The sequence below is a fragment of the Macaca nemestrina genome, chromosome 5 (genome assembly GCF_043159975.1).
Source record: "Macaca nemestrina isolate mMacNem1 chromosome 5, mMacNem.hap1, whole genome shotgun sequence".
Lineage (NCBI taxonomy): Eukaryota > Metazoa > Chordata > Mammalia > Primates > Cercopithecidae > Macaca > Macaca nemestrina.
The window spans coordinates 99,268,972-100,422,404 of NC_092129.1; the positions used below are offsets into that span (position 1 = coordinate 99,268,972).

General features: G+C 38.4%; 2 protein-coding genes, 1 long non-coding RNA gene, 1 other non-coding gene and 5 pseudogenes across 20 annotated transcripts; 4 read left to right on the forward strand and 5 right to left on the reverse strand.

Moving 5' to 3' along the window:
• Window positions 1-9,340: 9,340 nt before the first annotated feature.
• Window positions 9,341-101,104, reverse strand: LOC105496151 (5-hydroxytryptamine receptor 1E). 4 transcript variants are annotated; one of them, XR_011623567.1, is made up of 3 exons: window positions 100,585-101,104; window positions 15,693-17,080; window positions 9,341-12,132 (listed from the first exon to the last, which is right to left on the reverse strand). XR_011623567.1 is itself a non-coding variant. In XM_011766293.2 (3 exons), exon 3 carries the CDS (start codon window positions 16,893-16,895, stop codon window positions 15,798-15,800), a length of 1,098 nt encoding a protein of 365 aa, XP_011764595.1. In that variant the 5' UTR covers window positions 16,896-17,080; window positions 20,549-20,655; window positions 100,585-101,104; the 3' UTR covers window positions 12,161-15,797. The 4 variants fall into 4 exon arrangements, 3 of the variants coding, with proteins under 3 accessions (XP_011764595.1, XP_011764578.1, XP_011764587.1); XM_011766293.2 differs by lacking the exon at window positions 9,341-12,132 and adding an exon at window positions 20,549-20,655 and having other exon boundaries at window positions 12,161-17,080; XM_011766276.2 differs by lacking the exon at window positions 9,341-12,132 and having other exon boundaries at window positions 12,161-17,080.
• Window positions 101,105-185,980: 84,876 nt separating this feature from the next.
• LOC105496141 (acylphosphatase-1 pseudogene) lies at window positions 185,981-186,547 on the forward strand (annotated as a pseudogene). The gene has a single exon (XR_011623086.1). The product of XR_011623086.1 is annotated as an acylphosphatase-1 pseudogene (transcript).
• Window positions 186,548-298,831: 112,284 nt separating this feature from the next.
• Window positions 298,832-862,348, reverse strand: LOC105496129 (uncharacterized). Of its 13 annotated transcripts, XR_011623573.1 has the most exons (15): window positions 862,141-862,348; window positions 839,148-839,272; window positions 688,326-688,555; window positions 671,282-671,435; window positions 662,465-662,666; window positions 647,135-647,342; window positions 642,088-642,162; window positions 566,615-566,775; window positions 565,645-565,830; window positions 564,238-564,494; window positions 563,216-563,477; window positions 521,602-521,712; window positions 512,821-512,911; window positions 440,282-440,408; window positions 298,832-298,868 (listed from the first exon to the last, which is right to left on the reverse strand). It is a non-coding gene; the product is annotated as an uncharacterized lncRNA (long non-coding RNA). The 13 variants fall into 13 exon arrangements; XR_011623578.1 differs by lacking the exons at window positions 298,832-298,868; window positions 440,282-440,408 and adding an exon at window positions 456,315-457,537 and having other exon boundaries at window positions 862,141-862,347; XR_011623577.1 differs by lacking the exons at window positions 298,832-298,868; window positions 440,282-440,408 and adding an exon at window positions 503,469-503,669 and having other exon boundaries at window positions 862,141-862,347.
• LOC105496776 (DNA-directed RNA polymerases I and III subunit RPAC2-like) lies at window positions 652,161-652,710 on the forward strand (annotated as a pseudogene).
• Window positions 760,349-760,921, forward strand: LOC139363157 (NADH dehydrogenase [ubiquinone] 1 alpha subcomplex subunit 5-like). Its single transcript, XM_071096076.1, has 2 exons — window positions 760,349-760,583; window positions 760,761-760,921. Exons 1-2 carry the CDS (start codon window positions 760,391-760,393, stop codon window positions 760,919-760,921), a joined length of 354 nt encoding a protein of 117 aa, XP_070952177.1. The 5' UTR covers window positions 760,349-760,390.
• LOC112429341 (ras-related protein Rab-1A-like) lies at window positions 809,905-812,213 on the forward strand (annotated as a pseudogene).
• Window positions 862,349-885,619: 23,271 nt separating the features above from the next.
• On the reverse strand, window positions 885,620-885,692 carry TRNAK-UUU (transfer RNA lysine (anticodon UUU)). The gene has a single exon. It is a non-coding gene; the product is annotated as a tRNA-Lys (tRNA).
• Window positions 885,693-1,115,163: 229,471 nt separating this feature from the next.
• Window positions 1,115,164-1,115,800, reverse strand: LOC105496764 (ras-related C3 botulinum toxin substrate 1 pseudogene; annotated as a pseudogene).
• Window positions 1,115,801-1,134,804: 19,004 nt separating this feature from the next.
• Window positions 1,134,805-1,136,533, reverse strand: LOC105496123 (keratin, type II cytoskeletal 8 pseudogene; annotated as a pseudogene).
• Window positions 1,136,534-1,153,433: the final 16,900 nt, after the last annotated feature.

Genomic DNA, 1,153,433 nt, shown 5'->3' on the forward strand with positions numbered 1-1,153,433 from the left:
GAGTCTATATATCCTCAACTATAAAATAAGCACAATGATAGCATTCATTCATTAATTTCTTCATACAATTATTGAACATCTATTATGCATGAAATTTACAGGATTATAGTGAGGATTATGCATGAGAAGTGCTTGTCAAAATGTCTGGGACATGGTTAGAACTCAATAAAGGTTTTAACACCGTTATTATAGTAAGTAGTGGTAATATTTTGTCAACATGGTGTAGTTGAGGTAGATGAACCTGTGATTCTGCCCAAGACATACCCAGTAGACCAGAAAAAATGGATATATTTAATGGTCAACATTAACCGTGGGGACATTTTCCAGGCTGATAAGATTCCGTGTTTGGGGAAGGAGAAACTTGGAATAGAGCCAAGCAACAATCAGAACGTCAACTTTCAGCCAGGCATGGTGGTTCATGCCTGTAATTCTAGCACCTTGGGAGCCCAAGATGGGAGGATCATTTGATGCCAGGAATTTGGACCAGTCTGAGCAATATAGTGAGACCCTGTCTCTAGAAAAAAAAAAAAAATTAGCCAGGCGAGGTGGTGTGTGTCTATAGTCCCAGCTACTCAAGGGGCTGAGGTGGGAAGATCACCTGAGTCTAGGTGTTTCAGACTACAGTAAGCTATGGTCATGTCACTGCACTCCAGCATGGGTGACAGAGTGAGACCCTATCTCTAAAACCAACCAGCCAACCAACCAACCCACCAACCAACCAACCTACCTACCTCAGCTTTCATCCCAGATAGGAGGCACTCAATCTATGGGCAGGGCAGTGGGGAAGGACTCCACACTTACCACATGGACACGAGGTCCTACACCATGAGGCCTGTTATTAGGTGTCCATTGGTATTATGAGCTACATTGTGGGCCCCCTATCTCCAAATTCATATGTTAAAGCCACAAGGCCTTACAACTCAGAAAATGACTGAATTTGGAGAAAGGGCCTTTACAGAGGGGATCAGGTTAAATGAGGCTGGTAGAGAGGGCCCTAATCTGATCTGACTAGTGTTCCTACAGGAAGAGGAAATTTGGACACAGACACCAGAGTTGTGTGTGCACAGAGGAAAGACCATACGAAGATGCAGTGAGACAGAAGCCATCTGTAAGCCAAGGAGAGAGGCCTTAGGAGAAACCAAACCTGCTGACATCCTGATCTTGAACTTCTGGCCTCCAGAATTGTAAGAAAATACATTTCCATAGTTTAAGCCACCAGCCTGTGGTATTTTGTTATGGTGACCCTAGAAACGAATACAGCCATAGGGCTGGGATGTGAGGGACAGGTAGAAAAAGGGTGGGGGGTGCAGAAATCAAAAGAGAACTCTGGGATGAGGAGCTGGGATCCTCAGGGACAGGAAGAGGTGTGATACAGGGAGCATAAAGTCTCAGGTCTGACTGCAGCAAAGATGGCTCAGGAATCAACACAGGCGCCCTTTAGGATGTTCAACATGAGTAGATGGTGGGTCTCAAAAATGGTTGTTTGGGAATTAGGGCCTTGTGGGTCTTCATATGAGGAATGTTTTGATAGACTTGTCTATGAGAGGCTGGGAAACACAGGGGCTCCACAGATGATGTGTTGGTGGTGGTGGGATTCGGTCATGGAGGGCTATCAGGGATTTAATTGGTTATAGCATTAGGCTAACCATAATTTGGTTTATTCTAGGGGTCGTGATTTTTCTTTGGGTCAAAAGTATGATATTTATGCCATGCAGGGTGTTCAGTGTGTGTGCATGAGTATGACTGTATATAAAATTGTATGGGAATTAGGAATGTATTTTAGTTAAGTTCACTTAGATCTTAAGGTTATCTGACTGGTTAGGGCATTTACTCATATTTTTTATATTGCTACACTTCTCAATAGACCATTCTTATAGAGTCTGATGCAATAGGAAAGTTTAAAAATAAGAACAAAATTAACTTCATCATTATGTTGTTTCATAAATTAAATATTAAGCGAAAATGGTTTACCCAGTAATTTGAAAATTTACCTAGTAGTGATTTGTTTTGGGTTTATATTATTGGCTCAATGTTTTTGATACATTTTTGTATTTTGTATATCCCTTTATTTACTTATTTTATTCCCCAAGTCAGCCTTCCTAGTGTTCAGGCATATGATAAGCAGATTAGAGGGTCATGCAGAAAGAATTCATGTTGTACATTGGATGATAATGTTATGGCCAGTAGGGGGCATCAAAGAACTGTCATAAGTACAGGCTTTGATTAAAAAATACTTGCATTTTAATTGCCAAAGCATCTGTTCTAAAATAATTCCAAGATGTAAATGTATATTTAAATCATGTTTACATTACTGAGTGATAATTTGGTCCCAATCAGTATAGATACACCTTAATTATACATTTTAAATAAGAGTGAATCTTATTTATATCAAAATGGTAATTGTTGAATTTTGATACTCAGGAAAAATATAAAGGGTGAAATTTCAAAATAAATAGTATGATTTTGGCTTCTGAAATACTGTATGTATGTATAGCCCCTTGGTGCCTCTGTTTCCTCCTCTCATAAATGTGGGAATTGAATATACGCTCTCCAAGGTCTAGTTTCAGTATAATATGACAATAATTTTTTATTCTTTTTTCTGGGAACAGCACTGAAAATAGGAGGATTTAGATGCATATTGTATCAAACACTGGAGGGCTCTGAGATCAAATCAGAACTTGGATTAAAAGTGCTGGGCAGTTTCTGGATAGACATCAAGTGTCTGACTTCTTAGCATTATTTATCAAATTAGAATCCTTTTAATATCATTGCGTTATCTTAGGCAATTTTAAAGATTTTCTGACTTTACTTCCCATCCCCTTCAATCTCTTTTTCTGTCTTTCTATTTTACTCTCTGGCTTTGTAGTTAACTAAAGCACTTTTTGAGTACTATAAAATTTAACTCTCACAATAACCTGGGGAGTATTTTTACCTGTATTTTGTAGAGGAAGAAACTGGATTCTGAGAGATAACACTGCTTTCCTGATACCATTCAGCTAATAATTTTGGAATTGAAATTTAAACATAGGTTGTCTTACAGCATATTCAGTATTCTTTTCAGTCTACCAGAGTAAGTCTCAAGTTAATTTCAAATATATTACTTGAGAGAAGTAACCTATTACACTATGATTATTATTGCATATATTTTCAAGAATCATACGAGTTAGTGGTGAAATTAACTGTTCTGATTTCTCATTAGCAAAAATGCTATGGCTTCCTCTGTATCTCCAACTCTGATTTTATCTTCTGTCTCTGTGTTGGACTCATTAGCTTTGGTGCCTTCAAATAGTAGAGCATATAGCCACTTGCACCTCTGGGCTCCCATTTTAATAATTCTTAGGCAGCATCCATAATCCCAGGAAAGGACCCGGATTGACCAGACCTTGGTCACGTGCCCACTCCTTGCTGGGACTGGCATTCTGTGATGGAACGCCTCCTTGGAGCCATATGAAATGGGGATGGGGGAAAATTTCCTCAGCTGTTGCAGGAGCTGTTTCCAAAGGAACAGAGAAAGAAAATGGTTTCTGAGCCTGGGCTATTGGTCCAGGGTGGGTGCTACAGAGGTCTGTGGGCAGCTCGGAGCAACAGGAGGACTCTAGTATCTGATGGTTGTCAGAAGAGTAAAGAGCACAGAAAACAAATTTCACTTATTTAATTCTTTTACTGGCGTCGAGTACTGGCTGAATGCAGGCAAGAGCAAGTGTAGGAAAGGCCCAAAGAGTATAACAATGTTAAGGGTTGAACTTCAGAAATACCCCGTAAGGTAGTTTTTGATTATCAATATAATAAAAGTCAAGGAATGCAAAACTATGATTCCTGGTTTTTCTGGATAGTCTAGGGCCCATCCTCAAAATGAGGTGGTGTGATGTGCCTCCTCACCTGGGGTGACTCTCTGTATTGAGGCTTTTATCAGGACACACAGCCTGAGAATTCTAGCTTCCTAAAGGGCAACAAGGTGTAAAGCTCATGGAATATAGTCAGGTGGAACTCTGGCAGTTAGGCGAGCCATTTTTCAGATGCTGACTTAGGTGCACATTTAAATATCTTGTGTTAATGGTATACACACATATCCTGAAATTTAAGCACACATTTTAGATTCTTTATATTGTATTAAATGCAAAGTAAAGAACATTCTGTTGGGAAAGGGTGTTTTATTGATGTTTCCTTATTGCTTGTTTTATGTTTTTGTGTCTTGCTAGATTTGCAGTATCCTATAATTCAGGTGTGACAGAGGCTAACTGAATAAACAGGAGCAGATTCCTCTCTTTCCCATTTTCTTTCTGCTTCTCTTGGCCTTTTACTTGCTTTAAAAGACAAGGTAGATGGTCTCAGGATCCCAGTCAGCTAAATTCTCCTAGCTCAGGTACTCTCTTTAATCTTGCCTGAAAAGGATGTTTAAGATCCAGAAGTTTTATTAGGACAACAAAAGAATTAGTTGAAAACATATGAACCCAAATAATGAAATACATTTATAAAATATTTAATTTGAAGCATAAATGCACATAGCAAATTATTTAAACAGTATCATTATAACTTAATTTTGGGTCAGGTATTAAATGCTAATCCCTCGGCACTGGGCTATGGGCAAAATGAGTGATGCAGTGAGAACTCTGTCCTGGCCCTTGTTTTCTACCTTCATGGCTCTGGTTCTACATGTCTGCTTGTGGTCCCAAGTGTGGACACTCATCTCCATTGTCTTTCTGAACCAACTTGCTCAAGGGTCAGTTGGATTTTCTGCTATAGTTGCATTAGAGTCCTGCAAGTATGCCTGTATTTACCTGCTCTTTCTTTCTCTGTTCTTAATTGCTATTGCTGAAATCATGATACACATGAAATGCAGATTTCATCCTCCTGCCAATTTCTCTTCAAATGATTTTGAGTGAGAATGACTTACACTGGGTTATGGGAATCTATGCCATTCAAAGTGTGGTCCCTAGACTAGAAACATCAACATTACCTGGGGATTTTTAGAAATGCACTCTCTCAGGTACTACTCTAGACCATAAAGGGAATACTTCCCTTTATTGCACTTTAACACACTGTATTGAAAATGCTACTTAATTTGTCTCTCACTTTCATTACAATGAAATCTCAGTCAGGGAAGGAATCTGTACTGTCTAGTTCACCACTGGATATCTAGGACCTAGCGTAATTCCTGGCACATAGTAGGTGCTCAGTAAATGCTTGTTGAATGATAAATGAATGGATATCTGCTGGTGTGAGGGATGTTTGCTTAACCATGTTGTGAAGTAACCAATGTGTTTAGAAGGGCTCAGTGAAACAGTAGGGCTAGCAGTGGAGACAAATGAGGTATGTAATTCACACCTCTGATTATATTGTTATTTCACAGAAAGATTTTCTGCCCAGTTGACTATGATTAAGCAAGGATGGACAATCTGCAAAGTAGAAAAATAATTCATCCATTTGGCAATAGTGACTTGGTCTATTCTACTATATTCTCAAATTGTGAGATTTATGTTCTGCTTCTGCAATTACTACATGGTCCTTTTTGCAATCTGAAACTTTGCTCTCTTTCAATTTAAAGAGTTTATCTTCTAGTTAAATCTACTTGTCTTTCATCCTTCAATTTTATTTGTGAATCTCTCTAGCATCTCCCCACCTTCCCCCTCCCCTCACTTTCTTCTTCTTCTTTAATATAGACTCTCCCTTATTTCTCATTGGCTTTTTCCAACACGTGTTTACCTGGTCGTCATTCTTCCATCTTCTGTCTTTCATTCAAGAATGCTTTCAAAACTGAAGGCCTGATCTTGTTCTCCTTTGGTTAAAAAACCTTGGGTGATTTTCTGCTGTCGGTAAGGTAAGATCTATTGTTCTTAGCAAGGCATTTGAGGCCCTTTGTGGACACCCTTCCCTGCCAGCCTCTTCTCATGCCATTCCTCTTTCTACCGCATACTCCGGCCGCCACAGGCTACTTCTCATTCCCTGAACACCATTTATAACTCAGCATCTACATGCCTTTGTTCATGCTGTTTATCTGAATAAATGGTCAGCCTAGCAAACTCATATCATGTTCCACTTTAAAATGTGATTATTACAGGCTCCTTTTTCCTATGTCTCACATACATTTTTATTTAGGCTTCTGTGCTCACATAATGCATTGTACATATCTCTATTATAAAATATGTCACACTCTATTGCAATCACTTATTTACTTGGCTTTCTCTTCCAATAGACCATATGTTCCTTAAGGGCTGGGGCTCTGCCTATTGACAACACAATGTGTTGCAAAGCTTTACACACAGAGTTAACAAATGTTTGTTGATTGAACTTTATCTTCAATTTATTCTCTAGTAGATTGAATCCTCTCCTCCCCCCACTGGATTTTAGTAATTTCTCTTGGTTATTTCTATTCAGAAAAGACTTCCCTAACTAGAAATATGTCTGTTTTATTTGCTGGAGTATATTCAGATCTGTAACATATAGATCTATAGCATATAACATCTATTTATAAGATAAGAGGAGGTGATTCTGTCCCCCTAGGATGGCTGTGACTGGGCTAAGCCTGGCTGAGCACATGGTGGTGGTTAATATCATGACTGTGCTCTCCAAATCCCTTGAAAAACCCAGAGAGGATGCTAATGGGGCTGGTGAAGCCTGGTCCGCAATCCTTGTTCAGATCCTGTTAGTACTTTCATCCCTCTGCCCAATACCCCCCACCATCCTTCCTTCACTACTCCTTCTCACTCTCAAGGCCAAAACTAAAGAAAAGTCAGTTGTTCCTTACATCACTTCATCCTAGGAACCAAAGCAAAAACAACAACAACAAAAAAAGGAAAACAGCAACAACAAATAATAATAAATAAAATTGAAATACAGGTAGTAAAAAGTAAATGGAGGAATTTAATTTCACTGAGGGAACTGAAGTGTATCAGGGAGTAACAAAAACTCTGTACATTTCCACAATGGAAAGGTCAATAGAAATGAAAATCATGACTTGAATCTGGCCCAATTGCACTTATTGTTCTGGTTTATTGTAATGGTAACTGGTGCAATAAGAGTAAAAGGAATCTCTGGACTATTCTTACAGCTAAACCTCAAGGATCTGGGAATAGTTTGGTACCTGGAAGGCTGTTTGGTGTTGGAAGAGGCACTCTAGGGAATAAGTGAAATTGTTAGTTTCTCAGCAGCAGGAATTAACTGAGTTCATTCTTGTCCTGTGCGTTGAATGTGAGTGAGCTGGGGTTTTAATCAGCCTCTGTTTGCTTTGCTTATCTTTCTCTTTCTGATCCGTTGACAGTGGTATGTCCTTTGTATATTTTTAGTTCAAATTCTTGAGAGAGTAAGAATGTCACCATCTCAGTGAGTCACCTTGTGTTTGGGGGAAGCTTTTGTATCAGACCGTGTCATAGCACATGGCCATCCTTGGACCAGGTGCTCAACTCCCCTGACCAATCATCTGCAGGCAGAGAATAAGGGTGGGGCGGGAGGTGTCACATAGCACTACATGGTGATTTGTGCTTAAGGAACCAGCTAAGGTTGCTTTTCTAATGGAAGCTGTATGTGATCACCCATTTAGAAGAAGTTTGTGGGCAGGGCAGGCATTCTAAGGCAAGATCTTTTCAATATAGAACACATTTTGGAGACTCTGATTGTGACTTATCTTCAGCATGATGAATGAGGCTGATGTCTCATATCCTCCTATTACAGTTTTCACAGTGTCCAACAATCATACATGGAATAACATGTACACAGTACATCTGATGTTATGCTTCGATATTACATTTCTAATTGTACTCTCCTAACCATTTAGCCGATGACACTTGGCCCATATCAAACAGATCTTTGCTTTCCTTACTGAGGTTGAGAATATTGTTTTTGGTTCTCTCTCTCTCTCTCTCTCTCTCTGTGTGAATGGGAAGTTAGGTCTTAGTTTTTATTAGTTAAAAATGATAAATAAGAAGGAATCAAGTAAAGCTATCAGGTAAAAAGCTGCATGCTGCCTCAACATTTTTATAGTATTTGTCAAGATAATTTACATTTTAATTGTTCTTATTGTTTGCTATAAAACACCTCTTCCACCCTCCAAAGTACAGGAAGAAAGGCTGGCTAAATGTTCAGCTTGCAGCCTCAGCTTTTTCATATGACTACTTCATACCTCTTGAATGCATATTTTATTAGCATCTTTCTTACTAATTTACCTAAATACTTTTGCTATATTGCCAAATTGTTCTCCTTTGTTATCTAACTTCCAAGCTCAGGCTTGATTTCTTAACTGAGCAACTGATTTATTCATTTGCCAATCTCTCATTGAGTGTTTACGAACTGGAAACACTTGAGGTTACTGGTCTGCTTATTTTTAGACTGCATACAAGTCTAAGTTTTTCTTAGTTATCTGTTTCCAACATCTTTCTTTTGGATATCTTCATATATTAGCTTTCTTGAGTCATTACTTGATGTATGATTGTTGGATACTAGACAAATTGGAAAAATACGATAGCCCATATGACCTTCTTTCTTGTATCCAAAAATACAGGAATATGTATTCCTGCTTATAGATATTCTTTATATATTTTCTTTGAACAACCATCCCTTCTCTATTCTCCAGAGTTTCCAGTATCACCTTCATTTTCCCCAAGATTCATATGTGCAAAGTGTTCTCCTATGCCTCCTTTCTCTCCCACCCCCTTATCATTCTCTCTAAAATACCATTTTATACAGAAAATAAATACAATGGACTTTCTAAAAATCTATTCTTAAGATCTGGGTCTCGTGGTTTTCCACTTGGATCATCTGCTGCCCCACCCCCACTTTTTTTTTTCTCCTTACAGAGATCCCAGTGCCTAGTACGATGTTAAAGTCATAACATAGGCTAAATGAACATTTTTAACAACAAACTACAATTGACATTATTAATATATTCTAACCTCTGCTCTTTCCATTGCTATGTTCTCTCTTGCTTCATATTATTGCTTTTATTCCTGTTTTTCTTTTTCAATTAAAAAATTTCACAATCTACTTAAACTTATAGCAGGTTCTCAATGTGTTTTGATTACCTAAAACTCTGCTGATGCCATCTCTCAGCCCCTCCCTTTGTTGTTTCTTTTGTATCATTATCATTGTCCTGGATACTCCCTTTCCTTTAAACAATTTTAGGTATTTAACAATACCACTTCCATATGAGAAGGTGCCCTCCTTACCCATTACATAGTTCTCCTTCTAAATTTCCTTCCTTCCTTCCTTCCTTCCTTCCTTCCTTCCTTCCTTCCTTCCTTCCTTCTTTCCTTCCTTCTTTCCTTCCTTTTTTTTTTTTTTTTTTTTGGCAGAGTCTCACTCCTTCACCTAGACTGGAGTGCAGTGGTGCGATCTTGGCTCACTGCAACCTCTGCCTCTTGGATTCAAGTGATTCTCCTGCCTCAGTCTCCTGTGTAGCTGGGATTACAGGTATTCACTACCACAACTGGCTAATTTTTGTATTTTTAGTAGAGATGAGGTTCCCTGTGTTGGCCAGGCTGGTCTTGAACTCCTGACCTGAGGTGATCTGCCCACCTTGGCCTCCCAAAGTGCTGGGATTATAGGTGTGAGCCACTGAACCTGGCCTCCTTCTCTACTTCTTGAAATCTATAATCAATGTATCCATTCCAATTAAGTTCACCCAATATATATATTATATAAATTACATGCCACCATGCTCTGTGCTAGGTGCTTCCAGGCAGGCAATAGATGATTTTACTGAAGGAATTTCCCCTCAGAGTGATCCCTATTTATTCTGAAGTAAATAATTTCAAACCATTTTTGTGGTAAGGCTGAAACCCACTGTATATTCTCTAGGGTATGGTCCTGGATGATCCCTCTAGGGGCACATTGGATATTCTTGAAACCCTAAAATTATCCAAGGACAGTCCCTATGTCCTTGGATAACATCCCCTATGTTCTTGGGTAATTTGAGGGTTTGGTGTCCTTGGATAATTTTAGGGTCCCAAGAATATCCTATGTCTCCCTCCTACCATTTGAAATGTCTCCTTCTCTTATGGACCAGTGCCTGAGATTCCACCTCATAACATCATTACTTGAGGAGACGTGAATTGGATAATATTCTTGCTTTCTCTCCAATTTAAGACAAGCTCTCCAATGTATAAACTAGTTAAAGTCTAAGGTTGTCCATCAATCATTTTTAATTCTAAATCTGAGGTGGCTTAGGTGAGACTATACTTATAGTCTTTGTAAGGTTTTCCATCAGATAAGGATGTGAGTCAATCCTCTGAAGCATTAATACCATGCACATGCTGCTCTTTGCTGATAGGCATTTTATTGGGCCCCTTTCTTAGTTACTTCTGCCAATATCATGGGAACCTCTTTAATCATTGTGGTGTTTTCATTTGCTGGCTTGACCCTCACTTTAATGTTGAGTAAATTCAAATTGGCTTTGAAACTTTGAAACCTTTCATGGCTCTTAATGAAATTTTGTAAGCCACATGTTCACCATGCTTCACCTTTAAGTTCTCAAACAACCCCTAGTCAACTTCTAAATTAACATTAGACTTCTGAGCATCCCACGTTGATGCTGATACTTGTGAATTTCTCAGCAGGTGGTGATATTGGTATTTTGGGTGGGACAATCCTTTATTGAGTGGGATTGGTTGATCTACTGCAGGATTTAGACTTACTGAATCCTACCACAAAAATGCCATTACTATTCTCTATGGAGACAACTGAAATGCCTACACATATTCCCAAACTCCTTTTAAAACTACTGTGTGGTGCTGAGACACTTTTATATCTCTATAATTCCATTCACATTAACAGACATTGAGTGCTGACTGTGTGTAAAACACTGTAGGGGTCCCTAGAGATACAGAGAGGAAACAGACACAGTCCCTTTTCCTTCTTTTCTCCTTAATTATAGTCCATACTTTAGGTGCAGTGGTCTTCACCTGTTATGTGTGGCAGTCCTTGAAGATTGAGCAAGATTTGATCCCATTCTCATATGCAATGGTTGTCATTTTCTTAGCACTTTTACTTAAAAATTGTCTTTACTTGTATTCTTGTCATAGTCATATGCTTCTTTTCACTAATTTTTCCAATGCTATCACTGCTTTTGCAAATGCTGTGCATAATAGAGTTAAAAGTTGTGTGTAGAAGACCTTACAAACTAAGCTAAGGCAGCACACACATTAGTAGACCAAGACCAGTGTGATGGTTGAAACTAAAATGCGTTGTGCTGGAAGCCAGTGCAGTTGCTGGAATTTATTTAGGAACTTACCTCAAAAGTAATTATCAGAGTTTGAAAACTGAAGTCCAAAAGTATAGGAGGCCTGTAGTGTTACCCAAAGCAGACCATGGTAGCAATGCTAATGGGGGTTCTTACTGCCACCTGTTGTATCTAAAGGACCTGTCAGGTCTACCGGGGGGTGACTTATATTCAAGAATTCTTTCTTCAAGAATAGAAAACTAAGAAGTCCTAATTTCTAATGAAGGCAATCAAAATGTCATCCCTAGGACTTACTTTTAGCATACTAAAGTTTGCATGAGAAACTCTGACCTTATTAAAAGGTACTATTACTTCATTCAAGCTTTAATTTAAAGGGGACAATAGTAGTCAATGGCAGCTGGCACTATTGGCTCAATAAGCAAAGCAAATAATAGATTATTTTTCAACAGGTTTGGTTTATACCAGGAAATATATGCAACTTCTTTGCTAAGGGCAGAGGCAGCTGTGAGATAAATCTATTTAATTAGGACTTACCTCATAATTAGGAAATGAGTTAATGAAAATAAGCAAGTAAAAATTATTATGCATCTGCTTTTTGCTTTTTATTTACTTAGACTCTTAAAACTTTAAAACTTTTATAATTGCCAAGAATTTTCAAAGATAATATCTGGAGGATGATGGGAAAGCAGTGTGAGTTGCTCATATACTTTCTAGATATTGTAGTCATAATAAATACTAGTTTTGAGCATAGGCACAATCTTGGTAAAATCACCTGTAATTTAGATGCCAACATCCTTGTACATAGATCACCACTAGCTGGGCAGCCATGTGACTTTCCCAGTAATATTTGAGTTGCTCATACGGAAACCAATAGCCCCTTGTGGCAGATATTGTTCTTTGTCCCCTTGTATCGAATCTCTCCTTTTTCCTTTCTCTCTTTTGAGAACAGCGTATCTGGAATCCTAAAGAATAAAGGATATTCACTTATATTTAGTGAGAAATTTATTTTCTTTCTATATATAAGTTTTTCCCAGAATTTTTCGAAACAAACCTGGAATGTCAGGGTAAGCTTTGGAAAAAAAAAAGGGTCAGTATAGAACCATGGAATTTTGGAACTTTTGTTTTCTCACTGAGAAAAGATGTCACATTTACATTTTCTCCTCCAGGGACTTAATTCCATTCACATTAACAGACACTGAGTGCCGACTGTGTGTAAAATACTGTAGGAGTCCCTAGAGATACAGAGAGGAAACAGACACAGTCCCTGCCCTCAAGGAGCTCACAATATACTAGAGAAGACAGCACAAATACACAAACAAATGCACTAGAAGATAGGATGCATATAATATTAGAGATACAAGTGAAGTTATATGGGAGCATAGAGCTGGGAGAGAGGACTTCCATAGGGACAGGGAAGGAAGAAGTATCTCAGGAAGACTTTTTAGAAGAGATTGCATTTGAGCTACATATGAAGCATTGGTGGAAGAAAGATGTGAAGCCATGGAGGTCAGGTTTCTAAAGCAATGGGATCGAATGTTAGGGGAGTTTAGAAAGCACAGGTAATACTCACATTTTTCTGGAGCATGAAGTAGGTGAGAAGAAGTGGTGAGATATAACTCTGCAAAGATAGTTTGGGGTCACAAAGTAAGAGGCCTTGAATGCTATACTATGGACTATTAATTTATTTTATATTGCTAGGGAAAGAGTAAAGGATTTTGAACAATGCAGTTAAAAATCTACTGTATGCTCTAAAATAGTGACTCAAACTTTAGCTTGTATCAGAATCTCCTGGAAGGCTTATTAAAATAGAGATTAATGGGCTCCACTCTTAATTTTTGATTCAGTAGGTTTTGAATGGGGCCCTTGATTTTGCATTTCTAACAAGTTCTCAGGTGCCGCTAATGCGGCCAGTCTGGAGATGCCTCAGTGAGAAACTCACACTGGGAGATGTGTGGGGGCCGAGTTGCAGGTGGGAGAATCCAGAGGCAGGTGGATCAAATAACATTTGATCTAGGGGAGAGGACCAACTTATTGGAGAGTAAGGTGGCATAAACACATGTTTCTGTAGAGGTAAATGGACAAGACTTCAGGACTATCTGGATGTTGGAGACCTGAGGCAAAGAGAGAGAATAACATTCATCTAATAGGAACGATAAAAAGCATGGTAATTCTGTTATCTGAGACTGAGAAGGTAGAAAGAGTAGAAGGCTTGAGTGTGGGGAACTTATCCTGAGTTAAGTATAGGAAGGCTGTGTTTGAGGTACCAAAGAAATATTCATAGGGAGAGGCTCACCAGATGTAACTTATGGGTCTGCAGTTTAAGAGAAAGATCAGGACTAAAGTCACAAATTTGGGAGCTACAGGCATGAAACTAACAGTTGAAATGGCCAAAGTTGGGATGGAATATAGAGCTATAGGAGGTGATTGCTGAGGACAAAGCCCCAGGAGGAAGGAAAGGAGACAAAGAATAAAGAGACAAGGAGGTAGTTGGATAACCAGGAGAGCAAAATATCCTGGAAGGTATGGGCTTAAACATGAAAGGGATGGTTAGCTGTTGTAACTGATGAGAGAATGACAGGTAGAGACGCAGAGAAGGGCTACTGGCAAGTCTCCAGTGACCTTTGGGAGATAAGTTTGGGAGAACTAGGGTATACTCAGATGGAAAAGGATAGAAAAGTCAGTGGAAGGTGAGAAGTGGATGCAGAATGAATGGATTAATGATTGGAGAAACCGAGGTGAGAGAGTTAAGGGAGAGATGAAGTAGGATCTTGATGGGGAAGTAGGGCCAGAGGAAGTTGATTTTTGTGTCCAAGAGATTTGAGTAAGGTAATAGATGAGATTAAAGAGGAGTGGGGAGGAAAATTGTTGAGATGGAGAGGGAGAAAGGAAGGTGCAGAGGGAGGTTGGGTGTAAGAAGTAAGATTCTAGTAAGGTTGAGAAGGGATTGATTGAAGGACTAAAAACACAGAGGTGGAAAGGAGGCAAATCAATGTCTTCTCCCTACAAAGAAGAGTGAAGAGATGGGGAGAGGCTGTGGATGAGAGACTAGGAGCAGAGGTTGAGAACGGTCACCTACTTAGGAGTAGGTGCAAGAATGTACAAACTTTCAGTCCTCCTGCCCTCACTCTTGACTTTGTAATGGTGTACTCCTCCATGTGACTATAGCAGTCACTCCTTCTCAGGCCACACCCATGGCCTCAGGTCCCATCTGCAGCCTCCTGGTCCCAGGGTAGAGTCTGGCACGGAAGCCACAGTTATTCTGGGAGATACAATTTCATTCTCATATCCTGATGAGTGGCCTTTAGTGTAAACACAGATTTTCAACTTTTACTTTTTTTCTCCAAGAGCACAACTGGTAATTTTTTTTTTTTTTTTTTTTGAGACAGGGTCTCACTCTGTTGCCCAGGCTGGAGTGCAGTGGCACGATCTCTGCTCAGTGCAACCTCTGCCTCCCAGGTTCAAGTGATTCTCCTGCCTCAGCCTCCCGAGTAGCTGGGATTACAGGCACGTGCTACCATGCCTAGCTAATTTTTGCATTTTTAGCAGATATGAGGTTTCACCATGTTGGCCAGGTTGGTCTCGAACTCCTGACCTCAGGTGATGCACCTGCCTCAGCCTTCTGAAGTGCTGGGATTACAGGAATGAGCCACCATGCCCAGCCGCAACTGTTAATTTAATGAGTAATATTCTCCAAGGAAGTTCTTCGGATAATATATTCTGTCATTTGATCACTGCACCTCATTAAGCTTCTTAAAAAGTTTTCCAAATTTGACATGTACTCCCACCTTAGCCCTGCTACAGTGAAAGTGTATATGGGAGGCTTAGCTGGGATAGATTTTAGAATTGGAGGAGACCCAATGTGTCTATCAGGTAATATCGCAACACACTGACCAAAGTAGATTTAGATGATTTCTTATTTGCTTTATGTTTTATATTCATAGTAAAAGACAGAAAACTGCCAGTGCATTTATTCCAGGTATTTCCATTTTAGAAAACGAGGAAGTGTATTTAATCAAGAACTAAAAAGGACAAGCCAGCTGTACTATTTTTACCTGAAAGGAATAGGCTATGTAGTCACAGTGCTACAGTAAACGACTTTAACTCAGGTCTGCAAGCAGTAGATGACAGCACATCACTTTCTTTGAATTCTTTATGTAGTCATGCAATTCCCACTGGAATATGTATGCAGATAGAGCCATAATCTCAGATTTAATGCCATAGAGGGCATTATCAGGTATTTAATTTATAAGTAATAAGAAATTCTGCAAATAAAGATATTTTTGGCATTCTTTAATTGCAGGGTAACTGAAATGACTAGGAAAAACCAAGCCCATAAAAAGTATTTACTATTTCACCTTATTATTACTTCTACAAAATTTATGTTTTTGTATGATAATGTTTATTTGAAATCATGTATCACAGATAAGACCAGAGGTAGAAAACAGCACGCTGAATAACAATCCTCAAACAAAACAGAACAAAACAAACAAACAAACAAGAAAACAAGACCACACATACTTACAAACTCTCCTGAACCAAGTATGTCCAAGAATTAATAAGTTGCACCCCTTACCCCCATCCACTCATGAGGCTCTGGTAAAAGTCGTGCCTTTTAGCTTTTGACAGTCTAAGCATGCTCTCGGCATCTAATGAGCTTTTTAAAAGCCAGCTTAAAATCTTCATTAAAACTCGTATAGAGCAGAGGGTTGATCAGAGAATTGACATAACCGAGCCACGTCAGAAAATCGGCCACTTCCGAGGACACGGTGTAGATGCTCAGACCCACAATCAACTCTTTGATGAAAAATGGCAGCCAGGACAAAATGAATGCGCCCAGAATCAACCCCAGGATGCGCGCTGCCTTCCGTTCCCTGGTGCTAGAAATCTGCTGGCGTTCTCCTGGGTGATCTAGATCATTGTCGAAGGGTGGGATCCTGATGGAGGCATGGAACTTTTCAAACTCTGTGGTAGGGTCTGAAGTGGAGAAGTCAGACACACAGAAAGTCTGTGTAAGTTTACAATTTGCAAAAGAATTCTGGCTATCTGTGCTTCTGTTGCTTAAGTGCCGACTCGATCCCCTTTTCTGGTAAAGGCTCTTGGCCGCGTGGTAAATCCGGTAATAGAGAATCAGTATTAAAGTCAAGGGGATATAAAACGCACCCAGCGTGGAGTAAATGGTGTAGATCACATGGTCGTGCTGGATGGTGCACTGGCTAGGGGGAGGGCTTAGGCGGCGGTGGCTCCTCCAGAACAGAGGGGGCATGGAGATGAAAATGGAGATGGTCCAGACGGTGAGGATCATCAGCGCCGCCCTCTTGGCCGTCCTCTTCCTGGCGTATTCAATAGCATTGGTGATGGCCCAGTACCTGTCCAGGGCAATGACACAGAGGTGGAGGATGGAGCAGGTGCAGCAGGTCATGTCCACACTCAGCCACACCTCACAGAGGAAGTATCCAAGCTTCCAGCGGTCCATGACAATGTATATGATGCTCAGGGGCATGACGAGCACGGCTACCAGGAGGTCCGTCACGGCCAGAGAACAGATTAGGTAGTTGGCAGGCTGGTGGAGCTTCTTGGTGGTGCAGATAGCCATGATCACCGCCAAGTTCAGCAACGTGGTGAGGGTGGTGATGACCACCAGAGTCATGCAAATGAGCATCTTTTCAGGGATAGTCTTGGGCCTCACAGCCATGCCGGCTTCTGTGGTACAGTTTGTGATGTTCATGTTTTCCCTGTTTCAGTTTACACTGTGGAGAAGCTGTTGGTTATTTTTCTTTGGCTGAAAACTACGTAGCCTCGAAGGTTTCTCACTTGTAAGGAGGCTGTAATTTGTTCAGCTATGTGGTCTCTTGTGTTCCATTTTCTGTTGGTAAAGGGAAGGGCCACAGCATTTCTTCTGAGTGAGGGTTCCTGGAAAATATTATGCTATTGGTTAATGAATGAGAAAGCCACACTTTTCCTGGAAAACATGAAAATAGTTTGATATTTATACATTCTTTATAAATTTTAATTTTCTCTTTCCTGTGGAACTTGAGCTCATCTTTACATTGTTCCTCAAAGGATACTTTTTCACTTCGGGGAAGTTTTCAAACTGTTTTTTTTTTTTTAATTATATTTTAAGTTCTGGGGTACATGTGCAGAACGTGCAGGTTTGTTACATAGGTATACACGTGCCATGGTGGTTTGCTGCATCCATCAACCAATCATCTACATTAGGTATTTCTCCTAATGCCATCCCTCCCCTAGCCCTTCACCCCTCAAAAGGCCCTGGTGTGTGATGTTCCCCTCCCTGTGTCCCTGTGTTCTCTTTGTTCAACTCCCACTTATAAGTGAGAACACACGGTGTTTGGTTTTCTGTTCCTGTGTTAGTTTGTTGAGAATGATGGTTTCCAGCTTCATCCATGTCCCTGCAAAGGACATGAACTCATCCTTTTTTATGACTGTGTAGTATTCCATGGTGTATATGTGCCACATTTTCTTTATCCAGTCTATCATTGATGGGCATTTGGGTTGGTTCCAAGTCTTTGCTATTGTAAACAGTGCTGGAGTAAACATATGTGTGCATGTGTGTTTATAGTAGAATGACTTATAATCCTTTGGGTACATACCCAGTAATGGGAATGCTGGGTCAAATGGTATTTCCGGTTCTAGATCACCTGAGGAATCACCACACTGTCTTCCACAACAGTTGAACTAATTTACATTCCCACCAACAGTGTGAAAGGATTCCTATTTCTCCACATCCTCTCCAGTGTCTGTTGTTTCCTGACTTTTTTTTTTTTTTTTAAATTATACTTTAAGTTCTAGGGTACATGTGCACAACGTGCAGGTGTATTACATATGTGTACATGTGCCGCGTTGGTTTGCTGCACCCATTAACTTGTCATTTACGTTAGGTATTTCTCTAAATGCTATCCCTCCCCCATACCCCCACTCCACGACAGGCCCCAGTGTGTGATGTTCCCTGCCCTGTGTCCAAGTGTTCTCATTGTTCAATTCCCACCTATGAGTGAGAACATGCAGTGTTTGGTTTTTCTGTCCTTGCGATAGTTTGCTCAGAATGATAACTTTTTAATGATTGCCATTCTGACTGGCCTGAGATGGTATCTCATTGTGGTTTTGATTTACATTTCTCTAATGACAGTGATGATGAACTTTTTTTCATATGTTTGTTGGCTGCATAAATGTTTTCTTTTGAGAAGTGTCTGTTCATATCCTTTGCCTGCTTTTTGATGGGGTTGTTTTTTTCTTGTAAATTTGTTCAAACCGTTTTTGACAAAAACATCACAAAATTTTAAATGTACTTTGCCACCCCAATTAATTTCTTATTATATTTATTCTTTTATACATGTTTATATGTAAAAAGGCTTTTTTTTTGCATTTGAAATATGTATTCATATTATGTAACATTAAAAATTCTGGGATCATTACATTAAAGAAAAAATTATATTGCTTATAAGAAGCAGCTTTCAAATTAGATTTTAAACTTTCACAGTAAATAGGCTGGGTGTGGTGGCTCACACCTGTAATCCCAGCACTTTGGGAGTTTGAGGTGGGCAGATCACCTGAGGTCAGGAGTTTGAGACTAGCCTGGCCAACATGGCGAAACCTCATCTTTACTAAAAGTACAAAAATTACCTAGGTGTGTGGTGGCACACACTTGTAGTCCCAGCTACTTGAGAGATTGAGGCATGAGAATCGCTTGAACCTGGGAGACGGAGGTTTCAGTGAGCCAACATTGTGCAACTGTACTCTAGCTGGGTGACAAAGTGAGACTGTCTCAAAAACAAAAACAAAAACAAAACTTTCACAGTAAATATTAAACTCCAAAGGTATGTAAGTGTCACAGTGGGATTACACAACTTTGTCTAATTATTTCTAACATTTTATGCATCATACTGTTCTATTTTTTTTTGGAGAAAAGCATATAACATTACATTGATAATTGTGGAAAATTATTCTCTGAGTAATACAATAAATCAACTGTGAAACAGCATCATCACCAAACTAAAGATGTCTATATTAAAAAAAGTATTTTGTTTCACTTGACATTTGTGGCTGTCCTTCCCTTCCCTTCCCTTCCCTTCCTTTCCCTTCCCTTCCCTTCCCTTCCCTTCCCTCCCTCCCTCTCTTCCTTCCTTCCTTCCTTCCTTCCTTCCTTCCTTCCTTCCTTCCTTCCTTCCTTCCTTCCCTCCTTCCTTCCTTCCCTCCCTCCCTCCCTCTTTCCTGCCCCCTGCCCTTCTTCTTCTCCCTCCTCCTCCTCCTCCTTCTTCTTCTTCCTCTTCTTTTCTTCTTCTTCTCCTTCTCCTCCTTCTCCCTTCTTCTTTCTTCTTCATGCTCTTCTCTCTATCTCCTCTTCTTTCCCTTCCCCTCCCCTCCTTTCTCCTCTCCTCTCTTTCCCTCCTCCTCCTTCTTCCTCTCCTCTCCTCTCCTCTTCTCTTCTCTTCTCTTCTCTTCTCTTCTCTTCTCTTCTCTTCTCTTCTCTTCTCTTCTCTTCTCTTCTCTTCTCCTCTCCTCTCCTCTCCTCTCCTCTCCTCTCCTCTCCTCTCCTCTCCTCTCTCATTCTCTCCAAGATAGCTGTGATTAAGCTGGTCAGTCAATGAGCTAGTGTCATTTTTATAGAAATATAAAATCAAATACAAATGTATATTCATGAGAGCACAGCAATCAAAATTACATGGAAATATTCACAGTTAATGACTGCTGGATAGAAGGCTTATCAAATTCTATGATTTGACTCCACGGGATTTGGTCCAGGAAGACTTCAAGGAAATGTTAGCAGTTTTAAGAAGAGATATAGATTGATGTGCATAAGATTTAACAGACAGTGATTTCAGCAAGGAATGGAGGCAGGAGCAGGTGAGGCACATGTGTAAGAGGGTGTGAATGTTGGAGGGAGTCTTTGGATGGTTTGGAGATAGGTGGCAGGAATAAAAACCTCCAGCCTGTGGATGAGATCTAGCCCTAGTTTTAATTTCTTCTGCTTATAGAGCAAAAACCAAGAAGGGGGAGAGATAGGTGACATTTAGCCTTCAGATATAGAAAATAAAAGAAAACAAGAAGTTCACTGAAGACCACAAATGTGTCAATTGTTTTCAAGACAGTTTGTATCTTTCTGTAATTAAATGACAATCTTTTAGCCTGTTTCCATTATGCACTCACAGTATTTCTATGACTATACCTACTATTCAATGACTCTTGTGTTTCTCTAGTTCTTCCATGGGGCTAGTTCTATGAACAACCCCCTCTCTTTTGTAGACTGAATATTTTCTTCTCTGCTGGTACCTTTCCCTCCTTTTTACAAACAGTTTAAACTTGCATTTGTATCTGAGATAGACTGTAAAATGGAAAGATTGTGGGCTTTGGAATTAGACAGACCTGGGTTCAGATTCCAGCGGTGCCATCTACTAGCTGCTTGGACCGACCTCTCTCCGTTGTTCCCTGTGTTGCATGGTCAAAGTTTCTTCACGTTGACCTCTTTCTCTCTAATTGAATGAAAAAAGTTGTGTTTTTTTTTGTGCATGTACTAATCCTTGGTTATGTTTTCCTTGGGTTCTAGAGATTTATTGGGTAGAATGGTTCTCAATAAAAAGGCTTTTCCATTCTGGTTGTAAGATTGAGAGTATAGAGAGTAGCATTGATAAGGAAAACTTTAGAAATTTCGATTTATAGTAGAGGTAATTAGGAAATGTAGTGATTTTGAAAGCATGCAGTTTAAAAACATCAGAAATAATTCAGCTTTATAGATCTTTTAAATCTGCTCAGTTTATCTGAGCTCCCATAACTCCTAACTGTCATCTCTCTGGTGACATTTTCTTCCTTATTTTGTGACTATTTTTTTTATTCTCCCCAACAGACTATACATTTCTAGTGGGTGGGATGTATGCCTGATTCACATTTTGGACTACTTCTAGTTAAATTAGTAAAAATATTACAGGTTGAGAGCTACTTTCTTAGCTCTTAACATGACTTCCTGGTTTATTTTGTGCCTAAGCCTTTCACAGTAAGAGTTAAATTTTGTATCCCTATGTTGTCAGTCAGGCTGAAGGTGGGGGTTTCAAGAAAGAATGGGAGAAGATAAGATAGACAATAAATAAGAAAGGTTATTTCAAGTGCTTTGCTGAAATGGGGAGTAGAGAAATAACAGCTATGGAGAAGAATGTGGAGTGAATTTTTTTTTTTTTTTTGGAGATAGATCGTCTTTTTTAACTAGGCTATTTACAGTTTTCTTTGCTACTACACTCAGTATCCTTTATATTGGGACAGAGAGCATTTTTGGAGTGAGTGAAATGTAAAAGAGGAAGAAGAAAAGCAGTAGTGGGGGAGGCTGATGAAAGTGGTCAATGGGGCCTGGAGGCATCAAAGAAGTAGAGTTCCTTGAGCAATTTTAGGGATCATGTGGGGGCAGTGAAGACGTCAAAGATAATAGTCATACTCAGGAAATGATTCAACCTCAATTGTGTTGAGTTTCTTTAACTTCTCAGGAAAATAACATGTGGTTTTCTAACCACTACCAATTCCTTAGTGTTTTTCTAACCGCTACCTTAACCACTACCAACTCCATAGTATGATTTCTAAGTAGAACAGAGCTGGTTAAATAGCACCTGGGAATCTGTTAAGCCTCTTCAGCTTTTCACATAGTGTGGGAGGAGGGACTATAATAACACTCAACTCAAAATACATTCTGCAGAACAAAGCCAAATACTAATATCAACACACCAGACTTTTATCAGTCCACCAGAATGGAAAGTTAACTGCAATAATCAGAGGTAAAAATGGATACGTCCTGTGAGGAGTTGATGGAGGACCTTTTTGGGGAATTTGTAACTTTAAATTTCCACTTTATTGTGACATAAAAAATATCATGAAGTCCAAGGCCATATTTAAATGGCTTTTCATAAAAATTACAAATAAGAGAGAATTACTCTAAACCAAACTGGTTAGTGTACGCTGCTCCTCATTTCCTGGGATACTCCGGAGCCTCTGCTATACCATCCCAGTGAAGGTCAGAGCACTAGGGAGAGGAGGTTACAGGGATGATAGATGTTAAGGCCGACTTTGTCATACTATTCTTCAGGGGTTTGTCCTTTGCAGCAGTTGAAGAGGGACAAGAATCTCTTCCTCAACCGGGAAGAGTTTCCAAAGCACCTAAGCATTATCAAGAAGGAGGAGTCAGCTGGCACCTGCTCATCTTAAAAATTCTCTTAAAGAGGGTTTTATATTTTGGATCTGGTTCCTCCAATAGAAAACTGACATGCACTTCATAAGTCCTGATTTACTTTAAACTAAAAAGTGTGCCTGAGTCAGCGGTTTTGGAGAGGAAGTTTGGAGTGGTGACTACCCACATGGACTCTGAATGCTGACTCTGCCACCTGTCAGCTGCGGTGTAATCCTAAGCATGTTCTTTAACCTTAGCCTGCTTCAATTTCCTCCTCTTTAAATCAGGAGTAATGACATCTTTCTCTAAGATTAAGGTAATGTGAAGATCAAATGTGTTAATACACGTAGAAACTGAGAACAACGCTTAATACATAGTAAGTGCTATGTAAGTGTTAGAGGTCATTTGTTATATGAATTTCCTCAGTGTTTTCTGCATTGGGTAATGGAGACAAATTTCATCCCACAAACTCTGATGTGTAATAAAAGCCTATTAAACATAAGTCAACTTAATTTCATTCTTTCTTTTTTTCTTTCCAACTTTTACTTTAGGTTTTGAGGGTACAAGTGCGGATTTGTTCCATGGGTAAACTGCGTGTCACAGGGTTTGGTGTACAGATTATTTCACCACCTAGGTAATAAGCACAGTACACAAAAGGTCGTTTTTCAATCCTCACCCTCCACTCACCCTCTACTCTCATGTAGGCCTTGGTGTCTATTGCTCCCTTCTTTGTGTTCATGTGTTATTCAATATTTAGCTTCCAGTTATAAGCGAGAACATGTGTCAACTTAATTGCTGCCTCTAAGCTTCTCACTTCTCATGCTTGAGACTTTCTCTAATCCCAACCACATCCCCAAGTCTCTGGAGGATTATGCAGGGCCAAGGCATTGAGGTTTGATTGGGGAGAGAGGTTTCAGGTGTCACATGCACAGAGAAAGTCCCTGGTAATATATTTACTGTCCCCTACTCCTACAGTTCTTTCAGATCCAGACTGCTTCCCTAACATTCTTAGGAAATGTCCCAATGTCAGGAACCCCATGCCTAGGCCCTAAGTCCCTAGCCACACCATGCATTTATCCCTTTTAAAAATATTATAGACTCTCCAAGGGACTTTCAGAACTTCTGGCCCGAGTCTTAGACTCCCAGGATCTTTTCTGTTCCTCCATTTTTCAGGGGATAGGTATGTAGACCATGGGAGAAATTCCTTTCTTCCTTCCACTTTTTTTTTCCCTAACCCTTTCAGCCACCTTCTAAAAGCTCTCTTTTCCTTTTTTGCTTATTTACAAATCTTTTATTAATAGATCTCCTATGGGCTTGGCTTTGAGAACATAAATAGGGATTACTGTCTGATACTTCTGCTTTCTGAAATATCTGTGAGGTAAGGAAGTGTAAACCAGGCCACATGCTTGACTGAGGGAGAGAAAAAATAGAAAATAGCATCCAGCCATACATGTAACATTGCTTGTTGACATACTCCTCTTTCCTGGCATTTTTTGAGTTATCTGAAATATGAGACAAATAGCCTTACCACAAAGTTTTGCTAAGACTTTGAATTATCGGAAAATATTATATAACATCTCAACCATTAAAAGTTTAACATGCTTGTGGACCCGGAGCATTCCTGATCAACTCATTTACTTTGCATGCAATCATCATCATTTAGAGAATATTTTCCAGAACTGTTTTGAAGGACCCCAGGGTATACTTGCCTTTCTCTATTTAGTTCCCAGTATTTTCCCAACCTGTATAAGTCCTGACTTCTGTCCCTTCCTGGACACTTCCAGATAACACTTCCCTTTGATAAGCCATTCCCTCCTGCTACAAGGTTTCTGTTTTGCACATGGCCTCTAAACCCAGCCGGGAAAACTGCCCTCAATTCTGTCAGTGTAGCCACCCTCTCTCCTAGCAGCATTTCCTGGCTCCACGTGATGTTCTGAGTTGCAATTGCTCTGCCTCTTGCCTACCAAAAATTCAGAGGTCATACAATAGCTATTACAAATGGCATTGAAGCTGTCTAAAGTCAATGTATTAAAAGTTTAAGCATCTTAGACCAATAACTACTTTAAAGAAACCACAGAGAATCAAGAAACTAACACTACCTTATGATTAGGCAATCATTGGAATCCAAACTGTAAAAAAATTCATGGGTTAAATCACCCAATTTCTTCAAAAATAAATTGCAGACAAGGAAGGCGATGAGAAGTGTGGCATATAGACTAAAAGGGACTTAAAAGACACATAAAAATAAAAGCAAGCCAACCAAAACTATCAGTATCAGGGATATGTATTTGAGTGATGTAACTTTCAAGGAAGCTTAAACATAAGGAGGATGGTTATTTTTACAGGGGAGAAACATGATTGTGATTGAGACATAGCTTCTGTGTTCAGCTAAGTTACATTTCTTGATCTGGGTAGTGGTTTGCAGGGGTGATTATCTTATAATAATTTAATAAACTGTACAGTTATTTTAATTTAAGAGGTTTAAAAAGATGCTCTTAAATGTAAATAATAATTCAGCCTGGAATTCTGTTTCATGCGTTAATCAGCAAGCTGCATTTCATACTCTAAAATCAGTGCCTGTGAACTTAATTATGAAGGACCTCTTGTCTCCAGGAAGAGTCAACACTCACCTTTCCCCACAGAGAATGGCTGCTTTTGGACATTGATGTATGTGACATGCTCAGTTCATTTTTAATTTCACCAATTTAGCTAATCTATTGGTTTTCAATAACTGTTAATTCACCATAAATATTCTTTCATCTCTTCTTTGGTTGTTCTCATTTTGCCCAAATTACTTCCAATCATTTAAAGAAGTCTTCAATATGTACCAATTTCTTCTTTTTTATTATTTCAGGAATGGCACCTTGCCCTCACATTAGTAATTTTATCTTTCTGTTTGTTAAATTTACTTTCTCAGCCTTTGGAAATACTTTTCTTTGCCTCTCCAGGGAAAAGGAAGGGTGGATGATCTGTTTCCCAATTAGATCTTCAGTAGAAGCAGTGGGAAGAGGTAGAGGAGATACTGCAGTGTGGGATTCTTTCTTCTCTTTTTCTTTTTTTATTTATTTAAATTGTGATTGGAATATGATGTGCTTATTACAAGGTTATTATATTCATAAACAAGAACACATTACCATTTTATAAACTCAAAACAGTGCATAGAGTTTTAGGAGATGTTTATATACTCTGGATACAAGTCTTTTGTTGTCACAATGTTTTGCGAACATTTCTTCCATTCTGTGGTTTGCCTTTTGTTGCTTTTTGACAAGCAGAATAGTTTAATTTTTTTTTTGAGACAGAGTCTCACTCTTTCACACAGACTGGAGTGTAGTGGCATGATCTTGGCTCACTGCAACCTCTGCCTTCTGGTGTCAAGCTATCCTCCTGCCTCAGCCTCCCAAGCAGTTGGGACCACAGACATGTGCCACTACTTTGGTTAATTTTTGTATTTATTGTAGAGACAGGATTTCACTGTGTTGCCCAGGATGGTTTTGAACTCTTGAGCTCAAGCGATCCACCACCTCGGCCTCCTACAGTGAGGGGATAGCAGGTGTGAGCCACCACACCCGGCCAGAAGAGTTTAATTTTTAAAAATGTTTAAATTTTTTGTGGGTATATAGTAGGTGTATATATTTAGGGGGTACATGAGATATTTTGATGCAGGCATACAAAAAGTAATCATCACATCAAGGTAACTGGGGTATCTAATATCTCAGCATTTATTCTTTCTTTGTGTTACAAAAAGTCCAATTATACTCTTCTAGTAATTTTAAAATGTAGAATAAATTATTGTTGACTATAGTCACCCTGTTGTGATATCAGCTGCAAGATCTTATTTTTTTCTATCTGACTATATTTTTGTACCCATTAACCATCCCCATTCTCTCCATCCCCTGCCTCTGGTACCCTTCCCAGCCTCTGGTAACCATCGTTCTACTCTCTATCCCCATGAATTCATTGTTTTAAATTTTAGCTCCTACAAGTAAGTGAAACCCTGTGAAGTTTGTCTTTCTGTGCCTGGTTTATTTCACTTAACATAATGATCTCCAGTTCCATTCATGTTGTTGAAAATGACAGGACCTCATTCTTTTTTATGGTTGAACAGTACTTGATTGTACATATATATCACATTTTCTTTTCTTTTTAATTTTTGTTTTTATTTTAAGTTCCAGAGTACATGTGCAGGATGTGCAGGTTTGTTACAAAGGTAAACGTGTACCCTGGTGATTTGCTGCACCTATCAACCCATCACCTAGTTATTAAGCCCCACTTGCATTAGCTATTTTTTCTAATGCTCTCCCTGCCTCCTTCCACCCCCACCCGCAGGCCTGAGTGTGTGTTGTTACCCTCCCTGTGTCCACGTGTTCTATTGTTCAGCTACCACTTATAAGTGAGAGCATGTGGTATTTGGTTTTCTGTTCCTGGGTTCATTTGCTGAGGATAATGGCTTCCAGCTCCATCCATGTCCCTGCAAAGGACATGATCTCACTCCCTTTTTATGGCTGCAGAGTATTCCATGGTTACATGTACCACATTTTCTTTACCCAGTGTATCATTGATGGGGATTTGGGTTGATTTCATGTTTTTGCTGTTGTGAATAGTGCTGCGGTGAACATACACATGCATGTATCTTTATAATAGGATAATTTATATTCCTTTGGGTATATACCCAGTAATGGGATTGCTGGGTCAAATGGTATTTCTGGTTCTAGATCTCTGAGGAATTGCCACACTGTATTCCACATGTTAAAGTAATTTACATTCCCACTAACAGTGTAAAAGCATTCCTATTTCTCCACATCCTTGCCAGCATCTGTTGTTTCTTGACTTTTTAATAATCACTGTTCTGACTGGTGTGAGATGGTATCTCTTTGGTACCACATTTTCCTTATCCATTCATTTGTTAATGAACACTTAGATTGCTTCCAAATCTTAGCTATAATTGTGCTGCAATAAACATGGGAGTGCAGATGTCTCTTCAATATATTGATTTTCTTTCCTTCGAGTATATACTTAGCAGAGGGATTGCCGAATCATACTGAGGAAACTCCGAACTGTTCTCCATAGTGTTGTAGTAACTTACATTCCCACCAACAGTGTACAAGGATTCTGTTTTCTCCAATTATTCACCAGCAGTTGTTATTGCCTATCTTTTGGATAAATGCCATTTTAACTTGGGTAAGATGATATCTCATTGTAGTTTTGATTTGCACTTATCTGATGATCAGTGATGTTGAAGACATTTTCATACACTATTTGTATATCTTCTTTTGAGAAATGTATATTCAAATCTTTTGCCTATTTTAAAATCAGATTATTAGATTTTTTCCCCATAGAGTTGTTGGAACGCCTTATATATTCTGGTTATCATTACCTTGTCAGATGGGTAGTTTGCAAATATTTTCACCCATTCTGTGGGTTATCTCTTCACTTTATTGTTTCCTTTGCTGTGAAGAAGCTTTTTAATGTGACATGGTCCCATTTGTTCACTTTTGGTTGCCTGTGCTTTTGGAGTATTTCTCAAGAAATCTTTGTCCAGACCAATGTCTTGGAGAGTTTCCCCAATGTTTTCTTGTCGTAGTTTCATAGTTTGAGGTCTTAGATTTAAGTCTTTAATCCATTTTGATTTGACTTTTGTATATGGTGATACATAGGGGTCTATTTCATTCTTCTGCATATGGATATCCAGTTTTCCCGGCAGCATTTATTGAAGAGATTGTTCTTTCTTCAATGTAAGTTCTTGGCACCCTTGTCAAAAATGAGTTCATGGTAGATGTACGGATTTATTTCTGGGTTCTCTATTTTGTTTCATTGGTCTATGTGTCTGTTTTTATGCCAGTACTATGCTGTTTTGGTTACTATAGTTCTGTAGTATAACTTGAAGTCAAGTAATGTTACTCATCCAGTTTTGTTCTTATTGCTCAGAATGCTTTGACTACTCTAGGTCTTTTGTGGTTCCATATAAATTTTAAGATTATTTTTTTCCATTTCTGTGCAGAATGTCATTGGTATTTTGATAGGGATTGCCTTATAGCTGTAGATTGCTTTGGGTAGCATGGACATTTTAACAATATTGATTCTTCCATTCCATAAACATGGAATATCTTTTCACTTTTTTGTATCCTCTTCAATGTCTTGCATCATGTTTTATAGTTTTCACTGTAGAGATCTTTTATTTCTTTGGTTAAGTTTATTCCTAGGTATTTTATTTTATTTGTAGCAGTTGTTAATATAATTACTTTCTTAATTTCTTTTTCTGATTGTTCACTGATGGCATATAGAAATGCTACTGATCTTTATATGTTGATTTTGTATCCTTGACTTGACTGTATTTGTTTATCAGTTCTAACAGTTTTTTTTGGTGGAGTCTTCAGGTTATTCCAAACGTAAGATCATATTATCCATAAACAAGGATAATTTGACTTCTTTTCTAATTTGAGTGCCCTTTCTTTCATCTGCTTGCTCTAGCTAGGACTTCCAGTACTATACTGAATAACAGTGGTGAAAGTGGGCATCCTTGTTGGGTTCCAGATCTTAGAGGAAAGGCTTTCAGTTTTTCCCTATTCATTATGATACTAGCTGTGGGTCTGTCATGTGGCTTTTATTGTGTTGAGGTATGTACCTCTATACCCATTTTTTTGAGGTTTATCAATCATGAAGGGATGTTGAATTTTATCAAATGCTTTTCAGCATCAACTGAAGTGACCATATGGTTTTTGTCCTTTATTCTGTTGACACAATGTACCACATTCATTGATTTGCATATGTTGAGCCATTCTAGCATCCCAGGGATAAATCCCACTTAGTCATAATGAGTGATCTTTATTGTGTTCTTGAATGTGGCTTGCTGTTGGTTTGTTGAGGATTTTTCCATCAACGTTCATTAGGGTTATTGGTCTGTAGTCTTCTTTTTTTGATATCCTTGTCTGGTTTTCATATTAAGGTAATACTGGCTTCATAGAATACATTTGGAAGTATTTCCTCCTCCTCTATATTTTGGTATAGTTTGACTAGAATTGGTATTAGTTCTTCTTTCAGTGTTTGGTAAAATTGAGCAGCGAAGCCATCACGTCCTGGATTTTCCTTTGCTGGGAGAACTTTTTATTACAGCTTTGATCTCATTACTTGTTGTTAGTCTGATCAAATTTTGGATTTATGCTTGGTTCAATCTTGGTAGGTTGTATGTGGCCGGGGATTTATCTATTTCTTCTAGGTTTTCCAGTTTATTGACATATAGTTGCACACAGTAGCCTCTAATGATCTTTTGAATTTCTCTGATATCAGTTGCAATGTCTCCTCGTTTCATCTCTGATATTATTTGAATCTTCTCTCCCTTTTCTTAGTTTGACTAATAGTTTGTCTATTTTGTTTATGTTTTTAAAAAACAACTTTTTATTTCTTTGATTTTTTTGTATTTTTTGTTTCAATTTAACTTATTTCTGCTCTGATCTTTATTATTTCCTTTTTTTATAATAATTTTGAAATTGGTTTGCTTTTGCTTTTCTAGTTGTATAAGATACATTGTTAGGTTGTTTATTTCAGGTTTTTCTACTTTTTTCTTGTAAGCACTTATTGCTGTAAGTTTTTGCTGTATCCCATAGGTCTTGATATGTTGTGTTTCTATTTTCATTCGCTTCAAGAAAGTTTTCGATTTCCTTCTTTTTTTCTTTTTCTTTTCTTTTCTTTTCTTTTTGTTTTTTATTGAGATGGAGTCTCACTCTATTCCCCAGGCTGGAGTGCAATGGTGCAATCTTGGTGCACTGCAAATCCTGCATCCCAGGTTCAAGCAATTCTCCTGCCTCAGCCTCCCAAGTAGCTGGGGCTACAGGTGTGTGCCACCATGCCTGGCTAATTTTTTTATTTTTAAGTAGAGATGGAGTTTTGCCATGTTGGCCAGTCTGGTCTCGAACTCCTGACCTCGGGTGATCCGCCAGCCCTGGCCTCCTAAAGTGCTGGAATTACAGGCTTGAGCCACTGTGCCTGGCTCTCAGTTTCCTTCTTAGTCTCCGACCCAATAGTCTCTGACCCAATAGTCTCATAGATAGTTCTTTTTTGATAAACGTAAAAATTGATCCTTCTGGTCTTAAAGCTTGAAACTTGTATTTGTTTTTTATCTGAGTTCCTTCCTCAGGAAATGACCTTCAGGCCTCTCACAAAAAGTATTAAAGAACTGAAACTCACCAGATCACTACATCCAGACAATGAGAGGCCAGATGCTTCATTTGTCACGATTGCTTCCTTGCCGCTGTCTAGTTCCTGCTTTCTTACACATTGTTACATTTCTTCCCTGCTATATAAACCCCTAGTTTTAGTCAGTCAGAGATATGAATTTGAGACTGAGCTCCCATCTCTTTGGCTGCAGCACCTAGTTAAAATCTTCTTCCTTGGCAATACTCATAGTCTAAGTGACTGGCTTTTTGTGTGGCAAGCTGCAGGACCTAGACAGAAGTCCTGGTGTTTCAGTAACAAAGTGTGTTTCTTGTAGGCACCAGATTGTTGGGTCTTGTTTTTTAAATCCATTCACCTACTCTAGGTCTTTTGAGTAGAGAGTTTAGTCCATTTACATTTAGTGTTATTATCCATAAGTAAGGACTTACTCTTGCCATTTTTTGATTTGTTTCTGGTTGTTTTCTGGTCTTCTTTTCCTTCCTTCTTTTCTTTCTGTCTTCCTTTTGGCAAATGTGATTTCCTCTGGTGGTATGTTTTAATTTTATGTGTTTTCTTGTTTGTGTTTGTGTTATATATTTTTTTGATTTATGGTTACCATGAGGCTGGCAAACAATCCCTTATAGCCCATTACTTTAAACTGATGACAACTTAATACTAATTTCCTAAATAATAAGCTAACAAGCAAAGAGAAAACTAATAAAAATGCTACATGTAAACTTTATCCCCCACTTTTAAACTTTTTGTTGTTTCTATTTACAGCTTATTATACTGTCTTGGAAAGTTATTATTTTTGATAGATTTATCTCTTAATCTTTCTACTCAAGATATGAATAGTTTACACACCACAATTATAGTGTTATAATATTGTGTTTGTTTGTGTACTTACTATTTCCAGTGAGTTTTGTACATTCAGATGATTTATTATTGCTCATTAATGTCCCCCTTTCAGATTGAAGAACTTCCTTTATATTTCTTGTAGGACAGGTCTGGTGTTGATGAAATCTCTCAGCTATTGTTTGTCTGAGAAAGTCTTTATTTCTATTTCATGTTTGAAGGATATTTTTGCATGATATACTCTTTTAGGATAAAAGTTGTTTTCCTTCAAGCATTTTACATATGTCATGCCACTCTCTCCTGGCCTGTAAAGTTTCCACTGAAAAGTCTGCTGCTGGAGATAATTGGAGCTCTATTGTCTGTTGTTTCTTTTCTCTTTCTACTTTTAGAATCCTTTTTAAAATCTTTATCCTTTGGGAGTTTGATTATTAAATGCTTTGAGGTGGTCTTATTTGGGTTAAATCTGCTTGGTGTTTAATCGTCTTCTTGTACTTGAATATTGATATCTCTCTCTAGGTTTTGGAAGTTCTTTGTAAAAATAATTTTATATTACAATTGTTTTATCTTTTTGCTTAATTGACCCCCTTTTCAGCAGTCATTGATATGGGAATAAATAGAGGTCAAGATCCCATAACTGGCAAACCCAAGTTGGTTGGAGATGTGGAATTTTAAGGAGTCAGGAAAAAAGCCAGTTACATCACTCCAGTTCCTGGGGTTGTTGGTCCCATGACAATGGGAATGCTAATGGAAAATACCATTATTGCTGCAAAAAAGTGCTCAGGCTTGATGAGCGGGAAGTGCTGAAGTTTAAAGAGCTTGAAATAGCCACAAATTAGCTGTTGTGTCTTCTGTGTCATGAACAGCACCCCAACCCAGCTCAAGAAGCAAGGTAGGCCAGTAGAAATGATATATTTTTAAAATTTATTCTACTGAAATGGTTTAAAATGATGCTTTGTATTTATGGAAAGCTTAATGGCAGGTGTTTGCATAAATAGCAGCACCTCACCAGAGAGCATTCCAGTATTATGCAGGGTCATGTAATCTAGCTAAGTGCGGCTGTTAACCTAGTGATTAACATGGGAGATGCTGTCACATTGAGGATGGATGCTGAACTTTCTCAAGCTACCTCGGGTAAAAGTTTGCCTTTTCTAGGATTGCATTTCCCAAGTGCTATTCCAATAAGAGTTGATACTCATTTTAGGTCCCAAACCTTTTGGGTTCAACTGATCAAACCAAAGTAAAACCATTGGTAGAGAAAATCAGGAAAAAGGTGAAAAGGAAAAGATGGTGGTAATTGAGTAGGAAAAAATTACTCTAATAGTTTTTTCTAAGGTGCTTTTTGTGGCTTAGTCACATGGGAAAATGTTTAGGATTGTTCCTTGCTATTAGTCCTCATTTTATGTATGTTAGCCCTCAATGAGGTCTCCCCATTTTATTTAGGATTGAAAGGCTTATTTTATAAATTATTCAGGTGTATTGTCATATTTGACTTTTTCTATATACTTTAACCTCATTTTTAAATTTTTTGTATTGTTAGAGGGTAACTGTATAGTTTATTTGGTATATCTTAAAACCTATTTTTGAAAAACAAAACAAAAAACCCCACAACTGGCCTGGCACAGTGGCTCATGCCTATAATACCAGCACTTTGGGAGGATGAGGTGGGCAGATCACTTGAAGCCAGGAATTGGAGGCTAGTCTGGCCAACATGGCGAATCCCGGTTTCTACTTAAAAATAAAAAAATTAGCCTGACGTCGTTGCCTGTGCCTGTAGTCCCAGCTACTCGGGAGGCTGAGGCACGAGAATCATTTGAACCCAGGAGGCAGAGGTTGTAGTGAGCTGAGATCACGCCACTGCATTCCAGCCTGGGCGACAGGGTGAGACTCTGTCTCAAAACAAACAAACAAAAACAAAAACAACCCCCCCAAAAAAAACCCCAAAACAATAATCCTTTCATATTCTTTTAGCTTATAATATCTATAGTAATATTTCTTCTTTCATTCTTAATCTTGGTAATTTCAGTTGTTTTTTCTTTTTTCTTGATCAGTCTAAGTAATAATTTTTCAATTTTATTGATCTTTTTAAAGAACCAGCTTTTGAATGACTTAATTTCCTCTATTATTATCTATTATTTTATTCCTTTCAGTCTTTATATTTATTATTTCCTTCCTTTTACTTACTTTACTTTAATTCATCATCCTTTTCCTGGTCTCTTAATGAAAAAGCTAAGATAATTAGTTTACAATATTTTGTCAGTAACAATATAAGCACCTAGAATTATCCATTTGCTCTAAGCATTATTTTAGCTGTATCCTACAAATTTCAGTATGTTGTATTTTCATTGTTAGTCAGAACTATTTTCTAATTTCATGATTTCTTATTTGACTTACACAATATTTAGGAAGGCATTTATTAACTTAAAATTTTTAGGGATTTTATAGATTCTTTCAAAACGTATTTTTAGTTCTATTGTACTCAGGCTCATAGAATATATTCTGTATGATTTTAATGTATTGAAGTTTATTGAGACATTTTATGGCTCAGCTTGTAGTCTATCTTGGTGATATTATACTTATGTTTCAAAATAATGTGTATTCTGTGATTTTTCCACATAATGTTCTATAAGCTAATTTACTTGATACTTTTGTTCAGATCTTATATACCTCTATCAGTGTTTTGTCAGCTTGTTCTGTCAATTCTTGAGGAAATTGTGTTAAAATCTCTAACTATAATTGTGGGTATGTCAATTTCTCCCTTTAGTTCTGTCAATTTTTGAGTCATGTATTTTGAAGTTCTGTCATTAGATATATACACATTTAGGATTCTTACTTTTTATGAATAATTCTTATAACATTATGTAAATCTCCATTTATCCCTGATAATATTCTCTGTTCCGATGTTTACTTTGTATAATATTAATATAGCTATTCCAGCTTTCTTTTGATTAATGTTTGCATGACATATCTTTTTTTAATCCTTTTATTTTTAACCTATCTATGTCTTTGTATTAAGCAGGTTTCTTATAGCTAGCCTGTAATTGAATCTCGCATTTTTATCGAGTCTGACATTCTTTGCTTGTTAGTTGGGATGTTTACATTATTTACACTTAGTGTAATTATTGGTATGCTTCGGTTTAAGTCTACTATCTTTTAACTTATTTTCTCTTTGTCCAAGCCTTTTTTGATTTATTTCATTAGCATTTTGTAATTTTCAGCATACAAGTCCTGCATATGTTATGTTAGATTTATACCTAACCATTTTATTTTATTTTGGAATAATTGTAAATGGCATTGTGTTTGAAATTTCAGTTTTCACATGTATATTTTTAGGATATAAAAATATTTTTTTATTTTGTGTATAGATTTTATATTATGCTACCTTGCTGAACTAACTTATTAGTTATGAGTTTTTTTGTAGATTATTTGAAATTTTCTTCATCAATGATTATGTCATTTGACATAAGAACATTTTTATTTCTTCTTTCTCATATGTATGTCTTTTCTTTTTTATTCTCGTCTTATTTTAGGGGTTAGATCTACCAGTACTATGTTGAATATCAGTAGTAAGGGCAGACATTTTTATCTTATTCCCTATCTTAGAGAGAAAGCATTTAGTTATTCTCTATTAAGAATCATGTTAGCTTTAGGTTTCATGTAAATGTTCTTTATCAAGTTAAGGAAGTATTCCTCTACTACTACTTTTATGAGAATCTTTTTTATAATGAATGAATGTTAAAAATTGTCAAATAATTTTTCTGTGTTGATTGATATGATCATGTGATTTTTCTTCTATAGCTTGTTAATCTGGTGGATTATACAGCCTTGCATTTCTAGAATAAATCTCACTTGTTTGTGCTGTATAATTCTTTTTATATATTGCTGAATTCTTTTGATAGTATTTTGTTAAGGACTTGTATGTCTATACTCATGGAGGATTTTTTTTTTTTAACTATCGTTGCTTGGTATACTGGCTTCAAAAAATGAGTTGGAGAGTGTTCCTTTTCTATTTTCTGCAAGAGATTGTGTAATTGGTGTTAATTCTTTAATCTTTTGATAGAATTCTCTAGTGAAACAATCTGGGCCTGGATATTACTTTTTCAGGAGTTTTAAGATTATTAATATGATTTTCTTAGTAGTCGTAGGCCTATTTAAACTTTTTCCTATGGGTGAATTGTAGTAGTTCGTGCTTTTTGAGGTATTGATCAATTTCATCTAAGTTGTTATATTTACATGTATAGAATTGTACTTAGTATTCTCTTATCTCTTTCATATCTGCAGGCCTGTAATGATATTCCCTGATTCATTACTGATATCAGTAATTTGTGTCTTTTATTTTTCTATGTCAGTTATAAGGTTTGTCAATTTTATTGATCTTTTCTAAAAAACAACTTTTTCTTTCATTGATTTTCTCTATAAAAATTTGAAGTATTTAAAGATTTCTCCTGAGTTGCTTCTTTGGCATATGAATTATTTATAAGTGTGTTGTTTAGTTTCTGTTTAGAGATTTTCCTGTTATACTTCTGTTACTGATTTCTAATTGGGTTCCATTGTGATCAGAGGACATACTTTGTGTTAATTTAGTTCTTTTGAGTTTTCTGAAGTCTATTTTATGGCCCAAGATAAGGTTTATCATGGGGCCTTGAAAAGAATGATTATTCTGCTGCTGTTGTTTGAAGCATTTTATAAATATTTATTAGCTCTTGTTGGTTGATGGTATTTTTGGTTTCCTTTATACTTCTGTTGATTTTCTGTCATTTTGTTCTGTCAGTTTTTGAGTGGGGTATGGAAGTCTCCAGTTCTAGTTGTGGATTTGCCAGTTTCTCTTTCCAGGTCGATTACATTTTGTTTCATGTATTTTGCAGGTGCTATTTTGTTTATGCACATTTAGAATTGCTATGTCTTCTTGGTGGAGTGAGCTTTTTATCATGATGTAATGTCATTCTCTTTCTGTGGTAATTTTCTTTACTCTGAAGTCCATTTTATCTGATATTAATATAGATACTCCTACTGCTTTGATTAATCTTTTCATGGCATATCTTTTTCTACCCTTTTACTTTCAACCTACCTAGTTACATTTGGAGTTTTTTTGCAGATAGCATGTAGTTGGGTCACGTTTTCTTTTCTTTCCTTCTTTCTTTTTTTTTTTTTTTGAGCTGGAGTCTTACTCTGTCACCCAGGCTGGAGTACAGTGGTATGATCTTGGCTTACTGCAACCTCCGCCTCCCAGGTTCAAGTGATTCTTCTGCCTCAGCCTCCTGAGTAGCTGGGATTACAGGTGCCTGTCACCATGCCTGGCTAATTTTTGTATTTTTAGTAAAGATGGAGTTTCACCATATTGGCCAGGCTGGTCTTGAACTCCTGACCTCAGGTGATTCCCCCATCTCGACCTCCCAAAGTGCTGGGATTACAGACTTGAGCCACCATGTCTGGCCATGTCATGTTTTCTTAATCTACTCTTCCAATCTTTGTCTTTCATTTGTAGGTAGATATTTATTTATTTATTTATTTATTATATTATAGAGATGAGGTCTCCCTATGTTGCCCAGACTGGTCTCAAAGTCTTGAGCTCAGGTGATCCTCCCAACTCGGCCTCCCAAAGTGCTGGGATTATAGGTGTGAGCCACAGCTCCGGGTCAGTATGTAGACCTTTCAAAATTCAATGTAATTATTGATATGTTAATCCTTAAGTATGCCATTTTATTTTTTGGTTTTCATTTGTTTTCACTGTTTATGTTTTTCTGTTTATTTCTCTCAGCTCCTGCGGGTTACTTGGGGACATTTTTAAGGGAATTCATCATAATTTACTTACAGTGTTTTCGGATTTACCTCTTTGTAGAGCTCTTTTAGTAGTTGCTCTAGATATTATATGATATATACACAACTTATGCCATCTATTGGTGTTACCATTTTCCAGTTCAAGTGCAGTGTAGAAACTTTACTTCGTTTTATATCATTTAACCCTCTTTCCATTTATAATAAAATTATCTTAAATATTTCCTCTACATCTACTGAGAACCACATCAGACTGTTATAATTTTACTTTAACTATCAAACATAATTTAGAAAAGAAGAGGAAAATGAAAGCGTATTTCATTGATTCATATTTTTGCTCTGTTTTTTTTTCCTTTTTTCCTGATGGTCTAAGATTTCTCCTTATCATTTCTGTTTAGAGAACTTTCTTTGGCTATTCTTTTAGTATAGATCTTCAGGCAAATTCCCTTAGTTTCCCTTCACCTGAGACTGTATTGAATCCTTCATTAGTGAAGGATATTTTCTTTGCATGTGGAATTGTGGGTTGACAGTTCTTTTCTGTGAGCACTTGAAAAATGTGCCAGATTTTTCTGGTCTCCATGGTTTCTGCTGAAAAACCTAGTCATTCAAATTTTTTTTTTCTCCTGATAGGTATGGTGTCATTTCTCTTTCAGAGCTGCAAGATTTATGATGTGTCTGGTGTGATTTGTTTTATTTATTATATTTGTGGTTTGCTCAGCTCTTTGAATATTTTTCTACATCTTTTGCCAAAATGGGACATTTTTAGCCATTATTTTAAAAAAATACTTTTTCAGCGCTGTCTTCTTTCTCCCTTATGAGACTCCACTGACATGAATGTTAGATCTTCTGTTACATCTCACAAGTCCCCAGTACTCTGTTCATTTTCTTCTGTTTATTTTATTTCTGTCATTAGATTGGGTGATTTCCATTTTTCTATCTTTAGGTTCACTGATCTTTTCCTCTGTCTTCCATGCTGCTCTTGAGTCCATACACTGAGCTCTTTAATTTCAGTTATTGTATTTTTCCATTCTAAAATGTTAACTTGGTTCTTCTTAATATCTTCTGTTTCTTTGACAAGACTTTCTATTATTTTATTTGTTTCAAGTGTGCTCACAATTCTTCACTGAGATATTTTTGCTATGGGCTTCAAAAAATTCTTTTCATCTGCGAATTGTTTTTTTTTTTTCTTCTCATTTAAGTTAAATTTTCCTGGTCTTTGATATGATAACTGACTTTTTATTATAACCTGGACATTTTGGGGATTATATTATGAGACTCTGGATCTTCCTGGAATCTTCTGTTGTAGCAGTCTTCCTCTGACATTGCTCCAGGGAGAGAAGAGGAGTACTGGATGATTGCTGCCAGGCAGTGGTAGAAGGAAAGCAAATTTGGCCTTTTCTGGCAGGAGAGGAGAGAGAGTCACCTTTTTAAAAAATTATTTTGGTAGTGCTTGGTAGAAATATAGTGGCTATAGTTAGTAAAATTTAGAACATATTCTGCTTCTCAGACTCCTACACAAATAATACTTCACTTGTTCTGTGAAGAGCAAACATCGTGTTTCCTTTCCTTCTGCAGCCTGTTGTCACCACTCCACACCTGGCTGCTGAAGGCATTTACTTTTCCCAAGGTTTCTTTAACTGTCCTCTTTGGATTTAGCAATGCATTGGTTATAAAACTCCGCCATTCCCCAGGCAGGAGCTTGCAATGAGATACATTTATACTATCTATTTTTTAAATAAACTTTTTATTTTGGTAAAATTTTATATTGATGGAAAAGTGTAAAGATAGTACAGAGAGTTCTTATATACTGTCACCCAGTTTTACCCATTGTCTAAAAGTTTTCTTCTTGCTTGGTTGTTCCTTTTCTGGTCCTTTTTCTGGAGAATGAACTTTGAACAGAAGTGGTATGCACTACTTCCAGGTCTTGCACACAAAACCCTTTAATGTGCTCTTAATCTCCATCTAGCTATTGGATAGTGAGGTCTCTGGGGACCTAGAGGAGGGCAGAGCTGTGGGATGAAAGTATTTTGGGTCCCTGAATGGACAGGTGGGATAGAATATTCTTAGCCACACCCACCACTGACTTGCATTGAATGGTGATATGAGTGAGAAACATTTTAATATTTTATGGTGTTAAGCCATTGATATTTTGGAACTAATATTACTCATCTTAAGTAACACATCGATTCTCCTTGGGTAAGTTACTTAATCTTTGGAAACTTGGTTTTACAATTTGAAAAATGAGGATAACTATATTTACCTTTACACATTTATAGAGAGAATTAAATGAGACAGCATTTGCCAAAGTGCTTGCACATTTCCTGTCACCTAAGAGATACTCAATAAACATTTGTTCAGTCTATTGTTGGCTGAACATGTTCATATGCTGATGGATTTGTTATCTACATATCGAACTCTGAAATATTTACTCGTGTTTGTGTTTTTGAATGTTTAGTCCATCCCTTTTAAATTTATTCTTCAGCCATCAAAGTGATAAAACAAAATGTGAACCTAATATATATTGACCAAAGTATAATGCATTTGTCAGTCCAGTTCACATTGTTTTTTGGTAAACATTCATAGTAGTCTTGAGAACTTGAATTGAAAAACTGTTTTTAATCACCTCCATACCACATGTTTTACAAGCTACGCCCAGGCCTTCCTTGGAATTTTTGGAAACACAACTGTATATTTCTATGGAAAGATGAGGAGAAAAAGGGCAAGTTATACAGGTAATTTTCCCTATCTACATAAAGCTTTTGTAGAAAGCAGATACATTTCTTTTTATCCATTAAATCAGTTGCATTCATTCACAAAATGATTTTGAAGGGATTATTGTTCAGAAGGCAAATCCAGAAAAAGGTGTTAAAGGAAAGAGGGTGGTTGAGATTTTTCTGATGAGGCTAAGGGATGTAAGTGGGATGGGTAGAGGGGGACAGTTTGGGTAGGAACTGAAATCTTCAGAATTGAAAGCAGAGGATGGCCTGAGTGGGAAAAAGAAGTAATTTAGAGGGCAGGGTGGCAGAAAGGTGATGCAAGTGATTGGCAAAATGGTTTCACCACTTTTAGATGATAGTGTGAAAGTCAGATGTAATATTCTGCACAACTTATAAGGAAAATTTAGAAAAATTCCTCCAATTTGAAGAGTTTGTATAAAACATATGTTTGCAAATGGAGTCTATTCTACTATTAAACATTTAATCATTACTAGGCAGCCACTACACATTTTGTGTTTCTGTGAAATCTGGTTTACTTGTTGGTTTGAGCTTTTACCTTCCTTAATTTTTTGTTTATAACATATTCTGCTTCTGAGATCACTACACAAATAAGACTTAGTTTGTTCTTCACTGAAAAAACATCACTTTTCCTTTTATTCTACAGCGTGTTGTCACCACTCCACCCCTGGCTGCTGAACGTTTTAGTTTTCTCAAGTCTTCTGTCTTCCTTGGATTTGGCAATGCATTCGCTATAAAACTCTACCATACTCCAGGGAACAACATGCACTAAGATACATTTGCACCATCTATTTTATGAAATAAACTTTTTGTTTTGGTAGAATTTTATATTTATAGAAGAGCTGTAAAGATAGTGCAGAGAGTTCCTATATACCCCTCATTCAGTTTTACCCATTGTTAACATCTTACATTACCATCGTACATTTATCAAAATTAAGAAAAAGACATTGGCTCGTTACGATTAACTAAATTTCAGACTTTATTTGGATTTAACAGTTTTTGCATTAATGTCTTCTTTCTGTTCCAATTCAGGACACCATATTGTATTTAATTTTTCGTATCTCCCCAGCCTCTTCTGGTCTGTGACTTTCTAATCTTTGCTTGTTTCTCATGACTTTGACTGTCTTAAGGAATACTGGCCAGCTATCCTGTAGAAAAAAATGTCCCCCTGATCTCAGTTTATCTGATGTTTTCCCTCATGTTGAGACTGGGGTTATAAGTTTTGGTGAAGAGTATCTCACAAGCCAAGCCCTTCCATTAGATCATATTAGAGAACATGATATTCACATGACATTACTGGTGGTGTTAACAGTCATCATTTGGTTAAGGTAGCATTTGCCATGATTCTCTGCTATAAAGTTACTATTTTTCCCTTTCCCTGCTCTATTTTTTAAGAAGTGAATCACTAAGTCTAGTCTACTTCCAAAACTGAGGAATTAAGCTCTGCCTTTTGGAGAGGGAGAATATGAACATACATTATATGGAATTCTGCAAGGAAGATTTATCTCTTCTCTCTTATTTTATTTGTTCAGTCATTTATTTATATTGATATTTACTATGCATATATTTATGATTCAGTCCCAAGGGGCAGTAGCCTTTAGTGCTGGGGAAATTACTTTTATAAATTCACTATTGAGGCCTATTTATGTTTATTTATGTAAGTATGAACTCATGGCTATTTATTTTATTCTTTGGGTCATAATCCAATACTACGTTATTTATTTTATTGCTCAAGTTGTTCCATCTTTGGTCACTGGGAACTCTTTCCGTTAGCTCCTGCTGAACCATTTCTTTTATGAGACTGTTTTCCTTTGTCCTGTATAGACTGGCAACGACACCTCTTTGAAAGGTGATGGGGAAAAATGATTTGTCTTGTGAAATACAGATAAGGTTTTAGTCAATACAGAGTCTATTGAAGGCAAATAAATCCTTTTTATAGGAAGGACACCTGTAGCAGTGTTATTTACTTTTCAGCTGAGAATAATAAAAAGAACTTTATGAGATGCCTGTCATTTAAGCTAGCTGGTGCTTGAGGTGGTAGTAGCATATTTTAAAACAATGAAATGACTTTTTTTTTTGACCCAGCTTAATAACACCACTGAAGTAGGAAACTCCTCAGAGAAGAACTGGGCTCCCTCCTGTGCTGTGCACACATTTGCCTTTTGAATCTTTTGTAGTGCAGCATGCCTTTGTGGCAGACCCAAGGGAATACACATGGAAGCTGCCTGCAGGGCTGAGGTTTCCTGCTAGGCTTCTACTTAGTGCCATCTATCTAAGCTTCCACCTAATGCATTGCTATCTCAGACCACTTGATACTGTTCCAGTCACCTGCAAGGACATGTTCAAGAAGAAGGTTTGTATGTATCTTTTTTTTTTGGCTCAACCTACACTAGGTTGAAAAGCAAGAGATAGTATGTTGTATATAAATGGAGGAGTGAAGAACAGAATCTGCCTGCAAATGTGTCTTAGATTATTAATGATTAGTTGTGTGACCCTGAAAAAGACACTCCTTGCTTCAGGTCTATTTCCCTATCTGTAAAATTAGGACCTCATTATTTCTGACCATCTTTTGGGGCTAACATCCTATGATTTTTATTCTACAGTCAGTGTTATGGTAATTGTTCATATAGTTTATAACTTCCAGAAATTAATGGCAAATAGGTTGGGAAGGAACTGATTAGAAACTACTGCTTTTTCAACAAGGACCAATAACTTATCCTCAGGTGACAATGTTGTCTATTATTTTCCCCTAGATATTTAATTGAATTTTACAAAGTCACAGGAATCCTCCAATACCAGTTATCTGATTCCTAAGGCACTCTTCTCTTCCAACAACCACCTATGTCTGCAAAGTATAAGTAGCTCATCATTTTTTCTCATGATTTGGTGATAGCTTCTTAAGTTGGTGCAGAAAACATCTTCTAAGACCACTTCTCATCAGGGCATAAGGCACTGCACACTTTCATTCAATATGTTCAAGGCAGAATTTGGTGATTTGGGGACTGGTGCTCAGGAAGACAGGCAAAAAGGACAGCTGCTTGGGGAGAGAAGATCTGGGGCTGGCTTCAGGGAGAAGGACATCTGGGAGGCAGTGTGGTGTCGGGGTAGGGGCAGTAACCTGGAGGATCCCTCAGAACAGATGGCTGCCTTGGGTAAGTGGTACGTGCATGTATTTATCATTCAGTTCCAAGAAAGAAGTAGCCTCTAGTTTGGGGGAAATTATATTTAAAAACATGCTGTTAATGCCCAATAAAAATGTCAGTGATTCATCACACTTATATGGCACTATTATTTCCCAAATTTACTTTCACTTTAATTTCCTGGCTTAACATTAATTTCTGGGTTTAACTTTGAACACATAGTCTTTCTATCAAACGTACACACTTACACCTCGACTTGGCTCTTATGTTGATATTTAATCATCTTTCTCTTTTCTGGGCTTATTTTCTACTCTTTGGTGAAAAAACAGGAGAAAACAGTTTTTCACCAAACAGGAGAAGAAGTGGTGTGTGGTTTCTCACATTTATGCATGTTTTGGGACTTCCTTCATTTCAAGTTATCATTTCAAGAATGTTTATATAGACAGCATCCTTGGAGGATAGATATAGAGAAAGGGAGTCATACTTACTGTCTATTATGATAAAGATAATACTGATAATACTCCGCTTTAGAATAAGGAGTAGGCATGTTTTCTGCCCACTATAAAGGATTTAGGTTTTCTAAGGTAAGTTTGCAAACTGTAATGCAACCCATTGCATGCACAAGAGTTATCCGGCCCTCTTTGCATCCATCATTCTGTGGGAATTTGGGCTTGGGAAATTGCTGTAAGAAAATGTTCATACTCTGTCTACTGCTATTACTGTGAGAAATAAAGTCCTTTCACTCTGATCCAGGAGTCTCCTGTGTTCTGCTGGCTTTCATGAAATTGACATGCTAATTTGTTAGCTTACAAATAGGGTAAAAGCTCAGATTTTCAAAGTTAGTTCTTTGCAGTGTACTTCCCATGCTATACTCATAATGGGCTGCGTATAACCATTAGTTTCAGGGCATGGTCTTTTTTTGATCCATACCTACCTTAAGTTTGATGTGGTACCAAAGAAGGGTCTGATAACTTAGTTTCTGAAAGAATGAGATTCAAGTATACATTTGGTCACTCTCTAGCTTTGTAATGTTGGCAAGTCAATATCTCTGTGTCTTTTTACCTTCTCTTTTCAATGGAGATGACCTACTTGACAAAGTTATTGTGAAGATCAAATGAGATAATATGGATACTTGTGCTATTCAATATAGCAGCCATATATAGTGCTATGGTTTGACTATGTCCTCTCCGAAAGTCAGGTGTTGCCAATGTGTTAGTACTAAAAGGTGGAGCCTTTAAGAGGTGATAGGGCCATGAAGGCTCCTCCTTCATGAATGAGATTAAGGCTCTTGTAAAAGAGGTTTCACACATTTGGTGAGCTTGCCCTTCTGCCTTCTGCCATGTGAGGACACTGTATTCTTCCCCTCTGGAGGATGTAGCTCTCACCAGAGAACCAAACCTACCAGTGTCTTGATTTTGGAATTCTCAGGCTCCAGAACTATGAGAAAATAAACTTCTGTTCTTTAGAAATTACCCTTCTTGCTATTTTGTTGTAGCAGCACAAAATGACTAAGACTCATGGCCAGTTAAACTTAATTACAGTAAAAATCAGTTTCTCAGGTATACTAGTGCTAATTTTCAAATGCTCAATAGACACATGTGATTAGTGGCTGCCATATTGGATTGAATATATATATATATATACATATATATATATTTCTATTATTGCTCACAATTCTGTTGGGTAGTGCTGATAAAGCTCTTTATACATTGCAGAGCATTAGAGAAACACAAGATAGTTTTCTTTTTCCTTTGCTATTGAAGGGAGGTTGGATGAGATCAGCTTGTCTGCCTCACTGCTAACTTGTGGCAAGTTTTAAGACTCATGTATGCCTTGGAGAGCCCTAGCTTTTTATATACAGTATAGTAAAAAACCTAAGAAAGCTTTAGCAACAGATGCAAGACTGGGAATGACGACTAAGCCTTATCTCATCTCATGTTTCAGTGATTATACTGACACTGCGTTGGGCTAAGATTGCATATGGTCTCAGCATGAGAATTACTGTGAATTGGTGATTGATATTTGCTTGCCATGGCTGTGGGAAGGGGTTGGGGAGCATGCATCCTATATATTTGCCATCTTTGTTCTATATGTGTTTATTTACTTTGTATTTGGTTGTCTTGCCTCAATGGTAAATGTGTTTTTGCTTTCCCTTTGTATAAACATATTTTCTGACTTCCAAGTTTCCAATATTTACTTTGTCAATTTTTGCCTCCTTTTCTTTTTCCTTCATCAATAGTATGGTTATGAAAGAGGCCAAGGGGACTTTGCTATGTTTCTTCTTACCTCTGGTGAACCTTCTTAGCTGCTAAGCTATCATTAGCTACAATTCCTTCTAGAATATGGTTAATTAAATTTCACTATTTCTTAAGAAAGTGTTGAAAGAGTCTATGGGGATTAGTCGCACTAAGCAGAATTTGATAGGGTACTAATATCTCTATAAACATTATAGGATTATATTTATTTTTCTTAACTGCTACAAGTGAGGTACTTCAGATTTAATGGGAAATGTGAATAGTCTCACCTCATGTAAACTTCGACTCATGGGTGCTTACTGATGGAGTGCTGGGCTGAGTATTTGGAGGTAGTGTTCAGATTCAGCAGAAGAAAGTTATGACTGATTAGTGATCAGTCACTAGCAACTAGCCTACATTGATATCTGAAGAACTAACATATTTTATTTTCCTAGAATTTAAAAAGACTGCCTTCTAAATGGCAGCAAAGGTCTTGAAGACTGTCATCTTTGTGCAATCTAATTTCAATTCTAGCTCTGCCTAGAGAAAAACAAATTCTTCCAAACACCATGAGTATAAATTCAAGCTCTTACAAAAACACTGGTAGAATTGTGATCCTATACAATACTTTAAAAATGTTTCTAAGAAGTACTGCAAGGTAGTGATATAAACTTTTCTCCTGTGAAAAAAAGCATATATAGTAAATAACACTCCTCCAGATATTGGAAATAGTAAATGTTACCAGAATTTGTTCTGTAAAATGTGAAGAATGTCATCATAAATTTTGAACTAATAGTTTTGCCAGTTCTCCAGATGTTTAGGACTGACAGAATAGGTAATGACAGTTTTCTGAGGTGAAGAGTCTGTGGAGAAAAATATCTCATATTTATTACACAAAGTAAGAGGGGATGACAGAGGAGAAATGTATAGAGAATAAATGAATTCCAGTAAATTTAATCTGTGATTAAAGTCAGAAGCATTCAAATATGAGACAGATAAGAGCGCTGCATGCCTCCCATCTTGACCTGACAAGATACGGTTTCCAGAGTCAAGACATGCTTTAAAAATTTCACCTTGTTGCAATGTATGCTGCAGCATTTAAAAGAAGCAAGTTGATGCACACATTGAATTTTATTCAGTTCTCCAAACCTGGGTAGATACTGGTAATTGGGGCTAAAGGATGACCATGGTCTTTGCCTTTGAGGTGCTCACATTCAACAGGGAAGGCAGATCTGAGTGAAGCTGGGCTGATAAGAGGACGCATCACCCAGTTAATTTATCTTTTGCAGCACTAATGGTTGTCCTGATGCTGTCCTCTAATGGTTGTCCTGATGCTGTCCTCTAATGGTTGTCCTGAAGCTGTCTCTGCTGACTAGCACTATTCTAGTTCCTTTGATTTGGAATATCTTCCCTCATGTCTTCTGCTTATCTGAGCCCTGCTTTTTTTCTAAGGCACTCAAATCCCATCCCATTTGTGAGGTCTTTTTGGGCATTCCTTACACTTATTTAAATATCCGGACCAAGTTGATACCTTAAAGGGCTCGGATATTATAAAAATATTTTGATGTTCTCTATACACGTGATTAAAAATTGTTAATCATAAGTATAAAGAAATCCTACAAAGTTCTTACCTTTATTTTGATGAATATTTTAGTTCTATTTAAGGACACATCAGGGATCAAATTGTTTCAAAAACTTTCTCTTTTTTTTCTGTCTCTAGTTTTGGTGCTCCTACATTGGAATCCTAAAAAGGTACTTGATTTGCTTTGAGGTAACCCAGCACCGCTTAGGCCTGTCTCCTACACGGGATTGAGAGCACCATCTTCATTTCCTTAGTTTACAGCCCAGCAAGTGCCAGCCGGTAGATGTTTAGAAAGCATTTGCTGAGTGACAGAGTGAATACATTATAGTTCTTTATTGTCACTTGGCCTATGCCGTCTTTGATTATTACTACAATATCCAGGATAAAGTCGGTATTGATAAATTCTTGCTTAATGGTGTTTGTGGTTGTGATGAATAGTTGTACACCAAAACTTGTGCTCCCTGTCCCATAGTTTAGGTTTAAGTATATTTTCTACACTCTCCCCCTCCCACCACCTTGCATCTTAGTTTGATTTTATGATTATTTCACATCAATGAAATGTGAGCCAAAGTGATGTGTGTTACCTCTGGGCCATAGTTTTTAAGAAACAGAATGTTGCTCCATGCTTTCTTCTTTCATCGGCAAAATGCAGAAGATTGTGAGACCCTGAATGGCGGGACCGCAAGAGGCAAGGAGTGTGTCCCAAATCACCATGTAGAGAAAAGCTACCTCGCGATCAGGAGTTCCAGAGTGGGGCCATTGTTTGAATAAGAAAAAACCTTCTGTTTTGTTAAGCCTCTGACATTTCAGGGTTTATTTGTTACAGTACTTAGGGTTATTCTAACTGATAAATTCTTGTAATTAAGTTCTTAAAATCAGTATCCCTGTTTTTTCTTGTTGGTGGCTCTCTCTTGCTGTTGGTTAGAGTATAGTATTGAAACCCAAGTCATGGGTAAATTCCTTACACAGGCCAGAGAGAGCTGCCCTAAGCACTGAAGCTCAAATGGCTGTGCTTTGATTTTTAAGAGAGGTCAGTTGAAAGAATGTGGATTGATCTGTTTAAATCTATGTATTCATTTTGTGGAAAACATCCATGTGAGAGTAGAATTATATGACCTTTCACCGAGGAAGACAGTATTATATTTGACACACAGGTATTCTGAAACCACTGCTGCTTTTGTTTCTTAAGTCTGAAGAGGGTGGCCTTTTGAATTCTAAATAAATATGCCTAGTTGTAGAATGTATTTGGGAAATGAGGCTTGAACTCAAAAGTGAAAGCCATCAAACCAAAGGCCACAGCAACTAGGATGCAATTTGGAAAACTTTTCCAGAGTACCTCCAAAAATAAATGTAAATATAGGTTAACATAAATTTGAATTTAATTAGGGGGATTGATCACAAAGAGTATTAGTTACGTGAAAGTCAAATAATTCTAGGAATATATATATTTTAAAGTAAGTATATTCTTTTTGTAATTCAGGATATGATCTTTGACTTTCTTGAGTTTTAAATATTGATTATTTTTGAAAACTAATTGTTTAGTACAATGAATAAGTTTATTCAATCAGTTATAAATAAAAAAAGGATTTGAAACATTTTAAGACTATTGTCATGCATTTCTTCAATGGTTATTAAGATTTTACTATGCTCTGGTTACATTTTCATGGGCAATAAAATTATTCCAAAACAAATCCACTAATAGATACAACCATAAAACAAACTAAATTCATTGGAAAACAAAATTGAGGTGGGCAAGCTGGAAGGATGCTCTGTCTGTAGGAGGCTTACTGGGGATCATTGATCTTTAAAAAGAAAAAAAAATCACATATTTAATTTGGTCCTAGAACAAATGATCAAACAAAAAAACCCAGGAAACATTTCAAGGGGTACCCATGAAGGATTTTCCATAGAAAGTAGAAGACAGATGAGATAAATATTATCTCAGGTAATTACAGGTTTATTCAAAATTAAAATTTTTTTTTCATTATTTTACAAGGTCTTGAAATTATCTAACATTTAAAATTTTTTCCTTAAGAAGTCTTACAGCAGAAACAAAAGTACTCTGTTCCCATAGGCAATAATAGTGTCCTGGATTGGCAGGCCCCCAGGGTCGTCTTAATTTCCATTCCACCCCACACCTCAAATTCTCCTATAATAAGTTGCAGAACTCTTACTATAATTACAATTGGAGAGTTTATTTGTGGAATAATAGTTCAAGAGATCAGAGGCAACATGAGAGGCTAGCTACTGAACTCTATATTCCCATACTAGAATTCTTAAAAAGAAATTTAAAATGCAGTGAATCATTCCAGGTCATCATTCAACCTCCCCTTTCCCAAATAAATTAGAAGAAAGACCTCCTTTAACTGCACTGTACTGAGAAGACTCTTTTTTGGTGGGAATGTGGTATCAAATTTATTCTTCCTTGCTATTTGAGCCTGTTAATAGATACTAAGATAAGTACTACATGAACCAGCACATACTGATCATGTATATGCATTTAGTGGAAAGTAAACTAATGAGCAGTTTCATATTGGTATCTCTGTTTTGTAAACTATAAGGCACATTATGTAATAGTGATGATAATATAGTATTTAGGGTCTTTATGGGAAGACCATTGACTCCATAGGGTGCTATTCCTTGTCAAACTATCTTGCCTTTCCTGGATTTTCCAGGACCAGTTTAATCTGTTGGTCAAATAATGCAGTTAAGCACTACAGTTGAATTAACATTCTGTTGATATCCCAGCATGAATAATTTGTGGCAAAGAAATTTCTTCAACATGCCATTGCTTAGCTCTCTGTTGAAACAAAGCTGTCCTGGGTCTGGACTTATGCCTGTTGTGTTATTCTAAAGATTGTAGAACATTTATGTAAGAATCCAAGACTCTAAATAGAACCTGGACATATGTCAATAGAGTGTTTTAGTTTCAACCCAAACTAGATTGAACTCCTTTGTTTTACATACTTGCTAGTTCTCTTTCTAAGACAAAGAACATTCACTGAATGGCCAGAGCAATTTATTATTTGTACTATTGTCTTATAAGTATAAAGGTACGAAATTATCTAAAGCACATTCCTCACTAATTTTGTCCTAATTTATTAATCAACAGATATTTCTTGTGCACTGACTTTGTATCAGTTATTGTTCCAGTTGCTGGAGATGTGGTGTAAATAAAACAGATAAAAAACCATGCCTTCCACAAGATTATATCCTGTTCACAGCATAATTTATTTGAAATAAAATATTAATTGTGGCTCCTTTAGAGACAGACTTAAAAGTCTATTTTGAGCTGGGTGCAGTGGTACATGCCTGCAATCTCAGCTGTTGGAAGGCTGAGGCAGGAAGCTAGGAGTTTGAGACTAGTCTGGGCAACATAGCAAGGCACCCATCTGAAAAAAAAGCATTTTGTATAATTTGTAGGACACTGTACATTGTGGGAAATGTTTAAATAAATACCTCTTTATTTTTTATACCGAAACACTCCCAAAACTTTAGTGTTTATTAATTTATTAATTTGATCAGATTAACCTAATGACATTATTTGTATATTTCTTATGTGATCTATTGGGACCAAAGTAAATAATTGTTTTCAGAGTAGATAATACCGCTGCTGTGTTTGACTCACTTCTTTTTTATTTTTAATTTTTGTCAGTGCATAATAGTTGTACATATTTATGGGGTACATGTAATGTTTTGATACATGCATATGATGTATAATGATCAAATCTGGGTGATTGGGATATCCATCACGTCCAACATTTATAATTTCTTTGTGTTGGAAACATTCTAAATCTTCTCTTCTAGCTATTCTGAACTATACAATAAAAATTATTAACTAGTCGCCCTATTATGGTATCAAGCACTAGAAGTTATTTCTTCTAACTGTATTTTTGTACCCATTAACCAACCCCTCGTCATCTCCCCCTTCCCATTACTTGTCCCAGCTTCTGGCAACCACCATTTTATTCAGTATATTCATGTGACTCAATAATTTTAATTAAGAGCTTCACATTTTCCTTAACATCTTCCAGTCACTAAAACCTCCTTTTCCTAGAACTTGGGGTATATATGTTCTTCAAATGAATATCTTTAAATTTTGATCAGAAGATAGTGATGCCATGATCAGAAGATAGTGATAGTGACATGTGTGTTTCTAACTTAGCAACTCTTAAATAATCACTTTAAAGAAATGATTTCTTAGGGAAGAATTTTCTTTCTTGGATTTGCTAATTTCATTTGAAACAATGAAGAGTTACATGTTAAGTTAGCTCTGAAAAAGGGTTCTCTGTGTTATAAATTGCAAATGGCTCAAGTTAAGAGAGACAGAGAGAAGAATATTTGTATTAATAGTTTAAGATAATCAAACCTGGCTTATTTATAGAAAATAAGAGGTAAATTTACATCATTTCTTTTACATGTGAAATATGTTTCTGAATTTGCAATGCATTCTGCCATCCTTAAGGAAGCTCCTCTTCTGCATGGCTTGAGGAGCTCTCTTTCTCTCCCACTCTCTTCTCTCCCTTTCCTCTTTCTTTAATCAGATAACATAGACTTCACGCTGGATGGTTTAGGATGTGAAATTGCATAGTAATTGGAATGTAATTAAATTATATGGGCTGATAATGAATCAGTAAGATGCTATATTCCACATAGACTTGACTGGCTTTCATTCAAATTACCCAGTCTCATCTTAATTATTTTTAGAACTTTCCTACTTTATAATCGTTCTTTGTTCCACTTAGTTCCCCTGGAGAGGGAGCTCAGGATCTTTTCATTTTTGCATAGTCAGATTCCAGACTGGTGTTTAGGACCTTAAAGATCTTTTACCTGGAAGAGGAATAGGTAATTAAGCTGAAGACACAAGTCAGGCCCACCAATCTGAGCAGGTACAGTGCACACCATGGTGCCTGCCCCAGATCCCTTTTCAGGGCTGACCCATTCCTGGATTCTCACTCCTCCTCAGGCATTCTTCTGTCACTTCCTTGCAGGTGTATCTCCTGAGAGCATATCACAACCAAACTTCTGCACACAATTCTCTCTCTTAGAATCTATTTCCAAGAAACCCAACCTAAGACAAAAGGAGAGTGGGTTAGGGCAGTGCCTCCCCTTAAAAATATTCTCAAAGCCCAGTAAAGGTATAAAATTATCTAAAGCACATTTAGAAGGTGAATGTTCTCTAGAGACAGTTGAAGCAGGGAGTAGGCTATTTGGACAATTGGGTAATTATGGTGGAAGGGAAGAGGAGGTAGATACCTACAGGAAAATGTGGTCTATAATTAAGAAGAAAGACAAGAGATAGAACTTCTAGTGCCTAAAGACAGGTCACATTGATGTATTGCTTGCCCCTGTTATGGAGCTGGAGAACACTGGCAATTGAGGCTAGGCCCAGCCCACCTGATTCTTATTCTCCAGGAAATGGTAGATATTGCTAGAGGCACATGTGGAGGGCTAAGGGTTCAGATACATCTCTCAAGGGAGAAATCAAAGTTAAGCGAACAGCTTCATTTTCTGTGAAAAACCAATGGAAGTGTTTGAGAGATAGTGAATATGTCTGGCCAGAGTTGCTGGAGACACTAGGGTAACAAGGATAGAGGCATCAGGTTTAGAATCTTAGGTTGAAATCCTGACTCTTTCCCTTCCTAGGTAGTGTCTTTGGTTAATTTACTTGATTTCTTTGAGACCGGTAAATTGGAGATAATATCAAACGACAGTTGTAAGAATTAAACAATATATGTAATACACTTAACACAGTGTGCAGTAGGTATTAAATACGTAGGTAATTATTTATTTGTATGATGAGAGAATGTTGTACCAGTACCCATGTGACTGCTGGCATGAAATACCTTAGCCTCAGCAGTGGCTCCATAGCTCCTTCCTCCATTCCAGGACATTGAAGATGATATTAAATAGAGTTTCTCTAGCGGAGCTGAATTACAAAGTACAGATCTATTCTAGGGCATGAATTATCTTCTTCCTTTCTCACGGCTTTGTGGAGTCATTACTTGGATATGTAAATATTTGCCTGCGAAATGGTAAGCATAATTTATGCAATTCACTGAAATCCTAAGGTTCGTGTGAGGCTGTAACTCTTAGGCCCACAGAAAGTCACTGAGGATTTGTTGTATTTTAATGTCATCTGTTGCTTTCCTTATCTAATATTTAATTTAAAGTAGAGTAGTTAGCACTCTCTATGTAAGTTTAAAACAAAGCTCTTTTCAAACCAGAGCAGTCAGTAAGCAGCAAAGTGGATGTTCCCATCAGGTATGCTGATCAGGCACAGGCATGGGAACCACAGAACTTAAAGTCGGTGGATATCTGAACCTCTATTGCCTCAACCCATTACTCCTTTGAAGAGTAGCTGGAAGGGTGAGGGACTTGCCAAGAGACCTACAGCTTCATAGTGAAAAGACAGATCATGACCAGTGTCTTCAGAACTCTCTCCACTGCACTAGACAACCTATGAAATCCATCCCTGAAAAGACACAGACATGATGAGCTAGTGGTGGCCTTCCAGGTGCATGTACACACGGACTGTCAATTGATCAGTTCAGTACGTTATACACACCCACCCACACATACTCCTGGACACAGCTTAGGTGCATAACAACTCAAAAGAGAACTTTGAATCTCATAGGCATTAGTATAATTTAGAGATGGAATCAAAACAATTGTTTCCAGTTTACATAAACACTTTACTCTTTAACGGGAATAAAGTACTGCCAAAGCTATGAAACTAGAAGGATATTTTTGCCTGAGGGGGAAAATTAGCTTTACTATCAGAAAGTTAATGGTTATAAAATAAGTATTTGTTTATATCCATAAAGTTGTCAACATAGAGTATGATGACTAAAAACTAGCATTAACTAAATGGAAGGGATTCTGAAATATACGTCTTTCAAAAAATGTGTATCAGAGCTACTGTGGAACAAAATATCTCTATTTCTTATTGAGAGGCCCTCCTGTACTGTTATATGGGCAGTTTCTGAGTTGGGTGGCGCCTGTTTGCCTTGTCACATCCCTCTTCATCCATGACCCTATTTTGGTTCTAAAGGACTGATCTTGTCAGATAAGATAATCCAGCTTCCACCCCCGCAGCTTTTGTTTGGATTTGGTCAGTGAGAGGCTTTGGCAGGAGGTCAGATGATGGGGAGAGAGTGAGGATGGGGTATTTATTTCCAGGGCTCCTTTCCTGTGGTGCTGCAGGTGGACTGTTTCTGTAACCTTCCACCTGTGATCATAGCTCCTGTCAGGCATCCTTCTACCATCATGACTCTCAATAGGCTAGCTTTGGCATAGGAGTGGTAATGGCTTCTCCTGTTGTCAATCCTAGGCTCTTTCACCATCCCTGTGGCTTCTCTTAATCCCATCTTTTACTCTTTTGTAAATGGTACTTTAATTAAAATCTCTTCAATTACCTTTTTGGATTGTGTCTTAAGTTTCCTACAAGTACTTTGATTGATCCAGATATGCACCTAATTTGTACCCACACAGCAATATATTGTCAGTACATATCTTAAAGTCTTCAGGGACTTCTTATTTGCTTGTTGTGTTTCCCAACTATACTGTAATAGACTCAAATCTATATATACAGCCACGTTGCCATATCCAAGAGGCAGTCGCCTTATATCTGTCCTCTCAACCAGGCCAAAACTTAAAAAATACATCTTATTTCATTTCTTCTCTTTTCCTCTTTCATGGTAATTTCTCTGACCATCTATAGTTACTACTTGGCCTTCAGAAATAGTTTTTGAGTCATGAACTCCTTTGTGAATCAGATGAAAATATAATTCCCCTTTTCAGAAAAGTATATACACATACACAACAAATTTGCATATAATTATGGTTTCTCCTATTGAACTGGAAGTTGATTTTGTTCAGAGAATATTTTCCTCATGGAAAAAGCCATGTAAATTTAGTGGTGATTTTCAGGAAATAATCAAGATGAATCTAAACTGTGTAAAATAAATAAATAAATAAAATCCTAAGAGTAAACATTAACTCTGTACAAATTAAGCCATCTGATGTTAAACTTGAAAAAGAGACTGACATAGCAATGTGAAAGTTATCTTGGACACTCAATTGATTTTGACATTTTTATTTTGATGGCAGCTGGTACTAAAACCTGTGACTCAAAGGTACATTGCGGTCAAAGAACATCAGAATTCTCCAAGACTCTCTTGGGTTTAATTTGTGTAGCATCATTTCCTTTTTCTTCAAATCAGTGAGGTTACCTTGCAAAGCTGGCGTTACCAATTCTCTCTATGCCAGGAAAAAAATGATTATGGGATTGTGTTTAAGCTTTAAAGTTGTCTCAGTGGAAGAAATCTGCATGGGAACTCTTCAGTGTTTTCAGTTATTTTCAGATTTGCTTCTGCAGGGAAGCTGTGAAGGCCTAACCTGCAGAAACACTTTCACAAGCACCTGAAAGTTGGCGTGCATGTCTGCTTGCGATTTCAGTTTTCAGACAGGAGGTTGGACTTGATTTGATCAATTAGGATGTTTCTGGCTGCAAGTACAAAAGCCCGAGTCAACGATGAATTATACAGTAAAGAAGTTTATTATCTCACATAACAGAGAGTTCAGAAGTAGAGTCAGCTTTGGTCAGGGTGGTGACTCAGTGATCCATAATGTTATCAAGACATAAATTCTTTCCATATTTCTGCTCCGTTAGACAGCCTGGAATTCAGATTGCTTCTCCTATGGTTACAAGTCACCTACCAGGAGAATCTGATGTAACATATGTTCTTAACATTGTAAAAGAGAGTTCTTCCGCTAACTATGATTGGACCAATGCAGGTCATGTAATTTCTCCTCTACCTACCACAGTAGCCAGAACAATGTCATGTGCTGACTGGCTTCAACTAAGGAGGGACAATTTGGCAATGAGATTTGTTTTCCTCAGTCATTTGGTGAGTGGGGGAAAGAAAGAATGTCCAAACTAAAATCAGGATTTCATTAGGAAAGAATAAAGTGAAATGAATGTTGGGAAAGTAACTAATGTGCCCTACTGATCTTTGCAGTAGCATCTACAATAACATCTGTAGGAAGCATATAGAATGATTTACTTCAGCAAAAATATCTGCTAATTAAACTAATCATGGAATAAATCTTCATCAAATTGTTCTGTGAATAAAAGACACTATCAAGAGAGTAAACAGACAACCTACAGAATGGGAAAAAATATTCGAAAATTACGCATCCGACAAAGGAATTTAAGCAAATCAACAAGCAAAAACCAAATAACCCCATTTAAAAATGGGCAAAGGATATTAATAGACACGTCTTAAGGGGAGAGATATAAGCAGCCAACAAACATATGAAAAAATACTCCACATCACTAATCATCAGAGAAATGTAAATTGAAATCATAATCACAATTCTGAGATACCATTTCAGCCATTCATTCAGAATGACTATTATATTAAAAAGTCAAAAAACAACATATGCTAGTGAGGCTCTGGAGAAAAGGGAACGCTTACACACTGTTGGTGGGAATGTAAATTAGTTCAGCCATTGTGGAAAGCAGTTTGGAGATTTCTCAAACAACTTAGAGCTACCATTTGACCCAGCAATCCCATTACTAGGTATAAAACCAAAGGAAAATAGATCATTATACCAAAAAGACACATGCACTCATATGTTCATTTCCTCGCTATTCACGATAAAAAAGACATGGAATCATCCTTAGGTGTCCATCAGTTGTGGATTGGATAAAGAGAATGTGTTACATATACATGGAATACTATGCAACCATAAAAAGAATGAAATAATGTCCTTTGCAGCACCATGGATGGAGCTGGGGGCCATAATCCTAAGCAAATTAATGTAGGAACATAAAACCAAATCCATATGTTATCACTTATAAGCGGGAGCTAAACATTGAGTACCCACCGACAAAAATGTGGGAACAACAGACACTGTGAACTACCAGAGGAGGGAGAGGGGAAAGGGGGCATGGACTGAAAAACCACCTATTGGGTACTAAGCTTACTCCCTGAGTGTAACATACCCGTGTAACAAACCTGCAGATGTGTACCCCACACCTATAATAAAAGTTAAGAGGGAAAAAAAGAAATTGGCAATATTAAGGTTTTCATACAGTATTAGAAAGTGTCACAATAAAGGTAGTTAATAGAGGATCTTAAAAAAATTGTTCTAAGAATGGATATTCTTTTTCTCTAAAAGGAGCAAAAATTTTCCCTTAAGTTTTATTATGTTTCAAAAACTACTTTTTGGAAATCCAGCAAACTTAGGTCTATAATGAAGAATACAAAGAGAATATTCAGGTATGCTTTTGAATTCAAAGTGATGAAAAGGCAATGATTTCATAACCTGGATTTGACAAGATCCTAGCATTAGACAAGACATTTTTCTGGATTGTTGGTAGGGGATTGAGTCAGACACATTGACGTGATGAGATGTGTAGTTTCTTTCTTTATAAAAGCAGCAAAATCAGATGTGATGCTAATGCTGCAGGCATTCTATTTATACGTATATCAATATTTTTCTTCAACAAAGTTTTGATCAACCAAGAACTCTTTCACCACCTTGGAGATGTTGATGTGTGGTGTCCAAAACTGATGCTCCAAACAGCAATTATTTAAAGATGTCAGGAAGCAAATATGTAGACAAAAATTCAGAAGTTGGCTTCTCAAAAAGCTTATGAACAAACAGTTTCTCCATTACTGGCTTAGACATGGAAGTGATTTTGGAGTAGGTAACTTTTTTTATTTTGACAGTAGCACTGCTTTGGGGCTGATAATAAAGTTGGCACCCTTTGCCATGGGATTTGGTGGCTAAGTTAGACGCTCCTGAATGCCGCTCCCACTACTTTCTTTTCACATTTCTCCCATTTAGCATCCCACCTGTGGTTTTTCTCTCCCAGATCACCCTTTCCATTTCCCTTCTTGCTACTGTCCTCATTCCGACCTTTTCTTTTTCTTATTTACTCATCCCTCTCCCTCCTGTTTTCCATAACATCTTCCTTGTATTTCCTTTGTTTCTGTCATCAGTCTTGTGGAAGAATCTTTCCAGCAACAGAATACAATAGTCAGTGTTTTCCTTGAAAAATATTAGTACTTTTATTATCCTTTGCCAATTTTGATCCACAGAGGATTGAGCAAGAGTGAAAGAAACTTTCATGGTGAAGGAATGGGAGAGTGTGTGTGTGTATGTGTGTGTGGTGTGTGTATGTGTGTCTCAGAGAGAGAGAGAGAGAGAGAGAGAGAAAGAGTGAAATTTAATAAAAAAGTGATACACTTTTTCTCTTAAGCAATGATTATATTGATGACTGGTCTGGTCTGACAGGCAGAAAAGAAGGAAAGGAATCACTTTTCCATGAGTGTGTTTCAAGTATGCTAATGAATTCAGGTTTGGCCAAGGACCTTAGGTATTAGGATGTTCCTAGACTAAAAATCCTACCAGTATCTCTTTTTTCTTTAACTAAAAATTTTTATTATTTGTAATCAGAGTGAGAGGATGTGTATGTATGGGCATCCTAGTAGAGTGAGGAGGGTACTCATACAGGATAGTCCAAAGTGGGGTATCAGAGCCCAAGCAGGGTGACAAGGATATCACAGGGGGTGGGTGGCCTGGCATGGAATTTTCAGAGAATGCACAGGCTTAGGAGAATATACAGATGGAGGGATAGGCGAGAGTAACTTGACATAAGTTTCAGAGACTGAACAGAGAGGGGAGGATATCCATGTGCAATCATGACCTGAGTGGAATAAGGAGGATATTTATGTGGGAAGGTGGTAGTTCCAAAGATGGGAGACATATATGGAAGTGTTTAAGTAAGTAACTATATTAAGGATAATGGGAGCCAGGTTTCTCACTATTGGAAATAGGAATTGCAAATATGGAAAGGGAGAAAGCTGGAATAAACTCAATGGAGTTGGAACTTTTAAGTGTGAACTCATGATTTTCAGTATCTATAGGTAGATAATAACTATCTGTGTAAACATGTGTGGATTTATACATGTGTGCACTTATACACATTCCCATGATTTTACGCTCTGTCGACTGAGCAGTCTTTGGAGCAATACTACCCCAAATGCAGTAAAAACTCCTAGGACTCAGACCTTGATTTCTAAATACCATTCTTAAGGGAACCAGGAGTCCTTGTAGAACTATGGATGAGTCCAGGTTGGGGGAAGAGAAAATACGAATGATCTTGGAACATCTTATGACATAAAGCAAAGAAATGCTCAAAGAATGGTGAGGATGTATCAAAGTAGACAGGAAGCACTTTGAAGGGGTTTCCACTGGCCAAATCTGGTCAATTTCAGGTTCAAAAGAAATAATGATAGTAATGGATTAGAGCTCATAGAATAAAATAAACAGTGAGTCCATACTGACAAAAAATAAGTGAACGAATAAAAGTTTCAAAATATATCTCCATAAAATATCATTAATTACACAGGGGAAAAGAGTAACTTCAAAGTTGAGAAGACTGGCAGAAATCATCTTAAGCAATCAAAGTGAGCATAACTAATAATAGAACAAATTGCAATCATGCACCATTTAATAAGAACAAATCATCACTTCTGTGATATTTCTACTGAAGGTGTGTAAACTGGATCTAGTCATGAGGAGACACTAGACAAACCCAAATTGATGAGTACTCTATTAGTCTGTATTTTCTAAATTGTCAAGGTCATGAAATTTAAGACTGAGACCCCATTCCAGATTGAATGAGATTAAAGAGATGATAATTAAATGCAACACTTGATTCTGAACATGATCCTTTTTCTATAAATAACATTACTGGACTGAGGAATAGATGGCTTTAATGTTTCAATATTAATTTTCTGATTTTGAAGGTTGTACTGTAGTTACATAAAGAATGTCTCATTTCTTTGCAGGAAATACACACAGAAGTATTCAGCTGCGATGGAGCATTAGGCTGGCAATTTACTCTCAAGTGGTTTAAAAAAGTTCTCTGTATTGCAATTTTGATTGTTTCAAAATAAAAAAATATATATGTGTGTGTATATATATATATACATGAAAAAGTTAAAAACATAAAAATCAAAGGAGGGAAAATTACTTCCAGCTGTGGGTATAAGAAGAGTTTTATGGAGAAGGAGATGTTTGAATGGGAAGTTGAAGGATAGAAGGATCTGGTCAAGCAGAGGTGAAGGAGATTTATTCTAGGCAGAGAATACACATGGGCCGTGTGGACTTGTGACTGGCCAGTGGGTTCTCTACCCTCAGAAAATAGAAATTGTTGGAGAGTCTAAGATGGGCTTCAGCAAGGCAGTTTATTGCGGCTTTCACCTGAAGCAGAAAGGGAAACTACAGCAGCAAGAGATCTGCTGTTGGCTTCCTGAAAGTGGGTTAGCTTGAACTTTTATTCTTTCTAAGCTCTCTTCCAGGTGACATTATTGCATGTTTGCATGGTCTGTTGGCTGCAGCTGTGCAGTCTCTTGTCATGCTTCTTTATATGTCCCATGTCTCATTAACATCTTAAATGTCCTCCCTGGGCTCTGTGATTTTTACTATTAAATTGAAGCAAAGGTTAAGTTAGGGTGAGCTAAGACCCTACAGAACATATGTATTTGGGGAGGGTCTTTTGGAAAGTCTCTATGCTGATGGCCAGGACATTTGTGGTTACAGTGCTCTATCTCTTTTAGGTCTGACTGATTGATTTTATGAGACTCGGTGGCTGCAAGGTTATGGAGCTGGGTATAGCTGTAATCAGCACAGTACGAAAAGAAGTGGGGAGAGATCCCCTCTCCTGCTTTCCCTGTCAGTCTCAGACTTACTGAATTTCCCACTCAGCTACACACACAGACACACAGACACACACAGCCACTGCCTTTGTTCTGGCTCATTATTTCTTGCTCAGACTATTGCAACAGCCTCCTGATAGGTCTTCCAGCCTTCAGACAAGGAGCATAGAACCTACAGTGGAGTTAAAAGCCAAGGATTTAAAAGGAGAAGGTGGAAGGTAGAATGAAGATGCATTTTTTCCCTCCAGGAAAGTAAATCCTACTAAATAGTAAGGAGGTATCCAACCTTGCTAGAGAATTTCTATATTATAGACCAAGCTGTGAAATACAACTGTAATAAAGAACTAGCTAAATAGAAACAGCAGCGGTACAATGTGCTCCTGTGTTCAAGCCTCTTTTTAGAAACCATCTTGTAAAGAGTGCTGTTTACCTAATCTGCCTGCTCTGGGAACTAGGATCTAGTTATGAAAACAGAATTTATTCCGATAAAAGTTATACAGATTTATTACAGAAACTCAAGATGATTTAGCAGTAAGTAAAATGAGAAGTAAAAATCATCTATATGCCATAACCCCAATAATCACTGGCAGATTTTCTTCCAGAGTTCCCCCAACTCACATACACACTCATATAGCTATCTGGGATAATTCAGATATGATTTTTAAAGTCACAGATATGCCATTATTATAAATTTAGATTTTTTCCCCTGTAATAAATAGTGCTGCAATGACATATATCTTTTTTGTGTCTTTATTTTTTAATATAACCTCTCAAATGGTAATAGAGTAAAATGCTAACTATTTCAAGGCTTTTTATGCAACTTGGAAAACTGCCCTATACAACAATATTTCATCGTGTACAACCACCAGTTGTAATGAGAAGATGAGAAGAGCCTTGTAAAAGTTGGTTACTTCACTCAGTTTAGGTAACCTTTTTTTTTCCCCTGAAAATACCGAACAACACCTTTAAGTGTTCGGCATGAACTTTAACTCCTGCATAGCTAAGAATGTAAGGGATGAAAAAATGCATAAATAATTTTTAATGCATTTTACTAACAGAATTTAAGCAGCATTAACTTATGAATAGAATGAATAATGTTTCAGCCATTATTTGTGCTATTTTAAGACAGCAATTGAAACATGAGAATATTCAAGTAATATAAAATTTTATACTTAATGAAAATTCCACCAACTAAAGTAGGTAAGATTGCTTTTAATTATTGCAAAATAAAAAAATATAATGCTCTGTTTAAAATCATAATAATGCAATAGAACAAAAATTTTCTTATATTCCATTGACATTCACCCCTCAATTATCTGCTTGTGGGTTATCTGCTTTGTAGATTATATGAAGTAAATTTTAAGGACATCTAAAAATGGTTTCTAGAAAACCAGATAGTGTATGTTCTTACTTATAAGTGGGAGCTAAACATTGGGTATACATGGATACAAAGATGGAAATAATAGACACTGGGGATTCCAAAAGAGGGCAGAGAAGGAGGGGGACAAGGTTTGAAAAACTACCTATGTTCACTACTTGGGCAATGGGATCTCTAGAGCCCAAACCTCAGTATCTTGCAATACTCCCATGTAAAAACCTGCACATCCCCTCTAAATCTAAAATAAAATAAAATTTAAAAATACAATGATTTCTGTTCATGACCAGCACAATAATTATCTTTTTTGTCACCCAGTTAACATATGCTCAGACAATCCAAACTAATTTTTTTTTTGCCGCTGGAGGCAAAATGAAATTAGGAAGGAAAATTTACTGCTGAACTGATCATACAACAAGGTCTCCAAACACATACCAATGACTTTTGATTATCCACAATTTTATCTTCTCTCATTAGCAGAGGCAATTGGAAGCTAAATGAAACAATTTTATCTGCAGAAATCAGAGTAATTGCTCATATCCATGATGCCTTTCTTTTAGAGTTTAGAGAGTTCGTAGTTTTTATAATCCATAAAGTTTCTGAAGAACAGTGAGGCTACAGGAGAAAAGACGTGAAATAATCAGCTCTAACAGAGAATAAGTATTTGATATGTGCTGTTATATTATTATCATTTTATTTTTTTAATTTGAAAACAGTTACTGTTTATTAATGGACTAGATTACAAAAATAATCATGGTAGACACCTTAGTTCATTCCTCTAATAAGCCTGTTGATCTGGTCTTCTCTGTTGCCAGCATCTCCACCTTCTATAAAATGAGTGGTCTTTTCTTCATTCGTCCTCATGGAGGGGATAATTTGGAGAGCCACAGGAAGTTATTTGCTTCTTTGAAGTGTTTTCCAACAGTATAGATCTCATGAATCAGATCTTCCCAGCAGATGATGCCACAATTGCCAAGAGATTGAGCAAAGTGTTATCTGTCAAGACGATTATTGATTTTGCCTTAACACTGTTGTAGATGAGTTCATTTACTGACTTCAGGTTTGGGTACCCTCATGCAATAAGTGGCTCTACAAGCCTCAGTATGTTACCTGAAGCCTTGCTGAACTTAACAAAGGTTCCATTGAAGATCCGACAAAGGTGAAGAAGCTGCAATAATACCTTTCAGACCTTTGGGGACACATCATTGGTACTTCTGATCCTGATGATAAATGCCAGTTTGGATTCTGCAGGTATATAGAGGTTGCCAGGTTTTCTAGCCACTCTGGCCATTCGAATCTCATTCTGTCCATCCGCCTGTATTCCTTGTGATAGTGCTTCAGTTTTTCACAGATAAGCTTTCTCCTTGCCTTTACAAGTATCTTTTGGGCAAACTTCTTTCTCAGGCGCTTGATCGTTAGTTCTGCAAAATTTCTTTGCTTTTTCTTGAGTTTTTTTTGGCAAAGCAGGAACCTTCTTCTCTTTGGCACACTCCTTGGTTCTGGCAATAAAAGAGGGTATCATCACCATTTTAATATCAAACCTCAAAGCATTGCCATTTTACAGGTGAGCAAACCAAGGATTTGGGCCCAAGTCAGCCTAGATTTGAATCCAGATTCTGCCATCAGTCAGCTCAGTGATCTTTTGCAAGTAGAATATCCATACATGGAAGCAGTTGTTACTTTAGGATTTAAAAGAAGTTTGCCGTATTATTTATTCCCTTTTCCTCCCTGTATATTTATGGAATGCTGTTGTGCTCCAGGAATGGAGCACTGGGAATACAATAGCATTAAGACACAGTTTCTTTGCTTAAGAAACAACCTTCAGGAACTGTTAAGAAGTTGCAGTCATTTTCTAGAAGTGACAGAAAATCTAACTTAAAATGATGTGAGGAAGACCAAGGAATTTATTACTTTACATAATGAAACAATCCAGAGATGAGATTGGTTTCCAGTTTGATCCAGGGCTTCACATGGTTTTCTCTGTCCTTCCATTTCTTGGTCCTACTTCATTTTTGGTCCACTCTGCAGACATCTGTTGTTGTAAGATGACTTCTGGTTTGAGTCTTCATTCAGGCTCCCCAGGCCAAGTTTCACTGTGTCACATTAGCTCTCCTTGGGCACATGCCAATCCCTGAACCAATCCCTGGGGTGTGGAGAGTGACTCATATCAAGCCGCTTTGCCTAGGTCATGTGTGGGACATCAGTGGTGGGGTCGAGTCAGTGCCATCAGAAGTACCTGGGCTTAGTGTAAGAGAAGGAGAAGTCATCCAGAGAGAAACTTAGTCACTGAGAGAGATGACTAGAAGCTGAGAGTGAAGAAAAATGTCCACAACAGAGGTGAAAGCTTTGAGACTAGACAATACAATGCACAGAATGCCGCAGGGACCAAAAAAGGAACACTTGATTCATTCTTTGCCAAGTCATGGAAGTAGATGGCGGAAAATAATGTTCAAGCTGAAACCTGAAAGGTAATTAGTGAGAAATCTACACTGGGCTAGAGAGGTAGGTAGAGACCAGACCAGAAAAGTCCTGGAGTACATGTGATGCAGCTTGGACTTTATCACGTGGGCAGTTGGAACAGGTGTCCTCTCATTACCTTTTATATCATTAAAGTATTTGTTTTGGAGTTGTCCCTACTTTTTCTCTGACATTTTAATCTCTTTTTTCCTCTGTTCCTATTTGCTTTCTTAATTCCAAGTAGGCACCCCTCCTGCTTCCTGCATATTGCTTTTTCTGTGTTTCTTGCCCCACACATCTGCTTGAATTCAGTAGGTTATTATCAACCATCAATGCTAGTGAATCAACCCCGGGGAATGTCTACATTTCTAAACTGAAAAATGATGACTTTTACAAAGCACTTTCCCTACAAGGGAATTTAGTATATGACAGAAGTATTTTAAACTCATGGAAGAAAGGTGAATTATTCATGAGTAGAGTTGGGACCACTTAATAGTCATCTATTAAAAAAATAAAGTTATATCCCTACCTCATAACAAAATAAATACCTAAGGTATTAACAATTTACATAAAAAATCCTAAGTGAAAACTAGGAAGTTTCTTTTTAAAAAATAATCTTGTGTTAATAGAGATGTTTATGAATATGAAACAAAACTTAGAGGCCACAAAAGATTGATTAATACACTAAGTTATTAAAGCTAGATAATTCTGTAAGGTAAAAATACCATTGATGAAAAGGAATGCCACACTAGGAAAAATATTTGCAATTCAGATTATGTAGTAAGGACTAATTTCATCAATATTAAAGGAGTTGCCAAAAACCAATTCAAAAAAGAACACCCACCCCATAAAAGAACTGAAAATATAAATAGAGTTCACAGAAAAGAAGCCACTAATGTTTTTGTTAAACTATGAACTAATGCTTAAGCAATCTTATACTTAGAAGGAATGCAAATGAAACTACCATGAGATTCTGCTATTCACTCATCAGATTATGAAATATCTCAAATTTGGTAACACATCGTGTTGGTGACAGTGTGAGGAAACAGGCACTCATACATTGCTCCTAGGAATTGCAGCCAGTATACATTTTCCAGAGGGAATTTAGCAGCAACTACCAAATTACCAAGGCACATACAGTTTAGCTCAGCAATTCCACTTTTAGGAAATTGTCTTACATATATACTTGCAGAGGTGTTTCTACAAAGATACTTATTGAATTACTGTTTGTACTAGCAGAATTTTTCAGAAACAAACAAAAATTATGACAAAAGTTCTATACATATGCTTTAATAACAGACCAGTTAAATAAATTGTGGTACAATTATATATGGAATAGGATGCAGCCATTAAAAATAATAATGCAACATGAAATAACCTCCAAAATATAAGAGAAAATAGGGTGCAGAACAGTGCACATAGTGTGATACCACGTGAGTAAACTGTATGTTAGTATACTCATTTAATATCTCTGGACTGATATGCAAAAATGTGATTACAGTGACTGCCTTCAGGGAGGGAAACTGATAGCTGAAAGCCAGGTGAGAGGAACAATTGTTTTTTCATATATTACCTATCCAAAAAAATCTCTCCCCTCTCCTTCAGTATGACTGCCCTTTCATGCTCCAACAAATCAGTTGATGCTTCTCTTGAAATAAAATTACCTCTCTTATTCTCACATCTTCCAGAGACTATATGCCAAGTTCTCTAATGAGATAGGTTTATAAAACACTTTGTAATGTATAAAACACTGAACACAAGTGAGAAATAACTAGTATTAATACTAGTATAATATCTTGAATTTCGTTAATTTGACAAGTGAAGCATGGAATTGTTGGAGTAGAAAAATAAATTTCCCTGATCCTAAGCTTTTCTGTCTTCTGCGTATTTAATCTGTCCTTGTCAGAGTAAGAAACACATCCTCTCAAAGTTTGGTACAGTGCTTAGCTCACTGTGGGTGTTTAACAAATGTTAAATAATAATAATAGCTATTTATGGATCACTGCACTACTTGATAATACTTTGTCTCCATTGAATTACATCTTTTAGCAAGCCATTTTTAAAATGTATTCCTAACTAAATAATGGTGCAATAATTCACAGTGAGAATTGATATTTATATAAAAAAGAGAACTGGCACAAAACCAATGATATAAACTGCAACTTTCCAATCCCGTCTTGGTGGCGTTAATAATGGTGCCCTTCTGAAGTGTCTTTTCTTCTTTCAAATACCACATTGTAATGGTGATAGGTTGGCTTAGAGGGTATAGTCTTCCCAGTTGCTGTTTTTCCCCCTTGCCTTTGCTTCTATATTTGGTGCTATGCCATGGGGGAAGGGCATCAAAAGGAATAATAATCTAATTTTAACCTTTAATTGCACTTGCTCTTTAGCTACGTGTCTGGTTTCACAGTCTTTCTGCTCATTATACTGTTTCACTCAGCCACGGCTCATGGGTACATGGGGGCTGAGATAAAAGATCCCTGAGGTCCCCTCCAATTCAGAAGCTCTGTGTTTCTCTAGAAAAGATGGACATTTTATGTGCCTTGTATTGTCTCTGGTTATGAAGAATTATATCTGTTCAATAAACTTGAATAAAATATTAACCCTTTAAAAGAATAAAAATTCTTTAAATCTTTTAAGAATATGTCCATGCAGCTGAGTTTCAGAAGTCTGGTGTGATGAAAATGCACATTTGTATCTCCAAACCTTCACGTATGTTGGTTATCCTTACTTGAAATACCCTTTCTCTGCCTGGCAAACTCCATCTCAGCATTCCATGCTCAGACTGAGCATCACCTCTTTTCTGAATCAGTCCCCAACAAAGGCATGTCAGCAAGTTCCTTCTCAGCTCCCACACCATCTTACACACCCCTGCACTTACCTCCTAGACTCAAGGGATGGGAAGCACAGATCCTAGCTCACAACAGGAGGAGATTCAGTCTCATAATGCAAGAAGAGAATGTGTGAGAAAAGATCTTGCTGTGGGAATCTTGGAAAGTCTCCCACAACTGCCCAAGATTGCAGAACTGGAAAGAGGTAGAGATGAGATTCCATCTGTCTTCTTTAGCTCAGGACCTGTATACTTTGCATTATCCACAGGGCCTCAGTCATTGGATGATGCTAATAACTGGATGGAGAGTTTCCTTTTTTTCATTTAAATAACATTAACTTTCCTGAAAAATCTCAATTATTTCCTTCTCACTTTTCTCTTTCTTCTTGTGTTATAACTTTTTACCTTGGACTCAATCAGTTAAACTGACTTTTATTTTCAGCTGTTTTTCCTTCTTCCCTCTTCTTGGTAATACTATTTCCTACCCAGATCCTGTATTCATTTTTTTTTTTCAGACTCTGAAAAATTTGAAATCAGCCATCCTTTCATTTTGTACCACCCTCCAAGAAAGACTGGATCAGTTAGAACAACTTAGATATAGGGGAACACCTAATTTTTTTTGTGGGTGTTAGAGAATTCCTATTTATTTTTTATTTCCATAGGTTTTTGGGGGAACAGGTGGTGTTTGGTTACACGAATAAGTTCTTTAGTAGTGATTTCTGAGATTTTGGTGCATCCGTCACCCAAGATGTATACACTACATCCAATTTGCAGTCTTTTATCCCTCAGCCCCCTCCCACACTTTCCCCTGAGCCCCCAAAGTCCATTGTATCATTCTTATGCCTTTGCATCCTCATAGCTTAGCTCCCACTTATGAATTTTTGTTAAACTATGAACTAACATACAGTGTTTGGTTTTACATTCCTGTGTCACTTCACTTAGAAAAACAGAGACCATCTATTTGCTATCATTCCTTGAGCTATTTACTTATAGCAAGTTTGTTGTGTATGTATATGTGTATGTGTGTGTGTGTGTGTGTGTGTGTGTGTGTGTGTGTGTGTGTAGACCCCTGGATGGAATGGTTTGACTCTTGACATTGACTGGGAAGGTGAGGCCTGCAAGAAACCTGCAAGGATAGTGGTCTTCAGCCCTGACTGCACTTTAGAACCACCTGGGAAATTTCTGCAAACTGTTGATGACTCAAACCTATTCCAGAATGATTAAATCAGAATCTATGTGGGTGATGGCTAGGCACGGATATTAAAAGAAACATACAGAACTTCCCAGATGAATAAAATGTGAAACCAAATTTGAGAACCACTGTACTAAGAAGTTCTAGTGTTCTCAGTTGAGAATCATTGAGAACCTCTGAACTGGAACTCATAGAAAGTGGGGGCAGTGGGATAGATTCCATGCCAGGAGTGAGAGTCTCATTATCAGGTAGGAACACTCCTGCAGAGGATGGTGAGACTCTGAGAACTGCTTCGAGTCAATGGCTTGCTCTGTCAGAGGAGCAGTGAGCACGCCCAGGACTGATGGAGGAGCCCCTCAGGTGGCTTCAGTGAAGGAGGTGGAAAGCCCTGGGATACTGAGTCCCTCAAGTCAGATTTGGTCTGGAAGCCCACATAAGGCATGGAGTGGGTGCAGTGATAGGGAATTTGACCTATAAAGACAAGGGAAATGAGGCAGAAGGTGATGTTAATTGAGCAGATTTGGTTCTGAAGCAACAGCTCAAACAACAAAATCTGTGGGAGAATGAAGCTCAATAAATTTGAAGAATATGTCTCTGAATATGTTCCTTTTTCTTTCTTTTACTAGTACTATGTTGTTTCCTTTATTAATTTAAAATCATTGACTATAATTTTATGTACAAGTTATAATTCCTATGATTGAAATAATTCATTATTTCAAGGCATTAATATATAAGGAACCTTAAGAATTAATAAACATTAACAATTTGTAACTACTCTTTCATTGAGTTCTTCAGTACTGTGGATCATTGTTTTAAGATGATTTAAAAAATTTTCAAAAACTTTGTTCAAACTGTAACTTATTTCTGTTGTAAGGAGAAGCTGACAACTTAGACAAAGTTTACAACTTCACTGTTTTAAAGAAAGGTTTAATTTAGACAAATGTAACTACCCATGCTTGAAAGAAAATATAAAGGCAGAGAAAGAGAGAAAGAATTTAAGTACTGCAGACAGTTCTGCTATATCACTAAATGAATATATCACCTGCTATCACATTTTCCTTGTGTCTCACATTGAGAGCATCTTGCCACAGTGTGATTCTTGCGTTTATTGCATAGATGGCATATTTAGGCATATATATTACTTACTAAATATGGCCACAACATAAAACTATGCACATATTCATGCACTTAGTACTTTATGAGCAATGTGTAGGACTTTTAAGGATAATTGTAAATATTCCTGATTTGTTTTATGTGTTAGTAGTGCAACCTGCCCCATGCCCCCAGATACGATTCCAATGCATATTTTTTCAGTCCTGCAAATGGCTATATGAGCTTTCTTCGTAGTCACATGATGATTTTGTTTTTCAAACTAGAGGATTGGATATTGTTGGGAAGCCTTCCCTAGCAAACCATTGCTCCAGGGAAGGTGCCTCTCTTCTTCTCCATAGCACCCAGTGCAACTTCTTTTCTAGGGTTTTCTAGAATGATGTCCTGAACTATAGAGTAATTTTTGCTTGTCTGTTTGTCCTACCCCTAAGACTATGAGGGCTTTGAAAATAATCTGTTTATTGTGTCTCCAGTGCCTAACAGAGAGTTGGGCATATAATAGGTGCTTAATAAGTATAGTCCTACATTGCTTAACATCAGGGACATATTCTAAGAAATGTGTTGTTAGGCAATTTTGTCCTTGTGTGACCATGACAGTGTACTTACCAATCTAGATGGTATAGCCTACTACACACCTAGACCGTATGCTATAGCCTATTTCTCCTAGGTTACAAACATGTACAGCATGTTACTATACCAAATAATGTAGGCAATTGTAACACAATGGTAAGTATTTGTGTATTTAAACATATTTAAACATAAAAAAGTACAGTAAAAATACAGTATACAAGATGAAAAAATGGTACATCTGTATAGGGCATTTAGCATGAATGGAGCTCGTGGGACGGAAAGTTACTCTGAGTGAGTCCGCGAGTGAGTGAGGGGTGAGTATGAAGGCCTAGAACATTAATGTACGCTACTGTAGACTTTATCAACACTGTACACTGAGGCTACATTCAATTGATAAATGTTTTATTTTCTTAAATTACAAATTAACCTTAGCTTATTGTAACATTTTTACTTTATAAGTATTTAATTTTTTTAACTTCTTGATTAAAAAAACAGAGCTTAAAACACAAACACAGCTGTACAAAAATATTTTCTTTCTTTACATCCTTATTTTATAAGCTTTCTCCTATTTAAATTTTTTTTGTTTATTTTTAAATTTTTTTCTGTTAAAAATTAAGACAAAAATATACACATTAACCTTGGACTACACAAGGTCAGAATGAGCAATATCACTGTCTTCTACCTCCACATCTTATCCCACAGGGAGGTCTTTGGGGCAGTAACATGCATGGCGCTGTCATCTCCTATAATAGTAATGCCTTCTTCTGGAATACCTGCTGAAGGACCTGCCTAAGGCTGTTTTGCAGTTAACATTTTTTTAATGAGTAGAAGGAGCACACTAAAATAACAATGAAAGTATAGTATAGTAAATACATAAACCGGTAACAGAGATCACGTTTTATGTACTATACATGATTGTATGTAGTATGCTTTTATTTTTATTTTATTTTTTATCTTATTTTTTGAGACAGGGTCTCGCTCTGTCACCCAGGCTGGAGTGCAGTGGCACGATCTCGGCTCACTGCAATCTCTGCCTTCCAGGTTCAAGCGATTCTCCCACCTCAGCCTCCTGAGAAGCTGGGACTATAGGCATACACCACTACACCCGGCTAACTTTTGTATTTTTAGTAGGGACAGGATTTCACCATGTTGGCCAGGTTGGTCTCAAACTCCTGGCCTCAAGTGATCTGCCCACCTCAGCCTCCCAAACTGTTGGGACTACAGGTGTGAGCCATAGCGCCCAGCCTGTGGTATGCTTTCTTATGACTGGCAGCCCAGTAGGTTGACACCAAATCACCACAAACACATGAGTAATGCATTATGCCATGATGTTAGGATGTCACTAGGTAATAGGAATTTTCCAGCTCCATCTTACGGGACCACCATTGTATATGTGGTCTGTTGTTGACCAAAACATTATTATGTGGTGTATGACTGTATTCATAGAACGAATAATTATGTTAATCTCTTCATGTCTACATCTGGCCAGTCTCGAATAGCTGGATAAGATGATTTGCACTGAATCTCTGACATTTTTGACCCAAGTAACTTCAGGAAAATGGGTTTTTATTTTCTTCTTTATGTGCTCCAGGATTGGAGATCACACTACCACATTTTATAAACTGCTCCATTGTACCTAACCAAAAAATTCTCCTTAATGTTCAAACAAAAATCTTACTTGCTTTATTTCCCTTCCTTTTTTACCATGTTCCTCAATGCCAGTCATGAGCCTGTACACCCAGTTCTTGATCTTGTGCCACAAGTTCATGCATTTGTTACTTATCTTCCCTGCTGTGGATGTCAGCCTGTGAGTTTGCTATGACAGCAGAAGCATGCACGTAAGTAACAAAGTGCTAAGAAAATCTGGAGTAACTGGAGGGCTCAGATTTAAAAGGGATTACTCAGATGAAGTTCTGCAAAGGAGCTGAATTTAGACTAGGTTAAAAATGTGAAATCTGTTCTGATCTTCACTTGCCACTCATTTCTGACATGAGAATTCATACAGCTAGGCATGCATTTTTGTGTGCACACGTACATTTGCATGTGCATATGTATGCATTACAAAAACCAAGAGCAACATAAAGGTTACAGTCGGTGCTCAAAGGCATGACCTCATCCCTCTTCTCCTGCTCAGCACACTGCTTCTGTTTCTTCACCGAGTCAGAGCTTCTTAATAGCCATGGAGACACCTCTGGCTAACAATACATGCTGACGCACTTGGCAAAAGAGGGGCATGGAAGTGAATCATTAAATCCGCTGATAAGGAGGAGAAAATTAATTAGAATAACCGGATACTCAGGAAAGGAGTAATAAAATTTTATACCAAGCTTGGGCAAATTAAACTCATATAATTGATTTTATACATTTTAGTGTCATTCAAATGGGATGTGTAAGAATGGGAAAGACTTAAAGTCTGGTAAAATAATTAAATTAAAAAAAATTCTTTTTCTTACCAACCTGACATTACGAACATATATTTTCTTTTGTTTAATATGTGATCCACATTCAGTAGGTTAGCATTATAATAAGGTATGACTTTTAATTGTAAAGGCATGAGGAGATGATTTTAAAACAGATGAAAAAACCCATTTGACTTCCATAGCAACAAGAGATTTTCTGAATCAGTTGAGCAGAAAAAAATATCAAAAGAGAAAAACTGACTCCCCAAATATTGGAAGCTGATTTGAAACCAAAATACTAAAAAACATAATGGTCTTTGGAAATAGGACCAGGCTCTCTTGATAGTTCTTAGCTTCATTTTTATCACTGGCACAATATTATTTTCTATTTATAATTAGATAAACATACAGTATATGTGTAAAGCAATTCAGAATCTGTATTCAGACACCCTATTGTGGGGAAAATAGATTTTTTTAAAAATATGGGTTTTCCATTCTTTAAATGGTAGAAATAAAACCAGCAGCAGTAGTAGATATTTGAAAGCACAAGGGTGCTAACACATATCAGGCATTAGGAGAGGGTTCTGAGGCAACCCAGCAGAGTGTCTGAGATTAGACATCCCATGAAATTATAGTGCTAAAGGAGAATCAGAGAGGAAACTGAGGCTTAGGGTTAAGTGACTTGGCCCAAATGATCAAGAGAGGTGTTAAAATCTAGAATTCAGGTTCTCCATGCCTAGCTCAGCCTTTCTTTCATTTATCCTCACTTTCCTGAAGTGGTTGCTCCTGATTCACTTCTCCCACCCACTACAGCTCAACGGATCTTGATTGAACAACCGGGATAACAGAACATTCACCTGAGTTGTGTCATAAAGGGAGTCTAACTGGTGAAGTTCACCAGCTGGAATAATGTAAACCCCAAATATAAGCTTTTCAAACTTGCCTTGTTTGAATGTGTCTCCAAATTCATATGTTGGAAATTTAATCCCCAATGCAACAGTGTTGGGTGGTAGGACCTTTGGAGAGGTGTTTAGGTCAGGAGGGGTCTGCCTTTATGAATGGATTAATGTCAGTATAAAAAGGGTTATGGGGGGTGGGTTTGCTCTCTTCTGCACTTCCACCATGTGAGGACACAGCATTCATTCCCCTTTTGCCCTTACACTTTTTGCCTTGGGATGGTGCAGCAAGAAGGCCCTCACTAGTCACTATATGATGGCACCTTGATCTTGGTTATTCAGCTTCTAGAACAGTGGGACATACATTTCTATTCTTTATAAATCATCCAATCTTCACTATTCTGTTAAAGCAGCACAAAACAGACCAAGACACCTGCTCAATTTTATCCTGAATTATCTGGATAACTTTCCCAGTGTGCCCCTTCAGTTTGCTTATTTAGACAGTCTGCATTTCAATGTACTTACTTGTACATTGAGTACAATTGGCTGGCTTCCTTACGAGTATGAGGAATATAGTGGCATTAAGGAAGAGGGTCTCTGTAGACACAGCTGGGGATTCAGAGACGCCTTATCTTTGCCTACAGCTTTATCTATATGCACTTGGCTGATATGGGGCTGCGAGGAAAGGGCTCCTATGGCTAAACATGAAGTGATCTTCTGACACTTGCATAAAAGAGGATTAACAGAGATTCAAAATTTGTCAGGAGGTTACACAAAACTTGCCCCTTCTTTCTCACACAATGTCTGTTTCTAATTTTTTCACCACAGGATACTCTCTGTGTTACCTACACAGCTGAGGCTCCAGCTGAGGTTCTGTCATCCTGCCCAGGATGATGAATTTTGTGTTTCAACCTGGCTAGGCAATGGTACCCAGATTAGTCAAAACACTAGTTGCTGGAGTGCAGTGGCAGGATCTCCACTCACTGTAGCCTTGACCATCTGGGTTCAAGCATTTCTCGTGCCTCTGCCTCCCGAATAGCTGGGGACTACATATAGGCGCCAGGGTGCCTGGCTAATTATTGTATTATTATTATTTTTTTTTGTAGAGACAGGGTTTCATCATGTTGCCCAGGCTGGTCTCGAACTCTGAGCTCAGGTGATCCACCCGCCTCAGCCTCCCAGAGTGCTGTGATTACAGGTGTGAGCCACAGTGCTCGGCTGAGTATTTTTTCTTTTCTTTTTTTCTTTTCTTTTTTTTTTTTTTTAAGATGAGATTAACATTTAAACTTAAAGTAGACTTTGGGTAAAGCAGATTATCGTCCGTAATGTGGTAGGCCTCCTCCAATCAGTTGAAGACCTCAAGAGAAAAAAGATTGAGTTTCCCCAAGGAAGAGGGAAATCTGCCTCTAGACTGTCTTCAGACTTGAGTTGCAACGTCAGCTCTTCCCTGGGTCTCTAGGCTACTGGCCTACCCTGCAAATTTTGAACTTGCCAGATTCCACAACTGTGTGAGCCAATTTCTTAACATCAATCACACACACACACACACACACACACACACACACACACACACACACACACAATTGGTTCTGTTTCTCTGGAGAGCCCTGATTAATACATTGTCTTATGCTGTGTGGGAGCTGGGCCAACATCTGGTTGGTAGACACTTCCTGTTCAGAGTCTGCGGCTGCTAGGATCTTCCACCAGGCAAATTTTCTCTTGCATCTCTGGAAACAAATGTCTCCTCTAACAAATACGAAAGGGAACTTTGGAAGCAGATGTAAAACTTGGGCACATTGCTATTTTTGCTTGCAGTCCCTGCTCCTTCAGAGTTTTACAGCAGACAATAATGGGACAAGGACATTTGTCTCATTCATTCTTACATTTATTCAAATATTTTTTGAGCATCTACTCAATGCTCGATTCTCCTCTAGGCACTGGAGATGAAAACCGAACAAGATTGATGAGACTCCTGCCCTCATAATGCCTATATTCTAGTTGGGAGAGAAGAGAGGCCAGCAGATACTTATTAATTTTGGATTATGGCAAGTATCGTGAGGGAAAAAACAGAAACAGAAACAGACTGGAAGAAGAGAGGGCACTTTAGACAGAATGTTTGGGATCATTGTGAGGAGCTGGCATTTAAGTATAGGCACATGGGCTTCTCCCATGAGCTCGTAAATTAAAAATGCCTCTACTGGTCAGGGAATGCATGCCTCCTGCCCACTCCCAGTTAAGAACAATTTGAAAAATTAAATAGCATGGGGATATAGCCTGAGTTTAAAACATTTTACTATTATAGAAGTATATATTACTAAAGGTGACAGGCCCCCTCTCTGCTCACACTCCACTCACCTTCCATGGGTTACCAGCATCCACCATTGTGCTCCTGTAGGCTTTTGCCCATGCATTTCCAGGCACATGAGATCTCGATATGCAAGCTATGTTTTACTTCGTTTTGTCTTTTTTTTCCATTTAACAATATCTTTGAAACCTTTTCATGCAAATGCATAAAAATCTTTCTTTTCCTTACTGGGAAGATAATTTATTTTGTAAGAAATTGTAAAACAATGGAAAATATTAAACATTCAGATACATTGATTCAGAAGATAGGTGGGTGGCACTGTGATTTTTCTTCAGTGCCAAGTGACTGAGATGTTGGGGCTCAGGTATTCATGGACAGTCCCTTAAAAGTTAAAAGGTAAGGTGAAATATGACAGTGTAAGGGAAAGCTCATCAGAAATTCTGGGATTTAATTCTAACAATGTTTCATAAAAACACAGATGGCCTTGGCCAGAATATATGGTAAGAAACTTTCAAATATCCTAATAAATAGAGGTTATTGTACATAGCTATTTGGAGAAAAAAAATAGATGTCTTATTTTATTGTCTTCTTTAAAGGTTAAAATAAAAAATTCTTCTTAGATCAGAATTATTTGAAAGATGTTGCTCAAGTAGTCACCTCAGAAGGTGGGAAAAAATTTAGCCTTGAACAATGTTGACTGCTTATTGTTTTTGAAAAGTCTCACAAATGCCAGCTCTATTTGATCAAAAATGCCCCTGGGCTGGAGCCTAGATGCCCCAAACCATCTACTTCCAAGACTTCTTAAATTTTGTTGGGTAGGTTTTACTAAGCTGTTTGAGTGCCACAGGCTTGTTGGATTTCTGAAGATTAGCTGTTTCAATAATCATGCTAAATCTCACTTTGTTTTCTATACTAAACGACAAGGTTAACATGTAATAGAATTCAGCCGTTGAACCCAGTGAACACCAAGAAAGCAGCAAACAAACAAATAAAACCTAACCTTATAGTCTTCTAGCATGGCCAAACAGTATGCTAAGCATATTCACATACATTTTATCATTTTATTCTCGTAAGACTCTGAAGTTGGTGGAGTTGTTCTTACTTAAAAAAAAGAAAATGAAACATAAAAAACTCCATAAATAATGTGTGCAAGGTCATATGGCAAGCAAGTAGTATCCCAGCTCTGACCAAGAAAAACATGTTTTTATTTAAAAAAATTGTTTTTTCTCAGTCAATTTAGAAGTTTATTTTGTCAGGAATAAGGGCATGACAATGACACAGTTTCAGGAGGGTCTGAGAACATGTCCTCCAGATGGTTGGGTTACAGCTTGGTCTTATGCATTTTAGGGGGACAGAAGTTGCAAGCAGACATCAATCCATACATAAAAGGTGTACATTGGTTTGGTCCAGAGAGGCAGAACAACTCAAAACAGTGACGGTGGCAGGGCAGCTTCTAGTTATAGGTGGATTTAAAGATTTTCTGATTGACAGTTGGTTGAAAGGGTTAAGTTATTATCTAAAGCACTGGAATCAATATAGAAAGGAATGTCTGAATGAAGATAAGGGGTTGTGGAGACCAGGGTTCTTATTATGCAGACGAATCCTCCAAGTAGCAGGCCTCAGAGAGATTAGATGGTAAATATTTCTTATCAGATTTACAAAGGTGCCAGACTTTTAGTTAGTCTTTCTGGGATCAGAAAAAGACCTGGAAAGGGAAGAAGATTCTCTATAGAATGTATATTTCCCCCACAAGAGACAGCTTTGCAGGGCTGTTTTAAGATACATAAAAGAAATGTATTTTAGGGTAAAATACTTTCAATTTCTTTCAGGGTCTGCTATCTATGATTTTGTGATGTACATTATTGCCACAAATAATCTGTTTGGTCAGTCTTAGGTTCTCTGTTGTGATGTTAATGCTGGTCCGTTGTACCCCAATTCCAAAGAGAGAAGGGTATAATGAGGCATGTCTAATCCCTCATTCCCATCATGGCCTGAACTAGTTTTTCAGGTTTACTTTGGAATGCCCTTGACTGAGAGGGGGTTTCAGTCAATTGATTGGGGGGGTCTTAGAATTTTATTTTTGGTTTACAATGTTGAGATGTTGCAGCAACGAGTGTAAATTTATCATCATTTTCTCAGCCTTTTGAAAACCATATGTTAAAATGTATTTCATTTGAAAATATGTTTCCTTTGGAACACACATACACACACACACTCTCTCTCTTTCACTCAAGCCTACACATAGCATTCTGTTATTTAAAATGTTATTTTACATTTGAGATTGAACACTGTATTAGTTGTCTGTTGCTGTGTAACAAATTATCATAAATTTAGCAGCTTTAAAAAACATACATTTATTATCTCACAGCTTCTGTGGATCACGAGCCTGAGCATGACTTAGCTGAGTCCTCTGCACAGGGTCTCACGAGCAGGCAGAGGTAAAATTCTACATGTGGTCACCTACATTTCCAAGGTGGGATTTTACATCTGTATGATGACGCTGGACATGAAATGACCCATGCCACTTTATCTCACCACCAAGTATCTGTGAGAGAAGTTCCATTTCTCTACACATACACAGCATTCTAATGTTTTTGGGGTGCTACCGCATGCAGACGTCTCCTTTGATCTGGTAACAAACATATAGGATAGCAGTGAGAGAAAATACTTGAAATCTAAATTGTGCAGGAGGTGGACCTGCCTGAGTTCACATGATTGCTAAGTGCAAATGGGAAGATAATCTGCACGGGAACCATGTCTGCTTTCAGTGGTTCTGTAGAAAATAAGCCATGGTGCCAGTGAAGAGATTGCCCTGACAAGACCAGCAGGGAGATGGAAGCCTTGCTGAACCTCTGGGAAGTGTAGAAAAGTGTGGTAAAATCATAAGATGTGGGATCAGGGAAGCTGTTGACAACCAAGCACACTGTCAGGGAGCAGAGGGTCAATTTGCTCTGGTGTATGCTGGGTTCCTTTCCCAGACACATTTTGAGATGGTGCTCTGGAATATTTCTCTCATTAGAGGTTGTTCTCAAGATAAGAGGGAGAAAATCAAATGAAAAAGAAATCTGCTGCAGACCAAATTTGACTTCCATTAAATATTGCTTTCAAGCTTTCCAAAAGAACTAAGAGTATCTATGGGCACTTCAGACTCAGAAAAAAATGAAAGAAAATGACAAGCTTGTTTTCAATTTTTCTTGCATTTTCCTGGCACTGACTTGGTAACAAAATACTGACTTCATTTAGAGAGTTGAATTTTTCAGGGCACACAGGCTTTGCCATTACATACTGTGATAGAAAGCATCTCCTGAGTCTCTCGTCCTCTGAGAAGGGTCCCACACCACTCTCTTCTGTAGAGGGGCCTCATAGTAACCACGTATCTATTCTGTGGCTCCCTATCCAGAAACAGTGGGTGAACTGGGATGAATCACTGCCCCAAATGGGGGCAACCAAATCCTCTGTTTTGGGAATTGGAATTGGTGCTAAGAGATACTATTCAGCTGTCTGAGCAGATCACTTGAACTGAAGACATGCACACTGGGGATTTGTGGGGCAGGTCTCTAGGGTGTTATATACATACATTGAATCAAGTAAGTTGAATAAAGTAATTGAATAAAGTAAGTTGTCTTAGTGAGAGAAGCAGAGTAAGAGGCCATATGATGAGAGGCAGACAGACAGCCTGAATAAAAATGGAAATATCTCAGGGTCTGCCAGCTTTACAGTTCTCAGTTCTAGCCCCTTGTGGTGTCTGGCTATACAAATTATCTTTGACTTCTTTGAAATATCCCTTGTTGTGGACTGCAAAAATGTCCCTACTACAGCTCCTGCCATCAAGAGATGAATCTATGATATGGTTTGTATTTGTGTCCCCACCCAGTTCTCATGTTGAATTGTAATCCCCAATGCTGGAGGAGGGGCTTGGTTGGAGGTAATTGAATCATGGGGGTGGATTTCCCTCTGTTGTTCTCATGGTAGTGAGTGAGTTCTCATGAGATCTTGTTGTTTAAGTGTGCAGCACCTCCCCCTTCACTTTCTGCCTTTTTCTCCAGCCGTGTAAGACGTGCCTATTTCCCCTTTGCCTCTGCCATAATTGTAAGATTCCTGAGGACTCCCCAGCCAAGCTTTCTGTACAGACTATGGAACTGTGAGTCAATCAAGCAATCTTTTCTTTATAAATTACCCAGTCTGAAGTAGTTCTTTATAGCAATGTGAGAACGGACTAATACAATCTGTTTTCTGTTCGTTGAGTCTGGGCTGACCTTATGAATTATTTTCACTAATAGAATGTGACAGAAATGGAATCATGTGAGTTTTCAGTCTGAGTCTCAAGGACTTTGCTGCTTTCTTCATTGTACTTTTAGGAACCCTGTGAAGATGCCTAGTATAGCATCCTGAATGTCGAGAACCACATGGCCTAGTCCCTTCCCACCACTGCTTCCTTTGCATTAGCTGACAGCCTGCCGACCCTTAGAAATGTGAGAACACACCAGATCATCTGGCTTGTAACTGACCTGTCAGCTCAGGCAGAGGCATGAACAGTCTCAGCAGAGACCACCTGAGCTGGACCACAGGAGAAAAACTACCCAGCTAATCTCCAAAATTGACTTAAGTAAAGAGTGCAGTTTTATGCCATTAAGTTTCAGGGTCATTTGTTATGAATTAATGGAACCCTTTCAGTAAACTCCTGCCAACATATTTTTTCCTTAAGCTAACTTAAAGTCTGTGGTTTTGTATCTGTGTATATTTTTACTCACAACCAAAAGGATCTTGACTAAGAGAGAAATTGTATCAGTAGAGAGAGCTACAGTTAACATAGCTACATAAAGAATATGAAACTGGTTGGCTGAGTCAGTCAAGGCAGCATGCAGAGAAGTTAACTTTATTTTCTTTACATCGTAGTGAAGCACTTGATTTAGGAAGGAACCCACCCCAACAATAATGGAAGCCCATAAAACCTATTTATCCTACTCTTTACCTTTCTCGCAATCCTTGTCCTGCAGGATGCAACATATTCTCTGGTCTGGTAACCCAATGTATGATGTTGCTGTGAAGATTTTTGCTGCTTGTAATCATTTTTTGAGTGGGAATGTTTGTGGTTCTATTGATAACTTTCTAATTTTACCATTTAATCATTATGTTGCAGAATAAAAAGAGAAAACTATTTTTCTGAACAAAATGAAGCCTAATCTACAGAAAAAAATGGACTATTCTGGGGATTGTTCATTTTGTGAAGAGGGGCCTATTGATGACATTTTAGGATTCAGTTGCTAGATATGATGGATTGGATTATCCCCTTTAGGAAGAGGCTGAATGAGAGTGTAGTTCAGTGTAAGATGGTTAAATCATATATGGCAGGGAGACCTTTTAATAAATGGGAAGAATGGTAGGGGTGTGTGTGTGTGTGTGTGTGTGTGTGTGTGTATGTGTAAGCCAAAAGGAAGAAAGGACAACTTTTTTGGGGTGTCTGTACAACCCAGATCCCCCTTTTTCTGCATACTGTTCCACTTGTGCTAAGACTAGATTCCCAGCACCTATGTTTGCACCACTGTTGATGGGCTAGGGATAGAAAGCTAACTATAGCGGGGCCAAACTCCCTCTATTTCTAGGAATTTGAGCTGTGAATGAGAGATGCTCGTTGGTTTTCTCTGTGAGTTGTCTGAATCCTGAAATTGAAACTAAGGAGCTATGGGACACCCACATTTAGTCACATGTGTGTAGAAATATTGAAAGCCAGTCTTGGAAAGAGAAAAGGGAAGAGAAAAATAAGGTTCTAGATTCCTGATAATTTCCTAGTAGCTAACTCCAGCTCTTGAGTTTCACCAAATATCCTGACATCTTCTAATAAATTCCCTTCATGATTAAGGATAATTTAAAGTAGGCATCTTCTACTTGTAATCAAGAGAGTGTCAACTAAGGAAAGTTCACATCAATGAGAAAGCAGTTATTATGAGTTTCTTAATAACAGTATAAAAAGATATTTGCCAAGGCCTGGCTGCATCTAATTTCTAGTTTATTTTCTGGTACTGTTGCCAATTGCCAATCTGGGGTCCAAATATACTGTGTGTTACTTAAAATTCAGGTGACATTCTTATTTGCATTATTCTATTTATATTACCTGAACAAAAATATTTTTCTACTTCTTAGGGGATATTTCAATAGAGATATCTATTTTTTTCTTTCAGTGAATTAAGTTTTGAATATATCTTTCATAAATCTGTAATTCAGTTTTCAAAAATGAGTATAAATATCAGTTAATACAAGCATGTTTTGTAAGGGAAACATTATCATCAGTTCAAAATATTATATCTGCTTAACAAACGCTCCTTTATCCTGTCTTTTTCCCCAGAGGTAATTGTTCTTGGAGTTTATAAATCAACAGAGTCACAGTTATTTACATAGGAAATAGAAAAGTTGCACCTTTTAAAGAAAAATATCAATTCAGATTTAATGGTGATGCATAAAGTCTTTCAGAAGTCTAGTTTGAAAGTTACGCCATTTAAACTGATTTCTTACTTTGGAATCCAGGCAAAAAATTTAAAAGCTCTTCATGAAAAGAAAACAAATATTTCAAAGTCGTGTTGGTAAAGGACATAGTTAAGGGCTGGTAAGAAGAGTTTCACGCTAGCTTGATCAGTGTAAACAAGATAATACACTCAACCAAATAATGCATCCTGCCAAAACAATTAGGAAGAAATTATCTGTATTAGTGATCCTCATTAACCAAGTTAATTCTTGAACTGGTTACTTTTGTCTATGTTATCAGCATCATGAGCCCTTTGATCATGACAAAGACTCACTCTGGAATCTGAAAGAATGTCAATAATGTTATCAAAATCATCATGACAAAGAAGGTTTTCTGCAATGAGCCATTGAACAGTCCTCCCCAAATGGTGCTGAAAAATCTGAGCACTGGATCGATAAAAAGTTATAAATAGACAAACCTTGCTTTATTATTAAAGATGATCACTTTTGGAGAATGGATGCAGCTCAATTTCAATGTAGAAAACCAGATTTGAAAAAAATCTTCCCAAGTTTGCCCCTGTTATAGATTTTTGGTTTACCCCAATGTGTATGGGCATTGTAATAGCATTTTAACCCCCCAAAGGCACTTTTTATATAATTTGGTCCAATTTACTCACCTAATGACAAAACTGAGGCCCAGGAAGATTTGATAGCCTTTTTAGGGTTATGAAACCAACTTGACAAAACTTTAGAGCCAGTGATGAAGCAGGTCTTATTATTTTTGAGTGCCTATTACATGGCAGGTACTATGCTAAGAATATTGCATACATTTTCTCATTTCGATTCTGACAATCCTATGATGTTTGTATTATCATTACACGATATTATTCTTATCACAGATAAGGGAACTGAGGCAGAGGGTAGTTAAGTACTTTGTTCAGTGCCTTTGCAGCCTAGAAGTGGAAGGGCTTTGTCTGAATTCCAACGTAACTGCTCCAAAGCTTAGGCTCCCACCCATTCCCCTAAGGCCATGGACCTTCCCACCACACTGTCATTCCTTCCGTGCACTTCATCTCTATCAGAACCTTGTAAGGCCTTACAGAAAGGTTCTCTACTCAAAGAATAGTTTGCATTTTAATAACAGGCAATGCAGATATCTGAAAATATTTTTAAATAATAGAAGTTGAAAGGCAGCCTGGATTTGAATAGTATGACATTAAATATAAGATAACATGTACTTTTTCAAGCAGAATAGTGAAATTTTATATAAGTCAAGGGAATAACCTGACTCTTAATATTTAACAATGATTATGAATTTGAGCATAATATTCTTATTTAGAAAATGTTTTATTCACTCTGTATTTGGGTATTAGACTAATTTGTGATGGAAAATTTCACTAAGCAGCTGTGTCTTCATTTGCCATATGCCACGTTCTCTCCAAGCCAGACATGATGAAATCTGATTTACATTTGGGAGAGACCAGCTGCCTCCCCAGTAAGTACATTCACTCAGTGCTTGGTTAGGTAACGGGAGCCTACTAACCAAGAGCCAAATGATTCAAGCATTCTGCAAAGAGCAACTGGTTTAATAGGAAGGTATATTAAAAAAACAACAACACTGTGAAAGGTACTAAATAAAACACTGTGAAAGGTACAGTTACTTGTTAAAGTAGAAATTATAGTAATAAAATGTATTTTAATGTTAATTAAAATTAGATACATTTAATTAAACTTATTATAATAAAACTCATAATTTTTAGTTACAAGTTATGATAACCTATAATCCTACAGTAGCATCTGGTTATTGCCAGTAACTTAAACTTATTTTCTGGTCTCCTGGTCTACCTCAAAAACTTTTGACAGAAATGTTCAAATATGTGGACAGAAACTTCTGAAAGCTTAATGCTCAAATATATCATAAAGATGATGATACACTTAGCTCTTGAGAAAGAACAACAAGAAGAGAAAAGAGAAGACCTAAGTTTGAATTTTAGCTTGGCTGCTAAATCTCTGCATGAGTGAAATAGGTCATTTACTCTCCTGTGTTTTCTTTCCGCCTTCAAAATAACAACAGCAGCAGCAGGGTCACACTTACGTAGTAATTAAAATGTAGTAATTAAAATATGCCAGGTACTGTTCTAAGCACTTTTTCACATATGAACTTACTTAACCCTGCAAACCCCCTCTGAGGTGATAAGTGTTAGCATTATTTTCATTTTATAGGTAGGGAAGCTGACTGGGGCAAGGTCATGTAACCTTCCCTCGTTACACTGTCAAGTGATGGAACTAGGATTCAGCTCCAGAATCTGTCTGAACTACAACTCATTTTCATCAATTGAGAGGCTAAAAATCTCTGGATTATTAATGACCTTTTAAAAGACAAATGACAGACATCTTCTTAAATTGGAGTAAGTAAGAAGGAGACTTTACTTGCTCATGAAACTTCAGTGTCAAGGGTAGATCAGGCACAGGTGGATCCAGAAACTTAAATAATAAGTCAAGAATCTTTCTCCATCTCTTGGCTCTTCCTCCGTGTAAAGTTTTATCCTCAGGAGGCACTCCCCTTATGTTGGGTCTCTGCAATTCCTGGCATGTATCCTTAAATCTCCAAATCCAATGGAGATGATGGCACCTGAACACCTCTCAACTGAGCCTCATTGATTCCAATTGGTCTGCTTGGACCATGGCCCATCCCTGAACCAATCACAGTGCCCTGGAGAACAAGATGTTTGGATGGGCCTGGGTCCCCTGTCACTCTTGGAGCCAAGGGTGCATTCAGTGTGACCTGAACCATATGGGCCAAAAACAACAGATGGCCACCCCAATTAGATTGTTACTTCAGCAATTTCCAGCACTAAAAGTCTGCAAATTTCTGCCAGTGGGAGGTGAGAGGAAGTGGTAGGGAAGAGGGAAGAGAAGACTGTGGTGTGTATATTTATACTTGGATTACCAAACCTCATTTCCCCCTAGTGACTTCAAGGACTCCTTTGCTACTTGTACTAAGATAACTAGAATAATGAATGACAAAGACTTATGTAAAAATTTTCTTTACATGCTATAATTTTCTAGTATTAAAAACTGGCAACCACCTAAAAGTCCAATAGTAATGACTGGTTAAATAAGATATAGTATATCCATACAACAGAATATTATATACTTATTAGAAATGATGTTTTCAAATAATACTTAATTATATGTGAAACTTATTAAATAGATAATGTTTGCAGCTGTAAAAAAGAATGAGTTCATGTCCTTTGCAGGGACATGGATGAAGCTGGAAGCCATCATTCTCAGCAAACTAACACAGGAACAGAAAACCAAACACCACCCGTTCTCACTCATAAGTGGGAGTTGAACAATGAGAACACATGGACACAGGGAGGGGAACATCACACACTGGGGCCTGTTGCGGGGTAAAGGGTAAGGGGAGGGAGAGCATTAGGACAAATACCTAACGCATGCTTAAAACCTAGATGACAGGTTGATAGGTGCAGCAAACCACCATGGCACACGTACACCTGTGTAACAAACCTGCATGTTCTGCACATGTATCACCAAACTTAAAGTAAAATTTAAAAAAAAAAGGAAAAAAAAAAGACGACTTCACAATTGTTGGAATCGATTTAAAAAATCTGAATTCAATTATTAACTATATTTCTTACAGTTCATCCAAATTCCACTTTGGATATAGTCAATATTTACTAATTTATGTTGTTGAATCAATAAATGGAAATACCATTTAAAAATAATGTTAATTAAAAAAAGCAGAATACAAGAAAAGTATATAATATACTCCTGATTTAATTGAAAAAGAAACCACTCTTTTCTTCCTATAGAGAGGGAAAGCAGTAAGGCAGAAATTCATCAAAGTATCAATAGTGGCTACCTCTTAGTGGTGGCAATAAGAATAACTTTAACTACATTTTTTATACCTTTCTGCATTTCCAAATTTTCTACAATGAACATGTAATATACTTATAAGCAGAAAAAAAAAATCCCTTAAAGTGGTGAATGGAGGAGTTTGAACTTCACTTGTTTTGCATCTGCCAAATTTATGCCAATTTACAGTGAAAGAAGAAATGTAGATAACACAAGAATCAAACAAAAAGAACTCTTTGAGACAACCAAGAGCTGGCTTTATTTGCCTACTTCAAAACGTTGTTTAGTGAGTTCTTAAGTAACTATAAATATTTATACAGGTGTGCCCAATTCAAGGGCACTTGCTATAATGCCAGAAAATTAAAATAATAAGATAAGGATAATTATTTATATTACAAAAATATTAATGATATCACAAGATGAGACAAGCATTGTAAAATTCCACTAGATACATAGAAACCTTCTCTGTGCATTTTTTTTTTTTTTTTTTGAGATGGAGTTTCGCTTTTGTTGCCCAGGCTGGAGTGCAATGGCGCCATCTCGGCTCATCACAACCTCCGCCTCCTGGGTTCAAGCGATTCTCCTGCCTCAGCCTCCTGAGTAGCTGGGATTACAGGCATGTGCCACCATGCCCGGCTAATTTTGTATTTTTAGTAGGGACAGGGTTTCTCCATGTTGGTCAGGCTGGTCTCAAACTCCTGACCTCAGGTGATCCGCCTGCCTTGGCTTCCCAAAGTGCTGGGATTACAAGGGTGAGCCACTGTGCCTGGCCTCTCATTTTAATTACGGTTCAGTTTCTAAAAATTCTGTTTGCAAACCACCTTTCAGGGGAGCATATCTAATGTGTCCAGCAAGATAAGATTAAACCATATAAAGTCATTGTAAAACTTGGAGTAGCTGGATTTGATACATATACTTAAAACATAACTGATGAAAATCATGTCTAGTTACTTCAGTTGTCCTCAAAAGACCATGGAGTAGAAGTTGAAACATATAATCATCTTCATCATTGTCATTATTACCATCATCTCATTTTTTTAGATTTCAGCATAATTTTATATATAACCATGCATCATACATTCTGAGAAATGCATTGTTAGGCCATTTCATCATTGTGTGAATATCAGAATGTGTACTTTCACAAACCTAGATGGTGTAGCCTACTGCACACCTAGGCTATGTGGCATAGTCTATTGCTTCTAGGCTACGAAGCCAGACAGCATGTTACTGTATTGAATACTGTAGGCAAGTGTAACACAATGATATTTGTGTATCTAAACATATCTAAACATAGAAAGGTAGAGTAAAAATATGGTATAAAGATAAAAAATGGGACACTTGTATAGGGAACTTATCATGAATGGAGTCTGCAGGATTGGAAACTGCTCTGGATGAGTCAGTGAGTCAGTGTTGAGCGAATATGCAGGCCTACTACATTAGTGTACACTACTGTAGACTTTAAAAACACTGTACACTTAAGCTACACCAAATTTGTAAAAAATATTTTGTCTTTCTCCAATAATAGGTTAACCTTAGCTTACTATAACTTTTTAACTTTATAAACTTTTTAATTAGGCCGGGTGTGGTAGCTCATGCCTATAATCCCAGCACTTTGGGGGGCCAAGGCAGGTAAACCACCTGAGGTCAGGAGTTTGAGACCAACCTGGCCAACATGGTGAATCCCCATCTCTACTGCAAATACAAAATTTAGCTGGGCGTGGTGGCACATGCCTGTAATCCCAGTTACTTGGGAGGCTGAGGCAGGAGAATTGCTTGAAACTGGGGAGGCAGAGGTTGCAGTGAACTGGGATCACCACACCACTGCACTCCAGTCTGGGAGGCAAGAACGAAATGCCATCTCAAAAAAAAAAAAAAAAAAAAACCCACAAAAATTTTAAATTAAAAAAGCCTTTTTGACTCTTTTTGTAATAATACTTAGCTTAAAACACATTGTATAGCTATACAAAAATATTCTCATTATTTATAAGCTTATTTTAAAAACTTTTTTCCATTTTTAAAACTTTAAATTTTTTCTTTCCTTTTCAAACTTTTTTGTTTGAATGCTCACGCCTGTAATCCCAACACTTTGGGCGGCTGAGGCAGGCGAATCATTTGAGGTCAGGGGTTCGAGACCAGCATGGCCAACATTGTGAAATCCTGTCTCTACTAAAAATTCAAAAAATTAGCTGGGCATGGTGGCGAGTGCCTGTAATTCCAGCTGCTAGGAAGCTGAGGCAAGAGAATTGCTTGAACCTGGGAGGCGGAGGTTGCAATGAGCCGAGATTGCGTAACTGCACTCCAGCCTGGGCGACTGAGACTCCATCTCAAACAAACAAACAAACAAACAAACAAACAAAACTAAGATACAGACACATTAGCCTCAGCCTACACAGGCGCAGGATTATCAGTATCACTGTATCTATTTATACATCCTGTCCCATTGGAAGGTCCTTCAGGGGCAATAACATGCATGGAGCAGTCATCTCCTGTGATAACAACGCTGTTTACTGGGATACCTTCTGAACCACCTGCCTGAGACTGTTTTACAGTTAAACTTCTTTTTACTTTTTTTTTTATTAAGTAGGAACACACCCCAAAATAATGATAAAAAGTATAGTACAGTAAATATATAAACCAGTAACATAGTTGTTTATTATCATTAGCAAGTATTGTGTACTATACATAATTGTATGTGCTATGCTTTTATACAACTGGCAGCACAGGTTTGTTTACACCAGCCTCATCACAAACACATGAGGGATACATTGTGCTACAACAACATTGCGATAGCGATGATGTCACTAGGCTGTAGGAATTTTTCAGCTCCATTATAATCTGGGACCACCGTCATATACGTGGTTTGTGGGTGACCAAAATATTGTCAATGTGCTGCTGCATGGCTGTCTATTATCTTATTTTATCCTGGTAAGTCTGTTATTATCATCACTTTTATGAGAGAACTAAGGTATGAAACAAATAAATGGCTTTTCCAAGGTCACACACAGAGCAATGTGTAGAATTCGCATCTCTTAATCATTGATTTGCTGTTCTTATATCACCACCTATAAAGTGGAACTGGATTCTCAGCATTAATAAAACTAATAAAATGTTGATATTGTGTAGAGCTTTATATTTTACAAATTCTTTGACATAGATTATCTGATTTCAGTCTGAGAACATGACTATGAGATAAAACTATGAGGTGACACTGAATTGAGTCTTTATCAAACAGCTTCTCATGTGTTATCATATTGTGGCAGGCAGTATCTCAGGCAGCTCTCAATGATTTGGTTCTTCTAGGTATTCCTCCCACTGTGTAATCCCTTCCCCTTGAATTAGGCTGGAACTAGTGTCTTGTCTCTAATGAGGAACACAGCAGAAGTCATGGGATATCACTTCCGATATCAGGTTACAGAAAGACCGTGGCTTCCATTTTGCCGTCTTTCAATCTTAGCCCTTGCTCCAGGGAGAGTAAGCTGCAACATCTGCAAGAAGCACTCTGTTTTGCTAGTAGCCCTATAGAGAGGTCCATGTGGTAGCAAAAGAATGTCTACAGCCAGCAGCCAGCTGGGACCTTAGGCTTGTCAACAGCCACATGAGTGAGCTTGGAAGCATATCTTTCCCCAGTTGAGCCTTGAGATGTCTGCAGTCTCGGTTGAAACTTGGCAGCTTGTGAGTGAAAGACCTGAGCCAGAGGACCTAGCTAAGCCATACCCAGATTCCCAACCCATAGAACTATGATAATAGAGATAATAAAAATCTGTTGCTTTACACCATTAGGTTTGGGGGTAATTTATTATTTAGCAATAGATAATGATAACACATAGATAACACATATTTAATCCTCATAATAGCCCTATGACATGGTACTGTTATGTGAGCCCTAACAGATGAGGAAACTGAGGTGTAGAGATGTGAAAGCAGTTAATGGATGGCAGAGCTGGGATATGAACCTGGCTTTCTGGACTCCGGAGCTTGGGCTTGAGCCCCCTGCTGTGTTACCCCCTAGGAGTATAACACAGGGTGCAGTTTGACATCACAGGTGACAATGAATCACAATACATACTTTGTTTTGAGAAACTTCCGTGAAAGGAGGCTGAGGTAGACAGGGCATGTATGATTGTCCCCATTGTAATGATGACAGACCATGCAGCTCATACAGCCAAGAGAATGGGGTATTAACCCCGGCCTTCTGACCCCAGGTCCGTAGAGTTGAGCCTGTGTTTCACTGCCACGCCGGCACCGTGGCACTCACTGTACAGTCAGCAAGACCTGAGGAAGCTGGTGAGAGGTTAGCTGATATCCACAGGGCAGGTCAATTTGTTCTCTGGAGAGCATTCCATGAGATGCAAATATCTTCACACAGGCCTGGGTTAATACCCCATCCTCTCGGCTGTGTGTAGACCCTCTCACCCTTAGATTCAGACTTATTTTACTAAACAGGCAAAACATAGCTACAAATTTCATGTATTTTAATATAACAGGAATATGTGGTAATGATAATAATATGTAATCATTGTTAATTAAATGCATGCTAATGGTACGTAAGTCTGAGAAAGAGCACTCAGTACACTTAACACAATGTGAGAGATTATCTCAAAGCCAGTGGGACCTGGCTGGACATCTTTTGTGCTGGAGAAATTACTCCATCTGCATCACAAGAGCATTGCCTCTGTCACCACGCTGAAACTAATCAAGTCTTGTGAGCTTTGAGAGTTTTGCCTCCTCTAAAGTCATTTTTCATCCCTTCTTGGTAAGATGCTTCATTTATATGTAAGTCACCAAACCCTGGGGTCAGTACAGTCTGGTTCTCCAATGGCTAGGACATAAAGTAAAACCTCGGGTAGTCTTAGAAACAGGCTTACTGTATTGCAGAGAGGGTGAGGAGATTACCTTGTTTTACCAGTTTACAATCTGTGAAATAAAATATGCTTGCCAATATGAATGTATCTTGTAAATGATTTATTTGCTAATTATAAATTAAGTTACATATTTAATGCTTGATTTTTAGAGCATCTGCATAAGGAACTGAATTAGGCTCAGAAGGAAAGAATAAGAAAGTTAAAACAGCTCAAATGAAAGCATAATAAAAGAGGAAATCATGCTTCTTTCCTTGAATGTTAAATTGTAATGAACTATATGGTAGGATAGTGTTTATGGATTACTCTATATCAAATTCTTGTGTTAGGTGACAAATACTTCCTTGACTAGGGCAGAGTTCAACATTAAAATTAGCACTATGTAATAAAGTTTAAAATGTAAGGTACTTGAGTAAGTATACAATTCTTGTCTACTTACAGGAAATAATTAATTACAATGACAAACAACACTGTCAGAAATCATGTAGGATAAATATTCTTGAATCCAGAGGGATGAGTTTGGAATGTGGAGTCCTTTTCTGTAGGTTCTTCTTCCTCCATCTTCCTCAGATGAGGTGGGCTTTCCTTTCCCATTTTTCTTGGATGCTAACAGCATCTTTTATACCTCTCGGGTATGTTTTCTGCCCAACAGTGTACAAGCATAATATAAATCCCTATGATTATGTTGTTGCTAACCAGGCAAGCGGTTGTAGCTAGCCACCTTATTGAGTTCTCTCATTCTTTCTAATGGCATTTTTATTTATCCCCTTGAGTTTTCCTAGTAGCTAATTATGTAATCTGTAATTAAAGCTTTTCCCTGACCAATATTTATAAATACTTCTTCCTTCCTTCCTTCCTTCCTTCCTTCCTTCCTTCCTTCCTTCCTTCCTTCCTTCCTTTCTTCCTTCCTTCCTTCCTGCCTCCCTCCCTCCCTCCTTCCTCCCTACATATTGGTTATACATTTAGATAAGTGTCAAATAATGATGGGAATAGCAGGCATCCCTCTTGTATCTCTACGGTGTTTTACTAATAGCATGTTGACAATTGTTTGAGAAGGACATCCTCATTGTGAAAAACTGTTCCTTTCTATTCCTAGTTTTCTAAGAATTTTAAAGAAACTATGGATATATGTTGAACTTTATAAACTTTTGGTAAATTTTCAGCTGACCCTTGGTTCATCGATGTGATATTCTTACTCATTTTTAAAGACAATTTGAGTTCCCCATAAAGAAAATTCTGGTAATAAAATATTTGCAACATATTTTCCTGCTTAAAGATGACATGTCTATAATCAGGGCTAGCTCTTTGAGAGTAAGTTCTGTTATGTGGCTTTTGTTTATGTGGTTATAATAGACACATTTTTTTGTACATCATGCAGAACCCTGTAGATCGACGCTACCCAAAGTGTGGTCTACAGATTAGCAGCATCAGCATCACCTGGAAGGTTGTTAAAAATGCACATTCTGGGCTTTACCCCACACTACTGACTAGAAGCTTTACAGGTGGGGGCCAGGAGTCTGAGGTTTAACATGCTTTCCATGTGATTCTTCTGCACACTAAGGTTTGAGAAGCATCATTATAGAACATACAGAATTCATGTGACTCTCTGGGTGCAGAGCAACTGCAAATGGAACTCCAAAGTGACAGACAGGGACTGGTCTCTTTTCCTGCATGCATAAAGAAATAATGTGTCAGTGGATTCAGAGTTTGGGGATTTATGGTTGGAGAAGATAGCACTCAAGGGCATGCGCTAGGTCTTGAGGCTGTACCTGATCTGAGGCAAAGTTTGGGAATTAAAAGAGAACAAATCTTGTCGACAGGGTTCACTGCAGTGAAACTCAGCCTGTACTTATCTGTCTTTATTTTCTATAAGGCCAGCACCACACACTTCACCTAGATTAAGGCCAGGATTATTTATACAACTCATCTCATGGGAATAATAATAAAGATATTAATTGTAATAACACCTATTATTTCTTCCCAGCCTATGCAGCATCACTCTTTCTTTACTCCTTCCAACTGGTATTGAAGGCAGGGGTTGCTATTTCCATTTTAGAGATGCAACAACTGAGGTGCAGACTGGGCAAATAATTTATTTTGGGTCATGATAAGAACAAAGTGAGGGAGAGCATTAAATTACAAATAAGAGAAGTGAACTGGAGAACTGGAATAAGGATGTAACAGAAAATTAACACAACAAAGGTCAAATAGCCAATGGCATGCTTTAACAATCCCATGTTTCTTTAATAACGATGTTTTTGCAGATACCAAAACTATTTCCTAAAGGAGGTCAAAGTAAAGGAGAAAGTCAATCATATCCAGGAATAGAGCTGGGATGGAGGCAGAAAACAGACTGTAATTCTGCCCCTTCTAGGTCATAAAAATTTTGTGGAGTGGCTCTTGGTAGGAATTCACTGAATATAGGTGTGTGAAAGCCAGGGGCAGCAGTCCCAGCATTGAAAGCAAAGACAGAATGAATCATGAAGTCAGAGGCATAAGGGCTGCTGTGTCTGATGTGAGAGAAGGAATCTTCCCTGGCAGAGTCTGCTCTGCCTGGGAAAGGTTCTTCAGTTAGCCCCTTTTTGAAAAGTGCACAGCATAAAATTTGTTTGCAGGATACAATCACTGAGTTGAACAGGCAGAGATAGTAAAGGGAGGTTTTTCATGAGCAGTTTTTTGTTGTATTTCAGTTGTCATGCAGGTCCAACCATGAAAAAGCTATAGTGAAGTTTATTTCAAGCATTAAATACGATACCATCATGCACACACATGCACACACACAACCCCCGCAAAACGCAGTTTCTTTAGGATCATCTATAAAGTTCCCACTGAAGAAAGTTATCAGTATACCTTTTCTACCCTCTTAAGAGAAGTTGTTCATCAAGGGGTCATATATGTTCATCAAGATTTCTGCCTCTTATTGTAGCCCCAGCTGTTGGTCTTGCTGTCAGAACAGTCTTCGACTGTCAGCCCCTTCAGGAATGTCCTCAGCTGGAGAAAGCTGCCTCCCCCAAGAGCATGCCTTTCCGGGAGAAGACCACACTCAGTGACTATGGGAGAAAGGAAGACCTATTTTGGCTCATCTTGGGACAACTCTCATGGGTCTTTTTAGCTCAGAGTTGCTCACCATGGAGTCAGCTATGAATGTTGTTGGGCCCATTTTGTAGCACAACCCAATCCTGCGTCCTTCTTTTATTCCTTCAGCGTGGTTCCCAAAGGCATTTCCTAATAAACATCCTGCATACTAAACCCCATCTCAGAGCCTTTTTCTTGGAGAACCCAACCTGACATATGCCCCCAAAGACATTGCCTAATCACTCTTTTTTTTTTTTTGAGACGAAGTCTCACTCTGCTGCCTAGGCTGTGCCTAATTACTTCTAATGAGGTAAAGAACACACCGTATGGACAATCTACTTGTATTTTCAGATATAGTTAGAAAGTTCTGCCATGAAGGGTTGGAACCGACTCTCTGAACATTTTGTTAACTGGATGTGTCCTCTTGAACCAGCCAGCCAAAGACTACCCTCCACAAATTCCGCTTCCTTTGTATCCATTCATTTCTCCTGAATTCTATCTTGTAGTCTAAAAGGTAAAACAAAGTTTTAACTGATCAACATCTCCTTCGTTTTTGTAATTGTGCTGCTAAAGGGAGACAAAATTGAGGGGAAAAGCAAATGATTCATAGCTCACCCGTTCGGGAAATATGAAGTAGTCATATTCCTTTTTAGGTGGCTACCCATTACCATTTGCAGGTGGGGATGGGGGCTGTTGTAGGAGGAAGGGGCATAGTGAGAACTATGTGAGAAAAGACATAGTGAGAAAATAATCTGTGCAGAAGCACAGATTTGGAGTCACCTTGGGCAATCCTTTTAGCCTTTCTGAGATTCAGTACATACGTTCTTTTTCACTCTCCTGTGTTCTCAGTCATGGCGAAAGGAAACATTATCTACAGGTTTAGAAATTTAGGAGTTGTTCTGCATTCTATCCTCCCCTTCACTCCTCACATCCATTGAATCTCAACACATTATCATTTCCTTCTTCTCCTATAGCCGAAATTCATCTGGTTTCCGTTTCTCTCTCTCCATGTCTACGGTTACTGCCTCGGTTCGGGCTCTCATTGTAGCCTTTGCCTCTACCAGGCCCACTCCCTTCAACTCCATGTTACAGCCAGAGTGAACTCTCCCTAACACAAAACTAATCGTCTTAGCTCATAGCTTGAGATACTATAATGTGTTATTCATTATAGCGAAAACCTAGAAACAACCCAAATGTACATCAGTGGTAGAATGTGTAATTAAATTGTGACATATTTATATAATATAACATTATATAACAACAAAAAATAAACAAGCCTCTGGTATTACCATCCACATGAATGAATCTCATGAATACAACATTGAATCAAATGACAAGAGAGCATTCCATATGATCTACATGTATATGAGAGTTACAATGATTTGTGATCTTGGAAGTCAGGTAGGTTCCGTTTAAGGAGGAGGATGAAGTCGTGACTGGGTGGGAATAGGAAAGGAATTTGTATAGTGGTGATGTTCTATTTCTTATCTTGGCAGTGGGTAGTTACGTAGGTATGCTTACTTTGAGAAAAGTCACTGAGTTTAACACTTACGATGTGTACGCTTTTCTGTATGTGTATTATTCTTCGCAAATACCTTTAAAAATTCTACAATGGGCCATGTGCAGTGGCTCATGCTCATAATCCCAATACTTTGGGAGTCCGAGGCAGGAGGATTGTTTGAGCCCAGGAGTTTGAGACCAGCCTCAGCAACATAAGGAGACCCCATCTCTACCAAAAAAAAAAAAAAAAAAAAAAAAAAAAATTAGCCAGGCATGGTGGCCTGTGCCTGTAGTCCTAGTTACTTGGAAGACAGGTGAGAGGATCCTTTGAGCCTGCCGGCTTGAGGATGCAGTGAGCCATGATTGTGCCACTGCACTCCAGCCTGGGCAACACAGAGAGACTCTGTCTCAAATAAAACAAAACACCAACATTGTTAAATGATTCCTCTGAAGGTAAAGAGGAATTTGATAGGCTCCTCTCCATGACTCACACACACTTCTCAAACTTTCTCTCTTGTTTTTCCCCCATGTGTGTTCACTGCCACTCTGAGTTTTTTGCACTTCTGTAAAAGCACAGCAGGCTAGGTAGATGGACGATATATATAATTTTTTAATAAATGATTGAATGGTGAGGCCAATAATACTTACATTGAAGTGCTTTTGTAAGCATTAAACAAAAGAACATACGTGCAGCTCCTAGCATAGTTCCTGAAACATAGCCGACACTCAGCATATGTTACCTCCTGCTTCCTTTTCGCTTCCCTACAAGTGCAGGTGAATGAACTCATGACTCTGAACATTATTAGGATATTGTAGCTAAAGTCACTTTTTGGGAGTTATTCTCTGTCAATCTCACTATCTATTTGGTGTTTACTTCAAAAAGACACTCTGGCTTGTCTTCAATTCCCAAGAATGTGAATCTTGACACAAATTTAACTTTCTTGGGTAGGCTATCCTAAAAAAACCTATACTTTAATGTTTGTGTCAGATCCTTCCCAAATCTCTTGGAAATATCACCACATGCTCGTTATCTGATAAAGCAATAAAGAACAGCTGCATCTGAGGAAAGATGTTTCATGGGGTCTGGTTTTACTTTATTTGGGCACTTTAGGTAGATGGGGTCATTAGGAGGATCTGAGAGTTTTAGAATAGCTAGCTGCTGCTGCTGGTCGCTAATTCTCAAGATATTTTCTTCTTGCTATAAAATGCTTTCCTTCTCACACCAGATTTCATAAAGGCCTTCCATCTGGTCTGCACTGATAACTAGAAATCCAGAGATGTTCATTCCTCTTACAACTTGTAGTTAAAAATGATCCAGATGCAGGATTAGGTTTTACAGCCTCTTCTAAAGGATTTTGTCTTCCTAATCCTATAGCTGCATGTGGTGAGAATTGATCAACATGAGGGAGTGCTAACAATAAACCTATTAAAGTGTCCAGTTGGCTATGTGTACTTTTCATTTGACGTGTTTTAGGGCAATACAACAACGGGACAAAAACACTGACATCTATTTGGGTAAGGACTGCAGTAAACCAGATAATCCACAGTGGATAAGAGAAATAAGAGAAAATAAGAGAACTAAAAAAGAAAGACAAAATTACAGTCAATCTGTATTAGAAAGAGGGTTCTCAAGAATTTTATCAATTTGTTGTGATCCAGGAATATGACAATTGATTGAATGATCTCTATAAATTCTGGTTCTCAGTTTCTTAATCCACAAAATGTGAGAATGAATAAAAAGTAGCTGGGATTTTGATGAAAGTCCTTTCCTCGCCAGGAAGATGAACTTTGATAAGTTGACTGACCTAAGCCCCAAATTTAGGGGCCACAATACCGGTTTTAGAAAATGATTCGGGGAGGAAAAAATAAGAGAGAAATAAGTCATTCTAAAGTGCTGCTGCCCCATTTCTCTTCCCTGTTCATCTATCCCCTCGTCACTTATGATGGCACACTCATCTTCAATGTTTTCCTGGGGTTTATGTTCATATAATTTCACACATAATAAAAATCTGGTAGGTGGAGAAGAAAGGAGCATAAAGCATGAGATGCTAAACTCACCTCTGCCTTGAGATGGCCTTGATAATTTATGACATAAAAAATAAGTTCCTATTTGGTAGAAAGTCAGCCTTTGATCAGTCTCAAGCTTATTTTTTTGTGTAAATAAGCTTGTAAAAATAGAGGGAATGCTTTCCCACATTGGAGTATTAGATTTGATCTTTCACTTTTAAAGAGTAGTGTAGAAACAGAATTCCAAGGTGGGCAATAAAACAAACATGAAAAAAAAAATGACCTGTGTGTAAAAGTGAGATGTAGGGAATTAGACACTTGAGTAATGAGAAGATGACAGAAAAGTTCAGGGCCTGAGGCTTTCTGCAAAGAGATCCACTTTCTTTTTCTTTCTTTTCTTTTTTTTTTTTTTTGAGACATAGTCTTGCTCTGTCACCTAGGCTGGAGTGCAGTGGCATGAACTTGGCTCACTGCAACTTTGGTTTTCTGGGCTCAAGCAATCCTCTCACTTCAGCCTCCCAGGTAGCTGGGACTACAGGTGCACACCACTATACTTGGCTCATTTTAAAATGTGTTGTAGAGACGAGAGCTCATTATATTGCCCAGGCTGGTCTTGAACTCATGGGCTCATGTGATCCTCCCGCCTTGGCCTCTCAAAGTGTTGGAATTACAGGTGTGAGCCATCATGCCTGGCTGAGATCTACTTTTCATTTGAAGCCTTGGTATCTTGGTGGTGGTGGGGGTAGCATATTGAGCCCACCTGGGGAATGGGCGGTGCTTGATCCAGGTGGGAACAATGTGCTGCCAATGATATATCTTGCTTCCCTCTTCAATAATAACCCAGCAGGAAATGGAAATGCACTGCATTGTTACCTGAACTAGAGACGTATCCTAGATTTTGTCTCTTCTTTGGTACCACTTCTGAGAAATTCTGACTTTGTTATCTTCCTCAAAAGAATGGAAACTTATTTATATGATTGCTTCTGACCAGGCATCAATAACAAGAAATGGAGAGCAAATACTTTGTATAGACACCAGAATGGCTAACAAAGGTGACATCATGCTGAGTTGCAAGGAAGGCACCATTCTCTTGGGCAAATGTTGAGAGACATGAGCCATCCTCTCCATGCACTTGATCTGGGACTATGCCTTGAATGAAGTCATTATGGCAGAAGAGGAAAGAATGAAAACTTGAGCTTACTATGTTTGTGATGTTGATTTCTGTGGAATTTAAAATTTGTTAACTGGTGGATACACATTGTTAATTTGAATACTCTTCATTATAAAAATAATCTGCTAAGTTTTCATCCTTGGAAATTGTTATGAAAGCAAAAACAGTCACCTAAGGGAATATTTGAACATCCATATACCTAATGACTAGAGTCATGGCTACACTTTAAAAGGCTCCTTTCTAGTTGTCATTAGAAATCTCAGTTGAGATCTATAGCAATCCTTGGAGCGTCTGCAGCCCATATCAGGTGATGATGACACAATAATTAAGTTCTATCAACAATGGTGAATCAGGATTTGATTGAGTTTCTCTGTATAGCTCTCATAGTGATGAAATACCTGGGCAGAAGTACTTCTCCCACCTCTATGCAGCAAAATAGTTAGTGGTGAGGTGCTATGCAATTTTAGAAATGAGCAACATACTCTGTTTTAAATATGATACAGAAACTGATCTGAGTCCCACCTGGGAGGTGAGCTTCATCATCACAACTCCGTGGACTGGAGGCTAAAGCTCTGAAGGGAGAAAAAACCGAGGTAGGCATATTTTGTGCTTTTGTTAAATGGGCCTCAAACGCCTCCAGTCATTTATTTGTTGAAGACAGGGTCATCTTATTGAATTCAGCAGGAAAACAACTGTACCAGAAAGAGAAAAGCTGTCTCAATCTTCTCTGTATTTCAAAGGTATTTCACATATGCTCCTCATGAAGGAGACCGCACAGGGAATCAGACCCCGGTGCCTGCTTTGCCTCTCTTGCACAGGGTTAAGTAAGGGAAGCCCCTGACTCACAAGTGCATCCTGGCTGTTTAAGGTTATGCATATTGTGTCTGAATGTATAACCATGGTAAATATATATTCTGGAGCAATGTTAAATTCAGCTTAGGACGATGTACTGCTTAGAGTTTTGAGGGAAAACATAAGAATGATGAAATGAGCCTAAATTATTTTTGAAAAAACACTGCTCTCCTAACCCATTTGACGATCTATTACTTCCTTCTGGGCTGCTCCCTTCCCAAGAGATTTAGTACAGGAGGCAAGGAAGGACAATAAGAGAGGTTAGGAAGAAGCACCTTGGGATGCTGACACCCTCTGCCTTATCCTTCTAACTCAAGGACAAGCAGCATTGGGTTGAATACAAGGTCCTTTCTTCCAAAACTGGGCACAGGCAGAAACATACATATAGATGCAAAACCACTATGATCCTGTGATAGGAGCTGGAATCACTTCCCTTTAAACTCAATTTCCTTTCATTTTCATTAGGTAGGGGGCCAGCCTCTCACCTTGCGGTGTTGGGTGGAGATGGCTTAAGATCAAACTTCTCATCTTAACTCTTACTTCCAAGATTTATTTTGTATTAAAAAAAAAAAATGAGCCTGTCCCGTTACCTCCTCACCTGGGTATTTTATCAGGACTGAGCACATAGTTATTTTCTGAGGGCTGGAGCAACCTGCAGTCCTTTCTAATCAAAGATTTTTTAATCAGCTGGCTTTGAAATCACACCGTCCTCCCGGGGTCCCTGGAGCACACCACCTCCCTGTGATTTCTACTCAAGTTTTCCCCGGCACCCCCCAGCACCCGTTCCATACCTATTTAATCTTTAAACTGCCTCTAATCCTTTTGCAAGGAAGCGGGATGAAATGCTCAAACCACAGTTACACACGATGTTGATTCTCAGGTTCACACATTTGAGGAATTGTTTGAACAAGAAATGCGCTCAGTACTATAATCCAGGGGGCAGGCACGGGGCCTGGGCGACCCTCATAGTCTCCCTCCGACACCCCGCATCCCAACTCCCGCCGCCTTTGCGCCTCAAAGCTGGCAAACATTCCCAAGCCAGATCTAGAGTACCTGGAGTGGGTGCGGGTAAGAAGAGGAAGCCAAGGTCGTCCCGGAAGGTGTGCGCCCCTCACCTTGTGGATGGTGCGTGCAGCCGTGCCGCACTGGGCAAACTGGGGCGTCCCGCTGGCTCCAGAAGTCTCACTCGGAACCCGCTCCTTTTTCTCCTGAGCTGGATCAAAGCACTGCTTTTCTCAACATTCGATTCAGGAATGCGTTGAACCCAGGGCGTTCTCCCCGCCAGCGTCCTTGCCCGCGCCAGTGCCCGCCGGGGTGCGGCGAGACAGAACCTGGGAGCGCGGCGCGCCGGGCAGCCCGAGGCACCGCGGGTGGCAGGCACTGCGCTTCGCCGAGTCTGGGCGCCTGGGCTGGAAGAGGAGGCGACAGAGAGAGAGAGAGAGGGGAAGAAAGAGGAGGAGGAGGAGGAGCAGAAGCAGGGGCAGGGGCAGTCTGCTAAATCATCTACGCAGGTCGCAGCCTCCCAGGACACCGTGAACAGAGAGGGGGGTCGGGTGGGGGTGGGATGAAAAGATGAGCCCGGGTGTGAGGCAGGTGGTGTTGTGAACTGGAGGTCGCAGCTCCGAAGTGCTCCAGGTCTTGCTTAGGTTGTAAAAGAGATATTATGGAGCTGATGGCGCCTTAGGGCTCCCGGTTGCAAACACTAGAGGGCAGGGCTGTCCGTGTTATAAACGGGGCCTGCGGGGTTGCCGGTGTGTGCAAGGGACTCACCTCCTGAGCCCCTTGCGGGCCACAGCCCTGGCGGAGAAGGGGAAAATAGATGCAACAAGGGGGCAGACCCTACTCCCCTCTTCTGCAGAGAACCTGGGTTGAGGAGGGAGAGGAACAGCGGTTGACAGATTTGCACGCCTTCTCTGCGGGGCTCCAACAGGCAAACCCTCTGGAGGTGCATTTCTTAGCTTTCCTCCAGGGGAGATTACAGTCAACATCCACAGAACGCCTCAAGGAGAGAGATTACAAGGAAGGGGTGAGGGAGAAGTGGACGAAAATTGGTGTGGGTCAAAGTGGAAGTGGGGAAGAGAGATGGGGAAAGCAGAGAAGAAAAGGAGACGGAGGATGGAGTGGTTGGGGCTGAAAGACCTGGTGAAGCAGCCTTGCCTTTTTTTTTTTTTTTTTTTTAGGGAAGTCTACCTGGGTGCCATCTCAGGTTGGCAGAGGGCTTTGTGCTCTTCTTAGGGTGCCAGGGCTGTTCTTTTTGATGTGCTGCTGCGGCAAGGTCAGAAAAGTTAAGCTGGAAGGGACTTTACAGAATCCTGGCAATGCTAAAAGAAGCTTCCTTAGGGCTGGTTGGTTATTCTCTGTGGAGAACTTGGGCGACTCAACTTTGAAGCTTAACATGGATCGAGTCCCTGCCATTGTAAAAAAAGAAAATCAGATTGTTCAGACTAGCCATAAAATGAACTAGACAATCTTATGGAGAGAGTATGGTCTGTAGACAACCTGATACACGCATCTTAGAGTTGGAAGGACCTTGGAAATCATGTAGGCAACTTGGGTAGCTTCCCCAAACACCTGCCTCACACTTTTCTTTCTGGTTTGCAGCCTTATGGCTGATCTGAAAAGCACTTTAAGTTATTTATTTATTTTTTGAAGTTTGGCAATTCTAAACCAAATGAAACCCTTCTTAAGTTCAAAAAGCAAGCCTACGTGCCCTTCCTCCTGCCTTCTGGAGTGCCTCTCAAGGCCAGCAGCGGCTGACTGATGGATGTCAGGGGAATTTCACTGAACAAGAGAAAGGAAGATTGGTAAACTATAGTCTTGAATTGTGATTTGCTTCTGTTAATCCCATTAAACTGAGAATAGGCTTAAGTAGACTGAAGTCTAACAGGAGGATGAGGTGGAAATATGTTTTTCTACTAAAGATGACACAGCTTGAAGTTTGTTTGATGATAAAGGTATTATGTAAAAATAAACAGAACAAGAATCATTCCTCATTTAAAAAAAGAATCTTATAGGACTGAAGTTTTTTTAGATATTCCAAGAGAGTAAGTAAGGACATTGTCCTACTCTGGCAAATTTGGAGTTCCTCCAAAATATAAAGGAAATATGAGTTTGTTAAATTCCTTTTTAAAAAATTGATTTACCTATTTTTTGGTTATTACAATGTAAAGAACTATGGAAACAAATATTATACACTTGGAAACGATCCTGAGCATACCTCAGAATACCCGCTTTTTGGCAGATGTTCAGCTTTATGAAGTGTCTGATTATTTTCAAGCTATTAATTAACTTCTGGCATATATTTCACCAGTTTTAATAAAATCAATGCTCTCTTAGTCAAGAGCTGATAATTCAATTTGTATTACCCATTTGAATTTCCAGTGGGCTCTATGAGTGCTTTAAGATTGTAGGTATACATCCCCATTTCATAATAGAGAATTCCTTGTCACTTAAAAAACTATAAGGATTGCATGGAGCCCTGGACATCTGGCATAAAAAATTCATCAACTTGCAGCAGGAACTAAAAAGTCATTATGAAGAAATTATCAAATCCACTCATTCGTTAATTCAAAAAATGTTGATAAATATCTACCGTGTTTGAGGCACAAGGCAACTTCTAGGACTAAAATAACGAAGAAACAGTTTATTCTCTCAGTGGGAAGACTGAGTCCCAAACTAGTAAATCCATTCCAGAGTAACAGTTTGGAGAAGGGGGAAGTACAGGATATTATGGGAGCACAAAGGAGGGCAATCTAATCCAGGTTTTAGGACCAGGGAGTAATTGCTGGAAGTGGTGCTGGCAGTGGTGGTGTGTATAGGTGGTGGGGTGGTTGATAGTGGTTGGGAGAGGGAAAAATAATGAACAATGGATTCCCTCCATCTCCTAGACAATCCTAATTACATTTGTTAACTTTTCACTTGGATGCTAGAACTTCACATTAATGGATGAGGAAGCAAGCATGCACATGGTACATTTTTCTGCTAGAAGTAAGACTACAAGTTTTGTGAGGCAGGAACTGTGTATAACTTGTTCATCACATGATTACAGAGAAGAATCAAGATTCTGGTTGACATTGTCTGTCATTTCCTACCTCTACCGTGGAAATGGGAATGAAACATGAAGGGAAGGTGCTATGGTGGTGAGGGAGCTCACACCATCCTAGGTGCTCTCCATATACTATTCCGCTAAACAATTTCAACAACCCTGTGACATAGTTCTCTCATTTTACTGTTGATTTCAGAGACTGAGATTCAAACTGCATTTTATGTCTGTGGTGTGACAAAGGCCAGAGGGAGAGAATGAAATGTTTATAGGTAGGTTTTAACATTTGTCAGCTTTCAGGAAGTTATGCTAAGGTAACCAAGCATAACCCTCAAATCTCAGTGGCTTGCTATGGTAGAAGTTAGTGGCTTGCTAATAAAGGTATTAGCCGTGGATTGTCTGCAACTGCATTTTGGGATCCAGACTGAAGAAGCCAGGCCATTTTCATGGTAGAGGGAAGAGTAATGGGGGAACATCACAGTGGTTCTTAAGGCTTCAGCTGAATTATGAGATAAATCACTTATGCTCACATTCCATTGGCTAACCCAAATCATATGGCTAAGCCTGATGTCAAGTGAATAAAAAGCAGGCTTCCTCCACTGGGAAGGATTCCAGGGAGGGCTTCTGTAGAGATGGGCCTGAGAGTCACAATATTTCGTGAATAAATTATTAAATTGACAACAATCTCCAGCAATGCTTTTGAATGAAGGCATTTTCACTACAAAATGTTTTATTTGCAGATACTATTGGCTAACTGTGTTCACCAACCTTATGATACAGGGAGCAAAATAATGAATTTAGGTTGATTAGCTTAATCAACTAGAATATAGCTTAATTGATTAGAATACAGCTTAATTGATTAGAATACATCATCTAGATCTAAACTGTTCAGGGAACAGTTGGCAAGGTGGCCTTGTGCTGAGAAAAAGCTCTACTCTCTGACCAAAAACTGGCTCTTACTCCCTGTTGGCATGTGCTAATATTTGTTCCCAGGAGGAAATATTAAGGCAGACTTGGTGGAACAAACCTCAAGCGCTAGTGATCTTGACAGTGGTTCATGATCAACACATTTTTTCATCAAAAGTAATCATGAGAAGCAGCTCACTTACTCATGAGTAGAAATAGTTGATACATTTTCAATAACGATTTCTTGAACACCTCCCACCTGGAAGTTTGAAAGAGATGTAGGGCTTGGTCCCTTCTCTAAAAGAACTAAAAACCCAAGGTAGGTGAAGGCATTTACATGAATGACTACATGAAGGAGCTGAAGGAGCAGAGAAACCTCTGTGGAGGAATTGGGGCTTTGGAAAGATATGTAGAGTCTGAGTAGGCCCTGTTTGTGTAGGGCTAATTTTTCCGTCTTCCTGCCTTCCGGAGCATGCTTCTCTGTGCTCCAGGGAGCTATCACTATGTGGCATGCGTGTGCATCTGGGGACTCACCAGCCTAACCCTTTTCTCAAATGGACAGGCCAGAAGCCCTGTGTTATGACCATGTGGGCTAAACAATTATGTCCCTTTGCCTTTATGTTCTTTTTTATTTTCATTTTTATGAATTTTTCGTTTTTGTGGGTGTATAGGAGGTATATATATTTATGGAGTACATGAGATGTTTTACTACAAGCATGCAATGTGAAATAAGCAAATCATGGAGAATGGGGTATCTATCCATCCCTTCAAGCATTTATTCTTTGAGTTACAAACAATTAAATTATACTCTTTATTTTAAAATGTACAATTAAGTATTATTGACTACAGTAACCCTGTTGTTCTATCAAATAGTTGGTCTTATTCACTCTATTTTTTTGTACCCAAGTCCCTGTATTATTAAATAAATAACTTACAAGTGGAAACCATGAAGGCACAAAAAACAAGCAGTGTGCAGATCAAGGTTTGGAAACTGGTGTGAAGGACAGGGTGGTTGCTTGTGAAACTGACACCTATTCATGCATAGGCATCCTTGTAATGGAGAACTTCTTTGTTTCTGCCACTCCTGAGTCCTAGTCAAAGCTGGAAGTCCTTGTTATGTGTTCATAGGTAGCCTTTGGTGATTTGGGAGGTGATTCATCAATGTTAGGGCAGCTCCCTGCTTTCACCCTTCTGCTTGACAATATGTAGGCTGGTCATCAAGCATTCTGAATCTGAACTTCAGGGTTCAGATTCCAGCTTTACTACTTACAGCAGAGTGACCTTAGGCCAACTTATTGTACATTTGTCTCAGTTTCCAACATCTCTAGAATGGGGATAAGTCTTGTACGAGGGTTTCTTACATGAGACAGTGCATTAAAGTTCATGGAACAGTGGCTGGCACACAGTAAGTAACAGGTGTTAGCTATTGCTATGATCTTTTCCTTTTTATTTACTGAGTAAGAAGGAGATTCATTTCTAAGATTATTTTTAATGTCTGTGCCTCTGGTTTCTGACTCTTTTCTTCCAGCCTGCATATAGATATTCTCTAGCCTAAATATTCCCTGTACACTTCTCTACTCCCCACTTTTTCTTGAATCTCTCTCTCATCTATATTATCTTTGCCTCTATTTGCCATTACCATTTAACGTCCTGAAAAGAAAAAGAATTCATGGTCAGCATTTCTTCTTCCTTACCTCTCACTCATTCCTCAACAAACTGAATATAGCTTCTGCTTTAGTCATGCTATCAAATTTTTCTAGGGAAAATCATCAGTGACTTTGTATAATAACTCCCAAATTCAGAGGTTGATTTTCTGTCCTTGTCCCCTTCATCAGTGTTAGCATTGCTTACCACAAGTCTTTCTTAAACTTTCTCTACATTTGCCTTCTAGAATGCACCTCTGCTGGTATTTCTATCTCTTGTACCATTATGTTTAAATTGCCTTTCCTAACTTGTTTTTCTTTGAGTGCACTTTAGGTGTTGCTGCTTATACTTAGAACCTCTAATCTCAAAAATTCAGCAGACCTAGCCAATGCTAATAATAAAAGTAAAAAGCAAACTTGAGTAAATGGAGGTATGTGCCTTGATAAGAAAACTGAAGCTTTTTTTTTTTTTAATGGAGAGAATTGGACAGAAGGTTCTAATGTTTATATGACATTATAAATGTAGTAGAAATGTAAAGAAAACTTTGAAAAAGGAATTAATTGGAGGACAATTATCTTAGGTAAGTAGTTATAATCTATTATAAGAATAAAGTAATTTTTAAAAGGGAATACTGGCTGGGCTTGGTGGCTCACGCCCGTAATCCCAGCAGTTTGGTAGGCTGAGGTAGGCAGATCACTTGAGGTCGAGAGTTTGAGAGCAGCCTGGCCAGTGTGGTGAAACCCCGTCTCTACTAAAAGAAAAAAAAAAAAGACAAAAACGAGCCAGGCGTGGTGGTGTGCACCTGTAGGCTCAACCACTTGGGAGGCTGAGGCATGAGAATTGCTTGAACCAGGAAGGCAGAGGTTGTGGTGAGCCGAGATCGCACCACTGCACCCCAGCCTGGGCGGCAGAGCGGGACTCTGTCTCAAAAAAAAAAAAATAAAATTACTATAAAAATAAATCTAAAAAGAATAGAAAATATAGCACAAAGAGAGGTCTTGAATATAGACAAACTTAACCCGTGATAGTAAGATAACACAAAGCAGTGAAAAGAATAATAAATATGTGGCACTGTTCACAATAGCAAAGACTTGGAACCAACCAAAATGCCCATCAATGATAGACTGGATAAAGAAAATGTGGCACATATACACCATGGAATACTATGCAGCCATAAAAAGGGATGAGTTCATATCCTTTGCAGGGACGTGGATGAAGCTGGACACCATCATTCTCAGCAAACTAACACAGGAACAGAAGACCAAACACCGCATGTTCTCACTCATAAGTGGGAGTTAAACAGTGAGAACACATGGACACAGGAAGGGGAAACATCACACACTAGGGTTTGTTGGGGGATGAGGGGCTAGGGGAGGGATAGCATTAGGAGAAATACCTAACTTAGATGACAGGTTGATGGGTGTAGCAAACCACTATGGCACGTGTATACCTATGTAACAAACCTGCACATTGTCCACATGTACCCTAGAACTTAAAGTATAATAATAAAAAAAGAAATTAACAACAACAACAAAAAAATTCAAAATCCTCACATCATATGTAAATTACAACAAAATTCCAAAGAGATGAAATAGTTAAATGTAAATAATTCAGGACAACAAAAGAGAAACATTTGGGTATATATTCTCCAATATTTTGATAAGGAAGAACTTTTAAGCACTAGACTTGGTATTTAAGGACATTTGGATCAGTAATTCTTTCTCCTTTAGCATCCAGAATTATAGCATTTTAATCATGTTCATCACAATCTCAAGGCAAAGCACACAAGAATATTTAGTTACTTTATACAAGTCTCAAGTTCTTCCTCCAAAGCTCCAGTGTAGTTTGTATTCGTTTCCCTTGTCTCTCTAGGGTGGCAAAGTAGAAAATGCTGCTTCTCTCTTTTGTTTTTTAGTTTTTGAGACGGAGTCTCCTTCTGTCGCCCAGGCTGGAGTGCAGTGGCGAGATCTCGGCTCACTGCAAGCTCCGCCTCCCGGGTTCACGCCATTCGCCTGCCACAGCCTCCCAAGTAGCTGGGACTACAGGCGCCTGCCACTGTGACCGGCTAATTTTTTGTATTTTTAGGAGAGACAGGGTTTCACCGGGGTCTCAATCTCCTGACCTCATCCGCCTGCCTCGGCCTCCCAAAGTGCTGGGATTACAGGCGTGAGCCGCCGGGACCGGCCGGAAAATGCGGTTTCTCTTATGCTATCCACATCACTTCCCTTTTCTGGATTCTCATCCTGGAGATCTCTCTGATTACTTTCAGCCCTAAAATACCTATTCATTGTCACCTCTAACTTTTCCCTCCATTCATATGCTACACTATGCTGCACTGTACTACTATACACTTCACTGCTCCTCAGTGTGCTTGGTATACAGGAGATGCTCAATAAATACTTATTGAATGAGAATTTTCCGACCATATTTTTAAATCATTTTTTAAAAAATTGGCCCTTGAGTAGAGTTAACAATAATATATTATATCATTTTAAATAGCTAGAAAGAGGATACTGAATATTTCCAACACAAAGAAATGATAAATGTTTGAGATGATGGATATGCTGACTACCCTGATATGACCACTATGCATTGTTTATATCAAAACATCATTATGTACCCCATGAATATGTACAAGTATCATTTGTTGATTAAAAAGTAAAATTAACCACCTCCCAAAAACTTGGCTTTTAGGTATTATTCTTTAGCTATTCTTTCGTTCATTCTTTTATTCATGAAGTAATGGCGAGCTGCATTAAAGTAATGGTAGCAGAGATCATGAAAAAGGTTAAGTATAATTTCTGATTGAGACAACTAGATAGGAGAAGTACTAGAGTTAAATTTTGAACCTGTTAAATTTGAGGATGCTGCAGGCCACCCAGCATAGTATCTAGTCAGCAGCTGGAGCTGGAGATAACTTTTTTTGTGGGGGTGGGGGGGGGGATGTCCATAGGAATTGGCCTTTATGTGCATTTTGTGGGCTAGCTCCTCAAGCTGTATATCAGCATGCTTATCCCCAGGATATTCTTTTATTCATCTCTTTGAGCTTTGTTGTTCTCTAACATATTTTTAATTTTTCTTTTTGGACCTTGTTGCCCTTAAATCTTTTCAATTTATTACTCACCCAAAGCTATTCACAACTCAGGGAAAGAAAAATGTTCCTTTGATCTTTAATCCCTTGTGGCTTTTTCTAACTGACCTGTATGAGGGAGAAAGATGCTCCACTCTTTTTCTTGGGCTTGGAAGCTTTTCCTCTTGTATGAAAAAAGGAGACTTCGGTATTGCCAAGACACCACTCCCACTGGCCTGGCTCTTTAGGCCTTGTCATTTAGCAGCTGTCATGACCATGTGCAGTGCACTTTCTTACCAAAGCCCCAGAAAAACACCTGCTATCTGTTAGACTTGGCTTCTGCTGGAGAATTATTCAAACCTTTGTTTCTTTTAAACTTCCCCAACATCTTTGGTACACAATAAATACTGAAGAATTAACAAAATATGGTAGAGTGTTTTTTTTTTTTTTTTTTTTTTTTTTTTTCCCCTACAGGAGAAAAACCAGGTTGAGCAAATACTAGGTAATTTACATATGTTATATTTAATCGTCACAATCAAAACAAGTTTAGGAGATGGACATTATCATTTCCATTTGACAGACAGAGCAAAGGAGGAGTGCAGGTGTAAATAACTTACCTAATGTCACACAGGTAGAATGTGGCTTAGCTGAGGCTTGAACCTGTGTCTGTACTAAGGCCTGTTCTTTTCCATCCCATTGCAGTGTGTTCCAGGATGGGCTAATAGAGCTCCAGGGAAAGCTGGGTTATGGGAGTGAGTGGACTGCGTGTGGGGGGAAGGAAGAACTCAAGGTCATTAAGGAGCAGCTTCCTGACCTGGGAGTATTTGGCAGGGTGAGTACATGTGGGGTAGACAAATCACAGAGTTCTTTAAAATGGGTTTATTATTTGTTTTTATTAATAATATTGTTAGTTTGTATAGAAACTTAGAATTTTCAAAGCACTTTCTCTATCTTCATAAAATCTGGCAATTCCAAATCATTTTCTAAAAAAGATACTGTTTATGAAATGACATAGTAGGTGATGATAACACTGTTACTTTATAGTTATTTATTATTTATTTTAATAATTTATTGAGGGATAATTTATATAACATAAAATTCACTCATTGTGCGTGTGCAATTCCATGATTTTAGTATATTTCTAGAATTGTGCAGCCATCACCACAGTCTAGTTGTAGAATGTCTCTATCATTCTAAAAAGGTTCCTCATGCCCATTTTTGGTGAATCTCTACTCCCAAAACCATCCTAGGCAACCACTGGTATGTTTTATTTATTTATGTATTTAGAGACGGAGGTTCACTCTTGTTGCCCAGGCTGAAGTGTAGTGGCGTGATCTTGGCTCACCGCAACTTCCGCCTGCCGGGTTTAAACTATTCTCCTGTCTCAGCCTCCCGAGTAGCTGGGATTACAGGCATGCGCCACCACGCCCGGCTAATTTTGTATTTTTAGTAGAGATGGGGTTTCTCCATGTTGGTCAGGCTGGTCTCAAACTCCCGACCTCAGGTGATCCGCCCATCTTGGCTTCCCATAATGCTGAGATTACAGGCGTGAGCCACTGCGCCCCACCTGTTTTGTCTTTATAAATTTGCCTTTTCTAGGGATTTCATATAAATATTCAGTCTTTGCATCTAGCTTCTTCTACTCAGTGAAATGTCTTTGGATTTATCCATGTGAACCATGTACCAGTAGTTCCTTTTTTTCAATTGCCAAAATGTTTTCCATTTATGGATATGCCATACTCTTTAAAATCATTCATCTGCTTGTGAACATTTGTATAATTCTTTACCTTTAAATAGTACTTTGTAATTTACATATCACTTTGACAATCATTATATTAGTTGATCCTCAGGAACCATGGGAAGAAGTGAAGACAGGTTGTTATTCTCACATTATGACAATAGGATGATAAAAGAGGCTGGCATTTATTGAACTCTTTCTATTTGCAGCACTGCTATAAACATGTTTTATGTATTGGCTCATTTAATCCCTGCATCATCCTTGTGGGGAAAAAGCTATTATTGTCATCATCTTTTATATTGGTAGGCTGTTATGAAGAGGTTAAGTAACTTTCTCAAATCTGCAGCCAGTATGTGGCAAACTGGGGTTTGAGACCAGGCAATCTGGAACCAGCATCGAGGCCTAGAGAAGTTAGAAGATGACACGTTCAATGTCTAAGTGGTTTTATTTTCTCTTTCTCTTCATGTATACATAAATGAAATTGATAAATTATCAGATCCCAGAAAAGTTTAGAGAAATTAGACACCATAGACATTAGTGTACAGTGTACTTCTTTATGTATAGATGAAGGATGAGAGCTTCTTTATGTACAGTTGAGTGTTAATGTACAGTATACTTCTTTATGAACAGATACGGGCTGAGAAAAGCATGGTGTATATGACCTTCTCCAGAGTCACATGCCTGGGCAGTGATAGGACCTGGATTAGAATCCAGTTTTGCTGACTCCAAAGTTAGTACTTTTGTCTTTAGCTTGCTTCTTAAAGATTTATGCAAAACCTTGTACAAAGATTTATACCAAATATAATGGGGATATTTAGGATCCTGGGAGAGAGAAAAGAGATGAGCCTGTATTGAGGGGAGGGCATTGAAATGGGAAGTAGAAGCATGAAAGGCATATACTTGCTTTTTTTGAGCTTGGTGTGCAAAAAATGCATGTGTGACAGGGCCCAGACTTTCTTCTGTTGCAACAAATCCTTGGATTCACAGGTGACTGGGCCAGTATGAGAATTCCACATGGATCCTGTGTCTGTACAGAGGGAATTGGCCACAATCTTTTCAAAAAGGCTTGGCATTAAAAAAGAAAAAAAAAGAGGTTTTCAAATTTAGCTATTTCAGCTTTTGGAAACTATTATTAACAAGTACTTCCTCAAGTGAGTCTCTGGATGGAAAATGGATCAAGTGAGTTTCCCATGAGAGCTTCTCTCAAAATTTTAGCTCTAAGAACTTCAGTGATCATAATTGCAGTGCTGTTTGTGGAATCCTGCAGTATTTTGCCTTTCTCTTTGAATTTACGACTCCTTCCTCTCTCCTCACCTTGTGAGGAAGGGTCCCTGGTGTTATAACTGAAGTGGTCCCAGCCTTGGGATATGGTCTAAGCCTCAAGGCTGTGTTGCGTGTGGAGGGAGGTGTGTATACCACCCAGCATTGGGAAAAGTTGCTGGTAGGGGACAAAGGCTGCAGAACTGCCTCTCTCCAAGCTCTAGGCTCCACATACACTCCAGCTTCAGCCCATTGCTTGACATCCCAGGCTCCAGAGACATAAATTCAAGGCTTGATTTTGACCTTCCCATATTCCATTTTTAAATTTTTTTAAAAATTATACTTTAAGTTCCGGGATACATGTGCAGAATGCACAGGTTTGTTATGTAGGTATACACGTGCCATGGTGGTTTGCTGCACCTATCAACACATCATCTAAGTTTTAAGCCCTGCATGGATTAGTTATTCGTCCTAATTCTCTACCCACCTTGCCCCTCTCACCCCCAACAGGCCGCAGAGGATGATGTGTCCATGTGTTCTCATTGTTCAGCTCTCAATTATGAGTGAGAACATGTGGTGTTTAGTTTTCTATTCCTGTGTTAGTTTGCTGAGGATGATGACTTCCAGCTTCATCCATGTCCCCGCAAAGGACATGATCTCATTCTTTTTTATGGCGACACAGTATTCCATGGCCACATTTTCTTTACCCAGTCTATCATTGGTGGGCATTTGGGTTGGTTCCAAGTCTTTTCTATTGTAAATAGTGCTGCAATAAACATGCATGTACATGTGTCTTTATAGTAGAATGATTTATAATCCTTTGGGTATAAACCCAGTAATGGGATTGCTGTGACCTTCCCATATTCTTTTCTTATGAAGGAAAGGTCTATTCAGAGACTTGGGTTACTCATGAAAACTATGGGTTTCAAATGGGAAGGTGAAAAGAAAAGTAAATAGATTAATCCAGGAAGACAGTTTGAATACAAATACCTGAAGATCTATAATAGACCTGTTGAGAACGGATGCAGCGACTTCCCAAGGGTTTTGTCTTGCTCTTGTGCATGTCACCTGATTATTTGACTAGAGGGTGGGAGGGGGGAGTTTTTGTTCTTCAACAGAAAATTTCCACACACTGATTTCAATTCAACAACCTGACTACTTTAAATTTGTTTTACTTGTAAGAAAACGGGTGGATAGGGAACAGGCAGCTTTGGGAGGAGGAGGAGAAAACACTTGGGGAGGGGATTTCATTCACAACTCTCTATTATTTCTGGATACCCTGGAGCAGTGGTTTCTAAACCTGGCTAGGCGTCAGAATCATCTGGGGAATATGAAACAATGAAATGAGAGAAAACAGAATCAGAGCCCACCCTAAACTTACTGAATCAAAATTCCTGAGACTGTGGCCCAGGAATTTGTATTTTTTGAAGCTCCCCCAAATAATTCCTTAATCTGTTAAAAAGAAAATCAAAGGATTGCTGAAGACTCACATGCAATGTGTTTTCAAAATGGTGATTTTGTCTTAGGACAGGTTTTCTCAAACTGTTCATATTATGCAGCCCTTCCTTTACTCTGTCAAATATTCAGTGGTTGTGTTAATGTGCTTAGGCTGCCATAGCAAAATATCATCAACTGAGTGGCTTCAACAAAAGAAATTTATTTTCTCACAATTCTGGAGGCTGGGAAGTCCAAGATTAAGGTTCCGGCAGGGTTTAGTTTCTGGTGAGGGCTTCTCTTCCTGGCTTTTAGATAGCTGCCATTTCACTGTGTCCTCACATGGCAGAGAGTGAGCTCACTGGTATCTCTTCCTCTGTTATAAGGATACCAGTTTTATTGGAACAGGGATCCACTTTTATGGCCTCATTTAACCTTAGTCACTTCCTTAAAGGCCTTATCTCCAATATAGTCACATGGGGCTTAGGGCTTCACCATATGCATTTTTTTTTTTTTTTGGAGGGGGAGACACAGTCCAGTCCGTAAAGCCAATCTTGCTGTCAACAAATGAGTTTGTTGACAACAATAACAATAAGACACACATATACACATACACGTAGAGTGTTTTCTAGCTTTTTTTCATTACTGTTTTCTTCATTACTTTGTTCTCTTCTTAGTATTGTTTTAAAGTTTTCAAAGGGGAATTTTAAAAATCAGTGACATCAAGAATCAGTGGTCTTTAAATAGTGTCAAAGTGATACAATCAATTGTTGAGCAGGACATATCAGAGAAGTCCTAGTAGTCTAGAATAATGGAGTAGTTCAACTGCCTTTTGACTCTTAGACAGTTTCACAGAGTTATATACTTTTATAATTTGCTTAGTAATTACAGTTGTCATTTTGTAATTCAAGTAAAATGTTTTAAAATTAGCATATGATTAAAGATTATTTTATAAATTTCTTTTTAGTAATAACCATAATATACATGTCATAGGGTTGGGTTCCTCTTCTCCTATCTCACCCGATTTCAGGAGCTTAAAATATACCAAAATATGGGTAACTAAGGAGGGTCTTTTAAAGCAATTTAAAAGGTGCTAAAAAAGAGACAGAGGCTTCCTTTTGTTTTGAAGCATAATTATAAATGGGATATGTCAAGAGAAGATCTGCTTGAACAGTTTGAAGTTTCATCTTATCTCATAGATAACCCAGTCTGGGCCAGACCCTAATTGGAGCTTTTCCCATCCTGTCCCACCCCACCTCTCTCATGTCTGGAGATGCAGAAGAGAAAAGAGATGGGCAAAACTGCTTTGAAAACCAAGAAGAGTATAAATAGGCTTGACCCGGTACAGTTGGTAAGCAAAAGGGGGTAAATAAACTTTGAGATTTAAAGGAAAGGAAAAGAATGAGAAGTTCAAAAATAGATGGGTTGTCTTACTGAGGAGAAGAAGTTGGCTATTTGAAGTGGCTTAGAGGCTCTAAACTGAAAAACCCCTCTTCCTACCAGGCCTACGGAGAAGCTTCCAATGGAGAAGTTGAGTAATTTGGAGGCATGCCTCCCAGATACTCCCTGGGGCCTCAAGTGTGAATGTAAAAGTAAAGGACTGTTCTTCTGGACTTCTTTTGCTTTATTTGTTTATTGTTTATTATGCATGTATGTATTTATTGAGGTTATTGAATGAGACCTCCACTCTCTTTTTTTTTTTTTAAATTTATTTATTATTATTATACTTTAAGTTGTAGGGTACATGTGCATAACGTGCAGGTTTGTTACATATGTATACTTGTGCCATGTTGGTGTGCTGCACCCATCAACTGGTCATTTACATCAGGTATAACTCCCAATGCAATCCCTCCCCCCTCCCCCCTCCCCATGATAGGCCCCGGTGTGTGATGTTCCCCTTCCTGAGTCCAAGTGATCTCATTGTTCAGTTCCCACCTATGAGTGAGAACATGCGGTGTTTGGTTTTCTGTTCTTGTGATAGTTTGCTAAGAATAATGTGTAACATAGGTTTACATTATAAGGCCAAGTTGTGACTTGTTTTCTTTTAGCTAGTGAGTGATCACTTAATTCTTTAAGTTAATTTTGTAAAAAAAAAGCATGATTTGTTGAAATGGATTTCATAATGACATATTATGTTATGCTTGGTTTAAAATATTGACTAAAATTTAATTAAATGTTGTGACCTAAAAATGGATCCCAAAGGCTTTCATGATTGATGTTGGAATTCTTGTATTTGTATTAAAAAATTAACTCTTTTATATTTTTGTGCATGCATGTGTGTGTGTGTGGAGGGGGGAGTGCATTATGCATCTTAATAATGAGATAGAAAGAAAGGTTTAGGCTGTTATGTGCAACCCTTTTCTCTGCAAATAACTCAATGGTGGTGTGAGTGGTTATTCTCAATAAGTGAGGGATCAAAATGAATTTAATATCACAATATTTTCTTGTTCAAACATTAGCTTTTGCTGCATTATAGACGTTTTGATGACTAGATGAGTGCAAATTATGCATCTGGAGAAACTTAAAGACAATTTAAAACTGTCTTGGGATATGGTGGCTAGTTGTTCTTAGTTCAGTAAGAAAGCAACAGAATGACTGTGATGGTCATAGCTGACATTCATCAATCACCATTTGTATGCATCTGACAGGACCTGGAGGCCTTCAGACAGTTCTGTTCTTAACTACAAAAATTTAAATAGTTATTTTGCTTATTGATTTAGGGAAAGTAATAATCGAAACAGGAATCATAGCTGTCTTTAAGGACGTGAAACCGAAGAATGACTTCATGAAGAGAAAATGATGAGCCAGTGAAATTTGTCAGTGTGATAGTTGTAAGAAGATAGAGGCCTGGCACTCTGGGAGGCTGGTAATGCTTCATCAGTCATGAGAAATAAATTTTCAGTTACTTTATGCTTACAGCAGGCAAAAGAAGTACTAACCAAAGCAACTTATACAGAACTTGTATTCTAAGTGTGTGCACCATTTCACAAGGATTTTTTTTTTCGTTTAATTTTTCCAAGGACCCCCAGAGGAAATTCTTGTTATCTTTTATTAACTTCATTTTATGATAAAGGAAACCAAGGCCAAAAAGGGTAATGCATTGCTCAAGGTCATATTGCTAGTAAGTGCAGAGGACAGCTTTCAAAGCCAGGCATCGTGACTCTAGAATATGAACTCTATGCATACTCCAAATGTCACTTAATATGTAAATGGAAAGTCAGAGTTTATTGAGTGCATTATATGTGCTGCAAAGGGCATGTGGCAAGTTCCAGTGTGTCACTTGGTGCAGGTGGCACTAATGAGCGGCAAGTCAGCAGTTTTGACACTCCTCTTATTTTTCTAGTATTCTGTGCTTAGCCTGTGCTTCTGCAGGGGATCTCCACTTCCCATTGCTCTACCTTTTAATGGGGACAGAGTATGAGATGCCTGGTAAAATAGGAGAAAAATGGCTGTTTAAGGCATGTTGGGAATTGTCAGCTGCCCAGCACCTAGAGACTGTTGGTGGTATCTGTGCCATGAGAAGTCAAGTTCTGGTGCAGTTCCTCCGACTGGGAAAAGGGAAAGTTACTGGTTTCAACTAGCTCATCGCCCACTGTCTTAGTTTCCTAGGGTGCTATAACAAAGCAACACAAACTGGGTGGCTTAAGACAACAGAAATTTATTCTCTCACAGTTTTGGAGGCCAGAAGTTCCAAATCAAGGCATTTTCAGATGATGCTTCCTCCGAGACTTTGGGCAGAACCTTCCTCGCCTGTTCCTAGCTTGTAGGGTGGCCAACAATCCTTGACAGTCTGTGATTTGCAGCTGTATCATTCCAAACTCTGCCGCTGTTGTCACATGACATTCTCCCTATGTACCTCTGTCTTCACATGACATTTTTCTCTTCTTATAAGATCACTAGTCATATTGGATTAGGGACCACTCTAATGACCTCATCTTAATTTGATTACATCAGCAAAGAACTTATTTCTGAATGAGATCACACTCACAGGCACTAGACACGGTGACTTTAACATATCTTTGTAGGGGGCACAATTCAATCAGTAACACTTGGCAACCCAGGAAGAGCTCCTAGGGTTCTGCACCAGACAATCGTCTTTGTCTCCGTGTTAACACAGCATGGTAACCTGCTAAGAAAACGGTCCCATAATTTAGGCCACATTATTATTCAAATAAATCTTTAAACTAAAAAAGAAAATGTCCAGTTAATTTCTGCTTGAGGGCTATGCTTTTTTTTTTTAGGAGTAGGAAAAAGGAGGAAAAAAGATAATCAGAATTATCATTTTCTTTATAAGCTTAGACCAGGTTGGTTAAGTGCCTGAGTTCAGAAGGGTTTTTCTATATCTTTGAGAATACAAATGCAGGCATTGTGGAGTTAAAATTCTTGTTCTTAGTATAACCTTGGACATTGATCTTGATGGTACCACTGAAAGGTTTCCTCCTTATTTTTGAGCTTTTACCAAGTCTCTACAGTGTGCAGGAGTTCCAACAGGACAAATAAGATACTGTCCATCTTCAAATGACACTCACCCTTGTTTTCTCTTCAGAGGTAGAAAAATACCACCAAAAACTATCTTTGCCTTTGGGCAAACATAATTTAAAAGGATGTAGTATATCAAATAAAAGAAAGGTAAGAGATAAACAGAGAGAATGAGAGAGAGAGAAAGAGAGAGAGAGAGAGAATATATTTTTTTGTTTCTTTTTTTAGTACTTTTATTAACACTTGAGTTCATTTTTGCTTCTAATCCCCTTTCAAAGCAAGGCATAATGTTCTTGTTTTTGACTCAACTTCATAACCTGGCAGATCAAATTTACAATCCAGAGCTGATGGTTTAAAGGCTGAGATGACTGCAGTGATGTGGAAGGTTGTTTGCCAAGCCACCTGAGATAGTACCACATTTCACGATCACCTTGTCTAAAATTCAGAAGAAATTCTAGTACATTACCAGGTGAGGTAACACAATTGGATGGACATAAACGAGACTGAGTAAAGACAATGTTTTGTGTCCTGTCTCTATTAAAGCTTGCAGAGAGTGTATTATACAAATAGATGAAAAAAATTCAAAGTTGCTTAGTAAGCTTAGAAGAGCCTCTGTGTTTATTTTAGCATTTTTAACACATTCATAGTCACTTAACTATGTATTTGGACAGCTTTTAATCTCGATGGATGAGTCACAGATCTGACTCTTGTTGCTCCTTGATGCATTCCAATGCTGATCTACCATGAAACAATCAGGGAAAGGAAAAAGGCAAGGTTTAAAAAGTTCTCAAGTGGCAAGGATAATCCATCATATGCGACCTAAGTCTTCAAATTGGTATTAGTCTAATTCTGTAGAAATACAAATGGAAGAGTTTTTCCAAACAAGCAGAGTCGACTCCGTTTTAACCCTGCCATCCCTGACTGCTGGTGAGTACTAAAGGGGCTTGCTAGTTTAGTCATCAGCTTACCCCGTTTTGCTCATTCACTCTCCTTAGTTGAACTTGGGCTGTTTTTTGAGTCCTGGCTGACTCCATGGTTTAGTTTCGGGCATTGCTATATAACTCTTACTAAAACAGTGTTTTCAAACATCACCGATTGTTCTCTAAGAACCCTTGTTACTTACAGGGCAAAATTCAAATGTCTTCACTTTGTGCTCAAGGCCCTACCCAACGTGTCCCTTCATTTGTGCCTGAAGCTTCAGTGAAACTAGTCCAGCTTTCTGTGCACAGGCCACACGACTTCTCGCAGCCTTTTGTGTATGCTGTTTATTCTGCTTGAAATCATCTGTAGTTAATTTAAGTTCTACCCATCCCTCAAGCTTCACCTCCTTCATGAGGCATGTAAGAGCTATCTCTGAAATTTAGCTTTGTGATTATCTAACCTAAGTCATTTATTTGAAAAGATATAGATGTATTTTTACATATTTTTTCTTCCCTTGACAAGTATCAAAGAGCAGCATTAAAATATTTTGACTCAGAAAATGTCAAGGATTATAAGGTAACATTATGTCGGTCAGAAGGGTAACCCAGAAGAATGTTTCTGATTGGATTAACTAGTCATTAGTCTTGCCAACAGCAGCTAGACCTCCTTAGGAGAAAGGAAACCAACAACAGATTTCCTCCCTTGCAGCAATTCTGATACAACTGCTTTAGGGTAGACTATTGATTGCTAGTGAGCAGCTGGTTTTTTCTCTCTAAGATAGAAGTCAAGGGGGCAGGGACATTTTTCAAAGTTATAGTCTTGGGCTGTTGCAGTAGCTTTATATGCATTTCAAAAAGGATGATAGTACTCTGGCTTTTCTATAGATACATAATTCTGAAGTCTGAAAAGTCTCCTTTTTAAAAAAGTTTTGGCTTTGGTGTTCTCTACAATGCTTTAATTCAGTTTCAAGGCTGATCTCTTGAGGACATTTGAAATAATGGTTCCAGTGGGAAGCCATAATCTCGATCTGGTCATTTTACAGACACCTCTTATTACTGCTTTTGTCCAAAGTATGAAAACAATGGTTGCTGTTGTAATTTGGAGGCTTCAAAATGGTTCTCTCATTCAACTTTGATTGCAGCCTACAGGCAGAGAACAGATTTAAAGCTGTGTTCTTTTAAATTTCAGTTTGCAGACTTGATAGTTGTTAAGTTTATTTCTCCCTCATAGATTTTGCTAAAAGTGACAAGAAAGCCAAGAAATTGACCATTATGAATATGCTATTTTCCCTGACACTGGAGCCTCTATTAGCACTACATGGACATTCTTCCAAAAAGCAGAGGCAGTGTGACCCACTATTCTGCTATTCCATTATAAAGGTCACCAGCTTTTGAGCTTGTTTGCCTGTGCTAAGCTGTGACACTTTTTCTTTTCAACTTTTATTTTAGATTCAGGGAGTACATGTGTAGTATTGTTATTTGGGTATATTGCATGATATTGAGGTTTGGGGTATGAATTATCCCATTGCCCAGGTACTGAGCATAGTACACAATAGTTTTTCAATCCTTGCCCCTCTCACCACCTCCCTATTCTGATAGTCCCAGTTTCTATTGTTGCCATATTTATGTCCATGACTTCTATGTTGATCTTTATGTTTAGCTCCCACTTATAAGTGAGAACCTGCGATTTCAGTTTTCTGTTCTTGTGTTAATTTGCTTAACATAACGGCCCTAAGCTACATTCATGTTCCTGCAAAGGACACAATTTCATTCTTTTTTATTATGGCTTCATAGTATTTCATGGTGTATATGTACATTTTCTTTATTCACTCCACCACCAATGGGTACCTGGGTTGATTCCATTTATTTGCTATTGTGAATAGTGCTGTGATGAGCATGTGAATGCATATGTCCTTTAGGTAGAATGATTTACATTTTTTTTTGGATATATACTTAGTAATGGGATTTCTGGGTCAAATGGCAGTTCTAAGTTCTTTGAGAAATCTCCAAACTGCTTTCCTCTATGGCGGAACTAATTTATGTTCCCACTGACAGTGTATAAATATTCCCTTTTCTCCACAGCCTTGCTAGCAACTGCTGTTTTTGAACTTTTATTTTAGGTTCAGGGGTACATGTGCAGGTTTGTTATACAGGTAAATTATGTGTTATGGTGGTTTTGTGTACAGATTATTTCACTACCCAGGTAATAAGCATAGTACCTGATAGGTAGGTGTTTGATCCTCACTCTCCTCCCTCCCTTCGCCCTAAGGTAGACCCTGGTGTCTGCTGTCCCCTTCTTCCCACACGTAAACAATATTTAGCTCCTACTTATAAGTGAGGACACGTGGTATTTAGTTTTGTGTTCCTATGTTAGTTTACTTAGGATAATGGCCTCCAGCTCCAATGTTGCTACAAAAGACATGATTTCATTCTTTTTTTTTTTTTTTTTATAACTGTGCAGTATTCCATGCTGCATGTAATGTACCAAATTTTCTTCATCCAGTCTACCACTGATGGGCATTTAAGTTGATTCTATGTCTTTGCTATTGTGGATAGTGCTATAATGAACATACATGTGCACGTGTCTTTACAGTAGAATGACTTATTTTCCTATGGCTATAGACCCACTCATGAGATTGCTAGGTTGAGTGGTAATTCAGCTTTGAGTTCTATGAGAAATTTCCTAACTGATTTCCACAATGGTTGAACTAATTTACAGTCCCAACAGCAGTGTACAAGCATCCCCTTTTCATTGCAACCTCACCAATATCTGTTATTTGTTGACTTTTTAATAATAGCCATTCTGTCTAGTGTGAGATAGTATCTCACTGTGGTTTTGATTTGCATTTCTCTGATGATTAGTGATGTGGAACATCTTTTTTTATGTTTGTCGCCCACTTGCATGTCTTCTTTTGAGAAATGCCTGTTTGTGTCTTTTTCCCATTTTTAAATTTTTTTTTTCTGTTTTTGCTTGTTCAGTTTAAGTTCCTTATAGATTCTGGATATTAGACCTTTGTTGGATGCATAGTTTGCTAATATTTTCTCCCATTCTGTAGGTCGTCTGCTTATTCTGTTGATAGTTTCTTTCGCTGTGCAGAAACCCTTTAGTTGAATTAGGTCCCACTTGTCAATTTTTGTTTTTGTTGTAATTGCTTTTGAGGACTTACTCATAAATTGTTTTCCAAGGATGATGTCCACATGGTGTTTTCAAAGTTTTTTTCCTAGAATTCTCATAGTTTGAGGTCTTACATTTAAAGCTTTAATTCATCTTGAGTTAATTTTTGTATATGGTGAAAAGATGGGGTCTAGTTTTTTTTCTTCCGCATATGGCTAACCAGCTGTCCCAGAACCATTTGTTGAATAGGGAGTCCTTTCCCCATTACTTATTTTTGTTGACTTTCTTGAAGGTCAGATGGCTGTTGGTATGTGGTTTTATTTCTAGATTCTCTATTCTGTTTCATTGATCTATATGCCTGCTTTTGTACCAGTACCATGCTGTTTTGGTTACTGTAGACTTATAGTATAGTTTGAAGTCAGTTAATGTGATGTCTCCAGTTTTATTCTTTTTGCTTTGAATTGCTTTGGCTATTCGTGCTTTATTTTTATTTTATATTAAATTTTTCTAGTTCTGTGAAAATTTATGTTGGCAGTTTGATAGAAATAGCATTGAATCTGTAGATTGCTTTGGGCTGTATGACCATTTTAATGCTATTGATTCTTCTAGTCCATGAGTGTGGAATATTTTTCCGTTCATTTGTGTCTAATTGATAGGATTGCATACATTGAACCAACCTTTTATCCCAGGTAAGAAGTCTACTTGATTGTGGTGAATTAGTTTTTTGATGTGCTGTTAAATTCTGTTTGCCATATTTTGTTAAGGATTTTTGTGTCAATGTTTACTGGGGACATTGGCCTGTAGTTTTTGAGAAAATACTTTTATTTTTAGGAGATACATGGTGAAGTAAAGAAATAATGCTTATAATTTATTTTGAAGCAGCTGAGTAAAAAGTTAAATACTGTATCATAGTCTATGTATTGATCTATTGATCTATCTATCTATCTATCTATCTATCTATCTATCTATCATCAATCTATAAAATAGCCTGTCTTTCTATCTTTGTGCTATCTATCTCTCTGAGCATAAGAGGAAGCCAATGTAGCAAATTGTTAAGTATTGATTAATTTAGGTGAAGTGTATGTGGGTGATTATTGGCTTATTCTTTCAACTTTTCTTTGACAATAGCTGTAATCTAAGGTTTAGGAAATATTAGCAGGTTGACAGAAAGTGGGAAACTATTTAAAATGCTTAATTCACTCAGAATTTTCTATGAAATGACTATGTTTAACTGCTGTGTTTTTTTACCCTAAGAACTGGTCATGCCTTAATATCTGCTATATTTTATTGTTAAATTATCTGTTCCCCCAGCTAGTAATGAGCTCTTTGGAGCAATAATTTTGATTTTCAGCTGTTGATATCCCCCAGTTCCTTGAATGGTACCTGGCACCGTTAGATGCTCAAGAAAAATATCTATTGAGTAAAATAAAAATAAAGAAAAGAAAATACAGGCAATAAAATAAACTGGAATTAACACAAGCCTCTTTCTATCTCTGAATCTTTTCTTTAATCTTTAATAATTCAAGATGATATAATCGAGTCATGCGCTGAACACTTCTACCCCTTATTCTGAGTACTTCTCTGGTATTACTTCTCTGATTTTTAAAATATAAGGTCTTTAATATTTTACTTTTAAATATACAAATTTAACATAAAAATATACATATTAAAAACATTACTTAGTGATAGAACATGTAAAGCCAGCAATCCATTTTCCATTGCCATCTCCATGAAGAAACAATAATTTTTAAATCTTTCATTTGCTTTATTTGCAGTGGTTATGTTCTTATTTACAGTGATATGCTTATGCTATTATTTTCTTATTTTCCAAACTGAGAGAGATCACTTATTGACTTCCTGTTTTGACTGGCAAAGATTTATCTGTTTAGGGACACTCCCTCCCCTCCCCTAGCCTTCCATATATATGTGTATATATAAGTATATATATCACTTAAAGTAGGGGTGTGTGTGTGTGTGTGTTTATATATATATCTACTTTAAGATATATCTTCTTTAAGTTATCAAAAATCAATATTTTCTTAAATACATTCATTTATTATATAGTTTAAAATTTTTCCTAGTGTTTCTAAGTGCTCCTTATTTTGTCCAGTTTCCATCCATATACCTTTAAATTTTTCTAAATTTTCTACAGTTTGTATGCTATTTGACCTCCTCTCCTTTTTTCCCTGAAGGCCTGTTTTCTTTTGCTCTTGATTGTTGGCCTGATTGTTCTGCAGATCTGTTGTTAGCTGCATTTGGGGGCCTCCCTTAGCCATTTTGTTAGGTTGAACCATTTCAAGTTTCCTTACCTTTCTCTTTATGGTTAGCTCTATTATTTTCTGAAGTATATTGTTCAGTAAAATCCTTAGAAATTCTTAAATTAACCTAAGCAGAATTTATTTAAATTTGTGCATTTACAAATATATATATTTATTTTATCTTACATTTGACTGATAATTTTGCAGAGTAGAATATTAATTGCTGAAAATAATTTTCTCTCATATTTTTGCTCTAGCAACATCCAGGGTTATTGATGGGAAACCCCAGGTCATTCTCATTCTTGGTTAACTAAACCTGTATTTTCTCATTTGTTGTATTCAAGTCTGGCATTATAAAACATTATAAAATTTCTAATAATGTGCCTCAGGTCTTTCTTTTTAACTCAGTTTTTTTTTTTTTTTAGATCAGTATTTTGGAGACACAGTGGGAATTTTCAATCCTGTGACTTTATTATCTCTGAGAATTTCTCTAGTATTATTTCTCTGACAATTTGAATCTTCCAATTTTTTTTTGCTTCTGATACTCCTTTTATTTGAAAGAATCAACATTCCATCCTTGTTTCATAGATGCCATATATTGACTACGTCTGAAGGTTTAATCTATGGTCTCAGAGAGCATCTTTTCTCTTGAGCCTCTCAATTTCCCTTGAGAAGGTGCCCTCTTAAGAATGGACACCTGGCTCCCAGGATTTTATACCTGGCATGTAGAAGGTAAGGGGGAACACCAATGTTTCACATATGAACTTTTAACCAAAGCCCCTGCTTCAGCCTTGTGCCTCAACTCTACCTTGTTTTGAATCTGGCTGAGCATTCACAAGATTTGATGAGGAAAATTGTCCCTCTGTGAGCAATTTTGTTCATATTTTTCTCCATTTTGATTACTCAGTTTCCAGAACCTTCCAACTCCTTTCCTTCTTCCAAATATATTTTGAAATATATTATTTTGCCAATATCCACTTTCTTGTCTCTTATTGCCTTTTTTAATTCCTTGTTTTTATTGCCCTTATTGTTTTCTTTATTACAAATTTGGTGGGATCTTATATTTTGAGTTTTAATTCTATGTTATGTTATTTATTTTGTTGTTTAACTTGTTTCAGCTGTAGCCATTGGAAGCTCTTTCATGTTGGCTCCTATGTCCAAGATCAGGCATTGGGTGTGCTAATTGCTACTAGGTTGTCTTTACTTCTAGGCCTTCTCTGAGGACAAAGCTAGGTAACACACATAGGCACTAATCCTTGTATCTATATACATCCATATACACATATTTATAATTGTTATTATATCTATCCATCTGTTTTTATGTTAAGCTAAAAATGAGTTCATACTGATATCACTAATTCTAATCCAGCACTGCGAGGTTCATTCTAGTTAGGGCAGTTTTTAAATAGTGCTGAGCTCACTAAACCATTCTACTCAAAGCCTTTCTAAGTTTTAAGAGAACACCAAAATTATTGTTAATTGTCAGTTTGAAATTAATCATAAATCTATTTTATTACGTGTTAGATCTATTTAACATGTTTCTTTTTGAGTACTTAATAAACACAAAAATGTATGTCTATTTTATGGGACTCAGGGCACTTTGACTTATTTAAAATTATTATGAAAGTTTGTAGTTTACAGTAGTTTGCATTGTTAATTTAAGTGAGGTGCAGATCCTTAACCTCTTAGTTTAAGCAAGGAATATTGCAGTCGTAGGTTTTACTACCTTCCTGCTTAAGGGAAAAGAGCTAAGTACCAATAATTCTCTTCTGACTTTACAAATAAAATTCACATGCATTTGTACCTTCTAGAACACAACGGAGTCAGGGTGACCAACCCTTTGAGCTTATCTAGGAGTAAAGGTTTTCCTGGGTTGTGGGACTTTCAGTGATAAAACTGGAAAGGTTGTGGGCAAATAGGGAAGAGTTTATACAAATATTAACTAGGAAAACAACTTTTTAAGGCAATCAATTACAATAAATTGTTTAGTTGCTAGAAGTTACTTTTACAGGGCATAGCAATTACCTTTGAAGCCTAAGTGTTTTACAAGATTTATTTGTTAGTAATTACATTTCTATGTTAAATTTTATGTCACAAAACTAAATTTGCTTTTCTGCAACTGTAGTGGAGAGGGAATGATGCTTTCTTATTATCGTTTGAATTGTTTTTATTAGGAATTCAAATGACCTATAGTTTCAAGGCAAAGTGCTGGAATTCTATTAGTAGACATTAATAAGGAAAAGACTGGTCTGAGAAGCTCAGTCATGCAATGCAGAAAGAAAATGGGGCAGGCAATATCTTGCGTCAGCCCTGTCCCTTCATTATAGGCAGTTAGTCATATGTGATTGATTTAATGCTAATTCCTTGACAGACACTGAATGCCTATTATTATCTTGTTTCTGAGATTACAACTTACTTTTTGAGCTTGTTTAATAAATGTGTTTTTCAGGATCATATCACTGCTAAAATGGCAAATATCAATATATTATATATTCAAATAATTTCAAGTTATATTTTAATTGTAAAAACCATTGATTTGCATCCATCTTAGACACAATAGTAAGGAAACTCTTTCATGGTGAAATGATTGTATCTCCTAGAAGCATGGAGGAAAAAAATGGGTGTAGGAAAAAGCTGAAGGAATTAAATGTGGGAGCAGTGACCCTTTTCCTCTCCAGAAGTGTAGAGGATGGCACAGTGCCTGAGAGTACTGGTGAGCTGTTATTCATGTAGTTCTGTGTGATATTCTGTGTTTATTTCTTTGTTATTCTGGATTCTTTAGGAAAGCCTTGGTGAATGTCCCAGGTTTTTTTTTTTCCTTCTGTGCTTTGGTTATTAATTGTGGTCTGTGCTTGATACCAGCAAGGAAGTAACCAGTATGTTCAAAGAGGAATCCTGAGATAAGAGCTGGGGTTCCAGTGACCAGGACCCCTCCCACAAGGAGACTGACCTGTAATGTAAAGTTTGTAGTAGCTGGCTGCTATGTTTTAAAGAAAAGTAAGAAACCATCAATCCAGACAGATGTGGGTGAACAGTCTCAGCTTACTCATTTGTAGGGAACTCAGAAGAGACATTCATCTCTACTTCTAATACAATTAAAAAACTTGGAACTTGGAACTATTGAAAATAACATTTTAGTCTTCTATTGCTGTAGAACTATGGTGTTCTATTAAAAAAGTTATTTCACACCAGCAATAGTGATTGACATGTTTTGTGAAATTAGATTCATAACAGGTAGCTAAAGGTACTTTGTGATTAGAGGGATAGCTTGGTTATAATTACATTGACCTAATCATTTCTTACTTCCCTGACACAGAATATTTTAGAATAGATGGGTCCTACCTAAATCAAAGTATTGGAGAGAACATTATGTGAATTCATTGTTACTTTCCTTAGACAAATTTTTCAAGGCCCTTGACAATAAGAATTAAATGGGAATGAAGTTAAATAAAATGGTAACACAAATAGCTTGTATAAAAGGTAACATTAAAAAAGAACAAGATTATTACTTTTTAAATATCTGAGTTGAAAAGTCTGTAGTTTCAAGTAACTATGAAGCACTTCAAAGGGTATAAGAGAAGGTATAGATTTCAAAGTTATACCTAACCTTTAAGTTCCAATTCAAACATCATCTTCTTTAGTAATCTTCTCTGGGTTCTTGTGCTATATAAATATTTGCCTTTCTTCCAACAACCATAGCATATTAAGCATATTATCTGTAGCCAACATAGTACTTTCCATGATGTATTCTCTAGTATAATTGTTTATACAAATGTTATCTCATACTAAATAAGTTTCTTGAGGATGGGATCCATGCCTTAATCATCTTTGTTTCTTGCTTCATATAGCTCACATTAAAAATATTGAATGATTAACTGAAGACTCCATTTAAATAATCTATTGAGTAGAGGATATGCCTGCAAATTTTTCCTGTAAAGGGCCAAATAGTAGATACTTTTAGGCTTTGTAGGCCAAATGATCTCTTTCAACTACTCAACTTTGCAACAGCAGTGTAAAGCAGCCATAGACAATATATAAATGATAGGCATAGTGGTGTTTCAATAACATTTTTATTTACAAAAAATAGATAGCACTTTGGGAGGCCGAGACGGGTGGATCACGAGGTTAGGAGATCGAGACCATCCTGGCTAACATGGTGAAACCCCGTCTCTACTAAAAAATACAAAAAACTAGCCGGGCAAAGTGGCGGGCGCCTGTAGTCCCAGCTACTCAGGAGGCTGAGGCAGGAGAATGGCGTAAACCTGGGAGGCGGAGCTTGCAGTGAGCTGAGATCCGGCCACTGCACTCCAGCCTGGGTGACAGAGAGAGACTCTGCCTCAAAAAAAAAAAAAAAAAAAAAAAGATGGTAGGCTGGATTTGGTCCATGGGCTTCAGTTGCTGGCTCTGTTGAAGAACATAGAAGTCACTGGATCTCCAGCAAGAAATGTGTTAATTTCATAAACTAGTATAAGTCCTATATTTCTGCCCCTCTCAGTTGTAATAGCATACTCCTTGCTGCCTCTCTCAAAGCACTCTCCTACCACACATGTGCGTGCACGTGCACACACACTTCTCAGATGTTTGGTGATTTTTGGCTGTCTCCTTGCATTTAAAGGAGGGATGCGTATAGCTGACTGGAAGCTATGTGCATGTAGGTGGGGCATGTCCATGGTGAACTTTACTATAGGGACATCTGGCAGGGCCCTTTCATCAGGGAATTTGGGATGGTATCTTAATATCTTTCACTTGGGCTGATCAGATTCCCAACAACAAATCTTCAAGACTCTTTTTTGAAAAGTATAAATCTAGCTGTTAGAGTTTGGGGAAACAAGTGAAGGAAGTGGATACAATATTTTCACTTAATTCTCTCTTCTCAGTCCTCTGTGTTCTTAGATCCTAAACCTACAAGTGGAGGTTCTGTCATGTGCCACTGAGCCTTGGTCAGCAGCAGGACACAGAAGCTTTTGTTAGGAACCCATTGAGCTCTTCTGCTTCTCTCCAGATCAGACTGGGGATGGGGTATCCGGTTTCCTTAACTACTCTTCCATGTCTATCATTTATGACATAAACTTTAGGCACTAATTCCTTCATGAGTTATGCTATTGAAACTCAAAAGCCCAATCTTTTTAAACCCAGATGTCTTCTTGTAGCATCCTGATAGCATTATGTTGTGGGAAGTCAGGGACCTGAATGGAGGGACCGGCTAGAGCCATGGCAGAGGAAACATAAAGTGTGAGGATTTCATGGACATTTATCACTTCCCTAATAATACTTTTATAATTTCTTATGCCTGTCTTACTTTAATCTCTTAATCCTATTATCTTCACAAGCCGAGGATGTACATCCCCTCAGGTCCACTGTGATGATTGCGTTAAGTGTACAAATTGATTGTAAAACATGTGTGTTTGAACAATATGAAATCAGTGCGCCTTGAAAATGAACAGAATAACAGCCATTTTAGGGAACAAGGGAAGACAACCATAAGCTCTGACTGCCTATGGGGTCAGGAAGAAAGAGCCATATTTTTCTTCTTGCAGAGAGCCTATAAACGGACGTGCAAGTAGGATTCTTTTCCTAGCAAGGAATATAAATTCTTTTCCTAGCAAAGAATATAATATTAAGACCCCAGGAAAAGAATTGCATTCCTGGGGGGAGGTCTATAAATGGACGCTCTGGGAGTGTCTGTCCTATGCAGTTGAGATAGGGACTGAGATACTCCCTGGTCTCCTGCAGTACCCTCAGGCTTACTAGGATTGGGAAACTCCAGCCCTGGTAAATCTGAGGTCAGACTGGTTCTCAGCTTTCGAACCCTGTTTTCTGTTAAGATGTTTATCAAGACAGTATGTGCACTGCTGAACACAGACCCTTATCAGGAGTTTCGGATTTTGCCCTGGTCCTGTTTCCTCAGAAGCATGTGATCTTTGTTCTCCTTTTTGCCCCTTGAAGCATGTGATCTTGTGACCTACTCCCTGTAGGTCGTACACTCTCTCCCCTTTTGAAATCCCTAATAAAAACTTGCTGGTTTTGCAGTTCAGGTGGGCATCACGGACCCACCGATATGTGATGTCACCCCTGGTGGCCCAGCTGTAAAATTCCTCTCTTTGTACTCTTTCTCATTATTTCTCAGACCGGCTGACACTTAAGGAAAATAGAAAGAACCTAGTTGAAATATTGGGGGCGGGTTCCCCTGATAACATTACTAACCAAGAGAAGTGCAAGGGAGGAATCAAGTAAACAAGTGGTTGGGTAAACTGTAGTCTCAAAATAGGCTGACAGATGACACATGGTGATGAAAGAACTAATTAACTTGCATTTTGTAAGCATAAATGATGTTTCCTTTACTGCTATGACAGTGTTGCCTAGCACGGGTGAAGCCTAACACAGGGTAGATGCTTAACAAATTTTAAAAATTATGTATTATTTATTATTATTTTTTAGAGACAGGGTCTTGCTCTGTCACCCAGGCTAGGGCACAGAGGCACAATCATGGATCACTGCAGCCTCGACCTTCCAGACTCAAGCAATCCTCCTTCCCGCCTCATGTAGGTGGCAGGGACTACAGGTGTGCACCACCACACCCGGCCAATTTTTGTATTTTTGTGTAGATGGGTTTTTACTATGTTGCCCAGGCGGGTCTCAGAATCCTGACCTCAAGTGGTCCACCAGCCTCAACCTCCCAAAGTGCTGCAATTACAGGTGTGAGCCACCATGCCAGGCCAGATGTTTGTTGAGTAACTGGAGAACATAAGGCCAGGAAGGACATTTCTCTGCTTTCTGTTCACTGGGAATCTACACATCTGATCTTCTAATTCTATTATGTTTTCCACTTCTTTTTTAGTTGTGATTCAACATGAAAATGCTTATAAATCCATATTTGTTACACATAGATGTTAATATGAGGCTTGTCAAAAAAGATGACTGTGTTTAACTATGTTTATGAGAATGAGCAGAAAAAGGAAATAAAATGTGTTCAAGACAAATGCTGATTTATATTTATTCTTTTATTAATTTTTAGTTCTTATGTACTGTCTTTTTAATTAACTGGTTTGTTTAGAACTATGTACAATCATTAATTGGAATTAATTTAGGGTCCTTTAAATTTACTTATGCAGTTTCTCTTCTATTATTAAAGATTACTTAATTTAATTAGGTTTTAACTGTAAAATGAACCAGTAACTTAGCAACCAAATTTGGGTATTTTCCAGATATAGATAAACAGTGTTACAGGATCAAATCTCTAACTTTCTTGAAATAACGGTAGATTAAGGACAAAAAATTTTTCAATTAATAATCATTTATTAATTTATATGAGAGATGCTGTATATGCTCAGGATCTAATTTTCTGCGGTAAATGTTATTTGCCTTATTCACTTGACATCTGTCTAATATACTGACTAGATATGTCAGAGATGGAAGGTCCAGTCTACCTGGTCCCCCTCTCTTACTTTTAATAATATTTTAGTAATAGACCTCTTGAGTCTTAGTTGGGCACATGGCTGCTCAGTTAGATATAACATTTCACATATTTCACAGACTCTTGCAGATAACTATGGCAGAGCAACTATATTCTGGACAATAGGATGAGAGCAGCAATGATTTGTGCAACTGCTGGGTCTTACAATATGATCTTTGTCATAATTCAGGTAGTTCTAATTAATTCATTTGAAATTTCTTTAAAATATATTATTCAAATTTATAATAAAGCAGGCTGACTCAATTATTCTCATTTAGTGAGATATTTGGTGTACTTACACAATCATTCTAATACACTCAAATATATTTCTATATCATGCTATATACATTATGCTATATACATTATATATACAGACTGTCTTCTGCATTGTTATAAGAGAATAGTATGTATGTATATATATGTACTAGTATATAGCTAATAATAAATGAGTGACTACATATACCCATTACAAATAATTTCATTTTTACTTGTTTCATATGCTAAGGATCATATAAAGAAATCTGTTAGTTTTCTATATGATCCTAGATATTACTGTCTTCTTAAAACTGGATTAGTAATGTCAAACAAAGAAAAAAACTTTTCAGGAAATATAAGCAAAGAGCAGACTCAATACACTTGGAAACAGGGATAAGAGACAATAAACTTGTAAGTATTTAAGCAGTGGGGATGAACTCTTGTCCAAGTGGAAATCAAGTTTGTGGCTTCACTTTTTTTTTTTAAAGTCATAGAGAACAGCTCTAAATAGATTAATATAAGTTGTAAGTGACATTAGTGGGCTAAGTTTTAAACATAAACAATACAAAAAAGCGACACTGAGATTTTTTTCTACTATAAGTTCAACAAAGATCAGAAAGATTGTCAATTACCTCGTTGTTGTTTAGTGGAATTGTTTTCACTTTAATTTTTAATAGATAATTCTTCAACATGATACTACATTAGAAAGTTCAAATGAATATTCAGTAAAAGATCTCCCTTTTACAATGCTTAAAAACATTAGACATAGTCCTGTATTAAAAATGTGTTTTATTTTGAGGGACCTGGTGGTTTCAATAAGGAAAGAGTTAATTCCCTTGTATGTTTGTAGATAGGCAAGATTTCAATGAGCAGTTTTCTATAACTTTCTGTAGTAAACATTGATTGTTATCTCTTAATATTTCCCCATTCTTCCATTGCTATTGATTTATTTAATACATCACTAAGGCTATAAAATAATAACACTGTTTACCAGCTTGCCTTGCAGCAAGGTGTGGCCCTGTGACCAAACTCTGGTCAATGAGATGTAAGCAGAAGTGTCTTGGGGTAGCTTTTGGGAGCTTCTTTAAAAGACAACTATTACACACCTTTAACACACACTTCTTCCCTTTCTCCACCCTGCTGACTAAAACATGGATGCAACAGCGGTCATTTTGAACCCCACAGAGTATGACTTTGTCTTAGGGTGGTGGAATCGTGAGCTGAAAAGATCCTGGGCCCCTTAGGATTTTGTAGAACATAGCCCCATACCAGTTCTGCACTCCTAAGTCTACACCTTTATATGGGATAGAATTAACATTTTATTTATGCTAATATTTTCCATCTCTATAAATTGTGGACAGATCCAATTTCTACTGATAGACTCACTAGGACATTTATAAAAATTCTACCTAATAGCAGGATAGAAAGCATGTGAAAACATTAAGAACAATGAAAACAGATTCTGAATAAAAATCTCGGTACTTAATGATCCCAGATTGAAGATAATTGGAACTTCCCAGGAGAGAATGTGGCAGCAGAAGGAGTTAGTTAATCCCTTTTCCTCCCAAGGATTGTTATCCTGTCCAAGAAAGGAGACAGGATTTCTGAAATGCCAAAGGAATGATGCCCATGTGGTACCAGTGATAGCATTTGTGTGAAACCACCACACTGATTAGCAGAGGGTACATTTTGTAACTAAACCCCTAGGCTGTCTCCAATCCTTCTGACCCGGATCTGTGCTTGCTGAGGGCTTATATTCAGAGAGTTGAGGCATAGTCACCTCACTTTGACCTCTCTTAAGTATATTTCAGAGCTTTCAAACTGAGTTTCACTAGTTGATTTTATTTACACAAGATGGCTGCTTCAACTCCATTTATCACATCTATATTTAAGTCCAGAAGAAGAGGGGCATGGGGCACAACTTTTTATAAAAAATTTTATTTCAATAGCCTTTGATGTACAAATGGTTTTTTGTTACATGGATGAATTATATAGTGGTAAATTCTGAGATTTTAGTGAACCTGTCACCAGGTAGTGTACACTGTACCTAATATGTAGTTTTATATCCCTAGCCCTGCTCCCACTCTCCCCTTTCTGAGTCTCTACAGTCCATTATATCACTCTGTATGCCTTTGCATACTCATAGCTTAGCTCCCACTTATAAGTGATAATATACGGCTTTTGGTTTTCCACTTCTGCATTATTTCACTTAGAATAAGGGCCTCCAGCTCCATTCAGGTTGTTGCAAAAGGCATTATTTCATTCCTTTTTATGGCTGGGTAGTATTCCATGGTGTATATATAGCATATTTTCTTTATCTACTCATTAGTCAATGGGCATTTAGGTTGGCTCTACATCATTGCAATTGTGAATTGTGCTGCTATAACCATACGTGTGCAAGTGTCTTTTTCATATAATGACTTCTTTTCCTTTGGGTAGATACCCAGTAGTGGAATTGCTGGATTGAATGGTGTATTTACTTTTAGCTCTTTAAGGAATCTTCAAACTGTTTTCCTTAGAGGTTGTACTAGTTTACATTCTCACCAGCAGTGTAAAAGTGTTCCCTTTTCTCTACATCCATATCAACATCTGTTGTTTTTTAAGTTTTTAATAATGGTCATTCTTGCAGGAGTAAGGTGGTATCTCATTGTCGTTTTAATTTGCATTTCCCTGATGATTAATGATGTTGAGCATTTTTTGTTCGCTGTTTGTATATCTCCTTTTGAGAAATGTCTATTCATGTCCTTACCCCATTTTTTGATAGGATTATTTATTTTTCTTGCTGATTTTTTTTGAGTTTCTTGTAGATTCTGCATACTAGTCCTTTTCTGCATACTAGTCCTTTTCACCCCTCAGTGGCCTGAGGGGTGTTTCTCAGGCCACTGGGTTGGTGTTCTAGAGGGGAGTGTTGCTGCCTCTCCTGCACAGAGACGTTCACATAGAGAGTGGGGAGTAGCAGGTGGCAGTAAGCCCCACACAGATCCCACACACTTAGCAAGGCAGATCATCTCCTTCAGTGTTCCACTGGCAGCAGTGAGCTAGTTCTAGGCAGCCTGCACACAGAACTCACAACCGCCCCAAGTCAAAAGCTCTCCCTGTGAAGCTAGCAACCACAGATTTCAGGCCACATACTTCCCAATCCACCTGCAAAGACTGGTGCCCAGCTCCTGCACTCACAGCTGCAGTCCACTTTTCACTTGTGTCCCCTCTCTTCCCAGTCCCCACCCTGTCCCTGGCCAAAGGAGTTTGTCCCCATCTGAGGTTATATCATGAAACCCAGGTGGGGGCTTCTTTCAACCTGTGACCACTGCCTGAACTATTTGGCTGACTTCCACAGAGTCGTCCATGAAGACCAATAAGGAATGGCTTCCCTTGGTCTGTGCTGGAGACTGGGAGTAACCTCAAGGTTCTTCCCTTACTTCTCCTACTTTTATATTCCAGGACTCTCCTTAAGTCAGTTTCTGTGCTCTGTAGGGTTAAGACCTTTCCCCATGGCTTGGACTTTCAGCCTCCCCTATAGGGGTGTATATCCTGGAGGCAGTCTCTCCCCGCTTCACACTCTGGGGACTCACAACCCTTCACTTGAATTACAGTATAGGCTGTAGCCTATTATTTCCTTCAAAGTATCTGTGGATTCCTTTGGTTTTCCTGTTTAGTTCCTGCATTGCTTCTTGAAAAAAAAAGTTCACAGTGTGAATCTCTACATGCTACTTTGTCCTTCCAAGTGGGCAAAGTATGCTTACAATGCCATACTCCATCTGCCACTTTGCGCGCGCGCGCACACACACACACACACACACACACACACACACACACACACACACGGTACATCTTTTAAGGAGGAAAAGTAAGGCTTTCCTATAACTTCCTGATGTTTCACTGGCCAGAAGATTGTCACATGGCCACTGTTTACTGTAAAAGGATGCTTTCAAAAGTAAGTATTTTTCTGGATGCTGGCATCATTGCTGTCTTAAAGAAAGTCAGCTATTTGCAAGGAAGAAGCAAAGGAGTAATTTCTGCCATATTGGATGAACCAGTATAGAGAAGAGAGAGACTGAGGGGACCGGTGGGTCCATGCTCCATTTAGAAAAGTCTGGCTGCCATCATTTAGTGTTCTAGATTTTCTAATCTTTTCAGAGAATGCAACAATATAGATTTTTGTGAGAAACGTTTCAATTTCTAAACCATTGTGCTGATCAAATAAAATATTCTACCTGTCAAATACAACCAGGTCGTGACCTTTGATTTAGGTTACTTAGGCTCAGGTTTATGAGATCAGACTGTGAATCCCAGGTGTTCTCTACTCTGCTGTATACTCTTTGTGGAACTGTGAAGTTGTCTGCCACAGACACAGAGATCCTGCGCATTTTGACGACATGCATAATACCTACTGCAGCCCAGTCCCTCCTGCTTAGAGAGTAGCATTTCTCTCTTATGTTTGTCATTCATGTGGGCATCGTTTCTGTGGCATGCTCTAAAAATGACTCAGCCTCTTGTTTTACTAAGTACCAGTGCCTGCTAGGAAGCTTACCTACTTTTCTCAAATTTCAAGTAGCATTCCTTTTCCTATGTGTGCTTACCCAATTAACTTGTGGTGACAACTGAATCTCCAGCAGATCTGATCTTGGATGTTGAAATGCAGCAAAGGCCTTAAAGTAGTCCCAACTTGTCTGCCATTGAACACCTTCTTCATTCAGAGATCCTAATTTCTTAAGAAATATGATATCCATGGAAGCTGAGTCGCTAGTAGGCTGCATTTCTTCAGCTTCTTCAGTTTAGTGAACCCATCAAGAATTCTTAGAATAGTATTCATTATTTCTCTCTGGCTCTGTGTAAATGTCTAAGAATGGCCACTTTGTACCTCTGTACTCTGTAATTGCAATATTCCTTCTGCCAGAGTAAAGGTGCTCCCTTTGCACAAATATGCAGTGAATATATTGTCTGAGGCCAGGTGAGTACTGCACTTTGGTTCTAAATCTCTTTTTTTTTGTGTGTGTGTGTGTGTTTTTATTTTTATTTATTTATTTTATTTTTTTTTATTATTATACTTTAAGTTCTAGGGTACATATGCATAACGTGTAGGTTTGTTACATATGTATACTTGTGCCATGTTGGTGTGCTGCACCCATCAACTCGTCATTTACATTAGGTATAACTCCCAGTGCAATCCTTCCCTCCTTCCCCCTCCCCATAATAGGTCCTGGTGTGTGATATTCCCCTTCCCGAGTCCAAGTGATCTTATTGTTCAGTTCCCACCTATGAGTCAGAACATGCGGTGTTTGGTTTTCTGTTCTTGAGATAGTTTGCTGAGAATGATGGTTTCCAGCTGCATCCATGTCCCTACAAAGGACACAAACTCATCCTTTTTTATGGCTGCATAGTATTCCATGGTATATATGTGCCACATTTTCTTAATCTAGTCTGTCACTGATGGACATTTGGGTTGATTCCAAGTCTTTGCTATTGTGAATAGTGCCGCAATGAGCATACGTGTGCATGTGTCTTTATAGCAGCATGATTTATAATCCTTTGGGTATATACCCAGTGATGGGATGGCTGGGTCATATGGTACTTCTAGTTCTAGATCCTTGAGGAATCGTCATACTGTGTTCCATAATGGTTGAACTAGTTTACAATCCCACCAACAGTGTAAAAGTGTTCTATTTCTCCACATCCTCTCCAGCACCTGACTTTTTAATAATTGCCATTCTAACTGGTGTGAGATGGTATCTCATTGTGGTTTTGATTTGCATTTCTCTGATGGCCAGTGATGATGAGCATTTTTTCATGTGTCTGTTGGCCATATGCATGTCTTCTTTTGAGAAATGTCTATTCATATCCTTTGCCCACTTTTTGATGGGGTTGTTTGTTTTTTTCTTGTAAATTAGTTTGAGTTCTTTGTAGGTTCTGGATATTAGCCCTTTGTCAGATGAGTAGATTGCAAAAATTTTCTCCCATTCTGTAGGTTGCCTGTTCACTCTGATGGTAGTTTCTTTTGCTGTGCAGAAGCTCTTTAGTTTAATGAGATCCCATTTTTCAATTTTGGCTTTTGTTGCTGTTGCTTTTGGTGTTTTAGACATGAAGTCCTTGCCCATGCCTATGTCCTGAATGGTATTACCTAGGTTTTCTTCTAGGGTTTTTATGGTATTAGGTCTAGCATTTAAGTCTCTAATCCATCTTGAATCAATTTTCGTATAAGGAGTAAGGAAAGGATCCAGTTTCAGCTTTCTACTTATGGCTAGCCAATTTTCCCAGCACCATTTATTAAATAGGGAATCCTTTCCCCATTTCTTGTTTTTCTCAGGTTTGTCAAAGATCAGATGGCTGTAGATGTGTGGTACTATTTCTGAGGACTCTGTTCTGTTCCACTGGTCTATATCTCTGTTTTGGTACCAGTACCATGCTGTTTTGGTTACTGTAGCCTTGTAGTATAGTGGTTCTAAATCTCTGATGCCTAGTAGCTGCCCAACTATAACACAAACAAGGCCAACCATTAAAGCTCGCTTCAAGGAAATCTGGCTTTTTATTTTAAAAAAACCAAAATTTTGACTGCCTCCTCTTGAGAAAACAGAAAGCCATTGTTTCATGCTTTTTTCCATTTTTCTAGTTGTTTATGGCAGGGGAATAAATTCAACAGTCCTTGTTTTTCCATCGTGGTTAGCAACATTGATCAAAACACAGTGTATATAGAGCTGTTTCCTCTCTTATAGTAGCAGTTCTTTTCCTCCCAGGAGTAGCTCTGTTGTTTCTACTCTAAATATTATTAACGTTTCTAGATTTTCTGGCTTTTCTTTTTCTTTCTACTACCTTGCCCAGTACCTCCATCAGCGTAATAAAAAGTTGAATAGCTGCTCAGGCAATATAGGTACCTTCAACTCAGCAGGTAGAAGTTGCTGGGAGTGAGACTGGGGGTCAGCCTTGGGGAGAAACAATATTTATATTACTTCTTGTTGACTATCTGTCTCTGCCAGAGGCAACTTGGCGACTTTAATTTCTATGAGGCTAGGGACCATGCAGTGGTATTTACATCTGTATACTGGGTTCTTTGCTTATAAAAGGAATTCAACATGTTTTGAATGAATACATATGGTAGGATAAGTGAATTAGTTGTATGCATAAATGGAAGTTCCAGCAGAAAACTTCGAGAACCACGTGTTAATGCTTTTTGAGGTTTTTGTCTTAGAAACACTGTAACTCACAGACTAAAGCTTGCAATAATATTTCCTACATTAAAAACAATTCTAAGTTAATTGTTACTGGAGTGTAATTTCCGATCTTATTACAATTATGCATTTCTTCATGAGAATAAGTGTTTTTGTTAATCACCTTTGGTAGAAGCATTAACATTTATTTGCTCACTGGGGAGACTATTTTATAAATATTCACAAATTTGAGACCCTAGTGACCTAAGAGGATGTCTAACTTATAATTATGGAGTAGCTTAGCCACAGGGAGAATCAGGCTTAGTGTCTGACAATTTTCAGAATTGTGTACTTAAACTCTGGCTTTGGAGAAGGAAAATGAAATATATAAGGAAAAGGAATGTTGCTATTTTGAGCAAGTAAATGAGTCTTGGCAAGAAGGATGAAAAATTGTTAGCACTGCAAAAATCTACTTAGCCTACAAACTTCCTGTAACATTTACAAGGCCCTTGAGGATTTGTTGTTTGCTTGTTTGTCTTTTGTAGAGAGAGAGAGAAAACTCAGGCTTTTGCAGTCTGTGTGGCAGGCAATTTGAATATGTTATGTATTACTACACGGTCCCTCAGATGATGATATAAGTAAAATTCATTTCCAATGCAGAACAATATTACAAATGCCTGGAACATTATAATCAAGCAATCACATTTGATTTTTTTTTTTTAGGATAAAACAGGCACAGCGTAGTAATGAATACCACAAGAAATTGATGTCTTTCTTAAAGAACTTACAATCTTATTTCCTTTCAAACATGAGATGGTTAGATGATAAGACCTCAAACTTATCAAATAAGTCCACCTTTAAAGATGTTTAAGAATTTGTGGCTATTTGCATTAAGTGCCTTTAACGGCAAGTCTGGGCTTTTTTTTTTTTTGAGTGATATTTGTCCCTCCAGGCTTCTGCCTAACACTGGAGCTTGTCCTCTCTCTGTGCTACAGAAAGGCTAGATTCATAAGGTAGGATTACAACATATTTGTGCTGGAAGGGACCTTAGAGATAATCTTGTCTCATTCCTTCTTTGAGAGGTGGGGACACTGAGGTGCAAATGCATGGCAGAGGTTGGACTGGATTCTTACCTGAGTCAGGTTGTACCTGGGACTCATGCTCTGCTTGTCTCTCCCTTTCCTGCCACACCTCAGCTTGAACTTCTAACCAGACACCAAGATCTGTCCATTTTATACCCTAAACTGTATAAATTCCATCTTTCCATTTGTTTTGCTAGTGTCATTTGATAAAATTCTGTCGTTTCTTACCTGGACTAAACAAAGAACTCCTGACTGGCCTCCTTTGTGAAAACCTTTTAATAATTCCCATTACCTACAGAATTAAATTCAAGCTTCTGAACATGATCTGTGAGGCCATGTGTGGTCTGGCCCCTGTTCACTTCTCCCAGGCTTTCATACTTTTGGAAGCAATAGTACCAGACTACTTGTGGTTTCCCAAGACCGCCATGGTGTGTTTGGCCTCTGAGCCCTGCACTTGCTCACAATCCCCCCTCATCTATTTTGCAATTCCCTATACAGCCTGTGAAACTCTGGATAGGATGACTTCTCTGGGAAGCCATGAGACACACAAGTTCAGCATCTTTTTTCATCCTTTGTGAAGTTCTGTGCCTCTCACATGCTTACTATGACAACAACGATATTACCCGAGAGTATTTATTTGCTTTAGGTCTGTTTTATCTAGTATATAATGCTGCATTCCTTGTAGTATAATGATTCTTGAGCATTTTTGTGTTATTTTCTTAAAATTTAATGTCTTAGATGGTGGATATATGTCATTATATGTCCGTATAGCTAGTTAGGTGGCCTGAAAATAAGTCTGTAAGTGAAGAATTATTCTAACTAGAGGCAGGGTTACTTGGTGACAAAGGCTCTAATTACAATAAACTATCATGATGGCTAAAGACTGTAGTTGTATATTTTTACTTCATGAGAGAACTGATGATTATCTAAGTTTAAGATAAGGAAAATTTCTAATTAGGTATTTGTGCTGGAGATGTGATATGTGAACATAAAAAAATTGATCATCAAAATATATTTAGAAAATGTCCCTCTTTACCTTTGGAATTATAATTATAATATGGATGTCATTTGATGGGAATGAGAGAACTATTCTTTTTGAATAGACTTGCCAGGAATATATTTAATTTATTACTGGTCATGGTACTTTGAGCAAGCTGGCACTTAATTAAGTTGGATAGTGATAAAATAATAGATTTTTAATGCCAACCAATGAAAAAGCATGACCTGAATTATCATTAGACAGTGTTAGAAGCATATAAATATAAACTTAAAAAATACTCACTTCTGAATTTGAACTGACTGACACTATACTTTGGAGCAGTGTTTAGTGTACCAAAAAGCCCACAGCTTTAAAGAATATGTTACATTTTCCAGCGAAATAACATAACTGAATATTTTTGAAATTTGAAGATATATCTCAATTGCATTAGAATAATTATGTAGAAATTCTTTAATTACCAATTATACCTTAGATAATAGCACATGTAAAATAAGGACATACACTTGAAACACAGTGAGTGAAAATTTAAGTATTATCTTAAAGAGACAAAAGTTAAATGGGCTAACTGCATGGCTAAATTAGATGTATGAAAAAAATAGACTGGACATGGTTGTTCATGTCTGTAATCCCAGTGCTTTGGGAGGCCCAAGAGGGAAAATTTCTTGAGCCCAGGAGTTCAAGACCAGCCTGGGCAACATAGGGAGACCCCATATTTACAAATTCTTTTAAAAAAATTAGCTATGTATGTTGGCATGTGCCTGTACTCAAGATTTGGTGGGAGGATCACTTGAGGTTGAGGCTGCAGTAAGGCATGATCACACCACTGCACTCCAGCCTGGATGACAAAATGAGACCCTGTCTCAAAACAAAAACAAAAACAAAAACAAACAACGACAACACCAGAAAGTCCTAGCCACAGCAATTAGGCAAGAGAAAGAAACAAAAGGCATCCAAATAGGAAAAGAAGAAGCCAAGCTATTTCTTTTTATGTACAACATGATTCTCTACGCAGAAAACCTTAATGACTGCCAAAAAGCTCCTGGAACTGATAAACAGCTTCAATAAAGTTTCAGGATACAAAATCAATGTACAAAGATCAGTGACATTTCTATACACCAATAACATTCAAGCTGAGAGCCAAACCAATAATGCAATCTCATTTATAATAGTCACACAAAAAATAAAATACGTAGGAAGACGTCCAACTAAGGAGGTGAAAGGTCTCCATAAGGAGAACTACAAAACATGGCTACAAGACATCATGAATGACAAAAACAAATGGAAAAATATTTCATGCTCAAGAATTGGAAGATTCAATATTGTTGAAATGGCTATACTGCTCAAAGCAATCTACAGATTCAATGCTATTCCTATAAAACTACCAATGTTATTTTTCACAGAACTAGAAAAAAACTATTCTAAAATTCACTTGGAGCCAAAAGAGAGCCTGAATAACCAAAGCAATCCAAAGCAAAATGAATGCAAATTCAGGAAATACAGAGAACACCTCTGAGATACTCCTCAAGAAGAGCAACCTCAAGACACATAATTGTCAGATTCTCCAAGGTTGAGAGAAAAGAAAAATTGTTAAGGGCAGCCAGAGAGAAGGGTCAAGCTACTTACAGAGGGAAGGCCATCGGACTAACAGTGGATCTCTCTGCAGAAACCTTACAAGTCAAAAGAGAGTGAGGGCCAATGTTTGACGTTCTTAAAGAAAATAATTTTCAACCCAGAATTTCATATCCAGCCAAACTAAGCTTCATTAGTGAAGGAGAAATAAAATACTTCCCAGACAAGCAAATGCTGAGGGATTTTGTCACTGCCAGGCCTGCCTTACAAGAGCCCCTGAAGGAAGCACTAAATATGGAAAGGAAAAACTGGTATCAGCCACTGCAAAAACATACCAAAATATAAAGACCAATGACACTAAGAAGAAGCTGCATCAACTAATGTGAAAAATAACCAGCTTGAATCAGGATGACATGATCAAATTCACATATAACAGTATTAACCTTGAATGAAAAAGGGCTAAATGCCCCAATTAAAAGACACAGACTGGCAAATTGGATAAAAAGTCAAGACCTATCTGTGTGGTGTATTCAGGATACCCATCTCACATGCAAAGACACACATACGCTGAAAATAAAGGAATAGAGGAATATTTACCAAGCAAATGGAAAGCAAAAAACAGCAGGGGTTGCAATCCTAGTCTCTGATAAAACAAACCACCTTTAAACCAACAAAAATTTAAAAAGATAAAGAATGGCATTACATAGTGGTAAAGGGCTCAATTCAACAAGAAGAACTAACTATCCTAAATATATATGCAACCCAATACAGGAGCACCCAGATTCATAAAGCAAGTTCTCAGAGACCTACAAAGAGACTTAGACTCCTGCACAATAATAGTGGGAGACTTTAACACCCCACTGTCAATATTAGACAAATCAACAAGACAGAAAATTAACAAGGATATTCAGGACTTCAGCTCAGCTCTGGACCAAGCAGACCTAATGGACATCTACAGAACTTTCCACCCCAAATTAACAGAATATTCATTCTTCTCAGCACCACATCATACTTATCATAAAATTGACCACGTAATTGGAAGTAAAACACTCCTCAGCAAATGCAAAAAATAGAAATAATAACAAACAGTCTCTCAGACCACAGTGCAATCAAATTAGAACTCAGAATTAAGAAACTCACTCAAAGCTGCACATCTACTTGGAAACTGAACAACCTGCTCCTGAATGACTACTGGGTAAATAACGAAATTAAGGCAGAAATAAATAAGTTCTTTGAAACCAATGAGAACAAAGACACAACATACTGCAATCTCTGGGACACAGCTAAAGCAGTGTTAAGAGGGAAATTTATAGCACTAAATGCCCACATTGGAAAGCAGGAATGAGGTAAAATTGACACCATAACATAAAAATGAAAAGAACTAGAGAAGCAAGAGCAAACAAATTCAAAAGCTAGCAGAAGACAAGAAATAACTAAGATCAGAGCAGAATTGAACGAGAGACACATGAAAAACCCTTCAAAAAATCAATAAACCTAGGAGCTGGTTTTTCAAAAAGATCAACAAAATAGATAGACTGCTAGCCAGACTAATAAAGAAGAAAAGATACAATAAAAAATGTTAAAGGGGATTCACCACTGATCCCATAGAAATAAAACTACCATCAGAGAATACTATAAACACTTCTATGCAAATAAACTAGAAAGGTTAGAACAAATGGATAAATTCCTGGACACATACACCCTACCAAGACTAAACCAGGAGGAAGTCGAATCCCTGAATAGACCAATAACAAGTTCTGAGATTGATACAGTAATTAATAGCCTACCAACCATAAAAGCCCAGGACCAGACAAATTCACAGCTGAATTCTACTAGACGTACAAAGAGGAGCTGGTACCATTCTTTCTGAAACTATTCCAAACAATAGAAAAAGAGAGACTCCTCCCTAACTCATTTTATGAGGCCAGCATCATCCTGACACCAAAACCTGGCAGAGAACAAAAAAAGAAAATTTCAGTTCAATATCCCTGATGAACTTCGATGCAAAAATCCTCAATAAAATACTGGCAAACCCGATACAGCAGCACATCAAAAGCTGATCCACCATGATCAAGTCAGCTTCATCCCTGGGATGCAACACTGGTTTGACATATGCAAATTGATAAATGTAATCCATCACATAAACAGAACCAATGACAAAAACCACATGGTTATCTCAATAGATGCAGAAACATTCTTTGATAAAATTCAACACCCCTTCATCCCCAAAATACTCAATAAACTAGGTACTGATGGAATATATCTCAATAAGAGCTATTTATGACAAATCCATAACCAATATCACACTGAATGGGCAAATGCTGGAAGCATTCCCTTTGAAAACCGTCACAAGACAAGGATGCCCTTTCTCACTACTCCTATTCAACATAGTATTGGAAGTTGCAGAAAGGGCAATCAGGCAAGAGAAAGAAGTAAAGTGTATTCAGATAGGAAGAGAGGGAGTCAAATTGTCTCTGTTTGCAGACGACATGATTGTATATTTAGAAAACTCCAATGTCTCAGCCCCAAAACTCCTTAAGTTGATAAACAACTTCAGCAAAGTCTCATGATACCATATCAATGTGCAAAGATCACAAGCATTCCTATACACCAGTAATAGAAAAAAAAAGAGCCAAATCATGAGTGAACTACCATTCACAATTGCTACAAAGAAAATAAAATATCTAGGAATCCAACTTAAAAGGAATGTACAGAACCTCTTCAAGGAGAGTACAAACCACTGCTCAAGGAAATAAGAGAGGACACAAACAAATGGAAAAACATTCCATGCTCATGGATAAGAAGAATCAGTATCATGAAAATGGCCATACTACCCAAGTAATTTATAGATTCAATGCTATTCCCATCAAGCTACCACTGACTTTCTTCACAGAGCTAGAAAAAAGTACTTTAAATTTCATGTGGAACCAAAAAAGAGTCCATATAGCCAAGACAATCCTAAGCAAAAAGAGCAAAGCTGGAGACATCATGCTACTTGACTTCAAACTATGCTACAAGACTACAGTAACCCAAACAGCATGGTACTGGTACCAAAACAGATATATAGACCAATGGAACAGAACAGAGGCCTCAGAAATAACCCCACACATCTGCACCATCTTATCTTTGGCAAACCTGACAAAAACAAGCAATGGGGAAAGGATTCGTTATTTAATAAATGGTTCTGGGAAAACTGACTGGCCATATGCAGAAAACTGAAACTGGACCCCTTCCTTACTCCTTATACAAAAATTATCTAAAGATGGATTAAAGATTTAAACCTAAAACCTAAAACCATAAAAACCCTAGAAGAAAACCTAGGCACTACCAGTCAGGACCTAGGCATGGGCAAAGACTTCATGACTAATACACCAAAGTAATTGCAAAAAAAGCCAAAATTAACAAACGGGATCTAATTAAACTAAAGAGCACAGCAAAATAAGCTATAATCAGAGTGAACAGGCAACCTACAGAATGGGAGAAAAGTTTTGCAATCTGTTCATCTGACAAAGGTCTAATATCCAGAATCTGCAAGGAACTTAACAAATTTATAAGAAAAGAACAAAGAACCCCATCAAAAGTGGGCAAAAGATCTGAACAGACATTTCTCAAAGGAAGACATTTATGTGACCAACAAACATATGAAGAAAAGCTCATTATCCTGGTCATTAGAGAAATACAAATCAAAACCAAAATGAGACACCATCTCATGCCAGTTAGAATGGCGATCATTAAAAAGTCAGGAAACAACAGAAATTGGAGAGAATGCAGAGAAATAGGAAAGCCTTTGCACTGTTGGTGGGAGTGTAAATTATTTTAACCATTGTGGAAGACAGTGTGGCGATTCCTTAAGGATCTAGAACCAGAAATACCATTTGAACCAGCAATCCCATTACTGGCTATATACACAAAGGATTATAAATCATTCTACTATAAAGACACATGCACACATGTGTTTATTGCAGGACTATTCACAGTAGCAAAGACTTGGAACCAACCCAAATGCTCATCAATAACAGACTGGATAAAGAAAATGTGGCACATATACACCATGGAATACTATGCAGCCATAAAAAAGGATGAGTTCATGTCCTTTGCAGGGACATGGATGAAGCTGGAAGCCATCATTCTCAGCAAACTAACACAGAAGCAGAAAAGCAAACACCGCATGTTCTTACTTATAAGTGGGAGTTGACCCATGGAATACATGAACACAGGGAGGGAAACATCTCATGCTAGGGCCTGTTGGGGGATGGGGGGTGAAGGGAGACAGCATTAGGATAAATACCTAATGCATGCAGGGCTTAAAACGTAGATGATGGGCTGATGGGTGCAGCAACCACCCTGGCACGTGTATACCTATGTAACAAACATGTATGTTCTGTACATGTATCCCAGAACTTAAAAGTATAATAAAAAAAGAATTTATTATTTCCAGGTTATGTAATTTGTTGGCATATAATTTTTCCTAGTGGTCTCTTATAATCTTTGTATTTCTGCAGTATCCATTGTAATGTCTCTGTTTTCATTTATTATTTTATTTGAGTCTTCTCTCTTTTTTCCTGGTCTAGCTAAGGGTTTGTTGATTTTGCTTGTCTTTTCAAAAATCCAACTTTTAGTTTGGTTGATCTTTTGTGATTTCTTGTCTCTATATTAGTTATTTCTGCTCTGATTATTACTGTTTTATTCTTTCTGTTAACTCTGGGCTTAGTTTGTCCTTCTTTTCCTAGCTCCTTGAGGAGTAACATTAAGTTGTTTATTTTAGATCTTTTTTTCTTTTTGATGTAGACATTTATTGTTACAAGCTTTTCTCTTAGAACTGCTTAGCTATATCCCATAAGTTTTGGTATATTGGGTTTCCATTTTTGCTTTTCTCAGGATAGTTTTGATTTCCCTTTCAATTTCTTCATTGGATCATTGATTTTGCAGGAGCATGTTGTTTAATTTCCTATATTTGTGAATTTTCTGAAGTTCCTCCTATTATTGATTCCCAGTTTTATACCATTGTAATCTGAAAAGACACTTGATATGATTGCAATCTTCTTAAATTTGCTAAGGATCATTTTGTATTCTAACATGTGATCTACTCTGGAGAATTCATTGTTCACTGAGGAGAATGTGTATTCTCTTGCTGTTAGATTGAATGTTCTATATGTGTCTGTTAGGTTCATTTTGTACAAAGTGTTGTTTAAGTCCAATGTTTTCCTATTAATTTTCTGCCTGGATGATTTGTCCATTGTTGAAAATGAACTATTAAATTCCCATACAAATATTGTATTGCAATCTATATCTCCCTTTAGATTCTTTAATATTTGTTTTATACATTTAGGTGCTCTGATATTGGCTGCATATGTATTTATAATTGTTGTATGCTTTTGAAGAATTGACCCCTTTATCATTATAGAATGTCTTCATCTCTTTTTACAGTTTTTGACTTCAGGTCTATGTTTTAAATTTTTTCACCTTTATTTTAGATTTGGGGGTACATGTGAACGTTTGTTACATAGGTAAACACATGTCATGGGGGTTTGTTGTGCATATTATTTCATCATCAAGGTATTAATCCCGCTACCCAATAGTTGTCTTTTCTGCTCCTCTCCCTCCTCCCAACCTCTCCCATCAAGTAGGCCCCTGTGTCTGTTATTTCCTTCTTTGTGTTCGTTATTTCCTTCTTTGTGTTCATAAATTCTTATCATTTAGCCCCGTTTATAGGGAGAACATTCAGTATTTGGTTTTCTGTTCCTGCATTAGTTTGCTAATAACAATAGCTTCCACTTCCATTTATGTTCCCACAAAAGATGTGATCTCATTCTTTTTTATGACTGCATAGTATTTCATGGTTTATGCATAATACATTTTCTTTATCTAATCTGTCATTGATAGGGATTTAGGTTGATTTCATGTCTTTGCTAATTCGAATAGTGCTGCAATGAACATTTGTGTGCATGTGCCTTTATGGTTTAATAATTTATATTCCTCTGGGTATATACCCAGTAATGGGATTGCTGGGTCGAATGGTGGTTCTGCTTTTAGCTCTTTGAAGAGCTACTTTCCACAACAGTTGAACTAATTTACACTCTGACTAAGAGTGTATATGTGTTCCTTTTTCTCCACAACCTTGCCAGCATCTGTTATTTTTTGACTTTTTAATAATGGCCATTCTGACTGGTGTGAGATGGTATCTTATTGTGGTTATGGTTTGCATTTCTCTAATGATTAGTGATATTAAACTTTTTTCATATGCTTGTTGGCTGTATGTATGCATTTTTTGAGAAGTGTCTGTTCATGTCCTTTGCTTACTTTTAAATGGGGTTATTTGATTTTCACTTTTAAATTTCTTTTCTTTTTTTTTTTTTTTTTTGAGACGGAGTCTTGCTCTGTAGCCCGGGCTGGAGTGCAGTGGCCAGTTCTCAGCTCACTGCAAGCTCCGCCTCCCGGGTTTATGCCATTCTCCTGCCTCAGCCTCCGGAGTAGCTGGGACTACAGGCGCCCGCCACCTCGCCCGGCTAGTTTTTTTTTTTTGTATTTTTAGTAGAGACGGGGTTTCACCGTGTTAGCCAGGATGGTCTCGATCTCCTGACCTCGTGATCCGCCCGTCTCGGCCTCCCAAAGTGCTGGGATTACAGGCTTGAGCCACCGCGCCCAGCCTACTTTTAAATTTCTTTAAGTTCCTTACAAATGCTGGATATTAGATCTTTGTCAGATGCATAGTTTGCTAATATTTTTTCCCATTCTCTAGGTTGTCTGTTGATCCTGTTGATAGTTTCTTTTGCTGTGTGGAAGCTCTTAAGTCTAATTAGATTCCACTTGTCAATATTTGCTTTTGTTGTGATTGCTTTTGGTGTCTTTGTCATAAAATTTTTTCCCATTTCTATATCCCGATTAGTACCGCCTAGGTTGTCTTCCAGGGTTTTCATAGTTTTGGGTTTTACATTTAAGATAATCTGTCTTGAGTTAATTTTTGTATATGGTGTAAGGAAGGGGTCCAGCTTCAATCTTCTGCATATGGCTATCCAGTTATCCCAACACCATTTATGGAATAGGGAGTCTATCCATTACTTGTTTTTGTCAGGTTTGTCGAAGATCAGATTATTGTAGAGGTGCAGTCTTACTTCTGGGTTCTCTATTCTCTTCCATTGGTCTATGTGCTTGTTTTTGTATCAGAACCATGCTGTTTTAGTTACTGTAGCCTTGTAGTATAGTTTGAAGTTGGGTAACATGATGCCTTCAATTTTCTTCTTTTTGCCTGATATTGCCTTGGCTATCCAGGCTCTTTTTTTTTTTTGGTTTCAAAATAGTTTTTTTTCTAGTTCTGTGAAGAATGTCATTGGTAGTTTGATAGAAACAGCACTGAATCTGTAAATTGTTTTGGGTAATACAGCCATTTTAATGATACTGTTTCTTGCTATTCATGAGTATGGGAGGTTTTTCCGTTTGTTTGTGTCTTTCTGATTTCTTTGAGGAGTGTTTTGTAATTCTCATTGCAGAGATCTTTCACCTCCCTTGTTCGCTGTATTTCTAGGTATTTTATTATTTCTGGGGCAATTGTGAAGGGAATTGCCTTTCTGATTTGGCTCTAGGTTTGGCTGTTGTTGGTGTAAAGGCATGCTAATGATTTTTGTACATTGATTTTGTATCCTGCAACTTTGCTGAAATGTTTATCAGATGGAGGAGATTTTGGGTTGAGACTATGGGGTTTTCCAGAAATAGAATCATGTCATCTGCAAACAGAGATAGTTTGACTTTCTCTCTTCCTATCTGGATGCATTTTATTTCTTTCTCTTTTCTGATTGCCCTGGCTGGGACTTCCAATACTATGCTGAGCAGGAGTGATAAGATAGTGCATGCTTGTCTTGTGCTGGTTTTTTAGTGGAAATGCTTCCAGCCTTTACCCATTCAGTAAAATGTTGGCTGTGGGTTTGTCACAGATAGCTCTCATTATTTTGAAGTATGTTCCTTCAATACCTAGTTTATTGAGAATTTTTAGCTTGAAGGGATGTTGAATTTTATTAAAAGACTTTTCTGCATTTATTGAGATAATCATGTGGTTTTTGTCTTTAGTTCTGTTTATGTGAATCACGTTTATTAATTTTTTTTTCTTTGAGATGGAGTCTCGCTCTATTGCCCAGGCTGGAGTGCAGTGGCATGATCTCAGCTCACTGCAAGCTCTACCTCCCAGGTTTATGCCATTCTCCTGCCTCAGCCTCCCGAGTAGCTGGGACTATAGGCACCTGCCACCACACCTGGTTAAATTTTTGTATTTTTAGTAGAGAAGGGGTTTCACCATGTTAGCCAGGATGGTCTTGATATCCTGACCTCGTGATCCACCCACCTCGGCCTCCCAAAGTGCTGGGATTACAGTGGTAAGCCACCACGCCCGGCCACATTTATTAATTTTTGTTTGCCAAACCAACCTTGCATCCTGAGGATGAAGGCTACTTGATCATGGTGGATTAGCTTTTTGATGTGTTAGTTATTTTGGTTTGCAAGTATTTCGTTGATGATTTTTGCATGGATGTTCACCACAGATATTGGCTTGAAGTTTTCTTTTTTCATTGTGTCTCTGCCAAGTTTGGTGTCAAGATGATCTTGGCTTCATTGAATGAGTTGGGGAGGAGTCCCTCCTCAATTTTTTGGAAGGGTTTTAGCGGGAATGGTACCAGCTGTTCATTGTACATCTGGTAGAATTTGTCTGTGAATCCATCAGGTTCCAGGCTTTTTTTAGTTGATAGGCGACTTATTACTGATTCAATTTTGGAGCTCATTATTGGTCTGTTAAGGGTTTCAATTTCTTCCTGGCTCAGTCATGGGAAGTTGTACATGTCCACAAATTTATTGATCTCTTCTTTGTTTTCTAGTTTGTGTGCATTGAAGGGTTTGTAGTAGCTTCTGATGGTTGTTTTTATTTCTGTGATGTCAGTAGCAACATTCTCTTCATTTCTAATTGTGTTTATTTGGGTCTTTTCTCTTTCTTCTTTATTAGTCTAGCAAGTGGCCTATCTATTTTATTATTTTTTTTCAGAAAACCAACTCCTAGTTCCTTGATCTTTTGAATAGTTTTTCATATCTTGATTTCCTTCAGTTCAGCCCTGATTTTTTGTTATTTCTTGTCTTCTGCTTGCTTTGGATTGATTTGTCCTGCTTCTCTAATTCCTTCAGGTGTGAAATTAAGTTGTTAATTTGAGATCTTTCTAACTTTCTGATGTGGGGATTTAGTGCTATGTATTTACCTCTTAACATTGCCTTAGCTGTGTCCCAGAGATTCTGTTATGTTGTATCTTTGTTCTCATTATTTTCAAAGAACTTCTTTATTTCTGCCTTAATTTCATTATTTACTCAAAAGTCATTAAGGAGCATGTTTAATTTCCATGTAATTGCATGGTTTTGAGCGATTTTCCTAGTCTTGACTTCTACTTTTATTGAGCTGTGGTCCAAGAATGTCTTCATAAGATTTTGGATCTTTTACATAAGTTGAGAATTATTTTAGGTCCAATTATGTGGTTGATTTTAGAGTATGTGCTCTGTAACATAGAAGACTATACATAGAAGAATGTATAGTCTGTTGATTTGGGTGGAGAATTCTGTAAAGGTCTATCAGATCCATTTTGTCCAGTGTTGAGTTTAGGTCCTGAATATCTCTGTTAATTTTCTGCCTTGATGATCTGTCTAATGCTATTAGTGGCGTTTTGAAGTCTCCCAACATTATTGTGTGGGAGTCTATGTCTCTTGGTAGGTCTCTAATAACTTGCTTTATAAATCTGGGTGCTCCTGTGTTGGGTGCATATGTATTTAGGATAGTTAGGTCTTCTTGTTGAATTGAACCCTTTACCATTGTGTAATGTCCTGCTTTGTCTCTCTTTTTTAAAATCTTTGTTGGTTTGAAATCTGTTTTCTCTGAAATTAGGATTGCAAACCCTGCTTTTTTTTGTTTTCCATTTGCTTGGTAGATATTCCTCCATCCCTTTATTTTGAGCCTAGGATTGTCATTACTTGTGAGATGTGTATCTTGAAGACAGCATACCACTAGGTCTTGTATTTTCATCCAGCTCTGTGCCTTTTAAGTGAGGTATTTAGTCCATTTACATTAATATTGATATGTGTGGATTTGATCCTGTCATTGTGCTGTTAGCTGGTTATTATGTTAGCTTATTTGTGTGATTGATTCACAATGACACTGGTCTGTGTGTTTAAGTGTGTGTTTGTATTAGAAGGTAGTGGTCTTTCCTTTCTGCATTTAATGCTCCTTTCAAGATCTCTTGTAAAGGAGGTCTTGTGGTAATGAATGTTTAGACATTTGCTAATCTGAAAAGGATTGTATTTCTTCTTCACTTAGGAAGCTTAGTTTGGCCAAATATGAAACTCTTGATTGAAGATTTTTTTTTCCCTAAGATGGTTGAATAGAGGTCTCCAATCTCTTCTGGCTTTTAGGATATCACCTGAGAGGTTTGCTTTTAGCCTAATGGGGTTCCCTTTTTAGGTAACCTGCCCTTTCTCTCTAGCTGCATTTAGGATTTTTTTCATTTTGACCTTGGAAAATTTGATGATTATATGTCTTTGGGATGATCTTTTTGTGTAGAATCTTGCAGGAATTCTCTGTATTTCCTGAATTTGATCATTAGCTTCTCTAGCAAGGTTGAGGAAGTTTTCATGGATTATATCCTGAAATATGTTTTCCAAGTTGTTTGCTTTTTTTCCCCTCCCTTTCAGAGATGCCAATGATTCATCGATTTGGCCTCTTTATGTAATCCCATATTCTCAGAGGCTTTGTTTACTCCTTTTTATTCTTTTTTCTTTATTTTTGTCTGACTGTCTTAAAGAACCAGTCTTCAAGTTCTGTGATTTTTTTTTCCTCAGCTTGGTTTATTCTGCTGTTAATACTTGTGATTGCATTGTGAAATTCTTGTATTGTGTTATTCAGCTCTGTCAGACCCATAAGGTTCTTTTTTATAGTGGCTGTTTTGTCCTTCAGCTCCTGTAATACTTTATTGTGATTCTTATTTTCCTTGGATTGGGTTTTGCCATTCTCTGAATCTTGATGATCTTTGTTCCTATCCATATTCTGAATTCTATCTCTGTCATTCTAGCCAGTTTGGCCTGGTTGAGAGCTCTTGTTTGAGAACTGGTGTGGTTGTTTGGAGGACACAAGACACTCTGGCTATTTGAGTTACCAGAGTTCTTGTGTTGGTTATTCCTCATCTCTGCGTGTGGCTGTTCCTTTAACTGCAGTGTAGATTGAGTATAGTCAATAGACTTATTTTCTGGATGTTTTCATCAGGCCAAGGCTTTGTGTGGGGTTTTTCTTTGAAGTTGCCTTCTTGTCTCTGGTTTCAGAGGAAGGTATATTGGTAAGATATTTTTCATTTTGAAGCTTCAGAGTGTGATCTAGCAGGTGGCACTCAGGCTTATTTGTCAGTTGGTAGACTTTTGTTCGGTTGAGTTGCTCCCCTATGTTTCCTCACAGTTGCAGCCATGTTCCTGCTCAATGCTCTGAAAGTGTGGGATCCTCTCCCCATTGAGTGCTGGCTGTAGATCATCATTTGGCACTCCTGTGCTGTCGACTGCAGTTTGGGGCAATCTCAGTGGTTTTTCCCCTCAACTTGGAGGCAACAGAGGAAGGAATCTTAGCACTAGTTGTGGCTGTGGGTCATTTGCTTGTCTCCTGGGGCCTCCATCCCAGAGAGATGCAGGTCAGCATTTGCTCAGTGCAATCAGCCCAGGATGGAGGGTCTATGCTATGTGCCCAAGCCAGAGGTTCCCTGTCTGGTGATGAGCAGTGGGGGTGTGTGTGAGACCCATGGGAGATGGACTAGTCTCCTCTTCTTGGGTTGCCTGCAGCTTGTTGGAGGTGTGGATAAAACACTTAGGGTCTTTGTTGCACTGTTAGTCTGAGGGTGGCAAGGCAGAAGCAGTGGCAGAGAGGCTTTCAGTTGTCCCTGGAGTTGCTACTGGCTCAGTAGCCCTGGTGGGGAATGGCTGGAGGCTCAGGCCTGGAGGACTTGCCTAGTGAGAAGATATAGGAATGGACACCCATGTAACAGTCTTGCCACTTTTCCATGGGGCTGCTGCAGTATGCTTGGGGCCCACTCTGGTCACTCATTGCCTCAGATATTCCAGTACCTAGGGGTTTCATCAGTGAAGGCTGCAAAACAGCAAAGATGGCAGCCTGTTACTCCATCTGGAAGCTTTGTCCTAGGGAGGTATGGGCCTGTTGCCAGCCCAAAGACACCCTAGGACATGGCTGGAGACCCCTATTGGGAAGCCCTGCCCAGTGAGGAGGAACAGGATTGGAGACCTGCTTTAAAAAGCACTCTTGTTATGTTTCAGTAGAGAAGCTGTGTTGTGTTAGGGGTCTGCTTCAGCCCCCAGTCACCTCAGACACTCTGAAGCCCAAAGGATGGAATGGCTGTCACCCAAACAGCAAATATGGTGACCCACCCCTCCCTCTGGGAGCTCTGTTTGAGGGAAATTACAAATCTCTGTGGGCCAGAGAACACCAACAGGGGTGGCTGAAAGCCTACTTTGGAGTTCCCACCCAGTGAGGAGGAATGGGTTTGGGAACCCACTTAAGGAAGCAGTCTGGCCATGTTTTGGTAGAACAGCTGTGCTGTGCTGTGGGATCCCTTCTACACTCAGTCAACTCAGACTCTACAAAGCCCTAAGGCTTATTTTGTCTCACATAAGTACAGTTGGCCCTCTGTATGCATGGGTTTTGCATTATAGATTTTACTAATTGCAAATCAAAAATATTTAAAAGTACAATAAAAATGACAATACAGGAATAAAACATAACAAAAATAAAAAAACATGGTATAAAAGCTATCTATGTAACATTTACATTGTTTTGAGTATTATATATAATCTAGAAATTATTTACAGGCTACAGAAGGATGTGAAAAGGTTATATGCAAATGCTTTGCCATTTTACCATTTTATATAAGGGACTTGAGCATTTGTGAATTTTGGCATTCACAGGGGTCCAGGAACCAACCCCTTGCAGATATAAAGGATGACTATATAGCTACTTCTGCTCTCTTTTTGTTCCTATTTGTGTGAAATATATTTTTCCATCTTTTTACTGTTAGTCTCTGTTTGTCCTTAAGAGTGAGGCCAGTCTCTTATAGACAGCCTATAATTGGGCCTTGGTTTTTTTTTTTTTTTTCCTCTAATAATATATAGTCATATTATATATTTTTATTGGAGAATTTAATCCATTTACATTCAAGGTAATAACTGATAGTTGATAATTTAATAATGCCACTTTGTTAATTGTTTTCTGAGTGCTTTTTTTTTATTATTATACTTTAAGTTCTAGGGTACATGTGCACAATGTGCAGGTTTGTTACATATGTATACCTGTGCCATGTTGGTGTGCTGCACCCATCAACTCGTCAGCACCCATCAACTCATCAATTACATCAGGTATAACTCCCAATGCCATCCCTCCCCCATCCCCCTCCCCATAATAGGCCCCGGTGTGTGACGTTCCCCTTCCTGAGTCCAGGTGATCTCATTGTTCAATTCCCACCTATAAGTGAGAACATGCGGTATTTGGTATTCTGTTCTTGTGATAGTTTGCTGAGAATGATGGTTTCCAGCTGCATCCATGTCCCTACAAAAGGACACAAACACATCCCTTTTTATGGCTGCATAGTATTCCATGGTGTATATGTGCCACATTTTCTTAATCAGGTCTGTCACTGATGGACATTTGGGTTGATTCGAAGTCTTTGCTATTGTGAATAGTGCCGCAATAAACATATGTGTGCATGTGTCTTTACAGCAGCATGATTTACAATCCTTTGGGTATATACCCGGTAATGGGATGGCTGGGTCATATGGTACTTCTAGTTCTAGATCCTTGAGGAATCGCCATACTGTTTTCCACAATGGTTGAACTAGTTTACAATCCCACCAACAGTGTAAAAGTGTTCCTATTTCTCCACATCCTCTCCAGCACCTGTTGTTTCCTGACTTTTTAATGATTGCCATTCTAACTGGTGTAAGATGGTATCTCATTGTGGTTTTGATTTGCATTTCTCTGATGGCCAGTGATGATGAGCATTCTTTCATGTGTCTGTTGGCTGTATGAATGTCTTCTTTTGAGAACTGTCTGTTCATATTCTTTGCCCACTTTTCAATGGGGTTGTTTGTTTTTTTCTTGTAAATTAGTTTGAGTTCTTTGTAGGTTCTGGATAATAGCCCTCTGTCAGATGAGTAGATTGCAAAAATTTTCTCCCATTCTGTAGGTTGCCTGTTCACTCTGATGGTAGTTTCTTTTGCTGTGCAGAAGCTCTTTAGTTTAATGAGATCCCATTTTTCAATTTTGGCTTTTGTTGCCGTTGCTTTTGGTGTTTTAGACATGAAGTCCTTGCCCATGCCTATGTCCTGAATGGTATTACCTAGGTTTTCTTCTAGGGTTTTTATGGTATTAGGTCTAACATTTACGTCTCTAATCCATCTTGAATTAATTTTCGTATAAGGAGTAAGGAAAGGATCCAGTTTCAGGTTTCTACTTATGGCTAGCCAATTTTCCCAGCACCATTTATTAAATTGGGAATCTTTTCCCCATTTCTTGTTTTTCTCAGGTTTGTCAAAGATCAGATGGGTGTAGATGTGTGGTATTATTTCTGAGGACTCTGTTCTGTTCCATTGGTCTATATCTCTGTTTTGGTAGCAGTACCATGCTGTTTTGGTTACTGTAGCCTTGTAGTATAGTTTGAAGTCAGGTAGTGTGATGCCTCCAGCTTTGTTCTTTTCACTTAGGAATGTCTTGGCAATGCGGGCTCTTTTTTGGTTCCATATGAAATTTAAAGCAGTTTTTTTCCAATTCTGTGAAGAAACTCATTGGTAGCTTGATGGGGATTGCATCGAATCTATAAATTACCTTGGGCAGTATGGCAATTTTCACGATATTGATTCTCCCTATCCATGAGCATGGTATGTTCTTCCATTTGTTTATGTCCTCTTTTATTTCACTGAGCAGTGGTTTGTAGTTCTCCTTGAAGAGGTCCTTTACATCCTTGTAAGTTGGATTCCTAGGTATTTTATTCTCTTTGAAGCAATTGTGAATGGAAGTTCATTCATGATTTGGCTCTCTGTTTGTCTGTTACTGGTGTATAAGAATGCTTGTGATTTTTGCACATTAATTTTGTATCCTGAGACTTTGCTGAAGTTTCTTATCAGCTTAAGGAGATTTTGGGCTGAGATAATGGGGTTTTCTAAATATACAATCATGTCATCTGCAAAGAGGGACAATTTGACTTCTTCTTTTCCTAACTGAATACCCTTGATTTCTTTCTCTTGCCTGATTTCCCTAGCCAGAACTTCCAACACTATGCTGAATAGGAGTGTTGAGAGAGGGCCTCCCTGTCTTGTGCCAGTTTTCAAAGGGAATGCTTCCAGTTTTTGCTCATTCAGTATGATATTGGCTGTGGGTTTGTCATAAATAGCTCTTATTATTTTGAGATATGTTCCATCAATACCGAATTTATTGAGAGTTTTTAGCATGAAGGACTGTTGAATTTTGTCAAAGGCCTTTTCTGCATCTATTGATAATAATGTGGTTTTCATGTGGTTTTTGTCTTTGGTTCTGTTTATATGCTGGATTACATTTATTGATTTGCATATGTTAAACCAGCCTTGCATCCCAGGGATGAAGCCCACTTGATCATGGTGGATCAGCTTTTTGATATGCTGCTGGATTCGGTTTGCCAGTAGTTTATTGAGGATTTTTGCATCAATGTTCATCAGGGATATTGGTCTAAAATTCTCTTTTTTTGTGGTGTCTCTGCCAGGCTTTGGTATCAGGATGATGTTGGCCTCATAAAATGAGTTAGGGAGGATTCCCTCTTTTTCTATTGATTGGAATAGTTTCCGAAGGAATGGTACCAGCTCTTCCTTGTACCTCTGGTAGAATTCAGCTGTGAATCCATCTGGTCCTGGACTTTTTTTGGTTGGTATGCTATTAATTATTGCCTCAATTTCAGAGCCTACTATTGGTCTATTCAGGGATTCAACTTCTTCCTGGTTTAGTCTTGGGAGAGTGTAAGTGTCCAGGAAATTATCCATTTCTTCTAGATTTTCTAGTTTGTTTGCATAGAGGTGTTTATTGTATTCTCTGATGGTAGTTTGTATTTCTGTGGGGTCGGTGGTGATATCCCCTTTATCATTTTGTATTGTGTCTATTTGATTCTTCTCTCTTTTCTTCTTTATTAGTCTTGCTAGTGGTCTATCAATTTTGTTGATCTTTTCAAAAAACCAACTCCTGGAATCATTGATTTTTTTGGAGGGTTTTTTGTGTCTCTATCTCCTTCAGTTCTCCTCTGATCTTAGTTATTCTGAATTCTTTTCAGTCATTTGATAGATCTGTATTTCTTTATGGTTCATTGTTGGAGCTTCATTGTTTAATTTGGGGATGTTATGATTTCCTGATTCTTTGTAATTTTTGTGTCCTTGCATTGTTGTCTGTACATTTGAGGAGACAACCTCCTCTGCTGGCCTTTACAGGTGTTCTTTGGCAGGGATAGACTTTCATTGTTTAGTCTAAGTGTGATTCTGAAAGGGTCAACTGGTAATGACCCCAGGCAGCAGAGTTTTTGTGGGCTCTTTAGTTGGCTGGGCTGCTGCCTTAATTCTCTTTTTAGCTGGGGCTGCTGTCTAGGTTCCACTACCCAGCAATATCACTGGTTGGGCACTGGTATAAGGAGGAGCTACTGGCTAGGGACTGCAAAGCTTCTGGTTAGGCTGATAATAAGATGTATTCCCTGGCTGGATAATTCAGCTATTTGGGATCTGCAGTTGGGCAGTGCTCCAGGCTGGGCACTGAGGTTAGGCATAGTTACTGCTCAAGATGGACAGAACCAGAGGCCATGCTCTTTGAAATGCATGATTGAAGATTCCCTCCCTGTCCCAGTGGAGCTGTGTGACAAGCTTTTGGCTGAGTTGAGCGGCTGCTTGACTTCCTGGATCAAGTAGGTCTGGTCCCTATACTTCTCCAAAATGTGCTGAGGTAGGAGTTTCCATGCCTTGGCGGGTGATTGAGTGGGCTTTGGACTGAGTGGAACTGCTGCTTGACTTCTCCAGTCATGCCGGCCTAGCCCCTATGCTTCTCTGCAATGGAGTCAGGGGTCTCCCTGCCTGGGTGGGGTCATTGGGGTGGACTTTGAGGCTGGGCATGAAGACTAACCCCCTGGGGAACTCAAGCTAGGTTGGACTTCCTACTGTATTTCTGAAGACCATGAAGTCAGTTTCATGTTGACTTGTATATTCCATCTGGTTCCATGGCTGGCAGAAATGCAGAGGTACCATCAAGATCTGTATGCTGGTCATTGTGACCTCTGCTTCTTTTCTTTGTTTTTACCTGATCCTGGGCAGTCTAGCTGTGCTATTACCTACCCACAGTGTTCCCCATGAAGTGAGACTGGAGTAGCCTTCTTGGGAATTGTATGAGATTGCTAGGGAAGCTGGATAACTGTCTCCAGTTCTCTTTTCCCCTAGTAGAAACATTGGGTCAAGGAGTGCCTCTCCATCTGGCATTGTGCCAACTTGGGGAAGGGAGAAGAGCAGTGCAGTCAAAGTGAGACTGTTTTTCTTACCTTTTTAATTCAGTTGTCATTCAGTTCTGTGGACCATGTGAGTTGTATCTAAGGATTAGGATTTTTGAAAAGATGTTTTGGTCTGTGGATAGTTGCTAGTGGATCCTTCTGTTGGCTGGGCAGTGAAAGTAGAGCCATAGACTTCCTATTCTACCATCTTGCTGATGCCGCCTCTAGAAAGTCTTCCAAATTCTTCATATGTAAAACAACAACAACAAACAAATCTTCCTTGAGTCTGTCATTTTCAATAACATAGATGAACTTAGAAGACATTATGCTAAGTGAAACAAGCCATACACAGAAAGACAAGTACTACACGATCTCACTTATATGTGGGGTCTTAAAAAACTCACTTCTTGGCTCACACCTGTAATCCCAGCACTTTGGGAGGCCGAGGCGGGCAGCTCACGAGGTCAGGAGATTGAGACCATCCTGGCTAACACGGTGAAACCCTGTTTCTACTAAAAATACAAAAAATTAGCTGGGCATCTTGGCGGGTGCCTTTAGTCCCAGCTACTTGGGAAGCCGAAGCAGGAGAATGGCATGAACCCTGGAGGTGGAGCTTGCAGTGAACCAAGATTGTGTCATTGCACTCCAGCCTGGGCGACAGAGTGAGACTCTGTCTCAAAAAACAAAACAAAACAAAAAACCAAAAAACTAATTTCTACTCTCCATAGAAGCAGAAAGTAGAATGGTGATTACCGAAGATGGGGAGGTGGGGGAAATGGAGAGACACTTGTCAAAAGGCACAAGGATGTAATTAATGTAGGATGAATACATCTAGAAATCAAATGGGCAGCATGATGATGATAATTAACAATACTGTATTGTATACTAGAAATTTGTGAATAAAGTAGATTTTAGGTGTTCTCATCACACACTCTAAAAATGGTTAACCATGTTAGGAGATGAATATGTTAATTTTCTTGACTGTAATATTGTTAATCAGTCCACTATGTATATCAAAAACCCCTCCTCGAGCCCGGTATCCTTCTCTAGCTACTGCAGTTCTCTTCGCCTCTTCATATCCAGATTTTCCCTCTTTCACCTCGCATTGCTTCTCAACCCATTGCACCCTCTCTTAAGTTACCAAGGCAGGGAAAAACCTCTCACTAACACATACTCTTCCATTAGCAGCGACATGAACCTGGGCATGCTTCCAGTCCACACACCCTTGTCCTTTTTAACTTTCCACTTGGCAACATTTTATACCTGTGATTACTCTGATTTTGAAGCATTTGCCTCCCTTGCTGTTCGTGACCCAAACCACTCTAGATTTTTTGTTGATTCTCTAGTCATCCCGCTGTCTCCTTTGCAAGGCATCTTTCTGAACCATCCCTGTGATGTTGTTTTTCCTTAGTTAGCTTTCCTTTTTACCCCACACCACACGTGTGCCCCACTTTCACCACACTAACTCCCACAGCTTCAATTATCGTCTCTATGCCTCAGGTCCTCTATTTCTAGTTCTGGGTTTGACCTATGCTCTGAGCTGTGGACACATATGTCTAACTCCATATGTCCAAAACTAAACTCCTTGTCTTTTATTCCAAGCCTGTTCTATTTTTAATTTCCCAAGTTAGTGACATCACCATCCATTCTACTGCCTACCTCCAACAGATTATCAAGTCTAGGAGATGCTGTTACAGTCTTAAGTCTTTCCACTTTTCATTATTTCTGCTACAATTACTACTATTTTTCCTCAATATTATCTTTCATCTAGAATACCTTAAGCCTCTTCAAAGCTTTTATTGTCTTACTGCCTTTAGTTGATCCATTCCCTACACTGCCACCAGAGGGAGCCTTCCACAGTATAAATCTGATTATATGAGCAGATTAAAACTCTGATAACATTTATTGCTTAAAGAATCAGTCCTGTGGCTCACAAGGTCCTTCATGACATAGTCCCTGTTAATCAGTTCAGACATCTCTTCATTGATTATCCTCTTGTACTTTTTTTTTTTCCAGGAATACTAAAGCTAATGCAGTTTCTAATTAGTGAATAAAGCATATTCATGCTCTTCCAAGACTATCTAGTAATAAATAAGTGGATAAATACTGTCTTCTCAATTGATTAATAAATGCATTTTCTTCTTGTGTGGGGAAAATTTACATATGCTATTATGCATATGATAAAGTAAAAACCTGTGCATACCCACTTTAAAAACATGTATTCTTTGGAAGGTACCTATGCTCAGAATTGCAAGAACCAAAGGTTAAATAGGAAGCCAAATACAATTCAAATAAAGTTGTTTTGTTAGGTTATGCTGACAGGGTGGGAGTACTGATGTGGCACTTAGGCTGTCATTTCCACATCCTGCCAGATATTGCTAATCAGCCATGGCACTCTTATGAAAAGCACAGACTCAACCTCATAAACCTTATCACAAGCACACTGGGAAGCCACTGCCAGTAGGAGTGGCTCCTATTATGAAGCCTCTTTGCTGCTTGTATGTGTGGCTATGGCAAGCAATTTTGCCCTGAGGACTTGAGGATAAAAGAGCCTGGAGAAGTAAATGCTTTCTTGAATTTTCTGTCTCATTTTTTTTTCCAATAATAAGGGACATAACAATTTGCTGTACATTTTATTTAATCATAAAGGAATCCCAGTTCAGATATCTTTAAACAGGGTATGCATGCCCTTGAGGATATTTGAAGACTTTCCAGGGATATATGGCTTGGACAGCTTTAAGGAAATCATTTTGTAGATGCTCAGCTTCCATTGTGTCTCTTCCTTAAGCTGATGTGTCTGAAAACCACTCCTGCAGTCAGTATTTCTCCATTCCTATCTCCCTTTTCACAATGATCACCTCCTACTTTCCAAAAAAATATGTGCACCTCTCACCCATCCTGAATCTTATGATGCATTTCCCAGGGTATAAAAAAGTTAGGGGCTAAACAGAGGAGTGTTTGAAAATGTAAAGCTCCTGAATCAGAGTCTTAGATTTGGTTAAAAACATATTTATATATGCAATTGCAATGAAAGTATATGTATTGTGTATATATAAAATAAAATTATATACAAAAGATATATGTGTATATGAGAAATGCCTGATTTTATTTAGGTAAAAAATCATGGAAAGGCTCTAGCTAACCTCGTCTCTGTTTACATAAATTAGAATTCAGAAGTAAAATGAGTGGGCCGGGCGCGGTGGCTCAAGCCTGTAATCCCAGCACTTTGGGAGGCCGAGACGGGCGGATCACGAGGTCAGGAGATCGAGACCATCCTGGCTAACACGGTGAAACCCCGTCTCTACTAAAAAAATACAAAAAACTAGCCGGACAAGGTGGCGGGTGCCTGTAGTCCCAGCTACTCGGGAGGCTGAGGCAGGAGAATGGCGTAAACCCGGGAGGCGGAGCTTGCAGTGAACTGAGATCCAGCCACTGCACTCCAGCCTGGGCGACAGAGTAAGACTCCGTCTCAAAAAAAAAAAAAAAAAAAAAAAAAAAAAAAAAAAAAAAAAACCAGAAGTAAAATGGGTGTTATGGAGTACATATTGACCATATTGACTTTCTTTAAAATTGAAAAATGTAAGTTTGGCTTTGTATGGCAATAAATCTGATTTGACTAATACGCCTGACCACAAGAGCTGGCTTTTCCAGTGAGGTATGCAGCAGATGTTTCACAAATCGGTTCAGAAATATGTCTCATAAACATATAGCAGACATGTTTCATAAGTTGAATGGGCTAGATCTGCAACTCCAAGTATATTAATGTATTTAAATCTTATATCTAATATGCAATATACTAGAAATTGCATCTTTGTAACTATTATATTTGAGATAAAAATTCAGGTGTCAACTTAAAAACATATAAGGAAGTGTATAATTTTTAAAACTTGTGTTGTCAAATAAGTTGACAATATTTTATGTACATTATAAAGCAAGTTTAATATCCCATAATATGTTAAAAACAACAAAATTATGCTTTGAATGACAGAGTTCTTGAGTACTTTAAGGGACTGTGGTGTTATGATATACATTGGTTTTCATCCCCAGTTCCTGGCCCATAACACCCGTATCCCTGTTACAGTCTTTTGCGTTATAATGTTGGGTATGTTAGGCCTCAGGGGCAGGCCTCTGAACTTCCTCTGTCTTCTTTCTACTCTAACGTTCCCCTTCTTTCCTACTGTGGGTCTTAAGACTCTCCCAGGAGCGGGTCCCACACTCAACCTGGGAGAAGGAATGGTGATGTCATGAAACTTCCATAAAAACCCAAGAGGACAGGTTTCATTGAGCTTTCAGATAGCGGAACCTGTGGAGCTTCCTGGAGGGTGATGTGCCCAGAAAGGGCATGGATGCTCTGCACCCCTTCCCCCATACCTCGTACCATGTGTCTCTTCATCTGTATCCTTTACAATATTCTTTATAATAAACCTACAAATGTGAGTAGGTATTTCCCTGATTTCTGTGAGCCGCTTCGCAAATTAATCAAGCCCAAAGAGGGGGTTATGGTAACCCCAGCTTAAAGCTAGTTGGTCAGAGTTCCACAGGCCATGATTTGGGACTGGGGTGTGTGTGTGTGTGGAGAGGGGCAGTCTTGGAGACGGAGCCTTCAACTTGTGGGAACTGACACTATCTCTGGGTAGACAGTGTCTGAACTGAATTGGAGAATTCCCAGCTGGTGTCTGCTGTTTGGTGTATGGGGAAAACCACCCACAAATTTGGTCACAGAAGTCTTCTGTGTTGGTTCTTGTCGTGCAAGAGTAGAGGAAAAACACAGTTTAGAGGAAAGTTTTTCCCTACAACAGGGACCACAGAGACACCTTCAACTAAACAACGAGAAAACTGAGGTGGAGAGAGGTTACTGACTAGCCCACACTCTAAGATAAGGGTAGATCCCATCTATTTCTCCTGATTTATCAGACCACTACTCATTATGCCCACTCTAAAAGGTCTATAAAATTGGCATTGACTTCCACAAACTTTGATTCTATAAGGGAGCATGAATGTACTATAACGTGTATGAAGCACACATGCATACACTCTACTGTGTCACACACTTACCCTAATTACAATACGATATTCATAATAAACATTAATTGAACATTTAATTAACAGCAATTTTTCTTAACTTCTTAACATTTAGAAGCGTTTTTAACAGTTATTTTTGAAGTATAGATCTTTAAAAATGTTATTCAGGGAACTATTTTTTTCTTAACTTCTTAACATTTAGAAGGGTTTTTAGAAGTTATTTTTGAAGTACCGATCTTTTAAAATGTTATCCAGGGAGCTACGAATTGATTTTCCTTTTTCTTTCAATAATTTTCTCTTTGGCAAATAAAGGCTTTCAAAGCTGTTGCAAATATTGTTAATGTACTAATCAGCCACCACGATACCTTGTGGAAGAAAGCATCAGCCTCAGGAAATAAGAGTCCTGGGCATCAGTCTCAGATGTACCACTTATTTGCTGTGTGACTTTGGACCTCAATGGGTGTGTACTCGTGTGTGTTAAATTGTAAGGGTGTTAGATAGGTTTTGATCTGAGGAGCGGCTCTAATTGATGACAGTTCCCTGGAGTTTTGCATAAACCATGAGAAAGGTTACTGACTGGTTGAAATATTTCTTGTGGGTGTAGATGGAGAGTGTTATATATTTATCAACCCATATGATATAAGTATCATACCATACCCATTTGTATCATCCATATGATACAAAGAATTTTGTTGACAGTATTTGGTGTTCTGGTGCATGGGGTGTGTGTGTTTTCTCCTCCTAAACAGGGGTTAATTAAAGAAAATAAGAAGTCAAGAGAAATCATATTCCTTTAATTAGTGTTGGGGTGGTTGCCATTTGTGAAGTTTTAAAAATAACTGCCAAGAACACCTCACTATTCCCCTATATTTATAGCTCACAAGAGACCTACTGATGAGAATTAGAAATGCACTTATGAGAGTTTGAGGGAAGGCCAATTAAGCTGTCACTGGGGGGACAATTCTGTTGTAGGTAGAACCACTTAGATTGAGTCTTGAGAACATCTTGATTAAGTCATCTTTTCCTACAAGAGAATTGTCACCATTCTCTTGCAGGTCTAGGAACAAGATTTGCTTGGTTGAACCAGAGGTTATTATCCTTTGATGACAGTCTCACTGCTATCAAGTTCACATGTACTTGATGCATAATAGCATTATACTTCATTAATAATGGGTGATAGACCTTTTATGAGTCCTTTATCCAAGATACACATTTCCTGGTATCATGATACTTGAGAAGTGAGCTTATTACTGGTGAGAAGATGAGTGTGGATTACAGTTCTGGAAACAGATGGTTTGAAGTAGACTTCAAAAAGATTGAATGGCTCAGTACTGGCTTAATGGGAAGTGTACCATAATCAGTGGGGGGGCCTGTCTTCCATTTTAACATAGAATGCTGTATAGCATATTTGTGTGGCTGTATTATGATTAAGCCACATTCCTGTGAATCATCAGTTTTGGTGTTTGTGGAACTCGGGGAGGATAGTATTCTGAACTAAAAAGGTTGGCAAGGCCTAGATCCATCTGGAAACCGTGCTGTGGCTAATCAGTGCTGAGTGACACAGAGAAATTCACCATGAAGAAAAGATAATGCAGGAACTCTTTAAGTACAAACATCCTAAAATGGAGGCAATATATTTATATGTTAGCATGCTTCCTTCTTTCCTCCTCCTTATTAAATTTGAAATGTTATGGTGAGGAAGCTGAACTGGAGATGTGCAAGGGCTATGATCTATGTAAACTCATCAAAGGCGAGTCTTAGGGTTTGGATTTGTTATTTCATATTGTATGCCCTGCTTTTCAGACTCTTAGAGACCTGCTTACACAAAGAACCAGAACAATGGAATAACAGTAGGCTAGGATTCTGAAATCCCTGTCTGACAGAGACTACTTATTGCTCTTCATTAACCATTCTCCTTTTCCTTTTGAATAATATAATCCCTCCCCAGCCAGTTTTAGCAGAGCAGGTGGTCATCACCTAAGAACATACTTGTTTCTAGGTGTAGTCATGCAAATAAGTTTAATCCAATTGAATTTGAGCACAAATGCATGTAATTTCTAGGTTATCTTATATATATGTTATATATACATGTACGCATATATATATGTCACCGTGTTTTGGAGTTTCTAAAATTATAGCATCTAATTAATACAGAAAATGGTACCTAGAAGTGGGGTCATACATAACAATAACCAGAACTATGCTTAGCAGTCTGGCAGTGGGTTGCAAGGCAATAGATACTGTGGACTCTGGTGACTCAAGCTGTTGAAAAATACTTGATACAATTTTGTCTACAATAACTCGGAAAGCAGAGCACATGCTCACTCAGTCTATTGGTCCAGTGTAACTACATGGAAAAACTCAAAAGTTTGATGTTTATTAACTCTTTCTTGTTGCTTTTTGCAAAAGAGAGGTAAAGGCAGCCAAGTTAGGTTTGGAAGCAGAGATGGAAAGAAATACAGATCGGCTAAAGGAAAGTGCCTCCGCCTATAACCTGCAGGTTAAATTTGGGGATTCACTGGGTTACAAAAGTCAACTCTTCTGTAGCAAACTTTTGAAGATAAAACTGTCCTACTCATCATTTTGTTTTCCTGTCACTCACTGGGGAATGGTGAGAATTGGAACAACTTTGAGAGGCATGTGTAGGGGACAGTAGAGTTGACTCTGCCAAGCCAAGATTATTTACATCTAGACTGTGTGGGGAGAGAGTAAGAGACCTCTATTTCATTCAAGCTACTATATTTTTGTGTTTCTTTGTTGGAGGTGCTTTGTTAGAATACACTAACTTCTTTCTTCTCATATTACTCAGATAACCCAGGTGTGTTCTTGGTAATAACAACAGAATGGCTTGCCGAGATGTTTCTACTAAATGCTGAGGAAGTATGATAACATATTACCATACCCCAGTGGAGAAAATCTCACTGGTGATGGGGTTGCTTGTGTCTGTCTTGAACAGTGTTAGATAAAAAGTGACTTTTTTTCCTGAATCTGTCTATTATTAGCTTGCTAACTTTTTTTTTTTTTTAAACTGGCCAGACTTTCATTAAATGTGCTTATATATCTTATTATATTCTCCTGTGGGGCTGGAGGACATTCTGTGCAATCTCAGTATGCATTTATGTAATTAGACCAATCCCTGGCATTCTTGGAGAACCTCACTGTAACAGGTTGAATTTGAATTAAAAAATTAGTCAAAGAGGCCCTTTGATGAACAAAAATATAAAGAGATCCACCAATTAATGAGTGCTATGTGGATTCTCCAATAATAATGGTACAATCGTAATATCAAATGGACATAGTTAATGTCATTCTTAAAATAGATTTCTCTTTTATACTACTGAAGCAGAAAATAGAACCCAGCTCACTTGTCCACCTATAAGATGACCCATTGTCACATTCATATGAGAGACTCTGGGGAGTCATATCATAACCCACCATTTTAACTTAGCCTGAAGTGTGGTGATCTAATTTGTAGTGTGGTTATTAATTATGAACTGATTTGAGGTGTTTTATATCACACACACACAAGGAAACTTACTGTTGTAAGTATGATGAATGGTTGGGAGGGGTACATATTTTATATTCATGAACACATCAACATTCCCAAGACTATATGGAGGTAGGCAGTCTTCATAGATGCCATAAGAAATGGATTACTAATATTGTAAGACTGAACCCAGAAAGATATTCTAAAGTTGGCACTTCAAGATGCTTTGGAACAGGCCAATAATTATATATGCCTATGGAGAAGATGCAACAAAAGTGGAATTTGAGAGATATGAAAATAAAGATTTTTCCTTGGTGTCAACAAACTTTTCCAACTTGGATAACTGATGTCCAAGAGCTTGGATTTAGAATTATGATCAATCAGGGACCTTCACAGATTGGTTATGAGGCCATGCTATTCAAAATACTACCATGTTCTGCTCTTTAAATAAAGAGATCATGATTGTGTCTGAGTAGTAGCAAAGGATGCCTGCTGAATTGCTGTGGGAAGTAATCACACTGGGTTGTATTGCCCTGTCTAGTTCACCTTCTCTCTTTCTGTGATAGTGAGTGACACTTTCTCTGGTAGTGAGTGGCATATATTTACAAGATGGCAGTTTGAGCTTTTAGTGTTAAATTTAGAAATACTAGGCTCTAACGTACTGACTTAGCATATCAGTTCAGGAACTAACTAATTACTATATATTCAAATCTGACACATACTTTTTTATGTATAAAAATCCAGGCTGGGTGCGGTGGTTCACGCCTGCAATCCCAGCACTTTGGGAGGCTGAGGTGGGTGGATCACCTGAGGTCAGAAGCTCAAGACCAACCTGGCCAACATGGTGAAACCCTGTCTCTATTAAAAATACAAAAATTAGCTGGACATAGTGGCACACGCCTGTAATCCCAGCTACGTGGGAGGTTGAGGCACAAGAATGGCTTGAACCCAGGAGGTGGAGGCTGCAGTGAGCCGATATCATACCACTGTACTCCAGGCAGGGTGACAGAGCAAAACTCCATCTCCATCTCAAAAAAAAAAAAAAAAAAAAATCTCGGTAATCAAATCTAGTAGGAATTTATCACTTTGCTTATAGCTCTGCCCTGGTATTTTTCAAAGTAATATGAAATTACAAAAAGTGAACTTTTGCTTTAAACATTTTCCTGTGCTATGTAGCATATATCTTATTTATTTTAATGCCCTGAAATTTAGAAAGGTCATTTCAACAGTGAGTAGAAGATGTTCTTTCAATTTCTTTTCCATCATTGGCATTCAAATATTCTTAGTGCTCCTGTAAAAACAGTGAACAAAACCTTCTCTTCCCTACTTCGATTATTTTCTCTGCTTCCTGGTAACTTTTGGTGAATCACATGGCCTGTGTCTGAGGCAAGTTGTTGTGGGTTTTTTAAACAGACATTTTAAGTGTCAGTGTCAGAAGTCCTGCAATATACAATGCTTTTCTTATGTCATATCATTAAATGAACTAGGCAGCAAATAAAGTTTTTTTTTTTTAAATGAAGTTTCTATTATTATTTGTAGCAGATCATGGTTTTAATAAAACTTTTAGGGTTGGATTTTTACAGACTGACATTCTGAATAATTGAACTGTGGCAGTTCAAGTTTTCTGCCAAAATATGTCAGGATGAGCTAGAAAGAATGCCACAGATGTTGAACTTTATGTTTTCTCTCCTTTAACAGGTTTAGTGTCAGGTTGTGCCTTGGCTTCAATAGTGGGTTTATTTTATATCCCTGTAACTATGGAAACCCATGTTGGTGAAGGGGAGTACAGTTATGGAGCGATTCAGATATCTTTGACCACGGCCATTCTCAGGATAATACTCATAAGGTCACAGAATTTAAAAAATGCGGAGGGTTTCAGAGATGATTAAATCTCTTATGTTTTTTAGTTTGTGGAAACTGATTCCTGGAGGTTAAGTTGAGCTTCTGCCGCAGCCTGCTAATGGTTATTTACCTCATCACAATGGTTAATGAAAGAATTGATCAGTGCATGGGTCAAAATCTGGTTATATTACCTAGGAAATTCAGGCCCTGTTCTCCCTCCTGGTTTTTGTGGTATATCATCTCTATGTAGTAGGCTCATTCCTCCCTCCACTCTTCCATCTTGTTGAAGTCCAAGAAAATATAGAGACAAGTCTCTAAATGTAAAACATTTTATTTGAGAAGGCAGAATTGCAATTTGGGGCATACATACACACAGACCAGGCTGTCTTCGGTATGTCTGAAGAATAAAGAGAAGGTTGTTTTATAAAAAAGAGAAATGTTATGTAATGTTTTGTAAGAAAGTTCATGAACATTATTAATAAAGTTTTGGGGGCTAGCAAGCTCTGACTGGTGAGTGACAGCAGTGGGTAAAACTAGTCTTAGAGTTGTAGCAGTTGTTTCAATATCCATTAGATAAAACTGATTTCAGGTTGCAGCAGGCAGTTTCGGCAGCCAGGCTTGTGGAGAAATAACATTCTCGGAGCAATGCTCTGTGCCCTGAGTGCTTCCCAGCTGCCTGGCTTCTGGCATCTCAACTCTGTTCTAGTTGAATAGGACAATAATGACCCCATTTGTATGATCAACTTTCACAGTCTCTTCTCTGATACAGATACAGGCCCATCTTCTGTCTATCCTTACTGAAAAGTCTTACAAACAGAACATTTTTCTTAAGCCTTCCATGTGCCCATGTCCACACCACTACAAGTCTCATTATTATGTGCACCATTATTTTATTCTGTCTTTCCTTCTTTAGAAGTGTTTTAAGAATGGAGAAGAGAAGAAAAAGAAGGGAAGAAATTCTGTCTCATTACAACTCTCCATCTCGAGGGAATGCATTTCTCCTTCCTCTGTTCCTTCCCATCGGAATAAAAGCTCTTCACACTCCAGCACTGTGGACACTCTAGCTTATTTCCTTTTACTCCACATAAACTGGACGGGCACAGGCCAACCGTTACTCTTTGATTGTCAAATCCAACAGACACTTTTCCAGGCCTTTTTTGACTTGATCTTTCTGCACATTGACATATTTTGTAATTTCCTCCTTGAAATTATTCCTCCTTTGGCTTTTGTAACAAGACTGACTTTCTCCTCATCTTTCTACTCCTTAAGTATGTTTCTGCTCTACCTGCATCCTTCCCAAGACAGTGCCATTCATTAGGAGCCAGGATAATGTGGTGTCTAAATGCTTAGGTACTAAAGCCAGATTGCCTGTGCTTGAGCCCTCCAGCTGTACCACTTGGGTCAGTTACTTAATTTTTCAGTGGCTCAGCTTTGTCATCTGAAAAAAGGGGATCTTACTAGTACTCTCTCACAGTGTTACAGTACTAAGAATAATGCCTGGCAAGTGGTAAATGTTTTGTAAGTCTTACATACGTATACACACAAACAGAGAGAGACTGAGAGAGAGAGAGAGAAAGAGAGAGAGAGAGAGAGAGAGAGAGAGAGAGACAAGCACCATTCTTTGGTTAAAAATATTTGAATGTCTGTAGTCCCCTGCTGCAACTCCTGAAGAAACCCTTAAGAGACACAGGAAACATAACTCACATACACATTTCTTTCTCATTCCTAATTTTGAAGTCTGATATTGGGTTTAGCTACTTTTCAGTAACCTTTCCATTCAAACATTTGTGGCCAGATGAACTAGAGAGCCCCTGGTCTCTGTCTTCATCATGGCTCCTGGGTCTGTATCAACCCTCCCTTGGCTGCTTGCTCACATTTTCCCACTGAATGTCAAGCTAGCTTTCTCTGCCTTTCCATTCTCCCCGATATTTAGAATTTCAAACCCACTATACTAAATCTAACCTTAAATAAAGTTGATGGGATGAAAGTGCCTACAACCTTTTCCCACTCTTGCAGAAATGGAGAGGACAGAGGAGATGTTTATCACAATTATCATAACAAATTATTAGGAATTGAAGACCAATGATACTTGCAGGAGGGTGGTATTGGTGGTGGCGGCATGGGGGCTGTGCATGCAGGTGCTTGGACCTCCAGCTTCATGACAAGAGGGAGCAGTGACATCCTTATGGATGGTGATTTCTAGCCAGAGTAGGTGATTCCCAGATGAACAAAAATATGTTCTCCATAGTGTTTACATCAAGGACTGTTATGGTATGTGAGGGTAGTGTCAGAAGGGGATAAGCAGAAAGGAAGAAAGAGTTTTAACAAAGTTTTGCTTTGGTCTACACATACCCTTCACAGTGTTCAAGAAATGTATGTAAAAAACCTGAGTTAATTTTAAAATGACATTTTACTGTTGCACTATATTTTCTCGTTATACTGCTAAGACTGAGCCATGTGGTTCTTGGCTTAAGAAGAGCCAGTATCTTCTCTAAGTATGAGACAATCATTCATTACCAAACCACCTCTTCTGTTTAAAATCATAGCTCAAGATCTCCTCTCTGCTTTGCAATTTAATTGTCAACAATCCTCACACCCCTGACTCACCCTGGCCTTTAAGCAATTATCGAAGACACTTTATCTACTCTAGGTTCATACTGTGGTATGCTTCTTCTCATAGAGTAATTCATTCATTAATACAGCAATCTTAGACATTGCTGTATACACCACTTACGTATTCTAAACTTCTAATGAAGAAAAATTTGGTATATTTTTTGCCTCTCTGCACACTTAATGCCATTTATTTTTTGAGGTATGTTTCAAAAATATTGTCTACCTCAAAAAACCCCTTTGTGTAGTAAAGAAGGAAGGTAGTCAGTCGATTTTACAGGTGAGAAACTGAGGATCAGTGATGTGATAGGAGTTACCCAAGAACTTGTGGCTGATAAGTGGTGATAATATTCTGTTTTTTGAGTCTAGTGAGCAGCTTTACTCAGCTGTATCATGAGAGGTTAAATCAGGCTTTGTGAGGTTGTCTCTCCTCATTTGATACTGAGAGAACATAAAAGAAACAAAAGAAAAGAAAAAACTCTGAGCACATTACATTCCTGTGAGTGAATTGTGTTTCGATATTATTTTAGAATCTCTGGAAACAGAACCAGATTGCTGCTTGTTCATTACTTTCATATCAGATTATACTGAGGGCAAATCATAGGCGACTTCTCGGTATTTCACAAGGTATCTCAGTGTGTGTGTGCAGCGGTGGAATTATTGTATATGATAGAGGGGGCATAAATCATATGAAAATTGTGGGGGATTTTAATATCTTAGGTTTCTAAAGAGATAGGTATCAAGTTATCGGGTTTATGGAAATGTTGATGCTAAGAAATTGATGCTGACACTTCAATTATGAAAACTGGGATTATAATAGGAATTTGGAAATTTACAGTTTTAACACAATCCATAGATCCGCAGTACAGGAGTACAGAAAACTGGCTCTCCAGAATGGTTATTGCAGTTTTGATGATACTTTGATGATCTATTGGACTTAACTGAACACCTCTGTGCTTAGCCTCAGAATCACAGTGCAATGATGAACTGGGCTTATTAATGATAAGTATACTGGTTATATCAGTGATAAATATTAGAATCACATGACACAATGAGGACCTAACTTCACTTATTACTGAATGAGTCACTTAGTTGTTATGCCTGCCTTGATGATTTAATTTCACCAAATAAAGCTTATTTTAGATAATGTGAGGACTTACAAGGGTAAGTGGCACAAAATTGCTGTCTTCTAGGACCTCACTATTTAGTGAAAGAACAGGACTCATGCGAAATTCATTAAAATGAAAGACCCTGGCTGTTGTGTTGAAATAGCTGTACAAGCAAAATGAATTAGCATCATATATATACAGTCTGATCCTTTTTCTACATATTCAACTATGTGGACAACAATTTCTGTGATGTTCAATGGAAACATTACAGGATGATAATGGAAGTCCATACAGCTCTAGAGAGGGCATGGTGGGACAGATGATGAATTACTTCTGGGCATAAGGGGGGAGTAACGAGGAAAAGAATAGTCTTTGGAGAAGAGTGAGTTATGATGGTGTAAGAGGAGGTTACCGGTAGGAGAGACATTTTGGATATAGGGAATGCTAAGTGCCTTCGTGGTTATACCCGCCTTAATGGGTGCTGATTAATCAACGTCATTTTACAGTTACAGTTTCCTCAGGAAACATAGTCTTGATTCAATTTCTCAGCTTTCTACAATGGTAGAAGCAAAATCATTTCACTGTCATTCCAGTGTGGAAACAGAGTCACAAAGGTAAGAAGAGTTGAAATAATGTTCAGGGTAACACCTAGATAAGACACAACTTTGGGACCACTGTTGCCTTTTTTCATTTTGGTTGCTTTATCAGCGCTGAAGGTTTTGATAAATGTGAGGTATGAGATGTGACATTAAGTCAGAGAACTGACTTTTATGAATGTTTGGTACCCTTGTTTCAGAGTCAAACCTTTATTTGAAACTGCACTCTTTCTTCTTATTGCAATCTTTTACATGCTGTAATCTCTTCTGGAAATAATCATAAAGTGCCATAGCAAATCACTATCACTTGTTTTATTTTTTTCTGAAAAGATATACTTCTTTTATAAAAGAAAAGCTAAGAGCTACTAAAATATTTGTAATCCAAACATGTGGTTCTGTTAGATTTTTAAAAGTCTTTAAAATTTTTTTAAATTTTGTGGGTACATAGTAGGTACATGTATATTTATATGATGCATGAGATGTTTTCATACAGGCATGTGATGTGAAATAAGCACATTATGGAGGATGGGGTATCCAGCCCCTCAAGCATTTAGCTGTAGAGTTACAAACAATCCAATTACACTGTAAGTTATTTCAAAATGTATAATGAAGTTATTGACTATAGTCATGTTAGATTTTTTGAAGCAGAAGGTTGATTCTGAGTTTGGAACTGTGAGCTGTAACAAAGAAAAAGATGTATAAATGATATATTATAATAATTATCAGTTATTTAAAAAATCTTCAGCCTTACCTCCATTTTTTAAGAGAGAGAGAGATGTCAAAGGAATGCATTTATTATTCAGCCTTTCTTACTATTTCTAAGATTATTGGTTATATATAGCATTTATTGAGTGCTTACTCTGTGCCCTACTAAACAAATCTCTGAGGTAGGTGCTATTCTTGTACTGATTTTACAGCTGAGGAAACCGGGACCCAGAGATGTTAAGCAACAAGCCCAATGTCATTTAGCTAGTATGTGAAAGAATTGACATCTGAACCCTTATTGTCCAGCGTGTGTTTTCTGAACTGCTATTCTATGGCTGTCTTCTCTTTAAACCTGCAACTTTTTCATTAAGGGGATCCCCCTCGTGAAATTTCCAGTCAGCAGTCAACTTTTTTTTTTTTCTGTGGGATATATGTGTGTATGTTGTGTGTGTCTGTGTTTATTTGTGCGTACTTTGTATGTGTAGACCATCTATGCCAGTTTCCACAAGCAACCACTGTATCAGCCAAGATTAGATAGGCCAGGGCAGTAGTAACAAACAGCCCCCAAATCGCAATGGCTTAACACTACCTAAGTTTATGCAAAACTCTTTTGTTCATTCTGCATATCAATGTGGGCAGTCAGAGATATGTGGGGATGGGAGACTGGGCGAAGGGACTCTTCTCCACACAGTCTTACAGGGGCCCAGGGTAATGGAGGCTCTGCCATGTTGTAACTGGCCATCTGGAATGTGTAGATTCCTCAGTCTATGTGTTGTAAGAGGAGAGCCAAGAATCACATGCTGGTTTTTAAGTGCCTCCTCCTGCAGTGACAAAAGCACTTCTGCTTGTAACATCTTATCCAGAGCTAGTCATGTGGCTCCACCTAACCGCAAGGGGGTGGGAAATGTAGGGAAGCAAAGAATACCTGACGAGTAGCAAGTATCTCTGCCATAGCTACTCTCACTATGAACTTCCTTAGAAGTTTTAAATAACAGAAAACTATTGGATACTATGAATTTCAAACATTAAGCCAGGAGAAAATGTGTATTAGATATTGAGAAGTTCTGGGTGACTTCAGCTTGTCCAACCTCTTTACTTCATCTGCTCTCCCTGTTGTGTTCCTTTTTCTGGGGGGTGGGGAGGGGTGGTATGCAAGTCTGTGGGTTATACTTGCTTCTAGATTTTCTCCCCTTCCACCTTTGGGACTCCACTGGTAAAATCTTAGAATGACTGAGATTCCCTTTCAGCGTTGCCTCCATCCAGCCATCCTTCTCTTCCCACTGAGATGTGGTGGTGCCTTGAAGAAGCCTGTTAGAGCAAAGTTCTTGTCTTTGCGTCCAATTTCCTGAATATATACAACAAAGCTCTCTTCAAAACTGGCAGAAGGAAGAAGGAATATGCATTTTTTTCATTGCATTTCCCTCTTGATTATGTGTGATGACATCACGTGGGGTTCAGGAGATGCTACCCCAAAATGGAACTGAGCAGTTTAGCAGCTTAGCCTCAAATCAGGTTTAAATTTTTCCCCCCTTTCCTCCTTTCTCCCCAGTTTCAAGATGTAGCTCTGAGATAAACTACAAATGTGTTTTACAGCCTCAAAATGTTTTCTTTTCTCTACTCTCTTCCCTTTTGCACTTTATGCTCCCATACCTTATGTGCATTTATTTATGTAGGTGTTTATTAAGCACATGGTGGTGGCGGCCCCTTCACCAGATGGGCCCCTTCACCAGATGGGGGACAATCATTCATGATGAGCCATCAGAGCAAATCATGCCACCTGGGATGTCCTTGCCCCCCAACCCCTGCCTCTTCTGCACCCCAAACCCTCTCTTTAAAAACTCCTGCATTCCTACCACAAGTTAGAGTGAAATTTTTTTGCCCACTCTTCCCCTTGCTAGCAAAACAAAGTTTCGCTTTCTATCACGTCTTGTTATTATTTTGGCTTCTTTCTATCAGCAGCAAGCAGCCAGACTCTTTTGCCAGTTACAAAAATATAACACCTTGGCATATGAAATATTTTAAGCTGAAGGGATTTACAGAAGCAGGAAGAGCTCTCTGACCTTCCCCTTCCATTTTCCTCTAAAGCAGGTCATAAGACCCTCATGCGAGAGATGCCCACCATAGGGTATCTGGAGGAAAACAGCATCTTTATCTCAGAAGACGAAGGGACACAGGGAGGAATCTGAACAAACAGACCTTGCTAAGTTTCCTCCCGTTTGTTACACTTACCTCATGTTCTTTGCCCTATCATGTTTCTCTACGACTGTACACTCTTCATCAAACCTACTATAAAGAAAACGTGGGTTTAAATGTTTCTTTGGGTCTTCATTTCCTTAAGAAGCCTCCTGTGTCACAAACAGTGACCTTTGGTTCTTAGCCTGGTTCTGGTAGCCTCTGCAGCGTCAGAATGATAGGCTTTTACATAGGCCTAAGGGAAGGGCTTAGTGGTGCTTTGACCCACTCTTGTGTGGGAAGATGGATGAATTTGAGAGACTGAGGGAGACCTTGTACATGAGGCAGCCTTTCGACTTTAAGGAGTAAGAAGAAAATCCTCTTTTCCCAGATGCTTTCCTGCCCCTCTGCACACTGTCAGTAGTAGATGTAGTCGCTTAGTCATAGGAACAGAAATTCCACTAATTACGGATTCACGTATGTTAACAAGCACCCTTTTTAAGATGCAATTAGGATTCAGGATGGCAATTGCTAATTAACAATTCATGCAAATTTTCTTAATCAGATTGCTTTTCTTCTTAACACCTAGCTGAGATAGGTCTCTGTGAAGGAAATGGAAGGAAAATTTGGAATTTGGTGGTGTCTGGGTTAGCAGTGGGTAGAGGTCAGAGACAGGAGAAGAAAAGGAATTAAAACTACATCTTTTTTTTTTTTTTCCAATTATTAAAATCCTTAGTGCAGTTCAGCAGAGTGCTTAAGAGCACAGGTCTGGAGCCAGGCTACTCTTGCCAGATGCATGGCTCTGGGCATGTTGCTTCACCCCCATATACCTCAATAATTGGACGATAATGCAAATACATCAGCGGGTCTGATTAAAATTAAATGAGTTAATACAAGTAAAGATTTTAATACATAGAAAGCATTCAATAAACATTAGCTCTTTTGAATAATTTAGAAAATACAAAACAAAATAAGAATTTCTCAGATTCATAGCATGTCTCCAGATCATTGAACCTGTAAAGGACCACTGTTCACATTTTGCCCTATTTCTATTCAGTATGTTTGCATATCATGTACAAGTACATGTATAAATTGAGATCATATTGTCATTACAGCTTAGGGTTTTGATTTATTATCAGGTAATATTAGCTATGAGTGTTATAGAACTGAACCAGGGTCTGCTGGCCTGGCACAGTAAGACCAGACGTACATACTGAGGTTTGCTGTGGTAGAAAGGAAGGTGTTTATTTGCAAGGCTCCAAGAGGTTCAGGCAGCTGGTGTTTAAATCCTGACCCCACTCCTCCCCAAGGCTTGCAGGTAAGGCTTTTTAAAGGCAAGGGTAAATTTCAGGAAAGCAGGAATTATAGGCAAAATCATAAATCAATGTAAGGAAGTTACACATTGGTTTTGGCCTAAAAGGGTGGGATATCTTGAAGTGAGCTCAGGCTTGTAGGTCATAGGTATATTCAACGATCTTCTGATTTGCAACTGGTTAAGGAAGAGAAGCCTTGCTTGAAAATTTGGGATCAGCAGAAAAGAATGTTAGTTCTGGTTCATGAATGTGACTTTCTTCAGGCTCCTCAGGAATAAACTGAGAACAAAGTATGATGGTCAGAGTTCAATCCCCAGTTCTCCTTGTCTGAAGTCTACTGTGCGGGACGAGTGGTTTGGTGGGGATCTGGTTTCTTGAAAAACAACTCAGAGACATATATGAAGACGTTATCTTTAGTCTCTATTGGGGAACCAAACATCTTGTGATTCTAGCTTCCTTGGCTATTGTTTTAGGTTACTATTTAACCTTCATGCTTATCATGTTGCTTAACTTCTCAAGGCTAGCTAGGTACCTGGAATTTCTCTTGAAAGAGCTCAACATTTTCCCTTATTTCCATGCTTGAGGGGCCTGCAGGCCACTGAGAGGGAAGTCCCTGCTTTGTCTCACAAGCACTTTGGAGAAGGCTTCGTGAAGGAGGTGGGCTAGTAAATGTATGTGCATTTCCACAGTCAGATTTGAAAGGAGTTTGCAGGTTAGGAGTATGGTGTAAACAAAAACATAAGGCAGGAAGCCCAAGAAGGAATACAGACACTCAGGTGGGGACAGGAGGGCTCAGGAGGTGGGGAGGATAAAGGAGAACTTGGGTCTGATTATGGAGGAACAAGAGCACTTACTCTTTAGACAGTAATAGTGGTTTGGGTTGGCGATGGTTTAGGAAGACCAGTTAGGAGTCAATTGCAATAATCCAAGGCAGCAGGGGTGAAGGACTGAAATAGGGACTGCACGATTTCTGTTGGAATAAATAGGAAGCTGTGGGTATGAGAGGCAGTGTAGAGAAATAATTGACACAATGTACTGACTGATTAGATAAGGGGGTGTTGGAGGAAAAGGGAACAGATAAAGGTTTTTAGAGAATTCTAGAGGCTCTGAGAATTCTACAAAGTATGGTTGGGAGAGTGTTGCACTATTACAGCTGGGCTGTAATAAATTCAAACTAGAAAATGATGGTTATGATAATAATAATAATATAATAATAATAATAGTGGCAGTTTATCTGTTAAGCACTGAGTATGACCTTAACATTATACTAAGCATTTTATATGTATTATTTCATTTAATCCTTATAACATTTTTATTGTCTACAATATATATAGATACAATATATGAAATGTATTACTTTAAAGAGGAATTAACTTCTCCAAGCCATATATTCTCATCTATAAATACATATTCTCATCTATAAATACAAACTTATAGATGAGAAAATATGGCTCAGAGATGTTAATTCCTCTTTAAAGTAATACAGCTTATAAAAAAGTAGGGTCAGATTTTGAGGTGACTTCTGTCTGCTAGTGAACCCGGTGTCTTAATCACATGTGTTGAGTCTGAGGAGTAGTATATGGGGTATATGTGTCACCATGTCCAAAACAGACATGGAAATTTGGATCTGGAGCTTAGGAGAGAAGCCAAGACAGACTAAAGATTTTGGAATGATCAGTACAAATAGGATAATTAAAGCACAAATCCATGTGATTATGTATAGTGAGAAAATACACATAACCTAAAAATGCAACTGTAAGAAAAATCAATATCTAAGGGGTGAAGAAAAGGAAAGGAAAAACTTTAAAAACTGTCAGAATGTCAAGGAAGAATTAGCATTAAGATAGCGTAAAGAGTTAACCATGAAGACAATATCTAGGAGGATGTGGTCAACAATGTTGGGTTGCTAAGAGGTCCTGTAGGTTGGTTGATTAAGAAAATTAGATAATAATTAGAGCTCATTAAAGATCTCTGAGACAGGACTTTTAGAAGATTAATGAAAGGGGCAAATAGGAATCATGTTACAGGGTTAACAGCACATGGCTAAGAAGTTCAGGAAATGAGTGTACGTAACTCTTTTAAGGGCTTGATGTCAAGGAATATGTAACATGGAATGGTAACTCAAAGGGGGAATAAAATGGAGGAACATTTATTTATTTATTTATTTATTTTTTGTTTGCTTCTAGTTTATTTTGTTTTCTTCTTAGGGATAAGGAAGAATCCCATCTGATGGGATGGGAATGTGTGAAGATAAAGGAGAAAAGGAAGAGAGGGTATATAGAAATAAATGGAACCCCCAGTGGAAGAGTCTACCTTGGAAAGGAAGAAATTTCCACCTTCTTCTGAGAAGGAGAGATGAGGAGAAGATGGGTAGGGGAGGGGAGATATTACCATAGAAGAAACTGTAGGAGGTGAGGTCGTTGATAAGGGTAGTGAAGGCAAGCGTGAAACAGATATAAATAGAGTGGAAAATATTCTGAATAATCATGTAGAGAAAATGGACTCAAGTTAGGAATTTAAAAAATATGCAGGAGCTTTGAAGCTTACCTTATTTAATGAGAGAAGCACATATGCCAACTTCAAACCAGATTTAAAATTGGATCAATGTGCTATACAAATTCTTTAGTTATATAAACCTAATAGTTGAAGACATCTTCTTCTATTGCAGCAGAAATAAAAAATATAAATCTTTATATAACTTATGTGTTAAGTTCTCCCTTAAATTCTTGCTTGGATGAAGGGTACAGAGAGAACTGTGGCTTCTATGTCTAGCTCAGGAAGTGATCATAAAGATTTCTTCCATTTGTATAGGGCTTTATTGTTTAGAAAATATGTTAACTCATGTTACCTTACATTCCAAAAGGACTGGAAGGAAGAAAAATCTTGAGTGTAAATCACACTGGAAAAATATTTTTGGAGAAGGGAAAGAGTCTCTCATGCTGTATAACTGACATTTCCAGAAAGCATAGAAAAGAGGGCCGGGTGTGGTGGCTCCAGTTTGTAATCCCAGCACTTTGGGAGGCCGAAGTGGGTGGATCACCTGAGGTCAGGAGTTCCAGACCAGCCTGGTCAGAATGGTGAAATTCCATCTCTATTAAAAATACAAAAGTTAGCCAGGTGTGGTGGCAGGTCCCTGTAATTCCAGCTACTAGGAAGGCTGAGGCAGGACAATCGTTTGAACTCGGGTGGTTGAGGTTGCAGTGAGCAGAGATCACGCCACTGCACTCCAGCCTGGGCGACAGAGTAAGACTTTATTTTAAAAAGAAAAGAAAAGAAAAAAAGAAAAGAAAAGGAAAAAAGAAAAGAAAAGAAAAAGATGAATCCTCAAGGGCAGCTCAGAGTTCTTCTAAGTCCTTGTTAAAGAAGCCTGTTCCAGGTTAGGCACATGTTCTTGGGATTTGATATTTTGCCAGTGGAAATATTTCTTTCTCTTTGGATTTATGTAGGATGCCCAGAATGCTCGGAGCTTCTTGAAATCTCAATTAGGGCTTTTACATAGTATACCAATAACAATTTCTTACACAGCTTTGAGCTCTTTTCCAGGAATGGGGATGAGGTTTTGCATATAAAGCCAATTTTTTGTGTAAACATTTTGAATCATCTGGTTGACATTTAGGTTATTGATTCTTACTATCAGAATCACTAGCTACAGAGTTCTGAAGGATTGGTTTTGGCCTTGACACTCTTATCAAAAACTGAGCAAACAGCACTGTAGAGGGCTCTTTAGGGCCTTATACACTAGTTTCTAATTCTCCTCTTTCACATTTGTTACTTAGGAATGTGGCTTGTTGGATTTTCCTTATTTAGAAGGTTTGTTTATAATAATCACTTTATGTTTTACATCCTTTACAGTTTTATATATTCTATTTTTCTCTTAGTGAATTCCCACGAAGTATGCAGGGAAGGGCAATGCTATTTTTTTCAACAGAAAAATAATCCTGTGGTGAAGATGATTTGCTCAGGGTCTTACAGCTAGCCACCAGGGAAGCCAGGATTTGAACCCCCATCGTCTCATACCTGCTTTTAACCTGACATTTTGATGCCTGTGCAAGTCATGGAACTTGATTTTAGAGTAATAACAGAAAGGAATTATATTTATGTTAAATAGAATAAGATACACTTTCCATTTTTAATGTCTAAAATGGTTGAATATTGGCAATATCCTGTAGTTCTACCCAATATAGACAGCCGAGTACTGTGGGGAAATAGTGTAGATTTTAGAGTCTGACTAGCCTAAGCTAGAACTGCATCTCATGTCAGAATTGAATTACTTCTATATTGTTTAACTTTTCTAAGCCTTTGTTTAACCTTCCTAAGCCTTCGTTTCCTCACTGTAAAAAATGGTTGAGAATGGTACCTCCTTTAAAGGTCCTTATGAAGACACACAGTGCCATGTCTGCAAAAAACATATCTCACTATATGATGCATAGTAAGTTATAAATAGAACACAGCAAATATTATTGCAAATAAGGGATTAACAAATACCAAACTGGAAAGCAAAAGGAGCATTTTAATTGTTTGTTGTATGCTTAATATTGTATTTTTAGATAAGAAACAATTTGTCATTCTTCTTAAATACTGAATACTATTTTTTAGTACTGAGTGCTATTTTTTAATTTGTAGATTATTTGGCTATGTGTGGGAGAAGAAGGACATTATTGATCATTTCTATTTTCTGTCTCTTACATATATTTTCTTTTTTTCTATAATAAATAAGAAGTGTTTTTATAGTGGATATGAAGCTGTAAGATAAAAATTGGTTTAAGCATTAAATGATAAAATATTAAGAATGTGAAAAAGGGACAACTTCCTAAAAAAATTGATAGCCTCTGGCTGAACAGGAGAGTTTGATATTTAAAGTAAAAATCTGTGTACATCTCCCATCTGCTCATGTGCATTCACTCGGTCATTTATACATTTATTCATTCATTCAACAAATAATATTTAAGTGCCACCATGTTTCAGGAACTGTGAGGAGATTAAAAAAAGATGGAATACTTAATTCATAATGGGTTATTGATGACATCTTTTCCTCAGAATATTGAAATACCGGGAAGATGCACCCATCTTGGGCAGTCAGATGTGTATACTTTACATGCACATTTGAGCTCACTAAACAAGAATAGGAAATAGAAACTCAGCTTCAGGAAAATAATAGATTATTTCCATCATACATTCAATGGCTACTGGAAGACTAACTTACAAAAATATAGGTGGTATATTTGCCATTGAAAAATCTTACAAAAATGCTAATAGGTACTAACTGTCATTAAAACACTGAATGTTATTACTAAAGAAAGTAATAATTAAGGGAATTCATGCAAGGAAATATAAAATTATAGGTTTAATGGAAAGAATGTTTACCTTAGGATAGAGAAACGCATAACTAAAATTTGAGAAGTCTTTGAAATGATGAACAGTCATTGACCTGTTACGGGTTCTGCACTGTGCTTGCCAAAGTGCCCAAAGAGTATATTTCCCTTTCTCTTTTCATGGTGTAGGTCAAAGTAAAAACATTTTCTCATTCAATGTTTTAAGTTTTGGTTAAATGGCATTGGCATTTATTGATTTTTCAAATATTATGATTAGAAAAAAATAGATTTTTTTTTCAGATGGTATCTGCAACATAATTGGCAGCTGAATTTAAATTCTGCTTCTGCCCTAATTAGTTGTATAATCTCAGGCCAGTCACTGGACAGTTCTGAGCTTCAGTTTTCTCGTCTATTAATTAGGCACAATGATTTCTAAGATACAGGATGGTTGCGAGGATGAGTGTTGTGAGATAAAGAACATGTCTAGGACAGTATCTAGGACACAGAAGAGACTCAAATGTTATCCCTCTCATTCAAAAAATATTTGATGCATGAAATGTGTGGTTTTCAAAAAATTGCTGCTATTTTAGTTCTACTTTTGATTATTTCTTAGAATCTTTTTTTCCTCCTTGGAAATATGTAACCAAGTTTACGTACAAGTAAAATGGGTAATAAGATTTAATTCTTTAATTTTATTATTTTTTCCAGCTGTTGTTTTAGAAAAATGTTTATTTTTTTAAAACAATACGTGATCTTGGATGTTTGCAAACATTTTTTCATGACACAAGGAGACATCGATACCAACTTGTCCTTCATTCAACATTTATTAAGTACCTACTGTGCTCCAGGAATGATTCTGGGACTATGTACACAGTGGTGAATGAGACAGACATGGTCTCTGCTCTCATGAAGTATGAGAAGTGCCATAAAGTAAAAAAGACAGGGTGTCGTGATAGAGAATAATAGGGAAGTACAACTCTGGATTGGGTGGACAGGGAACTCCTCCCTGAGGAAGAGACATGTCAGTTAAGATGGAAGGAATAAGAAAGAGCCAGCCATGAGAGAGTGATGAAGAGTAGTAAGCCAAATGCCCTAAGGTCAGAAAGATGTGTTTGAGGAAATGATAAAGGTCAGTGTGGCTGGAGCACAGGAAGGTTGGAAAAAGTAGTGTGTGAAACAGCAAAAGACTAGCCCTGGAACTGATCATGCAGGGCCTTGTAGATCATGGCAAAGAGGATGGCTTTTCCTTTAAACATGGGAAAGCTATTGATAGAAAGTCAAAATTATAAAAGATCTGTCCCCTGTGATGTAATTTAGAAACATGAGTTAGGGATGATCACAACTTGGACTAGGTTGGTGACGTTCTCTGTGAGATGCACAGAGAAGCAAGTAGAAGAGTCATCTGTTTTGAAGATAAAAAGTGTAGGCTGCTAGTGAGCCGTTGGTCTGGTGGTCCCAGAGTGATCCCGGTGGCCAGTGGGGAAGACAAGGAGGGTTTGAGCATGGCAGAAGGAGACACCCTGATATCAGTGGATTACGAAATTTTTGGGAAGGTGCAAGGGGTGTTTTTCCATAAGCATACTCAGGCTGAGGGTAAAAAGCTGGGATTGGTAGGCTGGGTCCAGAACGCTGACCGGAGCACAGTGCAAGGACAATTGCAAGGTCCCATCTTCAAGGAGCATCATATGCAGGAATGGCTTGAAACAAGGGGAAGTCCCAAATCACACATCGACAAAGCAAACTTCAACAATGAGAAAGTCATCTTAAAGTTGGATTACTCAGACTTCCAAATTGTAAAAGAATGGCCTGAATTTAAGTTTTCTAAGATAAACTCAGTGGTTTGGTTTTTCTTGTTAATAGAGATAGAACTATTGTGTGTTAATATTAGTATTAGTCAATAAGTTATTTTAGTGTCAGATATTTGAATGTTATTATATATTACCTATATGATGGAAGGATTACAGCTGTACACAAATCTAATCAATAAAAACGTTAGAACCATATATATATATATATATATATATATATATATATATATATATATATGCTTTTTCTTTTTTTTTCCTAGCATGAAATGGCTATGAGAGCTAAAGGAGATAGATGAATTCAGAACTATTTTGCAAGTTTCTGGCTTGAAAAATTGGATAGTTCTTGGTATCATTTGCTAAAACGGGGGGAAGTGAAGAAGGAGTAAGATGGTTATATTTTGTTTTCGGTGAGGGAAGATTAAAAGTTCTGTGTGGAGCATGTTAAACTGGAAATACCTGTGAGACATTCAAGTAGAGACAGCAAGTTGGCAACTAGTTCAGAACACACCATTCACTTGCTCAAACCCTCTATTGGTTCGTATCCTCGTTAGAATAAAATCTAAAATTCTTATAATGGCTGACAAGTCTTGTTTTGGCCTCCACTCTCTTCTCAGATTCCATCTGCCTGCTTTCTTTCCCTCATTCACTGTGCTTCAGGCACATTTGTCTTCTTACTCATCGCGGAAACTTGCCATGCCGTTCCTGTTCCAGAACATTTGAACTCACTGTTCTTTGTGCTAGATAGCCTCTTCCCATGATCTTTGCTTGGCTCTATGGCTTATTCCATGCAGGTCTCTGATCAAATATTACCTCTTCAGAAATTCCTCCCTGATCACTCAACTTGAATGGCTTCTACCTTCAACTTCAACACTCTCTCCCCATATCCTGCTTAATTTTTCCCTAGCAATGAATGCTTCCAACATATATGAATATTTTACTTTATTTTGTTTATGACCTGATTGCCCACTTAAAAATAAGCCCCATGAAGGCAGGGACTTTGTCAACTCTCCATTATATCTCCCGTACCCAAGATAATACCTAGTATATTGTGGATACCCAATAATTGAATAAATATTAACTGAATGAATGATTATGATAGTCAGAGTGCATAGGAATGGTTGCAACTAGAATGTGCATGTGGGAGCCAAGTAGATGGTATGTGAAACTCCAGTGATAGCTGAGATGATCCAGGGAGAGTATGTATTATGAGTAGGGGTGTGCCAAAACTTAGTGCTGACAGACTCCCAACATTCAGAGGTTGGACTGAGGCAGCGAGGGAGGGTCAAAGCCAATAGAGACTAAAGGGTGACAATAAAAGAAGACTGGAAGATCTGGGAGGTAAACCAGGGGAGCAAAGAGGCATGATTCCAAAAAGAGAGTGCTATAGGATGGTGGAAGCAATCCCTTCTCACTAGATCTTTCTCCAACAAAGTTATTTATTAACTGTCACGTTATTACTGAGTTAATTTCTTGGCATAAGTAAAACCTAGTCATACATAGACTATTCCTTATACATGGAGATAAAGTATTCAAATAATTAATTGATGTTGTACATCATAATTACAGTCCTTTTATCAATCTCTTTTCCTATTACTGTTTATTGAGATACCTATTTACCAAATATGTACAAATATCTTTGTTTTTAAACTGCTCCATAAGATTATTTTTGTTCCTGCTGTCTGCTTTTTGTCGTTGTTTGATATCACCATGTAGTTGTGATGAAAAACTGGATCGAGGGTAGGAAAGGGAAATGGTGAAGTCAAAGTAGCATCGGAATAGTTCATTTAGCTTTTAGAGACAGGCTACTAAAGAAAATGGTGTTGCCACTGATTACTTATGTACTAGTATCCTGAAAGTAACAAATACAGTATAGTAAGATCATAAAATCTGCTCAAAAACAGTGGGATAGATATTAATATTTAATCTACTCTACCAATATAGATGTAATAAATCAACCTTTCAGCTTGGGTATTACTTTAAAAAGTCTAAGTTTGACGTGACTTTCCAAAACATCATCAAAAAATTAATTTTACTTCATTGTTGGTGTCACCAAATAATTTCCTTCATTTTGAACTACTTCAAGAAGGTTTTTAAGAAATAGAGCCAAACACATATTTTCATGGTTGATTTTATCTGTCTTCTAATATCCTGACATTTTGTTACTCAGAAATGTATTTGAAGCCACAGTCACCTTGGCCACTGGTAAATGCCTGTTATTTGCTTCTTTCAGAAGAAACTGTCTTTTCAGTTCAGGCATCAAATACTGTTTCAACACTTTTCTTTGCCATGAAGAAAATGCTGCACTCTGGCATTATGGCAAATCATATACAATTACAGATTTTGCCTGAAGTTATTCCTTACTGGTCCAGGAATTGTTTATATTGCATAGAAACAGCTTAAGTAAAGTCATACAATTAATTAATATTAACTTTAAGATATCAACAAAATGGTTTCTCTTATAATTATTGTTTTGGATACAGGTAGGACAAAGTGTTCTGAATTTGTACCTTCATATAATTTTAGTTTGAAAATGTAAGGAATAAAGACCTAAAAACCTTGAGTCTTCTTGCTGTACATGGAGACTGTTCTGTCTCTCTTCCTTTGCCCTTTCCTCTTTATCTTTTTCTCTTTTGTTTCATAAAGATTTAAAGTCACACACAAAGATATTAAAAAACAAGTTAAAATGAATGTTAGACCAGCAAGACATGTGACACAAAGCAAAAAATAAAGGGCAGGAGAGTAAAACTAAATTAGGAGTGAGATTAAATCCTCAAATTGTAGCTACAAAACCCCGAGTACTTGTTAGAGGTAGACAGTCGATGTGAAACTAGGGCTTCTAACTGGCAATGTGAGGAAGGAAACACAGTATGTTTTTTAATAAGGAGAAATAATCTGGTATCCTAGGTTAATCACCATTATTCCTTACAGGGACAACAGAAAGATTTCTACACTTGGTCCTTATAGAGTGGAGACTGTGTAGTGTAGTGAACAAAGTTCTCAATAGCATTATCAGCGATTAACATAGGAATTATTCTCATATTGCCTTATAGCATTAAGCCAAAGTACAACTCAGTAAAAGAAATTCAGACCCATGGGGGTGGGGGATTAGAGGGATACTTTTAAAGTGGCCAAGGTGAAATGCCTCCTAGTGAACTATTATTTAGATTAGATAATATTTAGATGAATGGTAAGCTTTATATCTTCTATGGCAGTGATCTTCAAACTACAGTTTGCATCTGTTAGTGGGTAAAATTATTTCAGCACATTGCAACCAACTTAAAAAAAATAGAATAAACAAGAATAGTTTGAAACTGAAAAATCAGAGTGTTCTGATAAATATGTTAATATTTACTTCCATTGCGTGTACTGGGTCATGATGCAAAATGTACCTCCCCGTGTGGGTCTATTTAAAGCGTTTGGAACATGCTGCACTGAGGTAATTTTCATAGATTATCTTCTTTGCCTGATTTTGGGGAAGGTATTGCTTGGGAGTAACACAGATTATACCTCTTTGCAAGCACCTTGAGAGCTGCAATTCTGAGTTCAATTGTCAGTTAGGGCCCAGAGACATGGGAATGGAGAGAGAAGTATTGAAATGCCTTTGGAGAAACGGAGATTACTGATCTACACCGCTATGTGTTGGTGAATCAAGACGGCATGCACCAGGGGTCCAGGAGACTTTGTTGAAACGAAAGAAAAACCTATATAATTGAATGCATAGCTTAGTATGGAGCATCTGCTATAACCCAGTTAAAAGTTGGAAGTCATCCATCCAAAATACTAATTTTGGGTCTTTTTTCCAGTGATTTCACTGCAGGTCCAGTGATAAGTGATAAGATAACTGCATAACTGTGATAAAGTAACATCATGCACAACCACAAGATTAACCCTAGAAAAGAGTACCCTTTCTTTCCACAAGGCAAGTCTCACTGATGCAAAAATCTATTTTCTTTCCTGAGAATTTGATTAGATTTCACCAACCACAATTAGAAAACTCAATCTTTTTCATTCTCACACGCTTCAAAAGTAATTGAGTGTTGAAGTGCTACAATTAGCAATGCCTCAGAAAATATGACTTCATACATGGTAATTTTACATTCCATTTGCCTCATAATTAAACCCAAGAGATATCACATAAGGGGAGGTTATAACAGCAAATGTCTTGTAAGATCTTCTACTTTAAATATGTACGTATATACATACACACATCGTGAATCATATTTTTCTCTGATCTTGCTTTATCTACCATCTGTAAGCTCCCTAAGGTCAAAAACAATGTTCCGCACTTTTTAAAAGAAAGGGAGTTTACTCAGATATAATCTATGTAGACTGGAGTTCACCCTGTCATGTATAGAGTTCTAATGAACTTTGACAAATGTTTGCTGCATTCTGTAACCACCACTGAAATCAAAGTATAGAGATTTTCCATCACCACCAAAGGGTTCCGTGTGGCCTTTTGTAGTTATCCTCCTTCCAGGCTCACAGTCCTTGGTAAACACTGATCTGTTTTGGTCCAGTTTTGTGTCTTCCAAAATGTCATTTAAGTTGAATCATACGATATGCAGTGTTTTGAGTCTGTCTTTGAGAATCATCCATATTGTCCATGTATCAGTCATTCATTCCTTTCTAATGTTGAGTTGTATTCCATTATATGCTGCTGACTTATCCATTCACCAGTTGATGGACAGTTATATTTTTTTGATTTTTAGTGGTAATAACTAAAGCTGATGTAACTATACACAGATTTTTGTGTAGAAATATGCCTGGGTTTCTCTTGGTTAAATGTCTAGGAGGAAGATTGCTGGCTTATATTGTGAATGTATATTAACTTCATAAGAGTAAGCTCTTCTTGACTATAATCATTTCTCAGTTATTTTTGCCAAGGATCAATGCAGATATGGAGGAAACTGGGTACATGTAAAGGGACAAGCCACCTATCAGCTATTAATTCCAATGAAATTATTACTGGAAAACTTGGGAATTTGACTGAGTTTGCCTTCTACCTCAATGTCTTTGTTTACTATGAATTGGCTACCAATATACAGTGAAATCACCCAAGGGCAGTAGAAAACAAGTTAGAAAAGCAACTGAAAATCTGGTAGATCCATAAGTTGGAAAATAAATGTCTCAAGAAGTAAGAATTAGCTATTAGCTTAAAAATCATGCACAGTTCTTACTTTTATAATCTTCATACTCTGAGGTAGAAAATTGGCAATATTTTCAAAGATGCCTGTTTTCTGTTAAAGGAGTTGATTTTACATGCAAGTAACATAAAAGTGACCTAGATTATTTCTTTTGAAAATGTAAATTAAAAAAACAATTTTGCATCTATTGTGTTAAGTTTTAGCTGCTGAACAGAGATAGGTCAACAAACGCTGCCAAACTGAAGTGTTACAATGTGTTGCCATAAATAAGAACATCACTACAATAAGAAATTTACATTTTAATCAAACACAATTTCCAATGTGTCTTTCCTTTTGTTTTTTTAATCTGTAATATCTCAGTTATTTTGACTAAGGCTCAAAACTCCATCAACACAATGAAAAGCTATTTTTTTCTGTCTTAAGTGTTTAGATGAATTCTTCCAACTGAGCCAATTGTCAGAAGCTATTTTGATGAAGTGTTATTCACTGTAGAAATTAGAATTCATAAATGCAAAGATTATGTGAATGATAATTAGTTTTATTATCCGTTAACAATCAAGGTGTTATGGGGATTTACTCACACAGGTTGCTCTTTTAGAAATCTTTAAAATTTTTGAAATAATAATGTGCTTTTTAAAGCATGCCTTAAACATGCACTGTAGACTATGCACTTATTCATTGTCACTGGCAATTGCAAAAACAGATTCCAGAAGAGGATTCCAGAAGAGGAAGTCAGACCATACTTGGAAGGCAATGCTGAATTATCACAGATAGAGTCTTTGAATGGTGCTAAGCAGGGCCAGCATATGGGTCACTAAGGCTTACCCTAGGTATATGAACATCTTTATCACTCTGGGGTCTTGTACCCAGTAGGGCTGTTTGTAGGCATGGTCAGTACAGAAGGGCCTGTAGGAATGTACACCCTGAAACTACCTCTAGGAGTTGCCCTTACTGGTTGATACCTGAATTTTACTTGTTCACAGTTCTATACTTTTGTCTGGGGTTTTAGTTCCTATTAAAAACTATGATAAACAACATTGTCTTTTATATTTACATTTTAAAGTATTACATGAAAGAAGAACCAAAGAATAGGTATTGCCCAGAGAAACTGTAAGAGGAAGGGGAGATGTCACAGACTGGGAAGTTACAGTTCATGTCCTAGAAGCTCAATGAACTAGCTTTTACCTTAGAAATATAAGTCACTGTGCCTGCCCATCACAGACCCCTGTAGATACTGCCCAGCCACACCTGGGATGGACATTTGACTGAAGGAATAGTGATTTCCATTGGATATGCATTTGTCAGACCAGAGTTCCTAGAGGATAAATGATGGTGTTTTGAATCAGAGTGACAGCAGTAGACAGGGAGAGAATAACTAGAGTAATTAGAACCCAGATTTGCTAATTGATTGCTAGACTGTGGGTGGGGATTAAAAAAGATATGTTGTAAATACGAGGCAACAGATATAACAATGTAGGGCAAACTAGGATAGGGTCATATCTGGGAAGCAATTAAGAGGTGCATTCTGATCGGATTAGTTCTGAGTTGCTATCAAATATCAAGTAAACAGGTGACAGCTGCACAATTCTTGGTGTGAATGATTTAGTCCAACTTCCTGCACTAAGAGACTTGACCAACCTCTAGTGGCTTCTATCAGCCTAAGATCGTGTCCCTAGGATAACCCCAGCTTTCTTGAGAAAGCTCAATACTGCCAAAATAATTTATCATTTGTTCCAGCCAAAACCTGACCGTAGGCCCCTAGCCTCCCTTTTCTTGGAGCAGTTACTTTAGAAAACTTGCCATTGTCAATCCTTTATCTGCCCCTTTGATAAGTAAATCTTCTTTCACCCATAAATGTTTATATCTCAGGCTCTCCTTAAGAGCCTGAGAGCCGTCTCTTGGAAATATAAACATCTAAGGAGGTAGTTTTCCTGATTCTCAGTTCCTGTGGAAGGGTAAGAGCCTAACTTTGATGGACATCTTGCTTTAATTTGCAATACTTCATTCTGTCCTATAGATATGAAAAGTTTTTTTCTCCTCCTATACTCACCAATGAGCAAACTCGGATATCCTAATCATATTCGCCAACCCCTCACCACCCCACTCCTGACCTCCAACCCCTTAAGTACTTTTCCTTTAGCGTATCCCAGTATTTAAAAAGTCTCCTGACTTCTGTTTTGGTGGAGTTCAGATCAGTTTGCATTCAATTCTTTCTTCTCTACTGCAGTAATCTGAATAAAATCTGTCTTACTTCATTTCTTTGATAGATATCAAGTGGGAAGCTAATATATAGGTCAAAAGGTCAGAGGATAGGTTGAGGCCAGACATGTAAAATTGTAAGTCATCAGTACATGAATGCTATTTAATTCACCCCAGGAGAAAGTAGAGAGACAGAAAAGATTAGGAAACCCTAGACAAAGCAGTGGAGAACCTTTACATTTAGAGTAAGACATGTAGAAGAGGAAGGATCAGAGATCAGATGGAGAAGGAGGACCTAGAAAGAGGATTGACGAGGAGCTCAATCAGGTAAGAGGAAAACCAGGAGGTATGTTGTTGTAGAATCAAAGGAGGTGGGCGTTTCAGGTCAGGAGTGGTTAACTATGTCAGCTACTGAGAGGATGAATAATATAAGAACAGATAATTGATGACTATATTTAGCAACAAGGTGGTGTCAATGACTTTGACAGACTCCAGCAGTGGGCTCATAGAGCCAGAAGGTAGAACTTCAGAGAGGAGTGAACAGGGCTGAAGAAGTAGACAATATTGAGAGGTTCTACTAAAAAGAGAAGTAGAAAAAGGGAAATGAAGTGCAATGTGGGGCCAGTGGGGGTTTGTGTTTTTCTCTTAAGAACAAACACTAGAAATGGAATATTGATGATATGAAACAAAGGGGATAGTGCCAAAGCGAAGCCCTTCAGAAGGCAAAGGAGATGGCATTCATAAAAACAAGGTTTGAACTCTGATAGAAGGAAAGACACATTCTCCCTTTTGAGAAGAGGCAAGGAGCAGAAATGGGTGATAGTGCGGGAAGGTTTACAGATTTGGTGACATGAAAATGAGACAGCTCTTGTTTAATGGTTCTTATTTACTCCATGATACGTAAAGTGAAATCTAAATGAGACAAATCAGGGAAAATAGAAAAGTGAGCAAAAGATGTAAAATAGTCACCTCACAATGTAGCAAAAACAATGGGGAAATATTGTCAGAGAGATGGTGTTTTAAAGGCCCAGTGGGGTTTGTGGTTATGAATGTTATACAAAGTAGTCAATTTACCTGTGTAATGTCTTTTATCAATGCTCAGCTGTTTGGTTGACTACCTTAAATATTGGCATCAACCAGGGCTTTTATTTTCTACTGTTATGTTTAGTGAGGAGAAAAGAAGATGTGCTGATGGTGAGAAAATGGTGGAGTCCACAGGACAGAGGGTTTGATCAGGTTCAAGAATTTTGGCAGTGGGGGTATTGAGCAAGTGTTCTAGAGGATTTGGAAGTGGTGATTGAAAGCCGTAATGTTTGAAATTAAGATTTTTGAAGGTGGAGCAATTTCCAGTGATAAAACATAAGGAATAGGATATAACCATAGTGTGGGTGACTGTGGTGGAATGGTGCAAAATAAATTAGAACCACAAGTGGATAATCTTGTAAGTGTTGAAGCTGTTATGAATGATGACAGAGTCTAGATGGAAAGCAAGACCATACATCGAAAAAGAGGGATGACAAAGACCCTAGTAGGTGGCAGCAAGCAGGAGAAAAACTAGTTGTGATATTCAAGTGGCCTACACATCAAGGAAGCAGGAAATGTGCCCTGCCTCCTCCCCGGACATTGGCACCACCTATCAGGAGAGAAATTCAGACCCTTTAACACGGATTACAAAGCTCTGCATGGGTTTTCCTTCCTTGCTTGCCTTTTCATCTTTTCTGGCATTACTCTTCTGAATACTACCCACATCCTACTCACTTCAGCCTTTCACTTTCTTGAGGAGCTCCTACATCTCAGGGCCTTGGCATATGTTATTTCCTATGCCTTAAATTCTTTTCATGTGTATGGCCCCTTCTTAACCTCACTTTACATGTCACTTCTCTTTTCTGACCTCACAAATGAAGGTGTTTCCTCTTATAATATCTTGTGCTTTTTCTTTGTGGTACTCATCAAAATTTGAAAGTATATATTTAATAATTGGTATATTTTTAATTATTTATTTTAGCTTCATGAAAGTAGGATATTTTCCCCATTATTTTATTTGCAGAATATAACAGAAAACCAGGTACATGGTAAGCAGAAACTAGAGGAGCATAGTGGCTAAGAGTGCAGGCTCTGGAGTTAAGTTCAAATCCCAACCCCACCAACACTACTTAGGAGATCTTGGGAAAATTTACAACCCAATTTGTAAAACAGGGAAAATATTTATCTCACAGATACAGAGTAGATGTGAGAATTAGAAATAATATATCCAATTGTAATACCTACCACAGTAAATCCTCGGTAATTTTTTGCCAAAGGATGCAGTAAATAAACATTCATGGATTCAACTTTCTATTGTGGATTAATTTGCTATGGAAAAGAACTCCCTTTTAAAGTGATAAAAATTCTTTTTAAAAATTTATTTATTATACTTTAAGTTCTGGGTTACATGTGCAGAATGTGCAGGTTTGTTACATAGGTATACACGTGCCATGGTGGTTTGCCGCACCCATCAACCCGTCATCTACATTAGGTATTTCTTCTCCTAATGCTATCCCTCCCCTAGTCCCCTACGGCTGACAGGCCCTGGTGTGTGATGATCCCCTCTCTGTGTCCATGTGTTCTCATTGTTCCACTCCCACTTATGAGTGAGAACATGTGGTGTTTGGTTTTCTGTTCCTGTGTTAGTTTGCTGAGAATGATGGTTTCCAGCCTCATCTATGTTCTACAAAAGACATGAACCCATCCCTTTTTATGGCTGCATAGTATTCCATGGTATATATGTGCCACAGTTTCTTTATCCAGTCTATCATTGATGGACATTTGGGTTGGTTCCAAGTCTTTGCTATTGTGAAGAGACCCAGCAATCCCATTACTGGGTATATACCAAAAGGATTATAAAAAGCTGTTTTAATTGTACAACTATACTTAAACTATAAAAACTAGTGCAATGTGGGGCCTTAAACTATTAAATGAGAAAACTGGGTACTGTAATCTCAATATTTTTTTCTGGTTCTAAAATCCTCAATTATAAAATGGATCTTTTCCTCCTCTGTCAGAAAAGTAGTAGTCCTCCAGTACTCAAAACAGGGAGTTAAAAAAAAATAGTTGGAGGATAGTGGAATCATCTAGAAAGCTCTATCAAATTGCAGATGGTTTTCCTCTTCTGTTGCTTCTGATTCTGGCACATGTGGAGAGTGGGTGTTGTAGTTTAAAAACTTCCTCAGCTAAAGAAAATCTCCTTCTTCTGGCTTTTCTCACTGTTCAGCTTCTGTTACCTGTCCTATTGAGAACCACTGATTTAGCAGATACTATGAAAGAAGAGATGCTTAGCATAAATGCATGTATAGCAGTCAAACACCACAGCTTTTCTTTTTTAAACAACACGATGGTTATGACCATGTACATGCATGAATGTACCATTTATTCTCCCCAGCTGGAATTGTTATGAATGTTGCTTTTTGGAAAATGATTCTATTCACAGCTCTGTGCAACTATATCTCTCCAATCCTTAGAACTTCTGTATCAAGTAGCATTTTATTATCACAAATCTCTCTAAATAGAATTATACTCTAATAATGATGTGAAAGGATTTCAGTCACTTGAATTTCCTTGTATTCTATTCAGTGAAATCCTATTTAGATTTTAAAAGGCAGCATATCTTTGAACTTTGTAGCAATCAAATTCCAATGAAAAATCATGACAAATCTAGGTTTCAAGTGTAAAATTGTGAATAAGTGACTATTTCCCTTCTTGTCTGGTCTGCTTCAATTCTTCTTCCATTTACCTCCAAACCAAATGGAGAAAGGGGAGGGAAGGGAGATTCATAAACAAGGGAATGGAAATTGGGTCAGCATGTTGATTGCTGACCTTAGCAACCACCAAGCTTTGGTATCTATCTGGAAAGTCCTAGGGGTGGATTTTTGATTTATTGACTTAGATGGTGACTATTGACCTGCTTCAATTTATGGCACTTCCTCTCCATGACAGATAACCTCTGAGGCTCTTGTTATCTGCAGTTGCCGCGAGGGAATTTTCTGCAGCTTGAGGAGGACTTTCTGTGTCTCTTCTGCATCTTTAAGATTAGGATAATAATCTTGACTTTTTAACATTAGAACAGTTGTGACAATTGAATGAGAAGAGGTACCTAGTGGCCCCTAATAAACTGTAACAGCCACATACAAATGGAATTTTTTTTTTTTTTTTTGAGATGGAGTCTGGCTCTGTTGCCCAGGCTGGAGTGCAGAGGTCGGATCTCAGCTCGCTGCAAGCTCCGCCTCCCGGGTTTATGCCATCTCCTGCTTCAGCCTCCCGAGTAGCTGGGACTACAGGCGCCTGCCACCTCGCCTGGCTAGTTTTTTTGGTATTTTTTAGTAGAGACGGGGTTTCACCGTGTTAGCCAGGATGGTCTTGACTCCTGACCTCGTGATCCGCCCGTCTCGGCCTCCCAAAGTGCTGGGATTTCAGGCTTGAGCCACCGCACCCGGCCAACAAATGGAATTTTTAAGTGATTTTTAAGTGATTTTCTAGGTATTTTCAAAATACTTGATGGTTATGTTGATGATGATGAAGTTGATGGTAAATGTTTATTGATTTTGGATCCTATAAATGCACCCAACAGGTGATACTGGAAATGGATCTATTATGTACCAATATGTATTTCCTCAAAATTAATATCTTGAAGCCTTAACCCCCAATGTAACTGTATTTGGAGATATGAACTTTATAAAGGTAATTAAAGTTAAATAAGGTCATAAAGGTGGGACCATAACCTAATAAGACTGGGATTCTTATAGGAAGAGAAAGAGATACCAGGGATGTTCATACACAGAGAAAAGGCCCTGTAAGGACATGGTAAGAAGGCAGCTATCTGCAAACTGAGGAGAGAGGTCTCATGAGATGGCAATCCTGCCAGCACCTTGACCTTGGACTTTTAGCCTCCAGAATCGTGAGAAAATACATTTTTGTTGTTTATATGTTTGTTATGGCAGCCCTAGCAAATTAATACAGGGTCCTTATATAAACATCAATTATTTTTCACTTTCTTAATGATTTGTGCATACCACCACTAAAATGTTCATTTAAATAGAGAATCTATGGAAAAAGGCTCACCTAGTGTTTTAGGACTGAAATACTTAAAAGTAGTAACAGCAGACTCAGGATTACCAGATGTTTAAATGCAACAAGTTTAAGATTATCAGATGTTTAAATGCAACCAAGTGATATTTCACTTGATTCAATAATTTCATATTGAAATTTCAACTCTAAGATTTAAATTTTTGGGCATATTATTATTTATTTAAATTGATGCATAATAGATATACATATTTTCAGGGAATATGAGATCATTTAATACATTCATACAATTTGTAAAGATCAAATCAGTATACTTGGGATATTCATAACCTTAAATATTGGTCTTTTCTTTATGACAGAACCATTCAAATTCTTTTCTTGTAGCTATTTTGAATTATACAATAGATTATTATAAACTATAGTTACCCTACAGATCTATCTAACCCTAGGTTTTATTTCTTCTATCCAACTGTACATTTCTACCCAATATCCCCTCTCAATTACCCTTCTTGGCCTCTGGTAACCACCAGCCTAGTCTCTATCTTCATGAGACCTACCTTTTGTTTTTGCTTCCACATAGAAGTGAAAATATGTGATATTTGTCTTCTTGTGTTTGGCTTATTTCACTTAACATAATGACCTCCAATTCCATCATGTTGCTGTAAATGATAAGATTACATTTTTTAGTGGCTGGATAATATTTCACTGTGTATATATACCACATTTTCTTTATCCATTGATCTTTTGATGGACACCTAGGTTAATTCCATATGTTGACTTTTATAAATAGTGCTACAATAAACATAAGATTTCAGATGTCTTTTCAATATGTTGATTTCCTTTACTTTGGATATATATCCAGCAGTGGGATTGCTGGATCATATGGTAGTACTATTTTTATTTTTTTGAGGAACCTTAATACTGTTCTCCATAGTGGCTATACTAACTTACACTCCCACCAACAGTGCATGAAGGTTCCCCTTTCTCCACATCCTTGAAAGCATACATTACTGCCTTTTGATAAAAGCCATTCATTGAGATAATATCTCATTGTACTTTTGATTTGCATTATTCTGACGATTAGTGATGTTGAGCATTTTTTCATATACCTGTTGGCCATTTGTATATCTTCTAGTGAGAAATGTCTATTCAGACCTTTTGCCCATTTTTAAATTGGATAATTTGTTTTTTGCTACTGAGATGTTTAAGCTCCTTATATATTCTGTTTATTAATTCTTTGTTATATGTGTAGTTTACAAATATTTTCTCCCATTTGGTGGTCTGTCTCTTAATTTTGTTGATTGTTTCCTTTGCTGTGCAGAATCTTTGAAGTAATCCTACTTGCCTATTTTTGCTTTGGTTACCTATGCTTTTGAGATTGAACAAAAAATATTTGCCCAGACAAATGTCCTGGAGCATTTCCCTGATGTGTTTTGCTAGTACTTTCATGGCTTCAGGTCTTAGATGTAAGTTCTTAACCCATTTTAATTTGATTTTTGTATATGGTGAGAGATAGGAGTATAATTTTCTTCATCTAGTTATCCAGTTTTCCCAGCACCATTTATTAAAGACACTGTCATTTCCTCATTGTATGTTCTTGGCACCTTTGTTAAAAATATGAGTTGGAGTGGCTGGCAGGATGGTCAAATAGGAACAGCTCCAGTCTGCAGCTCCCAGGAAGATCAACACAGAAGGCGGGTGGTTTCTGCATTCCTAACTGAGGTACCTGGCTCATCTCACTGGGACAGGTTAGAGAGTGGGTGCAACCCAAGGATGGCAAACTGAACTAGGGTAGGGTGTCACCTCACCTGGGAAGTGCAAAGGGTTGGGGAGCTCCCTCCTTAAGCCAAGGGAAGATGTGAGGGACTGTGCTGTGAGGAATGAGCACTCTGGTCCAGACACTTTGCAACCCGCAGATCAGGAGATTCCCTTGGGTGCCTATGCTACCAGGGCTGGGGTTTTCAACCACAAAATGGGGCAGCCATTTGGGCAGACACTGAGCTTGCTGCAGGAGTTGTTCCCCCCCCCTTCACCCCGTGGCACCTGGAATGTCAGCGAGACAGGACCATTCACTCTCTTGGAAAGGGGGATGAAGCCAGGGAGCCGAGTGGTCTAGCTCAGTGGATCCCACCCCATGGAGCCCAGCAAGCTAAGATACACTGGCTTGAAATTCTCACTGCCAGCACAGCAGTCTAAAGTCGATCTGGGATGCTTGAGCTTGGTAGGGGAGGGGCATCTGCCATTACTGAGGCTTGAGTAGGCAGTTTTCCCCTCACAGTGTAAACAAAGCCACCAGGAAGTTTGAACTAAGAGGAGCCCACCACAGCTTGGCAAAGCCGCTGTAGCCGGACTGCCTCTCTAGATTCCTCCTCTCTGGGCAAGGCATCTCTGAAAGAAAGCTAGCCCCAGTCAGGTGCTTATAGATAAAACTCCCATCTCCCTGGGACAGAGTATCTGGCAGAAGGGGAGGCTATGGGTGCAGCTTCAGCAGACTTAAACGTTCCTGCCTGACAGCTCTGAAGAGAGCAGTGGATCTCCCAGCACAGTGCTTGAGCTCTGCTAAGGGACAGATGACTTCCTCAAGTGGGTCCCTGACCCCTGTGGCTCCTGATAAGGAGACACCTCCCATACAGGAGAGCTCCAGCTGGCATCAGGTGGGTGCCCCTCTGCGATGAAGCTTCCAGGGGAAGGAACAGGCAGCAATCTTTGCTGTTCTGCAGCCTCTGCTGGTGATACCTAGGCAAACAGGATCTGGAGTAGACCTCCAGCAAACTCCAGCAGACCTGCAGTAGAGGGTCCTGACTGTGAGAAGGAAAACTAACAAACAGAAAGGAATAGAATCAACATCAACAAAAAAGACATGCACAAAGAAACCCATCTGAAGGTCACAAACATCAAAGACCAAAGGTAGATGAATCCATGAAGATGAGGAAAAACCAGTGCAAAAAGGCTGAAAATTCCAAAAACCAGAACACCTCTTCTCCTCCAAAGGATCACAACTCCTTGCCAGCAAGGGAACAAAACTGGACAGAGAGTTGTTTTGATGAATTTTCAGAAGTAGGCTTCAGAAGGTGGGCAATTACAAACTCCTCTGAGCTAAAGGAGCATGTTTTAAGCCAGTGCAAGGAAGCTAAGAACTCTGAAAAAAGATTAGAGGAATTGCTAGCTAGAATAACCAGTGTAGAGAAGAGCATAAATGACCTGATGGAGCTGAAAAACACAGCAAAAGAACTTCATGAAGCATGCACAAGTATCAATAGTTGAATAAATCAGGCGGAAGAAAGGATATCAGAGATTGAAGATTAACTTAATGAAATAAAGCATGAAGACAAGACTAGAGAAAAAAGAATGAAAAGGAATGAGCAAAGCCTCTGGGAAATATGGGACTATGTGAAAGGACCAAATCTATGTTTGATTGGTGTACCTGAAAGTGATGGGGAGAATGGAACCAAGTTGGAAAACACTCTTCTGGATATTATCTAGGAGAAATTCCCCAACCTAGAAAGACAGGCCAAAATTCAAATTTGGGAAATACAGAGAACACCACAAAGATACTCCTCAACAAGAGCAACCCCAAGACACATAATCATCAGATTCACCAAGGTTGAAAAGAAGGAAAAAAGTGATAAGGGCAGCTAGAGAGAAAGGTTGGATTACCGACAAAGAGAAGCCCATCAAAGTAAAAACAGAGCTCTCTGCAGAAACCCTACAAGCCAGAAGAGAGTGGGGGCCAATATTCAACAATCTTAACAAAAATAATTTTCAACCCAGAGTTTCATATCTAGCCAAACTAAGCTTCGTAAGCAAAGGAGAAATAAAATCCTTTACAGACAAGCAATGCTGAGAGATTTCGTCACCACCAGGCCTGTCTTAAAAGAGCTCCTGAAAGAAACACTAAATATGGAAAGGAACAACTGATACCAGTCACTGCAAAAACATACCAAACTGTAAAGACCATTGACACTATGAAGAAACTGCATAAACTAACAGGCAAAATAGCCAGCTAGAATCATAATGACAGGATCAAATTCACACATAACAATATTAACCTTAGATGTAAACCAGCTAAATGCCCCAATTAAAAGACACAGACTGGAGAATTGGATAAAGAGTCAAGACCCACTGATGTGCTGTATTCAGGAGACCCATCTCATATGCAAAACACACGTAGGCTTAAAATAAAGGGATGGAGGAAGATTTACCAAGCAAATGGAAAGCAAAAAAAAAAAAAAAAAAAAAAAAAAAGCAGGGGTTGCAATCCTTGTCTCTGATAAAACAAACCAACATTAAACCAGCTTTAAACTAGCAAAGATCAAAAAAGACAAAGAAAGGCTTTACATAATGGTAAAGGGATCAATGCAACAAGAAGAGCTAACTATCCTAAATATATATACACTCAATATAGTAGCACCCAGATTCATAAAGCAAGTTCTTAGAGACTTACAAAGAGACTTAGACTCCCACACAATAGAAGTGGGAGACTTAAACAACCCAGTGTCAATACTGGACAGATCAATGGGACTGAAAATTAACAAAGATATTCAGGGCTTGAACTCAGCTCTGAACCAAGTGGACCTAATAGACATCTACAGAATTCTCCACCCCAAATCCAGAGAATATACATTCTTCTCAACACCACATCACACTTATTCTAAAATTGACCACATAATTGGAAGTAAAACAGTCCTCAGCAAACACAAAAGAACGGAAATCATAAGAAACTGTTTCTAAGACCACAGTGCAGTCAGATTAGAACTGAGGTTTAAGAAAGTCACTCAAAACTGCACAACTACATGGAAACTGAACAACCTGCTCCTGAATGACTACTGGGTACATAACAAAATTAAGGCAGAAATAAATAAGTTCTTTGAAACCAGTGAGAACAAAGAAACAACATACCACAGTCTCTGGGACAAAGCTGAAGCAGTGTTTAGAGGGAAATTTATAGCACTAAATGCCCACAGGCAAAAGCTGGAAAGATCTAAAATTGACACCCTAATATCACAATTAAAAGAACTAGAGAAGCGAGAGCAAACAAATTCAAAGCTAGCAGAAGATAAGAAATAACTAAGATCAGAGCAGAACTGAAGGAGAGACACATGAAAAACCTTCAAAAAAATCAATAAATCCAGGAGCTGGTTTTTTGAAAAGATTAACAAATAGATAGACTGCTAGCCAGACTAATAAAGAGAAAAGAGAGAAGAATCAAATAGATGCAACAAAGAACGATAAAGGTAATATCACCACTGATCCCACAGAAATACAAACTGCCATCAGAGAATACTATAAACACCTCTATGCAAATAAACTAGAAAATCTAAAAAAAAAAAAAAAAAAAAAGATAAATTCCTAGACACATACATCCTCCCAAGGCTAAATCAGGAAGAAGTCAAATCCTTGAATAGACCAATAACAAATTCTCAAACGGAGGCAGTAATTAATAGCCTACAAACCAATAAAAGCCCACAACCAGACAGATTCACAGCTTAATTCTACCAGAGGTACAAAGAGGAGCTGGTACTATTCCTTCTGAAACTATTCAAAACAATAGAAAAAGAGGGACTCTTCCCTACTCATTTTATGAGGACAGCATCATCCTTACAGCAAAATATGGCAGAGACACAAGAAAGAAAGAAAATTTCACGCCAATATCTTTGCTGAACATCGCTGTGAAAAACCTCAATAAAATACTGGCAAACTGAATCCAGCAGCACATCAAGAAGCTTATCCACCATGATCAAGTCAACTTCACTCTTGGGAAGCAAGGCTGGTTCAACATATGCAAATCAACATCACATAAACAGAAGCAATGACAAAAACCACTTGATTATCTCAACAGATGCACAAAAGGCCTTGGATAAAATTCAACACCCCTTCATACTAAAACCTCTCAATAAACTAGGTATTGATGGAATGTATGTCAAAATAATAAGAGCTATTTATGACAAACCCATAACCAATATCATACTGAATAGGCAAATGCTGGAAGCATTACCTTTGAAAACTGGCACAAGATAAGGATGCCCTCTCTCACCACTCCTATTCAAAATAGTGTTGGATGTTCTGGCCAGTGTAATCCAGCAAGAGAAAGAAATAAAGGGTATTCAAATAGGATGAGAGGAAGTCAAATTTTCTCTGTTTGCAGATGACATGATTGTGTGTTTAGAAAACCTGATCGTCTGAGCCCCAAATTTCCTTAAGCTGATAAGCAACTTCTGCAAATTCTCAGGAAAAAAAATCAATGTGCAAAAATCACAAGCATTCCTATACACCAATAATAGAGATCCAAATCATGAGTAAACTCCCATTCACAATTGCTACAAAAAGAATAAAATATCTAGGAATGCAACTTACAAGGGATGTGAAGGATCTCTTCAAAGAGAACTACAAACCACTGCTCAAGGAAATAAGAGAGGACACAAACAAATGGAAAAGTATTCCATGCCCACAGATAGGAAGAAACAATATCATGAAAATGGCCATACTGCCCAAAGTAATTTACAGATTCAATGCTATCTGCATCAAGCTACCACTGAATTTCTTCACAGAATTAGAAAATAGAAAAAACTGCTTTAAATTTCATATGGAACAAAAAAAGAGCCTATATAGCCAAGACAATCCTACACAAAAGCAGCAAAGCTGGAGGCATCATGCTACCTGACTTCAGACTATACTACAAGGTTACAGTAACCAAAACAGCATGGTACTGGTACCAAAACAGATATATAGACCAATGGAACAGAACAGAGACCTCAGAAATAACCCCACACATATACAACCATCTGATCTTTGACAAGCCTGACAAAAACAAGCAATGGGGAAAGGATTCCCTATTTAATAAATGGTGTTGGGAAAACTGGCTATCCATATGCAGAACACTGAAACTGGACCCCTTCCTTACACCATATACAAAAATTAATGACTGAACATGGTGGCTCATGCCTGTAATGCCAGCACTTTGGAGGCTGAGGCAGGCAGATCACTAGGTCAGGAGATTGAGAACATGTTGGCTAATACAGTGAAACCACTTCTCTACTAAAAATACAAAAAATTAGCCAAGTGTGGTGACATGCTCCTGTAGTCCCAGCTACTTGGGAGACTGAGGCAGGAAAATCACTGGAATTCAGGAGGTGGAGGTTGCAGTGAACTGAGATCGCACCACTGCACTCCAGCCTGGGTGACAGAGCAAGACTCCATCTCAAACAAAACAAAACAGAACAAAAAAAAGTTAACTCAAGATGGATTAAAGACTTAAACGTAAAACCTAAAACCATAAAAACCCTAGAAGAAAACCTAAGCAATACCATTCAGGACATAGGGATGAGCAACGACTTCATGACTAAAACACCAAAAGCAATGGCAACAAAGCCAAAATTGACAAATGGGATCTAATTAAACTAAAGAGCTTCTGCACAGAAAACGGAACTAATATCCGAGTGAACAGGCAACCTACAGAATGGGAGAAAATTTTTGCAATCTATCCATCTGACAAAAGGCTAATATCCAGAATCTACAAAGAGCTTAAACAAATTTACAAGAAAGAAACAACCCTATCAAAAAGTGGGTGAAGGATATGAACAGACACTTCTCAAAAGAAGACATTTATGTAGTCAACAAATATATGAAAAAATGCTCATCATCACTGGTCGTTAGAGAAATGCAAATCAAAACCACAATGAGATACTATCTCACATCATTTAGAGTGGTGATCATTAAAAAGTCAGGAAACAACAGATACTGGAGAGGATGTAGAGGAATAGAAGGACGGTTTTACACTGTTGGTGGGAGTGTAAATTAGTTCAACCATTGTGGAAGACAGTGTGGGGATTCCTCAAGGAGCTACATACAGAACTACCATTTGACCCAGAAATCCCATTACTAGGTATATATCCAAAGGATTATAAATCATTCTAGTATAAAGACACATACACACGTACGTTTATTGTGGCACTATTCACAGTAGCAAAGACTTGGAACCAACCAAAATGTCCATCAATGATAGACTGGATAAAGAAAATGTGGCACATGTACACCATGGAATACTATGCAACCATAAGAAAGGATGAGTTCATGTCCTTTGCAGGGACATGGATGAAGCTGGAAACCATCATTCTCAGCAAACTAACACAATAACAGAAAACCAAACACTGTATGTTCTCACTCATAAGTGGGAGTTGAACAATGAGAACACATGGACACAGGAAGGGGAAACATCACACACCAGGGCCTGTCGGGGTGGGGGAACTGGGGGAGGGATAGTATTAGGATAAATATCTAATATAGATGATGGGTTGAGGGGTACAGCAAACCACCACGTCACGTGTATACCTATGTAACAAACCTGCACATTGGCCTGGCAGAAGCCCCTGTGGGATGAGAGTGGTGGCAGCCATAGGCAGAGGCTCCTCTGGCAAGGGAAGGTAAAGGAAGAGTGGGAAGGATTTTGTATTGTGGTATAGGTGCCAGCTCATTTGCAGTACAATAGAATACCAGGTAGATTTCTAAGGTTTTTGACTCCGGTCCCTGGCTCCTAGATGGCATCTGTGAGCCTGCCCAGATCTTTGGGGGAACTTGCCACCCTCAAGGGAAATACACAAGCCTGGTTGGCTTTTCTACCTGCTGATTATAGAGCTCTAGGGCCTTGAGTGAATGTAGGTGGTAGCTGGTTAGTGGTTATAGTGGGCATTGGTTGAGGCCCAGTCTGTACTGGTTTCAGGTCTGACCCAGCACAGTTTCAGTGGTGGTGGGTACAGGAGTGCTTATGTCACCCACCCCTAGCTCCAGAGGCTTAGTGTAGAGAAAGAAAGACTCCATTTGTTTGAGAGAAAGTAAGGGAAGAGAACAAGGGTCACTGCCTGGTAATCCAGAGATTTTTCCAGATCTTATCCAAGACCAACAAAGGGGTACCTCTATGAGTCCAAAAGAACCATAGCATTACTGTACTTGGGGTGTTGCCTAATGCAGATATGGCTTTGATAACAACACCCAAGTCCATCTGAATATATGAAAAGCCTTCCCAAGAAGGAGGGGTACCAATAAGCACAGGCTGTGAACACTACAATAAGTATCTAACTTTTCAATGCCCAGACGCCAACAAATGTCCACAAGTATCAAAACCATCAAGGAAAACATGATCTCACCAATTGAACTAAATAAGGCACCAGGGACCAATCCTGGAGATACAGAGATATGTAAACTTTCAGACAAAGAAATTTTAAAAAAGCTGTTTTGAGGAAACTCAAACAAATTTAAGATAACACAGAGAAGGAATTTATAATTCTACCAGATAATGTTAAAATTATATTGAAATAATTAAAAAGAATCAAACAGAAATTCTGGAGTTAAAAAGTGCAATTGACATACTGAAGACTGCATCAGAGTCATTCAATAGCAGAATTGATCAAACAGAGGAAAAATTAGTGAGCTCAAAGACAGGCTATTTGAAAACTACAAAGTCAGAGAAGACTGAAAAGAAAAAAATAATAAAAAGAATGAATTATGCCTACAAGATGTAGACAATAGCCTCAAAAAAAGAAAATCTAAGAGTTATTGGTTGGCTTTAAAGAGGAGATAGAGAAAGAGATCAAGATAGAAAGTTTACTCAAAAGACAATATCAGAGAATGTTCCAAACTTAGAGAAAGGTATCAACATCCAAGTACAAGGCTATAGAATAACAAGTAGACTTAACCCAAAGAAGACTACCTCAAGTCATTTAATAATCAAACTCCCAAGGTCAATGAAAAAGAAAGGATTCTAAAAGTAGCAAGAGAAAAGAAGCAAATGACATACAATGATGCTCCAATATGTTTGGCAGCAGACTTTTCAGTGGGAAATTTACAAGTCAGGAGAGAGTGGCATGACATATTTAAAGTGAAGAAGAAAAAAACTTTTACTCTAGAATTGTATATCCGGCAAAGATATTCATCAAGCATGAAGAAGAAATAGAGGCTTTTCCAGGAAAACAAAAGCTGAGGGCTTTCATCAACACCAGATCTTTCCTATAATAAATGCTAACGGAAGTACTTAATCAGAAAGAAAAATATATTAATGAGCAATCAATAACCACCTGAAGGTACAAAACTCACTCGTAATAGTGAATACACAAAACAACACAGAATATTATAATGCTGTATCTTTGGTGTATAAACTATTCTAATCTTAAGTAGAAAGACTAAAAAATGAACCAATCAACAAAAACTACAACAAATTTTCAAGACTGAAACAGAGAAGTAAGATAAATAGAAACAACAGAAAGTAAAAAGTGTGGGAACAAAGTTAAGATACATAGTTTTTACTAGTTTTATTTTAGTTAGCTTGTTCGTTCACTTGTCTATATATGCAGAGGTTGTTATCAGTTTGAAATACTGGGTTATAAGATAGTATTCATTTGCAAGCCTCATGGTAACCTTAAATGAAAAAACATAGAATAGATACAACAGAAAGTAAAAAGAAACTAAACATATTACCAGAGAAAATAATTTTCTCTAAAAGGAAGTCTGGGAGGAAGAAAAGAAGGAAGAGAAGACTGTAATATAACCAGAAAGCAAATAACACAATGGTACGGGTCAGTTCTTACTTATCAATAATAATATTGAAGGTAAGTGGACTAAATTTTCCAATAAATAGACACAGAATGGTTGAATGAATAATAATATTCAATGACCTGTTGCCTACAAGAAACATTTCACCTGTAAAGACACAAATAGACTGAAAATAAATGGCTGGGAAAAGATATTACTTGCCAACGGAAACCAAAAAAGCAAGAGAGACTTTAGAAGCCTGAGACAGGTGGATCACTTGAGCTCAGGAATACAAGACTGGCCTGGGCAACATAGTGAAATTCCCATCTCTACAAAAATATGCAAAAATTAACTGGGTGTGATGGCATATGCCTGAGTCCTAGCTACTTCAGTGGCTAAGGCAGGAGGATTGCATGAGTCCAGGAGTTTGAAGTTGCAGTGAGCTATGTTCACCCCACTAGACTCCAGGCTGGGCGACAGTGAGACTCTGTCTCAAAATAAATAAATAAATAAATAAATAAATAAATAAATAAATAAATAAATAAAAAACTGGGAGTAGTTTTATAAGACAAAATGGATTTCAAGACAAAATGTGAAGAATAGACAAAGAAGGTCATTATATAATGACAAAGGGGTCAATTCAGCAAAGAGATATGGCCATTGTAAATATACATGCACTCAACGCTAAAGCACCCAGGGATATAAAGCAAGTATTATTAGAGCTAAAGAGAGAGACAAACCTCTATACAATAATGGGTCTAGACGTTCACATCCCCTTTCAGCATTGGACAAATCTTCTGGACAGAAAATTAACAAAGAACATTCTGCTTTATCTATACGACAGACAAAATGGACCTAATAGATATTCAGGGAGCATTTCATCCAGTAGCTGCAAAAGACACACTTTTTCCTCAGCATGGATTATTCTAAAAAATACACCATATGTTAAGTTACAAAACAAGGCTTAAAATATTAAAAAAAAAATTAAAAAAAATCTAGCCTCTTTTCTGACCACAGTGGAATAAAACTAGAAATCAATAAAAAGAAGAATTTTGGAAACTATAAAAACACACCCAAATTCAACAACATGCACCTGAACGATGGGTGGATTAATAAAGAAAGTAAGAAAAAAAATTGAAAAACTTCTTGAACAAGTGATAAGGAAAATACAACATACTAAAACCTATGGGGTACAGCAAAAGAAGTACTGAGAAGGAAGGGTGTAGCTATATAGCTATGAATGGGTACGTCAAAAAAGAAGAAAAGTTTCAAATAAGCAATCTAATGATGTGTCTTAAAGAACTAGAAAAACAAGGGCTAGCTGAACCCAAAATTAGTAGAAGAAAAGGATTAATAAAGATTATAGAAAAAATAAATGAAATGGAAATGAAGAAACAATACAAAAGATCTATGAAACAAAAAGTTGATTTTTTGAAAAGATAAACAAAAGTAACAAATTGTTAGACAGACTAACTAAAAGAAAAGGAGACAAGGCCTAAATAAAATCAGAGATGAAAAAGGAAACATTAGAACTGATACTGCTGAAATTCAAAGAAACATTAGTGGCTGATATGAGCAACTATATGCCAGTAAATTGAAAAATGTAGAAGAAATAGAAAAATTACCAGACACATACAACCTTCTAAGATTGAACAAGTAAGAAATCTGACATCAGAGCAGACCAATAACAAGTAATGAGATTGAAGTCGTAATAAAAAGCCTCCCAGTAAAGAAAAGCTCAGGACCTGATATGGTTAGGCTTTGTGTCCCAACCCATATCTCACCTTGAATTGTAATTCTCATAATTCCCATAATCCCCACTTGTCAAGAGAGAGACCAGGTGGAGGCAATTGAATTGCAGGAGGCGGTTTTCCCCATGCTGTACTCATGATAATGAGTGAGTTCTCACAAAATCTGATGGTTTTATAAGGGGCTTTACCCCCTCGACTCAGCACTTCTCCTTCCTGCTGCCTTGTGAAGAAGGTTCCTTGCTTCCCTTTCACCCTCCACCATGATTGCAAGTTTTCTGAGGTTTCCCCAGCCATGCTGAGCTATGAGTCAATTAAACCTATTTCCTTTATAAATTACCTAGTCTTGTGCAGTTCTTTATAACAGTATGAAAATAAACAAATACAGTGAATTTGTACCACAGAAAGTGGGGTGCTGCTATAAAGATGCCTGAAAGTGTGGAAGATACCTTGGAACTGGGTAACAGGCAGAGGTTGGAACAGTTGGAGGGCTCAGAAGAAGACAGAAAGATGTGGGAAAGTTTGGAACTTCCTAGAGACTTGTGGAGTGGCTTTGACCAAAATGCCAATAATGATATGGACAATGAAGTCCAGGCTGAGGTGGTCTCAGATGGAGATGAGGAACTTGTTGAGAACTGGAATAAAGGTGACTCTTGCTATGCTTTCACAAAGAGACTAGTGGCATTTTGCCCTTGCCCTAGAGATCTGTGGAACTTTGAACTTGAGAGAGATGATTTAGGGTATCTGGTGGAGGAAATTTCTAAGCAACAAAGCAAAGATGTCACTTGGGTGCTTTTAAAAGCATTCAGTTTTATGCATTCACAAATAAATTATTTGGAATTGGAACTTATGTTTAAAAGGGAAGCAGAGCATTAAAGTTTGGAAAATTTGCAGCCTGATGATGTGACAGTAAAAAACACACAAAACATTTTCTGAGGAGAAATTCAAGCCAGCTGCAGAAATTTGCACAAGTAACAAGAAGCCAAATGTTAATGACCAAGACAATGGGGAAAATGTCTCCAGGGCATGTCAGAGGGCTTCCTGGCAGCCCTTCCCATCACAGCCCCAGAGGCCTAGGAGGAACAAATGGTTTCCTGGTCTCAGCTCAGGGCCTTCCGGCTTTCTGCAGTCTTGGGACTTAGTGCCCTGCATCCCAGCTGTGGCCACATGCAACTCAGGCTGTTGCTTCAGAAAGTGCAAGCCCCAAGCCTTGGCAGCTTACACATGGTGTTGGGCCTTCAGGTGCACAGATGTCCAGAATTGAGATTTGGGAACCTCCACATAGATTTTAGAGGATGTATGGAAATGCCTGGGTGTCCAGGCAGAAGTTTGCTGCAGGAGTGGTGCTTTCATGGAGAACCTCTTCTAGGGCAGTGCAGAAGGAAAATGTGAGGTTGGAGTCCCCACACAGAGTCACCACTTGGGCACTGCCTAGTGGAGCTGTGAGAAGAGGACCACCATTCTCCAGACCCTAGAATGGTGGTGGATCCATTGACAGGTCACACTGTGCATCTGGAAAAGCTACAAACACTCAATGCCACCCTGTGAAAGCAGCTAGGAGGGGGGCTATATCCTGTGAAGCCACAGGGGCAGAGCTGTCCAAGGCCATGGGAGCCCACCTCTTGCATTGGCGTGACCTGGATGTGAGACATGAGGTCAAAGTAAATCATTTTGGAGCTTTAAGAATTGCCTGCCCCACTGGATTTTGGACTTGCATGGGGGCCTGTAGCCCCTTTGTTTTGGCCAATTTTTCACATTTAGAACAGGTATATTTACCCCCACTGTATCTAAGAAGTAATTAACTTGCTTTTGATTTTACAGGCTCATAGGCAGAAGGGACTTGCCTTGTCACAGATGGGACTTTAGACTTTGGACTTTTGGGTTAATACTGAAATAATTAAGACTTTGTAGACTTTTGGGAAGGCATTATTCATTTCAAAATGTGAAAGGCATATGAGATTTGGTAGGAGCCAGGGCAGAATGCTATGGTTAGTCTTTGTGTCCCACCCAAATCTCATCTTGAATTGTAATCCCCATAATCCCTACATGTCAAGGGAGAGACCAGGTGGAGGCAACTGAATCATGGGAGTGGTTTCCCACATGCTGTTCTTGTGATAGTGAGTAAGTTCTCATGAAATCTGATGGTTTTGTAAGGGACTCTTCTCCTTTCACTTGGCACTTCTCCTTCCTGCTGCCTGTGAAGAAGGTGCCTTGCTTCCCCTTTGCCTTCTGCCATGATTGTAAGTTTCCTGAGGCTTCCCCAGGAATGCTGAACTGTGAATCATGTAAACCTCCTTCCTTTATAAATTACTCAGTCTTGAGCAGTTCTTTAAGGCAGTATGAAAACAGATTAATACAGGACCCAATGGCTTCACTGCTGAATCCAACCAAATACTAAGGAACTAATATCATCTCTACTCAAGCTATTCCAAAAAATAGAGGAGGAGTAAATTCTTCCAAACTTATTATATGAGGCCAATATTACCCCGATATCAAAATGAGATAATGGCACATCAAAAAAAAAAAAAAAAAAAAAAAAAAAAAAAAAAAAAAAAAGAAAGAAAGAAAGAAAAAAAAAGAAAAAAGAAAACTACAGGCCAATATCACTGATTAATACTGATACAAAAATTCTAAGCTAAATACTGGAAAATAGAGTTCAACAACACATTAAAAATATCATTTATCATGACTAAGTGGGATCTATCCTTTGAATTCAAGCTTCAACATATGCAAATCAATCCATGTGATGCATTATATCAACAGACTGAAGGACAAAAACCATATAATCATTTCCATTGATGCTGGAAAAACATTTGATAAAATTCAACATCACTTCATGATGAAAACCTCAAAAACTTGGTATTGAAGGAGCATACCTTAACATAATAAAAGTCATAAATGACAGATCCACAGCTAGTATCATACTGAATGAGAAAAAACTGAAAGCCTTTCCTCTAAGATCTGGAACACGACAAGGATACTGACTTTCACCACTGTAATTTTTCATAGTACTGGAAGTCCTAGCTTACGCAATCATACAAGAGAAAGAAATAAAGGGCACCCAAATTGGAAAGGAATATGTTAATTTATTCTTGTTTGCAGATGATAGGTCTTATATTTGAAAAAACCTAAAGACTCCACCAAAAAACGATTGGAACTGATATACAGATTCAGTAAAGTTACAGCTTATGAAATCAACAGACAAAAATCAGTAGCATTTCTACATGCGAGCAACCAACAATCAGAAATAGAAGTCAAGAAAGTAATCCCATTTGCAATAGCTGCAATTAAAATTAAATGCCTACATATTAACCAAGGAAATGAGAGATCTCTACAATGAAATCTATAAAACATTGATGCAGGAAATTAAAGAGGACAAAAAAATGGAAAGATATTCCATGTTCATGGATTGGAAGAGTTGCTATTGTTAAAATGTCCATTATACTGAATGCAATCTACAGATTTAATAAAATTCATATCAAAATACCAAAGCCATTCTTCACAAAACTAGAAAGCAGTCTCATAATTTATATGAAACCACAAAAGACCCAGAATAGCCAAAGCTATCCTAAGTAAAAAGGATAAAACTGGAGGAATCCCATTACCTGACTTCAAACTACACTCCAGAGCTATAGTAACCAAAATGGCATGGTACTAGCAAAAATACAGACACATCAACCAATAGAATAGAACAGAGAGCCCAGAAATACATCCATACAGTTACAGTATACTAATTATTGACTAAATTGCCAAGAAAGGACAAGTCTCTTCAATAAATGTTGCTGGTAAAACTGGATATCTGTATGCAGAAGAATGAAACTAGACCCCTATCTCTCACCATATACAAAAATCAATCAAAATAGTTTAAATTCTTACCTCTAAAACCTCAAACTGTGAAACTACCACAAGAACACATTAGAGAAACTCTCCAGGACATTGGACTGGGCAAAGGTTTATTGAGTAATACTCCACAAACACAGGAAATCAAAGCAATTTGGACACATGGGATCACATGAAGTTAAAGAGCTTCTGCACAGCAAAGGAAACAAACAATGAAGTGAAGATACAATCCACAGCATGGGATAAAATATTTTCAAACTACCCATTTGACAAGGGATTAATAATCAGAATATATAAGGAGCTCAAACAACTCTATAGGAAAAAATCAAATAATCCAGTTAAAAAGTGGGCAAAAGATCTGAATAGACATTTCTCAATAGAAGACATTAAAACCATTGATCATTAGAGAAATGCATATCAAAACTACAATAAGATATCATCTTACTTCACCTCAGTTAAAATGGCTTTTATCCAAAGGACAGGCAATAACAAATGCTGGTGAGGATCTGGAGAAAAGTGAACCCTTGTACACTGTTGGTGGGAATGTAAATTAGTACAACCACTATGGAGAATAGTTTCTGGGCTTCTCGAAAACCTAAAACTAGAGCAACAATGTGATCTAGCAATCCCACTCCTAGATATATTCCCAAAAGAAAAGCAATCAGTATATCAGAAAGATATGCTGCACTCACATGTTTGTTGCAGCACTATACACAATAGCCAAGATTTGGAAGCAACCTAAGTGTCTATCAACAGATGAATGGATAAAGAAAATGTTGTACATATACCCAATGGAGTATTATTTAGCCATGGAAAGAATGAGATCTGGTCATTTGCAACAACACAAATGGGACTAGAAGTCATTATGTTAAGTGAAATAAGCCAGGCACAGAAAGAAAAACTGCATGTTCTCACTTATTTGTGGGAGCTAAAAATAAAACAAATGAACTCATAGAGATGGAGAGTAGAAGGATAGTTACCAGAGGCTAGGAAGGATAGTCGGGGTGTTGGGGGAAAAGTGGTGATCATAAATGGGTACAAAAAAATAGCTAGTAAGAATAAGACCTTATATTTGATAGCACAACAGGGTTACTATAGTCAAAAATAATTTAATAACACATTTAAAAATAACTAAAAAGTATAATTGGATTGTTTATAACATAAAAGATAAATGCTTGAGGGGATAGAGACCCTACTTATAGTGATGTGATTATTACACATTGCATGTGTGTATCAAAATATCTTATGTACCCCATAAATATATACACCTACTACGTACCCACAAAAATTAAAAATAAATAAGAAAAAAAAGAAACGCCACAAGTCTACAATTCTTTACTGGGCTTATTTTCATATACAGTAGAGGCTATATTTATATATGCTTTGTTACCTTATTTTTATTCAATGTGGAATGTTTTTCGACATAAATGTCCTTATCTTCTTCAAATACCCAAATATATGCACTGAGAAATACCACTTCTGTTAGTTTTGTTTTTCATTTATCTATAACATTATTATTTTAATTTGGGTACTTCCAATTAATAACTAAAATGACAACTGGCTTCTTAACAAATCACTTGGTAATGTAGATTCTAGATTACTTATAGTTGAGTTCTTATTATTTGATAATGGTACAGCATCATATTATGAAGACAAAACTTTAACAAAAGCTGTAAAACCATTTGTTAAAACTGGCCAGCTTTATAAGATAGGTTATAGGAAGGACAAGTTTTTTTGGCAGCTGAAACTGCCTCAAATGGAGGCTTTTAAAAAAGATTTTTCAGAACAAACCTATTTTTAATATGAAAGTTGAGTGACTTGAAAGTTCAGAAATGATGCAGTAACTGCTGTGGGACTAATCGCACCATCTCTTGCTTACCAAATTAGTGTTACACCCACTATAATAATGATGGCTTGATGGCAATAGATGAATGGATACTTTGGACAAATTATGTAGTATAGGAATACTGCTGTGACTAAAAAGGGCCCTTTTCAGTGTTATGCTTCATGGTGAGAAGCTTTGTTACCAGAAGGAGAAATAAAAAGGAAAGTTACCCTGGTGATGGTGATGGGGGTAGGGATAGGACTGAAGTTAACCAAAAGTATTTAGACCTTAAAATACTGACGTGACTAATCCGGCTTGATTAAGCTTGAGGTCTTTCTTTGTTAATGTATGCACCACCTGGTCATCATTTATTGTCTGTTTAATAGTATTAATCCTCACACAGACCTTTAGTTTAGACCCTTGCTCTTCAAAGTGTGGTCCATGAACAAGTAATCTGAGTCACCTGGGAGCTTGCTGAAAAATGCTGGATCTTGACCCCATTTCAGGCCACAGACCTATGGAATCATAATCTGCATTTTACCAAGATCCCAAGTGATTTATTTGATTCATTCCTTAAAGTTGGAGAAGCACAGTGAGTGCTGTACTTTAAGGTGGATAAGAATCACCTGAATATCTATTAACATGCAGCTTCTGCTTTTGTAGTTATAGGGAGCCTGAGATGCTGCATGTCTAGGAAGCTCCCAGGTGATGCTGATGCTGTGGGTTGCTGGACCACACTTTGAGCAATAAGAACCAACAAAGGGCTCCCAAATTTTCTGATGAGAAGAATAATCCAGGGAATTTGTTGAAAATTCAAAATCCCAGGCATCTTAATAGAACCACTAAATTACATCTCTGCCACTAACTAGTTGTGTGACTTTGGGCAAAGGATTTAACACTTCTGAGTTTCAGTTTTCCCATATGAAAATGGGAATAACATCTACTTCTGTTTGGGGACTTAGATCACATATATAAGGAAGCTAGCATAGCATGAGACACAGCAGATACCCAATAACTCATAGGCTCTGTTACTTCTGTTACTACCATAAATTACAGTTTGGCTGCTGCATGTGTATGTGTTCCTATGTGTATGTGTGCCTTATAGAAAACTGAAAGGCAAAGAGAATATTTGACTTTTTAAATTTTCTTTCAGTTCTCAAAATGGTGCAGGTATTTGGGCATAGGTCTAAAAGTTCCACATTAAGATAAATGTGAAACTCAAGTAGAAGTTAAAGAGGTTCTCCCCTTAGAGTTAGGAGCCAAACACACACATGAAGCACAGAATACAAGCTGTAGCAGCATTTCCCAAATGGTGTGCTGTAGAATTTGGGGATTCTTGGGAAAATTTCTTGGGAAATGCATGCTGAAAAAAATTAAGTTGAGTTGAAATTAGTTTAGGAAACACTTGTATTTATAGCCACCTCCTGATAAACAACTAATATTAAAGTATTGCAGTAAGGAACCCTGTTTAACTTATTTAACCAAGTGTTTTCCACGTTTTGACCGTGAAACATTTTTTCACCTAACACCTATGCACAAGACCAGGGACTGGTGTAGGAACTCACTAGCACGACCTTCTGAGACAGCTGTCTAACGGTTCTTTGCTCTCTTCTTAGCAGCTCTATGTTAAGAAGCTATCATTAGTACTGTAAAGTGCTAATCCTGGCTGTGTTAACCTAGGGAGGGCAGGGGTGATAAATGAAAACTGTGTCTATGTCTTCATATTGCTTATTCTGTATGTGACTTCTTGTAATATTTTATTTTGACAAGTTGTACTTGGCTCAGATGAGGTTGTCCCAAGCTCATGTCTAGTCTGTTAGAAGAACTGCTCCATCCACATGTATATAAGTATGTATATAAAATTCGTATCTGTGGCTTAATTTGGAGCAGAGCAGTGGACCCTCACTCAATTCATGCTAAGGTAGTGAGATCTGGGTTTCTATGTGGTTACAGCTCCATCTGGCCAGGAAAATGTTGCTGATAGCACTAATGCAGCTCTTTACTGACTTGCTTCTCTGTTCTTGAGATAAGTCAACCTAGTTTGTGATGTTTGTGCCTGGCCTTTCTATCAACTTGAATCTGCTCTTGGCATTTGTTAATATTAAGTTCATGCAATCCAGTAAATGCCAGAAATAATTTTCCAGGAAGAACAACCTTCTTTTAATTTAGAAGCAGTTTATATCTTCCTATGTTTTTATGAAGCTATTGTTGTCAAATTTAGCAGGTAGAAAACATATTTGAATGTAAAAATTACACTGTGAAATCAGAGTCTCGTAACCAACTGCCACCAAATTAACTTGCCAGATTAATTGTGCTCTCCATTGAGTTGTGTGATTACCAAAAATACATTGTGCTTGGTCTCAAACTTTTTTATGTTAGCTGTACCCTAACTGTAACCTTACGCTTTCATAATTTAAGTAAATATTACATATTCTGTGAAAATAATGCAGGAGAGGATTGTTATTGAATTTTTTTGTGTAAAAAAGCTAGATAAAATGTAAGCTGCCTCCCCCTTTCCCCCAAAGAGACATCAAATCTAGATAAAGTAAGCTGCCAAACTATTACTGTAGAATTAGGTTTAGACAAAACAGTTATAAAGGTTGAGGGAGGAGTAGTCATAAAAATCTAGAAGAATTCTTCACTCAGGGGGTATTGCAAATGCCTGTAAGTTCACTTACAGACATTAAAACTCGACATTATAGATAATGTATTATCTAATTATAAATAGACAATGCAGAATTCCTATTAGTGAATCTGAATGCTAATGAGAAGTTTTGGTTCTAAACCAAAATCTTAGTGAATGATTGTGCTCTTATGTGGTTTCAGTAAAAATGAAATGTACGGTGTGTGTCATTACATATCAACTTTTAATGCTCACTTGATTTAACAATCTGTCTTTCTCAGTTAACCAACCAACTTGATCTAGTCTTGTTATACTGGATAATAGGCTTCTGTAGTATGAGCCTTGTGACCAATGAAACATCTGACTGCCCCCTATAATTTTGGCTCTCCTCTTTCAGATAACTATAACATAGATAATGGGGTTTAGGACATGTTACTTTAAAATATGGCACCTTGGCATTTGAGGAAACCGCAGAAACTGGAAGGTCACTTTTGACTTCTCCTGCCTTCCTCCCTGAAGTAGGTCATAAAATAATTTTTGACCTTCCTCTGAAGAAGACCTTCATTCTAGGGGAGTCTACCCTTTATTCAGAGGAAAGGAATATCTTTGAAGATGCAGAGACACCAAGAAAAATCTGAATAAACAGATCTTGCTAAAGTTTGTTATCATTATATCATAACTTTTTGTCTTCCAATCATAATATTGCATGACTGTACATAAAAATACACAGGTCTCCCTGTTTTATTGGGTCTTCACTTTTGAAGGTCCCTGTGTCTTATAAAACTTATATTAAATGAATTTGTCTTTTTTTTTCTTGTTGATCTGTCTTTTGTAATAGAGTCTCAGACATGAACCTAGAGAGGAGTGAGGAAAGAAATCTTTTTCTCCCCTACATGGACAAACCTAAGGCTATGGAATCCTGTGCTCCCTTTAACTGCAGTTGCTGCTTCCAGCTCTCAGCTTATTTATGCTCCACAGCCTATATGAAAAGGGTAAAAGATGACGAAGATGATCTCTCCTTGTTTCTGGAGCCAGCTTATTCTTTCTATTGGCTCATGAAGCTGTTGCCTTACTGTCTCTGAATTCCTGAAGTGCAGACATTTGCTTGCCCTAGTCATAGTGACCCAGCTTGCCTTTCTTAACACTGTAGTCACCCCTTTAAACCAGCAGCCTGCTTTGGTAGCTTACAATTCAGGTTATATCATCTTTGTTCTAATCTCCTGGCTCATGGACCTCTCACCTGTCCTGCCCACACTTCCCATGCTTCATTTATCTCTGAGTTGAGTGTCTGTTTTGCAATCCCTTGTCTTGATCTTTACTTGGCAATTTTGATGCTTTGGGCACAGTCTTCATCTTCTAGTTTTAAACCTCCACCCCAACTGGATGGTGAAATGATTTTGCTGTTTTTATTGTATTTTTCAACAGGTGCAGCAAGCTGGAACTTAACTGCAAAGGCAGCTATGCTTTGCATTTACTGCTTTGAGTTCTGTTCTTGATGTTGTTTTGAACTGGATCTAGAGGAAGAATAAGACTGGAGGGACTAATTTCTTGTAATTATGAAGCTTGTTCACAGGCACCTATAGTTACTACCTACCATATGGCATCAAGTTAATTCTGGATTATTAATTATGTATATAGTGATCATGGTTCTGGATTTCAGGAACCAAGGCTAGGAGTTTAACCCAGCCATGGAAAGCTAGTAGATTGTAATAGATAAAGAGGAGCAAGGTGGGGTGGTGGTGAGTGGCTGTTTCTTGTTATAAAGATACACTATATTCTTGGGTCATGGTAGAGAATTAATTCAATAAAGTTATTATGAATACAAAGCTAAAAAGAATGAAATAATGCTTCTACTTAGAATGCTTTGTCTCTATGAGTTAAGTTTGTGTAGAGTTTAAAGAAGGACACGGATTATTTTAAAACATATTTTAGACATAATATCATCATAGGAACAGAACAATAATGAAGATATACGTCATCCTGTAGCTCTGGTCCTCATACAACTCTCCTCAAATACTCTTGCATGATGTTAACTTACGGCTGTCCAATGATATAGCAAATAATCCTTATGAAAAACTACAGAGGTCACTGTGACTACACAAATTATTAACTTGAGTTGAATTCTTCAGTCTAACCATTTATTTCCAAATAGAGTTGTGCATGTCATTATATGGTTGTATAGTTCATTCGATACTAAGATTTCTAGGTCTACTATTTGGAATTTTTCAGTTGGATTTAGACAGAACATGTGTTGGAAGTATTAATAAATATGATATAGTCTTAACTGTTAAAAGATAATCTGTAGCCATTCTATCGCTTGTATTTTTCAGTTCCTGATTAGCAAGGCAAAAGCTTAGAAATATAATCCAGTGATGCAGGAAATAAACACAGAGTATACTAAATACTATGCTAAAAACAACAAACAAACTCTAATATTCTGGGGATAGGGACAGGAATAATTCTCACAACAGAAAAAGACACAGTGTCTTTAAGTAAAGCAATACGGGTAGTAAAAGCTTCCCATTTTATGCAATGAGGTGTAACAGCAGAACAGTGTAAATGAGCTCTCCAGATAACTTAGGGAAAGAACAACATATTGTGATATTCAGCTAGTAGTTACAGGCAAAAGGTCCAGGCACATTCAGAATCCATCCCATTGGTAGTAGTAAGCCATTCTTGGCCACTTCTACTTAATATAATAAAGGGAAATAATTCAAACAGAAGATATGTAACTGAATTTGCCTTGTGTTTACTAGCAAATGTCAAGTAGCAGTAGCCAAATTACGTTAATTTTTGGATACATTGATTTTTAATATTATGTGAAGATTTTATAGCACCCATCAAAGATTCCCTTCATTGATGTTCATAAAATGCTGTATCCAAGAATTTTTTCCATTTAAAAAGCCACCTTGCAAGATTGGTTTTTAAACTCTTGTGTGCTCAAAATATAAGACAAAACACAATATCAAAGATCTCAGCATAATGTGGTTTTTTTTGACAGAAAAAATACAATAATATTGGGCATACCTGGGGGTTGTCATGAGGTCTGCTTTCTTCTTCCAAACTAAAACCTCCTGTCCTTCTTCCAAACTAAAACAAATAGGGGGTGTCTTGAGAATACCTCAAAAGGTACACTTTGGGGTATATTAGCAGCAGGCAAATGCGCTAATGCCTATAACGTTGTGATTATATAATCGTATATATGGCAGTGATTCTGCTCTGAGCAAGTGGTCTGGATTTTCCATTGTATAGCATTTTTAACACTGAGCTTACATGCACTGTATCATAGCCTTGCCTCTCCTTAGAGGACTATCAGAACCAAGTTATCTGTTCTGACTAAACCTCTTTAGTTAACACATGCTGTAATCAAAGGGATAATTATTATCTCGTTGAGAAGCTGAGATGCTAAAGCAAACTTTTTCTTTCTTATCACTCCATTTGAACTTGACCTGCAGAAAAAACTGAATCTTGAAACACAGCCTCCTGGTCACAGATGTGAACCTCTGCCCACTTCTTAGTCTTAACTCTCAGTCTCTTTTGCTTCCCATAGGCAGAATGACATGAGGCAAATGGGATGGTGATCTGCAGTAAGAATGTCAAAAGAACAATTGGTAACGATATTTTGTCAGTGTTTCTCCCGGAAAGGAAATGCTTTGATTCTAGATGACAGGCTACATTTATGGACAGAAAAATATGAGGGAAAACCTCTGAGGAAATATAAGAATTTGCTATGAGTATCCTTCTATAGCAAGAAACTCCATTATCTTTAAGTCTGTGCCTATAAAACCAACTCATGTTTGCTCTTCTAGGTGGATTATCCACAGGAATTTATTGCTATCTCTTTTTTCCCCAGCCTTTTACCTTTATTCCATTCAGATGACTACTCTTACCTCTACCCTTGAGGACTAGCCTTTGCTTAAAATAAATCGTGAGCTATCAACTGGGGAAAATATGTTAGTTCGATGTGTTATTCGATTCTATTTACTGCCTAGACTCTTTGCTGTGATTTGCACACTGATGCCTCATTTTCTCTCCAGAGTTTTGTCTTTTGCTTGAGCTGTAAATCCCTTTATTTGGGTAGCTGCCCTAAGTTCTTGATCTGTTCAGTTTTGATCTTTAAATACTGCTTCGAATTTTGTGCTGGAGTGTGTGTGTGTGTGCGTGTGTGTGTATGTATGTGTGTGTGTGTGTCTTTGCCCAGGTGATAATACATTTAGATGGGTCATTGTTTCATTTTTCTGTCTTCCAAACAAGGATGGCTTTGGTGTGTGTTCACAGGCATGTAGATTTGTCACAGACAAACCTCTGGATACTCTAAACCTGGGTGTTAGAGATTTTGCACTGCCTTTTATTTCGAAAGGTTATGCAACAACTTACAAATATGCAAAATAAAACAATGAAAGGAAGAAAAAAATAGAGTTAGTCAGAAAAGAGTGGCATAGAATTAGAGAAATAAGATGAAACCAGGGATGAGGTTAGCACACAAAATGCATGCTGAGGCCTTCCCCACTTGCTGCACTTGGACCACAGGTTTACCTTTGAATCTTCTAGCAGCCAATCTGGAGACATAAACGTAAAAATACATAATGTGCTGTGAATACGATTAAAACTCAAAATAAGGACAATTATTCTCTATATTTATTCCTATGAGAATGTTTGCTGCATTTTCATAAAGACCATTCTGTGACGTTTAATGAACCATCAGTAATGTCCTCATGCTAAGACAATAATGAATATCCCAGAATTGTTTCTTTTTGCATCCCTCAATGTGCATTGCTAACATAATTATTAAGCACAGTTAATTCAGTAAGAGCAGTTTTACAGGGATCAGACAATGTGGTCAAGCTGCATAGCTCTCACAGTTTCAACTTCATGTAGGACAAATTGAAGTTTACAATTTATGGGCCACTTATTCAGTTTAGAAAATTCTTAAATAGTGCTACTGTCAATGGAATTTTGACAGTAACTTGGAGGACTTGGGCATGAGGCTATGATTATAAGTTCCTGGAGTGCGGACAATCCATTGTTGGCTAAATTCAGAATCTTACTCCTTAATAGACAGGTGAGCTGGAAAATAGGACCAACATTCTCTTTTCAGGTTTGAGGACCCTAATAACAATCTGACTTCCTAATAGAAGTGAACCTAGGTAATTCACATGCAGAAGGTAATGTTTTGCTTTGCTCAGGCACAGTGAAAAATTAATGATGCAACCAAGAAAGTTCTATTCCTTGGAGCCTAACTGTAATAACTTTAGCCTGGAAATTTTCTGGAGTGAGTGTTAGAAAAAGCCAGTTCAACCATAAAAAATAATTCAGTAGACATCTATGAAATATCTAGCTTTAAATATAGAATTTCTTGGTGAACTTTTCAAGGTGAACAGATTGCAAAGTATACCTTTAATAATCTCGGTGATTTCATTTCCCCTATTTTGCTGTAAGAGATAAGCCAGTTAAATTTTAGGTGATGTCTATTCAAAAATGAAGAAATTGGCTTTTGAATGGTTGATATATCACCAATCTTCCTGGCAGTAACTGGATCATGGCACACTTTGTCAGCATATTTTATTTTTATCTTTTAATTAATTATACTAATTGATTCTTTGATTTTACTGAATTGTTTTAGTCAAACTTGTTTCTATTTAGCATCATTGTTCTTTCTACATAACTTAAAATATTGTGCAAATTCCACATCCCCATTTCCCTACCTTTTGCATATAAGTTATTTGGTTTGAGACACTTTGTGGGTTTTTTGTATCAAGAAAATAGTTTTCTAGAAGCTCTACAGAAGATTTTTGTTTATGTTATGTTAGCCAGGACTGTGTTACCTAACCATTCCTAGTTGCAATGGAGACTGGGAAAGCGAGTGTTTAGCTTTTCCAGCATATAGAGTGGAGGCACACCAGGGAGAATGGGAATGGGAGCTAGGGTCACTGACTTGCATGTTTTCTGCAACAGCTTTCTATGCCATATAACAAAGATGGTGGTGGAAATAGGATTACAGGATAAGGGAAGGGCATTTAGATATTTGAATCAATAAATGGATTAGGTGGGGGCTGGGACACACAAGGAAATCTTACTTGGTAGAGTCAAGGCAAAGTCAGGAGGAGGTTCAATAGTTTTAACTTAGAAGTTCTAACTCCTCCATTTGAGTTTCAATGCAGTAAACTGCCATGTACTTCTTGATATTAAGCCATTTCTGTAGTCATTTAGCTCTAAAAACGGATTAGAAACGTCTCAAATTTGGTATCTTGCCTCTAAATGAGGTATTCAATAGAAAATATTTTGGAAAAAACACATCACAAAGAAAAAGTGATGAATTATTATGTAAATTGAATAAACAGGTAAAATAGTCACGTTCTCTCTCTCCCATTTTATAGTAGAGATTTATTCAAGAACGTTATTTTGTAATACTTACTGGATTAAAAGCATATTCAGAAAAAGACAAATAGTCATATTTTCATCATTTGAAACTTTCGTCATTTGAAACTGTTTCTATCTTAGGAAGACATCAGGTAGGATGTTTTTGGCAGGAAATAACAAAAAACTTCACCTCTAATGACTTAAAAAATAAGGAGATTTACTTTAACTTATATGTACTTAGGTAGGGCAGGTACAGAGTTTCTTCAGATTACTTTTGCCCTTATCTGAGAAGCCCTTGACTCCAGCCTTTTCTTTCTGTTAGTGCCATCTGTGGTCTGGTAGCAAAATTACCACAGTTCCAAATGATACGTACAAAACAGGTTTCTATAGAGGAACTTATTTTTAAGAGCTAAGATTTCAAAGAGAAATCTTAGATGAACTTCATTGGAATCTGCTGGGGACTTGCTAGGAATGAAATTTCCAGGCCTACTCTCGACTTCCTAAATCAGAAACTCTGGGAGTGGAGCATAGTGTTTTAAGAAGTCCTCTAGGCAATTCTTGACTGGCTGAAGTTTGAGAACAACTGGCACGGACCAGTAATTCTAAATCCTAGCTGTACATCACGCAAGGAGCTTTAAGCACACCAGACACCAGAATGTCATCCTGGAACTGTCAATTTTTGAGGGAGGCTGAGGTGGGAAGAGAATAGGTGGAGAATTGAGTACTGGTACCTCAAAATCTTCTGGGTTAAGAGCCTCTGGTTTAGACTAATGGTGATCCACCCCGTAGACTGGGAATGACCTGGGCCCAGACCTCCCTGAACATATGGTGAGATGGTCTGAATATTTATGTCCCTCCTAAAATTCGTATGTTGAAATCCTAACCCCTAAGGGATAATATTAGGAGGTACAACCTTTGGGAGGGGATTAGGTCATGGGGGTGGAGCCCTCATGAATGGCATTAGTGCCCGTATAAAAGAGGCCTGAGAGGGACCTCTTCCGTCATTGAGGTTAGAGTAAGAATATGGCTGTCTCTGAATCAGGCAATGGGTTTTTACCAGAAACCAAATCTACTGGTGCCTTAATCTTGGACTTGGCCTCCGAAACTGTAAGAAATAATATTTTTTTTGTTTATAATCCACCCAGTCTATGGTATTTTGTTATAATAGCCTGAATAGGCTAAAACACATGGCCTGTGGAGAAGGGTAGATACCAGCAGAGAATATGAAATATGGAAGTTAGGAAGAAGGAGGGCTATTGGGTAAGTCACCAAGAGCGCCTTTCACATGTTCCATAGCTCTGATCTCAACAGACTTGAATTAATGCTTTTTTCCCCTCTTAACATTATGAAGTATTTCCATATTGTCACATAGTTTTATTTCATAATTATTGTCTTAATGTCCATGCAATAAATGAAATCACTTTTGAAGTTGAAATGTGTGTAATTTTCACAAATCTAAGAAATGTTCATGAAGACTCTGAGGAGCCGGTGTTATATAAGCTTAAAATTACCATAGAAACAGATTCTGCAAAACTGTGTTAACAGAAGCACAGCAGACGAGTATGTGGATGATGTGTCAAACACCAGCAAAACACAGCTTTTGGAAGCTGTTCTGAGTGTTTTTCTACCTTCCATGATGACAGTATGTAGATTATTCCAAGTAGAAAAGTCTGCAAATTTTTTCTCAGCTGTACTCTATAATTAGTAGAATACTAGTTCTTTAAGGTATGAGCTGGAAATACCATGATTCATACTGGATAGCTAAATATTTGGGAGCTCAATGCCAGATATTTCCTAACTCTCTACTGACAATGATCACATAAAGTAAAAAGAAGACCAATTGACAAATAAAATATAGATACCTATTAGGCATCTCTAAGACATACGTACAAGACAATATGCAAGGGGCTATGCAAGAAAAGAAAGAAGACCAGGACAAGACATGATCCCTGCCCTCAAGGCCCATATATTGTTGCTGGGAGATGAGTCAATGTACATGAAAAGATAAATAATTTAAGGAGCCAAACAGATAACTAATAAGAGACAATGCAATTATCAAATCGCTACTATCAATAATGAAATTAATAGGTATTTAATGGAAGGCTTTGGGTTATGATTATGAGGGATAAAATCATAGAGGAGTGATTGCCACAGGATTCTAAAAGATAGACAGCCTTTAGGTCTCCATAGGGAGGATTATGGGGCAGCTTAGTAAGTCTGGGGAAAAGCACATGAAGATGGATGTGCAGAGGCTTTTGATGGTGAAGGACTATCTCAGTCTGGTTTGATGAGCCAGATGAAGTTCATTCCCATTGCGCTCTGGTTAAAACATCCAGCATTTTTGCATGTTAAGTATCAGCTAGAAACTTGTATAAAGTGAGGTTGTAGATACAGGAATGGGCCAGATCATGGAGGTGGTTGTGAGCCATGTTATGGACTTTAGTTTTCCTGTGCCTCTGTTTCCCCATCTACAAGATAGGGATAATAATATGTAACTTGGCTGGGCGCAGTGGCTCACACCTGTAATCCCAGCACTTTGGGAGGCCGAGGCGGGCGGATCACGAGGTCAAAAGATGGAGACCATCCTGGCCAACATGGTGAAACCCCGTCTCTACCAAAAATGCAAAAATTCGCTGGGTGTGGTAGCATGTACCTGTAATCCCAGCTACTCGGGAGGCTGAGGCAGGAGAATCGCTTGAACCTAGGAGGCGGGGGTTGCAGTGAGCCAAGGTTGTGCCACTGCACTCCAGCCTGGTGACAGCAAGACTCTAAAAATAACAATAATAATAATTATTATTGTTAAAATAATAATTATTGTCTAAAATAATTATTGTCTAAAATAACAATAATAATAATAATAATAAGTAACTCAAAAAGGATTTTTTAAATGAGGACTCTATGAGTTAATACAAATGCACGGCACATAGTAATTAATAAAGGTCTTCTATTATAAGTAGGTTATTGTCTTATTAGCATGGGAAGCTCTTAAGTACCATTAAACAAAAGATTTTAATCATTCAATTTTCTTGTTTTTGAGATGGAGTTTTGCTTTTGTTGCCCAGGCTGGAGTGCAATGGTGCGATCTTAGCTCACCGCAACCTCAACCTCCACCTCCCCAGTTCAAGTGATTCTCCTACCTCAGCCTCCCAAATAGCTGGGATTACAGGCATGCACCACCACACCCAGCTAATTTTGTATTTTTAGTAGAGATGGAGTTTCTCCAAGTTGGTCTGGCTGGTCACAAACTCAATTTGTTTTTAAAAAATTCCTCTGGCTATAGTGCAGAGAATGGACTGATTGCAGAAGACAGGGGAGATGGGAGAATGAAATTAAGAAGAAACAGCAATAATCTGGGTGAGAGAGAGTGGGGACTTGGCTTAGCCAGAGGAAATGCACTAGATTGGTAGGCGTCGTACTTGACTGTTTGGCTATTACCTCCAATTGTCAAACAAATAACTGTTGAGCTCATATCATGTACCAGGCACTGTTCTTAATGAAAGAGAGGCAATTTATTTTATTTCATTTTTTTCCATTTGGAGCTTAGATTTCAGTAGGGAAGATAGATAAAATATATGCAAACTAATAAATGAGATAACTACCAATTGGGGTAAGAATTCTGCAGAGAACAAATGAACAACAAGAGGCGAAGAAAAATAAGTCAGGATTTGGGGTGGGCTTGTTTTGTATGCTTCTTTTAGCAGAATTCACTCTAAAGTGGCGTGGAACCTGAAAACTAAAGAATGAGAAGCAGCAGCTATCCAGGGGAAGAGTCAGGGGAAGAACTGTCAGGCTCCACCCACAGGATGGAGACAGTGTCACTGGAGTCCTATGAGCGAGAGCAGGAGCAGAGTGAATGGCAGTGGAAGAGGTAGACAGGAGTCAAGTTTTGTAGAGTTGCCTGTCTTAAAGAGGAGTTTGAATGACTTTAACTGCAATGGGGAGCTTTTGCAGTATTTTAAGTAGGAGAGGGAGAAAGACATGTTTCCCAATGATGTTATACAAAAAAGAGACTGATGAACCTAACTGTTAAACAAAATAATGAAGAAAGACAAGTTGTAAAAAGAGGCATAAACAAAAATGCTCTGTCACTCAAAGGAAGGCATTGCAGGAAATTTGTCCATTTTAGATGGAGAAGCCTGGGCATATGGAATCACACTTGGCAATATATTTGAGCAACATGCAGAAGGACCTTTGATGTTAAAAGAAATAGTTAATATCTCTTTTAAAATCTATAACAATAGATTTTCTTTTTTTTTTTTTTAAGTTAGGGTAAAATGGTAGATATTTTAATCTGTTCCTAATTATTTTTTAAAAAGTCTTTCTTTACATTTTAGCTCATTTTAAGTTGTCTTTTCTGCCTTTAAATATTTCTTTTAGTATCACACATTTGAAAAACCCTTCACAATAGGCACACTGAATAAAGTTAACTGAGCAGATAGCTGAATCTTAGAACCTCAGAGTCCTAGAGATGTAACAACAGCTAGAGGTCATTCTGTCCAAATTTCTACCTCAGGTCAGAGTTCTTTTCCACAAAGTCCTCTACTCTGTGAGGAACACGTTGTCTCTGTGCTGGTCCACTAATCCCGCACCCAAACTCTCCCACAGTCAGGCAATATTAACTCTTCCTCCTTAAATTGAATCTCATATTGATTTGATACCTGCTTTGTTTAAATTATATACAGTGGTTCTAGTTTTACTTTCTGGATTAACAGAACATATCAACATCCTTTTCCTTTAAGATATTTCACAGTAGTTGATTGAGTTCTCGCTGCCTTCTTATAAGTATTGCCCTTTACAAGGCAAACATTCACTTTTAATAAAAAGTCTTTGTCATATTATCTAATCAATCTGAGCACTCTCTTTTACTTTAATATTTTATGGTCCTCTGATCTCTGAAATTTAACAAAGTAGGTAAGGGTAACCAGACTCGTACTGTGGTGCATGTGAACCTGTGGGTAACTAAAACTCCTAACTTTTATTTTAATTAAGGATTTTTTTTTCTAGCCTGCATTTGTGTCTTGAATTCTATGAATTAAAGTTTATGATTTTATAATTATTTTTGCTTAAATTTTATTGCTGCCCTTCTAGATATCATCCAAGTATTTTGAGAAAGAAAACCCCTTTCAATATTTATTCAGCCAGCCATTGGATTAAGTATATTCTATGTTTGTGTTCAAAAGGTATTTAGTGATCTTTATCATGCCACGCACAACACAAATAAAATGACATAGAATAGAACATAGTTCTAGAACACAACTCTTGGGACTTGCTAGTAGTTTGACATCAATTTATTACTTTATACCCTAATGATAGTAAATTGCTTACCAAGTGCAAGTTGCTTAAATATTTGCTTTGTATACATTATTTAGTATGATAATACAACCTTATAAAGACTGTGCTATATTATTGTTTCCTTTCATTGAAAAAAATTAAAGTTTAAAAACAAAGAAACCTGCTCAGGGTGACTTGCTGAAGAACTATGACGGTAGGGTTATAACCTAGATAGTATGACAACAGAGCCCATGCTCTCAACCATGAAACAGTGTTCTATTTTAGCCATCTAATTATATTATCACCCTCATTTCAAAGACATCATTGAGTATTTTGTTCAGTAATGGCCTAAAATCAATTTTCAAAATATTTAAGTTATATCCCTGGTTTACTAGTATTTTTCCTCAATTAAAAAAGAGAAATTAATCTATAAGGGTAATATTAGAATCTTTTACTTTAAGGAGTTTGCCTTTAACAAAATGTAAATACTTACAAGTCTATTTTAGTCATGTACTCATCAATGTGAATGAGACTGGCCTTTTTGGAAGAAGATAAAGTATACTTTATGTTTCAGTCACAAACACCAGTTAAGACATAATGTAAAATTTCGTCCTTCAAAGAGCTTCCATTATTCTCTAACTTGGCCACTTGAGTATGTGCATAAAGATTTTTATTTTATTTTATTTTATTTATTTATTTATTTTTAGTGTGATAAATGTATTTATTTATTTTTATTTTTATTATTATTAAACTTTAAGTTCTAGAGTACATATGCACAACATGCAGATTTGTTACATATGTATACATGTGTCTTGTTGGTGTGCTGCGCCCATTAACTCATCATTTATATTAGGTATATCTCCTAATGCTATCCCTCCCCTCTCCCACCTCCCCACAATAGGACCCAGTGTGAGATGTTCCCCTTCCTGTGTCCAAGTGATCTCATTGTTCAATTCCCACCTATGAGTGAGAACATGTGGTGTTTGGTTTTCTGTTCTTGAGATAGTTTGCTGAGAATGATGGTTTCCAGCTGCATCCGTGTCCCTATAAAGGACACAAACTCATCCTTTTTTATGGCTGCATAGTATTCCATGGTGTATATGTGCCACATTTTCTTAATCCAGTCTGTCACTGATGGACATTTGGGTTGATTCCAAGTCTTTGCTATTGTGAATAGTGCCGCAATAAACATACATGTGCATGTGTCTTTATAGCAGCATGACTTAAAATCCTTTGGGTATATCCCCAGTAATGGGATGGCTGGGTCAAATGGTATTTCTAGTTCTAGATCCTTGAGGAATCGCCACACTGTTTTCCACAATGGTTGAACTAGTTTACAATCCCACCAACCATGTAAAAGTGTTCCTATTTCTCCACATCCTCTCCAGCACCTGTTGTTTCCTGATTTTTTTAATGATTGCCATTCTAACTGGTGTGAGATGGTATCTCACTGTGATTTTGATTTGCGTTTCTCTGATGGCCAGTGATGATGAGCATGTTTTCATGTTTCTGTTGGCTGTATGAATGTCCTATTTTGAGAAATGTCTGTTTATATCCTTTGCCCACTTTTTGATGTTTTTTTGTTTTTTTCTTGTAAATTAGTTTGAGTTCTTTGTAGGTTCTGGATATTAGCCCTTTGTCAGATGAGTAGATTGCAAAAATTTTCTCCCATTCTGTAGGTTGCCTGTTCACTCTGATGGTAGTTTCTTTTGCTGTGCAGCAGCTCTTTAGTTTAGTTAGATCCCATTTGTCAATTTTGGCTTTTGTTGCCGTTGCTTTTGGTGTTTTAGACATGAAGTCCTTGCCCATGCCTATGTCCTGAATGGTAATACTTAGGTTTTGTTCTAGGGTTTTTATGGTATTAGGTCTAACATTTAAGTCTCTAATCCATCTTGAATTAATTTTCATATAAGGAGTAAGGAAAGGATCCAGTTTCAGCTTTCTACTTATGGCTAGCCAATTTTCCCAACAACCATTTATTAAATAGGGAATCCTTTCTCCATTTCTTGTTTTTCTCAGGTTTGTCAAAGATCAGATGTCTGTACATGTGTGGTATTTCTGAGGACTCTGTTCTGTTCTATTGGTCTATATCTCTGTTTTGGTACCATTACGATGCTGTTTTGGTTACTTTAGCCTTGTAGTATAGTTTGAAATCAGGTAGTGTGATGCCTCCAGCTTTGTTCTTTTGGCTTAGGATTGTCTTGGCAATGCGGGCTCTTTTTTGGTTCCATATGAACTTTAAAGCAGTTTTTTTCCAATTCTGTGAAGAAAGTCACTGGTAGCTTAATGGGGATGGCATTAAATCTATAAATTACCTTGGGCAGTATGGCCATTTTCACAATATTAATTCTTCCTATCCATGAGCATAGTATGTTCTTCCATTTGTTTCTGTCCTCTTTTATTTCACTAAGCAGTGGTTTATTGTTCTCCTTGAAGAGGTCCTTTACGTCCCTTGGAAGCTGGATTCCTAGATATTTTATTCTCTTTGTAACTATTGCGAATGTGAGTTCATTCATGATTTAGCTCTCTTTTTGTCTGTTACTGGTGTATAAGAATGCTTTTGATTTTTGCACATTGATTTTGTATCCTGAGACTCTGCTGAAGTTGCTTATCAGCTTAATGAGATTTTGGGCTGAGACAATGGGATTTTCTAAATATACAATCATGTCATCTGCAAACAGGGACAATTTCACTTCCTCTTCTCCTAATTGAATACCCTTTATTACTTTTTCTTGCCTGATTGCCCTAGCCCGAACTTCCAACACTATGTTGAATAGGAGTGGTGAGAGAGGGCATCCCTGTCTTGTGCCAGTTTTCAAAGGGAATGCTTCCAGTTTTTGCCCATTCAGTATGATATTGGCTGTAGGTTTGTCATAAATAGCTCTTATTATTTTGAGATACATTCCATCAATACCGAATTTATTGAGAGATTTTAGCATGAAGGGCTGTTGAATTTTGTCAAAGGCCTTTTCTGCCTCTATTGAGATAATCATGTGGTTTTTGTCTTTGGTTCTCTTTATATGCTGGATTACGTTGATTGATTTGCATATGTTGAATAGCCTGGCATCCCATAGATGAAGCTCACTTGATCATGGTGGATAAGCTTTTTGATGTGCTGCTGGATTTGGTTTGCCAGTATTTTATTGAGGACTTTTGCATCGATGTTCATCAGGGATATTGGTCTAAAATTCTCTTTTCTTGTATCTCTGTCAGGCTTTGGTATCAGGATGATGTTGGCCTTGTAAAATGAGTTACGGAGGATTCCCTCTTTTTCTATTGATTAGAATAGTTTCAGAAGGAATGGTACCAGCTCCTCCTTGTACCTCTGGTAGAATTTGGCTGTGAATCTGTCTGGTCCTGGACTTTTTTTGGTTGGCAGGCTATTAATTATTGCTTCGATTTCAGAGCATGCTATTGGTCTATTCAGGGATTCAACTTCTTCCTGGTTTAGTCTTGGGAGAGTGTAAGTGTCCAGGAAATTATCCATTTCTTCTAGGTTTTCTAGTTTATTTGCATAGAGGTGTTTATAGTATTCTCTGTTGGTAGTTTGTATTTCTGTGGGGTCAGTGGTGATATTCCCTTTATCATTTTTGATTGCATCTATTTGATTCTTCTCTCTTTTCTTCTCTCTTAGTCTTGCTAGCAGTCTATCAATTTTATTGATCTTTTCAAAAAACCAGCTCCTGGATTCATTGATTTTTTGGAGCATTTTTTGTGTCTCTATCTCCTTCCGTTCTGCTCTGATCTTAGTTATTTCTTGCCTTCTGCTAGCTTTTGAATGTGTTTGCTCTTGCTTCTCTAGTTCTTTTAATTGTGATATTAGAGTGTCAATTTTAGATCTTTCCTGCTTTCTCTTGTGGGCATTTAGTGCTATAAATTTCCCTCTACACACTGCTTTAAATGTGTCCCAGAGATTCTGGTATGTTGTATCTTTATTCTCATCGGTTTCAAAGAACATCTTTATTTCTGCCTTCATTTCATTATGTACCCAGTAGTCATTCAGGAGCAGGTTGTTCAGTTTCCATGTAGTTGAGCGGTTTTGAGTGAGTTTCTTAGTCCTGAGTTCTAGTTTGATTGCACTGTGGTCTGAGAGACAGTTTGTTATAATCTCTGTTCTTGTACATTTGCTGAGGAGTGCTTTACTTCCAAATATGTGGTCAATTTTGGAATAAGTGTGATGTGGTGCTGAGAAGAATGTATATTCTGTTGATTTGGGGTGGAGAGTTCTGTAGATGTCTATTAGGTCTGCTTGGTGCAGAGTTGAGTTCAATTCCTGGATATCCTTGTTAACTTTCTGTCTCGTTGATCTGTCTAATGTTGACAGTGGGGTGTTAAAATCTCCCATTATTATTGTATGGGAGTCTAAGTCTCTTTGTGAATCTCTAAGTACTTGCTTTATGAATCTGGGTGTGCCTGTATTGGGTGCATATATATTTAGGATAGTTAGCTCTTCCTGATGAATTGATCCCTTTACAATTATGTAATGGCCTTCTTTGTCTCTTTTGATCTTTGATGGTTTAAAGTCTGTTTTATCAGAGACCAGGATTGCAATCCCTGCTATTTTTTGTTTTCCATTTGCTTGGTAGATGTTCCTCCATCTCTTTATTTTGAGCCTATGTGTGTCTCTGCATGTGAGATGGGTCTCCTGAATATAGCAAACGGATGGGTCTTGACTCTTTATCCGATTTTCCAGTCTGTGTGTTTTAATTGGACCATTTAGTCCATTTACATTGAAGGTTAATATTGTTATGCGTGAGCTTGATCCTGTCATTATAATATTAGCTGGTTATTTTGCTCGCTAGTTGATGCAGTTTCTTTCTAGCATCGATGGACTTGACATTTTGACATGTTTTTGCAATGGCTGGTATCTGTTGTTCCTTTCCATGTTTAGTGCTTCCTTCAGGATCTCTTGTAGGGCAGGCCTGGTGGTGACAAAATCTCTAAGCATTTGCTTGTCTCTAAAGGATTTTATTTCTCCTTCACTTATGAAACTTAGTTTGGCTGGATATGAAATTCTGGGTTTAAAATTCTTTTCTTTAAGAATGTTGAATATTGGCCCCCACTCTCTTCTGGCTTGGAGAGTTTCTGCCGAGATGTCTGCTGTTAGTCTGATGGGCTTCCCTTTGTGTGTAACCCGACTTTTCTCTCTGGCTGCCCTTAACATTTTTTCCTTCATTTCAACTTTAGTGAATCTGACAATTATGTGTCTTGAAGTTGCTCTTCTTGAGGAGTAACTTTGTGGTGTTCTCTGTATTTCCTGAATTTGAATGTTGGCCTGCCTTACTGGGTTGGAGAAGTTCTCCTCGATGATATCTTGCAGAGTGTTTTCCAACTTGGTTCCATTTTCCCTGTCACTTTCAAGCATTCCAATCAGACGTAGATTTGGTCTTTTCACATAATCCTATATTTCTTGGAGGCTTTGTTCATTTCTTTTTACTCTTTTTTCTCTACACTTCTCTTCTCACTTCATTTCATTCATTTGATCTTCAATCGCTAATACTCTTTCTTCTAGTTGATTGAGTCGGTTACTGAAGCTTGTGCACGTAGTTCTCGTGTTATGGTTTTCATCTCTATCAGTTCTTTTAAGGACTTCTCTACATTGGTTATTCTAGTTAGCCATTCATCAAATCTTTTTTCAAGGTTTTTAGTTTCTTTGCACTGATTACGTAGTTCCTCCTTTAGCTCCGAGAAGTTTGATTGATTGAAGCTTTCTTCTCTCGACTCATGTCATTCTCCATCCAGCTTTGTTCTCTTGCTGGTGATGAGCTGCATTCCTTTGGAGGGGGAGATGCGCTCTGATTTTTTGAATTTCCAGCTTTTCTGCCTTGCTTTTGCCCCATCTTTTTGGTCTCATCTGCCTTTGTTCTTTGATGTTGGTGACATACTGATGGGGTTTTGGTGTGGGTGTCCTTTCTGTTTGTTAGTTTTCCTTCTTACAGTCAGGACCCTCAGCTGTAGGTCTTTTGGAGTTTGCTTGAGGTCCACTCCAGACCCTGTTTGCCTGTGTAGCAGTAGCGGAGCCTGCAGACTATAGAATATTGCTGAACAGCGAGTGTTGCTGTCTGATTCTTGCTCTGGAAGCTTCATCTCAGGGGTGTACCCCACCGTCTGAGGTGTGAAGTGTCGGTCTGCACCTCAGTTGAAAATGCAGAAATCACCCGTCTTCTGTGTTGCTCACGCTGGAAGCTGGAGGCTGGAGCTGTTCCTATTTGGCCATCTTGGGCACACCCCCAATATTTTGGGTGCGCCCCCAATCTTTTGGGCATGCCCCCAATCTTCATTTTTTTTTTGAGGTGGAGTCTCGCTCTGTCGCCCAGGCTGGAGTGCAGTGGCATGATCTCTGCTTACTGCAATCTCCGCCCCCAGGTTCACACCATTCTCCTGCGTCAGCCTCCTGAGTAACTGGGACTACAGGCACCCACCACCACGCCCAGCTAATTTTTTGTATTTTTAGTAGAGATGGGATTTCACCGTGTTAGCCAGGATGGTCTCAATCTGACCTCACGGTGCACCTGCCTCGGCCTCCCAAAGTGCTGGGATTACAGGCATGAGCCACCGTTTTTTTTTTTTTTAATTTTTTTGAGACAGAGTCTCACTCTGTCACCCAGGTTGGAGTGCAGTAGCATGATCTCAGCTCACTGCAACCTCTGCTTTCTTGGTTCAAGCAATTCTCTGCTTCAGCCTCCCGAGTAACTGGGATTACAGGTGCCCACAACCATGCCTGGCTAATTTTTGTATTTTGTTTAGGAGATATGGGGTTTCACCATCTTGGCCAGGCTGGTCTTGGACTCCTGATCTCGTGATCCACCCGCGTTGGCCTCCCAAAGTGCTGGGATTACAGGCATGAGTCACCGTGCCTGGCCAAAGATATAATTTTTTTAAAATTTCACAATATTTTGGGAAATTTTTTTTTTCTTAAAAAACAAAATAAAAAATGTTGGGAAATATTGCCAGATAAAAAGAAGAAAGAAATGAAAGCATCCATCATTTAGAGATAACACCTGTTACCACAAATGTGTACATTCTAGATCTTTTTCTATGCTTTTCTTTTACTTTTTTGAAAATTAAAAAGCTATTTTTAGAGAAATATTGGTTTACAGCAAAATTGAGTGGACAGTATAGAGAGTTCCCATATACTCTGTTTTCACACACATGCAGCCTCCCTCTCTACCAATATCCCTACCACATTGGTACATTTGTTGCAAATGATGAACCTACATTGACACATTATTATAACCCAAAATCCATATTAAGGTTTATATTAGGGTTCATTCTGGTATTGCTCGTAGTTTGATTTTGAAAAATGTGAAATGATATGTAGCTTCCAATGCAGTATCATACAGAGTAGTTTCACTTCCATAAAATCCTCTGTACTCCACCTATTCATCTCCCCAGCTGCGCCCCCCAGCAACCACTGATCTTTGTACTGTCTCTATATTTTTGCCTTTTCCAGGATATCATATAGGTAGAATCACAAAGTAGGTAATCTTTTCAGATTGGCTTCTTTCTCTTAATGATATGCATTTAAAGTTCCTCCATGTTTTTTCATGACTTGATAGCTCATCTTTTTAGCACTGAATACTATTCCACTGTCTGGATGTACCACAGTTTATTTAACCATTTTACTGAAGTAGATCTTGGTTGCTTTCAAGTTTTGACAATTATGAATAAAACTGCTATAAACATCCATGTGTCGGTTTTTGTGTGAACATAAGTTTTTAATTCATTTGGAAAAATATCAGGGAACCTGATTTCTGGATCATATGGTACAAGCATGCTTACTTTTGTATTGAGGAACAAATATTAATTATAACTGAAACTAGAGAGGGGTTTGAACTGCAAAGTTGGGTTTTTCACAGGTTGAATGGTAATCATCTATTCACTAGACTGACTTTTTCTGTTTTGTTCTCTTATAATTTTGGCTGGTATGTGGTACTGACTCCAGCACTGACTCAACACATAACCTTCCTATTCAGTATATATCATCCTCTGGTAGTCTCTGTTCAAAATTAAGAAGGGAGCTGTCTGATTGGCTCAGCCTATCCTATAGGATTGATTGGTTTCCCCAGCTTTGTTGTCCTATAAACTAGGGTCACAGGACAGGACCAAAATCTTAGACTTGGCCCTCAAGAGAAGTTGGAGGGATAGTGTGTGTGTGTGTGTGTGTGTGTGTGTGTGTGTGTGTGTGGTGATGGGGCTTGGGGGGCTGTTGAAGGATAATTTCACATCAGGAGGTTTAGCTGGGAGGCTATGTTAGCTGTGTCTAACTCAATTAGATCATATTCTTCCCAATTACTAGTTTCTCTAGTCTAATTATTAATAGTAGTACTGCTTTCTAATTTCACAGTTTTGACTGGGATTATCTGTGGGTATCAGGTGCATAGTAGGAAGAAATTCTAAAAAAATTCTAGAACCTTCTTTGTATGCTTGGGGGAAAGTAAATTGGAAAGAGTTTTTAGAAAGAAGAAGAAAGAAAGAAAAACAAACTAGGCCCTAAGCTATAGTCAGGAGGTTTATTATGTTTTGTTTCAAACTAAATAAATACTAGTTCTTAAAAAAAAAGAACATGAAACAGTTCAGATTTTTTTGAAGCTGACCGTTTCCTTTCGTTAATTTACTTTAGTTAAATGCAAATGAACATAAAAGTAAATTTCTTGTTGGACCAATTTACCTGTTAATTAAATTGCTCTTATTTTTCTATGTCCCTCCAATATTTGTGCAAGCCAGATATTTAATGACAATAGTTCTAGCATATGAATTTGGTAGTTCTTCCTGAAAGGTAATTAACATGGAAATAATTGGCTTTTGTACCCATTTAAACAGAGTGCTTTCTTTTCTCAACTTTCTTTCTCTAGTGTGCTTTTCCTTTAATACCTTTTAATAGATTCCAAGCAGCTCTAGCATTAAAATATATGTTTAGCTTTTTATGATTACTTTTTAAGTTTATTTAGCTTTAAATAGTAATCCTAGAAAAAAGAGAGAGAAAAAAGGAGTTTATGCTATAAACCATATTGATTCTGGTCACAGGCAACAAATGCTTGTCAAGTCATGACTGAAGAAATTCACTAGAGATTGTGACAACTCTGCTGTTTTCAAAAGATAAATATCCGAATGGTAAACATGAATCTTTTCACCTTATTTGCTTCTGTTTCTTTTATTGCATTCTTTAAATAAGTCATGGGGATCTTAGGTAGTGATTGAGATGAAGATCGAATTAGAACAAAAGTATTAGAAATTTGGGAGATGGTTGTTTGATTTTTTTTACTCTGTTTACTGGGAGTATTTCAAAATCCTTTAAGGAAAAAATCTATAAAGACAGATCTGAAGATATGAGGATTGTAAACAATAATTTTGACAATCTGCCTGACACCAGCCAAGTGATTAAAGGGATGAAAGTGTTCCAAAGTGGAAGAATAAAAAAGTTACGGAAAAAGTGTTAGCTTCCAAGTATGATGAACCCTTCGGATAGACTCATTTATCAAATACCATGATAACACCCATTTCAATGTAATGGGGTTTTTTCCACAGTCTGGCTCACAGCCCATCACAGCTTTGCTTTTTTTATGTTGACACAAAGAAATCTATTACACTAAAAACTTATATAATAGAAATGAATGTGGGTTGCAAATTTCTGCTGCTCAGTCAGCAGACTACTATTAAATGGAGACATTGTTCTTTTGAAAAAGAGTCAGATATAGTAACTCCTAGTCTAGAGTCCAATAAGAGATATTCTTATGCATTTTGACATATTTGATAGATCCCTCTTCATTGGCCTTTCTTCTTCCAGGGCTGCAAATGTTCACATTCCAAGACAGAGCCCCATCCTCAGACCCAAGCCCTCAGTGGTTGATCGCATTTGTGTCTTACAGGGTGGGCTCAAATTGTATCTCCTTCAGGATGTTTCCCTGATCATTCCAGCACCACACATGTTAGGGCACACCACACATTTATTACTTCTAGGTCTTCAAATTGCCACAGTAAATAGTAATCAATCAAGATCACCTTGTCCAGGACCGTATGTTCTAATAAGCTGTATTCTTTAAATATCACTCACTGAATGTTGAGAAAAGGAAGCTAGAAGTCACATGACCTTTGATTATTTTTCATTTTACTGCTTAAGTTCAGTTAAACAACAGTATTCAGAGATGGACTTAACATGAAGCAAATTAAGGTTATCTTTAGGGCCCTTCAGGGCCCTTTTCAAGGAATGGGAGTAGCCTCAGGATGTGCTCACATGGTCACATGATTTTGTAAAATTTGCAATAGTAGTCATTTCAGCCTTAATTAGTTAACACTGTTATCTCCTACCATTTATGTATACTTAGTTTCTGTCATATTTCTTCTTGGCTCAGTTGATATGAAGTGGCTGCAGGCATTTTGGGATCCACAAATGGAGAATTTGATTTCACTTGGCATCAGTGAGATATATTTACATAGCCTGCAGTCATTTCTGACTGTAGATTAGCTATTGCTAGCTATCCTGAGGTAGCAATATGCCCACTACTCCTTGTGCTGAGTTACAAGTGGCAGGATTAGAAGTTGTATGACGATGTCCTGTAGTATCTAGCTTTGGATTTATGTTAAGAGTGGAAGAGAAATAAAGTTTGAAATAGAAACAGAAGCTAGTCTGCTTGAAATTCTTTCAAGTATTAGCACTTCTATATGCAAAGCACACACAAATACACACATACAGACCACTAGCCCCACTACAGACAAAAACCTTAATGGAAATATTCCCAAATTTGATAGCATTCCTAATAAATTTGTATGACTTTACTGATGTTAAGCTGCAAAACAGTTGAAATCTTTTCCAAACTATCAATTATCAAAGAATACGAAGCCACAAACTGTAGCAACCATCTCAAATAAGGGGGACCTGAATCTTAATTAGTGAGATAGCCACCCTCTTAAGAAAACAAAAATCAACAATTTTCTTTTCTTTCTCTTCTCTTCTCTTCTTTTCTCTTCTCTTCTCTTCTTTCTCTTTTCTTTTCTTTTTCTTTTCTTTTCTTTTGATGGAGTCTCCCTCTGTCCCATGCCGGAGTGCAGTGGCGTCAGCTCTGCTCACTGCAAACTCTGCCTTCCATGTTCTAGTTATTCTCCTGCCTCAGCCACCAGAGTAGCTGGGATTACAGGCATGCACCACCACGCCCGGCTAATATTTTTATTTTTATTTTATTTTATTTTATTTATTTATTTATTTATTGAGACGGAGTTTTACTCTCGTTGCCCAGGCTGGAGTGCAATGGCATGATCTCGGCTCACTGCAACCTTTGCCTCCTGGGTTCAAGCGATTTCGTGCCTCAGTCTCCCGAGTAGCTGAGATTACAGGTGCCTGTCACCACACCTGGCTAATTATTTGTATTTTTAGTAGAGATGGGGTTTCACCATGTTGGCTAGGCTGGTCTCGAACTCCTGACCTCAGGTGATCCACCTGCCTCGGCCTCCCAAAGTGCTGGGATTACAGGCGTGAGCTACTGTGTCCAACCTAATTTTTGTATTTCTAGTAGAGACGGGGTTTAACCATATTGACCAGATTGGTCTTAAACTGCCGACCTGGTGATCCACCTGCCTCAGCTTCCCAAAGTGCTGGGATTACACGCATGAGACGACGCGTCTGGCCAAAAACCAACCATTTAATGATGCAGCCTTCAAATGTATTATATGCATGAGATTTGTGTCATATTTAAACACTCAGGACTATGAGGGGCAACCCTCCTTTTATTATTCTAAAATCTCACTCTATTAAATATTCGTGGGTTTTTTGAAACTTTTAAAATTCTGTTTTCTGCATTTGTCAGCCTCTTAAGTTTGAAAGAAATTGAACGAAATTCTAAAAGTGAGAATTGAAACACTATGAGATAGTAATCATATATACAATATGAACCTTTTAGTTTTATTCTTTTTCAGGTTTTTTCATCAGAAAATCATTCTCACTTTATTAATTGAATTGACGTTTGCTGTCTTTTTCTATGATCTGAAAGAGTTTAACTGACTTGAGTTAACTATATGTTCAACATTTGACAGAATTCATTTTCTAAAATTTATATTTATTTGTTTATTTTTACTAGGAAGATTCAGACCTAAGTAAACTTGGATAGGAGGTCCTGACAGAATTCATTTATAAAGTTAGTTAAGACTAAGACTCTTTGTATGTATAGGTCTTGGAATTTTTTTTTTTACTAGTTTTTAAATCCTTATTATAAGGCTTTTAGAGTTTTCTATGTATTTTGTGCCAATTTTTATAATTTATATTTTCCTACAATACTTTCCGGTCATTAAAATAAAAAAAATACACAGCATTTGTTTAGGATTTTAAAAATTGCCTCTATCCATAGTCATAAATGTATATAAATGGCAATATTCATTTTCTCAGACTTTGACTTGCCTACTTGTGTTTCCTCTTTTTGTTTTTTGCTTTTTTTTGCCTTCTTCCAACTTTTATGTTAGATTCAGGGAGTACATGTGTAGGTTTGTTACCTGGGTATATTGCATGCTGCTGAAGTTTGGGATATGAATTATCCTGTCACCCAGGTACTGAGCGTAGTATCCAGTAGTTAGTTTTTCATCACTGGTTCTCTCCCACCCTCCCCCATCTAGTAGTCCTAATTGTCTATTGTTGCCACCTTTATATCCCTGACTCCTCAGTGTTTTGAGTGAAAACATGTAGTATTTTGTTTTCTGTTGCTGCATTAATTTGCTTGGGATAATGACCTCTGGCTGCATCCATGTTGCTGCAAAGGACATGATTTTATTCTTTTTTATGCCTGCGAAGTATTCCATGCTATATATGTACCACATTTTTTTAATCTTATCCACTATTGATGGGCACGTAGGTTGACTCATGTATTTTGCTGTTGTGAATAGTGCTGTGATGAACATACCAATGCATGCATCTCTTTGTTACAATCTGTTTCCTTTTGGATATATACGCAGTAATGGAACTGTTGCATCCAATGGTAGTTCTGTTTTAAGTTATTTGAGAAATCTCCAGATTGTTTTCCACTGTGGCTGAACTAATTTATACTCCGACCACCAGTGTGTAAGTTTTCCCCTTTATCCAAGGCTTGCCAGCATCTGTAGTTTTTTGACTTTTTAATAATTATCATTCTGACCTGTATGAGATGGTATTGCATTTTGGTTTTTATTTACATTTCTCTGATGATTAGTGATGTGGAGCATCTTTTTTCATATATCTATTGCCATTTGTATGTCTTCTTTCGAGAAATTATCTGTCATATTTTTTGCCCAATCTTTAATGGGGTTATTTGATTTTTGCTTGTTGAATTGTTTAAATTACTTATAGATTCTGGCTGTTAGACTTTTGTCACATGTGTGGTTTGTGAATATTCTCTCCCATTATGTAGGTTGTCTGTTTCCTCTGTTGGTAGCTTTGTTTGTTGTGTAGAAACTCTTTAGTTTAATTTGATTCTACTTGTCAATTTTTGTTTTTGTTGCAATTGCTTTTGAAGACTTACTTACAAATTCTTTCTTAGGGCTGACGTCCAGAATGGTGTTTCTCAGGGCCAATGTCCAGAATGGTGTTTCCTAGGTCTTCCTTAAGTTTGCTAGACTTTCCTTTATACTTTGAGGTTTTATATTTAAATCTTTAATCTAACCTGAGTTAATTTTTGTATGTGGTGAAAGGTAGAGGTCAATTTTTATTCTTTTGCATCTGCCTAGTCAGCTATCCAAGGATCATTTATGGAACAGACAGCCCTTTCCTTGTTGCTTATTGTTGTTGACTTTGTCAAAGATCAAATGGCTGTAGGTGTGTGACTTTATTTCTGGGTTATATATTCTGTTCCATTGGTCTGTTGTGTCTGTTTTTGTACCAGTACCATACTGTTTTGGTTAAAGTAGCCTTAGTGTAGAGTTTGAAATCAGGTAATGTGATGCCTCCAGCTGTGTTCCTTTGCTTAGGATTGCTTTGGTATTCAGGCTGTTTTTTTTGTTTTGTATAAATATTAGAATAGTTTTTTCTAGTTCTGTGAAAAATGATACTAGTAATTTGGTAGGAATAGCATCAAATCTGTAGATTTCTTTGGGCTGTGTCAAATAACAATTTTAACAATATTGATTCTTCCAACTAATGAGCATGGAATATTTCCCCATTTATTTGTGCTGCCTATGATTTCTTTTAGCAGTGTTTTGTAATTCTCCTTTTAGAGATTTTTTTCACCTCCTTGGTTAGATGTATTTCTAGCTATTTTATTCTTATTGTGACTATTGTGAATGAGATTGCTTTCTTGATTTGACTCTCAGCTTGAATACTATTGATGTATAGAAATGCCACTAATTTTTGTACATCTATTTTATATACTGAAACTCTACTGAAGTTGTTTATCAGTTCCAGAAGTTTTTCAGAACTGATAAACTTTAGTTTTTTTTGATATAGGATTATATCATTCATGAAGAGAGATAGTTTGACTTTTTCATTTCCTATTTGGATACTTTTTATTTCTTTCTCTTGCTTGATTGCTCTGGCTAGCACTTCCAGTACTGTGTTGAGTAGGAGTGCTGAGAGTTGGCACCCTTATTTTGTTCCAGTTCTCAAGGGGAATGCTTCCAGTTTTTGCCCATTCAGTATGATATTAGCTGTGGGTTTGTAATAAATGACTCTTACTATATTGAGGTATTTTCCACTGATGCCTTGTTTCTAGGATGTTTTTATTATGAAGGGAAGTTGGATTTTATTGGAAGCTTTTTTTGCATCCATTGAGATGATAATATGGTTTTTGTTTTCAATTTTGCTTACGTGGTGAATTGCATTTATTCTTTTGTTTGTTGAACCGACCTTGTATCCCAGGAATGATGCTTACTTTATCAGGTAAATTAATTGATATCTTGTTGGATTTGGTTTGCTAGTATTTTGTTGAGGATTTTTGTGCCTATGTTCATCAGATATGTTGGCCTTTAGTTTTCTTTTTGCATTGTGTCTTTGCCATGTTTTGGTATCAGGCTGATGTTGACTTTGTAGAACGAGTTGGGAAGGAGACCTTCCTCCTTGTTTTTTTGGAATAGTTTCAGTAGAATTGGTACCAGCTCTTCTTTGTACATCTTGTAGAATTTGACTGTGAATCCTTCTGGTCAGGGGTACTTTTTGATTGGTAGGTTTTTTTGTTATTGCTTCAATTTCAGAACTTAATATTGATCTGTTCAGTGTTTCCATTTCTTCCTGATTCAATTTTGGGAAATTTTATGTTTCCAGGAATGTATGCGTGTCCTGTAGATTTTCTAGTTCGTGTGAGTAGAGGTGTTTATAATAGTCTCTGAAGATCTTTGGTACTTCTGTGGGATTGGTTGTGATGTCACCTTTGTTGTTTCTGATTGTGCTTATTTGAATCTTCTCTAAGTTTTTCCTTTGTTAACCAAGCTAGCAGTCTATTTCTCTTGTTTATTTTTTCAAAGAACCAATTTTTGGTTTCAATGATTTTTTTTTTTTTTTTTTTGACAGAGTCTTGCTCTGTTGCCCATGCTGGAGTGCAGTAGTGCAATCTTGGCTCATGGCAAGCTCCGCCTCCTGGGTTCACACCATTACTCCTGCCTCAGCCTCCCAAGTAGCTGGGACTACAGGCATGTGCCACCACACCTGGCTAAATTTCTGTAGTTTTAGTAGAGACAGGGTTTCACCATGTTAGCCAGGATGGTCTTGATCTCCTGACCTCGTAATCTGCCTGCCTCAAACTCCCAAAGTGCTGAGATTACAGGTGTGAGCCACCACACCCGGCCAGTTTCATTGATTTTTTAATATGGATTTTTGGGTCTCAGTTTCATTCAGTTCTGCTTCGATTTTATTTATTTATTTTCTCCTGCCAGCTTTGGGGTTAGTTTGTACTTTTTTTCCTAGTTACTCTAGGTGTGATGTTAGATTGTGAATTTGAGATCTTCCTAACTTTTTGAGGTAGGTGTTTAGCACTATAAACTTCTCTCTTAATACTGCTTTTGCTGTATCCAAGAGATTTTGGTGTGCTGTATCTGTGTTTTCACTTATCTCAGAGAATTTTTAAATATCTGCCTTAATTTCATTGTTTACCTAACAGCATTCTTGTAAGCCTCTGAGGATCTTGCTGCTCACTGCATTTCCAGTTGCCTCCTTAGGTGTGTAAGCCTGAGCAGGTACTGTCTGTGCCAGATGATCTGGATGCTGGCCCCATGGATCTGTACTTGAGTGCCGCTGTACTTCAGCCCACTGAGAGTTACCTCTAGATTTCAGCAATAACTGGGATATTGTGGGTGACAGTATGAAGCTCCCTCCTTCACCCTTTCTTTTTGGTCCTTTGCTAACCCTTGAAGATTACTCAAAGAAATTGCTGAAGGCCCAGTGGATATCTTGGGCCAGATGTGGATGGCTGGAGATCGGTGCATATCCCAGGGATCTCAAAATTCTGAGGAAATCTCTGCACTAGTGCCTCAAAGTGGATTGGGTACTGAGAATGAGAAGTCAGAACCCACTTCTATTAGTTGATAATTTGTTTTGGGAATGATTCGACTTTGGTGGATTTAAAGTTCTCATTCTAGACCCATGACAAGTTCTGAAATTAAGGCAGGAATAAATAGCCCACCTTAACTTCAGGTTATCATATCTTTAACATATTGTCCCGTATATTACTTTTCCAGCTATGATCTCTTTTCTCTGCTCCGCATTCCAGCATAATTTCCTATAACATCAATATTTGTTATTTTTACTTCCCTTTTTTCCCCTTTTTATACTCTAATTGAGCCTCTGTTTCCTTTATGCTATTATAACTACCTTTTTCCAGGTCACAGATTTTTTCCAACCAAAAAAAAAAAAAAAAAAAAAAAACAAACCCAGGACCAGACAGATTCAGACAGATTCATAGCTGAATTCTACTAGAGGTACAAAGAGAAGCTGGTGCCATTTCTACTGAAACTATTCCAAAAAATGGAATAGAAGGGATTCCTCCTTAACTCATTCTATGAGGCCAGCATAATCCATGCAATATTTTTTGATTGTGGTTGACTGCAGGTAACTGAAATCACAGAAAATGAAACCATGAGTAAGGGAGACTGCTGCATTCTAATATTTTTCAGGGATGGCTAAGGAATACGTGAAGGTTTAACTAAAGCAGAGCTGAAAGATCACTGAACCATCTTTGGGGGCTAATGACTGGCCAAGAGACCATAATGTCAAACATTCAAGAGAGAGGAAAACCTCTTTTATGTAATTTGTTGACTGTTGCTTTATAGTTTTGCTTTATATGTTGATAGCGGTTTCATAGAAGGACTTTGAGAGGATTTTCAAGTTTCACAAATGATTCCATTTTATGTCGGAAACATGAGGGATGAAGCAGATCAGTGAGTAATGCAAACACAATAACACGAAAATTTCCTGTTTTCAGTCTCAATCTTGGCACAGATATGAGGTACAGCTATTCATCTTTCATTCTATCTATAGCAGTTCTCCTAAAAACAACATGGAGAGACACATTTTTCTGAAAAGTAGCAAAATAAGAACCAAAGACACACGATAAGAACAGCCTTATTTAGAATCAGGCAACATTGAATTTGAAGTTATTCAGCACTTAAAATATTACATGGGTCAGAGATGTGGGAGTTATACAAGAAAAATCAAAGCAGAAGTTTTGGTTTGATTGCCCTTGTAGTCTCTGGCTCAGTGGACTTCTAACCCTATTTAATCTTTTGAGGAGCTCATTGAGTTTGTTTTTGTTTTGTTTTGACTTTTAACTTATCTGATTCCATGACAGCATTTGTTAGATATAATATTTGGAAATAAAACAATAAGACTCCAGGCTTCCTAGCCTAAGGGGAAATTGCTTCCCCAGCTAAAGTTTTAAAACCTCCAAATAGCCTTCAGCCTGGGATTCCATGTCAATTGCTGCCCATTATAACCTCCTGAGATGTCAGAAGCCTTTTCTCTTATTAGATATATGACTTTTACTTACAATCCTCTCCATGGTGTATTGAATAGCAAATTCTTTCCTCTCCAGGGCTCTGATTTTTAAAAAGGGCAACCAGGGAAAATTTCTTAGGGACAGATTGCATTGTACCCATTTGGGTTATCTTCAAGTACTTGTGGATCTCAGACATACTACTTCCTTTCACTGGTGGAGATATCCACAAGAGGCATGAAGTTTTGATTTGTTGCCTTCTCCGCTCAGAGGAACAAAAAGCTTTATTTAAACTTTGGATTCCTTGAAGGGGAATCCAATGAACCTTTGGGGCAAGGCCCGTTTAATAATGCGCTGCCTTGGCACGATTTCACCCGTTCCATGTCTCCTGCTAGAATTTCTTTAGACACACTCAAAGAGAGAATACTCTCTTCACTTTTGAAAATTGCCTTGCTAATCAATAATCAACCTGACGTACACCCATCTGTTTTTAGAAACCCCTTTTCCCCATCAAATCCTTCCCCACTCCACTGTCTGTCTTCTTCTTCTCCTTGTTGACGATCCTGGAGACCCTTCCCTTGGCTGTCCCAGAGTGACTCTCATTCTGCCAAATTATCTCTGTACACCCATCTGTTACCATCGGCCAGTGTCAGACTGCCTAGCTCATATGGCAAGAGATCTTTTCCTTGGGTTATTGTCTAGGTGGGAGCAAGCTGTTTGTTCTCCTTACAAAGACGTGTGGTGCTTTTGGATGCTGGGACTTGCTTTTAATAGTTTTTTTTAAAGCTTTATTCTCCATACCCTGGGTAGAATTAATCATTTTGGGGGGCCTCATAGGGGCCCATCTGGAGCTACTCAGCCATAGAAGGATTACAGCCCATAGGACTTGCATTGAACAATGGCTGTATTAATTTATGTGGGAAAATTCTCAGCTAATTCATGAACAGAATTTGGTGGGATTGAGTGGTAGTTTCTAATAATGAAGATTGAACATTTCAGTGAATAACCTCTATTGAATTAATTACAGCTGTTCATATTAGGATTTCCTCCAGTCTCTTCTTAACATGCATTAAGTGCATCATCAAAGTGAAATGCCATGATGATTGAAATGCATTATAGTGAATTTCTTTGTATAACAAAACAGCTTGTATATTCCACACCATTTAGTGGGCAGCGGCATTTCATGATAAAAAACACAAAGGGGCCAGGCAGGATGGCTCACTCCTGTAATCCCAGCACTTTGGGAGGCCGAGGCGGGTGGATCACCTGATGTCAAGAGTTCAAGACAAGCCTGGCCAACATGGTGAAACCTGTCTCTACTAAAAATACAAAAAGTTAGCTGGGTGTGGTGTCAGGCACCTGTAATCCCAGCTACTTGGGAGGCTGAGGCAGGAAAGTCGCTTGAACCCAGGAGGTGGAGGTTGCAGTGACAGGGGAATCGCTTGAGCCTAGGAGCTGAAGGTTGCAGTATGCCAAGGTCACACCATTGCACTCCAGACTGGGTGACAAGAGTGAGACTCTGTCTAAAAAAAAAAAAAGGAAAGGAAGAATTTCTCACATGCTGTTATAAAATTTAGGTTATCATTTGTGTTTAAAGCTGTCATTATTGATGAGAAGATAGACTATTCCAGGATGTAGCTGAATGCCTTACCATCACCCCAAGACACAGTCAGGAGGTAATAGTTCAGTAAATGACATAACCAGTGGAGATGTTTTCTGAGGGAATGTGAGAATTTCCTGTGCAGGTACTTCAGGGAGATAGCTAACTCAGTTTTAGTGTTTTTCCTCTGTGATAGGTCACACTGCACAGCAGTCTAAAATAGAATGGATTTAGAACCAGCATGCCATATCACAGATTCTCATCCAATTTACTCTTTAGTTTTTTCAAAAGCAGCATCCCCAAAGATTAAAAGTTATTGGAGAAACTCAAGAGTCATATATTTCTATGTACCACAGAAAGAAAGTGGTACAACCCAGTATGGATTAAGATGTATAAATAATAAGAAGCTATTACAAAACTACCAATATGCATTTTGTTTACTTTATGACTCACTTCAACCTTAAGATTTTTAACATTGCTTCATGAGCTATAGGTTTCTCATATGGAAAGTGTCATTTTGTAATTTAAATTAATAATGCTTGAATAGCTGTCAGTCAAGAAAACAACTTGCTTGACATTTGGCCAAGTGCTGCACAGTTTTAATGGCCACCTACATAAAACATTTGGAAAATTGAATATTTTAAAATTTTATGATGAGTGAATAGAAATACCTGCTCTTCTATCATGCTTCATTTGTAAGCAATGCCATGACTTTATTGGGGCATATTTCATAGGGTCTGTACTCTCAGAGTTTCCAGTTGCATCTGCATTCCTGGTCACTGTCTTGCAGGGGGTTTGTGGGAGTAGCTTAGGAGAAAGGGAAGACTGGAGGAGATAGAGGAGGTGCTTCTTACAGCTCACCTCATCTCTTCTTTAGTAGCAATGTGGTGCAATGACCTAAGCCTAGGCTTTGAAGTCACACAAGCCTGGTCTCCAGCTCTTTTCCTGCCAATCACTAGCTCTATATCCTTGGAAATGTTGTTTAATGTCCTGAGCCTCAGAATACTACTACCGATCCCGAGGACTGCCTTAAGGCATAGTTATGAGAGGTAAATGACATAGCATATGGCAGGTGCCTAGCACATCTTCTAGCATGTGGTAGCCTACCACTAAATGCTAGTTTGACTTTCCCACTTCCCTTTATAACTTCCTTGAGCCAGCTTTTTCCTTTGCTTCCTGCTCTAGGAGAAGATTCTAAGCATGACTAGTTTAGTGTAAAATTGTAGTATTTTAGTTTTTCATCTACTTCATTAAAATTACTCCTGAGCTTAAATTGCTAAATCCAATGGACACATGTCAGTCTTTATCTTATTTAATCTTTGTAACATTTAACTTTGAGAATTAAAAAAATTCCCCTACTCTTAGAAAAAGTCTGCCTCTTTTTATATAGTCATGGTAATAGCCACTAGAATAGGTTTTAAACTTTTAAATAAATCAGTACTTTAAGAAAGCAGTAAATTCAATTTTGGTTTGCTTCATGTTTTTTCTGGCAGTTTTATCTTTCAACAATTTTACATGTAAGGCTAAGACTCAGCCAGGATAAACTGGTTCAAATGCACTTGGTGCTTAGACCTGGTGCTTGTAATTTATTTGTTTTTATACCTCTCAGTATTTCTTCTCAGTCTTTGCTTGCTCCTTATTCTACTTTTGCCTTCTTAAATTTTGACATTCTTTAGGCCTTTGTCTGTGGCTCCTCTAGTCCCTCACACTCTCTGGATGACCTCTTCCACTATAGCAGGTTTAGCTGTGACCTCAATGAGTCCCAGATTGATATCTCTAGATAGAAATGTTTTTACTTATAGGTTTGTTTGCCCACTAGATATTTCCACATGATGTCTCACAGGTATTTCAGATGTGACATTTCTCACAATGAAATTCATATTCATGCTCAAATCTGCTACTTCTATATCCTACGGCCTAGTAATCCAAGCCAAAACCTAATTGCATGTCCCACACCATTCCTACAGCAAAGTTAAATAATTTTTCTTTTCTTCTGTGTGTTTACGTATCTGCTTTCTGTTTTCAGGTCCCATTCCATCTTTTGCTTGAATTACTGCAACAACTCCCTAAATAATTTCTGTAACTCTAGTCTTGCCCCTTTTCAAAACCCCACTCAGGTCAGAGTAATATACATAATACTGTATCTATTTTGAATGCTGTGCTCACCTGCAAATAATATAAAACTCAACTAGTTGTGATTTAAGTAATAAAACATAAGTTGCATCACATATGAGGATTTGTCTGGAGATATCAGTCTAGAGCTGGTACAGTGTTTCTGTGATACCATAAAGAAGTGGCTGTTTGTTTACTTCTGCTTCACTGTTGGATTTTTGCCCTCACGCTTGGTGCTTCATGGTAGCAAGATGGCAGCAGCTACAATGCCATGTAGCATGTCTTACTTCAAAGGCTTCACACCTGAAAGCCTTGTGAAATTCTCTTCTTTGTTCTAGGGAGACAAAGCTTTCAAGAGGGTGTTCCCAACAGATTTCCCCTGTTAAATCAAGTTTAGCCTAAGGCTGCCTCCTTAACATATTTAAGTTCAGCCTGAAGGTTTTTCTGTACATTGTGAATGATTACATGTGGAGGTGTAAACAGATCGTAACCTACACTTGTGCCAAGCACTGAGTTTTGGCCAAGCAAACGTAGCCAACTGTTCAAACAATGTTCATATAAGGCAAATGCCAAGCTGTAACCAATCCAGCTATTTCTGTATACCACCTCCATTTTCTGTACATCACTTTCCTTTTTCTGACCATAAATCTTCTTCTGCCACGTGGCTGTACTGGAGTCTCTGAGCCTACTTTGACTCAGAAGGCTGTTCGTTCATTGCTCAATTAAACTCCTTTAAATTTAATTCAGCTGAAGTTTTTCTTTGATCACCGCTTATAGTTCACTGGCTAGAATTGGATGAAAAAGCACTCTTAGCTGTAAGGTCTGTTAGTAAGTGAATGTCTCATTTTTTTCAGCCTCCACTGTTGGAGGTAGACAAGGAGGAAAGAGGGTGGGAACTGATGTTGAGTTGGCCAACTAGCAGTGTCCAACTCAAACTTATAAACTAAAACTGCTAAAATGACTTCCTGTTGTCCATAGAGCATTGTCCAAATTTCTTAGCATGGCATATAGGCCCCTTCGTCAACTGACCTCTCTTATATTTTATTTCCTATTATTTTTCTTTCACCCACCCCCCACTTTTGCAGAGCAGAAGGGAGGAGAATCTAAGAGATGAACCATATTACTTAGAGACAAAACATTTAGCTAAAGGAATTGTTTAAATTTTTGCATTGAATAGGGCTTAAATTAATGTGTCTTTGTATTATCCATTGTGTAGACATATGTAAGGAAGATTAATAGAGAGAAAGCTTATATAGAGAAAGAAGTTATGTTTACTTTGCACCTCTGAGTGCAGTGTAAATTTAGTATTTCACTAGAAAGAACATCAAAGGACATTAGGGAGGTTTGGATAATTAAAATAATTTGAGAAATTGCCTAACAAAATAGCTGGTATCTTTGCAATTTAACATCTCAGTGAAGAAAGTTTAAAAATTTCTTCCAAAGGCAAAGAATTATGTTTTTAACAAATTTGTCAATCAAAGTTTTGCCCCTACGGAAATATACCTACCCGTAGTCACCTTAATGTTTTTATAGTTTGTTTTTCATAACAATAGATGAGTTAATTAGATAGGTAACCAGTGGCAGGTCAGATATATGACATGCAGCTGTGATTGTAGTGGCAGCAAACCACCTTTGGGTTCAACGTCCATGCCTTTTTTTTTTTCGGTATAAAAGTTTTGATAATCTTTAGTACCAACACCATTCTTAATGACCCAGTATCTTATTACTTAAACATTACTGCAATGATGTTGCAGGGTATATCCTGTCCATTGATGACCTGCTGTATTGGTAGAATTGGGTACTCTTCTCTGTGGAAGAATGTCCTCTGATGTGCAGCCTTATTGAATTCCTTCTTCAATTGGCCTGGACCTTTGACAACTCTATGCAAGTTTAAACTTCCACATAATTATGGACTCTTTCCAATTTATTTCCACATTGATCTCTCAACCTAAACTGAATTTTCTAGTTTTCTATTACAATATCCATTAAAACTTAAATTGAACTGTTTGTCTTTACAATTTTATAATTGGTTAGTTGTATTTCAAATTGTAGTAAGTAATAAATGTATATTATTTTATTATTAATAAAATAATTCAGCTTCAAAGAAGGTCAAGTGCTTAATATATAGTATCTAATAATACAAACTGGTTTTCTTTTTTTACAATAAAGTTCTCTTTATTTCCTGAATATGTTTTATTTATAAACTAGAGGATATTGGTCATCGTATTAGTTTGTTCTCATGCTGCTAAGAATACCTGAGAATGGGCAATTTAAAAAGGAAGCAGGTTTAATTGACTCACAGTTCTGCATGACTGCAGAGGCCTCAGGACACTTACAATCATGGCAGAAGGCACCTCTCCACAGGGTGGCAGGAGAAAGAATGAGTGCCTAGCAAAGGGAGAAGCCCCTCATAAAACCTTCAGGTCTTATGAGAACTCACTCACTATCACAAGAACAGCATGAGGTTAACCGCCCCCATGATTCAATTACCCCTCACCGGGTCCCTCCCATGACATGTGGGGATTATGAGAACTCCAATTCAAGATGAGATTTGGGTAGGGACACAGTCAAACCATATCATTCTGCCCCTGGCCTCTCCCATATCTCGTGTCCTCACATTTCAAAACACAATCATGCCCTTTTAAGAGTCCCTCAAAATCTTAACTCTTTCCAGCATTAACTCAAAAGTCCAAGTCCAAAGTCTCATCTGAGACAAGGCAAGTCCCTTTCACCTATGAGATTGCAAAATCAAAAGCAAGTTAGTTACTTCCTAGATACAATTGGGGTACTGGCACTGGTTAAATAGACCCATTCCAAATGGGAGGAATTGGCCAAAACAAAGGGGCTATAGGTCACATGCAAGTATGAAAGCCAACAGGGCAGTCATTAAATCTTAAAGTTCCAAAATGATTTTATTTTACTCCCTGTCTAATATCCAGGTCACGCTGATGCAAGAAGTGGGCTCCCACAGTCTTGGGCAGCTCCAGCCCTGTGGCTTTGCAGGGTACAGCCCCTTGCCTGGCTGCTTCATGGGCTGGCATTGAGTGCCTGTGGCTTTTCTAGGTGCATGTTGCAAGCTGTTATTGGATCTACCATTCTGGGATCTGGAGGATGGAGGTTCTCTTCTCACTGCTCCAGTAGTCAGTGCCCCAGTGGGGACTCTGTGTGGGGGCTCTGACCCTACATTTCCCTTCCACCCTGCCCTAGCCGAAGTTCTCCATGAGGGCTCCACCCCTGTAGCAAACTTCTGCCTGGATATTCAGGTGTTTCCATACACCCACTGAAATCTAGGCAGAGGTTCTCAAACCTCAATTATTGACTTCTGTGCACTCACAGGCTCTACACCACATGGGAGCTACTAAGGCTTGGGGTTTGCACCCTTTGAAGCCATGGCCTGAGCTATACCTTGGCCCCTTTTAACATGGCTGGAGCAGCCAAGATGCAGGGCACCAAGTCCTGAGGCTGCACACAGCATGGGCGGGCCTTGTACCTGGTCCAGTGATATGGTTTGGCTGTGTCCCCACCAAAATCTCATCTCAAATTGTAATAATCCCCACATGTTGAGGGTGGGGCCAGGTGGAGATAATTGAATCATGGGAGTGGTTTTCCCCATTCTGTTCTCAGGGTAGTGAATAAATCAATGAGATCTAATGGTTTTATAGCTGAGAGTTCCCCTGCACAAGGTGTCATTCCCCTGCACAAGCTTTCTTGCCTGCACCTTATGAGACATGCCTTTGCTCTTCCTTTGCCTTCTGCCATCATTGTGAGGCCTCCCAGCCATGTGGAACTGTGAGTCCATTAAGCTTCTTTTCCCTTATAAATTACCCAATCTTGGGTATGTCTTTATTAGCAGTGTGAGAACAGAATAATACACCTAGGAAACCATTTTCCCTCCTGGGCCTCCAGTCCTGTGATGGGAGGAGCTTCCAAGAAGGTCTCTGATATGCTCCGGAGACATTTTCCCCATTGTCTTGCTGATTAACATTTGGCTCCTCATTATTTATGCAAAGTTCTACAGCAGGCTTGAATTTCTCCCCAGAAAATGGGGTTTTCTTTTCTATCACATCATCAGGGTGCAAATTTTCCAAACTTGTATGCTCTGCTTCCTCTTGAATGCTTTGGTGCTTAGAAATTTCTTCTGCCAGATACCCTAAATTGTCTCTCTCAAGTTCAAAGTTCCACAGATCTCTAGAGCAGGGGCAAAATGCCATCTGTCTCTTTGCATAGCAAGAGTGACCATTACTCCAGTTCCCAAAAAGTTTCTCATCTTCATCTCAGACCACCTCAGCCTGGACTTTATTGTCCATCTCATTATCAGCATTTTGGTCAAAGTCATTCAACAAGTCTCTGGGAAATTCCAAACTTTTCCACATCTTCCTGTCTTCCAAGCCCTCCAAGTCTCTAGGAAGTTCCAAACTTTTCCACATTTTCCTGTCTTCTGAGCCCTCCAAATTGTTGCAACCTTTGCCTTTTGCCCAGTTCCAAAGTCGCTTCCACAATTTTGGGTATCCTTAGGGAAGTGCCCCACTCCCACTACCAATTTACTGTATTAGTCTGTTCTCATGCTGCTATAAAGAAATACCTGAGACAGCATAATTTATAAGGAAAAGAGGTTTAATTGACTCAAAGTTCTGCATGGCTGGAGAGGCCTCAGGAAACTCACAGTCATGGTGGAGGGCACTTCTTTACAGGATGGCAGGAGAGAGAATGAAAGTCAAATGAAGGTGGAACCCCCTTATAAAACTAGCAGATGTTGAGAGAACTCACTCACTATCACAAGAACAGCATGAGGGTAATCACCCTATGATTAAAGTATCTCCCACTGGGTCCCCCGCCATGACACATGGGGGTTATGGGAGCTACAATTCAAGATGAGATTTGGGTGGGGACACAGCCAAACCATACCAGCCGTGAAGCAAAGTTCTCAGCTAGTGTTACCTAGGGATGTTTAATGGTATTATACAGAAGTATAAAGCATTATGCAAGTGGGAATCTGCTTTTCAGTTTGACTTTAAGCTAGAGACTTCACTCATCAAATAGGCTTTACGTTTTCTATTCCATTGTCAATGCAATGAAAAACTGATTCTACAAACGGAAAGCAGCTGCCAAGGAGACTCAGAGACAGAATGTACTTTTAAAGAGACAGAGCGACAACATTACAAAACCACTGTTGGAGTTAATTAAAAAAAAGAGCAAGGATTCTACATAATCAGAAATGCATGAGCTCCCAGCTCGGACGGTGAGGAACACAGTAAAGAGGACTCATTCAAGGGCAGACCTTGTGTTCTAAACATTGTTTAGAGCTCATCCCCAGATCATTGATGAAGAGGAAACAAAGAAGAGTATCAGAATCCTAGATATATTCCATTGAGGTGGTATAAAAATGTAGGTATTGTAACTAAACATTTTTTAGAACTCATCCCCAGATTGTTAGTGAGGAGGAAACAAAGAAGAGTATCAGAATCCTAGATACATCCCACTGAGTTAGTGTGAAAATGTAAGTATTGTAACCTGGATACATTTTCCATTCAAGAATGTAGGCTTAATCATTTAAAAATATTTTGAAAAGAAATGAAATAAGATGAAAAACGTACAATATTACAAACACTTGTATTCTGATCACTAGAATCAATCAAGTAATTTTCAATAAATTCTTCTATCCTTGTCAAGAGCCCCATAAATTAGAAACTTTTGGGAACTGTTGCATACAGAAATGTGGATGCTACCTGTTACTATGGGCAAGATTCTGTAACTTAGAATGGGCAAAACAGGTAAACAGCCTTCTCTTACAGAATGATGCCTTGATCTGACAAAATTTATTTATTTCCAGTTATGATTTTGTTATGGGGCTCAGGAGTTAGGAAGTAAAAATAAAATCGTGGATTCTATCTTATGTGTTGTACAGAAGGAAAAAAATCTCAAAACTTTAAGGCAGGCATTTGAGAATTGTGAGGACCCCAAAAGTCAGCAGAAGCCTGAGCATGAGTCTTGTCTTCTACCTCTCACTGAAGAGTCCAGGACTCATTGCCACCTTGAACATCAAGAAGATGTGGTTGTTAAAATAGTTTCATAATGCCCTTCTACAAATTCAAAGCAAGCAAACAAATAAATATAAAGTTTCTGTTGCTTGTTCATCATTTTTTCCCCTTTGGACCACAGGTTGGATTGTGTATTCCTTCTACTGTTTTTGACATACTGTTTTTCTCTCACGGTAGTGGGTGATAATTCTGGGAGGCTGATGAGACCATTAGCTTGATGTAGTTAGCAGAGCTAAAGTCCAAGCCGTATCCTCACTGAGAGGGAAGAAACACAAATGGATAATTGTGATGGTAAATTTTTCAAAGGGACTGTAATGAGCAGGGGACAGTTTTGGTCATGTGTTCTTAGCTTTGTTTGGGAACAGCCATCTCATCTGTTTTATAACAATAAAACCATTGACTTGGGCATCACCTATTGTGGTAAATTCCTGAAAATGTGCAAAGGTCTACATTCCATATGTTTCAAAATAAAAGGCATGGACAGGTAAATGATGGTGATTTTTTTTTTCTTCTTAGGAAATACTTCTGATGAATAAGACTGCGTCAGCATGCTGTGCTTCTGTGGAGTGGATAATGAGGCATTTGTGATGCAGTTTCAGGGTCTGTTTTCACACTGGCATTCACAATCCAAGCAAAATTATTTGACTGAAAAGTAACAGACAATACATAAGGGGGATTCACTTCTTATTTTTTCTTGTGTTACTTTTTCAAACCCAACCAAACATGGAGAATATTTTAGATCCTGAAACCAGCATATTTAATGGCAATAAAAGGTATAATTAAAAAAATCAAACTAACAATGATTTATTTGGTGTCTACTTGGTGCTGAACACCATGTTAAGTGTATAAAAGATAAAGGGAAATTTAAGTCTCAGATTCCCTACTACCCCTCAGACTCAACACTTACACTCCAGGTGGAGAAATAAGATACATATGAAAAAATTAATATTTTTAATGAGACAAGGTCTTTATCACCCAGGGTGGAGTGCAGTGGTGCCATAATAGCTCGCTGCAGCCTCAAACTGCTGGGCTCAAGTGATCCTCTCACCTCAGTCTCCTGAATAGCTAGGACTACAGGCACATGCCACTATGACTAACTATGAGAAAACTTTAGGAGAGAGAAGAAATTAGAGATGAATGTACAAAACAAAAGGTGTGTTTCTAAGAAAGAAAAACTAAAGTTTGAAGTGATTAGTAGAAGAAAAACAGGTTTATGCCATGTTCTAGTATAATTTAAGTGGAGATAAACACATCAGGCTGTATTAGGATTTTATTTTGGCATTGAGGAGTCATTGAAGTTTGTGTGTCATAAAATCACTGCTTTAGACAGTGTTTTAATAGTTTATGTGTGAAGTAACTAAGAATTGGGAACCTACAAAGTGGCGGTGTAAAGAAGGAGGATGAGCTGGAGAGTAACCGGGGTTGGGGATAAAGAATGGAATGACCTTGGTGAACAATCTGATGACAGGAGAGAGAAGAACAAAAGAGGGATGTCTTGTTATTCTTGGAGAGCCTGGAGGACCCAGAAAGCAATGACTGCATACAGATCAAGGCCACTGTATCATAAGTGGGGCTGGGTGGAAGTTCAGAGAAGAGTATGCTATGGTAGTGGGTTTCTGAGGCAGAAAGACATAGTGAAGTGTCATCCTCACAGAAGTAGAGAGCACGATGAAATCCAACAGAAACAATCTAGAAAAAGTAAAATTCGAATTTAGAAACAAATTACATTTTAGTTGAAAGCAGCAGAATTTTCCCCCATCTCAGTATGCAATTAAGAGTGGAAAACATTTTTTTTGGTTGCAAATAAAAGCAATCTGGAATATGATATGTATGACATTAAGAGGAAGTTATGTATGCTGGTTTAAATCTGTAAAGAGACATAAAAATATCTATAATTCTTATGAATCAAGTAATCATGCTTTGGGAAGGTGAAGGGTATATGATAAACAGATATGTGCTGCATCTCTGAATTCAGATAAAACAGATACGATATTTCTATCACCATTGTCATCTGATGGCCATTATTACAATGGATCAAGTACTTAATTACACATGACATTTTTAGACTCTATTAAAAATGATTTATCAAAAAGAGTCCATGTCCTGAGATCTAAAGCATAATCTCATTTCCTTAAGTTCACTTAGGACTTGATAATTTGGAATCAAACACAATCCACTTTACCAGGTGCCTTCTGAGCATATACATGACACTGCTGCCCTCTAGGAGGAAAGAAGCAGCACATGTTCATTAAATACTTATTTGTCCTGTGCAAGGCACCATGCTCGGCTCCATGCCAGGTCTTCATTACATGTGTTGTCTTATAATCTAGTTGGGAAAGCAGATGCCTATCCCAATGACTCTAATATCAGCTAAGCTCTGATAAGTAAAATGCTAGATCTGGGGAAATTCCTTGTCCTGGGTGAAGTCTAAGCTGAACTTTGACAGATGGGCAGAATAATCATTTCTTTTTCAATATTTGGATTCTTTATTTTGTAACCCTTGAATGTTAAATATACCATCATGGATATAAATACAGCATATTGGACTGTAAAATTTAGCCAAAACAATTGAGAATATTTCAACACAAAGCAGAAATAATGACTTTAACCATACCTGAATCATATGTGCAATTTAAATCAATAATAAATATCCAGTGTGACTATAAATAAAATGTTAATAATAAATGATTTCCTATTAAATACCAGTCAGCTTTTATATATTTATTTCTCACATAAATAGGGGTTGGTTTTGGCAGTCATTCTCCTAAAGGACTTGATTCCAGGTTTTCACAATTAAAAATAATAGTGAAATAGACATTCTTTACACATCTCCTTGAGTACACATGTCAAGAATTCCTCTAGAAGATAACATCCAGAGACTAGGTTACTGTATAAGCAAATATTTTTTGAGTATCTTCTCTGGTCCAGGGCTTAGGGAAAAGGAAGGTGTCCTGCTTTCATGGAGCTTACAATCTTCCAAAGGATCTAAGAATGACAGAAGAAAATAAAGATACTATTTTATTCTTTCATTTGCTACCTCTTATATTTTTGCAAATTGATTTTATAAAACCGTATTTTTAATAGGCCCATCCAAGTGCACTCAAAACTATTAAGGCAAACTACTTATCTCGTTATATGGCACCAAGAAGGCAACATTGTTTGCTGTAAAAATTTTAGTCTTTTGATATCAGATAGTAGCAATGCCACTGTGAAGTTCTTTTATTTAGTTTCTCTGTTCTAAATAGATGACTGAATCCATAGGTATCTTGGCTAAAATGCTTCAAAAGAATTCATGTGTAGATACAGAAAAACCCCAGAGTTTTCAGTGTTGAATATATTTAGAAAAGATTCTTTGCTTTTGGGTTGGCTGTCTAGGGTTAGTGAGTGTGGGGTGAGGCATGAGACCCCAAAGCACAAGCTCAGGTGCCAGTGGCTGTTTCTTATCCCCCTTCTATAAGAGTAGATGTCAGGGTGGTTCTCAGAGAAGGGAAGGCAGACTCCTGGGTTAGGCAAACCCTTGTTTATGCAGAACTTTTGTTGGATGTGAATCTTGAAATGAGTAGGATATGTAAGGCTGAGGGAGAGCTGGCTCTCTCCGCATATCAGAGATGTGGTTGTTCTTCTCTGTGGAGAAAGCAGGCATCTCTCTGCTATGCAGTCATTTGAGGGAGGGTATGTCAGAGATCAGACAGTGATCAGCGAGGATTCATTTTTATATGTTGCTATATTTAATTCTTCATAAATTCTTTTTGATTGTGAAAAAATGAAACCTAACAAAAATGTTTAGATCTTTTGACTAGATTTAACAACTGTTAATATATTGCCACACTTGCTTTCTCTGTCTTTGTCTTTCTCAGTATCTACTGGATTGTGTTTTTACAAGAGGCAGAGTTACTGTATTGTATTTGTATATATGTGTGTGTGTGTGTGTGTGTGTGTGTGTGTTGTGTGTGTGTGTATCTCATTGGATCTGTTTCTCTAGAGAATCCTGATTAATATATGTGTGGGTATACATATGTGTATGTATACATAGATATAGATATAAAATAGAGAGAGAGCGATTTTAAGGAATTGACTCACATGATTATGGAGGTTGGCAAGTTCAAAGGGTAGGCAGGCTGGCTGGAGACCCAGGGAAGAGTTGAGATGTTGAAGCCCAAGGCAGTCTTCTTGCAGAATTCCTCCTCCTGGGGAGGTCAGACTTTTTCTGTTAAGGCCTACACCTGACTGAATGAAGCCTGCATACATTATGGAGGGTAATCTGCTTTACTCAAAGTCTACTGATTTAGATGTTAACCTCATCTAAAAAAAAAAATCATAAAAACATTTGGAATACTGTCTAAGCCAAGTTGACACAAAAATTAACCATCACATGCATCAAAAAGGCAAGGTGGGAGAGGCCTCTCTTTCTTTCTCCCTTCTCACATTCCCCCTCTGCCTTTTTCTTTGTCTTCCTTGTGCTCAAACATGGTAACTTTTAATCTCTTACACTCCATTTGGCCAGCCTCCCTGAACAACTTCTTCAAAGATAGGGGACTTTTCATTCTGGACTTACCCTTCTGTGATTGGGTGACCACTTCAGGGATATGAGATGCCCAAGGCGTGGGTTCTAATAGGCCTCCATTTGTCTTTGTTTTATGTGGTAAACCTTAGAATCGAAATTTACTAAGGACCTCTGTGCTTTGGGAGTTATGAGATAAAACTGCTATTTTTTTTTTTTTTCCTATTTAGCTCCTTTGTCTATTCCCTATCAGCTAGAACTTGGGGATATATAGACAAAGGCTGATTAATTTAAACTTAATTCCACAAAGATGTGGATTTCAACTAATCATTGCTATGAAGAATCTGATGCTCACATTTTCATCTTTTCTAAATTTTCTATAAAATACATTTATTTAAAAATCAGAAGATTTAAAAAATCCCCAAACTTAATTTTGTGTTAGCATAGGAAACCTGGTGTTTTAGTTTTTTATTGTTGCCATAACAAATTACTGGAAGCTTAGTGGCTTAAAAACAATATAAATTAATTATCTCACATTTCTGTAGGTCAGAGAAGTCTAAATTGGCTTGGATAATTTCTCAGCTCCTGGGTTCACAAGGCTGAAATTAAGGAGTAGGCAGGCTTGTATTCCTTCCAAGTCATGGGGATGAATCTGGCCTAAGCTCACTCAGGTTGTTGACTGAATTTTGGTCCTTGTGGTTGTAGACTAATAGGTTCCTGATTCCTCAATAGCTGTTGGCCAGAAGTTGTTCTCAGCTGTTAGAGGTTGCCTTCATGCATTCCTTGTCTTGTTACCTCCACCTCTATCTTCAAAGCTAGCACAGTTGGGTCAAGTCCTTGTTAGGCTTTGAGTTTCTCTCAACTTCCCTCTTCCATCATCTCTCTGATGGACTCTTCCATCTTCATTCTTGGCTTTTAAGAACTCATGTAATTACATTAGACCTACACAGAGAATCCAGAATAACTTCTTTATTGTAAGGTCAGCTGATTAGTAACCTTAATTCCATCTAGATTAGTTTTTGATTGACTAACCAGTGAGAAGACTCTTGGGGAGACATCATTAGAATTCTGCCTAACACACCAGAGTCCCAGCACTTCTTTCTTGATGGAACCTGAAGAGTTCTGTTCCTGACTGGATTTGCCAAAGCCTATGCTAGCAATTGCTTACTACTTTGTAATTGCCCCTAGGGTAAGCTTTTACCAATGTAGCAATTACAAAGTAGTAGTTTCAGGCAAGTATCTAGAAGGCTCAAAGAGTTTTGCTCCTTAAGTTTGTGGGGCAAGGTTTTTTGACTGAAGAGAATTTGTTTCTAATTTGACATTCTCCAACATTTCACACATATCTGAATTGCAACTGTCTTTCAAAGACCACAGCTTACTCTACTGCCACCACCTTCCCTTTTTACTTCAGTTTGGTCTTATCATCAGTTACTGTTCATCTTATGTCTGGTTGTCGGGTTATTGCCAAACTCTGGTGCATTCCCATCTTAGCTGCTGGCACCTTCAGAATCTTCTTCACTGGCTTCTTCTGCTTCTCTGATGCATGGATTTTTCCCAAGTCCTCTATGTCCTCAGCCTCCTCAAGTTCTTTCAGTGACACCATTCTTTGAAGGAACTCATCTGATCCCATCCCAGGATGTTCTTCCCTCACTTCAATTTGGATGATATCCTGTGCCTATGTTCTCTTCCTACATGTGCTGTACCAGCTCATGAGTAGCTGTGCCTTTGGGGGCACTGTAGTAGTGTGCACTGTAGACTCTAGCAAAGGGTGTGCCTAAAAAATGATCTAAGTGGGGAAGCAGAATTCAGGGCAAAAGGGGGCAGACAAAACCTCACTGAGGACACCTGAATCATAAAATGCTGGGTAGGGCCAGTGGTTGCATAGACATGAGTCTTTCAATCTGATTTCAAATACTCAGTCTAGTACTGTGTTCTACTGTCCCTATAAGCATGTGTACTTGCCAGCAACATAGTCTGGCTTTAGCATCAGATGATCTTGGAGTTTTGGTACAGGACGTTAGCGATGCCTGGCTTCCTTAGAAGAGAATAAAATCATGTCCTTTGCAGCAACATGGATGTAGCTGGAGGCCATAATCCTAAGCAAATTAACACAGGAACAGAAAACCAAATACCACATGTTCTTACTTAGAAGTGGGAGTCATAAACTTTTTAATGGGTTCTTTCTAAGGTCTAGTCTCTAACACCTCTCAAAAATGCAATAACATTCACAAAATCAAATTTTGACATTAAGCCAGCAGCAAAGAGTACCAAAGGGGACATTCAATGGGCTCAGCGGTGTTCACTCCCACGGCTAACTCACATGGTTGACACAGGAACTCTAGACACGAAAGCTTAGTTGTGGACATATTTTTATTTATTCACTATTTCATTCAACAAAGAGTTATTAAATCTTCCTCTGTAAAAGGCACTGCCTCAGGCACTAGGGATCCACTGAGCAAGAAAGAGGAGTCCCTGCCCCCAATGAGTTTATAATCTAGCAAGGGAGAGAAGCATCAGGTGACTAATTACACAAGTCATTATTTAACTTGTTTGTGATATGTGCTGTGAAGGAGACATTCAGTGAACCCTGAGAGAGTGTAATTGGAGGATTTGATCCAGCTTTTTAAGAAAGCCGTCCTTCAGAGAGAAAGGTTGGTGCTGGGCCTGAAAGATCCCGAGAACAAGTTATCTCTGCAAGTTGAGGCAGAGGGGAGAAGTCCAGCGGGTGGCTGTAGCACCTGCCAAGGCCCTAAGGTGGTCAGGAACAGGGTTAGTTAGAAAAATCTGGGGAGACGTTCCAGTGGGGTATGGAGAGCATGTTGCAGTGCAGTGTGGATGTGAGTGTGCTGAGCTTCAGCAGTGTCACAGTCATTGAATGCAACATAAATGCATAAATGTGACCCTTGTGTTCACACTTTTCATTTTCATTTTCTGTTTTTAATTAGCTTTTTATTCCACCTTCTTCTAAATAGGGTTTAAAATAGACACAATTTGTGAACATGCCATATGAATAGTTGACAATAAGAAACTAGAGTGAGGAAACAATGAAGATAATTTAGATAAGAATTTTTTTAAAACCAGCCATATAAAAAAAAATTCAGGTGCCAAATAGCATTTTATTTAATAACACCAGGCACATTCTGTGGGATACAGGGCAGAAAAATGTAAAACAATAACATCATAAATACTAACATGCATCACGAAAGCCTGTCAGGGAATATTGATGTAAACCCCGTGAAAGCATTCAGCGTGCGAGTAATAACTGTGTGATCCTCCTAAGCTCCATTAGAAATCAATCTTTGCTTATAAATGGGACACACTTTCCAGTGTTTCTCGTCCAATTTCATTTGGGAAGAGAAAGAACCTGCACATCACTTTGGAGCCCTCTCTCAGAGGCCTGAATGTGTGTGAAAGCCTGGAACTCCATTCTGTGGCCATTCTAGGCTCTGTGTGGTTGTTCATAGCAAATGTCATCATTGAAAAGCTGCCGTATGTTTTCAAATTATTTTAAAGATGTGAAACACCTTGATGTTAAAGATGCAGGATACAAAACTGTAGAGTGTGATATCCATTTGTAACGTGTGTATGGGCTGAGTTTCTCTGGCCTTCACTAGTGTATGAGTACAAATGATCTCTTATTAGTGATTATGTACAAAATTTTACTGTTTATTCTATTTGCATATTTTAATCTCAGCATTGATGACTGGGAGGCCCTGAAGTTGTTTTATATAAACTTAAAATGAGTTCTATCAGTTTGCTTTACTTCAGGATATCTTTGTTGCTATCTAGGGTCCACAGAGTCCAGGGAGCTCAGGCTATATTCAAGTTAGGACTATATGTATATAAATCCAAGTGTATAGAGGAAATTATTAGAAGAAAATATAACAACTGTTCTCTCCATGTGGTGAGATTATGGATAACTTATTTTTTGTATTTTTCAAATTATTTTCAATGAATCTATTTTACTTTTAAAGAAAGACCAGTTAAAGAAAGGAGAAAGAGAAAGAGAAGAAGGAAGGGGAATGGTAGGAAGAGAGGTAGAGAAGGATAGAGAGAGATAAAAAAATGCAGATGGTAAACTTCATCTACTGGATCCATGAAACGATGTTATGAATTATGCTAAAAACATGGCAGTCATAGGCTCTGCCCACAGTGGAGGTTACCAGTTGCAGAATGATATATTGACCTGCTTGGAGACTCTGACTTGATGGGAAGCTGAGGAACTAAGCATTTTTGCATATCATTCTTCAACTGAGAGGGATAAGCAAATCCTTTTGCTCCTGTGGTTCTACTTTTCCTGTCTGTAAAATGGAGGAGTTGACCTAGTTCTAACAGATTTCTCGCAGCTCTGGTCACTTGATACCATTAATTTTTAGCAATAAGAGAGGTTGTGCAGGAACATTTGCTGAAGTCTTATGGAGATGATGTGTGGCCTGAGGATGCCTGAGAGTCTTAACCATTCTAGGTAGAATGGGAGTCTTGTTTCAGCAAACACAAGCAAGAATGCATGTGAGATGAATGGTGTGGGTTTCCTGGAGGATGACTGCAGATAGGTGGGGCCAAGGAGAGCAGGTGAAGCTTAGCAGTGTTTATAAAAATGAAAGGGTGGGCAAGCAGACCACAAGAGCAGGAAGAGATTGGCATACCTGCATGCTTCTGGCCAGTCTCCTCTCTTTCTTGTTCAATTCAGGAAAGATCCAACAATATGAGTGTATATGAGTGACTCCCAGGCTGCCCCTTGTGAAGGAACATTTATTTTATCTTAGCATGTCTAATTCTAACGATCCCCATAGTCTGTCTTTATTTTTCTAAAGAAATCTGACAACAACTTAAAAAAAAAATCAAAGTGTACTATAACTTGTAGTATTAAAGACTGACTTTCTAAACTTGAATTACTGTAGATGTGGAAGTGTCAATATGGCCTATGGAAGGATGGTTCTGGCACAGAGCTCCACGTGTCTAAGCAGTGAGCTTCTGGAATACTAATTCCTCAATGTTTTCTACTTCTAAGTTTGAGAAATGCATTTTTGGTGTAGGTTGGTATTCTTTTCCCCTGAGGCTAGTTATGCACAATCCTTAAGTCTATTTTTATTTTTGGAATTTAACCAATAAAATAAAATATTATCAGTGGTTTTTTCAAAAGATAATTCCTGTCTCCCCTGAAAATTCAGTTTTCTTAAAAAATAGGCATCTTGCAAAGCTTTGGAAACTTGCTGGGATTTGTTTGAGAACATTTTGCAGCTTTGTAGACAAGACAAGTATCTGAGTCTGGCCTCCATTCCATGTGCTCCTTGGATGATCCATTCAGCTCAGCTCTCACCAACCCAGGGTGGCAAGTTACAGCAAAAAGCAAGAAGTTGAACAGAAAGAATATGAAGAATTAATTTTGACATTAAAAAGTACATAAATAATATAAGTGCTTTATTATTTATAGTTTATTCACATATAATAATTCATTTGAACAGTTTATATGTACAGTTATATGTCCAGCACCAAGTTCTGGACTTAGTCCACTGCACTAAGTGCTGGAGATACAAAGACAAGAAGACAAATATATGCTGTCTACGTGGGGCTTATAGTCAAGTGTGAAAGATCAACTTTGAAGAAGTTCTTTGGTCCATGGTTGGAGAGTACTATCTCAGAGAAAATAAAGAGTGTTTAGGGACCATAAAACAATGAACCAGGAATAACATATCAGTCAGAGTCCCAGCAGAATTCCACTCAAGTGATGAGGCAATCTACAGAATTCTCAACAGAGTTAAGGGAACCCGCAATGGACGCTGAATCGTTTAGGGACTAGTTGTCATGAGGAAGCCTTTACATACCTAATCTGGTGAGAACTGGAGCCATTGAGAAGAGGAACACAGCCACTCCCAGAAGCACAAGGCAAGGCAGTGAGGGAGCGAGGGAAGAGATATCCTGACCTCTCTCTCTTCTTGCTCTGTTCTCCCTGCAGTGTTTGCCATCAGCCATTCCAGACAGAACCGGAGGGCGAGGCAGGCTCAGTGAGGCAGGTTTGTCTTAGCCTTCTGGGGTCCAGATCGGGGCAGGAAAGAAGAGAGAAGCATGGGGAGGAGAGAAAAGAAATGGAGAGTCACCATTACAAAGTGCCTCCTGAAAGAAATTTTTTAAGTTGAAATCTGAAGGACACATAGGAACTGTCTGAGCTAGGAATGGGGAAACACTGGAAATGGCATGTTTGAGTGTCCTGACACGAGAAAGCAAGGCATGTTCAAGGAGCTGAAAACAGTAGGGAAAGGCTTGGGCAAAAAGAGCCAGGAAAGCTGTGGCATGAAATGAAACATCTTAATGATTCAGGACTTTATCCTAAGGGAAATGGGAAACCACAGAAGGGCTTTGAGTGGAAAACGATCTAAATCAATTTCAAATTTTAAACGATTATTCTGGCTTCTATGTGGAGAACAGTTTGGAGGGACCAAGAATGAATCCAGTGAGATATGCTGGGAAACTGTATGTGAGAAATGGAAGAGACTAAGGGATAAAAAGAAGTGGATATGTTCAAAAGATATTAAGTGGAAAAATCATTAGGACTTGGCGGTTAAGTAGAAATGGATGGTGTTTGATGGGGAGTGGTCCAAGATGAATCCCAAGGGTTTGGTTGAGAAGTTGTATGCACGACAGTGCCATCTGCTAGGCAGAAAACACAGGAAGCAGCTTTGGGGTTGAACATAAGTTTTTGTTACTGATGGGTGAAGATACCAGTAGAAAATTGGTTATGTGATTCTGGACCTCAGAAAGTACCACTCAAAATATTGGGAATTGCTTATAAATGGCACTTGTCTTGTTTATGTCACAGCCCACATACAGCCATTGTTACTGATGTTCCCCAATAGCTTATCTCGGTTCTTTACTTGTCTGAAAAAAGTTTTTTCTAAAATATGAGCATATCTATGAGTGCATGTTATTCCTGTCAGCATCATTTGTTATATCCTTCAGGGGAATGTTGAGGACTGCTATACTATGCAATGGATACATGCAAAAATATTTCTCCACGATCTAGTAAACTGGGCGATGGGCTCAAGAAAGAGACTAATATGAAGATAGTGTATATTAGTGGTATAGAGAAAATATGTGCAAATAATTACAGTTTGAGGTAGCCAAGAGTGCTATAAGGTAAAAGAGTGAATATTATAGAGAAGTTCATAACAGTAAGAAACCACTCCTAGTGATATTTATATGGGTCCTTAAGTACAATAATAGACAAGTTTCATGTTATTAATATGTTGTTTATATTACTAGTACATTATTAATGGGATTAGGGCATTTTTGATTCCACCCTTGCTTATACTATCTGGACCAGTATAAACCAGGCAGAAACTGGTTTTCTCTCTTGTGGCTTGTACTGTAGTGCTCTGTACCTTAAAACTGTGTATTGGTTTACCAGATGCAGCGGAATACCTAGTTTCTAGAGACTTCACATTGGAATGAAGGAGCCAGTGGGAGGGAAGGGGTTGTGGATTAGCATAGATGCTGAGGAATTGTAGTAAGCCTGGTTCATTCTTTTAGTCCATTTTTGTGTTACTATAAAGGAATACCTGAAGTTGAATAATTTATAAAGAGAAGAGGGTGGTTTATTTGGCTCGTGGTTCTGTAGGCTGTACAAGAAGCATGGTGCAGCATCTGCTTCTGGTGAGGGCTTTAGGCTGTTTCTGCTCACGGTGGAAGGTGTGAAGGGACGCTGGAATGTAGAGATCACATGGTGAGACAGAGAAGTGAGAGACTGGGGAGTGAGGCATCAGGCCCCTTTTAGCAATCAGCTTTCCTAGGAGTTCATACAGAGAGAACTCAGTTATCTCCCTTCCCAAGGAGGGCATTGATCTATTCATCATGGATCTCACTTGTGACCCAAACAGCTCTCATTAGGTCCTGCCTCCAACACTGGGAATGAAATTTTAACACACGGTTTGGGGGACAAACATCCATACTATACCACTCATCTTTACCACTTTTCTAGAAAATGACTCAAGAAATGTGCTAGACATGGAGCTATGAAACCAAGATCTCACATCAGAGAAGGACTTGCCACCCAGCTGAGGGGAATATAGTTTGCAGACAACTCACAGCTGGCAGCTTCTTTAGGGTTGGCCTCATGTCAGCTGCAGGGAGCCACTTTCCCAAGGTCTTGCCTTTCTAGGGAAGCCCCCCACCTGATGAGTGAGCTCAGTGCAGGTATAAAGGTCCATCCAGTGTGACCCAACACCTCTGAGTCATTCTCACACTCCAGAGGTGACCACTAGGTTGGCTGAGGGTTTGTCAGGCCTGCATTACAGTTTAACTTCTTCCTATATTCAATCCTGCTTCCTTCTCTCTCCTTTGTCAGGTACTGATCCCTTAATTAACATCTTGCACTCCAGCTTCATTTTATAAAACCCACCCTGTGTCAGTTGATAACAGGAGTAGTACCACAAATCAGATAATAAGATGGGGTTTGGAGCTGGATCATTATAGCCCAGCCCAAAACAAGAACCATATCACTGTTGGTAAGTTGGTAGTGCATTTCTAGTGAATTGTATCAGTGGAAGGGAATATAGTAGCTGGTATTATACTTTATGTGTTTGTGACACACACACACACATTTTGTCTATGGTTCCTGGCTCATATCTCCCATAGTCCTTGTTACAGTCTTGTGTTATAATATTGGAGTGCTTTAGGCCTCAGAATCAGGCTTCAGGAAACAGAATCTCAGGATCCTAATCTAATTGTGGGTCATAAGACCCTCATACTCTAGAGAAAAGAAAGCCGCACAAAGAAGCCAAAAAGGCCTTGCTGGTCTTAAGTCATATCCTTTTCGTCCAGTTACATTTCTATATGGCTGTACATGGTTCAGTCGTGGAAAACCAATGAAGTCTCCATAGAAAGCACAAAGGACAGGTTTTGGGAGCTTCTGGATACCTGAACACATGAATTTTCCTGGACAGTGTTGTAACCAGGGAGAGTATAGAAGCTCTGTGCCCCTTCCCCCATACCTCACTCTATGCATCTCTTCATCTATTCTTTGCAATATTCTTTATAATAAACCAGTAAACATAAGTGTTCCACTAAGTTTTGTGAGCCACTCCAGCAAATTAATTGAACCCAAAGAGTGGGTGGTGGAAACCCCAACTTAAAGGTGGTCGGTCAGAAGTTTCAGACTTGCAACTGGTATCTGAAGTGGCAGGGAAATACGGGACTGAGGCCTCAACCTGTGGAATCTGATGCGACCTCCAGCTAGACAGTGTCAGAATTGAATTGGAGGATACCCAACTGATATCCCCAGTTAGTGGGGAAAAACCCCCACCCATTAGGTCACAGAAATCTTCTTTGTTAATTGTGGTTGTGCTGGTGTTAGAGCAGAGAAGAAACATGGTTTGTGTTTTTTCTAAACAGCAATATACGGGATAAATAGTAGCTCTAATAAAGATAATTGAACTCAATGGTTTTGATAAGTGGAACTTATTTCTTATTTATAAGAAATAGATGAGGGTGAGCAGCATACAACTAAAAGCCAGATATAAACTCCAGAGGCAAGCTTTGGTTTTATAAATAAGATACTGTTATTTTCTGAATAAGAGATTGAAGAAAGCTAAGGATCAAGACTAGAATTTATAGTGGCTGAACTTCAAAATGATTAACCTTCAACCAAAGGCAGATTGTTAAGCAAAGGTTAGAACTCATGGGGAAAACCAGGGACCTTGACATGGAAGGTAAGAACAATGAGTGGATGCTCCCAAATATTTTATTTTCCAGACTCCTTAAATCCTCGGACCCTTCAGAAGTGTTCCATGCCTCCATGTTAAAAACCAACACAGTGATATGCTGGTTAAAAATGAAAACTCTCACAAAAGAGCAGGTGCTCATCACAGGATCTGCTCCCTTCTTCTCTACTGTCCACTACACCTATAACTAGGGTACATTTCCAGCATATTTCAGTGAGGGCTATGCTGGGTCTAACAAGGGAGTAAAGGGACTATACCCCAGAGGAGATAAAGATCTAGCCGGCATGTTCTGGCAGGAGCCATGGGTATATGTGTGAGATTGGGTCCTGAGGGTGCTTAATCAGGGAGACTAGAACATAAGGTCAGAGAAGGAAACTTTCTACTGAGTTACAGAATTTTGGCAAGGAGCTCAAGAGATGATACAAAATCATGATTAGGATGGGTTCTAGAAGTACAGAAAAAAATCATAGCCTACACTAAACAAAGCTGAAATACCAGAATCATATAGGAGATAGTAGAGGAAGGAATTAAAAGGTTTCAGGATTTGGATATGCTAGAGTGGATATCGTGTGGCCAGAAGACACACAAGATGATTATGTTTCACAAGAAGACCCAGAGGGCACACCATTTACCAAGGCCATGAAAGTGTGCTGGTGAGGGGACACTAATATCACTAAAACTTTCAGTGGCAGTTGTCCTCTACAGGCCAGGCTGACAGTAGAAGATGTTACAGAACTTAGCGCGCTGATACAAGTGGGGATGACAAAATTGGAACGCAATGAAGAGCAGGTGGCGATACTTAACTGCCAGAAAAAGAGGGTTACAATGACCATAACAACTGGCCAGGTGGACTGTAAACCAAGGAGGTCTGACTTTCAGAGGATTATGGAGATGATTAACAGTTTACAGTGTCTCTAGATGGGCAACCAACAAGGATGTTGGTCTGTGTGACAAGAAACAATGGGTGCTTGCCCTAGTAAAAAGTCACAGACTCACATCCAATTTCCAGACCTGAGCCAGTTTTTAGATCCAGAGCCCACTGACTAAAGAGCTGGGTCTTGGGAGATGCACTTAAGTCATAAGGCCATGTGAGTACAGCAATGATCCTTTCAAGATGAAAGTGCTGCAGATGGGATCAATAGGCATAATCAAGCTGTATGGGCAGGTAGCTCAGACTCCCACAGCATCCACCATTGTTGCACCACTACCTTTCTTCAGTTCACATTTAGAGCTGTATTTGGCCTTCCAATCAAACACCTGAAGGAGGAGGGAAGTCTGAACTTGCTTTATGGGATGGGTCAGCATGGTATTTGAAGTCAAGCTGAAAATGGAGAGCAGCTATACTAAAGCCCACCCTGAGGTGGGTTCAAAAGACAATGGTGAAGGAAACTTTCACCCAATGCGTAGAACTTCTGATGGTGTACCTGGTCACCCAGTATTTGCGGAAAGAGAAGTGGCTTGGATTTGAATACATATGGACTCATGGTCATTGGCAATTGGCCTGGCTGGAAATGAAAACATTAAAAGACTGAGGACAAGGAAGTTTGGTTTAGAAAAATGTAGATGTACATATGGGAGTAGATATGAAGTATTAAAGATCTTTGTATCACATGTTATCTAACAGAGAACATCCACCATGAAAGAAGCACTAGTCTGACAAGGATACAAAATGACTTAGACAGAGGATGTCAGCCAGCCTCCGTCATCAGTTCCCAGTGTTGTCACAATGGGCAAGTGAAAAATGTGGTAATGGTAGCAGGGATGGAGGTTATGTTCTGGCCCAACAGTGTAGGCTTATACTTCTAGTACTGATCTAGATATTTCTGCCTCCTACCGTCCAACCAGAAACAGAGACTAATGCTGAGACCCTTAGATGGCACCATTCGCAAGATCAATCAGCCCCTTAATGGCAAGTTGACTACACAAGGCCCCTTTTATCCTGGAAGGGCCAGTGATTTGCTTTTGGGAATATATACCTATCCTGGTGTGATGGTTAATATTAGGTGTCAACTTGACTGGATGGAAGGATGCCTAGATGGCTGATAATGTATTGTTTCTGGATGTGTCTTTGAGAGTGTTGCCAGAGGAGATTGACACTGAGTTGGTGGAGTGGGAGAGGAGACCCACTGTCAATGCGGGTGGTCATCATCCAATCGGATGCCAATGTGTCTGGAACAAAGCAGGCAGAAGATACACTTGCTTGCTGATGATTTTTGGCTCTCTCTTCCTTCCCATGCCAGACACTTCCTCTCCTCCTTCCCTTGGATATCAGACTCCAGCTTCTTCAGCCTTTGGACTCTGAGACTTACACCAGCAGGTTTCCTGGGGTTCTTGGGCTTTTGGCTACAGACTGATGGCTGCACCACTGGTTTTCTTGGTTTTGAGGCTTTTAGAATTTGGCTAGCCACTACCGGGTTCTCTTTCTTCAGCTTGCTGACGGCCTATATTGGGACTTCACTCGTTTGAGTGAGTTCTCCCTAATAAACTCCCTTTTATATGCACATATATGTACATATATATGCACATATATTTATGTATATATGTACATATATGTATATATTTTATATGTACATATATCCTATTGGTCTGTCCTTCCAGAGAACCCTAATACACCCAAAAATAGATTTGTCATTTCTGCTTGCAGGACTTCAGCCAACACCATTATCCAAGAGTTTATGCAGCATTTGATCACTTAGACCAGAGGTCCCTCTCTACAGCAAAGAAAATGTAAGAGTGGGCCTATGATCACTGGATCCTCTGGTAATATCCCATACCCAACACTCATTAGTTGCTACTTCTGAAGGGGTATTGAAACACTTGCTGAAGGCACAGTTGAAGTGTCATGTCAGAGGGGCAGCATCTAATTTGCAGTATAGTCACGGAATCAGATATTGATATGGTACTAGGTTTCAACACCAGGACCAAGAAGTGTAAGCAGTAGTGTTTGCACTTAACTATAACTCCCAATGGTTTATTGGAGGTCTTTATGCTTCTCATTCCTACACCTCTGGGCTTTGCAGGGATAAAAGTCTTTGTTTCTAATAATGGAACACTTTGAATTCTAAGAGTTTCAATACCCCTGCAAGAGTCTCATTCAATTCTAAGCTTTGGCTGTTGCCAGGGCACTTCGGGTTTCATGTGTCCAGGGACTAGCAGGCAAGATGAGAAGTCACTCTCTTGGTGAAGGTAATTAAGACTGATTATTAGGGAAGAAAAAAGGGACATGGAGGAATATGTATAGAATCTAGGTGGTCCAATTTAGGTGACTCTTGTCACTCTTTTGCTAATTGTGACTGAATATTTAATAAGCAAATCTGGAGTAAGTAGATAAGGGTTACCTCTCAAGGTCTGGGTCATACCATGTAGTAAGTCATCATGAGGTACTCATCAAACCAACAGAGCTGCTCTTGAAGCTAAGAGGAATCTAGAATGGATAGTGAAGGAGAGAGTTATTGTGCAAATAGCAGCCCTGAGAACAGCTAGAGTAGTGAGATGTGTGGTTAGTACCACTTCTAAAATTCTCCCAAGAAGAGACTTCCATCAAAATTCTTGAGGAGCAAAATTCTGGAGGTCCATCAAAATTCTGAATTCATATGGATAAGTGAACCCAAGTGAGATAAAGTGTGAACTGTGGTAGACATAGCTAAGTGCCACAAAGATCACCTTTCAAGGAGGGACTTGCTCCCAGCTACAGGAAATGTGGTCAGCAGACAGCCTCCTGCTGGCTGCTCTTTCAAGATCTGCCTTTACTCCAGACAGCCACCTCCCCTCAACTCAGGTATTTCTAGGGCATCTTACAACCAGCGACTAGCAAGGCAGGGGTACAAAGGCATGTCGAATTTGGTTGCATGTTGCAGGACAACTTTGATGAGCAATTGTTGCTTCAGAGCTCCCTGCTAGGCTAGTCAGGGCTTTGTCAGGCTTGCAATTTGGCTCTCCTGCCAATTTGCCTCCTCTCCTTCCTTTTACAGGTAATATGATATATATCTCATCACCGATACACATCTCTTGCCTAATCCTGTTTATGCATCTGCTTTCAGAGAACCCAACCTGTGATGAAAAAGTTCATGCTCGAAGTTAATGTAGAGTTCTCCCAGTCCCAGGCACTTTGAGAGTCACAGGTTACACTGTAGACATGACCAAGTCCAAGAAGACCGCACACAACCAGTCCTGAAATGGCACAGAAATGGTGTCAAGAAACCACAATCACAAGAATATGAATCTCTTATGGAACATAACACGCACTTTGTCAGGAAGCACAAGAAGAACCTGGAGAAGATGTAGGCCAACAAAGAAAGGCTATCACTGCGCATGCCAAGGCTGTCAAGGCCCTCATAAAGCTCAAGGAGGTTAAGCCCGAGATATCAAAGGGCATCAGTCCCAAGCTTGATGAACTTCCTTACACTGCCCACCCCAAGCTTGGGAAGTATATTTGTGTCTACCTTGCTAAGGGTCTTGGGATCTGCTGGCCAAAGGCCAAGGCCAAGGATCAAACCAAGATCCAGGCTGTGGCTTTAGTGTCAGCTGGAGCCGCAGTTACAGCTCAGGCTCCCAAAGGTGTCCAGGTCCCCATAAAGCCTCTCTGTCTGCCAACGTGAGGACAGAAGGACAGATGTGATCACTGGACTGCCGTCTGGATGGAGCTTGTGTCCTTCCATGCTATTTGTATGAATAAACCTGAGGCAGGAAAAAATAAACAAAAAGTTAATATCGAACATCCCAATTGATAAACTGGAAAATTGATCAAATGTACAATTCTTTGTAAAATTTGTGTATTCTTTGGCTCAAATAATTAGCAATTCTTTTAGAGCCTACCTCAGCCTTTATTATTCAGGGATTTTATTTGTCATCACTCTTCAGCTGCTACTGCTGTGTTGTAATTGGAGTTATGGTTCCTTAGAAAAAGTTTTTGCTAGAATAATTTGGTTATCTTTAATATATCTGTTACCTATACCTTTAATATAACTGTTACAATTACCCGGTATTGTGAAGGATTTCTGTAAGTAGGCTCACTCAATAATGAGTCATTCCTGCTTGAATTTAAAAGAAAGAGAAACGTGAAGATTCTGAGGTGCTGCTGTTTGGTGTGCAGATTTTTATGATGAAGTAATTGGAAAGTTGGGGGTTTACAGCCAGTATAAATCTGTCTGAAGTGATGCCTTCTTTGAAGAGTTCTTCACAGTACGATTTTCATTTCATAGAGCTTTCTTTTTGGCTCAGTATTTTTTTGCTGCATTTTCTAACAGTCTAAGAATGACAGTGAACAATGCTATTTTTAAAACCTTTGTATTTGGAAATAGTTTTACACTCATAGAAATGTTGCAAGAATAAGACTAGTACAAAGAATACCTGATCATTTACCTGGACTCATCTATTGCTAACATTTTATTCCATGTGCTTTGAGTCATCTCACTCTCCCTTTCACTTCCCGCCTATTATGTATGTGTGTGTGTTTGTACGTACACACACACACACAATAATTTTTTCTTAACCATTTAAGAGTAAGTTACATCCTTCATGGTTCTTTTCCCCTAAGTATTTCTGTGTTATGTTTAAGAATAAATATATTGTTTTTCATAAAAACAGTATAGCTGCCAACTTGAGGAAATTCACCATTAATGCAATACCCTTACATAACCTATCATCCACATTTCAATTTTGTCATTTGATCTAATAATGTCTTTCTAGCGCTTTTCTCCTGGTACAACATTCGGCTTAGGATCATGTATTGCGTTGAGTTATCATGTTTTCTGTGAGGCTCTTTGTGTGTATGTGTGTAATCAGATACATTGTTATTTTAAAATATTTAATTGACAAGATACTGAATATAATCAAGGCATGTGATGTGATAATTTCTCTTACATCTACATCGTGTAGTGATTACCAAAATCAAATTAATTAACACATCTATCACTACCCATGCTGCACATAGATCCCCAGAACTTGTTCATCCTATAGCAAAGTTCATACTCTTTGACCAACATGTCTCCATTTGTCTCACCTGCCAACCCCTGGTAACCACTGTTCTACTTTCTACTTCTGAGTTCTATCTTTTGATTCCACACATAAGCGAGATCATACAGTTTAAAACAAAACAGCCCTTGTCTTTTATGACACTGACATTTTTGAAGAATATAGTATTTTATAAAATAAAATGTTTCTCATTTTGGGCCTCTTTGAAGATTTCTTGTGATTGTATTCAGGTTGTGTATACTTGGCTGGAAAACAGCGTAAGTGATGTGGTGTCACGTTCAGAGCATTACGTCCTGAGCTGAGGTGGATGATGCCCATCAGCCCATATTGGTGAGGTTCATTTTAAACCCAGTAAAAACATTGTCCAGTTCTCTACTGTATAGACACCATGTTTATCTTTGTAACTAACAAGCAACCTGGGAAGACACTTTAAGACTTTAAGAACATCCAAATTTAATGTAAAAATTCCCCTTAGATTTAGTGTCCATTGATGATGCTTGCCTACACCAACTTTAATATGATGTTTGCAAAATGATCATTTGCTACCTCCAAGCACTCCTTCTACATTTTCCAGTCTGCACTTGACATTTTACATAAGCAAGAACTCACTGCTCTTTCCCAGTTGTCTGTATATCCTTATCTGTTTACTAGATAAATGGTTCATGGATTTTAATTTTTTCAAAGGTTTACAATTCATTACTATCCTCAATAATTTTAGTGCTCAAGTTATCACAAATATGACCAGTGGGAGCCACAGAGGGTTGACTCCCATGTCTTAGGACATGTGCCACCATGTTTTGAGTAGTTCCTTAGGTTTTGGAATAAGATATTCCAGGTTGTTCTTATAACCCACATTGACTACGTTCTGGAGTCAGCCATTTCTCTGAGGAGCCCTGGTGTTTTTGTAGTGGAGAATGGCGTTAAAATCAAGATCTGGGTGCTAAGTGTGCTCATTGCTTACTGGGGTGTCTTTGCTTCTAGTTTCTAGTGGACAGATTTAAATAATATATGCTTATATATACCCATATACATATACACACCTAAATATATGCACATACATACATACATATACACCAGCATGCATGTATGCATATATAGGCATATACACATACATATGCATATTTTAGAAATCATAGATTTATACCAGTGCTGCTAATTTCAATTCCTCCCCTCACGATTCTTTCTTTGCTTTTTCTCATATATTTATAACCTTTCTTCACAGTGAGAACCTTGGCTCTCAAGCACATCAATATATTTATTCTCTTGTTCATTTCTATAATGCATCTCAGGTAGTTTCAGAATTGCTTACTCCACACTACTACAAAAAACAAACCTACAAAAATAGTTCAGAATTTGTTTGTTGTTCCTTCCTCTCCCATCCTATTACTGCCAAGACTAAGAGTATATGGTAAAATACTGCAATAATAAATTACTTTTTAGTATTTTCTCCTTAATCCCTTTAGGTGTGGTTGTTATTCATTTGAAATATTAATTCTTTCTTTCAGTTTGCTTTCAGTTTTCTCTTTTTTACCTTTTGCCATTCTTGTTGACTTTTTTTTTTTTTTTTTTTTTGAGACAGTCTCCGTCTGTCACCAGACTGGAGTGCAGTGGCGTGATCTTGGCTCACTGCAACCTCCACCTGCTGGGTTCAAGTGATTCTCCAGCCTCAGCCTCCTGGGTAGCTGGGAATATAGGCATGCCACCATGCCCAGCTAAAGTTTGTATTTTTAGGGGAGACGGGGTTTTACCATGTTGGCCAGGATGGTTTCAATCTGTTGACCTTGTGATCTGCCTGCCTTGGCCTCCCAAAGTGCTGGGATTACAGGCGTGAGCCACCGTGCCTGACCTGTTGATTTAAATTTTAAATATAAGAAATACTAACATTGTCTTGAAGGTCAAAACTATACAAAAAGGGTTTATCAGAGAAGTGTCTCTCCTTCCTGTATTCTTTTAACTTCATTCCTCTGCTTTTGTAGGTAACCAAGCTCTTTGTAGTAGGCTGGATAATGGCCTCCCAAAAGATATCCATGCCCTAATCCCTGGAAATTGAATGTTACATTATATGGTGAAAAGTTCTTCCAGTTGTGATTAACTTAAGGGTCTGCAGATATAATCTACAGATTACTGTAGATTATCCAGGTAAATCCTAAGTGAAATCACAAGAGCTTTTATAAGACATAGTCAAGAGGAGAGTACACACACATGCAGAATATGAGCAGGCAATGTGGCAGAGGCAGAGGCAGAGACTGGAGTGATGCAGCCACAAGCCAAGGAATACTAGCAGCCACCAGAAGTTAGAGGAGGCAAGGAACAAATTCTTCCCAAGAACATCTGGAGGAATTGTTAGTCCTTCCAGAACCTTGATTTTGGCCTGGTGAAACTGATTTTAGATTTCTGGCCTCCAAATCTTAAGAGAATAAATGTGCATTGTTTTAAGCCAAAAAGTTGTGGTATTTTGTTACAGCAACCACAGAAAATGAATACAATTGTCTGCTGGTTTACCTTCACATCAAGAGGAGACTATAGGGCCTATCTTAATTCTGTTCTAGTCCCCCACTCTCAGCTCACTTCAGTAAGTATTGGTGGAAGGTTCAGTACATGGGAGGAACTGCTCAATGCTGGGCTCCTAAACATATGTACAATATGGGTGTGTCTATTAAGTGTACAAAGTACCTGGTGGAACGAAGGAGGATGCTAACTCTATGTAGGGGCTGGGAAACTGTGGGAGGAGAATCCAGGGAGAAATCACAGAGGAAGCGGTTATTCTCCCAGGCATGATTTCTGCCTGCCTTCTGTACTGTTTAGGGGCTCAGCCCAGATTTCTCTTCTTGACCTGTCCCTAACATGATCTTGCTTTCCTTCCTGCCACTACACCTGGGATTTGATGCAGATTTTCCCCCTAAGCTACCAACCTGAAATCTTCTGGAATCTCATTCTTGCTGAGCTCCTCAGTGGTCATCCCCTCCTCTCTGTGTGACAGGCTCCTGAGCCCCTTAGATTTTGCCACCACCGTGAACTCAGGGAGTGCCTGCACCAGACTCATCTGGGCCTCAGGGTGAGGCTTCCTGTGAGGAATTTTTGCCCCTTATTGATACAGCGGTAGACAGTTTGCAACCACTCTGCTCCCAGACCTTGCCTTTTACCTTTGAAAGCGTTACATATTTTCTGACTTAAAGTGATTAGCATGTCTTAAGAAAAGTTCGTGAGGTTTTTCATGTCTTCAAGAGAGTAAGCTTTTTTGACCTTTTTGTTCTATGCAGTTTCTAGCATCATCCTTTACAGAGTAACCCTTTGAAAACAGTGCCGTACTCACTCAAGAAACAATTCCTTGCTGGAGAAACACAGTTTATGATCAAGTGAAGTGACGGCTATATCCCCAGGTAGGCCCACGCCCCATCCCAGCTGTGTGGGGCAGAGCATGACCCAGGCAGGATGAGGCACCATCTTTCAACTTGTAGGATGGCAAGTGAGAAAAGCACATGCTGGGAATAAAGATTGAAAAACCAGTGCTTTAGAGGTAAGAATCACTGGACTTTTTTTTTTTTTTTTTTTCAGAGAAAAATAGCAATGTAGTGATGACTGATGGATATGCTGGTTTAGCGTTTATGATCTCTGTTTAAAAACTGATTTGCCTCTCTGACTCTCCATTTCTTGGAGGGAGTCAAACCTGTGATAGAAGAGTCTGTAGGTGGGAATTTCTGGCTTTTGAGCTGGAAATGGGTAACTACCTTCAAGAATCTATGCCTGCAAAGCAAAAGGAGAGCCAACTCAGGAAAGGTGTTGCCACCCACATGGTCACTTACATGAGCTCATACCTGAAACAAGGTATGAGCTTTCTGTTTTCTCCAAGTCCATACCTCAGAAAGAGCACTGGGAATGGCAAACTAAAAGGTGAGGAAGAGATGAAAAGACCTGTATTTACTTGACATGGGAGAAAGAGTCCTGAATATTTTAAATATGATGAACATTTTAAGTCCATAATTTTTCAGAGTGAAAGTCAATTTTTCAAACTCATGTTTTGTTTCTGGGTTCTGGGAGAGGATGGAATGCAGAGTGGGAAAAACGTGCCCTCAAAAACTCATTTCTGTGTTTACTGAGGCAGTAGTAATAAGCCCTCATCATCTTGTGGCTCTCAAACACATAAGCTTTATGCAACTTTTCTAATTTGGGAGAAAAGGAGTGAGGGAGCAACAGACTCAGGCCTTAGAAAATGGTCTAAATGCTGCTGTGCCCTCCCACGATATTTTCTTTCCTAGCAAATACCAATTATTTTCTTCCAGATTCTCAGATAAAAAAACCTCAGAGTCATTCTTGACGTTTCTCATATCCCATAGACTATCTTAAAAATATGTCTGGAATGTAATCACCACTCACTGATTTCACCACTGTTACCCAGGGCCAGGCTGCCTTGATCTCTTGCCTGCATTGTGCATTGTTAGCCTCTTTACTGGTCTCTGTTTCTAACCTTGCTCCTTTACAGTCTATTAAGACAGTAGCCAGAGGATCCTTGGGAAAGATAAATCATCTTGTATCACTCCTCTGCTTGAAGCTCTGCAGTGGCTTCCCATTTGACTCAGGATAAAAGTTAATTTTCTTTAGTGGCCCCCAAAGGCCTCCATGACCTGCCCCTCATTATCTAGTCCTACTTACCTTCTGCTGTTCCTTAAACCACCAAGTATGTTACTGCTTTAGAGACTGCTGTTCCTTTTGCCTGTGACACTCTTCTCTTCCCTCAGGTACTTTTATTATATGCTTCTCGTGTCATGGTTGTATGGATTTGCATATCACCTTATCAATGAGGTATCTCTAGGCCATACTTTATCAACAATTCCTTCCCTAGTGCCCCTCTTTCACTGCTTTATTTAACTCCAGAACACGTAGCATCTGGTATACTGCTTATTTAATTGTCTGTTTCTCTTGTTAAAGATAAGCTCCTTTAGAACTCCTTGTTTGTTTTATTTATCATCATATCCCCAGTGCTTAAAAGAATGCATGGCATGTTTTCCATACTCAATTAAATAATTGAGTAAATAATTCCCCATGAAAATGATCGAGTTAGGGACCTGTGAGTCTAAATCCTAACTAGAAGAATTTATTCCTAAGGAATAAGGGAGAGAGAATTTCCTGTTAATGAAAATATGTTCAATTAATAAAAACCTGCCATTAAATACCAAAGAATCTTTTTCTGCAGGTCATTAAAAGAATGAATGATTATCTTTAAAGGTTCATGATTTACTATTCAGAAACTGATCCAATATAACATTTTAATTCTAGAAATGTTAGTATGTTTTCTTCATAAATCTGGAATTCTTAGGCTATGATGAGTCCAGACCAGAGGGTTGGGGATCAGGATCTCCATAATTAAATAAAGTAGATTCAAGTCTTTTTAAGTGCCAGTGACATTTCTGGTGATAAGTCTGGGAGGATCAAAGTTGATGACAAAACAGAATGCACTAAAGGTGATAAGGCGTACATCACCTCTGCAGCAGCTTAATGTTAAATCAAGGGTGAAGAGTACACCCATGGGGGCATGAGAGCTCTGTCCCCACCAGTCAGTATGGCTAGAAAGGGAATCCTGGTTCTGCTTATTTTTTGAGTTTTTCCATTTTCTACAGAATTCCAGATCACAGATACCTGGATATAGGAGGTTAATCTGCATACAGTTTAGCAACCCTAAAAATGTGTGCTTTAAACAGTATTTTCTGAAGGTCCCACTGAAATGGTAGAGTTTAGAGTGACTATCTATACTCAAAGAGCCCTCTGTTTTTAAAATCAGCATTTCAGTGTGGAAATTTTCAAACATACAATTAGAATATTGTAATGAGCCACCATGAACTCACCATCCAGCTTCAAATATTACCACATGCTGCCATTCTCAAAACCCACTTAAGACTTTTACACTTTGCACTTAATATGACTTCGCATTTCTGTGTAAATAGTGGATGATTACATCCTTAATAAACAAAGACATCACAGCTGATTGAAAAGCCAACTGGCATAAGGAAATAATTGCCTCACTCATTGTGACACACTGCCTTTCTTTATAAGGTCTTGCTAGTTATAAATAAATGACGTATTAGGCATAGGTTCAGAGTCAAAGAGCTACAGCTTGGTGACTTGTTTTGCAAAGTACAAGAAGAGAGGGTGGAAAATAAATCCTTAGATGAATTGGATGTGGGAGAAGTGAGACTAAGACACTTAAAAAAAATCACTGCAGTTTTACATAAATGGATTATTTATGGTAACAAATGTATACAATATGGCCATTTCTAGGAGAAAAATGTGGGTTTGTAAATGGGAACTAAAAGATTTACAGGATTTAAGAAGTTGTTCTGGACAGTTCCGGGCCAGAAAATACTTTGTGTAACTCCCAACTGTGAGCTGAACAGTGTGCATGGCTCCTTACACAGAGGGTTCTAGATGTGGGGATGGTAGTGTCAGAGAACATGAGTAAGTCAAAAGTCAAAGGTAGTGTGGTTGCCCCTAGAGAGCTGCTTTTGATGAACAGATCTTGGAGCAACTGGCTTTTGTTTGTGTTTGATTTGCTCCACTCAGAATTTTTAAGGGGAACAATCCTATGGAAGTATAGTACCTTGTGAAACATGTATAGAACTTATTTGCTTTTAAGTAAGGCCAGGTTGTTGAACAGCTTTTCAGCATTTCCAGGCTTAGATAGTTAAAATACAACTTTATTACTCTGTAAGAATCAGCCAAGTTTTAAAAGTTTTAATATTGGTTAATCGTATTATAAATTGACAATAAAAGCGGACCTATTTTCAGATAATCAGAAAGATGCGATATTCATTATATTAAGTCCTAATAGTTTGCAAAGAACATGTATCATAAGATGTCATTTACATGATTAGGTAGTGAATTTTTTTACCTTTTTTTTTTTTTTTTTTGAGACAGAGTCTGGCTCTGTCACCCAGGTTGGAGTGCAGTGGCCCCATCACTGCTCACTGCAGCTTCAACTTCCTGGGCTCAAGTGATCCTCCCACCTCAGGGCCCCTCTCCCCTGACCTCCCACCAGAGTGCCACAGTACCACAATGCCAGGCTTATATTTTGTTTATTGTAGACACGGATTCTCTTTATGTGCCCAGACTGGTCTTGAACTTCCAGGCTCAAGCGATCCTCCTGCCTTGGCCTCCCAAAATACTGGGATTACAGGAGTGAGCCACCATGACTGGCTGTGATTATTTTTTTTTACTTGTAAGAAGTTCAAGGCCGAAGGGTAAAACATTTATCATAAAATATTCACATCTAACTATTTGTAATTTTTTTTAGTAGAGAAGAAAATAAGCACTAAAACATAATTCTTCTGTTATAATGGGAGCATATGAAGCTGTGGTGAATATGGGAAATAAATTAATAAAGACTGAAATGTTAAACAATGTAAGTTATATCTCAGTAAGATTTTTAAGCTATGAAACTATATAAGGAACTTATTTATTGCAAGAAATATCTCAGAATTATATTGGGAAAGGTTCTAATGGAACAAAAGTCCACCAAGAAGGTCTCACTATTAAAATTATGGGCTCTAAGTAATTCTGAATTAATTCCTTTGTTGGTGTGTTAGGGTGGGAGTAACACAGGATAATTTTCTTTTTTAAATTGGTAAAATAAAATAATAAAATAACAATAAGAGAAAGGAGGACAGAAGGAGACATTTCTGGCAACAAATGTGCCTCAGCACTTTGAAGGAAATGCTTTTTTTTTGAACATTTGTTTAGTATCTTGGCCTGGAATAGTTGAACTTTTCTTTTAAAATGTGTTTCACATTATTGAAAGAAATTAAGTGCTGATTCATCTAGAAGATATTTTTAACCATATTGACACTTACCTTCTCACCTTGACATATATAGCATATTTTCTGGAAATGTGAACAAAGCACATTTTCTGCTGCATACAAAAATACAATGCAATGCAATGTAATTCATGTCTCTAAGATAGTGTGAGGTACCAAAGGCAAACAAGCCACAGTGTATGCATCTGGAGGGAATTTTATTACATAAAGGGGGCTCTTTATATCCAGGAAAGTGATAGTGAGGTATAATACTTTTTCTGGTGCAATCATGTCTTACTAGTCATTGTCTGCTTCTACAGATACCATGATATTCTTTACCCTGCAGTACTTCAGAGATTTTCCAGTGGGGAACTGAAGTTTAGTAATGATATAGTTTGCCTTTGTGTTCCCACCCAGATCTCACCTTGAATTGTAACAATCTCCACGTGTCAAAGGTGGGACCAGGTGGGGGTAATTGAATCATGGGTGTGGATTCCCCCATACTTATGTTCCCATGAGACTGAAATAGTTCTCACAAGATCCGATGGCATTGCAAGGTACTTCCCCCTTCACTCAGTACTCATCCTTGTTCCTGCTGCCCTGTGAAGAGGTGCCTTTCTCCATGATTGTAAGTTTTCTGAGGCCTCACAATTTATGCAGGACTGTGAGTCAATTAAACCTCTTTTCTTTATAAATTACCCAGTCTCACGTATTTCTTTATAGCAGCATGAGAATGGACTAATACAGTAAATTGGTACAGCAGAGAGTGGGGTGCTGCCATTCAGATATCTAAAAATATGGAAGCGACTTTGGAACTGGGTAACATGCAAAGATTAGAAGAGTTTAGAGGGCTCAGAAGAAGACAGGAAGATGTGAGAAAGTTTGGAATTTCCTAGAGACATGTTGAATGGTTTTGACCAAAATGCTGATAGTGATATGGACAATGAAGTGCAGGATGAGGTGGTCTCAGATGAAGATGAGAAACTTGTTGGGAAGTGGAATATAGGTGACTTTTGCTATGCTCTAGCAAAGAGACTGGTGGCATTTTGCCCCTGCCCTAAAGGTCTATGAAACTTTGAACTTGAAAGAGATGATTTAGGGTATCTGGTGGGAGAAATTCCTGAGCAGCAAAGCTTTTCAGATGTGGCTGGGGTCCTCTTAAAGGCATTCAGTTATATGCATTGACAAATAGACTATTTGGAATTGGAAGTCATGTTTAAAAAGGAAGCAGAGCATAAAAGTTTCAAAAATTAGCAGCATGATGATGTGATAGTAAAGAAAAACCCATTTTCTGAGGAGAAATTCAAGCCAGCTGCAGAAATTTGCATAAGTAACAAGGAGCCAAATGTTAATTGCCAAGACAATGGGGAAAATGTCTACAGGGCATGTTGGAGGTTTTCATGGCAGCCCCCACCATCACAGTCCCAGAGGCACAGGAGGAAGAAATGGTTTCCCGGGCTGGGCCCAGCACCTTGCTGCTTTGTACAGTCCCAGGACTTGGTGCCCTGCATCCCAGCTATGGCTAAAAGGTGACAGCATATAGCTCAGATCATTGCTTCAGAGGGTGTGAGTCCCAAGCTTTGGTGGCTTACACATCGTTTTGGGACTGTGGATGCACAGAAGTCAAGAACTGAGCTTTAGGAACCTCCACCTAGATGTCAGAGGATGTATGGAAATGCATGGATGTCCAGGCAGAAATTTAATACAGGGGTGGAGACTTCATGGCAAATCTCTGCTAGGGCAGAGTGCAGGGAAATGTGAGGTTGGAGCCCCCACACAGAGTCCTTACTGGGGCACTGCCTAGTGGAGCTTTGAGGAAAGTTCTACCATCCTCCAGGTCCCAGAATGGTAGATTCACTGACAGCTTGCACCATGTGCCTGGAAAAGCCACAGACACTCAGCACCAGCCTGTGAAAGCACCTGTGAGGGAGGCTGTAGCCTGCAAAGCCACAGAGGTAGAGCTGCTCAAGACCATGGGAACCCATTCTTGCATCAGTGTTACCTGGATGTGAGACATGGAGTCAAAGGATATCATTTTGGATCTCTAAGATTTAATGACTGCCCTATTAGATTTCATACTTGTATGGGGCCTGTAGGTCTTTTGTTTTGGCCAATTTCTCCCATTTGGAATGGGTGTATTTACCCACTGCCTGTACCCCCATTGTATCTAGGAAGTAACTAACTTGCTCTTGATTTTACAGGCTCACAGGTAGAAGGAACTTGCCTTGTCTCAGATGAGACTTTGGACTTGGACTTTTGGGTTAATGCTGGAATGAGTTAAAACTTTGGGGGGCTGTTGAGAGGGCATGACTGTGTTTTGAAATATGAGGATGAGATTTGGGAGTGACCAGTGATGGAATGATATGGTTTAGCTCTGTGTTCCCACGCAAATCTCACCTTGAATTGTAATAATCCCTATGTGTCAAGGGTGGGACAAGGTGGAGATAATTGAATCATAGGAGCAGTTTCTCCCATGCTATTCTCGTGACAGTAAGTTAGTTCTCATGAGATCTGATAGTTTTATAAGGGGCTTCTTTTGGCACTCATTCTCTCTCCTGCTGCCCTTTGAAGAGGTGCCTTCTGCCATGATTGTAAGTTTCCTGAGGCCTCCCCAGTCATTAAAAACTGAATCAATGAACCCTCTTTTCTCTATAAACTACCCAGTCTCTGATATTTCTTAATAGCAGTATTAGAATGGAATAATACAAGTAATGAGGTTTATAGTCATTCCAGCAACACAGTTTTTTGACATGGGGAGTCTAGACTTACAGACAGCTTGTAGGTGTGTGGTATTGTAGAAAACTTACTGGGTCGGAGTGAGTACATTTGGATTCTAGCACCTTCTCTGCAATTTATTGGAGATCTTGGGTGTAATTTGATTACATAAGATCTAAGGTTTTAAAAAATTGTGTTTAGTTTATATGACATTTGAGACTGCTCCCCAACAGAATTTTCTCTACTATGTTCTTCTTTGTTCCTTACCCCACACCTCTCACTTTTTGTCATGCCGTCTGAATCTCAGTACTTAGAGCCTTAATGAGAGGTTTGTGATGGCTCTTAAATGACTTTTGGCTGGGGACCCAGGACATACAATTCCACTGTCTGAATACCTCTTTTTTCCTGTGAATTTCTGAAAGGAAAATTATAAAAGGAAGCTACTTTAAAAAATTATCAAAGATGCCTATTTCCCAAACCCGTATGTAGTGTTTTCAGGTTTCCTGGACAGGTTACATCACTTAAGTCTGAGTCTTTTTCTTAACTTAAACCCAAATCTCAAAACTAGGTCCAACTAAGTACTTGAATATGAAACAATGAAAGTACCTAAGTGCTCCTGAGAAAAGGATAAAAGAAAGCAAGCAAAGTGGATTGGGTTTTCTATTTGGGGAATTCAGCATTAGCTCAGTTTAAATAGTCAGGATGGCTTTTGAACACATAATGACCTGCTCACTAGTAAACACAGTCCAATAAGTGTTCCAAAATTTGACCCCACTGGATTAGAGTTCCTTTCTCTTGGAGAAGTTAAATGTGGTTCAGATATCCTTGTATACTTTATCACAAATCCTACTGAAGTCCTGTGAAGAGTCATCAAGTAGAATTATACTAAAGTATAATCAGTAGTCTGTGTGGTCAAGTAAGCTCCTACCAGACTAACCATCCCATAGAAAACAACTGTAAACTCTGGAAAAAATACAAAGATCAACTACATGAAGGCACTGGAGATGAAACAAAGACAGATTTTGGAGGAAAGTTAGCATTTGAGCAAAGTTAATGATACAATGAGAGTTTCTTGTATTGTATGAATTTTAGATTGGGGGCAGACTCCAGCCAGTGCTGCATGAGATGAGTGAAACTCTTACAGAAAACTTGCAGTACTATTGCCCAGAAGATGACTTTCAGGACAACCAAAGCCATTTGAAAGTGAGAGCAGAATTACAGAAAGAAGAGAAACAGAGAAAGGAAACACAAATTCTGTGTATAAACTCTACTCAAATCTCTGGCTAACCCCTGAATTACACATGTTCATGGTAAACTGCAGACAGCTCACTCAAGGATTAAAAAATTGAACTAAGGGCCGGGCACGGTGGCTCAAGCCTGTAATCCCAGCACTTTGGGAGGCCGAGGCGGGTGGATCACGAGGTCAGGAGATCGAGACCATCCTGGCTAACACGGTGAAACCCTGACTCTACTAAAAAATACAAAAAATTAGCCGGGTGAGGTGGCGGCGCCTGTAGTCCCAGCTACTCAGGAGGCTGAGACAGGAGAATGGCGTGAACCCGGGAGGCGGAGCTTGCAGTGAGCTGAGATCCGGCCACTGCACTCCAGCCTGGGCGACAGAGCCAGACTCCGCCTCAAAAAAAAAAAAAAAAAAATTTTACTTCAATAGGCTTAACAGCGAAATGGAGATGATATAAAACTTAGTTAATTCAAAATCAATAGAAAGACGAGTGTTATGTATACCTGCTGGCTTACAGAATGTATTAAGAGTTTACATTTCTAAGCCATGACTTAAAAATCTTTGTGGAACAAATATTAGCTCCATTGCTATAACTGTTTTTTTTTGAGACAGGGTTTCACCCTGTCACTGAGGCCGGAATGCTGTGGTGTGATCTTGGCTCACTCTAACCTCCGCCCCCCAGGTTTAAGTCACTCCTTTAACTTGAGAATGTGTGCTGTAATTCATTTGTAAAGATAACAAAGTGATCAAAAGAAACTTAGTGTGGTCATCATGCCAGTTTGTTTCTACATCTCTTTACTGTAAAATAATTTGAATTCTTTTTGGATTTTAATAATTAACTACTTTAATTGTCATGAGGTATTAATAAAATCAAAGTATTTTTCAAAATTAAAACTTCTTATAATACTTAATTTTTAGTTCTTAGAGATTTTTATGGTAATGGTAATGAATACCCAGTTAATAATAACAACTTAACTTTATTGAGCACTTTTGTACTGGCACTGTACTTAGAATTTATATCATATACTCCTCAAAATAATCTGAAGAAGTAGGTATCATTTTAATGCCGTTTTTAGAGATGAAGAAACTAAGTTTGTAACGTTACCTTATATTCATATCACATAGCTTGTAAATGGTGATGTCAAGATACAAACCCAGACTCTTTGTAGCCCAAGGCCATGTACTTAATCTTTATTTCACACTGCCTCCCAAGGTTTTATTCATTTGGTAATCAGGGCAATAACTAGACTCCACATCGTTCAATGCACATGAGTTAAAGTAGTGTGTTCTTAGTTGTAAATGATTCTAACATTTGCCAGTTATTTAAACTTAATCTATTCAAGTATCTTTCCCAAACTAAACATTTAATGAAGTGTGGCTGATGACTATAAAGAACATTTGTTTTCATAAAGTTTATATATTGTTTTAAGTGTGAACTCTGCTTAGGATAAACAATTATTCTTTTTTACTCTTTTAAATTTACTTTTAAAAATGATTTTTAATGGACACATAATTGTGTATATTTATGGGGTACAGAGTGATAGTTTAATAAATGTATACAATGTTAATGATTAAATCAGCTTAATCGGCATATCCATAACTTCAAACATTTATCATTTCATGTTGGGAACATTCAGAATCCTCTCTTCTAGCTATTTGGCGATATACAATAAATTATTGTTAACTATAGTCACCCCACAGTGCTACAGAACACTAGAACTTATTCTTTTTATCTAGTTGTAACTTTGTGTTTGTTAACCCACCTCTCCCTATGCCCCCTTCCCCCTTACCATTCCCAGCCTCTAGTAACCACTATTCTACTCTCTTCTTCTATGAGGTCAACTTCACATATGAGTGAGAACATGCAGCATTTATCTTTTTGTGTCTGTTTATTTCACTGAACATAATCATCCAGGCTCATCCATGTCGCTGTAAATGATGCCAAGAATGGCAGCATTCTGTTGTTTTTTAACGGCTGAATAGCATTCCATTGTGTATATATACCACATTTAAAAATATCCATTCATCTGTTGACAGACACTTAGGTTGATTCCATATTTTGGATATTGTGAATAGTGCTGCAATAAATATGGAAGTTCAGTTATTTTTTTAACGTAGTCATTTTCTTTCCTTTGGATATAAAACCAGTAGTGAGACTGCTGGTTCTTATAGTAGTTCTAATTTTAGCTTTCTGGGGAACCTCCATACTTAGAGATTCTTGAACACTTTATCATCAGTAGGTCACCTGCAACAATTCTTCCTCTGATTTAACAGCTACAAAATACATTAGCTGTGATAATTATTCCAAAGTGTATTTTCAAAATACAAAGCAATTAATAAGGATTTTATGTTATATTAAATAAATCTAAATTAAACATAGGTAATGAGGCGCTTACATGCTCTTTTGAAAAGAACTCTCAGGCTGCTTTAATTTATTCATTTAAAAGTATCTTTGTTTTCTTTTAAAGTAACCCATGGAATGTCTTAAAATTCTAAATATTCTTAAAAATGTAATATATACCTACTACTGTATCCTGCCCCTTTCTTATCATTTCTCAGCCCACTTTCTAAACTTTAATCCCTTTAACTCTTGACTATTTTCCCTGGTATTTATCTCTATTTTTCTGAATATGAATGGATATTCTGTTATATTTTAATTTATTAAAAACATTGCCTATTAAATTTATCTCATCAGTATAGAACGGCTATTTGTATGTGACTGTGTGGAGAGAGAGAATAAATTTCTAAAAAGACTGATCATACATACTGAATTTGGCAAGGTGTGGAGGAATTGGAACTCTCACACAGCACTGGTAGGAATGTAAAATGGTACAATTGTGATCCCATCATTCCATGCCTAGGTATTTACTCAAGACAAGTGAGAATGCATGTCTATACAAAGACTTGTGCATGAGGGAAGGGAACTTGGAGGACGTGTCAATAGGTGCAGCAAACCACTATGGCACATGTACACCTATGTAACAAACCTGCATATTCTGCACATGTATCCCAGAACTTAAAGTAAAAAAACAAAACTAAACTAAACAGAACAAAAAACAGAAAACACTTGCACATGAATGTTCCTGGCTGCTTTATGTGAAATAGTCCCAAACTGGAAACAATCTGCAAGTCTGTCAGTTGGTGACTAGAAACAAACTACTGTATCTACACAAATAAATAGTACCTAGCAATAAAAAGCAATGCACTACTGAAACACACCACAACATGGTTGACTCTCAAAACATTTTTATTGAGTTAGCAGACTCAGACAACAAAGAGAACATAGTTTAGCTTTCCATTTATGTAGAATTCTAGGAAATGTAAAGTAATTTATGGTGACAGAAAGCAGATCATTATACTATGCAGCCATAAAAAAGAACAAAATCATGTCCTTTGCAACAACATAGATGAAGCTGGAGGCCATTATCCTAGGCGAATTAACACAGAAACAGAAAACCAAATACTACCTGTTCTCACTTATAAGTGGGAGCCAAACATTGGATACTCATGAACATAAATATGGCAACAATAAACATCAGGACTACTAGACAAGCGAGGGAAGACAGGAAGCCAGGGTCGAAAAACTCAGTGTTGGGTACTATGCTCAGTATGACAGGATCATCCATACCCCAAACTTCAGCATGACACAATACACCCAGGTAACAAACCTGCACATCCATCTCTTGAATCTGAAACAAAAGTTGAAATTATATAAAACATTCGTTGTCTGGGGATTTGGAGGAGGAGAGAGAGGGAAGAATTATGAAGGCACATGAGAAAATTTTGGGGGGTGAAGGATATATTCACTACCTTAATTGTGGTGATGGTCTTGTAGGTGTAAACATATGTCAAAACTTAACAAATTATACATATGTGCAATTTATTTTGTGCCAATTATACCTTAATAAAGCTACTAAGAATAATTCCAAAAGCCACAAGTCTATCCCTAAGATAGCATGCAGCCTGAAAATTGTGTACTAGCTGTGTCCATCTGTAATTACTAATTTTCACTTTTCCTGAACCATTCTCATCTCCTTCTTAGTCATTATCACACTTTCTGTAATGGCCATTAATTGTTCCATAAATGACATGCATTCCTGTCTCTAGATCCAGCTCAACATCTCTCTGCCTGGAAATTCATCTCCACCCTGGTTTCTGAGTCTCATCATTAGTAAGTTTTTTAAACCTAAGTCCATCCTCTTCTAAGAAGCTTAATCATACCGCTCCCATAATTAATCTCTTTCTTCTTTGTGCTCACATGCCATCTATTATGGTAGTTAGCATAGTCTGCCTAGTACCAGTGCCATTTATGTGCATATGTAAATTTCTCTACCCTATCATGCCATGAATTCTAGAGGGAGAGACTGTTTCTCATTACTCTTCATAGTTTCAACCAGTATTTGTACATGGGAATGCTAAATACACATTTGTTGAATTAAATTTCTATTTTTAATGCACGTTTCATAGTATTTATCTACTGCATTCTACGAGGAACTTCTATCCTTTTAATACTGTGTCTTGTGAAATTTAAAGTAAAAAGCAAATTTTAAAATGTTGGGATGTAATTCTTTTAGATTAGTTTTTTGATCTCACTTTCTGCTCTCTCCATTAAAAAAAAAACAAAACCAAACTAAAACTAATCCCTGAATATGTGGGAAAGATGATCACTTTTCCTGAACCGTAGCAGACTATGCTAACTACCATAATAGTTTTCAAGTAAATTATTTCTTCAATCATCCTTCTGGGCAGTAGAAGCTCCCATAGCCCCAGACATTGCTTCTGTTTGCTATAGTTATATTTTCCAAAATTTTGTTCTCACATCAGATGTTCTCAATGTAGCTCTTCTTAAAATCAGGAGTTTATCAGGCTATCCTTCCAACATTTTTTTTATAAGCTATTTCCTTTCAAATTCAGCTTTCCCCTGACCCTTGGGCTACTTTTGCTATTCAGGAAAGATAATGGACTATGGAGAATAATAGGTTCCTCACACATTGCGGGAGCTGAATAAATGTTTATATCAGAAAGAATGAATAAGTGGTTTTTATGAGCAGAAAGCCATTACCATCTAGAAAAATTTCGCTCACTGCCCATAATGTCAAGGTGAGAGAATCAAATAAAAATCAAGTCAAATAATGTTTTGGGGTATGTTTTAGTTAGAATCCAGAATCAGAATCTGTCTTCATGGATTCTAGCAGAATTTACCATCTTGCTCAGAAATGTGCAAATTTTCTGAGTTTTCTTTTGGTTAGTTTTGAGAAGAGAATTAGAACAGAAATGAAAATGAATTTTTAGCCTCTTCTCTGCTAAGCTCCAGATATATTCTATATATCCAACTTCCTACTCACTTATCCACTTCCATGTCTAAGAGACATCTCAGACTTTATATGTTCAAAACTGAACTCCTAATCTGTCCCCCTGAAACCTGTGTTCCACCCACAATTTTCCCATCTCAGTTGATGGCAACTTCATCTTCTAGTTTCTCAGGCCTTGGAGTTATCCATGACTTGTCTTTTTATCTCACCCTCATGCCATCTCACCCTGTTCATGTTACTGCCCATACTTAGGCTGTTGTGTTATCTTGCCTAGATTATAGTTCTTGTCCCAAAAGGTCTTTCTGCTTATCTTCCCAGCCCCCTATAATTTACTTTCATCACTGCAGAGAGTATGATCCTTTAAAAATGTAAGTTATATCAGAACACTTGTCTGCTAAAAACCCTCCAATGTCCCCCCATCTCACTCAGAGTAAAAGCCAAAGTCTTCCCCATGGCCTGCAGACTCTTCAGGTCTCACCTGCCCCAGTTCTCCCCCGACCTCTTTGCCTATGATTTGCCTCAGTCTCTCTGTTCCAGCCACACTGGCCTCTTCACTTTTTCCTGAGAGAGTCACGTCTGCAGTGTCTCATTCATTCTCATTGCCAGAGGTAGACTGGAGCAGACTTAATGTGTTCCTGAGTGCCTAGGCCAGGGCTATCATATAAGAATTATTAAAAATTCCAGCAACATTTGTTCCATGTCATGCACTGGAGTCTATAACATACAGAAAATAAAAGCACACTTTCTCTGTTGAAATTCTATTATTTAATGATGTTGCAAATGTTTGGACACTACATAAAACATTTGAGAAACAACTTAGAAAGGGAAAGTCAAATACCACTTGTTCTCACTTATAAGTGAAAGCAAATAATGTGCACACATGCACATAGATTGTGAAATAATAGACATTGGAGACTCAAAAGGATGGGTAGATGGGAGGGGGTGAGGGATGAGCATTATTTAGTGGTTACAGTGTACATTATTCCACTGATGGTTATGCTAAAAAGCCCAGACTTCACCTCTATGCAATATACCATGTTTAAAAAAGCTGCACTTATACTCTTTAATTTTTACCAAAAATTGATATTTTTATGCTAGATTTTAATATTCAATCATTTTTGGTGAATTACCAAATGATCTCAAGGTAGCCAATATTTGTTCTGCATTTCTCAAGGTTTCATTAGGCATATCCCAGAAAAAAAATCCATGAATATATACATTTAGAAAATACTGAATTTAATTTAAGTCTGCCAATTTGTTGCAAATTGTGTTAGAGTCCTAAAGGTCCTGATATGTGCAGGGAATTTTCAAAAGACTATAGATGACAAAATTTATTATACTTGCTTGATCAGATAATCCCCATCCTTTAAAAAAACAATTGGCAATGTAATAATAGTGTTAAAAAGAGACTTTTTCCCCCTCATTATGAATGCTGTCTCCCTTTAAAAAAAGGACAAAATATACTTCCAAGAAAAAATTTAAATAATTTTATAACCTTAAGGTGTTTATAATTGACATATATCTTATATCATGCCATTTGTTTTTAAAGACTAATACTCTGAGGGAAATCTATATTGTAAAATAAGATTCAATAATCTCAATATTAATATAAGTAATAATAGTCCTGTATGTATGTGGTGGTTAGTAAGAAGGAATAGTATGCCCAAAATGTATGGGTAAACTGATGGGAAATTTTAAAGGACCAGTATTTCTTGGGCCTCAGTTTGGGGAATACTTTATTAGATGATTAATTTAAGACACTCAGGCCTTCCATTTCTTATTTGAAAGCAACTTCTTACATGAGAAAGGATGATAGCAAAAAATCTAATGATTGATAGAGTCATTAATTAAATTTGATTAGCACTGACCAATCAGAATGGATACCACTCTTGTAGTATGTTCTTCTCGTGTTAACGCTGCTGTTCATCACTGATGTTTCTGGAAAAAGAAATCTATGCCTGTGGTTTATTGATGTCTTACTTCAAAGACAAGTAAAAAGAAAATAAGCAAAAGGACTTCCAAACAATAGAAATTAATAGTGACTATGCTGTGAAATTAGACAGTGTAATGAAAACATCTTTTATGGTGTATTTAATATTTAAGCACATGTGATACATGAACGTTTTGTTTTTCACACATGTAAATTAGGTGTGGTCATTTGAAACACAAAAGTGTTGATTTATCAAATAATTCTAACAGTGTTCTTTAAAACAATAACTGTCCCTAGCAGAATCAACATGTATTTCAATTTTAAAACACCCGATTTCCACACCTTATGTAACTAATCATTTGTGTAAATTGAAGAATATTCTTATCCAAAGACCTGAATTGTGAAGTAAAGAAAATGAAAGCATTAGATTAGTATAGCCATTAAGGAAAACAATATGGAGGTTCCTCACAAAACTAAAAATAGAACTACCATATGATCCAGCAATTCCATTAATGGTTATACATACAAAAGATGTGCAATCAGTATGTCAAAGAGATACCTGCACTGCCATGTTTATTGCAGCTTTGTTTACAAAAGCCAAGATATGAATCAACCTAAATGTCCATCAATGGATGAATGGATTGAGAAAATGTGGCACATACATGATGAATACCATATTCAGCCATTAAAAAAATGAAATTCTGTCATTTGTGACAACATGGATATATCTAAATGACATTATATTAAGTGAAATAAGCCAGGCACAGAAAGATAAACACTGCATGATCTCATTCATGAGTGTAATCTAAAAAAGTCAATCTCATAGAAGTAGAAAGTACAGTAGTGGGTTATGAGAGGCTGGTGGTGAGGAGGGGGGTTAGTCCAAAGAGACATAATTACAGGTAGATAGGAGGAATACATTCAAGAGATCTATTATACAGTAGGGTAACCAAAGTTAATGATGATATGTTATATTCTTGAAAAAGGCAAAGACAGTGAATGTTGAATGTTCTCACCACAAAAATGGTAACTGTGTGAGGTAATGTATTTGTCAATTAGCAAGAGTTAAGCATTCCAGGATGCATACATACCTTGAAACTTCATGTTGTACATGATAAATACAATGTTATCTGTCAAAATAAAAATCAACAAGAAGAGCATTAGGGAGTATTACAAAACTTATTGGGAAGAAAAACCTTTGGATGAGAGACCAGTTTGCCAGGATGTTATAGTTTGTGGACTGCGGAAAATTGGACTGCTTTGGCTTCATAAAGCTTCAGAGGCAATAGTTTTGAGATTCTTGTGCAGTGTCTCTGGGGACCCCACTGTGAAAATGGCAGAACAATATGGGAGCTGGGAAGTTCAGGTAATCACAATGGGAAAGAACAGAACCCAGCAGCTGGTGAAGGCTTTTAGATATTAAAGTAACATATTTATTTGGCAACCGAAGCATAATGGGAAATGAGAGAAGTTCCTTATTTACTGGCAGTCACTGAGTAACAGGTTGTACATTTCCAGCCACTCTGAGCAAGATGAGCCTGGCCAACACCAATGGGAGTACCCACTAGATGGTAAGTAGCCACCAGGGAAAAGAAAAATGCAACTGAACAACCAAGTCCCCATTTGTTGAGAAACACCTTTTCTACACTCATTTGACAAAGCAAAGAGCAAGGGAGGTGTGAGAAACTACTACTGATGACAGTTCCTGTAGCACTAACCTTCGCTCTTGGCCTAAAATAGAAAAAATGAAAATAATTTCTTCAAACATGATTTTCATAACTATGCATTTGTCAGAATTTCTTCAACATGATTTTTGTAACTATGCATTTGTCATTTTGTAGCTAAAAACAAAACATAGAAGTTCAACTAATGACCTATCCTTTAATTCTGGATTTTTATGATCGAAAGAGCACCCATGAGAGCATGTCTAATCATAATATGGTTTTTCTCTCGGTTGGTGTTTGAAGGAGAGTCTAGGCTGAGAGGTATTTATTGCAAGAGGTGAATGTAGGTGAAAAGTTGAATTATATTCACAATTAATATTAAGATCCAAAACTTTTTCTTGACTTATCAAAATGTAAATAATGACAAGAAGCATACTGCATATGGATATTTACATAGAAGATGATTTGATTAAGAACAGTGATCAACCATAACATAAATGATGATAGTAAGAAAGTAAGCGCTAGGCAAATGTATTAGTTGCAAATGGACAAAGAATGGGAACTACATTTCTACCCTCCTTCAATGAGAAAGATTATTATTTCTCAATGAGATTTCTTTTTTTTGCTTTAATTTTTTAGGGCTCAGATGTTCCTTCACTTCATTCTCCCGATGAATCAATAGTAGCATTTCTACTTTTCCTGCTTAAAGCTTTTGTTTTCTTTTTGAACTGGCTTCACAGTATCTGTTATGATATATATCTTTTGTCCAGCCTGCTATAATCTCTCTGACTTCTACTTTTTCTTATCTCTGGGGAATTTGTTTCAGAATCTGCTGGACTTTCTCACATCCCTCATTTTCTCAAAGTTGTTTTTGTCTCCCCATTTGAGTAGACATACTGGATCCTTCTACTTAGACAGATGTCCAGTCTGAAATTCACAGTGATCAAGAATCTCACATTGTATTTATTAAAAGACTTCATAGTGTAGAACTGGATGAAAAACAGGTCAAGTTAGTACACAATTACAAGCCAGGGAACTTTTTAATGACATTTTCATGACATGGTCTATGTTCACGTAACAAATGAAACTAGTATTTATTTGAAGGTGATGGTGTGTTGGTAAATATTTAACAAGCAGTCCTAAAGTGGGGTGGGAGACTGAAAGTACACAGGGCAGGGACTAGTGTGAGGCACTTTCAGGAAACTGAGTGTGAGTGCCTCCTAAATTTTGTGCCTTAGATGCCTTGCTTGTCTTCCTCTACTCCAGGTCCTGATGTGCATATATCCTTGCATAAATTTATTATACATTTAACTGATATAAAGAATGTATAGCCCACAATTTAATAAATTTACATAAATTGCAAAATTTAAAGTTTCAGTCAAGCAGATAAATAAGCTCTAGAGATCTACTGTACAACATTGTACCTAAAGTCAACACCAATGTATGGTACACTCAATTTATTAATAGGGCAGATTTTGTGTCAAATGTTCTTATCACAATAAAACAAAATTTAAGTTAATTTTTAAAAGAAGGGAAATAGGCCCAAGAAGGTCAACTGGAGGCAACTGTGATTGGCAGCTCCCACCAAGAAGAATGAAAACGGTGAATGAATCCTACACCTTCAACTGAGGCATCCAGGTTCCCTCATTGGGATAGACTAGGCAGTTGGCATGACCCATGGAGAGCAAGGAAAAGCAGCGTGAGCAACGGCCCATCTAGGAGCCACATGGGCCAAGGGGAGCTTCCATCCCAGCCAAGTGAGGTGGTGAGTAATTGTGCTACCCCACCTGGGAAACCACACACTTTTTCCGTGGATCTGTGCAATCTGTGGATCAAGAGATCCCTCATAAGTCCCTGTCATCAGGGCCTTGAGTCCCAATCACAGAGCTGTGCAGACTCTTGGTGGCTGCTCCGGTTGTGACCAGCGGCAGCAGGCTGGAGACTGCCTAAGATGATCAAGTTCTGAGAGGAAGCGGGACTGCCACCACTGTTGCTTCGGTCAGCCATTTTCCCCTGCCCCCAGAGACTGTGTGATCTGGACCAGTAGGAATTTCCCACAGCGCAGCACAGTAGCTGTGCAGATTGTGGCCAGACTGCTTCTTTAGGTGGGACTTGGATCCATCCCTCCTCACCAGGTGGGACCTCCCTATAGGAATTTCAGCACTCCAGTAAGGGGTTTAGGGACAGATCTCTGATCTCCCTGGGATGGAGCTAGTGGGGAGAGGGGTGGCTGTGGTCTCCACAGGTCGACGGACTTAGTCTTTCCTGCCTGCTGGCTTTGAAGAGTCCTGAGCAGCCAATGTGAGAGGGATTTCCCCCAGTGCAGCGAATCCTGCTCCACCAAGGGGCAGCCAGAGTGCTTTGTTAAGTGGATCACTGATCCTGTACCTCCTCACTGGGTGAGACCTCACAACAGGGTTGCCCAACCAGACACCTCATACAGGAGCATATTGGCAGGAAGCAGGTCAGTGCCTCTCTGGGATGGAGCTCCCAGAGGAAGGAGCAGGTAGTTATATTTTGCTGTTCTTCAGGCTCCACTGGTGACACCTACAGGTGGGAGGGTGGGACCTAGGAGAATAGGGTCTGGAGTAGACCCCCAGCAAACTGCAGCAGCCCTACAGAAGAGGGGCCTGTTAAAAGAAAAAAAAAAAAACAACAAGAAACAAAAAACAAACAGAAAGCAACAACAACATCAACAAAAAAGAGCCCACAAAAACTGCATCCAAGGGTCAGCAGTGTCAAAGATCAAAGGTAGATAAGTCCACAAAGAGGAGAAAGATGCAACGCACAAACACTGAAAACTCAACAAGCCAGACTGCCTCTTCTCCTCCAAATGATAGCAACACATCTGCAGCAAGGACACAGAAGTAGGTTGAGGCTGAGATGGATGAACTGATCACAGAAAAAGGCTTCAGAAGGTAGGTAATAATGAACTTTGCTGATCTAAAGGGGTATGTTCTAACGCAATGCAAAGAAGCTAATAACCATGACAAAACATTACAGAAGGTGTTAACCAGAATAACCAGTTTGGAGAGGAATATAAATGACCTGATGGAGCTGAAAAACACAACATGAGAACTTCAAAATGCAACCACAAGTATCAGTAACTGACTATACTAAGTGGAGAAAAGAATTTCAGAGCTTGAAGACTATCTTGCTGAAATAAGACAGGCAGGCAAGATTAGAGAAAAAAGAATGAAAAAGAAAGAACAAAACCTCCGAAAACTATGGAATTATGTAAAAAGACCAAACCTACAACTGATTGAGGTACCTGAAAGAGATGGGGAGAATGAAACCAAGTTGGAAAACATACTTCAGGATATCCTCCAGGAGGACTTCCCCAACCTAGCAAGACAGGCCAACATGCAAATTCGGGAAATCCGTAGAAACCCAGTAAGACATTCCATGAGAAGATCAACCCAAGAAACATAATCATCAGATTCTCAAGGTAAAAATGAAATAAAAAATGTTAAGTGCAGCAGGGGAGAAAGGCCTGGTCACCTATTAGGTTGATGCAAAAGTAACTGCATTTTTTGCCATTTAAAAGTAATGACATTTTAAAATTTGCCATTTTAAAGTAATGTAATTCCTTTAAATAATGTCAAAAACTGCAGTTATTTTGCACTGACCTAATACAAAGGGAAGCCCATCAGACTAACAGTGGCCCTCTCAGTGGTAACCCTACAAGCCAGAAGAGCTTAGGGAACAATATTCAACAATCTTAAAGAAAAGAATTTATAACCGAGAATTTCATATCTGGCCAAACTAAACTTCATAAATGAAAGAGAAATAAAATCCTTTTCAGACAAGCAAATGCTGAGGGAATTCATTATCAACAGGTCTGCCTTGCAAGAATTCCTGAAGGAAGATTACATACAGAAAAGAAAAACCATTACCAGCCACTAGAAAAACACACTGATGTACACAGACCACTGACACTATAAGCAACTACAATAACATGTCTACAAAATAACAAGCTAGCCTTATGATGACAGGATCAAATTTACACATAACAATATTAACCTTAATTGTAAATGGGCTAAATGCCCCAATTAAAAGACACAGCATGGCAAGCTGGATAGAGTCAAGACCCAATGATGTGCTGTATTCAAGAGATCCATCTCACGTGCAAAGATACGAAGGGATGGAGGAAAATTTACCAAGCAAATGGAAAGCAGAAAACACAAGGGTAGCAATCCTAGTTTCTGACAAAACAGATTTTAAATGAGCAAAGATCAAAAATGACAAAGAAGGGAATTACATAATGATAAAGAGTTCAATTCAAAAAGAAGAGCTAACTATCCTAAATATACATGCACCCAATACAGGAGCACCCAGATTCATAAAGCAAGTTCTTAGAGATCTGGAAAGAGGCTAGACTCCCACACAATAAAAGTGATAGACTTTAACACCCCACTGTCAATATTAGACAGATGGTCAAGATACAAAATTATCAAAGATATTGAGGGCCTGAACTCAGCTCTGGATCAAGTGAACCTGATAGATATCTACAGAACTCTCCACCCAAAAACAACAGAATATACATTCTTTTTGGTGCCACATGGGACTTACTCCAAAATCAATCACATAATTGAAAGTAAAACAGTCCTGAGTAAATGCAAAAAGAACTGAAATCATAACAGCCTCTCAGACTATAGTGCTATCCAATTAGAACTCGATTAAGAAACTCACTCGAAATCACACAACTACATGGAAATTGAACAACCTGACCTTGAATGACTCCTGGATAAATACTGAAATTAAGGCAGAAAACAAGAAGTTTTTTTGAAACTAATGAGAACAAACAATGTACCAGAATCTCTGGGATGCAACTAAAGCAGTGTTAAGTGGGAAATTCATAGCACTAAAACGCCCACATCAAAAAGCAAGAAATATCTCAAATCAACATCCTAAAATCATAACTAAAAGAACTTAGATAGCCAAGAGCAAACAAACCCCACAGATGCAGAATGCAAGAAATAACCAACATCAGAGTGGAACTGAAGAACATAGAGACATGAAAAGCCCTGCAAAAAAAATCAATGAATCTAGGAACTGTTTTTTTAAAAAATTAATAAATAGACCTCTAGCTAGACTAATAAAGAAGAAAAGAGAGAAAAATCAAATAGACACAGTAAAAAATGATAAAGGGGATAACACCATTAGCCCCACAAAAATACAAACAACCATCAGAGAATATTATAAACACCTCTATACAAATAAACAGAAAATCTAGAAGAAATGGATAAATTCCTGGTCACATACACCCTCCCAAGACTGAGCCAGGAAGAAGTTGAATCCCTGAATATACAAAAATACAAACAACCATCAGAGAATATTATAAACACCTCTATACAAATAAACAGAAAATCTAGAAGAAATGGATAAATTCCTGGTCACATACACCCTCCCAAGACTGAGCCAGGAAGAAGTTGAATCCCTGAATATACCAATAATGAGTTCTGAAATTGAGGCAGTAATAAATAGCCCACCAAACAAAAAAAGCCCAGGACCAGATGGATTTACAGCTGAATTCTACCAGAGGTACAAAGTGGAGCTGGTACCATTTCTACTGAAACTATTCCAAACAGTTGGAAAGGAGGGACTTCTCCCTAACTCATTTGATGGGGCCAGTGTCATCCTGTTACCAAAACCTGGTAGAGATACAACAACAACATCAACAACAACAATAAAACTTCAGGCCAATATCCATGAACATGGATGCAAAAATCTTCAATAAAATACTAGCAAACTGAATCCAGCAGCACATCAAAAAACTTATCCACCATAATCAAGTTGGCTTCAGCCCTGGGATGCAAGGCTGGTTCAACATACACAAATCAATAAATTTAATTCATCACATAATCAGAACTAAAGACAAAAACCACAGGATTATCTCAATAGACACAGAAAAGGCCTTCAATAAAATTCAACATCCCTTGATGTTAAAAACTGTCAATAAACAGTTTTAGGTATTAAAGGAACATACCTCAAAAAAATAAGAGTCTTATATGACAAACCCACAGCCAGTATCATACTGAGTGGGCAAAAACTGTAAACATCCCTCTCAAATACAGGCACAAGGATGTCCTCTCTCATCATTCTTATTCAACATAATACTGGAAGTTCTGGCCAGGGCAATTAGGCAAGAGAAAGAAATAAAAAGTATTCAAATAGGAAGAGAGGAAGTCAAATTGTCTTTGTTTGCAGATGACATGATCCTATATCTAGAAAATACCATCATCTCAACCCAAAAGCTTCTTAAGCTGATAAACAACTTCAGCAAAGTCTCAGGATACAAAATCAATGTGCAAAAATTACAAGCATCCCTACTCACCAATAACAGACAAGCAGAGAGCCAAATCATGAATGAGTTCCTATTCACAACTGCTACAAAGAGAACAAAATACCTAGGAATACAGCTAACAAGGAAAGTGAAAGACCTCTTCAAGGAGAACTACAACCACCACTCAAAAGAACCAGAGAAGACACAAACAAATTGCAAAACATTCCATGCTCACCGATAAAAAGAATCAATATTGTGAAAATGATCATATCACCCAAAGTAATTTGTAGAACCAATGCTATTCCCATTATACTACCATTGACATTCTTCACATAATTAGATGAAACGATTTTAAAATTCATATGAAATCAAAAAAGAGCTCAGATGGCCAAGACAATCCTAAGCAAAAAGAATAAAGCCAACAGCATCATGCTAACCAACTTCAAACTATACTGTATATAGTAAGAAAAACAGCATGGTCCTGGTACAAAAACAGAAACATTGACCAATGGAACAGAATAGAGAACTCAGAAATAAGACCACATATCTACAACCATCTGATTTTGACAAACCTGACAAAAACAAGCAACGGGGAAAGGATTTGCTATATAATAAATGGTGCTGGGAGAACTGGCTAGCCATATGCAGAAAATTGAACCTGGGCCCTTTCCTTATAGCTTATAGAAAAGTTAATTCAAGATGGATTAAAGACTTCAATGTAAAGCCCCAAACAATAAAAACCCTAGAAGAAAATCTAGGCAGTACCATTCAGGACATAGGCATGGACAAAAATTTCATGATGAAAATGTTAAAAGCAATTGTAACAAAAGCAAAAATTGACAAATGTGATCTAATTAAACTAAAGAGCTTCTGCCTGGTGAAATAAACTATCATCAGAGAGAACAGACAACCCAGAGAAAGGGAGAAAATGTTTGCAATCTATCCATCTGACAAACGTCTAGTGTGTACAAGGAAATTAAACAAAGTTACAAGAAAAAAAACAAACAATTCCATTAAAATGAGTAAAGGACATGAATAGACACTTCTCAAAAGAAGCCATTTATGCAGCAACAAACATATGAAAGAAAGCTCAACATCACTGATCACTAGAAAAATACAAATCAAAACCACAATGAAATACCATCTCATGACAGTCAAAATGGCAATTTTTAAAAAGTCAAGAAACAACAGATGCTGGCAAGGCTATGAAGAAATAGGAACACTTTTACACTGTTGGGGGCAATGTAAATTAGTTCAGCCATTGTGGAAGACAGTGTGGCAATTCCTCAAAGAACTAGAGGCAGAAATACCATTTGACTCAGCAATTTCATTACTGGGCATATCTTTAAAAATATAAATCATTTTATTACAAAGATACATGCAAGCATATGTTCATTGCAGCACTATTCACAATAGCAAAGACATGGAGTCAACCCAAATGCCCATCAATGATAGACTGTATAAAGAAAATGTGGTACATATACACCATGGAATACTATGCAGCTGTAAAAAGGAATGAGATCATATCCTTTGCAGCAACATGGTTGGAGCAGGAAGTCATCATCCTCAGCAAACTAACACAGGAACAGAAAACCAAACACTGCACGTTCTTACTTATAAGTGGGAGCTGAACAATGAGAACATATGAACCCAGGGAGAAAAATAACACATACTAGAGCCTGTTGGGGAGGCTGGGAGAGGGAGAACACCAGGAAAAATAGCTAATAACTCATACAATGAGAACATATGAAAACAGGGAGAAAAATAATTCCATACTAGAGCCTGTTGGGGAGGCTGGGAGAGGGAGAGTACCAGGAAAAACAGCGAATACATGCTGGGCTTAATACTAAGATGATGAGTTGATAGGTGCAGGAAACCACTATGACACAAGTTTACCTATGGAACAAACCTGCCCATCCTGCACATATACACTGGAACTTAAAATTAAAAAACATCTTCAATTACAAAAAAATTTTAAAAGAAGAATAATACTTTCCACAAAGACTTTATAGGCTCCAAAGACAATAAAAACTGAAGACAGAGCTGGGTGGGTGAGTACTGTGTCATTTTGGGATGGACCCTTGTAACTATTTCTGGCCAGTGAGTTCTGACAGATAATGACTTATGTCAGTTCTGTAATGAGCAACCAGTACGTCTGAGATGATGGCTATTCTGTCAGCCTGGGTTTCCAAGCGCTAAAGATGAACAGTACACTTTTGACCTACTGTAGACATGTAGTATGAAAAAGAAATGTACCTTTGTTAGACACTGATATTTTGGGTGTTATTACCACAGTATATTCCAGCATATCCTTAAAAAGGGCTACCATTAAATTTAAGTGCAAAATATGAAAATGGGATAAATATGAAGATGATCACAGGAAAATGATGTATTTTAAAATTTCTTTTTCAGTAGCAATTATGTTAGATTAATCAGTTCCACTCAAATGATCAAGGATCCATCATAACTGTAAACAAGCAAATGGTTAAATTAGCTTAAGGATGGGGGTGCATAGGGTATGGTGAGTTTCTAGAAGAAATATTCAATAGCTAGAGCAAACCTTATCTTAGCCTGACTCTCCTGCAAACTGCTAAAATTGTATAGACAGAGGAGCTTTAGAGAATTGGAGCGAATGGTTGAGCACCAAGAAGCTCTGAGGAACTTGAAAATCCCTACTCTATCAGCACCACCACTCTTTATAAAGCACCTCATGGGTATGAAGCCAGGTGATGTTATCAGTGTGCCAAGACAGAGGCAAACACATATTCATTTTTTTCCAACATATATCTCATCACATTCAACTTATTTGTAATTGTGGACAGTGGCCTATGTACAGATGATAAATCAGGGTGTGCTTCTACATGAACTCCCAATAAATCCCCAATATTCCCTTATTTATAGGCAACCACATAAATTATTTGTCAAACGGGAGCAATTAAGAGTGAAAGAATGTGTGATAATAATGTTGGGAAAACAGGTGTCAACCAGGAGGTATACGGTCATCCTGTTAATAGCTCCTGGGCCTTTAAGTATAATACAGCCATTAAAAAACAGTTTTGATAATTTATCTAACAATTGTTCACTTTGTATTTGTTTCCAAATGTATTAGCATAGATTTGTTCATAGGATTTTTATCATGTCATTTATATTTACTGTTTTTAAAAAGATTCCATGCAGCTTTGTTCCGTTGCAGGCGAGGAGCTGCATTCCTTTGAAGGAGAAGAGGTACTCTGATTTTTAGAAATTTCAGCTTTTCTGCTCTGGTTTCTCCCCATCTTTGTGGTTTTATATACCTTTGGTCTTTGATGATGGTGATGTACAGATGGGGTTTTGGTGTGAACGTCCTTTCTGTTTGTTAGTTTCCCTACTAACAGTCAGGACCCTCAGCTGCAGGTCTGTTAGAGTTTGCTGGAGGTCCACTCCAGACCCTGTTTGCTTGGGTATCACCAGCAGAGGCTGCAGAACAGCGAATATTGAAGAACAGCAAATGGTGTTGCTTGATCGTTCCTCTGGAAGCTTTGTCTCAGAGTGGCACCTGGCAGTGTGAGGTGTTAGTCAGCTCCTAGTGGGAAGTGCCTCTCAGGCTACTTGGGGGTCAGGGACCCACTTAGGAGGCAGTCTGTCCATTCTCAGGTCTTAAACTCCATGCTGGGAGAACCACTACTCTCTTCAAAGCTGTCAGACAGGGACATTTAAGTCTGCAGAAGTTTCTGCTGCCTTTTGTTTAGCTATGCCCTGCCCCCAGAGGTGGAGTCTATAGAGGCAGGCAGGCCTCCTTGAGCTGAGGTGGGCTCCACCCTGTTCCAGCTTCCAGGCCACATTGTTTACCTACTCAAGCTTCAGCAATGGCAGATACCCCTTCCCCAGCCTCGCTGCCACATTGCAGTTCAATCTCAGACTACTGTGCTAGCAATGAGCAAGGCTCCGTGGACGTGGGACCCTTGAAGCCAGACATGGGATATAATCTCCTGGTGTACTGTTTGTTAAGACCATTGGAAAAATGCAGTATTAGGGTGGGGGTGATCTAATTTTCTAGGTGCCCTCTGTCACAGCTTCCCTTGGCTATGAAAGGGAATTCCCTGACCCCTTGCACTTCCTGGGTGAAGTGATGCCTCGCCCTGCTTTGGCTCACGCTCGGTGACTGCACCCATTATCCTGCACCCACTGTCCAACGAGCCCCAGTGAGATGAACACTGTACTTTAGTTGTAAATTCAGAAATCACCCATCTTCTGTGTTGCTAACACTGGGAGCTGTAGACTGGAGCTGTTCCTATTCAGCCATCTTGGAACCTCACTCATTTGCTCTCATTAGAAAGATCAATGAGACAGAGAGTTAACAAGGCTATACAGGAATTGAACTCAGCTCTGCACCAAGCAGACTTAATAGACATCTACAGAACTCTCCACCCCAAATCAACAGAATATACATTCTTCTCAGCACCTCATCACACTTATTCCAAAATTGACCACATAGTTGGAAGGAAAGCACTCCTCAGCAAATGTAAAAGAACAGAAATTATAATGAACTGTCTCTCAGACCACAGTGCAATCAAACTAGAACTCAGGATTAAGAAACTCACTCAAAACAGCTCAACTACATGGAAACTGAACAACCTGCTCCTGAATGACTACTGGGTACATAATGAAATGAAGGCAGAAATAAAGATGTTCTTTTAAACCAATGAGAACAAAGACACAACATACCAGAATCTCTGGGACACATTTAAAGCAGTGTGTAGAGGGAAATTTATAGCACTAAATGCCCACAAGAGAAGGCAGTAAAGATCTAACATTGACACCCTAACATCACAATTAAAAGAACTAGAGAAGCAAGAGCAAACACATTCAAAAGCTAGCAGAAGGCAAGAAATAACTAAGATCAGAGCAGAACTGAAGGAGATAGAGACACATAAATCCTTTAAAAAACCAATGAATCCAGGAGCTGGTTTTTTGAAAAGATCCACAAAATTGATAGACTGCTAGCAAGACTAATAAAGAAAAAAGAGAGAAGAATCTAATAGACACAATAAAAAAAGATAAAAGGGATATCACCACTGATCCCACAGAAATACAAACTACCATCAGAGAATACTGTAAACACCTCTACACAAAGAAACTAGAAAATCTAGAAGAAATGAATAAATTCCTGGACACATATACCCTCCCAAGAATAAACCAGGTAGAAGTTGAATCCCTGAATAGACCAATAACAGGCTCTGAAATTGAGGCAATAATTAATAGCCTACCAACCAAAAAAAGTCCAGGACCAGAAGGATTCACAGTCAAATTCTACCAGAGGTATAAAGAGGAGCTGGTGCCATTCCTTCTGAAAATATCCCAATCAATAGAAAAAGAGGAAATGCTCCCTAACTCATTTTATGAGGTCAACATCATCCTCATACCAAAGCCTGGTGGAGACACAACAAAAAAGGAGAATTTTAGACCAATATCCCTGATGAACATCGATGCAAAAATCCTCAATAAAATACTGGCAAACCGAATCCAGCAGCACATCAAAAAGCTTATCCACCATGATCAAGTGGGCTTCACTCCTGGGATGCAAGGATGTTTCAACATAGTCAAATCAATAAGCGTAATCCCTCATATGAACAGAAACAAAGAAAAAAAACCACGATTATCTCAATAGATGCAGAAAATGCCTTTGACAAAATTCAACAGTCCTTCACGCTAAAAACTCTCAATAAATTAGGTATTGATGGAGCATATATCAAAATAATAAGAGCTATTTATGACAAACCCACAGACAATATCATACTGAATGGGCAAAAACTGGAAAAATTCCCTTTGAAAACTGGCACAAGACAGGGATGCCCTCTCTCACCACTCCTATTCAACATAGTGTTGGAAGTTCTGGCCAGGGCAATCAGGCAGGAGAAAGAAATAAATGGTATTCAATTAGGAAAAGAGGAAGTCAAATTGTCCCTGTATGCAGATGACATGATCGTATATTTAGAAAACCCCATTGTCTCAGCCCAAAACTTCCTTAAGCTCATAAGCAACTTCAGCAAAGTCTCAGGATACAAAATCAATGTGCAAAAATCACAAGCATTCTTATACACCAGTAACAAACAAACAGAGAGCCAAATCATGAGTGAACTCCCATTCACAATTGCTTCAAAGAGAATAAAATACCTAGGAATCCAACTTACAAGGGATGTGAAGGACCTCTTCAAGGAGAACTACAAACCACTTCTCAATGAAATAAAAGAGAACACAAACAAATGGAAAAACATTCCATGCTCATGGATAGGAAGAATCAATATCATGAAATTGTACATACTGCCCAAGGTAATTTACAGATTCAATACCTTCCCAATCAAGCTACCAATGACTTTCTTCACATAATTGGAAAAAACAAATTTAAAGTTCGTATGTAACCAAAAAAGAGCGTACACAGCCAAGACAATCCTAAACCGAAAGAACAAAGCTGGAGGCTTTGTTCTATACTACAAGGCTACAGTAACCAAAACAGCATGGTACTGCTACCAAAACAGAGAGAGAGACCAATGGAACAGAGCAGAACCCTCAGAAATAATACCACACATCTACAACCATCTGATCTTTGGCAAACCTGACAAAAACAAGAAATGGGGAAAGGATTCCCTATTTAATAAATGGTGCTGGGAAAACAGGCTGGCCATATGTAAAAAGCTGAAACTGGATCCCTTCCTTACACCTTACACAAAAATTAATTCAAGATGGATTAAAGACTTAAATGTTAGACCTAAAACCATAAAAACCCTAGAAGAAAACCTAGGCAATACCATTCAGGACATAGGCATGGGCAAGGACTTCATATCTAAAACACCAAAAGCAATGGCAACGAAAGCCAAAATTGACAAATCGGATCTAATTAAACTAAAGAGCTTCTGCACAGCAAAAGAAACTACTGTCGGAGTGAACAGGCAACCTACAGAATGGGAGAAAATTTTTGTAATCTACCCATCTGACAAAGGGCTAGTATCCAGAATCTACAAAGAACTTACAAATTTACAAGAAAAAAATCGAACAATCCCATCAAAAAGTGGGCTAAGGATATGAACAGACACTTCTCAAAAGAAGACGTTTATGCAGCCAACAGACACAAGAAAAAATGATCATCATCACTGGCCATCAGAGAAATGCAAATCAAAACCACAATGAAGACACCATCTCACACCATTTAGAATGGTGATCATTAAAAAGTCAGGAAACAACAGGTGCTGGAGAGGATGTGGAGAAATAGGAACACTTTTACATTGTTGGTGGCGCTGTAAACTAGTTCAACCATTGTGGAAGACAGTGTGGCAATTCCTCAAGGATCTAGAACTAGAAATACCGTTGGACCCAGCAATCCCATTACTGGGTATATACCCAAAGGATTGTAAATCATGCTGCTGTAAAGACACATGCACACATATGTTTATTGCGGCACTATTCACAATAGGAAAAACTTGAAACCAACCCAAATGTCCATCAATGATAGACTGGATTAAGAAAATGTGGCATATATACACCATGGAATACTATGCAGCCATAAAAAAGGATGAGTTCGTGTCCTTTGTAGGGACATGGATGAAGCTGGAAACCATCATTCTGAGCAAACTATTGCAAGGACAGAAAACCAAACACTGCATGTTCTCCCTCATAGGTGAGAATTGAACAATGAGAACACTTGGACACAGGGTGGGGAACATCACACACCAGGGCCTGTCATCGGGTGGGGGTAGAGGGGAGGGATAGCATTAGGAGATATACCTAATGTAAATGATAATTTAATGGGTGCAGCACACCATCATGGCACACGTATACATATGTAACAAACCTGCACGTTGTGCACATATATCCTAGAACTTAAAGTATAATTTAAAAAAATAAATTCCAAATAATTTAAAAAAAAAATTCCAAACAGCATTTATTGGTACCATCTCTTTTCTTTCTTGACCGGTCTTGCCAGTGCTTTTTCTATTCAAATGCTTGTCAAAGAACCACTTTTGGCTTTATTATTCTTTTCTATTATTTTTTTTATTATATTATTTTTTTATTTGTATAATTTCTTTCTCCTTCTTAGAATGACCTTTGTTGTGTTTTGATTTTTGTCTTTTTTTTTTTTTAGTTGAAGATTTAAAATTTTCAACCTCTCTTCTTTGTAATGGAAGGATTAAAGCTATGTATAGTTCTTTAGGCACATTCCATAAGTTTAAAATGTCATCCTTTCCTACCCACGTTCTGCCTACAAAGAATAATTCTGTTATTGATATTTTTGTTTGTCTTTTTGGTATACATATATACTCATTTCTGTTGCATATATACATACATTTGGAATTGTTGAATTCTAGGATGAATGTTAAGTTCAGCTTCAGTACCATTTCCCCAAATGAGTTACATCAATTTATACCTTCACCAGTAATATATGATAATTCCATATTTTGTCAGCTCTTGGTACTGCCAAATATTTTCTTTTTAACATGTGAAGCTGTGTACTGGTACCTGCCTAGTACCAGTATTTTGATTTATATTTTTCTGATGACTAATGAGCTCTAGCACTTTCATATGCATTTATTACTTTTGATAATGTTTTCTGTGAAGCGTGTATTATTTTTCATTTTACTGTTTTTATATTTACTGAATTGTTTGTTTTCATTTTTACTGATTTGTAGGAGTTTCTAAAACATATAATGATTTTTAAATATAGAAATTGGAAATATCTTCTCTTATGCTGTGATTTACTTTTTATTCTACTAATAATGTGTTTTAATGATACTGCCAATGACAGAAACATAATTTCTTAATATTAATGCAATCAATGAATTAATCTTTTTGTTTAAAGTCAGTGACTCTTGTGTTTAAGAAATCTTGATCAACCCAAGTTAGATAGGTCATATAGGTCCATAATATAGGATATCAACCTAGTATCTTATCTTAACACCTAGAAACTTTATTGCTTTAACATTCAAGTATATCATCCATCCATAATTATTTTTTTTGTGTATAGTATGAGGAAGTACTGCATAACCATTTTTTTTCATATTGTTAATTAATTGATCCAGTGATGCTTACTGGAAAAGTCTTCCTTCTTACCTATTGCAATGCACTTGCAATGTTGTTGTTACCAAGTGACCATATATGCATAGATTTGTTTCTTGAGTCTATGTTTTGTAATATTCCTTTACTTATCTATTCATACACAAATGTCACTTGGCTGTAATTGCTGTAGTTTTGTTATAAATATTGATATCTGATAGTACAAGTCTTCCAACATTTCTCAAGATGCTTTGATTATTCTTGGTTCTTTGGAACTGTATCTAATTTAGAATCAACTTGTCAAATTTCTAAAACAAAAAAAACCCCACAAAATCTGCTTGGATTCTGATTTAGATTTTACTACTTCTTTTTTTTTTTATTATTTTTTTATTATACTTTAAGTTCTAGGGTACATGTGCATAACATGCAGGTTTGTTACATATGTATACTTGTGCCATGTTGGTGTGCTGCACCCATCAACTCGTCAGCACCCATCAACTCATCATTTACATCAGGTATAACTCCCAATGCAATCCCTCCCGCATTCCCCCTCCCCGTGATAGGCCCCGGTGTGTGATGTTCCCCTTCCTGAGTCCAAGTGATCTCATTGTTCAGTTCCCACCTATGAGTGAGAAAATGCAGTGTTTGGTTTTCTGTTCTTGTGATAGTTTGCTGAGAATGATGGTTTCCAGCTGCATCCATGTCCCTACAAAGGACACAAACTCATCCTTTTTTATGGCTGCATAGTATTCAATGGTGTATATGTCCCACATTTTCTTAATCCAGTCTGTCACTGATGGACATTTGGGTTGATTCCAAGTCTTTGCTATTGTGAATAGTGCCGCAATAAACATACATGTGCATGTGTCTTTATAGCAGCATGATTTACAATCCTTTGGGTATATACCCAGTAATGGGATGGCTGGGTCGTATGGTACTTCTAGTTCCAGATCCTTGAGGAATCGCCATACTGTTTTCCATAATGGTTGAACTAGTTTACAATCCCACCAACAGTGTAAAAGTGTTCCTATTTCTCCACATCCTCTCCAGCACCTGTTGTTTCCTGACTTTTTAATGATTGCCATTCTAACTGGTGTGAGATGGTATCTCATTGTGGTTTTGATTTGCATTTCTCTGATGGCCAGTGATGATGAGCATGTTTTCATGTTTCTGTTGGCTGTATGAATGTCCTATTTTGAGAAATGTCTGTTTATATCCTTTGCCCACTTTTTGATGTTTTTTTGTTTTTTTCTTGTAAATTTGTTTGAGTTCTTTGTAGGTTCTGGATATTAGCCCTTTGTCACATGAGTAGATTGCAAAAAATTTTCTCCCATTCTGTAGGTTGCCTGTTCACTCTGATGGTAGTTTCTTTTGCTGTGCAGAAGCTCTTTAGTTTAATGAGATCCCATTTGTCAATTTTGGCTTTTGTTGCCTTTGCTTTTAGTGTTTTAGACATGAAGTCCTTGCCCATGCCTATGTCCTGAATGGTATTACCTAGGTTTTCTTCTAGGGTTTTTATGGTATTAGGTTTAACATTTAAGTCTCTAATTCATCTTGAATTAATTTTCATATAAGGAGTAAGGAAAGGATCCAGTTTCAGCTTTCTACTTATGGCTAGCCAATTTTCCCAGCACCATTTATTAAATAGGGAATCCTTTCCCCATTTGTTGTTTTTCTCAGGTTTATCAGAGATCGGATGGCTGTAGATGTGTGGTATTATTTCTGAGGACTCTGTTCTGTTCCTTTGGTCTATATCTCTGTTTTGGTAGCAGTACCATGCTGTTTTGGTTACTGTAGCCTTGTAGTATAGTTTGAAGTCAGGTAGCCTGATGCCTCCAGCTTTGTTCTTTTGACTTAGGATTGTCTTGGAGATGTGGGCTCTTTTATGGTTCCATATGAACTTTAAAGCAGTTTTTTCCAATTTGCTGAAGAAACTCATTGGTAGCTTGATGGGGATGGCATTGAATCTATAAATTACCTTGGGCAGTATGGCCATTTTCACGATATTGATTCTTCCTATCCATGAGCATGGAATGGTCTTCCATTTGTTTATGTCCTGTTTTATTTCACTGAGCAGTGGTTTGTAGTTCTCCTTGAAGAGGTCCTTCACATCCCTTGTAAGTTGGATTCCTAGGTATTTTATTCTCTTTGAAGCAATTGTGAATGAAAATTCATTCATGATTTGGCTCTCTGTTTGTCTATTACTGGTGTATAAGAATGCTTGTGCTTTTTGCACATTAATTTTGTATCCTGAGACTTTGCTGAAGTTTCTTATCAGCTTAAGGAGATTTTGGGCTGAGACAATGGGGTTTTCTAAATATACAATCATGTCATCTGCAAACAGGGACAATTTGACTTCTTCTTTTCCTAACTGAATACCCTTGATTTCTTTCTCTTGCCTGATTGCCCTAGGCAGAACTTCCAACACTATGTTGAATAGGAGTGGTGAGAGAGGGCATCCCTGTCTTGTGCCAGTTTTCAAAGGGAATTTTTCCAGTTTTTGCCCATTCAGTATGATATTGTCTGTGGGTTTGTCATAAATAGCTCTTATGACTTTGAGATGTGTTCCATCAATACCGAATTTATTGAGAGTTTTTAGCATGAAGGGCTGTTGAATTTTGTCAAAGGCATTTTCTGCATCTATTGAGATAATCATGTGGTTTTTGTCTTTGGTTCTGTTTATATGCTGGATTACGTTTATTGATTTGCATATGTTGAACCAGCCTTGCATCCCCGGGATGAAGCCCACTTGATCATGGTGGATAAGCTTTTTGATGTGCTGCTGGATTCGGTTTGCCAGTATTTTATTGAGGATTTTTGCATCGATGTTCATCAGGGATATTGGTCTAAAATTCTCTTTTTTTTCTTGTGTCTCTGCCAGGCTTTAGTATGAGGATGATGTTGGCCTCATAAAATGAGTTAGGGAGGATTCCCTCTTTTTCTATTGATTGGAATAGTTTCCGAAGGAATGGTAGCAGCTCCTCCTTGCACCTCTGGTAGAATTCAGCTGTGAATCCATCTGGTCCTGGACTTTTTTTGGTTGGTAGGCTATTAATTATTGCCTCAATTTCAGAGCCTGTTATTGGTCTATTCAGGGATTCAGCTTCTTCCTGGTTTAGTCTTGGGAGAGTGTAAGTGTCCAGGAAATTACCCATTTCTTCTAGATTTTCTAGTTTATTTGCGTAGAGGTGTTTATAGTATTCTCTGATGGTAGTTTGTATTTCTGTGGGATCGGTGGTGATAGCCCCTTTATCATTTTTTATTGCATCTATTTGATTCTTCTCTCTTTTCTTCTTTATTAGTCTTGCTAGCAGTCTATCAATTTTGTTGATCTTTTCAATAAACCAACTCCTGGATTCATTGATTTTTTGAAGGGTTTTTTGTGTCTCTATCTCCTTCAGTTCTGCTCTGATCTTAGTTATTTCTTGCCTTCTGCTAGCTTTTGAATGTGTTTGCTCTTGCTTCTCTAGTTCTTTTAATTGTGATGTTAGAGTGTCAATTTTAGATCTTTCCAGCTTTCTCTTGTGGGCATTTAGTGCTATAAATTTCCCTCTACACACTGCTTTAAATGTGTCCCAGAGATTCTGGTATGTTGTATCTTTTTTCTCATTGGCTTCAAAGAATATCTTTATTTCTGCCTTCATTTTGTTATGTACCCAGTAGTCATTCAGGAGCAGGTTATTCAGTTTCCATGTAATTGAGAGTTTTTAATGAGTTTCTTAGTCCTGAGTTCTAGTTTGATTGCACTGTGGTCTGAGAGACAGTTTGTTATAATTTCTGTTCCTGTACATTTGCTGAGGAGTGCTTTATTTCCAATTATGTAGTCAGTTTTGGAATAAGTGTGATGTGGTGCTGAGAAGAATGTATATTCTGTTGATTTGGGGTGGAGAGTTCTGTAGATGTCTATTGGGTCTGCTTGCTGTAGAGATGAGTTCAATTCCTGGATATCCTTGTTAACTTTCTGTCTCATTAATCTGTCTAATGTTGACAGTGGGGTGTTGAAGTCTCCCATTATTATTGTATAGGAGTCTAAGTCTCTTTGTAAGTCTCCAAGGACTTGTTTTATGAATCTGGGTGCTCCTGTATTGGGTGCATATATATTTAGCGTAGTTAGCTCTTCCTGTTGAATTGATCCCTTTATCATTATGTAATGGCCTTCTTTGTCTCTTTTGATCTTTGATGGTTTAAAGTCTGTTTTATCGGAGACTAGTATTGCAACCCCTGCTTTTTTTTGTTCTCCATTTGCTTGGTAGATCTTCCTCCATCCCTTTATTTTGAGCCTATGTATGTCTCTGCATGTGAGATGGGTCTCCTGAATACAGCAGACTGATGGGTCTTGACTCTATCCAGTTTGCTAGTCTGTGTCTTTTAATTGGATCATTTAGTCCATTCACATTTAAGGTTAATATTGTTATGTGTGAACTTGATCCTGTCATTATGATATTAACTGGTTATTTTGCTTGTTAGTTGATGCAGTTTCTTCCTCGCCTCGATGGTCTTTACATTTTGGCATGTTTTTGCAATGGCTGGTACCGGTTGTTCCTTTCCATGTTTAGTGCTTCCTTCAGGGTCTCTTGTAAGGCAGGCCTGGTGGTGACAAAATCTCTAAGCATTTGCTTATCTGTAAAGGATTTTATTTCTCCTTCACTTATGAAACTTAGTTTGGCTGGATATGAAATTCTGGGTTGAAAATTCTTTTCTTTAGGAATGTTGAATACTGGCCTCCACTCTCTTCTGGCTTGTAGAGTTTCTGCCGAGAGATCTGCTGTTAGTCTGATGGGCTTCCCTTTGTGGGTAACCCGACCTTTCTCTCTGGCTGCCCTTAAGATTTTTTCCTTCATTTCAACTTTGGTGAATCTAGCAATTATGTGTCTTGGAGTTGCTCTTCTCGAGGAGTATCTTTGTAGTGTTCTCTGTATTTCCTGAAGTTGAATGTTGGCCTACCCTACTAGGTTGGGGAAGTTCTCCTGGATGATATCCTGAAGAGTGTTTTCCAACTTGGTTCCATTTCCCCCCTCACTTTCAGGCACCCCAATCAGATGTAGATTTGGTCTTTTTACATAATCCCATACTTCTTGCAGGCTTTGTTTATTTCTTTTTCTTCTTTTTTCTTTAAGTTTCTCTTCTTGCTTCATTTCATTCATTTGATCCTCAATTGCTGATACTCTTTCTTCCAGTTGATCGAGTCGGTTACTGAAGCTTGTGCATTTGTCACGTATTTCTCGTGTCATGGTTTTCATCTCTGTCCATTCATTTATGGCCTTCTCTGCATTAATTATTCTGGTTATCAATTCTTCCACTCTTTTTTTCAAGATTTTTAGTTTCTTTGCGCTGGGTACATAATTCCTCCTTTAGCTCTGAGAAGTTTGATGGACTGAAGCCTTCTTCTCTCATCTCATCAAAGTCAATCTCCGTCCAGCTTTGATCCATTGCTGGCGATGAGCTGCGTTCCTTTGGAGGGGGAGATGTGCTCTTATTTTTTGAATTTCCAGCTTTTCTGCCCTGTTTTTCCCCATCTTTGTGGTTTTATCTGCCTCTGGTCTTTGATGATGGTGATGTACTGATGGGGTTTTGGTGTGGGTGTCCTTCCTGTTTGTTAGTTTTCCTTCTAACAGTCAGGACCCTCAGCTGTAGGTCTGTTGGAGATTGCTTGAGGTCCACTCCAGACCCTATTTGCCTGTGTGTCAGCACCAGAGGCTGCAGAAGACAGAATACTGTTGAACAGTGAGTGTAGTTGTCTGATTCTTGCTTTGGAAGCTTCCTCTCAGGGGTGTACTCCACCGTGTGAGGTGTAGGGTGTCGGTCTGCCCCTAGTGGAGGATGTCTCCCAGTTAGGCTACTCAGGGGTCTGGGACCCACTTGAGCAGGCAATCTGTCCATTCTCAGATCTCAACCTCCGTGTTGGGAGAGCCACCGCTCTCTTCAAAGCTGTCAGACAGAGTTGCTTGCATCTGCAGAAGTTTCTGCTGCTTTTTGTTGTTGTTGTTGTTGTTTAGCTGTGCCCTGTCCCCAGAGGTGGAGTCTACAGAGACTGGCAGGCCTCCTTGAGCTGCTGTGAGCTCCACCCAGTTCGATCTTCCCAGGGCTTTTTTTACCTACTTAAGCCTCAGCAATGGCGGGCGCTCCTCCCCCAACCTCGCTGCTGCCTTGGGGTTAGATTGCAGACTGCTGTGCTAGCAATGAGGAAGGCTCCGTGGCCATGGGACCCTCCCAGCCAGGTGTGGTATATAATCTCCTGCTGTGCCCATTTCCTTAAAGCTCAGTATTGGGGTGGGAGTTACTTGATTTTCCAGGTGTTGTGTGTCTCTGTTCCCCTGGCTAGGAAAAGGGATTCCCTTCCCCCTTGCGCTTCCCAGGTGAGGTGATGGCTCACCCTGCTTCAGCTCTTGCTGGTCGGCTGCAACAGCTGACCAGCGCCAATTGTCCGGCACTCCCCAGTGAGATGCACCCAGTACCTCAGTTGATAATGCAGAAATCTCCTGTCTTCTGTGTGGCTCGTGCTGGGAGCTGGAGACTGGAGCTGTTCCTATTCAGCCATCTTGCTCCGCCCCCCCAGATTTTACTATTTCTATAGATCCATTGGGGGAATTAAGTTTTTGCAACTGTGAATCTTCCAATTCATGAACATGATATATCACTCCTTTTATTTAGGTATTAATTTTATTTAGTAATATTTTTTAGTTTCCTACATAGATATCTTACACATCTTTAATTAGATTTAAAACTAAGTATTTACTTTTTTGATACTTGTAAAAAATACATTTGAAAAAATCTCATTTCCAAACATTTGTTCTAAACATTCAGGCATGTAATTGATTTTTATATATTTATCAAAAGTTATTGCTAAATTTTGTTTATCCATAGATTCCTGTGAATTTTCACTATAAGCGTAATGTCATGTGTGAATAATAACAGCTTTATTTCTTCTTTTCTAATGTTTATCATTTCATTTTTTTATGACCTCATTGCACTGGCTAGGACTTCCAGTACAACACTGAAAAGAAGTGGTGATAATAGACATTATCTCATACTAAATCTCAGGAGAGGAGCTTTCAACATTTTAACATTTATTGAAGGAGATTTTGGCTTTGGTTTGTTTATTTCCTATGCTTCTATTTCTCTTTGCTAATAGTTTTTTTTTTTTTTTTTAATGAGTGAGTTTTTGTCAAATGCTTTTTCTATGTCTAATTTGATGATTATGTGATTTTCCCTTTTATTCTGTTAATTCTAATTTTTTTATTAATTTCTTTTTGACCCTATAACATAAATTATGTTGATTTTTAAACATTTGCTGTATTGAAGACTAATTTACACATGATAAAATGCATTCATTTAAATGTACATTTTAATAAATTCTGCAAAATTTGTACACTTGTATAATCAACAGAACAATCAAGATACAAATGTAGAACATTTTCTAAACTTATCTTCCCTGTCAATTTCCCTTGGCCTTAGCCAAGGGAAACCAAACAACCCAAACAACCACTGATCTAGTTTTTGTCACCATGGAGTAGATTTATCTTTTCTAGAGTTTCATGTAAGGGAGTTATACAGTATGTATTCTTTTGTGTCTGGCCCCTTTTGCTCAACATAATGTTTTTTAGAGTCATCCGTGTTGCCTATATCAACAGTTCATTCTCTTTTTGTTGTGAGATAATTGTCCATTATATAAATATATCACAGTTTGTTTATCCATTCGCCTGCTGATGAAAAGTTTTGAGCTATTGTGAACAATAGATAGAAAAGATTTAGATAAATGATGGCTTTCAAAGCAACAGTAGCCTAACCTTCCTACACTTATAGAAATAATAATATAAAATGGGTAGATATATATAATAGAAATAATTACTTTAGAAGGATTTCTTAAATTTAACTTTTAAGTTCAGGGGTACATGTTCAGGTTTGTTACATAGGTAACCTTGTGCCATGGGGGTTTGTTGTACAGATTGTTTTGTCATCCAGGTATTAAGCCTAGCAGCCCTTAGTTATTTTTCCCAATGCTCTCCCTTCTCCCACCCTCCACACTCTGAAAGGCCTCAGGGTATGTTCTTTTCTTCTATGTGTTCATGTATCCCCATTATTTCATTCCCACTTCTGAGTGAGAACATGCGGTATTTGGTTTTCTGTTCCTGTGTTAGTTTGTTAAGGATAGTGGCCTCCAGCTCTATCCGTGTTCTTGCAAAGGATATGATCTAGAATGATTACCACTGGAATATAAATTCCGTGAAAACAGTCTGTCCTGTTTACGAATATCTTAAGTGCCTATTATAACATAGTTCATACCCATTAAATATTGAATGAATTAATGAAATAACTTTGAAGAATTTTTAATTTGTTTTCTCGCCTCAGATTTATACTCTGTCTTAAAGTTAAACTAGTACATTGTATTTTATAGTTTTAAAAGACAAAGTATAAAAAGAAGAGTGTTTAGAATTGGCTATATAATGAAAAACAGCCACCCTACCTTAAACATTTTATTTCTTATTTTGTGGGTTAAAAAAAACATGAGTGGGTTTAAATTATGAGGACGAGGGATGAGAACTTTAATTTCAATATTTCTAGGTTAAAACTTTATATTATTAATAAAATTTCTGAATATCATCAATTTACTGAAAGCAATATTATTCTTTATTGTTGTCAGTACAACTTTTCTAGAGTTGGAACATGGGAATAAATTCCCATGTTATTTTCCTAGGCACTCCATTTTCTACTATTATGCGTTTTGTCAAGCTGAGCAAATATCAGAAGCGTCTGCTTACAGCAAACATACTCAGAGTTCCCAAAGATATAAAGGTAAAAATCAGGAACAGAAATAGAAAGAAGAGATAGAGTCTAATCAATTTTATTTTTAAGTCATTATCTGATGTATTTATAACTCCTAGGCTCTGGGTGTATAAAGTTAGAGTTTTAAATGTGTATGCTTATATGAGACACAATGATTTTCCTCAGGTGATATAAATTGATCAGAAATGCAGTGTAACACACATTTCATGATATGGGCATAAATGTGCAAGTGTTGTGTGTTGTGGCCTTAGGAAAATGGCTAAATAGTATTTCTTTTATTAGATTGGATTCAATTAAATGAACAAATTTCATTGATATTTTAAATTAAAATTTTTATTTTGAGATAATTATAGATCCACATGTGATTGAAAGAAATAGTAAAGAGATATGCTGCATACTAAGTTTTCCTCAATAGTAACATCTTACAAAAACATAGTGCCATATCACAACCCGGATACTGACATTGATACAGTAAAGATGTAATATAGTTCATAACAATCAGATTCTTGATATCACCTTTTTATAGTCACATCTGCTTCCCTCCTTAATGCTGGCAACCAGAAATTTGTTCTCCATTTCTCTAATTTTGTTACTTTTACTCTAGAAATAAATGAATAAAAGTATCTCTATTTATAGATGAATTTTTTGTTTCTATAGAAAATCTCAAGGAATCTAGACAAAACCTCCTAGAATTAATAGATAGGTTCAGCAAGGTTGTAGGATAGAGATCAATATGCAAAAATTAATAGCATTTCTATATACAAGGAATGAAAATCTAGGCACTGATATTGAAAATATAATACCGTTAACATTTGCTCCAAAAATCTAAGAAAAGAAGCAGGTATGTTTCTGTTATGGGAATCACTGGGCTAAAGTGTTACAGAGCATCCTGCTCTGGGGTGGTGGGGGGAGGGAGCAAGGCCCAGGCTATTTCAGGCAGTTCCTTCCTATCTCAAAATGTTGCATTCTCAGTGCATTCTACAGTTATTCTGAGAACCATGGGCAAGAAAAGGAAAGGCTGGGCTACCCAAGGCCATCTGAGGACTGTCCTGCAGCTTTCATGGTTTTTGATAAGGAATCTATTTGACATTCAAATTGCTCTTTTTCTATAGCTAAGGTGTTGTTTTCCTCTGGTTACTATATATATATATATACACACACACACATATATATATATATATGTCTTCAGTTTTCAGCAGTTTATGATGGTTTTTGGAAGTGATTTCCCTGGGTTTAACCTATTTGATATTTCCTCAGCTTCTTGAATTTGTAGGTCTGTATTTGTTGTCAAATTTTAGAAAATTTAGTAATTATTTTTTCCAACATTTTTGTAGTCCCCTCTCTTTCTTCTCTTGTTATGGTTCTCTAGAATCACAAATATTACATTTTTTGTTATATGCCTAAGGCTATCTTAGATGCCTAAGGCTATGTTCCTTTTTTTTCAGTCTATTTTTTCTCTGTAGTTTGAATTGGGTAATTCTGTTGTTCTAATTTCCAATTCATTAATATTCTTCTCTGTACTCTTCATCTACCATTGAGCCCATCTGCTGCATTCACTGCATTTTTAATTTTAGTTATTGTACCTTAAATACTAAGATTTCCATTTGACTCTTCTTTATATCTTCTTTCTTTACTAAGACTTTCTATATCTTTGTGTAAGCTTTCTATTTTTAAAAACATTGTTTCAATTGTGTTTATAATTGCTCCTTGAAGCACTTTTATCATGGCTACTATAAAGTCTTTGTCAGATAATTGTAACATCTCTTTATTACAATGTTGGCATCTATTGGTTGTCTTTTTAAATTTAATTTGAAAACTTCTTCATTCTTGATATGATGACTGAGTTTTTTTTATTGAAACCTGTACTGTTGGGGAATTATGCTTTAAGAGTCTAGATCTTAATTAAACCTTCTGTTTTAGTTGTTTTATTGTATGACTCTGACAGGGGAGCTGACATCAATCAGAAAGGTCAATAGGCTTTGCAGAGCAATGGTCTTTAAGTCCTCAGGGAAGATAGGAGGAGTTGTTCCCAAGGATTGACTGACCCCCACCTCAAGTCTGTAGAGAGAATGGGGTGATCGTCTCAGGTGGCAGGAGGTACAGAGTATAAAGAACGCCTGCTGCCTCCTGCCACCCTCAGGTACTGTAGACAAGAGGTAGCACTGCTGTTGGAAGATGAACAAGCAATAGCTAACACATGAGTCAACACACATGGCTCAATCTCAGGGTTAGTAGTGGACTTTTTATGTACCAAACACCTGAACTCATTCTGTGTCCAGTGTGAGTGAAAGTTACCCAAATCCTTACGCCAGGACCATTCTATCTGCTTGCTCTCCCATTATCCTACAAAAGAAGCAGCATGCTGGCCAATGAGAGCAATCTCTCAACAGACTTCCCCACTGGAACCTAGTGTGGGCCCAGTACAACACCACAGTCTCAAGTGCCAGAGCTCCTCAGGGCTTCTGCCTAATCCCATGTGTAGGTTAGAGTCTTGGAAAAGAGAAAGAGTGATGGAGCCCAGGTGGTTGCCAGTCCAGGGTTATATATGCTTTCTGGGGAGCATAATTGATCAATCCCAGACAGTAGAGGAGACTTAGAACATTTTGAAGAAGGCACTCCAAAGAGTGGGGGCCACCTGAGGTATTTGCCTACACCTATGGGCAGAACAGATCCTAGGTTTTAGTCCTACTTCACTCCTGACAAGCTATATTCTTTGGATAAGTCATTTAATATCTCTGGGTCTCCATTTCATCATCTGTAAGGTAAAGTGACTCAATGATCAGTCATATAGTAAATTAATTTGAAAAATCTCAACCTTCTTGGTATATAGTAATCAAATTGAGTCTCACTTGAATTAGTTAGTTTTGATCTTCAGCTGCTCACCCCTGGGCTGGGTTAAAGTGAGGGCAAGGTTGTCATGAGAATAAGCACTCCAGGTACTGGGTTCAGGAGATTTCTTCCCTCCACAGACAAGGTTGTACACAGACAGGGCTTACTTTGGGCATATTATGCCCAAAACCTTCTTGCTGAATTTTAAGGTCAAAGAGAAGGCCCTGGATTTACTTGAAATTCACCTAAAGTAGAGAATAAAAACTTTAGCCTTAAATTATAAAGCCCCTAGAGAGAGAATGAAATTTAAGTATTCTGGTTTCCATAGGAAAGATCATCCCTATGGTGAGGCGGATAATTCAGACTGCATTAGTCTACTGCCTTAAGTTCATATAACACACCTTATTTGGACTCCAAGTTCAGAAGCAACTTTCTGATTAGAATTTGGTCTCCTCTGTAGATCTGCCCTGAGGACAGACTCTGTGACAGCATATTTCTCATTGTAATTTAACAAATTGGCTTTCTGGTTCTATGCTTTGATCTCAGAGAACTTGGTTAATGTGTGGCAGCCCCTGAGGGACAGTATTACATGAGGAATGCTGACAGAGTCTCCTTACAAACCTGTTAACCTAAAGTTCCATGCACTATGCCTGAATCATAGTAAATTCATCAAGTTTACATACACCAACAAATGCAGCCTCTCAGAACCAGCTTGCCATCCTGGTCCAGCAAGCAGTTCACTTCTCTGCATTGCTAGAGGATCCAGCTGTTCTATTTTTGTGCTAATTTATATACTGGCCAGCTACATTTTGATGCTACTAACCTTAGCTCCCAAATATGTAACTCTCAAGTAAGATATTTCCAAGAAAGGTGTAAAAGAGTAAATATCAAAAAAGAAACATCAAATGTTTCTAACCCGTATAACTTTGTGATCCTAGACTCACAAGCACTAACAGTGGAGAGGAGGCATTGCAAGACTCAGGCTGCTGAGAATCTGGTTTTCTTTTTCATGAGGAGAAAGTATGGCCTATGAGCTCTGGCCTATGAATCTTGAGATCTATTTTTACCATTTAGCTATTGATTCCATCTTGGAGAAATAACTTATCTTCTAGGTCTCATTTTCCTCACTTGTAAAATAAAGAGATGAGGGCAGATGGTCTTATCAGGTATTTATACCAGTAAGTTTCTATTAATCTCCATTAAACTCATTAACAGAAGGAAGAAAAAAGGAAATGCACATGCTTATATTTCTAGGGGATTATTATTATTGGCATTGATACAGTCTTGGACAAAAGGAGCAGTTGCATTGTATCTTTAAATTTTGTTTTTCTATATGCTTCTAGTGTGTGGCTTCTTATTCCCAGTTATGTGGATAAGCTTTAGACAGTCTGAGAGTCTCTTTATTTTGGATACAAAGTTTTGAGTGTATGTATGCATGCTTTCTCTGAAGAGTGCTGGTGGTTTTTATCAGTACAGTAGTTCCCCCTTATCCACAGGGAATATGTTTCAAGACTCCCAGTGGATGTCTGAAACCACAGATAGTACTGAATCCTATATATACCATAGTTTTTCCTAGACATACATACTTATGATAAAGTTTAATTTACAAATTAAGTATAGTAAGAGATTAAAAACAACGACTAATAAAATAAGACAATTATAACAATATGCCAGCATCATTACTCTTGTGCTTTGGAGCCATTTTTAAGTAAAGTAAGAGTGACTTGAACACAAGCACTGTGATATCACCACAGTCGATCTGATAACTGAGATGGCTGTAAAGTGACTAATGGGTGGGTAGCATGCACAGAGTGGACATGCTAGACAAAGAGATAATTCATGTCCTAGGCAGAATGAGGCAGAACACCACAAGATTTTATCATGTTATTCAGAATAGCATGCAATTTAAAATATAAATTGTTTATTTCTGGAATTTTCTATAAAATATTTTTGGATCATGGTACACTAAGGGTAAGTGAAATGAGACCATGGATAAGGGGGACTACTGTAATTTATCAAAGGGACCTGCAGACTTCATAAGGCTTAAAGCCACTGATCTCAGTTCATTTGTGCTGTAATAACAAAATAACACAGACTGGGTAATTTATAAAAAAACATAAATTTATTTCTCACAGTTCTAAAGGCTGACAAGTTCAAGGTCAAGGCACTGGCATTCTGTGTCTGGTGAGGGCCTTCTTGCTGCATCCTCTCATGGTAGAAAGTGGAAGGATAAAAAAAGCCTAGTTAGTTCCCTCCAGCCCTTTCATGAGGCACTAATTCCATCCATGACAGTGGAGCCCTTATGGCTTAATCATCTTCTGAAGGTCCCACCTCTTAATACTTTTATATTAGAAATTAAATTTCAACATGAATTTTGAAAGAGACACAAGCATTCAAACCATAGCACCCTGCATATCCAAAGCTTATTAAAATATGATAGAAACTAATTCCCTGGATTGAATTCCATCAACTTGACATTCCCATTAATTTTTAAATCTTTAGACACAAATAATTCCAATTAGGAGGCAGCAGTTGTATGCCTAAGTGAATCATCTTCCCATCTAGACCTGGAAGAAAACAACTGTCATGATAAGTCTGATATAATTACATTATCATTAATAACTGTTAAGCCATTATTAAGCTAATTTTTCATTTCATTAAAAGTCTATATAAAGAAAGCTGTCAAATAGAAAGTCATTTAATGTGAGTTTATAATATTTGTTTTTGAATAGTGAGAAATAAAAATAACTTAATGAAAGAATTTTCTTTGCAAAACTATTACATTTCACAAAATAATTTCTAAGCACATGAATTCAAATCAGCTGAGATGTGCAGAACAAAGGAACACAAATCTAAAGAAAAGGAATGATTACAAAATAATTAATCACCCAGTTATTCACTTCCCATAAGACATTTTGCTTCATATGATGAAAATATCTATTATTTGAAACAAACTTTAGCATAACAGATGACAAATTTCAAAACATCAATTTTATTTCAAGAGACATGAACTATATCTGTAGTTAAGAAGTAAAAATTGATTAGGAGTAATTCTGTGTCAATGTAAGATCACAATGTATTGAATCTGAGTTTCAGAGAAGAATTGTCTGTCAAGCATGAATTAATGTAACATTAAATTAGAACAATTAACTTTCTAGTCCACTATTATTTTGGGGCCAAGCATAAGGCACCATTGCTAAGGATTCAGATTATTGAACTTGCTATTCATATCATATTCATATAAGGGCAGGACATTTCTTTACAATAATTTTAGCCACGCAACAGATCTTAACAGCACTAATGTCATCAATATAATAAAAAAAAGTCTAAAATCTATTGTACTAATTGACAAAACATACTTTTAATCAGAGGTTTAAAAATTAGATAATATAGTTGAAGTAATTGCCTCTGGTGTATGGCCTTTTCAACATATGTTAGCTGACCTCCTTTTGTTACCCATGCCTTCATGACTTAGCTGAATTTCTGCCCTGCCTTAACTCTGCTTCTCTGCTTATCTTTAAGAAACAGGAGACCTGCGATCAGAAGATCCCCCTCATGATTAAACCAGCTGAAGCTCATGGGGGAATCCAAGATGGCAGCTCATTTGACCTTTGAAGAACTTCAAAATTAATTATAATCTAATTTCCATGTCAGATGACACTCTCCCCAGTGCCATGACAGTTGACAATCGCTATGACAATGATTGGAAGAAACCATAAAGGGACAAAAGGACGGTGGCACACCAGTTCTGAGAAGTTCTCCATTCATTCCAAGAAAAGATATGAATATTACTCCCCTTGCTTTCAATGCCCAATTCTTTTATTAAATATGACCTATATCTGTGACTTCCCAGCTCTTACAAGTTGAATGATTGATTTGTGAACCACATTCCCACTTCTCAATTCTATGGCCGTCAAATAAAAGCCTGCACTCCTCGATACTCACTTTCAGTTTTGCTTATGAGTGTTGCGGCAAAGAACAGAAAAGAACCCATCTTCTGGGTGAACAGATTTGTCAGTAACATCCTCAGAGAATATGCCTAACTGGGGCAACTAAACACCTCTATGATGCAAGTTAAAACCAACTGATAAACACATAAATCACATTGTATAAACAATGTTTAAAAGCAAATTTTAGAAAATGGTGGCTAGGAGGCAGAACTAACTTGCAGCTTCCACTCAGATGCACAGAGGAGTATGTGGAGGCCCACACCATGAACTTTTGCTCCAAGAACTATGCAAGAACATAGCAGGAAAGCCAAAAGAACCCAGAGACCCTTTGAAGGAAGCAACTTACCACTCACTGCAGGCTCAGTGAGACAACCAAAAACTGTGAGTGTCCAAAGTGTGAGAGGGGAAATGTTCGCTCCCAAACACAAATCCTCACTGGGGCCCAGATCGCAGGAGAAGGATCTGAGCTTATGTGGAGCTGAGACAACTTTAGAGAACTGAGCAAAATATAGAGATAGAGGAAGCAGCAGGAAGAGCTCTGTGAACACTCTTCTGTCCTGAGGAAAGCCATTCCTAGCTTTGTTTTGCACCGGTCCTTGGGGAAAGCTGCCAGTGGAACTGGGGAAAGACCACAGGGAGAAGGGAACTTACAGCTGAACTTTGTAACAATTTCCACCAAATGCAAAGTATCCTATGCAGAATCTGGGGGAGGGGTGAACAGAGAGTGCAGATTTTGGTGCAGAAGCCACAGCAGGTGGGGAGGCACAAACTCTGAAAGTCCTGCTTGCTTTCTCAGTGGGGAAGCTCGTAGCCTGGGGCAAGTTCTCAGCCCTGCTCATCTACTGCCTGGAAATAAACTCAGTGCTGTTGCGGGGGCATGATGGGAGTGAGACTGGCCTTTCAGGCTGCCTGGGAGCTGGGCGAGGCCTGTCACTGCTGGCTTTCCCCCACTTCCCTGGTGACCTGTATGATGCTTCTGATCTCAGTTCATTTGTGCTGTGATAACAAAATAACACAGACTGGGTAATTTATATAGAACAGAAATAAAAAACATAACTCCATCATCCTGAGAACCACACTCCCATCTCCCACAGCAACTGCAGCAAGCCCCACCCAAGGAAAGTCTGAGCTCAGACATGCCTAACCCTGCCCCTCCTGATAGCCTTTCACTACGCACCTTGGTAGCTAAAGACAAAGGATGTATCTCTTGGGAGTTCTAAATTCCTGCCCACTCCTTGAGAAACCCGAATACTTATCCAAGCAACCCTAGGGCAAGCTTGTATCCTCCCTATACTACCACAGCTGATGTTCTCTTGAAAGTGCTACCTCCTGGCTAGAGGCCAACCAACAAAAAACCAGTGCACTAAACAAAATTACAACCAAAGACCCTCACAGAGTCCAATCCCCTGCTACCTCCATCAGAGCAGGTGCTGGTATTCATGGCTGAGAGACCTGAAGTTAGATCACATCGCAGGGCTCTCTGAAGACACTCCCCAGTACCATCCTAGAGCCTGGTAACTCCCCTGGGTGGCTAGACCCAGAACAGAAATATCAATCACTGCAGTCTGTCTCTCAGGAAGTCCCATACCTAGGGGCAGGTGAAGAGCACTACATCAAGGGAGCACCCCATGGGATTACAAAATCTGAACAACAGCCCTTGAGTCCTAGATCTTTCCTCTGACATAGTCTACCCAAATAAGAAGAAACCAGAAAAACAATTTTGGTAATATAGAGGTGAAGCTGACTGGGCTTCTGGGTCGGGTGGGGACTTGGAGAACTTTTCTGTCTAGCTAAATGATTGTAAACACACCAATCAGCACTCTGTGTCTAGCTAAAGCTTTGTAAACACACCGATCAGCACTCTGTAAAATGGACCAATCAGTGCTCTGTAAAACAGACCAATCAGCAGGCCATGGGTGGGGCCAAATAAGGGAATAAAAGATGACCACCTGAGCCAGCAGTGGTAACCCACTGGGGTCCCCTTCCATACTGTGGAACCTTTGTTCTTTCACTCTTCACAATAAATCTTGCTGCTGCTTGTTCTTTGGGTCCACACTACCTTTATGAGCTGTAAAACTCACCATGAAGGTCTGCAACTTCACTCCTGAAGTCAGCAAGACCACGAACCCACTGGGAGGAATGAACAATTCTGGACATGCCACCTTTAAGAACTGTAACACTCACTGCGAAGGTCTGCAGCTTCACTCCTGAAGTCAGCGAGACCACAAACCCACCAGAAGGAAGAAACTCTGGACACATCTGAACATCTGAAGGAACAAACTCTGGACATACCATCTTTAAGAACTGTAACACTCACTGCGAGGATCTGCAGCTTCATTCTTGAAGTCAGCAAGACCAAGAACCCATCGGAAGTAACCAATTCCAGACACAATATGACAAAACATGATTCTTTACCACTCCCCCAAAATCACACTAGCTCACCAGTAATAGACCCAAACCAAGAAGAAATCTCTGAATTGCCAGAAAAAGAATACAAAAGATCGATTATTAAGCTACTCAAGGAGGCACCAGAGAAAGATGAGTAACAACTTAAATTTTAAAAAAAGATACAGAATACAGATGGAAAAAATCTCCAGAGACGTAGCATAAATAAAAAAAAAAATCACAACTTCTAAAAATGAAGGACACACTTAGAGAAATGCAAAATACACTGGAAAATCTTAGCAATAGAATCAAACAAGTAGAAGAAAGAACTTCCGAGCTAGAAGACAAGCTTTTGAATTAACCCAATCTGACAAAGACAAAAAAAAAAAAAAGAATAAAAAAATGAACAAAGCCTTCAAAAAGTTTGAGATTATGTTAAACAACGAAACCTAGTAATTGGTATTCTGGAGGAATAAGAGAAATCTAAAAGTTTGGAAAACATATTTGAGGGAGTAATTGAGAAAAACTTCCCTGGCTTTCCTAGAGATCTAGACATTCAAATACAAGAAGCTCAAAGAACACCTGGGAAATTCATTGCAAAAAATATCTTTGCCTAGGCACATAGTCATCAGGTTATCTAAAATCAAGACGAAGGAAAGAATCTTAAGAGCTGTGAGGCAAAAGCATCAGACAATCTATAAAGGAAAACCTATCAGATTAACAGTAGATTTATCAGCAGAAACCCTACAAGCTAAAAGGAATTGGGGTCCTATTTCTAACCTCCTTAAACAAAGCCATTATTAGCCAAGAATTTTGTATCCAGTGAAACTAAGCATCATAAAGGAAGGAAAGGTACAGCCTTTTTCAGACAAACAAACGCTGACAGAATTTGCCACTACCAAGCCAGCACTACAAAAACTGATTAAAGGAGCTCTAAGTCTTGAAAGAAACGCTTAAAATACACAAAAATAGAACCTCCTTAAAGCATAAATTTCACAGGAACTATAAAACAACAACACAATGAAAAACAACAACAACAAGGTATTCAGGCAACAAAGAGCATGATGAATAGAATACTATCTCACATCTCAATACTAACGTCGAATATAAATGGCCTGAATGCTGCAGGTAAAAGATACAGGATGGCAGAATAAGAAATTGTGTCTGGATTTGGTTCCTTCTGGTGGGGTCTTGGTCTTGCTAACTTCAAGAATGAAACTGCAGACCCTCCTGGTGAGTGTTACAGTTCTTAAAGGTGGTGTGCCCAGAGTTTGTTCCTTCAGATGTTCAGATGTGTCCACAGTTGTTTGTTCCTCCCAGTGGGTTCGTGGTCTTGCTGACTTCAGGAGTGAAGCTGCAGACCTTCATGGTGAGTGTTACAGCTCATAAAGGTAGTGCGAACCCAAAGAGTGAGCAGCAGCAAGATTTATTGCAAAGAGTGAAAGAACATAGCTTCCACAGTGTGGAAGGGGACCTGAGCAGGTTGCCACTGCTGGCTTGGGTGGCTACCTTTTATTCCCCTATTTGGCCCCACCCACATCGTGCTGATTGGTCCATTTTACAGAGTGCTGACTGGTGCATTTTCACAGAGTGCTGATTGATGCGTTTACAAAGCTTTAACTAGACTCAGAGCGCTGACTGGTGCGTTTTTAGAGTGCTGATTGGTGTGTTTACAAACCTTTAGCTAGACACAGAGCACTGATTGGTGTGTTTACAATCCTTTAGCTAGACAGAAAAGTTCTCCAAGTCCCCACCAGACCCAGAAGCCCAGCCGGCTTCACCTCTTAATCACCAACCAAGTACCTGCCACCTTCAAGAGACTCACTTAACACAGAAGGACTCACATAAACTTAAGGTAAAGGGATGGAAAAAGATATTCCATGCAAATGGACACTAAAAGCAAGAAGGAGTAGCTATTCTTCTATCAGACAAAACAAACTTTAAAGCAACAGCAGTTAAAAGAGATAAAGAGGGACATGATATAATGATAAAAGAACTGGTCCAACAGGAAAATATCACCACCCTAAATATATAGGCACCTAACACTGAAGCTCCCAAATTTATAAAACAATTACTAATAGACCTAAGAAATCAGATAGACAGCAACACAGTAATAGTGGGGGACTTCAATACTCCACTGACAGCACTAGACAGGTCATCAAGACAAAGTCCACAAAGAAGTAATGGACTTAAACTATACTCTAGAAAAAATGGACTTAAAAGATATTTACAGAACATTTTACCTAACAACTGCAGTATACACATTCTATTCATCAGCACATGGAACATTCTCCATGATAGACCACATGATAAGCCACAAAACAAGACTCAGTAAATTTAAGATAATTGAAATTATATCAAGTACTCTCTCAGACCACAGTGGAATAAAACTAGAAATCAACTCCAAAAAGAACCGCAAAATTATGCAAATACATAGAAATTAAATAACCTGCTCCTGAATGATCATTGGGTCAATAATGAAATCAAGATAGAAATTTAAAAGTTCTTTGAACTGAATGATAATAGTGATGCAACCTATCAAAACCTCTGGAATACAGCAAAATGGTGCTAAGAGAAAAGCTCATACCTTTGAATGCCTACATCAAAAGGTCTGAAAGAATACAAATAGGCAATCTAAGGTGATGCCTTGAGGAACTAGAGAAACAAGAACAAACCAAACTCAAAACCAGCAGAAGAAAAAGAAATAACAAAGATCAGAGCAGAACTAAATGAAATTGAAACAAAAAAATACAAAGGATAAATGAAACAAAAAGCTGGTTCTTTGAAAAGATATATGAAATTTATAGACCATTAGCAAGATTAACCAAGAAAAGAAGAGAAAGGATCCAAATAAATTCAATAAGAAATGAAACAGGAGATATTACAACTGACACCACAGAAACACCAAAGAGTATTCAAGACTACTATGAACACCTTTACGCACACAAACTAGAAAACCTAGAGGCAATTGATACATTCCTGGAAATATACAACCCTGCTAGATTAAAACAGGAAGAAATAGAAACTCTGAACAGACCAATGACAAGCAGCAAGATTGAAATGGTAATAAAAAAATTGCCCAAAAAAAGTCCAGGACCAGGTGGATTCACAGCTTAATTCTATCAGGCATTCACAGAAGAATTTGTACCAATCCTATTTACACTATTCTAAAAGATAGAGACAGAGGGACTCTTTTCTAAATCATTCTATAAAGCTAGTATCACCGTAATACCCAAACCAGGAAAGGATATAACAAAAAAGAAAACTATAGACCAATATCCATCATGAACCTAGATGTAAAAGTCCTCAACAAAATACTAGCTGACTCTAACAGCATATCAAAAAGATAATCTACCATGATCAAGTGGGTTTCATACCAGGGATGCAGGGATGATTTAACAGTAAGCTGGATACACCAAATAAACAGAATTAAAAATAAAAATCAGATGATCATCTCAACAGACATAGAAAAAGCATTTGACAAAATCTAGCATCCTTTATGATTAAAACCCTCAGCCAAGTTGGCATAGAAGGAACATGCTTTATGGTAATAAAAGCCATATATGACAAACCCACAGCTAATATTATATCGAATGGGGGAAGTTGAAAGCATTCTCCACGAGAGTTGGAACAAGACAAGAATGCCCACTTTCACCACTTCTATTCAACGTAGTACTGGAAGTCCTAGACAGAGCAACCAGGCAAGAGAAAGAAATAAAGGACATCCAGATTGGTAAAGAGGAAGTCAAACTGTTGCTATTTACTGATGATATGATTGCATACCTAAAAACCATCAAAGACTCATCTAAAAAATCTCCTAGAACTGATACATGAATTCAATAAAGTTTCAGGATACAAAATTAATGTACACAAATCAGTAGCACTGCTATACACCAACAGCGACCAAGCTGAGAATCAAATCAAGAACTCAACCTTTTTTACAATAGCTGCAGAAAACACAATTCTTAGGGATATGCCTAACCAAGGAGGTGAAAGACCTCTTTGATAAAGTTTCAGGATACAAAATTAATGTACACACACCAGTAGCACTGCTATACACCAACAGTGACCAAGTTGAGAATCAAATAAAAACTCAACCTCTTTTACAATAACTGCAGAAAAAAAATACTTAGGAATTTTTCACCACCTAAGAAGGAGGTGAAAGACCTCTACAAGGAAAACTATAAAACACTGCTGAAAGAAATCATAGTCAATGCAAACAAATGGAAACACAATCCATGCTTATGGATGGATAGAATCAATATTGTGAAAATGACCATACCACCTAAAGGAATCTGCAAATTCAATGCAATTTCCATCAAAATATCACCATCATTCTTCGTAGAATTAGAGAAAACAACCCTAAAATTCATATGGAACTAATAAAGAGCCCACATAGCCAAAGCAAGGCTAAGCAAAAAGAACAATTCTGGAGGCATCACATTACCTGACTTCAAACTATACCATAAGGCCACAGTAACTGAACAGCATGGTGGTGGTATAAAAATAGAAATATAGACCAATGGAACAGAACAGAGAACCCAGAAATAAAGCCAAGTATTTACAGCCAACTGATCTTTGACAAAGCATACAAAAACATAAAGTGGGGAAAGGACACCCTATTCAACAAATGGTGCTGTGATAATTGGCAAGCCACATGTAGAAGAATAAAACTGGATCCTTATGTCTCACCTTAGAAAATCAACTCAAGATGGATCAAAGACTTAAATATAAGATCTGAAACAATAAAAGTTCTAGAAGATAACATTAGAAAAACCTTTCTGAAATTGGCTTAGGCAAAGACTTCATGACCAAGAATCCAAAAGCAAATGAAACAAAAACAAAGATAAACAGATAGGACTTAAACTAAAAAGCTTCTGCACACACACACACATACACATACACACACACACAAAATCAGCAAAGTAAACAGAGAACCCACAGAGTGGGACAAAATCTTCACAAACTATGCATCCAACAAAGGACTAATATCCAGAATCTACAAGGAACTCAAACAAACCAGCAAGAAAAAAAGCAAAGAATCCCGTCAAAAAGTAGGTTAAGGACATGAATAGACAGTTCTCTAGAGAAGATAAACAAATGGCCAACAAACATGAAAAAATGCTGAACATCAATTATGAGGAAAATTCAAATCAAAACTACAATGTGATACTACCTTACTCCTGCAGGAATTACCATAATCAAAAAATCAAAAAATAAGAGCTGTTGGAGTGAATGTGGTCAAAGGGGAACACTTTTACACTGCTGGTGGGAATGTAAACTAATACAACCACTATGGAAAACAATGTGGAGACTCCTTAAAGAACTAAAAGTAGATCTATCATTTGGTCCAGCAATTTCACTACTGGGCATCTACCCAGAGGAAAAGAAGTCATTATGTGAAAAAGATACTTGCACAAGCATGTTTATAGTAGCACAATTTGGAATTGCAAAAATATGGAAGCAGCCCAAAAGTCAATCAGTCAACGAGTAGATAAATTGTGGAATATATACCATAGAATACTACTCAGCCATAAAAAGGAATGAAATAATGGCATCTGCAGCAACCTGGATGGAATTGGAGACCATTATTCTAAGTTAAGTAACTCAGGAATGGAAAACTAAATATTGTGTGTTCTCACTCCTAAGTGGGAGCTAAGCTATGAGGATGTAAAGACATAAGAATGACACAATGGACTTTGGGGACTTGAGGGAAAGAGTAGGAAGGGGATGAGAGATAAAAGACTAAACATAGGGTACAGTGTATACTGCTTGGGTGATGGGTGCACCAAAATCTCAGAAATTACTACTGAAGAACTTATTCATGTAACCAACCACCACCTGTTCCCCCAAAACCTATGCAACAAAAAAATAAATATTAAAATAAAAAACAAATTACTAATGATATAAATTTCTATTCCTATTTTTGTGTGCTTCTCTAAAAAATAACATTGTCATTTACATGGCCAAAATAACAGCATTACATTTAATAAAATTAATGTCTTTTATAAGACATTCCATATTCATATTTTTCCATTTTTTTCTTTCTTAATTTCTCTTGAAGTTGATTTGGTAAAATCCACATCAATCCAGTATTGCATTTTGTATCTAGTTTTCATGTATCTTATATTTCTTTCAATGTTTACTAGTATCTTTTGTGCTTTCACTCTTTTCATGCCATTTATCTGGTAGAATCTCTTTTTTCTACCATTTTTTTGAAGTAATTGACAAATACAATTGTATGTATTTAAGTTGTACATTGTGATTATGATATATACCTATGCATTGTGAAATGATCAATACAATCAAGTTAATTAACATATCCATTGTCTCACATATTATCTTTGTGTGTGTGGTTATATGTGTGTGCTGAGGACACTTAAGATCTACTCTCAGAAAATTTCAAGTATACAGTACAGTATTATTAACTATAGTCACCACACTGTACATTAAATCTCCAGAACTTATTCATCTTATAATCGGGAGTTTATACTCTTTGACCAACATCTCTCTATTTCCTTCACACCTCAGCCTCTAGCAAACACCATTATACTCTCTGTTGCCATGCATTTGGCGCTTTAAGATTCCAAGTGAGATCATACAATATATATCTTTTGCTGTCTGTCTTATTTCACTTAACCATAATACCTTCCGGATTAATCCATGGCATCACAAAGGCAAGATTTCCTTCCTTTTTTGTGGCTGAACTATATTGTTTTATATATGAATGAAATGAATACACACACACACACACATTCACACATTTCATCTAAAAGAAATCACATTTTCTTTACCCATTCATCTGTCAACAGACCCTTAGGTTGCTTCCATATCTTGACTGCTGTGAATAATGCTACCTTGGACATAAGAGTGCAGTTTTCTCTTCAAGATACTGATTTTGGTTTTTGTTTTTGAATGAAATATCTTAACTTTTGGACTCATGTGATTGCTTTATCAATAATGTCACTTAGGTTGTTCTCATTTCCCCTGTAAGAAGTCAAGTCTATAGACTTTTTCAGGTTAAAGTTAAACATTTTGAGGAAAATACATTTTAGGTGATTTGTACATTTTTTCACCTTTGAGTATCATTATGAAGTCATGGGTTATAAAGTGAATTAATTGTATTTTACTCTTCCCAGTATGATGCTCAAATTTTTACAACTTTGGTTTGTTTCTGAGTCCTTTTGACATTACCTCATTAATTTTTTAAAGTCCTTTGCTTTCTGGAACACAATGTTATTCCAGAGTCATCTTGTACCCTGATACTCCAGACAGAGTATCATTCAATTCTCCAGACAGCCCCCTTTTTTTTTAAAATGCAAACTAGTATTAGAAACCAAAATTAAAGTGTTATGAGTGCATAGTATGTTGAGTTCCATGGGCATCATTGCTATATTTCAGTCAATAAATATATATAGTATTTTCCAAAAAGCTTGAGTTTGTAGAGACATTTCTAATTTAGTACTAGTATTTCAGCATTTCTATGTAACTTTTATCATTATACTTCCTTTTCTCTTATGCTCGAGACTTGCATGTGAATAATATTAATATAATTACTCATTATTTTATCCAATACACCTTTAAAATAACAATATTAATATTTCCAGTAACACTTGAAGTGGTCAACACAGTTTAAACATTTATTTTCATTCTTAGAATGAAAATTGTGCTAACTATGAACAAAATACTACATTTAGAGTTACCTGGCATAATTTGTTACTAAGTGAGTTTATAAAAGTACTTGTGTAATGTCGCTGTTGATTCAGTTATTTCATTTTGTTTTAAATTTGAGACGGTGGCATGACACTTCAAAGTTCATAGAAGTGAATACATTATAGCTGTTACAAACCTTGATTGATAAGGGAAGATTTTGGTTGGCAGCAGATTGCCAATCTACTTTGAGGAATTTAAAATGTAATTTGTAAAGCTTATTGTAATTTTGTTTCACTGAACTCTCACTTATGGTCATAAGTGAGTCCTCTTCTGGCCTATCAGAAGAGGACTCTATGCTCAGTTATAAGTGAAGATCTCATAAATACTAATTTTGCCAAGTAAACCAATTCTGCCTTTTACTCTCTAATATCTAGTCTATCAAAAATTTTACATTTTCATGAGTCAATTCAATTTTTAAAATTAACCTTTTAATTTTCAGAATATTATAGATTCATATGCAGTTGTAAGAAAAAAAAACTACAGAGAGATCCTGTGTATTCTTTACTCATTTTCCCGTAATCATAACATCTCACAAGACTATAGTACAATATTACAACCAGGATGTTGATGTTGAAACTGACGAGACACAGAACATTTCTATTAAAGCAAGAATCCGCCATACTGCTATTTTATAGTCATACCCACTTCCCTCTTATCCCCCACTACCACCCATGCCCATGTGGGCTACTAATTTGTTCTCCATTTCTAATTGTTATCATTTCACAAATGTTATGTACACAGTACACAAGCTTTTGGTCTTGGAGATTGGCTTCTTTATTCAATATGTGTCTCAGGAGATTGTGTCTCCAGGTTGTTGTGTATATCAGCTGTTTAAGCCTGTTTATTGCTGAGGGGTACTCCATTATATGGAGTACCATGGTTTGTTTAACCATTCATTTGTTAAAACACATCTGGTTTCTTTCCAGTTTGGGACTATTACAAGTAAAGCTGCTATAATGATCATGTACAGGCTTTTGTATGAGCCATAAGTCTTCGTTTCTCTAGGATGAATGTGCAGAAGGGCAAAGCTGGGTGATATGTTCATTATATGTTTAGCTTTTAAGGAACTATTACACTTTTTTTCTAGAGTGGTGGTAACATTTTACATTCCCACCAACAAGATGTGTGTTATCTATCTGTGTTGTCACTTTTAAAAAATTTGTTAGCAGTTTTGACAGATATGTAGTGATTCTGATTGTGGTTTAAATTAGCCTGTCTCTAATTATATTTTTTGTATACTTGTGTATATCTTCTTCAGTAAAATGTCTCTTTATGTCTTTTGCCCATTTTCTAATTGGATTTTTTTTATTTTTTGTTTGTTTGTTTTACCATTTATGTTTGAAAACTCTTTGTATATTCTAGGTACTAGTCCTTTGTCAGATTATGTTTTGCAAATATTTTTGCTTATATTCTAACTTGTCTTTTTATCCTGTTAACATTTCGTTAGCAGAGCAAAGATCCTTAATTTCAATAAAGTCCTATTTATCCATTTTTTTTCTTTTATGGATCATGCTTTTGATGTTTAAAAGCTCTTTGCCTAGCCCTGCATCTTTAAAATTTTCTCCTATGTTTTTAAATAAAAGTTGTATGCTATTATGTTTCCATTGTAGTCTCCATGATTTATATGTATTGAGTTTTGTGTACAGTTCAGATCTTTTTTTCCCTGCTCTTGGATGTCCAACTGCCAGCACTATTTGTTGAAAAGGCTGTCATTCCTCCACTGAATTGCCTTTGTACCTTTGTCAAAAATCACTTAATCATTTGGGCATATTGGTGTAAGTCTATTTCTGAGTTCTCTACTCTGTTGCATTAGTTTCCTTTTATTTGCCTTCTGTGGTATTCTTGAACATTTTTAGAATTCCACTTGAATTTTTCTATTGTGTTTTCTTTATGTAGCTTTTAAAAGTAGTTGCTATAGATATTACATAATGTATACATAACTTATGACAGTTTACTTGACTCATCATTTTAATCAGTTAAAATAATTGTAGAAACCTTATCACCCTTCATGTTCCTTTGTTCTCCCCCATTTATAGTATTTCCTCAACATACATTTAAAACCACATTAATGTTATAATTTTTGTTTCAATAATCAAACATAATTTGGACATTTCAAGAGGAGAAAAAATGTCTATTGTATTTATCCTCATTTTTACTGTGTTCATTTTTCTATCCTCATGTTTCAAGGTTCCTTCTTTTAATTTTTTTTCTGTTTAGAGAATTCTCAGTAACCATTCTTTTCTGGTAGCTCTACTTATGAAAATCTTCTGAGAAGGTCTTAGTTTCTCCTTCATTCCTGAAAGGTATTTTCATGGGGCTAGGATTAGAACTAAAGTTTTTTTTCCTTTAAGCACATAAAATTTATTGTACCATTTGGTTCTTCATGATTTCTGGGAAAAAATCTGCTGTTATTTGGATTTTTTTTTTTCCCCACGGGAAACATTTGGATTTTTTTTTTTTTAACTATAGGAAAGATGTCATTTATCTTTCACTACTTTCAAAATTTTTGTGTGTGTTTAGTTTTCATAATTTGACTATGACTGTGTTTTGGCATGGATTTCTTTGAGTTTTTCCTGTGTTAGTTCATTCAGTTTTTTGAATCTATAGACTTGTGTTGCTTGCCAAATTTTAGAAATTTAGAGACATTATTTCTGATACTTTTTCAGCCTGCCTTCTTTCTCTCTGCTTCCTATGACTCTGATGACACAATGTTAAATATTTTGTTATAACCCCACAGGTCCCTGAAAGTCTGTTTATTTCTTTTTTGGCCTATTTTCTCTGTAATATTCAGTTTGAGTAATTTCTATTGTTCTAATTTCCAGTTTATGGATACTTTTTTCTGTCCCCTTCATTCTACAGTTTAATTCATCCATTGGCTATTTATTGTAGTTATTATAATCTTTGGTTTTAAAGTTTCCATATGATTCTTCTTAATTTCTTCTATTTCTTTGTTGAAATTTTCTATTTTCTTTATTTTTTAAGCATGTCCATAATGGCTAATTTAACTATTTTTATGATGATTGCGCTGAAATTGTTGTCAGTTAATTCTAACATCTCTGCCATCTTAGTGTTGGTGTCTGTCTAGTAAATAACTAACTTTAGCCAAAGAAAGGGCTGGCCTTTCCTGAGCCTACTGGGAAGTAATCTCTAGGGTATTGGGGTACCAGACCTCATAGGTGTATCTTCAGGGAAGGTGGTTGGCCATGTTAAACATAGTTTAACCTTGTGATTTATGATTGATTCTGAAAACTACTCAATGTTGATGAAAGAAATGACAAAGGATTTAAATAAATGGAGATTTTCGCCTTGATCATGGATTGGATAGCTCAAAATATGTCAATTTCCACCAAATTTATATACAGATATAATGCAATTCCTATCAACATCCCAGCAAGTTTTTTGGTAAATATTGACAATATTATTATAAAATTTATATGAAAATGCAAAGAATAGTAATTTATAACAGTTATAAAACAAAAGATTAAAGTAGGAACAATAAGTCTACCTGATTTTCAACTTTTTCTATAGCTACTATAGTCATGACTGTGTGGTATTTGTGGAAGGATAGAGACATAGATGAATAGAATAGAATAGAATAGAATAGAATAGAATAGAATAGAATAGAGAACTTAGAAATAAACCCACATAAATATGCTCAACTGACATTTTACTATTATTATTATTATCTTGCAAATGATTTCTGACAAAGATGCTAAAGCAATTTCATGGAGAAAAGATAGTCTTTTCAATAAATGGTACTGGAGTACTGAAGCAATTGAACATCCATAAGCCAAAGAGAAAATGTCACATGAATTAAGTTAATTATACAATAAGTAACTCAAAATGAAACATGGACTTCAATGTAAAATGTAAAACTATAAAACATTGAAAAAAATAAATCTGCAGGACCTAAGACTGACCAAAGAGTTCTTAGATTTGACATGACTTAAAAAAGGAAAAGTAGACAAACTGGACTTTACAAAAATTAGACTTTTGTGCTGTGAAAGGTTGTGAAGAGGATGAAAAGACAAGTTACAGTGTAGGAGAACATGTTTTCAAATTATCTGACAAAGGACTAGTATCTAGACTAGATAAGGAGCTCTCAGGATTCAACAGTAAAAAAGCAAGCATTTCATTTAGAAAACGGGCAAAAGTCGTGAAGATATATTTCCTGAGACTATATATAGATGACAAACAAGCACATAAAAAAGTATTCAACAACCATAGCCGTTGAGAAAATGTTCATTAGTACGTGATATGACTATACACCTGTCAGCTTTGCTAAAATAAGTAGCGATAATACCAAATGCTGGTGAGAACGTGGAGGAACTGGACGTCTTATACATTGCTAGTGGAAATGTAAAGTGGTACTGGCACTCTGGAAAACAGTTTGGCAGTTTCTTAGAAAACTAAACATGCAACTACCATGTGGCCTGACATTGTCCTCACTGGCATTTTTCCAAGAGAAAGGAACACTTATCTGTATATGAATGTTTATTTGTAATAGGCAAACACTGGAAACAACCCAGATGTCCTTCAACAAGTTAATGGTTAAACAAACTTTGGTACATCCATCCCATGGAATACTACTCAGCAATCAATGTTGATCCATGCAACAACTTGGATGAATTTCAGACAGTTATGCTGAGTGGGAGAAGCCAATGATAAAAGGTTACTTACTATGTAATTCCATTTATATAACCTTCTTAAAATGGTAAATTTTAGAGATGGAAAACAGATTAGTGGTTGCTGAGGGTTAAGAGGGGGATAAGGATGGGAGGGAAGTAGATGTGGCTACAAAAGGGCAACATGAGGGATCACTGTATTGATGGAAACGTTCTATATCTTGACTGTTTCAAAGGCAATATCTTGGTTACACTATTGTGCTATAGTTTGCAAGATGTTACCACTGGGGGAAACAGGATAAAGGATACTTGGGATCTCTCTGTACTATTTCTTATAACTGCATACAAATCTACAATTATGTTAAAATAAAAAGTTTAATTAAAAAAGGAAGTGACATATCATTGGAGCCCCATACCCCTAAACAAAGCAACGATGGACAAACTATACTAAAAAATATATTCTGTCAGAATATTCTGTTTTTCACACATTCATCCATGCACACATGCACAGATATGATTCTGGTTCCCTGGGGGGTGGATTTTATTTCCTACTTAAGGTTTTCTGTGAATCTCTGACAAATTTCTATTTGACTCTCTATATTCACAGATATAGACAAAATACAGGCAATCTTGGTGTCTGCCCTTATATCCAAAGTCTCTTTTTAAATTGTGAATAATTTGTGTCATCTTTTGATTAAAGGTAACTGGAAGTTGGAGAAAGGAGTTCTTACTTTTAGAGACAAATCTGAGCTGTTTGTTTCCTCTGGGAGAGGAAGTAAGAGCTGCGTTACATATGCATGTCCAGTCCATCTCACATCCAACCTAAAACAGAGATTTACATCCATGTGCAGTTCTCTAGCCTGGTGGGAGAGACTTTTCTTAAACACACTATAAACTTAATCCCCCTCAGTGCTGGGCCAATACCTCCAACAGGCCTGTGGGCTCCCATGTGCCTGCAGAGGTGTTACAGGTTGTGTATCTCACCCTGGCCTCTCTGCCCACAGTTGTCCGGTTGTCACAGAAGCTGACTCCATGTGATGAGGCCTGAGGACTCTCCAACTGTGTTAGTCTGTTCTCATGCTGCTGGTAAAAAAGACATACCCAAGACCGGGTAAATTATTTTTAGAAAAGATGTTTAATGGACTCACAGTTCCATGTGACTGGGGAGGCCTCACAATCATGAAGGAAGGCAAAGGAAAAGCAGTCACATCTTTCATGGTGGCAGGCAAGAGAGCCTGTGGAGGGGAAGTGTGCTTTTATAAAGCCATCAGATCTTGTGACACTTATTCACTATCACAAGAACAGCATGGAAAAACAAAATCTACCTCCGTGATTCAATTACCTCCTACCAGGTCCTTCCCCATGACTCATGGGAATTGTGGGAGCTACAATTCCAGATGAGATGTTGTTGGGGACATAGCCAAACCGTATCACCAATGATGAATGTTCAGGATCTAGTGAGAGCAGCTGCTATGCTTTCTTCCCTTTTTCACACTTTTACCCTGCCCTGCCAGCACACTGGAAGCCTAAATTTTGACTTCTTAGTAATGACAGTAATTTGTCCTGTTTTATAAGAGGTGGTAGCCTGCCCTGGGTTCTGTTCCTGGCATTGCCATATATTCACTGCACTGTGTACACACAGTCTCCCTGGGCTCCAGATTCCCTATATGTAAACTGGTGATAATAGCAAAATTAATGCCCATTCTGCTAACCTTAGAGCATAGTGGCAAAAATTATATCAAATAACTTATGTGCAAGCTCAAGGCAGATATTAGATATTCTATAACATCAGGTATAGTATTTAGAACTGACCCACCCCTGAGTCACAGCAAACGGGGATGAGAACCTCAGATTTGGCCTTTCGAGCCAAACTTGCCACATTACTATTATGCAAAGTAGAGAAAGCACCAGAAGAGAGTCACTAACAATAATTCAGGATCACATTAACTTTCAAATTGCATGGGAATCTTATTTTGATATTCTTTTCCTGAAAAAGTATTGCTTCCCCTCAGCTGGCCCTGTGCTAATGTGCAGGCTGCCTGGTGCAGGGAAAGAAACACAGGCTCTGGGTTCTGAGGTTTAAACCTCAGGTGGAATTCAGGCTGTCACTCTCGGCCTGTATCACTTTAGGTAATCCATTGTACCCTTCTGATCTTAGTTTACTGTTCTATAGAATGTATATTATAAAGCGTTTCTTAATTTTTGTTTTGAAAATGAAATAAAATATGTTTAAAGGATATGTGTGTGTGTGTGTGTGTGTGTGTGCGCGCGCACATATGTATGTGGCTCAATAACTGGCACAATAAGAATTCTATATCAATATTAACTCAATTTCATCTTTATAAAAATTAGTAAGCAAAGAGACTAAGCGCAATGTAGCTTTATTTATTTATTTATTTATTTTTATTAGGACTGGAAAAATTGAGTAGGAATGCCCATGCTTTCCACCAGGGATAGGAGACAACCTCAAGCTTCCCCGTCTTTGCACACAATGCTGCTGACATGCTTCCATTGCCTGGAACCTACCCCATCCTACTCTACCTGGCAAACTCCAAATCCCTCTGCAATACCCCAGTGTTGCTTTCCTCTAGGAAGTCTTCCCTTACATCAGCACAAAGAATAAAACTAAACTAAAACTATGGGAAGAAATGAGATCCTCCAGAGAGAGAGAGGAACAGGCAAAGACAGAAATCTACAGCAGCAACATTTGAGAAAAGAACAGAGGAAAAGCATTCTCCACAAAAGCCTGGGGGAAAAAACAATACAGGAGGTAGTAGGCCGACCAGAAAGGGTTTCAGATAAGATGAAGTGGTTAATAATGTCGATGGCACTGGACAGGAGGGCAGAACCAGGAAGTCAAAAGACATCCAAAGGCAAGGTGAAGTGTTAAATGACATATTGGAGAAGCTACTGGGATTTATTTTTGTGGCACATTTTTCATATGCAGACCCCCAGATTCTGGCTGGGGTCTTTTCACAGAATCTGTGACCTGGGGAGAGAAGAGGAGTTGAGGCAAACACAACAAGAAAGGCAGGAACAGCCTTTTAAACACACTATTTATAAAGCCAAGGTCTAAACACAAGGTAAATGGGATGGCATTTTAAATCTTAAGTTCTATGGATTCTTCCTTTAGTACATACTGACTGCTGCTTCCATAAAGGAGAGAACATGCTGAATTTGTGTACATTCAGCCTCTCTTTCCTTAAAACCTACATAAATGCAGTGAAGCCAGGGAGGTGTTAAAAATCCATTTATTAACAGTGCACTAACTATTTTACTAATCCTATGGTGCAGGACTAAGTGTAAACACATCATTGCCTTTGGCAATAGGATGGCTGCCTTACCGTCCATTTTAGCTGCATGGAGACTGAGAGGTGGACAGTGTGCATTCCCAGGTGGCAGTCAGGTGAATGGTCCATATCTGCAGGTTATTAAACAGGTTTCCTTTCCCTTTTTCTTTTAAAGCAAACGGTCTTGACTTTTCTAAAACTTCATAGAACTGCTGAGCTGGCTAAGGTCAAGGCGGAATGTGAGAAAAAAGCTAACAGATCTGAAGATGGATGATTACAGTGGCTGTAATCAGAGTTACACTTGGCACAGAGTTAGGACTCAGCTGTTTTTGGAATAAGCGAATGGACAAATGAAAGAGTACTAATGCACAGTGCCCAGAACTTTGTACGCATGCACTATATGGTAGCTTCATTATTGCTTCAGTTACTTGCTGATCCTTTTATTCTCTTCTCTTTTCCTTCAATAATGCTCGGTTCTCTTGGTAATTTTAATAATCTCTTCCTCCACCAAGAACCTTTTAAATTAAAGAAAATAATGTTCCAAAATCAGTATTTTCCTCTAAAAGAAGGAATGAAAAATGGCTTTAAATAGACAACTTTGTTTCTTTCTCTTCTTTCTCTTTTCTTTCTTTCTCTTTCTTTCTTTCTCTTTCTTTCTTTCTTTCTCTCTCTCTCTCTTTCTTTCTTTCTTTCTTTCTTTCTTTCTTTCTTTCTTTCTTTCTTTCTTTCTTTCTTTCTTTCTTTCTTTCTTTCTTTCTTTCTCTCTCTCTCTCTCTCTCTCTCTCCCTTCCTTCCTTCCTTCCTTCCTTCCTTCCTTCCTTCCTTCCTTCCTTCCTTCCTTCCTTCCTTCCTTCCTTCCTTCCTTCCTTCCTTCCTTCCTTCCTTCCTTCCTTCCTTCCTTCCTTCCTTCCTTCCTTCCTGTTGATCATAGTGATAGGGAAAATGGTAGTGAAGCTGCAATGCCAAAGGCAGAAAGAACATAGCACAAAGTGGAAGGAAAAAAGAAAGCAGTTGAAGATCATGGCAAGACAGATTTAAAACAACTATGAAAATACAGAAAGGACTTACAAATCTAAATCTTTGGTCATATAAAAAGGCAATAAGAAAACAGGGTAAGAAAATTTCTTCATGTCGTATTGGACAAAATTGCACAGCAGGGAAGTAAGTAGAAGTCTAGTATTACTATTCAGGGCTAACACGGGAGAGGAATAAGAAACACTTGCAGGGAGTGGGGATCTGTGAGGGCATAGGACCAGCAATATTGTCACTAGCTCTTGTTTGGATTCCAGTTCTACTGGACATTCTAGTCCATCCTGACACCAATGGCCAGTACTCCTGGGACCATGTTGTCTTAATATCGAGCTACTGGAGGTATCAGCTGGAGGTTCTAACTATTCTGTTCCAATGGTCAGAACAGATCCCTGGAGACTGTGACTGGCCTGGAACCAAGCCGGTGCTTACTGTTTCTGGACTCAGCTGAGTCCAGAACCCCTAGGTTCATCCTAACCCCAGTTTTCCTATTCTCAGCTGCCTCCCATGTCCTCACTAGCCCTTTTGCTATGCTTTTGACGTACCTTTTGTGTTTGTATAGGGGGTTATGAGAGTCCAGAAACTGATTATATCTTGAGATAATACACAATTCTGTTATGGAACAATAGTTTTACTTGATCTTTTTTTGGGTGACTTAAGAAGTGATTTTCTGTGAATAGTAACCATGAAGAAATCTGCTGAAAACAGAAAAAAACATTGCAAAGCAGAAAAAATACCTGTTATTAGGATCTGATGAAGAGTTTCTGGCTAATATCCAGTTTGGAAAATGTCATTATGCTTGGGGAAATGTAAGAGGGCTGAAGGTTTGTGTGTTCAGCAGCATTCCAACAATGGAACTACATTCAGCACAACTTCAACCTGTTGCTTTTGTAACAGCAATATTTGTACCTCAGAACCAGTAAAGAGAAATGAATGTCACTTTATAAAACCCTTCTCGGCCTGGTTTGGTGGCTTGTGTTTGTAATCCCAGTGCTTTGAGAGGCCAAGGTGGGCAAATAGCTTGAGCCTGCGAGTTTGAGACCAGCCTGGACAACAGGATGAAACCTTGTCTCCACCAAAAAAAAAAAAAAAAATTAGTCATGCATGGTGGTGTTTACCTGTATACCTGTAGTCCTAGCTACTTGGGAAGCCAAGGTGGGAGCATCCCTTGAGCCCAGCAGGTCAAGGTTGCAGTGAGCTGGGAGAAAGAACAGTGGGTGAAAAAGTAGGCCTTTTCAAACCTGCACTTACTTAGCCTGTATCAAGCCTGGCACTATATTACAAAGACCAAAAAGACATAGTCCCTGACATGTAGGAGCCCATAATCTGGAAGATGAAATGTACAAGCAAAATAACTTTAGGTTCATATTTCTAGACTTAGTCTTGTCTATGATTTTTTGCCAAGATTATCACCTGGAGTTGTACCAACTTATTCTTGGTCCTGCTTTCTACAAGAACACAAATAAGTGAACACTTAGCTTTGCTTAAGGGGTACAGGAAGAGGGGAGGATCAGGGACAATTATAGAGGCAAGTAAAGTTAAGCTTTTCCTTGAAAGACAAATTGTAGTTTATCATATTGCATACTCCATGAAATTAGGCATCTATTTTGCTTACCTTTGTGTCTCAAAACATTATCTGGCACACAGAAAAAGGGCAATAGCATTCCTAGAAGAAAAAACACCCATTGACAGAGGCAAAAGAAGTGACCTGCTAATGTATATTAGTTGAGGTAATGCTGTTATAACAGAAAAGTTTCAAAGATTCAGTGCTGCAACACCATACAAGTTTATTTCTCACTCATGTAAATGCCCAATGTGGCTGTTCTTGGTTGGCTGGTGGCTTTCCTCCACAATGCAATTTAGTGTCCTGGGTTCCTCACATCTTGTGACTCTACCATCACCTAGGGCCTCAGAGGGTTTGCATGCAGTTAATGAGTGAGAAAAACAAGATGGAGAAATCAAACCCCCTCATCTGGCATAACGACTTAATTTCCTTGAACATAAATGACACACAGCACTATAGTCCAGGGGTGAGGACTAGTTTAGAAACAAGGGAACCTGGGAAATATAATCCTCGTTGGTCAGTCACTTCTCAGAAACCACTTTGTACTGTGAAAGCAGTGAATAGATTGTTGGTGGACAGTTAGCTTTCTCTGCAACAAGAAAGAATGAGTTTAATGAGGCAGGAAGAGGGGATATGGGGCAAAAGGGTACGAGGTAAGAGGAGGAAGGTAAGCAGCCTGAGACCAGATTGTGTTCATACACAAGCACTTAGGCTCATGCAAGATTCCAGAGGCAATGTGGAATTCTTCTCTACAGAAAGAACTTTATCTGTAGGAAACTTAAGGTGCACAGAAAAAAGCAAAAGAGACTTTTCATGTGACTTTTAAAATGAAGATCCAATGCTTGAAAGCTCCTAATGTTTCCATATTCCCACAGCATGTTTCTATTTCTCTCCAAAACGTCTTTGCATGGTGGAGACTTCAGGTGCATCTCTCAGATGGAAACATGTCTCCTTCTGCTTTAGCAGGAACCCAGCCCAGTGGAAATCATTCTGGTCTAAAATTCTCCCTTTTAGTTTAACAAAGAGTCAAAATTTGTGTTTATTGTTGCCAAGTATACTAGTAAAGTCCCTCAGCTACACATTTTTTTCAGTAGCGGGAAATTAGATGGGGCTAAAACACTTCAGGTGACACAAATAAATATTTGCCATCTCTGAGGTTGTGTTCTATAAGAATTTTAACAACCCAAAGTTGGTGATGCCTCAGGATGTATATTTAACACAGTTTGCTTAAGGACTGCATTTTAGAAATATATTCAAATGCTATCTTGGCACAAACTCCTCAAACATTGAAGATTTTTTCTTTTTTTAAACCACCTCGTATTCTTTTTCCTTCCAGACAATACTTTAAGTACTTAACCTTTTTATCAAGCTTTAATATATTGTCAAATGACTCCGTGCTTGGTTCTATGATAGACAATTGTTTAAAAATATCTAAATCTAGAAAATGTTTCTTGGTTCAGCAGTTTCTAATTTGTATCCACTCTGGCCTTCAAAAGTCATCCCTCCACCTTCCCTGCAGATATGTTCTGACTGGGAAGACCCTGGTTTATGGAGACATGGTGAGAAAGCACCCAGGTAGGGGGAGCATGGGGTCTGGAGTGGAGGCATCTCGTCATCTTTCTCCTTGCTTACACTTTCATTTCTTTCATTGCACTTCCATAGATCTTCCTGCTTGCCTAGTCCATGTGTGTAGAAGTGATCACTGAAGCCCAAGAGTAAAACTGAGTATTAAAGATAGAAAGTAACTCTAGAAGGAAAAGCCTTGGATAGATCCTAGGGGGATACTTATATTAAGGGGCAGAAGAAACAAAAGAGCCTGTGAAAGAGATAAGGAAGATGCCTTTAGAGTTTAGGAAGAGAACCAGTGTCACAAGGGAGGTTGGAAGTCAGATTGCAAAGTGGGGGCAGTTAGAGAAGAGAAGAGAGAAACACAAGTATTGAAGAGAAGTTTGAAGAGAAAAGAAGGGGAAAGAAAGGAGAGGAGAAAGGGAAAGACACAAGAGTAGCTCAAGTAGCAGCGTTAAGAAAACATTTAAAGGAGAGGTGGCTCCAAGATGGCCGAATAGGAACAGCTCCAGTCTGCAGCTCCCAGCGTGAGCCACACAGAAGACAGGTGATTTTTGCATTTCCAACTGAGGTACCGGGTTCATCTCACAGGGGCTTGTCAGACAGTGGGTGTAGCCCATGGAGCAAGTCAGGGCATTGCCTCATCCGGGAAGCTCAAGGAGTCAGGGAATTCCCTTCACTAGCAAAGGGAAGCCGTGACAGATGGTACCTGGAAAATCGGGACACTCCCACCCTAATACTGTTCTTTTCCAATGGCCTTAGCAAATGACACACCAGGAGATTATATCCCATGCCTGGCTTGGAGGGTCCCACGCCCACAGAGCCTCACTCACTGCCAGCACAGCAGTCTGAGATCTAACTACAAGGTGGCAGCGAGGCTGGGGGAGGGGTGTCTGCCATTGCTGGGGTTTGAGTAGGTAAACAAAGCGGCCAGGAAGCTTGAACTGGGTGGAGCCCACCTCAGCTCAAGGAGGCCCGCCTGCCTCTGTAGACTACACCTCTGGGGGCAGGGCATAGCTGAACGAAAGGCAGCAGAAATTTCTGTAGACTTAAATGTTCTTGTCTGACAGCTTTAAAGAGAGTAGTGGTTCTCCCAGCACGGAGTTTGAGATCTGAGAATGGACTGACTGCCTCCTCAAGTGGGTCCCTGACCCCTGAGTAGCCTAACTGGGAGGCACCTCCCAGTAGGGGGCGACTGACACCTCATACAGTTGGGTGCCCCTCTGAGACAAAGCTTCCAGAGGAAGGATCAGGCAGCAACATCTGCCATTCTGCAGCCTCTGCTGGTGATACCCAGGCAAACCGGGTCTGAAGTGGACCTCCAGCAAACTCCAACAGACCTGCAACTGAGGGTCCTGACTATTAGAAGGAAAACTAAAACAGAAAGGACATCCACACCAAAACCCCATCGGTACATCACCATCATCAAAGACCAAAGGTAGATAAAACCACAGAGATGGGGAGAAACCAGAGCAGAAAAGCTGAAAATTCTTAAAATCAAAGTGCCTTTTCTCCTCCAAAGGAACGCAGGTCCTCTCCAGCAATGGAACAAAGCTGGATGGAGAATGACTTTGACGAGTTGAGAGAAGAAGTCTTCAGATGACCGGTAATAACAAACTTCTCTGAGTTAAAGGAGGATGTTCGAACCCATCACAAAAAAACTAAAAACCTTGAAAAAAGATTAGACAAATGACTAACTAGAATAACCAGTGTAGAGAAGTCATTAAATGACCTGATGGAGCTGAAAATCATGGCATAAGAACTACGTGATGCATACACAAGCTTCAGTAGCTGATTTGATCAAGTGGAAGAAAGGGTATCAGTGATTGAAGATCAAATGAATGAAATGAAGTGAGAAGAGAAGCTCAGAGAAAAAAGAGTAAAAAGAAATGAACAAAGTCTCCAAGAAATATTGACTATGTGAAAAGACCAAATCTACGTCTGATTGGTGTACCTGAAAGTGACAGGGAGAATGGAACCAAGTTGGAAAACACTCTTTGGGATATCATCCAGGAGAATTTTCCCAACCTAGCAAGGCAGGCCAACATTCAAATTCAGGAAATACAGAGAATGCCACAAAGATACTCCTCAAGAAGAGCAACTCCAAGACACATAATTGTCAGATTCACCAGGTTGAAATGAAGGCAAAAAATGTTAAGAGCAGCTGGAGAGAACGTTCAGGATACCCACAAAGGGAAGCCCATCAGACTAACAACGGATCTCTTGGCAGAAACTCTACAAGCCAGAAGAGAGTGGGGGCCAGTATTCAATTTCCTTAAAGAAAAGAATTTTCAACCCAGAATTTCATATCCAGCCAAAAAAAGCTTCATAAGTGAAGGAGAAATAAAATTCTTTACAGACAAGCAAATGCTGAGAGATTTTGTCACCATCAGGCCTGCCTTACAAGAGCTCCTAAAGGAAGCACTAACATGGAAAGGAACAACTGGTATCAGCCACTGCAAAAACATCCCAAACTGTAAAGACCATCGATTCTGGGAAGAAACTGCATCAACTAATGAGCGAAATAACCAGCTAACATTGTAATGAAAGGATCAAATTCACACATAACAATATTAACCTTAAATATAAATGGGGTAAATGCTCCAATTAAAGGACACAGACTGGCAAATTGGATAAAGAGTCAAGACCCATCCGTGTGCTGTATTCAGGAGACCCATCTCATGTGCAGAGACACACATAGGCTCAATACAAAGGGATGGAGGAAGATCTACCAAGCTCATGGAAAAAAAAAAAAAAAAGTACAGGTTGTAATCCTAGGCTCTGATAAAACAGACTTTAAACTGACAAAGACCAGAACAGAAAAAGAAGGCCATTACATAATGGTAAAGGAATCAATTCAACAAGAAGAGCTAACTATCATAAATATATATGCACCCAATATAGGAGCACCCAGGTTCATAAAGCAAGTCCTTAGAGACCTACAAAGAGACTTAGACTCCCACACAATAATAATGGGAGACTTTAACATCCCATTGTCAATATTAGACAGATCAATGAGACAGAAACAAGGATATCCAGGAATTGAACTCAGCTCTGCACTAGGCAGACCCAATAGACATCTGCAGAACTCTCCACCCCAAATCAACAGAATATACATTCTTCTCAGCACCACATCACACTTATTCCAAAACTAACCACATAGTTGGAAGGAAAGCACTCCTCAGCAAATGTACAAGAACAGAAATTATAACAAACTGTTTCTCAGATTACAATGCAATCAAACTAGAACTCAGGATTAAGAAACTCACTCAAAACCACTCAGCTACATGGAAACTGAACAACCTGCTCCTGAATGACTACTGGGTACATAATGAAATGAAGGCAGAAATAAAGATGTTCTTTTAAACCAATGAGAACAAAGACACAACATACCAGAATCTCTGGAACACATTTAAAGCAGTGTGTAGAGGGAAACCGACAGCACTAAATGCCCACAAGAGAAAGCAGGAAAGATCTAAAATTGACACCCTAACATCATGATTAAAAGAACTACAGAAGCAAGAGCAAACACATACAAAAGCTAGCAGAAGGCAACAAATAAGATCAAAGTAGAACTGAAGGAGATAGAGACATTAAAAACCCTTTTAAAAAATCAATGAATCCAGGAATTTTTAAAATGATCAACAAAACTGATAGACTGCTAGCAAGACTAATGAAGAAGAGAGAAGAATCAAGTAGATGCAATAAAAAATGATAAAGGAGATATCACCATGGATCCCACAGAAATACAAACTACCATCGGAGAATACTATAAACACCTATATGCAAAAAAAAACTAGAAAATCTAGAAGAAATGGATAATTTCCTGGACACATATACCTTCTCAAGACTAAAACAGGAAGAAGTTGAATAGACCAATAACAGGCTCTGAAATTGAGGCAATAATTAATAGCCTACCAACTAAAAAAAGTCCAGGACCAGAAGGATTCACAGCCAAATTCTACCAGAGGTACAAGGAGGAGCTGGCACCATTCCTCTGAAACTATTCCAATCAACAGAAAAAGAGGGAATCCTCCCTAACTCATTTTATGAGGCCAGCATCATCCTCATACCAAAGCCTGGCAAAGACACAACAAAAAAAGAGAATTTTAGACCAATATCCCTATTGAACATCAGTGTAAAAATCCTCAATAAAATACTGGCAAAATGAATCCAGCAGCACATCAAAAAGCTTATCCACCATGAACAAATGGGCTTCATCCATGGGATTCAAGGCTGGTTCAACATATGCAAATCAATAAACATAATCCATCATATAAACAGAACCAAAGACAAAAACCACATTATTATCACAATAGATGCAGAAAAGCCCTCCCACATAATTCAACAGCCCTTCATGCTAAAAACTCTCAATAAATTAGGTATTGATGGGATGTATCTCAAAATAATAAGAGTTATTCATGACAAACCCACAGACAATATCATACTGAATGGGCAAAACTGGAAGCATTCCCTTTGAAAACTGGCACAAGACAGGGATGCCCTCTCTCACCACTCCTATTAAACATAGTGTTGAAAGTTCTGGACAGGGCAATCAGGCAGGAGAAAGAAATAAATGGTATTCAATTAGGAAAAGAGGAAGTCAAATTGTCCCTGTTTGCAGATGACATGACTGTATATTTAGAAAACCCCATCATCTCAGCCCAAAATCTCCTTAAGCTGATAAGCAACTTCAGCAAAGTCTCAGGATACACAATCAATGTGTAAAAATCACAAGCATTCCTATACACCAAAAACAGACAAACAGAGAGCCAAATCATGAGTGAACTCCCATTCACAATTGCTTCAAAGAGAATAAAATACCTAGGAATCCAACTTACAAGGGAAGTGAAGGACCTCTTCAAGGAGAACTACAAACCACTTCTCAATGAAATGAAAGAGGACACAAACAAATGGAAGAATATTCCATGCTCATGGATAGGAAGAATCAATATTGTGAAATTGTACATACTACCCAAGGTAATTTATAGATTCAATGCCATCCCCATCAAGCTACCACTGAATTTCTTCATAGAATTGGAAAAAACTGCTTAAAAGTTCATATGGAAGCAAAAAAAGAGCCTGCGTAGCCAAGACAATCCTAAGCCAAAAGAACAAAGCTGGAGGCATCACACTACTTGACTTCAAACTATGCTACAAGGCTACAGTAACCAAGACAGCATGGTACTGGTACCAAAACAGATATATAGACCAATGGAACAGAACAGAGGCCTCAGAAATACCATACATCTACAACCATCTGATCTTTGACAAACCTGACAAAAACAAGAAATGGGGAAAGGATTCCCTATTTAATAAATGGTGCTGGGAAAACTGGCTAGCCATATGTAGAAAGCTGAAACAGGATCCCTTCCTTACACCTTATATGACAGTTAATTCAAGATGGATTAGAGACTTAAATATTAGACCTAAAACCATAAAACCCTAGAAGAAAACCTAGGCAATACCATTCAGGACATAGGCATGGTCAATAGACTTCATGTCTAAAACACCAAAAGCAATGGCAACAAAAGCCAAAATTGACAAATGGGATCTAATTAAACTAAAGAGCTTCTGCACAGCAAAAGAAACTACCATCAGAGTGAACAGGCAACCTACAGAATGGGAGAAAATTTTTGCAATCTACCACTTTGACAAAAGGCTACTATCCAGAATCTACAAAGAACTTACAAATTTACAAGAAAAAATCAAACAACCCCATCAAAAAGTGGGCAAAGGATATGAACAGACACTTCTCAAAAGAAGACATTTATGAAGCCAACAGACACATGAAAAAATGCTCATCATCACTGGCCATCAGAGAAATGCAAATCAAAACCACAATGAGATACCATCTCACACCAGTTAGAATGGCAATCATTAAAGAGTCAGGAAACAACAGGTGCTGGAGAGGATGTGGAGAAATAGGAACACTTTTACGCTGTTGGTGGGACTGTAAACTAGTTCAACCATTGTGGAAAATAGTATGACCATTCCTCAAGGATCTAGAACTGGAAATACCATTTGACCCAGCAATCCCATTATTGGGTATATACCCTAAGGATTATAAATCATGCTGCTATAAAGACATATGCACACGTATGTTTATTGTGGCATTATTCACAATAGCAAAGACTTGGAACCAACCCAAATGTCCATCAATGATAGACTGGATTAAGAAAATGTGGCACATATACACCATGGAATACTATGCAGCCATAAAAAAGGATGAGTTCATGTCCTTTGTAGGGACATGGATAAAACTGGAAACCATCATTCTCAGCAAACTATCACAAGGACAGAAAACCAAACACCACATGTTCTCACTCATAGGTAGGAATTGAACAATGAGAACACTTGGACACTGGGTGGGGAACATCACACACTAGGGCCTGTCATGAGGTGGGAGTAGAAGGGAGGGATAGCATTAAGAGATATACCTAATATAAATGAGGAGTTAAAGGGTGCGGCACATCAACATAACACATGTATACATATGTAACAAACCTGTACATTGTGCACATGTACCATAGAACTTAAAGTATAATACTAATAATAATAAAGAAAACATTTAAAGATATAGGTGACTCGAATGTTTGTATATGTGTGAAAAATAAATTGCAAATGCAAAATAACAATAAAGAAAAGAGATTACTGATGACACGATGTCCTAGAGGAGGAAGGTGTGCACAAGTATATGCATAGGTGAGGACTAGTCATTCTTCTCTGTCTAGAAACAAAGGCAACTGGGAAATGTAATCCTTGGTTCGGCAGCCACTTCTCAGGAATCACTCTGTACTGTAGAAGCAGTGACTGGATTGCTGGTGGGCAGATAGCCCTCTTTGCCACAAGAAATAATGAGTTTAACAAAGAGGAAGGGCAGTTCTTACAGGTCCCCAGATCAATATACTTTTATCAAAGTCATTCTGCACACTCTGACTCCAATAACTCTGTGTATAAAGTTCTGGGAACACAGTCTACATCTCATGTCCTTGGCTTTATTTGTGTAGACATCTATCTCCTCAGTTCCCTCTGCCTTCTTCCTCAGGTCTATGGATCAAATATGTGTGAATCTTAACTCTACACTCTCTGACTCAAGCAGGAGGAACTGCTTTCAAAAACCTGGTGATGATTATTTCAAATGTTTGTCATTCTCCCTTACCCTCCTCCCTTTTGGCAGACATTCTTATCTAGCAGACCACTGAGATCCAGGCTTTTTGGTGAGAGCTCATCATATTCCATCTTCTCTCTCCTGCTTCTTCTCCTTCTCTCTTGTCCTAGAGAGAAAAGGATTCCTACTCTAGGGTGTTGATTGCATTTCCTCTTTCCTCCTCTAGGACATCATGTCATCAGTAATCTCTTTTCTTTATTGTTATTTTGCATTTGCAATCTATTTTTCACACATACACAAATATTCGAGTTCCCTGTATCTTTAAATGTTTTCTTAACGCTACTACTTGAGCTACTCTTGTGTCTTTCCCTTTCTCCTCTCCCTTTTTCCTCCTTCGTTTCTCTTCAAACTTCTATTCAATACTTGCTTTTCTCTCTTCTCTTCTCTAACTGCCCCCACTTTGCAACCTGACTTCCAACCTCCATTGTGTCACTGGCTCTCTTCCCGAGCTCTAAAGGCATCTTCCTTATCTCTTTCACAGGCTCTTTTGTTTCTTCCGCCCCTTAATATAAGTATCCCCCTAGGATCTATCCAAGGCTTTTCCTTCTAGAGTTACTTTCTATCTTTAATACTCAGTTTTATTCTTGGGATTGAATGATGACTTCTATGCACATGGACTAGGCAAGCCGGAAGATTTACTCTTTCCATGATCCATCTAGCTACATTGTGATAAAACGGCTACAACTCAAAAACCTATAACTTAGAATGCAATCGAGCAATAATTCCATGAGAGGCATAATACAATTGAAGAAATGCCTGTGTAAAAGCCAAGAGAAAGGGTTAGTGTTCTGACTCTGTTTCTGAATCTTGGTTTTATCATGTTAAGATACAAAGATTGAACAAAGCCAATACCTAAAGTTTCCTTCAACTCACATATCAAAGTTGATAGTTTGTGAAAAGTACTTTAAGGAATTTTTCTAAAAAGATGATTTTAAAATTCTTCTATAACATTCCTGCATACAAGATATTTGTATGAGTCCATTTTGCATTGCTGTAAAGGAATACCTTAGATTGGGTAATTTATAAAGGAAAGGGGTTTAATTGGCTCATGGTTCTGCAGGCTGTACAAGCATGGCACCATCTGCTCAGCTTCTGGTGAGTCTTCAGGAAGCTTTTACTCATGGTGGAAGTCAAAGGAGGAACAGGTGTGTCACATGGTGAGACAGGGAGCAAGAGAGAGAGCAGGGAGGTCCCAGACTCTTCAGCAACCAGATATTGTGTGAACTCATTACTATGGGAAAGGCACCAAGCCATTCATGAGGAATCCACCCCCATGATCCAAACACCCACTTGGCCTCACCTTAAACCTTGGGGATCACAGTTCAACATGAGATGTGGAGGCAAAAATATCAAAAGTATATTAATATTTAAGGAAATTAACTTCTGTTCTCGTTAAGATGGGGTCTTGCTATGTTACGTAGGCTGGAGTGCAGTGGTATGATCATGGTGCAGCATCTGCCTCCCTGGCTCAGGTGATCTTCCTGCCTTAGCCTTCTAAGTAGCTGGGACTACAGGTGTGTGCCACCATGCCTGACTAATTTTTTATTTTTTAATAGAGTCTGGGTTTCTGCATTTTGCTCAGGCTGGTCTTAAACTCCTGGTCTCAAGTGATCATCCCATCTTGGCACCCCAGAGTTCTGGGATTACAGGTATGAGCCATCGCACCCAGCCAAATTTAACTTCTGGTTAGTATTTGTTATCAATTTGGGGAGGGAAAGGGAGGATAAGTTTCAATTTACAGTTAGAAAGCAATTGATCTGCAACTTAGAATTGAGACATAAGAGCTGGGGCTACCATAACAAAAATTAGAGTTATTATTTTTAAAAATCAGTCCCTACATCTCAGATACTTAGGTGCGGAAAAGGTTTATAAGTTTGCTTAAATTCACTTCTTCAGGGGGAAATGGTTGCATTTCATTTCTCATAGGTAATTGAAAAGTATACTTTTTGTTAGATGCTAAAGTCTTCAATCAAAAATACTATAAAATCTGACAATTTAAGTGTTAAAAAATAAACTCCTTTTCCTTTTTAATAGGGCATGTCAGTAGAACTTTAAAATGTGTGGCTGACACAAGACCATCTCCCATGTCACCTTCATTCTTGCCCATAGCAGAGTTGTGAGCACCATTTCAGATGTAACACTCTGTCTCTGCTCAAATCATCCCTGATTAATGTTAAAGGTTAGCACTCAAAGCCTCTGTGCCTCTTCCTGTTCCAAGACAGTGTGAGGTCAGCTTTTCAATGGTTTGCAAGATCTGCTAGAACCCAGCTATATTAAAAAGTGAGTTTAAAAAGAAGAACAAAAAACTATTCTAACATATTAAGTAATTTGATTAAAAAGGAAAACTTCACATATGGGTATTTACTTAGTCACACATTTTAAACAACAAGTTGTCTGTTAAGTTAGATTCTGCAATGTAAGAAGCTAGGTTTATATAAATCCTGCCATTCAGTGCATTTAAATATTTAAAAAATTCCCTTTCTTGAATTATGCAATCAGTCTTTTATTATTTGAAAGGCACTAATGGATAATTCAAAATAGTATGTCATAAAAATTAAGATTATTTTTAGATGTCTCCATTGAGATACATTTCTTATGTAGGAGAAATTTTCTCAGTCCAGCTTGAAATCTCTTTCCTTCAGTTCTGCCATATGGACTCTCCCTTTCCTATGTGCCTCTCTTCTCCCCAGTCTATCACTTTTAGGAAACTCCCTTTATCCTCATTTTCAATTCATAGCAGACCTCTTGGTAGGTCTAGAAAGGAGTTGTAATGACTAGAATAATGGCGAAATAAAAACTCATTAAACCTTTCCTCCTTCACTCACCATTTATGTGTCTGATCCATCATTCTTCACTTGTCATTCACAGGAAAATCCCTGCCCCAGATCCCCACCTTTCTCAAGTGCTCTGACTCTTCCTCTCAGTGTCAGTGATGGCATGTCCAAGAGGATAATGAATGATCTTCCACAATGTAGTCTACTCTTTCTCTTGATAATTAGTCTACTTCATTAAGTTTAGTTCTGGTTATTGTCTACAGAGTCCCACAATGAGCCACTATTTTGATTTCATCTTTTTTTTTTCTTACAGTGTATTCAATTTGACAGTTTGTTTCTATCATATAATTGAACATGGATATATCTAATATGGGAAATTGTTTCCATCAGAGAATGAAGATCCATAGCAAAGGTCAAAATCTCGATCAGTGCTATTAACTGACTCAGTGCTAAGATAAAATAGCATTGGCCATAAGTAATTCAAAGCCTCAACCAGCAAAATGACTCTAATAAAAATCCATAGTGAAGTGTTTGAATTTCAGAGGGCATTTCGGCTGGACTCAAAACTGCGTAAGATCAAAGGACAAATAGAGTCTTTGGTATTAACATTAAGATATTGAACAGTAGAGGTGCCACTTGTCAGTAAATTGTAAATCAAATTTTGCAGAGATAAGCAAAATACCCCCACTTTATCAGGACTTGACCACTTATGGAAAAGTTCTGATGCAGAAAAATTAGCATGAATATTAGCAAGTATAATAATATGGACTTATTTCATAGTCCAGAACACTTGTCAGATAAAAGAAATTGTTTCCAATGAAATGAATTAGACCTAGGTGCAGGGAGCCTCAGCATCGCCTAGTAGTAGGTAGATTATATTTTCTGCTATTTAACAGGAAGAAGGAGAAAGATAGGTCAAAGGTGAAAGAAAGAAATTGCTAATCACTAGAATTGCCTGAAATCAGCCCTGGGGCTACTGGGACAATGTAAGTGAACTATAAAATACAAAGATAGACCTCATGTCCCAAAGACGATGAATCAAAACTATAAAAAATTGCAAAAGACTATAATTTTACTTTAAGGTCTCTTAGCTGCTGATGTTTCGAACGTTCCATGGTCTCTCCTCAGTTCAACTCTTGTTCTCACGTGACCACCAGGGCATAACCATTTGGTTGACTTCCTCAAACTCAAAATATCTTCACCTTCGCTTGACCATATGATGGGGTCTAAACACAAAATCCTGCTATCAGATTGGGAAAGAATGTACAGTGCTCATTAAATGCCTTGTTCAGTAATTGTTGTTGGTTTTTGTTTTCCTGTCAAGAAAAAAAGCAGGCCAAAGACTAAGAGGCAGTGTATTAGTCCATTCTCACAGTGCTATAAAGAACTATCTGAGACTGGGTAATTTATGAAGAAAAGAGGTTTAATTGATTCACAGTCCCTCAGGCTGCACAGGAAGCATGGTCGTGAAGCCTCAGGAAACTTACAATCATGGCAGAAGGGCAAAGGGGAAATAAGCACATATTCACATGGCACAGCGGGAGAGAGAGAGAGCAAAGGGGGAAGTGCCACACAATTTTAAACAACCAGATCTCATGAGAACTCATTCACTATCATGAGAACAGCAAGGGGGAAGACCACCCCCATGATCCAATCACCTCCCATCAGGCCCCTCCCACAACACATGAGGATTACAATTTGACATGTGATTTGTGTGGGGACAGAGCCAAACCATCAGATAGAGTCAATCTTTCTTTTCCTGTGTGAGGTGGCATCCCGTTGCCTATTTCTTGTGGTAGAGCAAGCAGTCCTCCTTAAGTCAGACAATCGCTGACTCCAAATGTGTACTAAGTTTAAGGATTCTTAAAATACAGTTCATGGATTTAGAAGGTGATTCACCAGTATTTTTATTATCAATAGGACACTACTTGTGAAATGTATACATTGGAGTATAAACTCAATAACACATTGCTTTTTTTATTTTTAATTTGCTTTTAAGAAGTATTTTGTGGGGAGTGGCCAAGATGGCCAACTAGAAGCAGCTTAGATGTGTAGCTTTCAGGGAGCGGGATAGAAGGGCAAGTAAGTTCAGCACCTTCAACAGAAACATCCAGGTACTTGCATTGTGACTAATCAAGGAAATAACTCAACTCATGGAGAGCCAAGAAAAGCAAGGCAGGGCGATGGCCCAGCTGGGAGTGACACAGAGCCAAGGGAACCTCCCCAATTCAGGCAAGCAGTGAGTGAATGTATAACCCTGGGAAACCACAGTTCTCCCACAGATCTTTGCAACCTTCAGGTCAGAAGATCCCCTTGTGAACCCTCTCCACTAGAGTCTTCAGTCTGACACACAGAGCAATGTGGAGTGCTAGCAGAGCAGCCTCTCAGGCACACACAGAGACGGGGGAGCTTTAGATACTCTGGCTTTCTGGGCATTCAGGCAAAAGCAATTGCCACTCCAGCAAAGCGGGAAGTTAGACCCCCATACTTATCCCTCAGAAGAAGGCTAAATCCAGGGAACTGAGCAGCAATGATCTGCAGGCCCCATTTCCATGATGCCTTACAGGATAAGACCCACTGGCTTGGAATTCCAGCCAGTCACTGTTAGTAGTGTTGTGCCTCCCTGGGATGGAGCTCCTGGGCAGGAGGGGTGGGCCACCATCTTTGCTGTTTGGGCAACTTACCTGTTCCAGCTTGCAGGCTTTGGAGAGTTTAACCAGGGGTGGAAGGGATCTCCTGGCACAACACAGCTGCTCCACCAAAACGTGGCCAGGCTGCTTCTTTAAGCAGGTTCTCAATCTGTTCCTCCTCACTGGGAGAGACCTCCCAACCAAGGCCTCTAGCCACCCCTGCTGGAGGTGTTCTCTGGCCAACAGAGATTTATAAAGTCCCGGAGACAAAGCTCCCAGAGGGAGGAGTGGGCTGCCAGCTTGGCTGTTTGGGTAACTTAGCTGTTCCTGCTTGAGGGCTTTGGAGAGCCCAAGCCTACGGAGGCAGAAGCAATACCCCAGCACAGCACAGTTACTCTATGAAAGCATGGCCAGACTACTTCTTTAACCAGGTCCCTGATTCCATTTCTCCTCAATGGGTGTGGCCTCCCATCTGAAGCCTCCAGTCACCCCTGCTGGTGTTCTCTGACCAACAGAGATTTGAAAAGTCCTGGAGACAGACCTCCCAGAGGGAGGGGTGAGCCACTATCTTGGCTGTTTGGGTGACTTAGCTGTTCCAGCCTCCAGGTTCTGGAGAGCTCAGGCCAACTGGGGGTGGAAGCAGTACCCCAGCACAGCACAGCTACTCTATGAAAGCATGGCACACTTTTCTTTAAGCAGGTTCCTGAACCTGTTCCTCTTCACTGGGTAGAACCGTCCAACCAGGGCCTCCAGCCACTCCCACTGGTTTTCTCTGGCCTACAGAAATTTGGAAACTCGCTGGGACAGAAATCCCAGAGGGAGGGGCAGACCACCACTTTGCTGTTTGGGCAACTTAGCAGTTCCTGCCTTTGGGCTGTGAAGAGTGCAAGCTGACAGAGGGTAGAAGTGGTACTCTAGCACAGCACAGTAGCCCCATGAAAATGTGGCCAGACTGCTTTTTTAAGTGGGTCCCTGACCCTGTTCCTCATCATTGGGTGAAGCATTCCTAGCAGGGTCTCTGACTACAATCACCAGTCTCCAACTGACAGAGGTTTCAGGCCTCCCTGGATAGAGCTCCCAGGTGGACAGGAAGGCCTCCATCTTTGCTGTTTGGGTGACTTAGCCATTCCAGCCTTCGGGCTTCAGTGTCTGACGTAACCAGGGGCTAAAGTGGACCCTCAGCACAGGATAGCTGCTCTACAAAAATGTGGCCAGGTTCCTGATCTCATTCCTACTGACTGGACAAGACCTCCCATGCAGGGTCACCAGCCACCTCCTACAGATGAGTTCAGGCTGGCAACAGGTCTGTGTCTCCTTGGGATGGAGGTCCCAGAGGAAGTGGCAGGCAGCTATCTTTGCTGTTTCTTAGCCTTCACTGGTGAAGGTACTGGTAAATCTGAGATGACTAGGGAATAGAGGAGCGGATTCCCAGCAAAGAGCTAAATGATGACAAATGGGATCTAATTAAACTGAAAAGCTTCTGCACAGTAACAGAAACTATCAACGGAGTAAACAGACAAACTACAGAATGGGAGAAAATTTTTGCAAAGTATACATCCAACAAGTCTAATATTCAGCCTCTATAAGGAACTTAAATTTACAAGAATAAAACAACCCTATAAAAAAGTGGGCAAAGGACATAAACAGACTTCTCAAAAGAAGACATTCATACGGCCAACAATCATGTGAAAAAAATCTCAATATTACTGATCATTAGAGAAATGCAAATCAAAACAACAATGAGATATGACCTCACACAAGTCAGAATGGCTATTATTAAAAAGTCAAAAAACAACAGATGCTGGCAGGGCTGTTTAGAAAAAGGAACACTTCTACACTGCTGGGCGTGTAAATTAATTTAACCATTGTGGAAGATAATGTGGTGATTTCTGAAATATCTAGAACTGGAAATACCATTTGACCCAGCAATCCCATTACTGGGTGTATACCCATAAGAATATAAATCATTCTATTATAAAGACACGTGCACGTGTATGTTCATTGTAGCACTATTCACAATAACAAAGATAGGGAAACAATCTAACTACCCATCAATGATAGACTGGATAAAAAACTGTGGTGTATATATATATACACCATGGAATACTATGATGCAGTCATTACAAAGAACAAGATCATATTGTTTACAGTGATATGGATGGAGCCAGAGGCCATTATCTTTAGCAAACTAACACAGAAACAGGAAACCAAACACTGCATGTTTTCACTTAAAAGTGGGTGTTAAATGATGAGAACACGTGGACACATAGAGGGGAACACCACACCGTGGGGCCTTTCAGAGGGTTGAGGGTGGGAGGAGGGAGAGGATCAGGAAAAATAACTACCGGGTACTAGGCTTAATACCTGGATGATGATATAATCTGTGCAACAAACTCCCATGACACAAGTTTACCTAAGTAATAAACCTGTACCTGTAGCCCTGAACTAGTTTTTAAATAAAATTAAAAAAATTTTTTTTTGTGTATGTGATCATCCTCACCTGTTATTTTTCACTAATAGATATTGTTTTGGATTCTACATCAGTCTTTTGAAAACCTGCCACAGCATGACAGCTCATTTATTCACATCTAAGATTTATGTGTTAATTATCTATCAGTCAAAAATAATTTTGAATAAGGATGCAGCTTGCTATTCAAAATTACTGGAGGCCCATTACAGTGCTTTTCAGAATGAAATATGGTTGTTAAACTGTAAAATGATTTAATCAAAATAGTTTAGTTATAGCTTTAACCAAGGTGACCATCTTCAAGAATTAATGTGGAAACGAATCTGGGTCTCTATTAGCAGGGCCTTCCCTTAGGGAGTGTTAATAGAGATGAAGTAGCAGCAGGGGATAAGATTTGAGTCCCTGAGTATTCAGTTCCCTTCTGAAGCTTCCAGATGCTCCTGGCAGAAGATGCTCACAATGAGACAGCAAGATCAGAGACTAGCAATGTCCCTTTAAATTTAAAGAGATTACTCAGTAGCAGTGAGGTTAGCTGCAAAATCAGAAAAAAAAAAAAATTGATGTTTCCCGTGCAATTGAGAGAGCCCCATTGTAAGGATAAATCTCTTACAAAAAAGATAAAGTCTTGAATACATATAATACATATGAATACAGAGTGAACATGTGTCAAACATTTTAGTTAACCTATTAATCAATGAGGGAACCAATAAGATGTTATAATCAGTTCAAAGGAGAATTCCAAGAACCATACATATATAGAGAACAATTTTTAAATGAATTTACAATCATGCCAAATGACTCTTCCCAAAGGGATAGAATCAATTGCATTCCACCAGCACACACTTTCCTGGAAAGGAATCGTTCATATTATCACCAGTTTTCTACAACTTACAGAATTGTATAATAGCTCAAAGACAATGAAAAGCAGGAATAACCCACTAGTTGAGGTAGACATGGTAACAACTAATATATTCTTTTCTTTTCAAAGTCTTTCACAATTTATCCTGCTACCCTGTAGTCGAAGGATTCCCCAGACACCTAGGACTGAATATCCTCAATCTTATCTGCAGCCCTCAGACAATGGGCTGTGCCTCTGGATCTCCCGTTTCCTGAGTTTCCTTTTACAATCCAGCCTACTAACTCAATACTCCCTTGATAATAGTGTTCTACCTTCTGTGACCCAATCAGTGACCTCAGGACACCATAATCCCTATAAGCACCGTGAACAGGCTGGCTTGGACAGGGCCTGTGCTAAATATTTTGTATGCATTCTTATTTAACCTCATAATGATTTAAGATAATTATCATTATTCATATTCATAAATTCAGAAAGTAAGTCTGGATGACCTTATGTAAGTTGTCCAAAATCCTATGGTTAACAGGACAGAGATGGAATTCAAATCTATCAACTTTCAAAGCTTTTAACTGAGTCAAAACAGCTTCTCAGGGATGCTTCTGACTCCTTAATATCACTCAGTTAATGTCTTTGTCAGTACGCATTCAACCTGTTCACTGGGCTAAAGCTTTCCCATCACAGGTTTTTACATGCCTCAAGGCAAGATTTCTGGACTAGGTTGATTAGTGTGCACATGAAACTCCATATATTTATGACGTGGAAAGTGGCTTTACAAGCCTTACAGGAGCAATGCAAAGAGAGGAAGAACGCAGAATGGGCTCTGTATGGTTCCAGTGCTTTGCTCACACCTTGATGATATCACCTAACACATTGCTTTGTATCTATCTGTTATAAGAATAGCTAAGATTTACTGAATATATTTTATTTATTTAATGTATTTTATGTCTTGTACATTACTTTCAATACCCCATTTAATTGTCACAGAGTATGAACGGGGTAATATGATGCCTATGTAAATACAAGGAAACTGAGGTCTAGATAAACAAGTAACTTGTCCACAGTCACAGAAACAGGAAGTGACAGAGGTGCCCACTTGGTCCACTGTTGTGTCTTAAGGCCCTCTGGCCATGTACTTTTCTCCTTTATGAACAAGAAGAAGAATCCAGGGGGTCTTGTGAAGTACTAACTGAGGAAGACTAATTTCCTCAGTTGAGTATACATTCAAATGGAGAAAAGACACTGAAATAAATGGACATCCCACTTTTCTTCATTATGCCCTGGTCTATTAGGACACAAATGGGTTACAGGATTAAGATGGAAGTCTCATGAGCTTAAGGTGGGAATTTATTAGTCCAAATCATTAGCAAGTCTTTGGCAGGCCTGACTTCAAGCCCAGCTAGATTCAAATGTTCAATGTCATCTGTGTTCTTTATCCCTTTGCCTTTCTTTTTCCTCAGCTCTAATTCTATTTAGATATTGGCCTCATCTTTCCTACTGTAGTTATCTTCCTTCATGTGGCTATGAAAGAAAGTGGAAAATATTTGTGGCTTTTATTATTTTTATAGTTTAAAATCTTATTGAAAGAAGGCTCTGTCTTTCCTAGCACCAAGGGGAAAATACTGTGAAAAACATTCTTTTACCCAGTTTGGCTCATGGTGAGGAGGGGCATGAATACTCTGATTGGACCATCTGGGTCAGGTGACCTCTTCTTTGTCAGAGGGTACAGATGGGACATTATGACAGTGAGTACTCGGGGCCAGATGGAGGATGGCTCCCCCACAAACAAAAGCAGGATGCTGTTGTCAAACAAAAAAAAGGAAGAATGCTGGGCAGGTAAAAACAACAGATGTCCATGGTGCCGATTTTCCCACAGTATATTTATATTATAAATATAGTTTTTCTTTCAATTAATTACACAACACTTGACCCAATAAAAATAAATGAGTTAGTGATGATTTCCAAAACTACAAGTTATTCTTACATGTAAATGATTCTGTAGTCCTTTCATCCCTTTGAAAAAAAACAAAACACTTCGAAAAACAAAATTGGCTTAGAGCTACTTTAAAACTTGGCCTCTGTTTTTCCTTAAATATTTGTGTAGATCCTTATGATGATTTGAGAAAACTATGCATAGAACAGAGAAAAATGAAGTAGACAGAAAAATTAAGCCAGAAATTAAGAACATGTATCTACTTAAACAATGAGAACTCTGCGGAGAGTGACATGCAACCTGAGCAATTTGCAATGAATAAATGATAGGGATGTTATTAAACAGGTACTGTACAAATAATTATGTTCTTCGTTTTGATGAAATGAAACTTAACTAGATTTTTCTTTCAAATGAAAAAGTTAATTGGACTTTTTAATGATACATGTGGATTAATTCAAGAGTAAATAGGTTAAAAACTATTTTAATGCATTTTCTGAAGTCCCCAAATTATGATTATTTACCAAATGTTCATCTGTAAGTCAGTTTCTGGGAACATGGAACATATTTTCCAGTAGAAATAATGTTGTACTCATTGATTGGGTGCTCCATGATAACTTATGAAAAGCTGCTAGAATATATGTGACTTGTAATTTTATGAAAACACCTCTAATAATCTTTCCATGGGAAAAGATGGTCAGACCTCTAATTTGGGATTCTACCTGCACAGTTTGCATCTAATCATCCTATCCCATGCCATTTTCTCTGTATGAAAAAGTGAAAAATTTCTTAGCTCCAGGTCTTTAGCGTCTGTGATTAGCTGATGGGCAAAGAGGGATTAAGGCTGAACAACAGAAGCATTGCAAGGAGGCCAGAGCGGGGGAAAGATGGGAGACAGTGCAAGGCAAAGGACTTGGGAATCCACTAAAAAGCAAAAACAAAAACAACACCGCCTCCACAAAACAAACAAACAAACAAGCAAAAAACTTAGTTCCTGAAACCTTAGCTAGAAGCATGGGCTGGTTAGGCAGGTAAATGATTGCTAAACTGAATGAAGTGTTGATGAAAGGACTTCTACTAGGGATTGATGATAAGGATTGCCCAGATAAAATTCACAGGCCAAGATGAAGACAGGATGGCTTTTCAATAAGCTGTCCTTGGAGAGCAAAGTATTGAAATCAAGAAGGCAAGTAGCTCTCTGGCTGGGAATCAGTGTCCAGTAAACCAAAACCACAGCTGGGAGAGCAGGTGCTAGAGGAAGGGAGACTGACCAACAAGAGAGACAAAGAAGTGAATCCAAGAACAAGCCAGATTGGTAAATTGATGCAAATGAATGTAAGGAATAGGTGAGGCTAGGAGGCTAATTATTTCTGGGCAATATTCCTGAGTTCTAAAGATCGGAATTAAACTGTGTGACTCTCTCCTTCATTACAGAAAACCTGGCACTTCCTACCTGGATCTTAAGGATGGTTCTCATAGAAGACAGATATCCAAGAGGATGAATTTATGCGTGAGAATATGGCAACAAGGGGAAGCTGGTAAATACATTTTAAATAGACCTACCCCGACTTCCAGAGCACCCTTTTCATTCTCATCTATCCCGTGTAGCTGCATCCCAACTAAAATTCTCTGTTAGTTTTATTTTCTAGTAGTTGTCCTCTTCTCTACTCTTTTTCTCTTGTATTTTCATTTATGAAACAGACTTTTATTTTGAAATATTCTCCCTCCTTTCTTGTTTTGTGATAGGCATGCAGTCCTTCTGAAGTTTTCTAAGGGTATTTGCTGCTTGTATTGGTAGAAGAATGGAATGGGATAAACAACACCCCTTCTAAGCTTTCTTCCTCTATTCTTCATTTTTCCTGTAGTTTTTGTAAAGAAACAAAAAGCTCCAGATACATGCCAGTGTCTGTGGTCTTTGTACACAGACAATGAAGGCAGAGCCTGACTCATTTTAAAGAAAATCCAGGTGGCATTAATCTAGGTGTTTCTTTCTAGAATCCAAGGTAGTCATGATGGCTCGGGAGAGAGAAACACGCCAGGCAGGGGCAGCTAATTCCACTCAGAAATGTGAATGTAAAGTGTAAGAAGCCAACGGCAGGGAAGTGTCACTCATCTGCAAGCAAAGAACATTGTAAAAAGTGCATTATCAAAGAAGAGCTATTTAAAATTGAAGTCACACTCTGGAGAAAACTGGAAGGCATAAGACTGACATCACACTATGTGAATACTTTAGGTTTCAGTAGAGTATAAATTAGTTTTGTCTCGTGGGAAAAAGTCAGTCATTATTCTATCACTACAGTTATTTTGAAGTACCTGCCAGCCTATTAATAGGAAATAAATTTAATCACAAGCTATGTGATGACTAGTTTTTTTCCAGGTTTATTTTGAAGCTTTTTGAAAATTTAAGTCACAGAATACATTAAACAGAGGAAAGTTCCATTTTAATCACTAAAAACAAACACAACCATTCCTCTTTAGTACTTGAAGGTTAAATACCCTCTGATCAATTTTCTTCTCAGTGTGGCAAGCAAATATATTCTTGTGAATCCCTTCATAGTGGTTATACAAAGAAGCAACCAGCCCATAGCATTGTAAAACACTTTCTTCTTTTCCTGGGCCTTAAAATTGTATATTCCACTAGAGTCTACCTAACTCCTAATGTGACTTCACAGCCTTGTGCAATTCAGTCGTTTCCTTTTCTGTATATGCTTACAATGTAACAGCTAAAGTAACAATAAAATAAAATTGGTCATAAAGCAGTTCATATATTCCTTAAGGTCATATAACTTAGAATTTTATTATTACACATAGTATAAAATCATCTTCAATATACTTTCTGGAATATTGTACTAGCTCCTGCTGTTTAAAGACTTGTTAAGAAAAATAGGGATGTCCTGACTAAATACAATAAAAAATTCCATAACTATTAATACAGCAAAAGGCCATCTTGCTTTTATACTGGAGTTTACACTTTAAAATCACCTATTGATAATGGTGGATTCAACTCTTTACATATTGAACTAAGAAATTATAAATTTCCCAAAAATTACAAGTTATAAGATAAAAATTATAACACTTATTTTATTATATTATTGTATTTATTTTTAAATAATAAGTAAACAATTATTATTACTAAGATTCTATTGAAATTGATGGGGGGAAGAGATATGTGGGAGGAAGCAGTGTCTTAACTATTCCTCCTGACACAGAGCACAAATTGACCTAAGGGGAAGATTATTTAAAAAGCTAATTACAGCCCTATTGTCATCTCAATCATAATTTTCAGGAGCATCTTCCAGTATCATGGCAGCACCTTAGTTGTGAATCATCCCATACAGAGAAACACAAACAAAAACAAACACACACAATTCAAAACCTACAAATTTAGGGAAAATTGAAGGGAAAGAAAAACTACAAATTGCAGAACACATGTTTGTGTGACCTAGAACACCTAAGACCAGTAGAACCTGAATGGGCAGAGCTATCGTCTGAATGTTTATGCCCCTCCAATATTCATGTGTTAAAATCTAATCCCCAAGGTATTAAGAGGTGGTACCTTTGAGAGGTGATTATTTCATGAGGGATCTGTCCTCATAAATGGGATCGGTGCCCTTATAAAAGAGGTTTGAGGGAGCCCTTTCATCCTTCAAGGGACACAGTGAGAAGGCATTCTCTCTGAAACAGAGAGCAAGCCCTCATAAGACATTGAACCTGTTGACAGCTTGATCTTGGACTTCCCAGCCTCCAGAACTGTAAGCAATAAATTTTTGTTGTTTATACATTACCCAGTCTAAGAAATTTTGTCATAGCAGGCCAAAAGGACTAAGACAGGTAGCAACAAATATATCAGTTACTTTTTCATTTTCCCTTGTCATACTTCACTCTTTAGAAGGAAATCATTATATGCAGCCCACACTTAAGGAGTAAGGAATTGTGCTTCACCTCCTTGATAATGGAGTATCTACATGAATTATTTGAATTATTCCATATGGAATATTTGTCTATTCTCCCCTCTTCCCATTTGCTTACTAATTGAGTCAGTCATTTCTTTGTATTAGTGTGGAATTGTGGGTATTTATTTTACATTTTGGGTTACAATTTAAAACTGTGTTATGCATTTTGTTGCCCAAATTGTTCCAGCTTTGAGCACTGGGAGCTGTTTCAGTTGGTTCCTCTGTTTCTCTGAAATATCCTCACTGTTGTGTTGCCTCCATCCCCCAAATCCATAACTTTGTCTAATTATAAGAAATTAGACAAATCCTACCTGAGGGACACTCTGCAAAACTCCACAAAAATGTTAACATCATCAAAAAACAAGGAAACTTTGAGAAATTATCACAGTCTAGAGGAACCTAAGGAGATATGAGGACTAAAGATAATGTGGTTTCCTGAATGTAATTCTGGAACAGAAAAGGGACATTAGGTAAAAACTAAGGAAAGCTGAATAAAGTACAAACTTTAGGTAATTATAGTGTAACAATATTTGTTTACTAGTTGTGACAAATATACCACACTAAACTGAGATATTAATAATAGGAGAAAATTGTGTAGGCTATGGAAACTGCTGTCTTTGCAACTTTTCTGTAAATCTAAAGCTATTTTAAAATAAAACTTTACTGAATAAGAAAAAATCATAAATTATAACCATAAAAACTTTAGGAACAAAAGAGAACAAAACTTTAGGAACAAAAACACACTGAAGACTTTGTGGATGATGAGGTACTCTAAATTTTTTAGTAGAAAATTTTTTTAAATGATGCTAATAATTCAGTTCCAGAAACTGGAAAAAGCCTAACAAAATTAAGATTTTTTAAAAAGGGAAAATATTTATTTAAAAAAAGGAAATTAAATTATGGTAAAACAGGAGACAAATCATTAAAGCAAAAGCTTTTTGTTTTAAAAAACATTGAAATAGAAACAAAATTCTGGAAGGCTTAGTTAAGGAAAAAAATACACAAAACACAAATAATAAATATTAGAAATGGGAAAAGGAACATAACTACCCATGTAATATGGACTGAAAATTTTAAGAATACTTATAATTCTTCCAGTATGAATAGTCTATGCATATACAAATTACTTAACAAGGAGAAATACTCAGAGAAACAGAAGGCTGGTAACAGCAGAGGTCAGAGGAAAATGGAATAATTTCTTTAAAGTACTGAGGTAAAGCAATTTTCAACATATAATTATCTAGTGAAATTACCATTCAAGAATGAGGGTAAAATCAGATTTCAAACAAAAATGAGAAAGAAAATGAACAAATGAGTATATATTAGAAAATAGAAGGAAATAATAAAGATAACAAAAATTAATTAAATAGAAAACAAAGAAAAATAGAGACCATCAACAAAATCAGAGGTTAGAAAACCGTGACCCATGGACCGAATTGAACCTGTGTCCTGTATCTGTGTAGCCCAGGAGTGAAGAATGATTTTTACATTTGTAAATGTTAAATGAAAAACAAAACAGAGCAAGATGGCTGACTAGAGGCATCCAGCACTTGCCTCTTCCGTAAAGGACCAAAACAACAAATAGATAACCACATATTAAATAGAGCATCTAAGGGTGAACAAAGGAATTCAGCAAGGAAGTGACAAAGACCCTGTGAGGCACAGAAACTCAAGATGGCAGCATAGAGAGGAAAGTGAAGCAGGCAGCCAAGATCAGTTAGGAGCCAAGAGGGACTCCACGTTGCAGAGAAAAAGTAAGCTGGAGACTCCCAGCAATCCACCTTTCCACTACAGAGGGAGCATTTCCAAACTCATTCTCTGAGGTCAATATTATGCTATCAGAACCAGATAGGGACACAGTAACAACAAAAAAGAAACTATAGGTCAGCATCCCTGATGAACATAGATGTAAAAATATTCAGCAAAATACTAGCAAACCAGCTACATCAGCACATCAAAAAGAGAATATACAACAATCAAGTGGGATTTATCCCAGGGATGCAAGGACACCACATTAACAGAATAAAGGACAAAAACTAAAGGATCATATCAATAGGTGTGGAAAAAGCATATAATAAAATGTAACATTCCTTTATGATAAAAACTCCCTACAAATTGGGTATGAAGGAAAAAAACCTCAACACAGTAAAGACTATACATGCCAAACCCATTGCTAATATCATACAGAACAGAGAAAAGCTGAAAGCTCTTCTGCTAAGAACTGAAACAAGATAAGGATGCCCACTTTCACCATTCATATTCAACATAGTACTGGAACTCCCAGCACAGCAATTAGGAAAGAGAGAGAAAGAAAGGACCTCCAAATTTGAGGAGGAAGTCTAATTGTTCCCCTTTGCAGATGATATATTATGTATGGAAGAAAAGATTCCACAAAAATATTCCTAGAACTTACAAATAAATTCAGTAAAGTTGCAGATTACAAAATCAGTAGCATTTCTACATCTCAATAATAAGCTAGCTGAAAAAAGTCCAGAGAGAAATCATATTTACAATAGCTACAATGAAGAAAACACCTAGAAATAAATTTAACCAAGAAGGTGAAAGATCTCTTCAGTGAGAACTACAAAACAGTAATAAAATAAATAGTAGAGGATACACACACACAATGGAAAGACACCCCATGCTTATATATTGGAAGAATTAATATGAATTAATATGAAATTAATATGAAAATGACCATACTACCCAAAGCAGTTTACAGATTCAATGCAATCCCTATTAAAATACAAATGACATTCTTCACAGAAATAAAAACAAAATAGTCCTAAACTGGATATGGAACCACAAAGACCCCGATATCCAAAGCAATACTGAGCATAAAGAGCAAATCTGAAGACAACACCCTACCTGACTTCAAATTGTACTACAAAGCCATAGTAAGAACAACAAAACTTGGTATTGATATAAAGACAGACACGTAGACCAAAGGAATAGAATAGAGAACCTAGAAATAAATCTATGTATTTACTAATATTTGACAAAACGAGTCAGTGACATACATGAAAGCAAGAACAGTGTCTTCAATAAATGATGCTGGGAAAATTGCATATCCATATGCAGAAGAATAAAACTAGGCTTCTATCTCTCACCTCATATAAAAAAAAAACTCAACATGGATTAAAGACTTACATGTGAGGCCCCAAACTGTAAAACTATTATTAGAAGAAAACATTTGGGGCATTCTTCAGGACATTTTTCTTGGCAAATCTTTTATGAGTAAGACTTCAAAAGCACAGGCAACAAAACCAAAAATAGACAGACAAGACTATGTCAAACCAAACAGCTTCTACACGGCAAAGGAAATAATCAACAGAGTGAAGAGCCAACATGTGGAATGAGAGAAAATATTTGTAAACTGTTCACCTGGCAAGGTACTAATATCCAGAATATATAAGGAATTCAACTCAACAGCAGAAAAACCAAAACACCCAAATAATCCAATTAAAAAGTGGGTAAACTATCTGAACACACATTTCAAAAGAAGACATATAAGTGACCATAAAATACTAATATTTAAAAATAGTTCACCATCACTCATCATCAGGAAAATCAATTGAAAACCACAGTGAGATATCATCTGACATCTGTCAGAATGGCTATTATTAAAAAGACAAAAAATAAATGCTGGAGAGGATGTGGACAAAAGGGAACTCTTATATACTTAAGTATATATCCAAAGGAAATGATATTAGTATGTTGAAAAGATACCTGCGTCCCCATGTTTATTGCAGCACTTTTCACAAAGTCAAGATATGGAAACAACATAAAAGTCCATCAACAGATAAATAAAGAAAATGTAGTAAGTATACACATTGGAATACTATTCAACCATAGAAAAAGAATGGAATTTTGTCACTGCAGCAACATGGATGAGCCTGGAGAACATTATGTTAAGTAAAATAAGTCAGGCACCAAAAGACAAATACTGCATGTTCTCAATTCAAATGTGAGAGTTAAAAAATATTGAACTCATTAAAGTAGAGAGTAGAATTGTATTAGAGGTTAAGAAGGGTAGGGGGAGGGAAGGATGGGGAGAGATTGGCTAATGGAGTCAAAATTACAGCTAGATAGAAGAAACAAGTCTTCGTGTTCTATAGTCAGATGAATATATAGAGCAATAATTTATGGCATATTTGCAAAATATCAGAAGTGAGGATTTTACTGTTCCCAGCACAAATAAATTATAAATGTTTTCAGCAATGTATATGCTAATTCTCTTGATCATTACACATTGTATACAAGTATCAAAGCATCACTCTGTGTCCAACATACATGTATGTGTCAACTAAAAATAAAAGAAAACAAAGCAAAAACAAAAGGAAATATACAGCAGAGACTATATGTGGTTCCTGAAGCCTAAAATATTTTCTGTCTATTATTTTATTAAAAATATTGTTGACTCTCTAATTAACCCAAAAGCTTGATTATTTGAACAGGTTATTAGAAAGACTAACCTCAGGATAATAATTACCAAGAAAAAAGAAATAAAGCACAAATACATTATATATGAGGAAAAGGCAGTGTATAGTCATAAATAAGTGGAAAGGATTTGTGATTTCCATTCTGAAAAATACCAAAATTATCTCTACAAGTAGCGTCACTTCTGCATTCCTTCTTTTTCTTGAACTCTTAATAGATATCTGTTGAATTTTCTTATTCTACCCTTCATATTTCTTAAGTTTCCATTGTATATTTTTAATCTTTTTATCTCTGTACTGTTCTTTGGATTATTTTTTCAGATATATCTTTCATTTCACTAATTTTCTCTTCAGCTTTGTTTAATCTGTTATTCTATATTCTGATAGATTATTTTTAACTCTAAGTGTTTCTTATTCAAAATTGTCTTTCTTCACAGCATTTGATCTTTTTTTTTCTAAAAAAAGCACAATTCTATATTTTCTTTCAGATTATTGTTCAAGTATTCTAAGATTTTCAGACTCTAAACCTATTTGTGTGTCTGCTGATTTTCTTTTATGGTGCATTATCTTACTGGTGTGTATGTGTGTAGTGGTGGTGGTGGGGGGACGTTTAAATTTTTGCGTGCTGCTGTAAAATCTTTTCTAATTTCTAATTTTTAGCAGGAATTGATTTTTTTCTGAGGGAAATCTGTTCATACCTACTCAGTATAATGGCAACTGGAGATTTGTATAGATGTCCTTCAAATTGAAGTTGTTCTCTATTACTCCTAGATTCCTAATAGTTTTAAAAGTCAGGAATGTAAGTACTGAAACTTAGGAAATATTTTTTCTGTAACTATTAAGAAGACTATATAATTTTTCTCCTTTATTCCATTAATATGGTGAAGTATACAAATTGATTTTTAAATGATAAATGTTTACATTTTTAGGATAAATCCTACTTACTCATATTGTACTTTCCTTTTTAGTGTGTTGTTGGATTTGATTTAATAATGTTTTTAAAAGTTAGTTTTGCTGGACACAGTGGCTCATACCTGCTAGGGCAGGAGGATCACTTGAGACCAGGAGTTTGAGACCAGCCTGGGCAACATAGTGAGATCACATCTCTGCACAAAGTAAAAAAACAAAAAAAACAAAAAACAAAAAAAAACCCCACAGAGCCAGGTGTAGTGGCATGTGCCTGTATTTCCAACTACTCAGGAGGCTGAGGCAGGAGGATTGCATGAGTACAGGAGTTTGAAGCTGCTGTGACCTATGATCATACCACTGCACTCCGGCCTGGGCAACATAGCAAGACCCTGTCTCTACATAAATAAATAAATAAATAAATAAATAAATAAAACACAGTTAAATGGCATTTTTTGTAATATGTTTGACAGGTTTTTAGCATAGAGTCAAGCTCTTCTCTTAAAATGAGTTGTTCACTATTCTCTGTTTTCTAAGAATGTTTCTGTAAAATAGTTGTAATTTTTTTTCTTGAATGTTTGATATAATACACTAGTGAAAACATCTGTCCCTGAAGTTCTCTATAGGTTTTTGTCTGCTTGCTTTTTTTTTTGTTTTTGTTTTTGTTTGTTTGTTTGTTTGTTTTTTGACACAGAGTCTCACTCTGTCACCCAGTCTGGAGAGCAGTGGCGTGATCTTGGCTCAGGCTGGAGTGCCGTGGCGTGATCTTGGCTCACTGCAACCTCCACCTCCCGGGTTCAATCAATTCTCTGCCTCAGCCTCCAGAGTAGCTGGGACTACAGAGGCACACCACCATGCCCAGCTAATTTTCGTAGTTTTAGTAGACACAGGGTTTTACCATTGTGGCCAGGCTGCTCTTGAACTCCTGACTTCATGATCCACCTGCCTCTGCCTCCCAAAGTGCTGGGATTACAGGCGTAAGCCACCAACTCAGATTTTCTCTTTTTAGCCTTTTGTCAATTTTAATTACTTGCATTTGTTTTTTAAAAATTCCATTTTACCTAAATTATTGAATTTGTTAGAATAAAGTTATTCTTAATATCCTTCTATGTCTATTTAATGTGTATAGGATCTGGGATGATCATCCCTTTTCATTCCTAACAGTTTTTCATTACCAACAGTTCATTCCTAACAGTTTTCATTTCCTAACAGATGTTGGTGATTAGTGTTTTATCTATTGTCTTAACCAATGTAGCTAGAGGTTTTCAATTAAAAAACAATCTTTTCAAAGAACTATGTTTTATCTTGCTAATTTTTTCAATTGTCTTTTTCTTTAATTGATTTCTTCTCTTATCTTTATTATTTTATTTCTTTGAATTACTTTTGGTTTACTTTATTTTTCTTATTTTTAGCTTCTGAAGGTAGAACTTTCGGTCTTTCATTTTATTTTTTCCCTTTCTAATATAAGCATTTAAAACTGTACATTGTTCTCTAATAAGTGCTTTAGCTGGATTACAAAATTTGGTATGTTGTTTTTGTTATTATTTATTTCTAAATATTTTCTATTTTTTGTGATTTTTGTCATTGATTCTTGAATTATTTAGAACTGTGTTTTTTCTTTCCAGATATTTTGGATTTTCCTAGATACTGTTTTGTTATTAATGTATCAGTTTGATAATCTCTACTATTTCTAACGATAATATGTTTATTTTGATTGAAATAATACAGAGTATGTTCTTTTACCACAAAATAAAGTTTAAAAAATGTATTGATAGTTATTTTCTGGCCCAAAATATGATCTAGCTTCAGGATAGTACTTATTTGCACTTGAAAATAATGTTCACTATGCAGTCGTTGGATGTTGTATTCTATAAATGTCAAGTAGATCAGAGTGGTAGACAGTGTTGTTCAGATTTATGTCTCTTCTAAATTTTTTCTTTGGTCTGGTTGTTTTGGAAATTACAAAGTGAGGTATTTAAGTATTGTACTATAATTTTGAAATTGCCTATTTTTCCTTTCAATATTCAAATTTTTTTATTCCTGCATTTTGAGATTCTTTCATGGGGTTCATACAAATTTGGAAGTTTTATGTCTTCCTGATACATGCCATTATCATTATGATATGTTCCTCTCTATTATTAGTAATACTTTCTCTTATAGTCTGTTTTATCAGATATTAATACAGCCACTCTATTCTTTTTATGCTTACTATTTGCATAGAATATTTTTTTATCCTTATACTTTCAACAGTCTGTATTTATATTCAAAGTATATCTCTTTTAGTTATATAGTTAGCTTTGATTTTTAAAAACCTATTCTTTCAATATCTGTTCTTTCATGAGGTATTAAAACATTGACCTTTAATATAATTATTGACAGTTGCATTCATATTCTGAATATTCGTTATTTGCTTTTTATTTGTTCCCTTTGATTTTTCTTTGCTCCCACTTTCCTGCCTTTTTGGGGATTATTTTAAAGTGTTAATATTCCATTTCCATTTTTCAATTGGTTTTCTTGTTGTATTGTTACTTTTTTAGGGGTTGCTCTAGATATTTCTCTCTCTCTCTCTCTCTCTCTCTCTGTGTGTGTATATATATATATATAATTTTTCTGAAAGGAAGAGTTGATATTATATTACTTCAGTGAAAACTTTGAAATATTTCCATCATATGGGCCTTTTACTGTTTTTTTTTTAATTTTAATGTTATACACATTACATCTATGGATATTAAAAACCACATCAGAATCATCTACAACGTTTGCTTTAAACAGTCATACATATTTTAAAGACCTTAAAGTTCTTTTTATATTTATTCATATAGTTAGCATACGTGATGATCTTCCTTCATTCTTGAAGATCTAGGTTTCACTCTGGTATCATTTCCCCTCAGCTTAAAGAACTCTCTTTCCAATTTCTTGTACATCGGCTGGCAACAAATACTATTACATTGACTTTATCTGAAAAGTTTTTATTTTACCTTCATTCCTGAAAATTATTTAATGGATGTCAAATTCTCAGTCACAGTACTTTCCTTAAGCATTTTAAAAGTACTGTTTTAGGTGTTCATAGTTTCTGATGAGAAATCCGTTATCATATGGATATTGTTCTCCTGAGTGCAATGTTGCTTTTTTCTCTAGCTGCTTTCAAGACTTTCTTAGCCTTGGATTTCTTCAGTTTGATTCTGTGTCTAGGAAAGATTTTCTTTGAATGTTACCTGTTTGGTATTCATTGAAATTCTTGAATTTGTACATTTACATATTTAATCAAATTTGGGAAGTTTTTACACTATATATATATTTGACTCTAATTTTTTTTTCCCTCTTTTCTGAGATACCAACTACACATATGTCTAACCCTTGGAGTTTTTTGACAAGTTTTGGAAACCTTGTTCTTTTTATTTTAATATTTTTTCATCTGTATTCTTCAAATGGAATAATTTCTATTGAACTATTTTCAACTTCACTGACACTTTTGGGTTTCTCAACCACTGAATATTTTGTTTCAAATATTATGTATTTTACTTCTAAAATTTCATTTTTTAATAGTTTCCATTGCTTACCTGAAATTTCTCATCTTTTAATTCATTTCAATTATTTTCTTTCTTTTACATCACAGAGCTTAATTATATAGGTGCTTTCAAGTTTTGTCTGTTAATTCCAGTATCTGGGTCATTTAAGAATTATTATGTGTTAATTATATTTTCCCTTAAGAATATTTTCTTGGCTACTCACATGTGTGATTTTGAATTGCCTTCTCAACATCTTGAATGTTAAATTGTGTAGAATCTGTATCATTGGAATTACCTGCTGAAAGTCAATGCTTTTCTTTAGGACACAATCCACATGATTAGGTTCAGACTGTAAATTCTGTCTTGCTTTCTATGGGCAGTATTTCAACTCTCACTTCAGTTTTTAAAGGCTTTGCTAACTGGTTTGGATCTGATTCATCCAGGCATGGCTGAGGGGTTAGGTTAAGATTTATGCAAGTATTTCAATTCTCAATTCAATTTCCTAAGTCTTTACTTTGCTGGTTTGGGTTGGTCCTACACGTGTGGATTAAGGATTAGGCTGAGGTTTGTATGGGTTCTCACACTTAAATAGGGATTCTTCAGCTTTCTTTCTTCTTTGATTTCTACTTCACAGTCTGACCTTGCTGAGCTCCTTTCGAAGGTAACTCTGCTGATGAGATAGCAGGATTTCTATGATATTTTTAGCTGCATCTGGCAGGATGCTTCGCTCCATGACTAAGGCCTAGTCAAATCCACCAGAGAAAGGAGAAAGTCAAGGAGGAAATCACCTCCGTGTAGGTCACTTCTTCAAGGTTTATCTCCCCTTCACAATTTGCTAGCTTTTGTTTAATGTTCAGAGTCCTCAGGTAGTTGTTTGTTTTTTCTGCATTTTGTTTATTGTTCATAGTTGTTATCAGTAGGAAAGATGAGCTATAAGGGGCTTATGTCACCATACCCATATTAGAACTTCCTCCAACATTTTTTTTTAAAGAAAGAATAGAATGCAATATAAAAGCTCACAGAAGGAAAACTGTTTTTTTTTTTAAATGGCACATCCTTGAAAGGATAATTATATGTCACTATATCAAATATTGTAGCCCTATTCTTGACATTTAATATAGCCTTTGACATAATGTTAAGTAAAATGCATAAATCACAGAACTATGAATCCCTTTTAAAGAAAACACACACACAAATACACATATATGTTAATGCTTTTTCTTTAGGACACATATCACAAAGTTTCTGGTTGGAAATGTAACAGTTGAGTGGTTATCTCTGGTATGGTAGGTGACTTAAATGGGAGAGATACAGAAATAATTTGTATTAGACATATTCCTGTATTAACATCTTTTAAAGAAGCCCACATCTATTCTATACAATTTTTTAAATCATCATAAAATACATTTAAAATGCAATTTAAAATAGAAAAGGCAAAGTTTTAAATAGATAAAATAGTTTAGATTATAAAGCTCTTTGAAATCTGACATCCTGTAAATTTTATAGGTATTCAATATAGAGTTTTCTTTGTTTGTTTGTTTGTTTTAATTTAATGATCAGGACAAATTGCTTTGGTAAAGCACTGGGCTGGAATTTAGGAGATTCATGCTGTATCCCTAGCTCTGTCTTAATTAAGTCTCTTAAACGATCTTGGGCTTCAGTTTTCTTACCTGTAAATTGAGAGATTCTGAATTTTTCTGATCTCCAAGGTCCCTTCTTGCTCCAAGACTTTATTGAACCCTGTATAACAGCATCAGACTCTTGGGCATAGAAAAATAAGAGGCAACTCCTGGCAGATGCTTTCAGCCTGTGGCACAGTCAACCTGAAATCGTGATCTATGTGACAGAGCCGTGTGAACTGCAAACCAACAAACTAAGCCTGAAAATTGATGGTAAAACAGTGCTCCATATAAAACAAATTTGTAATTGCCTTCTCTAAAAAGAAAGTGACCCTCAGTTGACGAAGAACTAAAGATTATCAAATTGTGTTACTATCTAGTGAAATAATTTTTTTTTTTCTAGTTAGGAAACAGAAGCAAGGGAGGAAGAGAATGAAGCAAGTATGTGAATGAAAGGAATTTACATTTGTTTGATGCAATGTTGTTGACGTCTTACTGAAATCATCTGTGTTTTTGTTAATACTTTATAATAAGTGGTTGGAGGAATTAGCTCGATGTGATTATATATGATGCAAAGAGGTTTACATTACATTATGGTCACATATATGTTAGTTATTTTTTAGTTACAGCTAAGGTTAGTTATGCTTTCTCCTAATAAAGTAGTTTAATGAAAAGAATACAAGGTTTAATCAACAATGATCTGGCACTAGATCTTGGTTTTTTGTTTACTCACCATTTAACTTTGGATGGATCATTTATTCTCTCTGGGTCTTAGTTTATCTTGTTTTGCTAACTCCAAAGTCCACTGTCTCACAATGAGATAGGTTTGTTAGATGTCATTAAGTGACGCTAAAATAGTGCCTGTGAGCCCCATCAGAACAAAGGGAAATTTGATACAGAGTCCCATAGATGACCAATTCAGGAATTTTGAGGCCGTGCTTATTCATATGTATATATGAATTCATATAATTAAATCATCCTGCTCCCCGTGCTAGTCTTATCCTGCAATATGGTTCTCAAAGTGTGGCCCGTGAACTTGTACTGCCACAACATCTGAGAACTTGTTAAAAATGTACACTTTTGTGCCCCCCAAGACCAACTGAAGCAGAAACTCTGGGTGTGGGACTTTGCAATCTGTGTATTTAAAAGCCCTCCAGATGATTCTGGTACACATTAAAGCTTGAGTGCCACACTTGTAAGAAATCCTTTCACCCGATTCTGTGTGAAATAATCTGAAGAGAGGAGGAAGCTTTTTTGCCCTTTCTTTTGCAGACTCATTTCACCTGAGTTGATATCTTACTCTACTTCCCTGACTTCTCATTTGTCTCTGGAATGTCACGGCAGTCTTTGTCTTTTCTTTTCTTTTCTTTCTTTCTTTTTTTTTTTTTTTAAGATTAGAGGCTTTGTGTGCCCTTCATTTATCCCATTTCCAGAGACATTTTGTTTTATCCTATTCTCAGACTTCTTAACATTTCTCTCCATCAAAGAAATTTTTTCCACTTTACTTCCACCTGCCCTGCTGTACATTGAGAAGAAAAGTATTACTGGCAAGATCCTCAGGGTGCACACTATCTTGAACAAATGTGGCTGAGTACGACATTTAGCATTTATGTGATCTTTAGCTCCTACCTCTTCTCTGAGTTCAGACAAGGATACCTACTATTTTAGATATCTCAGCTGTCTATGTCAGAGACTAAAGAAAATTTTAGGGGGAGATGAAGCACTGAATAACTGCTTAAATGTATCTTTGGGGACCAGTACTTCAGAGTTTGCTTTGGAATAGAAATATAGTCTCTTCAATATTACAGTTTTGTGTGTGTGTTTGTGTGTGTTTGTGTGTGAATTGGGAGTGGGAGATGGGCTTGCATAAAGGGAGGGCAAGGTTACAGGAAGTAACACCTGACCATCCACCTTTACGATATAAGTGCAGATCCTCAGCGACTCATTTGCTCGTTTTCATCAGAGTTTCCACTGCTGCTTGGCCTCCTACCATGATTTTGCATTCAGATTTCTAACAGTTTATATAACAAGGATATGTACTTTTAACTTCCAAAGCCCTTTGACTTATTGTGCTGGGCAGGACACAAAGCCTCACTATGTCTTATAGTAACTCAACTTTTTAATGCCCCTTTGAAGAAAAGAACCATGTACTTGCCTGAAAATTAACCCAGTTACCCTCATTGTGTTGGAATAACCCAGGGGGCAAGAACTGAGTCAAAATTGTCCAGTAGGAGCACTCCATGTTAGGTGATGCTTAATCAAACTACTACTTAACTCTTGGCTGCTTAGAGGAGACTGAAGATGAGAATATGACAGCAATAGAGCTGCACACACACACACAGGATAGAGGAAAAGAGGGAGGTATCAGAACAGATAGTGCTAAAATGTAATTACTGTTCCATTAAAAAAAAAAACAACTCTCTCTCTTAAGGTTTTCCAAGTTTGTTTCTGTCCCTTGTAACATAAAAAGCAAAATTAACACATAAATGCTATCTCATTTTAAAAATATGCACGACTACCTAGAATTTTTAAATTTACAGAGTAGTTTCAAATACTACATCTCATTTTATTCTCAAAAACCCCACAGGGCTGGATATTTTTATCGTGATCTCCAATTTTCAGATCCATGTTATTCAAACGTGAGGTGTGCCCTACTGATGATCTTGGGATGACTTTAGGTGGCGACCTTACATGACATTCAATACAGAACTACTTGACAAAGGAGATATCTCACTTACAATTGTCTTTCAATACTTTGTGTAAGGAGAAAATTTCAGTTTGGTGCTGGTATTTCTATAAAACCTTTAGAACACGTCTCCATTTTCATAAAAACAGAGCAGACTTTAAGCCTCAGAACTTTTGTCAGGCAATAATATCTAGACAAAGTTTATTACGTTGTTTTATAAGTATTATTATAAACTTTATAGTCACCCTTCCTATTTTGGGAAACTATTATGATATTAATTTTCCATTTATGACAATAATGTAAAGTTTCCTTTTTACAAAGATTTATTTAAATAAAAAGTGAGCCAATTAAAGAAAAAATATATTTCTAAAGGGTATAAGTGGCACAGGGAAATGACAAAAATTGTGCAGGATACAAAATGACAAATGCTGTTTCAAGCAAAGAAAGTCAGTCTCAGAACTGACTTAGGAAGCTCACATAGCAAAAATGGTAAGCCAAGCCCGAAGCGACTAGGATTCATATAGGTCAAAGGCCTTTGCTGCAGGTCATTAGTGATGGGCTTCAGACCAGACTGACTCCTAGCCCTGAGCTATTTAGGCTTTGAGGTGGCTTTTCTTATGGTTTATTTAAAAGTCTTCATGTCTTCCTACCCCATACCCCAGCCCCATTACATGAGACTCTAGGCACCAAAATAGGCAATTAAATTTTCTTTGGATTTTAAAAACAATAATGAGCACAATAATATATTTAATTTTTACTATGGGCCCAGGTACTATTTTATGTATTTCATAGGTACTACACTTAGTAATTCATTCACTTATTAAACTTACTTATTATTATACTTATTTAATTTACTAATTCATTTAATCTTCACACTAAATTCCACAAGAGAGGTATCTCCTATGATTTTTCAAGAACAAATCCGTCAAACCTCACCTGATTGGTTGCACCTCTGGAATAATTTATATGTCACCAGGTTAAAAGACTGAAGACTCACTTTATGGCCCATTCTTAATACAGATTTCAAACATTATATTTTTTGGTTCCATTTTGATTTTTTTTCTTTTTTCTTTTTTTTCTTTTTTTTTCCGTTAAGTTCTGGGATACATGTGCAGAACATGCAGGTTTGTTAACATAAGTATACACATGCCATGGTGGTTTGCTGCACCCATCAACCCGTCATCTACATTAGGTATTTCTCCTAAGGTTATCCCTCCCCTAACCCCCTAGCCCCTGACAGGCCCTGGTATGTGATGTTCCCCTGTCTGTGTCCATGTGTTCTCATTGTTCAACTCCCACTTATGAGTGAGAACATGCGGTGCTTGGTTTTCTGTTCCTATGTTAGTTTGCTGAGAATGATGGCTTCCAGCTTCATCATGTCCCTTTATTAGATTATTTTTAAGTGGTCCATAACATTTAACACTAATTGAGAAAGTATTTATTAGCACAACAAATATGCAGCAGATATCGTGATGGCCACTCAGGACAACATTGGTGAGCAAAAGTAGAGAGAGGACTGCCTTCCAGAACTCATAGTTTGATGGGAGAAATATACCTCTTTAAACAATCACACACCACACATGACCATACAATTAATGGTATACAGAAACATACATAATGAGCATAAAAGAAACATACATGGCCTATAAGAATGTGACTCAATTTAAATTGGGCCAAGAGGATCAGAAAAGTCTTTCTTGAGAAACTGACATATTGGCTGAGATATGGTGGATGAGTAAGAACTGAGTAGGTGCAGGTGAGAGTTCAGGTAGAGGGAGGAGTATTAAGGCAGAGGAAAGAGCACTTAAAAAGACCTTGGGCAAGAAAGAACACGGTGACTGACAGATTGAAAGATGGCCAAGATAGCTAGTGATTGAAAGATGGCCAGGATGACCAGCAGGTTGGGGGCAAACTTCAGTGGATGGAGGAAATTGATGGAATATGACTAGGAGGCGAGAGAAGTACACAGGGACAAGGTGAGGCAAAGCCTTGTATGTGTGATTTTGGTCTTTTAACAACAATGGAGAATGACACAGATGTGGTCAGATTTGCTCTTTGAAAAGATTACTGTGTGTCGCTATGTGAGAATTGAAGCTTTTTTTTTTTTTTTTTTTTTTTTTTTAGACATAGTCTCCCTCTGTTGCTCAGACTGGAGTACAGTGGCACTATCTTGGCTTAAGGCAAGCTCTGCCTCCCGGATTCACGCATTCTCTTGCCTCAGCCTCCCAAGTAGCTGGGACTACAGGTGCCCACCACCACGCCCAGCTAATTTTTTGTTTGTTTGTTTGTTTGAATTTTCAGTAGAGATGGGGTTTCACCATGTCAGCCAGGATGGTCCCGATCTCCTGACCTCCTGGTCCACCTCCCTCGCCCTCCCAAAGTGCTGGGATTACAGGTGTGAGCCACCGCGCCTGGCAAAGCTTTCTTTTCTTATTCAAGGTAAGCGTCCTGCCCATCTTCCCAAATTGCCACAATTTCTATTATTCTCATATAAAAAAAATTTAAAAAATTAGGGAAAAACTGCTCCTTGAAATAAAAGCAAACTATTTTCCTTTATCGTCTTTTCGGTCTTCTATGTTAACAGTGTTTTTCCATTTCCTTTTATATCTTCTGCAAAACAAAACTAAGATCTTATTTTTGCTTTCCCAATTTCATCATTCACATCTCACAAAATTCATGTGCCTCCAAAATAATGCCATCTATTTTTTATTTCTTTTTCTATCAGCATATAGTGAAAATCAGACTGATTTCATTTTAGCCAATGGAAGGCTTAAGAAAAATTAGCAAGTAGGCCAAATTTTGTTTGCAACACCCTCATCTTCCCTCATGGCATTTTTTCTCCCATTCATGTTTCTCTGCCTCTTGCACTGCAAATCTGAACACCACCTTATATTTGAATTTTTCCTATTCTCTCATCAGCTCACACACCCCTGGTAAGACCCAGAGTTAGATTTGCACTGAATCACAAGAGGACACTGATGTCAGGATAACACACCACAAAGTTTATATACCCCGTGCTTCAAAATGACAGTACAAAGATCTGGCAAAGTTGATAATTTTTTTTTTTGGGAAAAAATTATAAACAAATGGGCAGGGTCCTAGAGAAAGTGGAGACAGTATCTAAATTTGGGTCCTGGCTCCTCTGAAGCTATGTGACATGCAACCCCAAGTAAGTCAGTTTCACTCTCCAATACTGTCTTCTCATTTGGTCTTTTCTCATTTGTAACTTCTGTAATTCTATAACACTGTTTTGTTGGCTGAACTCATCTCTTCTTGAAGAGCTTTCACCCATAAGAATTGCTTAATATTGGTTAATAAATTTGTAACATCAGGGTTACTAGTGAAAACACAGAGTTGGGATGAAGATACTTGGAAACGTTCCTAGTAAACCAACATAGAGAACATCTATTTTGCAATAAAAGCAGGGTAAGGATGGAGTTTTACATCTAAAGTCATTATTTAGTGTCTAGGTTAATGTTAGTTTAAAATAAGCCATCCTCATTATCCCCTCAAGATCACATGTTGTAAGATTGTATTTTTACCATGTCTTATATCTGCTATTTTATTTTTATTCTTTGGCTTCAATGATGCCCTTTACCAGCATGTGTGAAGACACAAATACTCCCATTTGGGAACATGTGGTGCTATATCCTTCTTCATAGTGTTTTCTGTAAAAATAGTTTCTCTTGATAAACATTATGGATAAAAATGTAAAAACCTAACAGCCGGTATCATCTTTAGCAAACTGAACATAACAACTTTTCTGTGATAAAAGACAAATGTAAATTTTAAGAGCCGGGGGAGCTGTGCATGGGTGAAGTTCAAGATCAGCCTCCATTGAAAGCCAAGGGCCTCCAGAGGAAAATTTTGATTAAAGGTCCCTTATGAGAAGAAGGATAACTAATTTAGAGGTTTTCTAGACCTGATCTTTGCTTGCAACATAGAGAGGAAATTCTTCCTTGCCTCAAGGAATTAAAATGTTTAATAGATAACTATAGACAGGGCAGAAATCAAGAGAGGTTTCTCACAGGCATCCAGGAATATAATCAGAGGCATGGCCTAATTCATCTTTTAAAAAATTAACTAATTAATTGACAGATTAAAATTTTGTATATTTATTGTGTACAACATAATGTTTTAAAATATATATACATTGTGGAGCAGCTAAATCAAGGTAATTAACACATGATTTACCTCACATACTTATCATTTTTGGAGGTGCAAAAACATCCTTCACAAGTTTCAAAAAGACAATACATTATTATTAACTATAGTCACGTTGTACAATACATCTCTTTAAGTTATTCCCTCTATCTCACTGAAATTTGTATCCTTCGACCAGTATCTCCCCATTCACCTAGCCCCTCCAGGCACTTGTAACCACCATTCTTCTCTCTGCTTCTATGAGTTCAACTTTTTTTTTAGATTCACATATAAGTGAGATCATACAATATTTGTCTTTCTGTGCCTGTCTTATTTAACTTAACATACTATCCTCCAGATTCATCCATGTTGTAGCAAATGACAGAATTTCTTCCTTTAAAGTCTGACTAGTATTCCATTGTGAGTGTATATACCACATTTTCTCTATCCATCTTTTCATTGATGAGCACTTAGGTTTATTAATATCTTGGCTGTTGTGAATACTGCTGCAATAAACATGGGTGTACAGATGTCTTTTTGACATATGATTTCATTTCCTTTGGATATATACTCCATAGTGGGATTGCTGGATCATATAGTATTTCTATTTTTAATTTTTTGGGAAACCTCTATACCATTTTCCATAATGGCTGTACTAATTTACATTTCCTCCAACAGCACCAACAACATATAAATGTTCCCCTTTCTCCACATCCTTACCAGTGCTTATCTTTCATCTTTTTTATAATAGCCATTCTAATAGGTGTGAGATGTTATCTCACTGTTTTTTTAAATTTTCATTTCACTGATGATTGGTGATGCTGAGCATTTTTTAAATATACCTGTTGACCATTTGTATGTCCCTTTTGAGAAATGCCTATTCAAGTCCTTTGCCCATTTTTAAATTGAGTCATTTGTTTTCTTGCTATTTAATTGTTTGAGTTCCTTATATATTTTGGATATTAACCACTTACTAGACGCAGATTTGCAAATATTTTCTCCCATTCCACAAGTTGTCTCTTTACTCACTGATTGTTTCCTTTGCAATGCAACATGATTTTAGTTTGACGTAATTCCATTTGCCTGTTTTTGCTCTTATTGCCTATGCTTTTGGGGTCATACCCAGAAAAAGTATTGCCCAGACCAATTCACAGAGCTTTCTCTTTATGTTTTCTTCTAGTAGTTTTACAGTTTCTGGTCTAATGTTTAAGTTTTTAATTCATTTTGAGTTGATGTTTGCATTGGCTGGTTCATCTTTTTTAAAATATATTTTTATTAATTATTATTTTTGACTTGGAGTCTTGCTCTGTCACCCAGGCTGGAGTGCAGTGGTGCAATCTTGGCTCCCTGCAACCTCCAACTCCCAGGTTCAAGCAATTCTCCTGCCTCAGCCTCCCGAATAGCTGGGATTACAGGCACCCACCACCACACCCAGCTAATTTTTTGTATTTTTTAGTAGAGATGGGGTTTCACCACGTTAGCCAGGCTGGTCATGATCTCCTGACCTCAGGTAATCCACCCACCTTGACCTCCCAGAGTGCTGGGATTACAGGTGTGAGCCACTGCACCCAGCTTGATTCATCTTTTTTTACATAGCCATGTTCTGGTTGTTGACCCATTCATGAATTGACAGGCTGGGCCAATTACCACACTTGGTTTAATTATCTAAAACTACAGGAGGACTCATACGTCACATAATTCAAAACAAACAGTAGCCTAATGGACTGGGAGAGACTGTTCTCCTTAGAATGACAGTGAACATGATTGATACCATGTCTAATAGAGAGATATTTTTGAGACAGGAAATGGGTTCTACTTACCTGCCTCTTGAAATTGGAAGAAAACAAAGGCTATAATTAGTACAACAAATAGTAGCTGCTAAAAAGGATAAAATCGGGCAAAGGAAATGAAAAAGAAGGCTCAATGAAGAGAAGATTGTAGAAATAGTCAGGGGGAAAGAGGTAAGGAAAGGGGTGAAGAGAAGGAGGTAGGATTAGGAGACCAAGTCTCAGAAGGAGGTGGGAGATAGGAGTCAACGTCACAGGGGAGTTAAGGCGGAGGGAAGGAAGGGTGTGAGTTTTCCAGCAAAGGCTGAGCAATCTTAGGGGTAAGTGTCACACATCCCTGCTGCTCACAAGAACTGGGTTAATCACAGTAGTTATAACCAGTACACTTGCCTTTTAAACTTCAAATTGAAGTCTTACAGTACTGGTCATACACTGTTAGCAGGGGTTAATATGGCAAAGCACTTTGCAAAACAGTTTGGCCTGACCTAGTAAAGTTGAAGATGCACGTATCTATAGCCCAGCAATTCCACTTCTACATAAATAAACTGGAGAAACATGGCCATATATGCACTAGGATATATTTTTCAAGAATGTTTATAGGAACATTGTTCCTAAATGCCAAAAAAGAAAAATTTCCTAAATGTCCATCAATAATAGAATGGAGAAAATTTGGGTATAATCACACAATGATTATAATAAAAATGAATGAACTTCAGCTGTGTATAAAAACATGCATGAATCTTACAAACATAATGTTAGTTAAAGGATCCAGAGACAAGAGAATATATATATGTGTAACTCCATTTGTGTAAGTTCCAAAATTAGTTAAGCCAAGCTATCTTGTTTAGAGACATATACTTAAATGGTACCAAGAAGTAAAGGATACTTTTATCCTGAAAAAAAAGTTGTCTACTTGTGCCAGAATGAGAAAGAAGATAGTAACAAGAGTGTACAGTAAGTTTAGAAGGTCTATGGGGAAGTAATACTTTATTTTCCTTCATTTATACTAATTCTAAAGAATGTGTTTGAAAGAAATAATAAAAGGTTTTAAAATGTTGACAAATTTGACTCAGTCTTGATAGATAAAAATGTGCGAATTTTTTTTAACAGAAAAGGATATGTGGGGGAATATAGAAAGAGTAAAAGTGGAATTTAGTTTTTATTACGTTAAAGTAAGAAATTAATTTTTGAGTGTACAGAATGTTCTTAATAAGAAGTAGTATAAATCATTCTGGTCATATATGCATCTGCCCCGTAACAATTCATCTTACCACCAAAATTGTTTTCAGATGAATAAAAGACAATCATGGGTATTTACAAAGGCTGTCAAAATATAATAATAGCACATACAATTACTATTTTTTTAAAATGACTTTTCTTCTCTAGGTTTAAAATATCCTTGTCAGTTGGTGACAATCAGAACCTGCACTCGTAGCACATTCTTAGGGGATAAATAGGAAAACCCCAGAAACTTGCAGTGCCCTCACTCTCTACAATACATTTTCTTTTCAGGATAATTAGTGACTGAATCCCTAGAAATAACTACGTATTATATCTCGGTAGAGGATTTCACTGTCCTGCATTCTGATACTGATGGTTATTGCAGTAACTTAACAATAAGCCCTTCTGCCTTATTGATAACAGGACATCTTTGCCTTTCATTCACACTTGCCTCAAGTCCCCAGCTACAAGTCTGATGGCAGAAACTGAGTTTTCTGAAAGAAACATCAAAAGTAGCTCAGTAAAAGACTTTCGGGTACTTCTGGCTATTGATCCAAAAGGGTATGGATTCAAAGGTACAGGCATCCCAGTATAACCTGGCATTGTTACCATGAGTAAAAGCCTCTCAGACAGAATTTGCAGAACACTTTTATTCTAGAAGTAGAAGACTTTGTGAACATGAGCTGCTCAGTTCCAGGCCCACAAAACAAGATTAGTTACCTACAACTGCATTTACCTCGTGTAATTGTGGTTAACATTCCATCTTTTTTTATTAGACATACTGTATAAGAAAATGTCCCCCTTCTTTTTTTCTTTTTCATTTAGCACTAACCTTACTTTAACAGGCTAGACTTGTACAAACTGGAATAATATGCTTTTAAAATGCTATCTTCTTCCCACTGACTCCTCAAAATTTAGGAAAAAAATAAAGATGTATAATATACATTTTCAAGTCAATAAATCATCAGGTAAAATTATTATATAAAGAATAATATATAATAATTTCCCTTGTATACAATATTATTCAGAATAATGGTTAAATATGTTTAAAGTGCCTTTACTGAATTCCTTTACTTTTCACAACCACAGTTATCTGCAGAGGTGCAAAAATTGAGGTAAATTCAAAATTGCAACATGACCTTGCCAGAAATGTCATGTTAAAGACAAATTCCATTTGATTAGGTTTGAAACTCAACTATTAAAGAACAAATAATAAACTTTGTATGCGGTAATGGTACACACAAAGTCCTTCGAAGAACCCAGCCAGCAACCTGCTACTTTGCTTACAGAGTCTTAGTTTTACAGGTGACAACAGTGTCATTTTCTGACACAAGGATATTGACAAAGTTGAGGATACCATTACAGTTTTAGGGAGGTGCACACAGTATCTGTAGAGAAGAGAACTGGAAATCAGGGGCTCCCAGATTTTAAGTGAGTTAACTGAGTTGATGAGAATCATGCCAATTTGTCTGCCACATGAAAGTAATAAAAAGGATGACCCTAGGGGCTTTTCCAAACTCCCAGACAGGGGTTAACTCTGCAGCTTTGGTACCATATGGCTCTAGTTTTGTAAAACACACAATAAGAAGTTCCTTGTATAGTAATACCTCTTGTTGCAACTATGTAAATGGAATTGGTCAAATAAAACATCAAATTAATAATATTGAATCCAAGTAAAAAAAGACAAGACAAAAAACAAAGTATATGCTCAAAACCATATTCTAAGGGTGGAATATGACCAAAAGGAGGGACTGTGAGAGAAAAACTGACATAAAGACATGAACCTTACTTTGATTAGTAGTAAAATAATGTGCACATCATGTCCCAAGTCAAGGAGAAGAAAATACTTCGCATCCTGAAATTCCCACTCTGCCCTCCCCTGCAAAAATAAAATCAAATAAAAATCAAAAATAAAATCACTCTGCCTAGTGAGCCATTTTCTGTAAATGACTAACTCCATGATAGAATGATACCTCTGACTTTTAAAATACTGATACATGTTCCTATAAGAAAATAGCTGTTTTCTACCAGGAGGAGACTATAAACTTAGACTATAAACTTAGCTGAGTTATAAGATTACAACATTAATTTGGCCACAAACCAAAACTATAGTTCAGCTTTCCTAATTCCTACATCAAATTATGTTCTATTCCATTATTAGACAAGCCCTGACAATTTCCTTTTAGTAATTTGGGGTCTTTTCTTTAAACCACCTGGTGATTTTTTTTTAATATGGTGAGCAAAGTTTGCAACTAAAAATCCTCTCTCTTTGTAATTCTTCCATGCCTGTGTCTACTTAATACAGTTACTATCCTGTAAAGAAAACCAGAGAACTAATTATGATGAAAGTCAGGACGACTTTTAGTGAGAGAGTGAGTTTTGCTTAGGAGGGAAGAATCACTGGAGATGTGGCTTAGTGAAAGAAAAAAGGTAAAATAATACATATTTTCACCTTAGGGGAAAGGTGAAAATACATATTAAAAAGGGAGAGAAAAATTAATAAAATATACACAAAAACAAAAACAACAATCACTCGGGGAGCCCCTGCAGAACTTGCAGGATCCTGGCCTGTGATGAGGGTCTAAACTCTGGGCTCTTTGCCTGACAAGAAGAATATCAGGAATATAATGATGAAGGAAACAAGCCGATGTGGAAAAACGTTGATTCCTAAACACTGTGACCATCTGCTGGCCAAATGGCAAGATATACTTTGTTCCATGGCTGGGAACTGTTTGTAAAAAAGGTTATGTTGTGAACAGATGCTGTAAGTCTCTTTTAAAGAAACTAAAATTCAGGGGCAAAGTTAGCCAGCCGGAATCAACTTTAAAAACGAGGCTTTAAAAAGCTGACATAAAACTCTAGGACCAGTAGCTAGCAAAAATATGATTAGAATAGCTCTCTGGGACATTCCACCAAAATACCTTCACCCCAGAGGAGAGGCCTCGTTCATTTTCAGCAATTGCTAAGGTGGGTGAAACAGGTCTCAACAGCAAGAGATATTTTCTGTTTCTCTCTCTCTCTCTCTGATCCCCTCCTTTTTTTCTCTCTCTCTATAGAGTATTATTTTAAAAATTGATGTCATTTTTGTCTTATTCATAACTTATCTATGTTTGTTTTACTATAAATGATATCTTAAATTACTTGCCATCAAGTTGGGGTTATGTTCTAAGAAGATTGAGAAAGTGTTTTGTTTCGTTTTTTGAGACAGAGTCTTGCTCTGTTGCTCAGGCTGGAGTGCAGTGGTGTGATCACAGCACACTGCAACCTCCACCTCTGGGGTTCAAGCAATTCTCCTGCCTCAGCCTCCCAAGTAGCTGGGACCACAGGTGCACACCACCACTAATTTTTGTAGTTTTAGTAGAGATGGGGTTTCACCATGTTGGCCAGGCTGGTCCTGAACTTCTGAATTCAAGTGACCTGCCCACCTGGGCCCCCCAAAGTGCTAGGATTACAGGCTTGAACCACCCTGCTCAGTCCAAGGTGCTCCATTTTTAAGCAGTGGCCCCCTTGATTCTGAAAAGTCTGGGCTTGGAGCAAGACCCGGAACATCCATTTCCTTTCTCACTAAATATGGGTTCTGCTTTAAATCTCAGAAAGATAGGATTTTTGTCATAAAATTCTACTAAATCCCTCTTGTTTTAAATGAAAGAAAAGCTGAGTTACAAGATTACAACATTAATTTGGCCACAAAACAAAACTATAGTTCAGCTTTCCTAATTCCTATATCAAATTATGTTCTATTCCATTATTAGACAAGCCTTGACAATTTCCTTGCATGTAGCCTGCTTCTCTGCTCATCAGTTGTGCCCAGCTCCTAGCACAGAACCTAGCTCCTAGCACATAGTAGGTACTCAATAAATATTTGCTGAAAGAATAAATATTCAAATTCATATTTTTATGTGTGCAGTTGACAAATCACAAGAGCATGTATGTTATGTTTTTATGGATGTTGCCAAAGATTTATTTAAAATGATTCTGCAACTTGATCCTCCCACAAAAAATATGTGAAGGTGTCTGGGCAGCTACACTCTCACCAACAATGACTTTCTTCATGCTTTTAATTTTTACCATTGAAATATTAAAAACTTCTATTTCTATGTTTTGATATTCTTGTTCAATTATGTGAGAGGATGAGCATTTTTCATCTGCTTTTGGGCTCTGTATTTCTTTTCCTATGAATTACCTATTCATATCCCTGTCCTTTTGTTATTGATTTGTTAATTTTTTAATCTTAAAGTTTTTTAGTTAAGGAAATTAACTTTTTTTAAATGTCAAATGAGTTGCAAACTTTCTTCTCTATAGTTTTTACTGCTTTTACTATAACTTCTTTTGATTCATAAGTTTAAAATTTCTGTGTCAAGTTTATCAGTCCTTCTTTTGTAATTTATGGTTTTATATAATATTTAAAAGGCTTTTCCTTTGCAAGATTTTTTTTTATATCAACAACATTTTTTCTAGTGCTTTTGTTATTTAAGTTGATATATTTATTCTCCAGAAATATATTTTGATGGCAGAGGTAGGGATCTAGCTAACCAAATATTTGGGAATAGTTCAATCATTTAAAAAGTGCAGATACTTCAGAAATAGCTATGATTGGGTCAGTGGTGACAACGAGTGGTGTCCAATCCGGCTTTGCCTTGGAGAACTTACGTCTGGTATTCATCAATTCAGATAATAATATAAGGAGCACCACTTCTTTCCTCCCAATTCCTGACTGTTTGTTTCCCTTCACAAATCAATTGCCAAGCTATGTGTTTTCATTATATACTCATGCTCTTAGACTTTAAACCAGGAAATGTGGGTTCTCATCCAAACTCTGCCTGGTCTTGTGATTTTAAGAAAATTTCTTTACTTACCTAGATTTGTTTCTTTTTCTACAAAATGATGATATTAGATGATGACCTCCAAGATCTGTCCAGAAATAAAACCCTACAATCCTATAATGTCTCCCAATTCTGACTTCTCACACAACTTCACATCTGCAGATACTATGATCCACAATTGGATAGCCCGTCGGCATCCAACAAGTATTCAATTTATACTAGTCCCCTGTATTCCTCACTTCGTAGAGCTTTTGCTTTGATGTTCCCTCTGCCTAGAATGGTTTTCTTACAATTATCTGCACACTTCTTAGCCTCTCTTTCTTCAGAGCTGTGATCAAATGCAACTCTGGCAGAGAAACCCTCTCCTACTACCTTAAGAAAATGGCATATTTGATTCCCTAACTGTCATTCTTTTCACTTTCTCCTGCTTAAATATTTGGAATAGAACTTTTAATACCTGACATATGTTTTATTTATATGTCATTGTATCCTGAAATAGTATGTGTATAAAACAGTTTTTCTGCCACAAAAACAACCCCAATATTCCAGTAGCTTGTGGCAACAAACATTTCTTTCCTTAAGTCATGTGAAGGCTGTGAGTAGGCTGCAGCTTTTCTTGGTTCTTCTGTGTACAGCTAGGCTCAGTTAGGCTTGCTTTCATTTCAGGCCTGAAGTAGGAAAAACATTCCTTGTCTAGAAAAAAACTGTTCATACAGGAAAGGGGACGAATACAAGGGTGACAGAGCCAACCCAGGAAATCTCTGTAATAATTCTGATCAGTTTTGACAGTCACATCTTCTCAAGTTCCATTGGTCAAAGCATGTCATGTGCTCAAGTGCAAAGTAAAAGAGTCAGATAGAATATACAGATGCTCCTTGACTTACAATGGGTTTATATCCTGATAAATCCATTCCAAGTTGAAAATATTTTAAGTCAAAAATGCATTTAATACACCTAATCTATCAAACATCATAGCTGACCTAGCTGAACCTTCAACATGATCAGAATATTTTTACGTTCGCCTATATTTGGGCTAAATAATCTAACCCAAAGCCTATTTTATAATAAACTGTTAAACATCACATGTAATGTAGTGAGTACTGTACTGAAAGTGAAAAGAAGAATGGTTGTAGGGCTACTTGAAGTATGTTTCTACTGAATGTGCATCACTTTCACACAATCATAAATTCAAGTCATCATTAAGTCAAAGACTGTATAATTCTTTAATGGTAGTCAAATAACGGTAACTAGGGTTCTAATTAGGTGAAATAATCCTATTGTTAGAAAAGATAATCCAATCTATCAAGAAATATAAACTCTATCATTTGGTTCTTCTGTAGTATCCCTAAGATCTAAAATAGTAGGCATTTAGTAGAAACTATTTGAAAGAATGAAAAAATAATGACTCTCATCCTTTGCAACTCCACTCTTACTGCTATAACTAACCTCCATTTGGCATCTGCCCTCACAACTATGGCTTTGTTGTGCCATTAAGAGATGCGAAGGATTGAATAATCTTTTAAGGTTCCTGGAATAGTGAAAAACACTTTCTACTTAGTAATAAAATGCTTGTATTTTAACAGGCCTTTTAAACAATATACTTTTCTCACAAATTTCAGAAGCAGTATTGATATGCTACTAATGTAAATTTGGGATGTGGCAGCAACTTAGGCCTGCAGCATACTTGCCACTGCTAACACCATTGGCACCCTCCCCCACTCCTCCCACTTGGCACTGCTAACTCCATTGCCTCCCTCCCACACTCCCCCCTGACTTGGCACTGTCCACTCATGGCACAGGGAAAAACAGACATGAGTGAGGCTGGGAAGACAAAACTTTACATTTCTCTCCCTTGGTGAGGTAAAACAGCTTTTGGGATAAGTTATTTCATGGAGGGAATTCACACCAAAATACGTGGGATATTTAAACAATTCTGTTGTCTTTTTACCTGAGTTGCTAAGGCTGAATATCATTAGTGACTAGGAGCTTGCGTTCTGGAGCAAAACAGACTGGGTTTAAACTCCTGGTACCTTTTTTAGCTGTTTGACTTTGGGTTTGTTACTTAATTTTTCTAAAACTCAGCTTGAAATTTTGTGAATTTACTTGAAGAGTGGTACCTGCTTCATGGGCTGACATAAGAGTTTAAAAGGTGATGTTTCAAAGCGTTTAGCACAATGGTGGCACAGAGTAAACACCTGATAAATAACATATGTTATTTTCCAAAGTACTTGAATACATATTGACTCATTATAGTCATAACATTACCCCTCTCTTAGACATGAGGAGGAAAAGAGAAGTAAAATAAATTGCTCAAAACCACACATTCAGGGCTGAAACTCCAGTTTCCTATTATTCCTCTGTTATCTGGATATAAAAGCTAGAACAGACGGAATCATATTAAACTATTTATCAAGTTCCTATTTATTAATATATATTGTGAGCCTTCCATCCTCCCTCAGACCTCTAGGGCTATTTCTCAGAGTAGATCCACTGGACACTGGTTTCTCAGGCTCTTAATCATTGTTCCAGGAGAAAGAATCTGTGATCAAATGTTTAAGGCTGGATGTAAAAGGTCAAGCAGTTTTTATTTCTCTAGAGCTTTCAGTATGCTAATGTTCATTTTGAATCTCAGAAAAAGTTTCAGAACATAGTTGTATTAGTCAGGGTTCTCTAAAGAAACAGAACCAATAGGATATATATAGCTATACATGAGGAGATTATGGGAATTGACTTAGGGTTATGGAAGCTGAGAAGTCCCATAATACGCTGCAGTTTGCAAGCTGGAGAACCAGGAAAGCTGGTGCTGTAATTCAGTCTTTCTGAAGGCCAGAGAACTGGAGAAGCCAATGGTGTCATTCTCAACTCAAGGCTAAAGGCCTAAGAACTGAGGCTGGTTGGGAAGGCCCTACTGGTGTAAGTCCTAGAGTCCAAAGGCTTATGAAACAGGATCTTTGATGTCTGAGAGCAGTAGAAGATGGATGTTCCAGCTCAAGAAGAGACAGTGAATTTGCCCTTCCTTCACCTGCTGTTTGTCATAGCTGGGTCTTCAATGGATTGGATGGTGCCTGCTTATACTGGTGAGGGTGGTTCTTTTTCACCCAATCTACTAATTTGAATGCTAATCTCTTCTGGAAACACCATCACAGAGACACTCAGAAATGTTTTACCAGCTATCTGGGTATCTCTTAACCCAGTCAAATTGACACATAACATTAACTATCATAACAGTATTTCTCATTATTATTTGACCACATCATGTCTCTGACACCCTCACTCCAAAAATAGAGAACCTTCTGCAACATTCTTTTTGCAAGACATTCTAAGGATGATTTAAAATGGAGATCAACACAAAAGAGATGCATGAAAACATAGAGGGCACACTAATGCCTGGATGTGTTAAACGAGTGCACCAACTAAATAAAAAAATACAAATTCTATCAGCTCCACGGAAGTTGATACAGAACATTTTGTAGAGTGGCAAATTAAGTCATGATGAGATTGAGTAGAGCCAAGGGATTTAGCTTGGCTCTAATCATGTGGCTTTAACAATAAACAGCAATGTTATCAGATTTCCAGTGACACAGAGAGTTTTGTTTTGTTTTGTTTTTTTTATAGGATTACGTTCTTCATATTCTTGGTGATAATGGTGGTTCATATTTTATGTCTGGCAACTTATCTAATTATTCTTTTTCCTCTCCTTTGAATCCTTTTGGCTCCTGGCATTTTGCCTTTATAATTAAATTAGTTCAACACTCCGATGTTATGAAAGCCAGGATCTATTTGGAGCTCTGGATTCAGCGTAACTGATGACTTAATGAAGATTCTCCAAGGACACAGTCACCATCTAATGAATGACGGGTCTCTGTATACATAAAAATAAAGCTGCTACAGATTTGATTATTTTCCTCCTTTTCAGTTTCTTTAATATAATATTTAGCAAGATGCCTAAGTCAAAGCATAACATAAAATTTCTCAGTATTTTTAAATCTATAAATAGCAAATGCCTTTTTATTTTTTCAAATTGTATTATCTCACTTGATTCTATCAACACCCATGAAAGTAGTCAGTAAAGGCCTTATTGGCCCCATCTGACATTACGTCAGAGACAGTTCCACAGTAATGACATCCTTAGCTCTCTTCTCCCCAGGAGTACATGAGTACATTATTAACTTTGTCAATGGATGTTTCTTTCAAAATTTGTTATTTTAAAGTACCACAGTCTCACAAAGCCCTAAAAGACCAATTAATGCCATCCTGAGCCACAATCTTGTGCCATTTTTCAACTAAGGATACGGAGTTTGCATGACATCTGCCAGTGGGATATTTTAAGTGAGTCACAAACAAAAGCAGTTAACTGACTCCCAAATTATACCTCTAGCCCAGAAGCTACCTCAAGCTTCACATTCATTTATCCAGTTGTATGGTATTTCCACTCAGATGTCCCAAAAATACCCCAAACACATGTCAGATGTTGAACTCTACAGCTCCCTTCCTACATTTACCTTGTACAGTGTTGGTTTTAGCACCCCCCTTGAGGTCTTGACTTTTCCCTCTTCCTTACTCCAATATCAAGTTAATCACCAATTTGTATTGCTTTCTCTTCTTCAAGTTTTCTCTAATATCTTCTTGCCTATCCCTTTACCCATTAGGTTTAGCCTCGACCACTACCTACAGGCTAATCTCACTGCTTTCATTTTTGTCCCTTCAAACTTCCCATACACTGATAACTCCCAGAGATGCTTATTTAAAACACAAATCTGATCATATCATTAGCCTGTTTGAAAGTCTTCACTGACTCCTCCTCCATCCCTAATAGGATACAAGCTAAGCTCCTGAGCATGGCTCACAAGACCTTCTGTTTGTGGTTTAACTTGACTCTCATTCCTGCTCCTTCTGCCTCCTGCTGAAGAGTCATGGTCCCAGAAACCCTGAAATACTTGTATTTTGGCATAAATGCCATACTGTGTCTTACCTCCATGCTATTTTTTTCTTATGATCTTCTTTCTACTAGTAATATAATTCCACTCTCATCCTTTCCTTTCATTTAACTCTTTTTGTTAGGGTTTTGCCATTGTAGAAATCTATTCAGGTATCACAAGCTGTAGGAAATGTCCCTGGTCTTCCCCTCATTGAATTCACCCATATCAGATTAGGCTTTTCTCCTGATCTGTGAAAATCACAATTTATGAGTTTGCCACACTACTGAACAATTATTTAATATGTGCTAGCTCTCTGCATTGAGCTATGAGTTACTTGAAGGTAGGGACTGAGTCTTAAATATTTTTATTTCTCAATCCCTGGCATAGGCCTTAGCAGAAAGTAGGCACTCCAAGAATATTTGCTAAACTGAATGAATATGCAAATATATCAGTCACTTTCAGAAAATGTTTCTGTAAATTTATATGAAAACCCACTTATTGGCAACGTGATTTATGAAAGATGATGTCCAACTGAAAGACAGATGATATGTGGGTATATTTAGAAGGATTGTAACAGTTTATATGGCATTAGAAAACCTCCAGATCTATGTGATGAGTCTCTCTTTATAAAAATCTGGATCATATATTTCCACCTGTGTAAAGGATGTTTCTTTGCTCTGATGAGAAACAATTGCTTAAAAGGTGTGTGTATATTTGGGAGGCGAGGTGGGCAGATCATGAGGTCAGGAGATCGAGACCATCCTGGCCAACGTGGTGAAACCCCATCTCTACTAAAAAAAAAAAAAAATTAGGCATGGTGGCGCATGCCTGTAGTCCCAGCTAGTCAGGAGGCTGAGGCAGGGGAATCACTTGAACACAGGAGGCGACGCTAAGTAAGCTGAGATGGCGCCACTGCACTCCAGCCTGGTAACAGAGTGAGACTCGGTCTCAAAAAAAACAAAAACAAAAACAGGTGTGTGCATCTGGAATGAGGTTGAGAATGCCTGTTTCTTTCTGCCTCAATCAATGTGGGTACCTGCAAAGAGAGAAAATAAGTCTTACTCTTTTCTACTCTCTTCTCCATTCTCTTCCCTAACCCTGCCTATCCTCCAGATGCACCTCTTTGAGAAACGGGTTTCAAGACGGGTTTCAAGAGGTTTGCATTCCTCTCACGTGTCAAAGCAATTAAATGTTCTTACTCTGACTATCTTGCTCATATATAAGTGACAGTCTTTGGGCACTTTTCCGGCAAGGAGATAGTTAGACTCCTTTTATGTAAATGTTACTCAGGCTCTAAAATGTCATACTGTCCTTTTCACTGCTAACTTCTTTTTTGTCTGTCTGGTTTATTTTCTCCTTTAAAGAAGTTTTTTTTACCCCCTTGCTCTGTGTTGGCTCTGTGGAGGACACAAGGAAATGCAGGGTTCAGGCTCTGTCCTTGAGGACCCAAGACTCTCTGGCTAGGGAGAAAACACACACAGCCTTGTTGATCAACTGTGCTGTATATAGTCAAGGGTGAGAGGGCTCTCTCTTGGCCCCTGCCATCAGAATTGCAATCTTTTCCTTCACATTATTAAACTGTTGAACCTCACGTGCTGACCCATAGACAAAAAATAATGAGGGGAAAATTGCTGCTGCCATGTTTCTGTTTCTAGATAATTATGGAAAGTTATAATTATTGTATTCTCTCCCTCCCATTTGTTAATAGCAAAGTAGGGCTTTAATTCTTTTTTCTTTTTCTTTTTTGAGACAGAGCCTTGCTTTGTCCCAGGCTGGAGTGCAGTGGCATGATCTCAGCTCACTGCAGCCTCCACTTCCCGGGTACAAGCTATTCTCCTGCCTCAGCCTCCAAGTTGCTGGGATTACAGCCGTGCATCGCTATGCCCAGCTAATTTTTGTATTTTTAGTAGAGATGGGGTTTTACCACATTGGCCAGGCTGGTCTTGAACTCCTGACCTCGTGATCCACCCACCTCGGCCTCCCAAAGTGCTGGGATTACAGGCGTGAGCCACTGTGCCTGGCATATAATTCTTAAAGATATGTTTGCACAATCATACAGTCCCGCCTTAGAAACTCAGCAAGTGTTTATTATTCTGCACCTTCTGATTTAGCACTGGAGGTGCCTGTTGCCTAAAGATGTTAAAGGCTACATCTTTATAATCATTTGCCTTTAGTCATTGCACAGCTTAAGTATTACTCAGATGCTCTTTTTAAATTACTGGTGTTCATTATGAGAACTACATTGTTGGAGTAGCCTCATTTGTGCCTCCTATTTCTCCTCTCTCCAATCTGCTCCTTACCTTATTCTGCTGACATCCTCTGGCTGCCCACTGCTTTCTGTCCATACGCTATCAATGGCTCCCCATAGTCTACCATTTCAGGACCTCAGTATGGCTGCTGTGGTGTACCTCCATTCAGGCTCCCTCTACCTGCTGACCTCATATCCCTCTCCCTGTTCTCAATGCATGCTCAATCCCAACTGTCCCCCAAGTCTGCTGAGCCCTTCACTGGCTCTTTTGCTTTTCTCTTGCTTTCCTTTTCCTAAGATAATCTCCCACCTACCCACAGGGAAGCACAATAAAAAAGGAGATTTGGCATCACACAGATGCAGAGTGAATTTTTCTGCTTCCTTAAAACTTATAAAGTTGGAAGAGTTATTGAGCAATCTGCATTTCAATATTCTCTTAAAACTGAAGATTATATAGCTTGCTTGTAGCACTATGAAGATTAAAGGTATATATATATATAAACATATTCCTTTATAATATATTATATATATATACACAAACATATTCATTTATAATATATTTTATATATACATACATATACATATATATAGTTGCCACATAGTAAGGTGCTTATCAGTCAATAGCCTTTTTTACTAAGTCCCCTAAAATCTCTCTTAAATATCTCAAACTGACTGTGGTTCGTTGAACTTTCCGACGCTCATTTATTCAGGAAATGGATATCAATTAAGCACCTACTATGTATAAGTACGGAGCTAACGAGAGGCATTCATTTCACCTTGTTATAACAATCTGTTGATTCTTCTTATGGTACTTATAAGATCTTGTGCTATAATGAGGATAAGGTACTTCTGTCCTTATTTATTTTATTTTTTTGAGACGGCATTGCTCTGTTGCCCAGGCTAGAGTGCGGTGGTGTGATCTCAGTTCACTGGAACCTCCACTTCCAGAGCCATCCTCCTACCTCAGACTCCCAAGTAGCTGAGACTACAGGTGCACACACCACACCCAGCTAATTTTTGTATTTTTTTTTTATAGAGATGGGGTTTTGCCATGTTGTGCAGGTTGGTCTTGAATTCCTGAGCTCAAGTGATCGACCCACCTTGGTCTTCCAAAGTGCTGAGACTACATACTTGAGGAAAATGGCAGATAGGAGGCAGGGCTAAATTGAAACTCCCACTTGGATGTACAGAGCAGCATGTGGGGACTCACATTGTGAACTTTTGCTCTAAGAACTATTGCAGGAATATACCAAGAAAGCCCAGAGAATACATAGACCCTTTAGAGGAAGTAGATTGCTCCTGAAGGCTCTGGAAGGCAGCCGAAAAAACTGTGAGTGCTGAAAGTGTGAAAAGGGGATTGTCAGCCCCAAAAACACACCCTCACTGAGGAATGTGAAGGCCTAGAGCATGGGTGAAGGATTTAACCTTACCTGGAGCTGAAACAAATTTAGAGAGCCAAGTGAAATACAGGGGTAGAAGAAGCAGTGGGAAGAGCCCTGTGTGCTCTCTCAGTCCCCAGGGAGCCACTTCTGACTGTCTCACACAGGTCCTTGGGGAAGGCTACCAGAGGAACTGGGAAAAGACCACAGGAAGAAGGAAACTCCTAGCTGAACTTTGTAACAATTTCAACTAAATGCAAATTTTCCTGGAGAGAGCTTGCGGGAGGGGTGAATTGGGAGTGCAGACACAACACAGAAGCCACAGCAAGTGGGGAGGCGCAAAACCTGAAAGCCCTGCTTGCTTTCTCAGCTGGGAGACTGGTAGCCTGGGGCAAGTTCTCAGCCCTGCTCATCTGCTGCTTAGAAATAAACTTGATGCTGTTGGGAGGCCACAGTAGGAGTGAGACTCGCCTTCTGGGCTTCATGAGATCTGGGTAAGACCTGTAACTGCCTGTTTTCCCCCACTTCCTTGGCAACATGCATGGCACAGAAGAGGCAACTATCATTCTCTTGAGAACATAACTCCATTGACCTGGGAACCACACCTTGATCCCCCACAGCAGCCACAGCAAGCCCCGCCCAAGGAGAGTCTGCGCTCAGACACACCTAGCCCTTGCCCCTACCTGATAGTCTTTCTCTACCTGCCCTGGTAACCAAAGACAAAGAACATAATCTCTTGGGAGCTCTAGGGCTCCACGTACTGCCTGATTCTTTCTATACTATTGCAGCTGATGCTTTCCTGAAAGCACCACTCCCCAGCAGGAGGCCAACCAACACAAAACTAGTGCAATAAACAAAATTACAACTAAGGAACCTCACAGAGTCCATTTAACTCCCCTGACACCTCCACTGGAGTAGTTATCCATGGTTGACAGACCTGAAGACAGTTCATATCACAGGACTCTGTGCAGATACCCACCAATATGAGCTCAGAGCTTGGTAGCTCCACTAGGTGGCTAGATTTGGAAAAGAAATAATAATCACTGCAATTTGGCTCTCAGGAAGCCCCATCTCTAGGGAAAAAGGAAGAGCACTGCATCAAGGGAGTGCCCATGGGATAAAAAAACTGAATATCAAGCCTTGAGCCCCAGATCTTCCCTCTGACATTGTCTACCCAAATGAGAGGAAACCAGAAAAAGAATGGTGGTAATATGACAAAATGAAGTTCTTTAACAACCACAAAAGATTACACTAGCTCCCAAATAATGTATCCAAACCAAGAGGAAATCTCCCAATTTCCAGTAAAATAATTCAGAAGGTTAATTATTAAACTAATGAAGGAGGCACCAGAGAAGGGTGAAGTCCAACTTAAGGAAATAATAAAAAAAATTATACAAGAATGAAGAGAAAAATCTTCGGTGAAATAGATAGCATAAATAAAAAAAATCACAACTTCTGGAAATAAAAACATACTTAGAGAAATGCAAAATACACTAGAAAGTCTTAGCAATAGAATCAAACAAGCAGAAGAAAGAACTTCAGAGCTCAAAGACAGGGTTTTTGAATTCACCTAATCCAACAAAGACAAAGAAAAAAGAATTTCAAAAAATGAACAAAGCCTCCAAGAAGTTTGGGATTATGTTAAATGATCAAACCTAAGAATAATTAGCATTCCTGAGGAAGAAGAGAAATCTAAAAGTTTGGAAAATGTATTTGAGGGAATAATTGAAGAAAACTCTCTGAGCCTTGCTAGAGATCCAGACATCTAAATACAAAAAGTTCAAAGAACACCTGGGAAATTTGTCACAAAAAGATTATCACCTAAGCACATAGTCATCAAGTTATCTAAAGTCAAGATGAAGGAAAGAATCTTAAGAGCTGTGAGGCAATAGCACCAGGTAACCAATAAAGGAAAACCTATCAAATTGACAGCAGATTTCTCAGCAGAAATGCAACAAGCTAGAAGGAAGTGGGTTCATATCTTTAACATTCTTAAACAAAACAATTATTAGCCAAGAATTTTGTATCCAGCAAAACTAAGCTTCATAAATGAAGGATAGATGCAATCTTTTTCTTTTTTTTCTTTTTTTTGAGACAGTTTTGTGGCACCAAAACTGTCACCAGGCTGGAGTGCAGTGGTGTGATCTCGGCTCACTGCAACCTCCACCTCCCAGGTTCAAGTGATTCTCCTGCCTCAGCCTCCCAAGTAGCTGGGACTACAGGCATGGGCCATCACACACAGCTAATTTTTCTATTTTTAGTAGAGATGGGATTTCATCATGTTGGTCAGGCTGGTCTCAAACCCCTGACCTAGTGATCCACCCACGTTGGCCTCCCAAAGTGCTGGGATTACAGGCATGAGCCACCTTGCCTGGCAGATGCAGTGTTTTTCAGACAAACAAATGCTGAGAGAATTTGCCACAACCAAGCCAGCACTGCAAGAACTGATAAAAGGAGCTCTAAATCTTGAAACAAATCCTTGAAATAAACCAAAATAGAACCTCTTTAAAGCATAAATCATACAGTATATATGAAACAAAAATACAATTAAAAACCAAAGTATTCAGGCAACAAATAGCATGATGAATAGAATAGTACCTCACATCTGAATACTTACATTGAATGTAAATGGCCTAAATGCTCCAGTTAAAAGATACAGAATGGCAGAATGGATAAGAATTCACCAACTAAGTATCTGCTGTTTTCAAGAGACTCACCTAACACATAAGGACTCACATAAGTCTGAGCTAAAGGGTTAGAGAAAGATATTCCATGCAAATAGACACAAAAAGCAAGCAGGAGTATCTATTCTTATATCAGACAAAATAAACTTTAAAACAACCCCTTCCCCTCCCTTGTCCAAGTGTGCACTCACCATTGCTCCATCTGTAAGGGTGCCCTCTTCTATAGAAGTACATTGCTTTACAGAGGATTAAAAAGAAAATTTTATATTTGAGTGCTATTTCTTTTGTGGCACCAAAACTTCATTCATAACAATTTGGGGGCTTGCCCGTAATTCCCCTTCTGGGTGGTCTCTGGTTCTCTCTCATGAGGAGGTGCACCCTGCCTCCTTGTGGCGGCTTCAGGGGTGAGAAATCAGGACCCCACCAGTGCGAGGAGTAGCCCAAGCTCTCAGTAACATGGAAAGAAACTGACCAGCAACCTAGCTTAAAGGATCCTCACATACGGCATTGATGACTCTGTGTACAGACCAAGGAAGGAGAAGCCATGGAAGCCCGTAAAATACTTCCTTGGTGGTCATATTCTGGAGGGCTAAATGTGTGTGTGTGTGTGTGTGAATGATCACAAACAACCCGACTTGTGGTGTTGTTAATGTGGATGGTGACAAGTCCTACCACTGGACAGAGTAAGTGGGTCGTCTCCATGATTCGGTAGCTACCTCATATGGCTTAGGGTGGATCCTGCCATGGGATTTCTACTGGAATACCAACACTAAGAGGGGCCTAATTCTCCCTTGAGGGAGCAGCCAGAGAGGACATGAGTGGGCAGTTGTGCAAGGGACCATCAGAAGGGGAAAGGGAGGAAATAAGTCAACCTTTCAGAGCAGCAAGGCAAGACACCCCCTGGTTTGAGGGGTTGAGCCTTCCGGGACAGGCAAAGTGAGACATCCATGGTTTGAGGGGTTGAGGCTTCTGCAAATTTCAGGGGGTTTACCCTCACACAAACCTTCAGTAGTAAGAAAACTATTCAGAACTCCCCTTTCCTTTTTTCTTGGGGGAAGAAAGAGTAGCTCCAATCCTGCTGGTCCCTTCCCTAGGGGAAGGGGAAGGAGAGGGGAGAACAGCAGCATAAGCAGCTGGCAGAGGCAGAGAAAGAGACAGAGAGTCAAAGAGAGAGAGAGAGAGAAAGAGAGAGGCAGAGAGAGAGAAAGAGACAGAAAGACAAAGAGGGAGTCAAAGAGAGAAAGAGAAAGAGAGAGACAGAGAGTCAGAGAGCGAGCAAAAGAAAGAGAGATCAAAGTAGTAAAGAGAAAACAGTGTACCCTATTCCTTTAAAAGCCAGGGTAAATTTCAAACCTATAATTGATAATTGAAGATCTTCTCCATGACCCTATAACACTCCAATACCACCTTGTTGTCAGTGTAAACAAGGGTGTAGCCCAAAAGCACTGAGGCCGCTGACAATCTGTAGACTTCCTAATCAAAAATCCTTAACCCAGTAACCCACGGATGGCCCAAATGTATTCTATCTGTAGCAGCAACTGCTTTGCTAACAGAAGAAAGTAGAAAAATAACTTTTGGAGGAAACCTCATTGTGAGCACACCTCATCAGGTCAGAACTATCTTAAGTTTAAAAAAAAAATAAAAGCAAAAATATAGCTTACTGACTCAAGAACCTTAAAGTATGAGGTTAGAAAAAATGATTTCACATTAACCATTGAAAATTCCCTTAACCCAGCAGGCTTCCTAACAGGGGATCTAAATCTTAATTACCATACAAAGCTCCAGCCAGACAGGAGGAACGCCCTTCAGGACAGGATGATAAATGGTTCCTCCTGGGTGATTGAGGGAAAAGGACACAATAGATATTCAGTAAGTGATAAGGAAACTCTTGTAGAAGCGGAGTTAGGAAAATTGCCTAATAATTGGTCTGCTCAAATGTGAAGCTGTTTGCACTCAGCCAAGCCTTAAAGTACTTATAGAATCAGGAAGGAGCCATCTATACAAATTCTAAGTTAATATGGACTGAACCAGGTTTTATTAATAGCAAAGAATAATTAAAATCCCAAACTTACAAGGTTTTCAACAAAAGTAAAGTTTGCTAAAAGTTAACAGTGTAACATGTATTATCTTAATTTCTAATCTTGGGGCCTTAGACTATCTAGTCCACAGACATGAAGGAAGTTCCCTTTGGAAAAAAAAATGGTTATCATCCTTGGGAAAAGGGGGGAATTTACGTAAAAAGGAATGTTATGTGGTAAATTCTTGTACTAAAATAAATTAACTGGTTGTTTAAAGAAAGGGATATTTACAAGTCAGAAAGCTAAGGCATGTTGAAGAATTGTCTGTGAAAGTCATGAAAAAAAGTTATAAGAGGGAATTTATGCAAAAACATGTTGTATAATTTAAAAGTAATTAGGCCTCCTGAATGTAAAACTATTGAAGAAACAGTTTATGTGCAAAGTGTGTAAGGAAAGTAAAATATACTTTTGGTAAAAGGATTCTAAGGAGGCATAAGAATGTGGATTTTTACCTACATTAAAAGGTTTAAAAAATTTCATTTTAAAGGCTTAAGCAAGTTTTGGAATGTTAATTGAAAAGGAAATTCTGTGTGTAAATGTATTGGCTAAAATTAAAGGGGTATCATCCAGTTTTTCTGTGAACTGGACATTAAAATAAAAGTGCAACAAGTTTTTCCTAAAACACTAACCTGCTCTTTAACAAAAATTATAAAAGGTTAAAAAGTGTCTATAAAAATTTTACCTGGCCAGGCACAGTGGCTCATGTCTGTAATCCCAGCACTTTGGGAGGTCGAGCTGAGTGGATCACGAGGTCAGGAGATTGAGACCATCCTGGCTAACATGGTGAAACCCCGTTTCTGCTAAAAATACAAAAAATTAGCTGGGCATGGTAGCAGGCACCTGTAGTCCCAGCTACTAGGAAGGCTGAGGCAGGAGAATGGCATGAACCTGGGAGGCGGAACTTGCAGTGAGCCAAGATGGTGCCACTGCACTCCAGCCCGGGCGACAGAGCAAGACTTCATCTTAAAAAATTTTTTTTTTTAACTTTATGGTTAGACATTAAAAATTGGATAAATATGTTTACAAGGTTTTATTAAAATTAAGTTTAGCATTAATAACACACTAATATAAAGGTGAAATTTAGCTTATCTGATATAAAAAAAGTCATACAAGAAGCATTGTCAAATATAAAATGGTGTTGGCTTTTTTTGGTCTAAAAAGTAATAAAAATAGGTGCTAAAGGAAATTTCTTGGTAAGAAGGCACCAAGGACTACAAAATCCACTGCTGATGTCCCCACATTTAAAACAAAAGATCAATTCCCTAGAAATTATATACTTGGTTTATCTTCCACTTTCATTTCCCTCAAAACTAAAAGTCTTTTAGCACAGGTACCACGCCTAGAATTTCCAGTAAACCAGCAGCAGCCTGAGGATCATGTTCTCATCAAAGGGTGTAAAGAAGGAAAACTTGAGCCAGTCTGGGAAGGACCCTACATTGTGCTTCTAACCACTGTTCACACAGCAGAAAAGGGACGGACTCATCACATCCGAGTCAAAAACGCACCTCCCCCTCCAGAGTCATGGGCCATAGTCCCAGGGAAAACCCTACCAAACTAAAGCTAAGAAAAATTTACCTATCTTTCATCGATTCCATTACTCTTTCTTCTTTCCTCGCTCTATTGCTGACCATCTAGTTATTAACATAACCAAGTCAATTTCTCCTCAAACTATTGCATTTGATGCTTGCCTTATACCCTGTGGGGACTTGCCAAGTCAAAGACAGCTCTCTACTTCAGAAGAGTACCTCTGTCCCTCCTGACTCTCCTCAGACTGGGCATTAGTGAATTGGGACCATTTAACCCAGAGAGATTTCAATAAAGACCCCAGTGTCAACCAGGAGTCTTGCCCCCCGATTTGGAGCTTTTATGCCGTAGTTGTTCCAATGTCCTGTGGACCGCTAAAGAGCAAGGATGGACTGCCCCAACCGGTTTTGTAATTTTCTAAAACCATACATTCATTTTACTAGAGGGACAGCCTCCCCCTAACTGTCAGCTAAACCAGTGCAATCCTATAAGGTTATTATCTTGAGACCCCTAAGTTCTTCCCCTTTTCTAAGCCAGTTCTCTTCTTTAAGCCAGTTTTATGGTATGCGGGCCAGGGTTTCAGTGACAGACCCTATTAAATTCTTTGAAATGCATTTCTTTGATCCCCCACGGCCTGTACCTTCCTCTAAGCCTTCTTCCAAAACCTCTCACAATGGAACCATTTTTCCTCCTCCATCTAACGACAAGGCCAAGATAGCGATGGCAGAAGCTAAAGACTTAAAACAAACTTTGGCAATTGAGACAGGATACCAAGATGCAAATGCCTGGTTGGAATGGATCAAGTATTCTGTCTGCACATTAAACCAAAACAATTGTTATGCTTGTGCGCATGGCAGGCCAGAGGCCCAGATTGTCCCCTTTCCACTAGGGTTGTCCTCCAATCGACTAGGCATGGGCTGCATGGTAGCTCTTTTCCAAGATTCTAGAGCCTGGGGTAACAAGTCATGCCAAGCTCTCTCTCTCTCTCTGCTATATCCTGAAGTCCAACACCCTGTGGATTGGCTCCCAAGGGCCATCCAGCTTCCGTCTCCCAACACTAAGATCACTTTGTGTCTCTCACGACAGGGAGGAAACTTAGCGTTCCCTGGAGACCTGAAGGGAGCTTAAGAATTTTCAAGAGCTTGTCAATTAGTCAGCCTTGTTCTTCCCTGAGCGGCTGTGTGGTGGTATTGTGGTGGACCTTTACTGGACACTCTGCTGAAAAACTGGAGTGGCACTTGTGCTTTAGTACAATTGACTATCCCTTTCACCCTGGCATTTCATCAACCAGAGGAAGGAAAAATAAGACGTCATAAAGTGAGAGAAGCCCCTTATGGGTCTTTTGACTCTCGCGTTTATTTAGATGCAATTGGAGTGCCACGGAGAATGCAGATCAATTTAAAGCCCGAAATCAAATAGCTGCAGGATTTGAGTCAATATTTTGATGGGTGACAATTTATAAAAATATAGATTGGATAAACTACATCTGTTACAACCAACAGCAATTCATTAACTACACTAGAGATGCTGTTAAACGAATAGCTGAACAATTAGGGGTTACTAGTCAGATGGCTTGGGAAAACAGGATAGCCTTAAACACAATATTAGCAGAAAGAGGAGGAGTTTGCATCATGATTAAAACTCAATGTTGCACCTTTATCCCAAACAACACCACCCCAATGGAAATATAACAAAGGCATTGCAAGGTCTGACTGCTCAATCCAATGAGTTAGCCAGCAACTCAGAGGTAAATAACCCCTTTACAGGATGGTTAGAAAAATTGGCTTGGTAAATGAAAAGGAATAATAGCCTCAATTCTTACCACCCTCATAGACGTAATAGGTGTAGTTATTCTTGTCGGGTGCTGTGTCATACCATGCATCCTTGAGTTGGTGTAGAGGCTCATAGAAACGGCACTTACTAAAACCTTCCTTAACTATCCTCCACCTTATCCAGAGAAGCTTCTTGTTTTAGAAAATCAAGCAGAACAACTAAGCCGAGACATGTTAAGGAAGTCTGAAGAGAAAAAGCTGTAAGAAAATGCAAGAGGAGAGATTGTTAGATATGAGTTCTGGATTTCTCTTCCAAGAATCAATATGTCAGTATGTTCAATTCTTTGCCTTCTACTTTTAAACTTAACTTCCTTGTAAAGCAACCTTTTCTGATTACCTGCTCCACGCTTACTCATTCTGATTACCTACACCACCCTGAACTCATTTCAATTACCTGCTAATTCTCCACCCTGACTCATTTCGATTTTCTGCTCTGCCATAACCATTTTTCCTGCCAAACCACTCACCCTGTCACTCTCTTTAAATTAGCCAATTGGAATTAGTTTAACCTATGTGGTCTAACCCTAGCCAATAGGGGAACGACACAGCCGCAGGGCCACGTGCATCAGGGATAAGAACCCCTTCCCGTCCCTTGTCCAAGTGTGTATTCACCATTGCTCTCCGTAGGAGTGCACCCTTCTATAGAAGTACATTGCCTTGCTGAAGATTAAAAAGAAAATTTTGTATTCGAGTGCTATTTCTTTTGCAACACCAAGACTTTATTTATAACATAGACCTAAGAAATGAGATAGACAAGAACACAGTAGTAGTGGGGGATGGAATTCAATACTCCACTGACAGCACTAGACAGGTCATCAAGACAGAAAGTCAACAAAGACACTTCAATGGATTTAAGTTAAAGTGGATTTAAGTAGTTAAAATTGATTTAAACTAAAAAGTGGATTTAAGTAGTTAAAATGGATTTAAACTAAAAAAAATGTAGTTAAATGGATTTAATAGTTAAAGTGGATTTAAACTATACCCTAGAACAATTGGATTTAATGGATATTTACAGAATATTCTGCCTAATACCTGCAGAATATACATTCTATTCATAAGCACATGGAACAGTCTCCCAGATAGACCATATGATAGACCACAAAACAAGTCTCATATTTAAGAAAATGAAAATTATATCAAGTACTCTCTCAAACCACAGTGGAATAAAATTAGAAATCGACTCCAAAAGGAACCATGAAAATACGTGGAAATTAAATAACCTGTTCCTGAATGATTGTTGGGTGAACAATGAAATTAAGATGGAAATTAAATAATTCTTTGAACTGAATGATAATAGTGACACAACCTATCAAAACCTGTGGGATACAGCAAAGACTGTGCTAAGAGGAAAGTTAATAGTCTTAAATGCCTACATCAAAAAATCTGAAAGAGCAAAATTGGCAATCTAAGGTCTAGTCTGAAGGAACTACAAAACAAGAACAAATCAAGCCCACACCCAACAGAAGAAAAGAAATAAGAAAGATCAGAGCAGAACTAAATGAAATTGAAACCAATAAATAAATAAATGACAAGAGATGAATGAAACATATAGCTGGTTCTTTGAAAAGATTAATAAAATTGATAGACCATTATTGAGATTAACCAAGATAAGAAGAGAGAAGATCCAAATAAGCTCAATTAGAAACAAAATGGGAGATATTATAGCTGATACCACAGAAATACAAAAGATCATTCAAGGACACTATGAACACCTTTACATGCATAAACTAGAAAATCTAGAGGAGATGGATAAATTCCTGAAACTATACAACTCCCCTAGATTAAACCAGGAAGAAATAGAAACTCTGAACAGACTAATAACAAACAGTGAGATTGACATTATAATTTTAAAATTGCCAACAAAAAAGTCCAGAACCAGACAGAGCCACAGTTTAATTTTATCAGATATTCAAAGAAAAATTTGTACCAATCCTACTGACACTATTCCAAAAGATAGAGAAACAGGGACTCCTACCTAAATCATTCTATGAAGTCCATATCACCATAATACCAAAACCAGGAAAAGACTTTACAAAAAAAGAAAACTATAGACCAATATCCGTGATAAACATAGATGCAAAAATCCTCAAAAAATACTAGCAAGCTGAATCCAACAGCATATCAAAAAGATCATACCATCACTTGGTATGATCAAGTGGGCTTCATACCAGGGATGCAGGGACAGTTTAATGTACTCAAGTTAATAAATGTGATACACCACATAAATAGAATTTCAAAAAACCCACATGATTATCTCAATAGATGCAGAAAAGCATTTGACAAAATCCAGCCTCCATTTGTGATTAAAACCCTTGGCAAAATCAGCACTGAAAGGACATAACTTAAGGTAATAAAACTCATTTATGACAAACCCACAGCCAATGTAATATTGAATGGGGAAAAGTTGGAAACGTTCCCCCTGAGAACTGGAACAAGACAAGGATGCCCACTCTCGCCACTGTAATTCAACATAGCACTAGAAATCCTAGCAAGAACCATCAGACAAGAGAGATAAATAAAGTGCATTTAAATCAGTAAAGAATAAGTCAAACAGTTGCTGTTTGTTGATGATTTGATTATATACCTAGAAAACCCTAAAGATTCGTCCAAAAAGCTCCTAAAACTGATAAATGAATTTAACAAAATTTCAGGATACAAAATTAATGTACACAAATCAGTAGCTCTTCTATACAACAGTGACCAATCTGAGAACAAAATCAAGAAGTAAACCCCTTTTACAATAGTTGCAAATAAATTAAAAATAAAATAAATTACATATTTAGGAATACACCTAACCAAGGACGTGAAAAACCTCTACAAGGAAAACTATAAAATACTGCAGAAAGAAATCATAGATGACATAAACGAATGGAAACACATCCCATGCTTGTGGATGGGTAGAATCAATATTGTGAAAATGACCATACTGACAAAAGCACTTTACAGATTCAATGCAATTCCCATCAAAATACCACTATCATTCTTCACAGGACTAGAAAAAAATTCCTAAAAATTCATATGGAACCAAAAAGAGTCTGCACAGCCAAAGCAAGACTAAGCAAAAATAATAAATCTGGAGGCATAACATTACCTAACTTCAAACTATACTATTAGGCCATGGTCACCCAACAGCATGGTACTGGTATAAAAATAGGGACATAGACCAATGGAACAGAAGAAAGAACCCAGAAATAAACCCAAATACTTACCGCCAACTGATCTTCAACAAAAACCTAAAGTGGAGGAAGAATATCCTATTCAACAAATGGTGCTGGGGTAATTGACAAGCCACATGTAGAAGAATGAAACTGGATCCTCATCTCTCACCTCATACAAAAATCAGCTCAAGATGGATCAGGACTTAAATCTAAACCTGAAAAATTCTAGAAGATAACATCAGAAAAACCCTTCTAGACATTGGCTTAGGCAAAGACTTCATGACCAAGAACCCAAAAGCAAATGCAACAAAAACAAAGATAAATAGATGGGGCCTAATTAAACTAAAAAGCTTCTGCACAGCAAAATAAATAATGAGGAGAGTAAACAGACAAGCCACAGAGTGGGAGAAAATCTTCACAATCTGTACATCTGACAAATGACTAATATCCAGAATCTACAAGGAACTCAAACTAATCAGCCAGCAAAATACAAGTACTCCCATCAAAAAGTGTGCTAAGGACATGAACAGACAATTCACAAAAGAAGATATACAAATGGTCAACAAACATGAAAAAAATACTCAACATCACTAATGATCACAAAAATGCAAATCAAAACCACAATGCGATGCCACCTTACTCTAGCAAGAATGGCCATAATCAAAAAATTAAAAAAAAAATAGATGTTGGTGTGGATGTGGTGAAAGGGAACACTTTTACGCTGCTGGTGAGAACGTAAACTAATACAACCACTATGGAAAACAGCATAGAGATTCCTTAAAGAACTGAAACTAGATCTACAATTTGATCTGGCAATCCCACTACTGGGTATCTACCCAGAGGAAAAGAAGTCATTACATGAAAAAGATACTTGCACACACATGTTTATAACAGCACAATGCGCAATTGCAAAAATATGGAACTAGCCCAAATGCTCATCAATCAAAAAGTGGATGAAGAAATTGTGGTATATATACCATGGTATACTACTCAGTCATAAAAAGGAATGGAATAATAGCATTTGCAGAAACCTGGATGGAATTGGAGATCATTATTCTAAGTGAAGTAACTCAGGAATGGAAAACCAAACATTGTATGTTATCACTCATAAGTGGGAGCTAAGGTATAAGGATACAAGTGCTTAGGAATGATAAATGGACTTTGGAGACTTGGGGGAAAGGGTGGGAGCAGGGTGAGGAATAAAAGACTACAAATAGGGTACAGTGTACGCTGCTTGGGTGATGGGTGCATCAAAATCTCAGAAATCACTACTAAAGAACTTACTCATGCAACCAAACACCATGTCTTCCCCAAAAACCTATTGAGATAACAATAATTTAAAAAAAAAAAAAAAAAAAAAACCCAAAGTGCTGGGATTACTGGGATGAGCCACTGTGCCTGGTCTCATCTGTCCTTTTGAAGTATCCATTTCTGACCCCCAATTGAACACTAAGTTCTGTGAGAATAGAGGCTATATTTATCCATCTTTGAATTCTGAGGAATACATAGTTATGCCATAACATCCACAACTACTGCCTGAAACTTGGAGATTTTGTTTACTTTTTATCAATACAGACTAGAAAAATTAAAATGCAAATAAAATAAGTTCATCAAATGATTCCAATTTCAAAGACACATAACATTGCAAAGTCTTAATTAAGAATGGTTTTCAGGACTGATTGCCCGATTTAAAATCTTAGCTCCAACAACTGCTTGTTGCATAACCTTATGCAACTGACTACCTCTGTGACTCAGTTTCTCAGCTGTCAAATGGAGGGAGGTGTGAGATAATAACAATGCCCACCTCATTGGATAGATGTGAGGATTAAAAGAGTTAGTACCTGTAAATTCAATTAGAAAAATGTCAGGCAAGTAATAAAAATGCTGTAAGTGTTAGATATAATTATTATAATTATTTTTAATGTTTGGGTTGCTTCTTCTATGTTGCTAATTAAAACACAGAAGACTTCATGTGGAGGCTGGGTTGTGGACAGTTAAAATGGTTTGAGAGTCTAATTCCTTTTTCAGTTTCTCTTCCTCTGCTGTTTTCTTTTGTGTGAATCTGAATATCTCCATAGACATTCACCTTTCTTCTTGGATAACTCACACCTTTAGAACCTGTTCTGATGAAAGGACAATTGGTTAGCTTCTTTAGAATTGTGCCACTTAGAATTAGGAAATTTATTCCCTCTCTGTGTTAGTTCTTGACTTCTTTTATTATGTTCCAGATTCCATAGTGTTTGGCAGGTGTGCTTTGTACTTTGAGGTTATATCTGTCTACTTTATATAAAAAGGTGCACTATTTGAGTTTCTGTTCTCGCCCAGACCGTAAGACAAATGATAGCACACTACTACACGATGTACATAATCACTAGGAGGACTCACAAACAATGTGGTTGGTAAAAGCCAGTACTTTTCAACTCTTAGCTAACCACCCACATTAGCCTTTTAAAAACTTTGAAAGATCAATTTAAAAAATGCATAAGGAATAGGAGAGAATTTGTGGAGGGAACTGTTAGTGTGCTGTGTTTCTGAGTTTTGCCCCCACTCCTTCCAATAAGTATGAGAAGGGAGGACCTATCCCTCTGCCAGTCTAGGGAAAGGGCTCTCAGCAGGCCCTCTCACATTCCCTGCTTTGAGCAGCCAGGGTACTTGTGCCTGACTCATACCTTATGATATCTGGAGGGTGCAGGATTCTGGCAGGGTGCACTGAGAGCAGGACAAATGAATGAGAGAATTGCAATGGCACAGCATAAGCTGCCAGTTTATTGGAGCTGAGATGTCTGAGTATCTCCAAGGGCCAGATGCAGGCCATAAATGAGAGATGGCAAGGATAGCTTTTATTAGACGTAGTTTAAGACAGCTGTCTATGAGGTGAGGAGATCTTAACTGGCACGAGCTGGAAGGATAACACAGGGTAGACAGTGCCTAGGAGAGACATTAACAACTGGAATTGAGATACATTTGTTTGATCAAGGAGGTAATAGATGAAAGACCTTCAGAAATGTTGTGACTCAAAATAGGATCCCTGAAGATTCCCTTTGAGATTCAGAGTTGGTTTTAGATGCTTGCCAGGACCAGAGAGTACCTGCACCAGACAAGACTGGTCCAGTAATATCTTTCCTGACCATTTATTTTCTGTCATCTTTACACCAACCCTAAGGAGCAGAAGACATGAAAGGAAGAGGAAAGAGGGAAAAAGCCAAGGCAGAGACAGAAAGGAGTGATGCCTACCCTTTACCACTATAGATGCCTGCCTGCAGCTGGCTTGCGTTTGATAGAGGGAGAAAATTTAACTTTGGATGAAGATGAGCTTTCAATACACCGAGGTGGAGAAATTGATTAGTTTCTTTTTACACTTTCCTAAAGGTATCAGGCACTTCTAATTCTCTGAGAATGACTAGAAGAACCATGGTTTCATTTTCATTCTTATCCAAGGGGGCAGGGAAGAATTTGGCCTGAGAATTGAGCAGTAAAGAGACACAGGATTCTCCCTAACTCATTCTATGAAGCTGGTATTGCCCTGATATCAAAGCCAGGAAAGCATGAAAAAAAACAAAAACAAAAACAAAAAACCACTACAGATCAATATCCTTGACTAAAATAGATGCAAAAATTCTCAACAAAATATTAGCAAAACCTAATATAATAGCACATCAAAAAGATAATTAACCATGATCAAGTTGGTTTCATCCTAGGGATTCAGGGATGGTTCAACATATGGAAATCAATAAATATGATTCACTTCATAATTAATAATTTTATTCAGGTCCTAGATTTAAGTCTTTAATCCACCTTGAGTTAATTTTTGTATATGGTGAGAAATAGGGATCCAGCTTCATTCTTTTACATATGGCTATCCAGTGTTGCCAGCACCATTTATTGAATGAGGTGCCATTTCCCCAGCTTATGTTTTTGTATGATTTGTCAAAAACCAGTTGGTTTTGAGTATTTGGCTTCATTTCTGGATTCTCCATTCTTTTCCATTGATCTATCTATTTTTATACCAGTGCCATGCTGCCTCTAGCTTTGTGGGTTTTTTGTAGTTGTTTGTTTTGTTTTTTGCTTAGGACTGCTTTGGCTATTCACGCTCTCTTTTTGTTTCATATGAATTTTAGGACTGTTTTTTCTAATTCTGTAAAAAATGGCTTTGGGATCATTGTCAGAATTGCATTTAATCTGTAGATTGCTTTGGGCAGTATGGTCATGTCAGTGATATTGATTCTTCCATTCATGAGCATTTTTGTGTGTCATCTGTGATTTCTTTCAGCAGTGTTTTGTAGTTCTTCTTGTAGAGGTCTTTCACCTCCTTGGTTAAGTATATTCCTAGGTGTTTTATTTTATTTTGCAGCTATACTAAAAAAGATTGATTTCTTGATTTGATTCTCAGCTTGGTAGTTGCTGGTGTTTAGCAGTGCTACTGATTTATATATATATAGATTTTGTAACCTGAGACTTTACTGAATTCATTTATCGTATCTGGAGTCTTTTGGAGGAGCTTTTAAGGTTTTCTATGTACACAATCATATCATTGGCAAACAGAAATAGTTTGACTTCCTCTTTTACAATTAAAATTCCCTTTATTTCTTTCTCTTCCCCGATTGCTCTGGCTAGGACTTCCAGTGCTATGTTGAATAGAAATGGTGAAAGTTGGCATCCTTGTCTTGGTCCAGTTCTTGGGGGAACGCTTCCAACTTTTCCTCATTCAGTATGATGTTGGCTGTAGGTCTGTCATATATGGCTTTTATTAATTTGAGGTATGTTTCTTCTATACCTAGTTTCTTGAGGGTTGTTATCATAAAGGATGCTAGATTTTATTGAATTCTTTTTCTGCATCTATTAAGACGATTATGTGGTTTCTGTTTTTAATTTCTGTTTTCATTTCCTTGTCTCTAAAATGAAGAGATTGGATGGGGCAATCTCTAAGGTACCCTCTAGTTCCAAAATTCTGGGTCTATAGCATATTTGAATAAATAACCTTTCTGTGTGGTGTTCACTCATGAGAGGATGATAGATGTTCATGAATATGGAGTCATGTGGACTTGGGTTACCTTGGGCAATTTAAACTCCTTTAGTTTCAGTGTCTTCATTTAAAAAAGTAGAAGCAGGCGGGGTGCGGTGGCTCACACCTATAATCCCAGCACTTTGGGAGTTTGAGGTGGGCAGATCACCTGAGGTTGGGAGTTCGAGACCAGCTTGGTCAACTTGGCAAAACTCTGTCTCCACTAAAAATACAAAAATTGGCCAGGTGTGGTGGTGGGCACCTGTAATCTCAACTACTCAGGAGGCTGAGTCAGGAGAATTGCTTGAACCTGGAGGCAGAAGTTGCAGTAAGCCAAGATCATGCCAGTGTACTCTCCAGCCTGGGTGACAGAGCGAGACTCAGTCTCCAAAAAAAAAAAAAAAAAAACAGAGTTGATGAAATGCTTTCTCATAGGATTGGTAATAAAGATTAAAAGAGGTAATGTTTGCAAACATAGCATAGTTGTTAACAAGTATTTGACCTCTATAAATGGACATAGTTTTTGTCATTGCTGTTATTTCACATGAAAATAGTGAAGGATTTACCAGTTCAAGTTTAAAGCTATTAACAAATACATCCTTTGTAATCTAAAAGTTTTAAGGCACCTGGAGCCATGAGTCTCCTTTTGGATTAGATTTAGTGGAAATCCTGTTTTCTTCTTTCTATAAATGATGGTTTAACTCTGAAACCCCAGTACTTTGGAATGAACATCATAGAATAGGAGAGAGATTTTCTTTGCTCACTTGCATTTGTCCTCTCTACTTTATCACCTTTGTCTCTCTCTCTGGGGCTTTTTCATTTTTTTCAGTGGTTATCGGGGAAAAGAAACATTTTAGTAAGGAAGTAATTGCTAAATCTTGATTGCTTTCATCTGCAGAGATTGTTCCTTTCATAAGGGTAATTTGTAAAAAGGGATATATTCTAATTTGCAGCCTATCTCACTAAAGGCCTGGCTTAGTTGCTTCTGCTTGGTCTCTCCCTAAGCTCCCACTAATAGTTTTCCCTTGGCACAATTTCCTTGGCAGGAAGAGGAGACTGCTGAACTATCTCTCTCTCTGTCTCTCTCTCTGTCTCTCTCTCTGTCTCTCTCTTTCTCTCTCTCACACACACACATACACATACACTGCTGATGCTCCTGTGAATGCTCAGTATGGATGGGAAACAAGAAGCTCACTCTTCGTTTACTGGTTGTTATCCTCTTACACAAAGATCTTTCATCAGTGGTGGGAAATAACTACCACTGCTTTATTGGATGTGATCAACTATAGAAGCTTCCATCAAAGATGCAGTCTTCTGTGTAATTCTCATTCCCACCCAACCCAAACCTATCCTTTCCTTCAGAGCCTATAGCTGACATTTATTACATTGTTCTCCTTGTTTCACAGGTTTTTTGAAGCTGTGACTTTCATGGTATTCTGCATTTAAAACATTTGGAAGGGAAAAAGATAGCAATCATACACACACAAGAAAAGGCAAAACTCTGAGGGAGATTGGGTCCTTCAGTCACACGACTAAGTTCAGTTCATTTTCTCAACGTAGAAATGATACACAAAGCTAAGTATTGGACTTAATGTGGTAACAAAAACTTCATAAGAGTGAGCATTCCCTCTTGTACAGGGAAACAAGATACAAGAAATTTCAGGTTTGGTGACCTAATTACGGAAGTTATTAATATCCTAATAAACAGTGCTGGTTGTATTGACATATGAAGAGGGGATTTTTCTTTGCATTTCAGTTTGTGTAGAAAATATGACTTTTCTTTGGAAGTACCACTATACTTTAAACCTAGAGATTCCAAATATAGCTTATTAGACGAGTAAGAGTATTGTAATGTGAAAACTTTTATCATATTTATTACTTTTAATTTGCCTTCCAATATTCAAATATCAATTCTTAAAACAGTTGTTGAAAATGCATAAGGTATTTATTTCATTTGTTAACATAATCTTTATTTTTGGGCTCTGGAGGGAAAGTGGAATTTTGAGAAAGTCCTCATCTTGGTGGGAACAAAAGATAGATTTGAACTTAATCCATTTACTTTAACACAAAATGATAGACACTTCTAAGTGAACCCTAGACTTCCTGTTCAAAATATCACTTTGAGGACAAGAGTTGATCATGCTTGCCCACCTGCCATTCCCTCTCCCAAAACTCCATCAAAATGATGGAAGAATAAATCCATAATAACACCAAAACAGAATAAGTTGCCATCAATAGATTAGACATTTTGATACGTTTCAGCTGTCATTGGATTGATGGAGAAATCAGAGTAGAGAAAATTGTAGCATATGACATTAGAAGTTTTGTGGGCAAGAGAAAAAAGAAAGCATAGCAGTGCCTGATTAATTCCAGACTTTGAAACAGAAGGAGAAAGATAAAAGGGGAAAAAGGGAGGGGTGATGAAAAGAAATCAGCAACTCCACCCAAGACTAAAATAATAAGTACTCCACTTCTGGAGCGAGATTCTTTCTAGTGTGGCTGTGGTGAGGATCCCCATACTGCCTTTCTGTCACCCATTATTTTGCCTTGAGGAAAACCTGCCCATGAAAATACCTTGTCCAATCACACAAAGCTTTTGGCAAGCCTACCTAGTCAAAAGAAGGATTCATTAAGAAGATGGATTTACCAGTGTCCGAGAACACTCCTTCTAGCCATTCATACTAAGGAACGTAGTTCTTTATTCAACATGATTTAATCACCAAGGATCTCCAGACCTTTAAGAGAAATCAGTAGCGTGAAAAATGAGCCCTGAGGTGAACAAACAAAACAACTGGCCTTGGGGAAAAGTCAAGCATGAGAAGCGAACTTTTAAAAAAGCCTATTCCCTGCAAAATTCAAAAGATTGTTATATTCATAAAAGCACACCGCTATTTTAAAATAATTATTGGATTAAATAAATGATTAAATTAAATTTATTAAAGTCATACATTTCATTGCTGATTGGGTGAATCGTGATCTAGTAATATGGATGACAGGTTGAAGAAAATCTCCCATGATCTAGAACAAAAAGTCTTGGAAATAGGATTCCTAAGTGACAATAGATGGAATGACATAATAAAAGAAATAGAAGAAGAAAATGTCCCTATTTTTTAATCTAATGAGAAAAAAGTATTTAAATTGTGGCTAAAAGGTGGCATTTTAAAAAAAATCTGCTTTCTGGATTTTTTTGGCATTCATTTAACAAATACTTATTGGATGCTTAGTGCATACCAAGCACTGTGTAAGGGATGGTGACTTATCACAGTGAACGCAGTTTACATTTAAATCTGCGATAAAAACATAATAGATATTTTATTCAATAATGTTATTTCTTTACTTACTGCAGAATCCCATCTTTATTTAAAAAGCAAACGACATAATTGATACAGTGTCTGAGATTCTAATAGTATTTCCTAGGGAAATTTTTCTGTAGTTCATGATGACTGGCATTCTCATGGCCTATTACAGCATTCCTCACCTGGTGGTACTTGCCAGCATTTCAAATACTGTGCCTCCAATGTATCATCAACCTGTTTGTCATAGAGCTTGACTTGCAAAGGTAAAGTGGAAAGTAGAAGTGAATACTTTAGGAGTTAATTCTTAAAGAAGAGGTATAGCATTGTTAAAAGCATTGACTTTGCCACCAGACTGGTGCTAGAATGCTAGGCTAGAATCCTAACCTCTCTGTTTCTCAATTTTTTTATATATATACAAAATGAGGTAGTAATACTTTCTACTTCTAGGGTGACTGTGGAAATCAAACAAGCTAAAATTAGGATAGTGCTGGCCACATAGTTAGTACTCAATAACTGTTAGCTATTTAATTAGACAGATGGAGAGAAATAAGTTCCAAAATGTAAATACAATAAAGCATATGGAAGATCACACTGGAAAAAACATCGGGGAGGACAGGAAGGCCCTAAAGAATAGTATAATTGAGATATATTTCTGACGGGCAAAGGTTGAAGTTGGAAATGGGGATAGTGCTTGCTAGGGACAGCACAGAGACAGTGTGAGGACACCAGAGGGCCTGGATGCAGTATTTAAATCTTGTGTAACGATGACACAGGCCCAAGACAGGTGTTTTCCATTTGCTTTTTATTTATCCTACTCCCAGTTCATAATGTTGACAAGTAGATTCCTTGTGACAATCACAGAAAATTACTGGAAACCGAAAAACAGAACTTCCTGAAATGTACCTGGTGAACGACAGTTAGTGCAAGTCACTTGATGTAAAATAATTATCTCCTTGGGTCTTTAGGAAGCATTCAGTTAGTCTCACACATGCTTTTCAGCCATTTGTTAGATTATGTTTGTAAATTGGGAAAAAGAAAAAAAACTGACATTTTCCTCTAGAAAGCTGGAATTCTTTAGAGTCGCAGTTCTTCTATCTCAGATCATGGTACCATAGATTCTATGTATAATAAATAATTCACTTAGAAGACCACCAAGCTTACAAAAATGCAGAGTTAAATGACTAAGGGGAATAGGAAAAATATTACATAGTGTATTATATCAATGAAGACTCAAGAAAATAAACACAAAAACTAAGTTCCATTACAAGTTCCAATACAATTTTGGCATAGATAACATTTAAGCAGACAGAGCACTTTCCTATAATGCCAACCAGATGCATGTCCTGAAGTCCCAGAGAAATATGTTTTCTACTGTTGACATATAGAGATGTCAGGGTAGTGAATTACCCATGTGTGTTGTACCCACTTGTTCTATGGAGTAACTGAGTCATGATCTATGTGTTTAGCTATGTAGACATGCAAACCAAAAGGAAGACATAGAGACAAGTGTATGGCAGAATAAAATCTGAAAACAAGTTTAGGAAAAAGCAAACTCTGTCTAACAACCTGAAAAACAAAGAGTGAGGACCAAAGGAAGAGGAAGAAACTGTAGAATGATATTAAAAAGAAGGGCACGTAATCCCTCAAGAAAAATTCAGGTCTTTTTAGGGGCTTGAGGTGACAGGAGAAAATGGGAAGACAGAACCGGCACTACTTGATGTTTCAGTTCTCAGATATGGAGAGGCAAACCTCCCTGAGTCTCTGTCATCTGCTCAAACTCCACCCTGGGCTGGGTGCTGGATACTGTGCCAGGCCGTGTGCTACCAGAAACATACTATGAACAATTCTTTCTTGTTCTTAGAGGCCCACTGCTAAAGTTTGTTAGTATCCCTTATGCCATGTTATTGCATTTTAGAAATACAGATGAAGTATGAAAATTCATTCAAGAGCATTTTCCCAGACTGGCTCAGAGACATTGGTAACTTTCAGGTTCCAAAGCAAGGTGTAATATCCGGTTATTTAGAATATGACTATGTAACAGTTGCAGGTCATTCTTTGAACCATATATAAAATACAATCATAAATTCCTAAAACTTCTCCCTTGAAATTACTGTAGCTACGTCAGTTTAAGCACACATACTCAAATAGATTTCCCTGGCAAGAAAATTGGAAATGGCCCCTCTGTGTGTCAGTTAACAGTTTATAAGAAAGCATTTGATTAAGTCACTCAAGTACATGGAGCTAATTCATTTTTACAGACACAAAAATTTTATCCCACATACAATTATCATTATAAGTGAATCACACCTATTCGAGTTCAGAATTTTGAAATTAAAACAAATGTGGAATGAAAGAAGAGCTTTAGGCTGGGTGCAGCAGCTTACACCTGTAATTTCAGCACTTTGGGAGGCAGAGGAAGAAGAATCATTTGAGCCCAGGAGTTTGAAACCAGTTTGGGAAACACAAAGAGATCCCCATCTCTACAAAAAATTAAAAAGTCAAATGCATTGAGCTGGTGAGGTTGAGGCTGCAGTGAGCCGTGATTGTGCCACTGCACTCCAAATTAGGTGACAGAGAAAGATTCTGCCTAAAATAAAACAAAACAAAACAAAATAAAACAAAAGCTTTATTCTTTAAGAATTTGAAGGATTGGAATGCAATTCTCTAAATGTTTACTGACTGATATACTTTATAAATATGTAAGTAGTTGGGTGAACGGATGTGTCAGCAAACATCCTTACCTTTTTATTAGTTTGATTTCTTCATTGGTAGCTTTTTAAATAACACTAATCAGTTTGTAATAACTTTTTTTATTGGATTCGTAAGTCAAGTGCAACAGAATAAAACATCTAAAGGGAATACAAAGAAAATATTAAAGTAATTGTTTCTTTAACGTAATTTAGACTTCGATTATGTATAAAGAAAAATCATTTATTTATGCATATTTCTTGTGCTCTAAAATTTGGGATATATGGTCCAGAGAGAACAATATACCATTTTAAATTTCTTTGAGGGGAGAATTTTCTAACAATAGGAACTGTTTTCAGAGTTATTTTCCAAATCCTTATTTTCTGCCATGTTTTAACCACATCTAGTCCCATTCTGGGTTTGGCTTCTGATTCTCTATCAGGTGGACACAGGTCCTAGTGACTTGGAATTTTTTATTTCCAAATTCCTTTTGATGCCAAAAGTATCCAGGCCTGGTTCTGAAAGGAAAGGATTGGCCTCAGTTAGGATGACCATCAATCATATGAGATCAGCACTGGGTGGGAGTAGGTGAGACCCTCACAGAGGTAAGGGACCGAGAGGGTGGGAATGAACTGGGTAGGAATCCTAACTTACACATGCCTTCCCTCTACAACCCCTTATACCCACCAGCTGAAGCATTCTAGACTGATGTTCATCTCTAAGCTCATCCTCATAAAACTAGTATGAAGGGACACAGAACCTCCTTCAGGGGCCTCCATGCACACATAAACTCATTGACATATCCCTACCCAAATTCAGGCTTAACATCTCAAAACTTTATAAAGATATCCCTACTCAAAACTATCTGACAGCAACTCACCACTTCATGAGTCTAAGCACACCTTTATTCTCCAGTTTAACAGCTGATCACAGAATAGGGTCCAGGAGGAAACTTAAATAAATATTGGAATTTAATATGTGATAAAGGGTGTGTCTCAAATCAAAGAAAAGAAGATAGTTTATTCAATAAATAAAGCTAAAACAATTGGGTCTTCATTTGGAAAAAAATAAAGTCATATTTAAAGCTCAAATTATACAGACAAATAAATTCCAGGTGGAATAATTGTCAAAACAAAATGATAAAATAATAAATAATGATATACAGAGTATTTTTATAATCCTGGGTTGGGGAAGACCTTCCTAAACAATATACAAAATTCAGAACCAGATACAAAATGTTTAACATATGTAGCTGTGAACATATTGAAAATATTTGGATGGCAAAAAATACTGTAAACAAAATTGAAAGACAAGTGACAAACCAAGAGACAATATTTGTAATATACATAAAACATAATATAGTTTTAAAGTTGCACTAACCAATAAGAAAAAGGATACATCCCAATGGAAAATAATGATCAAATATGTAAATTGAAAGTTTGCTAAAGAAGAAACACAAATAACTAATAAAGATACAAAAATTTCCATTTCACTAATAATCAAAATTGCCAATTTAAGCAACAAGATAATCAAAATATTGTATTGAAAGTAAGTACTTTCAATACAATCCTGAAAGTTCCTGAGGATGTGGAGAAACAGGCACTTCTAGTAGATTGCATGTTGATGGGAATACAAATGGATACAACCTTTATGGAGGGAAATGTGACAATATCTAGTAATTTTTAAAGTGTTTATAAGCACTTTACCAACCAATTTAATATCTAGAAATTTCACCTCCTAAAATAATATATGCAAAAATGTGAGTACGAAGATGTTCACTACAGCATTCTAATAGCAATAAGTTGGAAAAACCTAATTTTCTATCTATATGGGGATTAGTTGAGAGACAGAGAGACAAAAAAGAGAGAGACTGCATGTGTGCATGACAGCAAGCACTATATAACTGAATGTTACACAGTCATTAAAAAGAATGGATTAGATGTGGAAATGTATAAAGAAAATAAATGTAAATTGCTGTATCATCTATCTATCTATCTAAATACATACACACCATGATCTCATTTCATAAAATTGTGTGTTTGTATATAATTTTACAATAATATATAATTATATAAAAGTGTGTGTATGTGAAATTACATGGTTTTAGAATTAAATATACATAATTTTATGAAATGAGATCATGACATATACGAAATTCTACAACTTATATTTTAGAAAAAATTAGTAGACTTAGCAATTTATAATAATGGTTACCTCTGAAGAACTGGGTTGACTGATCTTTTTAAATAACAATTATTTAATACCAGTAAAAGAAAAAAAGTAACCTCCTTAGAATTAAAGCTTAGAGTTAGAATAAGCTTAAGGAATAATTAAATCTAGATATCTCTATGTCAGATGAGATGCCAGAATTTTAGAGGGGTATGACAGTGTGTCCAAGAGCATGCACCAAGGTAATGGTAGAACTAAGGATTTGAACACAGAACTGGTTGCATTTAATCAACACTAAGCATTGCTCTAGATGCTGGGATGGCCTAGTCAGATGATGAGTTACGGGGCTCTCAGTACTTTTTTTCATTTTATGAAGATGCAACAATCACTTTTATGAAGATGATAATTAATGAGAAAAATATTTTTTATCAAGTACCTACCATATACTGGCATTGGGCCAGGAATTTTTCAAGCATTATCTACAGCATTTAAAGCTTGCCTTGTGAAGTAGGTTGCTTGTTTTGTAGCAAAGGAATACTTATTCCTCTATCCTTGAGACAGTTTGGAAACCTCTCTCCGAAACCGTGATATCCCTGTTCTTACTGTAGATTTTGGATCCTTCCAGACTCAGCCTACAATAACTACTTCTCCATCTGCCCATCAGTCCCCTTTCTCAGCTCTCCAAATTTCAATCACTCCCTTACTTGTGTCAGATCTACCGTCATCTCTAGTTTGTGAACTCCCTTGAGAATAGACTCTTGTTCTTCTCTGTAACACCATAGTGCTGAGCTCAATGCCTTGTGAACATGGGTCTCAACCATGTCCTCAAGGCTCATTTCATAAAAGCAGAATCAAAAGGTTTGAATAACACCTTTCAAGGGCATGTCCTTTTGGACTTAGAGTAAAGGCAGATTTCCATTTATTTTAAATGAACATGTAAGCAGAAAACAATGAAGTAGAAATTACTATAGTATCTAATTTGCAAACAGAATTTTACTAAAGCCAGTTTTACTCTTTTGTTGGTGCTAGAAAATGAGAATTGGGGAATGAGAAACAAGAAACAAGATAGCTAAGAAATAAAGGGAGAATTGAGTGGGATCAGAACTAGCTACATGATTGGAGGGCTAAGTACAATGAGAAAATGCAGGGCCCCTTGTACAACGGTTATTAAGAATTTCAAAATGGTGACAGCAGAGCATTAAACAAAGCACAGGACCCCTCTGAGCATGAAGCTCTGTGCGACTACAAAGGTCACACACCTGTGAAGCCAGCCCAGACTAGGATTCCAAACTAGGTACAATCAATCTCTATGATAAACCAGGTGCTTACTCTTTCACATATCCATGTTTCTTTCATTTTCTCTGTCACCTCAAAATCCCATATCTTTCATCATTTTTTGTCCTGTCTGGTTTACAACTCAGATTTTAGGAGTCTGCTTTATTCGTAATTCAAATGATTTAAATAATAAAGGAAGTACATTTAAGGGTGTGTGTGTGTGTCTGTGTGTTTTCTTCACTCTGTTGATTGCCATCTGTGCAACCAGCTCAGAGTAGAATGCTTTTTTGGAGGGGTGGGGAGCTTACACAAGTCACTGTTAGAAAGAAAAAATCCTACATCTATCCAAAATTTTCTTAAATCTGATATGACATCTTTTGGAGAAAGATGCAATCAGAAAAATCTTTTCTTTCAGGGAAAATTTGACAATGTAAAGATATAGGATGCTAGAAGACTTCCTGTTACAAAAGCCATAAAAGCATGTATTGGACAGAAAGCAAGAATGGCAGGGGTCTGATTTTTCTCTTACAGGTCTTCCCATGACTGGATATGGCTTATTTTTATTTCAGGCAAAGAAAAGATCCATTGTTTACGAACTTAGGATATTTGAGAACTAGAAAAATCAATAATATGAAGAGTTAAGTCATACTAGCACTGTTTTTTTAACTGAAATCCAACAGTATGACAGTTGTATATATGTTGTAAATGTTTACAAGAATTTTATTTATATATATTGAGTAATAAAGGTACATATGCTCTTCTCACTTGATATTGGGAGTAACATGCGTGGAAGTGCCAATTTTTAAAAAGCATCTTAAAAATGTATAAACTTAAGAAGCCATGATGATTCTCAACAAACAGAAATCAGAATTATTAACTAAAGATGTAGCATCGGCAAACTGTAAGGGTTGTTGGGTGAGAACTGGTGAGTACAGGCAAAATCAATAAAATCGTTTTCTTTCTCTAAAATAATGTACATGGTATTCTAGGTTTTAACATATGTGACAACTAAGTCACTGAATAAAGCAACAGACCATATATAAAAATCCATTTGATTGGGAGGCCTAACTAAGCAGGCAGATCACGAGGTCATGAGATTGAGACCATCCTTGCCAACATGGTGAAACTCTATCTCCACTAAAAATACAAAAATTAGCTGGGCATGGTGGCACATGCCTGTAGTCCCAGCTACTTGGGAGGCTGAGGCAGAAGAATCGCTTGAACTTGGGAGGTGGAGGTTACAGTGAGCCGAGATGGCTCACTTGATCTTAAACTCAAGATCAATCTCTACAAAACATACCCTCCAAAGATCTGAGATACTTAAATATATGGATAGAGAAGTGTGCTTCACTGATGCTGTGGTAGAATAAAGATGATCAATTTCAGAAACCTAACCATTTTGATTTTGTATTTTCTAGGACTCATGGTTACAACTATTGGAAACCTAAGTCAAAGTGGCCTAGATATAGAATGGAATGTATTATGGATGTAACTGATGTTGATGAAAAGAGTCAAACTCTGTAAAATATTGGAAGAGGTTTATTCTGAGCCAAATATGAGTGACCATGGGCTGTGATACAGCCTCTAGGAGTAGGAGGTCCTGAGAACACGTGCCCAAGGTGATCGGGGCACAGCTTGGTATGATACATTTCAGGGAGGCATGAGACCTCAATCAAATACATTTAAGAAATACATTGGTTTGGTGCAGAAAGGTGGGACAACTCAAAGTGCAGCGGGGGTAGGGGAGTGGGGAGAGCTTCCAGGCTATAGGTAAATGTAAACATTTTCTGGTTGACAATTGACTTGGTTTATCTAAAGACCTGGGATCATAGAAAGGAAATGTTCAGGTTAAGATAAAAGACTGTGGGGACAAAGGTTCTTTTGAAGTCTTACAGTGGTTGTCCTTAAGGAAAATAGATGACAAATGCTTCCTATTGAGACCTTTAAAAGGTCCTAGCCTTTGAGTTAATCTCTTTAGGATTGGGAGGGCCTGGAAGAAAAAGATCTAGCTACATAATAGAGATTTTTTACAGATGGAAATTTTCCCGCACAAAGGAGAGCTTTGCAGGGCCATTTCAAGATATGGCAAAGAAACATGTTTTGGGGTAAAATATTTTGATTTTCTTCCTTGACTTGCAATGTTATGCCAGAGTCAGGTTGGAAAGTAAGTCATGATATATAGGGTTAAATAAAACCCATCTGATGAGAATTTATGATTTGTAGGACATGACTCCCCAGATCCCTTAGATAGAAATTGGGACAAGGTAGGCTGGGCGCAGGGGCTCACGCCTGTAATCCCAGCACTCTGGGCAGCTGAGGCGGGCAGATCACAAGGTCAGGAGATCGAGACCATCCTGGCTAACATGGTGAAAGCCCGTTTCTACTAAAAAATACAAAAAAAAAAAATTAGCCAGGTGTGGTGGCGAGCACCTGTAGTCCCAGTTACTCCGGAGGCTGAGGCAGGAGAATGGCATGAACCTCGGAGGTGGAGCTTGTAGTGAGTGAGCCGAGATCGCGCCACTGCACTCCAGCCTGGGTGACAGAGCTAGACTCTGTCTCAAAAAAAAAAAAAAAAAAAAGAAAAAGAAAATAAATCTGGGCAAGATAAAAAAAATCAGAGTTTAGTCCTCACTGATGAGAAGATGGGCTTTAGGTGTTGCTATAGCCAAGGGTTCAAATAATATCTTTAAAATTATTTTTCTTTCTTTATGTTTTCTCTGCTTTCCTCAACATTGTTTTCAATCTCATGTATACTTTCTTTATGGAGATAAAAAGATAAAACCTAGAAGCTTTAGGATGTGTTATTCTCATTTACCCTAGTATCAAAAAACAAACACACACACACACACACATACACACACACACACACACGGAGAAAACCTCACTCTTAAAGGGTATACATAAACCTACTCTGTGAGAACTCTGATTGGGTTTTCTTGAGTAATGTAACAGGTGTATGTCTAGGGGAAAAAGTCTCTAATTGGCTCAACTCACCTAAATATACACCTCTGTAGGAGGGATTCAGGATCTTTGACTGACACACTCATGAGAATTGCAATGAATGGGGAAGGGGCAGTCCCTTCAAGGAAGTGAGCAGAGGCAGACACAAATATTTATCAACAGCACAACATTCCCAATATGAAGAGACAAAACCGAATAAATATTAAAAGTGACACCTAAGAAGGCAGGTGAAGTGTGGTAAGGGAATAGAAAAGTTTTAAGAGAGAATACTGACTCCTTTAATACTTTTTTTTTTTTTTTTCTTGAGATGGAGTTTTGCTCTGTCGCCCAGGCTGGAGTGCAGTGGTGCGATCTCAGCTCACCGCAACCTAAGCCTCCTGGGTTCAAGTGATTCTCCTGCCTCAGCCTCCCGAGTAGCTGGGACTACTGGCACGTGCTTAGTAGAGACAGGGTTTCACCATGTTGGTCAGGCTGGTCTCAAACTCCTGACCTCGTGATCTGCCCACCTCAGCTTCCAAGGTGCTGGGATTACAGGCATGAGCCACCATGTCCAGCCCCTTTCATACTTTTAAGAAGCTTTTCCTTTCATAATGTATCATAACAATTTATACAAAAAGATAAATATAGATAAATGGGTATGTTATTCATAATATACAATTCACAAAGGATAAATGACAAATATTAACAAAGTGGAAAGATGCAAACTTATTAGAAACAAATTGAAAATTAAAACGAGATAAACGAGATAATGGCTACTATTTGACAGAGCAGGAGCATTGCCATCTTGGACAAGCCCCTCATTCTAAAGTTCACCTTAATAAAAACTGCCTAGATCAAAAAGGTGTCAGCCTAATGGCTAAGGTCAGAATAACCGTAAACCACAACTAACTCCTCCAACCAGAAACATTCCAAACTCCTCCCTGACCAGAGATATGCTAGCCTCGAGATAACCCCTCTCTGGGTCAGAAATACGTCTGCCCAAAGATAACCTCCCCTCCTCCCAGAGAGATTCTAACCCCGCCATAAACTTCTCCATACATGTAAACATTCCAAGCTCGTGATCAGCCCTCTCATCCTAAAACCAATATATATTCTTAGTCTGTAAGAGAAAGTGCTCCTGACTGAAATCGGCCAGAAGCACCTTTCAGGTTTTATCTGAAGAAAATCTGTCTTTAACTGTCAGCCATATTTTGTGTTTCTTTCTTCTTTCTTTAACTCTTATACCATTTCCATCCAAGATGGGGTATCAGGGATTGGATGTACCCTTCTGTCTCAATAGACTAGAAAACTGAACAAAACACGTAATCCTTTGGAGAAAGGAAACAAACAAAGTGAGTTTTATGATGCCCCAGCTTAGCACCTAGAAAGTTTTCAGGCTGCTGCACAGGAAGCAGGGACCCAAACACTTTCCAGATGTCTTGACCAGGTAAGGAACATAAATATCTTAAAAAAAAAAAAAAAAAAGAAAGAAAAAACTTGGAGATAGGTACTCTCTCTGTTGCCCAGGCTAGAGGGCTAGAGTGCAATGGCACAATCACAGCTCACCATAACTTCAAAATCCTGGGCTCAAGTGATTCTCCTGCCTCAGCGTCCAGGGTTGCTAGGACTACAGGTATATGCTACCACACCTGGCTGATTGGTTAAAATGTTTGTAGAGATGGGGTCTCACTATGTTGCCTAGGCTTATCTCAAACACCTGGCCTGAACTGATCCTCCTCCCTCTTGGATTACACTTTTTTTTTTTTTTTCCCAATGAGGTCTTGCTTTGTCACCCAGATTGGAATGCAGTGTCATGGCGTGATTATAGCTCACCACAGCGTTGCCTTCCAAAGCTCAAGGGATTTCCCCCACCTCAGCCTCCTAAGTAGCTGGGACTATAGTTGTGTGCCCCCACACCCTGCTAATTTTTGTGTTTTTTGTAGAGATGGGTTTCACTATTTTCCAAGGCTGATCTCAAACTCCTGGGCTCAAGCAATTCACCCACCTTGGCCTACCAAAGTATTGGGATTATAGGTGCAAGCCACCACTCCTGGCCCAGGATTAATAATTTTTTAAAAAGAAATTCATCATAATACTAGAAGGAGATTTCTTCATTCTGACTTAAAAAATATCCTACAGTTAACATCCCATTCAATGGTGAGAGTGAAAGTTTCCCCATGAGATTAGGCACAAAACAAGATGTACACTCTTAAATTCCTATTCAACATGGTACTGGAAGTCTTAGTGCAATAAGGAAGAAAGCAAAAAAAGAAGAAGAAAGAAAGAATGAAGATTATATAGGAAGAAATAAAATTGTTCCTATTGAGAGATAACATGACGTTTTGTATAGAAAATTCCAAAGAATCTACCAAAAAAAAAAAAAATCTTCTAAAGGTAATAAGTGAGCTTATCGGAGCTGCACGATACAAGTACGATACACACAAAAAGTTGTCTTTCTCTATATAAGCAATAAACAAATGGAAATCAAAATTTTGTAAACCTCAAAAACCATTTGCAATCATTCCTCCAAAAATGAAATACTTAGGTATAGGTCTAACAAAACAAGTACAGGACTAGAACTTGTAAGCTACAAACTGTAGAACTCTGATGACAGAATTAAAGAACTAAATAAATGAAGAGATATATCATGTTCATGATTGGAGACTCAATCTATTAAAAACATCAGTTTTGGCCGGGCGCGGTGGCTCAAGCCTGTAATCCCAGCACTTTGGGAGGCCGAGACAGGCGGATCACGAGGTCAGGAGATCGAGACCATCCTGGCTAACACAGTGAAACCCCGTCTCTACTAAAAAATACAAAAAACTAGCCGGGCGAGGTGGCGGGCGCCTGTAGTCCCAGCTACTCGGGAGGCTGAGGCAGGAGAATGGCGTAAACCCGGGAGGCAGAGCTTGCAGTGAGCCGAGATCCGGCCACTGCACTCCAGCCTGGGCGACAGAGCGAGACTCCGTCTCAAAAAAAAAAAAAACAAAAAACAGTTTTTTCCAAAGTGATCTCTAGATTTAACATAACAACAATCAAAATACCAACTAGAATTTTTGAATTTTTCTAGAATAATTTGGATTATTCTAAAATGTGTACAGTAGGGCTAAGGAACTAGAATAGCTAAAACAATTTTGAAACAGAAGATCAAAGTTAGAGAAATCATTCTACTTAATTTTAAGATTTATTATCAAGCTACAATAGTCAAGGTAGTATGGAATTTGTGTCAATGTAGACACACATAGATGAATAGAATAACAGAAAGTCCAAATATAGACCTATGCAAATATGGATATTTGATCTTTTAAAAAGGTTTGAAAGCAATTTAATGGAAAAAGGATAATCTTTTCAACAAACGGTATCAGAACAATTGGTCCTTCATATCCAAAAAAAAAAAAAAAAAAAAAAAGAAACAAAACAACTTAAACCTAACACTTTATACAAAAGTTCACACAAAAATGATTCAGACATTTAAATGTAAACATAACACTATAAAGCTTTTAGAAGAATTCTTATTCGTTGCTATTGGAAGTGCAAGAGTATAAACACCTTGAAAGATAGTTTAGCCGTTTCTTACAGAGTTAAAAATACACTGTATACACTTAACATAAGACCCAGTAATCCCATTTGTGAGTATTTACTCAAGTGAATTGAAAACTAGCATATACAAAACAAAGAGAGCAAACAACAAGCAAAAACCATATGCATGGGCCAGGGGTAGTGTCACATACCTGTAGTCCCAGCTACTTTGGAGGCTGAGACAGGAGGGTAGCTTGAGGCCAGGAGTTCAAGGCTGTAGTTCGCCATTGTTGTGCCTGTGAATAGCTGCTGCATTTTAGCCTGGACAAGACTTCATCTCTGAAAATAAAATTTAAAAAGCATTTACATGAATGTTTAGAAACTTTATTCATAATCACCCAAACTGGAAACAACCAAGATATCCTTCAATAGGTAAATGAATAAACAAACTGTGGTACTTTCATACTTGGACTACAACTCAGTGAAAATGAAAGAGCTATTGTGTCACACAACAACATAGATGAATTTTAAGTGGATTTTGCTAATTGAGAAAAGCCACACCAAAAGGCTACACATTGTATCATCTCATTTATATGATGTTCTGGAAAAGGTAAAACTGCTGTATAAGAATGAAACACAGAAGTGGTTACCAGGTTTGAGGGAAGGAAGGGTAATGAACTACAAATAAGTTGTGCTGGGGAATTTTTAGGGTTATGAAATTTCTCTGAATGGTATTGGGGTGATGGGCATAAAACTATGCATTTGTCAAAACCTATAGTACTGTACATCACAAAATGTGAACTTCAATATATGTATTAAAAATATAACCATAATGTCTGGGAATCCAGAACAGAATACAGACAGTGAAAGAAGAACATGAATGTCTAACAAATACACAATATAACCTCATCAAAGGTATGGGAGGAAAAGGATTTGCCCTAACTAACGTTGGAAAACAGGGTTCTAACTACATACTGTACAGCTAAAGACCAAAGAACCAAATGATACTCTTGCTGGTAAATTTGTTTTTCACAGGGGTATTTGTATTTCACAGGAGTCATTAGAATTCATTTATAGGGTTCAATAAGTAAGTAGATAAATCGCAGATAATAAGATGCAGTTTTCTCACTGTCAAAAAATTTGTTACTAAGAAGCATAGGGAGCACCTAGAATGTACCCTGTGGTGCTGAATTCGAGTTTGAGACATTGGTAGGAACTTCTGTTTATTTTAATGTGTATGCAAATAGATAGCTACATGAATAATTATACATGTGTGTATACAGATAGTTATAGATGTGTGTATCAAGATGTGTATGTACACAAAGTATACATGCATGTATTTCTTTTCCTGTCTGTTAAGAGAGTCTAAAAGTAGTGACACTCAGTGGCAATGATCCCACTCAGCATCCAGGACTTGGTTTCTAAATACCACCCTCTGATACAAATCATGCTCATTTGAGAAGTGTCTGATTCTGGGACTGAGTAAATAAAAAAATTACAATATGAGCTGGAGTATTCTGTCATACCAGAAAGTAAGAAAGTGCTAAAAAAATAAAAAAAGATGAGAGCATCTGGATATGACATGGAAGTCAACCAAAAGGCAGTCTTTGATCAAGGGTAGAACAATTTAAGCAATAACATTATAAAATGTAGTATTAGATGTTTTTCAACTTATATTTTAGATTTAGGAGATACATGTGCAGGTTTGTTACCTGGGTATATTGCATGACACTGAGGCTAGGGGTATGAATGATCTTCTCACCTGGGTACTGAGCATAGTACTCAATAGTTTTTCTTTCTTTCTTTCTTTTTTTAAATATACTATACTTTAAGTTCTAGGGTCATGTGCTCAATGTGCAGGTTTGTTACATAGGTATACATGTGCCATGTTGGTTTGCTGCACCCATTAACTCGTCATTTACATTAGGAATTTCTCTTAATGCTATCCTTCCCCCTGCCCTCCACCCCATGACAGGCCCCCATGTGTGATGTTCCCTGCCTGTGTCCCAGTGTTCTCATTGTTCAATTCCCACCTATGGGTGAGAACATGTGGTGTTTGGTTTTCTGTCCTTGCTGAGTAGTTTGCTGAGAATAATGGTTTCCAGTTTCATCTATGTCCCTGCAAAGGATATGAACTCATCCTTTTTTATGGTTGCATAGTATTCCATGGTACATATATGCCACATTTTCTTAATCCAGTCTATCATTGATGGACATTTGGGTTGGTTGCAAGTTTTTGCTGTTGTGAATAGTGCTGCAATAAACATATGTGTGCATGTGTCTTTATAGTAGCATGATTTATAATCCTTTGGGTAGATACCCAGTAATGGGATGGCTGGGTCAAATGGTATTTCTAGTTCTAGATCCTTGAGGAATCACCACACTGTGTTCCACAATGGTTGAACTAGTTTACACTCCCACCAACAGTGTAAAAGTGTTCCTATTTCTCCACATCCTCTCCAGCATTGGTTGTTTCCTGACTTTTTAATGACCGCCATTCTAATTGGTGTGAGATGGTATCTCATTGTGGTTTTGATTAGCATTTCTCTGATGGTCAGTGATGATGAGCATTTTTTCATGTGTCTGTTGGCTGCATAAATGTCTTCTTTTGAGAGGTGGCTGTTCATATCCTTTGCCCACTTTTTGATGGGGTTGTTTGATTTTTTTCTTGTAAATTTGTTTAAGTTCTTTGTAGATTCTGGATATTAGGCCTTTGGCAGATGGGTAGATTGCAAAAGTTTTCTCCCATTCTGTAGGTTGCCTGTTGACTCTGATGGTAGTTTCTTTTGCTCTACAGAAGACCTTTAGTTTAATTAGATCCCATTTGTCAATTTTGGCTTTTGTTGCCATTGCTTTTGGTGTTTTAGTCATGAAATGTTTGCCCATGCCTATGTCCTGAATGGTATTGCCTAAGGTTTCTTCTAGGGTTTTTATGGTTTTAGGTCTAACATTTAAGTCTTTAATCCACTTGAATTAATTTTTGTATAAGGTGTAAGGAAGGGATCCAGATTCAGCTTTCTACATATGGCTAGCCAGTTTTCCCAGCACCATTTATTAAATAGGGAAATTTTTCCCCATTTCTTGCTTTCATCAGGTTTGTCAAAGATCAGATGGTTGTAGATGTGTGGTGTTATTTCTGAGGGCACTGTTCTGTTCCATTGGTCTCTCTCTGTGTTTTGATAGCAGTACCATGCTATTTTGGTTACTGTAGCCTTGTAGTATAGTTTGAAGTCAGGTAGCATGATGCCTCAAGCTTTGTTCTTTTTGCTTAGGATTGTCTTGGCAATGAGGGTTCTTTTGTGGTTTCATGTGAACTTTAGTATTTTTCCCATTCTGTGAAGAAAGTCATTGGTAGCTTGATGGGGATGGCATTGAATCTATAAATTACCTTGGGCAGTATGGCCGTTTTCATGATATTGATTCTTCCAATCCATGAGCATGGAATGTTCTTCTATTTGTTTGTGTCCTCTTTTATTTCATTGAGCAGTGGTTTGTAGTTCTCCTTGAAGAGGTCCTTCACATCTCTTGTAAGTTAGATTCCTAGCTATTTTATTCTCTTTGAAGCAATTGTGAATGGGAGTTCACTCATGATTTGGCTCTCTGTTAGTCTGTTATTGGTGTATAGGAATGCTTGTGACTTTCACGCATTCATTTTGTATCCTGAGACTTTGCTGAAGTTGCTTATCAACTTAAGGAGATTTTGTGCTGAGACTATGGGGTTTTCTAAATATATAATCATGCCATCTGCAAACAGTGACAATTTGACTTCCTCTTTTCCTAATTGAATACCCTTTATTTCTTTCTCCTGCCTGATTGCCCTAGCCAGAACTTCCAACACTATGTTGAATAGGAGTGGTGAGAGAGGGCCTCCCCGTCTTGTGCCAGTTTTCAAAGGGAATGCTTCCAATTTTTGCCCATTCAGTATGATATTGGTTGTGGGTTTGTCATAAATAGCTTACTATTTGAGATACATCCCATCAATACCTAGTATGTTGAGAGTTTTTAGCATGAAAGGATCTTGAATTTTGTCAAATGCCTTTTCTGCATCTATTGAGATAATCATGTTTTTTGTCATTGGTTCTGTTTATGTGATGGATTACGTTTATTGATTTGCATATGTTGAACCAGCCTTGTATCCCAGGGATGCAGCCAACTTGATTGTGGTGGATACGCTTTTTGATGTGCTGCTGGATTTGGTTTGCCAGTATTTTACTGAGGATTTTTGCATCGATTTTCATCAGGGATATTTGTCTAAAATTCTTTTTTTGTTGTGTCTCTACCAGGCTTTCGTATCAGGATAACGCTGGCCTCATAAATGAGTTAGGGAAGATTCCCTCTTTTTCTATTGATTGGAATAGTTTCAGAAGGAATGGTACCAGCTCCTCTTTGTACCTTTGGTAGAATTTGGCTGTGATTCCATCTGGTCCTAGATTTTTTTTGGTTGGTAGGCTATTAGTTACTGCCTCATTTTCAGAGCCTGTTATTGGTCTATTCAGAGATTCAACTTCTTCCTGGTTTAGTCTTGGGAGGATGTATGTGTCTGGAAATTTGTCCATTTCTTCTAGATTTTCTTGTTTATTTGCATAGAGGTATTTATAGTATGCTCTGATGGTTGTTGGTACTTCTGTGGGATTGGTGGTCACATCCCTTTTTTTAATTGCTTCTATTTTATTCTTCTCATTTTCTTCTTTAGTAGTCTTTCTAGCAGTCTATCAATTTAGTTGATCTTTTCAAAAAACCAACTACTGGATTCATTGATTTTTTGAAGGTTTTTTTTTTGTGTCTCTATCTCCTTCAGTTCTTCTCTGATCTTAGTTGTTTCTTGTCTTCTGTTTTTGAATTTGTTTTCTCTTGCTTCTCTAGTTATTTTAGTTGTGCTGTTAGGGTGTTGATTTTAGATCTTTCCTGCTTCCTCTTGTGGGCATTTAGTTCTATAAATTTCCCTCTACACATTGCTTTAAATGTTTCCCAGAGATTCTGGTACATTGTGTCTTTGTTCTCATTGGTTTCAAAGAACATCTTTATTTCTGCCTTAATTTAATTATTTACCCAGTAGTCACTCAGGAGCAGGTTGTTCGGTTTCCATGTGGTTGAGAGGTTCTGAGTGAGTTTCTTAATCCTGTGTTCTAATTTGATTGCACTGCGATCTGAGAGACAGTTTGTTTTGATTTCTGTTTTTTTACATTTGCTGAGGAGTGCTTTACTTCCAACTATGTGGTCAATTTTGGAATAACTGCATTGTGGTGCTGAGAAGAATGTATATTCTGTTGATTTGGGGTGGAGAGTTCTGTAATTTCTGTAGATGACTATTAGATCCCCTTGGTGCAGATGGGGGAAACTTCTGTCTCATTGATCTGTCTAATACTGAGAGTGGGGTGTTAAAAAGTCTCCCATTATTATTGTGTGGGAGTCTAAGTCTCTTTGTAGGTCTCTAAGGACTTGCTTTATGAATCTGTGTGCTCCTTTATTGGGTGCATATATATTTAGGATAGTTAGTTCTTCTTGTTGAATTGATCACTTTACTATTATGTAATGGCCTTCTTTGTCTCTTTTGATATTTGTTGGTTTAAAGTCTGTTTTATCAGAGACTAGAATTGCAACCCCTGCTTTTTTTTTTTTTTTTTTTTTTTTTTGCTTTCCATTTGCTTGGTAGATCTTCCTCCATCCCTTTATTTTGAGCCTATGTGTGTCTCTGCACATGAGATGGGTCTCCTGAATACAGCACACTGATGGGTCCTGACTCTTTATCCAATTTGCCAGTCTGTGTCTTTTAATCGGGGCAGTTATACCATTTACATTAAGGTTAATATTGTTATGTGTGAATTTGATCCTGTCATTATGATGTTAGTTGGTTACTTAGCCCATTAGTTGATGCAGTTTCTTCCTAGCATTGATGGTCTTTACAATTTGGCACGTTTTTGCAGTGGCTGGTACCGGTTGTTCCTTTCCATGTTTAGTGTTACCTTCAGGAGTTCCTGCAAGGCAGGCCTGGTGGTGACAAAATCTGTAAGCATTTTCTTGTCTGTAAAGGATTTTATTTCTCCTTCACTTATGAAGCTTAGTTTGGCAGGATATGAAATTCTGGGTTGAAAATTCTTTTCTTTAAGAATGTTGAATATTGGCCCCCACTCTCTTCTGGCTTATAGAGTTTCTGCTGAGAGATCTGCTGTTAGTCTGATAGGCTTCCCTTTGTGGGTAACCTGACCTTTCTCTCTGGCTGCTCCTAACATTTTTTTCCTTCATTTCAACCTTGGTGAATCTGACAATTGTGTCTTGGGGTTGCTTTTCTTGAGGAGTACCTTTGTGGTGTTCTCTGTATTTCCTGAATTTGAATGTTGGACTGCCTTGCTAGGTTGGGGAAGTTCTCCTGGATAACATTTTGAGGCATGTTTTCCAACTTGGTTCCATTCTCCCCATCACTTTCTGGTACACCAATCAAACATAGATTTGGTCTTTTCACATAGTCTTATATTTCTCTTCAATCACTGATACCCTTTCTTCTACTTGATCAAATCAACTATTGAAGCTTATGCATGCATCATGTACTTCTCGTGCCATTGTTTTCAGCTCCATCAGGTCATTTGAGGTCTTCTCTAAACTGTTTATTCTAGTTAGCCATTCATCTAATCTTTTTTCAAGGTTTTTAGCTTCCTTGTGATGGGTTCTAACATCCTCCTTTAGCTCAGAGAAGTTTGTTATTACAGACCTTCTGAAGCCCACTTCTGTCAGCTCGTCAAAGTCATTTTCTGTCCAGCTTTGTTCCATTGCTGGGGAGGAGCTGCAAACAATTGGGGGAGAAGAGGCACTCTGGTTTTTAGAATTTTCAGCTTTTCTGCTCTGGTTTCTCCCTATCTTTGTGGTTTTATCTACCTTTGGCCTTTGATGTTGGTGACTTACAGATTGGGTTTTGGTGTGAATGTTCTTTTTGTTGATGTTGATGCTATTCCTTTGTTAGTTTTCCTTCTAACAGTTAGATCCCTCAGCTGCAGATCTGTTGGAGCTTGCTGGAGGTCCACTCCAGACCCTGTTTGCCTGGGTATCACCAGCAGAGGCTGCAGAACAGTAAATATTGCAGAATAGCAAATATTGCTGCATGATCCTTCTTCTGGAAGCTTTGTCCCAGAGGGGTGCCTGCCTATATGATGTGTCATTTGGCCTCTACTGGGAGGTGTCTCCCAATTAGGCTACATGGGGGTCAGGGACCCACTGGAGGAGGCAGTCTGTCCATTCTCAGAGCTCAAACACCATGCTGGGAGAACCACTGCTCTCTTCAGAGCTGTCAGACAGGGATGTTTAAGTCTGCAGAAGTTTCTGCTGCCTTTTGTTTAGCTATGTCCTGCCCCCAGTGGTGGGGTCTACAGAGGCAGCAGGCCTTGAAGAGTTGCAGTGGGATCCACCCTGTTCGAGCTTCCCTGGCTGCTTTGTTGACCTACTCAAGCTTCAGCAATGGTGGACACCCTTCTCCCTGCCATGGTGTTGCCTCACGTCTCAATCTCAGACTGCTGTGCTAGCAGTAAGCAAGGCTCTGTGGGCATGGTACCCACTGAGCCAGGCATGGGATATAATGTCCCGGTGTGCTGTTTGCTAAGACCATTAGAAAAGTGCAGTATTAGGGTGGGAGTGTCCCGATTTTCCACGTATAATCTGTCATGGCTTCCCTTGGCTAGGAAAGGAAATCCTCTGACCCCTTGCACTTCCCCAGTGAGGTGATGCCCCACCCTGCTTCAGTTCTCCCTCCGTGGGCTGCACCCACTGTCCAGCCAGTCCCAATGAGATGAACCAGATGAACCAGTTACCATCTTCTGCGTTGATCACCCTGGGAGCTGCAGACTGGAGCTGCTCCTATTTGGCCTTCTTGGAACAGAATCCACCTGACAGTTTTCAACCTTTGTGCCCTCTCTCCCTTCCTCCACTCTCCAGTAGTCCCAGTGTCTATTATTCCCATCTTTATGTTCATGAGTACCCAATGTTTTGCTTATAAGTGAGAAAATGCGGTATTTGGTTTACTGTTCCTGTGTTAATTCACTTAGAATAATGACTTCCAGCTGCATTCATGTTGCTGCAAAGGACATGATTTTGTTCTTTTTTAGGGCTCATAGTTTTCCACGGTACATATGTGCCACACTTTCTTCATCCAATCCATCATTGGTGGGCACCTAAGTTGATTCCATGTCTTTGTTATTGTGAATACTGCTGTGATGAACATGCAAGTGCAGATGTGTTTTTGGCAGAACTATCTATATTTCTTTGGGCATATACCCTGTCATGGGATTGCTGGGTAAAATAGTAGTTCTGTTTTACCTTCTTTGAGAAATCTCCAAACTGCTTTCCATAGTGGCCAAACTAATTTACATCCTCATCAACAGTGTATAAGCATTCCCCTTTCTCTGCAGTCTCTCCCACATCTGTTGTTTTTCTGCTTTTTTTTTCTTCCTTCTAACTTCTATTTTAGGTTTGTAGGGGGAGTTGATGTGGAGGTTTGTTACATGGGTAAACTGCATGTCACTGGGGTTTGGTGTACCAATGATTTCATCACCCAGACAGTGACTATAGTACGCAATAGGTAGTTTTTTGATGCTCATCCAACTTCCACCATCTACCCTCAAGTAGGTCCCAGTGTCTGTTGTTCCCTTCTTTGTGACCACGTGTACTCAGTTTTTAACTCCCACTTATAAACGAGAACATGTAGTATTTGGTTTTCCTCTTCCTATATTAATTCACCTAGAATAATGGCCTCCAACTCTATCCATGTGGCTGCAAAGACATAATTTTATTCCTTTTTATGGTTGTATAGTATTCCATGGTGTATATATACCACATTTTAATTATCCAGTGCACTGTTGATGAGAATCTAGGTTGATTCAATGTCTTTCCTATTGTAAAAAGTGCTGCAATGAACATATGCATGCATGTATCTTTATGGTAGAATAATTTACATTCCTTTAGGTACCCAGTGATAGGATTGCTGGATAAACAGTAGTTCTTTTTCAAGGTCTTTGAGAAATTGCTGAACTGCTTTCCACAGAGGCTGAACTAACTTATATACCCACCAGCAATATATAATCATTCCGTTTTTTTCTACAACATCACCAACATCTGTTATTTTTTTACTTTTTAATAATAGTCATTCTGACTGGTGTGATTTGGTATCTCATTGTAGTTTTGATTTGCATTTCTCTGATGATTAGTGATGCTGAGAATTTCTTCATATGCTTATTGACAAAGACACCAAAAGTAATTGCAACAAAAACAAAAATTGTCAAGTGGGACTTAATTAAACTAAAGAACTCCTGTAAAGCAAAAGAAACTATCAATGGAATAAACATACAAACTATAGAATGGGAGAAAAATTGGAAACTATGTATCTGACAAAGGTCTAATCTTTAAGGAACTTAAATCATCAAGCAAAAACAAAAACCCCATTAAAAAATGGTCAAAGGGCCGGACACGGTGGCTCAAGCCTGTAATCCTAGCACTTTGGGAGGCCGAGGTGGGTGGATCACGAGGTCAGGAGATCGAGACTATCCTGGCTAACATGGTGAAACCCCGTCTCTACTAAAAACACAAAAAACTAGCCAGGCGTGGTGGCAGGTGCCTGTAGTCCCAGCTACTTGGGAGGCTGAGGCGGGAGAATGGCATGAACCTGGGAGGCGGAGCTTGCAGTGAGCCGAGATCACGCCACTGCACTCCAGCCTGGGAGACACAGCGAGACTCTGTCTCAAAAAAAAAAAAGAAAAGAAAAAAATGGGCAAAGGACATGGACAGACACATCTCAAAAGAAGACATACATGCAGTATCAGATTTTTAACCAAAATAATAAAGTAAATATCTGCGAATTTCCTTCCAGATATAAACAAATGATTGAACAAATAAATAAATGGGAGAATGGGACAGATCATTTTTTATAAAAATAAAAGACTTTTAAATAATATTTGTAAATACCTCTCCCTTCCACAGGTGGAGCTTATCCCCGCCCCCCCCCCACCTCCCTCCTTGAGAGTGAGCAGGTCTTAGTCATCTTCCTCCACAATATAATAGAAAAAGGGAAAATTAGTAACTTTGCAATGAAGAAAATGGACAGATATCACTTTAACAAAGTAATCAAAGTTAACATCATCAGTGATAAGCCATATATTTCCTGATAGGCTATGATGAGAAGGGCATCTCATATTTACGGTGCTCTTCCCAGAAAGCTACAATCTCAGTCTAATAACGAGAAAACATCAGACAAAAACACACTGAAGAACACTACAAAATATCTGACCTTACCAGTACTCTTCAAAAGTAATAAGGACACAAAACCCCAAAAAACAAAGAACAACAAAAAAGGAAAAGCTGAGAAACTGTCACAGATCAGAGGAGACTTGAAAGGTCTGACAACTATGAAATGTGAACAGTATCTCTTAGTACTCAGATAAAGTTTGACTAAATCTTCATAAACAGGAAGAACTCCCTGTTAATTATCTTCTAGAACTTTAGGGATGAAATAACATTAAACTCCCCATGATTTCTATGGGAATCATCAGCTATACTATATAAAGATAAGGACAATAAATAAAGGTCTATAGAGGTATTAGAGGTCTTAATAAAACAAAGATCTTACTTAGACAAAAAATAATAGAGGAAGCAAAACATAGGTGCAACTTTTCTCTGTAGAAGCAAAGGAAGTTATAATACAAATATTTTATCAACAATAGGAAGTAACCTTAGTATAACTAATAGATATAATTGATCTGGAATGATTGGGGAATGGGACTTCTGGTTAATTTAGTATTTTATTAACTGAGTTATTCATGTTTACTAATTATGGGCAGCCAGTTTTTTAAAGGGCTAGGAAATGTCAATGCTCTTCAGCTAAAGACCACTGAGATGCCTTGCAGATTATCTTACAAAGAAGAATGCTCACTGTGAGAAAACTGTAAGTAAGTTTTCTTACTAAGAATGTCTAAGAAAGAAGTTATTACAGAATTTGGGCTTTGGATGAGTAACTTGGGGAAGGGCATAGGGAAGTAGGGGCTTTCTCTGATTGGGGGCTACAAGAAGGCAAAGCAATTTTATGATTAAATGTCTGAATGAATCTTATCTATAGGGAGGGCAGATTAAAATGGGGATAATGCTGAAATCGGTATTCAGAAGTAGCAGTCATTCAGCTAAGAAAGGGGAATGTTTGATATTTCATGAGCTGCATGATGATTTTATTTTGACTTATTTTATCAAGGTATTCAAGCAACCTTATTGAGATACTCTGCATTTATGTCCAATGGGAAAAAAGCCGGGCCTGACTGTGAATGTCAGACCAGTTTCCAGCAATCAGGAACTCCTTTTTGCTTTCTCAGAAACAAGAAAAATACCTCTTTTTGACGTGTAATCTTTGGTTGCACATGTCTGTTATGGAACTTAAAACTGCTGTCCCTTAGGTTACCTTTTTGTGTGTGGCCTAAACAACGGCCACTTTAGTGGACACCATTAACCACTTGCTCTTCTTGAGACACTCTCCTCTTGGCTTTATTGACATGGTGCTTCTCTGAGTTTCTTCTGCATCTCTGGTCCTGATTCTTAGCCTTCCTTCTCCCTGATTCTTCTCCCATTCTAAATGTGTGGATTCCCTGGGGCTTACTCCTACGCCCTTCCATTTTCCGTTTCCACTCTCTCCATTACTGATCCCACCCATTCACATAGCTTTAAGCGCTGTCTCTATAGGGGAGTTCCAAATTTATATATTTACCTTGGGTTTCTCCTTTGACTTCTAGACTCATTTATCCAACTGTATACTTGATATCTTCACTTAAAATTTCACAAGAGTCACAAATGTAAAGTGTCCGATATAGTTTAGATATTTGTCTCTGCCCAAATCTCATATTGAAATGTAATCCCCAGTGTTGAAAGTGGGGTCTGGTAGGAGGTAACTGGATCATGGTTGCAGATTTCTCATGAATGAAATTCTCTTAGTGCTGGCCTCATGATAGTGGGTGAATTCTAGAAAAATTTGGTTCTTTAAAAGTGTGTGGCACCTCTCCTCCTCTCCCCCTCCCTGCTTTCTCTGCTTTGACATGTGACATGCCTGCTCCCTCTTCACTTTCCATCATGACTGTACATTTCCTGAGGACTCCCCAGAAGTGAGCAGATGCCAGCACCATGCTTCCTATAAAGCCTGTAGAACCACTAGCCAATTAAATTTCTTTCCTTTTTCTCTCTTTCTTCTTTTCTTTCTTTTCTTTTCTTTTCTCTTCTTTTCCTTCCTTCCTTCTTTCCTTCCTCTCTTTCTTTCTTTCTCTCTTTCTTTCTTTCTCTTTCTTTCTCTCTCTCTCTCTCTCTCTCTTTCTTTCTTTCTTTCTTTCTTTCTTTCTTTCTTTCTTTCTTTCTTTCTTTCTTTCCTTCCTTCCTTCCTTCCTTCCTTCCTTCCTTCCTTCCTTCCTTCCTTCCTTCCTTCCTTCCTTCCTTCCTTTATTTTTTTGAGACAGGGTCTTATTTTGTCACCCAGGTTGGAGTGCAGTGGTGCCATCACAGCTCACTGCAGCCTAGACCTACCCTGCTCAGGTGATTCTCCCATCTCAGACTCCTGAGTAGCTGAGACTACAGGCTTGAGTCACCATGCCTGGCAATTTTTTTTGTTTGCATTTTTTTGTAGAGTTGGGGTTTGGCCATTTGCCTAGGCTGATCCTCAAACTCCTGGGCTCGGGCAATCCACCAGCCTTGACCTCCTAAAGTGCTGAGATTACAAGCATGAGCCACTGAGCCCAGAAAAATCTCTTTTCTTTTAAATTACCCAGTCTCAGGTATTTCTTTATAGCAATGCAAGAAAGACCTAATACAGTGTGTAAAAGAGGATTTTATTGATTTTCCGCCCTAAAGTCATTCCTCCTCTGCTCTTTGGTGTCTCAATAAATAGCCCCACAATCTATTCAGATCCTCAAACTTGCAATTTGGGAGTCAAATGTGATTTGACTGTGCCCTCATATATGATCCATCAGCAAATCTTGCTGCTCCTACCCCAAAATATATCTCACATCTCTCTAGTTCTTGACTCCTCCATGGTCCAGGTCTAGCCCAAGCCACAATCATCTCTTCCCTTCATGAGAGCAGCTTTTTTATTTAACTCTTGGCTCACACCTTGGGTCTTTTTCCTCTCTTCTCATGAAAGCCAAACTCATCTTTTGAAAGCACAAATATGATTAAATGACTTTTCTCTCACCTTAACATTCTTCTATAACTTCCCACTGTACTTTAAAATAAAATCCAAACTCTTCCCCACATGCCCTACTTGAGCTATACTCATCCTGCATATCAGGCTTTTCTCATCTGAGACCCCCTCTCCCTCACTCATTATGCTCCAGTTGCATGATTTTTTCAAAACAAATAATTATCCAATTTTTCAAGCTCATTCCCACCTCAGGGCCTTGAGCTTGCCCTGCCTGTAAACTCACCCCTATCCCCACACAGACACATCTTTCTTTATCCATACCTTCCTTCCCAAGAAAGGCTTCTGCTCTGCTTCCAGTCTGTGCTTCAGGGTTCCCTCCAGAGACAGCCTGTCCCTGACCTATCTAACTAATTAACTCCCCTAATTACAGTCTGCCATTGGCTTTTTAAATTTCTTCCTTACCATTTAATATAATTCATAATTTTCTGCTTTTTAGATAATATAATATCTATATTTCCTGTAAGACTGAAAGTTCCAACAAGGAAAGAGTGATATGTTTTGCTTCCCACTCTGTAGTTCTGCATTTAGCACATAAGCAGCACTCTGTAAATATCTGTTGAACATATGGACATATTAATGCATTGTCAGTCACTATTCCCTTGGAGTAAACTAGTTTTGTTCTTACTGGCTTCAGAAACACTACATGAGTGAAGCAGGGCAGCTGAAAATGTGGAAATCATCAAAGAATGTAAAAATGGACTCTGTGTCTGCAGGAGGTAGAGGATGACCAGAGGTGACGAGATTCAGCCATGGGAAAGGAGAAAGACCACTCCACTTGGATTCAGAAGACTGAAGGTCTGGACCAGATGCAGGGAGTTGAATAATTTGATTAGGTTCTGTGTTAGACTGAATAAGGCCCTCCAAGTATGTCTACATCCTTATCCCTGGAACCTATCAATATGATACCTTACGTTACAAAAGAGGCTTTGCAGAAGTGATTGAATTAAGGATCCTGAGATAATTCTGGGTTACCCAAATGGACCCAGTGTAGTCACCAGGGTCCTCATTAGGCAGGAGAGTCAGACTTAAAGATGAAGATGTGAGGACAGGGCAGAGCAATGTGGGACCACAAGCTAAGGAATGCACGCAGTGCCTAGAAGCTGGAAAGGGAAAGGAAATTAATTTTCTCCTTAAGCCTCCAGGAGACACAAGCCCTGCCAACCCATTTTAGATTTCTGACCTCGACATCTGTGAGAGAATAAATTTGTGTTGCTTTTAAACCACTAAATTTGTGATAATTTATTACAGCAGCAATAGGAAACTAACATAAGGTCTGAGACTCATCTCTAAAATCTGTCTTATTTACCTATTTGTTTGCCTTTGTTGCTGCTATTGTCTCTCCAAACTAAAATTAAAGTTATGTAATGGAAGAGGCTATATCTCTGTTGCCCACTGTTTTATTTCCATGATTGAGAACAAGGCCTGACACAGAGTAGGTTTTAAATAAATATTTGTTGAGTCAATGAGCAGATGAACACAGATTTCTATCCAGTGGGGTTATTGTGAAGACCAAACATGCAAATATAAATTACAGACTATTTTCAACAACTGAGCAGAAGTCACTCTTCCCATTCTCCATGTGATTTCCTCTTCTTTTTAAACACATTCATCTCCTCTGTTGAATTTCCATGGGGTCTCTTTCACTCCTCTGCCGAGTTATTCCTCCATCATTTGATGCCCTGTTACCTAATTCTTCCCTTAGGCTCTCTACCCTTAATTATATTATGTAATATCTAATTGTCCTGCTTGGGGGATCCAGATGTGACTGGATTATATAAATACTGAGGTAGCCACTTCAGATTTACGTGTTGGCATACATGCATCCCTATGGCTGTGATTAGATTTCATATGTATCGTTTTAATGGATTTTAATAAATCACTTTAATGAATGTTGTATTCATTTACTTTAATTTGATTAGACCATTGCATGTGAGAAATCTCCTGTTCTGAAATTGCTCATGTTAATCACAAAATTGCATCATAATGTAGTGACTAAGAGCACGTTTTCTTTTCAAAACACAATCACGTCACATGCAATTTTAATCAAATAAGGCAGAGCAATTCCTCTGTAGCAAGATAGTGCTGAAAAGCAAGTTTGTGACCCAGCTTTCTTTCTCTTGCAGCCTGCTAGATGACTCATACTGTCATATGCTCTAGTTTACCAGGCACTGTCTATGAGTCTTTCTGGTTACAGATTCCAATCAATATCCTGTAAAAAAAAAAAAAAAAAAAAAAAAAAAAAAGTACGTGTGTATGAAAGAGGGAGAAAGAGAGAGACGGTAAGTGAGGAAACATACTGAGATGTATAATATAAAGGAATCTGATAGCAATACAGGGGGCTCTAACTTTGAAACCTGTGATTTGTGATTTCAAATATTCAACATGTGTTAAGTGAGGTCATGCAATCTTCCCGAGGAAAATTGTTGACTGAGAGAGGTGGATGGTGTACCTCTGCAAAGCTTGTCATCATGTTTTTCTTGAAATGCAGATGTAGCGGAGGGGTTGGTGAGGGAGGTTGGGAGGAGAGAAGGTTGATTCTGGTAAAGTCTTCATTAAGCAAGGACTCCAGAAGCCTCCTCAATGTCAAAATATCTCCTACTCACATTCAAACAGACATTCACTTGGGTGAACAGGCTATTTCAATTTTTTGCTACCTACATTTGTGAATATTTTCCTTTCTTGAAGAGAGCAGCCTTACTGATGTATTTGTACAAACAGGCTTGCTTAGCCCTCTCACATATACGTATGTGTATGTGTGCATATATATACAGTATACATGAACAGTATATTATATATGTGCATAGATATATACATATATAACTATATGAATACACACACACACACACACACATATACCAAAGAGCTCCTATTCCCTATTGAACAGAGAAAATTACAAAAGTCAGGAGAGGTGTTTTTAGAAAAATGCTTCTTGAGTGATTAATTCTAATATTCATTTGTATCTTTATTAACTTCAATTATATAATAAAAGCATCATTTATGTCAATCAATACACAAGGAATTATTTCAAAGTTTTCTGTATTTATCATTGACTTTGCATGCATGTGTTTCTTTGTTCAGCGAACCTTCATTGAGCCTCTATTGTATGCCAAGCTCTATACTGATTTCTGGAATTATAGACATGAAAAAGAAATATTCTTGCCCTTCTAGAGTTCATAGAACAATGGAAGAAGTAATATAAAACATGCATATTAAACAATATTGTGGTAAGAGTTGTAACTGAAAAAAGGAACACAAAATAGTAAAAGCCTGATAATTATCTAAACTTTCACTATTTCATTTTACTTACCTGATCTACAAAAAAATGTAATAAGACATTGAAGTAACTTTTAATTCTTGTATTCTGACACTTTAAATTATAATTGTTAAAGAATAATTTTTCCAGACATTTTAGTCAGCAGTGTCAGACTTCCTAGGGATTTATTCACAAAATTTCTAGGTAGATTAATGATCTGTAGTTAATCTACATTGTAACAGGATTAGATTGAACAGCATTTCCGGGTCTTTCCACATACTTTGTCCTGGAGACTAGCCATGAAATCAAAGAATTTCAGAGTGTATATGTGGTGAGGGAGGTGGTGGGTAGTAGGGAGCCTATGGATACTATTATTGTCCCCATTTGACAGATATCAATAATAAAGTCAAGAGAAGTTTAATAACTTTTCAAGAATACACAACTAATGTGTGGTTAGGCTGAGATGTGAGTGTAAGCAATTCAGATCCAGACACCGCTGCGGTAGATATCTCTCACATTCTTTGAAGTAGAGGAGACTAGAATTAAAAAGCTCAGTTGTTTTAGCTTGCTGCAAATTTAACATGAGTTAACAAGTGGCCAACAAAATAGTTTAAAAAATAGCTTTGCTAGTAAGAATATATCTATTTATATTAATAATCACTGCAAACCAATTACTCCAAAACTTAAACACACTATCAACACACATTTATTATTTCACAGTTTTGTGGTTCAGGGTTCTGGGTGCAGCTTTCTGGATCCTCTGGCTCATGGTATCTGACAGGCTGCTGTGATCAAAGTGTCAGCTAGGGCAACAGAAGGCTCAAAGCTTGACTGGGGTGGGTTCACTTCCCAGCTCACTCACATACTCATTGGCAGGATTCCATTCCTCCAGTGCTCTTGGATTAAGGACCTTAGTCCTGATTAACTGTTAACCTGAGATGTCAGTTCTTTGCCACATGGCGCTTTTTTTAGAGCTACTCATAACAGGACAGCTGGTATCCCTCAGAGCAAGCTCTGAAAGAGAGCAAAAAATAATGAGAGAGGTTGAGCAAGACAGAAGCCAGCGTGTTTATTTTAATGTAAACTATCCTCAGAAGTGATATCTAATCATATTTACCATATTTTATTCATTATGAGATTCACTAGGCCCAAGCAACACACAAGGGGAGGTGACTGCACAATGTCATGAATACCCACAGGAACAGATCATGGGGGCTCATTTTAGAGGCACCTACCACACTGTTACCAATGCCAGGAGAAATTTACCTAACGTCATGACTTTGGGACAGCTGAAGTAATCAATATGCCAAATATATAAAATATATTTATATAAGATATACAGAAATAAAGGTAGATATAGATCTACATATACACAGTCAGATACATATACATATAAATGTAAGAAGTTACAAAAAATAATTTGGTTTTCTAGATTGAGGATCTTCATCATTTCAATTTCCACACAAACACTGCCATGTCAAGAAAGTTTGATATTTTTCTAGCAAAAACTCATTCAGACAGAGAAAAAGCTTTCATAAATATTTCACAAGCCCTCCTCTCAATTCAATCCTTCTCTCATGGTCATGAAAGCCTGTAAGCAAATGGATACGAAAAGTTGTTTATCTTGTCACATGGACAGTTTCCTGCTATTCCAAAAAAGCTTTGACAAATTATCCTTTATGCCCCATTACATTAATCAAAAATCCTAGATTACCTATGTCTTCTCTGTGCTGGTGACCTGTTCCCTGCTTGAGTCAGTGCCGAATTTTACTTTTCTGCCTCAACATCGTGCAAATGACTTCAGTGTGGTAACCTACACTTGACTTCACTCCTGGGAGTACTGTTTAACATTTTGGACCTGAATAACAACCTCCACCTATCGCAAGGTTGTTTTTATATTTTTTGTTTTTAAATCAGGGGTAAGGGCTCAAGTGCTTGTCATTGATATTCAAAAAGTATCTATGTGGACAAAATTACCATACATTTCATCATGATAGCTGAAGAAGCCTCCTTTTGCTATACTATATAAATCTAAGTTATGCTATAGCCCTCCTATCAGCTTTTAAAAATATGTGTGTAGTTGAATTTATCGTCATGTACAGAGAGAGAGCACTTCATTGATTTAGAAATTAAGCTATATAATTACCCTAATGGGCAATTTTTGGTACTAACATATTTCTGCAGAGATCCTCTACCATTTGTTGACATGAGAAGCTCAAATTTTCCTTCCGAGTTATATTTGCCTCAGATGTTTGAAATAAAATCAGCTGAGTCCTGATTATAAACATATAATCATAGGGTCACACATAGGGTCACAGGATTATGGCATTTTAGACACACTTTTAAATTAGGCTAGGTTTCCTAAAGAGAAAAACACAAAAGTTTAAATAATTTATTTATTCAAGCAATATTTATTGAGTGCCTGCTATGTTTCATGTACTATGTTAAGCACTAAGAATACAGTGTGAAAAGACAGAAAAGATTGATCTTTTGGAATTTAATGATAAAAAATCTCACAGAAATTGTATTTTTTAAATCAATTATCTCTTAGGAATTGGGTGGCTATTTCAAAATATTCCAAAAATAAGGAATCCAATTCTAACTAGAGGGCACATGGCTTGTTGCCCATGCCTCCGCTCAGCAGAAGAATTAAGATTCATTTAGCATTTTAGTGCCAATAGATGACCATATGGGTGGGTTTTGGAAAGACTATAATAAACCCACATAAGTTTCCCTTCCCTGTGAGGTTTATAAAAACTTTTTCTTGCTATCCTATTGATAGCATAGGCATAATACGTGTTTGACAACATTCATTGTCCAAACAGAAAAAATATGCTATAATAAATTAATATATATTTTTAAATTTATTCAAATATATGTGTGTGTGTGTGTGTGTGTGTGTGTGTGTATGTGTATATATATATATATATATATATATATCCAGATGGAATTAATATTGTTTTGATTAGGTAGGGATTGAAAAAACTATTCTAAAAAAGTCATAAGGAACTCTAAGGTGATCTACAGAATTATAGCCAGAATTTGTTAAGCTAAAGGATCTATAAATGAGATCCTTGTATACTCTTACTGATGTCACAAATATTGTGTGTGGGATAGATATTGTTAGCCCCATTTTATAAGCCATTTGTTAAACACAGTCATTACTAAAAATTAAGTTGCATGAACTTAAAATAAAAAATAATCAATACTCAATTGAATGTACTACATTTTAATTAGTTCATTAAATTTTGCCATTACCTATGCTCTGGAGGTTATCTATGTTTATTGTGTCTTTATGGTAAAAATGCAATGTAGTGGTGTGCTACACAGCACATCTCTTCCCACTTCTGTGTTTAATGATTTCAAACATGGTAGGAACATTTATACCACCAAAATAAGCTAATGATACAAATCAGAGCCTTCTTTTTTTCTGAGCTAGTTCTTAAACATATCCCAGAACACCACTGGATACTCTCTAAGAGAGTGCATTCCTTGCTCTGAGCCAGCAATTGATTTAAGGTGCTATTGGTTTTTCTATAGACTGAATATAAGGCATCCAGAAACCTTAGAAGTGAGATGACAACACTTATTATTATAACTATTGACCTGCTCAAAGTTTTCACGTCACTTCCCTACAACTGTGTCTTTACTTGATTAGATACTTTAGTATTCAAGGAGAAATGTTTTCATCAGAGGATACATTGAAATGAAAGTTGGTACTGACACTAAGTCACTTTGAGATTTTTAATACCACTGGAAAAATGACCATAAAAACAAGAAATGAAAATTGGTTAGAGACGATAATCTTGATTATCAAGGGGATATCATTTTGCTGCTTGAGCATCAGGGAGAGATCATACAACATAAACTCAGAACATTTTTTGAGTTGCCTCCTGGTACTGCTATGCCTGGTGGTAAAGTTAACAGAGACTACAATAACCCCATACAGGTGAAACTATCAAGGCGCACACCTTTCAACAAGGAAGGCTGGGTCACGCCACCAGATAGAGAACCTGAATCAGCTGAGTTTCTGGCTGAGGGCAAAGGAAACATGAATGAATGAAGTGTGGGGAAAAAGTTATAAATACCATGTGGAACATCATTACCACTTGCAGAAAAGAGGACTGCAGTAGCTAATCATGTTTTTTTTTTTTAATCTGTTATTCACGTGATATAATTAACCAGTTGTTTTTCTTCTACTCTCCCACTTCCATTTGATAAAGTGATAAAATGTATTAGTCCATAGAGGAATCAAGAAATAACTCCAACCAGCCTAAAGGTAGAATGGATATCATAAATGAGATTTTGGGTCTTCCCTTTTGGGGAAAAGACGGGAGCATATTTATTTGTAAGAGAAATGGTTGCTTTATATTAAGTGAGAGCATGTTGTAATTGCTATATAATTGTTTAGAAACTCAAATGTGGGAAGAAGAGTGTTGAGTAGCCAAAGATGTGGACAGTAGCGGATACTGTGAATTGTTTTACTCAACACTTGCTTTAGTAACTTTCTAGCTTGTCTCCTGAACTAAAAATAACAGAAACAGAAGAAGAAGAGGATGAGGAGGAAGAGAAGGAGGAGGAGAGAGGAAGGAGGAGGCCTGATTCCTTGAAGGTAGGTTTCTAGTATGGCTTTGATTTTGCCATGCAGATACAGCTTTGTAAGACTTAGAAGGAGGAAATGACCAACATGAGAAAGTGGCTGTCCACAGTGCTGTTGGATATTCTTGCAAGCATGTCAGTGAAAGGATCTGTTCCTCTAAGGCAGCACTAGAGAAGATTTCAATATCCAGCCTTTATGTCATAGACTTTAAAGTGTATGAGATGGTAGCAATAGGGCTTCTACCAGAATAGTTCTGTATTATAGTTGGGCATTTCTCCTAGTTACTCTTTTTCCTGGCCATATAGCTATATACTTTCCTGGACCTCAAGGAAATTCTTTTTTTTTTTTTTTTTTTTTTTTTTTGAGACGGAGTCTCGCTGTGTCTCCCAGGCTGGAGTGCAGTGGCGTGATCTCGGCTCACTGCAAGCTCCGCCTCCCGGGTTCACGCCATTCTCCCGCCTCAGCCTCCCAAGTAGCTGAGACTACAGGCTCCCGCCACCACGCCCGGCTAGTTTTTTTTTTGTATTTTTAGTAGAGACGGGGTTTCACCATGTTAGCCAGGGTAGTCTCGATCTTCTGACCTCGTGATCCACCCGCCTAGGCCTCCCAAAGTGCTGGGATTACAGGCTTGAGCCACCGCGCCCGGCCAACCTCAAGGAAATTCTATAAGCTACCTATATCTTTTATAAACCCCTTTCTGTTTAAATTAGCTGTAGGGGATTCAATAATCTGCAGCTAAGAGTTCTGAATGATACATTATTTGGACATGCCATCTCTAATAGTAACCTAAATTACTCACTCACATGTTATTACTGCTATAGAAAAGACCAAGCACAACGAAATTAAGGGTGTGCCTTCTTAGATTTTGGTCAAAAGAAATTCCACTAACATCTATCATAGCAGCACAGTTAGAAGACAAAGTAGTATCACACTATTTAGCACAACTCAGATAATCAACTACTTGAGAAAAGAGATCATGTCTTATTCATCCTTTTAATGTAACCACTCAGCAGTAAATACTGTGTTGTACTGAACCTGAAAGCAGGCTGTTCAATGGAAGAGGGCATGCTGCTCAATGCTCACTCCAAAGCCAGTGAATTCAGGGAGTTCACATTCTGGCTTTAGAGATTGTTTTCACTATAATTCATAATATATCAAATATTCTCTTTCTGGCTCAAGTGTTTCATCTGTAGATGTTGAATAGCAACACCTGACTACTACCTCTTAATAGTACCATGAGTAATAATAATTATCACAAATAGAAATTCCTAGGCATTTACTATGTACTTTTTAAAGTATTTTATATTTATAAATTTATTTAATCTTTATAATCACCTTATAAGCTTCATATACTTACCCCCATTTTACAGATGATGGAACTAAGGCAAGTCAAGGTCTTATACATAAGATTCTAGAATTCAAATCTAGGCAGCCTGGAGCCAGAATCTATACTTTTCACCACTCTGCTTTATTGCAAGCAAAATAAAAAAGTATTATATAGTGCACCAGAGATAGAAGAAGTAGAGTAATGCAATGAGAGCAACATGGGAAATGCAGATTTTAATGGCTAAAAGCTATGAAAGTAGCATTAAATAATTTTGAAAGAATTTATGGTCAAGCATTATTTTTTCTTTTAGGCTCTATGGATAGTTAGGACATCTAATTTTTTTTATTACTGGTGTATACATATGTTCTCATCTCTATGTTAGAAGCTTGGAGTTGGATCTAGAGGCCATATTAGGATTAAATGTGAGTATAATTTCTTAAAATGTTTACACTTAGATAGGAAGATATATACATAGAGAGATATAGATAAATATAAATCTATATATAGATATATATTTATATTATATATAATTATATATAAATATATACAAATTATATCTATATATAAATATATATCTATATATAGATATATAGAGATCTATATTTATAGATATATAGAGATCTATATTTATATATAGATATATAGAGATCCATATATATAGATATATAGAGATCTATATTTATATATAGATATAGAGATCTATATTTATATATAGATAAATATAAATCTATAAATATAGATATACGGATATCCATCTCTCTCTCTCTCTCTCTCTATATATATATATATATATGGAACAACAGTAAGCTCCTGAGGCATAGCATTCATATATTTTCTTGAAATCATTATATTTCCAGTCCATAATGCTTGGAAGTTAATAAACAACAATGTTTAACAGGATAAACACCAGTCACCATGTTATTATATGTTATAGGAATTTATAGATGTAAGAATTTAATAACACCTGGAATAGTCAAGATTTCAGGAAGAAAGTAAAACTTGAGTCTTAAAGGCTGGCTAAGATTTTGATAAAGAGGGAAAAGAAGATAGGGTATATCAGGTGAGGAAACAAAGTAAGTGAAACTATGGTGGTGGAATGAGTAATATAACCTTATGGAGCAACCGCTATGGTGTCCTGTGGGTAGCCCTTCATTCATGAGAAGGCCAGATGGGCAGCTGGATATCTGGCAAACAGTATAGAGAGCTATTATGGTAGATGCATTGATTTTTAAATGTTCTTTGGAGAAAATCAAGCCAATTTGTAGCAGGTAACTTTTAAGCCTCATTAACTGTTAATGGTCAATTTTAGGCATTTGTTTGTAAAAGTATGAGAACTGCATGAAAAGTTAACTGTTGAGGCACTATCAAGAAAAGTATTATTTACTATATTATTTTTATTTTATGAAGAAAGAGAATTTGTGGAATATGCTAATGGAAAACATAATTGCCCTGTAGTTATTTTCCTCTCAAAGCTACAGTGCTGCCAGGGAAATAAATTACTTCAGGCATCTTGATGATTGAATAGCAAGATAAAATGACCATGGTAGCCGCTGATTTTGATAGCTGACTATTCAAATATGGATCAGTTGCATCAGTTACATCAAAGCAATGAGTTACTTTCAGAGATAATTATAAAATGTCTTCAAAGGACTTTTCCCTGCAAATAATCTGGTTAATGGGCCACACTATTTTATTACTGTGTTAGTTTAACCCACTAACAAATATTTTTTATTAGACTAGAAAGCTACGAGTTTTAAATTAAATTTTTGGGGTGATTGGGGTTGAATTCAGGGTAGAGATTATGGAGTGATTTGGGTCCCACCACCACCCCTTCCTGATGTGACCACTGGCCCCGCAGAGGATGCTTTCCCCACATTTTCCAGGAGCTACTTGCATTGGTGTCTCTGAGTGTTACCATGCTATCCCTTTTCTCTCTCTTTCCTTCTATTTTCCTTCCTGTCTTAAATAGAGCTATGTTGGGTGAGGTTATACAAAGCTTCTATGATATTGGGGTATAAGGAGAAAGAATAATTCTGAGGCTTTGTTTGTTCTTAAAGATTCTTTCTCATTTCTCAAGCAGTTTTACGTATAGTTATTTCCATTTCTCCAAAGTTTAACCAGTAAATAAGTCAAGCTATCTGGAATCCTCCTATCCCCAATTCACCAGAAACGAGGACATTCCAAATTTTGACCAGTTCTTTTGATGTTGAACAAAGATGTATATTTTCAAAATGAACTGACATGGTGGGATTATTTTCTGCAATCATAAACAGAGTATCATCCAAATTAGAAAAGATAATCCCAATTAGGAAAATAAGAAATTTTTAGAATAGGCAAATATGCTTGTATATATGTGAATGCAGAATCTGTTAGTCTTCAGCAATTGCTTTATTTTGGATCATGAAACTTGGATAGGATTGATTCACGGCTAACTAGGATGCACTAAAAAGTCCTGCTTATTACAAAGATATTCAGTGAAGTTAATGATCCATAAAATTAAAAATTGGTTTATTACACAGGGCATGACGTGAAGAAAGATGATGAGTGGTTTAACATCTCTACTGATGATAAATCAAGCGAGAGTTATGGAAAGCCAAAGCAAGTTGATCATATATGTATATGTGTGTGTATATATATATATATATATATATATATATATATATATATATGTCAGAAATAATTTTTCAACAATGAGGTTTGTTATCTTTGATGTCACCAGTGGAGTATCTTTAGGAAAGAGACTTACATGTATTTGTGGCATTTAATTATAATCTTCCATAATAACTAACATTTACCTCATCTTATTCCTCACTAACACACATAAAAACTGAGGCAATTTTAAAGTAAAAATATAATAAAACAAGATACAAAAAGTAAAAACTCAGAATTAGAAAAAGAAAATTTGATTATTGCTTGTACACATACCAAAACTATATTTTCTAAATTGCAATTGGGTAGAAAGCAACCTGTTTATACTGAGGATCCCGTGATATGTCACATTTTATATTATAGAAACCTCCACTAGCTTCTGTGAGTTAGGTTGTCTCTGGCAGCAGGATACTGATTGTCCTGAGACTACCAACTGACAAGAACTGATGCTCACAGCATGCTCCCCATCCTGTCAGTCAGGCTGAACCTGGCTAGATGAAATTCATTGGAAAGCAGCTGAAGACTACAGAAGGCTGACAAAGTTAATGAGAAGCCGGGGAACCAGGCCCGGATAGTGGGATGGACCAGTGGAGCCTTGGGGATTTGGGCATCTGAAAGGACAGCAGTGACCAGCAGCAGCCAGCAGCCAGTAGCAATCTGGTCTGGCTCTGGCATTGCCACTGTGATGAGTGTGATGTCCCCTTACTCTCTGTTGTCACTTGCTTAAGATTTAGACCCCTGGGAGGGATCATCTGACTTTCCATATTATATTATGCTTACTTCAAACTTGCTCTTTCTACTGAATTCAGAGGCATCACTCTTTGCCTCAGGCCAAAAAACTCAGTCACCTTTGGCACTTCACCCCCACTCACCTCACATCCAATGCATCAGCAGATCCTGTGAGCTCTGTTTCAATATCTGTCCTGAATCCAACTACTTCTCAATAATCAGGATAACCAAGATTCTATCCATGCACTTATTATTGAATCCATTCATTACCCACCCTTCTGTTACCTACCAAGATGTGATTTCTGCCATCTTGGCCAATTGCATCATAAGTTAATTTTAAAACCACTAAAGTGAATGAGGAAAAAGGTCGAGTGACTCATTCAGGGTGGTTTATCTCCTCCACAGCAGAAAACTTTGGGTCAGGATTCCATGGGACACAAAGTATTCTTTTGCTCCAGGATCATTTTGAGAGGTCTATTTATTGCCCTTTTTACCAATAAAAATTTCAATGAAAAATGCTGTCATATCAAAATCACCTGTTTTCATTCAACACTCCCTCTCAACACAATCTATGTGTCATCCATCAGCTTTTAAATTTAGGTCTAGTCTAGGTTTGTCTTCTCACTGCTAGACTCATATACCCACCTACCTATTTTTATTCCATGTGTAGGTTTCATAATAATCTCAAACTTTACATGTTTGAAATCAAGACTAATGTTTACTCCAAACCTGTGCATACCCCATTCCTCCCTAACCAGATAACTCTACAGTGAAGTTCAAAATTGAAAACCCCACCCATGCTCGGAGGTTTCACTTCTTAGTTCTTCATTTTAATATGAATAGACAAACAAGAATTATGACACATGAAAGACATGCTTCTAACATGGAATAAGGGCAAAAATAACTGAAAAAAGTAATTTAGAGGAAACAGGGATTGTGCAGGAAACTACAGTTAAGTAATAACAGGATGCTAAAATTTCCATAGAGCTACTGGAAATTAAAAGCATACTAAGAATAAAAATTTAAAAACCTAAAAGTATGGAAATAAAGGTATTAATTTCTTCCTGAAAATGAGAAATAAGAGACATAAACACAGAAAGTGGGAACAATAAGAAAACCAAAGGGACAATTTCAGAAGGTCTACAATCTAATAAATTTTAAAAAGAGACAAAAAATGGAGTTGAGGAGCTATGAATAAAATAATTCAAGAAAATATCTAATAAAGTTAGGATATGTGTTTTCAGATTTAAAAAGGCTTAGCTTGTACCCATAATAATGGATAAAAATATACACACACAAATATCATTGTCAACTTTCAGAACGTTGGGACCAAAAGAAAGTGTGCAAGATTAAAAACAACAACAACAGCAACTACAACAAAATAGTCATATACAAATTATCAGGTATTAGAATAGATTTGAATTTCTTAAAGCAACATTAGAAGCAAGAAATAAAGCAATACTTTTGAAAGTCTAAAGAAAATTTACTTCCAAGCTAGAATTCTGTCACTAACCAAATTATCAATTAGATAGTTGTATAAGAGAAAATATTTAGACATACAAAAATCTCAAAAATGTGTAGATTCCTGTCATTGTACCTTTTCTCAAGAAGCCACTAGAACACATGCTCTATAAAAATCAGATATTAAAACACAAAAAGAAGAAAGATATGGAGTATGCCATGATAGGTGAATACCTGATGTGGAGAATGAGAGCAGATAGGAGTAGTGTGACTTGGAAAACAGACGTGTGGAAGGCTGTTATTCTCAGGATTCCAGCTACCACTCTACCATCTTTTTAACCTGAGGATAGAGTGCCTAAGGGAGCTTGGCCCAGTTTCTTGGCTTGTTTTGATGTGTGTTGATGATGTTTTTGTTTTCTCTCCCATGTTCTACTGCTTGGATTAGCTAAGTATACTCCCCCAAGATGAGTTCTCTTTGACCTACATTAGAGAATGAGATATAGTCCTCGGTGAACTTAGAAGCAGATAATACCTAGATGCCTGTGCCCTGTGATGGGTCATATGGTTTCTAGGGTCCATTCATGACTGTGCCCACTGATTTTCCTGGACAATTATTCAGTAACTGTGCTTAGCTTATCTTCTCCTTGGATCCTTCTAAATGTCTATGTAAAAAAAGGTGCAGATGCTGAGGCTGAAGATGGAAGAAGCTTGAGAAGGCTGTATGGGGTGCCTGAATGCTAGGGCTGGTTCCTGGCTCCAGCTGGCTTCTTGGGAAGGGGTGAGTGAAGGGACTGGGGGACTATCTTCTCGTGAACCTCTTGGTCCCTAGCTGCAGGGGACCCCACACTTGCCATGAACATTTGAGCTGGCAGAGATATTTCCCTGAATATTAGACAGAGTGAGATCTACAGTAGATGTATAGCCAGGGACCTTTGTATGCAAGACAGCTTCGATGAATTCTGGCCATAAACACCTATCCTCCAGAGCGCCCCATGTCCCTCTGAGAGGCCCTGGCCCCAGCTAACCACCAGATTGGGATAAAGGAGGGAAAACTTCCCAGCAGAACTGGGGCACCTCTGTCCTGCAGGCCCACCTGCCTGCTAGCTGCTCCTGCCTGGCCACCCTGCAGGAGCATGTACACAGTGAAACCTCCATTGCCCAGCCTGGGTGCTTTGTTTTATCTGACTGAGTGCTGATAGCCTGGGAACGCTTTGGGCCCCCTAATGCAACCTAAATCCAACCCCAAGGGTCCAGAGGAGAAAGCCACAAGCAGGCCCTCATGCTGCAGGGCTGTGGCTTATTGCTCAGGAGTGCTAAGCTAGGATCTGTGCCCAGCACTTGAGCAGGGGAGGAGCCCACACTCTCAGAAAAATGACAGGGATGAGTCACACAGGTTTGCAGACTGGTTTGGGATCTACATGTGCCTCCCTCCACAGAACTGGCCCCTGCCAGACCTCCACCCAAGGGAACCTTGTGGTCTATAAGACCTAACAACAGCAAAAACAACAACAAATTGTGGGCCAGTGATCAAACGTGGCTCCCCAAAGACCCCGACAAGAAACTGGTGAGGGGGTCACTCCTCTTCTCCTTGCCCCAGAGAGCATAGCTGCAAATGTGAGGATATACAAAAGAACTGCACTGCTGAGTAAGAGCCTATCTACCATCCATTGTTCTCAAGTGCAATTTATGAGATTGTAGCCCAAACTACAACATTGATTCTCCCCATGGCAAAACCAAGGGCAAGAATTCAACCACAAAGACTCCGTACAGAGCCTTGGACCTCTTACACTTCCAGAAATAAAGCCAACTGACTGTTCTCAATTTACACCACAGTTAAATGGACATCAACCCTCCCAGATGAAAAAGAATCAGCACAAGAACTAGCAATTCAAAAGCCAGAGTGTCCCCTTTCCTCCAATGAGCCTACCAGTTCCCCAGCAATGGTTCTTAACCAGTCTGAAAAGACAGACATGGAATTCAGGATCTGGATGACAAGGAAGTTCATTAAGATCCATAATAAAGTTGAAACTCAATTCAATAAAACCAAGAAATGAAGTAAAATCATTCAAGAGCTGAAAGATGAAATAGCTATTTTAAGAAAGACCCAAACTGAACTTCTTGAGCTGAAAAATTTACAAGAATCTCAAATACAATCAAAAGTATTAACAGCAGAATAGACCAAGCTGAGGAAAGAATTTTGGAGCTCAAAGACTGGTTCTTCAAATCAACTCAGTAAGACAAAAACAAACAAAAAAGAATTAAGAAAAAGAAGCAAAACCTCTAAGAAATATGAGATTATGTAAGGAGTACAAATCTATGACTCGATGGCATTCTGACAGAGAAGGAAAGAGAATAGCAATGTGTAAAATATATTTCAGGATGTAGTTCATGAAAATCCCTCTAATTTTGCTACAGAGTTTGACATGCAAATCCAATAAATACAGAGAACCCCAGCTAAATACTATAAAAGATAACCATTGCCAAGGCACATAATCATCAGATTCACCAATGTCAATGCAAAAGAAAAAGTCTTAAAGGCAGCTAGAGAGAAGGGACAGGTTACTTACAGAGGGAACCTTATCAGGTTAGCAGCAAACCTCTCACTAGAAACCTTACAAGCCAGAAGAGATTGGAGGCCTATTTTCAGCAGCCTTAAAGAAAAGAAATTCCAAATAAGAATGCACAAAATTAAGTTTCTTAAGTGATGGAGAAATAAAATTCTTCTCAGACAAGCAAATGCTGAGGGAATATGTTTCAATTAGACCAGCCTTACAAGAGGTCCTTAAGTGAATGGTAAATGTGGAATGAAAGAACAACTCCTGCTACTGCAAATACTCACTTAAGCACATAGCCCACAGGCACTATAAAGCAGCTATGCGATTAGGTCTACATTACAGACAGCTAACAACACAATGACAGGATCAAGGTCACACATATCAATATGAACATTTCACTTAAGTAAGCTAACCACCCCACTTGAAAGACACAGACTGTCAGGTCGAATTAAAGGATAAGACCTGACTATCTATTGTATTCAAGAAACCTACCTTACATGTAAGGACACCAACTGGCTCAAAGTAAAAGGATAGAAAACAATCTATCATGTAGACAGAAAACAAAAAGCAAGAGTTCCTACACCTATATCAGATAAAACAGATTTTAAACCATTAAAAATTAAAAGGACAATGAAGAGCATTATGTATTGATAAAGGGTACAACAAAACAAGAAGCCTTAACTATCCTAAGTATTATACACACCCAACACCAGAGCACCCAAATTTATGAAAGAAGTTCTTCTTGGCCTGCAAAAAGACTTAGACAACCACACAAGAATAGTAGGAGATATCAGCATCCCACTGACAGTATTAGATCACCAAGGCAGAAAATTAACACACTGTGGACTTAAACTCAACACCTTACCAGTGGACCTAATAGACATCTACAGAACACCCCACCAAACAACCACTGAATATACCTTCTTCTCATCTGCTCATGAAACATATTCTAAGATCAAACACATGCTTGGTCATAAAACAAGTCACAATTTTTTTTTAAAAAAATGAAAATTATACCAAGCACAGTCTCAGACCACAGCATGATAAAAACATAAATCAATATCAAGAAGATCTCTCAAAACTACAGAAGTACATAGCAATAAAACAATTTGCTCTGGAATAACTTCTGGGACAGCATTAAAATTAAGGCAGAAATTTTAAAAAGTTTTGAAAGTAATGAAAATAGGGAAACAATGTACTAAAATCTTTGGGATACAGCCAAAGCGGTGTTAAGAGGAAATTTTGAAGTTCTAAACACCTTCATCAAGAATTTAGAAAGATCTCAAATTCACAATTTGACTTTGCACATAAAGAAACTAGAAAAATGTGTACAAACCAACCCCAAAGCTCGAAGGAGAAAAAAATAACTAAAATTAGAGAAGAGCTTAACGAAATTGAGATACAAAAATCCATACAAAAGATCATTGAAGTTAGATTTCTCGAAAACAAGATTGATAGACTACTAGCTATATTAACAAAGAAAAAGGAGAGGATCCATATATGTACAATCAGAAATGATAAAGGAAATATTACAATTGATCCCACAGAAATACAAAGATCATCAGAAACTACTATAAACAGCTCTATGCATGCACATTAGAAAATCTAGAGAAAATGGATAAATTCCTGGAAGCACACAATTTCCCAGGAGTGAATCAGGAAGACAGTGAATCCCTGAATAGACCGATATCGAGTTCTGAAATTGAATCAGTAATAAAGATTCTACCAACCAAAAGAAAAACCCAGGACCAGGTACATTCACAGTCAAATTCTACCAGATGTGCAAATAACTGATACCAATCATACTAAAACTATTCAAAAATATCAAGGAAGAGGACCTCTTCCCTAACTCAATCTATGAAGCCAAAATTAGCCTGATACCTAAATCTGGCAATGAAAAAAGAAAACTTCAGGCCGATGCCCCCGATGAACATAAATGCAAAATTCCTCAACAAAACATTAGCAAACCAAATCCAGCAGCACATCAAAAAAGTTAATACATCACAATCAAGGAGCCTTTATTCCTGGGATGCAAGGTTGGTTCAACATATACAAATCAATAAATGTGATTTGCCATATAAACATAATTAAAAGCAAAAACAATACGATCATCTCAATAGATGCAGAAAAAGCTTTCAATAATATCCAACATCTCTTCAAGATAAAAACCCTTAGGCCGGGCGCAGTGGCTCACGCCTGTAATCCCAGTGCTTTGGGAGGTTGAGGCGGGAGAAGCACAAGGCTAAGAGTTAGAGACCAGCCTGGCCAACACAGTGAAACACCGTCTCTACTAAAAATACAAAAATTATCTGGGCATGGTGGTACATGCTTGTAGTCTCATCTACTTGGGAGGCTGAGGCTGCAGAATCACTTGAACCTGGGAGGTGGAGGTTGCAGTGAGCAGAGACCATGCCATTGCACTCCAGCCTGAGTGACAGAATAAGACTCCATCTCAAACAAAAACAAAACACTTAACAGGCTATTCATTAAAGGAACATACTTCAAAATAACAAGAGCTATCTATGACAAACCCATAGCTGACATTATACTGAATGGGCAAAAGCTCAAACCATTTCCCTTGAGAACTTGAATAAGACAAGGATGCCCACTCTCACCATTCCCATTCAATATAATACTGGAAGTCCTAGTCAGAAGAATCAGGCAAGAGACATAAATAAAAGGCATTCAAATAGGAAAAGGAACTCAAACTATCTCTCTTCACTGATCTTAAGGTTATATACCTATAAAATCCTAAAGACTCTGCCAAAAGGCTCCTAGAACTGACAAAATGACTTTAGTAGAATTTTGGAATACGAAATTACTATTCAAAAGTCAGTAACATTTCTATACACCAACAATGTCCAGGCTGAAAGTGAAATCAAGAACACAATCCCACTCATAATACCCACAAAGAAAATGAAATATCTAGGAATACAGCTAACCAAGGATGCAAAAGATCTCTACAAGGAGGACTACAAAACACTGCCAAAAGAAATTAGAGCAACACAAATAAACGAAAAAATATTCCATGCTCATGGATTAAAAGAATCAATACTGTAAAACAGGCCAGACTGCTCAAAGTGATTTACAGATTCATTGATATTCCTATCAAACTACAAATGCCATTCTTCACAAAATTATAAAAAACTATTATAAAATCCATATGGAAACAAAGAAGAGCCCAAATAACCAAAGCAATCCTAAGCAAAAAGAACAAAGCTGGAGGCATCATGCTACCTGGCTTCAAATTATATTATAAAGCTATAGTAATCAAAACAGCATAGTACTGGTACAAAAACAGACATATAGACCAAAAAAAACAAAACAGAATAGACAACTCAGAAATAAAGCCACACGTGTAAAACCATCTGATTTTTTTACCAGGTCAACAAAAACAAGCAATGGGGAGAGTACTCTCTATTAAGTAAATGGTGTTGAGTTAACTGGCTAGCCAGATGCAGAAGATTGAAGCTGGGCCCCTACCTTTCAACATATACAAAAATTAATTCAAAATGGATCAAAGATGCAAACTTAAGACCTCAAACTATAAAAATCCCAGAAGACAACCTAGAAAATATTCTTCTTGTTAAAGAATTTTTGGCTAAGTCCCCCAAAGGAACTACCATTAAAAAAATACCAATGGGACCTAATTAAGTTACAGAGCTTCTGGAACAGTAAAATAAACTATCAACAGAGAAAACACACCCTATAGAATGGAGAAGATATTCAAAACCTATATATCTAACAAAGGACTAATCTCTAGAATCTATAGAGAAAAATCAACTAGCAAAAAACCTCATTAAAAAGTGGTCAAAAGACAGGAATAGGCACTTCTCAAAAGAATACATATAAGTGGCCAGAAAACGTATGAAGAAAAGCCCAGTATCACTAATCATCACAGAAATGCAAATAAAAACCACAATGGGATACCATCTCACACTGGTCAGATTGGCTATTATTAAAACATCAAAAAACAATAGATGCTGGTGAGGCTGCAGGGAAAAGGGAAAACTTATACACTGTTGGTGGGAATGTAAATGAGCCCAGCCACTGTGGGAAGCAGTCTGCAGATTTCTCAAAGAACTTAAAACAGAGCTACCGTTCAACGTAATAATCCCGTTATTGGGTACATATTCAAAGGAAAATAAATCATTCTACCAAAAAGGTACATGCATGTGTATGTTCATCATTGCACTATTCACAATAGTAAAGACAGGGAATCAACCCAGGTACCCATCAATGGTAAACTGGATAAAGAAAATGTGGTGCATATAGGGGGGGCGGAGCAAGATGGCCGAATAGGAACAGCTCCAGTCTCCAACTCCCAGCGCGAGCGACACAGACGACCGGTGATTTCTGCATTTTCAACTGAGGTACTGGGTTCATCTCACTGGGGAGTGCCGGACGATCGGTGCTGGTCAGCTGCTGCAGCCCGACCAGCGAGAGCTGAAGCAGGGCGAGGCATCGCCTCACCTGGGAAGCGCAAGGGGGAAGGGAATCCCTTTTCCTAGCCAGGGGAACTGAGACACACAACACCTGGAAAATCGGGTAACTCCCACCCCAATACTGCGCTTTAAGCAAACAGGCACACCAGGAGATCATATCCCACGCCTGGCCGGGAGGGTCCCACACCCACGGAGCCTCCCTCATTGCTAGCACAGCAGTCTGTGATCTACTGGCAAGGCAGCAGCGAGGCTGGGGGAGGGGCGCCCGCCATTGCCGAGGCTTAAGTAGGTAAACATAGCCGCTGGGAAGCTCGAACTAGGTGGAGCTCACAGCAGCTCAAGGAAACCTGCCTGTCTCTGTAGACTCCACCTCTGGGGACAGGGCACAACTATACAACAACAAAAGCAGCAGAAAACTCTGCAGACGCAAACGACTCTGTCTGACAGCTTTGAAGAGAGCAGTGGATCTCCCAACACCGGAGGTTGAGATCTGAGAAGGGACAGACTCCCTGCTCAAGTGGGTCCCTGACCCCTGAGCAGCCTAACTGGGAGACATCCCCCACTAGGGGCAGTCTGATACCCCACACCTCACAAGGTGGAGTACACCCCTGAGAGGAAGCTTCCAAAGCAAGAATCAGACAGGTACACTCGCTGTTCAGAAATATTCTATCTTCTGCAGCCTCTGCTGCTGATACCCAGGCAAACAGGGTCTGGAGTGGACCTCAAGCAATCTCCAACAGACCTACAGCTGAGGGTCCTGACTGTTAGAAGGAAAACTATCAAACAGGAAGGACACCTACACCAAAACCCCATCAGTACATCACCATCATCAAAGACCAGAGGCAGATAAAACCACAAAGATGGGGAAAAAGCAGGGCAGAAAAGCTGGAAATTCAAAAAATAAGAGCGCATCTCCCCCGGCAAAGGAGCGCAGCTCATCGCCAGCAACGGATCAAAGCTGGACGGAGAATGACTTTGACGAGATGAGAGAAGAAGGCTTCAGTCCATCAAATTTCTCAGAGCTAAAGGAGGAATTACGTACCCAGCGCAAAGAAACTAAAAATCTTGAAAAAAAAGTGGAAGAATTGATGGCTAGAGTAATTAATGCAGAGAAGGTCCTAAACGAAATGAAAGAGATGAAAACCATGACACGAGAAATACGTGACAAATGCACAAGCTTCAGTAACCGACTCGATCAACTGGAAGAAAGAGTATCAGCGATTGAGGATCAAATGAATGAAATGAAGCGAGAAGAGAAACCAAAAGAAAAAAGAAGAAAAAGAAATGAACAAAGCCTGCAAGAAGTATGGGATTATGTAAAAAGACCAAATCTACGTCTGATTGGGGTGCCTGAAAGTGAGGGGGAAAATGGAACCAAGTTGGAAAACACTCTTCAGGATATCATCCAGGAGAACTTCCCCAACCTAGTAGGGCAGGCCAACATTCAAATCCAGGAAATACAGAGAACGCCACAAAGATACTCCTCGAGAAGAGCAACTCCAAGACACATAATTGCCAGATTCACCAAAGTTGAAATGAAGGAAAAAATCTTAAGGGCAGCCAGAGAGAAAGGTCGGGTTACCCACAAAGGGAAGCCCATCAGACTAACAGCAGATCTCTTGGCAGAAACTCTACAAGCCAGAAGAGAGTGGGGGCCAATATTCAACATTCTTAAAGAAAAGAATTTTAAACCCAGAATTTCATATCCAGCCAAACTAAGTTTCATAAGTGAAGGAGAAATAAAATCCTTTACAGATAAGCAAATGCTTAGAGATTTTGTCACCACTAGGCCTGCCTTACAAGAGATCCTGAAGGAAGCACTAAACATGGAAAGGAACAACCAGTACCAGCCATTGCAAAAACATGCCAAAATGTAAAGACCATCGAGGCTAGGAAGAAACTGCATCAACTAACGAGCAAAATAACCAGTTAATATCATAATGACAGGATCAAGTTCACACATAACAATCTTAACCTTAAATGTAAATGGACTAAATGCTCCAATTAAAAGACACAGACTGGCAAACTGGATAAAGAGTCAAGACCCATCAGTCTGCTGTATTCAGGAGACCCATCTCACACGCAGAGACATACATAGGCTCAAAATAAAGGGATGGAGGAAGATTTACCAAGCAAATGGAGAACAAAAAAAAGCGGGGGTTGCAATACTAGTCTCTGATAAAACAGACTTTAAACCATCAAAGATCAAAACAGACAAAGAAGGCCATTACATAATGGTAAAGGGATCAATTCAACAGGAAGAGCTAACTATCCTAAATATATATGCACCCAATACAGGAGCACCCAGATTCATAAAGCAAGTCCTTAGAGACTTACAAAGAGACTTAGACTCCCATACAATAATAATGGGAGACTTCAACACCCCACTGTCAACATTAGACAGATCAACGAGACAGAAAGTTAACAAGGATATCCAGGAATTGAACTCATCTCTGCAGCAAGCAGACCTAATAGACATCTACAGAACTCTCCACCCCAAATCAACAGAATATACATTCTTCTCAGCACCACATCGTACTTACTCCAAAATTGACCACGTAATTGGAAGTAAAGCACTCCTCAGCAAATGTACAAGAACAGAAATTATAACAAACTGTCTCTCAGACCACAGTGCAATCAAACTAGAACTCAGGACTAAGAAACTCAATCAAAACTGCTCAACTACATGGAAACTGAACAACCTGCTCCTGAATGACTACTGGGTACATAACGAAATGAAGGCAGAAATAAAGATGTTCTTTGAAACCAATGAGAACAAAGATACAACATACCAGAATCTCTGGGACACATTTAAAGCAGTGTGTAGAGGGAAATTTATAGCACTAAATGCCCACAAGAGAAAGCAGGAAAGATCTAAAATTGACACTCTAACATCACAATTAAAAGAGTTAGAGAAGCAAGAGCAAACACATTCGAAAGCTAGCAGAAGGCAAGAAATAATTAAGATCAGAGCAGAACTGAAGGAGATAGAGACACAAAAAACCCTCCAAAAAATCAATGAATCCAGGAGTTGGTTTTTTGAAAAGATCAACAAAATTGACAGACCACTAGCAAGACTAATAAAGAAGAAAAGAGAGAAGAATCAAATCGACGCAATTAAAAATGATAAAGGGGATATCACCACCGACCCCACAGAAATACAAACTACCATCAGAGAATACTATAAATACCTCTATGCAAATAAACTGGAAAATCTAGAAGAAATGGATAATTTCCTGGACACTTACACTCTTCCAAGACTAAACCAGGAAGAAGTTGAATCCCTGAATAGACCAATAGCAGGCTCTGAAATTGAGACAACAATTAATAGCCTACCAACCAAAAAAAGTCCAGGACCAGATGGATTCACAGCTGAATTCTACCAGAGGTACAAGGAGGAGTTGGTACCATTCCTTCTGAAACTATTCCAACCAATAGAAAAAGAGGGAATCCTCCCTAACTCATTTTATGAGGCCAACATCATTCTGATACCAAAGCCTGGCAGAGACACAACAAAAAAAGAGAATTTTAGACCAATATCCCTGATGAACATCGATGCAAAAATCCTCAATAAAATACTGGCAAACCGGGTTCAGCAACACATCAAAAAGCTTATACACCATGATCAAGTGGGCTTCATCCCTGGGATGCAAGGCTGGTTCAACATTCGCAAATCAATAAACATAATCCAGCATATAAACAGAACCAAAGACAAGAACCACATGATTATCTCAATAGATGCAGAAAAGGCTTTTGACAAAATTCAACAGCCCTTCATGCTAAAAACGCTCAATAAATTCGGTATTGATGGAACGTACCTCAAAATAATAAGAGCTATCTATGACAAACCCACAGCCAATATCATACTGAATGGGCAAAAACTGGAAAAATTCCCTTTGAAAACTGGCACAAGACAGGGATGCCCTCTCTCACCACTCCTATTCAACATAGTGTTGGAAGTTCTGGCTAGGGCAATTAGGCAAGAGAAAGAAATCAAGGGTATTCAGTTAGGAAAAGAAGAAGTCAAATTGTCCCTGTTTGCAGATGACATGATTGTATATTTAGAAAACCCCATTGTCTCAGCCCAAAATCTCCTTAAGCTGATAAGCAATTTCAGCAAAGTCTCAGGATACAAAATTAATGTGCAAAAATCACAAGCATTCTTATACACCAGTAACAGACAAACAGAGAGCCAAATCAGGAATGAACTTCCATTCACAATTGCTTCAAAGAGAATAAAATACCTAGGAATCCAACTTACAAGGGATGTAAAGGACCTCTTCAAGGAGAACTACAAACCACTGCTCACTGAAATAAAAGAGGACACAAACAAATGGAAGAACATACCATGCTCATGGATAGGAAGAATCAATATCGTGAAAATGGCCATACTGCCCAAGGTTATTTATAGATTCAATGCCATCCCCATCAAGCTACCAACGAGTTTCTTCACAGAATTGGAAAAAACTGCTTTAAAGTTCATATGGAACCAAAAAAGAGCCCGCATCTCCAAGACAATCCTAAGTCAAAAGAACAAAGCTGGAGGCATCACGCTACCTGACTTCAAACTATACTACAAGGCTACAGTAACCAAAACAGCATGGTACTGGTACCAAAACAGAGATATAGACCAATGGAACAGAACAGAGTCCTCAGAAATAATACCACACATCTACAGCCATCTGATCTTTGACAAACCTGAGAGAAACAAGAAATGGGGAAAGGATTCCCTATTTAATAAATGGTGCTGGGAAAATTGGCTAGCCGTAAGTAGAAAGCTGAAACTGGATCCTTTCCTTACTCCTTATACGAAAATTAATTCAAGATGGATTAGAGACTTAAATGTTAGACCTAATACCATAAAAATCCTAGAGGAAAACCTAGGTAGTACCATTCAGGACATAGGCATGGGCAAAGACTTCATGTCTAAAACACCAAAAGCAACGGCAGCAAAAGCCAAAATTGACAAATGGGATCTCATTAAACTAAAGAGCTTCTGCACAGCAAAAGAAACTAGCATCAGAGTGAACAGGCAACCTACAGAATGGGAGAAAATTTTTGCAATCTACTCATCTGACAAAGGGCTAATATCCAGAACCTACAAAGAACTCAAACAAATTTACAAGAAAAAAACAAACAACCCCATCAAAAAGTGGGCAAAGGATATGAACAGACATTTCTCAAAAGAAGACATTCATACAGCCAACAGACACATGAAAAAATGCTCATCATCACTGGCCATCAGAGAAATGCAAATCAAAACCACAATGAGATACCATCTCACACCAGTTAGAATGGCGATCATTAAAAAGTCAGGAAACAACAGGTGCTGGAGAGGATGTGGAGAAATAGGAACACTTTTACACTGTTGGTGGGATTGTAAACTAGTTCAACCATTATGGAAAACAGTATGGCGATTCCTCAAGGATCTAGAACTAGATGTACCATATGACCCAGCCATCCCATTACTGGGTATATACCCAAAGGATTATAAATTATGCTGCTATAAAGACACATGCACACGTATGTTTATTGCGGCACTATTCGCAATAGCAAAGACTTGGAATCAACCCAAATGTCCATCAGTGACAGATTGGATTAAGAAAATGTGGCACATATACACCATGGAATACTATGCAGCCATCAAAAAGGATGAGTTTGTGTCCTTTGTAGGGACATGGATGCAGCTGTAAACCATCATTCTTAGCAAACTATCACAAGAACAGAAAACCAAACACCGCATGTTCTCACTCATAGGTGGGAACTGAACAATGAGATCACTCGGACTCAGGAAGGGGAACATCACACACCGGGGCCTATCATGGGGAGGGGGGAGGGGGGAGGGGGGAGGGATTGCATTGGGAGTTATACCTGATGTAAATGACGAGTTGATGGGTGCAGCACACCAACAAGGCACAAGTATACATATGTAACAAACCTGCACGTTATGCACATGTACCCTACAACTTAAAGTATAATAATAATAATTAAAAAAAAAAAAAAAAAGAAAGGAATCAGCTGGAACAGCTAATGGATAGTACTTTCAAATTTAAAAAAAAAAAAAAAAAGAATAAAGAAACATCATCACTAAAAAAAAAAAAAAAAAAAAAGAAAATGTGGTGCATATAAACCAAGAAATACTATGCAGCCATAAAATTGAATAAAATTATGTCCTTTACAACAACATGATGCATCTGGAGGCCATAATCCTAAGCAAGTTAATGCAGGAACAGAAAATCAAATACCAGCCATTCTCACTTATAAGTGGGAGCTAAACATTGAGCACACGTGGACATAAATATAAGAGCAATAAACACTGCAGATAACTGAGGTGGCATGGGTTGAAAAACCACCTATCTGGTACTATGCTCACTACCTAGGTGATAGGATTTGTACCCCAAACCTCGGAATTATGCAATATTTCCATATAATGAACCTGCACACATACCTCCTATATCTAAAATAAAAGTTGGGGAAACAAAACAAGGAAATTATTAACTCAAAAGTAAGAATAGTGGTTACTGCTGGAGTAGAAGGAGGAAGAAAGGTGCAAAAAGAAAGGAACACATGTGGGCTTCTAAGAAACTGATAATATTCTATTTCTCAGTTTCAATCAATGATGAGTATAAGAATTTTATTTTTCATATTTCTTAAATTGTAGAGATATATTTCATATGTTTATCAGTTAGGGTTCAAATGGAGAAGCAAAACCAGTAGGATATACATACACACACATATATATACACACACACATATATATAGATACACACACACACACACACACACATGAATTTATTCCAAGAAATTGGCTAATGCAATAGCAGGGGCTAATATAAGTCTGTGGGGCAAGTAAACAGAAAGAGAAAATCATGAGCAAACCAGAATCCCAGGGAACAAGAGAAAGCTTCTTGTCCCTAGGATTCAGTCAGGAAGAAAGATGAGAAGGGAGAGGGCTTTGGAAGGGGAAAAGTTGCAAGTCCAGCTGCCATTTGAAATCTCCAAGTTCAGGAGGCCTAATCCCTGTTTTTGAAAACTCCCAACTGATTAAGTCATGCCTACCCAAGATCATCTCTCTTTTGATTAATTTAAAACCAAATGACTCAGGACTATGATCACATCTACAGAGTCCTTTCACAGAAGAGCCTAGATTAGTGTTTGGTTGACTAACGGACAGTACGGGTGTTTATGCCACAAACCGCCAGTGCCTCACTTCAGTCCTCCAACTCTCCTGGGAGATAATCCCTTGTAGCCCACTGTAACAGGAAAGAGACTAGAAATGTAATTCTAGGGATTGTAATTCATCCTAGCCAACTTGACACACCAAAATGCTATCACAATAAACTATTACCTACATAGGTGACATATTTCACAATTTAAAAAAATTAAAACTAAATTCAGTTATTTCCTTCCAGATAACAAAATAAAATGAGTAGGTTAACTCCTGCAAAGAAGTCCTCAGAAATATCCATAGAAGCTGGCTTTTCATCCTAGCACATTTCTTGCTAGGGTAATTCAAAATAATAGTGGTAGCATAATTTTACAAAAGTGTTCTTAAGGAGGCTTGAATGGGTCACCTTAAATTATTTTAATCCTAAAAACAAACATTAAATATGAAATGAGAAAATCTATTGCATTTTATCATGTTTGAAAGTAGGATTAGTGCATTATGACATAATTATTTTCTTTTTCCTTCTTGGGACACAGTTTCACTTTGTTGCCCAGGCTGGAGTACAGCGGCACAATCTCAGCTCACTGCAGCCTCCACCTCCCAGGTTCAAGCGATTCTTGGGTCTCAGCCTCCCAAATAGCTGGGATTACAGGTGCCTGCCACCACACTGGCTAACTTTGTTTTGTACTATTAGGAGAGACGAGGTTTCACCATGTTGGCTAGGCTAGTTTTGAACTCCTGGCCTCAAGTGATCCACTGCCTTGGCCTCCCAAAATGCTGGGATTACAGGCCTGAGCCACCGTGCCCAGCTTGACATAATTATTTTACTAAAGTGATTTGAGAAACATAAGCTGTCTTCTACCACAAAATATTGCTACCCTTCAATGCCACTTAAGCTTTTAGAAGCCCTCCGAAAAATGTCATCATTGTTAGTATATTATTATTTTAATTTGGGGGCTTAAGCTTGTTATAGCACCTGACAACAGCATATTCATTAGTTGAATAGAGACAATCAACAGATTAACAGTAACCAACTCATGAGTAAAAGAGTTGTTTTTGAAGAGGTGATAAATGATTATAAGTAAAGCCAAAATTTTCCATGTCGCTCCAAGAGTGGAAATTTATGGGAAGAGAAACATTAGCTCAGGAAAAGATAATTTTATTGACAAAGTCACCTGGCAACAGAATGAGCATCTTCCATGATTCTCCACACTTTGAAGTGTTCAAATCTAGGATGGCAGGCTTGCTGGGAGAATTGTGTCACCATTCAAGCCTTGGACTAGACATCCAATCCAATGGATATACCATATATTGTCACAATTTTTCATGCCTTATTCCTGGACTAATCACCTACCTCTACCATTTAATTTTTCAAATAACCAAATTGTTCTAAGGGAATGGCACTTCTGGGAGAGTTCTGCCCAAGGACCTTCTTGACCTACCATTTTCTGCATCACTCCTTTTCTTTCTGCTTAAACTGATTTTACCTGTGCTGGATGCTCCCATGTTCTTGTTTTTTAGTTCTTAATTCATTAAATCCCACTTTCTCAGCTATACAAACTTTAATGCTTTCTTTAGCTTTTCGCCTTTCTCTTCCAACTTATTCTAAAGGAAGATTTTTCTCCCTTTCCTCATGTTGCCTGTGAGTAAAGCAAAAAATTTATTTGTGAGTGTTACAACACCAAAATCAAGGACAAGGAAAGCCCTGAGTTTTGAAGTAAAATTAGATACAATGATGAATTCAGGCTAGTCTTTGAAAAATTAAAACAGTCATAAATGAGCAATCATAATACTGAAATTATGGTATTGGAAAAAAGTCTAATACAGATTTCTTTCATTCAAAAAGCATTTATTGAATTCTTACCATGTCTGGTTGCTAGGTGCTTGGGTTAGAAAATTGAATGTCAGTGTTTTTCAAAGGATGGTTTGTGCAGTTCTGAGTGAAAATACCCTAGAGATTTTGAACTTGGATGGGCCAGGAACCGTGTCTTTCTCTGTATGTATTACTGTTTATCACTAAAAAAACTTTTGAAGGAAAATGATTCCCCCTTTTCAATTAATCAAAAATACAAACGATTATTAAATGCAAACATTTGACTATCTCATAAAGTTCTTTATGGACAAATCTGTGAATATTATTTTGCATTTTTCAATTCTCTTTTATAGAAGAGATAAAACATTTGAAAAGATAACTGAAATGGAAATTAGGCAGCACCACTGTCCTGCTGTTTTGGGGAGTAACATAAACCAGGAAGACATGGATTCAAATCCAAGCTCTTTACATTTATACACTATGTGGCCTTGCTCTCCCAAATCAGTTTGTTACCTAAAAGGGGTTATAATAATAATGAAGGTGTTATAAATATTACAAAGAATAAGTATATAAGAGAATATACATTACTAATATTCAGTTTTACAATTTTCCTACCTCCCCTGCTCTCTGAGGATAAAAAGACAAAAGTACAAAATGAAGAGTCATGGAAGGAAAGCAGTCAGGCTCTATGAAAAAAAAAAAAAATCCCAGGATGTTCCATGTGGAGGGGAGAGATATAACCTGGAAGGGGATGCATTGTGAGGAAGGGATGGTCCAGAGTGGTGTGTAAACAAATAGCATGCTGGAAAGACACATGTGGATGAGAAAGAAATCTCTCTTGGGATAATGCATTAAGAGTAAATTGGGAGCTTCGGGGTATACTTTACTATTTTAAGCCACTATGTTGGTTTAAATTTGTTATGCAGCAATAAATAACTGATAACATAACAAAACACCTCTTATTGCAAGTTAGAATAGTTAGATTTATTGACCTACAATATTCTGTTCCATAGAGCACAGAGGATTTTAATAAGCAGAGATTTTAATAAGTAGAGCAGAGAGGATTTTAATAAGAATTTCTGTGTACACTTTAAATGTTTGAGAGAGTAGTGAGAGTGAGGAGTCCTCTTTGGACTGTGCCTCTTTAAAATCAGGACCATACAGGAAAGGGACAATGATTGTTAAGGAGATTGCTATTCTGAATAATTTCAAAGCTAAGGTGGGACCCTACCTGTACTTGACATAAAAATAATTGCCCTAAATATGAGTCAGCATGCTTTTTCACCATGAATGTCAAAATACTGAACATTCATATAAAAGGGATAATGAGGACCTAACACAAGCAGCGCTGAGACAAAAGCAAGATATTGGAAAAATGTTTTATGACATTAAATTAAAGAAGTCTAAGAAAAAAATTCCTTGCTAAATTACTATGTGGGAATTTCCATTTTAATGCTACCTTTAATAGATTCCCAATTGCTCATGAATTTGGAGTCCTGTCTGCATGGGACTAGAGAGTTACCGGTGGAAATGGAGACTAGCTCCATTCTGTATTTTTTCTCTGCTTGGGTACTTGATCCTGGCCCCTAACTGACGTTTTGGGAGTAGCAGTGCTCAGGTATGGAAACCAACTATCTGACCAATTTCTGCCAGAAACTGGAGACAGACCTAAGCATGTTTTGCTAATGGACTAACGGGGACTTTGAGTAATGGTTAGGACATACCTCAGTCACTGCAGGAATGACCAGATTCAAAGATGGAGATGGCAACCACTTAAGGCCCTTCAGAGACTCAGCTCATTTGCATTCCTGCCCCAGAGTCTGTTATGGGGAAGGAACTGGAAGGCATGTGCCACTTTAAAACCATGCATCAGTAAGCAATGTGCTTCTGACTTCATGTCCTCAGTAGAAAAACACTTACTATATAGCATCTACCAGGAGCTCTAAAATGGAGCTTGCAAGCTTAGCAGTATGTGTAAGCCCTATTTCCCAAGAAAGACAAAGAATCAGGAGTTAATAAAAACAGATGTCATTTCCTCTCTGAGAAGGCTTCTAAATATTCTCCTTTGGCCATTTCGTCAAAGCATGGAGAGGAAAGGAAACAAACCTTGCAGTCACAAAGATTAAAGACTTCTAAAGACCTTCGAGCCTGACCTGGTGGGTAGAGGTGAGCAGGGAGAGCTTCACACCTTGAAGACCCAGACCCAGTCTCAGAGGGCTCCCTATTCAGACTGGGGAAGCTTGGAAATTAGGCTGGGGCCTAAATGGGAGACCACAGTCCCTAATAAGTTTCCAGTGTGCCAGAGTGGGAAACAGGCATGACCACTGGACTCATTTAGCCACTTTCTACATTTCTTAGATCCTACCGATCTGTCAGTGGCATGGATTCCAAAAGGTAGAGGCTAGAACTGGTCCCATCTTCATTTTAGCTGATTCATAAGAGGCAACTGGTGGCTGTTTGCCCAGGATGGATCTTTTCTTCTCTATTTGGAATATGGAGTCCTGTGCTTTGGATAATTTCCTAGCTCTCCATTTGCACATTTTCTAGAAGAAGCTGTGATAAACTCCATCAGGCTTCATCTGGTTGCACGTCCAGAGGCACCTGAGATTTAGGTATATAATGGCCTTAAGAGCAGGAATTTCTAGCTTTTTGTTTTTCTAAGAATGATTAATCTAATTCCCAATCAGGTACAGATGCTCGATACTGTATATATGAATAAATATTTCTCATAAGAAAAAAGGAGATTGGGGAAGAATTATTAAAGGTGGTAGTACGTGAACTAGCCCAAAATATAAAACACTTTGAATGTGTCTCAAATACATACTAGAACTAAATGTGCTCAGCTTCGGCTATATGTGTATTCAGGCACTATGAAAATTCATTTCAAAGTGATGGGATCAAATTCAGAGATGAACTCAAGGCGCTTGCCAAACAATATTTTTAAAAAGAATATACACTCATGAAATGTTATTTACCGCATAACATTTCTGTCAATGAGAGACCACATATATGACAGTGGACCCATAAGATTACAATGGAGTTGAAAAATTCCTGTTACCTAGTGACATGGTAGCCATCATAACATCATAACACAGTGAAATACCTTTTCTAAATTTAGATATGTCTAGATAACACAAATATTTACCTTTGTGTTACAATTGCCTATAGTATTCAGTCCAGTAACATGTTACATGGGTTTTTAGACTAGAAGCAATAGGCCATACCATATAGCCTAGTTGTGTAGTAGGGATACCATTTAGATTTGTGTAAGTACACTCTGTGATATTTGCAGAATGATGAAATTGCCTAATGACATATTTATCAGAATGTATCATTAAGTGATGCATGACTATATATTGTGTCTATATTTCCACTGTCGAGAAACTTAAATTTTTGACTCTGATTCAGACAACAGAAAATAATGAGCTTCATGCCAATCATTTCTTGTTTGTCTGTCATCCTCTGAAAAAGAGACAAACATATCTGTGACTTTGAAAACATATCATGTGCCAGAAGTTGTTCTAATACATGTAAAGAAATTGGTTTATATGTATTAACTCAGAATTTCATTTATATCTCCAGAGAGCAATAAATAACTGATCTGGCACTCACAGAACAACTCATTGGACCTTTGGATAGAGTTAATTACATTTTATATAGCAATTTCCCATAGGAGAAGCAACATGTAAAAAAGAAACGGATAATTATCTGTTACCTGAATAAAAATGGCCATTAATAACTTAATGAAATTCTGTTAACAAGGTAAATCTATTGGCAACATTATTCATTCATCAGGAAGCAGCCAGAAATGACCCAGTAACGATAAGAGATTACCAAGAACATATCGAAGGAAGATTCTCCTTTCAGAGCACAGTTATAAATTACCCCATTTCAGGACATAGTGAAGGATTCTACAGCAGGAATCAAGAGCTTGAGAAAATTATCATCGATAAAAAAAGTATGTTGTTTGCACATCTTGATTCAATTTGTGATAATAATACTCATAATCAACTGTAATGTGTTTTCAAATGCTTCTTGGAAAGGGTTAAGTCCAATATTGTTTACTTCTCCTAGGATATAATTTAAGCAGCTGCAGAAGAACGTAATACTATTCATTGTCTTAAAGTATATAATTTCTACTAATTGTTAGATTACCATATGCATAGATTACAGCATCATAATGCCAGTGGACTTTAGGCAAAATTTCAATGCAAATTACAGTACAAAGCCATGATTATTGCATTTAAAATGACAAACACTGAAGAGAAAAAACAGATTTTGTTTGATCAAGCAAAAGCTTCAGCTTGATCAACAGGTTTTTGTTTTTGTTGTTGTTGTTTTATGACGGAGTCTCACTCTGTCGCCCAGGCTGGAGTGCAGTGCTCAGCTCACTGCAAACCCTGCCTCCTGGGTTCAAGTGATTCTTGTACCTCAGCCTCCCAAGTAGCTGGGACTTCAGGAACGTGCCACCATGTCTGGTTAATTTTTGTATTTTTAGTAGAAACGGGATTTTGCCATGTTGGCTAGGCTGGTCCCAAACTCCTGACCTCAGGTGATCTACCTGCCTCAGCCTCCCAAATTGCTGGGATTACAGACATGAGCCACCACTCCCAGCCCTTGATCAACAGTTTAAAGTAAATTTTGTTTTGTCTTATTACAAAGTTACATAGTTTTTTTTAACAGAAAATTTAGAAAATATAGTTCATTAACAAGAAGAAAATCATCTGTAAGAACACTTTCAAAAAAGTCGTTGTTGCAGATTTTTAAATTTTCTTCCATGCTTTTGAAAATGTATAAACATAAGCACATACATAATTTACTTTTACAAAGAAGGGATCATAATATATGTTCTATTTTTAATCACCTATATATATTTTGTAACTGTAATCTCCTATCTTATTATCATATTTTATAATGCATAATTATTCATGTTTATCATAAATTATGTAATCAATCCCATATTATTGAACATTAATTTTGCTCCCATTTTTTTCCTTGTAATTGTGATGATTAATCTTATATATTAACTTAACTAGGTTAAGGGATACCCAGATAGCAGGTAAAATACTATTTCTGAGTGTGTATGTGAAAGTGTTCTCAGACCAAACTGAGGGTCAGGCTTCTATTTCTCATGGCTCAATAACGAGATGCAGATGAACTGGAGAGGAAAAGAGTTTTTATTTCCACAACTGCTTACTGGGAGAAGGCCTGGGAATTATTACCAGACCAACTCAAAATTACAAAGTTTTTCGGAGCTTATATACCTTCTAAGTTATATGTCTATGTGTAAGTACGCACTCATCTAAAGACATAAGTGATTAACTTATTTTAACCTATAACTAAGGTCTTAGACCTGAAGACTTTCCTCTGGAGCCTCAGTAAATTTACTTAATCTAAATGGGTCCAGGTGCTGGGGTGATTACCCTTATCTTGCCTCCTGCCAAACCATGGAGGTTTGAGGAGTTCCTTCAGAACTCCAATAAACTTGTTTGTGGAGGCCTGGGGAGTTTCTTCAGACCCATAATAAAAGTTCTGTTAAAAATTCTTTCATTATTTTGTCATGCTTTAAGGCCCAGGAAAGGCCTAGGCAAAACTCTTGGTGGGATTTGTTACATCCCAGACTTTGTAGAAGGGCACTGGCTTTTACTATTTAACTTAACCGCTCAGTCAGTAGTGACGCTGTTTTTATGCAGGCCTGTGTTGGTGAGAACTGGCCTGGCACAAAGGTGTTTCCAGAAATAATTAGCATTTGAATAGGAAGACTGAGAAAAGAAGACCATTTTCCCCAATGTGGTCGGGCATCCTTCAAACCATTGAGGGACAAAATAGAACAAAAAGGCAGATGAGGAGTGAATTATATTTCTCTCTCTCTCTCAACCCTGTGCAGGAACACCTGTCTTTTGCTGCCCTTGGACACCGGTGCTTCTGGTTCTCCAGTCTTTGTACTCAGACTGAACTGCACTATAAGATTTGTGGTTCTCCAGCTTGCAAATGGCCTATCATGGGACTTCTTGGTGTCCAAAATTGTGTAAGCGAATTTTTATAATAAATGCCTTCTATATCTCTCTATATACTACCATTTCTGTTTCTCTGAAGCACCCTAATACAGCAACTGTAAGCAGTGCTATGATAAAGGTTCTTGACACAGTGTCTAATAATGTGTATAGTTTCTTGGAATACATTTTTGTAATTTATTGTTACCTAATGAAATAAGCAAGACTTCAAAATCAAATTGCTGGAGGGAGGTAGGGCAAGACTTCTGAATAAACCCTCCAGTGACTGTCCCTGTCATAGGAACACCAAATTGAACAATTATCCACACTAAAAAAAAAAAGCATAAGAACCAGAAATCAGGTGAGTGATCACAGTACCTGGTTTCAACATCATATTAAGGAAAGAGGCACTGAAGGTAGTAGGAAAGACAGCCTTGAATCACATGTAGCACCCCCTGAGTCCCCAGGCAGCAGCCCTATGGTACGGAATGGAGAAAGAATCTGTGTGCTTTGGGAGTATGAGAGCAGTAATTGTGGGACTTTGCTTTGGGACTCAGTGCTGCCTTGTCAGGGGAAAGTAGCACAGGTCAGAACTCAGCCAGTGCCCATGGAGGGAGCATTTAGACCAGTCCTAGCCAGAAGGAAATTGTTGGTCGAAGTCAAGGTTCTGGTAAGTGTTGCCACAGTGGGTTAAAGTGCTCTGGAGTTTATTGGATGCTAAATTTTATACTAGTTCAGCCACAGTAGAATAGGGCACCAGGCAAGTCCTGAGGCCCCCATTTCAAGCCCTATCTTCCAGGTGACATTTCTAGACACACCCTGGGCAAGAAGGGAACCTGCTGTCTTAAAGGGAAGGACCCAATCCTGGATTAATCACCTAATAACTTAAGAGCCCTTGGGCCCTGAATACTCAGCACTGGTAGCCAGGCAGTACTTGCCGCAACCTTGGGTGAGACTCAGAACCATGCTGCCTTTAGGAGTAACCCAGCATATTCCTAGCTATGGTGGCTCTGGAGAGATAACCCTATCGGCTTGAGGAAAAGAGAGGGAAGATTAAAGGAACTTTGTCTTGCAGCTTGGGTACCAGCTTAGTCACAAGTTTGTCACCAAGCAGGCTCCAGGGGTTCCCAATTCCAGGCCTTGGACAGCATTTCTGGACCTGCCCTGGGCCAGAGAGGGCCCATTGTTCTGAAAGGAGAGACTCAGGACTGGCAGCATTCACCATGAATTGACTGAAGGGACATTGGGCGTTGCATGAACATTGGTGGCAGCCAGGTAGTACTTGCCACAGGCCTGAGGTGATGGTGGAAATCTAGAAAGACACCTCTGTTTGAGGAAAGGGGAGGGTAGAGTGGGAAGGTCTTTGTCTTGTAGCATGAGTGCCAGCTCAGCCACAGTAGAATAGAGCGACAGGTAGATCCCTAAGTTTCCTGACTAGGCCGTGGCTCCCAGATGGTACTTCTGAACGTGCCTGGGCCAGCAGGAACCCAATAGCTGAAGGGAAGAATAAAAGCATGGCTAGATTTGCTACTTGTTGACTGTAGATCCCTTGGGTCTTCATGAGTGAACATAGGTAGTAGAGGCAGTAGTCACTGCAGGTCTTGGGTGAAACCCAGTGCTATGCTGGCTTTGGGTTTGGGTCTGACCCAGTACAGTCTCAGTGGTGGTGACTACAGGGGTGCTTATGTCACCCTTTTCTCAGCTCCAGGCAGTTCAGCACAGACAATCTCTATTTGGGAGAAAGCAAAGGAAAAGAACAAAAGTCTCTGCCTGGTAATCCAGGGAATTCTTGTGGAACTTACCTAAGACCACTAAGACAGTACCTCTATAAGTCTGCAAATGTCACAGTGTTTCCGGGCTTAGTGTGCCCCCTAAGGCAGATATGGCTGCAGCGACAAAAGACACTATAGATCCTTTGAATAATTGGAAAACCTTTCCAAGAAGGACAGAAACACAAAGGCAAGACTGTGAAGATTAAATAAATACCTAAGTCTTAGATACTCAGGCAAGGATGAACATCTACAAACATCAAGATAATCCAGAAAAACATGACCATATCAAATGAATTAAATAAGGCACTAGTGACTAATCCCAGAGAGACAGAGATATATGACCTTTCAGATAGAGAATTCAAAATAGCTGTTTGAGGGAGCTCAAGAAAATCCAAGATACCATAGAGAAAGAATTCAGAATCCTATCAGATTAATTTAACAAAGAGATAGAAATTATCAAAAACAATCAAGTAGGAATTCTGGGGCTGAAAAAGGCAATTAAAATACTGGAGAATGCATCAGAGTCTCTTAACAGCAGAATTAATCAAGCAGAAGAAAGAATTAGTTAGCTTCAAGGCAGGCTATTTAAAAATACAGAGTCAGAGATGACTAAATACTGAAAATAAAAAAAAAACAATGCACACATAGAAAATAGCCTCAAAAAGACAAATCTGTTATTGGCCTTAGAGAGAAAGTAGACAGAGAGAAAATGGAGTATAAAGTTTACTAAAAGAGATAATAACAGAGAATGTTCTAAACCCAGAGAAAGATGTCAATATTCAAGTACAAGAAAGTTATATAACAAAGTAGATTTAACTTGAAGAAGACTACCTCAAGACATTTTATAACCAAACTCCCAAAGGTCAAAGATAAAGAAGGATTCCAAAAGCAGCAAGAAAAAAAGAAACAAATAACATACAATACATCTGAGAGTAGACTTCTTCATGTAAATTTTACAGGCCAGCAGAGAATGGCATGACATATTTAAAGTGCTGAAGGAAAATGTTTTTATCCTGGAATAGTATATTCCATAAGAAAATTCTTCAAAGTTGAAGGAAAATAAAGACTTTTCCAGAAAAACAAAAGCTGAGGGATTTCACTAACACCAGACTTGTCCTACAAGAGATGGTAAAGAAAGCTCTTCAACATGAAATAAAAGAATGTTAATAAGCCATAAGAAATTATCTGAAGGTACAAAACTCACTGGCAATAGTAAGTATGGAGAAAAACAGAAAATAATGTAACACTGTAATTGTAGTGTGTAAACTTCTCAAATCTTGAGTAGAAAGCCTAAAAGGTGAACTTATCAAAAACAATAACTACAACTTTTCAAGACATAGACAATATATTAAGATATAAGTATATACAACAAAAAGTTAAAAAGCAGAGGATGAAGTTAAAGTGTAAATTTGTATTAATTTTCTCTTTGCATGTTTGGTTGCTTATGCAATCAGTGTTAAGTTGTCATCAGTTTAAAATAAAGGATTATAAGATACTATTTGCAAGCATCATGGTTACTATAAATCAAAAAGCATAACATGGATACACAAAAAAGCAAGAAACTAAAACATATTACCTGAGAAAATTACCTCCACTAAAAGGAAGACAGGAAAGAAAGAAGGAAGAAAAGACTGAAAAAACAACCAACAAACAAATTAAAAATTACAGGAGTAAGTCCTGACTCATCAATGTATTGAGTGTAAATGAACTAAACCCTTGAATCAAAAGACATACAATGGTTGAATGAAGAAAAAACATGACCCAATGATCTGTTGCCTACAAGAAACCCTTTACCTGTAAAGACACACATAGACTGAAAATAAAGGGATGGAAAAAGATACTCCATGCAAATGGAAAGAAAAAAAGAAAAGGCAGGAGGAGCTATGCTTATATCAAACAAAATAGATTTTAAGACAAGAACTATTAAAAAGACACAAAGAAGGTCATTATATAAACAAAGATAAAGGAAGCAATTCAGCAAGAAGATGTAACTATTGTAAATATGTATGCACCCAACACTGGAGCACCCAGATATGTAAAGCAAATATTATTAGACCAAAAAAGAGAGAGTGAGAGACTCCAATTCAGTCTTAACTGGAGACTTCAACACTCCACTTTCAGTATTGTACGTATCATCCAGACAGAAATTCAATAAAGAAACAATGGACTTAATATGCACTATAGTCTTAATGAACCTAACAGATACTTACAGAACATTTCAATCAATGGTTGGAGAATACATATCCTTCTTCTCAGCACATGGATTATTCATAAGGGTAGAACATGTGCCATGTCAAGGTCACAAAACAAGTCTTAAAACATTTAAAAAAATAAAAATTATATCAAGTATCTTCTCTGACCACAAAGGAGAAAAACTAGAAATCAATAAAAAGAGGAATTTTGGAAACTATACAAACACGTGGAAATAAACAATATGCTTCTGAATGACCAGTGGATCAATAAATAAAGTAAGAAGGAAATTAAACTTTTTTCAAACAAATGAAAATGGAAACACAACATTCCAAAACCTATGAGATGCAGCAAAAGCAGTAATAAAAGGTATTATTATAGTAATAAGTGCTTACATCAAACAGAAAAACTTCAGATTAACAACCTAATGATGCCTCTTAAAAAACTAGACAAGCAAGAACAAATCAAACTCATAGTTAGAAGAAAAAAATAATAAATATCAGAGCAGAAATAAATGAAATTGAAATGAATAAAGAAAACCAAAGATCAACAAAGCGCTGGTTTTTTTTAAAAAAAGCATAAACAAATCGACAAACCTTTAGCCAGACTAAGAAAAGGAGAGAAGAAACAAATAAAACAATCAGAGATGAAAAAGGAGACATTACAATTAATGTCACAGAAATTCAAAGAATCATTAGAGGCTACTATGATAAACTATATATCAATAAATTTGATAATTGAGAGAAATCAATAAAGTCCTAGACACATACAACCTACCAAGAGTTAACCACAAAGAAATCCAAAATATGAACAGACCAATAACAACAAATAACAGACCTGACAGGTAATGAGATCAAAACCATAATAAAATATCTCTCAGCAAAGAAAAGCCCAGCACCCAATTTTGCTTCGCTGCTACATTTTACCTATCACTTAAAGAAGAACTAATATCAATCCTACACAAACTGTTCTGAAAAATAGAGGAAGGAATACTTCCAAACTCATTCTATAATACAAGGTCATTACTGCCCTGATACTAAAATCAAGCAGATAAAGATACATCGAACAAAAGAAAACCACAGGACAATACCTCTGATGAACATTGATGCAAAAGTCCTCAAGAAAATATTAGCAAACTGAATTCAACAACACATTAAAAGATAATTCAATGTGACCAAGAGGGATTTATCCCAGAGATATAAGAAGGGTTCAACATATGCAAATCAATCAATGTGATACATCCTATCAATAGAATAAAAGGACAAAACCATATGATCATTTCAATTGATGCCATAAAAGCGTTAGACAAAATTCAACATCCCTCTATGATAAAAACCCTAAAAAATCTGGGTATAGAATAAATATACCTCGATATAATAAAAGCCATATATGACAGACTCAAAGGTAATATACCAAATGGGGAAAAAGTGAAAGGCTTTCTTGTGACATTTGGAACAAGACAAGGGTGCCCATTTTCACCACTGTTATTTGACATAGTACTTGAAGTCCTAGGTGGAGCACTCAGACAAGAAAAAGAAATAAATGGTATCCAAATCAAAAAGGAAAAGTCAAATTATCCATGATGCAGATGATATAATCTTGTATTTGGGAAAATCTAAAGACTCCACCAAAAAACTATTAGAACTGATAAACAAATTAAGTAAAGTTGTAGGATACAAAATAATATACAATACTCAGTAGCATTTCTATTGCTAAAAGTTAACAATTTGAAAAAGAAATAATAAAGTAATCCCATTTACAATAGGTGCAAATAAAATAAAACACCTAGGGGTAAACTTAACCAAAGAAGTGAAAGATCTCTACAATGAAAACTAAAAAACATTGATGCAAAAACATCGAAAAGAACACAAAAAGGAAAGATATTCCATGTTCATGGATAGGAAGAATCAATATTGTTAAAATGTCTATACTACCCAATGAAATTTACAAGTCCAGTATAATCCCTATCAAAATACCAAGGACATTCTTCACAGAAATAGGAAAAAATCCTAAAATGTATGTGGCATTACAAGAGAACCAGAATAACAAGAGTGAAGGTATCACATTATCTGACTTCAAATTGTACTACAGAGGTAGAATAACCAAAGAGCATGGTACTGGCATAAAAAAAAAAAAAAAAAAAAGACAAGTCAGTGAAACAGAACAGAGAGCCCAGAAACAAATCCATACATCTATAGTCAACTCATTTCCAACAAAGGTGCCAAACACACATTGGGAAAAGGACCGTCTCTTCAATAAATAGTGCTGGGGAAACTTGATATTAATATGCAGAAGAATAAAACTAGACTGCTATTGCTCACTCTATACAAAAATCAAGTTAAAATGGATTAAAGACTTAAATCTAAGACACAAAACTATGAAACCACTAAAAGAAAACTTTGGAGAAACTCTCTAGAACATTGGTGAGTCCTGAAGCATGGGCAATCAATGCGTAAACCGACAGGTGGGATCACATCAAGTTAAAAAACTTCTGCCCAATGGTAACAATCAACATAGTGAAGACACAATCCACAGAATGGGAGAAAATATTTGCAAACTATCCATCTAACAAAGGATTAATAACCAGAATATGTAAGCTGCTCAATCAAGTCTATGAGACAAAAATCCAATAATCTGATAATGAATGGGTAAAAGATCTGAACAGACATTTCTCAAAAGAAGACATACAAATGACAAACAGTTATATGAAAAGATGCTCAACATCATTCATTATCAAACAAATACAAAGAAAAAGTACAATGAGATATCATCTCATCCTAGTTAAAATGGCATTTACCCAAAAGGCAGGCAATGATGAATGCTGGTGAGGATGTGGAGAAAAGGGAACTTTCATACATAACTGGTGGGAATGTAAATTAGTAGAAACACTATGGAGAAGCACAGTTTGGAGGTTTTTCAGAAAACTAAAAGTAGAACTGCTATATGATTCAGCAATTCAACTGCTGAGTATATACCCCAAATAAAGTAAATCAGTATATTGAAGAGATATCTGCACCCTCATGTTTATTGCAGCACTATTCACAATAGCCAAGATTTGAAAGCAACTTAAGTGTCCACCAACAGATGAATGAATAAAGAAAATGTGGTACCTATACACAACAGAGTACTATTCAGCCATAAAAAAGAATGAGATCTTGTCATTTGCAGCAACGTGGATGGGACTATAAGCCAGTCACAGAAAGATAAATATTAAATGTTTGCACTTATTTGTGGCAACAAAGACAATTGAAATAATGAAACTCATGGAGATAGAGAGTAAAATGATGTTTACCAGAGGCTGAGAAGGGTATTGTGATGTGGAAGTGGGGATGTAATGAGTACAAAATATAGTTGGACAGAATGAATAACACCTAGTATTTATATATCACTCTGTCACCACTGTAAATGTTCTTATTTGGTCTTAAGTCTCATTTGGAAATAGCAGAATGGTGGGTTTTGTGAAGTGGAAACAAGGACTTCAGATTATTATTTTTTAAAAGAGTTAGAATAGAGGGGATCCCCCCCATATTATAATTTCCTTTTTACCCAAGAAAAACATTTGTCTGTTTTAGGATCTGTTTCCTTAAAGTTTCAGTTCAATACTGTTGTATTTGGCATGCTTTGGTTTGTTCTCATATGTAGAAGCCTCGTGCATGAGCTCAGGGCAAAACAATGACCTCCCATAATTTTGTTTTAAAATTTCCCACTTTTAGCCAGGTTCTCACATAGGTGCGAATATGACAATAACTTAGGGCCTTAGTGCTACTTTCAGTTACCATCATTTTGGGTTTCTGGTTTCAGCACATCATTCATAGGTTATGGTGTTCTCATGGTAACATATTTCTTTGAGTTTTTGTCATTTCAAGTTGACAAGAGACCATCTGAAATTCTAGAGATGACTGCATGCAAACATTGAAAACTTTTGAGGGGATACAGCACACCAAGGAGACTAGTTTTATCTCTCAGATGGATAATACTAGAAGTTTGGAGTATGCTCCTGCCATGGTCCCTATAAACAAAAACCAACTAAAATCAAATAAATCAAAGAATGAGCCAGATAAAGAGTCTACTCATTTTAAACAAGCAGCCTGTTCATTAATTCCTTACAATTGAATTTCTGTAATACCCAATGTATTCTTGCACGTGCATTAAGAAGTATCAGCAACTGCACAGAAACTTTTGTTTAGTCAAAGTAATCTAAAGCAATTATATTATATTGTTTAGCGTGACTGTAGAGAGAATTTAGTCTATTGTATAACCACAACATTTACAGTAGAATTTCCTATAGAACCTATTATGAGAGAGACATTTCTAATTATTGCCTCATTTACTCCAAACCGTGAAGAAACAGACCTAATAAATGACACTCATCCAGAAGAGTGAAGCCTTCCTGGCAATTTTCTCTTTAACCTATGAGGTGAGTTAACAGGAGTGGACCAATGTTCTGTTTCTGACTGATTATAAAGCAACAAAGGTACCATTAATATTTCTTACCCACATTACCCTTCATCTTTCATCTATCAAGGCATAAGGTTGTCCATGAGTGAGATTGGCTGCAAAATCCTTCACAAATAAAAGTATACCCATGAGTGCACATAAGAAACCCCCTTCTCAGTTGTTCATAGAGGCATAAGCAAGGGAAATAATTGAGAGATAAGAGTCTCATATTGCAGAAATGTCCTGATCTATGATCTTCGGAAAAAAGCTGTCTACATCTAGGATGCTGCCTGCTTCTCTGAGAAACTTCCTTGGTTAGTTTTACCTTAAGGTCTCCCATGGGTAATTTGGAGGAGCCCTCCTGAATTATGAACCCAAGGTTCAAGGTCCCAAAGTTTAGCTGCAGTCTTGGTGGCAAGGGCAGTTTTTCTGTAGTGTCATTCTCAGAATGTCCAGTCTCTATGTCCTAGGTAGTGAAGGGCTTGATTGTCCTCACTCAATGGACAGTGAAAATCTTTCTTTACCTAGTGAAACTACACTTTAGAATAATGTATTAAAGCCTTGTAGCATTTGCTTGTATCAGAGTTTAGAAATGGAAGATACATGAAGTTTTATTTTTAGGTGTATAGACCTTCCAGTGACTTTTATAAAAGGTCAACTTATGTTTTTCACTCTAAGTTCATCTGATTGTAATCTGTCTATAACACCTTTGATCAGGAAAATCCAGTCAATTCAGTTAACTTTGCCTAATGCTATTGTATCTGTAATACTTTGTTTAACTGTTTTACAATTCGTCCAGTGAAACAAGTACCTCTATCACTAGAGATTTCTCCAGGAATGCCCCATGAGGAAAAACACATTTTCCAGTAATCTTTTAGATATTGTTGTAACATCAACCCTCTTGCAAGGGAAAGCTGTTATACAATCAGAAAACATGCATTGAAAATGACAATTGAATGCAATTTCTCTATAAATGTTTAAATGGTCTGTCAGATAGCAGGAATATACCTAAAGTTTTATTGTCTTTCCAGGATTATGGGTTTGAAAAACAAAATTTTGGTCATAACAGTCACCACACCCACTACCTCCCCCCCATATATATATATATATATATTTGATTTGAGTTATTTTATCTCTTCTATTATAAGTCATAGAATGCAGAGCTTTTAATAATGAAAGGGCTAGGCAGCTACCCAGGCTCTCCATGAGCCCATACTTAACATTGGACTTAAAGCCTCTTAAATACTAATTTCATTTCTCCAGTTTAGGTGCATAGGACTGTTTATTGCATGGGTTGTCATGAGTAATTTGACTTGAACCATGTAGTTAATTCCAATTGCTTATCTAAACAATTTCAGTACTAGCTGATTTAGCACAAAAATCTGGCAAATAATTTTCTTAATATTCAATTAATTTTTGTGCTGTCTGGGTTAGTAGTTTCATAAATCAATCAGTCTCTTCATCAGAGTTCTGAGAATTCTTACCCAGTTGAAATGATATGATCTTAAAGTTATCAGAAACTTATATTCAAGAGTGCTTGTCAGGTGGGGCAGTGGCTCATGCCTGTAATCCCAGCAATTTGGAAGGACAAAGTGGGTGGATCACTTGAGGACAAGAGTTTGAGACCAGTCTGGCCAACCTAGCAAAACCCCATTTCCACTAAAATAAAAAAAAAAAAATAAAAATAAAAAAAATAATAATAATAATAAAATAACCGGATGTGGTGGCACATGCCTGTAATCCCAGCTGAAGCTGAGGCACGAAAATTGCTTGAATCTGGGAGGCAGAGGTAGCAGTGAGCAGAGATCATGCCACTGCACTCCAGCCTGGGTGCCAAAGAGAGACTCTATCTCAAAAAAAGAAAAAGAAAAAAAAAAATGCTTGTTAGAGTTCTTTCTATACTTTCATGAACCTCCTTGAAGACACCATACTCTAGGATTTTGCATGGTTGTAACACTTTCAGAAACTGCATCAGAATTAAGCAATTAACTATGGAAAATGACTTAAAATGAGCATAAAGACAACTGACAAAGAAATTGATTATCTCTGTGGCCTACAATAATTTAACACAATTAACAATAATTATAAGTGATACCATATACCCATATAATCAGAATTTTAGGACTCCCATACAATATTGGAACATATATTAATAACATATTCATAAAAATATAACTCAAAGTTTAAACATCATCTTTTATTTGACAATGCTTCCCATGTAATTTAACATATCAAATAATCCTGTTTATGTCTTTTTTTTTGCCTCAGGGGCCCTCTGTAGCATCCCCAAGTAAAAGGCTGAAAAATAAGACTTAATTTTGAAGCTGAAATTTGATTTGGGGAAGCCTGTCAAATATGTCAAAGATTTAAAACACTTGACCAAAATAAAATCACAGGTCACTGTAAAATGACAGTCATTAATTTTGCCAAAGTGATTATTAACACATTTTAAAAAGCAAAAACCTTTATTCTTTGATACAAAGAATACTCAGTTTTCTAAACAATCTAAAGAACTGAGAAAAAAATATCATGAGACAAAATCTGTTTCTTCTTCTCTCCTGTCTTTTGCTTTTTTCTTTTTTTTCGCAGTTTACTCAAAAAGTGAACAAAAATATTTTAGAATGTCTTACTAATACCACATGATATTTTTATTCAAAAGAGAAAACCAAATTTTACTCTTTAAAAATTTTACTTTATTTATTTACTTAACAGGGTCTCACTATGTTGCCCAGGCTGGTCTCAAACTCCTGGGTTCAAGTGATCCTTTGCCTTGGTCTCCCAAAGTGCTGGGATTACAGGTATGAGCCACCATGCTTTGTCCCAAGTTTTACTTTTGTGTTACTGTACTATCAATACTAAAGCTAATTTTAATAAAACTTTCTAAATAAATATATCATCTTTTGACCACACAAGATTTCCATACATCCTTTATAGTTGTTTAGGTTTTTTTTTTTTTTCTCTTCTCAACTTTCTATATTCGGTTAGTTTTAGCTATATATTTTTATTCCTTCAATTTGAAACAACCTTTAAGTAACTCTTAAACTAGACAAAAGTAGTTTTTCCTCAACATGCACTTTCATGCCCTTACAACTTTCTTCACTGAAAGCATATCTTGCTTGTGTTTATACACTCTATATAAATAATTATCTCATTTCTAGTCATTTTGATTGTATCTAATGTCAATGATAACTCTTAGGAACCCTAATTTATAGTGAAAACCCTACGAAGATACTTTGAACTGTTTTATATCAGTACTTGTAGATGAAAACTATATTGTAATTATTTAGAAATTATTTGCTTAAACTATTAACAGATATAAATATGTATAAAAATATATTTAGCTTTTCTATATCATATAAAAAGATGTCAAAATACATAAACATATAAGCATATAAACTTGATGTTTTAGTATTTTAACTTACTTGCAAATGACTGAGATATTTCATGATTATCTATTATTTAATTTAAAATAAAAGAATTTTGAAACTATAATGCAAGTACCCTCCCTAAAGTCTTCCCCAGTCATCCTGGGTCTCAATGTAGCACCAAAGATGGCTATGAAGGGCAAGGCCTCTCTGAGTCCTGAATTTACATAACAGATGCAAAACTCAGGACACATAGCAGAGCTGTGAAGATGAAGCCTGGAAGATCAGACCCCTCCCAGAAGACCCAGGAGGCAAAGCTGGGGCAGAGAAGGGACCATATGGGGTTTGAGTCTGCCTTGCAGGTGTTCTCACCATGGCCACCTATTCATGTTACCAGTGGAAGGTATCTGAGTTACTAGTGGTGAATCTTTACAGGTCTGCAGCAAGCAAGAAAGAATGAATGACTGAGGGGCATAAGGCAGAAAAAGAGACTGAGGCAAGTTTCAGAACAGGAGCGGAAGTTTATTTTTAAAAGCTTTAGAACAGGAAAGTATGCTTGGAAGAAACCCAAGCAGGCATGTGAAGGTCAAGTGCAGTGTTTAACCTTGATCCTAGGACTTTATAGGCTGACCCTTCTGCCATGATTCTTCTCTTAGGGCGGGCGGCCTGCATGTGTATGTCCTTCTTATGCTTGGGAAATGAGCATGTGCGGTTGGTTTAGGAGGTTGTATGCATGCCCATCTGAGGCTTTCTTCCTTTTTCCTATGGTGTGTCCCCAGAAGGTCATACTCTGCCATTTTGTCTCTTAATGCACATGCCTGGGAAGTTGCTTCTCCCTGGCATATGTGTTCAATTAACACTTTAGTACGATAAATGTGAACCATCAGGAAATGACCTCTCCCTGGCACCCCTGCCAATTTATCACTTTCAGAGAGGGAATGTGATAATTGCTGAATCATCACTCAACATTCCTAGTGGGTGGGAGAGAGCTGTGTCCTGCCCCACTCATGCATGTCTAACTACCTGTAACATCCAGATTCATGAATTCGGAGGCTCAAAACAAAAAACTTAAGCTCACAGTCAAATCAAGAAGTATTGAATTACGGTTAACTGAATATGTGGAAGTGGTTCCTATTTTACCAACAATTTAAAAATCAGCTTCATTTACCAAACATTATCATATACACATAACACATAGACATAGAGACACAAAGACAGAAGCAGATCTTACAGTTTTCATAAAAGATTCTCATTTGCTGGCTTTTAAATAGTTTTTTTTTTTCTCCATTCAGACTATCATTCTTCCAATTACATGTTTTATTGCCCTGAACAATTGTCAGGGAGGCAGCTCTAAATTTACATCTCCAAAGATGGGACTCACATGAAACAAAGTAGAACATTGACACTTCAAAGGCACAGAACTTACATGTAAACAAAGGCAAGGTCTGTTATGTAAACTTTAAATCATTGTCTTCCCCATAGTTGAAGTTCCTAGTGGGTTAGATGCAGAAACAGATGCCCTTACAAATGGAGATTTCCTTTAAAGATATAAATTTCTTTTACTAAAGGACTTTAAGACATCTAGGTAAATTCCAGAAAGGTGTATTTCAGTTAATTGGGTCTTTTTAATATAGCTGTATCTTAACTAAAATTACTGAGTTCAGGGCAGAGTTCTCTAAGGAATAGGGCAGAGAAAGCATTTCTCCATGACTGGTTGAGCATGGATAGATCTAAAAAAGAAGTAAGCATACTTTACCTGAGGGTCTCCCTTTTATAAACACTCTATCTACAAGAGCTTTCTTTTTGCCTTTAAGGCAGGATAGTAACTAAGCCAAAAGATTAGCAGATTTAATTTTTCTTATCAATTAGTCACTTAAGCTTTTTGTTTACCTTTCATAGTCTTTTTAAAAAAACAATAACACCATTGAAATACTTTTAGAAGCTTCTGTACATCAATAGGTATCCCTGGTTGAGACTAATTCCAGAGCCCTTATTTTTAAATGAGCTTCTGAAAGTTTAGTGCTGTTCATTTGAAACATTCCACTATAACTTTAAATTACCTTTAATAAGATTTCACCATTTCTGTGTTTGCTGCTTATAGGGCCTAATACGTATGCATCTACAAAGTGGTACTCAGTTCTTCAGAAATTAAGGAACTCATTTTTACCTTGAATCTAGACTTTGGCTCTCAGATCCCCTTGATCAAATTAGGCAATGATTTTTCCCTACCTAAGTATGCAAGACAAATAAGCAAAGGAGGTAGAACATAAAAATTCCTGTGAATTTCCAAAACCTGGATTTTACACGCTCTGCAATATTGCTGTTGACAAGCAGTTTTTGTCTGACCCACTCAGACATAAGAGGCCTCTAATGGATCCAAGCCAGTTAATTATTGGATCCAATCTGATTTGGGACCCAGTCCAGCTTCTATTATGACTTCCAAACCCAGTTTGGATCTGAAATGTACTCAAACTCAGATAGCTCAAAACGCAAATCTGTGAAGCTTTGGAATCTGAGAGAGAACTTACTGATGATCTCCAGTTGCTATGAGAAAACAGTGGACACAATGGTACATTGCTTGGTCACTTGATGCTCCTGGGGGCCACTAGAAGCTTTACTTCAGATCCCATTTCTGATGCCATCTACTAAGAAAAACCTTAGATGAATAACATTTAACAGAGTTGAATTGAGCAAAGAGCAATTCAAGAGTCAGGCAGCCCCTGAACCAGAATAGGTTCAGAGCAGCTACTCATCTATTCTTCTGAAAGCAACTTTGAGAGATTACCTAGGAGGCTTTAACTGTATAATAATACAATCTTCATTCCAAGTAAAGTTTTACTCCTTACTTTTATGCAACCTCCCTGCCAAGCTCAGAAATTTGTCCCAGACCATTGTTCTTTGGGTTTATTCATTTTACCTAAAAATTTTTTACTAACACTCTTAAATTACAAACAGCCCCCAGTTTCCTCTTCCCTATGTATAGGGTATTTAGGCTTCAACCATCTAGCTCTTTTTGGAGTAACATATTTGTGGGATTCCCACATTCATATGCACATTAAAAAATCTGTATGCCTTGGCCGGGTGTGGTGGCTCATGCCTGTAATCCCAGCACTTTGGAAGGCCAAGGTGGGTGGATCACCAGGTCAGGAGTTCAAGATCAGCCTGACCAATATAGTGAAACCCTGTATCTACTAAAAATACAGAAAAATTAGCCAGGCGTGGTGGCACGTGCCTGTAGTCCCAGCTACTCTGGAGGCTGAAGCAGGAGAATAGCTTGACCCCAGGAGGCTGAGGTTGCAGTGAGCCAAGATTGCATACCACTGCACTCCAGCCTGGGAGAAAGAGAGAGATTCCATCTCAAAAAAAAAAAAAAAAAAGGAAAAGTTTGGGATAAGAGTTTTAAAAGGCTGGGCATGGTGGCTCACATCTGTAATCCCAGCATTTTTGGAGGCCGGAGTGGTTGGATCACAAGGTCAAGAGATCGAAACCAGCCTGGCGAATATGGTGAAACCCCGCCTCTACTAAAAATACAAAAATCAGCCAGGCATGGTGGTGTGCACCTGTAATCCTAGCTACTCGGGAGGCTGAGGCAGGAGAATCACTTGAACCTGGGAGGCGAAGGTTGCAGTGAGCCGAGATTGTGCCATTTCACTCTAGCCTGGGCGATGGAGTGAGACTCCATTTAAAAAAAAAAAAAAATTGTATGCTTTTTCTCTTTTTAGTCTATGTATTGTCAGTCTTTCAGTGGGTAGAGAGGAAGTTTTTACTCTGCACACTATGTAATGGTGGTAATTTCTAACTGACATTTTGATCTAATAAAGGGAAGAGTATATTGTAGGGTGACCTACATACGGAGGTCACCATGATTATAATGAGCCCAGAAAACCTAGGGTTACTATTGATTCTTAATTCTCTTGGCCCTTTGGACCCAAGCCCAGCTGAGGAGGAAACTCCTTAAGGTTGCTTTTCTGATCTTATTTTTTATTTTTACACATGAGTCACTGAAAGGAATCTTTGTTAGGAGCCTTTCTTTATTATAGGACATGGAAGGAAATGCTATCTGGTACCTCATGTGCTGTAAACTTCTGACTGAAACATGGCTCTTGAAAGACAGAAGCTGAAACCCACCCTTAATCTGAATTAAGAAAAGACAAAGAGAGAAAGGAAATTGGCGACAATTTTCTGTCTAGGATAAAAAGGAAGAAAAAAGTCTTTAAAATGGGCAGTGGTACTCTGGGAATAAAAGCATAAAAGAAGACAATACCTGGGCGCTCAGACAGGAAATAGAATTTTACAGCAGCTATTAGCCCATACCAAAGAGCTGAAGCAGGATTTTGACAAAAACCCAAAGGCAATATTTTTCCCTTGATATATCCTCGTTATTATTCCATGTGTAGAATATGTGATTTGGTTTGCGATGCTGCATGCTGTGCTTCACTGGGAGGTGTGACTCCTTAAGGTAAGGCCAGTTTTGTTACTGGGTGATTAGGCCTGCCAAGTGTTGCCAGAGGAATAAGCTAATACCATTCGTTTACTAAATATTCACATAATCAATAATTTCAAGTTATTGTCTTAAGGATTAAGAACAGATGCACAATTTACATGCTTTTGAGATGATATTAATTTACTGTTGACATTGTCATCTGTTTGGGAATCATTTATTACTTCATAGACTCTGAGTGGTCTTGCAGGATGAAAGACATGGAAAAGTGAATGAGCGTCTATGCAAAGGGCATCGCTTCATTCAGTTCTTTGTTCAAATATCACCTCCTCAGGGATGGCTAATTGCTCTTTATTCTCTTACTCTGTTTAGTTTTGTGGGGACCCAGGACACACCACCCAAAAATACAACTGTAGGAGACCAGAAACCCCAAAATATACTTCTTTGGAATATTTCAAGTAGGTTGTTTTGAGAAACTGCAAATACAGGGGTAGCTCTGAAAAGCTATCCTTTTGTAAGTTAAATTTATTATCTATAGAGGAAATGTACATTAGTAAAAGTATTTGTATCAGGAAGAGGACTGCTTAGAGCTATTTTTTCTCACCCAAGAGACTTTTTATCTGAATAACAAGACAACATTTATCCATCACACATTTCCACCCCTCACCCTCCTATTACTTGTGTTCCTAGCATCCCCAGAATCCCCAAACCCCTATTCCTTTCTGTAGCTCAGGCTGCTATATAAGCTTCATTTATGTGACCCTTCTTCCAGTATCATATTTTCTGGGACTCCAGTGCATATGCACATAAATACTGTTTTTCTCTTGTTAGTCTGTCTTATTTCAATTTAATTTGTATCCCAGACAAAGAATCTAGAAGGGTGGAGGGAAGTCATTTTTCACTCCCCTGCAATTACATTCGTAGTGTTTGTCACTATACCAATATACAGGATTTATTAATTTGTGAGTTGTTGACCAGAATGTAAACTACATGAGGAAAGGGGCCTTTCTTGCCTTCTCTTGTGTGTCCACTACCTAAAATTAGTTTTCATTGAATGGATTGTCAAAGGAGTGAACATCCCCATAGTTTAGGATATTTGTCTTTTCTCATGTTGTTAATAAAGACATGCCTGAGACTGGGTAACTTATAAAGGAAAGAGGTTTAATGGACTCAGAGTGCCACATGGCTGGGGAGACCTCACAATCATGAAGGAAGAGCAAAGGAATGTCTTATATGGCAGCTGCAAGAGAGGGCTTGGGCAGCGGAACTCCCATTAACAAAACTATTAGATCTCATGAGACTTATTTACTACCATGAGAACAATATAGGGGATACTACCCCAATGATTCAGTTATCTCCACCTGGCTCCACCCTTGACATGTGGGGATTATTACAATTAAAGGTGAGATTTTGGTGGGGACACAGCCAAACCATATCATTCCACCCCTGGCCCCTCTCAAATTTCATGTCCTGACATTTCAAAACCAATCATGCCTTCCCAACAGTCTCCCAAAGTCTTAGTTCATTTTAGCATTAACTCAAAAATCCACAGTCCAAAGTCTCATCAGAGACAAGGCAAGCCCCTTCAGCCTATGAGACTGTAAAATCAAAGCAAGTTAGTTACTTCCTAGATTAATGGGGTACAGTCATTGGGCAAATACAGCCATTCCAAATAGGGGAAGTTGGCCAAAATGAACAGGCTACAGGCCCAATGCCAGTCCAAAATCCAATGAGGCAGTCAAGCCTTAAAGCTCCAAAATGACCTCCTTTGACTCTATGTCTTACCTCCAGGTCATGCTGATAGAAAAGGTGGGCTCCCTCAGCCTTGGGCAACTCCACCCCTGAGGCTTTGCAGGGTACAGCCTTCATCCCAACTGTTTTTTTGGACAGGCATTGAGTGTCTGTGGCTTTTCCAGGTGCATAGCGGAAGCTGTCAGTGGATCTACCATTCTGGGAGGTGACCCTCTTCACACAGCTCCACTAGGCAGTGTTCTAGTGGGGTCTCTGTGTGGCTGCTCCCATATCACATTTCCATTTTGCATTTCTCTAGCAGAAGTTCTTCAGGAGGGCTCTACCCCTGCAGCACACCTCTGCCTGGACATCCAGGCATTTCCATACCTCCTCTGAAATCTAGGCAGAGGTTTCCAAACCTCAATTCTTGACTTCTGTGCCCTGCAGGCTCAACACCACATGGAAGCTTCCAAGGTTTAGGACCTGCACCCTCTGAAGCCAAAGCCTGAATGTATCTTGGCCCCTTATAGCCACAGCTGGAGCAGCTGGGACACAGGGCACCAAGTCCCTAGGCTACACACAGTAGGGAGGGCCTGGGCCTGGCCCACTAAATTATTTTTTCCTCCTAGGGTCTCTGGGCCTATGATGAGAAGAGCTGCCAGGAAGGTCTCTGACATGCCCTGGACACATTTTCCCCATTGTCTTGGTAATTAACATTGGGCTCCTTTTTACTTACACAAATTTCTGAAACAAGCTTGAATTTCTCCCCCCAATAATGGGTTTTTCTTTCCTTTTGTGCATTGTCAGGCTGCACATTTTCCAAACGTTTATGCTCTGCTTCCTCTTAAACACTTTGCTGCTTAGAAATTTCTTCCACCAGATACCCTAAATCATCTCTCTCAAGTTCAAAGTTCCACAGATCTCTAGAGTGGGGGCAAAATGCCACCAGTCTCTTTGTTTTGTTTTTAATTTTACTTTAAGTTCTGGGATACATGTGCAGAACGTGCAGGTTTGTTAGGTAGGTATACTTGTGCCATGGTGGTTTGCTGCACCTATCAACCGATCATCTAGGTTTTAAGCCCCACATGCATTAGGTATTTGTCCTAATGCTCTCCTTCCCATTTCTCCCCACCCCCTGACAGGCCCTGGTGTGTGATATTCCCCTTCTATGTCCATGTGTTCTCACTGTTCAACTCCCACTTATGAGTGAGAACATGTGGTGTTTGGTTTTCTGTTCTTGTGTTAGTTTGTTGAAGACCATGATTTCCAGCTTCATCCATGTCCCTGCAAAGAACATGATCTCATTCTTTTTTATGGCTGCATAGTAGTCCATGGTATGTATCTGCCACATTTTCTTTATCCAGTCTATCATTGATGCTGGGCATTTGGGATGGTTCCAAGTCTTTGCTATTGTATACAGGGCTGCAATAAACATACATGTGTGTGTGTCTTTATAGTAGAATAATTTATAATCCTTTGAGTATATACCCAGTAATGGGATTGTTGGGTCAAATGGCATTTCTGGTTCTAGATCCTTGCAGAATCACCACACTGTCTTCTACAATGGCTGAACTAATTTACACTCCAGTGTAAAAGCATTCCTATTTCTCCACATCCTCTCCAACATTTGTTGTTTCCTGACTTCTTAGTGATCGCCATTCTAACTGGCATGAGATGGTATCTTATTGTGGTTTTGATTTGCACTTCTCTATAGCAAAAGTGACCTTTAAGTTCCCAACAAGTTTCTTATCTCCATCTGAGACCACCTCAGCCTGGACCTTATTGTCCATTTCACTATCAACATTTCGGTCAAAGCCATTTAATTTGTCTCTTGGAAGTTCCAAACTTTCCTTTTTGAGCCCTCCAAATCTCTAGGAAGGTCCAAACATTTCCACATTTTCCTATCTTCTTCTGAGCACTCCAAACTGTTTCAACCTCTGCATGTTATCTAGTTCCAAAGTCACTTTCACCCCACATTAATGGGGTAGCAGTACCCCACTACCCAGTACCAATTTACTGTATTAGTCTGTTCTCATGCTGCTAATAAAGACTTACTCCATACTGGGCAATTTATAAAGGAAAGATATTTAACGGACTCACAGTTCCACATGGCTAGGGAGGCCTCACAATCATAAAGGAAGGGCAAAGCAAAGCCTTACATGGTGGCAGGCGAGAGAGGACTTGTGCAGGGGAACTCCCATTTATAAAACCATCAGATTCATGGGACTTATTTACTAACACAAGAACAGTATGGGGAAACATGCCCCCATGATTCAATTATCTCCACGTGGCCATGCTCTCGACACATGGGGATTATTACAATTAAAGGTAAGATTTGGGTGGGGAGAGCCAAACCATATTACCTAGGAAAGCAAAACAGACTTGTAACATAAAACAAAAGGTTTGAGACTGTTAGTGTTAGAATAAAAAGGAAGGACCTGGAAACGAAGGAGAGAATAGAAACAATGCTTCTGCTCAACTCTCCTGGAGAGATAAAGAGTAAAGAAATTGCCTTGGGCTTAGATTTGGGAGGCCTGAATGAAAGATCAAGGGCCTAGATTTTAACACTCCACCAGATTTCACAATACCTGGTATGGATATGGTATGCATCTACTTTGGGTAAAGTTAATTCTCAATCACCCAAGGCATTGGAATGGTGATCATGCCAGGAAATATACTTAGTAAACTGAATAAAGTAGGTCAATAAAATATCATTCAAACTTTTTCCTTTTACATCAGTTTTAGAGAGGCCACAATTCTTTGGTTCACGGGTTGGGGAAAGACTGCTGTGTCAAAAAAAATAACCATGGAAATAATATAAATGCCAGTGACTCCTATTGTAGGGAAGGGAGTAGAACATAGTGGTTAGGAGTTAGACAGCCTGGTTTTGAATGCTGGCTTCACAAATTACAAATTTCTGCCCTTTGATTTCTTCACTTGTAAAATCAGGAAAAATAATAAGGCCATTAGAAAGATTAAATGAAATAAAATATGAAAAGTGACTGACACTTAGAAGGATGGAAATAATATTAGCTGTTTCAGGACCTAAGGTCCGAGATAGCATGAGTTTGAATCCTTACTCAATCTTTCCTCATTTTGTGATCTCAAACAAGTTGACAAATCTTTTTGTCCTTTAGTTTTAACTAAGGCAAGTAGTAAAATTTACCTTATAGGTTTTTTGGGTTATTAAATGAATCAATATGTGAAGTGCTTGAAAAACACCTGTCCCATATTAAGGACTCAAGAAACGGGAAGTATTATTAGTGCTATTACAATTTGTTGAGTATTTGTTTTAGGAAAAGTATTGTATTAGATGCCTGTCACAGCCTGTGACAACAAAGTAGGTTGTCGCATTTCCTTCCTGTATGTGGATTCTAATAGCAGGAACCCCAACCAGCTTATCTATTAAAAATTAGCTCCCAAAGTGTTGCCCAGTTATTTGCAGCATCTGCCCAGGGATATCTAGCAACATCTGATATGTGCTTATAACCAGATGAGTCTTTATGAAGTAACTGCATTTTTCTTTTCCTTGGACTCTGATGCCTACTTCTTATGAATTCCCTCAAGGTATTTGGGAACTGCCTCTGCCCACCCCTGGAATATCAATGGCCATGACACATTTATTGTCTCCATAGGCTCCCAAATCCACTCAACTCAGAACATCAGATGCCATGCAGAGTTAGGGAAAATGACCTCTTCCTGAACTCTGGGCCACATTGGTAACCTGGAACCTAGAGTCACAAAACTTCTGCTGTGTAGTCACATCAGTTTCTCCTTTTGTTTTTTTTTTTGAGATGGAGTCTCGCTCTCTGGCCCAGGCTAGAGTACAGTGGTGCGATCTCAGCTCACAGCAGCCTCTGCCTCCTGGGTTAAAGTGATTCTCCTGCCTCAGCCTCCCGAGTAGCTGAGACTACAGGTGTGTACCACGATGCCCAGCTAATTTTTATATTTTTAGTAGAGACAGCATTTCACCATGTTGGCCAGGATTGTCTCAATCTCTCGACTTTGTGATCGGCCTGCCTTGGCCTCCCAAAGTGCTGGAATTACAGGCATGAGTCACGTGCTGGCCCAATTTCTGCTTTTAACTCCACATTCCACAAGGTCTCAAGCCAATGCAAATGACCAGATGGATCAGATACCATTCTATATCCTGTATTGTTCCAGTTCCTTCTCCCAGATGTCCAGGCCAAACCAAAGCTCTCACAATTGCAAACAAAAGTTCCTAGGCCTAGCAACAGATATAATCTGTGAGAGATTTTTTTCCTCCCAGAACAGTGAGTCCTCTCTCAGTAAGACATGTCACCTTGCTGTGCATTTAATTTAATGTAAATTGCTAAAGGCCTGTAGCAGACACTGCAAGTTATCTATCTAATAGCTGTTCTTATTTAGTAACAGATTTTGTTCAAATACCTGACTCTTATATTTTGGAGAAAGCCAGTTCCCTCCCCAGGTGAGAGGCAGGGAATCTATTTTTTAGTCTGTCAGTCAAGAGGAAACTACCTTCCTGTTGCCAGATGTGAGTTTAGGAATGGATAAGTGACACAATTCAACCAGTAAGATGGGAAGGGAAGTCAGGTGAAGATCAAGGAAAAAAATGCCTCTGGAAAGTAAAGTTTGCAAAGTTGTTAAACTGCTAAAGCCATCCTGCAACCAAAAGGAGTCGTTGTCATGCTAAGGATGGCAAGAATCCTCATGGTATCTCAGAGTTGTTGAATTAGCCAAACCTGAAACTGCCTGCTTGTTTACTTCTTACTGTTGACTTAATAAACATACTTAATATTTAAGCCCTTACTAGTCTGTGTGGGGTGTGCAACAGCACCATCAATACGACTTGGGATCTTGTTGGAAATACAGAATTTTAAGCCCCATCCCAGTCCTACTGTATCAGAATCTTCATTTTAACATGTGCCCAGGTGGTCCATATATGCATTAATGTTTGAGATGCAATGGATTAACCTCCTCCTCTCCTTCTCCTCCTCCTCCTCCTCCTTCTTCTCTTCTTCTTCTTCTTCCTCTTCTTCCTCCTCCTCCTCCTTCTCCTCCTCATCTTCCTCCTCCTCCTTCTCTTTCTCCTTCTCCTCCTCCTTCTTCTTCTTTCTTCTTCTCTTATTCCTTTTTTTTTTTTTTTTTGAGACAGACTTTCACTCTGCCACCCAGGTTGGAGTGCAGTGGTATGATTTAGGCTCACTGCAACCTCCATCTCCCAGGTACGAGCAATTCTCCTGCTTCAGTCTCCCAAGCAGCTGGAATTACAGGAATGCACCACCATGCCCGGCTAATTATTGTATTTTTAGTAGAGAGAGGGTTTTACCATGTTGGCCAGGCTGGTCTCAAACTCCTGACCTCAGGTGATTCATCTGCCTTGGCCTTCCGAGGTGCTGGGATTATAGGCATGAAGCACCGCTCCTGGTCTCTTATTATTTTTTAATCATATGCAATTGAAAGCATTCTGGGACAGTTGCACAAGCTAGCCCAGTGTCCAAGTTGAAACTTTACAGTGTAGTTTTTCCTTAAAGCCCACTATCTTATGATTTATGTAATCAATTACCATAGACAAAATAGATAGATGACATTTCTAGATTTTGTAAAGGATGCTTTCTTACTCAGAATGGTGAATTTACCTTGATTGGCCCCCAGTCCTCTATTCCACTTTGTTTCTGTAGACAGTACAGTTGGTGAAGGTTACATGCTTGCCATCAATCTGTGCCATGTCTGAAATAACAAAGTGTTTATAATTTTTCCATTCTATATTTTTCCCAGTTACAGAACTAGAGAACAGAAACCAAGCCTTTCTACTTGTTTGTGTTTTCACAAACTTTATTTTCTCACTGGACTGCAGAGATTATTATTATTTTTTACAAACACTCAGTATTTGTCTAATGTTTGCCCGGGTTATTCAGCATATTGGGTGACTTTAGCAAAAGATTGCTGTTGCTCACTGAGGGTGTCACTTTAAAATCATGAGATTTATAAATATGGAAAGGAAAGGTTTATGTCTTATGAAGGGCTGCAACCTGCAGCTGGGGAGCAAAATATTCAGCTGAGACTGAAAGCAGGTGCTTTACCAGAAGAGCAATGGGACAGGAGTTTTATGCTAAATGAGTTGGCTAAACATACATATTTAACACAGGATATATGAATATTCATGAAGGGAGTTTGCATGCATGCATGGTAAGCGAACATATATGCTACATATATCCTATATTTACACTGGGGTGGAGACAACATTAAAATGCAGTAAAATTGGGCTCTGTATATCAAAAAGATGAAATGTAGGACAAAAGGTGCTTTGCACGCAGTCTCTGTAAATTGGCCAGAGCTAGTGTATAGTTGGTGGTCATTTATCAGGAAGGAATGCTTTGTGAAACTGGTCAGCTGCCACGTCCAAACTGCAAAAAGGAGGGAAGTCTTCCCATGGCAGCAGACAATTGCTAAAAGTTGAAGTCAGTGGAGGAGTCTCTCAGTTTTTGTTTCTCAGGGCTGGTTTCTGTTTAACTCTTAGGAAAAAAATCTGGTATCAGTTAGAGAGGAAAAGAATGTACTGAGGCATGACCAAACTCTCTTTGGCCAAGAGTGGTTCGTTCAGTCAATCAGAGGACTTAAAATTTTATTTTTACTCCACAAGGGCATGTTTTTGGCAAGCCAACTCTTCAGATCCCAGCTTCACAAAGACCTATTTGAATTCTGTAGTGTTTGGCTATCTGCACAGCTCCTACTTTGCTCTACTCTCTTTTTCATGTCTGCTAATTACATCTGTATTAGTCTGTTTTCCCACTACTATACAGAACTACTGGAGACTGGGTAATTTATAAAGAGGCTAAATTGACTCAGTTCCACAGACTTAACAGGAAGTATGTCTTGGAGCCCTCAGGAAACTTACAATCATGGCAGAAGCCAAAGAGGAAGCAAGTACTTTCTTCACATAGTGGGAGGAGAGAGAGAGAGTGAAGGGGAAGTGCCACACACTTTTAAACCTCAGATCTCATGAGAACTCATTATCATGAGAACAGCAAGGGGAAAGTCAGCCTCCCATGAGCCAATCACCTCCCACCAGGAACCTCCTCAAATTCAACATGAGATTTGGTGGGGACACAAATACAAACCATATCAGCATGCAACACTTTACAAACAGCTGAAAGGAGTGGGGAATGCTATGTGCCATATGTGAGTCCTTCTCTTTTGCATCTCCTACATTTGAGGGCAGATGTCAAAGGTCCTCTTGTTACCTTCTCAGACAGTTTATAACATGGTATATCCATTAGGCCACATGGAACCACAGAAGAGATCAGATAAGAATCTTTTCAGGATACTAAAATATTTTTTTCTGTTGACTTAGACAGTCTAGCAAAAGTCATATGTCTTAATAATAGCACCCAATCCCTCTCTCCTCAATGTGACTGTCAGGCCTCTGAGCCCAAGCCAAGCCATCGCATCCCCTGTGACTTGCACGTATACACCGAGATGGCCTGAAGTAACTGAAGAATCACAAAAAAAGTGAAAATGCCCTGCCCCACCTTAACTGATGACATTCCACCACAAAAGAAGTGAAAATGGCTGGTCCTTGCCTTTAGTGATGGCATTACCTCGTGAAAGTCCTTTTCCTGGCTCATCCTGGCTCAAAGAGCTCCCCCACTGAGCAACTTGTGACCACCACTCCCGCCCACCAGAGAACAAACCCCTTTGACTGTAATTTTCCTTTACCTACCCAAATCCTATAAAACGACCCCACCCCATCTCCCTTCACTGATTCTCTTTTCGGACTCAGCCCGCCTGCACCCGGCTGATTAAAAAGCTTTATTGCTCACACAAAGCCTGCTTGGTGGTCTCTTCACATGGGCACGCATGACATTTTGCTGCCGTGACTCAGATCAGGGGACCTCCCTTGGGAGATCAATTCCCTGTCCTCCTGCTCTTTGCTCCATGAGAAAGATCCACCTATGACCTCTGGTCCTCAGACCAACCAGCCCAAGGAAAATCTCACCAATTTTATTTTATTTTATTTTATTTTATTTTTATTTTATTTTTTTTTGAGACGGAGTCTCGCTCTGTCACCCAGGCTGGAGTGCCGTGGCCGGATCTCAGCTCACTGCAAGCTCCGCCTCCCGGGTTCACGCCATTCTCCTGCCTCAGCCTCCCGAGTAGCTGGGACTACAGGCGCCAGCCACCTCGCCCGGCTAGTTTTTTGTATTTTTTAGTAGAGACGGGGTTTCACCGTGTTAGCCAGGATGGTCTCGATCTCCTGACCTCGTGATCCGCCCGTCTAGGCCTCCCAAAGTGCTGGGATTACAGGCGTGAGCCACCGCGCCCGGCCTTAAATCTCACCAATTTTAAATCAGGTAAGTGGCCCCTCTTTGTACTCTCTTCTCCAACCTCTCTCACTATCCCTTAACCTCTTTCTCCTTTCAATCTTGACGCCACACTTCAATCTTTCCCTTCTCTTAATTTCAGTTCCTTTCCTTTTCTGGTAGAGATGATGGAGATGCGTTTTATCTGTGGACCCAAAACTCTGGTGCTGGTCACGGACTCGAGAAGGCAGCCTTCCCTTGGTGTTTAATCATTGCAGGGATGCCTCTCTGATTATTCACCCATGTTTCAGAGGTATCTGACCACACAGGGACGCCTGCCTTCGTCCTTCACCCTTAGCGGCAAGTCCTGCTTTTCTAGGGGAGGAGCTAGGACCTTGACCCCTCCTCTCCCTGTCTCTACCCTTTCTCTGCTTTTCTGGGGGAGGGGCAAGAACCCCGACCCCTTCTCTTCCTGTCTCTATCCCTTCTCTGCTTTTCTGGGAGCAAGAATCTCCCAACCCCTTATTTCTGCACCCCAGCCTCTTATCTCTGTGCCCCAACCCCTTATTTCTGCACCCCAACCTCTTATCTCTGCACCCCAACCCCTTATTTCCATGCTCCGACCTCTTATCTCTGTGCCCCAACCCCTTTTCTCCGCACCCCAACCCCTTTCCTGCTTTTCTGGAGGGTATGAACCCCCGAGCTCCTTCTCTCCATGTCTCCGCTCTGTCTTTTCTCTGGGCTTGCCTCCCTCACTACGGGCAACATTCCACCCTCCATTCCTCCTTTTTCTCCCTTAGCCTGTGTTCTCAAGAACTTAAATCCTCTTCAACTCACATCTGACCTAAAACCTAAATGCCTTATTTTCTTCTACAATGGTGCTTGACCCGAAAACAAACTCGACAGTAGTCCCAAATAGCCAGAAAATGGCACTTTCGATTTTTCCATCCTACAAGATCTAAATAATTCTTGTTGTAAAATAAGCAAACAGTCTGAGGTACCTGACGTCCAGGCATTCTTTTACACATCGGTCCCTCCCTAGTTTCTGTTCCCATGCAACATGTCCCAAATCTTCCTTTTTTCCCTCCCACCTGTCCCCTCAGTCCCAACCCCAAGTGTCGCTGAGTCCTTCTAATCTTCCTTTTCTACAGACCCATCTGACCTCTCCCTTCCTTGCCAGGCCAAGCTAGGTCCCAATTTTTCTTAGCCTCTGCTCACTCACCCTATAATCCTTTTATCACCTCCCCTCCTCACACCCAGTCTGGCTTACAGTTTCATTCCACAACTAGCCCTCCCACACCTGCCCAGCAATTTCCTTCTTTAAAAGGTGGCTGGAGCTAAAGGCATAGTCAAGGTTAATGCTCCTTCTTCTTTATCCAACCTCTCCCAAATCAGTTAGCGTTTAGGCTCTTTTTCATCAAATATGAAAAACCCAGTGCAGTTCATGGCCCGTTTAGCAGCAACCCTGAGACGCTTTACAGCCCTAGACCCTAAAAGGTCAGAAGGCCATCTTATTCTCAATATACATTTTATTATGCAATCCACTCCCAACATTAAATAAAGCTCCAAAAATTAAATTCCAGCCCTCAAACACCACAATAGGACTTAATGAACCTTGCCTTCAAGGTGTACAATAATAGAGTAAAGACAGTCAAGTAGCAACTTATTTCTGAGTTGTAATTCCTTGCCTCTACTGTGAGACAAACCCCAGTCACATCTCCAGCACACAACTCCAAATGCCTGAACCACAGCTGCCAGAGGTTCCTCCAGAACCTCCTCTGCCAGGAGCTTGCTACAAGTGCTGGAAATCTGGCCACTGGGCCAAGGAATGCCCGTAGCCTGGGATTCCTCCTAAGCCATGTCCCATCTGTGTGGGACCTCACTGGAAATTGGACTGTCCAACTCACCTGGCAGCCACTCCTAGAGCCCCTGGAGCTCTGGCCCAAGGCTCTCTGATGACTCCTTTCCAGACCTTCTTGGCTTAGTGGCTGAAGGTTGACACTGCCCAATCACCTCAGAAGCCTCCTGGACCATCACAGATGCTTTGGGTAACTCTTACAGTGGAGGGTAAGTCCGTCCCCTTCTTAATCAATACAGAGGCTACCCACTCCACATTACCTTCTTTTCAAGGGCCTGTTTTCCTTGCCTCCATAACTGTTGTGGGTATTGACGGCCAGGCTTCTAAACCTCTTAAAACTCCCCAACTGTGGTGCCAACTTGGACAACATTCTTTTATGCACTCCTTTTTAGTTATCCCCACCTTCCCAGTTCCCTTATTAGGCTAAGACATTTTAACGAAATTATCTGCTTCCCTGACTATTCCTAGGCTACAGCCACACCTCATTGCCACCTTTTCTCCCAGTTCAAAACCTCCTTCACATCTTCCTCTCACATCCCCCCACCTTAACCCATAAGTATGGGACATCTCCACTCCCTACCATCCCATTAAAACCTAATCACCCTACTCATCACCAATATCCCATCCCACAGCATGTTTTAAAATGATTAAAGCCTATTATCACTTGCCTGCTATAGCATGTGCTTCTAAAACCTATGAACTCTCCTTACAATTCCCCCATTTTACCTGTCCAAAAAACTGGACAAGTCTTACAGATTAGTTCATGATCTGTGCTTTATCAACCAAATCGTTTTGCCTATCCACCCTGTGGTGTCCAATCCGTACACTCTTTTGTCCTTAATATCTTCCTCCACAACTCACTATTCTATTCTTGATCTTAAAGATGCTTTTTTCACTATTCTCCTGCACCCCTCATCCCAGCCTCTCTCTGCTTTCACCTGGACTGACCCTAACACCCATCAGTCCCAGCAGCTTACCTGGGCTATACTGCTGCAAGGCTTCACAGACAGCCCCCGTTTCTTCAGTCAAGTCCAAATTTCTTCCTCATCTGTTACCTATCTCAGCATAATTGTCATAAAAACACACTTGCTCTCCCTGCTGATCATGTCTGGCTAATCTCCCAAACCCCTATCCCTTTTACAAAACAACAACTCCTTTCTTTCCTAGGCATGGTTAGTGTGGTCAGAATTATTATACAAGCCTTTCTGTCCAAACAATTTGACCTTAATGTTTTAGCCTAGCTCTCATGTCTGCGTGCAGTAGCTACCACTGCTTTAATACTTTTAGAGGCCCTAAAAATCACAAACTGTGCTCAACTCACTCTCTACAGTTCTCATAACTTTCAAAATCTGTTTTCTTTCTCTCAGCTGCTGCATATATGTTCTGCTCCCCAGCTCCTTCAGCTATACTCACTCTTTGTTGAGTCTCCCATAATTACCATTGTTCCTGGCCTGGACTTCAGTCCGGCATCCCACATTATTCTGGATACCACACCTGACCCCCGTGACTGTATGTCTCTGATCCACCTGACATTCACTCCATTTCCCATATTTCCTTCTTCCCTGTTCCTCACCCTGATCACATTTAGTTTATTGATGGCAGTTCCACCAGGCCTAATCGCCACTCACCAGCAAAGGCAGGCTATGCAATAGTATCTTCTACATCTATCATTGAGGCTACTGCTCTGCCACCCTCCACTACCTCTCAGCAAGCCAAACTAGTTGGCTTCACTCAGGCCCTCACTCTTTCAAAAGGACTACGTGTCAATATTTATACTGACTCTAAATATGCCTTCCATATTAGGCACCACCATGCTGTTATATAGGCTGATAGAGATTTACACACTGTGCAAAAGTCCTCCATCATTAATGCCTCCTTAATAAAAACACTTCTCAAAGCCACTTTACTTCCAAAGGAAGCTGGAGTCATTCACTGCAAGGGGCATCAAAAGGTGTCAGATCCCATTGCTCTAGGCAACGCTTATGCTGATAAGGTAGATAAAAAAGCAGCTAGTGTTCCAACTTCTATCCCTCAGGGTAGTTTTCCTCCTTCACATCGGCCACTCCCACCTACTCCCCACTGAAACTTCCACCTATCAATCTCTTCCCACACAATACAAATGGTTCTTAGACCAAGGAAAATATCTCCTTCCAGCCTTACAGGACTATTCTATTCTGTCGTCATTTCATAACCTCTTGCATGTAGGTTACAAGCCACTAGCCCGTCTCTTAGAACCTCTCATTTCCTTTCCATCATGGAAATATATCCTCGAGGAGATAACTTCTCAATGTTCCATCTGCTATTCTACTACCCCTCAGGGATTGTTCAGGCCCCCTCCTTTTCCTACACATCAAGCTCAGGGATTTGCCCCTGTCCAGGACTGGCAAATTGACTTTACTCACATGCCCCAAGTCAGTAAACTAAAATATCTCTTAGTCTGAGTAGACACTTTCACTGGATGAGTAGAGGCCTTTCCCACAGGGTCTGAAAAGGCCACCGTGGTCATTTCTTTCCTTCTGTCAGACATAATTCCTTGGTTTGGCCTTCACACCTGTATACAGTCTGATAACGGACCAGCCTTTAATAGTCAAATCACCCAAGCAGTTTCTCAGGCTCTTGGTATTTAGTGAAACCTTTACATCCTTTACCATCCTCAATCTTCAGGAAAGGTAGAATGGACTAATGGTCTTTTAAAAACACAGCTCACCAAGCTCAGTCACCAACTTAAAAAGGACTAGACAATACTTTTACTGAAAGGAATGAGGCACATCCCCCATATATCTCCCAACTTCCTGAGCCCAGCACAAACACATTCCTCCATATTTCTTTCAAACTTCAGAAAAACATCACCTGGGAGATCTCCGATAAGGAATGCTAAATGTAGAATGTTAACCAATTGTAATGCTGTAACCGAGAGAATTACCTTGTTCCCTATAACTTTACATATCCTGTTTACATCGGGCTATAAAAAGCAAGCACTCGCATTGTTCGAGGCCCTCTTGTATGCTGTGGAATGGAGGGACCAAGTTCGAACTTGCAGTAAAGATCCTTGCCGCTTGGCTTTGACTCTGAACTCTGGTGGTCTTCTTTGGGAAACAAACGGTCTGGGCATAACATTACCACTTACCCTTCTCAGAATTCAGACCTGTCCTCAGAATGCTACAGGTTCCAGTCCATTTGACTTCCTGTGTGGACACTGCTTTTTATTAAGTCACAGTCTCATTCCAGACACCAAAACAACTTGGACTACACCCCAAAAAACTTGTCATCCCTACTATCTTCTGTCTAGTCATACTCCTATTCACTGTTCTCAACTACTCAAAAATGCCCTATGTAAACACTCGTGTTTACACTGCCGGTTTATACTGTTTCTCCAAGCCATCACAGCTGATATCTCCTGGTGCTATCCCAAACTGCCACTCTAAATTCCCTCTTAAAGTAAATAATCTTTGCTGGCAAGGCTATGCTGAACATCCTTGGGCATTCTCTAATTAGATATCCTAGGTCTTTCCAATTCTTAGTCCTTCAATACCTGTTTTTTCTCCTTCTGTTACTCAGACCTTGTGTCTTCCATTTAGCTTTTCAATTCATACAAAACCACATCCAGGCCATCACCAATCATTCTATACAACAAACGTTTCTTCTAACAATCCCACAATATCACCCCTTACCACAAAATCCTTCAGCTTTATCTCTCCCACTCTAGGTTCCCACGCTGCCCCTAATCCCGCTTGAAGCAGCCCTAAGAAACATCACCCAGTCTCTCTCCATACCACCCCCCAAAAATTTTTGCCGCCCCAACACTTCAACACTATTTTGTTTTATTTTTCTTATTAATATAAGAAGGCAGGAATGTCAGTCCTCTGAGCCCAAACCAAGCCATCACATCCCCTGTGACTTACATGTATATATACCCAGATGGCCTGAAGTAACTGAAGAATCACAAAAAAAGTGAAAATGCCCTGCCCCACTTTAACTGATGACATTCCACCACAAAATAAGTGAAAATGGCCGGTCCTTGCCTTAAGTGATGACATTACCTCGTGAAAGTCCTTTTCCTGGCTCAAAGAGCTCCCCCACTGAGCATCTTGTGACCCCCACTCCTGCCCACCAGAGAACAAACCCCTTTGACTGTAATTTTCCTTTACCTACCCAAATCCTATAAAACAGCCCCACCCTTATCTCCCTTCACTGATTCTCTTTTCAGACTCAGCCCGCCTGCACCCGGGTGATTAAAAAGCTTTATTGCTCACACAAACCTGTTTGGTGGTTTTTTTCACTTCTTTTGTGATTCTTCAGTTACTTCAGGCCATCTGGATGTATTCATGCAGGTCACAGGGGATATGATGGCTTAGCTTGGGCTCAGAGGCCTGAAAGACACATTAAAAGGAGAAAAGGCATACAAATTTATTACACACATACACACAGGGGCCTCACAAAGTATGGCTTGAAGAAGTATCGGATGATCAAAGTTTAATGAGTTTTGAGCCTCAGAAAGAAATGGTAGCTTGGGGGTCTCTGAGGAGGGGTGGTGACAGGTGATGTGATATTGAGGGGAGAAAATACGTGAGAAAAGGCTGTCTTGTTATGCAGAAATGTCTCAGGTAGCAGTACTCAGAAGAATAGGTGGTATTCACCTCTTTAAAATTTTTCCAGTGAGTTAATCTTTCTCATTTCATATTATAAGGAAGAGGCCAAGAACATTGCATTCCTTCTGAAGAACTTCCCTCAGTCAGATGAGGGAGCTTCAGAGAAAGCCCTTCCTGGATTTGCTGTTCCCCAGGTGCTATCAGTTTGAAGTCCAAAGTTGCATATTTTGGAGTATCATTTACTAAGCCCCAAAAAGATCATGAGGGTGGAGCCCTCATAAATGGAATTAGTGCCTTATAAGAAGAGACGTGAGAGAGATGGCTTATCTCTGTCTACCATGTGAGAATACAGTAAAAAGGCAGTTGTCTGAAAACCAGGAAGAGGGCCCCACCAGACACTGAATCTGCTGGCCCCTTGATCTTGGACTTCCCAATCACCAGAACTGTGAAAAATAATTTTTTTTTATCCAACAATGTTTAAGCCACTCTGTCAATGATATTTAAACATACATACATACATACATACATACATATTTTTTAAGAATAAAAATAAAATAAAGTGCCCGTGTACACCATCCATCTTAAAAATGTAGAATATAATTTGTATCTTTGAAGCCCCATGAGTGTACTCTTCACTGATGTCTCCCTGCCTCCATCACACCCTACAAACCCAGGGGTAACCAAACTCTTGTAATTTTAGTTAGTCATTCTCGTTCTTTCCTGTATAGCTTTACCACATATGCATGTATCCCAGCACAGTATGTCTGATTTTTCTCTATATAATTTTGTACTTTATGTAAATGAATCACACAGTATGTTTCTGTGACTTGCTCTTTCACTAAACATTTTGAAATTCAAACACTAATGTATGAGGCTGTAGATCATGCTTTCTCATCCCTAGTTCATATTTTGCTGTGAGTATAACATAATTTGTTTATCTGTTTTGCTGTTAATGGATATTTTGTGCTTCAATAGCCAGTGCTGCTTTGGAATCTGTATGTGGTTCCTGGTAATCATGCATAAAAGTTTGTCTAGGGAATATATTGTAAGAGCCATTAAGGCTATTCCCATATATTCTGCTGCTGTTTCCTGTCAAAGTTCCTGTTAGGATTGCATTTCACTGCCCACTTAATTTAGGTGTGGCCATATTGGATTAATGAAATGTGAGCTAAGTGATGTGTGGCCTTTCTGGGAAGAAGTTTTGTAAGGCAATACGTGCAATGTTCTTTTCTCCCTTCTACAGTAACTGGAAGTGTTCTGCCTAGCAACTGCTTCATCAGCATGGGTCCACAAGTAAGGCTGACAAAGACATGGAGCTGACACTCCAGTCAACCCACAATGACAATAAAGCAAGAGTGAAACAGAAATCTTTGTTGCTTTAAGCCACTTTGGGTATGTTGTCTAAAGCATTGTCTAGCTTATCCTTATACAAAAATTAGTATTGAGTGGATTTCTTTGGAAGACATCTATTCAATTTTAATAAATAATGTCAAGCTCTATTCAAAAGAGGTGGAGCCAATTTTAATACTACTTACCAAGAGTGGATGACAGTTACTGTTATTTCACAGCCTTGCCAATACTTAGTATTCTTAGACTATACTTTGCTCTGATAAAACCTTACAAAATGATGTCTGTTGTTTTGATTTTTGTTTTCCTGAAGATTAGTGATACATTTTTATGTTTATTAGGTATTCAGGTTTCTTCTTCTGTGAAATGTCCATTTAGTTTATGCCTGTATTTCTATTGAGTTGCTTTCTGAATTTCTGTGCTGTTAATCATTTCTTTTGATTAAAATAAGTTCTTTAAATCTGCTCTCCGTGCCTCCTTATTCATTCTTCCTGTCTTATTTTTCTTGACAATATTTATTAGCATCTTATACATTATTTATTTACTTGTTCATTTATTGTATCTCTCTTAAGCTATGATGGCACCTCCATGAGGGTAGGGACTGTTTTTCCACTGGTAACTCCTCAGTGCCTAGAGATACATCTAGCACACAATAGGCATCAGGTTGAATGAATGAAAATGTACATGACCATTGAGTTTGTTGACTTTGGCCAGTTTCACCATATAGGTAAGTTTTGTCCTGAAATATACAGTTCCTTGAGCTTGATGTCTTACTGGCCTAATAGGGACCAGACTGAAGGTGGAGCTTTTCACTTCCACTGTCTGTTATGTCACAGCAATTGTTTCTTCCTCCCTTCTTTTATTAATTGAAATGTGGCAAATTTAATCTGATATTTTTAAAAGAGGGGGATAACCTTAGATATGAAGTCCATTTGTGCAGATATTATCAAAATCATTTAAAAAACAGATATTCACCTTGATATAATTTTTAACAAGTTCACACAGAGATTTTTCACATAAAATATCACTTTGGATTTCTTCACTTAAAGAACAAAATGAACATAAAATCTCCTGTGGCATCTTTTAGCAAACTACCTGCATGACAGACAAGTTCACAAAAGTTTTTCTTTAGCTACTCAGACTCTGTTCTGCTAACTTAGCCAGCACAATAAGAACACACATTTGGTGAAGTTCCCCTAAAGAAGTGTTGTTAAACACTACAAGGTGTTAAGTACAGAGTGCCAGGAAATGTGTTGATATCTTTATTACAGTCTGTGTTTTTGGAACAGAGCACTTATTCTGGTAACTATGGCTGAGCATGTTGTAAACCAAGAGCTGTAGCCTTGAAATATTGAACATGGCAGAAATTTTAGCGTACTGGAGTCTATGATGAGATCCATACTAGCAAGGGCATCTGAATGCCACCTGGAGATATTTTTTTCTACTCTCCTGCCCTGCCACAGCCTTCAGTAACTGTTACCACACATGTGGTGAAGACCTCATGTGTCTCATTTAGATGTCTCTTCTCTCTCCCATCCCATCCCCAACCTGAGTATCTTGTACTTGATGAAGGTCCATAGGAAAGAGTTGATGAATGGTTGTACATTCTTCTGTGGCTACAACTTCTAATCCATCATGGCAGCCTATATGTAGACATTGAATTTCTTCTAAGTTTGACTGGTTTCTTCTTTACCTATATATGGGAGATTCCTCCACCATCTGCTCTTGTGCTAGGGAGGAAAAGGGCCATGGATCTCTTCTCTCCTAGGAAGGTGTAATATAGGAACCAACCAACATTTTTTCCCACTACTGTACTCTCAGCAATCTTAATACCTCATTTTTGACACCAGATGTATGGGAGTTTCTTCCACATTAACCAATTCTCTGACAGCAGATGGATGTCCTACCATTCAACTTAATTCTCCTGGAGATAGCACAGACTCCACAGGTGAATGGCTCAGTCCCACAATACTTCAACCCATCTCAGATGCCAATTGCAAGTAGTAAGCTCCCAGTTACCCACAACTTCTGTCTGACTTGGCTACAAATCAAAGATTCCCACAATCCTCTCTTTGGGGTTGATCACTTGCTAGAGTGGCTCATGGAACCCAGGAAAACAGTTCATTTATTGTTGGTGATTTATTGTTACAAAGGATATATTAAAGAATGCAAATAGCCAGATAAGGAGATATACAGGGTAAGTCTGTGAGAAGAGGTGCAGAAGTTTTATGCCCTCTTTGGCTGTGCTACCCTTACCTCCATATGCTCAATAACTCAGAAGCTCTTTAAACTTTGTCCCTTTAGGTTGATACAGAGGTCTTATTACATAGGCATAATTGATTAAAGCAATGGCCATTGGTGATTGACTCAATCTTCAACGTCTCCACCCTGGTGAGGTGGGACAAGAAAAGCTGAAAGTCCCAGCCCTCTAATCTCAGGATTGGATCCTCTGGAAAGCTGCTCCCATCCTAGGATATGCAGGGAACCCCCAGTTATACTAGCCATCTCACTAGACTACGGAAAGACACATCATTTTAGAGATCTCAAGGGTTTTGGGAGCTGTATACCAGGAAACTGGATGAAGACCAAATATATATTTCACAATATCACTGTGAAAGACTCACCGCTTTTCAGGAATTAGTTCATTTGGGTTTCTTTAAGTCCTTAGATCTCTGAATTGATTTTTGTTTTGTTTTGTTTTGTCTTTTTAAATTATAGTTCTTTGGCTGACATGCTTATTCTTATTGTTAGGGTGTGTATTAGTCCATTTTCATGCTGCTGATAAAGGTATACCCAAGACTGGGAAGAAAAGAGGTTTCACTGGACTTATAGTTCCAGGTGTCTGGGGAAATCTCAGAATCATGGTGAAAAGTAAAATGTACTTCTTACATGGAGGTGGCAAGAGAAAATGAGGAAGAAGCAAAAGTGGAAACTCCTGATAAACCCCTCAGATCTCATGAGACGTATTCACTATCACGAGAATAGCACGGGAAAGACCAGTTTCCATAATTCAATTACCTCCCCCTATGTCCCTCCCAAAATAAATGAGAAATCTGGGAGATACAATTCAAATTAAGATTTGGGTGAGGACACAGCCAAACCATATCATTCTACCCCCTGGCCCCTCTAAATCTCAAGTCTTCACATTTAAAAACCAATCATACCTTCCCAACAGTCCCCCAAAGTCTTAACTCATTTCAACATTAACCCAAAAGTCCACAGTCCAAAGTCTTATCTGAGACAAGGCAAGTCCCTTCTGCCTATGAGCCAGTAAAATCAAAAGCAAGTGAGTTACTTCCTATATACAATGGGGGTACAAGTATTGGATAAATACAGCCATTCCAAATGGGATAAATTGGCCAAAACAAAGGGCACTAAGTCACTAGGCTGCACACAGCATGGGGACCCTGGGCCCAGCCCACAAAACCACTTTTTCCTCATGGGCCTCCAGGCCTGTGATGTAAGGGGCTGCTGTGAAGGTCTCTGACATAGCCTGGAGATATCTTCCCCATGGTCTTGGGGATTGACCTTAGGCTCTTTGTTATCTATGCAAATTTCTGCAGCCAGCTGGAATTTCTCCCTAGAAAATGAGTTTTTTTTTCTCTCACATACCCAAGCTGCAAAGTTTTTCAAACTTTTATGCTCTGCCTCCCTTATAAAACTGAATGCCTTCAACAGCACCCAAATCACATCTTGAATCCTTTGCTGCTTAGAAGTTTCTTCTGCCAGATACCCTAAGTCATCTCTCTCAACTTCAAAGTTCCACAAATCTCTAGGGCAGCGGCAAAATACCACCAGTCTCTTTGCTAAAACATAACAAGAATCACCTTTGCTCCAGTTCCCAACAAGTTCCTCATCTCCATCTAAGATCACTTCAGCCTGGAACTTATTTTTCATATTGCTATCAGTCTTTTGGGCAAAGCCATTCAACAAGTCTTTAGGAAGTTCCAAACTTTCCCACATTTTCCTATCTTGTTCTGAGCCCTCCAAACTCTTCCATCCTCTGCCTGTTACCCAGTTCCAAAGTCGCTTCCACATTTTTGGGTATCTTTTCAGCAACATCCCAGTCTACTGGTACCAATTTACTGTATTAGTCTATTTTCCCACTGCTGATAAAGACATACCTGAGAATGGGAAGAAAAAGAGGTTTAATTGGACTTACAGTTCCATATGGCTGGGGAGGCCTCAGAATCATGGTGGGAGGTAAGATGCATTTCTTCACTTGATCTTAGCCAAAAGGCTGAGAAGCAATCATAAGATGCATTTCTTAAATGGCAACAGCAAGAGGAAATGAGGAAGAAGCAAAAGTTGAAACCCCTGACAAACCCATTAGCTCTCTTGAGACTTATTCACTATCATGAGAATAGCATTGGAAAGACTGGCCCCCATGATTCAATTACTTCCCCCTGGGCCCATCCCACAATACATGGGAATTCTGGGAGACACAATTCAAGTTGAGATTTGGGTGGGGACACAGCCAAACCATATGAGGGTAGGAGCACTCATCTCCAGTGACTTTCTAAATGGAAGTAGAAACTCTGCCATAGATATATGGACAAACATAAGCTTATAAATATTCCAAGTATATATTATTTTTCTGTGAATATTCTTAGGATGAGAAAAAGTGAGTCCTGAAACATTTCCAGGCACATGAAATATCAAAGGATAATATATGAGAATTAACAACCTTTAACTTATCAGATATCACATCTACTCTCTGAAATTAAAAAGTTCTAATTACCTGCCAAATGAGATAATACATTGATTAAATTTTATTTCTAATAGAAAAGCTAAAAATATTTATTTAAAAACATGGAGCAATATTAATTCTTTAGAAACCGTTATGATACAAATATCGGGAATAATTTTTATTCAATTTATGAAGTCAGAAATGTTCTATATTCTGCTATATATAAAACAGTAACTTCAATTTTGTTTTGGTTACAAAAGAAGGAGTAATACCTTTTAATGGCATTTCTAGAATTTCCCTAGTTTATTTTTTTCTAACAGAGTCTAGATTATTGTGAGTTTTTGGGCTCTTGCTTTTTTCTTTCAATCATTTTGATATACATAATAAAAATAACAAAACCATTAGTTTATAATAAGTAAAAATGTTGAAGAAATCCTGAAATTCATTGCCTAATTTTTGTGTACAATATTCCAATTATTCGAACAAAAATCAAATGGAAACATGTATAATATTATATAACAAATGTGTAATATAAATACGTGTGTAATATATAATAATAGTAATATACATGGAGGAAGAATCATAGAAATAGAAGAGATCTTGGAAAACATCTGATGCAAAAATACTAATTTACAGAAGAAATTGAGACCCAAAAAGGAAAAGAGCTGTGTCTAAACTCATATAACTGATTGGTAGCAAAGCTAGGACTAGAAATCAAGTATTGTAGGTTCTTATACAAATTCTCTTTTCCTCTGCAATAAACTTGCCTCTCATGGTGTAATACACAGCTTCTTTAACTATTAGCAGAAGCTAGTTTGAGACTTCATAACTTTAAGCAGGAGAAGCCTAAAATCTCAGTGACCACCTATGGCTGCTTTCCTCTGAGAAACCTTCTCCACCCACAACAATGACTCTGCTTCAAGCAGCCATTGCACCAAGAATACCGACTCATATGTGAATGGACGTCTGACACAAGCTTGGGCAAGTGCTAAGTTATCTGTGTTGGTAGAGCCCTGAGATAAAACAGATAGCACACTTGAATAAGATAATTGAGGAGAGTTCACTGAAAGGACTACTGACATATCAGTGGACAAACTATGTGCCTCTTTATTTTGCTCACAATGGTAGGGTAGTGAGTGCCCTTGGAAATGAAGGGGAAAGGCAAGGGAGCAGTTACCAGAACTCAGAATATATGTATACAATGTTTATATAATAGAATATACAATGTGTATATATACACAATTTATATATGTATACAATGTATATATAAACACAATGGAATATTATTCAGTCATAAAAAGAACAGAAATCCTGTCATTTGCAGCAATGTGGATGGAGCTGGAAGTTATTATATTAAGTGAAACAAGCCAGGCATGGAAAGACAAATATCCCATGTTCTTACTCATATGTGAGAGCTAAACAAAAAGTGAATCTCATGGAGGTAGAAAGTTCTTATTGGCTCTGATGACTGGTTGCTGGTCCTACTGGTTCTTTAGATGACATATTCTGTCCATCAACTTCAGCTGGGGTGGTTACCAGAGGCAAAGAAGGGTAAGCAGGAGAGGGTATGAAAAGAGTTTCATTAATGAGTACAATAATACAGTTAGAGAGAAGGATAAGGTCTGGTGTTTGTTAGTACATAGGGAAACTATAATTGACAGCAATTTATCATATATTTCAAAATAGCTAGAATAATTAGAATGTTCACAACATAAAGAAAAAGTAAATATTCAGGATTTAATTATTACACATTACATGCATATATCAAAATATCACATATGCCTCCCCAAATATGTACAATTACTCTGAATCAATTTTAAAAAAGAAAAATGTAAAACAAAAGTCCAGGATAAACCGAATTTAAAAGTTTTCAGATTGACAGAATTGTGGATTAAATCTTACATTCAGAAAATTGGTAATTGCCCTTAGGTCTTTTCTGAACATTTCTTCAATCCAACAGGTCTCTCTTCCTCATGAAGATACTTGAGTTAGAGAAAGCAGCAAGGATGACAGTTGCTTCTGAACAGTGCCAGTGAAGGATGAAGGAAGTTCCACATCAGGGTTGGGACCCTGACTGTGACAAGAGAAAGAACACAAGTTGTACCAACTGTGAGGACTCCAGCTGAAGCTGATGCGAAGACAGAATATGCCACCTAAAGACCCAGTAGGACCAGGCCCCTGTCATCAGAGCCAATGAGAGGTGGGGGATCACACCAGAATGTTTCATCAGCTGCCTCCTGAAACCGAACACTGCCACAAAGTGGAGTAGGAGGCAAAGCCAGACCCTTCTGAGGAAAACAGCCCTGAGGCAGTTTAACCTCTGTACTGACCGCCCTCTAATGACTGTTTCTAATCTGAAGTGACTAAATTATGCTGAAATGCAAGATTAAGAGTTGTCTACTCTTAAATGAATAAAATAAATTCAGAGCTATGTTGAATTCAGTTATGGAAAAATAAAGTTACATTTCTGACTAGCTAGCTCTAAGTCTGAAATTATAAATCTATGAAATGTATCAACTTTGTCATACAACTGTTGTTATCCTTAGTACCATGATCATAACTACTTTTAATATAACTTTTATTGCTAAGTAAATCTGTATTCTGTTTGAAACATAAAAATAAAAATATTCACTGTGTTTAGTCATTTAGGGCTAATGATGACCTCAGAAAGACACAATGTGGGAATGGGTGTTTGTGCTTATGAAAGCCAGAAGGGAGTGAAGAATGAATGTGTGGAAAAGAAATTATTGGAGTTGGTGGAGACAACTTTCTTGAAAAAATTGTGCTTAATTAGAGTTTTCGTTATAGCTGTTTTAGTTAATACACTAGTAGCTTGATATCATGAAGATGTCAATTCTACCTAAAATGATACTCTATAAAATTTTGTAAATCTTTTAAATAAGGTTTGATTTATGTACAATGAATTCATAATTATTAAGTACACAGTTAGATGCATTTTTAGATATGTTTGAGCTATGTAACTACCACCCAGATCAAGATATAAAATAGTTTCATCATTCCAGAGTTACCTTCATATTCCTTCCTAGTCATTAGCCTTCTGCAGAGATAACTACTATTTTTATTTCTGTCACCATAGATGAGTTTTCTGTTCTGCTTTGAACTTTGTGTAAATGGAATTATGTAGTATATACTCTTTTGTGTCTGATTTATTTTTCTGATTATAATGTTCTTGTTATTCGTATATGCTGTTGTATGTATTAATAGTTCTATTTTTCCCTGTTTTTCTTTCTTTTGCTTTGAAGCATCCCACTGTATGAATATGTTTTGATCCATTCTCCTCTTGATGGACATTTGGGCCATTTCCATTATTTGACTGTTATAAACAAAAGCTGCTATGAATATGTTTGTACATATCTTTCAGTGGAAAAGCCACAAACTTCTCTTGGTTATATACTTAAGAGTGGATTTGTTGGGTTATTAGGTCATTTGACTCTACAAAATGCTGCCTAATTGTTTTCCCAAGTGGTTGAACCAAATGACTTTCTCTTCAGCAATATAAGAAAATTCCAGTTTCTCCATACTCTCATCAACACTATATATGTGTGTGTGTGTGTGTGTATATATATATATAGCCAGTTTTTAAAAATTGTAACTGTCTCAGTAGGTGTGATGTGGTATATTGGTGTGGTTCTACTTTGCCCTTCTCTGATGTCTAATCATTTTGAGCCATTTTATATGCTTAATGGCTGTGTCTTTTGTGAAGTGCCTGTTCAAGTCCTTGCCAATTTTTAAAATTAGCACTTTGTCTTTATCTTATTAGTTTTAAAAGTTTCTTCAATAGTCTGTATACAAGATCTTCGTATTATAAATCACTTCTTTTTTTTTTTTTTTTTGAGACGGAGTCTCGCTCTGTCACCCGGGCTGGAGTGCAGTGGTCGGATCTCAGCTCACTGCAAGCTCCGCCTCCCGGGTTTACGCCATTCTCCTGCCTCAGCCTCCCGAGTAGCTGGGATTACAGGCGCCCACCACCTCGCCTGGCTAGTTTTTTGTGTTTTTTTAGTAGAGACGGGGTTTCACCATGTTAGCCAGGTTGGTCTCGATCTCCTGACCTCGTGATCTGCCCGCCTTGGCCTCCCAAAGTGCTGGGATTACAGGCTTGAGCCACCGCGCCCAGCCAGTATAAATCACTTCTTATCTGTGGATTTCCTACTCACATATTTAATAATTTTTCTGAGGTCACAGAAATGGTCTAATAGAATTTTTTTTTTTTTTTTTTTTTTTTTTTTTACCTTTATGCTTCATATGTTTTGTGTCTTGTTTAAGAATCATGTTTTACTCCAAGGTCATGAAAATATTTTTCTATCTTTTACTAGAGCTTAATTTATTTTTAGTTTTCACTAGGTCTATATTCTACTTTTGTGTATGGTTTGAATGTAAGAGTCAAAGATTCTGTTTTTTTTTCCCATGTGGGTTTCCAATTTTATTAGAACTATTCACTGAAAAGACCATCTTTTCTCCTCACTGAGTTAAAGTGGCATCGTCACATAAACCACATGACCGGGTGTGTGTGTGTGTGTGTGTGCAAATTTCTAGCCTCTCTGTTTTCTATTGTTCTATTTGTATATCTTTATTTCAAGACCAAAGTGTCCTAATTACTGTGGTAATACTAATATGGGCAGGAGGCAGAGAAATACTGGGTAGAAAAGGGCAATCTCCAGCGAGGGCCACGCCCTCAAGCCTGGACCTGCAGCCCAAAGTAAGAACGTGCATTCCTGTTCTCTTCTCCAAATGTTGCCTTTTCCAAAACCACTCTGTCCTGCCCCACCCCACATCCTGTACCCATTAAAACTCCAGGCCCCACCAATGGACTGACAGAACAGTAGAGAAGGAGAGAAGAGAAGAAGCAGCTAGACATTGGACAGAAGCTGCTTGACTTCAGAGAGATGGCTTGATGGTGGGACCTCAGAGAAGAGCTCAGCCAGTGATAGTCAAACTCCTGGAGAAGACCACCTTCCCACACCATCCCCTTTCCAGCTCCTCATCCCACTGAGAGCTACTTCCACTGCTCAATAAAATCCTCTACATTCACCACCCTTCAATTTGTTCGTGTGACCTGATTCTTCCTGGATGCCAGACAAGGATCTGGACGTGGTGCAAGAGGCTTTCATACTGACCCTCCACTGAGCTGTTTAACACTTAGGTCATCCTTGGCTGGCAAAGCTAAAACAGCACACTGTGACACATGCCCTCTGGGGCTCCAGGGGTCACAGGCAACCCCTAGACACTGCTGTGGGCTGGCACAGAGTTTTGCTCCTGCTGGTTGCCCAGAAGCGCGCGTTCCGGCCTCTGCACCTGCTCACTTAGGCGCTCTCCGTCCCACAAGGGATAGAGAGCTGCAAGCTCAGTAAACAAGCCAAACCCTTCATAAGTCCCATGAAGGGGTCAAGGGAAGTATCCCATGTCATTACAACTTTACAGTAAGTCAGAATCTGGTAGAGGAAAATCTCCAGCTTTGTTTTGTTTTACAACTGCCTTGTCTATCTATGTTCTTTGTATTCTCACATATATTTTAGAACCATGCCTGCCAATTTTCACCTAAAACAACCTAATAATTTTAATTAGGCTTACACTGAGCCCACAGAACAATCTGGGGAGGATAGACAACTTAGCCATATTGCATCTTCCAATCCACGAATACATAATATCTCCCCATTTATAATTCTTCAGTTAGGTCTTTGATTTCTTCTTTGTTATTTTAATAATTAAGGGTTTTACAAGCGTTTTTAAAGATTTATTCCTAGGTGTTTGATGTTTATTATGCTAGTATAAGTGTTATTTTTAAAAATGTATTTTCTAATTGTTGTTGCTATTATATAGGAACACAATTGATTTTTAAATTTTGACCTTTGTGTGGAAAAAACAAACTGTTGTTTTTCTCTGCTCAACACAGAAGACTTCTGTTACCAAATGTGTGGGGGTTTCTTCCCACCAAGCAAGCAATCAGTTCTGCTGTGGACATCATTTGGTGTTCTCCAATCCAGTTCAGTTCTGACATTATCTATCTAGAGATAGTGTTAGATCCCACAGGGTGAGGGTTTCGTCGCACAAGACTGCTACCACTGTCAATGCCAATCACAGCCTTCAGATTGTTTAACTGTGCTTCTGAATAACTGGCTGTAAATTGGGGTTCTCACACTTCCTCTCCTTGGGTTTAATCCCCTCCTTAGTTTTAATTTGCCAGAGTAGCTCACAGAACTGAGGGAAACACATTTATCAGTTTATTATAAAAGATATTAAAAGATACAGATGAAGAGATGCACAGGATGAGGTGTAGAAGAAGGGTGCAGAGTTTCCATGCCTTTGTCAGGCTCCCTTTAGGAGCCTCAGAGTGTTCCGCTACCCATCCTCATGGGCCTGTGATGAAGACTTCATTGCATGGGCATAATTGAGGCAGGGACAATAGTATAGAAATATTACTGGACAAAAAGGTTACTGTTACAGGTAGTTAGGCATAAGTATGGCAAGAGGGATCTCTCCCTACCCACTAGAATGTCGGGTGATAGTTTGGCAATTATCACATTGCCTCTGTAAAAATAATTCACCTGTTAACATTAAACGTGTTAATTGAATGCAGACCCCAAGGAGGAAAAGCTCCCTGGGCATGAGTGTTAAGAACAAAAGGGTGAAATAAATGTGATCTTCCAGGTACACTCTACCGGAAAAAGGAAGAAAGCCTCAGATGGTCATGCATATAACTCCCTAAATACTCTGCATGTGCTCCCTTCCCAGGTTAAAGAGGGCTCTGCACCTGGGAAAAGCCCACCCTAAGGGAAGAATTATGGAAAAGAGGCAAACTTATAAAAGTCCTAGGATCATGGTTAAATGGGGCACTTGACCTCTCTTTAACCTTCATGTGCCCACTTGGTTCTCTTCCAAGTGCACCTTCCTTTCTTTCCTGTTTTAAAGTCTTTTTTTTCTTTAATTTTTATTTATTTACTTTTTGAGACAGAGTCTTGCTCTGTTGCCCAGATTGGAGTGTGGTAGTACGATCTCAGCTCACTGCAACCTCTGCTTCCCAAGTTCAAGCAATTCTCCTGCCTCAGCCTCCTGAGTAGCTGGGATTACAGGCACCCGCCACCACGCCCAGCTAATTTTTGTATTTTTAGTAGAAACGGAGTTTCACCATGTTGGCCAGGTTGGTCTCAAACTCTTGCCCTCATGATCTGGCCGTCTTGGCCTCCCAAAGTGCTGGGATTACAGGTGTGAGCCACCGTGCCCGGCCTAAAGTCTTTTTAATAAACTTCCACTCCTGCTCTGAAACTTGCCTCAGTCTCTTTTTCTGCTTTATGCCCCTCAGTCGAATTCTTTCTTTTGAGGAGGCAAGAACTAAAGTTGCTCTGGACCCATATATATTCACCACCAGTAACTTAGGGTAACTCGGGTCTCTTCCACCGGTAACATTATGACCTAATACTGACAGATTAAGTACGGAAATCCGGGGGCAAGACCCGTCCAGGTTTTTCTTGGCCTATCTGTGTGACTTTCCTTCCTCCTGGAGGTGGGGCAGGACTGCTTCTGAAATCGAGTTCTTATGACCTACAATCAGACAAAAAAATGTCTTTATGACCAGTTCTAACACAGAAATGTGGGAGAAGATTACGGTATATTTTTAGCTTCTATGGTCTGCCTTGGGGAAAAAAGTAGCAGGTGCAAGAAGGGCAGAAGAAGGTCAGAGAGAGAGATTCTGATTTTTGAGGCCTACTCCTGAGGCCTAAAGCATTCCAATATTATAACAAGTATAACAAAAGACTGTCTTTCACCTTTATTACTCTGAAGCTATTCTGAAGCCACTTCAGGAAACAAAGACAAAAGGCCAAATGCTTTAACAAAAGATATGCTTGTTGTTTTAGTCACTTAGGATATAACAAGTGTTATCATAGTTATAAGCCAGAAATTGTGGACAAAAAACAATTTTTTTATATATATATATCATATATATGTATCATAATATAGATATCATATATATCATAATATCACAACCTTGTGTTTCTAAATTCACTAGTGATTTATAGCAGTCTATAAATTCTATTGAATTCCCTGTGAAACAATCACATTATTTGAGAATAAAAATGTTTTCTTTTTCCTTTTTAATCTGTAAGCCTATTGTTTCTTTCTCTTTCATTATTTCCTTGGCTTGTACCTCCTTTGAGTAGAAGTAGTGATAGTGAACAGCCTTGTCTTGTTATCAGTCTCATCAGTTGCAAGGGGAAAGCATTCAATATTTTAACATTAAGTAAGTGTGGAGGTGACTGTCCTTCTGAGACCCACTTTTAAAGGCTAGGACCTTCAGTGAAAGAAAAAATGAAAATTCTTTTTACCAGTATGAAGAACAGTGATAAAGGAATTTTTATCGTGGCCACAGTTCTGGGTAGGATGTTTAGAATCTATCATAATCACATGCCTGTATCATATAAGTTGTGATTTGAATTCACACCACCTACATAGTGTAGAAATTCCCCAAACAGAAATTAACTTAAAAGTTGGTTTTGGGAACATTTAGCATAATTAAATACAAAGCCTCTCTGGAGAGAAGTATTCCTGGCCCACAGGGCACAAGATTTTCATAGATAAAAGCTCACTGAGGAGGAACTCACAATTTAGAACTACAAACCACAGGAGAAAAATATCCAATATTGTCAAGAGTTATTAGACATAATGAAATAGGATCTTTAGATGTTTAAGAACTGTGTATAATATTACCTGATAGACACCAAAAAATAAGCATGTTAAAAATAATAGAAATCTGACTAAATCAGCTCATTATGTGTCTCAGGGTTAGACAAAGAAATAAAAACACAAAATTTCTCATCTTGAAAAAGCAATGAGTTAATAAATACCTTTTTCATTTCTGAAATTAATAGATACAATCTGGTTTACGTATGTTTTTGCAAAACTTAGAAGTTGGTCCTAATACAATTAAAACAGAATAATGTATATATTCCAAATTACTATTGAAAAGAAGAGCAAATAATAAATAAGAAAATAATGGCTTACTATGTGCTAGTTGCTGTTCTAAGTACTTTAAATGAACTAACTCACTTAGTACTCACAAAATCTATACTACCTGCATTTGACTCATGAGAAAACTGAGGCACACGGTGTTTAAATAACTTGTCCAAGATCACATAAGATTGAAGCCCAGAAAGTCTGAATGTATAACCTGCTCTTGTAAAGAAATGCTGATGCTGCCTCCTAAGAAACTGTTAAGGGCAGAGAGGAGTATCAAATAAAAATAAAAGACAAGAAGCATAAAATCAGAAAACCTATTAAGTATATTGACTATGATTCAGAAACTGGAATGTATTAGTTTTCTATTTCTAACAGATTACCACAAACCGAGGGGCTTAAAACATCACATATTTATTATCTTATAGTTCTGTTGGTCAGAAGTCTGCCACAGTTCTCACTGGGCTAAAATCAAGGTGTTCCTTTTTGGGACTCCCAGAGAGAATCTGTTTCCTACTCCTTCGGGCTTTTGGCAGAATTCAGTCTCTTGCTGCAGTAGATTGTAGGCTGAGTCCCCCATTTCCTTGCAGGAGGTCAACTGAGGGCCATTCTGAACTGCTAGAGGCTCCCTAGTTTCTTGATTAATGGTCCACTTCCTCAATTTCCAAGCCACAGTTGAGTCCATTTCAACCTTCAAATTGTTTTTGCCTCTTCTCAGCTTTCATCTGTTGCTGTTTAATCAGATTCCACTGCTATGTATCCAGGAATTAGGGACTGATTAAATTATGCTACAACCACATGAGGAGATACTAAGCAGCCATTAAGAAATTTTGGTCCAAATTTGTTTTTTTGCCCAGCTTTTACAAGCAGTTTTTGTATTTAAGTTCTAAACTACAATATTGACCTAATTTTTAAAATTCTGAGATGATATTTTGAAAAATTTGTTCCTAAATATTGAATATAATTTTAAATGAATAAGCTCACATTAAATCTAGCAAGTATGGAAGGATAATTTTATATATATATAAAAATGCTAAAAAAATCATTAGTTCACTTGGCAATTATTTCAATTTTTTTAGAATGGAAATTTCTTTATTTGTATAATAAGACCATTTAAAATTATAATTTTAGAACAATGGTGACAGGAAATGCTCATAATAACCATCAAAACTCAAATCGGAAAAGAAAAATGGGTCATTTTATTTTGCTACACTGGGTGGTCTTTTTGGCATGGATGGTCTTGATTATGACTGGCTTTTATTTTCTGATTTATACTCTTTTGTAAAATAAAATGTTTAAATAATCAAACTTGTTAAAACAGTATCTACACAAAACGGAGCTTGGGTTTGAAAGCATTTTTACTTACATTATTTTCATTTAAGCCTCACAACCCCAGCTCTTCCCAGCATCCTATGAAGCCTCACTACAAAATCATGTGCATGTCTTCTTGAGGACTGCTGTCATTCAGGAAGGGAGTTGAAATTGCATCATCTTGGACACCATATTCTTTTAATAGCCCATTTTTAAAGAACAAGTGCATGAATCTATCTTAGTCCGTTTAGGCTGCTGTAACAAAATACCAAAAACTGAGTATCTTACACATAATAGAAATTGATTTCTCCAGTGTGGAGGCTGTAAGTTTAAGATCTGGAAAATTTTGTGCCTGATTAGGCCTACTTTTGGATCATAGAACAACAGCTTCCTGCTGTACCCTCACGTAGTAGAAGGGGCAGGGCAGCTCTCTGGGGCCTCTTTTTATAAGGGCAGTAAGCTAATTCATGACAGTTCCTCTTCATGACTGAATTACATCCCTATGTCCTCACTTCCTAAATTCATCACATTGGTGATTAGGATTCAACATAGAAATTGTCGGGGGACACAAACATTCAGACAAGAGCAGCATCTTAAAATTTTTACTATATTCTATTTAAATGGCTTTACAACTGTTATATTCAAATCCATACAAAGCATTAAAAAGCATCCACTAACATGGAAGTATTTCAACAACATAATGTTGCATATAAAAAGCAGATGGCAAAGGAACATAGATAATACAAAGCTGCCTATGTAAAGTTATCTTTCTATGGATCTAGAAAGGCATATGGTGGTATGCACAGAGAGCGGTCTGGAAGAATGCTCACCAAAATGTTGATAGTGATTATTTCTGGGTGGTAGCATTTCCAGAGATTTTTGCTTTCATTTTTGTAGCTTTAAAAAAATGTGTATTTAAACGTTTATAAACAGAAAAATTAAAGACTAAAAAAGGCCTAACTCAAACTTTGTAACTATTTTATTTTTTTAAAAGGAGTGTCTGGTATAAAACACCAGAAGAGCTCTTAATGTTTAACGAGGAGATTTAAGCAGTTGGTGGAAATTGGGAAGAGCAGCTTGATAGCTTCTAAGGCCTTCTCAAACCTCCACAGCTGAGCCTTCCTACTAATATTTACGCTTGGCTCTGGGAGACAGAAGGTGAAGAAACCATAAACATTTAGAGTTGATAGGGGTATAGAGAAGAAAACAGGATTAATAGGAGATTCTATAACCCTGAGAATCCAGGTATGGTGGGATCTCAGCTCCAAGTTGACACAGGAACACAGTTCTCCACAACCAAGCTATAGACAAATCTTAACACTTCAGAGACCTGAGCAAGAGGAAGGCATCTTAGCAGCGACTGTATCCAACCCTCTCCCATGGCACATGGTCTCCTTAGCAGTGGATCTGGTAAGTGACCATTCAGCCTTTGTTTGAATGCCTGTAGGGATAAAAAAATTCACCATCCCACAAATATATTCATTTGATCTTCAGATGGCACAGATTGTTTAGATGTTGATTCTTTATGTAATCTGATTTCTGCTCCCTGTGCCTTCAGCCCTCTGGCTCTAGATCTGGAAGAAGGCCACATGCCTTTTTTATAGGAGAGTTTTAGATATTTGAAACACATCTCAGGATCCATTTCTCTACCTCCTTTCTGGAACAGAGCCTCATTCTCCAGCTTAAATATCCACCACCATGGTCATAAGTCTCATGCACATAATTCAGTTTATCTTTACTGTCTGTTCAGCATAGAATAGAGTGACAATTACCTCCCCCACCCCTTTTCTGGAGCTTTGGATTCTAATTCAAACAAAAATCACATTAGTTTAGAGAGAGGGGCAGCCTTTTCACATGACTGAGTATTTACACTGACTTTTTCAACTAAAAAAAAAAAACTTTATAGGCCGAGCTTGGTGGCTCACGCTTGTAATACTAGCACTGTGGGAGGTTGAGGCAGGCAGATCACGAGGTCAGGAGATCGAGACCATCCTGACTGACGCGGTGAAATCCCATCTCTACTAAAAATACAAAAAAAAAAAAAAAAAGAAAGAAAAAACAAAAACATTAGCCACGCGTGGTGGCGGGCACCTGTAGTCCCAGCTACTCGGGAGACTGAGGCAGGAGAATGGCATGAACCTGGGAGGCGGAGCTTGCAGCGAGCGGAGATCGTGCCACTGCACTCCAGCCTGGGAGACAGAGTGAGACTCCATCTAAAAAAACAAAACAAAACAAAACCAAAACCTTATCGATAAGTGGTATTATTCAGTCAACTGTCTCCTACAATATACATACAGTTGGTGTTCTTAACTCAGACGCTGGCCCTTCACTTAAATCTATTGAATGTTTCATATTAGAATAAGAACATCATTCTTTTAAATACTGAATCTGTCATCTGATGTTTTCTATATTCCCCAGTTAGAAGACATCTTCAAATTTGTTACTTATCTCCTGTCTTCATCCAAATCATTGATGAAATATTAAATGAAGCAAAGTCATGAATATATTTCTAAACCATGAATAAATTATTTGACTTTTTTTTCCGTCCTTCAACCCATTGGGGATCTACTTGTGCTTATTGCTAATATTTTCCTGAAAGTCTGCATTTCTAACAAGCACATGGGTCAGTGGTGCAAGGCTGCAGATCACACTTTGAGAAGTAAGAATGATCAGTTGGGTAGTATTGAAATTCACACGTACCTTAAAGCTCCCGATGTCTGCAGCCCTCTGGTGCTATATCTGGAAGAAAGCCACATCACTCTTTTGATAGGAGAGAAGCACAGATCCAGGGCATTGATTCTCAACCTTGCTTACACATTTGAACCACCTAATAAATGCTTTAAAACAACACCCAGAGATCCCTGCTTTTAAAAACCTTACCAGGTGATTCTGATGCACAGTGAAGATTAAGAACTACTGCTGTAAATCTAAATGCATAGCATGATAGCAAACATTGCAATTATAAATAATTCATATTGCCTTTGTTTCTAATTTCACTTAGAAAGGGAAAATAACCACAAAACAAAAATCCTGACTATTGTGTAGTAAGGCTGGTGCCACAGCTGAAAACATACAAATCAAGATTCTGATGGGAAGCAAGCACACAGGGATTTGAACTAAATTGAGCCACCTGAACCCAAAGTCAAATTGGAAATCTCATCAGCATAATTTACCCAATACGATTTCCAAGGTTTCAGGTTAAGTTCTTCAATAATCAACTTAGGAAAGTGTTAGAGGTGCCATACATCCCAACTAGAATTGCCTAAGTGTTTGGTCTCAACAGACCCAGAGGCCATCAGTCAGAAAAATTTAGGCACACAATCTTTGGAGGCATAGGAATTGAGAAAGTAATCATCAATTTTTCTTAGCGTTAGCTCCATTACTTCAGAGCAGGACAGGTCAGAAGTAAACTGCATTCAATTTAGGTTGGAAGACTTTGTAAACAATCAAAGGCTGAAAAGTGTCAGTGCTTACAGAGTCCTGATGTTAAAATACCATCAATGACTTCAATTATGTCTTTTCTTCCACCATCTGGACAGGACACTAAATTGGATGGGGACGGCTGCTGGCTGCATTTCATAGAACAACAGAAAATGCACTGAAGCCTGTGAAAGTGCAATTTTCTTTGTTATGACAACAAGAGGGCACAAGGCACATGAAGAGGCAGTTTGGTGACCTTGCCATAGCTCTCTGGGTCTCCTTGGGTTGCTTCTTGTGCATGACTGTCTATGGTGAAAGCATGCGAGAAGCCCATGGAGGTCTCTGCTGGGCTTTGTTTCTGTGTTACACATTACAATGGGTAGGGCTGGCTCCTTATAAGTAGATGAAATCCAAACATCATGACACAGAAAAGACAGAGAAGGAATGGAAATCTAGAGACCTGGACTTACTTGGACCTAGGTCTACTGCCTAGTTTGAGAATGTTAACACTTCTCAATCAGGTTCTGCTTTCGTAAAATGAAATAAGCAGAAACCTTTTTGTCCCTAGCATGATATGAGTTCTAATATTAATAATAATGGTAACAATAATTAAGCTAACAATTATTAAATACTTACTATGTGCTAGCAACTATTTTTTTTTTTTTGGTAGAGATGAGATCTCACTATGTTGCCCAGGCTGGTCTCAGTCCCCTGGTCTCAAGCAATCCTCCCACCTTGACCTCTCAAAGTGCAGGGATTACAGGTGTGAACTTCTGTGCCCAACCTATTCTAAATACTATATGGGTATTGACTTAACAATTTTTTAGTAGATACCATTTTATGGCAGTTTTATAAATGGGAAAACAGGGTTCACAGAGGTTAAATGACTTACTCAAAGCCATACAACTCATAAGTAGAAGGGAGACAAGACTTTAACCTAATAACCCAACCTCAGAACCTGAGCCCTTAGGCACTACATTCGTTTTTCTCATGCTGATATTTGCATTTACCATCCTCTGAACATGGAATTGTGAAAAAAGTTCCACTTATGATCATATAAAATTATCTAACTATAACTATTAGATAGCATGAGCCAAATTGAGCAAGAAAAGAGGCAGAATTCAGCAACGGAATGAGCTAAGTTTCTCCATAGAACTGTTTGTTTCCATAGCTTCCTCTCTGTTTAGCTTTCCACCCAGCTCTCTCATGGCAGCTGCTGTCTGACATCACTGATATTCTTCTTTCACCTTCTCTTCATTGCTTCCCTTTCACTCAGCAGGCTTCTCTTCACGGTTTTCTTTCCATTATAGATTTCATGTTCTGTCACATCAACTATTGTCTTACCAACTTCTTTGCCTGTTTTCTTTCCATTGATTCATTTAGGAAAAAACCCAACCCTCAATGAATCCACGTGCCTAGTTCTCTGAATCCATAGTAGGCTGATGGAGAAAAATCACACAGTTTCCTAGATGGGCTCCACTCAAAAATCACAAGCACTGACTTGATCAGCGCCCTTTGTGCCACAGGGAAAATTTCTATCAATCCCTAATCAACCATTTCTCCATTCACTGAAGGAACTATTTCAGATCTTCTTTACTTTTCACAGCTCTAATTCTGCTACTTTACCCTTGTCCACAGCAGACAGTCTCATTTCATTCTAAGAGAATATAGAATCCACCAGACTGTACCTTTCTCAACTCCTCGACTAAACCTGCAAATTCATCTGCATCCACACCCACACTTTCCTAATTTCTTTCCATCCACACAAAAAAAGAGTCTCTTTCCCTATCTAACATTAATTCTGCACAGTGTGCTAGTGCCCTGAATTTTGTCTTCCCACTTTCTCGAGGACATGGATCTTTCAGGTACCTACCTCCTTTCCCTTGTATCTTCCATATTTCACTCTCTAATGGCTCCTTTCCACTGGCATTTAAACATGCTCAGCTGCTCTCATCTCGAGAGGAGATGAGGGGATGCTCCACCTCTCTATCAAATATTGAATTCTTTAGTCTTAGTCATCCCTTCACTCCTCTTCCTCGTCCTTTTCTTCATTTTTGTCTTCATCTTCATCTTGTTCTTCTTTTCTTTGGAGGTGGTGTCTTGCTATGTTACCCAGGCTGGAGTGCAGTGGCTATTCACAGTCCCAGTCTTACTACTAATCAGCAAATGAGTTTTGACCTGCTCTGTTTCTGACCTGGACCAGTTCACCCCTCCTTAGCAACCTGGTGGTTCTCTGCTTTGGGGAGGTCACCATATTGATGCCAAACACCTGATTGATATACATACTAGAGCCCAGAAGTCCTGGGCTCCAGCCATTCTCTCCCTTCAACCTCTCCAGTAGCTGGGACTGCAGTTGCACCCACTGTGCCTGGACAAACTTCTTGACAGAATTATCCTCCTTTGTTGTCTCCACATTCTTTTTCCTACCTATTCCTTCTCACTGCAAAATGTCTTCCAATTTATTTATTCTTTTCCTTTTCAAGTTTAAAACATTTATTTAAAATATAATTTACAAAATGCTTAATATGCTGACTTAGGAGCCTACAGCGCAGGGGGAGGTGGGGTGGGCAGCTGCCCACGACACCAGCAGAGCAAGACTGCAAGTGTGTATAGCAAGCCATCAGCACTGCTGGCCTCCCTCCCATGCCCTCTGTTCAGACACCCAAGGGGTCCATGTGCACCTGTGGTATCACACGACCAGAAAACAGGACCCCAGAGGTTTCTTGAGTCTCTGCTTACCAGAAAAGCTGAGTGTAGCCCTGCCAGCCCATCCCTGAGCAGGGTATCCTTAGATAGGCCAGAGCAGGGTATGGCTGGGCTGTGCAGGGCAGGTGGATTCTGGAAGGGGCTTATGGTAGCAGATGTAGTTTTATTTCCTACATGTAGGTGGAGATCACCCTGATTGAGTGGGCTGAGAAGCATTGGTCACCAGACCTGGACCACCAGCTCCTTTGCTTATAGGCTGACATCAGAGCAGTGGCTCATGGGAAGCAGTTAGCAGGAAGGTCTGAGGCCTGACTTGTGGGGTTAGAGAGGAGCTGGGGAAAAGGGACAGTAGCATGAAGGCAGATAAAGGGGTGGTAGCCTTAGGCTTCTGCCTCCCATCCCCTTGGGGTTTTCCAAGCTGAAGTCTGCAACTTACCAAAAAAAAAAAAAAAAAAAAAAAAAGAAGAAGAAGAAGAAAGAAAGTTATAAAAGAAAAGAAAAGTTACAGACTACCCCCCCCCAAAAAAAACCACACACACACACACAAAATCAAAACTATTTTATCATCACCCCTCCCATCTCTCCCAAAACAATAGTTTTATCTTTTCTTTCTTTCTCTTTTAAAATTTTTGCCTGCAACCTCTCTATCTGGGAAGTCCAGGGCATTACTACTGGTGGGTGTTGACAGGCACATAGTGGGCAAAATCCCGTCTTTGGCCAGAGGGAGGTGTGTGCATTAGTCCCTGCCCCATCGTGAATCTGCAGACACCCAACAGCCAGCCTTCTCTTTGGCTCCCTCTAGAGGGGTGGGGGCAAAGCAAAAACAGGTGGTCCCAACTGCTGAGCCATCAGCACTGCTGGCCTTTCCACCTGGTCTACTTCTGCAGACTTTTCCCATTGAAATGACAGTCTCATCTTGGGCCAGAAACTACTTTTACATGAGGGATGAACATTATACATTTAAGATGTGGACACTAGGTCAGGGCAGTGGAACAATAAAGATAGCAGCCAGCTTTTTTCCTTGACCAATCCTGGGGGTCATTCCCCTTCTTACTGACTGAAACTCTGTTCCAGCTCTGCTCATGAACAGTTCCTGGCTTCACATAGTTATAAGGCTGTCCTATGGACTAGTCAGTGACTCAACTGGTAGCTGGCCTTTCCTCCTAAGGGGAAGATGTTGTGGAACATGGTTTGCTGGTTTTGGATGGCCTGGCATTCCCAAAGGGCAAGGCTGAGAGCCAGATGAACCAAAGGTAGAGTGAGCTGTGAAACCTAGCTTGCCACCTTGGGCGCCCTAAATGCTGCCCTAATTGCAAAACCACACCGACCACTCCAGAATGTATTTGCTGATTAGGAGTGGGGAGGCCATCTGGCTGGCTAAGGGATAAGGCACAGTGCAAGGGAAGGAATCAGAAAGCCTGAGAGGAGCCGGGTTGTACACACAGAGCTGCTCTGGGCAGCTGTCCTTCTAACCTCTTCCACCTCAAGGAGCCAAAGCAAATCTACAGGAGTCAGGGACAGAGGAGAAACAGCCTCGATTCCAGGCCTTCACTCTGGCAAAAGGGTGAAGGGTAGTCTAGGCCTCTGGAGAACCACTCTGTTACCAATCTGCAGTGCAAAACTTTAATTTTCTCAATTTTATTCAGAATGGTCTGCTCCCAAGGTACTGATTTCACAGAGGAAATGTGCCAGGTACAGTTACTGAGCTGGGGCCATCAGTGGAGATGAAGCACCACAGATCCTTAAGAGTTCAAGCCGTGTTGGGGTCGGAAGATCTATTCACCCTCTGACTATACCAGGCAGATGGCTGAGAGTCCTGGAGCCAGACTCTTCTGGTCTTCCTTGTGCTGACAGTGAAATACTGAACAAGTCTCACATCTTTTGCTTCTAAGCCCAGGAGTGCCTTCCCACTCTCCGACACTTCCTGCTCTTTTCTAGAATTAGTAAACTTGACTGGTAGAGAACCACCCTGAACAGTATGGGATGGGGAAGTCTGCTCATTTTCTCTATCTCCCAAAATACCTCCCCAGGCTCTCTGACCCTATAGAACTAACTTGGTCTCTAGGCAAGGCCAAGATGCTTTGGAACTTAGCTGGGGTAGGGAGGTCTAGGCCTGGTGTGCTAATTTGTCTTGGGACTATAAAGCCCTGCCCCTTTTCTGGGAGGCAGTAGCAATACCGAAGCTAAGCTCACTCAAATCCTATTGGTTAATGTTTCTAGTGAATTTCCCAAAAACATTTTTAAGTCAAATACCAAATTACCCTTTCTCAATTAAAAGTTCATTAAACTGCTAAAATCCCACCTATGCACTTTTTCTTACAAATCAAATATTTGTATGAACAAAAGAAAATAAGAAAAAAAAGAAAGGATGTTTTCAAATGGAACTTTTTAAGTGATTAAGACACCCACTTGAGGGTGAGGGCTGGAGTTCATATTTGTGTTTTGAAATCCCAAATTAATGAGCATGATAAACTGTTATTGGTGGCACTGGCTTTACCCCAAGTGGCCACGTGGCACTGTTTGACTCTACCCTAAGTCCTTGACAGGTCCCCCCAACCCTTTCCTGATTCCCACCCTTTCCCTTTCCATTGACTTAGAGCAGCGCTTGTAGATGTGCCAATCACAGAGGGAAGACATAAAGGGAGGAGAGCACAGTGCGTGAGGTTCGAGGTCCCAATGGGCACAACAAGGAAGTACACAGCACAAGTAAGTTAGGTGTTCTCTGCTCTAATCCAGCTGTTTGCCAGGTCAGTGCAGCCTGTGGAGGATGACCTGGGAGGCACTGAGGGTGGCACCTTTTCTTGCCTGAATTTAACTACACTGTTTGAAGCCTTCTTACTCATCAGGACCAAGAGTGTCTGATCACATTATTGGGCTGGCTCTTGTCTTTGGGTTGGGCTATCCTGGTTGGCCTGTCAAGCATGAATTTCTCCTGCTCCTCCTCCAGCAAGGCCCAGGATCCACTTCTGGACTGCTGTGTGCTGTGTTCCTGCTGTGCCAGGGACTTGACTGGGAGGGCTGCCCCTGCACTGTGCTTGAGACTTGACCAGAGGGCTGGCCTCTGCTGTGCTAGGGGCTTGACTGGGAGGACTGGCTGCTGGTGGAGCAGAGGCTATTGACCCCACCAATCTGGCGGGCCTCTGGAGTATGTGGATCTGTGGAGCGGGCCCCATGGGAAGACCATTGTCCTGAATCACCATGGCTACTTTGGGAGGAGATTTGGATTTCCAGTTATCTGCTGTCTCCTCTCAACTCTCAGCAACTTCCTCATTTTCCATCTACTTGCCACTTTCCTCCCTCCATTCTTTTTTATTCATATTTGATTTATTAGTCACTGTGTTGACACTGGAGACCACTGAATCCTCCTGAAAATGCTTTTGCCCCCCTCACAGGTTTCCAGGTCACCACCCTCTCATCACTTTCTTCTTAATTCCCTGGCATTCTGTCTCAGTCTTTTCAGAGCTCTAATCTCTTCATACTCTTCCTGGGATGTCCCATCTCTTCTCATGGCTTCAATTGTCATGTTTATGCTGGTAAGTCAAGAACATATATTTGCAGCTTAGACATCTCTACTGGGCTTCCAACTCACACATCCAACTACTTGGGCATCTCCACTTAGAAGTACCATACATGCTACAAACCTGCCCCAAATGAAATGGAATTCAGTATCTCCTGCCTCAGACCTGTTGTTCTTTTGTGTTCCCTAATGGTAATGGCAGGCATCTTAGCAAGAAACTTCACAGTGGTCATCATCTCTTCCTTTACCTCAATCACTTACATCTATTAATCAGTCTCCAAGTGTGATTGAATCTATGTCCAGACTCACTTTCTCCATTGTCACTGCTACTACCCCTTTTCAGGTCACCATTTTCACTAACTTGGACAACTGAAACAGCCTGTTAACTTGTTTACATGCTTCCTATCACGACCTCCCCTTTGTTTTCCACATTGCAGCTAGATAACATTTTCTAAATACAAATCTATTTTTCTCCTCTTTTTAATACCCTTCAATGTCTGCTCTTTACCTTGGAATAATGTCACTTAATCAAGCATAGATCTTCCTGAAGGAAAGGAAGCAAGAGAAATGTGTCTCTTCTCTTCCTACACAGGCCTATATTTAACCTAATGTGTTTGTCTGAGTGGTTAGATTCCATGGAGATTGGTGCCATAGAAATCAATGAAAGAACCAAACAGTGCAGGCAATGGCACAAACATGCAAAGAAGGAATGAGAGAAAGAAACTAAGAGAAAGGAGAAGAGATAGTGAGAGAGAAGAGGAGCAATGGAGAAAGAAAGCAAGAGCAAGAAATAGCTAGCAATAGAGAACACAAGAGCAAGTGCCTAAGAATCTTGAAGGTGAAGCGCTAGGGAGACGGGCAGTGGGGCAGCAGCCTCCTTGGCAACCAGCGCTCTCTGGCAGTGGCAGTACTGCCTATGCAGTCCACCCTGGCCCCGTGTATTTCTCTGGAGAGGTTGGGGGAATTACAATTGGCCTCAGAGCACCTTCAAGGTCCTTAAACAGATTGTCAGATATGAGTGATCTCACAGCAGAGATGGCCCCTTACATATTCCAAACTGCCTCAATCTGTGGTGTAAGTAGGGGAATGTCAGAGTAGGATATTAAGATTTTTGTTTTTCAAAAACAAAGTATAAGCACCTGAACTGAAAGAATAAATAAATAGGTAAGGCTATTTTATTCTCAAATTGTCCACATTTCAAAATATAAATTCAAAGTTTGTGTTGAGTACATATGTAGACATGAGAGCACGAACGTTTCTTACTTCCAATTAACTACCACAAAAGCATATATCTGTGCCAATGTGACTTACTTGGTCTGCTGAAAATAAAGAAGCAAAGATAAAAAATTCTTGTTTTTTTTTTTTTATTTCTACAAAACTTCTCAGAAACTAAAAGTTTGACTATCCATGTAGTCTTATTTCATAAAGGCTGAAATGAAATATGCCATTTTTTCCCTGGCTTCCTCAATGAAAGATGAATCTATAAAGGAAGTGAGGAGGCTGAGGAGAGAGAGAGAAAATATTTTAAGCAACAAGAGAAGTCCAGTTCTGAAACGTGTACATTTTTAAGTCTGAACTGTCATAGTACATGAAGAACGAATAAAAATTACAAGTATTAGAGGTGTCATTATAATACACCTTGTTATAATTCAGATTAAAATCCTATAAAATCTTAATGATGACTAGCTACAATTTTTTCAAGTGCTTACTAATGTAGTCACTGCATTAAGTGTTGTAAATCAAGATTTTATTTGATCCTCTCAATAAACCTGAATTTACCAATGAAGACTCAAGGCTCAGTGAAATTAAACAGCTTATACAGATGCACACCACAGAAAAAGGTAGAGCTGACATTTGAGTGACAGCAGCCTGACTCCAGAACTCTTAAGTGTTATACCACATCCCTTATCCCCTGAAATATCCTTTGCCTTGAAAATATGATGTATAATTTGTTTAGCCCATAGAAGAGGTGCGTATGAATTATATTGCCTAAAAGCTGCAAAATAAGTTCCATTCTTCAAAAAAAAGTTCTTCAAATATTAAAATTTAACTGTGGAATGGGAGGGGAAAGACTGGAAAGATGGAAAATAACTATATAAAGAAGCACATGGAAGGCATTCTGTTAGATGTCAGTTTTTAACTCATTCCTACTGATTTGTTAGCACAGTTTTTTAACATTTTAGCTATTTTTAAATTTTACATTTAAAAAACAGCTTTATTAAGATACAATTCACATATTATAGAATTCACCCATTTAAAGTGTATAATCCAGTGGTTCTTAGTATGTTTACAGTTGTGGTGATGGTAGCACAGCTTTTTGATAAGAAAGTCTTTTGGATCTCTCCTCCCCTACAAACAGTATCAAAAGCCACAAATATTTGCATATTAAATAAATACACCAACAGAAGTTCATTATGTCAGTGTTGTCCATTCTCTAAGCCAAATAGCCTGCTGTTATGACAATTGGATTGGGGTATGGACTGTCACAGGATTAAAGTGTTCCCAGGTGAGGCTGTACCCTTTCCATGAGTAACAACTAGCATTGATTGTAAGTCAACAGTACTTAGAACTGCTCCCCACATTGCATCAGGAAGTTAGATCACAAGTCATAGGCTTGGTTTTGCCTATGATGAAGTCTACTATTTGTAATACCGACTATTAGGTCATTTCTTAGATAGTCCTCTGTACCCTTGTCAAAGCACATACTATTAATACTATGATGATAAGCACCTCAATGTGGTTTCTTATATACATTAGGTAAAAAATATTTGTTACATAAATTATGAGAGTCACTACTATTTATTGAATATGTACTTTGCCATGTACTTCACAAATATCTGCCAATATCAGAGGAATCACGCAAAGGAGGCAATATCATAGTCACTTTTCAGATATGGAAACTAAAGACTCAAGGCTAAATGGCTAGTGTCTTGCAGAACAGAGATTTAAGGCCTATTCAGGCTGATTCGGTTCGCTTATTTCTACTGTGGAAGGAAAGGAAGGGAGGAAGAGAGAGAAGGAAAGAAAGGAAGAAGATCTAAAACAATTTTTTTTGAACTTGCACAACTTCAGGATTTCACCTCTGCATGCATTTTGACAACAATTATCAGAAAAGGAAATTATAATTTGTGAGTTTTCAGTTAACCAAATTGTTTGCATGACATGCAAAACATTGATCAGACATGCCCATAATAAGTGAAAAGAAACACTGTAGGCAGATGTTTTTCAAAAGGCAAATAAGGGTAAGCAGGGTGCTGAAGATATTAATTTTCATGATTGCTGCCTTTGTTGTTTTGCTTCATTGTTCTTCACCCTGCCTGGTCTAAAAATACAAAATAACATGAGAGGAAATTAGTTTTCAGGGCCAGTTATTTTTTTAAAAGAGATCAGAAAAACGAGAATCAAGGGTAGAACATCTCTTTTCCCCTACAGTTTCCACACCTGGCCTCACAGTGGGTATATGTGGCTCTACCTCAGCTTGTCCCACTGACAGGCCATTCGTCCTCAAATTCAAAGACCAAGAGATAAGCTCAAAAAGATTGCAGCCTAAGAACAACTTGATTTTTGGTGAATTCCAAATTGGTTTTCCTCTTAAAAATGGCTTCCATACATTTCTTTTTTTTTTCAGTGAACAATAGCTAACTTTTAAAAGAAATGTGAACCTTCTTGGTCAAGAGTTTAGGAAGAAGAGAAGGCTTTGCCATCTGTGAATAGTACATTATAATAGAATCTCTCTGGGAAAAGGTTGTCTGTGTTGCTTGCCTTTATGAGATGACATTTAAATAAAAGTACTGGTTCACTTTTTATTGATCTTTGTACATTACAAGGCATTTTGAAGGAAAATGTGGTGTGAATAGCAGAATCACTTGCTGTTTGTACAGATGGAGAGCCTCGCAGGCTCTGTGTGCCCATCCGTGGTGGCTGTAAGCTATTGAAGGAAATTGGGATCCTAGGGCTTCCCGCCTATGCTGTTTATCTCACAAAAATTCAACACACAGATGCATAGTCATTTCCATATCTTTTTATTTCAAGATCTCAAAAACAAGTTTCTATAGGTATATGTTGTATAGGGGGGCTGCTGGGGTATTAACAATGAGGAAGGGGAGATGGAAAGAGAAAGAGAGCACAAGAGCTCACAACTTAGGGTAACATTTTTGATATTTAAGCTATCTAATGTTCAAACTTAAGATTTTCTGGCTGGGTGTAGTGGCTCACTCCTGTAATCCTAGCATTCTGTGAGGCCGAGATGGGCACATTGCTTGATCCCACTTCAAGACTAGCATGGGTAACATGGTGAAATCTCATCTCTACAAAAAATATAAAAATAAGCTAGCCGTGGTTGTATGCACCTGTAGTCCCAGTTACTCAGGAGGCTGAGGTGGGAGGATCACCTGAGTCCAGGCAGTTGAGGCTGCAGTGAGCCATGATTGTGCCACTGCACTACAGCCTGGGTGACAGAGTGAGATCTTGTCTCAAAAAAAAAAAAAAAAAAAAAAAAGATTTCCTTTGCCTAGAGATGATGCTGATCTTGGTTACCCAGTTTCCTTATAAACTACCATGTTAGGAATACATTCACTCACTTACCAGCTGAAGACATATCTGAGAAATTCTGTCTTAAACTGGAAAAAGCTGCTCCTCCCTAACTTAGCTGACCAAGCTGAATTCACAGCCATAATAGGAAGAACCTGTTTGTCTCCTTGAGTTACTTCTGCCAAGCTTGCTGAAGTGGGAGTCTGTTTCTGATAACCTGACCAGATGCAGCAGGCTAAAGACAAGACAGACTCTAGTGCTGACCTTCACCGAATTTTTACCTGTTATAATATCATTATAATATCAAAATCACACCCAGGATAACATGCTAATGAGACATGTGACCCACGGAGAAGCAGGTGCTAAAATTTCCCCACCTTTACACGCCTACACGTTGCTCCTTTTTCCACCTCAACTTCTTAAAATGACAAGAACCACACTTTTCAGAGAGCTAGCACCAGGATCCTATTCCCATATACTGCTCTCTTGCATTGCCAGAGATGCAAACCTATTAAACTTTGCCTGAGATAAGTTTTGGTTTGGCGTGGTGTTAATTTCTATTTATGTGTGAGCCAAGAACTTAGGGTCCGAGCTGTGATCACACAGGTTTCCCTTTCTTACCCAGCCTATACTCAAACTTCCTTATCTCTTGCTATAATCTTCCTTTTAGCTTGCAGTTTATTACCCAAGGGTACTCACCTTCACTACTTTTAAAATGGAAGTAGACCATTTGCGATGGGAAATAACATTTTGCAAATATTAAAAAAATGCCTCTTACCTTTCTTTTAAAATCTTAGTATCTTGTAGACGTCTACCCTCTGAGCAAACCTTGAGGTTTAAGTCCCAGGGCAAAACAATAAGCTTAAATGGCAGGCCAAAGGGACAGTTTTCCAAATTTATTTAGTTTATCAAGAACTAAGTCTTGAGGTCTCAGGTGATTGAGTTGTCTTCTCTAAGGGGGAAGGGACATGGCTACACTAGGCAGTGTAGCCCATAATTAGTATGCAAGTAGAGATATGTATAGAGTAACTAAAGGGAGAGAGACAGAGAAATGGAGAGACAGAGAAGAAAAAGATGAACTTCTAAGAATATGGAGTTTGTTTGAGCCTTTTCTCAAGATGTATTTATTTTATGTATGATTTCTGTGTAGGCATTCTACAGATCCCTTGGGTTATTCAGGGTAAGATTTAGGACTGCGTATCCACCAACAGACAGAATAAACAAACAAACAACAATAATGATAAGACTAAGTGGATGTAAGGGTAATCCTGTTCCCTTCCCTGAGTTCCAGCCAGGATCCTAAAAATAGGAGCTTCCAACTCCTGTAATCTTTTAAGGAAATATTAGGAACATAGCTGGTGTGTGACCTCCTGCCCCCATAGAAGGGGTGGCAGACTCACCTAGGGAAACCAGTGAGAGGTTAATACCATTGGGCTGGCATTTCATCTCTGGGCAGGCATGCATTAGCAATCACCACTCACTTGTCACTCTGCCTCTCATAATCTAGCTTGTGCTTCTTGTCCCCTGGATCAGCAAGGCTCCAGCTCTCCAGCACCTCTCATTTCCCATGCAATAGCCAGAGCCTTGTGTCTTCCCAATCAGAGTCCAATTTAAGCTGTTTGTCACTACATCCAAACCATTAATGGAACAGATATTTTGGTCTTATATGGTCCCTTGTTTCTGTTGGTTGTTCAGAACCCAAAAGAGAGATGTCATCAATTAAACTGCCAAATCCCCAAAATGGAGAGCCAGATTTCCACTTTGTTTTTGCAAAAACCTGAACATTTTCTCCCTTCCTAAGGGCAATTTCCAGTGTTCTAATTTCCCTTGGATATGCTGGCAGATGTAAATCTAGATAGGTTAAACCTCTTACGCATTCATTTGGCCTATGTCAAACCCTCAACAAGATGTTCTTACTCTAGGGGGTCCACAGATGGGGTGCAAGTGCCCATGAATCTCTTAAATGCAGGAGCATATGTACTTTGTTTCTAGCATATATAATTATTTTTCTAGGGGGAAAAACCTTTTCACTGATTCCTAAATACCTCCATAACATAAAAAGGTTCCATTGGGACCCTCGAAGAAGTAAAGAAGCAATTATAGTGTAGGACAGAGGATCCCAGACTTTGTTGCCCTTACCATCTCAGTGTTTTGATGCACCCCTAGGCTAAAAAGTAAAACCTAAATGGTTCAGTTGTTAAGTAGCTAGGTCCAAGTAAAAGGTGGAAGGAGAATGTGTGGTAAGAGGAGGCTGCTGAGTAGGTATGCCCCAGTGTATGCAAGATCTTTTAACTGTGCCAAACAATTTAAACTTTATCTCTTGCTTAGAGGATCCTTTGAAATGGTCTACAAAGTACAGTGACATGATCAGATTTGAGCATTAGCAAGCTCTGTCTGGTTGTAGAATATAAAATGGGCTCAGGGCAACAACACCGAAGGTGATAAAGCCAGTTAGTCTCCAAGTATGCCAAGTAAGAAGCAATAAGTAGGACAATGTAAAAGGGGAAAAAAGAGGAGTACTAAGTCTTTCTCCTCTCTGTCTTTGAACAATTCCAACTTCCAATAACAATAATAAGAATTGTCTGAGTGAAGCCTTATCTATGTGCTAGACCTGGGCAAGGACATTATATACATTATTGCAAATTCTTACAACAACTGTGCAAAAAAGGTATTTTTTATTTTCTATTAACTAACGAGAAAAGTAAAGCAGTCCTTCCCAAGTCAACTGGGTATGGCTTAGTTTTATGAGCAGAAGTAAAGTATAATTTACTCTTGTATCATTTAGGATTCAAATTAATTTTAGAGCTTTATTGCTGCCAACTTCCTATTCCTTTCATGACTATGTTATCTTGCATTTCTTACAAAACAACATGAGAAAGTTTTGTAAACTATCCCAGTTAGATATCTAGAAAGTGATGAAGCCAGGATTTAAAGAAAGCCCGCCTGATTCCAAAGCCCGTTCCCATTCTAATACCACATTGCCTCTCAGTAATTTTCCTTATATGTTGCTTGAGTCTCATTGGAATGCAAAATGAACTAGGGCAAGATTTTAGTCCACTTAGGCACAATTAATGCCCAGAATGGTATCTGGCACATTGTAGATACTTAATAAATATGAAGTGAATAAACAAGTGTTTTTTATTCCCCCCTTCTGAACTGAGTTCTTTGTAGAGAGCTTGGTAGGTGCTTAATCAATCCTACTCCTGATGTACAACCTTCTCCCAGCTTTTGCTGTCTTTCCTGAAGACATATTTTTCACGGTCTTACCTAAGAAACAGACTTGGAACTACTCCCACTCAAGATTATAGACACTTTGGCTTCTAATATCAGAGCCCTCCCTAGGTTCACCAGGCTATTATTATCATAATGTTTATCCAAATTTTTCCTTTATATTTCTGGATTAAATAATGTTTATGGCCCTAAAATATACAAATTAGAATATGTCAGGATCTTCTAAATATTATATATAATATTATAAATCAGTCCTCTCTATAGCTTCAAATGCCAAAAAGCTAAGGAAGTTTGGCTACCTTCTGGGTAGGAACACTCAATCTGGAAGTGTGCCAATCACCAAATGCTAGAAGCAGAGAAGTGGACTCATGGCATTTGGGTCTATGCTAATTGGCAAGCCTGGACATAATTTGACATTGCTTCCTACTGGCACCATGGCTCCTGTCCCACCCAGCTGGTGACTGGGAAAATGTAGTCATAAGAGGCAGAGCAGAGTGTACCCAAGGTATCGCTGTAGAGGGAAGGCTCAGTGTTATCAAAGACAGTTCATCAGTGCCCAAGGGTCCTGAAATAAGCTTGACCCTTGCTTAATTTTTATTCGCTTTAGGTCTAAAACCCTAGGACATGCCTCTAGAATCTTAAGAATGCCAATATTATCGTGGTTTAAACCCAAGTGTTACATGTGTATCAGCAGGGGTGATAAATAGCAATTCAGTTTGCACTACCTGAAGTTGGAAGCACCACCATAATGTGAGAGGGATGCAACACTAGCTTTGTGGAGAGAATTAACTGAAGTGCCAACATCAGTGTCCATGTTGAACAAGTAGAACCTATAGGTAGGGGAGGCAGTGTGCTTGTGTGAGTTGTGTAGCTGGTGTAGGCCAGTGACCTGGCTCTTCCAGGCCAAGATCTTCTACTTGTTCTAAATACACCCCCCAACCCTGCACACACACACGTACCATGTTTTGGTGCCACTACTACACACTACTCTGCTACTAGAATAATACACACGTTAGTCTGCTACTAAAATAATTATCTAAATATGCACTTGCTGATTCTTCAGTCCTTCCCAAGTCTCCTGGGTAGAGCTTGGTTTGGTGAATGCAACAGTGCCTATTTTACCCTTACTTCCTTTAAGATTCAAATTATTTTTAGAGCTTTATTGCTGCCAACTTCCTATTCCTTTCATGACTATATTGTCATGTTGTCTTTCTTACAAAACAACAAAATGATGGTATTAGCATAATCATCTCTTGATTTCAAGGACTAGGAGTATTTTGTTGACCTTATATGTATTCTTATCCTGTATTTGTGCAGAGAATCATGTTGCTAACTTTGTATCTAAATTACCTGCTCTCTTAAAAATCATCAGTTAAACTCTTCAGGTTCATTAGAACAGTGATTTAGGGGTATTCAGTATAGTTTAAAAAAAAAACGTTCATTATGTTATGGGAGTTAGCTTTTGACTTAGACTCTGTGATGAAAGTCTGAAGTAGAGTAGTTCAGAATACCAGATAATGTGAGCATTAGTGAAAAAAAAAAAATGTATAGATCCTGTAGCACAACCTCTTCATAAAAATCTCAGGTTCTGAGAAGACAGTTAAGTTCACACAGCTGGCTAGTAGATATCTGGGTCTCTAAAATCACCCCAGGCTAGGCTAAATATTAAAAATATTTAACAACAGACAGGACACTAGCAAATGACAAAGCCTCTGGAATCTACAGATGGCTGGTAACAATGAGTGCCAGCTGGGTATCATTCATGACCCACACTGGTGCCTTCTTTGAATCTCAGAGCCACTCCACTCATTATCACACTGCGGAGCTAAGCTGTCCATCATCATTTAGTTCCCATGTTCCTAAAAATCTTCAGGTCTTCTCTACTTCTCCCTGGGTGCTAGAAGGGCAATTACAGAGATAGTGAATTTAACCAGTGTGCCTGAGTAAATTATTTTAAAGCATTTTCTTTTCCTGTAGTTAGAGTGTCTTTTGTTCAGAGCCAGATCCTTGGTATTGAACTAAGACTTCCTAAATTTGGTCCAATTTATCCTCGTTGCCATATCCCACACCATTTTGCAAATGAAGAATCCAGGGCACAAAAATCCTAGTAAGTTAATAGCACCCCTGAAACAGAACCCAGATTTCAGGATCTTCTATCTATTTCTCTTGTCAGCGCCCATATTGTTCTAAGGCTATTTAATAAGCTATTATTTGATTTAGTACAAAGAATAAAAACAGCTAAAAGTCTCCCTCCCTTCTTCCAGCATTCCATTTTCCTTTTGTACATCCTCCCCCAAAGAAGTTTTTCTTTTGAAAAGACAAAGTTAACACCTATTTCAAGTGCCCATTAAGAAGAACTTTCCTCCATTGGCTCTGCTAAGCTAATGAAGGGTAATTGCTGTCACCCGCAGACCACAGACTTTAGTACCAATGAGCCATCAGGCTGATGCTTCCCAGCATGACAACTTACTTTTCTCAAGGGTTTCCCCAGGGAATCTATAGTGGCACTTGAAAAGCACATAATTAAGAGCAATAAATAGCAAAAACCCCCAGAGAAATATAAATTATTCATAATAATAACTGTGCAGGCTGGCTGAAGGAGGGGTGTTTTTATTATGTGCAAGAGTTTTCTGAATCTGCTCAAATATGTTTTAAAATCTCTCATTTAAAAGATAGTTCTTCCTTTAAGCCAAACATAGTCACTCTTCAAGGATCCTTTAAAAGGCCAAAGTATCAAATTTGTTATTGATTTTTTTCTTCATTCTTCTTTTTATTAGTTCTCAAAATATTTTAATCTTATTATACTACTCAGGTCCTATATCACTATTGGTCATTCTTCAGGCTCAGTAGCACATCTTAGGCTTGGGAAGAAGGATGGGATTTGGAGGAATAAAGTAAATGGTATAACTCATTGATCTGAAGTATAATGTAATTTTTAGTTGGGTTCCCTTGAGCAAGTAACAATTGCTGAGCCTCAGTTTCATCATTGATAATTCTGGCAGTAATCCATTCTTCTCTCATAGGGCATTGTAAGACTTGAAGGAGATGATGTATATAAGTGTATTTTTAAACAATAAAATACCAAACAACTAGTTAAATAAAGTGTAACCATTTCTGACTGCTTCTATGCATTGTGTTCTACAAGTGCCATCGAATCACTTTTTAATTAAAATTAAACTTTTAATTTTCCTCATCTTTAAGATCTTCTTGAGAAGTCTCCTCAGTGATTCCTAGTAGCTTAGGAATCTTTATGTGAAGAATTTTTATATGCATATATCTTATCCTCTCTTGATGGGATTGTGGTCTAGATTTGGGATGCAGACAATACGCAATGTTGGGAGACTTGAGAGGACAATCAGCAAAAAAGAGTACAGGTGTTTCTCCAACTGCTCTTGGTATAGATTCTTGCTATTACAATCTTAAAAGTCCTTTCTCAATAATATTCAGGGGACTGGCATCTTCAGGCCACGATTATAGTCTCTGCTCTGAAATGTTCCCCATCTCTCTACTTATGTCAAGGCATCCCCTGAAATTTTGGCAGAGTGGAGGAGTGGAGCACAATGTGTGTTCTCTGCAGCTGGACACATTGCAACAAGAAAAGAGAGAGGGAAGGACTGAGCCAGGAGGCACACTCAGATTCTCTCTTTAAACTTTCTAATTAAAGAAGTAAATCCTCTTGCCTTAGGGAGGGCAGCCTAAGTAATGAATGTTAAGGGAAATATTTTTCTTCATGGAAATCAGAAGTAGATGACAAGCACCCGACTCCGACCTTGATCATGAATGAATACAGGATCCAGTCCGAACTATTTAGTGATTTTTCTCTAGGCACAGAGGAAGCAGAGAGTTGGTTTCATACAAGATTGTGTTTTTAGCAGACAAGGAGACAGTAAGAGAGGCACTAGAACTTAGATTACTGGTAAGAGGGCTGTTGAAATTATGGATGATGGAATCTAGGTTGGATAAGAGTGGAAGATAAATGCAGTAAGACAAACTTGAAGGAAGGATCAATTGCCTGAAGGTCCTAATGAAGGTGGAGAAAAGTTTCAGTGGCTATAGTCTCACAAATAAGCTGAAAGGAAAGGCGGTTTTATTCAGAAGGCTGAACTAGTGATTATGAAGGTGGCAGCAATGTCTTGAATGTGACAGTGGGATTGGTAGCAAAGATGAGTGGGTGAGAGGTCACAGATGATGAGGCAGTGAAGGAACTAGGAAGCTTCATGTGCTAGACATTTATTTATCTGTCTATACTTGCCTCTCACTTTCATTGTCTTGTTATGAAACAGACTTTTCTGGGAACTATGGAGCCAGGTAGAGATTGGTTTTAGCTACTACATTTTATATCATATGACATTTTGTCATATGATATAAAATTATATTCAAGTTAATTTACATAATAATTGATATAAAGGTGATCCTTTAAGTGTGTCTTGAAAATAGCAAAGCCATTTGAAATCTGGGGCACTGTGAAATGAAGGTCAATTAATGGCTTTTTTCACTGTTATGAATTATTTATAACACTTGAAATAATATAAATTTAACGGTTGTGATAATGACATAACACAAGAATAAAAAGATGACATTCTATAATATTAAATTTGAAAATTATTTTATATTAATAAGTCAATGGAGCAAGAGATTAAAGTGGATGGAAGTCTAATTGTGATTCCAAGGACATGTCCTCATAGAAAGGCTTTCATGGGTTACCAAACCTCCTGAGAACTATAAGACATTGCTTAACATAGACTGTTGGCAAAAAGGACACCAATTGATAGTCCCAAGAGATTCTAGCAAAGCTAAGATAGCAAAGTATCAACAGAGACACAGGTCTTCAAGAAAGCCACACTTCGGTTCTGTATAAACGCCACCACATCACAAGAGCATTCCATCAAAGCCGCAAGTACAGATACAACACCAAAAGCACAATTGATGAAAGAATTGATAGATAAACTTCATTAACATTAAAATTTCTGCTCAAAGACGTCATCAAAAGAATAAAAAGAATAAGTCACAGGCTTGGAGAAAATATTTGCAAAGGACATATTTGATAAAGGACTGGTTTTGTTGTTGTTGCTGTTGTTTTTTGAGATGGAGTCTCGCTCTGTCACTCAGGCTGGAGTGCAGTGATGTGATCTCGGCTCACTGCAACCTCCACCTCCTGATTCAAGCAATTCTCCCTACCTCAGCCTCCTGAGTAGCTGGGATTACAGGCACCCATGACCATGCCAGGCTAAGTTTCATTTTTTTTTAATAGAGATGGGATTTCACCATGTTGGCCAGGCTGGTCTCCAATCCCTGACCTCAGGTGATCTGCCCGCCTGGGCTTCCCAAAGTGCTGGGATTACAGGTGTGAACCACTGTGGCTGGCCAGGACTGTTCTCTAAATATACAAAGAACTCTTAAGCTTCTACAATACGAAAAAAACAACCCGATTAAAAAATGGGCCAAAGATTTCAGGAGACACCTTACCAAAGAAGGTATGCAGATGATGAATATGCATACTTTAAGAAGCTCCACAATATATGTCATCAGGAAAATGAAAATTAAAGCAACAGCGAGATGGCATCACACATCTATTAGAATAGCTCAAATCCAGAATGCTGAGAACACCTAGTGCGGGTGAGGATGTGGAGCAATAGAAACTCCAATTCATTACTGGAGAAGACACGAAATCATACAGCCACTTTGGAGGACAGTGTGATGGTTTCTCACAAAACTAAACACACTCATACCATATGAGTCAGCAACTGTGCTGTTTAGTATTTATGCAAATAAATTGAAAACATGTTCACACAAAAACCTGTACACAAATGTTTATAGCAGCTTTATTCATAATTGCCAAAACTTGGAAGCAGTCAATATATCCTTCAGCAGGTGGATGGATGGACGGTGGAATATTATTTGAGGCTAAAAAGAAATGAGCTATGAAAAAATATGAAGGAAATTTAAATTCATATGACTAAGTGAACGAAGCTAATCTGAAAAGACTATGTACTGTATGATTCCGCTTATATAACATTCTGGAAAAGATAAAACTATGAAGACAGTAAATAGATCAGTGATTGCTAGGAATTAGTGGGTAGGGAGGGATGAATAGACAGAGCACAGAGGATTCTCAAGGCAGGGAAATGACTTTTATATCATAATAGTGGATACATGTCATTACAAATTTGTTCAAACCAACAGAATAGACAACACCAAGAGTGAACCCTAATGTACACTATGGACTTTGGGTAATAATAATGTGTAAATGCATAATTTGTAACAAATGTACCACTTTGGTGGAGGATGTTGATTATGGTGGGGGCTTTGGGAAGGGGGCAGGGGTAGAGAGGATGTGGGAAATCTCTGTACCTTCTGCTAAATTTTGCTATGAAGTTAAAATTGCTTTTAAAAATAAAGTGTGTGTGTGTGTGTGTGTGTGTGTATTTTTTTAAATACCCACAGATATCTGTTAGTCCCTTCTTACTAGCTCTAATCCCTCAGGAAAGATCTCTAACCAGTGGTAACTGGTGACTCACTACTGAACCATATACATGTCTGTAGCTGGTGATGCAACTTTGTGACAATGCTATTAAAAATAGGAATTTCATGTCACACTCCAAAATGTTAAATTGCTTAATTTGACAGAAGTGTCTTTTTGATAGGCAGCTCTCACTGATTTTTCAGCCTTACCTCTGGAGGACTTATCAGATCAATAAAAGGAAAGAAGAAATATTTCTTGTCTGGGTATCACATTTTCTCAAGTAGAGATTATCTTTCTAGAATAGAATGGAAGATGTTTTCAATTAAGAGGCTTTGAGAGGTTAAAATGTGTGTGGGCAATGAGAAAGGGATGTTATGTGCAGCAGGGGCACCAGGATGCAGAGTTGGAGATGCTGAGCAGGTTCAGGTGTTGGTTGGGATTAACCTAATGTAGGTTTTCCAATGACCACAACAACAACAACAACATTTTTCCTAAGCCCTGTATGTGCCTTGCCTGTTCTCTTATTATTTAATGCTACAGATTCCTCATATGAGTACACTTTGAAGAGTAAATGAAGTTTACATTTCTTTTGGTATTTACTATATGTATATAACATTTTCTCTATTTAAACTCTATAAAAGTATATAATATTCTTTCTTTAGTGAAGAGAAGCATCAAATCCCCAATGTCTATGTCCTTTTCTACAGATAACAAGTTAATCCCACAAAAGAGATACCTCTTTACAAATGAGAACAAAAATGAGAAGTTAAAATTTGGAGGAACGTGAGGTATGAACGAAAGTGAGAACTATGTTTTGGGAGAAAACGTTATCACTTGATAACATCTGTCCTCATCTATTTATTTAATATTTAATATATCCCAAATTTTGCATACCACAAAACTCCCTTTCCTTTTCCAGCACAATAGTAGGTAGTCTAACAACAATGTCTATGGCAGATCGGTATATTAGAGAATAAAGAAAACATTTGAGAAAGACAAAAACCACCCAGCTTCGTTGCTTTTCTTACTCTAGAATAGCTAGCCACCTATTCACCCTTTCTATTTTTGAGCAAATCAAGCATCTGTTTTATTCGGTACTTACCAGCAGTAAGCTGAGAACTGAAGATTTCAGGCAGTTTTCTGCCTGGACAACTTGCGCCATGAAGCAACTGGTGCTCATCTCTCCATCGCCCCTCTCCTACTGCCAGGAGTGAGTCTGCTCTCTTCACCTTCTCCCACTACCAGCTTCCCCAGCTCTGCTGCCAGGCCTTAGGAGAACACACAGCCCACAGGTTCTAAGTGATCTCTGGGAAGCTCAGGGGCTTAAGGTTCAAGTGATCTCCAGACCAGGTCTCTCAGAGGAGCTACAAAATGGATTAAATAGGTTGTTGAGGCTTTGTCTGGAAAGCTTTTCACCAATTATAATATGTGAGTGCCAATAAATGTTTATAACAGAGCTCTTTTTTATATTGGTAATCACTTTCACCTGCATTTGTTGTGGGACCTCATCTCTTTGTGAAAGGAACCTGTGGATGAACTTGGGAAGATTCAACTCAGCCAAGTAAAAAGTGTGTGTTAAAATTGCTAATTTTTAATATTAAAGCATACTAAATTCTGAAGATGAGCAGGAATACTTTGAAATCTCCACTCTCCATTCACTGTCAGGTAGTTGACACTAAACTAAAACAGCTTGAATGCTAAGATTTCTGCATTTAGACTTTCCCTTTAAAAAAAATTTGTCTAGTCACTTACTCTTGATTATCTCTGTTTTTCTCACCTATAGGTCTTTAATCCTGAAAGAAAAAATGTGGACTTCCCTCTAGTACATAAACATTAAGTAACTTTGGGTCTGAAATGGGTAATGCCAATCTCAATTTTACAAAGTGATGTTCCTCATTAATAAAGAATACATGAAGTCTTAGGGAAATGCTTATCATAAGCAAGCCCCCAGTCCAATTGTACATGATTTATTCTAATGTGAGCCTGGGTCAAACATCCACATGTGATGTTTGGGACATCTCATTGCTCTTTTCCTGCAGTTTTTTGGCTTATCTTTTTGAGGTTAACCTAGAATGCAACATAAACCATATACAGACTGGTGGAATAAAAATTCTGAACTCTTACCTCAGGGCACCTGATGATTTGGGTCAAAGAAATATCTTTCTTTGACGTTATTTGTTATAATTTAGGAGCCCCAGGGTACTCAATCTGTCTTCAGTCATGCTGATAGCTTCATCAACTTCCTAATAAGTGTTTACATAGATGTAGTTGTGTAATACTATCTGATGCCACTGAGCACCACCACTCCCTCCTTGAATTCCCTTTGCCTTGAACTTCCAAGTTCCTGCCTCTGGAGTATTCAGGACAGCTCCTCAGTTCCCCTGAGTGTAAAGAGAGGAGGTGGTAATTAATGCAGTGTCACTTCAGGTACACCAGAGAAGTTCCCTGCAAGCCTTCTTAGACTTCTCTTCTTACATACACTGTCTTGGCATAGCCAACCACTCAAGGGGACTCTTTACTTAGAGCTGAAAGATATATAGCAGCACACGTATGAAATCTATGAAATACGCACCAAGATAGCAAACGCTTGATATCAGCGGCTTAAAGCCCTCATGACACCCCCCGGAATACACAAAAGCCTCTGTGACCGTCACTGCCTGCCACTGTCTCCTTCTACAGTATGAGATGGGGGTGCTTCCTTCTCGACTTCTGCCCAGCTCAAGGCCAACAGATACTGTGCTTTTGAAAGGATTCTAACCCTTAATCTGTGACCAGTTTTCATGTTAGAGTTTATGTTTCTCTCTCACTCAAAGAAAAAAAATGATAAAAACAAGTGCGAATGATCATAATAAAAGTGTGCAAGATGATAAGTATCAATTGTGTGAAACCAACATCTTGGGGCATCAGACAGCATGCATTTTTCAGTTCTTTTCCCTAATCTGCCATTCCCTGTCTCCTATTCAGACAGAAAGACATGGGCAGGCATTTGCTCAAGGGAAATGGCATTTCATTCAATAGTACTTTACTTGGGAGATTCAATCTCTGAGCACCAAGAGTGAGCAGGGAAAAGGAGAAGAAGTTGGCCCCTCTTATTCGTGGGTCCTACAAGGCTGACTGAAAGACCTGAGCATCCATGGATTTTGGTATCCTTGGGGGGTGCTGGAACCAATCCCTTGGTGATACCAAGGGATGACTATACAAGGAGATAGTTTAACATGCTGGCCACTGCTGCTCAGTAGGTCAAGAAAAGACACAGGTGTTTATACTCAGTCATGCAGGATGACTCTGGACAGGCTATGCAAAGAAGTAAGAACACTGAACATTCTATTAATGCAGAAAGGAAACAATAGTGATATAACCTTAAATTCTCATAGAGGTTTACTGCCCCACCATCACTTTTTGGATGCATGTTTCATACAAGCCATAGAGATTTTCTTCTGAGGCCTGCTGTTTATATGCCTGGATTGCTCCTGTCAACTATGTCCTATTGGTTAAAGTTTTCACCATAGAAACTAACCCTCCCATACTTACAGTTCACAACATCCAGTCCTTTTCCTTTCGTCACCTCTCATAAAGTTAGATCGCACTTCCTGAAGTGTGCTGTAGTGTTAAATACACGTTTGAAGGTGGCAGAAGGAGCCAGAGACTGTAGGAATTTGAAAATTTGTTGGCCACAGCAACAAAGGATAAGAGGGCTGATGTGCGGCTGCTGAGAGTCTAGCAGAGAAGTGAAGATGATAAAATCTGACAGGGCACACAACATGCTTCTAAAAATAATAAATTTACGTGTAACTGAGCAAGGAAGACATGCCTGGCTACTAAATCTTCACTTCTTCCACTGATCCTGACATAGTTGGTACTTAAAACTTTGTTCACCTATTTCCAATTCCATAACCCTTTGCTATCATTCAGTTAAGGTTCTTACCCTAACAAACTAACCCAAACCTTCATTCCTGAAGAGTACATGATCTTAGTAGTATTGTCTATTTGAGGTTACTTAAATGTCAACTGTTAGAAATGGACATAAAAATACTAAAAGCCCCCCAGCAAGATTCCCTGTGTAGCACTCATTACTATCCCCGTTATGTAGCAGCAACCCTGTTATTCATGATTTATTAGATCACTTCAGCCAAAACTGGATTTTGAAAAACTGTTTACTCAAATACATAAAGAGGAAGTACAAGTGGTTGAGTTCATGCATTATGTCCTACACGGCTACCATCATGATCCAAAGGAACAAGCATTGGGGCGGCTGGGCAGAGCTGCTGAAAGACACACATAGCATAGGTTGCCTTTACCCCTGATTATTGAGAACCTTCTCTGCAGAGGGGATCTTTCTATGAGCATTCACAAACACCCTCTTGACCCATTCAGAAGAGGTTTATTGCTGTCTTCTTTCTCTAACTTCTTGGTTGGTCATCCTCCATTATTTTTCCTTTCAAGTCCCTGACCATTCAGGAAAACAATTAGTCATTACCCATGATTTGGTGTGCATCCTTACCTGTAGTTATTTCTTTTTGAAGGCAAAGAGGACACTCAGATGTATCAACTCAATGTTCTATCCATTAGATGGGTAGAATAACCTTCAGAGCCACGTTTTAATGCATCTGTAAATCTGTAGCGGTTCATTTCTGTATGGTGTCAGGAAATTTACAAAGCCTCCTATAAATGGAAACCAAAATTTTTTTTTCTTAGTCAAGTGATCTTAGAGATCTTCCCGTTAATCAGTGAGTATGGGTCAAGGAGAGTTGGTAATGTGTCAGGATTAGGTGCATTAGAAGCATTAACCACCAGTTCATGCACTTATTTGTGACCCTGACTTCTCCAAGCCTGATAATGTTTATGTCACTTCCATTTTACAATGGAATACTTTCAGGAATCTCATATTATTGATGACATATTGGATAACATTTCCTGTGTGATGGGAAACTCAAGTCAAAATTCCCTTGCCATTTTTTTTTTTCACTGCCATGGATGCTATACCAAGACCTAGTAGCAAATCGGGAGAATATTTTCTGAAAAAGCCATGACTTTGTTTGAAAGTTCTAGAACCTCTGCTGTGATTATTCTATTATGACTGCTATTGGATCTATACAGTACATCAAACTCTCTCAGACATATTAAGCAACATTGACTTTACTGAGTCATAAGGGCAGACTTTGTGACTGCAACCTGCATAACCTTTTCTGGCTTGGAGCACACTCCAAGATAGTGATCTTACAGATTTAAAAAGTGGATCAGAGAAGTACAAATATACTCTGAAAACTGACATATATTACCTCCAAAACAGAACAGAAGAATATTCATTAAACAGCGTGCCTCTTTTCTTAGATCAAGAAGCATAAGATGCAGTGACTTATGTTTCACTTTGGAGGTGATATTCTAAATAACTCTATATGCAGAAACTCTCCTGAAGTGGCATTTCCTTGAATTCTCATAGAGTAGTTTTTGTTTGTTTGTTTTTACCTACACCCTGGATGCATGTATCTTACAAGCCATAGAGAAATCCTCCCAAGTTAAACTCTCCACAAGATCTTAGCAACATGATTTCATGTAAGTCATACAGTATTATATCTTGTGGAATAATGTAATGTTCCTGGTTCCTGTGGACCATTATAACAAAGAGCCATAGAGCTGATGTAGCACTGAGGCAAAACGTGCACTGCTAAACCTTTCAGGTAATGCCACTGGATCTGGTATTCTCTGACTATTGAATTAGGGAAAGTAATAATAACATTTGTCAGCTCTATAGCTACATGACAATTGTCAAATGATTTGTGTGTTGTGCTAGCAAAGGCATGACATCTAAGAGAGCAACTGTAACTCAAGCCACCAGCTAATTAGACTTCTGGAATAAGTTGTTATTAATCCTACATTTTTTTTTTTTTTTTTTTTGCACAGGTCAGACGAGTAGGCAAAAAAAGAACGTGATGACAATCGCTGTTCCCTCTGTTCCATCCCACATGTCTTTTCAACTTTGTTATGAGGTTCAGAAGATGTCAGAAACTTCCATTTGAACTTCTAGTTGGCATGTTATACTAAATCCATAGGTTAAAGAACAAAAATAGGGATGCTGTGGGCCAATGAGTACAATCATTAATTGTATACCCAGGAACACAGGATGGTCTGTTGGACCCACTCCATCCACTTTAAGATACTTCTCATTACAGATGAGAAAACTCAGGTAAAGTAACTTGCCGAAGTCTAAGTAAGCAGTGGCTGTCAGGATGAGAGCCCATGTCAGTGTTTCCTAGGACAGTGCTAATAAAAACTACCCTAAAGTGATTTCTGTGATTTAAAATAGCTATTTGTTTGGTTTATGGACTGTGTTGTGTTTCTGAATGTTTCAAAGTGTTTGTCCTGCCCCTGAGAAGTAAATTCCCTTCACAGCTGTGGCTTATGGAAATGAGAATAGTTTAAAAGAGAATATTCCTATCAATGGAATATTGCATTAACTTAAGAGGCACTAAAGTGATGCAGCCTAAACAAAACAAGTTAACATTGTCACTGGAAGTCATCTGTGATTTGCTTAGACTGCAACACTTTAGTGCTTCTAAAGTTAATGCATTCTCTGCCACTTCTCTGCACTAACATATAGTCATTCTAGTCATCACAGGGACAAGGATATGATCTACCTTCTACTATATTCTTGGTGCAACTAATGTATCATCAGACTGGAAATTTTTAAGTTTCATGGTGCATATCAAAACTAATATTAAACTCCTTTCTAGAGCTGAATATCATTTCGAGCTTGTGAAAAAGCAACATATTCTGTTCTCGATCTTGGTATGCTTTAAGCATTTTACAAAGTCTTTTCTCTCTCTGTTATTGGCCTGAATTGTCTTTATAATTTCAAGGGAATATTATTTATTTCTCCATTAATTTAAATATCTGCATCAAGTTTTCATACCAGTAATTTCATACTAACAAAGTGGCTGAGAGGCTGAAAAGGCAAGAGTCACAACCACTCAAGTCCATGTCTGGAGAAAATGACAGCTTCTGAGGCATATGGGAGATGTCACAATGACACAGTCTCAATCTCCATGCCTGGAGCTGCCTCCCAGGACCATATGAACCTGCCCCACCCCTGTGAGTCTCTTCTCTGTCTTAGATATTGGAGAATTTAGCTCAGTTTTTATAAAAGCCATATTTACCAGTTCCTTATGTCCTTGAAATAATGAGTTCATGAAGATGCCACAGAGATGAGAACAAGTTGGTTATCAGACTTATCTATCTTAATCACCCCAAAATAGCTTTATTCACTGTATGATCTTTTAAGTACCACATTTAAACAAAGGACAGCAGGAGAAATATGAAATGGGAGCAAGACTAGAGGGTCAGATTAGCAGTTAGGCATAATTTCTATCAAGTATAAACTTCAGAACAAAGAGAAACATAAATCTCCACAGTCTTGTGATTAACAATTTGAATCTCCAGCACTTTATTATTTCTGCTTTATGCTACTTCTTTCTTATTACTCCCTCCATAATTCTTCTGCCAATGGGGAAATTTCCAAGAACTACTCTAGGCTGGTGTTTCTCAAACTATGATGTACATACAACTCACCTGGGGATCTTATTAAAAACCAGAATCGGATTTGGTATTCAGGTAGGACCTGAAATTCTGCATAACAAGCTGCCAGATGAAGCTGATGCTGCTGGTCTACAGATCATGGGCCACTCCTTGAACAGTGAGGTAGGGGACAAATTCCTCGGGAGAGGGAAGATGCTTTCCTCACTGTCGTCTCCACTTTCCTGCTCGCCCCCTACCCCCACCCCAGGCCTCAATACCAACAAATAGCGCAGCTAGTGTTTGTTAGCTCATCAGTCAATGGGCAGACATTATGCATAGTCATGGCTTTGGGGCATAGTAACATCTTATTTGATGTAACATCTGTCCAGCTGCACATCAAGTCCTGGCAATTTCTCTTCTAAATATCACTTACATGTTCTCTCCTTTGTATCTGCACTACACACCAGTTTTTTGACTGGTCTTCCTGCTTTTCCAGCTTCTCTTCCCTCTAATCCATTCTCTTCACTTCTGTCAGAATGATAATCCAGAAACTGGATTCTTACTGCCCCCAATGCAAACTCTAAGCTCTCTACTCCTATGGTTTAAAAAACCCCTTTTCCTTCTGGGTGATGTCCAAACTTCCAGGCTGATAGCACACCACTGCCTCACGTAAATCCTGGGTCCCTGCTCTACAAAAAAGTTCATGGCTCCTAGAAGAGGCCATGTTCTTTCCCTGCTTTGTACATGCCTTATTTTCTCTCTGAAAGGTTCTTCCCTTCTCTCATCCCTTCTTTTGATATTAAACACTTCCTTCAAAATCCAGCTCCAATATCATCTGCTTATTAAGGCTTTTCTGAATTTCCTTCTACTCTCAGGTATGGTACAGTTGTGTGTTCTCTCCTGTATGCCCATGCTAAACCATATGTATCCCTCCAAACACACATTTTACAGTGGTCTATCAGATTCCTTTACATAGCAGCCCATCTCCACTAACACTGTGGGTTGTTTGAATATAAATGGTGCCTCATTCATCTTTTCTCCTGCTAAAGTAAAAAACAGTGTTTGTTTTATAGAAGCTGCTCAATATTTTTTTGCTGCATAAATCAGCGGGGAGCTACATAACTGTAGAAACACATACCAACAACTTTCTCACCTAGGGGCTGGTGGCTGTAGTGAAACCTGCTTCCCTACCATGATTTCCTCTCATAGCACTTTGCCTGGCCTCTAACATGGAGAAGAACTTCAGCAGTGGGAAGAGGAAGGAGTATAAAGAGGTGCCAAAGGGGCCAAAGACGCTCCAGTCTTCACATGAATGTTTGGGTGTCCCATTTGGAAATGTAATTGAGCACAATTTCGAAGATGTCACACCAAAATTATTCTCAAGAGATTAAACTTGGAAGAAAGAGAGAAAGTAAGAAAGAAAAGAAGAAAAGAAAAAAAAGAAAAGAAAGAAGGGAGGAGAAGAGCAGGATGAGAGAGGGAGAAAAAAAGAAAGAGAAGGAGGAAAAGAGGGAGAGAGGGAGGGTTGGAGGAAAGAAAGAGGAGCTGAAGGGAAAGAGAGGGCATGGAGAGAGAGAGGGAGGGAGAGAATGAGAAAGAGAAAAGGAAAAAGAAAGGAAGAAAGAAAGAAAAGAAAAAAGAAAGAAAGAGAGGGAACAAAAGAAAAAATAGAAAGAGGGAGGAGAGAGAAAGAAAAGGAAGAAAGAGACGGAGTCAGGGAGGAAGGAAAAAAGCAGGCAAGCAAGCAAATGAGCTTAAAAAGTAAAGATTTCTTCCTTTTTTCCCCCCAAACACGATATTTGCAATCTTTGTGTGAGATGTAGGAGGCATTTCACAGGACTTATCTATGACTAATGATTATGTTCTCCTCTAGGAAAGGTGTGATGCATGTGGAGTGGGTTCAGCCTCCTCTGAAACTGTCATTTCTCAGTTGGATTTAAAGTCCCACACTGCTGGTGAAGCCCCTCCTTTCTCTGGGCTCAGCAGACTAGAATGTGTGCTGCGTGCATAGCCACAGCTCCTCCCACTGTGGATCTGCCATGAAATCCTAAAGGAAGAGGCCTTTGCACTCAGTGCCCGGGACATTTCTTTTCTTGAAGGACTTGTTCTGAGTGAGAAAGTTCTCTTGACTGGTTCTGGCACTTGTTTGGGTGTCCCTGCTTATCTTACTTCCCATTATCCATATGAAAAACACATCTAAAACAGACAGCATTGAAGTATAATTTATTTTAAATGCTGTTCAATTGCAATTTTTTCTTCATACCAATCAGGTTATTTAGAAATAGACAACTTAGATTTGCTCTAAGGAATCTCCTCATTTTGTGGATGAAATGACAGACCTAGAGAAAGAGAGGATCTGAGAGAGGTAACTCTGGATGGTGACAAGGCTAGAACTAGAATCCATATTTACAGAGTGCTGGGCAACCTCAATCTCTAATGTGTAGAATACATTGTGTACTTTTTATTAAACTATGTAGTTTTTTAGTTTGGAATCAGAAGACCTGTGTTCAAACCCAAGACCTATGATTTTCTAGTTTTTCCTGTTCTTATACTGAATCCAGTATTCTCTGCTATAAAACAGGTATAACAGTTACTATTCCCACAAGGTTATTGAGAGAAACAAATGCAATTATGAATAAAGATGCATTTTATAAAGACATCATATAAACATTAATTATTGTTACTTCTAACAGTTTGCTAATTTTTTGCATAAAGATTCTAAAATAATTTTGTGCCAGCCACAAAACTAATACAAACTGATTTTAAAAGTACTTAAAAGTTCAAAAGTGCACCTGTGACCTATATAAGATGATGGAATTTCTTAGTGAGCTATAAAGTTGTCTTCAGTATGTCCTTTTTACAGATGGCCATGCCTCAACACACCTTTTAATCAATGTTGAGTACGTCATTTGTTTTAAGAATTAGCCAGCATGTTCCAGACACTGGTTCTTCTTGTTATCTTACCCTACGTCATTTTTCCCCACTTTGGGACAGTTAATGCCAAACAAAATTCTCAGATTTTGTCAAAGAAATGATCCATGGGAATTTCCCACACCAAGTTTCCCTGGAATTCAACAATTCAACAGAAGTTTATCAAGTACCAACTGTAAGAATGAAAATTCACACTTGCATAGACTCTAAGAATATGTAGTCTGCTCTGGCTGCTACAGCAAAATAGCACAGACTGATGATTTAAGCAACAGAAATGTATTTTCTCACATTTCTGCAGGCTGGAAGTCTATGATCCAGGTACAGGAAATTCATTTCCTGGTGAGGGTTTTTTCTGACTTGTAGATGGCCACCTTCTCACCATGTCCTCACATGGCCTTTTCTTGGCACATGTGGAGAGAGCGAGCTTTGGTGTCACTTACAATGACACGAATCCCATTAGATCAGGAACACACCCTTATGAGCTTATTTAACCCTAAGTACTTTCCTAGAGACCTCATCCCCAAATGCAGTCACACCGAGGATTAAGCCTTCAACATGTGAATTTGCAGGGACACAAACACTCAGTTCATAACAATCACTAACAAAGCCATCATCTCTATAGTCTGCAGAGATCATGAATATCTTTCCCCATTTCACGGAGATATCTCAGTGACATAAAGTAACTTCTTCAGGTTCCTTGGTGCCACGTTCTGATGCTAAATGCAATGTGTTTCTTATTTCAACACAAACTGTTGCCTCTGGCTATTCATAAGGTTTAAAAGAAATCATAATACCTTGCAGATGCATTATCGAGTTCATGGGTACAAATAAGGGTGGGAGAAGGTCTGTCACTCTGACACTCCTTTAGTCCCTAATTTGTAAATCCTTATACAGTATATTACATGTAAGACTATTAGCATCCATGCTAAAGCAAAACAGTCAAATGAAAGACATTAAGGACAGCTGGTCATTATAGTTGTTTTTGTGTAATACACCTTTCTCTGTGACATGTGAGCATGAAGAAAGGAGGAAAGTACACATTGGTGTTTCTTTCAGCCTCCACGAGGACAGGCTCAAAGTTGGAAGCTGAGGGTGGGAAGCAAAGGACATTCTGCCTGTGAATCTCACTCTATTTGGCAGATGTGGGCAGAGAGAGCTGTGAAGTTTAGATGCATTTCGTGATAAAGTGCCAGCTGCTGCCCAGATGGGACACAGTTCCAACCTCCAATAATATTTTTGCTTTCCTGTCTCATGGCCTCCATTTACCCTAGGGTTGACATAGCAAAAGCATCATGATCTCTCATATTGCTTTAGACATCTGGTGCAAAGAGAAATTTTCCCTGGGCTACTTGAAAACACACAAGATGTGGTTTGGCTGACCAGAAGAGTTTGGAGCTGAAGTTCGGCAATAAAAGTATAAGTTGACAGCATGACAGGAAATGCCACAGCTCAGACACTGCACATCACACATACCTGGATCTACCAGCTGCCAGCACTTGTCCTTTCTTCTTCCAGGGCCATTTCCCACATATAAGGGCCAGAAAATGGACTAGGAAGCTTCACTGGGAATAATGTGTCCTTCAGACTTGTTAGTGTCTTCATCAAGGCAGTCCTCGAATATCCACCTGGGCTCCATATAACCTGGCCTGGTCCTCACTTTAATGATCCTCCTCTAGTTCATCTGAGCTAAATTCAAAATCAGTGACTCCTATTCTCTTCCTGATTTTAAGCTTGCCCTGTTGCTGAAGATTTCTCTGCTCTATCTGGGAGAAGCAGGCCTCGCTATATAGCTTGCACAGTCCAGGGCAAAATGAAAATGCAGGAAACCCCTTCTCCAAAAGCAGGAAATAAAGTATTGTGAAGAGTACTAGAATATAAAGATTTTTCTTTCTTTCTCTTTCCACTTACCATGATGTGTTTTTTAAATATTTAATGTTATTCTAAGTAGAGAAAAATTAATACTTTAAATTATTAGCTTGAATGTTGTCATTCATCTTTTTGTTATACAATGCTAGTTTTAAATTCAAGGATAAGAATATTTAACTCATTCGTGGATCATCAAAATTACACAATTTGTATTTCATGACATATACATGCGTATCTTTTTTGTTCTTTCCAGAACATTGGAAACACTGCACAAAGCCAAATCAACTGTTTTTCTTTTACTTGTTTGTATATACACATTCTACCTAACCTCTCTACCCTCAGCTTACTAATGAGAAAGAAAGAATGAAATAAGGAACTATAGATTTCCTTGTCTTTCCCTTTTCTTGAACGTCATCATTAAATAATGAAATAAGAAACTATAGATTTCCTTATCTTTCCCTTTTCTTTAATATCATCATATTCAGCATCAGTGATTGACTAATCCAAGGAAGAGACATGAATAAGAAGGAATACGATGGAGTTCCTCGATCATTCCTGTTTCGGAAAATGCTATTGCCTTCCTTTTGCATTTGAAGCAAGTTTTGATTAGAATGGAAAGTGTGATCGATTAGAATTGTCGTAACTGCCACTTAGTAATTGCTGTGGTTTCTATCTGTGCCTCTGCCTAAATTTCAGGTCAAATTGTAATCCCCAGTATTGGAGGAGGGGCCTGGTGTGAGGTAGTCGGATCATGGGGGCAGAGTTCTCACTAATGGGTTAGCACCATCCCCTCTGTACTGTCCTTGTGTTAGTGAGTGAGTGAGTTATCATGAGATCTGGTTGTTTAAAAGTGTGTACCGGACCCCACTCTTCACTCTCTCTTGTTCCTGCTACAGCCATGTAAGATGTTCCTGCTTCCACTTTGCCTTTCACCGTGATTGTAAGTGATATGGTTTGGCTGTGTCCTCACCCAAATCTCATCTTGAGTTGTAGCTCCCATAATTCCCACGTGTTATCGGAGGGACCCAGTGGGAGATACTGAATCATGGGGGCAGTTTCCCTCATTCTGTTCTCATGGTAGTGAATAAGTTTAACGAGATCTGATGGTTTTATAAGAGGAAACCCATATAAGATGTGCCTTTAGCCTTCTGCCATGATTCTGAGGCCTCTCTAGCAATTAAATGGTTTTTTCTTTATAAATTACCCAGTCTCAAGTATGTCTTATTAGCAGTGTGAAAATGCACTAATACAGCAAACTGGTACTGGAAGAGTGGGACCCTGCTGTAAAGATGCCCAAAAATGTGGAAGCAACTATGGAACTGGGTAACAGGCAGAGGCTGAAACAGTTTGGAGGGTCCAGAAGAAGACAGGAAAATGTGGGAAAGTTTGGAACTCCCTAGAGACTTGTTCAGTGACTTTGACCAAAATGCTGAGAATGATATGGACAATGAAATCCATGCTGAGGCGATCTCACATGGAGATGAGGAACTTGTTGGGAACTGGAGTAAAGGTGACTCTTGCTATGTTTTAGCAAAGAGGCTGGTCGCATTTTACCCCTGCTTTGAACTTGAAGGAGGTGATTTAGGGTATCTGGTGGAAGAAATTTCTAAGCAGAAAAGCATTCAAGATGTGACTTTGGTGCTGTTAAAAGCATTCAGTTTTCAAAGGCAAACAGGGCATAAAAGTTTGGAAAATTTGCAGCCTGACAATGCGATAGAAAAGGAAAACCTATTTTCAGAGGAAACATTAAAGCTGGCTGCAGAAATGTGCTTAAGTAATGAGAAGCCAAATGTTAGTTGCCAAGACAATGGGGAAAATGTTTCCAGGGCATGTCAGACACCTTTGTAACAGACCCTCCCATCACAGGCCTAGATGTCTGGGGAAAAAAATGATTTCCTGGGCTGGGCCCAGGCCCCCCATGTGGTGTGCAGCCTCAGTGTCCTGCATCCCAGCTGCTCTAGCCATGGCTAAAATGGGCCAAGGTACAGCTCCGGCCATGGCTTCAGAGGGTACAAGCCCCATGCATTGGCAGCTTTCATGTGGTGTTGAGCCTGCAGATGCACGGAAGTCAAAAATTGAGGTTTGGGAACCTCTGCCTATTTTTCAAAGGATGTATGGAAATGCTTAAATGTCCAAGCAGAAGTTTGCTGTAGGGATGGGTCCCTCATGAAGAACCTCTGCTAAGGCAGTGAAGAAGGGAAACATGGGGTTGACACCCCCACACAGGGTCCCCACTGGGACACTGCTTAGTGGAGCTGCGAGAAGAGGCCTACCATCCTGCAGACCACAGAATAGTAAATTCACCAACATCTTTCACTGTGTATCTCGAAAAGCTGCAGACACTCAACACCAGCATGTGAAAGCAGCAAGGAGGGGGGCTCTACCCTGCAAAGCCACAGGGGAGAGCTGTTCAAAACCATGGGATCCCACCACTTGCATCAGCAGGACCTGGATGTGAGACATGGAGTCAAACAAGATCATTTTGGAGCTTTAAGATTTGACTGCCCTGCTGGATTTCAGACTTGCAAATGACCCGTATCCCCTTTGTTTTGACCAATTTCTCCCATTCGGAATGGCTGTGTTTACCCAATGCCTGTACCCCCATTGTATCTAGGAAGTAATTAACTTGCTTTTGATTTTGCAGGCTGATAGGCGGAAGGGACTTGCCTTGTTTCAGATGAGAGTTTTGGACTGTGACTTTTGAGTTAATGCTGAAATGAGTCTCTGGGGGACTATTGGGAAGGCATGATTGGTTTTGAAATATGAAGATAAGAGATTTGGGAGGGGTCAGGAGTGGAATGATATAGTTTGGCTCTGTGTCCCCATCCAAATATCATCTTATAATTCCCATAATTCCCACTTGTTATGGGAGAGACCTGGTGGAAGATGACTGAATCATGTGTTGGGTCTTTCCTGTGCTGTTCTAATGATAATGAGTAAGTCTCACAAAATCTGATGGTTTTGTAAAGAGGAGTTTCTCTGCACAAGTTCTCTCTCTCTGCCTGATGCCATCTGCGTAAGATGTGACTTGCTCCTCCTGGTCTTCTGCCATGATTGTGAGGCCTCCCCAGCCATGTGGAACTGTAAATGCAATAAACCTCTTTATTTTGTAAATTGCCCAGTCTTGGGTATGTCTTTGTCAGCAGCATGAAAAGAGACTAATACACTTGGGTATGTCTTTATCAGCAGCATGAAAATTAACTAATACAGTAAGTTTCCTGGTGCCTCCCCAGAAGCTGAGTGGATGCCAACTTAATGCTTTGTATACATCTTGTAGAACCTCTTTCTTTTATAAATTATTCAGTCTGTTAGGTATTTTTTATAGCAGTGCAAGAATGGACTAATACTTAAAATTGGTACCGGCAGTGGGGCATTGCTATAAAGATACCTGAAAATGTGGAAATGGCTTTGGAACTGAGTAATGGATAGAGACTGGAAGAGTGTGGAGAGCTCAGAAGAAGACAGGAAGATTAGGGAAAATTTGTAACTTACTGGAGACTTGTTAAATTGTTGTGACCAAAATGCTGATAGCAATAAGAGCAGAGATACCCAGGCTGATGAGGTCTCAGATGGAGATGAGGAACTTATTGGGGACTGGAACAAAGGTAACTTTTGTCATTTGTTAGTAAAGAACCTGGTGGCATTGTGCTCCTGCCCTAGGTATCTGTGGAACATTGAACTTCAGAGTGATGATTTCGGGTATCTGGTGAAAGAAATTTCCAAGCAACAAAACATTCAAAAAGTGATCTGGCTGCTTCTAATTACCTATGATCATTTGCATGAGCAAATAAATGACCTGAAACTGGAATTTATATTTAAAAGAGAAGCACAGCATAAAAGCTTGGAAATTTTTTCAGTGTGGCCTTGTGGTAGAAAAGAAAGACCCATTTTCAGGGAAGAAATTCAAGGCAGCTAGAGAAGTTTGCACAAGTTAAAAATGAGCCAAGTGCTAACATCCAAGAAAATGGGGAAAAGGCCTCAAAGGCATTTCAGAGATCTGTGTAGCAGCCCCTCCCATCACAGGCCCAGATGCCTCAGAGGACAGAATGATTTCATGAGCCATGCCCAGGGGCCTGCTGCCCTGCACAACCTTGGGACATTGTTCCCTGCATTCAGACATTCCAGCTCCAGCTACGGCTCCAAGAGGCCCAGGTACAGCTCAGGCCACTGCTTCAAAGGATGCAAGCCATAAACCTTGGTGGCTCCCATGTGGTGTTAAACCTGAAGGCACACAGAGTACAAAAGCTGATGCTTGGGAGTCTTTGCCTAGATTTCAGACGATGTGTGGAAGTGCTTGGATGTCCAGGAAAAAGCCTGAAGTAGGAGCAGAGCCCTCATGTAAAACCTCTACTATGACAGTGCAGATTGGAAATGTGGAGTTGAATCCCCAACACAGAGTCCCCTCTGGGGCACTGCCTAGTGGAGCTGTGAGAAGAGGGCTGTAGTCCTCCAGACCCAGAAATGGTAGGTCCACTGACAGCTTGTACCTCATGCCTGGAAAAGACTCAACCACTCAACACCAGGTCTTGAGAGCAGCCTTGGGTGGGGAAACCTGCAAAACCACAGGGGCAGAGTTTCCCAAGGCTCTGGGAGCACATCTCTTGCATCAGTGTGCCCTGGACAAGAGACATGGAGTTAAAAGAGAATATTCTGGAGATTTAAAATTTAATGACTGCCCTGCTGGGTTTCACACTTGTTACCCCTTTGTTTTGATAAATTTCTCTTTTTTGGAATGGGAGTATTTACTCAATGCCTATATCACCATTTTATCTTGGAAGTAACTAGTTTTTTATTTTACAGACTCATAGGTGGAAGGGACTTGCCTTATCTCAGATAAGACTTTGGGCTTTGGACTTTTGAGTTAATGTTGGAATTAGCTAAGATCTTGGGGGACTGTTGGGAAGGCATGATTGTATTTTGAAATGTGAGAAGAATATGATATTTGAGAAGGACCAAGGGTGGAATGATATGGTTAAAATCTGTGTCCCAGCCCAAATCTTATGTTGAATTTTAATCCCCATTGTTGGAAGAAGGGCCTGGTGGGAGGTAATTTGATCATGGCGTGGAGTTATCACTAATGGTTTAGCACTGTTAATGTGCTAGTGTTAATGTGATAGTGAGTTATCATGAGATCTGGTTGTTTAAAAGTGTGTAACAAAAGTGTGGAGTTATCACTAATGGTTTAGCACTGTTAATTTGCTGCTGTTAATGTGATAGTTATCATGAGATCTGGTTGTTTAAAAGTGTGTAACAGCCCCCACTCCTTGCTCTCTCTTGCTCCTACTCTGGCCATGTAAGACACACCTGCTCCCCCTTCACTTTCTGTCATAATTGTAAGTTTCCTGGGACTTTAAAGTAACTTCCAAGGCCAAGAAGGTGCCAGTATCTTGCCTTCTATACAGCCTGTGGAACAATAAGCAAATTAAACCTCTTTTTTAAAATTATACTTTAAGTTCTAGGGTACATGTGCACAATGTGCAGGTTTGTTACATATGTATACATGTGTCATGTTGGTGTGCTGTGCCCATTAACTCATCATTCTCATTAGGTATATCTCCTAATTCTATCCTTCCCCCCTGCCCCCACCCCACGACAGGCCCCAGTGTGTGATGTTCCCCATCCTGTGTCCAAGTGTTCTCATTGTTCAATTCCCATATATGAGTGAGAACATGCAGTGTTTGGTTTTATGTCCTTGTGATAATTTGTTCAGAATGATGGTTTCCAGCTTCATCCATGTCCCTAAAAAGGACATAAACTCATCCTCTTTTATGACTGCATAGTATTCCATGGTATATATGTGCCACATTTTCTTAATCCAGTCTTTCATTGATGGACATTTGGGTTGGTTCCAAGTCTTTTCTGTTGTGAGTAGTGCTGCAATAAACATATGTGTGCATGTATCTTTACAGTAGCATGATTTATAATCCTTTGGGTTAATGTAATGGGATTATATTACATTACATTACATAATGGGATGGCTGGGTCAAATGGTATTTCTAGTTCTAGATCCTTGAGGAATCACCACACTGCCTTCCACAATGGTTGAACTAGTTTACACTCCCACCAACAGTGTAAAAGTGTTCATATTTCTCCACATCCTCTCCAGCACCTGTGGTTTCCTGACTTTTTAATGATCACCATTCTTACTGGTGTGAGATGGTATCTCATTGTGGTTTTGATTTGCCTTTCTCTGATGGCCAGTGATGATGAGCGTTTTTTCATGTGTCTGTTGGCTGCATAAATGTCTTCTTTTGAGAAGTGTCTGTTCATATCCTTTGCCCACTTTTTGATGGGGTTGTTTGATTTTTTTCTTGTCAATTTGTTTCTTTGTAGATTCTAGATATTAGCCATTTGTCAGATGAGTAGATTGTAAAAATTTTCTGCCATTCTGTAGGTTGCCTGTTCACTCTGAGGGTAGTTTCTTTTGCTGTGTAGAATCTCTTTAGTTTAATTAGATCCCATTTGTCAATTTTGGCTTTTGTTGCCATTGCTTTTGGTGTTTTAGACATGAAGTCCTTGCCCATGCCTATGTCCTGAATGGTATTGCCTAGGTTTTCTTCTAGGGTTTGTCAAAGATCAGATGGTTGTAGAAGTGTGGTATTATTTCTGAGAGCTCTGCTGTGTTCCATTGGTCTATATCTCTCTTTTGGTACTAGTACCATGCTGTTTTGGTTACCGTAGCCTTGTAGTGTAGTTTGAAGTCAGGTAGCAGGATGCCTCTAGCTTTGTTCTTTTTGGCTTAGGATTGTCTTGACAATGTGGGTTCGTTTTTGGTTCTATGTGAACTTTAAAGTAGTTTTTCCCAATTCTGTGAAGAAAGTCATTGGTAGCTTGATGGGGATGGGATTGAATCAATAAATCTATAAATCACCTTGGACAGTATGGACATTTTCATGATATTGATTCTTCCTATCCATGAGCATGGAATATTCTTCCATTTGTTTGTGTCCTCCTTTATTTCCTTCAGCAGTGGTTTTTAGTTCTCCTTGAAGACGTCCTTCACATCCCTTGTAAGTTGGATTCCTAGATATTTTATTTCTTTGAAGCAATTTTAAATGGGAGTTCACTCATGATTGGGCTCTCTGTCTGTCTGTTATTGGTGTATAGGAATGCTTGTGATTTTTGCACATTGATTTTGTATCCTGAGACTGCTGAAGTTGCTTATTAGCTTAAGGACATTTTGGGTTGAGACGATGGGGTTTTCTAAATATACAATCATGTTATCTGCAAACAGGGACAACTTGACTTCCTCTTTTCCTAATTGAATACCATTTATTTCTTTCTCTTGCCTGATTGCCCTGGCCAGAACTTCCAACACTGTGTTGAATAGGAGTGGTGAGAGAGGGCATCCCTGTCTTGTGCCAGTTAGTAAAGGGAATGTTTCCAGTTTTTGCCCATTCAGTTATGATTTTGGCTGTGGATTTGTCATAAATAGCTCTTATTATTTTGAGATACATCTCATCGATACCTAGTTTGCTGAGAGTTTTTAGCATGAAGGGCTGCTGAATTTTGTCAAAGGCCTTTTCTGCATCTATTGATATAAACATGTGGTGTTTGTCTTTGGTTCTGCTTATATGATGGATTATGCTTATTGATTTGTAGATGTTAAACCAGCCTTGCATCCCAGATATGAAGCCAAGTTGATTGTGGTGGATAAGCTTCTTGATGTGCTGCTGGATTCAGTTTTCCAGTATTTTATTAAGGATTTTTGCATCGATGTTCATCATGGATATTGGTCTAAAATTCTCTTTTTTTGTTGTGTCTCTTCCAGGCTTTGGTATCAGGATGATGCTGGCCTCATAAAATGAGTTAGGGAGGATTTCCTCTTTTTCTATTATTGGAATAGTTTCAGAAGGAATGGTACCAGCTCCTCTTTATACCTCTGGTAGAATTTGGCTCTGAATGCATCTGGTCCTGGACTTTTTTTGGTTGGTAGGCTATTAATTATCAGGTATTCAACTTCTTGTTAGTCTTGGGAGGTTGTATGTATCCAGGAATTTTTCCATTTCTTCTAGATTTTCTAGTTTATTTGCATAGAAGTGTTTATAGTATTCTCTGATAGTAGTTTGTATTTCTGTGGGATCAGTGGTGATATCCCGTTTGCATTTTTTATTGTGTCTATTTGATACTTCTCTCTTTTCCTCTTTATTAGTCTTGCTAGCGGTCTATCAATTTGGTTGATCTTTTCAAAAAACCAGGTCCTGGATTCCTTGCTTTTTTAACGGGTTTTGTGTCTATCTCCTGTTCTGCTCTAATCTTAGTTATTTATTTCTTTCTGCTAGCTTTTGAATGTGTTTGTCTTGCTTCTCTAGTTCTTTTAATTGTGATGTTAGGGTGTCAATTTTAGATCTTTCCTGCTTTTCTCTTTGGGCATTTAGTGCTATCAATTTCCCTCTACACATTGCTTTAAATGTGTCCCAGAGATTCTGGTATATGTCAGCATTTGCTTGTCTGTAAAGGATTTTATTTCTCCTTCACTGATGAAACTTAGTTTGGCTGGATATGAAATTCTGGCTTGAAAATTCTTTTCTTTAAGAATGTTGAATACTATACTGGCCCCCACTCTCTTCTGGCTTGTAGTGTTTCTGCTGAGATCCGTTGTTAGTCTGATGGGCTTCCCTTTGTGGGTATCCTGACCTTTCTCTCTGGCTGCCCTTAATAATTTTTCCTTCATATCAACTTTGGTGAATCTGACAACTATGCATCTTGGAATTGCTCTTCTTGAGGAGTATCTTTGTGGCATTCTCTATATTTTCTGAATTTGAATGTTGGCCTGCCTTGTTAGGTTGGGGAAGTTCTCCTGGATAATACCCTGAAGAGTGTTTTCCAACTTGGTTCCATTGTCCCCGTCACATTCAGGCACACCAATCAGATGCAGATTTGGTCTTTTCACATAATCCCATATTTCTTGGAGGTTTTGTTCATTTCTTTTTACTCTTTTTTCTCTAAACTTCTCTTCTCACTTCATTTCATATATCTGATCTTTAATCACTGACACCCTTTCTTCCACTTGATTGAATTGGTTACTGAAGCTTATGCATGCCTCGCATAGTTCTTGTGCCATGGTTTTCAGCTCCATCAGGTCATTTAACATCTTCTCTATGCTGTTTGCTCTAGTTATCCATTCATCTAATCTTTTGTCAAGGTTTTTAACTTCTTTGCGATGAGTCGTAACATCCTCCTTTGGCTCAGAGAAGTTTGTTATTTCTGATTGTCTGAGGCCTTCTTCTCTCAACTCGTCAAAGTCATTCTCTGTCCAGCTTTGTTCCATTGCTTGTGAGGAGCTGCATTCCTTTGAAGGAGAAGAGGTGCTCTGATTTTTAGAATTTTCAACTTTTCTGCTCTGGTTTCTCCCCATCTTTGTGGTTTTATCTACCTTTGGTCTTTGATGATGGTGATGTAGAGATGCGGTTTTGGTGTGGATGTCCTTTCTGTTTGTTAGTTTTCCTCCTAAGAGTCAGGACCCTCAGCTGCAGGTTTGTTGCAGTTTGCTGGAGGTCCACTCCAGACTCTGTTTGCCTGGGTATTAATAGTAGAATCTGCAGAACAGCAAATATTGTAGAATGGCAAATGTTGCTACCTGATCCTTCCTCTGGAAGCTTCATCTCAGAGTGGTACCCAGTTGTATGAAGTATCAGCTGGCCCCTACTGGGAGGTGCTTCCCAGTTACGCTACTCAGTCATCAGGGACCCACTTGAGGAGGCAGTCTGTACATTCTCAGATCTTAAACTCTGTGCTGGGAGAACCACTACTCTCTTCAAAGCTGTCAGACCAGAATGTTTAAGTCTGCAGAAGTTTCTGTTGCCTTTTGTTCAGCTATGCCTTGCCCCCAGAGGTGGAGTCTTCAGAGGCAGGTAGGCCTTCTTGAATTGCAGTGGGCTCCACCAAGTTTGAGCTTTCCTGCCACTTTGTTTACCTACTCAAGCCTCAGCAATGGTGGACACCCCTCCCCAAGCCTTGCTGCCACCTTGCAGTTCAATCTCAGACTGCTGTGCTAGGAGTGAGCGAGACTCTGTGGGTGTGGGACCCTCCGAGCCAGGTGTAGGATTTAATCTCCTGGTGTGCCATTTTCTAAGACCATTGGAAAGGTGCAGTATTAGGGTGGGAGGGTCCCAATGTTCCAGGTATTGTCTGTCACATCTTCCCTTGGCTAGGAATGGGAATTCCCCAACCCCTTGTGCTTCCCAAGTGAGGCGATGCCCTGCCCTGCTTTGGCTCATTCTCCATGGGCTGCACCCAGTGTCCAACAAGCCCCAGTGAGATGAACCCAGTACCTCAGTTGGAAATGCAGAAATCACCTGTCTTTGCGTTGCTCATGCTGGGAGCTGTAGACTGGAGCTGTTCCTATTTGGCCATCTTGGAATCTCCTCACAAATTATACCTCTTTTCTTTATAAATTACCCATTCTCAGGTATGTATGTATGTATGTATGTATGTATGTATGTATGTATGTATTGAAATGGAATTTCACTCTTTTTGCCCAGGCTGTTGTCTCAGCTCACTGCAATCTCAACCTCCCAGGTTCAAGTGATTCTCCTGCCTCAGTCTTCCAAGTAGATGGGATTATAGGCACCCACCACCTTGCCTGCCTAATTTTTGTAATTTTAGTAGAGACAGGGTTTCACCACGTTTGCCAGTCTGGTCTCAAGCTTCTGATCTCAGGTGATCTGCCCACCTTGGCCTCCCAAGATGCTGGGATTACAGGTGTGAGCCACTATGCCTGGCATCTCCAATAGTTCTTTATAGCAGTGCTAGAATGAACTAATTAGTCATATATGAAACAAATTTACCTTGCTTTCACTTTGAGTCTCTCTGATGTCCCATGTACCCAGTGCACATCAGGCACCTTGTGGTCATGAGTGCCCTATGCTTATGGAGATCTTGTGCTCATGGGCATCCTGTGCTCATGGACACCCTTCCTCATGGTGCATCCTGTGCTTGTGGGCCATGATGCATGCTATATGCAAATAAAGAAGGAAGTGATTAAGAACATACATATTATACATATTTCCTCTTCATGTTTATCCTTCATTGCCCCACTGGACTTCACTTACAAAAAAAGTAAATGAAAAGATGTAATTACAAATAATTTCAAGATGGTAACATCAGAACACTAAACCCAGTGTGAGGCTGTCTTGAGGGGACCTTGTGCAACTGCATAATTCCCTTCTGCCACATTGTAGGGTATGAGATTGAAGAATACGGTTACCAGGGATGTATGGGGGAATGCTTTGGGAGTAATCCCTAGTAATTTACGTCCTTAGGGAACATATTTATACCTAATTGTGATGGTGGTATATTTCATTCCTTACCACGTGATGAGGCATTTTCTACAGAAGAAGCAACACACAATTGGCACCATTAATTGAACATGTCTCATGGGCTACATGTGATTTTTCTCCTACAACACAATGAAAGTTCTTTTAAAAGATGCTTATGTGTTAAAGAAATATTGCAGGATTCAGGTTATTGTTTCTCCTAATGAAGCAGAGAGAGTTTTCCTTGTGAGATTTGATAAAATAAATCATTTTTTCTGCACAGATAAATATCATTAAAAAAACACAGTTGTGAGATAAAATCCTTTCTTCTCTGATTCTCTCTTTGCTTTAGAGAGCCTTTGAAAATTCTTTTCAGTTTCTACTTCCAACTCTTTTTGTTCCCAATGAATTAGCAGATTTTAATCTGAATTCTTACAGTTACTGTACAAAAGTTTAAATTCTATTTTCTTTTCATAAAAGAAAGAAACTAGACACCATGACACTACCTTTAAAATAAAAAAATGAATTGTATTATTTATAAAAATTGACTTAAACTTCAACAACAAGAAAACGGACCTGAGTTTAGGCCTCCATGTAGTAGGTAGAATATTAGACATCTATTTGAGTGCAAATCATCATATGGTATTAGCAAATAAATATAAAATTATTATATTTTATAAATCAGCAAATTATAGCATACAATTTTAGGTCTTCATAAATGATAAAATCTAATATCTTAGTACTCATATGAATCTGCCTCATGCTGTAATAAAAATATATCCAAGACTGACTAATTTATAAAGGAAAGAGAGTGCTTTAGAACAGGAACCTCTTTGACATTTTTCTCCTTGACTCACAGTTCCACATTGCTGGGGAGGCCTCACAATCATGGCAGAAGTCAAAGGAGCAAAGTTACATCTTACATGGGGGCAGGCAAGAGATAGAGTATGTGTGGGAGCTTATAAAACATCAGATCTCGTGAGACTTATTCATTATCACAAGAACAGCATAGGAAAAACCCACTCCCATGATTCAATTATTTCCCACTGGGTCCCTCCCACAACACATGAGAGTTATGGGAGCTACAGTTCAAGATGAGATTTGGGTGGGGACACAGTCAAACCATATCGTTCCACCCCTGGCCCCTCCCAAATCTCATGTCCTCAAATTTTAAAACCAATCATGTCTTCCCACCAATCCCCCAAAGTCTTAACTCATTTTAGCATTAACTCAAAAGTCCACAGTCGAAAGTCTTATCTGAGACAAGGCAGGTCCTTTCCACCTACAAGCCTGTAAAATCAAAAGCAAGTTAGAGATACAATGGGAGTATAGGCATTGGGTAAATATACTCATTCCAAATGGGAGAAATTGGCCAAAACAAAGGGGCTATGGGCTCCATGCAAGTCCAAGATCTAATAGGGCAGTAATTAAGCCTTAAAGTTCCAAAATGATCTCCTTTGACATGTCTCACACCCAGATTACGCTGGTGCAAGAGGTGGTCTCCCAGAGCCTTGGGATGCTCTGTCCCTTTGGCTTTGCAGGATATAATCCCAGTCCTGGCTGCTTTCATGGGCTGGTGTTGAGTGTCTTTGTCTTTTACTGGTGCACAGTGCAAGCTGTTGATGAATCTACCATTCTGGGGTCTGGAGTACAGTGGCCCTCTTCTCACAGCTCCATTAGGCAGTGCCCCAGTAGGGACTCTGTGTGGGGTCTCCAACCCTAAATTTCCCTCTGCACTACTCTGGCAGAGGTTCTCTATGGGGACTCTGCCCCTACAGCACATCTCTGCCTGGACATCCAGGCATTTCCATATACTCTCCCAAATCTAAGCAGAAGTTCCCAAACCTCAATTCTTTACTTCTGTGCAACTGCAGGCTCAACACCACATAGAATCTGCTGAGGTTTGGGGTTTATACCCTCTAAAGCCATGACCAGAGCTGTATCTTGACCCCTTTTAGCCATGGCTAGAGCAGCTGGGATGCAGTACACTGAGTGTCTAGGCTGCACACAGCAGGTGGTGCCTGGGCCCAGCCCAAGAATTCATTTTTTTTTCTCTAGGCATCTGGGCCTGTGATGGGAGGGGCTGCCACAAAGGTCTCTGACATGCCCTGGAGACATTTTCTCCATTGTCTTGGTGATTAACATTTGGTTCCTTGTTACTTATGCAAATTTCTTTAGCAGGCTTGAATTTCTCCCCAGAAAATGTGTTTTCTTTTCTATCGTACTGTCAGGCTGCAAATTTTCCAAACTTTTATGCTCTGTCACCTTTTGAATGTTTTGATGCCTAGAAATTTCTTCCGCCAGATGCCCTAAATCATCTCCCTTAAGTTCAAACTTCCACAGACATCTGGGGCAGGGGCAAAATGTGGCCAGTCTCTTTGTATACCAAGAGTAGCCTTTATTCCAGTTTGCAATAAGTTCTTTATCTCCATCTGAGACCACCTCAGCCTGGAACTTATTGTCCATATCACTATCAGCATTTTGGTCAAAGCCACTCAAGAAGTCTCTAGGGAGTTCCAAACTTTCCCACATTCTCCTGTCTTCTTCTGAGTCCTCCAACCTGTTTCAACCTCTGCCCATTACCCAGTTCCAAAGTCACTTCCACATTTTTAGGTATCTGTACAGAAGAACCCCACTCTACCAGTACCAATTTATTGTATTAGTCTGTCCTCATGCTGCTAAGGAAGACATATGTGAGACTGGGTAATTTATAAAGAAAAGAAGCTTAACTGACTCATAGTTCCACATGGCGGAGGAGGCCTCACAATCGTGGTGGAAGGCAAAAGAACAAAGTCATGTCCTACATGGCAGCAGGCAAGAGAGAACCTGTGCAGGGGAACTCCCCTTTATAAAACCATCAGATCTCATGAGAATTATTGATAATTACAAAAACAGCATGGGAAAGACTGCCCCCACCACCCAGCCCATGATTAAATTATCTCCCACTGGGTCCCTCCCATGACACATGAGAATGATGAGAGCTACAATTCAAGATGAGATTTGGGTGGGGACACAATTAAACCATATCAATACTCATGACTTCTAAGTTAAGTTGGGTGAGTTTTCTGTTTTATTCTCCAGATACTCATATCAACAAAATGTCTAATCACTATAATTGCCTGTGAGTATTAGGCTGCATTTCAAAAGAGCAAGGCCAAAGCTGAATAACACCAGCACTTAGCAGATGACAGTTGAGTTTCCTTTGGTTGGAATTGTTGGTACTCTTTTTCTATTACATACCTTTTGGGTCTGCAACTTGTAGTTACCTCTACTCTTAGACACTCTTAAAGAAAAATAAGAGGTATCGGTCCTTCCAGATGAGTTCACTTTTTTTTTTCTGATATTTTTTAGAAGGAAACTTCCAAATTGATAATCTTTTTATTTTCAGTGATGCATTGGTAAATGTTAAATAACCAGCACTAGGGAAGGAAGAGGGATGGAATGAACTGATTTGTATCCCTTGCTGAGTTCTATAATGTAAATATTCCCACCATGGCTGATTCTGAGTTACCGGTTGTCATCACTGAATGGAGAGTTGGAAAGAAATGCTAGCAACCAGGTATTATGAGGTGGTACAGACCCACTTGAGCACATACAACTGCTACCTTGATTTTAGAAAATCGTTAGGAATATGTTCAAACAAATCAGAAAGTTAAATAAGTCTAAGTTAGCCCTGTTGAAGAGGTAGCAAAAAATCTGTGACAATATCCTGAAACTCTATCCATTGGGATACTTTGTACAACTTTAAATTTGTATTTTACTCAATTTGATAAAATAGATGCTGCTTCTTCTCTAACTCAGCAATTTCTCAGACTGTACTTTTTTCCCTAAATCTTCTAATCTGTTGTGTTTACATATCTTAGGTTTTTCTAACTTAATAATGATTTTTCCTTCTATTTCATTATAAAGCAGAATGGTAGTAAATCTTATAAAATAAAATTTAATAGAGATAAGTTTAAGATTCTGAACGTGGTCCAAAAATCCAACCTCTTGCTTACAGAATGCAGAGCAGGATTTTAGCCTGCCTTATTAAAGACTGTTATCGTTCTCTAACAGTGGTTCTGAGGCATGATTGCACCCTTGAACGATCATCAAAATTGCAAACAATCCTCATGCCCAGACCATATCCTAATTTCATCTCTCAGAGACCCAGACATCAGTACTTTTTAAAACTCCCCAGGTGATTCAAATGTGCTGTCAACTTAGAGAACCACTGATCTAGAACAGTGTTTGAAGAAGTTAATATGAGTTCGTATGAGTTACCTGGAATTTCACTAAAATACAAATTCCAATTCAGTAGACCTGGAGTAAGGGTGTGAAGTTTTCATTTCCAACAACTTCCTGGGTAATTCTACTGGATCACAGGACAATTGTAGTAAGGATTTAGAACAAGGGAAGTGTGCTCTGTTCAGCAATTAATGGTTCATACCTGGATTATTGAGTTAATTTCCTAGAGTGACATAGAGAAACTCAAGCACGTTCATAGAGACAGGAATTATGAAGATTTTACTTCTTGTTCTGCAATGATCAGTTGAAGGAACTAGAGTTATTTAGCTAGCCGACAAGAAGACACTGTGGAAACATGATAACTAGTTTTAGAGAAATAAAGAATGATTACATAAAACCAAGATTAAGTTTGTTTATTCTTCCTCAAGAGATAGAACTACAAGTAATGGGTAGACACTACAGCAAAACAGATTTTGGATCAATATACAGTAGAATATAGTAGCCAGAGCTCACCAAAGTTGGAATAGATTGTCTTGGGAAGAAATGCATACCCATAACAGGATATGATTTGGTGATAACTTTGTGAGGCTTCTACAGAAATAAATTAAACATGGAAAGGGAGATGATCACTCAAGATGACATTTAACACACTTTCCAAAACTGAGTCTATGATGTTCTGCATTTCTTTTCAGTCTAATGTCTGTAGCTTCTAGCTTATGGTAGGCAGTCAAGTCTAGGATTTTAACAGTGCCTACAAACCAGGGATTTCTTTCCCTTACTTTTCCATTCCTTCATGAAATTACAAAGTTTTGTTTGCCTGAATATTCATGCAGATACTGCCCTTCCCCTGAGCCCCCACATCTTTTCTTGTTTCATTTTGAAAATATGCTACTTCTGTTTTGAACTCAAATGGAAAACTCTCAATGATTACGTAGCTCTTTCGATTCAAGCAACTAAAGTTGGTATTCTGATTAGTCTAAGCATCCTTCCTTATCACATCCCATTTTGACTCTCTCATTTGTTGATGGTGATAAAAGCATTCAATTTATAAGACTACTTTTTTGCCCAAACTGGTAATCATTTTAAAGGTTCTCCCTAATTTAGTTTTCTTGTTTATGCTTGCATCTGGGTGATGGCCAGCAATTCTATACACTCAATTATCCCAAGAAATAACAGAGTACCTGAAGAGGTGAAACCCTTGCTTAATAGTCCTAATCAACATATTTGGTTTATTTTTTTTTTTATGAATTCAACTAAGAGTGGACAAGTCAATACAACATCTATTTTATTTAAACTAATTTATGGTTGGTTAGGTAAGATGGCTTAGAAATAATACTTCTGAATGTCTATACAGAATTTTTCAGTAAAATCAGATACTAAAGTGCTAGAATCATGCCAATAGACTGGTAGTTTAAAATGGCAGCATAAAAATTAATGCAGTTTCTGAGTTGTGGGTTTCACAGATCACTGAGACCTGGAAACATTTACAGTTTTCTCGTTGGTTTTCCTTCCTAACATCATGAGTTATTTAAAACTCCCAGCTGTTTCACAAATCAGTGTTTTCCTTCATTTCAGTTTAATTCAGTTTGTTCTAACCTCACTTCTCAGAATTTTATGGAGCTGTTTTGAACCTCAGTTTTAATAAGGTTTTCATATGCAATTATTTCCATGTCAAGAATTTTTTATGTGTTTGACAATATAATCAAAGACTTCTTAAGAGTTTTCAGGTGTTATTATCCACAGAAAAGTATATTGTGTCCTCAAATAGTGAGGAATAGTGAACAAAATTGTAATTCTGTACCCAGTGATATTTTTCCGCAAGTGGCCTCCCATGTGAAGAAATTGGATGTAATACTATTGTCATACTCCTTCTTTATTTTAGCCCTTAAAAAAATCACTCTTGTCCATTCTACAAGAAATATTAGGCCGGGCGCGGTGGCTCAAGCCTGTAATCCCAGCACTTTGGGAGGCCGAGACGGGCGGATCACGAGGTCAGGAGATCGAGACCATCCTGGCTAACACGGTGAAACCCCGTCTCTACTAAAAATACAAGAAAATTAGCCGGGCGAGGTGGCGGGCGCCTGTAGTCCCAGCTACTCGGGAGGCTGAGGCAGGAGAATGGCGTGAACCCGGGGAGGCGGGGCTTGCAGTGAGCCGAGATCGCGCCACTGCACTCCAGCCTGGGGCACAGAGCAAGACTCCGTCTCAAAAAAAAAAAAAAAAAAAAAAAAAAAGAAATATCATTAGCCTGTATCTAACAAAAAAATCAAAAATTTACATAGGAAAAGAAATAAAGACTAAATAAATAGAGGGCCACACCATGTACTCAGGTAGAAAAACTCAGCATCATAAAGATGTCAGTACTAATAAGTTCATCTATAAATTTAATGTAATACCAGTGGGATATTGTCCGTTAGACAAGCTGACTGTAAAATACATATGGCAGAATAAGCAAGCAGGAATAGTCAGAATAATTCCAAAAAATAAAAGAAATAAAAGGAAGTAGACATACTAGATCTGAGAATACTTTGCAATAGCTAAAATAATTAAAATAGTGAAGAACTAAAACAAAAATCATTATGGTAGAGGCTGTTCATTTTTACAAGTAATTTTACTGGAAGTGTCAATGTACCCATAGTTTAAAAATACATTTTCTAGAATTTTGCTGCAGACAATGGGTGGACATATGACTAAATTTGGGTCACTGTGGATTAACCAGAAGTTATAGGCTGGGTGTATTATTTTCCTATTACTCTGGTAACAGGTTACCACAAGCTGAGTGTCTTGAAGCAACACAAATTTATTACCTTACAGTTTTTGAAGTCAGAAGTTCAAAATATGTCTTATGGGGCTAAATGAAGTTGTCAATGGTGTTGTATTCCTTCTGGAGGCTCCAACAGAGAATCCACTCCCTTGCCTTCCAGCTTCTAGAAGCTGCCTGTATTCCTTGGCTCATGGCCTCTCTCTCTCGCCTTCAAAGCAAATCCCTCCAACCTTTGCTGCTGTCACCACAAATGCCTTTCTAATCTTGACTCTTCCACTTCCCTATGTGGATTCTTTTGATTACATTGGGCCCACCAAATAATTCAGGATAATCTTCCTATGTTAAGAACCTTAACTTGACCATATTGGCAAAGTCCCTCTTGCCATAGAAGGCAACAAATTCATAGATTCCAGGGAATAGAACATTTTGGGGCAGCAATTTGCTGCCTGCCACAGTGGACCTTTTGAAAAGCTTCTTAGAAGAAACCTGAGAACTCCCAATGCCAGCCATGATGGCAAAAAACTGGACTTGACTTCTTGCCATAAACAGCTAGAAAACTGGAAAAAATATCTAAAGCAACTGCTTTCAGTTATTGCAGAATATGCAGCACCAGACTGATCTCTGAGAAAGGGACACAGATTAAATGACTACTACAGTCACCCTAGATTTCTTTCTGGAGGTAGTTTCCAGACATGCGAAGGCAAAGGAAACCAGTCTTGGGGACTCTGAATTAAAGAGACAAAGATTGGAGTTCAATTGGCCAAAAGTGACAGGAAGTTCCAAGGATGAGTTCTAAAGGTGAAGAAGCTACACAGAAAATGAGCTTCAAAAATTTCTGTAAGGATCATCTTGAGTCTTTAAATAATATTAAGCCACGCATGCAGAAAGTGAAATTTCACAAAGATAGCCAAAAAAACTACCAGGTAGTTGTGAGATGAACAATAAGAGGATGCATAAAACATGAAGATTTTGAGTCCCAATGAGGAAGAGCAGAAGTCGTTGATGGTTACCAGGTCATTCAGTGGAGACTCTGGGGATCACCTCAGCAGTGGTACTGAACTATCACTGAAGTGAAAATTACTTTGGGGAAGAGAGAAAAAAGCAGGAATAAAGGAAAGAAAGTAGGTGCATACAGATAATAAATAAAAATAAAAAGGCAAAAATGGACAGGAAACTGAGTCAGCTGTATTAGCCATTTTGCAAGTTTTCTCTATCTCTTTCTGCACCAAACTTTCACATGATTGCTGGAGCTATAGCAGTTGTATTACCACTGTGAAACACTTGAGGCTGAAGGCTGAAAGCCAGCAATAAGGTTGTCAGAACAGAGGGATGGAGAGAGGTTGATATAGTAATGATATTGTTGGACCATGCAATGGTGCTGCCTGCTTGCACTAGCCTTTATGTTACATGAAAGAGAAATAAAACCATCTTGTTTAAAAAACTATTATTTTGGTTTTCTTTTACATGAAGCCAGAATAAACCTCAACTTAATCACAGATTGGTACAGTACACTGAAAAAATTTTAAAATAGGTGAAAATATATACAATGTTTGGTTAAGAAGATATGGGATAAAATGACAATAGTGACATTTCAAGTTAGTAAAGAGAAGGTAGATAATTTTTTTTAAATGTTGCTGGGAAATGGGATACCATCTGAAAAAATGTAAAGTGAGATCAATATCTTACATTATTCAAATTGAATTTAATATGAATCAACCATTTAAATGTAAAAAGTGAAACTAAAAAAGTACAAAAAGAAATCAGGAGAATTTAAAAAATAATCTCAGAGAAGGTCTTTCCAAACACAACACAAAATGTAAAAGCCATAAAATAAAAGATTAATAAATCCAATTACATAAAAGTAAAGAAAATGCATGACAAAAATACATAGGCAGAGTCAAAAGAGAACTAACAAACTATTTGCAACTGATATCACAGCAAAGAGATATTTTCCTTGATGTACACGTATAGAGAGCTCTACAACCAATAAATAAAAGACCATTGATGCAACAGAAGAGTAGAGGGTATGAACAGATGGGTCACAGAGAAAAAGCAAATGACTCCTAGCCACATGGAAAGACAGTTGATTTTACTCGTTACAAGATTATTAGTTCAAATTAAGTGGCGTAGCATGTTAGCACATCAGATAAACATGGTGGTAATGAGAAATAGGATTCTACTCTCATACATTGTTAGTGAGAGTACAAATTGCTTCAAACACAAGTTCAGAAAATATGGAAGTATCTTTTCAAATTAAAAATGTACATACCTTTTGATTAATCAGTTTGATCCCTAGTTATGTAACTCAAAATACACCCTCAAATGTATGAAATAATTTATTCCTTTATTCAACAAACAAGTGCCTACTCTTTTTAAAGCACTCTTCCATCATTCTCTATATAAAAGTATTTACTGAATATCACATATTTTGTGATAAAAAATTAGAAACAATCAAAGTGTGCATGAATAAAGGGCTGATTAAATAAATTATAATACATCAAACATGATAAATTATGAACCTATTACAAAGAAGAAAGCATAAGCAAATGTGGGATTTTTTGTCTTGCTTTCTTCTGTATCCCTAACACATAGAATAATGTATAGCACATATTAGACTTGCAATAAATATTTGATGAACTAACAACAAAAAAAAGCAAGATGCAGAATGGCAAGTGACAATTATATGTGAGAAAGCACGAATAAATATATACGTATATTCACTTCTAAACAATTAGAAACTGGTAACAGGGCTTGCTTCTGAGGACAGTGCTAGAATATGTGGGACCAGAAAGAGAATTAGGTTGCCTTTATACCATCCAACCTTTTATAACTTTTGAATGTTGTGCCATGTGCATTAATTACCTTTTCAGAAGAAAAGTACACCCATTCATCACATTTGAATATCTTCAGATCCTTTTCTCCTTCCCCGCAGGTGCTGGCCTGAGTAGGAATTAGCATTCCTTGGTGGTTTCTGACATACTTTGAGCAAAATTTTAGGCATTTTTCATAAATATATTGCTTTTGCTAGCATTTAAAAGGGGCATGTCTGTTAACCCTGCACCTACTCACAAATGATTCAATTGAGATGACAAAAAGTACAATGACTCATCTCCAAATAAAAAGATGTGTGTGGGCCTTCCCAGGCCTTGTGAAAAGACAGTGACCTTCATGGCCACCCAACAGTTTTAACAGGTATTATTTGTTGGGTCAGCACTTCTCAGAAGCATTCCCATTCCACTCCCACCTCCAGACATGCACACTCATGCCGTCCCACATACATACTGCTGCCAGCCTGGGCCCACCTTCCACAGCTGTGTTTCAAAACACCCCGTGATTACATCTCTCAAAGCTCTCACTCAGGACTTATAATTTATTATATTCTAATCTGTCTCCCACATTAGACCGAGAATCAACTCCTTGAGGCAGAAACCTGGTTTCAAAATTTTATAGTCTGACATCTATCACAGTGTCCAGTTTGGTAGTTCTTCAGTAAATGCTTGATAAATGAATACATTAAGGAATTAATGAATATTTCAGATGCCTTTTGTAAGGAAATTCCAACCCCATGGGTAAGAATTTTAGTGACACTGTTGAGGCTTAGACCAAGTGCTACTCCAAGTGGAGAGAGGACCCAGTTCAATGGGTCAATGTAAGCTGCATCTGTTGGGGAGGCCACCGTCAGTACCAGAGAAATAGTGCTAAGACTCTGATAGAAAGAAGAGCAAGGCCCAGGTGCAGTGGGGAGAAGAGGTAAAAGGGTTTGGGCTCCACAGGAACATGTTAGATGCACAGTGTAAGAAGAACAAGTTCAAATCTTTTAGGAGGTTGACCCTGAATGTACCAAGAGAGTTTGGGTCTCAGCTATCAGGGGGCCAGAAGCTCAAGGAAGACAGGATGGCTACCATATGCAAGTCTGGGCTGACAAAGGGCCAGTTCTGTGATGCCAAGATCAGCATCCTTATCCTGCTGTGTAAAGAATTGTTCCCACACACGCCATCCTACCTGTGCAAGACATTGCTGATATTTCCCTATTTTGCACATTGTTCAAATCCAGCTCACATTTACTAATGCGGCTAGGGGAAGACTGAACATTAAGATTTCAGTAGTTGAAGTTTGAGTCAATACCATTCAGTGTTGTATTGAGTTGTTCCTAATGATTTTGTGAGTGGTAGTTGTGCCTCCTAAACACATTAAGAGCTCTTTCTGGTCACAACCATTTCTTGGCATCCTTCGTAAGTCTGCAGTGTGCTGGGCATATACTGGCTCAATGATCACTTGCTGATTGACTAACTGAAATATGCATCTGCCCACAGACAAGACTCAAAATAGGGCACAGTATTCTTGCTTAGACAATGAATCATATTTGAACTCTGTCATTTGCAAATTTTTTTCACTCTGCTATGGAATTTACCTTTTTAGATTAATGTACGCATATACCAGAGTAATGTTAGGTCAGTTCTCCTTGGTAGAGACTAGTTTTCACTAAGATTCATATACTTTTCAAATTCTATTTATGTAAGCACTCTATAGGATAGAAATTTATTCTGGACTTAGGTACAAATGTATTATTTGAGTGTATTCTGATAAATCATGAACAGGGAGACCCAAGCCCTAGCCTCAGTCTCCTGCCAGATAACCATGAGAATTGGGCAGGTTCTCCACCCACCACCTCCCTCATTCCCAGCCCTGGCCTCAGTTTCCTTGACCCTAAGTAAGATCTGGGCTGAATGACTGCTAAGGTCTCTTTCAGCACTGCTCTTCTCTGAGATTATGTTATAATGGCTTTATCTGTGCTTCCCTTTGCTGGTAACAGTACACCCTGCCACCAAAGAGTTGGAGGAATATGAGACAGTCCATATTTAGCTTTTCTTACAAGGTCAAAAATTAATTTTAAATGCTGGGGAAACAAGCTAAGAAGATTTCCTCCACCATATTATACCTTCAAATGACATTACCATGCAGGTGATCTAGAAATCTTACTGGTAATAATTTTGTGTACATAAATGAATCCAGTATCCCTGTTAAATATGCAAACGTTTGGGCATGAAGGGTAACATATTCATGTTGGCTGCTTTCAGACTGATCCCTGCATGGGGAAGACCCTAAGGGACCAAACAATGGATGTAACGTTAAATGGATGTAGCTTACATGATGTGAACTTCCTACCAGCACCAAGAGAGGGAGCTTTCTTTTTGGCTTACATGGATGTAGCGCAAAAGGGGAAAGGAGATACGAAGCTTAAAAGTTGTCATTAGCCAGGTATCAAAAATAGAATTGGGCTTTTCGTTGTAGAGCTTTATTATAGATCCTATTTAGACTTTTTATATTTATTATATACTCATTGGCCAAGTAAAGGAAATGCAAAGAAGCCTTTATGACAAACTCAGTCTCTTTAATTTTCACTACATATCAACTCTGCCCTAACCAATTCTGAAGTATCTAAAACATTTGAGTCTCTTTTCTCAGTCAACATCCCAGAACATCTATACTTCAGATATTCTATAGAAAGCTCAGTCTTAAAATTTCTATTTAATTCGTGGCTAACTGTGTTAAGACAAATGTTAAATGATTTGACTCCAAGTTCTGTGAATTTTCTCTTTGCATTAAGGTGAGGTACCTGAGTACAATATTTCGACCAAATAACGGTAGTTGAGCTACCTTGAGAATGTCTTTACTAAGGTGCTGCACTTTTTGATTGAGGTAGTATGACTGTAGCTGCATAAAAAATAATCTCAACACTTAATGACTTAAAAGAACAATAGTCATTTATTATTACCCACAGATTCTGTAGGTCAGAAACTCAGAAAGACCTCCCCTGGACAGTTTCCACATGCCGTTGCAGATGTATTTGTCTGGGGTGGTAGTCATCCAAAGTCTTAACTGGGATTAGAGCTTTCACTTCTACAGTAAGTCAATAACATGGGTTTCAAGTTAGTGCAGTCTTTAGTCATGAACCTCAGAGACTCATGGGTCTCTTGATGGGCTGCCTAAGTGTCCTTAGAACATGATGACTGGCTTCCCCCAGAATAAGTGATCTAAGAGTGTACCAGGTAGAAACTATGTTGCCTTTCATGATTTAGCTTCTGAAGTCACTCAATATCACCTCTACCACATTCTGTAGGCCAAGGCATTTATTAGGTTGGTGCAAAAGTAATTGGGGTTTTGTCATTACTTTTAATTGCAAAAACCACAATTATGTTTGTACCAACCTAATACAAAGATCTTCCCATTTTCAAGGAAAGGGAACATAGGCCCTTCCTCTTGATGGAGATATATCAACATCATATTGTGAGAAGAGCACACGGCAGCCATCTCTGGAAAATATAATTAGCAGCAGGATTGATGCAATAGTGATTAAAAACTTTTTTTTCTATAACTTTTTAATTCTACTACTGAAAACCTTGTTCAATATGTTATTCAATGTTTTATATATACAGATCTTCGTGATAAAATTCTTCCAAAGTTTAGTACTAGGAGAAAGTCTAGTCTTCCTGATATTTATGTATTTTCTTTTATCACTAAAAAGCATAGAATATATAATCTTTCCCTTTTTATCTTGGCTTCCATAAGGCTTAGAGTTAAATTTACTATTCATTTACAATAATTGCCTTATTGTTGGATTGTAACATAAATATTTTCCACATTCTCTAAATAAAATGCTATCATTATTCCATTCTTTTTTAAAAATACGTATTTAATTACAGTAGTAGAGGATGTTAATTTTTAAAAGTTGAAAATTAACTTTCTACAGTTAGCTAGAACTAATAATTTTACTGTATCTTTTTTGAGAGTGTCCCTTTCTTTTCTCTCTCTCTCCATCTCTCACACACACAGACACAAACACACAAACATCCCTATATATAAATACAATATCCACATTCTTCATTTGTTCTACAAACTAAGATATTACTATAAATACAGTTCTGCAACTTGCTTTCTTCTCCAGTTTACACATCATAGACAATGATCTAAATTATTACATACAGACCTATCTCATACGTATGTGCCATATGTATTTAACTATTCACACATATGTGTCCATTTCATATAACTTTAATTGTTTGCTATTTAAATAATGCTACATACAAATCCTTGAACATAAATTGTTTTCTTTCAGTTGTGCAAGTATTTACCATTGGGTCAATTCCTTGAAGTATAATTACTGGATTAAAAAGAATGCATATTTAATATTTTGATGAAGACTGCCAAATTGCATTTAAACACATTGTACTAATTTTCATTGTATGCCTTTCTTATTAAAAACTATTCTGTACATAAATATTTCTCATTATAAGTAGCCTTTTATAATTTTAAAAAATATATAGATAATTTTAAAATTACCTGGCATGCCAGTATCAAAATATCTCATGTACCTCATAAATATACATACCTGCTATGTATATATAAATATTAAAAATTAACAACTAAGAAAAAATACCTGGCTCAAAGTAAAAGATTTCAACCCTAAATAATCAGGCAGCAGATGAAACCTGACTTTTTTCATACTGGTAGCAGAAGTCACAGCAGTAACTTCCTCTTACTGGATTGCCAAGATCAGTCACCTGCCCCGTTTCAATATCACAGAGGATTATCCAGGCAGACTAATTTAAAATGGGCTTTTCAGTCCTGCACTGTTCAAAGAACCATAATTCAGGACCACAGAGAGATAGAGGTTTGCTTTTTATCCCTTTGTACTCCCTAGCATATGGGAAAATAAATAACAGTAACTTTCAGACTGTTCAACTGAATGCTGTTTACACTGTATTACATTTCTGTAGAGCATGGGAAAATGTGGAGGCTAAATAAAGATAGAACAGTGTACAAAAATGGTATTGTATTCTCTCTGGCATCTTCCTAGGTGAAGGCTCAGGTTTTATATCTTGGGAAGAAGGACATATAGTCAGTTAGATGTGGAATTGTCAGGTGGAGACAATAAGGCACCTTCCAGACCCAAATATCTGCTTTTCACTACAGGCAGTTTCTACATACAGATCAACCCAGCAGGAAGGTTTTATTTTGCGTTCAAGATCTTTGGCAAATAGAGCTGCTATAAGTAGTAGCGCAACATATCAAAAAATGATTCAGTGCAAATGTTTATTTTCAATAATTATTGGAAAGTAGAAATTGTAACAGGTTAGAAGAGATGAGCAGACACAAGCATTTTAAAAAAATTGGTTCTGGAGCAAAGGTGAAGGAAAGGGTGCTGGGAGATCCCAGTCTTCCAAAGAAAGGATTTTTACATGCCTAAAACATGCTTCAAACCATGCAGTCATGGATTTGTGCATAAGGAACAGTCAACATGATAGAAAGGGTGAAGGTCTTATAGACTGGTGTAAAATGAAAATTGATTAAACATTATAGTAAAAGATGTTTGGGAAGATTTGAGCAGGCAGAAGAAAGAGTCAACACAGTTGAAGACAATTGAAATTATTGAGTCTGAGGAACAGAAATATGATTGAAGAGGATTATAATCACAGTCAAAAGGCAAATACAAAGACAGAATCCTGAAAACAGCAAGAGAGAAGTGACTCATCACATACAAGGGATCCTTAGTAAGTTTATCTGCAAATTTCTCTTTGGAAACATTGGAGGAAAGGAAGAAGTGGGCCAATATATTCAGAGTGCCAAAAGAAAAACCGTCAATAAAGAATTTTTATATCCAGCAAAACTGTCCTTCATAAGAGAGTGGGAAATGAAGATATTCCTATATAAACCAAGGTTGAGAGAGTTTGTTATCATTAGATCCACCCTGTAAGAAAAACTAAAGTGATTTCTGTCTTTTTAAATGAGTACACTAAACAGTGATTAAAATAATTATGAAAATACAAAGATCTCACTGAATGTAAATATGCAAACAATTATAAAAGCTAGTATTACTGTCAAAATAATTTGTAACTTCACTTTTTGTTTTCCACACGTTTTCAGGAACTAATTTTTTTTTTTTTAGACGGAGTCTCGCTCCCTCCCCTAGGCTGGAGTGCAGTGGCACGATCTCGGCTCACTGCAAGCTCCGCCTCCTGGGTTCATGCCATTCTGCTGCCCCAGCCTCCTGAGTAGCTGGGACTACAGGCGCCGGCCACCGCACCCAGCTAATTTTTTTTGCATTTTTAGTAGAGATGGGGTTTCACCGTGGTCTCAATCTCCTGACCTTGTGATCCACCCACCTCGGCCTCCCAAAGTGCTGGGATTACAGGCCTGAGCCACCACGCCTGGCCGAAACCAATTTTTAAAATAATAATGAATCTAAAAGTTTGTATTGTTGTAATTTTGGTCTGTAACTCCACATTGCATTTTCTACATAATTTAAGAGATGTATTATTATGAAATTATTAGTTTATGTTTTTAACAAAAATGCATAAATATATAATTGATTTTGTAATAACTGAAAAGGGTGGGGAATATGGTCTCGCTCTGTGTCCCCACCCAAATCTCACCTTGAATTGTAATAATCCCCACGAGTCAAGGTTGGGACCAGGTGGAAGTAATTGGATCATGGGAGTGATTTCCCCCATGCTGTTCTCATGATAATGTGTGAGTCTCACAAGACCTAATGGTTTTTTAAGTGTTTGGCATTTCCCCTCCTTGCACTCATTCTCTCCTGCCTCCATGGGAATAGGTCCCTTCCTCCATTTTTGTAAGTTTCATCAGGCCTCCCCACCCATGTGTACCTGTGAGTCAGTTAAAACTCTTCTTTACAGATTAGCCAGTCTTGGGTATTTCTTCATAGCCACGTAACAATGGACTAATACAGTGGGGATGGAGATGTATAGGAGCAGAGATTTTTGTATGTTATTGAAATTAAGCTGGTATAAATTTAAATTAGGCTGTTATAACTTTAGGATGTTAAATGTAATCCCCATGGAAATTGCAAAGAAAATGGTTATAAAATATACACAAAAAATGAGAAGGGAATTAAAGTTTCACTTAAAAAAATCAGCTAAACAGGCCAAATGTGGTGGCGCATGCCTGTAATCCCAGCACTTTGGGAGGCTGAGGGGGGGTGGATCACCTGAAGTCAGGAGTTCAAGATAGCCTGGCCAACATGGTAAAACTCTGTCTCTACTAAAAATACAAAAAATTAGTCAGGTGTGGTGGCAGACACCTATAATCCCAGCCCGTGGGAGGCTGAGGCAGGAGAATCGCTTGAACCTGGGAGGCGGAGGTTGCAGTGAGCCGAGATTGCGCCATTGCACTCCAGCCTGGGCAACAAGAGTGAAACTCTGTCTCAAAAAAAAAAAATCAGCTAAACATCAACACATCAAAGACAAGAAATGAGGGACAAAAAGCTACAAGGCATATAGAAAATAACAAATTAACAGAGATAAGTCCTTTATGAGCAATTTAAATGGAAATGTATTAAAACCTTCAATCAAAAGACAGAGACTGAAAAAATGGATTTTAAAAGCCTATAAAGTCATAATCTAACCATATGCTGTCTATGAGAGACTCACTTTAGAGCCAGACACAAATAAGTTGAAAGTGAAAGGATGGAAAAAGACATTCCATGCAAATAGTAACAAAAACAGTGCAGGAGTAGCTATACAAATATCAGACATAATAGACTTTAAATTAAAAACCTTACAGGAGACAAATAAGAGCATTATATATGAATAAGGCTTCAAAACATCAATATATAACAACTATAAGCATTTATGCACCTAACAAGTGACCATAAAAACATATGAAGCAAAAATCAACAGAATTTAGAGGAGAAAGAGACATTTCCACAATAATACCTACAGACTTCAATGTCCCATAGTTTCAGTTATGGATAGAACAACCAGAAAAACATAAGAAAGGAAATGGAAGATGTGAACAACACAATAAACCAACTAGATCTAACAGACATAGACAGAACACTATACTCAACAGCAACAGAATATATATTCTTCTCAAGCGCATGTGGGGCATTTTCCAACATAGTCCATACAAGTGTTGGTGAGGATGTGGAGAAATTTGGTCATTTGTACACTCTTGGTGGGACTGTAAAATGGTATAGGCACTCTGGAAAACAGTATGATAGTTTCTTAAAAAAATCAAAAATAGATTTACCACATGATCCAGCAATTTCCCTTCTAGATATTTACCCAAAGGAATTGAAAGGAAGATCTTAAAGAGATATTTGTACAACTATGTTGACAGCAGCATTATTCACAACATAAAAAATGAGGAGACAACCCACTTTTTCACTGACAATTGAATGGATGAGCAAAATGTTTTATATGCATACAATTAAACATTATTCAGCCTTAAAAAGAAAGGACGTTCTGACACATACGACAACATTAATGAACCTTGAGAACATTATACTAACAATGATAAGCCAGGCACACACGCACACACAAAAACAAACATTATGTGACTTTACTTATATGAGGTACCCAGAGTAGTCAAAATCAGGCAGAAAGTAGAATGGCAGTTGGGACGATCTAGTGGGAGGGAGAATGGGGAGTTAATATTTGTTAAGCAACACAGTTTGAATGATGGTGTTCCCTCCAAAATTCATCTTGAAACTTAATTCCCAATACAACAGTATTAAGAGGTATGACCTTTGGGAGGTGCTTAAGTTATGAGAGGTCTGCCCTCACCCTTATATAAGGTCTTAAGCTTAAAGAAAGTATTCTCTGGCCCCTCTACCTCCCTCATGGTGAAGACATAGCAACAAGGTGCCACCTTAGAAACAGAGTAGCCCTCACCAGACATAAATGCAGGAACTTTGAATCTTGGACTAGTGTGTTAGGGCAGTTTTGCATTGCTATGAACACACAAGGCTGGGTAATTTATAAAGAAAAGAGATGACTGACTCACAGTTCTGCAGGCTGTACAAGCATGGCTCTAGCATCTGCTTCTGGTGAGAACCCGGGAAGCCTCCATTCATGGCAGAAGGTGAAAGAGAGCATGCACATCATATGGTGAGACAGTGATATGGTTTGGCTGTGTACCCACCAAAATCTCATTTTGAAGAGTAGCTCCTATAATTCCCACATGTTGTTGGATGGACCCGGTGGGAGATAATTGAATCATGGGAGGAGTTTCCTCCATATTGTTCTTGTGGTAGTTAATAAGTCTCATGAGATCTAATGGTTTTATAAGGGAAAACCCCCTTTGCTTGGTTCTCATTCTTTCTCTTGCCTGCTGCTACATCAGACATGCCTTTCACCTTCTGCTACAATTGTGGGGCCTCCCCAGCCACATAGAACTGTTGAGTCAATTAACCTATTTTTCTTTATAATTTAATCAGTCTCAGTTATGTCTTTATTTTTATCAGCAGTGTCAAAATGGGCTAATGTAATAAACTGGTACAGGTAGAGTGGGGTGCTGTTGTAAGGATACCTGAAAATGTGGAAGCAACTTTGGCACAGGGTAACAGTCAGAGGTTGGAACAGGTTGGAGGGCTCAGAAGAAGACAGGAAAATGTGGGAAATTTTGAAACTTCCTAGAGACTTGTTGAATGGTTTTAACCAAAATGCTGAAAATAATATGGATAATGAAATCCAGGCTGAAGTGGTCTCAGATAGAGATAATGAACTTGTTGGGAAACTGGAGTAAAGGTGACTTCTGCTATGTTTTAGCAAAGAGACTGGTGGCATTTTGCCCCTGCCCTAGAGATTTGTGGAACTTTGAACTTCAGAAAGATGATTTAGAATATCTGCAAGAAGAAATTTCTAAGCAGCAAAGCACTCAAGAGGTGACTTGGGTGCTGTTAAAGCACTCAGTTTTAAAAGGGAAACAAAGCATAAAATTTCATAAAATTTGCAACTTGACAATGTGATAGAAAAGAAAAATTCATTTTCTAAAGAGAAATTCAAGCTGGCTGCAGAAATGGGCATAAGTAGCGAGGAGCTAAATGTTAATCACCAAGACAATGGAGAAAAATGTCTCTAGGAAATGTCAGAGACCTTTGTGACAGCCTCTCCCATCACAGGCCCAGAAATTTGGGAGGAAAAAATGATTTTGTCATTTTGGCCTAAGGCCCCCCAGCTGTGTGAAGCCCAGGGATTCAGTGCCCTGTGTTCCAGTCACTCCAGTCATGGCTAAAAGGGGTCAAGGTACAGTTTGAGCTATGGTTTCAGAGGATACAAACCCCAAAACTTGGCAGCTTCCACATGTTATTGAGACAGTGAGTGCAAGGAGTCAAGAATTGAGATATGGGAGCCTCCATCTAGATGTATGGAAATGCCTGGATGTCCAGGCAAAAGTTTGCTGCAGGGCAGGGCCCTCATGGAGAACCTCTGCTAGGGCAGTGCAGAAAGGAAATGTGGGGCTGAATCCCCCACACAGAGACCACACTAGGGTACTGCCCAGTGGAGCTTTGAGAATAAGGCACCATTCTCCAGACCCCAGAATGGTAGATCCACCAACAGCTTGCACCATGTACCTGGAAAAGCTGCAGACAGTCTGTGAAAGCAGCAGGGAGGGGAGGCTGTACCCTGCAAAACCACAGGGGTGAAGCTGCTGGAGATTATGGGAACCCACCTCTTGCATCAGTGTGATATGGATGTGAGACATGGAGTCAAAGGAAATCATTTTGGAGCTTCAATATTTGACTGCTCCGCTGGATTTTGGGCTTGCATGGGCTTATAGCTCCTCTGTTTTGGCCAATTTCTCCCATTTGGAATCATTGTATTTATCCAATGCCTGCACCCCCATTGTATCTAGGAAATAACTAACTTGCTTTTGATTTTCCAGGCTGATAGGTGGAAGGGACTTGCCTTGTCTTAGATGAGACTTTGGACTGTGGACTTTTCAGTTGATGTCAAAATTATTTAAGACTCTGGGGGACTGTTGGGAAGGCATGATTGTTTTTGAAATGTGGGGACATGAGATTTGGGAAGGTCCAGAGACTGAATGATATGGTTTGGCTCTGTGTCTCCACCAAAATCTCATCTTGAATTGTAGCTCACATAATTCCCACATGTTATAGGAGGGACCACGTGGGAGATAATTAACTCAGGGTGACAGTTTCCCTCATACTGTTCTCATGGTAGATAATAAGTCTCACAAGATCTGATGGTTTTATAAGGGAAAACCCCTTTCTCTTGGTTCTCATTCTCTCTCTTGCCTGTTGCTATGTAAGATGTGCCTTTCACCTTCTGCCATGATTGTGAGGATTCCTCAGCCATGTGAAACTGTGAGTCTGTTAAACTCTTTTTCTTTATAATTTACCCAGTCTTGGGTATGTCTTTTTTTTTTTTTTTTTTTTTTTTCTGAGATGGAGTCTCACTCTGTCACCCAGGCTGGAGTGCAGAGGTGCAGTCTCGGCTCACTGCAAGATCCACCTCCCAGGTTCAAGCAATTCCCTGCCTCATCCTCCCAAGTAGCTGGGATTGATTACAGGCACCCATCACCACGTCCAGCTAATTTTTGTATTTTTAGTAGAGACGGGGTTTCACCATCTTGCCAGGCTGGTCTTGAACTCCTGACCTTGTGATCCACCTGCTTCAGCCTCCCAAAGTTCTGGGATTACAGGCATGAGCCACCACACCTGGCCGTGTATGTCTTTATCTTAATCAATAGTGTCAAAGCAGACTAATGCAGAGAAAAGGCAATGGGTAGGGAGAGATGCCACACACTTTTAAACAACCAGTCCTCACACGAACTTACTTGCTATTACAAGGATAGCACCAAGTCATTCATGAGGGATCTTCTCCCATGATCTAAACACCTCCTGCCAAGCCCTTTCTCCAACATTGAGGATTATATTTCAACATGAGATTTGGATGAGATGAAAATTCAAACTATATCATTCTGACCCTGGCCCCTCAAATCTCATGTCCTTTTCATATTACAAAATACAGTTACACCCTGCTAATAGTCCACAAAAATCTTAACTGATTCCAGCATCAAGTCCAAAGTCATGAGTCTCATCTTCCACCTGCAAGCTGTAAAATCAAAACAAGTTATTTGCTCTCAAGATACAACAGTAGTACAGGCATTGGGTAAACATTCTCTTTTCAAAAGGGGGAAATTGGCCAAAAGAAAGAGGCAATAGGCCCATGCAAGTTCAAAATCAGTCAGGGCAGTCAGTAAATCTTAAAGCTCCAAAATAATCTCATTTGACTCCATGTCCCACACCCAGGGCACACTGGTGAAAAGGATGGATTTCCAAGGCCTTAGGCAGCTCTGTCCCTGTGGCTTGGCAGGGTGCAGCTCCCATAGTTACTCTCATGGACTGGAGTTAAGTGCCTGCTGCTTTTCCAGGTAGAGGGTTCAAGCTGCTGATAGATCTACAATTCTGAGGTCAAGAGGGATGGCCCCCTTTGACAGCTCCACCAGGCAGTGCCATAGTAGAGGTTGTCTGTGGGGGCTCTGTCCCCGTGCCAGGCTTCTGCCTGGGCACCCAGGCTTTCTGATACATTCTCTTAAATCTAGGTGGAAGCCACCAAGTCATCTTCACTCTTGCCTGTAGGCCTAACACCCACTACGTGGAGGCTACCAAGGATTACAGCCTTCCCCCTCTGGAGCAGTGGTCCCAGCTGTACCTGGGGCCTTTTGAGCCACAGCTGCAGCTGGAATAGCAGTATGTAGGGAGTAGTGCTCTCAGGCTGAGCAAGGCAGCAGTGTTCCAGGTCTGCCCCTGGAACCATTATTTCCTCCTAGGCCTCTGGGTCTGTGATGAGAGGGGCTGCCTCAAAGATCCTGAAATGCTCTTGAGGACTTTTTCCCATTGTCTTGGCTATTAGCACTTGGCTCCCTTTTAGTCATGCTAATCTCTCTAGAAAGCTATTGCTCCACAGCCTGCTTGGATTCTTTCTCTGCCACATGACCAGGCTGCAAAATTTTCAAACTTTTATGCTCTGCTTTTCTTTTAAATATAAGTCCCAACTTTAATTCCTTTGCTCTGATTTTAGTCTGTTAGAAGCAGCTAGGTCACATCTTGAATGCTTTGTTGCTCAGGAATTTCTTCCACTAGATATTAAAACACGATTCTTAAGTTCAAACTTCCACAGATCCTTAGGACATGAACACAATGCAGCCAAGTTCTTTGCCAAGTTCTTTGCATGGGTGACATTTACTCCAGTTCCTAATAACTTCCTTATTTCCATCTGAGACCTCATCAGTCTGGACATCTCTGTCCATATTTCTATCAGTATCTGGTCACAACAATTTAATCAGTCTCTAAGAAATTTCAAATTTCCCTTCATCTTCCTCTTTTCTTCTGAGCCCTCCGAACTCTTTCCATCTCTGCCCATTACCCAGTTTCAAAGTCACTTCTACACTTTCAGGTACCTTCATATCAACACCTCACTCCTCAGTACCAATTTTCTGTGTTGCTATAAAGAAACACCCAAGGCTGGGTAATGTATAAAGAAAAGTGATAAGATTGACTCACAGTTTTGTCTGCTATACAGGAAGCATGGCTCTAGCATTTGCTTTTGGTGAGGGACTCAGGAAACTTTCAATCATGGCAGAATGCAAAAGGGAGTCACCTTGTCACATGGCAAGTGAGGGAGCAAGAGAGAGATCAAGGAGATGACACACACTTTTAAACAACCGGATCTCACTAGAACTTACTATTATGAGGACAGCATGAAGCCATTTGTGAGGGATCTGTCCCCATGACCTAAACACCTCCCACCAGCTCCTACCTCCAGCATCGAGGATTACATTTCAATATGATATTTGGAGAGTACAAACATGCAAACTATATCACTCCGTTTCAGGTATTTTGTTATAGCCATACAAATGAACTTAATACAATGAATATAATTTTAATTTTCCAAGGTAAAAAGAGCCCTGGTAATGGATTGTAGTGATGGTTGCTCAATGACAACGAATGTAATAATAGCACTAAACTATATACTTGAAAATCGTTAAGATGGTAAATTTTATTGTATAGGTACTTCATAATTTAAAATGTTGGAAAAGCAAGATTCGTTTTAAACATTCAGTCAAACATCCCCCTGTGCAAGATAACTCTAATCTCTATATGCCTGTCTTTTACCAATGGAACTACAGACTCACTGACAGGCCCAGGACATGGCTTTAAGTCTCCATCTCTTCAATCAAGGAGTAGAAAAAAAATGCATCTGAGTCTGAATGCCAATTTGGCAGAATAGCCACCCCCTTCTCTCTGAACCTTGGGCTCTCATGGCCCTTTCAGAAGTGAAAACTATGAGGGAATGAGGTTCCTGTGAGGAAATGAACCTGAGAGAACATTCGTGAGGCACCAGGGACAAGAAGACTGGAACTCGATATTTCAGTATTAATGTGTAGATAAGAATGCCAAATGATAAAGGAAGGGAGCAAAAATAGAAACAAGTCTCACATAAGACCAGTTAGCATGGACAGCTTTTCAGAACTCAGTTGTAGATGTTCCTTCTCCTTGAGCAGACAGAAAATTCAAAATGTTGGCAACATGAAAAAGAAACTAATCTCTCTCAAATGGATTTAATGAGTATTTTTTAATACATAATTACTCCCACTAGTCTCATCTCAGCCAGGTGGGATTTTCTCTTTCATCTGATTTATCAATACAATCATCTGTTAGAAGTTCTCAAACCAGCATCTATTACTTTTCCTAGAAGACTCACTAAAAGGCTGCTTATCAAACCTCCAAGGCATAAGCTTTCAAAGGGAAGAAAAGTGATGTATTTAATTCTTTTAGTCTAGGAGCACCTATAGACATGCACTCGATTAGTGTTTTATGTTACAATTCATGGTCATGGTTGACATTTAATTTATAAATCTAACCTGAGAGAGCTGGTTCCAAGATGCCCAAGGCTAATCTGGAAACATATGTGTTTCTCTGGTGGAAATGGTAGTGGTGCTGAGGGGTACTTAGAAAGTAAGAAATTTTGGGACTGTTTTCAAGTGACTTAAACATCTGAATTCAGTACTGCCAGAAGACACTGAAGGCCTGTAGAATGCAGCCTCCTTTCTTACCTTGAGAAAGAGTTTCCTCATTCTCCTTGTTTGCAAGAACTCATTTCCTAACAAAGCCACTCAGAATTAAGGTCCTGCTCTCATGAAGAACTCTTTTAAAGAGATACTTTTAGAAGACCTGTACTGCACTTGACTTACCACTAGACGGCGCTGCAGAGAGGCTGGCCTTCACTAGTGCTGCCCAACTTAATACCAAGTTTCTAGTTGCAAAGAAGCCTGCCCTGGGACAAGAGATGGTTCAGGATCCTAATGGACTGTCATGTCTTCCAGCATAAGTCACTATTTACAAATAAAAAGGCAGACTTCTACTAGCCAGTTAAAACTGGGTTAAAGTTTCTACTGAATAAGCGAAGAGACTGCCAACAGCCAAATATTTAAGCCAATTACAAAAATCCTAAATCATAATAGACTCTCAGAGTCCTCACCCTAAGTGTGTAGCCTCCAGAAGAAGAGAATCATAATAAAGTGAAGCACTTTGAACTAATCATTTTTAATCTCACTAGACTGAAAGACATATATCCTGTATCCAGTTATTGGCAATGAAATATGACATTTCAAAACTTAATGAAGAAGGATTGGAAGAAAGAATTGAAGTTGTATTTACAATGTGCTTATACATCAAAGTAAATTTGACTAAGGGGCATAGCCATTTTTTCTAGTTTGTCCCACCCCAGCCACCTGTTTAACCCCACATCATCTTTATGGTGACTGATATTTCCACAGCTTGCAATGGAAACAGACAGTGAACAAAGATATTCTTAGTAAATAATAAAAACAGGGTGCGTCTATCAGCCACGAGAAGTATTTTTGTAGTAAAATAATCTGTAAAAATTCCATCTATTAGCATAAACCAAATCAGATCCTTTTTTCTTCCCTTCTGTTACAGGCTGAATTTTGTACCTCCCCAAATTCATAAGTTGAAGTCCTAACTCCCAGTACTTCAGAATGTGACTGTATTTAGAGACAGGGTAGTTAATGACCCTAATCCAATATAATTGGTGTCCTTTTTAAGAGAGTTTAAGGACAGGTGTGGTGGCTCACACCTGTAATCCCAGCACTTTGAGAAGCTGAGGTGGGTGGATCACTAGGTCATGAGTTCGAGGCCAGTCTGGCCAAAATGGTGAAACCCCATCTCTACTACAAATACAGAACTTAGGTGAAGTGCCGGGCACCTGTAATCCCAGCTACTCGGGAGGCTGAGGCAGGAGAATCGCTTGATCCCAGGAGGTGGAGGTTGCAGTAAGCTGGGATCACACCACTGCACTCTAGCCTGGGCAACAGAGCAAGACTCCATCTCAAAAAAAAAAAAAAAAAAAAAAAAAAAGAGGAGCTTTAGGCAAAAATGGTTCCATTTGAGGATGCAGTGAGAAGGCAACCATCTGCAAGCCAATGTGAAAGGCCTCAGGAGAAACCAAACCTGCCAACACCTTGATATTGGACTTCAAGCCTCCAGAACTGTGAGCAAATACACTTTTGTTGTTTAAGTCATTGTATTTTGTTATGGCAGCTTTAGCTGACTAATAAACCTTATTTTTTTCTTTTCAATAGATTCATCATTCTAATGATTCATCATACTAAACCATTAGTACACACACACACACACACACACAATCATATGCTGCATAATGGCATTTTGGTCAATGATGAATCATGTTTATAACCTCCAAGGTTGTGGACCCATAAGATTATAATGGAGCTTAAAAATTTCTATCGCCTTGTGATGTTGCAGCTGTAGTAACATCTAGTATGACACATTACTCACAAGTTCATGGTAATGTTGGTGCAAGCAAACCTACTGCACTGCCAGTTATATAAACGTATAACACAAACAATTATGTACAGTACATAATACTTGATAATAATAATAAATAACTAGGTTACCAGTTTATGTATTTGCTATACTATACTTCTATAGTTCTTTTAAAGTGCACTACTTCTACTTATATATTTAGAAAATTAACTGTAAACAGCCTCAGGCAAGTTCTTTCGGAGGTTATTCCAGAAGAATGCATTGTTATCGTAAGAGATGACAGCTCTTTGCATGTTCTTGTCCCTGATAACCTTCCAGTGAGGCAAACTGTGGAGGTGGAAAACAGTGATATTGATGATCCTAACCCTGCATAGGCCTAGGCTAATATGTGTGTTTGTGTTTTCTTTTTTAACAACAACAAAAAAAGTAAATATATATACACATATATATTTACATATGTATATGATTTTAAAAATTGAAAAAAGCTTGTAGGTAAGGACATAAAGAAAACATTTTTGTACACCTGTACAATGTGTCTGTGTTTTAAGCTAAGTGTTATTACAAAAGAGTCAAAATGTTAAAAATTAAAAGCTTATGAATTAAATAAGTTACAGTAAGCTAGGGTTATTAAAGAAATAAAAATATATTTAATAGACAGGGTAGACTAAGTGTGTAGTGTTTATAAAGTCTACAGTAGCATACACAGTAATGTCCTAGGACTTCACATTCACTCACCATTCTCTCACTGACTCACACAGACCCAGTTCCAGTCCTGGAAGCTCCATTCATAGTAAGTTACCACTTATATAGGTGCTTATATACAGTGCCCTAGATATCTTTTATACCATATTTTTACTGTAGCTTTTCTAGGTTTAGGTATATTTAGATACACAAATAAAGTTGGCCTTCTCTATCCATGTGTTTTACATTTGTGAATTCAACAATGCAGATCAAAAATATTCCAATAGTAAAGGATGGTTGTGTCTGTACTGAACATGCACAGACTCTTACTGTTATTCGCTAAACAATATAGTATAACAACTATTTACAGACTATTTACATTGTGTTAGGTATCATAAGTAATTTGGAAATGATTTAAAGTATATTGCAGGATATGGGTAGGTTCTATGCAAACACACCACCATTTTATATTAGTGACTTGAGCATCTGTAGATTGTGGTATCTATGGGAGGTCCTGAAACCAATCCCCTATGGAGGGACAACTGTATTTACCATTGTGTTACAGCTGCCTACAGTATTCCATACAGTAATATGCTATACAGGTTTGTAACCTAGGAGCAATAGGTTATACTATAGAGCCTATGTGTGCAGCAGGCTGTATTGTCTGCATGTATAAGTATACTTTATGATGTTGACACAATGAAAAATCACCTATCAATGCATTTCTCAGAACTTTTCCCTGTTTTTAAGTGACACGTGACTGCATATATATTTGACATGTATATGATTCAATCTAACTGAAGGATTTTCTCTTTAAAATGTGTTTTTTAAAATTTGCCAATGGCTAAAAAGATGTAAACAAATTTTCTGGATTTGAAACTCATGTTTCTACAACAGTCGTGAAGGAACTAAGATATTACTCCTCTTGCAAGCTAAGAAATTAGCCTACTACAGTATCATAGATGCTGGCAAAAGACACAAGACTCCTAAGTGAGAGACAAAGCACTTTATTACTCACAGGACAGCAGGTGGGAGGAACCTTATATGCACACTGTTTCCTCTTGCCTTCAAAGTTTCATGAGAGCTATATGAGAAGGATATAACCCCAGGTGAATGCTGTATACTCATGGGGTCCTCATCGCAACTGAGGAACCCAAGCTTAGAACACTTTTATGTGTCCCAGAGTGAGACATTATCTTTATTATATTGGACAGTAAACAAACCCACCTTCCCTTCTGGAAGGAGACGCTATGTCTATTTTCCAAGACTATTATAAAATCTGCCCTCTATATCCACAGATTCAGCCAACCACAGATCAAAATTATTCAGAAGAAATAATAAAAATGACAACAATAAAAAATAATACAAACTAAGAAACAACACAGTATAACAGCTATATACATAGCATTTATTTGTATTAAGTATTATAAATAATCTAGAGATGATTTAAAGTATCCAGGAGAATGTACATAGGTTTTATGCAAATACACTGCCATTTTATTATTTATTTATTTATTTATTTATTTATTTATTTATGTGAGATGGAGTCTTGCTTTGTCGCCCAGGCTGGAGTGCAGTGGCATGATCTCGGCTAACTGCAGCCTCCACCTCCTGGGCTCAAGTGATCCTCCTGCCTCAGCCTCCTGAGTAGCTGGGATTACCGGCATGCACCACGATGCCAAGCTAATTTTTGTATTTTTATTAGACATGGTGTTGGGCCATGTTGACCAGGCTGGTCTCGAACTCCTGACCTCAAGTAATCCACCTGCCTCAGCCTCCCAAAGTGCTGGAATTACAGGTGTGAGCCACCATGCCCAGACTGCCATTTTATGTAAGATACTTGAACATTTGTGGATTTTGATATACATGGTGTGGAGGTCCTGGAAACCCACGAATATCCAGGGGCAACTGAACAGATATCATCCTTGAAAAAATAGTCTGGAACAAAGGCAGTAAGTGTCTCTGCTCAAAGAAACACAAAAGGGGCCCATGGAGAATTGCTCCCAACAATCATTTTAAGCAATAGTTTATTTACTATATATATTATTAACTATCCAAAAAATTTTGGAAGCGCAATTTCTTGAAAATTTATTTTAAAGAAAGGACTTGGGTCATCGTAAGTTAGCAGAGTCACAAATTAGTAACAGATTGGTTGGACAAACAAGATTACATAATTTGGTTTGTCTCTGGAAAATAATATTTTTAACTTTCTTTAACTGCACATTTAAAAATTTCCCTATGAATAAAAAATGCACTGTTTCAAAGAGATTTATACATCTCTATAGTAAGGGAGAATTTTCTCTTAAAGCTAAAGTTTGAGAAAAATAATTATTCAGCGCTGCTAAATCTCTCTCTTTCTTAGAAACATTGTCTTCACTTGGTTACCAGGACAACCAACTCTCACCTGGATTTACTTCTGCTGCTCTGGCTGCTTGTTCTCAGTCTCCTGAGTGGTTCCTGCCCTTCACCCTGACTTCCTAACTTTAGAGTGGCCCAGGGCTCAGTTCTGGACCTCCTCCCTTCTCTATTTACCTTACTTTCTTGGTGCTTCATCCACCCTCTTGTGCTGTTGTTTTATACCTCTGGCCTGGCTTGCTCTTCTGTCCAGACTTACATGTTCCACTGTCCAACTGCCTACAAAACAACTCCCTTGGATATCTAACAGACATCTCAAACTTGACATGTCCAAAGCTGAACTTCTGATTGTCACCTAATCTTTTCCATACACAGCCTTCTCGTCTCAGTCAGTGGCAACTCCAGCCTTCTGGTTGCTCAGGCCTCAAAACTTGGACTCATCCTTGTCTTCTCACTTTCTTTCACATCCTATATCTGGTCCATCAACAAACCAGTCTTTCCTTTCTCTGGAATATATCTGGAATCTACTTCTTACCTCATCTACTGCAACTACTTCAGCACAAACCAGCTTAAATTGTTATCTTCTCTCACCCAGATTAATACAAAAGCATCCTTGCTGACCTCCCTGCTTCCACTTTCATCTCTTAGTGTCTAGTCTCTACACAGTTAGCTGTCCTGATCTTGTTAATATATAAGTCAGATCATGTCTCCCCTCTGTTAAAAACCTTTCAGAGGATTCCAATGTCCCTTCTATAAAACCCTGGATGACCTGAGCTCCCATTATCTTCCCAGCAAAATCTGCTACTATTGTCTCTTATATTCCCTTGGCTCCAACTACACTGGCCTCTTTCATATCATCATTGATACTAGACATGATCTCCCATGAGGACCTTTACACCAGCTGTTCTCTCTCCCTGGAGCCCTCTTCCTCCACATGGTTACTCCTCCATCTCCTTCACCTCCTTCTAGTTGTTTAACAATGGCATGAGATGAGGCTACCCCATTGTTCTAATATAGACTGCAACCGCTGCCTTCACACTCAATCTCCCACTCTGCTCAATTTCTTTCCACAGCTTATATCCCCTTCTAACATACTATAAAATGTACTTATTTATTATGACTGCATATTATACTATATAATTATTATGCTATGTAATTATCATTAGTATATAATATTATGGCTATACATTATACTTTATAATTTACTTATTTATTATAACTTTCCTTCATTGTCTGTCTCCCCCAGCTAAAATGTAAGTTCCATCATGGCGAGGAGTTTTTCTGTTTGCTTATATATAGCACCAGTAACTAGAACACTTTCTGGGACATACAAGTGAACACAGAGGTACACAAAAAATATGAACAAATTTATTAGCTTGCACATTTGATGAACTAAGAGATTAACTATCTATGTAACATTTAATGTTATGCTTTTTGTATAACTTTATGGCAGAACAATTTTTACATGTAAGCACATACCCAAAAGAAATTTTCAAAAATGTGAATAGACTTAAATGAAAAGATATACGTTGCCATGTTTTTCATATTAAAAAGATTTGAAATATATATATTTCAAATATATACATTAGGAGAATTGATAACTAAATTGTCATCATCCCTTTGATATAGGAATTGAAACTATATTTACAAAGACTGAAACATAATAAAACTGTAAAAAACTAGAACAAAATATAATCTTTTTTTCAAATTCCTGTACGAAAAAAGTTTGTCCTAAATTATAAACCAAAGAAAGAAAGTAGAAGGAAAATATTCATGGAATTTATTACATAAAATTGATATTTTTTTCTATGAAAAGAACATTTAAAATACTTATTTTAAAAACAAACACTGAAAAAAATCAACAACCTGCGAAAAGTATTTGCTCTAAATATCACGAAGAACTATATCCATAGAACATTTCTCTCTTTATCTGTTTACATTGGTAGTATTTAACAGAGAAAAACACTCCCTTCTTGAAGCGTTTATTGACTTGGCTAGGAGGACGTTGTTCTCTTGGTAGTCTTCCTATCTCACTGGCTATTTGTTCTTAATCTCCTTTGCTGGTTCCTTTTCACTTCCTCTACTTCTGAATTTTTGAGAGCCCCAAGACTCAGTCCTTTAGGTTTTTCTCTTCCCAACTGACATTCACATTTTACATGATAAAATCCAGTCTCACTGCTATAAAACATCACCTAATTGCTGACATCTTCCAAGTTTATATCTCCAGTCTACTCTTCCTTTAACTCAGACTCATGCCCTCAACACTGAACTTATTATCTTCACTGTAATGTCTAACAGGCAGCTCAGATTCAACATGGATAAACCCAAATTTTTGCTCCCACTTTCTCAATCTTCTCCTCCTCTAGTATTCCCCATTTGATAAATGTCAACTCACTCTTCCAGTTGCTCAGGTCAATCTTGGAGTTATCCTTTTCCTCCCTCTTTCTCCCCACCCTCTAATCCATTTTTAAATCCTACTAGCTCTACCATCAAAATAGACCCTGACATTAAGCTATCTCGTGACCTCTACTGCTTCTATACAGGTCCAGAGATGAGAAAGCATCTCTTGCCTGGACTACTGCAATAGCCCAGTGGTCTCCTACTTTCACCCTTTTCCTTCTCTATTTCCAATTCAGAATTCTGAATTATTCCTTTAAAATATATCAGATTATGATATTAAAAACCCTGCAATGGCTTTTCATTAAAGTCAGGTGAAAGCCAAAATCCTACTGTAGCTAACAAGGCACTGTATAAGATAGATAAACAGAATTCATGCCTAGAAATGGTCAAGCCTCTTCTGCTAAGCCATTAGTGTGGGTGGTTGAGTCAGTGTAGTTAAGGGCTGAACTTGGTTTTGTTGTCACTAAGGTTACTTTCAGGGCATTTCCTCAAATTCATCTCCTGTAACCTTTGTTCAGTGTGGCGGTCCCAGAGGATTTTTCCAATATTCCTGCTCCACTCTCAGTTTTAGGTGAACCAATGCCTCTGAGAGGGTCTCTATCTTTCTCTCTTTGTGCCTTCCCCAAAGATAGTCTGCTGCTGTTTGTTACTTATTGGTGCTTGTCAGCCTAGTTGGGGGTGGGAAATCTCTGTTACCTGATCTCAGGGTAGGGCATTCTTAGTAACTCTCCCCTTCTCCAGCAGAAGGCCTCTCCAGATCTGGGCTCCTACTACACGGGTAGAAGGTTTGCTCCTCTCCCTGCCTTCACAATAGTGGATCTTCCACTGGAGCCTTGGGATAACAGCCTTCGCTATCCTTACTCAAGCTGGATAAGAATTTACTCCTTAGAAATAAGGAAATGGAATAGGAACAGCTCCATCCTCCAGCTCCCAGCGTGAGCAACAAGAGGACGGTTGATTTCTGCATTTCCAACTGAGGTACCGGGTTCATCTCACTGAGGAGTGTCAGGCAGTCAGTGCAGGACAGTGGGTGCAGCCCAAAGAGTGAAAGACAAAGTAGGGTGAGGCATAACCTTACCTGGGAAGTGCAAGGGAGAAGGGAATTCCTTCTCCTAGCCAAGGGAAACCATGACACACAACACCTGGAAAATCGGGTCACTCCCAACCTAATACTGAGCTTTGTCAAGGGTCTTAGCAAACAGCACACCAGGAGATTATATCCTGCTCCTGGCTCGGAGGGTCCCACACCCACGGAACCTCCCTCCTTGCTAGCACAGCAGTCTGAGATCAAACTGCAAGGCAGCAGGGAGGCTGGGGGTGGGGTGCTGCCATTGCTGAGGCTTAAGAAGGTAAACAAAGTGGCCAGGAAGCTTGAACTGGGTAGAGCCCACCACAGCTCAAGAAGGCCTGCCTGCCTCTGTAGACTCCACCTCTGGGGACAGGGCATAGCTAAACAAAAAGCAGTAGAAACCTCTGCAGATGTAAATGTCCCTGTCTGACAGCTTTGAAGAGAGTAGTGATTCTTCCAGCATGGAGGTTGAGATTTGAGAACAAACAGACTGCCTGCTCAAGTGGGTCTCTGCCCCCTCTGAGTAGCCTAACCGGGAGAGCCTAACTGGGAGTAGCCTAACTGGAGTGGACCTCAAGCAAACTCCAACAGACCTGCAGCTGAGGGCCCTGACTGTAAGAAGGAAAACTAACTAACAGAAAGGACATCCACACCAAAACCTCATCTGTAAATCAACATCATCAAAGACCAAAGGTAGGTAAAACTACAAAGATGGGGAAAAAGCAGTGCAAAAAAGCTGGAAATTCAAAAAATCAGAGCGCATCTCCGCCTACAAAGGAACGCAGCTCCCCACCAGCAACGGAACAAAGGTGGACAGAGAATGACTTTGACGAGTTGAGAGAAGAATGCTTCAGTTGATCAAACTTCTCAGAGCTAAAGGAGGAAATACATACCCAGCGCAAAAAAAAAAACTAAAAACCTTGAAAAAAGATGTGACGAATGGATAACTAGAACAACCAATGCAGAGAAGTCCATAAACGACCTGATAGGGATGAAAACCATGACACGAGAACTATGTGAAAAATGCACAAGCTTCAGTAACCGACTTGATAAACTGGAAGAGTTTCAGAGATTGCAGATAAAGTGAATGAAATGAAGCAAAAAGAGAAGTTTAGAGAAAAAAAGAGTAAAAAGAAATGAACAAAGCCTCCAATAAATATGGGATTATGTGAAAAGACCGAATCTACATCTGATTGGTGTACCTGAAAGTGACGGGGAGAATGGAACCAAGTTGGAAAACACTCTTCTGGATATCATCCAGGAGAACTTCCCCAATCTAGTAGGGCAGGCCAACATTCAAATTCAGGAAATACAGAGAACGCTACAAAGATATTCCTCGAGAAGAGCAACTCCAAGACACATAATTGTCAGATTCACCAAAGTTGAAATGAGGGAAAAAATCTTAAGGGCAGCCAGAGAGAAAGGTCGGGTTACCCACAAAGGGAAGCCCATCAGACTAACATCAGATCTCTCAGCAGAAACTCTATGAGACAGAAGAGAGTGGGGGCCAATATTCAACATTCTTAAAGAAAAGAATTTTCAACCCAGAATCTCATATCCAGCCAAACTAAGTTTCATAAGTAAAGAAGAAATAAAATCCTTTACAGATAAGCAAATGCTGAGAGATTTTGTCACCAGCAGACCTGCCCTACAAGAGCTCCTGAAGGAAGCACTAAACATGGAAAGGAACAACCGGTATTAGCCATTGCAAAAACATGTCAAATTGTAAAGACCATCAATGCTAGGAAGAAACTGCATCAACTAACGAGCAAAATAACCAGCTAACATCATAATGACAGCATCAAGTTCACACATAACAATATTAACCTTAAATGTAAATGGGCTAAATGGTCCAATTAAAAGACACAGACTGGCAAATTGGATAAGGAGTCAACACCCATCAGTGTGCTGTATTCAGGAGACCCATCTCACATGTAGAGACACACATAGGCTCAAAATAAAGGGTTAGAGGAAGATCTATTAAGCAAATGGTAAAAAAAGGCAGGGGTTGCAATCCTAGTCTCTGATAAAACAGACTTTAAACCAACAAAGATCAAAAAACACAAAGGCCATTACATATTGGTAAAGGGATCCATTCAACAAGAATATCTAAGTATGCTAAATATATATGCACCCAATACACAAGCACTCAGATTCATAAAGCAATTCCTTAGAGACTTACAAAGAGACTTAGACTTCCACACAATAATAATGGGAGACTTCAACACCCCACTGTCAACATTAGACAGATCAACGAGACAGAAAGTTAACAAGGATATCCAGGAATTGAACTCATCTCTGCACCAAGCAGCCCTAATAGACATCTACAGAACTCTCCACCCCAAATCAACAGAATATACATTCTTCTCAGCAGCACATCGCACTTATTCTAAAATTGACCACATAGTCGGAAGGAAAGCACACCTCAGCAAATGTACAAGAACAGAAATTATAACAGTCTCTCAGACCACAGTTAATCAAACTAGAACTCAGGACTAAGAAACTCAATCAAAACAGCTCGACTACATGGAAACTGAACAACCAGCTCCTGAATGACTACTGGGTACATAACGAAATGAAGGCAGAAATAAAGATGTTCTTTGAAACCAATGAGAACAAAGATACAACATACCAGAATCTCTGGGACACATTTAAAGCAGTGTGTAGAGGGAAATTTATAGCACTAAATTCCACAAGAGAAAGCAGGAAAAATCTAAACTTGCCACCCTAACATCACAATTAAAAGAACTAGAGAAGCAAGAGCAAACACATTCAAAAGCTAGCAGAAGGCAAGAAATAACTAAGATCAGAGCAGAACTGAAGGAGATAGAGACACAAAAACCCTTCAAAAAATCAATGAATCCAGGAGCTGGTTTTTTGAAAAGATCAACAAAATCGATACACCGCTAGCAAGACTAATACAGAAGAAAAGAGCAGAATCAAATAGATGCAACAAAAAATGATAAAGGGGATATCACCACTGATCCCACAGAAATAAAAACTACCATCAGAGAATACTATAAACACCTCTACACAAATAAACTAGAAAACCTAAAAGAAATGGATAAATTCCTGGACACATACACTCTCTCAAGACTAAACCAGGAAAAATTTGAATCCCTGAATAGACCAATAGCAGGCTCTGAAATTGAGGCAATAATTAGTTGCCTACCAACCAAAAAAAGTCCAGGACCAGACAGATTCACAGCTGAATTCTACTAGAGGTACAAGGAAGAGCTGGTCCCATTCCTTCTGAAACTATTCCAATCAATAGAAAAAGAGGGAATGCTCCCTAACTCATTTTATGAGGCCAACATCATCCTGATACCAAAGCCTGGCAGAGACACAACAAGAAAAGAATTTTAGGCCAATATCCCTGATGAACATTGATGCAAAAATCCTCAATAAAATACTGGGAAACTGAATCCAGCAGCACATCAAGAAGCTTATCCACCACGATCAAGTTGGCTTCATCCCTGGGATGCAAGGCTGGTTTAACATATGCAAATCAATAAATGTAATCCATCATATAAACAGAACCAAAGACAAAAACCACATGATTATCTCAATAGATGCAGAAAAGGCCTTCAACAAAATTCAGTCCAAAATCTCCTTAAGCTGATAAGAAACTTCAGCAAAGTCTCAGGATACAAAATCAACATACAAAAATCACAAGCATTCTTATACACCAGTAACAGACCAAAGAGAGCCAAATCATGAAGAAACTCCCATTCACAATTGCTTCAAAGAGAATAAAATAACCTAGGCATCAAACTTACAAGGGATGTGAAGGACCTCTTCAAGGAGGACTACAAACCACTGCTCAATGAAATAAAAGAGGACACAAACAAATTAAGAACATTCCATGCTTATGGATAGGAAGAATCAATACTGTGAAAATGGCCATACTGCCCAAGGTAATTTATAGATTCAATGCCATCCCCATTAAGCTACCAATGACTTTCTTCACAGAATTGGAAAACGCTACTTTGAAGTTCATATGGAACCAAAAAAGAGCCCACATTGCCAAGACAATCCTAAGCCAAAAGAACAAAGCTGGAGGCATCACGCTACCTGACCTCAAACTACACTACAAGGCTACAGTAACCAAAACAGCATGGTACTGGTACCAAAATAGAGATATAGACCAATGGAACAGAACAGAGCCCTCAGAAATAATACCACACATCTACAAGCATCTGATCTTTGACAAACCTGATAAAAACAAGAAATGGAGAAAGGATTCCCTATTTAATAAATGGTGCTGGGAAAACTGGCTAGCAATAAGTAGAAAGATGAAAGTCGATCTCTTCCTTACTCCTTACACAAAAATTAATTCCAGATGGATTAGAGACTTAAATGTTAGACCAAAAACCATAAAAACCCTAGAAGAAAACCTAGGCGATACCATTCAGGACATAGGCATGTGCAAGGACTTCATGTCTAAAACACCAAAAGCAATGGCAACAAAAGCCAAAATTGACAAATGGGATCCAATTAAACTAAAGAGCTTCTGCTCAGCAAAAGAAACTACCATCAGAGTGAACAGGCAACCTACAGAATGGGAGAAAATTTTTGCAATCTACTCATCTGACAAAGGGCTAATATCCAGAACCCATAAATAACTCAAACAAATTTACAAGAAAAAAACAACCCCATCAAAAGTGGTCAAAGGATATGAACAGACAATTCTCAAAAGAAGGCATTTATGCAGCCAACAGACACATGAAAAAATGCTCATCATCACTGGCCATCAGAGAAATGCAAATCAAAACCACAATAAGATACCATCTCACACCAGTTAGAATGGCAATCATTAAAAAATCAGGAAGAAACAAGTGTTGGAGAGGATGTGGAGAAGTAGAAACACTTTTACACTGTTGGTGTTACTGTAAACTAATTCCACCATTGTGGAAGATAGTGTGGCGATTTCTCAAGGATCTAGAACTAGAAATACCATTTGACCCAGCCATCCCATTCCTGGGTATATACCCAAAGGATTATAAATCATGCTACTATAAAGACACGTGCACACACATGTTTATTGCGGCACTATTCACAATAGCAAAGACTTGAAATCAACCCAAATGTCCATCAATGACAGACTGGACTAAGAAAATGTGGCACGTATACACCATGGAATACTATGTAGCCATACAACAGGATGAGTTCGTGTCCTTTGTAGGGACATGGAAACCATCATTCTCAGCAAACTATCACAAGAACAGAAAACCAAACACCACATGTTCTCACTCATAGGTGGGGATTGAACAATGAGATCACTTGGACACAGGAAGGGGAACATCACATACCAGGGCCTGTTGTGGGGTGGGGGCAGGGGGGAGGGATAGCATTAGGAGAAATTCCTGATGTAAATGATGAGTTAATGGGTGCAGCACACCAACATGGCACATGTATACATATGTAACAAACCTGCATGTTGTGCACATGATCCTGGGTAGGAATAGAGCTGAGAAACAGGGAGACCTCGTGCTTGCAAGGCACATGGGAAAAGACCCCAGAGCAGGGTGACCACTTGACCCAGAGTGTATGCTCAGTGAACAGCAAGATTGAAAAATCCGACCACAGGATTCTGTGGCGAGGCTGTTTGTGCTGCAGGATAAGGTTCCTGCTAGGGTGCTGAAGGAGATGAGAGCAGACAGGAAAGGCAAGTCAGGCGTATGAATTTGAAGCTGTGGCTAAAAGTTTTGGTTTGATATGTAGAGCAAAAGTGAGAATCTACTCAAGGATTCTGAGCACTGCAGTGACAAGAATAGAAAATTAGATCTATTTTCTCTCCCCAATTTTCCTGATATAACAATGAGGGCTATTGTCCACTTTTAGAAGATTTGGATGAAAGCAGGCATTCGAATTTTCTCTTAGGCCGTAGTTCTTTTAGCCATATTAGCAATATCTTATCTAAGAAGTGTGCATATGCTTTTAGTTATTATTTTTTATTATTTAAATAAATTCACTCTTTACAACTAAATGACTGGTTTAAGGTTACTGTGTGCTAAAAAATATGGCCATCACCATTACTTCTTGGCTCTTCACTCTGTGATGGCAGATAAGGAGCCCTGTCACCCATTCTTTGTAACCCCAGGGCCATGCCCACAGGAATGTTCTTCCTGTTCTCTCTCTTGCTATGCTTCTGGTAGGCAGATAAGGACCCTGGGACTCAGAAAGGGGATCTACAAAAGAAATACTCTATAAAAAATAAAAGCCATTAGGATTTAAATATATTACTCCCTTTGATGTGATAGAAATTAAAAAAATATGAATAGCTATGATAAGATGTTTCATTTCTCTAGTTAATATTACTATAGAAAAGTAGAATTCAAAGTCAGGAAATGAAACAGCCAAAAGGCTGTAATTTGATAAATGAGAAGAAGAAATTGTAGCTCCCTCTTTCCAGAGCACCAGCAATCTTGCCTTTTTGCCTTCTCTCTATCACAAGCATGAAAAATGTTCACGGATTTTGCATGCTTTTATCACTGTACATCTAATTACCTTCTCATGAAAAATTATTTAAAGGGAGATGTTTTATAGCATAAAGACAATACATCTAAAATATTAGACCTGTAAAGGAAGGTCTACAAAACCATATTGGTAGAGGAAAAACACTCGTTTGTAATAGTTCCCCCACTATGGGTCCTGCACCTGATCCCTGGTCTCATTTTCAGGCCTTTGTTCAGACTTATAGTAAGAAGTGGCGTGCAAGATTTTGAAACAAGCTTCACTTGCATCCCAAAAGCTGGTGGATGGCTGTTTGAATATGTACAGATTGGTGAATAAAGGGCTTCATGAGAGTGAAAAAATAATAATAATAAGAGATTTAGAAGCACCAGCTCTCTGCTAAAGAGACCAAAATAGAACTAAGTCCTCTTTTTCTATATGTTTTGTCTGAAATTAGGATCTATTTTCCCTTCCTTTCTGGAGAAGCTGCTCTTGTTCAGAAGTTCCTTCACACTAGGCTTTTAGGTAGCTCTCCTAAACAACAGGGGGAAACAACCAGTCAGGCCTTTCTGAGGCCTCTGGCCTCTGTCAGAAGTGACATCACCAAAGGTGAACTTGAGGCAGGTAAAGCTGCAGCTAGCCATCTAGTTTATTTGAGAATTCTAAAAATGGCATCGTGAACCACATACGGACGCCCACAAACACATGCACATGCTTGCTATATCCCTAAAATGCTGTCCCCACCACATTACCTTCCTGGTACCATCTTGCTTTAAGATGGTGAATTTTGTTGGGCCTAAAGCAGGGGTAGAGAGCTCCATGAAGCAGAGAGAACATGAGAATGAGAGTGAGGAAATCTGCGTAATCATACCCACTGTGTACCTTCCAAACTTTGAGAGCTAAGGCATAACCTCCTGGGCCTTGGTTTCCTTGAGTATACAATGAGAGAATTGTACCACGTTATCTCTAAGGCTCTTTTCATTCTAGGGCTGCATTATTACATACTATCTCATTATATCCTCCCCTGGCAGATTGAAAAGCGGAGGGTATAGTGGAGACCACACTGCTTTGGAAGTAAAGAGCCCACCTGGGTCCTAGTTCTGGCTCTGCCACTTAGCAGTTGAGCATCGAAGTCAAGTCACTGAACCTGTTCTTACTGCAGGGCAATCATAGCGATCATATGAAATAACATTCATCCATTAGTCAGCTTGTAGTGCATAACAAACCGCACCAAAATTTAGTAGCTTAAAAAAATTACAATTACTTTACATGATTCTGTACATAAGCTGGGTGGTTTTTCTGATCTGGCCTGGTACAATTGGTCTCTAAAATCTGCAAGTGGTTTGGCTGGGACTAGGTGGTCCAAGATGGCTTTACTCACATGTCTGGTAGGTGGCAGGCTAGTTATTTAAGAGGCTCAGCTAAGGTTCTTCATCTCTGCTCCATGTGTCTCTCATCCTCCAGGAGCCTTGCCTGGCCTTCATCACATGGTAGTCTCAGGGTTCCAAAGCACAGAAGCAAGCCCTAGGTGTTTTTTAAACCTCTGCATGCATCACATTTGCAAATGTCCCGTTGGCTAAAGCAAGGCATACAGCTAAGCCCAGAGTCAAGAGAAACACTTGATGAGAAGAGTTTCAGAGAATTTATGTCCATTTTGCAATTAACCAAAATACACTGAAAAGAGCTTTGAAAGTTATGGAATTAATTATAAATTGTTTATGTTTTACTTGTAAATATTTGGCTTAATTTTTCCAGAATTAAAAATACCTTTGTTCCTGCATTATCTACTAAGAGTTTTTCATAAGCTGTGAAAAATGCCTTGACTGATTGATTTATCTGAATAATCCATTGTCACTAAAGTCACCAACTGGGCCCTAAGAGGAAGAAGAGGTAAAGGAAAGATAGGAGAGTGAAGGTACACGGGCAACGTGAGAGTACCAGGATCCAGGGCAAGGTAAGCGTCCAACATAGCCCACATGCTGCCGAAAAACACTGGTTTCACAGTCTTTCCAGGCTGGCCCTGGTAGTAAGGGTGGCAGAATTCAAGTAACTGCAGGGAACTGACAGGAGCTGTGCCATAAAGATCTGCATAAAGGAAAAGATATCCTATAAATAATTCAGGTAGGTCAGAGCATGAGGTATGTTATGACAAAAGCTGATAGGAAACAAGGACTGGAAATAAGAAGTAAGTGAACTGGAAAATCTGACCTCACTTATAGGAGAGCTCCTATAATGGCATTAATCTGCTGGACATTGTCAAAGGGAGTTAGCTGATCAGCCAATGGAGCCAAATGGAGTTGGTGGGTCCTAAACAGTCGGGATAATTAAAGGCAAACATTGGTGCCAAAGGTCTGAGCTAGTCATAGCAGAGTTGCAGTCAATGGCTGAGGGTGTTGGGAGGAACATTCCCTCCCAAGATGACTGGCAAGAGCTAGGCAAAATCCAGGACCACAGGAAATTAGATGGAATCCAGAGCAGTTTCCAAGGATATAAACTGTGGGTGTATTGAATAGAACTGAAGTCTCACCCAACAGCTTGAGCCAGTAGAGCAAAGTTGGGGAAAGCCAAGACTAGGATCGATGGCAGCAGACACTCAGGACTCACTTCAGGAACACTGAGTTTGTGCCAGTACTAATCATTCTGGATCCACCTACTGCTGACAGGCTTCTTGCCCTCCTCAGGACTGACTCAGTTGTTGGATGGGTCTGCACCTTAAAGCAGAAGGGGTTGGTGATGCTCAGCTGACAGGAGCTGAGAGCCCTTCTGCCTTTATCTCAGATCTGCTTGCCTACTACAAATCAGACAGTTGTAGCTCTGAGCACTGACTATGGAGACAGGCCTGAGTGGAAAGGCCAGTTTTATTGTTCACTACTGTTGTGACATAGGCACTTTTATTCCCTTGTCCATCAACCAGCTTATGTAAAATACAGATCATAATCATACCTACTGTGAAGGATGCTGAGAGAATTAATTAGTAGAGTTAATGGACATGGATGATATAGAACAGTACCAGGCCCATGGTGTTACATAGTTGCCATGATGAGTCTGCCTTCCCTCTGCTAAGAATTTCCACTTACTATGGGATTTGAGAAAAGAGGAAGATCAAATTTCCTACACTTAGAGTTCCTAGCAACTTTGTCTTTTCAAATGGTGTGGCCATCCAATTTTAATTAATATTAAGTAGGTTTGGCTAGAGACTCTGAAAAGGGAATTATTTAAGTTTTATTGAAGGTTTTTCTTTGTATTTGGCAGTTCTAGCCAAGTCTCTTTATCACTACAAAAGGGAAAAAAAATGCAAGCATGACTTTATGATTATACTTGGAGGCACCTTCTGGTGTCTCCTTCTGGAAGGAAATTGGTCAAGGGCAACAGAGTGCCTATGAACGAGGGAACATAACAGACCTTAAAGTATAGGGCACAAAATGGAAAATTATATAATATAGCTCAATATTAAGAGGCAAAGAGTGGCATTTGCATAATTTCATAAGCTTTGTCCCCCAACTGCTCTCTGAAAATTGTATACCACTCACCTGTGCTTCCCCCTAAAGAGAAATATATGTTCAACAGCTGTATACAAGTGATCAAATAAAGCAAAATATTTAGAGCCTCCCATTAAAAGAGAGTATCTACTGTGCATCTGCCCCAGAATCTTCATCAGAAAAATCTCTATCTTTTCTGTTTCTATACAGACCAAGGGCACTATCTTGAGTATTTCTATGAGCCATGTACTCTCAAAATAAGACTTCTCAGTGGTCAGCTGTAGCAAGGGGCTATAAAGAGAATTTCAGGGAGTTACGAGGTGAGGGAGGGTCACATACAGGCTTTAGATACCACCCTGGATGTGTATGACAACATAGTTGTATAATTTTCACTCTGCCCCACAGCATCTAGAGATAAAAGAGATGTCATGGGAGAGAAAATGAGGTCTCTTCCCTAGATAAATAAAATCAGAGAATAGTACAATACAGAATAACACCTCAGAGCACTGTACTATTTTAAAATGTGCAAAGAACTTGCCTGTACATTTTTTCACTTAGTCCTCAAGATCTGTGACTTTCTGAATTGATATCTACATTTGACAAATGAGAGACTTGAGACTTATGAGAGATCATTGACTTGCTCAAGGTCATAATGCTAGTTAACAGTTGATGCTTGGACTCATGGTAGGTCTATGGTTTTTTTTCCCAATCGCCTGCCCCATGGATCACTCCCTAAATCACCTTTACATTCGGTCTACTTTCTTGATTTGTGGAAACAGAGTCCAGTCAAAGTCCAGTTTGGCTAGAATACACACTCATGTTGAGATTCCAGGAAAATAAAACGATGTAAGTATAATGTGACTGTGTGTGTGTGTGTGTGTGTGTGTGTGTGTGTGTGTGGTGGGGGTGGTGGGTAGGGGTCAGCCATGGTGATTCCTGAACTTGGATTCCCCAGATGTAATTAGGTCTAAAAGCCTGACAATGAGCCAATATCACCCACTCAACTATGAGAAATGCAAGTAGCACCTCTTTAAGTGTCTGTAGAAATTTGAGATCTACTCTATATAGAAATTTAGAAGAGCCATTTGCTTTCCCCATAGTTGAGTGGGTGATATTTAAGGATAAACCACAAAAAGAGTTCTAAGTTTCTCTGTGCTTTCTTTCTTTTACCACTGGAAGCTATGTAGTAGCTCTATTACATTTACTTCACATACAAGTTACAGAAAACCTTTTCCACTCACATTCTCTTGTGTGCTCTTCTGTAACTTAAAAAAAATGAATTATTTAGCCATAGAGATAAATGAAGTCTACTTATTCCCTATTAATAAAATACAAACTGTCACTCTTCAAAATTGTAATGCAACACTCAAATTGTGTGCTTTGTTAATTAAATGATGGTCAACTGTATCCTTGCAGATTTCCCAGCTGTAGGCAAAAGTGGGCTAGGTTTCTCAGATGCACATTAGGACCACCATGCCTATTAGTGCCATTTACTGCTTTCCTAAGGACACACCTGCTCTGGGGAGCTTGTGTTCTTCCAGCAGAAGTCAATCTGTCAAAGACACAGACACTGGTGAATCCATTCTCTGATTCTCCAATGAGCCATGCCTTTTCAAAGAAAAGGGCATTTGATTATGTGTCCCAATTCTCTCACTCAATATGATCAACAAGAAATTTTCAAAGGTCTCAACTCTCCTTTTCCTGAAAAATCATGAAGAGAAATCAAGCCATCTTGGTGTTAGTGCAGGATGGGGTTTTTGTAGGTTATATCATTCAATTACCTCATTTAAAAAATGAAGGAAGTAAACCTAAATAAGTAGTTACAGCAATTTAGATGATAAGAGATAAGTGATTAGGAGTCATTCTTTGTACGGAAGAGTACTAGATTAAAATAGTACTTCAGAAAAGTGAATAAGGCAATAAAACAATTGAGGTGAAATAGTGAAGTATTAAAATTCAAGGTAAGTGATGACAGCCATAGTTGTTGTGAAGGAAGTAGGAATGTACACAAAGGTGTGAATCCACAACGTGTATCTTGGAACATGCCTCAGCTTTGTGTGGATAACTGGAAGGAAGGTGCTGGTATATTTGGGAATTTTTTGCCTGTTACCTGAAGAAATTTTATTTTTAATTTTTGTGGCTACATAGTAGGTAGATATATTCGTAAGATATGCTCACATTTTGATTTTGATACAGGCATACAATGCCTGTTGTGCTATCAAATGGTAGATCTTATTAATTCGTTCTAACTATATTTTTATGTCCATTAACCATCCCCATGTCCTCCTCCACTATTATTCCCAGCCTCTAGTAGAAGTTTGTCTTTCTATGCCTGGTTTATTTCACTTATCATAATGACTTCCATTTCCATCCATGTTTTTGCAAATGACAGAAACTCATTCATTTGTGTGGCTGAATAGTACTCCATTGTGTATATGTACTACCTTTTGTTTATCCATTTATCTGTTGATGCATACAGAGGTTGTTTCCAAATCTTGGCTATTGTGAATAATGTCGCAGTAAACATGGGAATGCAGGTATCTCTTCAATATACTTATTTCCTTTCTTTTGGGTATACACCTAGCAGTGGGATTGCTGGATGATGTAGTAGTTCTATTTTTAGTTTTTCGACGAACTTCCAAACTGTTCTTCACAGTGGCTGCACAAAGTTCCATTCCCACCAACAGTGTACAAGGGTTCCCTTTTCTCCACAACCTCACTAACATTCATGATTGCCTATCTTTTGGATAAATGACATTTTAACTAAGGTGAGATGATATGTCATTGTACTTATTATTTGCATTTCTTTGATGATGAATGATGTTGAGCACTTTTTCATACACTTGCTTGTTATTTTGTGTGTTCTTTAGAGAAATATCGATTCAGATCTTTTGCCCATTAATTATCAGATTATTAGATTTTTGTCTAATGGACTTGACTGAGCAGCTTACATATTCTGGTTTTTAATCCTTTCTCAGGTGGATAGTTTGCAAATACTTTCTTTCATTCTGTGGGTTGTCTCTTCACTTTGTCGATTGTACCCTTTGCTTTAAAAAAAACTGTTTATATTTATTTATTCACTTATATATATTTTTGAGACAGAGTCTCACTCTGTTGTCCAGGCTGGAGTAGAGGCATGATCTTGACTCACTGCAACCTCTGCCTCCAGGATTCAAGTGATTCTTCCATCTTAGCCTCCTGAGTAGTTAGGACTACAGGCACATGCCACCAGATCTGGCTAATTTTTGTATTTTTAGTAGAGATGGGGATTTTACCATGTTGGCTAGGCTGGTCTCAAACTTCTGACCTCAAATGACCCATCAGCCTTGGGCTCCTAAGGTGCTGGGATTACAAGCATGAGACACCATACACAGCTGCTCTACAGCAGCTTTTTAACTTGATGTGTTTCATTTGTCCATTTATGCTTTGGTTGCCTATGCTTGTGGGGTATTATTAAATAAATCCTTGCTCAGACCAATGCCTTTGAGAATTTCCCAATGTTTTGGAAATTTCATTGTTAAGGTATCAGATTTAAGTCTTTAATTCGTTTTAATTTTGCTTAATATGGTGAGAGATTGAGGTCTTAGTTTCTGATATGGTTTGGCTGTGTTCCCACCCAAATCTCATCTTGAATTGTAGCTCCCATAATTCCCACATGTTGTGGGAGGGACCTGGTGGGAGATAATTGAATCAGTGTGGTTTCTCCCACACTGTTCTCATGGTAGTGAATAAGACTCATGAGATATGATGGTTTTATAAGGGAAAACCACTCTTACTTGGTTCTCATTCTTTTCTCTTGTCTGCCACCATGTGAGATGTGCCTTTCACCTTCCATCATGATTGTGAGGCCTCCCCAGCCATTTAGAACTCCATTAAACCTCTTTTTCCTTATAATTTACCCAGTCTTGGCTATGTCTTTTATCAACAGCATGAAAGCAGACTAAAACAGTACATTGGTACTTGTAGAGTGGGGTGCTGCTGTAAAGATATCAAAAAATGTGGAAGCCTTTTAGAACTGGGGAACAGGCAGAGGTTGAAACAGTTTGGAGGGCTCATAAGAATACATGAAAATGTGGGAAAGTTTGGAACTTCCTAGAGACTTGTTGAATGGCTTTGACCAAAATGCTGATAATGATATGGTCAATGAAATCCAGGCTGAGGTGGAACTTATTGGGAACTGGAGTAAAGGTGACTCTTGCTATGTTTTAGCAAAGAGACTGGCAGCATTTTGCCCCTGTCCTAGAGATCAGTGGAACTTTGAACTTCAGGAATATGATTTAGGGTATCCGGAAGAATTCATTTCTAAGCAGCAAAGCATTCAAGAGGTGACTTGAGTGCTGTTAAAAGCACTCAGTTTTAAAAGAGAAACAGAGCATAAAATTTCAGAAAATTGGCAGCTTGATAATGTGATAGAAAAGAAAAATATATTTTCTGAGGAAAGATTAAAGCAGGCTGCAGAAATGTGCATAAGTAACTTGGAGACAAATGTTAATCACCAAGACAATGGGGAAAATGTCTACCAGACATGTCAGAGAACTTTGTGGCAGCCCCTGCCATCACAGACCCAGAAACCTAGGAGAAAAAATGGTTCTGTGGTCTGGGCCCAAGGCCCCCCTGCTGTGTGAAGCTTAGGGAGTTGGTGCCCTGTGTCCCAGCCACTCTAACCAGGCTAACAAGGGCTGAGGTACAGCTCGAGCTATGGCTTCAGAGGATGCAAGCCCCAAGCATTGACAGCTTCCACATAGTGTTGAGCCTGCTGGTGCACAGAAATTAAGAATTGAGGTTTGGGAATTTCTGCCTAGATTTCAAAGGATGTATGGAAATGTTGAGATGTCCAGGCAGAGTTGTGCTTCAGGGATGGGGCACACATGAGAACCTCTTCTAGGGTAGTACAGAAGGGAAACGTGGGGTTGAAGCCCCCACACATTGTCCTCACTGGGGCACTGCCTAGTGGAGCTGTGAATAGAGAGCCACTGTCCTCCAGACCCCAGAATGGTAGATCTACTGACAGCCTGCACTGTGCACCTGGAAAAGTCACACACACTCAACATTATCCTGTGAAAGCAGTCTGGAAAGAGGCTGTATCCTGCAAAGCCACAGGGACAGAGCTGCCCAAGGCCACGGGAGCCCACCTTTTGCAGCACGACTTGGATGTGAGACATGGAATCAAAGGAGACCATTTTGGAGCTTTAAGATTTGACTGTTCTGCTTGATTTCAGATTTGCATGAGGCCTGTAGCTCATTTGTGTTGGTCCATTTCTCCCATTTGGAGCAGCTCTATCTACCCAATGCCTGTATCTCTATTGTGTCTAGAAAGTAACTAACTTGCTACTGATTTTACAGGCTCGTAGGTGGAAAGGACTTGCCTTGTCTCAGATGAGACTTTGGGGTGTGGACTTTTGAGTTAATGCTGAAATGAGTTAAGATTTTAGGGGACTGTTGGGAAGGCATGATTGGCTTTGAAATGTGAGGACATGAGATTTGGGTAGGGCCAGGGGCAGACTGATATGGTCAGCCTGTGTCCCCACCCAAATCTCATCTTAAAGTGTAGCTCCCATAATTCCCTCATGTTGTAGGGAGGGACCTGGTGGGAGATAATTAAATCATGGGTGTGGTTTCCCCCATACTATTCCTGTGGCAGTGAACAAGCCTCAGAGGTCAGATGGTTTTATAAGGGGAAACCCCTTTTTCTTGGCTGTCATTCTTCCCTGCTGCCATGTAAGAGGTGCCTTTCACCTCTACCATGATTAAGAGGCTTCCCTAGTGACATGGAACTGTAAGTCCATTAAATCTCTCATTTTTTTAAAAAAATAAATTTCCCAATCTTGAGTATGTCCTTATCAGGAATGTGAAAACAGACTAATACACTTTCATTATTCTGCATATAAATATCAATTTTCCCAGCACAATTTCTTGAAGAGACTGTTTTTTCCCCAATGTATGTTCTTAACACCTTTGTCAAAAATGAGTTCACTGTAGGTGTGTGAATTTGTTTCTAGGTTCTCTTTTCTGTTCCACTGGTCTATGTGTCTGTTGTTTTGCCAGTACCATGCTGTTTTGATTACTATAGTTCTGTGGTATAAAGTCAGGTAATGTGATTCCTCCAGTTTTTTGCTCAGGATAGTTTTGCTATTATGGGTCTTTTGCGGGTTTCATATAAATTTTAGGATTGTTTTTTCTATTGCTGTGAAAGATGTCCTTGGTATTTGGATAGGGATTTCATTGAATGTGTAGATTGCTTTGGGTAGTATGGACATTTTAACAATATTGAGTCCCCCAATCCATGAACATGGAATATCTTTCCATTTTTGTTCCTGCTTCATCTTGTGTCAATGTTTTATTGTTTTCATTCCAGAGATCTTTCACTTCTTTGGTTAAGTTTATTCCTAGGTATTTTATTTTATTCATACCTGGTGTAAATGGAATTAACTTCTTGATTTCTTTTTCAAAATGTTTGCTGCTGGCATACAGAAATGCTACTGAATTGTGTGTGTTGATTTTTCTATCCTACAACTTGACTGAATTTATTATCTGTTCTAATAGTTTTTTTTTGGTGGAATCTTTAGTTTTTCCAAATATATCATATCATCTGTAAACAAGGATGATTTAATTTCTCCCTTTTCAATTTGGATGTCCTTTATGTTTTTTTCTATTCTTTGATTCCTCTGGCTACAATTTCCAGTACTATGTTGAATAACAATGGGAAAAGTGGGCATCCTTGTCTTGTTCCAGATCTGAGAAGAAAGGCTTTACATTTTTCCCATTTAGAAAGATACTAGCTGTGGGTCTGTCATGTGTGGCTTTTATTGTTTTAAGTCTGTTTATTCTATACCCAGTTTTATGAGGGTTTTTTATCATGAAAAGATGCTGAATTTTATCAAATGCTTTTTGAGCATTAATTGAAATGATCATATGGCTTTTCTTCTTCATTCTGTTGATATGATGTATCACATTGATTGATTTGCATATGTTGAACCATCCTTGCATTCTTGGCATAAATTCCATTTGGTCATAATGAATATCTTTATAGTTTTGTTGAACTTGGATTGTTAGTATTTTGTTGAAGATTTTTACATCAATTTTTATCAGATATATTAGCTGTCATTTCCTTTTTTGATATCTTTGTCTGGTGTTGCTGTCAGGGTAATATTGGCCTCATAGTATGAGTTTGCAAGTATTTTCTCTTTCTCTATTTTTAAGAATAGTTTGAACACGGTTGGTATTAATTCTTTGTTAAATGTTTGGTATATTCAGCAGTGAAGCCTTCAGATCCTGGGCTTTTCTTTGATAAAAAATGTTTTTATTGACAGTTTTGATCTCATTGCTTATTATTAGTCTGTTCAGGTTTTGGATTTCTTCATGGTTCAATCTTGATACATTATATTTGTCTATAAATATATCCATTTCTTCAAAGTTTTCCAATTTATTGGCATGTAGTTTCTCATAGCAGCCCTTAATGATCTCTTGAATTTCTGTGGCATTCTGTGTAATGTCTCATTTTTCATATCTGATGTTATTTATATGCATATTCTGTCTCTTTTTCTTAGTCTGGATAAAGATTTGTCAATTTTCTTTATCTTGTTACAAACATAACTTTTGTTTCATTGATCTTTTGTATTTTTTGTTTCAATTTCATTTATGTCTGCTATGATCCTTATTGTTTATTTTCTTCTACAACTTTTTGGGCTTGGTTTGCCCTTGCTTTACTAGTTCTTTGAGATGTGTTGTTAGGTTGTCCATTTGACATTTTTCTACTTGTTTGATGAAGGCACTTGTTGCTGTAAACCTTCCTCTTAGTACTGCTTTTACTGTATCCTACAGTTTTTACTATGCTGTGCCTCCATTTTTATTTGCTTTAAGAAATTTTTAAATATTCATAATTTCTCCATTGGTCCACTGATCATTCAGGAACATATTGTTTAATTTTTATGTGTTTTCATAGTTTTCAAAATTTCTCTTGGTTTCCAGTTATATTCCACTCTGCTCAGAGAAGATATTTGATATTCTTTAATTGGTTTTGAATGTTTTAAGCCTTGTTTTGTGACCTAATATATTATCTAATCCTTGACAATGATCCATGTGCTGAAGAAAAAAAATATGTATTCTTCAGCTGTTGAATGAAATGTTCTGTAAATATCTATTTGGCCAATTTGGTCTGTAGTGCAGATTAAGTCTGATGTTTCTTTGCTGAATTTCTGTCAGAATAATCTGTCTAATGCCAAAAGTGGGCCATTAAAGTTTACAGCTATTATTGTATTAGAGCCTTTCTCTCTGTTTAGCTCTAATAATATTTGCTTTATATATCTTGGTGGTCCAGTGTTGTGTGCATATATATTTAAAGTTACTGTATCCTTTAGCAGAATTGACTCCTTTATCATATAGTGAGCTTCATTGTCTCTTTTTATACTTTTGGTCCTGGAATCTACTTTATCTGATACAAGTATAGTGACTCCTGCTCTATTTTGGTTTCCATTGGGATGGAATATCTTTTTTAAATCTTTTAATTTTCAGTCTATGTGTGTCTTTATAGGTAAAGTATGTTTCTTGTAGACAACAGGTCACTGGGTCTTGTTTTTTCATCCATTCAGCCAGTTTATGCTTTTTGATTGTAGAGTTTATTCCGTGTACTTTCAGTGTTATTATTGATAAGAACTTATTCCTGCCATTTTGTTATTTTTGTTTTGTGTGTGTTTGTGTGTGCTTTTCTCTTCTTTATCTTATTTCTTTCTGTCTTTCTTTTAATATAGATGAATTTCTCAGATGGTGTGTCTTAATTTCTTGATTTTTAAAACTTTTTATGTCTACTTATTGTATGCTTTTAGATTTGAGGTTATCATGACGCTTGCAAATAATACATTATAACCCACTATTTTACACAGTTGACAACTTAATGCTGATTGCATAAACAACCAATCAAACAAGCAAAGAGAAAACTAATAAATTTCATCTCTCTGCTTTTTAACTTTTTGTTGTTTCTGTTTATATCTTCTTGTACCATTTATGTCCTGAAAGGTTGTTTGAGATATTATTTTTGATAGGTTCATCTTTTAGCCTTTCTGCTCTAGATATGAGTAGTTTACACATCACAATTACAATGTTATATACCATTCTGTTTTTCTGTGTACTTTCTATTACCAGAGAGTTTTGTACCTTCAGATGAGTTCTTATTACTCATTAACATTCTTTCCTTTCAGAATAAAAAACTCCCCTTCTCATTTCTTGTATGAGAGTTCTGGTGTTGACAAAATCCCTCAAATTTTGCTTCTCTGGGAAAATATTTATCCTTTATGTTTGAAGCATATTTTTGTGGGATATACTATTCCAGGAATTTTTTTCCTTTAGCACTTAAATACATATTATGTCATAAAGGTCACATGTCTCTGCCTTTCTGGGATTGATCGCTGATGCATTATTTAGTTCATTTGGTTATGTTTTCCTAGATGGTTGTGATGCTTGTGGATATTTGCCACTCCCTCCAGAGGGAGATTATAAAACATATAATGGAGCTCCAATATATCTTATCTTTTATAACAGCATATGTTACCTTTTTTTCCTCTTGCTGCTTTTAGGAGCCTTTCCTCATCCTTGAAATTTGGGAGTTTATTAAATGTTGAGAGGTAGACTTATATGGAATAAATCTGTTTGGTGTTCTATAACCTTCTTGAACTTGAATATTTATATCTTTTTCTAGGTTTGGGAGGTTCTCTGTTAGTATCCGTTTGAATAAACCTTCTATCTCAATCTCTAATTCCTTTCTAAAATCAATAATGTTTACATTTTCCCTTTTAAGGATATTTTCTGTATCTTATTGCCATATATTACTCTTTTTGTTCTTTTTTAACTTCCTCTATACATTTTCATATAGTCTTTATTCAAGTTCACTAATTCTTTCTTCTGCTTGATCAATTCTGCTGTTAAGAGATGCAGATGCATTCTTCAATATGTCAGTTGAATTTATCAGCTATGAAATTTCTGCTTGATAATTTTTAAATTATTTCAATCTCTTTGATAAATATATCTGATAGAATTCTGAATTCCATCTCTATATTATCTTGAATTTATTTGAATTTCCTTAAAACAGCTATTTTGAACTTTCAGCTTGAAATGTCACACATCTCTGTCTCTCTGGGATTAGCCACTGATTTATTATTTAATCTCACTTAGTCATGTTTTTCTGGGTGGTCTTGATGCTTGTGGATGTTCATCAGTGTCTGGGCATTGAAGAGTTAGGTATTTATTGTAGTTTTCACAGTCTGGGCTTCTTTGTATCTGTCCTTCTTGGGAAGGCTTTCTGGGTATTTGAAAGGACTTGGGTGTTGTGATCTGTGCTTGGTCACTGCAGCCATATCAGCATTAGAAGGTACCCCAAGCCCAGTAATGCTATAGTTTTTGCAGACTTGTAGAGGTACTGCATTTGTGGCCTTGGGTAAGATCCAGAAGTATTATCTGGTTTACCAGAAAGACATTCTTATTCTCTTCCCTTAATTTCTCACAAACAAATGGAGTCTCTTTCTCTGTGGTAAGCTTCCTGGAGGTGGGTGAGGGGTGACACAAGCACCCCTTGGTCACCACTACTGGGACTGTTCTGGGTCAGAACTGAAGCCAGCACAGTGCTGGGTCTTTCCTAGTGTCCATTTTGGCTACTACCTGGCTACTACCTATATTCAATCAAGGCCCTAGGGCTCTACAAGTAGCAGGTGGTGAATCCAGTCAGGCTTGTGTCCTTCCATCTATGGCAATGAGTTCACCCTGGCCCTGCATATGTCCAGAGATGCTATTCATATGCCAGGGCTGCAGTCAGAAATGTTAGGAATCTACTTAGTGCTTTGTTCTACTGGGTCTGAGCTGGTACCCAAGCCACAAGACAAAGTCCTTCCCATTCTTCCCTCCCATTACTTCAAGCAGAGGAGTCTCTCCACATGTTCACGGCTAAACCAAGCCCATGGCAAACACTGCTTGGCTACTGCCCATGTCTACTCAAGCGCAAGGGCTCTTGAGTCAGTTTGTGTTGAATTCTGCTAATCCTGAGCCTCTTCCTTTAGGGAAGTGAGCTCCCCTCTGACCCAGAGTAGATCCAGAAATGTTTTCTGGAGTCAAGACCTAGAAATAAGACCCAAGAAGCCTACTTAATGCTCTACTTGACTGTGGCTGAAGTGGTACCCTAGCTGAAAGACAAAGGCCTCTTTACTCTTCCTTCTTCTTTTCTCAAACAGAAAGAGTCTTTCTGCATGGCCACCATGTCTGGGAATATGCTGGGTTATACCTGAATCCAGCATGGCTCAGAGTCTCACCCAAGGTCTGCAGCAAGTACCGCCTGGCTACTTCCGGTTGTTCAGGGCCCAAGGAATCTTGAGTTGGCAGGTGATTAATCCTTCCAGGACTGGGTCCTTTCCTTCAAGGCAGTAGGCTCCCTTCTGGCCCAACATTTGTAGTTTGTATAGAAATGTTGTCTGGGAGCTAGGGCCTTGAATCGGGGCCTCTGGACTCTGATGCTATATTCTAACTACGGTTGAGCTGGTATCTTTGTTGCAAGGCAAAGTCCTCTTACTCTTTCCTCTCCTCCCAGAGTTGTCAGCTCTACTGCCTGGGGTTGGAGGAGTGGTGCAAGGACTCCCTTTGCCAACCCAGCTGGTGTCTCACTAGGTCTCATGTACTCCAAGTTCACTGGTTTCAAGCCCAGCACAGCACCAGGACTTTCCCAGGGATTGCAGTTCTTATAGCATAGATTGCCTTTCAAGTTTATTTAGGACCCCAGAGAACTTTAGCCACAATGGCAGGGTTTGCCAGAATTCAGGTTCTGACCACTGGGATGAGCAATCTGCTTCTGGCTAAGGGTGGTCTAAATGTTTCCTATGTGGGTGCCTGCTGAGTTCTGCCCCCTATTGCTTTCTACTGTGACAGGGCAGCACTGAGTTCCAATGTGACGTCTCACAATCACTGCACTATCCCTCCAGCAAGCAAACAGATTTTCTCTCTGTGCCACATGGCTGCTGCTGTGTCCTGGGGGGAGGGGTGGTAAAGGTTACTCAAGACTCTTTCCTACCCACCTTAGTTCCTCTTTCCTTAATGTGATGTAAAAACCAAGTACTGTAATCACTCACCTGATATTTTGGTTCTTGTGAAGGTAGTTTTTTTGTGTGGATAGTTATTAAATTTGGTGTTCCTGTGAAGGAGACAATCATTAGAGGCTCCTATTCAGCCAACTTGCTCTACCTCCTGTCTCTGTAGATAGGTGTGAAGTGTCTCATGTCTGTCACTCTGCCAGACACCAGGGATGTTGCTGAGAATAAGAGAGAAAAGCCCTTACCTCATGGTGTTTATAAAAAGAATGGGAAGAGGTGATTAAGTGACAGAAAAAGAAACCAAATAACACAGTAGTTTTGAATGTTGGAGTTAGACCTAGTGTTTGGTTGAACTGGAGAAGAGACCTAGAGGTGGAAGGCAACTAAGAGATCCCTATTTGCCATGCTAACTTATTTTTCTCTGTCCAAAGGCCTCTTCCAAATTTTCTTTTTTCCAACTATGAGGTAAAACTAGGAAGTCATTTCATTTTACCTCTGACATCCTTGCACACCGCTTTACATTTGTCGTTTCCTTTAAAGCACTTCTCAAAGTTCAAATTATGCCTCCCAGCTCAAATATACTGTTATCTGTAAAACAAGCCTTTCCTCTGCCTGGCCAGCCCCCTCTTGCTTTCACCATATTCTTAATCTTTTTTTTTTTTTTTTTTTTTTGCTTCCTGAGACCTTCCATAGCTCTGCCATTTCTAATGGATATGGGAGTTTTTTCTTCTTTTCTTCATCTCCTCCTCCTCCTCCTCCTTCTTCTTCATCTTCTTTCTTCTCCTTCTCCTTCTCCTTCTTCTTTCTTCTTTCTTCTTCCTTTCTGAGACAGAGTCTTACACTGTCAGCCAGGCTGTAGTGCAGTGGCACAATCTCGGCTCACTGCAACCTCTGCCTCCCAGGTTCAAGCAATTCTCCTGCCTCAGCCTCCCAAGTAGCTAGGATTACAGATGCCTGCCACCATGACCAGCTAATTTTTTGTATTTTTAGTAAAGACAGGGTTTCTCCATGTTGGCCAGACTGGTCTCAAACTCCTAACCTCAGGTTATCCACCCACCTTGGCCTCCCAAAGTGCTGAGATTACAAGCGTGAGCCACCACACCTGGCCAATAAGTTTTATGAAGAAAAAGATGACATAATTATTTGATTTATAATGCCTTTCCACTACTAATTGATCATCAGGCTAGAGACCAACTGTATTAGTCAATTTTAACACTGCTATAAAGAACTACCTGAGACTGGGTAATGTATAAAGAAAAGAAGGCGTAATTGACTCACATTTCTGCACGGCTGGGGAGGCGTCAGAAAACTTATAATCATAGCAGAAGGTGAAGGAAGGCACATCTTACATGGCTGCAGAAGAGAAAGAGAATGAGGAGGAACTTTCAAACACTTTTAAACCATCAGATTTCATGAGAACTCACTATCATGAGAGCAGCATGGGGGAAACCATCCCCATGATCCAATCGCCTCCCACAAGGTCCCTACCTCAAGACTTGGGCATTACAATTTGAGACGGCATTTGAGTGGGGACACAGAGCCAAACCACATCACCAACACATCTAAGAATTAACTTATCATTGTCAAACTCTGACCTCGACTTTCTATTTATTTTACTATTACAAGCTCTCCCCTTCCCATATATCCAGACTACTGATGCTCTGTCCCTTTTTTCTTCCTTTTTTGAGGAAGAATATTTTGTTGTCCAGATGAGAAGCAAATGTGTGGAATAATTGGGTTATTTCTCCAGACAGTAGAATGGGTCCTTAGGTAGCTAGTGAAGTGTCTGAGCTGGCATCTGCATATTGAGAAGGAGTATGCAAGCACATTTTTAGTAACTTTAATGAGACTTCTGTACCCTTGACACTCAGAGCCAGGTGTATCAGACAAACTAGAAAAACAGCAAGAATACACACTTTATCCCAGAGAAGTTTGACCCAGAACAAAAGTCTCCAAATTTTCAGTGACATTGGAATAGGAAAGTCCAGCTCTTTGAAAATACAGTTAAAAGAGCACAGGGCCAGTAAGTTATTTCTATTTCTCAATTTCTCTCCGTCAGCACTAAATATATCAGTTCTTCAAATTTATCTTAGCAAAAATATAAATAAATAAATGTTGATAATTCTTTAAGTATGAAATGAAGACAAAGTTTAGTTTTGACAATATGATACTTCTAACCCAAAAGAAAATATATGATTGTAACTGGGATAAATGAAGGTTTTATTGAAAAATTTTATTGTACAGAAATACTTTTCAGATTAATGAAGAGGAAAGGAAGCTAATATTTATAAAATGTCCCGTGTCTTAGACACTGTGCTATAATTTTTCTACAAAGCTGTAGTCAAGTACAATGAATTAGACACATAACAATCCAAATGCTAATGCAATTTTTAAAACTTGAAAAATAGTATACTTTAACTTGCTGCTTTTTTCATGAGTTATTGATTATAAAGTTGAAAAGAAAAAGTGATTTTAAGTGGTTGCAGTGAGATTGCTGTAGATGAGATTGCAGCTGATTTTCAACACTGAGGACTTATCAGAATCAGCAATCTTGATTGGAAGTCCAGGTTAAATATAAGACTGCATTTACAAAGCAGTGGCTTGTTGTGTCAGCCAAACTGTTACATTACTAACTCTTATTAACTTTTAGTTTGCGTGTGTAGAAGGTAGTGGATAAAAATAGTTTCATTTTATATAAAAGGAAGCATAGATACAGAGAAGCTAAATGGTTTTTATTTAACCTTCCACAGAAGATTGACTGATACTGAATTAAATTTAACTCCTGCCTACAGGAATTTATGGTCTGGATGTTACCCTTTTTCTACATGAAAATAAATTCTTATTAGGCTATCTGTGTAGTTTTAACTCTCAATTCCTGAGGATTAAGATGTTAAATACACCCACTACTCTTACCCCCTCCTTTCTTCCCTCTGCCCACAATCTAATCCATAAAGAAACTCAAGACCTTGACCTTCTGCAGTAAGACCTCATTATCCAGCAATGCTAGAATGAGTAAGGGGACCAAAACACAGATAGCAGTCCACTCAGTTAACACACACCATTTCTGAAATAGTGCTCCTTGCCATTATCAGAGAAGAAAATCAAAGTGAAAATATAAATCAAGGAAAGCAAAATTATTTTAACATTTAAATTGATTATTTTAGAATTTTGTAGGTATTATTATTGAATACAACCTAGTCCCCCCAAATTTATTGGGACAAACATCCCAATCATTTCAATATGAATTTCATCTAGGTAAGACTGGAAAAATAATGCATCAAATCTGCATGAATATCACAAGGGAGCAATGTCACCTTTGAGAGTTGTACCCTTCTCTACAGGCAGCAGGAGGGTTGCAAGAGGTCAGGTCTAGGAATCAGTACATGTATGGTTTGGTCTTAGCTCCACCCTCTCTTTATTACCTGGGGCTATCACTTGACTTGTTAGCGTTTCAGTATCCTTCCTCATCGGTAAAATGAATATATTCTTTGTAACTCCTTTAGAGGTGGCTCTCACTACCTTTGACTAAGGAAGAGACCAAGATGTGTGGCAGATCTGTATTGTATTGCATCAATTTAGCTAGACTGGAACCACATTTCCCAGAATCCCCTTCCCAGCATAGTTTCCCCTTAGTTTGGGCCACAAGAAGTTTAGGCAAGATTTGGAAGGTGGAAGTGATATAGCACCATCTTCCCTTTTTATACCTGGAAGCTCAGGGAAGAATGTGAGGCACTGCTGCCTCTCACTCACAGTGTTGTTCGTCTGCCAGCTGGCCTGGATGGTGTGGAGCAGCAGCTAGGCCAGCCTCCAGAGCACCTACAGTCCCTGCTGGGTTGCCCTTCAGCTTCCTGGACTCCTGGGTCAGGGGCATGTTAAGCTTTATGATGAAGAGTCTGGTTTCACCTAGAGATACTTTAACGTCAAAATTGGAGGCTTTTAGGGGAGACATTGACAAGAGTTTCAGTTCATCCTTTTTGGTTACAGGTCATCAGTTCCTTGCTTCCTCCATTTCACATCCATTTGCCCTTCCCAAATGCCTGCCCTGCAGACTCCAGGGTGTAGCTTCAGGTACAGAGGAAATAGCATCACACAGACTTAAATCCCACAGTTGCATAAGGTTGAATCTCTACAATATATTATTTATCATATATTATATATATATATACACACAGAGAGAGAGAGAGACATAGTGATAGACAGATATGTATTCATGTATGTGTACTATTGATTTTGCTTCTCCGATTGAATCCTGACAGATATAGTTATATCTGAAAAACATGGACCGTTGATCTGAATATTCTCAGCATCAAGCTTATTGCTTATCTTAGCAAGTACTCAACAAATTATTAAATCCAAAGTATTTATTTGGCAAACATCCAAACATTAAACAAACCTAGGGGTTTTTTTGTTTGTTTGAGACAGGGCATGTCACCCAGGCTAGAGTGCAGTGGCAAGATCTTGGCTCACTGCAACTTCCACCTCCTGGGCTCAGGTGATACTCCCACCTCAGCCTTCCAAGTAGTTGGGACTACAGATGTACGTCACCACACCTGACTAATTTTTGTATTTTTAGTAGAGACAGTGTTTCTCCATGTTGCTCATGCATGCTGATCTCAAACTCCTGGGCTGGGGTGATCTGTCTCCCAAAGTGTTAGGATTACAGGCATGAGCCACTGTGCTTGGCCATGTATTTTTAAAAATGCAATGATCACCAAAAATAAACAGCAACTAGCTAATGAATGGTTTTCCTTGAGAATTTATTTGTCAGACAAATTATCTAAGAAAAGTTTTCTGCCTTAATCAGATCAACTTATATATAAGTTTGCTATGTCTTGTCTGGTTCTTTGATATAAAATTAAAACTTGTAAAATTTAAATATAAAAATACTTTATTTAATTTTTTATTTTTAATGAAACAAACAGGAAGCTGTTTGTAGCCAGTTAGTGGTGATTATTTCAGATTATAAATAAATATTTGTAATGAGATAAAAATAGCAAACACATTTGAAGTGGATAATATTCTTATTTATAAGTGGAATGTTATTACTTTTTTATTCTCAAAGATAAACATAGTTACTGGTTTCAATGGTGATTGCAAAGCTAAAACCAAGTTAATGTTAACTGAATTTTTACCAAAAAGAAAATATAGGCATATTTTTGAAATTTTTGAAAACTGTAGAGATCTTTATTGGCCTCAAAAATATTTCTCCCATTTAAAATCATCATGTCATATAATATGACTCTGCAAAAGAAATAACTCTAATGGAGTACCAATGACTTAGAAAGTCAAGGAACTGGAGCTAGATACAATATTGGGAGTGGGGTAGCCACTGGGACCTTGAGGTACAGAAAGTCAAGGGACTTATAGCCAGGCAGGTAGGACATCACAAATAGAATGTTAGTAAGCAGGGCCCCAGTACTTGGAGGGATGTGAGAAGAAGATGATGTAAAATTGATGCAATTTCTGGACCAAGATTGTAGGCCATGAGTTCAGGGGCTGGATTATTCATTAATCTGTTCCCTATATTTTCCCTTCCTCTTGTTTCTCTGGAGCCATGTTTATATCTAAACCTGGCCTAAATCGGCAATCACATTGTTATGTTTAGTTATGTTCCAGCCCATAGTTCTTTCCAGAATTAGAGTGAAAGGATCTTATACATTCACTACACATGGTGAGAGGTGACAATGTGCTAGCAGCCCTCACTCTTGGCGTGCACCATGCCTGAGCCTCCCCAACAAGCACCGCCCCCTGTGCTGCGGTGCCTGGTCCCATCAAAGGCCCAACGGCTGAGGAGTGCGGCCACACGGTTTGGGACTGGCCCTCAGCTCCACCTGCTTCCCAATGCAGGATCCACTAGGTGAAGCCAGCTGGGCTCCTGAGTCTAGTGGGGACTTGGAGAACTTTTATGTCTAGCTAGAGGATTGTAAATGCATCAATCAGCACTCTGTGTTTAGCTCAGGGATTGTAAACGCACCAGTCAGCACCCTGTCAAAACGGTCCAATCAGCTCTCTGTAAAATGGACCAATCAGCAGGATGTGGGTGGGGCCAGATAAGGGAATAAAAGCAGGCTGCCAGAGCCAGCCGCAAGGGTTGCCTTCCACACTCTGGAAGGGTTGTTCTTTTGCCCTTTATAATAAATCTTGCTGCTGCTTTGTCTTTGTGTGCACGCAGCCTTTATGAGCTGTAACACTCACTGTGAAGGTCTGCAGCTTCACTCCTGTCAGTGAGACCACGAACCCAACAGAAGGAAGAAGCTCCAGACATATCTGAACATCTGAAGGTGCAAACTCCAGACATACCATCTTTAAGAACTGTAACACTCACCACAACGTCCCAGCTTCATTCTTGAAGTCAGCAAGACCAAGAACCCACCAATTCCGGACATCATGGCATCTCATGGATGTATCACAGCATCTCAAATTCAACATGTTCAGATCCTGTTTTGGCCAGATCCTCTTCCTCTTTTCTGCATTCCTTCACTCATCTATTGTTTCTATTAAACATATGCTGAATGCCAACCAGGTACCAAATCCTAGAAATGTAGCAACAAATTAGATGGTCCCAGGCCACAAGAAATTTAGTCTGGTGCAGCAGTTTGGAACTCTAGCTACAAAATGGGATCACCTGGAGAATCACTATGTTGATTTCTTTAAATAGAAATCCTGCTGGGACTTTGGTTGGAATTTAAATTAATCTATAGATAAGTTTGGAAAGAACTGGTAATTAACAATAGTCTTCGAATCTATGAACATGACATATCTCTTATTTAAATCTTTGATTTATTTCATGGGTGCTTTTTAGTTTCTGCATACCGATCTTGAATGTTTTTGGTTAAAGTTATTCATAAGTATTTCACAGTTTTGGTTCTATTGCAACCAGACTTTTAAATTTTAATTTCTAAATATTTATTGATAATGCATGAAAATATTACTGGTTTTTAAATAGTAACCTTGTATACTGAAGCCTTTCTAAATTCACTTATTAGTTTTATTGACTTAGTTTATGGATTATCTGGGATTTTTTGTAGAGGAAGTCATATTGTCTGTGAATAAGGACAGTTTTATTTCATCTTTTTTATCTGTATGAATTTTATTTCCTTTTTCTTGCCTACTGCAAGGACCTTTATTACAATATTGCACAGGAGTGGGGAGCGTGGATAGCCTTACCTTGTTACACATGTAACATTGGTAACGGTTTTCAGGAAGATATCCTGTAGACGATTTTGAGTAATCAAATGAATATTTTAGGAGGGGGACTCCATTTGTAGGGTGAAAGGAGAGTGGAGTTTAGAGTGAGATATACTGGGCTTAAAAGCTGGCTCTCCCATTCACCAGATTTCTAGCCTTAAATGACTTAATTGTAAAATTGAGGAACTAATACTTATTTCACAGATTTTCATGAGACTTAACAGAGATAATGTATAGAAAGAACCTGGGATAGTGCCTAGCATCTAAGAATGTTCATACAATCCCATCTCTACCATACAAAGTCATCTCTACTTTGTGACTTTTTAACCTCTCCAGGCCTCAAGTTTCTCATTAGTAAAAATAGATGTAAGTTATAATGCCCACTTCTAAGGGTCATTGTGGGGATTAAATTATGAATTTAAGCAGAGTAAATAACACACTGCCAAAACAGATGAGGTACTATATAGATGTTAACTACGATTATCAGCATCATTGTTGTTACCATTATTACAATGCTAGCTCACTTCAAGATTGGTTATTTATTGCCGCATAAGAAACCACTCTAAAAATCTGTGGCTGAAAAATAAAAATCATTTATTTGCTCATGATTTTGTAATGGGGAAAAGTCTGTGCTTTGCATAATATAGGCTGGAGAACCCATGATAACTTCACAGTCATGTCTGGGGCCTCCACTGGGTTGGTCAAGTGGCTATGGCAAGGCTGAGCTTCTCTTTCTTTGTAATCTCACATCATCCATGGCTTTTCTCCACATAGCCTTCCTCTTCAGTGCAGTAGTGTAAGATTTTTAAATAGTTGCTCTGGGCTCTGAGAGGGCAAACACAAAAGCTACAAGGCCTCTTAAGGTATATGCTTGAAAAATCTCAGAATGTGATTTCTACCACATTCTGACATTTAAAATGAGTTACTAAAGCCAGTCAGATTTAAGGAAAAGGAAATAAACCCATCTCTTGATGAAGGATAGCAAAGTCACCTTGTAAACTTACGTAACTCGTGGCCATCTTTGGAAAAAATTTACCTCAATTTTTGCACACTCCTTTGGGAATAGCCTCAGTTAACTATGGTCACAAGTATATTCGCATTGGACCAACAAATCTCAAAAATACCTTCCAAGTCAGCTGTCGACTCAAATTGTTATGTAGCAATGTGTAGGCAAGGGCTTCTCTGTTTGCTACTGCAGGGTCCTGCCAGGTGGGCTGGCTGCATCTTGGCAGGAAGGCCTCTGGATGTGGACTTTGAATTTTTTCCTACTGAGCACAACTACAGCCTCATTTATTTAATGGCCATCAAAGTCTTTGTGCTAATTGACTGTCTTTGCTGGCCGTGAATAAAGGACTCACACCTGAAGAGAAGAGACTTCCTAAAAGAACGCAGACTTCTTAAATATACAATTGCAACTGTGGTTTCTCAGTACAATTATCAGTTTCTTGTTTATTTTTAAAGCATGTACATTATCTGTATTTGCAAAACTATCTTGATGTATTAAAGTTGGCGATTTTACTACTAAAGTAATCATTTCAGGTCTGTCCACAGTTCTATTTTGATAAGCAAAACTTGGCATGCATACCCTTCCAGGCTCAAAATGTAATTCCTACTGGGGAGCTAAAATAAGGTTTCCACCTGGCCACTTTAAAAATTAAATGATTTTTAAAGTGTTGTTTTTCTACGATGTCCAAGCAGATCTTGGCAAGACTCGGAAACGCAGCTGTTCTTTTCACCATGTCAATGTTACTTAATTAATCCATGAGGGCTAGACTTCCTATAGTTACTACTGATCTTATCCAGCACCCTGTTTGAGGCCAACATCAGCATTTTGCAATATTACCCTCTTCTCTCCCCTCCTAATAAATCCAACTTCTAAAGTATTAGCAATGTCAGCAGGATTCACAGAATGTTACTTAACAGGTCAACAAAACTTTCAATTCCCCCTCCTTAGACCTATGATCTCTTCTCTGTGAAAGTTCTCTCACTACTAGAACCCTATATCTCCTCTCTGCTTTCTTGAAACCACTTTATTCTCACAAGCAATCCTAAACTTGGATACTCTACTCAACTAAACTAAGCCTTCTATGACTGGTTTTCCTCATCCCCTTTCTCCTAGAAAAGCAGCTATGGGATTATAAATGTTTATAGGGTGGGTTCAGTAAAAAGAAGTTCCTTCCCATCTATCCCCATTCACTTTATCGAAGATTTCACTGAACAAGGCAAATCTTGAGGCAGAGAGAGAAAAGTAGGGTGGGGAGTGTTAGGGAGCAATAAGGAGCTCTACTTGTAAGAAAAATAAAGAGCAACAATCTGTTATGGGAAAGAACTTCTTTTTATCCTTGATTTTTCCATTCATCTATCAGACTCTTGCCCCTCAGATTATCAAGTACAAAAATAAAATGTACCGTTGCCTGGCCAAAACAACCAACCATGAAGTTTGATTTAAACATGTCACCTTCTACCATGAATCCAGCACTAAGCAAGGCAGAGGAGGTGCAGCCCAATTCTCTTTCCATCTGAAAACTATCAACTTTCTAGAGACTCCCAGATATGTGATTTCTAGAGAGAAAGATAGTACAGGAAAAAATTAGGCACATAACAGGTTATTAAAAGGTGAAAGCTATAAAATTCAGAAAAGCCAAGTGCTCAGAATCAACTGGGGCAGTCAGAAAAGGTTTCGAGATCTGACCATGTTGGAGTGGTGACATCATGGCCCAGACAATGTATTTTTAGTAGATAAAAAGTATGGGGTTGGCAGGTGTTTTTGTTTCTGTTTTTCATTATTTTGAAGCCATCAACTCATTACCCTCTGGCTTGCAGAGTTTCTGAAGGAAGTCTGCTGTAATTCTAACCTTCATTCTTCTCTATGTATTTCTTCTCTAATACGTTTCTCTAAGATTTTTTTTTTTAATTTCTGCCAGTTTTCAAGTTTTTTGTCTATCCTTGGTTTTTAGGTGTTTGAGTATAGTGTATCTAAATGATTTTTGGGGGTATTCATCCGGAATGTGGTTAATATTCTTGGGTCTATGGTTTGATATATTCTATTATCCTTGAAAAAAATCTCAACTATTATGCCTTCATATATTATTATACCCTATGCTCTCTCTTTTCTTCATTGCAGATTCCAATTACACCTATGTTAGCCTGTTTGATATTATCTCAAACTCCTGAATGCTCTGTTTTTTATTTCTTTCACTCTTTTTTCTCTTTGAATTTCAGTTTGAGTAATTGATATTGGCCTATCTTTAAATTCACTAATTCTTTTCTAAGCTGTATCAAGGCTACTGATGAAAGCATTCTTCATCTCCATATGTTTTGTTTCTAGCATTTTCATTTGACTCTTTCCCATATGCTCCATCTCTTTACCAAAATTTCCAATCTGCTACTGCATGTTTCTACCTTTTCCATATTAAAGCATCTAACATGTTAATCATACGTATTTTAAACCTCCTATCTGATAGTTTCAATATCTAGATCACCTGTGAGTCTAGATGTGTTCATTGCTTTGTCTCTTCATGAGGGCTTTTGTTCCATTGATTTCTGTGTATCTCATAAATTTGTGATTGTGAGACATAGTGTGTCTAACAGTGAGCCTAAGGAAAATAATAGTTATGCCTGGAAAGTTGAATAAATTTAATTAAGAGCTGGCTTTTTAATTTATTATTATTGCCATGGTTACCTTCAGTGCATCATCAGCTTCAAATTCCTCTGGCATTATCTTTCACTTTTTATTAATATAATTGAGTTGCTTGCCATTTCTAAACCAATTACTAGCAAGGAAAGTGGAATTACCATGACTGATTTAGACTAGCAAATGGGAGTAATTCCCTGAGTCCATGGATGTGTCCAGATTCCCAGCAGCATTTAGCTATTCAGTTTCCTAAGAATGCCATGGTTTTGTTAGTAAAGAGAAAGAGAGAAATGACTAATAGGTATACAGTCAACTTTTAAGTTTATGCCAAGACTAAAGCATGGTGACTTTTGTAGATCACCTTAACTCTTACGTTTACAACTGCATGTCTGGCCTTAAGAACTTGCCACTCTGATGACAAGATGGAGAGCTAAACCTAAATAAGAAGTTTTCTTCCTGCTTCGCCTCCATACCTCACATTACGGGACAGAGCCCCTGATCCACCAGCACCACCTGAGGGTCTGGAAACCACCCCAGCGATGGAAGAGGACCAGGAGCTGGAGAGAAAAATATCTGGATTGAAGACTTCAATGACTGAAGGCGAGAGGAAGACAGCCTGGAAATGGTCCAGGCAACTGGAACAGATAGACACTGTGTGACATTGTATTGCACGAGGAATACCATACCCTAGGAAATTCTCTACATTACATGATCATGAAGAACCCAGAAGTGGAATTTTGTGGTTACACTATGACCCATCCTTCAGACAGCAAAATTAATTTACGCATTCAGACTGGAGGTACCCTTCCAGCTGTTGAGCCATTTCAGAGAGGCCTGAATGAACTCATGAATGTCTGCAAACATGTGCTTGACAGGTTTGAGGCCAGCATAAAGGACTATAAGGATCAAAAAGCAAGCAGAAATGAATCCACATTCTAGTCCCTTATGCAGTATACAAGGAGAACTGTCCTCTAGGATATTCTCTTCCTGATGGTGCAGAACCCAGAATTAGAAGTTTGTGGTTACAGCATACTCTGTTCTTCAGAAAGGCATGATTCTAACTGTTGACCCCTTGCAGCTGTTGGAATCTCTGCAAGAACCTCTGTATTCTTCTAATAAATTCCCTCTTGTATTTTTTTTTTAAAGAAGTTTTGCAGAACCCAAGCCAATTTATATTTCTTACTCTAAAATGCCACCTTGTAATATCTGGTCCAGCTGTGTCCTTGAATATATGCTGAAGTCACAGATTCTTCTACAGTATATTGGACTGGGTGATGGTGAAAAGGGAGATTTGGTTTATGCTTTTCCTAGAATAGTAGCTCTCAAACTCTAATGATGCATCTGCGCAATCACTCTCTTCCTGGCATATTCTCAAAATAAAAATAACTAACATTCACATATTTACCAATCATGAAACTCTTTTGCATATTAAGCTCCCCCAAACACAACAACAACAAATGAGCCAGCTAACAATCAACTGCCCACGTTATTTATACCAAAACATCCTGCCTCTAATTTGTTGTACCTTCATCATCTAGGTGATGTCACCCTTTCCTTTTATTGATCCTTCTCTTTAAGTTTTTTCCCAACATGTGCCTAGTACCTTCCTAATATTTATGGTTATCCAATCAGAATTTCTTAAAGTGCTGCAAATTATTTTCCCCACGATTCTTATTAAAGTTACTGTCTTAGTCCATTTTCTCTTATTATAGCAGACTACCACAAGTTGGGTAATGTAAAAAACATGAAAGTTTATTTAGCTCCTGACTCTGGAGGCTGGGAAGTCTCAGAGCATGGTGTCAATATCTGCTGAGGGCCTTTTGCTGCATTGTAACATGTCCGGAGCTGCACGCCCTGGCCATAGCGAATAATAACTGACGATTAAAAACGCCTGAGCTCTATTCATTTCCACCTTCTACCTCCTCCCTAGATTTACCTTTTTCCCTGTATTAATACCTCATAAAAGATGGTGCTCTTCCTGCTGCTTCTTCACCCATTTTTCCCGTGCCCGCGAAAATTACTACCTGACAGCGCAGGTGCAACATGACGTTCGACCAGAGAAACCAATACCTATCTGGCCACGCCTCCACTATGAGATCATTTTCGCCTTGGCCCAACCCCTTCCCCTCCAAGTGTATATAAGGCACTGCATTACCGCCATTAAACGAGACTTGATCAGAGCACTGTCTTGTCTCCATTTCTCGTATCTCTTGTTCCCCAAATTCCCACCCCCTCCTCCAGGGCCTGCTTCGACTATCCCGCGGGCCGGGATACGTGGCGCCCGAACAGGGACCTGGAAACGAGGGACTCCGTGAGGAAGAGGACGCCAAAGGACGGTCGACCGCTAACAAAGACAAAAGGAATTAAACTGATCACCGCGGGAACCTGCCGCGTCTGAATCGAAGGTAAGTGACGCATCCGAAATGGGACAAGAATTAAGTCAACATCAAATATATGTAGGACAATTAAAAGAGGCTTTAAAGATACGAGGAGTAAAGGTTAAAGGTAATGACTTGTTTAAATTGTTTGATTTTGTAAAAGATACTTGCCCTTGGTTCCCACAGGAAGGAACTATTGATATCAAAATATGGCGTAGAGTAGGGGATTGTCTTCAGGACTATTATAATACTTTTGGGCCAGAAAAAATTCCTGTGACCATTTTCTCTTATTGGAACCTCATTAGAGATTTAATAGATAGGAAGGAGGTCGATTCGCAAGTCATGGCTGCGGTCGCTCAGACAGAGCATATTTTAAAGGTGAGCTCCCGTTCTAACCTTGCAAAGCCTCCGCAAGATACGGAGGAGGATCTCATTTCCCTCGAGGGTGATTGTGGGAGTGGATCCCAGTGGATGTGCAGATGGCTGGGCGGGTCTTGCATGTTTGCAGTTTTTGTAAATTTGTCGAGTACCATCTGAAAATAATTATTACTATTCAGTGATTCTCAAGCTTTCTCAATTTTGGCAGTGTATATGAACCACCTGAAGATTGTATTTTAATTGGTTAAAACAATGGTTCTCATTGAGTTTCAGCCTTCAGTGTGCATGAAACTCACTTGGGAGGCTTGTTCAATCACATCTTGCAGAGCTCTGCCCTCCAAGTTTCTGATTTGCTGCGTCTGGGGTGCAGACCATTATTTACTTATCTACCTGTACCCAGGTGATGAGGTTTTTGGTCTTGTAGGCATGCTTTGCGTTTACAAGATTTAAGAGCAGTAAATATCACTATGATCCTTATGGGTGCCTTACAACCAGGATTGCCTTCACCGGTTGCGATTCCTCAAAAATATTTTAAAATCGTTATTGACCTTAAAGATTGCTTTTTTACAATTCCCCTTCACCCTGCTGACCAGAAAAGATTTGCCTTTAGTCTTCCATCTACAAATTTTAAACAACCAATGAAGCGCTATCAATGGAAAGTCTTACCTCAGGGTATGGCTAATAGTCCTACCTTGTGTCAAAAATATGTAGCTGCTGCTATAGAGCCAGTCAGAAAAACGTGGGCACAAATGTATATTATACATTATATGGATGATATTTTAATAGCAGGAGAAATTGGCGAACAAGTCTTACAGTGCTTTGCTCAACTCAAACAAGAGTTAGCAGCAGCTGGACTACAAATAGCCCCAGAAAAGGTACAATTACAAGATCCATACACCTATCTTGGTTTTCAAATTAATGGACCCAAAATCATTAATCAAAAGGCCGTTATACGTCGTGATCATTTAAAAACTTTAAATGATTTCCAAAAATTACTGGGAGACATAAATTGGCTTCGGCCGTACTTAAAACTCACTACAGGAGAGTCAAAACCTCTTTTCGATATATTAAAAGGAGACTCTAATCCAAAATCTCCCAGGTCCATTACTAAAGAAGCATTAATGGCACTCCAACAGGTAGAACATGCCATTGCAACACAATTTGTTACCGGTATTGATTATTCTCAGCCATTAATATTCCTTATTTTTAACACAACTATAACCCCTACTGGCCTATTTTGGCAGAACAATCCCATTATGTGGGTACACTTGCCCTCCTTCCCTAAAAAGGTTTTGTTGCCTTATTATGATGCCATAGCTGATCTAATTATCTTGGGAAGAGAAAACAGTAGAAAATACTTTGGAAAAGAACCCTCTACCATTATACAGCCCTACACTCAATCACACATTCATTGGCTATTACAAAATACGGAAGCCTGGCCAATTGCTTGCGCTTCTTACACTGGCTCAATTGACAACAATTACCCACCTAACAAATTCATTCAATTTTGCAAACTTCATGCGTTTGTGTTTCCCCATATTACCAGCAAAGAACCTCTCAATGACGCATTATTAATTTTCACTGATGGATCTTCCACAGGACTTGCCGTTTACACTTACAATAATGTAGTCGTTAAATTCCAGACCACTTATACATCAGCTCAGCTGGTCGAATTGCAAGCTATAATTGCAGCACTATCAGCTTTTCCTTGTCAGCCACTTAACATTTACACAGACAGCACCTACCTGGCTCATTCAATACCCCTCTTAGAGACCGTGCCTCAAATTAAACATATTTCAGACACAGCTGACCTATTTTTACAATGTCAACAACTTATTCAAAAAAGGACTACTCCCTTTTTTCTTGGGCATATTAGAGCACATTCAGGATTACCGGGACCTCTAACACAAGGTAACGCAACAGCTGACACGGCAACAAAAATTATAGCCACAGTCACTACAGACAATTTGCAACAAGCGCAAAAAGCACATGCCTTACATCATTTAAACGCCCAAACCTTAAGACTCATGTTTAAACTTACCAGAGAACAAGCTCGACAAATAGTTAAACAATGCGCCAACTGCATAACGTATTTACCTGTTCCCTATCTAGGAGTTAACCCCCGAGGACTCATCCCCAACGAAATTTGGCAAATGGACGTTACTCACCACTTAGAATTCGGTCAGCTAAAATATATCCATGTATGCATAGACACCTATAGTGGATTCATCAGTGCAACTCTCCAAACAGGAGAGGCCACCAAACATGTCATAGCTCATTTATTGCATTGCTTTTCTATTTTAGGAATACCCAAACAAATCAAAACAGACAATGGCCCTGGTTATATAGCCAAAACCTTTTTACAATTCTGTAATACCCTACAAATTAAACATACCACAGGTATTCCCTACAATCCCCAAGGACAAGGTATAGTAGAAAGAGCTCATCTGTCTTTAAAAACTGTTATCACAAAATTAAAAGGGGGGAGCTGGTACCCCGTGAAGGGTACCCCTAGAAACATAATCATGCCCTGTTTATCCTTAATTTTTTAAATTTGGACAGTCATGGAAAATCGGCTGCCGATCGTTTCTGGCATCCTGAATCTCAAAAACAGTTTGCAATGGTAAAATGGAAAGATCCACTTGATAATTCATGGTATGGCCCCGATCCAGTTTTAATTTGGGGAAGAGGCTCAGTATGCATCTTCTCACAAAAAAATGATGCAGCCAGATGGCTGCCTGAAAGATTGGTAAGACAAATAAATCATAACCATTGTCAGTCCAGGGAAGATAAATCTCCCTGAGAAGTTCTTTCCTTTTTGTTTTTCAGAAAATGAAGCCTAACATGAGATTCCTTTGGAGAATAATCACTCTATATAACATAGTGACAGTCTATGCAGGTTTTGGTGACCCTCATAAGGCAAGAGAATTATTACGAAAACAATACGGCCAGCCTTGTGATTGCAGAGGGGGACTGGTATCTGAACCTCCGTCAGATAGAATCACCCAGGTGACTTGCTCGGGCAAGACAGCTTACCTAATGCCAGACCAGTCATGGAAATGAAAAGTGCTGTTTTTACGCCAACAAATCCGGAATCGTCAGAGATAAGATAAAGACTTTACAGGAAGAACTAAAAGAGCGCAGAAAAGGTCTGGTCGCTAATCCCTTGTGGACTGGACTCGATGGACTTCTCCCCTATCTCCTGCCATTTCTTGGTCCTTTACTTACTCTTCTATTCTTTCTCACTCTCGGGCCTATAATCTTTAATAAGCTTATGGCATTCGTCAGACGACAAATCGAGGCCTTCCAGGCCAAACCTATACAGGTCCATTATCATCGCCTTGAGATGACTGAAAATGGTGAGTCTTATTTACCTTAATAAGACCACCTCCCCTGTGTGCTGAACTGGACAGTCAATGACGGGTAAGAGGACACTATCTCCATCGGAGCCTAAGACAGGAGGGCCGCCCTTGCTGCTGCCTTATCCCATGACGGGCCTAGAAGGTGGGGATGAGTTGACCCAACCTAAGACAGGCGCAGTTCCCGAGGGGTCGTTTTCTCATCATAAAATAATTAAAAGGGGGACCTGTCCGGAGCTGCACGCCCCAGCCATAGCGAATAATAACTGACGATTAAAAATGCCTGAGCTCTATTCATTTCCACCTTCTACCTCCTCCCTAGATTTACCTTTTTCCCTGTATTAATACCTCATAAAAGATGGCGCACTTCCTGCTGCTTCTTCACCCATTTTTCCCGCGCCCGCGAAAATTACTACCTGACAGCGCAGGTGCAACATGACGTTCGACCAGAGAAACCAATACCTATCTGGCCACGCCTCCACTATGAGATCATTTTCACCTTGGCCCAACCCCTTCCCCTCCAAGTGTATATAAGGCACTGCATTACCGCCATTAAACGAGACTTGATCAGAGCACTGTCTTGTCTCCATTTCTCGTATCTCTTGTTCCCCAAATTCCCACCCCCTCCTCCAGGGCCTGCTTCGACTATCCCGCGGGCCGGGATAGTAACATGGAAGAAGGAATCACATGGCAAGCAGACAAAAGCAAGAGAGCCAGAGACAGCTTACTTTTATAACAGCCATTCTCAAACACAGCCACTTCCATGATGATAAACCCACTCCCATTGATAGCAACATTAATCCGTTAATGAGTGCAGAGGGATTACATTTTCAACACATGAATTTTTGCGGGACACATTCAAACATTACAAATTCCTATTTATGAGTGCCCTGGCTTCAAACTATTTGTAAGGAGGGAAATTCTTCTTCCCAACTCACATCAAGATGTAAATTATTGACAAAATGTAGTGATGGGATAAAAAATGAATTAGGTGTTTTCTTATATCTTTGTAAATGATTCAAACCTGAATTAGGTATTATTTTACTACAAGTTTGTGAGAAAACATAAAATTCTGTACATAGTCAAGTAAAATGCAATCACCACTTTATCTTTTAAAGTCTAAAATAGTTTTTAATTGATAGTGATTATGGAAAACATACATTGTTATTATAATAGATGTCTTAGTTTATATCACGCTTACATTTACTTAAAATGGAATATTTCAAAGAAAAAATACAATTAGGCTTAAATTTTCTATTAATTACTTCCATGACTGTATGTGTCCTGCAATTGTCAAAATGTTCTGTGGCTTTGGGGATGCAGCAGAGGAAAATTGAGGCTATGCCTTTGTCAAATGACATTAGTCCATAAAATACTCATAGTTCCTTATATTTCTTTTAATATTTTGTGACACATTATGGAGGTATAGACTGTTACACAGTTTCACTTCAGCAAGGATTTAGATGAAAAGCTGCTCTATCTATCTATGAAGGCAGTCCCCAGTTCTCAAACATTATTTGTACATTAATCTCATCAAAGAAAAATTTGAACTTTATGAGACCTTTTCAGAAACCTAAAAGGCTATCAATGTCTTTAAAAAGATAAGAAGGGGCTGAGCATAGTGGCTCACGCCTCTAATCCCAACACTGGGAGGACAAAATGGGTGAACTGCTGAGCTCAGGAGTTTGAGACTAGCCTGGGTGTTTTAACATGGTGAAACCCTGTCTCTATCAGCAATTCAAAAATTAGCTGGGTGTCATGGCCCCCATCTGTGCTCCCAGCTACTCAGAGGCTGAGGTGGGAGGATCATTGAAGCCCAGAAGTTGAGGCTGCAGTGAGCAGTCATTGTACCACTGCATGTCAGCCTGGGTGACAAAGTGAGACCCTGTCTCAAAAAAAAAAAAAAAAAAAAAAAAAAAAGATAAAGATAAAGATAAGATGGGGGTTGTGAAGGAAGATCTTTGCCAGGAAACAAGAAATACCCTGGAGCACAAATGTTTGGCATCCTCTCCTTGCAAACCATATTGGTCTAATATCTTAACTATCTCTCATCTAGCCAACAACAATAGTCTCTGAATGATCTTGATTCCACTCTTGAGCTTCCATGTCTGCTCTCCACACTGAAGTCAGAGAGGTCTTTAAACATTTTTAAATGATATAAATGATATGATATAACATTTTATTTTTACTACTTTTACTATTTTACTACTCTAGTCTTCTTTCTGCTACATGAGCACATCAATCTGATTCTAACTTCAGGGACATTTCACTGCCACTCCCTTAACCCAGAATTCTATTTATGCTTTTCATGTTTAACTTTTGTGAGTACTATAAATATATATGTGTATATATGTGTATATATATATATTTATGGGGTAGATGAGATGTTGTAACACAGGCATGCAATGCATAATAATCACATCATGGAAAATGGGGTGTCCATCTCCTTAAATATTTATCATTGTGTTACAAACAATCCAATTATACTCTTTTAGTTATTTTTGAAATGTACAATTAAATTATTATTGAGTATAGTCATCCTGTTGTGCTATTGAATAGTAGATCTTATTCACTCTATTTTACACTCATTAACCATCCCCAACTTCCCTCCACCCCCACTCACCTCACCCTTCCACTACCCTTCACAGCCTCTGATAATGATCCTTCTATTCTCTATCTCCATGAGTTCAATTGTTTTTATTTTTAGATCTCATAAATAAGTGAGAACATATGATGTTAGAATTTCTGTGTCTGGCTTAATTAACTTCACAGAAAGGTCTCCAGTTCCATCTATTTGTTGCAAATGACAGAATGTCATTCTTTTTATGACTGAATAGTACTCCATTGTGTTGATAAGTGAAAAAGTTCAGCCAAATTAAATTTAAAGGAGTTTAATAGAGCAACAAACAATTTGTGAATTGAGCAGCCTCCAGAGCTAGAGTAGGCTCTGAGACACCAGTGCAGTCATGTGGTAGAAGAAGATTTATGGACAGGAAAAGAAAGTGACTTACAGAAAATGAAAGTGAGGTACAGAAACAGCTGGACTGGTTACAGCTTGGCTTTTGCCTCATTTAAACATGAGTTGAACAGTTGGCTACATTTGATTGGCTAAAAGTTGGTGATTGGCACAAGTGTAGGTATGATATATTTACACCTCCACTTGTTCACAATGTACAGAAAAGCCTTTAGATTGAAATTAAAATATGTAAGGAGGCAGCTTTAGGCTAAATTTGATTGAGCAATTCTTCCCTTTTGGTCATCTTCTCAATTTTGAGAGATTGACCAAAACTTTAGTCATTGATGTCACTATCACCATTGTAAATGTATTTATTTGGTCTTGAAACCCTCTTGGAAACAGTAGAACAGTGGGTTTTGCAAGGTGGGAACAAAGACTTCAGGCTATTATTTTTTTAAGGGTTAGAGTAGAAGGTACCTCCTTATGCTGGAATGTCTAGTTAACAGGATAAAACAAACAAATAAGGAAACAAAAAACAGGACCTGGTATGTTCTGGATATGTGTTTTCTCCAAGTATTAGTGACTATGTCACATTTAACATGAGTGACTCCATTTTGGTTTGGTCTGACCCACTGAGGCCTAGTGCATTACCTCAGTCCAAAACAATAGCCTCCCATAATTTTGTTTAAAAATTCCCCCCCTTTGGTCAGGTTCTCACTTAGGCAAAAGTGTGTCCAAACCTTAAGGTCTTAGCAGCACTCTCAGTTACCATCATTTTGGATTTTTGGTCTCAGCATGTCATTCATAGGGTACAGTGCTCTCATGGTCTCACATTTCCTTCAGCTCTTGTCATTCCAGTTAAAGAGAGACCATTTGATATTCTGGAGATGGCCGCATGCAAACATTTAAAACTTTTGAGAGGATATAGTGCACCAGGGAGACTACTGTTATGACTATCAGGAGGATAACACCAAGAGTTTGGAGTATGCTCCTTAGCCAGGATCCCTATAAACCAAACCACCTAAAATTAAATAGATCAGAGAATTAGCTAGATAAACAGTCTACTTGCTTAACTAAGCAGTCTCTTAGTTTATCCCCTACAACTGAATCTCTATAATCTACATTTGATGTATTTCTCCATAGACCACAAGTGCCAGCAGCTGCACAGATACTTCTGTTTAGCCAGTAAGTAATCTAGAGCAATTCTATTATTTACCATAACTTTCACAAGAGATTTTAAAGTCTGTTATGTACCATGGCCTTTCAAGTAGAATCTTCTATAGAGCATATAATGAGGTATTCATTTATAATCATTGCCTCTTTTACTCCAAACTATGGAACAAAAGACCTAACAAATGAAGTGCTTCTAGAAGAGTGAAGGCCTCCTGACAATGTTCTCTTTAACCCATGGTGTGGGTAAAGAGGAGTAAACCAACGTTTTGTTTCTGACTGATTATGGGGCACTAAATCTACCACTAAAGTTTCTTACTTATGCTGAGTCTTCCTCTTTCATCTATCAAGTGTAAGGTTATCTATGTATAAGGCTGGCTGCAAAATCCTTCACAAATGAAAGTATACCCCATGAGTGCACACGATGGATCCCCTTTTCACTTCTATTTTCCATAGAGGCATAAACAAGGAAAAAGTATTCAAAGATAAGAGTCTCATGACACTAGAAGTCTTAATCCATGATCCTGGGAAATGCTGTTCACAACAAGGATGCCGTCTTTTTGGAGGGAGAAACATCCCTGATTAGCTTTACCTTAAGGAAATTTTGAAGTTCCAAGAGTGTGGAGGGAGCCTTCTCAGGGATTGTAAGATTATGAACCCAAGGTTCAAGGTCTTAAAGTCTTGCTGCAGTGTGGATGGCAAGGGCAGTCTTTCTCATATGTTCTCAGAAGATCCAATCTTCAGGTTCTGGATTGTGAGCCCTCAGTCAGTGAATCATCAAAAGCTTTCTTTACCTGGGGAAAATACACCGTGGCATAATGATCTACTGTCATAACATCAGCCCCATGGGAAAACTTTTATACGACCAGAAAATATGCATTGAAAATCACAATTCAATGAGATACTTCTATAAATGTTTAAACGGCCCATCAGGTAGCTAAATGTACCTGAAACTGTCTTCCCAGGAATATGGGTTTCACAAACCAAACATTGGTCTTAAACTAATTTAGCAATTTAGAAGTTATCACACCAACATATACTTAATCTGGATAAGTTTATCTTTTCCATGATGAGTCATGGAATACGGAACTTTTAATAACAAAAGCTTTAAGTACTCAGGAAGGACAAGGTGTCCATCCTGGTTCTTCATGAGCCCATGTTTAACATTAACTTATGCCCTTTTGAATACTGGTTATTTATCCAATTTAGGTGCATAGCACTGATAACTGATGGGTTATCATAGGTAATTTGACTTAGACCATGGAGTTTATTTAAATTGTATGTATAAACAATTTCAGTATTGGCTGATTTAGCATGAAAATCTGGCAATGTATTTACTTTGTATTCAATTAATTTTTGTGCTACTCGGGGTAGCAGTTTTATAAAGTAGTCAGTCTTTTTTATTAAAATTCCAGGAATTTTTACCCGCTTCAAATGATGTGATTCTAAATTTACCAGAAACCCGTATTCTAGCAATCTTTTCAGGATCCTTTCCATTCTTTCATGAAACTCCTGAAAGACACCACATTCTAGGATTTTGCATGCTTAAAGTTTTCAAAAACTGCATCAGCATTAAGCAATTAGCTGTGGAAATGACTTTAAATAGTCACAGTTAAAGATACAATTGACAAGGAAATTTGGTTATTTCTGTGGTCAACAATAACTTAACCATAATTATGATTGACGGATATACTCAAACATATTAGAATTTTAGAAATCCCATACAATTTTGGAACGTGTATTAACATTCATTAAACTGTAACCTGATGAAAATTAAACATTATTTTTTTTATTTTGACAATACTTTCCATGTAACTTAACATGTCAAATAATCCTGTTTACCTCTCTTTTTGATGTTTCAGGGGCACTCTGTAGCATCCCAAAGTTAGAGGTCACAAAAGACAATTTTGAAGCTGAAATTTGATTTGGGGAAGGCTGTCAATATGTTAGTGCTTTAAAACACTTGATATTATAAAATAGAGTTCCAGGTCACCATAAGTCATTCATTTAGCCAAAATTATGACTCAAAAATTTTAGAAAGGCAAAACTCATTGACAGAGGGAAGACTTAGCTTTCCAAACAATCTGTCTCTTGTCTTTCTCTTATTTTTCCTGTAGTTTATTCAAAAGACAAATAAAAATATTGCATTGCCCTTTAATATTACATTAAAATCTTGTTCAAGAGAGAAAGCCCAATCTCACTCTTGCATTAGTGTATCATTAATGTCAACCCCAATCTTTAATAAAACCTTATAGAAAAATCTATTCAATCTTAATCAGTTTGATCATAAGGTGAAATACTCATAAATGTTTTATAACCCTTTAAAAATAAAAGCACATCAGTGCTCTAAGAAAACCCTGTTGTGCTATTATTCCAATGTTCAATGTATGGGAAAACTAGATAATACATATTTAAATATAGCCAATATGTTCACACACAGAGTATTATTATTATTATTTTTTTTTACAAAATTGTTCACAAACCTTCTAAAACTTTATCAAACCTTCAGCTTTATTCCATTTAACTTAAAACAATCCTTTATCCCTTCAATCTAGGCAAAAAAAAATTACATTCCCATGTCTTCTTAAAATCTTTTACCAAAAGCACATTTCACTTTCCTCACACACCTTGCATGTAAAACTGTTTTTTCAGTAGTCTCAATTACATAGTACAATGTTAACTCTTAGCAATTTTTATTTTTGTTGAAAAACCTGGTAAGTAATTTTAATTATGTACTAGATGTGGAGCCTAGAACACCAGACAGAAGTGCAGATAAAGTCTGACTCTTTCCAGCACAGCCAGGGCATTTGGCTAACTCCACATGTCTCCGTACTTTACCTAGATTCTAATTCCTGGGGTTCCTTGAGGAAAACAAAGGTTTTTTCAAAACCTGTGGTGTCTTTTTTTTTCCCCAAGGAGTTCCCAGCCATTAGAAATGATCTTGGGTCCTCTCATATGGGCATGAAGAGTGGGAAGAAGACAAAATTGAGAAAAACAATTCAGTTGACTGAGAATAAAAAGATCTTTTTTTGTAGAAAAACACCACCCAAGAAGAGAAAAAATATATATGAAGGTCTTTTTAAAAAAAAAAATATATATATATATATGGTTATATATATATATAAAAAATCTTGGATATCCACTTTTAATTAAGCTGACTTTTAACTATTGCCCTCTTACTATGAGACTAGCCAGACCAAATGGCCAATATTTCTGGTTTTGAATTTTACCAAAAGTAACTTCCCAGGTTCTCAGAGAAAAGAAAATTCAAGACAGAAAGTCAGAAGTTGTTCACAGAAAGGAAGAAAATCAATAAATGACAAAAGTCACAGAGATATCAAACCAGAAAGGACTCATTCTTTAAGCCAGGAATTACCTCAGAACCTGGGCACAATTGTGAAAAAATAAAGCTTTAGCTACTGAGTCTAGTGTAGTCAATTTTGAGCTTGCAAAGTCTTTTAACTGTTCAAGATAATTTTTAAAGCTAACCATGACATGAATCCCCAGATTCCTGTTCCCTGGATGGCAGAGACCAAGAGAAAGTACTGTCTTGTGGTTACAAGGTCAAGCTCCCAAGGACATAAACAAGATGAGAGGGAAACCTTATCTAGTTTCAAGGATCTGCAGCAAAGTTAGTAACTGATACGTTTGCTGGGCTGGCTTGAACAGCCAGCTTACAGGGGTCCTAATCCCACATTCTATTCTATGGTACCCCTCTTTATAACAGAATGACACAGAAAGAAAATTCATAGCGCAAAGTACACTAGATTTGCTTCAGCTTAAGTGAGGTACAGTAACAGCTGGATTTGTTACAGCTCAGCATTTGCCTCATTTGAACATGATTCAAACAGTTGGCTCCATTTGATTGGCCAAAACTCAGTGACTGGCACAAATGTAGGCTACAGTCTGTTTACACCTTCATTTATTACAGTTCCTGATGTACAGAAAAACCTTTAGGCCTGATATGATTTGGCTGTGTCTCCACCCAAATCTCATTTTAAATTGTAGCTCACATAATTACTTTGTGTTGTGGGAGGGATCCAGTAGAAGATAATTGAATCATGGGGGCAGGTTCCGCCCTACTGTTCTCATGGTAGTGAATAAGTCTCAAGAGATCTGATGGTTTTATAAGGGGTTTCTCCTTTCACTTGGCTTTCATTCTTTCCTTGCCTGCTGCCATGTAAAACTGACTTTCGTCTTCCATCATAATTGTGAGGCCTCACCAGCCACATGGAACTGTGAGTCCATTAAACCTCTTTTCCATTAAACCAGTCTTGAGTATATCCAGTCTTGGGTATGTATTTATTAGCAGCATGAAATCGACTAACATAAGGCAGAACTTAAAATATGTAAGCAGGCAGATTTAGGCTAAACTTGATTTAACAGTATATGTGTACCACATTTTCTACCACATTTTCTTTATCCATTCATCTGTTGATGGACACTTAGGTTGCTTCCAAGTGTTCGCTATCATGAGCAGTGCTGCAACAAACATGGGAGTGCAGATATCTCTTTGATATACTGGTTTCTTTTAGTTGGGGTATATATCCAGCAGTAGAATTGCTGGATCACATGGTAGCTCTACTTTTATTTTTTCAGGAACCTTCAAATGCACTGTATTGTGGTTGTACTAATTTCCATTTCCACCAACAGTGTACAGGATTCCCTGTAAAGGATTCTCTGCACATCCTTGACAGAATTTGTTATTGCCTGTCTTTTGGATATAAACAATTTTAACTAGGGTGATATGAAATCTCATTATATTTTTAATTTGCATTATTCTGATGATCAGTGATGTTGAGCACCTTTTCATATACCTGTTTGCTATTTGTTTGTCTTCTTTGAGAAATTTCTATTCAGATCTTTTGCCCATTTTTAAATCAGATTATTAGATTTTTTTCCATTGAATTATTTGAACTCCTTATATGTTCTGGTTATTAATCTCTTGTAAGGTGGGTAGCTTACAAATATTTTCTCCCATTCTGTTGGTTGTCTCTTCATTTTGTCGATTGTTTCCTTTGCTATACAGAAGCTTTTTAACTTGATGTGATTACATGTGTCAAATTTAGCTTTGGTTGCCTATACCTGTGGGATATTACTTAACAGTTTTTGTTTTGTTTTGTTTTGTTTTGCCAGTTCATTGCCTTGGAGAGTTTTTCCAATGTTTTCTTTTAGTAGTTTCATAGCTTGATGTTGTTAAGTATTTCATCCATTTTTATTTTTTTTTTTATATGGCAAGAGATATGGGTCTAGTTTCATTCTTCTGCATATGGATATCCAATTTCCTAGCACCATTTATTGAAGAGATTGTTTTCCCCCCAGTGTATGTTTTTGGTACTGTTGTCAAAAATGAGTTCATTATAGGTGAATGGATTTGTTTCTGGGTTTTCTATTCTGTTCCTTTGGTCTGTGTGTCTATTGTTATGCCAGGATCATGCTGTTTTGGTTACTATAACTCTGTATTATAATTTAAAGTCAGGTAATGCGATTCCTCCAGTTGTGTTCTTTGGCTTAGGATAACTTTGGCTATTCTGGGTCTTTTGTAATTCCATATAAATTTTAGGACTGCATTTTCTATTTCTGTGAAGAATGTCACTGATATTTTGATAGGTATTGCATTAAATCTATAGACATCCTTGGGTAGTATGGACATTTTAATAATAATGATATTGCCAGTTCATAAATATGGAATATCTTTTGATTTTTTGTGTCCTTTTCAACTTCTTTCACCAATGTTTTATAGTTTTCATCATAGAGAGCATTCACTTCTTTGCGTTAGTTTATTCCTAGGTATTTTATTTTATTTATAGCTATCGTAAATGATCTCACTCATCTTTTGCTTGTTTGAGAAAGTCTTTATCTCTCCTTCATTTCTGTAGAATAGCTTTGGTGGGTAGAGTATTCTTGACTGGCAGTTTTTTTTTTTTCCTTCAGCACTTTGAATATATCACCTCACTCCCCGCTGCCCTGTAAGATCTCTGATATAGCTTGAATGTGTGTTGCCACCCTAATCCCATATTAAGATATACCTCCCAATATTGGGGATAGGACGTGGTGGGAGGTAATTGGATCATGGGGTTGGATTTCTCTGATTTCTCTTGAATGGTTTAGCACCATCCCCTTGATACTGTCCTTATGATAATGTGTTGTTGCGAGATCTGATCACTTAAAAGCGTGCAGCACTTCCCCTCTCACTCTCATGCTTCTGCTTTTGCCGTGTGACATGCATGCTCCCCCTTTGCCTTTCACCATGATTCTTGAGGCCTCCCCAGAATCAGATGTCACCACACTTCCTGTATGGCCTGTGAAGCCATGAGCCAATAAAACCTCTTTTCTTAATAAATTATCCAGTCTCAGGTATTTATTTTTAGCAATATGAGAATGGATAAAAATTTATCTGCTCATAAATTTGCTGCAAGCCTTATTAAAATTTTCTTATATGTGACATGCTTCTTTCAGGACCACTTTTTGGTTTTGATTTCTGACCGTTTAATTATAATACATCTTAGTGTAGTCTTGTTTGGATTGATTCTCATTGGAGGCCTTTGATCCTCCTGTGACCTGAATACATATATCTCCCGTTACATCTGGAAATTTCTCTGCTATTATTTCTTTAAATACACTTTCTGGACTTTTATCTCTTTTCTTGTTCTTAAACTCCTATAATTTGAATATTTTCTTTCTTAATGCTGTCCCATAAATCCTGTATTTTTTAAATTCCTTTTATTTTTTTCCCTCTGACAGTATATTTTCAAACAATCTGTCTTGGAGTTTACAGGTTCTTTCCTCTGGTGAATCAAACCTGCTGTTGATGCTCTCTGTTGGATTTTTTATTCCATTTATTGTATTTTTTCAGATCCAGAATTTCTTTCTTAAGATATAATTTTAATCTCTATTAATTTTTTTGTTTCAGTCTTTTTTTATTCTATTGAATAGTTTCCATGCATTTTCTTGAAGTTTGCTAAGCTTTCTTAAGATGATTATTTGATTTTTTTGTGTGTGTGAGACAGTTCACATATCTCTCTTTCTTTAAGATCCACTATTGGGAAATTATTGTTTTCTTTTGGTAATAATATGTCTTTTTGATTTTTAGTTTTTCTTATTGCCTTACACTGATGTCTTTGCATTTGGTGAAACAGTTACCTCTTCCAGATTTTACAGGCTAGTTTTGATGTGGAATGACCATTGCCTACAGGGGCATATGAGGGTACTTGATGGGTATGGTGCAGCAGCTCTGGCACCACTGAGGGTGCAGCTGTGTAGTCTCTGTGCAGCTTTGACAGCTGAAATTGGTGTTGACAAAGACTGTAGGGATCCTCAGAAGCTAAGGATGTGGATGGCCACAGTGGCACTGAGGGTTATTGGGGTCTTAGCGGGGGATGGATGTTAAGGTCCTTCCAATCTCTTTTTCTTCTACTGGGGAAGCTGTGGCTGAGGGGATTCTTCTTGGCACTGGGTCTGGCTTGTGGACTTACTTTTGGTGGCCGTGGCATCAGTATCTCATGAGTGGTGCCCATGAGGTGCCACCAAACTGAGGCCTGAAGCATAGGCAATGTGGAGGCACTGAGGCAGTAATGGCATTTGTGTCCAGGGTACAGGCACCCCTGCTGCCATATTGGTAACAGTATGCAAGGCATAGATGCTTATGAAGCAGCTGGGATCCAAGAACAAGGAGCACAGGCATGAGAAGAGTTACAGTGATTCAAAAGTCAGGGTAGGACCTACCTCTCTACGGCAGCTGAGCTAGTGAATAGAACATGGCCACACTCAGAGAGACTGTGGCTCTAGTTCCCAGAATTCAAACCAGCTCACTACAGGGATGGCTCCAGGGTCTAAGGTGTGGGGGACACACTGTAGGCACAGAGCCCAGGTCTGGAATGTGGGCAGTCACAGGCAGGTGTGGCTCAGGGGTCAGGGCATGCACAGGATTGGGAGAGATGACAGCCCCTTTCCTGAAATGGCTCAGCAGTAGCAGCTTCTTGGTGGAGGCTGGGGTGGGGTGCAACCATGCCTTCCTTTCTAGGGTTCCCTAGCAGGAATGGTCATTTCTTACCTCAGTGGCAGAAGGTGCTGCTGTCCTTTGCAGAGAGGTCACTGAGGACCATAGTAGTTCCCACCACATGGCTGATACAAAGAGCTTTTATTTTTCTTCTTTGTTTCAAGCCATTTCCTGGCATATCACGTGTGCCAATCTCACACATGAGTATGGTATTTGTCCTTAAAAGAGTCCTTATGGTGGTAAAACTGCAGACTTTGGCAAGGTCACAATCATTGGACACTACCAGGAAAATCCTTCAATACATTTATTATGCTAAGTAAGAATGAGAATAGGGAAGAGTGAAGTGGAAGACAAAAAGGAAAACAACAAAGGGTGGGTGGCAAGATGGTTGAATAGGAACAGCTCTTGTCTGCAGCTACCAGCAAGATCAATGCAGAAGATAGGTGATTTCTACATTTCCAACTGAGGTACCAGCTCATCTCATTGGGGCTGGTTAGACAGTGGGTACAGCCCATGGATGGTGACCTGAAGCAGGGTGGGGCGTTGCCTCACCCAGGAAGTGCAAGGGGTCAGGGAAGTTCCTCCCCTAGCCAAGCAAAGTCGTGAGGGACTGTGCCATGAGGAACTGTGTGTTCTGGCCCAGATACTATGCTTTTCCTGTGATCTTAGCCCACCACAGACCAGGAGATTCCCTCAGGTGCCTATGCCACCAGGGCCCTGGGTTTCAAGCACAAAACTGGGGAGCCATTTGGGCAGACAATGAGCTAGCTGCAGGAGTTTTAATTTCCACCCCAGTGGCATCTGGAATATCAGTGAGAGAGAATCATTTACACCACTGAAAAGGGGGCTGAAGCCAGGGAGCCAAGTGGTCGAGCTCAGTGGAGATCCCAACCCCATGGAGCCCAGAAAGATAAGATCCACTGGCTTAAAATTCTTGCTGCCAGCACAGTACTCTGAAGTCAACCTGGGACACTCGAGCTTGGCAGGGGGAGGAGCATCCACCATTACTGAGGTTCAGTAGACAATTTTCCCCTCACAGTGTAAACAAAGCCATTGTTAAGTTCAAACTGGGCATACCACACTGCAGAAAAGCTGCTGTAGCCAGATTGCCTCTCTAGATTCCTCCTCTCTGGGCAGGGTATCTCTGAAAGAAAGGCAGAAGCCCCAGTCAGGGGCTGACAGATAAAACTCCCATCTCCCTGGGACAGAGCACCTGGGGGAAGAGGCAGCTGTTGGCACAGCTTCAGCAGACTTAAACGTTCTTGCCTGCCAGCTCTGAAGAGAGCAGTGGATCTCCCAGCACAGTGCTTGAGCACTGCTAAGGAACAGGCTGCCTCCTCAAGTGTTTCCCTCATTCCCAGGCCTCCTGACTGGAAGAAATCTCACATCAGAGGTAGACAGATAACTCACACAGGAAAGCTCCAGCTGGCATCTGGCAGGTGACCCTCTGGCATGAAGCTTCCAGAGGAAGAAATAGGCAGAAACCTTTGCTGTTCTGCAGCCTCTGCTGGTAATACCCAGGCAAACAGGGTCTGCAGTGGGCCTCCAGCAAACTCCAGGAGACCTGCAACAGAGGGATCTGTTAGAAGGAATACTAACAAACAAAAAGGAATAGCATCAACATCAGCAACAGGGACATCCACACAGAAACCCCATTTGAAGGTCACCAATATCAAAGAACAAAGGTAGATAAATCCACAAAGATGAGGAAAAACCACCACAAAAAGGCCAAAGACTACAAAAACCAGAAAGCCTCTTCTTCCTCAAAGCATCAGAACTCCTTGCCAGCCAGGGAAAAAAACTGGAGAGAGAATGAATTTGATGAATTGACAGAAGTAGGCTTCAGAAGGTGGGTAATAATGAACTCCTCTGAGCTAAAGGAGCATGTTCTAACCCAATTCAAGGAAGCTAAGGACCTTGAGAAAAGGTTAGAGGAATTGCTAACTAAAATAACCAGTTTAGAGAAGAACATAAATGACCTGATGGAGCTGAAAATCACAGCATGAGAACTTTGTGAAACATACACACGTATCAATAGCCAAATCAATCAAGCACAAGAAAGGATATCAGAGGTTGAAGAGCAACTTAATGAAATAAAGCACGAAGAAAATATTAGAGAAACAAAAGAATGAAAAGGAATGAACAAAGCCTCCAAGAAATATGGGACTATATGAAAAGACCAAACCTACATTTGATTGGTGTACCTGAAAGTGACAGGGAGAATGGAACCAAGTTAGAAAACACTCTTCAGGTATTATCCAGGAGAACTTCCCCAACCTAGAAAGATAGGCCAACATTCAATTCAGGAAATAGACAGAACACCACAAAGATACTCCTCGAGAAGAGCAATCCCAAGGCACATAATCATCAGATTCACCAATGTTGAAATGTAGGAAAAAAAATATAAAGGGCAGTCAGAGAGAAAGGTAGTGTTATCCACAAAGGGGATCCCACCAGACTAACAGCAGATCTCTCTGAAGAAGTTCTATAAGCCAGAAGAGAGTGGGATCCCATATTCAACATTCTTATAGAAAATAATATTCAACCCAGTATTTCATAACCAGTCAAACTGAGTTTCATAAGTGAAGGAGAAGTAAAATTTTTTTTACAGACAGACAAATGCTGAGAGATTTTGTCACCACCAAGCCTGCCTTACAATAGCTCCTGAAGGAAGCACTAAACATGGAAAGGAAAAACCAGTACCAGCTACTGCAAAAACAAGCCAAACTGTAAATACCACTGACACTATGAAGACACTGCATCAACTAGCGGGCAAAATAACCAGCTAGCATCATAAAGACAAGATCAAATTCACACATAACAATATTAACCTTAAATGTAAACAAACTAAATGCCCCAGTTAAAAAATACAGACTGGCAAATTGGGTAAAGAGTCAAGACCCATCCATGTGCTGCATTCAGGAGACCCATCTCACATGTAAAGACACACATAGGCTCAAAATAAAGGGATGGAGGAATATTTACCAAGCAAATGGAAAGCAAAAACGAAAAAGAAAAAAGGAAAAGAAAAGCAGGTGTTGAAATCTTAGTCTGATAAAACAGACTTTAAACCAAAAAAGATCAAAAAAGACAAAGAAGGGCATTACATAATGGTAAACTGATCAACATGAGAAGAGCTAACTATCCTAAATACATAGGCACCCAATACATGAGCACCCAGATTTATAAAGCAAGTTCTTAAAGACCTACGAAGAGACTCAGACTCCCACACAATAATAATGGGAGACTTTAACACCCCATTGTCAATATTAGACAGATCAACAAGACAGAAAATTAACAACGATATTCAGGACTTGAACTCAGCTCTGGACCAAGCAGACCTAATAGACATCTACAGAACTCTCCACCCCAAATCAGCAGAATATAATTCTACTCAGCACCACATCAAACTTTTTCTAATATTGACCACATAATTGGAAGTAAAACACTCCTCAGCAAAGGCAAAGGAACAAAAATCATAAGAGTCTCTCAGACCACAGTGCAATCAAATTGGAACTCAGGATTAAGAAACTCACTCAGAAGCACACAACTACATAAAAACTGAATGATCTGCACCTGAATGACTACTGGGTAAATAACAAAATTAAGGCAGAAATAAAAAATTTATTTGAAACCCATGAGAACAAAGACACAACGTACCAGACCACCTAAAGCAGTGTTTAGGGTGAAATTTATAGCATTAAATCCTCACTGGAGAAAGCAGGAAAGATCTAAAATTGACGCCCTAACATCACAATTAAAAGAACTAGAGAAGCAAGAGCAAACAAATTCAAAAGCTAGCAGAAGACAAGAAATAACTAAGATTAGAGCAGAACCGAAGGAGATAGCAACACGAAGAATCCTGCAAAAATCTATGAATCCAGGAGCTGTTTTTTTGAAAAGATTAACAAACTAGATAGACCACTAGTAAGACTAATAAAGAAGAAAAAAGAGAAGAGTCAAATAGACACAATAAAAAATCATGAAGGGAATATTACCACTGGTCCCACAGGAATACAAACTACCATCAGAAAACATTATAAACACCTCTGTGCAAATAAACTAGAAAATCTAGAAAAAATGGATAAATTACGGGACACATACACATTTCTAAGACGAAACCCAGGAAGAAGTTGAATCCCTGAATATACCAATAACAAGTTCTGAAGTTGAAGCAGTAATTAATAGCCTACCAACTGAAAAAAGCCCAGGACCAGACACATTCACAGCCAAATTCTACCAGAGGTACAAAGAGGAGATGGTACCATTTCTTCTGAAACTATTCTGAACAATAGAAAAAGAGGGACTCCTCCCTAACTCATTTTATGAGGCCAGCATCATCCTGATTCCCAAATATGGCAGAGACACAACAACAGAAAAAGAAAATTTCAGGCCAATATCCCTGATGAACATCGATGTGAAAATCCTCAATAAAATACTGGCAAACCGAATCCAGTAGCACATCAAAAAGCTTATCCACCATTATCGAGTTGCCTTCATCCGTGAGACGCAAGGCTGGTTCAACATAAGCAAATCAGTAAACGTAATCTATCACATAAACAGAACCAATGACATAAACCACATGATTATCTCAATAGATGTAGAAAAGGCCTTCAATAAAATTCAACACCTCTTCATGTTAAAAACTCTCAATAAACTAGGTATTGATGGGATGTATCTCAAAATAATAAGAGATATTTATGACAAACTCACAGACAATATCATACTGAATGGACAAAAGCTGGAAGCATTCCTTTTGAAAACTGGCACAAGACAAGAATGCCCTCTCTCATCACTCCTATTCAACATATTATTGGAATTTCTGGGCAGGGCAATCAGGTAAGAGAAAGCAATAAAATGTAGTCAAGTAGGAAGTCAGGAGGTCAAATTGTCTCCGTTGCACATGACATGATTGCGTATTTAGAAAACCCCATCATCTCAGCCCCAAATCTCCTTTAAGCTTATAGGCATCTTCAGCAAAGTCTCAGGATACAAAATCAATGTGCAAAATTACAAGCAATCCTATGCACCAATAATAGACAAACAGGAAGCCAAATCATGAGTGAACTCCCATTCACAATTGCTACAAAGAGAATAAAATACCTAGAAATACAACTTACAAGGGATGTGAAGGACCTCTTCAAGGAGAACTACAAACCACTGCTCAAGGAAATAAGAGAGGGCACAAACAAAGAGAAAAATATTTCATGTTCATGGATAGGAAGAATCAATATTGTGAAAATGACCATACTCCAAAGTAATTTATAGATTCAATGCTATCCCCATCAAGCTACCATTGACTTTTTTCAAAGAATTAGAAAAAAATACTTTAAATTTCAGATGGGACCAAAAAGGAGCCCGCATAGCCAAGACAATCCTAAGCCAAAAGAACAAAGCTTGAGGCATCATGCTACCTGACTTCAAACTATACTGCAAGGCTAGAGTAACCAAGACAGCATGGTACTGGTACCAAAACAGATATGTAGACCAATGGAACAGAAAAGAGGCCTCCGAAATAATGCCACACATCTACAACCAACTGATCTTTGACAAACCTGACAAAAACAAGCAGTGGGGAAAGGATTCCCTATTTAATAAATGGTGTTGGGAAAACTGGCTAGCCATATGCAGAAAACTGAAACTGGACCCTTTTCTTACACCTTATACAAAAATTAACTCAAGATGGATTAAAGAATTAAATGTTAAGACCTAAATCCATAAAAACCCTAGAAGAAAACATAGGCAATACCATTCAGGATATAGGCATGGGCAAACACTTCATGACTAAAACACCAAAAGCAATGGCAACAAAAGCCAAAATTGACAAATGAGATCTAGTTGAACTAAAGAGCTTCTGCACAGCAAAAGGAACTATCATCAGACTGAACAGATAACCTACAGAATGGGAGAAAACTTTTTCAATCTATCCATCTGACAAGGGGCTAATATCAAAAATCTACAAAGAACTTAAACAAATTTATAAGAAGGAAACAAACAGCCCCATCAAAAATTGGGCAAAGGATATGAATAGACACTTCTCAAAAGACATTTATGTAGCCCACAAATATATGGAAAAAAACTCATCATCACTAGTTACTAGAAAAAGCAAATCAAAACCACAATGAAAGACCCTCTCATGCCAGTTAGAATAGCAATCATTAAAAAGTCAGGAAAAAACAGATGCTGGAGAGGATGTGGAGGAATAGGCATGCTTTCACACTGTTGATGGGAGTGTAAATTAGTTTGACCATGTGGAAGACTGTGTGGTGATTGCTCAAGGATCTAGAACCAGAAATACCATTTGACCCAGCATTCCCATTACTGCGTATATACCCACAGGATTATAAATCATTCTACTATAAAGACACATGCATGTGTATGTTTATTGCAGTACTATTCACAATAGCAAAGACTTGGATCCAACCCAAATGGCCATCAATGATAGACTAAATAATGAAAATGTTGCATATATACACATGGAATAGTATGCAGTCATAAAAAAGGATGAGTTCATGTCCTTTGTAGGGACATGGATGAAGCTGGAAATCTTCGTTCTCAGGAAACTAAAACCAGAACAGAAAACCAAATACCACATATTCTCACTTTTAAGTGGTAGTTGAAAAATGAGAATACATGGACACAGGGAGGGGAACATCACATACCAGGTCCTTTTGGTGTGTTGGGGGCCAGAGGAAGAATAACATTAGGAGAAATACCTAATATAGATGACAGGTTAATGAGTGCAGCAAAACACCATAGCACGCGTATAACTATGTAACAAACCTGCACGTTCTGCATATGTATTCCAGACTTAAAGTATAATAATAATAATAAAGAAAATTCCATTTTATTTGAAGAGTATTTCATGGTGTTTTCTATTAATTTCTGTAGTTTTTTTTTTTTTTTTTACTACAGAAACCAAAATATTAAAACTAAATTTTAAAATAAAGTGTCCTACCATAAGGAGTCCTTTGAAGACAAACATGCTCACTCTCTCCTTTGTTTCCTCTCTCACTTTAGGAAAAGTGTGATAGAAATTAATCAGAAAAATTAGCCCCACCTAACTAATACTGCTTTCCAAAAAAAAAAAAAAAGAAAAAAAGGAATTCTCTGAATGTGAATAATTTTTTTCAGCAGCCCTAGCGATAGACACTTTTCAAATTACTTGGCTGATGCTGTCTTGGCCCAGAACTATAGCTAATCCTCACTGAGTGTTTGACAGTAGCAGAACCTAATTCTGGGTCCTGCCTTCTTCTTGTTTTCATCTACTTTCTCCTATGTAATACAGTTAAGCACTCCAATCCCCACTAATTTAATCTTTATATAATTAGCTGAGGGCTTAGAAGGAATTATTGTATTTTTATAAGCCTCCTCTCTTAACCCTTATTAACCCTTTCTTAACCCTTATGTCCCTAACATACACACACATAAATTCACGTTCACATGTTTGGAGAGCAAGTACCCTCTGGTCTACACAAAATGATGTGCCAAACTTAATTTTTAGAAATTAAAGCCTTAGTTTAACTGACTAAACCTTAGTTTAACTGACTGAGGATTTGCCTCAAGGAAAAGTTGTAGAGCATTGGCCTTTTAAAGGCTTAAGAACAAAAATTTGATAAATTTGGAACCCAAATTGGCACAGTCTATAGCTATTTTTTTCATTTTCTGGAATCTGTCTACTCTCTTCTTTATACAGAAGAAGGCTGAACATATTTCTGCTGTCAGACAATTTTAGAGATTTCCCCCTACTATTCACAATATGGAAACAAGAATTTATTATAAGAGTTTTTCTCTTTGTTTCAAAGTCAAAAAGGAATATCAATAATTCTGCAAAAGTTTCCACCTTCGGAATACTTTCCAGGCGGAAGAAAAGGCCACCTAACCCACCCTTCCCCATTTACTCCACCTAAAACCCTAGCTTTCTGTATTGAACAGAAAGATGGAGACTGATATTGGTGAGAACAAGATTGAAGAGAAAACCGTTCATGCCAGGAGTAAAAGCAACCTTTTGCAGAATTTAAAGTACTCAGTTTTAGAATGCCTGTTAAGATTGCTATTATGGCTGAGCATGAGTTTGTTTTGTTTTGTTAAAGAGGGAGATTTAAAGTTCTGATTACAGTTCTTTTGGGCTAATGTTATTGGGAAACTTTCATCTAATTAAAGCAAGAAATTGCAGACAATGCAAAGAGGATAGCCATGTCTGTGATGAGAAAATTTCTGGACCAGGGCTTGTTGCAATGATCTGTATTCTTTGCTCTGCTGAGACAGTCACAGAGAAGCAGCTCTAAGCAAGGAGTTGCTAAAGTACTTAGAGTACACCAGGAATTGTAAAACACAGTGGCACAGCCATTCATGGCAAAAGGCAACTCTCCACCTGAGAAAGGGACATGTTATTCTTAACGATTCTGTCAGGAATAAGGATCTCTTTTTTCCATAGGCATTTATTGAAATACAGCTGTGTTCACAGACTGGCATAGGGTGCAGGTTCTATTGATCCTGTGATTAGTGCTTAGAAAAATCAAGTTTTTAAAGTGCCCTGGCTTAAAGTGCCACTAAAGCGTCTTGATTAGAATCCTATAAAATTAGGCCGGGTGTGGTGGCTCACGCCTGTAATCCCAGCATTTTGGGAGGCTGAGGCAGGCAGATCATGAGGTCAAGAGATGGAGACCATCCTGGCTAACACGGTGAAACCCCATCTCTACTAAAAATACAAAAAATTAGCCAGGCGCGGTTGCGGGCGCCTGTAGTCCCACCTACTCGGGAGGCTGAGGCAGGAGAATGGCGCGAAACCAGGAGGCGGAGCTTGCAGTGAGCGGAGATCGCGCCACTGCACTCCAGCCTGGGGAACAGAGCTCCGTCTCCCCACCCCCCAAAAAAAAAAAAAGAATCCTACAAAATTAGAAACAAGGAAAAAAGTTCACTTACCCAAAAGCAATGAAAGCACGATTACTGACTAAATCAATGGAGATTATTATGGGAAAAATTAGTCGTTAGATAATCGTGCAAATACTTTTTTAGGTGGTGCCTCATGAAAATATTATTTTACCTTAATTCTTCTAGATCCAAACATATTTATGAAATAGCTGACTTATTTTGCTATTTTTAAAACACGTTAGGAAACTTGTCCCATTTTGAAAAGGACGAGTGCTGAAATATAGGGGAAAAAAATGGTTTATTATGGTTCTAACATCTATTACCTCATGTTGCTAAAAAAAAAAAAAAGTCCCTTAAATGATCTGTATATGAATTTCCTCATTTCTTTTTAAATTTTTAAAACATATTTTATTTTATTTTGAAATGGAGTCTCACTCTATCACCCAGGCTGGAGTGCAGTGACCCGATTTCGACTCACTGCAACCTCTGCCTCCCAGGTTCAAGCGATTCTCCTGAGTAGCTGGGATTACAGGTGCCCGCCACCATGCCCGGCTAAGTTTTGTATATTTAGTAGAGATGGTGTTTCACCATGCTGGCCAGGCTGGTCTCAAACTCCTGACCTCAGGTGATCCACACACCTCAGTCTCCCAAAGTGCTGGGATTACAGGTATGAGACACAGCACCCAGCCCAATTTCCTCCTTTCTAAGCTGAATAATATATTTATGAAATAATATATCCATATCCTTATTGTAAAATTTAAAAGTTAGGCACCATATATAATATTAATATATACACAGTATATTAATAACAGATATAAGAAAAATATGAAATCCGACTATGTGATACAAGACAATGACAAATAATCTGTTTTCTCAGTTTAAAAATTAATTAGTATTTATTAGAACTAACACATCCAAATGTGTGCTGTCTTCACAGTAGAGACCATGAGAGGTACAATTATTTAATAGAATGCTACTGCTCAAAACATACCTGGATTTTTTGAAACTATTATCAGAAATTATGTTATAAGCCACAATAAAAAATCTATCCTATTAGCTTGTCATTAAACCTTGTTAGGCACCAAAACCAGGATTTCTAGTTTGATCACTCAACAGATTCATCAGAATTAGGTCCATGTGGCTCACAGCACTTAAAAAGTTAATCACATTCAAGGATTTTCAAACTGTTACAAACTCTAAAAGCAAATTGCTAAATAACAGTTCCAGAGGTTCATTTTTTTTGTAAGGCAGTGTCAGTGAAATCATTGTATAACTTCCCAAAATTATTTAGTGAGGAATGGCACTATTTACCTAAGTTTTCATCATGTTTTTCAAAAATCATTTCCCGTGCTTAATAGTTCTGCTTCAAACATCTCAAGGTCCCTCATAGACTTTAGTTCCCATAAAGGGAGTAAAAGATTGACTGAATGTGAAGTCCATAATACCTGAGGTCATTTTATTGTGAAGTTGTGATGCTTACAAAATTCATCTTAGACTATAATACATTTTGAAATATTACTCCTATTAAATTATATTTATCAATTACATCTATAGTTTTAAATATCAGACTTTGTCAGCTGAAACATAATGAAGTCATACCAAATATCAAGTCAACTGCAAGAAACCAAAACTCTCCTAGATCATTAAAGCAACAGTTGTCTCAGATCATTTTGTTTTGTTTGAATTATTCAATACTTATGGTGAAATAAAGACAGCCCAAATTATTTGCTCCTTTTTTCAGTATCCCCTTCATTTGAATCTCAGCTGACCTTATGACTGCTTTGACCAATAGAATGCAGCAGAAGTAATGCTATTAATACACAAATGCAGAGGCTGAGCCTTAAGAAATCTTCAGCTTCTGCCTTCATGCTTAAGACATTTCCTCTGCCACCATACTAGTAGGAGCCCCATGAAGCAGCCATATGGAAAAGAATGAAGGTACTTTGTTGGTGCCAGCTGTGCTCCTAATCAAAGCCAGAACACATTGGTAGTCTGTAAGGGAGCCCTCTTGTATGGTCCAGCTTTCAAGAGCCTCCAGTTGACTGCAGGCCCAACTAACACCACAGAGAATGTAATATGACTCCATTACATACTAGCATGTTTCTGGGGCCGATTATTTAATCCTCTGTATTTCAGTTTCCTCATTTCTAAGATGCAGCAATAATAATACCTTCCTTACTGATTTGTTGATGATAAAAGGAAATAAAACGTCTGAGACCTCTATGTGACAGTATGTTTCATCAAATGAATAAATAAATTTGTAATTTTTAAATTGTTTTTACTTTAATAAACCTGTCAACAATCTAGTGTAAGCTGGGGAGCACCCTCATACCCAAGACCTTACTCGAGGATCTCTCTCCACTACTCATTCTTTATTTTTATTTCTAGGAAATGTCACACACAGTGCTTAAAGGGACTGACTCATACCTGTTACTTGATGAAGACACTGGCAACAATTCAATGGAAGTTTCTTAATAGACTTTTCTTCAAGGGAGCATGTTCTGATTGTCACCATCAACATCATCATTGCTGTCACCTGCTCATTTGGCATGACTTCTGTAAGTTTTTTGTGAAAACTATCCATTGAAACTATATTTACCATATACAAGTACAGCTTCTCTCCTCCCTTGGATAGGACAAATGCCCTAGAACCTGAGGTCAAGTCATGTCCTGGGATACTACCCCACAATAAACATTACATACAATACATATGCAATAACTTGGATGTATCTCAAGGGCATAATGCTGAATGAAAAACCACTAATCTCAAAAAGTCCCTACTATATGGTTCCACTTTAATTACATTCTTTAAGTGCTAAAATTATAGAGATGAAGAACAGATCAGTCATTGACAACAGTTAGGTATGGTGGGAAAAGGTGAGTAGATGTGACTATAAAGGGATAGCACAAGGAGAGCTTCATGGTGTTGGAGTAGTTCTGTATCTTGGCTGGAACATCGGTTATGCAAATCCATGTATATGATAATATGGCATAGAACTACACACGCATATTGTATCAATGTCAGCTCACTGGTTGTGACCTTTTTCTATGGTTATATAACATGTAATCATTGAGGGAAATGGTTAAATCATACCCAGGACCCCTCCATACTATTTTTGCAATTCCCTATTAGTCTATAATTATTTTAAAATTAAAAAAGAAAAATACTAAGTGCTTAGTAATAATGGGGAGTGATTGAAAGGTTCAAACATTTTGGAAACTGTCAGTAACTAGTAAATTTAACCTGTACCTGTTATCCACCCAAGAGATATAAATCCTCATGTTCACTGAAAGATACATATAAGAATGTTTTGAGCAGGTTCACTAACAAAAGTAAAAAATTGAGACAATCCAAATGTTTATCATCTGAAGAATAAATAAAATGTGGTAGATTCATACAGTAGAATGTGGCAAGACACATAAAAATGTCAAACTACCAATATATGCAACAACTTGATTGAATCTCACAGATACCTTGTTGAGAGAAAGAAGGCAGATATAAAAGAATTGATTCTGTGTGTAGAGAAGTCAGAAGGATGGTTAGCTCTGGGACCATGGTACTAACTGGCAGGGGGCATGAGAGGACCTTCTAGAAATCTTCTATATTTAATCAGTGTAATGGTTACACAGGTGTCACTGTATATAAAATTTATTAAGCTGTACACTTCAGACTTACATATATCACTTTATACATTTTATGCTTCAGTTAAAAAATAGGAAAAAATGCAGAGTGCTGAACTTAGTGGCAATGGTGTAAATCATGATATATTAAACAAGGCAAGACTCCTAAAGCAGCTAAGCATCAGGATCTCCTTCCTTTGCCTCTTTTGTTTTGTGTGGCACTGATGATAGGAAGTAGACAAAACTGAGGAGAGATAAAAGAAGGCATTCTAACATTGGAGCTAATAAGATCTTGAGAGATTTGCGAACCAAGCTTGAACCAGAACCCTGACTGCATTCTGCAGAATGGTAGATACACTGTGTGATTCACAAAAGTACCTAATATGATACATATGGAGGTCTCTGTGTCCCTTTAACATACCATTTGGGAGATAGGCATGGGCAAAGACTTCATAACTGAAATATCAAAAGCAATGGCAACAAAAGCCAAAATTGACAAATGGGATCTAATTAAAGAGCTCCTGTACAGCAAAAGAAACTATCATCAGACTGAACAGGCAACCTACAGAATGGGAGAAATTTTTTGCAATCTATCCATCTGACAAGGAATTTAAACAAATTTATCCATCTACAAGGAATTTAAACAAATTTACAAGAAAAAAACAACTCCATCAAAAAGTGGGCAAAGGATATGAACAGACACTTCTCAAAGGAAGACATTAATGCAGCCAACAAACAAATGAAGAAAAGCTCATCATCACTGGTCATTAGAGAAATGCAAATAAAAACCACAGTGAGATACCATCTCATGCCAGTTAGAATGGCAATGATTAAAAAGTCAGGAAACAACAGATGCTGAAGAGGATGTGGAAAAATAGGCATGCTTTTACACTGTCGATGGGAGTATAAATTAGTTCAACCATTGTGGAAGACAGCGTGGCGATTCCTCAAGGATCTAGAACCAGAAATACCATTTGACCCAGTAATCCCATTACTGGATATATACCCAAAGGATTATAAATCATTCTACTATAAAGATACATGCACACGTATGTTTATTGCAGCACTGTTCACAATAGCGAAGAGTTGGAACCAACCCAAATGCCCATCAGTGATAGACTGGACTAAGAAAATGTAGCACATATATACCATGGAATACTATACAGTCATAAAAAGAGATGAGTTCACGTCCTCTGCAGGGACATGGATGAAGCTGGAAACTATCATTCTCAGCAAACTAACACAGGAACAGAAAACCAAACACTGCATGTTCTCACTCTTAAGTGAGAAGCTGAGCAACGAGAAGTGGGAGTTGAGCAATGAGGATACATGGACACAGGGAGGGGAACATCACACACTGGGGCTGGTTGGGGGTTGGGAGGCTAGGGGAGGGATAGCATTAGGAGAAATACCTAATGTAGATGAAGGGTTGATGGGTACAGCAAACCATCATTGGCACATGTATACCTATGTAACAAACCTGCACATTCTGCACATGTATCCCAGAACTTAAAGTATAAAAACAGAAAGGAAAAAAAAAAAAAAACAAAAAACAGAAATCCAACAAGCCACTAGCACTAGGTGAATGACCTCATACCAGCAGCATAGTATAGATCTAGCAGATTAAAAAACAAATCTTCAGGGAAAAAATCAAGTCAAAGCAGCATTATTTCAAAGTTGTGTTAATTCCACAAAAATAATCTATATTTAATTTAAAACATTACAATGAGGTTTCTTCAAAAGGCAAAATCTTTTCTTGTCAAGAGGCTTCAACATTAACAAACAGGCTGAGTTTGAACTTCATAGCTTTACCTTATTTTTCAATTATGTTGTTATTTTTATTTGTGGTTCTTAATATGCTTCTGTCACCATCACAAAACACTGGGGAATCCTCCGGCCTTTAACATAATACCAATTAATTCACTTAGTAACCCAGAACTGCAAGTCTAATGTCACAAACTGAGGATTACAAGCCTTTTGGAGGGGAATTGTTTTTATTAAAACTATTTTGTCACCTTGCTGAAAAAAGCAACAGGATTATGACATCATGGAGGAAACAATTAATAAGCTTGCATGGAAATTATCTGCTCTTTGCTTATGTAACCACAGAAGTTTAGGATAAAATTCCGGTTGTGTTGAATGTAAACCAAACAGCATTTTTGTGACTCCAGTCTTCTCAAATTTTTCTAGGAGTCCCTAGAGGGTGTCTTTTCTGGGTACATGAAGTAGGTCTTTGAGTCTCCTTGTGATGATTACTATTTCCTCCTTTCCCTCTGGATTACTGAAGGCCTCTTGCAGAAGGGAGTGAAGCCTGGCCCACCAATGCCTGTACCGTGGTGCCAGTTTTACACCATTCCTACTTCTTTGCTATTCCACTTCTGTATTATTCTAGCCATATGTTACCTTGTGTGCCTTAATATGGTTCAATTGTACCCTTTTTTAATCTCTATGCCACAATATAGAGAATCTGAAGAAATGAGACCTATGCCTTAAAAATATCAGAAAAATTAGTTAACAAAATAGTTGGGTAGGTTTTTGTTTTTGTATTACTATTTCATTTTTACTATCACTTTTGTAAAAGCTCCTCTTCCAAGGGCTCACGTTGAAATAGGTGACAGTATGGTCTCCAGATAATCCAAAAAATCACTTTCCTTTATATCTTAGTCTATTGTCCTTGAGCCATATTTACATGTTTACTTTTCTTCCCTTAGAGTAAATTCTTCCTAGAAATCTCCTGAATGCCATGGGCAAATAAGACCCAAGTGAACCAATCCCTGTGATGACCACAACTATAAACAACACTCCCAAACACACCTCCTTGCTCAGAGGGCTCATAGACACTTTCCAAATCTCACCAAAGTGAAGGGAAACTGCCAGCTCCTGATCAACCAGTTTGGCACACAATTCACGTAGAAACAGTGAAGGAAATCTGCTTTGGGCTGTTTGGCTCTTATTTCAGCATTCTATCTCAGAGTACAACATTTTCAAAGTGGGCAAAATTGGTCCCAATTGGGCACAATTTCACAAATATATTCTCTCAACACCTCCATCCTTGTGGCTTTTTTATATCATCTCCTATAGAAATGGTCACCTCCTTGTCATTTTTATTCTTTAGTACTTAATCCCTATATTTTCCCCAAGTGTCACCTACAGGGACCAGTTAACTGTCTTTGTGACTGGGCCCTGCTGGTGAAGAGCTCACTAAAATAGTGAAGAAACATCTTAGGTTAATTGGACAATGCATCGTGAGAGAGAGAAAGGGAGTTTAATCAGTAACTTGAGTCACATTTTATTATAAAGAGTTATAAGACCATTTCTCTATCACACCATGTGTGCCAAGACTTGAAAACAAAAGTCACTGATTCGTTCTTCCCTGCAACTTTCTGTACCCAAGGAGAGACTGAAAATGTAGCTCCTACATGCCTATTTTTTTCTCACTCAGTTGTATAGATGTGACCAGAAACTAGTAAATACTATTTCCATTTTGTAACTAATTCCAGAGGTGGTTTCAGTTTCAATAAGAGTTTATTTAGTTCTGTTTCTTGGGAGGAAGCATTTGGCATGGAGCATCGTTTTGTGATTATATGGATCCTCTCTATCTAGCGCAAAGAAAAATCCCTGCAGGCTGCCATGTCAGCAGGCAACAAGGATGTCACAGATGTTAGTGGGTTTGTGATGTGGTATCTGTTGACATTTCAAATGTGTGCTGTCTCCTCCAGGAACTGCACCAAGGCTTTCAAAAAGTAAAATCTACTAATTCTTTTTCTCCAAGATAAATGTTTGATTTGTCCACACTTTTCAGAATACTTATGTTATTTAGTTTTCAGACAAGCTCTTTGAAACCTCTTCATAGATTTAAGCATCCTTAGAACTGTGAAAAACTTTTAAGGTTTTCCAAATCATTTTATAGACCCAAGGAGTTTCAGTGACTGGCTTAAAGCCTCCAGGCTACTTGTGGCAAAGTTGGGACAAGTCCAGTGCACCTAATAAGCAGTCCTAACTATAGTTGGTTTTTTTCCTATCCAACAAGAAGCATTACATAATTAAACCTCTCTCCTCTGAGATTGCACTTTAATGCATTGAAGGCAGTGGTTGATTTTGTAAGAACAACCTGTAGAAAGTGCCTAGAGTTTAATGTGAGGAGCCTGAGATATCAACTTGTTTTGGTTAACTGTGATTCTATCCAAGTGATTTCAGCTCAGTTTTGTCCTTCATGAGAATGAGAATCAAGTTGGTGTAGTGGCTTATCTGCAGGGCTATGTGAGGTCATCATTTTGAAAATAGATTACAAAGATAAAATGGTACACTTAGCATTTTATTATTATGGTGCATTTTTATTTCTTTTCTTTGTGACAAAAATTAAAAGATTCCATTTAAAGGTATGCAACAGTGATTTATTAAAATACCAATACTGCTTTCAGATCGCTTACCCATGTAAACATTGGGTTCTTAAGAAATCCCTGAGCTCATGAAGCCAAGAGAGGAGGACTATGTCTATTGGTTTAATTATAGTATCTGCATTTTTTGTAAGGGTTAGACCTTGTCCTGTGCTTCGTGAGATACTGTGTCTCTAGTTTCACTGTTCTTTACACATCTCACTCTGGTGCTGTCTCCAAGTCTTGGTCTCACCATTTGCCAGAGATGCAAAAAACTCATAGTCAGAAGCATGTCTCAGTTTTAGGTGTGGCCCACATTTGTTAAAACCTAATAATGGAACCTTCCAATTGAATAAAAGTAGGAAAAAGACACACTATACATTTCAGTAAAGATGTGAGATCTATGACATCTAAATCAAGTTTTCCAAGAAATATTTGAAGCAAGTCCAAGTCGAATGACAAATGAATGTCGATAACTAAATTAAAAAAGGAGACACTGAGGATCCACATATCCACATGTGACCCGTTCTAGCAAATTGAGAAGTGGTCTCTCAGAGCCTAAGGCACCACTTTTTAAAACTCGGATTTTCTTACCAGCAACTGGGTCATTCTGAAGTTGACCTAAGTGACCCTAAGCATTACCTCTAGGTGTCTCTTTCTTCATATCTAAGAGAAGGTTAATATCATTCAGTTTTGAAATTCATGGACTGAAACATAAAGATGATTATTTGTTTAAATGATTATGGTATTTTAGCATTTCTGATACATACCGTACGTTCAGTTTGGATTTTGCAGTGACTTCTATTCTCATTTAATATTTACTTAAATAAGATTTCTCTGGAACATAGCTAGCAGTCAAACATATTCTGAATGGATTAGAATCTGATATGAAAAGACTTTGGCTAAATAACATTGTTCAGAATTCTTGGCTATATTAGCAGTAGTTTGCATTTTAATAGGAATTTAGGAAAATTGGTCTTGGCTATACTGAAGAAACATCATAATGCTCTAAAAAGCAATAGTTTATTTAGCAGAAATATAATCTTAGATGGGGAGGGAAGACTCAGTAGTTCATATAACAATTTCAAATATCAGTCTTAGTATAAATCTGTCTTATGAAAAGTATTATTCATTCATCTTAGGCTTCAGTCTTCTCAGAGCACCCATCTCTCTTCTAATACTTGTTGACCTGTTTGGGCACTACACAGATTCATTCAGAAACCCAAGGGGCTCATCCTCCTTTTATCTTTTCTGTATTTTTAGGTTTATCAGAGGCTTGAAACCCAAATATTTCTGGGTATTTAATCCATATATATCCCTTTCGCCTTTCAAACAATCATATTTGGCATAGCAGGTTGTAAAATATGTAGTATTCAGGGGTTCCTGGGCAAAAAATGTGAATATTAATGAAGAAAGCACAATGAAAATTATGTTAAGTTTAAAAGATCTGTTATAAATACTTAAAGAATGAGAACCACTATATTAACTAATTCTTTCTGTATAACAAATCATCTCAAACTCAGTGGCTTAAAGCAACAAACATTTATAATCTCACAGTTTCTGTGGGCTAGGAATCTAGATACCTCTTAGTTGAGTCCTCTGGCTCAAGGTGTTTCACAAGGCTACAGTCAAGATGATAACTGCCTTCTTCTCATGGCTTGACTGCATAAGGAACCACTTCCAAGTTCACTCATGTAGTTGTTGGCCGGATATAGTTCCTTGTGGGTTGTTGGACTAAAGGCTTCAGTTCTTCACTGGCTGTTGGTTAGAAATCATCCTCAATTCCTTGCCATGAGGCATCTCTAACATGACACTTTTTTCAACAGAGAAAGAAGATATCGAGAAAGATGGAAGGCAGTATCTTTTTAAATCTAATCTCAGAAATGACATCCTATCACTTTTGTCATCTTCTATTCATTAGAAGTAATTCCCTAGGTCCAGCCATACTCAGAGGTAAGGGGTTACACAAAGCCATGAATACCAGGAGGTGGGGATCATTGCCAGCCATTGAAGAAGTGGCCTACCACATCCCCATTGGAATCCCAGTGTAACCACCCAATGTGTTTACCTTGCCTACTGCCTGGACAAAGCTGATTTATCAAGGCATGGGAATTGCAATAGAGAAACAGCAATTTATACAAAGCCAGCTGTGTAGGGGGCTGGAGTTTTATTATAACTCAAATCGATCTCCCCAGTAATTCAGGAATTGGAGTTTTAAAGGATAATTTAATGGGTAGGGGGCCAGTGAATTGGGAGTTCTGATTGATCAGGTTGGAGATGAAATCATAGGGAATTGAAGCTATCCTCTTACACTGAGTCAGTTCCTGAGTGGAGGCCACAGGACCAGATGAGCCAGTTTATTGATCTGGGTGGTGTCGGCTGGTCCACTGAATGCAGGGTCTGCAAAATATCTCAAGCACTGATCTTTAGGATAAGCACTGATGTTATCCCCAGGAGCATCATTGGGGAGGTTTCGAATCTTGCAATCTCCAGCTTCATGACTCCTAAATCATAATCTCTAAATCTCCTGACTATTTTGTTAATCCTACAAAGGCAGCCTAGTCCCCAGGCAGGAAGGGGGTTTGTTTTGGGAAAGGGCTGTTACCGTATTTGTTTCAAAGCTGAACCATAAACTGAGTTCCTTCCTAAGGTTAGTTTAGCCTATGTCCAGAAATAAACAAGGACAGCTTAAAGATTAGAAGCAAGATGGAGTCAGTTAGGTCTGATCTTCACTGTCTCAGTTGTAATTCTGAATTATATTTTGCCTTTGCCTTTTTTGACAAATAGGTGAGGTTTCCCTCATACCTATACTCACCACAAGAGGACAGCTTCAACTCCCTATGATTTCATCTCTGACCTAATCAATCAGAATCCCAATTTACTGGCTCCCTACTCAACAAATCAACCTTAAAAACTCCACTCCCCAAATTACTGGGGAGACTGAATTGAGTAATAATAAAAAGGGCTGTTACCATCTTTGTTCAAAGCTGAACCATAAACTAAGTTCCTCCCTAAGGCAAGTTTGACCTATGCCCAGAAATGAACAAGGACAGCTTAAAGATTAGAAGCAAGAGGGAGTTAGTTAGGTCTGATCTCTTTCACTGTCTCAGTTATAATTTTGCAATGGTGGTTTCACCAGCAGGCTCAGCTATAAAAGCTAAACCTTAAGAAAGGGTTCTGACAGCAAAGGAGACAGACATTCTAACACCTTTGCCCTTTTTGACAAATAGATGAAGTATCCTTCATACCTATAGAAAAAAAAGCCAAGTTAACTCGAAAAAATGGTAAAAATTAAACTTCCAAATTTTATAAGTTTAGGTAAGCTTCCTAGGAAAAGTCTAGTTCTAGTTTTCAGAGATGATAGATTAAAGATAATGGGGATAAAAAGGGATGCTTAAAGCTGACATATTGGATGGTGTTAGCTGTTTACAATTGAAGAACCTGCAGAGTTTACTTCAGTTACCAATGCTATTTCTAGCTGAGCCATTTAATGTGGAGACAAATGGAAAAATTACCAGAGGGCATGAGGTCAGTGCATGAGGTCCCTCAGGGACCAAACCTTGGTACTGTAAGATGAAGGAACTCCTGTTTATTCTCTTGAATGACACAACAACAAATCAGAGGGTGAATAAGAGTAGCTACCCAGCAACGCTATGCTGTCTGTGCTATTAAAGACTTTTACCCCATCTAGGATATGGGAAATAAATTCTCAGACAAGCCACAATTTTGATACTAATCTTGAGTTTCATTTCAGTTGCTTCACTGGCTGGACTTTCTACCAGACTTACCAAAAAGGCACAAAAATGAGAAGTGTGTGGAACACAGATACAACCAAGGACCTGCCCTGAGAAAGTACAGTCTTTTGGGGGAGGAAGCTCTGTTTCCAGCAGACTTCAAGAAAAGGCAGAATGGTGAGAAATCCTGCATCTCAATAAATGCTGCTAACCTGATCCTTGAAGCAGGTCCACATGAAGCAGCATGGGAAACCCCTGGGAGCTCCACCTCAGAACTACGGAATTGGACTCTGAACTTCAACAAAATCCCCAGAGGATCCAATGCACAGTAAGGTCTAACAAGTGTTGCTATAATGAAATTTCAAAGAGCTTTGAGAGAACTGTGGGGAGGAAGACTAAGTTCAACTAAAGGAATCAGAGAATGTTTCATAGAAAATGTATCATTTGAGCTGAATCTCATGAGATGTGTGCTATAGTTTGGATATGGTTTGTTTCCCTTCCCTGAGTTTCATTTGAAATTTGATCCTCAGTGTTAGAGGTGGGGCCTGGTGGAAAGTGTTTGTGTAATGGGTCTGGATCTCTCCTGAATGACTTGGTCTCACCCTCATGGTAATGAATGAGTTTTTCTTGGTTTATAGTCCCCACAGCAATTTCCTCTAGGGCTGGTTGTTTAAAAGAGCCTGACACCTTCTTTCTCTTTCTTGCTTCCTCTCTTGCCATATGATTTTCACGCACCGACCTTCTGCTGTAAGTGTAAGCTTCTTAAGACTGCCATCAGAAGCAGATGTTGGTGCTATGCATCTTGTACAGCCTGCAGAATGGTGAGCCATATACACTTCTTTTCTTTGTAAATTACCAAGTCTTATGTATTCCTTTATAATAACGCAAATGAAATGAAATGAAATGAAAAATATGTATAACATCAACAGACATGATTTCAAAAAGAAGAAAAGATTTTCTTTGTGAGAAAAAAATGATAAAATCATAGACGATAGTCAAGTGCAGGAAAATGAACTGTTTGTTTTAGGAATGAAAAATATACAGTTAAATTGAAGCCCAATTACAATGGCCTTTGAGTATTTCCTAAGGGTACCCTTTTTTTTAACTTTATTCTCAACAGGGTGACTGGAATTTTTCAAACACTGATCAGTAGCAATAAGGATAAGTATCTGCTGGCAGTGTGGAAGATGTGTTGGTTTGAGGAGAGACCAATGACCCATAAATTAGTAGCAATTAACATAGACAGACATAGATTTAGGAACTGTAGTTCAGAGATGAGGTTCTGCAACACTGAAATTCTACAGCAGTAATGGAAATAAAGGAGAAGTGAGAGAAGTGAGAGGCATTTCATAGGCGGAATCCACAGCTCTTGGTAAGTGATAGAAGATTTGTGCCTGAGTAATGGGAAGAAAGGGGATGTTATTCAGGGAGAAGGAGTCATGAAAACATGAGCAGTTTTAGAGGAACAAGAGTTTGTTCTTGGCCATGAGATAATTGATTAAAACTTGGAGACTGTGAGCCACATTGTTGCTTTTCATGCCCTTTTCCTGCACTGCTACATTTTTTTCTGTTTTTACCACTCTCAGTCTTTTCAGTGTCCTCTTTTGAGGATTCCAGATGCCTGAAGAAGTCAGTGCACCTCAACCCAATCCACAAAGATTTTATCTTTTTATTCTGGCTCAAGGTACAACATGGAGGAAATTCTGATGAGCAAATTACATCCTTGTAATTGCCTAGACTGCTCTGGACTTTAATTTCATATTGAACAGAGTAAAAAGGACCCCCTCTCAGTAGGGAGCCTGGAAAAATTAGTTATGTCAGATTTCAGGAAAGAATGGGAAGAGCATAAAAGAATGTTGGCTGTTACTCTAATTTAAAAGATCCACAGAATCTTCAGAGATAATTCTACAAGGAAAGAAATCAATAACTTTTTTTCAGGTAACCCAAAACGTTTTTACTGACTACAAATGATGAGGTAATCATGTTCTAATTGAAAAGAATATTTCCTTTCCTTTGTTCATGATCTCATTCTTTATGAATCACCTCATTCCTGTTATGAGCCAAATAACAATGTTTTGGTCAACAATGTACCATATATATAATGGCGTTCCCGTAAGATTATAAAGCCCTATTTTTAGTGTACTTTTTCTATGTTTAGATACACAAATACTTACCATTGTGTGACAATTGCCTGCATTATTCAGTACAGTAACATATTGTATAAGTTTGTGGCCAAGGAACAATAGGCTATACTATACAGCCTAAGTTTATAATAGGCTATCCCTTGGGTTTATGTAAATATACTATATAGTCTATTCTGTTCCCACAATGATAAAATGACCTAACAATGCACTTCTCAGAAGCATCTTGTCATTCAGCAATGCATTAATGTTGATGCATTTACAATACATTGAGCTGGGCAAGATGGCTGACTAGACACAGCCAGGTAGAACAGTTGCCACCAAGGGACCAGTAAACTGGTGCGCTCCTAACAGATCTTCAGAGAGAAGGCTTTGAGAGTGGACAGAAGGAGAACACAGAAGTTAGGCTGAAGGTCGAGGAAGCTGGAAACCCTTCATGAGGCTACCAACACTAGGACTCATTCCTGGCCCCCCATAACTCCAGGGAAACAGGTGAGTTGAACTGGAAAGGAGCAACCCACTCTTACTGCTAGTCTCAAGAATTCTGGGCCTCTGGAATCCTGGCAGGAGGAGACTCCTTGCCCACCACAGACACTTGAGTTGGCAGGAAAAGCTGCTTAGAGAAGTGATAGGGGCAGCACTACAGAGCCCATAGGATTTGGTGTGGGACCATCTATAGTGGAGCACAGCCCCCTAGGCTTGACTTGCTTGCATAGGAGACTTTAGTCCTAGGAGAAGTGCCATATCTGAACTCTGCAGAGTGGTCTTGCCCATCAGATAGAGCTGGTCTGATCTGAGGACCCCTTGGTCTCTGGTCTCTCCTAAGGTTACAGTCTGGCTGTGCCTTTTTGCAGTGCAGCCTCACCTGTGGGTCCACATCATAGTTCCTGTGCTGGAAGACCACAGCTGACTAGCAGAGAGCTCCAGCAGAGAGGCCATCATGGACACACATCAGCCTGTCGGCTCCCTCCCCACTCTGCAGCTTTCCCTGAGCCCACAATCACCCCCTAACCCCAATAGTGCTTTGCTGATGTGTGCACACATGATGGATCTTGCTTTCTTTGTCCTGCCAGCACACGTATGTGCATGCATCCTGCCCTGCCACTGATGCCAGCATGAGTGCACTCCTTACCCTTACCTCCACCTTACCACCATTACAATTGGAGCCTTGGTGGGCACAGAGCCTACCAGCCCCACCTCCACTAGCCCCCTACCCCTGCACCAACACTACTTTTGGAGTAAAACTGGGCATGGAGAACAGTGGACCCTTTCCCATCCTGAGCGGCCACCTTTGCCTTAATGCCAGCACTCCATCCCTGCACTAACAGCACCATCAGCATGATTGCATGCACAGTCGCCAGCAGGGACCCCCACACACCCCCCCAGAGTGGAAGAGTGCTGCCTCTACCACTGCTGCAACATTCATATCCTTGCACATCATCAGAGTTCTTGGGTGACCAGGTGTATTGTCAATGAGCAGCAATAATTTGAAAGGAATCATTTTTCTGAGCAGAGGGTCTCAACAGTGGGCTTAAAATATCCAAGAACCATGCTGTAAATAAAATTGTTATCATTCAGGCTTGGTTCTTTCATTTACAGAGCCAGACAGAAAAGAGTTAGCATAATTCTTAAGGGCGCTAGGAGTTTTGGAATGGTAAATGAGCATTGGCTTCAACTTAGAGTTACCACTGGATTAACCTCTAAAAAAGTCTGACTGTCCTCTGAAGTTTTGAAGCTAGGCATTGATTTCTCCTCTCTACCTATGAAAGTCCTAGATGACATCTTCTTCCAAAATAGGGGTGTTTCATCTCCACTGAAAATCTGTTATTTAGTGTAGCTATCTTCATCAATTATCCTAGCTACATCTTCTGGACCCTTGTTGCAACATCCACATCAGTACTTGTTGCATCACCTCGCACTTGCACACACCAGGCAAGCAATCAGTTTTGAAGTGGACACCAGCTTGGGTTCCTCTGATTCAATTTTCATACTGTCTATCTGGAGACAGCATCAGGTACTACAGATTGGGGGCTCAGCTCCACAAAACTGCCCAACTTCATAGGTTCTCAAGTCCTGGCCTCTGGAACTTCTGACCAATTATCTGCAGTTGGTGTTCACGTAATTTCCTCTTTGGGTTCAATTAATTTGCTAGAGTGACTCACAGAACTCAGGAAAGTACTTACTTTTACTGGTTTATTATAAAGGTTATTACAAAGGATACGGGTGAAGAGATGCACAGGAACAGGTATGGGGGAAGGAGTGCAAAGTTTCCATACTCACCCCAGGCATACCACCCTCCATTAACCTCCATGTGTTTGGCATTTCAAGAGCTCTCGGAACTGTTCTATTGGGTTTCTATGAAGGCCTTGTTACACAGGTGTGATCGACTAAACCATTGGCCATTGGCGATTGGCCATCAAATTAATTAACTTCAGCCTCTCTCCTCTCCTGGGAAGTCAGGGGCAGGGCTGAAAGTTAGCAAACTTCTAATCATGCCTTCATTTTTCCAGTTATCAGCGCTTATTTTAAAGCTACCTAGGGACTGCCAACCATCAGTCAATCAATAGCACACAAAAAGATAACACTTTGGGGATTCTAAGGATTTCTGGTATTGTATGCCAGAACAAGTCAAAGACCATCACAGGTCCCATCTCCAAATAGCATCACATTGGGATAGGGCTTCAGCATATGAATTTTTGGGGAAACAAAAATTCCATAACAAATAATACTTGATAGCAACCACAAAACCTTAATGGCATACAGCAATAAACATTTATTTTTGCCTTACGATTCTACAATCAGGTGATGTAGCTAGCTTGGCTAGATTTTCCCTGGGTCTCAGCAGGATTTACTCATGTGTCTGGCAGTTGGCTTGTTCTCTGCTGGGACAATAGGACCATGGGCCATTTGTTTTTTATTTTATTTTAGGATATATTTGGATTATTCTCCTAATGATGGCACAGAAGCAGGAGCAAGAAAACTCAGCAACATAAGTGTTTTATAAGGCTGTATTTACATTATTTATTGCTAAAATCCCTTTGGTGAAAACAAACTCACATGGCTGATTCCAGATTCAAAGTGAGAGGATGATACAAAATTATATGAGGATGAATGTAGATACAAAGACAGATGAAGAATTAGAGCCATTAATGTGACAATATATCACATACAGAAATATGTGCACACATGCCCTAAGAAACGTGTGAAAACATATCTAACATTATGATTTGTGTAATGATTTCTTACCTCCCAAAAGTCCTTCAACAGAATAGATTGTAAAATAGTCATGAAAATGAATAAATAGAGCTGTATATATACACATACAAAATAGTATGCATGAATCTTCTAAGCATAATTTACTTACATAAATTCAAAACCATGCAAAACTAATCAATAATGCTTGGGAATACAAAGAATAAAACCATATTTTAAAGCAAGAAAATTATTAATAAAAATTACTACTTTTAATCAATTATTAACAAAAATAAAAACCATGCACATGACTGTATCTCCCAGTGTAGTTTGGGGGAGGGTGGTATAGTAATTTCTGAGAGGGACTGCAAAGTAGATTTCCATGGTGCAATCTTCTACTTCTTTAGAAGGGTTATGCTGCTTACATGGATGGTCGCACTGTAATCATTTATTGACCTGTATATTTAGCAATTTTCCAGGTGTTATGTTTCATAATAAAAAGTACTAAAGGAAAAAAAAGAAGGGCATGCACTTCCTTTGTGGATTTTTTTTTCTTCTGGATATCATACAAAATCAGCTACCTGAACAGAATAAAAAAACCTACCAGGTCAATTTTCATCGATATCAGAAAATAAATGTAATTGTCAGTCTCTAAAACTGCAGAGGAGCTTCTAAAAGAAGTAAAAAATGGCTAAAAAGTTGCACAAGTTGCCTGCTGGGAGTTAGAAGAGGTGGGAAAGGAAATGCTGATTTCATTTTAACCTCACAGAGTGAATTGACTTTTGAAACTATGTGTATGTATAACTTTAATTTTAAAAATTGTAAAAGTTTATAAACTCAATGAAAGTATTTTAATAAGTATAGTTGTAATGGTATTGGAAAAGATCAACATAGTGGTTCAGCTAAACCTGTCACTGTTTTTTCCTGTGTGTGGGTGTCTCTAAGGGAGAATGAAAGTATACCTCTCCATGTCACTTTCTGTTATTTCCTTCTAGAATATTCTTGAGGTTTCATGAATGACTTCATATTGTTCATAAACAATTCTTATTTTTGGTGATTGTCTAAATCAAATGGAAAAAGAAGGACTGTTATTACAATAAGAATCTAGCAATTCCAGGGGCATTCCAAGATGGCCAAATAGGAATAGCTCTGGTCTGCAGCATCCAGCGTGATCAACGCAAAAGACGGTTGATTTCTGCATTTCCAACTGATCTGGTTCATCTCACTGGGACTGGTTGGACAGTGGGTGCAGCCCACGAAGGGCGAGCCGAAGCAGAGCGGTGCATTGCCTCACCCGGGAAATGCAAGGAGCTGGGGGATTTCCCTTTCCTAGCCAAGGGAAGCCATGACAGACCACCTAGAAAAATGGGACACTCTGGCCCAAATACTGTGCTTTTCCCAAGTTCTTAGCAACCTGCAGACAAGGTGATTCTCTCTTATGCCTGGCTCAGTGGCTCCCACACCCACGGAGCCTCACTCACTGCTAGCACAGCAGCCTGAGATTGATCTGCGAGATGGCAGCATGGCTGGGGGAGGGGTGTCCGCCATTGCTGAGGCTTCAGTAGGTAAACAAAGCCACCGGGAAGCTCAAACTGGGCAGAGCCCACCATGGCTCAACAAGCCCTACTGCCTCTAGACTCCACCTCTGTGGGCAGGGCATAGCTGAACAAAAGGCAGCAGACAACTTCTGCAGACTTAAACATCCCTGTCTAACAGCTCTGAAGAGAGCAACAATTCTCCCAGCATGGCGTTTGAGCTCTGAGAATGGACAGACTGCCTCCTCAAGTGGGTCCCTGACCCCCATGTAGCCTAACTGGGAGATACCTCCCAGTAGGGGCTGACAGACACCTCATATAGGCAGCTGCCCCTCTGGGACAAAGGTTCCAGAGAAATTGCTGTTCTGCAATATTTGCTGTTCTGCAGCCTCTGCTGGTGATACCCAGGCAAACAGGGTCTGGGTACCACCCAAAGATGGGGAGAAACCAGAGCAGAAAAGCTGAAAATTCTAAAAATAAGAGCACCTCTTCTCCTCCAAAGGATCATAGCTCCTCAATCGCAATGGAACAAAGCTGGATGGAGAATGACCTCAACAAGTTGACAGAAGTAGGCTTCAGAAGGTCGGTAATAACAAACTTCTCCAAGCTAAATGAGGATGTTCGAACCCATTGCAAGGAACCTAAACACCTTGAAAAAATATTAGATGAATGGCTAGCTAGAATAAACTGTGTAGAGAAGACCTTAAATGACCTGATGGAGCTGAAAATCATGGCACCAGAACTTCGTGATGCATGCACAAGCTTCCATAGCCGATTTGATCAAGTGGAAGAAAGGGCGTCAGTGATGGAATATCAAATTAATGAAATAAAGCCAGAGGAGAAGTTTAGAGAAAAAAGAGTAAAAAGAAATGAACAAAGCCTCCAAGAAATATGGGACTATGTGAAAAGACCTAATCTGCGTTTGATTGGTGTACCTGAAAGGGATGGGGAGAATGGAACCAAGCTGGAAAACACTCTTCAGGATATTATCCAGGAGAACTTCCCCAACCTAGCAAGGCAGGCCAACATTCAAATTCGGGAAATACAGAGAATACCAAAAGAAACTGTTTGAGAAGAGCAACCTCAAGACACATAATTGTCAGATTCACCAAGGTCAAAATGAAGGAAAAAATGTTAAGCGCAGCCAGAGAGAAAGGTCAAGTTACCCACAAAGGAAAGTCCATCAGACTAACAGTGGATCTCTCAGCAGAAACTCTAGAGGCCAGAAGAGAGTGGGGGCCAATATTCAACATTCTTAAAGAAAAGAATTTTCAACCCAGAATTTCATATCCAGCCAAACTAAGCTTCATAAGTGAAGGAGAAATAAAATCATTTACAGACAAGCAAATGCTGAGAGATATTGTCACCACCAGGCCTTCCTTACAAGAGCTCCTGAAGGAAGCACTAAACCTGGAAAGAAACAACTGGTACTAACCACTGCAAAATAGGCCAAATTGTAAAGACCACTGATGCTATGAAGAAACTGCATCAATTAATGGGCAAAGTAACCAGTGAACATGATGATGACAGGAAAAAATTCACACATAACAATATTAACCTTAAATGTAAATGGGCTAAATGCCCCAATTAAAGGACACGGACTGGCAAATTGGATAAAAAGTTAAGACCCATCAATGTGCTGTATTCAGGAGACCCATTTCACGTGCAAAGATGCACACAGGCTCAAAATAAAGAGATAGAGGAAGATCTACCAAGTAAATGGAAAGCAAAAAAGAAGCAGGGGTTGCAATCCTAGTCTCTGATAAAACAAACTTTAAACCAACAAAGTTCAAAAGAGACAAAGAAGGCCATTACATAATGTTAAAGGGATCAATTCAACAAGAAGAGCTAACTATCCTAAATATATAGGCACCCAATATAGGAGCACCCAGATTCATAAAGCAAGTCCTTAGGGACCTACAAAGAGACTTAGACTCCCACACAATAATAATGGGAGACTTTAACACCCCACTGTCAACATTAGACAGATCAATGAGACAGAAAGTTAACAAGGATATCCAGGACCTGAACTAAGCTCTGCAACAAGCAGGCCTAATAGACACTTACAGAAGTCTCCACTTAAATCAACAGAATATACATTCTTCTCAGCACCACATCACACTTATTCTAAAATTGACCACATTATTGGAAGTAAAACACTCCTCAGCAAATGTAAAAGTATAGAAATGACAACAAACTGTCAGACCACAGTGCAATCAAATTAGAACTCAGGATTAATAAACTCACTCAAAACTGCACAACTACATGGAAACTGAACAACTTGCTCCTGAATGACTGCTGCGTAAGTAACAAAATTAAGGCAGAAATAAAGATGTTCTTTGAAACTAATGAGAACAAAGACACCTGGGACACATTTAAAGCAGTGTGTAGAGGGAAACTTATAGCACTAAATTCCCACAAGAGAAACTAGGAAAGATCTAAAATTGAATCCCTAACATCACAATTAAAAGAACTAAAGAATCAAGAGCAAAAAAATTCAACACCTAGCAGAAGGCAAGAAATAACTAACATCAGAGCAAAATTGAAAGAGAGAGAGACACAAAAAAACCTTCAAAAATCAATGAATGTAGGATCTGGTTTTTTGAAAAGATCAACAAAATTGATAGACCACTAGCAAGATTAATAAAGAAGAAAAGAGAGAAGAATCAAATAGAAACAATAAAAAATGATAAAGGGGATCTCATCACTGATCCCACAGAAATACAAACTACCATTAGAGAATAGTATAAACACCTCTATGCAAATAAACTAGAAATTGTAGAAGAAATGGATAAATTCCTGGATATATACACCCTCCCAAGACTAAACCAGGAAGAAGTTGAATCTCTGAGTAAATCAATAACAGACTCTGAAATTGAGGCAATAATTAATAGCCTACCAACCAAAAAATCTCCAGGACCAGACAGATTCACAGTCGAATTCCACCAGAGGTACAAAGAGGAGCTGGTTCCATTCCTTCTGAAACTATTCCAGGTACAAAGAGGAGCTGGTTCCATTCCTTCTGAAACTATTCCAATCAATAGAAAAAGAGGGAATCCTCCCTAACTCATTTTATGAGGCCAACATCATCCTGATACCAAAGCCTGGCAGAGACACAACAAAAAAAGAAAAATTTAGGCCAATATCCCTGATGAACAGCTATGTGAAATTCTCAATAAAATACTGGCAAACCGAATCCAGCAGCACATCAAAAAGCTTATCCATCATAATCAAGTTGGCTTCATCCCTGGGATGCAAGGCTGGTTCAACATAACACAAATCAATAAACGTAATCCATCACATAAACAGAACCAATGATAAAAACCACATGATTATCTCAAAGATGTAGAAAAGGGCTTCAACAAAATTTAACAGCCCTTCATGCTAAAAACTCTCAATAAACTAGGTATTGATGGAACATATCTCAAAATAATAAGAGCTATTTATGACAACCCCACAGCCAATATCATACTGAATGGGCAAAAACTGGAAGCATTCTCTATGAAAACCAGCACAAGACAGGGATGCCCTCTCTCACCACTCCTATTAAACATAGTGTTGGAAGTTCTGGTCAGGGCAATCAGGCAAGAGAAAGAAATAAAGTGTATTTAATTAGGAAATGAGGAAGTCATATTGTCCCTGTTTGTAGATGACAACTGTATATTTAGAAAACCACATCATCTCAGCCCAAATTCTCCTTAAGCTGATAAGCAACTTCAGCAAAGTCTCAGGATACAAAATCAGTGTGCAAAAATCACAAGTATTCCTATACACCATTAACAAACAAACCGAGAGTCAAATAATGAGTGAACTCCCATTCACAATTGCTACACAAAGAGAATAAAATACCTAGAAATACAACTTACAAGGGATGTGAAGGACCTCTTCAAGGAGAACTACAAACCACTGCTCAAGGAAATAAAGGAGGACACAAACAAATGGAAGAACATTCCATGCTCATGGATAAGAAGAATGAATATCATGAAAATGGCCATACTGCCCAAAGTTATTTATTGATTCAAAGCCATCCCCAATAAGCTACCAATGACTTTCTTCACAGAATTGGAAAAAACTACTTTAAAGTTCATATGGAACCAAAAGAGAGCCTGCATTGCCAAGACAATCCTAAGCAAAAAGAACAAAACTGGAGGTATCATGCTACCTGACTTCAAACTATACTACAAGTTTACAGTAACCAAAACAGCATGGTACTGGTACCAAAACAGATACATAGACCAATGGAACAGAACAGAGGCCTCCGAAATAACACCACACATCTACAACCATCTGATCCTTGACAAGTCTGATAAAAACAAGAAATGAGGAAAGGATTCCCTATTTAATAAACGGTGCTGGGAAAACTGGCTAGCCTATGTAGAAAGCTGAAACTGGATCCCTTCCTTACACCTTATACAAAAATTAATTCAAGATGGATTAAAGATGTAAATGTTAGACCTAAAACCATAAAAACTCTAGAAGAAAACCTAGGCAATACCATTCAGGACATAGGCATGGGCAAGGACTTCATGACTAAAACACCAAAAGCAATGGCAACAAAAGGCAAAATTGACAAATGGGATCTAATTAAATTGAAGAGCTTCTGCACAGCAAAAGAAACTACCATCAGAGTGAACAGGCAACCTGTGAATGGGAGAAAATTTTTGCAATCTATCCATCTGACAAAGGGCTAATATCCAGAATCTACAAAAAACTCAAACAAATTTACAAGAAAAAAAACAAACAACCCCATCAAAAAGTGGGCAAAGGATAGGAAAAGACACTTCTCAAAAGAAGACATCTATGCAGCCAACAGACACATGAAAAAATGTTCATCATCACTGGTCATCAGAGAAATGCAAATCAAAACCACAATGAGATACCATCTCACACCAATTAGAATGGCAATCATTAAAAAGTCAGGAAACAACAGATGCTGGAGAGGATGTGGAGAAATAGGAACACTTTTACACTGTTGGTGGGAGTGTAAATTAGTTCAACCATTGTGGAAGATAGTGTGGCGATTCCTCAGGTATCTAGAACCAGAAATACCATTTGACCCAGCAATCCCATTACTGGCTATAAGCCCAAAGGATTATAAATCATGCTGCTATAAAGACACATGCACACGCATGTTTATTGTGGCACTATTCACAATAGCAAAGGCAAGGAACCAACCCAAATGCACATCAATGATAGACTGGATTAAGAAAATGTGGCACATATACACCACAGAACACTATGCAGCCATAAAAAAGGATGAGTTCATGTCCTTTGCAGGGACATGAATGAAGCTGGAAATCAGCATTCTCAGCAAACTATCCCAAGGAAAGAATACCAACCACCACATGTTCTCACTCATAGGTGGGAATTGAACAGTGAGATCACTTGGACACCAGGTTGGGAACATCACACACTGGGACCTGTTGGGGGGTGGGGGGTTGGGGGAGGGATAGCATTAGGAGAAATACTTAATGTAAATGATGAGTTGATGGGTGCAGCAAACCAACATGTCACATGTATACCTATGTATCGAACCTGCACATTGTGCACATGTAACCTAGAACTTAAAGTATAATAATAATAAAAAAGAAAGTAATGGTTCATAATTTTTTAAAAAAAGAATCTACCAATTCCAAGAAAAGTAGATATCAAATTTAAGAAATAATGATATGGGCCGGGCGCGGTGGCTCAAGCCTGTAATCCCAGCACTTTGGGAGGCCGAGGTGGGCGGATCACAAGGTCAGGAGATCAGACCACAGTGAAACCCCGTCTCTACTAAAAATACAAAAAATTAGCCGGGCGCGGTGGCGGGCGCCTGTAGTCCCAGCTACTCAGGAGGCTGAGGCAGGAGAATGGCGTGAACCCAGGAGGCGGAGTTTGCAGTGAGCCGAGATCACGCCACTGCACTCCAGCCTGGGCAACAGCGTGAGACTCCGTCTCAAAAAAAAAAAAAAAAAAAAAAAAAAAAAAAGAAATAATGATATGTTCTCAATCATGCAACTGCATCCAGTCGTTACAAGGCCAGACACACCACAGACTGCACTGGCTGACTACTAATAGGTTTCTAACTCTCACCTCCTCCAGATGCATAGAGGGCTGTGCAACTCTCCAGTAAGAACTTGGGTAGAAGAGAACTTACATGCTAAAAACAGTGAAATAGTGTTTTATTCTATCTGACCAAGCCCTCAGAGGAAGAAGGAACTATGAGAGGAATTGTGCCTGAATGAGGTAGGGGAAGTAGGGTACAGGCCTCTGTAATGCACCTTTTGTCCAAAGACAAGAATACTTTGCAGAAGTGTAAAGTCCAGTAGAACCTGCATGGCTGATTCCTCACTGGCTTTGCTTCCTGATGGAGGGAGGAGGGACAGAGAGAGAGAGAGAGAGAGAGAGAGAGAGAGAGAGAGAGAGACCGACTGACCCAGGAACTCTTTCTCAGGTTCATTGTCTTGCATTCTTGCAGCCTGCCAAAAATACAAAGGCTTTTGTTCACAGTAAGAATACTAACAATTCCCATTACTCAAAATATGGTTTCAAATGGGAAAAAAGTGTTTTTTCTATATTCCCTTTTAGCCTTTAGGCTTTCCCAGATACATTTAGCTGGTGACAAATGTGTAGGCACGTAACATTGGAAGAGCAACAAGTATGCCGGCAGTTGATTATTTTGCTCAAAATCTAAAATTTAGATAACATTTCTACACAATTAAACTATTGAAGTGAAGCAGACTGGGGAAGTAAAAAGGACTCTGCCAAGAAGAGTTGAATATTGTTCACGAAGGATTCTGTTGCTACATGGAACAACTTTTCTTGTAATTGCTATTACCAGAAGACATTAGTCATTTTCTTTCAGAACAAAGACAGTGAAGCAAACAAGACAAAATGCATTTTATAGTCATATATGGAACTCATTCCAAAATAGATATAAATTTACTTAAAGACAGCATAATTAAGTCCATGCTGATTACCATGTTTAAATTTAAAAAGAGAATATACAAAATAAGTGCAAAAAATATGTAATCACCTTAGCTGTGCTATATTGTACATCTAGCTAAATCAAAATAATAAACTGTTTACCATACAGTGAAAGCTATTTCAAATGGGGTGAACTTTAGATTATGCTGCTATGAGAACATGAAATGTCTGCCTAGAAAAAAACATCAGCTTTTATCAAATGATATAAATTACTCATTTCATGCTTCACTGCTCATTGAAAATCACATCCACCAACCTCTTTCCTTCAGTCTCTAACTTTCAGAGTACCCGCAGACACTGAAATGTATTGTCTTGCTCTTGAAACTAACTTTCTGGGACACAATGCTGATTTATCTACAGGTTTGTTGACCACCTGGTGTTTCATGTTAGTCCCACACTAGGGATGGGAACAGTGTCTTGGCTGTCACTCTCAGCTCCTGTTGTCTTTACTGTTGTGAAATTACCCGACTAATGCATTATTCACAAACTATCCACCACTTTAAGAATTTATGATATTTTGCCATTCTTAGAAACACCAGACTCTTTCCATGAATACAAGTGCCTTTTCATGATTTCTTGACTCATTTTGATCTCCCTCCTAGTCAACAACCTCTAAAAAAAGTCTTGAACTGAATTTGTGTAATTTCTGCAGAGTTGTGGTTCTCAGCCAGATATAATTTTGCCCCCAAGGGGAATTTATTTGGTGAAATATAGAGACATCTTGATGTCTTTAGAGGAGAAGGAGGAAGAGCTACTGGCATCTAGTAGATGGACCCCAGGGATGCTGCTAATGCACAGGATATACAATGCACAGGATGGCTCTCTCAAGAAAGAATTATTAGGCTCAAAATATTCATAGTGCCAAGGTTAAGAACATGGTGGGGGTGGGGGAAGCAATAATGTTTCTGTTCAAAGTGATCAAAATAAGACAAGTTATTCATCCAACATGCAGCCAAGACTCACCACAAAAGCCACTGGGAGCAAGATACTCCTGGAAATTACAATGGTGCAAAAGTTTTCTATGTATCTATTAGAAATGAGAAATGATGAACAAGTAAGTAGACATGCTTCCATGGAGAGAAATGGAAATAATGCAATGAGATGAAAATCAGTTGTGATATATAAGACTGCAAAGAAGCAAAGTGACAATAGCAAAATTAAACATTTACATTGAAAGTAAAAGATTTGGCAGGATGAATCAAAGCAAAATCTTGGCTAATGAAGTCAAACGAGATGCTTCTCAAGAATATGGAGGAAAAGGACAAAGATATTTAAATAATGACAGGGATAAAAAAATAAAAGTCAGAGAACATAAATCTCACATGAGAATTACAGGCACACTGAAAGAAAAAGTCATTACAGTTGGAACCAAGTAATATGTAATGACATGAGTTCAGAATAGCAGACAAAATAACGAAAAGAGACTCATATCAGGACATCTCCTATAATACTGTTGAATCATAAGGGTATAGGAGAAAAATCCTACAAACTATATACAAAAAATAGCATTTCCTCTCTGTTGCTGCATATCTGAAAACTGTGGAGCACACTTACTGAATTTTGAATAAAAAATGTCTTTGCCTTTGATGAAATAATTTGAATCCCAACTAATTTATTATTCACATGTATAAAGAAAACAGAAAGTCATTCTCATATTTGCAAGGTCAAAGAATAGAAACCACTCATATGTCTTTATGTCTTTATTTTTTAAAAGTGACTTGAAGTTACTGTCCAGCTAGCTAAGATAGGAATAAAAAATAAGAACTCATTACAGATATTGTTTTTAATAAGACTATTTAATTCTAAATTATTTATGTAATGATGGTAACAAAAACTAAATTCAAACGTTAAAATAATCTCTGAAAGAGAAGATATATAAGATAAAAACAGTAATTTTTACATGATGACTTTGAAGAAAAAACTTCAAGATATTAAAAGAAGTTGGAACAATGAGGGTAATGAGAAGTTGGGATAAGTAAAAGCACACTAAATTCCTTATCTTTCAAGGCAAGAAAGAATTTGAATATATATCCTTCATTTCTACAATACTAAAGATGTAGAATAAACACATTTTCTAAAGATTTCCAAGGTAATTAGTGGTAGAATTAAAAGTGGATAACATTTTAAATCTCCAAACATGATTTTAATAGCAAAAAAACAAAACAAAAGTTAGAATTTAAAACAAATATATAAAAATTTGACTTTTACAGTTCTTAAAAATAAATTTGATTTCTTCAACAAAGATTAAGAATGTACTGAGTAAAAAAAGTAATACTCTACATAAGTTACTTAAAGGAGACACTGTAAAATTAAAGGTATTTATAAATACCAGCTTGAACTGATAAAATGAATTGATGTTTTAAAGAGATATAAATATTAGATAAATTATAAAAATTAATATTAGAGTTGAGAAAGGAACCCTCATAATTTTGTAAAATATTTCTGGAAATACCAGCCTGCATTAGGAGCTTGATATGGGTTCATAGCCTGTGATCAGCCAAATTGAATTCCTGAGAAATATCCTAAAAATATGACCTGGAATGTAGACACATGGAAATATCTAATTAGTTTTATTATAACATTTGAATTATAAAAACTTCAGACATTTCTTAATGTTCAGTTATTAAAAGGGGATAATTCAAATGAAACATCATTGTCTATATAACAAAATATTATTCAACCATTCAAATTATGATCGTTAAAATTATTTAATAGTACAGGTGCAAAATATATAATTATAATTAAAAATTGAAGATAAAATTGTAATGTGATGTTACTTTAAAACAATGCATATAGATATACTTAAATTTTGGGAACTTCACCAAGATGGTGTGTTTACTCAAAACAAAATAATGTTTACTCAATTTTTAGTCACCAAAGATTAAATCTATACTATGTTTTATTATTACTATACTATTAAATCTATATCGAGTATTAGCTAAGTAAGAATGAGTACTATTGATGCCAGGAGACGGTGTTTCTGGACTAGTATTTGTACCTTTTAGTTTTTTACAACCGTAAGTTGCCAGAAAGCAGAGCATGAGTTAAGTTATTTTTAATGGCAATGAAGTTTTCTGGCTGAAGTATGTTCATCTGGTCATTACATCTGCCCAAACATTGAAGACCTTTTGCTAAAGGCTAAAATGATAAAAATGGTGTCCTTTCCAACTCCTGAGGCCACCAACAGAACCTACTGAAATTCTACCACATGGATTATAAATTTCAAATTATCTTTTCTTAAAAACGTTATTTTACATGGATCTTTCACAACTACTGTTGCAAGAATTGAAGAGGAACATAGAGCAAGCTATATAGACATATAGTGGCTAAACTATGTTCAATCTTGAAAATAATTAGCATAAATATATAATATACATTTTTCTTTTTATACAATTGCTCTTCAATAACTTTAGAGAGTTACTGCCAGCAAAGCAAGCTTTTATTTTAAACCTTCCTGTTGGACTTCTTTTTCTAGCATGTTGAAGTCTACCCAAATAAAAGACTCCAGTGTCTACATAAGTAGGTGGTAAAATGAACATCATGGTGTTGAATAATAAAGTGAAACACCTGAATCCATTCAGGTCATAATTTTGCTTCTATCTCTTGCTGGTTGTGTGGCTTTAAGTGAGTTAGTTAGCCCTCTGTAAAATGAGGATAACAATATTGACATCAAGATTGCTGGGAGAACTAACTGGGATAATGTTAAAATATCTGTCACCTGAAAGTTACATGAAGTACACAAGCTACCATTACAACGTTAAGGGGAACAAAGAATATGCTTTTTAAAAACAGTTAAAAGACTTGGGAAGAATCTCGAACTGTAGAGAATATTATTTCTTTAAATCTAAATTAAAAGGTAAGAAGCAATGCTTGACCCTCCATTTAGAAGTAATGACATTAATATTTCTTATGACAAAACAATCTGGCATTGTGCGAGATGACTCCAATGAAATTTGGAGTTGGGGAGTGGGGAATGGGAGGGAGGGCTAGGGAACGGGAGGGAGAGCCCTCAGGTGATAACTGAGAAAACATTAAAAGATATTTTGGGGATTCTTTATAGCTTATCAGCTATCATTAGTGTTAGTGTATTTTATGTGTGGCCCAAGACAATTCTTTTTCTTCCAACGTGGTCCAGGGAAGCCAAAAGATTGGACACCCCTGGGCTAAAGCATCCTAGTATATTCTGACCACTTTCAAATGCTTTCCTGTAGTCTGTCCCCCTAAGAGTGTGAGAAGTGCCTGATACTTGTAGATTCCTGGCAGAAGTATTGAGTTTTATTACAGTCAGAGAGGAAATGACCTCAGTCTTACTGCTTTGCAAGCAGGCAAGGCCAAAAAGCCATGATTCCCACCTCCAGCCCCAGCTCCTATCACTACCTGAATGAGTGAAAGCATGCTGCTTCTGTGTAGGAACTAATTATCAGTGCCCACATCACAGCCAAAGGAGAAAAATCAAAGGTTTAAAATGCTGTATCCTTTAATAAGAAAAAAAGAACTCTCATACTACTTTGGTTTGTTTTCTGAAATCCACCGAATTATCATTTCTAATGTCCATGCACACTTCAATATGCCACTGTGAAAATAAAGGAAATGCTTGCAAACATTATCCCACATAATTCTCAGACAGTCCACTGATGCAGGCATCCTTATCCCCATTTTACAGATGATGATAAAGTACCTAGTTGAAGGTCATATAGCTTCTAAGTGGAGAACCAGAATTCATAACCCGAACTTCTCTCACTGCAAAATTGATCTATTTCTGCTAAAGTCTCACATAGCACATATTTGACTGATGATGATGATAGCAAGTTTTCCTGTAAAATTGGGATAAAACTCCATTCCGTGTAATTTTTAAGAAGCAGCTGTTCGGAGGGACTGATGATGTCTGCTTGCCACAGAGAGGCAGTGCTTATTCAAGTCTCAGTGCTCAGAGCTGACTGAGGACAGGGCATCTCAGAAACAGGAAGAGCCTAGTCACTATGAATATAAGTAGAGGCTGCAGCTCTCCTAAGCTGGAAGATGGAAGGGTTGGAATAATAAAGGACTTTCAAAGCGCCATTTAAACCTGAGCTTGTTTGACCCTGTGATTCTGAGATTCTTTGATAATAATGGGGCAATTTTTTTTTCTTTTTTCAGCAAGTTACTTGATTCTCTTTCTTCTGTTCTACCCAGATCGGACACCACCCAGCACTCCCCTCCCCAGGTGCTTAGGTGGGGAGCCAGGTGGGATGCTGAGTCGAGGAGACACCAAAACCCCTATCCCCTATTTTAACCACGATAGCTTTGCTTTTCTCTGTTTTACATATTGGACCTCTGTGTAGGATTATTTTTAGAGAAAAGTTTTCACTGCTTAAAAAATATTTTAAGTAGAAACAGTTTTTGAAAATACTGAACTATATGATCTCTATACTTTTTAAAAGGAAAATTCCCCCACTTCCAATAACACTTGCCTAGGTGACAACAACATCGAATGCTTTGTTTCAACAAACTGAAGCTATTAAACAACCATGAACTTTGAGCCATCTGCCAGCCAAAGCTGATAACTGGTCAAGAACTCTGAATGCCCCAGTGTGCCAATATGCCTCCTGGACCCAATTGAAGAGTTTTACCTAAGCAGTGTGCAATGGAACTTATCTAATCCATCATGTGTAAATTCTGAACTCATTCTGTCCTATCCAGAGTACAAACTTTCCATCATTTTCTAGCACATAAACAGCCTGATTTTTTATCACTCAGTGAAAAGTTCAGTGGATTCTGTTTCCTTCCTCAGCAAGCATATAAATTCAGCAAAAACTCTGTTATCTCTGAAGTAGTCATGGCTTTCCTTTGCCAGCCTCCTTTTAATTGGCATCCTGGGAAATTCTTGGACATACTGTGGAAGCAACTGCCAGGTTTTGCACTGCTCTTTCCTAGGCCATGTGTGCAGGAGGAGTCCACCCTCAATTGGAAGGCTCTCAAAGGACAATGAACACTCACAGATATAGCAATGTAAGGCACATATTACTATCATGAGCTCTTCTTGCAGTCTATAGACAGGATTACTTACTGAGCATTTTTTACTTTTGAATTGACTTACTAATACAAAACCAACTAAGGAATAGAAGCGGTGCTTTATTTAAGATATATGGCTAGTTTGAATCAGAGTTTAAATCCAATTTTTAAAATGTTCCTCTGAAAATAAACTCTTACTGAAGTTTCCTCTTTAGAAGACACACAGGTTTAGTAGAAAAACTATAACAAGTTTTGAAGATTAGAAAGACTTTGCTGCTTCTCATCTCATCCCACCCCACCCTTGCCAAGGGCAGACAGCTCTCTTGCCTTCATAAAAGTCAGACTGATTCCTTTCTGTGAATTCAAATACTTTTATATGTTCTTTTTTTTTTTTTTTTTTTTTTTTTTTTTTTTTTTGAGCTTGGACTCCATTAGTGGGAATTCAATAATCTGCCCTCCTTTCCACTCTGGCTATCTTTAGATCCCTTTTGTTAAACTCTTGGGCACCTACATGAGAAGAGCAACCTCCACAGGAAGAAAAAGAAAACGTGTTGATGGCCAGTAGGTCCTAGATTCTATTAATAGTAGCCAGGAGCAACTTCTGTGGATTAATGAGGAGACAACATAATGGACCAACAGTGAAATCCAGGAAATGGTAAAAGGAATAGTCTCTGTAAAATGCTTTTGACTTGCTGAATGCTTGAAATTTTGTGTATAGTATTTTAGAAAAGAAGTAAGTCCTTGTTCTATTGCTTAATTGATAGAACCTCCAAACTGCAGACCCACCTCAGAAATAAGAATTAGGGAAGGACAGACTTACAAAAATGAACCTATGGGTTCTCAGTTCCATGTAACTGCAATAAAGCTTGTTCTTAGGTGTGTTGAATGATGAGAACAATCCATCTCCTCTCCAGCCACACAGTCCATTTGGTACAGTGGAGATAAAGTGCCAGCTAGAGGTGAACTGTGGTATTCCTCTGGACACCCCGCCCTGTACCACTTCCAGCAGGGACTCAGTGCCCTCCAGTTTCTTGAAATTTCCCCACTAACAAAAAGTTTAAAGCTCCATACTCCATATTCTTGGAGTCTCTGGTATTTGTATCTTATATCCTTCACTTTTTATTTATATAACTAAACATGCTTTCGCAGCCCAACAAGTGGGTGCTAAAGATCTGTGCAAGAGTGTGTTAAGCATGGGGAAGATTTCCCTTAGACTCGATACCCACAAAAACCTAAGCTGCCATAGAGCAAAGAAAGTTATAGGTCAGACTGCAGGGCCCTTAGAGATTATACAAAACAACTGCCTAGTGTGTGCAACCCTCCAGAACAAACTTGAGCTATGAAAACCATAATATCCAAACTCTTTTGTGCATTGTACATTGAAGCCATAGACTGAGAATCTGATGAACTGTCTCTTTCTCACAAGCTGTTCTAGTGATATGTGGAGTTCCACTGGGTCTTGGAGGCACTATTTAGAACATTTGCAAATAAATTATTATAGAATATAATGTTAAATATCAAAATTATCCTACATAAGGCATTGCTCCTATAAAATGAAAAAAATAAAAACAAAAACAGAAATAACTTTTTGAAGAGCATTTATTTTAGATAGGGGTTACTTTGCTGGAGAATACTTTTAACTTCTCGGAAGCCTCTTGCATAATGTGTTTCAAGGTTTCCTCTGAATTTTTCATATTCAGCTTAGGCTGGAGTTCTGTCATGTCTGGACATGCATGAATAATGGGAGGGATGGCCAATTCATAAAATTGTTTGATTGAGGGACTGATGGATTCCAAGGAGGAATCTCTTCCCAAACAAGAAAGAGCAAGGCATCTTGCTCCAGTCACAGAGATTCATCTACTGTCTGGGAGTAGGAAATCCAAGTTTGACTGGATGTTCTGAATCTGCTCTGCCCAGAGTCAGGGACTTTTACTTTATAACCACATTCGTAGTAAGCAGAGACCTTGAAAACCTAAGACCAGAGGGAAGAATCCTGTGTTTGAAGCAGTAACATGAGGGAGTTTGGGGCAGGTTAATATAAATTGCTGAGTTATAGTATTGATGATTCCCTGATGACTCCAGACATCCCCCCAAAACAAAGCAGATGTCACACCTCGCTGTGTGATCTTGGATGTGTAATCCTTTTTATGCTTTCACTGCCTCATCTGTGAATTGGACTCATGGGGTGGTTGTGAGCATTAAAAATGTCTATACCCCTTAAACACTTCAGATCACTTTGTTTTCTGTCACAACAAGTTCCACCCTTTCTACTAGGGAGGAGCCTATGAGAGATGTTATAGGTCTGAGAAAATATCACCGGCTGGGCGCAGTGACTCATGCCTGTAATCTCAGCACTTTGGGAGGCCCAGGTGGGTGGGTGGATTACGAGGTCAAGAGATCGAGACCATCCTGGCCAACATGGTGAAACCCTATCTCTACTAAAAATACAAAAATTAGATGGGTGTGGTGGTGCATGCCTATAGTCCCAGCTACTGGGGAGGCTGAGGCAGGAGAATCGCTTGAACCTGGGAGGCGGAGGTTCCAGTGAGCCAAGATTATGCCATTGCACTCCAGCCTGGTGACAGAGCAAGACTCTGTCTCAAAAAGAAAAAAAAAAAGAAAAGAAAAAGAAAAAAGAAAATATACCATAATCATCTAAGGACTAAACCTAGCCCTTCTGATAACCTGTCTGTTTACCCCTAAAGATATGTCTCCAAATGAAGAATGTCTTCTAGGTCATTAGCAACATTCCTCCATCGGTCCATTTATTCATATATGCATTTGTTCGCCTGTTTGACAAACATCCAAGCATCTACCATACTCTGGGTAGATTTAGTAGCAGATGTAATTACTGTCCTCTTTTCTCTGGTAGAGAAGCCTCGGGATAAACTTAGCTGGGCCAATTTCAACTGTGGCCATTAACTACCAATTTGATGTTGAGCAATGTTAAAATGGAAATATTATCTTTCTCCCAGGATTACTGTAAAAATGAAACAACATAAAATACCCCCAACACAGGGCCTGGCTTATTAGAGGCACACAATTCTACTTGGTAATATTCTCCCTTAAGTGGTTCAGGGCATTCTTCATGGCCACCAATATGTTTTCCGAAAGTTTCACTTTTATTCTGCCACTGATTTATTAAGAAACTGTTTCTGTTTTCTCTGTCTTATTCAGTAATTTTACTTCGAAAGTAGGTTTAGTTTCCTGTCTGAGTAATTTCTTTACAGTTTTTCTACTGGTATCAGGGCCACTGCTGGCCTATACCATGTCTTTAAAAGAATACAAAAAGATGTTACTCCCACACTCATACTGACACAGTTCCACATCAAGCCACTCACAATTTAGCCACAAGTTTGATCTCTCAGCTAGGATCTCTTGATCAGTGTTCAACCTGCCTAGTATGGTCTGAAGTTTTTTGCAAATATTCCTGTTTATTCAGCCATTCCATCAAAATTTATCAAACTGGCCTAGCACAATCTAGTTGCTAAGTTGTAGAAATGAATGGTATAGAGTCCTAACCTTCAAGGACATTTTAATGGTATATGTTACGTGATATTTGTTTACTTATCCAATACTCATGTAAAATCATTACACAAGGTGATACCAGAATGCAGAGGAGGAAGGGTCTATCAGCTGAGGGAGAAGGACGTTTTTAAGAAAGGCTTCCCAAGGGAAGTGATCTTTAGGCTGAAGCAGGAGTAAAGTGTTAGAGCTCTTCAAGCAGGGAATTGGGAGAATGGCTTGGAGATCCTCAATCAGACATGAGTTGATTTTGTGTAGCCAGAGCCTAGTGTGCCTAAAGAAGACTAAAGAAAGACAATGCAAATAAGTACGCAGGGACCAATTGTGAAGCCCTGATGCTTCCTCTGTCATGTATTGTATGAAGCGGCTGTGAATGGATTTTGGCTAGATGTGTAACACATTCATATTTGGATTTAGTAAAGATCACTCCACAGCTAGAAAATTACAAGAAGGTGGGGCACAACTTGAGACAGAGAGGGCAATGATGGTGCTTTAACAATGGTCTTGATGATGACTGGAAAGAGTCTGAAACAAGAGAGGCATCTTGGGGATGCAGAGGAAAACAGAAATGTGTGTATATGATATTTAAAAGGTAGAAGCAACCGGATTTGGCTACTCACTGGATATGGGAACCAAGGTTCCAGTAATCCTCTAGAATGAATTCCAGGTTTCTGATTGGGATGACTAAATGAGTGATGGAAAATATGTGGGTTCTTGCTTTTAAATTTTGTTATGTTTTAACATAAAGAAACATAAGCTCACTTGCAATGCCTGGGCCTGTATGGGGGTATCCAAGGAGAGGTCTATACAAGGTCTATGCTAAAGTCAAGGAAGGCATCAGGGGCAGCTGGTCTCTGCATGGGTGGTTAGGTTAGAGATAATTGGAAAGAGGTCTAAAACAGAACTGTATTAGTCTGTGTTGCTGTAAAGGAAAACCTGAGGCTGGGTAATTTATAAAGAAAAGAGGTTTATTTTGGTTCATGGTTCTGAAGGTTATACAGGAAGTATGGCACTGGCATCTGCTCCTGGTGAGGCCTCAGGAAGCTTCTAATTATGGCAGAAGGTGGATGCGGAGCAAGCATATCACATGTCAAGAGAGGAAGCAAGAGAGAGATGTCAGGCTTCTTTAAACAACCAGCTTCTGTGTAAACTAACAGGAGTGGGAACTCACTAGTTACCACAGGGAAGGCACCAAACCATTCATGAAAGATCCGTTCCCATGATCCAACACCTCCCACTAGGTCCTACCTCCAACATTGAGTATCACATTTCAACATAAGATTTGGATGGGACAAACGTCCAAATTATATCAAGAACCCTAAGAAAGACCATATTTAAGGGTGGACCCTAGGAAGAAGATATTGAAAGTGGAACTCAATGAGTAGTCTGAAAGGTTAAGAAGAGATGACAAGCTATAAAAAATATCTTGTTCATCTAGCTACTACACATTTTGGAGGGAATATATAGCATCATACAAATATTCAGTGGCAATCAGAAAACTGAAACATTGGCCTTAAATTTAAATAATCTAACCCATTTCATTTCCTTCCTGTAGAAAACTGACCTCTCAAAAGATATTCATAATTAGGTTACATGTTAAGAAAGGAACTTTTCGCTTGTTTGCTTTAGCATTGTTGGTTATAAAGAGTTAATTGCCTACAACATGTTATCTAACAATGCATAATAGTCTATGATAAATTCTGCCCATAGATGCTACTGTGAATTAATATTAATGACAAGAAAACTAACCATAGAATTATACAGCTGAGCATTAAGATCAATTATACAGAGAGCATTAAGATCATTCCAGCCGGGCGCAGTGGCTCATGCCTATAATCCCAGCACACTGGGAGTCTGAGGTGGAAGGATCACTTGAGGCCAGAAGTTCAAGACCAGCCTGGCCAACACAGTGAAACCCCATCTCTACTAAAAACACAAATACACACAAACAAAAATTAGCCAGGTGCAATGGCGAATGCCTGTAGTCTCAGATACTCAGGAGCATGAGGCACAAGAATTGCTTGGACCTGGGAGGTGGAAGTTGCAGTGAACCAAATTCACATCACTGTACTCTAGCCTGAGCAACAGAGCAAGACTCAGTCTCAAAAACAAACAAACAAACAAAAAAAAAACAAAAAAGATTATTCCAGACTAATGTCTTCAATTTATAGTTGAATAGATGAGGTCCAGAGATCATATGAATTGTCAAAGTGGCTTTGGAAAGTCATAGTACCAGGATAGGAAGGCACTTCTGAATCTGAGCCATTGTTTATTCCAGCATACCACCCAACACCTAAACAATAGGTTGTATATTAAAAAATCATCGACATGTTATGTCTAGAACTTTGCTTTTCAAAGCAGGGACTACAGACTACCATTATAAAGGCTTGTTCATATTGCAGAATCCCAAGTTCCTCTCCAGACCTACTTAATTAAAATGTGCATTTAACAAGATCCCCTGGTCATTTATTTATATATTGAAGCTTGAGGGCATTGCTAAAAATTCAGATTGCAATTTTTCCATAAAAATAGTGACTTATATTCAAAGATCAGTTTAAAATGGCCAGTTAAAATTATATAGAGATGCTAAGTACAGAAGATTGTTTTTCTCGAAATATGTGTTCCAGATACAGAGAATGCAGAGGATGTGATCTTCCCAGACAAGTTCCAAGACCAAAATCATTACCCTCAACTCACGTTCCTAATCTCACAACAACTTCATTCTCTGTTGTCTTTGGTAACAGACAGAGATGAGAGAAGTTTCTAGTAGGAGAGTCTGTAATGAAAAAGAGGGCTTCAGAAAAAAAAGGAAACATTGGAGCCTTTAGAGCTTTTTAGGGACAAGTGCTCCTTGACAATGGGCTAAAAACACAGAATAAGGCTCTCTCATAATGACTGTTTCCACAGTGTGACAAAGGCTAGCAGTGATATCAGGTGAAAGGGGAGATGTCTGCAGAATCTGTGCAGAAGCCAGGGTGAGGAATCTTAAGAAAGTGAAAGAGAGCCAGAGCTTTCAGCTCCTCAGAGAGAAGCAATAGTTATGGCTTCTGTAGCTAGAGAAGAGTTCCTAAAGGGCTAATAAAGTCCTGGCATGGACTGTAGACAGTGGAGTCATTTGCATGAAAGAAGCATTTCTAACTCTTCTCTCCCAGCTACCTCCACTCTTAACATCCAATCATTGTACATATTATTTTATTTTCAATCTAAATTTATGTAGCAATGTGAGTGATCAAATTTTCTCTAAAAATCTAAGATTTTCTTAAAATGACAACATGCTTATTGCAGACCTTGCTCACAGTCATATGCAGAACCTGTTATCTATATGTATGTCTACAACTTTGCTTTTCAAAGCAGGGACTATAGACTATCATTATGAAAGCTTGTTCAGTTTAGAAACATGCATAGTGGGGCCATTCCAAAAGTAAGACACCTTTAAAACAGTTTTCTAGCTTTAATATGCATAAAAATCCTAGGGATATTCTACCAATAACACTTTTCTGGCTTCTACCATCAAAGATTTTGATTTTGTAATCTAAGAAAGCCCTAGAATTGGAATTTTTAGGGAATACCTAACCCATCCCACCAAAGTGGTTCTGATGTACTACACTTTAAGAAACTCCCGTGTAAGGGATTTTGAACAGAGTGTATATCTTTTTTTTCAAGAGAAAAGATACCTTGATTGAACGTTCTTATAGAGGTGAGGTCGTTCCACAGTGATAAACACCTGAGTGGTGAGTTGCTGATAGGACACGAAGTGCCCACCAATGAGAATCAGTCATGGATGATGAGACCCCTAACCAGGCATGGAGGAAGGAGTTGAGTCTAAAAAAGGACATTCCAAAAGTAGTCATAAAAGGGTGTAGGTGCCCCAGGTCAACTTCACCCATACCCCATGGCTACCCCTGGCCAGGCTTAGAGGCAGGAATTGCTCTTTCTTGAAAATATGATTGCAGCAGGCAGCTGAAGAGTGTAGTGTCTGTGAGTCACAAAGAAAGGTTTGTGTGTAGCAGATGTTCTGGATTTTAATTCCTGCAATTAAACTGAAAAGAAGCAAATTAACCTTTATCTATCCATGCGCAAATCATTTCAGATACATATTTGATATAGCATCTGCAATCTGTGGAATATTTAATGATGTTATGACTCCTGCTTGGTGCTTTATAATACCCAGTATGCCAGTGTCTGTCTCCTATATAAGTCAGACAATCCCATTGACATCTGAGCAAAACTTATGACATTTGTACATATTTAACATTTATGATAAGCTAAATCTCTATTTATAATACACTCTCTGGCAATAAAGCTAATAATATATATATACTTAAATTCAAGAAATATTTGCTATGTGTGAAGCACTGTATTCTAGTCCCTTTCTTCTTCTGGGACCTTGTAATATAGCAATGTAATTACAATAATTACATGGCAAAATATGGCAAGGGCTATGGTAGAGACACAGAATGCCACAAGAGGCAATGGAGAAAGAGCTTAGGAGAACTTCCTGGAGAAAGTTTCCTGAAGGGAGATTCCTCAGGGGTAAGGTGGGGCTGGCATTTCAGACAGGGGACAAATACATACAGATGGTGAAATACAGGGCAATTTCAGAGGGCAGGGAGTGATATGCAACTTTTAGGGAAAGAATGAGAAAATGAAACTGTAAATATGGATATAGCCCCAATGTTAAAGAATCTGAAATGCTAGGCTGGCCAGTAATTTCATACTTCCAGAAGCTTTTCTGAATGGAGGTGAGAAGGGCACAAGTGTGAGCTCTGCATTGAGAACATTGCTCTGGCAATAGTGTGTAGGATGAAGAGTATGTATGTGGAGACTGGAAGCAGGGAGACTAATTAGGAGGTTATTTGCTCCAGGCCAAAGAGAGGTGATGAGGCTTTAATTAAGAAGGGAAGAGGCAATGGGAGTGTAAGGGAGGAAGTAAAATGAAGGAAAGAAGAAAGGTGAGATAAAGAAAATTTAATGCTGTAGATACTGTTGGTGCCCTTAGCACTCACCTCCCCCTTTACTCTGCATGGGTAGCTTCTTATTGCTAGTACCTGCCCTTGTATGCCTGAGAGTTGCTTCTAGCTGGCACAAGTACCAGGGGGTTAATACTCTGTGGGTGGCCCCCCAAAAAATGACAGGTAGAAGATGGTAAAGAAATACCCCAGAAAATGTAGTACAATATCTACCACGGAATACCATGAAGCCATTAGAAAGAATGAAATCATTCCTTTTGTAGCAAAAGATAGATAGAGCTGGAAGCCATTTTTCCCATTGAAATAAATCAGAAAAATCAAATACCACATATTCTCACTCATAAATGGGAACTAAACAATGGGTACACATGAACATACAGAGGAAAATAATAGGCACTGGGACTTCAAAACAGGGGAGGTCAGAAGGAAGGGCGATTGAAAAATTACCTATTGGGCCAGGTGCAGTGGCTCACACCTGTAATCCCAGCACCTTGGGAGGCCGAGACGGGCGGATCACGAGGTTAAGAGAGCCAGACCATCTGGCTAACATGGTGAAACCCCGTCTCTACTAAAATACAAAAAAAATTAGCGGGGCGTGGTGGTGGGCGCCTCTAGTCCCAGCTACTCGGGAGGCTGAGGCAGGAGAATGGCGTGAACCTGGGAGGCGGAGCTTGCAGTGAGCTGAGATAGCACCACTGCACTCCAGCCTGGGCCACAGAGTAAGATTGCATCTCAAAACACACACACAAAAAAAAAAAAAAAAAAAAGAAAGAAAAGAAAAACTACCTATTGGGCACGATGTTCACTATTCCAGTGATGAGCACACTGGAAGCCCAAACCCCACCATTACACAGCATATCCATGTAAAAAACCTGCACATGTAACCTCTGAATCTATACAGATAATAAATTAATTAATAAAAATGTAAAAGTAAAATGTAAACAGTTCAGGGAAAACTGGATATTCATATGCAGAAGAATGAAACTAGATCTCCATCTTTCACTGTATATGAAAATTGAATCAAAACAGATAAAAGACTTAAATGTAAGACCTGAAACTATAAAACTACTAAAAGTAAACACTGAGGAAATGCATAAAACATTGTTCTATGCAAAGATTTTTTTGATAAGACCTCAAAAACACAGGAAACCAAAGCAAAAATAGATAAATGGGATTATATCAAGTTAAAAAGCTTCTGCACAGAAAAGGAAACAACAAAGTGAAGAGACAATCTTCAGAATGGGAGAAAGTATTTGCAAACTATTAATCTGACAAACAATTAATAACCAGGATATATAAGGATCTCAAACAACTCAGTAGAAAAAAAGACAAATAATCAAATTTAAAAACGGGCAAAAGCCTTGAATAGACGTTTATCAAAATAATACATACAAATGGCAAACAGGTATACAAAAAAACTCAGCTGGGAGTGATAGTCCCAACACTTTGGGAAGCTGAGATGGGAAGAGTGCTTGAGGTCAGGAGTTTGAGAGCAGCTGGGAAAACACAGTAAGACCTCATCTCTACTAAAAATAAAAACAATTTTAAAAATCAGCCAGGTGTGGTGGCACACATCTGTAGTCCAAGCTACTCAGGAGGCTAAGGTGGGAGTATTACTTGAGCCTGGGAGATCGAGGGTACAGTGATCCATGATCACTACGCTGCACCCTGGGGAACAGAGTGAGACCCTGTCTCAAAAGAAAAAAAAAAAAAAGCTCAACATCATTAATCATCAGGGAATGCAAATCAAAACCACAATAAGACATCATCTCACCCCGGTTAGAATGGCTGTTATCAAGAAGACAACAAATAACAAACGATGATGAGAATGCAAAGAAAGGAGAATGCTCATACACTGCTGGTGAGAATGTAAAATATTACAACCATTATGGAACAGTGTGATGATTCTTCAAAAAACTAAAAATAGCCAAGTGCAGGGGCTTGCACCTGTAATCACAGTTGTTTGGAGGGTTGAGGTGGGAGGATCACTTGAGCCCAGGAGTTTCAGAATGCAGGAAAACAAAACCCGCTTATTAAATTAGATTTGTCTCAGAATCTGCTTCTAAAGAAGCTAAACATTTTGAGAAAGAATCATTTCAAGTGGTAATTTAAGGAAAATGCTAACCAATGCTTGAGGTGAGAGATTAAAAAGAGAAAGAATAAAGTCATTGGAGAAAAGTCAATATTAATGCTGAAAATTTAGGATTATATCAAAAGAAAGAATGAAAGTGAGATATCAGAGACTAAATTAGAAGGGGTGGCACAGAAGAAAGGGACAGAACATCCAGGCTTTGTACAAGAAGACTCAAGCAAGGTAAAAGAAAAGTATGCTATAAAGATCACACCAACTTCACAAGAAGGAAAGAATGCTATGTGAAAACAGTTGAATCAGACACTTGTCTGGTGGGACTAGATCTTTTCTCTCTAAAGCCATTCTCTTCACTTTGCATTACTTTCAGGACACAGTTTAGTTAGATTGTTGCTAGATTGGTTTTGGTTAAATTAATATTTTCAAATTGGTGAGTTATGTTTCCTGTGAAACAGATGTGAGCCACCTAATGCTTCACCAACCTAAAAAGTCCCTCTCTACTTCCTTTACCTAGAAAACTCTGCTTATCTTTCAGGAAACAGTAGAGGTTTCATTGAACCCAAGGAGCCATCCATCTTGAGTATCCAGGCTCTCCTTATGTAATTGTCTCTCCCCATACTTTCATCTACTTTACCTTTTCCTCTAGATGGTGAGTTCTTTTAGGGCACAATCAATTCATTTGCCTCTGTACCCAATGCCTGGAACATAGAAGATGCCTAATAAATGTTTACACTTATAATTTGTCAAGTACTAAGCTATGGTCTTCCAAATATGGCCTTGCTCAAACCTCACACCACCATAAAATGGATGCTTTTATAATCACAGTTTTTCTGATGAAGAAATGGAAATGCAAAAAACTTAAAAACTTGGCCTGAGTTATTCAGCCAATAATTGGTAGAGTCTGAAATTAAACCCAGGCAAAGGTCTCTGACTCCAGAGTCTAGTTTCTTAAACACTGATCTTTCTTCCTTCTCTCTTCTCCTCTAGACTGAAAGATGTAATGCAATTTGTTATCTGATCTTGCATTAGAAAGAAAGAACCAGTGGCCTTACCACAAACTTTCTAGACAAGGCCACAAACACTCAAGTTTTTTTTTTTTTTTTTTTAATTCTGTAAATTCTGGGATACATGTGCAGAACATGGAGTTTTGTTACATAGGTATACATGTGCCATGGTGGTTTGCTGCACTCATCAACCAGTCATTTACATTAGGTCTTTCTCCTAATGCTGTCCCTCCCCAGCCTCCCACCCTGCAACAGGCCCCAGTGTGTCATGTTCCCCTCTCTGTGTCCATATGTTCTCGTTGTTCAACTCCCACTTATGAGTGAGAACATGCATTCGATGTTTGGTTTTCTGTTCCTGTGTTACTTTGTTGAGAATGATGGTTTCCAGCTTCATCCATGTCCCTGCAAAAGACATGAGCACATCCTTTTTATGGCTACATAGTATTCCATGGTGTATACATGCCACATTTTCTTTATACATTCTGTCATTGATGAGCATTTGGGTTTGTTCCAAGTCATTGCTATTGTGAACAGTGCTGCAATAAACATATGGGCTCATGTGTCTTTATAGAAGAATGATTTATAATTCTTTGGGTATGTACCCAGTAATGGGATTGCTGGGTCAAATGGTATTTCTGGTTCTAGATCCTTGAGGAATTGCCACACTGTCTTCCACAATGATTGAACTAATTTACACTCCCACCAACAGTGTAAAATTGTGCCTATTTCTCCACATCCTCTCCAGCATCTGTTGTTTCCCGACTTTTTAATGATCGCCATTCTAACTGGCGTGAGGTGGCATCTCACTGTGGTTTTGATTTGCATTTCTCTAATGACCAGTCATGATTAGCTTTTTTTTCATATGCTTGTTAGCCACATAAATTTCTTTTTTTGAGAAGTGTCTGTTCTTATCATTTGCCCACTTTTTGATGTTTTTTTTTTTTTTCTTGTAAATTTGTTTAAGCTCTTCATAGATTCTGGATACTAACCTTTTGTCAGATGGATAGATTGCAAAAATTTTCTCCAATTCTGTAGGCTGCCTTTTCACTCTAATGATAGTTTCTTTTGGTGTGCAGAAGCTTTTTAGTTTAATTAGATCCCATTTGTCAACTTTGGCTTTTGTTGCTATTGCTTTTGGTGTTTTAGTCATGACATCTTTGCCCATGTCTATGTCCTTAATGGTACTGTTTAGGTTTTCTTCTAGGGCTTTTATGGTGTTAGGTCCTACATTTAAGCCTTTATTTGATCTTGAGTTAATTTTTTATAAGGTGTAACGAAGGGATACAGTTTCAGTATGCTGCATATGGCTACCCAGTTTTCCCAACACCATTTATTAAATAGGGAATCCTTTCCCCATTGCTTGTTTTTGTCAGGTTTGTCAAAGATCAGATGATTATAGACGTGTGGTGTTATTTCTGAGGCCTCTGTTCTGTTCCATTGGTCTATATCTCTGTTTTGATACCAGTACAATGCTGTTTTGATTACTGTAGCCTTGCAGTATAGTTTGAAGTCAGGTAGCGTGATGCCTCTAACTTTGTTCTATTTGCTTAGGATTCTCTTGCCTATAGAGACTCTTTTTTGTTTCCATATGAAATTTAAAGTAGTTTTTTCCAATTCTGTGAAGAAAGTCAATGGTAGCTTGATGGGGATAGCATTGAATCTATAAATTACTTTGGGCAGTATGGCCATTTTCACGATATTGATTCTTCCTATCCCTGAACATGAAATATGTTTTCAATTATTTGTGTCCTGTCTTACTTCCTTGAGCAGTAGTTTGTAGTTCTCCTTGAAGAGGTCCTTTACATCCCTTATAAGTTGTATTTGTAGGTATTTTATTCTCTTTGTAGCAATTGTGAATGGGAGTTCACTCATGATTTGCTCTCTATTATTGGTGTATAGGAATGCTTGTGATTTTTGCACAATGATTTTGTATCCTGAGACTTTGCTGAAGTTGCTTATCAGCTTAAGGAGATTAAGAGGTTTTCTAAATATGCAATCATGTCATCTGCAAACAGAGACAATTTGACTTCCTCTCTTTCTATTTGAATACACCTCATTGCTTTCTATTGCCTGATTGCCCTGTCCTGAAGTTCCAATACTATGTTAAATAGGTGTGGTGAGAGAGGGCATCCTTGTCTTGTGCCGGTTTTCTAAGGGAATGTTTCTACCTTTTGCCCATTTAGTATGATATTGGCTGTGGGTTTGTCATAAATAGCCCTTATTATTTTGAGATACGTTCCATCAATACCAATTTATTGAGAGTTTTTAGCATGAAGTGTTGTTGAATTTTATTGAAGTCCTTTTCTGGATCTATTGAGATAATCATGTGGCTTTTGTCATTGGTTCTGTTTATGTGATGGATTACGTTTATTGATTTGTGTATGTTGAACCAGCCTTGCATCCCAGGGATGAAGCCAACTTGATCATGGTGGATAAACTTTTGGTGTGCTTCTGGATTCAGTTAGAGAGAGTTTTATTGAAGATATTCTCACTGATGTTCGTCAGGGATATTGGCCTGAAATTTTCTTTTTTTGTTGTGTCTCTGCCAGCTTTTGGTATCAGGATGACGTTGGCCTCATAAAATGTGTTAGAGAGGAGTCCCTCTTTTTCTATTGTTTGAAATAGTTTCAGAAAAAGTGGCACCAGTCCCTCTTTGTACCTCTGGTATAATTCGGCTGTGAATCTGTCTGATCCTGGGGTTTTTTTAGATTGATAGGCTATTAGTTACTGCCTCAATTTTAGAACTTGTTATTGTTCTATTCAGGGATTCAACTTCTGCCTGGTTTAATCTTGGGAGAGTGTAGGCATCTAGGAATTTATCAATTTCTTTTAGATGTTCTAGTTTATTTGTGTAGAGTTGTTTATAGTATTTTCTGATGGTAGTTTGTATTTCTGTGGGATCAGTGGTGATATATCCTTTATCATTTTTTATTGTGTCTATTTGATTCTTCTCATTTTTTCTTCTTTATTAGTCTGTCTATTGGTCTATCTATTTTGCTAATCTTTTTTAAAAAACCAGCTCCTGGACTCTGATTTTTTGAAGGGTTTTTTGAGTCTCTATCTCCTTCAGTTTTGCTCTGATCTTAGTTATTTCTTGTCTTCTGCTAGCTTTTGAATTTGGTTGCTTTTGCTTCTCTAGTTCTTTTAATTGAGATGTTAGGGTGTTGATTTTAGATCTTTCCTGCTTTATCCTGTGGGCATTTAGTGCTAGTAATTTCCCTATAAACATTGCTGTATCTGTGTCCCAGATATTCTGGTATGTTGTGTCTTTTTTCTCATTGGTTTCAAAGAACTTATTTATTTCTGCCTTAATGTCATTACTTACCCAGTAGTCATTCAGGAGCAGGTTGCTTATTTTCCATGTAGTTGTGTGGTTTTTAATGTGCTTCTTAATCCTTAGTTCTAATTTGATTGCACTGTGGTCTGAGGGACTGTTATGATTTCTGTGCTTTTGCATTTGCTGATGAGTGTTTTACTTTCAATTATGTGGTCAATCTTAGAATAAGGGCGATGACGTGCTGAGAAGAATGTACAACCTGTTGATTGTGGGTGGAGAGTTCTGTAGATGTCTATCAGTTCTGCTTGGTCCAGACCTGAGTTCAAGTCCTGGATATCCTTGTTAATTTTCTGTCTTGTTGATCTGTCTAATATTGACAGTGTGGTCTTAAAGTTTCCCACTATTATTGTGTGGGAGTCTAAGTCTCTTTGTAGAACTTGCTTTATTAATCTGGGTGTTTCTGTATTGGTTGCTTATGTATTTAGAATAGTTAGCTTTTCTTGTTGCGTTGATCCCTTTACTATTATGTAATGCCCTTCTTTGTCTTTTTTGATCTTTGTTGGTTTAAAGTCTGTTTTATCAGAGACTAGGATTGCAGGTTCTGCTTTTTTTGCTTTCCATTTGCTTGATAAATATTCCCTCCATCCCTTTATTTTGAGCCTATGGGTGTCTTTGCATGTTAGATGGGTCTCCTGAACACAGCATGCCAATGGATGTTGACTCTTTATCCAATTTGCCAGTCTTTGTCTTTTAATTGGGGCATTTAGCCCATTTACATTTAAGGTTAATATTGTTATGTGTGAATATGCTCCTGTCATTATGATGCTAGCTGGTTATTTTGCCTCTTAGTTGATGCAGTTTCTTCATAGTATTGATGGTCTTACAACTTGGTACATTTTTGCAGTGGCTGGTACTGGTTTTTCCTTTCCATAATTAGTGCTTCATTCAGGAGCTCTTGTAAGGCAGGCCTGGTGGTGACAAAATCTCTAAGCATTTGCTTGTCTGTAAAGGATTTTATTTCTCCTTTACTTATGAAGCTTAGTTTGGCTGGATTTGAAATTCTGGGTTGAAAATTCTTTTCTTTAAGAATGTTGATTATTGGCCCCCACTCTCTTCTGGCTTGCAGGGTTTCTGCTGAGAGATCCACTGTTAGTCTGACGGGCTTCCCTTTGTGGGTAACCCAACCTTTTTCTCTGGCTAACCTTAACATATTTTCCTTCATTTCAACCTTGGTGAATCGGATAATTATGTATCTTGAGGTTGTTCTTCTCAAGGAGTATCTTTGTGGTGTTCTCTGTATTTCCTGAATTTGAATGTTGGCCTGCCTTGCTAGGTTGGGGAGATTCTCCTGGATAACATCCTGAAGAGTGTCTTCCAACTTGGTTCCATTCTCCCTGTCACTTTCAGGTACACCAATCAAATGTAGGTTTGGTCTTTTCACATAGTCCCATATTTCCTGGAGGTTTTGCTTGTTCCTTTTCATTATTTTTTCTCTAATTTTGTCTTCATGCTTCATTTCATTAAGTTGATTTTCAATCTCTGAAATCCTTTCTTCCTCTTCATCAATTCAGCTATTGGTACTTGTGTTTGTCTCACAAAGTTCTCATGCTGTTTTTCAGCCCCATCAGGTCATTTATGTTCTTCTCTAAACTGGTTATTCTAGTTAGCAATTCCTCTTACCTATTTTCAAGGCTCTTAGCTTCCTTGCACTGGGTTAGAACATGCTCCTTTAGCTTGGAAGAGTTTGTTTTACCCACCTTCTGAAGTCTACTTCTGTCATTTCTTCAAACTCATTCTTCATCAAGTTTTGTCCCCTCACTGGTGAGGAGTTGTGATCCTTTGGAGGAGAAGAGGTGTCTGGTTTCTGGAATTTTCAGCCTTTTTGGGCTGGTTTTTTCTCATCTTTGTGGATTTATCTACCTTTGGTCTTTGATGCTGGTGACCTTCAGATGGCGTTTCTGTGTGGACTTCTTTTTTGTTGATATTGATGCTATTCCTTTCTGTTTGTTAGTTTTCCTTCTAACAGTCAGGCCCTTCTGCTGCAGGTCTGTTGGTGTTTGCTGGAGGTCCAATCCAGACCCTGTTTGCCCGGGTATCACCAGTGGAGGCTGCAGAACAGCAAAGATGGCTGCCTCTTCCTTCCTCTGGAAGCTTTGTCCCAGAGGGGCAACCGCAAGATGCCAGCCAGAGCTCTCCTGTATGAGGTGTTTGTCGGCTCCTGCTGGGAGGTGTCTTTCAGTCAGAAGGTATGGGGGCCAGGGGCCCTCTTGAGGAGGCAGTCTGTCCCTTAGCAGAGCTCGAGCACTGTACTGGGAGATCCCCTGCTCTCTTCAGAGCCAGCAAGCAGGAATGTTTAAGTGTGCTGAAGCTGCACCAACAGTCGCCCCTTTCCCCATGTTCTCTGTCCTAGAGAAATGGGAGTTTTATCTATAAGCCCATTTCTGGGGCTGCTGCCTTTCTTTCAGAGATGCCCTGCCCAGAGAGGACGAATCTAGAGAGGGAGTCTGGCTACAGCGGCTTTGCCAAGCTGTAGTGTGCTCTGCCCAGTTTGAACTTTTCAGTGGCTTTGTTTACACTTTGAGGGGAAAACTGCCTACTCAAGCCTCCTTCCATCAAGCTTGAACATCTGAGGTCGACTTCAGACTGCTGTGCTGTCAGGGAGAATTTCAAGCCAGTGGATCTTAGCTTGCTGGGCTCATTGGGAGTAGGATCTTCTGAGCAAGACCTCTTGGCTCCCTAGCTTCAGCCCCCTTTCCAGCGGAGTGAACAGTTCTGTCTTGCTGGCGTTCCAGGTACCGCTGAGGTATCAAAACAAACTCCTGCAGCTAGCTTACTGTCTGCCCAAATGCCAGCCCAGTTTTGTGCTTGAAACCCAGGGCCCTGATGGCATAGGTGCCTGAGGGAATCTCCTGGTCTGTGGGTTGCGAAGACTGTGGGAAAAACATAGTATCTGGGCAAGAGTGTACCATTTCTCATGGCACAGTCCCTCATGGCTTCCCTTGGCTAGGAGAGGGAGCTCCCTGAACCCTTGCACTTCCTGGGTGAGGTGACTCCCCACCCTGCTTTGTCTTGCCCTCAGTGGGCTACACCCCACTGTATAACCAGTCCCAATGAGATGAGCTGTGTACCTCAGTTGGAAATGCAGAAATCACCTGCCTTCTGCATTGATCTCACTGGGAGCTGCAGACCGGAGCTGTTTCTATTCGGCCATCTTGCCAGCCACTGCCACACTCGTTGTTTAACTGACTGGCATCATGTTTCTACAAGATGCTAGGACTGAACAGGGGATTTATATTATTAGAATGATGCCCTGCCCAGGAACGGGGTCAAATTTATTCCCAAAATGCACAGTGCATTTTGTGAGATTCTGTCAAAGATTAAAATTTCTACCACTGCCTCAGGAAAGAAGCTTTAGGATAAAGATGGCCTTTAAGATAGAGAGCTTTACAACAGCATTTTTAAATACAGAGGTTGTATTACCTAATTTGCAATGCAATTCATCCTCACCTCATTTATTAGCTTTGCCATTTCCAAATAAGTACCCTTAGAGTAGAGATGGAATTAAGTAAAGATATATAAGGCTGTTGTATCTGCCACAGATCATTGTTGCCTAACTGGCACCTGAACATCAACAATCTAAGTATACTCAAAGAGGACAAATTTCTATTTTTTTATAATATATGTAGGAGGACTGAATTATTTTGCTATTCTATTTAATATTTGTTAAGAGCATTAAATAAGGACCCCATTTCTTATCTGGGTTCTCTGTCTTACTGATTAAGCTTGCTAAGCTAGTCAAGAGTGTGACTTGATCTTTTGTAAACTGGAAATTGTATCTGCGCATCCTTTCTCTCAGCTGTCCCAAAACTATAACAAGAAGATTATTTTTAGCTGAGAATTTATGCAATTCTAACTTGATAAATATGTATGCTCCAGCCATCCTTCTGAGGTTTTATTTTCCTTGACATGAAAATACATTTATATCTAAACTGTTTATTTTTTGAAATAAATATTTATGTAAAATATTTAAGCATTTATGTAAAATATTTATCTTTGGAAAGTGTTTTATGACTCGATTCTCACTTATGTTCTGTAGGTTATTCTACTCATAAAAAATAAAAGTCTATAAATAGATCCCAGTTCAAGTGGCTGATTAAAGACATCAGACACTTGCTCTTTCCACAAAGAAGAACCAGAATTGCAAATACATAATTGTACCTCAAATCAAACTCTAAGAGAGAATATTAGGGGCAAACATAGAAGTCACAGGAAACACCTGAGTCACAGAGAGACAAGGAAGCAAGCATCAAGCTCAACCAAGATCAGCTGGAAGCATGTAGGGACTCATTCTTTTGTGGAGGGGGGAAGTGAAAGAACTTCAGCTGTCCACATTCCCATCACAAACTGTTGCAATCTGTATCACAGGACAGTTCCTCTGTCCATATGAACCCTGACACTAGCATGGACAGTGCTCTGGAAACCCCACAAGCATTCAATGTCTCTAGTCAACCATCTTGAGCTGGAATCTACTTATGCAGTTCCCTTCACCAGGCTGGGAACTTGTGCTGGATTACTCACCCCTAAGACCTAAAAGGCTGCAGAAGGGCACCATTGTTAGGGCACAGCCATAATGGGATTGCATCCTTCCCTGGCACCTACAGCCCCCATATCTCCACACCCCAGGATCCCCAAATGACATCCCTCAGTGTCCACCTAGTGGACCACAGTGGCACAGAAATGGCTGGACCCAAAGGTACTACAGGGTCCCCAGTACTCTAGCTCATAGGCAGTACTACCCCCCAGTGAAAGGCTAGTGCAGCACACCAAAACGGTGACCTCTGGGACAAAGGAAACCAAAGCATGTACTTTCCAGAGCCTGAGAGTTCCCTCTCTGCAGCTATGAGAAGCAACCCTATCCCCAGCAGTGACACAGACTCTGTGCTCCGGCTCACAAGCAGAGTATGTGATACCTCCGCCCCACCCACATAGTGTCATCTCAGTTGTTTCCATCAGGAACCCAGGCAGGTAAGCCTAAGGTCTGACTGCCTGGGGATGGGAGCAGTGACCCCACACCTCCTAGTGGAGCAGCCTGTGCTCCAGATCATGCATAAAGAGCAAGACCCCCTCTCTCCCTTTACACATTGCTGCAGCCACAACTGCTGCTGCTGCCACTGGGAACTGGGGTGGGTGAACCAGAGGGTTGTCTGTCTGGGGCTGTGAGTGGCATCTGCGTCCCTAGTGGCAGTATGGTTCCCATGCTCAGGCTCATGCATGAAGGGTAGGGTCCCATTCCTTCTTATCCCTTCTCCGTCTCTCTACAACACTGTAGTGCTGCTGCTGCCATGAGTGGACAAACCTGTGTCTAGGCCACAAGGGCTACAACTCCTAGGCAAGGACTAGTGGTTTTTATTATTTTATTTTTATTTTTTTTGAGATGGAGTCTCGCTTTGTTGCCCAGGCTGGAATGCAGTGGCATGCAGTGGAATGCAGGCTGGAAAGAGCGCAATCTTCGCTCACTGCAAGCTCGGCCTCCTGGGTTCACACCATTCTCCTACCTCAGCCTCCTGAGTAGGTGGGACTACAGGTGCCCGCCACCATGCCTGGCTAATTTTTTTGTATTTTTAATAGAGACGGGGTTAAACTGGGCCCAGAGACAGTGGGCTGGTGGGGCATGAGAGACACTAGCCAAGGTGGGTAAGGGATTGGTGACATCACCCCTCCCTTAGCCCCAGACTACACACCTCACAGCTCCAACAGAGACCCCTTCCCTCTGCTTGATGAGAGGAGAGGGAAGAGTGGGGAGGACTCTGTCTTGTATCCTGAGTACAAGCCTAGCAATAGCAGGATAGGGCACTGGTCAGAGTCATGAGACCTTTTTACCAGGCCCTAACTCCTGGACAACATTTCTAGACACAGCCAGGGCCAGAAAGTAACCTGCAACCTTGAAGGGAAGGGTCTGGTCCTGGCAGGATTTACCATCTGCTAACTGAAGAGTCCTTGGGCCCTGAATAACCAGCAGCAATAGCCAGATACTATGTCAAGGCCTTGGGTGAGACTCTGAGACTTTCTGGCTTCAGGTGAGTATCACCACATTCCCAGATGTGGTGACTACAGGGTGAGATTCCTTCTGCCTAGAAAAGCAGAGGGAAAAGTACAGGGAACTTTGTCTTGCACCTTAGGTACCAGATAAGCCACACTGGGGAAGAGCACCAAGTGAACTCTTGGAGTCCCCAATTCAAGGACTTGGCTTTGGACAGAACTTCTGGACCTGCCCTGGGTCAGAGGGAAGCCCACTCAGCAGAAGGATGAGTCCCAGGTCAGGCAGCATTCACCACAAGCTGCTTGAAGAGTGCTTTGTCCTTAAGGAAACATTGGTGGTAGTCTGGTGGTACTTCCTGTGAGCCAGTGGTGACAGTGGTCACAAAGTGAGGTTCCTCTCCCATTGGGAAAGAGAAGGAAGAGTGGTAAGGTCTGTATCTTGTGGTTTGAGTGCCAGCTCAGCTGCAGTACAATAGAACACCAGGTAGATTTCTAAGGTTTTTCACTCTTGTCCCTAGCTCCCACATGACACCCCTGGACCTGCCTGGGGCCTGGAAGAACTCAGAACTCTGAAGGGAAGGACATAGGTCTGGCTGCCTTTGCCATCTGCTGACTGTAGAGCCAAAGTGACTTGAGCAAACATAGGCCATAGCTCGGGAGTGATTACAGCAGGTCTGGGGCAAGACCCAGTGATGTATAAACCTCAGGTCTAATCCAGCATAGTCCTAATGGTAGTGGCTCCAGGAGTGCTTGTATAACCAGTTCCAGGTGGCTCAAAACAGAAGAGAGAGACTTCATTGGTTTGGGAGAAAGTAAAAGAAAGAAACAACTTTTTTTTTTTTTTTTTTTTTATACTTTAAGTTCTAGGGTACATGTGCATAACGTGCAGGTTTGTTACATATGTATACTTGTGCCATGTTGCTGGGCTGCACCCATCAACTCATCAGCACCCATCAACTCGTCATTTACATCAGGTATAACTCCCAATGCAATCCCTCCCCCCTCCCCCCTCCCCATGATAGGCCCTGGTGTGTGATGTTCACCTTCCCGAGTCCAAGTGATCTCATTGTTCAGTTCCCACCTATGAGTGAGAACACGCGGTGTTTGGTTTTCTGTTCTTGTGATAGTTTGCTAAGAATGATGGTTTCCAGCTGCATCCATATCCCTACAAAGGACACAAACTCATCCTTTTTTATGGCTTAATAGTATTCCATGGTGTATATGTGCCACATTTTCTTAATCCAGTCTGTCACTGATGGACATTTGGGTTGATTCCAAGTCTTTGCTATTGTGAATAGTGCCGCAATAAACATACATGTGCATGTGTCTTTATAGCAGCATGATTTATAATCCTTTGGGTATATACCCAGTAATGGGATGGCTGGGTCACATGGTACTTCTAGTTCTAGATCCTTGAGGAATCGCCATACTGTTTTCCATAATGGTTGAACTAGTTTACAATCCCACCAACAGTGTAAAAGTGTTCCTATTTCTCCACATCCTCTCCAGCACCTGTTGTTTCCTGACTTTTGAATGATTGCCATTCTAACTGGTGTGAGATGGTATCTCATTGTGGTTTTGATTTGCATTTCTCTAATGGCCAGTGATGATGAGCATTTTTTCATGTGTCTGTTGGCTGTATGAATGTCTTCTTTTGAGAAATGTCTGTTCATATCCTTTGCCCACTTTTTGATGGGGTTGTTTTCTTCCATTCTGTAGGTTGCCTGTTCACTCTGATGGTAGTTTCTTTTGCTGTGCAGAAGCTCTTCAGTTTAATGAGATCCCATTTGTCAATTTTGGCTTTTGCTGCCATTGCTTTTGGTGTTTTAGACATGAAGTCTTTGCCCATGCCTATGTCCTGAATGGTACTACCTAGGTGTTCCTCTAGGGTTTTTATGGTATTAGGTCTAACATTTAAGTCTCTAATGCATCTTGAATTAATGTTCGTATAAGGAGTAAGGAAAGGATCCAGTTTCAGCTTTCTACTTATGGCTAGCCAATTTTCCCAGCACCATTTATTAAATAGGGAATCCTTTCCCCATTTCTTGTTTCTCTCAGGTTTGTCAAAGATCAGATGGCTGTAGATGTGTGGTATTATTTCTGAGGGCTCTGTTCTGTTCCATTGGTCTATATCTCTGTTTTGGTACCAGTACCATGCTGTTTTGGTTACTGTAGCCTTGTAGTATAGTTTGAAGTCAGGTAGCCTGATGCCTCCAGCTTTGTTCTTTTGACTTAGGATTGTCTTGGAGATGCGGGCTCTTTTTTGGTTCCATATGAACTTTAAAGCAGTTTTTTCCAATTCTGTGAAGAAACTCATTGGTAGCTTGATGGGGATGGCATTGAATCTATAAATTACCTTGGGCAGTATGGCCATTTTCACGATATTGGTTCTTCCTATCCATGAGCATGGTATGTTCTTCCATTTGTTTGTGTCCTCTTTTATGTCACTGAACAGTGGTTTGTAGTTCTCCTTGAAGAGGTCCTTTACATCCCTTGTAAGTTGGATTCCTAGGTATTTTATTCTCTTTGAAGCAATTGTGAATGGAAGTTCATTCATGATTTGGCTCTTTGTTTGTCTGTTACTGGTGTATAAGAATGCTTGTGATTTTTGCACATTAATTTTGTATCCTGAGACTTTGCTGAAGTCGCTTATCAGCTTAAGGAGATTTTGGGCTGAGACAATGGGGTTTTCTAAATATACAATCATGTCATCTGCAAAGAGGGACAATTTGACTTCTTCTTTTCCTAACTGAATACCCTTGATTTCTTTCTCTTGCCTGATTGCCCTAGCCAGAACTTCCAACACAATGTTGAATAGGAGTGGTGAGAGAGGGCATCCCTGTCTTGTGCCAGTTTTCAAAGGGAATTTTTCCAGTTTTTGCCCATTCAGTATGATATTGGCTGTGGGTTTGTCATAAATAGCTCTTATTATTTTGAGGTACGTTCCATCAATACCGAATTTATTGAGTGTTTTTAGCATGAAGGGCTGTTGAATTTTGTCAAAGGCCTTTTCTGCATCTATTGAGATAATCATGTGGTTCTTGTCTTTGGTTCTGTTTATATAAGAATATGTGGAATAATCAAGAGTATAACTAAAAATACATATATTTTTATCTCTCAAAAAAAAAAAAAAAGAAAGAAAGAAAGAAAGAAACAAGAGTCTCTTTCTGGTACTTCTTTTGAATCTTGTCCAAGACCATCAAGGTGGTACTTCTATGAGTCTGTAAGAACCACAGCATTACTGGGCTTGTGGTACCTCCTGAAGAAGATACAGCTTTGATCATAAAACCCAAGTACGTTCAAATACCTAGGAAGTCTTTCCAAAAAGGAAGGGTACAGACAAGCCCAGACTGAGAATGCTAAAATAAATAGTTAGCTCTCCCATGCCCAGTTACAGAAAAATATCTGCAAGTATCAAGACCATTCAGGAAAACATGACCTCACTGAGGACCAGAAATCAATTGTGGAGAAACAGAGATATGTGACCTTTTAGGCAGAGAATTCAAAATACTTATGTTGAGGAAACTCAAAGAAATTCAAGACAACTAAGAGAAGGAATTAATAATTCTATCAGACAAATTTAACAAAGAAATTGAAATAATTTTTAAAAATCAATCAGCAATTCCAGAGCTGAAAAATGTAATTGGGGTACTGAAGAATGCACAAGAGTCCTTTAATAGAACTGATCAAGCAGAAGAAAGGATTAGTGAGTCTGAAGAAATGGCTATTTGAAAATGCAAAGTCAGAGAAGGCAAAAGAAAAAAGAATAAAAAACGAGGAAGCATGCCATGTCTACAGGTTTAAAAAAAAATGCCTCAAAAAGGCAAATCTAAGAGTTATTGGCCATAAAGAGGAGGTAGAGAAAAAATTAGGAGTAGAAAGTTTATTTAAAGAGATAATAACAGAGAACTTTCCAAACCTATAGAAAGATACCAATATCCAAGTACAAGAATGTTATAGAACATCAAGTAGATTTAACCCAAGGAAGACTACCTCTAGGCATTTAATAATTAAACTCCCAAAGGTCAAGCATTTTGTTGAGGATTTTTGCATTCATGTTTATCAAGGATATTGGCCCAAAGTTTTCTCTTTTGTTGTTGTTGTGCCTTTTCCAGGTTTTTTTATCAGGATAATGCTGGCCTCATAGAATGAGTTGTAAAGGCATTGTAAATAGTTTTAGTAGAAATGGTACCAGATCTTTTTTGTAAGTATGGTAGAATTTGGCTGTGGATCTTTCTGGTCCTGGGCTTTTTTGGTTGGTAGGCTATTTGTTACTGATTCAGTTTTGGAGTTCATTATTTGTTTGTTAAGGGATTCAATTTCTTCCCGGCTCAGTGTGGGAGAATCTATGTGTCCAGGAATTCGTAAGTTTCTTCTAGGTTTTCTAGTTTGTGTGCATAGAATTATTCATAGCAGTTTCTAATGGTTACTTTTATTTCTGTGGGGTCAGTGGTAATATCTTGTTCATCATTTCTAATTGTGTTTATTTGGATCTTCTCTCTTTCCTTTTTTATTAGTCTAGCTAGTGGCTTATCTATCTTATTTTTTTAAAGCAACTTCTATATTTGTTGATCTTTTGAATGGCTTTTCGTGTCTCAGTCTCCCTCGGTTCAGCTCAGATTCTGGTTATTTCTTGTCTTCTGCCAGCTTTAGGGCGGATTTGCTCTTGCTTCTTAAATTATTTCAGTTGTGATGTTGGGTTGTTAATTTGAGATCTTTTTAACTTCTAGATATAGGCATTTTAGTGCTATTAATTTTCCTCTTAACACTGCTTTAGCTGTGTCCTGGATATTCTTGTATGTTATATCCTTGTTCTCATTAGTTTCAAAGAACATCTTGATTTCTGACTTAATTTCAAAGTCATTCAGGAGCATGTTGTTGGCTTTTCAAAAATTTAAACAAAATCGACAAACCTTTAGCTAGATTAGTTAAGAAAAAAAAAGAGAAGATCCAAAAATAAAAAATAAAATCAGAAATAGAAAGAAGACATTACAACTGTTACTGCCGAAATTCAAAGGATCGTTAGTGGCTACTCTGAGCAACTATATGACAATAAATGGAAAAATTGAGATGAAATGGACAAATTCCTAGACTTGTACAACCTACCAAGATTGAGCAATGAAGAAATCTAAAACCTGAACAAACAAATAACAAGTTACAAGATAGAAACCATAATAAAAAGTCTCCCAGTAAAGAAACGATCCCAAAAAATAGAGGAGGAAGTAACACTTCCAAACTCATTCTATGAAGCCAGGATTATCCTGATACCCAAACCAGACAAAGACATAAAAAAAAAAGAAAATCACAAGCCAAGATCTCTATTATTGATGCAAATATCCTCAACAAGGTACTAGCAAATAGAATCCAACACTACATTAAAATGATCATTCATTATGACAAAGTGGAATTTATCTCTGGGATAGAAGGGTGGTTCAACATACATAAGTAAATCAATGTGATCCATCATATCAAGAGAATGAATGATAAAAACCATATGATCATTTCAATTGATGCTGACAAAGCATTTGATAAAATTCAACATCCCTTCATGATAAGTACCCTCAAAGAAGTGGGGATAGTAAGAAGACCCTCAACTTAATAAAAGCCATATATGACAGACCCAATGTAATATGGAAAGGGAAAAATCTGAAAGCCTTTCCTCTAGTATCTGGAACATGACAAAGATGCTCACTTCACCACTGTTATTTAAATAATACTGGAAGTCCTAGCTAGAGCAATGAAACAAGAGAAAGATATAAAGGGCATCCATTTTGGAATGGAAGAAGTCAAATTACCCTTGTTTGCAGATGACATAATCTTATGTTTGGAAAAACTAAAGACTTCACCACACAACTACTGGAACTGATAAATTCAGTAAAGTTGTAGGATAAAAATAAAAATACAAAATTCAGTAGCATTTCTGTACGCCAATAGTGAACAATCTGAAAAAGGATTCAAAATAGTAATCTCATTTACAAAAATATTAATACCTAGGAATTAACTAAACCAATAAAAGTGACAGATCTCTACAAAGAAAACTATAAAAACAGATGAAAGAAATTTAAGAGACACCAAAAAATAGAAAGATATTCAGTGTTCATGGATTGGAAGAATCAATATTGTTAAAATGTCCATACTACCCAAAGCGATCTACAGATTCAATGCAGTCCCTATCAAAATACCAATGATACTCTACACAGTAATAGAGAAAACAACCCTAAAATTTCTATGGGACCACAAAAACTCAGAATACCAAAAGCTACCCTAAGCAAAAAGAACACAACCGAAAGAATCATATTAATTGACTTCAAATTATACTACAGAGCTATAGTAACCAAAAACTGCAAGGTACTGGCATAAGATACATAGACCAATGGAACAGAATAGAGAACCCAGAAACAAATCCACACAACTACAATGAACTCATCTTCACCTAATGTGCCAAGAACATACACTGGGGCAAAGACAGTCTTTTCAACAAACAGTGCTGGGAAAACTGCATATCCACATGCAGAAGAAAACAGAACCCTATCTGTCACTACTGAGTAAATACCCAACAAGGACAGGCAACCGAAGCACAAAACAAATGGGATCACATCAAATTAAAAAGCTTCTGCACAGCAAAGAATACAATCAGAAAAGTGAAGAGACAACCCACAGAATAGGAGAAAATATTTGAAGTCTACCCATCTGACAAAGGATTAATAACGAGACTATATAATGAGCTCAAACAACTTTCTAGGAAAAAAATCTAATAATCTGATTTTAAAATGGGCAAAAGATTTGAATAGACATTTCTCATATAAGACATACAAATGGCAACCAGGTATTTGAATAGGTCTCAACATGATTGATCATCAAAGAAATGCAAATCAAAACTACAACGAGATTTTATATCACCCCAGTTAAAATGGCTTATATCCAAAATACAGGCAATAATGAATGTTGGTGAGGTGTGGAAAAAAGAGATCCCTATTACACTGTTGGTGGGAATGCAATTTAGTACAACCACTACAGAGAATAGTTTGTAGATTCCTCAAAAAATGAAATACAGAGCTACCACGTGACCCAGCAAAACCACTGCCGGGTATATACCGAAAAAGAAAGGAAATCAGTATACATTAAAAAAAAAAAAAAATCCGATAAGATGACCAAATAGAAACAGCTCCAGTCTGTAGCTCCCAGCAAGATCAGCACAGAAGGTGGGTGATTTCTACATTTCCAACTGAGATACCCAGCTCATCTCACTGGGACTGGTTAGACAGAGGGAACAGTCCATGGAGCACAAGCCAAAGCAGGGTGGGGCATGGCCTCACCCAGGAAGTGCAAGTGTTCAGGAAATTCACTCCCCTAGCCAAGGGAAGCCATGAGGCACTGTGCCATGAGGAAGAGTGCCCTAAAGACCAGATACTACGCTTTTCCCATAGTCTTCGCAACCCACAGACCAGGAGATTCCCTCAGGTGCCTATGCCATTAGGGCCCTGGGTTTCAAGCACAAAATTGGGAGGTCATTTGGGAAGACACCAAGCTAGCTGCAGGAGTTTTTTGTTTTTTTCATACCTCAGTGGTGCCTGGAATGCCAGAGAGACAGAGCTGTTCACTTCCCTGGAGAGGGGGCTGAAGCCAGGGAGACAAATGATCTAGCGCAGCAGGTCCCAGTCCCACTGAGCCCAGCAAGCTAAGATCTACTGACTTGAAAGTCTCCCTGCCAGCATAGCAGTATGAAGTCAACCTGGGATGCTTGAGCTTGGTCAGGGGAGGGATGCTCACCATTACTGAGGCTTGAGTAGGCAGTTTTCCCATCACAGTGTAAACAAAGCCACCTGGAAGTTTGAACTGGGCAGAGCTCACCTCAACTTGGCAAAGCCATCATAGCCAGACTGCCTCTTTAGATTCCTTCTCTCTGGGGAGGGCATCTCTGAAAGAAAGGCAGCAGCCCAGGTCAGGGGCTTATAGACAAAACTCCCACCTCACTGGGACAGAACACCTCGGGGAAAGGGTGGCTGTGGGTGCAGCTTCAGCAGACTTAAACGTTCCTGCCTGCCAGCTCTAAAGAGAACAGCAGATCCACCAGGACAGTGCTAGAGCTCTGCTAAAGGACAGACTGCCTCCTCAAGTGGGTCCCTGACCCCTGTGCCTTATTACTGAAAGACAGCTCCCAGCAGGGGTCAACAGACATCTCATACAGAAGAGCTCTGACTGGCATTTTGTAGGTGCCCCTCTGAGATGAACTTCCAGAGGCAGGAACAGGCAGTCATCTTTGCTGTTCTGCAGCCTCTGCTGGTAATGCCCAGGCAAACAGGGTCTGGAATGGACCTCCAGCAAACACCAGCAGTCCTGCAGCAGAGGGGCCTGACTGTTAGAAGGAAAACTAACAAATAGGAAGGAATAGCATGAACATCAAAATAAAGGACGTCCACACATAAACCCCATACAAAGGTTACCCACATCAAAGACCAAGGTAGATAAATCCACAATGATGAGGAAAAACCAGCCCAAAAAGGCTGAAAATTCCAAAACCCAGAATGCCTCTTCTCCTCCAAAGGATCACAACTCCTTGCCAGCAAGGGAACAAAACAGAACAGAGAAGGAGTTTGACGAACTGGCAGAAGTAGACAACAGAAGGTAGGAAATAACAAACTCCTCCAAGTGAAATAAGCATGTTCTAACCAAATGCAAGGAAACTAAGAACATTGAAAAAAATGTTAGAGGAATTGCTAACTAGAATAACCAGTTTGGAGAAGAACATAAATGACCTGATGGAACTGAAAAACACAGCACAAGAACTTTGTGAATCATACACAAGTATAAATAGCCAAATTGACCAAGGGGAAGAAAGAATATCAGACACTGAAGATCAACTAAATGAAATAAAACATGAAGACAAGGTTAGAGAAAAAGGATGAAAAGGAAAGAACAAAGCCTCAAAGAAATATTGGACTCCATGAAAAGACCAAACCGACATTTCATTGGTGTACCTGAAAGTGATGGGGAGAACGGAACCAAGTTGGTAAACACTCTTCAGGATATTATGCAGGAGAAGCTCCCCAATCTAGAAAGACAGGCCAACATTCAAATTCAGGAAATACAGGGAACACCACAAAGATATTCCTCAGGAAGGGCAACCCCAAGACTCATAATTGTCAGATTAACCAAGGTTGAAATGAAAAAAACAAAAATGTCAAGGGCAGCCACAGAGAAAGGTCAGGTTTATCCATAAAGAGAAGCCAATTACACTAACAGTGGGTTTATTTCCAGAAACACTACAAGCCATAAGGGAGAGGGAGCCAATATTCAACATTCTTTAAAAAAAAGAATTTTCAACCCAGAATTTCATATCCAGCTAAACTAAGCTTCATAAGCAAAGAAAAAATAAAATCCTTTATAGACAAGCAAATGCTGAGAGATTTTGTCACCACCAGGCCTGCCTTACAAGTGCTTCTGAATGAAGCACTAAATATGGAAAGGATAAACTAGCACCAGCCACTGCAAAAACATACCAAATTGTAAAGACTATTGATACTATGAAGAAACTGCATCACCTGACAGGCAAAATAACCAGCTAGCATCATAATGACAGGATCAAATTCACATATAACAATATTAACCTTAAATGTAAACAAACTAAATGACCCAATTAAAAGACAAAGACTGGCACATTGGATAAAGAGTTAAGACCCATTGGTGTGCTGTATTCAGGAGACCCGACTCATGTGCAAAGACACACAGAGGATCAAAATAAAGGGATGGAGGGATATTTACCAAGCAAATGGAAAGCAAAACAAACAAACAACAAAAAAAAGAAGGGCTTGCAATCTTAGTCTCCAATAAAACATACTTTAAACCAACAAAGATCAAAAAGGACAAAGAAGGGCATTACATGATGGTGAAGGGATCAATGCAACTAGAAAAGCTAACTATCTTAAATATATGTGCAACCAATACAGTAGCACCCAGGTTCATAAAGCAAGTTCTCAGAGGCCTACAAAGAAACTTAGACTCCCACATGATAGTAGTGGGAGACTTTAACACCTCACTGTCAATATTAGATCAACAAGATAGAAAATTAACAAGGATATTCAGGATGTGAACTCAGCTCTGGACCAAATGGACCTAATAGACATCTACAGAAATCTCCACCCCAAATCAACAGAATATACATTCTACTCAGCACCACATCACACTAATTATAAGACTGACCATATAACTGAAAGTAAAACACTCATCAGCAAATGCAAAAGAATGGAAATTATAACAAACAGTTCCTCAGTCCACAGTGCAATCAAATTACAACTAAGGATTAAGAAACACAATCAAAACTGCACAGCTAAATGGAAACCGAGCAACCTGCCCCTGAATGACTACTAGGTAAATAATGAAATTAAGGCAGAAATAAATAAGTTCTTTGAAACCAACGAGAAAAAAGACACATTGTACCAGAATCTCTGGATACAGCGAAAGCAGTGTTTATAGGGAAATTACTAGCACTAAATGCCCACAGAAGAAGGTGGGAAAGATCTAAAATTGACACCCTAACATCACAATTAAAACAACTAGGGGGGGCGGAGCAAGATGGCCGAATAGGAACAGCTCCAGTCTCCAACTCCCAACGCGAGCGACACAGAAGACCGGTGATTTCTGCATTTTCAACTGAGGTACTGGGTTCATCTCACTGGGAAGTGCCGGACGATCGGTGCTGGTCAGCTGCTGCAGCCCGACCAGCGAGAGCTGAAGCAGGGCGAGGCATCGCCTCACCTGGGAAGCGCAAGGGGGAAGGGAATCCCTTTTCCTAGCCAGGGGAACTGAGACACACAACACCTGGAAAATCGGGTAACTCCCACCCCAATACTGCGCTTTAAGCAAACAGGCACACCAGGAGATCATATCCCACACCTGGCCGGGACGGTCCCACGCCCACGGAGCCTCCCTCATTGCTAGCACAGCAATCTGCGATATCGCGGCAAGGCAGCAGCGAGCCTGGAGGAGGGGTGCCTGCCATTGCTGAGGCTTAAGTAGGTAAACAAAGCTGCTGGGAAGCTCGAACTGGGTGGAGCTCACAGCAGCTCAAGGAAACCTGCCTGTCTCTGTAGACTCCACCTCTGGGGACAGGGCACAGTAAACAATAACAAAAACAGCAGAAACCTCTGCAGATGCAAATGACTCTGTCTGACAGCTTTGAAGAGAGCAGTGGATCTCCCAACATGGAGGTTGAGATCTGAGAAGGGACAGACTCCCTGCTCAAATGGGTCCCTGACCCCTGAGTAGCCTAACTGGGAGACATCCCCCACTAGGGGCAGTCTGACACCCCACACCTCACAGGGTGGAGTACACCCTTGAGAGGAAGCTTCCAAAGCAAGAATCAGACAGGTACACTCGCTGTTCAGAAATATTCTATCTTCTGCAGCCTCTGCTGCTGATACCCAGGCAAACAGGGTCTGGAGTGGACCTCAAGCAATCTCCAACAGACCTACAGCTGAGGGTCCTGACTGTTAGAAGGAAAACTATCAAACAGGAAGGACACCTACACCAAAACCCCATCAGTACATCACCATCATCAAAGACCAGAGGCAGATAAAACCACAAAGATGGGGAAAGAGCAGGGCAGAAAAGCTGGAAATTCAAAAAATAAGAGCGCATCTCCCCCGGCAAAGGAGCGCAGCTCATCGCCAGCAACGGATCAAAGCTGGACGGAGAATGACTTTGACGAGATGAGAGAAGAAGGCTTCAGTCCATCAAATTTCTCAGAGCTCAAGGAGGAATTACGTACCCAGCGCAAAGAAACTAAAAATCTTGAAAAAAAAAGTGGAAGAATTGATGGCTAGAGTAATTAATGCAGAGAAGGTCATAAACGAAATGAAAGAGATGAAAACCATGACACGAGAAATACGTGACAAATGCACAAGCTTCAGTAACCAACTCGATCAACTGGAAGAAAGAGTATCAGCGATTGAGGATCAAATGAATGAAATGAAGCGAGAAGAGAAACCAAAAGAAAAAAGAAGAAAAAGAAATGAACAAAGCCTGCAAGAAGTATGGGATTATGTAAAAAGACCAAATCTACGTCTGATTGGGGTGCCTGAAAGTGAGGGGGAAGATGGAACCAAGTTGGAAAACACTCTTCAGGATATCATCCAGGAGAACTTCCCCAACCTAGTAGGGCAGGCCAACATTCAAATCCAGGAAATACAGAGAACGCCACAAAGATACTCCTCGAGAAGAGCAACTCCAAGACACATAATTGCCAGATTCACCAAAGTTGAAATGAAGGAAAAAATCTTAAGGGCAGCCAGAGAGAAAGGTCGGGTTACCCACAAAGGGAAGCCCATCAGACTAACAGCAGATCTCTCGGCAGAAACTCTAAAGGCCGGAAGAGAGTGGAGGCCAGTATTCAACATTCCTAAAGAAAAGAATTTTCAACCCAGAAATTCATATCCAGCCAAACTAAGTTTCATAAGTGAAGGAGAAATAAAATCCTTTACAGATAAGCAAATGCTTAGAGATTTTGTCACCACTAGGCCTGCCTTACAAGAGACCCTGAAGGAAGCACTAAACATGGAAAGGAACAACCGGTACCAGCCATTGCAAAAACATGCCAAAATGTAAAGACCATTGAGGCGAGGAAGAAACTGCATCAGCTAACGAGCAAAATAACCAGTTAATATCATTAATGGCAGGATCAAGTTCACACATAACAATATTAACCTTAAATGTAAATGGACTAAATGCTCCAATTAAAAGACACAGACTGGCAAACTGGATAAAGAGTCAAGACCCATCAGTCTGCTGTATTCAGGAGACCCATCTCACACGCAGAGACATATATAGGATCAAAATAAAGGGATGGAGGAAGATTTACCAAGCAAATGGAGAACAAAAAAAAGCAGGGGTTGCAATACTTGTCTCTGATAAAACAGACTTTAAACTATCAAAGATCAAAAGAGACAAAGAAGGCCATTACATAATGGTAAAGGGATCGATTCAACAGGAAGAGCTAACTATCCTAAATATATATGCACCCAATACAGGAGCACCCAGATTCATCAAGCAAGTCCTTAGAGACTTACAAAGAGACTTAGACTCCCATACAATAATAGTGGGAGACTTCAACACTCCACTGTCAACATTAGACAGATCAACGAGACAGAAAGTTAACAAGGATATCCAGGAATTGAACTCATCTCTGCAGCAAGCAGACCTAATAGACACCTATAGAACTCTCCTCCCTAAATCAACAGAATATACATTCTTCTCAGCACCACATCGTTCTTACTCCAAAATTGACCACGTAATTGGAAGTAAAGCACCCCTCAGCAAATGTACAAGAACAGAAATTATAACAAACTGTCTCTCAGACCACAGTGCAATCAAACTAGAACTCAGGACTAAGAAACTCAATCAAAACCGCTCAACTACATGGAAACTGAACAACCTGCTCCTGAATGACTACTGGGTGCATAACGAAATGAAGGCAGAAATAAAGATGTTCTTTGAAACCAATGAGAACAAACATACAACATACCAGAATCTCTGGGACACATTTAAAGCAGTGTGTAGAGGGAAATTTATAGCACTAAATGCCCACAAGAGAAAGCAGGAAAGATCTAAAATTGACACTCTAACATCGCAATTAAAAGAACTAGAGAAGCAAGAGCAAACACATTCAAAAGCTAGCAGAAGGCAAGAAATAACTAAGATCAGAGCAGAATTGAAGGAGATAGAGACACAAAAAACCCTCCAAAAAATCAACGAATCCAGGAGTTGGTTTTTTGAAAAGATCAACAAAATTGACAGACTGCTAGCAAGACTAATAAAGAAGAAAAGAGAGAAGAATCAAATCGACACAATTAAAAATGATAAAGGGGATATCACCACCGACCCCACAGAAATACAAACTACTATCAGAGAATAGTATAAACACCTCTACGCAAATAAACTGGAAAATCTAGAAGAAATGGATAATTTCCTGGACACTTACACTCTTCCAAGACTAAACTAGGAAGAAGTTGAATCCCTGAATAGACCAATAGCAGGCTCTGAAATTGAGGCAATAATTAATAGCCTACCAACCAAAAAAAGTCCAGGACCAGATGGATTCACAGCTGAATTCTACCAGAGGTACAAGGAGGAGTTGGTACCATTCCTTCTGAAACTATTCCAATCAATAGAAAAAGAGGGAATCCTCCCTAACTCATTTTATGAGGCCAACATCATCCTGATACCAAAGCCTGGCAGAGACACAACAAAAAAAGAGAATTTTAGACCAATATCCCTGATGAACATCGATGCAAAAATCCTCAATAAAATACTGGCAAACCGGATTCAGCAACACATCAAAAAGCTTATCCACCATGATCAAGTGGCCTTCATCCCTGGGATGCAAGGCTGGTTCAACATTCGCAAATCAATAAACATAATCCAGCATATAAACAGAACCAAAGACAAGAACCACATGATTATCTCAATAGATGCAGAAAAGGCTTTTGACAAAATTCAACAGCCCTTCATGCTAAAAACGCTCAACAAATTCGGTACTGATGGAACGTACCTCAAAATAATAAGAGCTATTTATGACAAACCCACAGCCAATATCATACTGAATGGGCAAAAACTGGAAAAATTCCCTTTGAAAACTGGCACAAGACAGGGATGCCCGCTCTCACCACTACTATTCAACATTGTGTTGGAAGTTCTGGCTAGGGCAATTAGGCAAGAGAAAGAGATCAAGGGTATTCAGTTAGGAAAAGAAGAAGTCAAATTGTCCCTCTTTGCAGATGACATGATTGTATATTTAGAAAACCCCATTGTCTCAGCCCAAAATCTCCTTAAGCTGATAAGCGACTTCAGCAAAGTCTCAGGATACAAAATTAATGTGCAAAAATCACAAGCATTCTTATACACCAGTAACAGACAAACAAAGAGCCAAATCATAAATGAACTTCCATTCACAATTGCTTCAAAGACAATCAAATACCTAGGAATCCAACTTACAAGGGATGTAAAGGACCTCTTCAAGGAGAACTACAAACCACTGCTCAGTGACATAAAAGAGGACACAAACAAATGGAAGAACATACCATGCTCATGGATAGGAAGAATCAATATCGTGAAAATGGCCATACTGCCCAAGGTAATTTATAGATTCAATGCCATCCCCATCAAGCTACCAATGAGTTTCTTCACAGAATTGGATAAAACTGCTTTAAAGTTCATATGGAACCAAAAAAGAGCCCGCATCTCCAAGACAATCCTAAGTCAAAAGAACAAAGCTGGAGGCATCAGGCTACCTGACTTCAAACTATACTACAAGGCTACAGTAACCAAAACAGCATGGTACTGGTACCAAAACAGAGATATAGACCAATGGAACAGAACAGAGTCCTCAGAAATAATACCACACATCTACAGCCATCTGATCTTTGACAAACCTGACAAAAACAAGAAATGGGGAAAGGATTCCCTATTTAATAAATGGTGCTGGGAAAATTGGCTAGCCATAAGTAGAAAGCTGAAACTGGATCCTTTCCTTACTCCTTATACGAAAATTAATTCAAGATGGATTAGAGACTTAAGTGTTAGACCTAATACCATAAAAACCCTAGAGGAAAACCTAGGTAGTACCATTCAGGACATAGGCATGGGCAAAGACTTCATGTCTAAAACACCAAAAGCAATGGCAGCAAAAGCCAAAATTGACAAATGGGATCTCATTAAACTGAAGAGCTTCTGCACAGCAAAAGAAACTACCATCAGAGTGAACAGGCAACCTACAGAATGGGAGAACATTTTTGCAATCTACTCATCTGACAAAGAGCTAATATCCAGAACCTACAAAGAACTCAAACAAATTTACAAGAAAAAACAAACAACCCCATCAAAAAGTGGGCAAAGGATATGAACAGACAGTTCTCAAAAGAAGACATTCATACAGCCAACAGACACATGAAAAAATGCTCATCATCACTGGCCATCAGAGAAATGCAAATCAAAACCACAATGAGATACCATCTCACACCAGTTAGAATGGCGATCATTCAAAAGTCAGGAAACAACAGGTGCTGGAGAGGATGTGGAGAAATAGGAACAGTTTTACACTGTTGGTGGGATTGTAAACTAGTTCAACCATTACGGAAAACAATATGGCGATTCCTCAAGGATCTAGAACTAGATGTACCATATGACCCAGCCATCCCATTACTGGGTATATACCCAAAGGATTATAAATCATGCTGCTATAAAGACACATGCACATGTATGTTTATTGCGGCACTATTCACAAGAGCAAAGACTTGGAATCAACCCAAATGTCCATCAGTGACAGATTGGATTAAGAAAATGTGGCACATATACACCATGGAATACTATGCAGCCATAAAAAAGGATGAGTTTGTGTCCTTTGTAGGGATATGGATGCAGCTGGAAACCGTCATTTTTAGCAAACTATCACAAGAATAGAAAACCAAACACCGCATGTTCTCACTCATAGGTGGGAACTGAACAATGAGATCACTTGGACTCGGGAAGGGGAACATCACACACCGGGGCCTATCATGGGGAGGGGGGAGGGGGTAGTGATTGCATTGGGAGTTATACCTGATGTAAATGACGAGTTGATGGGTGCTGATGAGTTGATGGGTGCAGCACAGCAACATGGCACAAGTATACATATGTAACAAACCTGCACGTTATGCACATGTACCCCAGAACTTAAAGTATAATAATAATAAATAAATTTTTAAAAAAATAAAAAAATAAAACAACTAGCGATGTAAGAGCAAAAAAATTCAAAAGCTAGCAGAAGACAAGCAATAACTAAGATCAGAGCAGAAATGAAGGAGATAGAGACACAAAAAACCCTTCAAAAAATCAGAGTCCAGGAGCTGGTTATTTGAAAAGATTAAGAAAATAGAGAGACTACTAGCCAGACTAATAAAGAAGAAAAGAGAGAAGAATCAAATAGATACAATACCAAATAATAAAGGAGGTATCACCACTGATTCCATAGAAATACAAACTACCATGAGAGAATACTATTATCACCTCTATGCAAATAAACTAGAAAACCTAGCGCAAATGGATAAATTCCTGGACACCTACACCCTGCCAAGACAACCAGACAGAAGTCAAATCCCTGAATAGACCAATAACAAGTTCTGAAATTGAGGCAGTAATTAATAGCCTACTGACTGAAAAAAGCCCAGGAGCAGATGGATTCATAGCCAAATTCTACTGGAGGTACAAAGAGGGGCTGGCACCACTACTTCTGAAACTATTCCAAACGATAGAAAAAGAGCGACTCCTCCCTACCTCATTTTTTCAGGCCAGCATCATTCTGATACCAAAATCTGGCAGAGATGAACCTAAAAAGAAAATTTCAGGCCAATATCCCTGATGAACATCGATGCAAAAATCCTCACTAAAACACTCTCAAACTGAATCCAGAAGCATATCTAAAACTTATGCACCACAATCAAGTTGGCTTCATCCCAGGGTTGCAAGGCTGTTTCAGCATATGCAAATCAACAAACGTAATCCATCACATAAGCAGAACCAATGACAAAAACTACATGATTATCTCAACAGAGGCAAAAAAAGTCTTAATAAAATTCAACAACCTTTCATGCTACAAGCTCTCAATAAGCTAGGTATTGTTGGAACGTAGTTCTAAATAATAAGAGGTATTTATGACAAACACACAGCCAATATAAAACCAAATAGGCAAAAGGTGGAAGTATTCCTTTTGAAAACTAGCACAAGACAAGGATGCCCTCTCTAGCCACTCCTATTCAACACAGTATTGGAAGTTCAGGACAGGGCAGTCAGGCAAGAGAAAGAAATAAAGTGTATTAAAATAGGAAGAGAGGAAGTCATATTGTCTCTGTTTGCAGATGACATGACTGTACATTTAGAAAACCCCATCGTCTCAGCCCAAAATCTCCTTAAGCTGATAAGCAACTTCAGCAAAGTCTCAGGATACAAATTCAATGTGCAAAATCACAAGCATTCCTATACACCAAAAATAGACAGACAGATAGCCAAATCATGAGTGGATGCCCATTCATAATTGCTACAAAGAGAATAAAATACCTAGGAATACAATTTACAAGGTATATGAAGAACCACTTCAAGGAGAACTACAAACCACTGTTCAAGGAAATAAGAGAGGACACAAACAAATGGAAAAACATTTCATGCTCACAGATAAAAAGAATCAATATTGTGAAAATGGTCATAATACCCAAAGTAATTTATAGATTCAATACTATCCCCATCAAGCTACCATTGACTTTCCTCACAGAATTAGAAAAAAAAAATACTTTAAATTTCACATGGAACCAAAAAAGAGCCTGTATAGCCAAGAGAATCCTAAGCAAAAAGAACAAAGCTGGAGACATCACACTACCTGACTTCAAACTATACTATAAGGTTACAGTAACCAAAACAGCATGGTACTGGTACCAAAGAGATATATAGACCAATGGAACAGAAAAGAGGCCTCAGAAATAATGCCACACATCTACAACCATCTGGTCTTTGACAAACCTGACAAAAACAAGCAATGGGGAAAGGATTCCCTATTTAATAAATGGTATTGGGAAAACTGGCTAGCCATATGCAGAAAACTGAAACTGGACCCCTTCTTTACACCTTATACAAAAATTAACTCAAGATCAATTAAAGATTTAAACGTAAGACCTAAAACCATAAAAACCCTAGAAGAAAACCAAGGCAATACCATTCAGGACATAGGCATAGGCAAAGACATCATGACTGAAACACAAAAAGCAACGGCAACAGAAGCCCAAATTGACAAATGGAATCTAATTAAAGTAAACAGCTTCTGCACAGCAAAGGAAACTTTCATCAGAGTGAACAGGCAACCTTCAAAATGGGAGAAAACTTTTGCAATCTATCTGACAAAGGGCTAATATCCAGAATCTACAAAGAACTCAAACAAATTTACAAGAAAAAAGCAAACAACCCCATCAAAAAGTGGGTGAAGGATATGAACAGGCATTTCTCAAAGGAAGACATTTATGTAGCCAACAAACATGAAAAAAATCTCATCATCACTGGTCATTAGAGAAATGCAAAGCAAAACCACAATGGGATACCATCTCCCACCAGTTAGAATGGTGATCATTAAAAAGTCAGGAAACAACAGATGCTGGAGAGGATTTGGAGAAACAGGAACACTTTTACACTGTTAGTGGGAGTGTAAATTAATTCAACCATTGTGGAAGACAGTGTGGCAATTCCTCAAAGATCTAGAAATACCATTTGACCCAGAAATACCATCACTGGGTATATACTGGAAGGATTATAAATCATTCTACTATAAAGACACATGCACATATATGTTTATTGCAGCACTGTTCACAATAGCAATGACTTGGAACCAACCCAAATGCCCATTGATGGTAGATTGGATAAAGAAAATCTGGCACATATATGCCATGGAATACTATGCGCCCATAAAAAGGATGAGTTCATATCCTTTGCAGGGACGTGGATGAAGCTGGGAACCATCATTCCCAGCAAACTAACACAGGAACAGAAAACCAAATACCGTATGTTCTCACGCATAAGTTGGAGTTGAACAATGAGAACACATTGACACAGGGAGGGGAACATCACACAGCGGTGCTGTCGGGGGGTGCAGGGCTAGGGGAGGGATAGCATTGAGAGAAAAACCTAAAGTAGATGATGGGTTAATGAGTGCAGCAAACCACCATGGCACTTGTATATCTATGTAACAAACCTGCATATTCTGCACATGTATCCCAGAACTTAAAGTATAACGTAATAAAAACAATCTTCATTTCCATGTTTGTTGCAGCACTGTTCACAACAGCCAGATTTTGGAAGCAACCTAAGTGTCTATTAACAGATGAGTGAATAAAGAAAATGTTGTACATATACACAATGGAGTACTATTCAACCATAAAAAGAATGAGATCCTATCATTTACAACAACACAGATGGAACTGGAGGTCATTATGCTAAGTTAAATAAGCCAGGCACTGAAATACAGATATTGCATGTTCTCACTTATTTGTAAGACCTAATAATCAAAGCAGTTGAACTCGTGGAGATAAAGAGTTGAAAGATGGTTATCAGAGCTAGGAAGTATAGGTGGGGGCTGGCGGATAGGTGGGAATGGTTAATGGGTTCAACAATAATCGATAGAAAGAACGAATAAAACCTCGTATTTGATAGCACAACTGGGTGACTATAATAATAATTTCATTTTACATTTTCAAATAACCAAGCGAGAGTGGACCATTTGTCATACAATGGATAAATGCTGGAGGAGATGGATACTCCATTTACATGATGTGATTAGTATGCACTGCCTGTAGCAAAACATCTCACATACCCCATAAATATATACCCCTATTATGTACTCACAAAAATTAAAATAATTTTTTTAATTTTAAAAATATATGCAAGAAGAAACAGGTGAAAAAGGAAGGAAAAAAGGACATATGAAACAACTAGGAAACAAAATATAACAGAAACAAAGTCTCACATATCAATAGGAACTCTGAATGGAAGTAAATTAAATTCTCCACTTGAAAGATATAGATTGGCTACATATGTATTTTTAAAAAACAGTATCCAAATATATGCTGCCAATAGGAAACACTTTACCTCTAAAGGTACATATAGACTGAATATGAAGAGATGGAAAAAGATATTCCATGCCAATGAAAACCAAAAGCAAGCAGGAGTAGATATACTCAGATAAAACAGAATTTAAGTCAAAAACAGTCTTTAAAAAGCAAAAGTTATTTTATAATAATAAATGGACCAATTGAGTAAGAGGATATAATTCTAAATATACAGGCACCCAACACTGGAGCACCCAGATTAATAAAGAAAATATCACTTGATCTAAAGAAAGATATATGATCCCCACTCAGCATTAGACTGATCAACTACACACAAAATCAGCACTAAACATTGGACTTAAGTTAGACTTCAAACCAAATGGACCTTACAGGTATTTACAGAACATTATATCCAACAGCTGCAGAATACATTTATCTCATCAGTCCATGGAACATTCTCCAGAATTGATCATATATTAGGCCACTAAACAAGTCTCAAAATTTTTAAAATATCAAAATCATATCATGTATCTTCTTAGACCACAATGGAACAAAACTAAAAATCATTACCAAGGAAGATTTTGAAAACTATACAAATATATGGAAATTAAACAACATTCCTAAAGAACTATTGGGTGAATAAAGAAAATGAAAATCAAAAAAATTATTGAAAAAATTAAAATGGAAACACAACATACTAATCTGTGGGACACAGCAAAAGCTGTGCTAAGAGTGGTGTTTATAGTAATAAACACCTATATCGACAAAACAGAAAGATTTTAAATAATCTAATGATGCACTTCAAGGAACTACAAAAGCAAGAACAAACCAAACCCAAAATTAACAGAAAAAAAAATAAACAATAAAGATCAGAGGACAACTAAACAGAGACTTAAAAAAATACAAAAAATTAATGAAGTGAAAAGTTGGTTTTTTAAAAAGTTTAAAAAATTGAGAAACTTTTAACTAGACTAACAAAAAGACAAACAAAATCAGAAATGAAAAAGGAGACACTACAATTGATAACACAGAAACACAAAAGATCATCAGAGACTGTGATAACTATACACTAACAAATAGAAAAACCTAGAGGAAATGGATAAATCCCTGGAAACATAACCTACCACGAATAAATCAACAAGAGCTAGAAAACCTGAGAGCCCAATAACAAGTAGTGAGACTGACTCAGTAATTAAAATTCTCCAAACAAAGAAGAGCTCAATACTGGATAGATTCAATGCTGAATTCTAGCACATATTAAAAGAGTAAATATTAATTCTCCTCCTCAAAGTATTCTAAAAAATTGAAGAGGAAGGAATTCTCCCTAACTCATTCTACAAGGCCTGCATTATTCCAATACAGAAACCAGACAAGGATACAATTAAAAAGAAAACTACAAGTGAATACTTCTGATGAACATAGACGCAAAAATCCTCAACAAACTATTAGCAAACCAAATCCAACAATACATCAAAAAGATAATACAACATAATCAAGTAGAATTTAAAGGATGCAAGGAAGATTTCATATACAGAAATAAAAAAAAGTGATATCACATCAACAGAATGAAGAACAAAAACTATATTGTCATCTTAATAGACATAGAAAAAGCATTTGATAAAATTCAATACCTCTTTATGATAAAAATTCTCAACAAACTAGGCATGGTTGAACCACACCTCAAAATAATAAAGGTCATATATGACAATTTCACAGCTAACATTATGCCAAATGGATAAAAGTTGAAAACATTTTCTCTGGAACGAGACAAGTATGCTCACTTTCTTCATTCCTATTCAAGATGGTACTTGAACTCCTAGCTGAACAATCAAGCAAAAAAAATAAATAAATAAAATGCATCCAGGTTGGAAGAGAGGAAATCAAATTGTCTCCTTTTGAAGATGACATAATTGTATATCTAGAAAAACAAAGACTCCACCAAAAAAACTCTTAGAAGTGATTAAAAAAATTCAATAACTTTGCAGGATGTAAAATCAACATACAACAATCAGTAGCATTTTTATATAACAACAATGAAATAACCAAAAAAGAAATCAAGAAGGCAATCCGATTTACAGTAGCTACAAATAACAATATGAGAACAAAATTTAATCAAGGAAGTGAGAGATCTCTACAATTAAAACTCAAAAAAAAAACCTGATGAAAAATATTGAAGAAGACACACAAAAAAGGACATTTCATGTTCATAGATTGGAAGAATTAATATCATTGAAATTACCACACTGCAAGTAGCAGTCTATGAATTCAATGCAGTCCTATAAAAACATTAATGTCATTTGTGACAAAAATAGTAAAAACAGTCCTAAATTTGTATGGAAGCAAAGAAGAGCCCAAATAGCCAAAGCAATACTAAGCAGAAAGAACAAAGCTAGAGGCATCAAACTACTTGACTTCAAAATATATTACAAGGTAATAGTAAATAAAACAGCATGCTATTGGTATAAAAATAAATGCACAGACAAATTAAACAGAATAAAGAACCCAGAAATAAATCCACATTTTTACAGCCAGTCTTCAACAAAGCTGCCCAAAACAGTGTCCTTGAGGAAGGACACTCTTCAATAAATTGTGCTGGGAAAATTGGATAACTGTATACAGAATAATGATACTGAACTCTTACCTCTCACCACATACAAAAGTCAACTCAAGATGGATTAAAGACTTAAACATAAGACCTGAAACTATAAGACTACTAGAGGAAAATGTAGAGAAAACTCATCAGGACATTGGTCTAGGCAAAGATTTTATGGCTAAGACCTCAAAAGCACAGGCAAAAAAAAAAAAAAAAAAAAAAAAAAAGACAATGGGATTTAATTAAACTAAAATTCTTCTGTGCAGAAAAAAAAAAAAAAAAAGAGTGAAGGAACAACCTCTTGAATGGGAGAAAATAATTGCAATTTACTCATACAACAGGTGACTAATATCCAGAATATACGAGTAACTCAAACAACTCAAGAGTAATAAATAATCTCATTTAAAAATGGGCCAATGACATGAATAGACGTATCTTAAAAGAAAACATACAAATGGCCAGCATGTATATCAAAAATGCTCATTATCACTAATCATTAGTGAAATGTAAATCAAAACCACAATGAGATATCATCTTATCCCAGTCAGAATGGCTGTGATTAAAAAGACAAATAACAGATATTAATGAGGATGTGGAGAAAAGCTCTTATATGCTGTTGGTGGAAATGTGAATTAGTATATCAATATGAAAAATGGTATGGAGATTTCTTAAGAAAAGTAAAAATAGAACTGCCATATAATCTAACAATCTCACTACTGGGCATCTATCCAAAGGAAAAGAAATCAGCTATACCAAAGGGATGCCTGCACTCACATGTTTATTGCAGCACTATTCACAGTAGCCAAGATTTGGAAGCAACCTAAGTGCTCACCAACAGACTAATGGGATGAAGAAAATGTGGTATATACACACAATGGAATACTATTAAGCCATTAAAAAAATTGTGTCATTTTCAGCAACATGGATGAAACTAGAGGTTATGTTAAGTAAAACAAGCCAGTCAGAGAAAGACAAATATCATATCTTCTCACTCATATGTGAAGGCTAGAAAATTTGATCTCATGGACATAGAGAATAGAATGATAGATACCAGAGACTGTGAAGAGTAGATGAGGAAGGGGGAATGAAGAGAGATTGATTATGAGTACTAACATACAGTTAGACAGAAGAAATTCTCATATTTAATAGCAGACTATGGTGACTCATACTTAGCAACAATATTACTTATATTTCAAAGTAACTAGAAGAGAGAACTTAAAATCATACCAACAAATAAAAGTGATAAACACTCGAGGTGGTGGCAACCTCAAAACAATGACTTGATGATTACACATTCTGTGCATGTAACAAATACATGTACTCCATAAATATGTAAAATATTATGTATCAATAAAAGAGAAAAAAATCCAAAAATAAATTCACTCCATATATTTTATTTAGTGGACTTTATCAGGAAATGAGACATCTTACATATGTGAATTTTCTACAAAATCGAAGCTTGAGTGCTAATCATTAAAATTTTGATCATATTGATGAAAATGTTTCTAAAATATATCATCCTACCAATTTTAAATTAGAGTTTTGAACACATTCACTGTCTTGCCCCAGGTTATGTGAAATTTTCCTGCTCTCTGCTTATAATATAGTCTACAGAACTTTTGGTCAGTCGAGCAAGCCGCTACATGTCCCACTGATGCACATATTGATGACATCATGCCAATTGGACCTGGGGGGCTGACAAAATACATAAGTGCCAGAATACAATTGACCCTCCATATTTAGTATAACAATTATTTATATAGCATTTACATTGTGTCAGGTATTATAAGTAATACCTGATGGAGCAGAGGGATAGAGCATTCAGTAGAAAGGGCAAAGACACAAAAACTCTTTCCCAACTCCTGCAACTACCCATTTTACATTTATTTTCTTTTGCAGTTCACTACTGAATAGCGGGGTTGTGCCTTTCATTTGGAAGACTCCCTCAGCTCTAATGATTGAGTGGGATCAGGTTGGAGTTCTGGTACCAGGAAGCATAATGGACTACTTAGACCAGCTCTTTCCTAATGTTTAAAGAAAGGAGGCAAAAGGATTCTTGAAGGGTACTTATTCCTCAGCTCCATATCATTATGGAAAGTGAGTACATAGAAATTATAGGCAGTGAGCCATAGCTAACAATAAATACTGCATTTGTCCAGAGCCTCCCAGCTGCATTCTATCTAGGCATTGCAAAGAAACCAGCATCTGACAAACCACAATTGTAGCAGCCTTTAGTTGTTGCCCAGTCCCTCTCCTTGGCTATCATTTTTTCCTTGAGTCATGGCAAGCAGGCCCTCACATAGCACTTCAGGCACATTGTTAGAGAAGCAGCAGAACACAGGGTACAAAAATTGAGCCTTGGAGTCAAACACTCCTGAGTTTAAATTCCAGTACCTATGTAGTCATAGAGCATTTTCATATTTTGGCTAACAATTCCTTTACACTGATAAATGTTTTCTTTCCTGGTCAGGAACCAAGCATCTTCTATGCAGAAATATTTAATGCTACCAAGTCTGGAGAAGTCATAAAAATGGGATCTAGGATAAGGAATGCTATACACATCCAAAGAGACCCAACTTTGTCAGGTGTCTTGGAACATGCTGACCAAGCTCTGTCATTATCTTGTTTCTTTCAGGAGGTCAAGGTAAACCCCAGTTCCAGTGCTTGCTTGCTTGCTTGCTTTTTCTTTTTTTTTTTTTTTTTTTTTTTTTTTTTGAGACAGAGTCTCGCTCTATCACCCAGACTGGAGTGCAGTGATGCAATCTCAGCTCACTGCAGGCTCCGCCTCCCAGCTTCATGCCATTCTCCTGCCTCAGCCTCCTGAGTAGCTGGGACTACAGGTGCCCTCCACCACACCTGGCTAATTTTTTGTATTTTTAGTAGAGATGGGGTTTCACCGTGTTAGCCAGGATGGTCTCTATCTCCTGACCTCATGACCCACCTGCCCTGGCCTCCCAAAGTGCTGGGATTACAGGCTTGAGCCACCGCACCCAGCCTCCAGTGCTAAATATTTTTCTGTCTTCATTGTCAACCTTTGAAATGGTCTTGATGCTTAACTAACTTTTTTCAATTTTTTGGAATCTAGGGATTGATGATCATACATTAAAGGTTTGGGTGATGAAAAACTACTACTGTCCTTCAGCTTTGGAAAAACATTTTACTGTCAACTTGGAGCACATATGTTTTAATTATTTAAAGCCTAGTAGCCTAAATATGATGCCCGGTGAGAATGGTATTAATATAACACTAGAGAAAGGTATATAGTATAGAAGAAAAATTAGTACTTGGGACAGGAAAATGTGAAAAACAGGTGTCTTTGTCTACATAGACAAATAGCTCTATATAGCTCTCTTATTACACAAAGTGCAATAGTGACAACATCATCAAGCGATGTAAATGATAGCTTTTCTGGGAGAAATCCATCAAGAACAATTACTATATTAGTAACAACAAAAACACCTTATGATCACTGTAAAAGCAGAAGGTCAACAGACATTAAGAAATGTAAAAGTTGTCATTTCATAGCAGGCACAGTTATACAAACAATTTTCCAAATGGTACCCCAAAGGAAAAGCTATATTGGAAAATTAAACCTCATCCGCACCTTCTAAAAAAATCCAGTAATATCTATCTCTAACCATTTTTATAGTGACAGCTTCTCTGCCAGTTGTATTATGAGTTTTAGAAAAGGGAGAAGAGAAAGGATTGACATAGCCTCACAACTGCACAGACACTGAGCTTCTGATCTTCTGTATGTGCATACTTTAATCTATCACATTTTCAGTGGGTTTTATGTTCAACCATGGGGTTTAGCATTTGATTTCCTAGGTTACTGAGCAGTAGGCACTCTCTCTATGTTGTTGGATAAATCATTTCAGGATCAGACTATACTGGTTCCTTCTCCAAAATGCATTGTCAGTCACCCAATAAGAAATGCTTCTAACCCTCTGCTAAAGCCTCCACCTCAGCCAGGGCCACTAGGTGTCTGGTTCTTCCTTAGGTTTCACTCTCAAGAAGCACTGATAGAAAGTGTCTTAAAAATATAATCAATATACTTAATAATAGTATCAAACTTTTGCCCAATGTTGTAATCTGGTTAGAGGCTCATTCTCTAGTTCTGAAGGTGAAAGAGCTGGTTCTTTTTTCTAGTCTCTCTTTTTTCTCAGAGAGAAAACAGACTTACAGACTTGCCTCCCTGCCTTCTCAGAAAATGGGAAAATGGATTTTAACGAAGAAAGAAAGTATGAAAATGTGGTTGGAAATGTATTTGTACTTACCAGGTATACAATGATAAAGTTTTTGGATAGGGAGTAATGCTAACACTTGACAGAATAGGACAATTATTTGGCCATATTTTTGAGGATCTGATGTTGCCTTTGTTAGCCCCACTAGCTCTGAGAATCCACCTTTCTTCTCTAGAGACAACTTTTAGTCCAAACTTCCATGTCAGATTGTATAGGAGCACAACCACTTCCTACAAGTCACCTGTGATCTCCTGTGGGATGGTTTCTATAAGGTCTATACTGACAAACTTACCCAGTAAAACTGAGTTCTACAGCTCTGGTTCAAAGTTCTGTCGTTATACATTATAGCCCTTAGGCACCTTATATTCAAACTTTCACTACTTTCTGCTTGTTTAATTCCAAACGACAAGACATTCACCCACCAGGGCTCCTTGTTTGGGTCCACTCCAGCAGCTTGGAACTCTTCTTTCTTTTGGGATGACACAGTACCTTTAGTATCAAATAAGATATAGGTCACATGTTCCTTGCTTTGAAACATAACAGACACACACATACCTTTTTGTCTGTTTATTTTTTTTTAAGAGTGATGCATGGATTAGACTTTCCTAGGCAAAATCCTGAAGCTTTTTAAGATGTGGAGTGCATAGAGTTCTCAAATGCTTGGTCATTTGAAAACTGCATCTCTGATGTCCTGGCTACTTGGTCACTCTTATCTTTGAAATGTAGCTTAGATCATCATAAGGACCTTTGATGGATACTGCTGAGAGCGTTTTTTGCATACGCATAAGAAAAGATACATTTCTCTTATCACCATGAAACTGCATTGCTTCAAAAAGATGAACTAATCAGAAGCAGCTGGAATGAATTAGAGACATTGACAACTCAAAAATGAGACATAAGTGATACTGTGGGGGAAAAGCACTTTTAAATTGTTTAAATGTGCTTGTCTAACATGTCACTAAAAGCTGTAATCTTCCATTTTCCATTAACAACTCCATCAATTTTCCTCTAATGTTTTAAATTAACTGTCTTCTCTCAAACATGATGCTGTTCAACATTTGAAGAAAATGGTCCCTGTTTTTTTTAATTCCAGATTTAGAAAACTGAAATATGCAGCACATTTTGATAAAAGTTTATTCACGCTAGAGGTTGGCATGTTTCCTATCACTTGAAATTTTAGAGCATTGCCCCCAAATAAATGTGCCTATTCTTTTATAAATTTTATGATCCCTGTGATGGCAGCATTATAACTCTGCCAAACAGGAGAAAATTACATTGTTTTTATAAAATTTCCAAGAGGTGACCTTGTTTTCACTTAACTAATTTTATGCTTGCATCCTTGTTCTCTTCTGACAATGACTTTTCTGGAGAATGAAAAACAAAAGGATAATATGAAAATATTTTAGCACCCTATATTGATGGGAGTAAGTGTACATCTATTAAAAGAGAGAAATCACCTCACCCCAATTAGTTGATATAGCACATTTGGCTAATTGGTAAAAGAAATGTTATGTTCACAGATCAGATAAAAATTGAATTTCTATATCAATCTACCAAGCAACCACTAATTAAATGTTGAGTAGATTTCCAACATGTCCTATAAGCCCTACTATGGCGGTGATGTTTTGGTTTTTACTTTAGAATGTTTATTGATTCATTTCAATTTAACAGACATTTACTATCACTTTATGCAGGCATGAAGCTAGGCACTGGGATGCAAAGAGTAATTAAATATGGGACAAGGTGTGCCAAAGAAGACTACTGGTCCTGTAGGATTGGCTGCATGTGAGAATCCACATGAGAGGCTAAGAATACTGTACACAAAGATCCTTGATGTTCTTGAGCAAATCTCTAAAAATGCAGCATATAAAAAGTGTACAGAACAGATTACAAATGAGAGGTTGGCTATGCTTAAAGTGGAACCAGAAAAAATTAGCCGGGCGCGGTTGTGGGCGCCTGTAGTCCCAGCTACTCGGGAGGCTGAGGCAGGAGAATGGCGTGAACCCAGGAGGCGGAGCTTGCAGTGAGCCGAGATCGCGCCACTGCACTCCAGCCTGGGCGACAGAGCGAGACTCCGTCTCAAAAAAAAAAAAAAAAAAAAAAAAAAAAAAAAATTAGAAGACCAACTTCAAGGAGGTCAGATAGAAGAGGGGATTCATCAGGCTGAAAATGAACTGAGTCTGGTGAGAAAAACAATGCAGTGGAAACCATGGGAGGCATTAGTGGAAGAGCCTCCTGCCAATCAGTGGAAACAGCCAATATAATTATTAAATGACTTTGGTGGGTTGAGGGAAATAGATGTAATTAAATATTCTGTTACATTAAGAGTGTGTTCATATTATTGATATTTTATAATCAAGAAAACTGATACAGAAAATAGGAGACTCGTTAAAATGAATGATTATGGTAACATCATCTTGTGAGTCAATTTTTGATTTGTAAATTTTTCACACAAATTATTTCCAAGATGATATTTCTTTGAATAAAGAGGTTGTGGGAAGATCTGAAAATTAGAAAAATTCCTACCAATCTTCAATGCAGAGACTATAATCAAAAAGTAGTTTCTTTAGTAGTATCTTCAATACACCATTTAATATTTTTATTATCCTAAAGAAGAAAAAGCCCTTAATTATTGTCTAAACAAATTTATAGATCACTGTTTGAAGTAAAGGCAATGATTATTTTCAAACGTGAAAAGCAGCACAAGTGGCTGGAATAACAATTTGAAATTATGTTTAACCTCCTTGGCTGTGATCTTATGTATATAAAGCCAAATTTAAATATATAATTATATAATAAAGCAAAAACAGCCATACTCACAAGGAGCTCAAAATTGTGAGGGGAAGGTAAAAATCATGTTTTAATTATTATGTTATAATGTGATGACATTGGATAGAAAAACTCTTTTTTTTTTTTTTTTGAGACGGAGTCTCGCTCTGTCGCCCAGGCTGGAGTGCAGTGGCCGGATCTCAGCTCACTGCAAGCTCTGCCTCCCAGGTTTATGCCATTCTCCTGCCTCAGCCTCCCGAGTAGCTGGGACTACAGGCGCCCGCCACCTCGACCGGCTAGTTTTTGTATTTTTTAGTAGAGATGGGGTTTCACCGTGCTAGCCAGGATGGTCTCTATCTCCTGACCTCGTGATCCGCCCGTCTCGGCCTCCCAAAGTGCTGGGATTACAGGCGTGAGCCACCGCGCCCGGCCAGAAAAACTCTTTTCTTATTTTAAATCACGGGAGCACAGCAGAGTGATTAATTTTTCTTGACTTGGATGACAGGAGGGATGGGGAAGACTTGAAGGAGGAGAGAACTTTTGAACTGCGTGTGGAATTATTAGAGTAAGAATAATAGAAGAATAGAAGAAAGAATAAGTGTCTTTCTCTCAGGCTTACATTAAGGCAAAAGACATGGATATGTACAAAATGTTCAGGGAAACATTGGACAAATAACTTGTCTTCTATAGCAATCTTACTTTTTTATGTGAAGAGTGATGAGAAACATGGGAAAGACACCTGGATTCAGCCTGTGAGTGATCTGACACGCCATTCCTAGGATTGTGGACCTTAAACCCTCATTATGAGAAATGATGGAAAATTTTAAACAAAGTGTGATGACCAATATTAAATATCAGGAAGATTATTTTATCATGATTTCTTCACAGAGCTTCTTTGTGTTTTGGCACCTAGATTTGCTCCCTCAAAATCCAGTGCCACACTGACATCCAACCTGAACTTTTGATGGTGACCTCATTTCTCATTTTGGTACCTAAAGGAGCCCTTATTTATTCTCAGTGTTTTGAAGTCTCATGATATATGCCTTAGAGTTTTTTTGTTATCTATTTTAGACTCAGTCATTTCATCATCGAAAATGCCCTCCATGATTTGTTTGCTAATTTCCATAATTTCACCTGTTCCATCTTTCCAAAATTCCAGGTATTTGAATACCTGTTCATCCTTCTTTTAGTTCTATTTTCTAAGTAATTTCTTTGACATTATCTTCTAATCCTTTCTAGAAAAGTGTTTGTTATTTGGAGGAAAAGCTTTTTCTTGAGAATAATTTTGATTATTTTTTTCTGTATAAACCAGGTCCTGTTTCACAGAAGTAATATCTTTTTTTTATAAAGTTTACTCTGCTCTCAAATTTATCTGTTTTTTATTACATGCTGTATTAAGTATTAAGCTAGTTAGCTAGTTAGTTGCCTTTGTGCTTTTCACATGAGAAGCTTTCTCAAAATGTGAGATAATTCTTGTCTGTCTGGTCTTATTTCCAACTAAGGCATGGAAAGCTGATTGAAAGGAGCAGAGCTTTGGAACATCTATAGAAGGCAACAAACCAGGCTGTTTTGGTTTTTTGATTGTTTTGGTTTGGTTTTGAGACAGAGTCTTGCTCTGTCACCCAGGCTTGAGTGCAGTGGTGTGATTATAGCTTATTGCAGCCTCAAACTCCTAGGTTCAAGCAATCCTCCTACCTCAGCCTCCCACCCAGCAACAGGCCCTGGTATGTGTTGTTCCCCTCCCTGTGTCCATGTGTTCTCATTGTTTAACTCCCACTTATAAGTGAGAACATGCGGTGTTTGGTTTTCTGTTTCTGTGTTTGCAGAGAATAATGGCTTCTAGCTTCATCCATGTCCCTGAAAAGGACATGATCTCATTCTTTTTTATGGCTGCCTGTTTTTAAATGAGGTTTTATTTGAATACACCATGCTCATTCATTTATGTATTGTCTAAGGCTACTTTCATGCTACAACAGCAAAGTTGCATAGCAGACCATGTTGTCCACAAAGCTGAAAGTATTTGTTCTCTGGCCCTTTATAGAAAGTTTGCTGACCCCTGCTGTCATTGAAAGCCTATTATAATTTAATTAGAGAAGACTTTATAAAATACACTCAGACTTTTCATACTTTACGTTTCCAGTTGAAATTTCCAAAAAGTACACACTGACACATGAAAAAAGCAGAGAAAAGAGTCCTAGACAGAACCATCACAACCCAAACTTCTCCCAAGATAAGTAGTGTCTATTTTTCAATCTACTGAAGTATGTAATATATGCCAAGGACTATGCTAGTCACTGGGAGTACAAAGATGAATACCTGACCTTACCCTCAATGAGCCTAGAGTTCAGCAAAGAATGCAGGAAAACATGTAAACAGATGTTTATATAATGTCATGTAGCATATACTCTACAGGGGTTGTAAAGATCACTTAGAAAGCTCAGATGAAGAATTTTAAACTTTGAGCAAAATATGTTAAACTAAACATATTCATTTATTCACTGCTACCTCCCAAAATGCCACTAAAGTTAGAGTAAAAGAACTATATGTACATACACAAATATACATATACTCCTAGATACACATATACACTAATACTTAGAAGTATGCATATACAGAGACATATATATATAGGTAAGGCAAGCCACAGATATGGACAAAATATTCATAATGTGCATGTTTTACAAAGGATTTGTACCCAGAATATATACAACCTGATAATAATAAGACAGCAACTGAATAAAAATGGGCACAAGATTTGAATAGATACTTCACAAATGAAGGTATATGAAGAACAAATAAGTACAGAAACGGTGCTCAATATAGTTAGTTATCAGTAAAATGCAAATTAAAATCACAGTAAGATACTACTATATACTCACTAGAATGGCTTAGATTAAAAACACTGACTTTACCAAGTATTTACGATTTGAAGCAACTGAAACTCTCATATATTATTGATACTATGTGTGATGGTTAATTCTACGTGTCAATTTGAATGGGACATAGGGTGCCAGATATTTGGTCAAATATTATATGGGTGTGTCTCTGAAAGTGTCTTTGAATTAGATTAACATTTGGATTGTAGACCAAGTAAAGCAGATTGCCCTCCTTAACATGGGTGGGCTCCATAAAATCAAATGAAGGCTTGAATGAACACAACAAAAAGGCTGACCTTCCCAAGAGTGATAACGAACTACTGCCTGAGAGTTTTGAGCAGGAACATCAGCCTGCCTGTCTTTGGATCCCAACATCAGCTCTTCTTGGGTCTCAAGTTTGCTGGCTTTCATACGGAAATGTTCATACTAGAACCATCAGCTCTCCTGGGCCTCCATCTTCCTATATACATATATATCTATATATACTATATATAAATATATATATATAATACATTATATTATATATTATATACATCTATATATAATATATAATACATTATATTATATATTATATACATCTATATATAATATATAATACATTATATTATATACTATATACATCTATATATAATATATAATACATTATATTATATATTATATACATCTATATATAATATAGATATCTATATATAATATATAATTATATATTACAATATATTATAATATATAAATATATATAATTAGATAATATAATATATATTATATTTATTTATATATAATATATATTATATTATTTATTTATAATAATAATAACAACAACAAAAAGGCTGACCTTCCCAAGAGTGATAACAAACTACTGCCTGAGAGTTTGAGCAGGAACATCAGCCTGCCTGTCTTTGGATCCCAACATCAGCTCTTCTTGGGTCTCAAGTTTGTGGGAGTGGATATTAAAGGTGTGGGATAATGGTAGAGAAACATAAAGTTGGACCAGGATGAATTTATTGAAATGGGCTCACAAAGTAGAGATTCTGTATTATATTATATATAATATTTATTATATTATATATAGTATATTATATATTATGTATATAAATATAATATATAAATAATATAAGTATATATAATATATAATATAATTTATAATATAATATATTATATGTTATATAAATATATACAATTAATATATAATATATATTTATTTAATATATAACATATATTTATATATAAAAATCATATAATATATATTTATATATTATATAATATATACTATCATATAATATATATTATTATAGCAAAATATGTATATATACAACAAAATACACACACACACACACACACACATACACACAGATATCATATTACTTCTGTTTCTCTGGATAACCCAGACTAGCACATATTTTGGAACCAAGAGTAGTCCTAGAGAAATAGAATCTTAAGTATGAGTTATCAAAACTGACTCTAGTGTTTCTGTGATTGGATCTATAATCTGATTAAAGACACTAACGACTCTAAATTCAGTAGAAAAGAGAGCATTGATAGCCCATGGTGTGATCTGGCAAAAGAGATATGCAAAATATCTCCATTTGTTATCCTAATCAATCACTTACAAGAAGCAAAGAACTAGGAGACTATGTATATAATATTTTTAACATATTTGGCAAACTAATAAAGGTAATGAGTCTAGTTATAGATCTAGAAGCAAAGATGGGTGGTGGATCTAGAAGCAAAGGCAGGTAATGTTACTATAAAAAAAATGGGAAAAGAAAAGCTTGGGCAAACTCAGAAATTCACATTGCCAGTTCACGCACTGCAAAAATGACCTGAAAGCTTCTATGGGAGCTCTGAAGAAGAACCATCTCTCCTATGGCCTCAGGACCAAAATTGGTGAAAAATCAAACTTAAAATGGCCTTCTACAACTGGCTGCATTACCATGTAAGTTGAACACCGAACCTCATAAAATGTCTACTTTTGAAGTAAGGACATTGATTAGGAAGAAGTGAGATCATGATAGTATGAGTGAGTGTAAGAAACCCCTAATAAAGCTGGGGATATTAACCCTCTGAATTCTGATGAACCTTTGCCAGTGGAAGAGTCCTCCCTATCCCCAAGAGGAGCTGGCCCTCTACCCCTAGTGGGAGCAACCACCCCACCTTCAATGACAGTGGCGTCTCTATCCCAGTCTGGGAGGATTAACCCTGCATTTCCAAGGAACTTGTAATGGCCTCCCCTGAGGCAGTTGCCATGCAAGATAGAGCTAAGTCTCAGAACCAAACACCACCATCCATCTTTGCTTCTAGATCTGTAATTAGACTCAAGTTCCAGCAAGAAGCTACAGGTAAGTGAGGTAGAAAATGCAACTCATGACAAGATGTGCTATACTCCAAAAGAATGACTTAAGTTTTCTAATTTATACAGATATAGGTTAGGTAACATATGTGGGAGTGGATATTAAAGGTGTGGGATAATGGTAGAGAAACATAAAGTTGGATCAGGATGAATTTATTGAAATGGGCTCACAAAGTAGAGATTCTGTATTTAGTGCTCTAGCTCAAGGAATTAGAAAGGGTTCTAACAGTTTGTTTGGTTGGCTGAAGCATGAATCAAAAGGTGGCCCAAAGTGAGTGAGTTGAAAATGCCAGACCTGCCTTTGTTTAATGTAAAGGAAAGCATTCAAAGGTATAGAAAGATTGGAATGTCAGCCTTGATTTGTTTTAATTTATTGTATTTAAGATCTAATCATCCACCCTGGATGGGTCCAGAAGACTATTGTGAAAAATAAATTTGTGTGAGAAGCCCCAGTATCCTAGAAGAGCTCTATGATCACTTTTTTCTGTAGGACAGACCTTACAAGTGAGAACTGTGGTCACTGGATTGGGAAATTTAAACGTAACACATTTTTTTCTCCTGCACCTGGTTGGTGGTGTTATCTTATTTTTACATTTTTATTATAGAAAACCAAATATACGAAAGTAGGGAGAATAGTTCAATGGACCTCCAAGTCCTCATCACCCACCTTCAATAATTATCAATCCATGGCCAATCTTGTTTCCTCTAAATACCTCCACTTCCTCACCCGCATTATTTTGTAGCAAATTTCATATATCACTTCACCTGTAAGTATTTTAGTTTGTATCTTCCAAAGACATATAACCACAATACCATCATATCTTCCAAAATAAAAATAATTTTTAACATTGTATTGTTGATGTTAAGAATTGTCTTTTTTTTTTTTTTTTGGAGACGGAGTCTCGCTCTGTCGCCCAGGCTGGAGTGCAGTGGCCGGATCTCAGCTCACTGCAAGCTCCGCCTCCCGGGTCTACGCCATTCTCCTGCCTCAGCCTCCCGAGTAGCTGGGACTACAGGCGCCCGCCACCTCGCCTGGCTAGTTTTTTGTATTTTTTAGTAGAGACGGGGTTTCACTGTGTTAGCCAGGATGGTCTCGATCTCCTGACCTCGTGATCCACCCGTCTCGGCCTCCCAAAGTGCTGGGATTACAGGCTTGAGCCACCGCGCCCGGCAAGAATTGTCTTAACTATGGTTTTTATTCCTCACTTTCTCTTTTACGGTTTATTTGAATGAAGAATAAACAAGGTTTACACATGCTAATTGTTTAACATTTCTTTTAAATATCTTTTAATCTATAGGTTCTCCCTACCATATTCTTTCTTACAATTTGTTTGTAAAAGCAACTGAGTTATTTGTCCTCTAGAGCATCCCACAGTTTGGATTATTTTTCAATTCCATTCTCATCATAACATTTGACATGTTCCTTTGTCCTCTGCATTTCCTATAAATTGGTAGTTAGATATAGATGAGGGATTGGATTCAGACTCAATTTTGGGGGCAAGACAATTTCTTATGTGGTAGTGAGTTCTTGCATCAGAAGGTTCATATCTGATTGTCTCTATGATGTTTGCAGTTGTTGAAGAGTATTCATAAATTAATTCCTATATTCATAAATTAATTAATGGTTGCAAAATGGTGAGATTCTGATTCTATAATTCCTCCTTCATTTACTGGCTGGACTATTTCTAGAAAGAAAAACTTCCCTCATCAACCATTTGATTACCCTAGGGTATAGTTTGAATTAAAAATGCAAGGGAAATACTTGATTCTCTCCCTTAAAGAGGGTTGCTTTTGCCAATGTTCTGTTTATCTTGGACTAAATAATCTACAAAAGAGAAAACAGCCAGAAAGGCATAATTATAGGCCTTCCTTTTCAGATATTTTCAGCTGGATTCAGGCACAAGCTATATAACTCAAGGCTTGTGGAGAATTTAAGTGCTCTGAAAACTGCCAGAGGCTCCCCCAAATTCTCATTTCCAGGATTCCTATTCTTATTTTTTAATCTCATCCAACCTGTTATTTACATTCACCACTATGTTTTCAGTTTGTCTCTTCACAGGAGCCAATCAAAGACAGAGACTATGCAAATTAGTTTGTCTTTTCCAACTGACTTCCTCTTTACTCCGCACACCTGAAGGGCACTCTACCGTGAGACAGCCCAGTGGAAAGAACACATGTTTCTCTTTCTGCCTTTAAGCCTCTTTCAGCTTAAAGCTTCAGCCTCAGTCCAGTGGGGGAATCCACAGTTTCTGTAATTGGTACTTGACAGGACAGTTCTTCTCTTCCACTGACTAGTGTCTCAGAGTGCGATAAGCCCACACACAGCAATCCTCACATTGGCTTTGTAAATCATGTTAAGCTGACTGCTTTGGTCTTTGGTGCTTAGAAGAAAATTAGAGTGGAATATTGGTCAGGAAAAAAAAAAATTCCTCTGAAACTGAAATACCACCAAATGTGACCAAAGTCAAATTCTATTCTTAATAGAAACAAATTTGTTTCTCAAAGTGGTAGTAACTTTTATTTTCCAATTTCTAGGAATCTAACCTGGCTTTGTGAAAGTTGGACTTAGACTCTTGTGCATAGCAGGGAGTTTTCTAAGATAATTATTCAGAGTGAGGAATTCTGAAGGGTTCACGGACTAACCTTCTATTGGCCACACAATGCAATTCATGTTCCCAGAGATAGGCATGCAAAACAGACACTAGAAATTAAAAGGAAAGTTCTGGAATTAAAGAAGCAAAGTATTTTTAAAACTCTAAATATATGCCTTTGTTACTCATACATTTTAAAAATTTCTAGTTTATCTCTAATTGGATTGTTGAGATATAGTTCACATACCCTGTAATTCTCCCAAGTACAAGTCAATGTTTTCAGTATATTCACAGATATATGTTGGGCCACAGTCGATCTTGTAACATTTTCATCACCTCAGAAAGAAACTTTACCCTTTAGCTACCATCCTCTATTTCTCCATTGCCCTCAGCCATAAGTAACCATTAATATAATCTACTTTCTGTCTCTATTGATTTGCCTGTTCACAGAATTTCATATCATGCAATCATACAATGTGTTACCTCTTGTGTCTGGCTACTTTGACTTCATCTAAGGCTTTTAAATTTCAGCCATGTTGTAGTATGTTTCGGCACCTCATTTGTTTTAATAACAATATTATTCTATTGTATGTATATACCACATTTTGTCTACTCATTCATTAGTTGATGAACATTTGAGTTGTTTTCACCTTTTGGCTATTGAAAAATGCTGCTATATACATTCTTATACAAATCTTTGTGTGGACAAGTGTTTTCATTTCTCTTGGATATACACATAGGAATGGAATTGCTAGATAAAATGGTAACTACGTGTTTAGCAGTTTGAAAAACTGCAGACTGCTTTCCAAAGTGGTTGTACCATTTTCCATTCCCAGCAGCAGTGTATGAGGGTTCTGATTTCTCCACATTTTCGCCCAAACTAGTTTTTAGTCTCACTTTTTAATTTTAACCATTAGTGGATGAGAAGTAATATCTCCCTGCGGTATGATTTGCATTCCCCTGACAACTAATGTTGAATCTGCTTTCATGTGCTTAATGGCCATTTGTACATCTTAAAGAAGTATCTCCTCAGATCCATTGCATGTTTCTTAACTGAGTTGTCTTCTTATTATTCAGTTGTAAGAGTTCTTCAGTCTATTACAGGTATATAATTTGTAAATGTTCCCCCTTTCTGTAGGCTGTTTTTTCACTTTCTTGATAATGTCCTTTGAAGAACAAACATTTTTAATTTTAATAAAGTCCAGTGTATCCATTTTTTTCTCTTATTGCTGTGCTTTTAATGTCATCTCTGAATCTACTGCCAAATCTGAGTTCAAAAAGATTTACCCCTATATTTTCTTCTAATAGTTTTCTAGTTTTTGATCTTATATTTAGATCCTTGATTCACTTAGAATTAATTTTGTTTATATCATGAGGTAAGAGTTCAACTTCATTCTTTTGCCTGTGGCTATTTGGTTATCCTAGTAACATTTGTTGGAAAGACTATTCTCTACTCCATTTGATGATCTTAGAAAAAAAAATAGTTGACCATATACATGTGGACTTATTTCTGGACTTTCAATCTATTGCATTGATCTCTACTTTTAACTTTGTGCCACACTATGTTAATTACTGTCACTATGTAGTAAGTTTCAAAATCAGGAAGAGTGAGTTATTAAGCTTTGTTCTTCTTTTTCAACATTGCTTTGTTTTTTCTAGATATTAATTTTTCCAGTACTGCAAAACAGCAGTTGGAATTTTGAGAAAGGACTGCATTGAATCTACAGACAAATTTGGGTATTAACGACTTGTGTTAGTCCACTTTCACACTGCTGATAAAGACATACCTGAGCCTGGGCAATTTATGCAAGAAGGAGGTTTAATGCACTTACAGTTCCACATGGCTGGAGAAGTCTCACAATCATAGCAGAAGGCAAGGAGGCACAAAATCACATCTTAAATGGATGGCAGCAGGCCAAAAGGGAGCTTGTGTAGGGAAACTCCCCTTTTCAAAACCATCACATTCTGTGAGACTTATTCGCTATTATAAGAATAGCATTGAAAAGACCTGCTCCCATGATTTAATTAACTCCTACCAGGTCCTTCCCACAACATGTATATTTATTTTATGTTAAGTTTATTGAGTTTTCTGTGTAGATTAATGTTTTTTAATAAATTTGGAAATTTTCTGCAATCATTTTTACAAATATTTTTTCTGCTTCTTTCACTCTCTCCTTTCCTTCCAGTACTCTCATTATGTGTACATTGGTGCACTTGATGTCTCATATTTCTGTGAAGTTCTGTTCATTTTTATGCATCTTTTTTTCTCTCTACTTTAGATTGCATAATCTTCATCAATCTATTTTCAAGGTTGCTAATTATTTCTTCTGCCAATTCAAACCTAAATGAGATTTGAGTGGGGATATAGCCAAACCATATCATGTCTTAACAATATGAAGTCAATATCTGAACATAGGATTTCCTTCCATTTACTTAGGTCTTTAATTTCTATCAATGCTGTTATACAGTTTTCATTGCACAAGTCTTACACTACCTTGTTTAAATTTATTACTCCATTGTTCAGTATTCTACTTTAACATTTGTTCTGCAGTAGTAAATGTCTTCAAATATAGCATTTAATTTTTTAATAATTTTTACTATGCATATTTTAGTTTAGTTACTTGAGAGCTTATCATATACGTTTTATCAGATTTATACAAACTTATAATTTATACAAACTGAATTCCAGTGAACCATAGAAACATTTCTTTATAGTTCCATTCCCTTTTTCCCTTTTCTGATATTGTTATAAATACTACATCTATAAATGTTACAAACCCAACATGAAATTGTTATAGTTATTATTTCATATAATTTTATATCTTTGAAAGAAATTGAGAGAAGAAAGGACAACAAGTATATATTTATGGCTTTTGTTATATTTATTTTCTTTTTAATCGTTTTTGGATCTCATTTGTTCTTGTGGATTCAATTTACCATTTGAGATTATTTCCTTAGACCAATATAGGGTTGTTCGTACCGAGCTCTTTTGTGCTGTTATTGGAAAATATATATTAGAAATATAATACATATAGATTTGGGACCTATATATTATATTAATCAGGGACCCTCCAAATATCTAACCTAATGTTGAAATTTGAAGGGGCCCAATAAATTATCACCTCCATTCTCTACGTTTTTTTGCCAAATGAACTATACAAGTGCAAGGCAGATAGAGAAGGAAATATATTATCTTTATTACTGGTCAGGAGATATTCAAGAATATGGCTTTCATCTGTAGTGCAAGTGTCAGAATTAGGCAAGGCCACATACTTGTCACCAGTGGTTTCCATGACACCCTCATCTTTAAAATTTTATGTGTGATACTCGCATCTGTACACTCCACAAGTGGTGCTTGCATTCGTAAAATTGTATCTATCATGCCTGCATCTTTACAACTCCAGTATAGTCCTTACATCTGTAAAACTTGCAGTCTGAAGAAGCAGAGCAAGGCACAGGCTTTGTGAGGAGGTCAGCTCTCAAGATGAGGAAGCTAGAGGAAATATCTGGACTACACTCTCCCAGTTTTTCCTTCCAAACTCAACAATCAAATTAAGGCACTTATCCTACTATGTTGTCTGAGCCAATCATGCACAGTTTAACAAAGTGACTGAGTTTCTATCCCAATGTTTTTCACAACTTCTTCAAGATCTGTAACCTATGACCCTCCCTAAAAGTACATCCTTTGCAATTCTCAACAAGAGAATGCAGTCTTCCTTCCTGTCTTTGGTGATAAAAACAGATTTTTCTAATTATTATAAACACTACTATTGTTAGCATGTTCTATACTATTTGACAAAATGTTCTTGTTTTCTTCAAGTGGAGGTTTTTGCTAGTGAGAGCTATGTTTGGCCATGTTCCTCTCTCAGGTGCCTCAGCAACCTGAACTCCTCCTTCAAGATGTATTCTATTTGGCTTGGCAAAATAGAATAAGCATAGAATTTGAAATTCTCACTTTAAATTTCACCTGTGCAAGTTTCTAACTGTGTTTAAACATGTTATATGCACTTTGAAAATCTGTTTCTTCATGAATAAAGTATACATAATGATAAAAAACAAATCTCAAGGGATAGTATCTATAGGATCAGATGAGATAATAAATTTTAGAAAGTGATAAGCACTATATAAGTTACAATAACCTAGCCCTGAATAACACTAATACTTGTTTTTGCCATTATTGCTATTGGATTCATAAAAAATGATTCACTATTGCTAGATTTAGGAATATGCCTAGCCAGTTCACATTTCTCAAATATAACAACTACACCTAGAAATATTACTTGTTATTATTAGAAATGAAAATAGTAGTAGTAAGCCTAAAAAGGTTTTGGGTTAGGCAAAATAACCTAAATAATTTATTTAAATTTTTAACTCTTAAATCTTGCCCAATTAAAGAGCTGTGTTGTGTTTATAGAAACTGTTTTTGTAAAGTCCAATATATATAAAGCTTTGTGCAACTGTATTTCTACAGAAGATGTGCATGAAATTGTCTTTTCATGAATTTAAGTTTGTTTTATTTAAGAGCTTCTCATAGTTCCCAAAATTCTAGCTAGAAGACAGTGTGGCGATTCCTCAAGCATCTAGAACTAGAAATACAATTTGACCCAGCCATCTCTTTACTGAGAATATACCCAAAGGATTATAAGTCATGCTGCTATAAAGACACATGCACACGTATGTTTATTGCGGCACTATTCACAATAGCAAAGACTTGGAATCAACCCAAATGTCCATCAGTGACAGACTGGATTAAGAAAATGTGGCACATATATACCATGGAATACTATGCAGCCATAAAAAAGGATGAGTTCATGTCCTTTGTAGGGACATGGATGCAGCTGGAAACCATCATTCTCAGCAAACTATCGCAAGAACGGAAAACCAAATACCGCATGTTCTCACTCATAGGTGGGGATTGAACAACGAGAACACTTGGACACAGGAAGGGAATCATCACACACTGGCTCCTATTGTGGGGAGGGGGGAGGGGGAAGGGATAGCATTAGGAGATATACCTAATGTAAATGACGAGTTAATGGGTGCAGCACACCAACATGGCACATGTATACATATGTAACAAGCCTGCATGTTGTGCACATGTACCCTAGAAGTTAAAGTATAATGAAAAAAAAATAGGAAAAAAAAAGGAAAGTTTGCAGGAAAGAGAACAGGTTAGAAAGTCTTGGTATGTCACCCATAATACTTATTATTATTATTTTTTTTATTTTTTATTTTTTTTTTGGAGACGGAGTCTTGCTCTGTCACCCAGGCTGGAGTGCTGTTGTGCAATCTCGGCTCACTGCAAGCTCCACCTCCCAGGTTCATGCCAATCTCCTGCCTCAGCCTCCAGTAGCTAGGACTACAGGTGCCTGCCACCACACCCAGCTAATTTTTTGTATTTTTAGTAGAGACGGGGTTTCACCATGTTAGCCAGGATGGTCTCCATCTCCTGACCTTGTGATCTGCCCGCCTTGGCCTCCCAAAGTGCTGGTATTACAGGCATGAGCCACCATACCCGGCCGCCATAATACTTATTTTTCACAGATCAGAGTCTGATTTGGTAGAATATTCTGGATATATAGAGCCAAATGGTGAATAATTAATTACTGCATTCCTCTAGGACTATCCTGTTTCCACAGTTAGCAATGCAGTTCTTTTGAGATCACACTAATTGGCATTTAATTCTACATTGAAAGCACAAAATGCTCTCACAAGCTGTCTCAGCCCATTTTGTGCTTCTATAACAGAATACCACAGACTGGGGGTAATTTATAAACAACAGTTCATTTGGTTTATGATTCTGGAGGCTGAGAAGTCCAAGGCTGAGGGACTGCCTCTGGTGAGGGCTTTCATGCTGCATCATCCCATAACAGAAGGCAGAAGGCAAGCAAAAGGATGTGAGAGGGCAAAAGAGCTAACTCACAACCTCAAACCATTGTGTAACCAGCATTCATCTATTCATAAAGGTTGAGCCCTTATGACCTAAATACATCCCATTAGGCCCCACCTTTCAATACTGTTACACTGGGGATTAAGTTTCCAACACAAGAACTTCAGGGGACACATTCAAACCATGGCGCAAGCCATCCCCCCTCACTGTGATTTTCATTTATGAAAACCAAAATAAAAGATTCTAATGCCCAATTTTTGTAACATACTGAGCACCTCAAGGGAATTGCCAAGAAACCTGACTTGTCATTGTGTTACTGGAGGTCCTTGCTCCCAGAGCTCCCAAGATGGTGGCAGGCTGCTTCCAAAATGGTGGCAGGCCACTTCCAAGATGGTGGCAAGCCTCATGCTCTTTGAACTGGGGTTCTTGGCCTCACGGATTCCAAGGAATGGAATCTTGGGCAATGCAGTGAATGTTATAGCTCTATTAGAAGCCGTGGGTTACGGAAGAGAATGGTGGAACCCAGTGACTAGTGTTCAGCTAAATTAGGATTAACCCAGGCACTTAGCCATGCAGGAACAATGGCAAGCCTTTAGCCCAATCTGGAGTGGCAATAGGTGCCTCGCTGGATCAGGAGCACAGCAGACACCCTGCTGGATCCGGAGGGATGGAAGTCAACGGCGGGTCTGTGACAGCGGCAAACAGCAGTGGTGGATGGCGAGTGAAAGCTCAGCTCCAGCCGTAACAAACACAGACCAGAAGAGTACAGTTGCAAGATTTAACAGAGTGAAATAGTGAAAACAGAGCTCCCTTACAAAGGGAGGGGACCCAAAGAGGGTAGCCATTGCCAGCTCGAATGCCTGGGTTTATATCCTGATCCTTGTCCCTCCTGCTGTGCTCTCAGCCAACAGATTATTGGCTATTTCTTTACCTTCTGTTTTTGCCTAATTAGCATTTTAGTGAGCTCTCTTTACTATCTGATTGGCCGGATGTGAGCTAAGTTGCAAGCCCCGTGTTTAAAGGTGGCAGCGGTCACCTTCCCAGCTAGGCTTAGGGATTCTTAGTCGGCCTAAGAAATACAGCTAGTCCTGTCTCTCAGTTGCACCAGAGGAAAATACAAATTGCTCAAGTGAGCTAAGCAAAACACAAATCTGTATATTAGGTAGTGGTTTATCATGTAGGAACTCAGATGTTCCACAGCAATCCTGAATTGTATGGTTTATGATTTTTCGGTCTGGAAGAAAGATGGAAGGAACATTCATATCCATCTATTATCACAGATATACTCCATCAAAAAAAGATGACAATAAAAATGATTCTTTAAGACTTGTATTTCTTTTCCCCATACAAGTCTGAGAACAGAGAATTTAGTCAGCCTCTGGTATTTACCCGGCTCAATAGCTCAGACATAGACCGTGGCCCTTGCGGCACAATAACTTAAGGCTTCTACACAGAAAACCAGATAGTCATTCAGCGAAAGTCTACTTTCTCCCCTAGCCTCTCACATACTTAAAATCACCATCATGTAGCCCACAAACTTTCCCTTCTCCAGGCTTAGCATCCCAGTTTCTTTTAGTTCTTCATCTTGTGGCATGTTCTCAAACTTCCTTCGCCTTCTTTATTGCTGTCTTCTGGGCCTCATTAAATTTGTTGATGTTAAAGCATGCTACACAGGAAATTTAGACAATGCTTTTGGCATGGCCATCATCATGGGGTGCAATAATTAACAATAATAAAACTTCCTTTGCTTGAGACATCATCTATTTCTATTAATGTAACTAGTATATCAGATTTGTTATAGCTATCTCCCACCATTAACTTATATAAAACTTAATCTCAACTAATTTTTTTTTCACAGGTGCTGCCTTATTTAAATTTTTACTTTTAATTGAGAAGTAATAATTCCATAGCCCAGGCCTGGTGGTCCACGCCTGTAACTACAGCACTTTGGGAGGCTGAAGTGGGAGGATCACTTGAGGTCAGGAGTTTGAAATCAGCCTGGCCAGCCAACATGGTGAAACCTGTTTCTACCAAAAATACAAAAATTAGCTGGGCTTGGTGACATGCACCTGTAATCCCAGCTACTTGGCAGGCTGAGGCAGGAGAATCACTTGAACCCAGGAGGTGGAGGTTCCAGTGAGCAGAGATTACACCACTACACTCCAGCCTGGGTGACAGAGTGAGACTCTGTCTCAATAAATAAATACATAAATAAATAATAAATAAGTAAATAAATAAAAATAATTGCATATATTTATGAAGTACAACACGATGTTTTCATATGTATATACTTGTGGAATAATTAAATCAAGCTAATTTACATATCCATCACCTCATATACTTTTGATTTTTTTATAGTGAGAATATTTAAAATCTATTATTTTAGCAATTTTGAAATATAAAATACATTATTATCAACTATGGTTAGTTTGCTGTGCATAGATCTTGAAATCTTATTCCTCCTGTCTAGCTGGAATTTTGTACCCTGTGGTCAACTTCTCCTCATCAGGCCTCTAGTAACAACCATTCTACTTTCTACTTTAATAAGTTTGACTTTTTAAATGTGGAATCCAAAAAGTCACTTTCACTTACTCCATAAGTGAATTGTGCAGTATTTGTCTTTGTGTGCTTGGCTTACTTCACATAGCATAATGTTCTCTAGGTTCATCCATGTCGTTGAAACGACAGGGTTTTCTTTCCTAAGGCTGAATAGTATTCCACTGTGTAAATGTGTCACATTTAAAAAAATTCATTCATACATTTTTGGACCCTTGGGTTGATTTCATATCTTGGCTATTGTGAATAATATTGCAATAAACATGGAAATGTAGATAGCTCTTTAACATTCTGATTACCGTTCTTTTGGATATATAGCCAGAAGTGAGATTGCTGGATCATATGATAATTCTCTTTTTGTTTTTTTGAGGGGCCTCCATGCTTTTCTCAATAATGACTGTGCTAATTTACATATCTACAAACAGCATACAGGGTTCCCTTTTCTCCACATATGCACCAACACTTATTATCTTTTATCTTTTTTATCTTAGCCACTCTAACAGGTGTGAGGTGATAGCTCATTGGGATTTTAATAAGCATTTTCCTGACAATTCGTGATGCTCTGCATTTTTTAATATACCCTTTGGTCATTTGTCTGTCTTCTTATAAGACATGTCTCTTCTATTCCTTTGCCCATGTTTTAATTTGTTATTTGTTTCCATACTATTGAGTTATTTGAGTTCTTTATATACTTTAGATACTTACTCTTTATTAGCTGAATGGTTTGCAAATATATTCTCCCATTTTGTAGAGTGTCTCTTCACTCTGTTGATTGAATCCTTTACTGCGCAGAAATTTTTTAGTTTGATGCCATTTCACTTATCTATTTTTGTTTTTGTTGTCTGTGCTTTGGAGTTATATGCAAAAAATCATTCCCCAGACCAGTGTTGTGGAAATTTTCCCCTATGTTGTCTCCTAGTAGTTTTACAGTTTCAGGTGTTACATGTAGGTCTTTAATTCATTTTGAGTTTATTTTCATATATTGTGTGAGATACACCCTTAAAATTTAAGTACAGCCCTTAAAATTATTCCTATTAAAATTTATCTTTTCGAAAATACTGAGAATGCTATAAAGTAAGGATACCTGTCTGCCTGGTTACCACTGAATCATCTCTTAATTCCTGGCATATACTAAGTACTAAATACATTTTTTTAAAAATGGCTGAATAAATAAACCCATCCCATTATCTCAGGCTATGCAGATCCTTTTAGATTTTGGTTTTAATGACAAAGGTATTATGTTTTGTTTTTAAACTGTGTAATCTACAAATCTGATCAATATTCTAAGTTCTTACTCAAGCGACTAACAATAAACCCCACCAGTACCTAGTCAAGGACAGAGTCTTCAGATACATTTTTTAAAACCTCCCTCCAGGTCAGGGTAAGACTATTAATTAACAAACTGAAATGACATAATTGAGATTTCCCTTTGATAATTAAACCATAAGTTAACATCCATATGCAGAGCAGGTACAGCAAAGTTGCCTTTAAAAAAAGAAAAAAAAAAAAAAAAACAAAGAAAATGTTTCAGACCTGTATCACGTGCCTAAAACCTGGTTGAATGCACTAACTTAAGAATATGACAGTCAGAAGTGAGTTGGAGAAAAGAGAATGTGTTGAAGATCCCATCCAGCCTTTGTCCAGGTTGTAGGGCCTAGTCAGACCAACTACAGAATGTCTGCTTTGCAGATGGACAACACCAGCCTTTAAGAGCTTAATGCCATTAAACATTGGCACCATCTAACTAACTCTTGCTGCTCTGATTCCATCATGACCAAGACACCTGCTTTCACCACCTGTTCACTGTGTTACTTTGGGTCATTATATTAGCTTTGTGTTTTGTTAGTTCCCCCTCTGTAAAATAGAAATACTCATAATACCTACTCCATATGATTGGGAATTAAATGGCAGTAAATATATATATAAAACTTCGCTATAATAACCACTCTGAAAATAGAAGAGAAAGTATGTGCTAGACCTATTTAATCATCCAGGCTACTCGATTGATATTTCACATTGCAAATTAATAAAATGGTATGAAAAGCTTTGTTGACATGAGACAGATTCCTTTAGTTGAAACTGAATATGAAAAATAGTACATTTATAAGTTTCATAGGCCTGCATATTCAAAGTCTTCTGGATACCCAGTGAATAGGGTCCTCTCTGGCAGGCCTTTCCCTTACTGGACACCTTTCTTTTCAAATTTCTACAGAGTAGAGATTAATTTTGTGTTTTGACACAATCTAAGAATCTTTGTATTTCTGAGGGATTAACTCACGGATTAACTATCAGAATTTCTGAGGGATTAACTATCAAAATTAATCTAGTATTAATTATATGGGATTACTTTATGTTTTTTGACTTTTATGATTTCTTACTATTTTGTTATGTCTTTCCCCATATAGAGCATGATTTCCTGGTTTGTTTTTGTTTGTCTTCAAGTCATTTAAAATATAAGTAATACTGTTTTAAGTTCTACTAGATTTTACTTGGATAAGTATGAGGAAAGATTTAGTTTATTTAATTCTTAAACAAGGAGCGATCTACTGAGGCCTGATGTTTGCCAGCAAACAGGTGGGAGTTTCTCCTTGGCACCCACACTGTCATTTGTTTATTGGTAAAATCCCAGAAGAAATATTTTATTTTATTCTTGCACACACAGTGCATGACAAACAAGAACCCCTAGAGTGCCTCCAGTCCTCATTTCACTCTGGGACTGGTCTTTCATCTCACCCTTAATGTTTTCTGCTACTCCATTGACCATATTGCATTATTAGGCTGGAGTCTCCAAAGAAATGTAGAAAGAACAGAGAAGTGGGTAGAAAAAATGTGGAATAGCCCTGGCCACCTCAAAATGCAACTCAAATGTAGAGAGATAACTTTCTTCCGTTAGCCTACAAATGTACTATATCTTCTGGGCAGAAATACCCCTGCCATTTCATGACTTCTACTACTTACTCTAGATCTGCATCAAGTCACGCAAATACTTCTTAAGAGGTGGCACGTGATCAACCATATACCCAATTTTTATCATGGCTAGTTTTCTGCATCTATTTCCTCATTTCATAAGTTTTGCAATAGGAAGATCAGGAGGGGAAAATTATAAGAGGCACCTATTGTGAATTGCCTAATTCCTTTTTGTTTTCTGACATTTTGAGGACATCGTCTGGTGAAAACTGGGTAGTTTCTTATTAGTCCATGAGCAGTGCTTTCAACTGTTTTGTGTTGCTATAAAGGAATACCTATGTCTGAGTAATTTATAAAGAAAGAAAGTTAATTTAACTCACAGTTCTGCTGACTGGAAGGTTCAAGATTGCACATCTAATGAGGGCCTCAGGTTGCTTCCACTCTTGGAAGAAGGTGAAAGGCAGTGGGCATGTGACGAGATAACATGGCGAGAGTGGAAGTAAGAGAAAGTTGTGGGGAGGTGCCAGGTTCTTTTTAACCACTAGGTCTCAGAATAACTTATAGAGTAAGAAGTCACTACCCCAAGGATGGCACCAAGATATTCACGAGGGTTCTGCTCACATGACCCAAACACCTTCCATGAGGCCCCACCTCCAAAATAGGGGATCATATTTCAACATGAGGTTTGGAGCAGATGAATATCCAAATCCTAGCAGGCAGCAACATGACATAGTGGTAAAAAGCATATGTTTTGGAATCAGACAAGAACTGGCTCAAATTCTAGACATTGAGATGTATGATCTCCAGCAACTCAAGTCACTTCTATGAGTCTCAGTTTACTCACCTGTAAAATGGACCTCATAATGCCTAATTCATAGGATTTTGTAAGTAGTACAGAAAACATATATAAAAGGCTTATATTTAAAAGTCATTCAAAAAATAGTATTTATAAAAATAGCATTAATAGTTTCCTAGAGGTTCCCCAACACCCCTCTCTCTGGTCAGCAAGAGATCTGGGAAGATATGGAATAAACAGAGCTCAGCTCTCCTGCTCCCACTTCAGTCAAAGAAGCCCTGCTTCTATCTGTTCTGCTTCTATATGAAATTTCTCCTTAGTGAAAACAAAAGTTCTCCTTAGTGAAAACAAATTTTTAAATCACAATTGGGCAATCAGTGACTTGCATAGACTGGGAGACCAAGAAATGGATGAAGGCTTTATTACCTGAGTCACAGCCTACCCACTCATGCTGGCACTGTCATCTGACAGTCCTCTACCCACCAAGAAAAGGATGGCACCTTTCTTCCCCATCCCTATGCAGTTATTAAGCCTACAGTCATAAACCAGTTGCTTCCTAATTTTACTATATCTTTCTCCTTTTATTATTTAACATTTAATGTGTTAAATTTATTTTTTTCTAGAAAACTTGAAAAATTACATGAAAATAGAAAACTATTTAAGCTCATTTCTGATCCCATCATCCAAACATAACCAGTATAATGTGTTTTTACAGGGTCTTATACATAGATTTTGGTTTCATTGCTTTAACTGAGTTACAATTGGACATCTCTTACCACTTTTTATTCTATTGTTGTTCTGTAGTATCCTAGATATTTTTTCTATATTTCTATGCTCTCTTTTAAAGGATAGTGTATTATTACATCCAGTGGGTGTCCTATAGTTACTTAGCCTTTCCTCTATAGTTGGACATTGATGTTGCTTCTAATTTTCTTATATCCTAAATAACATTATGATAAATATCATTGTACATGGAGTATTTACAAATTATTTTTAGGGTGATTTCTTTTATATACATTCATAAAGCAAAATCACTGCATCAAATAGTATGAACAATTCAAATATGTCAATATACATTGCTTTCTAAAAGACTAGCATAAATTTTCACTATCACCCTTATAGTGTGCAACCTTCTTGCCCTCACCAGCTTTGGTAGCCCACAATATATTTTCTTATGACTAAAAAATAAAACCCAAAGAAGACTAGAAAAAAACACAAACTACCTTCAGATCTTCTTTACATTTGTAATAATATCAGCCTTTATAAGGTAAAATTAGATAGCGAACATAAGAGTAACTCTGAATGTAATTATATTGTTGAGAATTTTAGCTTCTCTGTGTAAAAAGCTAATGAAGATTTATCTACTGTTTAAACATAAGCAGTTTGAGGAAAATGACCATATTACCCACATTACAAACTAGTGCTCTGTAATATCTTGCCATTTTCTTATATTGGAGCACATTGAAAAAACGAATACTCGAAAGATTATGTACAATAATATTGACTTGCATTCAAAGGTTATGCTTTTAAGATTACATCTATAAAGCCATGAAAAACCTCCAGGGATTTAAATAGCAATATATGAACCACTTAAAATGTGGACTAAAACGTAAGTGTTAAGGAATATTGCTGCATTATTCTTTATTTCTAATGGAATATAAATAATTTCTGATTTTATTCAGAACAAGACTTGAGCTTAGCTGGAAGCTAATTGCTATGAAAGAGTAATAAAAGTTTCTTGTACTCTAGAATATTTTTAATTGCTAAGTCTTTCCCCCCACTATAAGAATACTCAAATGACATCAGAACTTTTTCTGCCTTAAGTACTCAGGTGGAAAAGAGCTGTACATGCAATGAGAACACAGGGACACAGGGAGAGGAACATCACACACATGGGCCTGTCGGGGGGTGTGGAGGAAAAGGAGGGAGAGCATTAGGACAAATACCTAATGCATGTGGGGCTTAAAACCTAGATGACAGGTTGACAGGTGCAGCAATCCACCATGGCACATGTATACAACTGTAACAAACCTGCACTTTCTGCACACATATCCCATAACATGAAGTAAAAGAGAAAAAAAAAAAAAAGACAAGAGTTGTACACGAAAGCAAAAATGTAACAGATCAGATCCAAGCTTCCTACCCATAAAGTGAAAAGAAGAGTGCCAGACCTACCAGTCACCAAAAACTCAGCTACTGTGCCAACAATTTCCAGTGATGTTCCAAGGAGAGTTTACCTTAATTTATTTAATTTAAAGCAAGTCTATGCTATGCAGCATGTTTGAGACCAGGATTGGTGGGACAAGTAATGATATCAAACAAATATCTATTGGGTATTTTTAATTCTAAAAAGAGGAATAATTGCTGCTTTATGGTTTCAATTCTAAATTAAGCTGGAAAATGTGGAAGACGAGAAAGCATAACAAAGCTTTCCTATCCATCATGTTTGTTCATAATATAGGTCAATTAAATTCATACCCTATCTTCTAATCTGGCGTCAGTTAATAGTTTCTAATTTTGGCCACTCAAACATTTTACTCAAACAAGCAGCAAAATAGACTCTCATGACTTTATTCACTCATCTTCTTTTAAAGGAGCTGAAGAAAATGAAATGTCCCAAAGGCAGACCACAAAAGAGAAAAGACCAGAAAGAAAGAGCCTGAGTAATTCATAAGCTGAAGGATCAGAGGTAGGAAAACCAAGAAACGAAACAAGACAAACAAGATATATCTTTCTCTTTTATTTTATTTTCAATTCCTTTGATCATTATTGGTGATTTTAGAATCTTGTTCAATAGGCTAGTCTGTGTCCCATTAAAATGGACACAGATATTATAAAAGAGGGTTTTCTGAAAACTACATAAAATGAGCTAAAGCCCTTACTACAGCAGTTCATAGCCTTGGTTATACGTTAGAATAACCAGGGGAGCTTTTGAAAACAACGTCTCAACCAAGTTTAATCAGAATCTCTGGGAAGGAGGCCTGGGCATCAGCATATTTTTAAGCTGTGCCATCGAACTGTACCACCAGAGTTAGAAGCACAGCATTCCTATGGCATAGGTAAAGTGACAATCTCATAAAACTTTTATTGGTTAAAGTTGTTTATGTCCAGATTGGAAAAAAAAAAAAAAAAAAGAGAGAGAGAGAGAAACCTAATTTCTCTTCTTCATTTTAAGTGTTAGTAGGAAGTCACTTTTTCTGTAATATGCAAATTCTAATGATTTTGTAACCACCCATGCACTTTGAAGTTTATTTACCAGATTTCTTTTTCCCCCAACAATTCTCACACATTCCCCAAGTCCACTGTTCATATTTTCCTGAAGTCTCTTTCCACCTCAGCTGGGCATTTGGCTTTAGTCTGCTTGTCTTGCTTTTCCTATGGGCCGTCCCCTCCAAATAATCCCTATTGTTTTCAAAAGGTTCCCCGAACTCCAACACAGACTCAGTCTTTATATTTTCCATCTGAAACTTTCAATACAATTTCAGTGATGATTTGGACTTAGAGCAGACATACAACAGAGAAGTCAACTATCATTACTACTTGAGAGGCCACCATGAAAAGCCAAGTACCGTCCCCTACAGCTCCTTCTTTCCCTCCCTTCTTTCTCCTCTGGTGCCTCTTATCATGCCATGGCATGAGAGAAGCTACTGATTCCTAGCCATTGTCCCCCCTCTACACTGTCTAATGCTCATAGTCTGGATCATCTTCCCCACCACTCATGTCCTCTCACCTACTCTGTGAAGAGCCTTTAGTTCTACCAGCTTTGCTCAGGCACTTCTTTGTCCTTTGAGATTATTTCCAGTCACTAGGGCACTATGGTAGTCTGAGGACTGCCTCCAGCCCTGTGTGTCTAGACACTCTAGGCAGCACATCATTCTGCCCATGCAGTGCAAGGATCTCTAGAGCCTCGGTTTGTTTGTCTGGGCCACACCCAGATATCAAGCACAGATCCCCTCTGACCTCAGGTCATCAAAATTATATAAGATTGGCCAAGGGATGGTGACAGAGAGGGAAGGGCATGAGCTAATTTTCAGCAGTCTATTGTCTTTTATCTCCTCTCCATCTCTCTTCTGTCTTCAACTCATTACACTTGGACAAATTTAGTTCAGGAAACTGACTCTGAAAACATCATGCTTCCCAAATGTATTATTTATACCACAAACTGACTTTCACAGGTTAAAAACATTCTTCTACTTTTGGGTTGGGTTGGGTTCAAAAGTCTACTTAGAAGCTCAAAAAACTGCCTGCCTTTTCCTTGTGTATACCTACTATAACTACACATGAGGGGGTATGCCAAAGTCAGAGCTTCCTCTAAATGGTGGGGGAAGGAAAAGGAAATTAACGGAAAAAAAAATCTCAGTAATCAATATTGAGACATCTTTTCACACCCTGGAAAGGGTGGAAATACTCTGCCAAAGAAAGGACAAGAAGTTGAGAGGCCCAGGAAGACGTAAAGGATGCAGTTAAGATTTGGAGAAATGTGAGATATGGCAGCTGACCCCTCAAAAGAGAGACTTGGGAGAGGAGACTAGCCCATAAAGATGTAGTGAGATACAGCATGTTTTGTCCTCCCATAATCCCCAGGAAATCCTCCTTGCTAAATTTGTTAGAGTGAATGCAAAAATTGTGTTTTGCATTTTAGAGTGAATGCAAAAATTGTGTTTTGCATTAAGGTTGGTGTGAGGAGGAAATGAAATAGAAATAGGTCATAGTTAGAAAACAACTTACCCTAAAAGAAAATAATTGGCAGTCATGCCACTCTGCATCGACTATTGGTTATATTTCCTAAGGTAACAGATTAATTCACTGGAACTACATCTCCAATATCTTCATCCATGCAAAGGCCCATTTATTCAAAACTCCATGATCTTAATGACAAAATCTATCCAAACTATTCAACCTTAAAGAGTTGTTCATTGGAAGAGTAACAAGTAACAGAGGCATTTATTTCACATGAGGACTGGAATCAGAATCTGGAAAATCAGGACCCCAAGTAATTTTCTCTATTTGTTTAGGACCATGTGGCTCTTATCTCTTCTTCTTTCTATGCACAAAAACACAAGGAGCACAACGAATTTGGGGGACTCCATAGTGCCATATAACTGTAGGACAGGGCATCAGCTGAGGGGTAGACTAGAGATGGGATGGAAGAAACAGGCATGGCCTGGTCTATTGGAGGCACCCAATCAATGTACATGAAATACATGCTTGATGATGACTTTTGTTTCAGAGATGTTGTGGGTCATTTGAGCGGAAAACACCAGGAAATTGATTGGTAAATTTGAAGAACAGGAGAAACTTCTGCCAGGCAAAGGAGATATACATTACCAGCCTTAAGTACTGTAATTGTTTACACATGGAATGGATAAATTACCCAGAGAGACTGTGTAGAGTAAATAAAAAAGGAGACTAAGGACATAAGCCTGGGGGCCACTGGCATTTAAAGGATGAGCAACGAAAGAAGAGCTTTAGAATAACAATGAACAGGACTAGTCAGAACAGTAAGAGGAAAACAGAGTGAGTAGCACTGCACCAACAACAGCAAAGGGATCTTCAAGAAGGAGGGATTGGAGAAAAGAACCAAAGACTTTCTGAAATCAGTGTTGGTAACAAAGAAGCTCGCTCTCTGTTCTTGATGAACCTGGTTTCTAGGGATGGGCTTGGCAGAGGCAAGAGTGTACTAGCTTGAGGAGCAAATGTGCCACGTCGGTGCAGGCAGCAGGAAGGACCACTGCTTAGCAGGTGCCCTACTTCCTGTTTTTATACAATCTGCTTTATCTAATCTTCATAGCAATCCTGTGAATCAGGGATCATTCTCCCCACTTTACAGATAAGACAAAAAAGGACTCAGAAAAAAATTTCAAGAACCCAACTTCCATTTCTGATAATACAGCAGACAGATAATCTGAACAACCCTTGTGTGGAAAATCAACTAACAGTGTTCATTTTATCATAATATTTTATGTCATTCACATATGTTAGTTATAAATATTTTATATAGTTTATATTAACTTTAAAAAATTGAATTAAATTCACAAAGCTAAAGGAGGCATTGCCTATATTCAAACTACAATCTGTCAAACCAAACATTTGCATTTTTTGCTAATTATTTACTTTGAGGGGAATGGTTTTGAAAACTAAAATAGTAAGAGTACCAATTTAAAATGCCAGAATACTAGGGCAATCAGGCAAGAGAAAGAAATAAAGGGTATTCAGTTAGGAAAAGAAGAAGTCAAATTGTCCCTCTTTGCAGATGACATGATTGTATATTTAGAAAACCCCATTGTCTCAGTGCAAAATGTCCTTAAGCTGATAAGAAACTTCAGCAAAGTCTCAGGATACAAAATTAATGTGCAAAAATCACAAGCATTCTTATACACCAGTAATAGACAAACAAAGAGCCAAATCATGAATGAACTTCCATTCACAATTGCTTCAAAGAGAATAAAATACCTAGGAATCCAACTTACAAGGGATGTAAAGGACCTCTTCAAGGAGAACTACAAACCACTGCTCAGTGAAATAAAAGAGGACATAAACAAATGGAAGAACATACCATGCTCATGGATAGGAAGAATCAATATCGTGAAAATGGCCATACTGCCCAAGGTAATTTATAGATTCAATGCCATCCCCATCAAGCTACCAATGAGTTTCTTCACAGAATTGGAAAAAACTGCTTTAAAGTTCATATGGAACCAAAAAAGAGCCCACATTGTCAAGACAATCCTAAGTCAAAAGAACAAAGCTGGAGGCATCACGCTACCTGACTTCAAACTATACTACAAGGCTATAGTAAGCAAAACAGCATGGTACTAGCACCAAAACAGAGATACAGACCAATGGAACAGAACATAGTCCTCAGAAATAATACCACACATCTACAGCCATCTGATCTTTGACAAACCTGAGAAAAACAAGAAATGGGGAAAGGATTCCCTATTTAATAAATGGTGCTGGGAAAATTGGCTAGCCATAAGTAGAAAGCTGAAACTGGACCCTTTCCTTACTCCTTATACAAAAATTAATTCAAGATGGATTAGAGACTTAAATGTTAGACCTAATACCATAAAAACCCTAGAAGAAAACCTAGGTAATACCATTCAGGACATAGGCATGGGCAAGGACTTCATGTCTAAAACACCAAAAGCAACGGCAACAAAAGCCAAAATTGACAAATGGGATCTCATTAAACTAAAGAGTTTCTGCACAGCAAAAGAAACTACCATCAGAGTGAACAGGCATGGGAGAAAATTTTTGCAATCTACTCATCAGACAAAGGGCTAATATCCAGAACCTGCAAATAACTCAAACAAATTTACAAGAAAAAAACAAACAACCCCATCAAAAAGTGGGCAAAGGATATGAACAGACAGTTCTCAAAAGAAGACATTCATACAGTCAACAGACACATGAAAAAATGCTCATCATCACTGGCCATCAGAGAAATGCAAATCAAAACCACAATGAGATACCATCTCACACCAGTTAGAATGGCAATCATTAAGAAATCAGGAAACAACAGGTGCCAGAGAGGATATGGAGAAATAGGAACAGTTTTACACTGTTGGTGGGATTGTAGACTAGTTCAACCATTATGGAAAACAGTATGGCGATTCCTCAAGGATCTAGAACTAGATGTACCATATGACCCAGCCATCCCATTACTGGGTATATACCCAAAGGATTATAAATCATGCTGCTATAAAGACACACGCACACGTATGTTTATTGCAGCACTATTCACAATAGCAAAGACTTGGAATCAACCCAAATGCCCATCAGTGACAGACTGGATTAAGAAAATGTGGCACATATATACCATGGAATACTATGCAGCCATAAAAAAGGATGAGTTTGGGCCGGGCGCGGTGGCTCAAGCCTGTAATCCCAGCACTTTGGGAGGCCGAGACGGGTGGATCACGAGGTCAGGAGATCGAGACCATCCTGGCTAACACAATGAAACCCTGTCTCCACTAAAAATACAAAAAAATTAGCCAGGCATGGTGGCGGTGCCTGTAGTCCCAGCTACTCGGGAGGCTGAGGCAGGAGAATGGTGGGAACCTGGGAGGCGGAGCTTGCAGTGAGCCGAGATCGCGCCACTGCACTCCAGCCTGGGCGACAGAGCGAGACTCCGCCTCAAAAAAAAAAAAAAAAAAAAAAAAAGGATGAGTTTGTGTCCTTTGTAGGGACATGGATGCAGCTGGAAACCATCATTCTTAGCAAACTATCGCAAGGACAGAAAACCAAACACTGCATGTTCTCACTCATAGGTGGGAACTGAACAATGAGATCACTTGGACTCGGGAAGGGGAACATCACACACCGGGGCCTATCATGGGGAAGGGGGAGGGGGAGGGATTGCATTGGGAGTTATACCTGATGTAAATGACGAGTTGATGGGTGCTGACGAGTTGATGGGTGCAGCACAGCAACATGGCACAAGTATACATATGTAACAAACCTGCACGTTATGCACATGTACCCTAGAACTTAAAGTATAATAGTAAAATAAAAAAAAAAAGTCTGCTGTAAAATAAAGGGAAATCTGCATTTACAAAAAATAAAAATAAATAAATAAATAAATAAATAAAATGCCAGAATATGTCAGGCTTTTCTTCTCTGGACCTATTTCATGTCATTTTTCAAGTGTTGAAATCACAACTGAACATTGTTCTCTAACCATAATCTGAGCAACATCAATTACAGTTGCTCCAGATGACTGCAAATCTACTGTGAGTCTTTTTGTCTAGCATTTTTTTGGAAACGAAGTGAGCCAATTCCTTAATATTCAGAGTGTGTATAACTATAAGATTGAGGCTACAGTTGCATTGAAAAGTTGATGTGAAGTTCAACTAACTTCACTCTCTGAGAAGCCATACCCTCAATTAATGGTGGCATTCTCAAATCTTCTCTGTATCTTCGCAATAGCTATACATAATTAGGATAGGCCTAAAGGTTGCCTAGGCATCCCAGAAAATTTTACTTTGGTTCAAACTACAGGTTGTAGACGGCCATGTATGGATTAAAACATTTGTAAAGGAGTACAGAAAAGGGAGAATGGTTCTTTACCTCATTTACACTACATAGAAAGATGCTGGTTCATATACAACAGATTCACCCAAAGCATTGGCCATGACTGCCTGCTAACTACCTAAACTACAATTAATCCAGAATCTGCCTGCCTAGTCCTATACTGGCCAGGGAGCGAGGTCATGGAATTTGTCAGATATGTTATTGTGAGAGAATTAAATAAATAAACAGAAATTTCCTTTGCTATGTTTGGAAACAATCACTTCTCACTGCTTGCCCCTCCATCCAAGCATAAAGAATGAATGTCAAAAATTCCAAACCTGCCTCAGGAAGAGCAGAACACAAGGTTTTCTTCTGAAACAGACTAACATTTGGTACAGGTCTATAGCAAAACCATTTTCCAAATTCCTCACTATGCATTTTATAGAAATGCTATGATATTGAGTAGTATCATAAAATTTTACCCAACTAATGTAAGTACTAATCACTAGCATTCGTAAGGTGTGGAATAGGTGTATTATCAGATTTTTTCAATAAAGAGACTGAATTTGCAAACTCACTTCTTATTTAGAAAATATGATTTAAAACTTTACATATAATATTTTACAACTATTAGAATAAACACACATAGAAGGAGAAAAACATACCAAATGCAAATGAATATTTGGGGGTGGTAAAAGAATAGATTATTTTTAGTTTATCATTTATATATCTCTATCTTCCAAATACTAAACAATAGGCATGTTGTTTTTACAATCATTACAAATTAATTTTTTAACCTTCATGTTTCACATTCATTATTTGAAATAATAGGCTATAGGGGATTATTATGGTGGATGGGAAGCAGGACTAGATTGCAGCTCTGACTGGAACGGACAGAGTAGCATGTGGAGGCTCGCATTGTGAATTGTTACTCCAGAACCACTGCAAGAACAAACCAGCAGTCCCAAGAGAACCCACAAGCCCTCTAAAGGAAGCAGACTGCTCCTGAAGGACCTGAGAAACACCCTAAACATTTGCAGAAGTGGGAAAGGGAGATCCTTGTATCACAAACGCATAGCCCCACTAAAGAAACTGAAGGTCTCTTTGAGAGAGAGGTTTCCAACCTTACCTAGAGCTGAGTCAATTTAGAGAGCCGAGCAAAATACAGGGATAGAGGAAGCAGCGAGAAAGGATCTGGGAGGTTGCTGGGTCCCCAAGTAGGCCATTCATGCCTGGCACTGAGAGGTGACAGTGTGCTAGTAGCCCTTACTCTTGGCGCCTCCTTGGCTTCAGCATCCACTCTGGCAGCGCTTGAGGAGCCCTTCAGCCCACCACTGCACTGTGAGAGCCCCTCACTGGGCTGACCCAGGCCTGAGCAGGCTCCCTCTGCTTGCCGGGAGGTGCAGAGGGAGAGGCACGGGCGGGAACCGGGGCTGTGCATGGCCCGGTTCCAAGAAGAGTCTGAGGCCAGCACCACCCAAGAAGAGTCTGAGGCTCACAGGAAGTCACATCCACCCAAGAAGAGTCTGAGGCCAGCACAAGTTCCAGCAGGCACAGGAGCAAGCTCGGTGGGCCCGGCACTCGGAGTGGCCACAAGCCCAGGGCAGTGAGGGGCTTAGCACCCAGGCCAGCAGTTGTGGAGGCTGCGCTGGGTCCCCCAGCACTGCTGGCCTGCATGCACTACACTCAAATTCTCACCGGGCCTCAGCCGCCTCCCCTGGGGGCAGGGCTGGGGACCTGCAGCCCGCCATGTCTAAGCACCCCCCTCCGTGGTGGGCTACCCTGAGGCGGAGCCTCCCCTAAGGGCGCCGCCCCCTGCTCCATGGCGCCCGGTCCCATCCACCACCCAAGGGCTGAGGAGTGCAGGCGCGTCTTGGGACTGGTGGGCAGCTCTGTCTGCAGCCCCGGTGCATGATCCACTAGGTGAAGCCAGCCCAGTTCCTGAGTTTAGTGGGGACTCCCAGAACTTTTCTGTCTAGCACTGTGTCTAGCTAAAGGATTGTAAACGCACCAATCAGCACTCTGTGTCTAGCTCAGGGTTTGTAAATACAACAGTCAGTACTCTGTGTCTAGTTCAAGGTTTGTAAATACACCAATGGGTACTCTCTATCTAGCTAACCTATTGGGGACTTGAAGAACATTTCTGTCTAGCACTCTGTGTCTAGCTCAGGGATTGTAAACGCACCAATAAGCACCCTGTCAAAATGGTCCAATCAGCTCTCTGTAAAATGGACCAATCAGCAGGATTGGGTGGGGCCAGATAAGGGAATAAATGCAGGCTGCCGGAGCCAGCCAGCCAGCGGAAACCCGTTGGGGTCCCCTTCCACACCGTGGAAGTTTTGTTCTTTCCCTTTCTGCAATAAATCTTGCTGCTGCACAGTCTTTGGGTCCACGTCACCTTTATGAGCTGTAACACTAACAGTCCCCTTTATGAGCTGTAACACTAACACTCACTGGGAAGGTCTGCAGCTTCACTCCTAAGGCCAGCAAAACTATGAACCCACCAGAAGGAATGAACAACTCAGGACAGAGGGAAAGAACAACTCCAGATGCACTGCATTATGAGCTGTAACACTCACCGTGAAGGTCTGTAGCTTCACTCCTGAAGCCAGCAAGACCACGAACCGACCAGAAGGAAGAAACTGCAGACACATCTGAACATCTGAAGGAACAAACTCTGGACCAGCATATTTAAGAGCTGTAACCCTCTCTGCGATGGTCCACGGCTTCATTCTTGAAGTCAGCGAGACCAAGGACCCACCAGTTCTGGACAAAGCACACAGGGACCCATTGGGAGGGCAGCCAGAGAAGCAGGGGAAAACACCACAGGGAGAAGGAAATCTCCAGCTGAACTTTGTAACTTGAACCAGGCAAGAACACTCCTGGCCAAAATGGGGGAGGGCATGAATGTGGTGTACAGATTCCACAGGTACAGGAAGAACCAAACCCTTTTCATTCACAGCTGGGAGGTGGGTAGCCTTGAGAAAGTTCTCAAGCCCAGCTCACCTATCATCTGGAAACAGACACAGGGCTGTTAGTGGGGGCACAGTGAGAGTGAGACCAGTTCTTTGGTTTGTGTGGGAGCCAGGTGAGGCCTATGACTGCTGGTTTTCCTCCACTTGCCTGACAACCTGCATGACTCAGCAGAGGCAGCCATAATCCTCCTAGGTACACAAGTCCATTGACCTGGGAACCTCAATCCCATCCCCCACAGCACCAGCATTGAGATCCACCCAAGAAGAGTCTGAGGTCAGACACCACTAGCCCTTCCCCGACCTGATGGACCATCCCTAACCAACCAACCTGGTAGCAGAAGACAAACGGCATATAATTTCCAGAGTTCTAGGGCCTTGCCCACTGCCGATCCCTCTCCACACTTCCACAGCTGATGCTCTCTGTAAAATGCCACCTCCTGGCAGGAGACCAACCAGCACAAAATAGAGTTAACCACCAAAGCTAAGAACCCTCACAGAGTCCATTTCACCTTCCTGTCATCTCCACCAGAAAGGCACTGTATCCACAGCTGAACGACCAATAAATGGTTCACTTCACAGGACTCTGTGCAGACAACCCCCAGTATCAGCCCAGAGCCAGGTAGACTTGCTGGATGGCTAGACCCAGAAGAAAGACAACAATCACTGCAGTTTGGCTCACAGGAAGTCACATCCATAGGAAAGTGGGGAGAGTACTACATGAAGGGAACACCCTGTGGGACAAAAGAATGTGAACAAAAGCCTTCAGCCCTAGACGTTCCCTCTGACAGAGTCTACCCAAATAAAAAGGAACCAGAAAACCAACTCTGGTAATATCACAAAACAAGACTCTTCAACACTCCCCAAAAAATCACACTAGTTCACCAGCAATGGATCTAAACCAAGAAGAAATCCCTGATTTACCTGTAAAAGAATTCAGGAACTTAGTTATTAAGCCAATCAGGCAGGCACCAGAGAAATGCAAAGCCCAATGCAAGGAAATCACAAAAAAAAAAAAAAAAAAAAAAAAAGATACAAGAGGTGAAGGGAGAAATATTCAAGGAAATAGCACAAAGGAAAAACAATCAAAACCTCAAGAATGATTGCAAACACTTACAGAAATGCAAAATGCTCTGGAAAGTCTCAGCTATAGAATTTAACAAGTAGAAGAAAGAAATTCGGAGCTTGAAGACAAGGTCTTCGAATTAAACCAATCCAACAAAGACAAAGAAAAAAATAATAAAATATGAACAAAGGTTACAAGAATTCTGGGATTATGTTAAATGATCAAACATAAGAATAATCACTATTCCTGAGGAAGAAGAGAAAACTAAAATTTGGAAAATATATTTGGGTGAATAATCAAGGAAACTTCCCCGCCCTTGTTAGACACCTAGAAATCCAAATACAAGAAGCATAAACAAACCTGGGAAATTCATTGCAAAACATCATTACCTAGGCACATTGTCATCAGGTTATCTAAACTTAAGACAAAGGAAACAATATAAAGAGCTGTGAGACAGAGGTACCAGGTAACATATAAAGGGAAAGCTATCAGATTAACAGCAGATTTCTCAGCAGAAACCCTACAGACTAGAAGGGATTGGCACCCTATCTTCAGCCTCATGAAACAAAACAATTATCAGCCAAGAATTTTGTATCCAGCAAAATTAAGCATCATATATGAGGGAAAGATACAGTATTTTCAGGCAAACAAATGCTGAGAAAATTCACCATTACCAAGCCACCACTACAAGAACTGCTAAAAGGAGCTCTAAATCTTGAAACAATTCCACGAACCACATCAAAACAATACCTCTTTAAAGCATAAATCATACAGAACCTATAAAACAAAAATACAACTTAAAAGCAAAAAAACAAAAACAAAAACAAAGTACACAGGCAACAAATAGCATGAAGAATGCAAGAGTACCTCACATTTTAATACAAATAATGAATGTAAATGGCCTAAAAGTTCCACTTAAAAGACCCAGAACTGCAGAATGGATTAAAAACTCACCAAACAACTATCTGTTACGTTCAGAAGACTCACCTAACACATAAGGACTCACATAAACTTAAAGTAGAAGGATGGAAACAGGCATTTCATGAAAATGGACACCAAAATTGAGCAGGGATAGTTATTCTTATACCAGACAAAACAAACTTTAAAGCAACAGTAGTTAAAAGAGACAAAGGGGGACATTATATAATGGTAAAAGGCCTTGTCAAACAGGAAAATATCACCCAATATATATCCATCTAACACTGGAACTTCCAAATTTATAAAACAATTACTAATAGATCTAAGACATGAGACAGACAGCAACACAATAATAGTGTGGGACTTCAGTACTCCACTGACAGCACTACACAGGTCATCAAGACAGAAAATCAACAAAGAAACAATGGATTTAAACTATACCTTGGAACAAATGGACTTAACAGATATGTAGATATATAAAGAAGCTGTCATCCAACAACCATAGAATACACATTCTATTCAACAGTGCATGGAACTTTCTCCAAAATAGACCATACGATAGGCTATAAAACAAGCCTTAATAACTTTAAGAAAACTGAAATTATATCAAGTACTCTCTCAGACCACAGTGGAATAAAAATCAACTCAAAAAGGAAGCTTCAAAACCATTTAAATACTAGGAAATTAAATAAATTGTTCCTGAATGAGCACTGGGTCAAAAACAAAATCAAGATGGAAATTAAACACTTCTTCAAACTGAATGACAATACAAAAACTATCAAAACTTCTGGGATACAGCAATGGTGGTGGTAAGAGGAAAGTTCATAGCCCTAAACACCTACATCAAAGAGACTGAAAGAGCACAAACTGACATTCTAAGGTCACATCTCAAAGAGCTAGAGAAAGAAAAACAAATCAAACCTAAACCCAACAGAAGAAAGGAAATAACCAAGATCAGAGCAGAACTAAATGAAATCGAAACAACAACAACAACAACAACAACAAAAATACAAAAGATACAAAACTCTGTTTCTTTAAAAAGATACATAAAATTGATAGACCACTGGCAAGATGAGCCAAGAAAAAAAGAGAGAAAATCCAAATAACCTAAGAAATGAAACAGGAGATATTACAACTGACACCACTGAAATCGAAAAGTTCATTCAAGTCTACTATGAACAGCTTTATCCACATAAACTAAACAACCTAGAAGATATAGATAAATTCCTTGAAAACTACAACCATCTTAGTTTAAATCAGGAACAATTAGGTGCCCTAAACAGATCAATAAGAAGCAGTGAGATTGAAATGGTAATAAAAAATCACCAATAAAAATACTCCAGGGCCAGACAGATTCACAGCAGAATTCTACCAGACATTCAAAAAAGAATTAATACCAATCCTTTTGACACTACTCCATAAGACAGAGAAAGGCGGCACCCTCCCTAATTCATTCTATGATGCCAGTACCACACTAATACCCAAACCAGGAAAGGACATAACCAAAAAAGAAAACTACAGAATGATATCCTTGATGAACATAGATACTAAAATCCTAAACAAAATACTAGCAAACCAAATCTAACAACATATCAAAAAGATAATCTACCATGATCAAGTGGGTTTCATACTAGGAATGCAGGGATGATTTAACATATGCAAGTTAATAAATGTGATACATGGGAGGTTCCAAGATGTCTGAATAGGAACAGCTCCAGTCTGCAGCTCCCAGAGTGAGCAATGCAGAAGATGGCTGATTTCTGCATTTCCAACTGAGGTACCAGGTTCATCTCACAGGGGCTTGTCAGTCAGTACAGCAAATGGAACAGGGTGGTGCATCACCTCACCCAGAAGCACAAGGGGTAGGGGAATTCACTTTCCTAGCAAGGGGAAGCCGTCACAGATGGTACCTGGAAAGTTGGGACACTCCCACCCTAATACTATGCTTTTCCAACAACAACCTTAGCAAATGGCACACCAGGAGATTATATCCCACGCCTGGCTCAAAGGGTCCCATGCCCATGGAGCCTCACTCACTGCTAGCACAGCAGTCTGAGATCGAACTGCGAGGCAGCAGTGAGGCTGGAGGAAGGGAGTCCACCATTGCTGAGGCTTGAGTAGGTAAACAAAGCAGCAGGGAAGCTCGAACTGGGTGGAGCCCACTGCAGCTCAAGGAGGCCTGCCTGCCTCTGTAGACACTGGGGGCAGGGCATAGCTGAACAAAGGGCAGCAGAAACTTCTGTAGATTTAAATGTCCCTGTCTGAAGCTTTGAAGAGAGTAGTGGTTCTCACAGCACGGAGTATGAGATCTGAGAAGGGAGAGACTGCCTCCTCAAGTGGGTCCCTGACCCCTGAGAAGTTTAACTGGGAGGCACCTCCCAGTAGGGGGCAACTGACACTTCATATGGCCTGGTGCCCCTCTGAGATGAAGCTTCCAGAGGAAGGATCAGGCAGCAACATTTGCCGTTCTGCAGCCTCTGCTGGTGATACCCAGGCAAACAGGGTCTGGAGTGGACCACCAGCAAACTCCAACAGACCTGCAGCTGAGAGTCCTGACTGTTAGAAGGAAAACTAACAAACAGAAAGGATACCCACACCAAAACTCCATCAGTACATCACCATCATCAAAGACCAAAGGTATATAAAACCACAAAGATGGGGAGAAAACAGAGCAGAAAAGCTGAAAATTCTAAAAATCAGAGAGTCTCTTCTCCTCCAAAGAACACAGCTCCTCGCCAGCAATGGAACAAAGCAGGTTGGAGAATGACTTTGACAAGTCAAGAGAAGAAGGCTTCAGACGATCGGTAATAACAAACTTCTCTGAGCTAAAGGAAGACGTTCGAACCCATCGCAAAAAAGCTAAAAACATTGAAAAAAGATTAGACGAATGGCTAACTAGAATAACCAGTGTAGAGAAGTCCTTAAATTACCAGATGGAACTGAAAACAATGGCCCAAGAACTACATGATGCATGCACAAGCTTCAGTAGGCAATTTGGTCAAGTGGAAGAAAGGGTATCAGTGATTGAGGATCAAATTAATGAAATGAAGTGAGAAGTTTAGAGAAAAAAGTGTAAAAAGAAATGAACAAAGCCTCCAAGAAATATGGGACTATGTGAAAAGACCAAATCTACATCTGATCTACCAATCAGATGTAGATGTAATCACTTTCACTACACCTGAAAGTGGCGGGGAGAACGGAAAGAGTTGGAAAACACTCTGCAGGATATTATCCAGGAGAACTTCCCCAAATTCGCAAAGCAGGCCAACATTCAAATTCAGGAAATACAGAGAATGCTACAAAGATACTCCTTGAGAAGAGCAACTCCAAGATACATCCTTGCCAGATTCAACAAAGTTGAAATGAAGGAAAAAATGGTAAGGGCAGACAGAGAGAAAGGTCAGGTTACCCACAAAGGGAAGCCCATCAGACTAACAGCAGTCTCTTGGCAGAAACTCTATAAGCCAGAAGAGGGTGGGGGTCAATATTCAACATTCTTAAAGAAAATAATTTTGAACCCAGAATTTCATATCCAGGCAAGCTTCATAAGTGAAAGAGAAGTAAAATCCTTTACAGACAAGCAAATGCTGAGAGATTTTGTCACCACCAGGCCTGCCTTACAAGAGTCCTGAAGGAAGCACTAAACATGGAAAGGAACAACCACATGAGCCACGACAAAAACATCCCAAATTGTAAAAACCATCGATGCTACGAAGAATCTGCATCAACTAATGAGCAAAATACCCACCTAACATCATAATGACAGGATCAGGTTCACACATAACAATATTAAACTTAAATGTAAATGAGCTAAATGCTCCAACTAAAAGACACAGGCTGGCAAATTGGATGAAGAGTCAAGACCCATCAGTGTGCTGTATTCAGCAGACCCACCTCATGTGCAGAGAAACACATAGGCTCAAAATAAAGGGATGCAGGAAGATCTACCAAGCAAATGGAAAACAAAAAATAGCAGGGGTTGCAATCCTAGTCTCTGATAAACAGACTTTAAACCAACTAAGATCAAAAGAGACAAAGAATGCCATTACATAATGGTAAAGGGATCAATTCAACAATAAGAGGTAACAATCCTAAATATATATGCACCCAATACAGGACCACCCAGATTCATAAAGCAAGTCCTTAGAGACTTACAAAGAGACTTAGATTCCCACACAACAATAATGGGAGACTTTAACACCCCACTGTCAACATTAGACAGATCAACGAGACAGAAAGTTAACAAGGATATCCAGGAATTGAACTCAGCTCTACACCAAGCAGACCTAATAGACATCTACAGAACTCTCCACCCCAAATCAACAGAATATACATTCTTCTCAACACCACATCGCAGTTATTCCAAAATTGATCATATAGTTGGAAGTAAAGCACTCCTCAGCAAATGTACAAGGACAGAAATTTTAACAAACTGTCTCTCAGACCACAGTGCAATCAAACTAGAACTCAGGACTAAGAAACTCACTCAAAACCGCTCAACTACATGGAAACTGAACAACCTGCTCCTGAATGACTACTGGGTCATGAAGGCAGAAATAAAGATGTTCTTTGAAGCCAATGAGAACAAAGAGACAACATACCAGAATCTCTGGGACACATTTAAATCAATGTGTAGAGGAAAATTTGTATCACCAAATGCCCACAAGAGAAAGCAGGAAAGATATAAAATTGATATCCTAACATCACAATTAAAAGAACTAGAGAAGGAAGAGCAAACACATTCAAAAGCTAGCATAAGGCAAGAAATAACTAAGATCAGAGAAGAACTGAAGGAGATAGAGATACAAAAAAAAAAAAAAACCCTTCAAAAAATTAATGAATCCAGGAGCTGGTTTTTTGAAAAGATCAACAAAATTGATAGACTGCTATCAAGACTAATAAAGAAGAAACAAGAGAAGAATCAAATAGATGCAATAAAAAATGATAAAGGGGATATCACCACTGATTCCACAGAAATACAAACTACCAACAGAGAATACTATAAACACCTCTATGCAAATGAACTAGAAAATCTAGAAGAAATGGATAAATTCCTAGACACACACATCCTCCCAAGACTAAACCAGGAAGAAGTTGAATCCCTGAATAGACCAAGAGCAGGCTCTGAAATTGAGGCAATAATTAATAGCCTACCGACCAAAAAAAGTCCAGGACCAGACAGATTCACAGCCGAATTCTACCAGAGGTAAAAGAGGAGCGGGTACCATTCCTTCTGAAACTATTCCAATCAACAGAAAAAGAGGGAATCCTCCCTAATTTCTTTTATGAGGCCAGCATCATCCTGATACCAAAGCCTGGCAGAGACATAGAAAAAAAAAAAAAGAGATAGAGAATTTCAGACCAATATCCCTGATGAACATCGAAGCAAAAATCCTCAATAAAATACTGGCAAACCGAATCCAGCAGCACATCAAAAGCATATCCATCACAATCAAGTTGACTTCCTCCCTGGAAAGCAAAGTTGATTCAACATATGCAAATCAATAAACGTAATCCAGCATATAAACAGCACCAAAGACAAAAACCACATGATTATCTCAATAGATGCAGAAAAGGCCTTTGACAAAATTCAACAGCATTTCATGCTAAAAACTCTCAATAAACTAGGTATTGATGGAATGTATCTCAAAAAAACTAAGAGCTATTTATGACAAACCCACAGCCCATATCAAACTGAATGGGCAAAAACTGGAAGCATTTCCTTTGAAAACCAGCACAACACAAGGATGCCCTCTCTCACCACTCCTATTCAACATAGTGTTGGAAGTTCTGGCCAGGGAAATCAGGCAAGAGAAAGAAATAATGGGTATTCAGTTAGGTAAAGAAGAGGTCAAATTTTCCCTGTTTGCAGATGACATGATTGTATATTTCAAAAACCCCATTGTCTCAGCCCAAAATCTCCTTAAGCTGATAAGCAACTTCAGCAAAGTCTCAGACAAAATCAATGTGCAAAAATGATAAGCATTCCTATACACCAACAACAGACAAACAGAGAGCCAAATCATGAGTGAACTCCCATTCACAATTGCTACACAAAGAGAATAAAATACCTAGCAATCCAACTTACAAGGGATGTGAAGGACCTCTTCGAGGAGAACTACTAACCACTGCTCAATGAAATAAAAGAGGACACAAACAAATGGAAGAACATTCCATGCTCACGGATAGGAAGAATCAATATCGTGAAAATGGCTACACTGATCAAGGTAATTTATAGATTCAATGCCATCCCCATCAAGCTATCAATGACTTTCTTCACAAAATTGGCAAGAACCACTTTAAACTTCATATGGAACCAAAAAAGAGCCCACATTGCCAAGACAATCTTAAGCAAAAAGAACAAAGCTGGAGGCATCACGCTACCTGACTTCAAACTATACTACAAGGCTACAGTTAACAAAACAGCATGGTACTGATACCAAAACAGAGATAATAGACCAACGGAACAGAATAGAGCCCTCAGAAATAATACCACACATCTAAAACCATCTGATCTTTGACAAACCTGAAAAAAACAAGCAATGGCCAAAGGATTCCCTATTTAATAAATAGTGCTGGGAAAACTGAATAGCCATATGTAGAAAGTTGAAACTGGATCCCTTCCTTACACCTTACACAAAAATTAATTCAAGATGGATTAAAGACTTAAATGTTAGACCTAAAACCATAAAAACCCTAGAAGAAAACCTAGGTAATACCATTCAGGCCATAGGCATGGGCAAGGACTTCATGATTAAAACACCAAAAGCAAAGGCAAAAAAAAGCCAAAATTGACAAATGGGATCTAATTAAACTAAAGAGCTCTGCACAACAAAAGAAATTGTCATCAGAGTGAATAGGCAACCTATAGAATGGGAGAAAATTTCTGCAATCTATCCATCTGACAAAGGGCTAATATCCAAAATCTACACAGAACTTAAAGAAATTTACAAGAAGAAAACAACCCCATCAAAAAGTAAGCAAAGGATATGAACAGACACTTCTCAAAAGAAGACACTTATGCAGCCAAAAGACACATGAAAAAATGCTCATCATCACTGGCCATCAGAGAAAAGCAAATCAAAACCACAATGAGATACCATCTCACACCAATTAGAATGGCGATCATTAATAAGTCAGAAAACAACAGGTGCTGGAGAGTATGTGGAGAAATAGGAACACTTTTACCCTGTTGGGACTGTAAACTAGTTCAACCATTGTGGAAGACAGTGTGGTGATTCCTCAAGGATCTAGAACTAGAAATACCATTTGACCCAGCGATCCCATTACTAGGCATATACCCAAAGGATGTAAATCGTGTTGCTATAAAGACACATGCACACATATGTTTATTGTGGCACTATTCACAATAGTAAAGACTTAGAATCAACCCAAATGTCCATCAATTATAGACTGGACTAAGAAAATGTGGAACATATACACCATGGAATACTATGCACCCATAAAAAAGAATGAGCTCACGTTCTTTGTAGGGACATGGATGTAGCTGGAAACCATCATTCTGAGCAAACTATTGCAAGGACAGAAAACCAAACACTGCATGTTCTCACTCATAGGTGGTAATTGAGCAATGGGAACACTTGGACACAGGGTGGGGAATATCACACACCAGGGCCTGTCATGGGGTGAGGGGAGGGGGATAGCATTAGGAGATAAACCTAATGTAAATAAGTTAGCAGGTGCAGCACACCAACATGGCACATGTATACATGTGTAACAAACCTGCACGTTGTGTGCATGTACCATAGAACTCAAAGTATAATAATAATAATGATAAAATAAAAAAGAAAAAGTAGTAAAAAAAAAGTGATACACTACATAAACAGAATTAAAAATAAAAATAATGTGATAATCTCTATGGATGCAGAAAAAGCATTGAGCAAAATCCAGCTTTCCTTTAAGATTAAAACTCTCAGCAAAACTGGCCTTCAAGCGACATCCCTCAATGTAATAAAAGCCATCTATGAAAAACTCGCAGCCAACATAATACTGAATGGGAAAAAGTTGAAAGCATTCCTTCTGAGAACTGAAACAAGACAAGGATGCCCACTCTCACCACTCCCCTTCAACATACTACTGGAAGTCCTAGCCAGAGCAATCAGACAAGAGAAAGAAATAAAAGGCAACCAAATCATTAAAGAGGAAGTCAAATTGTCCCTGTTTGTTGATGATATGATCACTCACCTTGAAAATCCTAAAGATTTCCAGAAAGCTCCTAGAACTAATGAAAGAGTTCAGAGAAGTTTCTGGATACAAGATTAATGTACACAAATCAGTAGCTCTTCTATACACCAACAGCGATCAAGTGGAGAATCAAATCACGAACTCTATCCCTTTTACAACAGCTGCAAGAAAAAAAAAATACTTAGTAGTATGCCTAACCAAGGAGGGAAAAGATCTCTACAAGGAAAACTACAAAACACTGTGAAAGAAATCACAGATGACACAAATGGAAACACATCCCAATCTCATGGATGCATAGAATAAATATTGTGAAAATGACCATACTGCCAAAAGCAATATACAAATTCAGTGCAATCCCCATGAAAATGCCACCATCATTCTTCACCGAATTAGCAAGAAACAATTCCAGAATTCATATGAAACCAAAAAAGAGCCTACATCGCCAAAGTAAGACTAAGCAAAAAGAGTACAAAATCCGGAGGCATTACATCACCTGATTTCAAAGTATACTATAATGACATAGTCACCAAAACAGCATGGTACTGGTATAGAAACAGGCACACTGATCAATGGAACAGAATAGAGAACCCAGAAATAAACCCAAATACTTATAGCCGACTGATCTTTGACCAAGCAAACAGAAACATAAAATGAGGAAAGGACACCCTTTTCCACAAATGGTGCTGGGATAATTGGCTAGCCACATGTAGGAGAATGAAACTGGATCCTCATCTCTTACCTTACACAAAAATCAACTCAAGATGGATTAAGGACTTAAATCTAAGACCTAAAACTATAAAAATTCTAGAAGATAACATTAGAAAAACTCTTCTAGACATTGGCTTAGGCAAGAATTTCATGACCAAAAACCAAAAAGCAAATGCAATAAAAACAAAGATAAATAACTGGGATCTAATTAAAAGAGCTTTTGCATAGCAAAGGGATCAGTTAGCAGAATAAATAAACAACCCACAGAGTGGGAGAAAATCTTCACAATCTACTCATCTGACAAAGGACTAATATCCAGAATCTACTACAAATTCAAACAGTAAGAAAAAAACAAACAATCCCATGAAAAAGGGGGCTAAGGACAGGAATAGACAATTCTTAACAGATGATATACAAATGGCCAACAAACATATGAAAAAAGCCGAACATTATGAATTATCTGGAAAATAGAAATTAAAACCACAATGCGATACCACCTTACTCCTTCAAGAATGGCCATATCAAAAAATTGAAAAAACGGTAGATGTTGGCTTGGATGCAGTGAAGAGGGAACACCTCTATGCTGCTGGTGGAAATGTAAACTAGTACAATCTTTATGGAAAACAATGTGAAGATTCCTTAAAGAACTACAAGTAGAACTACCATTTGATCAAGCAATCCCACTACTGGGTATCTACCCAGACAAAAAGAGATCATTATATGAAAAAAGATACTTGCATATGCATGTTTATAGCAGCACAATTCGCAATTGCAAAATCATGGAACTAACCCAAATGCCTATAAATCAATGAGTGGATAAAGAAACTGGTATATTTATACAAATGGAATACTATTGAGCCATAAAAAGGAATGAATTGACTGCATTTGCAGTGACCTGAATGAGACTGGAGACTATTATTCTCAGTGATGTAACTCAGGAATGGAAAACCAAACATCATATGTTTCACTGATATGTGGGAGCTAAGCTATAAGGATGCAAAAGCATAAGAATGATACAATAGACTTTGGGGACTTGGGGGGAAGGGTAGGCAGGAGGTGAGGGATAAAAGACTACAAATGTGGTGCAGTGTGTAATGCTCAAGTGGTGGGTGCACCAAAATCTCACATCACAACTAAAGAACTTACTCATGTAACCAAATACCACCTGTATCTCAATAACTTATGGCAAAATATAAAATAAATTAAATTAAAATAAATAATTACTGCTAATAAGCTAAAAAAGTCTCTAATGCTATAAAAGGGGTTAGATGTAATGTGTGTGATTCAATGAGAACTGAGACTAGTCATAATTTCAGAAGATAGATCTGGGATCAGTAGAATGCTAAAGTTCCTAATATGAAAGCTTTTTATAAACAGCTAAATATACCTTGGGAAACCCAGTCTCTTTTCTCACTACTCACTTTCCATGCCCACAAATGGACAGAGGATGGAGATGCTGCAGCCAGGAGCTAGCATGATACAGAGACCCCATTTAGAGGACCTGCAGCCAGAAAAGATATTCCTATGTTCATAGAGAATTAGTAGCAAATATTTTATACATGGGAGAATATGGGAGAAAATAACACTCATTAGCAATGCAATGCATTAGAATTATTCTAATGTGAACTTTAAACATTTTCAGATTATATTTTTAAAATTAGTAAATAGTAGAAAGAGCATGAATTATGAAAGCAATACTTCTGCCTGAAAACCCATGACAAGAATGATATGGAGTAAAAGAAGAAAGTTGGCAAAATCTGGACAATACAGCAAAGAAAGTCATTCTGGGCTGGGGCAGAGGTAACCTGGTTGAGCATTTCCACTGATTTTTTCAGTAGGAATAAACTGGAAGTTAATATCAGAACTCCGATATGGGATTGATAAATGTAAAGTCTGCTAAAGCAAATGCGTTAGTAAAACATGTTAAACTTCTGGTACTTGTCGCAGTTGTGGTCATTCTCCACAAATCTTTTCTGTTATTTTCAAAATGTAAATAATCATTATAGGAAGCTTGGTAGACAACTATCCAAACTGTGTAGCTTGAGATTCTGGTCAATACACAGCGGGAAAAAACAAACAAACAAAATAAAACAAAGGATAGAATTGGAAAAAAAAAAAAAAAATGCTTCCCAGAATGTCGGTTTCTGACTCAAGTTAGAATACGTTTAGTAAAGTATCAATCACACTTTAAAAAACTCCAGTAAAGGACATTTCAGACCATGACTTTAGAAGATATTGTTTTTAGGCCGGGCGCGGTGGCTCAAGCCTGTAATCCCAGCACTTTGGGAGGCCGAGGCGGGTGGATCACGAGGTCAGGAGATCGAGACTATCCTGGCTAACATGGTGAAACCCCGTCTCTACTAAAAATACAAAAAAAACTAGCCGGGCGTGGTGGCAGGCGCCTGTAGTCTCAGCTACTTGGGAGGCTGAGGCGGGAGAATGGCGTGAACCCGGGAGGCGGAGCTTGCAGTGAGCCGAGATCACGCCACTGCACTCCAGCCTGGGAGACACAGCGAGACTCCGTCTCAAAAAAAAAAGAAGATATTGTTTTTAAAATGGCATTTCTGGGTGAGTTAGTACATTATCTGACACTTCTTTAAACAAGATAAATCAAAAATCTATTCAATCACAGTGTTCAACAGTCAATGGTTTCTAATGGCCCCTGGAGCACTGAAAATGCTGTTTATAAACCTAATGCACATTTCTAATTCATTGACACATCCATGTAATAGGATAGATGTAGAACTTAACTGGGGTTCTGCATAATGGTGCCTCAGTTATACTTCCACATATAACAGCGCTCTTACTGATCCTGAAAGCCTGAAACATATTTCATGATATATCAGTTCTCTCCAATTACCTACCCAGATGCTCTGAAAACCTCAGAGGTTTTCAAAATGAAAGTTATTTTAAAGCAATTTATTTTGTAAAGATACACATCTCTTAGAATTTTTTTTTTAATCTGTCACTTGCAAGAAAATTTACAATTTGAGAAAGACTGAGAGTCACCTTTTAAAAGTTTCACACCACTGAAGGTTAATTAACCTTGTGCCATGCATATGATGGAATTGTAAACAGATAAGCACTTTCTGCCTTGAATGAAGCCAACCTCTCTGGAGTAATTGGACACCATGTGACCAGGAGCTCACAGACCACTCTGTGGTGGACTACAGTGTCAGCTGCATGTGGCAGATGACCACTAGAAGGATACAGTCTCAGCCCCAGATGAGAAACAGCCTTTTAGAATGCTGATAGTTTTTTTTTAATTAAACTAACTTCTCTAGGAAATAATTATGTAGAATCAATAACTTTAAATTAAAGAATAAAGGTCGTGAGCAAAATTCTACAAAGGAAACTCCTGCCACCCCATTGCTTTGTAAAACATTTTTATTTTAGGATATTTTGGGGTGGACATGAGATAGTGAGTGGAGAAAGGATACACATTTAAAATTCAATTGTCCTATCCCTTGCTGCAGGGTTCTGAACTTTCTAAGAACACTTTCTAAATATAGGAAGATTTGATATGTTTATAACTACATACTTCCTAGGGAGAAAGTATAAGGTTAATTACACTCTCAAAAAAATTAATATTCCGCAAATGTCAATAATCACTGCAATGTGTGGCTAATTTGTGATTTCAAGGTTTGCAAAGTGTAATTCTGCTCAATGAGAAAGACTATTAAAAAAAAAACAAAAACAGAAAGACATGCTTATGATCAATGTGACACAGGCACTTGGTCCCAGAAAAATGTGCTCATCTTGTAGATCAACTACATATTTCAGGTTTCTGCAGGTGTGGATAGTAAGAGTTTTGAGGTTATGTCAGAGGCAAGCCCACGGCCAGACATTCCTTTTCTAAGTACAGGGTAACAACAGAGCAGTACCCTTATGCCCTGAGAGATTCTCCAACAAAATGCCTTTCACAAGCATGGGGCCACAGCTCTGAGCAGAGCAATCTCATTGACTCAACTCTTCAGATAGTAGAAAACATTTTCTGGTTGTCTTTCCTCATGCAACTCATGGATCCTCAAAAGCAATTTTTGAGCACTTAATGAGATTATTGATGGGGAATTGTTTGGAAAAGTTGAAAGTTCTAAAGAAATGTCAACAATCAGTCCACCAGGTAGATGGTAAAAACAGAAGGTTTACATTGCACAGAACGAGGCTCAAATTTCACCTCAGCCTCTTACTTAATGTGTGAACCTGGGTTCCTTAAATTTCCACTTCCTCATCTTCAAAATAAGTCTCACAGCTTCCTTGTCATGCTTCCAGACTTATTTAATAAATAACCATTTGTATTAGTGCTCTTCATATAAATGGACTTTCTACCTTTTCTGCAATGACCTGTTCTGCATTGAAGCCAGTAATCAACCACCCAGAGGCCTAGAAGTCAGGCTTCCCTGAGCCAATAGGCTTACATGTGACCATTCATCAGAAAACAATGGACAGGCAGAAGAGGACAGGAAGAAAATAATGCTATAGATACACTTAAAAGTTACACCCATTTAGAATAGCTAGGCTAAGAATGAAATCTTCTTTCATAATAGTGAGTTTAAAAACCATCATTCTTAGCAAACTATCACAAGAACAGAAAACCAAACACTGCATGTTCTCACTCATAGGTGGGAACTGAACAATGAGATCACTCGGACTCGGGAAGGGGAAAATTTGCTTTCATTTATGAACACCAGACTAATAGATGCCCTTACAAAAATAGTATTGGACATTTAAAAACTATTACAGCTTTTGTTAATGAACTCAGGATTCTTTGTATAGCAGAGACAACACTGTGCCAGCCTAATAGGGAGCCAGTTAGAAGGCAAGTCTCATTCTTGCTCTATTCAGTCCAACCCAAGCATAGATGGAGGTAGGGGGCTTTGCCTTACACGCACACAACCTAGACTCCACTCTATCTCAGGTGGCTTGGAAAGTCCAGAGATATTAAAGAGTAATAAACATTCTCTTAAGTATTCATCCATTCCAAAATATTTCTTGAGCATTCACCGTATGTGAGACACTGCTCCATATGTTTGGATACATTTGTGAATAAAGCAGAAATCCCTTCCTCTGTGGAGCTTGTAATCTATTAGAGGGAGAGAAACAATAAACAACAGACTTAATACATGAGTAAAGCAAATGATTTGTTAGAGTATGGAAAGTGTTATGGGAAACAGAACAAGGTGAGCAGGGTAGGAGGGGGTCAGGCATGGGTTGGGGCTGGGCTGTAATTTCAGGCAGGACAGTGAAGATCTCTTTGAGAAGTCACATTTGAGAAAAGCCAGGTGAATTTCTGGGGGAAGAACCCCTCTATGCATGAGAAACAGCCAGTGCAAAGGCAATGTGCCTGGGATTCCCAAGGAAGAGCAAGAAGCCAGTGTGACTACAGTATAATGAGCAAGGAGGAAGCTGTAGGCAATGAGGTCAGAGAAGTAGAAAAGGCTGAACCTTTAGGACCCTGTAGGCCACTGGAATGGACTTGTGACTCAGACAGCATCCCTGCAAATCTTACGGCACAAATGGGTCCAAATACCTCTGCATAATCAGTAGTGACCCTCTGGGACTGATGTGGAAGGATAGCCTCACTTGAACAGACATGAAGTATAACAAATACAGGTCTTCTGTAGACAAGACATGACTGGACGTTTCACAAGACCAGCTAGGTGTCTGGATTCTGGTGCTGCTCCTACACAGCCTGTTCCTCCCGGAACCTGGTCACTGGTCTCACCAGCCCAGAGAATCCCTTCTAATCTCAGCAGTGGGGAAGAAGCTGGCTGTTTCTCATGAGGTTTTTTTTCTATGCATCAAGCTCTCTCCTCTTTCCCCATCTTCAGGTATAGGTTTTGTGAAACTCAGACGGCAAAATATTGACTCAGGACTTTTTTTCCCCTATTTCCCTGTGTTACCCCATCTCCAAATAAGTGAAGACAATAAATGCAGAACATCTGGCTAAGTAGAGAAAGGGAAGAGCCACAGGTTAGAAATATATATCAATAACTAAAGACTCACCAATTAATATTTTTCAACACTCTCTCTATTAGTCAGGGTTCTCTAGAGGGACAGGACTAATAGGATAGATGGATATAGAAAAGGGAGTTTATTAAGGAGTATTGACTCACGAGATAACAAGGTGAAGTTCCACAATAAGCCATCTGCAAGCCGAGGAGCAAGGGAGCCAGTCTGAATCCCAAAACCTCAAAAGTAGAGAAGCCAACAGTACAGTCTGCAGTCTGTGGCCAAAGGACCGAGAGCCCCTGGCAAACCACTGGTGTAAGTCCAAGAGTCCAAAAGCTGAAGAACTTGGAGTCTGATGTTAGAGGGCAGGAAGCACCCAGCATGGGAGAACGATGAAGGCCAGAAGACTCAGCAAGTCTAGTCCTTCCACATTCCTCTGTCTCCTTTATTCTAGCTGTGCTGGCAGCTGATTAGATGATGCCCACCCAGATTGAGGGTGGATCTGCCTTTCCCAGTCCACTGACTCAAATGTTAATCTCCTTTGGCAACACACTCACTGATACACCCAAGAACAATACTTTGCATGCTTCAATCCAATCAAGTTAACACTCAAAATTAATCATCACAAGCTCCAATCCTACTTGTTTCAGACTAAGCACTTGGTCAACGAACATTTACTGAGCACTTTTCATGAGCCAAGAAATTTGCTAAGTGTGAAGAGACAGCTAAGATGGGAGCTTAATCCCTACTACCCAGGACACACAGGCTGGTAGAAAACGAAGACAGGTAACACCAAGAAACAGCCATGTAAATGTCAGAGAATAAAATGGAGCATGCACACACAGAACCTTGTCTCATGAAGACAGCATGGGGTAAGGTGCACTGACAGCTTAATTTTTCCCTCTCCAGGGACTGCTAGTGCTGCTTATAGGGGTGAAGAGAAAGAGAAGAGATTTAAGAAAGAGGCACTTAGGCAGTTCTAACCAAAATAGAAAAGTGCTATATTTTCACCACTAAAGTGTGGAATATCACATTTCTCAGGGACTCAGATCTGTGACATGAATAAGCTCTCTTTATGCTCTAAATGGAGACTAAAAAAATTGTTTTTTCATGAAACTCTTTCAACATGCATCTATCTAGTGCAAATTTTGCTCCTAAAGTGAGGAAGAAATCGATAAGGAATTGAAAAGTCAGTTAAGATTTTGAATTTTTGGGTGGAAGCAATAGCTGAGTGGCGACAGCTGCCAGTTGATTGTATTGTAGGGGATAGAGTGGGGAAAGATGTTTGCTCTCCCAGAACAGCCTATCTTAATCCTTTCCTTCGGTTACCCATGGCCTAGAGTCACGTGGCACAGGTAGCAGCTGCAATGCCATCACCAGCAGAAATCTCTAATATGGTTAATTATTCAAGTTACTTCTGATTGGCAACTCTGGAGCTAGAAAGTCTTGCTTCCTTCTTAGGTTTGCAGGTGAAACGTGTGATACATATACAGAAAACTACATCCAGCACAGTAAGTGTGGATTTCAAAATAAGAAATGTAATATTACATGGCAAAATAATCAAGCTTCAACTAGGGGACACAACAGGCCAGGAAAGACTTTGATCACCTCCAGTTATTACACAGGAGCCCAAGGCATCATAGTTGTGTATGATATGACAGATCAGTAGTCCTTCAATAATGTTAAATAGTCATTGCAGGAAATTGATCACTATGCCAGTGAAAATGTCAACAAATTGTTGGTAGGAAACAAATGTGATTGGCCCACAAAGAAAGTAGACTACACAACAACAAAGGAATTTGCTGATTCTCTTGGAATTCCATTTTTGGAAACCCATTTGCTGAGAACACAGCAAATGTAGAACAGACTTTCATGAAAATAGCAACTGATATTAAAAAGCAAATGGGACTAGGGCAACAGCTGGTGATGCAAAGAAGTCTAATTTTAAAATTTACACCACTTTGGTCAAGGAGTCAGGTGAAAGTTGATGCTAAAATTTGCTTCCATCCTTTTCTCATGACAATAAATTTGCAATCTAAACCCAAGTGAAAAAAACAAAATTGTGTGAATTTTACTGTATGTAGCTGCACTATAACAGATTCTTATCATATCCACAAATGTCAGAGGTTGTAAATAGTCAATACGGACTTTTTTTAAATTACCTTGACTCAAGATAGCTAATTTCAGTTTCAGAAAAGTTTGATACTTTTGTGTGCTGCTTTATAAAATACTGTATGTAATCCTTGCCACTTTCCTGGTACCAGACTATGTCCCATCATTTCTTTTGTAAAGTTAGAATATATATTTTTTGATGTTTACATTGGCATGTTTAGATGTCAGCGTTAATCTTCTGAAGTTCAGCCATTTTATATTAAACAGCAAAAGCAGTCTGTCATTTCCATGTATACAGATGTTACACGTAAGATTTGATTTGCTAGTTCTTTCTTGTAGTTATAAATGGAAAGATTATACCATTTAATTAATGGTTTCTTTATACCCTGCATATAATTTGTGGATGCAGGATGTTATGATTTGTTGCATATGACATACAAAACAACTAAAGATATGTTTAACAAATAATGTACTTATAATGGGATCTAATTAAACCAAAGAACTTCTGCTCAGGAAAATAAACTATCAACAGAGTGAATAGACAACCAACAAAATGGGAGAAAACTTCTGCAAACTATGCATCTGACAAAGGTCTTATATCCAGCATCTATAAGGACCTTAAACAAATTTACAAAAAAAAAACCACATTAAAAAGTAGGCAAAGGACATAAACAGACATTTTTCAAAAGAGGATATGTATGATGCCAATAAGCACATGAAAAAAAGCTCAACATCACTAATCATTAGAGGAATGCAAATCAAAACCACAATGAGATACCATCTCACACCAGTCAGAATGACCATTACCAAAAAGTCAAAAAATAACAGATGCTGACAAGTTTGGAAAGAAAAAGGAATGCTTATACACTGTCGGTGGGGTATAAATTAGTTCAGCCGTTGTGGAAAGCAGTGTGACAATCCTCAAGGACCTAAAGACAGAACTACCATTCAATCCAGCAATCCCATTACTGTGTATATATCCAAAGGAATATAAATCATTCTATCATAAAGACGCACGTGTATGTCCACTGCAGCACTATTCACATATATAGGGCAGAATTCAATATTTGCTTTCTAGATAAAATACCCAATAAATGACCTAAAGAGGTTTTGATGCTGTTTATGGATTTAACCAACCTTAGTAGTTCTGGGAGCTCCAACTGTATGGAACATAAGTTTAGGATGTATGCTATCTGATCTTTCTGAACACCATTCGTTAATCAACAGTTCACCAATGCATCTGTGGTAGAGGTAGAAAGCAGCACACTTTTCCTAATTAGCAAATAGACTAACTTGTGTGCGAATGTTTTCCTTTCATGCTTTCTGTAAAATTCAACTATTTTATCCTTCACAATTGTATTCCTTATATTGGAGGAGAGTTTAAGCACTGAGGCAGAAAGCAGGAAATTTGATTGCCCTAAGTTTAGAAATTATACCCCTAAAAATTAACTGAAAACATAAATACTGTGTGGTAATGATAAATGAAGAAAACGTATTTATTTCAGTGAAATTTTGCATGTATAAAGATTTTGTTAAATAGAACTTTCAAGATCCTAGGGGTTTTGTGTGTGGAAAAAGTAATCTTCTGTTAATACCAGCATTTTTAAGGTGACTGAGGTCAAAGTTGTTTCCTTAGGTTGAAGTGGCAACCAAAACATTCTTCACATAAAGGGTTGTGATACATCTGCTGGCAACACAATTTATTGTAGGGTCCTTAATTTAATTTTTAAAAATGTAAGCTAAAACAAGCCAAAAATTAATAGGTTTTTACATTTTTCACTAAGAGACAACTGAAATACATGGTAAAAAACAAGTGGTAAGATTACTGTAAAATAAAATGTACAAAATAAACATTAAATTTTCTTTTCTTTTCTTTTCTTTTTCTTTTTTTTTCTTTTTTTGAGACAGAGTCTCACTGTATTGCCCAGGCTGGAGTGCAGTGGCATGATCTCTGCTCACTGCAACCTCCACTTCCTGGGTTAAAGTGATTCTCCTGCCTCAGCCTTCCAAGTAGAAGCGATTACAGGTACCCACAACCATGCCTGGCTAATTTTTGCATTTTTAGTAGAGATGGGTTTTCACCAGACTGGTCTTGAACTCCTGGCCCCAAGTGACCCACCCACCTTGGCTTCCCCAAGTGCTGTGATTACAGGCATGAGCCACAGTGCCTAGCCTTAATTTTCCATCTAAGAGAATTTCACAACAAAATTGTAGTTTACTTTGTAAAAGGAAAAAGAAAAATATTTGGTGGAAGAATATACACAGGAAGTAGAAAACTGTCAACAGAAACGCCAGGAGAACATCAGCACCCTTGTCAGCTCTTTGGAATTTAAGCCATCACTATCTCAAAGGCCAAGATTCTATACTTCTAGGGTTCATCATATACATATTTATTTATTTTTTTTTATTTTTTCATAAGTTATTGGGGTACAGGTGGTATTTGGTTACATAGGTAAGTTCTTTAGTGCTGATTTATGAGATTTTGATGCACCCATCACTCAAGCAGTATACACTGCACATATTTGTAGTCTTTTACCCTCACCCTGCTCTCACTCTTCCCCTTAAGTCCCTAAAGTCCACTGTATCATTCTTATGCCTTTGCATCCTCATAGATAAGCTGCCACATATCAGTAAGAACATACGATGTTTGGTTTTCCATTTCTGAGCTACCTCACATAGAATAATAATCTCCAGTCTCATCCAGGTCACTGCAAATGCCATTAACTCATTCCCTTTTATGGCTGCATTGCATTCCATTGTGTATATATAATATATACATTATATTATATATTATACATTATATATGTTATATTATATATTATACATTATATATGTTATATTATATATTATATGTCTATATTTTATATATATAATATAAAGTATATCACATTGATATATAATTATATATTATATATATAATTGTGCTGGCAACACAATTTATTGTAGGGTCCTTAATTTAAAAAAATGTAAGCTAAAACAAGCCAAAAATTAATAGGTTTTAATTAATAGGGTTTATTAACAAAATATTATAATAGATAATATATAATTATATATCAACATATTTTATATTATATATTTTATATTTTATAATAATTATATATCAATATATTTTATATTATATATTATATCATGTATAATTATTATATATCACAGTTATTAATATATAATCTATATATAATATATAGACAGAGATATATATAATATATGACATATATTATATATATATTGCAATTGTGAATTGTGCTGCTGTAAACATACGTGTGCAAGTGTCTTTTTCGAATAATGACTTCTTTTCCTCTGGGTAGATACTCAGTAGTGGGATTGGTAGATCAAATGGTAGTTCTACTTGTAGTTCTTTAAGGAATCTCCCTACTGTTTTCCATAGTGGCTGCAGTAGTTTACATTCCCATCAGCAACGTAGAAGTACTCCCTGCTCACCACATTTACACTAACATCTACTATTTTTTTTATTTTTTGGTAACAGCCATTCTTGTAGGAGTAAGGTGGTATGCCATTGTGGTTTTGATTTCCACTTCCCTGTTCATTAGTGATGTTGAGCATTTTTCACGTTTGTTGGCCATTTGTACATCTTTGGTTAAGAATTGTCTATTCATGTCCTTAGCTCACTTTTTGATGGGATTTTTTTTTTTTTTTTTTTTTTTTTTTTTACTGATTTGTTTGAATTTGTTGTAGGTTCTGGATATTAGTCCTTTGTCAGATGTATAGATTGTGAAGGTTTTCTCCCACTCTGTGGGTTGTCTGTTTACTCCACTGACTGTTCCTTTTACCGTGCAAAAGCTCTTTTGTTTAATTAGGTCCCAGCTATTTATCTGTTTTTATTACATTAGTTTTTGGGATCTTGGTCATGAAATCCTTGCCTAAGCCAATGTCTAGAAGGGTTTTTCTGTTATCTTCTAGAATTTTTATAGTTTCAGGTCTTAGATTTAAGTCCTTAATCCATATTGAGTTGATTTTTGTAAGGTGAGAGTTGAGGATCCAGTTTCATTCTCCTACATGTCCCTAGCCAATTATCCCAGAACCACTTGTGGAAAAGGGTGTCTTTTCCCCCATTTATGTTTTGTTTGCTTTGTTGGAGATCAGTTGGTTGTAAGTATTTGGGTTTATTTCTGGGTTCTCTATGCTGTTCCATTGGTCAATGTGCCTATTTCTATACCAGTACCATGCTGTTTTGGTGACTATGACCTTATACTATAGTTTGAAATCAGGTAATGTGATGCCTCCAGATTTGTTCTTTTTGCTTAGTTTTGCTTTGGCTATGTAGGCTCTTTGTTGGTTCCATATGAATTTTAGAATAATTATGTGAAGAATGATGGTGTTATTTTGATGGGGATTGCATTGAATTTGTATATTGCTTTTGACAGTATGGTCATTTTCACAATATTGATTCTACACATCCATGAGAATGGGATGTGTTTCCATTTGTTTATGTTGTCTATGATTTCTTTCAGCAGTGTTTTGTAGTTTTCCTTGTAGACGTCTTTGTATTCCTTGGTTAGGTTTTTAATACGTATTTTATTTTTTATTTTTTTGCAGTTATTGTAAAAGGGTTTGGGTTCTTGATTTGATTCTCCACTCAGTCACTAGTGGTGTATAGAAGAGCTACCAATTTGTGTACATTAATCTTGTATCAGAAAACTTTGCTGAATTCTTATTCAAGGTAAACAATCATATTGGCAGCAAACAGTGACGATTTGACTTCCTCTTTACTGATTTGGATGCCTTTTCTTTCTTTCTCTTGTCTGATTGCTCTGGCTAGAACTTCCAATACTGTGTTGAAGAAGTGTGGTGAGAGTAGGTATCCTGGTCTTTTTCCAGTTCTCAGAGAGAATACATTCAACTTTTCCCCATTCAGTATTATATTGGCTGTGAATTTGTCGTAGATGGCTTTTATGACACTGAGGAATGTCCCTTGTATGCCAATTTTGCTGAGAATTTTAATCATAAAGGAATGCTGGAGTTTGTTGAAAGCTTTTTCTATATCTATTGAAATGATGTGATTTTTGTTTTTAATTGTGTTTACACGGTGTATCACAACTATTGACTTGCCTGTGTTAAACCATCCCTGCATTTCTGGTATGAAACCCACTTGATCGTGGTGCACTATCTTTTTGATATATTGTTGGATTCAGTTAGCTACTAGACTGTTAAGGATTTTAACATCTGTATTCATCAATGATATTGGTCTGTAGTATTCACTTTCGGCTATGTCCTTTCCTGGTTTTGGTATTAGGGTGATGCTTGTTTCATATAATGAATTAGAGAGGATTCTTTCTTTCTCTATCTTTTGGAATAGTGTCAAAAGGATTGGTATTAATGCTTCTTTGAATGTCTGGTAGAATTCTGCTGTGAATCCATCCAGTCCAGGGCTTATTTTGTTGGTAATTTTTATTACTATTTCAATCTCACTGCTTATTATGGTCTGTATAGGACATCTAATTCTTCCTTATTTAAGCTAGGAGGTTTGTATTTTTCAAGGAATGTATCCATTTCCTCTAGGTTTTCTAATTTATGTGCATAAAGGTGCTCATAGTAGCCTTGAATGATCTTTTACATTTCAATGGTGTCAGTTGTAATATCTCTGTTGCATTTCTTAGTGGGGTTATTTGGATTTCCTTCTTTTCTTGGTTCATCTTGCCAATGGTCTACCAATTTTATTTATCTTTTCAAAGAATCAGCTTTTTGTTTATATTTTGTGGTTTTTTGTTTGTTTCAACTTCATTTAGTTCTGCTCTGATCTTGGTTGTTTCCTTTCTTCTGCTGGGTTTGGGTTTGGTTTTCTCTTTTTTCTCTAGTTCCTTCAGGTGTGACCTTAGAGTGTCAGTTTGTGCTCTTTCAGTCTTTTTCATGCAGCCCTTTAGGGCTATGAACTTTCCTCTTAGTGTTGTCTTTGCTGTATCTCAGAGGTTTGGATTGGTTGTATCATGATTGTCGTTCAGTTCAAAGAACTTTTTAATTTTCATCTTGATTCAGTTTTTGATGAAATGCTCATTCAGGAGCAGATTATTTAATTTCCATGTATTTTCATGGTTTTGAAGGTTCCTTTTGGAGTTGATTTTCAGTTTTATTCCACTGTGGTCTAAGAGAGTGCTTGATACAATTTCAATTTTCTTAAATTTATTAAGGCTTGTTTTATGGTCTATCATATGGCCTATCCTGAGAAAGTTTCATGTGCTGTTGAATAGAATGTGTATTCTGCAGTTGTTGGATGAAGTGTTCTGTATATATCTGTTAAGTTCATTTGTTCCAAAGTGTAGTTTAAATCTATTGTTTCTTTGTTGACTTTGGTGCATATATGTTAGGAGTATATTTTCCTGTTGGACAAAGTCTTTTACCATTATATATTTGTCCCTTTTAACTGCTGTTGCTTTAAAGTTTGTTTTCTCTAATATGAGAATAGCTATCCCTGTTCATTTTTGGTGTCCATTTGCATGAAATACCTTTCCCCATCCCTATGCTTTAAGTTTATATGAGTTCTTATGTGTTAGGAGAGTCTCTTGAAGGCAGCAGATAGTTGGTTGATATGTTCTTATCCATTGTTCTGTGCTGTATCTTTTAAGTGGAGCACATAGGACATGTACATTTATTGTTAGTATTGAAATGTGAGGTCCTGTTGCATTCATCGTACTCTTTGTTGCCTGTGTACTTTGGTGTTTATGTTTTTGTTTTGCTTTTAACTTGTAATGGAGAATTTTCTCAGCAATTTTTTTGTCTGGAAAAGATCATATCTTTCTTTCATATATGATGTTTAGTCTCGCTGGATACAAAATTCTTGGGTGATAATTGTTTTGGTTAAGGAGGCTGAAGATAGCCCCAATCCCTTCTAGCTTGTAGTGTTTCTGCTGAGAAATCCATTAATCTTATAGGTTTTCCTTTATAGGTTACCTGGTGCTTCTGTCTCAGAACCCTTAAGATTCTTTTCTTCGTCTGAACTTCGGATAATCTAATGACAACATGCCTAGGTGAAGATCTTTCTGTGAATTTTCCAGGTGTTCTTTGTGCTTCTTGTATTTGGATGTCTATGTCTCCAGCAAGGTCGGGCAAGTTTTCTTCAGTTATTCCCCCAAATATGTTTTCCAAGCTTGTAGAATTCTCTTTTTCCTCAGGAACACCGATTATTCTTAGGTTTGGTCATTTAACATAATTCCCAACTTCTTGTATGCTTTGTTCTTATTTTTTCTTTGTCTTTGTTTTATTGGGTTAATTCAAAGACCTTGTCTTTGAGCTCTGAATTTCTTGCTTCTACTTGTTCAATTTCATTGCTGAGACTGTCCAGAGTATTTCACATTTTTAAAAATGTGTCCAAAGTTTCCCAAAGTTTTGTTTTTACTTTAAACTAGCTATTACCTTGAATATTTCTCCCCTCACTTTTTGTATCTTTTTTTTTATTTCCTTGCACTGGGTTTCACCTTTCTCTGGTCCCTCTCAGATTAGCTTAATAACTAGCCCTAACTGGTGTGGTAAGGCAATAGTTCTGTTTCCCATCTATGTGACCCATGCCACCCCTCCCTGACTCCTACACAGAGATGCCTGCTTTCTTCCTCCCCTTCCTTCTTACTGGTCCAAAACATCGCTATCTTTGCTAATGAATTTTCCTAAAGTATAATATTTAAGTACTGAATTATTATCAGGCAACTCCTTTGGTTTTAGTTATCTTCCCCTACAGTAAGCTACCACCTCTACTTGGCAACTGAGGACTTGCTGTACGATGCTGCAGCTCTCTGCTTTTCTCGTATGACTTCCTGTCTCTTGGCCGATGAGTCTCAGCCAAAAAAAAAATCTTTCCCTTTTCTGCATTGATAAGATAAAGGGTATAAACTTTTTTCTTGGGAAAAGGCACTTTCTGACTGGAGTCTGATCTGAAAATAAACTTTCATTGAATACCCTAACCCTCTCCTTGGAAATAGGTGCTTGGTGCCTTACTGCTAATCATGTAATTTTTGATATCTGGGTGGTTGCTTGGAGATACAGGGAGCCTTATGAAAAACACTCTAAGAGGGCACAGGGGGAAGCATTTAAATCAGCTTTGTAGGATCAGCTAAGTATGTCCCAAGAGAAGAATCTTGAGCTGAGTTTTGAGAAATGGGAATGTGCTTTCATTAGAAGGTTATGAGACCAAAAAATAATAATAACTGAAATGTAAAAAGCTTCCAAGACTGCTGAAAGATGTTAGTGAGTGGTCAGACATCAAATAAGAAAAGTAAATAATACAATAATATAATACAGCAGGAATTTATAAGCTGTATTTGTGTTGTGATAACTACGCAGATGGTTAAAGATTTGAGGAAGAAGTGAGGGGATGACCAAAAAGATGGAGTTTATCCAGAGAGCAGGTTGGTTATACATGCTGAAATTCCATCATTTTAAAAGTTTTATTTGAAAAGCAAAAGGAGGATTTTGTGTGTGTGTGTGTGTGTGTGTGTGTGTGTGTGTGTATACACACACACACATATATATATATATATTTGGAAAACATAGTGTTGAAAAATTTATTCTTGGGCTTTAAAAAAATACAGCACAGTGGTAAGCCATAGAGATATTTACTCTGTGAATATTGTACTGTGAAAAGGAATTCATATCTCTACACCCTGAATTCTTGTTCATTGTGACATTGTGGCTCTGTCATTCTTTGATTCTTCTGTGGAATATAAAACTCCTGAGCCCAAACACAAAGTGTGTGATTTTCAAGGAATGGGAAGGGAAGGCAGTGAACAGTCAGACTGAGATGTGTGTGGGTGGTTAGCACCTGGCACAGATTGTTCAGGCCAGTTTCCACTAGCCAAGGTATATTAGCAATGAATGCCCACCCCAATCTTCCTTCTCCCTCTGCTGTGACTTCATATTTAGTTAACATTTCAGATCTAATGTTAGCCAAAGACTCTCTAGGTTGTACTTGGCATTTCTATGAGCCAAGTTGTAGAGTCCATATGACAAGGAATTTGAACTTTCTTGAACAGTGAAGTTTCTCCTTGAAAAGATATGTTCTCACCTCACAGGAGGCCTTTTTTAAAAAATATGTACAACTGAAGTAACATCCATTTGATTCCTAAAATATGCCCTATAATCATCAGATCAGTGATGTTTCCTGAATACTAAAGGAATTTCTAAATAAAAAGAGATTCTGCTGAAAAGCCTTAAAAAATAAAAAACTATTTCTCAATGATAAAATTGAAAAATGAAGTGTCCTGCCTTTCTCCATCCGAAACAAATGCAAGGCACAGAACTTGGACTGGTATAAGGAATGTGTTATTTTCAGGAACATTAATCAAAATGCATTCTAAATGTCATCCTTGCCAAGTAAATATTAATGCACTTGAGTCTCCTCAGAGGCAATAGTGGTCTATTTCAGCTTGGTGCAATGTGATTATTCTTACCACAGTAATGTTAGTGCTGAACTTAGAAATCAATTAAATTGTAAGATTTACAGATGAGAAGGTAGATCCAGGTCTTCCTAGAATCCCAAAGTAGATTTTAGGACAAGGAACTTCAGTTCAACCCTGTTGTTCTACAGTTAAGGAAACCAGAAAGGCTTAGCAGCTTGCTTATGGTCACCAGCATGTTTTAGCTCCTTAGACCTTGTCTGTCTAATAGTAACACTTCTGGCCAAAAGTTAATTCAAACCATGGGACAGCTGGAACTAGACCCTGGTCTGGAGTTCTTTCTACCATTCTACACAAGACACAAAAGTAGAAGAATGTGAGACCTACCAGGAAAGTAAGAGTTCAGGAAGTCATGTGAGAATTCAACTTATGTTTATATTTCTAGTGATTTCCCTAATCAGACCCTGTTCTATTCTGAAACTACTTAAAGATTTAGCACCTGAAAAGGCAAATAAGCAGGAATAGTGTCTCCAGAAAACAACACTAAAGCCAATAGAGACAGCCAGGTTATCACTGAGCAATGACTCACGCAAGCCATGGGCCAAGCAAAGTGAGATGGTCTATGTGCAACACACACACACACACACACACACTAACACATGCACACACACCCTCAGGCCCTTGAGTAACTTTGCCCCAAAATCCCAGGTCACAGAGGTGTATGCTTGTTCACAAGGTGAGGAAGACCTGCCATCCCTTTGGGTCACAACAACATGGTTTGTCCCAACTCCACGAGCTCCACCACTGTTTGTTGTTACTCTAAGTAAATGTGCAGCTATTTTACAGAAGTTACAGAAGCAATACAAGTATTCCAAGCATTCTGTCTCATCTGGATCTTCCAGCTCCTTTACAAATCCCACATTATAAACATAACACAGTGAAAACAGTTCCCTTCCAGGTATTTTTCTATGGAAGAAACTCCTTGCATGCAAAGTTAATGAATTGCTTGAACAATTGAGTGAGCACTAATCAGAGTCTCAGAAAAAATAGAAAGCCATTCTCAACCAGAATAAGGGGAGAGAATATTTATATTTATATTCTCTATTATTTATTTTGTAGTCTTCATGTCTTACTTTATCGAACTAGCAAAGAGAATCAAGCATAACCCTGAGTCCATTAAGTGCTTAATAAATACTTAAAAATTGATGAAATTATTTATTGATATTCAGGTTAAAATTTCTTCAGATTATTTTTTATTTTATATGTTCAACTTTCATTTTAGATTCAGGGGATATAAGTACAGGTTTGTTACAGAGGTATATTGTGTCTCACTGGGGTTTGGGATATGACTGAACCTGTCACCCAGGTAGTGAGTCTAGTACCCAAACTTTACTTTTTAATCCTTGCCCCCCTCTCTCCTTCCTCTAGTAGTGTCCAGTATCTATTGTTACCATCTTCATGTCCATGAGTACCCAATGTTTAACTCCTACTTACAAGGGAGAACATGCAGTATTTCATTTTCTGTTCCTGCATTAATTCTCTTAGGATAATAGCCTCTAGCTGAATCCATGTTGTACAAAGGACATGATTTCATTTTTATGGCTACAGAGTATCCCATGATATGTATGTACCACATTTTCTTTATCCAATACACTGATGATGGTCACCTCACTGATTCCATAAGACTTTTTTATTATTTGTTCCCCAAAAAAGTTTTCAGTAAAAAGAAGCAAAAATAGGGAGAGTAAAAATCAGTAAAGATTCAATGTATTATATGTAGCAGTTATTATCAACTGCCCACCAAAGGTATCCTTCCTTTTTCCTGACTAATAAATTCTAATTTAATTTAGGATTCAGTGGAGATCATTTGATTTCCAGGAAGATGGTGGTCCTACTGCAGGGGATAAATCAGATCAAGCCAGACAGAACTCTCATGCCCTCTTGTCAGTAACTGTCCTAAGGGTGGGCATGTGGTCCCATGATAGATAACAGGATCTGAGGTGAAGTTTTCTGGGGGCTTCTGGGAAGGATTTTCATCTATCAAAAATCTGTACCCTCCTCCTCTTTCATGCTTAAGCTGCTGCCATTTGAGGACATGAGATTTGGAGTTGATGCCACAATCTTTGTGACAATAAGGCAAAAGACTTATCCAAATGTTTTGACATCATCATTAAACACTGAGCCAACCATGGAATAGGCTGCCTCTTAGTTCCTTGTTTACAGAAGAAAGACAAACACCAATTGTTTAAGCCATCTTAACTGGTGGATTCCACTAGTTGCAGCTGAGAGTATATTACTAATATAGTATGCCTTTCCTTTCCTTATTTGTACATGTATACTTTAAAATCTAATATAAACTTCCCAAAAAGAACAACTAATCAATGGTGATAATCACTTACTAGTTTAGATGATAAACTTTATGTTATAAATTGACATATATGAAAGTGTTAGCCATACCTAGATGTCTACCATGAAATGTAGGAGAAAACTTGAACCAGATTCAATAGAGGTAATTATTTGCTAATTCATTCATTCGACAAATATTTATCTGGTGTATCCTAGGTTAAGGAGCTATTGTAGGTACTGAAAAGAGTTGTGCACAGTCGGATAAATTCCTTTCCTTCATGAAGCTTACATTCTAGTGGGGCAGAGAGAAAATGAACATGAATATTAATACTGAGGAGAAAAACAGAATGACATGTAAGAGTAACTATAGTGATATCTTTAAATAAGGTAGCTGGGGAGGCTGAGACATAGGAGGATAAAAATCCAGCAGGCTGTTATCAATACAAAGGGATATCCAGAAGAATAATTATCAATAAACCCAATTGTTGAGGGTCAAAGAATGTCTCAGCTTATACTACAGTAACAAATTATCATAAAGTGCATGGCTAAAACAACAGGTGTTTATTTCTCCTGGTTCTGGCGGCTGGAAGTCTAACATCAAGGTGCGAACATGCTTGGATTCCTGATAAGGGCTCTCTTCCTGGTTATGTCTTCACAGAGATTTTCCCTTGGTGCATGCACAAGAGAAAGAGATCTTGTGTCTCTTTCTTTTCCTACTGAGGAAAGAAAAAGACCCTTTCACACTGTTTTATATTGTTTTACACTCAGTACCTGTTTTAAGGAAAAAAACAAGGAAGTAAAATAAAGACAGGCAGCCCAGCGCCAGGCCCAAAACCAGGCCTGGGCCTGCCTGGCCTAAACCCAGCAGTTAAAAATCAACTCATAACTTAGAAACTGATGTTATTCATAGACTCCAGACATTGTATAGAAGAACATTGTGAAACTCCCTGCCCTGTTCTGTTTCTCTCTGACTACCAGTGCATGAAACCCCTGTCACATATCCCCTAGATTGCTTAATTGATCATGACCCCTTCATGTGAAATCTTTAGTGTTTTGAGCCCTTAAAAGAGACAGAAATTGTGCAATTGGGGAGCTTGAATTTTAAGGCAGTAGCTTGCCGATACTCCCAGCTGAATAAAGCCCTTCCTTCTACAACTTGGTGTCTAAGAAGTTTTGTCTGCGGCTCGTCCTGCTACACTACAGAGGCATTAATCCCATTATGGAGTTCCACTCTCATGACCTAATCTAACCCTAATTACTTCCTAAAGACCCCACCTGCAAACACCTTCTCACCGAGGATTAGGGTTTCAATGTATGAATTTTTAGGGAACACATTCAGTCCATAGCAGAGACATTTGGGGCTGATTAAGGAAAAAGCACATGACCACAAGAGGCAGTAACCACAACAAGCCTTACCGGGTGGGATTTGGACGGGGTTGCAGGAGGAAGAATGTCTCTCACAGTAGGATTATTTCCAGAAGTTCTGGTGTAGGGATCCTACAGCTAGGTCATACCCCTGCACCATAAAGAAAACAGCAGGATGGCTAAGGAACTCCCAGGAGACAGGGGATCAGAGAGGTATATGGGTCAAGGTAATGTCACTCAGCAGCATGACAGAAACTCACTGGATCAGCTTGGGCCTTATAACTGCTAGGCCCTATGCTATAATAAATAACAGCCATCAGGTGAGGTTTTGCAGGGTACGCAAAGTGGGCAATTTCTAAATGACTAAAAAATATGCTGGTTTGAGATCAGTCTGAGTTTGGTGTCTGCAGACTTTTGAGCTAACAAGTCAGTCTTCAGTGAAGAAATAAACAACTTAGGCGTTTAACACAGAGGCCATCTTTAGCTCATTTATATAAAACCAACCTATTTTTTCCAGGGCAGGGCTGGTAAATCATAACTGAAACTTGCCATACAGCTTCTGAATAAAGCCAGGCATGCCTTAAGGAATAGTGTTTATCAACTAAAAGAGATAGAGACTTAAAAACTTTCCTGATGGTACAAGAAAACAAGATGAAGAAACATAAAATTGGCTAGCTTTTCAAGTTTTCTATTTAGCTACTAAAGGATGTGAGAAAACTGGTGGAAGTCAGGCACTTTCATCTCCAGATGTGGCAGAGACAGCATGTTTAAAGGAACAAATGTTTAATCCACAAAGTACAGTTTCAGCAAGGTTCTTAGAGAATTTTGCTTTTAATTAAGGCTTGGACACTAAGGAACAATAAGCAATGAAAACGACACCTTATCCAAGTGATTCCACTCAACACAGAGGTAAAAGGAACCTTGGAGATTATGTATCAGTGAGAAACTGAGGCTCGGAAAGGCATATGACTTGTCCAATCACACTGTTAATTAGGGAAAGCCTAACCTCCCACTCCTTGGATTCCCAGTCTAAGGCTTGTCCCTTTACGTTATGGCATTCCCCAGCAAACCTTTGTGGATTATACCATATAATCTACTGACTTCTTGGTTTAGAGAGGTTAAAGTGCATCAGGTGTCATTTTTGAATTGGAAATATTTCTAAAGAAAAACTTTAGATATTTAACTTCTATAAGATTTTTTCCAATGCTAACAATTAATATAGCGTTAATTTCTTAAGAACTATGGCTATATTTTTGAATATTTTTCGTAAATGCCCATTTTCTTGAAACAAGCAAGGATAGCTCAATTATCAGACAGACAGATGCTCTTCTGGAGGCCATTTAATAGCAAAACAGAGCTTTTGTTCTTAGCTTGAGAGTCTGGGACTAAGCACTCTGTAAGAACAAATATTTAAAAGACAACTAGAGCATGTGTTTCATGTTTTAATTTTCTCCTGACCACAAAGGAGCTCAAGGTAAACCATAAGACAATTCTCCACCTTTGAAAGTCAATCCTTAAAAATACAGATGTAAGCAGAATTCTATTAGAAGAATGCATTAATCTTTCTCATTACAGCGCAACTTCCTTTTGAAAGGTTTGATTTATTTTCACTGTTTATAGACACAAATCTCACATTGAGACCTTGGTCGTAAGACAGGACAGATCCTTCCAGCTCTAAATTACAGCAGATTAGTTAAGGCAGTTCTAGCAGCTATAAAGGTAAATCCCCAAAATCTCAATCCCTAACACAATCAAATTTACTCTAGTAAAATATAACAGGGCATGCAGTGGATGGTTTTTCACAAAGTGATACAGCAATCTAAAGATCCTTCCATTCACCATCCCCTGTAATGGACATCATCAAACTTTTGCCGTTAAGCAGAGCTAGAAATATTTTAGGTATAATGATCCAGCCCATTCCTGTTGAAACCACTCAAGTTTACTGTTGTCATTTGAAAATAGTCATAGATAATACCTAAATTAACAAGCACGACTATGTTTCAGGGTAAGTTTATTTATGAAAGCAGGTGGTAGATTGGATTTCACCCATAGGCTACAGTTTGCCAACCACCACCCTAGAACCTCAGAGTGCTTTGCTTCTAACCAACTGGAAAGGAAAGAGACAGCATAGATTGTGTGTGTATATGTGTGTGTACCAGGTGGATCTGGACCCGGCCTGGAAGAGGCAGACATAATGGGGCCAGACTTCGGTTACACAGCCATACAAAGCAGCAGAGGAAAATGTAGACTTGCTGCTTGCCAAGAGATATATACAAGTAATGACACTGTTAACACATAACAAGTATTCATGGTCCACCCTTCTGGTCACCAAATGTCTATTTTATACTTATCTCTTATCTATAGAACACATTTACCAGCACCCCCTATCCCCAGCTGAAAGGTACATCCAAAGCCCCATGAAGTCACCACAGCCAATTTCAAAGGCGAACTCTCCACTTGATGCAGTCTGTCAAGTCCAAAGGTGGCTCCTCGTAGCCTGGTAACTAGGATATAAAACAACTAATGATTTTAGAATGAAATATCAAGTTATCTTTCCACCTTTCACAAATATCCAATATGCAATAGTGAAGTAGGAACAGGATAATTATAATAAAATATTCTGTTCAAAACAGGAAAGACTATAAGGCACATAAGCAGCCCCTAGTCAATGGAAACAATGCAGTCCTGTCAAGTATCCTCTGTGAAGGAGGATATCCTCTGTGAAGGAGGATATCCTCTGTGAAGGATACCCAACCCTGGGGAGTTGTAAAGCACTTTGCTTACATACTGATTCTGCTACCTGGAAGGTACCTGTTTGTCCATTAGTTTCCACAGTCACAGATACTACCTTCTGAAAGTGTCTTCCTTGTTCATTAACCTCCAAGGTCATATCCGAAATGGACATTTGTAGGCTTTTTACAGCACATTCCCTGCCAAAGCTTCTTTTAAGATCTCTAAATGGTCCCAAACTTATAGCTGTTTTGTACTTACCCTGGCAATAGATTTCCCCCAATATTTTTCAGGCCAAAAGCCACTTCCAGTCAGTTGCAAGTGCCAATAACCACATCCAAAATTCTTTATCAGATGTAGTTTCTAAATTTGTTTTCCTTCCTAACGTCTTTATTTCATGCCCCTGTCTACCTGTCTCTTTCTTTCTCTCTCCCCACCCCTTTCTTTCAATTTTACTGTGGCTACATTGATGCTGTCTTGAAACAAGAGAATTTGATGGAATGGTAACACTGTTAATCTGAGTTATTGTGTTTTGCTGAGAGATTTTATTCATCTTTTCCAAACCAGCCTTTTAAGTCTTAAATCTCACTATTCAGAGTCCAGAGGTGTTGACTTTCTCCAACTTGTAAGGCCCTTGAAAAACTGAGAAATTCTCTGTTCCCTTGATCCTCTGCTCAAAAACTGGCCAAATCTTTGTCTCTTTATTATAATACTTTTCTCAAAATAGCAATAACAGTCAACATAATCACAGTGACTGTCATTCTGGTAAAGTTGATATAGGAATGCTGGGAAAGGAAGGGTATAGTCCCTTTAAATTATATGGAATGAGGGAAGGAAAGTGTGGGATAGAGAAGGCCATGGTCCCCACGAATCTAGCTGAGGACAGGCATTTCCTGCCCAAATGCTGCATTTCCCAAGACCACCCTAGCATGCCACACCCCCATCCTGGGCCTATAGAAACCCAAGAACCTAGCGAGCAGACACACAGGCGGCTGGACATTGTGAGGAACACATCACTGGAATAAGACATAAGCGGCTGGTCATCGAGAGGACATTGAGAGGAGCATGCCAGCAAAAGAGCACACCCATAGGGATGGGCATGCCAGCAGGCCACCGACCTGCTAGATGAGGTGGAGTTTGGCCAGGGCAGTTGGAGGAGACCTAAGGCATCTGAATGGCCCAACTGCAGGGGAAAACCATCTCCCATCTGGCTCCACATCAGCTGAGAGCTACTTCGATTCAATAAAACTTGGAACTCATTCTCCAAATCCACATGTGATCTGATTTTTCTACTACACCAAGGCAAAAACCCGGGCTACAGAAATCCCTCTGTCCTTGTGATAAGGAAGGGGTCTAATTGATCAGCTTATGATTATGGTTAACATAATCCACCCATAGGCAAACTAAAAGAGCATCCTGTAACAAACAACGACTGGGGCCTCAAGGCCTGTAAACATTCACCCCTAGACACTGCCATGGGGTGGGTTGAAGCCCCACAGCATGCACATCTGTATGCTCCCCTAAAGGTTTGAGCAGTGGGGCACTGAAGAAGTGAGCCACACCCCCATGGCATGCCCTGGGAGGGGGACAAAGGAGCCTTTCAACTGGGCCTCACCCCAGATCCAGGAAGGTGAGTGTGAATGAATGCAAAACTCTTGGGTCTGCCTCTCTTCCAAAACCCTGCCACCTCTCTCTTTCCTGTAAGAGTATCTGTTTCACTTCATGGAGTTTTAAACCTCCGCAACTGGGCCTGTCAAAACCCCCAGACTTTGTCCCTTTTCTCTCACAGGGTTTGAAATGGTTCTTATCTCTTTCTGTATAATGTTAACAGTTTTGCTACAGACTACAGGAATGTTACTAAGTAAAATGAGCGTTTGCCTCAGTCACCAAATGTACAGATCAGACCCATTTTTCCTATTAGGGCCATGTATGCCTCCATCTCAACCAACTGCAGGCATGCATGGCTCAGGACACCTCTTCTTACCCTTTCCCCTCCCAGCTTGGGTCCTAGGCATGCCCGCAGCAGGCAAAGGCTGCACCCAACAGACATGAAGGCAGGTGGGAGAAATCCACAGTGGTAGCCTAGATTCCACAGGGCTAATAGGTGGGCACTTCTTGCCTGCTATCCCATTGGAACCTTTCTTTCCCTGGCCAAGGAATTAAACCTGGTCTGAACCAGGAGAAAGATAAAAGGACTGGGTGGGGGCCCACTTGTACTAAACAAGGTGTTCTTCCCCAAGAATCTTCCCCTTTTTGCCCCTTATGCTGTTATTCTCTTTTTTTCCTTTTCTTAGTGAGAGGGCCCCCCTCCCAACTCTCTTTCTGATAGAGAAGTTAATGGAGGAAGGGACCCTTCTGGCTGAGAACTGCAAATTCAACAGGGCACATTTGAGATACTGCACATGTATATAAACAGCCTCTTAAATGCCTTTTCAGTCCCAAACTTCAGACAAAGGTCTTAGAAAGAAAAACCAGGTCTGAGGGATCCAAAACCAGGCAACAGGCACTATGTAAATGGGCAGGACAAATTCCTGCTGACTAAACCCTCCGCCCCATGGAAGGAGGCCATGCTCCATGGCATAAACAGGCCCAGGAAGTTTGCTGACAGCAGGAAGAAATGGAGGCATAGGTGAGGGTGGTTAATTCCTATTCTCCAGGTTTTCCCTGCTTCATGGGTACATACCGCAGTAGTATCTATGGCCGGGGATAAGGGGTGGAAAGTGAAAGAAGAACACTTGCTTTCTCTCTCCATCACACCCTGAGTTTTCACTGAAAGAAGGAAGGGAATAAGGGACACCTCTATACCCTGTCTTTCAGAATGGGCAGCCAGTTCTCTTCACCACTCCCAGTCTATACTCCTTTGGAGTGTATCTTGTACCTTTGGGACTGCTTTGACCCTCAGAATCTGGAGGAAAAACACCACATAGCTCTCTGCACAAAGGTTTGGCAAAATTATGAAGGACTGGCTTGGCCTCAGGAAGAAACCATTTATTTCAATACCATCCAGCAATTGGACCTTTTCTGTAGATGTGAGGACAGATGGTCTGGGGCCCCAGAGGTACAGGCTTTCTATACTTTTCAAGGCAATCCAGACCTTTGCCGACAATATAAGATTGATGCAATCCCCCTGTTTGCCATCTCAGGCAAGGGGCAAGCCCAGGAATGTAAACATATGAGTCCCAGAGGCACTCCCAGCAAAGAAGCCAGCTCTCTCAAGCCCTTCTCCTCCAGGTCCACCCCAACCTTCCTATACAGCTTCAGCCTCTCACTTGCTCCCTCCTAAAAATCCTCCATCTAAACAAGTCCCAGTCTCACTCCTGCTCCTCCAACAAATACCCAGTGAAATTGGGTCCAATGAGGTCCAGGTCCTCTTCTCCCTACAGGATTTAAAGCAAATTATGGGCATCTTGGCAAGCTTTCAGATGACCCTGATAGACATATAGAGGCTTTCCAGAATTTCACCCAGATATTTGAACTCTCCTGGAGAGATGCTATGTTACCTTTGAATCAGACGCTGATGGCCACTGAGAAGTAGGCTGCTCTGCAAGCAGCAGAGAGATCTGTATCTCATATAGCGCCAGGGAAGGGAGTGAACATTATCCAACCAGAAGAGAAGCAGTACCAATGGATGACCCTAAATGGGATCCCAATGGTTTGGTGGAAGACTGGAGGAGAACACACTTTCAGGTGTGCTTAATGGAAAGCTTTCATAGAACTAGGACCAAGCCTCTCAATTATACTAAGTTGTCCATGATCCACAAGGGATTTCATGAAAATCCCACTGCCTTCCTGGAAAGTCTAAGAGAGGCCTTGTTAAAAGCACACCTCTCTATCTCCTGATTTAGCCAAAGGACAGCTAATCCTAAAGGATAAATTTGTTACCCAGACAGCTCCTGACATAAGGAGGAAACAATAAAAACAGGCCCTGGGACCAGAAAGTACATTAGGGGACATCCTGAAAGTGGCTACCTTGGTCTTTCATAATAGACAGAGGAAAGAGAGAGGAAATACAGGAAAGAGACAGAAGTTTAATGGCAACCAGGCAAGTTCAAGTTCACAAACCCCAGAATTCCCAAGTGCACCTGTTAACTGCTAAAGATATGGCAAGAACAGCTATCTCTCTTCCAAAAGTTTATTTGCTCCAACACAAGGTTTAATTTCTTTCACCAGGGTGAAAGGCATCTCTGGGTACAATGTTACTGTTAGTGTATTTCATTTCTTATCTCTGTAATCTTTGGCACTAAATTCTTTCCTTGTATAATATACATGTTTAACCCATGCATATTAACCTTATAAAACTTGTTTTTTCTCTCATGCCTAGAAGCCATCAAACTCCAGATGGTCAGACAACCGGAGCCTCAGATAATAACTCCCCTTTTCTAGTAATCCTTAGATAGACCTCTGGGAGGAATCTGACTGCTGTTTTCCCCAAAACAATGCCCCCCATCAGTAGGAAGCAGCTAAAACTGGTCATCATCCATATTCTAAAGGCAGTTAGATGTACCTCTTCAAAGGGGAAAAATGATACGAGAGTGCTGGGAAGAGTGTGGTCCCTTTAAATGATACAGAATTGGGGAAGAGAAGTGCTGGGTAGAGGAGGGCATGGTCCCTGGCTAGGGCTTCACCCCCATAGACCTAGGTAAGGACAGGCATTTCTTGCCCAAATGCTGCATTTCCCAAAACCACTCTGGCCTGCCATGCCTCCATCCTAGGCCTATAAAAACCTGAGACCCTAGTGGGCAGACACACAAGCAGCTGGATGTCATGAGGAACACATCAGCAGAAGAACATGTAAGTGGCTGGTCATAGAGAGGACATCAAGAGGAGCACTCCAGCAAAAAAGCACACCAACAGAGATGGCACTCCAGCAGGCCATCGACCTTTGAGATAAGGTGGTGTTTGGCTGGGACAGTTGGAGGAGAGCCGGGGCCACCGAGTGGCCCAACTCCAGGGAAAAACCACCTCCCTTCTGGCTCCCTCGTTGACTGAGAGCTACTTCCACTCAATAAAACTTTGCACTCATTCTCCAAGGCCACATATGATCCAATCTTTCCAGCACACCAAGACAAGAACCTAGGCTACAGAAATTCCTCTGTCTTTGTGATAAGGAAGGGGGTCTAATTGAGCTGGTTAACACAAGCCCCCTATAGGCAAACTAAAAGAACACCCTGTGTCTGAGTGCAGTGTCTCATGCCTATAATCCCAGCACTTTGGGAGGCTGAGGCAGGCAGATTACCTGAGGTCAGGAGTTTGAGACCAGCCTGACCAACATGGTGAAACCCCATCGATACTAAAAATACAAAATTAGTCAGGCATGGTGGTGCATGCCTGTAATCCCACCTACTTGGGAGGCTGAGGCAGGAGAATCACTTAAACCCGGGATGCAGAGGATGGGAAGAGCCAAGATCATGCCATTGCACTCCAGCCTTGGCAAAAAGTGCGAAAGTCTGTCTCAAAAAAAAAAAAAAAAAAAAAAAAAAAAAAAAGATAGAACACCTTGTAACACACACTCACTGTGCCTTCAGGAACTGTAAACATTCACTTCTAGATACTGCCATGGGGTTAGAGCCCCATAGCCTGCCTGTCTGTATGCTCCCCTAGAGGTTTTGAGCAGTGGGACACTGAAGAATTGAGCTATACCCTTATCACATGCCCTGGGAGGAGGATGAGGGAACCTTTCCCATTTCAAAGCTACAGGGTCCTAGGCATATACATGTATGTTTTATAACTTGTCACAGATGATATTTTCACCAAATATTTTGGCATGCCACAACAGAGGTCTTCAGCCTTTTATATAGCTAGGTTTTTAAAAAAATTTTTTTTCTACCACGTGATCACCAAGACAATGATGCATATGTTTACTTTCTATATTATGACAGGACTCCACTCTGTTACTGGCTGCAGTAAAAGATAATCTCAGTGGACTTGTAGAAATTTATTTCCACATTTACATGTAGTCTAATCATACATTTAGCAGGTGAACTTCCATACAGAGATTCTCTCCTTCTACCTTGTGTCTCCTCTATTACCTAGGACAAGGAAGACCCTAGCTTCTAGGCAAAAGTCAGGAAAAGAGAAAGATATGGTTATGTGGAAGTGGTTTTAAATCATACTTTAAAGTGTCCACATTCTGCCCACATTTCAGAGGCCAGAACTCAGTCACCTGCTGGTACCTGCTATGTACCAGGAGATAAAGGAAATGAGTTTTGGTAAACACATAGCAGCCTGCCATACACAACTCTCACATTGCTCCCATTATGTAATTAGAAGAATATAAATTCCATTATCCTATTAAATAAAACATCAATGAGTTTATTAGGATATTGGGGTGATCAGATCCAACACCAGGCCATGGAGGCTACTATGTCCAGCGGAGCCAAAGGAATGAGACAAGACAAGAGTGCATAAAGTGGGACCAGGGGGCCAATGCTAGTATGGAGGCTGCAAGGCCCCAAGCCCTGGAAGCCCGCACTATTTATTGGTGATCAAACAAAGAAGCAGGTGGTGAGGATGTGGGGGTTGAATGAAAGCAATGTATCAAGTGCATGAGCTGTAGCTGTGATGGTTTAGTATTTCCTTTGAAGTATATGGAACATCTTCTGCTACTTGAGATAATGTGAAACATGTTCTTCTAGTTTAAGATACAACCAATCTACGAGCCTGGGAGTGCTAAAAGCAAGGAGCCAGCAAGTCTAGACACATTCCAGAGGCCATGAGGGGTTTTATACCCTGAGCCCTGGATTCCATCCAAGCCACGAAGGGTTTTATGCCCTGGGCTTAGATTGTGGTGCAGCAGGGCAGCCTTCCACCCTTTGGCACAGAGCTTGGTGTTCCAAAGGCCATGAGGGGTTTTAGACCCTGGACTCCTGACATGTTCCAAGACTCTTTCACATTATGTCAGACATGCAAGCCCTGCCTCAGCTTTTTTCCCAAGACTCAGCTTTTCCCCAATATTAGGAGAAGACAGATTGGGAGATTCTGGCATAATCAAAATCAGCAATTTGATGTTTAGGACCTTCTAACATTAGAGGCAGCAAGGGGAACCTCAAAGATCAGCCAGTCTTACTATCTCATGTTACAAACTAATAAACTGAGGCTCAGATGGGCATAAGGAATCAGTGGTAGACATGGAACTGGAATGCTGGTCTCCTCTCACTTAGGTCAGGGCTGTTTGCTGTATGCCTCACTGGCCTTAATTCTTCCTAAATCTGTAAAGTTGCTGTATGCTGATAAACCCAAAAAGAATTTTTTTAAAAACAAATTTTACATGTAACTTTTAGTAAATACAAGAAATAAAAAGCATCCAAATAGGAGACAAATAAAAATCTTTGGTCAGAATTGCAGTGGGAATAAGTTATATGGTTTATGTGATCCTAAAGTACATATATTTTTTCCTCCAAATATGGGATAAATTTCACCTGAATGCTGTTTCTCAGACCTTTTCAAACTGCTTGAACCTGGAGGATCAATCAGATCAAAGCAGAGAAAAACTATCACTTTTGTAAAAATAAATAAAAATGAAATAGAGAAATGTTCGCAAAAAGTTCAGAAAGCAGCAATGGGTGATTAGTAGGACACAAATTAATAGTTGAAAGAAATTTGAACCAATTACACTCTTCCACTATGAGTTTTTGTCCTTCGAATAGGTGATTATCCTCTTCAGATCTAGAAATAATGGTTTCTTCTCTGCCTCATTTCTGAGGTTGTGGTCAAGACAAAATGAGATCATGTATAGGAAAGCAATTTGCAAGTTAGAAATCACCATCAAAGAGAACATTGTTATCATCTTCAAATAATCAGCAACAAATCTACTTTATCCTGTAAACAGCTATTAAAATCTGTTGTGGTCTATGCACTCCTCATAGAGCAATATGAATATAAGTAATTTACTACATTCATTGTTATTCTGTTTCATAATTATTTTTGCTGTAAAACTGTAACTACACTAAATTTCCAATGCTTTCTTCATTTATACAATTATGTGGAAAACATCATCAGAAATTAAAAATACAAAACATGGTTTTAGAAAGGCATTTATAAAATGCAAAATGTAGTGAGCTGTTATAAGTTTCTTTCAGCAACTAACAAGATTAATTAAATACTAGTAAACTGATAATGAGAAAGGTTATTTAAGAACGAGGTCTTTGTAAGTCAAATACTGAGGAAAGAAATATTTGATGAGAAATGTCCAAGAGTAGGAGAGGGGAGGTGATAACCTGGCATAAAGTGTCAAACACAATAAGGGGTATAATCAATGAAAGTAAATCTAAGATAATAGCAATTTCTTTTTATTGGGAGTTGTGTAGGTGCAGAAAATAACCCCTCTAGAGAATTAATCTACATGTCTGTATGGATTGGGTTTCTTCTTTTCAGTAGCTCATAGAAAATGCTAAAGAGTATTCTGGAGAACTGACTTTCATTATTGGAGGCACATTTTACATAGTTTTAAAGGTCTTTATCTTCTATTACAGATTTTATAATAAAGCATAATTTATTATGTAGAAATGGTTTCCATCTACAGACTGACTCAGAAGGGCTAAGAAGAAACCTGCTATTGTCAAGTCTCCTACTTGTTCTCCAGTAAGGCAACCTCCATCTGCACCTCCATTCCTTCTTCTAATCCAAAACCTAGAGAGTTTTATGAGTTTCTAGACTTACAACCTGGAAGAATCCAGGGCCCTGATATATACCCATATATAGGCCTAAGTTTCTGCAGAAAGATTGGTTGTGGCAATGCTGGTGACCTGTGGAGACACCCTCCTGAACTGTGGCTCCTGAAGTTAGGATGCTTATTTTTATTCAGAGAAACAGTAGATAGCTACAACTCAAAATAATTTTCAAGGTCTCTAAAAAATTAGGGCCTCAATGCAATCAGAATACCAACATATGAATGCATTTTTCTTTAAAAATAAAAGTGCCAAAGGACCAATTAGCATTATGAATATTTCCACCTAGTTCCCCAATCATTGGTGGGCCTCCAGTTGTCCATTCATTAGCCTCTTTGTGTGCCTACATAATAGTGAGCCATTTGCCAATTCTTTTTGGTAATATTACTTGGAACTCTGGAAGACATTTTTAGGATGATAATTATAGTTGCCAAAGCTTCTAGAAAATAACACAAGATCATACTTGTTACACCTAAAAGATAAAGGAAAGACAGAGAAAAAAACAAGCCTATTGAGATAGAATTCCCGTTTTATCAAGGATTCAGACCGAAATGATGCAATTTTGCTCAACTTTTGTTTAGGGTATATTCCGACATTTCAGCAGTTTTCAATTCAATGATTTGAGGGAATAAATATAAACAGGCTCAGTTCTGGCTCAAACTGGTTCTTTTTTTAGGAAGAAAACTGATGTTTTTAATTTAATACAAGATTAATATCTGAGTTCAGTTCAAGATTCAGAAAATTATTATGGTTAATTCCAGTTTAAAGTTTGATTCAGGTCTCTATTTTTCAACTGCTCATTGTGTCAGTCATGGCTCAAAGAAAAATATATATTTTTTAATTTTATAAATATATAAATATATATATTATCTAGTGCCAGAGAAAAACAGAATCATATAATTAACGGCTTTGAAAAGAAACAAGAATCTCATTAGGGTCAAAACTAAGCACAGATTTCTGTTGTCACATGAGTTAGAATATACAAATGTATCTATTTCTAAGAATAATCCCTTAGAATAAAACCCAGATATCTTTTTACTAAATATTAACTCTATGCCTCTTTTCCCAGAGCAACCAAAAATATCTGATATTTTCTAGAAAATTATAAATAAAAAATTCTAAATCTTCATTTCTTTTTATGAATTAATGTGATACATAATTTTATAAATTTTATATATAGTAATATATAGGAATTTGACATATACATACATACACACACAAGCATACACATATAAAGGGTAGTAGATAAGGAGTTTTTAGTTCGCTGGAGAGCAAGAGAAAGGCAAGAAGTAAATCAACAAAAGTTGATCAGTCCAACAGTTGAGAGTCTCTAAGATTCTTTTCTGAATCAAAACACACAGCTTAGAAATTATTATTCTGTAAGTACATTTGATAGGATGATTTATTGAGCTATTAATGTGTGATTTGTTCAAACAGAATTTTCCCTCCTCCATTTCAAGTAGGACTCTCCTTATAAGTTTGAGATGAATAAAGAGATCTTATTCTGAAATGAGAACAGTGAGAAGAGGTAGAATTGGAGAGGGGGAAAATGGAAAAGTATCATTGTAGATTCATAGAGTAGTGCCTGTTCCAAGCAATATCTCAGAGATGAGGCAAAGGGCAGTGGCACCATAGGACAATCTCAGGCCCACCCTACACCCATGTTTAGAAAGAAAATACCAGAACAAAAGCTTCAAGATACTGAAAGCCCATATTAGTTTCCCTATTGCTGCTATAACAAATTACCAGAAACTTGGTAGTTTAAAAGACAAATATCAGCCAGGAGCGGTGTCTCATGCCTGTAATCCCAGCACTTTCAGAGGCTGAGGAGGACAGATCACTTGAGGTCAGGAGTTTGAAACCAGCCTGCCCAACATGATGAAACCCTGTCTCTATGAAAAATCCAAAAATTACCTGGGCAGAGTGACACGCACTTGTAATCCCACCTACTTGGCAGGCTGAGGTGGAAGAATTGCTTAACATCGGGAGGTGGAGGTTGCAGTGAGCCAAGATCATGCCACTGCACTCCAGCCTGGGTAACAAAGTGAGACTCTTTCTCAAAACGTACACATGCCTGCGCGTGCACACACATATTATCTTACAGTTCTGGAGATCAGAAATTCAAAACGGGTTTTACTTGCCTAAAATCAAGGTGTTGTCAGGAAAGGAACGCATTTTTTTCTAGAGGCTCTAGAAGGGAATCTATTTCCTTGTCCTTTCCAGCTATTAAATGTCATCTTTATTCCTTGGCTCATGGCCCCTTCCTCCATATTCAAAGCTAGCAGCATAGCATTCTCAATCCTCCCTCTTTCTCCAACCTCTGCTTCCCTTGTCACATCTTCCCCTCTAACTCCAACCTTCTTACCTCTCTTTTAAGGACGCTTCTGATAACATTTCACTCATCTGGACAATCCAGTCTTGCAAATGAGGGCATCAGGGGTTATCATGATGAACTGGAGATTCGAGATCCTTCCTCCGATCTCCGTATATCTAGTAAGTCAAGGGATTCTTATGTAGCACCAAAAGAGGAAGGAAGCCACATTAATAAGCTAATAACTGAACTCATAGTCCAAATTATCTTGATATTAAGAAAATTTTAAAATATGACATTTTCTGCAAGACCAGGTATGAAAGGAAAAAAAAGAACAAAAATTAATTTGACATTTCTTTTGTGCAGAGTAATTTTTGTGCCTACAACACATACCTTTGTTTTGCTTTCCTAAATGCATTACTCCTGAGTCATCACTATTGAAACTGCTCTACCAAAGTCACACAGACAATTAACAAGTATCCACTAAGCATCTATTATGTGTAGAGCACTGTACTAGAAACAACAAGTAATATGAAAGAAATAGAAAACAGGCCCCTCAGGCATAAATTTGTACAAAACCCATAGATGAGACTACTTATGGAAAAAAGAAGATAATAAGAGTACATACCACACTAAAGTATATCTTATAAATAAGTTTTTCAGCCACCCAGATTCTTCCTACATTTTATCCTCACTGATTTGGTATCTTTTCCTCAGTTAGAACTGCTTTACAGAATCCTCGTAAGAAACTCTATAAAAGGGAGCTTTTCTGGTCAAAGAAGCTTAGGAATATACTAACATCTCATTTTTAATTATTGTAACAATGGCTCAGAGAAGTTTGACACCAAATAAATTATTTTTACTTTAACTCAGTGTTTCCAAACATATTTTTGCCTATAGTCATTTTCCTCATAATTCTTACTACTATCCCTCTTTGCCAAATGCTGATTTATTGAAATGATCACTTTTTATTTAGACCACTTATTAAAGGCAGAAACAGAAAACCAAATACTGTATGTTCTCACTTATAAGTGGGAGCTAAATGGTAAGAACTCAGGAACACAAAGAAGGGAACAACAGACACTCAGGTCTACTCGAGAGTGGAGGGTGAGAGGAGGGAGAGGAACAGAAAAGATAACAATTGGGTACTGGGCTTAATACCTGGGTGATGAAATAATCTTACAACAAACCCCCATGACATGAGTTTATATGTACCCTTAAATATAAAATAGAAGTTAAAAAATAAATTTTAAAAAATGTTTCTATTTAAAAAGCCCAGCTACAACAAGGCCTACTGGACATTTAATAGATATCTACTAAATAATGTAAATATTTACTATGATAAATGTCCATCTATCTTTTAATTCCTGTATTTTTTTATTATTTAGTACAATAAAACTAACCCCCTGAAGCTCTATGTTTTAGTAACATTAGGATTAAAAGTTGACAGACACTTTTTGTAAGTCTAAATAGATTACATCCACCAGTCCTCCTTATTCATCAGTGTGTTTAGAGGTAGCATATTATGGAAGCATAAGTGGTTGCAACCTCTTCTCAACTTTGCCTGTAACCAGCAGTGTGGCCCCATGCAAAGCCCATGGCCTCCTAGCACCGAACGCACTCACTGGAAAAAACAAGAGGATGAACTAGATGATCTTCAAGGCTCCATGCAACTCTGTTATTTATGTACATTCTTATCTAGGTATTCATTTCTTCAAAGGATGTCAATATATTAGATAATGATTTATCCTGAAGAAAGCATGCTATCATCCAACCCCACTACCATCCCAATTGTTTGTTTGTGTTCAGTGACTATCCTTTATTATAGATTCTACCAGCATTCCTAGTGTGGCTGCAAAGGAAATATATATTCTTGGTGCAGCTTATAATCTTACAGAGTATTATGGACTGAATTGTGTCCCCCCAAAAAAACACATATATTGAAGCCCTAATCCCCAATATGACTGCCTTTGGAGATGGGGCCTTTAAGAAGGTAGTTAAAGTAAAACAAGATTATAAGAGTGAAGCCTTAATCCAACAGAACTGGTCCTTAATCCAATAGAACTGGTCCATATAGGAAGAAGTGACACCAGGATTGGGCACACACATATAAAGTGCTATATGAGGATACAATGAAAATGCAACCATCCACAAACCAAGGAGAGAGAACTCAGGGGAAACCAGGAGTGGAGCATCCAAGCCTGCTGATGCCTTGATCTCGGACTTCTAGTTTGTAGAACTGTGAGAAAATAAATTTCTGTTGTTTAAATCACCTAATCTGTAGTACTTTGTTATGGCAGACCTAGCAAACTGATACACTAAGCAAATATAATCTATATGTAGACACAAAAAAACAAAGGGTAAACAATATGTGACTGGATATAATCAAATGAAAATATGCATACTTTCAATGTGGACTACAGTCAGCAATAAGTTGTACATTTTAGAATAACTGAGGAAGTATAATTGGAATGTTCCTATCACAAAGAAATGACGAATGCTTGAGGTAATGGATACCCAATTTACCCTGATGTGATTGTTACATATTGTATGCCTGTATTAAAATATCTCATGTACCCCATAAATATATACACTACTGTGAACACATAAAAATTAAAAATTAGGGGGGAAAAGTGAGTTTTAGCTCAGTAGTTTCCAAATAAAACTAGTTTGATTGTCTTGTATATTTAAATACTGGAACTTTGAAAGAGATTATACTAGGTCAGTATTTTCCAGGGTTTAAAAAATTTTTTATTTCCATAGGTTTTGGGGGAACAGGTAGTATTTGGTTACATGAGTAACTTCTTTAGTGGTGATTTGTGAGATTTTTGTGCACCTATCAACCGAGCAGTATACACTGAACCCAATTTGTAGTCTTTTATCCCTCACTCTCTTCCCACCATTTCCCCCTGATTCCCTGAAGTTCATTGTGTCATTCTTATGCCTTTGCATCCTCATAGCTTAGCTCCCACTTATGAGTGAGAACATACGGTGTTTGGTTTTCCATTCCTGAGTTACTTCACTTAGAATAATAGTCTCCAATCTCATTCGGGTTGCTGTGAATGCCATTAATTCATTCCTTTTTATGACTGAGTAGTATTCCATCATATATATATATATATACACACACACACATATATATACACACACACATATATATATCTATATATATATATATCACAGTTTCTTTATCCACTCATTGATTAATATTTCTTTATCCACTCATTGATTAATAGGCATTTGGGTTGCCTCCACAATTTTGCAACTGTGAATTGTGCTGCTGTAAACATGCATGTGCAAGTATCTTTTTCATATAATGACTTCTTTTCCTCTGGGTAAATACCGAGTAGTGGGATTGCTAGATCAAATAGTAGTTCTACTTGTAGTTCTTTAAGGAATCTTCACACTATTTCCCATACTGGTTGTGCTACTTTACATTTGCACCAGCAGTGTAGAAGTGTTCCCTTTTCACTGCATCCATGCCAACATCTATTACTTTTTGATTTTTTGATTATGGCCATTCTTGTGGGAGTAAGGTGGTATCACACTGTGGTTTTGACTTGCATTTCCCAGATAATTAGTGATGTTGAGCATTTTTTCATATGGTTGTTGGTCATTTCTATATCTTCTGTTGAGAATTGTCTATTCATGTTCTTAGCACACTTTTGGATGGAATTGTTTGTTTTCTTGCTAATTTGTTTGAGTTTATTGTAGATTCTGGATATTAGTCCCTTGTCAGATGTGTAGATTATGAACATTTTCTCCCACTCTGTGGGTGGTCTGTTTACTCTGTTGACCTGTTACTTTTGCCTGCAAAAGCTCTTTTGTTTAGTTAAGTCCCAGCTATTTGTCTTTGTTTTTATTGCATTTGCTTTTGGATTCTTCATCACGACATTCTTGCCTAAGCCAATGTCTAAAAGAAACTTTTTTTATGTTATCTTCTAGCATTTTTGTAGTTTCAGTTTTAGACTTAAGTCTTTGATCCATCTTGAGTTGTTCTTTGTATAAGGCGAGAGATGAAAATCCAGTGTCATTCTCCTACACATCTCTAGCCACTTATCCCAGCACCATTTGTTGAAAAGGGTTTCCTTTCCCCATTTCCAATCATGGCAGAAGGCAAAGGGGAGCACAGTGTCTCACATGGCAGAAGCAGGAGCAAGATAGAGTAGGGGGTGCTGCATACTTTTAAACAGCCAAATCCCATGAGAGCTCTCTCACTGTCATAGGAACAGCACAAGAGGATGGTGCTAAACCATTCATGAGAAACACCTTCATGATCTAGTCACCTCCCACCGGGCCCTGCCTCCAACATCAGAGATCACAATTGGACATGAGATTTTGGTGGGGATACAGATCCAAAACTTATTAGTCATTTATACAATATTAATTATTCCAATCTATGAGCACAAAATATCTTCCCATTTTTTGTATGTTCCTCAATTTCTTTCATCCGTGCTTTGCAGTTTTCATTGTAGATATCTTTCACCTCCTTTGTTAACTTTATTCCTGGATGGGTTTTTTTATAGCTATTGTAAATGGAGTTACTTTCTCGATTTCTTTTTCAGCTTGGTGTGTAGAAATGCTACTGATTTTTATATATTAATTTTGTATCCTTCAAATTTACTGAATTTGCTTATCAGCTCAAATAGTTTTTTGATAGAGTCTTTAGGTTTTTCTCTATATAAGATCATGTCACCTGAAAAAAGGAACAATTTGAGATTCTCTTTTGAAATTTGTATGCCCTTTGTTTTTTTTTTTCCTCTTGCATAATTGTTTTGGCTAGGATATCAGGTACTGTGTTAAATAAGAGTGATGCAAGTTGGCAGCCTGGTCTTTTTCCAGTTTTTACAGGAAATGCTTTCAGCTTTTTTCCCATTAGGTATGATGTTAGCTGTGTGCTTTTTATTTATGGCCTTCGTTGTGTTGAGGTACATTTCTTCTATACCTAATTTGTTCAGATTTTTATCACAAAGAGATGCTGCATTTTATCAAATACTTTTCCTTCATATGTTGAAATGACTATAGGGCATTTGTCCTCATGAATGTGATTTATCACATTCATTGATTTGCATGTGTTGAACCATCATGCATCTCACTTTATCATGGTTTAATATTTTTGATATGTTGTTGGAGTCATATTGCTAGTGTTTTGTGAAGATTTCTGCATTTATTTTCATCAGAAATATTGACCTGTAGTTTTTTTTTTTTTTTTTTTTTTTTTTTGTGTGTGTGTGTGTGTGTGTGTGTGTGTGTGTGTGTGTGTGTATGTATCTTTGTCTAATCTTGGTATCTTGGTAATGCTGGTTTGGTAAAATGAGTTAGACAGAATTCTCTCCTCCTCAATTTTTGGAATAGTTTAAGAAGAATTGGTGTCAGTTCTTTAGAAGTTTATTAAAATTTAGCAGTATAGCCACCTAATCCTGGGCTCTTCATTGATGAAAGAATTTTTATTAATACTGATTCAATCTCATTAAACATTACTGGTTTGTTTAGGTTTTGTATTTCTTCTTGGTTAAATCTTGGTGGATCATTTGTGTACAGAAACATTCATTTCCTCTAGATTTTTCAATTTGCCAGCATAGAGTTGCTCATAATAGTCTCAAATGATTCTTACTATTTCTGTGGTATCAGTTGTATTATCTCCTTAATCATTTCTGATTTTATTTATTTGAATCTTCCCTATTTTTTCTTAGACTAGGTAAAGGGTTTTTCATTTTCTTCATCATTTTAGGAAATCACTTTTTATTTCATTACCTTTTGTACTTTTTAGTCTCTGTTTTATTTATGTCTGCCCTGATCTTTGTTATTTCTTTCTTTCTACTAACGTAGGGGTTAGTTTGTTCTTGCTTTCTAGCTCCTTGAGGTGAATTGTTAAGTCATTTAATTGAAATCTTTCTACTTTTATGATATAGTCACTTATTGCTATAAACTTTTCTCCTAGTACTGCTTCTGCTGTAACCCACAGGTTTTGGAATGTTGTGTTTAAAATTCCATTCATTTCCAAAAATATTTTTTATTTCTCTCTTAATTTCTTCATTGATCCAGTGGTTGTTCAGAGACATGCTATTTAATTTTTTATGTATTTGCACAGTTTCTGGAGTTCCCCTTGTTATAAATTTTTAGTTTTATTCAATTGTGGTCTAAGAAGATACTTAAGTTGATTTGAATTTTTTTTATAATTGTTGAGATTTGATGTGTGTCCTAACATATTGTTCATCTTGGAGAATGTTCCATGTGCTGATGAGAAAAATTGTATTTTGGAGCTGTTGTCTGAAATGTTCTATAAATATCTGTTAGGTCTACTTGGTCCAGAATGCAGTTTCAGTCTGATGTTTCTGTGTTGATTTTATGCCTCGATTATTTATTCAATTCTGAAAGTGGGATGTTGAAGTCCCTGCTGTAATTTGAATGTTTGTCCTCTCCAAAACTCATGTTGCTACTTAATTCTCAATATGGCAGTATTGAGAGGTGCAGTCTTTATAAAGTGATTGAGTCATGCAGGTTTTGTTGTCATTATGAATTCATCCATTCTTGGATTAATAGTTAATGGATTAATGGATTTTTACTGACATGGGACTATTGGCTTTAAAACAAGAGGAAGAAAAACCTGAGTAGTAGTCTCTACACCATATGATAACCTGCATCCCTACGGGACCCTGCAGAGAGTCCCCACCAGCAAGAAGACCTTCACTAAATTCTGCTCTCAACCTTGAATGCCCCCACCTCCAGAAATAAATTTTCTGGCCAGGCACAGTGGCTCACGCCACCCCAAAGTGGGATTCCAGCACTTTGGGAGGCCAAGATGGGTGGATCACCTGAGGTCTAGAGTTCAAGACCAGCCTGGTCAACATGGTGAAACCTTGACTCTACCAAAAATACAAAAATTAGCCAGGTGTGGTGGCACGTGCCTGTACTCCCAGCTACTAGTGGGGCTGAGGCAGGAGGAGATCGCATGAACCTGAGAGGCAGAGGTTGTAGTGAGCCAAGATCATGCCACTGCACTCCAGCCTGGGCAACAGAGCAAGATTCCATCTAAAAAAAAAAGAAAAGAAAAGAAAAGAAAGAAAAGAGGAAAGGAGGGAAGGAAGGAAGGAAAGAAGGAAGGAAGGAAGGAAGGAAGGAAGGAAGGAAGGAAGGAAGGAAGGAAGGAAGGAAGGAAGGAAGGAAGAAAGGAAGGAATTTTTCTTTACAAATTATTCAGTTTTATGTATCCTGTAAAAATAAAAAAGGAAATAAATGAAGACAGTCCCCAACTCTTTTATATTGAAGTCTATCTCACGCATTAGCTCTGATAATATTTGCTTTATATATCTAAGTGCTCCAATGTTGGGTGCATATATATTTGCAATTATTAAATCCTCTTGCTGAATCAGTTCCTTTATCATTATATGATAACTTTTTTTGCCAATTTTTATGTTTTTGCCCCTAAAATATATCTTACCTGAAGTAAGTATAGCGACATTTGCATGCTTTAAGTTTTCATTTGTGTGGAATATCTTTTTCCGTTCCTTCACTTTCAGTCAATGTGTGTCATTACAGACAAAGTGAGTTTCTTGTACACAGTTTATAGTTGGGTCTTATTTTTTATCCATGTAACCTGTGTGTGTGTGTGTGTGTGTGTGTGTGTCTGTGTGTATTTTAGACATGGGAGCACAATCATAAAGCACTACATGCTAGAACTCCTAGGCGTAAGTGGTATAACTTGTGGGACCACAGGTGTACACTACCACAACCAGCTATTATCCTGTTACATTGGGGGATTTAAACTTTTTACATTCAAAATTGCTACTGATAGGTGAGGACTTACTCCTGTCATTTTCTTAACTGATATATGATTGTTTTGAATATCCTTTGTTACTTCCTTTTTCTCATATTGGTTATCTTTGTGGCTTGTTGATTTTCTAAAATAATAACATTTGATTCTTTTCTCTTTCTCATTTGTGCATTTGCTCTACCAGTGAGTTTTGCACTTAACATGTGTTTTCATAAATGGTACACATTATCCTTTTGCTTCCAGATGTAGAATTCCCTTAAGCATGTTTGTAGAGTCCACGTAGGGGTGATGAAGTTTTTCCGTTTTTGCTTGTCTGGGAAAGACTTTATTTCTCCTTCATTTCCAAAGGATAGCTTTGCTGGGTGTAGTATTCTTGAGTGAAAAGTTTATTTTTCTTTCATCACTTTGACTATATCATCTCATTCTCTTCTGGCCTGTAAGGTTTCTGCTCAGAAATCTGCTGTTAGACTGATAGGAATTCCTTTATATGTGACTTGGTGCCTTTCTCTTGCTATATTTAGAATTCTGTGTCTGTCTTTGACTTCTGGCAGTTTGACTATAATGTGCCTCAGAGAGGATCTTTTTGGGTTGAATCTATTTGGGGCTTTTTGAGCTTCCTGAGCCTGACCAACTCTATTTCTTTAAAGACTTGGGGAGTTCTCAGCTATTATTTCATTAAATATGTTTTCTATGCTGTGATGGTTAAGTGTTAACTTGATTGGATAGAAGGATATGATGTATTGTTTCTGGGTGTGTCTTTGACGGTATTGCAAGAGAAAATTGACATTTGAGTCAGTGGACTAGAAAAGGAAGACCCACCCTCAATGTGGGGTGGGCACCATCCAATTGGCTTCTAGCATGGCTAGAAAAAGCAGATGGAAGAAGTGGAATAAACTGGCTTGCTGAGTTTTCTGGTTTTCACCTTTCTCCCATGGTGGATGCTTCCTGCCTTTGAACATCAGACTCCGGATTTTTCAGCCTTTGGACTCTTGGACTTATACCAATGGTTTGCCAGGGACTGTCAGATCTTTGGCCACAGACTGATGGCTGAACTGTCAGCTTCCCTACTTTTGAGGCTTTGGGACTCAAACTGAGCCACTACTGGCTTCCTTGCTCCTCAGCTTTCATTTGGCCTATTATGTATGGGACTTCACCTTGTGATCATGTGAGTCAATTCTCTTTAATGAACTCTCTTTCATATATACATATATCCTATCAGTTTTGTCTCTCTAAAGAACCCTGACTAATATATATGCCTTTTTTCATCTTTTCTCCTTCTGGAATTCTCAATATATGAATATTTCTTCACTGATGGTGTCCCATGTCTCACTGGCTTTCTTCATTCTTCTTTTTTCTTCTTCTTTCTTTCTTTTTTTAATCTGGTTTGGTTATTCAAAAGACTTCTCTTTAAGTTCAGAAATTCTTTCTTCTGTTGGGTGTAGTCTATTGTTAAAACTCTCAACTGCATTTTTTTATTTCATTCATTGAATTCTTTATTTCCAGGAATTTTTATTTGGTCCTTTTTTATAACTATATCTTTGTTGAATTTCTCATTCAGATCATAAATTACTTTCTTGATTTCTTTGTATTGTCTATCTATGTTCTTTTGTATTTTCTGAGTTTCCTTAAGATCATTATTTAACACAATCAGAAATGACAAGGGGGATATTATCACTGACCCTGCAGAAACACAAACAACCATCAGAGAGTATTGTGAACATCTCTATGCATATAAACTAGAAAATTTAGAAGAAATTCATAAATTCCTGGACATATACACCCTCCAAAGACTAAACCACAATGAAATTAAATCCCTGAGTAGACCAATAACAAGCTCTGAAATTGAGGAAGTAATAAATAGCCTTCCAACCAAAAAAGGACCATGTAGCTTCACAGCTGAATCCTACCAAACGTACAAAAAAGGAGCTTGTACCATTTATACTGAAACTACTCCAAAAAATTGAGGAGGAGTGACTTCTTCCTAACTCATTCTATGAAGCCAGCATCATTCCAATACCAAAACCTGGAATAATTACAAAAAAAAAAAAGAAAAAAGAAAACTTCAGGCCAATATCCTGTGTGAATATCAATGTAAAAATCCTCAACAAAATACTAGAAAACCAAATACTGCAGCACTTCAAATATCTTATCTACCATAATCAAGTAAGCTTTATCTCTGGGATGCAAGGTTGGTTCAACATAGGCAAATCAATCAATCAATCATCTAAAGACAAAAACTACATGATTATCTCAATAGATGTATAAAAGGCTTTCAATAAAATTCAGCATCTATTTATGTTAAAAACTTTCATTAAACTAGGTATTGAAGGAACATACCTCAAAATAATAAGAGCCATATATGAAAAACCCACAGCCAACATCATACTAAATGGGCAAAAGCTGAACTCATTCCCCTTGAAAACCCACCAAGACAAGGATGCCCACTCTCACCACTTTCATTCAACATAGTACTGGGAGTTCTAACCAGAGCAATCAGGCAAGAGAAAGACATGAAGGACATTCAAATAGGAAGAGAGGAAATCAAACTATTACTGTCTGCAGATGACATGATACTGTATCTGGAAAACCCCATAGTCTCAGCCAAAAAGTTTCTTAAGCTGATAAACAACTTCAGCAAAGTCTCAGGATGCAAAATCAATGTGCAAAAATCACTGGGATTCCTATACACCAATAACAGTCAAGTTCAGAGCCAAATCAGAAACAAACTCCCATTTACAGTTGTCATAAAAAGAATAAAATACCTAGAAATATAGCTAAGTATGGAGGCAAAAGATCTCTACAAACAGAACTACAAACCACTGCTCAGAGAAATCAGAGATGGCACAAATGGAAAAGCATTCCATGTTCATGGACAGAAGAATTAGTATCATTAAAATGGTCATACTGGCCAATTTATATGTATATATATATATATAGCTATTCCTATTAAACTATCATTGATTTTCTTCACAGAACTAGAAGAAACTATTTTAAAATTCTTAGGGAACCAAAAATGAGTCCAAATATCCAAGGTACACCTGAGCAAAAAGAACAAAGCTGGAGGCATCACACTACCCAGCTTCAAACTATAGTACAGCACTACAGTAACCAAAACAGCATGGTACTTGTAGAAAAACAGACTCATAGACCAATGGAATAGAATAGAGAACTCAAAATAAGACCACACACCTACAAGTATTTGATCTTTGAAAAACATGACAAAGACAAGCAATGGGGAGAGAATTTTCCACTGAATAGATAGTGCTGGGATAACTGGCTAGCCATATGCAAACGATTAGAACTGGACCCCTTCCTTACACTATATACAAAAGTTAACACAAGGTGGATTACAGACTTAAATGTAAAAACCAGAAACTATAAAAACACTGAAAGAAAACCTTGGCCATACCATTGAGAACATAGGCACAAGTGAAGATTTCAAGATAAAAACACCAAAAGCAATTGCAACAAAATCAAAAATTGGCAAATGGGACATAATCGGACTAAAGAGCTTCTACACAGCAAAAGAAACTATCAACAGAGTAAACAGACAACCTACAGAATGAGAGATTTTTTTTACAAACTATGCATCTGACAAAGGTCTAATATTCAACATCTATAAGGAACTTTAAAAAATTACAAGAAAAAACAACCCCATTAAAAAGTGGGAAAAGGACATGAATAGACAATTTTCAAAAGAAGACATGCATATAGCCAACAACCATACAAAAAACAAAAAGCTCAACGTCACTGATCATTAGATAAATACAAATCAGAAGTACAAGTAGATACCATATGTCACTCATAATGGCTATTACTAAAAAGTCAAAAAATAGCAGAAGCTTGCAAGCTTGCAAAGTAAAGGAAATGCTTAGACACAGTTGGTAGGAGTGTAAATTATTTCAACCATTATGGAAGACAGTGTGGTGATTCCTCGAATAGCTAAAAACAGAAATACTGTTTGACCCAGCAAACCTGTTACTGGGTATACACCCAAAGGAATATAAATCATTATATTACAAAGACACACGCATGCAGATATTCATTGCATCGCTATTCACAATAACAAAGACATGAAATCAATCTAAATGTCAATTAATGATAGACTGAATAAAGAAAACGTGGTTACATATACACCATGGAATACCATGCAGCCATAAAAAAGAACAATCTCATGTCCTTTGCAGGGACATGGATGGAGCTGGAGGTCATTCCCATTAGCAAATTAATGCAGGAACAGAAAAAAAAAAATACTGTGCGTTTTCTCTTATAAATGGGAGATAAATGAAGAAAACACCTGGACACATAGAAAGGAAAATTATACATTGAGTCCTATCGGAGGGTAGAGGGTGGGAGGAGAGAGAGGATCAGGAAAAATAACTGATGGATTCTAGGTTTAATACCTGGGTGATGAAATAATCTGTACAAGAAACCTACATGACACAAGTTTACGTGTGTAACAAACCTGCACATGTACTCCTAAACTTAAAAGTAAAAAAAGATCATTATGTTGAATTCCTTTTCAGGCTTTTAATAGATTTTTCTTTTGTGAGGGAGGTCTGTTATTGGAGAATTATTATGTGCCTTTGGAGGTGTCATGTTTCCTCACTTTTTCATGTTTCTTATATCGTTACATTAATATCTGCATATCTGGTCTAACAGGCACTTCTTCCATATGTATGTAGTAGCTTTCACAGGGAAAGATGTTTTCCTGTAGATGTATGTTTAGTGTTGGTTGGGTAGGGTACTTCGGTCTTGGTTCTGGGTGGGTATCATAGCGTAATCTCTGTATGATGTCTTTAGCTGTAATCAACACTGGCAGTGTCTATGTGTTGTTCAGTGGCTTCAACTATGGTTTTTTATGGAAGCTGTGGTGAGGCTTTGCTGGCGATTGTGGTGCTGGGTGGGTTGGTCCTGAAGTCACTGGGTGGTGTGCATGGGTACCAGCTCTGGTGACAGTTGGCCTAAAGTGGACTGGTTCTTGATGCCCCAGGTGGTGCACGTGGTGCCATAGCAGTCACAGCTCTGGATGGACAAGTCTTTGGGTGCCCAGACGCCATGTGCAGGCACCAGAAGTGGCAGTGGAAGGCTGGTACTTGGGTCCCCAGACAACACACACAGGCGCTGGTACTGGCAACGGCAGTCACAGGCATACAGAAGTCTTCACGGTGGTGGCAGTGGGGCGTAAGAGAACCAATCCCTGGATCCCCAAGCAGCTTGTGCAGACACCTGTAGTGGCAGCAGCAGCCCAGGCAGGTCTTCAGGTGTCATGCTTGAGTGTGCAGTGGCCCCACTGCTAAAGAGGGCAAGATGTCTGTATGTCGTGGTGGCCCAAGGCAGAAAGCTCTCAGGCTTTAGGGAATGCATGCTTCAATTTCCTATGTTTTAGGGCAGACTCCCTAATGTGCTGGACTGCCTGTTTTCTGAGTTGTAGGGCACTCAGGTGCCAGGGATGTGGCCATGCTTCTGAATTCAACTGGTGTCTCAATGCTGCAGCCTTTGGGGTGTATTTGGGGGATGTCAGCACCTTAGGTATATGCGGATGCAGGAGTTTTTGAGTCCCCGGAAAGCATGCAAGCTGCAATTTGTTCTGTTCTCAACATGGTACTGTCCTGCAGCAGCTTAGGTCCTAGGAAGTGGGTGGGATTCACTGTAAACTCCCTTTCTGGGACAATGTAGTCACATGGACTCCAGGCAACTTCCTGTATTAGGGTCAGGGCCTGTAAGGGCAGAGGGGTTCTCCTGTAGCTAGGACTGCAGGCATCTGTGGTGGAAATGTGGACTGTTGGAGATCTCTGTCTTTCCCTTTCCCTACAGTGAGGAGTTCCTCCTGGCTCCAAACCAACTTCATCTGGCTATTTCACTTCTCTCTATTCTGCCAACTCAAGTTGTCATGACTCAGAGGGTCCCTGTCTCTGTTCTGCTGAATTCTAGTGCACTCCTTTATATGCTCTATTTGACATGTGGTGATTTACTCACTGTTTTTGTCCTTCTTCGTGGAGGAGGTAAGTGCTGGGCATCTCTAGTCTGTCATCTGAATGGCATCTCTGAGACTCTAAACCTCCTTTTTTAAATCAAGCTGACTCTCCAGATAATTTTATACTTCATACCAATTCCTAGTCTTTTATTCTCTGAGTGTGTCTGGCTCCTTTCAGGAAGTTTTGCTAATACTAAATTACTTTTAATTATGTAACTTCTAGGAAGAGTTTCAAAATTTTAGATAAATTTATGACTTTACTTAAAGGAGAGGAACACGAATAAAAGTATTGTGTTCCCTCTAATCTCAAGCACCTTAAGATACTGCTCAATCCATTCTACCTCCTTAATTCACAGGCATAGAATATGCAGGCATTTTAGCCATTAGAGATCAGATCACAATTCTGAATATAGGCTGCCAGAAAGGTCCAGTGGCACATTACACTTAGTTCACCTCAGAGGGATGATGACTCACTAATTTAATGCATTGGCATTAAATTTAACAGGATCAGTTTTTCTTGCAATATGTAAAAGAAAAGCTAACATTGACCTAAATGTCCTCTTAAATAAAACTCGCAGAGATTGATCCTAACAGCTTGTATGTTGTTACTGGCTCGCAAATCACAAACCTACAACTATCAATGTACAAACCTCATCTATTAAGTCAAGGGGACGCTTATAGCTGAAGAGTCAACACTGAAGACTGAGTGGTGGAGTGAGAACCCTTCTATCTCTCAAACATGCCGACTGCTGAGCTGACCCTGTAAAGCAAATGTCAGACCGACACTGTCCAATGGGAACAAAATGCAAGCCACAAATTTGAGTCACATATGTAACTTTAAAATTTCTAGTAGCTTTGTTTAAAAACAAGGAACAATGAAATAATTCTAATAATGTATTTTATTCAACACAATATATTCAAAGTATTATTTCAATGTGCCGTCAACATAAAAAATTATTGAGACATATTACATCCTTTTTTGTACTAAGTTTTCAAAATTCAAAAGAGCATGTCTCAGACTAGGACAGGCTAGGCTCTACACCCTGGAGGGCTTTCTTGTTCCTTTCCTGTAATCAGAGATCTCAGAGCAGGCTGTTTCACAAAGTTATTGCCTTTATTCTCCTGAACATGCAATTATTCTGCATTATGAGGACAAGTACAACATTTCACTTGTACAGGACTTCCTAACTTTCCTTGAGCTCATAGGTAAGGGTCACAGGATTCTACTAAAGCTACAAGGGTCACCATTTCAGGTCCTATGCCAAGAGTAAAATGCAAAGTCTGGCAACCAGCAATGGGAAGAAATCTAACTGCCTCAGTTACTTATTCTCAGAGTGCACAAATCCCAAGACTTGCTTCTCTAACTAGTCCTGCCCTATCTTTCTCTGTTGGCCAACTGGCTTGCTTGCTAAAAAGAATTTAATATTTATTATATGTTTAATGTGCAAGATTTAACTTGTTCAGTCTTTTTAATAAGACTTTTTCTGTGCTATTATTAACCTTATTTGATAGATATGCATACAGAGACTACTTATGCCCATTGAGTGACTTGGCCAAGGTCACACACACAGGATGAAGCTGGGATTCAGTTCCAGCTCAGAAGCACTATAGTCTATATTGACCTGCTCTCTGGCTTCTGGATCCTCCTATTTTCTGCATGATTCACATTTTGTCTTCACTTCTCAACTTCAGTTCATTCTGGTTAGCAAATGACCAGCAACCTCCCCTAGGGATAAATTGTAGATTTTATCTGCCATGGCTCTCTTCTTGGCAGCTTATTAGAACCTTACAGAAGGTCTATCTCCTATATCTGCCTTAATCAGTATTTCCCAGCACCTGCAAGACTCACAGTTTTCATTGGCTCTAAATACCAGACTAAAAACCCTTGGCCATCCATCTACACATCAGAAAAATTTTTAAAAGTACACAGAGCAGCATTTATTGAACAGTTAGGTATTGAGCACTTTTTGCATGCTGAGAATGATTCTAAAAGGTCAGGCTACAGCAGGAAATAAGACAAACTCTCTGCCTTCAGAGAGCTTATATTCTAGAGAAGGGAGAAAGACAATAAGTAAATGAAATAAAAAACTAAATATGCTTTCATATAATGATAAGTACTATGAAAAAAATAAAAGAGGGGATTATGGTAGATCCTCAGGAAAATCATCTACATGTGCCTAGAACCCCTAATACCATGCATGTAATAATCTCTTTATATATCCTAGAAAATTGGTAGGCTTAACAAACTTCAACCATTTTTATTGTTCCTAAGCAAAGAGGTTAAAATAGGTTATCCATCTGCCCCAATGAAAGCCCCAGCTTACAGCTTTTTTGTTTCAAGAGCTTTCTTCCTTGATATATATGTCTATTAATAATTATGAAAAAAACATTTCTCTTTGTAACCCTACTAAGGAAAGGGAAATGGAGACTAAATGTTCCCATAGGCTCATAACTTTTATTTCGCTATATGAAACAGTTTGTAATAAGATGGCCCAGAAACAAACACTGATATGGAGATTTGTACACACCAATTATTTGACATGTGCTTGGATATAGCACCTATGAGGGAGTGAGGAAGTAGAAGTGGGCAGAGGGAGTGTAACTGCAATGTAGTTGCCTAGCCCATAAAGAGTGGTGAAGCTGACTGTCTTTTAGAGAAGTCCCAAATTCAGACAATGAAACAAGATCTTTGTAACTCCCAAGCTCTAACAATCGATCTTTGAATTAGGGCTCCCATGGTTAGGGTGAGTATATTTGAGCAAGGCAGCTGCCTTTGGTGGAGGACAGTTTTGGGGGAAAGAGTCTGCCATGACTGTTGGCAGTAGACCTTCTAGCAGCTGAGAGAATGAAGGTTAGGTACTGAAGGGTAGATCCGTGTGGCACTCTCCAGCATCTACTACAGGTTCAGAGCATCTACCTTCTTTCTTCGAATAGTTGCTGAGTTTTCTCACAGAGGCTTGAATATGAGCTGTGCCTGGTATCCTAACCTGTCGCTAAGTGAACCACCTGTAAATAATCCTAGTCCAGGACTGTTTATTCAGAATATCAAAAAAATCCAACCTTGACAGCAAATGGTTAATGAAATCCTTTAATTATTTTCTTTCTCTGAGTACCAGGCAATTTCTATGTCATTACAGTCTATTCCAGGAAAGAGGGAGCATCTCTAATTTTTTTGGCATACCTAAATACAGAGGTAATATAATAGAGAGTGAAAGAAATGGAGGGAGGTCAGGGTAGGCTGAGAAGGCAGCACTTGAGATGAGAACTAAATGGTAAGAAAGAGTCAGTCATGCAAATATATGGGGAAGTGAGTTCCTTTTAGAAATAACAGCAAGTGCAAAGGCCCTGAGGCAGAAGTATTTCATATGTTCTGAGCAGGGGGAGAAAAGGCAAGTATGGCTACAGGTTCATTAATTGAGAATAGTATGAAATGAAGTTAAAAAGGTAAATAAAGAACAGCTCTATTATCTACTCAACAATGATTTGTTGACTGTCTATTATGTGCTGGGCACTGTACTAAACTCTGGAGAGTATCATGATACAGATACAAACAGAACAAAGTGTTTCAAGAAAAAAAAAAGAAGTGCTTACTGTATGGCATGCTTCTGAACATTTGTTAAGAAACAAATGAACACTGAATGTCACAAGATAGGGGTGACAAGGGCAAGATCCCTTTCATCAGCAGAAGGAATGGAAATCAGATTAGAGTGAGTTGAAGAGAACAACAGGAGAGGACATGGGAACTATGAATACAAACAGGTCTGTTCAATTGGTTTACTGCAAAGGAGAACAGAGAAATGGGCCAGTAGCTGAAGACGGTTATGGTATGGGAACAGAGAGAGCTAACAGCTTCTGCTCCAGGGCAGAAGGGCATAGTTCTAATGTCTTGGTTTATCCTCTTTTGCTCCACTCACTTGAGTGGACTTTCTTTGAGACCACACTCTTCTTGTCTATGTGATACCACAATCTCCTATCATTTCTGCTACTTTTCTAGTAGCACAGCATAGTCATCAGAAGCCCAGTCCATTGAGCCAGAATCTTAGTCCTAACACTTACTAGCTGTGTGGCTATGGGAAAGTAACTTAACCTGTCGGAGCCTTTCACATTTTACTTATAAAATAGAGTTAATAATTGTATAGTAGTGTCATCCACAGAGTTTAATTATAGAGATTAAATCAGTTAACAGATGTCAAGTGGATACAATAGCACATGGGACATAGCAAGTGTCATATGACCACTGGTACAATAAATAAATTTATACCTTACAAGAAAATTATTTATTTTACTGGAATTTCAGGTAGTGTGCAACATTGAAACTAGTTTAGAGAACAGGCTGGCATTTTAGTGGGTGAAAGTAGCTCTGCCCAGGGCATGTGTTGTAGTAATATAGGTATTATCTGGTGTAGAATTTCAAACCACTTAATCTAAAGCAGCTCCTGGGCTTCAACAAATCCTATGTCTTACAAACTGATTTTACCATAATAATATTTAATTCCTGAAAATCAACTGGCATGAGGCAATTTTAAATGTCTTATAATAATAATCTCACTATAACCCCATTGCTGAGGCTTAAAATGGACACTGTGTCTATTACTTCTTTATTCATACTACAGAATAAAATACTCTTAAGTACCTTGTTCTGCAAGATACTTTATCAAGGTTCTGCTACCAAGAGTTTACCTTTTCTATTTATAATATTTTATGACTCTTGATACATTTACATGTGTATAAATCTGTTACCTGTGTTTAGTCTCAAAATAATACACCAAAATAAAATCTTATTTCATGTTTTCCCTATGCTATTAATGAAGCCAAAGTTTAAAGAAGTACACCAATTCATATCTACTTGAAATATTTTAATCCAGATGCCTTATCCTGAATCATGCTGTTACGGTCTGAATTGTAACTTCTCCAAATTCATATTGAGGTACAGTACCTCAGATTGTGACTGCATTTAGAAATAGGATTTTAAAGAGGTAATTGATGTAAAATAAGGTCACTGGGGTGAGCCGTAGTCCAATATGACTAGTATTGTTAGAAGAAGAGACTAGGACACAGACACACATGGAGGAAAGAGCAAGAAAAGACATAAGGAGAAGATGGCATTAACAAGCCAAGGAGAAAAGCCTGGAATGAATCCTTCCCTCACAGCCCTCATAAGAAACCAACCCTGCTAACACATTGATCTTGGACTTCTAACCTCCAGGATTGTGAGAAGATAAATTTCTATTGTTCAAACCACCCAGTCTGTGATACTTTGTTATGGAAGCCTTAACAAATTAATATATGCATGATAGGATGGAACTGCAAGTAGGTACAAGTTATGACTTAGACATTAGAAAGCCTAAATAGCATACCCAAGACAAAACCTTGAGTCAAAGACTTGATTTCTTAAGTAGTTCCAATATGCTGATGAGGAGTTTCCTGCTTATTACTAATATGATTCTGACCAGAAATTGAAGAACTATCAAAAATCAGTAATTTTGAGGCAGGGCTCTTCTATTTCAACAGAAGCCCAGCTAACACTACCCCTATATTTTGAAGGATGAGAATTCGTGTCTGTTAAGAGTGACATTGCAGGATAAATTTAATCATCTTTAGAACATAAAGCAGGCATTTGTTACAGGTTATCTTTTCTCTAAAATGAAGGAAACTATCTAATAATACTAAAATAATAGTACCTTGAAGAAAGTCTATGCATTGAGCATTCTGATGTGTCATGAATTCCATGTGTTTTTTCCAGTGGTTATGCAGACTGTCCGAATATAATGGGCTACTTATCATTCAAATTGAATCCAGATTGGATGTCGATAGTTTCTAAGTGCTCACATACAAATTTTCCTGCACTGCCCCCAGAAAATGTTTGACTCAAATCCAGCTTGCTGAGGAAACATCAAGCTAGAAAACATTTAAAACTGGAATCTTTCATCCAACTTATAGATTCAACCCTGTTCTCTTGGCAACACTCAGGTGAGCTCAGGAAGGCATTGCCTTCTTCCTCGCTTTGCTGGTTTTGTCTTTAACTATGTCCTGAATGAAGAGGATTGTCCTTCAGCCTAACCTATCTGAGAAGTAAGGCTCCTGACATAGGAATGGATAGACAATAAAGCCAAACTTTACCTCATTTGCATTGCCACAGGATTAGTGTAGACAACAAAAGTACTCATTCTAAATATCTAATCCATTATTCTCAAAGTTCCCTCCCCTTACTGTTACCCCAAACTCACACATAAAGGGTAAGAAGAGGCACCACATGTCATTTATGTTTGTGCCCCTAGCATAAAGCACAAAGCCTGGCACATGAGAGGAACTCCATAAATATATACTGAATAAAAGAATATTGAACCAATGTTTATCAAACTGAACTGAATCCACACCACATGCCTGTGGCCACTCACATACAATAAGGCATCCTTTGCCTGTTTTTCCATAAAGAGAAAAAACAAATAAGTTTAAGGCAAGAGGAGAGAGAAGATAAGAAGGGATAAAACAGAAATATTTTTAAAATGCTGTCTAATCTAAACTTTTTTTTATCTGAAATCATTTTTTTTAATAAAATCTTTATGGAATCCTAGTGCCTAAGATGAATGAAAGCAATGTTACTCTGATCTAAGGTGGTGGAGGATTCATCAGCTCAGCCCTCTCTTCAGACACTCTCCCTTTTCATTTCCCCATTACCACACAACACACTGCCTGCTGTGACAGCCCAGGGCACCTCAGTGGAATGTGGTTTGAAAATGACAAGATGTAGTAGAAAGAGCTTTAGATCAGTCAGAAGACCTATTTGTCAGTTATGAGGCCTTACCAACATCTGTTAACATCTTCCTTACGTTCATCATCAGCAAAGCAAAACAAACAAACAAACAACAACAACAACAACAACAAAAAACAGAAAAAAAAAGAAAAAAACGTATCCAGGTTGCTTGCTGTATTAGTCCATTCTCACACTGCTATAAAGAAATACCTGAGACTGGGTAATTCATAAAGAGAGGAGGTTTAATTGCCTCATGATTCTGATTTTGCAGGTTTTATAGGAAGTACAATACCGTCATCTACTTGCCTTTGGGGAGGCCTCAGGAATCTTACAATCATGGTGGAAGGCGAAGGGGAGCACACACATCACATGGCTGGAGTAAGAGAAGAGAGAGAGAGGGAGGGGGTGCTATACACTTTTAAACAACCAGGTCTCACAAGAACTCACTATCATGAGGACACCGCCAATGGGATGGCACTATACCATTCATGAGAAACCATCCCCATGATCCAATCATGTCACACCAGGCCCCATCTGCAACATTAGGGATTATGATTTGACATGAGATTTGGACAGGAACACAGATCCATACCATATTACTAGCCAAAAGTTAATATCATAGTCATGGTGCAATAGCTAGACCCTGGTTAAACCAATTAGTTGTCAAAACAAAGAAACATATTATAGTATGTCCTTCACCTAGGCACATAAAATCTTCCTCTTAATTCTGAATATTTTTTTTCCTGGAGACAAATACTATTTGTCTTAGTCCATTTTGTGTTGCTATAAAAGAAAATCTGAGGCTAGGTCATTTATAAAGAAAAGAGGTTTGTTTATTTGGCTTACAGTTCTGCAGGCTGTACAAGAAGCATGGCACTGGCATCTGCTTCTGGTAAGGACCTCAGTAAGTTTCCAATTATGGCAGAAGGCAATGAGGAAGCAGGTGTGTCACATGTTTAGAGACAGAGCAAAAGACAGAGGAGAGGAAGGTACCAGGCTCTATTTATAATGACATGTCAGGGGAGCCAATAGAATGAGAACTCACTCATCATCATAAGGCCAGCGCCAAGCCATTTCTGTGGTATCTGCCCCTACGACACAAATACCTCTTATTAGGCCCCACCTCCAACACTGGGATCAAATTTTAAGATGAGATTTGGAGGGGACAAATATCTGAACTATATCACCATTATATTTGAATCAATGTAAAAGAGGAGCTAGATACTTTAAATATAGTTTAAAGCACCTGTCTTTATCAGGAAATACCCGGGGCTATAAAATATAATATTTCCAAATTCCAGTGATCTGATCTCATATTTATGTTGAATAAAGAATTGTTTGTTAGTTTTGGGTGTTTTTTGTTTGTTTGTTTTGTTTTGTTTTTTATCTTGGAGCCAGAAACTTGTTCTGAGAAAACAAACAAACAAACAAAAATAAAAACATAGCCACGGAAGATATTGGCTAGGTCAGGAACAGTTAAACTATAAAATCTATTTTTTTATTTTATTATAACCATTGAGTCTATGATGATAAAACCTGATTTTTTCTTTCTTTTTTGAGACGAAGTTTCACTCTTGTTGCCCAGGCTGGAGTGTGATGGCACAATCTCGGCTCACCACAACCTCCGCCTCCCAGGTTCAAGCAATTTTTCTGCCTCAGCCTTCCAAGTAGCTGAGATTACAGGTGCCCACCACCATGTCCAGTTAATTTTTTTGTATTTTTAAGTAGAGACAGGGTTTCTCCATGTTGGTCAGGCTGGTCTCGAACTCCCGACCTCAGGTGATCCACCCACTTCAGTCTCCCAAAGTGCTAGGATTACAGGCATGAGCCACCACGCAGGACCCTGATAAAACCTAATTTCTGACCAGAAACATACTGTCAGTGAGAAAAATAAGATGTTTTCTGCATTTTCAAAGACTTTTTTTCCTGACCCACTCAACCTCTTAACAAGTTTCCTCATTTACATGAGAAATCACACAGAATTGACCCAAATGCAGAATTTGGACTTTTTATCTGTGCGTCAAATTCTCAAGCTGAGCTGTTAAATATTTTTTCAGGCCAGTAACTAAATAGCAATGATGTGTGCTATACAGCTGAGTAATTTCAAGTGGAGTTTATAGCTTTGATTTCTTTGGTAGCTCATGAAGAGGATTAAAAATGTCCTTTGGCTTATTTTATAATTCACACTGATAGAATTTCCCAAGGTCTCTCTCAGTACAAGTAACAGACCTTGATTTGTTAATATTTGAATGTGTCAAGCAAGCTATAACATATTATAAACAGAACAAAAGGAATGGCATCTCATTGTCTGAGAGTATCAGTGCCGTAGTGATAAGGCACAACACTCTGAGGGACCTAAATATTGGAAATTATCTCATTACTCTAACACAAACCATTTATAGGCAAAGACTACCTTGAACTTTATGGTGAGCTTGGAGTAGATAGGAAAATAATTGTATTAAATTATAAGGCTTTATTGAAATTACTTTGTTTTTGATTAAGTTTCATAAATATTAATGTTTATAGCAGTCAGAATTCATACCTTACAAATTTCTGAGAATGAAGAAACAAAGTCAAGATTGAACATTCAATCACAGAGCAGTATCACAGAGCAGTATCCCCCAAAGAGTTTCTGCCTTTTCTAGAGTCAGAAAGCTCCAGCTCCAGAACCACGTCCAGCTGCCATGATCACAAAACCATTGTTGTCAAACGAGCCGCTGCCACTGTTGCCAGCTCCTGAATGAGCTTTGCTCACCATAATCCATGGAAGCACAATGGATGCCCACGCCCTCCATTCTGAGGAAAGCTGTTGACTGGCAACTGGAATTTCTGCTAACACAACCTCAGAAGAACAAAAACCTTCACGACTGGGTTTGTCAGTAGAAATACTAGAAGCATCAGAGATTCAGCTTCACCTCTGAGCCTCAACCCCTCTTCTGCCTTCCAAATCTCATGTAACCAGCCAAACCCAAACCACATTCATTATGATAGCTGCAAGGGACTTTGCATAATGCAACTTCTGGCTTTCCAGCCTCTGCAGTTCAGCAGGTGGAATGTCTATTAAGCTCCAATTTCTGATATTCACAGAGCTGTTATTTTGGCTAAACTATTGTTAGAATTCTAAGCCAAGGTGAACACAAGGACCCACTTTGAAACACGGCCCAAGATGTGAGCAGGATTTAAATAATCACCAGTGTATCTCTTTCCATTTACAAACTGAAAACAATAGAGGCATATTAGTTTGCTTAATAACACAGAACTAATTAGTAGCAGAACAAAACAGAAAAATCCTATTGTCTGATTCTTAGTCCAGTCTTCTTTTTATCACTCCAGGGCTCCCTCAAGAAATAAGTAGCAAAGAGTATGACAATATTATTTCAACATCAGATTTGGCCATATATACAATATATATAGATAAATAATACATGATGAGGGCAATGGTAAGTATGCCTCTTCCTAAGATTTACATGGAACATTAAATATTCATTTGGCATATTTATTGTTTCCTAAATATTAGATACTGTATTCCATATTGGAGAAGTAGTGATGACCAAAAAAGTACTGAAAAATGTCTAGCAAAGAAAATAGACAATTCACTAATCATTAACAATAAAAGGCAATGAATATAATGACAACAGAACTATAGAAAACAGGAGAATTCACCTAGTATAGGCTTTGTGGAAGACCTCTGAAGAGAAAATCATGTTTACTTGAGATCTGCAGGGTAAGGAAGATGTAGAAAGATGAAAACAGCTGGTCAGTAGTGAAAGGAGAGGAAACGCCACCTGTCAGCTCCTCAAAGAAGAGGAACTGAGAACCTGAGAGAAGCTCAGTAAGGCTGAGCATAAAGTGCAAAGGGAACAATGGCAAGAGGGGTAATTGGAAAAGTCATCAAGGGCCACGTGATGGAGATACTTTTAAACCACACTGAAAACTAAGCTTTACCCCAAGGCAGTGTTTCCTCAATTCTAATCATTCACGTTCCCAATTTATCATTTGGCCTTATCCTTATATTAGTTTCTCAAATTGCCTTAACAAAGTACCATAACTGGATGGCTTGAAACAACAAACCTTTATTCTTTCTTAGCCCCAGAGGCTAGAAATCTAAAATAAAAGTGTTAGCAGGGAGGATACTTCCTTGCCTCTTTTTAGCTTCCATTGGCTGCTGGAAATGGCTTTCCTATACTTTTAGAGGCATCACTCCAGTCTCTGCTTTTATTATCAACCACATGGCATTCCCCTTGTGCTCTGTCTCTGTGTTTCTTCTCCTCTTCTCATAAGAACATACTGAATTTTAAGTGTTCATTGGATTAAAGGCTTACCCTCCTCCAGTAAGATCTCATCTTAGCCAATTACATATGCATTGTTTCCAAATAGGGTCACATCCTGAAAGTTTGGGGAGGACATGAATTTGGGGGAAGGAAATTAACCAGCACAACCACCCATATTATTAGGTTGGTGCAAAAGTAATTGTGTTTTTTACCATCAACAGCAATTTAATTAAAAGTAATGGCAAAAACCACAATTACTTTTGTACCAACCTAATATTTGTCACTTAATACTTTCTTTAAAGCAACTCACTTTTAAAGCAATCCCTAGGCAATACTATCTATTAAATAACATTCTTGGAAAGCTGGTGGTAGTTTTTCTAACACATACCCAAATAAACAAATATATAACAAAATAAACAAAATTATGAAAATCAAAAAATCTTTTCCATGTGCTAATAATGACATCTGTATGAACTTCAAGAAAACTTTCCAAAGTGACAGCCTAAGACAAGCTCTTATGATAAAGCCTTCAGCTGTTTCCACCCAGGTACAGAAACTGGAGATAACCCAGACTTACATAGGTTTGACTTTGTGATGTGTCACGTTACTGATTCGCAACACCAGACACAATTTAAAATCACTCCCAGTCCAACAAAACCACGCCGAGGCTACATTTGAAAGTTGTCCATGTATTTCCAATGGGCAACCAGGGCTTAGAACAAATAAGTACATGATTATTTTCAAGAAAAGGATTTTTTAAACTACATTTATATGATTGTCTTTAGCAGTGATCTAGGAAAAAAAAATGAACAAGAGTTGCATCACCTGTTAATTGAGTATCTGCTGAGGATAATCCTATTAGCTGGACTTTCTTCAGGAAGTTTGCTAAATATTTATTTGTTGGAACACACATTATCACAATAAAGGGGATGTGCCAAATGTATTAGCCTTGAGAGAGAGAGGCAGAGCAAGATGGTCAAATAGAAGGCTCCATCAATCATCTTCCCTACATAAACATCAACTTAATGACTCTCTACAGACACAAAGCAGTTCAAAAGAATCAAAAATCAGGTGAGCACTCACAGTACCTGGTTTTAACTTCATATTGCTGAAAGACACAATGGAAGAGGGTAGGAAAGACAGTCTTGAATCATGGACATCACCTCTCCATCATCCACTGGCAATGACCATGTTTTATGGAGATAATCTGTGTGCTTGGGAGAGGAACAGCACAAGGATTGTGAGAACTTAGTGCTGGCCTATCACAGCAGAAAGCAGAACCAAACTGAACTCAGCTGATGTCTGCCCACAGAGAAGTATTTAAATCAGCCCTAACCAGAAGAGAACTGCCCATCTCAGTGGTCAGAAGTTGAGTTTCAGCAAGCCTCACCACCATGGGCCAACCTGCCCTGGGGTCCTAAATAAACTTGAAAGGCAGTCTAGGCCACAAGGACTACAACTCCTAGGTGAGTCCTACTGCCAAACTGGGCTAAGAGACAGTAGACTTCGGGGGCATTCAGCCTGCCAAGTTACTAGCTGGGTGGCTAAGGGAGTGCTTGCACCACCCCTCCCCCAACCACAGACTGCACAGCTCATGGCTTCGCAAGAGACCCCTTCCTTTCACTTGAGAGGAGAGGGAAGTGTAAGGAGGATTTTTTCTTGTATCTTGGATACCAGCTCCACCACAACAGGATAGGGCAACAGTCAAGAGTAGTTAGACTGTCTTTCCGAGCCCTAGTTCCCAGATGACATTTCCAGACACACCTTGCATTGAAGGGAACCCAATTTCTTAAAAGGAAGAACCCAGTCCTGACAGAACCCATCACCTGATTACTAAAGAGCACTTATGTATAATACCCAGGGAGTATACTGTGGCTCTTCAGTGAAACTCTAAGACTTGCTGACTTTAGGTGAGCCTCAGCACTTTCCCAGCTACCGTGGCTACAGGGAGAGATTCCTTCTGTTTGAGAAAAGCCGAGAGAAAAGAAAAGGGAAATTTGTCTTGCATATTAGGTACTAGCTCAGCTACAGGAGGGTAGAGCACCAAGTGACCTCTTGGGGTCCCTGATTCCAGACCCTGGCTCTTGAACAGCATTTCTGGACCTGTTCTGGTCCAGAGGGGAGCACACTGCCCTGAAGGGTGAGCTCCAGACCAGGCATCATTTGCCACAAAATGACTGAAGAGCCTTTGTGCTTTAAAGGAGCATCAGTGGTAGCCTAACAGTATTCCACATGAGACTCTGCTAGTGGGGGCCATGGGGAGAGGCTCCTCTGCCTGTGGAAAGGGGAGAAAATAGTGAGAAGTACTGCATCTCATAGTTTGAGTGACAGTTCAGCTGAAGTATAACAGAACACCAGGTAAATTTCAAAGGTATTTGACTGTAGTCTCTGGCTCCTGGATGGCACCTCTGAACCTGCCCAGGGCCTGAGGGAACTCATCATTCTGAAGGGAAGGATGCGAGCCTGGCTGACTTTGCTGTCTGCTGATTGTAGAGCACCAGGACCTTGAGAGAACATACACAGTAGCCAGGTAGTGGTAACAGTGGGCCTTGGGTAAGACTCAGTGCTATGTTAGCTTCAGGTCTGACCCAGCACACTCCCAGTGGTGGTGGCCACAGGGGTGCTTGTATCACCCCACCCCCAGTTCCAGGTGACTCAGAACACAGAGACTTCATTTGCTTGAGTGAAAGTAAGGGAAGAGAACGAGTCTTGTTCTGGTAATCCAGAGAATTCTTCCAGATCTTTTCCCAAGACCATCACGGTAGTATCTCTACAAATCTGCAACAACCACAGCATTACTGGGCTTGGAGTGCCCTATGATGCAGATAAGACACATATCAGAACACCTAAGTCCTTTCAAATATCTGGAAAGCCTTCCCGAGTAGGACGGGTACAAACGAGCCCAGACTACCAGCACTACAATAAATAAGGAACTCTTCATGCTCAGACACAGACAAACATCCACAAGCATTAAACATGCAGGAAAACATGACCTCACCAAATAAGTAAGTCACCATGGACCAATCCTGGAGAAACAGGTATGTGTGACCTTTCAGACACAGAATTCAAAATAGCTGTTTTGAGAAAAGTCAAAGAAATTCAAAATAACACAGAGAAGGAATTCATAATTCTACAGATGAATTTAACATATAGATTGAGATAATTTGAAAGGGTCAAGCAGAAATTCTGGAGCTGAAAAAAATGCAACTGACATATGGAGAATGCATTAGTCTTTATAAAGGAATTGATCAAGCAGAAAAAAAGAAACAGTCAAGACACGGTGGGGCGGAGCAAGATGGCCGAATAGGAACAGCTCCAGTCTCCAACTCCCAGCGCGAGCCACACAGAAGACCGGTGATTTCTGCATTTTCAACTGAGGTACTGGGTTCATCTCACTGGGGAGTGCCGGACGATTGGTGCTGGTCAGCTGCTGCAGCCCGACCAGCGAGAGCTGAAGCAGGGCAAGGCATTGCCTCACCTGGGAAGCGCAAGGGGGAAGGGAATCCCTTTTCCTACCCAGGGGAACTGAGACACACAACACCTGGAAAATCGGGTAACTCCCACCCCAATACTGTGCTTTAAGAAAACAGGCACACCAGGAGATCATATCCCACGCCTGGCCGGGAGGGTCCCACACCCAAAGAGCCTCCCTCATTGCTAGCACAGCAGTCTGTGATCTACCGGCAAGGCAGTAGCGAGGCTGGGGGAGGGGCGCCCGCCATTGCTGAGGCTTAGGTACTTAAACAAAGCTGCTGGGAAGCTCGAACTGGGTGGAGCTCACAGCAGCTCAAGGAAACCTGCCTGTCTCTGTAGACTCCACCTCTGGGGACAGGGCACAGTAAACAATAACAAACTCAGCTGAAACCTCTGCAGACGCAAACGACTCTGTCTGACAGCTTTGAAGAGAGCAGTGGATCTCCCAACACGGAGGTTGAGATCTGAGAAGGGACAGACTCCCTGCTCAAGTGAGTCCCTGACCCCTGAGTAGCCTAAATGGGAGACATCCCCCACTAGGGGCAGTCTGACACCCCACACCTCACAGGGTGGAGTACACCCCTGAGAGGAAGCTTCCAAAGCAAGAATCAGACAGGTACACTCGCTGTTCAGAAATATTCTATGTTCTGCAGCCTCTGCTGCTGATACCCAGGCAAACAGGGTCTGGAGTGGACCTCAAGCAATCTCCAACAGACCTACAGCTGAGGGTCCTGATTGTTAGAAGGAAAACATCAAACAGGAAGGACACCTACACCAAAACCCCATCAGTACATCACCATCATCAAAGACCAGAGGCAGATAAAACCACAAAGATGGGGAAAAAGCAGGGCAGAAAAGCTGGAAATTCAAAAAATAAGAGCGCATCTCCCCCGGCAAAGGAGCGCAGCTCATTGCCAGCAACAGATCAAAGCTGGAAGGAGAATGACTTTGACGAGATGAGAGAAGAAGGCTTCAGTCCATCAAATTTCTCAGAGCTAAAGGAGGAATTACGTACCCAGCGCAAAGAAACTTACTTACTCCAAAATTGACCACGTAATTGGAAGTAAAGCACTCCTCAGCAAATGTACGAGAACAGAAATTATAACAAACTGTCTCTCAGACCACAGGGCAATCAAACTAGAACTCAGGACTAAGAAACTCAATCAAAACCGCTCAACTATATGGAAACTGAACAACCTGCTCCTGAATGACTACTGGGTGCATAACGAAATGAAGGCAGAAATAAAGATGTTATTTGAAACCAATGAGAACAAAGATACAACATACCAGAATCTCTGGGACACATTTAAAGCAGTGTGTAGAGGGAAATTTATAGCACTAAATGCCCACAAGAGAAAGCAGGAAAGATCTAAAATTGACACTCTAACATCGCAATTAAAAGAACTAGAGAAGCAAGAGCAAACACATTCAAAAGCTAGCAGAAGGCAAGAAATAACTAAGATCAGAGCAGAACTGAAGGAGATAGAGACACAAAAAACCCTCCAAAAAAAATCAATGAATCCAGGAGTTGGTTTTTTGAAAAGATCAACAAAATTGACAGACCACTAGCAAGACTAATAAAGAAGAAAAGAGAGAAGAATCAAATCGACACAATTAAAAATGATAAAGGGGATATCACCACCGACCCCACAGAAATACAAACTACCATCAGAGAATACTATAAACACCTCTATGCAAATAAACTGGAAAATCTAGAAGAAATGGATAATTTCCTGGACACTTACACTCTTCCAAGACTAAACCAGGAAGAAGTTGAATCCCTGAATAGACCAATAGTAGGCTTGAAATTGAGGCAATAATTAACAGCCTACCAACCAAAAAAAGTCCAGGACCAGATGGATTCACAGCTGAATTCTACCAGAGGTACAAGGAGGAGTTGGTACCATTCCTTCTGAAACTATTCCAATCAATAGAAAAAGAGGGACTCCTCCCTAACTCATTTTATGAGGCCAGCATCATCCTGATACCAAAGCCTGGCAGAGACACAACAAAAAAAGAGAATTTTAGACCAATATCCCTGATGAACATGATGCAAAAATCTTCAATAAAATACTGGCAAACCGGATTCAGCAACACATCAAAAACCTTATCCACCATGATCAAGTGGGCTTCATCCCTGTGATGCAAGGCTGGTTCAACATTCGAAAATAAATAAACATAATCCAGCATATAAACAGAACCAAAGACAAGAACCACATGATTATCTCAATAGATGCAGAATAGGCCTTTGACAAAATTCAACAGCCCTTCATGCTAAAAACGCTCAATAAGTTCGGTATTGATGGAACGTACCTCAAAATAATAACAGCTATTTATGACAAACCCACAGCCAATATCATACTGAATGGGCAAAAACTGGAAAAATTCCCTTTGAAACTGGCACAAGACAGGGATGCCCTCTCTCACCACTCCTATTCAACATAGTGTTGGAAGTTCGGGCTAGGGCAATTAGGCAAGAGAAAGAAATCAAGGGTATTCAGTTAGGAAAAGAAGAAGTCAAATTGTCCCTCTTTGCAGATGACATGATTGTATATTTAGAAAACCCTATTGTCTCAGCCCAAAATCTCCTTAAGCTGATAAGAAACTTCAGTAAAGTCTCAGGATACAAAATTACTGTGCAAAAATCACAAGCATTCTTATACACCAGTAACAGACAAACACAGAGCCAAATCAGGAATGAACTTCCATTCACAATTGCTTCAAAGAGAATCAAATACCTAGGAATCCAACTGACAAGGGATGTAAAGGACCTCTTCAAGGAGAACTACAAACCACTGCTCAGTGAAATCAAAGAGGACACAAACAAATGGAAGAACATACCATGCTCATGGATAGGAAGAATCAATATCGTGAAAATGGCCATACTGCCCAAGGTAATTTATAGATTCAATGCCATCCCCATCAAGCTACCAATGAGTTTCTTCACAGAATTGGAAAAAACTGCTTTAAAGGTCATATGGAACCAAAAAAGAGCCTGAATCTCCAAGACAATCCTAAGTCAAAAGAACAAAGCTGGAGGCATCACGCTACCTGACTTCAAACTATACTACAAGGCTACAGTAACCAAAACAGCATGCTACTGGTACCAAAACAGAGATATAGACCAATGGAACAGAACAGAGTCCTCAGAAATAATACCACACATCTACAGCCATGTGATCTTTGACAAACCTGAGAGAAACAAGAAATGGGGAAAGGATTCCCTATTTAATAAATGGTGCTGGGAAAATTGGCTAGCCATAAGTAGAAAGCTGAAACTGGATCCTTTCCTTACTCCTTATACGAAAATTAATTCAAGATGGATTAGAGACTTAAATGTTAGACGTAATACCATAAAAATCCTAGAGGAAAACCTAGGTAGTACCATTCAGGACATAGGCATGGGCAAAGACTTCATGTCTAAAACACCAAAAGCAACGGCAGCAAAAGCCAAAATTGGCAAATGGGATCTCATTAAACTAAAGAGCTTCTGCACAGCAAAAGAAACTACCATCAGAGTGAACAGGCAACCTACAGAATGGGAGAAAATTTTTGCAATCTACTCGTCTGACAAAGGGCTAATATCCAGAACCTACAAAGAACTCAAACAAATTTACAAGAAAAAAACAAACAACCCCATCAAAAAGTGGGCAAAGGATATGAACAGACATTTCTCAAAAGAAGACATTCATACAGCCAACAGACACATGAAAAAATGCTCATCATCACTGGCCATCAGAGAAATGCAAATCAAAACCACAATGAGATACCATCTCACACCAGTTAGAATGGCGATCATTAAAAAGTCAGGAAACAACAGGTGCTGGAGAGGATGTGGAGAAATAGGAACACTTTTACACTGTTGGTGGGATTGTAAACTAGTTCAACCATTATGGAAAACAGTATGGTGATTCCTCAAGGATCTAGAACTAGATGTACCATATGACCCAGCCATCCCATTACTGGGTATATACCCAAAGGATTATAAATTATGCTTCTATAAAGACACAAGCACACGTATGTTTATTGCAGCACTATTCACAATAGGAAAGACTTGGAATCAACCCAAATGTCCATCAGTGACAGACTGGATTAAGAAAATGTGGTACATATACACCATGGAATACTATGCAGCCATAAAAAAGGATGAGTTTGTGTCCTTTGTAGGGACATAGATGCAGCTGGAAACCATCATTCTTAGCAAACTATCACAAGAACAGAAAACCAAACACTGCATGTTCTCACTCATAGGTGGGAACTGAACAATGAGATCACTTGGACTCAGGAAGGGGAACATCACACACCGGGGCCTATCATGGGGAGGGGGGAGGGGGGAGGAATTGCATTGGGAGTTATACCTGATGTAAATGACGAGTTGATGGGTGCAGCACACCAACATGGCACAAGTATCATATGTAACAAACCTGCACGTTATGCACATGTACCCTACAACTTAAAGTATAATAATAATAAATAAATTTAAAAAAAAAAAAGAAAAAAGAAACAGTGAGCTTGAAGAAAGGCTATTTGAAAATACATAGCCAGAGGAGACAGAAAAAAAAAAGAACAAAAAATAATTAAGCATGCCTAGGAAACAGCCTCAAAGGAGAAAATCTAAGAGTTATTTGCCTTAAAGCAGAGGTAGAGAAGGAGAAAGGGGTGGAAAGTTTATTCAAAGGGATAACAACAGAAAACTTCCACAACCTAGAGAAGGATATCAATTTCCAACTACAATAAGGTTATAGAACACCAAGCAGATTTAACTCAAAGAAGACTATCTCAAGGCATTTAATAATGAAACTCTCAAAGGTCAAGGATAAACAAAAGAACCTAGAAGCAGCAAGAAAAAAGAAATGAATAACATAAAATGGAGTTCCAATATATCTGGCAGCAGACTTTTCAGTGGAAACATTACAGGCCAGGAGAAAGTGGTATGACATACTTAAACTGCTGAACACAATACACAATTACTCTAGAATAGTATATTCAGCAAAAATATCCTTCAAACATAAAGGAGGAATAAAGACCTTCCCAGACAAACAAAAGCTTAGGGATTTTATCAGCACCAGACCTGTCCTACAAGAAATGCTAAAGGGATTAATTCAATCAGAAAGAATCAAATATTATGAACAAAAAAAATTACCAAAAAGTACCAAACTCACTGGTAATTGGTAATAGTAAGTACATAGAAAAACACCAAATAGTATAACACCATAACTATGGTGTATAAACTACTCTTATCTTAAGTAAAATCACTAAGTACTGAAAAAATCAAAAACAGTAACCACAACTTTTCAAGACATGGACAGTACAATCATATATAAAAACAAACAACAAAAATTTTAAAAGTGAGAGAACAAAGGTGTACATTTTTATTAGCTTTCCTTTTGCTTGATACACAAACAGTGTTAAGCTGTAATCGCTTAAATTACTGTGATATAAGATAGTATTTGCAAACCTCCTGGTAACCTCAAATCAAAAAAGGTACAACAGATATTTTTAAAAAGGGATAAATTAAAGCATATCACCAGAGAAAATCACCTTCACTCAAAGAAATACAAGAAGGAAGAGAAGACCACAAAACAACCAGAAAATAAATAACAAATGACAGAAGTAAATTCTTACTTATCAATATGAATATTGAATTAAAATGAACAATACTATTCAATCAAAAGACAGAGAATAGCGATAGAATACAAAAACAAGATCCAATGACCTGTTGCCCACAAGAAATATACTTCACCTATGAAGACACACATAGGCTGAAAATAAAGAGATGGAAAAAGGTATTCCTTATCAATGGAAACCAAAAAAAAGCAGGAGTAGCTATACCTCTATCAGACAAAGTAGATTTCAAGACAAAAACTATAAGCAGAGACAAAGCAGGTCAGTATATAATGATAAAGGGGCCAATTCAACTAGAGGCTCTAAGAATTTTAAATATATATGAACTGAACACTATAGCATATATTTATATATACACACAAAAAAATAGTATTAAAGCTAAAGAGATATAAGATATAAGATATTTTAAAAATTGGAGATTTCAGCATCTGACTTTCAGCATTGTACAGATATTCCAGAGAGAAAATCAAAAAGGAAACATTTGATGTAATCTTCATTACAGGTCAAATGGACCTAATAGATATTTACAGAAGATTTTATCCAGTGACTGCAGAATACACATTCCTTTCCTCAGCACATGGATCATTCTCAAGGATAGATCATGTATTAGGACACAAAACAAATCTTTAAAAATTTAAAACATTGAAATAATACCAAGTATCTTCTCTGACCACAATGGAATAAAATTAGAAATAACTAACAAGAGAAATTTTGGAAACTATGGAAATTAATGTGTTCCTGAATGACAAGTGGGTCAATGAAGAAATTAAAAAGAAAATTGAAAATTTTCTTGAAGCAAATTATGATGAAAATACCACATACCAATATCAATGGGATACGGCAAAAGCAGTACTAAAAAGAAAATGTATACCTATGTGACTACATTTAAAAAATAATTAAAATAATAACCTGAGGATGTATTTTAAAGACTGAGTGAAGCAAGAGCAAACCAAACCCAAAATTAGTAGAAGAAAACAAGTAATAATAATTCAGAGCAGAAATAAATAAATTTGAAGTGAAGAAAGCAATACAAAAGATCAATGAAAAAAAAGTTGGTTTTCTGAAAAGATAAAATTGACAAACATTTAGCTAGGCTAAGAAAAGAAGAGAAAAGACTCTAGTAAATAAAATCAGAGATTAGAAATAAGACCTTGTAATTGATACTCTGCAGAAGTTCAAAGGATCATTAGTGGCTACTATGAGCAACTATATGCCAATAAATTGGAAAATTGAAAAGAAATAGATACATTCCCAGAATCATAAAACCTACCAGGACTGAACCATGAAAAACTAGAAAATCTGAACAGACCAGTAACAAGTAATGAGATTGAAGCCATAATAAGAAAGCTCCCAGTAAAGAAAAGCTTGGAACGCAATGGCTCCACTGTTGAAATCTAACAAACATTTAAAGAACTAATACCAATACTATTCAAGCTATTCCAAAAATTAGAATAGGAGAAAATGCTTCCAAACTCATTTCACAAATCCAGTACTATCCTGATAATAAAACCAGACAAATACAAATCAGAAAAAACCCCACAAAAACTACAGACCAATAAATATTGATGCAAAAATTCTCAACAAAACATTAGCAAACTGAATTCAATAACACATTAAAAAGATAATCGATGGACCGGCACACAAGATAGCCAAATACAAACAGCTCCAGCCTCCAGCTCCCAGCGAGTGACGCAGAAGATGGGTGATTTCTGCATTTTCAACTGAGGTACCGGGTTCATCTCACTGAGGAGTGCCAGACAACTGGTGCAGCCTGACCAGTAGGAGCTGAAACAGGGCGAGGCATCACCTCACCTGGGATGTGCAAGGGGGAAGGGAATCCCTTTTCCTAGCCAAGGGAAACTGAGACCCACAACACCTGGAAAATCGGGTAACTCCCACCCTAATACTGCGCTTTACCAAGGGTCTTAGCAAATGGCACACCAGTAGATTGTATCCCACACCTGGCCTGGAGGGTCCCACGCCCACAGAGCCTCCCTCATTGCTAGCACAGCAGTCTGAGATCTAACTGCAAGGTGGCAGCGAGGCTGGGGGAGGTGTGCCCGCCATTGCTGAGGCTTAAGTGGGCAAACAAAGCCACCAGGAAGCTCCAATTGGGTGAAGCCCACCACAGCTCAAGGAGGCCAGCCTACCTCTGTAGACTCCTCCTCTGGGAACAGGGCATAGCTAAACAAAAGGCAGCAGAAACCTCGGCAGAGGTAAATGCCCCTGTCTGATAGCTTTGAAGAGAGCAGTGGATCTCCCAGCACAGAGGTTGAGATCCAAGAATGAACAGACTGCATGCTCAAGTGGGTCCCTGACACCAGAGTAGCCTAACTGGGAGACATCCCCCACTTGGTGCAGACCAACACCTCACACCTCACACGGCAGGGTATACCACTGAGACGAAGCTTCCAGAGCAAGAATCAGACAGCAACACTCGCTGTGCAGCAATATTCTATCTTCTGCATCTTCCACTGCTGATACCCTGCCAAACAGGGTCTGGAGTGGACCTCAAGCAAGCTCCAACAGACCTACAGCTGAAAGTCCTGACTATTAGAAGGAAAACTAACAAACAGAAAGGACACCCACACCAAAATCCCATCAGTACGTCACCATCATCAAAGACGAAAGGCAGAAAAAACCACAAAGACTGGGAAAAAGCAGTGCAGAAAAGCTGGAAATACAAAAAATCAGAGAGAGTCTCCCCGTCCAAAGGAATGCAGCTCATCACCAGCAATGAAACAAAGCTGCAGAGAGAATGACTTTGACGAGTTGAGAGAAGAAGGCTTCAGTCGATCAAACTTCTCAGAGCTAAAGGAGGAACTATGTAACCAGCGCAAAGAAACTAAAAACACTGAAAAAGAATGGATGAATGGATAACTAGAATAATCAATGCAGAGAAGACCTTAAAAGAACTGATAAGAGATGAAAACCATAACACGAGAAATATGTGACAAATGCACAAGCATCAGTAACTGACTGGATCAACTAGAAGAAAGAGTATCAGCAATTGAAGATCAAATGAATGAAATGAAGCAAGAAGAGAAATATGGAGGAAAAAAAGTAAAAAGAAATGAACAAAGCCTCCAAGAAATATAGGATTATGTGAAAAGACCAAATCCACGTCTGATTGGAGTGCTTGAAAGTGATGGGGAAAATGGAACCAAGTTGGAAAACACTCTTCAGGATATCATCCAGGAGAACTTCCCCAACCTAGTAAGGCAGGCCAACATCCAAATTCAGGAAATACAGAGAACAAAACAGAGACATTCCTTGAGAAGAGCAACTCCAAGTCACATAATTGTCAGATTCACCAAAGTTGAAATGAAAGAAAAAATGTTAAGGGCAGTCAGAGAGAAAGGTCAGGTTACCCACAAAGGGAAACCCATCAGAATAACAGCAGATCTCTTGGAAGAAACTCTCCAAGCCAGAAGAGAGTGGGGGCCAATATTCAACATTTTTAAAAGAATTTTCAACACAGAATTTCACATCCAGCCAAACTGAGTTTCATAAGTGAAGGAAAAATAACATCCTTTACAGATAAGCAAATGCTTAGAGATTTTGTCACCACCAGACCTGCCCTAGAAGAGATCCTGAAGGAAGCACTAAACATGGAAAGGAAAAATAGGCATCAGCCATTGCAAAAATATGTCAAAATGTAAAGTCCATCGATGCTAGGAAGAAACTGCATCAACTAGCGAGTGAAATAATCAGCTAATATCATAATGACATGATCAAGTTCACACATAACAATATTAACCTTAAATGTAAATGGACTAAATGGTCCAATTAAAAGGCACAGACTGGAAAATTGGATAAAGAGTCAAAACCCAGTAGTTTGCTGTATTCAGGAGACCCATCTCACATGCAGAGACACATATAGGCTCAAAATAAAGGGATGGAGGAAGATATACCAAGCAAATGGAAAACAAAACAAAAGCAGAGGTTGCAATCCTAATCTTTGATAAAACAGATTTTAAACCATCAAAGATCAAAAGAGACAAAGAAGGCCATTACATAGTGGTAAAGGGATCAATTCATCAGGAAGAGCTAACTATCCTAAATATATATGCACCCAATACAGGAGCACCCAGATTCATAAAGCAAGTCCTTAGAGACTTACAAAGAGACTTAGACTCCCATACAATAATAATGGGAGACTTTAACACCCCACTGTCAACATTAGACAGATCAATGAGACAGAAAGTTAACAAGGGTATCCAGGAATTGAACTCAACTCTGCACCAAGCGGACCTAATAGACATCTACAGAACTCTCCACCCCAATACAACAGAATATACATTCTTCTCAGCACCACATCACACTTATTCCAAAATAGACCACATAGCTGGAAGTAAAGCACCTCCTCAGCAAATGCACAAGAACAGAAATTATAGCAAACTGTCTCTGAGGCCACAGTGCAATTAAACTAGAACTCAAAAGTAAGAAACTCACTCAAAACCGCTCAACTACATGGAAACTGAACAACCTGCTCCTGAATGATTACTAGGTACATAATGAAATGAAGGCAGAAATAAAGATGTTCTTTGAAACCAATGAGATCAAAGATACAATATACCAGAATCTCTGGGACACATTTAAAGCAATGTGTAGAGGGAAATTGATAGCACTAAATGCCCACAAAAGAAAGCAAGAAAGATCTAAAATTGACACCCTAACATCGCAATTAAAAGAACTAGAGAAGCAAGAACAATCACATTCAAAAGCTAGCAGAGGCAAGAAATAACTAAGATCAGAGAAGAACTGAAAGAGATAGAGACACAAAAAACCCTCCAAAAAATCAATGAATACTGGAGCTGGTTTTTTGAAAACATCAACAGAATTCATAGACCACTAGCAAGACTAATAAAGAAGAAAAGAGAGAAGAATCAAATAGACACAATAAAAAATGATAAAGGGGATATCACCACCGACCCCACAGAAATACAAACTACCATCAGATTATACTATAAACACCTCTACGCAAATAAACTAGAAAACCTAGAAGAAATGGATAATTTCCTGGACACTTACACTCTCCCAACACTAAACCAGGAAGTTGAATCCCTGAATAGACCAATAGCAGGCTCTGAAATTGAGGCAATAATTAATAGCCTACCAACCAAAAAAAGTCCAGGACCAGATGGATTCACAGTCGAATTCTACCAGAGGTACAAGGAGCAGTTGGTACCATTCCTTCTGAAACTATTCCAATCAATAGAAAAAGAGGGAATCCTCCCTAACTCATTTTATGAGGCCAACATCATCCTGATACCAAAGCCTGACAGAGATACAACAAAAGAAGAGAATTTTAGACCAATATCCCTGATGAACATCGATGCAAAAATCTTCAATAAAATACCGGCAAACCAAATCCAGCAGCACATCAAAAAGCTTATCTGCCATGATCAAGTGGGCTTCATCCCTGGGATGCAAGGCTGGTTCAACATACGCAAATCAATAAATGTAATCCAGCATATAAGCAGAACCAAAGACAAAAACCACATGATTATCGCAATAGATGCAGAACAGGCCTTTGACAAAATTCAACAGCCCTTCATGATAAAAACTCTCAATAAATTCGGTATTGATGGAACATATCTTAAAATAATAAGAGCTATTTATGACAAACCCACAGCTAATATCATACTGAATGGGTAAAAACTGGAAGCATTCCCTTTGAAAACTGGCACAAGACAGGGATGCCCTCTCTCACCACTCCTATTCAACATAGTGTTGGAAGTTCTGGCTAGGGCAATCAGGCAAGAGAAAGAGATAAAGGGTATTCAGCTAGGAAAAGAAGAAGTCAAATTGTCCCTGTTTGCAGATGACATGATTGTATATTTAGAAAACCCCATCATCCCAGCCCAAAATCTCCTTAAGCTGATAAGAAACTTCAGCAAAGTCTCAGGATAAAAAATTAATGTGCAAAAATTTCGAGGATTCAGACAAACAGAGAGCCAAATCATGATGAACTCCCATTCCAAATAGCTTCAAAGAGAATAAAATACCTAGGAATCCAACTTACAAGGGATGCAAAAGGACCTCTTCAAGGAGAACTACAAACCACTGCACAGTGAAATAAAAGAGGACACAAACAAATGGAAGAATATACTATGCTCATGGATAGGAAGAATCAATATCATGAAAATGGCCACACTGCCCAAGGTAATTTATAGATTCAATGCCATCCCCATCAAGCTACCACTGACTTTCTTCACAGAATTGGAAAAAACTGCTTTAAAGTTCATATGGAATAGTGTCGCAATAAACATATGTGTGCATGTATCTTTATAGCAGCATGATTTATAATCCTTTGGGTATAAACCCAGTAATGGGATGCCTGGGTCATATGGTATTTCTAGTTCTAGATCCCTGAGGAATCGCCATACTGTTTTCCACAGTGATTGAACTAGTTTACAATCCCACCAACAGTATAAAAGTGTTCCTATTCACAATAGCAAAGACTCAGAATCAACCCAAATGTCCATCAGTGACAGACTGGATTAAGAAAATGTGGCACATATACACCATGGAATACTATGCAGCCATAAAAAGGGATGAGTTTGTGTCCTTTGTAGGGACATGGATGCAGCTAGAAACCATCATCCTCAGCAAACTTTCACAAGAACAGAAAACGAAACACCGCATGTTCTCACTCATAGGTGGGAATTGAACATTGAGATCACTTGGACTCAGGAAGGGGAACATCACACACTGGGGCCTATTATGGGGAGGGGGGAGAGGGGAGGGATGGCATTGGGAGTTATACCTGATGTAAATGACGAGTTGATGGGTGCTGACGAGTTGATGGGTGCAGCACACCAACATGGCACAAGTATACATATGTAACAAATCTGCACGTTGTGCACATGTACCCTAGAACTTAAAGTATAATAAAAAAATTAACTTTCATAAGTACAACATTTAAAAAGCTGAGAATATGTAATTCCAAAAGTTTAATACACCTTATTAATCAAGTAATTATAAATAAATATGAATTATATGAAAAAATATATAATTCATCATTACCAAGTAAGATTTATAACAGGGATGCAAGGATGGTTTGACATACACAAATCAATTAACATTATACATTATATCAACAGAATGAAAGGCAAAGCCATATGATAATTTCAATTGATAGTAACAATGTATTTGATAAAATTCAATATCCTTTCATAATAAAAGTCCTCAAAAAAAACCACCTAAATATAGATGGAATATACCACAACATAATAAAAGACTTATATGACAGACACATAATTAATACCACACTGAATGGAAAAAACTGAAAGCCTTTCCTATAAGATCAGAAACAACAAGGATGCCCACTTCCACCACTGTTATTTAACATAGTACTGGAAGTCCTAGCTAGGGCTATCAGAGAAGAGAAAGAAATAAAGGTTACCCAAATTGGAAAGGAAGATGTCAAATTATCCTTGTTTGCACATGATATGATCTTATATTTGGTGAAACCTAAAGGATTTACCAAAAAACAACAACAAAAACAAACCTGTTAAAACATTTAAAACTTCAGTAAAGTTGCAGGATACAAAGTCAACATACAAAACTCAGGTGCATTTTTATATGCCAAAAGTCAACCATCTGAAAGAGAAATTAAGAAAATAATTCTATTTAGAATAGCTACAAATTATTTAAATTCCTGGAAATTAACCAAAGAAGTGAAAGTTGTCCACAATGAAAACTGTAAAACATTGATATAAGAAATTGAAGAAGACACATAAAAATAGAAAAGTAGTCCATGTTCATGAATTAGAAAAATCAATATTGTTAAAATGTCCATACAACATAAAACAATCTACAGATTTAATACAATCCCTATCAAAATACCAGTTACATTCTTCACAAAAATAGAAAACTCTAAAATTTATGTGGAATGACAAAAGACCCAAAATAGCTAAAGCTTTCCTATGCAAAAACAACAAAAATGGAAGAATTACATTTGCTGACTCCAAATTATGCTACAGAGCTATAGTAACCAAAACACCATGGTACCAGCATAAAAACAGGCACATAGATCATCAGAACAGAATAGATAACCTAGAGATAAATCCATACATCTACAGTGAACTTATTTTTGACAAAGGCTCCAAGAACACATATTGGGGAAAGGACAACTTCTTCAATAAACAATGCTGGGAAAACTGGATATCCATATGCAGAAGAATGAAACTAGAACCCTATCTCTCACCATATAGAAAGTCAAATCAAAATATATTAAAAAGGCTTCAAGTTATGAAACGTCTCAAAGAAAATATTGCTGAAACTCTCTAGGACATTGGAGTGGGCAAAGATTTCTTGAGTAATACCCCACAAGCAAAGGTAACCAAAGCAAAAATGGACAAATGAAATAACATCAAATTAAAAAGCTTCAGCACAGCAAAAGAAACAACAAAATAGAGAGAACAACAAAATAGAGAAATGGGAAAAAGTGTTTGCAAACTATGCATCTGACAAGGGATGAATAAGCAGAATTTATAAGTTACTCAAACAACTCAATAGTAAAAAATCAATTAGTTTGATTTTAAAATGGGCAAAAATTCTGAATAGACATTTCTCAACAGAAGAGGTACAAATGGCAAATAGGTATAGGAAAAGGTGCTCAACATCACTGATCATCAAAGAAATGCAAATCAAAACTATGATGAGATACCATCTCACTCCAGTTAAAATGGCTCTTATCAAAAAGTCAGGCAATAACAAATGCTGGTGAAGATGCAGAAAAAAAGGAAACCCCTGTACACTGCTTTGGGGAATGTAAATTAGTACAACCACTGTGAAGAACAGTTTAGAGATTCCTCAAAAACAAAAAATAGAGCTACCATATGATGCAGCAATCCCAGTGCTAGGCATATACCCCAAAGAAAGGAAATCAGTACACCAAAGAGATAGCTGCACTCCCATGTGTATTGTAGCACTATTCACAATAGCCAAGATTTGAAAACAACCTACATGTGCATCATCAACAGATGAATGAATTTTTAAAATGTGCTACATATACACAATGGAGTACTATTCAACCACAGAAAAAGAATGAGATCTTATCATTTGCAACAATGTGGATGGAACTAGAGGTCATTATTTTAAGTGAAATAAGCCAGGCACATAAAGACAATAATCTCATGTTCTCACATATTTGTGGGAGCTAAATAGTAAAACAATTGAACTCCTGGAGATAACGAGTAGAAAGATTGCAACCAGAAGCTGGGAAATGTAACAGGTAAGAGGGGTGGGAGCTGCGGGAAGGATTAATAAGTACAAAAAAGTAGTGGGAAAGAATGAGACCTAGTATTTGCTAGCACAACAGGGTGACTATAGTAAAAAATAATTTAATTATACATTTTAGAATAAATAATACAATTGGATTGCTTATAACACAAAGGATAAATACTTGAGGTGATGAATATCCCATTTTACATAATGTGATTATTAAGCATTGCATGCCTCTATCAAAATGTCTCATGTAACCCATAAATGTATATACCTACTATGTACCCACAAAAACTAAAACTAAAAGTAAAAATTTAACAATTATTATCCCTATTTTCTTCCATACTCATCCACCTAGAATTGCACTGGTATGGCGCAATGGTACTGGTATGGTATAGAATTGCACTTGTATGGCACATACATGAATTCAGTTCTTGTATACAGTTTCTGTACTACTATTATATGCTTAAAAGTTATTGCATGCTTACAATATGCTGGGCACTCTTCAAAGAAAATTACTTGTGTATTATCTAATGTAATTATTATAACCACCCTATTTGGGTATTCCTTTTATTACCCTCATTTTACAGAATAGGAAACTGAAAACAGCAAGGTTAAATAATTTGCTCTGGGCTTACTGTTAGTGTATATCAGAGCTGCGATTCAAACAGAGGCAGCATGACTAGGCATGAGTGTGCCTAACCACTCTGTTCTCCCACTTTCTACCTGGTGCAGATCAGAATCACAGTGATCTGCACATGCAGTACCACTCCTTCTGCTTTCATTTAAGAGAAACAGCAAAATGGATTGAATCAAAGTAATCATTTGTTTAGGGGTACATCTGTATTCCTGATGGAGCAACAATTAATCCTGCATTAACCTCATGGTAAAAACATCAATTGTTGTTGATTTCTCTTATGACCAAAAAAAAAAAAAAAAAGACATTTCTAATTATCTCCTGTACTCATTATTATGTTTCCCACATTTAAAAAAGTCTTGAATTTCTAGTAGGAAAGTTAATATCCAAGGACTCTAACCTGCAGTCTACAGACAAAAACATAACAAGGGCCACCAAATAATATGGACATATTAAATTTGAATCAAGAATAGCATAATGGCACATGTTTGGCTTTCATAACCAAGCTAAATCAAAATATGATTAAAAACAAAATAATACAATAGAACATGACAATTTCTGGCAATATAAGCCATCAAAAGGAATAGTGAGTAAAGCTAATTATTTGCACATAAAGCAGTGCATTAACTGACAACTCAAGTGTCTATCAAAGCTGTTCAGGCACAGCTGGGTGCTGTAAGCCATCTGCACTGAATAAGCCTTCCAATTAAAATATTTCTAGCCATTGGGAAATCACAAGTCTTTCTCAGTACTGGGCACTGGTTCCAGTGGGCTGCTCACTGCTTACCCCACAGTTTTCTTTCAGACTCTTCCTGAGGTTAATAAAAGGCAGCTACTTTTCATTAAAACCTGCTTCTAGGCCACGTGCGGTGTTTCACACCCATAATCCCAACACTTTGGGAGGCCAAGGCGGGCAGATCACCTGAGGTCAGGAGTTTGAGACCAGCCTAGCCAATATGGTGAAACCCCATCTCTACAAAAATACAAAAATTAGCCATGTGTAGTGGCTCAGACCTGTAATCCCAGCTACTTGGGAGGCTGAGGCAGGAGAATTGCTTGAACTCGGGAGATGGAGGTTGCAGTGAGCCAAGATCGTGCCATTGCACTCTAGCATGGGTGACTGAGTGAGAGTCTGTCAAAAAACAAAAAACAAAAAACAAAAAGACCTGCTTCTATTATCTAATATCTAAAACATTCTTCATTTCCCCCTAATACCTCAAATGCTTCACATAGTGGGGAGAAAGGACCCATGGCAACTGATAAAATAGTCCTGAACATGAGATGTCTATTTGAAGAAGCACAGAAGTAGAAAGAAAGTAGAGAGCAGTCTAGATAAACTTTGAAAGCAATCTGAGACAGTGAAGACTTCTGGACATGGAAAAAGCATTTATTGGACACAGGCCCACTAAGTGTCAGATGCTATTGCCTTTGGTTAGAAGTAACCATCATTCTCAGCAAACTAACACATGAACAGAAAACCAAACACCGCATGTTCTCAATCATAAGTGGGAGTTGAACAATAAGAACACATGAATATAAAAAGCGGAATATCATACACCAGAGCCTGTCAGTGGGAGAGGGGTTAGGGGAGGGATAGCATTAGGAGAAATATCTAATGTAGATGATGGGTTAATGGGTGCAGCAAACCACCATGGCACATGTATACCTGTGTAACAAACCTGCATGTTCTGCACATGTACTGCAGAACTTAAAGTATAATAATAATAATAATAAAGTAGACACCTGGAAATCAACTAATCACACCCATTTATTCAATCTGCCACTAGGTTCAGTGCAGAAGCTAAACTGATTTGTCCATTCTATTCTACTGTGTAGGCTCTGGAGTAGAGCTGCCTGGACTTGAATTCCAGCTCTGCTTGCTACTTAGGAGACATTTCACTTTGAACTATTTGTGTAATCACTCAGCCTATTTCTCACCTATAAATTAAGGATAATAAAACTACCTACTTCATAGATTATTATAAAGGTTGAGATTCAAAATGTATGTTATGCACCAGTATATGGTAATCATACAATAATTGTTAGCTGAGCTATTAGATGACAAAAAACCTCCATCTTATGTCTTAGGTGATCAATGTGTAAAGGTCTTAATCTTCAATATGCACAGTAATTTAAAGCAGTTTTTTTATACTGTTTTTGAAGCCCAAATAGGTCTAGAAATAACAAAATGAATTCTGCATCCTTGCATTACCCTTTACTGAGTCTAGTCACTATATAAAGATCAAGGGAACTTCAGTTGCCTAAATGAGCTAATCTTTTCTAAAAATATAAAGAAAGGAAAACAAAGCAACTAGAGGCCACATTGTGCACTTATTTACCAGAGTAGACAGAACACTAAGTTTATGGTGATTAATAAATGCCTTGACGAATTCTGAGAAAAATATAGAGACAATTAAAACAAGTCCTGGGGAGCCCAACTCTTGCTCTCATATGCCTGATTACTACCCTTCTCTCTATAGTATTAGGCATTAGTAGCCAAACCAAAGATTTTTTATTATTGCACTAGATGTACAGTTCCATTCAGTCTGTATTTTTATTACAGGTAAAGATGGAATAATTACCATCCATTGATATGACCATAGACCAGAACAAACTAAAAAGAAGAAGAAAGATAAAAGATTATACAGTTGCTCTCTGGTGTCAACAATAGTCATTGGAGAATATACTATTTTGTGGCCTGTTTTTTTTTTTTTCTGGGGCACATTGATTTTTTTTTAATTTTTTTTATTATTATTATATAAAGTAATGAAAACTACAAACACCCAAACAGAGACTTGAACCCTGGATCCTCAGATTAAAAGTCTGATGCTCTACCGACTGAGCTATCCAGGCACTCCTGGCCTGGTATTTAATAGCTACATGGACAATAATGAAATAAAGTATATTTATTGCTATTTCTCATTTTTGGGTCATATAATAGCATGATCTAGGATCAATAGGGACCTTAGATTAATCTATGACTCTGTGAGAATTCACCAAAATCAATCTACTGACTCACAAAAAACAAAGCACCAAGAATATATATTTACAAACCTCTTCTAAAGAGTGAAAACTGCCTTGTTGTTTAGAAAAAGTTATGGACCATTGATATATATAAAAATGACAGTAAAATAAAATAAAAACTAGGCCCACAATAATCTGGAAAAGAAAAGATGGAAAGAGAGAAGAGGACACCACTGTGTAACAAGACAGAAACATGGACTCATCATAATTCCTCTTAGGATAAGACCTTATGTATTCAGAAGAAATGCCTTGCTAAGTCATTGGATACTGAGAGTAAGAATCCAGCAGAATGTCAACTAACCAAAAACCATTTATTAATTTGAAAACGGAAGTGAGTGAAACCACAGGATATGAGAGAGGCAGAGAGTCTCCCACTGTGATTCACCTTTCCACTATGGATTTATCAACTCAAGCCATAGGAGAGCACCTGGTTTCTCCAAAGCCTTAGAGTTACCTTAGGGGAGAGGCAGAAATACAGTGAGAGTGAAACATACTGGGAAAAGATACAGGCATTTTCACAGGCCAGGGATGAAGACGAGAATGACATTTTCTATCCAGGCTCATACAAAGTAAGTCATTGTATGGGAACACACCCCTCAGCCAGAATTGAGAGGCAAGTATGGAGCATACTGGATTGGGCTGTAACTGGGTCCTCTCTCATCACAGGATGGGAGTGGGAAGAGAGCTGCTGGAGCTGCTGGTTTCTCTTGGGTGGTGAGATTTGCAGCCAGGTCTAGCTTTGCAACCTGGGACCAGTTTACATGTGTCATTGTTGAATGGCCCAGCCTGCTACTTTGGTAAGTCAGGGGAGTGAGCTGAACTGGCTCTGAGGAGCAACAGGGTGGCAGATATCACTCTTGCTCACCTGGATTGGGACTTTGAGCCACACCTTCCTTCCCTTGCAAAGAATTTGGTTCAGTGGTGCTTCCTTTGTTCCATGCCTAGACATATTTCCAGTCATTCAACACACCTACTCACCTGGATTAGAAGCCTGAGCTACCCCTTCCTTTTCACAGAGAACTTGGTGCAGTGATGCACTCTCCACTTCATATCCAGAAATATTTTTAGGGATTTGGAGCACCCATGCATCTAGATTAGGAGGATAGGCTACCCCTCCCTTCCTGTGCAGAGAATTGTGGAAATAGAAGTTTCTCCACTCCATGCTCAGACACATCACTGGGTACTTGGTGCCTTACCGCTAAAACTTCCACTGGAGCTGAGGCTTGCACTTTCCATTAGGGAACCTGTGGGCAGGCCTATTCCACCTGGCCTTCCTCGCTTGTTCCCCAAATCCGGAGATGAGTAGAGAGCTGATAGTGCATTCTGAATATCACCCCATTGGTTAAGGCAACAGAGAGCTGCTCCTGGTAAATAAAGATCAAGCATATACCCATCTGAGTCTGCTGAAACAGACTTACCTGTAAACATCACCTACTTGCCTGAGGATTGATCTGCAAAAGCCCATAGAAAATGTGCTGACACAAGTGAACAGCACTGGGGAAATGATATAAGCTTCCTGAGATTTCAAATGTTTACCCCTTCTCACAAGAGCCAGTAAGCCTGCTTACATTCCCAGTGCAGCACTATTACAACTAGCATTTGAGAAAGATAAAATACAGAAGGCACATATAACCAAGGAATTTATAAAAAATCTTTGCCACTGAAAACAGCTAGAACTAGAGCCAAAGGACCCTGTACAACATACACTTTTCCCTCCTCAAGGAGGGATAGGAAATTCCGTCTAAACAACAGTCATTTAAAAAAAAAGAAGAAGAAAAGATAGCATACCCAGATGAGAAGAAATCACATAAACAATTCTGGAAAAACAGAGTATGACAACACACCCAAAGGATCACACTAACTCTCTAGAAATGGATCTTAACCAAAATGAAATCTTTGAACTATCAGATAAAGAATTCAAAATATTAATTTTAAAGAAGTTCAGTGATATCCAAGAGAAAGCTGAAAATATCATAAATATATCAGAAAAACTATTAGAAAATGAACAAAGAGATGGCTATTATTTGAAAACAGCAAAACTAAACAGAACTTCTGAAAATAAAAAAAAAATTTAATTAATTACAAAATACATTTGAGAACTTTCACAATATGCTAGACTAAGCAGAAGACAGAATTTGAAACCTGAAAGACAGGTCCTTCAAATTATCTGAGTCAGAAAAAAAAGAAAAAAGAATTTTTAAAAATAAACAAAGCCTTTGAGAAATGCAGTATTACATAATGCATCCAAGCCTACAAGTTGTACGTATTCCAGAGAGAGAAAAAGAAAAAGGAAGAAGTATGGAAAACCTATTTGAGAGAATAATTCAGAAAAACTTCCCTACTCTTGCTAGAGATTTGGACATTTAAATACAAGAAGCTCAGAGAACTCCTGAAAGACACATTGCAAGAAACCTCACCATGGCATATAATTATCAGACTATTCAAAGTCAACATGAAGGAAAAATTCTAAAAGCAGAGAGAGAAGCATCTAATAACCCAAAAAGGAAATGTTATCAGACTAATAGCAGACTTCCTAGAAAAAAAACTTGTAAGCCAGAAGAGATTGAGGTCCTGTTTTTAGTTTTCTTAAATTAAAAAAAAAAAAAAATATGCCAGCCAAGAATGTTGTATCCTGCTAAATTAAGCTTCATAAGTGAAGAGAAAATTGTGTCTTTCACAGACAAGGAAATAAAAGGGAATGTGTCACCACTAGACTAGTTCTACAAAAACTGCTCAATGGAGAGCTAAACATGAAATCAAAAAGGCAATATTCATCATCATAAAAATACATGAAAATATAAAACTTACAAGTCTTATAAAGTAATTACATAATCAAGACTGTAATGCAGCTAGGTCATAATTAGCATTATGACAAGAAATGAACCAACATATCAATACTAATCTTGAACATAAATGAACTAACTGCCCCACTTAAAAGATATAGACTGAAGGAATGGATTAAAAAACAAAATCCAAGAATGTGATTTATACAAGAAACCCACCCAAGTGGTAAAAACAAAGTTAAAAGGTGGAAAAAGATTTTTCCACTCAAATGAAAATCAAAATCAAGTGGGAATAGTTATACTTACATCAGATGAAACATACTTTAAGTCAACCATGTTTAAAATTTCTAAATATATATGTACCCAACACTGGAGCACTCAGATTCATAAAACAAATATGATTCGACCTAAGAAAAAAGTTAGACAACAAAACAATACACCACACTGACAGTATGAGACAGATCATCAAAGCAGGAAATCAACAAAAAAATTCTGAATTTAAATTAAACTCTAAACCAAATGGCCCCAACAGACATTAACAGAACATTTATTCAACGATGGCAGAGCATACATTCTCTTCTCTTCTACACATAGAATATTCTCAAAAAAAGACCATATGCTAGGCCACCAAGCAAGTCTCAATAAATTTTTTAAAAATCAAACTCATATCAAGTGCCTTCTCAGACCACAGTGCAATACAACTAGACATCAATACCAAGAGGAACCCTTAAACCTATACAAATAAATGGAAATTAAACAACCTGCTCCTGAATGATCATTGGGTCAATAATGAAATAAAAGCTTAAATTTAAAAAAATTTGGAAACAAATGAAAATAGAGACACTAAATACAAAAACTTCTGGGATACAACAAAAGCAATGCTAAAGGGAAGTTTACAGCATTAAAAGTGTACATCAAAAATATACAAAGATTATAAATTAACAACCTTATGTTGCTCCTCAAGGAACAAGAAAAACAACAAACCACACCCCAGGCCACCAGAAGAAAAGAAATAGCAAAGATCAGAACAGAAATAAAAGAAATTGAGACCAAAGAAACAATAAAAGGATCAATGAAGTAAAAAGTTGGTTTCTGAAAAGATAAAAAAAAAAATTGATAGACCACTAGCTAGATTAAACAACAAAAAGAGAAAAGATTCAAATAAGCATGATCAGAAATAATAAGTGTGACATTACAACTGATATCACAGAAATACAAAAGATCACCAGCAAGTCCTATAAGGATCTCCATGCACATAAATTAGAAAACCCACAGAAAATAAATTCTTGTAAATATACACCTCCCAAGACCAAAAAAGAAAGAAATAGAAATCTTGAACAGATCAATGGTGACTAGTAAGATTGAATCAGTAATAAAAAAAAGTCTATCTCCAAAGAAAGTTCAAATCCAGACAGATTGACAGTGAAATTCTACCAGATGTACAAGGAAGGACTGATACCAATTCTATTGAGACTGTTCCAAAAATAAAGGAATCTAATTCTTCCTAACTTGTTCTATGAAGCCAGCATCACCCTGATACCAAAGACCAGCAATGAAACAATAAAAAAGAATACTACAGGCCAATATCACTGAGGAATATAAATGCAAGAATCCTCAACAAAATACTAGCAAAAAAAAATCAGCAGCATATCAAAAAGATATACCACAATCAAGTGGGTTTTATCCAAGGCATGCAGGGATGGTTCAACATATGCAAATTGATAAATGTAACTCACCTCATAATTTAAAAAAATGAGCATTTCAATAGATGCAGAAAAGTCTTGTGATAAACTTCATTATTCCTTTATGATTAAAACATGCAACAAATTAGACATAGAAGGAACATTTTTAAAAACAAGAATAGCCATATATGGCCGGGCGCGGTGGCTCAAGCCTGTAATCCTAGCACTTTGGGAGGCCGAGACGGGCGGATCACGAGGTCAGGAGATCGAGACCATCCTGGCTAACACGGTGAAACCCCGTCTCTACTAAAAATACAAGAAAATTAGCCGGGCGAGGTGGCAGGTGCCTGTAGTCCCAGCTACTCGGGAGGCTGAGGCAGGAGAATGGCGTGAACCCGGGGGGGCGGAGCTTGCAGTGAGCCGAGATCGCGCCACTGCACTCCAGCCTGGGGCACAGAGCAAGACTCCGTCTCAAAAAAAAAAAAAAAAAGAATAGCCATATATGACAAACTCATAGCCAATATCATACTAAACAGGGAAAAGTAGAAAGCATTACCATAGGAACTGAAACAAAACAAGAATGCTCACTCTCACCACTTCTCTTCAACATAGTATTAAAAGTGCTAGATAAGCAATCAGGCAATAGAAAGAAAAAAAAATGCATTCAAATTGGAAAAGAGAAAGTTAAATTTTCTCTATTCATAGATGATATAATCATATACCTAGAAAACTCCACTGATTTTTTCCAAAAGACTCCTAGATTTGATAAATAATTTTGGTGAAATTTCAAGAAACAAAATCAACATGAGAAAATCAGAAGTAGTATTTTCATACAGCAATAAAAATCAAAATGAGAACCAAATCAACAACTCAGTCTCACTTCTAATGGTTATAAAAAAATCTAGGAATACATGTAACCAAGGTGGTGAAAGATCTCCACGAGAAGTACTACAAAATACTGATGAAAGCAATCATAGATGACACAAACACATGGAAAAAACAGTCCCATGCAATAGATCAAAAGAACCAATATTTTTAAAATAAGGGTACTACACAAACCAATCTATAAATTCAATGCAATTATCAAATTACCAATGGGATTTTTCACAGAATTAGAAAAAACAGTGATAGAATTTATATAAAACCAAGTATGTATGTGAATAACCAAAGCAATTCTAAGCAAAAAGAACAAAACTGGAGCCATCACTTATCTGAATTCAAATTATACTACAAGCCTGTAATAGCCAAAGCAGCATGGCATTGGTATAAATATGTACATAAAAACCAATGAGACAGAATAAATGACCCAGAAACAAAGCCATGTACTTACAACCAATTTATCTGTGACAAAATTGACAACAATATAAACTGGAAGAACGACAACCTATTCAATAAATGGTTCTGGGAAAATTGGATTGTCATATGCAGAAGAATAAAACTAGACCCCTGTCTCTTACCATATGCAAAAACTAATGCAAGATGAATTAGAAATTCAAATGTAAGACCTCAAAACTATAAAATCCTAGAAGAAAACCTTGAAAAAATGTTTCTGGATTTTGGCCAAGGCAAAAAAAAAAAAAATCATATTTAACCATTCAAAATGAAATGAAACAAACAAACAAACAAAATCCCAAATGGGATGTAGTTAAACTAAAAAGCTTCTGAACAGTAAAAGAAATAATCAACAGAGTAAAGACAACCTACGGAATGGGAAAAATATCTGCAAACAATGCATCTGACAAAAAACTAATATGTAGAGTCTACAAGGAACTCAATAAGAAAAAAACAAATAACCTCATTAAAAAGTGGGTAAAATACATGAACAAACATTTTTCAAAAGAAGACAAAAGCAGCCAACAAACATATGAAAACAATGCTCAATACCATGAATTATCATAGAAATGCAAAATAAAACCACAGTGAGATACTATCTTATACCAGTCATAATTACTATTATTAAAATGTCTAAAAATAACAGATGTTGGTGAGGATGTGTACACACACATACAGAATATACTCAGCCATAAAAAATCAGAAAGAAATCAATGCTTTTGCAGCAACATGGATGGAACTAGAGGCTATTCTAAGTGAAATGACTCAAGAACAGAAAGTCAAAAGCCACATGTTCTCACTTATTAGTGGAGGCTAAATAACTGCTACCCATGGACATACAGAGTGGAATAATAGGCATTAGAGTGAAATACAATAGGTGAAAATGTGGAAAGTAGTGTAGAACAAAATATTACATACTGAGTACAAGGTACACTATTCAAGTGATGAATACACTAAAGTCCAGACTTTGCCATTATGTAATATATACATGATACACAACTGCACATGAACTCATATATTTTTAAGAAAATAAATAACTATATTCTCACAATATAGTGTGTTATAGCAGTGTCTAATACTATAATTTTAAGAAAAAACTATATCTCACAATATAGTGTGTTATAGCAGTGTCTAATACTATAATTTGTATAGCTTAAATGCATGTTTAAAAATTTTAAATGGAGATAACTTGAAGAAAATGGTGGATAAGAGACAGGACTAAAGTGCAGTTCCCAGTTGGATGGACAGACAGTGTGTGGAGACTTACTTTGTGAACTTTTGCTCCAAGAACCACCACAGGAACATACCACAAAAAAAAAAAAAAAAAAAAAAAAAAAAAGAATTCACAGACCTTTTGAAAGAAGTAGGCTGCTGCTGCAAACTTCACAAGAAAACTGAAAAACTGATTCCCAAAGTGTGAGAGGGGAGAAAAGTCTACCTCTGAACACACAACTCTACTGGGGAATCTGAAAATCCAAATCACAGGAGAAGGACTTAACTTTATTTAGAGCTGAAATGAATATAAGGAGCTTAGTAAATTATAAAACAAAAAAAAAGCAGCAGGAAGAGCCCTGTAGGCACTCACAGTAACCAGCTCAAGCCCAGGGAAGCCATCTCTGGCTGTATCTCACAGAGGTCCTTGGGGAAGGCAGCCAGCAAAATTGGGAAGGAGCCATAGAGTAAAGGAAACTTCCCTAAACTTTTAGTAATTTCAACTTAGCGCAAATTTCCCAGAGCAGGGAACCTGAGTCTGTCCATGTGACAACTTCACTGCTAGCATAACCAACATTTGAGAAAACCAGCACTCTACACAAAACTACAACCAAGGACTTGCACAGAGCCCACTTCACTCTCCTGCCACCTCCACCAGAACAGGTGCTGGTATCTATGGTTGGAAGACCTAAAGATAGATCACATCACAGGACTCTGCAGACATTTCCTAGCACCAGCCTGGAGCCTGGTAGCTCCATTGTGTGTCTAGACCCAGAAAAGCAATAACAACCACTGTAGTCTGGCTCTTAGGAAGCTCCATCTCTAGGGAAAGGGAAAGCACTACATCAAGGGATCACCCAATGGGACAAAATAATCTAAACAGCAGCCCTTGAGAACCAGATCTTTTTAGATGTATTCTACCCAAATGAGAAGAATCCAGAAAAAATAATTCTGGCAATATGACAGAGCAAAGATCTTTAACACCCCTAAAACATCACACTAGCTCATCAGCAATGAATCCAAACCAAGAAGAAATCTTTGAATTGCTAAAAGAAAATTCAGAAGGTCAAGTATTAAGCTACTCAAGGAGGCACAGGAGAAAGGTGAAGTCCAACTTAAGGAAATTTTCTAAAAATACAGATTATGGTGAAAAAATCTTCAGAGAAATAGCATCAATAAGAAATAACCATAACTTCTAGAAATAAAAGACACAGAGGAATGCAAAAAACACAGGAAAGTTTCAACAATAGAATTAAACAACTAGAAGAAAGAAACTCAGAACCCAAAGACAAGGCTTTCTTTTCTTTTTAATTTTTGTTCTGTTTTGTTTTGTTCTGTTTTTGAGACGGAGTCTCGCTCTGTCGCCCAGGCTGGAGTGCAGTGGCGTGATCTCGACTCACTACAAGCTCCACCTCCCAGGTTCACACCATTCTCCTCCCTCAGCCTCCCTAGTAGCTGGGACTCCAGGCACCTGCTACCATGCCCAGCTAATTTTTTGTATTTTTAGTAGAGATGGGGTTTCACTGTGTTAGCCAGGATGGTCTTGATCTCCTGACCTCGTGATCATCCTGCCTCGGCCTCCCAAAGTGCTGGGATTACATTCATGAGCCACCATGCCTGGCCTCTTTTTAATTTTTATTTTACTTTAAGTTCTGGGATACATGTACAGAATGTGCAGGTTTGTTACATAGGTATACATGTGCCAGGTGGTTTGCTCCACCTATTGACCTGTCCTCTAAGTTCCTCACCTCACCCCTCCCCCACAACCAACAGGCCCTGGTGTGTGTTGTTTCCCTTCCTGTGCCCATGTGCTCTCATTGTTTAACTCCCACTTATGGGTGAGAACATGCAGTGTTTGGTTTTCCATTCCTGTTAGTTTGGCGAGGATAACTTCCAGCTTCATCCATGTCCCTGCAAATGACATGGTTTCGTTCCTTTTTATGGCTGTGCAGTATTCCATGGTGTAAATGTACCACATTTCCTTTATCCAGTCTATCATTGATGGGAATTTGGGTTGGTTCCATGTCTTTGCTATTATAAATAATGCTGCAGTAAACATACATGTGCATGTGTCTTTATAGAATGATTTATAGTCCTCTGGGTATATACCCAGTAATGGGATTGCTGGGTCAAATTGTATTTCTGGTTCTAGATCCTTGAGGATCACCATACTGTCTTCCACAATGGTTGAAATAATTTCCATTCCTACCAACAGTGTAAAAGTGTTCCTGTTCCTCCACAGCCTCACCATCATCTATTGTTTCTTGACTTTTTAATAATCACCATTCTAACTACATGAGATGGTATTTCATTGTGGTTTTGATTTGTATTTCTCTAAAAATCAGTGATGTTGAGTTTTTTCATATGTTGGCCATGTAAATGCCTTTTTTATTGTTGTTTTTCTGTCCATGTAAATGTCTTTTTTGTTGTTGTTGTTTTTGTTTGTTTTGTTTTGTTTTGTTTTGTTTAAGATGGAGTCTTGCTCTTGTTGCCCAGGCTGGAGTGCAATGGCATGATCTCAGCTCACCACAACCTCTACTTCCTGGGTTCAAGTGAGTTTCCTGCCTCAGCCTTCTGAGTAGCTGGGACTACAGGCAGGTGCCACCACGTCCGGCTAATTTTGTATTTTTAGTAGAAATGGGGTTTCCACCACCTTGGCCAGACTGGTCTTGAACTCCCAACCTGAGGTGGTCTGCCCGCCTCAGCCTCCCATAGTGTTGGGATTACCAGTGCGAGCCACCACACCCAGTCATAAATGTCTTCTTTTGAGAAGTGTCTATTCATATCCTTTGCTCACTTTTTGATGAGGCTGTTTTTCTCTTGTAAATTTAAGTTCCTTCTAAATTCTGGATATTAAAGTTTTCAGATGGGTAGATTGCAAAAGTTTTCTCTCCTTCTGTAGGTTGTCTGTTCACTCTGATGATAGTTTCTTTGGCTGTGCAGAATCTCTTTAGTTTAATTAGATCCCATTTGTCAATTTTGGCTTTTCTTGCAATTATTTTTGGTGTTTTCATCATAAATTCTTTGCCCTTGTCTATGTTCTGAATGGTATTGCCTAGGTTTTCTTTCAGGGTTTTATAGTTTGGGGTTTTAAATTTAAGTCTTTAATCCATTTTGAGTTAATTTTTTATAAGTTGTAAGGAAGGGGTCCAGTTTCAGTTTTCTGCATATGGCTAGCCAGTTTTCCCAGCACCATTTATCAAATAGGAGATTCTGTCCTCATTGCTTGTTTTTGTCAGGTTTGTCAAAGATCAGATGGTTGTAGATATATGGTGTTATTTCTGAGGCCTCTGTTTTCTTACATTGGTCTATATATCTGTTTTGGTACCAGTATCATGCTGTTTTGGTTACTGTAGCCTTGTAGTATAAGTGTGAAGTCAGGTAGTGTGATGCTTCCAGTTTTGTTCTTTTTGCTTAGGATTGTCTTGGTTATACGGGGTCTTCTTTGAATCCATATGAAATTTAAATTAGTTTTTTCTAATTCTGTGGGGAATTTCAAGAGAAGTTTAATGGGAATAGTACTGAATCTGTAAATTACTTTGGGCAGTATGGCCATTTTCATGATATTATTTCTTCCTGTCCATGAGGATGGAATGTTTTTCCATTTGTTTGTGTCCTCTCTTACTTCCTTGAGCAGTGGTTTGTAGTTCTCCCTGAAAAAATCCTTTACATCACTAGTTAGCTCTATTCCTAGGTGTTTTATTCTCTTTGTAGTGATTGTAAATGGAAGTTCAATCATGATTTCATTCTCTGCTTATCTATTATTGGTGTAAAGGAATGCTTGTGATTTTTGCATATTGATTTTGTATCCTGAGACTTTGCTGAAATTGCTTATCAGCTTAAGGAGTTTTTGGGCTGAGAGGATGGTGTTTCCTAAATACAAAATCATGTCATCTGCAAAAAGAAAGAATTTCACTTCTCTCTTCCTATTTGAATACACTTTATTTCTTTCTCTTGCCTGACTTCCCTGGCCAGAACTTCCAATACTATGTTGAATAGGAGTGGTGAGAGAGGGCATCCTTGTCTTGTGCCTGTTTTCAAAGATAATGCTTCCAGTTTTTGCCCATTCAGTATGATATTAGCTATGGGTTTGTCATCAATAACTTATTATTTTGAGATATGTTCCATCAATTCCTAGTTTATTGAGAGATTTTAACATGAAGGGATGTTAAATCACAGGAAAGGTCTTTTCTGCATCTATTTTGATGACCATGTGGTTTTTGTGTTTGGTGCTGCTTATGTGATGGATTACACTTACTGATTTGCATATGTTGAACCAGCCTTGAATCCCAGGGTTACAGCCAACTTGATCGTGGTGGATAAGATTTTGATGTGCTACTGGATTTGGTTTGACAGTATTTTTTCAAAGATTTTCCCATCAATGTTCGTCACATATATTAGCCTGAAGTTTTCTTTTATGGTTGTGTCTTTGCCCATTTTGTGTATCAAGATGGTGCTGGCTTCATAAAATGAGTTATAGAGGAGTCCCTCCTTTTCAATTGTTCGGAATAGTTTCAGAAGGAATCATACCAGCTCCTCTTTGTACCTCTGGTAGAATTCAATAGTGAATCTATCTGGTCCTGGGCTTTTTTTTTCTTTCTTTTTTTTTTTTTTTTTTTCTTTTCGTTGATAGGCTACTAATTGCTGCCTCAACTTCAGAACTTGTTACTGGTCTAGTCAGGGATTCAAATTCTTCCTACTTCAGCCTTAGGAGGCTGTATGTGTCCAGGAATTTATCCATTTCTTCTAGATTTTCTAGGTTATTTGCGTAGAGGTGTTTATAGTATTCTCTGATGGTAGTCTGTATTTCTGTGGAGTCCGTGGTCATATCCCCTTTATCATTTTTTATTGCATCTACTTGATTCTTCTTTCTTTTCTTCTTTATTATTCTAGTTAGTTGTCTATTTTGTTAATTTTTTCAAAAACAAACAGCTCCTGGATTTATTGAGTTTTTTAGAGGGTTTTTCGTGTCTCTATCTCCTTCTATTCTGCTCCAATCTTACTTATTTCTTGTCTTCTGCTAGCTTTTGGATTAGTTTGCTCTTGCCTCTCTAGCTCTTCTAATTGTTATGTTAGAGAGTCAACCTGATATCTTTCTAGCTTTCTGATGTGGGTATTTGGTGATATAAATTTCTGTCTTAACACTACTTTATCTATGTCGCAGAGATTTTGTTATGTTGTCTCTTTGTTCTCATTGGTTTCAAAGAACTTATTTATTTCTGCCTTAATTTCATTATTTAGCCAAGAGTCATTCAGGAGCAGCTGTTCAATTTCCATGTAATTGTGTGGTTTTGAGTGAGTTTCTTAGTCCTGAGTTCTAATTTAATTCCACTGTGGTCTGAGAGACTGTTTGTTTTGATTTCAGTTCTTTTTCATTTGTGAGGAGTGTTTTACTTTCAATTATGTGGTTGATTTTAGATTAAGTGCCATATGGCACTGAGAAGAATGTATACTCTGTTGGTTTGGGGTGGAGAGTTCTGTAGATGTCTCTTAGGTCCACTTGATCCAAAGCTAAGTTCAAGTCCTGAATATCCTTGTTAATTTTCTGTCTCATTGATATAATAGTGACAATGGGGTGTTAAAGTCTCCCACTATTATTGTATGGGAGTCTAAGTCTCTTTGTACGTCTCTAAGAATTTGTTTTATGAATCTGGGCACTATTGTATTGGTGTATTGGCACTATTGTATTGAATAGTGAGCTTTTTTATTGAATTATTTTTTATTGAATTATTACCTTTACCATTATATAATGCCCTTGTCTTTTTTGATCTTTATTAAAGTCTGTTTTTCCAGACACTAGGAGCTTGGTAAATTTCCTCCATCCCTTTACTTTTAGCCTATGTGTGTCTTTGCAAATGAGATGGGTCTCCTGAATACAGCACACTGAAGGGTCTTAACTCTTTATTCAATTGCTAGTCTGTCTTTTTAAATGGGGCATTTAGCCCATTTACATTTAAGGTTAGTATTGCTATATGTAAATTTGATCCTGTCACCATGATGCTATCTGGTTATTTTGTACACTAGTTGATGCAGTTTCTTCATAGCTTCATTTATCTTTTGTTGTGTTTTTGTGTAGCTCGTACCAGTTTTTCCTTTCCATATTTAGTGCTTCCTTCAGGAGCTTCTGTAAGGCAGGTCTGGTGGTGACACAATCCCTCAGCATTTGCTTGCTGGAAAGGATTTTATTCCTCCTTGGCTTATGAAGCTTAGTTTGGTTGGATATGAAATTCTAGTTTGAGAATCATTTTCTTTAAGAATGTTGAATATTGGCCCCCAATTTCTTCTGGCTCGTAGGGGTTCTGCTGAGAGATCTGCTGTTAGTCTGATGGGCTTCCCTTTGAGGGTGACCTGGCCTTTTTCTCTGGCTGTCCTTAACATTTTTTCCTTCATTTCAACCTTGGAGAATCTGATGATTATGTGCCTTAGGGTTAATCTTTTTATAGAGTATTATACTGGTGTTCTCTGTATTTCCTGAATTTGCATGTTGGCCTCTTTTGCTAGGTGGAGGAAGTTCTCCTAGAAAATATCCTGAAGTGTGTTTTCCAGCTTGTTTCCATTCTCCCCATCTCCTTCAGGTACACCAATCAATTGGAGGTTCAGTCTTTTTACAAAGTCCCTTGTTTCTTGGAGGCTTTGTTCATTTCTTTTCATCCTTTTTTCAATCTTGCCTGCATGCCTGATTTCAGCAAGGTGGTCTTCTATATCCTTTCTTCTGCTTAATCGATTTGGCCAGTAATATATGTGTATGCTTCATGAAGTTCTTGTGCCGTGTTTTTCAGTTCCATCAAGTCATTTATGTTCTTCTCTAAACCTGTTATTCTATTTAGCAGCTCTAATCTTTTATCAAAGTTCTTAGCTTCTTTGCATTAGGTTAGAACATGCTCATTTAGCTCAGTGTAGTTTTTTATTTCTGATCTTCTGAAGTCCACTTCTGTCAATTTGTCCATCTAATCCTACATCCAGTGTGCCTTTGCTGGAGAGGCGTTGCAATCATTTGGAGGAGAAGAAGTACTCTGGCCTTCTGGGTTTTCAGCGTTTCTTTCATTGATTCTTTCTCATCTTTGTGAGTTTGTCTAATTTCTTTCTTTGAGGCTGCTGACCCTTGGATGGGGTTTTTGTGGGAACTTTTTTGTTGTTGATGACGCTGTTGTTGTTGCTTTCTGTTTGTTTGCTTTTCTTTCAATGGTCAGGTCCCTCTTCTGTAGAGGTGCTGCAGTTTGCTGGGGGTTCACGTCAGGTCCTATTCATCTGGTTCACTTCCACAACTAGAGATGTCACTCAGGGAGGCTTTAGAACAGAAAAGGTGGTTGCCTGCTCCTTCTGGGATCTCTAAACTCGAGGGCACCTACCTGATTCCAGTAGGATTGCTCCTGTATCAGGTGTCTGACAACCCCTGTAGGAATGTCTCACCCAGTTAACTGGCATGGGGAACCGGACCTGTTTAATGAAGCACTTTTTCCCTTGTTGGAGGGGGTGTGCTTTGCTGGGAGGAAACCAACTCATCTGGGCTGCCCAGATTCCTCAGAATTACCAGGAGGAAATGCTAAGTTTGCTGGTCCACAGAGACTCCCAGCTAACTCTCCCCCGGAGGCTTAGGCCCAGGGAAATCCAGATTCTGTCCCTGAGCCTCTGGCTGAAGTTCTGCCTCCTTTGGCTGGGGGGTGGGAGCTTTCATGCCCTGTGTGGCTCTCAAGTGGGCCACCGCACCACACAGCTCTTCCTTCCTCTCCACAGATTATGCCATCTGTCTAGTTAGTTCTGATGAGAGAACCTGGATACCTTGGTTGCCAGTGAAGGATTCACATGCTAATTATGGTTCTTTTTGATGGGAGCCTCCAATTGCTGCTGCTTCTAGTCGGCCCATCTAGGCCATGCCCCCCAAAGACAAGGCTTTCAAATGAACCCAATTCAACTAAGAAAAAGAAAAAATAAATGCCTACAAGAAGTTTGAGATATATTAAATAACGAAACTTAAGAATATTTGGTGTTACCAGGGAAGATGAGAAATCTAAATATTTAGGAAACTTATTTGAGAGAATAATCAAGTAAAACTTCTCTGATTTTGCTAGAGATCTAGACAGCCAAATAGAAAAGGCTTAAAGAATACCTAGGAATTCATTTCAAAAGATCATCACTTAGACACCTAGTCATCAGGTTATCTAAAATCAAGATGAAGGAAAGAACTTTAGGAGCTGTAAGGAAAAAACATCAGGTAATCTATGAAAAAAAACTATCAGATTAACAGCAGATTTCTGAGCAGAAACCCTACAAGGTAGAAGAGAGTGGGGTCCTATTTAGCCTTCTTAAACAATTATCATCCAAGAATCTTGTATCCAGTGAAACTGAGCTTTATAAGTGAAGAAAAGATAGTCTTTTTCAGACAAACAAATCCTAAGAGTATTTACTACTACCAAGCTCGCTAAACTGCTAAAAGGAGTTCTAAATCTTAAAACAAAATCTTGAAATACAGTAAAATAGAACCTCCAAAAAATATAAATCCCACAGGGGTTATAAAATAGTAACACAATAAAAAAAATAAAAAGAAAGAAACGCATTCAGGCAAGAACTAACATGGTGAACAGAATAGTACCTCACATCTCAATGTTAATATTTAATGTAAATGGCCTAAATGCTCCACTTAAAAGGTACAGAATGGAAGAGTGAATAAAAATTCACCAACCAAGTATCTGCTGTCTTTAAGAAACTCACCTAACACACAAGCACTCACATAAGCTTAAAATAAAGGGGTGAAAAAAGATATTTCATACAAATGGACACCAAAATTGAGCCAGAATAGATATTCTTGTCTCAGATGAAACAGACTTTAAAGAAACAGCAGTTACAAAAAGACAAAGTACTACATTATATAATTATAAAAGGCCTTGTCCAACTGGAAGATATCACAAACCTAAATATATATGCACCTAACACTGGAGATCTCAAATTTATAAAACAATTACTATTAGACCTAAGAAATGAGATAGAGGACAACATAATAATAGTGAGAGACTTCAATACTTCACTGACAGCACTACAAAGGTTTTCAGGACAGAAATGCAACAAAGAAACAATGGACTTAAACTATACCAGAGAACAAATGGAGTTAACAGATATTTACAGAACATTCTACCCAACAACTGCAGAATATGCATTCTCTTCATCAGCACATGGAACACATTCTCCAAGACAGACCATATGAAAGGCCATAAAACAAGTCTCAACAAATTTAAGAAAATCAAAATTATATCAAGTACTCTGTCAGACCAGAGTGGAATAAAATTGGAAATCAACTCCAAAAGGGAACCTTAAAACCATGCAAATACATTAAAATTAAATAACCTACTCCTGAATAATCATTGGGTCAAAATTGAACTCAAGATAGAAATTTAAAAATTCCTTGAACTGAATAATAATAGTGAGACAGCCTATCAAAACCTCTGGTATATGTCAAAAGCAGTGCTAAAAAGAAAGTTTATAGCACTAAATACTTAGATCAAAAAGTCTAAAAAAGCACTAAAAAACAATCTAATGTCACACCTGAAGGAACTACAGAAACAAGAACAAACCAACCCCAAACCCAGCAGAAGGAAAGAAGTAACAAAGATCAGAGCAGAACTAAATGAAATTGAAACAAAAAAACACAAAAGATAAATGAAACAAAAAGCTAGTTATTTGAAAAGATAAACAAAATTGATAGACCATGATCCAAGAAAAGATGATAGAAGATCCAAATAATCTCAATTAGAAATGAAATGGGAGATATTACAACCGATACCACAGAAATACAAAAGATCATTCAAGCCTACGATGAAAACCTGTATGTGCACAAATTAGAAAACCTAGAAAAGATGGATAAATTCCTGAAAATATACAACCCTCCTACATTAAACAGGAAGAAATAGGAACTATGAATAGACCAATGACTCGCAGGAAGATTAAAATGGTAATAAAAGAATTGCCAACAAAAAAAGTCCAAGACCAGATGAATTTGCAGCTGAATTCTATCAAGCATTTAAAGAAGTGGTACTAATCCTTTTAACACTATTCTAAAAAATAGAGAAAGAGAGGGAATTCTCCTAAATCATTCTATAAAGCCAGTATTATTCTTATACTAAAACCAGGAAAAGGCATAACAACAATAACAACAACAAAATCCTGCAGACCAATATCTTTGATGAACACAGATGCAAAAATCCTCAACAAAATACTAGGTAACTGAATCCAATAGCATATCAAAACAATAATCCACCACAATCAAGTAGGTTTTATACCAGGAATGCAGGGATGGTTTAACATATGCAAGTCAATAAATATGATACACCACACATGCAGAATTAAAAATTAAAATGACATGATCATCTCAATAGACACAGGAAAAACATTTGACAAAATCCAGCATCCCTTTATGATTAAAACCCTCAGCAAAATCAGCATAGAAGAAACAGTATTGGAAGTCCTAGCCACAGCAATTAGACAAGAGAAAGAAATGAAAGGCATTTAAATTGGTAAGGAGGAAGTAAACTGTCACTGTTTGCTAATGATAGGATTGTATATCTAAAAAACACTGAAGACTCACCAAAAAGCTTTTAGATCTGATAAATAAATTCAGCAAAGGTTCAGGATACAAAATTAAGTTACACAAATCAGTAGCACTGCTATACACCAATAGCGACTAAGCTGAGAATCAAATCAAGAACTCCACTCATTTTACAACAGCTGCAAAAATAAAAGAAAATACTTAGAATATACCTAACCAAAGAGGTAAAATATCTGTGCAAGGAAAACTACAAAACACTACTGAAAGAACTTATAGATGACACAAATGGAAACACATCCTATGCTCGTAGATGAGTGGAGTCAATATTGTAAAAATGACCATGATACTAAAATAAACCTATAAATTCAGTGCAATTCTCATCAAAATACCACCATAATTCTTCACAGAACTAGAAGAAGTAATCCTAAAATTTATATGGAATCAAAAAAGAGCCTGCATATCCAAACCAAGAGTGAATACAAGACTAAATCTGGAGGCATCACATTACCTGACTTCAAACTATACCATGAGGCTATAGTTACCAAAACAACACAGCACTGGTATAAAATCAGGCACGCAGATCAAGGGAAGGGAAGAGAAGAGGAGGGGAGGGAAGGGGAGGGGAGGGGAGAGAAGGGAAGGGAAGGGACATGGTACATACTCTAAGATTGATCATATGTTTGGCCATAAAGGAATTCTCAACAAATTTTAAAGACCAGAATCATACCAACCATACTCTTGGACCACAGTGGAAAAAAAAAGAAAAGAAATTAATACCAAGTAATATCTTAAACAATGCAAACACATGGAAATCAAATAATCTGCTCCTGAACGACTTTTAGATAAAAATGAAATTAAGGAAGAAATCAAGAAATTTCTTGAAATTAATGAAAACAAAGATACAATATACTAAAATCTCTGAGACACAGCTAAAGCAGTATTAAGAGGAAAGTTTATAATAGTAAATATCTACATCAAAAAGGTAGAAAGTTGGCAGGATGTGGGTTTTAAAAAAAGAAAAGAAAAAGAATATCAAGTTAAAAACCTAATGTCATGCCCAGAAGAACTAGAAAAACAAAAGAGCAGGTCGCAGTGGCTCACACCTATAATCCCAGCACTCTGGGAGGCCAAGGCAGGCAGATCACAAGGTCAGGAGATTGAGACCATCCTGGCTAACACAGTGAAACCCCATCTCTACTAAAAATACATTTTAAAAAAAATTAGCCAGGCGTGGTGGCAGGCACCTGTAGTCCCATGTACTCGGGAGGCTGAGGCAGGAGAATGGCATGAACCTGGGAGGCGGAGGTTGCAGTGAGCCGAGATTGTGCTACTGCACTCCAGCCTGGGTGAGAGAGTGAGACTCCACCTCAAAAAAAAAAAAAAAAAAAAAAAAAAAAAAACTAGCAGGATGTGGGTTTTAAAAAAAGAAAAAAAAAAAACAAAACAATCTCAAGTTAAAAACCTAACATCATGCCCAGAAGTACTAGAAAAACAAAAGGAAACAAATTGCAAAGCTCACAGAGAAAAAGAAATAACCAAAGTCAAAGTTGAAATGAATGAAATTGAGACACGAAAATCCATACAAAAGATAAACTAACCAAAAGCTGGTTATTGGAAAGAACAAATAAGATTGATAGACTACTAGCTGGCCTAATAAAGAAAAAGTTTTTTAAAAGATTCAAATAATAATTTAAAATGACAAAGGAGACATTACCACTGATGCCACAGAGCTACAAAAGTCCTTCAAAGACTATTATGAACACATCTGTGCACACAAACTAGAAAACCTAGATGAAACTGATAAATTCCTAGAATCAGAGAACTTCCCAGGACTGGAAAAGGAAGAAAATGAATTCTTGAATCAACCAATAATGAGTTCCAAAATTGAATCAGTAATAAAAAGCCTACCAACCAGAAAAAAACTTGGACCACAAAGATTCACAGCTAAATACTGCCACATATGCTCGGAAGAGTTGGTTCTAATCCTACTGAAACTATTCCAAAGAATTGAGGAGAAAGGACTCCTCCCTAACTCATTCTATGAGGCAGCATCATTCTGATGAAAAACCTGGTAGAGACACAGAAAAGAAAACTTCATGCCAATATCCCTGATGAACTTAGATACACAAATCCTGAACAAAATATGATCAAATCAAATCCAGCAGCAAATAATAAAAACTAATCCAATATGATCAAATGGGATTTATGCCTATGATGCAAGGTTGGTTCAATATACACAAATCAATAAATGTTATTCTACATATCATAACTTTAACAAAGTTTCAGCATACCAAATACATTTACAAAAATCAGTGGCATTTATATACAAACAGATGTCCAAGCTAAGAGCTAAATCAATAGCACAATCCTATTCACAATAGCCACAAAAAGAATAAAATATCTAGAAATACAGTTAACCAGGAATCACATAAGCGGAAATAAACCCAAAAAACACATGATCGTCTTTTGATAAAATTCAAAATCTCTTCATGCCAAAAACCTTCAACAAACTAGGCATTAAAGATACATAATTTAAATTAAAAAGAGCCTTCTATGACAAACCCACAGGCAACATCATACAGAATGTACAAAATCTGGAAGCATTCCCCTTGAGAACCAGAACAAGACAAGGATGCACATGCACACCGCTCCTATTTAACATAGTATTAGAAGTCCTAGCCACAGCAATCAGGCAAGAGAAAGAAATAAAAGGCATCCAAATAAAAATAAAAAGAGAGGAAGTAAAATTATCTCTTTTCAAATACTACATACCTGGAAAACCCCATAGCCTCTGCCCAAGGCATAACTTTAGCAAAGTTTCACGATATAAAATATATGTACAAAAATCAGTGGCATCTGTATACACAAAGATGTTCGTGCTATCAGATAAATCAATCACACAATACTATTTAAAATAGCCGCAAAAAGAATAAAATATCTAGAAATGCAGCTTACCAACAAAGTGAACGACTGCTGCAACAATAATTACAAAATACTGCTGAAAGAAATCAGAGACAACACAAGGAAATGGAAAAATATTGCATGCTCATGGATAGAAAAAATTAATATTAATAATAACCACAGTGAGATACCATCTCATGCCACTTAGAATGATGATCACTAAAAAGCCAGGAAATAATAGATGCTGGAGAGGATGTGGAGAAATAGGAATGCTTTTACACTGTTAGTGGGAGTGTAAATTAGTCCAACCATTGTGGAAGACACTGTGGCAATTCCTCAAGGATCTAGAACCAGAAATACCATTTGACCCAGCAATTCCATTACTGGGTATATACCCAAAGGATTATAAATCATTCTACTATAAAGACACAGGCACATGTATGTTTACTCTGGCACTGTTCACAATAGCAAAGACTTGAAACCAATCCAAATTTCCATCAATGATAGACTGGATAAAGAAAATGTGGCACATATACACCATGGAATACTATGCAGTCATAAAAAGGGATGAGTTCATGTACTTTGCAGGACATGGATGAAGCTAGAAACCATCATTCTTGCAAACTAACACAAGAACAGAAAACCAAACACTGCATGTCCTCACTCATAAGTGGAAGTTGAACAATGAGAACACATGGACACAGGGAGAAGAATATCACACACCGGAGCCTGTTAGGAGGTGGGGTTAGTGAACGGATAGCATTAGGAGAAATACCTAATGTACATGATGTGTTGATGGGTGCAGCAAACCACCATGGCACGTGTATACATATGTAAAAAACCTGCACATTCTGCACATGTACACAGAACTTAAAGTATAATTAGAAAGAAAAGAAAAAATTAATATTGTTATAATAGTCATACTACCCAAAGCAATTAACAGATGCAATGCTATTCTTATTAAACTACCAAGGTCATGTTTCACGGAATTAGAAAAATCTCTTCTAAACTTCATGTAAAACCAAAAAGGAGCCTGAAAAGCCAAAGCAATACTGAGCAAAAGGAACAAATCCAGAGGCATTACATTCCTGACTTCAAATTGTACTACAAGGCTACAGTAACAAAACAGCATGGTGCTTATACAAAAACAGACTCATAGACAACTGGAACAGGTTAGAGAACCCAGAAATAAAGCTACATACCTACATCCATCTGATCTTTGACAATATCAACAATAACAAGCAATGGGAAAGAAATTCCTATTCAGTAAATGGTGCTGGGATAACTAGCCAGCCATATGCAGAAGACTAAAACTGGACCTCTTCCTTTCACCATATATAAAAATCAACTCAAGACAGTTAGAGTTAAACATGAAACCTAAAACTATAAAACCCCTAGAAGAAAACCTAGGAAATACCATTCTGGACATAAGCCTTGCCAAAGATTTCATGACAAAGACTCCAAAAGCAATTGTAACAAAAACAAAAATTAACAAGTAAAGACCTGATTAAAGAGCTTCTGCACAGCAAAATAAACTATCAGTAGGGAAAACAGACTATTTGAAGAATAGGAGAAAATGTGAAAACTATGCATCTGACAAAGGTCTAATATTAAGAATCTACAAGAAACTTAAGCAAATAACAACCTATCTACTGTGGATGGTAAGAAAAAGAGATTTTTTTTAATGTTAAATATATAAAGACTACAAACAGACACTTCTCAAAAGAAGACATACCAGCAGCCAACAATCATATGAGAAAACAACATCACTGATCAGTAGAGAAATTGAATCAAAATCACAATGAGATACCATGTCACACCAGTCGTAATGGTTATTATTAAAAAGTGAAAAAAAACTACAGATGCTGCTGAGGCTAAGGACACAAGTGAATGCCTATATACTGCTTCTAGGAATGCAAATTAGTTCATGCATGTGAAAAGTGCTTTGGTGATTTCTCAAAGAATTTAAAACCAGTACCATTCAACTCAGCAATCCCAGTGCTGAGTAAATACCCAAAGGAATATTAATTGCTCTACCAAAAATACATTTGCATGTGCATGTTCATCACAGCACTATTCACAATAGCAAAGACAAAAAATCAACCTCAGTGCCCATCAATTGTGGACTGCATATTGAAAATGTAGTACATATACACCATGGAATACTACAAAACAAAACAAAAAAAGGATGAAATAATGTTCTTTGCAGCAACATGGATAGAACTGGAAGCCATTATCCTAAGCAAATTAATGTACGAATAGAAAACCAAATACTTCATGCTCTCACCTATAAGTGGATACTAAACATTGAGTACACATGGACACAAAGAGAAATAATAAACACCAGAGCTTACTTGAGGGTAGAGAGTGGGAGAAGGATGAGGACTGAAAATCTACCTATAGTGTACTTTGCTCACTACCTACGCAATGAAATCATTTGAACTGTGTACCCCCACAACACACATTTACCCATGTAACGAACCTGCACGTTTACCCCTGAATCCCAAATAAAAGTTGGAAGGTAAAAGAAGAACATAAACAAATACTTCCTGGAAAAGACATAAAATAATTGCACAAACTAAGTGCTATGGACTACTGTGAAAGGAATTCTTTTCAGATTATCTCAGTTTGACAGAAGTGTTACTAAACTCAGTGCTTTTACACAGAGCAGTTAGATGAAATAGAAGATATTCCTTCTCTCCAAGCATTTAGCCAAATCAAATAAATTGTATGATGTACTTTAGGAACTTAACTGTAGTCATATAACTATCTTCTTCATTTTTGCCCACTACCTTCAGTTGTTATGCAGCACATTTTGTGTTACAATGCCTTGATGAAAACTACAATTTTAATATTCTATTATACTTCTAATATCAAACTGTTGAGTGTCATGTTTGATTTTGGTATTTGTAGATATCCTTTATCAGGGTAAAATAATTATACCCCTGAAAATGACCCTGTCTGAGAGTTTTGAAGAGAGCAGTGGATCTCTCATCACGGAAGTTGAGATCTCAGAACAGACAGATTGCCTGCTAAAGTGGGTCCCTGGCCCCTGAGTAGCCTAACTGGGAGACATCCCTCACTAGGTGGAGACCAACATCCCACACCTCACACAGCGGGGTACACCCCTGAGATGAAGCTTCCACAGCAAGAATCAGACAGGAACACTCACTGTTCAGCATTATTCTATCTTCTGCAGCCTCCGCAGATGATACCCACGCAAACAGGGTCGGGAGTGGACCTCAAGCAATCTCCAACAGACCTACAGCTGAGGGTCCTGACTGTTAGAAGGAAAACTAACAAACAGAAAGGACACCCACACAAAAACCACATCAGTACATCACCATCATCAAAGACGAAAGGCAGATAAAACCACAAAGATGGGGAAAAAGCAGGGTAGAAAAGCTGGAAATTCAAAAACTAAGAGTGCATCTCCCCCTCAAAAGGAACGCAGCTCATCACCAGCAACGGAAAAAAGTTACATGGAGAATGATTTTGACGAGTTGAGAGAAGAAGGCTTCAGTCCATCAAACTTCTCAGAGCTAAAGGAGGAAATACATACCCAGCGCAAAGAAACTAAAAATCTTGAAAAAAGAATGGAAGAATGGATACCTAGAATAATCAATGCAGAGAAGGTCATAAACGAACTGACAGAGATAAAAACCATGACACGAGAAATACGTGACAAATGCACAAGCTGCAGTAACCAACTCGATCAACTGGAAGAAAGGGTATCAGCGATTGATGATCAAATGAATGAAATGAAGCAAGAAGAGAAGTAAAAAGAAAATAGAGGAAAAAGAAATGAACAAATCCTTCAAGAAGTATGGGATTATGTGAAAAGACCAAATCTATGTCTGATTGGGGTGCCTGAAAGTGAAGCGGAAAATGGAACCAAGTTGGAAAACACTCTTCAGGATATCATCCAGGAGAACTTCCCCAACCTAGTAAGGCAGGCCAACATTCAAATTCAGGAAATACAGAGAATGCCACAAAGATACTCCTCAAGAAGAGCAACTCAAAGACATATAATTGTCAGATTCACCAAAGTTGAAATGAAGGAAAAACTGTTAAGGCAGCCAGAGAGAAAGGTTGGGTTACACACAAAAGGAAGCCCATCAGACTAACAGTAGATCTCTCGGCAGAAACTCTACAAGCCAGAAGAGAGTGGGGGCCAATATTCAACATTCCTAAACAAAAGAATTTTCAACCCAGAATTTCACATCCAGCCAAACTAAGTTTCATAAGTGAAGGAGAAATAAAATCCTTTACATATAAGCAAATGCTTAGAGATTTTGTCACCACCAGGCCTGCCCTACAAGAGACCCTAAAGGAAGCACTAAACATGGAAAGGAACAACCAGTACCAGCCATTGCAAAACGATACCAAAATGTAAAGACCATCAAGGCTAGGAAGAAACTGCATCAACTAATGAGCTAAATAACCAGCTAATATCATAATGACAGGATCAAGTTCACACATAACAATCTTAACCTTAAATGTAAATGGACTAAATGGTCCAATTAAAAGACACAGACTGGATATTTGGATAAAGACTCAAGACCCATCAGTTTGCTGTATTCAGGAGACCCATCTCACATGCAGAGACACAAATAGGCTGAAAACAAAGGGATGGAGGAAGATCTACCAAGCAAATGGAGAACAAAAAAAATGCAGGGGTTGCAATCCTAGTCTCTGATAAAACAGACTTTAAACCAAGAAAGATCAAAAGAGACAAAGAAGGCCATTACATAATGGTAAAGGGATCAATGCAATAGGAAGAGCTAACTATCCTAAATATATATGCACCCAATACAGAAGCACCCAGATTCATAAAGCAAGTTCTTAGAGACTTACAAAGAGACTTAGACTCCCATACAATAATAATGGGAGACTTCAACACTCCACTGTCAATATTAGACAGATCAACGAGACAGAAAGTTAACAAGGATATCCAGGAATTGAACACAACTCTGCACCAAGCAGACCTAATAGACATCTATAGAACTCTCCAACCCAAATGAACAGAATATACATTCTGCTCAGCACCACATCACACTTATTCCAAAATTGACCACATAATTGGAAGTAAAGCACTCCTCAGCAAATGCACAAGAACAGAAATTATAACAAACTGTCTCTCAGACCACAGTGCAATCAAACTGGAACTCAGCACTAAGAAACTCACTCAAAACCGCTCAACTACATGGAAACTGAACAACCTGCTCCTGAATGACTACTGAGTACATAATGAAATGAAGGCAGAAAAAAAGATGTTCTTTGAAAGCAATGAGAACAAAGATACAACATAGCAGAATGTCTGGGACACATTTAAAGCAGTGTGTAGAGGGAAATTTATAGCACTAAATGCCCACAAGAGAAAGCTGGAAAGATCTAAAATTGACACTCTAACATCACAATTAAAAGAACTAGAGAAGCAAGAGCAAACACATTCAAAAGCTAGCAGAAGGCAAGAAATAACTAAGATCAGAGCAGAACTGAAGGAGATAGAGACATGAAAAACCCTCCAAAAAAATGAATGAATCCAAGAGCTGGTTTTTTGAAAAGATCAACAAAATTGATAGATCGCTAGCAAGACTAATAAAGAAGAAAAGAGAGAAGAATCAAATAGATGCAATAAAAAATGATAAAGGGGATATCACCACCAAACCCACAGAAATACAAACTACCATGAGAGAATACTATAAACACCTCTACGCAAATAAACTAGAAAATCTAGAAGAAATGGATAATTTCCTGGACACTTACACTCTTCCAAGACTAAACCAGGAAGAAGTTGAATCCCTGAATAGACCAATAGCAGGCTCTGAAATTTAGGCAATAATTAATAGCCTACCAACCAAAAAAAGTCCAGGACGAGACGGATTCACAGCCGAATTCTACCAGAGGTACAAGGAGGAGCTGGTACCATTCATTCTGAAACAATTCCAATCAATAGAAAAAGAGGGAATCCTCCCTAACTCATTTTATGAGGCCAACATCATCCTGATACCAACGCCTGGCAGAGACACAACAAAAAAAGAGAATTTTAGACCAATATCCCTGACGAACACCAATGCAAAAATCTTCAATAAAATACTGGCAAACCAAATCCAGCAGCACATCAAAAAGCTTATCCGTCATGATCAAGTGGGCTTCATCCCTGGGATGCAAGACTGGTTCAACATACGCAAGTCAATAAACGTAATCCAGCACATAAACAGAACCAAAGACAAAAACCACATGTTATCTCAATAGATGCAGAAAAGGCTTTTGACAATATTCAACAGCCCTTCATGCTAAAAACGCTCAATAAATTCGGTATTCATGGAAGGTATCTCAAAATAATAAGAGCTATTTATGACAAACCCACAGCTAATATCATACTGAATGGGCAAAAACAGGAAGCATTCCCTTTGAAAACTGGCAGAAGACAGGGATGTCCTCTCTCAACACTCTTATTCAACATAGTGTTGGAAGTTCGGGCTAGGGAAATCAGGCAAGAGAAAGAAATCAAGGGTATTCAGTTAGGAAAAGAAGAAGTCAAATTGTCCCTGTTTGCAGATGACATGATTGTATATTTAGAAAACCCCATTGTCTCAGCCCAAAATCTCCTTAAGCTGATAAGAAACTTCAACAAAGTCTCAGGATACAAAATTACTGTGCAAAAATCACAAGCATTCTTACAGACCAGTAACAGACAAACAGAGAGCCAAATCAGGAATGAACTTCCATTCACAATTGCTTCAAAGAGAATGAAATACCTAGGAATCCAACTTACTAGGGATGTAAAGGACCTCTTCAAGGAGAACTACAAACCACTGCTCAGTGAAATCAAAGAGGACACAAACAAATGGAAGAACATACCATGCTCATGGATAGGAAGAAGCAATATCGTGAAAATGGCCATACTGCCCAAGGTAATTTATAGATTCAATGCCATCCCCATCAATCTACCAATGAGTTTCTTCACAGAATTGGAAAAAACTGCTTTAAAGTTCATATGGAACCAAAAAAGACCCCGCATTGCCAAGACAATCCTAAGTCAAAAGAACAAAGTTGGAGGCATCATGCTACCTGACTTCAAACTATATTACAAGGCTACAGTAACCAAAACAGCATGGTACTGGTACCAAAACAGACATATAGACCAATGGAACAGAACAGAGTCCTCAGAAATAATACCACACATCTACAGCCATCTGATCTTTGACAAACCTCAGAAAAACAAGAAATGGGGAAAGGATTCCCTATTTAATAAATGGTGCTGGGAAAATTGGCTAGCCATAAGTAGAAAGCTGAAACTGGATCCTTTCCTCACTCCTTATACGAAAATTAATTCAAGATGGATTAGAGACTTAAATGTTAGACCTAATACCATAAAAACCCTAGAACAAAACCTAGGTAATACCATTCAGAACATGGGCAAGGACTTCATGTCTAAAACACCAGGAGCAATGGCAGCAAAAGCCAAAATTGACAAATGGGATCTAATTAAACTAAAGAGCTTCTGCACAGCAAAAGAAACTACCATCAGAGTGAACAGGCAACCTACAGAATGGGAGAAAATTTTTGCAATCTACTCATCTGACAAAGGGCTAATATCCAGAACCCACAAAGAGCTCAAACAAATTTACAAGAAAAAAAACAAACAACCCCATTGAAAAGTGGGCAAAGGATATGAACAGACAGTTCTCAAAAGAAGACATTCATACAGCCAACAAGCATTTTCACTTGACTTGACTGAACTAATCACTTCTTAATCCCAGGCATTAAAAAATATGAAAAACACATAATTGGTTACAGAGTCAAAGGGGGAAAAAAGTTCTCACCCATCCTACTCTCTCCACCTCTAGTGGAAAAATGTCACAGGTGTGGGTTTGTTTCCACTTGAAGCATGATATTAATATTTCTTCCTGTGCCAAGGATAAATGGCACAATTCTCCATTTTTCTCATCCTGGAAAGAATTTATAAAGTGTGACTGGCTATCAGAGCATAGTTCCAATAGGTTGTATATAATGACCACAACAGCAGCCCCAGTCTGTGTCAAGATTCCTAACTTTAAGAGTAAACCTCCTAACTTTTGTTCATCAAAAGTGAAGTGGTTTTCACCATGCCCTCAAACTCAAAAGCTCCTAAACAAAATGATGGAGAACGCTGACAAGAGAAGAGAGAAGTCATTCTCACTGATTTGCTTTGTAAAAATAAGGCAGAGAAAAATGGGAGTTCTGCGTACTGTTGCCTTAACTATAAAGGAAAACAACTTTAATAATTCAGAACATTTTCCTCTTGGGCCTTATGGAACAGAGCAAAGTTTGATACTTGAGCATACTTAAACTCTAAACTCCTAACATTAGCATGACCCTTGTTTTTCCTTTTGAACAACTGGGAAATTATCTGTAAAGAAAAGTTCTCAAACATGAGCTGAAATCTGGTTTCTCTATTTCATCCCAACCCCAAGGTAAAACTAACACAAAGAAAACTTTACAAGTATCTACCAATTTAAAAAATTTATAAAAAGATCAATAGTAAGCCCAAAACTACATTACATCTATTTGTTTATTGGATGTTTTGTGGTTTGTTGATGTTGGTTTTTTTGTCTGTTTTTTCTTTTATGTACTTTGTTTACATTGTATCTCCATCCTGTTAAATAGCTATAATTGCTTACTAATTTAATTACTGTAGCTCTTCAAACTACACATTGATTTATTGTTATTATATTTGTTTTATAAATTATATTATATAAATATCTTTGCTTCATTTTAATTTTTTTGTTATTTCTATATTTTAAGTTTTTTACAAACTTGAATTTCACTTGACTTGAAAATGAAACCACTGTAATTCAATTGTTCATTTACTCAGCTTATATAGCAGAGAGAGCAAATTAAGATTTAGAGAAGTTCTTCAAGACTTGTCTGTATTCAGTGGTACTTACTGGTTCTTATAGGAAGACTGAACATAAAAGCCTAGAAAAAGATAACTTACAGAATGGCTCCTGAACAAGCTTGAGGAATCAGAAAATAGTTTATGTAAATCTTTCCTATCTCATCATTGTGGTTTATCTAGAATTGGTCTATAAAAGAAAATAAATGGCAATGGACATCCATTTCCTTGTTTTCCTTTCTATTACTTCATTGCAAACAGGATGCTTTCATTTCCTAGGTATTTTCTGCCAGTATAATTGGAGCTGATGACAAATGTGATAAAAATAATAACAACTCACCTTCTTGGGACCATGAAGTGACTCCACTGGGTGCCATTATTGTTTGACTCACTCTTCTGTGAGAAATCAGTCTCAAGACACCAGTTAAATAAATAAACTGTATACCACAAAAGTCTGTATTATGACTGTCATTGTCCTTTTTATAACACCCCTCTTTTTATAATGACTCCCTTTTTTAATGCCCCTCCCCTTCTATTCATTGTGGGAAGAGCCCACATTCAGGTTGTTTTATCAGAAAAAAAAATTTGGAATCTCTCCTTGGCTTATTTCTGGCTTAGACCTAGTCAGAGACATAAGGATTACAACTGACTCAGTTTCTTTATTTTATTTCAGGATTCAAAAGATAATAAGTTAAAATTAATTCATTTTTACAGGTAGGTCTCAGTGAATGAGCCATAATCAATATTCTACCCTAAACACAAACTTCACTTCTCTTCCAGTGAGACATATTTATGTCAACATTCAGTGAATTACCCTAGCACAACTGCTTAGGCTTTTCTTTCTCTTGACATCCAAAAAGTTTCTCACAAAGAGAATTTTAAGAAATTTAATGCTCATTTTATTTGGTGTTCATTAGTCTAAATAATCTAATGAACAGGTAAAGGGAATCACATACAAAGAACTTCTGTTGAATAGTAAAATACATCTTATAATTTTACTAGGATAGCAGATTTCTATTGCTGCTTGTTTACTTTTTGTCCATAGTTTGCATTACCACAGTACTTATCGATTGATAAGAAATAATATGGGCTGGGTTTTTTTAATGTGGCCACTGGATTAAAAAATTAACTTTTCAGTAATCAGCAAAATCTGATAGAATTTATTTTGCTCCTAAGATAAATCTTCAAGAAAAAGAATTAAAAGAAAAGTTTACAGAATAAATGCCCTATCATAATAAAAGTTTGGAATAAATGTTCACAGTATTTTTCTTAACTGTTCTACTCCTCAGTGAAAGGGGCAAAAATCCTCTGTTAGATATTTTCTAATCCTTAAGTGACTTGTCATCTTTATGGAGCGAGAGGTCATTTGGCAAGTGGAAGAGAGTAAGCTTAGATAGTGATGGGTAATCTAATAGGGGGTGACAATTTGGGACCACCTGGACATTATTGCAAGCATCTAGGCCTACTATTTATACTGGAATATGTCAGGTCTCCTGAGAGGAAGAATAAAGACTTTGAGACTGAGAATCAACTATAGGATACCAAGGTTAATACACACAACAAGAGAAGATAAATGGTGTTTCCCAATTTCTCAAGGAAGAGGGTAACTGATAAGTTTCCATGACTTAGGAGAAAGTCAGGGTACCTGAACCTTATCTTGGACCACTGGTTCATAGTTGGCCAGGAAAAGTGTTATGAGTTTCCTGCTGAGTTATCCATCTGTCCATAAATTGAGCTCTTCAAGAAAAAGCATACAAAAATTGAAATATCCAAGTATATTTGAGAAGTCTAATAAATGATAACATATTCTCGTTCAAAATAAATCCTTCCTCATCTTTAAGGACAGCTCAGAATTGGTAAGAATGGTATAGGTTAATATTTGATCAAACTGGAATCAGTGATAACAGCCATTGTCATAGGAAATCTACAATCAACTCTGATCCTAGTTGTGAAACATTTAGAAAGTTTTAAGAAGAAAATACATTCAGGGTTAGGAGGAAAACTTGGATCTCTTAAAGGAAATAAGTGGAAGCTCAGATAAATCAGTGTTTTTTCTATCCAATGTTAAATGTACTAACTATAAAAGAGCAGTAGCTGAGCTAAAACACCCCACCATACAGGACAAGCAACTCTAGTACCCTTCTTCCCTAGAACTGGACTAGCCTCCTAGAGTCTGAGATACCAAAAGACCCCAGTCCCCAGGGAGCTGAGTCATCACTGTGCTGCTCCATTCCTCCAAGGGCCCAAACAACAGTCATTCTTGGATTCTTGCCGCCGCTGCTGCTGCTGTACCTGGCCTCACAGAGTCTGCATTATTGCCAAGACCCACCATCCTGGGGTCCAGAGTCTAGGTTCTACATGGTGCCTCATCACCAAGGACCCAAGCTGCCACTGAGCCCTAGGGGCTCAGGTTTCCAAATTATAGTTATACCCTGCACCCTAGGATTGAAACTTCAGAGTACCCTTCCTCCCTGGAGTCAGGCCAGGGCTGTGCCCTCCTCATTGAGGGTGGAATCACAGTACAACAGAACCCCCTGGATCCAAGCTGCCAGGGGGTGTCTCAAAGCCACAGATCCTGGTGCTGTGAGCAACCAACCAATCCTGCGACAGAGGGTGAACCTGCATTCCAAGGCCCAAGTGCCACAATAGGTTTGTGAGACTCTGAACCTAGGACCCTCAGCCCCACATTGTCCAAGCACCTGTATCTGCTGGAATCCTGCTGTTTGGAAGCTGTAAGATGTAATGAGAAGAGGAATCTCTTCAACTATGTCTCTCCATTGTGAGGAAAGTGAGAATAGAAGGATCTCAGGAGCTCTCATGACAGAAAACATTAATAACCTACACTGCCACCATGACTACTACAAACTTCCGGAGCCTAAGACACTGAGGACCTCCAGTTATTGATGATAATGAAAACAGCTGAAGAAGCTGCTTGGAGACTATATCACTGCAGCTATGCGGAAACAGAATAACCATACCCTTTCCAACCAGCACACTAAGACCCCACTGCAGGCAAAAATCTTTCTCTATGAAATCCACTCTAATGTTGAAAGAGGTGATTGTTCCACCAGATACACAGACATCAATGCAGGGACACACAAAAAAAAATACGAAAAAGTAAGGAAATATGACATCACCAAAAGACACTAATAACTCTAGTAACTGACATGAATGATAGGGAAATCAACAAATTGCTGGAAAAGGAATTCATAATAATGAAAAGGAAACTCAATTAGAAACAAAAATATAGATAGATAAATCAAAAAATAAGAAAAACGACTTAATATATGAACAAGAAATTCAACAAAAAGAAGTAATGTTGCAGCTGAAGAATTCAATAATTAAATAAAAAATACAATAGAGAGCTGCAACAGGAGACTTGATTGAGCAAAAGAAAGAATCACTAAACTTGAAGATAGGCATTTGAAATTAACCAGTTTGAAAAAATATATATAAGAATAAAAAAGAGTAAAGAAAGTTTACAAAACTTATGGGACACCATAAGCCTGCAAATTTTATCATGAGAATTCCAAAAGAAGAGATAGAAAATAGTTTGAAAAAAAATAATTTGCTGAAATAATAGCTGAAAACTTACCAAGTGTAGGGAAAGATATAGACACCCAAACCTTGGGAGATTAAAAGCCCCCAAATAAAATCAACCCTAAAAGTCCTCCACAAGGCATTTTATAGTCAAAATGTCATGAGTGAAAGACAAAGAGGAAATTCTAAAAACAAGAGAATAGCCCCAAGTTACAATAAGGGAATTCCCATAAAACAAATGCAGTTTTTGCAGCAGAAACCTTACAGGTGGGGAGAAAATGAAGATATATTCAAAATGTTGAAAGAAGAAAATTGTGATCCACGAATATTATACACAGCCAAGCTGTCTTTCAGAAAGAAGGAGCAATAAAATCTTTCCCAGACAACAATTATGAAAGTATGAAAAAGCAGGGTGTTACAGCACCCTCAAAAGATTGCACTAACTTTCTAACAATTGATCCTAATCAAAATAAAACTTTCGACATGCCAGAAACAAAATTCAAACTATTGATTTTAAAGAAGGTAATGGAGATTCAAAAGAAACCTGAAGAGGGCGGAGCAAGATGGCCGAATAGGAGCAGCTCCAGTCTCCAACTCCCAGCGCGAGCGACACAGAAGACCGGTGATTTCTGCATTTTCAACTGAGGTACTGGGTTCATCTCACTGGGGAGTGCCGGACGATCGGTGCTGGTCAGCTGCTGCAGCCCGACCAGCGAGAGCTGAAGCAGGGCGAGGCATTGCCTCACCTGGGAAGCGCAAGGGGGAAGGGAGTCCCTTTTCGCAGCCAGGGGAACTGAGACACACAACACCTGGAAAATCGGGTAACTCCCACCCCAATACTGCGCTTTAGGAAACAGGCACACCAGGAGATCATATCCCACACCTGGCCGGGAGGGTCCCACACCCACGGAGCCTCCCTCATTGCTAGCACAGCAGTCTGTGATCTACCGGCAAGGCAGCAGCGAGGCTGGGGGAGGGGCGCCCGCCATTGCTGAGGCTTAAGTAGGTAAACAAAGCTGCTGGGAAGCTCGAACTGGGTGGAGCTCACAGCAGCTCAAGGAAACCTGCCTGTCTCTGTAGACTCCACCTCTGGGGACAGGGCACAGTAAACTAAGACACACAGACACCTCTGCACAGACGCAAACGACTCTGTCTGACAGCTTTGAAGAGAGCAGTGGATCTCCCAACACGGAGGTTGAGATCTGAGAAGGGACAGACTCCCTGCTCAAGTGGGTCCCTGACCCCTGAGTAGCCTAACTGGGAGACATCCCCCACTAGGGGCAGTCTGACACCCCACACCTCACAGGGAGGAGTACACCCCTGAGAGGAAGCTTCCAAAGCAAGAATCAGACAGGTACACTCGCTGTTCAGAAATATTCTATCTTCTGCAGCCTCTGCTGCTGATACCCAGGCAAACAGGGTCTGGAGTGGACCTCAAGCAATCTCCAACAGACCTACAGCTGAGGGTCCTGACTGTTAGAAGGAAAACTATCAAACAGGAAGGACACCTACACCAAAACCCCATCAGTACATCACCATCATCAAAGACCAGAGGCAGATAAAACCACAAAGATGGGGAAAAAGCAGGGCAGAAAAGCTGGAAATTCCAAAAATAAGAGCGCATCTCCCCCGGCAAAGGAGCGCAGCTCATCGCCAGCAACGGATCAAAGCTGGACGGAGAATGACTTTGACGAGATGAGAGAAGAAGGCTTCAGTCCATCAAATTTCTCAGAGCTGAAGGAGGAATTACGTACCCAGCGCAAAGAAACTAAAAATCTTGAAAAAAAAGTGGAAGAATTGATGGCTAGAGTAATTAATGCAGAGAAGGTCCTAAACGAAATGAAAGAGATGAAAACCATGACACGAGAAATACGTGACAAATGCACAAGCTTCAGTAACCGACTCGATCAACTGGAAGAAAGAGTATCAGCGATTGAGGATCAAATGAATGAAATGAAGCGAGAAGAGAAACCAAAAGAAAAAAGAAGAAAAAGAAATGAACAAAGCCTGCAAGAAGTATGGGATTATGTAAAAAGACCAAATCTACGTCTGATTGGGGTGCCTGAAAGTGAGGGGGAAAATGGAACCAAGTTGGAAAACACTCTTCAGGATATCATCCAGGAGAACTTCCCCAACCTAGTAGGGCAGGCCAACATTCAAATCCAGGAAATACAGAGAACGCCACAAAGATACTCCTCGAGAAGAGCAACTCCAAGACACATAATTGCCAGATTCACCAAAGTTGAAATGAAGGAAAAAATCTTAAGGGCAGCCAGAGAGAAAGGTCGGGTTACCCACAAAGGGAAGCCCATCAGACTAACAGCAGATCTCTCGGCAGAAACTCTACAAGCCAGAAGAGAGTGGGGGCCAATATTCAACATTCTTAAAGAAAAGAATTTTAAACCCAGAATTTCATATCCAGCCAAACTAAGTTTCATAAGTGAAGGAGAAATAAAATCCTTTACAGATAAGCAAATGCTTAGAGATTTTGTCACCACTAGGCCTGCCTTACAAGAGACCCTGAAGGAAGCACTAAACATGGAAAGGAACAACCGGTACCAGCCATTGCAAAAACATGCCAAAATGTAAAGACCATCGAGGCTAGGAAGAAACTGCATCAACTAATGAGCAAAATAACCAGTTAATATCATAATGGCAGGATCAAGTTCACACATAACAATATTAACCTTAAATGTAAATGGACTAAATGCTCCAATTAAAAGACACAGACTGGCAAACTGGATAAAGAGTCAAGACCCATCAGTCTGCTGTATTCAGGAGACCCATCTCACACGCAGAGACATACATAGGCTCAAAATAAAGGGATGGAGGAAGATTTACCAAGCAAATGGAGAACAAAAAAAAGCAGGGGTTGCAATACTAGTCTCTGATAAAACAGACTTTAAACCATCAAAGATCAAAAGAGACAAAGAAGGCCATTACATAATGGTAAAGGGATCAATTCAACAGGAAGAGCTAACTATCCTAAATATATATGCACCCAATACAGGAGCACCCAGATTCATAAAGCAAGTCCTTAGAGACTTACAAAGAGACTTAGACTCCCATACAATAATAATGGGAGACTTCAACACTCCACTGTCAACATTAGACAGATCAACGAGACAGAAAGTTAACAAGGATATCCAGGAATTGAACTCATCTCTGCAGCAAGCAGACCTAATAGACATCTATAGAACTCTCCACCCCAAATCAACAGAATATACATTCTTCTCAGCACCACATCATACTTACTCCAAAATTGACCATGTAATTGGAAGTAAAGCACTCCTCAGCAAATGTACAAGAACAGAAATTATAACAAACTGTCTCTCAGACCACAGTTCAATCAAACTAGAACTCAGGACTAAGAAACTCACTCAAAACCGCTCAACTACATGGAAACTGAACAACCTGCTCCTGAATGACTACTGGGTACATAACGAAATGAAGGCAGAAATAAAGATGTTCTTTGAAACCAATGAGAACAAAGATACAACATACCAGAATCTCTGGGACACATTTAAAGCAGTGTGTAGAGGGAAATTTATAGCACTAAATGCCCACAAGAGAAAGCAGGAAAGATGCAAAATTGACACTCTAACATCGCAATTAAAAGAACTAGAGAAGCAAGAGCAAACACATTCGAAAGCTAGCAGAAGGCAAGAAATAACTAAGATCAGAGCAGAACTGAAGGAGATAGAGACACAAAAAACCCTCCAAAAAATCAATGAATCCAGGAGTTGGTTTTTTGAAAAGATCAACAAAATTGACAGACCACTAGCCAGACTAATAAAGAAGAAAAGAGAGAAGAATCAAATCGACGCAATTAAAAATGATAAAGGGGATATCACCACCGACCCCACAGAAATACAAACTACCATCAGAGAATACTATAAACACCTCTACGCAAATAAACTGGAAAATCTAGAAGAAATGGATAATTTCCTGGACACTTACACTCTTCCAAGACTAAACCAGGAAGAAGTTGAATCCCTGAATAGACCAATAGCAGGCTCTGAAATTGAGGCAACAATTAATAGCCTACCAACCAAAAAAAGTCCAGGACCAGATGGATTCACAGCTGAATTCTACCAGAGGTACAAGGAGGAGTTGGTACCATTCCTTCTGAAACTATTCCAATCAATAGAAAAAGAGGGAATCCTCCCTAACTCTTTTTATGAGGCCAATATCATCCTGATACCAAAGCCTGGCAAGGACACAACAAAAAAAGAGAATTTTAGACCAATATCTCTGATGAACATCGATGCAAAAATCCTCAATAAAATACTGGCAAACCGGATTCAGCAACACATCAAAAAGCTTATCCACCATGATCAAGTGGGCTTCATCCCTGGGATGCAAGGCTGGTTCAACATTCGCAAATCAATAAACATAATCCAGCATATAAACAGAACCAAAGACAAGAACCACATGATTATCTCAATAGATGCAGAAAAGGCTTTTGACAAAATTCAACAGCCCTTCATGCTAAAAACGCTCAATAAATTCGGTATTGATGGAACGTACCTCAAAATAATAAGAGCTATTTATGACAAACCCACAGCCAATATCATACTGAATGGGCAAAAACTGGAAAAATTCCCTTTGAAAACTGGCACAAGACAGGGATGCCCTCTCTCACCACTCCTATTCAACATAGTGTTGGAAGTTCTGGCTAGGGCAATCAGGCAAGAGAAAGAAATCAAGGGTATTCAGTTAGGAAAAGAAGAAGTCAAATTGTCCCTGTTTGCAGATGACATGATTGTATATTTAGAAAACCCCATTGTCTCAGCCCAAAATCTCCTTAAGCTGATAAGCAACTTCAGCAAAGTCTCAGGATACAAAATTAATGTGCAAAAATCACAAGCATTCTTATACACCAGTAACAGACAAACAGAGAGCCAAATCAGGAATGAACTTCCATTCACAATTGCTTCAAAGAGAATCAAATACCTAGGAATCCAACTGACAAGGGATGTAAAGGACCTCTTCAAGGAGAACTACAAACCACTGCTCAGTGAAATAAAAGAGGACACAAACAAATGGAAGAACATACCATGCTCATGGATAGGAAGAATCAATATCGTGAAAATGGCCATACTGCCCAAGGTAATTTATAGATTCAATGCCATCCCCATCAAGCTACCAATGAGTTTCTTCACAGAATTGGAAAAAACTGCTTTAAAGTTCATATGGAACCAAAAAAGAGCCCGCATCTCCAAGACAATCCTAAGTCAAAAGAACAAAGCTGGAGGCATCACGCTACCTGACTTCAAACTATACTACAAGGCTACAGTAACCAAAACAGCATGGTACTGGTACCAAAACAGAGATATAGACCAATGGAACAGAACAGAGTCCTCAGAAATAATACCACACATCTACAGCCATCTGATCTTTGACAAACCTGAGAGAAACAAGAAATGGGGAAAGGATTCCCTATTTAATAAATGGTGCTGGGAAAATTGGCTAGCCATAAGTAGAAAGCTGAAACTGGATCCTTTCCTTACTCCTTATACGAAAATTAATTCAAGATGGATTAGAGACTTAAATGTTAGACCTAATACCATAAAAATCCTAGAGGAAAACCTAGGTAGTACCATTCAGGACATAGGCATGGGCAAAGACTTCATGTCTAAAACACCAAAAGCAACGGCAGCAAAAGCCAAAATTGACAAATGGGATCTCATTAAACTAAAGAGCTTCTGCACAGCAAAAGACACTACCATCAGAGTGAACAGGCAACCTACAGAATGGGAGAAAATTTTTGCAATCTACTCATCTGACAAAGGGCTAATATCCAGAACCTACAAAGAACTCAAACAAATTTACAAGAAAAAAACAAACAACCCCATCAATAAGTGGGCAAAGGACATGAACAGATATTTCTCAAAAGAAGACATTCATACAGCCAACAGACACATGAAAAAATGCTCATCATCACTGGCCATCAGAGAAATGCAAATCAAAACCACAATGAGATACCATCTCACACCAGTTAGAATGGCAATCATTAAAAAGTCAGGAAACAACAGGTGCTGGAGAGGATGTGGAGAAATAGGAACACTTTTACACTGTTGGTGGGATTGTAAGCTAGTTCAACCATTATGGAAAACAGTATGGCGATTCCTCAAGGATCTAGAACTAGATGTACCATATGACCCAGCCATCCCATTACTGGGTATATACCCAAAGGATTATAAATTATGCTTCTATAAAGACACATGCACACGTATGTTTATTGCAGCACTATTCACAATAGGAAAGACTTGGAATCAACCCAAATGTCCATCAGTGACAGATTGGATTAAGAAAATGTGGCACATATACACCATGGAATACTATGCAGCCATAAAAAAGGATGAGTTTGACTCCTTTGTAGAGACTTGGATGCAGCTGGAATCCATCATTCTTAGCAAACTATCACAAGAACAGAAAACCAAACACCGCATGTTCTCACTCATAGGTGGGAACTGAACAATGAGATCACTCGGACTCAGGAAGGGGAACATCACACACCGGGGCCTATCATGGGGAGGGGGGAGGGGGGAGGGATTGCATTGGGAGTTATACCTGATGTAAATGACGAGTTGATGGGTGCAGCACAGCAACATGGCACAAGTATACATATGTAACAAAACTGCACGTTATGCACATGTACCCTACAACTTAAAGTATAATAATAATAAATAAATTTAAAAAAAAAAAAAAAAAAAAAAAAAAAAAAAAAAGAAACCTGAAAACTAACACAAAGAAATCAGAAAATCAATTTGGAATATAAACAAGAAATTGACCAGGTAGGTAGGTAGGTAGGTAGGTAGGTAGATAGATAGATAGATAGATAGATAGATAGATAGATAGATAGATACATAGATACATAGATACATAGATAGATAGATAGATAGATAGATAGATAGATAGATAGATAGATAGATAGATAGATGATAGATAGATAGATAGATAGATAGATAGATAGATAGATAATCTTAATAAAAAAACAGAACCTCTGGAAATACAAAAAGTATTGAAGGAACTTAAAAATACAGTTGAAATTTTCAACAACAGACCAAGCAGAAGATGAAATCTCAGAACTTGAATACAGGTCTTTTTCATTAATTTGGTTAAACAAAAATAAAGAAAAAATATTTAAAAAGAATAAACATACCTGGCACATTTGTTCATGCCTGTAATTTCAGGGGGGATCACTTGAGGCCAAGAGTTTGGGACCAACTTAAGAAATATAGTGAGACCCAATCTGTGCAAAAAAATTTAAAAGTTTAAAAAATTAGCTAGGCATAGTGGAGTGGCATGTGCCTGTAGTCCCAGCTGCTTGAGAGGCTAAGGCAAGAAGATTACTTGAGCCCAGAAGTTTGAGTGCAGTGAGCTATGATGGTACTACTGCACTCCAGGTTGGACAGCAAAGCAAGACCTGTCTCAAAAAAAAAAAAAAAAAAAAATAGTGAAGCTTTTCAGAGGACAAACTGATAAACTTTATGAATCATTCTTATTACCAAGGGACAAAAAAAGAGCAAATGATTTGTAAACCTATTTAAGAAAATAATTAAGACTTCCCTAGTATAGAAAGAGATTTAAACATTCAGATACAAGAGGAGAAGTGAACACCAGAAAAATACATTGTAAGATGAACTTTGTCAAGACTTACAGTCATCAGACTATCTAAAGTCAACCTGGAGAAAAAAAATCCTAAAATCAGCAAGAGAAGAGTTTCTAGTCACTTGCAAAAGAAATGCCATCAGACTAACAGCAGACTTCTCAGTCCACTGTTACATGCCATTATATATTGGGATTCTATTTTAACAATGTTTGAAGAAAAAAAGCTGTCAACCATGAATTTTATATTCTGTTGGAATAAGCTTCATAAATAAAGAAGAAATAGTCTTTTCCAGAAGAGTAAATGCTAAGGCAATTCATCACCACTAAACCAACACTACAAGAAATGCTCAGAGTTAAAAATATGGAAACAAAAGGTTAATACTTGCCATCATTAAAACACACACACAAAAAAAACTCACAGGACTTATAAGACAGTTACACAAATGAGGAAGAGAGAAATCAGATAACAACATGGCAGAACTCTACCAAACCAAAATTACAGACTTTAGACAAAACAAACAAAGAATCCACAAAGCAACAAGATAACAATTAATATTATGACCAGAATAAAATTTCACATCTCAATTAACCTTGAATGTAAATACATTAAATTCTCTGCTTGAAAAATATAGATTAGTAAAATGGATTTTAAAAACCATGAACCAACTACATATTGCTTAAAATAAAGTCATTTTACTGGTATGGATATTTATAGACTAAAGGTAAAGAAATGAAAAAACATATGGAAACAGGAATGAAAAGCAAACAGACTTATAAAAGACAGAGGTCTTTATATAATAATAAAAAGACAATTTTTTAAAAAAATTGATTTTGAAAGTTTTAATAAATAATAATTCTAAATACATACGTGTCTAACATTGAAGAACACAGATTTATAAAACAAATATAAACAGAACTTAAAAAAAAGAGAGAGAGAGAAATGAAAGCAGTATAACAACAGTGGAGGAGAAGGGGTGGCTGGTAAGATGACTGAATAGAAACAGCTCCGGTCTGCAGTTTCCAGCAAGATCAATACAGAAGGCGGGTGATTTCTGTGTTTCTAACTGAGGTAGCCGGCTCATCTCACTGGGACTGGTTAGAGAGTAGGTGCAGCCCAGGGAGGGTGAGCCGAAGCAGGGTGTGGCATCTCCTCACCTGGGAAGCACAAGTAGTTGGGGAACCCCCTCCCCCAGCCAAGGGAAGCCATGAGTCTTTTCCACGAGAAATAGTGCATTCCAGCTCAGATACTACGCTTTTCCCATGGTCTTTGCAACCCACAGACCAGCAGATTCCCTCGGGTGCTTACACCACCAGGGCCCTGGGTTTCAAGCACAAAACTGGGTGGTCATTTGGGCAGACACCAAGCTAGCTGCAGGAATTTATTTTCATACCCCAGTGGCACCTGGAACTCAACCAAGACAGAACCATTCACTCCCCTGGAAAGGGGGCTGAAGTCAAGTAACCAAATGGTCTAGCTAAGCAGGTCCCACCCCCACAGAGCCCAGTAAGCTAAGATCCACTGACTTGAAATTCTCGCTGCCAGTAGAGCAGTCTGAAGTCGACCTGGGACACTCCAGCTTGGTGGGGGTTGGGGCTTTCACCATCACTGAGGCATGAGTAGGTGGATTTCCCCTCACAGTGTAAACGAAACCTCTGGAAAGTTCAAACTGGGCAGAACCTAATTGTAGCCAGACTGCCTCTCTGGATTCCTCCTGTCTGGGCAGGGCATCCCAAAAAGTAAGGCAGAAGCCTTAATCAGAAGCTTATAGATAAAACTCCCATCTCCCTGGGACAGAAGATCTGGGGAAATGGGGGCTGTGGGTGCAGCTTCAGCAGACTTAAATGTTCTTGTCTACCGGGTCTGAAGAGAGCAGCAGATCTCCCAGCACAGCACTCAAGCTCTGCTAAGGGACAGACTGCATCCTCAAGTGGGTCCCTGACCCCTGTGCCTCCTAATTGGGAGATACTTCCCTGAAAAGATCAACAGACACCTCATACAGGAGAGCTCCGGCTGACATCTGGTGGGTGCCCCTCAGGGACAAAGCTTCCAGAGGAGGGAACAGGCAGCAATCTTTGTTCTGCAGCCTTTGCTGGTGATACCCAGGCAAGCAGTCTGGAGCAGACCTCCAGCAAACTCCAGCAGACCTGCAGCAGAGGGGCCTGTTAGAAGGAAAACTAACAAACAGCAAAGAGGAGTATCAAAATCAACAAAAAGGACATCCACACAGAAACCCAATCCAAAGGTCACCAACATCAAAGACCAAAGGAAGATAAATCCACGAAGATGAGGAAAAACCACAATAAAAGATAAAAATTACAAAAGCCAGAACACCTCTTCTCTTCCAAAGGATCACAACTACTCGCCAGCAAGGGAACAAAACTGGACAGAGAATGAGTTTGAGGAAGTGAAAAAAGTAGGCTTCGGATGGTGGGTAATAACAAACTCATCCAAGCTAAACAAGCAAGTGCTAACCAAATGCAAGGAAGCTAACAACACTGAATAAAGTTTAGAAGAATTGCTAACTAGAATAACCACTTTAGAGAAGAACATAAATGACCTGATGGAGCTGAAAAACACAGCATGAGAACTTCATGAAGCATATAAAAGTATCAATAGCCGAAATGATCAAGCGGAAGAAAGGATATCACAGACTGAAGATCAACTTAACAAAATAAAGCATGCAGACAAAATTAGGGAAAAATGAATGAAAAGGAATGAACAAAGCCCCAAAGAAATATGGTACTATGTGAAAAGAGCAAACCTACATTTGACTGTTGTACCAGAAAGTGATGGGGAGAATGGAACCAAGTTGGAAAACTCTCTTCAAAATATTATACACCAGAATTTTCCTAGCCTAGCAAGACAGGAAAACATTGATCTTCAAGAAATACAGAAAACACTACAAAGATAATCCTTAAGAAGAGGAACTCCAAGACACATAAACGTCAGATTCACCAAGGTTGAAATGAAGGAAAAAATATTAAAGGCAGCCAGAGAGACAAGTCAGGTTATCCATAAATGGAGGCCCATCAGACTAACAGCAGATCTCGCTGCAGAAACCCTACAAGCCAGAAGAGAGTGGGGACCAACATTCAACATTCGTAATGAAAAGAATTATCAGTCCAGAATTTCATATCCAGCCAAACTAAGCTTCACAAGTGAAGGAAAAATAAAATCCTTTAAAGAGAAGCAAATGCTGAAAGATTTTGTAACCAACAGGCCTGCCTTATAAAAGCTCCTGAAGGAAGCACTAAATATGGAAAGGAAAAAAGGTACCAACCACTACAAAAACATACCAAATTATAAAGAACATTGACACTATAAGGAAACTACATCAACTAATGGGCAAAATAACCAATAACCAGATAGCATCATAATGACAGGATCAAATTCCCAAATATCAATATTAGCCTTAAATGTAAAAGAGCTAAATACCTCAATTAAAAGACATAGACTGGCAAATTGGATAGTCAAGACCCATCTGTGCACTGTATTCAGGAGACCCATCTCATGTGCAAAAGACATACATAGAATCAAAATAAAGGGATGGAGGAATATTTACCAAGCAAAAGGGAGGCAAAAAAAAAAAAAAAAAAAAAAAAAAAAAAAAAAAAAAAGCAGGGGTTGCAATGCTAGTCTCTGATAAAACAGACTTTAAACCAACAAAGATCAAAAGAAACAAAGAAGGGCATTACATAATGGTAAAGGGATCAATGCAACAAGAAGAGTCAACTATCCTAAATATATATGCACCCAATACAGGAGCACCCAGATTCATACAGCAAGTTCCTAGAGACGTATAAAGAGACTTAGACTCTCACATAATAACAGTGGGAGACTTTAATACCCTACTGTCAATATAAGACAGACCAACCTGACTAAAAATTAACATATTCAGAACTTGAACTCAGCTCTGGACCAAGTGGACCTAATAGACATCTACAGAACTCTCCACCCCAAATCAACAGAATATACGTTCTTCTCATCACCACATCGCAATTATTCTAAAATTGACCACATAATTAGAAATAAAACACTCCTCAGCAAATGCAAAATAATGAAAATCATAACAGTCTCTCAAACCACAGTACAATAAAATTAGACCTCAGGGTTAAGAAACTTACTCAAAACAGCACAACCACCTACAAACTGAATAACCTGCTCCTGAATGACTACTGGGTAAATAACGAAATTAAGGCAGAAATAATTTCCTTGAAACCAATGAGAATTAGGGCACAACATACCAGAATCTCTGGGACACATTTAAAGCAGTATTTAGAGGGAAATTTATAGCATAAAATGCCCACAGGAGAAAGCAGCAAATATCTAAAATCAACACCCTAACATCACAATTAAAGGAACTAGAGAAGCAAGAGCAAACAAATTCAAACGCTAGAAGAAGACAAGAAACAACTAAGCTCAGAGCAGAAGTGAAGGAGATAGAGACTCGAAAAACCCTTCAAAAAATCAATGAATCCAAGACCTGGTTTTTTCAAAAAATTAACAAAATAGATAGATCTCTAGCCAGAATAAAGAAGAAAAAACAGAAGAATCAAATAGACACAATAAAAAAAATGATAAAGAGCATATCACCACCGATCCCACAGAAATAAAAACTACCATCAGAGATTGCTATAAACACCTCTGCACAAATAAACTAGAAAATCTAGAAGAAATGGATAAATTCCTGGACACATATACCCTCTCAAGATTAAACTAGGAAGAAGTAGAATTCCTAAACAGAACAATAACAAGTTCTGAAATTGAAACAGTTATTAATAGTCTGCCAACCAAAAAAAAACCAAGGACCACACAGATTGACAGCTGAATTCTACCACAGTTACAAAGAGGAGCTGGTACCATTCCTTCTGAAACTATTCCAAACAATTGAAAAGGAGAGACTTCTCCCTAACTCAATTTATGAGGCCAGTATCATCCTGATACCAAAACCTGGGAGGTACACAACAAAAAAAGAAAATTTTAGGCCAATATCTCTGATGAACATCAAAGCAAAAATCCTCAATAAAATACTGGTAAACTGAATCCAGCAGCACATCAAAAAGCTTATTCACCTTGTTCAAATTGGCTTCATCCCTGGGATGCAAGGCTGGTTCTACATATGCAAATCAATAAACATAATCCATCACATAAGCAGAACCATTGACAAAAACCACATGATTATCTCAATAGATGCTGAAAAGGCCTTCAATAAAATTCAACACCCATTCATGCTAAAAATTCTCAATAAACTAGGTATTGATGAAACTACCTCAAAATGATAAGAGATATTTTTGGCAAACCCACAGCCAGTTTCATACTGAATGGGCAAAAGCTGGAAGCATTCCCTTTGAAAACTGGCACAAGACACCCTCTCTTGTCCCGGTTTTCAAAGGGAATGCTTCCAGCTTTTGCCCATTCAGGACACCCTCTCTCAACACTCCTATTTAATATAGTATTGGAATTTCTGGCCAGGTCAATCAGGCAAGAGAAAGAAATAAAATGTATTCAAATAGAATGAGAGGAAGTCAAACTGTCGCTGTTTGCAGATGACATGATTGTATATTTAGAAAATTCCATTGTCTCAGCCCAACATCTCCTTAAGCTAACAAGCAACTTTAGAAAAGTCTCAGGGTGCAAAATCAATGGGCAAAAATCACAAGCATTCCTATACACCAGTAATAGACAGTCAAATCATGAGTGAACTCTCATTCACAACTGTGACAAAGATAATAAAATACCTAGGAATACAACTTTCAAAGGATGTGAAGGACCTCTTCAAGGAGAACTACAAACCACTGCTCAAGGAAATAAGAGAGGACACAATCAAATGGAAAAACATTCCATGCTCATGGATAGGAAGAATCAATATTGTGAAAATGGCCATACTGCCCCAGGTAATTTATAGATTCAATGCCATCCCCATCAAGCTACCAATGAGTTTCTCCACAGAATTGGAAAAAACTACTTTAAAGTTCATACGGAACCAAAAAAGAGCCCACATAGCCAACACAATCCTAAGCAAAAAGAACAAAGCTGGAGGCATCACGCTACCTGACTTCAAACTACACTACAAGGCTACAATCACCAAAACAGCATTTTACTGGTACCAAAACAGATATATAGACCAATGGAACAGAACAGAGACCTCAGAAATAATGCCACACATCTGCAACCATCTGATCTTTGACAAATCTGACAAAAACCAGCAATGGGCAAAGGATTCCCTATTTAATAAATGGTGTTGGGAAAACTGGCTAGCCATATGCAGAAAACTGAAACTGGACCCTTTCTTTACTCCTTATACAAAAATTAACTCAAGATGAATTAAAGACTCAAACGTAAGTCCTAAAACCATAAAAACCCCAGAAGAAAAATTATGCAATACCATTCAGGACATAGGTACGGGCAAAGACTTTATGACAAGAAAAACAAAAGCAATGGCAACCGAAGCCAAAATTGACAAATGGAATCTAATTAAACTAAAGAGCTTCTGCACAGCAAAAGAAACTATCATCAGAGTGAATAGGCAGCCTACAAATTGGGGGAAAATTTTTGCAATCTATTCATCTGACAAAGGGCTAATATATTCAGAATCTACAAGGGACTTAAACAAATTTACAAGAAAAACTAAACAACCCCATCAAAAAGTGGGCAAATGAGTGAACAGACACTTCTCAAAGGAAGACATTCATGAAACCAACAAACATATGAAGAGAAAAAAGCTCATCATCACTGGTCATTAGAGAAATGGTGATCAAAAACCACACTGAGATACCATCTCATGCCAGTTAGAATGGTGATCATTAAAAGTCAGGAAACAACAGATGCTGGAGAGGCTGTGGAGAAATAGTAACGCTTTTACACTGTTGGTGGGAGTGTAAATTAGTTCAACCATTATGGAAGACAGTGTGGTGATTCCTCAAAGATCTAGAACCAGATAGATATACCATTTGACCCAGCAATCCCATTACTGGGTATATACCCAAAGGATTATAAATCATTCTACTATAAAGACTCATGCACACATATGTTTATTGCAACACTATTCACAATAGCATAGACTTGGAATCAACCCAAATGCCCATCAATTATAGAGTGGATAAAGAAAATGTGGCACATATACACCATGGAATACTATGCAGTCATAAAACGGATGAGTTCATGTACTTTACAGGAACATGGATGAAGCTGGAAACCATAATTCTCAGCAAACTAATGCAGTAACAGAAAACCAAACACCACATGTTCTTACTCATAATTGAGAGTTGAACAGTGAGAACACATGGGCACAGGGAGGGAAACATCACACACCAGGGCCTGTCATGGGGTTGTGAGCTAGGGGAGTTATAGCATTAGGAGAAATACCTAATGTAGATGATGGGTTGATGGGTGTAGCAAATCTCCATGGCACATGTATACCTATATAAGAAACCTGCATGTTCTGCACATGTATCCCAGAACTTAAAGTACATTTTTAAAACTTAATTTAAAACATTGTTAAGAAATTAACATACTTTATGCAATTAACCATTGAAAATTATACACGTTTCTCTATTAAAATAATTTCTGCTTAAATCATTTTATAATTTTTAGTCAAATAATTCCATATTCTTATAACATCAATTTTTAACTTACACTGATAATTCAAAAGTATATTTAAATTGGAGAACCATGGAATTACATTCCTTATAAAAGATTTATCACTAAAAAATTGCTAAAGAACTACTCAGTATTACTGGAACATTGCTTTATTCTCACTGAAAGCCAGATTTTCTTTTCTGGAAAAGGCAACTTGTTTTTCATTTTTTAAACAAGTTAACCTCTTGTGGCCCAGCTGGAAAATAAAAGTGACCAATTCCCATTTTCCAAAATAAACCAAACAGCTTAGAATAGATATTGAAAAAAATAGTGGAGGAGTTCAACACCTTACTGACAGCACTAGATGAATTATTGAGACAGAAATCAACAAAAAACACTGTACATAAATTGGACTTTAGACCAAATACCTAAAAGACATTTACAGAACACTTTATTCAATAACCACAGAATATATATTACTCTCATTAGAGGAATTAGAACATTCTCTAATATAAAACATATGATAGGCCACGAAACAAGACTCAATAAATTTTTAAAAATTAAAATCATACCAAGTTGCTTCTTGGATCACAACAGAATAAAACTAGAAATCAACTCCAAGAGAACCTCTTAAAACTATGCAAATATGCAATAACTAAACAACATACTCCTCAACAATTTTGGGGTCAATGACGGAATCAATTTCTTTTTTTTTATTTATTTTTTAAAATTTATTTATTATTATTATACTGTAAGTTCTAGGGTACATGTGCATAACGTGCAGGTTTGTTACATATGTATACTTGTGCCATGTTGGTGTGCTGCACCCATCAACTCATCAGCACCCATCAACTCGTCATTTACATCAGGTATAACTCCCAATGCAATCCCTCCCCCCTCCCCCCTCCTCCCTCCCCATGATAGGCCCCGTTGTGTGATGTTCCCCTTCCTGAGTCCAAGTGATCTCATTGTTCAGTTCCCACCTATGAAATTTTTTGAAATAAGTGAAATTGGAAATACCGACACCTCTGGGAAACAGTAAAGGAGTGCTAAAATGAGAGTTTATAGTATTAAATAGCTACATCAAAAAAATAGAAAGATCACAAATTAACAACCTAACATCTCACCTCAAGGAACTAGAAAAACAAGAATAAACCATATGCAAAGCTAGCAGAAGAAAAGAAACAATGAAGATTAGAGTATAAATAAAATTGAGACCCCAAAAAATGCAAAATATCAACGAAACAAAAACTTGGTTCTTTGAAAGATAAATAAAATTAATAGACTGTTAAAAAGAATAAGAAAAGAAGACAAAAGATCCAAGTAATCCTAATCATAAATGAAAAGAAGACATAGCAAATAATCACAAAGAAATATAAAAGATCATCAGAGACTACTAGGAAGAACTGGATACCCACAAATTAGAAAATGGACAGAAAATTTATAAATTCTTAGAAACACACAATCTCTCGAGATTGAAAAAAAAATAAAAATTCTAAACAGATCAATGATAAAGTATGAGGTTGAATCAGTAATGAAACATCTCACAACAACAAGTAAAGCACAGGACTAGTTGGATTCACATGATGTACAAAAAAGAAATGGTACAAATCCTCCCAAAACTTTTCTGAAAAATTGAGGAACAGAAATTTCTCCCTAATTCAGTCTGTGAAGCCAGTGTAACCCTGATACCAAAGCTAGACAGGAACACAACAAATAAAATAATAAAACTTTACATCAATATCCCTGATGCAAAAATACTCAAAAAAATACTAGAGAAGTAAATTCAACAGCACATGAAAAGATAATACACCATGATCAAGTGTGTTTTATTCCAGGAGCGGAAGGATGATTCAACATATACAAATCAATGGATGTGATTCATCATGTAAACAGAATTAAAAACAAAAACCACATGATAATCTCAATAGAGGCAGAATAAGCATTCAGTAAATATCAGCATCTCTTCAGGATAAAAACTCTCAACAAATAGGCATAGAGGAAACATACCTCAAAATAATAATAGCTGTATATGACAAACACACAGCCACCAAAATACTGAGAAGAAAAAAGTCTAAAGTAATTCCCCTATGAATTGGAACAAGATAAAAATATCTACTTTCACTACTCCTATTCAAACATAATACTGGAAGGTCTAGCCAATCAGATAAGAGAAAATATATAGAAGTCATTTGATTTGAAAAACAGAAAGATAAATTATCTCTCTTTGCTGATGATATGATCTTGTGTGTAGAAAATCCTTAACAGTACACCAAAAAACTCCTATTTGATGACCAAATTCATAAAGTTTTAAGATCTAAAGTCAATGTAAAAATTTAGAGGTATTTCAATACTAGCAACAATCAAGCTGAGAACCAAATCAAGAAGTCAATTTCATTTACAAGAGCTACAAAAATCCTACCTTGGAATATGGTTTTTTTGTTGTTGTTTTGTGTATATATATATATATATATATATACACTTTACATTCTGGGACACATGTGCAGAATATGCAGGTTTGTTACATAAGTATACACACACCATGGTGGTTTGTCACACCCATAAACCTGTCATCTACATTAGGTATTTCTCTTAATACTTTTCCTCACCTAGCCCCCCATCCCCCAACAGGCCCTGCTGTGTGATGTTCCTGTCCCTGTGTCCATGTGTTCTCATTGTTCAACTTCTACTTATGAGTGAGAAAATGCAGTGTTTGGTTTTCTTTTCCTGTGTTAGTTTGCTGAGAATGATGGTTTCCAGCTTCATCCATGTGCCTACAAAGTACATGAACTCATCCTTTCTATGGCTACATAACATTTCACCTAGGAATATGTTTAAACAAGTAGGTGAAAGATCTCTACAAGGACAACTACAAAACACTGATGGAAGAAATCATAGATGACACAAACGAATGGAGAAACATTCCATGTTAACAGATCAGAAGAATTAGTATGGTTGAAATGACCATATTGCCCAAAGCAATCTACAGAGTCAAAGTAATCCCTTTCAAACTTCCAATGCCATTTTCAAAAAATTAGAAAATGGAAATCCTAAGAGTCATATGAAACCAAAAATGTACTTGAATGGCAAACCAATCCTAAGCAAAAAGAACAAAGCTGGAGGCATCATATTACCTGACCTCAAGTGCTACTACAAGGCTACAGTAAGCAAAATAGCATGGTACTAGAAAAAAAATAGACACATAGATCCACGGAATGGAACAAGATATTCAGAAATAAAGTTACATATATACAGACAATTGGCCTTTGGCTGTCAACAAAAATATACAATGGGAAAAGAACACCCTTTACATTAAGTGGTCTTGGGAAAATTGGATTGCCATTTGCAAAAGACAAAAATTGGAGCAATTGTGAATGGAAGTTCATTCCTGATTTGGCTCTCTCTTTGTCTGTTACTGGTGTATAAGAATGCTTGTGATTTTTGCACATTAATTTTGTATCCTGAGACATTGCTGAAGTTGCTTATCAGCTTAAGGAGATTTTGCGCTGAGACAATGGGGTTTTCTAAATATACAATCATGTCATCTGCAAACAGGGACAATTTGACTTCTTCTTTTCCTATCCGAATACCCTTCATTTCTTTCTCTTGCCTGATTGCTCTAGCCAGAACTTCCAACACTATGTTGAATAGGAGTGGTGAGAGAGGGCATCCCTGTCTTGTGCCAGTTTTCAAAGGGAATTTTTCCAGTTTTTGCCCATTCAGTATGATATTGGCTGTGGGTTTGTCATAAATAGCTCTTATTATTTTGAGATACGTTCCATCAATACCGAATTTATTGAGCGTTTTTAGCATGAAGGGCTGTTGAATTTTGTCAAAGGCCTTTTCTGCATCTATTGACATAATCATGTGGTTTTTGTCTTTGGTTCTGTTTATATGCTGGATTACGTTTATTGATTTGTGTATGTTGAACCAGCCTTGCATCCCAGGGATGAAGCCCACTTGATCATAGTGGATAAGCATTTTGATGTGCTGCTGGATCCGGTTTGCCAGTATTTTATTGAAGATTTTTGCATCGATGTTCATCAGGGATATTGGTCTAAAATTCTCTCTTTTTGTTGTGTCTCTGCCAGACTTTGGTATCAGGATGATGTTGGCCTCATAAAATGAGTTAGGGAGGATTCCCTCTTTTTCTATTGATTGGAATAGTTTCAGAAGAAATGGTACCAGCTCCTCCTTGTACCTCTGGTAGAATTCAGCTGTGAATCCATCTGGTCCTGGACTTTTTTTGGTTGGTAGGCTATTAATTATTGCCTCAATTTCAGAGCCTGCTATTGGTCTATTCAGGAATTCAGCTTCTTCCTGGTTTAGTTTTGGGAGAGTGTAAGTGTCCAGGAAATTATCCATTTCTTCTAGGTTTTCTAGTTTATTTGCATAGAGGTGTTTATAGTATTCTCTGATTCTAATTTGTATTTCTGTGGAGTCGATGGTGATATCCCTTTTAACATTTTGTATTGTGTCTATTTGATTCTTCTCTCTTTTCTTCTTTATTAGTCTTGCTAGCGGTCTATCAATTTTGTTGGTCTTTTCAAAAAACCAACTCCTGGATTCATTGATTTTTTGGAGGGTTTTTTGTGTCTCTATCTCCTTCAGTTCTGCTCTGATCTTAGTTATTTCTTGCCTTCTGCTAGCTTTTGAATGTGTTTGCTCTTGCTTCTCTAGTTCTTCGATTGTGATGTTAGAGTGTCAATTTTAGATCTTTCCAGCTGTCTCTTGTGGGCATTTAGTGCTATAAATTTCCCTGTACACACTGATTTAAATGTGTCCCAGAGATTCTGCTATGTTGTATCTTTGTTCTCATTGGTTTCAAAGAACATCTTTATTTCTGCCTTCATTTCGTTTTGTACCCAGTAGTCATTCAGGGGCAGGTTATTCAGTTTCCATGTAGTTGAGCAGTTTTGATTGAGTTTCTTAGTCCTGAGTTCTAGTTTGATTGCACTGTGGTCTGAGAGACTGTTTGTTATAATTTCTGTTCTTGTACATTTGCTGAGGAGTGCTTTACTTCCAATTATGTGGTCAATTTTGGAGTAAGTGTGATGTGGTGCTGAGTAGAATGTATATTCTGTTGATTTGGGTTGGAGAGTTCTGTAGATGTCTATTAGGTCTGCTTGCTGCGGAGATGAGTTCAATTCCTGGATATCCTTCAAAGAGAATGAAATACCTAGGAATCCAACTTACAAGGGATGTAAAGGACCTCTTCAAGGAGAACTACAAACCACTGCTCAGTGAAATAAAAGAGGACACAAACAAATGGAAGAACATACCATGCTCATGGATAGGAAGAATCAATATCGTGAAAATGGCCATACTGCCCAAGGTAATTTATAGATTCAATGCCATCCCCATCAATCTACCAATGACTTTCTTTACAGAATTGGAAAAAAACTGCTTTAAAGTTCATATGGAACTAAAAAAGAGCCCGCATTGCCAAGACAATCCTAAGTCAAAAGAACAAAGCTGGAGGCATCACGCTATCTGACTTCAAACTATACTACAAGGCTACAGTAACCAAAACAGCAAGGTACTGGTATCAAAACAGAGATATAGACCAATGGAACAGAACAGAAGCCTCAGAAATAACACCACACGTCTATAATCATCTGATCTTTGACAAACCTGAGAAAAACAAGAAATGGGGAAAGGATTCCCTATTTAATAAATGGTGCTGGGAAAATTGGCTAGCCATAAGTAGAAAGCTGAAACTGGATCCTTTCCTTACTCCTTATACGAAAGTTAATTCAAGATGGATTAGAGACTTAAATGTTAGACCTAATACCATAAAAACCCTAGAAGAAAATCTAGGTAATACCATTCAGAACATAGGCATGGGCAAGGACTTCAGGTCTAAAACAACAAAAGCAACGGCAACAAAAGCCAAAATTGACAAATGGGATCTAATTAAACTAAAGAACTTCTGCACAGCAAAAGAAACTACCATCAGAGTGAACAGGCAACCTACAGAATGGGAGAAAATTTTTGCAATCTACTCATCTGACAAAGGGCTAATATCCAGAACCCACAAAGAGCTCAAACAAATTTACAAGAAAAAAACAAACAGCCCCATCGAAAAGTGGGCAAAGGATATGAACAGACAGTTCTCAAAAGAAGACATTCATACAGCCAACAGGCACATGAAAAAATGCTCATCATCACTTGCCTCAGAGAAATGCAAAACAAAACCACAATGAGATACCATCTCACACCAGTTAGAATGGCAATCATTAAAAAGTCAGGAAACAACAGGTGCTGGAGAGGATGTGGAGAAATAGGAACACTTTTACACTGTTGGTGGGATTGTAAACTAGTTCAATCTTTATGGAAAACAGTATGGTGATTCCTCAACGATATAGAACTTGAAGTACCATATGACCCAGCCATCCCATTACTGGGTATATACCCAGAGGATTATAAATCATGCTGCTATAAAGACACATGCACACGTATGTTTATTGCGGCACTATTCACAATAGCAAAGACTTGGAATCAACCCAAATGTCCATCAGTGACAGACTGGATTAAGAAAATGTGGCACATATACACCATGGAATACTATGCAGCCATAAAAAAGGATGAGTTTGTGTCCTTTGTAGGGACATGGATGCAGCTGGAAACCATCATTCTCAGCAAACTATCGCAAGAACAGAAAACCAAACACCACATGTTCTCACTCATAGGTGGGAACTGAACAATGAGATCACTTGGACTCAGAAAGGGGAACATCATACACCGGGGCCTATTATGGGGAGGGGGGTGGGGGGAGGGATTGCACTGGGAGTTATACCTGATGTAAATGATGAGTTGATGGGTGCTGACGAGTTGATGGGTGCAGCACAGCAACATGGCACAAGTATACATATGTAACAAACCTGCACGTTATGCACATGTACCCCAGAACTTAAAGTAAAATTTAAAAAAAAGACAAAAATTGGATCACTATCTTCTACCATATGCCAAAATCAACTCACGATGAATTATAGACTTAACTGTAAGACCCGATACTATAAAAATACTAGCAGAAAACCTAGGAAAACTCTCCTGGACATTGATCTTGATAAAGAAGTCATGACAAAGACCTCAGAAGCATAAGCAAAAAAACAAAAATAGACAAATAGGATGTAATTAAACTATAGAGCTTCTGCGCAGCAAAAGAAATAATTGACAGAGTTAACAGACAACCTGCAGGATAAAAGAAAGTATTTGCAAGCTATTCATCTGACAGCAGAATAATATGCCAAATATACAGGAAATTCAAACAAGTCAACAGGAATCTCAAACAAGTCAACAAGAAAATACCTCCTAAATAATCCAATTAAAAAGTAGGCAAAGGACATTAATAGGTATTTTTCAAGGAAGTCACACAAACGGCCAACAAGTATATATAAAAATTATCAACATCAGTAATTATTACAAAAATGCCATCAAAACTGCAATGAGATATCATTTTACCCCAGTGATACTGGCTATTATTAAAAAGAAAAAATAGTACAGGTTGGTGAGGATGTGAAGAAAGGAGAACTCTTATACACTGTTGATAGGAATGTAACTTTGTACAACCTCCATGAAAAAGAGTCTGGAGATTTTCCAAAGGACTAAAACTAGAACTAACATTCAATCCAGCAATCCCACTACTGAATATCACCCACAAGAGAAAAAAAAATCATTATGTCATTACATTATAAAGATATCTGCACTCATAAGTTTATAGCAGCACTATTCACATTCGCAAAAATATGAAAACAACCTAAGTGTCCATCAGTGGATGACTCATAAATTTTAATTCAATTATTTGCCTTCTACTTTCAAACTTAACTTCCCCATAAAGCAACCTTTTTCGATTACCTACTCCACCCTAACTCATTCTGGTCACCTGCTCCACCCTAACTCATTCTGATTATCTGTTACCTGCTCTGCTCTGACTCTCACCAGAGCACTCACCCCATCATTCTCTTTAAAACAGCTAATCAGAATTAGTTTAGCCTCTGCGGTCCAGCCCTAGCCAATAGGGGAACGACACAGCAGCAGGGGCCACGTGCGTCAGGGATAAGAACTCCTTCTCTTCCCTTGTCCGAATGTGTGCTCGCCATTGTTCCATCTGTAAGGGTGCACCCTTCTATATAGAAGTAATTTGCCTTGCTGAGAATTAAAAAGAAAATTTTAATAAAAAGAAATTGTAATAAATATAATAGTATTAAATACACACACACACACACACACACACACACACACGCTAGAATACTATTAAACCATAAAAAGAAAGCCATCATACCTTTTTCAGCAATATGGATGGAACTGGAGGCCATTATTTTAAGTGAAACAACTCAGAAGCTGAAAGTCAAATACCAGGTGTTCTCACTTAAAAGTGGGAGTTAAATAAAGTGTACATATGGGCTTAGAGTATGGAATAATAGTAATTGGAGACTCAGAGGGTGGAAGGATAGGAGGGGTTGAAGAATAAGCAATCACTTAATGGGTACAATGTACACTATTCTGGTGATGGATACACTAAAAGCCCAGCGTTCACTATTACTCATTATATCCATAGAACAAAATTGCACTTTTACCACTCAATTTATACAAATAAGAAGAAACCAATTCAATCTACAAAATAATAAAATACCTAGGATTTAATTGAACCAAAGTGAAAGATCTCTATTAGAAAAACTGTAAAATACTGATGAAAGGAACTGAAGAGGAAATCAAAAAATGGAAAGATATCTCATGCTCATGGATTGGGAGAATCAATATTTTGAAAATGTCTGTACTGCAAGTGCTCTGCAGATTCAATGCAATCTCTATCAAAATACCAATGACATTTTTCACATAGAGAGACAAATTTTAAAATTCGTATGGAACCACAAAAGACCCCAAATAGTTTAATCAATTCTGACCAAAAAAGATGAAACTGAGGTATCATACAACCTGATTTCAAATTGTACTATAAAGCTATAATATCCAAATCAGCCTGATAGTGGCATAAAAACAGACACATAGACTACAGGAACAGAATAGAGAGTCAGTAATCAATCCACACACTTACAGCCAACTCATTTTCAACAAAGGTGCCACAAACATACATTGATGAAAGGACGATCTCATTAGTAAATGGTGCTGGGTAAACTGGACATACGTATGCAGAAGAATAACACTAGATCTCCATCTTATACACAAAATTCAACTCAAAATGGCTTAAAGACTTAAAAGTAAGACCTGAACCTATGAAACTACTTGAAGAAAACACTGGGAAAATACTACAGGACATTGATTTGGGCAAAGAGTGTTTAAATAAGACCTCAAAAGTACAGATATCAGAAGAAAAATAGATGAATTAGCTTATATCAAGCTAAAAAGCTTCTGCATAGCAAAGAAAATAATTAACAAAGTGAAGAAACAGTTTACAGAATGGTAGAAAATATTTACAAACTATTCATCTGACAAGGATTTAATAACTAAAATATATGAGGAACTTAATAGCAAATAAATGAAGATAATAATAGTAATCCAATTTTTAAATGGGCAAAAACCCTGAGTAGACATTTCTTAAATGAAGATATACAAATAACAACAAGTTACATGAAAAAATGCTCAAATTCAGGTAAATGCCAATCAAAACCACAATGAGACTCAAGTTAGAATAGATATCATCTAAACTACAAAAAATTACAAGTGCTAGTAAGGATGCAGAGAAAGCATACACTATTGATGCAAGTGTAAAATTGTTAAGCCACTATGGGAAATCAGTATGGCAGTACATCAAAACACTAAAAATAGAACTACCATATGATCAAGCAGGTCCACCACTGGATATATATCCAAAAGAAAGAAAATCCATTTATCAAAGAGGAATCTGCACCCCCATGTTTACTACAGCACTATTCACAATAGCCAAAACATGGAATCAACCTAAATGCTCACCAACAGATGAATGGATAAAATAAATGTGGTATATATACAAAACTGAATACTATACAGGCACAAAAAATAATAAAATTCTATCGTTTGCAGCAACATGGATGGAACTGGAGATCATTATGTTAAGTGAAATAAGCCAGCACAGAAAGACAAATGGTGCATGTTCTCACTCATATGTATGTGCTAAAAAAGTAGAACTCATGGAGGTAGAGAGTAGAATGGTGCTTACCAGAGACCAGGAAAAGAAAGAGGTGGGGGATGTAGAGATGTTGCTTAATGGGTACAAAAGTACAGTTAGATAGAAAGAATATGTTCTAATATTTGATAGTCCAGTAGGAAAATAATAGTTAACAATAATTTATTGTATATTTCAAAGTAGCTAGAAGACTAGAATTTTAATGTTCCCAATACAAAGAAAAGATAAACATATGAGTTGATGGATATCCCAAATACCCTGATTTGATAGTTACACATTGTATACATGTATCAAAATATCATGTGTCCAAAAATATGTACAACTATGATATATCAATTAAAAATAACCAAAAAATTCAGGTGGCTCACGAAGAACAAATTTAAGGTACAAAAGTTAACATCCTCAATGCATTAAAAACTCTTAAAAATGAATTTTAAAAAATTAACAGAGAATTGGCAAAAGACATGAGCATACAAGACACACATCCAACAGAAACACAAATGGTTAAAAAATACGTTCTAAAATGTTCAGACAAATGGAAATTAAAGCTGGGAATTGTGGCTCTCACCTGTAATCCCAACAGTTTGAAAGGCTGAGGTGATAGGATTGGTTGACCTCAGAAGTTCAAGGCTATAGTGAGTTGTGATCATGCTACTGCACTCCGGCCAGACTGGGCTACATAACAAGACCCTGTCTCAAAGGAGGGAAGGGAGAGAGACATTTTTCATCTATCAAATAAAAAGAAATGGCACTGTGGGTAAAACACTGGTGCTGTGAGAGACGAAATGTCAGTCTGCTAGTATGAGTATAAATTGATACTTGTTTGAAGGATAGAGTGGACTCATAAATCAGTTTTTAAATTGTTCATACACTTTCAACCAACTATCCCACTTCTTGAAACCTTATGCAAACAAAGAAAAAAAATTAATATGGAAAATAAGATATATAAAGGTAAAAAATCTTGGAAATAAACTGAATATGAGAATAGCTAAATACATTATGAACCTCTATAAAAAGGAATATAATGTGGTGATTCAAATCATAATTTTGAAGAATATTTCAGGCAAATTCTCAAGATGTAATGTTAGTGAAAGAACATGATGAAAAACTACACTAAAAATAACTATGTATTTTTAAACTCTTCAAATACATATCAAACAAAAGAGACCAAAAAAATGTTTTAATGGTTAACAGATATCAGTTCTGGGTGTGGTAGTTTAGGAGTTTTTAATTTCTTCTTAGCCTCTTCAGTACATTTCAGGTTTCCTACAGAAAGCATCTATTAATTTTATGTATTATATTTAATAGTATAAAATGATATTATAACATACCATATTGTTATGCATGAAGAGGCTCTGGAATCTATAATATTGACTACACATTGATGATAAGTGCACCATTGGGTAATTTAAAACTAATTACTCTAAATTGCCGACACTGAGGCAAATACACAGGTTGATCTAATCACTGTGTTAAAATTGTATTTGAAATTGAGAGGAGTGGTACAAATCACACATTTTCAGAACCACTATCTGTTAGAAAGACTTTTTTTTAACATCAGAAAACATCTTAATGTTTATTTGGGTATAAGAATTAAAAGTGAAGTAAGAGAAGAAACAAAAAGTTCAAAATCATTTAACTGCAATTACCTAATTTAAGAATTTTGAAAATTCAATAGGAATTGGACCTTGATCTTTCATTAACAGTACTGAATCTGGGACACTGAAATCACATCACTCTTCTAACTTTGGCATGTCATTTCTACAACTCATTTATCACCAAAGCAAAACTACTCCAGCTATGCCTAGAGCAACAGAAGTCTCACCTCTGATGAACAGAAAAGCAGCAAGAACATCTGATGGTCTCTTTTGATTGCAATTAATATTGATGGTTAACTTAATGTCTTCTGGAGCTAACTTAAGTTTCTGAAAATCAGTGCCATTATAATCTTCCTCTGTCCTAATCCTAAAAATAGACAAAGATGGTTTCTAGATCTAAACATGTAAGTCCTCTTTTAAAGTTATTTTAAAAATAACAATACATGGCAAAAGCCTGAGAAGGAGTTTTAATGAATAACATGAAGAAAACATTGCTGTGGAGACAACTGTATTAATTCATTCCACTTTACATTCAGTGGTACTGAGAAAGGAAGAACTTTCAAGGTTATAAAAAGGTTGATAGCCTTTAGACATTCACAATGATTCACTTTCCCAGCACTTTCTGAAAGAGAATCATGAACTGAGTAACAATCAATAAATAACATGCAAAAATATCTTCACTTTATTCTCTAACTTTCTGGTAAGAAGACTGACATCTATATAACTATGGATTTTGAGAAAACCATAATTTATCACTTTAGAAGGAAACATAAGAATAAGAGTAGAATTGAGGCTGGGTACAGTGGCTCATGCCTGTAATCCAACACTTTGGGAGACCAAGACAGGTGGCTGACTGGAGCCTAGGAGTTAGAGACTAGCCTGGCCAACATGGTGAAACCCCATCTCTACTAAAAATACAAAAATTAGCCAAGCATGGTGGCCCATGCTTGTAATCTCTGCTACCCGGGAGGCTGAGGCAAGAGAATCCCTTGAACCTGGGAGACAGAGCTTGCAGTGAGCCAAGATCGTGCCACTGCACTCTAGCGTGGGTGACAGAGCAAGACTGTCTCAAAAAAAAAAAAAAAAAAAAAGACTTGATTATCACTTTTAAAATTTTATTTGAAGAGAAGTAAAAGGAAAATACCAACTGGCAGAATAAACAGAATTTAACTTATTGATTATATTTCCTCATTTTTTCAAAAAAGAATACGTCGCTAATCTTTCACCTCAAAGCAAATCCTAATAAGAAATAGATTTACTTTGACTGCTTTTTTATAACTTCTAAAATTATGTAAAATGTAAAACACATTTTATAAGTTTTAGGAAAATTATATAAAAGGAGTCAGCATATCTACCAGTAAGTATGGCACCTGATTTTACTTGTGGTTACTTGTGATTTTCAGTAAACAAGTTTAACGAGACATATCAAAATGGTACTAGAGATTTTCTCATTTTTTCAGGCTTTACTTTTGATATTATATTATCTTTAAAAGAAAATATTTTCAGCAGGGAATAATATCACTAACATATATAATATTGTCAGGAAATGTTATAAATAAAAATTTAACATTGGATGAATGCAGTAAAATAGTGTACTTTTGATTAAAGATTTTAAAACATTGTTTCTCTATGAGAACAGAAAAAAAGTAAAAAAGCAGCAGCATTAATTCAAGAAGAAGTTAAGTATCTAACATCAAAAAGATTTTGAGTCGAGACTTGACATAGCTTTTACACCATAAACAGTCAAACCCTAGCATGGTGAATCTACACACACACACACACACACACACACACACACACACACACAGAAACACAGAAAAAAAATGGTAACAATTCTCAGGGAAAGTTAATCACACAAAATAAGCATGTGAAGAAGAAGTGAGTTTGTAACGTGTTTTGTTATGTATATAACTAGTATTCGATGGTAAATTATCAGCCAAAAGAAAAAACTTTTTTACAAACATTGTGAAAATGAGATTTATTATAGCTTAATTAAGTATAAAGAGTAATTTCTCAAAATACTAAGTAAAATCTGACTAAATCCATTATATCATTTGCTTAAAACAAAAATTTTAAATAATATATTTTCTGAATCCTTTTCTTTTTGTTCAAATTTTATTTAAAAAGGAAAGCAACCGCTAACTCTGAAATCAGCAACTTGTATATGTAGTAATAATCCTTGGCTATGTCTGTGTGCTGTAAAGATGTGGCCCTGAGAATTTTCACTGGATTGAAGATAGATTTTTATTTTCATTTACACATAAAAAAATCATTGAGTTTGATGTAAGGAAACGTGTAACTGTTAGTATTTCTACTGACATGACATAGATATTTCAAGGTTTCATTCAGTGCCTTGACAAACAATAAATAAAAATAAGATTATCATTCTGTAAGTGGCTTTACACGTTGTCATGACAAAAACAAAAGAACTAAAGATGAACGAGAAGGAAGAAGAGAAAATTAAGGAATGTAAAGAGAGAAGGAGAAATAGAAAAAAGCAAACAGCTTCATGTTCTTGAAGGAAAACTTGACTTTGGGATTAGATTTTTAAATATGGCAGTTACTGCCATAACAGTACAGTCATCTTTCCAAGGTAAGAAGAACTTATGAACACAAAGAAGAAAATAACAGGAAGATGGCCAAATAGGAACAGCTCCAGTCTCCAACTCCCAGCACGAGCAACGCAGAAGACAGGTGATTTCTGCATTTTCAACTGAGGTACTGGGTTCATCTCACTAGGGAATGCGGGACAATCAGTGCTGGTCAGCTACTGCAGCCCATCCAGTGAGAGCTGATGCAGGGTGAGGCATCGCCTCACCTGGGAAACGTGAGGGGGAAGGGAATCCATTTTCCTAACCAGGGGAACTGAGACACAAAACACCCAGAAAATCGGGTAACTCCCACCCCAATACTGCACTTTACCAAGGACCTTAGCAAATGGACACACCAGGAGATTATATCCCACACCTGGCCATGAGGGTCCCACACCCACGGAGCCTCCCTCATTGCTAGCACAGCAGTCTGCAATCTACCGGCAAGGCAGCAGTGAGGCTGGGGGAGGGGCGCCCGCCATTCCTGAGGCTTAAGTAGGTAAACAAAGCAGCTGGGAAGCTCGAACTAGGTGGAGCTCACAGCAGCTCAAGGAGTCCTGCCTGTATCTGTAGACTCCACCTCTGGGGACAGGGCACAGCTAAACAACAACAACAACAAAAAAAAGCAGCTGAAACCTCTGCAGACGCAAACAATTCTGTCTGACAGCTTTGAAGAGAGCAGTGGATCTCCCAACATGGAGGTTGAGATCTGAGAACGGACAGACTGCATGCTCAAGTGGGCCCCTGATCCCTCAGTAGCCTAACTGGGAGACATCCCCCACTAGGGTCAGACCAACGCCCCACAGCTCCCACAGTGGAGTACACCCTTCAGAGGAAGCTTCCAAGGCAAGAATCAGACAGGTACACTCGCTCTTCAGCAATATTCTATCTTCTAGAGCCTCTGCTGCTGATATCCAGGCAAACAGGGTCTGGAGTGCACCTCAAGCAATCTCCAACAGACCTACAGATGAGGGTCCTGACTGTTAGAAGGCAAACTAACAAACAGGAAGGACACCCACACCAAAACCCCATCAGTACGTCACCATCATCAAAGACCAGAGGCATATAAAACCACAAAGATGGGGAAAAAGCAGGACAGAAAAGCTGGAAATTCAAAAAATAAGAGCACATCTCCCCCTGCAAAGGAACACAGCTCATCGCCAGCAACGGATCAAGGACAGAGAATGACTTTGAGGAGATGAGAGAAGCCTCCAGTCCATCAAACTTCTCAGAGCTACAGGAGGAATTACGTACCCACCGCAAAGAAACTAAAAGTCTTGAAAAAAGAGTGGAAAAATTGATAACTAAAATAATTAATGCAGAGAAGGCCATAAACGAACTGACAGAGATGAAAACCATGGCACGAGAAATACGTGACAAATGGACAAGCTTCAGTAACCAACTCAACCAACTGGAACAAAGAGTATCAGCAATTGAGGATCAAATGAATGAAATGAAGCAAGATGAGAAATCTAAAGAAAAAGGAAGAAAAAGAAATGAACAAAGCCTGCAAGAAGTATGGGATTATGTAAAAAGACCAAATCTACGTCTGATTGGGGTGCCTGAAAGTGAGGGGGAAAATGGAACCAAGTTGGAAAACACTCTTCAGGATATCATCCAGGAGAACTTCCCCAACATAGTAGGGCAGGCCAACATTCAAATCCAGGAAATACAGAGAACGCCACAAAGATACTCCTCGAGAACAGCAACTCCAAGACACATAATTGCCAGATTCACCAAAGTTGAAATGAAGGAAAAAATCTTAAGGGCAGCCAGAGAGAAATGACAGGTTACCCACAAAGGGAAGCCCATCAGACTAACAGCAGATCTCTCGGCAGAAACTCTACAAGCCAGAAGAGAGTGGGGGCCAATATTCAACATTCTTAAAGAAAAGAATTTTCAACCCAGAATTTCACATCCAGCCAAACTAAGTTTCATAACTAAAGGAGATATAAAATCCTTTACAGATAAGCAAATGCTTAGAGATTTTGTCACCACCAGGCCTGCCTTACAAGAGATCCTGAAGGAAGCACTAAACACGGAAAGGAACAACCAGTCCCAGCCATTGCAAAAACATGCCAAAATGTAAAGATCATCGAGGCTAGGAAGAAACCGCATAAACTAACAAGGAAAATAACCAGTTAATATCATAATGGCAGGATCAAGTTCACACATAACAATCTTAACCTTAAATGTAAATGGACTAAAGTCTCCAATTAAAAGACACAGACTGGCAAACTGGATAAAGAGTCAAGACCCATCAGTTTGCTGTATTCAGGAGACCCGTCTCACATGCAGAGACATACATAGGCTCAAAATAAAGGGATAGAGGAAGATCTACCAAGCAAATGGAGAACAAAAAAAAGCAGGGGTTGCAATACTAGCCTCTAATAAAATAGACTTTAAACCGTCAAAGATCAAAAGAGACAAAGAAGGCCATTACATAATGGTAAAGGGATCAATTCAACAGGAAGAGCTAACTATCCTAAATATATATGCACCCAATACAGGAGCACCCAGATTCATAAAGCAAGTCCTTAGAGACTTACAAAGAGACTTAGACTCCCATACAATAATAATGGGAGACTTCAACACCCCACTGTCAACATTAGACAGATCAACAAGACAGAAAGTTAACAAGGATATCCAGGAATTGAACTCATCTCTGCAGCAAGCAAACCTGATAGACATCTACAGAACTCTCCACCCCAAATCAACAGAATATACATTCTATTCAGCACCACATCACACTTACTCCAAAATTGACCACATAATTGGGAGTAAAGCACTCCTCACCAAATGTAAAAGAACAGAAATTATAACAAACAGTCTCTCAGACCACAGTGCAATCAAACTAGAACTAAGGACTAAGAAATTCACTCAAAACTGCTCAACTACATGGAAACTGAATAACCTGCCCCTGAATGACTACTGAGTACATAATGAAATGAAGGCAGAAATAAAGATGTTCTTTGAAACCAATGAGAACAAAGATACAACATACCAGAATCTCTGGGACACATTTAAAGCAGTGTGTAGAGGGAAATTTATAGCACTAAATGCCCACAAGAGAAAGCTGGAAAGATCTAAAATTGACACTCTAACATCACAATTAAAAGAACTAGAGAAGCAAGAGAAAACACATTCAAAAGCTAGCAGAAGGCAAGAAATAACTAAGATCAGAGCAGAACTGAAGGAGATAGAGACAAAAAAACCCTGCAAAAAATCAATGGATCCAGGAGTTGGTTTCTTGAAAAGATCAACAAAATTGATAGACTTCTAGCAAGACTAATAAAGAAGAAAAGAGAGAAGAATCAAATAGACACAACACAAAATGATAAAGGGGATATCACCACCGACCCCATAGAAATACAAACTACCATAAGGAAAAACTATAAACACCTCTACGCAAATAAACTAGAAAATCTAGAGGAAATGGATAATTTCCTGGACACTTACACTCTTCCAAGACTAAACCAGGAAGAAGCTGAATTCCTGAATAGACCAATAGCAGGCTCTGAAATTGAGGCAATAATTAATAGCCTACAATCAAAAAAAGTCCAGGACCAGATGGATTCACAGCTGAATTCTACCAGAGGTACAAGGAGGAGCTGGTACCATTCCTTCTGAAACTATTCCAATCAATAGAAAAAGAGGGAATCCTCCCTAACTCATTTTATGAGGCCAACATCATCCTGATACCAAAGCCTGGCAGAGACACAACAAAAAAAGAGAATTTAGACCAATATCCCTGATGAACATCGATGCAAAAATCTTCAAGAAAATACTGGCAAACCAGATCCAGCAGCACATCAAGAAGCTTATCCACCATGATGAAGTGGGCTTCATCCCTGGGATGCAAGGCTGGTTCAACATACACAAATCGATAAATGTAATCCAGCATATAAACAGAACCAAAGACAAAAACCACATGTTATCTCAATAGATGAAGAACAGGCCTTTGACAAAATTCAACAGCCCTTCATGCTAAAAACGCTCAATAAATTCGGTATTGATGGAACGTATCTCAAAATAATAAGAGCTATTTATGACAAACCCACAGCCAATATCATACTGAATGGGCAAAAACTGGAAGCATTCCCTTTGAAAACTGGCACAAGACAGGGATGCCCTCTCTCACCACTCTTATTCAACATAGTGTTGGAAGTTCTGGCTAGGGCAATCAGGCAAGAGAAAGAAATCAAGGGTATTCAGTTAGGAAAAGAAGAAATCAAATTGTCCCTGTTTGCAGATGACATGATTGTATATTTAGAAAACCCCATTGTCTCAGCGCAAAATCTCCTTAAGCTGATAAGAAACTTCAGCAAAGTCTCAGGATACAAAATTAATGTGCAAAAATCACAAGCATTCTTATACACCAGTAACAGACAAAGAGAGAGCCAAATCAGGAATGAACTTCCATTCACAATTGCTTCAAAGAGAATCAAATACCTAGGAATCCAACTTACAAGGGATGTAAAGGACCTCTTCAAGGAGAACTACATACCACTGCTCTGTGAAATAAAAGAGGACACAAACAAATGGAAGAACATACCATGCTCATGGATAGGAAGAAGCAATATCATGAAAATGGCCATACTGCCCAAGGTAATTTATAGATTCAATGCTGTCCCCATCAAGCTACCAATGACTTTCTTCACAGAATTGGAAAAAACTGCTTTAAAGTTTATATGGAACCAAAAAAGAGCCCACATTGCCAAGACAATCCTAAGTCAAAAGAACAAAGCTGGAGGAATCACACTACCTGACTTCAAACTATACTACAAGGCTACAGTAACCAAAACAGCATGGTACTGGTACCAAAACAGAGATATAGACCAATGGAACAGAACAGAGTCCTCAGACGTAATATCACACTTCTACAGCCATCTGACCTTTGACAAACCTGACAAAAACAAGAAATGGGGAAAGGATTCCCTATTTAATAAATGGTGCTGGGAAAATTGGCTAGCCATAAGTAGAAAGCTGAAACTGGATCCTTTCCTTACTCCTTATATGAAAATTAATTCAAGATGGATTAGAGACTTAAATGTTAGACCTAATACCATAAAAACCCTAGAACAAAACCTACGTAATACCATTCAGGACATAGGCATGGGCAAAGACTTCATGTCTAAAACAACAAAAGCAATGGCAACCAAAGCCAAAATAGACAAATGGGATATAATTAAACTAAAGAGCTTCTGCACAGCAAAAGAAACTACCATCAGAGTGAACAGGCAACCTACAGAATGGGAGAAAATTTTTGCAATCTACTCATCTGACAAAGAGCTAGTATCCAGAACCTACAAAGAACTCAAAAAATGTACAAGAAGAGAACAAACAACCCCATCAAAAAGTGGGCAAAGGATATGAACAGACAGTTCTCAAAAGAAGACATTCATACAGCCAACAGGCACATGAAAAAATGCTCATCATCACTGGCCATCAGAGAAATGCAAATCAAAACCACAATGAGATACCATCTCACACCAGTTAGAATGGCAATCATTAAAAAGTCAGGAAACAACAGGTGCTGGAGAGGATGTGGAGAAATAGGAACACTTTTACACTGTTGGTGGGATTGTAAACTAGTTCAATCTTTATGGAAAACAGTATGGTGATTCTTCAACGATCTAGAACTAGAAGTACCATATGACCCAGCCATCCCATTACTGGGTATATACCCAAAGGATTATAAATCATGCTGCTATAAAGACACATGCACACGTATGTTTATTGCGGCACTATTCACAATAGCAAAGACTTGGAATCAACCCAAATGTCCATCAGTGACAGACTGGATTAAGAAAATGTGGCACATATACACCATGGAATACTATGCAGCCATAAAAAAGGATGAGTTTGTGTCCTTTGTAGGGACATGGATGCAGCTGGAAACCATCATTCTCAGCAAACTATCGCAAGAACAGAAAACCAAACACTGCATGTTCTCACTCATAGATGGGAACTGAACAATGAGATCACTTGGACTCAGGAAGGGGAACATCACACACTGGGGCCTATCATGGGGAGGGGGGAGAGGGAAGGGATTGCACTGGGAGTTATACCTGATGTAAATGACGAGTTGATGGGTGCAGCACACCAACATGGCACAAGTATACATATGTAACAAACCTGCACGTTATGCACATGTACCCTAGAACTTAAAGTATAATAATAATAATAATAAAGAAAATAACAGACACTGGGGTCTACTTGAGGCAGGGGTGGAAGGAAGCAGAAGAGCAGAAAAAATAACCATTATATACTGAGCTTAATACCTGGATGATGAAATAATATGTACAGCAAACCCCTATGACACGTGTTTATCTATCTAACAAACCTTCACATGTATGCCCAAACCTAAAATAAAAGCTAAAAAAAAGAAAAAGAAAGAACTAGAGACAAACACAGTCTTAAGGAACAAATGACAATTTCTATGCAACTCAAAATTTCAGCTTGTTTTTTTAAACTGAAATCAACCACCACTAAAGCGTAGGTAGTTTAACAGTGCTTGATCCATAGGAAATACTCATTAAATATACATCTTGATTGACTGAGTGACTGAGGACTTTGAAAAGTCAATATTTTATCTATGTTGGTATTTATATAATCACTTTTAAAACTCTGATCTGTGGAAATTAGTTGTGTCTGGAACTTACCCTGGGATAGCAACCATATAAAAACAGTGACCATCTAGTGACTTTTGGTAAAATAGACCCTTAAGAAAAAAACACACATGTTCTTAACTTTGAAGAAATGTCTAAATAAAAATATATTTAATAATATTAATTCTTCAATGAAACATTTGACAGATAATAATTTTAAAGATACATTTAAAGTTTTTCTTATTCTATTTATCATCAGTGAAAATAAATCTCATTAACATTTTCTTTTAAAACAAGGTCAAAAAAGGCAGTGCTGTAAATAATTTTTAGTGCCTCATTACTAGATCTGGGTTTTAGTTTTATTTAATTTATAAATTATAATCACAGACCTCAGAAGCGTCACATGATTTCTCAAGGAGACTAAATTCTTCCAATATGTAATCTTATGATATAATTTTTTAATTCAGATTCAAGGGGTACATGCGCTTGTTTGTTAGGTGGGTATATTGCATGATACTGAGGTTTGGGTTATGAATGACCCCTTTAGCCAGGTACTGAGCATAGTACCTAATATGTAGATTTTCAGCCCTTTCCCCCTTCCTCTCTCTCCCCCTTCTACTAGTCTCCAGCTTCTATTGTTGCCATCTTTATGTCCACGTGTACCCAATATTCAGCATTTACTTATAAGTGAGAACATGTGGTATTTGCTTTTCTGTTCCTATGTGAATTTGCTTAAGATAATGGCCTTCTGCTGCATCCATGTTGCTGCAAAGGACATAATATTATTCTTTTTATGGCTGTGTACCATTCCATGGTGTATATGTACCACATTTTCTTTACCCAGTCCACCACTGAGGAGAACCTAGGTTGATTCCATGTCTTTGCTATTGTGTATAGTGATGCAATGAACATAAGAGTACATGTGTCTTTTGGGTAGAACAATTCATTTTCCTTTGAGTATATACACAATAACGGCATTGCTGAGTTTAATGGTAGTTCTGCTTTATGTTCTTTGAGAAATCTCCAAACTGCTTTCCACAGTGAATTAACTCATTTACATTTTCACCAACAGTGTATAAGAATTACCTTTTCTCTGCAGCCTTGCTAGCATGTTATTTTTTGGCTTTTTAGTAATAGCCATTCTAACTGGTATGATATGGTATCTCACTGTGGTTTTGATTTGCATTTCTCTGATGATTAGTGATGTTGAGCATTTTTTTGTATGTTTGTTGGCTGCTTGCATGTCTTCTTTTGAGAAGGGTCTGTTCATGTCTTTTGCCCACTTTTAATTAGGTTTCTTTGGCTTGTTCAATTGTTGCTTATAGACTGTGGATATTAGAATTTTGTTGGATGCATAGTTTGCAAGTATTTTCTTTCATTCTGTAGGTTTTCTGTTTACTCTGCTGGTCTTCTTTTTTTTTTTTTTTTTTTTTTTTTGCTTTTTGTTCTGTTTTGTTTGTTTTTGTTTTTGTTTTTTGCTGTGCAGAAGCTATTTCATTTCATCGGCTTCACTTGTCAATTTTTATTTTTGTTGCAATTGCTGTTGACGAGTTAGTCATAATTTCTTTCCTAGAGTTGATATACAGAATTGTATTTTCTAGGTTTTCTTCTAGGATTCTTATAGTGTGTGGTCTTACATTTAAACCTTTAATCCAACTTGAATTAATTTTTGTTTATGGTGAAAGGTAGGGTTCCTGTTTGCATATTCTACGTCTGGTTAGCTAGCTACCCCAGCACCATTTATTGAATAGAGAGTCCTCTCCCCATTGCTTATTGTTGTCAACTTCATCAAAGATCAGAAGGCTGTACGTGTATTATGTTATTTCTGGGTTCTGTATTCTGTTCCATTGATATATCTTTTTTTTTCTTTTGTGAGACAGGGTCTCACTCTGTTGCCCAGGCTGGAGTATAGTGGCACAATCTCAGCTTACTGCATTCTAACCTCCTGACTCAAGCATCCTCCCACCTCAGCCTCCCAAGTAGCTAAGACCCACTCAGCTCCTTGGATCACCACACCCAGCAGCTAATTTTATTTTTTATAGAGATAAGTTCTCCTTATGTTGTCTAGGCTGGTCTCAAGTAATCCTCCCACCTCAGCCTCCCAAAGTGCTAGAATTACAGGTGTGAGCCACCACACCTGGCTAATCTATTTTTCTATATAATTTCGGTAATCTATTTTTAATTTATTTTAAAACTTATATACTAATTATGAAAGTATTTTTAGAATTTAATCAAATTGTTAAAATCATTTTATAATATGTTGGCATTTACCTTAAACACATTTTTGTTTTCGCACAGAAAAGTGGTAACTAATATTTTTATCCACTGCTGTTTAAGTTTGTAATTAGCTGCAAATCAAGTAATGTGGCAAATAATAAACAACGATTAGTATGAAACTGAAATATATAAGTAATTCCAAAATATGTTTTTTAACCACTGTTTTTCTCACTCTTCAATTTTCCAGTCAAGTCTCTAATTGGAGCTATTAAATATTTTTAATAGTCTATTTTTACTTAATTTTCCATATTTCTCTCTCAGATCTCTAGTAGAGACAAGAGAAGGAAAATGACCACTAAGTAAGCATCGAGGAGGCTAGACATCAACTGACAACTGTGAGAGCCAACTACACATAAGGTACTATCCTAGGCTATTTTGAATTTGATAAATTTAGCAATCTTTAAATGATTGATAATGAAAATAGATTTCCACCTTTTCATTTTTCTAAATTAAAACATTTGAAAGCAACAACCATCTAATCTCAACATCATTTCATGTTTAAAAGATACGTTGACAACAAAAAAAAATGTTAAAAATTGTCTCAGAATAAGTTACAATCTTTTAAATTCTGCATCTTCAGGTTTATGGAACACAACGGTTTTATTTTTCTCATTTGGCTGAAGCCTAGAACAAATTTTATCACAGTTCAGTGTTTATCTATGGATCTATTATTAGGAAAACCTGGTTTGTGAGTTTGTGGAGTGAAAAGATGAATAATAAACAGTAGCTGCCATTAATAAATTTAGGATCTAGGAGAAGGATAAGAGTAATGCACACAGCAGTTGCACATAATAAAAACTAAAAAAGAAAGGCATAACTGACATAGTTATTATGTATTGAGTCATTCCAGTAGCTTGTCGTGAACCCATATGGTAGATACTGTTACTATTCTCATTTCAGATGAGGATACTAAGGCTGGGAAAAGGTATGTAATTTATTCTCAGTGACAGTTTCTAAGTGATGGGCTGGGATTCTCACATATATCAATTTGACACTAAAATTCTCTGTTACTGGAGGAATTCAAGCAGAACCTATAGAATTTGATTTGTAGCAGAACTTTCAAGTAGATGACCCCTAACAACCACTCAACCTTTCTCCTCCATTTGTAGCAGGCTATGTTCTCAACAGGAGGTTGAAAACTAAAAAGAGAATGCTTGACTAAGAATTCAGAGGGGTGTGTGTGTGTGTGCATGCGTGCACATGCAGACATGCACGTTCCTGTGTGTGGGGTGGAGGGGAGGTGGTTGTTGTCCATATAGAGGGGAGAGTTGCAGTAAGCTGCCTTGAATGAGACTTTCACTGTACAACGTGGAAAGAAAAGAGTAGATGATTTAGAGCCAAACCTTGTGGAATATTTCCATTTGGGGGACAGCAAGATAATATTGTTAAAGCAAATAGAAAAGGAGTAATCAAAGTAATAGAAGAGATAATATTTATAGATAAACTGCCCACAAAGAAGCATAGGCAACTGTACATGTATTGAAACATTAGTCATCCCTCTTCAACTAAAACATCTTTCCACATCATTATAAAGTGAAGTCATATCATTCTAAATTTCCAGTGAAAGGCTTTTGTAGAATTATAAAATCGTAAATCAGAGTGGATCTCAGATTCTGTTCCTTTTAAGGCTTAGAGTTTTTAGAAAGAAGTTGTTGGGAAATTTTAAATCCTTTAGAAAGAAGTTGGGAAATTTTAAATCCTTTCTTCTTTTTCTTTTCACATGAAAACCCTGAACTTGCACAATAGAAACAACCTGTCCTTTGAATTTGATTGCCTCTATTTTTTAGTCAATTTGAGGATAAGCTTCAGAGTGTTGTGTATTCTCTGGAAAAAAATGTGTCTGCTTCTGAAGCACATGTTTCCTATTGAATATCTTCATAACTCATAATTAAATTTTCAATCTTCTATTCCTTTTCAACCTATCTAATTTCCCAAGTTTTTTGCTCATGAATATGAATTACTAGACTTATAAAAGTAATTATCAAATTTATCCAAATATAAGATGAAGGGCTTAGAGATTATTTAGTCTCTCAGTGGTATCAAGGATTAATGAAAGCCCCCAAGGAAAAGCGAAGGAAATGACATAATTTCAGTATTAGTTTGAGCTCAACATCTCCATATTAAAAAGGAAGAACATCTAAAAACTTTTTCTTGGCAAATCCAAATATTGCTAGGAAAGGGTTCTCAGAACTAGTGATCCAGAGTTCATCAGATCTGAAGGATTTCTCAGACACAGCCTAAGATGCTGACTAGTGACCATTTCTAAATTGCAGAAAAACAAAAACTTAGATATCATAACTAATACATTTTTGAGAAAAAGGAAGTTAGATAGTTGTAATTTTTCTCAAGGTAACACTGTTACCTGAGTTAATATATATAACAGCAACACCTCATTGATCTAAAACCCTGGGGGAAAGTGGTACTGTACCAAAGCAGTGTCCAGCTAACCCAATCTTACTCCTTTAGGCAAGACGCTATTTGAGGCATTCTTGTTAGAAATCTTTTAATACCTTCATTGATACCTGCCTTACTAAACAGAAAACACTGCTCTTCATCTCTTCTTCATGATTTGAGAACTCTTATACTATGATCCTCAGTTATTGTCAGGAGGGATGCACCAAAAAAAGTGCATGTGCAGCACATGATATAGAATTACCTCAGAAGCTACTAGGGAATGGTGTGAGTCTTCTGCCTTCAGCTGAGTAGTTTTTATACTTCCTCTGATTCCACTGTCAGCCCTGACAGTGTCTACTGCTGTATCTCTGTCCTTTCTATTTTCAATTACTTTTATTACTGTGTATAGAATTCTGAAAGAACCATATGAAGGCCTATTGAAAACTTAAAATAAGTGTGTGTGTGTGTGTGTGTGTGTGTGTGTGTGTGTGTGTATTTATTTATTTATGTTGGAGATGGAGTCTCGCTCTGTTGCACAGTCTGGAGTGCACTGGCGTGATCTCAGTTCACTGCAACCTCCACCTCCCGGGTTCAAGCAATTCTCCTGCCTCAGCCTCTGGAGGAGCTGGGGCCACAGGTTCATGCCACCATACCCAGCTAATTTTTTTATTTTTACAAGAGACAGGGTTTCATCATGTTGGCCAGGCTGGTCTCGAACACCTGACCTCAGGTGACACACTCACCTCGGCCTCCCAAAGATTACAGGTGTGAGTCACCACACCCAGCCATGTATAATTTTTTTACTATATGATAGATTATCAACAAAGATGTCTTTTGTTTATTCCTGGGATTAAATCTGTGTTCTAAAGAAATAGCAATCCAAACTCCAATTAAGTAATAATTGTAGTTTTTTGTTTTCATTGCATAACTTCTCTATTACCATTTTTGTCACTGAAACCTGTCAGACAGAGACAATAAGAGTGAGCTGAGAGCAGTAGCTCACTATGGCCTCACTTTGGGAGGCCAAGGCACTGGGATTACAGGCATGAGCTACAGCACCCAGGAAGATTGCTTAAGGGCAGGAGTTTGAGACCAGGCTGGGACCCTGTCTCCACAAAAAAAAAATAAAATAAAATAAATAAATAAATAAAACATGGACAATAATTAGTCAGGTGTAGTGGCACAAATCTGTAGTCCTAGCTACTTGGGAGGCTGTGGCAGGACGGTCGCTTGAGCCCAGGAGTTCATGGTGACAGTGAACTATGATCATGCTACTGCACTTCAGCCTATGTGACAGAGCAAGACCTTGTTTCAAAAACAAAAAAGATGAAACATCAATCAAAATTATACCATATGGTTATGTAACCAGAATTACCTTTCATGAACAACTTTTTTTATATACTTTAAGTTCTGGGATACACGTGCAGAACATGCAGGTTTGTTACACAGGTATACACGTGCCATGGTGGTTTGCTGCACCCATCAACCCGTCAACTACATTAGGTATTTCTCCTAATGTTATCCCTCCTCTAGCCCCCTAACCACTGACAGACCCTGGTTTGTGATGTTCCGTTCCCTGTGTCCATGTGCTCTCATTGTTGAACTCCCACTTATGAGTGAGAACATGCAATGTTTAGATTTCTGTTCCTGTGTTAGTTTGGTAAGAATGAGGGTTTCCAGCTTTATCCATGTCCCTGCAAAGGACATGAACTCATCCTTTATTATTTTTATTATACTTTAAGTAATGGGGTACACGTGCAGAACTTGCAGGTTTGTTACATAGGTACACATGTGCCAAGGTGGTCTGCTGCACCCATCACCCTGTCATCTACATTAGGTAATTCTCCTAATGCTATCCCTCCCCAACCCCACACCCACTGACAGGCCCCAGAGTGTGATGCTCCCCTCCCCTGTGTCCATGTGTTCTCATTGTTCAACTCTCACTTATAAGTGAGAATATGCAGTGTTTCATTTTCTATTCCTGTGCTGGTTTGCTGAGAATGATGGCATCCAGCTTCATCCATGTCCCTGCAAAGGACATAAATTCATCCTTTTTTATGACCGCATAGTATTCTATGGTGTATATGTGCCACATTTTCTTTATGCAGTCTATCATTAATGGGCATTAGGGTTGGTTCCCTATATGAACATTACTGCAGTAAACATGTGTGTGCATGTGTCTTTATAGTAGAATGATTTATAATCCTTTGGGTATATACTCAGTAATGGTATTTCTGGGTCAAATGGTATTTCTGGTTCTAGATCCTGAAGGAATCACCACACTGTCAACCACAATGGTTGAGCTAATTTACACTCCCACCAACAGCATAAAAGTGCTCCCATTTCTCCACATCCTCTCCAGCATCTGTTGTTCCTAACTTTTTAATGATCACCATTCTATCTGGCAAGAGAGGGTATCTCATTGTGGTTTTGATTTGCATTTCTCTAATGACCAGTGATTATGAGCTTTTTTTCATTTTTCTTGGCCACATAAATGTCTTCCTTTGAGAAGTGTCTGTTCATATCCTTTGTCCACTTTTTGATGGGGTTGTTTTTTTCTTGTAAATTTGTTTAAGTCTCTTGTAGATTCTACATATTAGTCATTTGTCAGATGGATAGATTGCAAAGTTTTCTCCCATTCTGTAGGTTGCCTGTTCGCTCTGATGATAGTTGCTCTTGCTGTGCAGAAGCTCTTTAGTTTAATTATATCTCATTTGTCAATTTTGGCTTTTGTTGCCATTGCTTTTGGTGTTTTAGTCATAAAGTCATCCCATGCCTATGTCCTAAATAGTACAGCCTAGGTTTTCTTCTAGGGTTTTTATGGATTTAGGTTTTATGTTTATGTTTTTAATCCATCTTAAATTAATTTTTTATTAATTTGTAAGGGAGGGATCCAGTTTCAGTTTTCTGCATATGGCTAGCCAGTTTTCCCAATACCATTTATTAAGTAGGGAATCCTTTCCCCATTGCTTGTTTTTGTCAAGTTTGTCAAAGATCAGATGGTTGCAGATGTGTGGTATTATTTCTGAGGCCTCTGTTCTGTTCCATTGGTCTATATATCTGTTTTGGTACCAGTACCGTGCTATTTTGGTGACTGTAACTTGTAGTATAGTCTGAAGTCAGGTAGTGTGATGCCTCCAGCTTTATTCTTTTTGCTTAGGATTGTGTTGGCTATGTGGGCTCTTTTTTTGGTTCCATGTGAAATTTAAAGTAATATTTTTCTAATTCCGTAAAAAAAGTCAGTGGTAGCTTGATGGGGATAGCATTGAATCTATAAATTACTTTGGGCAGTATGGCCATTTTCACAATATTGGTTCTTCCTATCCATGAGCATGGAATGTTTTTCCATTTGATTGTATCCTCTCTTATTTTCTTAAGAAGTGGTTTGTAGTTCTCCTTGAAGAGGTCCTTCACATCTATTGTAAGTTGTATTCCTAGGTATTTTATTATCTTTATTGCAATTCTGAATGAGAGTTCACTCATGATTTGGCTCTCTATTATTGGTGTATAGAAATGCTTGTAATATTTGCAAATTGATTTTGTATTCTGAGACTTTTCTGAAGTTGCTTACCAGCCTAAGAAGATTTTGGGCTGCGGCGATGGGGTTTTCTAAATATACAATCATGTCATCTGCAAACAGAGACAATTTGACTTCCTCTCTTCCTATTTTAATACCCTTTCTTTCTCTTGCCTGACTGCCCTGGTCAGAACTTCCAATACCATGTTGAATAGGAGTGGTGAGAGAGGGTATCCTTGTCTTGTGTCAGTTTTCAAAGGGAATGTTTCCAGTTTTTGCCCATTCAGTATGACATTGGCTGTGGGTTTGTCATAAATAGATTTGAGATACATTTCATCAATACCTAGTTTATTGAGAGTTTTTAGCATGAAAGGCTCTTTAATTTTATCTGAGGCCTTTTCTGCATCTATTGAGATAATTATGTAGTTTTGTCATTGGTTCTGTTTATGTGATGGATTACATTTATTGATTTGCATATGTTGAACCAAACTTGCATCCCAGGGATGAAGCTGACTTGATGGTGGTGGATAAGCTTTTGAATATACTGCTGGATTCGGTTTGCCAGTATTTCATTGAGGATTTTTGCATTGGTGTTCCTCAAGTATATTGACCTGAATTTTTTTTTTTTTTTTTTTTTTTTTTTTTTTTTTTTTTTTTGTCTCTGCTAGGTTTTTGTATCAGGATGATGCTGGCCTCATAAAATCAGTTAGGGAGAATTCTCTGTTTTTCTATTGTTTGGAATAGTTTCAGAAGGAATAGTAACAGCTCCTCTTTGTACCTCTTTCAGAATTCGGGTGTGAATCCATTGGGTCCTGGGCTTTTTTTGGTGGTTAGGCTACTAACTACTGCCTCAATTTCAGAATGTGTTATTGGTCTATTCAGAGATTTGACGTCTTCCTGGTTTAGTCTTGGCAGGGTATATGTTTGAAGGAATTTATCCATTTCTTCTAAATTTTCTGGTTTATTTGTGCAGAGGTGTTTATAGTATTATCTGACAGTAGATTGTATTTCTGTGGGATCTGTGGTGATATCTCCTTTATCATTTTTTATTGTGTCTATTTGATTTTTCTCTCATTTCTTCTTTATTAGTTTGGCTATCAGTCTGTTTTGTTAGTCTTTTCAAAAAATCTGCTCCTGGATTCATTAATTTTTTGATGGGATTTTTGTGTCTCTATCTCCTTCAGTTCTGCTGTGATCTTAGTTATTTCCTGCCTTTTGCTTGCTTTTGAATTTGTTTGCTGTAGCTACTCCAGTTCTTTTAATTTTGATGTTAAGGTGTTGATTTTAGATCTTTCCCACTTTCTCTTGTGGTCATTTAGTGCTATGAATTTCCCTCTACACACTGCTTTAAATGTGTCCCAGAGATTCTGGTACATTGTGTCTTTGTTCTCATCGGTTTCAAAGAACATCTTTATTTCTGCCTTCATTTTCTTTATTTACCCAGTAGTCTCAGGAGCAGGTTGTTCAGTTTCTATGTAGTTGTATGGTTTTGAGCGAGTTTCTTTATTCTGAGGTCTTTATCCTGAGTTCTTTATCCTGAGCGAGTTTCTTTATTTGATTGCACTGTCATCTGCTAGACTGTTTGTTATAATTTCCATTCTTTTGCATTTGCTGAGGAGTGTTTCCCTTCCAGTTATGTAGTCAATTTTAGAATAAGTGTGATGTGGTGCTGAGAAGAATGTATATTCTGTTGATTTGGGGTGAAGAGTTCTGTACATGTCTATTAGGTCCACTTGGTCCAGAGCTAAGTTCAAGTTCTGAATATCTTTGTTAATTTCCTGTGTCATTGATTTGTCTAGTATTGACAGTGGGGTGTTAGTCTCCCACTATTATTGTGTGGGAGCCTAAGTCTCTTTCTAGGTCTCTAAGAACTTGCTTTATCAATCTGGGTGCTCCTGACTGAGTGTGTATATATTTAAGATAGTTAGCTTTTCTTGTTGCGTTCATCCCTTTACCATTATTTAATGCCCTTCTTTGTCTTTTTTTATCTTTGTTGGTTTAAAGTCTGTTTTATCACAGACTAGGATTGCAATCCCTGCTTTTTTTTTGTTTTCAATTTGTTTGGTAAATATCCCTGCATTCCTTTATTTTGGTCATATATGTGTCTTTGCACATGAGATGGGTCTCCTGAATACAGCACACTGCTGGGTCTTGACTCCTTATGCAATTTGCCAGTCTGTGTCTTTTTATTGGGGCATTTAGCCTATTTACATTTAAGGTTAATATCGTTATGTGTAAATTTGATACTGTCATTATGCTAATTGGTTATTTTGCCTGTTAGTTGATGCAGTTTCTTCAATGTGTCTATCATCTTTAAAACTTGATAAGTTTTGGCCAGGCACTGTGGCTCATGCCTATAATCCCAGAATTTTGGGAGGCCAAAACTGGAGGATTACCTGAGGTCAGGAGTTTGAGACCAGCCTGTCCAACTTGGCAAGATCCTATCTCTACTGAAAATACAAAAATTAGATGGGTGTGGTGGTGGCCTCCTGTAATCCCAGCTACTCAGAAGGCTGAGGCAGGACAATCACATGAACCCAGAGGCAGAGGTTTCAGTGAGCCGAGTTTGCACCATTGCACTCCAGCCTGGGCAATGAGTGAAACTCCTTCTTAGAAAAAGAAACACACACACACACACACACACACACACACACACACACACACACACACCTTGGTATGTTTTTGCAGTGGCTGGTACAAGTGTTTCCTTTCCATATTTAGTGCTTCCTTCAGGAGCCCTTGTAAGGCAGGCCTGGTGATGACAAAAGCTCTCAACATCTCAACATTTGCTTGTCTGTAAAAAATTTTATTTCTCCTTCACTTATGAAGCTTAGTTTGGCTGGATATGAAATTCTGGGTTGAAAATTCTTTTCTTTAAGAATGTTGAACATTTGTCCCCACGCTTTTCTGGCTTGTAGGGTTTCTGCAGAGAGATCTGCTGTTAGTCTGTTGGGCTTCCCTTTGTGGGTTACCCAACCTTTCTCTCTTACTGCCTTTAACATTTTTTCCTTCATTTCAACCTTGGTGAATCTGATGATTATGTGTCTTGTGGTTGCTCTTCTGTAGGAGTATCTTTGTGGTGTCCTATGTCCTGAATTTGAATGTTGACCTGTATTGCTAGGTTGGGGAAGTTCTTCTGGATAATATCCTGAAGAGTGTTTTCCAACTTGTTTCCTTTCTCTCCATCAGTTTCAGGTACACCCTGTTTCTGTCAATTTGTCAAACTCATTCTGCATCCAGTTCTGTTCCCTTGCTGGTGAGGAGCTGTGATCCTTTGGAGGAGAAGAGGTTGGTTTTGGGAATTTTCTGGGTTTTGGAATTTTCAGCTTTTTTGTGCTGGTTTTTCCTCATCTTCCTGAATTTATCTACCTTTGGTCTTTGATGTGTTGGTGACCTTTGGATGTGGTTTATGTGTGGACATCCTTTTTGTTGATGTTGATGCTATTCCTTTCTGTTTTTTAGTTTTCCTTCTAACATTCAGGCCCCTCTGCTGCAGGTCTGCTGGAGTTTGCGGGAGGTCCACTCCAGACCCTGTTTGCCTGGGTATCACCAGCAGAGGTTGCAGAACAGCAAAAATTGCTGCCTGGTCCTTCCTCTGGAAGCTTCATCCCAGAGGGGCACCCGCCAGATGCCAGTGAGAGCTCTGCTGTATAAGGTGTCTCTCAGTCAGGAGGCATATGGGTCAGGGACCCACTTGAGGAGGCAGTCTGTCTCTTAGTAGAGCTCAAGCACTGTGCTGGGAGATCCACTGCTCTCTCCAGAGCCAGCAGGCAGGAACATTTAAGTCTGCTGAAGCTGAACCCACAGCTGCCCATTCCCCCATGTGCTCTGTCACAGGAAGATGGGACTTTATCTATAAGCCCCTGATGGGGCTGCTGTCTTTCTTTCAGAGATGTCGTGCCCAGAAAGGAAGAATCTAGAGAGGCAGTCTGGCCACAGCAGCTTTATAGTGCTGCAGTGAGCTCCATCCAGTTCAAACTTCCCTGTAGCTTCATTTACACTGTGAGGGGAAACTGCCTACTCAAGTTTCAGTAATAGCAGACGCCCCTCTCCACACCAAGCTGGAGCATCCCAGGTGGACTTCAGACCACTGTGCTGACAGCAAGAAATTCAAGTCAGTGGGTCTTAGCTTGAAGGGCTTCATGGTCGTGGGATCCACTGAGCTAGACCACTTGGCTCCCTGGCTTCATCCCCCTTTCTAAAGGAGTGAATGGTTCTGTCTCTCTGACATTCCAGGTGCCACTGGGGTATGAAAACAAAACAAAACAAAAATGCCTGCAGCTAGCTCAGTGTCTGCCTGGATGGCCACCTAATTTTGTGTTTGAAAGCCAGGGCCCTGGTGGTGTAGGCACCCAAGGATACCCTGTGGTCTGCAGGTTGCAAAAACTGTGGAAGAAGTATAGTATCTGGGCTGGAAAGCACCATTCCTCACAGCACAGTCTCTCACGGCTTCCCTTGGCAGGAGGAGGGAGTTCCCAACCCCTTGCACTTCCCTGGGTGAGGCAACGCCCCATCTTGCTTCTGCTCACCCTCCATGGGCTGCACCCACTGTCTAATCAGTCCCAGTGAGATGAGTCGGTGACCTCAGTTGGAAATGCAGAAATCACCCACCTTCTGTGTTGATCTTTCTGGGAGCTGCAGACCAGAGCTGTTCCTATTCGGGCATCTTGCCCATGACTGTCATGAACAACTTTTACTGAGCATGTAGCATACACCAAATATGTGATAAAACTCCAAAAGCAAATATTGAGTCTTATCTTTACATTTTTAGTGTCTTGCACAGTGGACATGTAATAAATGTTTGTAGAAACAATACCCGTTTTACCAAGGAGAAGGCTCCTCAAAAAGTTAAGTGATTTGCCTGAGTTTACATGGTTAGTGAGTAGCAGTACCATAATTTTAACTCACATTCTTTAATTCCAAATCTTTTGCTTTTCCTGTTATGCCAGCCTGTCTATTAAATTAACCTGTAATTATTAATTATTAAAAAATACTGACTGGGCACGGTGGCTCACGCCTGTAATCCTAGCACTTTGGGAGGCCAAGGCAGGCAGATCACTAGAGTTCAGGAGTTCGAGACCACCCTTGCCAACATGGTAAAACCTCGTCTCTATGAAAAATACAATGATTAGTCAGGCTTGGCGGCAGGCACCTGTAATCCCAGGGCTGAGTCAGGAGAATCACTTGAACCCAGGAGATGGAGGTTGCAGTGAGCCAAGATCATGGCACTGTACTCCAGCCTGGGCAACAGAGGGACATTATCTCAAAAAAAAAAAAAAGGCATGTTAATTACTGTATAAACCAACCTACTGTAACAAGAAAATTCCAAAATATAATAGCTAATTTTGTAATCCTTATTTTTATATAGAAAGGTGGTTACCAAAGGCTGGGACTTGAAGATGGGAGACGGAAATTAAGAAAAGTTGGTAAAGGGGTACAAAATTCAGTTAACTAGAATGAACATTTCTAGTACTCAATAGCAAAGAAGGGACATTATAGTTAATAATAATTTAGTATCTTTCAAACTAACTAGAAGATAGAATTGTAATGTTTCCAAAACAATGAAAAAATAAATGTTTGAGGTGATGGATATCCCAATTACCTTGATTTTACCATTGAACACTGTATATATGTATCTAAATATCACATGTGCCCCCAAAATATATACAAATGATATATCAACAAAAAAAGAAAGAACATAAGCATAATATTTAGTGCAGACATTGACTTCATCTACTAGAACTAGAGTGATGTGATATAATTGAAATAGCTCAAAGCTGAAAATGGGAGAACTAGACTACAAATCCAATTCTCCCCCAATTAATTCTATGATTTAAGCACGTGAACTTTCTAGAACTCAGTCTTCATGTGTAAAATGATAGCAGCATTAAAAAATATTTTTGTCAGCTTTTCTCATTGATGTATCTCAGTACACAGAATAAAGCCTGAAATATAGCAGGCAATCAATAAACATTTGTTGAATGAATTAACAAATGAAAGAATTTTAGAAGAAATCATTACTCCCCATCTCCCTTTCCAAGTCTAATATTTTGTAATTCTGGTCCTTAGAATTTCTATAATTATTTCGTAGTATTTTATTATTTTCCACCTCCAACAACAGAAATAGCTAAACCTATTTGCTCCTTTAATCTTAAAGAGAAAGCTATTACGTCCCTAAGCTTCCCCAGCTGAGAATTCAAAGATTGTCACCACAACCAGATCAACTGATCAGTCTTTAATAGGTTTCGTTTATTTATTAAACAATAACAAAAAGGATCTTTGAGGAGGGGAAGCAATTATCTGCATCACATCTTTCAATACATATAATCTCAGCAGGGATCTGGTAAGTATAAGCTTTTGGTGGAGGCAGAGAGAAAGTTCCATGCATATCAATCCAAGGCAGCCAGGCTAAGACACCAGCATATCATTTCACAGCTTGCTGTGCTATGGATTTTGTTCTAAGACCGCTATTACAATGGCTCATTTTGCCTGAGCATTACAAAACTACAAATAGCTATAGCTGCTTCCCATTCATCTTTCGTCATAGATGGCACAATAGTACGACACTGACTGACATTTCCATCAGAGGTGTCAGAACCACTACTTTATCAGCCATGGTAGCAAGTGTCTCCCCAAACACCAGGATCAGCCACCCAGAGCCCTTGGAATGGGAGAGGAGATCTTTGCTTGGCAGGGCCTGAATGTTGTTCCAAACCCACCTCACGCCACAGCTGGCACAGACACAGCTATTAGCTAGCCCATGTTGTACAGCACCCAGCACCTTGCACCAGAAGTTCCTTTTAGTCAGACGCAATTGCCTTAGATCATATATTTCACATCTCCTCCTTGGTGCAAACACAGAGTTAAAAGAATAGTCAATCAGGCAGACTTGGTTCTGGTGCCTACAAGCTTTGTGTGACATTGGATAAGGTCTCTACAATAGGTATGATGAGATCCAACTTCAGAGACTGAAGCAAGAGTTTTTGTTTTGCCCCTTTTGATGTAGGCAAAGCACTATTGTTACTATTGCTGGTGGTGTTGTCCTTTTTGGTGACCTAGTAAAAGAGGGAACTATTACTGCTTCTTGTTCCATTCTGATTCCATTCTGAACCACTGCTCTAATTATGATGGACTTTTCCTTTCCATTTTGTTCATTTTTGTGTAGTTGATATTTGTAGTGATTATATTTATCCTTCTCCAGAGATAAAATTATGTTACATACTAAATATCCTTTTTTAAAACTTGTATTCAAATATGCCCCTCTAGGAACACTTAGAGTCACCGATCTAGTTTTTCAACTGGAAATCAGAAAGTTTTATTATTAAATAGACCCACACATTTATTAATGTAAAATCACTGAACATTACCATAGAATGCTCAGGGAGAAATCTAAGACTATAAGATATGCACAATTGGCTGGGAACAGTAGCTCACGCCTGTAATCCCAGCACTTTGGGAGACCAAGGTGGGTAGATCATGAGGTCAGGAGTTCGAGACCAGCCTGACCAACATGGTGAAACCCTGTCTCTACTAAAAATATAAAAGTTAGTTGGGTAATCCCAGCTACTCAGGAGGCTGAGACAGGAGAATCGCTTGAACCCAGGAGACGGAGGTTGAAGTAAGCTGAGATCGCACCACTGCACTCCAGCCTGGGCGACAATGAGACTCTGCCTCAAAAAAAAAAAAAAAAAAAAAAAAAAAAAAAAAAAAAAAAGATACACACAATGAATTCTTAAGAGAATTAGTGGCTGATTTTCCAAAACGATTAATGGTAATAGAAGGTGCCTTATCTTTAGCAAGTGTAATAATCACACGAACTTTGCTTTAGTGTGCTTTGGAGTGAGAGAATATCTATCCCTTACCACTTCCCAAGCCCTGCCTCAGGGATGGAAGTTGGTAATAAGCTGTGCTTTAGATAGAGTGTGAGGATATTGAAGAGCTGCTAATTTTAAAAGCTAAAAATATTACAGTTTGCTTGTTAAAATGTGTGTGGCCTTTAAATAGCTTTATCAAAATAGCTACATCAAAATATTTCAATGAAAGTGTCCAGGACCCATCCAGACAGTGCATGTTGAACACTGCACACATGCTTGAGCACATAGTAGTACTCAATAAATGGTAATTGTCAGTATAATTTATCTTCACTACAACCATTCTAAATTCCTAGTGTTGGCAAAAAAAATTCAGCAGACATTTGCTAAGCACTTATCTGTCCCTAGGACTGACCCAGCATCTGGGAGGATAGAGAGGAGTTATCAGCTCCAGCAGTAGCTTTCCTTATTTTTCTGGAGCTTTCCCAGGAGCTGACCCAGCAACATAAAAACTCTGCCAAGGCTGGCACGAGGAATGCAAGAACTGGCCTAGAATGTTTTATTTGAGCTCCAACTGATTTATTATTGCATTTTTATGTATGCTCGCAGCTGTGGCTATAGTGAGTATTATTTTTAGAAGCTGAAAAACACAAGTAAGGGGAAAGAAAAGGTGCTTTTCCCTACCAAATTCTTTAACATTTGGAAAACAATAAATTATAAAATTCAGGGGGACATTTAGAGAAAATGGTAAAAACAGAAAATATTTTAAGATAGTTTTGTGCTTCCAATGCATTTGGAAAATAGTTTTGAAAAAATAATGAAAAATGCAATGCATAGATCCAGGGAGGGCAGGGATTAAAAGCTAAAACATCGGTGTCCGATGCCCCCAGTATTCCTACAAAGCCAGGCACTTGGTTCAGACAGTTATGGAATCTTATATTCGTAAAAATGATCCAGGCATATTCATATATTTATTTAAGATGAGACATACTTTACATCATACATGGGGACCTAGTTTGTTATGGAGGAAAAATAAAATGTACCTTCAGTCTAACTAAACTTCTCTCTAAATCTAAAGTTTGAATATACTTCAAGTAATGGGAAATTCAGAATATTCCTATAACTGAATGTCAGGGAAAATTATGTAGTCATGATCTGTATTTGAAACTTTATGCTGAATACAGATCTACAGTATGTTTTTAGAATTTTTGAGACTAGAGAAAAGCTTTGGTTAGGTATCAGCACATAGAGGGAAAGTCAGAGACCTCAAGAAAAGCAGAAACTGACGACAGTTCAGGATTTCAAAAATGTACCTAGGTTAATGATTAACTGTCCAGAATTGTGGTCAAGTTAAAGTTTAGAGGAAGAGGCAGGGATGGATCTAGATTTTTGTGAGATATTAAAGTTTATATAATTGAGAGTAGAGGAGTTCTCTTTAAGAAAAAGAAATAGGCCGGGCACAGTGGCTCTCGCCTGTAATCCTAGCACTTTGGGAGTCCGAGGCGGGTGGATTGCCTGAGCTCAGGAGTTTGAGACCAGCCTGAGCAACACGGTGAAACGCATCTCTACTAAAATACAAAATAAACTAGCCAGGAGTGGTGGTGTGTGCCTGTATTCCCAGCCACATGGGAGGCTGAGGCAGGAGAATGGCTTGAACCCAGGAGGCGAAGGTTGCAGTGAGCCAAGATCCGCCACTGCACTCCAGCCTGGGCAACAGAGGGAGACTCTGTCTCTAGAAAAAAAAAAAAGGAATAAAAATTACAAATACAAAATTAGGTCCATATGAGTTAGCTGCTATGCTAAATGCTGGGGATACTAAAGTTAACAAGACAGGTAAGGCCTCTGTCTTTCTGGGGCTTCATTTGTGTTGAGGGTGAGAGATTATAAATGAGTGGGAAACAACTACAGCAAAATGCAGTAATTTCAGCTAGTGATAATATCTCTTAAGAACATAAAACAAGAGAATGGAATAAGGGGCATTCATTTATTAAATTAACTTCTCTGATATATCATTGTAAAACATGCAAGGGTGAAGGAAATGTTGTCATGACCCTCAAGAAGCTTATCTAGTCAAACAAATAAAACATTCTACAATGCATGGAAGGCAAGCAGCATCAAATATTGCAAGGGAAGTAGAATTTAAAAAGCCTGGGATATTCAAAGGAAGAAGAACAAGGAAGCTTACCCGAAGAAGCAGTTGCTATTTCAGCTGGGATTTAAAGGATGGACAGATTTTACCCAGACAACTGGAGGAGTAGAGGAAGCAGTCCATCCCATGTGAGTATCTGAGATGCTAAAATTTAAATACTCAAAGTTCAGTAAGATAACATCCCTGTTTAGAATTCACATTTGAGCATCTTTAAATGCCCAGTACAATATTTTAACTTTTTTATTTTTTCTAGTGTCATCTATGTATTTCACATAGCTATAGTACTTTCATGAGAAAACTTAGTTGATGTGCAAGTTCGAGTTCTGTTAATATATTATCAGTATTATTTTTCACTAACTGTGACTTAGTTACAGCAGCTTACTAATTAAGGTGTGGTTTATTAACACATTGAAACTGCTTCCACTAATAGCAAAAACTTACTTGTGTTGCTAAATAGCATTAATGTTATTTATTGTTGAGAGCATCTTAAAGGTCTCTGCGTCCGGCCTATTTCTTTTTCTTAAAGAGAACTCTTCTACTCTCAATTATATAAACTTTAATATCTCACAAAAATCTAGATCCATTCCTGCCTCTTCCTCCAAACCTTAACTTGACCACAATTCTGGAGGATATTTGTCTGTGAACCAAAATAATTTGAAGACAGAGTTGACATACATTTTAAATTTTATTAAAACATATTAAATGGAAATAAAATTACATTAAAACAAAAGATTAGGCAGCTACCAACCTGCTCTAGAAGCCAGTGGCAAACTTCAAGTTCCCATTCAAAGACAGCAAGCTTTCTCCTGTTATTTTCTTCTCAAACCTAACCCTTGTCAGTTATTTTGTTGTGGTAGTGGCAGTGGTGGTGGTAATAATGGTGGCAGTGGTGATGGCTCTAGCCATCTTCAGCTCCTGTCGCAATGTGAGCTGCCTTGGGAATGAGGTGTGACTGACCTTGGCAATATCAGCCAGGGGGAAAGAGGATTTGACCAGAACCAGGTAACATGTGATTAGGAAACAATATATAAACATCATATCCAGAGCATGTGAACAATATATAGACATTATATCCAGAGCATGGCACATAAAGCTCACAGAAGGGTGAGACCTCAGGGTCTCCTGATTGCCATTGAGAGACAGTCTTGCAGGTTTATCACAATGCAAGGAAATTCTGTTCTTATGGGGATGCAGTGCCTGCTCTTTAGGAAGCAACAATTAAGTAAAAACTTCTACTTGTTATTTACTATTAGCAATCAAACTGCTAATATACTTACTGCCCAGAAACTGAAGAATTCTTGGTCTTTCAGTGGGGACAGAAAGATATTACTATGTAAATATGAAGGGAAAGGCTGGAGCTGATGGCCAGAAATTTAGAAACTGTCTTAGAGACATCTCATTTGTTTTTCAGTTGCAAGGGTAAAGCTACTTTAAATCACTTCTCATCAAAACCAAGGTCACAGCCTTGCCAGTGAGATACCTTTCTCTCTCACAAAGAGTAGAATTTTAACTAAGATAATTGCTTCTCCAGATTAATACCAAAGATAAATACTATCCCAAGAAGGAAAACTGCAAAAGAAAGTTCTCAAAAGAGAAGGAAGGCAGTAAAGTTAGAGCTCCATTTTAATCATCTTTTCTTGCATTCACTGAAAATCATCTGCAAGGCATCACTTTGATGGTCTCTAGGGGAAGGCAACACAAGAGTGCCTGTAGTTTGGTTAAGAAAAGCAACGTTCAGTTATTCTTCTACTAGCCCATGTTGCAGTTATGATGGCCTCCCTTCCAAGCCCCAGCCCCAGTGGGTCCCCAGGGCAAACAGCCTGCCACTCTCCACTCTGAGAGCCAACTCTAAGAGCCAATTCTGACTCTGGTACTCCTGGACTCTCCATCCTGCTCCTGTTCTAATCAACTTCCTTGCCCAAACCTCAGCCTATACTCAATGCCTGAATCTGCTGTGTGACTGCCCCCAGAATCCTTACTAATACTCTCTGCCCATTTCTCCATTTCTGGAGACATCTTGGTACGTCATATTGAGCTCTTTGTTGACAACTGTTTACAGAAGTCTGACTCTGTTGCAGCCTCCAATGGGTATAATTTTAAGTTCCAATCCAGCCAACTTCTGTCAATCCCAAGACACAACACCCTGTCAATAAACCCTAACCATTCCCTCACCTTTTCAATGAAAAGAGAATGCCTTGTACATCCTAGGAAGCTCATAGTCCTGGGGTATAGCAACCCAAACTAGCAATAAAGAAAGCATTTAATCAAAAGTAAGCAAGGGAAATGTGTCTGTTCTCTATCCTGCATGTAACTGATGAGATCATGCCCAAGATACTCTGAGTATTCTTAAAGAGAATCTGAGATAAGCTAATAAAAATAAAAATGTGCCCAAACATGAAGAGACTGATTGATGAAGAAAAACCTTGGAAATGTTAAATATCTCAGAAAAGACATAATGAAAGAAGTGTCAATGAGCATTTAAAAATGTAAACTAAGCAAACAAGTGTTTAGTGAAATAAAACAACCAAAAGAAATATAATTGAATTAAGAAAAAATAACATTAAAAAAAATAATAGAAGTAACGGTGAGTTGGATATCAATAATTAACTTCCAAGGGAAAGTTAATTGCTGTCATGTCCATTGTCCACATAGGGCAAATTGACTGTAACATAAGAAAGCTTTGCCCAATAGCAATGAAGCAATCACTACATAGCCAGAGCACTTGAATAAGATAGGAGTGTAAGGGCAGCATTATAACCTGTTCCTCTAGGAATCAAGCTCTGCATACCTCTGATCTAAGTAGGTGTGATTAGATTTTAATATAGGCAACACCCTAAACCAAGAAACTACTAAATGAGGCTGTTAATAGATACTCAGTCTAAAACCCCAGTTCTACTAGAACACTATTGAATGCCAATTTTTTTTTTATAAAATAAAGCACAATTTTCCTGTAGGAATTGTCCCTCGTCTCATCCAAAAATTGCTTTGCCTTATTAGCCTTGCAACTCTGGAAGCTAAAACTGGAAGTTAAATTCCATTCTGGCCTTGCTCTTCCAAAATCAATGTAGGGTATGGGAGTAGAACGCTAGATTCAGTATAAGAGGATACAGATACTAGTCCTGACCCCACGATTAATAAGATTTTTGGCCCTGAGCAAGTCACTTCTCCTGATCCCCTTCTCATTCATTAACTAAGAATGCTCCTAATTAATAGCTGCCCTTCTTAAATCTTTAGTGCTATGAGTATAAAATGAGATGATGGTTGTAAAAGGGGTTGAAGCCTGGAGGATTAGAGGAGGGCTGCCCAGGAATGCCTAAGTTGACTGAAAGAACAGACAGTAGGCATGTGGCAAGGGGTTATTTAAGGAAGAGGGAGCATAGATGCAAGAGAAATAATGAGGTTTCCAGAGAACCATAAGTGATTACTTATGTATGTCAGAAGACTGAGCTGCAGAAGGACTCAATTAAGACAGACTGTGTGCCAGGCTAATTAGCTCACATTTTAGCCTTGTGGAGAAAGTTGTGCTCAAGTTTGACCTTTTGCAGTTTTCCTCTCAAAAAATCAGCAAGTACAGAAGCCTCCTAACAGCATGTGGTCACATATCTTTTCATTAAAATATGTTTAACACAGACAAAGGCTGGAGAAAGATCAGCAGTGTGCTGCCTTTTTCAGAACATTTTGGCTACCAAATCAACAATATTCTGCTGATAACAAACTTCCATGAAGCCATGGAAATAGCTTGATTATATAAAAACTATAACTTAGATGATCTGGTAATCCTGATTCCAGCAAGGATGGGTGGTCAGGGACCTGAGATAAAGCTTGAGTTCTCTTTTCCAAGGCCCTATGAATTCAATATTCAGATTTAGGGATCTTCCTCTAAAATTACAGAACCATGATGCCTTAGGCTTTTGAATGAGTGGCACTTCCTCCTAAATTAAAAATGCTTTTGTGGAACACCTTCCACATAGCAAACACTGAAGTAGGTACTTTCACATATAATGTCCCTTTTAATTCTCCGAAAAAAAAAAAAACATGTTTTTTTCCCTTTAAATTTAGTATCAAAAATTAATTATATTCCTAGAACTTCATAATATCCTTTGACATCATTAGCATAGCTCTAGAGGGTCCTCCCTGCCATCATAAGAATCACTAGTTTATAGGGAGTCATCTGTCAGTGGCTTTGGCATTATCTACCTTTACTCCTAATCTTTGAACACCTGTTTTGAAACAGTTCTTAAATCCTCATCCATGTTGCTGCTATTTTCTCTCCTTCTTTTTATTAAATTCCAATAGAAATGGATAGTCAATCCATCCAATATTTAAAGATGTCTCTCTTTTTAGTAAATAGAATGAGTAGCCAATAGTAAAACACATCCTCACATAGAATTCTGAGTTACACTTCTTTTCACAAAATTCTGGTGCCAAAAAATGCCCCCAGAAATAAATAATCTGCAAATATCACTGAAACAGATCGGGACTGATGGATGAATCAACCATGATCATAAATCTTGGGTGAAAGCTGAAAGGAATAAATAACTTTCCTTTTACTTTCTCATGTCACCAACTCGGTAATGACAAGATCCTCTTTGAAAAGATACAGATTCAAAAGCTGTCTCTCCCATTATATTGTGAGTACATTTTCCCTTCCTCAGACATCTCCAGTTAAGGAGGTATAGAATACCAAATAAAAGGTGACATTAAAATTATTAGCCAAGTTTTCAGCAGTCAGCTAGAATTACTGGTATGTTGCAAGAAGTTTCCAAAGTTGTTGACTGCTGACCCTAAAAATATTTCAATAAAAGTTACTTCTATGGACAGTATTGTTTATAGTTTCACACTTATTGACCCTTCATAGCTTGATATATTGGGGGAACCCACCCTCGATATTTCAACATAGGTTCTATGTTCCATAAGTGTCGACCAGCTGAGAAATAAAGAGAAAGAGTACAAAGAGAGGAATTTTACAGCTGGGCCACCAGGGGTGACATCACATATCGGTAGGACCATGATGCTCACCTAAGTCTCAGGTCAGCAAGTTTTTATTAAGGGTTTCAAAAGGGGAGGGGGTGTAAGAACAGGGATCAGGTACAAAGATCACATGCTTCAAAGGGCAAAAAGCAGAACTACTAATAAGGGTCTAACAAAGATCACCTGCTTCTGAGGGAATAGGACAAAGGGAAAAAGCAGAACCACTGATAAGGGTCTATGTTCAGCAGTGCATGTATTAATAAACACCTTAAATAACAGAAAGAAGGGTTCAAGAGCAGAGAACCAATCTGACCACAAATTTACCAGGGTGGAGTTTTTCCATACCATAGTAAGCCTGAGGGTACTGTAGGAGACCAGGGTGTATCTCAGTCCTTATCTCAACCACATAAGACAGACATTCCCAGAGCAGCCATTTATAGACCTCCCCCCAAGGAATGCATTCCTTTCCCAGGGCATTAATATTAATATTCCTTGCTAGTAGAAGAATTTAGTGATATATCTCCTACTTGCACATCCATTTATAGGTTCTCTGCAAGAAGAAAAATATGGCTCTTTTTGCCCAACCCCACAGGCCGTCAGACCTTATGGTTGTCTTCCCTTGTTCCCTAAAAATCGCTATTATTCTGTTCTTTTTCAAGGTGCACTGATTTCATATTGTTCAAACACACATGTTTTACAATCAATTTGTACAGTTAACACAATTATCACAGTGGTCCTGAGGTGATGTATATCCTCAGCTCACAAAGATAACAGGATTAAGAGATTAAAGTAAAAGCAGGCATAAGAAATTATAAAAGTATTATTTGGGAACTGATAAATGTCTATGAAATCTTCACAATTTATGTTCCTCTGCCATGGCTCTAGCCGGTCCCTCCGTTCAGGGTCCCTGACTTCCCGCAACATTAATATGTCTAGAGTTTGCCATTCATGTCAAATTATCTTCATGAAACTTTGATTACTTTCAGAGCTGCCTCCTCTGGAACATTTATTTATACTTGATTTTTTTTCTCAAAAAAAAAAAAAAACAGTACTCCACTAGGGGTTAGGAAAGCAATTGTCTAAGCTACTTAAAGTTAATTAAAGCTACTCGTAAGTTATCTAAGCTACTTATAAGTTAATTAAAATTAATAAAATTCTGTATGTTAGAACTCCCCAAAAGCAGTTTTATGGCCTAAAATTTTATGTTTGTTTTAATGAAAGCTAGTTTAGCAACAAGGAATCAACATCATTTCAACTAATTCAAATAAAAAGGATCTCACAGGATGGGAGCTAGGGACAAGAAAGCAATCAAGAATCCAAGCAAATACTCTCTCAGCCACCTGGTCTGTTTCTTAATCTCTCTCCCCACCACTCCCACCTCACCTCCCTTGCAACCCAGCATTGGCTTCCATCTATGTTTCTCTTTGCTATATTATCTCACTGCATTTCCACTCTTATCCATGATTTCTTTGCCCACTACTTTAACTTCTAGATGGTTTTGGCTTTAAATACACAGACCCTGACCCCAACGTTACATAAACTCAAGATCCAGCACCCATCACAAACTGAGTCTTTTGACTCAAGTTCTTGAGAGAAAGAATTTTGGGGGCACATGCCAGACAATAGAGTCAGCCTGCTTTCCAGATAGCCACTGTGGTCCAAACTACTTGGCCAGAGAACAAGGTCACATGGACACTTAGGCACATCATAGCACAGCCTATGTAGGGTGCAGTCCTCAGAGAAAGTGGTGAAGCTGGGCAGCCTCTAGTGTTGCTTCCGAGCTATCATTAGGTTCCCTCAGGAAGCTGATGATTTGCATAATTCCTCAGTTACGCCCCCAAAATGAATAAAACTGAGAATCTTGATAGCACTGGGCATGCTGAACCCAGCTTTTCAACTCCTGACACACTCTGCCTCAAAGGACAAATAAAAGCCCCCTGAGTTAGGCAATACTTTTAGTTACAAAGTGTCTCAACCTTACCCTTAATATGACGTTGAGTTTAAATGAAATTTCTACTGAAAAGCAAAACAGTTTTTAGAAATATTACTAAAGTATTGATGTCACTTGATTTTTTTCTCTCAAAAAAAAAAAGTACTCCTTTAGGGGTTAGAAAACGATTATCTGAGCTACTTAAACTTATAAGTTAATTAAAATTAATGAAATTCTGTAATATATTAAATCTCCCCAAAGGCACAGGCATTTGTTTCTGCTACAAGCACAGCTGACCTCTCCCTAGCTATTCACATACACCTGCCAGATTTGTCAGCCTGAAATGGTCAGGAAACCTTAACGCAGCTGGGATCCTGGGACATTCATAGCCCTCCCTACCCGCCCCCCCACTTCCTCCCTGGTCTGTGCAGAGCTCCCAGGTCTTTCTGATTAAACCTCAGCAACAGGCTCCAAACCTTTTGCTACAGTGGCCTCACCTGCAAACTGTTTGTTTGTCAGAGTCTCCTTGGCTGCCTTCCTCATCTCTGGGATTCTGACCTAGCTGACCCACCAGGAGCTCAAAATCCTGTCTCCACCACACACCCCTCTTTCTCACTTCTCACACTTGTTTTCCTGTGTCATGCCTCACACTTGTAGACTGATTCTAATGACTCCAGATTTCCTGCCCATATCTGTGGAGTTTTTACACCCCTTCCCTGTCCAACTGCTCTGATCCCTTGGGCTGACCAGACCTTCCACATCCTGCACCAGCCTGCCTCCACACTAAATTTTCTGCCTGTTCATTTGCTGGATTAAGTGCTATTATTCAAGTTAATGTCTCAGAGAAATTAGTTCATTTGCCTCTGAGATAAAAACTAAAGAAACTCGTTGAAAGTACTGCATATGACTCAGAACATTTACCAGACTCATCAAAGCATCCAAACACGAACAAGGAAAACTGACCTCTGAGGTGAAAGTTGCCAAATATTTCAGTCTGCTTGGAAATGCCAACATGGTTTATGCTTCCTATACAAATTCCACAAGGCTGTGAATAGAAATAAAAACATATTTTGCCAGGCGCGGTGGCTCACACTTGTAATCCCAGCACTTTGGGAGGCCGAGACAAGCAGATCACCTGAGGTCAGGAGTTCGAGACCAACCTGGCCAACATGGTGAAACCCCCGTCTCTACTAAAAATACAAAAATTAGCCAGGTGTGGTGGCAGGTGCCCGTAATCCCAGCTACTCGGGAGGCTGAGGCAGGAGAATCACTTGAACCCCTGGGCTGTCAAGAGATGGAGGCTGCAGTGAGCCAAGATCACACCACTGCACTCCAGCCTGGGTGACAGAGTGAGATTTCATCTCAAAAAAAAAAAAAGAAAGAAAAACATATTTAACAAAATAAAAAGACCAGAAGACTAACAGAGAGATAAAGGATGACCTGCTCTTTCAGATTCAGATTTTAAATTGCATTATAAACATCATATTTAAGAATTAAACCTAGTAAAATATCAGTTAAATTATGTATTTGAAACTTAGTCCATCAAGAAAACTTACTTGGTAAAACTGTACATACTTTGAAAAATAATTGCACTCACATCATAGAGTAGAAAAAAATTATTTTGAAGTATGGCTTGAATCTTGGACTTGGTGAAGATCTTCTATGTTAATTCCTAAAACAGGTAAAACTTGGAAATACTGTCTTAATAGGGTCTCTCCCATTAATCTGTATTCCATTTTTGAAAGCCCTCAGGGAGATGACACAGAAAGGTCTGATGTCTTTTGGACTACTATTCTCACTGTGTTATATAATAAACATTTTTCTTTTTATTTTTTTGAGACAGGGTCCCACTTTGTCACCCAGGCTGGAGTACAGTGGTGTGATCTCCACTCACTGCAGCCTCAACCTCCTGGATTCAAGCAATCCCCCTGCCTCAGCTCCCCAAGTAGCTGGTACTACAGATATGTGCCATCACACCCAGCTAATTTTTGTATTTTTTGCAGAGACTGGATTTCACCATGTTGCCCAGGCTGGTCTCGAACTCCCAATCTCAACCAATCAGCTGCCTCAGCCTTCCAAGGTGCTGGGATTACAGGCATAAGCCACTGCACCTGGCTATAATGAACTTTTTACTGTTCTTTCTATAGCCTTAAGTCTTACTTAAATGAGAATTAGTTAATCATATCGGACAAAAGTGTAATGAAGTAGAGGCTAAGACAGAGAATATTGATAACCCACACATTTAAAAAGTTTTTTTTGTTTTTGTTTTTGTTTTTGTTTTTGTTTTTGTTTTTTTTGAGACAGAGTCTTGTTCAGTCACCCAGACTGGAGTGCAGTGGCCCAGGCTGAAGTGCAGTGGTGCAATCTCAGTTCGCTGCAACCTCTGCCTCTCGGGTTCAAGCAATTCTTCTGCCTCAGCCTCCCGAGCAGCTGGGATTACAGTTGCATGCCACCATGCCTGTCTAATTTTTGCATTTTTAGTAGAGATGGGATTTTACCATCTTTCTTCAGTTTCAGGTATATATGTGCTGTTGAAAGACCATTTTTCCCTGATTAACAAATTTGAGGAATGAGAAAAATTTTCAACGACTATTGAAACTGAAAAATCTTTGTAAAGCCAAGAGAATTATTGGGGGATTTGCTGTATTAGTCTTCTAGGGCTACCATAACAAGGTAGCCAGACTGGGTGGCTTAAGCAACATAAATTTATCTTCCACAGTTTTGGAGGGTGAAAGTCCAAGATCAAGATGCCAGCAGGTTTGGTTTCTCCTGAGGTCTCTTGTCTTGGCTGGCAAACAGCAACCTTCTCTGAACCCTCATATGGCCTTTTCTCTGTGTGTCCCAATCCCTGGTGTCTGTGTGTCCAAATTTTCTGTCTTTATTAGGACATAAGTCATATGGGATTAGGGCCCACCTGAACAATCTCATTTTAACTTATCACCTCTTTAAAAGTCCTAACTCCAAATACAGTCATATTCTGAGGTACTGGGGATTAGGGCTTCAACATAATAATTTTGGAGGGACACATTTCAGCCCATTAAACTTGCCAAGAGATGTTCACAAAATTTAGAATAATTATTAATCAAACTGAGATTCTTGAATAGAGGAGAAGGTCTACTCGCAGCTTCCATAGCATTACCCTGCTGAATTCACACGACAAAGGAGGACTGTGTTATATCCACCAAGGCCACAAAGCAATGTACTTGTTGATTATGCTAGTATAGCTGTCACAGGATACCCTAATTTATAATGCCATAGAGAGCTCCTACGTTTACTAAAACTGCAATTTGATTGTTACACTCTTAAAAATCTAGTTGTATATCTTCCAAAATGGACAGTGGGGTAAAATTTTTTGCCATATATTCTGATTTTTAGTCTTGAATATTATAATATTCTCATAGATATGAATTTTCAGATTCTTTTTAACAACTTTAAAGCAGTTCTTTACAGATTATAAGTGTGTATAACATAATCAAAACAAATGAAACATGGTATTGAAACTTCTTACATTATTCAACAATAAAAATGAACCATTAAAAAGGGCTTTATAGCTTTAATTTGCTATAACATTAATTAAAAGTAACAAATGAAATAAAGTATTGGTAATGCAGACAAAAAGTAACAAAAGCATATCAATTTCTTAAAAATCAAAGTACTAATGCTTCATACAGAAGGAAATAATACATTTATGAACAAGAATAAGGCAATATATGAAATAGAAATAGCAAAATTAAGTTTCTAGTTGTATAGAGTTTCACTAGTAAATCAATTAGAAATTATTTGCACTCTGTAAACAGACAACCTACAAAATGAGAGAAAATATTTGCAAACTATGCATCCGACAAAGGTCTAACATCTAGATTGTATAAGAAACTTAAATTTACAAGCAAAAAACAATCCCTTAAAAAGTGACAAAGGACATGAACATTTTTCAAAAGAAGACATACATGTGGCCAACAAGCATATGAAAAAATGCTCAACATCACTAATCATTAGAGAAATGCAAATCAAAACCACAATGAGATATCATCTCACACCATTCAGAACAGCTATTATTAAAAAGTCAAAAAATAACAGATGCTGGTGAGGTGCTGGCAAAAAGGGAACCCTTATGTACTGTTGGTGGGATTGTAAATTAATTCAACCATTGTGGAAAACAGGCGATTCCTCAAAAAGCTAAAGGTAGAACTACCATTCAACCTAGCAATCCCATTATTGGGTATATACGCAAAGGAAAATAAATCATTCTGCCATCAAAACACCTGAACATGTATATTCATCGCAGCACTATTTGCAATAGCAAAGATATGAAATCAACCTAAATGCCCATCAGTGGAAGACTGGATTTTTTTAAAATGTGGTACATTTGCACGATGGAATACTACACAGCCATAAAAAAGAATGACATCATGTTGTTTGCAGCAACATGGATGGAACTGGAGGCCACTATCCTAAGTGAACACAGGATCAGAAAACCAAATACTGCATATTCTCACTTGTAAGTGGGAGCTAAACTTTTGAGTACACATGCACACAATGAAGGGAACAATAGACACCAGCCCTACTTGAGGGTGGAGGGCAGGAGGGGGGTGAGGATTGAAAAACTACCTATCAAGTACTGTGCTTATTACCTGGATGACAAAATAATCTGTAAACAAAACCCCCTATGACACAGTTTACCTATGACAAACCTGTACATGTACCCATGAACTTTAAAAAGATACCATTCGTATTCTGGGACAAAAAATAAAAATCGCTCTAAAAGATTGAAATGACATGCCAAAAGGAATTTTAAATCACAACTGATGGACATGTAAAGAAGTAGAAATGAACTAAAAATATGAACCTGAATTATAGAAGTAAATAAAATAGACTCCTTTTTAAAAGGAGTTATTACGGGGATTTCAATAAAAATTATAACAAAACAAGTCAAGGAAACAAGGACATTAGAAATAGTGTCAACTAAGCCACCTATTTTGTTGCAATTCTCTGCAAAACAAAGGATGATGCCACCACTGGATGCCTAGTTTAAACTGTGCTTTTAAACTACTGTGGAAAAATCTATGGCAATCAGAATAATACATACACAAATATGAGAGATTTAGAATCTTTTAAAAAATATAAATTTCTCCCCAAAATTTTTTAAATTTAAAGCATAGTATGAAAAATGTTTTATGTTTGATTTTTTTTTTGTCTTTGCTAACAAAAAACAGCAACGAGGTGCCACTCCCAAAATTAGGAGATATTTTCCAAAACAAAAGAACAAAATGAAAATGGAATTCCTACCATTTGGCAATTCAATATTTATTAAATACCTAACAGAAAACACCTGAAACCAGGCCAGGTTTTGTGCCAGGCACATATATCAATGATTAAAATGTCAAGTACTTACTGATTACTATGTGCCAGGCACTGCTATAAACATTTTATATTCATTATCTCATTAAATTTTCACCAGAAAAGCCTATGAGGTCACTCCCATGACCAGAGGTGAGGACAGGTGAATGACAGAGCTAGAGCTAGAACCTGGGACATGTGATTTCAGAGGATAAACCCTTCAATGTCACTACCAGGCTAAGGAGGACCCGTTACCTGTGGAAGGTATCTGAGTTACCGGTGGCCTATCCGTACAGGTCTGCAGCAATTTCAATTCTTGTCTCCTCAGAAGGAATTCGACTGAGGGCCATAAAGCAAAAGAGACCTAGGTGAGGTTTCAAGCAGGAGTGGGAGTTTATTTTTAAAAAGGCTTTAGAACAGTAAGGAAAGGAAATAAAAGAAGGAAAGTACAACTTGGAAGATGGCCAAGCAGGCTACCTGAGAAACCAAGTGCTCAGCTTTACCTCAACTCGGATTTTATATGTTGGCATACTTCTGGGATCTTGCATTACTTCTCCCCAATCCTGAGATCTTATTGGGAAGCTGCTGATCAATTTCAGGTGTTTTCTTTTTCTTTCTTCCCCCCCACCCTTTGGAGACAAAGTCTCACTCTGTTGCCCATGCTGCAGTGCACTGGAGTGATCTCAGCTCACTGCAACCTCCACCCCCCAGGTTCAAGCGATTCTCGTGCCTCAGCCACTGCCACCTACTACCACCCACACTTCCTGCTGTAGCTGGGATTACAGGTGTGTGCTACCACACCTGGCTAATTTTTGTATTTTTAGTAGAGATGGGATTTCACAATGTTGACCAGCCTTGTCTCAAACTCCTGACCTCAAGTGATCCACCTGCCTTGGCCTCCCAAAGTGCTGGGATTACGGGCATAAGCTGCTGTGCCGGACCTGGTTTCAGGTGTTTTCTGTTAGGACATGGCCATTCCCTGGCACCAGCTGTGACTGACTATTACTTTAGAGAAACAGTTAACAAGTACCTGACCATCACCTGATGGTCACCCTGTACTCCTAGTGTGTATGCTGAAGGGTTGGAGAGGGAGCCCTCTCCTGCCCTACTCAGACCTAATGCTACCCACTGTAACAGACCCAAGGCCAGGACCCAGAGGGGTCATAAGTGAGTTATAGAATCATAAATGATAAAGTGCAGGTCATAAAGGATATTAAAGTGTCATTTATTTATTCATTCAACAAATATTTGTTGGGTGGTTACTCAATAAATATTCTGTTTTAGATACCAAAGATCCAGCAGTAAAGACAAAATTGCTGGTCTCATGGAATGTGCATTCACTTGAAGAAACACACAATAAAAAAAGTGAACAATTTCAGTTAGTGATAAGTGCAAAGAAGAAATATAAGGGTTTCTGAGAAAGCCCCTCTCTCTAAGGAGATGGCATCTAGATGGAGAATTGAATCTCAGCAATGAGAAGGCACTAGTCCTGCAACTACCCAAGGGAGAACATTCCAGGTAGAGGAAAAAGCATATGTGAAGACTCTAAGTCTAGACCAAGATATATGCATTCCAGGTCCCAGGGAGATGGAAAAAATGAACCAGTCAGATATAAAGTCAAAGAAACAGTAGAAATGAGAGTAAACAGGATGTTTAAGATTACCTTCTTGACCTGCTTTTGGGGAAGTAATTTCATACTTGAAAAAATAACACTACAAAGGTGCACATTCTCTTTTTTTTTTTTTAATTATTTAAAACTTTTTTATTATTATACTTTAAGTTCTAGGGTACATGTGTACAACATGCAGGTTTGTTACATATATATACATGTGCCATGTCGGTGTGCTGCACCCATTAACTCATCATTTACATTAGGTATATCTCCTAATGCTATCCCTCCCCCCTACTCCTTCCTCACAATAGGACCCAGTGTTTGATGCTCCCCATCCTGTGTCCAAGTGATCTCATTGTTCAATTCCCACCTATGAGTGAGAACATGTGGTATTTGGTTTTCTGTTCTTGCGATAGTTTGCTGAGAATGATGGTTTCCAGCTGCATCCATGTCCCTACAAAGGACACAAACTCATCCTTTTTTATGGCTGTATAGTATTCCATGGTGTATATGCACCACATTTTCTTAATCCAGTCTGTCACTGATGGACATTTGGGTTGATTCCAAGTCTTTGCTATTGTGAATAGTGCTGCAATAAACATACGGGTGCATGTGTCTTTATAGCAGCATGACTTATAATCTTTTGGGTATATACTCAGTAATGGGATGGCTGGGTCAAATGGTATTTCTAGTTCTAGATCCTTGAGGAATCGTCATACTGTTTTCCACAATGGTTGAACTAGTTTACAGTCCCATCAACAGTGTAAAAGTGTTCCTATTTCTCCACATCCTCTCCAGCACCTGTTGTTTCCTGACTTTTTAATGATTGTCATTCTAACTGGCATAAGATGGTATCTCATTGTGGTTTTGATTTGCATTCCTCTGATGGCCAGTGATGATGAGCATTTTTTCATGTGTCTGTTGGCTGTATGAATGTCTTCTTTTGAGAAGTCTCTATTCATATCCTTTGCCCACTTTTTGATGGGGTTGTTTGTTTTCTTCTTGTAAATTTGATTGAGTTCTTTATAGGTTCTGAATATTAGCCCTTTGTCAGATGAGTAGATTGCAAAAACGCTCTCCCACTCTGTAGGTTGCCTGTTCACTCTGATGGCAGTATCTTTTGCTGTGCAGAAGCTCTTTAGTTTAATTAGACCCCATTTGTCAATTTTGGCTATTGTTGCCATTGCTTTTGGTGTTTTACACATGAAGTCCTTGCCCATGCCTATATCCTGAGTGGTATTACCTAGGTTTTCTTCTAGGGTTTTTATGGTATTAGGTCTAACATTTAAGTCTCTAATCCATCTTGAATTAATTTTTGTATAAGGAGTAAGGAAAGGATCCAGTTTCAGCTTTCTACTTATGACTAGCCAAATATCCCAGCACCATGTACTAAATAGGGGATCCTTTCCCCATTTCTTGTTTTTGTCAGGTTTGTCAAAGATCAGATGGCTGTAGAGGTGTGGTATTATTTCTGAGGGCTCTGTTCTGTTCCATTGGTCTATATCTCTGTTTTGATACCAGTACCATGCTGTTTTGGTTACTGTAGCCTTGTAATATAGTTTGAAGTCAGGCAGCATGATGCCTCCAGCTTTGTTCTTTTGGCTTAGGATTGTCTTGGCAATGCGGGGTGTTTTTTGGTTCCATATGAACTTTAAAGCACTTTTTTTCAATTCTGTGAGGAAAATCATTGGTAGTTTCATAGGGATAGCATTGAATCCATAAATTACCTTGGGCAGTATGGCCATTTTCACAAAACTGATTCTTCCTATCCATGAGCATGGTATGTTCTTCCATTTGTTTGTGTCCTCTTTTATGTCACTGAAGTGTGGTTTGTAGTTCTCCTTGAAGAGGTCCTTTACATTCCTTGTAAGTTGGATTCCTAGGTATTTTATTCTCTTTGAAGCGATTGTGAATGGGAGTTCATTCATGATTTGACTCTCTGTTTGTCTGTTACTGGTGTATAAGAATGCTTGTGATTTTTGCACATGGATATTGTATCCTGAGATTTTGCTGAAGTTGCTTATCAGCTTAAGGAGATTTTGCGCTGAGACAATGGGGTTTTCTAAATATACAATCATGTCATCTGCAAACAGGGACAATTTGACTTCTTTTCCTAACTGAATACCCTTGATTTCTTTCTCTTGCCTGATTGCCCCAGCCCGAACTTCCAACACTATGTTGAATAGGAGTGGTGAGAGAGGGCATCCCTGTCTTGTGCCAGTTTTCAAAGGGAATGCTTCCAGTTTTTGCCCATTCAGTATATTGGCTGTGAGTTTGTCATAAATAGCTCTTATTATTTTGAGATACGCTCCATCAATACCGAATTTATTGAGAGTTTTTAGCATGAAGGGCTGTTGAATGTTGTCAAAGGCCTTTTCTGCATCTATTGACATAATCATGTGGTTTTTGTCTTTGGTTCTGTTTATATGCTGGATTACGTTTATTGATTTGCATATGTTGAACCAACCTTGCATCGCAGGGATGAAGCCCACTTGATCATGGTGGATAAGCTTTTTAATGTCCTGCTGGATTCAGTTTCCCAGTATTTTATTGAGGATTTTGGCATCAATGTTCACCAGGGATATTGGTCTAAAATTCTCTCTTTTTTTTTTTTTTTTTTTTTGCTGTATCTGTGTCAGGCTTTGGTATCAGGATGATGTTGGCCTCATAAAATGAGTTAGGGAGGATTCTCTCTTTTTCTATTGATTGGAATAGTTTCAGAAGGAATGGTACCAACTGCTCCTTGTACCTCTGGAAGAATTCAGCTGTGAATCCATCTGGTCCTGGACTTTTTTTGGTTGCTAGGCTGTTAATTATTGCCTCAATTTCAGAGCCTGCTCTTGGTCTATTCAGGGATTCAACTTCTTCCTGGTTTAGTCTTGGGAGAGTGTCAGTGTCCAGGAAATTATCCATTTCTTCTAGGTTTTCTGGTTTATTTGCATAGAGGTGTTTATAGTATTCTCTGATGGTAATTTGTATTTCTGTGGGATTGGTGGTGATATCTCCTTTATCATTTTTTATTGCATCTATTTGATTCTTCTCTCTTCTCTTCCTTATTCGTCTTGCTAGTGGTCCATCAATTTTGTTGACGTTTTCAAAAAACCAGCTCCTGGATTCATTGGTTCTTTGGAGGATTTTTTGTGTCTCTATCTCCTTCAGTTCTGCTTTGATCATAGTTATTTCTTGCCTTCTGCTAGCTTTTGAATGTGTTTGCTCTTGCTTCTCTAGTTCTTTTAATTGTGATGTTAGAGTGTCAATTTTAGATCTTTCCAGCTTTCTCTTGTGGGCATTTAGTGCTATAAATTTTCTCTACACACTGCTTTAAATGTGTCCCAGAGATTCTGGTATGTTGTATCTTTGTTCTCATTGGTTTCAAAGAATCTTTATTTCTGCCTTCATATCGTTATGTACCCAGTAGTCATTCAGGAGCAGGTTGTTCAGTTTCCATGTAGTTGAGCGGTTTTGAGTGAGTTTCTTAGTCCTGAGTTCTAGTTTGATTGCACTGTGGTCTGAGAGACTGTTTGTTATAATTTCTGTTCTTTTACATTTGCTGAGGAGTGCTTTACTTCCAACTATGTGGTCAATTTTTGAATAAGTGTGATGTGGTGCTGAGAAGAATGTATATTCTGTTGATTTGGGTTGGAGAGTTCTGTAGATGTCTATTAGGTCCACCTGGTGCAGAGTTGAGTTCAGTTCCTGGATATCCTCGTTAACTTTCTGTCTCGTTGATCTGTCTAATGTTGACAGTGTGGTGTTAAAGTCTCCCATTATTATTGTATGGGAGTCTAAGTCTCTTTGTAAGTCTCTAAGGATTTGCTTTATGGATCTGGGTGCTCTGTATTGGGTGCATATATATTTAGGATAGTTAGCTATTCCTGATGAACTGATCCCTTTACCATTATGTAATGGCTTTCTTTGTCTCTTTTGATCTTTGATGGTTTAAAGTCTGTTTTATCAGAGACTAGGATTGCAACCACTGCTTTTTTTTGTTATCCATTTGCTTCATGGATCTTCCTCCATCCCTTTATTTTGAGCCTATGTGACAAGAAATACATGACAAATGCACAAGCTTCAGTAACCGACTCGATCAACTAGAAGAAAGAGTATCAGCAATTGAAGATCAAATGAATGAAATGAAGCGAGAGGAGAAGTGTGGAGGAAAAAAGAGTAAAAAGAAATGAACAAAGCCTCCAAGAAGTGTGGAATTAAGTTAAAAGACCAAATCTATGTCTGACTGGGGTGCCTGAAAGTGACAGGGAAAATGGAACCAAGTTGGAAAACACTCTTCAGGATATCATCCAGGAGAACTTCCCCAACCTAGTAAGGCAGGCCAACATTCAAATTCAGGAAATACAGAGAACGCCACAAAGATACTCCTCGAGAAGAGCAACTCCAAGACACATAATTGTCAGATTCACCAAAGTTGAAATGAAGGAAAAAATGTTAAGGGCAGCCAGAGAGAAAGGTCCGGTTACACACAAAGGGAAGCCCATCAGACTAACAGCAGATCTGTGGGCAGAAACTCTCCAAGCCAGAAGAGAGTGGGGGCCAATATTCAACATTCTTAAAGAAAAGAATTTTAAACCCAGAATTTCATATCCAGCCAAATTATGTTTCATAAGTGAAGGAGAAATAAAATCCTCTACAGACAAGCAAATGCTGAGAGATTTTGTCACCACCAGACCTGCCCTACAAGAGATCCTGAAGGAAACACTAAACATGGAAAGGAACAACCAGTACCAGCCATTGCAAAAACATGTCAAAATGTAAAGTCCATCGATGCTAGGAAGAACATGCATCAACTAGTGAGCAAAATGACCAGCTAATATCATAATGACAGGATCAAGTTCACACATAACAATATTAACCTTAAATGTAAATGGACTAAATGGTCCAATTAAAAGACACAGACTGGAAAATTGGATAAAGAGTCAAGACCCATCAGTTTGCTGTATTCAGGAGACCCATCTCACATGCAGAGACATCCACACTCTGGTTATCCAGATTTGTCTAGTGTTAACATTTAACCCATTTGCTTTATCATTTATTTTCTCTTTACATGTGTCTGGATGTATGTAAATACATTTTTTAACAATTTCAGAGTGAGTTGCATGCATCCTGGCCCTTTGCCCCTAAACACATCAATGTGTATTTTCTAACAATAGGAATATCTCTTACATAACCACCTGATAATAATCAACTTAAGTAAAATTAACATTAAGACAGTACTTTTACCTAATCTCCTGTCTGTGATCCAATTTTATCAATTGGCCTAAAACTGTCCTTTTTCCCTCTACTCAGAATCCCATCTAGTAATCAGATATTTCATTTTGTTATCATGTCTCAAATAAAACATTACTCATTTTGGTTTTGTCCAATGGTTCCTTTGTGATTAGGTACAGGTAATGGATCCCAGCCAGACTAGTACCTTAGTGATGTGTCCTCCTCAGGGTAGTGTATATAGAGAAATTCAATGTCCATCTGCCCCTCACTGGTAATGTTAATTCTGATCACCCAGCCAAGGTGTTATCTGATTTCTCCACTATAAAATTATCATTTTTGTTGTTTCAACTAATAAGCAATCTGGAGAAAATCATGCAAACATCCTAGTCTTTGTCAAAATCTCCCTCTAGATTTATATTCCATTAATGATTCTTGCCTGACTCTATCTTTACTATGAGAGTTGCAAAACGGCTACCTCAAACTCCAGGATTCCTTCCACATTTACCACTGGTCTTCAGCATTCCACTATATGCAAGAGTCCTCTCTTCTCTCTAATTTAGGTATGTTACTTGTCATCAGTGTGAATGAATTTGTATTTTTCCAGTGGTATATCAGTCACTAACGTTTTCAATCATTTTAATATTTTCTATTATTTTAATGTCTACATTTTCCTAGTCTTGGCGAGTTGGAGACCCTTTAATCTGGTTTGTATGTTATTGTGATTATTATTTCTTGGAGCATTCCTTTGTACTTGCTAGCATAATGTTGTCCAGTGAACTTTCTGCAATGATGGAAATGTTCTGAATCTGGGCTCTTCAATAGTTTAGCCACTAGGCACATGTAGCTATTGAGCATTTGAAATGTTGCCAGTGCAACTGAGAAACTGACTTGTTGATTTTATTTAATTTTAATTAATATAATTTTAAATAGCCACAAGAGACTAGTGGCTACCATATTGAACCCCACAGTAATCTAACAGAATGAGATATTTTAGAATCATGTATTACCTTTTCTGCTACAGCACTGGAATCAGCAATTTCTCCAAGGGGTCCTGTTTTTTTTCAACAAGGAACAATCTTAGAGCCCAAGATCCACTACAAGATCTTTGCTTGTGTACCCTTTCAGTAGACAAAGCTAGGAAAAATATACATATGTAAATATATGTATACATATATATTATAAACACATTTAAACATACATACATAAAGTTCTGGATGTATACAAGCATAGACATCAATATGTAACTATTTTAGAATCATGGTTCATACTAATGCTCCCAATTCCAATCCATCTCTTCAGAGGTCTTCTTTGCCTTCCTCCATTTTATTTTTCTTTGTTTCTTCATCCACTGAGAACTCTGGTTCCCAACAGTCAATATCAACTCATTTCATTGTGTGCTCAAACTTATAGATATCAAAAGTAATTTTAGAATTGCTTCACTCACACCAACATAAAAATCAAACCTATTAAGAAGAGCTGAGGATGTGTTTGCTTTTCTCTCCCTACCTTCCCCCAAACCACAATGCCACCCAAGACAGAGTTTATAGTGCTGTTCCAAAAATCAAAACTAAACAAAAAGTATACTCAGAGATGTGTCACTATATGTCCTATCCTTTCCACCCTGTTCCCCTTCCCTAACCATTCCATATAAGTAACCAACTTCATTGTTTTGTGGATGATACTTCTGGTGTTTCTTTTTCTAATGATAGGTAGATTTGTGCATATTTTCTTCTTTCCTCTTACTTCTCACACAAAAGGTAGCATACCATATATACTTTTAGCACTTTGTTTTAGCATTTAACAACAAGGGTGATTCATTTTTACTGTCAGTGTGATGAGAAGTCATTGAAGAGTTTTAAGTCTAAGAGTGATGGAATCTGATTTATGTTTCTGAAAAATCACTTTGACTCCTGTACTGGGAGCATGAGAAGAATTGGGGAGACTATTAGGGAGGCTATTGACATCATTCAGGTCAGAGATGATAAAGGCTAGAACCAGGATGAAGTTCTACAGATTATTATTTGTTCCCAACTTTTTTATTCCACTTGGCCTTTGTTGTGACTTTCCTGCTGGTGAAGTGTACTTCTCTGATCTACTGACTTGTGGCTTGGCCATGTGATTTAGTTTGACCAATAGAATATGAGCAGAAGTGAAAGTACCAATTTTGAGCAAAGCTGTTAGAAAGCCTTGCCCGTTCCTACTTGCCCACGTGTGCTCCTGTTCTGTGAGAATAGAGAGAAACATGCCCTGCCTAGACTCCACTCCTTTGACCTGTGTCCAAGAATGAGAAACAGATGAGGCATACCTGAACATCACTCATAATCTTGCAGAGTCATAGACAACTCATAGACTGGTAGGTCAAAAAAAATTCAGTTCCTAACCATGAATACTTCAGAGCTATTTGTTACCATCATTACCACAGCAAAGTCTGACTAATGCAGGTGGCAGCAGTAATGAACTGAGAGTTGACAGATTTAGAATGGATTTTTACGATAAAGTTTATTGACACTGCTACATTAGATGTGGAGGGTAAGGTAAAGCAAAAAATCAAGGATGAGATCTAGGTTTGCAGATGGATAGTGGTCCCTTTTACTCAGGTAGAGAAAAATAAGGAGGTTCGAAATTTGTTGGAAGCTAGAATAAAGTACTAATATTCCATCAGGAGTGATTTTGCCCATGAGGGGAGATTTAACAAGGTCTAGAAACAATTTTTGTTATCGAAACTGGGAGATATTAATGGCATATAGTGGATAGAGGCCAGGGATGCTTCTAAGCATCCTACAGTGGACAGGACAGTACCCCAAAACAAGAATTATCCAGCCCAAAATTTCAATAGTGCCAGGGCTCAGAGATTCTAAAATACAGTGGTGTGTTAGGTTTGAAGTGCCTATTAAATATCCAAGTGGATATATTGTAAAAGAGATTTCTAGAGGTTAGAGGAAGATCAAGGAGATAAAAGGTTGTGAGTAATTAATATGCATAGATAATATTTAAAATCATGGAACTGAATGAGACCACCTAGGGGAGGATATAAAGAGAGAAAAGAAGAGGCTTGAGGATTTGTCCCTGGTGCCTTCAACATTTAGAGATTGTAATGAAGAGGCAAACCCAGCTAAGGAGATTGAGAACATTTAGTCAATGATGTAGGAGTAGACCAAGAGTCTTATATCCTGGAACCAAGCCAAGAAAGTATTTTAAGGAAAAGAACATCTATTGTGGTATATTTATTATTTAACATTGAATTTCCATTGTACAATTGGTGATATTTAATATTATAAACTCTGACAATAAAACCTTGCATTTTACACTTCATACATTTCAATGAGCTGTCAGACACCATATCTTGTATGGTTCTCACTACTGCACTGAATGAAATAAGGACACAATTTGAGGTTACTAAAATTCAAACAACCTCTGCTCTGATTTTACATAACAAGCTAGTGACAAATCCAGACCATATTTCATAATGGGAACAATCCAGAGACTGAAACAAATATTCCTGAGAAAAATCAACACTTATTGGAGATAATGGATCAAAATGGTTACAAACATGAATTTAATAGCAACAACTAAAATAAATATTTATCCAGTACATCCTAAATATCTGTCAAAGTTCTAAGACTACAGCAGTGAACAAAATAAAATCACTGCCCTTGTGGAATTTACCTTACAGCGGCTCTCCAAAAGACCTGGGCTTGTATCCCAGTTCTGGTCTGTGACCTTGAGCAATTAACTTCCTGCAAACTTAGTTTTCTTTTCTAATGGCATTGATGACTCCTACCACAGATTTCTGATTGAATATGGTGGAGAAGATACAAGGGTTCGCCTCTACACTCTCCTGAAACTCTATACTAAAATTATACTAAAGGAAGCAAAAGGAATAAACCCACAAAGACAAAAAGATTGAAAGAAAATAAAATGATAATGAACTTTGAAACCTAGAAAATAGATCAACAAATGGTAAACAACTTAGTAAATCAAAAAGCACTGAAACCCAAGGTAGCAATAAGGGAAATCCAGAAACAGGTTGATTAACACTGTACTGTAGTACAGTGGTCAGTACATTTTTTATGTAAAGGTCCAGATAGTAAATATTTCAGGCTTTCCATGCCATGGGGTCTCTGTCACAACTGTCCATCTCTCCAGTCATAGATAGTACATGTCTATGGGCATGGCTGCATTCCAAGAAAACTTTGTGAAGCTGTGGGCAATTCTGAGGCAAGGACTCTCTCCTCAAAAGGTCCAGCACACCACCAGACATAGAGCAGAACTGCAGCCAATGACTGTTAGATTGGCCAAATTTATTGCTTTCCACAAGAAAGCCAGTGTTAACACAAGACTGCAACTAATTTCTTTTCAGATTTCTTTTTAAGAATTTGGTTTATGATACAGTGATGTCAGGAAGATGGGGGAGTGGATTCATCCTTTGTCTCTCCCATAGAGAACAACTGGACAGCTATCCATGAATAAAAATAGCTCTGGAAGAGCTCAGGAGTCCACTTAAGAAGCTACAGCAACGCAGTGGAAGAAATAAAAAAATAACACATAAAATGGGGAGGAAGAACAGTTTATACTTTACCTGCATCATCCTATCCCCTGGCCATCACTTCTCATCACAGAGAGGCAATACTCTAGCTCATGAGTTCCCCTCAAGGGAAAAAAGAGTAAGTTAAACAACCGACTTCCTTAGACTTCTGGGGCACTGCCTGAATTACATTCTTCGGCTTCACCCCATCTAGATCACTGGGGAGACTGGCGTAGCTAAGATGTCTGGAGCAGCTTGGAACAAAGAGTGGGCACTAACAATATCATCCACACCATGGGAGCTACTATGGTTCCCCATGGCCTACTCTGCACAGGAATTCTGAAGCCCCCTCCACCGAGGATTTCAATAGCCTTGAAGCCATTGTGCAGCCCCATAGCTTTCACTGCTGAAGAACCACCCACCAACCCTGCCAGAGTTTGCCATGACAGACCCCAGTGACCTACTCTGCAGAGGACCCTAGTAGCTTTTGCTGGTGAGGAAAGCAACAGCCATCACAACTGCAGGAGACTCCCACAACTTTCACCGCTAGGTTGTACCTGCCACCATCCCTGGCTTCTGCAGCTATGTGTGCCAAGTAGTTGGTCCCAACTCCCACCACCAGTCCCCACCACCATTCTTGCTTCTGCAGCTTGCCCCTGCAAACATGTACATACGAAAAGCCTGGTTCTTACACCTGTGCACTTGTGGTCTCAAAGTCTATTTTATCTGATATGAGTATAGCTAACTCTGCTCTCTCTTGGTTTTAATTTGCTTGAAATATCTTCTATCTCTGTACTTTTAGTCTATGTTCACTTTTTTATGTCCTTAAAAGTGAAGTGAGTCTTCTCAGCAGCATATAGTTGGGTCTGTTTTTATCCATTGAGTCACTGTGTGTCTTTTGATGGATAAACCTAACCCCCATCATAAGCTATCACAATCAAATATGGGACCATAGCTGGCCTGTGTAGCCATGCACATAACCAGCATCATTCCTGGCCCCTGCGGATACAAACACACAATCAGCTGGTTCTGACTCCTATTTCCAGCCCCTACTACCACACACATGCCTGCAGCTGGCCCCTGCAGCTATATACATGCTCACCAGCAGCTCCAGGCCCCATAGTTGCACATGGGCATGCAATCAGCCCCACTGCCCAGAACCTACACCCACCAGCATGTTTGCACTCACCGCCAGCCCCTGCAACCACACATATGCCCACTGCTAACTTGGGCCCACAGCTGCACACAAACACAATCCCTGATGCTGTTACCTACTTTTGGGCATGTACTCATAGCTCTCTTTGCAACCACACACATGCATGCTGCCCTGGTTCCTGTAGCCATGCATATGCATACCACTAGCCAGTACCATCACATATCTGCCTATAGTCTGCCCTGGGCCCCTCCCCTGACTCTGGCCCTCACTGCTGTACACGTGCCCTCAACTAGCCTCTATCATCACAAATGTGCTTCAGCCAGCCACTTCAGCCAAGTGTATATACAATGAGAGCCCCTACTGCTGAATACCTCAGTCCCTTGATGCTGGACTCACAGGCAACTGCAGTTCTTGCCACCAAGGACCATGCAGTTGCCAATGTCACAGACCTCAGCTGTGTGAGAAGACAAGTCACTCTACTCTTCCAAGACCTGGAGTCACTGCATGCACCCAACCTTGGTGTCCCACAACTCTAGATTCAATATCACAGCACACTTCAGCATGCCCAGCCCCATAAGTGAATGTCTTTTATTACCAAAGCCAGTCCATTAAGTCTAGAAGATATGAATGTATCTTCAAATGTGTAGAAAACACTACAAGGATCACAATAAATCAGGAAACATGACATCACTAAAGAAATACAGTAAATTTCCAGTAACAAATCCCAAAGAATTGGAGATGTGCATATTTCCTGACAAAGAATTCAAGATAATTATTCTAAAGAAACTCAGCAAGCTACAAGAGAACATAAACAATTTTATGAATTCATACAAGAATAAAATAAGTTCAACAGAAAGATAGAAAATTTTTTAATAAACAAGTTTTGAAGATGAAGAATACAATGACAACTATAAAACACAATAGAGAGCTTCAACAGTATAGTACTCAAACAGAAAAGAGAATAGACAACCTTGAAGAGAGATCATTTTGAATTATCTAATCAGAAGGGAAAAAAGGAAAAAATAATGAAAGGGAATGTTTTAAGCCTATAGGATTTATGGGACACTATCAAGAGACCTAACATTTACATTATAGGGGCTCCAAAAGAAGAAAAAAGGATAGAAAGTCTATTTGAAAAAATAATGCTTGAAAACTTCCCAAATCTTGGGAAAGATATGAATACCCAGATACATGAAGCTCAGAGAGCTCTAATAACATTCAACCAAATAATATTTAATCAAGGCACATTATCATCAAACTCAAATATCAAAGAAAGAGAGAGGTGTTTGAAGGTATCATGAAAAAAGAAGCATACCACATCCAAAGGACCACAAATAAAGGTATTAGCTGATTTCTCAGAAGAAATCTTGCAGGGCAGGAAAAAGTGGGTTGACATATTCAAAGTGCTAAAAGAAAAAGAACTGTGAGCACAAATAATTTACTCAGCAAATCTGCCCTTCAGAAACTAGAGAGAGATAAAGACTTTCTGAGACAAACAAAAGCTAAGGGACTTTATCACCACTAGACCTGCCTTGCAATAAATGTTAAAGAAAATACTTCAAGATGAAGAAAAGTCACTAATTACCATAAAAACATATGAAAGCTTAAAATTCACTGCTAAAGTGAATTTGTACTCAGAATATTCAAATACTGTCATGGTGGTATATAAATTACCTATAGCTTGATGATAAAGGTTAAAAGACAAAAGTATTAAAAATAATTATAGCTACAATAATTTGTTAATGATACACAGTATAAAATGATGTGAATTGTGATATCAAAAATGTGGGAGGGAGAGTAAAATTGTACAGTTTTTATATGCAAAGTTAAGTTGTTATTAACTTAAAACAGGCTTGTAAAACTATAAAATGTTTTATGTATGCCTCATCATAACCACAAAACAAAAACCTATAGTTGATACATAGAAGACAAGGGAATCAAAGCAAATCACTACAGAAAAATCATCAAATCACAGAAGAAGACAATAAGAGAGAAAGAAAGGAGTTAAGAATCTATAAAACAATCAGAAAATAATTAACAAAATTGCAATAGTGAATTCTTACCTATCAATAATTGCTATAGATGTAAATGGATTAAAATTCACAAATCAAAAAACATAGCATTATGTCTACAAGAGACTCACATTACTTTTAGAAAATGCTGTCATGGTTAACATTAGTTGTCATCTTGAGTGGATTAAAGGATTCCTAGATGGCTGGTAAAGTATTGTTTTGGGGGGTGTCTGTGAGGGTGTTACCAAAGGAAATTTACATTTGGGTCAGTGGACTGGAAGAGGAAGACCCAGGTGGAAGAAGGCATGGGGGTAACCTTGCTTGCTGAGTCTTCTGGCTCTCTTTTTTTCCATGTTCGATGCTTGCTTCCTCTCCTCCTGCCCTTGGACATCAGACTCCAGGTTTTTCAGCATTTAGACACTGAGACTTGCAGAAGTGCCTTTGATATGGGAAAGGGAGTCAATGGAGATTATTTTGGAACTTTTAAGATGTAAGGACTGCCCTGCTGGGTTTTGAACTTGAATGGGGCCTGTAGCCCCTTTCTTTTGTCCCTTTTGGAACAGGAATGTTTATACAATGCCTGTATTCCTATTGAATCTTGAAAATAAATAATTTGTTTTTTATTTCACAGGCTCATAGGCAGAAGGAAATTGCAATATCTGAGCATACTTTGGACTTTGGATGTTTGAATTGATAATGGAATAAGTTAAGACCTGTGGAACAATTAGGAAGGCATGATTTTATGTTGCAGTGGGAGAGGGACATGAGATTTGGGGGTGCCAGAGGCAGAATGATAGAGCTTAGATATTTGTCCCTTCCCAAATCTCATGTTGAAATGTAATCCCCAATGTTGGAGATAAGGCTGGTGGAAGGTGCTTGGATTACAAGGGAGGATCTCTCATGTGTTGATGCTGTCCTCATGACAGTAAATGAGTTCTCAAGAGATCTGGTTGTTTAAAAGTGTGGCACTTCCCCCTTCCTTGTTCCTGCTTCCACTTTATGATTTACCTGCTTCCACTTTGCCCTCTGCTATGAGTAAAAGCTCAGTAGAAGCCGAGCAGGTACTGTCATCATGCTTGTATAGCCTGCAAGAACAGTGAACCAATTAAATATCTTTTCTTTAAAAATTAACCAGTCTCAGGTATTTCTTTATAGTAATACAAGAACAGCCCGATACACATGCAAACACTTAAAGTGAAGGGAGAGGAGAAGATATTCTATGAAAATGGAAAGCAAAAGCATAGCAGGGGTATCTATACTTATACCTAACAAAATAGATTTCAAGTCAAAAACTGTAACAAGAGATAAAAAAGTTATTATATCATGATAAACAGGTCAACACATCAAGAGGATATAACAAATGTAAATACATATACACCCAACATTGGAGAAATTAGTATATTTTTAAAATATTAACAGGGCTGATGGGAGAAATGAACAGCAGTACAGTAACAGTAGAGGACTTTAATGCCCCACAACAATGGGCAGATCATCTAAACAGAAAAACAGTAAGAGAACATTGGACTTGAACTATATACTAAACAGACCTAACAGACATAAAGAACATTCCATCTGACAGCAACAGAACACACATTCTTTTCAAGCACATGGGAAACATTCTCCAGGACAGATTATATACTAGGCCACAAAATAAGTCCCAAAATACTTAAGAACACTGAAATCATATCAAATATCTATTCTGACCATAATGTTATGAAACTGGAAATTAGTAACAAGGAAAAATCAAAAGTATGTGGAAATTAAATGACATGCTCATAATCAATCATGAATCAAAGTAGCAATTCAAAAAGGAAAATAAAAAATATATTAAGAAACACAACATACCAAAACTTATAAGGCTGTTGCTGGAGAGCCAGTGCAATCCTTTGGTAGTATCAGCACATTCAGATTTTTTGTAGCACCAGAATTCTTGTGCTGGTTCCTTCTCATCTGGAGACTTTGTAACTTCTAACTTTTATATTTATTTTCACAGGCAGGATTTTTTCCTTTCCTTTCTTTTTCCTATAATATTATTAGGGAGTTTTTCTTTTCCTTTCCATCCCTGCCCCCTGCCCTGCTCTCTAGTGAATGTGACTGTAGAGAATGATGAGTAGGGTCTTTTGGCTTTGCTTTTGTAGCCCTATGCACTTCTCAGGGCAGGTTTTATATTGGGCTGTGGACCTGCTGGGCTGTAGATGGTGCTTACAGATAAGAGTGAGCTGTAGCCAAAGTGTCTGAGTAAAAACTTGATCCTGTTTACTGGGAGATGCTCTCTGTTACTTCAGGCAATGGGCTGATCCATGGAGTGCAGAGTGGTCTGAACTCCCTGCTCAGCCCTAGGGTGGTGGGGACAAAGATGGGTGAGATTGAACTGGGGCAGTTCACATACAGGTCCCCAGATGACAGGCACAAGCACCAGTGCCAGGAGAGAATCTAGTGAGCAGCTGCTAAGCACCCAGAGGTGTGCCTAGGCATGAATCTGTTAAACCTCCTTGGCCCCAGGTTCTTGCATGGGGATGGGAGGTTGCCTACACTCCTAAACTAGAAGAGTAAGTGTTCCAGATGGAGTTTCTTTCACAATTCCAGTGCATTCCCATTTTCATCTTGAATTAAATCTCACAGTTTATCTTTATGTATTATCTTCCTCACAGTTTATCTTTATGTATTATCTTGCTCTTTTCAACTGGCTAAGGCACACTAAAAGCCATTAATTTGGGGGGAGAAAAGGTTCCTTATGACTTTTAAAAGTAACTCAGAAGTAGCTTTGGTTTTGTCATTTGGGTTTCCTAGATTATATTAGATGCCTCAAGTTGTTTCTTGGTTTCTGAGGAAAAAACTCAGACTCCTCATGATTATTTCTTTGTTCTGATTTGTATTGCAAGAAAGAAAACATTATTTCTGTTCCTCCCAGACACAAAGCTATTTTTCTCTCTAATACAAAAAAAAAAAAAGTATCTCCAGAGTAAATATGTTTTACACCAGCACTTTCTTGAAAAAGAGGGACACTGTGAACATATGTATTAGGATAAATGTCTGTATGTTCAGCTATGCAAAAAGCACACATTTATTCTCTGGTAACAATGTAATTTTTTTCTTCCTATGAAAGATAATATAATCTTAGGCAAATTTGCTAAATTGGGTATTTTAATTAAAATTCAAAAAACTTAGTTTAAAAATAGGCATAGGACTGGGTGCAGTGGCTCACACCTATAATCCCAGCATTTAGGAGGCTAAGGCTGGTGGATCATGAGGTCAGGAGATCGAGACCATCCTGGCTAACATGGTGAAACCCCGTCTCTACTAAAAATACAAAAAATTACCTGGGTGTGGTGGCACGTGCCTGTAATCCCAGCTACTTCGAAGGCTGAGGCAGGAGAATTGCCTGAACCCAGGAGGCAGAGGCTGCAGTGAGCCAAGATCATCCCACTGCACTCCAGCCTGGGCAACAGAGTGAGACTCCATCTCAAAAAATAAAAATAAAAAAAAAAATAGGCATAGAATTTTCCTATCACCATTTTTTCCCTTTTGCATTTTCTAAGCTCCTGAGGCAGGCATTACCTAGCATCATGGCATAAGGAAGAGGCATTTGTGTGTTCCAGATTCTCTGTCCAGGCTATATTTGTTTCCCACATTAGCACGCTGTGGTTCTCAGATGTTATCTTTTATCTACACTGGCATCTATAGAAGTATCCACACTCTCTTCCAGACTCTGGTTATATATTCTACTTTATTTCCACCAAAATCATCATTCATCACAACTCTAAACCACTCTAAGTCAGCTATCTCTCTTTCTCAGCCTGGACAGGTGGAAAACCTGACACAATGGTCTAGGGCCCCCTCAGTTCCTCACACTGAAACTCTCTTTGTCTACTATATACAGTGATTATCTCTACTTTCTTGCCCCCACACCAAGGTGGTAATAGGAACTGCAATGTCATGGTTTTAGGCAAGAGGAAGAAAAACCTCCTACTGTTCTCAGACTCTCACACCTACTGATGGCTCTGTTATCCCTCCTTGGTGTGAATCTGATGGGGAAGGGCAAGAAACAGAACCTCCATTTCAGAAACCTTCAAAAGTGTCTAAGTATCTTGTTTTGTTCTACAGTTTTTGCCTCTTTCCTACCTTTCAGAATGAGGGGTGGAGTTGGCAGGACCTCCTTGGCCAGTTTGGGGACTTTTGCAAAAGATCCCTGTGACTCAGTGTTTTGAGTTCTTAACCAATCCAGTGAAGGATTCAAAATTAACCACTCCAAACGAACCATTGAAAAAGAACCACTGAAAAAGAACCATTCTCAAAGCACAAAAAGAAAGAAAGGGGTGGGGATAACACAGGGATATAAGCCCTAGCCACCCCAGCCAGCAACAGCAACCCTTCCGGATCCCTTTCCACCATATGGAAGCTTTCCTTTCCCTTTGTTCAGTAAACTGTGCTGCTGCTCACTCTCCCGGTCTGTGCACGCTTTTTGAGCTGTAACACTCACCGCGAAGGTCCGTAGCTTCATTCTTCGAAGTTAGCAGACCACAAACCCATCAGCAGGAAAAACTCCTGACTCATCATGGGGGCTCACCTGAGATTTCCAAAGTGGTGAGTAACATTGGAACTCTTTCGCTTGCTACTCTGCTCTATTTTTCTTTAGAATCGTGGGTGAGCACCGGGAACCTGCCGGCCATTTAAAAGCGACAAGTGCAGCTGCCAGACTACAGACACAGGTGTAAAGCTTTCTGGGAAAGGGCTCTCTAACAACCCCCCAACCCTTCTGAGTCAGGAGTGTTGGTTTGCCTGGAACAAGTTCCCACTTTCTCTGCATTTTCTGGGTTGAACCAAGGGCCAGCCAAGGGTGGAAAACAGTAGCCCTAAGCTCCCAGTACCACCTGGTTGAGATCATGGCGCTGTGTGAAACCTTTGTTAAAAAGCTGCCCAAATGTGCTTCACCCACCCTTCTAGACCCATTCCTCCTGGCTCCAAATGTCTGTAGGGAAGACTTTCTTGAGATCCTGTCTTCCAGAATTTACTCTACCTCTGGAACGAAAACTCTCTGGATTAGCAATCTGAGATGGCAACCCTCAGATCCATGTTCCTGATATCCCATGACTTATTCTTATGTAGATGGGCAACAATACAAATATGCAGGACCTGTACCCCATATTCAGCACAGGAGGCAACATCCAGGACAATATAATGTGTGCCAATGGTTTCTGGAAGACTTAGGCCATTTCTCTTTCTGTCATCTCCACCTCACTGAGAACCATTTCACCCATCATCTCTCTTGTTTGTGATCAGCAATCCAAACTATGGAGCTCTTCCACTTGGGGTACCAGTCACACTTGTGGGAGTTAAGTAATATAACAGACCATCAACTGGGAGATCAAAAGTCATATTCTTATGATAGAAAGTGGGGACAAAAGGCCTTAGTACATGAGATGCTATTTCAGCCTTGGCCCAACGCCCCGTTGCCCACCACCTTAAAATTGCTATGTCTGTGTACAATCTTTAAGGAGTTTATCTTATTGGGGCAGTTTCAAGCTCAGAAATATGCTAACTGGAGCCTCGTTAACCACCTAAGAATACACCCCGGACTTAGAACCCACTCACAAGAACAAAAACTATTTCAGGCGCGCTGGTAAGAGGCCACCAAACCCAGCTGCCTGGCCTCCTTCTCTGTGGCTAAGAAGGGAGGGAAAAGAGTGCGGCTGAAACTGCTACGTTGGTAAGTACAATTAAATCCAATAAGCAGGGTTCCATGGGTGATTGTGCACCCTGGAAAAAGGACACTAAAACAGTATGCGACTCCCTAAAACCAGTGTCCACTGGGAATGACTAGGGGTGCAGGCATCCCTATGCTCTCCTTTCAGATGGGAGATGTTCCCTACAAAGTGAAGTCACCCCTGAGGTGCATTCTGAATAACTGGGATCAATTTGATCCCCAGACATTGAAGAAGAAGTGGCTCATATTTTTCTGCAGTACTGCCTGGCCACAATATCCTCTTCCAGGAGAACAATGGCCACCTGAGGGAAGTATAAACTATAATACCATCCTGCAACTAGATGTTTTTTGTAAACGAGAAGGTAAGTGGAGTGAGGTACCATTATGTTCAGACCTTCTTCTTACTAAGGGGTAACCCATGATTGTGTAAGACCTGTAACCTGCACCCCACGAGGAGTCCTCAAAGTCTACTCCCATACCCAGGCCTCCCCACAGCTCCTTCTCCTACTAATGCTGAAGCCTCTCTGGCCTCTACAGCCCAAAAGGGAACAAATAAAAGAGCCTCCAAAGAGCCAAGAGACCCCATTGCTCCCTGCTTCCTGTCCCTGGAGCAGAAGTTTTTCTTAATGCAGCTAGCCAGCAGTTTGCCTTAGAGGGACCTCATAATACATCCTTGGCAAATTCTATTTAGCTCCAACCACTAGGAGTGGCCCATTTGTCCCGAAGCCTCAAATCATGGGAACAAGAAATTGATGCAGACCAACCTCAGCCCTTACTAGATTTTCAGCTACAGGGGTGTATAGAACCCCGGCAAGGAGTTTTCTTTGTGTGTGGAAGATCCTTCTATATTTGCCTCCCCTCCAACTAGATGGGAACTTGTACTTTAGCCTACATAGTACCTCCTGTGACTTATTCCTTTTCAGAAGAGGCAGTAGCTATGCCCATTCATGAAAGAGCTTCAGCCAAGAACAATCTCACTACTTCCTCTATCTACTGGTTTAGGATTTACTATCACCCTAGGAACTGAAACCGCTGGACTCACAGTGTCCTTAACACTCTCTAAAGAATTAAGAGAAAGCCTAGATGAAATCTCTCTCCACCTTATTCAAATCCAGGACCAAATAGACTCATTAGCAGCCGTGGTTCTCCAGAACTCGCAAGCACTAGATCTCCTCACTGCTGAAAGAGAAGGAACCTGCCTTTTTCTCAATGAGGAATCTTGTTTTTATGTCAATAAATCAAGTAGTCAGAGATGGAATTAAACAACTTCAGAACAGAGCCGGCAGACTACACAGTGGGACAACCGAAGCTACCTCATGGTTCTCACAGCATGTTCTCCCCTGGCTTCTTCTATTTTTATGTCCCCTCCTTATGATTATTCCAGGAGTAACCTTTGGCCCATGTCTTTTCAATTCCCTCATCCATTTCATTTCTTCCAGCATAGAATCAATGAAACTACAAATGGTACTGCAGATGGAACCTCGGATGACTTCAACCAGCACCTATTATCAAGGACCCCTAGACCAGCCTGCCAGTCCATACCCGGACGTTGACCTCTCATGAGGAAACCTCAGCTGCAGGGCCCCTTCTACACCCCTATTCAGCAGGAAGCAGTTAGAGCGATCATTGTCCCACACCCCAATAGCAGTTGGGCTCTCCTGTTGAGAGGGGGGACTGAGCGGTGGAGTACTCCAAGGGAGGATTGAAAAAGAACCTGAAAGAGATTGAAAAAGAATCTGAAAGAGGATTGAAAGAGACCTTTTTGTCTCTGGACAAAAAGAAAGAAAGGGGAGTGGGTAACACAGGGATATAAGCCCTAGCCACCGGAGCCAGCAACGGCAACCCTCCCGGGTCCCCTTCCACCATGTGGAAGCTTTCCTTTCACTTTGTTCAATAAACTGTGCTGCTGCTCACTCTCCTGGTTCATGGACTCTTTTTGAGCTGTAACACTCACCGCAAAGGTCCACAGCTTCATTCTTTGAAGTTAGCGAGACCACAAACCCATTGGCAGGAAAAACTCCTAACTCAAGAATATTTATATAGTCAGAGAGAGACGTAGCAAATACTTGTTTGTGAGAAAAAATCTGTGGCCCGCTACCTCTGCATTTGAGAAACCCAAATTCAAGGTCTTAAAGCTCAACATTTTTGTCTTTGCTTTGGCCTTCAAGAGAATACTTAAAAAAAAAAAAAAAACACTTATCCGTAAGTAGTCTTTCACTCCTTCAGGTTAGATTGTCCACAGTGACAATCTAACCTGAAGACAACAATCTTAGTATGTTTCAGCTACCTTGGCTTTGGGAAAGCTAAGATACATGCACAGCTCAGGGTCCAGGATGTAAAATTGGTATTTCAAATACAAGAAATTTAATACAGGAAATTGTTTAATAGGCTTTGGAACCCAAAGCTAATAGAACAAAAATTAGAGTTTTGGGTAACTCTAGAAGGCAACCACCACCCCTAGGGCTTGGAGGACAAAAGGGAAAAGATAGGGCAGAAGAGGTGGTGCTGTGCAGCTGAGGTTCTGACCATACAAGACGTGCTCCAAACTCATGTACACCCCTCTGGAACTGGGTGGGCCCCACACAGCTGACACTTGGACCTCTGATGGGACACTGCAATTCAGTGCTTGGACTCCTAAGGAAGGCACATGTTAGGCTTTCAGAACATAGAGGAAAGCACTGCTCATCTGGTGCTTGGACCTGAGTGGGCTCCTTGAACAACTGGTACTCAAATCTTGGAGATGGCAATGCCCATCTAATTTTTGAGATTTTGTGGGAGGGGATGTATGTGTCTTACAGAGGCACTCAGATCTCTGAATCAGAGCTTCTTTCGGGCTGTTTTTCAAGTACGTTGAGGAAATACTGCACATCTGGTGCTTAGACCTTTCAGGGGAGTGCCTTGCAGCTGCTGCTTAGCATACCAAAAAATGTAAGAGCTAGAGTTGTCTGTGGCTTCTGTAGCTACTGCTGCTGGGATGCTTACAAAACCTGGGAAGAGGAGGAGTGTGCCTTCTCTCTTCCTCCTGTTTTTGAATCTCCTGCCAACTCCTCCCAGTAGAGCTACAAAGGAGTCCTGAAAATTCAGTTTGCAGATTCAGCCTGGCATCATGAAGCCAAGGATAAGTTAAGAAACAGTAAGTAAGTAGCAAGCAGAGCACAAAAAGAAAACATGTCACTGGAGAGGACAATAAGGATACTCCAAAATGTTGTGAAGGACATACTTTTCAAACTAACAGATACTGCAGAAGTACTTAGACCCTAGCATGAATTTTCTCATCCACTTTCAATTGAAGGAGCTTATATTTTTATTAACAAAAGGTTGGTATTTGCTGTCTTAAACTACTCAGACTATTAACACTTGGCTATACTAGGCATTCAGTAACATCCAAATAAAATGAGACACAGGACAAATATGTTTTGCAGGAGAAATAAGGGAAACAAAATCCTAGCCTCTGCCCGCTTGAGCAAGACCTGCAGTGGGAAGCCTTGAGAGTTTTGATCTATGATCTTTACCAACACCCAGTGAACTAAGCTAAATCGAAAAAAGCATGATGGGGTCAAGCTAAGCATCAGTACAACTTGTATCTTGTGCTTTTCCAGCCCTGACCAACCAGACACAGCTGTTCACTTCCCGTCACAGACACTGAGTTTGTCTATGGCTCTTCTCAGGCTTCTGGCCTAGCTCTGCCTCTTTATGTGGTCTTTCACTGTCCCTCTTTTGGTGCCAATGGTGGTTAATTTTATGTGCCATCTTGGCTAGGCTATGGTGCCCAATCATTTTGTCAAACACTAGTCTACATATTGCTGTGAAGGTATGTTTTAGATGTGATTAACATTAAAATGAGCAGACTCTAAGTGAAGCAGATTATCTTCCCATAGTGTGAGTGAGCCTCATCCAATCAGCTGAAGGCCTTAAGAGAAAACAGACTGAGGTTGCTCAAAGAAGAAATTCTGCCTCAAGGCTACAACATAAAAACCCCTGTCTCCAACCTGCTGGCCTGCCCTATGGACTTTGGACTTGCTAGCTCCTCAATCGCATTAGCTAATTCTTTAAAATATATATATATACACGCACACACACACACATATATATGTGTGTATGTGTATATATGTGTGTGTGTATATATATGTGTGTATATATATTTATATATGTATATATGTGTATATATTTTTATATATATATATTTTATATATGTATGTATAACCAATAGAAGATATAGATAAATGTATCTCCTATGGATTCTGTTTCTCTAGAGAACCCTAACAAATACAGTCACCATATACCCCGCACTTCTCCCTGCTCCCTCCCTTCCTTATTAATTCAAGTCATCTCTGGTTCCTACTGTCTGGGGCTTCCAATTTCAACTTTGAGCACAATTTTTGAAATGCACCTTGCTGAGTTAAATATATCCTTCACCTGATCTATATATGTCAAAATACTTTCAAGGTCTCTGGCAGCCCTAGCCCAGCCTCCTGTCCACCTCAGTGACTGGGGATGGAGAGTCTTTCATTATTATTTTTTGGCTCCTAAGTGGTATGACCTGCCTGGGGTTCTCACATTCTGGCTGAAATTAGTTACGTGGTTGCTGACGGCCTCTTCCCTGGTCTAACTGAGCAGCTGGGGCCTGGCGGTCTGTTGGAAGAGTAAGTGGCGATGTTGAAAGAGGGGTCTGGGGGACTTACATAGAAACCTGGCAGGGTGAGGGTTGCTGCCAGGACCTTCACCTGCTACCCCACTGTGTGCCTCCAAGGTTTTGGGGATGAGCCTGTCATGAAGGAAAGAACTGTGGCTTTATACCTATATTTTTTTAACATGACTCAAAAAGTGAAAGATTAAGTACTATTCTTGTGATGAAGCATCCAGCTGCCAAATCATTTTTACTCTTCCTTAGAAAAGAAAACAAGCCTTGGGTGTTTTCAGACTGATTACAAAGGTTTTGCTCTGAATTTTACTGAAGCAGATGCATTTGGCTGCTTTTTCATGGCTAAAAGCCATGCTCACCCAAATCACTCATATCTTTCTGTCACTTTAATTGCTCCACAATTCACTTTGAGAAGCTCTTAACAGCTTTTCTTTCTATTTTGAAGTATTGCAGGGAGAGGTGAGGTTGGTGTTCAAGCATACAGGCTTACCTTCAAGCCTCTCAGTGCCCAGACTGTGAAAGTTAAACATACTCACTGAACCTCCTCTCCCCAAGATCAGCAGAGACCTTCATAAAACCAAATCCAATGACCTTTTATCCATCCTTATTCTATTTAACCTCTTACATTCATTCAGAAAAAAATATTTACTGAAGGCTTACTGGGTATCTGGCTTTAACTAGGCAGTAGGGACAAAGAAATCGGGAAGAAAGATATAGTTCCCATTCCCAAATAGAGTAAAAGAAGAAGGTTGAGATAAACATTAAATAAATAATGTTGAGCTAAACATTAAAATATAATGTGATGGCTCCACAAGTGCATGTGAATTAAAGGTACGTGTGAAGGAGCACAGAGAAATACCGCCTTATTCAGGCTGGGATTTAAAGGGATGGCTTCCTTGTAAAGGTAGCAGGAAATAATTTATAAAGCATAATTCAGAATTAGCTCAATGGATAAGGGAAAGAAAGGTGACCCAAAAGAATAAATCACCTGTGTAAAAGTAGCAAGGCAGAAGAGAGCAGGAAGCATTCTAAGAACTACCAGAAGAATGACTGGAGGAAAACAAGTTTATGGGAAGTAGCTAGATGTGAGACAGGATAATATGAGAGTAGGGATGGGGCCCAAAGGATTTTAAAAGAGCATTCTGGCAGCAACATGGAGGTAGATTGCTATCATATGGGGGAATAGGGAGCAAAAATATTCTTCAGCAAGTTATTAGAATAGTCCATGTAAGAAATAATGAGAACCTGGCCTAGGGTATTTACAGTGAGGGCAGAAAGAAGGGCATGGAGAGGAATTGGTAGTGGTTTGGATTGGGAGGTTTGGAAATGAGAAGGTAGGAGGCCAATGTTGGGGGTTCTGGGGAAAGAAGGAGTCTAAGGTGTCAGTGTGGAACTGGTTGAATTGTTCCACCATTAAATGAGATGGCACACACAAGAGAAGAAAGCATTCACTGGTGAATGGGTTCAGTGTGTTGACTTTGAGGCTCCTGCAGATTAACCAGATACAAGGTTCAGGGATAGAATATAGATTTGGAAAATCAGGGCATGCTTAGTAATTAAAATAATTAGTATAGTTAAGATCATTCAGTACAGAGAATGAGAGGAACAATGGCCTGCAAATGGAACTTTTGAAAGCAGCAATATTTCATAGAGGCACAAAGGGTGATGAGCCTGAAAATTAGAGAAAGAGCAGCCCAGAGAAGAAAAATCAAGAAATGGCAATATCAGAGAACCATTTAAAAACACTGGCCACCTAGGAAAGGATGATAGAATATGGGTCAAAAGGTAATTATTTCAAATTTTACAAATGTGCTTTGTTCCTTTTGCTTTTCTGAGTATATCATACTTTACATTAGGCATCCATCTGCCAATGGGTAGATTAAATTTGTTATATAAGAAATGTAAGGAAAAGAACAAAGAGAAACTTTGTTTTTTACCCCTACATACAAATTGGACATATAGCAAGACAATAAACTTGGCTCACCAGAATGTTATCTTGGGGAAGAATGTTTTACTTATCTTTATTCCCTTCATTAACTTATCAACAACTTAGGCTGATGGATTTAGAATATAGGGTTTGCTAATGTGGAGGGGTGTCTCATACTCCTACCAACAGCCAGGATCGCTCTATAGAAGAAGAATAGATAAAGGAGAAATAAAATAAGCATCTGGCTTGGGAGACAATGAGAAGAAAACAGAGAGAGGGATCGAAAATTATCAAACTGATGTCTCCCCTTTTACCCTCCCTGGATTTCAGGGGGATGTATGTGACATAAGTGAAAATAAAATAAATGTTACAGATATAACATATATATAACATATATATATATATATGACCTATAGTGACCTACTTCTCATGGAAGACTCTGGAAAACGAACACCTTTCAAGTTGTTCCCTTCTCCCTAAACACAACAGCCTGGGATGCAGCCACAGCTACTTGGTTATGCACTATGTGCAAAAAAAGAAAGATTATGAGGTTAAGTTTCCCCAAACCTCTCCAGTTCCTACATGTTTGCAGCTGAGAGACAATTGGCCTGCCACAAGGCCTGCTGGGCAGACAAGTGACCTCACAGAGGAGACTTGAGGGTAGACACCAGGGTGGCAGGCTCACTGAGGAGCAAGGTGAGACCAGGTCAGCCAGGAGCTCTGCTGAGGGACAGCAAATAGAGTTCCATTAGGTATACACTGTCTATAACAGGGACGGCAGCACTCAGTCATCCAAGAGACATTGCCGCTAAGACCAGCAGAAAACAGCAAGCCTACATCCCAGGACAAGCACAAGCCAGGGAGCCCTGTCCTTGACACACCTTAGGGAAAGAAGCCAAGGCTGGAGAAGGCCATCTGAGAGACTGAGTAAACATTTATCCCAAAAAAGAAACCAAAAACTCATCATATTGGCCTTTGTTTATCACACATGACATGAGTCCATTTGTTTCCCTGCTACTTCACAGATAAAATCTTGAGAAAAAGAAGAGATTCATTGTAGATAAAATAATTTACTTTTTTCCCTACGTTACAGTGTCAGACACAATACAACCCTTGCTGGACAAGAAAAAAAATGAGGAATAATATTTCCCAAAGTACGTTCCATAGGACATTAATTCCTTAGAACACTAAAAGATGTTACATAGGCAAAAAAAAAAAAAAAAAAAAAAAAAAATTGTGGTCATTTAAATTAAGGGAATTGGTTTAAAAAACAGACAAAAAATTTAATGTAAAGTCTTCAGAGAGCATAGAGTAATATGGAATGCCTCATTTCCTGAATATATTTATCTACAGAACTTCATTTTCTCTTTTTTTTTTTCTTTTTTTGAGACAGAGTTTCACTCTTGTTGCCCAGGCTGGAGTGCAATGGTGCAATCTCAACTAACTGCAATCTCCACCTCCCAGGTTCAAGTGATTCTCCTGCCTCAGCCTCCCAAGTAACTGGGATTACAGGCACCCGCCACCACACCTGGCTAATTTTTTGTATTTTCAGTAGAGATGGGATTTCACCATGTTGGCCAGACTGGTCTTGAACTCCTGACCTCAGTTGATCCACCCACCTCAGCCTCCTAAAGTGCTAGGATTACAGGCGTGAGCCACCACGCCTGACCCAGAACTTCACTGTCAAAGATCATCTCTCAGAAACACTTTTGGAAGTAATTCTCATATTTAAAAAACGGATATACCCCAAATCTTTAGAACAGTTAAGATCACAAGCCCTACTCCACTGCTTCCCGTATGCTATAGTTCATCAGTTGGTGACACAAGATATTGCCAAACAGAGGCCAGGCACAATGGCTCGTGCCTGTAATCCCAGCCCTTTGGGAGGCTGAGGTGGGAGGATTGTTTGATCCCAGGAGTTCAAGGCTGCAGTGAGCTATGGTCATACCCCTACACTCCAGCCTGAGCAACAGAATGCAACCCTATCTCTGATATAAAATAACACAAAATAATACCATATTGCCAAACAGAAAAGTACAGCCTTGAGCCAAATGTTAAGACACAAGAAACAAACATTTGATGGGTAAAGAATTCCATCTCCCCCCACTTCGGGCACATTTCTTCCCCCGCCCTGCCTCCTAATAAAACTTAACTTCTCAGATTTTTCATTTATTGTAAACTACATTGGATCCATTTATGAATCGTGACAGAGGACCAACCACACAAATTTGCCTCGTCTTTCTCACAGGAATCAAAGGAGTATTGTATAGTGGGTGAGAGTCAGGAGCCAGACTACCTGAGTTTGAATCTTGCCTTACCACTTCCTAGCTGTGTGATGATCTTGGGAAAGTTACTAACTTCTCTGACCCTAGTGTCCTTATCTTCAAAGTAGATAGAAAAACAGTACTTACCTGTTGTACTGAGAACAGTTGTTCTCTGTTTATATATATTAAATGAGTGTGTATGTGTTAGGACATATTTACGCTACATACATTTTAGTGGGTTTTTTTTAATTATTATTTGTTTGTTTGTTGAGACAGGCTCTTGCTTTGTCACCCGGGTTAGAGTATGGTGGCACAATCACAGCACACTGCAGCCTCAACCTCCTAGGCTCAAGTGATTCTCCTGCCTCGGCCTCTCCAGTAGCATTTTATCTATTTTTTTAGTTTGCCAAAATACTAGCAAAGGAATAAAAATGAAATGAACTGACAAAGACAAAGACAAGAGAAGGAGCCATCAATATAGTTATATCAATGAATGTATAAAAGACACAAAGGAGATAAAAGAATACTACAGACAGAATAGAGCAGAGGACCTACCACCTAGGGTCAGACTGTTTCTATAAATGCCATACGGTAAGTATTTTAGGTTCTGTAGGCCAAGAGGCAAATAAGGATATTATTAGATCCTGTAGGCCAAGAGGCAAAATAAAGGACATTATTTAAGTCTCTGTTGCAACTACTCAGTTATGTCATTGTAGCATGAAAGCAGCCATAGACAATATAGACATGAATAAACATGACTACATTCCAACAAAACTTCACTTGTGGACACTGAAATTTTAATTTTATATAATTTTATGTATCACAAAATATTATTTCTTGGATATATTTTAAAATTCAATTTGATATATAAATATCAAAGTGTAATTTAAAATGTAGAAACCATTCTTAGCTCTCAGGCTATACAAAAACAGATGGCTGGCAAGATTTGGGCCATGGAACATAGCTTGCCAATCCCTAATCTATGACATATTAATGTGAGAGATAGTTAAGAAGTTTCTAGACTTAAAAAAAATCAGACACCGTGGAAAGCAGAAAAAAAGGAGACTAAAAACAGGGAGATTCACTGAAAGTCTATGTATGGAACAGCCATTCCCCTGACCCTCCCTAAACTCCTCCGGAGAAAAGAACTTGACTCGAGAAATAAGAAACCCCTCTCCGGTCCCCTTCTCTTCCATTAATTGGAGGGACCATGCATCCTTAGTTACTTGCTAAGTGTTTATCTTGCCATATGTGATAAAAGGTTTCATTTCTTTCTCTTTTTATTTTAACAGGTTCCTTTTTGTTACCTATGCTGTTACCCGAGTAAGTGTCATGCTTACCTGATTCCTCTCTGGGTTATTTTCAGCACTGCTGACATTAAGCCACCTCTGGAAAGACTTTCATCTCCTCCCTGCCCACCCAACCTCTTCAGGGCTGGAGAGCTGCTCAAATTAGAGCTCCCCATGGCGGGAGCCTATCAGGCACCTTGGGGGATTGTTCTCCCCTGTAGCTTTTCTCTTTGCTTAGACTTAGGCTCTGTTTCTTCCCTCTCCTTTATGAAATCCTAGAGAACATTACTGAGTTTTTGGAGATGCACATATTCTATACAAGCTACATTAAAAACTATACTACCTCTTGATAATTTCTTAATATCAACACTATTTGAACATTTTAGGAAATTCTAAAAAGGGGTCAGAGAAATACACCTTTTCTTTTCTATAGCAGAGAAGGAACAGATTCCAAGAAAAAAGGGGAAAGAGTGAATCTACATGAGATCAGGAAAGTTACCATCCAGGGAAGGGAAGGGGCTAGGAGGGGTTGATTTTTAGAATTGAGGATATATCAGATCCTAAAAATTATTTAAACACCTTAAAAGGAATATAAAATAAATGCAATGCTTCAGAATTGATTAGTACAGGTATTAGAAAACTATTAGAAAATCATGATATCATAGATTTAAATACATTAGTCTTTTTTATTATATTATTCAATTTCCTTTTTCTTATCCAGCTACAATTATACTCCACTGCCTTGAGAGACTAGGATACCTTCCCAACCAGCTAAGTTTGCAGTTAGAGTTTGAAAATCCTAAAAACAAAAACCCTACCATCATCTCAATAGATGCAGATAAGGCATTTGATAAAATTCAATATTCCCTTATAATAAAAACCTTCAACATACTAGATATAGAGGGAACATGCCTTAAAATAATAAAAGCCATATATGACAAACCCACAGCCAACTTCCTACTGAAGACGAAAAAGTTGAAAGCATTCCCCTCAAGAACTGGAACAAGACAAGGATGCTAACTTTCACCACTGCTATTCAACATAGTACTGAAGGTCCTAGCCACAGCAATCAGACAAGAGAAACAAAAGGCATCCCAATAGAAAAAGATGAAGTAAAATTAGCTCTGTTTGCTGATAATCTCATACCTAGAAAACCCTAAAGACTCCTCCAAAATACTCCTAAATTTGATAAATGAATTCAGGAAAGTTTCAGAATACAAAATCAATGTAAAAAAAATCAGTAGCATTTATATACACCAAAAGTTATTATATTAAACTGAGAACCAAAGCAAGAAGTCCATCCCATTTACAATAGCTACAAAACAAATATACTTAGGAATATATATAACTAAAGTAGTAAAATATCTCTACAAGGAAAACTACAAAACACTGACGAAAGAAATTATAGATGACACAAATAAATAGAAAAACATCTCATACTCATGGATGGGGAGAATCATGACCATACTGCCCAAAACATCTACAGATTCAATGCAATCCTTATCAAAAGTCCAATGTCATTGTTCACAGAATTAGAAAAACCAATCTTAAAATTGGTTTTTAAATTCAATTCATATTGAACCAAAAAATAGCCCAAAGAGCCAAAGCAGTCCTAAGCAAAAAGAACAAAGCTGAAGGCACCACATTATGGAACTTCAAATTATGCTATAAGGCTATAGTAACCAAAATAGCATGTTACTGGTATAAAAATAGACATAGATCAGGAAGGAGAATGGCGTGAACCCAGGAGGCGGAGCTTGCAGTGAGCCAAGATCATGCGACTGCACTCCAGCCTGGGTGACAGAGCGAGACCCTGTCTCAAAAAAAAAAAAAAAAAAAAAAGGTAGACATAGATCAATGGAATAGAACAGAGAACCCAGAAATAAAACCACATACCTACAGTCAACTGGTATTTGAAAAAGTCACCAAAAGATACACTGAGAAAAGGACATTGTATTCAATAAGTGGTGCTGGGAAAATTGGATTGCCACATGCAAAACAAAACAAAAAAGAAACAAACTGGACCCCTATTTCTTGCCATGTACAAAAATTAACTCAAGATGGATTAAAGATTTAAATGTAAGATCTCAAACTACAAAAATGCTAGAAGAAAACCTAGGAAAAACTCTTCTGTACATTAACATAGGCAAAGAATTTATGACTAAGACTTCAAAAGCACATGCAACAAAACCAATAATAAATGAATGGGACTTAATTAAACTAAAAAGTTTATGTACAGTAAAAAACAATAATAATAATCAATAGAGTGAACAGACAATCTGCAGAATGGGATAAAATATTTGCAAACTATATATCCAAGGGACTAATATCCAGAATCTACAAGAAAATCAAACAACAACAAAAAAACACCCCATTAAAAAGCTGGCAGAGGACATGCAAAGAGATTTTTCAAAAGAACACATATAAATGACCAACAAGCATGTGAAATAATGCTCAACATCACTAATCATTATAGAAATGCAAATTAAAACCACAATGAGATACCACTTTACACCAGTCAGAATGGCTATTATTAAAAAGTCGAAAAATAACAGCTGTTGGTGAGAATGCAGAGAAAGGAAATGCCTATATACTGTTGGTGAGAATGTAGGCTAGTACAATCTGATAAAGAATTAACTATTAATTATTAATCCAAATTATTAGACTTAATTGTGCTTTATGGCCTAAACTTTTCTTCTAAAATGGTGCTTATTCTGAATGTCTTACCTTTACAGAATATCTGATAAAAGAACTATCTTGCTGCAGTTTTTTCTGCATAAATTTCCTTTCTTTAACCCAATCATTGATTTGCAACCACTTGTTCTGAGTGAGGCAGGTCAGTTTTGTTAAATCTATGGTGCTGGGTTACTTTAAGTCACTAAAATTACAATTTCACTATGGATTTGGCCATTAAACCAGACAATATTTATCAGACATGCCTAGATTCATCAGCAGGATGGTTAGGTTAAAGCCTCACTGAGAATATTTGTGAATCTTGCTCAGTTTGTTCTACTGTAGAGATGTTTGGTTATCAAGTACAGGAGCCAAAACATTTGTAAAAGAATGGTCTTTATAAGAGCCTTGTTTAATTTGGATTGGTGCCTGTCTGTAATTAAAACACTGAGAGTACAGCGGAAAAATAAAAGAAAGCTGTCATGGCTTTTTCCCTAAACCCTTACCTCTATCCCTTTCCTCTCTCCCAGAGCCAGTTCTGCATTTCCTGGTGACTGCTGGAGACTTCTGCCCAGATATTCTACTAATACCTCAACTCAATATGACTGAAACTAAACTTTCTTCATCAACCCACTCATTCTACTTACTCAAACATCCATTCAATCACCAATAAAAATGTTCCATAAAATGCTTTCTTCATCTTGTTACCCATTTTTGTTAACTTGGTAACCAATTTATAGAAAAAGCTGGGCTCTTCTAAGCAAACAGAAACTCCTCTGTGTTAAACCAGATCTGTTGAAAAATTATTTCCACCCTCAGATGAGATCCTGGGCAGGTCTCCTCATTTTACAATCTCTTATTAAGAAAAAGTCATCTGATCATTTACAGATAATAGAGTCTAGAGCCATCTAATAATCACACTTCTTGTTTGGTGCAGTTAATAATTAAAACTCTGCGTGCTGATCTACTGTGAAACTTCTCCCTTTCTTCTCTGGCCTGAAATAGGCTTGGAAGTAGACAGTGGATGCTGTTCAGTCTCAACCTACATTTCCCAGGTTCCTTTGCTTCTAGAAGAGCCATGCAACTAAATTCTGGCCAATGGAATACAGGGAGAAGTGATGTTTGGACTTTCCAGTCTGAACCACAAAATCTCTAAAACCCTCCACAGTCTATCTTTCTCCATACACTGGTTTGAAGCTAAAGATTCTGAGGCCCTAGGGGAAGGTGAAATCATGCAACAGAAGAGCCTGGGTCCCTGAGTCACTTCAGGGAAGACTGCCCATTGAACACCCTCTGAACAAAGTGATTGAGAAATAAGTCTATTTTATTATGCTGCTGATAGCTCAGGAGCTATCTGAATTAAAACTAGCATTGCTGTAAATAATATATTTTGCCTATGCCATTTTGTTTCCAGGAATACCTATCCTATTGTATTTGACTGTCAAAATGCATAAAAGTCCAGCTCAAATGCCACTTCTTTCTCTGGTTACACAGCCAAAATTATCCTTCCTTCTTCTAACATTGAATATACTCTCCTTTTATCTTTTTATAGCACTGATCACAGTAGACTATATGCTTCCAGAAAGCAAGGGTTATATTTCTTTCACCATTATATGTTCCATGGTACCCAGCAGAGTGACTGGAACACAGACATTGTACACATATTGGATTATACAGGCAGTCTGTGTTACACATCATTTATCTCCCCTAAGTCATCTCAGCAAAAGAAGGCCATCAGACTGGTCCTCCTGGGGCATAGTTTGTACATTGGAACCTGATTTTCCATTTCTTGAATGTGATCTTTGCTCTGACTCCACCATTTTTTCTCTGTCCTTTTCTCAGAAAAGAATCCAGGCAGCCTTCTTTCCTAAAACTCCTTTTAAAAGCTAAATGTTTTCCATATAGAAGTTTCTGCTTCTTACAAACATTTGGCTTAGAAAAATCATTAAATCATTTTTTAAAAAAAGATTCATTATAGGAACTCAGTAATTTCCCCGTGCCTCCCACCATGTCTGACAAGAATTAATCACGGTATTCATCCCTAAGCTATACTGTTGTCCAGGGCATCTCTTTAAGTACTACCTCCTAGGACATGTACAGTCAAGTGTTATTCCCTAGTACTTCCACAGTCAGTTAACTTTGTTTCTCTGCACTACCCTAAGGAATAAGCTTGTTCACTTATTCTTCTTTTTTTTTTTTTTTTTTTTTTTTTTTTTAGATGGAGTCTCACTCTGTTGCCCAGGCTGGAGTGCAGTGGTGCAATCTCGGCTCACTGCAACCTCCACCTCCTGGGTTCAAGCAACTCTCCTACCTCAGCCTCCCAAGTAGCTGGGACTACAGGTGCATGCCACCACGCCCAGCTAATTTTTCGTACTTTTAGTAGAGACAAGGTTTCACTGTGTTAGCCAAGCTGGTCTCGATCTCCTGACCTCATGATCCACCCGCCTTGGCCTCCCAAAGTGCTGGAATTACAGGCGTGTTTCTTATCTTATCTCTTCTGAAGTCTAATTCTTCTTAAAATGTTTGTTATAAAAACTAAAAGTAAATCTACTGTTCAATCCAGCAATCCCACTACTGGGTATCTACCCAAAGGAAAAGAAGTCATTCTATCAAAAAGATACCTGCATGCATATATTTACTGTGGCACAATTCACAATTGCAAAGATATGGAACCAACCTAAGTGTCCATCAACTGATGAGTGGATAAAGAAAATGTGGCATATATACACCATATAATACTACTCAATCATAAAAAATAATGAAATAATGTCTTCTGCAGCAACTTGGATGAAATTATTGTTAATGAAATAACCCAGGAATAAAAAACCAAATACTGTACATTTTCATTATAAGTGGGGGCCAAGGTATGGGTATGCAAAGGCATACAGAGTGGCATAGTGGACACTGGAGATACAGAAGGGGAAGGGTGGGAGGGGGGTAAGAAATTTTTAAAAAATTACATATTGGGTACCATGTACACTATTTGGCTGATGAGTATACTAAAATTAGAGTTCACGACTATACAATTTATCCAAGTACAAAAAATCACTTCTACCCCCCAAGTTACTGAGATAAAAAATATATATTAAAAATAAATAGTAAATAAAAATAAAACCTTGTTATCTATCTGATGTTCACCACTTTAAGTATACAAATTACCTTGTATATATTATCTCATTTAATCCTAATCATAATCATATGAGGAATTATTCTTTTTTTGAGGGTCATTTTCTTTTATTATTAGTATTATTATTATACTTTAAGTTCTGGGATACATGTGCAGAATGTACAGGTTTGTTACATAGGTATACATATGCCATGGTGGTTTGCTGCAACCATCAACCCATCATCTACATTAGGTATATTTCCTAATGCTATCCCTCCCCTAGGCCCCCAACCCCAAACAGGCACCAGTGTGTGATGTTCCCCTCCCTGTGTCCATGTGTTCTCATTGTTCAACTCCCACTTATGACTGAGAACATGCAGTGTTTGGTTTTCTGTTCCTGTGTTAGTTTGCTGAGAATGATAGTTTCCAGCTTCATCCATGTCCCTGCAAAGGATATGAACTCATCTTTTTTATGGCTGCATAGTATTCCATGGTGTATATGTGCCACATTTTCTTAATCCAGTCTATCATTGATGGGAATTTGGGTTGGTTCCAAGTCTTTGCCATTGTGAATAGTGCTGCAATAAACATACATGTGCATGTGTCTTTATAGCAGAATGATTTATAATCCTTTGGGTATATACCCAGTAATGGGATTGCTGGGTCAAATGGTATTTCTGGTTTAGATCCTTGAGGAATCACCACAGTGTCTTCCACAATGGTTGAACTAAATTACACTCCCACCAAAAGTGTAAAAGCATTCCTATTTCTCCACATCCTCTCCAGCATCTGTTGTTTCCTGACTTTTTAATGATTGTCATTCTAACTGGCATGAGATGATATCTCATTGTGGTTTTGATTTGCATTTCTCTAACAACCAGTGATGATAAGCTTTTTCTCATATGTTTGTTGGCGGCATAAATGTCTTCCTTTGAGAACTGTCTCTTCATATCCTTTGCCCACTTTTTGACAGGGTTGGTTTTTTTTCCTTGTAAATCTGTTTAACTTTTTTGTAGATTCTGGATATTAGCCCTTTGTCAGATGCATAGAGCGCAAAAGTTTTCTCCCATTCTGTAGGTTGCATGTTCACTCTGATAATATTTTCTTTTGCTGTACAGAAGCTCTTCAGTTTAATTAGATCCCATTTATCAATTTTGGCTTTTGTTGTCATTGCTTTTGGTGTTTTAGTCATGAAGTCCTTGCCTATGCCTATGTCCTGAATGTTATTGCCTAGGTTTTCTTCTAAGGCTTTTATGGTTTTAGGTCTCCCATTTAAGTCTTTGATCCATCTTGAGTAAATTTTTGTATAAGGGGTAAGGAAGGATTCCAGTTTCAGTTTTCTGCATATGGTTAGCCAGTTTTCCCAACACCATTTATTAAATAGGGAATCATTTCCCTATTGCTTGTTTTTGTCAGGTTTGTGGAAGATCAGATGGTTGTAGATGTGTGGTGTTATTTCTGAGGCCTGTGTTCTGCTTCATTGGTCTATATGTCTGTTTTGGTACCACTACCATGCTGTTTTAGTTACTGTAGCCTTGTAGTATAGTTTGAAGTCAGGTATCATGATGCCTCCAGTTTTGCTCTTCTTGCTTAGGATTGTCTTGGCTCTATGGGCACTTTTTTGGTTCCATGTGAAATTTGAAGTAGTTTTTTCTAATTCTGTGAAGAAAGTCAGTGGTAGCTTGATGGGGATTGCATCTATAAATTACTTTGGGCAGTATGGCCATTTTCACAATATTTGTTCTTCCTATCCATGAGCATGGAATGTTTTTTCATTTGTTTGTGTCCCTTTGTATTTTCTTAAGCAGTGGTTTCTAGTTCTCCTTGAAGAGGCCCTTCACATCCCTTGTAAGTTGGATTCCTAGGTATTTTATTCTCTGTAGCAATTGTGAACGGGAGTTCACTCATGATTTGGCTCTCTGTTTGTCTGTTATTGGTGTATAGAAATGCTTGTGATTTTTGAACATTGATTTTGTATCCTGAGACTTTGCTGAAGTTTTTTATCAGCTTAAGGAGATTTTGGGCTGAGACGATGGGGTTTTCTAAATACACAATCATGTCATCTGCAAAGAGAGAAAATTTGACTTCCCATATGAGGAATTATTCTTATTCCCAACCTATAAATTTTGAAATTGATGCTCTGAGAGGTTAAGAAGCTTACTCTAGGTTACAGAACTACAAAGTAACAGAATAAGCTTAAAATAAATAAATAACTTCTCTGCTCACTTCATTTTTCAACTATTCCTCTTCATTGTTCTGTTCTTTTGGGGAAATTTTCTGTGTCCCACAGCTTAAGTCCAGTGGACAAGTTGACTGAAGGAATTGTTTCAACCAAGTGATCTGAAGTAAAATAGCCAAAAACCGGGTCCTGGAGAATTAGAAACATAACCAAAAAAATGCTGCCAAACATAACATTTCAAGAGACAGGAGAGAACAAAAATGGGAAGATAGGTGTGCATGTTAATAGGACAAAAGAAGGTGCAAAGAGGAGATCACAGAGGCCAGTGAGTGCCTAAGAGCTCACCTTTCATGCAGCACCTGGAGGACAGCAGCTAGACTTGAGAGGTCTGGTTTTTGGTTTGGAAAGATAAAGCTTTTAAAGTCCTGTATAGTCCTGGACATGATTTCCAAGTTTTTCTTAGAATTTTGATATCCTGTAGACTTAGAGTAAAAGAATATAGATTTCTAGAGAAAAAGAGGTTAAACATTAGTCATATTATCTCATGTGCCTATTTTTGAGATGGAATAAGAAAAAAACACACATATAAAGTCTAAAGTTCTCCAGCTTATTTAATGGAATGAGATTTGGGGCAGAATTTCATAATGGGGTATCCAACATACTACTTTTATCTGCTTTTGAAGATCTGGGTAGAACAAGTTTAATATAGACTCTGCATCTCTTTTCAGCCTCTACTTTTATCAGTAGCATTTTAACTTTCACTATGTTTCACATTCAAATTCCTGGGAGAGAGCATTTCCTAGGCTCAGTTGATCACCATCATCTTTGCTGAATAGAACTCTGGGTTTGACCACCTCAAGGACCACTGCTCAGGCCATCCATGGATTAGCCTTGGATCAGATGCCTGTTCTTCCTGCATCCTATGGCAAGGTGTTTGTGCTATGTTGTGTAGATCATGGCCACTTGTTCATTTTTGAAGATGATTTATAGATGAAGAGTTTTCTGCTAGGCAAAAGTTTTTTTTAATCTATCAAGTTGTTCCCTTAAAGGTCTCTATTTTCCTCAAAATTTTTAAGTATATTTTGTAAGTATAATTCCCTCCTTTTGAGGAAGGGGGAATGCCTTATTTAAACTTGAAAATAATTAAACTCTATGATTTGAAAATTCATTCACACTAACATGCTGAGGGTAAGGCAAACGTGAATTCATAAACAAACTTCCTTTAGGTTGCTTTGGAGTTGTTGGAGTATTATTTTAAAAGTCTAGTTTTTCATGTATGTGTTTTTCATAGCTACCCAACTGAAAAATCCTTGAAGGCAAGAACCACAGTTTATTACTTTTTATCCTGACAACATCTAAGATGCTGTGCTCACCAAGCATGTTAAATGTTGCTGAGTGACTGAGCCTAAGGATCTCTGGGAGTTATTGAATAGCTGACTTTAACTGATTCATTAGCTGTCTGTATCCACAGAAATTTGAAATCAGCTGTTTGGAATAAGGCACACAAAAGCCTTCTGTTCTGTAATATCAGTAAAATATATTTAAATTAGAGTAATGGGGTCCTAAACATGAACCATAAAGGAAATTGTGTCCACTCTATGTGAGAAGACCTGGATGCTCCTTCTTTCTTTGCAAACTAATAAAATTCTTGTTAATAAGCCAATAGCATGTAATTGAAATTTTCTAGGCCCAGAGCAAATTTTGTTTAAAGTGACCCCACCCTGTTTCTTAAGGTTCCAAACAAAGGGAAAAGTCAAGCAGGCAAGGATTTTTCTTTTCATGTCAGGGGCTTCTTCCTTTAAATGAATCTTGCCCGTCTCTGACATTTTGTTTTTAAGAAACATGCCAGCCCAGTAGAAAGTTATTTTACGCATTCAGCAAACCCACCAATCTAGGTGACTGTGAATAGTAAAATAAACTTGGTTTACTGCAGTGGCTCTCTTGGGCCTTAGCAGCAAGTACATATGCCTTGTAATCAAGCTTTATATACCATTAAGAGTAATCTGAAACTTTGTATACATAACATTTTAACTGCAAAGTCACGTAAGTTTTTTTTAAAATGCTCCATTTATTTTAGGTAAAATCTTTGCTTGGAGACTCCCTCCCTCTTTTTTTTTTTTTTTTTTTTTTTGAGACAGAGTTTCACTCTTGTTATCCAGGCTGGAGTGCAATGGCATGATCTCGGCTCACCACAGGCTCCGCCTCCCGGGTTCAAGAGATTCTCCTGCCTCAGCCTCCCGAGCACCTGGGATTACAGGCATGCGCCACGACGCCCGGCTAATTTTCTATTTTTAGTACAGACAGGGTTTCTCCATGTTGGTCAAACTGCCGACCTCAGGTGATCCACCCACCTCAGCCTCCCAAAGCGCTGGGATTACAGGCATGAGCCACTACACCCGGCCTTCTTTTTCACTGAAACCTCCGCCTCCTGGGTTCAAGCGATTCTCCTGCGTCAGCCTCCTGAGTAGCTAAGGCTCCAAGCACGCACCACCATACCCAGCTAATTTTTGTATTTTTAGTAGAGACGGGGTTTCACCATGTTGGACAGGATGGTCTCAATCTCTTGACCCCATGACTGCCCACCTCAGCCTCCCAAAGTGCTTGGATTACAGGCATGAGCCACTGGGCTCATGAACTCCCTCCGTCTTAAAGAGCTGTAGAGATTTTTCAGTCTAATTGAAATAGTGAGTTTTCCCTCTTATTGAAGAGATTAATAATAGGTTTCCTCACTGTCACCAGAAAAAAAAAATCTCATTTGTCTTTAACCTCAATGTATCAGGATTATCTCAATATTACAATCAGCAATAACACGAGTTTTAGTTTTTCAGTGTGGAATCAGTTCTCCCACACAAAAGTTGGATAAAAAATTAGATTTTTCTTTTAATCTGCCACATTGGGAAGGGTCTTCTTGCCAAAAATCTTCAGCTCAGAAGTCATGACCTCTCCTCACTACTCTTTATAACTCCACTCACAAACAAATAATACAAAAGGAAGAAAAATTAAACATAAGATATCAAGGTACAAACTACAACCCTATGCAGGAAGCTACCTGAAGAAGCATTGTCAACTCTTCCCCAATTGTAATATGCCATGTTTCAAATGTACAACACTACACACTAGATCACAAGTTCCTCCAAGTCAGGATTTTATCCATATTTTATAATTTCACTGCTTCACAGTACCCTTTCTTCTGGAAATTAGAGTAGAGCCTCATATACTGTAGTCACTGCTTAACAAATACCTTGAAATGCCATTAAATGGAAACAAACTAAGCTACCAGTACAGTTACTCGTTTTGATACAGGAAGAGAAAGAGAAGAAAGTTATCCCAGCATTCCCCAAACCATCTACCCACATATTCTATAGAATGAATAAATAAATAAATAAATAAATAAATAAATAAATAAATAAATGGTAGTCAAATTGATTTTGGATACTTCATACACCAGATTACATTCTTGGAAATTCACAATGTGCATAAGCATATTGTAGGCTACAAGGTATGTTGTCAAAAAAAATTGTTTAAGTTGATTTAGGACATCATTTTCCATGTGTATTTGACAACAGAGCCCTTTGCAGAGGATACATACCACTAACATTTAGAGGAACATCGTTGTCCTGTGGAGCAAGATTTGAGAAAACTTTAATTGTCCAGTTTTTTTTTTTTCTGTTTGTCCAGCTTTTTGCTCTTCTCCAAAGGAAAGACTACCCATTCCCCTTAGGAGGATAGAAGAAAGAGGAAAGTAGCGTTCCTTTAGGATAGTAGTTACTGACAGATGTGGGAAAATTAGGAACAATTAGGAATCAGTTCTCTTGTCCTGCAATTAACTGAGAAAACAAAACATCAAATGTATCCATGCTAAGAGAAGTATAATAGTAAAAGCAAGAGAAATGGGAGATATGGGAAAGACCCTTTTTTGCCATGCATATGAAACAGTGAACTTCAGAAGACTGTCTGTGGGCTTGCAAAAAAAATAGAACAGGATTTGTATCAAACCCAAATTCTCTGAACATCCTGCACACTTCAGAGCAGGACAGGCTGAACGTAAGGTTTTTGTGACCTAACACTGGGGATTTGGGCCTAACTCTAATTCATCAACTGCAGAAATCCAGTCCAACTGAGATATTCAGTTTCTTTTCAGATGGCACTGATGTGTGATAACAATATCTCAGTCCTTGACAAAGAACAGCCAACCTGCACCACAGACAGAAACAAACAAACAAAAAAAAAAAAGCATTACAATTGGAAAGATAAATTAGAAAAATTTACTCACCAAATCTTCAACTACTGCATTAGATTTGTCAGCATGTTACACAGGGGTTTAATTTAGTAGCTTTCCGACATATGGGCAACAATATGGTCTCAGTGGTTCCCTGTTACTGGCGTGGTTGAGGAGGAGGGAGAAATAATTAGACATCTGACAGGAAAGTGACTGCTCTCACAGCTCAGCCAAGGCTTTTGCAGAGGACACTAGATATTTTTAAACAACATTTCCATGACAGCTAAAGAAATTGTCCTTTTTTTTTTTTTTTCAGGTAAATAGGTATTCGTTTCTTTCAGAGTCTGATGATAAAGAAATGAAAGAAGTCATAAACCCTCTAATCCTAATTCTTTCATCTAGTTTCCCATGAAAAATTATGTATGCTGCATACAATATATGAAGGGGGATACTGGGAAGCAAAAACATTGATATTATTTTTATTCTCCTCTTCTTGAGAATGCAAGCATCTAAACAATTTGTTTTTAGTTATCAGAATCTTCATTTTGCACATTAAATGAGGAGGAGCCTGAGGATTCTGTATAAAGCCAGCAATATAAATCATAGACATATACATGGATGAGAGCTAGGGCAACAAATGCTTTCCTCCATCAACCTGTAAACTGCTCAAGGCCAATGAAACTATCTTGATTCCCACTCACACCACCACCACAACCATAAGCAACCAGAGTAGGACTGGGTATCCAGCAGCATTTCATAAATATTGACCAATGTATTGATATTTATTCATTATGCAGGCTCTGTGTGTATGAATTCTGGGAAAGTGCAACAAAATCACACAGGATAAAAGTGTATTGCTTTTTCTTTGAGCTTGTCTCTCTTATCACACACAACAGGACCTGACAGAAGGTCAGCCCACAGGAAGGTTTAATTTGTCTGAGATCAGACGTTTTTTTGAAAGTAAATAGGATTTTCTCCAAAGAAACCCACATATACATTTCAGCCAAGTTTTACTTCTTATGCTTTCTTTGTATAACAAAGAGTGTGTACTTTTACTATCTAAAGAAGGAAATTTGTTCTCTAATGCTCATCTCTTTTTCTTATCCAGTGTTGCAGACAATGTTGGTGACCCACAAAATTCATATGTTGTAGTCCTAAGCCCCCAGTGTGATGGTGTTGGGACATGGGACCTTTTGGAGTTAATTAGGTTTAGATGAGGTCATAAAGATGATGCCCTCTTGATGAAACTGGTGCCCTAATAAGATGAGATGCCATCGAGGTTGCTCTCTCTCTCTTTCTCTCTATCATGTGAGGACACAGAAAGAAGTCTCCTTCTCCAAGTCAGGAAGAAAGCCCTCACAAGAACTCAATCATGCTGACACCCTGATCTTGGACTTCCAGCCTCCAGAATTGTGAAAAAAATAAATGTCTGTTGTTTAAACCACTTGGTCTATGGTATTTTGTTATAGAAGCCCAAGAAGACTGACATTCAGTAAAACAATGATTAAGAAATGTGATTAAGCATACAGCTAGTGGTCATAAGAGAAAGGACAGTAGTGATACATATATTCATAATACCAGGATATGTTTTCCCTTGACTCTTTTAAAAGATGAGAAGTTATGGGAATTCTCAGAGTCAGAAAAGGTAAGTCTGCCTTTGTTAGAGGTCACTTCGTTAGAGGGTTAGGCATTACTGCTATGAAAATTTAAAAGTTCTGTGACAGGATACAAAATTTAATGAGCTTGAAGGTGAACAAACAGGTCTCCAATAGCAACCCTATGAGACAGATACACACCAACAACTTTTGAAAAGTCAGATATCTGATGCAATTTCCAGACTCATTGGAACTTAGTTCTATGGATTCAAAAGTCCAATCAACTCTCAAGCTTCTATTTTCATAAAGAGGAGTAACAGGTCATTATTATCTAAAACCCCCTAAAGCATTTTACATTTTACATTTTACATTTGCTCTAGAGAATGGCATTGTATTAGGTTCTTTAGAAAAACAGAACCAATAAGAGACAGACATAGATACACACACCCATACATACATGATAGACAGATAGATAGATACAGAGATATAGTGAGAGAAATTTATTTCAATGAATTGATTCATGTGACATGGAGCCTGACAAGTCCAAAACATATAGGGCAGGCTAGGAATTTAGGTAAGAGTTGATGTTGCAGTCTTGAGTTTGAAATCTTCAGAATATCAGGTTAAAAACTCAGGCAGCAATTCTGAATTGCATGCTTAAGAACTTCTTTGGGAAACCTCAGTCTTTGCTCTTAAGACCTTCAACTGATTAGATGAGGCTTATCTACATCATGGGAGAATAATCTGCTTTACTCAAAGTCTACTGATTATAAATGTTAATCATGTCTAAAACATACTTCCACAGTAATGTATAAACTGGTGTTTAACCAAGCAATTGGGCACCATAGACTAGTCAAGTTGACACCTAAAATTAACCAACAAAACATAAAATGGGAAGTGAAAGGGACAACAAACTTCCAAATTCTTCAAATTTCTCATCTGTCCTCACTAGCAAATGTTCTTAGGTATATACTTTATTCATTATCTCATTAAACAGCTCCCTGAATGCAAGATGGTCTATTATGTCCAAATGAGTACCTTGCATTTTTACTAATATCAACATTGCAAATGCAAGATCAGTTATCTGGGATGCAAGAAATAAACATGGTCAGCCCTGAACCATGAGACATCAAAAGAGTCAATTAGGCAAAGCTTATAAAAAAGATGTGCTCATGAGGCTGGGATACTGCTTCTATGTTCAGCATTTTAGCCTCATGGGCTAGCCTTATGCCCTGGCACATGGTTGGTGCCCCCAAAATATTTGTTAAATGAATACATGAATGAATTAGGGAGGTAAAAGAACTTAACATTATTGAAGGTGCTTCCCACTTTGAGATAACATTGTGTACCTGTTTTTTGTGCATCATTACAAAATAGATATTAATAATTACTTCTGCAAATTCAACAAGTTGTGAGTTTACTGTAACTACTCTTAGTTCTTAAGTCAGTAAGATATCTTGGGTATTTTGGACCTATAAACTTTCATCCCATGTTGTAGCATTTAGAATTCAGTAAGCATTTGTTTTTTAAGATGGAGTCTCGCTGTGTCACCCAGGCTGGAGTGCAATAGTGCAATGTCAGCTCATAGCAACCTCCGCCTCCTAGGTTCAAGCGATTCTCCTGCCTCAGCCTCCTGAGTAGCTGGGATTACAGGCGCCTGCCACCACACCTGGTTAGTTTTTTGTATTTTTAGTAGAGATGGGGTTTCACCATGTTAGCCAGGATGGTCTCGATCTCGATCTCTGAACTCGTGATCTGCCTGCCTTGGCCTCCCAAAGTGGCTCATTACAGGCATGAGCCACCATGCCTAGCCACAGTAAGCATTTTTATTAGCTGTGTGACCTTGGCTAATAACATAATACCTAACATTTATTGGGCATTTACATAATGCCTGATCCTGCTCTTATTGTCTATATTTGCCCATTATATTCTCATGGCATGAGTTTTATTATTAGCCCCCTTTTTACCAAGAGGAAACTACAGCGCAAATAACTTCAGGAACTCACTCAAAAGTCAGACTAGTAGTTAATGGCTGGGTTGGAACTTGAGCTCAAACAGTTCCACACATCTCTATACTGCAAGTTACTTAACTACTCAGAGCCTCACTGTGCTCACTTACAAAAGGAAGATAATAGTTCTCCCCTTGCAGAATTCTCTTAGGATTAGAGCCAATTTATGTAACACTCATAGCACTGTCCCTGGCTTACAGCTTATAGACCCTGGGTAAATGACAGTAGTCAATAGGACATGTATCATCTCTACAACTTAATTCATAAAATTAATAATAAAACACACACTAATAAATGTGAATTCAGGAATGCAGATCACTTTAAATTGTTTGTCATGCCACTCACTGTTAACACAAAATTTTAGACTAAAATTTTAGAATGTGCTAGATTAAAATGTCCACAAATTCTTTGCTACTCCTCTTATTGAAGGCTAGATTTTAATTTCCCTCTCCATTAATCTGGACTAGCCTTAGTGAGTGGCTTGGCCAATAGAATGTGACAGAACTGACAGTTCGCAAATTCTAAGACGAGGTCATGGGAGCCTTTCAGCCTCTTCCTGGGCCACTTGGAATACTTGCCCTAGGAGCCCTGAGCTTCATGAAAGGAATCTACTTACCCTGAGTAGCTAAGGTCAGTCTTCCAGCCATGTCCATCAAAGTGGCAGACATGTAAGTAAAGCCATCTTGGGCTCTGCAGATTAGCCCATCTGCCAGCTGAATATCACCAAGAGACCTCCATTAATGTCACAGGAAACAGTTGTATCACCCAAATTTCCAAATTTCTGATCAAGAAAATAGTGAGCTGTAATAAAACGTTGTTTTAAGCCTTTTGTTCTGTGGGCAGTTTGTTAAATAGTTTGTTAACTAGACAAAAAGAATTCAAAAGAATACCAAATGAGAAACTGCACAGCACTATGCCCTAAGAGAGAATACTTTTGGATTCAGCTGTCAATCAATAAAATCCACATCAATGATACTAAGCAGACAGCCCTCATTGGAGAGAAATATTTTTATTGGAAAAACATTTATCAGGATTAGTAAGTAGGAGTAGACTATGTGATGTCAGTGAATTCAAGGTAATGCTTACAAGTCACCAAGACCAGTTGAAGATAAAATAAGGGAGCAGAAACTACATAATGTTTTCATTCTTGCTATCACAAAATTGAAACAAATCTAGAACAGAATTTGATCAGATGGAGGGTCCAACTGAGACTAAAATACATGTGTCATGTAGATTCCTTTACAAACAGGACTATCTTAGGTTAATAATATTGCAATGAGAGAGTCACATGTAAATTAAGTTTACAGTAGCTAAAGGCGAGATGCATGTGTCTTGCCAATGTCACTTTGAAGAGGGTCTGGAGGGGAGTGAGGGAGCCATTTCTGCAGCAGACAGAAGATGAGATCCTGAGTATAAAAATCACTACAATCCAAAACCAAATTATATATAATTTCCCAGCAGTATGAAACCTAAAGAAATTCTGATGCACAAATACTGATTTCTTTATTTGCTAAAAATAAAAAAAATTACATTTGAGGAGATGTACAGCTTCAGAAATGTCTTTTGCTGGTTTTAGAAATAAAAGAGACTCAAGACTTTGTTATAAATAAAGACAGTCAAAAATCCTTGAGTCACAAACCATTTTCTAAACTATCTTAGAAAAAAATATTCTCTTCCCTATGTAATGTAAACATAGGCTTAAGATAGCCCCAAAGAGAAGGTAAAAGATTTTATTTTTAAATGTTAATTAATAAAATATCTATTTTTATCTTGTAACTTAACAATAAATACATAATAAGCTGCCAGTAACTTTCTATTTTCTTTTGGATCTATAATCAATTACTGGACAGCTGCCAGTAATTTTCTGTTTTCTTTTGGATCTGTAATCAATTACAACGTCATGTATTGTTTCATCTTTCTTTTCTCTCCAAGAAGGTTTTGAACTCTAAAGCTCAGGGACTATTTCTATTTGAATTCTCACTACAGAAAGTATAATTCTAGACATACAAGATAATCTATTTTTCTTAATCTAAAATTCACACAAATTGATAAAGTACATATTTGATAATGTGTGATATAGTATCTTTTTCCTAGACTTATGCAAGATTTTTAGAAAGTTGATGAAGGATTATTTATACAACTATTTAAAACAATTCATTATTGTTTATTAATAAGAAATTTATATAAACATGATTAGCATTTTTATTCCAGGAAGCAAAAGTTTCAAAGATCAAATAGTGAGTATTACTAATTCCAAGCACATATGCTAAGACCATTTAAAACGCTAACAGAAATATTAGAAATATTTTCTGTTAATATTTTTCAGTATTAATATGAAATATTTTACTAACAAAATAAATGGAAAAAAAAGGGAGGTGAGATATTTAGGCTGTAATCACTAATGAAAGAATGAGAAATAAATTATAGTCTACTAAATTTCCACAAAGATGTCCAGGAAAAAAATGTGACTTATATATCATTATAATTTCTAGAAGCCTCATCCTTTTTTTGTTGTTGTTTTTAGAGAGGAGGTCTGGCTTTGTCAACCGGGCTGAGGTGCAAAAGCATAATCATAGCTCACTGTAACCTTGAACGCTTGGGCTCAAGCAATCCTCTGGTCTCAGTCTCCCAAATAGCTAGGTCTATAGGCATATGCCGCCATGCCCAGCTAATCTTTTTAATTTTTTTGTAGCGACAGGGTCTCATTATGTTGCTCAGGTTGGTCTGGAACTCCTGGCCTCAAGCAGTCCTCCTACCTTGACCTCCCGAAGTGCTGAAATTACAGGCATGAGCCATTGCTACTGGCCTCCATAAGCATTTTAAATGATTGAATTTGAACTTCCAAGTTAACATGTAGACAGAATTTGCATCATAAGATAAACCTGAGGGCGGGGCGCGGTGGCTCATGCCTGTAATTCCAGCACTTTGGGAGGTTGAGGCGGGCAGATCACTTGAGGTCAGGAGTTCAAGGCCAGTCTGGTCAACATGGTGAAACCCCGTCTCTACTAAAAATACAAAAATCAGTCGGTAATGGTCGCAGGCACCTGCAACCCAAGCTACTTGGGATGCTGGGGCAAGAGAAACCTTACACCCAGGAGGCAGAAGTGGCAGTGAGCCAAGAGCAAGCGCCACTGCACTCCAGCCTAGTCAACACAGCAAGACTTCATCTCAAAAAAAAAAAAAAAAAAGATAAACCTGATAGGCTTCTTCTTAACTTTCTAATAAAAATACCCAGGCTAGGCTTCTTCTTAACTTTCTAATAAGATACCCAGGCTTCTTCTTAACTTTCTTTTTTTTTTTTTTTTTTTTTTTTGAGACGGAGTCTCGCTGTGTCTCCCAGGCTGGAGTGCAGTGGCGTGATCTCGGCTCACTGCAAGCTCCACCTCCCGGGTTCACGCCATTCTCCCGCCTCAGCCTCCCAAGTAGCTGAGACTACAGGCGCCCGCCACCACGCCCGGCTACATTTTGTATTTTTAGTAGAGACGGGGTTTCACCATGTTAGCCAGGATAGTCTGGATCTCCTGACCTCGTGATCCACCCGCCTCGGCCTCCCAAAGTGCTGGGATTACAGGCTTGAGCCACCGCGCCCGGCTCTTCTTAACTTTCTAATAAAATACTTTTGAAGACAGACAAAAATGTGAAAGCTTGGACTTGGAACCCCGTGGTAAAAGGAGATCTTGGAAAATACTGGTGGAATTTCTACTAAATCCATCATCATTCAAGATAGAGTAGTATGTTATTGAACCACATATTACATACGCTATCCTCTGAAATAGAAGAGAAGGCCACTCCACCCTCAGCAAATCAGTATTGAGAAGCAAGAAACACAAAAGAAAAGCAAAAATAAGAAAACAATGAAAGGAGATAATATGTTTGGAAGGTAAAGGACAAAAAGCCAGCTAAGATTATAAATGTTTCAATAAAAGAAAAAAAAATTCTTTCTCTGATGTGCTGAACAAAAAGAAAAAAAATAATAAAACAAGTAATAATCAACTAGAAGAAAATATCTTAGCCACAAAAATACCTGAGTTCTTAGAGTCCTAGGAAAAAATAGAATAAAATGCAAAAATTATATATATATATATGTGTGTACATATGTATGTATGTAGGTTTGCAACATTTCATAATTTCAAAGATAAAGAAAACACTATGAGCATCTGGTGAAGATATCTGACTTCGTGTTTCTCCCCAACCCTAAACACACCAGAAGAGAGTAAAGCAATCAAAGTCTACTGAATGATGAGATAAAACAGCTGTGACCTAGGAATTACATATTCATCCAAGTAATTATTTATTTGTGACAACAACAGAAAGACTTCCTCAAATAAGTAAGTAGCAAAACATATACTACTGAAGAATGCTCTTTTTTAAATTTAAAGACAATCACAAGTATTTTTTTAAATAATACATCTGCAGAGTAATTTTATTTTACCTCAACCATGTGAAATAAAAAGGAAATACCAAGACTCTCCTTCAGATTTCCAGTTCACAAATTGTATACTTTTTATGAGAAAGTGATGTCTACATCCAAATTACTACCATTGAAACACATTATTAAGTAAAACAACAAATCAAAGTTAGTTACTAACTTTTCAGGGGTTAAAGGTTACTGTCAATGTATTCAGCAACAATCTCTGAGGACCAAGTATCTTAGAAGAATTCTTAACTATCTCTTTCATTTCGTTTATGACCTTCTCTGCATTAATTACTCTAGTCATCAATTCTTCTACTTTTTTTCCAAGATTTTTAGTTTCTTTGCGCTGGGTACGTAATTCCTCCTTTAGCTCTGAGAAGTTTGATGGACTGAAGCCCTCTTCTCTCATCTCGTCAAAGTCAGTCTCCGTCCAGCTTTGATCCGTTGCTGGCGATGAGCTGCGCACCTTTGCCGGGGGAGATGCGCTCTTATTTTTTGAATTTCCAGCTTTTCTGCCCTGCTTTTTCCCCATCTTTGTGGTTTTATCTGCCTCTGGTCTTTGATGATGGTGATGTACTGATGGGGTTTTGGTGTAGGTGTCCTTCCTGTTTGATAGTTTTCCTTCTAACAGTCAGGACCCTCACCTGTAGGTCTGTCGGAGATTGCTTGAGGTCCACTCCAGACCCTGTTTGCCTGGGTGTCAGCAGCAGAGGCTGCAGAACATAGAATATTTCTGAACAGCGAGTGTACCTGTCTGATTCTTGCTTTGGAAGCTTCCTCTCAGGGGTGTACTCCACCCTGTGAGGTGTGGGGTGTCAGACTGCCCCTAGTGGGGGATGTCTCCCATTTAGGCTACTCAGGGGTCAGGGACCCACTTGAGAAGGGAGTCTGTCCCTTCTCAGATCTCAACCTCCGTGTTGGGAGATCCACTGCTCTCTTCAAAGCTGTCAGACAGAGTCGTTTGCGTCTGCAGAGGTTTCGGCTACTTTTGGTATTGCCCTGTCCCCAGAGGTGGAGTCTACAGAGACAGGCAGGTTTCCTTGAGCTGCTGTGAGCTCCACCCAGTTCGAGCTTCCCAGCAGCTTTGTTTACCTACTTAAGCCTCAGCAATGGCGGGCGCCCCTCCCCGAGCCTCGCTGCTGCCTTGCCTGTAGATCACAGACTGCTGTGCTAGCAATGAGGGAGGCTCCGTGGGTGTGGGACCCTCCCGGACAGGTGTGGGATATGATCTCCTGGTGTGCCTGTTTGCTTAAAGCGCAGTATTGGGGTGGGAGTTACCCGATTTTCCAGGTGTTGTGTGTCTCAGTTCCCCTGGCTAGGAAAAGGGATTCCCTTCCCCCTTGCGCTTCCCAGGTGAGGCAATGCCTCGCCCTGCTTCAGCTCTCGATGGTCCGGCTGCAGCGGCTGACCAGCACCCATCGGAAGTAAAGCACTCCTCAGCAAATGTACAAGAACAGAAATTATAACAAACTGTCTCTCAGACCACACTGCAATCAAACTAGAACTCAGGACTAAGAAACTCAATCAAAACCGCTCAACTACATGGAAACTGAACAACCTGCTCCTGAATGACTACTGGGTACATAACGAAATGAAGGCAGAAATAAAGATGTTCTTTGAAACCAATGAGAACAAAGATACAACATACCAGAATCTCTGGGACACATTTAAAGCAGTGTGTAGAGGGAAATTTATAGCACTAAATGCCCACAAGAGAAAGCAGGAAAGATCTAAAATTGACACATTAACATCACAATTAAAAGAACTAGAGAAGCAAGAGCAAACACATTCGAAAGCTAGCAGAAGGCAAGAAATAACTAAGATCAGAGCAGAACTGAAGGAGATAGAGACACAAAAAACTCTCCAAAAAATCAATGAATCCAGGAGTTGGTTTTTTGAAAAGATCAACAAAATTGACAGACCACTAGCAAGACTAATAAAGAAGAAAAGAGAGAAGAATCAAATCGACGCAATTAAAAATGATAAAGGGGATATCACCACCGACCCCACAGAAATACAAACTACCATCAGAGAATACTATAAACACCTCTACGCAAATAAACTGGAAAATCTAGAAGAAATGGATAATTTCCTGGACACTTACACTCTTCCAAGACTAAACCAGGAAGAAGTTGAATCCCTGAATAGACCAATAGCAGGCTCTGAAATTGAGGCAATAATTAATAGCCTACCAACCAAAAAAAGTCCAGGACCAGATGGATTCACAGCTGAATTCTACCAGAGGTACAAGGAGGAGTTGGTACCATTCCTTCTGAAACTATTCCAATCAATAGAAAAAGAGGAAGTCCTCCCTAACTCATTTTATGAGGCCAACATCATTCTGATACCAAAGCCTGGCAGAGACACAACAAAAAAAGAGAATTTTAGACCAATATCCCTGATGAACATCGATGCAAAAATCCTCAATAAAATACTGGCAAACCGGATTCAGCAACACATCAAAAAGCTTATCCACCATGATCAAGTGGGCTTCATCCCTGGGATGCAAGGCTGGTTCAACATTCGCAAATCAATAAACATAATCCAGCATATAAACAGAACCAAAGACAAGAACCACATGATTATCTCAATAGATGCAGAAAAGGCTTTTGACAAAATTCAACAGCCCTTCATGCTAAAAACGCTCAATAAATTCGGTATTGATGGAATGTACCTCAAAATAATAACAGCTATTTATGACAAACCCACAGCCAATATCATACTGAATGGGCAAAAACTGGAAAAATTCCCTTTGAAAACTGGCACAAGACAGGGATGCCCTCTCTCACCACTCGTATTCAACATAGTGTTGGAAGTTCTGGCTAGGGCAATTAGGCAAGAGAAAGAAATCAAGGGTATTCAGTTAGGAAAAAAGAAGTCAAATTGTCCCTGTTTGCAGATGACATGATTGTATATTTAGAAAACCCCATTGTCTCAGCCCAAAATCTCCTTAAGCTGATAAGAAACTTCAGCAAAGTCTCAGGATACAAAATTAATGTGCAAAAATCACAAGCATTCTTATACACCAGTAACAGACAAACAGAGAGCCAAATCAGGAATGAACTTCCATTCACAATTGCTTCAAAGAGAATCAAATACCTAGGAATCCAACTTACAAGGGATGTAAAGGACCTCTTCAAGGAGAACTACAAACCACTGCTCAGTGAAATAAAAGAGGACACAAACAAATGGAAGAACATACCATGCTCATGGATAGGAAGAATCAATATCGTGAAAATGGCCATACTGCCCAAGGTAATTTATAGATTCAATGCCATCCCGATCAAGCTACCAATGAGTTTCTTCACAGAATTGGAAAAAACTGCTTTAAAGTTCATATGGAACCAAAAAAGAGCCCGCATCTCCAAGACAATCCTAAGTAAAAAGAACAAAGCTGGAGGCATCACGCTACCTGACTTCAGACGATACTACAAGGCTACAGTAACCAAAACAGCATGGTACTGCTACGAAAACAGAGATATAGACCAATGGAACAGAACCGAGTCCTCAGAAATAATACCACACATCTACAGCCATCTGATCTTTGACAAACCTGAGAGAAACAAGAAATGGGGAAAGGATTCCCTATTTAATAAATGGTGCTGGGAAAATTGGCTAGCCATAAGTAGAAAGCTGAAACTGGATCCTTTCCTTACTCCTTATACGAAAATTAATTCAAGATGGATTAGAGACTTAAATGTTAGACCTAATACCCTAAAAATCCTAGTGGAAAACCTAGGTAGTACCATTCAGGACATAGGCATGGGCAAAGACTTCATGTCTAAAACACCAAAAGCAACAGCAGCAAAAGCCAAAATTGACAAATGGGATCTCATTAAACTAAAGAGCTTCTGCACAGCAAAAGAAACTACTATCAGAGTGAACAGGCAACCTACAGAATGGGAGAAAATTTTTGCAATCTACTCATCTGACAAAGGGCTAATATCCAGAACCTACAAAGAACTCAAACAAATTTACAAGAAAAAAACAAACAACCCCATCAAAAAGTGGGCAAAGGATATGAACAGACATTTCTCAAAAGAAGACATTCATACAGCCAACAGACACATGAAAAAATGCTCATCATCACTGGCCATCAGAGAAATGCAAATCAAAACCACAATGAGATACCATCTCACACCAGTTAGAATGGCGATCATTAAAAAGTCAGGAAACAACAGGTGCTGGAGAGGATGTGGAGAAATAGGAACACTTTTACACTGTTGGTGGGATTGTAAACTAGTTCAACCATTATGGAAAACAGTATGGCGATTCCTCAAGGATCTAGAACTAGATGTACCATATGACCCAGCCATCCCATTACTGGGTATATACCCAAAGGATTATAAATTATGCTGCTATAAAGACACATGTACACGTATGTTTATTGCGGCACTATTCACAATAGCAAAGACTTGGAATCAACCCAAATGTCCATCAGTGACAGATTGGATTAAGAAAATGTGGCACATATACACCATGGAATACTATGCAGCCATCAAAAAGGATGAGTTTGTGTCCTTTGTAGGGACATGGATGCAGCTGGAAACCATCATTCTTAGCAAACTATCACAAGAACAGAAAACCAAACACCGCATGTTCTCACTCATAGGTGGGAACTGAACAATGAGATCACTTGGACTCAGGAAGGGGAACATCACACACTGGGGCCTATGATGGGGAGGGGGGAGCGGGGAGGGATTGCATTGGGAGTTATACCTGATGTAAATGACGAGTTGATGGGTGCAGCACACCAACATGGCACAAGTATACATATGTAACAAACCTACACATTATGCACATGTACCCTACAACTTAAAATATAATAATAATAAATAAAAAATAAATAAATAAATAAATAATAAATAAAAAAGAAAAAATAAAAAAAAAGAATTCTTAACTAGCATTAATATAAGCGAGAATAGTTTCTACTTTTCTCTGCACGTGCGGGGAAAGAGGAACAAACATTTTCTTCTTATATTGAAGTGTCTTCTTTTATTCATGATTAGAAGTCTAAGACTTAAGTACTGGGATTTCATCAGCCAACACTGGCAGAAGAAGAAGCAGGCCTGAGAACCTCAAAGCATATAACACAGAAAGAAAAAAAAAAAAGAGGAGAAAACAGCATTATATACATTGGAATGTGGGAGGCACAAAGCTTTGCATCTAAACTTTCCCAAACATACTAACAAGAGATTGATTCCAACTGCCTCAAGAAGAAGTCAATATAGGCTATATGTGCTGTTCATGCCTGTAATTCTAGCACTTTAGGAGGCTGAGGTGAGAGGACTGCTTGAGCCCAGGAGTTCGAGTCCAGCCTGGGCAAATAGCAAGACCCTGTATCTACCAAAAGAAAGTTAAAAAGAAAATTAGCCAGGCATGGTGGCACACAACTGTGATCCCAGATACCTAGAAGACTTAGATGGGAGAATCACTTGAGCCCAGAAGGTTGAGGCTGCAGTGAGCTATGCTATGCTCACACCACCACACTCCATCCTGAGTGACAGGGCGAGATCATGTCTCAAAAAAAAAAAAAAGGATATCTCAACCTAGTGTGCCTTCTCACTTCTGACTGTTGCATTATAATCCTGGCTTTCAGGATTATACATATCCATATGTATATGTATAAGAATCTTGTAAAAATCCTTATCTAGCATTAATATAAAAAAGAATAGTTCTATTTTTCTCTGCGAGTACAGGGAAAGAGGAACAAACATTAACTTTTTATATTGAAGTGTCATATATTTATATTCTGAATACATTTATATTCTGAATATGAAATCTAATAAATTTGCTTATTTAATTACTCTCAAGCACCTGTGCTTCTTGACTATGAATCCCTGGGGTATATTTGCATGATCAAGCTCAAGCTCCATTGATAAGAGCATGGTATCGAGCCACCGTTGATAATCCTAGATCATTCAATTAAATTAACCTAAAAGTAGAAAGGGAACAGAGGCTGTGACAGATTGTATTATCTATTGCTGAGTAACATTAACATAAATTTAACAGCTTAAAATAACATACATGAGTCTGGGACCCAGTGGCTTCACTGCTGAATTTTAGCAAGCAATGAAGAACTAATACCAGTCCTACTGAAACTATCCCAGAAAATAGAGGGAAAGGGAATACTTACAAACTCATTCTACAAGGCAAGTATTATCCTGATAGCAAAAGCAAAGACACATTAAAAAATAAAACTACAGGCCAGTATCCCTGATGAGTATTGATGCAAAAAATCCTCAACAAATACTAGCAAACTGAATTCAACAACATATTAAAAAGATCATTCATTGTGACCAAGTGGGATTTATCCCATGGATGCAAAGGATAGATGTAACACATTGAACCATCCTTGGTTCAACATATGCAGATCAATCAATGTGACACATTACATAAACAGAATGAAGGACAAAAAACATATGATCATTGCAACTGACGTTGAAAAGGATTTCACAAAATTTAACATCGCTTTATGATTAAAAAAAAAAAAACTCAAAAAACTAGAGTTACATGGAACATACCTCAACATAATAAAAGCCACATACAGCAGACCCATAGTCAGTAACATAATGAATGGGGAAAAAATGAAAGATTGGGAACACAATAAGGATGCCTACTTTTGTCAGTGTTATTCAACATAGCACGGGAAGTCCTACCTAGAGCAATCAGACAAGAGAGAGAAATAAAGTACATCCAAACTGGGAAGGACGAAGTCAAATTATCCTTGTTTGCAAGTAATATGATTTTGTATTTAGAAAAACCTAGAGACTCTACCAAAAAAACTATTAGAATTGATAAACTCAGAAAAGTTGCAGGATACAAAATCAACATACAAAAATCAGTGGCATTTCTATGTACCAATGGCAAACAATCTGAAAAGGAAATCAAGAAAGTAATACCATTTAAAATAGCTATAAATTAAATACCTAGGAATAAATTTCACCAAAGAAGTGAGAAATCTCCATAATGAAAACTACAATACATTGATGCAAGAAATTAAAGAAGACACTAAAAAAAAAAAAGGAAAGATATTCAATGTTTGTGGATTGGAAGATTCAATATTGTTAAAATATCCATACTACAGAAAGAAATCTACAGATTCAATGCAATTCCTATCAAAATACCAATGACATTGTTCACAGAAATAGAAAAAAGCAACCCCAAAATGTATATGAACCACAAAAGACCCAGAACAGCCAAAGCTGTCCTGAGCAAAAAGAACAAAACCGAAGGAATCACATTACCTGACTTCAAATTACACTATGGGCCTGTAGTAACCAAAACAGCGTGGTACTGGCAAAAAAATAGACATGTAGACCAGTGGAACAGAATAGAGAACTCAGAAACAAATTCATACATCTACAGTGAATTTATTTTCAACAAAGCTACCAAGAAGATACATTGGGAAAAGGGCAATCTCCTCAAAAAATGGTGCTGGGAAAATTGGATATCCATATGCAGAAGAATGAAACCATATAAGAAAAGCAAATCAAAATGGATTAAGTACTTAAATATAAGACCTTCAACTATGATCAAAGAAAATTTTGGGGAAACTCCCCAGGACATTGGAGTAGGTAAAGATTTCTTGAGTAATATACCACGAGCACAGGCAACCAAAGCAAAAATGGACAAATGGGATAACATCAAGTTAAAAAGCTCCTGCATGGCAAAGGAAACAATCAATAAACTGAAAAGACAACCCATAAAATGGGAGAAAATATTTGCAAACTACTCATCTGACAAGGGATTAATAACTAGAATACATACGGAGTTCAAACAACTCTATAGGAAAAAAATCTAATAATCTGACAAAAATGGGCAAAATATTCAAATAGACATTCCTTGAAAAACGATTTATAAATGAAAAAGAGGCATATGCAAAGGTGCTGAACATCATTGATTGTCAGAGAAATGGAAATCAAAACCACAATGAGAAGATGGCCAAATAAGAACAGCTCCAGTCTCCAGCTCCCAGCGCAAGCGACACAGAAGAAAAGTGATTTCTGCATTTTCAACTGAGGAAGGCAGCTCATCGCCACCAACGGATCAAAACTGGACGGAGAATGACTTTGACGAGATGAGAGAAGAAGGCTTCAGTCCATCAAACTTCTCAGAGCTAAAGGAGGAATTATGTACTCAGTACAAAGAAACTAAAAATCTTGCAAAAAGAATGGAAGAATGGATAACTAGAATAATTAATGCAGAGAAGGTCATAAATGAACTGATAGAGATGAAAACCAGGACACGAGAAAAACGTGACGAACGCACAAGCGTCAGCAACAGACTCGATCAACTGGAAGAAAGAGTATCAGCGATGGGGGCGGAGCAAGATGGCCAAAGAGGAACAGCTCCAGTCTCCAACTCCCAGGGCGAGCGACACAGAAGACCGGTGATTTCTGCATTTTCAACCGAGGTACTGGGTTAATCTCACGAGGGAGTGCCGGACAATCGGTGCTGGTCAGCTGCTGCAGCCCGACCAGCGAGAGCTGAAGCAGGGCAAGACATCGCCTCACCTGGAAAGCACAAGGTGAAAGGGAATCCCTTTTCCTAGCCAGGGGAACTGAGACACACAACACCTGGAAAATCAGGTAACTCCCACCCCAATACTGCGCTTTAAGCAAACAGGCACACCAGGAGATTATATCCCACACCTGGCCGGGAGGGTCCCATGCCCATGGAGCCTCCCTCATTGCTAGCACAGCAGTCTACGATCTCGCGGCAAGGCAGCAGCGAGGCTGGGGGAGGGGCGCCCGCCATTGCTGAGGCTTAAGTAGGTAAACAAAGCCCGGGGAAGCTCGAACTGGGTGGAGCTCACAGCAGCTCAAGGAAACCTGCCTGTCTCTGTAGACTCCACCTCTGGGGACAGGGCACAGTAAACAACAACAAAAGCCAAAAGCAGCAGAAACCTCTGCAGAAGCAAACGACTCTGTCTGACAGCTTTGAAGAGAGCAGTGGATCTCCAAACACGGAAGTTGAGATCTCAGAACGGACAGACTGCCTGCTCAGGTGGGTCCCTGACCCCTGAGTAGCCTAACTGGGAGACATCCCCCACTAGGCGCAATCTGACACCCCACACCTCACAGGGTGGAGTATACCCCTGAGAGGAAGCCTCCAAAGCAAGAATCAGACAGGTACACTTGCTGTTCAGCAATATTCTATCTTCTGCAGCCTCTGCTGCTGACACCCAGGCAAACAGGGTCTGGAGTGGACCTCAAGCAATCTCCGACAGACCTACAGGTGAGGGTCCTGACTGTTAGAAGGAAAACTATCAAACAGGAAGGACACCTACACCAAAACCCCATCAGTACATCACCATCATCATCAAAGACCAGAGGCAGATAAAACCACAAAGATGGGGAAAAAGCAGGGCAGAAAAGCTGGAAATTCAAAAAATAAGAGCGCATCTCCCCTGGCAAAGGAGCGCAGCTCATCGCCAATAATGGATCAAAGCTTGACGGAGAATGACTTTGACGAGATGAGAGAAGAAGGCTTCAGTCCATCAAATTTCTCAGAGCTAAAGGAGGAATTACGTACCCAGCGCAAAGAAACTAAAAATCTTGAAAAAAAAGTGGAAGAATTGATGGCTACAGTAATTATTGCAGAGAAGGTCATAAACGAAATGAAAGAGATGAAAACCATGACACGAGAAATACGTGACAAATGCACAAGCTTCAGTAACCAACTCGATCAACTGAAAGAAAGAGTATCAGCGATTGAGGATCAAATGAACGAAATGAAGCGAGAAGAGAAACCAAAAGAAAAAAGAAGAAAAAGAAATGAACTAAGACTGCAAGAAGTATGGGATTATGTAAAAAGACCAATCTATGTCTGATTGGGGTGCCTGAAAGTGAGGGGGAAGATGGAACCAAGTTGGAAAACACTCTTCAGGATATCATCCAAGAGAACTTCCCCAACCTAGTAGGGCAGACCAACATTCAAATTCAGGAAATACAGAGAATGCCACAAAGATACTCCTCGAGAACAGCAACTCCAAGACACATAATTGCCAGATTCACCAAAGTTGAAATGAAGGAAAAAATCTTAAGGGCAGCCAGAGAGAAAGGTCGGGTTACCCACAAAGGGAAGCCCATCAGACTAACAACAGATCTCTCAGCAGAAACTCTCCAAGCCAGAAGAGAGTGGGGGCCAATATTCAACATTCTTAAAGAAAAGAATTTTAAACCCAGAAATTCATATCCAGACAAACTAAGTTTCATAAGTGAAGGAGAAATAAAATCCTTTACAGATAAGCAAATGCTTAGAAATTTTGTCACCACTAGGCCTGCCTTACAAGAGACCCTGAAGGAAGCACTAAACATGGAAAGGAACAACCAGTACCAGCCATTGCAAAAACATGCCAAAATGTAAAGACCATCGAGGCTAGGAAGAAACTGCATCAACTAACGAGCAAAATAACCAGTTAATATCATAATGGCAGGATCAAGTTCACACATAACAATATTAACCTTAAATGCATATGGACAAAATGGTCCAATTAAAAGACACAGACTGGCAAACTGGATAAAGAGTCAAGACCCATCAGTTTGCTGTATTCAGGAGACCCATCTCACATGCAGAGACACACAACGGCTCAAAATAAAGGGATGGAGGAAGATCTACCAAGCAAATGGAGAACAAAAAAAGCAGGGTTGCAATCCTAGTCTCTGATAAAACAGACTTTAAACCATCAAAGATCAAAAGAGACAAAGAAGGCCATTATGTAATGGTAAAGGGATCAATTCAACAGGAAGAGCTAACTATCCTAAATATATATGCACCCAATACAGGAGCACCCAGATTCATAAAGCAAATCCTTAGAGACTTACAAAGAGACTTAGACTCCCATACAATAATAATGGGAGACTTCAACAACCCGCTGTCAACATTAGACAGATCAACAAGAAAGTTAACAAGGATAGCCAGGAATTGAACTCATCTCTGCAGCAAGCAGACCTAATAGACATCTACAGAACTCTCCAACCCAAATCAACACAATATACATTCTTCTCAGCACCACATCACACTTATTCCCAAATTCACCACATAATTGGAAGTAAAGCACTCCTCAGCAAATGTACAAGAACAGAAATTATAACAAACTGTCTCTCAGACCACAGTGCAATCAAACTAGAACTCAGGACTAAGAAACTCAATCAAAACCGCTCAACTACATGGAAACTGAATAACTTGCTCCTGAATGACTACTGGGTACATAACGAAATGAAGGCAGAAATAAAGATGTTCTTTCAAACCAATGAGAATAAAGATACAACACACCAGATTCTCTAGGACACATTTAAAGCAGTGTGTAGAGGGAAATTTATAGCACTAAATGCCCACAAGAGAAAGCTGGAAAGATCTAAAATTGACACTCTAACGTCACAATTAAAAGAACTAGAGAAGCAAGAGCAAACACATTCAAAAGCTAGCAGAAGGCAAGAAATAACTAAGATCAGAGCAGAACTGAAGGAGATAGAGACACAAAAAACTCTCCAAAAAATCAATGAATCCAGAAGTTCGTTTTTTGATAAGATCAACAAAATTGGTAGACTGCTAGCAAGACTAATAAAGAAGAAAAGAGAGAAGAATCAAATAGACACAATAAAAAAATGATAAACGGGATATCACCACCGACCCCACAGAAATACAAACTACCATCAGAGAATACTATAAACACCTCTATGCAAATAAACTGGAAAATCTAGAAGAAATGGATAATTTCCTGGACACTTACACTCCTCCAACACTAAACCAGGAAGAAGCTGAATCCCTGAATAGACCAATAGCAGGCTCTGAAATTGAGGCAATAATTAATAGCCTACCAACCAAAAAAAGTACAGGACCAGATGGATTCACAGCTGAATTCTACCAGAGGTACAAGGAGGAGCTGGTACCATTCCTTCTGAAACTATTCCAATCAATAGAAAAAGAGGGATCCTCCTAACTCATTTTATGAGGCCAATATCATCCTGATACCAAAGCCTGGCAGAGACACAACAAAAAAAGAGAATTTTAGACCAATATCCCTGATGAACATTGATGCAAAAATCCTCAATAAATTACTGGTAAACCGGATCCAGCAGCGCATCAAAAAGCTTATCCACCATGATCAAGTGGGCTTCATCCCTGGGATGCAAGGCTGGTTCAACATATGCAAATCAATAAATGTAATCCAGCATATAAACAGAACCAAAGATAAAAACCACATGATTATGTCAATAGATGCAGAAAAGGCCTTTGACAAAATTCAACAGCCCTTCATGCTAAAAACTCTCAATAAACTAGGTTTTGATGGAATGTATCTCAAAATAATAAGAGCTATTTATGACAAACCCACAGTCAATATCATACTGAATGGGCAAAAACTGGAAGCATACCCTTCGAAAACTGGCACAAGACAGGGATGCCCTCTCTCACCACTCCTATCAACATAGTGTTGGAAGTTCGGGCTAGAGCAGTCAGGCAAAAGAAAGAAATAAAGCGCATTCCATTAGGAAAAGAAGACGTCAAATTGTCCCTGTTTGCAGATGACACGATTGTATATTTAGAAAACCCCATCATCTCAGCCCAAAATCTCCTTAAGCTGATAAGCAACTTCAGCAAAGTCTCAGGATACAAAATTAATGTGCAAAAATCACAAGCATTCTTATACACCAGTAACAGACAAACAGAGAGCCAAATCAGGAATGAACTTCCATTCACAATTGCTTTAAGAGAATAAAATACCTAGAAATCCAACTTACAAGGGATGTAAAGGACCTTTTCAAGGAAAACTACAAACCACTGCTCAGTGAAATAAAACAGGACACAAACAAATGGAAGAACATACCATGCTCATGGATAGGAAGAATCAATATCGTGAAAATGGCCATACTGCCCAAGGTGATTTAGATTCAATGCCATCCCCATCAAGCTACCAATGAGTTTCTTCACAGAATTGGAAAAAACTGCTTTAAAGTTCATATGGAACCAAAAAAGAGCCCGCATTGCCAAGACAATCCTAAGTCAAAAGAACAAAGCTGGAAGCATCACGCTAACTGACTTCAAACTATACTACAAGGCTACAGTAACCAAAACAGCATGGTACTGGTACCAAAACAGACATATAGACCAATGGAACAGAACAGAGTCCTCAGAAGTAATACCACACATCTACAGCCATCTGATCTTTGACAAACCTGAGAGAAACAAGAAATGGGGAAAGGATTCCCTATTTAATAAATGGTGCTGGGAAATTGGCTAGCCATAAGTAGAAAGCTGAAACTGGATCCTTTTCTTACTTTACATACGAAAATTAATTCAAGATGGATTAGAGACTTAAATGTTAGACCTAATACCATAAAAACCCTAGAAGAAAACCTAGGTAATACCATTCAGGACATAGGCATGGGCAAGGACTTCATGTCTAAAACACCAAAAGCAATGGCAACAAAAGCCAAAATTGACAAATGGGATCTCATTAAACTAAAGAACTTCTGCACAGCAAAAGAAACTACCATCAGAGTTAACAAACAACCTACAGAATGGGAGAAAATGTTTGCAAACTACTCATCTGACAAAGGGCTAATATCCAGAACCTACAAAGAACTCAAATTTACAAGAAAAAAACAACCCATCAAAAAGTGGGCAAAGGATATGAACAGACATTTCTCAAAAGAAGATATGCATACAGCCAACAGACACATGAAAAAAAATGTTTGTCATCACTGGCCATCAGAGAAATGCAAATCAAAACCACAATGAGATACCATCTCACACCAGTTAGAATGGCAATCATTAAAAAGTCAGGAAACAACAGGTGCTGGAGAGGATGTGGAGAAATAGGAACACTTTTACATTGTTGGTGGGATTGTAAACTAGTTCAACCATTATGGAAAACAGTATGTGATTCCTCAAGGATCTAGAACGAGAAGTACCATATGACCCAGCCATCCCATCGCTGGGTATATACCCAAAGGATTACAAATCATACTGCTATAAAGACCCATGCACACGTATGTTCATTGTGGCACTATTCACAATAGCAAAGACTTGGAATCAACCCAAATGTCCATCAGTGACAGACTGGATTAAGAAAATGTGGCACATATACACCATAGAATACTATTAAGCCATAAAAAAGGATGAGTTTGTGTCCTTTGTAGGGACATGGATGCAGCTGGAAACCATCATTCTTAGCAAACTATTGCAAGAACAGAAAACCAAACACCACATGTTCTCACTCATAGGTGGGAACTGAACATTGAGATCACTTGGACTCGGGAAGGGGAACATCACACACTGGGGTCTATTATGGGGAGGGAGGGGGGAGGGATTGCATTGGGAGTTATACCTGATGTAAATGACGAGTTGATGGGTGCTGATGAGTTGATGGGTGCAGCACACCAACATGGCACAGGTATACATATGTAACAAACCTGTACATTGTGCACATGTACCCTAGAACTTAAAGTATAATAGTAAAAATAATGCTCAATATCACTAATGATCAGGGAAATGCAAAACCACAATGTAATACCACCTGTCTCCTACAAGAATGGCCATAACCAAAAAATCAAAAAATAATTGATGTTGGCGTGGATGTGGTGAAAAGGGAACACTTCTACACTGTTGGTGGGAATGTAAACTAGAACAATCACTATGGAAAACACTGTGGATGAAGACGCCTTAAAGAACTAAAAGCAGAACTACCATTTGATCTAGCAATCTCACTACTAGGTATCTCCCCAGAGGAAAAGAAGACATTGTATGAAAAAGATACTTGCAAATTCATATTTATAGCCACGAAACCTGCAATTGCAAAAATGTGGTACCAGCCCAAACGCCCATCAATCAACAAGTGAATAAAGAAAATGTGGCATGTATATATACCATGGAATACTACTCAGTCATAAAAGGAATGAAATAATGGCATTTGCAGCAACCTGGATGGAATTGGAGACCATTATTCTAAGTGAAGTAACTCAAGAATGGAAAACCAAACATTGTATGTTCTTATTCATAAGTGGGAGCTAAGTTATGAGGATGCAAAGGCATAAGAATGATACAATGCACTTTGGGGACTATGGGGGAAAAGGTCAGGCTATGAGGGAAAAGGTTGGGGGAGGGAGGAGGGAAAAAATACTGTACATTGGGTACAGTGTACACTGCTTGGGTAATGGGTGCACCGAAATCTCAGAAGTCACCATCAAAGAATTTATTCATGTAACCAAGCACCACCTATTCCCCAAAAATCTATTGAAATAAAAGAATAAAATATATTTAAGATAAAAAATAAAAAAATAAAAGTTATAATAGAAAAATCAAAAAGAAAAGTGGTTAGAACATAGAGGATGGTAAAGTTATAAAATACTAGAGTTGTAAGTAGGTAATCATTCCCAAAGAATGGACTGCAGAACAGTCATGAGGAATGTGAAAAGACAAAGAACAGAGGGGCGGAGCAAGATGGCCGAATAGGAACAGCTCCAGTCTCCAACTCCCAGCACGAGCGACACAGAAGACCGGTGATTTCTGCATTTTCAACTGAGGTACTGGGTTCATCTCACTGGGGAGTGCCGGACGATCGGTGCTGGTCAGCTGCTGCAGCCCGACCAGCGAGAGCTGAAGCAGGGCGAGGCATTGCCTCACCTGGGAAGCGCAACGGGGAACGGAATCCCTTTTCCTACCCAGGGGAACTGAGACACACAACACCTGGAAAATTGGGTAACTCCCACCCCAATACTGCGCTTTAAGCAAACAGGCACACCAGGAGATCATATCCCACACCTGGCCGGGAGGGTCCCACACCCACGGAGCCTCCTTCATTGCTAGCACAGCAGTCTGTGATCTACCGGCAAGGCAGCAGCGAGGCTGGGGGAGGGGCGCCCACAATTGCTGAGGCTTAAGTAGGTAAACAAAGCTGCTGGGAAGCTCGAACTGGGTGGAGCTCATAGCAGCTCAAGGAAACCTGCCTGTCTCTGTAGACTCCACCTCTGGGGACAGGGCAATAACAAACACAGCCGAAACCTCTGCAGAGGCAAACGGCTCTGTCTGACAGCTTTGAAGAGAGCAGTGGATCTCCCAACACGGAGGTTGAGATCTGAGAAGGGACAGACTCCCTGCTCAAGTGGGTCCCTGACCCCTGAGTAGCCTAAATGGGAGACATCCCCCACTAGGGGCAGTCTGACACCCCACACCTCACAGGGTGGAGTACACCCCTGAGAGGAAGCTTCCAAAGCAAGAATCAGACAGGTACACTCGCTGTTCAGAAATATTCTATCTTCTGCAGCCTCTGCTGCTGATACCCAGGCAAACAGGGTCTGGAGTGGACCTCAAGCAATCTCCGACAGACCTACAGCTGAGGGTCCTGATTGTTAGAAGGAAAACTGTCAAACAGGAAGGACACCCACACCAAAACCCCATCAGTACATCACCATCATCAAAGACCAGAGGCAGATAAAACCACAAAGATGGGGAAAAAGCAGGGCAGAAAAGCTGGAAATTCAAAAAATAAGAGCGCATCTCCCCTGGCAAAGGAGCGCAGCTCATTGCCAGCAACGGATCAAAGCTGGAAGGAGAATGACTTTGACGAGATGAGAGAAGAAGGCTTCAGTCCATCAAATTTCTCAGAGCTAAAGGAGGAATTACGTACCCAGCGCAAAGAAACTAAAAATCTTGGAAAAAAAGTGGAAGAATTGATGGCTAGAGTAATTAATGCAGAGAAGGTCATAAACGAAATGAAAGAGATGAAAACCATGACACGAGAAATACGTGACAAATGCACAAGCTTCAGTAACCGACTCAATCAACTGGAAGAAAGAGTATCTGCGATTGAGGATCAAATGAATGAAATGAAGCGAGAAGAGAAACCAAAAGAAAAAAGAAGAAAAAGAAATGAACAAAGCCTGCAAGAAGTATGGGATTATGTAAAAAGACCAAATCTACGTCTGATTGGGGTGCCTGAAAGTGAGGGGGAAGATGGAACCAAGTTGGAAAACACTCTTCAGGATATCATCCAGGAGAACTTCCCCAACCTAGTAGGGCAGGCCAACATTCAAATCCAGGAAATACAGAGAACGCCACAAAGATACTCCTCGAGAACAGCAACTCCAAGACACATAATTGCCAGATTCACCAAAGTTGAAATGAAGGAAAAAATCTTAAGGGCAGCCAGAGAGAAAGGTCGGGTTACCCACAAAGGGAAGCCCATCAGAATATCAGCAGATCTCTCGGCAGAAACTCTACAAGCCAGAAGAGTGTGGGGGCCAATATTCAACATTCTTAAAGAAAAGAATTTTAAACCCAGAAATTCATATCCAGCCAAACTAAGTTTCATAAGTGAAGGAGAAATAAAATCCTTTACAGATAAGCAAATGCTTAGAGATTTTGTCACCACTAGGCCTGCCTTACAAGAGACCCTGAAGGAAGCACTAAACATGGAAAGGAACAACCGGTACCAGCCATTGCAAAAACATGCCAAAATGTAAAGACCATCGAGGCCAGGAAGAAACTGCATCAACTAACGAGCAAAATAACCAGTTAATATCATAATGGCAGGATCAAGTTCACACATAACAATCTTAACCTTAAATGTAAATGGACTAAATGCTCCAATTAAAAGACACAGACTGGCAAACTGGATAAAGAGTCAAGACCCATCAGTCTGCTGTATTCAGGAGACCCATCTCACACGCAGAGACATACATAGGCTCAAAATAAAGGGATGGAGGAAGATTTACCAAGCAAATGGAGAACAAAAAAAAGTGGGGGTTGCAATACTAGTCTCTGATAAAACAGACTTTAAACCATCAAAGATCAAAAGAGACAAAGAAGGCCATTACATAATGGTAAAGGGATCAATTCAACAGGAAGAGCTAACTATCCTAAATATATATGCACCCAATAAAGGAGCACCCAGATTCATCAAGCAAGTCCTTAGAGACTTACAAAGAGACTTAGACTCCCATACAATAATAATGGGAGACTTCAACACTCCACTGTCAACATTAGACAGATCAACGAGACAGAAAGTTAACAAGGATATCCAGGAATTGAACTCATCTCTGCAGCAAGCAGACCTAATAGACATCTATAGAACTCTCCACCCCAAATCAACAGAATATACATTCTTCTCAGCACCACATCGTACTTACTCCAAAATCGACCACGTAATTGGAAGTAAAGCACTCCTCACCAAATGTACAAGAACAGAAATTATAACAAACTGTCTCTCAGACCACAGTGCAATCAAACTAGAACTCAGGACTAAGAAACTCAATCAAAACCGCTCAACTACATGGAAACTGAACAACCTGCTCCTGAATGACTACTGGGTACATAACGAAATGAAGGCAGAAATAAAGATGTTCTTGGAAACCAATGAGAACAAAGATACAACATACCAGAATCTCTGGGACACATTTAAAGCAGTGTGTAGAGGGAAATTTATAGCACTAAATGCCCACAAGAGAAAGCTGGAAAGATCTAAAATTGACACTCTAACATCGCAATTAAAAGAACTAGAGAAGCAAGAGCAAACACATTCGAAAGCTAGCAGAAGGCAAGAAATAACTAAGATCAGAGCAGAACTGAAGGAGATAGAGACACAAAAAACTCTCCAAAAAATCAATGAATCCAGGAGTTGGTTTTTTGAAAAGATCAACAAAATTGACAGGCCACTAGCAAGACTAATAAAGAAGAAAAGAGAGAAGAATCAAATCGACGCAATTAAAAATGATAAAGGGGATATCAACACCAACCCCACAGAAATACAAACTACCATCAGAGAATACTATAAACACCTCTACACAAATAAACTGGAAAATCTAGAAGAAATGGATAATTTCCTGGACACTTACACTCTTCCAAGACTAAACCAGGAAGAAGTTGAATCCCTGAATAGACCAATAGCAGGCTCTGAAATTGAGGCAATAATTAATAGCCTACCAACCAAAAAAAGTCCAGGACCAGATGGATTCACAGCTGAATTCTACCAGAGGTACAAGGAGGAGTTGGTACCATTCCTTCTGAAACTATTCCAATCAATAGAAAAAGAGGAAGTCCTCCCTAACTCATTTTATGAGGCCAACATCATCCTGATACCAAAGCCTGGCAGAGACACAACAAAAAAAGAGAATTTTAGACCAATATCCCTGATGAACATCGATGCAAAAATCCTCAATAAAATACTGGCAAACCGGATTCAGCAACACATCAAAAAGCTTATCCACCATGATCAAGTGGGCTTCATCCCTGGGATGCAAGGCTGGTTCAACATTCGCAAATCAATAAACATAATCCAGCATATAAACAGAACCAAAGACAAGAACCACATGATTATCTCAATAGATGCAGAAAAGGCTTTTGACAAAATTCAACAGCCCTTCATGCTAAAAACGCTCAATAAATTCGGTATTGATGGAACGTACCTCAAAATAATAAGAGCTATTTATGACAAACCCACAGCCAATATCATACTGAATGGGCAAAAACTGGAAAAATTCCCTTTGAAAACTGGCACAAGACAGGGATGCCCTCTCTCACCACTCCTATTCAACATAGTGTTGGAAGTTCTGGCTAGGGCAATTAGGCAAGAGAAAGAAATCAAGGGTATTCAGTTAGGAAAAGAAGAAGTCAAACTGTCCCTGTTTGCAGATGACATGATTGTATATTTAGAAAACCCCATTGTCTCAGCCCAAAATCTCCTTAAGCTGATAAGCAACTTCAGCAAAGTCTCAGGATACAAAATTAATGTGCAAAAATCACAAGCATTCTTATACACCAGTAACAGACAAACAGAGAGCCAAATCAGGAATGAACTTCCATTCACAATTGCTTCAAAGACAATCAAATACCTAGGAATCCAACTTACAAGGGATGTAAAGGACCTCTTCAAGGAGAACTACAAACCACTGCTCAGTGAAATAAAACAGGACACAAACAAATGGAAGAACATACCATGCTCATGGATAGGAAGAATCAATATCGTGAAAATGGCCATACTGCCCAAGGTAATTCATAGATTCAATGCCATCCCCATCAAGCTATCAATGAGTTTCTTCATAGAACTGGAAAAAACTGCTTTAAAGTTCATATGGAACCAAAAAAGAGCCCGCATCTCCAAGACAATCCTAAGTCAAAAGAACAAAGCTGGAGGCATCACGCTACCTGACTTCAAACTATACTACAAGGCTACAGTAACCAAAACAGCATGGTACTGGTACCAAAACAGAGAGATAGACCGATGGAACAGAATAGAGTTCTCAGAAATAATACCACACATCTACAGCCATCTGATCTTTGACAAACCTGAGAGAAACAAGAAATGGGGAAAGGATTCCCTATTTAATAAATGGTGCTGGGAAAATTGGCTAGCCATAAGTAGAAAGCTGAAACTGGATCCTTTCCTTACTCCTTATATGAAAATTAATTCAAGATGGATTAGAGACTTAAATGTTAGACCTAATACCATAAAAATCCTAGAGTAAAACCTAGGTAGTACCATTCAGGACATAGGCATGGGCAAAGACTTCATGTCTAAAACACCAAAAGCAACGGCAGCAAAAGCCAAAATTGACAAATGGGATCTCATTAAATTAAAGAGCTTCTGCACAGCAAAAGAAACTACCATCAGAGTGAACAGGCAACCTACAGAATGGGAGAAAATTTTTGCAATCTACTCATCTGACAAAGGGCTAATATCCAGAACCTACAAAGAACTCAAACAAATTTACAAGAAAAAAACAACCCCATCAAAAAGTGGGCAAAGGATATGAACAGACATTTCTCAAAAGAAGACATGCATACAGCCAACAGACACATGAAAAAAAATGTTTGTCATCACTGGCCATCAGAGAAATGCAAATCAAAACCACAATGAGATACCATCTCACACCAGTTAGAATGGCGATCATTAAAAAGTCAGGAAACAACAGGTGCTGGAGAGGATGTGGAGAAATAGGAACACTTTTACACTGTTGGTGGGATTGTAAACTAGTTCAACCAGTATGGAAAACAGTATGGCGATTCCTCAAGGATCTAGAACTAGATGTACCATATGACCCAGCCATCCCATTACTGGGTATATACCCAAAGGATTATAAATTATGCTGCTATAAAGACACATGTACACGTATGTTTATTGCAGCACTATTCACAATAGCAAAGACTTGGAATCAACCCAAATGTCCATCAGTGACAGATTGGATTAAGAAAATGTGGCACATATACACCATGGAATACTATGCAGCCATCAAAAAGGATGAGTTTGCGTCCTTTGTAGGGACATGGATGCAGCTGGAAACCATCATTCTTAGCAAACTATCACAAGAACAGAAAACCAAACACCGCATGTTCTCACTCATAGGTGGGAACTGAACAATGAGATCACTTGGACTCAGGAAGGGGAACATCACACACAGGGGCCTATCACGGGGAGGGGGGAGGGGGGAGGGATTGCATTGGGAGTTATACCTGATGTAAATGACGAGTTGATGGGTGCAGCACACCAACATGGCACAAGTATACATACGTAACAAGCCTGCACGTTATGCACATGTACACTACAACTTAAAGTATAATAATAAATTTAAAAAAAAAAAAGACAAAGAACAAATCTGAGAGCAAGCAGGTCAAGGACAACACACAAGCTTTCATCTAATCTGGGTTTTCAGCCCTTGCTGTCTCAAAGAAGAGCTGTGAAAGCAACATATTGAAGAGAACACGGAGCAACCAGGATCTCAGACATTCATGATAGGAGAATATAATGATGCAACCACTTTGAAAAACTGGAAGTTCCATAAAAAATGAAACATACATCACCCCCTACATCCTAGAAGTTCTATTCCTAGGTATTTGTTCAAGGGAAATGAAATCTTATGACAACAAAAAGCTTGCACAAGAAGTTTCATGGCAGCTTTACATATAATAGCCAAAAACCAGAAACAACCCTCATGTCCATCAACAGAAGAATGGATTAATAAAATGTGATACAGTTATACAATGAAATACTAGTCAGAAATATAAAGGAAAAATAGATAATAAATAGATAACTAGATAGATAGATAGATAGATAGATAGATAGATAGATAGATAGATAGACAGATAGATAGAGACAGATAGATATATATGCAACAGGATGAATCTCAACATTGTGCTGAGTGAAAGGGAAGAGTTTACTTAAGATCTGAGCATTTCATTGCATGTAAGTTGTATCTTATATCTGTCAGATTCCAATCAGGAGACAGAACCACACAGAAATTTGAACGGGGGAAGTTTAATATAAAAAATTATTAACTATAAATGGGAGTTAATAGATACTAATAGATAAAGACAAACTTAAAGGATAAATACATAGAAGACATACATAGTAACCAATACCTCTAGCACTGAGGCACAGCACCTAGGGATGAATCAAATACAGAAGAGTCCTCCAGAGCTGGGATCCAAACTTTCACTGGAAAGGACACCCTCCACGTGTGGATGGTGAAGAAGTTCATGTAGACGCTATGCTGGTAGAACTCACTGAGAAGCTGCCTTCTGGGATGCTGAAGGAAGCCCTCAACAAGGTGTTGTACCTCAGAACTCACTGCAAAGCCTCCCACAGAGATGGTGAGCTGGGAAACTACTTCCTTGGTTGCTAGATGAAGCTGCCCACAGAAAGAGGCCATGCTGCAGAGCTCACTGAGAAACTGCCCATAGGAGTGGCCCAATAGGAAGCAATCCCCTGGGGTGCTAGGGAATGCTGCCCATGAGGAAGTATCAGCCAATTGTCCTATATGCTCCTGGCTGTCATGCACTGCTGAAGCAATCTTGCAGAGCACACTAGGAATCAGAAGAAAAGCCCTTTCATCCTCCAGCATACCTCCATTGCCCTCTAGTGACAAAACTTAACATTGTGCCAGCTGATAATGAAAAAAATGCTTCAGTATCACAAAGCAGGGCAATGAAGGATAGATCTAAAACTGAGAGGCAACAAATAGGTAACTAACACATGCCTCAATAAGAGGAAGAAGGGGGCGGGAGGAAAAGAGGAGGAAGAGGAGAAGGAGGAAGAAGAGAAGGTCATCTGTGGGATTTAAGGTATTATGGAAGATCAGAGACAAACGGAATAGATATGGCGGGCTAAACATGAACAATAAATGATAGCTGGTGAACCTTGAGTATTTGCAAAGAATGCACTAGGCGCAGTATTTCATTTAATAAAATATTTCTAGAAGTTAGTTATTGTTATTCTCATTTTGGTGAAGAAACTGGGACTCAAACGGGATGGACAACTTACCCGAAGGCCACAACACATCCAGATAGTAACAGACCCAAAATTTTCACCCACAACTCTGATTCCAAAGCCTCACTACATTGCATCTCATTGATGATATATAATCATGCCAATGCCAAAATGGAAAGTCAAGATTCTGACCCCCAGTAATTGCTTTTATAATTATCCCTAAGTCTGTCATTGAATACAAGAAGCTACAGGACTGATTTCAGGTGGCGCTACATTTTTATAATCTTAGTGCGGAACTGGAAAGAGCAATTTGGCCATTCACCCAAGACTAACATCTGGCATAAAGTGAATTGCTTCTATAGACAGTAAATGAGAATAAGCTGGTATTTTTTGCTAAGTCAACTTTAAGACAGCTTTTCAAACAAACACACATTGCCTTTATTCCCAGGACAAAAACCAGAAACTCTACCTAATAGTCCCTGGCTGTTATAATTCTGATGCTTAATACACTTCTATCTATGTAATCCATATCACATACCTTTCTAATAAGGCAAGGAATAGTGAATAACATCAATTATATCACAATTGTTTCTCTTATAAAGTTAACTAATATTAATAATGGTTATTTGTATTGGAGTTACCATTATCATTACCTTATATCATCCAATACCTATTCTGAAAGTCAAAGAATTATAATGCGGGTGGAGGGGTACTTGGAATTGTCTTGTATAATCACCAGTGACCCATGAGTACATGGTGAACATTAAAAAAATAAGATAATGCTCTCTATTCAATTATTATGCCATAACTGAATCATAATATTTATTCACTTTCTCCCTGAATGACTTCATCCAATTTCTAGACTTTACATATCTACGCTGATAATTTCCAGATTTGTATTTTCAGCACTGAACTCTCTCATGATCCAGATTTCTTATATCTGGTTGACTACTTAGATCTCAAATATGCTTCTCAGATTTAACAATTCCAAAACAGAACTTTTTGTCTGTTTTCCTCCAGTCTTTCACAGCTAATGAATGGCATTATTATCCACCTACTTGCTCAAGCTAAAAACCTAGATGTCATTCTTGATTCTTTTCTTTCCTTATCACCCAAATCCAATTCATCAGCTAGTCATACTATCCCTACCTCAAATAATGTATTAATATATCCATTTCTTTCTAGCTACACTGCCACCTTCCTACTCCAATTTACTATCATTTCTCATTTAGACTACTGATATAGAACTGCTCACCTTACTTAAACCGATGACTGTCCTCAATTCATTCACATTACCGCACGCTGCCAAAAACTATCCAAAAGATTCTTAACGCATTAAGAATAAAATCCATGCTCTTTATCATGGCCTATTAGTCCAAACCCTAATTGCCTCCCTGTATTGGGATTCAATCAGAAAAGAGATCCACTATAAGTGATGTAGAATAAAGTTTATCATAAGGGTTTGACATTGAGCCCCTAGCAATTGTGAGAGCTAGCAACGATTATATATAAGAGTGTTGCTTGTATATCTGATGCTGGACTGGAAAGAAGAATGAATGGGAAATGTGAAGTGGGGAGAGCAAGAATGAGCTGAAACCTGCAAGGATGAGCTGGAGCTCATGAATATGAACTAGAACTTATATCTATCTTTTGCTACACTCAGTCCTCAATTTCAACATTGTGGGTGATTTGCAGAGGAAGTTAACACTCTTTATCGTAGATTTAGGCCACATACCTGGTCTACAATTAGGAGGAGCTAAAGAAGGCATTTCAGCAGCAGTTGAAGTAGCCGTAGGCTTGGCTGCTGTCACGTGCCACTAATGTGAGCCAACAGAGCAGAGACAGTGTGTGAACTGCAGCAGAACCTGACACTACACATACCGTCTGAACACAAACGCAACTGATGCTTCACTTATGCCTCCCAAATCTCATGGAAATTTTTTTTTGTCACCAACCCTAAACAGAACTATACAAGAAAGGGAATTCTTGTAAATGCAGTTCCAGCTTAGGTAGGTTAACAAAGCATAAAGCCACTACTAACCACTCTTGTCAATGTGGCCCAAACATACTTCTTTTAACCATACCTAATTTCCAAATAAAGATAAATTATGCTTCTGTCTCATATAATGCAACTATCCTTTGTAAAACTGAAAATATGTTAAACTTCTCAAGGGTCTATAACATTTCTTTGTCTATTTTTGGGTAGTATTTATTCTTCTCATAGCTGAGTCACACTCTCCCTTTGATATTCTGTAATTTAAACACTGAGCTATAAGAAGTGGTTAACTGATAAATGTTTAGCAAACAGCTCTCCAAAGGGGAAAAAGCCCTTATACATAGATTTTGCCAGTTTCTGTGGTATTAATACTCCTATCATGGCCAATTTTATCCCACCAAATGTGATATCACTGAACACAGAGTTAGGAAGAGGTAGGAGGCTGCACATCAATATGTAGTAGTTCCATTATACAGATACAGTATACATAAATAACTTCAGGAGTACAGATAATACTAAAATATAATACAATAATTCAAAAATGATGAGACTTGGGGAGCTGGAAAGTCTATCTGTAGGGCAAGCTTGCAGGTTGGAAATGTAGGAAAGAATTGATGTTGCAGTCTTGAATCTTAAATCTGCAGGGCAGACCAGCAAGTAGGAAACTGGCAGTATCTTTACATTACAGTATTGAGACAGAATTCCTTATTTTCCAAGAAACCTCAATTTTTGTTCTTAAGGACTTCAACTGATTGGATGGAATGCACTCATTTCATGAAAGGTAATCTTCTGTACTTAAAATCAACTGATTGCAAATGTTTGCCATGTTTATAAAATAGCTTCACAACATCTTTACTAGTGGTTGACAAAATAACTGGGCAGTAGCCTACCCAAGATGACAGATAAAATTTACCTTCACACCATCTGAATGCAAATTGCTTTTATCTTTACTAACAAATATAGGGAAAAAGGCATTCATTAGTTCAATAGCTACGTGCCATGTGTCAGGTAATATGTGTTGATTTGTTCCTGTTGAGAGACAATTCTCTAGGGATCTCTCACATTTCTATACATTATGTATTACCTTTTGTTATGCACTATCTTTTCAAGAATGTTTTCTTAAAAACATCAAAAGCAATTGCAACAAAAGCAAAAATTGGCAAATGGGACCTAATTAAACTAAAGAGCTTCTGCACAGCTAAAGAAGCTATCATCAGAGTGAACAGATAGCCTACGGAATGGGAGAAAATTTTTGCAATCTATCCATCTGACAAAGTTCTAATATCCAGAATCTACAAGAAACTTAAACAAATTTACAAGAAAAAAAACAAACAGCCCCATCAAAAAGTGGGCAAAGGACATGGACAGACACTTCTCAAAAGAAGACATATATGCAGTCAACAAACACATAAATAAAAGTTCAACATCATTGACCATCAGAGAAATGCAAACCAAAACCACAGTCAGAATAGTGATTAAAAAGTCAAAAAACAACAGACTCTGGCAAAGCTGTAGAGAAACAGGATTGCTTTTATACTGTTGGTGGGAATGTAAGTTAGTTCAACCACTGTGGAAGACAGTGTGGCAATTCCTCAAGGATTTACAACCAGAAATACCATTTGTCCCAGCAATCCCATTACTGGGTATATATGCAAAGGAATATAAATCATTCTATTATAAAGATACATGCACACCTATGCTTATTGCAGCATTATTTACAATAGCAAAGACACAGAATCAACCCAAATGCCCATCAACGATAGGCTGGATAAAGAAAATGTGGCACATATACACCATGGAATACTATGCAGCCATAAAAAGAAATGAGATTATGTCCTTTGCAGAGACATGGATGGAGCTGGAAGCCATTATCCTCAGCAAACTAACTCAGGAACAGAAAACCAAACACTGTGTGTTCTCATTTATAAGTAGGAGTTGAACAATAAGAACACATGGACACAGGGAGGGGAACGACACACACCAGGGCCTGTCAGGGGGTGGGATAGGGGGAGGGAGAGCATCAGAATAAATAGCTAATGTATGCTGGGCTTAATACCTAGGTGATGGGTTGATAGGTGCAGCAAACCACTATGGCACATGTTTATCTATGTAACAAACCTGTGTGTCCTGCACAACTATCCTGGAACTTAAGATAAAATAAAATAAAATATTTTTTTTTAAAGTTTGCTTAGCAAAAAGTCTTGGAAGATAGAAATAGTGTATCCCTCTGAGACAGAGGACAGATTTCTTTGTTGTATAGGATAGTAAAGAAAATGTCTCCTTCCAGAGAAAATATTGCACAGGTTTACCAGCAATACTTTTAAAAGGTCAAGGTTCCCTAAGCTTAGGGATCCTCAGCTCTAACATAGAATGTTCAGATTTTACCCAGGGTCCTCCACATTGCTTTATGAGACTTTTGAAGCAAGGAGAACCAATGCAAACATGAAACTCATGCTATTTGCTGTGATGTGAATCATACAAAGGCTACAGTCTCTGATGAAGGAGTCTCATATCATCTGCCAGCATGTATAAAACTGTAGTATGCTAACTTATTACCTTGAAAATATAGTAAAACCTCAGACACTTCACAATTCTTGATACCTCCAGTCATGAAATCATATTTGGAATAGCAGTTGTAATTGGTTACATTTACAATAATTTGACGTTATTCTCCAAGACCCATTATCTTCTGTAGAGGACCAAATAGCAGTTTGAAGGAGGATGCGGTAGGAATGACTGTCCTGCATTCTTAAGTCCTTGATTACTGCACTAATGTCTTTACAGAAACACAGGCTTGCATGTGGCTTACTACTGGTAGGTAGAGACAGTTCTAATGGCTTCTACTTGGCCTTTCCCACCATATTAGCCCTAATTCCATGAAGTAGGGAATCAATGTGGAGATTCTGCCAGGCACCAACTATGTCTGGCCTAACTCTGCATTCTGGAACTGAAGAAATAAACCACACAGTGGTTTCTGAGACCCACCTGACTCACTATGAGAAAAATGTGAGCTACTGGTCTTACTCTGACTGGTGGACCCAGTAGTATTTTAGGTCTATAGACATTAGTATCAGTAGCGAGTATCCAGTAATATCCAAAAAGTTTCACTAGTCCCCTTTCCCCCAATGTACAGTCAACTTGGAAAATGGCTGCGGGCCCCTTTGGGGAAGACTAGGAAGAAGATTTTCAGTACAAATTTTTGGCGTAAAGCAGAGTCTTTTCTCAAGGTAAATGGCCTCTCTTCCATTTACAGAACCCTAGGTCATGAGCTGGCTCAAATCTGGGAATTGATTGGGAACTGCAACTCTGTATTGTGATGCTTCAAGTCAGACTTCTATCCACTAGACCTACAGCTTTTCAGCATCAATAAATCCAGGAAGATTTTAAAGGCTGCCTATCTATTTAAGTTTTAGGTAATTCGTGATTGATTAATCAATGCCAAAATATCTCTGTGGGTTAAACCATTTTGATTACTACTTCCTTTTGTTGCCCATTATGATAACCACTCTGACCTTAATTCTGGAGTTTCAATGACTCAACCTGGTCTCTGCCAGTCCTTTCCAGCATAACCATGAATAAGGAAGCCAAGTTCACTGGTAGGTCCACTATTCCCAGCCCACAAAGAATAAGCACCACAGAAGTCTTCAGTGATGCTGAAGCTCCCCTCACAAGTGTATCTCCCACCACCTTGGTGAAAGAAGTGTCCTCTGGACTCTCTCAAAGCACATGTTTAAGAGGTAGGTGAGCAGAGCTTACAGGATAAATCCACTCAGTATTCCAAATCCTCTGAATCTTTGGATACCCTCTTTTGCAGCATATCAGGAAAGTTTTAGTTTTTCACCTTCATTTAGTATATATCACCTTTGGATTCAGGTTTTGGTCACAATCAAGCCAAATAAGAGCCACTCCTAAATGCTCAAGCTGATACATTGAACCCAGAATCTGAACTAGTGAACCCATATTAATAAATTCAGCCCAGGCCAGCATTATATTTTTTCTACCCTGATTCAACACCTTCAAGATCTACTCCCACATGTTTCCCAGATTTCTGTTTATACAAATTGGAAAATACTGCAAATATTTTAGTATATATCACCCTACCATTTGGTAACACTTTTTACCTTGCTCTCTGGATCCTGCAACTTTGGTTTAGTAATAGGTCTAGAAGCAATGACAGGTATTTGGGAGAAGCTCCTGATGAGGATAATCAGTCCCTTGCAAATACAACAGTAGAGGCAGGAGAGAATCTAATATTCTCAGGTAGGAGAAGAAGGGTTGCTCCTACTGGCAAGAAAAATGCAGCATAATTTAGAAGTTGAAGATCAGCTTCATCAAAAAGTACTGATTTTTCCTTATCCTAATTTTCAAGGTACCACTCCTTTCCAATCAATGTCCTAACATTAATACAAAAGACCTAGAGAAATTAGAAACCCAAATTATCCTGTCAATCAGCCCCTCCTGAGCTCAGACTTCAGGTTTTCTTTTCAGAAATCAGTCCTGCAGCTATAGGAGAAAAGTGTGTTTTTAGAACAGTTATAGAAGTTTCCAGGAACTTGAAGCCCTGAGCCCATCATTTTCTTTCTACTTGTAGAATCAACTACCCAATCCTGTTACACTCCTTGTTTTCATTTAAATGTTCCATGGCAGGGAATGGTGAGTCACCTAAGGACTTGCCTTCTATAGGCATTAAATTACAAGTGTCTACAGATGGTGATTTAAGTGAGCGTTTTACCTCTGCATGTTATGAACTAACAGTGTCTCCTTTGCCACTGGAAACAGGATTATTATCCCTCTAAATCTAACCTGAAGAGAGAACTGATATCAGAGAATCCAGAACCAACTCAGAGAACCTAGAACTCACTCAGAGAACCAACCCTTCCTTAAGCTTCCATTCCTCTAGAACCACTTCCTGTACTAAATTCTGTGTCAGTTTAGGTTTCATCAAGATTTATTATAGGAGTTTGACTGTAAGCAATTATAGAAGGTAAAGAGTCTATATAAGGCTGTTGCCTCTACATCTGGTGCCCAGCTGAAGTTAGCAAAGTAGGTAATCTGGAAGGAAAGACAACTGGAGGAGAGCAGGAACTAACAGGAACCCCACAGAACGAGTTGAACACCAACAGATTAACTGATACATGCATCTGTCTCTCACCACCTCTAAGCTTTCAACTTGGATTATATAAGTGACCTGAAGGGAAATCTAGTGCCCTTCACCACATACACATACACATGAACATGTACACAAACACACACACAGCACAGTATTCAGAGAGGCTGAGGAAACATTCTGGCAGTAGCTAAAGGAGCTGCAAGCTGTCCTACACCACCAAGTTGAGCCAGCAGAGCAGCTGACCTAATGTGTCTCTTTTCTATCCTTCAGTCCATAAGTGGTGGCTTCATCTTAGGGCTGATGTTTTCAGGGTTGGAGGATGTTTGTCAGCAGTCAGGGTCCAATGCTTCTTAGTTCATGTTCAGCAAGGCTTCCATCAGAGCATTCTAGTAAAAGGGACTGGATTCATTAGCTTAGGTCTTGTGCTCATACCTGTACCAATGACTGAGGCCAGGAATAAAATCTTCTGATTCATTTAAGCCAGTTGGGGACCTGGATATGGCGAGAGACCGATGCAGGCACCAGAGCAGGGAGAGAGGGGCTGCATGGGAAAGGGTTCCTGAAAAAAAGATCTGCCTACTATTAGTAAAAAGAGAGGGAAGGAATTGATGCTGGCCAAGCCACTAAAAATGTTCACTTCAGAGAGCAATGAGGAGCAAGAAATACTTTATACAGTGGAAAGAGTTGATATGAAGGTGGAAAAGTGAATGATAAGAAAAAGCTAAGTAAGGAGATATCTGGAGAAATAACACTTCCAGCAGAAGAAGTACCAAGTACAAAGGCTCTGAGGTGGAAATTCCAAGAACAGAAACATGTTGGTGTGATTGCAGTGGTGGGCAATGTCAGAGAGATGGGGCAGTGTGGTAACTTAGTATTATGTCAATTTAGCTAAGCTGGAGCTACATTTCCCCAAATTCCCTTCCCTGTGTGGTTTCAGATTAGGGCTGGCCACATGCAATATTTCTGTGAAATTTAAAAAGCAGAAATAAAGCAGTAGCCATGTTTACATCCAGAAGACTGGTGTATGATCAGGCACTGTTGCATTTCTTACATACTTGTTGTTGCTCCACTGTCTCAAACTGGTGGTGTTGAATAGCCTGCAGCTCCTTCAGCTTTTGCCAGAATCTTCCCTAAGCCTCTCTGAAAACTGGGCCCCGGGCTCTAGGCTGTGGGGGGCAGGGGTAAGGAGGGTGAAGGGCATTAGCTTTTCCTGGAGGTCACTCATATCATCCAAGTTAAAGACCTGGAGGTGGTGAGAAACAGACGTAGGCATAAGTTCATTAAATGAGGTTTTCTTTTTTTTAATTTTAACAAAAATCATCATAAATAATGCACCCTTATCAGACTATACTGTTTTATTACCTTGAAAGCAAGTGGCACTTCACTATCTGTAATTATCTTGTTTACTTTTTGTCTTTTTTTTTTTTTTTTTTTTTGAAATGGAGTCTCACTCTATTGTCTAGGCTAGAGTGCAGTGATGCAATCTTGGCTCACTGCAACCTCCGCCTCTCAGGTTCAAGTTATTGTCCTGCCTCAGCCTCCCAAGTACCTGGGATTACAAGCCCCTGCCACCATGCCTGGCTATTTTTTGTATTTTTAGTAGAGACGGGGTTTCACCATGTTGGCCAGGCTGGTCTCGAACTCCTGACCTCAAGTGATCCACCCACCTCAGCCTCCCAAAGTGCTCGAATTACAAGCATGAGCCACTGCTCCTGACCCTACTTTTTGTCTTGTTTTTAACTTCTGCATCCTTTGCTAGAATGTAAACTCAATGAAAGCAGAGACTTTGAGTCTTCTAATCCAAACTCCCAGAGCAACACCCAACACACAAAAGAATTCAAAAATACCTAAGGAATGAATGCATAAAATGGATGAAGATACGGTCTTCTCTTTCCATAGAAGGTAAAATGCAGAAGAGGTACTATGCTGCCATCAAACATTGACATGTTTTAATTCAGTTGGTCCAGAAATCAACTTTTTGTGTTGATTTTGTTCTTTCTTTTGTTCTGATTTGTGCCTTTCTTTTGTTCTGATTTGATCATTTTCTTTAGAGCTGAGCTCTACATGAAACAGTTGTGACCATAACATAATTGCTAAATGGCTATCATGCCTGGCATTGTAAAGCATCATAGGTGTTCGACTGAAATGTATAACCAATGATTCAGATTGCTATGTAATGGAACAGCCAACCTTTTAATGTTTCTCAATTCCCTAAGCAGCAGGTGCTGATTTTCCACTTACACATCCTAGAAACACAGGCATTGTTTTTCCATTAAAGAGTGTTTAAAGACCCTCTAAGAATTTCATCAGCTGACTATATTTGTTACAGTTTTGAAAAGGAAGGCAACAACAACAGAGCCTACAGCTAATCCTTAGGAAGACAAAGAAATAAACCTCCTCATCCACCCTCAGGATTTATTTTCTAATTTTCTTTTTGCTTTTCATCACCTGATTTTTATGCAGCTTAGAGAAGTATGCAGTAAAAAGGGTCACAGTTTCCAAAACATATGCTTTCTCAGGCAATCTTTAATGTGCCAGGAACTATGGTAACTAGAAGTGCAAACTCAAGAAACATAGTGATCAACTCTGTGGCTCTGCTGCAGGACCTCTGTGCAGGAGAATGCTTCTAATCTTTTTTTTTTTTTTTTCCCTCCCATGTTGTGGAGTCCTAAACACTGATATTTTTATAGCACCCTGAAGCAGTGTGTGACATTTGATAAATATTTTAACAATGATAATCATACTTATCTGAAGAGTCAGCTATCCCAAGAAGAATGTAGATTTTAGATACCTGCATTCCAACTAATTTCTTCCTGGAAGTCATATACCTATATGGCTTCCTCCTGAAACCATCTCTCAACAGATGCAAGATACTCCCAAAAAAATCCTAGGGATAACAGGCAGGAGAGGATAATATAGAATTGAAAGTTACTTGAAATGATCAATACCCCAGTTCCAGACAATTATACACTAAACCACTGCACACATGTGCATCTCAACGCTATTTCCAAGACCTCTAAAAATGATCTAGTTTTAATATCTCATTTTCCTCCATAACCAGAAAATGTTCTAGATAGCTTATAATTCTGTCTGGGAGAGTAGTTGTTAGAATTAAATTAGGTAAGGTGCATAGAAAGTGCTTAACTCATTGCCTGTACCAGGATGCTCCTTTAAAAAGACATAACAACTCTCTCCCAGGTATAGTAAAGAGAACGATAGTAAACTGTTAATTGGGTCTATCTGCCCCATTGCTTATACATGATTCGTGTGTTTATTACAAGATTGAAATTGTTCAACATTTTAGAGAAAGAGAAAAAGAGCACTAACATAAAATTTTGATATTTTAAGTTAAAACTGTAGTGTTTACTATGAACCTAAAGCTATGGCAAATAAAATCAGAGCTCAGAAAAGTAGAAGAAAGTCAGGAACAGTGCCTCTGTCTTTCGCCTGCAGTTGGCCATTTCCTCTTCTTTTGTATTTATACAGAAGGAGATGAACTACCATTGGTGCTTAAAAATTGTACTCTTAACTAACTGCTGCGGATTCAATGTTTGTGTCTCCCCAAAATTTATATGCTGAAGCCTTAACTCCCAGTGGAGTTAAACAATAGAAATTTATTGTCCCACAGTTCCGGAAGCTAGAAGGTAAAGGTCTGGCAGGGTTGGTTTCTAGTGAGGGTCCTCTTTGTAGCTTGCAGGCAGCAGCCTTCTAACTGTATCTTCACAAGGCAGGTGAGTGAGGAATACTTTCTGGTATCTTTTCCTATAAGGAAACTAATAATTTTGACCTAATTTAACCTTAATTACACTCCTAGAGGCCTCATCTTCAAATATAGCCCTGTCCAGTGAGGAAGGATGGATCCAGGTCCCACCTACAGAAGCAGTCTGGCCACAATCTGCCACAGTCACTGTGCTGTGCCCTGGGGCATAATGCCTAGTCCAAACTGCCCAGCCTCCCTAGCACTGGCAGGGGAAAACCACCGACTAGAGCTGTAGTAACAGTGGTCGCTTCTCCCCTTAGGGACTTGGTCATCTTAGGCAGACTGTAGGCTGCTGTACTGGTCAGCCGGGATTCCAAGCCAGTGGGTCTTAGCTTTCGGGGATCCATGGGGGTGAGACCCGCTGAGCAAGGTTGCTTGACTCCCTGGCCTCGGGCCACTTTCCACAAGAATGGACAGATCTCCTGCCTCTCTGGAGTTCTGGGAGCCTCCAGATTATGTAAAAACTCCTGTAGCTCAGTGCCAGCCCAAACAGATGCCCAACAGAGCAGCTATGCCATGGGTCTGCCCAATTTTGTGGTTGGGACCCAAGGCCCTGGCAGTGCAGGCTCATGAGGGAACCTCTTGACCCACGGGTTGCAAAAATCCATGGGAAAAGCTCGTGCCCCCGGTTGGTAGTACATTCCCTTGCCTCCTCCCTTGGCTGGGGAAAAGAAGGTCCCTTTGCCCCATGCAGCTCCCAGGTAAAGCTGTCACCTCATTCTGCTTTGCCTTGCTCTCCGTGGGTTGCACCAGCTGCCTAATCAGTTCCAAAGAAAAAATATGGGTGCCTCAGTTGGAAATGCAGAAATCACTCACCTTTTTGTTCGTCTCAGTTGGAGCTGCAGATGAGAGCTGTTTCTACTCAGCCATCTTGGCCTTTCCCCTTTCTTTTCTTCTTATAAAGCCACCAGTTCAATCATGAGGGCCCCAATATGATGACCTTATCTAATTCTAATTATTTTCTAAAGGTCTTACCCCCAAATACCATTAACATACAAGTTAGGAGATTAAGTTTCCAAAACACGAAATCTTATAGACAAATTCAAACCATATCACAGTCCAAGCAGACTAACACAGTAAACATCACCAGTTCCTTTTTCTTCTCTAAAATTTACAGTCCGTGATATATTTGAGATAATATATATGAAAATACCCTGAAAAGAGAACAAGTGCAAAAATGGAAGATGATAGTCACACTACTTGAAAATGTGAGTTTTGTATCTTTTTTTTTTTTTTTTGGTTTTCTGTCACTTACTGTATTTTGGGCATGTTTCTTTTTTTTTTTTTTTTTTAATATACTTTAAGTTCAACAGTACATGTGCACAACATGCAAGTTTGCTACATATGTATCCATGTGCCATGTTGGTTTGCTGCACCCATTAATTCATCATTTACATTAGGTGTCTCTCCTAAGGCTATCCCTTCCCCAAGTCGCCAACCAATGACAGGCCCTGGTGTGCGATGTTCCCTGCCCCGGGTCCAAGTGTTCTCATTGTTCAATTCCCACCAATGAGTGAGAACATGCAGTGTTTGGTTTTCTGTTCCTGTGTTAGTTTGCTGAGAATGATGGTTTCCAGCTTCATCCATGTCCCTGCAAAGGACATGAACTCATCCTTTTTTATGGCTGCATAGTATTCCATGGTTTATAGGTGCCACATTTTCTTTATCCAGTCTATCATTGATGGGCATTTGGGTTGGCCCCAAGTCTTTCCTATTGTAAATAGTGCTGCAATAAACATACGTGTGCATGTGTCTTTATAGTAGCATGACTTATAATCCTTTGGGTATATACCAAGTAATGGGATCACTGGATCAACTCGTATTTCTAGTGCTAGATCCTTGAGGAATCACCACACTATCTTCCACAATCAGAGAACTAGTTTACACTCCCACCAACATTAGTGTAAAAGTGTTCCTATTTCTCCACATCCTCTCCAGCATCTGTTGTTTCCTGACTTTTTAATGATCACCATTCTAATTGGCATGAGATAGTATCTCACTGTGGTTTTGATTTACATTTCTCTGATGACCAGGAATGATGAGCATTTTTTCATGTGTCTGTTGGCTGCATAAATATCTTCTTTTGAGAAGTGTCTCTTCATAAACTTTTCCCACTTTTTGATGGGATTGTTTTTTTCTTGTAAATTTGATTAAGTTCTTTGTAGATTGTGGATATTAGCCCTTTGTCAGATGGATAGATTGCAAAATTTTTCTCCCATTCCGTAGGTTGCCTGTTCACTCTGATGGTAGTTTCTTTTGCTATGCAGAAGCTCTTTAACTTAATTAGATTCCATTTGTCTATTTTAGCTCTTGTTGCCATTGCTTTTGGTGTTTTAGTCATGAAGTCCTTGCCCATGCCTATGTCCTCAATGGTATTGCCTAGGTTTTCTTCTAGGGTTTTTATGATTTTAGGTCTAACATTTAAGTATTTAATCCATCTTGAATTAATTTTTGTATAAGACGTAAGGAAGTGATCCAGTTTCAGCTTTCTACATATGGCTAACCAGTTTTCCCAGCTCCATTTATTAAATAGGGAATACTTTCCCCATTGCTTGTTTTTGTGAGGTGTGTCAAAGATCAGATAGTTGTAGATGTGTGGTGTTATTTCTGAGGGCTCTGTTCCACTGGTCTATCTCTCTGTTTTAGTACCAGTACCATGCTGTTTTGGTTACTGTAGCCTTGTAGTGTAGCTTGAAGTCAGGTAGTGTGATGCCTCCAGTTTTGTTCTTTTTGCTTAGAATTGTCTTGGCAATGCAGGCACTTTTTTGGTTCCATGTGAACATTAAAGTAGTTTTTTCCAATTCTGTGAGGAAAGTCATTGGTAACTTCATGGGTATGGCATTGAATCTATAAATTACCTTGGGCAGTATGGCCATTTTCACAATATTGATTCTTCCTATCCATGAGAATGGAATGTTCTTCCATTTGTTTATGTCCTCTTTTATTTCCTTGAGCAGTGGTTTGTAGGTCTACTTGAAGAGGTCCTTCACATCCCTTGTAAGTTGGATTCCTAGGTTTTTATTCCCATGGTAGCAATTGTGAATGGGAGTTCACTCATGATTTGGCTGTCTGCCTGTCTGTTATTGGTGTATAGGAATGCTTGTGATTTTTGCACACTAATTTTGTATCCTGAGACTTTGCTGAAGTTGCAAAGCTTAAGGAGATTTTGGGCTGAGATGATGGGGTTTTCTAAATATACAATTATGTCATCTGAAAACAGGGACAATTTGACTTCCTCTTTTCTTAATTGAATACACTTTATTTCTTTCTCTTGCCTGATTACACTGGTCAGAACTTCCAGCACTATGTTGAATAGGAGTGGTGAGAGAGGGCATCCCTGTCTCGTGCCCATTTTCAAAGGGAATGCTTCCAGTTTTTGTCCATTCAGTATGATATTGGCAGTGGGTTTGTCATAAATAGCTCTTATTATTTTGAGATATGTTCCCTCAATACCTAGTTTATTGAGAGTTTTTTAGCATGAAATGCTGTTGAATTTTGCCAAATGCCTCTTTTGCAACTATTGAGATAATCATGTGGTTTTTTGCATTGGTTCTGTTTATGTGATGGATTATGTTTATTGATTTGCATATGTTGAACCAGCCTTGCATCCCAGAGATGAAGTCAGCTTGATTGTGGTGGATAAACTTTTTGATGTGCTGCTGGATTCGGTTTGCCGATATTTTCTTGAACATTTTTGCATTCATGTTCATGAGGGATATTGGTCTAAAATTCTCTTTTTTTGTTGTGTCTCTGCCAGTGTTTGGTATCAGGATGATGCTGACCTCATAAAATGAGGTAGGGAGGATTCCCTCTTTTTCTATTGATTGGAATAGTTTCAGAAGGAATGGTACCAGCTCCTCTTTGTACCTCTGGTAGAATTCAGCTGTGAATCCGTCTGGTTCTGGACTTTTTTTGGTTGGTAGGCTATTAATTATTGCCTCAATTTCAGAGCCTGTTATTGGTCTATTCAATTTCTTCCTGGTTTAATCTTGAGAGGGTGCATGTGTCCAGAAATTTATCCATCTCTTCTAGATTTTCTAGATTATTTGTGTAGAGGTGTTTAGAGCATTCTCTGATAGTAGTTTATATTTCTGTGGGTCAGTGGTGATATCCCCTTTATCATTTTTTATTGCATCTATTTGATTCTTCTCTCTTTTCTTCTTTATTAGTCTTGCTGACAGTCTATCAATTTTGTTGATCTTTTCAATAAACCAGCTCCTGGATTCATTGATTTTTTGAAGGCTTTTTTTGTGTCTCTATCTCCTTCAGTTCTGCTCTGATCTTAGTTATTTCTTGCCTTCTGCTAGCTTTTGAATGTGTTTGCTCTTGTTTCTCTAGCTCTTTTAATTGCGATGTTAGGGTGCTGATTTTAGATCTTTCCAGCTTTCTCTTGTGGGCATTTAGTGCTGTAAATTTCCCTCTACACACTGCTTAAATGTATCCCAGGGATTCTGGTACGTTGTGTCTTTGTTCTCATTGGTTTCAGAGAACATCTTTATTTCTGCCTTCATTTCGTTATGTACCCAGTAGTCATTCAGAATCAGGTTGTTCAGTTTCTGTGTAGTTGTGCAGTTTTGAGTGAATTTCTTTTCCTGAGTTCTAATTTGTTTGCACTGTGGTCTTAGAGACAGTTTGTTGTGATTTCTGTTCTTTTATATTTGCTGAGGAGTGCTTTACTTCCAACTATGTACTCCATTTTGGAATAAGTGATGTGGTGCTGAGAAGAATGTATATTCTGTTGCTTTGGGGTGGAGAGTTCTGTAGATGTCTATTAGGTCCACTTGGTGCAGAGCTGAGTTCAAGTCCTGGATATCTTTGTTAACTTTCTGTCTCGTTGGCCTGTCTAATATTGACACTGGGGTGTTAAAGTCTCCCATTATTATTGTGTGGGAGTCTAAGTCTCTTTGTAGGTATCTAAGGACTTGCTTTATTAATCTGAGTGCTCCTGTATTGGGTGCATATATATTTAAGATAGTTAGCTCTTCTTGTTGAATTGATCCCTTTACCATTATGTAATGGCCTTCTTTGTCTCTTTGATCTTTGTTGGTTTAAAGTCTGTTTTATCAGAGACTAGGATTGCAACCCATGCTTTTTTTTTGCTTTCCATTTGCTTGGTAGATCTTCCTCCATCCCTTTATTTTGAGCCCACGCGTGTCTCTGCACGTGAGATAGATCTCCTGAATACAGCACTCTGATGGGTCTTGAGTCTTTATCCAATTTGCTAGTCTGTGTCTTTTAATTGGGGCATTTAGCCTATTTATATTTAAGGTTAATATTGTTATATGTGAATTTGATCCTGTCATTGTGATGTTTGCTGGTTATTTTGCCTGTTAATTGATCCAGTTTCTTCATAGCATCGATGGTCTTTAGAATTTGGCATGTTTTTGCAGTGGCTGATACCGGTTGTTGCTTTCCATGTTTAGTGCTTCCTTCAGGAGCTCTTGTAAAGCAGGCCTGGTGGTGACAAAATCTCTCAGCATTTTCTTGTTTGTAAAGGACTTTATCTCTCCTTCACTTATGAAGCTTAGTTTGGCTGGATATGAAATTCTTGGTTGAAAATTCTTTTCTTTAAGAATGTTGAATATTGCCCCCACGCTCTTCTTGCTTGTAGAGTTTCTGCTGAGAAATCCACTGTTAGTCTGATGGGCTTCCTTTTGTGAGTACCTTGACCTTTCTCTCTGGCCGCCCTTAACACTTTTTCCTGCATTTCAACCTTGGTGAATCTGATAATTATGTGTCCTGGGGTTGCTCTTCTTGAGGAGTATCTTTGTGGTGTTCTGTGTATTTCCTGAATTTGAATGTTGGCCTGCCTTGCTCGGTGGGCTGCATCCACTGTCCAACCAGGCCCAGTGAGTTGAACCACGTACCTCAGTTGGAAATGTAGAAATCCCCCATCTTCTGCATCAATCACACTGGGAGCGGCACACCGGAGCTGCTCCTATTTGGCCATCTTGGAACCTACTCAAGCTTTTTATCTTTTAAAAGCAACTTCTTTTCCCTAATAAAGTATTATACTTTAAGATACATATCTTTGTAATAGACAAACAGAGAGTCAAATCATGAGTGAACTCCCATTCATAATTGCTACAAAGAGAATAAAATACCTAGGAATACAACTTACAAGGGAAGTGAAGGACCTCTTCATGGAGAACTACAAACCACTGATCAAGGAAATAAAACAGGGCACAAACAAATGGAAACACATTCCATGATCATGGATAGGAAGAATCAATATGAAAATGGCCATATTTCCCAAAGTAATTAATAGATTCAATGCTATCCTCATCAAGTTACCATTAATTTTCTTCTCAGAATTAGAAAAAATTACTTTAAATTTCATATGGAACTGAGAAAGATCCCATATAGTCAAGGCAATCCTAGGCAAAAAGAACAAAGCTGGAGTCATCACACTACCTGCCTTCGAATTATACTACAAGGCTACAGTAACCAAAACAGCATGGTACTGGTACCAAAACAGATATATACATCAATGGGACAGAACAGAGGCCTCAGAAATAACACCACACATCTACAACCATCTGATCTTTGACAAACCTGACAAAAACAAGAAATGGGAAAGGATTCCCTATTTAATAAATGGTGCTGGAGAAAAGGGCTAGCCATATGCAGAAAACTGAAACTGAATCCCTTCCTTACACCTTATACAAAAATTAACTCAAGATGGATTAAAGATTTAAACGTAAGACCTAAAACCATAAAAACCTAGAAGAAAACCTAGGCAACACCATTCAGGACATAGGCATGGGCAAAGACTTCATGACTAAAACACCAAAAGCAATGGCAACAATAGCCACGATTGATAAATGGGATCTAATTAAGCTAAAGAGCTTCTGCACAGCAAAAGAAACTGTCATCAGAGTGAACAGGCAACCTACAGAATGGGAGAAAATGTTTGCAATCTATTCATCTGACAAAGGGCTAATATCCAGAATCTACAAGGGACTCAAACAAATTTACAAGGAAAAAACAAATATCCCCATCAAACAGTGGGCAAACAATATGAAGAGACACTTCTCAAAAGAAGACATTTATGCAGCCAACAATCATGTTAAAAAAAAATCTCATCATCACTGGTCATTAGAGAAATGCAAAACAAAACCACAATGAGATACTATCTCATGCCAGTTAGAATGGTGATCATTAAAAAGTCAGGAAACAACAGATGCTGGAGAGGAGGTGGAGAAATAGGAATGCTTTTACACTGTTGGTCGGAGTGTAAATTAGTTCAACCATTGTGGAAGACATTGTGGCTATTCCTCAAGGATCTAGAACCAGAAATATCATTTGATCCAGCAATCCCATTACTGCATATATACCCAAATGATTATAAATCATTAACTATAAAGACACATGTACATGTATGTGTGAGAACCATCATTCTCATCAAACTAACACAGGAACAGAGAACCAAACACCACATGTTCTCAGTCATAAGTGGGAGGTGAACAGTGAGAACACATGGACACAGGGAGGGGAACGTCACACACCGGGGCCTGTTGGGAGGTGGGGGGCTAGGGGAGGGATTGCTTTAGGAGAAATACGTAATGTAGATGATGGGTTGATGGGTGCAGCAAACCACCATGGCATGTGTATACTTATGTAACAAACCTGCACATTCTACACATGGATCCCAGAACTTAAAAGTATGGAAAAAAAAAAAAAGATGCATACCTTATAAGCATTTTCATTAGTAAGTTTGTTGTGGTTTCTTTTAGGCAAGTCTTGATTTCTCTTCCTAGGTGATTTTTGCCTTCATCTTGACACTGTAGAAAATCATTTGTCTAATCTAAAATTATTCTTCCAATATGAATAATAGTATTCAGATCTACTGCTCCCTCAATAACTGAAGGACTTGGGATTTCCTGAAAAATGTCTTACAATGAAGGCTTTAAAGCTCAGAATATGTACTAACCAACTTTACACGAGTTTAACACATACTGGATAAACTTGCAGAGATTACATTATTCAACGGTGTTCTGAATATAGCTTGCAACTTTTATTCAAAACATATTTTCAGAATTCAAGGTCCTTCATAAAAACTAGTCTATCTAGTCTATCTTGCAGAGATTATCTGATTTGTTTCATGATACATTTGTATTCCTATTGTTAATAATAATAACATGGCTAGCACTTACTGAGCACTTACCATGGACTGAGACTATGCTAAATTCTTGACAGGAAATAATACAATTAATACTCACAACAACTTTTTGAGTAGGTAATACTGTTATACCTATTTTAGAGGCAAAGAAACTAATGCAGAGAAACATTACATAACTTTCTGATTAAGGGTCATAGTGCTAAAAATAAAGTAATATGCCATGAGAAAAGATAAGGGTAAAGGGGCACGTCAGGGAACTACTGCTGTGGGATTAGACTGTACCAAACGTAACTGGTATCTGTGTCAATTTCCCCTCTGCTACTCTGTGTTCAGGAAGCAGTTATGGGTTCTGTGTGGGTTTAGACTAAGCTCTACTACTAACATCCTGCTTCAAACCTGGGCTTCTTATCTTTTCGCATTCTGTCCCAGCACCTTCTCCCAGGCTGTCTGAGGTCACTAGGTTCTCTTCCTAGGGCAGCAGAAAAGTTAACACTCTCAGGGAGAAACCGCAGCCAGTGGAAGACAGAACTGGCAAACAAATGCGCTGGCCACCACCTTTCAGGTGGCCAACCTGGAAGGCTTTCTGTACATCCCAGAGGTCCCAGGAGGATCAAACCTTGTGGCCTACCACAGAGACAGGTAAGATACTATAACCGGTTATTCCTCCTTCCCTGCCTCACTTTGCCTACTCTCTTACTCCTGTTTTCTGAATTACCTCCCAAATAAACTACCTCTCCCACAGGTGCTTATCCCAGGCCCTGCTTTGGAGGATCCCAAACTATGAAACATTTAACCCTCTTAACTAAATGATATAGGATACCTAAACATATAGGTTTAATCCTTTCACTTTATCGAAATTATATGGCATTCTCATTATATGGTGCTGATAATTTTTAATAATTTGTTTTTTAAATCCTAGGAATGAGCAGATATATTGTGAGGCTTTAAAAGAAACTATTTTTTAGTACTTGCTGAAATGTTTCACACTACAGAGAAAATCCTTTCACTCAACAAGATGCTGATTAGCTCTTCAGGTAACTGTTCCTATAGCAACACTTTACTCTGCAATACACTATTATTTTTCAAGTCCATCTTCTCAACCAGAGAGTAGAGTTCATTACACATAGCCATCTTTTCCAACTCTGCCACTCAGTGACATGCTTCCCATTTTTTAGCTTATTTCACAAGTTTTCTTTATTTCTTTTATTTCAATAGTAGATTTAACTAATTGAAAACAATTCACTAAAGCTAGTCTGTATATTCTATATATTGGTATAAGATGTTTAATGACACAAAAGTAATAATAATAGCAATTTCTTAGAAACCAAATATTCAACAAATATTCTACAAATGTGTTCCAACCTACCTCTACTGGCAGAGAGGGTGAAGAATGTGACAACTCACAGGAGTGGAAGGCTCTCTAGCCAGGATGATCAATTCATACATTCATTTATTCAGTAAATATTACTAAGCACCAAGTATATTCCAATCAAAGTGGTAACATCCAATAGGAAGTTGGATATATAGGTCTAATGCTTTGTTTTCTCTTTAGAACAAATAAATAAATACTTCACCTTTTACTAAACACATATATGTCTGGAGTTCAGAGGAGAAATCTGGGCCAAAGATGCAAATTGTGAAAGTGACAATATATAGACGCCAACTACAGTCATGGGAAGGAATGGCACCCTGAGGGAAATGCATAACATGAGTCAGAGCCCACAAAAAAATAAACACAGCATAGGAAACATGTTCTCCTCTCTCAGCCCTCAGTTTCTCTACCTACAAAATGGAGAAAATAATACTCCCTACCTGATAAAGTATTCTAAGAATTAAATCAGATTATTCAATTTAAATGTTCATGTAAATATTTAGCACATTGTCTAGTATAGAGAGAGGGATAAGTAAATGTTTCCTGTTTTCATCAACCTTGGGGTTGAAAACAGCATGTGGCACTACGCACAGTGGCTAACGCCTATAATCGCAGAACTGTGGGATGCCAGGGCGGGTAGATCACTTTGAGCTCAGGAGTTTGAGAGCAGTCTGGACATATGACAAAACTCCATCACTACAAAAAAAAAGTACAAAAATTAGCTAGGTATAGTGGCCTGAACCTCTAGTCCCAGCTAACTGGGAGGCTGAGGTGGGAGAATAGCTTGAGCCCAGGAGGCAGAGGCTGCAGTGAACTGAGATCATGCACTGCATTCCAGCCTGGGAGACAGAGTGAGATTCTATCTCAAAACTCAATAAATAAATAAATATAAAACAGCATGCGACATCATAAAAACTAAGGAAAGAGAACATTTCAAGAAAAGAGGTGTTATTTACAATGTGGAAAGTGGCTAATAATTAAAGTTCTGTATGAGTCCTGCAAAAACCTCAAAGAAACAGATTTTGTCCCCATTAATGCCTTCCTTTAGTCTTCTGTCAATGCTGGATGCTCCTGACAACACAGCTGGTACACGGATCACTTCTGTGTTTCCTGGGCAGTGCAGCATCCTGACTGTAAGTGGAAAGGCAGAAGTGGAACCAGCCTCAGAATATTTGCTTGGCTGATTTGACTGCCTAGTTTGCAATGATTTTCCCTCCTCTTGCAAATAACTGTCTCCCAGCATGTGAAATAATCTAATTAAAGGAGCCCAGAATCTAATTAAAGTAAGGCACTTTAAAGTAAAGGCACTCCCATGGCCTTGTGATTGCCACAACCAGAGGGCAACTGACCCCATGTTTGACCATTGAGTGTCCTATTCCTAACAACTTAAAATTGAAGTGAGAATGAGGAGCAGTTGCTCTTTCTGGAGGCAGGAAACTTGAGCTGTAAGATATACTTGTGTGCTGTTAGCAACTGTGAACCCCGAAAATTTGAGACCGGTCTCAGTTAATTTAGAAAGTTTATTTTGCCAAGGTTGAAGATCCACACCTGTGATACAGCATCAGGAAGTTCTGACGACATGTAACCAAGGTGGTCGGGGCACAGCTTTATTTTATACATTTTAGGGAGACATGAGACATCAATCAATATATGTAAAAAGTACATTAGTTTCATCCAAACAGGTGGGCGCAAGTCAAAGACCCCCTCCCCGGGGGGCTTCCAGGTCACAGGTGGGTGAGAGACAAATGTTTGCATTCTTTTGAGTTTCTGATAAGCCTTTCCAAAGGAGGCAATCAGACTATGCATCTATCTCTGTGAGCAGAGGGATGACTTTGAACAGAATGGGAAGCAGGTTTGCCCTAAGCAATTTTCAGCTTGAATTTTAGCTTCATGATTTTGAGGGCCCAATATATTTTCTTTTCACGTATCCCATCCCCCACCAACCTTTTCTTTTTAAAAATGTTTTGGAGAAAGTATTTTAGAAGAAAATGAGTCTCTGGTCTCAGGTTTTATCTGATCTATCATGGTTAGGATGGTTTATTCCTAGATAGGTTAGGTCCCAAGGTTTTCAGCAGGTTGTGAACTCTCATGTCATATGAAGAGAAAATAGTGTGAGGAAGGGAGAAAAACAACAACAAACAAAAGAACAGTCCTGGAAAAATTGATACAGGCCACATTACTCTGGAGTCCATGCATTAATAGGCAGGTATGAAGTCTCACATGTATGTAAATAGGTTGCTGTTATTTTCTTCTGAAGTTTAAGTTGTCTGGCTTCAGTTCACAGGGGTTTAAGAAAGCACAGCTTAGTTTTCAGTGACTCCAAATTAGGAAAAATGGGGGGAAAAAAGGAAAAAAACATTATTTTGAAGATGTGTAGCCAAGAAAAATTAAAATTTGCTCCAAAATACAGAAAATAATAAAAATTGAAAACAAAATAAGACAAGACTAGAATCTACCAACAGGTGTACTATATTTTGAAATATAATTTTTCTCTCTCCAGTTTTCCATTTTTACTAAAGACAAATTATGATAGGACTGGTTTGCTTTATTACACTTGGCCTAATTATTTCTATACAGTGCAGCAAGAATACTTATTTTTTACATAGGCTTTCAAAATTGGCTTTGGTGGAACTTGTTCTGTAAGAGGAATCTCAGATAAGACTTAAAACTGAGCCCAGCCATGGATTTGTGTCATCAAATATCTATGAGTTGGGTAAATTTCTTCTCCTCTTGAGGTTTCAAGATAAGCCTGTGGCTTCTGGGCCCAACAGAAAGTGACATTCTTTACTTACTGCAGGTTAGAAACCCTGTACAGGGACTGTGCACACAAAATATGAGGCCAGTTTTTCCAAGGGCTTTATTGGCTACATAAGTCAAGTTTGATTCCTTAAATGAAAGCACACCATTTCAGTCAAAGCTTTGGTAAAATAACCAATTTATCTGATTGTATCCTGTCACAAATGGAAACATTCTTACTGCACTTATGCAAATAACTGTATTGCCATAAGTTAAGAATATCCACAGATAGTTTCCAAATTCTGGAGAAATCAGGCAAAGGGAAAAAAGTCTGCTCCAAATTTTGTTCATGGGAGTATACTAAATTGTTAAAAGCTGTGAAGAGCTCAAAAGAAGTTTCAAGATTCTAAAACAACAAAACAAAGGATTAGCAACGTTTAAAGCAAAAGTCAAAAAGATTGAGTCTTCTATCAGTTCAGTTTAGGCAGTTAACTCCTGTTCTGTTTGATATTCATAAACATTTCAGCTCTCCATGAGTCTGGAAAGTTTTTTTTTCCTCTATTCTAATGTCACAATCTCCAAAGTTATCAGAAACTTGCATTTAAGAACACTTGTCAGAGTTCTGTAGCTGATTATAGAATCACCTCATAAAGAGGACCAAAACAAGACAACAATTGTCCGTGGATGAAAAGTTTTAGGGCAGCCATAGTCAAAGACACAATTCACAAGGAAATTTGTTATCTCTGTGGCACACAATAATTATCATAATAATTATAATTATTACTAACAATGTAAACTAAGTTATATCAGAATTATAGGAGTTTCCCATAATTCTGGAACACATACCAATGACATTTGTACAAATACAGCCCAAAGAAAATCAAACACAATTTTATATTTGACAATGCTTCCTGTATAATTTTTGTACCCAATAAGCCAACTTGTGTCATTTTTGGAGTTTAGGGAATGTGATATCTTAAAACATTAATTAGGTCAGAAAATAATTTATAACTTAATTTTGGAAAGTTTGTCAAATATCAAAGGCTTAAAACACAATATCAAAAAATAGGATCACAGGTCATTGTAAAATAAGTCATTCATTTAATCAACGTGATAACTCAAGGATTTAAAAAATAATGTGAAAACCTTCATTCTTTGAGAGAGGAGACTTGATTTTCCAAACAATAAGCCCTAATAAAAACAGCATGAAGCCAATAAAATTTGTTTTTCAAAATTTTATAGACAATCTGCAAAATTTTGATCTTGACCATAAGATGCATCTTCCATTACATAAAAGTTTTTGTGTTTTTTAATAAATCCTCTTATTGTGACTTACACCGACCATTCATGACATGCTTGGACTTTCTGGTTTGACCTGAATATCCCAGCCTCTTAAACAACCAGTCATTTTATTTTAGGACAAAATTTATCATGCAAAATTCTCTCTCTCTCTTTTTTTTTTTTTTTTTTTTTTTTTTTTTTTGAGACAGAATTTCCCTCTCGTTACCCTGGCTGTAGGGCAATGGCACAATCTCAGCTCATTGTAATCTCTGACTCCCAAGCTCAAGCTATTCTCCTGCCTCAGCCTCCCAAGTAGCTGGGACTACTGGAGCCTGACACCATACCCAGTTAATTTTTTGTGTTTTTAGTAGAGACAAGGTTTCACCACGTTGGCCAGGCTGGTCTCAAACTCCTGACCTCAGGTGATCCACTCACCTCAGCCTCCCAAAGTCTTGGGATTACAGGAATGAGCCAGCACACCTGGCCACAAGATTCTTTCTCATACATAATTATTTATCTTTAAGCTTTCTTACCATACCACACCCAAAAACACCTCTTTATTTTTGTAAGTTTCTTTACATCTCTTTTATTTCCTGGTTCCTTTAACCTTGTTTTATATATAAGCTTTAAATAACTTTGAATTAGACAGAACTTGTTCACCTTTTCTAAAAGGACTTTCTTTTTAGCAAGAATGTTTTCCTACAATATGTATTTATTGGAAAATAGTCAAATAATAAATATCTATTATTTAATTTAACTTTAGATTCTAAATTATGACAGTTTGTCTACAAATATTTATCCCATTATTTATCTAATTATTTTATTTTAATTGTCTACCTAGATTATTAATGAAAACTGTGATAGTCATAATTTAAAGTTATGAAACTGCCATTGCAAAATTATAACTGAGACAATAATAAAGATGTGACCTAACTGACTCCATCTTGCTTTTAACCTCCAAGCTATTCCAGTTCATTCCTGAACTTTGGGAGGAACATAGTTTATAGTTTAACTTTGAAACAAAGTTGAAAACTAGTCCTTTTCCCAAAACAAACCTCCTTACTGCCTGTGGACCAGACTGCTGAAAGCTACAAGATTAGAAGTTTTGGTAATTTTACTAAATAATTCAAGATGCAGCTATTTTCATTAAACCAATATCAATGTCATATTTATTAAAGATTACATGAGCCAAGATCATTCTGTCTTGGGGTGAGTATATAGTTTTGTAATCCCTATGCCAAATTGTGATACCTTATGGTATTTGGCAGGCATAAGGATGAAATTGCTTGATTAATAAATGCAAACAAAAAATGTGTCTTGGCAATTTTTAAGACATTTCTAATATTACTTTATCAATAATTTTAAGGCTAACTTATTTATTAATAATTTTACTTAAGTTACATAAACTTGAAAAAGCATCTGACTAGCCTTTTTGGTGTCTGATTTCAGCGCTTTTATTTTACTTTTTAAGCCAACAAATAGAGCTCTTTTATAGATTTTTAGTAGTGAAATATTGTGTACACAACACAAAAATACATAGATGCATTAGGCATGCCAATAGAGTACATTTTATAGATTCATAAAAACCTTTTTTTCTCTTAGACTTTCAGATTCTTGATAACCTGTTTTACCACCCTGGAGAGTTGTCAGCTAACTAGCATTAAATTTGCATATTAAAGGAAACAACTCATGTGAAAGTCAAATAACAAAATTTACATTATAAGGTGCAGAGAGAAAAATTTTGGTGTACTAGAGGGAAATTAAGATAGATTTAATTGCCAATTAAACATAAAATTATAGAAATTATAAAGGCCTTTTAAATATATACATATACACATACACACACACACACACACATACAGAGAGAGAGAGAGAGAGAGAGAGAGATCCTATAGCTTTTACTTCAGAACTTTTAGCCATGAGATAAATACAAATTCACCAGGTTGCAGAAAGAACTCATTGGATCTAAACAGTGGTTTTTTTATCTTAATAGAAAAATAACAGCAGATTTAGAGCAGGCAGAAAAGAAAAAAAAAATAGAGAAAAAGAGGAGTTAGGAATTCTATAGTTTACAGACTGACCTTAGGGCTCTTTTTCCTTAATGTAAATGTGCACAAAACCCATATTATTTTCATTTTACATAAACTTTGGCAAGTAGAGGTGCCATAAAACTTCCTGAGTTCTCAAAAGGGGGTCATTCTCCTTGTTTTCTCCAAATTATTAGATTATTTGTTTCCTGCTTTTTTTTTTTTTTTTTTTTTAATGAGGAACTGAGCTGTAACCTAGAGCTTTTGTATGGTGGATCAATATGTGCTGCTTGTGGGCAGGACTGCACAGTATGTCATCATTGAGTCATTTCCAACCTCTTACATGTCTCAGGTTCCCTCTCCAAAGGTCTATGACCTCAGAGAAGGCTGAAAATGCCAGGTGATTAGCTCTTATATGTGTTTCCTGAACAAGCCATTTTTAAAATTAATTTTTGTTTAGGATTTCCTTGCAGAGCCGCTGCAAGTCAGGGGGACTCAACCCCTCAGACACTCCGACAAGGCCTTTGGTCACACAGGGGCACCTTTCAGCTGGGAGGAGTAATCAAATTCTCTTCAGAGCTGAGAAAACTCAGTTTTTCATCAACATATGAAAATAGCAGTTCAGTTCCTCACACAAATGCACACAAACCGAATTAAGATTAGATTTGAGAGAAAAAGAAATAAAGAAGATCCTTTAGAATGCATCTCCATACTAGAATTAGGATCCTTAAACAACAACTTCAGACCAGAACAAACAATAACACAACAAAAAACTCCAACGTATAATCACTGAGCATTCTACTGGTAAGGACAAAATAAGACCAGCTTGCTGTTAATCTTAACTTTATCCAAGACAAACTTTAATTAAGTTAAGGTTACCTAGGGATTGGTCTCAGGCTGAAAACGGCTCTCTACCATCCTAGAAGCAGGAAAAAAAAAATCTTTCCTATTGGAAGTGAGTTCAAACTCCAGAAAAGAGTTACCTACCTTCCATTGTCATGGAAGCAGGAAAAAAAAAAATGTCTTCCTGGTGTTGGAAGCAAGTGAAACTCCAAAAAAAGATGAGTTGTACAGCAAAATAAATTGTAGGTCTCAACCAAATTTGGGGAGATCAGGGATTCTCTGGAGGGGATGCTTTCAGACCTCAGCAAATTGTCCTATTGGTTTGAGCCATAAAGTTAGCTAATGCTGGTACCAAGCACCAATAAGAGATTTGTCAAAGGTCAGGGGCATCTCTACTCAGAATCCCCCATGGTTGCCAAAATGTGAACCTCCAACATTTAGAAAGCTTATTTTGCCAAGGTTGAGGATGCACGCCCATGATAAAGCATCAGGAAGTCCTGATGACATGTGCCTAAGGTGGTCAGGGCACAGCTTGGTTTTATACATTTAAGGGAGGCATGAGACATCAATCAATATATGTAAGAAGTACATTAGTTCTGCCCAGAAAGGCGGGGGCAACTCAGAGAAAGTCCCCCCATGGGGAGCTTCCAGGTCACAGGTAAGTCAGAAACAAATGGTTGCATTCTTTTGAGTTTCTGATAATCCTTTCTAAAGGAGGCAATCAGAATATGCATCTATCTCTGTGAGCAGAGGGATGACTTTGAATAGAATGGGAGGTCCAGCTTGAATTTTCCTTTTAGCTTAATGGTTTTGGGATCCCAAGATATTTTCCTTTCACACAGCCATATTTTCATTTTTCATTTGGACCAAAAGTCAGAGGAAGTCAGTCAGCAACCAGAGGAAAGAATGAGGCAGTCAAACAGGAGCAAAGAAAAACGGTTCTTAGGGTGTCTAATTTCTGGTTCCAGTTCTAATCTAAGGCCTGGGTGCAGACCTGTTCTTGCAATCCATAAGTCACTTTTGTGTCCTTTCTTACTAAAGTAGTGGAAAGATTTTTTTAGTTCACCCAAAAGAGTCTTAACCTAACACAGGAGGCTCCAGGAAAGAATTAAATTGACAGCGAAGAAAATAATTCCCTCCGATATTTGATAAATCCTAGATTTAGTATCAGATAGTTTTCTACATACAAGAAAATTGCTGGGAGCTGTTTTCTAGGGCTTTCAGGTACCAAGAACTGGTTTTTTATGAATTGCAATTAGTAGTTTGTTTGAGGGGAGAAGAATTAGAAGTGAACTAAGGAAATTAGATTACGGTATTGTAAAAAACAAAGTGAGGAAATTATTGCCCCAATTTATTTCCTCCCAGTTTACTCTTCATCAACAATTCCAAAGTACGCACCTCAAGTATAATTATTCTCAGGTCATTTCTTCAGACTACACTATACCACTTCTTGGAAAATCAGTTATTTTGTGATTTTCAGAGAAACATTGATTTATTAATAAAAAATGAAAAACCAGGGGTTTCTCCTCAATCTTCTCTGCAATGAATATTTAAAACAAATAAACATAATAAAGATAATGTCCTATTATACTATCAACACCACAAACAAAGCTGAAGGAAGCCAATTCATAAAGACAATTGAAGCTCCCATTTCTGACACTCGCTTACAGTGTTATTCAATACAGGGCTTAAATTCTCTAGAATTAGTTTTTTTCATATTTAAAATGAAAGTTGGATTAGATAATCTTTTAAGGTATCTTCAAGCAATAAAAATTACATTCTACTTAAACTCATTAGCCGTCACACACTGTGTTCCTAGAGAAGCTAATAATGATAGAGTGCTGACACATAGAATATGCTTTATCACAAGAACCTCATTACTCCAGTCAGGCTGCCCCACATGGTAGACAATTCAAGAGGAGATTTTGGTGGGGACATAGAGCCAAACCATATCGGTGCAATCTATGCATAATAGGAATGCAAGAGGTAAAAGAAAAAAAGAGAGAGAGAGCAGGAGGAAGGATGAAGGAATATTTGAAGAAATAATGACTCCGAATTTTCCCCAAATTAATGTCAGAACCCAAACTACACATCTAGGAACTAGAAAGCCTAGAAATAATTCCACACTCTTACCATCAACTGATCACCAACAAGAGTGCAAAGAATGCACAATAAGGAAAGAATAGTTTTTATAATAAATGATGTTAAAGAAATCAGATACTCACATGCAGAAGAATGAAATTGGACCCTTATCTCATACCATATACAAAAATCAACTAATAATGAATTAACAATGTAATAATTAAAACCTGAAACTATAAACCTACTAGAATGTATATTCTGTTGATTTGGGGTGGAGAGTTCTGTAGATGTCTATTAGGCCCACTTGGTCCCGAGCTGAGTTCAAGTTCTGAATATCCTTGTTAATATTCTGTCTCGTTGATCTGTCTAATATTGACAGTTGGGTGTTAAAGTCTCCCGCTATTATTGTTTGGGAGTCTAAGTCTCTTTGTAGGTCTCTAAGAACTTGCTTTATGAATCTGGGTGCTCCTGTATTGGGTGCATGTGTATTTAGGAGAGTTACCTCTTCTTGTTGCATTGATCCCTTTACCATTTATGTAATGCCCTTCTTTGTCTTTTTTTGATCTTTGTTGGTTTAATGTCTGTTTTATCAGAGGTTAGGATTGCAACTCCTGTTTTTTTTTTGTTGTTGTTGCTTTCCATTTGCTTCATAAATATCCCTCCATCCCTTTATTTTGAGCTTATGTATGTCTTTGCACGTGAAATATGTCTCCTGCATATAGCACAGGGATGGGTCTTGATTCTTTTTTTCCAATTTTCCAATCTGTATTTTTTAAATGGGGGCATTTAGCCCATTTACATTTAAGGTTAACCTTAAAGGTAACCAAATGCGTGAATTTGATCCTGTCATTATGATGCTAGCTGGTTATTTTGCCTGTTACTTGATGCAGTTTCTTCATAGTTTCGATGGTCTTTACAATTTGGTATGTTTTTGCAGTGGCTGGTCCTGGTTTTTCTTTTCCATGTTTAGTGCTTCCTTCAGGCACTCTTGTATGGCAGGTCTGTTTGTGACAAAATCTCTCAGCATTTGCTTGTGTGTAAAGGATTTTATTTCTTCTTTGCTTATGAAGCTTAATTTGGCTGGATATGAGATTCTGGGTTGAAAAAATTTTTCTTTTTGAATGTTGAATATTGACCCCCACTCTCTTCTGGCTTGAAGGGTTCCTGCAGAGAGATCCGCTGTCAGTCTCATGGGCTTTGTTTTGTTGGTAATCTGATCTTTCTCTCTGGCTGTGCTTAACATTTTTTCCTTCCTTTTGACCTTGGTGAAATGCCTCCCCTAGAAAGAGGTGCTGAAATGAGGGAGCTGAGTGGTCTGGTTTGGTGGGTTCCACCCTGACAGAGCCCAGCAAACGAAGATACACTGGCATGAAATTCTCATTGCTAGCACAGCAGCAGTTGGAGATCAACCTGGAATGGTAGAGCTTGGTGAGAGGAGGAGCATCCTCCGTTGCTAAGGCTTGAGTTGGAGGTTTTACCCTCACAGTGTAAACAAAGCCACTGGGAAGTTTGAACTGGGCAGAGCCCACTAAAGCTCAGCAAGGCTGCTGTTGCCAGACTGCAAGATTTCTCCTTTGTGGGCAGGGCATCTCTGAAAAAAAGACAGCAGCCCCAGTCTGGGACTTATAGATAAAACTCCCATGTCCCTGGGATGGAGCACTTAGGGGAAGGGGCAGCTGTGGCTGCAGATTCAGCAGACTTAAACATCCCTGACTGATAGCTTGAAAGAGAGCAGTGGACATCCCAGCACAGCGTTCAAGCTCTGCTAAGGGTCAGACTGTTTCTTCAAGTGGGTCCCTGACCTCCATGTATCCTGACTGGGAGACATCTCCCAGCAGGGGCCGACAAGACACTTCATACAGGAGAGCACTGGCTGGCATCTGGCAGGTGCCCCTCTTGGAAAAAGCTTCCAGAGGAAGGAACAGGCAGCAATCTTTGCTGTTCTGCAGCCTCCGCTGGTGATACCCAGGAAAACAGGGTCTGGAGTGGAACTCCAGCAGACCTGCAGGAGAGGGGCCTGTTAGAAGGAAAATTAAAAAACAGAAAGGAATAGCATGTCCACTCAAAGACCCCATCCTAAGGTCACCAACATCAAAGAACAAAGGTCCATAAATCTACAAAGGCTGCAAAGGTGCAAAAAGGCTGAAAATTCCAAATACCAGAATGCCTTTTCTGCAAAGGATCACAACTCCTCGCCAGCAAGGAAAAAGAACTGGATGGAGAAAGAGTTTGACAAATTGACAGAAATAGGCTTCAGAAGGTAAGTAATAACAAACTCTTCTGTACTAAAGGAGCATTTTCTAACCCAATGCAAGGAAGCTAAGAACCTTGAACAAAGGTTAGACCAATTGCTAACTAGAATAACTAGTTTACCGAAGAACATAAATGACCTGATGGAGCTGCAAAACACAGCATGAGAACTTCATGAAGCATACACAAGTATCAATAGTCAAATCGATAAAGTGGAAGAAAGGATATCAGAGATTGAAGATAAACTGAACAAAATAAAGCAGAACACAAGATTAGAGAAAAAAGAATAAAAAGGAATGAACAAAGCCTCCAAGAAATATGAGACTATGTGAAAAGACCAAACCTACATTTGATTCATGTACATGAAAGTGACGGGGAGAATGAAACCAAGTTAGAAAACACTCTTCAGGACATTATCCAGGAAAACTTCCCCAACCTAGCAAGTAAGGCCAACATTCCAATTCAGAAAATACAGAGAACACCACTAAGACACTTCTCAAGAAGAGCAACCCCAAGACACGTAATCATCAGAATCACCAAGGTCAAAAGGAAGGAAAAAATGTTAAGCACAGCCAGAGAGAAAGATCAGATTACCAACAAAACAAAGCCCATGAGACTGACAGCGGATCTCTCTGCAGGAACCCTTCAAGCCAGAAGAGAGTGGGGGTCAATATTCAACATTCAAAAAGAAAAATTTTTTCAACCCAGAATCTCATATCCAGCCAAATTAAGCTTCATAAGCAAAGAAGAAATAAAATCCTTTACACACAAGCAAATGCTGAGAGATTTTGTCACAAACAGACCTGCCATACAAGAGTGCCTGAAGGAAGCACTAAACATGGAAAAGAAAAACCAGGACCAGCCACTGCAAAAACATACCAAATTGTAAAGACCATCGAAACTATGAAGAAACTGCATCAAGTAACAGGCAAAATAACCAGCTAGCATCATAATGACAGGATCAAATTCACGCATTTGGTTACCTTTAAGGTTAACCTTAAATGTAAATGGGCTAAATGCCCCCATTTAAAAAATACAGATTGGAAAATTGGAAAAAAAGAATCAAGACCCATCCCTGTGCTATATGCAGGAGACATATTTCACGTGCAAAGACATACATAAGCTCAAAATAAAGGGATGGAGGGATATTTATGAAGCAAATGGAAAGCAACAACAACAAAAAAAAAACAGGAGTTGCAATCCTAACCTCTGATAAAACAGACATTAAACCAACAAAGATCAAAAAAAGACAAAGAAGGGCATTACATAAATGGTAAAGGGATCAATGCAACAAGAAGAGGTAACTCTCCTAAATACACATGCACCCAATACAGGAGCACCCAGATTCATAAAGCAAGTTCTTAGAGACCTACAAAGAGACTTAGACTCCCAAACAATAATAGCGGGAGACTTTAACACCCAACTGTCAATATTAGACAGATCAACGAGACAGAATATTAACAAGGATATTCAGAACTTGAACTCAGCTCGGGACCAAGTGGGCCTAATAGACATCTACAGAACTCTCCACCCCAAATCAACAGAATATACATTCTAATCAGCAGCTCATCACATTTATTCTAAAATTTACCACATAATTGGAAGTAAAACACCCTTCAGCAAATGCAAAAGAACTGAAATTATGACAAATAGTCTCTCAGACCACAGTGCAATCAAATTAGAACTCAGGATTAAGAAGCTCATACAAAAAGGCACATCTACGTTGAAACTGAACAACCTGCTCCTGAATGACTACTGGGTAAATAACGAAATGAAAGCAGAAATAAAGATGTTCTTTGAAACCAATGAGAATGAAGACACAACGTACCAGAATCTCTGGGACACAGCTACAGCAGTGTGTAGAGGGAAATTTATAGAACTAAATGCCCACAAGAGAAAGCAGGAAAGACCTAAAATTGACACCCTAACACCACAATAAAAGACCTAGAGAAGTAACAGCAACAAATTCAAAAGTTAGCAGAAGACAAGAAATAACTATGATCAGAGCAGAACTGAAGGAGGTAGAGACACAAAAAATCCTTCAAAAAAATCAATAAATCCAGGAGCTGCTTCCTTGAAAAGATTAACAAAATTTATAGACCACTAGCCAGACTAATAAAGAAGAAAAGAGAGAAGAATCACAAATATGCAATAAAAAAAATATAGGGGATATCATTACCGATCCCACAGAAATACAAACTCACATCAGGGAATACTATAAACACCTCTACACAAATATACTAGAAAATCTAGAAGAAATGGATAAATTTCTGGACACATACACCCTCCCAAGTCTAAACCAAGAAGAAGTTGAATCCCTGAATTGACCAATAACAGGATCTGAAATTGAGGGAGTAATTAACAGTCTACCAACGAAAAAAAGTCCAGGACCAGATGGATTCACAGCCAAATTTTACCAGAGGTACAAAGAGGAGCTGGCACCATTCCTTCTAAAACTATTCCAATCAAAAGAAAGAGAGAATCCTCCCTAACTCATTTTATGCGGCCAGCATCATCCTGATACCAAAGCCTGGCAGAGACACACACAAAAAAGAAAATTTTAGGCCAATATCCCCAATGAACATCAATGCGAAAATTCTCAATAAAATACTGGTAAACTGAATCCAGCAGCACATCAAAAAGCTTACCCACCACAACCAAGTAGGCTTCATCCCTGGGATGCAAGGCTGATTAAACATATGCAAATCAATAAACGTAATACATCACATAAACAGAACCAAAGTCAAAAACCACATGATTATCTCGATAGATGGAGAAAAGGCCTTCAACAAAATTCAACAGCCCTTCATGCTAAAAACTGTCAACAAACTAGGTATCGATGGAACATATCTCAAAATAATAAAAGCTATTTATGACAACCCCACAGTCAATATCATACTGAATGGGCAAAAACTGGAAGCATTCCCTTTGAAAACTGGCACAAGACAAGGATGCCCTCTCTCACCACTCCTATTCAACATAGTATTGGGCTTTCTGGCCAGGGCAATCAAGCAAGAGAAAGAAATAAAGGGTATTCAAATAGGAAGAGAGGAAGTCAAATTGTCTCTGTTTGCAGATGACATGATTCTATGTTTAGAAAACCCCATCGTCTCAGCCCAAAATTTCCTTAAGCGGATAAGCAACTTCAGCAAAGTCTCAGGACAGAAAATCAATGTTCAAAAATCACAAACATTCCTATACAACAAAAACAGACAGAGAGCCAAATGATGAGTGAAATCCCATTCACAATTGCTACTGAGAGAAGAAAATGCCTAGGAATCTAACTTACAAGGGATGTGAAGTACCTCTTCAAGTAGAACTACAAACCACCTCTCAAGGAAATAAGAGAGGACACAAACAAATGGAAAAACATTCCATGCTCATGGATAGGAAGAATCAGTATCATGAAAATGGACATACTGACTAAAGTAATCTATAGATTCAGTGCTATCCCCATCAAGTTACTATTGACTTTCTTCCCAAAATTGGAAAAAACTACTTTAAATTTCATATGGAACCAAAAAAGAGCCTGCATAGTCAAGAAAATTTTAAGCAAAAAGAACAAAGCTGAAAGCATAATGCTACCTGACTTCAAATTATACTACAAGGCTATGGTAAGCAAAACAGCATAGTACTGGTACCAAAACAGATATATAGACCAATGGAACAGAACAGATACCTCAGAAATAACACCACACATCTAAAAGCATCTGATCTTTGACAAACATGACAAAAACAAGCAATGGGGAAAGGATTCCCTGTTTAATAAATGGTGCTAGGAAAACTGGATAGCCATATGCAGGAAACTGAAACTGGACAACTTCTTTACACCTTATACAAAAATTAACTCAAGATGGATTAAAGATTTGAATGTGAGAACTAAAACCATAAAAACCCTAGAAGAAAACCTAGGCAATAACATTCAGGGCATAGGCATGGGCAAAGACTTCATGACTGAAACACCAAAAGCAATGTCAATAAAATCCAAAACTGACAAATGGGATCTAATAAGTTAAAGGGCTTCTGCATAGCTAAAGAAACTATCATCAGAGTGAACAGACAACCTACAGAATGGGAGAAAATTTTTGCAATCTATCCATCTGATAAAGGGCTAATATCCAGAATCTACAAAGAACTTAAACAAATTTACAAGAAAATAACAAACAACCCCATTCAAAAAGTGGGCAAAGGATATGAGCTGTCACTTCTCAACAGAAGACACTTATGCAGCCAACAAACATGAAAAAAAAAGCTCAGCATCACTGGTCATTAGAGAAATGCAAATCAAAACCACGATGAGATCATTAAAAAGTCAGGGAACAACAGATGCTGGAGAGGATGTGGAGAAATAGGAGCACTTTTACAGTCTTGATGGGAGTGTAAACTAGTCCACCATTGTGGAAGACAGCGTGCCAATTCCTCAGGATCTAGAATCAGAAATACCATTTGACCCAGAAATCCCATTACTGAGTATATACCCAAAGGATTATAAATCATTTTACTGTAAAGACACATGCACACATATGTTTATTGCGGCACTATTTACAATAGCAAAGACTTGGAACCAACCCCAATTCCAATCAATGATAGACTGGATAAAGAAAATGTGGCACATATACACCCCGGAGTACTATGTAGCCAAAAAAAAGGATGAGTTTATGTCCTTTGCAGGGACATGGATGAAGCTGGAAACCTTCATTCTCAGCAAACTATCACAAGAACAGAATACCAAATATCGCATGTTCTCACTCATAAGTTAGAGTGGAACAATGGCAACACATGGACACATGTAGGGGAACATCACACACCAGGGCCTGTTGTGGGGTGGGAGGCTAGGGGAGTGATAGCATTAGTAGAAATGACTAATGTAGGTGACTAGCTGATTGGTGCAGCAAACCACCATGGCATGGGTGTACCTATGTAACAAAACTACACCTTCTGGACATGGACCCCAGAACTTAAAGTATAATAAAGAATAAAAATTAAAATAAATGGATAAATAAAATGTTGTGTGTACATACACACACACACACACACACACACACAATGAAATATTATTCATCTTTAAAAAGAAAGAAATCTTGCCTTTTTTGTGACAACATGGATGAGCCTAGAGGACCTTATACTGAATAAATAAGCCAGGCACAGAAAAACAATACTACATGATCTCACTTACATGTGGAATTTAAAATAATCAAACTCACATAAGCAGAGAGTAGAATAGTGGTTGCCAAGGGCTAAAGGAGGGAGTAATGAGGTGATGTTGGTCAAAGGTGATTAAGTTTCAGTTATGCCAGTTGAATAATTTCTGGAGATCTAATGTACAGCATGGTGACTGTAGTCAACAATACAGTGTTATATATTTGAAATTCACTAAGAGGGTAGATCTTAAGTGTTCTCTTCCAAAAACAAAAAAGAACAGAAGAAAAGGAAATCTTAGCTATGTGAGGTGATTGTACTAGATTGTATTAGTCCATTTTGCATTGCTATAATTTATATTATTTATATTATTTAAGCTGGGTAATTTATATTATTTAAAAAAGAGGCTTATTTGGCTTAAAGTTCTGCCAACTGCATGAAAAGCACCATCATCTGCCTCTGGTGAGGGCCTCAGGAGCTTACAATCATTGTAGAAGGTGATGGGGCAACAGGCATGTCACATGGTGACAGAGGGAGTAAAAGAGATGCCATACTCTTTTAAACGACCAGCTCTTCAGTGAACTAATAGAGTCAGAACTCACTCATTACCATGGGGAGGGCACCAAGCCATTCATGAGGAATCCACCCTCATGATCCAAACACCTCCCACTAGGCCCCACCTCCAACAATGGGGATCACATCTGAACATGAGATTTGGAGAGGGACAAACATGCAAGCTACATCAGTGATGCATATGTTAATTAGCTTGATTATGATCATTTAACAATGTACACATATATCAAAATTTCAAGTTGTATACCTTAAATAAATACCATTTTATTTGTCAATTATACCTCAAAATCTGGGAGGAAAAAAGCATCTTAGATTTGACAAATAATGTAGTAATTAATCCTGCTTGGACCTACACCCAAAATAAGGGCTTCTAACCACCACGTCTCAAGTTTATATCTTAGAAATTCACGTGAAGAGTTGGGAGTATGGAGTAGACCCATTCTCAGCCACCTAGAAGTTGTGGTCCAAATTATACAACGAAGAAAGAGCCTCCCAAAGACTCTCTAGGCCCATCTTCTAATGCAGCAGCTTCCTCCCACATGTGAGTTCCAGTGATTTACAGGTTCTCCCATTTCACCAACCAGATGAATCACTGCCCTCAAGGGGTGAGGCAAGCCAAGGGGTGAAGAGAATGAAGGAGGATACATCCCTAAAACATTCTAAAAGATAAAATCAAAAGAAAAACATTTCTATTCCATACTATAAGGTAGGTACTGCTGAGAGAAAAGAAATAGCACTCACTGTAAAGATCATACTCAACATCAAGAAATTATTTCCTTGGAGTTGCTAAATGAGATGAGTGACAGGAAATGATCCCGGTGTAGAGAAGTCACATTTAATCAGAAAAAAATATTGGAAAAGGGCAAACAAAAACAAGAACCTGGGCAGGAGTCATCGTCAAACTGCCCTTTATGGATCAGATTATTAATTGCCAAATATTTACTGAGCAAATTCTGAACATTCGAGTGTTCTGAAAGCCCATAGAATACAAAATTAAAGACATATTCACTATGGGAAAAGCATAATGAAGTGAGGGATTAAGGCAAGTATTTCCCATATAATGAAGTATAGATAAAAAAGTATAAAGAAAGTGTTTAATAGCACTATATTGATAGTATGATACCAAACAAAATTTTGCCCTTAAAGGATATCATTGGTCATGTTATTACTTTTAAAGATATTTTTATTTAGTTTGTACATTAATACATATATTTTAGGAATAATTTGTGATATGACTCAATTTGTTTAGTCTTTAAAATCACATTTTAATAAGGTATCACTGTACTGCACAGATCATCTTTTAACTAAGATCTAAAAATTCATCTTTGCTTATCAAGTTAATTGTGGTATAAAAATAAACTATTGTTGAAATATATGTGCATAAGGACTTGATATGATCTGTTGAGAAGTAAAGTAACTACTTCAAGTTAAAAATACACAAAGTAGTCAGATAGCAAGTTCTTGATAAGTAACTGTTGAGTTGAATACATCTAACATGAAAACATTGATAAGATTTATGAGTACCTAAGACACATGAATAAAAATTGAAGCATTATATCAAAAATTGACAGTCAAAATGTTTGGGTACCCCTTAAATATGATTCTCAGGCCAACAATTATATTAAAATGGCTTTTGCAGAAGACAGCAATTGACTCTTTACACATCTTTTTAATATATAAAAGCCTGCTATTGACAGCTCTGTATTACTGAAACTCTCCTCCTTTACTTTCTCCAATTACTATCTCCTGGTTCCTCTCCTATTTTACAAATAATTTGCAATTTTGCCATAGGCCAACTTCTATATATTACTCTACAAACTCTTTCTGAGCCAGTTCTTCATTCTTCATGGTTTCAATGCTCTCCTACATGTTGATGACTCCCAAAGACCAACCTCTTTCCCAAGCCCTCCATATCTCCAACTACCTATCAGATGTCTTACATACATGGTAACACATATAAAACACAGTGTCTTGCTGTCTAGTCTGCTCCTCTCCCCACCTGTATCATCCACTGGCTCTTTATTCTGTTTAGCAAAAACTAAAGATTACCTTTACTTATCCCATTTTAACCCCTAGAGATAAATGTTTTCATTCTCTGAATTTAGAAAAGGGAAAGATGGAGTATATTTTGGTCAAAGGAAGAAGTAATATTAGAATCAGTTTTAATCTCATTCCAATCAATCAGTGACAACCTCACTTCAGAAACCACACTCCCAAAAGTAGGGCATTCAGTGACAGCTTCTCAAAATCACCAATCAGTGACAGCTTCACTGCAGTAACCATGTCTACCTGGCTAACAGGCAACCAATCTCTAAAATTCCTACCAATAAGAAGTTCACAATTCATGATTTCCATGCTTCCTTAAAAGACATTTGCTTGCTTAGAAAGACTGTATACAAGCACAGCAACCTCTTCCTTAATAAGTAATAAATTAATCTTTTTGTTTTAGGTACTAAATGGTGGATTATTCCTTTGACCCCCCTAATTCAGTCTCTGAACTCCATTAATTCTGCTCACAAACTATTTCTCAGTTTCTTCTCCATTACTCCACATTCATTGTTCAGTCTATACACTATCCAATCCCCCTCCCAATATTTACCTTAAATACAATTTATGAATGCGGTTCCTCTGCTTAAATCCACTCAGTGTTATGTTATTGTATATATAAAACACTCACCTCCTTTCTAATCTCACCACTTCTTTTTACTTTTTAATGTCACTTACAGTTGACAGTCTCTGCCTCTCCAAAATGCCCTTCTCTGTTTAGGTAAATTATTTTCAACCCTCAAAATCCATTCATTTTTTTTTTCATTTCTGTAAATGTTTTAACCCCCTAGACAATTTACCTACATCTGTGCTCCCTTTCCTCTATGAGTCTTTGTTTCTTTTTGATTGTTTGTTTGTTTGAATCAGTCTATATTTCTTTGTTTCTTTTTGGTTGGTTGGTTGTTGGTTTGTTTGAACCAGTATCTCCCCATGCCTCTACCCTCCAGCCTCTGGCAACTGTCATCGTACTCTTTGCTTCTATGCTTTTGACTTTTCCTCTGTGTCTCTATTAAAGCACTTGTCACATTCGTTTGAAATAATTTGTTTATAAAACTGTCTCTCCCACATTCTCCATTGCTTCAGACTCCAGCCCAGAATAGGGTCTCAGTAAATGAATGACTAAGGTAGGACTGAAAAATTAATTTTTATAATTTTACGTCCTCTTGATTTTCCTTCTTTTATAAGAAACTTCCTTCTTTTCATAAGAAAACTTTTTGAAACTATGGAAATATTCAAGAAAGACTATTTAAGGATATTTAAATATTCAAGAAAGATTATTTAAGGATATTTAAATTAAATCCCTAAAATCTTTTTTGAATCTTATAATTTTAACTATCACTTTGATGATAGAAATCTTCCATTTAAGGAAAAAATTATTTTACTGATAATGTAACATGAATTTAACTAATTAAGAAAAAAGTTTACTTCATTTGAAAGCCTGGGTCGTCTAAATGTAAGTCCAGAAGCTATTTGAATCATGAGAAGGCTACATTTAAAGTTCTTTTCCAACAATTCTTAATTTGAGAAATTTTGTTTGTTTATTGGCTGTTTTGTTTGTTTGTTTGTTTGTTTGTTTTTTGGATATGGAATTTTGCTCTGTTGCCCAGGCTAGAGTCCAGTGCCACAATCTTTGCTCACTGCAACCTCCACCTTCCGGGTTCAAGTGATTCTCCTGCCTCAGCCTCCTGAGTAGCTGGGATTACAGGTGCCCACCACCACGCCTAGCTAACTTTTGTATTTTTTAGTAGAGATGGGATTTCACCATGTCAACCAGCTTGGTCTTGAACTCCTGGCCTCAAGTGATCCACCTGCCTCAGCCTCCCAAAGTGCTGGAATTACAGGAGTAAGCCACCATGCCCGACGATAATGTTTTTAATATAGTCTGAGAGCAAATTAAGTATCAACTAAAATTTCAAGTATTTAAGTTTTACCTTTTTTTTTTTTAAGTCAGATTTTTTATAAGATTTTGTTTTCCCAAAACAGCCTTAACACTCCAAGTTAGCTGCCTGATTGTTTATTCTAATTCTAAAGCCAACTTCATCTGTTGATGATTTGGAAACAGTACTGTTGAAGAAATAATTCAGGATTGGTTCTTCATAAGGATAAAGGATGACATTGTCATCGCGGACGTGCCAGCTTGGGAAAGCTCAACTTAATTTTTGGAACAAATAGAGATCCCATTGTACAGGCATGCAAAAGTGGCTCAACAATTCAACAACAACTCAAAACAATTAAGTAGAGACCAACCAAGTTGTAAGATTGCATGTCCCTCATAGCTCAGAGAAAAATAATTTTATGAGAGAAATGAGAACAATTAGTCCTGAATATATTGCGTTCAAGGATCCCTGCTGGCATATCAGTCAACACCCTCAAATTAAAAGGAAAAAAAACTTAATAAGAAAAAGATAAAAAGAAAAATAAATAAGCCAAAATGACTAGAGTTTAAATTTACCAATATTGTATTTAAAAAGGTAACAATAATTGAAATTGGGGGAAAAGAGGGAGGTGGAAGATAGAGTGGAAACTTTGTTCTTCAATTATTATGAAGGTAGTACTAATTTTAATTTTTAAATATAAAAGCTGAGATCCTCCAACATGTAAATGTTGGCCCCAATGGCACAAAGTTAAATTTGAGTCCTAATCAAATGTTTCACTATAGATTCTGTGTTGTATATCATGTTTTCAAAAAGGGCCACAGCAATATTTCCAGGGCTACATGCTGTCTCAGAACATTGCTACTCTCCTTGAATCTGATAGAAATTTATAATTGCCTCAATGAATGGGATGCAACAAAAATGATGCAGCATGACTCTTGAGGCCTAGCTATTGTAAGGAATCCCAAACTAGCACCGCAGAAAGATCACATGAAGAGGCACACACGGAGAGGAGCTCAGGTCCCAGGACAACAGCCGGCATTAAATATGAAAATTGGAACATCAAGCATGGTCATATTAGTTGTCTACTGCTGCATAATAAACTACCCCAAAATTTTATTTCATACAGCTTCTATCCATCAGGAATCCAGGGATGCCTTAGCTGGGTGGTTCTAGTTCAGAATCTGGCATGAAGTTGCAATCAAGATGTCAGTTGGAGTTCAATCATCTGAAGTCTTGACTGGAGCTGAAGGATTTTCTTCCAATGTGGCATACTCACATGCCTAACAAATTAGTGCTAGATGTTGGCAGAGGGCTTTTAGTTCCTTACATGTGTATCTCTTTCCACAGAACTACTTGAGTATCCTCACAACACAACAGTTGGCTTACTCTGGGCAAATGATTCAAGAAGGAGCAAGGTGGAAGTTTCAATGTCCTTTATGACTTATCCTCAGAAGGCATACTTTATCATTTTTACAATATCTTGTTAATTAAACTGGCCATCCTATTGTTGTTGGAGGGAACTGCCCAAGGACATGAATATCAAGACTCGAGAATCATGGGGGGCCAGTTTGGAAACTGGCTATGACAGAGGTTTAACATCCAAGTAATAGGAATCCTTGCAAAAGAGAAGAGAGGAAGTAAATCATCAGAGAAATAATACAAGAAAAAAAAATACAAGGAAATTTTCCAAAACTGAAAACAAAGAATTTACAGATTGAAATGACCCACCAACCACCCATCATAATAGAGGGAAAATTTCAGGACACTGAAAGCAAAAACAAGCTTTCAGGGGAAAGAAAAAATATTACCTACCAAGGATCAGGAAACACAAGAGCTTCATACTGATCAATAGCAACACTGAAAACTAAAAGGAATTGTGATCAAAATTATCAAGGAAAATTATTTTCAACCTAGAATTCTATACCTAGTCAAACTGTCAAAATAAATGTGAAGTAAAATAAAGACATGCAAATTCTTTAAAAAATTATCTCCATTGCACTGTTTCTCAGAAAACTACCAGAAGTGGTATCTCTACTAAAATGAGGAATTAAAATAGGAAAGAGCATTGTGGAGATACACAAAATAATAGCAAAACAAGCAAAAGGATTCCCAAGGACAATGGCAAAAGAAGATCTCAGATGAAACTCTCTATCAGACATAAAGGAGATATGAATTGGTGGGGGTCAGGGGGAGAAGAGCATTAAAGCTTCATTTTCTACTGTGAGAAATCAATAGATAGTGTCTGAAAACTTAAAGAAGCAGTGATATAAACATGTTTTTTAGATACATGAAGGTAAATAGTAAAATAGGAATCATCTTGAGGAGATGAAAAGTATAGTAGCCTTTGAGGAAAGGGAATAATGGGGAGGAAATCAGCTTACTGTTACTTATAAGAGCTGTGAAATTATTTGATTCTTTAAACTACAAATATATTGTCATGCACCATATAAAAACATTTTAGTCAACAACAGACGACATATACAGCAGTGGTCTCAAAAGATGATAGTGGAGCATATATAAAAACCTGATCTATTGCACTTGATTTTGGCATCACATATCAAGTAGGGGAAATGACTAATACTTAGTAATGATGCTGGAAATTTGGTTTTCCAGATAAAAATATATTTATAAATAAATATATATATACACAACCTAGGCTTGTGTAAGTACATTCTATCATGTTCAACAATGACAAAATCTCCACATGACACATTTCTCAGAATGTAGCCTCATTGTTAAGCAATTCAAAACAGTATATTTAACTGCTAATGTTTTTAATAACTGGTAATTTTAAAAGACAGAGATATTAAGAAAAGATGGCCCCTTTTCTGTCTCTAGTTATCATTGGATTTTAAGAATAAATATAAAGATAGAGTATATGCTGTACCAAAGATTCTAGACTTCTTTTTCAAAAATTATAATGAGATGAAGACTTGATAGACTGGTAGAGAAAGGAAAGAGGAAAAAAAAAGTCCAAAATCCTAACTTTAAAAGGTTTGTTAGTCACAAGATAAACATGTCAAGCTATTTATCCAGAAGGAAAGAAAAACAATTTATGCTTGTAATTATAGCTATAAACTCAGCTATTCCTTTAGTCAATGAAAATCACAGTGTTCAGATATTATTAAAATTCTTTTTAAATTTCCTCTTGAATAATTTTGCATATCTAAGAGTTTCTCACTGCACCATTCTGTTCTTCTTTCACTTGAAATTATTTAAATACAACTCATTTTTCCCCTGCTACATTTTTCCACTGCATGGAAAGTAAGGCCAGAAGACCATTAATCAAAGCTGATAATTAATGCCTTGCCATAAGATTTCTTTTAACTATATTAAGTGTTTCACATATTATAATATTCCATTATTACTTTATGTACTCACTAGTTGCCTGGTTCTCTAATTAGTGGAATGTCAGCCAGGTTTGTATTTTGCCATCAAAATGTTTGCCTATTTAGTTCATAATCTTGTTACTTTGCACACAAAGCTAATAAATGGGTATAGTTCATATTTTTCTCTCAAATTTCTGGGGAAAAAAGTGTGCTTTTATTAGAATTGTTAGCAAGGCAAATTTTATTTTAGTTGATTTGGTGTCTTTTGACAGTTTAATGTGAAATCAGTCTTCTCAGAATGGAGGACAGAATAAATCTGAAGAGATTAATTGAAAATATTTGGTTAATTTTTAATTAACTACTATATCACATCATACATACCAAATGTATCAGTCCAGTTGGAGTCCATTTGTAATACTGGTATAAGAAATAATGACAGTTAATCATCTAACATATAATAATCTGGAGATAGTTGGTTCTAGATTTAGTACAATGGTTCAGCAATGTCATTAAGGGACTTTCACTGTGGTATCTTCGATGTGTTGATTTTTAGGCTTTTAGAGTTTAACACTTATAGATTGTAAACTCAGAGTTCCAAAATGGCTGCTACAGGTTCAAACATCACATTCTCAAACTAATGTCGTGAGCAGGAGATAAAGGATAAATGGATAAATCATAAAAGAAAATTTTTTCTCAAAAACCCCAGGCTGACTTTCCTTTATGCCAAGTCATATGACAACACATAGCTGTAAGGAAAGCTTGGCAAATGTTGGTGGAATTTCCACAATTGGTTTAGATTAATTGTGATTTATCTTCTAGGGCTATGCATTAGTTTCCTATTGCTACTGTAATAAATTACCATGAATGTAGTGAACTAAAACAACACAAAGTTATTGGCTGACAATTCTGGAAGTCAAAGTCCAAAATGAGTTTCACAGGACTAAAATCAAGGTGTTGCAAGGGCTGAGTTCCTTCTGAAGGCTCTAGTGGAGAATTTCCTTGTGTGTTCCATCTTTTAGAGGCTGCTGCATTTCTTGGTTCATGATCCCTTTTTCACATTGCTCTAACCTCTGCTTCCATCATCATATCTCCTCTGACTTTCTTGCCTCCCATTTTCCCTTAAAAAGACTTTGCAATTACACTGAGTCAACCCAGATAATCCACAATTATCTCCCAATTTCAAGATCCTTAATCACATCTGTAAAGACCCTTTTGTCATAAACAAAAACATATCCACAAGTTCCCAGGACTAGAAAGTAGTGTTCTTGGTGGGGGATGTGGGGGTGGGGAGAGGGCAGTGAGCATTATTCTGCCTACCACAAGCTGATCACATTGCAAATCAAAAAAATAAAAAGATTATGTTATCAAGGCAAAAGCCTACTGGATAAAAATCTATCAATGTCTGCAACCTTCCACCTGTACTATACTCATCCCTCATCATGTTCATTTCTCTCCTCTACAACAAGTGTTAGATAGAAAAGAATAATAAGCATTTTGCTTGTATTTAGTCATGAATAAATATTTTCTTCCAGATGCTAACATGGAATATAATTTCACTGCAGCACAGCTACAGGTCAAAAGTCAGACTTTCAAATGTGTTATTTGATAGTGCTATCACAAATGTATTAAAATGTATAGAAGCACATTGGCTACCAAGATGGCCAAATGGAAACAGCACAAGTCTGCAGCTCCCAGCAAGATCATTGCAGAAGGCGGGTGATTTCTGCATTTCCAATTCAGATACCCAGCTCATCTCATTTGGACTGTTTCGACAGTGGGTACAGCCCATACAGGGCAAGCAGAAGTGGGATGGGGCATCACCTCACCCACGAAGTTCAAGACATCAGGGAACTCCCTCCCCTAGTCAAGAAAAGCCATGAAGGGCTATGCTGTGAGAAACAGTACACTCTGGCCCAGATACTACACTTTTCCCAAGGTCTTCAAAACCCAGGGACCAGAAGATTCCCTTGGGTGTCTGTGCCACCAGCCCCTGAATTTCAAGCAAAAAACTGGGCGGCTATTTGGGCAGACACTGAGCTAGCTGCAGGAGTTTTTTGTTTCTTGTTTTTTGTTTTTTGTTTTTTTTCATACCCCAGTGGCACCTGGAACACCAACAAGAGAGAACTGTTCACTCCCCTGGAAAGGGGGCTGAAGCCAGGGAGTCAAGAGGTCTAGGTCAGTGGATCCCACCCCCATAGAGCCCAGCAAGCTAAGATCCACTGGTTTGAAATCCTCACTGCCAGCACATCAGTCTGAAATAGACCTGGGACACTTGAGCTTGGTTGGGGGAGTGGTGTCCACCATTACTGAGGCTTGAGTAGGGGGCTCTCCTTTCACAGTGTAAACAAACCCCCCGGGAATTTTGACTGGGGTGGAGCCCACCGCAGCTAAGCAAAGCCACTGTAGCCAGACTGCCCCTTTAGATTCCTCCTCTCTGGGCAGAGAATCTCTGAAAAAAAGGCAGCAGCCCCAGTCACAGGCTTATAGATAAAACCCCCATCTCTCTGGGACAGAGCACCTCGGGGAAGGAGTGGCGGTGGGCACAGCTTCTGCAGACTTAAACGTCCCTGCCTGCTGGCTCTGTAGAGAGCAGCGAACTTCCCAGCACAGCATTTGACCTCTGCTAAGGAATAGACTGCCTCCTCAAGTGGGTCCCTGAATCCCGCACCTCCTGACTTGGATACACCTCCCAGCAGGGGTCAACAAACACCTCACACAGGAGAGCTCCAGCTGGCACCTGGCGGGTGCCCATCTGAGACAAAGCTTCCAGAAGAAGGAATAGGCTTTGCTGTTCTGCAGCCTTCGCTGGTGATACCCAGGCAGACAGGGTCTGGAGTGGACCTCCAGCAAACTCCAGCAGACCTGCAGCAGAGGAGCCTGTTACAAGGAAAACTAACTAACAGAAAGGAATAGCCTTAACAACAACAAAAAGGACATCCACTCGGAAACCCCATTCTTGCTACCAGCAGAGCAGTCTGAAGACAACCTGGAACACTGGAGGTTGGTGCAGGGAGGGGTGTCCACCATTACTGAGGCTTGAGTAGGCAGCTCTCCTTTCATAGTGTAAACAAACCCACCAGGAAGTTTGACTGGGGTGGAGCCCACCACAGCTAAGCAAAGCCACTATAGCCAGACTGCCTCTCCAAATTCCTCCTCTCTGTGCAGGGAATCTCTGAAAAAAAGAAAAAACGTAGCAGCCCCAGTCAGGGGCGTATAGATAAAACCCTTAACTCTCTGGGACAGAGCACCTGGGGGAAACGGCGGCTGTGGGCACAGTTTCAGCAAACTTGAATGTCCCTGTCTGCTGGCTCTGAAGAGAGCAGCAAACCTCCCAGCACAGCATTCAACCTCTGCTATGAAACAGATGGCCTCCTCAAGTGGATCCTTGACCCCCACATCTCCTAACTGGGAGACACCTCCCAGCAGGGGTCAACAGACACCTTATACAGGAGAGCTCCAGCTGGCATCTGGCAGTGCCCATCTGAGACAAAGCTTCCAGAGAGAGGAATAGGCATTTCTGTTCTGCAGCCTCCACTGGTGATACCCAAGCAAATAGGATCTAGAATGGACCTCCAGCAAACTCCAGCAGACCTGCAGCAGATGGGTCTAACTGTTAGAAGGAAACCTAACAAAAAGAAAGGAATAGCATTAACATAAGCAAAAAGGACATCCACTCAGAAACCCTATTCAATGATCACCAACATCAAAGACCAAAGGTACATAAATTCATGAAGATGAGAAAAAATAGAGCAAAAAGGCTGAAAATTCCAAAAACAAGAACACCTCTTCTCTTCCTAAGGATCACAACTCCTTGCCAGGAAGATAACAAAACTGGACAGAGAATGAGTTTGATGAATTGACAGAAGTAGGCTTCAGAAGGTGGGTAATAACAAACTCCTCCGAGATAAAGAAGCATGTTCTGACCTAATGCAAGGAAGCTAAGAATCTTGAAAAAATTTTACATGAATTGCTAACTAGAATAACCAGTTTAGAGAAGAACATAAATGATCTGATGGAGCTGACAAGCACAGTACAAGAACTTTGTGAAGCATACACAAGTATCAACAGCCAAATCAATCAAGTGGAAGAAAGGGTATCAGAGATTGAAGATCAACTTAATGAAACAAAGTGTGAAGAGAAGATTAGAGAAAAGAGAATGAAAAGGAACAAACAAAGCCTCCAAAAAATATGGGACTATGTAAAAAGACCAAACTTACATTTGATTGGTATACCTGAAAGTGACGGGGAGAATGGACCAAGTTGGAAAACACTCTTCAGGATATTATCCAGGAGAACTTCGCCAACCTAGCAAGACAGACCAACATTCAAATTCAGGAAATACAGAGAACACCACAAAGATATTCCTTGAGAAAAGCAACCCCAAGACACATAATTGTCTGATTAACCAACGTTGAAATGAAGGAAAAAAAAATGTTAAGAGCAGTCAGAGAGAAAGGTCGGGTTGCCCACAAAAGGAAGCCCATCAGACTAATAGCAGATCTCCTGGCAGAAACACTAAAAGCCAGAACACAGCAGGGGGCAATATTCCACATCCTTAAAGAAAAGAATTTTCATCCCAGAATTTCATAACTGGGCAAACTAAGCTTCATAAATGAAGGAGAAATAACATCATTTACAGACAAACAAATGCTGAGAGATTTTGTCACCACCAGGCCTGTCCTACAAGAGCCCCTAAAAGAAGCACTAAACATGGAAAGAAACAATCATACCAAATTGTAAAGACCAATGACACAATGAAGAAACTGCATCAACTAATGTACAAAATAACCAGGATCAAATACACACATACCAATATTAACCTTAAATGTAAATGTGCTAAATGTCCCAATTAAAAGACACAGACTAGAAAATTAGATGAGTCAAGACCCATCCATGTGCTGTATTCAGGAGACACATCTCATGTGCAAAGACACACATAGATTTACAATAAAAAATGGAGGAATATTTATAAAGCAAATGGAAACCAAAAAAAAGCAGGGGTTGCAATCCTAATATCTGATAAAACAGACTTTAAACAAAGATCCAAAGAAACAAAGAAGGGCATTATATAATGGTAAAGGGATCAATGCAACAAGAAAAGCAAACTATTCAAAAACTATGTGTACCCAATACAGAAGCATCCAGATTCATAAAGCAAGTTCTTAGAGACCTATAAAGAGACTTAGACAATAATAGTGGGAGACCTTAACACCCCACTGTCAATATTAGACAGGTCAAAGAGACAGAATATTAACAAGGATATTCAGGACTTGAACTCAGCTCTGGACGCAGCAGACCTAATAAACATCTACAGAACTCTCCTACTGAATTCAACAGAATATGCATTCTTCTCAGCACCACATTGCACTTATTCTAAAATTGACCACATAATTGAAAGAAAAAACTCCTCAGCAAATGCAAAAGAATGAAAACCATAGCAGTCTCTCAGACCACAGTGCAATCAAATTAGAACTCAGAATTAAGAAACTCACTCAAAACCACACAACTGCATGAAAACTGAACAGCCTGCTCCTGAATGACTACTGGGTAAATAATGAAATTAAGGCAGAAATAAAGATGTTCTTTGAAACCAATGAGAACACAGACACAACGTACCAGAATCTCTGGGACACAGCTAAAGCAGTGTTTAGAGAGAAATTTATAGCACTAAAGGCCCACAGGAGAAAGCAGAAAAATCTAAAATTGACACCATAACATCACAACTAAAAGAACTAGAGAAGCAAATGCAAACAAATTCAAAAGCTAGCAGAATACCAAAAAAAAAAAATAACTAAGATCAGAGTAGAACTAAAGGAGACACAGACATGAAAAACCCTTCAAAAAAATCAGTGAATCCAGGAGTTGGCTTTTTGAAAAGATCAACAAAATAGATAGACTGCTAGTGAGCCTAATAAAGAAGGATAGAGAGAAGAATCAAATATACATAATAAAAAATGAAATAGGGGATATCACCACTGATCCTTCAGAAATACAAACTCACATCAGAGAATACTATAAACACCTCTATGCAAATTAACTAAAAAATCTAGAAGAAATGGACAAATGCCTGGACACATACACCCTCCCAAGTCTAAACCAGGAATAAGTCAAATCCCTGAATAGGCCAATAACAAGTTCTGAAACTGAGGAAGCAATTAATAGCCTAACAACAAAAAAAAGTCCAGGACCAGACAGATTAACAGCTGAATTCCACCAGCAGTACAAAGAGGAGCTGGTACCATTCCTTCTAAAACTATTCCAAAAAATAGAAAAAGAGGGACTCCTCCATAACTGATCTGATGTGGCCAGCATCATCCAGTTACCAAAACCTGGCATAGACACTACAACAAGAAGAAAATTTCAGGCCAATATCCCTGATGAACATTGATATGAAAATCCTCAATAAAATACTGGCAAACTGAATCAAGCAGCACATTGAAAAGCTTATGCACCACGATCAAGTCAGCTCCGTCACTGCGATGCAAGCCTGGTTCAACATACACAAATCAAAAAATGTAATCCATCACATAAACGAACCAATGACAAAAAAAAAACATGATTATTTCAGTAGATGCAGAAAAGACTTTCAATAAAATTCAACACCCCTTCATGCTAAAAACCCTCAATAAACTAGGTATGGATGAAACATATCGCAAAAAACTAAGAGCTATTTATGACAAACTCACAGCCAATATTATACTGAATGGGCAAAAGCTGGAAGCACTCCCTTTGAAAACCAGCACAACACAAGGATGCCCTCTCTCACTACTCCCATTCAACATAGTATTGGAAGTTCTGGCCAGGGCAATCAGGCAAGAAAAAGAAATAAAGGGTATTCACACAGAAAGAGAGAAAGTCAAATTGCCTCTGTTTACATTACAGATGACATAACTGTATGTTTAGAAAACCCCATCATCTCAGCCCAAAATCTCCTTAAGCTGATAAGCAACTTCAGTAAGTCTCAGGATACAAAATCAATGTGCAAAAATTACAAGCATTCCTATACACCAATAATAGACAAACAGCCAAATCATGAGTGAACCCCCATTCACAATTGCTTCAAAGAGAATAAAATACCTAGGAATACAACTCACAAAAGATGTGAAGGATCTCTTCAAGGAGAACTACAAACCACTGCTCAAGAAAATAAGAGAGGACACAAACAAATGGAAAAACATTTCATGTTCATGGATAGGAAAAATCAATATCCTGAAAATGGACATAATGCCCAAAGTAATTTATAGATTCAATGCTATCCCTATCAAGCTATCATTGACTTTCTTCACAGAATTAGAAGAAACTACTTTAAAGTTCATATGGAACCAAAAAAGAGCCCACAGAGCCAACACAATCCTAAGCAAAAAGAACAAAGCTGGATGCATCATACTACCTGACTTCAAATTATACTACAAGTCTACAGTAACCAAAACAGCACGGTACTGGTACCAAAACAGATATATAGATCAATGGAACAGAACAGAAACCCCAGAAATAACACCACACATCTACAACCATATGATCTTTGACAAACCTGACAAAAACCATCAATGGGGAAATGATTCCCTATTAATAAATGGTGTTGGGAGAACTGGCTAGCCATATGCAGAAAACTGAAACTGGACCCCTTCCTTACACCTTATACAAAAATCAACTCTAGAAGGATTAAAGACTTAAATGTCAAACCTAAAACCATAAAAACCCTAGCAGAAAACATAGGCAATACCATTCAGGACATAATGGGCAAAGGCTTCAAGACTAAAACACCAAAAGCAATGGCAACAGAAGCCAGAATTGACAAATGGGATCTAATTAAACTGAAGAGCATCTGCACAGAAAAAGAAACTATCATCAGAGTGAACAGGCAACCTACAGAATGGGAGAAAAATTTTGCAATCTATCCATCTGACAAAGAGCTAATATCCAGAATCTGGAAAGAAGTTAAACAAATTTACAAGAGAAAAACAAACATCCCCATCAAAAAGTGGGCAGAGTATATGAACAGACACTTCTCAAAGGAAGATATTTATGCGGCCAAGAAACATATTTTTAAAAAGCTCATTATCACTGGTCATTAGAGAAATGTAAATCAAAACCACAATGAGATACTATTTCACATCAGTTAGAATGGCGATCATTAAAAAGTCAGGAAACAACAGATGCTGGAGAGAATGTGGAGAAATAGGCATGCTTTTACACTGTTGGTGGGAGTGTAAATTAGTTCAACCATTGTGGAAGACAGTGTGGCAATTCCTCAAGGATCTAGAACCAGAAATACCATTTGACCCAGCAATCCCATTACTGAGTATATAGTCAAAGGATTATAAATCATTCTACTATAAAGGCACATGCACATGTATGTTTATTGTGGCACTGTTCACAATAGCAAAGACTTGGTACCAATCCAAATGCCCATTACTGATAGACTGGATAAAGAAAATGTGGCACATATACACTGTGGAATACTATGCAGCCATAAAAAAAGACGAGCTCATGTTCTTTGCAGGGACATGGATAAAACTAGAAAACATCATTTTCAGTAAACTAACACAAGAACAGAAAACCAAATACCACCTTGTTCTCATTCATTGGTGGGAGTTGAACAATGAGTATACATGGACACAGGGAGGGGAACATCACACACTGGTGCTTGTCAGGGTGTGTGGGGCTAGGGGAGGGATAACATTAGGAGAAATACCTAACGTAGATGATGGGTTGATGGGTGCAGCAAACCACCATGGCACATGTATACCTATGTAACAAACCTGCACGTTCTGCACATGTGTCCCAGAACTTAAAGTAAAATAAATAAATAAATAAATAAATAAATAAATAAATAAATACTTAGAGATAAATGAAAATAAAGAAAACAGCCCGGTGCAGTGACTCATGTCTGCAATCCCAGCACTTTGGGAGTCCAAGGTAGGTGGTCTGCTTGAGCCCAGGAGTTCCAGACCAGCCTGGGCAATGTGACAAAACCTCTTCTCTACAAAAACATACAAAAATTACTTGAGTGTGGTAGAATATGCCTGTAGTCCCAGCTAGTTGGAAGGCTGAGGTGGCATGATCACCTAAGCCCAGTGAGTTTGAGGCTTCAGTTAGCAGTGATTGCAGCACTGCACTCCAGTTTGGATGACAGAGACCCTGAGAAAGAAAAGAAAAGAAAAGAGAAAGGAAAGAAAGGAAAGGAAGGAAGGAAGGAAGGAAGGAAGGAAGGAAGGAAGGAAGGAAGGAAGGAAGGAAGGAAGGAAGGAAGGAAGGAAGGCAGGCAGGCAGGCAGGCAGGAAGGCAGGAAGGCAGGAAGGCAGGAAGGCAGGCAGGCAGGCAGGCAGGCAAGCAAGCAGTGCCAAAAGAGAAATTTATGCCTATAAATGCTTACATTAAAAAACAAGAAAGATCTGAAATAAAAAACCTAACTTTACAATTTAAGAGGCCAGAAAAAGAAGAAAAACTAAACTCAAAGCTAGCAGAAGGAAGGTAATAATAAAGAATAGAGCATAGATAAACAAAATAGAGAATGGAAAAATAATAGAAAATCAACAAGCCGAAAGTTGGCTCTTTAAAAAAAAGTTTAAAAAAAAAAAGACAAAACTTTCACTGTATGGACTAGGAAAAAAAAAAAATAGGCCGAAATTACTAAAATCAGAAATAATAGAAAGGAGATTACTACTCATTCTATAGAAATAAAATGGAATATGAGACTACTATGAACAATTTTAGGAGAACAAATTGGATAACCCAAATGAAATGAACAAGTCCCTGGAAACAAAACCTACCAACTAAGCAATGAAGAAACAAAAAAATCTGAATAGCTCTATAAATAGTAAGAAAATTGAATAAGTAATCAAATACCTCTTAACAAAGAAAGATCATAAACCTAATGGCTTCACTGGTAAATTATACCAAACATTAAAGAACCAATGCCAATTTTTCTCAAGTTTTTTCAAGAAAAAATGAAGAGGAGAAAATGCTCCTCTTTTTAAGAGGCCAGCATTAATCTAACACCAAAGCCAGACAAAGACACTATAAGAAAACTACAGATATCCCATATAAACATTGATGCAAAAATCCCCAACAAAATGCTAGCAAACCAAATTGAGTATATTAAAAGGATTGTACACCATAATCAAGTGAAATTTATTTCTTGAATGAAAGGATGGTTCAACATATGAAAACTGATCAATATAATCAATCACATCAACAAAATGAAGGGAAAAAAACACAGAATCTCAAAGCAGAAAAATTACAAAATTTAATGCCCTTTTTATGATAGAAACACTCAACAAACTAGGAATAGAAGGAAGCTATCTCAGTATAATATAAGCCTATATTAAAAACATACAGCAAAGCAAAGGTGTCTGCTTTTACCACTTCTATTCAACATAGCAATGGAAGTCCTAGCCAGATCAAGTAAGCAAGAAAAATAAAAGTCATCCAAATCAGAAGGGAAACAAAATTATCTCTGTTCATGGATGATAGACTCTTATATGTAGAAAGACCCGAAGATTCAACAAAAAAAAATTTAGAAGTAATTAAATTAATTCAGCAAAGTAGTAGAATACAGAGAACACACCAAAATCTGTGTGTTACAAATTCTATACGCTAACAATGAACAATTTGGAAAGGATATTAAGAAAACAATTATATTTCCAGTAGCATCAAAAAGAATAAAGTACTTCAAAATTAACTTAACCAAGAAAGTCAAGAACTGTAAAATATTTCCAAAGAAATTAAAGGAAACATAAATGAATGGAACAACATCGTATATTCATGAATTGGAAGACTAAATATTGTTAACATCTCAAAACTACCATAGCAATCTACAATTTTAATACAATCCCGTCAAAATCCCAATGACTTTTTGGCAGAAATAGAAAACCCCATTCTAAAATTTATGAGGAATTTCAAGGGGCTCTGAATAGCCTAAACAATCATGTAAAGGAACAAACTCAGATGATTTACCTGAGTTCAAAACTTACTACAAAGCTAAGGTAAATTAAAAGTGTATGTCTGCCCAATGGATCAGTAAAAAAAGAAAACAAAAAGAAAAAAGAAACACTGTAATATTGGCATAAAGATAGATATGTAGACCAATCAAATAAAAGAGGAAACCCATAAATAAACTCTCACATTTATGGTCTAATAATTTTCACAAGGGTGCCAAGGCCATTCAAGAGAGAAAAGACAGTCTTTTCAACAAATGCTGCTTAGAAAACTGGATATCCACTTGCAAAAGAATGAAGTTGCACTTTTACCTGATACCATATATAAAAGATAACTCAAAATCAATCAAAGACTGAAATGTAACAACTAAAACTATAAACTCTTAGAAAAAAAACACAAGACAAAAGCTTCATGGCGGTGGATTTGGCAACAATTTCTTGGAGATGACACCAAAAGCACAGGAAAAATAGGCAAAATTCATGATTTTGTTTTCAATTTTGGGACTACAGTTTAATAGAACGTGAATCTAAACTCCTACATTTACAACAAGCAAACCCTTAAAATTACTGATTGATTCAAAATGGTTTTATGGAAAAATTAATTTGTAACAAAAACTTGGCACTGGGTGCAAAGGCTCCACAGGTTTTTTTGTGCTTTGGGGTTTTTAGTTGTTGTTTTGTTTTGTTTATTGGGTTTTTTGTTTTGTTTTGTTTTGCCGTTTTTTAACAAAAGTTCCAAGGGACAGGACAAGGGGCTCAGATATCGACAACAGCAGGCATTTTCTCTTCCTCTACTTCAAGGGAGGTCGGGGGAAAACTGGTTGCATAGCTTAATCAAACACTATCTTGAGGCCTGGCTGAAGACTCCAGGTATTTTACAGCACCTAAACCCGGTAGTTAGGTGATAGAAGTCTGCTGCTTCTCCTTCAGTGTTTCAATCTTGTCTTTCTCTCCCTAAGATCAAGTTTTGTTCCCATAAGGATGATGGGAGGGCTGTGACAATGGTGCTACACTTCAGGACACAACTTGGCACGGACATTTTCTAATGATGCAGGACTCACAAGGGAAAAGCAAATTAAGAATACATCTGTTTGTGGATAGGAACGGGGTTGGGGGTCGTAACCTGTCCACCTGTGTAATCTTCTTGTCCACTTGTATCTCATAAACCCAGATTCACCAGTTTCCTATTTAACATAACACTGGCATACTGATTGTCAAAGACAATAGGGATATATTCTCCAGGTTGTATAGCTGATCACTGATGAGTTGGGAAGTTTTCCCCACAGCTCCATCTCCCACCACTGCACACTTGATGGCCTACATCTCGGCCGCTGGTTGGGCTGGCCATGGCAGAAATACTGGGCTCAAGGTGCTGCTGGTGGGGCACAGATGCAGGCTACCAGCACTGGGTGCGCGGCCACTGTTGGCAACGCCTCACCCTCCTCCAGCTGGAAGCAGAAGCCTAGCAGCTTCCCTCAGCCAAAGCTGAGGGAAACTGCCCAAGAATAATTTTAAATGTCTTTAAATCAAAAGACTATACTAACAAAGTACAAGGGTAATGTACACAACAAGAGGAAATATTTGCAACTTGTGTATCTAATATGCAATTAATATCCAGAATATATAGAGAACTCCTAAAACTCAACAGCAATAAAAGAAAACAAATAACCTTATTCAAAAATAGACAAAGGATTTGCATGGACATTTCTCCAAAGGAGACATACAAATAGCCAAGATGTTCAACATCATCAATCATTAGGGAAATGCAAGTCAAAACTGCAAGATACCACTTCACTTCCATTAGGGTTGTTAATATTAAAAAGAAAAAGAAAATAACAAATATTAGTGAGAAAGTGGAAAAGTTGAAACCCTTGTGCACTGCTGCTCAGAAAGTAAAATAGTACAGCCACTGTGGAAAACAGTATGGCAGTAACTTTGAAAAATCAAAAACAGAGTTACAATGTAATCCAGTGAATCCTTCTGAGAGATATTTGTACTTCCATGTTAATAGCAATGTTATTCTAAATAGCTAAAACATAGAAACAACCCAAGTGTCTATTGGGTAATAAACGGATAAGCAAAATGTGGCACATGCATACAACTGAATATTATTCAGCCTCAAGGAGGTAAATTCTGATACATGCTACAACTTGGATGCACCTTGAGGACATTATGCTAAGTGAAATAAGCCAGTTACAAAGAGACAAATACTTTATGATTCCCCTTATAGGAGGTGTCTAGAGTAGTCAAATTCATAGATACAGAAAGCATAGTAGTTGCCATAAGGCAGAAATTTAAAATAATAATAATAATTAATAAGTACTGCATTTATTCACTCCAAGAAAAGTAAAAGCTAAGGCCCAGAATGTGGCAAGGCAAAGGTTAAAAAGAAAAGAACAAGTTTTCCTCTGCCTAGCAGCTCACTTCAAGGACAGTTAGAAGATAATGCTGTCCGAATAGCCAAGGCCAAAAAAATAGACTCCAGACACACCCCCTCCCATCCAGAGCATGGTTGAAAGAAAGTAAAGAGAAAGACAGATTCTTTTACTGTTACTCTTTTCCCAGCCTTCTTAAGCATGATTAGCATGATTGTGTTTCACAAATGTCTGTATTTAGCCAGTTCTTGTTTTTCTTTTAATGCAGCTACAAGGCCACAGGCTAGGTCACAAGTTAATGTTATGCTATAGATTATGTGACCTATTACTGTATGATTAACTGCTTTTATTTTGCTTCTGTAAGGTCACTTATAAAAACCCAACTCTGTCTTCGTTCAGGGCTCAGCTTTTGGATGTGAATTCTCTGAGCCAGTGTGTTCCTAAAATAAACAAATCCTCCTGTACTCCATATTGGTCTCTCCGTTCCTCAGTTTACCGCAACATTTTTGGTGACCACGAAGGGACTGGAGACAGCAGGCTTACTGTCTCCTTTGCCTCTGGGGGCTGGAGCACGGGCCTCGGGAAACCTGTGACCCCAGGCACCGCCGGGAGAACTTCAGCCCAGAGGGAAGATCAGCTCTGCCCTGACCCGGTGCCCCTACCCAGCAGCGCCACGGAACCTAAAGAGAGGCTACACAATAATTTCAAAAGCAGCATGCTTCAGGAACTGCAGTAGGTTTTGGAGGCCCAAGGTAGGACCCATCCCCTGGACAAAAGGGGAGCCTGATCACCTCCTGGGGTGCTGAATAGTTCGACCCACAGTGGCTGGGAGCGACTAGAGTGGCTCGTCAATTCAGATGAAACTCACACCCACCGCAATGACACAGGATGCAAGAGTGGATTCCTCGGTAAGTCAGGATTCCTAGCTAAGTCAGCTAGGAATCTGGAGATGGCAAGAGTGGCTTGCCACCCCAACTGGGAACTGGAGGTGGCAACAGTGGCTTGCCAACTGCAAAACTAGAGGGGGCAAGAGTGGCTCGCCACCCCAATTACGAACATGAGAACTAAGTGTGTGAAAGTGTGTGAAGGGAGGGGCTTAATTAGGCTCATCAGCTGCGAAATGGGGAGTCACAGATCTTAATGTGGACTGTGTGCTCCAAGAAACTGTGGGGCCGACTAAGACTAGTGGCAATCTGCATACAACTAATAGGAGCTGCCCTACAGCTCAGAGTTGTAGTAGGAATAAGGACCTCTCCAAAGCCAAGCAGCATCTGAAAACTCCCATAATAGGAGACGGTGTAGTCGGCCAAAACTAGAAAAGAGTGTGCAAGAGTGAATGTGCTGTGTCGTAAAGGGAGGAATGGGAGGAAAGTCATAAAAACGTCAAAACTTACTCTATTGGAGTGCATGTTACAGAACCTTAAGAAAAGTTTTTCAGGGGATTATAGAGTTAAGTTAACCTCTCCGAGGTTGAGAACTGTCTGTGAATTAGAATGGCCCGCTTTCCGCGTTGGATAGCCAACCGAAGGAACTATAGACAGGAAACAATTGGCCATGTATTTAAGGTGGTGACAGGGGTCAGAGGACAGCCAGTGTACCCAGATCAAATTCCTTTATATTGACTTATGGTTAAATATAATATAGACCAAACTGGCATAGATCCAGCCCAATTCAATGGCTTATTGCAAAAAAGCCAAAACTGAAAGTAAGAGCAGCTTTGCCAGCAGACACAGAGTTAAAGGGAGAATCCCAGAGAGAGCAAGAGAAGCCAGTTTTGCAGGAGCCTCCAGAGGTAACAGAAATTCTTTCTCCATATGTCCTAGCCTATCCCCCCTTTCACCAAGACCAACAGCCCTCCAGGAACCAGATTCAGGAGCTAACACCCCCCAGATCTCACCTCAAAAGGGAGGATCAGAGCCTCGAGAGGTTAGGAAAAGAAGTCAAGAGACTCAAGCGGGCCATCTTAGATCTGGCCGCACTCGAGCTACGCAAATGCCTCTGAGGGAGATGCGAAGACTTATCTATGATGATGACCAGGATCCCAACTGGGACCCGGAGGATGCAACTCAGCTTCAGCATTGCAGAGGTACCAAGAGGCACTTCAGTAGGAGCTAAGAGTTGGTAGAAGGAAAGCAATTAATATAAGGAAGATTTCAGAAGTGCTTCAGGGAGCTGAGCAGAGCCTAAGTCAGTTGTATGAGATACTCTGTGAAGCATTCTGGCTTTATACCCCATTTAACTCTGGGGCTGCTGAACATCAGCACATGGCGAATACTTCATTTGTAGGGCAAGCCCAGGGTGACATCAAGCAGAAGTTGCAGGCATGAATACCAGTCTATAAAAGTGGCCACAAAGGTGGATGTTAACTGTGACCAGGGAACAAAACAGGAAAGAGCAAAAGCAACAAGAGCAGCAGCTAGGCATGCCAAGGGTTAAGTCCCTCTCCCCAGTCCATCTCTATCTGGAAAAAGAGGGGGCCAGGGACTGATGCCAGAAGAAGAGCAAAGAAGAAGGAAAGGAGAAAGTAAGAGTACGTGTGAGAAAGGAAAGAAGAAAGTAAAAAGGAAATCAGAAACAGGAGAGAGAGATGGCAGTGCTCAGGGGCAGGGCCCATGCCATTGCCCAGCCCTGCTGGCTGGCTGCAGGAGCAGGAGAACTCAGGAAGCAAAAAGGAAAGTAAATCGAAGGCTTAAGAAAAAGGTCAATCTGTTGGCAACAGCTCTTATAGAAAGAGAGATTAGCAATGTGAGAGAACACAGCGGACACAGACGTAGATGTGGAAGAATTCAAGTTAGGCAAGGATTCAAGAGCCGGACAAGTCTAGAAAGAGATTAATGTGTGAGATGCAAAAAGAAAGGACACGGGAAGGATGAATGTTCAGAAGGCAATGGCCAAGGCTGCAAGACAAAGAGGCCATCGGCCAAGGGCTGCCGCACCTTGGAGGAACCAAATACTGATCTGATCAGGCTGGCAGGAGCTGAAGAATGTAAGGACTTGGGTAGACTGGGCACCTTCTCATTAGGCTTCCAGGAGCCCATGGTCACATTAGAAGTTAAAGGCAGCAGGATTCTGACATATCTGGATTGCAATTTCTCACTGATGGCTAAGTCACTAGATGGAGTTACAAAGGGAGGAGAAAAAGAACCCCTCCTCTGGGAAACTGAACAGGAGAAGGAGCCATGCCTTGTGAAAACTTGATTATAGACTTTACAGAACTTCCCTGTGCCGGCTATCAGTACCTGCTAGTGCTTGATTGCACCTTTTCAGGGTAGGTTGAAGCTTTCCCCATCGGGACAGAAAAAGTATGAGAAGCGACTGAAGTACTGCTAAAAGACATTATCCCCAGGTTTGGACTGCCTCTAACTTTACAGTCAGACAATAGGCCAGCATTTGTAGCTGAAATAGTGCAAAATTTAACAAGACTGTTAAAAATAAAATGAAAGTTACATACAGTCTGTCAGCCGCAAAGTTCAGGAAAACGTCAAACGCATGAACCAGACACTCAAGCAGCTACTGAAGAAATATTGCCAGGAAATTCATTAGAGATAGAATCAGGTTTTTGCCTATGGTCCTCCTCCGAGTCAGGTGCACCCCCACCAAACAAACTGGGTATTTGCCCTATAAGATTGTGTTCAGTCAGCCACCCCCAAATCATAGGTCGAATTAAAGGTGACCTCCAAGAACTAGGGGAATTAACCTTAAGAAAGCAAATGCAGGCTTTAGGAATAGCTATACAAAGTGTTCATAATTAGGTACATGAAAATGCCTATAAGCCTCACACCCCTTTAAATCTGGTGACTCTGTTTAGGTTAAAAAGTAGAATCTAATTTCTCCAGGATCCATATAGGGTGAGCCCTATATTGTAACCTTGTCCACTCCCACTGCTGTTAAAGTTGCAGGTGTTGTGTCTTGGATCCACCACAGTCAGCTAAAACCAGCAGCTCAGGACAAGTGAACCAGCTAGCAGAACCCAGATCAGCCAATCCAGCTGATCCCAAGATGAGACCAAATTGTTGCTGAGGGCAACAGCCCTGCTCTGGTCACTCCGGAGGCTGACTAGTCTATACACAACTGAAACTTGAAGAAACAACAAGCCCTGCTCTAGTCACATACCAGAAGCTGACTAGTCTATGCACGGCCAAAGCTTAAGGACTCATCAAGCAAGTAATATAGTTAGAAATCTTAGGACTAGTGGTTTTCCTGTATATTAACTGTTTTATTATTGTTTTGTCATTATGCTCAACCCTTTTCCCAGATAAGGACCTCTTTTGTCCTTGCTGGATATGAATATAGTGTACATTGTTTTATTGTTGTTACCACCCTTAACCATGCTAGAAGGAACACCTATAGAGGGGTATCTCCACTGTACACATACTACTTGGTCAAGGAACAGGATAACTAGAACCCTATTGTACTATACTTATTATGAGTGTACAAGGATTCACTTAGGAGCTTGTACTTATAATCAGACCACCTATTCAATTTGTGACCCAGGAAATGGCCAGCCTTATATATGCTATGACCCTAATTCTCCACCTGGGACTTAGTTTGAGATTCATACCAAGTCAAAAGGAGGAAGTCTTATAAGTCAAACCCAAGCCTCTCTTTCCAGAGGGGGTGCTATATCCATATACTTTGATATTTGTCAGTTAACATCCATGAACCCAACCTATTTCACAGTCTCTGGTCCTACAAGGTACCATACAAACTGCCAGTACAAAATTGTATGTGCACTCCCTGTTTATTCTTCCAACGCCTGCTTACCAGAACTGCACAACGCAGTTCACTGACACACCATCACCAAAGCCAAAGCCAATCTTGCTCATCAAAGTACCAGCAAAACTGGATTGTAAGACAAGCACTTGCAATCCTGTAAATCTTACCATCTTAAAGCCAGATCTACCTATATGGACTACAGGTTACTTCTTGGCTTTACAAAGCTACGGTCGAAAAGCTAAAATAACTTTGTATATTCTAAAGAGGACTCGAACCAAGCAGTCAGCCCAGCAACAATTCCGAGTCTTTAAGTCATTCTTTGAGCATATAAACCAGAAGTTACCAGAGCCTCCTCCTTTAGCCAAAAACCTATTTGCTCAGCTGCCTGAAAACATTGCTGGCAGCCTGGGAATTTCCTCATGTTATGTTTGTGGAAGTACTAACATAGGAGACCAATGACCTTGGGAAGCAAAAAAGTTAATGTCTCAAGATAACTTTACTCTAACTGACTCTTTCCCCAAATAGATGCCCACAAGTTAAGCGTCTGGCTCTTAAAAACTTCTATTATTAGGAGATACTGTGTTGCTCACTGGGGAAAGGCTTTTACAGACCCAATAGGAGAACTAAACTGCTTAGGACAGCAGTATTATAATGAAACATTAAGGAAAACTTTGTGGCAGGGCAGAGATGACTACAAAGTACCTCATCCAAATCCATTCTCCTGTTTCTCTTCTCTAAACCACACTTGGTATCAACTTTAAGCTCCAAATACTTGGCAAGTACCCCCCAGTCTTTATTGGATCTGTGGGCTATGGGCATATAGACAGTTGCCAATTAAATGGGCAGGTGCCTGTGTGCTTAGAACAATTAGACCATCTTTCTTCCTACTCCCACTGCAACAGAGAAAAACTTTAGGGTATCCTGTGTATGATGAACTTAGAAGAAGAAACAAAAGAGATGCAGACATGAAGAGAGATATAAAAATAGGAGATTAAAAAGACACAGATGAGCTCCCTGAAAAAATAATTCAATACTATGGGCCAGCTACCTGGGCACAAGTTGGGTCATAGGGATACCGCGCTCCTATTTACATGCTTCACCACATCATAAGGTTGCAGGCAGTACTTGAAATCATCACTAATGAAACAGCAAATGCATTAGATTTACTGGCCCAGCAAACCACAAAAATGAGAAATTGTTATCTATCAGAACAGACTACCTCCTAGCCCAGGAAGGAGGAGTATGTGGAAAGTTCAGTCTCACTAATTGTTGTCTGGAAATCAATGACAATGGAAAAGCAATTATGGATATAACTGAAAGAATGAGAGAATTAGCCCATGTTCCAGTTCAAACCTGGAAAAGGTGGTCCCCAGATTCTCTCTTTGGAGGCCAGTTTTCATTTTTCAGAAGGTTCAATACTTTAATACTTCCTGGCCGTGCTAGGAAGTTGCCTAATACTCCATTGTCTCTTACCTCTCCTTGTTAGAAGCATTCAATCAACTATAGAGGCAATAGTAGCTAGGCAAACTACCTCTCAGCTAATGGCTCTGTGTAAATATCCACCTCTGTCTAAAGAAGAAAACTTGTCTCTTCAGGCAGGACTAAGTAATAGTGATGCCTTTTATTAAACTTCTTTTATAAAAGGCATCAAAGGGGGAAAAACTGAGGCAGAAATTTAAAATAATAATAATAAGTACTCCATTTATTCACTCCAGGAAAAGTAAAAGCTAAGGCCCAGAATGTGGCAAGGCAAAGGTTAAAAAGAAAAGAACAAGTTTTCCTCTGCCTAGCAGCTCACTTCAAGGACAGTTAGAAGAAAATGCTGTCCGAATAGCCAAGGCCAAAAAAATAGGCTGCAGACACACTCCTCCCTTCCAGAGTAAGGTTGAAAGAAAATAAAGAGAAAGACAGGTTCTTTTACTGTTACTCTTTTCCCAGGCTTCTTAAGCATGATTAGCATGATTGTGTTTCACAGATGTCTGTATTTAGCCAGTTCTTGTTTTTCTTTTAATGCAGCTACAAGGCTACAGGCTAGGTCACAAATTATGTTATGCTATACATTATGTGACCTATTACTGTATGATTAACTGTTTTTATTTTGCTTCTGCAATGCCGCTTATAAAAACCCAACTCTGTCTTCGTTCAGGGCTCAGCTTTTGGATGTGAATCCTCTGAGCTGGAGCGTACCTAAAATAAACAAATCCTCCTGTACTCTGTATTGGTCTCTCCATTCCTCAGTTTACTGCAACAGCTATGACCTGGGGGAAGGGTAAATGGGGAGTTATTGTTAAATAAATGCATTGTTTTAGTTTTGTAAGATGAAAAGCATTCTGGAAATGGATCATGGTGATGAAGGTTGTACAAAAATATGAATATACTTAATACCACTGAATGTACACTTAAAATGATTAACAAAATACATACTATGTAATACATATTTTACCACAATAAAAACTTGGAAACAGATGTGGCTGGCAAGATGGCTGAATAGGAACAGCTCTGGTCTGCAGCTCCCAGTGACATCAATGCAGAAAGCCAGTGATTTCTGCATTTCCAACTGAGGAACCCAGCTCATCTCATTGGGACTAGTTAGACAATGGGTGCAGCCCACAGAGGGTGAGCAGAAGCAGGGTGGGGTGTCGCCTCACCCAGGAATCACAAGGGGTCAGGGAACCCCCTCCCTTAGCCAAGGGAAGCTGTGAGGGACTATGCCATGAGGAATGGTACACTCTGGCCCAGATACTACAATTTTCCCATGATCTTCACAACCCACAGACCAGAAGATTCCCTCGAGTGCCTTTGTTGATGTTGATGCTATTCCACCAGGGCCCAGGGTTTCAAGTACAAAATTGGGTGGCCATATGAACAGACACCAAGCTAGCTGCAGGAGTTTTTTTTGTATCCCAGTAGCACCTAGAACACCAGTGAGACAGAACTGTTCACTCCCCTGGAAAGGGGGCTGAAGCCAGGGAGCCAAGTGGTCTAGCTAAGCGGATCCCAGCCTCATGGGATCCACTGGCTTGAAACTCCCACTGCCAGCACAGCAGTCTGAAGTTGACCTGGGATACTCAAGCTTGGCGTGGAGAGGGGCATCCACCATTAATGAGGCTTCACTAGAAATTTTTTCCTCTCACAGTGTAAACAAAGACTCCCGGAAGTTCTAACTGGGCAGAGCCCACCGCAGCTTGGCAAAGATGCTGTAGCCAGACTGCCTCTCTAGATTGCTCGTCTCTGGGCAGGGCATCTCTGAAAAAAATGGCGGCAGCCCCAGTCAAAGGCTTATAGATCAAACTCCCATCTCTCTGGGAATGAACACCTTGGGGAAAGGGTGAATGTGGGTGCAGCTTCAGCAGACTTAAATGTCCCTACCTGCTGGCTCTGAAGAGAACCGTGGAGCTCTCAGCACAGTCCTCAAGCTCTGCCAGGGGACGGACTGCCTCCTCAAGTAGGTCCCTGACCTCTCTGCTTCCTGACTGGGAAACACCTCCAAAGAGGGGTAGACAGACACCTCATACAGGAGAGCTCCAGCTGGCATCTGGCGGTTGCCCCTCCAGGTACAAAGCTTTCAGAGGAAAAAATGGTCAGAAAGCTTTGCTGTTCTGTAGCCTCTGCTGGTTATATCCAGGCAAACAGGATCTGGAGTGGACCTCCAGCAAACTACAGCAGACATGCAGCAGAGGGGCCTGACTGTTAGAAGAAAAACTAAAAAACAGAAAAGGATAGCATCAACATCAACAAAGAGGATGCCCACACAGAAACCCCATCCAAAAGTCAGCAACATCAAAGACCAAAGGTAGATAAATCCACGAAGATGAGGAAAACCCAGCGCAAAAGGACTGAAATTTTCAAAAATCAGATTGCCTCTTCTCTTCCAAAGGATCACAACTCCTCGCCAACAAGGAAACAAAACTGGACAGGGAACGAGTTTGATGAATTGAAAAAAAAGTAGGCTTCAGAAGGTGGGAAATAACAAATTCTTCCAAGTTAAAGAAGCATATTCTAACCCAATGCAAGGAAGCTGAAAACCTTGGAAAAGGTTACAGGAATTGCTAACTGGAACACCCACTTTACAGACTAACATAAATGACCTGATGGAAACGAAAAACACAGCATGAGAACTTCGTGAAGCATACACAAGTATCAATAGCTGAATCAATCAAGCAAAAAAAAAAAAACATGATATCAGAGATTGAAGATCAACTTAAGGAAATAAAGCATGAAGACAAGACTGGGGAAAAAAGAATAAAAAGGAACGAACAAAGCCTCCAAGAAATATGGAATGATGTGACAAGACTAAACCTACATTTGATTGGTGTACCTGAAAGTGACGGAAAGAAGGAAACCAAGTTGGAAAGCACTCTTCAAGGTATTATCCAGGAGAACTTCCCCAACCTAGCAAGGCAGGCCAACATTCAAATTCAGGAAATACAGAGAACACCACAAAGATACTCCTCAAGACGAGCAACCCCAAGACACATAATCATCAGATTCACAAAGGTTGAAATGAAGAAAATAATGTTAAGGGCAGCCAGAGAGAAAGGTTGGGTTACCCACAAAGGGAAGCCCATCAAACTTAACAGGGGATCTCTGCAGAAATGCTACAAGCCAGAACACAGTGGGGGCCAATATTCAATATCTTTAAAGAAAAGAATTTTCAAGCCAGAATTTCATGTCCAGACAAGCAAAGCTTCATAAGTGAAGGAGAAATAAAATCCTTTACAGATAAGCAAATGCTGAGAGATTTTGTCACAACCAGGCCTGCCATACAAGAGCTCCTGAAGGAAGCACTAAAAGAAAAACAGGTACCAGCCCCTGGTAAACATATCAAATTGTAAAGACCATCGACACTATGAAGAAACTGCATTAACTAACAGGCAAAATAACCAGCTAGCATCATAATGACAGAATCAAATTCACATATAACAATATTAACCTTAAATGTAAATGTGCTAAGTGCCTCAACTAAAAGACACAGACTGGAAAATTGGATAAAGAGTCAAGACCCATCAGTCCTGTATTCAGGACGCCCATTTCACGTGCAAAGACACACATAGGCTCAAAATAAAGAAATGGAGGAGTATTTACCAAGCAAATAAAAAGCAAAAAAAAGCAGGGGTTACAATCCTAGTCTCTGATAAAAACAGACTTTAAACCAACAAAGATCAAAAAAGACAAAGAAGGGCATTACATAATGGTAGAGGGACCAATCCAACAAGAAGAGCTAACTATTCTAAAAATATGTGCACCCAATGCAGGAGCACCCAGATTCATAAAGCAAGTTCTTAGAGACCTACAAAGAGATTTAAACACTCACACAATAATGGTGAAAGACTTTAACACCCCACTGTCTATATTAGACATATCAAAAAGACAGAAAATTAACAAGGATATACAGGACTTGAACTCAGCTCTGGACCAAGCAGACCTAATAGAAATCTACAGAACTCTCCAACCGAATTCAACAGAATATGCATTCTTCTCAGCACCACATCGCACTTATTCTAAAATTGACCACTTAATAAAAAGGAAACAACTCCTCAGCAAATGCAAAAGAATGGAAATCATAGCAGTCTCTCAGATAACAATGCAATCAAATTAGAAGTCAGGATTAAGAAACTCACTCAAAACTGCACACCTACATGGAAACTGAACAACCTGCTCCTGAATGACCACCAGGTAAATAATGAAATTAAGGCAGAAATAAATAAGTTCTTTAAAACCAATGAGAACACAGACAAAATGTACCAGAATCTCTGGGACACAGCTAAAGCAGTGTGTAGAGTAAAATTTACAGCACTAAATGCCCACAAAAGAAAGCAGGAAAGATCTAAAATTGACACCCTAACATCACAATTAAAAGAACTAGAGAAACAAGAGCAAACAAATTCAAAAGCTAGCAGAAGACAAGAAATATCTAAGATCAGAGCAGAAATGAAGGAGATAGAGACACAAAAAACCCTTCAAAAAAATCAATGAACCCAGGTGCTGGTTTTTTGAAAAGATCAACAAAATAGATAGACCACAAGTCAAACTAATAAAAAAGAAAAGAGAGAAGAATCAAAGAGACACACTAAAAAATGATAAAGGATATCACCACTGATCCCACAGAAACACAAATTATTATCAGAGAATACCATAAACACCTCTAAGCATCTACACTAGAAAATTTAAAAGAAATGGATAAATTCCTGGACACATATACCCTACCAAGACTAAACCAGAAAGAAGTCAAATTCCTGAATAGACCACTAAAAAATTCTGACATTGAAGAAGTTAATTAATATCCTACCAATCAAAAAAGCCCAGTACCAGATGGATTCACAGCTGAATTCTACCAGCAGTACAAAGAGGCGCTGGTACCATTCCTCCTGAAACTATTCCAACCCACGGAAAAACAAGAACTCCTCCCTAACTCATTTTATGAGGCCAGCGTCATTCTGATACCAAAATCTGGCAGAGACACAAAAAACAAAGAAAAGTTCAGGCCAATATCCCTGATGAACATCAATGCGAAAATCCTCAATAAAATACTGGCAAACCATATCCAGCAGCACATCAAAAAGCTTATCCACCATGATCAAGTCAGCTTCATCCCTGGGATGCAAGCCTGGTTCAGCATACACAAATCAATAAATGTAATCCATCACATAAACAGAACGAATTACAAAAACTACCTGATTATCTCAAGAGATGCAGAAAAGGCCTTCAATTAAATTTAACACCTCTTCATGCTAAAAACTCTCAATAAACAAGGTATTGATGGAACATATCTCAAAATAATAAGAGTTATTTATAACAAACCCACAGCCAATATCATACTGAATGGACAAAAACTGGAAGCATTCCCTTTGAAAACCAGCACAACACAAGGATGCCCTCCCTCAACACTCCTATTCAACATAGTATTGGAAGTTCTAGCCAAAGCAAACAGGCAAGAGGAAGAAATAAAGAGTATTCAAATAGAGAGGAAGTCAAATTGTCTGTGTTTACAGATGACATGATTGTACATTTTGAAAACCCCATCATCTCAGCCCAAAATCTCCTTAAGCTGATAAGTAATTTCAGCGGTCTCAGGATACAAAAATCAATGTGCAAAAATTACAAGCCTTCCTATACACCAGTAATAGACAGCCAAATCATAAGTGAACTCCCATTCAAAATCGTGGCAAAGAGAATAAAATACCTAGGAATACAACTTACAAGGGATGTGAAGGACCTCTTCAAGTATAACTATAAACCACCTCTCAAGGAAATAAGAGAGGACACAAACAAATGGAAAAGCATTCCATGCTCATGGATAGGAAGAATCAATATCATAAAAACGACCATGCTGTCCAAAGTAATTTATAGATTCAATGCTATCCCTATCAAGCTACCATTGACTTTCTTCACAGAATTAGAAGAAATTACTTTAAAGTTCATATGGAACCAAAAAAGAGCCCACATAGCCAATACAATCCTAAGCAAAAAGAACAAAGCTGGAGGCATCATGCTACCTGACTTCAAACTATACTACAAGGTTATGGTAACCAAAACGGCATAGTACTGGTACTAAAACAGATATATAGACCAATGGAACAGAATAGATACCTCAGAAATAATAACACACAACTAAAAGCATCTGATCTTTGACAAACATGACAAAAACAAGCAATGGGGAAATGATTCCCTGTTTAATAAATGGTGCTAGGAAAACTGGATAGCCATATGCAGGAAACTGAAACTGAACAACTTCTTTACACCTTATACAAAAATTAACTCAAGATGGATTAAAGATTTGAATGTAAGAACTAAAACCATAAAAACCCTACAAGAAACCTAGGCAATAACATTCAGGGCACAGGCATGGGCAAAGACTTCATGACTGAAACACCAAAAGCAATGTCAATAAAATCCAAAATTGACAAATAGGATCTAATTAAGTTAAAGGGCTTCTGCACAGCTAAAGAAACTATCATCAGAGTGAACAGACAACCTACAGAATGGGAGAAAATTTTTGCAATCTATCCATCTGACAAAGGGCTAATAGCCAGAATCTACAAAGAACTTAAACAAATTTGCAAGAAAATAACAAACAACCCCATTCAAAAAGTGGGCAAAGGATATGAGCTGTCACTTCTCAAAAGAACACATTTATACAGCCAACAAACATGAAAAAAAGCTCATCATCACTGGTCATTAGAGAAATGCAAATCAAAACCACAATGAGATCATTAAAAAGTCAAGGAACAACAGATGCTGGAGAGGATGTGGAGAAATAGGAACACTTTTACACTGTTGGTGGGAGTGTAAATTAGTTCACCATTGTGGAAGACAGTGTGCCAATTCCTCAAGGATGTAGAACTAGAAATACCATTTGACCCAGAAATCCCATTACTGAGTATATACCCAAAGGATTATAAATCATTCTACTGTAAAGACACATGCACACATAAGTTATTGCAGCACTATTTACAATAGCGAAGACCTGGAACCAACCCAAATTCCCATCAATGATAGACTGGATAAAGAAAATGTGGCACATATGCACCATGGAATACTATACAGCCATAAAAGAGCATGAGTTCATGTCCTTTGCAGGGACATGGATAAAGCTGGAACCCATCATTCTTGGCAAACTAACACAAGAACAGAAAACCAAACATCACATGTTCTCACTCATAAGTTGGAGTTGAACAATGAGAACACATGGACACACGGAAGGGAATATCACACACTGGGGCCTGTTGGGGGTTTGTGGGGTGGGGCACTAGGGGAGGGATAGCATTAGGAGAAATACCTAATGTAGACGATGGGTTGATGGATGCAGCAAACCACCGTGGTATGTGTATACCTACCTAACAAACCCACATGTCCTGCACATGAAAGAAAGAAAGAAAGAAAGAAAGAAAGAAAGAAAGAAAGAAAGAAAGAAGGAAGGAAGGAAGGAAGGAAGGAAGGAAGGAAGGAAGGAAGGAAGGAAAGGAAGGAAAGGAAGGAAAGGAAGGAAAGGAAGGAAAGGAAGGAAAGGAAGGAAAGGAAGGAAAGGAAGGAAAGGAAGGAAAGGAAGGAAAGGAAGGAAAGGAAGGAAAGGAAGGAAAGGAAGGAAAGGAAGGAAAGGAAGGAAAGGAAGGAAAGGAAGGAAAGGAAGGAAAGGAAGGAAAGGAAGGAAAGGAAGGAAAGGAAGGAAAGAAAGAAAGAAAGAAAGAAAGAAAGAAAGAAAGAAAGAAAGAAAGAAAGAAAGAAAGAAAGAAAGAAAGAAAGAAAGAAAGAAAGAAGGAAAGAAAGAAAGAAAGAAAGAAGAAAGAGGGAGGGAGGGAGGGAGGGAGGAAGGAAGGAAGGAAGGAAGGAAGGAAGGAAGGAAGGAAGGAAGGAAGGAAGGAAGGGAAGGAAGGAGAGAAAAGAAGAGAAAGGAAGAAAGAAAAGAACACAGCATTGCTTGTGGGATATCCTTGCCAAAAATACATAACCTGAATCTAATCATGAGACTCATCAGACCAATATCCCATATTGAGGGGGAATCTATGAAATAACTCTTGCATAACCTTCAAAACATGTAAAGGTCATGAAAGTCAAAGAAAAATTGAAGAACTGTTCCACATGACGGAGACTAAAATGATATGACAAGCAAATGCAAAGTGCAACTCTGAACCAGACTCTTTTGCTCTGAAAGGTATTTTGGAACAACTGACAAAACTTAAATAAAGTTTGAGAATTACATAGTGGTTGAATATTAATACAATTTTCTGATTTTGATGGTTGTATTGTGGTTATGTGCCCTTGTATGTAGAAAATATATCCTAAAGTATCCATGGGTGATGAAGCAGTAGATTGTAAACTTATTCTCAAATGGGTCAGAAGAAAAAGGGCATTTGAACTGTACTTGCAACTTTTCTGTAAGTTTGAGATGGTTTCAAAATAAACAAAGCAAAAATAAGCATAAAAAGAAAAAAATTAAAAACTTGGAGAAAAGATATGGCAGCTCTATACAATTTTTCATCTATTTATACCTTTTCACCTAAGCAAAACAATCTCCAAAATATACTACCATATTAAAATTTTGTTTAAAAGAAAGGTGCAGAACACTGGTTATCACATTCAATCAATAACTTTTTAAAAATGGAGAGAAATACATAGCTGCCCTTATATGCTTAGAACATCTCTAGAAAGATAAAAAACTGATATCAATGGTTACCTCATAGGAAGGGAACTGGTAGCTAGAACACGAAAATAGAAGGGAATATCACTCTTCATATAGAATCCCTTAGTATTGGCCGGGCGCGGTGGCTCACGCCTGTAATCCCAGCACTTTGGGAGGCCGAGGCGGGCGGATCACAAGGTCAGGAGATCGAGACCACGGTGAAACCCCGTCTCTACTAAAAATACAAAAAATTAGCCGGGCGCGGTTGTGGGCGCCTGTAGTCCCAGCTACTCGGGAGGCTGAGGCAGGAGAATGGCGTGAACCCGGGAGGCGGAGCTTGCAGTGAGCCGAGATCGCGCCACTGCACTCCAGCCTGGGCTGGGCGACAGAGCGAGACTCCGTCTCAAAAAAAAAAAAAAAAAAAAAAAAAAGAATCCCTTAGTATCTTTAGAATTATGTACAAATGTATATATTTCATTGCCAAAGTAATCCATTAATTACCATTTGTTTATTTATTTATTTATTTATTTTTGTTTTGTTTTGTTTTTTGAGACAGTCTTGCTCAGTGGCCCAGGCTGGAGTGCAGTGGCGTGATCTTGGCTCACTGCAAACTCTGCCTCCAGGGTTCACGCCATTCTCCTGCCTCAGCCTCCCAAGTAGCTGGGACTACAGGCACCCGCCACCATGCCCAGCTAATTTTTTTTTTTTTTTTTTTTTTTTTTTGTATTTTTAGTAGAGATGGGGTTTCACCATGTTAGCCAGGATGGTCTCGATCTCCTGACCTCATGATCCACCTGCCTCAGCCTCAGGAGAGTACCTTGACTCACCCAGTCCCTGAATCTAAGTTAGGAAGCAGAAGGGAGACTACAAGAGAAAACTGCACAGGAAATGTCACATGCCTTTTTGAGACCTAACCAGCTACTGTAAGATGTCATTCCTGATCCTAGCTCTTCACAAATTGCACATAGTCCTGGGATCCTGAAAGTCAGTGGTATCACTGTTAGCTGCTTTAAAAAAAAAAAAAAAAAAAAAAAAAAAAAAATCTCTGGAAGCATTTGCAGAACTGTGGCTTGAGTGGGAGTTGGGATCCCACAACAAGGTCTGAAAAGGGAACATGGTGTGGGCTCCAGCTACTGGTGCTGGAACCAGGCGCCTCACCCCCTGGGACCTGTGCAGGAGGACAGTCTCTGCATAGGCTTGGTTTTGGGGTGGGCAGCAGCTCATATGGTGCAAACTGCTGGGATTAACTGAATAGCTGTGTTGGCTGAGACAACCAGTATAAGGAAGGGAAATTCACCAGGACTAAGGCATGAGGGTGACACAAGTCCCACTTCTGCCAATCAAAGCTTTGGCTGCTGGGACCATGCCCTCCTCCCCATGCTAAGACCTCAGTACAGCAGCTATGGTCCCTCACCCAAGCATTTCATCAAGGCTGATGTATACACTCACTATTGGGGGGCCTAAGCCCAACATTGCCCACTGCATTGCCAAACCTTGCCATGCTCCTCACAAGACAGAGCATGGAATCCAGGCTTCTGGATGTTCTACAACACAATTTACCACCTGGGATGCCCAAGCACTTTTCCGGAGGAACAAAAATGAGCATAAACATTATACCAATACCACCACAGCTGGATCTTGCCTGAAAGTGCCATCTACCGGTCTGGAGGTCAGCTTATACAGTCCACTGCAATCACTGCTAACACAAATGCACAGCACTCAAGACTTTGAGGAACACATCACAATCACTGCTACTGCCATTGCCCGTGAACAGGCTGCTCAGAAGCCTACGGTTGATTTTTTGCTGTCCCATCCCATATACTGCTAACAACTGACATCAGAGAAAGTCACAAAGAGGCCCAATCACAGCCTGCCTGAATTGCAAACACACATGCCAGCGTATGCTACTCTAGGTAGTAAGGATAAACATGTTAGCCCAACACTCCTACTCCTAAAACCTGAAGATGGACACATCTAGCATTCCAGTCCCCAACAACTTTACCACAGCCCCACAAACAACTAAACTGTAATACATAAAGGAAAACACAGATTGGACTAACACAATTTATAGCCTAAGAAATCATACAGAATCTTCACCACTGTATGCACTCAGAAGCAAAATCAAAGGCTTCCACCAAAAAAATGGAAAAGCAGATTGCAGAAAGCACTGACCATGTCCCTATAGTCACAAGTTTAAGAAAACAGTCCCCTTCCCAAAAAGAAAGTAAATTCAAAAATAAGAAGAAGCTACTCTTGCTCCAAATGTACAAAAATCAATGTTAAAAAAAAAAAACAGGAAACATGCAAAAGCAAGGTGATATAACACCTTCAAAGAAACACAATAATTCTTCAGCACTATATCCTAACCCAAAAGAAATCCTCAGTATGCCACATAAAGAATTCAAAATATTTTTCTTTTTTTGTTAATAATTCAAAATATTGATTTTAAAGAAGTTCACTGAGATGCAAGACAAATATGAAAAACAAAGAACTCAGAAAATCAGTGCAGGAAGTGAACAAGAAATTTACCAAGGAGGCAGATTTTTTTTTAAAGAACCAAACAAAACCTGTGGAACTGAAAAACTCATTGAAGGAAATAGCAAATACATTATTTAAAAAGCTTTAATGATATAGGCTAGATCAAACAGAAAAAAATTTTTCAGAAGTTAAAGGTAGATCTTTTTTAAAAAAAACTTTTATTTTAGATTTAGGGATACATGTACAGGTTTGTCATATAAGTAAATCACATGTCATAGGCATTTGGTGTATGGATTATTTTGTCACCCAGGTAAGAGATATAGTACCCAATAGGTAGCTTTTTAAATCTTCACTCCCCTCCCACTCTTAACCCTCAAGTAGACCTGTGTCTTTTGTTCCTTTCTTCATGCCCATGTGTACTCAATATTTATCCCACTTATAAAAGTGAGAACATGCAGTATTTTGTTTTCTGTTCCTGTGTTACTTTGCTTAGGATAATGGCCTCCAGCTTTATCCATGTTGCTGCAAAGGACATGATTTTATTCCTTTTTGTAAATGCATAGTATTCTGTGGTATATATGTACCACATTTTCTTTTTTTTTTTTTTTTTTTTTTTTTTTTTTTTTTTTTTTTGGCAGCGCTAGCTGAGGTTTTATTTTGGACCAAAAAAAGAAGCAATTGAATTGTTTTATAGCTGGAGGCATGGGCAAGGGGAGTCCCCACGTAGTAAACTCCCCTGTGCGTGGGCTGAGGGCCCTCAGGTGGGTCTCCTGTTCCCAGTGGTACCCTACATAGCGGTCTCCCTCCCAGGCTCTGGGGCAGCACAGGAGGGGTAGGTTGGGAGGGGCTGCCGCAGCTGTTCACTTGGGCAGGAGGTCAGAGGACTCGGACACAAGCTTCCCATTGCGTGTCTTGATCTTCTTCACAACCATGGCCCTGGAGGAGCTGGTGCGTCTGAAGGAGCTGGAGCCCGCACCAGAGCCAAAGCTGGAGCCCAGGCCTTAGCTGAGGCCCGGGCTTGTGAGGCCCCCATAGGCGGAGCTCAGACCACCTGCATAGCCGCTGGTGGTCTTCATATGAAGACTCATGTTCTGCATCCCAGACTCCAGCCGGCTCTCTCCTCCCTCCAGCAGCTTCCTGTAGGTGGCGATCTCGATGTACAGGGCCAGCCTGACGTTCACCAGCTCCTGGTACTCACGCAGCTGCCGTGCCATGTCTTGCTTGGCCCGCTGCAGGGCGGCCTCCAGCTCGAACAACTTGGCGTTGGCATCCTTAATGGCCAGCTCTCCACGCTGCTCAGCATCTGCAATAGCCGCCTCCAGGGAAGCCCTCTGGCCTTTGAGGCCCTCAATCTCAGCCTGGAGCCGGCTGATGTTCCGGTTCATCTCGGAGATCTCAGTCTTGGTGCACCGCAGGTCATCCCCGTGCTTCGCAGCCAGGCTCTGCAGCTCCTCATACTTGATCTGGTACATGCTCTCAGCCTCAGCCCGGCTGCGGTTGGCGATCTCCTTGTACTGTGCCTTGACCTCAGCAATGATGCTGTCCATGTCCAGGGAGCGGCTGTTGTGCATGGACAGCACCACAGATGTGTCCCAGATCTGGGACTGCAGCTCCTGGATCTCCTCTTCATACAGCTGCCTGAGGAAGTTGATCTCATCAGTCAGCCCTTCCAGGCAAGACTCCATCTCTACCTTGTTCATGTAAGCTTCATCCACATCCTTCTTGATGAGGACAAATTCATTCTCCATCTCTGTATGCTTATTGATCTCATCCTCATACTTGTTCTTGAAGTTCTCCACCAGCCCGTGCATGTTGCCAAGCTCCGCCTCCAGCTTCAGCTTCTCCTGGCCCAGAGTCTCCAGCTGCCGCCTAAAGTTGTTGATGTAACTCTCGAACATGTTGTCCATGTTGCTCCGAGCCGCCTTCTGCTGCTGCAGGAGGCTCCACCTGGTCTCCAGCATCTTGTTCGGCTGCTCCAGGAACCGTACCTTGTCGATGAAGGAGGCAAACTTGTTGTTGAGGGTCTTGATCTGATCCTTCTCCTGGGTGCGCACGGCCTGGATGTTGGGGTCCACCTCCAGGTTAAGGGGGCTCAGCAGGCTCTGGTTGACCGTGACTGCAGTGATGCCACCCATGCCGCTGGCCCCACCATAGCCGCCGCCCAGGCCACCCCGAAAGCTGCTGCCTCCCACGCGGGAGAAGCTCGAGGAGCTGATGAGGGCACCGGGCCCACTCGTGTAGGAGCCGCTGCTGAAGGCCCGGGGGCCAGAGGTGGACACTTTGTAGGACTTCTGGGTCACCCTGATGGACATGGTGGATGCAGGAGTGGAGGCAGGTGGCCCGAACCAGGCAGAGATCCTAGAAGGAGCAGAGAATGTACCACATTTTCTTTATCCAGTCTACCATTGATGAGAATTTAGGTTGATTCAAAAAAAAAAAAAAAACAGATCTTTTGAAAAAAAATCAAGTGAGACAAAAAATAAAAAAGAGGAAGAAAGAATAAGCAAAGACTACCCAAGAAAAGAGGAGAGAAGACCCAAATAAACAAAACCAGAGACGAAAAAGGAGACATTACAATTGATACCTATGCCAAAACCAGACAAGGACACAACAGCAACAAAAAAAAAACTCCAGACCAATATCCCTGATAAATATAGATGCATAAATATTCAACAAAATACTAGCAAACTAAATCCAATAGCACATCAAGAAGATAATACACTACAATCAAGTGGGTTTTATATTATGGATGCAAGGATAGTTATACATATGCAAATAAACAAATGTAATACATCTCAATATGATCATCTCAATAGATGCATAAAAAGCATATGATAAAACTCAACATACATTTATAATAAATACCCTCAACAAACTAGGAATAGAATGAACATACCTCAAGATATTAAAGGCTATATATCACAAAACCACAGCTAACATCATACTGAAAGAGAGAAAGTTGAAGGCATTTTCTCTAAGAACTGGAACAAGACAAGGACACCCACTCTTACTCAACATAGTACTGGAAGTACTTAGATAAGCAATTAGGCAAAAGAAAGAAATAAAAGGCACCCAAATTGGAAATTAGGAAGTCAAATTATCCCTGTTCGCCGATGATATAATCTTTTTTTTTTTTTTTTTAATTATTATTATTATACTTTAAGTTGTAGGGTACATGTGCATAACGTGCAGGTTTGTTACATATGTATACTTGTGCCTTGTTGGTGTGCTGCACCCATCAACTCGTCATTTACATCAGGTATAACTCCCAATGCAATCCCTCCCCCCTCCCCCCTCCCCATGATAGGCCCCGGTGTGTGATGTTCCCCTTCCTGAGTCCGAGTGATCTCATTGCTCAGTTCCCACCTATGAGTGAGAACATGCGGTGTTTGGTTTTCTGTTCTTGTGATAGTTTGCTAAGAATGATGGTTTCCAGCTGCATCCATGTCCCTACAAAGGACACAAACTCATCCTTTTTGATGGCTGCATAGTATTCCATGGTGTATATGTGCCACATTTTCTTAATCCAATCTGTCACTGATGGACATTTGGGTTGATTCCAAGTCTTTGCTATTGTGAATAGTGCCGTAATAAACATACGTGTGCATGTGTCTTTATAGCAGCATAATTTATAATCCTTTGGGTATATACCCAGTAATGGGATGGCTGGGTCATATGGTACATCTAGTTCTAGATCCTTGAGGAATCGCCATACTGTTTTCCATAATGGTTGAACTAGTTTACAATCCCACCAACAGTGTAAAAGTGTTCCTATTTCTCCACATCCTCTCCAGCAATAAATGGTGCTGGGAAAATTGGCTAGCCGTAAGTAGAAAGCTGAAACTGGATCCTTTCCTTACTCCTTATACGAAAATTAATTCAAGATGGATTAGAGACTTAAATGTTAGACCTAATACCATAAAAATCCTAGAGGAAAACCTAGGTAGTACCATTCAGGACATAGGCACGGGCAAAGACTTCATGTCTAAAACACCAAAAGCAACGGCAGCAAAAGCCAAAATTGACAAATGGGATCTCATTAAACTAAAGAGCTTCTGCACAGCAAAAGAAACTACCATCAGAGTGAACAGGCAACCTACAGAATGGGAGAAAATTTTTGCAATCTACTCATCTGACAAAGGGCTAATATCCAGAACCTACAAAGAACTCAAACAAATTTACAAGAAAAAAACAAACAACCCCATCAAAAAGTGGGCAAAGGATATGAACAGACATTTCTCAAAAGAAGACATTCATACAGCCAACAGACACATGAAAAAATGCTCATCATCACTGGCCATCAGAGAAATGCAAATCAAAACCACAATGAGATACCATCTCACACCAGTTAGAATGGCGATCATTAAAAAGTCAGGATATAATCTTATAGCTTGAAACATCTAAGGACTCCACCAAAAAACTTTTGGACTTGATGAATGAATTCAGTAAAGTTTCAGGATAAAAAATTAATGTACAAAAATAAGTAGTATTTTTATGCACCAATAATAACCTAGCCAATAATGAAATTGAGAAGGCAACCCCATTTACATAAATACAAGAAAAACTAGGAATATATTTAATCAAAGAGGCAAAAGATCTCTACAAGGAAAACTACAAAATACTGATGAAATAAACTGTAGATGACAAAAGTGGGAAAATATCCCATGTTAATTAATTGAAAGAACTAATATTATTAAAATGACCATACTGCCCAAAGCAATCTACAGATTAAATGCATTCCTATTAAAACATCAACCTCATTTATCACATAATTAGAAAAAAAAAATCTTAAAATGTATATGGAACACAAAAAGAACCCAAATAGCCAAAGCAATCCTAAGCAAGAACAAAGCTGGAGGCATCACAATACCTCACTTCAAATTATATTACAAGGCCATAGTAACCAAAACAACATGATGTTGGTATAAAAATAGACACATAGATCACTGGAACAGAATAAAGAACCCAGAAATAAAGTCACATATTTATAGCTAACTGACCCTTCACGAAGCTGACAAGAACATACATTATGAAAAGGATAGCCTCTTTAATTTTAATAAATAGTGCTATCAAAATGGTATTGCCATACGCAGAAAATGAAATTAGACCCGTATCTCTCACTATTTACAAAAATTAACTCAAGATGGATTAAAGTCTTAAATATAATAACAAAAACTATAAAAATACAAGAAGAAAACCTAGGCAAAGCTCTTCTGGACATTGGCCTAGGCAAAGAATTTATGACTAAAACCTTAAAAGCACAGACAATAAAAAAAAAAAAACCCCACAAATGGAACATAATTAAACTAAAAACTTCTGCACAGCAAAAGATATAATCAACAGAGGCAACAGACAACATGCAAAATAGGAGAAAAGATTTGTAAACTCTGCATCCAACAAGAAACTAATACACAGAATTTACAAAACTCTCAAACAACTACAAAAACCACCACTTAAAAACACCAATTAATCCCATTAAAAAAGTGGACAAAAGACATGAATAGACATTTTTCAAAAGAAGACATACAAATGGTCAGAAAGTGAAAAAATTCTCAGCATCACTAATTATCAGAGAAATGCAAACCAGAACCACAATGTGATATCATCTTAGTCCAGTGAGAATGGCTATTACTATTTTAACTCTTATTTTAGGCTTGGCGATACATGTGAAGCTTTGTTGCATAGGTAAACTCATGTCATGGCAATTTGTTATACAGATTATTTTATCACCTGGGTATTAAACCCAGTACTCAATAGTTATATTTTCTGCTCCTCTCCCTTCTCCCACCCTCTACCCTCAAGTAAACCCCAGTATCTGTTGTTTCCTTCTTTATGTTCCTGAGTTATTTTCTAGCTCCCACTTATAAGTGAGAACATGTGGTATTTGGTTTTCTGATCCTGATTTAGTTTGCTGAGGATAATAGCCTCTAGCTCCTTTCACGTTCCCACACAAAAAAATAATCTTTCTTTTTTATGGCTGCATAGTATTCCATGGTGTGTATGTACTACATTTTCTTTATCAAATCTGCCATTGATGGCCATTTAAGTTGATTCCATGTATTTGCTATTGTGAATAGTGCTGCAGTGAACATTCACATGCATGTGTCTTTGTGGTAGACTTGTTTATATTCCTCTGGATATACACCCAGTAATGGAATTGCTGAGTCAAATGACAGTTCCGCTTTTAGCTCTTTTAAGAATCATCACACTGCTTTCCACAGTGGCTGAAATAATTTACACTCCCACCAACAGTGTATAAGAATTTTCTTTTCTCTGAAACCTTGCCAGCATCTGTTATTTTTTGACTTTTTAATAATAGCCATTCTGACTGATGTAAGATGGTATCTCACTGTGGCTTTGATTTACATCAGAATGGCTATTGTTAGAAAGATAGAAAATAACAGACATTGACAGGGATGCAGAGAAAAGCAAATTCTTGTACACTGTTGGTAGGAGTGTAGATTACTACACTCTTTATGGAAATATGGAGATTAGTATAATCTCTATGGAAAACATTATGGATATTTTGGAAGAATTAAAAATAGAATTACCATTCAATTCCGGAAACTCACTACTGAATATCTACCCAAAGGAAAAGAAATCAATTTATCAATAAGATACCTGCACCTGTATGTTTATCACAGCACCATATATATATATATATATATATATATATATATATATATATATATATATATATATACCACATTTTCTTTATCCATTTGTTGATGGACACTTAGGTTGATTACATATCTTTGCTACTGTGGTAGCACAGTACAAATGTGGTATATATATATATATATATATATATAATGAAATACTATTTGGTCATAAAAAAAAAAGAATGAAATCATGTCATTTGCAGCAACATGGATGGACTTGTAGGTCATTATCTTAAGTAAAAGAAGCCAGACACAATATCACATGTTCTCACTCATAAATGGCTGCTAAAAAATGTGTACACATGGATGTAGAAGGTGGAATGATAGAAAATGGAGGCTCAGAAGAGTGAGGTGGGAGTGAGGTAGAGGATGAGAAATTACTTAATGGATACAGTGTATATTATTCAGATAATGGATACCCCAAAAGCCCTGACCTGACCATTATGTAATCTATGTATGCAAAGAAATTGCACTTGTACCTTATAAATTTAATAAATTTTTGAAAACACATAAAAAATTAAATACATATTAAATTAAATAATAAATGGACAAACATTTAGATCAAAACACTAAAGTTTTATAATTATAAATAAGCTTCCTGATCTGTTAGCTAAGATCAAGTGTAGTATCTGTTCTTATCAGTTTAAATACCATATAAGATTATATATAATGGTGTCAACTAGTTGGTGATAATTCCTTATAGTTACATAGTGCCTTATCACTAATATAAGTATTTCACAAATACTCAAATACTGTTTGATACATTCAGTGAAGTACATAATGCTCACAGATGAGAAAATGGACGACTTGAAAAATTAACCCTATCATCCCAGGACACACAGTTAACAAATTACAAGCCAGGAGTCTCATTAAGTAAAGTTACTGTGCATCCTGGTTTGCCTTGAAGATTTTCAGTTTTTGCCAATTACTGCAAAATAATTGTTAACAAACTCACTTTTCCATTCAAAAGTGTCTAGCATGGGAAATAACTTAAGTGGCCATCCTATACTTTGATCATCTCTCCTAGTAAGTCTACCAGACTTTCCTTTGCAGGAGCTCAGAAGAGAGAGTGACACCTGTGAGTAGAGATGGTCAAAGAAAACTTTACCAAGGAATAACTCAAGGAGGAACCTGGGGAACAATAAAAATTAAGAAAAATGGAGAACAAGGAGGAAGACATTTCAGAAAGGAGAAATGGAGTGAACAAAAAGTATAAGCTAAAGAGTCTTAAATGCACTATGAAACCCACCGAAGAATTTCAAGCAAGAAAGCAATATAAGCAGATTTGTATTTTTTAAAAACATCCTAGCAGCAACATACAGAATGAAATCAAAGATGTAAAAATAGAGACAAAGTAACCCAGATATAATGGGAAGAATGTCTGGAGTATCTTCAGATGTATTTTCTCAGCTATATATTCCCACCCTTAGAATTACTGACATCCATTTTTCCATGGACCAGTTAGGGCAAGGGGACACGAGTCAACTTTGTTGAGTCTCAAAGCTGTCTTCTTTTCTTAGTTCTCACAAAATAATAACCTTGAAAATTAGTCTTTATTTAAAAATAGAAGGTTTCTAAATTTAAACACAAAACGAAATATCCTTTTACATAGGTAAACCAAAAATCTACAAGTGTGAACATTGAGGTTTACAATAAGAGACAGGAAATAGAAATTCAGCATATGAAATACATGAAGGCTTGGTCAGGCAGGAAGAACAAGTAGAAAGTCATATTCAAAAAAAAGTGGAAAAAGAAAGTGATATGCAAAAGGTGAATGCTCAGAGAGAAGGATGCCATAGGGGGGAATTTAAGTATCTTGGAGCTAATGGCCTGTTTTGCAGGTTTAGCCTAGGAAAGCCTGTAAAACCATCAGAGAAAATCCCACATCCAGCACCATACCATGTCTACCAAGCCTAGGGATAATTTGCACAGCATGGCCAAAGGAGAGGATCCAGACTGATAGTTAGGGCTATTATTGCTGCTTTTCTACAGCTTGGGTGTTGTGGGGAAAGATCCAGAAGTTCCCATGTGTCCCCAAGAGAACAAATAGCCAAAATAAAAATAATAATAATGAAGAAGCACAGACTGAAGCTTGGAAGTAGGTGGCTAATCCTGATGCCTGAGGCAATATCCAGAGTTGTAAACAATGAATGCCAGTACACAAAGACAAGGTGGGATGATTTACTCAAGAAAACTCAATGAGGTCAGAAGACAATCTGTATCAGACAAAAAACAACACAACTCAACCAAAGCCAGTAATGATCCAGAGGAAGGTTTTAACCTTTGTGCATAGATCCAAGTTTCTCTTTCTTTTACCTTTTACATGGTCATAAAAGATCCCCCATATGCACTGATATGGTTAGGCTTTGTGTTCCCACTCAAATCTCATCTTGAATTGTAATCCCAGGTGTTGAGGGAGGAATCTAGTGGGAGGTGATTGGATAATGTAGGTAGTTTCCTCCATGCTGTTCTTCTGATAGTGAGTGGGCTCCCTCTCTCTCTCACTCTCTCTCTCTTTCTCTCTCTTCCACCTGCCACCATGTAAGATGTGTCTGCTTCCCCTTCCACCGTGATTGTAAGTTTCCTGAGGCCTCCCCAGCCATGCAGAACTGTGAATCAACTAAACCTCTTTTCTTTATAAACTACCCATCCTCAGGGAAGTTCTTTATAGCAGTGTGAGAATGGGATAATACGGAGAATTAGTACTGATAGAGACATGAGGCAGAGAAACTATGGGCAGAAGTGGGCAGGTCCCCTATAAGGGCCCCCCCATCAAGTCAAAAAGCCTGAGACTGTGGCCCAAAGTCAGAACCTGCATCTCTGTTTTCCTGCTTGAATGTTATCTTTTCCAAAACCTCTCATGGCCCCACGCCATCCCATCCTGTGCCTATAAAAACCCCAGACCCAACCAGCAGAGGTAGGAGAAGCAGCTGGACACTGAAGACTATGGTTGGACATCAGAGAGAAGTGGGACATCAGACTTCAGTGGGACAGCTTGATGGCATAACTTCAAAGAAGAATCCAGCAAAAGGGGGTGAGGCTTCAGGAGAAGATTACCTTCCCACCCCATCCCCTTTTCAGCTCCCCTTCCTGCTGAGAGCCACTTTCCTTAACAATAAAATCCCCCACATTTACCATTCTTCAATTTATTCATATGACCTCCTTTCTCCTGGGTTCTGAGCAAGAACTCAAGAACTACAAGTGTAGGTACAAAAAGGCTGTCACACTTGCCCTTTGCCTCCCCTGGCAGAAGGCAGCCATCTCATGCAAAAAGGCAGAGGGCCCACTGAACCATTAACTCTTAAGCTGTCTACAGACAACAGAGCAAGAAATATCATGTAACACTCCCTCTGGGGTTTCAGGGGTTTCAGGCACCCCCACCCTAGATTCTGCAGTGGGGTCAGCATGAAGTTGGCTCCTGCCGGTGCCTAAAAGCCCTCACTCCAGCTCCTGCACCCACTTACCTGCATGCCCCTTCCCACAAGGGGCAGAACATAGCAGGTCCAAGTGAATGAAGTTTGCTCCTGCCAGTGTCGGAGTGGCTGGCTAACTTCAGCACTCATGTACTCCAGTTCCTGCCTCATTCACTCACGTGCTCCCTCCTGAGAAGAGTTAAGAGCTATGGACTGAGTAAATGGGATACGCTTGTCATGAGTCCCATGAAAGGGTCAGAAAAATATCCTGCTTCAGTACCAGTAGAGTGGGATGCCACTAAAGATAGCATGAAAATGTGGAAGCGACTTTGGAAGTGGGTAACAGGCAGAGGTTGGAACAGTATCAAGGGCTCAGAAGACAACAGAAAAATGTGGGAAAGTTTGGAACTTCTTAGAGACTTGTTGAATGGTTTTGACCAAATTGCTGTTCATGATATGGACAATCAAGTCCAGGCCGAGGTGGTCTCAGATGGAGATAAGGAACTCATTGGGAACGAGAGCAAAGGTCACTCTTGCTATGCTTTAGCAAAGACACTGGTGGCATTTTGCCCGAGCCCTAGAGATCTCTGGAACTTTGAATTTGAGAGAGATTGTTACCTTTGGAAGAAATCCGAGTTACCCCAAGTTACCAGTGGCCTACCCACGCGGGTCTGTAGCAACTTCAGTCCTTAACTCCTCAGAAGAAACAATTCAACTGAGAAGCATAAAGCAGAAAAAGAGACTGAGGCAAGTTCCAGAGCAGGAATGGAAGTTTATTTAAAAAGACCTTAGAATAGAAAGAAAGGAAAATTCACTTGAAAGAGATCCAAGCAGTTGCCTGAAGCTCCAAGAGATAAAAGAGAGCAAAAGAAGACAGCCCAAAAAAAAGGGCCTTTAGCCCTGATCCTAGTACTTTACAGGCTCACCTCTTTCCCATGGTTCTTCCCTTAGGGTGGGCTTTCTGCATACCCAGTACTTTCCTTACCCTTTCGAACTAAGCGCACACAATGTGTTTATGGAGTTATACTCATGCCCATCTGAGGCTTTCTTCCCTTTTCTGGTGGAGCGTGCCCCTGGAAGACCATACTTCACCATTTTTGTCTCTTAACACACATGACCAGGAACTTGCTTCTCTCTGGGGGCCAGCATTCTATTAACATTTTGATGTTAACAGGTGCAGGCCATCAAGAAATGGCTTCTCCCTGGTGCTGCCAAAGTATCATTTTTAGAGTGGAAATGTGGTAATTTCTGAACCATCACCTGACATTTCTAGTGGGTGTGGGGAGAGCCCTCCCTGCCCCACTCATCCTTACCTACCAGTAAAAAGATGATCTAAAATTGGAATTTATGTTTAAAAGGGAAGCAGAGCATAAAATTTTGGAAAATTTGCAATCTGACCATGTGGTAGAAAATAAAAACCCATCTCATGGGAAGAAGTTGGTATTAGTCAGAGTTCTCTAGAGGGACAGAACTAATAAGATAGATATAAGTATATGGGGAAGCTTATTAAGTATTAACTCACATGATCACAAGGTCCCACAATAGGTCTTCTGCAAGCTGAGGAGAAAGGAGAGCCAAGGAGTGGTAACATTCAGCTACTTTCTCTTTCTCACCTGTGTATCTGATCTAATAGTATATTCTTATGGTGTTTGCATCATGGTAGATGTTATCCTTTTGCTCCCTCAGTTAGGACTCTGTATTAGGGTTCTCTAGAGGGACAGAACTAAAGGAATATATATATAAAGTATTAACTCACTCACACAATCACAAGGTCCCACAATAGGCCATCTGCAGGCTGAGGAGCAAGGAGAGCAAGTCTGAGTTCCAAAATTGAAGAACTTGGAGTTCAATGTTCGAGGGCAGGAAGCATCCAGCATGGGAGAAAGATGTAAGCTGGGAGGCTAGGCCAGTTTCATTTTTCTGCCTGCTTATATTCTAGCCACACTGGCGGCTGATTAGATGGTGCCCATCCAGATTAAGGGTAGGTCTGCCTTTCCCAGCCCACTGGCTCAAATGTTAATCTCCTTTGGCAACACCCTCACAGACACACCCAGGATCAATACTTTGCATCCTTCAATCCAATCAAGTTGACACTCAGTATTAACCATCACAGAATTCAAGCTGACTGCAGAAATTTGCATGAGTAATGAGTTAATAGCCAAGACAATGGAGAAAATGTCTCCAGGGCATGACAGAGACCTTCACAGCAGCCCCTCCCATCACAGGTCTGGAGTCCTAGAAGGGAAAAATGGTTTAACGGGCTGGGCCCAGGGCCCTACTGCTGTATGCAACCTCAGTACTTAGTGCCCTGACTCCCTGCATCCGAGCTTCTCCAGCTCCAGCCATGGCTAAAAGTAGCCAAGGTACAGCTCAGGCTGTTGCTTCAGAGGGTGCAAGCCCCAAGCCTTGGCAGGTTCAATGTGGTGTTGAACCTGAAGGTACACAGACATCAAGAATTCAGGTTTGGGAAGCTCTGCCTGGATTTTAAAGGATGTATGGAAACATTTGATGTCCAGGCAGAAGTCTGCTGCAGGGGTGGAGCCCTCATTGAGAACTTCTGCCAGGGCATTATGGAAGGCAAATGGAGTTGGAGCCCCCATGCATGGTCCCCACTGGGACACTGCCTAGTGGAACTGTGAGAAGAGGGCCACTGTCCTCCAGATCCCAGAATGGTAGATCCACTGACACCTTGTACTGTGTACTTGGAAAAGTCACAGGCACTCAATACCAGCCCATGAAGGACCTGCCCAAGGCCATGGGAGGCCACTTCTTGCATCAGTGTGCTCCAGATTTGAGACACATAGTCAAAGGAGATAATTTCAGAGCTTTAAGATTTAATGACTGCTTTCTGGACTTCAGACTTGCATGAGGTCTGTGGCCCCCTTGTTTTGGCCAATTTCTCTCATTTGGAACCTTTACCCAGTGCCTGTACCCACATTGTATCTAGAAGTAACTAACTTGCTTTTGATTTTACAAGATCATGGGTAAAAGGAACTTACCTTTTCTCAGATGAGTCTTTGGACTTGGACTTTTAGATTAATGCTGGAATGAATTAAGACTTTGGGGGACTGTTGAGAAGGCATAATTGGTTTTGAAATGTAAAGGGGACATGGGGCCAGGTGTGGTGACTTATGCCTGTAATCCCAGCACTTTGGGAGGCTGAGGAGGCCAGATCACAAGGTTGGGAGTTCAAAACCAGCAGCCTGGCCAACATAGTGAAACCATGTCTCTACTAAAAATACAAAAAATTAGCCAGGCATAGTGGTGCATCCCTGTAATCCCAGCTACTCAGGAAGCTAAGGCAGGAGAATCGCTTGAACCCAGGAGGTGGAGGTTGCAGTGAGCTGAGATTGTGCCACTGCACTCCAGCCTGGGTGACAGAGTGAGACTCTATAAAGAAAGAGAGAAAGAGAGAACAAGAGAACGAAAGGAAGGAAGGAAGGAAGGAAGGAAGGAAGGAAGGAAGGAAGGAAGGAAGGAAGGAAGGAAGGAAGGAAGGAAGGGGATTTGAGAGGGCCAAAGGGTGGAATGATATGGTTAGGCTCTGTGTCTCCACCCAAATCTTATATTGAATTGTAATCACCAGGTGTTGAGGGAAGAACTTGGTGTGAGGTGATTGGATCATGAAAGCAGTTTCCCGCATACTGTTCTCATGATAGTGAGTGAATTCTCATGAGATCTGGTGGTTTTATAAGGGGCCCTTCCCCCTTCTCTCTCTCTCTCTCTCTCTCTCTGTCTCACCTACCACCATATAAGACCTCCTTGCTTCTTCTTCCACCATGATTATAAGTTGCCTGAGGCCTCTGAAGCCATGTGGTACTGTGAGTCAATTAAGCCTCTTTATAAATTACACAGTCTTAGGGAAGTTCTTTATAGGAGTGTGAAAATGGACTAATACATATAGAGACACCAGTTTAGCAAGGAATAAGGGGAAAAAGAAAGAACCCAGAAAGTCTAATGATTTACCTAAAAGAGACTATTTTAAAAATCCTTCCCCCTTCCAAAATATTTTTAAACAAGAAGAAACTGAATTACCTTTAATTGAGAAGTTTAAGTTACAATTTCCATATTAGTGGGATAGAGGCTTAATAGAAATAACCATTACACTATCTGATACACACAAAGATCTGTTCATTTTAACCCCAAACTCTGATAATACATGAAAAATATCAGAACAAAAAAGATGGCAGTGAGGATGAACAGAAGAATATTCAATAATTTAATTGGATACAGGAAATGTGGAAAAGAGAATTCTAGACGATTTCAAGGTTTCAGATGTGTATTTTTTTACTGGATACTGGTTTACTGTATTAATTACTATGTGCTCTGACCTCTATCAGAGCTCACCATTCAGTGGAGCTGCTATATATGAATCTCCAGATGGAGTGGGAAGGAAGTGGGGAAGGCTAATAATTTATGTTCCCCCACCAAATTTACCATCTCTTTCAGGGTTGGATACTCCTGGGGTTCTTACGCCCTACACAAAACTCTTGCCCAAGGTGGACACTATAGCTTAACTTGGAAAAGTCTAGAATGAGGCTTCAGTAATGAATCAGATATAACAAGAACTAAACTAAAAAATCTAACCTATAAGAGGCAAGTGAATATCTAGAACTGGGAGAATTCAATGCATTCCGAGTCCATGTGGTAGGTGCCAGCTTGGTGACCCTCTCTACCTTCATCCTTTCAATAAAAAACTTTTGCCTAAATATCTACTCTCCTTGAATTCTCAAAATTCCCTTTTTTACCTGCTGTAGGTTTACCTTGCATGCACTAACTTTCTATTAAGGATCCACTATCTGTCTTTACAACGATAATAGGAGATCTTATCTACAGGGGTGTGTCCATACTTTATAATCTCGACCAGCTAATTAATGTAGAATATATCACAATCCATCTTATATCTATAGAAGACAAAGATGCATACAATACCAAAGAACAGAAGTAGTTTATTTATAGTGTGCTGATTCAAAGCAGAGAACAGGAAGGATAAATTTTTGCTTTTTCTGAAACAGTCTCACTTTGTCACCCAGGCTGGACTGCAGGGTGCAAGCATGGCTCACTGCAGCTTCAATCTCCCAGGCTCAAACAATCTGCCCACCTTAGCCACTCAAGTACCTGGGACTACAGGTACGTACTACCACATCCAGCTAATTTTTTCATTTTCTGCAGAGACAGGGTCTCACTATGTCACCCAGGCTGGTTTCAAACTCCTGGACTCAAGCAATCCTCCTGCTTTGCCTCTCCAAAGTGCTGAGATTATAGGGATAAGTCACTGCACCCACCCTGGGAAAGATAAGACAAAGGGCCGGGCACGGTGGCTCAAGCCTGTAATCCCAGCACTTTAGGAGGCCGAGACGGGCGGATCACGAGGTCAGGAGATCGAGACCATCCTGGCTAATACGGTGAAACCCCATCTCTACTAAAAAATACAAAAAAACTAGCCGGGCGAGGTGACAGGCGCCTGTAGTCCCAGCTACTCGGGAGGCTGAGGCAGGAGAATGGCGTAAACCCGGGAGGCGGAGCTTGCAGTGAGCTGAGATCCGGCCACTGCACTCCAGCCTGGGCAACAGAGCGAGACTCCATCTCAAAAAAAAAAAAAGAAAAAAAAAAAGAAAAAGAAGACACAAAGACGGTTGGGCACGGTGGCTCATGCCTGTAATCCCAGCACTTTGGGAGGCCTAGGCGGGTGGATCACGAGGTCAGGAGATCGAGACCATCCTGGCTAACACGGTGAAACCCCGTCTCTACTAAAAATACAAAAAATTAGCCAGGAGTGGTGGCGGGCACCTGTAGTCCCAGCTACTCAGGAGGCTGAGGCAGGAGAATGACGTGAACCCGGGAGTCGGAGCTTGCAGTAAGCCGAGATTGAGCCACTGCACTCCAGTCTGGGTGACACAGTAAGGCTCCGTCTCAAAAAAAAAAAAAAAAGAAAAGAAAAGAAAGAAGAAGACACGAAGACTTGAGACACCAATTGAGGTAAAAAATGATCCAAGTTCATGAAGAAAAATGTGACCAAAGTTTGAAATAGAACTAGGTGTTTATTAAGGTGGTGTCAAGTTGAACATGCTAACCAAGTTTCTTGTTCATGTGTTTAATCAAGCAAACTGGAATCACTGAACACTGAGAGAAGCAGGTGTAGGTATGTGAGGTGATGCACCCCTGACTTTGTTATTCTGCATCTTCCCAAACACACAGCTGTTGCCTCAGAGCAGATGGAGAACTTCAGAATGTAATATTCATTATAAAAGGTTGATCTGTGCCCTCTTCATTTTTTCTGCCTTCAAACAAGAATCACAATATAACACCCCACAGACTTTAAGAGAAGAAAATCATAGACAATAACTGCATTCAGGTTGATCACAGGAACAGAAGCAAATTCCACCAAATTTACATTAGACAACAATCATTTTAACTGCATAATGTCATTGAGTGGTCTGTTTGCCATTCAACGAAAAGATAATTTACATTAAGTTGCCCCCTAGAGGTGGTCAGAAAAAGAAACTGAGTTGTCAAGAAATAGTGAAGTCCAAATGAAACACTAGTAAATAGAAAATGCAGAAATGGATAATGTAATCTTTACTATTTACATATTCCCCCTTTCCTGAGTCAAGAATGGATGTAGGATTTTCTAATCATCTATTCTATCTAAGTGTCTACTCAAATTGCTGAAATACAGTTTTTTTTAATCTGTACAAAAAAAAAAATTACCTTCTGGTAAATGTATACGGCTTAGCAATTCCACTACAAATGAGATCACAGAGCATAAATAAAGACAAAAATACTTTTAAGAACATTTGACATTCCCAGAAGTAAATAACAATTTCTAAATGTGCATTTGATTTAACAACCTGTTATATTGGTCTGATTTTTTTATTGCCATGAGGATATCAAATATGGTTTGATTTTGTTGATGTTGTTGTTACAGTTTTTAAAATTCTGCTTCTATGTCATTAAGAAACCTTTGTGTGTCACTTGACTATACCGACTGACCTCATTTAAAAAAATGGCTTTAAATCAAGGAAAATAGAAAAGATCCAGAAAAGGTGTTGATGCTCTGCTTTGTATGACATGCATAATGCAGCTGGAATTTTCCATTCCCATATAAAAGCCCAGTGCTATCCTCACACGCTGGTGAGAGTTCTAAGGGAAAAGAAAGAACCAGTTTAATGATTACTGAAAGCAGTGAGCCCACCATGCTGTTGATGACAATTTAGTACAGGAAGTAGCCTACAAAGGAAAATAGGTTTGGCTCAATTGTCTTTATCAATATTTTCAATCAAACAGCAGTTTCATGTTCTAATATAAATAGATAAATTAGATAGATAGATAGATAGATAGATAGATAGATAGATAGATAGATAGACAGACAGACAGACAGACAGATGCCGGGTATCAAATAGGAGTTCAAAAGCTCAAACTAAAATAAAAGGTGATTCAGAGAAAGCAGCACAAAGCTGATTTGAACATGATGAATATTTAGAATCTAGAAAAAAAACAAGCCTCAGAGTAATGAGCTGGGAAAAAGGGACAAGACTGGTAATTGACCATCTTTGGGATAATGATTAATGTATATAAAAATGTATATAAAATGTATTTTAAAAAGAAGAGAAAAATATTCTCTTCTTTTAAAGCAAAATGGTTTCCTTATGCTTAAAATGAGGCCCCTAAAATTAACCACTTAAGGAACAACACTTTTTTTTTTGAGACAGAGTCTCACTGTGTCACCCAAGCTGTAGTACAGTGGCATGATCATAGCTCATTGCAGCCTCCACAACCCAGGCTCCAGCCATTCTCCCACCTCTGCCTCCCAAGTAGCATAACCACAGGCCCATGCCACCACACCCAGCTAATTTTTTTGTTTGTGGAGTTGGGGGTCTCTCTATGTTGCTCAAGATGGTCTCAAACTCCTGGACTCAAGTGATCCTCCCACCTCAGCCTCCCAAAGTGCTGTGTTTATAGGTGTGAGCCACCACACCTGGCTACAACACTTCTTTAAACATAAAAAATTCCTACACGTTAATTAAGGTTTGTATTCTATTGTGTTTCTACACAAATATGTCAGACACCTTAATAAATTTGTAAGATCAATTGCTTACCTGCATAGTCTAAATCTGTCAGTTGGTGTCACATGACTAACAAATCATTTAGTACAACTATAAGAAACATGCAAGTAAAACACCATGAATAGTTTTAAATGAAAGGTACATTCTGGAAATAATTATTCAATTTAGATAACTTAAAATTTCAAAGAACACAAATTAATACATTTTCTTACATTTTTTCAACTTCTAGATTTTGCTCAGATTAGGATTTGATACTGCAAAAGCTTTCAGGACTCCTATTTTATCTGAGGTCTTATTAATAGCCTAATTGTGAATTGTTTAAGGGATACCGGGAAAGCCCATCCTAATAAAGATTTCTTTCCCACTTTCTGCCATTATCCCTGAGAACTCCTCAATACGAAGCTGCTACTTTGAGTTTACAAAGGATTTTTGAGCTTCGCTACAATGACAAAATATTTGTTGTTTTTTTAAAAACAAAGGATCATTTCACAGTCATGCTACTTGTCAGTTGCAGTTTTGGCCTGGTATTCTACTCCATATCATGTCTGACCCGGGCTAATGGAACAGTCTTAATCTCAATCATTGCCAGTTACTGTGGCAGAGAAGAAAAAGTTCTAGAGGGCCCCACCCTGCCTATTAAATGCCCTGACCTCAAAATGAGACACATATTTCTGTTCACAACTCATCACATGGCCCTATCCAGGCCATAAAGGAGTCAAGAAAGGCAATCCCACCCAGGGTAGAAGAAATGTAAATATTTGAGGAATAATATTTATGACTCCTAGAGGTGTATCATCAGTTTTTTGCTATTTCAAACAATTCTGCAAAGAATAATCTTGTACATCTATCATTTTGCAAGTATATCTATAAAATGAATTCCATTTTACAGATATAAATGGATTGATCCACCAAAGGTTGTACCTATTTGTAATTTTGACAGATATTGTCAGAGTTGCTATATATAGAAATCTCAACAATCTATTTAAAATTTGACTTGTAAAACTTCAAATTATGCATGAAATTTTTTGAATAATGTAAACAAATCTCAATAGATTTATGAGCTCTATACAAAAATAACTGTATTATGTTGCCATTTATGAAAAATATCACAGGAGTACTGGAATGG

Excerpts from the sequence above, each read along its gene's own strand:
- LOC105496151 (XM_011766276.2), bottom strand. The coding sequence starts at position 16,895 with ATGAACATCACAAACTGTACCACAGAAGCCGGCATGGCTGTGAGGCCC.
- LOC139363157 (XM_071096076.1), top strand. The coding sequence starts at position 760,391 with ATGGGACAAGGTGTGCCAAAGAAGACTACTGGTCCTGTAGGATTGGCT. Across the intron at positions 760,584-760,760 it reads TATGCTTAAAGTGGAACCAG|AAAAAAAAAAATTAGAAGAC; the intron begins AAAAAATTAGCC and ends AAAAAAAAAAAA.